This window comes from Microdochium trichocladiopsis, assembly GCF_020744255.1.
Source record: "Microdochium trichocladiopsis strain MPI-CAGE-CH-0230 chromosome Unknown B0I36scaffold_2, whole genome shotgun sequence".
Lineage (NCBI taxonomy): Eukaryota > Fungi > Ascomycota > Sordariomycetes > Xylariales > Microdochiaceae > Microdochium > Microdochium trichocladiopsis.
Window position 1 is genome coordinate 1 of NW_025763545.1, and position 923902 is coordinate 923902.

General features: G+C 56.3%; 319 protein-coding genes and 4 non-coding genes across 323 annotated transcripts; 151 read left to right on the top strand and 172 right to left on the bottom strand.

The window, feature by feature from the left end:
• Positions 1-10: 10 nt before the first annotated feature.
• On the top strand, positions 11-709 carry B0I36DRAFT_358773 (uncharacterized protein; the record flags this gene model as incomplete). Its single annotated transcript, XM_046158014.1, has 1 exon — positions 11-709. A coding segment is annotated over one exon (699 nt), but the record flags the coding sequence as incomplete, so codon positions are not given.
• A 377-nt stretch (positions 710-1086) lies between these two features.
• B0I36DRAFT_236531 (1-aminocyclopropane-1-carboxylate synthase) lies at positions 1087-2857 on the bottom strand (the record flags this gene model as incomplete). The annotated part of the gene is made up of 6 exons (XM_046149473.1): positions 1087-1318; positions 1483-1727; positions 1858-2063; positions 2153-2555; positions 2628-2669; positions 2726-2857. The coding sequence occupies 6 exons, from the start codon at positions 2855-2857 to the stop codon at positions 1087-1089; spliced, it is 1260 nt and encodes a 419-aa protein (XP_046016142.1).
• Positions 2858-3411: 554 nt separating this feature from the next.
• On the bottom strand, positions 3412-4567 carry B0I36DRAFT_237800 (uncharacterized protein; the record flags this gene model as incomplete). The annotated part of the gene is made up of 2 exons (XM_046149558.1): positions 3412-4237; positions 4317-4567. The coding sequence occupies 2 exons, from the start codon at positions 4565-4567 to the stop codon at positions 3412-3414; spliced, it is 1077 nt and encodes a 358-aa protein (XP_046016143.1).
• A 703-nt stretch (positions 4568-5270) lies between these two features.
• B0I36DRAFT_371760 (X-Pro dipeptidyl-peptidase C-terminal non-catalytic domain-containing protein) lies at positions 5271-7055 on the top strand (the record flags this gene model as incomplete). The annotated part of the gene is made up of 1 exon (XM_046160042.1): positions 5271-7055. The coding sequence occupies one exon, from the start codon at positions 5271-5273 to the stop codon at positions 7053-7055; it is 1785 nt and encodes a 594-aa protein (XP_046016144.1).
• On the bottom strand, positions 7041-8283 carry B0I36DRAFT_313165 (uncharacterized protein). The gene has a single exon (XM_046152590.1). The coding sequence runs from the start codon at positions 8240-8242 to the stop codon at positions 7175-7177; it is 1068 nt and encodes a 355-aa protein (XP_046016145.1). The 5' UTR covers positions 8243-8283; the 3' UTR covers positions 7041-7174.
• Positions 8284-8475: 192 nt separating this feature from the next.
• Positions 8476-10275, bottom strand: B0I36DRAFT_282680 (uncharacterized protein). The gene is made up of 3 exons (XM_046151521.1): positions 9579-10275; positions 8898-9510; positions 8476-8804 (listed from the first exon to the last, which is right to left on the bottom strand). Exons 1-3 carry the CDS (start codon positions 10224-10226, stop codon positions 8719-8721), a joined length of 1347 nt encoding a protein of 448 aa, XP_046016146.1. The 5' UTR covers positions 10227-10275; the 3' UTR covers positions 8476-8718.
• A 2493-nt stretch (positions 10276-12768) lies between these two features.
• On the top strand, positions 12769-13801 carry B0I36DRAFT_282683 (uncharacterized protein). Its single transcript, XM_046151522.1, has 3 exons — positions 12769-12895; positions 12965-13347; positions 13407-13801. The coding sequence occupies exons 1-3, from the start codon at positions 12776-12778 to the stop codon at positions 13759-13761; spliced, it is 858 nt and encodes a 285-aa protein (XP_046016147.1). The 5' UTR covers positions 12769-12775; the 3' UTR covers positions 13762-13801.
• An 888-nt stretch (positions 13802-14689) lies between these two features.
• Positions 14690-16243, bottom strand: B0I36DRAFT_358779 (uncharacterized protein; the record flags this gene model as incomplete). The annotated part of the gene is made up of 1 exon (XM_046158015.1): positions 14690-16243. One exon carries the CDS (start codon positions 16241-16243, stop codon positions 14690-14692), a length of 1554 nt encoding a protein of 517 aa, XP_046016148.1.
• A 777-nt stretch (positions 16244-17020) lies between these two features.
• On the top strand, positions 17021-17974 carry B0I36DRAFT_402476 (Alpha/Beta hydrolase protein; the record flags this gene model as incomplete). The annotated part of the gene is made up of 1 exon (XM_046161728.1): positions 17021-17974. One exon carries the CDS (start codon positions 17021-17023, stop codon positions 17972-17974), a length of 954 nt encoding a protein of 317 aa, XP_046016149.1.
• Positions 17975-18604: 630 nt separating this feature from the next.
• B0I36DRAFT_282685 (major facilitator superfamily domain-containing protein) lies at positions 18605-20306 on the top strand (the record flags this gene model as incomplete). The annotated part of the gene is made up of 6 exons (XM_046151523.1): positions 18605-18805; positions 18873-19182; positions 19258-19564; positions 19630-19941; positions 20004-20075; positions 20150-20306. Exons 1-6 carry the CDS (start codon positions 18668-18670, stop codon positions 20304-20306), a joined length of 1296 nt encoding a protein of 431 aa, XP_046016150.1. The 5' UTR covers positions 18605-18667.
• B0I36DRAFT_313169 (uncharacterized protein) lies at positions 20292-21508 on the bottom strand. Its single transcript, XM_046152591.1, has 2 exons — positions 20772-21508; positions 20292-20662 (listed from the first exon to the last, which is right to left on the bottom strand). Exons 1-2 carry the CDS (start codon positions 21440-21442, stop codon positions 20461-20463), a joined length of 873 nt encoding a protein of 290 aa, XP_046016151.1. The 5' UTR covers positions 21443-21508; the 3' UTR covers positions 20292-20460.
• Positions 21509-22013: 505 nt separating this feature from the next.
• On the bottom strand, positions 22014-24404 carry B0I36DRAFT_237392 (uncharacterized protein; the record flags this gene model as incomplete). Its single annotated transcript, XM_046149533.1, has 2 exons — positions 22014-24140; positions 24294-24404. The coding sequence occupies 2 exons, from the start codon at positions 24402-24404 to the stop codon at positions 22014-22016; spliced, it is 2238 nt and encodes a 745-aa protein (XP_046016152.1).
• A 644-nt stretch (positions 24405-25048) lies between these two features.
• B0I36DRAFT_313173 (thioredoxin-like protein) lies at positions 25049-26070 on the top strand. The gene has a single exon (XM_046152592.1). It carries the CDS (start codon positions 25256-25258, stop codon positions 25898-25900), a length of 645 nt encoding a protein of 214 aa, XP_046016153.1. The 5' UTR covers positions 25049-25255; the 3' UTR covers positions 25901-26070.
• Positions 26071-27772, bottom strand: B0I36DRAFT_313174 (uncharacterized protein). The gene is made up of 3 exons (XM_046152593.1): positions 27576-27772; positions 26900-27513; positions 26071-26743 (listed from the first exon to the last, which is right to left on the bottom strand). The coding sequence occupies exons 1-3, from the start codon at positions 27635-27637 to the stop codon at positions 26235-26237; spliced, it is 1185 nt and encodes a 394-aa protein (XP_046016154.1). The 5' UTR covers positions 27638-27772; the 3' UTR covers positions 26071-26234.
• Positions 27773-28235: 463 nt separating this feature from the next.
• B0I36DRAFT_402498 (uncharacterized protein) lies at positions 28236-30582 on the bottom strand (the record flags this gene model as incomplete). Its single annotated transcript, XM_046161729.1, has 6 exons — positions 28236-28769; positions 28829-29133; positions 29208-29475; positions 29534-30110; positions 30182-30434; positions 30490-30582. 6 exons carry the CDS (start codon positions 30580-30582, stop codon positions 28565-28567), a joined length of 1701 nt encoding a protein of 566 aa, XP_046016155.1. The 3' UTR covers positions 28236-28564.
• A 792-nt stretch (positions 30583-31374) lies between these two features.
• Positions 31375-32200, top strand: B0I36DRAFT_61312 (uncharacterized protein). Its single transcript, XM_046163096.1, has one exon. It carries the CDS (start codon positions 31611-31613, stop codon positions 32067-32069), a length of 459 nt encoding a protein of 152 aa, XP_046016156.1. The 5' UTR covers positions 31375-31610; the 3' UTR covers positions 32070-32200.
• A 76-nt stretch (positions 32201-32276) lies between these two features.
• Positions 32277-34598, bottom strand: B0I36DRAFT_402508 (uncharacterized protein; the record flags this gene model as incomplete). The annotated part of the gene is made up of 7 exons (XM_046161730.1): positions 33923-34598; positions 33557-33684; positions 33108-33490; positions 32949-33044; positions 32645-32850; positions 32500-32581; positions 32277-32343 (listed from the first exon to the last, which is right to left on the bottom strand). Exons 1-7 carry the CDS (start codon positions 34119-34121, stop codon positions 32277-32279), a joined length of 1161 nt encoding a protein of 386 aa, XP_046016157.1. The 5' UTR covers positions 34122-34598.
• Positions 34599-36145: 1547 nt separating this feature from the next.
• On the top strand, positions 36146-38407 carry B0I36DRAFT_61339 (FAD binding domain-containing protein). The gene is made up of 5 exons (XM_046163097.1): positions 36146-36418; positions 36516-36780; positions 36877-37212; positions 37276-37588; positions 37685-38407. The coding sequence occupies exons 1-5, from the start codon at positions 36323-36325 to the stop codon at positions 38187-38189; spliced, it is 1515 nt and encodes a 504-aa protein (XP_046016158.1). The 5' UTR covers positions 36146-36322; the 3' UTR covers positions 38190-38407.
• Positions 38408-43765: 5358 nt separating this feature from the next.
• On the bottom strand, positions 43766-44691 carry B0I36DRAFT_358789 (uncharacterized protein; the record flags this gene model as incomplete). The annotated part of the gene is made up of 2 exons (XM_046158016.1): positions 43766-44558; positions 44618-44691. The coding sequence occupies 2 exons, from the start codon at positions 44689-44691 to the stop codon at positions 43766-43768; spliced, it is 867 nt and encodes a 288-aa protein (XP_046016159.1).
• Positions 44692-45428: 737 nt separating this feature from the next.
• B0I36DRAFT_380346 (general substrate transporter) lies at positions 45429-47324 on the bottom strand (the record flags this gene model as incomplete). The annotated part of the gene is made up of 5 exons (XM_046160809.1): positions 45429-45819; positions 45894-46218; positions 46277-46660; positions 46720-47074; positions 47159-47324. 5 exons carry the CDS (start codon positions 47322-47324, stop codon positions 45502-45504), a joined length of 1548 nt encoding a protein of 515 aa, XP_046016160.1. The 3' UTR covers positions 45429-45501.
• A 1976-nt stretch (positions 47325-49300) lies between these two features.
• On the bottom strand, positions 49301-50866 carry B0I36DRAFT_236879 (major facilitator superfamily domain-containing protein; the record flags this gene model as incomplete). The annotated part of the gene is made up of 2 exons (XM_046149496.1): positions 49301-49569; positions 49651-50866. 2 exons carry the CDS (start codon positions 50864-50866, stop codon positions 49301-49303), a joined length of 1485 nt encoding a protein of 494 aa, XP_046016161.1.
• Positions 50867-52796: 1930 nt separating this feature from the next.
• Positions 52797-54029, top strand: B0I36DRAFT_358792 (uncharacterized protein; the record flags this gene model as incomplete). The annotated part of the gene is made up of 2 exons (XM_046158017.1): positions 52797-53281; positions 53408-54029. The coding sequence occupies 2 exons, from the start codon at positions 52797-52799 to the stop codon at positions 54027-54029; spliced, it is 1107 nt and encodes a 368-aa protein (XP_046016162.1).
• A 323-nt stretch (positions 54030-54352) lies between these two features.
• B0I36DRAFT_282710 (P-loop containing nucleoside triphosphate hydrolase protein) lies at positions 54353-57325 on the bottom strand. Its single transcript, XM_046151524.1, has 2 exons — positions 55381-57325; positions 54353-55329 (listed from the first exon to the last, which is right to left on the bottom strand). Exons 1-2 carry the CDS (start codon positions 57253-57255, stop codon positions 54703-54705), a joined length of 2502 nt encoding a protein of 833 aa, XP_046016163.1. The 5' UTR covers positions 57256-57325; the 3' UTR covers positions 54353-54702.
• Positions 57326-57786: 461 nt separating this feature from the next.
• On the bottom strand, positions 57787-59356 carry B0I36DRAFT_427794 (uncharacterized protein; the record flags this gene model as incomplete). Its single annotated transcript, XM_046162434.1, has 2 exons — positions 57787-58906; positions 58966-59356. 2 exons carry the CDS (start codon positions 59354-59356, stop codon positions 57891-57893), a joined length of 1407 nt encoding a protein of 468 aa, XP_046016164.1. The 3' UTR covers positions 57787-57890.
• A 637-nt stretch (positions 59357-59993) lies between these two features.
• On the bottom strand, positions 59994-61081 carry B0I36DRAFT_313199 (uncharacterized protein). The gene is made up of 2 exons (XM_046152594.1): positions 60649-61081; positions 59994-60587 (listed from the first exon to the last, which is right to left on the bottom strand). The coding sequence occupies exons 1-2, from the start codon at positions 60726-60728 to the stop codon at positions 60203-60205; spliced, it is 465 nt and encodes a 154-aa protein (XP_046016165.1). The 5' UTR covers positions 60729-61081; the 3' UTR covers positions 59994-60202.
• Positions 61082-61280: 199 nt separating this feature from the next.
• B0I36DRAFT_313201 (uncharacterized protein) lies at positions 61281-63323 on the bottom strand. Its single transcript, XM_046152595.1, has 6 exons — positions 62880-63323; positions 62547-62778; positions 62347-62490; positions 62165-62282; positions 62009-62104; positions 61281-61928 (listed from the first exon to the last, which is right to left on the bottom strand). The coding sequence occupies exons 1-6, from the start codon at positions 63063-63065 to the stop codon at positions 61466-61468; spliced, it is 1239 nt and encodes a 412-aa protein (XP_046016166.1). The 5' UTR covers positions 63066-63323; the 3' UTR covers positions 61281-61465.
• Positions 63324-66199: 2876 nt separating this feature from the next.
• On the top strand, positions 66200-67792 carry B0I36DRAFT_313204 (uncharacterized protein). The gene is made up of 5 exons (XM_046152596.1): positions 66200-66289; positions 66363-66406; positions 66472-66548; positions 66656-67263; positions 67379-67792. Exons 3-5 carry the CDS (start codon positions 66483-66485, stop codon positions 67629-67631), a joined length of 927 nt encoding a protein of 308 aa, XP_046016167.1. The 5' UTR covers positions 66200-66289; positions 66363-66406; positions 66472-66482; the 3' UTR covers positions 67632-67792.
• On the bottom strand, positions 67793-69613 carry B0I36DRAFT_313206 (uncharacterized protein). The gene has a single exon (XM_046152597.1). It carries the CDS (start codon positions 69237-69239, stop codon positions 67959-67961), a length of 1281 nt encoding a protein of 426 aa, XP_046016168.1. The 5' UTR covers positions 69240-69613; the 3' UTR covers positions 67793-67958.
• A 1169-nt stretch (positions 69614-70782) lies between these two features.
• B0I36DRAFT_61418 (uncharacterized protein) lies at positions 70783-71828 on the bottom strand. Its single transcript, XM_046163098.1, has one exon. The coding sequence runs from the start codon at positions 71572-71574 to the stop codon at positions 70996-70998; it is 579 nt and encodes a 192-aa protein (XP_046016169.1). The 5' UTR covers positions 71575-71828; the 3' UTR covers positions 70783-70995.
• Positions 71829-72360: 532 nt separating this feature from the next.
• On the bottom strand, positions 72361-73802 carry B0I36DRAFT_402533 (uncharacterized protein; the record flags this gene model as incomplete). Its single annotated transcript, XM_046161731.1, has 3 exons — positions 73340-73802; positions 73118-73224; positions 72361-73085 (listed from the first exon to the last, which is right to left on the bottom strand). Exons 1-3 carry the CDS (start codon positions 73471-73473, stop codon positions 72361-72363), a joined length of 966 nt encoding a protein of 321 aa, XP_046016170.1. The 5' UTR covers positions 73474-73802.
• Positions 73803-74823: 1021 nt separating this feature from the next.
• On the top strand, positions 74824-75717 carry B0I36DRAFT_345222 (uncharacterized protein; the record flags this gene model as incomplete). Its single annotated transcript, XM_046156336.1, has 2 exons — positions 74824-75033; positions 75115-75717. The coding sequence occupies 2 exons, from the start codon at positions 74824-74826 to the stop codon at positions 75715-75717; spliced, it is 813 nt and encodes a 270-aa protein (XP_046016171.1).
• A 235-nt stretch (positions 75718-75952) lies between these two features.
• B0I36DRAFT_380354 (uncharacterized protein) lies at positions 75953-77155 on the bottom strand. Its single transcript, XM_046160810.1, has 2 exons — positions 76348-77155; positions 75953-76200 (listed from the first exon to the last, which is right to left on the bottom strand). Exons 1-2 carry the CDS (start codon positions 77031-77033, stop codon positions 76146-76148), a joined length of 741 nt encoding a protein of 246 aa, XP_046016172.1. The 5' UTR covers positions 77034-77155; the 3' UTR covers positions 75953-76145.
• A 345-nt stretch (positions 77156-77500) lies between these two features.
• On the top strand, positions 77501-78650 carry B0I36DRAFT_402537 (uncharacterized protein; the record flags this gene model as incomplete). Its single annotated transcript, XM_046161732.1, has 2 exons — positions 77501-77984; positions 78223-78650. The coding sequence occupies exons 1-2, from the start codon at positions 77662-77664 to the stop codon at positions 78647-78649; spliced, it is 750 nt and encodes a 249-aa protein (XP_046016173.1). The 5' UTR covers positions 77501-77661.
• Positions 78651-79241: 591 nt separating this feature from the next.
• Positions 79242-79978, top strand: B0I36DRAFT_345224 (uncharacterized protein; the record flags this gene model as incomplete). The annotated part of the gene is made up of 2 exons (XM_046156337.1): positions 79242-79729; positions 79813-79978. 2 exons carry the CDS (start codon positions 79242-79244, stop codon positions 79976-79978), a joined length of 654 nt encoding a protein of 217 aa, XP_046016174.1.
• Positions 79979-80557: 579 nt separating this feature from the next.
• On the top strand, positions 80558-82135 carry B0I36DRAFT_358802 (uncharacterized protein; the record flags this gene model as incomplete). Its single annotated transcript, XM_046158018.1, has 1 exon — positions 80558-82135. One exon carries the CDS (start codon positions 80558-80560, stop codon positions 82133-82135), a length of 1578 nt encoding a protein of 525 aa, XP_046016175.1.
• Positions 82136-82350: 215 nt separating this feature from the next.
• Positions 82351-84048, bottom strand: B0I36DRAFT_402542 (phosphotransferase family protein; the record flags this gene model as incomplete). Its single annotated transcript, XM_046161733.1, has 3 exons — positions 82351-82729; positions 82817-83397; positions 83429-84048. The coding sequence occupies 3 exons, from the start codon at positions 84046-84048 to the stop codon at positions 82395-82397; spliced, it is 1536 nt and encodes a 511-aa protein (XP_046016176.1). The 3' UTR covers positions 82351-82394.
• Positions 84049-91231: 7183 nt separating this feature from the next.
• Positions 91232-93107, bottom strand: B0I36DRAFT_313241 (ankyrin repeat-containing domain protein). Its single transcript, XM_046152598.1, has one exon. It carries the CDS (start codon positions 92976-92978, stop codon positions 91353-91355), a length of 1626 nt encoding a protein of 541 aa, XP_046016177.1. The 5' UTR covers positions 92979-93107; the 3' UTR covers positions 91232-91352.
• Positions 93108-93113: 6 nt separating this feature from the next.
• On the bottom strand, positions 93114-94160 carry B0I36DRAFT_282725 (heterokaryon incompatibility protein-domain-containing protein; the record flags this gene model as incomplete). Its single annotated transcript, XM_046151525.1, has 1 exon — positions 93114-94160. A coding segment is annotated over one exon (1047 nt), but the record flags the coding sequence as incomplete, so codon positions are not given.
• A 328-nt stretch (positions 94161-94488) lies between these two features.
• B0I36DRAFT_380356 (uncharacterized protein) lies at positions 94489-95973 on the bottom strand (the record flags this gene model as incomplete). The annotated part of the gene is made up of 2 exons (XM_046160811.1): positions 95296-95973; positions 94489-95228 (listed from the first exon to the last, which is right to left on the bottom strand). Exons 1-2 carry the CDS (start codon positions 95741-95743, stop codon positions 94489-94491), a joined length of 1188 nt encoding a protein of 395 aa, XP_046016179.1. The 5' UTR covers positions 95744-95973.
• Positions 95974-96243: 270 nt separating this feature from the next.
• Positions 96244-96849, bottom strand: B0I36DRAFT_358806 (uncharacterized protein; the record flags this gene model as incomplete). The annotated part of the gene is made up of 1 exon (XM_046158019.1): positions 96244-96849. The coding sequence occupies one exon, from the start codon at positions 96847-96849 to the stop codon at positions 96244-96246; it is 606 nt and encodes a 201-aa protein (XP_046016180.1).
• A 44-nt stretch (positions 96850-96893) lies between these two features.
• Positions 96894-97856, top strand: B0I36DRAFT_236193 (uncharacterized protein; the record flags this gene model as incomplete). The annotated part of the gene is made up of 2 exons (XM_046149451.1): positions 96894-97533; positions 97633-97856. Coding segments are annotated over 2 exons (864 nt in total), but the record flags the coding sequence as incomplete, so codon positions are not given.
• A 1460-nt stretch (positions 97857-99316) lies between these two features.
• On the top strand, positions 99317-99727 carry B0I36DRAFT_358808 (uncharacterized protein; the record flags this gene model as incomplete). Its single annotated transcript, XM_046158020.1, has 1 exon — positions 99317-99727. One exon carries the CDS (start codon positions 99317-99319, stop codon positions 99725-99727), a length of 411 nt encoding a protein of 136 aa, XP_046016182.1.
• A 1063-nt stretch (positions 99728-100790) lies between these two features.
• Positions 100791-102317, bottom strand: B0I36DRAFT_236427 (uncharacterized protein; the record flags this gene model as incomplete). The annotated part of the gene is made up of 1 exon (XM_046149463.1): positions 100791-102317. One exon carries the CDS (start codon positions 102315-102317, stop codon positions 100791-100793), a length of 1527 nt encoding a protein of 508 aa, XP_046016183.1.
• Positions 102318-103731: 1414 nt separating this feature from the next.
• Positions 103732-104863, bottom strand: B0I36DRAFT_282727 (acyl-CoA N-acyltransferase). Its single transcript, XM_046151526.1, has 3 exons — positions 104504-104863; positions 104298-104435; positions 103732-104226 (listed from the first exon to the last, which is right to left on the bottom strand). Exons 1-3 carry the CDS (start codon positions 104758-104760, stop codon positions 103827-103829), a joined length of 795 nt encoding a protein of 264 aa, XP_046016184.1. The 5' UTR covers positions 104761-104863; the 3' UTR covers positions 103732-103826.
• A 1293-nt stretch (positions 104864-106156) lies between these two features.
• Positions 106157-108324, top strand: B0I36DRAFT_358811 (isoprenoid synthase domain-containing protein; the record flags this gene model as incomplete). The annotated part of the gene is made up of 8 exons (XM_046158021.1): positions 106157-106395; positions 106467-106593; positions 106657-106675; positions 106785-106939; positions 107011-107023; positions 107093-107289; positions 107789-108117; positions 108243-108324. The coding sequence occupies 8 exons, from the start codon at positions 106157-106159 to the stop codon at positions 108322-108324; spliced, it is 1161 nt and encodes a 386-aa protein (XP_046016185.1).
• A 494-nt stretch (positions 108325-108818) lies between these two features.
• B0I36DRAFT_235844 (peptidase S8/S53 domain-containing protein) lies at positions 108819-112438 on the bottom strand (the record flags this gene model as incomplete). Its single annotated transcript, XM_046149429.1, has 8 exons — positions 108819-108909; positions 109009-109298; positions 109465-109552; positions 109657-109768; positions 109864-109979; positions 110119-111569; positions 111656-112213; positions 112292-112438. The coding sequence occupies 8 exons, from the start codon at positions 112436-112438 to the stop codon at positions 108819-108821; spliced, it is 2853 nt and encodes a 950-aa protein (XP_046016186.1).
• A 1345-nt stretch (positions 112439-113783) lies between these two features.
• Positions 113784-115551, bottom strand: B0I36DRAFT_202895 (uncharacterized protein; the record flags this gene model as incomplete). The annotated part of the gene is made up of 3 exons (XM_046148793.1): positions 113784-113959; positions 114095-115341; positions 115421-115551. Coding segments are annotated over 3 exons (1554 nt in total), but the record flags the coding sequence as incomplete, so codon positions are not given.
• Positions 115552-116271: 720 nt separating this feature from the next.
• On the bottom strand, positions 116272-117463 carry B0I36DRAFT_345235 (4-hydroxythreonine-4-phosphate dehydrogenase; the record flags this gene model as incomplete). Its single annotated transcript, XM_046156338.1, has 2 exons — positions 116272-116791; positions 116856-117463. 2 exons carry the CDS (start codon positions 117461-117463, stop codon positions 116272-116274), a joined length of 1128 nt encoding a protein of 375 aa, XP_046016188.1.
• Positions 117464-118390: 927 nt separating this feature from the next.
• B0I36DRAFT_282731 (major facilitator superfamily domain-containing protein) lies at positions 118391-120454 on the top strand (the record flags this gene model as incomplete). Its single annotated transcript, XM_046151527.1, has 4 exons — positions 118391-118593; positions 118692-119127; positions 119202-119523; positions 119580-120454. The coding sequence occupies 4 exons, from the start codon at positions 118391-118393 to the stop codon at positions 120107-120109; spliced, it is 1491 nt and encodes a 496-aa protein (XP_046016189.1). The 3' UTR covers positions 120110-120454.
• A 1164-nt stretch (positions 120455-121618) lies between these two features.
• B0I36DRAFT_380362 (major facilitator superfamily domain-containing protein) lies at positions 121619-124187 on the top strand. Its single transcript, XM_046160812.1, has 5 exons — positions 121619-122280; positions 122342-122439; positions 122504-122619; positions 122687-123198; positions 123522-124187. Exons 1-5 carry the CDS (start codon positions 121734-121736, stop codon positions 123908-123910), a joined length of 1662 nt encoding a protein of 553 aa, XP_046016190.1. The 5' UTR covers positions 121619-121733; the 3' UTR covers positions 123911-124187.
• A 327-nt stretch (positions 124188-124514) lies between these two features.
• Positions 124515-126318, top strand: B0I36DRAFT_313252 (pyridoxal phosphate-dependent transferase). Its single transcript, XM_046152599.1, has one exon. The coding sequence runs from the start codon at positions 124761-124763 to the stop codon at positions 126246-126248; it is 1488 nt and encodes a 495-aa protein (XP_046016191.1). The 5' UTR covers positions 124515-124760; the 3' UTR covers positions 126249-126318.
• Positions 126319-126414: 96 nt separating this feature from the next.
• On the bottom strand, positions 126415-126951 carry B0I36DRAFT_358818 (Glyoxalase/Bleomycin resistance protein/Dihydroxybiphenyl dioxygenase; the record flags this gene model as incomplete). Its single annotated transcript, XM_046158022.1, has 1 exon — positions 126415-126951. One exon carries the CDS (start codon positions 126949-126951, stop codon positions 126415-126417), a length of 537 nt encoding a protein of 178 aa, XP_046016192.1.
• Positions 126952-127184: 233 nt separating this feature from the next.
• Positions 127185-128900, bottom strand: B0I36DRAFT_61500 (uncharacterized protein). The gene is made up of 2 exons (XM_046163099.1): positions 128225-128900; positions 127185-128096 (listed from the first exon to the last, which is right to left on the bottom strand). Exons 1-2 carry the CDS (start codon positions 128689-128691, stop codon positions 127547-127549), a joined length of 1017 nt encoding a protein of 338 aa, XP_046016193.1. The 5' UTR covers positions 128692-128900; the 3' UTR covers positions 127185-127546.
• Positions 128901-130115: 1215 nt separating this feature from the next.
• Positions 130116-131591, top strand: B0I36DRAFT_313255 (Alpha/Beta hydrolase protein). The gene has a single exon (XM_046152600.1). It carries the CDS (start codon positions 130375-130377, stop codon positions 131440-131442), a length of 1068 nt encoding a protein of 355 aa, XP_046016194.1. The 5' UTR covers positions 130116-130374; the 3' UTR covers positions 131443-131591.
• Positions 131578-132712, top strand: B0I36DRAFT_358821 (uncharacterized protein; the record flags this gene model as incomplete). Its single annotated transcript, XM_046158023.1, has 4 exons — positions 131578-131626; positions 131701-131812; positions 131902-132596; positions 132675-132712. The coding sequence occupies 4 exons, from the start codon at positions 131578-131580 to the stop codon at positions 132710-132712; spliced, it is 894 nt and encodes a 297-aa protein (XP_046016195.1).
• Positions 132713-133944: 1232 nt separating this feature from the next.
• B0I36DRAFT_358822 (uncharacterized protein) lies at positions 133945-135014 on the top strand (the record flags this gene model as incomplete). The annotated part of the gene is made up of 2 exons (XM_046158024.1): positions 133945-134002; positions 134059-135014. 2 exons carry the CDS (start codon positions 133945-133947, stop codon positions 135012-135014), a joined length of 1014 nt encoding a protein of 337 aa, XP_046016196.1.
• A 1381-nt stretch (positions 135015-136395) lies between these two features.
• B0I36DRAFT_358823 (cytochrome P450) lies at positions 136396-136797 on the bottom strand (the record flags this gene model as incomplete). The annotated part of the gene is made up of 2 exons (XM_046158025.1): positions 136396-136570; positions 136646-136797. The coding sequence occupies 2 exons, from the start codon at positions 136795-136797 to the stop codon at positions 136396-136398; spliced, it is 327 nt and encodes a 108-aa protein (XP_046016197.1).
• Positions 136798-140860: 4063 nt separating this feature from the next.
• On the bottom strand, positions 140861-142540 carry B0I36DRAFT_345244 (cytochrome P450; the record flags this gene model as incomplete). The annotated part of the gene is made up of 4 exons (XM_046156339.1): positions 140861-140887; positions 140931-141471; positions 141633-141945; positions 142285-142540. 4 exons carry the CDS (start codon positions 142538-142540, stop codon positions 140861-140863), a joined length of 1137 nt encoding a protein of 378 aa, XP_046016198.1.
• A 2654-nt stretch (positions 142541-145194) lies between these two features.
• On the bottom strand, positions 145195-146380 carry B0I36DRAFT_371784 (Glyoxalase/Bleomycin resistance protein/Dihydroxybiphenyl dioxygenase; the record flags this gene model as incomplete). Its single annotated transcript, XM_046160043.1, is given in 4 exon segments — positions 145195-145393; positions 145482-145657; positions 145709-145901; positions 145911-146380. Coding segments are annotated over 4 exon segments (1038 nt in total).
• Positions 146381-146736: 356 nt separating this feature from the next.
• Positions 146737-147706, top strand: B0I36DRAFT_371785 (fumarylacetoacetate hydrolase family protein; the record flags this gene model as incomplete). The annotated part of the gene is made up of 3 exons (XM_046160044.1): positions 146737-146895; positions 146971-147048; positions 147125-147706. The coding sequence occupies 3 exons, from the start codon at positions 146737-146739 to the stop codon at positions 147704-147706; spliced, it is 819 nt and encodes a 272-aa protein (XP_046016200.1).
• Positions 147707-148109: 403 nt separating this feature from the next.
• Positions 148110-151138, top strand: B0I36DRAFT_371786 (uncharacterized protein; the record flags this gene model as incomplete). Its single annotated transcript, XM_046160045.1, has 9 exons — positions 148110-148116; positions 148573-149001; positions 149116-149401; positions 149639-149667; positions 149723-149823; positions 149884-150044; positions 150137-150279; positions 150343-150657; positions 150747-151138. The coding sequence occupies 9 exons, from the start codon at positions 148110-148112 to the stop codon at positions 151136-151138; spliced, it is 1863 nt and encodes a 620-aa protein (XP_046016201.1).
• An 8-nt stretch (positions 151139-151146) lies between these two features.
• B0I36DRAFT_313263 (fungal-specific transcription factor domain-containing protein) lies at positions 151147-154019 on the bottom strand. Its single transcript, XM_046152601.1, has 5 exons — positions 153671-154019; positions 153572-153585; positions 153351-153494; positions 151724-153217; positions 151147-151670 (listed from the first exon to the last, which is right to left on the bottom strand). Exons 1-5 carry the CDS (start codon positions 153805-153807, stop codon positions 151270-151272), a joined length of 2190 nt encoding a protein of 729 aa, XP_046016202.1. The 5' UTR covers positions 153808-154019; the 3' UTR covers positions 151147-151269.
• A 1098-nt stretch (positions 154020-155117) lies between these two features.
• Positions 155118-157225, top strand: B0I36DRAFT_380367 (FAD binding domain-containing protein). Its single transcript, XM_046160813.1, has 4 exons — positions 155118-155374; positions 155443-155519; positions 155594-155916; positions 155978-157225. The coding sequence occupies exons 1-4, from the start codon at positions 155134-155136 to the stop codon at positions 156957-156959; spliced, it is 1623 nt and encodes a 540-aa protein (XP_046016203.1). The 5' UTR covers positions 155118-155133; the 3' UTR covers positions 156960-157225.
• A 963-nt stretch (positions 157226-158188) lies between these two features.
• On the top strand, positions 158189-159031 carry B0I36DRAFT_380368 (heterokaryon incompatibility protein-domain-containing protein; the record flags this gene model as incomplete). Its single annotated transcript, XM_046160814.1, has 2 exons — positions 158189-158709; positions 158773-159031. The coding sequence occupies 2 exons, from the start codon at positions 158189-158191 to the stop codon at positions 158846-158848; spliced, it is 597 nt and encodes a 198-aa protein (XP_046016204.1). The 3' UTR covers positions 158849-159031.
• A 16410-nt stretch (positions 159032-175441) lies between these two features.
• On the top strand, positions 175442-176557 carry B0I36DRAFT_358834 (uncharacterized protein; the record flags this gene model as incomplete). Its single annotated transcript, XM_046158026.1, has 2 exons — positions 175442-175559; positions 176013-176557. 2 exons carry the CDS (start codon positions 175442-175444, stop codon positions 176555-176557), a joined length of 663 nt encoding a protein of 220 aa, XP_046016205.1.
• Positions 176558-178511: 1954 nt separating this feature from the next.
• On the top strand, positions 178512-179238 carry B0I36DRAFT_358835 (uncharacterized protein; the record flags this gene model as incomplete). The annotated part of the gene is made up of 2 exons (XM_046158027.1): positions 178512-178954; positions 179169-179238. The coding sequence occupies 2 exons, from the start codon at positions 178512-178514 to the stop codon at positions 179236-179238; spliced, it is 513 nt and encodes a 170-aa protein (XP_046016206.1).
• A 474-nt stretch (positions 179239-179712) lies between these two features.
• B0I36DRAFT_358836 (uncharacterized protein) lies at positions 179713-182002 on the bottom strand (the record flags this gene model as incomplete). The annotated part of the gene is made up of 3 exons (XM_046158028.1): positions 179713-179915; positions 179986-181757; positions 181830-182002. The coding sequence occupies 3 exons, from the start codon at positions 182000-182002 to the stop codon at positions 179713-179715; spliced, it is 2148 nt and encodes a 715-aa protein (XP_046016207.1).
• Positions 182003-186566: 4564 nt separating this feature from the next.
• Positions 186567-186990, bottom strand: B0I36DRAFT_358837 (uncharacterized protein; the record flags this gene model as incomplete). The annotated part of the gene is made up of 2 exons (XM_046158029.1): positions 186567-186693; positions 186770-186990. 2 exons carry the CDS (start codon positions 186988-186990, stop codon positions 186567-186569), a joined length of 348 nt encoding a protein of 115 aa, XP_046016208.1.
• A 1762-nt stretch (positions 186991-188752) lies between these two features.
• On the bottom strand, positions 188753-189622 carry B0I36DRAFT_313312 (uncharacterized protein). The gene has a single exon (XM_046152602.1). It carries the CDS (start codon positions 189431-189433, stop codon positions 188819-188821), a length of 615 nt encoding a protein of 204 aa, XP_046016209.1. The 5' UTR covers positions 189434-189622; the 3' UTR covers positions 188753-188818.
• A 444-nt stretch (positions 189623-190066) lies between these two features.
• On the bottom strand, positions 190067-191413 carry B0I36DRAFT_420208 (pyrroline-5-carboxylate reductase dimerization-domain-containing protein). Its single transcript, XM_046162153.1, has 3 exons — positions 191238-191413; positions 190550-191062; positions 190067-190451 (listed from the first exon to the last, which is right to left on the bottom strand). Exons 1-3 carry the CDS (start codon positions 191275-191277, stop codon positions 190147-190149), a joined length of 858 nt encoding a protein of 285 aa, XP_046016210.1. The 5' UTR covers positions 191278-191413; the 3' UTR covers positions 190067-190146.
• Positions 191414-191959: 546 nt separating this feature from the next.
• Positions 191960-192892, bottom strand: B0I36DRAFT_371789 (uncharacterized protein; the record flags this gene model as incomplete). Its single annotated transcript, XM_046160046.1, has 1 exon — positions 191960-192892. One exon carries the CDS (start codon positions 192890-192892, stop codon positions 191960-191962), a length of 933 nt encoding a protein of 310 aa, XP_046016211.1.
• A 992-nt stretch (positions 192893-193884) lies between these two features.
• On the top strand, positions 193885-196454 carry B0I36DRAFT_61654 (uncharacterized protein). Its single transcript, XM_046163100.1, has 4 exons — positions 193885-194774; positions 194847-194939; positions 195000-195163; positions 195217-196454. The coding sequence occupies exons 1-4, from the start codon at positions 194001-194003 to the stop codon at positions 196271-196273; spliced, it is 2088 nt and encodes a 695-aa protein (XP_046016212.1). The 5' UTR covers positions 193885-194000; the 3' UTR covers positions 196274-196454.
• A 751-nt stretch (positions 196455-197205) lies between these two features.
• On the top strand, positions 197206-198843 carry B0I36DRAFT_358841 (concanavalin A-like lectin/glucanase domain-containing protein; the record flags this gene model as incomplete). The annotated part of the gene is made up of 1 exon (XM_046158030.1): positions 197206-198843. One exon carries the CDS (start codon positions 197206-197208, stop codon positions 198841-198843), a length of 1638 nt encoding a protein of 545 aa, XP_046016213.1.
• Positions 198844-199396: 553 nt separating this feature from the next.
• Positions 199397-201744, bottom strand: B0I36DRAFT_313319 (isocitrate lyase). Its single transcript, XM_046152603.1, has one exon. The coding sequence runs from the start codon at positions 201417-201419 to the stop codon at positions 199542-199544; it is 1878 nt and encodes a 625-aa protein (XP_046016214.1). The 5' UTR covers positions 201420-201744; the 3' UTR covers positions 199397-199541.
• Positions 201745-202359: 615 nt separating this feature from the next.
• On the top strand, positions 202360-204437 carry B0I36DRAFT_313320 (2-methylcitrate synthase). Its single transcript, XM_046152604.1, has 3 exons — positions 202360-202660; positions 202762-203639; positions 203729-204437. Exons 1-3 carry the CDS (start codon positions 202613-202615, stop codon positions 204222-204224), a joined length of 1422 nt encoding a protein of 473 aa, XP_046016215.1. The 5' UTR covers positions 202360-202612; the 3' UTR covers positions 204225-204437.
• B0I36DRAFT_420211 (uncharacterized protein) lies at positions 204438-206756 on the bottom strand. Its single transcript, XM_046162154.1, has 2 exons — positions 205912-206756; positions 204438-205839 (listed from the first exon to the last, which is right to left on the bottom strand). The coding sequence occupies exons 1-2, from the start codon at positions 206336-206338 to the stop codon at positions 204833-204835; spliced, it is 1434 nt and encodes a 477-aa protein (XP_046016216.1). The 5' UTR covers positions 206339-206756; the 3' UTR covers positions 204438-204832.
• A 338-nt stretch (positions 206757-207094) lies between these two features.
• Positions 207095-207554, top strand: B0I36DRAFT_313323 (uncharacterized protein). The gene has a single exon (XM_046152605.1). The coding sequence runs from the start codon at positions 207294-207296 to the stop codon at positions 207528-207530; it is 237 nt and encodes a 78-aa protein (XP_046016217.1). The 5' UTR covers positions 207095-207293; the 3' UTR covers positions 207531-207554.
• Positions 207555-208062: 508 nt separating this feature from the next.
• B0I36DRAFT_345262 (short chain dehydrogenase reductase) lies at positions 208063-209092 on the top strand (the record flags this gene model as incomplete). Its single annotated transcript, XM_046156340.1, has 3 exons — positions 208063-208127; positions 208233-208374; positions 208442-209092. The coding sequence occupies 3 exons, from the start codon at positions 208063-208065 to the stop codon at positions 209090-209092; spliced, it is 858 nt and encodes a 285-aa protein (XP_046016218.1).
• Positions 209093-209830: 738 nt separating this feature from the next.
• B0I36DRAFT_238011 (glycosyl transferase family group 2-domain-containing protein) lies at positions 209831-212684 on the bottom strand (the record flags this gene model as incomplete). The annotated part of the gene is made up of 4 exons (XM_046149574.1): positions 209831-210406; positions 210462-211027; positions 211088-212207; positions 212286-212684. The coding sequence occupies 4 exons, from the start codon at positions 212682-212684 to the stop codon at positions 209831-209833; spliced, it is 2661 nt and encodes an 886-aa protein (XP_046016219.1).
• A 4204-nt stretch (positions 212685-216888) lies between these two features.
• Positions 216889-218353, top strand: B0I36DRAFT_236945 (concanavalin A-like lectin/glucanase domain-containing protein; the record flags this gene model as incomplete). Its single annotated transcript, XM_046149503.1, has 3 exons — positions 216889-217150; positions 217222-217348; positions 217402-218353. 3 exons carry the CDS (start codon positions 216889-216891, stop codon positions 218351-218353), a joined length of 1341 nt encoding a protein of 446 aa, XP_046016220.1.
• A 266-nt stretch (positions 218354-218619) lies between these two features.
• Positions 218620-220347, bottom strand: B0I36DRAFT_380378 (NUDIX hydrolase domain-like protein). The gene is made up of 3 exons (XM_046160815.1): positions 220000-220347; positions 219881-219915; positions 218620-219771 (listed from the first exon to the last, which is right to left on the bottom strand). The coding sequence occupies exons 1-3, from the start codon at positions 220045-220047 to the stop codon at positions 218994-218996; spliced, it is 861 nt and encodes a 286-aa protein (XP_046016221.1). The 5' UTR covers positions 220048-220347; the 3' UTR covers positions 218620-218993.
• A 749-nt stretch (positions 220348-221096) lies between these two features.
• B0I36DRAFT_358849 (subunit 17 of mediator complex-domain-containing protein) lies at positions 221097-223595 on the top strand (the record flags this gene model as incomplete). The annotated part of the gene is made up of 2 exons (XM_046158031.1): positions 221097-221383; positions 221459-223595. 2 exons carry the CDS (start codon positions 221097-221099, stop codon positions 223593-223595), a joined length of 2424 nt encoding a protein of 807 aa, XP_046016222.1.
• A 526-nt stretch (positions 223596-224121) lies between these two features.
• B0I36DRAFT_358850 (SNF2 family N-terminal domain-containing protein) lies at positions 224122-228113 on the bottom strand (the record flags this gene model as incomplete). Its single annotated transcript, XM_046158032.1, has 4 exons — positions 224122-225831; positions 225882-226367; positions 226417-227843; positions 227972-228113. The coding sequence occupies 4 exons, from the start codon at positions 228111-228113 to the stop codon at positions 224122-224124; spliced, it is 3765 nt and encodes a 1254-aa protein (XP_046016223.1).
• Positions 228114-230116: 2003 nt separating this feature from the next.
• B0I36DRAFT_313332 (uncharacterized protein) lies at positions 230117-230950 on the top strand. The gene has a single exon (XM_046152606.1). The coding sequence runs from the start codon at positions 230253-230255 to the stop codon at positions 230709-230711; it is 459 nt and encodes a 152-aa protein (XP_046016224.1). The 5' UTR covers positions 230117-230252; the 3' UTR covers positions 230712-230950.
• A 515-nt stretch (positions 230951-231465) lies between these two features.
• Positions 231466-234253, top strand: B0I36DRAFT_61782 (6-phosphofructokinase). Its single transcript, XM_046163101.1, has 3 exons — positions 231466-232349; positions 232421-232888; positions 232950-234253. Exons 1-3 carry the CDS (start codon positions 231600-231602, stop codon positions 234126-234128), a joined length of 2397 nt encoding a protein of 798 aa, XP_046016225.1. The 5' UTR covers positions 231466-231599; the 3' UTR covers positions 234129-234253.
• Positions 234254-236427: 2174 nt separating this feature from the next.
• B0I36DRAFT_358852 (uncharacterized protein) lies at positions 236428-238142 on the top strand (the record flags this gene model as incomplete). The annotated part of the gene is made up of 3 exons (XM_046158033.1): positions 236428-236694; positions 236763-237156; positions 237226-238142. 3 exons carry the CDS (start codon positions 236428-236430, stop codon positions 238140-238142), a joined length of 1578 nt encoding a protein of 525 aa, XP_046016226.1.
• A 1554-nt stretch (positions 238143-239696) lies between these two features.
• Positions 239697-240945, bottom strand: B0I36DRAFT_345270 (nucleotide-diphospho-sugar transferase; the record flags this gene model as incomplete). Its single annotated transcript, XM_046156341.1, has 2 exons — positions 239697-239791; positions 239871-240945. 2 exons carry the CDS (start codon positions 240943-240945, stop codon positions 239697-239699), a joined length of 1170 nt encoding a protein of 389 aa, XP_046016227.1.
• A 1518-nt stretch (positions 240946-242463) lies between these two features.
• Positions 242464-243515, bottom strand: B0I36DRAFT_313340 (uncharacterized protein). Its single transcript, XM_046152607.1, has 2 exons — positions 242725-243515; positions 242464-242650 (listed from the first exon to the last, which is right to left on the bottom strand). Exons 1-2 carry the CDS (start codon positions 243173-243175, stop codon positions 242637-242639), a joined length of 465 nt encoding a protein of 154 aa, XP_046016228.1. The 5' UTR covers positions 243176-243515; the 3' UTR covers positions 242464-242636.
• Positions 243516-245865: 2350 nt separating this feature from the next.
• Positions 245866-247566, bottom strand: B0I36DRAFT_345272 (uncharacterized protein; the record flags this gene model as incomplete). Its single annotated transcript, XM_046156342.1, has 3 exons — positions 245866-246093; positions 246158-246954; positions 247014-247566. The coding sequence occupies 3 exons, from the start codon at positions 247564-247566 to the stop codon at positions 245866-245868; spliced, it is 1578 nt and encodes a 525-aa protein (XP_046016229.1).
• A 2416-nt stretch (positions 247567-249982) lies between these two features.
• Positions 249983-252562, top strand: B0I36DRAFT_427830 (uncharacterized protein). Its single transcript, XM_046162435.1, has 2 exons — positions 249983-250354; positions 250431-252562. Exons 1-2 carry the CDS (start codon positions 250184-250186, stop codon positions 252423-252425), a joined length of 2166 nt encoding a protein of 721 aa, XP_046016230.1. The 5' UTR covers positions 249983-250183; the 3' UTR covers positions 252426-252562.
• On the bottom strand, positions 252563-254894 carry B0I36DRAFT_313346 (cytochrome P450). Its single transcript, XM_046152608.1, has 5 exons — positions 254747-254894; positions 254551-254689; positions 253990-254375; positions 253171-253915; positions 252563-252959 (listed from the first exon to the last, which is right to left on the bottom strand). Exons 1-5 carry the CDS (start codon positions 254810-254812, stop codon positions 252781-252783), a joined length of 1515 nt encoding a protein of 504 aa, XP_046016231.1. The 5' UTR covers positions 254813-254894; the 3' UTR covers positions 252563-252780.
• Positions 254895-255031: 137 nt separating this feature from the next.
• B0I36DRAFT_427832 (uncharacterized protein) lies at positions 255032-256117 on the bottom strand (the record flags this gene model as incomplete). Its single annotated transcript, XM_046162436.1, has 2 exons — positions 255032-255855; positions 256000-256117. The coding sequence occupies 2 exons, from the start codon at positions 256115-256117 to the stop codon at positions 255305-255307; spliced, it is 669 nt and encodes a 222-aa protein (XP_046016232.1). The 3' UTR covers positions 255032-255304.
• Positions 256118-256692: 575 nt separating this feature from the next.
• B0I36DRAFT_313350 (U3-containing 90S pre-ribosomal complex subunit-domain containing protein) lies at positions 256693-258104 on the bottom strand. The gene is made up of 5 exons (XM_046152609.1): positions 257592-258104; positions 257351-257528; positions 257241-257286; positions 257073-257178; positions 256693-257013 (listed from the first exon to the last, which is right to left on the bottom strand). The coding sequence occupies exons 1-5, from the start codon at positions 257857-257859 to the stop codon at positions 256832-256834; spliced, it is 780 nt and encodes a 259-aa protein (XP_046016233.1). The 5' UTR covers positions 257860-258104; the 3' UTR covers positions 256693-256831.
• Positions 258105-258448: 344 nt separating this feature from the next.
• Positions 258449-260236, top strand: B0I36DRAFT_371802 (aspartyl-tRNA synthetase; the record flags this gene model as incomplete). The annotated part of the gene is made up of 2 exons (XM_046160047.1): positions 258449-259498; positions 259559-260236. 2 exons carry the CDS (start codon positions 258449-258451, stop codon positions 260234-260236), a joined length of 1728 nt encoding a protein of 575 aa, XP_046016234.1.
• A 398-nt stretch (positions 260237-260634) lies between these two features.
• On the top strand, positions 260635-262158 carry B0I36DRAFT_313353 (uncharacterized protein). The gene has a single exon (XM_046152610.1). It carries the CDS (start codon positions 260979-260981, stop codon positions 261942-261944), a length of 966 nt encoding a protein of 321 aa, XP_046016235.1. The 5' UTR covers positions 260635-260978; the 3' UTR covers positions 261945-262158.
• A 510-nt stretch (positions 262159-262668) lies between these two features.
• B0I36DRAFT_358860 (Rho GTPase) lies at positions 262669-263570 on the bottom strand (the record flags this gene model as incomplete). The annotated part of the gene is made up of 6 exons (XM_046158034.1): positions 262669-262732; positions 262792-263024; positions 263090-263270; positions 263326-263384; positions 263448-263480; positions 263541-263570. The coding sequence occupies 6 exons, from the start codon at positions 263568-263570 to the stop codon at positions 262669-262671; spliced, it is 600 nt and encodes a 199-aa protein (XP_046016236.1).
• Positions 263571-267233: 3663 nt separating this feature from the next.
• B0I36DRAFT_345280 (centromere kinetochore component CENP-T-domain-containing protein) lies at positions 267234-268978 on the top strand (the record flags this gene model as incomplete). The annotated part of the gene is made up of 2 exons (XM_046156343.1): positions 267234-268714; positions 268864-268978. 2 exons carry the CDS (start codon positions 267234-267236, stop codon positions 268976-268978), a joined length of 1596 nt encoding a protein of 531 aa, XP_046016237.1.
• B0I36DRAFT_313361 (SURF1 family-domain-containing protein) lies at positions 268716-270548 on the bottom strand. The gene is made up of 3 exons (XM_046152611.1): positions 269561-270548; positions 269336-269441; positions 268716-269235 (listed from the first exon to the last, which is right to left on the bottom strand). Exons 1-3 carry the CDS (start codon positions 270468-270470, stop codon positions 269133-269135), a joined length of 1119 nt encoding a protein of 372 aa, XP_046016238.1. The 5' UTR covers positions 270471-270548; the 3' UTR covers positions 268716-269132.
• Positions 270549-271153: 605 nt separating this feature from the next.
• B0I36DRAFT_61949 (uncharacterized protein) lies at positions 271154-273511 on the top strand. The gene is made up of 5 exons (XM_046163102.1): positions 271154-271455; positions 271521-271573; positions 271638-271756; positions 271841-273155; positions 273216-273511. Exons 1-5 carry the CDS (start codon positions 271377-271379, stop codon positions 273264-273266), a joined length of 1617 nt encoding a protein of 538 aa, XP_046016239.1. The 5' UTR covers positions 271154-271376; the 3' UTR covers positions 273267-273511.
• Positions 273512-273756: 245 nt separating this feature from the next.
• On the top strand, positions 273757-276066 carry B0I36DRAFT_371804 (coenzyme Q biosynthesis protein Coq4-domain-containing protein; the record flags this gene model as incomplete). Its single annotated transcript, XM_046160048.1, has 3 exons — positions 273757-273918; positions 275077-275863; positions 276047-276066. The coding sequence occupies 3 exons, from the start codon at positions 273757-273759 to the stop codon at positions 276064-276066; spliced, it is 969 nt and encodes a 322-aa protein (XP_046016240.1).
• Positions 276067-276289: 223 nt separating this feature from the next.
• On the bottom strand, positions 276290-276833 carry B0I36DRAFT_236409 (PDCD5-related protein; the record flags this gene model as incomplete). The annotated part of the gene is made up of 2 exons (XM_046149462.1): positions 276290-276600; positions 276773-276833. Coding segments are annotated over 2 exons (372 nt in total), but the record flags the coding sequence as incomplete, so codon positions are not given.
• An 804-nt stretch (positions 276834-277637) lies between these two features.
• B0I36DRAFT_313368 (uncharacterized protein) lies at positions 277638-279979 on the bottom strand. The gene has a single exon (XM_046152612.1). The coding sequence runs from the start codon at positions 279530-279532 to the stop codon at positions 277907-277909; it is 1626 nt and encodes a 541-aa protein (XP_046016242.1). The 5' UTR covers positions 279533-279979; the 3' UTR covers positions 277638-277906.
• Positions 279980-280301: 322 nt separating this feature from the next.
• Positions 280302-281266, top strand: B0I36DRAFT_61996 (Sas10/Utp3/C1D family-domain-containing protein). The gene is made up of 2 exons (XM_046163103.1): positions 280302-280596; positions 280660-281266. The coding sequence occupies exons 1-2, from the start codon at positions 280416-280418 to the stop codon at positions 281076-281078; spliced, it is 600 nt and encodes a 199-aa protein (XP_046016243.1). The 5' UTR covers positions 280302-280415; the 3' UTR covers positions 281079-281266.
• Positions 281267-284802: 3536 nt separating this feature from the next.
• On the bottom strand, positions 284803-285960 carry B0I36DRAFT_402654 (uncharacterized protein; the record flags this gene model as incomplete). Its single annotated transcript, XM_046161734.1, has 1 exon — positions 284803-285960. A coding segment is annotated over one exon (1158 nt), but the record flags the coding sequence as incomplete, so codon positions are not given.
• A 657-nt stretch (positions 285961-286617) lies between these two features.
• Positions 286618-287235, bottom strand: B0I36DRAFT_358870 (uncharacterized protein; the record flags this gene model as incomplete). The annotated part of the gene is made up of 1 exon (XM_046158035.1): positions 286618-287235. One exon carries the CDS (start codon positions 287233-287235, stop codon positions 286618-286620), a length of 618 nt encoding a protein of 205 aa, XP_046016245.1.
• Positions 287236-288801: 1566 nt separating this feature from the next.
• B0I36DRAFT_62041 (uncharacterized protein) lies at positions 288802-289899 on the bottom strand. Its single transcript, XM_046163104.1, has 2 exons — positions 289090-289899; positions 288802-288998 (listed from the first exon to the last, which is right to left on the bottom strand). Exons 1-2 carry the CDS (start codon positions 289758-289760, stop codon positions 288980-288982), a joined length of 690 nt encoding a protein of 229 aa, XP_046016246.1. The 5' UTR covers positions 289761-289899; the 3' UTR covers positions 288802-288979.
• Positions 289900-290772: 873 nt separating this feature from the next.
• B0I36DRAFT_62052 (uncharacterized protein) lies at positions 290773-292233 on the top strand. Its single transcript, XM_046163105.1, has 4 exons — positions 290773-291228; positions 291392-291468; positions 291815-292029; positions 292103-292233. Exons 1-4 carry the CDS (start codon positions 290840-290842, stop codon positions 292169-292171), a joined length of 750 nt encoding a protein of 249 aa, XP_046016247.1. The 5' UTR covers positions 290773-290839; the 3' UTR covers positions 292172-292233.
• On the bottom strand, positions 292172-292957 carry B0I36DRAFT_62074 (uncharacterized protein). The gene has a single exon (XM_046163106.1). The coding sequence runs from the start codon at positions 292799-292801 to the stop codon at positions 292295-292297; it is 507 nt and encodes a 168-aa protein (XP_046016248.1). The 5' UTR covers positions 292802-292957; the 3' UTR covers positions 292172-292294.
• A 2338-nt stretch (positions 292958-295295) lies between these two features.
• B0I36DRAFT_62089 (fumble-domain-containing protein) lies at positions 295296-297816 on the bottom strand. The gene is made up of 3 exons (XM_046163107.1): positions 296966-297816; positions 296425-296867; positions 295296-296346 (listed from the first exon to the last, which is right to left on the bottom strand). The coding sequence occupies exons 1-3, from the start codon at positions 297630-297632 to the stop codon at positions 295600-295602; spliced, it is 1857 nt and encodes a 618-aa protein (XP_046016249.1). The 5' UTR covers positions 297633-297816; the 3' UTR covers positions 295296-295599.
• A 712-nt stretch (positions 297817-298528) lies between these two features.
• On the bottom strand, positions 298529-299980 carry B0I36DRAFT_345293 (uncharacterized protein; the record flags this gene model as incomplete). Its single annotated transcript, XM_046156344.1, has 3 exons — positions 298529-299253; positions 299321-299738; positions 299804-299980. The coding sequence occupies 3 exons, from the start codon at positions 299978-299980 to the stop codon at positions 298529-298531; spliced, it is 1320 nt and encodes a 439-aa protein (XP_046016250.1).
• A 4593-nt stretch (positions 299981-304573) lies between these two features.
• Positions 304574-305592, top strand: B0I36DRAFT_313392 (Redoxin). The gene is made up of 3 exons (XM_046152613.1): positions 304574-304779; positions 304892-305094; positions 305219-305592. The coding sequence occupies exons 1-3, from the start codon at positions 304656-304658 to the stop codon at positions 305390-305392; spliced, it is 501 nt and encodes a 166-aa protein (XP_046016251.1). The 5' UTR covers positions 304574-304655; the 3' UTR covers positions 305393-305592.
• Positions 305593-305880: 288 nt separating this feature from the next.
• Positions 305881-307451, bottom strand: B0I36DRAFT_313397 (ribosomal protein L24e). The gene is made up of 3 exons (XM_046152614.1): positions 307288-307451; positions 306799-306942; positions 305881-306636 (listed from the first exon to the last, which is right to left on the bottom strand). Exons 1-3 carry the CDS (start codon positions 307336-307338, stop codon positions 306355-306357), a joined length of 477 nt encoding a protein of 158 aa, XP_046016252.1. The 5' UTR covers positions 307339-307451; the 3' UTR covers positions 305881-306354.
• A 192-nt stretch (positions 307452-307643) lies between these two features.
• B0I36DRAFT_427851 (adenosine deaminase/editase) lies at positions 307644-309380 on the top strand. The gene is made up of 2 exons (XM_046162437.1): positions 307644-307921; positions 307981-309380. Exons 1-2 carry the CDS (start codon positions 307755-307757, stop codon positions 309254-309256), a joined length of 1443 nt encoding a protein of 480 aa, XP_046016253.1. The 5' UTR covers positions 307644-307754; the 3' UTR covers positions 309257-309380.
• Positions 309381-309827: 447 nt separating this feature from the next.
• On the bottom strand, positions 309828-310481 carry B0I36DRAFT_371809 (NAC domain-containing protein; the record flags this gene model as incomplete). Its single annotated transcript, XM_046160049.1, has 2 exons — positions 309828-310072; positions 310247-310481. The coding sequence occupies 2 exons, from the start codon at positions 310479-310481 to the stop codon at positions 309828-309830; spliced, it is 480 nt and encodes a 159-aa protein (XP_046016254.1).
• An 882-nt stretch (positions 310482-311363) lies between these two features.
• On the bottom strand, positions 311364-314519 carry B0I36DRAFT_236102 (RNA dependent RNA polymerase-domain-containing protein; the record flags this gene model as incomplete). The annotated part of the gene is made up of 2 exons (XM_046149444.1): positions 311364-312724; positions 312797-314519. The coding sequence occupies 2 exons, from the start codon at positions 314517-314519 to the stop codon at positions 311364-311366; spliced, it is 3084 nt and encodes a 1027-aa protein (XP_046016255.1).
• Positions 314520-316082: 1563 nt separating this feature from the next.
• B0I36DRAFT_345299 (putative D-lactate protein) lies at positions 316083-317812 on the bottom strand (the record flags this gene model as incomplete). Its single annotated transcript, XM_046156345.1, has 4 exons — positions 316083-316855; positions 316927-317145; positions 317230-317641; positions 317753-317812. 4 exons carry the CDS (start codon positions 317810-317812, stop codon positions 316083-316085), a joined length of 1464 nt encoding a protein of 487 aa, XP_046016256.1.
• Positions 317813-318925: 1113 nt separating this feature from the next.
• B0I36DRAFT_313402 (uncharacterized protein) lies at positions 318926-319202 on the top strand. The gene has a single exon (XM_046152615.1). The coding sequence runs from the start codon at positions 319037-319039 to the stop codon at positions 319193-319195; it is 159 nt and encodes a 52-aa protein (XP_046016257.1). The 5' UTR covers positions 318926-319036; the 3' UTR covers positions 319196-319202.
• A 503-nt stretch (positions 319203-319705) lies between these two features.
• Positions 319706-321349, bottom strand: B0I36DRAFT_313403 (ribosomal family S4e-domain-containing protein). The gene is made up of 3 exons (XM_046152616.1): positions 321180-321349; positions 320580-321002; positions 319706-320336 (listed from the first exon to the last, which is right to left on the bottom strand). Exons 1-3 carry the CDS (start codon positions 321191-321193, stop codon positions 319985-319987), a joined length of 789 nt encoding a protein of 262 aa, XP_046016258.1. The 5' UTR covers positions 321194-321349; the 3' UTR covers positions 319706-319984.
• Positions 321320-323625, bottom strand: B0I36DRAFT_62169 (uncharacterized protein). The gene has a single exon (XM_046163108.1). It carries the CDS (start codon positions 323414-323416, stop codon positions 321761-321763), a length of 1656 nt encoding a protein of 551 aa, XP_046016259.1. The 5' UTR covers positions 323417-323625; the 3' UTR covers positions 321320-321760.
• Positions 323626-325185: 1560 nt separating this feature from the next.
• Positions 325186-326832, top strand: B0I36DRAFT_313407 (uncharacterized protein). The gene is made up of 4 exons (XM_046152617.1): positions 325186-325571; positions 325691-325933; positions 326152-326260; positions 326541-326832. Exons 1-4 carry the CDS (start codon positions 325510-325512, stop codon positions 326676-326678), a joined length of 552 nt encoding a protein of 183 aa, XP_046016260.1. The 5' UTR covers positions 325186-325509; the 3' UTR covers positions 326679-326832.
• Positions 326833-327092: 260 nt separating this feature from the next.
• B0I36DRAFT_345303 (uncharacterized protein) lies at positions 327093-328266 on the bottom strand (the record flags this gene model as incomplete). The annotated part of the gene is made up of 2 exons (XM_046156346.1): positions 327093-327783; positions 327842-328266. 2 exons carry the CDS (start codon positions 328264-328266, stop codon positions 327093-327095), a joined length of 1116 nt encoding a protein of 371 aa, XP_046016261.1.
• A 1112-nt stretch (positions 328267-329378) lies between these two features.
• On the top strand, positions 329379-330499 carry B0I36DRAFT_313412 (uncharacterized protein). Its single transcript, XM_046152618.1, has 3 exons — positions 329379-329660; positions 329862-329948; positions 330011-330499. The coding sequence occupies exons 1-3, from the start codon at positions 329576-329578 to the stop codon at positions 330049-330051; spliced, it is 213 nt and encodes a 70-aa protein (XP_046016262.1). The 5' UTR covers positions 329379-329575; the 3' UTR covers positions 330052-330499.
• Positions 330500-330973: 474 nt separating this feature from the next.
• On the top strand, positions 330974-331924 carry B0I36DRAFT_313414 (uncharacterized protein). Its single transcript, XM_046152619.1, has 2 exons — positions 330974-331412; positions 331538-331924. The coding sequence occupies exons 1-2, from the start codon at positions 331172-331174 to the stop codon at positions 331669-331671; spliced, it is 375 nt and encodes a 124-aa protein (XP_046016263.1). The 5' UTR covers positions 330974-331171; the 3' UTR covers positions 331672-331924.
• A 24-nt stretch (positions 331925-331948) lies between these two features.
• B0I36DRAFT_371812 (SET domain-containing protein) lies at positions 331949-333305 on the bottom strand (the record flags this gene model as incomplete). Its single annotated transcript, XM_046160050.1, has 2 exons — positions 331949-333085; positions 333186-333305. The coding sequence occupies 2 exons, from the start codon at positions 333303-333305 to the stop codon at positions 331949-331951; spliced, it is 1257 nt and encodes a 418-aa protein (XP_046016264.1).
• Positions 333306-334203: 898 nt separating this feature from the next.
• On the top strand, positions 334204-336296 carry B0I36DRAFT_237916 (WD40-repeat-containing domain protein; the record flags this gene model as incomplete). Its single annotated transcript, XM_046149563.1, has 3 exons — positions 334204-334821; positions 334884-336009; positions 336082-336296. 3 exons carry the CDS (start codon positions 334204-334206, stop codon positions 336294-336296), a joined length of 1959 nt encoding a protein of 652 aa, XP_046016265.1.
• A 653-nt stretch (positions 336297-336949) lies between these two features.
• On the top strand, positions 336950-338623 carry B0I36DRAFT_345307 (uncharacterized protein; the record flags this gene model as incomplete). The annotated part of the gene is made up of 1 exon (XM_046156347.1): positions 336950-338623. One exon carries the CDS (start codon positions 336950-336952, stop codon positions 338621-338623), a length of 1674 nt encoding a protein of 557 aa, XP_046016266.1.
• A 901-nt stretch (positions 338624-339524) lies between these two features.
• Positions 339525-340891, bottom strand: B0I36DRAFT_358890 (uncharacterized protein; the record flags this gene model as incomplete). Its single annotated transcript, XM_046158036.1, has 2 exons — positions 339525-340731; positions 340800-340891. The coding sequence occupies 2 exons, from the start codon at positions 340889-340891 to the stop codon at positions 339525-339527; spliced, it is 1299 nt and encodes a 432-aa protein (XP_046016267.1).
• Positions 340892-341311: 420 nt separating this feature from the next.
• Positions 341312-342273, top strand: B0I36DRAFT_62379 (thioredoxin-like protein). Its single transcript, XM_046163109.1, has 3 exons — positions 341312-341467; positions 341562-341888; positions 341951-342273. The coding sequence occupies exons 1-3, from the start codon at positions 341456-341458 to the stop codon at positions 342041-342043; spliced, it is 432 nt and encodes a 143-aa protein (XP_046016268.1). The 5' UTR covers positions 341312-341455; the 3' UTR covers positions 342044-342273.
• Positions 342274-343093: 820 nt separating this feature from the next.
• B0I36DRAFT_358892 (uncharacterized protein) lies at positions 343094-345810 on the top strand (the record flags this gene model as incomplete). The annotated part of the gene is made up of 4 exons (XM_046158037.1): positions 343094-343382; positions 343467-343856; positions 343912-345007; positions 345096-345810. 4 exons carry the CDS (start codon positions 343094-343096, stop codon positions 345808-345810), a joined length of 2490 nt encoding a protein of 829 aa, XP_046016269.1.
• A 690-nt stretch (positions 345811-346500) lies between these two features.
• On the top strand, positions 346501-347979 carry B0I36DRAFT_358893 (uncharacterized protein; the record flags this gene model as incomplete). The annotated part of the gene is made up of 1 exon (XM_046158038.1): positions 346501-347979. One exon carries the CDS (start codon positions 346501-346503, stop codon positions 347977-347979), a length of 1479 nt encoding a protein of 492 aa, XP_046016270.1.
• A 550-nt stretch (positions 347980-348529) lies between these two features.
• B0I36DRAFT_313424 (thioredoxin-like protein) lies at positions 348530-349545 on the bottom strand. The gene is made up of 2 exons (XM_046152620.1): positions 349316-349545; positions 348530-349175 (listed from the first exon to the last, which is right to left on the bottom strand). The coding sequence occupies exons 1-2, from the start codon at positions 349399-349401 to the stop codon at positions 348956-348958; spliced, it is 306 nt and encodes a 101-aa protein (XP_046016271.1). The 5' UTR covers positions 349402-349545; the 3' UTR covers positions 348530-348955.
• Positions 349546-349836: 291 nt separating this feature from the next.
• Positions 349837-351167, top strand: B0I36DRAFT_313425 (uncharacterized protein). Its single transcript, XM_046152621.1, has 2 exons — positions 349837-350247; positions 350379-351167. The coding sequence occupies exons 1-2, from the start codon at positions 350021-350023 to the stop codon at positions 350689-350691; spliced, it is 540 nt and encodes a 179-aa protein (XP_046016272.1). The 5' UTR covers positions 349837-350020; the 3' UTR covers positions 350692-351167.
• A 483-nt stretch (positions 351168-351650) lies between these two features.
• Positions 351651-354026, bottom strand: B0I36DRAFT_237275 (uncharacterized protein; the record flags this gene model as incomplete). Its single annotated transcript, XM_046149524.1, has 2 exons — positions 351651-351787; positions 351845-354026. The coding sequence occupies 2 exons, from the start codon at positions 354024-354026 to the stop codon at positions 351651-351653; spliced, it is 2319 nt and encodes a 772-aa protein (XP_046016273.1).
• A 2199-nt stretch (positions 354027-356225) lies between these two features.
• B0I36DRAFT_62414 (uncharacterized protein) lies at positions 356226-356517 on the top strand. Its single transcript, XM_046163110.1, has one exon. The coding sequence runs from the start codon at positions 356282-356284 to the stop codon at positions 356480-356482; it is 201 nt and encodes a 66-aa protein (XP_046016274.1). The 5' UTR covers positions 356226-356281; the 3' UTR covers positions 356483-356517.
• A 425-nt stretch (positions 356518-356942) lies between these two features.
• B0I36DRAFT_313428 (acyl-protein thioesterase-1-like protein) lies at positions 356943-358304 on the top strand. The gene is made up of 4 exons (XM_046152622.1): positions 356943-357357; positions 357429-357464; positions 357569-357966; positions 358035-358304. The coding sequence occupies exons 1-4, from the start codon at positions 357079-357081 to the stop codon at positions 358132-358134; spliced, it is 813 nt and encodes a 270-aa protein (XP_046016275.1). The 5' UTR covers positions 356943-357078; the 3' UTR covers positions 358135-358304.
• A 50-nt stretch (positions 358305-358354) lies between these two features.
• Positions 358355-359389, bottom strand: B0I36DRAFT_237126 (3-dehydroshikimate dehydratase; the record flags this gene model as incomplete). The annotated part of the gene is made up of 1 exon (XM_046149513.1): positions 358355-359389. One exon carries the CDS (start codon positions 359387-359389, stop codon positions 358355-358357), a length of 1035 nt encoding a protein of 344 aa, XP_046016276.1.
• Positions 359390-360461: 1072 nt separating this feature from the next.
• Positions 360462-361487, top strand: B0I36DRAFT_236024 (uncharacterized protein; the record flags this gene model as incomplete). The annotated part of the gene is made up of 1 exon (XM_046149439.1): positions 360462-361487. The coding sequence occupies one exon, from the start codon at positions 360462-360464 to the stop codon at positions 361485-361487; it is 1026 nt and encodes a 341-aa protein (XP_046016277.1).
• A 642-nt stretch (positions 361488-362129) lies between these two features.
• On the top strand, positions 362130-364089 carry B0I36DRAFT_371820 (uncharacterized protein; the record flags this gene model as incomplete). The annotated part of the gene is made up of 4 exons (XM_046160051.1): positions 362130-362156; positions 362485-362742; positions 362866-363780; positions 363931-364089. 4 exons carry the CDS (start codon positions 362130-362132, stop codon positions 364087-364089), a joined length of 1359 nt encoding a protein of 452 aa, XP_046016278.1.
• Positions 364090-364478: 389 nt separating this feature from the next.
• Positions 364479-366536, bottom strand: B0I36DRAFT_402671 (uncharacterized protein; the record flags this gene model as incomplete). Its single annotated transcript, XM_046161735.1, has 1 exon — positions 364479-366536. One exon carries the CDS (start codon positions 366534-366536, stop codon positions 364479-364481), a length of 2058 nt encoding a protein of 685 aa, XP_046016279.1.
• Positions 366537-367001: 465 nt separating this feature from the next.
• On the bottom strand, positions 367002-369650 carry B0I36DRAFT_261666 (tetrapyrrole methylase). Its single transcript, XM_046151144.1, has 2 exons — positions 369010-369650; positions 367002-368934 (listed from the first exon to the last, which is right to left on the bottom strand). Exons 1-2 carry the CDS (start codon positions 369314-369316, stop codon positions 367403-367405), a joined length of 1839 nt encoding a protein of 612 aa, XP_046016280.1. The 5' UTR covers positions 369317-369650; the 3' UTR covers positions 367002-367402.
• Positions 369651-369981: 331 nt separating this feature from the next.
• Positions 369982-371274, bottom strand: B0I36DRAFT_313434 (putative RNA methyltransferase). The gene is made up of 2 exons (XM_046152623.1): positions 371119-371274; positions 369982-371058 (listed from the first exon to the last, which is right to left on the bottom strand). Exons 1-2 carry the CDS (start codon positions 371169-371171, stop codon positions 370173-370175), a joined length of 939 nt encoding a protein of 312 aa, XP_046016281.1. The 5' UTR covers positions 371172-371274; the 3' UTR covers positions 369982-370172.
• A 190-nt stretch (positions 371275-371464) lies between these two features.
• B0I36DRAFT_313435 (thioredoxin) lies at positions 371465-372701 on the top strand. Its single transcript, XM_046152624.1, has 3 exons — positions 371465-371713; positions 371805-372235; positions 372306-372701. Exons 1-3 carry the CDS (start codon positions 371641-371643, stop codon positions 372462-372464), a joined length of 663 nt encoding a protein of 220 aa, XP_046016282.1. The 5' UTR covers positions 371465-371640; the 3' UTR covers positions 372465-372701.
• A 201-nt stretch (positions 372702-372902) lies between these two features.
• Positions 372903-376042, top strand: B0I36DRAFT_313437 (mitochondrial small ribosomal subunit Rsm22-domain-containing protein). The gene has a single exon (XM_046152625.1). It carries the CDS (start codon positions 373009-373011, stop codon positions 375559-375561), a length of 2553 nt encoding a protein of 850 aa, XP_046016283.1. The 5' UTR covers positions 372903-373008; the 3' UTR covers positions 375562-376042.
• On the top strand, positions 375774-376917 carry B0I36DRAFT_62466 (uncharacterized protein). Its single transcript, XM_046163111.1, has one exon. It carries the CDS (start codon positions 375986-375988, stop codon positions 376583-376585), a length of 600 nt encoding a protein of 199 aa, XP_046016284.1. The 5' UTR covers positions 375774-375985; the 3' UTR covers positions 376586-376917.
• Positions 376918-380082: 3165 nt separating this feature from the next.
• On the bottom strand, positions 380083-381399 carry B0I36DRAFT_237918 (YjeF N-terminal domain-containing protein; the record flags this gene model as incomplete). The annotated part of the gene is made up of 5 exons (XM_046149564.1): positions 380083-380185; positions 380239-380467; positions 380521-380617; positions 381026-381186; positions 381255-381399. The coding sequence occupies 5 exons, from the start codon at positions 381397-381399 to the stop codon at positions 380083-380085; spliced, it is 735 nt and encodes a 244-aa protein (XP_046016285.1).
• A 396-nt stretch (positions 381400-381795) lies between these two features.
• B0I36DRAFT_313448 (ribosomal protein S16, mitochondrial) lies at positions 381796-382959 on the top strand. Its single transcript, XM_046152626.1, has 3 exons — positions 381796-382095; positions 382169-382349; positions 382471-382959. The coding sequence occupies exons 1-3, from the start codon at positions 382019-382021 to the stop codon at positions 382564-382566; spliced, it is 354 nt and encodes a 117-aa protein (XP_046016286.1). The 5' UTR covers positions 381796-382018; the 3' UTR covers positions 382567-382959.
• A 30-nt stretch (positions 382960-382989) lies between these two features.
• Positions 382990-385870, bottom strand: B0I36DRAFT_313452 (carbamoyl-phosphate synthase subunit L). The gene is made up of 3 exons (XM_046152627.1): positions 383673-385870; positions 383504-383582; positions 382990-383343 (listed from the first exon to the last, which is right to left on the bottom strand). Exons 1-3 carry the CDS (start codon positions 385709-385711, stop codon positions 383275-383277), a joined length of 2187 nt encoding a protein of 728 aa, XP_046016287.1. The 5' UTR covers positions 385712-385870; the 3' UTR covers positions 382990-383274.
• A 340-nt stretch (positions 385871-386210) lies between these two features.
• Positions 386211-387536, top strand: B0I36DRAFT_261683 (uncharacterized protein). The gene is made up of 3 exons (XM_046151145.1): positions 386211-386424; positions 386555-386729; positions 386837-387536. Exons 1-3 carry the CDS (start codon positions 386317-386319, stop codon positions 387220-387222), a joined length of 669 nt encoding a protein of 222 aa, XP_046016288.1. The 5' UTR covers positions 386211-386316; the 3' UTR covers positions 387223-387536.
• Positions 387537-387688: 152 nt separating this feature from the next.
• B0I36DRAFT_62537 (uncharacterized protein) lies at positions 387689-389156 on the top strand. The gene has a single exon (XM_046163112.1). The coding sequence runs from the start codon at positions 387889-387891 to the stop codon at positions 389050-389052; it is 1164 nt and encodes a 387-aa protein (XP_046016289.1). The 5' UTR covers positions 387689-387888; the 3' UTR covers positions 389053-389156.
• A 598-nt stretch (positions 389157-389754) lies between these two features.
• On the bottom strand, positions 389755-391641 carry B0I36DRAFT_62549 (peptidase C65 Otubain-domain-containing protein). Its single transcript, XM_046163113.1, has 5 exons — positions 391602-391641; positions 391436-391515; positions 391240-391326; positions 391097-391160; positions 389755-391015 (listed from the first exon to the last, which is right to left on the bottom strand). The coding sequence occupies exons 2-5, from the start codon at positions 391463-391465 to the stop codon at positions 389874-389876; spliced, it is 1323 nt and encodes a 440-aa protein (XP_046016290.1). The 5' UTR covers positions 391466-391515; positions 391602-391641; the 3' UTR covers positions 389755-389873.
• Positions 391642-398974: 7333 nt separating this feature from the next.
• On the top strand, positions 398975-399420 carry B0I36DRAFT_313459 (uncharacterized protein). Its single transcript, XM_046152628.1, has one exon. It carries the CDS (start codon positions 399084-399086, stop codon positions 399294-399296), a length of 213 nt encoding a protein of 70 aa, XP_046016291.1. The 5' UTR covers positions 398975-399083; the 3' UTR covers positions 399297-399420.
• An 872-nt stretch (positions 399421-400292) lies between these two features.
• B0I36DRAFT_313463 (uncharacterized protein) lies at positions 400293-400776 on the top strand. Its single transcript, XM_046152629.1, has one exon. The coding sequence runs from the start codon at positions 400372-400374 to the stop codon at positions 400696-400698; it is 327 nt and encodes a 108-aa protein (XP_046016292.1). The 5' UTR covers positions 400293-400371; the 3' UTR covers positions 400699-400776.
• Positions 400777-403461: 2685 nt separating this feature from the next.
• Positions 403462-406155, top strand: B0I36DRAFT_402681 (uncharacterized protein). Its single transcript, XM_046161736.1, has 2 exons — positions 403462-404411; positions 404487-406155. The coding sequence occupies exons 1-2, from the start codon at positions 403536-403538 to the stop codon at positions 405891-405893; spliced, it is 2283 nt and encodes a 760-aa protein (XP_046016293.1). The 5' UTR covers positions 403462-403535; the 3' UTR covers positions 405894-406155.
• Positions 405889-406155, top strand: B0I36DRAFT_313466 (uncharacterized protein). The gene has a single exon (XM_046152630.1). The coding sequence runs from the start codon at positions 405915-405917 to the stop codon at positions 406074-406076; it is 162 nt and encodes a 53-aa protein (XP_046016294.1). The 5' UTR covers positions 405889-405914; the 3' UTR covers positions 406077-406155.
• Positions 406156-407390: 1235 nt separating this feature from the next.
• On the bottom strand, positions 407391-407994 carry B0I36DRAFT_345326 (Rpp20 subunit of nuclear RNase MRP and P-domain-containing protein; the record flags this gene model as incomplete). The annotated part of the gene is made up of 2 exons (XM_046156348.1): positions 407391-407875; positions 407946-407994. The coding sequence occupies 2 exons, from the start codon at positions 407992-407994 to the stop codon at positions 407391-407393; spliced, it is 534 nt and encodes a 177-aa protein (XP_046016295.1).
• A 396-nt stretch (positions 407995-408390) lies between these two features.
• Positions 408391-410053, top strand: B0I36DRAFT_313468 (RAVE subunit 2/Rogdi). The gene is made up of 2 exons (XM_046152631.1): positions 408391-408597; positions 408841-410053. The coding sequence occupies exons 1-2, from the start codon at positions 408529-408531 to the stop codon at positions 409936-409938; spliced, it is 1167 nt and encodes a 388-aa protein (XP_046016296.1). The 5' UTR covers positions 408391-408528; the 3' UTR covers positions 409939-410053.
• Positions 410054-410312: 259 nt separating this feature from the next.
• On the bottom strand, positions 410313-411451 carry B0I36DRAFT_358914 (NIPSNAP-domain-containing protein; the record flags this gene model as incomplete). Its single annotated transcript, XM_046158039.1, has 3 exons — positions 410313-410797; positions 410867-411172; positions 411262-411451. 3 exons carry the CDS (start codon positions 411449-411451, stop codon positions 410313-410315), a joined length of 981 nt encoding a protein of 326 aa, XP_046016297.1.
• Positions 411452-412519: 1068 nt separating this feature from the next.
• B0I36DRAFT_358915 (putative mitochondrial F1F0 ATP synthase subunit Atp18) lies at positions 412520-413024 on the top strand (the record flags this gene model as incomplete). Its single annotated transcript, XM_046158040.1, has 4 exons — positions 412520-412568; positions 412695-412724; positions 412816-412866; positions 412969-413024. The coding sequence occupies 4 exons, from the start codon at positions 412520-412522 to the stop codon at positions 413022-413024; spliced, it is 186 nt and encodes a 61-aa protein (XP_046016298.1).
• A 912-nt stretch (positions 413025-413936) lies between these two features.
• B0I36DRAFT_380442 (serine hydrolase FSH) lies at positions 413937-415188 on the top strand (the record flags this gene model as incomplete). The annotated part of the gene is made up of 2 exons (XM_046160816.1): positions 413937-414027; positions 414296-415188. 2 exons carry the CDS (start codon positions 413937-413939, stop codon positions 415186-415188), a joined length of 984 nt encoding a protein of 327 aa, XP_046016299.1.
• A 325-nt stretch (positions 415189-415513) lies between these two features.
• B0I36DRAFT_345330 (26S proteasome non-ATPase regulatory subunit 12) lies at positions 415514-417195 on the bottom strand (the record flags this gene model as incomplete). The annotated part of the gene is made up of 4 exons (XM_046156349.1): positions 415514-416134; positions 416196-416915; positions 416988-417044; positions 417112-417195. 4 exons carry the CDS (start codon positions 417193-417195, stop codon positions 415514-415516), a joined length of 1482 nt encoding a protein of 493 aa, XP_046016300.1.
• Positions 417196-417574: 379 nt separating this feature from the next.
• B0I36DRAFT_313481 (putative COP9 signalosome complex subunit 2) lies at positions 417575-419575 on the bottom strand. The gene is made up of 3 exons (XM_046152632.1): positions 419338-419575; positions 419064-419283; positions 417575-419013 (listed from the first exon to the last, which is right to left on the bottom strand). Exons 1-3 carry the CDS (start codon positions 419376-419378, stop codon positions 417814-417816), a joined length of 1461 nt encoding a protein of 486 aa, XP_046016301.1. The 5' UTR covers positions 419379-419575; the 3' UTR covers positions 417575-417813.
• Positions 419576-419797: 222 nt separating this feature from the next.
• Positions 419798-421341, top strand: B0I36DRAFT_313482 (Pre-mRNA splicing factor-domain-containing protein). The gene has a single exon (XM_046152633.1). It carries the CDS (start codon positions 419902-419904, stop codon positions 421207-421209), a length of 1308 nt encoding a protein of 435 aa, XP_046016302.1. The 5' UTR covers positions 419798-419901; the 3' UTR covers positions 421210-421341.
• Positions 421342-421977: 636 nt separating this feature from the next.
• B0I36DRAFT_237137 (small GTPase superfamily) lies at positions 421978-422801 on the bottom strand (the record flags this gene model as incomplete). The annotated part of the gene is made up of 3 exons (XM_046149515.1): positions 421978-422447; positions 422570-422670; positions 422749-422801. 3 exons carry the CDS (start codon positions 422799-422801, stop codon positions 421978-421980), a joined length of 624 nt encoding a protein of 207 aa, XP_046016303.1.
• Positions 422802-425219: 2418 nt separating this feature from the next.
• Positions 425220-425860, bottom strand: B0I36DRAFT_358921 (reactive mitochondrial oxygen species modulator 1-domain-containing protein; the record flags this gene model as incomplete). Its single annotated transcript, XM_046158041.1, has 5 exons — positions 425220-425349; positions 425427-425517; positions 425617-425646; positions 425713-425739; positions 425806-425860. 5 exons carry the CDS (start codon positions 425858-425860, stop codon positions 425220-425222), a joined length of 333 nt encoding a protein of 110 aa, XP_046016304.1.
• A 1423-nt stretch (positions 425861-427283) lies between these two features.
• B0I36DRAFT_237689 (uncharacterized protein) lies at positions 427284-429629 on the top strand (the record flags this gene model as incomplete). Its single annotated transcript, XM_046149550.1, has 2 exons — positions 427284-428429; positions 428496-429629. 2 exons carry the CDS (start codon positions 427284-427286, stop codon positions 429627-429629), a joined length of 2280 nt encoding a protein of 759 aa, XP_046016305.1.
• A 1658-nt stretch (positions 429630-431287) lies between these two features.
• On the top strand, positions 431288-433554 carry B0I36DRAFT_313492 (fatty acid transporter). Its single transcript, XM_046152634.1, has one exon. It carries the CDS (start codon positions 431534-431536, stop codon positions 433310-433312), a length of 1779 nt encoding a protein of 592 aa, XP_046016306.1. The 5' UTR covers positions 431288-431533; the 3' UTR covers positions 433313-433554.
• A 1931-nt stretch (positions 433555-435485) lies between these two features.
• B0I36DRAFT_236499 (fungal-specific transcription factor domain-containing protein) lies at positions 435486-437821 on the top strand (the record flags this gene model as incomplete). The annotated part of the gene is made up of 5 exons (XM_046149469.1): positions 435486-435545; positions 435610-436047; positions 436102-437107; positions 437165-437362; positions 437421-437821. The coding sequence occupies 5 exons, from the start codon at positions 435486-435488 to the stop codon at positions 437819-437821; spliced, it is 2103 nt and encodes a 700-aa protein (XP_046016307.1).
• A 60-nt stretch (positions 437822-437881) lies between these two features.
• On the bottom strand, positions 437882-439450 carry B0I36DRAFT_371835 (family 32 glycoside hydrolase; the record flags this gene model as incomplete). Its single annotated transcript, XM_046160052.1, has 2 exons — positions 437882-438019; positions 438110-439450. The coding sequence occupies 2 exons, from the start codon at positions 439448-439450 to the stop codon at positions 437882-437884; spliced, it is 1479 nt and encodes a 492-aa protein (XP_046016308.1).
• A 1661-nt stretch (positions 439451-441111) lies between these two features.
• Positions 441112-443213, top strand: B0I36DRAFT_427888 (general substrate transporter). Its single transcript, XM_046162438.1, has 3 exons — positions 441112-441256; positions 441427-441737; positions 441889-443213. The coding sequence occupies exons 1-3, from the start codon at positions 441148-441150 to the stop codon at positions 443047-443049; spliced, it is 1581 nt and encodes a 526-aa protein (XP_046016309.1). The 5' UTR covers positions 441112-441147; the 3' UTR covers positions 443050-443213.
• A 230-nt stretch (positions 443214-443443) lies between these two features.
• On the bottom strand, positions 443444-444868 carry B0I36DRAFT_358926 (uncharacterized protein; the record flags this gene model as incomplete). Its single annotated transcript, XM_046158042.1, has 2 exons — positions 443444-444557; positions 444636-444868. The coding sequence occupies 2 exons, from the start codon at positions 444866-444868 to the stop codon at positions 443444-443446; spliced, it is 1347 nt and encodes a 448-aa protein (XP_046016310.1).
• A 413-nt stretch (positions 444869-445281) lies between these two features.
• On the top strand, positions 445282-447176 carry B0I36DRAFT_402697 (uncharacterized protein; the record flags this gene model as incomplete). Its single annotated transcript, XM_046161737.1, has 3 exons — positions 445282-445291; positions 445626-445679; positions 446246-447176. 3 exons carry the CDS (start codon positions 445282-445284, stop codon positions 447076-447078), a joined length of 897 nt encoding a protein of 298 aa, XP_046016311.1. The 3' UTR covers positions 447079-447176.
• A 1795-nt stretch (positions 447177-448971) lies between these two features.
• On the bottom strand, positions 448972-452266 carry B0I36DRAFT_380453 (fungal-specific transcription factor domain-containing protein). The gene is made up of 7 exons (XM_046160817.1): positions 452076-452266; positions 451983-452010; positions 451897-451914; positions 451684-451817; positions 449604-451621; positions 449351-449507; positions 448972-449265 (listed from the first exon to the last, which is right to left on the bottom strand). The coding sequence occupies exons 1-7, from the start codon at positions 452192-452194 to the stop codon at positions 449229-449231; spliced, it is 2511 nt and encodes an 836-aa protein (XP_046016312.1). The 5' UTR covers positions 452195-452266; the 3' UTR covers positions 448972-449228.
• A 2188-nt stretch (positions 452267-454454) lies between these two features.
• B0I36DRAFT_t23 lies at positions 454455-454559 on the top strand. The gene has a single exon. It is a non-coding gene; the product is annotated as a tRNA-Arg (tRNA).
• Positions 454560-455249: 690 nt separating this feature from the next.
• On the top strand, positions 455250-457085 carry B0I36DRAFT_313503 (lipoyl synthase). The gene has a single exon (XM_046152635.1). The coding sequence runs from the start codon at positions 455404-455406 to the stop codon at positions 456748-456750; it is 1347 nt and encodes a 448-aa protein (XP_046016313.1). The 5' UTR covers positions 455250-455403; the 3' UTR covers positions 456751-457085.
• Positions 457086-459112: 2027 nt separating this feature from the next.
• B0I36DRAFT_62746 (uncharacterized protein) lies at positions 459113-459811 on the bottom strand. Its single transcript, XM_046163115.1, has one exon. It carries the CDS (start codon positions 459710-459712, stop codon positions 459263-459265), a length of 450 nt encoding a protein of 149 aa, XP_046016314.1. The 5' UTR covers positions 459713-459811; the 3' UTR covers positions 459113-459262.
• Positions 459812-459910: 99 nt separating this feature from the next.
• On the bottom strand, positions 459911-460543 carry B0I36DRAFT_358930 (uncharacterized protein; the record flags this gene model as incomplete). Its single annotated transcript, XM_046158043.1, has 1 exon — positions 459911-460543. The coding sequence occupies one exon, from the start codon at positions 460541-460543 to the stop codon at positions 459911-459913; it is 633 nt and encodes a 210-aa protein (XP_046016315.1).
• A 1726-nt stretch (positions 460544-462269) lies between these two features.
• B0I36DRAFT_313506 (uncharacterized protein) lies at positions 462270-463466 on the top strand. Its single transcript, XM_046152636.1, has one exon. It carries the CDS (start codon positions 462275-462277, stop codon positions 462584-462586), a length of 312 nt encoding a protein of 103 aa, XP_046016316.1. The 5' UTR covers positions 462270-462274; the 3' UTR covers positions 462587-463466.
• A 2391-nt stretch (positions 463467-465857) lies between these two features.
• Positions 465858-466457, top strand: B0I36DRAFT_358931 (uncharacterized protein; the record flags this gene model as incomplete). The annotated part of the gene is made up of 2 exons (XM_046158044.1): positions 465858-466198; positions 466331-466457. The coding sequence occupies 2 exons, from the start codon at positions 465858-465860 to the stop codon at positions 466455-466457; spliced, it is 468 nt and encodes a 155-aa protein (XP_046016317.1).
• Positions 466458-467345: 888 nt separating this feature from the next.
• Positions 467346-467897, top strand: B0I36DRAFT_358932 (uncharacterized protein; the record flags this gene model as incomplete). The annotated part of the gene is made up of 1 exon (XM_046158045.1): positions 467346-467897. The coding sequence occupies one exon, from the start codon at positions 467346-467348 to the stop codon at positions 467895-467897; it is 552 nt and encodes a 183-aa protein (XP_046016318.1).
• Positions 467898-469280: 1383 nt separating this feature from the next.
• Positions 469281-472831, bottom strand: B0I36DRAFT_236612 (uncharacterized protein; the record flags this gene model as incomplete). The annotated part of the gene is made up of 4 exons (XM_046149477.1): positions 469281-471799; positions 471859-472077; positions 472136-472207; positions 472267-472831. The coding sequence occupies 4 exons, from the start codon at positions 472829-472831 to the stop codon at positions 469281-469283; spliced, it is 3375 nt and encodes a 1124-aa protein (XP_046016319.1).
• Positions 472832-479699: 6868 nt separating this feature from the next.
• Positions 479700-481445, bottom strand: B0I36DRAFT_358934 (uncharacterized protein; the record flags this gene model as incomplete). Its single annotated transcript, XM_046158046.1, has 5 exons — positions 479700-480394; positions 480634-480867; positions 481005-481067; positions 481219-481275; positions 481349-481445. 5 exons carry the CDS (start codon positions 481443-481445, stop codon positions 479700-479702), a joined length of 1146 nt encoding a protein of 381 aa, XP_046016320.1.
• Positions 481446-482478: 1033 nt separating this feature from the next.
• B0I36DRAFT_313524 (uncharacterized protein) lies at positions 482479-483540 on the top strand. Its single transcript, XM_046152637.1, has one exon. The coding sequence runs from the start codon at positions 482736-482738 to the stop codon at positions 483270-483272; it is 537 nt and encodes a 178-aa protein (XP_046016321.1). The 5' UTR covers positions 482479-482735; the 3' UTR covers positions 483273-483540.
• A 2417-nt stretch (positions 483541-485957) lies between these two features.
• On the top strand, positions 485958-487085 carry B0I36DRAFT_236224 (solute carrier family 35 member SLC35F1/F2/F6; the record flags this gene model as incomplete). The annotated part of the gene is made up of 1 exon (XM_046149452.1): positions 485958-487085. One exon carries the CDS (start codon positions 485958-485960, stop codon positions 487083-487085), a length of 1128 nt encoding a protein of 375 aa, XP_046016322.1.
• Positions 487086-487836: 751 nt separating this feature from the next.
• On the bottom strand, positions 487837-488695 carry B0I36DRAFT_62841 (uncharacterized protein). The gene is made up of 2 exons (XM_046163117.1): positions 488317-488695; positions 487837-488233 (listed from the first exon to the last, which is right to left on the bottom strand). Exons 1-2 carry the CDS (start codon positions 488658-488660, stop codon positions 488062-488064), a joined length of 516 nt encoding a protein of 171 aa, XP_046016323.1. The 5' UTR covers positions 488661-488695; the 3' UTR covers positions 487837-488061.
• A 5468-nt stretch (positions 488696-494163) lies between these two features.
• B0I36DRAFT_371841 (major facilitator superfamily domain-containing protein) lies at positions 494164-496093 on the bottom strand (the record flags this gene model as incomplete). The annotated part of the gene is made up of 2 exons (XM_046160054.1): positions 494164-494466; positions 494564-496093. The coding sequence occupies 2 exons, from the start codon at positions 496091-496093 to the stop codon at positions 494164-494166; spliced, it is 1833 nt and encodes a 610-aa protein (XP_046016324.1).
• Positions 496094-497017: 924 nt separating this feature from the next.
• On the bottom strand, positions 497018-498861 carry B0I36DRAFT_236058 (auxin efflux carrier; the record flags this gene model as incomplete). Its single annotated transcript, XM_046149441.1, has 3 exons — positions 497018-497084; positions 497148-498522; positions 498582-498861. The coding sequence occupies 3 exons, from the start codon at positions 498859-498861 to the stop codon at positions 497018-497020; spliced, it is 1722 nt and encodes a 573-aa protein (XP_046016325.1).
• Positions 498862-500521: 1660 nt separating this feature from the next.
• Positions 500522-501608, bottom strand: B0I36DRAFT_62872 (uncharacterized protein). The gene has a single exon (XM_046163118.1). The coding sequence runs from the start codon at positions 501286-501288 to the stop codon at positions 500737-500739; it is 552 nt and encodes a 183-aa protein (XP_046016326.1). The 5' UTR covers positions 501289-501608; the 3' UTR covers positions 500522-500736.
• Positions 501609-502632: 1024 nt separating this feature from the next.
• On the top strand, positions 502633-504593 carry B0I36DRAFT_358939 (map kinase; the record flags this gene model as incomplete). The annotated part of the gene is made up of 2 exons (XM_046158047.1): positions 502633-504126; positions 504186-504593. The coding sequence occupies 2 exons, from the start codon at positions 502633-502635 to the stop codon at positions 504591-504593; spliced, it is 1902 nt and encodes a 633-aa protein (XP_046016327.1).
• Positions 504594-505545: 952 nt separating this feature from the next.
• B0I36DRAFT_345359 (actin cortical patch SUR7/pH-response regulator pali) lies at positions 505546-506277 on the bottom strand (the record flags this gene model as incomplete). The annotated part of the gene is made up of 1 exon (XM_046156350.1): positions 505546-506277. The coding sequence occupies one exon, from the start codon at positions 506275-506277 to the stop codon at positions 505546-505548; it is 732 nt and encodes a 243-aa protein (XP_046016328.1).
• Positions 506278-509481: 3204 nt separating this feature from the next.
• B0I36DRAFT_62918 (uncharacterized protein) lies at positions 509482-511003 on the top strand. The gene is made up of 2 exons (XM_046163119.1): positions 509482-510558; positions 510634-511003. Exons 1-2 carry the CDS (start codon positions 509584-509586, stop codon positions 510844-510846), a joined length of 1188 nt encoding a protein of 395 aa, XP_046016329.1. The 5' UTR covers positions 509482-509583; the 3' UTR covers positions 510847-511003.
• An 834-nt stretch (positions 511004-511837) lies between these two features.
• On the top strand, positions 511838-512838 carry B0I36DRAFT_371844 (Quinolinate phosphoribosyl transferase; the record flags this gene model as incomplete). The annotated part of the gene is made up of 2 exons (XM_046160055.1): positions 511838-512663; positions 512741-512838. The coding sequence occupies 2 exons, from the start codon at positions 511838-511840 to the stop codon at positions 512836-512838; spliced, it is 924 nt and encodes a 307-aa protein (XP_046016330.1).
• Positions 512839-513939: 1101 nt separating this feature from the next.
• Positions 513940-515525, bottom strand: B0I36DRAFT_62930 (S-adenosyl-L-methionine-dependent methyltransferase). The gene is made up of 4 exons (XM_046163120.1): positions 515371-515525; positions 514535-515315; positions 514321-514441; positions 513940-514130 (listed from the first exon to the last, which is right to left on the bottom strand). Exons 1-4 carry the CDS (start codon positions 515389-515391, stop codon positions 514076-514078), a joined length of 978 nt encoding a protein of 325 aa, XP_046016331.1. The 5' UTR covers positions 515392-515525; the 3' UTR covers positions 513940-514075.
• Positions 515526-518202: 2677 nt separating this feature from the next.
• Positions 518203-519733, bottom strand: B0I36DRAFT_62949 (uncharacterized protein). The gene is made up of 3 exons (XM_046163121.1): positions 519219-519733; positions 519046-519151; positions 518203-518973 (listed from the first exon to the last, which is right to left on the bottom strand). Exons 1-3 carry the CDS (start codon positions 519459-519461, stop codon positions 518414-518416), a joined length of 909 nt encoding a protein of 302 aa, XP_046016332.1. The 5' UTR covers positions 519462-519733; the 3' UTR covers positions 518203-518413.
• Positions 519734-520872: 1139 nt separating this feature from the next.
• Positions 520873-522431, top strand: B0I36DRAFT_313548 (Six-hairpin glycosidase-like protein). Its single transcript, XM_046152638.1, has 2 exons — positions 520873-521111; positions 521206-522431. The coding sequence occupies exon 2, from the start codon at positions 521234-521236 to the stop codon at positions 522365-522367; it is 1134 nt and encodes a 377-aa protein (XP_046016333.1). The 5' UTR covers positions 520873-521111; positions 521206-521233; the 3' UTR covers positions 522368-522431.
• B0I36DRAFT_313550 (uncharacterized protein) lies at positions 522410-522803 on the bottom strand (the record flags this gene model as incomplete). Its single annotated transcript, XM_046152639.1, has 1 exon — positions 522410-522803. A coding segment is annotated over one exon (231 nt), but the record flags the coding sequence as incomplete, so codon positions are not given.
• On the bottom strand, positions 522713-522800 carry B0I36DRAFT_t49. Its single transcript has one exon. It is a non-coding gene; the product is annotated as a tRNA-Val (tRNA).
• A 1652-nt stretch (positions 522804-524455) lies between the features above and the next one.
• On the top strand, positions 524456-526312 carry B0I36DRAFT_235884 (uncharacterized protein; the record flags this gene model as incomplete). The annotated part of the gene is made up of 4 exons (XM_046149433.1): positions 524456-525111; positions 525177-525249; positions 525337-525943; positions 526113-526312. The coding sequence occupies 4 exons, from the start codon at positions 524456-524458 to the stop codon at positions 526310-526312; spliced, it is 1536 nt and encodes a 511-aa protein (XP_046016335.1).
• Positions 526313-527260: 948 nt separating this feature from the next.
• Positions 527261-529033, bottom strand: B0I36DRAFT_358946 (N-terminal C2 in EEIG1 and EHBP1 proteins-domain-containing protein; the record flags this gene model as incomplete). The annotated part of the gene is made up of 2 exons (XM_046158048.1): positions 527261-528936; positions 529021-529033. 2 exons carry the CDS (start codon positions 529031-529033, stop codon positions 527261-527263), a joined length of 1689 nt encoding a protein of 562 aa, XP_046016336.1.
• A 1168-nt stretch (positions 529034-530201) lies between these two features.
• B0I36DRAFT_212568 (ribonucleases P/MRP protein subunit POP1-domain-containing protein) lies at positions 530202-533138 on the top strand (the record flags this gene model as incomplete). The annotated part of the gene is made up of 3 exons (XM_046148938.1): positions 530202-532684; positions 532778-532926; positions 533035-533138. Coding segments are annotated over 3 exons (2736 nt in total), but the record flags the coding sequence as incomplete, so codon positions are not given.
• Positions 533139-533486: 348 nt separating this feature from the next.
• B0I36DRAFT_345368 (Hsp70 protein-domain-containing protein) lies at positions 533487-535251 on the bottom strand (the record flags this gene model as incomplete). Its single annotated transcript, XM_046156351.1, has 2 exons — positions 533487-534933; positions 535001-535251. The coding sequence occupies 2 exons, from the start codon at positions 535249-535251 to the stop codon at positions 533487-533489; spliced, it is 1698 nt and encodes a 565-aa protein (XP_046016338.1).
• A 474-nt stretch (positions 535252-535725) lies between these two features.
• Positions 535726-536534, top strand: B0I36DRAFT_371849 (uncharacterized protein; the record flags this gene model as incomplete). The annotated part of the gene is made up of 2 exons (XM_046160056.1): positions 535726-535929; positions 535995-536534. The coding sequence occupies 2 exons, from the start codon at positions 535726-535728 to the stop codon at positions 536532-536534; spliced, it is 744 nt and encodes a 247-aa protein (XP_046016339.1).
• A 637-nt stretch (positions 536535-537171) lies between these two features.
• On the bottom strand, positions 537172-537908 carry B0I36DRAFT_63001 (uncharacterized protein). Its single transcript, XM_046163123.1, has one exon. The coding sequence runs from the start codon at positions 537732-537734 to the stop codon at positions 537282-537284; it is 453 nt and encodes a 150-aa protein (XP_046016340.1). The 5' UTR covers positions 537735-537908; the 3' UTR covers positions 537172-537281.
• Positions 537794-540520, top strand: B0I36DRAFT_62996 (uncharacterized protein). Its single transcript, XM_046163122.1, has 6 exons — positions 537794-538201; positions 538283-538518; positions 538590-538961; positions 539038-539295; positions 539389-539886; positions 539987-540520. Exons 1-6 carry the CDS (start codon positions 538159-538161, stop codon positions 540317-540319), a joined length of 1740 nt encoding a protein of 579 aa, XP_046016341.1. The 5' UTR covers positions 537794-538158; the 3' UTR covers positions 540320-540520.
• A 115-nt stretch (positions 540521-540635) lies between these two features.
• B0I36DRAFT_358951 (uncharacterized protein) lies at positions 540636-541186 on the bottom strand (the record flags this gene model as incomplete). The annotated part of the gene is made up of 3 exons (XM_046158049.1): positions 540636-540734; positions 540819-540928; positions 541063-541186. The coding sequence occupies 3 exons, from the start codon at positions 541184-541186 to the stop codon at positions 540636-540638; spliced, it is 333 nt and encodes a 110-aa protein (XP_046016342.1).
• Positions 541187-541938: 752 nt separating this feature from the next.
• Positions 541939-542850, top strand: B0I36DRAFT_313563 (ribosomal protein S14p/S29e). Its single transcript, XM_046152640.1, has 3 exons — positions 541939-542202; positions 542317-542488; positions 542569-542850. The coding sequence occupies exons 1-3, from the start codon at positions 542096-542098 to the stop codon at positions 542629-542631; spliced, it is 342 nt and encodes a 113-aa protein (XP_046016343.1). The 5' UTR covers positions 541939-542095; the 3' UTR covers positions 542632-542850.
• A 349-nt stretch (positions 542851-543199) lies between these two features.
• B0I36DRAFT_358953 (uncharacterized protein) lies at positions 543200-544907 on the top strand (the record flags this gene model as incomplete). The annotated part of the gene is made up of 4 exons (XM_046158050.1): positions 543200-543267; positions 543329-543444; positions 543546-544234; positions 544341-544907. The coding sequence occupies 4 exons, from the start codon at positions 543200-543202 to the stop codon at positions 544905-544907; spliced, it is 1440 nt and encodes a 479-aa protein (XP_046016344.1).
• Positions 544908-545365: 458 nt separating this feature from the next.
• Positions 545366-547590, bottom strand: B0I36DRAFT_313565 (uncharacterized protein). The gene is made up of 2 exons (XM_046152641.1): positions 546192-547590; positions 545366-546159 (listed from the first exon to the last, which is right to left on the bottom strand). The coding sequence occupies exons 1-2, from the start codon at positions 547351-547353 to the stop codon at positions 545657-545659; spliced, it is 1665 nt and encodes a 554-aa protein (XP_046016345.1). The 5' UTR covers positions 547354-547590; the 3' UTR covers positions 545366-545656.
• A 168-nt stretch (positions 547591-547758) lies between these two features.
• Positions 547759-547842, top strand: B0I36DRAFT_t24. Its single transcript has one exon. It is a non-coding gene; the product is annotated as a tRNA-Gly (tRNA).
• Positions 547843-548981: 1139 nt separating this feature from the next.
• B0I36DRAFT_313566 (aspartate-semialdehyde dehydrogenase) lies at positions 548982-550827 on the bottom strand. The gene is made up of 3 exons (XM_046152642.1): positions 550507-550827; positions 549337-550329; positions 548982-549231 (listed from the first exon to the last, which is right to left on the bottom strand). Exons 1-3 carry the CDS (start codon positions 550535-550537, stop codon positions 549164-549166), a joined length of 1092 nt encoding a protein of 363 aa, XP_046016346.1. The 5' UTR covers positions 550538-550827; the 3' UTR covers positions 548982-549163.
• A 71-nt stretch (positions 550828-550898) lies between these two features.
• B0I36DRAFT_313570 (N-acetyl-gamma-glutamyl-phosphate reductase/acetylglutamate kinase-like protein) lies at positions 550899-554266 on the bottom strand. Its single transcript, XM_046152643.1, has 2 exons — positions 551225-554266; positions 550899-551164 (listed from the first exon to the last, which is right to left on the bottom strand). Exons 1-2 carry the CDS (start codon positions 553851-553853, stop codon positions 551106-551108), a joined length of 2688 nt encoding a protein of 895 aa, XP_046016347.1. The 5' UTR covers positions 553854-554266; the 3' UTR covers positions 550899-551105.
• A 360-nt stretch (positions 554267-554626) lies between these two features.
• On the top strand, positions 554627-555249 carry B0I36DRAFT_313571 (uncharacterized protein). Its single transcript, XM_046152644.1, has one exon. The coding sequence runs from the start codon at positions 554716-554718 to the stop codon at positions 555184-555186; it is 471 nt and encodes a 156-aa protein (XP_046016348.1). The 5' UTR covers positions 554627-554715; the 3' UTR covers positions 555187-555249.
• A 665-nt stretch (positions 555250-555914) lies between these two features.
• B0I36DRAFT_313576 (synaptobrevin-domain-containing protein) lies at positions 555915-557208 on the bottom strand. Its single transcript, XM_046152645.1, has 3 exons — positions 556947-557208; positions 556315-556546; positions 555915-556255 (listed from the first exon to the last, which is right to left on the bottom strand). Exons 1-3 carry the CDS (start codon positions 557040-557042, stop codon positions 556224-556226), a joined length of 360 nt encoding a protein of 119 aa, XP_046016349.1. The 5' UTR covers positions 557043-557208; the 3' UTR covers positions 555915-556223.
• Positions 557209-559823: 2615 nt separating this feature from the next.
• On the top strand, positions 559824-561418 carry B0I36DRAFT_427919 (putative DFG5 protein; the record flags this gene model as incomplete). Its single annotated transcript, XM_046162439.1, has 4 exons — positions 559824-559951; positions 560017-560771; positions 560860-561304; positions 561348-561418. Exons 1-4 carry the CDS (start codon positions 559888-559890, stop codon positions 561416-561418), a joined length of 1335 nt encoding a protein of 444 aa, XP_046016350.1. The 5' UTR covers positions 559824-559887.
• Positions 561419-563223: 1805 nt separating this feature from the next.
• On the top strand, positions 563224-565781 carry B0I36DRAFT_358959 (uncharacterized protein; the record flags this gene model as incomplete). The annotated part of the gene is made up of 4 exons (XM_046158051.1): positions 563224-563665; positions 564551-564697; positions 564762-564949; positions 565023-565781. The coding sequence occupies 4 exons, from the start codon at positions 563224-563226 to the stop codon at positions 565779-565781; spliced, it is 1536 nt and encodes a 511-aa protein (XP_046016351.1).
• Positions 565782-566736: 955 nt separating this feature from the next.
• Positions 566737-567289, bottom strand: B0I36DRAFT_313581 (uncharacterized protein). Its single transcript, XM_046152646.1, has one exon. It carries the CDS (start codon positions 567240-567242, stop codon positions 566868-566870), a length of 375 nt encoding a protein of 124 aa, XP_046016352.1. The 5' UTR covers positions 567243-567289; the 3' UTR covers positions 566737-566867.
• A 2448-nt stretch (positions 567290-569737) lies between these two features.
• B0I36DRAFT_313583 (uncharacterized protein) lies at positions 569738-573068 on the top strand. The gene is made up of 2 exons (XM_046152647.1): positions 569738-571452; positions 571510-573068. The coding sequence occupies exons 1-2, from the start codon at positions 570198-570200 to the stop codon at positions 572748-572750; spliced, it is 2496 nt and encodes an 831-aa protein (XP_046016353.1). The 5' UTR covers positions 569738-570197; the 3' UTR covers positions 572751-573068.
• A 602-nt stretch (positions 573069-573670) lies between these two features.
• On the bottom strand, positions 573671-574403 carry B0I36DRAFT_313584 (uncharacterized protein). Its single transcript, XM_046152648.1, has one exon. It carries the CDS (start codon positions 574229-574231, stop codon positions 573968-573970), a length of 264 nt encoding a protein of 87 aa, XP_046016354.1. The 5' UTR covers positions 574232-574403; the 3' UTR covers positions 573671-573967.
• Positions 574404-575727: 1324 nt separating this feature from the next.
• Positions 575728-577052, top strand: B0I36DRAFT_358961 (uncharacterized protein; the record flags this gene model as incomplete). Its single annotated transcript, XM_046158052.1, has 2 exons — positions 575728-575769; positions 575904-577052. The coding sequence occupies 2 exons, from the start codon at positions 575728-575730 to the stop codon at positions 577050-577052; spliced, it is 1191 nt and encodes a 396-aa protein (XP_046016355.1).
• Positions 577053-577791: 739 nt separating this feature from the next.
• Positions 577792-581111, top strand: B0I36DRAFT_63186 (uncharacterized protein). The gene is made up of 6 exons (XM_046163125.1): positions 577792-578190; positions 578295-578366; positions 578436-579107; positions 579197-579367; positions 579426-579703; positions 579792-581111. The coding sequence occupies exons 1-6, from the start codon at positions 577970-577972 to the stop codon at positions 580898-580900; spliced, it is 2523 nt and encodes an 840-aa protein (XP_046016356.1). The 5' UTR covers positions 577792-577969; the 3' UTR covers positions 580901-581111.
• A 301-nt stretch (positions 581112-581412) lies between these two features.
• On the bottom strand, positions 581413-583514 carry B0I36DRAFT_63158 (S-adenosyl-L-methionine-dependent methyltransferase). The gene is made up of 7 exons (XM_046163124.1): positions 583422-583514; positions 582970-583231; positions 582876-582894; positions 582683-582805; positions 582519-582579; positions 581890-582444; positions 581413-581629 (listed from the first exon to the last, which is right to left on the bottom strand). The coding sequence occupies exons 2-7, from the start codon at positions 583093-583095 to the stop codon at positions 581596-581598; spliced, it is 918 nt and encodes a 305-aa protein (XP_046016357.1). The 5' UTR covers positions 583096-583231; positions 583422-583514; the 3' UTR covers positions 581413-581595.
• Positions 583515-584372: 858 nt separating this feature from the next.
• Positions 584373-585763, bottom strand: B0I36DRAFT_345385 (uncharacterized protein; the record flags this gene model as incomplete). The annotated part of the gene is made up of 2 exons (XM_046156352.1): positions 584373-584840; positions 585110-585763. The coding sequence occupies 2 exons, from the start codon at positions 585761-585763 to the stop codon at positions 584373-584375; spliced, it is 1122 nt and encodes a 373-aa protein (XP_046016358.1).
• A 1147-nt stretch (positions 585764-586910) lies between these two features.
• B0I36DRAFT_358965 (uncharacterized protein) lies at positions 586911-588219 on the top strand (the record flags this gene model as incomplete). The annotated part of the gene is made up of 2 exons (XM_046158053.1): positions 586911-587882; positions 588172-588219. The coding sequence occupies 2 exons, from the start codon at positions 586911-586913 to the stop codon at positions 588217-588219; spliced, it is 1020 nt and encodes a 339-aa protein (XP_046016359.1).
• Positions 588220-589442: 1223 nt separating this feature from the next.
• On the top strand, positions 589443-590713 carry B0I36DRAFT_345387 (uncharacterized protein; the record flags this gene model as incomplete). Its single annotated transcript, XM_046156353.1, has 2 exons — positions 589443-589622; positions 590171-590713. 2 exons carry the CDS (start codon positions 589443-589445, stop codon positions 590711-590713), a joined length of 723 nt encoding a protein of 240 aa, XP_046016360.1.
• A 3316-nt stretch (positions 590714-594029) lies between these two features.
• Positions 594030-595937, top strand: B0I36DRAFT_63318 (uncharacterized protein). Its single transcript, XM_046163127.1, has one exon. The coding sequence runs from the start codon at positions 594243-594245 to the stop codon at positions 595848-595850; it is 1608 nt and encodes a 535-aa protein (XP_046016361.1). The 5' UTR covers positions 594030-594242; the 3' UTR covers positions 595851-595937.
• A 372-nt stretch (positions 595938-596309) lies between these two features.
• On the top strand, positions 596310-597341 carry B0I36DRAFT_63312 (uncharacterized protein). The gene has a single exon (XM_046163126.1). The coding sequence runs from the start codon at positions 596415-596417 to the stop codon at positions 597105-597107; it is 693 nt and encodes a 230-aa protein (XP_046016362.1). The 5' UTR covers positions 596310-596414; the 3' UTR covers positions 597108-597341.
• A 2652-nt stretch (positions 597342-599993) lies between these two features.
• B0I36DRAFT_63327 (ras family-domain-containing protein) lies at positions 599994-601461 on the top strand. Its single transcript, XM_046163128.1, has 8 exons — positions 599994-600164; positions 600246-600277; positions 600331-600357; positions 600454-600533; positions 600593-600615; positions 600684-600712; positions 600784-601041; positions 601162-601461. Exons 1-8 carry the CDS (start codon positions 600130-600132, stop codon positions 601338-601340), a joined length of 663 nt encoding a protein of 220 aa, XP_046016363.1. The 5' UTR covers positions 599994-600129; the 3' UTR covers positions 601341-601461.
• A 526-nt stretch (positions 601462-601987) lies between these two features.
• Positions 601988-603450, bottom strand: B0I36DRAFT_371859 (WD40-repeat-containing domain protein; the record flags this gene model as incomplete). The annotated part of the gene is made up of 2 exons (XM_046160058.1): positions 601988-603034; positions 603115-603450. 2 exons carry the CDS (start codon positions 603448-603450, stop codon positions 601988-601990), a joined length of 1383 nt encoding a protein of 460 aa, XP_046016364.1.
• Positions 603451-606991: 3541 nt separating this feature from the next.
• Positions 606992-607554, bottom strand: B0I36DRAFT_313611 (uncharacterized protein). The gene has a single exon (XM_046152649.1). It carries the CDS (start codon positions 607391-607393, stop codon positions 607217-607219), a length of 177 nt encoding a protein of 58 aa, XP_046016365.1. The 5' UTR covers positions 607394-607554; the 3' UTR covers positions 606992-607216.
• Positions 607555-608783: 1229 nt separating this feature from the next.
• On the bottom strand, positions 608784-610392 carry B0I36DRAFT_358970 (uncharacterized protein; the record flags this gene model as incomplete). Its single annotated transcript, XM_046158054.1, has 3 exons — positions 608784-609739; positions 609818-610331; positions 610387-610392. The coding sequence occupies 3 exons, from the start codon at positions 610390-610392 to the stop codon at positions 608784-608786; spliced, it is 1476 nt and encodes a 491-aa protein (XP_046016366.1).
• A 602-nt stretch (positions 610393-610994) lies between these two features.
• Positions 610995-613123, top strand: B0I36DRAFT_313616 (uncharacterized protein). Its single transcript, XM_046152650.1, has 5 exons — positions 610995-611327; positions 611403-611475; positions 611551-611560; positions 611629-612632; positions 612703-613123. Exons 1-5 carry the CDS (start codon positions 611244-611246, stop codon positions 612870-612872), a joined length of 1341 nt encoding a protein of 446 aa, XP_046016367.1. The 5' UTR covers positions 610995-611243; the 3' UTR covers positions 612873-613123.
• A 134-nt stretch (positions 613124-613257) lies between these two features.
• On the bottom strand, positions 613258-614970 carry B0I36DRAFT_358972 (uncharacterized protein; the record flags this gene model as incomplete). The annotated part of the gene is made up of 1 exon (XM_046158055.1): positions 613258-614970. One exon carries the CDS (start codon positions 614968-614970, stop codon positions 613258-613260), a length of 1713 nt encoding a protein of 570 aa, XP_046016368.1.
• A 1032-nt stretch (positions 614971-616002) lies between these two features.
• B0I36DRAFT_313621 (uncharacterized protein) lies at positions 616003-617667 on the top strand. Its single transcript, XM_046152651.1, has 2 exons — positions 616003-617114; positions 617181-617667. Exons 1-2 carry the CDS (start codon positions 616171-616173, stop codon positions 617395-617397), a joined length of 1161 nt encoding a protein of 386 aa, XP_046016369.1. The 5' UTR covers positions 616003-616170; the 3' UTR covers positions 617398-617667.
• On the bottom strand, positions 617668-619229 carry B0I36DRAFT_313623 (class I glutamine amidotransferase-like protein). The gene is made up of 2 exons (XM_046152652.1): positions 618458-619229; positions 617668-618122 (listed from the first exon to the last, which is right to left on the bottom strand). Exons 1-2 carry the CDS (start codon positions 618929-618931, stop codon positions 617889-617891), a joined length of 708 nt encoding a protein of 235 aa, XP_046016370.1. The 5' UTR covers positions 618932-619229; the 3' UTR covers positions 617668-617888.
• On the bottom strand, positions 619230-622265 carry B0I36DRAFT_282938 (Six-hairpin glycosidase-like protein). The gene is made up of 2 exons (XM_046151529.1): positions 621828-622265; positions 619230-621758 (listed from the first exon to the last, which is right to left on the bottom strand). The coding sequence occupies exons 1-2, from the start codon at positions 622105-622107 to the stop codon at positions 619633-619635; spliced, it is 2406 nt and encodes an 801-aa protein (XP_046016371.1). The 5' UTR covers positions 622108-622265; the 3' UTR covers positions 619230-619632.
• Positions 622266-622905: 640 nt separating this feature from the next.
• B0I36DRAFT_282942 (uncharacterized protein) lies at positions 622906-627001 on the top strand. Its single transcript, XM_046151530.1, has 5 exons — positions 622906-624333; positions 624393-624407; positions 624459-624953; positions 625008-625649; positions 625716-627001. The coding sequence occupies exons 1-5, from the start codon at positions 623059-623061 to the stop codon at positions 626919-626921; spliced, it is 3633 nt and encodes a 1210-aa protein (XP_046016372.1). The 5' UTR covers positions 622906-623058; the 3' UTR covers positions 626922-627001.
• A 1112-nt stretch (positions 627002-628113) lies between these two features.
• B0I36DRAFT_358977 (CAP domain-containing protein) lies at positions 628114-629045 on the bottom strand (the record flags this gene model as incomplete). Its single annotated transcript, XM_046158056.1, has 3 exons — positions 628114-628181; positions 628248-628558; positions 628618-629045. The coding sequence occupies 3 exons, from the start codon at positions 629043-629045 to the stop codon at positions 628114-628116; spliced, it is 807 nt and encodes a 268-aa protein (XP_046016373.1).
• Positions 629046-638066: 9021 nt separating this feature from the next.
• On the bottom strand, positions 638067-641356 carry B0I36DRAFT_236840 (glycine cleavage system P protein; the record flags this gene model as incomplete). The annotated part of the gene is made up of 2 exons (XM_046149493.1): positions 638067-638131; positions 638194-641356. 2 exons carry the CDS (start codon positions 641354-641356, stop codon positions 638067-638069), a joined length of 3228 nt encoding a protein of 1075 aa, XP_046016374.1.
• A 1729-nt stretch (positions 641357-643085) lies between these two features.
• B0I36DRAFT_358979 (mitochondrial outer membrane translocase complex, subunit Tom5) lies at positions 643086-643498 on the top strand (the record flags this gene model as incomplete). The annotated part of the gene is made up of 3 exons (XM_046158057.1): positions 643086-643098; positions 643232-643333; positions 643461-643498. The coding sequence occupies 3 exons, from the start codon at positions 643086-643088 to the stop codon at positions 643496-643498; spliced, it is 153 nt and encodes a 50-aa protein (XP_046016375.1).
• Positions 643499-644170: 672 nt separating this feature from the next.
• On the bottom strand, positions 644171-645184 carry B0I36DRAFT_358980 (nucleoporin complex subunit 54-domain-containing protein; the record flags this gene model as incomplete). Its single annotated transcript, XM_046158058.1, has 3 exons — positions 644171-644287; positions 644352-644995; positions 645055-645184. 3 exons carry the CDS (start codon positions 645182-645184, stop codon positions 644171-644173), a joined length of 891 nt encoding a protein of 296 aa, XP_046016376.1.
• Positions 645185-645977: 793 nt separating this feature from the next.
• B0I36DRAFT_63512 (NADH/ubiquinone oxidoreductase) lies at positions 645978-646939 on the top strand. The gene is made up of 3 exons (XM_046163129.1): positions 645978-646105; positions 646224-646584; positions 646674-646939. The coding sequence occupies exons 1-3, from the start codon at positions 646086-646088 to the stop codon at positions 646836-646838; spliced, it is 546 nt and encodes a 181-aa protein (XP_046016377.1). The 5' UTR covers positions 645978-646085; the 3' UTR covers positions 646839-646939.
• A 3977-nt stretch (positions 646940-650916) lies between these two features.
• B0I36DRAFT_313643 (glycoside hydrolase superfamily) lies at positions 650917-653127 on the top strand. Its single transcript, XM_046152653.1, has one exon. The coding sequence runs from the start codon at positions 651194-651196 to the stop codon at positions 652943-652945; it is 1752 nt and encodes a 583-aa protein (XP_046016378.1). The 5' UTR covers positions 650917-651193; the 3' UTR covers positions 652946-653127.
• Positions 653128-654597: 1470 nt separating this feature from the next.
• Positions 654598-656442, top strand: B0I36DRAFT_63561 (uncharacterized protein). Its single transcript, XM_046163130.1, has 3 exons — positions 654598-654896; positions 654988-655114; positions 655271-656442. Exons 1-3 carry the CDS (start codon positions 654853-654855, stop codon positions 656357-656359), a joined length of 1260 nt encoding a protein of 419 aa, XP_046016379.1. The 5' UTR covers positions 654598-654852; the 3' UTR covers positions 656360-656442.
• A 444-nt stretch (positions 656443-656886) lies between these two features.
• On the top strand, positions 656887-657276 carry B0I36DRAFT_313647 (uncharacterized protein). The gene has a single exon (XM_046152654.1). It carries the CDS (start codon positions 656901-656903, stop codon positions 657192-657194), a length of 294 nt encoding a protein of 97 aa, XP_046016380.1. The 5' UTR covers positions 656887-656900; the 3' UTR covers positions 657195-657276.
• Positions 657277-658905: 1629 nt separating this feature from the next.
• On the top strand, positions 658906-659448 carry B0I36DRAFT_236325 (DASH complex subunit Spc19; the record flags this gene model as incomplete). The annotated part of the gene is made up of 1 exon (XM_046149458.1): positions 658906-659448. One exon carries the CDS (start codon positions 658906-658908, stop codon positions 659446-659448), a length of 543 nt encoding a protein of 180 aa, XP_046016381.1.
• Positions 659449-660415: 967 nt separating this feature from the next.
• B0I36DRAFT_63596 (high osmolarity signaling protein SHO1) lies at positions 660416-661924 on the bottom strand. The gene is made up of 3 exons (XM_046163131.1): positions 661494-661924; positions 661120-661422; positions 660416-661052 (listed from the first exon to the last, which is right to left on the bottom strand). Exons 1-3 carry the CDS (start codon positions 661629-661631, stop codon positions 660564-660566), a joined length of 930 nt encoding a protein of 309 aa, XP_046016382.1. The 5' UTR covers positions 661632-661924; the 3' UTR covers positions 660416-660563.
• A 2050-nt stretch (positions 661925-663974) lies between these two features.
• B0I36DRAFT_63612 (uncharacterized protein) lies at positions 663975-664827 on the bottom strand. The gene has a single exon (XM_046163132.1). It carries the CDS (start codon positions 664676-664678, stop codon positions 664220-664222), a length of 459 nt encoding a protein of 152 aa, XP_046016383.1. The 5' UTR covers positions 664679-664827; the 3' UTR covers positions 663975-664219.
• A 937-nt stretch (positions 664828-665764) lies between these two features.
• Positions 665765-666419, bottom strand: B0I36DRAFT_345409 (putative nuclear distribution protein RO10; the record flags this gene model as incomplete). The annotated part of the gene is made up of 2 exons (XM_046156354.1): positions 665765-666159; positions 666221-666419. The coding sequence occupies 2 exons, from the start codon at positions 666417-666419 to the stop codon at positions 665765-665767; spliced, it is 594 nt and encodes a 197-aa protein (XP_046016384.1).
• An 834-nt stretch (positions 666420-667253) lies between these two features.
• Positions 667254-669044, top strand: B0I36DRAFT_371864 (transmembrane amino acid transporter protein-domain-containing protein; the record flags this gene model as incomplete). Its single annotated transcript, XM_046160059.1, has 4 exons — positions 667254-667327; positions 667400-668110; positions 668164-668279; positions 668335-669044. The coding sequence occupies 4 exons, from the start codon at positions 667254-667256 to the stop codon at positions 669042-669044; spliced, it is 1611 nt and encodes a 536-aa protein (XP_046016385.1).
• Positions 669045-669394: 350 nt separating this feature from the next.
• B0I36DRAFT_313652 (ribosome biogenesis protein Sqt1) lies at positions 669395-671266 on the top strand. The gene has a single exon (XM_046152655.1). The coding sequence runs from the start codon at positions 669615-669617 to the stop codon at positions 671112-671114; it is 1500 nt and encodes a 499-aa protein (XP_046016386.1). The 5' UTR covers positions 669395-669614; the 3' UTR covers positions 671115-671266.
• Positions 671267-671951: 685 nt separating this feature from the next.
• Positions 671952-673661, bottom strand: B0I36DRAFT_380504 (uncharacterized protein). Its single transcript, XM_046160818.1, has 2 exons — positions 673322-673661; positions 671952-673258 (listed from the first exon to the last, which is right to left on the bottom strand). Exons 1-2 carry the CDS (start codon positions 673578-673580, stop codon positions 672207-672209), a joined length of 1311 nt encoding a protein of 436 aa, XP_046016387.1. The 5' UTR covers positions 673581-673661; the 3' UTR covers positions 671952-672206.
• A 1871-nt stretch (positions 673662-675532) lies between these two features.
• On the bottom strand, positions 675533-676669 carry B0I36DRAFT_313654 (uncharacterized protein). The gene has a single exon (XM_046152656.1). It carries the CDS (start codon positions 676662-676664, stop codon positions 676368-676370), a length of 297 nt encoding a protein of 98 aa, XP_046016388.1. The 5' UTR covers positions 676665-676669; the 3' UTR covers positions 675533-676367.
• A 2574-nt stretch (positions 676670-679243) lies between these two features.
• B0I36DRAFT_282954 (beta-glucosidase) lies at positions 679244-682182 on the top strand. The gene is made up of 4 exons (XM_046151531.1): positions 679244-679436; positions 679493-679620; positions 679676-680272; positions 680482-682182. Exons 1-4 carry the CDS (start codon positions 679274-679276, stop codon positions 682045-682047), a joined length of 2454 nt encoding a protein of 817 aa, XP_046016389.1. The 5' UTR covers positions 679244-679273; the 3' UTR covers positions 682048-682182.
• A 5462-nt stretch (positions 682183-687644) lies between these two features.
• On the bottom strand, positions 687645-688453 carry B0I36DRAFT_358991 (uncharacterized protein; the record flags this gene model as incomplete). Its single annotated transcript, XM_046158059.1, has 2 exons — positions 687645-688100; positions 688226-688453. The coding sequence occupies 2 exons, from the start codon at positions 688451-688453 to the stop codon at positions 687645-687647; spliced, it is 684 nt and encodes a 227-aa protein (XP_046016390.1).
• Positions 688387-689596, bottom strand: B0I36DRAFT_63652 (uncharacterized protein). Its single transcript, XM_046163133.1, has one exon. The coding sequence runs from the start codon at positions 689422-689424 to the stop codon at positions 688645-688647; it is 780 nt and encodes a 259-aa protein (XP_046016391.1). The 5' UTR covers positions 689425-689596; the 3' UTR covers positions 688387-688644.
• A 2149-nt stretch (positions 689597-691745) lies between these two features.
• B0I36DRAFT_313663 (uncharacterized protein) lies at positions 691746-692689 on the bottom strand (the record flags this gene model as incomplete). Its single annotated transcript, XM_046152657.1, has 1 exon — positions 691746-692689. A coding segment is annotated over exon 1 (710 nt), but the record flags the coding sequence as incomplete, so codon positions are not given.
• Positions 692690-696220: 3531 nt separating this feature from the next.
• Positions 696221-698105, bottom strand: B0I36DRAFT_345415 (uncharacterized protein; the record flags this gene model as incomplete). The annotated part of the gene is made up of 2 exons (XM_046156355.1): positions 696221-697964; positions 698062-698105. The coding sequence occupies 2 exons, from the start codon at positions 698103-698105 to the stop codon at positions 696221-696223; spliced, it is 1788 nt and encodes a 595-aa protein (XP_046016393.1).
• Positions 698106-699214: 1109 nt separating this feature from the next.
• On the top strand, positions 699215-699862 carry B0I36DRAFT_313665 (uncharacterized protein). The gene has a single exon (XM_046152658.1). The coding sequence runs from the start codon at positions 699422-699424 to the stop codon at positions 699761-699763; it is 342 nt and encodes a 113-aa protein (XP_046016394.1). The 5' UTR covers positions 699215-699421; the 3' UTR covers positions 699764-699862.
• A 4770-nt stretch (positions 699863-704632) lies between these two features.
• Positions 704633-705642, top strand: B0I36DRAFT_215474 (DHS-like NAD/FAD-binding domain-containing protein; the record flags this gene model as incomplete). Its single annotated transcript, XM_046148960.1, has 2 exons — positions 704633-704786; positions 704906-705642. Coding segments are annotated over 2 exons (891 nt in total), but the record flags the coding sequence as incomplete, so codon positions are not given.
• An 850-nt stretch (positions 705643-706492) lies between these two features.
• B0I36DRAFT_236997 (copper amine oxidase 1) lies at positions 706493-708831 on the bottom strand (the record flags this gene model as incomplete). The annotated part of the gene is made up of 2 exons (XM_046149508.1): positions 706493-706805; positions 706865-708831. 2 exons carry the CDS (start codon positions 708829-708831, stop codon positions 706493-706495), a joined length of 2280 nt encoding a protein of 759 aa, XP_046016396.1.
• A 633-nt stretch (positions 708832-709464) lies between these two features.
• B0I36DRAFT_402775 (uncharacterized protein) lies at positions 709465-711137 on the bottom strand (the record flags this gene model as incomplete). The annotated part of the gene is made up of 4 exons (XM_046161738.1): positions 709465-710008; positions 710138-710220; positions 710345-710559; positions 710628-711137. The coding sequence occupies 4 exons, from the start codon at positions 711135-711137 to the stop codon at positions 709845-709847; spliced, it is 972 nt and encodes a 323-aa protein (XP_046016397.1). The 3' UTR covers positions 709465-709844.
• A 3136-nt stretch (positions 711138-714273) lies between these two features.
• Positions 714274-715496, top strand: B0I36DRAFT_313670 (uncharacterized protein). The gene is made up of 2 exons (XM_046152659.1): positions 714274-714734; positions 714832-715496. Exons 1-2 carry the CDS (start codon positions 714418-714420, stop codon positions 715421-715423), a joined length of 909 nt encoding a protein of 302 aa, XP_046016398.1. The 5' UTR covers positions 714274-714417; the 3' UTR covers positions 715424-715496.
• A 1302-nt stretch (positions 715497-716798) lies between these two features.
• Positions 716799-720368, bottom strand: B0I36DRAFT_63726 (glycoside hydrolase family 3 protein). The gene is made up of 2 exons (XM_046163134.1): positions 720013-720368; positions 716799-719937 (listed from the first exon to the last, which is right to left on the bottom strand). The coding sequence occupies exons 1-2, from the start codon at positions 720020-720022 to the stop codon at positions 716987-716989; spliced, it is 2961 nt and encodes a 986-aa protein (XP_046016399.1). The 5' UTR covers positions 720023-720368; the 3' UTR covers positions 716799-716986.
• Positions 720369-720588: 220 nt separating this feature from the next.
• B0I36DRAFT_313677 (uncharacterized protein) lies at positions 720589-722782 on the bottom strand. The gene is made up of 6 exons (XM_046152660.1): positions 722454-722782; positions 722044-722179; positions 721845-721949; positions 721708-721783; positions 721564-721650; positions 720589-721502 (listed from the first exon to the last, which is right to left on the bottom strand). The coding sequence occupies exons 1-6, from the start codon at positions 722467-722469 to the stop codon at positions 720933-720935; spliced, it is 990 nt and encodes a 329-aa protein (XP_046016400.1). The 5' UTR covers positions 722470-722782; the 3' UTR covers positions 720589-720932.
• A 237-nt stretch (positions 722783-723019) lies between these two features.
• B0I36DRAFT_420285 (phosphatidylinositol 3) lies at positions 723020-730997 on the bottom strand (the record flags this gene model as incomplete). The annotated part of the gene is made up of 12 exons (XM_046162155.1): positions 723020-725306; positions 725364-725847; positions 725905-726382; positions 726442-727674; positions 727734-727973; positions 728029-728505; positions 728558-728654; positions 728717-728875; positions 728930-729340; positions 729392-729666; positions 729716-730368; positions 730436-730997. 12 exons carry the CDS (start codon positions 730995-730997, stop codon positions 723080-723082), a joined length of 7296 nt encoding a protein of 2431 aa, XP_046016401.1. The 3' UTR covers positions 723020-723079.
• A 980-nt stretch (positions 730998-731977) lies between these two features.
• B0I36DRAFT_359000 (NUDIX domain-containing protein) lies at positions 731978-733024 on the top strand (the record flags this gene model as incomplete). The annotated part of the gene is made up of 2 exons (XM_046158060.1): positions 731978-732073; positions 732176-733024. The coding sequence occupies 2 exons, from the start codon at positions 731978-731980 to the stop codon at positions 733022-733024; spliced, it is 945 nt and encodes a 314-aa protein (XP_046016402.1).
• A 76-nt stretch (positions 733025-733100) lies between these two features.
• B0I36DRAFT_63771 (ubiquitin-protein ligase molybdopterin-converting factor) lies at positions 733101-735118 on the bottom strand. Its single transcript, XM_046163135.1, has 3 exons — positions 734791-735118; positions 733742-734615; positions 733101-733647 (listed from the first exon to the last, which is right to left on the bottom strand). Exons 1-3 carry the CDS (start codon positions 734977-734979, stop codon positions 733178-733180), a joined length of 1533 nt encoding a protein of 510 aa, XP_046016403.1. The 5' UTR covers positions 734980-735118; the 3' UTR covers positions 733101-733177.
• Positions 735119-736992: 1874 nt separating this feature from the next.
• B0I36DRAFT_345425 (alpha carbonic anhydrase) lies at positions 736993-738013 on the bottom strand (the record flags this gene model as incomplete). Its single annotated transcript, XM_046156356.1, has 2 exons — positions 736993-737793; positions 737882-738013. The coding sequence occupies 2 exons, from the start codon at positions 738011-738013 to the stop codon at positions 736993-736995; spliced, it is 933 nt and encodes a 310-aa protein (XP_046016404.1).
• A 3729-nt stretch (positions 738014-741742) lies between these two features.
• On the bottom strand, positions 741743-743218 carry B0I36DRAFT_313690 (PUA-like domain-containing protein). Its single transcript, XM_046152661.1, has 2 exons — positions 742292-743218; positions 741743-742198 (listed from the first exon to the last, which is right to left on the bottom strand). Exons 1-2 carry the CDS (start codon positions 742863-742865, stop codon positions 742074-742076), a joined length of 699 nt encoding a protein of 232 aa, XP_046016405.1. The 5' UTR covers positions 742866-743218; the 3' UTR covers positions 741743-742073.
• Positions 743219-743833: 615 nt separating this feature from the next.
• B0I36DRAFT_313691 (homoserine O-acetyltransferase) lies at positions 743834-746013 on the bottom strand. The gene has a single exon (XM_046152662.1). It carries the CDS (start codon positions 745950-745952, stop codon positions 744246-744248), a length of 1707 nt encoding a protein of 568 aa, XP_046016406.1. The 5' UTR covers positions 745953-746013; the 3' UTR covers positions 743834-744245.
• A 643-nt stretch (positions 746014-746656) lies between these two features.
• Positions 746657-748441, top strand: B0I36DRAFT_63859 (uncharacterized protein). Its single transcript, XM_046163137.1, has 3 exons — positions 746657-747186; positions 747249-747684; positions 747743-748441. Exons 1-3 carry the CDS (start codon positions 746803-746805, stop codon positions 748216-748218), a joined length of 1296 nt encoding a protein of 431 aa, XP_046016407.1. The 5' UTR covers positions 746657-746802; the 3' UTR covers positions 748219-748441.
• A 517-nt stretch (positions 748442-748958) lies between these two features.
• Positions 748959-750813, bottom strand: B0I36DRAFT_63843 (uncharacterized protein). The gene is made up of 4 exons (XM_046163136.1): positions 750413-750813; positions 750205-750329; positions 749072-750151; positions 748959-748999 (listed from the first exon to the last, which is right to left on the bottom strand). Exons 1-3 carry the CDS (start codon positions 750593-750595, stop codon positions 749095-749097), a joined length of 1365 nt encoding a protein of 454 aa, XP_046016408.1. The 5' UTR covers positions 750596-750813; the 3' UTR covers positions 748959-748999; positions 749072-749094.
• A 2231-nt stretch (positions 750814-753044) lies between these two features.
• On the bottom strand, positions 753045-753316 carry B0I36DRAFT_313697 (uncharacterized protein). The gene has a single exon (XM_046152663.1). The coding sequence runs from the start codon at positions 753211-753213 to the stop codon at positions 753058-753060; it is 156 nt and encodes a 51-aa protein (XP_046016409.1). The 5' UTR covers positions 753214-753316; the 3' UTR covers positions 753045-753057.
• Positions 753317-753748: 432 nt separating this feature from the next.
• B0I36DRAFT_380520 (prion formation protein) lies at positions 753749-757692 on the top strand. Its single transcript, XM_046160819.1, has 2 exons — positions 753749-756507; positions 756570-757692. Exons 1-2 carry the CDS (start codon positions 753905-753907, stop codon positions 757294-757296), a joined length of 3330 nt encoding a protein of 1109 aa, XP_046016410.1. The 5' UTR covers positions 753749-753904; the 3' UTR covers positions 757297-757692.
• A 3484-nt stretch (positions 757693-761176) lies between these two features.
• B0I36DRAFT_313700 (uncharacterized protein) lies at positions 761177-762397 on the bottom strand. The gene has a single exon (XM_046152664.1). It carries the CDS (start codon positions 762181-762183, stop codon positions 761527-761529), a length of 657 nt encoding a protein of 218 aa, XP_046016411.1. The 5' UTR covers positions 762184-762397; the 3' UTR covers positions 761177-761526.
• Positions 762398-764386: 1989 nt separating this feature from the next.
• Positions 764387-765367, bottom strand: B0I36DRAFT_63924 (uncharacterized protein). Its single transcript, XM_046163138.1, has one exon. The coding sequence runs from the start codon at positions 765284-765286 to the stop codon at positions 764726-764728; it is 561 nt and encodes a 186-aa protein (XP_046016412.1). The 5' UTR covers positions 765287-765367; the 3' UTR covers positions 764387-764725.
• Positions 765368-768904: 3537 nt separating this feature from the next.
• On the bottom strand, positions 768905-769394 carry B0I36DRAFT_359010 (cytochrome c oxidase assembly protein cox-16; the record flags this gene model as incomplete). Its single annotated transcript, XM_046158061.1, has 2 exons — positions 768905-768985; positions 769125-769394. The coding sequence occupies 2 exons, from the start codon at positions 769392-769394 to the stop codon at positions 768905-768907; spliced, it is 351 nt and encodes a 116-aa protein (XP_046016413.1).
• A 474-nt stretch (positions 769395-769868) lies between these two features.
• On the top strand, positions 769869-769940 carry B0I36DRAFT_t25. The gene has a single exon. It is a non-coding gene; the product is annotated as a tRNA-Glu (tRNA).
• Positions 769941-770292: 352 nt separating this feature from the next.
• B0I36DRAFT_371878 (bifunctional unspecific monooxygenase/NADPH--hemo protein reductase) lies at positions 770293-773630 on the bottom strand (the record flags this gene model as incomplete). The annotated part of the gene is made up of 3 exons (XM_046160060.1): positions 770293-770998; positions 771029-771225; positions 771282-773630. 3 exons carry the CDS (start codon positions 773628-773630, stop codon positions 770293-770295), a joined length of 3252 nt encoding a protein of 1083 aa, XP_046016414.1.
• A 2261-nt stretch (positions 773631-775891) lies between these two features.
• Positions 775892-776683, bottom strand: B0I36DRAFT_236848 (uncharacterized protein; the record flags this gene model as incomplete). Its single annotated transcript, XM_046149494.1, has 1 exon — positions 775892-776683. One exon carries the CDS (start codon positions 776681-776683, stop codon positions 775892-775894), a length of 792 nt encoding a protein of 263 aa, XP_046016415.1.
• A 1718-nt stretch (positions 776684-778401) lies between these two features.
• Positions 778402-779544, top strand: B0I36DRAFT_359013 (uncharacterized protein; the record flags this gene model as incomplete). The annotated part of the gene is made up of 4 exons (XM_046158062.1): positions 778402-778641; positions 778791-779196; positions 779298-779393; positions 779477-779544. The coding sequence occupies 4 exons, from the start codon at positions 778402-778404 to the stop codon at positions 779542-779544; spliced, it is 810 nt and encodes a 269-aa protein (XP_046016416.1).
• Positions 779545-783340: 3796 nt separating this feature from the next.
• B0I36DRAFT_64051 (Pal1 cell morphology protein-domain-containing protein) lies at positions 783341-785097 on the top strand. The gene is made up of 3 exons (XM_046163139.1): positions 783341-783631; positions 783699-784161; positions 784220-785097. Exons 1-3 carry the CDS (start codon positions 783584-783586, stop codon positions 785023-785025), a joined length of 1317 nt encoding a protein of 438 aa, XP_046016417.1. The 5' UTR covers positions 783341-783583; the 3' UTR covers positions 785026-785097.
• Positions 785098-785434: 337 nt separating this feature from the next.
• On the top strand, positions 785435-788418 carry B0I36DRAFT_313720 (uncharacterized protein). Its single transcript, XM_046152665.1, has 2 exons — positions 785435-786211; positions 786462-788418. Exons 1-2 carry the CDS (start codon positions 785762-785764, stop codon positions 788070-788072), a joined length of 2061 nt encoding a protein of 686 aa, XP_046016418.1. The 5' UTR covers positions 785435-785761; the 3' UTR covers positions 788073-788418.
• Positions 788419-789252: 834 nt separating this feature from the next.
• B0I36DRAFT_345440 (FAS1 domain-containing protein) lies at positions 789253-790786 on the top strand (the record flags this gene model as incomplete). Its single annotated transcript, XM_046156357.1, has 2 exons — positions 789253-790020; positions 790106-790786. The coding sequence occupies 2 exons, from the start codon at positions 789253-789255 to the stop codon at positions 790784-790786; spliced, it is 1449 nt and encodes a 482-aa protein (XP_046016419.1).
• Positions 790787-790989: 203 nt separating this feature from the next.
• Positions 790990-794344, bottom strand: B0I36DRAFT_313725 (phosphatidylinositol 3). The gene is given in 6 exon segments (XM_046152666.1): positions 790990-791300; positions 791310-792951; positions 792990-793664; positions 793719-793820; positions 793886-793972; positions 794085-794344. Coding segments are annotated over 6 exon segments (2694 nt in total). The 5' UTR covers positions 794144-794344; the 3' UTR covers positions 790990-791171.
• A 457-nt stretch (positions 794345-794801) lies between these two features.
• B0I36DRAFT_371882 (Nse4 C-terminal-domain-containing protein) lies at positions 794802-796209 on the top strand (the record flags this gene model as incomplete). Its single annotated transcript, XM_046160061.1, has 2 exons — positions 794802-795960; positions 796019-796209. 2 exons carry the CDS (start codon positions 794802-794804, stop codon positions 796207-796209), a joined length of 1350 nt encoding a protein of 449 aa, XP_046016421.1.
• Positions 796210-796351: 142 nt separating this feature from the next.
• On the top strand, positions 796352-797956 carry B0I36DRAFT_64094 (uncharacterized protein). The gene has a single exon (XM_046163140.1). It carries the CDS (start codon positions 796494-796496, stop codon positions 797874-797876), a length of 1383 nt encoding a protein of 460 aa, XP_046016422.1. The 5' UTR covers positions 796352-796493; the 3' UTR covers positions 797877-797956.
• A 1269-nt stretch (positions 797957-799225) lies between these two features.
• On the top strand, positions 799226-800366 carry B0I36DRAFT_313728 (beta-lactamase-like protein). Its single transcript, XM_046152667.1, has one exon. It carries the CDS (start codon positions 799502-799504, stop codon positions 800339-800341), a length of 840 nt encoding a protein of 279 aa, XP_046016423.1. The 5' UTR covers positions 799226-799501; the 3' UTR covers positions 800342-800366.
• A 1012-nt stretch (positions 800367-801378) lies between these two features.
• On the bottom strand, positions 801379-806102 carry B0I36DRAFT_64110 (CNH domain-containing protein). Its single transcript, XM_046163141.1, has 5 exons — positions 805892-806102; positions 803189-805681; positions 802799-803132; positions 801889-802736; positions 801379-801830 (listed from the first exon to the last, which is right to left on the bottom strand). The coding sequence occupies exons 1-5, from the start codon at positions 805892-805894 to the stop codon at positions 801726-801728; spliced, it is 3783 nt and encodes a 1260-aa protein (XP_046016424.1). The 5' UTR covers positions 805895-806102; the 3' UTR covers positions 801379-801725.
• A 1520-nt stretch (positions 806103-807622) lies between these two features.
• On the top strand, positions 807623-808548 carry B0I36DRAFT_235779 (V-ATPase proteolipid subunit C-like domain-containing protein; the record flags this gene model as incomplete). Its single annotated transcript, XM_046149424.1, has 6 exons — positions 807623-807694; positions 807771-807801; positions 807888-807970; positions 808059-808165; positions 808261-808431; positions 808506-808548. The coding sequence occupies 6 exons, from the start codon at positions 807623-807625 to the stop codon at positions 808546-808548; spliced, it is 507 nt and encodes a 168-aa protein (XP_046016425.1).
• A 1382-nt stretch (positions 808549-809930) lies between these two features.
• On the bottom strand, positions 809931-810598 carry B0I36DRAFT_345446 (uncharacterized protein; the record flags this gene model as incomplete). The annotated part of the gene is made up of 2 exons (XM_046156358.1): positions 809931-810451; positions 810517-810598. The coding sequence occupies 2 exons, from the start codon at positions 810596-810598 to the stop codon at positions 809931-809933; spliced, it is 603 nt and encodes a 200-aa protein (XP_046016426.1).
• Positions 810599-814853: 4255 nt separating this feature from the next.
• On the bottom strand, positions 814854-815911 carry B0I36DRAFT_313742 (uncharacterized protein). Its single transcript, XM_046152668.1, has one exon. The coding sequence runs from the start codon at positions 815747-815749 to the stop codon at positions 815294-815296; it is 456 nt and encodes a 151-aa protein (XP_046016427.1). The 5' UTR covers positions 815750-815911; the 3' UTR covers positions 814854-815293.
• Positions 815912-818843: 2932 nt separating this feature from the next.
• Positions 818844-819479, top strand: B0I36DRAFT_359024 (uncharacterized protein; the record flags this gene model as incomplete). The annotated part of the gene is made up of 1 exon (XM_046158063.1): positions 818844-819479. The coding sequence occupies one exon, from the start codon at positions 818844-818846 to the stop codon at positions 819477-819479; it is 636 nt and encodes a 211-aa protein (XP_046016428.1).
• Positions 819480-820404: 925 nt separating this feature from the next.
• Positions 820405-822032, top strand: B0I36DRAFT_313747 (zinc-binding dehydrogenase). Its single transcript, XM_046152669.1, has 2 exons — positions 820405-820769; positions 820900-822032. The coding sequence occupies exons 1-2, from the start codon at positions 820564-820566 to the stop codon at positions 821930-821932; spliced, it is 1239 nt and encodes a 412-aa protein (XP_046016429.1). The 5' UTR covers positions 820405-820563; the 3' UTR covers positions 821933-822032.
• On the bottom strand, positions 822033-823387 carry B0I36DRAFT_380537 (ubiquitin-conjugating enzyme/RWD-like protein). The gene is made up of 4 exons (XM_046160820.1): positions 822992-823387; positions 822846-822934; positions 822630-822761; positions 822033-822547 (listed from the first exon to the last, which is right to left on the bottom strand). The coding sequence occupies exons 1-4, from the start codon at positions 823042-823044 to the stop codon at positions 822372-822374; spliced, it is 450 nt and encodes a 149-aa protein (XP_046016430.1). The 5' UTR covers positions 823045-823387; the 3' UTR covers positions 822033-822371.
• Positions 823388-823797: 410 nt separating this feature from the next.
• Positions 823798-828451, top strand: B0I36DRAFT_237648 (uncharacterized protein; the record flags this gene model as incomplete). The annotated part of the gene is made up of 2 exons (XM_046149546.1): positions 823798-823967; positions 824026-828451. The coding sequence occupies 2 exons, from the start codon at positions 823798-823800 to the stop codon at positions 828449-828451; spliced, it is 4596 nt and encodes a 1531-aa protein (XP_046016431.1).
• Positions 828452-829050: 599 nt separating this feature from the next.
• On the bottom strand, positions 829051-833093 carry B0I36DRAFT_283000 (uncharacterized protein). Its single transcript, XM_046151532.1, has 2 exons — positions 832708-833093; positions 829051-832627 (listed from the first exon to the last, which is right to left on the bottom strand). The coding sequence occupies exons 1-2, from the start codon at positions 832920-832922 to the stop codon at positions 829492-829494; spliced, it is 3351 nt and encodes a 1116-aa protein (XP_046016432.1). The 5' UTR covers positions 832923-833093; the 3' UTR covers positions 829051-829491.
• A 5856-nt stretch (positions 833094-838949) lies between these two features.
• On the bottom strand, positions 838950-840241 carry B0I36DRAFT_345452 (uncharacterized protein; the record flags this gene model as incomplete). Its single annotated transcript, XM_046156359.1, has 2 exons — positions 838950-839201; positions 840134-840241. 2 exons carry the CDS (start codon positions 840239-840241, stop codon positions 838950-838952), a joined length of 360 nt encoding a protein of 119 aa, XP_046016433.1.
• A 1114-nt stretch (positions 840242-841355) lies between these two features.
• B0I36DRAFT_64355 (uncharacterized protein) lies at positions 841356-842814 on the bottom strand. The gene is made up of 3 exons (XM_046163142.1): positions 842595-842814; positions 842402-842504; positions 841356-842324 (listed from the first exon to the last, which is right to left on the bottom strand). The coding sequence occupies exons 1-3, from the start codon at positions 842614-842616 to the stop codon at positions 841526-841528; spliced, it is 924 nt and encodes a 307-aa protein (XP_046016434.1). The 5' UTR covers positions 842617-842814; the 3' UTR covers positions 841356-841525.
• A 697-nt stretch (positions 842815-843511) lies between these two features.
• B0I36DRAFT_64365 (uncharacterized protein) lies at positions 843512-844384 on the bottom strand. The gene has a single exon (XM_046163144.1). It carries the CDS (start codon positions 844229-844231, stop codon positions 843779-843781), a length of 453 nt encoding a protein of 150 aa, XP_046016435.1. The 5' UTR covers positions 844232-844384; the 3' UTR covers positions 843512-843778.
• A 1018-nt stretch (positions 844385-845402) lies between these two features.
• On the bottom strand, positions 845403-845994 carry B0I36DRAFT_64361 (uncharacterized protein). Its single transcript, XM_046163143.1, has one exon. It carries the CDS (start codon positions 845927-845929, stop codon positions 845453-845455), a length of 477 nt encoding a protein of 158 aa, XP_046016436.1. The 5' UTR covers positions 845930-845994; the 3' UTR covers positions 845403-845452.
• A 1077-nt stretch (positions 845995-847071) lies between these two features.
• Positions 847072-848509, bottom strand: B0I36DRAFT_345454 (thioesterase-like superfamily-domain-containing protein; the record flags this gene model as incomplete). Its single annotated transcript, XM_046156360.1, has 4 exons — positions 847072-847125; positions 847199-847349; positions 847467-848224; positions 848393-848509. 4 exons carry the CDS (start codon positions 848507-848509, stop codon positions 847072-847074), a joined length of 1080 nt encoding a protein of 359 aa, XP_046016437.1.
• Positions 848510-849683: 1174 nt separating this feature from the next.
• On the bottom strand, positions 849684-853233 carry B0I36DRAFT_237824 (oxysterol-binding protein; the record flags this gene model as incomplete). Its single annotated transcript, XM_046149559.1, has 2 exons — positions 849684-850856; positions 850915-853233. The coding sequence occupies 2 exons, from the start codon at positions 853231-853233 to the stop codon at positions 849684-849686; spliced, it is 3492 nt and encodes a 1163-aa protein (XP_046016438.1).
• Positions 853234-853565: 332 nt separating this feature from the next.
• On the bottom strand, positions 853566-854392 carry B0I36DRAFT_64387 (uncharacterized protein). Its single transcript, XM_046163145.1, has one exon. The coding sequence runs from the start codon at positions 854110-854112 to the stop codon at positions 853657-853659; it is 456 nt and encodes a 151-aa protein (XP_046016439.1). The 5' UTR covers positions 854113-854392; the 3' UTR covers positions 853566-853656.
• A 2786-nt stretch (positions 854393-857178) lies between these two features.
• On the bottom strand, positions 857179-859257 carry B0I36DRAFT_313788 (signal peptide peptidase-domain-containing protein). Its single transcript, XM_046152670.1, has 2 exons — positions 858133-859257; positions 857179-858069 (listed from the first exon to the last, which is right to left on the bottom strand). The coding sequence occupies exons 1-2, from the start codon at positions 859083-859085 to the stop codon at positions 857265-857267; spliced, it is 1758 nt and encodes a 585-aa protein (XP_046016440.1). The 5' UTR covers positions 859086-859257; the 3' UTR covers positions 857179-857264.
• A 401-nt stretch (positions 859258-859658) lies between these two features.
• On the top strand, positions 859659-860150 carry B0I36DRAFT_236509 (peptidyl-prolyl cis-trans isomerase-like 1; the record flags this gene model as incomplete). The annotated part of the gene is made up of 1 exon (XM_046149470.1): positions 859659-860150. The coding sequence occupies one exon, from the start codon at positions 859659-859661 to the stop codon at positions 860148-860150; it is 492 nt and encodes a 163-aa protein (XP_046016441.1).
• Positions 860151-860589: 439 nt separating this feature from the next.
• B0I36DRAFT_359034 (uncharacterized protein) lies at positions 860590-861886 on the bottom strand (the record flags this gene model as incomplete). Its single annotated transcript, XM_046158064.1, has 2 exons — positions 860590-861744; positions 861812-861886. The coding sequence occupies 2 exons, from the start codon at positions 861884-861886 to the stop codon at positions 860590-860592; spliced, it is 1230 nt and encodes a 409-aa protein (XP_046016442.1).
• A 2020-nt stretch (positions 861887-863906) lies between these two features.
• B0I36DRAFT_313792 (uncharacterized protein) lies at positions 863907-865818 on the top strand. The gene has a single exon (XM_046152671.1). The coding sequence runs from the start codon at positions 864331-864333 to the stop codon at positions 865558-865560; it is 1230 nt and encodes a 409-aa protein (XP_046016443.1). The 5' UTR covers positions 863907-864330; the 3' UTR covers positions 865561-865818.
• Positions 865819-866109: 291 nt separating this feature from the next.
• On the bottom strand, positions 866110-867836 carry B0I36DRAFT_371894 (putative glucokinase; the record flags this gene model as incomplete). The annotated part of the gene is made up of 3 exons (XM_046160062.1): positions 866110-867519; positions 867589-867668; positions 867740-867836. The coding sequence occupies 3 exons, from the start codon at positions 867834-867836 to the stop codon at positions 866110-866112; spliced, it is 1587 nt and encodes a 528-aa protein (XP_046016444.1).
• A 2306-nt stretch (positions 867837-870142) lies between these two features.
• B0I36DRAFT_64464 (uncharacterized protein) lies at positions 870143-870689 on the bottom strand. Its single transcript, XM_046163146.1, has one exon. The coding sequence runs from the start codon at positions 870577-870579 to the stop codon at positions 870298-870300; it is 282 nt and encodes a 93-aa protein (XP_046016445.1). The 5' UTR covers positions 870580-870689; the 3' UTR covers positions 870143-870297.
• Positions 870690-875510: 4821 nt separating this feature from the next.
• On the top strand, positions 875511-878654 carry B0I36DRAFT_313800 (uncharacterized protein). Its single transcript, XM_046152672.1, has 4 exons — positions 875511-876553; positions 876616-876720; positions 876817-878188; positions 878248-878654. Exons 1-4 carry the CDS (start codon positions 875945-875947, stop codon positions 878445-878447), a joined length of 2286 nt encoding a protein of 761 aa, XP_046016446.1. The 5' UTR covers positions 875511-875944; the 3' UTR covers positions 878448-878654.
• Positions 878655-878938: 284 nt separating this feature from the next.
• On the top strand, positions 878939-881656 carry B0I36DRAFT_313803 (CTP synthase N-terminus-domain-containing protein). Its single transcript, XM_046152673.1, has 7 exons — positions 878939-879217; positions 879312-879447; positions 879521-879801; positions 879864-879981; positions 880037-880121; positions 880174-880878; positions 880944-881656. Exons 1-7 carry the CDS (start codon positions 879193-879195, stop codon positions 881385-881387), a joined length of 1794 nt encoding a protein of 597 aa, XP_046016447.1. The 5' UTR covers positions 878939-879192; the 3' UTR covers positions 881388-881656.
• Positions 881657-882276: 620 nt separating this feature from the next.
• B0I36DRAFT_380550 (thaumatin family-domain-containing protein) lies at positions 882277-884154 on the top strand. Its single transcript, XM_046160821.1, has 2 exons — positions 882277-882981; positions 883044-884154. Exons 1-2 carry the CDS (start codon positions 882541-882543, stop codon positions 883830-883832), a joined length of 1230 nt encoding a protein of 409 aa, XP_046016448.1. The 5' UTR covers positions 882277-882540; the 3' UTR covers positions 883833-884154.
• Positions 884155-887331: 3177 nt separating this feature from the next.
• B0I36DRAFT_402827 (uncharacterized protein) lies at positions 887332-891814 on the top strand. The gene has a single exon (XM_046161739.1). The coding sequence runs from the start codon at positions 887425-887427 to the stop codon at positions 891778-891780; it is 4356 nt and encodes a 1451-aa protein (XP_046016449.1). The 5' UTR covers positions 887332-887424; the 3' UTR covers positions 891781-891814.
• Positions 891815-892320: 506 nt separating this feature from the next.
• Positions 892321-893314, bottom strand: B0I36DRAFT_359042 (Alpha/Beta hydrolase protein; the record flags this gene model as incomplete). The annotated part of the gene is made up of 3 exons (XM_046158065.1): positions 892321-892650; positions 892784-893103; positions 893197-893314. The coding sequence occupies 3 exons, from the start codon at positions 893312-893314 to the stop codon at positions 892321-892323; spliced, it is 768 nt and encodes a 255-aa protein (XP_046016450.1).
• Positions 893315-894267: 953 nt separating this feature from the next.
• B0I36DRAFT_359043 (uncharacterized protein) lies at positions 894268-895083 on the bottom strand (the record flags this gene model as incomplete). The annotated part of the gene is made up of 1 exon (XM_046158066.1): positions 894268-895083. The coding sequence occupies one exon, from the start codon at positions 895081-895083 to the stop codon at positions 894268-894270; it is 816 nt and encodes a 271-aa protein (XP_046016451.1).
• A 2859-nt stretch (positions 895084-897942) lies between these two features.
• Positions 897943-899356, bottom strand: B0I36DRAFT_236642 (isovaleryl-CoA dehydrogenase; the record flags this gene model as incomplete). The annotated part of the gene is made up of 2 exons (XM_046149480.1): positions 897943-898039; positions 898134-899356. The coding sequence occupies 2 exons, from the start codon at positions 899354-899356 to the stop codon at positions 897943-897945; spliced, it is 1320 nt and encodes a 439-aa protein (XP_046016452.1).
• Positions 899357-900191: 835 nt separating this feature from the next.
• On the top strand, positions 900192-902063 carry B0I36DRAFT_359045 (carboxyl transferase; the record flags this gene model as incomplete). Its single annotated transcript, XM_046158067.1, has 3 exons — positions 900192-900652; positions 900729-901764; positions 901941-902063. 3 exons carry the CDS (start codon positions 900192-900194, stop codon positions 902061-902063), a joined length of 1620 nt encoding a protein of 539 aa, XP_046016453.1.
• Positions 902064-902641: 578 nt separating this feature from the next.
• On the bottom strand, positions 902642-904531 carry B0I36DRAFT_64597 (uncharacterized protein). The gene is made up of 3 exons (XM_046163147.1): positions 904275-904531; positions 904019-904215; positions 902642-903956 (listed from the first exon to the last, which is right to left on the bottom strand). Exons 1-3 carry the CDS (start codon positions 904384-904386, stop codon positions 902733-902735), a joined length of 1533 nt encoding a protein of 510 aa, XP_046016454.1. The 5' UTR covers positions 904387-904531; the 3' UTR covers positions 902642-902732.
• A 4013-nt stretch (positions 904532-908544) lies between these two features.
• Positions 908545-910188, top strand: B0I36DRAFT_313817 (Anp1-domain-containing protein). Its single transcript, XM_046152674.1, has one exon. It carries the CDS (start codon positions 908703-908705, stop codon positions 909921-909923), a length of 1221 nt encoding a protein of 406 aa, XP_046016455.1. The 5' UTR covers positions 908545-908702; the 3' UTR covers positions 909924-910188.
• Positions 910189-910561: 373 nt separating this feature from the next.
• Positions 910562-911835, bottom strand: B0I36DRAFT_64618 (secreted glucosidase). The gene is made up of 2 exons (XM_046163148.1): positions 910768-911835; positions 910562-910690 (listed from the first exon to the last, which is right to left on the bottom strand). Exons 1-2 carry the CDS (start codon positions 911590-911592, stop codon positions 910607-910609), a joined length of 909 nt encoding a protein of 302 aa, XP_046016456.1. The 5' UTR covers positions 911593-911835; the 3' UTR covers positions 910562-910606.
• A 1830-nt stretch (positions 911836-913665) lies between these two features.
• Positions 913666-914718, top strand: B0I36DRAFT_207177 (P-loop containing nucleoside triphosphate hydrolase protein; the record flags this gene model as incomplete). Its single annotated transcript, XM_046148854.1, has 2 exons — positions 913666-913893; positions 914026-914718. Coding segments are annotated over 2 exons (921 nt in total), but the record flags the coding sequence as incomplete, so codon positions are not given.
• A 946-nt stretch (positions 914719-915664) lies between these two features.
• Positions 915665-918235, bottom strand: B0I36DRAFT_64633 (uncharacterized protein). Its single transcript, XM_046163149.1, has 4 exons — positions 917463-918235; positions 917054-917368; positions 916745-916995; positions 915665-916688 (listed from the first exon to the last, which is right to left on the bottom strand). Exons 1-4 carry the CDS (start codon positions 918056-918058, stop codon positions 916042-916044), a joined length of 1809 nt encoding a protein of 602 aa, XP_046016458.1. The 5' UTR covers positions 918059-918235; the 3' UTR covers positions 915665-916041.
• A 1697-nt stretch (positions 918236-919932) lies between these two features.
• On the top strand, positions 919933-922541 carry B0I36DRAFT_64643 (uncharacterized protein). The gene is made up of 4 exons (XM_046163150.1): positions 919933-919960; positions 920188-920324; positions 920422-921198; positions 921345-922541. The coding sequence occupies exons 2-4, from the start codon at positions 920318-920320 to the stop codon at positions 922274-922276; spliced, it is 1716 nt and encodes a 571-aa protein (XP_046016459.1). The 5' UTR covers positions 919933-919960; positions 920188-920317; the 3' UTR covers positions 922277-922541.
• Positions 922542-923902: the final 1361 nt, after the last annotated feature.

Genomic DNA, 923902 nt, shown 5'->3' on the forward strand with positions numbered 1-923902 from the left:
CCCGAAAGCTTTCGAAAATGACTACGCGATCACTCCAAACCCTAACCTCACGCCGCTCGTCTTCCCGCGGTATAGCATTTCACCATCCCAGCTCCTCATATCGCTACACGAGCTTGCCACATTTCTCAACTCGTGGAGCCTACCGGACCTCCCCTGGGACGCGGCATACCCGGACCGCCTTTACGAAGTCGAATACCGCGTACTTCTCGCGCTCTTTAACGGCAACGGCAACGATGATGAAGAGCCTAGACTAGCCGTGCAGCCCGCAGGGTCCTACCTCAGCCAGAGCCAGAGCCCCAGCCAGAGGCTCGGAGTCATCCTACTGCACGCGATGCTACTCTTCATCTACACGAACCTACGCGAAACGCCGGTTGGCGGCGTCCTCCGTGCGCGCCTTCTCCGCCGGCTACGGGACGCCTTGGCCGCGGCTGCTACCACAGGCGATGATCTACTGCTCGACGACATAGTCTGCACATTTCCCGAGGAGATGCTCTGGGTTAGCCTGGTCGGCGCCGCTACAGCTGCGGCCGCGCCGTGCGGCAGCATAGCATCTGTCCATGAGCAGGATCTCGTGCCTGCGATACTGTCGCAGATTCGGCTCAAGCACGGGCTGTGGCAGTGGGAAGAGGCCAGGCTGTATCTACGGAGGATGCCGACATTCACGACTGATTTTCGCACGGGATGTATTAAGGCTCTAGAAGAAATTTGAAGACGACAAGCCACTCACCGCTTCCACAATCCGCAGTATATCCCTGTCTCCCAAGACACCAGTCGAGCATGCCCATCTACCTAACGCGCGCCCCCTTCCTCGGAGTATTCGAGATGCAAGGCCTCCTGCCCCAATTTTACACTGTTTGTTCTGACATTATACCACTCAGGCAGCCATGACCAACTTTAGGTTCTCCTCATCGTGCAACCTTTGGGACGCATGATATTCACTACGTGGACGCGATGTCTGCCAGGGCGGCGACTAATCTGTTGCCAAGAATAACCGGAGCAGGTATGCAATTAGCTAGGAAGCTCACACTTGGAGAAAGGGGGGTTTTTCCGGGATCTTGTTGATCACAGTGCTGCAAAGCCCCTTACTCACCTCGCAAGTCCCAGCTCGAGGGTCTCTCTGTCGTGGCTGCTGAAGACAAGGCGGAACTGGCCGGCCCTTTCGGCGTGCTCCTCGCCTGGGTGTAGGCCTACGCCGGCGTCAAGGAGCTTCTCGGCGAGCGCGAACTCGCAAGACTGTCTCTCGTCGTCGTTTGCGGTTTGCGATAACGGCGGGCTAAGCCATGGGCTGAGGTCCATGAAGACGAAGAAGCCAGCATTACTGTGTTGCAAAGCCGTCAATTTGCGCAGACGTTAGTAAGAGGCTCCTCATCTGTCAAGATATGTAGCATACAATTGATCTGGTGGCAAGGCAGGGAGAGGGACAGATGAGAGGGGATATGGGATTTGAAGGCGGTTTTGAAGTGATTCGTGCTTGTGACTCACGCAGGTTCGCATCTGACACCAGCCTCTGCGAGCACGCTGACCGTATAGTCGCGCGCGCTTAAAAGCCTCTGCCGGGACAGAGCAGTGAAGGAGGCAACGAATTCGCGGTCTTCGAGAATCGCGGTCCCGATGGCGACCGACAAGCCCGAAGGATTATGGAACCGCATGTTGCAGGACACGGCCCTGCGCAGGGCTGCATTGCGCGTGACGAGGCAGCCGAGCCGGAGTCCGGCGGCTGCGAAATCCTAATTCCGGAGAAGAAAGGCAGATACGTGTAAGCTGGATAAGGAAAGACCAGCAGGGACATTTTGTGTGCGACCTGTCAAGGTCGGGCTTGTGATCATCTTGATCGTATGGCTTTGTTTCCTCACTAACCTTGCTCATGCCATATAGGACGTGCAGTCGGTTGGTATCAATGAGGCCTGCGGGGTCGATCGAGAGCACTGACGTAAAGCCCTGGGCAAACTTCACGTCCTTCGCGTATGTGGAGAGTGCATAGACCTCGTCGCTGATGAGGTGAATGCTGTTATGCTCGCAAAAGGCCATGATGGCGCGCAAGGTCTGTGCAGGATATGTACGTCCTAGACAGCAAATGTGGTTAGCCAGATGTCCCGCTGTGCCGCGGGATTAATTAACATGATATTAAACGAGCCATGCAGTCCTGCAGTACCTAGAGGGTTGTGCGGGTTCACAATCAGCAGCGCCTTGACCTGAACACCTCTAGGGGCAGCGGTATCGAGCGCTTCCTGAAACGACGAGACGACTTCAGGCGCCAAGGCGTCTGCACCATGCACATTCGCATAGACCATGCGCAGGGCCGAGGTGTTGCCAAAGTCGAGCTCGAAACGGCCGTAGACCGGCCCGCTGACAAGGATGCCGTCGCCGGGGTCCGCGATGCTGAAGCCCAGGAGCTCGTGCATGGCAGTCAGGCCAGTCCCCGTGATGATGTGCTCTGCCTCAACCGATTGGACCGGGCTGAAATACTCGTTCATGTGCGCGGCCATGGCAACGGGAAATCGGGGTCCGCCTTCAGTGCTGAAGCGATATGTGTAGGCCAGAGCTGGGATGGACGCCTGGCACCCGGCGGTGCACATGTCAGCATGATAAGGTCTCGAGCAAGGCTGGCGGGTCAACGAGCGACTAACATGCTGCTGGGCGAAATCGTGAATCTCATCTAGCATCAGGGCCTAGCTCTGCGTCAGCATTGTTGCGACCCATCATCCATTACACTTGCAGCCCATACATTTTCAGAGGTTGCAAAGGAGATGACGCCGCCTGGGTTGGACACTGGATCGTAGCGGTTGTTAGCCCCGGGCGCAAACCGCCATGGGATATCGAGGGTTGCGGCGCCCGCAGCGCCTCTTCGTGACAGCATCTCCGAGTCGCGGGGGACAGAGTCGTTGCACCTGTAAGGGGAACTCAATAGACAAAAGGCGTGCTGGCACCCCTCTCATGGAGAGCAGCCGCATCGCTCTATTTGTATGTTGGGACGAACTGTCACCCATGTTCCAAGGGTTACCAAGGGTTCGCATAACTCTCCGTGGGGACACCACGACCTAACCCCCTTGGGAAAATGCTAGTCTTGGCGGCGGGGCCCCCGTCGGGTTAAGACGGCCAGCTCTGCTCAACGGGACTGTCGACCGAAAAATTTGCCCCGCGGCGTTCCGCACCAGCCACGGTATCAAGCTCAGTCTAACTTGGGTAAACCCACTTATAAGGTAGGTTCAGCTCAGTCGAAGCTCAAGCCAACCGCTAGGAGAGCCATTTAGTACGGTATAGATTTGCTTTATAGAGTGATATATTCCTCCAGCCTCATATCATGGTATCACTCTGAAGAATGGGCGCGTTCAGAATCAATGTGCTGGTATTCGTGCTAGCTCCATCAAGAAACTCAATCGGATCCAAAAGCTTTCTACCCAAATCTGATCTTTACGCCTTGATATAAGGAATTCCAGTGAGCTTGTAGCCGACTTCTGAAAGAACTGGCCTCTCGATTGGTCTGTCCTTGTTGTACGGGCAGGGCACACCGTCCCGGAGAACAGGAATGCCACCGACATGCATGGCATTTGGCCAATGCGTGGTACTCTTGAGATCCTCGAAGGCACCCTTCTTCCGAATCAAGTCCTCGTGTGTGGCCTCCGTGACGGGCAGATAGCATGTGTACATGGCAAATCTCGGCTGGGTGCCCTCGGGACTGAGGTTGTAGTGCGGGGTGCGGCTGTCCCACAACAAGAGATCACCCGGTTCTGCGTTGACCTTGATCCATTCGCAGCCCTTGTTCTTCAGCCACTCCATGCCCTCGGCAGTGAAGCCGTACCACTCGTTCGTCCAAGCCCAGATCCGGTTGGGTTCGTTCTTGAAGGCCTCGTGGAATTCCTCGCTGAGCAGATGGGCCCCTTTACACACGATGAGGCCGCCGTCGCGGTCGCCATTCGGAAGGATGTTGACAATGCCTTGCAGGCACCGGAAACCCGGTTTGGCAGGGTCCTGGTCCTGGTGAGGCCATGGCTTATTGCTGGCGACGTCAGAGCGACTAGGGAACGCCATGTTGATATTGTCAAATGACACAATCAAATCTGGCGTGCCATACGCCTTTTGGAAAGCGTCAATAACGCCGGGCTCTTGCCGTACTGCCCACGTAAACGACTCGTGGGCCACGCCGTAGCCATTGACCATGCCCTTCTCGTTGATGATGGGCAGATGCTCGTTTCTGATAGTCGAAGGGTCGTCCCTGCGAAAACCCATTCCGCCATTGCTGCCATGTTTGACCGAAATGTTAGTCCTCATGTCCGCACCATCAATAGAACCCACTGTTGATATCGGCTCTTGCTTACAAGTTTTCCAGCCAGCTGTACATAGCGTCGGCATATCGGTCGGCCCTGTCTCGTGGAACCGCACCCTTGACGACGACATAACCATCACGAAGCAGATCGTCCCTCCAGTCACCAAATGACTGGTGCGGTTGCGAGAAGAGGCGATCAGGACCAGAGGGCTTGGCCACGAGTGCCTGTTGCGTCTTGGACGTGGGGACCGCCACTGGGGCCACGTAGGCGGAAGCCTTGACCGAGTCTGAGTTAACAACCATGGTGTTCTGCTGCGTGCAAAGGTCTTCGTGGGAACCCTTAGTTCTTGCGGAGCACACGGGGATGTATAGTGAGCCAACGACTGGATGCGGCGTATAAATCTGCGTAGCGAAAGCTAAAAGATTGAAGTCGCCAGGCCTTCAATGATTATTTTGAGCCTCGTCAGGAGGCATCTGCTACTTTTTATCTCAGAATGGTTGGTCGTCGAGGCCTGCGACTCACGGAGCAGAACCCCGACACATGCACAAGCAGACAATCATTGGCGTCACTCAACATCGAGATACCGTGCCGAGGGGCGGGGAGACGCCCTCCCGGCACACATGGCGAGCACGTCGGCTTGCCGTCGGCTCGGAATCGGCCCGGTAACTTTGAGTTTGGGGGATTGTGGAGTCGTGATGCCGAAGAGGCGGGGGAGTTTCCGGGAATGTGGAGAGCCGATTGGGGAATGCGGAGAACGACGCTCACGGGGAGCCGATGGAGGGGTGAGCCTGGTGTTCTTGGGATTGCCATTTAACCAGGCTGGGGCGTCTCCAAAACATCAATCATCAGAGACAAAGTCAAATCCTTTACACTCAGTTTAGTCTTCGTTAGAGCGACCTCTCTCAATGTTGCCACTCAGCGGATGCTACAATACCCGATTTCAGAAAAGCCACCTTTATTGTCCTAACCCGTCCACGATTCTACTCCAGGCCCGGTATAGTCACCATGCCGCTCAGGAACCTCGATGTTGAGGTGCCAGTGGTGCCCATCAACCCGCCCACAGTTGGTCGCGGGGGGTACACAGGGCTCAACCCCCGTACTGAGACTCTCCCCAGGGGCTGGAAGTTTGACCACCCTGACGCAAAGCCCATAGACTCTGACATCACTGTTGACCACGATGTCGCGGTCAGGATGCGAGACGGCACCACCCTATATGCCGACATCTACCGGCCGCCATCCTCCAGCGCTGGCGACAAGGTGCCCGCCATCGTTTGCTGGTCTCCGTTTGGCAAGCAGTTCAACGGCATCCTGTCGCTGGGTCTCATGGTCCCCTGGGATCTGGGCATTCCCAAGGGCACGCTCTCCGGCCTTGAGAAGTTTGAGGGACCTGATCCGGCCGAGTGGGTGCCGCGCGGCTATGCCATTGTCAACATCGACGCGCGAGGTGCTTTCGACAGCGAGGGCACCATGGTGATAATGGGCACGCAAGAGGCCGAGGACTGCTACGACAGCATTGAAGCCTGTGCCAAGATGCCCTGGTGCAACGGCAAGGTCGGCATGGCCGGCAACTCGCATTTGGCCATCATCCAGTGGTTCGTTGCTGCCCTCAGGCCGCCAAGTCTGGCAGCGATAGCGCCGTGGGAGGGCTGCGGTGACCTCTATCGCGAGCAGTTTGCGCGCGGCGGCATCTACGGCGGTGACCTCTTCGACAAGCTTATTGTCAAGTATATGCTGCAGGGTCGCAGTGGTATCGAGAGCTTTGGCGACATGTTTAAAAAGCACCCGCTGGCCAATGCGTGGTGGAACGACAAACGCCCCGACATGAAGAAAATCAACATCCCAACATACATCACCGGCACGTGGACCAACACGATGCACGGCATGGGGGCCATTCGCGGCTGGCTCGAGGTCGACACCCCCGACAAGTGGATGCGCTGGCACCCATGGCAGGAATGGTACGACCTCTGGGGCAATAATCAGGCCCGCGAGGAGCTGCTGCAGTTCTTCGACTACTTCCTGCTGGACAAAAAGAACAATGGCTGGAATACTGTCCCTCGTCTCCGAATGGCCACTCTTCGGTTTGGCAAAAAGGAGCCTCAGTCTTATGAGAACATCGTCGAGGATGAATTTCCTCCTGCGCGAACCCAGTACAAGAAGTTCTATCTCGCCCCAGAGGGCAAGGTGTCTGTTGAGCAGCCACTCCAAGGTCCCTCACACATCGCCAGCTATAACTCCGAGACCGCCGACAGGCTCGACTTTGTACACACGTTCTCGGAGACGACCACCATCATGGGCATTCCCAAGGCCGTGTTGTACATGTCGTGTCCTGACTACGACGACATGGACGTCTACGTGACGGTGGAGAAGCTCGACAAGAAGGGCAAGCAGATGACCAATCTCAACATCCCGTGGTCTGGCATCCCTGTCAACTCGTTCGAGGAGATGAAGCCCGAGCAGATGACCGAAGTTGTCACTTACAAGGGGCCCATGGGTATCATGCGAGCATCGCTCCGCGCCATTGACGAATCCAAGAGTATGCACCCGCACTGGCCCTACTACCCGCAAGACAAGGCGGAGAAGATCACCCCAGGGACGATTGTGCGGCTGGATATTGGCATCTGGGCCACCGGAATTGAGTTTGAGGCGGGCGAGTCGGTGCGGATAGTCGTCTGTGGACGCGGTCTGGGTGTGAATAATTTCGGCTCATTGGAACATCTGGACAACAAGGGTATACACCAACTGCACCTTGGAGGCGAGCATGGCAGTCACGTTATTCTTCCATTTGTATAGCAAGCCTAAATAGTTAAAGTTGAACAGCCTAGGTTGAAGCGCACACGAACTCCTGTGCAAGTGTAGGCCCAGCCGATGATGGCCGGTTAAGTGTCCAACATGGACCACCGCCAGCGCCTTTATGAAGCCTCCTTGCTCTGCTGCGATCTAAGTATGGACTCCTCCACTCCCAGCGGCCTCATTTCGAGTATATCTACCCTGCGTGGATCCAGCCTGAGCAGCAAGGGCTCTGAATCAATGGGATGGGTTGTGTAGCTATTGTGTGGTCCACCACGAGCAGTAGCCCACAGCTCGCACTCGACCACGACGCGGAGCCTGGCTGCCACGGCTCTGAATTCGGTGAGAGTCTGCGCCGCGGCATCCGAGTCTTCTTCGCCTTCACTCCGCTCACTCCCTTCGCTCCCTTCATAATCTTCGTCAAACGTATCCCACGCATCCCCAGTATTTTCCGTGTCGATGTCCGCCTCCAGGGCCAACGGCAGAGGATGTGTTCCGGGGTCCACGACACGGCTGAGCCAGCCACCACGCCCGACACGGCAGCAAAAGTCGATGAATGCCTTGGCGCTATAACGATTCTTCCACAGGGCAACCTTTTGATCCGCAGTGAGCGAGCGGTAGGTATTCTGCGCGTCGAGCAGCACGGCCGCCGGAATGTACTCGTCACTTTCACCCGGGGATCCATCCAACCCAAATGTGGATCTGATCTGGGTTGATCTTTGCTCTGATTCGGGAAGGAAGAGCTCCTGGATAGGCACGTGCGTGGGAACACAAACGGTAAAATCGGTCAGGTTGGGAAAACGGTGGAACTTGACAGGCCGTTTGGGAGGTCGGTCGTAATCCCAGGCGATCCCACCTGAGATGTCAGCCACATGAAATATGATGTGGTTGATGGCCTTTCTGAGGTCCTTTGCGGGGAGGATTGGCAGCTGCGTGGGCATGTAAGGCGGGTATACAATATGCAAGTCCAGCTTGCCGTGTTGACCAATAAACGGTCTCGTCTCTTCAAAGATCTGCTTGCAGGTCGAGGCCAGCGCCTTGGGGATCTCGCATTGGGACTCGATTCCACTGCCCACATCCACGGCATAGCGCAGCCAGGGGCGGTCGACCTCGCGGTAGTAGATGGCCCACATATACTGCCGAAGCTCTGTTGGCAGGCTCAGGAGCTGGAGATGTGGCTTTCCCTCCATTACTGCCGTGCAGCTGTCGTGTCGGCGGGGTTCGGTTCACGAGTGCGGATGTTGGTGTGTGTGGTGTGCAGGCAGCGCAGCGGTCAACAGGACAGCTAGCATGGTAGGTTGTGGCATGATAGGTGGCGCGTCGCCAAAGTGGACACAAGCCAACGCAGCAATGGCCAACCAATCCCTTGCGATGTCCACATAGTCACGGGCGGGGGGAACAATTGGTGCCATCAGTTCTGTATCCCATATTATTCGCGAGACGGCCAAATGCTTTCCCTCATGTGCGCTCTACCGATAAACAGCATGTAGTGCTTGACAGATAAAGCCTTGAGCGCCCTACAGAAATGACCTCGCAGAGTAGGTGAAAGGTTAAATGAAGTGTGTTCGTGGTGAAGAGTAAGATAACCAATACTGAGGCCCCGTTGGGGCTTGATATGTTGTACCAGTCAGTGAAACAACGTAAAGTGCATGTCCGCGCGACGCGACTATTGGACGTATGAGGGCAGGGCAGGCTCAGTGGTCACCCGCTTGGGATAGAGAAACATGGCGGCGAAGGCAACAGGTACGGCAACTGCACACAATGCCATATTAGTATCAAGGCGCAGAGCAGGAGATGAAAATGCAGGAAAGGACAAAAGAGTCGATGGAGAAGTGCAAGACTCACATGTGGTCCCAATGACATCCTCCAAGTTGAGACCGTCAGCAGCGATCTTTGAGCACTCCGCATTCCAGTCCGGAATGCGTGAAATATCAGCGGGTCCGTCATGCGTCAGAGCGTCCTTGATGAGGGCCTGGAGGGGTGCACCCCAGAGAGAGCTCTCATGTGTGCCGACAAGTGCGGGAGAAGCAAGCGGGCAAACCTTCTGCAGCTCCACGTTGAGAACACCGACACCGCGTTCGTCCTGCAGGTATGCAGAGGCATTCGCGCCGGATTGGGGTTGGACGACGTCGTCAGTGGCACTATAGACAGTGGTGGTCGGCACGTAGGCGGAGGCGCCACCGACGCGGCGGAAAGCCTCGATGAACTTGGCGTTGTACAGCTGCTGGGAGACGGCGGGAGGGCACGACAAGAGACCCAGTTTAGGGCACAACACGTTCAGAAGCACGCTACCGTGATAGTCGGGCGAAACAGCGATGTAGTCGCTGACCACATGGCGTGTTGACGGCCAGTATGTGAAGGCCCACTGAGTGTCGAGGTTGCCTTGGGAAAGGGCAATGACAGACACGTTCTGCGATGTGATGCCGGAAATGTAGTTGATGGCATAAGCCACGAACTCCTGGCAAGCGGTCGAGAGCACGTAAGAAGCGATGTCATGATACAGGGAAACAAAGGACGGTCACTTACGGCGTTCCACGGGACTTCCTCCAGGAGCCATCCCGGAATGTTGAGCCAGACAGGGTCGGCATAGTCCTCCTGTGGAAGTAACTTGGCCAGGTTAGGCTCGTAGCAGAGCCCACCTTTCGTCGCTGTCCCTGGCACGAGAACAACGGGAGGTTTCTTGCCGTACGTGAAGGTGTCTGGGATGTAGATGGCGGCACGGAGCTTCTCCTCGGTGATGGAGTAGGGCACGTCGTCAGCATCCGCAGAGGGGAAGATAACCTTTGCAGGCTCCCGGGTGTTGACATTGTTCTCGCTGTTGGAGCCGGCCGAGTACTGCTGGATTACCCCTTCCAAACTGGTTGGGCCCAGCCCGTTGAGGACAAGCTCGACTGCACTCTGCAGAAGTGCGGTTGGCTTAGCACCACCAACCTTCTTGACGATGGACGCGACTTCCTTGATGGAGGATGGCGTTGCAGTCGGTTTGATCTGGCCCAGCTCGGCCAGCAGGACAGCGCCTACGACACCAACATCGTTTAGCTGGTCGTCGATTTTGTCCAGGGTGCCTTGGAGTGCGCCAGTAAGCCCACCAACAAGCCCCGTAACGCCGCCGAGAAGCCCGGGAACAGCACTGGCAGCGCCAAGCAAGGTAGCGGCAAGAGTCGTGGTACGCATCTCGAAAGCCACAAGTGCAAAAAGAGCGGAAGCGTCGAAAGCTACACAGAAATGGTCGATGTGGAGGAGTAGAACAATGAAACCGCGTCCTCGGCTTGTCTTGATTACCTTAGTCTCCTTTTCTTTCCTGTGAGTAAGTGGGCATCCATCAGCCACCAGAAGTAGAGGAATACACACAAGCGATCATCGCTGTCCCATGCGCCGGGGGGGGGGGGGGTGCATGGATATGAACCCCCTGCCGCCCCTCGGTTTGGGAGAGACCGGGGGTGGGCTCGTGCTCAGTAGTGTGATCCACAGACCCTGTCGATCATTTCCAGGGCAAGGGTGAATTGCTCCAGTCTCCATTTGGGCAGAAGAATCCAGACAGGGACACACACACAAAGCAAAGTACTCTCTTACCAATTCCATTCCTGCGCTAATCCTCCAGTGATCTATTAGAAACGTAGGAGACCATAGTGCGCAAGCCTTGCTCCGCTTTCAAGCCTTGATCAACCAATGTTGTATACGGAATGAGCCAAGATCGGCGTTGAGGTTTTCCTGATTCATAGATTGCGAGCCGATGAAAGCATTCTTCTCTAGCATTGTTAGCAGATCGTGACTGTAGCTGGGGACTCAGGATTAGCGTGCTCGGACCCACTGTCCAGATTCTCCTGCCCAAACGGAGCCAGTCTACCCCAATGACAATGACAGCTGGGCTTACGACGATGGCGCCAGACAATGCCCCACTAGCTGAATCGTCAGCTCGAAGACCCCTTCCTTCTCGGGCATGTCGAGCCGTCCGTGTGGACGTATACTTTACCTACGACAAACGGGGGAATCCACATTGAACTGCGTGTCGGCTCCAGATTCCATCCTGCACAACATCACGTCAAGCCCCTGTCCATCTATTGACTACGAACCGCTTGAACCCCGCGCCTGCGGGATATCGGACTTAAAACTGCCGCGAGATACGGATCGCGCAAGGAATAATTGAAAGAAGCCTCCCCGTGTTGCCGTGGTGCAGGCGGTCCACACTGTCAGGATCAAACGAGCCCGGCCCTCCTTGACTCGCAAGTATAAGCACTGCTAAGTATGCTTGTCGGTTAGGGTCCCGGGACTAGTGGCAAGACATTGCAGAGATACACCAAGCATCAGGCAAATTGGCCGCAGCTTGAGCGTTTCTTATTTGCCAACTAGTATCTTTCTAGTCAGGACCGACGCACGCCAGATTGTGTGTGTTCTACAGGAAGCGCTGTTGAGCTGTTGGCCCAGTGTGTCAGTCGGTGCTAGCGTAAACCTTGGCCACAGTCGTAGCGAAGCGAGGGGCTCTAACCAATGCTGAGATATAGGAGCAACCTGGCGCTGATTTGTGGCGTCGTTGGGACACTGTGGGGAGGAGGATGTTGTGTGCCCTGGCAGCACACTAAGAGAGCAAAGCTCGCTTGTCATGGCCGGCGATGGGTAGTGCCGCCACGGACTTCCCAGATTTCCGCGGCCGATCAGTAACCCATGGGGAAACAGTGTGGCTTGCAGGGCTCACGGCCACGGCCGAGTTGCTGGTAGTGCCACCTTGGCTGGGCCGGAAATCCCTGCGAGCAGGTTGACACTATTGGCAGGCTGCAGGTCGGTTCACGCCCGGGCCATTGTCGAGATCCAGAATGAGTCATGGCTGCTCCAAGAGCCCGTCAACCAGCAATGTTCAGACCCCTATTGTGATCTGCTCTGCCTGCAGACACACCATCGCTCAAGGCTTCCATGACGAGCCGGATGGAAAACGAATCGCAAGGAAAGGCAACTTGACAGACAGGGCCTACATGTCGTGCGAGCCCTTCCCTCGGTAGGGGTTGCAGGGTCCCCATGCATCACTTGGGGAGTTCCACTATGGTGATCTTGCCGCTATTATGTATTCGATCATTGGTCGACCGGATACCGTCCCGCCGGAGCTGTTACCAGGTTCATAAACCCACCTAGCCGCTGGCTTGCCATTGCTTATTTCGCTCGGCAATCCTTTGCGCGAACCGATTTCGAGAGCGTTGTGACACCAGCAGTACAACATCGACGGAGCGCATTCCACGGAGCTGTGCAAGGTTGTCTCGAGTGCTCCAGGTTGGCATCGTTCTCCATGCACCGATTCCTTTCCATCGTCGCCTCGTGCCTCTGGCTCTCAGTGGTTCTGGCTGTGGCTCCGACGCCACCACCAGTCTGCGGCGTAAGTTGGTAGCAGACATGATTGCACATGGCTGGACAAAGCTGACTCTATGCCTACCCAGCTTCTCTGTCTCAAGGAGGCCGTCTCTGCCTCGCCATGCGGAACGAACCAAACATGCATCTGTACCAACGCCCAGCTCACGGCTACCGCCCAGCTCTGTGTCCAGTCAAACTGCACCATCAAAGAGTCACTGAGCACCATGAACTACTCGATGGCCTCGTGCCATGCACCGATCCGCGATGAGAGCTTGGAGACCATGTGGCTCGGCATGTCGTTTTTCATTGTCTCGGTGGTTTTCTTCATCCTGCGCCTTGTCTCACGGGTGGTCGGCAAAGCCGGCTTCCAATGGGATGACTACAGCATGGTCGGTGCTATCCTCGCCGGCGGGGGCTTCGCGGCAACGAGCGTGCCGCTATACTGGTATGGGCTGGGCAGGGACATTTGGACTGTGCCATTTGAAGACATTACCAAGATGCTGATCGTATGTCATGCCTCACCCATTAGGGCCTCACCAGAGCTTGCAGGGACTGACCAGCACGGTGCAATACAGGGGTACTACCACGGCGAATGGGTCTATGCAGTCGCCATCTTCTTTACCAAGATGTCTCTGCTCCTCTTCTACCTCAGAGTTTTCCCGGTTCGCAACATCCGGATTCAGGTCTACGTCCTGATGGGATGCCTCGTCACATACAGCATCTTGGCCGTCGCGGTGTCTTGCAACCAATGCCGGCCTGTGTGGGGTGCGTGGGAATACTGGCATGGCGAGGCAGACATCTCTTGTCTCGACCGCAATGCCCTTGGCTGGGCGTCAGCCGTGGTGAACATGTCACTTGACATTGCCATCATCGTCCTGCCCCTGCGGCCGCTATCAAAGCTCGCCATGTCAAAGAGGAAGAAGGCTCAGGTCATCATCATGTTCATGGTTGGTACATTGTAAGTTGTCCATCCGCCACCACGCACAGCAGATCTCCGAGCTAACACCCGTTCGTCAGCGTCACCGTTGTCAGCATTGTCCGCCTGCAATCCCTCATTCACTTTTCCCACAGCACCAACCCAACGTGGGACTACCGCGAGATGGGGTATTGGAGCCAAATCGAGGTTCATGTCGGCAACGTCTGCGCTTGCATGCCAGCGACATACTCGCTGCTCAAGAAGGCGCTGCCTTCTATCATGGGCAGCTCTGGCGTCAAGTCCAAGGACACTATGCAAAGCGACGATACTGGAGGCTATCTGTCGCACTCTTCCAAGCCGACTCGCATCAAGGAGGATCATGAGCAAAACTTTGTTCGGCTGCAGGACTTTGAGCCCGGCAAGGGCGCGGTTAGGGAGGCCACTTCTACCGCTTGATTTTGTGTTCATAACTGGCTGTGCGTTATTTCAGACCAGGGACCATGGTATTGATCTATTAGAATATACAAGTCTTTCTCTCTGGCTCTCCTGAGCATTCTTCAGCGCCCTCTCTGCGTGCGCATCCACTAGGTGAAAGCCTTGTGTGCATTCTCTTGGCTACTTGATTTTCCACTCGAACAGCCCTATGTCTAGTCTAACCATTTATCCGGATGTAAAACACCGGCGCAACGCCTTGGATGCTTGATCCACGGGACCCGCCACCAGCTAGCCCCAAGCACGCCCTCGGACAAGCCTATCGACCAGGAAGCTGAATGCTCTTGTGGCGATGCCTTTGGCGCTAAGGCTAGACGGCGTCTTCCGCGGACACTACGGTTCCAAGCACTAGTCTCTCCGTGACGCGCTTGTCCAAGGAGACCCAGTGGCGATCCACTTCACCTGGAACAATGCCCGCTCGTGACAGCCGTTGCGACTATGCATCCAAATTACGTCAAGCCTGCCCCTGAGCGCAGAGCTCTAGTTTCCCCACCACAGGCGTTTCCACTATCTTGCGCGCGCCAGCGACGAGCGCATGAATTGTGTCTCAAGATTGCTGGGATCGACAGCTTAGACTTCCCACTAACAACTCATGAAGCAGCACCGGTGGTCCTTAGCCTGCGAGAAGCAGAGGCGCGCGAGGCGCGACACCCGTGAATCGGACCGCGGACCGCGTCGGCTAAGTGCAGGTGTGACAGCCCTCCGTCCCTCCCTCTCAGGCGCGCATTCGGCCGAGAGCGTGGTGGAAAATCACACAACTCACCCCGAGCTCGAGAAGTGCCATGCAGATCACTTCGGAAAATGACCGGGGGATAAGAGGTGTTGTTGATTCATGGGTCCCCCACAAGTATCCGCCAACTCATAGCCGCTAGCTCCTCGTTCTCCTCCTATCTCATATCTCGTGCATCCAAGTCAGCGTAATGCCATCCATCTTCAGAGACTCGGCCAGCTCCTCGGCAACCCGCGGAATGTAGGGTAACGGCTCGAGACAAATCGCCTCGAGTTGGGGTAGTTTTCTCCTCCACCGTTCCCCTGAGGCGAGTGCGGCGCCGATGCCGCTGCGGGCCCATATGTGGCAGAGCTCCTCGTGGCGCGGCTGAAAGCGGAAGGCCAGCTTGAGCAGACTCTTGGGCAGGTTGTCGAGGAACTTGGGCCAGGTGTTGACCTCAAGCCAGTCGATCAGCAGGTGTGGCTCGACCCGGAGGAAGCGCAGGTGGCTGAGCTGAGAGAGGCAGGTCAGTCGTCCGAGAGGGCCGAGCAGATACCCGAGCTCGACGGGGTCGAAGTCGGCCGCCGTGAAGCTCAGGCTGCGCAGGGTATCGCGGCGCTCGAGGATTGCCATGTTGTAGTCGTCGTTGGTGCCGGCCGATGTTGAGGGCGATGGAGGGACGGCGTGACGGGTCAGATTGAGGGAGAGGGTCTCAAGTTTCCTTGCGGACCGCAGGAGGAGCGTTGCCTCGCCAGGATGGTCGAGGTGGACGAGGTTCAGCTCTGTAATCTGCGCGATGACGCTGGTTGCTGTGTCATTCGTGTTGACGTCTTGCAGACAGTGGTCGGACAAGTCCAGGCGCTTGAGTTTGCCAGCTCGAAGCTTCAGGATGGGTAGGATTCCCTCGAGGCCGTTTCCGTCGCCGGAATCCTCGGGTAGGAGGACCGGCCCGTCCAGGGAAGGTCCCTGCTGAAGCTGCAGTACATCGAGTCTTTGTAGCGGCTCGAATTTGCCATGGCTAGTGCTTCCACCTTCATTAGCTGCGTCTGTTTGTGTCGGTGGCGGTCGCTGTGTGATGCTTAATGTGTTGAGCGAGTCTATGAGATTATTATCTTCGTCAGGCAACAATATGCGGAGTGCCGCTTGCAGATTCCTGGACGAGGAGTCGACAGTGAAAGGTACGTGGACGAGGAGTCTTTGCAGACTTGGCAAGAGGCAGATGAGCAGTGCAACTAGTTTCTGCTGTACGGCCTGTTGGTGACCCCTGACGGCGGCATCCTCCGTTAACAGGTGCATCTTCTCAAACAGCTGCCGGTGGTCTCCGTGGACGTCGTTGACCGCGAGAATGCTTCTTGAGGTCTCCCACCATCGTGCGTCGAACGAGAGCTGAAGAGGAACCGCCAGGCTGACGACAAGCCTCCCCAGCCGGGGGTTCTGCGAGACGGTCCGGAGCAGGCGCAGACAACGACGGGCACCGGGATTCGAGCCGTCGAGCGGCAGCACAATATTTGCGTACAGCAGCGGCCTGGCGATGTCGAGCAGGCGGTGGCTGGTGAGGCACAGCGACCACAAGACCGACCGCCGCGCAGTGAAGCCGGAGTCGGGTCTTGTGCGACCAAACTCGAGGGGCCGCAGCTCAAAGTACCGCAGGATCGCCAGCCATATCTCGTACGGCAGCGCCGGGATGGACCCCGCGGCGGCAGGCCGGTGGTGTGGCGGGTGGCTGCTCGCCGTCATGGCTGTGCTGCCACAAGAGGCAGGCGGGCCTCGACGTGTTGGACTGGCAGGAGTGCCACTTCTGCCGACAGCCAGCTCTCCTGGGAGTGTGGTTGAGCTCGGGGAAACAAAGGGCTGGCTCGGTGGTGATGGGATGGAAAGAGTCTGAGCACTGCTGGTGATGGATGACGTTTGATTGGCAGAATGCCCGCAGGCAAACTCCGTACAGGGTAGGCGGTCAGGACCCAGGCCCCCGGTCGCCGGACTCATCCTCCGGATTCCATGTCGATCCGATCACGGTCAACCTTCGCCAGACAGAACATCTTCTAATTTAGTAAATCGGACTCGTACAGATCAAAAAGAGCGTGAGCAGTTCCCATGGTCTGCGAGGACATTCATTGCTCGTGGTGTGGGCATCTCCTGAAAGCATCATTGTCTACCAAATTCATTGGGAGTCGTGCACCAGGTTTGGGTGAACTGCCGACCACAACAAGACAACTGGGAGAGTTCGCCCCTTTCGGCGATACCACCCTTGCCTCTGGCCAATAATTCGAGGCATAGCTTATCTTGAGCAGATCTGGCCGCTGGTTGGCAAAAACAAAGTTGACAAGTATGCAGTCACTAGGGCGCGCCCAGCAATCGTGGGGCAAATACTCTGTCCCGCATCGATTTATCGGTGATGTCACAAATAAGCAAGACAAGTGTTTGAGATTCCCATAAGATGCCAAAACCTCCCCATACTCTGGTCTATCTCATGGCTTAATTTCAACGACAGTGCCACAACCCAAAATAAACACTATGGCTTCGTCGGCGCTTTTCCCTCTTGCAGAGTCATTTTCTCACAACGGGTGGGCCATCAGGTACACCACAATGCCTTGTCCAGACTCTCCAGACAACTGGGTAGTCTTTGTGCACGGCACCCCATGGTCCTCAGATGTATTCCAGCCTCTCGCAAAGGCTCTGCATGCCATGGGAAACTACAACATCCTACTTTACGACCTCCCAGGCTACGGCCAATCGCAACAATGGACGGCACCGGACAGTCACAGTTCAGAGCCAGATGCCTCGGTCAAGGCCCAGGGCCAGGCACTCGCCAGTCTGCTCAACCATCTCGCGCTTTCGGGCACCCAGAAAAGACCGCGAGTCATCGCGCACGACATTGCGGGCGTCATCTCGCTGCGCGCACACCTCCTGCATGGCTGCGAGTACGAGAGTCTGGCCCTGCTCGACACCAACTGCGTCCTGCCCTGGGGTGATAAGCTTTACAACCTCGTCCGGTCCAGCCCAGAGGTGTTTGAGGAGATGCCACAAGGCATATTTGAGGGAGCCCTGCGGGCGATCATTCGCAGCGCGAGGGCGAGGACAGACCTCGGGCTCGCGGGAGATGGGTGGGAAGATATCCTTGCGCGGCCGTGGATCGATAGCATAGAGGGTCAGAGGGAGGTTGGTCGAACATCGTCACGGCTTAGCCCGCAGGTCAGTTTTGTCAGGCAGATCAAGCAGGCGGACGATACGCATACGAGCGAGCTGCTAGAGCAAGGGCTTTATGGGGCAGTTCGGTGTCCTGTCAAGATACTTTGGGGCAAGGAGGACCACTGGATTCCACGGGAGAAGATGGAAAAGTTGGCAGCTCTTCTGGGAGACAACCTGAAGACGTTTGTGACCGTGCCCGGCGCTGGTCATCTCATCATGTTGGATCAGCCGGAGCGTATTGCGGTGGAAATATGCAGATGGATTGAGTTTGGGCAATGAGACTCTCGTGGCCTGATGAGGTCTCCCTTTGGATACAAGGATTGTGAAGCTCTCTGCGGTTTGACGTGGTGTTGTCGGCATTGTCGGCGCTTCCTTGCTCGCCGTCTACATTCATTGCACTGCACATGCCAATGAGTACTAGGAAAGGGCCCGGAAGATGAATAGGCAGACGCAGTAAAACATCGTTTGAGCGAACGAGGAGAGTTTTCTATAAGGCCGCATCAGCTCACGTGCGCAATTGTCGCCAGCAACCTTGATGGCCGTGCCTCCGAAATGTATGGGGGGCGACCCACTGAACGCCCAAGACGATGATGGATAATGGTGTACCTTGAGGGCTACCTTTCGGCTCATCATGCGTAGTCTTTGCTTTTTAACAACATTTCTGTCAACATCGTGCCTCCAATATCATAAGTCTGCTTTCCTCACATTTCTGTGCAGCCTATAATGTTGAAATCCGGCGTGCTTGTGGCTGGGCAGCCGTCACAAGGTAGTGAGACAGACAGCGACGTCTCAGATGTGCCAAATTCATCCAAGTCGAGCCCTGGGCATGAACGAGGTATTAGACGAAAGTGAGTCGCAAGAGCTGTATGGAATCCGGCTGGGGGAGATCATGCTCACGTAGGACCTCCCAGGATCGACTTTTCAGTCCTACCACTTTTGTTTCTCGGCCTATTTGTCTTTCAGCTCGACCGGATGAACCTTGCAAGCGCACTCACCGCAGGGTTCGCAGCAGATGTCAACATTGACCAGGACACCATCAACCTCGGCAATCAGCTCATGTACATGGGCAATGTGGTCCTAGAGATACCGTCAAATATGCTCCTTCATTGGGTAAGCCCTCCCATTGTGCGGGTTCCTACGTTCATGGCCTGGGAACTGACACAAGTACCTTGCAAAGATTGGTCCACAGAAATGGATATCCGCGCAAGTCATCATGTTCGGCACAACTGCTTGCTTGCAAGTCTTCGTCACAAACCGTGCCGCGTTCATCGCGACACGCCTCATCCTCGGCCTGACAGAGGCGGGGTACATCCCTGGAGGACTGTACACGTTATCGACGTGGTACACACGACCCGAACTTGCCCGACGTGTTGCGGTGTTCTTCTTTGGCATGTTTGGCGGCAACGCGATGAGCCCGTTGCTCGCGGCGGGGATCCTGCAGCTCGAAGGGACCAGGGGGCTTCGCGGGTGGCAGTGGCTTTTCCTTGGTGAGTAGATCTGTCTCGCAGGCTGTATATGTTTGATGCGGGCTTTGCTCAATGAAATCTGACGCCGGGTTGAAGTTGAGGGTCTATTCACAATATGCGTAGGAGTCAGCCTGTTTCTCCTGCTGCCAGGGTGTCCAGAGCAGCCACGACCGTTTGGCAGTCCGGGACTCGTCAAGTTCTCGACCCAGGATTTGACAATTTTGCAAGAACGTCTCGAGGCAGAAAACCCGGAGCGCAAATCCGCTACGCAGGGCTCGCACGTCCCATGGGCGGTCGTTGTCCAGACCGTATGCCAGTACCGCCGATGGTTGCACTTTTTATCCAGCTTCTGTGTGTTCTCGACCTGGAGCCCGCTGACGACGTATACTCCTTCGATAATCATGTACGTCGTCTATCCTATGAAACAGTGCAGATAAAGGCCCCGCTGACGTGTGAGTGCGAGAAAAGGTCCCTTGGCTTCACCCGCATCCAGGCCAACGCCCTCGCCGCGGTTGGCGCCTCGCTGGCTCTGGTGGTGATATTCATCTTCGCTTGGCTCAGCGACCGCACTCAGCAGCGCGGCGCCACCGTCTTAGCGGGCCAGTCGTGCTATCTTGTCGTGCTAGTCGTGGCTCGCTTCGTGCACCCTCATGTCGGGAAGTGGCCGCGCTGGGCCCTCTGGACTGCCATCAACAGCTTTGCCGTGGGGTACCATCCGGCGCATAACACGTGGTTGCAGGTAAATTGCAAGGATCCGAGGGAGAGGAGTATAAGTATTGCGTGAGTTCTCTGGTCCTTTTCGCGACTCTCTTTAAGGGTTTGGCAGCTGACAAGATTGCTAGAATGTGGTGCATGTCGTCCATTAGCGGCATGATGGTGGGCGCGCGCTACTTTCGTGCCGAGGACGGGCCATAGTAAGCTCAACTGACTGTCCGCCGTGACGAGACTGACAGGCCAAACTGTGGCCCATGCTGACATGTCATCGTAGCTATCCGCAGGGTTTGCAGCTCATGATCATCATGGTGTCCGTGGGTATGCTCTTTGCTGCGGGCCAGATGGTCGTGTATATCATGCACAACAAAAGACTCGCGAAGAGTTCCATCACAGCTCGAGACGGAAAGGGCATAATGGTGTACAGACCTTGACTATTAGCCTGCCTTTAATTCCTGGCAGCGATCATGTCTAAAGACAGCACGCAAGCACACCCGGACCCATCAACGCATGCCAGTGCTCAAAAAGAAAAACATCTTAATGTTCTTATCAACATAACTCCGACTCGACGCCACTGAAGAGGCTTTCTCACGCTGCTGCTGGATACCGCGACACCTCGCGCATGTGCTCCGGCGTCCCCAGCGGCTGCATTGTATCCTGGCCGTTGCGGCGCTGGGCGACCTTGCGGTTGCAGTTGTTGCAGTAGTGGCTCACATGGCTCTTCCACTGCTTCGCGTATGGGACCACGGTCCCGCCTATAGTGGTGAGGAAGAGGCCCGTCGCAGCGGCGCTGTGGGGTGGCGAGCGAGGCACTTGACGTCAACACTTGAGCACGAAGTTTCGGAGTACACGGCGGCAGGACGTAATGAAGAGGAGTGGAATAATATAATATGACGTACTGGGTGGCCAGTGACGGCTTCTTCTTCACACGCGTTATCGAGCGGCGCTGGCAGAACGGGCAATCGACCGTGTCGGGCTGATCACCCAGCAGATGCAGAGGCGTAACTGTCGCGGCGCTGAAGCTTCCGAGTGCAGTCGACTGACTAGCGATGCTGTCGCGCTGGTGAGGATAGATCTGCTGCTCGCGGATCTTGTGTGGATCAATATCGGGCCGGATGTCGACGGACTGGTGCGACGTGACTACCTCGGGGAGCCCGCCGTCGTCAATGTATGGGAGTGGACTGTGGGCTTTGACTGGTGGCTTGTAATCTGTGGTTTTGGTACTGGACTCGGGCTGGGGATCAAAAGGATTTGATGAAAGCTTCTCGCTTTGTGAGGGTGGTGTTGTCGAGCTTGCAGAGTATGAAGGAGGGGAGTCGTGTGTCGTCGAGGAGGCGCTGTTGGATCTCGTGGGCGCCATGATGCCAGATGTTGTGCTTCTAGGAACACTCGAGTAGGAAAAAGCGATATAAGGGCAGTTTGCGAGAGGCTGGAGCAGTGCTAGAGCTCTGAGATATGATCTGGTGGTCACCCCAGAGAAGCAACGGCCTAGACGAGAGGCAGTGCTTACAGTTACAAAGAGCGGGGGTGCCCGCAAGAAATACTCAAGCCACGCGCGACGTGCCGCCATTACCCTTGATACCAAAACCCTGCACTAATAATATCTGGCGTCGTGGGGTAGCAGGACGTGTTGAGGTGGACGAAAGAGGACATCCTGCCTTCAAGCCCCGTTGCCCAGCGGCGATTGCGAGTGCGTCGGCAGCTTGGCACCCCGCTCGTCGCAAAATGATGCCCCTTTCCGGAAGGGATGGACCCTGAGCTGACAGGCTTTTGAGGTCAGCCGTAGTGGCCCACCTGGCCACTGGTGAACATCCATGCGCGTCGACTGGGATGTTGCACTATTTAGCACTCTGGGGCCTTGCCTGTTTAGGTGGATTGCGCGCCGGACGCAGCTGACCTCGCACTTTGAGGGGCTCGGCTTCACTTGGTACATGCAAAGTGCCAAAGTCAATGGAAAGGACCTGCATGCGACAGGGTTCCTGAGAAGGAGGCATAAGCGCCTCAAGAACAAGGGATAGTCATTAACAAACATGCTCGCTGATAGATACTGTCCATTACCTGTTCCCATAACCCGAAACGCCATTTGCCATTCACCAATAACCATGAGGTTTTTTGCTCAGCACATGAACATCGCTCCTCCACTAAAACCCGCCTTGACGGGTGTTCCCGTTGGCTCCCATGCCTTCAGACGCGACAAACTCGTAGACCGCATTCCAGTCGTCCGGCCCGGGCAGGAATGACTGGGTGGCCCAGTCATTACAGAGCTCCATGCACGAGCCGTCGCCCGCGGACTGCTGAGGTCGAAAGAGGTTCCAGTTGAACTCGACTGCCGTCTGGTACGCGTTGGCGGGCTGATATACGGCTGGGACCGTGGGTATGGGAGTTGACACAGCCGCCGCATTGCTGCTGGCTGGAGAGTAGCCATCGCTGTAGTGGCTCTGCGGAGGATACTGTTGTGGTGTGTGGTACTGTGTCACCAGCTGTGGCTGCGGTGGCGATGGCTGCTGCTGCTTCTGCTCCTCTTGCTGCAGTTCCCGTCGCAGCAGCGTCTGTTGTAGTTGTTGTTCCTGTCCATGCAAGAGCTGCCGCTGCTGCTTCGGATGGCGGATACTGACCCTGCCAAAGTACGGGATCACGACATCGTACTCGTCCGGCCCTGCGTACATCCCGTGCCTGACGGCATGCAGATGCTCCAGCAGGTCCGCCGACTGCCGCGGCACGATGCAGTCGAGCACCCGCGACTTGGCCCGCATGTCGCGCGCAAAGTCGGCCACGACGCCCCACAGCCGCTCCTCCTCGCTCGCCAGCCTGCGCGTCTGCTGCGACAGGAGGTCCGCCACTAGCACGACGGCGCCGCTGAACGTGGCAAAGTCGAGCCAGTCGCACGCGACCGGCAGGCCGTGGCACGTGGGCAGCTCCCGGAAGGCCCGCAGCATGCCCTCGGCCGAGGCGAGAGCGACATCGCGACTGTACTGGTACCGCCGGTCGTCCTTGGCCGGGAGGACGTAGGGGAGGTGCACGAGGTGGTTGATGTAGTGGTAGAAGAAGATGACGGCGGCCTGCCAGAAGGGCTGGCCGAGGGCGTGGCCGTGCGTGTCGCCCCGGGTCAGCAGCCACCACTCGGCGGGGATCATGGCCCGGAGCCTGTCAACCTCCTCGGTGATCTTGGCCGTCTGGGAGTACGCAGTGGCGGCCTGCTGTGGAGAGTGGTTACGCTCGGCAATGTGCCCGCAGATGAGCATCGCCTGGTCCATGATGTCGTCCATAGGGGACCCGGACTGGGACGGCACAGTCGACACAGTCGGCAGGTTGAGAAAGGGCTCGGGCACAGAATGTGGCACGCCCAGGAAGAGCGTCATCTGTCGGTCTGCCCGCCAGAGGCCAGTCCAGATGTCACGGCCTCGCGTGTTTGCAGGGTCGCTGGCATCGAGGCGGTGCAGGCCGAGGAGCAGAGCATTGTCGAGGGCGAGCCGGATGGACTTCCACCCTTGCCGTGGCCGCCCCAGGTTGAGCTGCCACTTGTACTGCACCATGAGTGCCTCGAGGGCGTCGAGGCTGCCGGACTCCTCCAGGGCCGCGGCTGCCAGCTCGCGAGACGCCTCGTAGAGCCTCGACGCCAGGTCCGCGGTTGGCAGGGCAAAGTCTGTCGCTGGACGCCGCTCCACAAAGTCCCGGGGCAGCTGTGAGATGCACAGGCTGAGCCACGCCAGGCGCTTTGCCGCACCGCCATCGTCACAGCCAGGGAGCTCCTCGCTTACAAAGGCGCACGCCTCGGCCACGGTGTTGGGGAAATGTGTCGCCACGGGCCAGACGGACCAGAAAGGCTGCGTCAGCTCGAACACGGCCTGCAGAGTGTTTCTCTCGGGCACGAGGGACGATCGCAACCTTGTCCGAACAAGGTCCTGCTTTGGGCTATCAGTCACAGCTGGAGATGAGCCGCCCCCATGGTCGCTGGGCGCAGGAGTGAGCAGCGTGTCCCGGAGATAATGGAGCAGTGGCGCCGTAGCAAAAGCGCCGTCGCTGCCAGAGAGGGCACGGGCTGTCGCGCTCGCGACCGAAGGCGACTGTGCCTGTGACTGTGAGTGCACGAGGGCATATGACTGGAGCGGTGGTAACAGCTTGTCCGACTCGTCCGACAGCAGCGACTCGAGGACCGAGGCGAGCAAGCGGGAGGATTGAGCCGAGTCGTCCAGTGAAGAGGCACCGGCGGAGCCATTGTTGTCCCGTGGCGAGGGCCCAGTGTCGGCCAGGGGCGCCTGCGAGAGCTTCTCCAAGACAGCCTTGAGCTTGGGAAACTGGCTCAGGGGCAGAGAGTCGGGCAGTGACAGCTGTCTCCCGCCCAGCCCGGTCCTGGAGTCCCTTCCTCCTCCTCCTCGGCGCCCGTCTTCTTCGCTGAACTCGGCAGGCAAGCCCTGGGGCACGCACTTGATGCGGTGCAGCACGCACTGGCGACACCGTGAGGCGCCCGGCGCCACGATACAGCGGACCTTGCGCCGGCGGCACTCGAGGCAGCTCTTGGTGCCGAGTCGCATCGGTTTCGGCCGAGCAGGCTCGGTCGTCTTGGAAGGCGTCATGCCGGACGGTGCTGGCTCCGGAGGCACACGGCCCAGTCTGCGGGGAGAGGGAGCGTACGCGACGCTCGATGATGGCTTCCAGGCTTCAGGGGGATGGTCCACTGCGCCACGGAATGAGCCGACGGTGCGGGGGCTGCGAATCGCTCGCTTCGCATGCAGCGATGGGCCAAGAGATGTACGCGAATATGCGGCGGTTGTGCCGTGGCTGGAAGGTGCGTGAATGTGGTGATAGGATGACAAACAAGAAAGGCTCGAGGCTGTCGGCCCAGCTCGGACGCGCGCGGCCTTGAGCTGTCAGCACGTCGCATTTAATTGTTGTTGGTCCGTATCTGCCGGGACCAGGGGCCCTAGCTCCCAGTGCTAGCTAAACGGACTTGTCAGCCACGTACGTCTGCGGACTTAGGCTGAGGGGGGTGGGCAGGCCGCCAGTGACTAATCATCCCTACGTATGCAGCACCAATGCCAATGCCTGCCGTCCACAATGGACCCCTTGGTGGCGTGAGACCCCTGACCCACCTCAAGTCGGACGAGTCGGACGAGGTGTGCAGGACCTCACTTGGCCGCGTTGTGCTGACGAAGAAAGCTTGCGAATGGCGACACTTCGTAGGAAAGATGTCCCAGGTCTCGGAGCATATAGAGGAAGACTCAAGCCTTGGATTTCTGACATCCGTTCTCACTACGACACAGCAAACCCAGCATCGGCTTTAGCTTCACTCTTGTACACTCTCTGCTTGATCTCTGACACAGCTCGTCAACAACACAAGTCTTTTTATATAAACGCACCAAAAAGCCAGCAGACATATCAAAAGATGGGCCAGAACGAAGAACTCAAGGCAATCAGCGCCAACTTCAAGAAGATTGGCGACCCGGCAACTCTTGAAAAAATTTATGGTGGCCTCGACAAGTTCACCGCCGTTTACGACCCCAGCACCGCCGCTGTCAAGGCCGGTGACAAGTTGCCAGACTTCACTATGACCGACGCTACCGGCAAGCCAGTCTCCAGCAGCGAGCTTCTGAGCCAAGGTGCAATCCTCGTCACCTTCTACCGCGGCAGCTGGTGCCCGTACTGCAACGTTGCCGTGCAGTACCTCCAGCAAAACCTCGATGCCTTCAAGGCCAAAGGGGTCACGCTGGTGGCCATCTCCCCAGAACTGCCGGACTACTCCTTGTCCCTGGTGGAGAAGCAGGAGCTCAAGTTCCCCGTGCTGACGGATTTGCACAACGAATATGCCAAGAAGCTCGGCATCCTCTACGACCAGTCTAGCGCGCGCGAGCTACATGGCAAGGTTGGGGTCGATCTGAAGGCCCGCAACGACGAGGACACATGGGAAGTCCCGCTGCCCACCACGTTGCTTGTGGACAAGGGGGGTGTGGTCAGAAACGTGCACATTGAGGCAGACTTCAGAAAGAGGCTCGACCCTGCGGACGCGCTGGCATGGGCGGATGCCTTGTGAGGCTGGAGGGGCCGTGGTCGTTCACTAGTGTTGTGTGAGCAAGTCGAGTGTGTAAACTGGAGCCTGCGCCTGTTTCGGCTGATGGCGTGGGTTTAGCAGCTTGTATTGAATCGAATTGAAAAGAGAAAATAAAAAAAACAAAAACAGTCACATCGTTACTTTGAAACTCACCATTTCAATAGTCGTCAGTGTCTTGTTCACTCCAACCAGTGATGCTCTATTAACATTTGCTTCTTTTTCATGCATATCCGGCTTTAAAGACCAATGTCGCGTGTGTGTCTTCATCTGCCAACGCTGGAGAAATTGGAACGATGGGCCGATTCTCATGGGAAGTTCAGAGCCGCGACTTGTGCCTAGCAGTGCCGTTCTCGACAGCGCCACCACCTCTCGGCTCACGAGAACCAAGTCCTAAACGCTGAACCACAAGGACAGTCACCTCTCTGGCCACACCCCAGCTAATCTCAAAGCCGCGCCCGCCGGCGCCATATGCATGCACGACAGCGCCGCCACCCTGCTGCCCATCTTGACACTCGACTCGCATGCCTCCCTGCCGGGTCGGTCGCCTGCCGACAATGTCTGCAATGACACGCAGTGGCTGCCTGGCCCCGTCGTCTCCGGCTACAGTCTTGCTGAGCAACCCAGGCTGCAGCTTCTGTGCAGCCTTTAAGAGCTGGTCGCGGGTGCTTGGTAACGGAGCGAGGGCCCAGTTGTTGGGCTCTTTTGTGCCGCCAATGACGGTTCCGCCGCCGAAGAAGCGCGGGATGGCGAAGCTCCAAGTCCCGTCCGCATTTTGGCGTGTGATGGTCTCGTTGATGCCGGTGAGGTTTGTGAGTGCAGTTTGCCCTGGCGCGAGTTGGCTCGTTAGCTACGATATGGCCAACGCCGGCATGTTGTGAGGCCGCTGGGTTTATGTACAACGTGGTCGGAGGAGGGCACGTGTCGTTCTTCGGACGCTCCAGCTGTGCGGGCTGAAATCAGTGACTTTCGAAGGGAACATACCTCGTGTGGGAAAGTAAGCAGGATCGCCGAAACCTGACCCGCTGGCATTGACGACGAGCCTCACGTCCGCACAGACAGCAAATGCCTCGGCTACGCTCGCCAATTGCCTGACGGCCGTCCTTCCACCACAGAGCAGGAACTTCTTGAGCAGGCTGGCACAGTACAGTGGGGAGTTGACACAATACGTGTCGTACTCGAACCCAAGCTTGACTCCCTCTGGCAGCTCACCCTCAGCCAACCGGCGGTATCCAGGCAGACCCGTCTCCTGCCCGAAGGACTCGGCGGTCTGACTGACATAGCTCTCTGGAGGCGCCTCGAGATACTCTCTGCCCCTGACGGCAGTAACCCCGATCCACGGCTCCTCCACGACCTGTCGCTTGAAGGTCTCGCACGTGGACTTGAGCCATTGCGCTTCTCTGTCGAGTTGCACATCGCCGTTGACCGGGATCGGCCGGACATGTGCCCCGGCCCACATGGAGGCATAGTTGGCGGACGTGTCGGTCTCGATGCCGGCCACGGCGTGGGGCCACTCGCGTGCCACGATGACAATGTCGAGCTTGTCGCCCAGGGCAGCCTGGATGCACAGCGCGCTCGTGAGGCCAATGATGCCGGCGCTGCGGTAGGTTTAGACATTGTAGTGAATGGGGATCATATATGTCCAGTGGTCCAAACGTACCCGATGACGACGACAGCCGGCCGTGGCGGAGCCGACCTGCTGGCCTGAGTACCTGTGGCCATGACAAGCCTGGTGTATGCTATTATGGCCGGGCGGCTTTTGTCAACGGCTCGGCTGGATTGTGTCCGTCGAGAGTTGCGTGCAAGAATGAGTAGTCCAAGATATGCTGGAAGATCGAGAGCTCTCGAAAAAGAGACTGACCCCACACAACACCTCACCTGGGCAGAGCTGTATGGCGGTGCCGCCGTTGTCCGAGACCGGCGCCCCACAGCCCGGCTGCTGCCTGGGCCAGGCCGGACCAACGAACGTCAAGGTCGCCCAGGTATAATGCCTCCGTGTGGGAAGGTTCTTCCATCATCCAAAGTTGGATGAACTCCATGACTGGAGAGCTGAAGAAAGGCCAGTCGTGAAAGAACGGCCAACCAGAGAGTGGCAGGCCTGAGGTCTCCGGCGCAATCCGGGACCATGTGGGTGTTGTTGACACCGTACGTTGCTGGGCTGACCGTAGCATCAGCTAGTAATTGCATAGCCGTCTGCCTATTGAATCGTGAACATCCATCTTTCGTCAAGCTTGATGTCCTTGTCTTGCTGCAAACTTCATTCAAGTAACAGCACTGGGATTAACACGGCTTTTCTTTCATTAATGCTCGTCCGCCGCGTTGAAAGAGAGCTCGAGAGCTTCAAAGCCTGGGGAAAATGAAAGGAAGTCATCTATTCATATCCACCGTGCGTTGAGCAAGGACGATAAAAACAGTTTCGGACAAGTCCCCTGTAGTTTCGGGTAGAGCCAAAAGGTTTGACCTGGTAGCCCCGTTTGCAGACCCGAGGGTAGTGTGTAGAGACCTTAACCAGATTGCTGTGATTGTCGCTTGGATCACGGCCGGGATGAACCCAGAGTCTGTAGTGATCAATCAAAACTAAGCGAAGTGCGTGATCCTTTATGGTTGCCCTAAACCGAGCATACTGGGTCATTTGCCCGTCTTGCCTCCCTAAGCCACAATCCTCTTCCACTCCACGTAGCGCTCCTTTGTCGAAGTACTGCTGCGAAGCAGTCGGTCAAATTCCTCCTGCGCGCCTTTCTGATCCGGTTGGAGCCTAAGAATGTATGGCCACTTCTCGATAATGGTGTGCTTGTTCTTCATGGTGACGCCACAAACGTGGCCGAACTCGGTGAGTTTGAACTTCTCCACGAATCTAGAATAACTGTTAGCTGATGCTGCAAGCATACATGTGCGTGTCCACGCTTCTCTCACCGGTCAAAATAGCGGTCGTGGCTGGCCACGTAGTCCTTGGAAGAGATGAACTTTATCATGGCAGGGTCATTCTTGCTTGCCAGTCGTCTCGTGGGCGGCATGTATTTGATCAAAGTTCTCATCACCGGGCCGTCTGGGGACATCTCAAGGATCTCGTCCTGCTCGTTCCTATTCTCGTCGACGGCGTTCATAAAGAGGGTGATCAGTGTTGCGTGCGGATTCATCGCGTGAGTTTGGAGCAACGGCGCCAAAAGTCCCACGGTCTGATGCGGGCCCACGTACCCGCAGTCTGAGATATTCGACACCTAGTGATAGAAACAGAGTAGGTCAGCGTAGTCCGGCTGGGTCATTATGTGGCGCGGATATCGCTAGAGATTACTTCAATTCTATCAAAACGTTCAGACTCGCCCAATAGTTCTGGGAGCTTGACAGCGTCCACGTGGAGAAACCTGAGCTCCACAGCCCGTAGGCTGTACAGTCGATGAAGAAAAGACTTCAGAGTGTTGTGTATGTGCTTGGACAGTTTTCCGTAAAGATCCGCGGTAGCCTGGCCGCTGGAAGTAGCTTCAATCTCTTTCAGCGTCCACCCGCTAAGCGGATCAGCATTGTCAAACATTGGCCATCCGTTCGCGTTGGAAAAAAAGGTGCTACAGGAGTGGTCAGTATCACATTGTCATGGTAACTTGAGATTAAGCCTCTGCTTACGGGTTCGGGACCACGAAATCGTCGCGACTGGCACCGAACGGGAGAAGTAGACCGTCCTTCCAGAAGCGAGTCTTGGCGACCCGGTGAGCTGGCGAGAAAAACAGCAGGTGTCTGTCACGGTAGTCAACCCGGGACTCAGCCTGCGTGACAGCCTGGCGGATCCGGGTAGCCTTCGAGCCATCCAAGCCTTGCGGCAGATCCATGTAGGACAGCAGTCGAGTCCAAGTCGACTGTGTCAAAACAAGTCTAAGCGAGTGCTTGCCAAGTTTCCAGGTTTTGGCCTGTAGGCTGCCCGGGCTCTTTGCCTTGATCTTAACACAGACGTCTTGGATTAGAGGCCTGATCCGTGCTTGGACTGCCTCGTAGTGGGACTTGCGAATAAGGCAGGAGTACCAGAAGTGTAGAATGCAGTCAATCGCCTCTTCTGCATCTTCTAGAACGAGTGCGATGAGGAGCATGATGATATTCCGCGCAACAACATCCAAGTCTCGGTCATTCAGCGTCACTCGGACCGTGCCAGTGTAGCTCTCTGGCAGCTCGGCGAGTGTCTTGAAAAGATTGCGAAGGTCGCCGGACGCTGTTATCCGTGGACAATCGTGTCAGGCAACAAAGTTGGCTCGAAGTCCCTGCAACCGAAATAGGACATACCAGCAAATAGAAGAGTCAACGGCCCGTCGTATGCGACGCCTTCATTGTCGACGAGCTTTAGGACGTCATAGGCAGGCATATTTCCCCACAGGTACTTCCTGCCACCGAACTGCTCCCCAACCCCGCCGCGGACGAAGTCGGGCATGCGGTTCTGTAAGGCCCATTGTGGCTGCCAGGTGGTCTTGCCAACGGGGCATTTACAGTCGATCTTGTGCTGGGGCCAATGCGACTTCTGGCAGGTTGAGCCGCAATACTGCGACGAACGATCTTTCAGTAGAATGTCGGCGGGAGGACGGACAAATACTCACCGTGACAAGTAAACAGCCCTTGCAAGCGAAATGCCCGGTCTTCTGGCACGTTGTGCTCTCAGGGGACCAGCCCGCGCAAAAAGCTTCCGACATGGTCTTTCAGGGACAAGGAAATGCGAAGGGAAGTGCAAATAGTAGATCTCGCAAGACTCCTGCAAAAGAAAAAAAAAGGAGGATGGACAAGGCTCTGAGCGCTCAATCGAGGAAGCCTGACAGATGGAAGGGGGGGGAGGTCCCTTCCCCTCCTTGACAACTGCGGAAGGCGTTTCATGCAGGTCTCTGTTGGTCGCTGTTGGTCTCTGTTGGTCTCTGTTGGTCGCTGTCGGAGTTACATCATGCCGATGATGCCCAAAGAATGCCTGATCAGGCTGAGGCTTGTGAGATTGTTTTTTCAGTGTGTCTTGACATGCCCTGCGCACGGTTCGTTTGTGTTTGAGCCAGCAAGAAGGTGAGCCACACGCGAGATAAAGCATCTAGCCACAAAAGAAGTCATGCCCAACACCAGTGCCAGCGTTGCCCATCGTATTTGAGGTGACCCACCAAGTCTGAGAGCAGTCGCTGTCATAACGGCGACGGATGGCCCGTGCGCAGTACATACACCCGGCGCCTTCGAGACGTAGGTGACCTCCATGTTGCAGAATGAAAGCACAATAAAACAGCATGTCCTATAAGAACCAAATAATAGTCCACGATATGTGAGGAGATTGAGAGCTCTCTTTCGGGAAACCGACCCCACACAGTACTCAGCTTCGTGGAGGTGAATGACTCCGAGACCGGCGACCCACAACTCGGGTGCCGCTCCGCCCCGCCTCGGTCGAACTAACGTCAACTACAACCTGAGCTGCGAATGCTCATCTCGGGATGCTCGTTTGCCCTCGCTGAATGCCTGCGTGAGGAGCTTCCCGTGCTATGCGAGATGGGATAATCTCTACGACTGGAATGCCGAGGAAATGCCAGGCGTGAAAGAGCGGCTGACCTGAGAGTCACAAGCCAACGGTCACCGACGCAGTCCGGGACGACGTGGCGGGCAGGGGCTGGCTTGAGTGCCGCTTGACATCGTATGTTGCTCGGCTGACCTCAGCCATAGCTGGCAATTGCATGACCGCGTGCCCGAAAGAATAATGCTGGACATCCATCTCCCGTTGGGCTTGATGTTCTTGTATTCCTCTAACTTCATTCAACCCACGGTATTGGAATTGGTTCAGCCTTTCTTCCACATCTGCTCTCACACGTACGAGCAATATTTTCCCACGCCTAGGTCCAGTCCGCTATATGTTTTCGATCCCTTGAGAGACCGCACGAAACATCACAACGACCGAGTTCTCACGATGCCCTGCGCAGAAACCAGCACAGGCCGGACTGACAAGCAGAAGTCATGTTCAGGCTCGTGTTCGAAGAGTGGCGGCGCATGCAGCTCCCGATCTGGTAGTACCAAGCTTGGGTCGCCGACGGCAACACTGGAGATTGAGGACGCGCCGATGCTGCCAAGTGTACACTCGGAGTCTGCCAGCGACCAAAAGAGCCCAGTAGTACCGCCGCCTCATCGTCACCGGCCAAGGACAATTCGAGGCCATACCTAAGGGCGACCCAATCGCGAATTTCTGGTATGGCGGCGTAAGCCCCGGACAGAGAGCACGTCACAGCGTCATTGAAAATTCCTGAAAGACAGCGCGACAGCCACAGCCATTACTCCAGAAGACACAAAGGGGGTATCATATTACACACGCAAAAGACCAACGACAACACACCGCGACTGCCGCTTGCACCCTCCATCCGCGTTCATCCTCTCAGTCATACTGTATCGTGAAGCTCTTGCTCTGGATGATGGCCTTGTCGCTCCGGTCATCCGCCAGACTGCCCGTTCCCACCGCGATATCGTGCGTCCCGCCCACCACGCCCAGGACGTGCTCGAGGTCGTCCTTGCTCTGGTTCTTGGTGCCGTTGAGCGAGCGCAGCCCGGCTACCTGCCTGGGGCGCGCCGAGTCGTTGCTTCCGCGGCCATGCCCAGACTGACCACCTTTCTTGCTCGTCAGCGTCGCGAGCTGCGTCCCCGGGGGCGAGCCGTCCTCGTCGTCGGTGAACCGGTGGTATTCTCCGTCCCCGGCGGCGCCGTCGAGCGGGAACGTGCGGCTCTGCTGCCGCCGCGACCCGCCACCGTTGCTCTTGCTCTTGTGGAACATGCGGTATCCGCTGGATTTCGAGTTGGCCCCGCTGCTGCCGTTGTAGTGGAGTTGTGGCTGGCCCGAGGCTGGGTCGCCCCCAGACGAGGCAGACCCGAGGAGGCCGAAGCCAAAGTGCGCAAAGAACTTGCTCAGGGTGGGCATGGAGCCGCAGATGATGAAGAGGTTGGCTTCGACGAAGCTATTGGGAGTTCAAGAAACAGCGTTAGTCGGTATGCTCCATGGTTTGGAAAGAGGGGACAAGAAGAGGGCCCCGAAGAGGGGTCGGTGGTTACTTACACCCAGACGCTGGGCGCTGCGGTATCCCATGTGACGTCGTTGCTGGTTAGCATGGGGAAGAGGTAGAAGAGGCGCACAACAGATGTGATTATTGTCCTATGCTCGTCAGCCATGGACACAGTGGCTAATCAGAGCGTCCTATCTTCCAGTGAGACTCACATTGACGCGATCAAAAACACAATCAGCGCTCCAATCTTGAGCTGCCGCTTCATGTTTAGCCCCACCACCATCTTGAGCGGCAGGAGAAAACAGATCAGGTCTGTGACAATGTTGGAGACCGCGGTGATGATGTACAGCGGTGGCAGGGCGATGCACTCGCCTTCGTCGGCCGGGAAGAAGACGTCCCACGCCTTCTGTAATGGCCGGCAGGGAAATACCATGATGAGCGTGCAGACAATAGTGTAGATGGAGACGAGAGCGATGGACGCCCACACGACGTTGCGCCACCAGGTCTGCGGGCTGAGCTGGAGATAAAAAGTGAGTAGCGATAGCTTGGTGAAGCCGCTGCACAGCATGTAGACAGGCGCGCTCGAGTAGAGACCCTGCCAAAGAATCAAGGTCAGTGTCTGTGCCGCAACCTGTCACGGCAAAGCTGCGGCAAACCTTACCAGCTGGAACGTTGCATATTGGTCCATCGTCAGTTCCCAGCCGTGGATGTTGTCAACCCCGGCGATAATGAGCCCTACCACGTGCAGACGCGCATTAGAAGAATGGTCCCGACAAGTCGCGATTTGCGCTGCGGCTCGAGTCAATGCATCGGGCCGAGATACTCACATAGTGTAAGGGCTTGTGTGGCTACCGATGTGGCCTGTCTCGGCGTGTTAGCTCTGGCGTCTTTCCGAACGTCTCCAATGCCAATCTCACCCAAGCCAGAAGCATGAAAGCTAAAAGCGCATCAGGTCAGTAATCGGATCCTTTTGAGAAAGGGTTGGCCACAAAAACTCAAAAGCACGGGCACAGGCACGGATACTCACCATCGTCGAGGTGCAGACCCTTGAGCAGGAAGATCTTGGTGTAGAAGCGTTGGGAGATGGCGAGCGCCGCGAGTGTCGCACCAACGGCGCAGACGACGTAGTGCTCAACGACTTTGCTGCGCTGCGGGTTCTCGAGATCGATCACGTATCCCTCGGGCGGCGGGAGCACCAGCTCGACGCCGTTGTAGAGGTAAGGCATCGTGGCAAGCTGAGGTGAGGCGAGGCGAGGTTGGGCGCCTTGAGCCCTCTCCCCCTTCCTGTCGGTGTCGTCGCAGACTGGTCTGTGTTGGAGATGCCAACGCACAATGATGATGGCAGATATGGCGATCTTCCAAGGCCGCCGACGCAAGATTCGTGCGTGCCCAACCAGAGGTGTGTGGCCTGATGTTCAAGCAGAGAGTTTCGTAGTTGAGGTTGAGAGATCCACCGACTAGACGCCGCCTAGAAGGTCGCGGATCTGCTCGAACTATCTAGGGCGAGATCAAACAGCGCATGCGGGCGCCGCCCAAACGTCCAGCCAAGACCAAGAAGGAAAAGGCAAAAAAGCAAGATCTGCGGGGGAGGGCAACGGGGCTGACATCTCCTTGCCAACACGGGCCCTCCTTACCAAATGTGCAAAGGGCGCTCGGTCGCCCGCCGATCGGCACTTCCGTATGATCCAGCAAGGATGAACCTGGTAGTCCCTGCTCTGGGCATTTATGAGGAGAGGCAGCACGGCAAGTAAATGAAGAAGTTATGTCGCAAGCGAGGGCAATCTACTATTCTCGGACGGGGAGATTGTTCCGGGCAGTCGTTGCAGGCACGCGACAAAACTTCCAAGGCCCCAGGGTCCGAGAGGCGGAGGTGGCTGCCGTGGTGGAGGCTTGTCTTGCGTGCCGTCGGCTGTTGTGGCCCCGTGACTGAGATCCTGGCATGGCCACGCGCGGTTCTGAAAAGCGGTGGTGTTCCTGCAGGCAGGTAGACTCGCTTGTGCCGCTGGAAACAGAACAATCACTGTCAGAGGACAACGGCCCCTGTCGCTTGTAGCATCAACACGCAGAGACATTTGAAGATGGGACACAAAAGTCCCACATAGCTTACCAGCGCATGGCGTGATGGGCCGCAGCCTGGCTCGCCTGGGTCTCACAGACCATACACCATACGACAGAATGGCGGGCGACTCACATTTCCTGGCGACCGGGACGCTCATGTCCGGCAACCCAGCAAACCTTGGGGTTCCGGACTGGGGGGAGCCAGCCACTCGCGGATCGCCCCTGGCCCCTGCGTCCGTGAGCATACGGTGTCGGAGCTTGGTCCGCGAGGTTCCTTGCCTCAGGACAAACTCTGTCAAAAGCTGCAGGCCCCCGCTGACCAGGAATGTCCTCGCCCTTGTCCTGGTCGTCTCCAGCCTCGGCGTTCACGCTCACGCAGAGAATAGTCGAAATGATGTCGTGCATTTGGAAAGCCAGGCTCTTGGGTCAACAACCAGGCGGGCCCTCAACAAGTCGACAACCCAACGCCCTTGCTTTTACAATGATCATACAACTATCTTTGGGGGAATACACGGTGCCATCAGTTGCCGACGTGTGGCTGGCTAAAATTGGCATAGTCTTGGGGGACGAAAACAGACAATGCAAAGCGTCGCCTTGCCAAAAGCGCTCTAGAGCAGCACAGCTGAGCCACCATCTACTGGTGATCCGGCTCCTCGGTAAGTTCCTCATCCTAGTGCATACAGCGCCGTGACGAACAGCTGCCTCGAGCAGGCTAGATCGTGTTGATCACTGTTGGTGGGGTTTTGCATTGTTGTCGCAGCTCCAACGCACCAAGGCGAGCCAGAACGGCGACTTTCTGATCTGCAAGCCAATCCTGGCCTCAATAGGCAAGCAACTAATTCTTTACGAGCCAGGATGTTGCCTGGAATGCATAATAAACCACCGCCCATCCTGGTCGCAGCAATTGGATTGCTGCAGAACCCAGGGGTAAAGCATCTCCAACAGCAACACACAACGCCCACACGCGCATGACTTGTTAATGGCTGTGAGTCCTGCTTGGGATCCTGGTAGCCAGAGGCCCATGACGCTCAAAGCAGCCATGATCACCGTGGCCGGCAGGGTCCCTGCCCGAGAGTATCCACTGCCTTCCCGGCGCCTTTGGGCCGTCCCGCGTCTTAGCCGGCTGACTTATTAATGGCTGGGCCGTTGACTGCTCAATTCTCACTTGTTTCAGAGGTCCAAGTCCCGAGCGCGGCCCAGGCTCAATCTCCTCCTGCATTTGCTTTTTCCCCGTATTCTGGAAGTGTCGTCTCCTTCTGTGCCACCGCATAGCTGAAACCCCCACCAAACGACGATCACGGCCCACGTTGGACAGACAGACACGGCACACTGCTCAGTAGCGTCGGTCAGGTAGCATCGCAGCAGGACAATGAAGCGCTACTCGGGAGTCGCAGCAGCCTTGGCTGCCATTACGACCCACGCGGCCGGTGCTGCCGGTGCTGCCGTCCACCAAAGCAACGCATGCGTGAGTTGCACGGGATCCTTCAGGCACACATGGCGGCTCGCTTACCTGCTGCCTGCCGCAAATGCCGCGCGACTAACGCAACGTTCGGATCCAATAGTGCAACGCCCTCTCCAAGCACCCCAGCCTCGCCGGCAAGGTCGCGTACCCAGACACGGCACTCTACAGCACTCGGCTCGACTCCTACTGGTCGTCGAGTGCGGCACTTGCGCCATGGTGTATGGTGTTGCCCACGGCCACCGACGAGGTCTCGGCTGTGGCTTCTGTCCTCAGCACCAACCAGTGCCCCTTTGGCATTCGCAGCGGCGGCCACTCGCAGTGGGCTGGGGCCAGCAGCGTCCAGGATGGCGTGACGATCGATCTCGGTCAGTGGCCCACGAGATCTGACTCGCATTTTATGTTTTTCTTCAAAGTCCGTGCTGGACGACTGGACTGACACTTTTGTGGCTCCACACCGCTAGGCTTCTTCAATAGCACCACCTTTGATGCCGACAGGCAGGTGGCCTCGATCCGGCCCGGGTCCCGCTGGCAAGGCGCCTACGACACGCTCGAGCCGTTTGGTGTCAGTGTGCCCGGCGGCCGTGCTGGTATTGTGGGTGTTGCAGGCTTCACTCTGGGTGGGGGTTACTCGTACTACTTCAACTCGCTGGGCTTCGCCGCCGACAATGTCGTCAACTACGAGGCGGTCCTTGCCGACGGGCAGGTCGTCAATGCCAGTGCCGATGAGAATGCCGACCTCTGGCACGCCCTCAAGGGCAGCTCTGGCAACCTGGGTCTCGTCACCCGGTTCGACATCCGTGAGTTGGACTGCCCTCTCTACATCTCTGATCGGTCGTTCCAGAACTGACAACCGTCCCCAGGCACAATTCCTTCCATCGCCATCTGGGGCGGCCTGACGACGTACGAGCTCGGCTCCATTGACGCCGTGTGGCAGGCATTTGCCAATTTTGCCGACAATGTCGACGCCGACCCGGCCAGCCAGAGCATCGTTTATACCATCTTTGTCGGCGGCCAGTTCATCGTGCAGTCGCTTCTAACCAACCATGACGCCCTTGACACGGCCGCCGCTTTTGCCGAGTTCCGCACCGTCCCGGCCACCGGCACCACGGCAACGGTCCGCACCATCGCCGACCTCGCCAACGAGCTCAGCGGCGGGCAGCCCATCGGCATCCAGTAAGTTTCCCTCTTTTTTTTTTCCCTTCACCGGTACCCTCATAGTCAAATCTAAACCGACTGTACCTGTGTGTCGCACACTAACAACAACCATAGTGCCGACTGGTTCGTCACCCAGTTCAAGACGGACGTCCGCATCATGAAGTTCGTCGCCGAGCAGCACACGGCCATGATCGAGACCCTGCAGACCCTCATCTCGCCCGACGCTCAACTCCAGACCCTGTGCCAGTTCCAGCCCGTGTCCCCCTCAGCCGTCGCCAAGGGCAAGGAGTCCGGCGGCAACGTCATGGGCCTGGACGCCGTCGTCCCCGACGGCAAGGCCACCACCATGTTCCTGTTCACCGCGCAGGTCGTCACGCCCGAGGACGAGCCCACCATCATTGCCCACGCCCTCGACTTTATCGACAAGATTGACGAGTTCTCCAAGAGCCTCGGCCAGTTCATCGACTGGAAATTCCTGAACTACGCGTACAAGACGCAGAACCCGATCGCGTCGTATGGCGCACAGGATGTCGGCCTGATCAAGGCTGCGGCTGCCAAGTATGACCCCAAGGGCGTGTTCCAGAAGTTGAGACACTCGGGCTTCAAGATTCCTGCTTGAGCTGAGCCCGGAACCGCTCCCCTCGACTCACGCCTCAACGAGCCAAGATATTCATGATGAAAGATAGCGCTAGACATAGACATAGACGCAAAAGAGCAACATTATCATGGTTAACGTGTCACCCTGCACGCGTTAACCTGGTCGGCATTTTGGTGATTGCGGCTCGTATACACTGTACACCGGCTGAACGAGCGCAGAACTCGGGCTTTAGGACAGCGAACGAGTCGACAATGTGTCCCTTCTTGATGACGCGTTGAGTTACAGAACAATGTGAGTTGGGTTCCTCCTGGTAATCAGGGGGAGCAGGCAATAGTGTTGAACAACCTTGATCCCTGGATCGGGCTTGAGTGTCTGAATACCGAAATCAACAGAGACCATCGATCTTGGCGGTGCATTGAGGATCTTAGCATGCCAGAGGTTGTTAGACGCCAAATCCTCACAGAAGGGAAATTTTAATGGACTTGCGTTGCTCCCTTGCCGTAGTTGAGGATGATAGCTTCAGGGCCCAGACTCCCACCGCAGTCTTGTTGAACTTGCTGTTCTCGCAAACATGCCCCGATGGCTGGTCCACCTTCGCAGTGAGGAGCTTGGTGTGTTCCTCGACGTGTGTCCTGGTGACAACTTGGAAGGGAGTGAGACTGGCATGCCTCCGAATCTCCTCTAGGGTCGTTGCGCGCAGCTCGCCACTGTCCAGCTTCTGGAGGATATGCAGCTGCTGTGCTTGCATGTGCACATGGGTGTACACGAGTCGCATGGTGTTCACATCGTCCTTTATGGCCTTGAGTCCTGCGGCAAACGGCGCGAGCCCCATGATCTCGGTGTGATCGGTCGTTACGTTGCGTTTGATTGCCTCATGGGTGCTCCTGTTGGGGCGGAGGAGCACCCAGGCCAGGATCTTGGAGATGCGAGTAGGGAGCGTACCAAGCATCTCACCAAACATAATCTTTGTGGCCTCAGGGCCCTCCTCTTGAGTCAAAGAAATGGACTCTATATTGCCGCTCTTGGTTATATCGAATTGTGTGCCGACGACGTTCTTGAGGAAGCGGAGGGCGAGTTCGTGGATCTTGGGTTTGGTGTAGAGCTCGCCTGGAGGGTAACACGTCACATACACCTCGAGAGGTACTGTGGCCTTGACCAGTTGGTTTCGCTTGCCTCCTTTCTTGTTGCCATTGTCTTTGTCTTTATCCCCGCCCTTGGTTGGCTTGGCGGGAATGGTGACTGTGAAGCGTTTGTCGGGATACCGACCAGTGGCCTTGCAGCAGACGGCAGCGCAGATTGCAGGTAGGACTTGGTAGGAGTCGTCACGCTCGAAGTTCTAGTAGATGAAGGCAACAACCTGCAACAAGGTGACGATTTTGTGGGCTTCAATATGAATCACAAGTGCCAACTTTCCACTAACCGTCATGTATCGGGATGGCTCATAACCTCTCTTCAATTAAATTGTTGCCTTAGATAAAACCTGTCGCAGAGGCACACCTCTCTTGATCAGCATGTCTTGATTACCTCCTCCATGGAACCCGTGACCGCGTGACGCTTACAAGCCTTTGCAGTGCCCTTCCACAGGACAAGACTTCCTCAATCTATGTACGAAATCGAAGAGCGCAGAGGGTATACGTTCATTGTCACGGTAAATGTCAAAATCATGACCTGAAAGGCAATTACTACACGGGCATGAAGAATTGCTACCCGGGCATGACTCTTACACGGGCATGACTTCTATCGCCTCTGATTCGCTCATTTTTTTCCTTCGACCCACAGGTACATCAGTGCAAAGGCGGTGAAGCAAGCTCTCTTAACAAGGCCGTGCTTTCGGTATAGTCAGAACCAACCAGGTCAACCAGGCCTCTAGAACAGGTCTTAGGCGTATATCAAAACAAGGTCTGGTTTTCAATACAGAACACGGCCAATTCCAGCACGCCCTAGAGGGCAGCTATCTATATCTCTATCCTCTAACTACTATAGATGGAAGAACCTCCTCGTCGCTGTAAAGCAGCTCCCACTGACTCCTTCGCCTGCGAATGCTAGATTGCGTCTTCCGTCCGTTGGCACGTACTCCTGTAGTTCTTCCAGCTCCAAGAACAGCTGACCGGCTGCGCGTCTGGCGCTGGGATGAGGCACTGGCCTGGCTACTAGCCTGGCTGCTGGCCTGTTGGCTCGCTTCCAGAGCAAGCCTAGCTAGCGTTGACTTGTTGTGACTTCCTGGTGGTCGACCTCGTCTGCGCCCTGTCGCTTGGCTTGCTGGATTGCTGGCTCGTTGGCCACTCGGCTGGCTGCTTGCCTCAATGGCTAGCCGCGCTGGAACAGCCTGTGTGGTGTTCTTAGGTCTGCCACGGAGAGCAGTGGCGATCTTAGGGTCGAGGATTCGTCGGTATGGATCTCGAGAGGATGGCTCTCGTAGGCGCCACCGAGGATGGACCTCCCATTTGGTGAGAGGCGTGCCACTCACCAGCTTTGAGTAGATTGTGTGGCAGCAGGGGATTCCAAGCTCGGTCGAAACCGAGCAGTCCTCACTGCAATCGCCAATGGGGTCAGGGAACGGATTCTTCCCCGTCGGCATTGCTTTCCTTGCTAGCCGATATTGTTTGTTGATAAGCCCGAGACCCTTCGAAGAGAGTGCTGTCCGGGGTTCGCCTAGATACTCCGAGCTGGACCCTATGTACTCTCGCGCGGTAAGTACCTCGTCCGCTGCGCAGGCGTCGTTGAAATCTCGCTCCTGGTCCTTCATCATGTCCTGCATAGCCTCGATAAGCCGATAGAGATTGCTCATACCATTCAGGAGATAGCTCTTGATGTTGTTGTTGCTTGCTTCTGTCCCAGATGTGACGCGTATGCCGAAGTTGCGATAGTTGCGAATGAAACATCGTGCCCACTGCGCCCTGACAGGCATGTAGGTTCCATGAAGATACCGCAGGATGGCCCGCTGATCGTCAAATTCCCTACAGAGGCTTCCCCACGCCTTCTCGTGAGCCTCCTCTGTCTCCGCAAACAAGACGACCTTCCACATCATGAGAACCCCTCGATGGCTATGAGGGACGACTTCAGCTGTCTGCGCGTTGACCAACTGTCCGTCTTTCGGGCCGAGCTCAGCCTGTGCCTGTGGAGCGTAGTCCTCCCCGTTGCTGCTGTCGGGACTACTACTGCTACATTGGCCCTTGACCCACTTCTGCTTTGACTTGAGCAAGACGTTAGAATTGATGTGGTGGATGCACAGCTGCTGCTGTGCATCAGGGAACTGATCATTCAGGGCGGCCTTCATCTGACCGTCGAAGTCAGTAATGATAACGTCCGGTTGGCGAATAGAGTGCTGCTCTGAGATCTGTCGAATGCTCTCAGAGAGGAACTGGAACCCCTCCCGTCTCTCGTTGTCGATCAGACCGAACGCCGCATTGTAGACAGAACCAAGGCAGGTCTGTCCTGTTGCTTGGAATAATGGAAGCTTGAAGCGGTTGGTGTTGTATGTGTTGTCGAAGCTGATGACCTCAGGAAACCGCTTCCACATCTGGAGGCAGTACGGAAAGGTCCAGACAAGACCGACGAGGCGGTTTGGCTCATCATCCGCCCACTTAACAAGATAGGGAATCTCCATCTCGTCGAACAGCTTGATCAGTGCTGCAGTAGGAGTGTGGCCGCTCAACTTGTCTCGACTGATACGAGACCTGGCGTTATAGATATCCTTTCGTGTAAAAGATGACTCGGGATGCTGCTCCAGGACGATCGCGCGTACGTCACGGGCCCGAATTCCGACCCGACGGCTTGTCGATTCGACTGTTGCCCTGATAGGTGTAGTGAGTCGTCTGTGGGAGGGATGGGCGGATGGTTTGATACTGGCCCGGTGGTTATGCTGGCTATGCTCGGAATTATCGTGGTGTCGTAGAAGCCATCTACCCTCCTCCAGTGCTTCGGCAATGACCATCCATTTACAACCACACTTTCGAGACTTCCGTTGCCGAATACCGGTACTCTCTGAGGGGCGTGGTTCTCCGAATCGATCGCATTGGAAAGAGTACCGGATCTTCCGACCCTTATATGAGTAGGCATTTCGTCGAACAATACCGAAGCCATTAGCCTTCGCGAAAGTATTCACCCACTCGAACAGGACTTCGGCTGACGGCGCTGGGTCGTCTGGGATAGGTGGGTTCGGGATCGGGTCAGGGACAGGCGACAAGGGGTGGTCGGGCGAGGGCGGCGAGGCGATAGGCGGAGAGTGCCTTTCTCGGGGAGGCGAGTATGGCGGAGATGATTCGAATGGAGTTGAACTGAGCGGCGAGTAGCCCCATATCTCGCGCCATTGGCGGACTCGTTCGTATGACCGGACGAGCTCGATGGTAAGTCTTCGATCTGTCCCAATCACCTCGCGCACTAGCCTAAGGGCGGACTGAAACTGGGGTCTTGTTGGAGAGAATTGTTCTTGTGCTGATTGTTGTGGAGAGCAGGCAGGTGGCTGGTCGATTTCCGGGCCTGGTATAGGCATTCTTACTCGTTGCGACCGTCTTCCTCGGGTTGGGAAATCATTCGATAGGTGAATCTCATGATCGAATCGCAGCTCCCATGGTGGCTCGTTCAGCCCACGCGATCCATGGGGGCGTGGAGCGGTCGTGAAGGTCTCTGGGTACGAGGCGAAAGCATTACAGAGTGCCTCGTCGTCTCCCACGCCATAGTGTGGGCCAATGCTCGTCCCTGTGCTATTAGACGAAGGTGGTCTTGAACTCTCAGATTGGTTCTGCCGCTGTCGTTTTCGAGGACGTAATTGATAGCTTCGAAGTCGTTGGTTGCTTGCTGAGCTAGATCGAGAGCCGGGCTGGGACATAATGACGGCCTTGATCGCGACAGGAAGAGTGTCGCACGCACGGATGAGAGCATGGTTAAAGGGGCAGTTGATTTGACTATGAAAGAAGGAAAGAGGGGACCAATTTCAGCACAAAGGAATGACCTGCTTTGTGATGCAGATGCCTTGGAAGATGAGGCTATTGGATATTCCTGATACAGCGTGTGTTTGAGTGTTGGTCTCAGCAGGGGGCCTAACACACCACGCCTGGAGCCCTGGGACCTTGACAAATATGGTATCTTTCACGAACAATCATTATCAGTAGGCTTGACATGCGACAAGAGGTAATTGGTGTAGTAGCTAGCTAGTGAATAGCTTCCATATGTCTCGTCGATCGTCGTGGTGGAGAGCTAATCCCGAGGTACAAGGGAAGCGTTGGCAGAATCTAGATGCACTAACAAAAAGGGATGGACCAATCAGAGGCTGCAAAAGGTCATGCCCGTGTAAGAGTCATGCCCGGGTAGCAATTCTTCATGCCCGTGTAGTAATTGCCACCTGAAATGTGGAAATTATGAGGTGAACCCAAATTGGATAACTCAACATCGAAATAATGACTCGAGTGGTATACATAGAACTAAGACGCTGCCCTCTCACGAAGTATGAAAGCTCAGCCGCTTCGTTGGGGGAACGATGGTTGGGTTCCCATATACGTCCTGTCAAGCACAGACCTCAGCCTCTCTTAGCGCCCACCACTGGGTACCACTTCAGAGACGAGAGATACAGGAGGAGAGAAATGCGAAAGAATTGAAAACTAGTAGTCGTCGGGAATCGCTTCAGCTACTGCCTCAGCGTCTGCCTCAGGTTCGGGTGCTTCTTCCGGATCTGATTGTGGCTCATGGTGAAGGGTTAGAGCTGCCAGTTCTTCTTCAATTTCATCGAGCCTCCTGCGGTCCGACTTGCCTAATTTGCCCCTTCTGGCCAGCTTCTCTCGAAGGTCCTGTTCCTCAGCTCGTAGTTCCTCTATGTGTTGACGCTCATGTGCCTCACGATCCTTGGCCGAGCGGATCACGGTACGCAGAAGCATCTCTGTGATTGAGATGGTCATCTCGGCATTCTCAGCAGCCATGATCTCCGATGCTAAGAAGGCCTCAACGCTGGCATATGTCGCATCGAGCAAAGTCTTCGTGTAGCTGCAAAGCCATGCATCGTTGGCGTCTGGGAGCGGGCAGGCCTTCTTCACGGCGGCTAAAGCTTCGGCAGGGTCGAGATCGTCGGTGCGACTCTCTATGTCCTCTTGTGCCAGGACTGCCAGGTCGGTCATGTTGTACTTGCGCGCTAGCTTGTAGACGTCGAAGCTGGAGCGCAGCAAGTCGGTACTGCGCTCTGCGCTGTTCTGGTCGTGGACAGCCAGCGCAAGAGGATCATAGCTGCCTTTGTACATGAAGCTGACAAGGGCATGACCTGCCACAGTGGATACTTCAGACATGTCGAATTCATTTCGTGCTGCGACCACGGCATGGAGCTTCGGCACGGTCTCGACCACGAATCTGTGGACATGGAGCACTTGATCTGCGAAGTGAAGGGCGACGATGTCCGAGTATGGTCTGCAGCCGTTGTTCAGTTCGTGCCTGGGCATTAGTGATCCAGCTTCGAGTGTACTCACGACATTTTGTTAGGAGAGCTTGCGCTCAACGCAGGAGACAGATGCTTGGAACCAGTGCCGGATGGACAATCCATGGCGACCTGGATCATGTTCCAAGTCGGTGATACGTAACACCGAGGACCGTGATTATGGATGATGGGATGTCACAAATCGAAGTGAATAACAACTTGACCGAGATACGACTGAGTTGGTCAGAAGTGGAGAACTGAGCAGGAAAGGAAGGGAGGAGGTTGATGCACTCTGGGGAGGGAGTAAACCTCTATGTAGGCGACACTAACGCACTCGCTCTTCGGCGGCACATTGTTGGGCTCCCATGCATATTGCAGCCAACATCCATGGAGGTTGATTATTGGTCACGTAAGGCTGTGAAATCAGGTGAGACAAGACGAGTTCAAGTGGCCGGCCTCCCACATGTGCATTGCACGCGGAATGGAGGCTGGCTCTGACACTCCATTGGGTGGGCGGTTATGATGGACACCAACCAACATTTCAAGCCATGGCAGAACATCATACAGCAATTGAAAATAGACTGCTCATATAGACAGGGGATCCTTGGGAACGTCGTGACAACCGAGGCTGGTCGTCGTTCGCACTGGTGTTTACAAGGATTCGTTGCATGCCATAAAAGCACTGGATTGATGTACAGCTCGTGTGCACCGAAGAAGCACGCAGGGAGACTGTCAAGCAGGAATCCGTCACCATTTGCGAGATTCACTGCCCTGTAAAGAGACGAAGTGTACCAATATCCCACACTACACAACTTGTGCCTTGCAAGCGCTGCCTTGTCAACGACCAAATGATCTAGATTCCTAGTTTGTTGTAGCGATTGAACGCATGCACAAGAAAACACCACAAGTCTGTCTCAGCCGATGCGCTCCTCTTTTCTACGCAACGTCCTCCTTGTGCTCCGCCGTCACACCCTCGAGCCTCTTATCTGCAGCCAGGCTTGTCTCTGCCCTCTCGCCGTCGAAGATGACAGCGATCTCCTCCAATGAATAACCCTTGGTCTCGACGAACAGGAACCAGATGAGAGTGAGGAGGATGCACAGGATGGCCACAAAGACAAAATAGTACTTCCACCCCAGGGCCTCCATCCCGACGGGGTTCACAAACTGTGCAATGAGCAGGGCGCACGAGTTGAAGAAGAACTCAACAGCCATGCCCTTGGCGCGGAGGGAGTAGGTCCAGATCTCGGCAGGGTACTATCCACGCACCAAGTTAGTATCCAGGTAACTGTTGTGACTGCAAAGTCAGGAGGAAAGCGAGGCGCCCTTACCGCCACCAAGAGAGGTGTCCACGCAATATCGTAGTGGAAGTACACCACAAAGATGAATATGACCACCGCGATACCAGCGCCCGAGTTGCCAGACTCGTTGTTTACTGCTGAGCATGCTGTCCACGCAATGTACGAGAGTAGCATGCCGCTCGTCGACCAGAGCCAGATTGTTCGACGGCCAAGTTTGTCAACCAAGAAAGCGCCACCAAGGGCCGCGCCAAAGTTGAAGATTTGTAGCATGCCGTTGATCAGGTTCTGGTCAAAGGGCGAGGTAATGCCGACTGATGACAGGACCTTGGTGAGATAGTAACTCGTTACTGCAACACTGCAAAGGCTGTTAGTGGCGATATCTCCACACGTGGTCACGAAAGAAGAGAACTCACCCATTGAGCTGAGCCCCTGTCCCGACGAGGAGGGTGATTGCGAGACGTTTCCTGTTGCCTGGGGTCGCTACCAAGGACAGCCAGTTGGTGTTTTTCGCCTCCTGTTCCATCTGGATCGACTCCACAATTTCTGACATCTCGCGTGCAACCAATTGGCTATCAGGGCGTGGATCATGGTAACGGGCAAGCACATCTCTGGCATTGGCCACTCTGTCCTTAGCGACGAGCCATCGGGGCGACTCGGGGACGAACCAGAGGAGGATGACTTGGGTTAGGGGAAGGAGGCCCTGGAAAATGGTTGGAATTTTCCACGCCAGCGAGCCAGGAAGATTCTGCGTGCCGAAGGTCACCCAGGCGGCCAAAATAGCACCAGAGTAATATAGTCTGTACCCGGGTAGATGTGTGAGCCTCGGGAAGATGTAAGCAGGGACTGGATTTCTCACGTAAAGAACGCCGATGTGAGCTTGCCACGGTGGGTGGGGTATGACAACTCAGCAATCAGCAACGCGCTGGGCGTGATCATGAGTCCAGAGAAGAGACCGAGCAGGCCTCTAGACGCGACAAACATGCCGTAGTTGACCGAGAAGATCTGGATTATAGTGGCAACGACGGTGCCCAGAGCGCCAATGGCAATGGGCAGCCGACGACCGAAGATGTCTGCGAGCTGCGAAACGGCAAACATGGCGGCAATCGAGCCGATGACCATGGCGGCGTTGACGAGGCCGAGACTGATGCCGGCCGGGTTGCCAAAATCGCTGGCCCATTGAGGGAGAGTCTGGAGTCCGTTCATGAGAGAGCCTGTGGATAAGGACACAAGTGTGAGCAGTCTGCCACTTGGGATGCATGTCTTCGATAGTAAGACAGAGTCCAAAGCCCACTCACCATCGTAGCCAGTCACGGAACTGGATAAAAGCAGTACGCTGAGGCGAAGGTTGAGGCTGAGGAGGTGAGGCTGCTGCCACCACCATTTGTCCGTGTCGGGCAATACCTCAGCGAGCGCAGCACCAACAATCTTGGTGTTGCCCTCCTTGTTCGTGAGTTTGCCCATGATGGGTGGCGTGGATTATCCCGGGACTAGGGGAAGAATACGACAGAAAATGGTTCGGTGAGCTCTACGTGCTAGAGGCAGGCGGGACCAGATTCGTAGAGCACGAGGGGACGGGTCACATATATATGCTGACCATAAACGGCACGCTGCCACAAACAGAGAATGAGACTACTACAGCCATGACAGGAGCCAAGCTTCTCAATAGCGGCGCATGTCACGTCGTCCTTGCTTCGTCGGCCTGGGCATCGACTGGCACAACGTGGTGAAGTGCGGAGGCACTGACTGGACAGGGGTGTTCTCCACAGACCATCTATCTCCACGCTGGGGCCGTGCTCTTTGGCCTCGTCTCGGGTCTCGCTGGCCAGTCAGTGGGCACCTTGCTGCGAACACGGACCGCTAGAGGGTCACAGTTGCCCACGAATCTGCACTTAGTCGCGCCCGCTCAAACACCCGAGGAGAGACGATCGGGACCAACGTCACATGCAGCTGGACCTAGGGTGTTGGAGCGGAGAGAATCTGGGGTTTTGCCCCGCCGCGCCGGCGAATCTTCGGGTCACCAGGACTTGTGCTCGGGCCTTGGCTTGGAGTAGTCGGTCTCGTTTGGGCATGGGAATTCAGCAAATGGAGGTGGCGTGCTTGCCCCTGGATTGTTGGCTTGCTAAGGATCAAGTGCCCACGTATGGCTCTCACAAATGACTCGGGAGTTTCTTCCGGGGCCACTGTTCACTGGCAGCACGGTTGGCGGTCGAACGTCTGTCTGGTGCCGGGAGCTAGCATCAGGGATGCCAGACACCACTGGAACAGATGCTGGGAAGGTTGAGATTCGAACAAACAACATGGTCGAGCGTGTTCCTCCCAGTGTCCACGGCAGCGACACTGACTCATGAGTGTTGTTACCTTGACTGTGTCGCTGAGTCGTGATGCCCTCAGCACCTCGCCATGGACGGCCTTCAGAACCCCGCATAAGAAGCTTGGCTCGTCGCGCGGCATGACGGGTGGGCTGAAGTGTGGCGCGGTCCGTGTCCAATCTTTCTTTGGCAAGCTTGCTGTTGTGGACCAAGAGAATTAGGCATCATGGCGGACCGCACGAACGACTGCCGTCGGCCAACCACAATGCTCCGCCAAAGGGTCTTGGCCTGTCTGGATCCGACAGCAGCGATCGGGCAGTCCAGGGGCATTTCACCCCTGTTCCACCCCTCCGTGTCTCCCCACATATGCTCCCCCGAACTCAATGCAGCCCATGCGCTCCAGCAGACACAATGAGCTGAAAACATTGCCTCGGAAGCCCAGTAGCTGGGCAATCCTCTAAGAGCCCACTCGCCTTGGCTACCGTCCTCTATTCGGCCCGACTCCGCATCATGACCTGGGGATACATGATGCAGAAGCTCTGTGTAATGCTTCAGTCAGCCATGCCGACGGAATTCCCCGCAACGGATCCCCCTCCCCGCGCTCGACCGATCGTCCGTCCTGCATTCCTTGATAGGAGTTTGCTGTAGGCACAGACACCTGCCCGACTTTCTGAATGTCAATGATGGGCCTATTCGTAAAATACATATTGCTCAACACGAAACAGCCCCACTCGTGCGAGTGCTCCGCATCTTTATCTGATCTGGGCCTCGGAAAGAGCGTGGCTGATCAACCGAGCATCACATATAGGACTACGGAAGGAATGGCCGCTGGACAGCCGTTTTCAAGCATTCTGCGCACGGTCGGACTCGGGTCCGCTCCTGGCTCCTTGTCCAGACACGTGATGCACAATGTTCTGCGACAGATCGCAATGTAATCGGCCAAGACCGGCGCCAAGCAGGGCTGGTGAGGCACAGGCAGAACCAAGGCGCTGGATCAAGCCAAACCCCCACGAAACGCAAATTACCACAAGGCCAAGACATCGGGCATTCGCAGGATTTCACATGATATTCGGTGCCTGCTATCTAACGCCCTCCTGTTCTGCTCGTCCGGTCCTCGGCACGACTCTATCACAAGTTCTCCACCTTGAACTTCATCCGCAGTCTCTCGCCGAACCTCAAGATCAGGAATGGCGCAGGCAGAAAAGCGATGGCGATGAACGCCAGGAGCGAGTTGCCCCATCCGAGGCCGAGCGCTCGGTACATGTCCAGCGCGCAGAGCGGCAGCACGGCGCCGGCGATGGAGCGGAACACGGTGTTGGCGGCGAGTGCGGAGGCGGCATAGCGCTCGTACGCGTCGACTAGGTAGACGCTCACGGTCATGAAGCAGAGGATGTTGCCTTACGATGGCAAGAGTGGTTAGCTTTCCTTCGCTGATCATGATATTTCGCAGGGGAAAGGAACAAATGACAAGAACTCACCAACTCCAATGATGAACAGCCCAATCACCGGCGCGATCCAGTGAGTCAGGTAGTCCGCCGTCCATCCATAGATGAAGAATCCAACAGGCAAAATGATGGCCCCGTGCGGCAGCAGGTTTAGCCTCACCTCGGGCTTGACTCTCGTCTGGCCCGTCTCGGCTTTGGCTTTCTGGATAGCCTTGTTGCTGTCGGCCGCGAACCAGGCCATTCCCACCAGTGAGCCAACACCAAGACCGATATACACCAGCCCGACCATGCTCGTGCTGAAGTGATACGATTGCTGGAATACGAACGCCACCGATGTGAACAGCAGGTACAGGTACCCGTACACCATGGCCATGTACAGCGCAAAGACGGTACAGATCGGGGAGAAGACCAACAGCTTGAGCGGTCGGATGATGTTGCGCTTAAACAACGTGCTGCCGGACAACCCGGTGTCGAGCTTCGACTTGTACCGCTCGTCGCCCGTCTCCTTGCGCAGCTTGGCAGCCTTGCGCTCCAGCAGAACAGGCGCGTAGCTCTCGCGCATAAAGACAACCATGGCCACGGCGACGCTCGCGTGGATGATGCACAGCACCCAGAACACCCACCGCCAGCCCTTTGCGTCCTGGACGAAGCCACCGATGACGGGACCGATGACGGGACCGAACAGAGGGCCAATGCTGAAGGCAGACATGGCGACGGCGCGCTTCTCCTGGCTGATCTGGTCGGCGATCGACCCGCCTCCGTTCGTCAGACAGCAAGCGCCCACCGCTCCGGCAAAGAAACGGAACACGACGAGGGCCCCGAGCGTCGGGGCGAGCGCACAGCCGACAATGAAGCCGGCGAACATGATGTTGCAGAGGTGGTAGATGTATACGCGACCATACAGCTCGCTCAGGGGCGCCCAGAGGAGCGGGCCCAGGGCAAAGCCGAGCACGTATACCGAGACGACGAACGCAGCTATAAGGACGTCCGAGCTGTGGAAGTCGCGCATCAGGCTCGGCACGCCGGGGGCGAAGATGGACGAGGCCAGGGGCGTGACAAACGTGAGCGCGCTGACAAGGCCGCAGTTGGTCGCCTTGACCCAGGTGGGCCAGTTGAATGGGTTTTGAGGGTCGTCAGGACCGTCCCAGTCGACGAGGAACGGGTCAGAAGCAGCGTTCTCATCATTGTTGGTGTCGCCGGACGAGGCAGCCGTTTTGCCCGCTTCGAGATTCGACTCCGCTACATCCATGGCCTCCTTCTTCTGGAGCTGACTGTGATCATCGTCATCGTAGTCTGTCGTCGAGTTGTTGGTGGGTTTGGCATTGTTGTGGCCTGTGTCGTGGTCCCGTCCAATCTTCTCGTCCTCTAGTGACGTCTCAGCGGCTTCTCTGGTGTCAGGGTTGACATCACGAGCCTCCTCCTGCGCGTGCGAGACAATCTCACGGTTTGCCGGTGTGTGAGGAACGACGGGCGGGGTAAGCGACGAAGCCATCGTGAAGTGCCCAGCAGTGGTAGTCGCTGGTCTGGACGGGCTCGTGAGATTTTCGCAGAGCCGCAGAAACCCTTTGAGCCGCCCCGAGAGCTACGGCTGCAAGAGGATACGATGATCTTGGAGGTCAGCTGGAAATAAACACGACAGAAGCTTCCAGGGAACGCCACCCAAGAGTCTTGGCTGCCGTCTTTGTTATATATTGCAGATCCCCCATCGCATCTGGTGGCCATTTTGGGCAGCCCCAGACCACCTCTAGGACTTGGATTCCCCTCTGGGAGGCTTCTCTCATTCGTGAATCATGGCAGATACGAACACGAAGCCGGCTAGCGGCAGTAGCAAACGTCTGGCACAGGCTATTAAAGTAAGCCATGGCGCGGAATTAGTGGACGTGGTGGAGGGCTTCCTGGGGGCCAGGCCCCCCTCTGCTGGCGCTTGCCCGAGCGCAAATGAGTGTGGCAGCTCGTAATCGGGTGTCGCAGAGTTGCTACCCACTCATCTGTGCTGGCGACATCGCTTCGAGGATCTCCATGTTTACTGTGTACATTTCCACTGCCCGGCTAATGCCGCTCACGTCGGATTCGTATCGTGCTTCAGCATGCCCAGGCGACTAGGTTGCTCTAAATATGGTCCCATCTCCCGATCTGTGCAGTTCCACCGGTCTTGCCTGCACTCTTGACGTGACATGGCGATCCCACCACGAATTGACACGTCCCTTGTAGCCAGGGTCTCCCCCGGGCGCATCTCACCCGGCAGCATTGCCTATGATGCGCAAGTCGTGACCCCAAACGTGTCATCTCCGCGACGGGGGGAAGCGCACCCTCGCGGAAGAAATGCAGCAGGGACGGAGTGCCCATTCGCGCGAAATTACGAGGCCGAGTCCTGAGTACGAACGATAGCTGACCATGACTGACATTTCCCAGTGAGACAAGCTGGGCGTGTGGGGGGGGAGGGGGTCTCTCGGGATGGATCCCATGGAGGCAGGCTCGGATCGGCAGGTCTAAGGCCTTGCGTGGATCTCGCGCTGTTGCCGAGGAAGCTTAACGAGTGATTAGATCACGGCTGGGTAGTTGGGTTCCAGAACAGGATCTCGGAACAAGGCGGTGGAGAGCCGTGTTACTCAAGACGATCCGCCGACGGGCTATGTATGTGCATTCCGCAGCATCCAGTGGATGAGTGCACTGTCTCTCCGCCGTGCGCTAATGCAAGGACCCTGGAATGACGGGTCTAACGCTCCCAGCCGCTGTAAACACGGCCGTGAGCGTGAAAATCTTCAACACTCCTCTTCCCATCCTCAGATTGTTGACCTCTGGTTGACAGGGCCCTAGGTTTACCTCTAGACGTCAAAAGCCACGAGATGGTCCCACGCGTAATGGTATCAGCATGTTATCTGTGAGATAGATGCAGCGTAGCGGTGTCGCACGGGCCGTCCCATTCCTGGCGCAATCGCAATCACAAGCGCCAACCCCCTGAAATGGGCCCAGCTTGTTATCAGTGCGCGCCAGGGGTTCTCCTCACCGTCACAAACAATGCCTCTGTGGTCGCAAAACCGGCGAACCCCTCATTTCCTGCGTATGCCCCAAGTTGGAGACCGACCGAGCCCAGAGAGACTGGTTCAGCACGTACACTCGACCGGTACACAAGGTGCGGACTGGCCCTGGCCTGATCACTTCGACAGCGACATCAAAAGATGGCGCCTCAGGGGCTACGCGTTGCGGCAGTCGCCAGCTTCGTTCCAGCATTCCCGCTGCTCCTCGCGCACGGCATTGTCTCGCACTCACCAGTCCCCGCGACGGGCCTCGTCCCGCTCTTCTTCTCGTCGTCATTCTCGCTCTTCATCCTACGCCGACGCGCGCGACGGGCACAGGCTGCCGCTCAGAACACCAGCGTCGACCGTGAGCGGCAGCCTCTCCTCCCCACCGAGGAAGGGCAGCAAGTTGCAGGAACCGATGCCGCCACCACCACCAACGACGACGAGGACGAGGACGCGCAAGCCAGCGCCAGCAACGGCAGCGACATCCACGACCGCTTTCCCATCCTCGTCTTCCTCGCAGACGTCATCTTCGCGGCCGCCATTCTGACCGTGCTCGTCTTCACATGGCTCAACTCGAGCCAGCTGAGCGGACAGCTTGCCATGCTCGCCGCCTACGGGACAATTCCCCTTCTGATCAACGTGTAAGCCTTCAAAGCCTTCTTTTTCAGTAAAGGTCCTGTCGGCCCCCCTGCAGACAAACCCGACTAACGCGAGACACGACGCCCGGGCCATCGCGCGCCCTGGCGCTCTTGCACCCACCTCAACAGTCTTATCCACCTCCTCTTCGCGGTACGCGGCCTTTCCTCCGGCCTCGCGCTGCCCGAGCTGACACGCTACGTCGCATGGCAGCTTGTGCCGGGCGATTGTCCCGACTGCGGACACCACCTGCGCCCAGAGTCCGGCCCGGAAATTCCCTGGTTTAAATCCATTAGCCGTGCTGTCAACTCGGCTAGGGAGAGGGAGTGGACGTTTCCCAAGCTGCCGGAGGTCAGGATGCCTGACATGTCTGGTCTGAAAGGGTGGGTTGGTGGACGTGCTAGTGCTGAGGACGAGGACGAGCATGACACTGCACGAGACGATGCGGGAGCCACCGAGGGCAGGTCGGGAAGGATGCCGCAGTGGCTGCGACGACCTGCGTGGCTGAGCTATGGAGGCGTGGACGAGCAGCAGCGTGCCGAGGAAGGCGACGATGAGGAGGCGCGCTTGTTCATCGACCGCGATGCCTCTACATACCGCGACGACGAGGAAGACTATGGTGTGGGTTCTACCCGGACTCAAGGTCTCCAGAGCCCGGCCTCGACCTCGGCTGAGGAAGTTGTCGTTGTGGGCAAGAAGAAGCAGCGCAAGATTACTTCTCCTGATCCTGCAAGTGATGAGCCGAGCTGGTGAGCTTGGCTACGACTTCACAGAATCCAGCTATGGAAAAAGCGGCCAACAAAACCGACAGGCACAACGTTCAGGCCATGTCACCACCTGCATTGGAAAAGCGGAAGCCCTTGTCGATTGCGGTCAGGCGCCCTCCAGTGATGGTTCCGGACCAGAGGTAAAGGCTCAGTATTATTATTCTTTTCTCATTCTGCTCACGCGTCGATACCCCCAACACGCGCTCTCCTTCCAAGCAAGCCTGCAGTCAGCTATACGGACGTGTTTAGTTTAGCAATCAACATCGTCTATCACCTCAGCGATATGAATCTCATGCGACTATGTACATTCGCGGCTTTCACTTTAAGTTCCCCTTTACTTGAAGGAGCTGCTTGTGCTCACGCTATCTCAAGGCCATGCTAAACCAGCAATATATGTGCATACCAGTTGGACGCAAGACCGAGCTCGGATGTCATCACCACCTACAAGCCCGTTCAACTGTTCTACAAAGGAGGTCGTCACTGTGGACCAGAAGCACCGGAAGCAAGTCATCTCCATCCAGGGACTCAGGCTCGGTGCTCAATTTGTTATTGTAAGCTCGTGTATACAGCCACCTGACATTCGATCTAGTCCGAATCAAGCCCACCGGCGAGTTCATCAAGGTCACGGCCTGCAAGGCAACTTGATCCCTATATTGCAACTAGAAATCCTCTCGTTCGTCATCCTGAGCTGATGTGAGATATGGGGTGTTTGCAAGGGAGCTAACGGCTCCCCACGGACTGTTCATATCATCATCAATCACTTGCCGTGCTTTCTTTTCCTTCTTTTTCTTCTTGATGGTTGACAATGTGGAGTCGAGAATGGACTGCGCATCCCGTGGAGGCTCTGGCACCCCAACTTGCCATCCCTCAGGTGGAGGTGCTTCGGTCGTCTTGGTGTTGTCTTCCACAGACTCTACTACGTGGCTTTGTGAATGCGGCGTGGGCAATGATGCGACGGACTCTGCCTTCGGAGAAACGATCGACGCTTCGTTGAGTTTGTTAGGCTTGATGCTTGAGGACTCATAAAGTCGCTCACCGCGTGGGTTGATCGGGCCATGCTGCAGCAGAGTCTTCAAGCCACGAAGTGCCTGCTGAAGGACATGTTTCTTCTCTTCCAGACGCTTTCTCTCCGCTACAGACTCCTCGGTCTCACCTGCGAGCCGAGAAATCTCCTCGTCGGTCATGGCGAGTACCTTTTTGGCCTTGAACAGCCCAGAGAGCTTCTTCACCAGACAGTCTTCGATGGCAATAACACTGATGTCGTCGATGAACCGATTAATTGCGACCTTGACTACACATTAGCATGAAATAAAACGCCAGGTCGGGAAATAATTCACCTCATAATATGCTTCCATGTAATCAACAGCTAGAGAGCTTCCGAAGAGCTCCATATCTGGTTCTAGGCCTTCAGCCAGAAGTTCCACAACCAGCACTGGGTTGACGTGAAATGTCTTTTGCGTGTTCTCAAACTCCCTGAGGGCAAAGATCTTGCTGATTTGCTGCTGAATTGCACGTTTATGTCGTGCCTGTTGAGCCTTTTGGACGTTTTCGGTGAGTTGCGGGTTATATGTGATGGGCTGATTGATGGCGGACATAAGCAGCTCCTCGATCTTGGCGTGAAGTTCAATCTCCAGCTCGCCGACTTGCTCATGGACAAAATTAACCACCTCGGTAACCACATCGTTTGCCGTGACATGCTCGATCACGAGGCGAGTTGTCGTGTGCACGGCATCCCGGATGTCATCAACCAATGATCTGACCAAGCGCCTCCATGGGTCGCACTGCTCCACAAAAAGATCTCCAACAATGAGCGGGTTGAAAAGACCGAGAAGTTCGCGTCCGCGGGTCTTGCGTAGTCTTTCAGCGACATCTTTGACGTATTGAGACCTGGGGACGCGAGGCGCCTCGCTCCTTGGGCTGCCGTTGTCCCTTGTAGCATCCGACTCGGTGAGTAGCCGAGTCTGTCCGTTCAGGCGCATTTCCTGTGCAAATTCGTGCAAAGAATTCTGCACAATGGCCCGCAGTCTCTTGGCATAATCGTCTGGCTTCTTTATATTCCCGAAGAAGCGATCTGTGTACGAGCCATTGACGGACTGCTCCATTAGTGTCGTGTAGTCTTCACCTACACTAAGCAAATATCCCTGCTGTTGTTTCGTGCTCTCTCGCGAAGGACCTAACTTGTCCAGTTGTTTGGAACATTGGCTTATGCCGTCTTCCACGTCTTTGACTAGGCTTGGTAGCTGGGACACAATCTGGGCCTTCAGCAGTGAACTCAGTCTGATTCTCAAGGCAGCCACACCACAGTGCGACGACTCAACACCGGCCCAGATGCCGTGCGAGAAAAATTTGTGCTCGACAGCGTCGCGTTCTGCCGATGTTGAATTTCGCTGCTCATAGTTGCGGTTCCTCAAGACATGCCACCCCAGCCGGAGTTCCACCTCGGCGTTCTGCGCGAGGCGCACCCAATAGCTCTCAGAGTCGGAGCCAGAATCCAGCATATCGGGCTTTGTGATCAGGCCCATGGTGCGCAGTCCATCTGGGTCCGCTCTCTGCGCCATTGAGGTCACTTCTTGCAGAACGTACTGGTAGTTGGCAGAGACAACGGCTAGGATAATGCTTCTTTCGCGAGCCATGTATGTCGTGACCATGGTACAGACAGTCTCAACGTCCGCTTCAGACTGCTCTTTATTGCCGGTCCGGAAGAGCCCGGGGAGATCGACCATGGTGAGATGCGGCTGAGTCGGCCCCGACAGCTCAATGCGTAAAATATCGCTGTAGAACCTCCGATCCCCCGACATACCCATGGCTTTTAAGGCTGCCTCTGTCACTGCCTCAAGACCATCTTTGTCTATGTCGACACTGGGTCGCCAATTCTCAAGTGATTCCTTCTCTTCCTGGTCGTAGCGATCCTCGCCGGGGATGATGAACACCTTTGTGTTGGTTTCAGTACCACGGCGGAGGACCAGCTCTGTTGCGAAGCGAGTGCACAGGTTGTCTCTGGTTGGAAACCGCAAGCCGGAGATTGCCTCCAAGACAGAGCTTTTCCCCGAGGATTGATCTCCGCAGACAATAATCTGTGGCAGGGCAACGAAGCGACTGACACCCTGAGCACGTAGACTGTCGATGATATCCAACAGTTTTCGGTGGTCCTCTGTTGGGATCGCAGCATCGAGCGGGCGGTGGGCTTCAATCGACATGCTGGTCAGCGTCATGTTGGTTGGACAAATGGAATACTTGAATGTGATGTGAATTGGTGCAAATGAGATACAGAATCCAAGCAGGCGAGTTGCCTTGAGTCAATCATGATCCAATTGAGGCTTTAGACGACAAATAAACGAGGATCTATTTATCCTCCTTCGTGCTATCTGGTAGGGAGGGGATGTGCAAGAGTCTGCTGGGTTGTCATGCAAAACAGGGATGTGTAGTTGGCCTCCCGCATAATCAGGCAGCAAGGCAGCAGAACGCCTCGCAGCGCATTGTGCGCGCTGGTGCGCACTTTTTCTATCCAGTGTCAGTCCATAATCAAGGCACTTCAGGCACATGTCCGATAAACGTGCTGACGTTATTGGTGAGAGCCTTTCTTACATGTCATGCGCCAATTTCCGAGCGAGAATGAGACTCCAAGCGAATCCAGCACTATCAGCATACAGCCAAGCCTAGGAGGTATCACAGAGCAAGTACGCATTGAACAAGTTCTCTTCATTATGCTTCCAAACTCTGGCACTCGAGGTGGGCCTGTTGTTGTCCCTTCGTCTGTGGATGCGCCATGCTCACTTGCTCGCTTTTGCTCGATTCTGCACAGAGAACTCATTCCCATACTACGCCTCATATCTTCTGTTGACAGGTACTACCGGCCAAGTGCCAATGCTGGAGTAAGGGCTGTTGCCGTTGCAGTCAGTGTCGGACCCGCAGTCGAATCCCTATTTATGGGCCTTCTAGAACCTCCGAGCTCCGTTTTCAGGGCCTTAACAGCTTCAGACTCAATCTTTCTGCTGAAAGCCCACCACATTTGTGATCTAGGTCCTCTATGGAAGTCTCCAGAGAATGGTGGCCTCCAGGTAGGATAAACCTTCTGGTGACAAGCCCCCACCCGAAGCTGGAGGGGGTGCTTGATCAGAAACTCATGACAGAGAAAGCATGCTTTCTTGCTGGTGCCCATCAAACGAAGGTTGGGAATGAGATGTTCATTTTGGTCGTAGAATCCGAGAAGCTGCATTTCGGCGTGAAGTGTCAGCGTCAAGGTACAAGCCTTGCGCATTGCGGCCTCGACGTCGACTGTGACCAGTACCCGAGCTAACTTCTCCATGGTGTCGTGGGGTTCTCCTCGCAGCAGACGTGTGAGCGCATCTCGTAAGAGTGTCCCGCCGTGAGGAGGTGGAAATATCTCCGGAGGAGGAGCTTCAAGAGCCATGATATGAATATCGGCGAACACGGCAGGCTGTTTGACTGCAAATTTGATCATTGACTTGATTGCTGCGGTGTAACGAGCCACTTTGTGCAGAGTCTCTACCCATGGAGGAGACGATGTTGCGTTGCAGTCGAGCAATGCTTGCAATTGCTGAGAATATTTCCATCGCGCCTCTGAAGCCCACTGCACGACAGTGGCCAATTGAGACGATCCAGAGAGATTCAGAGCAGTGTCACCGAAGGGACAGGTCTGAAGCCATTGTCGAAAGTCCGCGTCGTCCAGTATACCTTGCTTATGGGCGCCATTGGAAGTGTTGGACACAGCCAGCCGAAGACATTGTCGCAGTCCAGGCTTTGCAAGCTTTGAAATCTTCTGCACAAGCGACAAAATACGGTGTTCATCTAATTTGACTATAATTTTGAGAAGCTCGCCTTCGGCTTGCGTCGAAGTCTTTCCTGCATCAAGGAGTGCATCAGCAGCAGCGCAATACCCGGTATAACGCGAGAGTACATACTCTTTTCTGCAACAGCGACGAGGAAGTGCAGCACTTCTTTGAGTCTCTTAAGATCATTGTCCGGCAGGCCACGATTGCGCGCCACCCGCAAGATTGAGCTCGAACCCTGAGTCTGCTCCAAGCAGACGGCGGAGGCTGTTTCTTTGCCAGAACCCGAAGTCGCGCAAATTAGCGCGAATGAGTCTAAGAACTTCTGTTTGAGCTGATAAAGAGGTATGATGCCTTCATCGAGGGATCCTTCCAAAGAGTCTTTGGTGGGTTTTCCGCGCACGGGGTCGATCAAGTTCACAAGCACGGCGTTAATGACTAACTGCTGGAAGGCCTTGTTGCTGGGTGCGCGGCCTAGTGCTTTCGAGGCTGTTGGCGTCTGATATTTCTGGAATGGCGCCATTGCTGTGAGCATATCTCTGTGTGGCCAATATGGAATATACAGATGGTTATGTCAATCGTGAAAAGTTCCCTCTGGGTGAGATTGCTCTCTTCCACAGCGAGCGAGCTTGTATTCAGATAGATCTTGACAGGGGGCATCAGGCTCGCAAGAGCAGTCTTGCACATTCCCCTACCATCATATGCTGTAGGTGTGATGTGAGGTCTCATTGGACCACGTCAGACAGGTGGCAGCTGGGGTTCTGCAGTGAACAACCAACTGCATCTCAGCCTGCCGCAAAACGACGCCACGCAACGAGGCACGCTTCTGGGCAAACGCACATGATTATCGCATCCCTGCTTGCCCGGTTTGCTGACTGCCGATTCGTTGTGCCCGCGAATCTTGTTGTCCATTGTATTCTTATCGATGTTCGAGGCCCTTCTGTCCCCACGGGTGAATGTCAGGCTTGACCCAAGAATGGTCACGTTCATGATTGGCGGAAGCTCCTGAGAGGCGCCAGCTTACATTTGCTTCGTTGGGCAATCCCCGGGTAAGGCTGCCTCTACCCATACCTCTTCGGGCTATCTCTCCAGATTATCGGAAGTGCCTGAGAGTACATCTGCACCCCGGCTCCGTAGTCTCGTAGCACATGCTAGCAGGGTGGAAAGACCGGCATTTTGAAGATCTAGATCTCGGACTACTATTGGATCGCACACAATAAAGATGCATCTCAATCATTGTCTTAATACCAGCAGAGTGAGATATAGTCCCAATCCAGAAAAGACAAAGCCGAAGGAAAGGAGGGAACGTAGAAATGAAGCTGATCGACAGTCCATACCGAAGACGAGTCATGTAGAGTGCTGCACTGACTTAGATCTCGCCTCTATTTGCATGGGCAGTAGCAGCCGTTGACCTCGTCAAAGTTGCGCCTGGCTTCGTGTTTCGCCACACAGCCCATTGCTGTCCACGCCGGGCTCGTTTTCGCTGCGTGCCTTGATCGCTTGTACCATGCGCTTGACCCCCTGGATGCACATTCCTGGTAGGTATGATTGCGTGGGTACCAGGACATAACGGGCTGTGTGCGCTTGGGCGCGGAGGACACTGCACCCACACGAGCCTGCGTTGGGCCGAGCCCACAATGTCAAACCACACATCTTGACCACACAAGTCCTCAGGCAAGTGATGTTGGATGTAAGCTTGGATAGTCGCAGTCTCCGCGTTCACACCGTCGTCGCCGAAACGTCTACTCCTTCGGCTTTGAGTTCGTCAGCGATCATCGCGCAGGTCTTCTCGTGGCCATATCTATCAAGGCGTACCTTGATAGCTTCTGCTTGAGTAAGTGATATTGAACGCTTCCGTGGTCGCCCAGTCCTTGGCGCATCGGCAAACCACTCATCCCGCATCGTCTGCGCAGCGCCGAGGGCTGGATTGAAGCCTCGTTGGACGGCGCGGTCGACCATTGATCTCACGGTCAAAGCCTTGATAGTGGTGATTCTCTCGACCTCTGCCAGCGAGTGCCCTTGAGCGTGAAGGAGTACACATGTTGCGCGTGCTGCTACTCCAACTCTGGTGCACCGAACCATACTGACGGTGTTGCTGTCGTTGGCGCCTGTAGGGGCCTCTGAAGAGGGCGGAGATCTACTTCCGCAGCTGTCTCCCATCTCAACAAGTACTACTCTTGAAAATTCCTCGGATCCCGTCGGTTTGAGCCCAAACGCATCGGTCAGAACCCCTGAAGTGCCTCCGAGTTGAAGGTGCAGGAGAGCAATGTGCATCCCGTCCCCGCACGAGCCAGGATAATCAAGTCGCCATACATTCCACCATAGCCAGCTGTTGACGGCCGCTCGCCCTGGTCCGCCAAGGCAAGCAGGCCATTTGACGCTAGGCAAAGACTTCTGCAAGGCACTTCCGTAATACCGTTACGCCCTAGAGGTCAGCAATCCATTAACGGGCGAAATGGCTTTGAGAGCACTGCTTTATGCTCCGTAATATGCAGGAAACGTAGTGCCTTGGTACCTCCAAGAGAGACTCTATGGTATTCAATTTCTAAAGATTCTTTTTGTAGGGCAACACTTGACAAGGCTTGACGATTCGCCTGCCAAATCCTCGTCCACTGACCAATTTTGCAAATGGTTAGTGGCGAGACTCATGCACCGTTATCTCCGTCTGCTTCGTGATGCCCTTGAGTCCTGAACTCCTCTTTGCCGGCTCACCCCCATGCTGCTGCTGCTGTTGCTGCTGCTGCGGCAAGATTCCCTCCTCACTGCTGTTGTCCTCCAGCCCGTATGCTGATCTTGAGCTTATCATGACAGTTGTACCAGTTCCGGACCTCCCGCCATTCTTGCCAGACCACTGCTTGCTCTCGCTGAGCTGTATGCTCTGTTCCTCCTTCTGCTTCTGGTATCCGTGTTTCGTGGGCCGGCTGTCGAGGCCGCCGGCGCCGGCATACCCGAGCGCCCCGGGGCGACTGCGGCCTGCCGAGGAGGAGCCGGCACCGGTGCTGCGGAAGCGGCGGGCAGTGCCCTCGAGCCAGCCGGAAAGGAGAGGGCGGAGGGGAGGAATCGAGGCGGCGACAAGGCCGGCGTTGAGCTCGGCTCTGGTTGGAACAATCAGTGTGTCAGTTTCGGTGATTCGATGAGAGTCCAGTGGGAGAGCGTCTTCGGTATCAAGACGTACGAGTTCCACAGGTAGAACCTGAGAGTGAATGATCCGTCTGTGAGCTGGATCGGTTTGTTGCCCGTGATGGCACGTACGATGGCAGTCCCGGTCGCGCTGTGGAGACGTGGTCAGTTTGGAATGGTCATTCAGATCCCCATGAATCAATCAACTCACAAGAAACCGATGCACAAGACGCCAATCAGCGAGGCCTTGGTGCGGACGTTGACCTTGAGCATTGCGATTGTCGGGATCGGGAGTAAGACGAGTGTGGCGTCCGTGACAATATTGATGGCTGTATGACAAGATGGAAGTTAGCTGCCAGGGTTTCTCAAATCATGAAAACAGGTCAGACAAACCGCCGTTGATGTTGGCAACAAGAACAAATGCCTCATTCGATATGCAAGCGCCCGGCTCCCTGATGAATGCCCAGCTGTTGTACATCGGCCGGCACTCGAACAATAATGGCGCCTCACTCGCAATGGTGAAGATGACGATAAAACCTAAATTGATTTAGCTCGACATTCATCCATTATCTTGGATGAATTTGCTGGCTCACCAATCATAACTTTGAGGAACAGCTGGTACCACTTCCCCTTGAGGAAGCGCAGCAGTGCCAAGCAGACCGAGATCTTGACGATGCTCACGCCGGTGATGTTGACCGTGACCTGTGCGTACTGCCAGTGCTTCATGGACTCCCACTCCTCCGGCACGCCGAGGTCGTACCAGTGGTGGCCGCCGCCATTGTTCACAGTGCCAATGAAACACACGAGGACGCCGATCGTGTGGAGCTGTCAAAGATGGAGCACAAAGGATCAGTCAATCATCTCTCGCCTTCAATGGGAGTGCTCGAGCGGCGTGGTGCAATACAGGAGCGGGAAAGGGAACTCACCATTGCCAGTGCGATGAACCAGTCGTCCCACCCAAATGTCTTGAGCACGAACCGGCGCACCCAAAGGCGAAGACTGACTACCAGAACAGCAAATCCCGTCATGAAGCCTGCGATCCCCATAATCTCGACATGGTTGTTCTCCCGCCCGGGAACGGGCGGCTGTGGTTTCGGTATCGGTAGCGCCATGGCCCCAGGCACGAGATGGATGACTTGCAGAGAGTAGGCGATCACTTCTGCAACAGGCGATGGGCCCTGGGGTCGATTGGGAAAGGCAAGATCAGCGGCGGCACGGGCGTAGAGATGTCAGACATCTGGAATGGCAGAGTGGAGAGGACGCGAGAGAGAGAGAGGCAGGCGTCGTCTTGTATCACACGAGTCACAACAGACCTCCCGGCGGCCTGGAACGAAGGACTCGCGATGATTTGTGCACGAATTTGAGCCTTGCTGTCTGCCGGCATAATTCCGTCTGAGGGATGCCACTCTGCAGACTACCCAGATTATGGTCACAGAGTGCGTGAGTGCTACCCGGCCGGGCCAGGAAACTCTGCCCAGGAACGCACGCTTCGCAGAGTACGAGCAGGTCACACTCCGAGGCCAATGAAACGTCGGAAAGTGCCACGCTGTGGACCCTGGTAGCAACGATTCTCTTGAGTCCGGCCAAGAGTTGCAGCCGTGCTGTCAGTCCGCAAGGGGTGGCGTACTTTCTGTATCCTTGCCACCCTATTAAGATGAGGCGTCGTGTGGCTTGCAGGTGTGTGTCGCGGGTGTGTCTGGTGGCTCGGTTGATTTCGCATTGCCGTTGAGCCGCCGGGAGTAATGATTGGTCCGCCGGGAACTCCTGACATTAGATGTTGGTCCAACCCGGACGGGCTGCATCGTCTTTACGAGCGGCTCCTTGTGACTGCGAGACAGGACCTGCCTTTTTGGGATCACGGGTGGCAGAATACTTCGAAGGGTCGCTAATTGTTCTGCCGAGGCACATGCTTCCAATGTGCTTGACTGCAAGCGGTGGTCGTTGGTTTTGGAAAGATTAGACTTTAGCGTGTCCCTGGCAGGAAGATGGGGGTGTCACCTATAGGCTAGGTAGGGTACCCATTTACGGATATCGGGCCGTGGAGAAAGAGCAGCACGATCTAGGCTGCTCGGCGGAGATGATACACATATGCTGGGAACATCAAAGGTAACCGTAGAACGTGGTGGCTGCAAGCTCGCGTAGAACTCTGCAGGGCACAAAAGTGGCAACTTTCTGCAGCCCTGGCTACGCGACTGTCGTGCTCGGGTCGAAGGCTGGTTGCACATCGCTGCGATCTCTGTGCGTATCATGGGTGTTTTCATGCTTGCTTGGGGCCCGGCAAGCCCGGCGAACCGTTGAGTGAGATATGAAGTGTCCCTGAAAGGAACTCTTCCTCTACCCAGCTGAGATGATCTAGACGCAGACAAATGGGGGACGGCCCGGCTCGAAGGATTCGGGTGTGGTAGCTGTTGGCTGTGTCCATGCATCCGCGGGCCTTGTCAGGCCAGGGTGGTTCTTCACCGGGCCAGGGTCCCTGCTATTGTTGGTTGGAAGACAGGGGTTGGGCAGGTTGAAGCAACGCAAGTTCTGCAGGACGAATTCAAAGGAAGGATTTCTCCTCAAAAGGTAGCATTTGTATCGGATGGTGCATAAAAGCTGACAGCATATAGTATCGATGAGGGCCATACTCGATACCACCTTAACCGCAGACGAGCAGTCCAGTGCCTTACGATCGTTTGGCACCCGGACTTTGGGGGTCACCCCATGACCTCAGAATTCCACGCTGGCAAGGGTGCAGGATGACCCGGTCTACGGATCCGCCTTCCGGATCTACGAAACCGCTGGGGCCTCTTTATCCTATGCGGGGACAGCACTCTCTTCAGACCTGCCAAGGATTTCATGCCTGTCGGAAATCCATTCCTGCACCACGAGCCCGAGATTGTGGCGCAGAGAAGATTTTCCATGTGACACCTGGATGTGGAGCAGTACGTATCTGCACGAACTAGACTGTCGAGCACTTTCAAGACTGGGACAGGAGCTTTGACCTGCCTGCCTCGGTACAATCCGAACTCGGCCAGATGCAATACCACCAATGAGAGAGAGCAACGAGATGGACTGCAACCTCACACATCTGTTTTCTGCCACGGATGCACGGGTACGACAGTTCCGCATGATCAGCGACTTACGCTTGGCTGTGATCAGAATATTCCTATGCACGGCCCTTTCATCGCCCACACAAGGCCTCAAAAGGAGATGAATATCGTACTTAGGGCATGTTATCCTTTATCCCTTTTGGGCGGTGCGCTTGCAGACCTCCGCTTACTCGATAAGCACGCCACGATAGTTGGCGCCTGAAGTCGTGCAGGCGCCAAGCACAGACCCTGGTTCTTCTCGGCCCGCCCATGCCAGGGTTAGACACGAGAACGAACTTGGAACCTTTTTCGAATCCAGCATTTGGACTTTTGAGGTCCGCCGGTGGTGCTCGTGAAGCGAATAGATTCCCCATGGCACCGAGATAAGCCAGGGTACACCTAGCTAGTCTATATGCAGATTTCTATCGTTAGCATCACCGTACGATCTAACGGTCCATGGGATGAGCGAGCTCGTCATGCCATGCCGTGCACCGCCGTGCCACCGCCACGCATTTGGGAGGCAGATGTGACCCTTTCCGAGCCTGGAGATTTCCCAATCAAAATTTCAGGTAGGCCGGCCAATAGTAGCACGACAATATACACGCAACGCCTCACCCGCATTGTCGGGCTAGAACGCCACCTGAAGAGGGCGGCTGCTCAACCCCATCCCCCATGGCAGCGTCCTGCAGGGACCGCAGCTCTGCGTGCTGCTTGCATGGAAGCAGATGCACGATGCTGACATACAAGCGAGAGTTTGCTCCAGCTCTCCCACGCGTCTGACAGGGGTGGGTTTCCACGTTGCACTCAAAAGACCCTGCCCATCTTCGCAACTTTCTCGGATCCTTCTTTTTTTTCCTGCCCATCTCTTTCCAGATTCAGGAGCTGCAGACTTCCAGAAGCATTCGAGACATCTCGGCTGCACCGGACTTGGAAAAGATGAAGTTGTTCTCCGACGCCCTGCTGGCCATTGGCCTGGCTGCTCCGGCTCTTGCTCTCTGGTTTCCTGCTGTAAGTCGAGCTTGTCTGATAGTAACACACATACACGGCGTTCCATTTGTCTATGGTGGACTTGAACATGGACTTCTGAAGAGAGCCAAAGGCTGACCTCGTCGTCTGCAGCCCACGTTCCAGTCGGACCTCATTGCCGGACTCAGTCTGATCCAGCAGACCGTCTCGGTGGCCGACGGCAGCCTGAAGAAGGCGCTGTCTGCATATGGCGTATCTTCGAGCTGCAACCCGCTCAAGGTGCGGGTTCGGCGTGACTAGTACGTCTCGCGGGATCTTGTATTGTCAAGAAGTCAGAGGATATAGAGGCTGACGCGATGATGGCGACTACAGCGCGCTTTTGACCAATGCCGAGAAGCTCGAATATACACGAGCGGGTAAGTATTTCTCTTCGACTTCGGATGCTTTTCCTTAGTACGATGCTAACCTTTACTGCCGACAGTCAAATGTCTGATGGATGCCCCTTCCAAGATCCCCGAAGGCGTCGCTCCTGGTGCTAAGTCCCGCTACGACGACTTTGTAAGTCCTCCATGGCGTCAGAGCTGCCCACTTATAAGGTGGCTCTTGACAAGAAGAAACAACCACCTGCCACCCTGTGTGGTGACTAACATATCCGTTCCCCCCAGGTCGCCGTCCACATCAACCAGACCAAGACTATCCACTTTACCGGCAACTTCCTGACGTGGCACCGGTACTACATCCACGCGTTTGAGACGGCGCTGCGCGACGAGTGCCGCTTCACGGGCACGCTGCCGTACTGGAACTGGGCCAAGTCGGCGCAGGACCCGCTGGGCTCGCCGTACATGGACGGCTCGGCGTACTCGCAGGGCGGCAACGGCGTGTGGGAGCCGCACGTGTGCACGCGGCCGGGCAACATCAACGCGCCGTGCATCTCGCCGGTGGTCGAGGGCCGCGGGGGCGGGTGCGTCGCCTCGGGCCCCTATGTCAAGTACAAGGCCAACCTGTCGTCCGTCGACGTCTGGTTTAACTACCCAAACATCAAGTCGGGCCCCCTGATGAGCTATGCGCCGCGCTGCATGCGCCGCGATATCCTGCCCGAGTACACGCAGGCCCGGGCCACCGAGCAGCACTTGCTCAACTACTTCACCAACAGCACCCTCGGCAACCTCGAGGCCTGGCAGGCAGAGCTGCAGGGCGGGACAGGCCTGCACTCGGTCGGCCATTTCAGTTTTGGCGGCGATCCCGGCGGTGATATTTATACCAGCCCAAATGAGTTGGTACTCCCTCTCTTGTCTTTCACAATCATCTCCTCCACCACCACCCCCTTCTCATCCACAACTCCTAGATCAAGACAACCCAAAGCTAACATTGAATCTTCCGCAATTAATTCCTCTCTTCTGGTTGCATCATGGCATGGTGGATCGTGCCTGGTGGATGTGGCAGAACCAGAAGCCCCCGGCAGAGCGTCATTTTCAAATCGCGGCAACCCGGACGATGCGCAACAACCCGCCCTCGGACAACGCCACGCTCGACGACATTATCGACCTGTCCTGGGTCACGCCGCAAAAGGGCGGCGTCAGGTCGGCCATCAAGAACCACGTCAGCACGGTTGCCGGGCCTTACTGCTATGTGTACATGTAAGAAGGAGTGGTTGATTTCCCGGAGCGACTATGGGGGCATACAATGCCGAGCCGATGCGGAGTTGGTGCACGCGAGACGGGGTGTGCATGTAATGGCGGCTGTGTTTGAGATGTTATAGTTAGAGCTTTAGAATTATATACCAGCATATGGTGTGCATCGGTGGTGCCAGATTCATGCATAGGGAGATGCCCAGCTATATGTGCTTGCTTGAAACGTACGACCTGGGGTGGTTGCACCCCTCATCGCCAAGTTTCAGCCCAGAATGAATGGGTCAAGTGTGATGTATGTACATAATATGTATGGTGTTATTTACTACACTTTGTAACCTCACCGCAGATCCTTGACAAAGCCCAGCCGCTCGCGCTTCTCGTCACACACGCGGGCAAACTCGAGCAGCACCCGCCATACATATAACAACATGTCCTCCCTCCGGAGAACGCGCGATGCCCAGGCGGCCCCTTGCTCGGCGATGAACTGCGCAGTCTTGTCTCCCCGCTCGTCCCGCGTAAAGTAGTGCAGGATGGCCAGGAGGTCCTGGTTCTCGATCGACGTCGGCACAAAGTGCAGCCATGGCAGCAGGCGGTCGTCGTGCCACTCGGCAAAGAGCGTCGACTTGATCGGGAGCGATGTCGACAGGAGGAAGCTGCGGTATCGCCCGCTGTAGCTGTTGCCGTCCGTGTCGGGCAGGAACTTGTAGCGGAACTGCTTGCTCATGGCGACCTCGTCCCGGAGGGCGAAGAAGGGCTGCAGGAACGAGCACGCCTCGAGAGAGTTGCCCTTCTCGCAGAAGAAGCGTGTGAAGCCGACGTTGCTGATGGACTCGAGCCACGGCCCCAGCTTGCCGTGCAGGTCATGGTCCAGCTCGGGATATGCGACAGGCCTGCCCGCGTGCGCCTGCTCGTCCGTGGCCGGCAGCTCAAACGACCTGGCCTCCTCGAGGCCCTGCTCGACCCGCGACATGTGAGTGCCGTTGAGCATCTCGACCAGCCGGAAGCGCTGGGAGCGGTTCCAGTCGTCCTCGGAGCTCAGGCCGCCCGAGGTGATCCCTCGCCAGAAGACCCCCCCCACTTTCTTCCTCCACTGGATTGATGTGGTCGACTTGGCATTATAGTGCGGCGTAGACCATGGAAGGAGACTGGTGAACTCGCCCAGGTAGGCGGCTCCGGGAAGCAGGATGTCGTTGTTGACCAGCATCTTGCAACCGCTGAAGATGGGCACGGGGCTTGTCGTCATCATCATGGTCGAAGGGCGGATGAGGTGCGCGTGCACGCCGCTGAGATGGGGCATTTCGCAGAGGTCCTTGGCCGCGGTGAAGTTCTTGATGTAGCCGCTGGTCATAACCTCGACCATGCCGGGTGGCAGGTAATGCGGTGGGCGGGACAAGTCGCCTGGCTGGGCCATGTTGCGGCCGCCGCTCCCCTGGCGGCAGGCTTGCCGCACCATGTCCCACATGCCTGAAGTATGCCATTCGGGCTCGACGTACTGGGCCTGGGGGTCGACGGTAGGGACTGCTGTCGTGAAATGCTGCTCGATATCCTCGACGGGCAGCACCTTGCGGGAGGCACGCTCCGACTGCATGAGGTTATTGACGTCGTCCCAGGGGATCATGACGCGGGGCTCGTCGAGGTTGTTGATGGGGACGTTGACGTCGGGCAGGTACGCGCCAGCCTCGGCCACCAGGTCCGTCCAGATCTTGAGGAACGGCGTGTTGCGGTTGCCGAGCTTGCCCGTCGCCCTGGCCTTGCCGCCGCGCACGCTGACGGTCGAGTGCCACGAGGCGGCCGCGTCTGCGAGCTTGTGGGGGTCGACGCCCCAGAAGGGCCCGATGTCTGCCTCGATGCGGTCAAAGAAGGACTCGACAATGACGGCATTGTGCTTGCGGGCGTAGGCGAACCAGGCGTCGAAGCCCGGGGGCGGGTGGCGGCCGCGGCGGTCGCGGTAGAGCTCTGCGGCGGTGTGGAGGTCGAGGGTCTGGCGCTTGAGCCAGCCCTGGTGTGTCGCGTGGCTGTCGACGACGAGCCGCTCGATGGGGTGCTGCGTGTCGCCCCTTGCGAAGTCGAGGTGGAAGAAGTGTGTTTGCGCCTCGTAGAGGCCCGGCCGGCGGGAGAGGCTCACGAGGCTGGAGACGAGGTAGAGCGCGACGCAGATCGAGACCAGCTGGGCCACGCGGGAGCGCGAGACCCAGCGCAGGCGGGCCTGGACGAGGGCTTGGAGGGACATTGTCGGCCGGTTTGTGTCTCGTTGAGGGCGCGGGCGTCGTCGAGGGCGTCGTCAGGGGCAGCAACGCGGGGGGGGGGGGGGGGAGCTGCCGGGGAGGCAGGAGGGATGAGTCGGTTGTCGCGTTAGTGTCGACGTCAGGAGGGCCGGTCGCGGTGCCACATGGTCGTCTGCAAGGGCGCCAGGACGACATGTGTTGCTGAGCAGGCTGGTGTTGTCGCTGGGAAAGATCTGGTGGTGTGGTGAGTGTTGATGTCGCAAGACGAGCTCGAGCTCGAGCTTTGGAGGTGGGAGCTCCACTAGTGCTCAGCGGACATCAGTGCCTCAGGCAGGTACACGGGTACACTATACCTTGATGTGGATGCCCTATAAGCGTTTCTGTTCCAGGGCTAGCTTCACTAGAAGTTATGGTTATGTCAGCAGCATCGGCTCGAGTATCACCGCCTTTCGACCTCCACGAGCCGTGTCACAAGGTCTCGACTGAATACTCCTAGATCATCACTGCCAGACTCCTTGAACATTATTGCACACTTGGCTGCATGCCAATCAGCAAGGACTCAACAACCGCATCTGGCAACTTCCCAGGACGTCCAACGCTGCACTGCAGCCCGTATTTCAGCCCTGTCCAAACGGCAGGTCAGCAGCGACATCGGCCTGGGCAACTGCAACCAAAACATGGAATACCGGCTCTTGGCCGGGCTGCCCTTCCCAGCGCCACCTAGGTTCATTATTGCCCCGCGGAGTATATGAGATGCTGACTAAGACAACAAGACAGCTCTAGAGAGCACACAACTAGAAGGGTGACGACGGCAGCATGCGCAAGCGCCCCAGGCTGCCACTTTGCCTCCGATGTCGCGTTCTCCAACACTTTTATAGTCGCGCCTCAGCATCGCGCGCAAAAACCGCAGGCGCAAAAACACCTCGGCGCAAAAAATTGGCGTGCTGTTGCAGCACACTTGTACTGCTGCACTCGTGATTCGTCACTTCCCGGGGGTAAGCTCAAGATCATGTATTGTCTTATTCGCCCGGCTGTTCGCCAACGAGGCAATTGCCAGCGCAATGGGGGGATATCACGACTGCACCGTCAAATCATGAGTCGGGACACTATCACTAGGCATCAGCAGGAAATGCACAAGATGGCAGAAGCTCATGTTGGTCGTAGGTCAAGTGACCTTACTTCACGGGCAAGGTCATAATGAAAGACAATGCCTGGCTCGATGCCTGAGGTTAGCACTATACTTCCTCCACTCGGCTTGTCAATTCCGGAGAGCATTCCACGCCATATAGTCCATACGTGATGCCCCCAGACCAGAGTGCTGCCATGACACCAAGTAATGGCGGCCAAGAGACTTTCTCCGGGGACAACATCCTCGTCTGGGACAAGTCGCCCCACACAACTGCAGAGCAATTCAGTGTCAGCATAAAGTTCGACACCCGCATAGCAGACTTCTACAGGAAAACAGTACCGGAGCTTTACATGACGAAAACCCACCTTCCCGTAACCGCAGATCGCCAAGGCGATAAAGTGGTCAAAGAGCCGGACATCATCTCCCCAGGCACCGAGTACATATGGCGGGACATATCCTTCCCGGGGCCCGGCACGTGGAAGCTCGTCGTATATCGAGGGGCGATGAGGCACGAAGGAACTGATGGCGCAGTACGCGTGTCTAGAACGTTCCGGGGGACGACAGAGTTCAACATAAGCGAGTAGATGGGCAAGAAGCATGGGATTTTGGCGCCTCTTGTGACCAACAGAGAGACCAGGTCTTTGGCAGAGGACGGCCAGGTTTTGAGAGAATCAGGTCATCGGATATGGGCTGGCATTCTAATTTCTATTCTCAAGCACTTGAGCAGCTACGCATGTAATGAAGTCACGTTTGTTTGTTAGTAGGTCGGATGGAATTCTTGCACTACCCCGGGAGAACATTGCAGGCATGACACAAGCAAGCAGACTCATGTCGCACAGTACATGTGTTTGGGAACGTTGGACAGCTGCCGAGCACGATGTGATCGTGGTCCAGTCTACCAACATGAGCCCCTCGCCGTATGAACTCGAACTCCAGAGAGCCCGTGTCTTCTCCAGCCTCGTCTCGTGTCACGAGCTGCACAAACAGGAATGTTGGAATTCGAAGGACACGACCCGACTTGCAGGCATAGGCATACTGTTGTTGTGGTACCCCGCAAAGAATTACAGACAAATTTCTCTTTGACCAAGCGGATCGTGGCACGCAGCAGCAGGCGAGCATTCCCTTCTGCGTTTCCACATATGTCAACACTTTTCTGTTTCCCGCTTGAACTCTCCGGAGTGCAGTCGTGCATTTCAATCTAAAGTGTGGTAGCTCAGCATTCCACCCCATGTCGTTGAAGCCGTGTTCCACAAGGCTCGCATCAAAGGGAACGTGCCACAAGACATGTTGAGCCTCCCCCGGCGCTGGTGCCATCCTCAACCCGCGAGTACTCGCTGTTCCATGGTGTATGCTCTAGAATGAGACTACATATGGGCGCCATCGCCCTACTCGGCTTCCCCCGTAAACGATACTTCCCTCATCCCAGCCTCAGCCACTCTACGGCCTACAGGAACCCCTTGCCCCGTCATTGCAGCTTCAAAACCAGAAATAGATACCAGGAGCCATAAAGAATACAGTTTCCTTCCACCACCATGGCCCAAGCCATAAGCAGCATACCGTGTGTAGACAAATTCGGTACTAGGGGCGACTGCTTCATCAGAGTCAATCCAGTCCCCAGGACCACCGAGGACAAATTCGACGTCGAGGTCTCCATCGACCCACGCCAGCTCCAATTCTTCAAAAGCGTCCAGGACAAGACGGCACGACAGCTGGCACTGTACCTGGACCCCGGCAATCCAGCGTCGTCCACGAGGCACCCGGACAAGATGGTGGAGGTCAAGAACAAGGTTGCGTTGAGCAGCTACGACCAAAACGCCAAGAAGTACATCTGGAAGTGGGACGGCGTGAGCTTTCCACGGGCGGGGGATTGGCGCCTCTTTGTCACGGCTCATGAGATTGAGGAGTATCGGCAGGACGAGTGTGTCACGCCCGGAGAACAGTTCTCTAGTGTTTTCAAGAGCATCACGGAGGCCTGAGGCTCGTCGCTTGGGGATCGTCATGGTACAGAGCCGGCGAGCAGCGGGAGGCGGAATTTTAAGATGACTATTGGCACCTTCTGCAGAGATCTCACCTGAGGTTGTAGCCATCTCGTGTTGGGACCGAAATAGGACTAGGATGTCACTCATTTGTACATGAGCTTACTGGTAGCGGAAAGGGGTTTTCTCTTCTGCTCGTGCCCTCTCATAACTAAGAATGCGTTCATCCATGAATCCTTGGTATGTGCCGCGAGCCAGAAGCCCCGTCTAAATCTAGTGTGAGCTTTTGTATCGGCTACATGTTCGGACAAGTCCATTCTTTAGACGGGCACTCTCGGCCAACGACGCCACGTGCTGGCTGGACTCGTGGTACAAACGCTGCACTTACGCGCGGTTAAAGATTAGCGTATTGGAACTGTTATGCAACAGACACACAGACATTGGCAATGCTCTTTTTCTCCTCGCCATGCCAGCGGAAGAGCTAGCCAGCAACGCCCAGGACACTTTCGGGACGCAGCGCATACTACTCCAGCCATCTCCACAACATTACGCTGACATCCGAGGGATTTTCTAATGAGAAAAATCCAAAAAGCCCCCACCCTCCCTCGCTTTGCTGTCATAGTCTTAGAGCTTGGAGTTATTCCCAAAGAGGCACGAGCTCAATAACCATGAAGGCGGCCTAGCCTGCGGAGACAGATAGTGTGACAGTTTGAGAAAACCGACTCCCCGATCCTGCGGTCCAAAAGAAACCGCCCTTCCTCCAGACATCTCGCATAATACCTGTGGCGTGACCTCACTACCTGGTGTACCTCTCAATGGGAGTATGGTCAGGTCAGCGTGTTGGAAATGTACCCTTCCATTTCGGAGCTGGAAAGGGCCTCGGGCTTGAGGTTGGCACGTTACACGCCATTTCTCGTAGTGATCACGTTGTTGAATGTGTTAGCTGGACGCATATCTGGGGCTGGGAGGGTCGTATTGTTGCACGTATTGTCTGATGGAAGCCTTAGCAAGCTCCATGTTAGCTTCTGTTCTTTCGCAAGTATAGAGGCCGTTATTGGCAAACCGCATTACGTCTTGGTGGCAGGCACGCCAATCGTTGCATTCTCGATATGCTGTATCTGCGGCCTGCTCTAGAGCCGCCGTACTTTCGAATTCATCGTGTTGAATGGACTTCGGTTGCCTGCCCATCAACATGGTGACACGTCGTCGAAGTTCACCGAAGCATGGAGGCGGGATACGCAGCCTTGATCATCATTATCTGCCACCTTATAAGTGCTTACTTAATTCAAGGGTTGTCTCACTCCCAATCAGCTGCGTATCTCATGCTGGACGCCGACTCCAGGGTAGCGCCGTATCACGGGATTCACAACTTCGAGATGCAGCAAGATATGAGACTGTTTCGACCCTTAGTTTCAACACAAAGAAACTTTTAGTGTTACTGCGGATGAGATGAGCCCCTCCCATCACTCGACTTACGTGCGGTCACTTCATGTCGAAAAGGAAGTCGCCGTGTCACTACTTGACCCATTAACAGTCCCACTGCTTTACAACGCTGGCCCTTTTTCACCACTAGGTTTTGCGAACGCACGCAGAACAGCAAGAGCTTACAAGAGGAGCCTTATTATGCACAGACATCGCGCCCGTCAAGGCGATGTGATGAGCCACATCGGCACCGAAGCAGTGCAATCAATATCCCCGATTCAGAGCACACAGTATCCAAGGGCACCTCCATCCATAGCGAGGCGTAGACCATCTACATCCCACTGCTCTCCGCCGAGTCCCTTTACCCACCATCCCTCACCCAACCATCCTTAACCAAACTCATTCTCAATGGACACTTAGAGCAAGTTTGCCATCCGCCCAACAACAAACATGTCCGACGTCTCGATGTCAGAGCCCTCCTCCGGCAGTGAGAGCAACGCGAGCGACAACACCAACCGTGTTGTACTCGCCGTCAAGACGCATGACGAAGATATCCAACCCGCCCTTTTCAGGGGATGTTACAGGCTCCAGTTCTTCCATGCCTACTTTCTCCGACTTTTGACAACACATGGCATCGCAGGTGGCTGGCATCTTACAGAAGTATGTGGCAAGCGGTGACGACACCCTGGGCGTCGACTTTATACCAGAAACCGCCCAGCGCATTTGGGACGCCTTTCCCAGCGTCGCAGTCGCAATGTGCCAGGGGGCCAACGGTCGAGACCCGCCAGGTCATGCTGCCTACAAAACACGCGGCAAGAAGGTCTCCAAGAAGAAGAAGTCTTGGAAGGAAAGAAGACTAAGGAAATCGCTCACGAGCTGGCCAAGAAGACGCTCGAGGAGGCTCGCTTCGTCAGTTGGCACCTCCCTGGAGACGGGTACGGCCCTGAGGCCATCCAAACTCTGGCGGTGCACTTCAAGAGCAACACAATCGGCAAAGACTTTACAATCATCAAGAATGGGAAGAAGGTCGTGATCTGTTTGCCCGAACAAGAGGCTCTGAGGGCCACCAAGGTTGTCTTCGGAGACATGCTCAGAAAACTGCCCGACAGGATTGCCGACATCCAGCGATGGGTCCAATATAAGGCGAGCCAAAATGCTCACAACGCCCTGATCAACAACTCTCCAAGCAACCTGGCCCCTCTTCTCGAGCTGACCGACTTGGCTGCCGAAGCTTTCTGCCTCAAGCGACGAGATCAATGCCATGAGGCTTGTGCACACCCACCCATCTGCAAATGCAGAACCAGCTCTTCGAGATCAACGAACGGCTCAAGAACGGACAACTGAGCCAGTCGACTCTGGATGCAGCGCATACGCATCACAAACTGCTCCCTATCCACCCAATCACCACCACACATGTGGATTCATATGTCAGCTACTTGACAGCGAAAATGGACCAGCCGTGGGATCTAGTTCAGGAGAACAGCAAGTTTGCCAGCACGGCTGTGGCTGCGTGTGATTCAGGTGCCATCATCTTCAATTTCGGCAAGCGTTCTACAAAGCAAGAGGGGAGCGAGAGTAATTTACTTATAGGTGAATCTTTGTTCATCTACATTCTTTGGCAATATAAGCTGCCAAGTCTTCTGATGTTGCATTCTTCGTATAAATGCCCGAATATAAGACGTGGTAGACGATTCAGCTCGCGTCCCACGTAACCAATACGCTGCTATTTGCGCTGTACAACTGAGCGTAACTACCCATAGCTTCTACCGGGCTTATTCATCAACAAGATTATCTGCGTGGACGAGGAATGCCTCGAGGTCGAGACGACTATAAGCCGTATCAGTATATAAGTGGAAACAGGGGCGATGGACCTAGATGCTTTCATGCGTAGATTTGGATCCTAGGGATTTCACTACATGAGAGTTGTCACGAACATGAGAGCCCATAACAAAGAGACACAATATCAGCACTTACCATAGCGGACAAGTCGGTGCCCTCTCGCGTAGCCAGTGGTCTATACACGGAGGGTGGAATATGTGCGTGCAGGGCAGTCTTCGCACGTGTTCGCCCTCGATCAGGTCCTCGGTACATATTGAGCAAGAACTGTTGCTTTGGCACGAGACGGCTTCTTTGATTCGAACAACCTGGCCAGAGTCGGACGCTTTTATTGCAGTTTCTGAAGATGATGTTTGTCGCGACTTCGAGAATGTCGGGAGTGCTTGTGACAGGACCGTATGTGAACCGCTGCTGTCCTGGTCTGTCGAGTCACGTATGGTATCGAGCTGCTGTAGTGATTGCGCTTGGAGGGAATCATCGCCCTGGCGCTGGTGATCGACATTGCGATAGTCCTCCTGGTGGAAGCTGATCAATGGGAGTTGTGCAATTTGCTCGACCGGCAGGCCATGCGGAGGCTTGGGGGCTCGCGCCATTCTCCCGCCAGCGGTCCTCCTCTGCATTACGGCCCATCGCATCGCCATCTCGTCATAGTTGCTGTGAGGAGGGTATGACACCCTCCGGGCTCTTTCTTGTGCATCCCAGAGGCCAGGCTCTTCTGTGCGCCGCCACCAGATGAGCCGCCGCACGGCGTGGGCGGTAGTGGAGATTGGGGATTGAGGTTGAGGCGCATCGCGAGCGGTTGCCGGTGTCAAAGCCATGGTCATGCTGCACTTTCGTCAATGATAAAGACCGAAGAGTGTCAAAGTTGAAAAGCTCGTGGGCAGGCTTTGGAGGTGCACTCTCCAAGCCTTTCCTCTCTCGCAGGAAGTAAGAGAGAGAAGAGGACGAGCAGTGTCAGACTGGAAGCGCAAGGAGATAAGGCCGAGCGAGAGTCGGGGAACATCCAACTCTCGACACATGTGACCTCCGGGGCCCCCCTCACAAATGGGTGTGGTAATCTGCGATTTGAGAAGTCAGCCTACACACAATACGATAGGCGAAAGGCTCTATTGCGCAGGTGTCTGGACCTCTGGAGGTGCATTTTCATGCTTGAATCTAGGCCAAATCCGGCCTCGTGCATAAGGTATGTATGCTAATAGTCGCCCTCTCCCTGGACTGGACATTCCTCGAGGGAGCTCCTCCACGTACGTCCAAACTAATACTATCAGCCACGCCCGATGCGCAATTATATCCCTCAATACCCTCAAAGATACTCTGTTGCAGCATGAACAACTTTGGCAACCTTGCCGCATTCAGCCACGCTGAGTATGCGTCCAACCCTCTCTACCAGCGCTACGTCGATGCGGCGTTTCTGCAAGCCCGTGCGAGGGGCGCGGCCGCTGCGTTCGACGCATGGGTTCCACTTGGGACGGTGCGCCAGCAGCATCACCACCCTTGTCACCACCCATGTCACCATCCATGTCCATTCGACGCAGACCTGTGGCTGTCCCCGTCCCAGGGCCAGCAGGAGATAGGGCCTCGCCGGCGCCGGTGGCCGAGCGCTCTCGTCCTGCGTTTCCAGACACGGATATGCCAACGCAGGATGCAATCCATGGCGCCCTGCGGTGCGAATGCAGCACCATCGATGCTTTCGAGCAGGTGCTGCTGAACATGCATCGTGACACCGGCGCTGTAATCCTCAACGAGCCGCCGCGTTTCTCCAAGTGCGCAACCTGGTGCTTCGTACGCCCAAGACAACCGTGGAAGCGCTGATCGAGACGCTTGGCAAGGTCGACTCCTTTGATTACGAGCAAGAAGAGGCCCAGGCGGTACCAGACTGGATCAAGCTGTGCCGGGACTTGAGCTCGGGCGAGCAGCACGCCGTGTTCTTGGTGCTGCCGCGACCGGCGGTCGAGTGGAACTACGGGCACATGGGCGTGGCATGCGTCATCTACAAACTTCTGACCTACCCAGGCTTGACCACGGCCGCCCGGTGCCCCAGCCGGAGATGCTCTTCACCGACCGTTTCGGCATCACGATGAACGGCCTGTCGCAGACGCACCAATGCGAGGCAGTAGGGGAGCACCTCATCTACGAAGGCCACCACGCCGAGATGGGTGGGTACAACGCGCGCTTGGCCTCGCACGGCATCACTTACCAAGACTACCGCAACTTCGTTGCCGGGTTTCTCGCCATCGTACAGGCCGGTGACTTGTGGAATTGGTTTAGACAGCAGGACATGAAAACATACTGTCACGACGTCACAAGCAACCTGCGCGCGCGCGGCGTGCCGGTGGTCATCAAGTACAAGTATCGGAACCGTGGACACAAGGACGGCGATGACTTTTCGATTCGCCATCACCCTTTGCAGCTGCCTTTGCGCGGCGTGCGCCCTTCTTAACCTTATCGTGTCTTGCCCTGGTCGATTTCTTCATTCAAAGACTGCATTCTGTTTGCCGGTGTGTGTGTGTGCGTGTGTTCGGCGGGCGTGTTGGGCTCGAAGAGCATGTCAACCAACTCATGCGGCACCCGAGACGGTCCATATGTTTGCTCACTGAAGCCGGATAAAGAGGTTGTTAGTATTTCTTTGTCCTCGGCGTGCCAGCGGGCGAAGCAATGAAACAACGTCTTCTAGGTGAATGTTGGCCCCTTTGTATTGCTGGGTCCTTCGGAGGGGCCCCTTTGTTTTCCGGGACGCCACACCTGATGTCCAAAATGGCAGTTGCCAACTCGTTCTTTGCTGATATAGTGGCACCAGGAGGTGCCGGTATTGCACGCGAACAACAAAGCGAAGGTTTACCGCCCCTGTGTTGCTTCTTTGTCATAAGCCGTCCTCCACTCTGCTCATCTCTTTGTCACTAGCCTTTGCTAAAGGGCAGCGAGGCAGTGACAATCCTCGCAAGTCTATATATACCCAGGCAGATTCGCAGTCTGGAATATGTCGCTTCATGATCAGTCCAAACTCAATCAGTGCACGTTTTCGCGAGGACGCAATGAGAAACATTGACCAGACAGATTTGGAGGTCAGGCTCGAGCGAGCCGTATCGGAGTCGACCGACAGCTCCTCGAGACCCGTTTTGGGGGTTTCGATTTCGCTTGAACCCGAACCACTAACAACAGATGACACATTTGACCTCTGGGTTCATATCACGTCCAAAAATATCGGAGATTGCGCACTGCCTGAGGTTGGTTTCATTCGCCACTCGGATCCTTACAAGCCGGCACACTCAGATTCTCAATACCTGCGGAAATGTATCAACAAGATCGACGGCTTTATCAAGGTGGAAGGCAAATTGGACACCGAACCCAGTAATAAGCGCCTGGATAGACGTTTATATGTCTTCAAGAATGTCAGCATCAAACAGGAAGGAAAATTTGATGTCGTAGTCCTTGGCCAGGCATACCAGGCTAGGACACGCAAGGGCCACGTTACTATTGAGAGGCCCACGGCCTCGTTAAGCGAGCCCCGTCAAATGCTCAGGTACGTCAACGCCGCTCCGGTGTCTCCCATATGGCTTTGAAACTACGTGCGACGCGTTGCTGACAATCCTCCGCATGTGTTAGAATGAACCTCGGTGGTTTTCTGCCAATTACTGAATCGACGACATGGCGGGATCCCCAAAGTAGCGGTACTACTCAAAACCAGAAAATTGACGACTGGAGGCACAACATTGACCCTACAACAGCTGACGCCGTGAAACGGATACCGGCCAGAGGCAAATTGCAATGATTGAGGTTTGAGACGGCTGGGAGGTTCAACATTCACGAAGTCGCTCGTCACTTATTCCGGGCGGTGTTTGGGCAGTGATACAAACGTCACCAGATCTGAGACACTGGTGAGAGAAATTCTACTTGATTTCCACTGCACTTGTTGGATGCGCCTTACTACCTTGACAGGCATCTGAGGACTAGCCGTTTGCTTTCGTGAATATTACACGCCTTCGCCTTCGCCTTTGACTTGGCTTATCGTTTAGCAAATAATTCCAACACTGCTGGGGACATATGATCCCCGTAGAAGTTGTTCTGGGCCGCCAAGATCTTTTCCAAGAATAGAACGATAACCCTGGGGTTACATTGCAACCGTGCATCGTCTCGCACCGTCACACCTTGTCCTAGTGCGTGACAACCAATAGGGTCCACGGTCAGCAAGGCCCTGACGACATATGCGCTGACATCATAGTAAATGCCGTGCATAAGACATTCGGTGCCGCGCGACACAAATGTTCTGTTCTCGGTCATTTTCAGGCGGCCCTGTTTTTCTTTCTTTCCTGTACTTCCCACGAACAATTGATCACACAGTAGCCACACAATGAGTCCAGTCTTCGAGCCCTTCCCCTTGACTCCCCTGACGTCTGCGGCCTTGGGCCACATCAAAGTATCGCTGCAGCTCGCCGACCCCAGCCGCGTGCACTACGGCCCCGGAGACCCTGTCGAGGGCCGCATACGTCTCGACTACATCGCTGCGGGCAGCCTGGCAGGCAGCTTTGACCTTGCACGGCCATGTCGCATATTTGTCACATTGCGCGGCCTCATGCTGGTGCGTGCCGTTCCGGGCAAGATGGTGCTCGGTGTGGCGTCGCGGGACGGGGATTCGTATCTGGGGCGCAGCATCACAACGCTGTTTGAGCGAGAGGTCTGCGTGTTCGATGGACGCATGAGCGGCCTGACCCCGCGGACGTCAAGGCAGGCCAAGTTCAGTGTGTGTTTCCCAGATGGCATAGATGGGAGTCTTGGGTGCTTTGAAGGGTGGGAAGACGACTGGGAGCACGCTGGTGATGCCAAGAGGGATGCGAAACATGCCAGCTACACAGACGGGAGCGATGACGAGCACAGGTCAACGTACAACATGGACCCGAGCCAGCCTCTTCCGCCGTCCATGACCCTCACCGAGCGTCCTGGCCCCCACAAAGCAATCGTCAACGGCAGCGACAAGAGCGAGATTGCTGTGGTGTATGATCTCTTCGCCAAAGTGGAGATGCCAGGAACCGACGTGGCGATGCGCTACCCCTCAGTGCGCGTTGAAGAGGGCGTGTTCGAGCATAATGGCAGCTTTTATCGAGCCTTCTCGTGGGGGCAACCGGTCTTATATGAGCAGTCGTGGCTCGGGCAGCAACGGTACCCCCAGCAGAACGGAGGCAGCCAAGAGGGCACGCAGACGCGGAGCGGACAGGTCGATCTCAAGGACGCCCAGGGCCCCAGCAGCGAGCCTGTATCGGGGCTGCGGGCCAAATTGGCAGCAAAGATCACACACTTAGCACACAGGCATCCTTTCAGCTGGCAAATGCAGTGCCAGGAGGCGGTGCACCAGGGACAGCTATTGGTGATACGGGTCCAGGTCAAGCCGTTCGCGAGCATTTCAGCGGACCCCTCAGATGGCAAGACCATGAAGCCACCAGCACCGCCAGTTTCAATCGAGCTTGCAAACATGTCCGTACGAGCGACTGCTTTTGTCGAGGCGCGGATGAAAATCGGCTCCCGAGGGCAACAGGATCTGGCTGGGGAGGAGGGCGCCGGTGAAGAAGCTCTGGACCTCGACAGGGCTCGGGAGACGCCTTGGTTGCTTGACGGCCGCATGGCCGGACTGAGCAAGAGTGTCTTCTGTGCCGAGGATGACTGGGTGCTTGATGTGCCGTTCTCGACCATCACTGGAAAGCTTACAACCTCTTTCAGCACGCCGTGCGTCCGGCGGAGCTACGTAGTCTCTGTCAAGTGCTGTGTCCGCGTCGGGGGCTCCAAGAAGGAGGAGACTTTTCAACATTCCTTTCCAGTCACGGTACTCCCTCCACTGTCCGCGGATGCCAGTACAGCGCCGCCTCTGGCCCTTGCTGCACCGACGTATGTGGCCGCGAACACGAGTGGCGAGACATTGCCCCCTTACGAGCCGTAACAAAGGTGCAGCCAGGTCATGCTCGAGGGGCCGTGGGATCATATAATTGTATCACGGCAGCGAGATTCCTCTTTTCACTTGGAATTATTGACATTGTGTTACCACTGATGATAGAAGCGAAAGAGAGCGTGATTGTGACGAACAGAGGGGCGCGAAATCTGCCAACAAACACAGGCAGCAACAATAACAAGCACAAAACGAGGTACAATTCTAAAGCAGTTCTTCTTTTTCCATGTAGCGTCGTGTCGGATAACTTTGCTCAATCACACACAAACGTGGCCAGCAAAGCCTTGGCGCGTTCTGGCTCCCACTCCACCACCTTCTCTTCCTCTTTCTCCTCCATTTTCATCTTGACAAGTCGCTCCATTGCGTCCTTCTCTTTCTCGGTAAGAAGAATCAACCGTTTCTTATAATCGCAGTCCTCGTTTGATCCATAGAAAAGCGGATCGACATATTTCCAGAACAAGTGGTCGAAAAGCCAGGTATCGCGCAAACAAATGCTGTGAATCCAGAGCTTCTTATCCCAGCTCTCTTGCATATGCTGTGATAGAGGTTTCTCATGTCCATGATGAGATGCATGGAGTGTGCCTGATCCTGAACCGGCCGTCTCAATACTCGTGTGGCCGCTCCTGGCGGCGTTTGCGCCACCCTTGTCGTCCGTCCTGTTACACTCCTTTTGACGGGCCTCGCATCGTCGCAAGACTCCCACGAATGTGCCAAGTCGGGGCTCGTAGGCATTGATGAATGCCTCAATACCGCCAACCCAGTCTTGTGGTTGCCGCAAGAGCAGCCACCAAGGCGGATCACGCGCGAACTGGGCGGGAGCAGCATACGCGAACTCCCAGTCGACTACGGCCACGATCTTGTCATGTTCATTAACGAGGACGTTGGTGGGCCGCAGATCCTCCGAGAATAACTTGAAGGGGGGCCCTGTGCCCGTCTTCTGGATGCTCGTGCTCCCTTCTGCGGATCGCTGCAGTTCAGATGACTCGACCTGATTGAACAGGGCGGATATGCTGCCCGAAGAGACAAGCCGCCCGAAAAGTCGTCGCGCCACGTACTTATCCCTTACGTCGTCTTCGTCTTCAACGGCGTCATTACGCTGGAAGATGAGTTGAAGCATATGCATATCAGCCATAGCCGAGTACCATGCCTCTGCGTTCGTATACGTCCCGGATGGCAGCAAGCTTCGCGGCATTGAAGTCCAGTCCGCATGAGCATTGATGTTCAGTATCAATGGCCGTCCCGCCACGGATGCGACACTTTGGGGGGTGAGGGGACTCCTGACTTGACTCCTTTTGCATCCTGCCGTTCTTGTTCTCATCAAGAACAAGTGATCCGATTCTGGAGAAATCAAGGTTGTATAGTTGAAGCAGGACGGCGGCCATCTGCTCGTATAGGTACTCGAGCTTCTTCTCGCTGATATCCGGGTACAGAATCTGGCCCTTTTTTGGATCGCCGTTGGGATCGCTTAGGGCGTCACCTAGCGATCGGTGATGGTCAATGTATTCCATAACTATGAAAGGGCCGATTCCGAGAGGGTTCTCAGCGGCAGTGCCGAATGCGTAGACTTCAGGAACAGGGATAGTCGTGTGCGCGCGGATATATTTCATCATAGCTACTTCGTAGCGTATCTTTTCCTCTGGGAAATGGGAGCGGTGCTTTGCTGGGACGCGCAACACGGCCGATTTGCCGTCCTTGTACTCCAAGCGGAAGACAATGTTGAAGGAACCTACCACCGCCCGATGCAGCTCGGCGGGTTCCCCAGGACGATACTTGCGGATGAGCTCGACTATGCCGCGGTAGACGTCCATCTGCAGCACGGATTTCCTCCATGCTTCACTTTTGGCCTCGTTTTGGTCCCACAGCACGTAGTCGGGATCCGCAAAAAAGTCTCTCGTCTTTGGCGGCATGGTGATGGGCCGCAATAGCTGGTCTGCCGCAGTGAATGCCGATCCTGGCTGAACTCGTTGTGGATAGAAGTAACGAGAGTGCAGCTATCAGCCGAGAAGGACAGCGCCGCTAGGGAGGTGATGGTCTGATGCAGCTGTACTCTGCGTACAGGTCTCGCGTTTCGAGGAGCAGCGCGGATGGCTGTATATACTTGGTCTCTCCACGGAAGCGTGTTTATTGGCGAGAACATATCAAGGCCGAGTTTGTGAGGAGGGCGAAGGCTCGTGGACCGTGCATCTGGCGCAAGTGCATCAAATGGACTGGGATGGCCGCCCAACAGTCCTACCAACCAACAAAAGTTGGTCTCTACCAGGCGGCGGTGAGGAATCAGCTTGCTCATGCTACCCCGCATGCGCCTTTGTTTTCACGTATGAAATGGGATGGGCACAGCAAATCAGGTAAATCGACAAGCCAGAATCCTGCTAGCTGCGGTTGGCCGTAACAGGCATTGGCCTCCGCAGTGGTGAATTGCGACATCTTGCTTCGTGTTTGCGCGCATCCACTGTATTCGGGGCCTACTAGAGCTAGATGTCTTTAGTACGCTTGTTTACCATGATGAATTGGCCTTTCCAGCACGCTTTTTGCTTACATTGGTGGGCCAGAAAACTATTGACGGAGAGAGGCGCCGTACGCGTATGTCAAACTGGGAAGCACGCATCCATCAAATTGGCTGCGACTAATTCTCAAAGTAACGTAATCCACAAGTGAGCGGGCCACACAAGTGAGCGGGCCACTTTCCTACTATATTCGTATAGGCCATCTTCTTTCCCCTTTTTCTCCACTAATAATTATGGTACGACTATTAATTGAAGCCGATTTGATTCTAGCGCTTTAGGCGTTCCAGTCTGATCTAAAATTGACTTTACGAAAGGCTGTACAGCTATATAATGTACCTCATATGACCCTCTAACGAAGATAAGCCGGCCGACCTACGTAATAAGATATCCGACTACCTTGCTAGAAATTGACCTCGTACGAAGAGGATAGTATCGTACGATATATAATCGACCTAGATTCGCGATCGTTTCTACTACGGTTAGGTAGTGTTCGAGAAATAGCGGATCGACTCCTCCACGTATGTGATATACTACGCGTCGGAACGAACTAGGCCTTGAACTTCGTACGACGACGACCTAAGCTCCGTACGCGTTTTAATTGAAGAATCGACTACTAGAGAGTCCTCTACAAGGATCCGGACGTATATCGTATGTGGTTTACGCTTGTACGAAATATAATTACGAAATAACGTAATCCACGGGCGAGTGGCCCATACGGGCGAGTGGCCCACTTTCATTCACTATACCGAATCCAACTCTTCTTCACGCGTTTATTCCACCACGAAAGATGGAGACGCCTTCTAAAGAGAGTCAATTGTTCCTTGCTATCCAAGCAATGGAAAACGACCCAAACTTAAGCACCCGACGCGCTGCCGAGATGTTCAACGTCCCCCGAACAACCCTACGACGCCGAGAGAAGGGAGTACTTGCCCGACGCGAAAGCCCTCCGAATTCTACAAAATTAACCAAGCTGGAAGAGGAGAAGATTATCGAATACATTCTCGACTTGGATGCGCGAGCATATCCTCCTCGGCTAAGTGAGGTTAGAGAAATGGCGAATCAACTACTCGCGAAGCGCGACAGGCCAGGTGTCGGAATCAACTGGGCCTCAACCTTTGTTAAACGACGACCAGAGCTCCAGACGCGTTTCTTTCGCAAGTACGACTATAAGAGAGCCTAGTGCGAGGATCACGACGCGATAAACGCGTGGTTTCGGCTTGTGCGGAACGTAGTTGCGAAATACGGTGTCGCGGACTCCGATATTTACAACTTCGACGAGACAGGCTTTCAGATAGGCGTTATCGCGACCGGGATGGTCGTTACAAACGCGCAAAGACGTTCGAACGTTAAGATAAAGCAACCGGGTAATCGGGAATGGGTTACGGTCATCCAGGGCGTCGGCGCGACCGGATTTTACGTCCCGCCGTTCGTAGTATTTGCCGGCAAATATCACCTCTCAACCTGGTACCAAGACGACGCGATTCCTCGCGACTGGAGAATTATAACGTCCCTAAACGGCTGGACTACAAATGAAATTGGTCTAGATTGGATTCGGCATTTCGATCAGCATACAAAGTTGCGAACAAAAGGCGATTATCGCCTCCTCGTCCTCGACGGCTACGAAAGTCACCACTCGGTCGAATTCGAGCTCTACTGCAAGGACAGCAAGATTATTACGCTCTGTATACCTCCTCACTCGTCTCATATACTCCAGCCTCTCGATGTTGGGTGTTTTGGTCCGCTAAAGAAAGCATACGGTCGGCAAATCGAGCTTAAGATGAAGGCGGGTATAACGCATATCAGCAAGGAGGACTTCCTCCCCTCGTTTTTAGCAGCATTCCAACAGACAATGACGGAAAAAAACATCTAGGGAGGCTTCAGAGGGGCAGGACTTGTACCCTATGACCCAGAAGCAGTCTTATCTAAGCTCGATGTAAAGTTCAAGACGCCAACGCCCCCAGGGACGCCTCGGAGGTCATCCGAGCTATAGACTTCCCGAACGCCTACTACAGCTATAGAAGCCCGTTCACAGTCTGATTTTATTAAAGGTCGAATCTCTCGTCACCAGGGAAGCTCTCCAACGTCAATTATTGAAGCAGTTGAGCAGTTCACGAAGGGGGCAAAGGGGATTATGCATAAGTTTACCTTAATGGAGGCAAGGATGAAAGCCCTTAAAGACGAGAATGCAATACTTAGCAAGCGTCGTAGGGCGAAAAAAACACGTCTTAGGAAAGGCCAAAGCATGACTCTAGGCGAGGGACAAGATCTCGTAACCTAGAGAGAGGTAAATGCTCAGGTAGTACAGGAAATGCAGGAAAACTCTAGGGGTGAAAGTCGATCTGTACTAAAGCAGCGGTGCTGTAGCGTCTGCGGGAAACCCGGTCATAACGCAAGAACTTGTTACATAGTTACTCTTGGGTCTGAACTAGAAGATAGCGATTGAGCTTAATTGATTTAAGGCGTTGGGGCTGTGTTATCGAGGGTGATACCTGCAAGACTTGGTTGGGTGTGACAACCCGACCAACAGGTCGCAAGATCGGGCCAGGGACAAGGGCAGGTCATGCACGCGGGACGGCACACCCCAGGTTACGTAAGCATTTCATTATGTCAGCAGGATATGTGGATCGGAACATATCCAGCGATCCAAGGATACACCTCCTTGAAACCACGATGAAGGACAAAGGATATAATGCGAAGGATTCCCTAGATAGACAGTCATTACCTTTGTACTTCAGCGATCAATCTAAGTATCACTCTCACCCTTCACTTGGCCTAGTCACTCAATTGATCCGAGTGTGATATCTCGCAAGAGACACGAACGACAACCCCCGAGACACGACAAGCACGGAGTCAGTATTGCATGAGGTTGCTATCTGCCTTATTCAGAACATAAACCCCGCCGCGCCGATCAGACGGTTGACCCCGGAGATCGGATCGTGACATTGGGGTGGGCCACTCGCCCGTATGGGCCACTCGCCCGTGGATTACGTTATAGGATCTACGATAACGATATCTATAACTTCGATAAAACGGGCTTCGTAATAGGTAAAATCTCCGCTAAAACTATTATTATAACCTCTAATTAACGTGGGCGGCTAAGAGCCGTATAATAAGGTAATTAGGAATAGGTTATAGTAATCTAGGGTATTGTCACGATCCTGCCTCCGGGGTCAACCGTCTGACAGGGCGCTGGGGTTGCTGTTCTGCAAGATAGGTAAAGCCTGTGCAAGATCAACTAACACTCTGCTGTCGTTCTCTCTCTGGGTTGTCGTTCGTGTCTCTTGGAAGAGATACCAGTCTCGGCAATTGAGTGACTAGTTCAAGTGTGGGTGAAACTGATACTTAGATTGATCGCTGAAGTACAAAGGTAGTGACTGTGTATCTAGGAGATCCCCCGCGTCTATATATCCTTTGTCCTTCATCCGTGGTCATGACACTGTTCCCGACGGTCGGGGTCAGGTCATGAATCCGGTCCTGATGGTCATGCATATATTGGTGACCATCTTCCTTGGCGTGGTGTTGGTCATGCAGATATGCATGACTGGTACGTACCTTCCTTATCGCCCTTTATCGTGCTTACATAAGAAACCTGTGACGGCACTGCCACATGATCCGCCCTTGTCCTTGGCCTGATCCTGTGGCCTAGTTGTTTGGGCTCTTCGTGCCCGTAACAAACATCCCCTGTTGGTTGGCCGTTACAGGTTTACCTTAACTCCTAAACTGCGAATAGCCCCCTACTACCCAACTAAGTAATCGCGCTTTTAGAAAACGGTTAGATAACGAACGAGAGAGGCTTAGAATAGGTAAAACACTTTAATTTCTATATAAAGAGTCGTATAACGTAATCCACGGGTAAGCGGGTCACACGGGTGAACGGGTCACCTTCCAGTAACTCGTACGACAATATATAAAACAATTTAACCACAACGCCTTAAATCAATTCAAACTATTCAGAATCCTCTTCTTCAGAGGCAGATACAACTTTCTGACACGTACGAGCATTATACCCGGGCTCGCCGCAGACGCCACATCGTCGCGCGCGCGTTTCGGGCCTCCTCGTACGACCACTATTCTAACTCGTTTCCGCCATTAACTACTGCGTCGCATCGATTTGAGCCTTCAAATCCTTTGCCTGATTAATCGTGAGGGACCCTCCTTTCTGTAGCTGCTTTCTTTTCGTACGACGACGGCGGCTGAGGCGGTCATTTGCATCTCGAAGTTCGGCGAGCTCTTGGCGCATAAGGTCCTGCTCGTTGTCACGATCCGATCTCCGGGGTCAACCGTCTGATCGGCGCGGCGGGGTTTATGTTCTGAATAAGGCAGATAGCAACCTCATGCAATACTGACTCCGTGCTTGTCGTGTCTCGGGGGTTGTCGTTCGTGTCTCTTGCGAGATATCACACTCGGATCAATTGAGTGACTAGGTCAAGTGAAGGGTGAGAATGATACTTAGATTGATCGCTGAAGTACAAAGGTAATGACTGTCTATCTAGGGAATCCTTCGCATTATATCCTTTGTCCTTCATCGTGGTTTCAAGGAGGTGTATCCTTGGATCGCTGGATATGTTCCGATCCACATATCCTTGGATCGCTGGATATGTTCCGATCCACATATCCTTGGATCGCTGGATATGTTCCGATCCACATATCCTGCTGACATAATGAAATGCTTACGTAACCTGGGGTGTGCCGTCCCGCGTGCATGACCTGCCCTTGTCCCTGGCCCGATCTTGCGACCTGTTGGTCGGGTTGTCACACTCGTGTACCATCATTATAACTCCTTTTCTCAGCTGCCGTAGGCTCTCAACAATGGACGACGGTGAGCTATTCTGGTGTCGTACGATGCGATTTTCAATATACTTCGTCTGCGATTCGGTCTCAATTAGGTTGTTCGGCGTCTTTGAAACCCATGGGGGTGGTAGTCCAGCAGAGGAACCTGGTGGTGGAGGCGTATGAAACTTCATATCTAGCTGCGAAATCACATAATTCGGGTCGTACGGTACTAGGCCTGTCGCTCTGAAGCCTGCCTGGATGTTTGATTTGGTCATTGCAGCGTCGTACGCCTTATAAAAGGCTGGGAGGAAGTCCTCCTTTGAAACGTGGGTTACGTGCGCCCGCATTAGACCTTCGATTTCTTTACCGTACGCCCGTTTCAGAGGTCCAAAACACCCAACATCGAGAGGCTGGAGCTTATGCGACGAATGAGCAGGCATACAGAGCGTGACAATATTCTGTTCCTTGCAGTAGAGCTCGAAATCGACGGAATGGTGACTCTCGTGGCCGTCGAGGATAAGGAGGCGGTGGGTACCCTTCGTACGACTCTTTGTATGGAAATCAAAGTGTTTTACCCATTCTAGGCCTCTCTCGTTCGTCGTCCAACCGTTTTCTGAAAGCGCGATTACCCAGTCGGCCGGTAGAGGGCTATTCGCGGTCCAGGAGTCGAGGTGGACCTTCCCGGCGAAGATAATGTATGGCGGGATTGAATAGCCGTACGACGCGATACCCTGGATTACTGTAACCCATTCCTGATTGCCTTGTTGTACGGCTCTTGGCCTCCCGCGTCGATCGGAGGTCGTAACGACAGTTTCGGCGGAGATCTTGCCCATCGCGAAGCCCGTTTCGTCGAAGTTATAGATATCGTCATCGTGGATCCCGTATTTCGCGATTATGTTTCGTACGAGCTCGAACCACGCGCGATACGCGTCCGGATCCTCGCAAAGGACCCTCTGGTAATCGATTCTTCGATTAAAACGCGTACGGAGCTCAGGTCGTCGTCGTACGAAGGTTGAGGCCCAGTTCGTTCCAACGCGTGGCGCGTCGCGTACGCGGAGGAGTCGATCCGCCATTTCTCGAACACCACTTAACCGCGGTGGAAACGAACGCGAATCTAGGTCGAGTACGTATCGTACGATACTCTCCTCTTCGTATGAGGTTAATTTCTGGCAGGGTGGTCGGGTGTCGTGTTTCGCAGCTCGGCCGTGGTATCGTTGCTGGAGTGTCGTACGAGATACATTATAGATCTGCGCAGCCTTTCGTACGCTTAATTTTGGGTCGGATTGGAGCGCATTTAACGCTAGAACCAAATCACTTTCAATTGATTGTCGTCCCATGATTGGAGGTGGAGAAAAAGGAGAAGGAAGTGAACCTCAATTAAATTGCAGTAAAGTGACCCGTTCACCCGTGTGACCCGCTCACCCGTGGATTACGTTACGCTAAGACCTCGCTGAACTTTAAGATATAAATAACCGCCTTAGCTACCGTTATCATACGAAAAGAAAGTAGCTATAGAAAGGAGGGTCCCTTACGATTAATTAGGTAAAGGATTTAAAGGCTTAAAGCGATACGACGTAGTAGTTAGTAACGGAAACGAGTTAGAATAGTAGTCGTACGAGGAGGCCCGAAACGCGCGCGCGACGATGTGGCGTCTACGGCGAGCCCGGGTATAATGCTCGTACGTATCAGAAAGTTGTATCTGCCTCTGAAGAAGAGGATTCCGAATAGTTTCAATTGATTTAAGGCGTTGTGGTTGAATTCTCTTATACATTATCGTACGAACACCTGGAGGGTGGCCCGCTCACTTGTGTGGCCCGCTCACTTGTGGATTACGTTAGTTCGTATTTCCAAATGTTTCGAACGTCGCCACACTACTCGAGCTCCGCCGATGCATGTCGATGCTCAAGGAGCCAGTCGATGCCTGATGACTGACGTTACAATTTCACCCAGTCCTGATCTTGCGCATGAGCAGTAAAGAAAGCGACCACGGCGTCCCTCCCTCGCTTCTGAGCCCAGTCCTTTGGGGTCTCCCCATCCTCCGTGGTCGCGTTCATGTCCGCTCCATATTCAAGCAGCAACGCGACAGCCTCGACGTGACCCCAACCCGCAGCAGAGTGCAGCAGCGTGTATCCATTTGGCTGCCTCGCACGCACATCCGCCCCCCGCTGCAGCAACAGCTTCGCCGTCTCTACCCGCCCGAAAAGCACGGCCTGTGCCAGAGGCGTGAGCCTCAACCCTTCCCGACCGCAGTTCACATCGGCACGACCTTGGTCGAGCAGCTTGCGGACGACCTCCGTGTTGCCTCGGGCACTAGCCTCGTGCAGAGGCGTCATATCCTGGCTGTCGTACACATCGGCCTGCGCGCCGCGGGCAAGAAGCAGCTCGACGACGGGCATCGTCCCGAGGCGGGCAGCAAAGTGTAGTGCGGTCTTAGTGCCTCCGGCGATGGGCTTGTTCACATCGAGCCCGTGATCAACGAGAGCTTGGAGCATTGACACGTCCTCTAGCTCCACTGCCACTCGCAACGGATAGCGGAATATGCTCGTATCGATGTACGGCTCGAGCTTGGCGCCGCTGGACAGGAGCAGGCGCGCCATACTTGTGTTCTTCAGAACCGCCGCGATGAGGATGGGAGGGCCATGATCATAGTGGTTGACGTCGAGGTTTGCGCCCATATTGATCAGTTGCTGCGTAAGGGGCACTTGATCGTGCAGCAGAGCCCACCACAGCGCCGGTTGGCCCTGGTCGAGGTACATCTTCCCTCCGCTGGTGGTGTTTGTCAGAGTGCGGACCCGGAAAGGCTCACGGATAAAGTCCCACAGGTCGGGGCAAGAAGTATCGACTAGGGTCTTCATGATCGCATCGAGGCCTTGATGCCGTTCGATGAGGTCGAGAAGGTCGCAGCCGTGATCTGGATGTCTCATGCAAGCCGCCAGCACTCTCTCAGGTAGCGGAAGCAGGTCTTCGCCCCGATGCTGCAGCAGCGTTTCTACTAGCCTCTTGGCGTTCGTGGGATTGCTTGCTACTGTGATGAGCATCTCCTCATCGATCACGACTTGGAACGTGCCCTCCCCCAGCAAGGACTGGATGATGGTCTCGCCCTTGATGTTCTTGTCAATGGCCGCCATTACCACCTCGCGCAAAGTCTGAGCATCCAATCCCTGTTCCAAAACGTGTGGCAGCATCCATTTCCACGACCAAGTGCTGTTGACAGCCTCAAGCACGAGGTTCCTTGTGAGCTGGACCTTTTGGCCAGTCTGCTCGTAGAGCAGCTGTGAAATCTGCTTGCCCTGCTCAGAGTTTGCCAAGATTGCCCGACTGACGCCTTCGGTGAGGATGACCTCGCGTGGACGATGGCGGATGAGTGCTGTCATGGCCTGGAGGCCTTGAGTCGGGTTCTGCGCCGCACCCGCCAGGACTTCCTCGCTGACATGGAAGCTGCTGCCATCGAATTCGGTGAGGAGCAGTTCAGTCACATCCCCGCCACAGGCTGCATTGCGGACCGCATCGTTGAGGTTAGACTGCGTGAGTTTGATGTACTCCCGTCGCTCCGCGAGCATCGCAGCCAAGCTGGCAAAGTCACTAGACTGGACAAGCAGGCTGAAGACGCGCGAGTCTAGGCTGTAGAGATTGTCCAGGAAGGACGTGATGTCGCTGTGGAAAGATCTTGGCAGGCACTCCACGTCGAGGTTGCAAATGTGCGCAATCGTGTCCCGTATGATGTCGTCGTCCGTCTTCTTGTAGTCGACTACCATGCCTGGCTGCCGACTGCTTGCTGGCGAGTTCTCGCAGAGCCCAAGCAGCGCGTAGATCCGATCGCGGTCGAGCGTCGCCTCGGCCTTGCGAAACTTTTGCAGCAGGCGGTACAAGCTCCGTTCGTTCTTGCGGTCCTGGCTGAGCCATGAGGATGCCCGCTTTGGCGTGGGCATGGCATCGAGAATGTCTCGACGTTCTGCCCCGACGTCAACGTGGAGCAGCGCGGGAGACAAGACGAAAGTCTCGCACGATACGGTTCGCGCACCGCATTGCACGACACCTTGCTTCGCGGTCCCGACCTCGTGGATGATCCAGACCCGCTTGAACCATGATCTCTGCAAGAGCTCGTGCAGCCCGTTTCGCTGCCGCTCTGCAACCGCTGAGAACTTCTCACGGAGCTCGGTCTGCACCTCGTCCCAGATAATGTCCAGAAGTAGCTCGTCCACGTGTTGCCGACCAAAGTCGGTGATCCGGCTGTCCAGCATGCCCAGCGCCGTCATGACCAGGTTCGTGTCAGCCGTGGGGTCGCCCAGATAGAAAATGACACTGCTGGCGCTGGCGTAAATGTCCCGCATCTGCCGCACCTGGTGGCTCTGCTCGTGGGGGTTGTACTGATCAATGCAGATGGCGTCGATCCAGAGCATCCGCGTGGCAGTGTCAGCAGCGCCGCCTTGCGGCGAGAGGTGCTGCAGGATGGTGTACAGATTGCGCGTGACGGGGAAATCAGCACCGTCGACCTGTATCGTGTGCGTCGCGGCGTCAGAGCCCCAGGCGTACGAGACAGCCTCATATGGCGGGATTGTGTCGCTTTCATCGCCAAAGATATGGTCCTCCAGGCAGCACTGTATCTGCCTCTCTGGAAACGACAGCGGGTGGAGCTTGAGCAAGCGGAAACACCGCCTGTCGAGGTCGAGAGTGGCATGTGCCGCTGGACGAAGAGGCAGCGATTGCCGCACCGGCTCTTTGGCGTCATCTTGTCCCGCCATTATCGCGGTGAAGTCTCGTCGGTAGTTGTGAGTGCGTCGGTAGAGAGTGCTGACAATAAGTCGCAGTCAGCCCCAGCCCGTATTAATGTAGGGGTGAGCTGGTGGTAATCCGCCAGGCTGATTGGTCGCTTCACAAGGCTAACTCAGTATGCCGACGGAGCTCTTAGCAGGCAGTAGTAGTTGCTATTTTTAGTCATCAGCCCAGCAATCAGCCAGGAGAATACTTGTCTATAAATGAGATCTCACTCCTATGATGCCAATAGCCCTGGTCACGGACCTGACCCTCATCACTTGTCGAGCATCTCCCGGAGCAAGTACTGCTTGTTCATCAGCTCGCAAGCTCTGCTGGGGACCGCCACCTATTGTCCTGGCCCTGCTGCTGACTGTACCCATCGTTATACCGATTGCCTTGCGCGTAGCCCCGGTCATCGTCGAGCTGTGCAAGAACAGCAAGCTCAGTGTTCCCGCCAGCACCGGCACCAGCCCCGTGCCCAGTATACATCTTTGTGGTTGACAATCCATCAGCCGGGTCATAGTATTGATGCTTCGCGGCCTCGCCTGCGCCAGGAGCCGGAGAGAAGGCGCCAGGCCCATTGTGCGGCCCTCCCGCAGCCCACGCTGCTCCCGTCGCGGCTGATGGTGTTGCAAGTGCCCGCTGGCGTCTCTGCTTCTTCCGCCAAATCCAGTACCCCGCGAGGAGAAGTGCCAGGACAACAACACCAGCAGAAACCCCAATCGCGATTTGGGCCCCAGTTGACAACCCCGACGAGCCGGAGCTGTTGTTGTTGCTGTTGTTGTCTGCTCCGGTCGGTATCGCGCCGGCGCCAATATCGCCGTTTGGAGCAGTCGAACCGGGCGCGATGTCCGAATCCCGCCAGACTACCTGCACTAGAGGCGCGTAGATCGAGTACTCGGTCAAGGTGACGTCCTGACCGTCAAAGGGTAGAGACATCTCCATCGTTCCGGAAGGACCAGATGCCTCGCAGTTGGCTATGCTGACGACGCCTGTAGTGGCGACGAGCTTGCACGTCTGGTGGCCGTTCTCAATGGTCGCAGTGAAGCGACCGCCTGTATTGATAGAAACGGGGGTCAGTTACTCTGCAGTCAAGGCTCCGTCCGTAAGTTGAAGACATACTGAGACTCCCTGGTGTAGGACAGCATGCCACAGCCTTCTCTCCCGAGGTCAATGGGTACTGGAATGCAAAACCCGTCCGCTGCTCCGTGGCTGCTGCAACGGACTCAAACCCAAACGGGCAGACAATGCCTGGCGAGTAGACGCCCCAGCCATTCAATGCACCGCTGGGGGTTGCGACACCGGCGGTCGGCGCAGGCCAGCAACCAGCCCTGTCCGTCACAATGCCACTGCCGACGCATGTCTGAGCCTGCCAGCCCAGCGAGCAGGTGCCGCACTGGTCGTAGACAACGTGGCAATCAGAGTAATTGTCGGCACGCGGGTCGCGAGTCGTCAGCGGGCCGAGGTTCGTTCGTGTTGGCGTGGGTGTGGTCGCTTGGCGTTGAGCGAATGCCTCATGATCTTGGGTGCGTCTGAATACGGTGGTCGGAGTGGGAGTTGCGAATGTCATGTTTTCAGCTTATGGGGCTGCTTTCTTGGAGTAAAAGGCGTGCAATGACGCGGTACCCTTCAATATCACGAGATGCCAAATGGAAATACAGCTGGGAGAAAGCAGTGGCGAAAGGATGGCGCTGCAGGCGAGGTTTTGTGAGGAAGGCCGTCACCATGCGGTGTGGCTGGCGCTGGGATGCGTTGCCAAAGCCTACGGGCTATGCCGTGTATTGTGCGAGGGTTCCGGAGCTAACAATAGATCCTGTCAGCTTATTTATTTCTACAGGAGGCCTTCTGCACTCGCTAAATTACTTCATGTTAGGATCGCGGGTATCACAATCCTTGCCACGTAGCCGACGGCTGATAGCCTATTAAGCGAGGATCTTGCAGGCGATGGGTAGCCTAACCACGCGATTGTACGAGCACATCATCTGCTTTCCCTGATTCAGCCCGCTTACGGCTATGGGCAAGCTCTGCCTACTTCCCAAAGTTCCCCTGTCGGATCCAAGCGATCAGTGCTCATGAACCTATGGCCTCCAGGACCGTCATCGCCTTGCTATACTTTGCAGCCAACCCGATCTCTAGCTTCACCCGCCCGTCCGATGATGGCAACTGCGTATCGGTCGCCATGCCCAGGAAGAACTCCAAGATCTTGAGTGCTGGCAACCGTTCCACGTCCACCTCCGTAGCCAGCCTCTGAACCCACTGCGCGAGTGGCACAACCATGTTACCAGGAGCCCGTGCCTCCAAGACTTTCGGGATGAGTGAGCTCCATTGTGCTCCATTGGGATTGGCTAAGTTGAAAACTTGCTCTTCAGACATCTCGCCGCCCCTATGCTGCTGGGAAATCTGATGGATCATAGCAGCCATGGTGTCAACCAGGATCCAGTCAATTGGGCCACCGCCCAAAGAGCCTGGCAGCACCTGGAGAGCGTTGGACGTCTTCATGAGGCTCGGAAACCACTCAGTGGTGTTCCAGGCGCCATCATCGGATGCCAAAGGTCCTGATACAGCATCGTCAATGGCGCCGACCTCGACGAGGAAAGATGCAAATGGACGGTGCAGATACACAACGGGCACAAAGTCACCTGCCGCTGACTGATTCCAGCCACAGGCAGCACGCATAAGGTCTATATGCCAGACTTCCACAACATACAGCAGCGCTCTCTCTCTCAGAGCTTGAATCGAACATTACAAAAGTCAACCTTCTCATGCTGTTCCGCCTTGCGCGGGAGACTGGCGCAGGCATCGCAGGCGACCCTTGCACGGCAATCACCGCGGATCACACGCCCGAGCAGCGCGAAGCATTGTGGGAAGAGCTTTACGCGCGGGGCGGATTCCATCTCCAGGCCAACAACTACCGCGACTACCTGATCGACGAGAGGGCAAACCGGCTGCTGTACGACTTCTGGGTGAAGAAGACACGGGAGAGGGTGCCAGATACGGGAAAGGCAGACGTTGTCGCGCCGTTTGAGCCACCCTACCCCCTGGGAACCAAGAGGAGCAGTCTCGAGCATGACTACTACGAGAGCCTGAGCCGCGACAACGTCGAGATAGTCGGGCTCAAGGTGACGCCTATCCAAGAACTCACAGAGAAGGGGATTAGGACGGCGGATGGCGTAGAGCGCGAGTTTGACATCATTGTGCTGGCCACCGGTTACGATAACTGTACTGGCAGCCTCACAAACATGGGCATCCGAGGTTGCGACGGCATTGACTTGAAAAAGAGGCGGGCGAGGGGTGTGAAGACGTTCCCGGGGATGGCCACAGCGGGATGTCCTAACATGTTTATGATTTTTGGTCCTCAGGGTACGTCCAAGAACCACCATTCCCCTTGCCGTTACCTTTTCTCCTGATGTTACAGCTTTCCCTAAAATAACTCTTACTGACCACAAACACACAAAACAGCCCCGACTGCGTTTAGCAATGCCCCTGTGTTCATCGAGATGCAGGTAGACTTCCTGGTCGATGTCCTCAAGAGGCTGCGCGACGAGGGTGTGCAACGCATTGAGGCCAACAAGGCAGCCGAGGACGCGTGGTACGAGACGGTGCAAGGTATCAGCAACGCGACGGTGTTTGCCAAGGCAAACTCGTGGTACATGGGGTCCAACATCCCCGGCAAGAAGAGGTAGCAGCTCACCTACATTGGCAGGTTGAAGTCGTACATGGATGCGTGCACAGACGGGACGCGGGATTGGTCAAACTTTGATGTCAAGAGCATGCCCAGAATGGAGATGCCCGTTGTTAGATAGCGGTGAACGAAAACTGCCATTTATCCCATGTCCCTGCGGGAAACAGTTCCTTGGTTGTGTACATCCGCACGCTTGGGGCAGCTCACGAGGCTCTCAGAAGAGGCTTTCAACCGTGACACATACCGCTCGCGACATTTACCGTGCCTTACGAGAAAGACGTCCCTCCGACTGTTTAATGAGCGGCTCTCGGTCAATTCCCGAATTGACCAGGAATGTTAGTGGATGAGAATACGGTATCCAAAGGTAGTCATACAAGGGTCCTCTGTCGATCAGGCTGGGCCGACGCCATTGCCGCCGCCGCTGACGCAGGGGTTGGACCATTCGGGACAATTAGTGCGTATAATAGGCAAAGTCTCCTTGCGGCAGACACGACAAGGCCCTAGAATTGCCAAGCATTATATACTTGGCAACAAGTGAGAGAGAGGGCTCAGCGCCGGGGTCCCCTTGCTGCAACTGCGCACAGTATCACGGCCAATTGCCATTGACTTTCTTGCTCTATTGGCCCGCTTGTCACCTTGATTGGGAAATGGGCCAGACTTCAGTCCTTGTCCCACCCACTCTCGTCACAAATGGGTGACGATCAGGACATGCTGTACATCACGCCTCGTATGGCCGCCTTGATTGAGCAAGTGTGGGTTTGGATGACACAGACTGCCGTCCACTATACGGACTTCTGAGCCAATCACCATTCCTTAGTGTCTCCCGCAGATGTGAGAAACTATCAAATCCCGGCTGCGATCTGTAGGTGCAATTGGCTCACGCTGTGAACAAAGTGAAAGCGGTCCATCAAACAATGAATTTGCGCAACGAAGGTCCGTCGAGACACAAGCATCTCGATTGCTTGGAGTAACAGGGGTTGGCGTTGGGGTGCATCAACATGATACTACCCAACCTCAGCTTTTCCGCGTGATTATTGTCTTGAATGAGCCTCACCGAACGATCGACGTCAGCTGAAGGATCAGCATCCATGCGTTGCTCCATAGCACCCGCACGGCACCTTTGGTACGCTGTTGGCTGTAAGTGGTCAGGGGAACCTTCGATGCCCAATTTGGTTGAAGCAGAGGAGTGAAATGGCTGTGAACGTCACTTTCTACAGGCGATCCTCGCTTCATGGATACCATCAGCGCGCAATGAGAGACGATTGTTTGCGTGGCTACGATCAAAGAATCCTAGTGAGCGAACTGGCCTCCTGAAATGTCCCAGAATTCCTCCAGTATAAAGTCATCGTCCTCCCTCATCATATTCACAACTCATGCAATGTCCTGCAGCAGCAAGCAACAAACGCCCGTCTTCACAAAGAACATTTATCTCCGCACCGCCATCCACTCCCAGGTCCCAAAATGAAGGCCTTCACCATTGCCACCTTTCTCCTCTCGGCCTCGACTACAGTCCTGGCCGACTTTCTTCTTTACGACGGCGCCATCGTCACCGAGGCAGCAGAACCCATTGTGCAGACTCGCGCAGTGTCTCTTGACCAACGCGGCAACTGCGACGGCATCGACAACTCGCCGGAGCTCGACGGCGCTGCCGGCGAGTACAGCTACCCGTGGCCGGAAGAGACCTTCAAGGTCGGGCTGTGCAACATTTCATTGCGCTTTATCAAGAACGGCAACGACTACAACGTCTACGATGACGGTACGGGAGGCCAAGTGGGCGTGTGCACCCGGGGCAGCAACGAGGTCAAGGCTTGTTTCTGGGGGTTCATCTCGGCCGAGTACAATGAGGCTTATATCTGCTCCGGCGCGTGCTAGGTTTGGGGCTTGCTCGGTTGGACGTGAATAGCATATGTGAAGGCATGAAGCATTCGGCGTGCAGGACTTAACAAATTATATTTTTCAATTAATAAAGGGGTGGGGAAAAGTTGGCGGTACAAATTGCAATGAACAGCGTGACCAGATATGACAGACCAGTTCCAAACTCCAATCAAGTAGACGCCAACTCGTCAGCAGACATTGCGCTTGAGCTGAACCCCGTGATTGGGCGCAATGACATTCTACCACAAACCTTCGCCTATCGCCAGGTCAAACTTTGGTGTTCTGACACTGTCTGGCTCAAACTGAAGCCATTCATTCCTTCGGAGACTTTGAAAGAGGCGTAGGAGTTCCTGGCTTGGTCGCCAATCACCGACCTACCACTGTACCACCCTTTCCCCGGCTTCGCCACCATCAAGCTTCGCAGCGGCCAGCGAGCTACTTGCCGGCCCAAGTGGTACCTCTGCGCTTCTTCGCCCTCGTGTAGCTACCTCATGCCGTATTCTGCCGTCTTGCTCTCTAATGGACACAGCCAGAGTCAGGTGAACATCTCGGCGTCCTCGAGGCTCGCCATACGGTCCGGTCGCAAGGGCCGCCGATCCGAGCAGACGCTGCAACACGGAATCCCAGAGCAATGCTGAGGTTGAGACAAGGGTGCACAAGGAGAAAACGCCACTTAATGCATTCCTGATAGACACATCATGCACATTTAGTAGTTCAGTCGAGTCACAAATGCCCATTGGATAGGGTGGGTACGAGAGCTATAATCCAACCATTCCCAACAGCCACACCGGCAGAGTCATCACATTGCACAAGAGAGATGAGCATAATAAAATAGGATGACTCACTGAACATACCATGAATTTTCAAATTGTGATAGTCGGAAAGCTAATGGTTGCATGTAAAGTTAGACCACGGGGTGCTACTCGAATGTCAAAAGGTGCACCTGACAGTCTCAAATCTCCTGACGAATCTTAGGCTCACTTCTGTGGGTAAGCCGAAAATGCTCGAAGTGGTCGGTCATTGGCCGAGTACCACCATGAGTCCGCTGCACACTCTGTTTCTAGTGGAGGCGCTTTTGTAACGTCAAGTCAAAACTTCCAAGATCTCGGCCATGCCCATATTCGAAATCCCGCCATTCTTGGCGCCCCAATGCCTCAAAGAGGCTCAGGATCCGCTGGCTGGGCCTCCATTCGCCGACCTGCCACTGCACAACTGGGCCGCCATGATTGCTGCTTTCATCTTCATCGGCAGCAATGTATTTGACGCCCCAACGGTGGGTATCCGGCGGCGCCCAATCATCCGGGTCTTCGACATCATACTCTTCTTCTCTGCTCTCTGACGGGCTCCACCACAGGACGGCAAACAATTCAGCCACTTCCAGTGCTGGCATGTTCTTGCGACTTAGTGCTTGGGCAAACGCTGCCAGTAGAGGCTCGATCCGCTCCCTGCAGGGCTCGATTCGAAACATGTCGGGAACATAATCAGATGAAGAGCCACCATAGCGATCACCTTCCCACTCCTCGTCCGTTGCTTTATCCTCGGCTCGGTCGGGCTCGGGGGGGTAGTGACCTGTGTTGGAAATCCGGAACCCGCCTTGATCTGCGTCGTGCGGGTCTTCACCACGAGGACCAGTGAAGTACCACCGTCCATCAGGCCGCAGCAGATGAAACTCGATCTGCAGGCGGCGCATGTGTACCCACTGCTCCTCCGCGGGCGCCGTTGCGGGCGGAAACATGTCCTCGGTAATCAAGGCCCGTACGTCGAGTACTTGCAGCTGCGTGGCGAGCTGTCGCAATCCCATGGATACTGGGTCATGATCCGCCGGGTAGATCAAGTTTGGTCTGGGGATGCTCTGGTCTTCCTTAGGGATCTGGCATGGGGTCCAGAAATGCAAGCCCACCTCGGTCAGCGTGGCGGGGATCCGCCCTCCAGCGAGATACTTTTCCGGCTCCAGTATGGCAGCACCGAACTCGTGCCGGGCGTCTCGCAGAGGGCCCTCCCAAGGTCGTGAGTGATGTTCACGCATTGGCTCGCTGGGTACAGTGCACGGCATTGGACGCTCCCACAGCCACGGCACATACAGCTCCTTCACTGCTGGCAGGTGAGCGAGACAGTTGAGGAGCAGCAGCGGAGACAGAGGGCGCATGTCCTGAGACTCGACAGCGCTGCGGCTGGGCGCTGACCTCAGGGCGAAAAGGGACACAAAGTCGAGGTCCTGCAGAGTCTCCGCGTCATGCAGTGAAAGCCGGCGCGAGTGGAATCTGCGGTGATTGCAAGGCGCATCGCCTTCAAAGGATTGAGTATCGATGATTATGGTGGCGCTGATGTCGTCATCTGGCTTCCCAAGCCCCGCGTGCTGTAATCCTAACTGTTTATAAAACGCACGAATACTGTTGGAAACATGATGGCTGACGGCTGTGGTCTCTGCGACGATTTCTCGATAGGAGAGAGGATCTGTTGGAGAATTGACGATAGTCGGCAGCGTCACATTGTACTGGACGCGTCGTAGTTCTCCGCCTTGAATCCACTCTTGTATTTGGGCGCGGGCTTGCACCTCAAGTTCTGGCGCAGACGAAAGTAATGCCATGGTAAGCGTGGAATGCCTGAGCTGCTGTGTTGACAGTCACGTCAAGGGCAGAGTGTGTGCTGCTGAATTGGCGCAGAGAAGTGGGAAAAAAGAAGGTTAGCTCCCCTTGCGGCGTTTCCACTATCTGATACTATCAACGGTATGCGGTAATTAATGTCGTTGATCTATCGCTTGGTCCGGACACTGCTCTGACAACCGGCTCTCACTCTTCACAGATTTGCTCGCCCTGGCGTTCTTGCCATTGCTCGCCAAGTCGATATTTTTGATCTTCCCCCGACTCCGAAACGAGAAAATGATGACAAATGGGCAACGAAATTAATCATTCAGTCGCACTATGCTTGATACAAGACCTGTCCGTCACATCGTCCGCTCGCGGTGTTGACTGATTTCATATGTCCTCGGTAGTTCAGCGCGACAGCATTGTGTTGCAATGCTTTGTTTGGCCTCCAGCTGCTGCTTGGGAAATGGCTCTTAAGTCCATGGGTTGTGGTTATATCACTTGGCACCCCACTGTCAACTGGTCTAGATGTTAAACTTCTCAGTGGTCATATACGGTAAACGGGGATTGACCCTATCCGCTGGACGCGCCTTGCCACACCCTGCCATCCTCTCAAGAGTCGACGTTCGTTGGATGCATCTGAGGTAGCCCAAAGCTACAAGCAATGCCACAATCCACCATCCGCTATCGAAGCAGCGGCTGAAGGTGGCTGCTCACAAGCCTTTGAGGCTACAATTTACTTTTACTGGCGAATGAGAGGTGCATTCGTCTGCTGCAGTTGAAAGTACAGATTTCAATCGCATATTAGTTCCCCAGCTAGCGGCGCGTTTTGGAAGATAGCATGGAAGTCTGCCATATGGTGTGAGATGGGCGAGAGCTTGTTCTAGGGCTAAATGGCTTGACCCAGCCACTCAGGACAATGGCATTCCATGTGGGAAAGCTCTTGTCTGCGAATTACACTACATTCAGCTCCTCAGTGCTACATGAAAACATGGTGCCTGAGCATCAAGCTGAGAGTTCGACTTTGCGCAGGACTAAAGGCAGCCACGCCCATTGTATTGGCCGTCTCGCTGTATTCATCAGAAGCAGATCAGGCCCACGGTACCATCTAAAAGCGCTGGCGTGGGGAATTCCATGCTCCGATAACAAGTCTGCCTCACGAACCAATCACGATTTGGCAGCATCCAGTCTTTACGAGGTGCGAAGGCTGAAATAGGACAGCCCCAGTGAACTCCATCTAGGCCCGGCCGGAATGCGCTGCGATGCTGAACATTCATTCTACGAGCTGAAAGGACAATAGGACGGGCCTTCAAACCGGTTGGACTAAATGGGGCTCTTCTCCGCTCCCCAGAGGCTGCAGAATCGCTGCTCCCTAAGTACCAAGTGTGAATTGGACATCATGATTTGTTTTCATTGCACGTAAAAGTCCTAATGTACTCGTCGGGACCCGCCCTCGAAGTGAGCGTCATGGTATTACTGGATTCATTGGTCCGCACAGGGCTTCACCAACCTCATTCCTCATCGCCGCTCCCCTCGTCAGGATCCACAAACAAGATAGGATTCGCCAGCGTCATGCCCGACCACTGTGTCAAGGCCTGCTGCCTACCCTCCCGCATGTCGTAGTCCTCAAATGTGCCCTGCAGCGCAGCCTCATCCTCGCCCGCCATTTTGCCAAAGAACGCCGCGGCCGGCTTGTTCGCTGCCTCGTGGCAAATGACGACGCAATCGGCCAGCTTCGCACCCGGGACGTGGTTCGGGATGACATAAGGGTGCAGCTGGCGTCGCCGCCGCTCGCGCGGGAGGTTCCACCAGGACGTCATGACGGCCTCGAACAGCTCGGTGCCGTAGCCTTGCCTTTGGTAGTCCCTGGCGATGAGGAAGTCTGCTTCCGGCCAGCCAGATCGCGTTGTCCTGATCTCGCGGCGTTAGACACCGCCGGACGTTTTCCAACCAAGTAAGCACGAGGGGGGCAGGAAACTCACCGGCCATGGATGTCTGGTAGGCCACCCTCCCCGATAAGCTCCCCTGTCTCTGCGAGGAAGGCACCGAAATACCAGTGGCAGTCGTCATACGGAGGGAGCAGCTGCTCAATGTTGTGGATGGTCTGCTCCAGACTCTCGCTACAGGCAGGCAGTGTCAGTATGAACGTCGCAGATCCATGGTGCTTTGGATTGTCGCGGGTGCGTACTCGGGACGACCTCTTACGATCGAGTGCTGCTGGAGTTCAGCGTCCGCGCGGAGTTTGTGTAGCGCTTCGGCGTCCTCCCGGACAAATGCACGTATCAGGAGCCGCGACGTGCGCAGGGGTGGGCGCGCCGAGACGGGCGGCAGGTCGGAGGGCTGTGAGACCTGGTAGGAGAACCATGGGAGGACGCTTGCCTCGTCCAGCTCAGACTTGGAGTACTGCACGGTCACCATTGGAGTCCTCTGTGGGGAGGCCGTCATTTCCTTCCTCGTGTGTGTCCTGCCAGGAACAAAAAGTTCTTTCGAGTTTGTGCTTTTCGGCCGGGGATATCGGGGCTGGCGGTTTTTCGAGGCCCTGAAAGAGAGAGAGGGGGGGGGAGAAAGGGAGATAGAGCTCCCTGATAAGTAGAGAGAGAGAGAGTCGCGGTGAGAGAGAGGCCTGCTGCGATGGTTAGGCCAGGTGCCAGCCCAAATCAAGCATGTTTGCCAGGACGCTGGGCAGGGTGGTTGGCGACACGTCCAAGACGCAGATCCGGCAGATGGCCGGGGCCTTCTGTGGAAGGAGCGCAGGTCATTTGCTTCCCGTGACACAATGCTTGGACGACTGGGGCCCTTGCAGGCTCTGGCACTGGTCCCGGATGATGTCCGCCTCGAGCCGCCCCTGGGCGGACAACGGCCAACAGCATGGGTCTCGGTCCGGGATGGTGCGCAGGGCCCGTGTTGGTCCAAAACACGAGGCCCCCGGTTGCCCTCTTCCGCGACAGCAGGGATGGAGCTGCATGGCAAACTTGCGACCCTGAGGACTCCGACAGAGTTGGTCACTTCTCGAAGCCACTATGCATGCGGACCCGAGATGCCCGGTCCGCGGCTGACCTTGATAGCATCCGGTGGTCAAGGACCCTTGTCGCCCAACCGTCCTAGAGCGGGAGAGCGCTGTCAGTGGAGTGGGCCGTACGAGAAGGATCAGGACCAGTGACGGGCACTCAGGATGTACCCGCGTGTCCACCAAGCTTATGTATTCTTAGTCAGTCGAGTGACCTGAGAAATAGGGGAGAACATGGCGAAGATCAGCGGTACACCGGGAAATTCTATGAAGATCCACGTAGGCCGCACATCAGAAGGAACCGTCGAGCATTAGATATCCCTGTCCAACAAAATCGGTACGTGGCCCTCTCTCGCGCTCCGGGGTATACTTGCACGTTGGATACCGTGGAGACGTAACGAGGGACTGCTCTAATACCCTGGCCACCCTGGCGTCAGCACTTTAATTGGCGGCACGCCTTCCGTTCCGACTTTGTTGGCTGTTGTTTGTCTGGGGGGCCCTCCCTTGCAACAACGGCGCCGGCAGGCAACATTGCCCAGGATCTTGTGTCGTTATCTGATATACCTGGCAAGTGTTGGTTGGATCTCCTGCTCGTTTGAGAGTTGCTCCAACTACTATGCATTTGCTTGTGCGACCCATTGAAATCTCGCTTCCCACATGTTTGGGTTTGCCTGTGGGAGGGATTCGCGGTAGGGACCGACGACAAGCAGCGAGAGTGTGGTGGATCAAGTGCGTAAGCGATGGAGGGCTGCTTGCCGTATATACCTGAACCTGTTGGCTCCAAGTTGGTCTGCTTGGAGTTTTGTGCATGTGCTGCATTACCTCTTCTCCAACATGAATTCCTCGTCCGCGTCGAGTGTTTCGGCCTCAGAGTCCGGCTGCTCTTCGCCCCGAAGTGACTTGTCATTCCTGACTGCTCCTAGCCCAATCCGCACGGATGCTGACGGCCTGGAGCATGAGGGTCACCTGTCGATCCGCATGCCCGATCTTTTCGCCTCGGTCATGGGCATGGAGAATCGAGTCAACCCGCACTACCAAAGGGTCAAAGCTCGAAGTGATGCCGACATTAAGCGGTGCGTTGATTCGAGTACACATTCCCTCATACTGGAAGGACATGACCTTACGAGCATTAATCGTCCCACAGGATACTACGGCTGGATGACAAAGTGGCGTTCAGGAATTCAAAGGCCGACTTCGCGTTCCTCACTGCCTCATGGATTCCCGATGCCACAGAGGATGCCTTGTACGTGATACAAATATGGCAAGAATGGGTAAGTGAATCTATCCCGGCCGTGTCCGTGGTCCAATCACTGACATGCATAATGGTTGCTTAGGTCTTCTTCTTCGATGACCGTGAGTGACGCCCGCCCCGACCCGTGCCGCGCCGCCATAGCGCCGACCGTGCAAGCCTACCACATCACTCAAACTCGACGGACATTTTGCTTACCGAAGCGACAAATAGAATTTGATGAGGGCCACCTCAGCCAGAACCCGCTAAAAGCTGCGGAGGAAGTGGTTGAGGCCCTTACTGTGCTCGACACCAGTTACCCGATCCTCACAGAGGAGAGCGCATCGCTGGCATATCTCCTCCAAAAGGTTTGGCTCGAGTTCAAGAAGGTGAGTCATTGTGATTGGGCGGCCCAAGTTTTCGGCAAGGGCGCATGGTTCTAACAATCTTTTTGTGACAGACGGCTTCAGCAGGTGCGCTCCTTTCGATCATCGATATTCCCAATAACTTACGAGCTAACGAGATCCAACCTTTGTGAGCAGAGCACCAATACCGCTTCAAGTTCTACCATAAGAAGTACATGATTGGCCTCCTACGACAGGTCACAGCCAACATCTCGGACGTCGACCACGTGAGCCGCAGCTTGGACAGCTATGTCGAGTACCGGCGGGACACAATCGGTGCCGAGGCACCTTACGTCATGATGGAGTACGTCTCTCACCGCACAGAGCTCACTTCGGTGGGCGGGCCTATCCACGCGCACTAAAATGGGCGGGAACATCCAACATGGAGTGGAGACTGACTTGTGATGCTATGCAGGTGGGCATACGGCATCTCTCTTCCAGCACACGTCATCTCGCACCCCTCTCTGGTTGCGTGCTGCCTTGCCGCCGTGGACATCACATTCATGTACGTGGATCAACTCTTATCAGTTTTTCGGAATCCCGACCTACGTGAAGGGCTTGAGGTCGAGACGACTTGCTGAACAAAGACCGGCGACCTAGTGACAACGACCTGCTGTCTCTGCAGAAAGACTTGGTACGTATATCTCTACATCCTCCGCCACACACCAAAGTACACAGCATCGAAAGCGGAAACCCCAGCAATTCTAGCTGCCGGCTGCCAACTACCCCAGGCTGCACGAAGGAATCCATTATGACGGCGCAAAGTTCCTGCATGATGCTTTCCGTACTCGTGCATTTCAGCATCGACGACAGAGACAAGCTAACCAGAACCAGGACTTCGACGTCAAGCACAACATCGTCAACGTCCTCTGCTCCCTCCCCGCGTCCAGCGGCGGGGTATCCACGATCCAGCAGGCCATCGACAAGGCCAGCGACATGCTCGACGAGCGGTACGCGACCTGGCTCGCCGCCGTCGCCGCGCTGCCCTCACCGCCTGCCCCGGGATCTGTAACAGACGACGGACGGTGCTACACCGAGAAGGAGCAGCAGCATGGTGGCGACGGCGAACTTCAGGATAAGTGGTGGGGTCCCGAGATCGACGCGCAGGTCAGGACTTTGCTGGAGCTGTATATCCGGATTCCGATCGGGACTTTACACTGGAGGTGAGTACTTCGCTCGGTTTCTCCCACGCCTCCCACGACGCTACTGCTGGTATCAGACACCACGGAATGCGCAGGGCCAGGAAGGTCTTAATATAGCACCTCTCGCTAACTCGGACCACGAACAGTTTCCGATCCGGACGGTACTTTGGAGATAAGGGCCAGGAGGTCAGGGAGACGAGGGTTATGAGGCTGAAGATGAAACAATAGCGGTCATGAGCCGTGGCTAGGCCGTGCCCGGGGTGGGAGAATCGACCGAAGAGACGAGAGCTGCTGGGACTTCTGCCCGAGCAGCACTTGATGTAGCGCTGCTATTGTAGGGGAAGGGGAGGGGGGTATCTTGCATCGCAAATATAGAGAGCATTCATACAGGCCGTTCATAGAGCGTGTGCGAATTCACGGTCTTTTCGATTAGTGATGTCGGTACCTGGGTAGCTCGTTGCTCCTCATCCAGAGACAACGACACAGGACTTTTGTATAGTCGACTCTACCAACAGCGATGCAGGATCAAGTACTGTCTTCGCCAGCCAATCAAGTGCACAAGATTAGTCTTGGCTCTCAATAAAGGGTCACATCGTCGGCAGTCACGCAGTAGCCCTGGCTGATCTCCCGAAACGGCATTCTCTAGAACGCTCAGATATATTGCAGCATCAATGCATATTACATCTCCGACAAACCCTCGAGAGGACGTCCGGCAATTGCGATCAGGCTACGACCTGGATCTCGTATCTCGCAACCTCCCACCCCTCGACCTTGCTCAGGTCGGCAAACGGCCTCGAAGCAGCGATGCGCATCCTGGTAATTGTAGAGTAAGCATTAGCCTTGCCCCGTCTCTCTCCCAAAAGCACCGATTATGGAGGGGGAACACCCAAGGGGTTTTAAAACTAGACTTACGTGTAATTGCCCGGCTCCAGCACGCGCACCGCCCCGCTGTCACCGTCGGCACCAGAAGGCGGCACGAGGTGGCCCAGCCAGGCGACGCGGGACTCGGCGCGCAGGGCGAAGCCGTTGCGGGCCAGGTACCTGATGGGGCTGTCGATGGTGCTGTTGCGCACGACGGCCGGGTCGGCCGGGTCGGAGACCTTGTCCCAGTCGCGGCTCCAGGGCTTTGTGAGGCCGACGAGGCCGGACTCGGCGGTGGGCGGGTATGTCCAGCGGGACTCGTCCCAGTTTGACTCGAAGATCTGGAGTGTTGCACACAAGGCGGCGTTAGTCTAAGAGCCTCCAGCTGCAGAGGCTCCGGCGGCGGCTGGAGGCGACCTGGATGCCGGATGATGGAGGGGTTTCTTCTTGGTAAAGGCCATGAGAAGATAGAGTAAAAAGAAACTAGTCGCCGATGGCCTGACTTACATCCCAGCGCATCTCGTGCACGCCCCAGTCTAGCTGGTAGTACATTGCCAGCCAGCTGAAGTCCGGAGACGACGAGTTGAAGTTGTACCTGGACCCATGAGGATCATTGTTAGCTCTTTGCTACGACTACACAGGCCATTGCAGCCAAGAAGCTTGGTATCTTTATGCCAGGGAAACGAGCCGGGGACTTACGTAGCGTTGACCCGAATGTTGTCGTACGTCTTCTGATTCAGGAAGATGGGGTACGCGCTCTCATACGAGTTCTGGAAGACCTTCTTCTCCTTGTACAAGTCGGTGGCAAGGCCTGCGGGGATTTTGTGATTCACTGTCAGTACTTTGAGGAAGCTGAAATAAGTCTACTTGGAGACTTGGGAAGAGTGGGAGAGGAGAATAACGCACCCATGTACTGCACAGACAGCCGGTCGCCATTGTCACCTGCGATCTTGACCTTGCCGTTGTATAGCGGCAGCACTGTGGAGTTCCAGCCTTTGTTGACGGGGTTGGCGAAGGTGACACTGTTGAACGAGTTGTTAGCAGGACCCTTGGCTTCGGCAAGCAACCATCTCTCTCCCGGTTGCGGCTCCAGCTGCGCGACGCGGCAAATAAAGGATTCTTCCCAGGCAGAGAGCAACGTGGTGAAGCATTATTACTTACGTCACAGTCTTGGACTCGCCCGGTGCCAGCGTCACCGGCTCCGGCAGGACAACATCGGGCGTGAAGTCCATCGGCACGAGGTCCTGGAACTGTTGCATTCCCCACGTGTGCCAGGTGTCGATCCAGGGGCTGTACATCTCGAACCCAGCCGCGGGCTCGAGGGTGAAGTTGTACGTCACCGGGCCGGCTGTATTCTCGTTGGTGATGGTCACCTGCTGCTCGCCCTGGAAGTGCACAGTGTCGTTGAGGTTGAAGCGGGTCACGTCGACCGAGCTGCCCGCGAACACGGTCCTCCAGGCGTCCACGAGCCCGCTACCCATCTGCGCGGGGGGCGCGGAGAAGGAGCTCGAGACGGCACCGGCATTGTTCGTGTACGGCAGCGTGGCGCCGGACGCGACGACGTGGCGGTGGAAGTCCTTTGCGACGTTCGGGTTTGTCTGCCTGCCGCCGTGGACGCCCACGTACAGCGCCGCAACGCCCGCAATGTAAGGGGTGGACATGGACGTGCCGGACTGGACCATGTACTGGTTGCCCTCGCCGGACCAGGTGCTGAGGATGTTGCCGCCAGGCGCCGCAACGTCGGGCTTGAGCTGCAGGTCGTAGGTGGCCGCCCAGCCGCTGAACGAGTTGGGCGTGCCGCCAGCCGAGTCGGCCACGCCGACGTACGCGGCGTCCGAGGGCGAGAGAGAGAAGTCGACGGTGACGGTCATGTTGTCCTGGCGGATCGCCTTGAGGATGGCGGCACCCATGTCGGCGGGGATCATGCCCAGCGTGCCGGAGGGCAGCGTGTTGCCCGGCGGGACAAGACCACGGTCGTCGTTGTAGACGAGCACGTACTGGCCGCCCAGCGCGAGCAGGTTGGCCTGCTTGGCGGAAAAATTGCAGCCGCCACGGCGGACCAGCGGGATGGTCCCAGTGAGGTTGCGAGGGTCGTCGGCAGCATAGGCCTCACAGGCATCGCCCGCGCTGGCCGGGTCTGTCGAGGCCATGTCAACCACGTGCCAGCCGGTAATGTTGGTCGGGAAGTGGTCGTCGCCAACATAGCCGGCGAGGGTTGTCGTGTTGGTCTCGCCATCCGCAGAGATGTACGTCAGGTGGAAGGGCGTCGCGGGGGCAAGATCGGCCTGGACAGAGGCCACGGCGAGCGCACCGGGACTAGAACCGCCTCCGATGCCAATAAAGGGCCCGCTGGCACCCTCGTTGCCGGCACTGATGGTGACAATCACGCCGGCGTCGACGATGCGCGAGACAACCACCGCAAAGGCCGAGTCGCTCCAGCCCGCGGACGAGCTGAAGCTGAGGCTGATGATGTCTACGCCGTCGCTCTCGGCGCGGAGGAAGGCATCGATCATGGTCGCGTCGTCACTGCCCTCGCTGACGCTGCCCGTGATCTTGTACGCGTAGAGGGTGGCGTTGGGGGCCACGCCGACAAAGTTATCACTCATAGCAGCCTGTAGCAAAGTTGAAGTTAGCGAAACTCCCAGCCCATCCTCGTTGTAAGCGTCCTCGTCACAGAACATCATGATAAACCACGTACCACAATACCCGCTACGTGTGTGCCATGGCCAAAGTCCGGCAGGCTGATCGGGTCCGCGTCGGGCTTCTTGGGCTCGCCGCTGAACGGATCGGCGTCGCCCACCAGGTCCCAGCCGCCGGCGACCTTGAAGCCGGGGCCGAAACCGCCGCCGAGTGCCTCGTGGAGGTACCACACGCCCGTGTCGACAATGGCCACTTTAACGCCCTGCCCGCGGATGCCCTGCGCGTGCAGCCGGTCGACGCCCGTCGCGCGGTGCGTGCTGTACGGCAGCGCACCACCGTCGCCGTTGCCGCCGGACACCACATCGCTGCTCTCGGCGATGCTGCTGAGCACCGCGGCCGGGTCCTCCTGGCTGACGGGCTGGTCGAGCACGATGCGCCGGTTGGGCCACACGTTGACAATGTGTGGCTTGGCGGCGAGCACGCTCACACCGCCGCTGTTGCTGCTGCTGCTGGTGATCTCGACGGCCGCGCCCGAGAAGAGGCTGGACTCGAAGTTCTTGAGCACGCGGATGCTGCCATCGCTGCCGAGGTCCCGTGCAGCCAACCCTGCTGCATCCTGTCCATCCACAAAAGCTGAGTTAGCCAGAGCTGATGCCTAAACATCGAGCGAGCAGAGCCCTGACAGAGAACGCACCTGGGCGTATTCCACAATGTACTGGTTGGGAATGTAGTGGATGGCGTCGTCGGTGGACGGGACCGTGCCGGCCGCAGCCGTAGCCACAGAGCCGACGGTCCCGAGCACGAGTGCGGCGATTGCCGAGTGGACGGCGCTTCGATGCATCTCGAAGTCTTGGCGCGCGCGTGCGAGTGTTCCAGAAGACCACTGCTACTACTATGCTATGCGAATAACGACAGGCACGACGTCTATAGCGACGTTGCAGCAGAACAATAAAAACATCGTCTTGGCCGGGCCCACGGGTCTATTTTATTCATCTGAGCTTGCCCTGGACCGAACGAGCCGCCCGCACGTGTGCGCGCGAAACCCGTGCCTCCCGTATTCGAAATGAGCCGTTATGCTCCATTATGCGCTGGGGGGCAGGGCCCCCCGGCCCTATCGCAGTGCCGTGCCCGGCAGATACGAGTTGGTTTTGCGGGGACGACAGCGACGTCGCGGCCCCTGCAGGCAGGACTGAGGACCTGGCAGATGGTCCAATTTCTCCAGTCGGGCGGGCCTTTGACACATGGGGCAGCTCGTCTCTCGGCGACTAGACTCAAGACTGAGCGATCGGCACTTGGACAAACCCCCTGGGCCATCGTATTGTCGAGCCGTCCCTTTTGCTAGCGTCAAAGCGGGCAGGTAGACACGGCAGTCAGGCATGGCAGGGATGGCATGGCATGGCATGGCACGGCACCTACATGTACGGTACGTCATTGGTAATGTTCCACAGGAAAGCATCATTGAACCTCCAGTCCAGATCGCCCATCAGGTCGAACGGATCTTTCAGGCCCGCAACATCAAGCATCCCTGGGCCGCCAGTCTGGTGGTGGTGCTGCTGCTGCACGGGCATTTCACTCTCGCCGCCAAAGTTGTCGTACAGTCCTGACTCGGCAGCAGTAGCAGCAGCCGCCGCAGCATCGAACGCATCGCTCCCGCTCTGTCTCATGTGCTGGTTGGCTTCAGTGACTGCATCACCTGTCCCAGCCGAGTTGCCGTCCCGACCCAAGGCCGTCATGGCCAGTGCGTCCAATGCTGTGCCGTCGGGGTTGCTTTGCCTATTGACACGGGCATTGCTCTGATCCGATCCGGACACCCGAGCGAAACCACGATCGTTGTTGGCGGCGGCGGCGACGGCCGCGGCAGGCGACTTTGCAGAGAACATGTAGTGGTCGCCCGCGCCACCAGGACCGCCGGCCCCAGGGGCTGGCGATATCCGCTGCAGCAGCTCTCTCAGGCCCGTCACCACATGACATGCCACGTGCTGCTGGCTGGCGTTGTCCGCGACGGGACCCAACGCGCGCACGAGGGCTTCGACGTCCGCCAGCACAGTCTTGGTGTGCAGGTTGAGACCGTACTGCGTCAGATCGCGAGGCAGATGGAGCAGCAAGGTCCCGCTGCGAGACGACGACGGCCCGGGAGCATCAGAGGAGTTCCCGGTCCGTGTGGTGGCGGGCTCCTCCCCATAGGCGACGGCTAGCTTGATCAGGAAGCTGGCGCAGACGGCAATCATGGCGTGGATGAAGATGGGCATGCCGATGTAGGCCTTCTGGATGTCCACGTCGTCAGCTACCAGCCGCACCGTGCTCGTGGCGGCCGCAATGGCATTGTTGGCTGCCTCCTGCCGGTCCCAGCTCATCTCTGAGCCTCCGCCGGTGGCCCAGGCCGGTTGCTGGTCCTGGTGGGCTGCAGCGCTGCGGTGGTGGTTGTGGTTGTGGTTGTGATGCTGCTGCTGCTGGTTGTAGCTCGAGACTCTCTGTGATGACTGAGCGGCGGCCCGACGTGCTGAAATGCCTCGCAATGCGACCGAGTTGAGCTGGAAGCGAGCCAGATGGTAGTACAGCGTGGTTGTCTTTGACGGCAGCAGTATCGAAGGACTCGCAGGATCAAGATTGGCGAATCCGCCGGAGATTGGGGTTGCCTTTTGCTGGTGCTGCAGGCGCCACTGGTCGAGCGAGATGTTGAACAACTGCAGCCTCTCAAAGTCGTCCGACGTCAGCTCCAGATCAGGATCACAGCCATACATAAAGTACGAGCCCGCGAGGATCTGGAAGAGCTTGACCTGTGCGACCAAGCCCTTGTCTCCCTTTGACGAGAGCCCGCTGGACAGCAGCTTGTCTGCGTTGCGGATCGACGCGTCATCATGCATCATCGGCGGTCGTCCATATGCCAGCGCAAACTGATGATCGCAGACGTAGAGCACGTACCAGAGCTGAACCCGCTCATACGATTCCACGGAGCCCCGGGCGAACTGCAGAGACGACTTGTGCAGATTCATCTCGGTGCCGATACGCACAGCACGGCTGCAAACCGCCCAGCTCAGGCTGGTCAGGTAAAAGGCCCCGATGCACAAGCCACGAATGTCGTCGAGGTTCCTGGATCGTAGCAGGCACGAGGCACGCATGAGCGAGACAAAGGCATCGTAGGTGGCTCGCAGAGACTTCTCGCGGTCCGGCATGTGCAGTGCGGCGACAGTTAGGGTCGTTGCCACGAGCAGCGACGACGACTTGCGTGCCTGCTGCAGGCTGCGGTGGGAGCAGAGCATGCCGTCCCACAGAAGCGGGTTGATTCTGCATCGGAAATGCTCAAACAGCAGTTCCGCCTCGGCCAGTGTGACTATGCCACGGCTGATAAAGTCGGGTCCGTTGACCGAAGCCGGGTCCACGTGCATCAGCCGGGAGCTGCCCGGGTCGGTAAGGCTGTAGAGGTTATTCATGGGCAGTGGCACAAGATCCGAGTCGTCATCCTGCTGCAGGTCTGTCGACGGGCCTTCGGGGACAAAGTTGCCCGAGGGGCCATCACTTGACACCCTGCTGGCCGTGACGGTCCCATTCGTGGTGTCATTGCGGTTTCTGTTGTTATAGTCGGAGGCGAGGTGGTCATCACCACAGGAGGCAGACGGAGAGAGAGTCTGTGCGGTGCCGGTGCTGCTGTGATAGTTGGCGAGATGCGGTAGCTTGCTGTGCTGCAGCAGATGTTCGACCGCAGCGCGCAGCTGGTCGATGTTGGCGGTAGCATGAGCCTTCCATCTTGAGCATGGGAAACAGAGTCAGTCTGATAGCTTCGTGCCACGCGCGTTGGGAGGCCTTTGTTGTATCGGTCACGTACATAGCATCTTCGTCAATGAACTTCTGCGCAAGATTGTGTGGGACACACTCTATGCCGGCTTTGAGGCACCGGGTGCAGGACTTGGTACCCGGTTGAACAAAGCACTTGACCTTGTGCTTTTTGCATTCGGCGCCTGCAGGACCCAACCCGTCAGCATCGGTGGTGGCCAATCAAATTCAGAAGACCCGCTCGAAACAACGTACATGCCCGTGTTAACTGTGGCTTGGATGAAGCAACCCCGTGAATGTCGCTGCTGCGCCTGGACGAGCGTGGCGTGTCGACATCCCCTCGCTTTCGCTTGTTGCCAGGTGTTGACATATTGTCAGGCCGGAACAGCCTACCTAGTCCTTCGACTGGAATCGGTGGATGATGCGAGCGCTTCAACCTCCGAAGAAAGACTGGGGCTGGCCGTGTTTTACGCTGTTGCCGTTGGGGCGAGATCATGTTAAGCAAAGTGTGGGAAGAGGGGGCCGGTTCGGCGGAACCGCCGATATCGTCTTTTGGTCGTAGTGCTGGTCTGGGGGCACCACCCCACACACAATGCCAAGTATGCGGGGAGGGGATAGGGATAAGGTTATGCGGCGAGACTGGGCGAAGACCCGACCAGAGCACAAGGACGACTACCCGTGCCGTGGGCTAGGGATATGGTAGCGCTGGCCGGGACACTCGATGTTAACAAGCTCTTGGGTTTATTGCCATCCTCTTGTTGCACAGCATGACAGACGAACTTGCTTGGCGCAGTCCTCTTATTGGATCCGTTCCATTATCTACCGTTGTAGACGTGCATAAAACCAGAAACGGCTGTCTGTGTCCCGACAATGACAAACTTCAAATGCATCTATGCTACTACTCTAGCAACACGACGGGATATCCACAACGGTCGACGTAAGCAACGATTTCGCTTTGACAGGGCTGAACGGCGCCGCTTCGCCCGCCCCAGTACCATCTTTGAGCGAATCCCGCAGAATGATACGCTCTGCCATGGTCGTCGCAATACTGAATGCATTTTGCGTACTCGTGATAGCCGCCAGGTTCTTCCCAGCAATATCAAACGCAGTACCGTGCGCAGGTGTGGCCACGGGGATCGGCAGGCCGCCCTGGATCGTGACACCACCATCGAACCCCAGCAGCTTCATCGCGATCTGGCCTTGGTCGTGGTACATGGTCACGATACCATCAAAGTGCTCCCGCTTCAAGAAGATTGTGTCGCATGGGAACGGTCCCTGCGCGTCGATGCCCAGTTCCTCGCGTGCAATCTTGACCGCGGGTCGGATTGCCTCAATCTCCTGCCGTCCAAATGCGCCGTTCTCACCGTTGTGTGGGTTCAGGGCGCATACTCCTAGACGGGGGGCGGCCAGACCAGACTCCCACCTGTACAGAGTATTCATCGTTAGTATGTGATTCAACCAGAGCCCATGCTTTTTGTTCCGCCTACCTCAGTCGGTTCAGCAGCTGAATCGCCTCGACGGTGCTCTCGGTGGTGATCCGAGCGGCAACGTCCTCAATGCCGATGTGGCTCGTCACCCTGCCCGTCCACAGCGGTCCAGCAATGTTGATCTCGCTGGTGGTCCCGGCGTAGTTGAGCTGCTTCGCGAACCACCGCAGCTCGTCCTCCTCCTTCATGCCCGCCATCTTCAGCGAGCTCTTGTTGAGAGGTCCAAAGACAATCGCATCAATCTTGCCCTGCTCGACGAGCTTCAGCGCCCGCCTCAGCTGGTGCATGCACCGGGCACCACTGTCGCGCGACTCTTTGGCACGCTCCGTCTTGTAATCGCCTGACGAGTTGTCATCGAGAAGCTGTGCGGCGTTTGGCCCCGCCGGCGCAGTCGAGACAAGTACCTTGACATTTCCGGCATCTTGCACAGCCGATTCCAGCTCACACTGGTCTGCCAGCAAGAAAATATCTGCCCTCTTGGGGTTTTCGGGATTGCTCAGAAGTTTTGCGATCAGCTCGGGGCCAACTCCAGAGGGGTCGCCAAGTGTGACAGCGATGCGTGGCCGCCGAGTTGGCAAAGGACTGTCAAGGTCGATGACTGAGCCCATTTTGTAAGACTGTGTTTGGGGTTTGACAGGAGAGTAAGGTGTTGAAGAGAGAATAGTGGGTGACCCTCAATAGCCGGTAAAACCAGGGTTGTTCTTCGACCAGGGATAGGTGTTGGGCCGACTGTTGGCAATGGTCCAGTCTTAGCCGAAACGAAGAACTCGTTGTTGTCGATATGACTCCAATATGTATCTGCTCGAAACATTTGTGAGAAAATGCGCAGGAGCCTCGTTCACATGGCCTGCAGACCAAGGCAAAAAGCTGAGGACGTGATGGATCACCCATCGGCGCTTTCGCCGAAGTGCTGGCCGCCGATCCCGGCTTGCAGGCCTCGCTGCTTGCTCCGGGCACTTGGCGTTCGAAGCTGCATGTTTTCCCCGCACGATCCTCCCCGGCTCGGCGGGTCCCTCCGCCTGCTCACCCTGTGATTTTATGAATCTTCGTAGTGGGATTGGCAGACGGCAAGAGTTGCAGCGAGGCCGGAAAGACTGCAAACCTTGTTGCTCCGCACCGTCGGCGCTTCTGCCGAGCCTCAAGATGCGGACAGCCCGTGGTCGTCTTCTTGATTGGACGATAGGTTGAGATCTTTGCCCCTCCCCCAGTCTCCCCCATGGGGTCGACAAACTTGACCCCAGATCCCCATGGAGAATCTGCCGGTCTCGACTTCTTTCGCATTTGTGCTTCTTGTCTTCGGCTCAAGCCGATATCTTTAGCCTGCTTCAAGGTATCTGGGCCGCGCTGCACCGCATCTATATATGTGTGGAATTGCCCCTCTGTCGTACTGTTGTTTGACTTGCCATAGCATCATCTTCCCGCCCTGGGACAGGAAGACCTTGGCCATTATATCCATCCCGTGTCGCGTCCACCCCCCTAGATCTCCAAGCAAAATGGCTACCTCCGCTGAGAAGACTGGTCCCCATCATGTCGAGATGGCGCCATCTATCCACTCGCAGGAGGGCTCGAACTCTGACAAGCATGCCGCCGACGACATCCTCCAGGCGCAGCAACTTGCCAGCCAATGGCAGGAAGGCACCGATGCCGAGAAGAAGCTGGTTCGCAAGCTCGACTGGAGGATCCTGCCCTGCTGTTGGGTCCTCTACTTGCTTGGCTTTCTGGACCGAGCCAATATTGGGTAAGTACCCCCGAACGTCTGTTGTATTGTTCTTGGTGTTGCAGCGTACTGGAAGCAACCCCATGTGGTGGCACGGCTAACGAATACGACCATACCAGCAACGCCAAATCCGGAGGCCTCGAGAAAGACTTTGGGCTCACTTCAGAGCAATATTCCATCATTGTCATGATGTTCTTCCTTTCCTATCTGGTTTGTGAGGTACCATCGAACATGATATTGACTAGAGTTCGGCCGAGCATCTTCTTACCTGGGCTTGGACTCGTATGGGGCACGTTTGCTGCTCTCATGGGCGCGACACACAACTGGCACCAGCTTGCCGGGATGAGGTTCCTTCTTGGCGTTGCCGAGGCCGGGTTTGCGCCCGGGTGTGCTTTCTTCCTGTCGACTTGGTACCGCCGGTACGAGCTGGCGACTCGCTTCTCCCTGCTCTACACCTCAGTCCCCATTGCTGGTGCGGTCTCTGGGCTGCTCGCGGGGGTCATCACACAATACATGGAAGGTGCTGGTGGCATTGCTGGCTGGCGCTGGCTCTTTGTGAGTGGTCTCGCTGCATCCCCTCTTTCATTACCATGAGTGTACGCCCCGCTGACACTTCTTCATTGGGATAGATCATAGAAGGCCTGGCCTCTGTTGTCGCAGCGGTGTGCATCTTCTTCCTCATGCCCGACTACCCCTCCAACAGCAAGCGCTTCCTGAACGAGGAGGAGGCGATCCTGGCGTGCAACCGCCTCGCCGTGGACGGAATCGCCCTCGCTCAGGGCGCTTCGACCAAGAAGCTCGGCCACTGGGAGGCCTTTGTCATGACATGCAAGGACTGGCGTGTTTGGGCACAGTGCATCATGTTTGTGCTCGTCACGGGCTCGCAGACGATGCAGTACTTCATCCCTACGCTCGTCAACAGCTTCGGATGGAAGGGCTATGTTGGGCAGTGTACGTATCGCTCTCGCTCGGGTCCATGCCCATAGCAGATTGCTAACGTTCATCAGACTACACGATTCCCGCGTACATGGCCGCCCTGTGCTACGTCGTGGGCTGTGGCTACCTCGCCGACCGCTTCAAGACCAAGTGGCCCTTCATCACTGCCCTCTCCGCCATCGGCACTCTCTTGTTTATCGGCGTCATCGTGGCCTCCGGCACGGGCGACCGCGTCGCACAATACGTCCTTACAGTCTTTGCTTTTGGCACCATCTACGGCTGCTCGCCCCTGGTCAAGACGTGGCTCGCCGACGTGATCCCCCAGCCCGCGGAGAAGCGCGCCATCGCGATCGCGCTCATCAACTCGATCGGCAACGCGTCGAGCATCTACTCGACGTGGCTGTGGCCCAGCACCGACGCGCCGCGGTACATTCCTGGTTTCGCGACGACCACGACGTGGCTCGGGGTCCTGTGCGCGCTGAGCGTGGGCTTCGCGGTGCTGTTCAGGAAGTTCCCGACCGAGAGGAGCGATCATACGCAGACGATGGCGGGGGAGATTCGGGCGCAGAGGGAGGCGGCGAATGCGTCGAGTCGGGCGTGAGGAACTTTTCGTGTCCAAGGACTAGGGGGCTGCTGGATGGACGGATGGATAATTCTGACCGACGATAGTGAATGCGAGTCTTCGGGGCTTCCCCATGCAATCATGACCAACCACGCCGAGTCCCTCCCTGCATGTGTACGTGTGATGCAGCCGAGTTAGAAGGCGCAGAGGGTCAGAGGGTCAGAGGTCTAGAGGGTTAGATGCCCAGAGGGTCAGAGCCAGTTGCCTCGAAGCTACATCCCCCAACCTTCCAGAGTTGACACCGCATTTCAGAGGTTTGGATCAGGCTGCATAATTGGTGGAACTTGGACGGCCTCGCATCAGAGCTGAGAACCTAAACGATAGACTAACTCCAAGAATTCCACGGAGTGGCATTTAATGATATGGCAATTCAGAGTCATGTCGTCCTCGTGAAGGACGGTCATTTGTCTCATTGGTGGCAACTGAGACAATGTACTGAAAGCCAAGCATTGAGGCTTGCTTGCTTGTTACGCCACAGGCTTCCTGGGCATGACTGCTGCGGCTCAACGAATATCCTTGCGGCACCCGGCTTGGCCGGCACTCGAACTACGCGAGTGCTGTGCCGTGCCCGGGCTGCCCTAGAACCCCCGGGCCCCCTGGCAATTTCAGCCCAGGCACATGCGCATGGCGCAGGTGGACCCAGACTTCGCAAGGTCAAGTGCCCCAGTTTCTGGGACAAGGAAACAAAAGACATGCCCGGAAATGCTGTGCTCTCAGCCTCATGCTCCCCCACGTTATTCCCGTCGCCTCGGACGAGGATTTCCCTCCTATCAGAAACCCATTCGAGATCGAATGCGTAGCTTGGGCTGAGAAGCCACATGGCTAGGGCCCGAGCTACTCAGTCATGAGCTGCGGGATGTGCGTCAGCTCGCACGCAGCCCCATGGGCAGGCACCGATCTAGACGCGGGGATAATTGCCTGCGCCGCATGAGGATGCGGAGAATCCCGACAAGACACGCGAGACGGGGCCAATGCATGCCTGCTCCAACACGGCGGACCACGCATGTTCCCCCACAGCGCGCATCAAATCACACGACTGCATCGACCACTTCCCCAACCCGACCCTTGCTTTCAGCCATCCAGGCTAGTTGGACTGCTAAGGTTTGGGGAAACCGGCGGGTCCGTTAGTCAGGGAAATGATGGAGGAGGGAGGGATTCGCCTCCCTTTGTGGGGATTTCGTCAGCCCATCCAGCAATTGTCTTGACTCGCCGGGAGGGAAAAGTGGGAATTACGTCGCGGCCGGTCTAGACAGCAACTGATGGGTCCCCCGTCCGGGGAAAATTGCAGCGCTATCATCATGGGGAGACAGGGCCCATCCCAGCACGATAACTGAGAGATAGGCGCGATGGGGCACAAGTGGCCGAGGCAGGTGACCGGGAGATATCGGTGACGGGCGCTCAGGGCCCTTTGATCGACCAAGCTTTATAGCCCAGCCGCCGCCCTCAAGCCCCCTTTCTTGTCCCGCATGTTGGCTGGTCTCTTGTGTGGCACGCTTTCCTGGTCAATTGGGTCTTACAAAGCAAGAACCAGCTACCCTCAAAAACCTTAGCCTGTCAGCAACCCTATACACCTTTGCAGTGCGTCATACAACAACCAAACAACATGGCTGCCAAAGCCGACGATACCATCGACCATGTCGAGGCGGCAGCATCTGCGCCCGAGGTCGTTGCGCCTGCGACGACCAACGACATTGAGAAGCAGCGCAAGATCCCCAAGAGCGCGGCCGAGCTCCAGGCCGACAAGGCGGCCGAGTTCCTCAAGCAGATGGGCCACACAGTAGTCCTGACGCCCGAGGACAACCGTCGCGTGCTGAGCAAGATCGACTGGCGCATCCTGCCCATCATTCTGTTCGTATACTGCCTGCAGTCGCTCGACAAGACCTCTCTGTCGTACGCCTCCGTCTTTGGGCTCGTCGCGGACACCGGCCTCGTCGGCGACCAGTACTCATGGCTCGGGTCCGTCGTGTACCTCGCGCAGCTCTTCTGCCAGCCCCTCGTCGCGTACAGTCTGGTTCGCTTCCCCATTGGCAAGTTCTGTGCCGTCATGGTGCTTTGCTGGGGCGCCGTGCTGTGCTTCATGGCCGCCGCGCACAACTTTGCTGGGCTCATGGCAACCAGACTGCTGCTTGGCATGTTCGAGTCATCTGTCGGTACGTTTGTTCCCACGGAGACCGGTGTAGAGTGAAGGGCCTAGCTGACAGTCGTGTACAGCCCCCACCTTTGTTGCTGTCGTGCAGATGTGGTATCGCCGCAGAGAGCAGACCAAGCGCAATGCCGCGTGGTACGCTATGCTTGGTGTCGTCAACATTGTGCGTATTGCCGAACTATGAGTACCGTTCTGGGACACAAACTGACTCAGATGGGGGTTCACAGCTCGGAAGTTTATTGACCTATGGCCTGGGCCACATCAAGTCCGACGTGCTCAAGCCGTACCAGATCATCTTCCTCTTCTGCGGTCTTCTCACTGTGGTGTTCTCCATTGTCATCTTGTAAGCACAAACATGCTCAAAACATCTGTCACGTCTTTATCGATACTGACAGCCTCATCACTCGCAGCCTCTTTATGCCCGACTCGCCGATTGAAGCAAAGTTCCTCAATGACGAGGATAAGCTCGTCGCCCTGGAGCGCCTGCGCATGAACCAGATGGGCATGGGCTCCGGCGTGTTCAAGTGGGACCACGTCCGCGAGGCCATGCTCGACCTCAAGACCTGGATCTGGTTCTTGCTCATGTTCATCATCTCGATCCCCTCTGGCGGCATCTCGACTTTTGGACCTCTGATCGTCCAGTCCTTCGGCTTCGACTCGTTTACCACCATCCTCTTCAACATTCCCTTTGGCGCGATCCAGATGATCGCCACCCTCGGAGGCGCCTTTCTCGCCGACAAGATCAAGATGAAGTCGCCCGTCTTGCTTCTCCTGTGTCTTCCGCCCATCGCCGGCTGCGCTATGCTCATCGCCTTCGGCCGGAGCCCGTCCGACCGCGGCCCCCTGCTTGCTGCATACTATATCCTGTCGTTTTACCCCGGAATTTCCCCACTAATCTATAGTTGGTCAGGGCAGTGCACTGGTAATTCTCCCCTTTTTCATTATTATAGAAGCTCACGATGTCGTGGAATGGTGTTGCGAAAGGCTCGTGGTGTTGTTGAGGCTCCCACTGCACAGTATATCGATGCCGTACGGTACGGTGCTGCACAGTGGGTCTTATCGACCTTATCTAGTCCCAAGTGGGGCTTGATATCTGCAGAGTGGGGCCTACACCCAGTCTCTCGGGTCGTCAATCACACCCAGTCCGCCGGTGCAACCAGACCCAGCCTGTCGGGCACATCCTTCCAGACCACCCATTTCAGACTGCACCGAACGCTTGACTAACATGGACACTTCCTCCAACAGGTGGCGACACGAAGCGCAAGGTTACCACAGCCATGCTCTTCATCGGCTCCAACGCCGGCAACGTCATCGGACCCCTGTTGTTCCGCACCGACGAGAAGCCCCGCTACGACCGCGGCCTACGCGCGTCCTTGGGTCTTTTCGTCGCGCTCGCTGTCGTCACCATTGCGGGCATGCTCTGGATTCGTATCTTGAACGGACGACAGGCCGCCAAGCGTGTCGCGATGGGCAAGTCTGCGGTTATTCAGGATCTGAGTATGGCGGATTCCAAGCAAGTTGCCGATGGTGAGGGTCCGGCCATGCTGAACCAGGTTGCCGACGAGCATGTCGGTGAGCATGGGTTGGACGACATCACGGATCTCCAGAACGAGGATTTCATCTATGTTTATTAGATGGTGGTTCTGTGGGATTGCCGAGGGAAGGAGTTTGTTGCCGGGGAGGGCCCATTGCTCCTCGCTGTAGCGTGTTCTTCATCTCTGGGTGATGCAGCGAGAAGCAGTATCCCTCTGGATCCAGCATGACTTGACGTCGTAAATATTCGCAGTTGTTCATATAGTTCCTGCACCTTGCGAGACTTGTGCGTACTAAGCCTCTAGGTTACAAGGACAGAATCAATGGAGATGCGCAAGAAATCATGGAAAAATTGCGAAAGCAATCGACATGCTTTGCGAAAAAAGCGATCAACTTGGCTCATCGTTCTCATGTGCGTAACCCTCTTGCTGCACCTCTGCACCTCTGCACCACTGCAGTCTCTGCAGTCTCTGATCGTAAAGATGGGCTGAGCATGAATAAGTCTGTATCAAAAGTGCCTCATTCAGCAACTTGGTGCTGTTTGAGTATACAACTTTGGTGAGGTCTAAGTAGTGCTCAGAGACGATCCGGCGCGGAAGCGTTTGCGTCGGAACTTCGGATGTGCAGACCGGAGGCCCCACCTGAGAAAAGGCAGGTGCGGACGGGACCAGGGGTAAGCGCCGTGCCTTCCATCGGCTCCGGCCCTTTTGTTCCACCTCGTCCGACATCGCGCTCCCGGCCGGACGGGCTTTTCTCTGGCCTACAAAGTGGTCACGTCGTAACCCCTGGACATACGGGCTTCTCTCGACCTAAGTCTCTCCTCATCGATCATACAATACCCACCTCCATTTACTGCTGCTCATAGACCTCGACGCACCCGCTGATACCCCGCCCCCACCTCGCCTTTCGTCGCATCATCGTCGCCTTCACTAGACCACCACCTCCACAGCCATGGATGTCGCCGCCAGCGTGCAGCGCCTGCGCAGCGGCAAGTCGGCCGAGTTCCCTGCCGAGGCCACGACGCTCGCGTTCGCCCAGTCTCTCGATGCCCAGGACGTCATCGGCCACCTTCGCAACGAGTTCATCATCCCCACAAGGAAGTCGATGAAGAAGACGGCCCTGGACGGCACAATACCAGGACAGAAGGCCACCGCCGCCTCCTCAGAAACAACAAACGGCACCACCAAAGAGGAGGACCAGGAAATCATCTACTTTGTCGGCAACTCGCTGGGTGCCCAGCCCAAGGCGGTCCGCGAATATGTCCACGCCCAGCTCGAGACGTGGTGCTCCATTGGCGTCAACGGCCACTTCCGCACCCTCGACAACTCGCCCCTCACCAGCTGGCTCACCATGGCCGAGGACTGCTCCCGCAAGTTCGCCCCCATCGTCGGCGCCAGCCCAGACGAGATTGTCACCATGAACTCGCTCACCATGAACCTCCACCTCATGATGGCCAGCTTCTACAAGCCCACCCCCAAGCGCCACAAGATCATCCTCGAGTGGAAGCCGTTCCCCTCCGATCACTACGCCATCGAGTCCCAGATCACCTGGCACGGGCTCGACCCCAAAAAGTCCATGGTCCAGCTAACCCCGGACAACGCGAACTTCTACATCTCCACCGACCAGATCCTCGCCGCCATCGACGAGCACGCCGAGGAGACGGCTCTGCTCCTCCTCCCGGGCATCCAGTACTGGTCCGGCCAGCTCTTCGACATCCCCCGCATCACCGCCCACGCCCAGTCCCTCGGTATCGTCGTCGGCTGGGATCTTGCGCACGGCGCCGGCAACGTTGAGCTCTCCCTGCACGACTGGAACGTCGACTTTGCCTGCTGGTGCACATACAAGTACCTGAACGCCGGTCCCGGCGCGATTGCCGGCGCCTTCATCCACGAGCGCCACGGCCGCGTGACCTTTGACGAGTCCACGGGCGCCCCGATCTTCCGGCCGCGCCTGACGGGCTGGTACGGTGGCGACCTGTCGGTGCGGTTCAACATGGACAACAAGTTCCTCCCCACGCCCGGCGCGAGCGGGTACCAGTGCGCGAACCCCTCGGCGATCGACATGGCCGCGCTGTCGGGCGCGCTGTCGGTGTTTGAGAAGACGGATATGAAGACGCTGCGCGACAAGGCGGTGCTCATCACCGCATATGCGGAGTACCTGCTGGACGACATGGTGGCCAGCGAGAAGCGCGACACGCCGTCGTTCCGGATCATCACGCCGCACGACCCCAGGGAGCGCGGCACCCAGCTGAGCGTGCTGCTCCGCGAGGGCCTGCTGGACCGGGTGCAGGCCAACCTCGAGGAGGCGGGCATCGTGTGTGACAAGCGCAAGCCTGACGTGATCCGGGTCGCGCCCGTGTCCATGTACACGCGGTACGTGGACGTGTGGCGGTTCATGGAGACGTTGCGCAAGACGTTGGATGAGGAGGAGACGCAGTGATGGACGTAGAGTAGATGATTGAGAAATAGACATTTGTACATGAATAATATGACTAAGACATATATGGGCGTAACTCTGGCTGGTGAGCTACGGGGTGCTTGCGCATGGGCTTGCTTATCGAACAATATTTGATTTACCCTTGACATCTGCGACGTCTCGGCACATGTCACTCAGCCGTAAACACATCAAACCCCACGCTTAGGACCTCAAGCATATTGCCCCACGGATCCCTCACATAGGCCGCCTTGATCCCTCGCTTGGGATCCGCGGTCACAATCTCCCCCTGCAACTTCCCGCCCGCCTGCACAATCTTCTCCACGCGCCCTTCGACGTCCTCGTCGGTAACACAGACATGGAAAATCCCCTGCTTCTCGTAAGCGAACTCATACCCGTCGCCGTCCCCGTCGCTTCCCGTCCCCTGGTGCAGATGATTTTGTTGATGATGAGCAGGCTCGAACCGCGGCCTCACAAACTCGAAAATCTCAAAGCCGACGCCGTTCCCGGCGAGCAGCAGCGCCACTTTGGCCTCGTGCAGCCGGGCGCCGTAGATGCGGAACAGGTTCGCGTCGGGCGTCTCCTCGCGCTTGACGTGCCGGATCGGCTTGGCCAGGCGGAAGCCCAGGACGGACGTGTACCATGCCGTGACGACCTCGACGTCGTGCACGGACAGGGCGATGTGGTTCAGCGCGAGGTTGGGGGGCATTGTCGGATTTTCGGAGGGGAGCGGCCAGGGATTAATTGTGCTTCTCGATGGTGTTGCTCTTTGCAGTTCTCCTAGTTGGACTTTATTTCCCAGTAGACTCGAAGTGTGACGATCTCTTGTTTCGGCTTGTAGTTGTTCAAGCTCGTCCTGCACTGTTGCGCTGGGCAAGTGGAATGCGTGTCATGAGATTGGGATAGCTGAAGGCGTAGTAATCTGCGGCACGTCAAAGTGAATCCTTGTCAAGTTAATATAGTTACCCCAGGAAAACGAGGGGAACTAGGGGGCCTCAATGGATAAAGTTAGCCAGCCTGGAAGTACGTTCTTCCGGCGTGAGGCTGAACTCGGCTCCTTGGGACTCAGGATCCATTCTTCTGTAGAACCATGCGCGCAATATGTGCATCCTCCTGGAGTACAATGAAAAGCCTCAACAAGCCCACGGAACCCTGGTGAAGAAAGCAGCCACCGGTTTACCTGCTTCATCATGCCACAAAATCAAGCCGGCATGGTCTCGGACTCCAAGCATCTGATCCTGTTCGCTCCTACCGCCCGACCTGCTCGGTACCGGTTGTTCTACTCGCCTTCTACATGAATGTCTTTATTTAGTCATCAACTCCGCTGTACTAACACCAGACTGCGAGTTGTTTGGCATCGCAGCATTTTCGACCACCACAACTCCTCTGGCCTCAGCCCTGCTAATCCTCCTCTTCCTCGAGAAACGGCACCAGCACCACGTACAGCAGCCCGCGATCAGAAGGAACATGCAGATCGGGAAGATGATGACGAAGTACAACAGCCCATTTTCACCGCCGCAGCAACCATCATATGGCTGGTAGCAGGGCTCCATGGCAGCGAGGGCGCTATCCGTTGGCAGGCCTGGCGCCCAGCTCCTCAGCGCGGTGGTGGTGCAGAGACCCAGCGGGGGAGGCGACGGGCTGAGCTTGGAAACGTCAGACTGCATCCATTGAATCTCCCATGCTTTGTGGAGGTGGACCTGGTCGAAATTGGTAATGGTGTATGTGGAGAGCGCGTCCTCGTTGTACCCGCGCGTGGTGGCAGTCAGGTAAACTGTGCCCCGGCCGCCCGAGACGCAGTCGTAGGTTTCGCCTTCGACCTGATCGTACTTCGCACTATTTGGTGTGAATCCTCTGTGGTCGCAGGATAGCCGGTGGGGGATCACCCGCCGAGGCCCACGTTAGCATGGGGGAAATATTGTGAGCTTTGGGGAGGTGCTGCTAAAACATGATGATGCGTCGTTCTATGGCCAATAACTTACCCCGCGCAGCATCTCCCCCAATAGAGGTTTTGCGGGTCATTGCTTCCGCCCACCATCGCCGGGCCCATCCACCACGCCGTCCAACTGCTCGGGCAGACGGCGGGGCTGTATATTTCGCCATCGCCTTCACATGTCCCGCTCGAGTCGGACAGATATAGTGTCACCTGCGTGGTTGTTGGGGGGGCTTTGTAATCCGGCGAAATGGTCTGCATGACAGTGGTGGTGATGAAACGGCCGGTGCATTTGCTAGGCTTGACGTAAGGCGTCGTCATCGCGCGGACCGTTCTGGACGACGAGGGGCTGCCAACGGTGGTTGACATTTGGTCCAGGCTGGAAGGGAACTCGGTCGTGGAGGACGCCTGTACTGACGTGGGCGAGGCTGGAGAGGTGACGGCAGTTGCGCTCGCGCTCGACTCGCTGGCCACCATGCTGCCTGAGCGCTGTGCGTGCTTGTAAGGATGCATCATGGCACTGTTGATGGTGCACGAAAAGGGACCGGCCGATTGTGCCAGATTCCCTCTGTGGTCAAGCACCGGACGATTTGCGATGTTGACTAGTGCTTAACGAGCAAAGCTAACGTAGTGCTGAGGACTTGTGATGTTCAATCTGTCTCGCGATGAAGGCCTGTCGACGAGGATGACCCTGTGGGCCATGGGGAATGGGGAAATGAGAAGTGTGTTGGTTTGTATTTTGCGCGTCCTTTATCGTGGCTATCCTATGCCATGCCGTCTGGCCAGCAGAAGAGCAAGGGGGCAGGGGTGTTGCTGGTTCTCCCCTGCCTAGTTCCCATACAGTAGCTTGACCTGCTCACTGCGACCGAAAGCAACTAGGGTTCGGCAGGGACAGAACAGGTACCGCGTCTTCCCTAGCAGATGGTAGGATCAAGAGCGGGCCATCAGGAGGGCCTCGGCTTGGCAAAACTGCTTAGCTGATTGCTTGTCCATTGCTTGTTTCGTTGAGCCTTCCACTTTCCTTCAACGCAATCTCCGTTTTCCCGGACCTCAACATCCGCCCGGCAGGGGTAGGCTGGATGCCTAGAGTTCTGACAAGTAGCGGCGCTCCCTCGCCTAGCTCGATAGCATCAAGAGCCCCTGTCCAAACCTGGCCCTCGTAGCGAACATGATGGCACCTGGATCGACACCATCCCCATGTGCAACTACATGGACCGTGACAGCGGCCACGGTTGCGTGTTACCCATCCTGGACTCCGGGGCCGTTGGCGACGACAACGGGCTCGAGAAAGAATGCACTTTATCGAGCATCTATTCGACCGTGAACTTCCTCCGGCACGACGTGCAGCTTTAGAAGTCCATCACCGGAGAGGTGGCGGCGTACCAGCTCACCACCTTCCAGAACAAGCCGCGGGACTGCACAAGAAAGGCGGACGTCGATAATACTATCGAGGACGACCACTCTATTAAATAGTGGGACACGACCCTGGCCAGGCCCGGGCGAGTCCTCGTCTACTCGGAGTACTCAGACCGTTGCTAACCAGGAGACCGATCCGGCTCTATACCACATAGGCATGAGCGGCAGTGGCCTATACCACTTCCCGACAGTCACCGAGGTCCATGCTAGAAGTCGGCTCCCGGTCGATCAAGATACATTCTTCTGAACAACCATGCATGCAAAGGGTGCACCCTCCAAAAACAGGCAATCGTCAATCCAGAGAAGGCGGCTACCAGTCAAATATAGCACTTATCGTAACAAGTGACCGAGAGAAATGCTGCAGCATAGCAGACAGTATGCACAGCAGACAGTATGCACAGCATAGCCTGTCTGCTCAAGTGTCAGCACTAAGCCAGACCTTGTCTCGCCCCACTGCATAAGCAGGCAACAGTATAAATCACGGTTCCATCCCTGACCCCTGAACTACACTTTCCAGTCGGTCTTGCTCTGTGGGGCCATTCTAGGCGGAGGCGGGTTGACTTCTATCCGCTTGAATGAGGCACCATCAACATCAAAGAATCTCGCGCTTTGCACATCGGGACTCCCTATCGTGTTAGCAGCGGAGACTCACGAGAACACCCTTTTGACAGCTCGTAACAGAGCCTGGCCCTCACAGCTACACCGCTTGGGTCTCCTGCGCACCCGCAGCGATTACCACCGCTCGTCAGCTGGCATTTTTCTCACAGACAAGAACCCAGAGCCATGGCATCCTCCGCCACAATAACACCACCAGCACAGGGGGGTGACCTCCCACTCGCGAAGCTCACTCTCCCCGACGACCAGATCTTCACCCTCCCGGACAACCGCGGGACCCTAAGCTACATCGTCTTCGGCGACGCTTCGGCCTCTCCGCACCGGACAGCCTTCTTCAACCACGGCACGCCCGGCTCGGGCCTGGAGGCCGCAGGGTTCGACAAGCTCTGCAAGGCCCGGCGCATCCGCGTCATCGGCGTCGACCGGCCGGGCATGGGCCGGTCGTCGTTCCAGCCTGGCACCGGTGGCGGCGGCAACAACACCAGCAGACGCATCGCCGATTGGCCCGCCGACATCCTCGCGCTGGCCGACCACCTGGCGATCCCGTCCTTTGCCATGATCGGCATCTCCGGCGGCGGGCCGTATACCTACGCGTGCCTGGCCGAGCTGCCGCGCTCGAGACTCGTCGGCGCGTGCATCGTGGCCTCGGCATATCCGGCCCACTTGGGGTTCGAGGGGATGATGCTGCAGAACAAGATCGTCTTCACAGTGTCTTCATGGAGCCCGTGGGTCGTGGAGAAGCTGTTTGACTTTGCGATCGGGCGGGTCGCGCGGGACACGGCGCACCCGGAGCGGCTGGCCAAAATGCTGGGCGACGGGTTCAACGTCAAGGCGGACAAGGAGGCGTGGCAGACGGGCGGGCGGGCCAAGACGGAGGCCGGCGTGGACCCCGCGGAGTTCCGTGCGTTCATGGTGGAGGATGTGCGCAGGGCAGTGATGGGAGGTTGTAGAGGCGGCGCGTGGGACATTTATGCCATCACGACGGACTGGGGGTTCAAGCTGGAGGATGTTGCGGACAAGGTGCAGGCACTGGCAGGGACGGACGAGGACAAGAAGAAGCTGGTCGTCTGGCATGGGGCGCAGGACGTCAATTGCCCCGTCGGCTGGGCTCTGAAGGTCAAGGAGGTTATTAGGGACGCAGACTGGAGGATCTCGGAAGCTGATGCTCATTTTAGCGTCACGGTCAACCATCTCGCTGATGTGGTGGAGGTCCTTGATAGAATGCTGGCAGAATGAGAGGTCTGGCGACGAGATGTAACGATACCAATGATAGACGAGGCTCCCTGGCGTCCCATTATCTCTAGGAAGCAAGGAAGGGAATGGTGTAAAAGCTGTATGAGGTAGACAAAGATGAGCAAAGTGTGTGAAAAGATGAGGTTTTCGAACAACAAGTTTCCACGATGCAACCTGGGGGGTTTCGGTCTGTAAACAGACAAGAAGAGACGAGAGGCACAAACGCTCGCGCGACGACCCAGATGCTAACATTGTGAGCAGCCGCTCCGGCCGCTGCCGGCCTGGCGGCGTACATCCGGTCCAAGCCAAACGCCCGCGGAGGCACAAGCCCTCAGGCCATGTTTGATGAGATGCGGCGGCTGGCAATATTCTGGTGACATCGCATGCGCCCATCGTCTTCAACGGCGAGCCGGCCGCCAATATCTGCGCCCTTCTGGGCGGCACCCCAAGACCAAATCCCAGGCGCACCATTCTTGCAGGCCGCCAGGAGGCCGAGGCGGAGGATGAGGACGGTGGGAGCTGCCCGTTCCTGCCCATCTCCTTCCGGCCTGGCTCTCCCGCGCCGGTGTGCACGGCCAACTGCGGCAAGCTCTGGTCCGGCATCTACGGCAACCCGACGACCGTTCCGACGGTGCAGCCACCCGACTTCACCTCGCCGGTGCCGACTGCCACCGTCGACCCCAGCGCATTGCCGACCCTCAACCCCGTTCCCACGGGCGCCCCGATCCCCACAGACTGCGCATCCGTGTCGAGCTGGACCACCTGTACTCTGGGCGGCCCGCCGGGGGCATCGGCCTGTCAGACCTTCAGCACCTGTGTCTCCACCAGGCAGCCACCGGCCCCGGAGCCCACAAAGATGACGACGACAAAGACCCAGCCCGCCAACCCATGCGCGACACCGATCCGGGACAGCCCCGAGTGCCTGGGCGGCGACTACTACAGGTGCGTCCAGGCGCCCAACGTGTCGTGCGGCCTGCAGTGCGCGGGCAGCAACAAGCTCCAGCAGGCGCAGTGCACGTCGCAGTGCATCACCAAGGCCGGCTCCGACTGTGCCAGGTACTGCGCGGACAAGGTCGGCTGCGACACGTGTATCGCGTCGTACAATCATTTCCTGGGCGGCGACGAGGCCGGCGCTCGCCTGATCCGTAGCAGGAAAGGTATGTCGCGTGGTGACAGGATTCTGGGATACTCCAACGCCATGCATGAGGAGCACCTTCAGCTAACGAACCTTGTAGGAACGCCAAACTACTTCTGCGGATGTGATCCAATCTAGACAACGGATCAGCTTGGTCTCGCCATCCTGCTGTGCTTCCTCCTGGCGCCGGAACAGGAAGATTATTTATCGATCATACCAAAGCACGGCGATCTTGTTTCAATGTTAGACGTCTGTGCATGAGACCGTCGCGCCCAGCCTTGTTTCGTGATCTCTACGAGTACCCACCCCCCCACTACATCCAAGGTCCATTACATGTCGGCCACGCCGATGTCGTTCAAAGTACCCAGCCATTTCTTGGTTTCTTGATCTCATGCGTATTCAATAAAATTCGGGGCATCAATTGGGCCACCTCCCGTTGTGATGGAGGGAATATATGTAGTTCGTTCTTCTCGGCCCCACAGTCCCCGACGTCCAACCCGCAACAGGTACTCCAAGGGCTCAATGCAGACTGGACAACGAGCAGAAGCAACCAGTGCGGCCCATGATCCTCCAAAAATAGATTATCCCATAAATAGTATGCGCATTGTCCGCTACGCTTTACATGGCCGAGATGGAAGGCGACAATCCTCTCCTCGGAGATGCGGTGAGCCTCATCCTGAACCACGCCGAAAGAGTCTTGTCTCGATATGTGGCAAGGCAAGATGGGGCGGACAAGCGGGAACACGGGGAGGACACCGAAAGTTCGTTCAGCTGCTGCCCGAGGCGGGCGCCTACATTAACGCGCATGGCGCCCGACACGGCAATGCGCTGCAGGCCGCTTTAGCGCAAGGACATCAAGCAATTGTTCTACTGCGCCGAAAGAACGGCGCCGGTGGACGCGAAGAAGCCCATCAAACAAAAATGATTATTAAGCCTGAGTCAGGACCTATGTTTCAGGCTCCTGAGCCAAATCTTGCTGACGCTCGGATGCGCACCTGTTGCAGCGGCCGCTGATTTTCCTGCTGTGAGTGGCAGCGAAGCTTTCGCTTTTCCGGAATTCCGATATTTAGGTGGATCCCGCGCTTCGCTTTAAGAAGAATATCCGTTTATACACTGTGAAGTGCCGCGCCTACCACGTTTTGATTCTCAAGGGACAATATTAATTTGAAATGGTGCTTGTATATAAGCCCCAGAAGCATGTCGCTGTACCCCGTCGGCACCAAAACTAAAGCTGCAAACTGCTAAGCTGCTTCCGTTGCTGATTCTCGCTTTTTTTTCTCTTTCAACCCGAACTATTCTTCAATTTGGACTCTTCTTCAACCCGAATCATTCAGTACCCTACCATAGCACGTGCACCCGTCCCCGGAAACATGACTACCCAACGAGTCGACGTTCACCACCATTTTGTCCCGGAGTTTTATGCACAAGGTGCGTGGAAGGCGGTTTGCATCCGTTTTTCTGTGAAAGGGCTGACCTTGCCGTAGCTTTACAAGCTAAAGGCGGTGACCCCTCGGGATGGGTGACCCCGGACTGGAGCCTGGAGAAGGACCTGTCATTCAATGACCAGCATCGCATATCATTCGCCTTTCTCACCATCACTGCTCCCGGTCCTACTATTCTCCCCCTCGCCGAACAGGTTGGCTTTTGTCAACAAGCCAACAAAACGGCCGCCGAGATCCGCGCGGCCCAGCCAGCCCGCTACGGCTTTTTCGCCTCTATTCCGTCTCTGCTTGACCCTGAGTCTGCCCATAAAGAGATCATCCACGCGCTGGATGAGTTGCAGGCTGACGGCATCATCTTGTACACCCGCTACGGATCGGACAACCATTACCTAGGCCACTCGGATTTCCGGGCCACCTGGGACCTGCTCAACAAACGCGGCGCTATCGTGTTCATTCACCCAACGCACCCGGTCGATACCCAATGGGCCAGCCCCTCGCTCCCGCAGCCAATAATTGACTATCCTCATGAGACTACTCGTACAGCCGTCGACCTTATTGTCTCCGGCATCATGCATGACTATACCGACTTGAAGATCATCCTCTCTCACGCCGGTGGCACCTTGCCCTATCTGGCGCTGCGTCCAGCCACGGTACTGCCGTATCTTCCATCTCCGACTGCGCCCGTTCCAGCAGAGGGTCAGTCGGGCCGCGACCTTACGAACCAGTTCATGGAGGACGCCAAGCGGTTCTACTTTGACACAGCATTATCGGCGGGGTCCCATACTCTGTCTCTGTTGAGAGAGTTCGCGAAGCCGGATCACGTGCTTTTTGGTAGCGATTTCCCTTATGCGCCGACGCCCGCTATCGCAGATATGAACGCGAGACTGGACAGCTACGGCGCAGAACACGAGGCATTTGTCCAGTCCATTGGATCTGGGGCTGCATTGAAGTTGTTCCCTCGTTTGAGCAAGGTCCTATCGAACGATCACCATGCTTAGCTCCCAATGGATCGCTTTGCAACTACGTCGCCAGCATGGTCGTTGTCTACAGTTACTTCTGCATCTGCGGCGTGCTAGTGCTCGGTGATGACCATGAACAGCCTCCTCTCAAACGATGATTTGGCACCATGCTAATTCCAGCAGATGCATGGCTCGGGGCGCATTTGGTTGGTCAACAAACACGTGCATCGTGATGCATCGTGCCATTGCTCCGCTGGTGTTGTCGGGCCGCTTTTCCTTGCTGCCATGGATTCCATCATAGTCCTGGGAAGTGTGATCGGGTGTATACTATCCTGAAGTCGGTACTCGCACGTGTTAGATAGTCACATCGATCTCCAAAGAAGAGGGTTCCCTATAGTTTTAATTAGTTTAACGCGTTACTGTTGATTTCTTTTATGCATTATTGTGCGAGTGCTCGCAAAGAGGCCCACTCATTTGTGGATTACCCGAGGAACTATCAGCACAGTTTATGATAATACTCTAGCTGCGATCGAAGTTATTTCTGCGTGCGCCTGCGCATAGCCCCGAGTATCCGTGTATGGGCAGGATGTGGTTATGCGATAGGGTGCATGGTGAGACAACAGCGGCCAGGACATAGGCGACGTCAAAAGTCATTATGGCGCCTGCGCATCGGAGTGTCCCAATCTTCACACATTGCATTTGCCGGGTGATGTCTCAAGTGGAGTACGGACAAGAACCTCTTAAGATTATTATAAGTACATCATCGAATGAACGACTGTTCCGTAGTCGAAGTCAAGTTGTCACGATCCTAATTCTGGTAGTCAGGTAGAATCGGGAATGCTGGGGTATGTTCGTTGGTGAAGGCAAGGTGCCACGTCTAAGCAATACTCTCGGTGTTATCGTCGTAATCTTAGGGTTTGTCGGTTGTGTGTCTCTTTGGGAGAAATCACTCATGCAAACAGGGGACGATAAGTCTCAAGTGTGCGTGTAGAAAAATACTTAGATTGATGGTTAAAGTATAAAGGCCATGACTGTCTATCTAGGGGATCCTCCTTCAACCATCCTGTTGTTCTTATGCCGACATCCCTGTCTCGTCAGCCCGCCTCCTCTGCGTCGCATGGCCGACTGGTGTGTGTCGGGAAGCCGACTGCCAAGGGTCGGCATCTGCTTGTGTGATGTGCTTGGCGGGACTCCCGCACACAGGTATTCCTCCGGTTGGTTTGGCCTGGTTACCTAAGGTGCTCTGCCATGTGCCCAGCTTGGCCCTCGATGAGTACATCAGCTGCTTCGTCATGCCTGCGCCCGATGGCCGCATGTTGGGTTGTTACATATAGGAACCGGAACCCCGGAGTATCCCGCCAACGTGCTGACCCTGCCCTTTCATCTAGCTGTGTCTCTCCATGCTAGATTTGCCGCCTGCTCAAGAAGCTCGCGGCTTCAAGACAGACACTTCGAAGCGAGGTCCAGAATTGCCGAAGCCATAAACGAAGGCATCCAAAAGCTCCTGGTCCTTGTTTGTCAGAGTGCCGTCGAGTGTAAAGTCGAATCGACTGGTCAAGAGCGCCAGCGCAATGGTCAACTCTGCGTGCGCGAGACTGTAAAAAAAACACAAATGTCAGTTACTCTTCATGTCAATGTGTCAAGCTTTGTTTCAAAATCCATCTGCTCACTTGACTCCTAGGCACTGTCTGGCACCCTTGGAGAAGGAAACCAGCCACTTATCCAGAGATTTTCCGTCTCCACCAAGCCACCGGGCTGGGTCAAACTCATGGGCATTTTCGCCCCAGATCTCCTTGTCCCGATGGACTGCGTATGCAGACATGCTGACGGTGGTCTGCATCAAGGACGATATATAAATTAGGCAATTGCTACACCGGCGTGAACGAATGGCTACACCGGCGTCACTCTTATACAGGCGTCGCTTTTACGGCCTTTGATTGGTCCATCCCTTTTTGTTAGTGCATTTAGATTCTGCCAACAGCGCCCGTTGTACCTCGGGCTTACCTCTCCACCGCAACGATCGACGCGCCTTATGGAAGCTCTTCACCAGCTAGCTACTACACTAATTACCTCTTTGCCGCATGTCGAGCCTACTTAGAATGATTTTCGCGAAAGATACGGTATTTGTTAAGGTCACAGGGCTGGAGTGAGGTGTGTTGGACCCCTGCTGAGACCAAAACTCGAACACAGGCTGTATCAGATCGCGCCAACAGCCTCATCTAGAATCGGCATCGCAAAGCAGGTCTTTACTTTCTGCCCGAAATGAGACCCTTCTTTCCTTCTTTCATAGTCGAATCAAGTACTCTTTTACTCATCTTCTCACCGTGCGTGCGACACTCCCTATCGCGATCGAGGCCGTCATGTCCCAGCCCGAGTCTCCATCTAGCTCCCTAAGCAACCAACGACGACGAAGCTATCAATTCCGGCCTCGAAAACGACAGCGGCAGGACCAATCTGATAGTTCAAGACCACCTTCCTCTAATAGCACAGGCACGAGCATTGGCCGACACTACGGCGTCGGCGACGATGAAGCACTCTATAATCTTTTCGCCTCATATCCAGAGACGTTGACGACCGCGCCACGGCCCCGTGGATCGCGCGGGCTGAACGAGCCACCATGGGGGCTACGATTCGATCAAGAGATTCACCTTTCGAACGATTTCCCATCCCAAGGAAGACGGTCCCAACGAGTTAGAATCCCTATACCAGGCCCAGAAACGGACCAACTACCTCGCTCCTCTCCACCGCAATCAGTACAAGAGCATCCCTCTCCCACCAAGGCCGAGTTTCATTCTGTTCTCAAGCTAGTACGCGAGGTGATTGGGACACACCGGAGACTAACCCTCGAGCTCGTCCGGTCATACGAACAAGTCCGCCAATGGCGTGAGAGATGGGGTTACTCGCCGCTTAGTTCAGATGCACTCGAATCACCTCCGCCCTACTCGCCTCCCCGAGACAGGCACTCTCCGACTATAGCTTCACCGCCCTTGCCCGACCTCTCGTCATCGCCTGTCCCTGACGGGATCCCGAACCCAGCTATCCCAGGCGACCCAGCGCCGTCAGCCGAAGTCCTGTTCGAGTGGGTGAATACTTTCGCGAAGGCTAATGGCTTCGGTATTGTTCGACGAAATGCACATTCATATAAGGGTCGGAGGATCCGGTACACTTTTCAATGCGATCGATTCGGAGAACCAGCCCCTAGTCAAGGCGCAGGACTTCGACGACGGAAGTCTCGAAAGTGTGGATGTAAATGGATGGTTGTTGCCGAGGCGTTAGAAGAGGGGAAGTGGCTCTTACGACAACACTCGAAGCCCGAACACAGCCAGCATAACCACGGCCGCAGCATCGGGCCATCTGCTCATCCCTCCCATCGGAGACTCACCGAGCCTATCAGGACAACGGTCGAATCGACAAGCCGTCGGGTCGGAATTCGGGCCCGTGACGTACGTGCTATCGTCCAGGAGCAGCATCCCGAATCATCCTTTACACGGAAAGACATCTATAACGCCAGATCTCGTATCAACCGAGACAAGCTGGATGGCCATACTCCTACTGCAGCACTGATCAAGCTGCTTGACGAGATGAAGGTTCCCTATCTCGTTAAGTGGGGAGACGATGAGCCAAACCGTCTTGTTGGCCTTGTCTGGACATTTCCTTACTGCCTCCAGATGTGGAAGCGGTTCCCCGAGGTGATCAGCTTCGACAACACATATAACACGAACCGCTTCAAGCTTCCCTTATTCCAAGCAACGGGACAGACATGCCTTGGCTCTGTCTATAACGCTGCCTTCGGTCTGATAGATAACGAGAGGAGAGAAGGGTTCCAATTCCTCTCCGAGAGCATTCGACAGCTAGCAGAGCAGCACTCCATCCGGCGACCGGATGTGATCGTCACCGATTTCGACGACCAGATGAAAGCCGCATTGAACGACCAGTTCCCCGATGTACAGCAGCAGCTGTGCATCCACCACATCAATTCGAACATCCTGCTTAAGTCAAAGCAGAGGTGGGTTAACGCCCGCAGCAGCAGCAGAAGTAGCCCTGGTACCAGCGACGGAGAGGCAACTACCCCGCAGCCACAAGCTCAACTAACCCCTCAAGACCGAGAGTTGGTTCACACGCCAATAACCGAGGCTATCCCTCATAACTATCGAGGAGTTCTCATCATGTGGAAGCTCGTCTTATTTGCTGAGACGGAGGAGGCCCACGACGAGGCATGGGCAAACCTCTGTAAGGAGTTTGATGACCAGCGAGCTATCCTGCGGTATCTCCATGGAACCTACATGCCCGTCAGGGCCCAATGGGCCCGCTGTTTCATCCGGAAGTATCGCAATTTCGGGGTCCGTGTCACCTCTGGTACAGAAGCAAGCAACAACAACATCAAGAGCTATCTTCTGAATGGTATGAGCAATCTTTATCGCCTTTTTGAGGCTATGCAGGACATGATGAAGGACCAAGAGCGGGATTTCAACGATGCCTGCGCAGCGGATGAGGTACTTACCGCACGAGAGTATATGGGGTCCAGCTCGGAGTATCTTGGCGAACTCCGAATAGCGCTCTCTTCGAAGGGTCTCGGACTGATCACGAAACAATATCGGCTGGCAAGGAAAGCAATGCCGACAGGAAAGAATCCGTTTCCTGACCCTCTCGGGGATTGCGGCGAGGAATGCTCGGTTTCGACCGAACTTGGAATCCCCTGCTGTCACACAATCTACTCAAAGCTGGGAAGTGGCACGCCTTTCACCAAATGGGAGGTCCATCCTCGGTGGCGCCTACGAGAGCCATCCTCTCGAGATCCATACCGACGAATCCTCGACCCTAAGATCGCCACTGCTCTCCGGGGCAGACCTAAGAACACCACGCAGGTTGTTCCAGCGCGGCTAGCCATCGGGGCAAGCAGCCAGCCCAGTAGCCAGCCAGCCAACAAACCAGCAAGCAAGTCACCACGGCGCAGACGTGGTCGACCACCGGGAAGTCTCAACAAGTCAACGCTAGCTAGGCCTCCACTGGAAGTGAGCCAACAGACCAGCAGCCAGGCTAGTAACCAGGCCAGTACCCCATCCCAGCGCCAAACGCGCAGCCGGTCAGTTGTTCTTGGAGCTGGAAGAACTACAGGAGTACGTGCCAGCGGGCGGCAGACGCAGCCTAGCATTCGTAGGCGAAGGAGTCAGTGGGAGCTGCTTGACAGCGACGAGGAGGTACTTCCCTCGATAGTAGTGAGAGGATAGCGATATGGAGAGCTGGCATCTAGAGCATACTTGAATTGGTCTTGTTCTGCAGATCTTGTTATGAGCTCGATTTAGACCTGGGTTGACCCTATTGGTTCTTTACCGAAGCTGAGGGACTTGTTAAGGGAGCTGGCTTCACCGCCTTTGCGCCGATGTACCTGTGGGTCGAAGGAAAAAAGAGCGAATCAGAGGCCATGGAAGTGACGCCTGTGTAAGAGTGACGCCGGTGTAGCCATTCGTTCACGCCGGTGTAGCAATTGCCATAAATTAGTTCCGCGTTCACTATAAATATAATAGACTACCGTCACAGGAGACGGCGCTACCAAGAAAATATAATTTGCTCAGAAGGACAAATGGCGAAGGGAGAGAGACGGGAGGAAAGAGCAATTAAATCGCATTGCAGGATAGGAAAAGGTTCACTAACCCCAGGAGGAATGATCTTGCCGTCAACGACGAAAGGCTTAGCTCCAGCACGCGCAGGTGGAACTATGCGAGGTAGGCGTCCAGGCACAGCATTGGCATAGCGTACCGCTTCCTTGATAGTCGCAGTCTATTTGGAGGGCATCTGCTTGTTAGCATACTAACTTCTCGTCCTTCCAAATGCTCTTGGTGCATCTCCCCGGAGGAATGGAGGCTTCAGATTCTATTGTTCCCGTCTCACCAACCGTCTGGTTGGTAGGACTCCTTGATTTTGGCGTGGAATGATATGTCGACAGTGCAAACTCACCAGATATGGAAGTCGCTCTAAAGCGAGCAAGTCAAAGTCCTGCTCCGTCAGGAGGTTTGCCTCGCGGATTTCCTTCTTCAGTGCGTTATACACAGGCGGACTTTTCAGCATTTGCAAGAAAGCGACGGTGAGTGTAGTGGCGGTAGTGTCAGAACCGGCAATAATGATGTTTTGGGCCTCAGCCACAAGATCAGTGTACTCAAGATCTTTGATTGCGTCAAAGACAACCATCCGTCGGTCACCAGCTGCGACGGTACCGATGGGCTCCTTGGTTTGGAAGTAATTGCGGAGGATGTTTATAATCAAGTAGGCGAATCGGGCGGCACGTCCATTGGCACCACCTACCGCTGCTTGAAATGAGAGTGGCGCCTTGGACATGACTTTCCGGAGGACCGGGAAATATATAAGCTCCCATGGGCCACTCAACATCACATCTAGGACCTTGAGAAAATTGGTCTCGAACCCTGGGCCCTCGGCTTCGTCCAGCTGGCCAAGGGATTCGCCGAATGAGACTTCTGATATAATATCTACTGTCGCGCATCTGTGAGATGGAAAGGATTGTCAAGAAGTTAGCGAACGCCACATTGGCAATGTGATCCGAGTTTCAATCATAGTGGGAGAGCGCGTGTGGTCAAGTATTTTCCGAGCCAGATGGAGTACGTGCTCGGGCTTGTGTTCCTCCGCAAAGTCACTAAAACTTACCTGATCGCGTTTGAAAATTGTAATGGTTTACCATCAGCATGTTCGCTGATCATCTCACAGAGCTTGTCGAGCTTGTCATAAATTAAGTGCTGGAAGCTGGAAATTGATGCCTTGGAAAAGAAGACCGAAAGTTTCTTGCGCCGGGCCCGGTGCAGCATTTTGTCTGGTTCCGTAGTGACGGAGTGTGGTAGGAGAAATCCGTCGTAAAAGGCAGAATCCTTCAAAAAGGCGTGATCTTGAGAATAGATGGTGTGGTATTGTGACGAGTCCAAAATGTGGATCTCATTGGGACCAATGCGAAGAAGGTTTGAGTCTGAAAAAGGTCAGCAACCAAGCTAGTATGTGTGGTGGTACACAGCTCAAAGCCCGGCATTTCTGTGCCCCTACCACGAAGTAGACCGATTATAGGTAAGGCTAGAAGGCAAGCTTGTGTGACTCAAAGGCACGCACAAGTGTAGTAGAATATAAACAAGACGTGGTCGAAGACGACGGACGGCATTTCAGATACCCGACGCACAAGCTCGGAAGTACCCAAAAGAGTTTGGATACAGAAAAGATGGTCACGTGCGTAAAGTCTCTCGCCTTGTAATTGAAGGTGAAGGGGGCAATGGGGAGTAAATCATTTTGAGGTCAATCGGGAAGTGCTACTTACTGTACTTGCGATGTAATTCTATAAATCTTTCAGGTGCATGACCAGCCTTACTCACGCTATAGAGCCACAAATTGGATAATGCAGCTCGACGGGGCCCTGGAATGCCTGCTAGCGGATGCAGGTAGAGCAAGTAAACGGCACGGAGCAAAACGGTTGCTCCCGTGCCCAGGAGGATGGTGTTCAAGGATGGCCATACAATGTCCCCCTGAACTGGAATGAGAGTCATGATGAGATCGTGAAAGACTTGTGGAGCCATGGCTGTAGCTGAAAGGGCCACTTTGGGTCGAGGTGCAGAAGATTATTCTGAACTGAAATAGAGCCAAGGATGACGGGAGGGATGTTGAGAAGAGGACTTTTGAGGAAATATGAGGAGGATTATACGAGGAAGATGCCTAGTCCCCGACGAGAAGAAGTTTTATAGTTGCGACGACCCAAGTCCTATACCAGTAAGTACAAGTGGTAGGATCGTATGGAGGTCTTCTTGGTCTCGGTAACACGGAGCTCGATAGTTGCGATGACGTACGTTGGAACTCCGCGAGCGGGATGCGGGGCCGGCGGGCGCGGCATACCGACACGGCGTACCGACACGGCCCACCGACACGGTTGTTCCCGCACAGTGGCACGACGCCCAGGAGATTCCCAAAGAGTTTGTTGTAGCCTCCATCCTTGTCACATGTAGACAGCAATGAGGCCCAGCCAACGTACTGACATGATACTTGATGGCCCCGACAGAAGCAGTGCTCAAATTGAGCATGTCCTAATGGATGGATCGTGGTGATGTTGGATAACATTCATGGCGACTGACGAATACGAATGATACAGAACAAGCCTGTCCCCATCCCCAGATTCCGCGAACATAACCGACTCCAAGGCACGGGACTCCAAATTGCTCGGTGCCTACGCGCGCAGAATAGAGCTAACTCCCGCCATACTTGGCATCGAAAGAAAGATGCATAGCAAAAAGTCACTGACAGAGTCTGTGCAGATGCTACGGATGCTACGGACGCAGGCTTGCGCTGCACTCCACGTCTTGCAAGTTGCGATATTATCTCAATTGGGACTTCGGACGCCCTCAAGTCGCCTCATAGTAGCACTCGATCAAAAATTGTTCCTCGTTAAGGGATTTAAACTGTGCTCGTTCCAATTACAGGACCCAAAAGAGCCCTGCATCAGTATTTATTGTCACTACCTCCCCAAATCGGGATTGGGTATTTCGCGCGCCTGCTGCGTTCCTTGGATGTAGTAGCCAGGGCGGCGCCCTGCGCAAGGTACGGTGATGTGAGGTGGCACGCGTTTCCGAGGACAGCAATAAAGCCCTTGTTTCAGTCTGTTACTAGATATTGGGGAGTCAAGGGATAATATACGCTTGAGTCTTACCTTGATCCACACCACGAGCTCTTTATGGTGGCAGAGCTTCCACTTCAAAGCACTCGGGACGCTGGAGATGATCTTTGTTAACCTAGCGAACTACTTAGCTCGAGAATATTCTAAGAAAAGACAGGCCGGTCGCATGCGTCTCATCCCAGCCTTCGAAAAGCTCCTGCATCTCAGCTAGGTCGCCTAGCGTTCGACTCCGCTAACCATCTGCGCCTACGACGATATCTGCCTCAATGGCCTCTGCGCCCTTGATGTGTACGACTGCCTGCTCGAAGTCCACATAGGTGACCTCAGCGCCTAGACGCAGGTTGACTCCGTCCTCCTGAGCTGCGACCCAAAGCACCTCGTGGTAGTCTGGAGCGAGAAATGACCCCGAAATCGAGAGTATCAGCATTGCATGCTAAAAAATGGAGTAGCTGACGCTGACAATCTATCGTGTTCCTCTGTCGCCCAAAGAGTACGCCAAATTTACATCCATATATTGCCAAAGTGCTCCAGCATCTTCTGTCCTCCATCGATCCGGAACGACAGCTTCCCGTCTCTGTAATGATTGTCGTCGACAGAGTCAATAACGACACCCCCTTTCAATGAGCTGTGAGAGCAGGCCCAGTTGTTCGACGACTCTCGTAGCACTCTGAGGTAACTGAATTCCAGCGCCGATCTTTCCAAGGGATGGTTAGGACTTTCGGAAATGGAGGGCTTGCTAGGTGAGTAAGATATGTACTGACAGGAGCAGGGGCCGGAGCCTGCTCCAGCACTGTTACATCCAGGCCTTCTTTTGCACATTTCAGCGCGCACGCTAGACCTCCAATGCCGGCACCGAGAATTACCACCTTCATAGCTTATGGTATCTTGCTGTTTGTGCAACTTTGATCGTTATCCTCCCTGAGTTGGATGGCGGGGAGGAAAGTTGTCTGGACGGTAGGCAAAGGCTTTCGGGAAGTCGACTCAAGTATACCTTTCGGTCAGGGGTGCAGATTGCGTTCACTAGCACAAGAGGTTACATTGCTAGGTGTCGAGCAAGCAGACGGCAGCCCCAGTTTCTTTGTAAAGATGCCTTCTGTCCAAGCCCCCCAGAGGGATTGGGGACATGCTCATCCAGGTGTAGCTTTATCCCGTAATGCGCGCGGCGTAAGCTGGAAAAGCCGGGCCCAGCAACCACGACGGGGATGATGGCTCCTCCGATCAGCGCCCCTCCACCGTTACATGTTGCTGGCGGGAACTTCCAGCACGATAAAGCCTTCTCTGTTCGAATTTCATCGTGTCCGACACGTCGGCTACCTACATTCAACCCAGGATAATGTGCCTTGTGGGTAGGGAAGCATGTGCTCTGTGACCCTGTTCAAGCAGTACAGACAATACGCCCGCAGGGCAAGACAGGCCAGTGCTGAAGAGCAACAAACATACACTCATACTGCCGCCTGACTCTCACATGCTTGTTTTCATTGTTCGCGACCTTGCTGACTCATTCTTCTTCATACTGGGCTAAACGAATTTCACTCAAAACCATAAGTTCTTTTCCACAGGCTGCTTTCAGCTCACCAACAATCCCAAAGCTGCGGCAGCATCTTTGCCAGCATCCTCAGCCTTTCCCGTGACGAAGCCGAGTGGAAGTGGAGGACCCCAGATGTAGAGAGAGTCCGGGCCCTCTGGTGAGCGAGTAAAAGCTGTATCTTGATTGACCAGATCTCCGTCGGCGTAATGCTCCACGATATTGCCTGTCGTGTCGAACCTACAATAGTACATCTCACGTCAGCAAGGTCACCCTGTGATACAAGGACCGTTGGGATCTTTGTTCCCCGAATGAAAGCTCGACTGACCAGTAGTCGAAGACTTGACTACCGAGGACATGTCTTCCTATACCCCAACAATTTGTATACCCCTTCTCGTATAGCCATTTATGGCCAAGAGCTTGCGTATCCGTGTCATTGACTTCATAGCTGGAGTGGTGCACGAATGCTGGTTTTCCATTTGGACTGACGCCTAGAAAGAAGCTCTGCACAAGTTGAGTCAGACGCGCGCAGGGCCATGTGCTGTCTTTACTTACATGATGATCGGTGTAGATTGGTCCGAGATCGATGTGCATGAAGCAAGTCACGTCCTTGCCGGTCTCCGGATTGAACACTGCGTCCGTAGGCACCAAGTTGATCAAACTGGTGTACCAGTTGAAGGTCGTCTCATACTTGTCATGAGGAACCATGTAGCCATAATGGCCCAGTTTGTGGACAGGACTAGGCCCGCTGTTAAACCTCCGGAAGTGACCTCGCCTGGGCTTCTCGTCTACCAGGTTCACAATCGGCTTCTCGTCACCAACGATACGATTCGTCTCCATCGTGGCAGACCCCATAAGTCGCGACTGCCCGTGAATAAAAGAGACAAGGAATCCGTTTGGGTCTTGGATGCTCACACGTTTTGCTCCACCAGGACCATGGTCTTCCTCAATCGGTGTTGCATTCGGCTGCGCTGCCGCAGTTTCCAGATCCTTCCTTGACTCGACCTCCCACGTGGCTCCAATGAAAGCACGACGCGACGTGAGCGACTGCTCCGCAACGTAGATGTACTGGTCCTGTCCGTATCCGCTGAAGTATATGCGCGACTCATCGCGTTGCCTCTCGATCATCCCAAAGTCCAGGAGGAATTTGGTGGCGGATTCGAGATTGGGGTGCTGGTAGTGGACGGATGCAAGGCGAAGGACTTTAATCTTTGGTTGCGAAGCCATGGTTGGAGGAATGCGCTTGGGGATTTTGTAATATGTCAATGCCAAAAAATGCCCATGTGGTTGAATGGACGTCCAAATGGCTCGGGGATGGAGGAAATCAGTACGATCTATAAACCTCATCCAGTACTTGGTAGGAAAAGGTTGAGCAACTTTTCCACCCACGAACGCCTGCACGGTCAAGGTCGGCATTCGCGCTCTCGCCGTGCTGCAGGGTACCTTAGTACACTTTTCATTTGTCCGGGCTAACCCTGTAAACTATATAGTATCCACCAGGTTTCGGACGGAGTTTCTTCACGGACTTCTCCCTCAGGTAATGTCAGTCGCAGCGCACAACAACACCATATCCTGTACTTGCGATGACGTTCAAGCAGCTTGTTCGGTTTGAGGAGGGCGGGCAAGTCCACCATGGCGAACTAAGGGAGGTTGACGCTGCTAAAGGGTACACAATCGAAGTCCTCGCTGGCAACCCTTTTCACGGGCTGAGCCCAACTGGCAAAGTTGTGACGGTGCCAAAGGTTCGTTGTGACAAGGAAGCTAAGGCGCAAGTCTTGTTGTGTTGTGGCCGCTGACCGGAAACTTGCGCACTGCAGCTTCTCTGTCCACTGGAACGCACCCCGATCATTCTTTGCGTGGGCCTGAACTACAAGAAGCATGCCGCCGAAGCCAAAGTCAGTACCATGCGGCAGGCCTGTCAGCCAGCAGGCGACCAATGCTGATAATCTACGTCACTAACATTCTTCTCAGTTGGAAGTACCGACGTATCCTGTGTTGTTTATGAAGCCGAGCGACGCGCTGGCGGGTCCGTCTGATCCGATTCGTGTGCATCCCGACGCGCAGATTCAACTCGACTACGAGGGAGAGCTCTGCGTTATCATTGGACGCGACGCGAAGAACCTCACAGAAGCTGAGGCGTTAGACTACGTGCTGGGCTACGCAATAGGCAACGACGTGTCGGCTCGGAACTACCAGGCTCCCTCCGCTTCTGGCGGACAGTACTGCTACGCGAAGTCCTTTGACGGGTTCGCGCCTATCGGGCCTGCCATCTGGTCTCCTGCCGTTGTCCCTGATCCGCAGGCTCTGTACTACCGAACCAAAGTGAACGGAGAGGTGGTGCAGGAGACTTCCACGGCGGACATGATCTGGTCTGTGCGGCAGCTCCTTGCCCATTTCTCCCGTGGGACCACACTTCGTCGCGGGACTGTTATCATGACAGGGACGCCGTCTGGAGTAGGATTCTTCCGTAACTCGTTCCTCAAGGACGGCGATGTCGTGGAGGTTGAGGTGGAAGGTCTCGGAAGGGTTTCAAATTGCATACAGTTTAGCTAAGGTAGTCATCACAACAGCCACTGGAGCATCTTTGACCATCTGATGCATGTGCACAGCGGAAAGCATGATCTCTCCATTAAAGAGTCAAAAGCCCTATTAATCCAGTAAAAGAAGTGTAAAATGGAGTTACAAACAAATTCCACTAGTATCAAGTGCTGTTCTTTGAATTTCTTTCGGTCTTGGCTTCGGCATAGGAGCGTGCATCGTCATCGCCAGGGGCTATCCAGGTACTGAAGTCTTATCTGACCTTTTCGGAAGTCACTTCTTTGGATGGAGATCAAGTATCCTTCAACACATCAACTGCTGATATGTTGCTTTGAAAGTGTGTACAAATCTGCAGGTTGAAATCTGGATGGACAGGTCGGACTTGGTGCAAGATGATTGTGCGGGGGTGGGTGGAAGTATGGAGGGTGGGCACGGCGAAGAGCGGCAATCCCCAACTCCGCGCCATGGACTTCTCAATTCCACGGACGGCATTTCTCTACTTCTATAGTTCGGATCCTAGGATTGGCCGCGGAATCATGCCATGTTGCTTCCACACTGCATTTGCACTACCCCTCTGCACAGCAACCGGCCGGTTTGTGCAAGGCCCATGGCTATCTATAATTAAAACTGTGTCCCACAAGCTCTGTTCTGCCCTTCACGCATCGCCACACCTGTTTGACAAATCCAGGACAGTGCGAAGTAAATCGCGGTCCTCTATCTTCTTGGATTTGTTGGCATCCTGAGATGCACTTGTAGCTTCTCGCAGAGTAAGAGTTCAGAAAGCTCAACATGTGGGTGGACCTTCACTGACGAGATCTTTCTCTTTCTAGGAGGAGGAACACGAAGGAAAATGGAGCGCCGATCGAGCGCAGTGGCTGTAGGTTGGCGCCACCCATATCCAGAAGGCAGCAGACTCGATGCCTTTCGCCGCCACGTGAACCGCGTGTACAGGCTGCGCCTCCAGACATATGATGACATCCACACCTGGTCTGTGGAGAACCTAGAGCAGTTCTCTCGGGCAACATGGGACTTCTGTGGCATCATCTACAGTGTTCCCCCGGAGAAGGTGGCCAATGGACTCCCCAACATGTGGCCTCGTCCTGAATGGTTTCCGGGCGCGCGACTCAATTACACCGAGAATATCCTTGCAGCCGGCCTGGCAAACCATCCTGACCAGATCGCTTTATCAGCACTTCGCGAAGCGGGCACCCACTGCCGCCATTTGACTTGGAGCGATCTACGACACCTTGTTGCACATTACGCCAGTGCCATGCGAGCCGCAGGCATACAGAAGAGCGACCGAGTAGCAGGTGAGTCTCGACTGGTACGCAGTCGATCCTTTTGCTCATTGGCCCTCTCAAACAGTCTCACCTCCACGGCCAGCCGAAAGAACATGACTGACGGAACCACTACTGTCTTCACAGCCATTCTGTCAAACTCCATCGAAGCCGTAGGCCTTCTGCTTGCTGCTGGATCCATCGGAGCCATTTTCTCCTCCACAGCACCCGATCTAGGAGCCTCCGGCATCGTTAGTCGATACGAGCAAATTCGGCCAAAGATCTTGTTCGTCGACTCCGAGGTCTTTTATGCTGGGAAGCACAGAGTTTTGCACAAGAAACTGGCAACAGCGATCACCCAACTAAGGCAACGGGTCCCAGAGTTGCAAAAGGTAGTCACGGTATCAGGGTCAAATTCATTCTTGAAGGAATGGTAAGCTTGACCTATGTGGATGACTACTCGCTATTCAGATGGCCGTTCACTTATCCGATGCTTGACTTCTTTAGTATCTCCCTTCGACAATTCTTGGATGTGCCGATCGAACCGTTGAGCTACGCCCAAGTGCCATTTGATCACCCTATCTACATATTGTACTCGTACGATGTTGCCCTCCCCCGGCCCCACCCCCTATTCTCACAAGACCAATCTCAATCTCTACTAACGACACAGCAGATCTGGAACGACAGGGACTCCTAAATGTATGTATAGATCAGAACCAAAATGGGGGGATATCATGCTAAGCACCAAAACCAGGCATCTGCCACTCCGGCGGAGGTGCACTCCTCCAGCAAAAGAGGGAGCTCATCTTGAGCACCGACTTAAACAGTGACTCAACATATTACCAATACACAACTGTAAGTAGTACTAAATACCATTGAACTCTCTCTGAAGCACCAGGTTGACAAAGGATGAAGACTGGCTGGATGATGTGGAACTTTCTAGTCGGATCGCTCAGCGTCGGATCTCGAATTGTGTTGTATGATGGGAGCCCCCTACACCCAAGTGCAGCATTCCAAGTCAAGCTCTTGGAAGAACAGAAGTATGTTTGCCCTGGCTTGATTCCTAACTACATGACGTAAAGCTTGAGCTGACGGTGTCGCTCAGCGTGACACATTGGGGCACTAGCCCTAAACTATTGACAGCCTTGAAGCTCTTGGGTTTCAAGAGGACTGAGCCGTTAGAATCACTGCGCTATGTTATTTCATCTGGGTCCCCTCTGTCCTCCGAGGTGGCACACTGGTTTAGAGATAGCTTCCCAAAGCGCGTTGGCTTGTTCAGCGGTTCTGGCGGAACAGATCTGGTGGCAGGAAGTAAGCATTGCTCATTAGTTTCGTCTTCCACGCATGGCGTTGCCTGCTAACGCGAGTTCGCAGTAATCAACGGAAATCCCATGGTGGAAATATTTGATGGGGAGCTCGCCTCATCTCAGTTAGGCATGAATGTGCAGGTGTGGAATGCACATGGGTGCGACATTGGCATGACAGGTGAACGCGGCGATCTCGTGATCACCACGCCGTTCTTCAGTATGCCAGTCTGCTTTTGGGGCGACAAAGATAACGAGAAGTACCGCAAGGCCTATTTCCAGAAATTCCCGGGGGTTTGGTGTCATGGGGACTTCGTACTCAAGAACTTCGTCACAAAGGGCTACGTGATCCTTGGTCGCAGCGACGGCGTCTTGAACCCCGGAGGTGCGTAAACACAGATACTCTGTCTGATGCTGATTCGATTCCAGACGTGGAAAAGAAATGAAAGGGCGGGAAGCTAACGGAGCCAGCAGGGATCCGTTTCGGAACTGCGGAAATATACGCTGTCGTCGACCAGATCGCTCAAATCGAAGACTGCATCGCCGTTGGGCAACGGCGCCCAGGCGAAAATGATGAACAAGTCCTCCTGTTCCTCAAAACCGAGGCAGCGGACTTTGATGGCCTTCAGCAGAAAGTCAAGGCCGCTATCCGGGAGCAGGTCGGCCCCAGGCAGGTTCCCGCCTACATTTGCCAGGTTCGGGATATACCTTATACATTGAACGGCAAGAAGATTGAAATGGTGGTCAAGTCTATCGTGTGCAAGGGGAAATTGACGAATTTGGACTCTGTGGCCAACCCAGAGTGCCTGGAGGAGTATGCAAAATTCGCGGACCTTCCACTCTCATCAGAAGCAGCCAGATTGTAGGGGTTGTACGCATGTTTAACGTTTGTGTTCATAGTGCTTGCATTTATTAGCAATTTCTTATATGCTGTTGACATGAACAACATTGTGTTCCCACTTCAGATAATCCTACACCCTGGGCCAATCCTCAAACCTCAAAACGCCAGGTAGTTGAACGGCTGGCAGTCGTCACTCAGTCGATCGAGATCTAGCTGCAGATCTTGGTCGATGTTATACACGTGGTCCGGAGTCAGAGATGGGTTGCCCGGATTTGCATTTGCCAGACTGTGCATCTGGGCGTTCCCCATCTCCGTGTAGTCTAGGAGCGTGTCAGGAATCTCAAAGACTTCCTCACGCGATTCGAAATTTCTTGAGACGCCATTCGAGAGTCCGCTTTTGTCGAAACTTGTTCTCTCCACCGTTGGCGGACTGGCATTGGCATTTGACCTTCCTCTTGCGCTTGGGTTCGCGTGTGGGAAGTATATGGCGAAGTATTTGGCGAGCTGAGCATCTACTTCGCCCAACGAGGTGCCTTGACTCAGGATTTTCAAAATGTCTGAAACGTCAGTTGATCGACAGTTTTGGTCTCTACGTTTTCGTGGTTCTTACCAAGTAAGATGGATCCCAGCTTCCAGATAGCAGTGTGTCCGGATAGAATCAGCATTAGCATGTCTTGGTGAGTTTGTGAGCCTCCGTTTGGTAGCTGGAGCAATTGCCTTGAAGGTTGCGTATAGATTGGAACCATAGAACATATGAAGAAGGGGTGGCTCAACTCAACGTAATCAGGATGCCAGTGGAAGATGAGGTGGCCAACTTCGCGCCAACTGGTTAAGGTGCCTGCTGCGCGTGATGCACCGAGGGTGGACACGGATGAGCGCGCCGCCAGGACCATCAGATGCATACCAATGATCCAATTGGAATCTGCAAAAGTTTCCGAATTAAAAACGAGGGGGTGCTTCTCCAGTCCAAATCGTTGCGAGATTGCCAAGGTGAGACAAGTAACCGAGTTCGCAAGATCATCTTGGTCCTGGGAGCTGGCGTATCTGCTCGAGCATGCATCGTTGCAAACAGCGAGGAGGTAGTTGGACAACAGGAACCATGCGCGCGCATCCTGGTTGGGGGAACGTAGAAGCACCTTCCAAGACTCGGATGGCCGTGGGTCAAGGAGAGGAGACTCTACTGGCTCGTTGGAAAACCAAGCAGCATCGCTCACCGGTAGCTTCACGGCCATCCTCTGTCGATCAATGGCATGAGGGCGCCTGCTCATTATCGCAGAAAAGGTATCCAGCTCCCACACGAGCCAGAATGCTCTTCGATGCTCCTCGAGATCCATCCAGGATTCCTTGCTTTCAGCGAAAGCTTCTTCTTGGTCCATGTTATACAGGTCGAGATCATATAACAAGCGAACGCAGACTCCTGTCAATAGCCAAGACTTGTGGGTTGGACCTGAGGCGTGCAAGTAGAAGGCCAAGAGAATGCAGCCTTGGAGATAGCACAGGGTCAGCTCGTCCTCGCTTCCTCGGAGGCCATTATAGCATTCTTCTGCAAGCACAGCAAAACGCGCCCCTCGATCCGGTGGTTGGATAGCCCCGAGAAAAGGACTGTTCGAAAACCGCGCTGCCAGCGCAAAGATGCCGTACAGCTGGAACATTTGCAATGTAGAGTACTCGTCTTGCTTAGCGAATGTGGACCCTGGATTGCTCATATGCAGAGAGAAGAATTTGGGTTTGTGAAAGACCGGAAGCCACGCCTGAATTTTGTTGAAGAAGATGGTAATGAGCTCTGTAGCAAGCGCTTCTGGGACGTCTGCAATTCTGGATACGTCGCAGACTCTCATTGGTGCTTGTGAAGTCTCTGAGGAGCGATGATCATAGCGACAGTCTCCAGGGCTTGCTGCTGAGAAATTCATGAAACTGTCATCTCCGGATGGTGTCTGATCGGAGCTAGTCGATGTCGTCATCGGATTTGCAGGTATTCTGCACTCCAGGTCGTCGTTCTCTGGCAGAGTCATCGTGGACATCCGTCTTTCCGAGGCCGTGGGTGGTATTCGATCTGACGCTGGATCAGAGGTGAGTCTCAATTCAAGTAGATCAACGAGTCTGTCTGATTGCAGCCGACGAGTTAGCTTTATTGTATAAAGCGCCCATGCCCATCAGCAGCGGGACCGGTTCCGTGTACTCTCGCTTCTTCCCTTTGATCCCACCACATGCACATTCTCCCGGACAGTCTCACTCACCAAGCCTTTCCGGATCAAGCTTCCTCCTTTTGCTGCCTGGTAAATTCGAGCCCTTGCGCTGTTCCGGCGTCTTCCTCTTCGTGGGGAATGTACATGAACCTCCGGTTCTGTAGCAGAGTCCACAGATTGGTTGCCGCATGTCACCTAATTGAGGAGAAAGGCAGCAGTCAGTCTAACCATAAGTAAGGCACGAGAACGGCTCTGCTGAGCGTTTTCTTTACATTTTGTTTTCTTCCTATTGCAAGATGAATAAAGCTGAGCGATTGGCACGGCGGAATTTGACCGAGGACGAGCTCGGTGCGCGCCCGAGGATGACTTACCTGCGGCACTCAACACACGCTCTGTGCCCTCTGTTCATCAAGTAAGGCCATGAAGTCGGACTACCTTGCTGCAGTGGTACGTTCTCGGAAGGGATTTGGCCGGGTTCGAGGTGGCCCGTAAATGGGGGGGAGGCCATGTGGAAAGCAAAACCCGAGAACAAAAGAACAAAAGTCCGCTGGACACTGGACGGAAACGATGAGAAGAAGTAGCTGCGCGAAATCCGAGAATGCGTTGTGTTAGAACAATACTAGACAGGACTGGCGCACCGTGGTCGCCGATGGTAGGAATGATGCAATGAATTTCTCTTCTCCTCCGGTGGTCGAAAGTCAAGTCCATGAAGGGGCCAACTGCGGGGGTTGGAGGGTGTGGCTCTGGACGACATCGCGCGTGGTCCAGAGCTTCCGGGCAGCGTCACGTGCCCCTGAGGGGAAGTGGGTCGCTCGCCCAGTGCCGCACACACCGCTGTGGGTGGAGAAGCGGGAGATGTCCTCGAGGTCCTACCCTGTATACATAAAACTGACTCTAGTGGTCTGTGCTTAGTCAAGACAAGACTGAACTGGCCATTTGGATCTTCTTTCAAGAAGGGGCGAACCACACTAGGTGAGGCTAGGCTGGCACATCCAGGGCTGATTGTTTGGTGCCATGCGATCAGAACCAACAACGGGTAAACCCCCGTCTCTTAGTTGGGAACGATGGCTTTATGGCTTTTGTGGGGGACAGATGTCCCCTGTCAGAGTGGCTGACTCTCGCCTATCAATTCATAATCGACACAACCGTCAAGGGACTCTGGGTTTGAGAATGGGATTCAACCGTCCAATATCATGCTTCCTGTCGCTTGATCTCGCGTCCAGGCACGTAGCAATGCTCTAGATCCTGCTCTCATACTCCTCGTACAGCAGAGCGATCGCTGGGCTGAGGGGGGGTTTGGCGCTTCTTGTACACACCAACTGGCCAAAAACTGTACAGGTTGCTGCACCAAGCACCCTTGTGTTTGAGGGACACCAGCCAGCTCACCCAGCAGCCGTATTGCAGCTGGTGAACGGGGTCTGAACCATCGAGATGGTCAAGTGCCATTCCGTCGTTTGAGGCATTCTCTATACACAGTCTCCGACGTCTCTGTCACTCCACCACGTTGTCAGTACCAGTTGGATTCTGTGGCGGTCATCCCTGCTTCAACCCTACCAGGTGGCAGGCAATAGGGTGGGTGGGCCCGGTCAGCCACGGCATTCCGGATGTGGGGAAAGCGGGGGAACCAGGCGACTCCAAACTCTACTTCGGTAGCGGCGGCATTAGGCGGCAACACCGCGCTGAGACTGGTCCAGTCTTGCCACTGGCCTTGGAAGTAAAAAAAAACCTGCTGATTGGCCTACAAAGAGCTGCTTGAGGGCGTTTGTTCTAGCCCAAGCTTCGCCGTTAGACTCCCCCGGTGACCTACTCCAGTCTTGAGGTGAATTCAATTGCTATGACGAAGTCACTAAGCGATCAAGCAGAGACCATGGAGACAGTTGAGACACCTGTGCTGGTGGTTGGTTCTGGTCCAGCTGGGCTCCTGTTAGCCTTTCAACTGGCTCGGTATGGCGTTCGCTGTATGCTTGTGGAGCGCAATCTTGACACCACCAAGTGGCCGAAAATGGACATCACCAATTGCCGGAGCATGGAGTTGTTCAATCGGCTAGGCATCTCTGAGGCCTTCCGTGAACAAGGTAAGCATCCGTCCCCTCTGGTCACCAATGCTTGGCTTAGCTTCTAACAAAATGCTGATTTCAATCAGGCGTTGCGCAACACTATTCTTCCGACGTATTGTTCAGCACGGGGCTTTCTGAAGGCGGAGAGCTTGTGGCAAAATGGGTGTGTTGGCATGTCTGAGCTTGAGCTTGAGCTTTCGTCTACGCTTGAAAGGTCTAACCTCGTGGCTCATGTAGAGTCTTCCATCTCCGGATGTCTGGAAAGAACGTATACGGCAACAGAATGACGGCACGATGCCCCGCGAACCTTACCAGCGTTGCAGCCAGGCAATATTTGAGGCGTGGCTGAAAAAGAGGATTCTTGCTGAACCCCTTATCGATACACGCTATGGACACAAATTCGAGTCCTTCAAGGAAGGCAAAGACTTTGTCGAGGCGGAGATCACGGATGTCGAGAAAAACGAAAAGTACACTGTTCGGAGTAGGTTTCTCGTGGGGTGCGACGGAGCTGGCAGTCGCGTACGGAGAAACTTGGGCGTGGAGTTGGTCGGCGGCCCAGCGTACGTTCACAACTCCTCATTTGATGGCAGCTCACCGATAAACTAACTGTGAGACCCCAAGTCCTATCGCCATGTACCTTGTCCATTTCAAGTCCAGAGATCTGTCTAGGTTGCAGAAGCAGGGTCAGTTTTGGCACATCTTCTTCACGAGTGGGGCCGCCATCATCGCCCAGGATGAGGTCGAAACATGGACAATCCACATCCCGATCCCGCTTGATGTGGACTGGAAACAACTGGACCCACGTCAGGAAGTGTACAAGGCTCTCGGAGGCTCTCTAGCGCCTTTTCCCATCGAGGTGGGTGAGATTCTGGTCTGTAGCGCATGGCGCCCAGCTATCTCTGTTGCCGAGAAGTATTCGTCGCCCAGCTTGAAGGTATTCCTTGCGGGTGATTCTGCACACCAGAACATCCCTACCGGCGGGTACGGCATGAATACTGCTGTCGGCGATAGCTTTGACATTGGGTGGAAACTCGCCGCTATTATCAATGGTTGGGGTGGAGATCAACTCCTAAGTTCATATGAGCTGGAGAGAAAGCCCGTAGCCATTCGTAACATCGAGCGGTCGGGCGTACACCACAGGGTCCATCAAACTTATGTTGAGTGGACCATGGGGGCAGGTCCAGGCGTCGTTACGGCCAACGCTGATGCCGGTGCTGCCCTGCGAGAGCGGATTCGTCAGCATGTGCTGAGGAACGATGGTGAGAACCAAGACCACGGTATCGAACTTGGCTACAGATACAGCAACTCCAACATCATTCTCAAGGAGAAAGCACAGGACGCAGAGTCTGACTTCGACTACCGAAACTACGTTCCATCCCCAGTACCCGGTGCCAGAGCGCCTCACGTCTTCCTTGCCGATTGCAAGACGAGTATCTTCGATATCTTCGGCCCTCAATTTACGCTGGTGGACTTCTCTATCGACGGAACATGGGCTGCTTCCTTCGAAAAGTCTGCTTCAAGGCTGAACATCCCGCTGAAATGCGCCAATCTGCCAAGGGAGAGTCAAGCGAAGAAAGTCTGGGGGGAGGCGACGCATTCCTAATTCGCCCCGATGATCATGTGGCCTGGCGATCCTCTGGATCTCGAATGGATAAGCAAGACGACATTGAGACAATTCTCAGGGTAGTCACGGGTCAGGATGCCACGGATCCCTCCACCAGGGCCATTTTTCCAGACTCCATAGAAATTGTGAAGTCCAAAGGCTTTACAGGAACAGTGGGTAACATAGATCAGACGACAGTGAAGCAACGTGCTGAATTCCAAGAATAAAGATTGATTGGGCGTTTTGCGACCCCTTTAACATTGCTCAATATCCACTAGTTAGCTAGGATTGCAATTCCTCAAGTTGGACTGTACATGTTTGCTACTTCTAGAGAAGTAGACCGACTCTGAGTATCAAGGCGGAGGACAAACCTCGCGACCACCCCCCCCCCTGGTGACCGCGTACCCAAATGCGCATAAAGCCACCACAAAACTCACTATTACTCTAAAATAACTTAATGATCAGTGGATCAATTAACTTCAAAACAAGGGTCCTGCACCTCTATGCAGCTCTCTACGTCACTGTTACCTTTAACAAAGCTCCTCGTCGTCGTCGTCGCTGTCGTTATCGCCGCTATCGTCGCTAACAGATCCCAGCTCATACTACACCTATCTATTTGCGCATTCCACCTCGATTACGTTAAATATCTCACTAATAAAGCGGAGGCCCTCGATAGAATACTAGCAGAGTGAGAATTCGGACCTGTGCAAGGCCGCTCCTGCCGCCGGTGCTAGCAAGGAGGAGGGCGAGGAGAAGGAGGGAGTTGATGAGCGCTGGGCTAGGTTGACGAAGGGGGGATCGAGACTGTGGGCAAGCTGATGCAGAATGTGGTCGTTCGGAGCGTGACTAGATGGTAGGGAGGCATAGAGGCATCGTAGGGCTCACTGTGGGCCAAGCAAAATTGGTGTTGGAAATGATGCCGTGTCGTCCCGTTTGCCCAGAATTGTTTCAATCGCAACGGCGCGATCGAGGAAAATCCATTAGATTTCATTTTTGAAAGGCACAACGATAGCTTCAAGGTGCTTGACTTGACGTGCGCGAGGTTGACTGAGCTGAGGCAGAACGCTACGGAGTGGCTGTGTAAACAGAACTCCGCCAGAACGTGCAGGGGTTCGAGATCCTGACCCCTGCCAGATTACCTCCGTCGGGTGCACCTCAACAACTTTGGCTGTGGACCTCGGGCCATCCGTCTTTTTCCTCATCTATGCACAGAGTGAATGTCGTGAGCGATGCCGGGAGACCTGACGCCTCTGCAGTACGCGCCTCTTTCCAAAGGCGAGGCTCGCCTCCTCTACGCAACATCATCCGGCTCTGAAATCGAGTGGACACTGAAACCGGCGCGACTGCTACGTGGTCCGGGCGAGCCTCCTCTCGAGTTCGACGCCCTCTCGTACACCTGGGGGGACTTCGAGCGCGCAGCTCTGCTCAGAATCAATGACGAGGCTCTGCATGTCCATCATAACCTGAACGAAGCTCTTCCGTATTTCGTTCCACGCCTGAACGGCAGGCCTATTTGGATTGATGCGATATGCATCAATCAGCAAGGCGATGATGACAAGACACAACAGATTGCCCTGATGGCACACATCTATCGCCGAGCACAAGTAGTCTGGGCATGGTTAGGCTACCACGATGACGCTGTCCACAAGCTTCTTGACAAGATTGTCGCTGTCGCGGCCCAGATGACAGACGATGGGACTCAAATCCCGCGCTGGGAGCTGTCGCAGCTCGAGGGCGAGCCGACACCGAGGTACGGTCTGCCTCGACTGGCGGATCCAGCTTAGTCGGGTCTAATGCGACTGCTCAATAACAGCTGGTACAAGCGCCTCTGGGTGGTTCAGGAAGTACACAGCCGCTCAAACCAGTCCGAGCACCGTTGGATACGCTAGCGTAGTATTCCGTTTCGCTAGGCCTACTGTGCTAGGGCGGGTGAGGATTCTTCTAATTGGCGACAAAACAACCACCACAGCCGGAGGAAGTCCACCGTTTCCCAGTTTCGGCGGCATTACCGGCGAGGTACATTCTAGCCATAGGCCAGAGTAAGGGAATTCCTAGATAGGGCTAAACGTGATTTTTGAAAGGGAGAGCTAGCTACATTAGTGTCACGATCCTGCCTCCGGGGTCAACCGTCTGGCAGGGCGCTGGGGTTGCTGTTCTGCAAGATAGGTAAAGCCTGTACAATAACAACTAACACTCTGCTGTCGTTCTCTCTCTGGGTTGTCGTTCGTGTCTCTTGGAAGAGATACCAGTCTCGGCAATTGAGTGACTAGTTCAAGTGTGGGTGAAACTGATACTTAGATTGATCGCTGAAGTACAAAGGTAATGACTGTCCACAAGGAGATCCTCCGTACTCTATATATCCTTTGTCCTTCATCGTGGTCATGACTCTGAGCCCGATGGTCGCGGCCAGGTCATGAATCTGGTCCTGACGGTCATGCAGATATTGGTGACCATCCTTCTTGGCACAGCGTCGGTCATGCAGATATGCATGACCGGTACGTACCTTCCTTATCGTCCCTTATCGTGCTTACATAAGAAACCTGTGACGGTGCTGCCACATGATCCGCCCTTGTCCTTGGCCTGATCCTGTGGCCTAGTTGTTTGGGCTCTTTTGCGTCCGTAACAAGCATCCCCTGTTGGTTGGCCGTCACAATTAGCAACGAATTCCTAATACAACACTTATCAAGGAATCTCTAATCATAGCATTATCAATAAGGTATAAGGAAGAACGAGCGCTTAAATACAGGAATATAATAAGTAGAAAAGTCAAGACGAACTAGATGATAGCTAGGCATATATACATGGAGGACTATCTATAAAAAATATCGCAATAGCTCCAAGCCTTTATATACTACTCCATAAACTAACCCCTAATCAGACTATTCCGCACTATTATTTTACTAACCTATCGCAGATAGGCCATAGCTTCCTCGTCCAAGGGGGGAACAAACCCCTTAGTTCTTACTACGTTCAAACACGACGTATTCCAGCCCATTCAACAGAAGTAAGGCACTTTTCTTGCTATGCCCGATTTACGCATAATTACCTAAACTATCCTTAACTATAACGTAATCCACGGGCGAGTGGCCCATACGGGCGAGTGGCCCACTTTCATTCACTATACCGAATCCAACTCTTCTTCACGCGTTTATTCCACCACGAAAGATGGAGACGCCTTCTAAAGAGAGTCAATTGTTCCTTGCTATCCAAGCAATGGAAAACGACCCAAACTTAAGCACCCGACGCGCTGCCGAGATGTTCAACGTCCCCCGAACAACCCTACGACGCCGAGAGAAGGGAGTACCTGCCCGACGCGAAAGCCCTCCGAATTCTACAAAATTAACCAAGCTGGAAGAGGAGAAGATTGTCGAATATATTCTCGACTTGGATGCGCGAGCATATCCTCCTCGGCTAAGTGAGGTTAGAGAAATGGCGAATCAACTACTCGCGAAGCGCGACAGGCCAGGTGTCGGAATCAACTGGGCCTCAACCTTTGTTAAACGACGACCAGAGCTCCAGACGCGTTTCTTTCGCAAGTACGACTACAAGAGAGCCCAGTGCGAGGATCCCGACGCGATAAACGCGTGGTTTCGGCTTGTGCGGAACGTAGTTGCGAAATACGGTGTCGCGGACTCCGATATTTACAACTTCGACGAGACAGGCTTTCAGATGGGCGTTATCGCGACCGGGATGGTCGTTACAAACGCGCAAAGACGTTCGAACGTTAAGATGAAGCAACCGGGTAATCGGGAATGGGTTACGGTCATCCAGGGCGTCGGCGCGACCGGATTTTACGTCCCGCCGTTCGTAGTATTTGCCGGCAAATATCACCTCTCGACCTGGTACCAAGACGACGTGATTCCTCGCGACTGGAGAATTATAACGTCCCTAAACGGCTGGACTGCAAATGAAATTGGTCTAGATTGGATTCGGCATTTCGATCAGCATACAAAGTTGCGAACAAAAGGCGATTATCGCCTCCTCGTCCTCGACGGCCACGAAAGTCACCACTCGGTCGAATTCGAGCTCTACTGCAAGGACAGCAAGATTATTACGCTCTGTATACCTCCTCACTCGTCTCATATACTCCAGCCTCTCGATGTTGGGTGTTTTGGTCCGCTGAAGAAAGCATACGGTCGGCAAATCGAGCTTAAGATGAAGGCGGGTACAACGCATATCAGCAAGGAGGACTTCCTCCCCTCGTTTTTAGCAGCATTCCAACAGACAATGACGGAAAAAAACATCTAGGGAGGCTTCAGAGGGGCAGGACTTGTACCCTATGACCCAGAAGCAGTCTTATCTAAGCTCGATGTAAAGTTCAAGACGCCAACGCCCCCAGGGACGCCTCGGAGGTCACCCGAGCTATGGACTTCCCGAACGCCTACTATAGCTATAGAAGCCCGTTCACAGTCTGATTTTATTAAAGGTCGAATCTCTCGTCACCAGGGAAGCTCTCCAACGTCAATTATTGAAGCAGTTGAGCAGTTCACGAAGGGGGCAAAGGGGATTATGTATAAGTTTACCTTAATGGAGGCAAGGATGAAAGCCCTTGAAGACGAGAATGCAATACTTAGCAAGCGTCGTAGGGCGAAAAAAACACGTCTCAGGAAAGGCCAAAGCATGACTCTAGGCGAGGGACAAGATCTCGTAACCCAGAGAGAGGTAAATGCTCAGGTAGTATAGGAAATGCAGGAAAACTCTAGGGGTGAAAGTCGATCTGCACCAAAGCAGCGGTGCTGTAGCGTCTGCGGGAAACCCGGTCATAACGCAAGAACTTGTTACATAGTTACTCTTGGGTCTTGTTAAGTACTGGCCCTAGGTCTGAACAGATACTAGGCGTATTAGATTTACTACGAACTTGGGAAATAAAAGGAGGTAGTTCGCACTCTCCGTGAGCGCGTTACGGTTTTGTTAACCCCCCCTGTCTCCCCTTTTTTGACCCACCTAGGCTCGGGCCAGAGCCCGAGCCCGTAACATACCCTCCTCCCCCCCCTCCTAGGATGGTCGGTATCGGGACCGCCGCCCCGGACTATCGTTCCTCCAAACTATAGCTCGAATTGCTTACCGGTATTAGGTAGCGTGTCGCGTAACCTCGCCTCTCGCGATATGGCTCACGCGTAGGAACCGCTTGGCTCCCGCGTAGGGGTCGCTTGACTGCCGCGTTACGTTGGTCGAGCGTGGCGTGAGGGTCCGGGTACGCTCGTATCTGACGCATGTCTAGACACGACGGCTGCCCGAGAGTATCCCTTTGCGGTCCGGGGTCGAGTCTTCCTTCCCCTCTTGCTGGGGTTCTGACTCTCCCGGTTCTCTCCATCTCTGTGATCCGGTGTAGACGGCACGCCTCCGACGACCGCCTAGGGGTGGCCTCCCGCGGATTGGCGTCGGGCTCCCGTTTTTTCCTCGGTGGAGCTCCGCCCTCCTCGCTCTCCTTCCTTCCCACAGTTCGGGCCCGTGTAGGCCGCGGGCGCCGCGATCCCTCTGCCCGCGCGCTTCATCTATAGGCGTAGGCCCCGCGTGCCTCGTGTGCTGGCGCCTGCGCGGAGAAAAGAAGGCCCGGCGTGCCTCGTGTGATGGCGCCGCCGCGGCGAAAAGTGGGGCGGCTGCCGGCCGGGCGACGTGCGCTGGCCGGCGCACCGGACCCACGTGGTGCGCTCGCCGGCAGGCCGCCCCTCCTCCTCGACACATATATAAAGCCCTCTCCCACCTCCCACCCCCCAAGTTTTCCCTCTTTCCTCCTCCTCAAGTCGCTCTCGCAGCTGCCCCGCGTTGGCAGTTTTCTTGTGTCTTTCTCTTCCCCGGTTTCCGCGCCGTTTCCGCCTCGCACCCCCGCCACCATGTCTGCCGCCGTCGACCTCGCTCCGGGCAGCACCGCCACCGGCTCCGGTGGTGAACCGCCTCCACTCCGTCGGGCACTCGTGGCGCCGCCAACACCCACCAACTTGCGCGCATTGCGCAGTTTCTCAACAACCGTTTCGACCACATCGACCGCCGCTTTGACCAGCAGGAAGAATTCAACAAGCAGGTCGCCAGCAACCTCAGCGACACCGCTCAGCTCACTGCCCACTTGATGCAGTCTCTCGGCATGGTTCCGCAGCGTGGTCTGCCTGCGCCCGCCCCCTTTGGTGGTCGTGCTCAGATTGAGTACGATCCTCCCTCCAGCAGCACCCCGTCGACTCCGTCTCGCACCCCCCGCGCCACCCAACAGCGCCCTCGCACCAACCGCTCCGGAGGACGTTCGGGTCGCCGTGAGCGTCAGGCGGAACTCCAGCCCACCCTCCCTCCTGTCGTTGCGGAACCTCGACCCACCAACCCTTTTGTCGTTGAGCAGGCCGCCCCTGCCCAGGGCGATGTCGACTCGGATTTCGGTGGCGGTAACGACGAGTCCGAGGTGTCCGAGGCTAAGTAAGCAGTCGGAATGCTTGGAGTACCTTGACGTGTACTAGATGAAGATTGAGAATTCGCGAGTTAGGTATGGAATGGGGGAGGATTGGGAGTTGGCTGAATTGGGAGACGTTCATGTACCGTAGCCGCCGTAGCCGCCCCCCGCCCGTCGAGGGCCCGAATACCAACCGCGTCAGCAACACCTGTGCCCCCGTTCCGTTTCCGTAATGAGCTTGGTCCGTCGTTGTGTCGGATGTCCCCCCATTCTTTCTCAAATTCATCTAGGGCCTGCGTGTCCTCCACCGCCGAGATCGGTTCCCACGTCGGCTGGTCCCACCCCGTCCACTTGACGAGGGCCAGCCGGGGCCGGCCTCGGCCCCTTCCGGTTTTAGCAGCCAAGATGCTGTCCACTCCATACTCTTCCAGTCCGGGGCCTTCCGGATCCGAGCCTACCTCGACTGGTCCCGGGTTGGAGACCCCCCGGTCGTGGCTCGGGAGGGGATCGTCGGCAGCTCGTTCGACAAGGTCAACGTGAAAGGTTTTATGGACATCCCCCGGGACATCAAGTTGTACTGTGAGCGGGGTCGGGACGCCGGTGACCTGGTAGCGACCTCTAACCCAGTCAAGCTTTTTACTGGGGCGCTGTGTCTTTAGGTTTCGCAGGCTAAGCCAGACCCAGTCCCCAACTTGGAAGCGTTCCGCAGGGCGGCGGACGCGGTCTGTGGCGTCCTGTAGTTGCTGCTGAGCGAAGGCGATTGCGGCTTGGGCTAATTCAGTCCCATCCCGGAGTCTCTGCATAAACGCTGTAGCTCGCCCGGCGGGGCTGTTCGGGCTCGTGGGGCATGCCTTAACCGATTGTATAGGTTCAATATCGAAGCCGTGGAGGAGCCTGAAAGGGCTCACCTTTGTTACGGATGAGTCCCGGTTATTGAGGGCTAGCTGGCAGGCCGGTAGGTGTAGGGGCCAGTCTAGCTGCGAGAAGGCTACGACTGTTCTTAAGGTCGCCTGTACTTCTTGGTTCGCCCGCTCCGTCCCGCCGTCTGTCTGGGGGTGGTAGGCTGTTGATAGCAGTTGCTCTACCCCCGCGAGTTGACATAGTGTCCGCCAGAAGAAACCGACCCAGTCAGACCCCCTATCACTTATTATTTGGGAGGGGAACCCGTGGAAACGCTACCAGACTTGTTTAAACCGTTCCGCGCAGGCGTCTGCCCTCATTGAGGTCATCGCTTTAAGCTGTACGTACTTAGATAAACGGTCGGTAATTACCATTAGGTATCTAGGGTCTTCATTAGACCTGGCTGGTAGGTCCGTTATGAAGTCGATAGATATCTGTTTCCAGAATTGGTCGGGTGGGGGAAGGGGTTGCAGGAGTCCCTGTCTTCTTTGCCGCGAAGCTCGGGCTGCTTGGCAGGTACAGTTTCGGACTATCCGGGCCGCGGTCTGGGACATTCCGTCCCAGTGGAAGCTTCTTCGCAGGATATTGAAGGTCGAGTTCCGTCCTGGATGTCCTGATAGTGGCGAGTCGTGGGCTTGCTGGGCGAGGCGTGTAGTTAAGGGTTCTACGGTAGGGACCCAGATCCTCCCCCTGAACAAGAGAGCCCCGTGTGCGCTCAGTGTACAATCCGCAATCTGGGCGATAGTCTCTGCCTCTTTGGAGAATTTCCTTTTCCCCTGCTGGACGTCGGTGAGGCGGACCCTATAGGCCCCGTCCTTCGTTACTGCCTCGTCCCAGAGTAGCTGGATATCGTTCTCAGTGAAGAGGTCCCGTCCTCGGGGAAGATGCGGGGCGCCTGTAGGAGGGGGCTCCCCTGTGCCCTCTTCCTCCCCCAAAAGAGCAACGGAGATTGGTTGGAGTAGCTGTCCTAGCCGCGGCTCGCTATCGGCTGCGTCCTGATCTCGCCGTGATAAGGCATCGGGACGGAGCCCTTGTGCCCCCGGTCTATAACGGAGGTTGTAGTGGAACAAGGATAGAACCTCTCCCCATCTCGCCTGCCTCTCGCTTAGAAGCCGTGGCGTAATGAAGTACTCGAGGTTCTTATGATCTGTGAGAATCGTAAACGGGGAGGCTACGCTTCGCAATTCAGGGGCCCACGCTTTGAGGCAGGAAATCACAGCGAGCATCTCCTTATCGTGTATCGGATAGTTCCTCTCCGCGGGCGTTAGGGCCGCTGAGTGGTAGGCTACCGGGTGCAGAATGCCGTCGACATACTGGGAGAGACATCCGCCTAGCGCTCGCCCTGAGCTGTCAGCTTCGACAACGGTTTCACGATCAGGGTCCCACTGCGTGAGGACCGGGTACGAGATGAATATACTCTTCATATCTTGGAAAGCCTTCTCCTGGTCGGGCCCCCAGCGGAATGGGACATCCTTGCGCGTGAGCTGGGTGAGAGGTGTGACCATGTCGGAGTAGTGGCTTACGAAGTCCCGGTAGAAGTTAGCAAACCCTAGGAAGCTCCGTACCGCGCGGACATTACGGGGAGTTTCCCATTCGGAGATGGCCCTAATCTTCTCGGGGTCGGGTCGGACTTCCTTTCCAGCCTTGACGATGAAGCCGAGGTACTTTACTTCCTGCACCGCGAATTCGCATTTCGCACGATCCAGGAATAGTCCGGCGTCTAATAACCGTCCTAGAACCTTGCGGACCTGGTCCATATGTTCTTCGCGGCCCCCAGAAGTGTAGATCAGTATATCGTCTAGGTAGGCTGTAACCGAGTCCATCAAGTCGTTACCGATAGCCCGATTAATATACCTCTGGAAGGTAGCCGGTGCTCCGGCTAGGCCGAATGGTGTAACGAGCCACTCAAATAATCCGAACCTTGTACGGAAGGCTGTTAGGTACTCTTGGCCAGCCGCGACGCGGACTCGATGGAATGCAGCCCGGACATCCAGCTTTGTTAGCCATTTCGCGCCGGAGAGGTTCCGTAGCGTTTCCTTGATAAGGGGAAGCGGGTATCGGTCCTGGACTGTAATCTTATTGAGGGCGCGGTAATCTACGCAAAACCGCCACCCCCCCCGGGTTTCTTTACAAGAAGGACTGGGGCCGCGGTCGCAGAGGAACTTGCCCGGATCCAGCCCTTATCCTGTAAGTCGGTAATCTGTCGTCGGAGCTCTAAGAGGTGATCCCTTGGCATATTGTAGAGCGGCCCCACCGGTAACTCGTGATCCTTTCCCTCCTTATCCTTCTTAAGGCGGATATGATGGTCCATAGGGCCCCGATGAGGGGGTAGCTGAATTGCGGTATCCTTATCGAACAGCTGCGTAAAGCCTCTAAGTTCCGGGGGAAGCGGTTTCTCCTCGGGCTCGACCGGGTTCCTCGCCCGGATCGCCGTATTAATATCGTGGATACTAACCGCCATTACAGTCCTTCCCTCCTGGCCCCCTTTCCGTAGGAGGCGTCTCATTACCGAGCCCGAAACTCTAGTTAGGCGCGAGCGCCCACCCCTCTGTTCGGAGGTCCTTACTTCGAGGTCCCAAGCCGCACCGATATTCAATGTTCTCCTCTGGGCGTCCATCCGTACTCCCCAGCGTTTAATCCACGGGAGGCCTAAGATTAGGTCTCGGGAGAGCCCCGGGATAACGTAGAGGGCGGCTGGGCATGTCCATCCATCCACGTCGAGGTACGTGCGGACGAACGTTTTGATTGCCGGGGCGCGGGGAAGGTTCCGTGCTACCTTCAACTCCCGCGGCGAGTGGAGCCTGATTCCTTTCAGACCGAGGCCTCGTGCCGCCTCCTCGCTAATTGCTCCGTAACAGTCACAACCGCTGTCGATTTGCACGTCGAAGGTTTTCAGGGAATGGACTAATATCGGCACTAAGAATGGTAGTTCGTTCATTTGCGCTTCTATCTTCCGAAATTCCTCCGCCCCTTGGGGACCCTGTACTTCGACTGATTGCGGGTGTGACCCTGGTCGCCTTGGCCGGAGACTTAGGCCAAGGTCTCCTCGTTTTTTGTGTCTTCGCGGTCCGACTCCGGGTCGGAGTATCCCTCATCCACGGTCAGTGTCCGTACTGCCGTCGAGGGGCGTATCGCGGGGGCGAGGTTGCAGTCCTGAGCGAAGTGTCCTTTGGCTCCGCAACGTAGGCAAGCCCCTTGCTTCCTTCTTTCGTCGAGGATCTCCTTCGAGACCCAGTTAGCCCTCCGTTTGGGCTGCCCGTTTCCGCTCCGTGGTTGGGAGCGGCCCTGGCTTTTCTTACTGGTGCCGTGTTGAGTTAACGCGTTAACTCCTGTCATCCGAGTATCACCCTCGTTGTCTACGAAGCGAGTCCGCCTCGGGGTCGGCGCATGGCTTGGGTGATAGCGAAACCGTTCTTCCATTCGATACGTTTCGATATCCGTCGCGATCGATCGGTATTGGTTGACCGCCAATTCGTAGTTATCCCTGGAGACCCCGGCTCCTACGCTCTTTTCGCGGATCTCCGAGGAGAGGGCTCTTCGGAGACGGGATAGGCGTATTCCGGCCGACCATTCGTGCCCCCCCGCTAGGGCCATTTTTTGCTCGAAGCGCACGAAGAATGTTGCGAAGGACTCGTTCTTTCCTTGCCGAAGATTGTCGAGTTCCGCTTCAGCAACCTGCTGTCGGTGGGGGTTCCCGAAGACGGTCTCGAGATACGATAGGAATGCGTCCGTGTTATAGCCTGTCCCCTCCCCTGCTGCTTCGTAGTAGGCCGCGACTTGCGCCTGGACCTTAGGGGAGAGATTCTGCCATAGGTACACCCATTGGTCCTCTGCGGACCCGATGAAGTGCTGGTCGGCTGTAAGCTTATGTCGGATAGTAATCTTCCAGGCCGCGAAGGTTTGCTTGTCGCCATTATAAGGCTCTCCTTTCGGGAGCGGTTTCCGTAGGGTGAGCGGCGGTGTCGGATTAGGGTATGGGCGAGTCGAGTTGGCGGGATATTCGCGTGCCGGGCTTATCGAGGGCGGGGAACGCCCTGCACCGTCCGTATTTGCGTCGCCGGGTGCCCTTGAAGGGAGCGGTGTCTGCGCTGCCCGCAGTTGTTCGATTTCGACGCGCATTCGGCTGAGTCGGTCTTCGAACGTATCGATGCCTGATTGGTGATTGGATGGGGAGCCGCTAGGGAGGGTTGCTTCGTACGTGGCGCGGAGGTCGCGCATCTCGATCTGCATAGCGTCGAGCCGTGCTCTTAGCTCATTGACCTCGGCCATATCCGAGGACGAGGAAGTTCGTAGTATGTTAAGTACTGGCCCTAGGTCTGAACAGATACTAGGCGTATTAGATTTACTACGAACTTGGGAAATAAAAGGAGGTAGTTCGCACTCTCCGTGAGCGCGTTACGGTTTTGTTAACCCCCCCTGTCTCCCCTTTTTTGACCCACCTAGGCTCGGGCCAGAGCCCGAGCCCGTAACACCTGTCTCCCCTTTTTTGACCCACCTAGGCTCGGGCCAGAGCCCGAGCCCGTAACAAGTAAATCTAATACGCCTAGTATCTGTTCAGACCTAGGGCCAGTACTTAACAGGTAGATTATCGTTAAAGTAGCAGTAGTTCGCATTATATCGTAGTCGAGCTTCGCGTCCCTAGCTAGCTCTATTGTTATTATTATTATATTATTCTTCAGCACAGTTTCCGCTAGCTTTATGTCACGATCCGATCTCCGGGGTCAACCGTCTGATCGGCGCGGTGGGGTTTATGTTCTGGATAAGGTAGGTAGCGACCTCATGCAATACTGACTCCGTGCTTCTCGTGTTCTCGAGGGGGTTGTCGTTCGTGTCTCTTGCGAGATATCACACTCGGATCAATTGAGTGACTAGGTCAAGTGAAGGGTGAGGGTGATACTTAGATTGATCGCTGAAGTACAAAGGTAATGACTGTCTACAAGGAAATCCTTCTGGCTCTATATATCCTTTGTCCTTCATCGTGAACTGTGTTGCCGTGCCTTGGAACTGTCAGTTCTATCGGCGCACTGCGCAGTTCCTACTGGGACTGCGCAGTCCCACAGTTCTTGGCACAGTTCCACGGTCTTGGCGTGGTCCTGTCCTGGATGACTCATCATGGTGGCTTAGGTAATGTTTCTTGGACCCGCGTGCATGACCTGCCCTTGTCCCTGGCCCGATCTTGCGACCTGTTGGTCGGGTCGTCACACTTTACTATAAGGCCCGTATGCGCTGCCGATACGGCACGGGGCTGATCTAGCACCGATTTCGTGTCGATAAGGTAGAGATATATAATGTGCATAACTATGCTACAAGTACTGAGGTATAGGGCTGTAGATAGTAGGACACTGGTGTGACGTGTGACGGCCAACCAACAGGGGATGCTTGTTACGGACGCAAAAGAGCCCAAACAACTAGGCCACAGGATCAGGCCAAGGACAAGGGCGGATCATGTGGCAGCACCGTCACAGGTTTCTTATGTAAGCACGATAAGGGACGATAAGGAAGGTACGTACCGGTCATGCATATCTGCATGACCGACGCTGTGCCAAGAAGGATGGTCACCAATATCTGCATGACCGTCAGGACCAGATTCATGACCTGGCCGCGACCATCGGGCTCAGAGTCATGACCACGATGAAGGATAAAGGATATATAGAGTACGGAGGATCTCCTTGTGGACAGTCATTACCTTTGTACTTCAGCGATCAATCTAAGTATCAGTTTCACCCACACTTGAACTAGTCACTCAATTGCCGAGACTGGTATCTCTTCCAAGAGACACGAACGACAACCCAGAGAGAGAACGACAGCAGAGTGTTAGTTGTTATTGTACAGGCTTTACCTATCTTGCAGAACAGCAACCCCAGCGCCCTGCCAGACGGTTGACCCCGGAGGCAGGATCGTGACATGACGACCCGACCAACAGGTCGCAAGATCGGGCCAGGGACAAGGGCAGGTCATGCACGCGGGGCAGCACACCCCTGGTTACATAAGCATCCCATTATGTCAGCCAGACGGAAGTGGATCGCTGGGATCACCACAGATCCAAGACGATCCAGGATCACCGAGGATCACCAAGGATCCAAGACGATCCAGGATCACGAGGAAACCAAGTGATCCAGGGAACCACGATGAAGGACAAAGGATATATAGCACCAGGAGGATCTCCTTGTAGACAGTCATTACCTTTGTACTTCAGCGATCAATCTAAGTATCACCCTCACCCTTCACTTGACCTAGTCACTCAATTGATCCGAGTGTGATATCTCGCAAGAGACACGAACGACAACCCCCGAGAACACGACAAGCACGGAGTCAGTATTGCATGAGGTTGCTACCTGCCTTATACAGAACATAAACCCCACAGCGCCGATCAGACGGTTGACCCCGGAGATCGGATCGTGACACGCGATACCGTCGTAGGACTTCTTATTACGAACATAGCGCTTATAACGATTGGAGTCCGGAACTATCCGATAAGACATACTAGACCCGGAACGGAAACATCGGGTATAAGGTATTGCGGAGTCCTCCGTAGAAGAATTAATAAACTGCGCGTAAGCGGCGCGTTCAGAAGTAAGATCTAAGACGGGATCACGACGCTAGTAAATGCGAGGGGTCCGTAGGGGACTGTCACGATCCTGCCTCCGGGGTCAACCGTCTGGCAGGGCGCTGGGGGTTGCTGTTCTGCAGATAGGTAAAGCCTGCGCAAGATCAACTAACACTCTGCTGTCGTTCTCTCTCTGGGTTGTCGTTCGTGTCTCTTGGAAGAGATACCAGTCTCGGCAATTGAGTGACTAGTTCAAGTGTGGGTGAAACTGATACTTAGATTGATCGCTGAAGTACAAAGGTAGTGACTGTGTATCTAGGAGATCCTCCGCATCTATATATCCTTTGTCCTTCATCGTGGTCATGACTCTGGCCCCGATGGTCGTGGCCAGGTCACGGATCTGATCCTGATGGTCATGCATATATTGATGACCATCCTTCTTGGCGTGGTGTTGGTCATGCAGATATGCATGACCGGTACGTACCTTCCTTATCGTCCCTTATCGTGCTTACATAAGAAACCTGTAACGGTTACTGCCACATGATCCGCCCTTGTCCTTGGCCTGATCCTGCGGCCTAGTTGTTTGGACTCTTCAGTGCCCAAACAAACATCCCCTGTTGGTTGGCCGTTACAGGGACCTAGCGGCGGTATAGTTAGCGTTAAGAAAGGAAAGAAGACTAGGACATTAGGTCGCGGGGCCACACCTTTCTTATATCACTAAGGACAGCGCCTAAGGGGGAAGGGGGATAATATAACGACCCGACTAACAGGGGAACTGTTTAGGGCTGAGGTAACAAACAGGCCTAGCACAAACAAGGCCGCAGGATCAGGCCAAGGACGAGGGCGGGTTAAGCGAAGGTTGAGGGCACGTTACGTAATCACTCACCTTACGTCAGCAGCCGACAGGCGGTTATCGCGGACGCGACAACCAGGCGTTAGCAAACCGACAGGAAGTCGTCGCAGGCACGACCCCCAAGGGTCGGCAACGCAACAAGGAACTATCGGGCACGATGAAGGACAAAGGATATATAGAGACGGAGGATCTCCTTATAGACAGTCGTTACCTTTGTACTTCAGCGATCAATCTAAGTATCAGTTTCACCCACACTTGAACTAGTCACTCAATTGCCGAGACTGGTATCTCTTCCAAGAGACACGAACGACAACCTAGAGAGAGAACGACAGCAGAGTGTTAGTTGTTATTGCACAGGCTTTACCTATCTTGCAGAACAGCAACCCCAGCGCCCTGCCAGACGGCTGACCCCGGAGGCAGGATCGTGACACCCCAGTAGAAGAATTAGAACAAGCTACCCGAACCCCTCAATACTATCCTCCTTCTACCGGTCCTCGCACCTCAGGTACTCGTACATCGAATTCCTATCACTGATTATCCAATAAACACCAAGACCGAACCATACGAAGCCATCGAGAAGGACAGCGGTCGTCTCCGAATTCCAAAAGTAGTAGAACCAAATATATAGCAGGCGCCACCGTAGTAGTTTTTAATAACTAGCGCCAGGAAGTCTCTTATAATCCAGAACATAATATCTCCACTTGTCGATCCACAATCTACCTGCCCAGGGCCATAGGCTCAGGCAACGTTCAGTATAGGCCTACAAGACAAGCACGAAGTTAACAATTATCCATTAAAGTAGCACACCCCCTCTAGGCAAGTCCCAGGCGCGATTTACAGGGCATTCAAAGTTTTCGTACCACCCCTAGGCTCCCGAAATAAATAAGCAGTAGAGGAACAGGCCAGCTATAATCAACATGCCAGTAATACGCACTAGGATATCGGCGCTCCTACTTATACCTACGGCAAAACCCCTCCAGCCCGGTTCTAAGGGGTATATCCAGCGGTAACGCTACTTCATACTGCCCACCACTACCGTCCGGATGGCCAGCAGGGCCAGGAGATGCACACCGCTACTAAACCAGCCCATATTCGTAACCAAACTGAAGTAGTACACGCTAATGCTACCGTGGTGCAGCTTTATCGTCGCGGCGCTTAACATAGCGATCCCGGTAACCAGCTACGTGTCAACGAGGGACTGGACCAGGCCGAAGAGCGTCGGCTCGATCCAAGTCAGACGGGAGTTAACCTAGGGTATCCTGCGCAAGAGGTCTACAAACGGCGTACACAGGTACCTACGGAAAACATAATCAAGCGGATTGAAAGTTTCGCGATCTCTCAAACCAGCCCTAATAATAGCGAGATAGATACAAGTGCTAACTATCGCGAGTGCCGATAATGCAATAAATACGAATATCACCTGAAACCGACAACGGGTCAGCATGTGGCCCATGGAAGCGTCGTAACAATAACCCTAATGAACCCACTCCGGTCCCTGCGATATCTAGATCGTCCTCAAAGCCGGAACAGTCGCAGAACTCCCATGAGGACATTTTGAATTCTGAATCAAGTAAGTCGAGGTGATTTTCTTGAGATTTTTTCCCACTAACGATAACGTAATCCACAAGTGGGTGAATCACACAAGTGGATGAATCAGTTATCGGGTACTCGTACGACAATGTATAAGTCAATTCAACCATAACGCCTCAAATCAATTCAAACTATTCGGAATCCTCTTCTTCAGAGGCAGATACAACTTTCTGACACGTACGAGCATTATGCCCGGGCTCGCCGCAGACGCCACATCGTCGCGCGCGCGTTTCGGGCCTCCTCGTACGACCACTATTCTGACTCGTTTCCGCTATTAACTGCCGCGTCGCATCGATTTGAGCCTTCAAATCCTTTGCCTGATCAATCGTAAGGGACCCTCCTTTCTGTAGCTGCTTTCTTTTCGTACGACGACGGCGGCTGAGGCGGTCGTTTGCATCTCGAAGTTCGGCGAGGTCTTGGCGCATAAGCTCCTGCTCGTGTACCATCATTATGACTCCTTTTCTTAGCTGCTGTACGCTCTTAACAATGGACGACGGTGAGCTATTCTGGTGTCGTACGATGAGATTTTCAATATACTTCGTCTGCGATTCGGTCTCAATTGGGTTGTTCGGCGTCTTTGAAACCCATGGGGGTGGTAGTCCAGCAGAGGAACCTGGCGGTGTCGGCGTATGAAACTTCACATCTAGCTGTGAAATCACATAATTCGGGTCGTACGGTACTAGGCCTGTCGCTCTGAAGCCTGCCTGGATGTTTGATTTGGTCATTGTAGCGTCGTACGCCTTATAAAAGGCTGGGAGGAAGTCCTCCTTTGAAACGTAGGTTACGTGCGCCCGCATTAGACCTTCGATTTCTTTACCGTACGCCCGTTTCAGAGGTCCAAAACACCCAACATCGAGAGGCTGGAGCTTATGCGACGAATGAGCAGGCATACAGAGCGTGACAATATTCTGTTCCTTGCAGTAGAGCTCGAAATCGACGGAATGGTGGCTCTCGTGGCCGTCGAGGATAAGGAGGCGGTGGGTACCCTTCGTACGACTCTTTGTATGGAAATCAAAGTGTTTTACCCATTCTAGGCCTCTCTCGTTCGTCGTCCAACCGTTTTCTGAAAGCGCGATTACCCAGTTGGCCGGTAGAGGGCTATTCGCGGTCCAGGAGTCGAGGTGGACCTTCCCGGCGAAGATAATGTACGGCGGGATCGAATAGCCGTACGACGCGATACCCTGGATTACTGTAACCCATTCCTGATTACCTTGTTGTACGGCTCTTGGCCTCCCGCGTCGATCGGAGGTTGTAACGACAGTTTCGGCGGAGATTTTGCCCATCGCGAAGCCCGTTTCGTCGAAGTTGTAGATGTCGTCATCGTGGATCCCGTATTTCGCGATTATGTTTTGTACGAGCTCAAACCACGCGCGATACGCGTCTGGATCTTCGCAGAGGACTCTCTGGTAGTCGATTCTTCGATTAAAACGCGTACGGAGCTCTGGTTGTCGTCGTACGAAGTTTGAGGCCCAGTTCGTTCCGACGCGTGGCGCGTCGCGCACGCGGAGGAGTCGATCCGCCATTTCTCGAACACCACCTAACCGCGGTGGAAACGATCGCGAATCTAGGTCGATTATATATCGTACGATGCTGTCCTCTTCGTACGAGGTCAATTTCTGGCAAGGTGGTCGGATATCTTGTTGCGCAGGTCGGCCGTGTTGTCGACGTTGGAGGGTTGAGAAGGATACATTATAGATCTGTGCAGCCTTTCGTACGCTCAATTCTTGGTTCGATTGAAGCGCATTTAGCGCGAGAACTAAATCGCTTTCATTTGATTGTCGTACCATAATTATTGGTGGAGAAAAGGGGGAAAGAAGACAGCCTGTACGAAAGTGGCGGGGGACTGATTCATCCACTTGTGTGATTCACCCACTTGTGGATTACGTTATAGCACCCGGATGATGTTATTAAACTCAGGTCTCCGTGGTAACTACGAAGTCGTGTCCCAGGTTAAGCTACCCAATCAGAGCCTAAATGGCCCAGCGATGTAGTTAGGCAGCCAGCGCGTCGAGCTGCAAAGGGATTGGATGGGGACTGATCGCTGTAGTGACTCAGTGCAAACTGATAAGATTGCCTCAAATTACGCACGGCCGTAAGCGGGTTGCTTCCCGTAACTAAACCATAATCGGTGGTTTAGGATACGTCAGATTTGGGCCTCAAATGATCCCTACAACTAACACCCAAGGACCGCGGAAGGGTGACATATAGAGGAGGCAATGCTGGCGCGCGAGCTCGTGCTCGTTTCAGGCCACGCCGACTTCAGCCATGCCGCCATGTTCGCGGCACAGACGGCATACGCCCGCGTGCCCAGTGCGCTGGCCAAGGTCAATATCGGTTGGGCTCCTCGAGCAAGGGCCTGGCAACGACGGCTGGGACTCTACGGATGCGCAGCATGTACGGCGAGGCAGCGGTACAGATCGACATGAAATTAAACGACCTCTGGCCCGGGCTCATGCTTTTCGCGCTCGACCAAGCAAATGTTTGTGTACATGTACCAGTGATCTAAGCCGGAGCAGCTAGGCGAAAGTAATGCGAAAGAAAGGAAACCCTGACACACGAGTGTCGCGAACCTCGAGACCGCATTTTCGGACTCACGGGACTCATTAGTGACGAGCAAATCGTGCAGCAATATGGCTTGCTCGACGTGGGCAAGAGTCCCGTCGAACTGTTCACCCGCGTCACACACCTGATACTCACAATGACACGGCCAACTATCTCCTGGGTGCGTTTCTCCTGGCGGTCGGAGACTGCCAAGTTGGGTGCCTACTTACGCCAGCCTGGCCCCAGACTACAGCAACTGGCATCCGCCGGCTGTAGTCACCCCGCGCTCTTCTGCTGTCGCCAGCCGGCAGCATTCGCTGCCCCAGCAGGTCGACGACATGTACACTATCGTTGTACGTGGGCTCAGATCCGACATGATCACAGCCGTCTGCGAGCCACTGCCACACTTGGAGAAAAACGACTCCGTGGCGTTCCGGCTGATCCACTGGGAGCGGATGATGGCACACGACATCGTCAGCCTTGGGGCTAGAGGCTTCCTAGAAACAAGTGCCGAGGCGTACTGGCGGACGCGGCTCGCGATTCGCTCTCGGGAGCTGTCAAGCTGGTACGTTGACTACCCCTGTTTCTGCAAGTTTGCGGCAGCGGTCCGCCAGATACCACAGTACGCTCAGCTATTTCCCAAGTTGCCAGAAGCGCCAGACTCTTTGCCGCCAAGTTCCTTCGAGGTCGAGGTTGACGACAAACGTCGCTCTCTCGGATACTCCACAGCCGCGGCTACCGAGCTGGCGCCAGAATGCTCAGCATGGGGAGGAGGGGACGCTCAATTTTAGAGACGCAAGACTTTTATCTCAAGTGAGAAGTGAACCACGCATTCCACATGAAAGTCGGCTTCCGCGGCGAGCATGAGTGGCGCGATGGATTGCACCAGAACTAGGAACGGATTTTCTTGGCAGAAAGGGGCCAGTCAGCGTCCTAGATCTTGTAGTTGTCCTTGCTGGGATCGAGTCGCGTTCAGTGATGCATTGAATGCGCCCTGTGTGACGTTGCAAGATACATATTGCGCAGTGGCAGACAACAATATGCCTATTATATCAGCCGTGATATAAATCTCTGGACACAGGTCTCAAGAAGATTCAAGGAGGAGTGCCATGTCTCTAGCAGCAGTATGAAGCGCAGCAGGCCTCTTCGTCTTCATCATACTTCAGCAGTCCCTGATTGAAGAGAGAGAACGCACAGACCAATGGAAGGAGGAGACCCCGTATGTACATACACGAGTGAGAAGATCGGACAGCGTAGGAACCGAGTACTTGCAGCATTAGGGGCTGCCAGTGGTGTACCTCTTCTTACCCGTTCCACTACGTCGCCAGCCTGGTCGCTTTCCACAATTACCTCCTAAGTGGGCGGCAAAATTACCTAGCACATCCGGATATGGGTCCAGCAAGACCACTGGCCCCTTCTCGGAGTACAGCAGGATCAGGATGCCGGCTTTGTAGGCCTTACAACGAGACACTCCCTCTCCTGACTAACATTATCCAGAGACACTCTCAGAACCCATTCATCGAGAAGTATCTCCCTACTCCATCCCACCCCGGACAAGCCATTTTCGAGCACCAGTGACTTTGTGTCACTCTCCGCTGAAGCGGAATCGACCGGCCTCTCGACGCCGCAACTGCCACCGTGGTCAGACGGCGAGTCGTTGAGTGTAATACCTCGTATTCGTACGGCCATCATGATCCTGCGTAAGACAGATCCATGCACGGAAGATGGTCTTTTTGCCCCTCACACGGTCATGTGCTTGATCCCACCACGGTCGGCCGCGTGTGCCGTGCATTCGCCATGTTCAGCACACTCTGGCCGGCCCCAAACACGGAACGGAACTATCCATAGGAGCGCCAAGTACCTCCTGAGCGGTCGGATCGGCGACTCGGCGGCTCCCAAGTCCTAGAACAGCTCATGGTGAGTGCCGTCCCATGCACCCTGCTTAGCTGAGTACTCGCGGTGTCACCGTAATGCGAGCACTTCGTGTCTGACCGGGTGCTGCGCCCTGCGATCCTTCAGGTACCAGACATACCAAACATACCAGACATACCAAACATACTAGACATACCAGATCGGCGCGGGGAAGGGGGGGAGGGGTGCACGCGAATTGCCAGTTTGGGTATGTCAAATGAGATCAAGGAGCTGTGACTGGCCGGGTGCACCGCGGCAAGAGCCGTGATGGTGGTTGCAGAAAAGTCATAAGCTTATGCCATGCCCTGCGTTTCTGGCCACCGTTGGCCCAATCAGGCAGTACTATTCGCCGGCGTTGGCGCGAGTTGTCACTAATTCATAGCACCCGCATGCAAGTCAGCAGCATTGCCCCTCTGAGTTGCCGCTCGCTCTTGGCCAGAGTCTTTCCCGAATCGTCAAGTCCTAGCCAATCAACCTTGCGATGCTAGGTTGTGAATCATGGGACGATAGTATACGGCTGGCCTCTCTCGAGAACATGCGCGAGCTTGATTCTGAGGGCGGTCAAGTCCGCTTCGCGGCACCGGAGTCCATGATTAGGCTGCACGTGGACGAGCAATTACCTGGAGCAAGCCTGCTGCGGCGAGTCTTCGATGATGAGGGAGCAAGCCGTCTTGTTGCACAGCTCGACAAGTATAAGTATCGAGCCAATGCTCAACGGATATCCAAACTTGACTTGGACATCACACACCCAGCAACCACACAGCCCATCTCTGTCCTCACTCCCAAGCTACTCCCACTTTTACAAACTCTTGAAACTCCCACCCTAAAAGCAATATGCTCTTCACAAAGCCTGCCGTCCTGGCCTGCCTCGCCGCCACCGCCACCGCCATCGACATCCGCCAGTACTCATCCGGCACGAACGGCTGCACCGGTGGCTACACCCGGTGCACCAGCATCAACCCGGGAGTGTGCTGCTCTGCCAACAGCCAGTGGCCCAACCGGTCCCTCAGCTTCAACGCGATCCCGAAGGAGTGGAGAGTCCACGCCACGGGCTACTGGCAGGAGGGCTGCACCGGCGACGTGGCGGGCTCGGGCAACAGCAACGGCCAGACCGACATGTGCTTCCCCACGGCCAAGTACAGGGCCGGCAAGTACGTGTTTGTCGGCCGCAAGCGCGGCGGCGACAATGAGGCGTCCGAGGGCCCATGCCAGAAGCCGGACACGATGGTCTTCCCAGATGGTACCACGTTCGACCTCACCGGCCTTGACGAGCAGCAGTATGATGAAGTGGTATGTGCCTCTCTCCTCTGGCGAGCCTCCAGCCTTTGTGTAAGATCGAGAAACGCTAACACATCACAAACCCAACAGTAAGCCATAATTTCGAACCGGGTTGATAATCTGAAAACTTGCAGTCTCCACGAAGCTATTTACCATGTCGTCTGCCCCACCCAAATAGCACTTGCGGCTAACAAAATACCTCTTGGACTTTAGGTACGATACCTTCATGGCTGGAGGTTCCACCACCGGTATCGAGAACCACTTCACGGCCTTCCGAGTTTAAGCTGTAGTCTGCTTTCTATTTTAAATAGCCAAGACTATAGCTGCCGTTTGCTGGACTTGTTGCCGATGCTGTATTTGGATATTGCGCCCGCCAGGATCGGTAATCGCAGACCCTTTTCTGCCCAAGAGCGTACTTCCACTCATTTAAATATCAACACACAAAGAGGAGACTGATTCGGGGATTGGCTCGTAGCTTGCATAAACAAACGGTGCAACTATCTGTATTGCTGTTCCATTAGCCGTCGAGGACATGCTTGTCTAGAGAACGTTCTAAATAGTTAATAAACCGATCGCCTTCCCCCAACAGCAGTTGAAGACGCCCACCAAAGCCAGAGACGTGACTTGACGCTGAAGAGATCGGGAAAATAAGATATAATTGTACTGAAGCTGAAATCCTTCGCTCGAAGATAATGACAGTGATGACTAGCAATCTTTATGCGCACTATACGGAAACCAAGGGAAGCCAAAGCATCTTTCAAATCCTGCCATACTCCGCCAGCGGTCCCGGGCTGGTCTTTGGATGCCATGGACCGAACTCCGGGGTCGCTGGACGTGAAAGCAAGACAGGCCATTCAATGTGGGGCGGCGAAGGTGTGCTTGAGGAGGCAAACACGAGATCTTGCTGGAACGGAGAAGCGGGCGGAGCAGGAGATGCAAAACGAATGATGTTCGCGAGAACTGAAGATGAAAGACGCAAACAGGTCAGTACTGAACTAACAGCCGCCAAGACGGCCGGAATGGAGCTTACCAGAGATCATGCAAAGCATAAGGCCGAGAATGAAGCCCAGCGCTGAGGCCGCAGCCACGGAGGCAGCCACAAAGGCTAGTATACTGGCTTGTAAACCCGGGGGGTCTTTGCCTGGGTGGACACGTTCGCTTTCTCGTGGCGAAGTCTGCGTTGCTGGCCTTCCTGTCGATCTTGGCGGTGAAGAGGTCATGCCCTGCTGCTCAACGCCAAGATTGCACAGCGCGAGTCGAATGAGGTGGCATGCCGCAGCGAGCATCTGACGCAGGATCAGTGACGAGGTCTCTGGATTGAAAGGAGTCTCATCGTCAGGAATGAGGAGATCCCATGTGAGCCGGACGACGTTGCAGAACCTTTGTGCTTGGTGGGAGACCGTCTCGCCAGAGATATGTGCATGATGCTTGACAACAGTGACCCAGTTGCTCAGGTCTGCGAGAAACAACTCGGCGGAATCATTGCGAGATGGACCACCAGCACGCCGGGCAAGGCCGTAACTCTGGACGGCTCGTGCCAGACAGACGAGAGATAGGGCATCCTGCACCCCAACCGAAGCAGTTCCTCTGGCCACAGCGTGGAGGCTAGCCATAGCCGAGGCCCACAGTTCTATCCCTTCGATGGTGTTGGTGCCTCGCGCGTGTTTTGGCCGATGCAAACTCGAGGCTCGCGTGCTGTCTGGTTCCACCAAGTTAATCGCTCCTGGAACATCCATCGCCAGGCGAAGGCATTGGTGCTCCTTGATGAAACGAGTTCTTAGATTAGCGAGATGACTATGTGATCCGGTCGTCATGAGAAACTTGATTTCCTCTGCATGGCTCAGTGACATGGTGCTGCCATCAATTTCGAGTCGCTCTTGTGCAGGGTCAAAGCCAAAGGGCCACAGGATCCTGCGACGTTGGCGGAAGCCATCTAGCTTTCTTTCAGTTCTTGCCACATCGAAATCGAGCAGCGGATAGAGATGCTGTTGCGCCGCAGTACTGCTTGCAATTGTTGCTTCAACGAGCGGCGAGAGATCGTCCAAGGCTTCTATGGTAGTATATGACGGCGATGAACTCGAGAAGACCATGTCGCCAAACGGTGCGAAATCACCACGTTCGTGTAGCAACCGACAACGCAGGCACACCAATACGTAAAGTGTTATCGTCTCCACATCGAGTTTTTGCAAAAGATGGTGTTGCTCGGCACTGAGGTGTGGTATTATCCAGAGAATATCGTCCCTCGAGTCGACAACGGCCCATCTTATAAGCTGCAACAGCCCCGTCAGGTGGCCTTGCGCTAACATGAAAGTAAGGACCAGCTCCTGCTCGATTGGTTCAGAGCAGCGCAGTTGTTGTAAAACATTCTCCAAGTCATCGGCGATGTATGACCCTGGTGTTTTCCTATGTCTCGAGAACCGTTTATTGGGATGAAATCGATCACAATACGCCCAGATGCGGAAGTCATCCTTGTCGAGCGCAAATCGTCGGGCAATTGCATTCAGATCGACTGGTGTTTCCCAAGACCTCTCCTGGCCAGGGAGCTTCGATGGTGCTAGTTCTCGCCATCTTCTGATACTGGACTGGGAGCTCTTGATGCAGTCATCGGCCCACATTATATCAAGGGTTGTCCTCGCAAACCCATCCTCTTCGAGATAGCGAAGTGCAAGGCTGATGACGTCTGCATCTGCTGGAGGCAATGATGGTTTATCGGGGTGGTCATAGTATGGCGACATGGCCCTCTCGCGGCTGTATTTTCGTGACAGACCCCATTGGGCGAGCTTGCGCTTGTATTGGTTCTCACTGTCCAGGTGACGCCATTAGTCAAGAACCACGGCCATGCAACGCAAGGATGCGGATCTTGGGGAATCGTACTCAGCCCTGATGCCGTGTTTGTCTTTCATGATGCCCATAATTCTGCGCAGGGGGGCATTCTGACCACGCAGCCGTTCAATGTCCACGCGGTGGAGGTCGAGTGCGTCGGCACCAGGGCCTTGCGGTCGGCCGCGGCGACGAGGTGCTGGCGGGGGATCAGGCGAGTCGTCCATTCTTCCCCTGCCAAGCGCGAGGCCGTGTGATGTAGGAGATGTGGGACGCGGGGATCGTTGAGTGACGAGGTTGATACAAGTAAGGCACAGAGGGCGGCTGGCGCATGAGACTATATAGAGAAGTCCCAAGGTGCGCTGGATCGCCTGCTTGCCATAGATTCGCGATCAATCAGGCCCGACCTGCTGCCCATTCAGCCGGGGGCATGCACGGACAGGGGCTGTGCAGAGTTCGAAATTCCTCATTGGTCCACGAAAGCCTGACCGTGTGGCATGTAGGACTTTGAAGTTCGAAAAAACGTGACTGGCTGGAAAGGGCAGGGGCTGCATGCAGCTAGACTAGGGATCTAATGCAGGCAGGCGGACAGTATCAGGAAAGCAGTTGCTGCTTCAAACAATTTCGAACTTTTCAGTGGTCCATCCTGGACCAAGCCAGGTCCAGGGATGACGGGGCCCCGTGGTCTGTACCAAGTCGAGTCCGGAGCCTGGGCTTGCATGCACATCCGTGGTGGCTTCTGCAGTGGATGGGGTCTGACTAGTCACAGCTTGCTCCTGCATTTCCAGCGTGACCACAAACTCGACACAGAACGACGTCAGATTAGGTGTCAAGTACGCTGGCGATGCACTGTTCAGCTACCCAGCTTGTAGCCCTTCATCAAGACACCCCTCCATCCAAGGGAATAAGAGATTCCAACGAGGCCATGAACTCGTTCATATCCTCCAGAAACCCCCTCTGCGGCCAATCCATGCCAATGGCATCCTCGCTCGGCCAGTCTAGCGTGGCTTGCTCGACATGGTTAATACTGGCCTGCTGTCGAGACCAGGAGACGGCAGCCGGGGGTTGTGAGGAATCTGATGCTCGTTCGTACCGTTTAGTCATCCTTCTATAGCGGCTGGCTGGCATAACTCACATGTAGGTCCAGTCATGGCCTCTAGTCTCGAACGCGTCCCCGGCCTTAGGGCACTGTTGGACGAGACATGATGGTATCGAAATGGTCGGGACGCCTCGGGCTCCCAGCTCTGCGTTGCGACGTTCAGCCTTCGAAAAGGAACGTCCAGCGCGCCAAAGTCGCTCAAGACAACCGCTGGAGTATAAAAGGGCGATGCAGTCGCCTTCGGTTGTGTCGAGGCATGGGCACGGCCCGATGGCCCTGTCGGGGGGGCCTTCGAAACCACCGGCTCGTCGTGGATTGGCCGAGTGATGGGAGTCCTCGTTCGGCGGGACCGTGGCTTGTATAGTTGCGAGCCCCATTTCTGGAGCTTGCGCTTGTACTGGCTCTCGCTGCGTCTACAGTGTCAGCGAGCACAACAATCAGACCTAGTTGCAGTGGAAGACGGGGAGATGCTTCTACCTTGCGTGTATGCCATGCTTTTCCTTCATGATACTCATGATGTGAGACAGCGGCACTTGACGCTGGCGCAAAAGCTCGATCTCCACGCGGTACTGGTCGAGCTCACTAGCTCCAGACCCTTGTGGCCTTCCTTGGCGAGTTGGCCGCTGGTCTCTCTCCGACGTTGCCATCGCGCTTGTTGTTGTGAGCCATGCGAGAGGACTGAATCCCGCACCTGCGAGATGACTTCGTGTTCAGGACCATTATTATGAGCAAGGCACGCAGCCGAAAGATCTCCGATGAGGTCACGTTGAAGCCTTAAGTGCATAATGGTCAGCCTGGCCAACATGCTACTGCAAGGGGCCTGTAAGGGGCCCGAGGGGCTCTATGCTCGTCGAGTCTAATCAATTAAATTGCTAGCTGCATTTAGCCTGAAATGTTGACTTGCAGCGGCTAAAATGCGGGCTGATTGATTGGACCACCCGCGGGCACCCTCGCCAGGGTTTCACGATCATGGGAAGGAAGTCCGAATTACTTAACTGGCTGATCCATTAGGCGCATGATCCAAGTTCTCTTATTGGCTGGTCAAGTCTTCTTAGGCTGCCTGACGTTACTGCGTAGGGCCCCTAATATCTGGGCCTGCATGCAATGTTATCGAACTTTCTGGGGCAGGCTGCGGGATGCCGGGCTCGGCTCCTGTAAGCATGTTGGCCTATTGCGGTCCATCGCCTCAGTCTTACGTGTGGTTGGTTTGACCGGAGACCTCGTTTTCGAACTCTCGCTCCGCGGCGCAGCATGCACAATCCCAGCATAGCTGCGATTCGCCACAAGTGGTAGCCTCGTTACGTGGTTGTTGTCCGAGTACGTCAAAAGTTCGAAATCCTTGCATGGACCTTGGATTTGGGTGGATAGTACACTTCACGCACCTGGATGTGACCTTTGAGTTCTCGGGGTACAAATATTGGGAAGGACTCGGACACATTGACTAGACTTCTCGATTAGTTGAGCAGCACTCTAATTTGCAAGACCAATTGGTGTCTCGCTGTCGCACCCAAGAACACACCAGGTTGTATCCTTCTACATGCCCATTGCACACAACTAGCCTCCTGATCGATTCACTACCCAAGGAGAGATGTCCGCCCATACCCAGAGTCACTTCCAAGAGGTTCAAGACCACTGGTCAACAGCGACCCAACCTGGATCAACATGCACGACCTCCAAGTCGAACAAGAAGCACAAGAAGGAAGAATTCAAGGACAAGAAGAGGAGCAAAGACGGCAAGAGGAAAGACAAGGCGATGAAGGTGCAGAACGTCGCCGCCGATACTAGGTACATGGGCTCACAATTCTATTGAACCAACCCTGACCGACATGAGGTAAGCTTCTGATGTCGTAATTGACCTGTCCTCAAGTTTTGAACGCTCAACTAACTTTTGTCATCTAGCTATAAAAAAACTGCTATTGATAAATTCTGGTATTGTAGCAAGCGGTGGGTATACAGACAGATATCATCATCAATAGAGGCGGTTGTTTTATAAATGCAATGCTTGTCAAAACAATATCACAGTTTAACAAATACATCGGTCACCGCCTCATGAGCGCGTTAGAAGAAAGTTCTAACGCACACTCCACGGCAACTTCAACATATCCTTTGCGATTGAATCGTGCTTCCTTTTGATGCTCTAGTCCTTGTGACAGTCGAATCCGATGCCCAAGACCTATGCACAAAAGTACCGTGTGCTGAACCGTAGTGTGTGCGCCTTGGAGCGAGTCAGAGAGATATGGTCAAGCCATTGAAGATATCTCCCTATAACCCAACGAACCCTCGATAGCAATTTCCAGAGCTTCCGTTCGCGCCGTTGAGTCGCGTTACCGTATCAGACCATTGTGAAATTGTCGATGTGCTGGTTAGCGGTGTCCAGTAGACTTTGCGTGGCATCATTCCGGAAGGACCAAGCATCGGCGCAGCGCCTATCAGTGCAAATTATCATTTGCCACACGCTGGCAAGTCCTTCGGCGCTTGAGGATGAGCTCGCTGACAAAAAGTGGAAAGCAATCTCTAGTTTCATGATCTAAAGCAGACTGGCGACGCTGACATAAGTGAATTGGTGACTGCACTGCTCGTCCGCCAATTGACTCGCTAAGGCACTGATTTCGTTTTGTTTTCGCTGGAATTCCTTCGCCATAGTAGCTGCGCAGTACGAAGAGGCAGAGAATGTAGATATCGGACAACCGAGCCAAATAGATTGATGTCAAGTACACAGAAAGTGCCAGGAAGATAAGAAAGTGCCAGCCGGGCAGAAAGAGGACGGGCGCGAGGACAGTCATATGCGCAGAACCCAATGTGAAAAAAAAGGGCTGTCGTCAAAGCAAAGGGTTTGGCTCTTGTGGTTTCCGAAACTGCATAAATTCAACCTCACGGGTCTCCTTCAAATATCTCGCATTGGACTGATTACTCCTGTTTCTAGATTACACCGTGAAGGTAGCAGGGGGTTCCGACAAAGCTTTCATCATTTGTATTTTGTACAGTATAAGACATGTCCAGAACAAGTGCGGCACTTAGCATTATTCATGAACTACCTCTCGCCGGGAGCGGATTGCTTCAGAGCTTGCGACCAATGGACCTGCTAGAACAGCAGCTGGGTCGGGCACACTCTTCTCTCACACCTCAAGGAGTGTGAATGATTTCGTGGTGCATCCCAAGCCAAATGCATGTCAGAAAACAAGAATAAGGAAAAGGACATCTCAAATGAAACATGAAATGTGCGACGTTCTGAGTACAACTGCCAATGAAAGGGGCTGCTGACGACTTGTCAAGATGCGCGAAGGAAAGAGTCGTGGCAATTAGCAATGGTTCCGCAATGAACCCAGTACTTTGCCAGTTTGGTAACAAGCACCTCAGAGCGGGTACTTCGTTTTAGAGCGTCACTCTGGGCACCCTGTCACTTCTGCAAGTGCCTGGGTTGGCTTACAGGGGGGCCAATGAAGGCTTGGGTCAACTGAGCTGTCAGTGCTCAGGCACCAGCGCTGCTATGCTGATTCTGTACCAGCAGGTCACAGGGGTGTTGATTGATCTTTGGGGATCGGATCCTGGGGTTTGCAGATTGTTGCAAGGGGTTGATGGCACTAAGGAGCAGAAGCTTACAGTGGCGGAGGGCGCATTAGGAAAAACGATACTCTATTGACTACAAAGGAAAGACTTTCTATCATATTGTCGACGTGATGAAGCGTGTGCTTTCATTGCCAGATCAGATCTCTGAAGTGGCAGTCCATGTCCCAGTGACCAGCTACCCCTGCCTGCAGCACAATGCCCTTGCTGCGCTCTCTAGCTGCAGTCTTCCAGGGCTGACCTCCACCAGTAAAGCTGCCCAAAAACAAGTGGTTCTCCTCCCCACCACTGTCGCGTTCCATTTCCATTCCTCTGCCTTGTTCAGACTTACTGGCGCCAGATGATGGAACGCAAGCGATCCAGAGAGTATGCTCCAGCTCCATCCTGCTTGCCGGGACCATACAGGTCCTCAAGTATCACGGTAGCCACCGCCGGCGAATTGAGCGATGCAGGACCATGCATGTCGTCGTTCTTATGGCTGTCTGCGAAGTCGCTGACAGCTTTGATGACGAGGACGTCGCTGAACGGGTGCACAATCCCTGCCGCTTCCATTTCGAATGCATTGATGTTGTATTCCCGTCCCAGTCTGCCACTGTGCTCTGCAGACTTCATCACGGTGTTGGCGCAACCGAAGCATGCGCCACGTGTGCGAAAGGCTGGTTCCTGAATAATGTGTCGTGCGGTCCTCGTCGCTCTTTCTGCAGCACCCCAAACTCGTCAGCTCTTGCCATTACTTGTGCTGGACACATGAGTGCTCAAAAACTGACCCCCGAATCCGTCATCAGAGCTGGCATGACCACCGTGTCCAGGCACATGCTGATAGTGGGTTGCAGGCGTTGCAAACATGGACCCCTGGCCCAAAGACTCGGCCTTCCTCAGACCCTCGTCACGAACTCCGACAGCGCGAGCCTCGACTTGTCTCAACTTCTCAGGATCGCTGTCAAGTTCTTTGAGATACCGGCCAACCCCTCCGTCCGGTTTGATAGTCTCACTGATCACTTGGAATCTGTCGGGCAACTGTTTGCCAAAGTCATATGGGATAATGCCTTCGCTATTGAAGAATACATCGCCCAAGTGGACCTGTCCGTTTCGTATGTCTCTTGTCCGTCGATACCATGGAACTGCTCCGCAGATGCCCCCAAGAACCGTCCCTCTGATCTTCGTAAAGTCCGCCTTCGCCGTCCACGCCGCCGTGTTTGCTGCCAGGTACCCGGGCCTAGGCAGTTGCACAAGTGCTACATACACGCCCCGAATCCGCCCCATCCTGTAAATATTTCTGTAAGCCACGTCCGACACGCTGGCCCCGATCCCCCGTCCCAGCCTCATGCCGTAGTCGTGCTCCAAGAACAGACACCAGGCCGCGTGCTCAATGGTCAGCGCGGTGAAAATAATGACGACGGGGAGATCGTCCCAAACTGTCAATGGCCGAATGACTGGAGACGCATTGGTGCGGGGAGTGGATGGATCGCGGGTTCCGAATGAATATCCCCGTGATAAAGGAAAGGCCAATCCGAGCCGCCCATGTCGTTTGGGGATGTGAGTTCTGCCAGTAGACAAAGAGAAAAAGCGTGAAGTGACCCTGTGTGAAGTGAGTAGAGAGGGTGTGACTGGAGTTGATGGAATCAAACGCTGGTAAAGGGAGCCGAACCCGCCCCACCTGAAGCCCCGTGCCGCCGACATCCTGCGTCCCGACTCCTTCCTGCGCACCGCCAACTTCCTGAACTCCTTGCACTGACTCGGTTTTGAACTCAAGGGATCATGTCGATATGGAAGAGAAAGAAGGAGAAGAAGCAGAGAACAGACAGCGGCGTTCTCGACGCGTATTTGTAGCCGAGCTCAAGAGCTGGAGAGTGAGCGCTGTGTAGGGGACGCTTTGCCAAGAAATGGTCGCACATCCCAAAGTGGAAATCCAGTCTGCCCACTGGGGACGAAACAAAGCGGACCAACCAGGTCAGATGCCTTTCCACACCGGCCGACAAAGGTCTGCACTTTCTGTCGCGTCTCCGACGCGTGTTTGGTATTGATTGAGGCTGTGCATCAGTTCATGATGAGCTGGTTGTGCTGACAAGCATGCAGCACACTTCAGAGAGGCAGAGGAGGCTGAGGGGCTCTGGAGTCTGCTGAGGGGTGCGTTGATCCCGGCCAGATGTGGCTGCCCGCCGTTGTCACTTCTCTGCTGTGAGTTCTCTACCTGTTTCTTCAACTAGTTGTTCCAATGTCTTTGCCACGATCTCAAAGGTTGAGATCATAGCCCTTTTCCCAGCAGGAGTCTGCAGTTACGGAGAGTGCTTAAGGAGTTCCTAAGCTTAGGTAACCATAGTATATTGACTACAAAGGACAAACTCTCTATTGTATCGTTGATATGATGACGGGCGCGCACTCATTCCTCCACCAGATGTTTGTAGCGGCAGTCCCTGTACCAGTGATCAGCCACGCCACATGCGAGACAACGCCCCTGTGCCATTCTCCGGTTGCGTTCTGCTCGTATGGTTTTGGGACCTGCGTCGCATTCTGGCAACAAGTGGCCAAGACCACAGAGGTAACAGTGCACTTTGTTGGTCAGCAGAGGCCAATCTGACTTGCGATTGACCCTAAGGCGCTGCTGCCTCACAGCGCCAGCTTCCGCAGTCCGACGCGGCAGTCCCCGTGGTCTCTCCACCCCGGACATGTCCTCCAGGCGCGCACAGACAACGCCCCCCGCGTTGAGCGGCTCGACACCTTGCATGTCGTCGCTCTGATGGCTATCTCCGTGGTCGCCCTCCACCAAACCAGCCGCCTCCATCCCGAAGCAATCGACCCCCCCGTACTCCTGTGCTAGTGTGATACCCTCCTCGGTGGACCTCATCACCTCATCACCTGAGCCGATGCGGCCACCTTGGGTGCGCATGCTTGGCACCAGAAAACGTTGTGCTGCTGCACTTGGCCCCGCAAGACCTGGCGGATATGTCTCTGGATCGTCGTCTCGGTCGAGGTAGTCCTGCATGGTCGATGACATGATGGACGACAGCTTGGGGCCCCCAGTAAAGACTCACGCGAGCGGCGGACTGTGTTGTGCTGCTGAGCCAGTGTGCGTGCTAGTGAGATTCTTTCTGAACGGCTGTGCCAAGCTCCCCACTCTGTTGCCTTCCTGGTTATCAACTCCTTCCTGGTTATCAACTCCTTCCTGGTTATCAACTCCTTCCTGCGCACCAACAACTTCCTGGAACTCCTGGCACCGACTTGCTTCTGAGCTCAAGAGGTCATATTGATGGAGAGAGGAAGAAGAAGCAGAGAACAAAGGGCGGCGCGCTCGATGCGTATTTGTAGCCCGCTCGAGCTCGCAAAGGCTCGGATGCCCACTCTTTCCCAAATGGGCTTATGCTTGCTCGCAGACAAGCATAAGTGCGGAGACAAGTCGTGGGCCAACGAGATGTGACGTCCGTAGGACTGGCATCCGCCGGGTGTGCAGCCAAGCCACGTCTCTCGATGCGTTTGCACATTTGTGTTGGTGTCAGTCTTGGGTAGGCCGGTCGTGCTCGCTGGCCAGCATCACACTTTAGAGAGGAAGCTGAGGGGTGCCTTCGGCCCGGCCACCACATGCGGCGGCCGTACGTCGTAATCACTTTTTTCTGCTGTGTATTCTCGGCCTGGCTTTTCAACTGATTGATTGATTGATTGATTAATGTGCTTCGCTAGACCTGTTGTGTTTCATCTGCCCTTTGCCTGATTCTACAGCTTCCCCAGCGTCTTGCCCAGCTCCTCGCCCCGGTCCGTTGCCGCGCGGACGGCCTTGTCCACAATCTCCTTGAACCCAGACGCCTCGAAGCTCTTGAGCGCCGCCTCGGTCGTGCCGTTGGGCGAGGTGACGTTTTTGCGCAGCTGCGCGGGCTCGTCGGACGACTCCATGAGCATCTTGCCGGCGCCGAAGCATGTCTGCTTCGCCAGTCGCGTGGCCTGCTCGCGCGACAGGCCCAGGCTGACGCCGGCCTCGGTGAGGTGCTCGACCATGGCGAAGAAGTAGGCAGGGCCGGAGCCTAGATGAGCAACGAGAGAAGAGTCAAAAGGTTAGCGACGCATTTCACAGCAGACGAGTTGATGCCAGGGTTAGCACGCGGCGAGGGACAAAACGTACCAGAGAGACCCGTCACGACATCAATCAGCTCCTCCTTGTCCACCCACTCGGTCGTCCGGCTCACGCTGCCCAGCAGGGTCGACACCAGCTCCCTCTCCTCGGCACCGACATCCTCTCCCGCAAACACGCCGCTCGCGCCCTCGCCCAGCAGCGCCGGCGTGTTGGGCATGACCCGGACGACCCGAGGCTTCGCGGGGCTCGACCACGAGCGCAGCGTGTCCATCGTGATGCCCGCGGCAATCGAGATGAACAGTGGCGCCGACTTGGTGCTCCCTTCCTTCGACCACGCAGCCCCGAGCTCCTGGCACACGACCTTGGCGACCTGCGGCTTGACCGAGAGGAACACGACGTCGGCGGTCAGCGCGGCCTCGCTGTTGGAGGTGGTGACGTGGACACCCAGCTCGGCCATCTTGTTCCGGTTCACGTCCCACGGCTCGGCGACGTGGATGTTGGTCTTGGGGGTGCCCTTGGCGAGGAGCCCGCCGATGATCGCGCCGGCCATGTTGCCGCCACCTGTGTGCACGGGGGAGAGGGCATGTTAGCAGAGTTGACATTCCCACGTGCTTTCTATCCCAGGGCAGCAGAAATCTAAGATGCAGTGCGTGTCGTGGCAATGAAACGACGTGTGTAGCGCGGACTCTTTGACTGTTGGACAAGTTCGGGACGGCGGGGTCGAGATGCGACGTACCGATGAAGGCGAGCTTGCAGTCCTGCAGCTTGGGCGCCATGTTGACTCTCGCTGATGATGGTGTCTCGTGCTTCGTGTGACCTTGCTTTCTTGTTCGAGACCCGAGAGATATCGTGTCGCGGACGTGGTTGTGGAGCTGTGAATCTGGCAATGTCGAGCTGGAGAGTCGACGTCGGGAAGCGCAATTGTGACTTTTAATCAATTGAGCCAACGGCGCTGGTGTTGCTTGACCCGCCGCCGAGATCGGGCGACGTCAGGGACCATGGGGTCGGCAAGTAGTCCGAGGGGCAGGGCACTTTTGATTCTGCGGGATAAGCCACCGTCAAAGTGGTACTGTTGCTGTCCAGGTACAAAGATCAAAGAGTGGAGACCACCACCATTCTCGAGACTTGGAGAATTGGCCCGTGGCTAACCGCCTTCGCTACTGTGCTCTACGGGCGTTTGCAATTGCAAAGTTTCCATGAGATGAATGGCTGTAGAAGATTCCTGAGCATTAGCAGGTTCCGGCTGATTTTCACTGACCATAAAGCTGGCCCACTCACATAGAAGCAGGTCAATTGACCGACTGCCAATCGCCAGATTCACAACATATCACAAATTCACTGAGGCATGATTCAAGCCATTGCAATGATATTCCTCCGTGTTCAAGATGATCTATAAGTAGTGTTCGTTAATTCCAAGCTCGAAATCAGGCAAGAACAATGTCCACTTAGAGAGACTCTCTACTTTGCCAGGACCCCCTTGATGATCGCCTTGATCTCCTCATCACCAATCTCCTTCACCCCAAGCAGCTCATTGTCCTCGCCCCACTTGCCCTGGTTGTGATCGGGGGAGAAAAGTGCCTTGAACAAGAACGGCACCATGTTACCCGGCCCGGGCGCAGCACCGGCCCTGAGCTCCGCCTCGGCCTTGCCCACGATATCCGCGATTTCCGCCGAGTCGGGCTTCTCCGTCTTCCAGGCCTCCTTGCCGGGGATGTTGAGCTCGTTGACAAGCGCGATCAGCTTGTTCTGCGTGAGCACGACGTTGCGGATATACACAGCCCGGTTCGCCGTCTGCTCTGGGTTCTTGAGCACGCCGACGACCGCATCGCCGACACTGCTCAGAGTGGTCGCAGCGAAGGGCAGGTCGCCCGATCCCCAGACCCGGGGCTTCGCAGCCCTGAGGTCCAACAAGAAGCCCGCGGCCAAGCCCCAGTCGAGGAACGCGTTGTTGTAGACACGAGTGTAGGTGAACTTGTCCTTGAGCTCGGCCGCCTTGGCCTCGAGGTACTCTGCGACCTGCACCTTGAAGTGGAAGACGGGGAGGGCCCGGGCCTTTGGGTTCGCTAGGTCTGAGCCGAATTCGGATGGGAGGAAGCGCTTCACGCCGGCCGCGATGGCGGCGTCGACGAGGACCTTCTGCCCGGGGATGCCTTCGTTGCCGGCCGCAGAGACGACGGCGTCCTGGCCCTCGAGGGCCTTGGTCAGGCTCTCGAGAGAGCTGTAGTCGACCTTGACCACGTCGGTACCGGCGGGGAAGCTGGACGTCGAGCCGGAGGAGGAGAGGACGCGGACCTTGAACTCTCCCGAGGCGACGAGCTTCTTAAACACGACGGAGCCCAGGGCGCCAGTGGCTGCTGTGATAGCGACGTTCTTGATTTGGGTGGCCGACATTTTGCTGGGTGAACGACTTGTGGTGGGTGGTAGTGGTTTGTAAAATGTGTTCAGCCTGTGAAGTGTATTCAAAGAGGTGATTTGGAGTTGTGATGTATTGCTTTCAAGACGCTGATGCTGAGCTGATGGGTAGGAAATATCTCGACCTCGAGGAGCGGACGTGCTGCTTTTAAGCTTGGGCATCTGGCCAGGCAATCGTCACATAATCCATCGCCAGGATGGCGCCACGGTTTCGCCATCCCATCTCAGGCATTGAGGGTTTGGCGTGTATCACCTCATTCGCCTACCATTATTCATCCTTTTGAGTTCGCAGTGGAATGCGACAGGCGAGGGGACCTCCAGTCGACGAGCCGAGTGGGATGACAGCCGCAATAATTAGTAGGCCCTTGGAACCTTTAGGCGGCTAATTAAGGTACGCGCAGGCGCAGGCGTAGGCAGGCATGGCTCGGGGCGAGGTGGGATAGGAAACCCTGGCCGAAACTTGGTCATCGAGGTGCACCTAACCTCCCCTCATCCCACCGGCCCCGCACCTGTCCGTCCTCCACCTCTTCTTGCCTCCAGGGCTCGTCCCCCATTCCCCGGTCGGGGTTGACAGCACAGCCCTGCCTGTAAGTCCCGGGCGGCTCTTAGTCAATTGTTTCTTTGTCTTCCCTGTCTTCCCCGTCCTTCAAGAAACCGCCTCGCTAGCGTACCTATCCTCCGTTTTGCATAAGCCTGCCAAGGTATCCCACCGGCTCCCACATTGCCAGGCAACGCATCTCTGCGACGACAATCATCACAGCCACACACAAGACGACCTGCCGACACAGACCATGGCTTCGGCCGAGGCGGTCGGAGGAGACGAAGCCCAGCCAGACGCAGACGCAGCCGCACCATCGACCACGGCGTCGTTGTCGTCCTCTTCCTCTTCACACAGATTCACCTGCCACTGTGGTCGCAGCTTCATACGCAAGGAGCACCTGCGTCGTCACCAGGCCACTCACGGCGAGAGAACCCACGCCTGTGCCGTCTGTGGGCAGTCGTTTACGCGGAAGTGAGTCCATCTGCGCCTGGTATCCTAAGATTGTTGGTCTGTGCAAGACCAATCCATGGTGACCAAGACATACTGATGATCAACAAAAGTGACCTGCTCCGCCGGCATGCCGCCCGCCATGAGGCCGACGACATTGCAGCAGCGGGCGGGCTGGCGGCCGTCAGAAAGACACGCGCCTGTGATGCCTGTCGCGCCAACAAGACTCGCTGCTCTGGGAACGGCCCACAATGCACTCTCTGCACCAAGCGAGGAGTGGAATGCACCTTTCAGGATGACGACAGGACAGGCACAAACACGGCGGTCCCTGGTGATCCTCTGAATCAGGGCACGACCCCTAGCAGTACCGTGTCAATGACCGCCAGCACCGCAGGGTCCTTGGAGAACAGGCTGAACAACCTACCGCCAGCCCTGGTGGAATTCTTGCACAGCTGCTCGGTGCAACCGAACCCGTCAAAGCCACACCCCGAGCCTGTATCATTTGGCAGGACAGGAGTCACACCGAGGCTACCGAGTCCACCTGCCTACAGTCCAGTCACAGATTCCGGGAGCCTACTCGATGCAGTCTACGAGCTGCTCATCTCATCAAACGGAAGCTCGTACCTAGGCAGCAACATGGCCGCCTCGCCGAGGTTTGAGGCGTGGGTTACGAGCTGCGCCAATTCGTACTTTGAGTGGTTCCATCCGCGGTGGCCAGTCATGCACGCCCCTTCCACTAGTATGTCCAGTTCATCCATATCGCTGGTCGCCATTATCCTCATGGTCGGATGCTGGTTCCAGGATAAGCCGGAAGATAAGCCAGCTGTTTGGCGGATGTTCAATCTGATGATGAAGATTGGATATGAGAAGCTTGTACGTCCCAACTGCTCCTGACAAGTGCTGACGGCAGGAATCTTTGAGCTGATCTGCCCCGAAACACCGTAGCCGATGTGCGCATCTAAGGCGAAGACTGGCCCATGGCCGCTGGATATATTCCAAGGCATGCTCATACTCGTTGTGTTCGGCATGTCATGGGGGGTGAGTCCCAAACGCTGTGCAGCTGCAAGAGCGCGTGATGGGGCTAACGCTTGCCTTTAGGACGATGAGACCCTCGTACGGTCGAGTCATCTGTGCTCACTTTTGGTTTCAGTTCTCCGTGGTACCGGCTTGTTCAGCAAGGACGAGATGGAGTATCAGAAGGAAAAGTACCAGCCCGGGACCTGGGCGCCCTTTGTGCTTGCACGAGACGAGCATTGGAAGCAGTAAGTCACCTTGGACTTCCCGTCGGCAGGCTGATGTGCTAAGCGCCCATCAGGCTCGCCATGTCGCTCTACTTCGTCGACAACTACCTGTCAATCATACTCGGAACACCCCCTGCCATTGAAGGCGATGAGCTGTTTGAGCGGGTTGTTGCATCTTATGCGCTTTGGAATGCCCATCCAATCCCGACACACACTGTGCGTATGCGTGAGGAGCCTGCCGAGCGCAGCATGGTCACCATGGACGCCATTGCCTGCGGAGAAGCTGGGCCAACGGCGTGGTCCCTGTTTGAGGACGCGCGACTGGCATACTGCGGGCTGCAGCACACCATCTGGAGGCACAACCAGCGCCGGCAGAGGCAGCGGCGGAAGAGTGCTGTCGTGGACGAGGTGGCGTCGCTTGTGCTGCGGGACGCGACGCTTAAGCACCTCGACGCCTGGGCGATGCGTCTGAACCGTCTCATTATCGACTGTGCCGACCAAGCTGCGCAGATGGGACACGGTGACCTGGAGGCATTTCCGCTGGCAGCATATCGTGGGGGCGAGAATCATCCAGGCAAGGAGCGCTGGCGGGGGACACCACTGCAGCGGGCCATGGCGCAAGGGTACGAATGCGCGCTGCTCTATCACCTGTTGTCAATGCGCCTGTGCATGCACCCTACGTTGTTCGGGGCGGGGGCTGGCTTGTGGCAGCCATGGAGCCGGATGGGTGCCGCCATGACCATGGACGGTGCGGAGGACGCAGAGCTGCAACGATGGGCCATGTCTGACGACGGCCGACGAGCCCTGTGGCACGCAATGGCGGCGCTCAAGTTTGTGGAAAAAGAGGGGGTTCGGCACGGGTATCCGCGAGCACATCAGGGCCACCTCGAGGACGCGGCCGTGTCGAGCAGTGTGACAGTGGTAGGGCGGTGGATGGTGAGCAACACCGAGACGGTGCCGTGCGACCCGCGGACGGGGGAGCATCACGGAGTGCGGGTGGAAGACCCGTGGAAGCAGACGGAGAGCCCAGCACGGCTGATGGACGAGGTCGAGACCTGCATGTGCCAGCTGGAGCAGTGGCTGGCAGAGTGGCACGCAAAAGCGCTCAGGGCTCACGATAGCGTCTCGTAAGGTAGGGCCTGATATGCGTCAGTGCCGACGTCTGTCAACATTTGCATCGCCGGTGTCAGGTGCACGCCTGATGAGGAGACAGGACAATGGCCATGTGACGTAATGCCCGCAATTGTCTGAGACATGACCAACCGCTGAGTATGACAGGGCTCTCAGAATCCGATGCCAACTCTTATCGTCGAATGGGCGGCACGTGTGTGCCAAATGAAAGTGCCTGAGGCAGGCGGACGGGCGGGTGTCTATCTGGCGCGTGCCCCTGCAGCAACGGCGCGCAAATGCAGGAACGCGCAGAGGCAGGAGCGGCGGCGTGCCCAGAGCTGCCAAGTAGCGTTAGCGCAGGCCCCAAGACTCCCAAGCGGCCCATGAAACGCCTCCTTTCTAGGAGGAGGAGCCACTCGGGCCACCGCAACCCCGGTCGTGCCTGCCAATCTTGCCCCTGAGAACGTTGCAGGCCCCACCTGCATCTCCAAGAGGCCCCACCCAATCAGACAGAGGCGCTCTGGCTTGGCTCCCTTTCTTGCCCTGCCCTGCCCTGGCCTGCTCTGCTGGGAACAGGAGGCTTGCCTTGCTCGCTCGACACCCCGGCCCAGCCAGGACAGGCCCTCGATGCCTATGGGCTCCTTTGCTGCTGGTGCTGTGGTAGCCTCCCTCCTTCTCTCTTTCTCCCTCATTCGTCAAGGTCCCCAGCATCTCTGCTACACCTGCGATATCCTCGCTTCTGGTCGTGTCGCGACTCACCAAGGGCTCCCTCCTGCCCTCATTCGATCCTTACCCTACACCCGCCGCTGCTCGAACCTCTCGCTCCCACCCTCACGCTCTCTTTGTGCCTTCACAGCTGGTCTTTGAGGGCTCGTCTCGCACCGTCCGTAGCAGCCCACTGTCTTTTCTCCAGTCTAGCGACACCAGATCCCACGGCAGCAATGTTTTCCAAGATGCGTCTGGCTGCGGCTGCTGCCCTGCTCGCGGCCCTGCTCCCGTCGTCGGCCGTGGCCCAGCTTCACAGCGACTGCAACCCGCTTGAGGGCGACAAGTGCCCTCCCAACCCGGCCTTTGGCACCGCCCACGAGTTCACCTTCAACCAGTCCCAGCCGACGGGCATGTTTAAGAACGAGGCCGGCCTTCCTGGCTTCGACCCCGACAACTACGGCAGCTTCGCCATCAACAAGCAGGGCCAGTCTGTCACCTACATCACAAACTTCTACTTCTTCTTTGGCCGCACCGAAGTCATCATGAAGACGGCGCTCGGCCAGGGCATCGTCAGCTCCATCGTCTGGATGAGTGATGTCCTTGACGAGGTCGACTGGGAGTTCCTCGGCGGCAAGCCCAATTGGGTCCTCACAAACTACTTTGGCAAGGGCGAGCAAGACTGGCACAATGGCGGCAACTTGACCTCCCCGACGAGCCTCCAGACCGAGTGGCATAACTACACCAACATTTGGACCAAGGACAAGCTCGAGTGGTGGTTCGATGGCAAGCTCATCCGCACCCTTACCCCGGAACAGGCCAACAAAACCCGCAACTACCCCCAGACCCCCATGAGACTGTCTCTTGGCATCTGGTCCGGAGGCGACCCCAAGCTCAACCCCCCCGGCACTGTCGAGTGGGCCGGAGGCGAGACCGATTTCTCCAAGGCCCCCTTCACCATGTACGTCAAGTCGGCCAAGGTCGAGGACTACTCGGCCGGCAAGGAGTACAGCTACGGCGACAACTCGGGCAGCTGGCAGAGCATCCGCATCGCCACCGGAAACTCGACGGCCTATGAGAACCTCAACAAGCCCCCGGAGAAGACAGTTGCCGACAAGTGGAACGAGCTCCCGTCTAGTTCCAAGACTGGCATCTATGCCGCTGCCGGCGGTGTTGGTGGTATTGCGCTGATCGCCATGATCTGGTTCTGCATCAAGAAGCGCAAGGAAGGCCGTAAGGAAGCTGCTCTCGCCGCTGCCAAGGACGAGGAGGAGCGCTTGGAGATGGAGCGCTGGAAGAAGGAGGGCAAGAACCCGGACGCGTTGGCTTTCGATGGTGCTGACGCCAGCACTGCTGCCAAGGGTTCCTCGGTCTCGGCCATGTACTCGGTCCCTCGTGGCCCCGACTCGCCCCCTGGAAGTGCCCACGGCCCGCCCACGGGCGCATGGGATGCTACTAGTGGCAATGGTGCCGGCTCCGGCGTTGCTCCTGCTGGTTACGCTCCTGGTGGCATGCTGCGGCAACAAAGCTTCGGCCCGAGCAGTCCGTCGCTGGCGCCAGGCAGCCCAATGCAAGCTCCCCAGAACGGCAGCTACGCGCCCGTCCGGTCTCAGAGCCCTGGCATGGCGCCCAACTACCCTCTGCCTGGCTCACCATCGCAGGCCCCTTCGCGTGTCGGCTCACCAGCTGTCCAGGGCTATGGCCAACCGAATCGCACGTTCAGCTCCGGTCCTGGTGTTCCTGCTCGCAGCATGACTGCTTCGCCCGGCGGTCACCACAACATGGGTGCTGCCCCGCCGCGAAGCATGACCGCTTCTCCTGGAGGTTACACCGGTGGTGGCTATGGCGGCGCCCCTAATAACGGAGGCTACCAGTACAGGGGTTGAGGTGGCGATGCCGAGCGATTTCTTTTGGCGCTGTGATATTGTTCCTGATCTGGACCTGTTTGTTACCTCATCTGTTCAAATTTATCTCCTTCATTGGGGCAGGGCGTTTTATACACGGGTGCTTCCTCACAGGCCGTCTATTGTTGTTGTATTCATTTTGTTGAGCCTTTGTCGAGCTGCAGCGTTAGACTGTAGGAGAGCCGGAGTGCAGTCCGAATATATAAGCAATGCCTCTGGCTTCGTGGCGTGTTTACTTCTTGTACATAATTTCCTGTTGGAGGGATGAATGTTGAGGATGCCCTTTCGAAACTTGGTCATGAGTGAATTTGGTGCGGCATGGAAGTACAATCCTCAACTTGCCCGGTTGAGTGTTTGGACTGCGGATGCTTTTTATGGCCGTCCTTTGCACGGATGCATATACCGGAGTAAACATGGCAATAGCAATGCCTTCTCGAGGAAATTCGTCGTGGTGGTGCCCCGCGGTAGACATGTCTGGTTGTGACCAAGTCACTGGTAACCCGCTGGGAGGCAAATCACAGTGCTGCACGACGGAATTTCCAAAGGTCAACTCTTGCTCCCGATAACTTTACATGCTCATTCACTTTTTCATACTTTCTATGTACACGACGCGCACCTGCGCTTCACATTCTTCTTTTGGCTGTCCATGACCCTTTCTCTCACGTCCAAGAAAAGGAGATTCAATGAAACTGCCCCTCCGTATTCCCTTCACCCATGCTCTTGCTCCCGCTGCTCCCGCTCTGGATCGCGCCCAGGATGCCGTCGATATAGCTCGCCCCGCTCCACTTCTGATGCGTGAGCACGTCGCAGCCCAGCTCCTTCTCGCGCCTCTGCACGAGGTTCACGTACGCCAGCATGCCGTCCTTCTTGAACTCCTTGCTGAGCTCGTTGGTGATGGTGGCCGTGCTGTGGATCCCCGCGAGCGAGATGAGCTGCAGCACGAACCCTTCACGGGCGAGGTCCCAGATGAAGCTCTTGAGGGTGGCGTCGGTGAAGCCGTGGGCCATCCAGTTGAACGAGGGGGACAGGTTGTACACCAGGCCCTTTCCGGGGTGCTGGGCGCGGACGGCGCGCGCGAGGTCCGTCGCCACTTGCACGTTCGGGTCGCCCGTCTCGACCCATAGCAGGTCTGCGTAGGGCCCGAACGCGATGGCGCGCTTGGTCGCGGCGGGCATGCCCGCCCGGAAGTGGTAGTAACCCTCCCGCGTGCGCGGGACGTCCCAGTCAAAGTAGATGGGCTTTCCGCCGGCGGCGGGGACGTACTTGCCCGCGAGCTCGCGGCGGGCCGCGATGCCCATGTTGGGCTGGGCCTCGACGGCGGACAGGTACGCGGCGACGTTCTCCTCGCTGACCCCTTGGGCGCGGAGCTGGCTGGTCGCGGCCTCGTCAAAGGTGACGAGCTTGTGCTGTTTCACCCACTGGGCCTCGAAGGCGTCGATCTCGGACCCCGGAGCACCTGCGGCCTCCATGGCCTGCAGGGTCTCGGCCAAGGGGGCGATTCCGGGCTCCGCGACGCCAAGGATGAACTCGTGGTCGCGCACGTCAATGGCCGACGAGATGAGCTTGCCGCTCTCCGAGTCGGTGCGGGCGAGGATGAGGTTCTCGACGCCCATGACGTCCCACTGGAAGCGGGCGGCGTTGAGGCGGTTGATGTGCTCGCCCGTGGGGACGAGGACCTTGCCCGCGAGGTGGCCGCACTTCTTGCCCCCGTGGAGCTGGTCCTCAAAGTGGACGGCCGCGGCGCCGTTCTCGGCAAAGAGCTTGGCGAGCTTGAGGACCGCGCTGAGGCCGCCGTGGCCCGTGTCGCCGTCGGCGATGATGGGGCGGAAGTAGTCGACGTAAGGGGTGGAGGCGCGCTCCTGAGCACTCATCTTGCGCCGCAGGTCCCACTGCTTGCGGTCGTGCATGCTCTGGGCCTTGGCCATGCGCTGGACCTGGTTGGGCACCGTGTTGTACGGGTAGTCGCCAAAGTCTGGGGACACCTCGTTGGTGGAGGTGAGGACGGCCGAGCAGGCCCAGCCCGAGATGTAGAGGACCTCCTGGTTCGGCGCCTGCTGGGTCATCTGGACGGGGTCGATGGCGCCCATGGTGTGGATGGGCTCGCCGCGGGCCTCCTTGTCGCGAATGAGGTTGAAGAGCTTGCGGGCGGCGACGGAGCTGGGGTAGTTTTGCAGCTGGGAGCCGCGTTTCGAGACGACGTCGGCGGCCGTGTACGGCCGCTTGATGCCCGCGTAGCGCGGCGAGGCCCACCAGGCCTCGACGTCGGCTATCTGCTGCTCGTACAGCGCGTCCTCGGCGGCGCCGGCCTTGTCGGCCTCGGGCAGGAGCTGGAAGGCGTCCGAGGGCAGTGCCGTCGAGACGGGCGGGTCGACGGGCGGGAGGGCGCTCATCCTGGTGGTGGTGGAGAAGAGAGCCCGGGCGGCGAGGCTGCTTCTGGACGCGGTGGTGGCTGTGAGCGACGATGTTGTTGTTGTTATTCTCGTTGCTGTTTCTGTTGTCCTCCGCGAGACAGAGAGAGCAGCCCGCCGGGGGATGTGTGGGATGGCCCTGCGGAGCATGTTCGCGGGGAGGGCGAGGCAGCCGCGGAGCTGGGGGCGTAGGGTCCAGTTGCCGTGTGCTGTTTACACGAGAATAGATATGCTTCTTGAGAGTGCTTGTCTTGCTCTGGCAGTTGCTGTGTATCTGGATGCGTGCAAGAACACCAGTAAGGGTAGAAAGGTAAGAAGGTGGCTGGCAATGTTGTATGGCAAAGATGTCGAAACGTGGGAGTGTGGCGTGTGTTTGTCAGTGGAGGAAGGCCCGAAGGCCGGAGCGGAGCAACGGGGCGAGCTGGGGTGCCAATCGCCGATAAGCCGAGCGCTGACATAAGGAGCGACACGGAGCAGGAGCCGGGGCAGCGGCACCCCGAGGGAACCAGGTGGTGGTTAAGCCTAGGTTAAAAATATCAACGAGAGTCAGTGGGACTAAGTATGAAGGCGCGACTGGGAAATGCTTTGCCGATTGGCTGCGCGCCCAGAGGGTCCGTGGCGGGTATGCCATCATAGCTGTCTGTCGCCCACTCTATCTCTACCTAGCATTGCACGAAAAGAACATGTGCTGGCAGTGCAAACCGTGTGTCCAACTGTCAGATCTGGTATGTGGCCCTTGATCCCTCGGGGTCTACTTGTCCACCTCTCTTTGTGAGGATCTTTGTGTGCCTTGCTCTGGCACAAGCAGAAGACCACCTCCGGCCTGCCCAGCATGGGGCCCCCCACCTGTGTGAGGAGGGGACCCCACACCGAGCAGGATGGAGGCGGGTTCCCTCGGTTCATGCGGGGAAGGCGCCCCCACCACGTGCCGGGGCTCCTTGTGCCGCTCGCTGCCTCAGTCAGTCGGTGCAGGTGGTCGTGCCTGCCTGCCGTCACCAAGCAGCAGCAGCAGCAGCAGCTCTGCTTGGGCCGACGGCCAACCGGAAGCCTGAGGCCGCATTCCCCCAGTGGCCAGCGGTCTAGGTACCAACCAATGCGGGAGCTGTCTCTTTGAACCGAGGGACCAGACAAAACCATACACCACCCCCCTCTCCAAATATTCTACCATTCCTCCTCGCCATTTTCCCCTTCAGTCAGTTTGGTCTTTCTCCCCGTGTCTGTCTGTCGACTCTCTGCAGTTCCTTACAGACAACCCTTGACGCGGACTGGTTCCACCATACACCCCCCCAATCCTCCACGTCATCTCCGTTACCGCCAGCTTTCACGTCCAGCCGAGGCTCGCAATGGCCATGAACGTCCGGACGTCCACCCGCGCCTTTGGCGCCCTGCGGGTAAGTCAATTGAGGTCCGCAAAGTGCAGCAGCACGGGACCCCCAAGTCTCGAGTTGTTGTTGACGTCCACTCCTGTCACACGCTGACACGCCCGCTGCAGCAACGAGCGCCGGCTGCCCTTGTTCCCCAGACCCGCTGCTACTCGTCCGCCGAGCCCAGCCTCAAGGAGACGCTCAAGGAGGCGATCCCCGCCAAGCGCGAGCTCTTCAAGAAGGTCAAGGCCCACGGCTCAAAGGTCATTGGCGAGGTCAAGGTCGAGAACACCATTGGCGGCATGCGCGGCCTCAAGGCCATGGTCTGGGAGGGCTCCGTCCTCGACGCCAACGAGGGCATCCGCTTCCACGGCCGCACCATCAAGGACTGCCAGAAGGAGCTCCCTAAGGGCAAGACCGGCACCGAGATGCTCCCAGAGGCCATGTTCTGGCTCCTCCTCACTGGCAAAGTCCCCTCCACAAACCAGGTCCGCCAGTTCTCCCGCGAGCTCGCCGAGCAGGCCCAGCTGCCCGAGTTTGTCAACAAGATGCTCGACAACTTCCCCAAGGACCTCCACCCCATGACCCAGTTCGCCATGGCCGTCAGCGCCCTCAACTACACGTCCAAGTTTGCCAAGGCCTACGAGGCCGGCCTCAACAAGGCAGACTACTGGGAGCCCACCTTTGACGACTCCATCTCCCTCCTCGCCAAGCTCCCAACCATTGCCGCCAAGATCTACCAGAACTCGTACAAGGGCGGCGGCGCCCTCCCCGCCGACGTCGACCTCGAGCAGGACTGGTCCTACAACTTTGCCGCCATGCTCGGCAAGGCCGGCAAGGAGAACGAGAACTTCCAGGACCTGCTCCGCCTCTACCTCGCCCTACACGGCGACCACGAGGGCGGCAACGTCTCTGCCCACGCCACCCACCTGGTCGGCAGTGCTCTGAGCGACCCCTTCCTCAGCTACAGCGCCGGTCTGCAGGGTCTGGCCGGTCCTCTTCACGGGTAAGTTTTGCCACTTCTCACGAATACTAATCTCTGTAACCCAGCACTCGCAACCAATAACTAATTTCTCCTCCTCCTACTTTCACCAGACTCGCCGCCCAGGAAGTCCTCCGCTGGATCCTGCAAATGAAGGATGCCATCCCCGCCAACTACGGCGAGAAGGAAGTCCACGACTACCTCTGGTCGACGCTCAACTCGGGCCGCGTGGTACCGGGATACGGCCACGCGGTCCTGCGCAAGCCCGACCCCCGCTTCGAGGCCCTGATGGACTACGCCTCGGCCCGCCCGGAGATCGCGCAGGACCCGGTCTTCCAGCTCGTCAAGCTGAACTCCGAGGTGGCGCCCGCGGTGCTCAAGAAGCACGGCAAGACCAAGAACCCGTACCCGAACGTCGACTCGAGCTCGGGCGTGCTCTTCCACCACTACGGCTTCCACGAGACGCTGTACTATACCGCCACCTTTGGCGTCAGCAGGGGTCTCGGCCCGCTCGCCCAGCTCATCTGGGACCGCGCCCTGGGGTTGCCCATCGAGCGGCCAAAGTCCATCAACCTCGAGGGTCTCCTCAAGCAGGCCGAGTCGTCGTAGAGCCAATCGTCTGGTTCGTGTTTGTGTCGTTGTCGTGAATCAGAGGAGCGGGGAAAGGGGTTGGGGGAGAGACAGAGAAGAAACAACAGGGCAGGCAGCCTGCAGGCTCAGTCAAGGCGATATGCGAGTGCCACAAAAGAAGGAATTTTGCTTATATACCATTGGTTAGACAGACGCAATGCATGGTCACGTCACTCTTATATATGTGCAGACAGAGTTGGTCTTCCTGGAACGTGTAGATGTCTATTGCTCGAGAGGCACGTCTGATCAACAACGTCATGGTCATGTTGTGGGTCTGGCTGTCTACTAATATGAACCTCGCGAGGGTGACAGGCCACCTGCACACACAAGTCACAAGCCGCATGCTTTAGCCATTTGGACGCAGAAGTAAGTCAGGCTCGCTTATTGCAGACAACTCGTGTGTGATTCTACTGGTGCCAATCGCGCCGCTGATATATCTTTGGAATCATGACAGATGGCAAGTAAGCCTAATTCGATTACGCTGCGACGACGGAAAGAAACAAAGTCATGGCCTCTTGAATCTTCGGCAAATCCACAGGCACCGAGGACAAGTCTCGCAGAGAAGACAAACACTCAGTCCAATCCTCTTACGCAGTCTCAATGTAGCGCTTGAGCTCCCAGTCCGTCACGGCCTCGTCCCATAGCCGGATCTCGTGCTCCCTGGTGCCACCGTAGTGGTCGACAAAGGCGTCCCCAAAGACCTCGCGCGCGATGCTGTCCTTGCGCATGAAGCGCGCCGTGGCGTCCCGAAGGTTCCTAGCCAGGCGCTCTCCGCCATCGCTCGCACCACCGACATCCTCACCCTTGCCCAGCGGCGGGATGGGGATCTCGAGCTTCTTCTCTACACCACGCCAGCCGAGCCCCAGGATGGCGGCCATGATAAAGGACGAGTTGGTGTCGGCTCCCGGCACTCTGACCTCGAATCGAGTGGCGCCGGGCTTCGACGTGGGTGGAGCAATGATCCGAATCGACGCCGCCCGGTGCTCGAGACCCCATGAGACCGTGACTGGCGCCCAGAAGTTCTCAACGAGGCGCTTGTAGCTGTTGACATTGGGTGCGAGCAGTGGCATGACGTCGGGCAAGCCCTCCAGGAGGCCTGCGAGGAAGTGCCGACCGAGGTCGCTGAGGTATTCGATGTCGGGGTACTTGGCGTCGGGGTCCTTGGTGTCCCTTGCAAACAGATTCTTGCCGTCCTTGTCCACGACTGAGACGTGAGTGTGCCCGCTGTTGCCAGGCAGGCCCTGTTTGGGCTTCGCCATGAAGCAGGGGATAATGTCATACTTGGCAGCGACGCACTTGACGGCGTATTTGAAAAGTGTCGCGCGATCCGCCATCTCGGCAATTTGGCCAAATTCGAGCGCAGCCTCGTAGACGCCCGGTCCGCTTTCTGTGTGCCAGCCCTCAATATCGCACTTGAACTTGGCGCACGAGTCGAAGATGTCGTAGTAGTACTCCTTGTTCTGGAACGGGCGGGTCACGCTGTAGCCGAACATGCCCTCGGTGAGCGGTGGGAGGGACTGGGCCGGGTTGTCACGAAGGAACACGGTGGGTGACTCTGCTTGCGGTGTCTTGAACTGGAAGAACTCGAACTCGGCTGTGTGCGGTGAACGGACCAACATCAGCCTAAGGCCGCCAAATCGTTACCAGACAGTGGAGCGCAACTTACCTCCAGCCATGGCATCATAGCCCTGGCTCTTGAGCTTCTCGAGCTGGACCTTGAGCAGCCCGCGCGGGCAGGCGCACAGAGGCTCATTTGTGTCGGGGTCGTAGAAGCTAACGAGGAAGAAGGGGACGTTGTCCTCCCAGGGTATCCTGCGGAAGGAGGAGAGGTCTGGGATGGCGAGGAGGTCGCGGTAGCCGTTCTCCTTGTTGCTGATGGTGAGCTCGCGGAAGTAGGTCATGTCATGCTGGTCCCAGCCAAAGACGACGGAGCAGAAGCCAAAGCCCGACTTTGCGATGGAGAGGAACTTCTTCTTGGAGACGAGCTTGCCGCGCAGCTGGCCGTCGACATCAATGCCTGCGAGCTTGACTCCGGCGTCATCCTTGAGGATCTCTGCCAGGTTCTCGACCGTGACTTCTGTAGGAGGCGCCATCTTGGACTGGTGGTGATGCCGACAACTAGATCGAGATCGAGACGTGGGGAGCAATGTCTTGAGAGCAAGAGAGACGGGCAGGCAAGCAAGCACTGCGTTTGGGGCTGGGGCGGATCTTATCGGCCTGGTGGGGGAGCACAATGGACGTAGGGACCGCGGGAAGGACGGGCGACGTTATCGTCGACGAGAGAGAGACGACAGCCAGCCCCGCGGCTGGCGATGGTTCCCTGTTGGAGGGCCGGGCAGGGGCTTGCTTGGGCTGAGACGTCATCACGATAGGCGGGAGCCAATCCGCAGCCGGGGTGGGCCGGCCTCCCCCGCTATCAGGAGCGTGCCTGGCACTAACTGCGTCCTCGAGCTGTCATTTTGTTCCAGAGGGGTCTTGGGTCGACGGGTGAGGTCGATCGGTCGTGCGCACGATTTTAAGGTACTGTACGCAGTGCGGCCCAGGCAGGGTCTTCTTGGCTGCCGCTTCTGGCACGGCAAGTGCCATGTCGTGTACCTAGCACCTATGCTCTGATCGTTGGAGGAGCGGATAGTTGATGCTGCATGTCCCCCCCCCTTTCGATGTCGGCAGATCGACAGGGCCACTCAGAGCGAGAGGAGGAAGGACCAGCCCTGGCCCTTGCGCCTTCCGACATCTTGCTGCACCTCCTCCGATAAGGGCCCTCCCCCAATGGCATCCATGGATCTCTCAGCTCCGGAAACTCTGCTCTCGTGCATCCTGCCTGCCTGCCTCACCTCTCTCTGCATATCCCCAGATATACGCACTCATCCACAGACAAGGACATGTCGCCACCAGAGCAGCAGCCTCACCTCCTGGCTCGACCACCTGGAATGGCCTGACTCAACTCAACTCAACATGTGCCCTGACTTGAGCAGCGGGCCGACTGGGCCCCTCCCTCTCTCACCCAACACTCCTCCTGTCTCGACCATGGCCTGAGCACCGCGATTCATGCCCACCAGGTCAGGCCCACGATACGACCCATCGCCATCTCCACGCACAACCCACACGCTCCTATCGTGTTACGTACTTGGTTGCCAGCACGGACAGTCAGGACCCCGCCAGCATCCGACACCACGGCCGAGAGGCAGCGGGCTCAGCTCAGCGCGCGGCAACAAGGACATTGGCGCACCCCGGCCAGCACGGGGACCCCAGATCGGCAGCTGCAGCCATGCCACAGCCTGTTGAGGACGAGTCCAGACTCACGCCCAGAGTCGCATTCGCAAAGGTCCAGCGGCCGGGGTGGCGGTGGTGAAGCAGCAGCCGATGAGCAGGGAACAACGCCATGGTTACCTAAGGCGGTCACCGCCAGCGAGGAAGCCATCTTCCGCACGTGTCATTAGCGTCTCTGCGCATCCCGGCGGGTCCGTTGTCGGACGCCGCGGGGCGCATCAGCACGCACCGCGCCCCTCCATCGCCTCCAGATAAGGGTCCACGCGCGCCGGCTGCGGGATCGTCAACTATGCACGTATAGCACTTTCCTTATCGCCCCCGGGTTGCACATGACAAAGAACCCCATCATTCCCTGGCCCGTTCCTGTATTCCTGCTGTGAAGAGCGTCCTTCTGCGTATCCTTCTTCTCTGGCAACTTCTCCTTCTACCTCAACCACGACCATCACCCACGTCTCTCGTCTTTACACAGACACGTACCACCAGCACGCTCGCCGTCTGCCATTCATAGCCAACATCCGCCAACGCTGCCCACCGCCTCAGACTCGCAATGGGTTCCACCGCTCCCAACGGCCGCCTCGCTGGCAAGAATGCCATCATCACCGGAGCTGCTGGGTATGTCAGCCGTCAAGCACTCACCATGCCTTCCTAACGCCTCTGCGCCGCTCCCGCGCCAAAGTCGTAACCCTCGATCGCGAGGCTGACAAACACCCCTTCCAGTGGCATCGGTCTTGAGACGGCGATTCTCTTCGCCAAGGAGGGCGCCAAGGTCATTCTCTCTGACATCTCCGCCCCTGCGCTGGAAAAGGCCAAGGCCAAGGTTCAGCAGCTTGTGCCCACCGTCGGCGGTCTCGAGACTATCGTACGTTTTACGCTGTCCCCTTGACCACTTCATTGCACTGCATCCTAACTCTAACTCTTCGCAACAGCTCTGCGATGTGAGCAAGGAAGACCAGGTCAAGGCCATGGTCGAGGCTGCGGACGCCTGGGGTGGCGTCGACATCATCTTCAACAACGCCGGCATCATGCACGCCAAGGATGACGATGCCGTCGGCACCCCAGAGAACATCTGGGACCTGACCATGGACATCAACGTCAAGGGTGTCTGGTACGGCTGCAAGCACGCAGTTCTCTCCATGCGCAAGCACAAGAAGACCAAGGGAAGCATCATCAACACAGCCTCCGTCGTCGCGCTTGTCGGATCCGCCACGCCCCAGCTCGCCTACACCGCCTCCAAGGGCGCCGTCCTCGCCCTGACCCGCGAACTCGCCATTGTCCATGCGCGCGAAGGAATCCGCTTCAACAGCCTGTGCCCGGCGCCCCTCAACACCCCTCTGCTCCAGGACTGGCTCGGTGACGACAAGCCCAAGCGGATGCGCCGCGAGATTCACTTCCCCTCCGGCCGGTTCGGTGAGGCTGTGGAGCAGGCTCAGGCAGTCTTGTTCCTGGCCAGCGACGAGGCCAGCTTCGTCAACGGCCACGAGATGGTTGTGGACGGCGGCATGACCAAGGCCTACGTTACCCCCGAGGGTCAGCCGCTCGATGCGCCCACCAACAACGCCCTGAAGGACCAGCTCTGAAATGGCGCATTGGCGTGCCACAGAGAAATAAAGAATAGAGACAGCAGGCAATGCCGCAATGACGTCTTGCACGATTGAGGTGTTAGGACAGTCGGCTCGGGGCGTCCTGTCGTACACGCGTACACCAGCGCGAGCAGGTGTCGCAGCGATACCCATGGTGCGACTGCTCCCATGCCAAATGGCCAGTGGCCAAGTAGGGCGTCGCGCAGTGGCGGGGTGTGTTAGACGAGGCGCGCGTAGCCTCTGCGCTGCTTTACAAGCTGACACGAGCTGCTGTGGTTTTGATTCCACAAGTTGCCTATGCATTAGGGGATAGATGGAGTTTTGTTATTAGAGATATCAACATGGGACGATCAGCCTAGGGTGAGGCGGTTCCAAGGCGTAATAATCCAAATTCAATCACAATGACGGCACGAGCTATATCCTTTCACCCCGTACTGTACTTGACAGGTCCGAGGTTTATGCCATGTTGTCAATGTCACGTTTGACCTTGTTAGCACCGTTGCATAAAAATGATTCGGAATTAAAATTATCATGATTGCTGGGAAGTCGTATGCAAACCGCCACATTGGCGGTGGAAAAAGTCCAGTCAAGTCTAAAACTGCAACTGAATATCTAAGAACCAGAACGCGAAAACATAATTTTTTCAGATTTCCAACCAATAACGCCTCAAAATAACGGCAACAAACAGTTTCCGCCGGGTGTTGTAACCCCGCCACCGGGCGTGGCATGCCACGTCTACCACGAGAAGACCATAATGGCAGGGTTCAAGGCGATCGGGAGCAGGAGGTGGCTCGCGACAACGGTGCTCATGGGGAGGATAGCGACAAAGTCGGTGATGCGCCAGTCGTACGGGATGAAAGGGGCCTTGGCGAAGATGATCATGATGGCGATGAAGGTGCATGAGAAGAGCATGGACCACTTGAACTTCTTGAGCACCTTGGGCACCTCGATGAAGAAGTTGGAGAACTCGGCCTCCTTGGCGGTCGCGCCCCAGGTCATGTTGATCTCAAACATATGGGCTAACAGGGCCTGGGAGACGTGAAGAGACAGACCGCCAAGGAAGATGGCGAAGAGCAAGGTCCACTTGAAGTTCTCGATCAAGCAGGCAAACAGCTTGCCCTGGCCAGATCTCCAGCGCATCGCTGCCAAGCCGATGTTGCCAAGGCCGTTGAAGACGATGATGATTGAGAACCACACTTGCCACGAGTCCAGATAATACTTGTCAAGGTACCCATTGAACCAGCCCATGGCGAAGTAGTTGACCGTTGTCAGGAGCCACGCCGCACCGATGGCATAGTATGTGCCAATGTACTGCGAGTTGATTAGTAAGAGACCGAGAGGAAGGTTGGGGCACATTAGGACTTACGGAAATGACAGTGATCTTGGAAGTGAGACGGATGTTGGAAAACAAGAAGCGCCGGAACAGAGGTGTGAAAGGACCCCTCCAGAGCCAGGTTCGGATCGGGTGGAAAAGCAGCTCGTTGCAACCGTAGGCGTACTTTTCCCAGCGAGCAAGCTCGTCGTAAACGGTAAGCGAGACGCCCTCCTTGAATCCTTCACCAGCCCAGGCGGCGAGGCGAATGATGTATCCGGCGCACTGAAGACGGAGAGACATGTCAAAGTCTTCCGAGACGTGGCTTTCTGACCAGAATTTCTCGTAGTTGTCTTCGTCGAAATAGCTGACCTGCTGAATGGCACTCCAGCGAAGGATGGCGTTGTGGCCAACGAAAGGCGCGACGTCGCCGTTGGCTACAGTGTATCTGATGGCAGAGTAGATGAGGTTGGTGAAAAAGGTGATGCCGTTCTCAAAGTACGTGTGGACAACCTGCATGACGCCTGAAGAGAACTGCATGATACCAACATCAGGCGACTGCTCCATTTCTGAGACAGCGTCGAGGAGGCAGTCTTCTGGCACCCGGGTGTCCGAGTCGACTATTCGAGATTAGCAGCTGTCCGCGCGTAGACATGGTGACGAGGCGGACAGAAACTTACTGATGAGAATGTAGTCACCAATGCGGATATTTCCATCAGCCCAAGCGCGGCCGTTCTCCTGGACGACCTCCTTCAGCGCCTGCTCGTACGCCTCTGCTTCGTCGTTCTGGCTCCATTCCGGGTTTCTCTCGACTGCAGCCAGCTTTTCCTCAACGTTGCAAGAGATCATCATGGCAAAGTTCATGTTTGATGCCTTCTTGAACTTTCCACGACGCAGGAAGCCGTCCTCGCCATGACGAGGACGCGCAACCCAGCCGATGGAATGGTCAGCGTAGAATTCAATGCGATCCCTCCGCTCCTCCTCGCTGAGAAGCTGCAGGCCATCATCATTGATGAAAATATTGGCAGAGCCACCTTGCAGCTCATACGTGCTGATGGCCTTCTTCAGAGATCGGACGGTCGGCAGGATGACACCAGCCAATCCCTCCTTGTACACAGGGCATTGCACTGTGACATGAGGAAGGATGTTTGACCGCAACCGAGGCGGCGGCTTTGCGGAGTAGAACTTGGAGTTGGTTTTGAGCTGCTTGATGGGGCCTACACACTGGGCGATGCAGCCTACAATGACCTGAGCGAAGAAGAGAGTGAAGAAGACTTGAACGGGGCCCAGAAGGACCAGGCAAAGTCGTATGTAGTTTTGGTCTACCATGGTCGCGATCGCCAGCTGCCGCCAGGCAGCACCGAGGGTGACGGTGATGAGGCAGAGAACGACAGACACGAAGTACGTGTTGATCATGTGAACAGGTCGTGCTTCAGGCTTGGCCTGGCCACTCTCCTCGTCGATCTCGACCTCGGTGACATCGTGCTGCTTCTTCTTTTCGGCGATGCTGTCGTCTGCGTCGTCATCGTCTTCGTCGTCGCTGCCTCCATAGATCAGCTCCATGATTTCGTTCTCGATCTTACACGCGCGGTCGAAGATGCGCATCGGGTCGTCGTCCCAGACGACCAACAAGGCTTCCGAAGCAATGAAGGCCGCGTATTGGTGCTTGCGCGCTCTTGGGAGGTCGTGAATTGTAGGCAGGATTTGAACTTGGAGGCCATTGAGCATCGGCACCTTTTCGGCCTCAGGGCACCATGTCAACAAGGTCTTGATGGTACGAGAATTGACAGTCATGGCACACTGCACTCCGTTAGAGTGGTGATTCTGTTAATTTTCAAATCCCTGGTGGATTCGACCTTGAAAACAGCTTTGACTTACGGGGACATTGAGCGTCATGATCGCGGATGCAAACGGCGAGTCGCCCAGCCCATCCGGGCAGGCAACATAGTCATTCCGTGCCCGACGTACGAGGGCTCCTTCTACTTCGCCACTGCCATCAACGATCCAGTTCTTTCCCATCTGGTTCTGGTAGAGATAGTTGACGACGACCTCGTGTCTGATGTCTTCCACGAAGATGGAGCTGGCCAGGGATCGTGTCGATTTTCCCGAGATGGAAGGAGCCCTGAGGTGCTTTGAGGGATTACGCAGGTGATGAGCGTGCTCGAGAGCGGATGGGCGAGAAGGCTGCGCATTGCCATCTGCAGTTGTCTGTGACGGAGAGGTCGAGCCTGCCGGAGCTGCTGGCGCACCAGGCAGGAAGTAACTTTTGAGACCCATCCTGAGCAGACTTTTGATGCTGTGCTTGGCTGCCGAAGTGAGCCTACCGCGAGCTCAAATAGATGGCGAGGAACTTGGGACGCAGTTCCTCTCCGTGTCTTCGCACCAAATGAGGACTAGTTGAAGAAGTATATCGGGTTCTTGTAGTTGCAATGTCAACCCCAAAGTAAATGGAAGTTGATGTCTAGATGACAAGAGAAGGTCGGGAAGAGAGCGGCAGAGAGAGGGGCGGGGAAGAAGACTCATAACATTATGGACCGAGAGGACTTACAGGAAGGTAGGGAATGTGAGATATGAGTCGAGCTTCCAGCCACTGGACTGGACTGGCGGCGTGCACCAAGTGGGACAGGATGCCCAAGAACGAAGCGATGCAGGTACCACGCGGGAGCTGGAAAGCGGCTCGAAACAGGCGTGATGCTTTGTTGGGCCGGCCGCTGCCGACTGCAGACGTCGACCATCTCTAGCTCGGTCGGCCTTGGGGCCATCGCAACAGAGCACGATCGAACTGAGACGGTGCCGTGGCTGGGTGCTGCCGCTCTGTCGCTGGGTCCACCGGCGCCCACAGTCAACAATGGATTGGTCCTGATGCTGTAGCCAAGTCTGGTTGAAGCCACCTGTGAGGGGAGCCCGGCCGCCGGTAGAGCCGAGGAGCGTCAAGCTAGGGGTGTGGCATGGCATGGGGAGGAACACATCAGGGCGACCGGTGGGCGTGCGCGTGTACGATGGTAGTCGCGATGTCGCCATGGAGACCCTCCCCCTGGCAGGCGTGTTACCTGGCCGGAGAGCTAGTGGGCAGGCAGGACGACGCTCCCAGACGGCAGTTGCGGTACGGGAGGACAAGCGAGTGGGTGACACTGGACGGCTGGTGATGGCGGTCTGCATGCACCGCAGAGGAGTCGTTGCGCTGGTGGCGAGGCTAGCCCGGATCGGAGCCGTGCAGCACGTAGCGCAGGTACGTGTCCCGCCGCGCCTGGCCAAACACAGCAGCTGCCAGTCTGTGAAGGGTGGATGCGGTCGCTGCAGTGATTCCCATCTGCAGCATTTCGAGCATGAGCACCTGCATCTGGTCAATCCAGTCAATGGATGTGCCTGGATACGTACCCGAGTGCTGCTGCAAGTTGTCCGTGCCATGTGCGCTGGCTGGCTGGCCTGAGGCCACAGCTGCCGCCTGCCCCCCACGACCAGCTGATGTTGCCAATTGGAATGCGCCTTCCCGCTCCGTATCTGCATCCAAGCATGCCCAGCTGGCTGTCACTGATATACTTCCTGGCTGCATCACATCACAGCACGCATCGCAGCATGCATTGCAGCACGCCAGCATGCCAGCACCGCTCTCACGCCCACTGGCATCATCTTCACGGGCAATTCTACGGGCGGGCCGCATGTCGTCGTCTTCCAGGGCCCCACAACTCGCGGAACACTCCACCACATCGACGAGGGAGGGTCAGGGCCAGGGCTAGGGCCCCCTGGTGCAGATCCGGCCCATTCTACCACGCGCGCTCAATATCCACCCCGTGGCCCCAGCCCAGCCGCTGGGACTGTTGGTCGTGGCGTTATGCATTGCTATGTACAACGCTCAGGGCCAAAGAGATGGGAGTCCAGATGCTGGCGAGTCGGCAGCTGCATGGCCTTGGCAGCAAGCAGTTCGACGTTGACGCCAGGCGGCCACCTGTCACAGGGTCCTATCCTCTCCTACCCTCCCAACCAAAAATAGTAAAGCATGGCGCTGCATGCAACACTGGGCCGGTAGAGTCGTTACGGTGTGCCTGAAGTGGCCATCAGCCGCCGTGCCATCTAGCCTGCGGCCTAGCTCGGCAGTCCGTTCTAGCGCGCCCCACTGCTGCGGCTCGCCGCCCACCACGATAGCTCGATCTTGCTGGCGCAGGCGGTAACACGGATACGGACCGTTAGGGATGACGACTAGTCAGCCTACGGAGCGCCGCCTTCCGCAAGCCTCTGGCAGCCTTCGGGGACCACTTTTTGGGCCAATCCTTTACGGTCGGGCGACTGGCAATCGAGGGAGCCTCATTGTCATAAATGGCAGAACACCAAGATTTCTCGATATTTGTCACAATCAAGCCAACTGCAGCGTCATATGGCCGAAACACGTCTGTATGTCTGGAGACCACTGCGGAGCGCCAGTCTTGTTCTACATCCCAGTAGTGATGCAGTGTCCCGTATCAATTGCCAATGGCTTGTGGATCGTCAAGGCAAGCGCCCAAACTCCAGTGTAGAATCGACTCACAGCGTCAGTACAAGGCCATCGTGCTTGCGAGAATTGTCTCTCCACGCAAGCCCCATGGAAACATCACCAGGGTCAATCCCATTGTTTCACGGATGTCGTGCAGAACTTTTACAGTACATGAAAAACAACGCCGCCGAGTAGCGTAGCGCCTGGCTGGGCCCACAAACGGTGACGGGGAATTGCCAAGCGCTAGACTTATTTGAACTGTACCTATGGCCGAGCGATCCAACGCTGCCCTCATCCAACCTGACGGGAAATTTGCAGTGGGCCACCCCATTGTCGCTGGTCCGGTAAACGACGTCATTGACTGCAGACCTGGGCTCGGATCTCGATAGGATGGAGCAGCACGCTGTCAACGGTCGGATGAATGTTGTTGGGGGACGACAAGTGTGCTATGGTTTACTGATGGAGGCGGATCTGCCAGACCAGACAGATATGCTGCATGCACGCAATCCGGTTTGAGTTTGAGAGCACAGCACATCATGTCACGCCGTAATCTTTGAAGCTCGTATCACGGCGTCGGCTTGCAGCAAACCTGAAAGAGCCGCATGAGAGTGCATTGTCAACGCGAGGGAATGGGGCCGCGGACCGGGCCCGAGCTGCAGTCCGCCAGCTGCCAGGGGACATGATCGTGTCGAGCTGCATTTGCTGGACGGCTTTGACTTCACTAGTCTCAGTCACAAGCATGCAGCTCAGCCTTAGGCTGCATCCTCGAGCCGCAGAGTGTGTGACAATCACCATGGCAAGCCGCGGCTCTACCCCTGGCTAATGCGTCCCGAGTAGGTTCCGTGCCCTGACGATGGCTCGCACTAGGAGGCAAGCCAAAGCCAGCAGGCCGGGCTCGCGCGCAGATCTTGCCCGAGCTGTACATTTGAGATTGGTCGCTTGAGTGGACGGATTGGGCCGCCTCGTGCCACGATGCTGCTCCGAGGAAGCCACGCAGGGTTTGGTACCAGCTGGCGAGCAGGGAGTTGTGCCGTCGATACAGATCAACCGGTGGCGGACACGGCAAACAATCATGCACGCCAATCATTATCAGGGGTCATCGTGGCGTGTTTCGGGACTAAGCCGTCGAGTCTGCTCCAAGATACGAGTCGAAGGCTGGGGCTGTCCAGGCAATGAAGCATCCGGCGCTCGCGGGACAGCCAACAAGCAGACGTGGATTTGCGGCGATTGCGACTTGACTGCGGCTCCATCACCATGTCCAGCCTATGGCGGTCTCCATGTGCCTGGCGATGTGAGCCAATCGGTGTCCGTGGCCGTCCATCCATCCATTTGATGGCAGCCAGACTGCACCGCTGTCCGGCACCGTCCCGTGGGTGCGGTGCCTGAGCGGGTGGCGCGCCCAGAGACGGCGCCGCCCAGTGGGTGGGTGCCGCCGTTGCTGCCGCCCATCGAGCCCACCGGTCTAGCGCCGCCTCGAGCAGCTTCTCGATCACCCCCACCACTCTCACACTCGTGGCTGGGGACAGCCTCGCCTGAGCACCGCTGCGTTCCGCGGGCTGGGCGGGCGGTTCCAGGCTTCAACGGCTCTGGCCTCGCCAGCGGCCATCTGCGCCATGCTCTCCAGGTGGGCGGTATCAGACCTCCCACCAGAATCCCGCCGCAAGCAGTGTCGTCTTGGTTCAGACTCGCATGCTACATCTAGGCCTCGCCTGAGCCTTCTTTCTTCCCGTCCATCATCCTTCCATCTTCTCTCACACACAATCTACAGCAAGTGTTCCGAAATCATCAAATCGGCCATCGTCTTTGTCTCTGCATTCCATCTTCATTCATCATCAAAGACTGCTGCCCATCACTTCACACATTCACAAACTCCATCACAGCCTTGCCTTGACGACGTCTTGGTCGTGACATCAGATCACAATGGACCGCTCAAGTCAGCACTCTGCTCGTGCCACGCACCTCACAGAGAAGAGCGATCCCTTTGTGGACACCAGCGCTGCCCTCAGCGTCAGCATGGCCCAGTCCACCGATGCTTCGCAGAACGTGACTCCTCACGATCCCTTTCAGTCCCCCGAGTTCTCGAGGGCGCCGTCCAGCTTCAGTCATAACTCGTACGGTGTCGGCCGGTCTGCGCCTCCAGCTCCTCGCTACTTCCACTCTCGCCGTGTCAGGAAGGAGGACGTTGAGAAGCCCTGGCTCGAGAAGAAGGACCCCAAGGAGAAGTGGGTGACGATCCTGCCTTGTATTGGCCTTGGTCTCGGCATTGCTCTCTCTGGTAAGTCCGCCGCATATGCTTGATGAAGCCCCTCTTCATTTTACAACGACTAATCTCTCCTCGCATTGTAGGCTTCCTCGTCTGGGATGGTATCCGCAGTGTCGTCAAGAACAACTACTGCCCTGTTCTTGATGACAACTTCTCTGGCGGCCTCAACCGCGACGTGTGGATGGAAGAAGTCCAAGTCGGCGGCTTTGGGTACGTATCCTCGATCTACCTCTCCCATCCGAGACACTCTAACACCTTCAAAGCAATGGCGAGTTCGAGCAGACCACCAACACTGGCGAGAACGTCTACGTCGAGAACGGCCATCTCTTCATCAAGCCGACCCTCCAGGATCCTGCTTTGATGGAGACCAACAACGTAATCAACCTGCTCGACCAGGGTATCTGCACGTCAACCAACTACTATGACTGCGTTGCCGCTACCAACACCACTGCTGGCAACTCCAGTGTTGTCCCCCCCACCAAGTCTGGTCGCCTCATCACCAAGCCCACCAACGGGCGGAAGGGCGTGTCCATCAAGTACGGCCGTGTCGAGGTCACTGCCAAGCTGCCCAAGGGCGACTGGCTCTGGCCCGCCATCTGGATGATGCCTGTCGACGACACGTATGGCCCCTGGCCTGCCTCTGGCGAGATTGACATTGTCGAGGCCCGTGGCAACAACTACACCTACGAGCAGGGCGGCAACAACATTGCCTCAAGCGCTCTCCACTGGGGCCCAGATGTTGCCAACGACGCCTGGTGGCGCACCAACGTCAAGCGTCCGGCCCTGCACACCACGTACAGCGCCGGCTTCAACACGTTTGGCCTCGAGTGGTCCGAGAAGTACCTCTTCACCTATGTCAACTCGCGCCTGCTGCAGGTTCTGTACACCAACTTTGACGACTACCTCTTTGACCGCGGCGGCTTCCCCAACGCCAACTCGAACGGCACCTTCCTGCAGAACCCGTGGGCCAAGTCGCCCAACAAGAACGCCCCCTTTGACCAGCGCTTCTTCCTGATCCTCAACGTCGCCGTGGGCGGCACCAACGGCTGGTTCCAGGACTCCAAGAGCGGCAAGCCGTGGCTCGACGGCTCTCCCAACGCCAAGAAGGACTTCTGGAACGCCCGCGACACGTGGCTGCCCACCTGGACCCAGCCGGCCATGGAGATCTCCAGTGTCAAGATCTGGCAGCAGTGCAACGGAAACGAGGATTTGTAAAACAGGTGCTGTGATGTGAACTCCTTGGGATAGTCACCAGTGACTCTCTTCATTTGACACGATGTTTCTCGGATTTTTTCTCTTTTCTTTCCCCCTCGCAAAAGTGGGATGGGTTATGATCGCGGCGTTTCTGGTTTGCACGACCACTGTATTTTAGCAGCTTGTCTGCCGTATGTGCTCTCGTCTTGGCTTTTGGTTGATGTTTGGATTTTGAGCGATAGACACATCAAATAATAGAATTAATAACTCATCCTCCCGAGTTGACTGATTGTGGGTGCCGATTACCGCGAAATATATCATTCCTTAGGGAAGTAATGCCTAGATGTATCACATGACGTGCTCACCCTCGCCGCACGAGCCTTCATTTCCATACCTTGGACATAGATACCGGAAGCTCTCTGTGATATCTTTTTCGTCCCATGGGTACTGGCTTGTCCCGAGAAGGCAGGGTCATCTTTCTTTTTCCTTGATCTAGCACCCACGGACACCACGCCTTCATATCCAACCCGTCTGGCTACGTTCTCTCGCCTTCACATATTCCAAAGGTTCTTTTTCTCCCCGCAGTCCTGTCATCTTGCCTCTTCCACCCCTTCCGCCAAACCGACCCTTTTCCATCACGCTTTGTCACCGCCTCCTAACCTCACCTCACCTTCCCAGCAGCCCCAAACCCAAACGCCCTCGCCATCTCCCACCCCTCGGCGAGGCCCCCGACGCGGGCGTCAATCGCGTACCCTTCTCTCTCGAGCCGGACACACTCGCGCCACAGCCGGCCCAGGGGCACGGTGAAGCAGTCAATGTACTCGCCGTCCTCGAGTTCCGGCTTCGGGTCCCGGTTCTGGGTCAGGGACATGTCGACGTCGACGTGGACCATGACGAGGTTGGTGTTGCAGAAGCCCGGGTCGTTGAACATTATCGGTGTCCTTGTCGTCGGGGCCCTTGTCGTGGTGGTGGCGGAGGTCATGGGCAGCAGGGTGCCGTGGTAGCCCGTCTCCTCGCGCAGCTCGCGCAGGGCCGCCTGCTCCGGGTCCTCGCCCGCGTCGATCAGGCCGGCGGGGAACTCGATGCAGATGGCGTCTATGGGCGGGCGGTACTGTTTCTGGAGGACGACTAGTGGGCCCTCGTCTTGTTCGTCGTCTTGTTCGTCTTGTCGTTGTTCTTCTTCTTCTTCTTCTCTTCTCGCCGTGTTGTTGTTGTCATTGTGGTAAGTGGTTCCATTGGTGTGGTTCACATGGTTGGCGGTACTACTGCTACTCCCACTGCTGGACGACGAGGACGAGGACGGCGCAGGTTTGCAGCCCTCTGGGTACCGCAGGATGGCGACGATGCCGACCCCGTCCACGCCGCACGACTCGGGCCGGGTGGTGCGCTCGGCCGACTCCCACGTGCGGTGGGCGCCCGTCTGGTCGGCGTAGTTGAGCCTGTGACAGATTACGTGGGCGTGTGTCAATTATGCTCCGTCTGAACCGCGAGGCTTCCGTTTCGTGGGCTGTGCAATCTGAATATGTGTCGAGGTGTCAAGGTACTTACTTGACTAGCTCTGTCCATTTGGCCTCCTTCGGGTCCTAGATTACAGAAAAGGGAATGGCCAGTCAGTCTGTTGGTTCTTCCATTCTTGGCCATGTCTGGAGAGGCAGGGCAGGGCGTACAAGTGGCTCTGTGGAGAGAACCTTGGCCATTGGGGCCGAGGGCGACATGGCTGACAATTTGCTGCTGCTTGGTGAAAGTCAAGGGCGTAAAGATGGTGTATCAGATCAATATTTCTCAAGGGGACTTGAGGATATGTCGACAGCTCAGATCACCGTGGTATATGGGCAAAGAGGCGAGCTTCGAAGAGCGAAAAACTGAACAATAGAGCCAAGAGATAAGGGATAATCGCCAGCGAGAATGTGATCGGACTTTTTATGTATGTATGAGAAAGAAAAGAAAAAACAAAAAGTCAAACATGCATATTCCCAAAAGGCTCTCTCGTCTTGGTCGTGTGCCGTGAGCTTTTGTCTCTGCGGCAGTCGCAGACAGGGCCCTCCGCGTCTGGCGTCACCGCTCCGGCCCATGACAGCACGACTTGCAGCAGACGATTGCGCTACTGCAGCACCTCCCGTGCCCACACAGCCAATTGGGAGCTGGTGTTTTTGCTCCGAGCTCTCAGCAATCCTGTCAGGCATTCATCGCGGCCAACCCTTGCATTCCCGCGGCCTTGCTGAGGTGCACACCGGTCAATGGCTGGCTGGCTGGCTCATGTCTCGCGTGTGAGCCAAGCGTGTTGCTGGTCTTTGGTCCTTCGCCACCAGCAAAGTCACCCGGCCGCCAGCTGGAAGGAAGACACAGTTCGAGGGCAGACCGACTGATTAGGGCCTGAGACTTCGCCCCAAAAACATGGGAAGCCGGACAGAAGCAAGACATAGACGCTGATGGGAGGTAACACTTTGAGCATGGAGGTGGAAGCTGGATACAGTCTGACTGGGCACTATTCGCACTATTCGCACTGTCGCTTTGTAGTCCCGACGAACCGGAGCTGCAGGGGTCTTGGGAACTAATGAGGACCAGCAGCCACGAGAACGTGAGAGGAACCCAAACAACCATAGACACTGCCAACGACAACCACGACGACGACGACGACGCAGTAGGCACGGGTCACTCTGCACACCCAATGCCTCCTCCCAGACACCCATGACCCTGCGGCGACAGGCCACCGTCACCACCACACAACAAGAAACAAGACTGCCTCCCACAGGGCGCCCTCAGCATGGCCGCTTCGCCCTTCTCCCTCCGGCCCTGGCCAACCGGCGACAAGAAGCCAAAGAACCTCGCAGAGTTTGTCGCCCGCGTCCATGCCGAGCCCGGCGGCTTCCGCAGCGTCACCGAGGACAAGCTGCGCGACGACATCAAGGCACTCGACGACACCGCTGGCCTCGACCAGCCCGACTCTTCGTCCTCCGACGATGACAGCGACGACGGCGACGACGAGACCAAGGACGACGAGGACACAAAAGACGCCATTGCCGCGCGCGACGAGTTCTTCCGGAGTTGCGAGTATGTCTGGACTGTCTTGCCGACCACCTGAGCAGAGTAAACAACAACAATACTAACAGTCCGTGTCTCTCGCAGCCATGCCCACCAGTCGGCCATGCTCGCCCTCGACGCCATCTCGCTCCTCCTCTCAAAGGAAATGCCAGTCCAGGCCGGCACCACCCTGTCCACAGCCCTGAGGGATGCCGTGGGCATCGGCACGCTCGGCGCCTCCAAGCTCCACGACTCCAACGTCACCGAGGCGCGCACAAAAAACGACCTCACCGTCGCCACGGGATGGCGCGTCATGGGCCTCAACAAGATGGTCGACTCGGTCATGGCCGCTGCCGAGCGCCTGGAGAAAGAGATGGAGCTCGAGGCAAAGTACTGGGCCGACGTGCTCGCCGTCAGCGACAAAGGCTGGGCCGTCTGCTCCCTGCCACAGGACCAGCACACCCTGGGAGTGCGCTTCGGCTTCTCGGAAGCCGCACCCGAGTTCAGAGACCAGAGCCTGGCTCCCCTACGACGGCAAGACGACGGCACTGTCCGTCTGGACACGTCTCGCGTTGGCCGCGGTTCGCAGAGAATACGTGTATCCGTTGAGAGGAACGGCGGCGTTACCGCCCAATCCCGTATCCCGCGGCGCACGCCGGACGACGCTCCACTGCCAGACCGGGTGCTTGAGGCCAGAAACACAGCCTTCTCCCAGGAGCTCTGGTACGAGCTCAACAGGGAGGCACGAACCCTGCTCTCATACGGCGTCCAGATGACCGACACCGAGGTCACTTACCAGACTGGACCGGACACAAAGATCATCCTGACGCTCCACGATCTTGTTGACGAGCAAGACGAGGAGGAACAGGGATCCGGCCACAAGGACCATGACCTGGCCAACTCGGTGACAATGGTTCTACACTTCCTCCTGTCTTTTGCGCATCGCCAAAACTACCGCACCCGGACGCAGATCAGCACAGCCCGAGCTCCGCCGACCACTCCACCATATTCGCTCCTGCGTCCTCTGATTGCCCGCACGAGACACATCAGCACCTGCGACGGCCTGGCACGCTTCCTCGGCGAACTCGTGTCCGTGCTGCAGAGAGCCGGCGTGTCGACAGCGTCGTACACCATGACGGCACAGCCCGTGGCCATCCAGCCACATCAGGAGGCCCAGGTGCGCCGCGCCTCCAAGTCCGAGATCCTCTCGGCCAACCTCATCTCGTCGATGGACCTGCAGGCCGAGCTGGTGCTCACGAGCGAGGCCCGGCTCAACATCCGCGGCAGGACGTTCATGCAACCCTGGATCGGGCAGCAGCTACGCGTCCTCCTCGCCGCGCCCCAGGCGGCACCGCCGTCATCCTCCTCCACGTCTCCAGCCGCGGCGGCAGGAGGCAGACTTCCAGCGACCACCACCGGGGCCGCCGCCGCCGCCGCTAACCCTCTAGAATCATCATACCCGCCGTCAGGCGACGCCTACCCAGACCTGGCCAGCCTGACGACGTACCTGCGCAATGCCACCTTGCGCGCGCTCTCACACAATCTCGCCGCCAACGCCGCCGCCGCCTCCAGCGCCTCCGCTTCCAATACAGCGGACATTGGCCGGTCCGAAGGATTCACGGGCCCAGTCATCACGGCGGACCACGGCAATAGGGAGGTCCGACTCAGCTTTGTCACAAACACGGACATAGTCAGCACCACCACCACCGAGCCCAGCAGTAGCAGTAGTGCTGCTGCTATTACTGCTGCTCCGCCTTCAGCGACCCCATTGGTCCTGCAGTGCGAAGGCCAGTGGCGTTCCTCATCATCATCGTTGTCGACGTCGTCATCGTCATCGTCTCCTCCAGCTCGAAAACGACCGTCAGACGCCACAAACGGCAGTAACGCAGACATCATCAATAGCAACAACAATAACAACGATGACGGTAATGACACCAGTGCAGACGGAACGGCACCGGGTGGTGGCGACGGCATCGGCAACGGCCATGATGGTGCCGAGACCAAGACTCAAAGATGGACCTGGACTTCTTTGGCTCCGGCTTCGGCTGCTTCAGCAGCAGCAGGAGGAGGAGGAGGAGGGGAACCGGGATCGACAACGACGACAACGACTACCGGACAAGACAGGGTGGTCAAGACCAAGGGAACTCACAGTAACACCACCGGAGAGGGTCGCAACCTGGTCGCCACGAAATCTGACAGGCTCGAAGCCGTGGTTGTAAAGATCCTCGTCGGAAGGCTGTGATTAAACCCTGAATCTGATTCTAACCATTTCTTCGAGACCCAAAATTAGAGCCGTGGTACTTGGTCCTACGGTCCTACTGCTGGGATCCGTTCTCGACATCACAAAGAACTCAGAGGGAGAATGGTCATAGACAAAGCCAAAAGCCCACATCCAGGGCCAGAACACATAAATTAAGACCGTAGACCTCAATAAAATGCTCATATTATCTCGTCTAGGCATACCACCACTCCAACTGGCTAATACTGCTTGATGTCTAGCAAATCACCAATCTCCCCATGCATACGAAACTGCGTCGTAACCATGATAATAAGTCTAAACATGACCCGGTAACCCCTCTTAACATATGATATTTACCGTGTCTCATCGAAACTTCCAAAGAGTCCATCGGCCCACACGCGCGGCAGCCTCTCTCAGAAGATGTCTGCGCATAATTCTGCAAATCTAGTGCTCGTGTATCGTGACCAAAAGAAAAGACTACCATGTGGCAAGTGTCTAAAATGTGCCACGTGCTCGCAGATGGGCGAACTCAATTGTTTCGAGAGGTGATGCCGAAAAGGAAGCTGAGATCCTTGGTGGACAGGCGGCCGATGTTCTTAGCGGCCTCCTCACTCAGGGCAGAGTCCACCAGATCCCGCTTCTTGGCTTGAAGGTCTACAATGCGGTCCTCAATCGTTTCCTGCACCAATATGCGGTGTACTTTGACATCTCGCTGTTGGCCAATGCGGTGGGCTCTGTCAACTGCCTGCATCTCAATGTAGGGGTTCCAGAAGGGGTCCATAATGATGACTTGCGAGGCCGCGGTGAGGTTTAGGCCTGCATTTCCGGCCTTCAGCGATACCAGGATGACTTTGACATCCGATCGCTCCATGAACTCGCCCGCTGCTGCGTCGCGCTGCTTGGCCGACATGCTGCCGTCGTACCGACGGTAGCCAATGCCGAGTTCGTGCTTCAGTGGCGTCTCCAGAAGGTCAAGGAGCAGCGTCCACTGTGAGAAAATGATTGTCTTCTCGTCCGACTTCTGGATGTCTGCAATGAGTTCTATGCATTTGGACACCTTGGCAGACGGCTCCCAGATCTCCTTGAGATATCGCATATACCGACGGTGGGCTTCACGGTTCTTCGAGGCCTCTTTACGCAGGCTTCGCAGCATGTGTGGCTGGACAGGATCTTCCTTCTCCTTGCCTTTGCCCTTGTCCTTGCTGTTGTGCTTGCGCTTTCGGTGGGCCTTCTTCTTTGATCCTTTGCTCGCCTTGCGTTTCTTGCGCTCGTTCCGTGCGACCGAGACGGCTACAGCTTCGATATCAGGTTTGGTCTCACTGCCGTCAGTGTCAGAGCTCTTAGCCAGGAAATCCTCATCAACATCGTCGGACACAATGAAGCCTCTGAGATTTCCCTTAGCATCCACTTCATCAGCGTCCTCGTCAGTTTCGTCATCATCAGAGGCTGTGCTCGATCCATCACTGTCATCATCAGTGTTCGTCTCTGAGCCCGAGTCGTCGTCCGAACCGTCGACATCTTTGTCAATGCCACCACCAGCAGTCGACGGCTCAGGCTTGACCGTTTCTGGCATGTGTACCTGCTTGAATATGTCGAGTGTGATGACTTTTTGGAAGTCGACCGGACCTCGGCATTCAGGGCAGGTGGCTTTGGCGTTCTCGTTGCCTGCCTGAATTCCCTGTTCATTCGATCCGTTGGCTAGGCAAACCAGGCATTCCGAGCACGTATCATGACCACAAGGCACAAAGATAGATGGGTTCTGTACCGCATCCATACAGATAGGACATTCGAACTCTTCCGTTTCCCGAATGCGCTTGATTACGTCCGGTGTTAAGCTCTCGGCAAGTCTTTCCATATCAGCTTCCGAGATCTCGGCGTTTCCACCTTGCGAGAAGTCAAGCATGTGTAGCAAGGGGTGACAACATGCTTGCCGCAGACGTGTGAGGAGTGCGAGAATGTTGGTATAGTGCTTGCCGACGGTGCCGTTTTTAAGATATTTGGAGAATTGCACCTGACTGTTCTGCTCGAGGTCCCTGTAGAACTTTTCTTCATCGTCGTTGAACACAACGTGGACTGTTTCTTCGTGCTTCTCTGTCAGCTGGATGATTGGTTTGCCATTCAACTGCGACTTCTTCGTTCGGCGAAGCATGATGGCTTTCAGAGTCGCTTGGAGTCTCGTCATTGCCGAGTTGCGACTTGCGCCAGAGCTGTTGCGTTTCGCACTCAACGAGCCGAATGCCTGCAAATGGTCAGCTTCTTGAACCGGTAAGAGGGATATGAGCCACTCACCACGCGGAACTTCTTGGGATCATCGTAAGGTTTGATCCTCAGGAATTGAATCAGGGAAGACAGTTCGTCTACCGAGTTCATCATGGGAGTGCCTGAGAGACACCAGCGGTATTGTGCTTTGAGCTCACAAGCAGCCTTGGCAGCCCAGGTCTTGCTGTTTTTGATGCACTGCGCCTCGTCCAGTATCACACGATACCACGTGCTGTTGGGTCCGAGCATTGGGCACAATTTGTTCAGGGTGGCATTATCAACCATACGACCAGTCCGTGCCTGCTCTTTGACATACTTGTCTCGCTTCGACATCTCCGAGCCAAGTGTGCCGTAGCTAGTCAAGACAACGTCGAACGTGCGTAAGTCATCATAAACGCATTTCCGACCGTGGGCGAGGAAGACACTGAGCCGGTGTGTCGATTTGAGCTTTTTGGCAATTTCGCGCTCCCATTGACGAATAAGCCCCACGGGGCCAACAATGAGGTTCGTTTTGGCCTGTTTCTTGTTAGCATGCGTATGCTGAATGTGGACACGGCCATCATACCTTGATTGTTCGCTGGCCAGGTGCGGGCTGCGCCTGACGACTGACGATCAACGCGAGTGTGGAAATCGTCTTGCCCAATCCCATGTCATCGGCCAAGATTCCACCGGCCTTCTTGCTGTCTTCCTCCTGGCCCGCCATCCATTTCAACGCAATGCGCTGGTGGGGATAAAGCGGGTATCTAAGCCCGACCGGGTCGTCCTCGCGATCCTCTTGCGGGATGTCCATGTCTGGTCGAATATTTGCGAGAAGTTCCCGGATCTCCTCTTCGTTCTTGCGCGGGTCATCCACTACGTCGTGGATATAATCTCGGATCCGGTCATCGAGTGGGTTACCATATATGTCCAGTCCACTGCTGTAATCAATATTTGCCGTTCGTTCGATAATGTTGGCCAGCGTGCTTCCTCCCCTAGAGTAATCCTGTGGCCTTCCTAGTGCTGACGGCAAATACGGCATGGTTGGCCTAGACAAGTCAAGTGGGTTGGCTGATCCACCAACAAGGGAGCCAGGCCGTGCACCATATGCACCGTATGGGCTAGGATATGCTATTGTGTTGCTGGCATTGTTAAGATGCGGACCAGAGCCGTATACCGTCATAGCAGGTGCGAAAGGCGAAGGTCCATATGTGGCATTGCCAAAACCTGAGTTAACGCCTGCGTAATGTGAAAACCCTGGATTTGGTTGTTGTTGTCGCCGCAGAGCAGCTTCTCGGGCGCTTGCGGCTGCTGCACGATAGCCGCCAGAGATATCAGCCTCATTGTCCGAATCTGTGAGATCAACCACGGTCCGAGAGCTGGGCTGGGGTCTGCTGTACGGTAGGAAACCCTCGTCATCGCTATCGAAAGATCCTGGCATCCTGGATGGCTTGACCTGGTGCGAAGAAGGCGGCGCATGAGTGTGGTTCGGTGGCAGGTGTAATGGATTAGTCCTGGGATGAGTTGGCAACGCCCGCACAGGCGATGGGAATGAAGGTCCGCTGGTTTCTTGGCTCGACGGACTGGACTGTGAGAAGACCGGCTGCCTGATGCGATCGAACGCACTCGGGCCATCGCCTTGGCTGTTTCGTGGGCGTTGCGAGCTACTCGCCTCTGCAGGTACATCTGCTTGCAAGCTCCTGGCGAAGGCTGCATCGCGCTCTTCCTGCTCTCGCCTACGTCGCAGCCGTTCTGCTTCGGCCTTTTGCCGATTGAGAAAATCTCGGCCAGACCCTGTGACCTCGCTAAGATCAATGATTTCGGAGGCATCTTCCAAGTCCGAGTCATTCGGGCTTGGGGTTGTCCGACGAGATTTGGAGGCACTTGCGTGTTGGCTGCTAGAACCATCACCATTGTGCATGCTGAATGTGCGCTTTCTGGACGAATCGCTTGCGGTTGCATTTCCATAGCTGGAAGTCCGTGACGGACCTGAACGTGGCGTCGTGGCCGTGGATGCTAGAGTGGGAAAGCAATCAGTTTGCGTTACTATGGAGAGCGACGTGCTTGACGCCGTGACGGGAACCGTAGGAACTTCTCCAACGTCCCTCACAGTAAACGTCTGTGACAAACCAGCAAGCACTTACCTCGATTGACTGCCTGTGCTCGCAAAGCCATATTAAGCCTTCGCTGGATATCCTGCAGACCCTGCTTGAGCTCGTTGCGCCGCGCCGGCGTGTCGGCCGGTGTGCCCTGCAGAGAGTCGATGAGGATTCTTTGCATGTCCATTTCATCCCTTAGATCGTCCACGGTTTGTGATGTGGGAATACCAGTGGAGGATATAGGGCCCCCCGGGGCCCTAGCGGATGAGGAAGCCATCCTCTTTGAGAGGCGACAGCCGGCGGCCGGAGGCACGCAGCCAAGGCAGCAGTCAGGCGTGGTTGTGCAGCCCGAGACTCGGCTCACATCCGGTGACAGGCAGCTGGGCGGCTGGTCATGGGGAGGAGATGGCAGATGAGAGAAGCCGATGCTCGTAGCCGTGCGTGGGGCAGTGTCGCTGCCTCGGAAATCCAAACCGGAAGGAGCCGGCACTATGGAAGGCTTCTAGTCGCACGGCGCCCTGTGGTGCGACGCAATCACGAGGTCGCGATGTTGTGTTGGTGCTGCGAAAACGAGTGGTTCGTTGGCTGTTGGGCTGTGGACCCTGGAGGGAACCAGTTGAGGTGAGACGGATGAGACAGTGCCGTGGATGGCGAGGGCATGCAGCCGCAGCGTGAATGTCCGCCAGGTCCTGGTTGCCTGGCGAGTTGAGGGCGAGATACTTTCAGTGAGCGGCTGTGGTAGCCGAGACCAGGCGTCGAGGTATCTTGGGCGATGCGCGAAGAAGTGCGTCAAGGCCTCACCAGGCGCAACATGGACGATGTCGTTGCGCTAGATGAGCAGGGGTGGCGATGCGGCTCAAGCAGAGAAGGGCGTCGCGAGAGGTAAGCACTCGCTGAATCATCTCGGTGAACAGAAGGAGCACCCAGGCTGTGGCGTTCGAACGTGGGTGTGTGGCAGAAGGCGCAAATCAAATATGGCACAGGCCAGACTTTTCTCATGACATCGCTCCCAGGCAGCCTCGCTGTAGGCTCAGAAATGATTTCTTCTTTCGTCGCGCCTGGCTTGGGCGCGTCTGGTGCTGGCGGACCTTCCCCAGAGTTCCCTTTCGAGGCTTCCAACTGGGAAGCCACCCAGGTGGGCACAGTGGGGCAAGTTGAGTATGTACAGTAATGATAGTGCAAATAACACCGTGTAGGCACTGTAATGTCTTCCTGGCCCCATGGCAGCACGACGAAATAGGTGGTGTATGAAGACTTGAAGTGATAGGAAACCAATTGCTAGATTTTCCAAATGCCAAAAAACATACTCACCTGTCATTGGTGAGCATCAGGGCTCGAGCAGGCTGGGAGTGATTTTTGTGATTGTTTTGGACATGAAAAATAAAAGGCAATATGATTTCGAGCTTTTCAGGAAACATTTCGAACTCGTAGAAAGCAATCAAAATCTCCTAGCGAATTATGGCTCACATGGTCCAATCGAAATAAATGGGCAGTTACAGCGGCACAAGGCTCTTAGCAGCGCACGTGGTGAGTGGGAAGTGAACCCGCGGAAACACCACAAGAACGGTATAAGTTTGCAAGATGGAGAACCAGGCGACTACCCGGGCTACTTAGCGTACCCATTACAGCCAAGCAAGACCTGTGACATCTCGCATGCAAGCGGTCGCTAGGCCTTCCACCTAACATCAGCCCTTGACCAGCTCTAACTGGACCCATCGCCCCGAGCCAAGCCAGCTCCCGAGTGACATTCAGCTAGGCCTATTCCCTCCATCCCAAGTTCAAGTCAGCCCAGAAGTTTATCTACAGCCAACTGCGCCAGGGCTGCAAGCCCCTCCGTAGCTGCACCCCATTTCAGGATAGCAAGGCTATCACCCCACGGCTAGCTGCCCTGATGATTAGGACGAGTGTTCGGTCGTGGCGCTAGGCTTGTTGCTCAGCGGCTAGGCATTGGTTGACGAAAAAGTCACAATATGTAGCTGTACACCATGACCGGTAGAGGATACCAGCCTTGGCTTGAAACGGTGCCCTGGAGAGGACCAAGGTGGTGAGCTCGGTTGTGTACAGTTCCACTCGTAAAAGGCTTCATGGCGTCGTTCTCGTTTTCAAAGATGAGCAGTACAAGTAGAGGCCTCGTATCATAAAAGCTGCGACGTGTACACAAGATTATCGAGGAGTCTAGCAGACCTCCCTGCCTGCTTCAAGACTTGGCTGGCGTGAACCGTGACGCTGCCCCACACTGCGGCATCGGCCCGGGAGATGGGATTTCCTGATTGTCACAATCCAGGGTCCTGGTCGTTTGGTCCCTGCTATCCTGCCCTGGTCACGCATGCATGCGTCACCAATCGATTTACCATTTGTCGTCAGTTTGTCGATTGTCTTATTAGTGCTTGAGGCAAGAGCAGCCTCAGGACTGGTCTGCCAAGAACTCGCAATGTTGCCTTGGCGGGCAAGTATCGAACGATGCTTGCCGCCGTGTCCGTTCCGATCTAAGCGAACTCGAGAGGAGTGGCTCGGCTCCGACATGGCCATTGTGTATGTTGAGTATCACCACGCAAGTTCTCGGGTCAATTTGAAGTGGGAGTGCTCGGGCATGAGGCGTACGCCTTACACCGTGTCACTAGCGAGATCGGTGATGCCACGGCCGGGGTTCTATGGGGTATCCGTTGTTGAGCGGGATGCCACTGACGAACAGGGGCAAGGGACAAACTCGTGCCGTCGAAGCGACCGTGCCGCCCGGACGTCAAACTCCTGTAGTCGTCTAGAACCATGGCAGAACGAATGCTAGACCGCTCATCAAATGACCAAATGACCTCACCGATCCACCCTGGCCGAGATTTTCAAAGGATGGATCTGCTGAGGAGTGCCGCATTGTGCCAGGATGGACCAGTGCCGGCCGCGGCGGGCGAGTCGTGAGCCGCAACCCCCACATCACAGCGTCGAACAGTTTGGTGGGATGGAGTGAAAAAATTTGGGCCGGCACGTAAGTAGAATGACGCCGGTCCCCAAGACTGGCCTGTCACAAAGACGGCCTGGTGACGGGGCATTTGGACCTAGCGCGTGGGCGCGCGCCTGCAGGAGGAGCTCGAGCTATGACGGCAGCAGCCCCTCCTCGATAATGGGCCGATAAGGCCGCTGCGAACAGGGCCGACTGCGCTTTTGGTGGGGGTTTGCGTCGGCCGAGCACGCTAGGCAAGGGCAGCCCAGACAGCTCAATGGTGAGAAACTCTGAGCTCGCGCGCGTTGCCAGGTGGGCGGGATGCATCAAGCTCTCGGCGGCGGCTTGTCTCTGTGCTGGTCTCACAAATTCCCGTAATTGCCGCAACCAGCCTCAGCTCTTCCTTTGTCTACTTTCAATTCATCCCTCGAAGCGTTCACCTGAGCATCGATACACATTACACCCATAACAAAGCCTCGAAACAGGTCATTCGTCTGCGAGCCTCGACCCCTCCATCGGCATTGACTAGTCGTCTACCACGAAGCTCAACAAAATCCACAACCACCTCGACACTTTTTATACGTGGAAAGCTGGACGAGAACCCTACACCCTAAGAAAAGGAACATCCATAGATAGAACCGAGCCTCTTCAGGCAATTGCTTTACAGGAGCCCGGCTCTGGACGAATTCTGCACAGGTGCACACAACAAAAGCTTTGTCGAGCCAGGACCATCACAGCATGCTACAGCCGCAGATTCCGAACCAAAAGATGGCTGCGGCACCCAAGAAGAAGATTGCCGTCATGACCTCGGGAGGTGACTCCCCCGGCATGAACGGCGTGGTGCGTGCCGTCGTCCGCATGGCCATCCACATGGGCTGTGACGCGTTCTGCATCTACGAGGGTTACGAGGGACTGGTCCGTGGAGGAGACCTGATTAAGAAGATGGAATGGGATGACGTCCGTGGCTACCTGTCAGAAGGCGGCACCCTGATTGGCACCGCCCGCTGCATGGCCTTCTACGAACGCCCCGGCCGTCTGACCGCCGCCAAGAACATGATCCTCAACGGCATCGACGCCCTCATCATCTGCGGCGGTGACGGCTCTCTGACCGGTGCGGACCGGTTCCGTGCCGAGTGGCCTTCGCTGCTGGAGGAGCTTGTCGCGAAAAAGGAGCTCCAGGAGAGCCAGATCGCACCATACAAGCACCTCAACATTGTCGGCCTCGTGGGCTCCATCGACAACGATCTTTCCGGCACCGACGCCACCATTGGAGCTTACTCTGCCCTGGCACGTATCTGCGAGATGGTAGACTACATCGAGGCGACTGCCTCGTCCCACTCACGTGCCTTCGTCATTGAGGTGATGGGCAGGCATTGCGGCTGGCTCGCCCTGATGGCTGGTGTTGCCACCGGGGCGGATTTCATCTTCATCCCAGAGAAGCCTAGGGAAGACAACTGGAGGGAGGAAATGTGCGCGATCATCAAGAAGGTGAGTAACCCTGGCTTGTGAAGAAGACGACGACTCGAAGTCGGCCTGCTAACTGTTGTGTCATGGAATAGCACCGCGGTTGGGGAAAGCGAAAGACAATCGTCATCATTGCCGAGGGTGCCAAGGACCGGCATGGCGGCAAGATCACACCAGACATGATCAAGGACCTGCTCGCCGACAAATCCGGGCTGGCGCTGGACACGCGTATCACAACTCTGGGACATGTCCAGCGAGGTGGAACTGCCGTTGCCTACGACAGAATGCTCGCCACGCTCCAGGGTGTCGAAGCAGTCAAGGCTGTCCTTGAGGCGACGCCCGAGACGGAGACGTGTTTCATCGCTATCACCGAGAACAAGATCGCCCGCAAGCCGCTCATGTCCGCCGTCATTGAGACGAAGGAGGTGGCCACGGCAATTGATGCCCAGGACTTCGCCAAGGCAATGTCTCTGCGTGACACGGAATTCTCGGACCAGTACCAGTCCTACATGATGACGACAGCCATGGGCGCAGGAGACCACATTAGTGTCGAGTCTAGCAAGGTAAGTGGCCGTGCCTAGAAACCACGGCGGCATGCAACTTTCAGACTGACACAGGACACAGAAAATGAAAATCGGTTTCATCAATGTTGGTGCCCCAGCAGGCGGTATGAACGCAGCGGTTCGTGCGGGTGTCGCCTACTGCCGCTCTCGTGGCCACGAGCCCATCGCCATCCACAATGGCTTTGCCGGGTTCGCCCGCCACCATGGCGATTCCCCAGTGGGCTCGGTCAGGCCATTCGAGTGGCTCGAGGTGGACGGCTGGGCCAGCAAGGGCGGTTCGGAAATCGGAACGAACCGTGAGCTGCCAGAGGAGTCCGGCATGGAGCTGATTGCCAGCCTGGTCAAGAAGTACGAGTTTGACGCCCTCTTCCTCGTCGGCGGTTTCGAGGCCTTCCACGCGGTGTCTCAGCTCCGTAAGGCCAGAGCGCAGTACCCGGAGCTGTGCATCCCCATGACTCTGCTCCCGGCCACGATTTCCAATAACGTCCCCGGAACCGAGTACTCGCTCGGCTCGGACACGTGCCTCAACGAGCTGGTCTCGTACTGCGACAAGATCAAGCAGTCTGCTTCCGCAACGCGGCGGCGCGTCTTCGTCATCGAGACGCAAGGCGGCAAGTCGGGCTACATTGCCGTGCTTAGCGGTCTCGGCGTCGGCGCCAGCGCCGTCTACATTCCTGAGGAAGGCGTCAGTCTCGAGATGCTCAACTCGGACGTCCGGCACCTGAAGGACGTCTTCCGGAAGGACCGCGGCCAGTCTCGTGCGGGCCGCCTGCTGCTGGTCAACGAGAAGGCCAGCGCCGTGTACAGTGCCAAGCTGATTGCCGACATTATCCGCGAGGAGGCCCACGACAGGTTCGAGGCTCGCGACAGCATCCCCGGCCACGTGCAGCAGGGAGGCGTCCCTTCGCCGATGGACAGGTGCCGCGCGGTCAGGCTGGCCATCAAGTGCATCCAGCACCTCGAGAAGTACGGCCCGGGCTGCTACAAGGCCGGCGAGAAGATCAAGGAGGACCCCCTCAGCGCGAGCGTCATTGGTATCCAGGGCGCAGCGGTCGCCTTCACCGGCATGCAGCAGCTCGAGGAGACGGAGACGGACTGGAAGAACAGGCGGCCCAAGGGGGCCCACTGGCTCGAGATGAAGGACGTGGTTGACATCCTGGGCGGCCGGCCGCCGTACCCGCAGCCGGAGAAGTCGCTGATGGGCATCATGGCCAAAGACGTCAAGCGTGGTCTTGCTTGAAAGCACACGCAGACAGAAAGGTTGGGAAGAGTGGGTGATTAATGTGTATTTCTCCAGGCGTCTTGGTCCTTTTTAAAGGGGAAAGCTTGGGATTTCTCCAGTACAACGCAGGAATGAAGGTTGGTCGATTGTGCAGCTTCTACCAAGGTACGGTCAGTTTTACAGCCTTGTCTTGTTCAGTCGCCCGACGGGGGGGAAGGTAGTTGAAGATCCCGGGATGTTCGTAGCAGTGTCCTGTGTCCATACACGTTCAGATATCTAGTTCAGAAATGCTCGGAACCTGAAGTTTTGTACTACCCACTTCTTCTGTGCACAGCATGTCTTTCAGTGTATCTGGACCTGGACCTGGAACTGTATGTGCAGAAAGCAAAATGTCAGAGTGGCCGATGCAGAGTGTTTTTTCCCGCCGAGCATGCACGCAACTGTGGAAAATGCCGATCCACGAAAAACCACCCAAACCTGGCCCGCCGGACGATCGACCATTTCCCATTGTTGCGCGAGAGGGAGGATTGAGACGGGGCTAGCCAAGCTAAAAGTAAGCTTTCTTTGTCTCTTCTTCTCCACTCGGAAAAGGTCCCGCGCTTAGGCACACATGCACACAGGCACGCGCGGTTGTCGCCGCCCACCGCCCCAGGGCTAGAGCTAGATGAGCTTTCGTTAGTGATCTGCCTCCTCCGCTGAGCCACGCGCGTGGCGGGGCGAAACTGTGGTAGGGCAGGCGGGTACGACGACGCGGGTGCGCTACGGCCGAGGCTGTGGACAGAATAAACCAGACCAAATGTAGATGCGTGCTGTAATACAAGCACCTGTCCGGTTTATTCTGCCCAGAGCCATCGTCGTACAGGTAGCCCTCAGGCCGAGAGGCGAGCGAGCTCCAGGACAAAAAGGGCGATGTGACCCAGAAAAGCAAGATGCATCGATCGGGCCGGAGCCAGGAAGAAAGGCTTGTGTAGCATGCCGTGCCAGGGGGAGGGCTGGCTGCCAGATGGAGGCAAGATGCTCGCTGACTGCATCTGCTAATGCAAAGTGGTGCATGGGTGTGTTCCAATGGTTGGGCTGGCGCGCATTTGGTGCTGACAGGCAGGGCAGGGCATTATTATTGAGTGGGAACGACACGAGCAGGGCTGACCAATTGCCTGTTGTTGCTTGGGGGGCCCGATCTGGTGGTGCAATCTTTTGGGGAGGTGTAGGGCAGGGGAGTCGCTGCTCAAGTGTGCGTGTCCTCCTTACAGTGGTGTCAGTTGGGTGCCACGAGGAGTTGCACTGAAGCAGATGTGGCCAGCGCACGGAATCAGCTGGAGCGAACGCCTGTGAGCTTGGGGTTCGCAGAAGATTGCACAAAGCGGACGGACGGGGTCGACGGGATGGAGGGAGGTTGAGCCAGCTGCTTGGGTGAGTGAGTGGGCTCGAGCTGGACAGCAGGGGAGGGAGATGAAGCGGGAAGGGATCGGCTGGGCTGGGGTGTAACGGGTGGATGTCGTCGGTGGCGGGCATGCAGAGAGAGGCCACCAGTTGCTGACATTGTCTCGATTGGGAGTTTTGTGCTTTGCGGTGCAGCGGGCTGGAAATTGCAGGCGCCGGCAGCTGGACAGACACGCATTGAACCTGCTCTGCGTTGCAAGGACAGCCGTTGCTGCTTGGCCCGGCTTGGCGGGCTGTGACTGGCGCAGAGGAACGGCAGGCGCAACGGGAAGCGAACGGGGGCCCCCGAATGGCGTCAGCAAGCACGACTCTGCACTCTTGTCCCAGTCTCTGGATAGCAGCTCTAGAGTCCGGGCGGCAGGGGTTGCCCGCCACCAGGGGCCAGCTAATTAACTGCCAGATCTTTTGGGCCAACGAGCACCGACGACTTCTGACTCGCTGCTGGCAGGCAACTCGGTCGGGCCCATCCGAGCTCTTAGGGGCTTGGGGCTTGGACGTGGGGGAGCTGAGGCCTTGGACCAACGCGAAACAGTGGCGGCCCTCGTGGCGGACCCTGGATTACTATTACTGGCGTCTGGAGATGGAGCACACCCGCTCGCTGCCATCAGTCCGCGCGGGTGGGCAGGGGGGACCCCAGTCCAATGGCTGAGATCAGCAACATTGCCCATTCGACCCTCCTGTCACGCCTGGCCAGCGACAAAATGTCTTCTCTAACGGCCGTGCCCGCCTGCACGCGACGATCCTTTGTTCTGTCTCTGTCTCTGTCTCTGTCTGTCTGTCCTTCACCACCACTAATCACCCATCGCCGCACCCCCAAGATACACCAGAGCTCGACCACGGTGATCTGACGGACAGACAAGCCCGACACGCCGTCACCATGGGTGCTTCCTCGCTCTGGTCCCTCGGCCTCTTTGCGGCCACGGCCTCGGCTGGCCACCTTGCCGCCTGGTGGACAAACGACTTTGGCCCGACTCTGATGATGCAGGACGATGCCTCGGCCGGCATCCGCTACAGTCTCTGCAACAGCCACAACACGCCCATCTTCCCAAACGACACCTCCATCACCATGCCCCTCCTCAAGTTTCCCCCAAAGAATGGCACCGCTCTCGCCGGTGGTGGCTGGTGGGACCAGAAGAACGTCGTTGTAGGTCTCTCTATCCAGCAAAAGGCCCATTGGAATCTGACTGACTGACTGGCTGGCTGTCCCAAAAGGCCTCCATCTTCTACTTCAACCAGAAGAACGAGATTGTCAACTCGCTGCTCCAGTGCGATGACAGGACTGGCCATTGGTCAAACACGGGTGACTATGTCATCTCCAGCGGCGCCCCAAAGGCGGCCAACAACTCGGATCTCAGCATGGCCCTTCTCGGCGCCAAGGAGGGCTACCGCGTCCTCTACAACGGCCTCGACGGCGCCGTCCAGCTCCTGAGCTACAACAACGACAACGGCTGGAGGTACGGCGGCGTCGCCTACAATGCCTCGTCCTCGGCCAATGTCATCGCCTCCATCTACCCGCCCGCCGATACAAACATTACCCTCCTTGTACCGCGCGACAGCCAGAACATGGGCCTGGCCAGGTTCTATGGCGACAACACCTGGCACATTGGTAAGTCTTGCACAGAGCTCTGGGCCCTTCCCCCTCCAAGAACTGTGATGTTCTGACCTGTTATCCCAGAGTCGTTTCCCACTCCTCTGAACGCAACCGTCAACAACACCATCATCACCAACTCCACAAACCCAAACAGCATCCACCTCAACGCGACGTTTGTCCCCACCTACTCGCTACCTGCGTGGGACGGCAAGCCAAAATCGATGGGCATGGCCGAGGACAGCAGCTGGACCCGCAGCGTCTTCTACGTCGGCACCGACAAGCAGCTCCATCAGATCGGCAACCTCGACTACAAGTGGCTGGTGTTTGACCGCCCCAGCAACAACGCGTCCTGGCCGCAGTCGGACGACGGCTACCTCGCCGTGGCGAACGACTTCAACTCGGACAGCCTCCGCGTCTACTACATGAGCAACGGCAAGCTGATCGAGGCTAACGGCGACAGCGGCAAGTGGCAGAGCGCCCTCGTGCTGCCCTCGTACAACGCCACGGCTCCGGCCCCCACCAACACGCCGACAAACAACCCTGGCTCCGAGGCCGGCACCGGCGAGAACAGCTCCGAGCTCAGCACCGGCGCCAAGGCGGGCATCGGCGTCGGCGTGACCCTCGCGGTCCTCGCAATCGTCGGCATCGTTGTGGCCGTCATCCTGCTGAAGCGCCGGCAGAAGCGCCAGCAGGAGGCCGACGCCGCTGCCGCGGCTGCCGGGTCGACCGTGGGAGGCAGCACGGCCTACAGCGGCGCTGCCACCGAGCCCAAGTACCAGGATTCCCCCAGCACTGCGTACGGGGTGCCTGGGGAGCTGCACTCGGAGCACACGGGCACGACCGCCGGCGGCAGCGGTGGCGACGGCGGCTACTACTACTACAACAACAACCAGCCGCCGCCGCAGCATCAGCAATACAACTCGAACCAGATGTACGAGCTGCCAGACCAGTCGAGGCGGGCCGAGATGATTGGCGAGGGGCACTACAAGGAGGCTCCGTAGACGACGTTTCTGGTTTCCGGCAGTCTCACACTCACTCCCCCCCAAGGCCGCGGGTGCGCGCAAGGGAAGAAAGAAAAGCGTGTGTATCTCGCGCGCGGGGGGGTTGGGAAATCTCGCAACCAATTTCATACAATTTTAAGAGGAGAATCCTCGAATTTATATTTTAAAACCAAGACAAAAAGGAAAAGAAAACCAATTCACGGGGGGCTGTGTATTCTATACATGACGGCAGATAGCATAGCACTGCGCACACAGCGTTTTCTCAAGCAAACTTGTAAACAAATGTAATTCCCTAACTGGATCTCTTCTTCTTCCCTTATCTTTTCTTTTCATTCTGTTTTCTCCGAGCAACGGCTGCTGCGGTGGTCGAGCAGCTGCAGCAGCAGTATGCGTGTCCCTCTGGTGAGAAAAAGCAGGGTGCCAAAAAAGGAACGCGCCCGGATTAATATCAAGAGTTTTGTTCCAACACAATAAACGAGAATGGCGCCGCGGCACACGCAGCAACCTCCTCTTCCTCCTCCTCCTCCGTTCAAGAAAAAAATATGTAGAACTCCTTCCTCCTGAAGTCGTTAGTACTACTTATTGACAAAGAGAGAGTGCAAGTAAGTCAGGCGAAATTGCAAGAATAAACAACAAGACGGCGTGGTCCTCCCCCCCTCCTTTTCTTAAAGACCCTCCCTCTCACCCCCTTCGAGCTGAGGAAAGTGATCATGTGGCTAGTGCGCCAAAGCAAGCAAGTAACCCAGTGCGTGTGTGCGTGCGCGCGTGTGTACCTTTACAGTTCCATCGTCGCTGTATCGGTTGCTGCTGCTGCTCCGCTCCTTGCCCGACGCAGGGGCGGCGAGTCACAAAAACAGAATAGGAGACTAGACTGGGCGAAGGGCGAATGGTAACAACAGGGGGGGGGGGGGTTGTAATTGTAATTGTAAAACCCAATCGCTGAAACGATTTCACCTGGGAGGTTGATTCTCTTATTTCTAGTCCCGGAAAGGGGTTGCGTCCCTATCCCGGATGAAGCCTAACACTTTTCTAACCCTTGTCTTTTGCTTTTGTCTTTCTCGTTTTTTTCCCTTCGTGTCCCAAAAGTCAAATGACGCCTGGCTCCCTTTTGTCCCCCAAGGCTGAGGGATATTATGCTCATGTTCGAAAATAGAACTTTATCATGCAGGGTCATCATTGAAAAAACATGAGACGCTCGTTGATACCTTCTAGAGGTATGACGCTCTCGTCCGGCAGCAAGCACGCACGCACTGATGACGCTTGCAGCGTGTGGCTGTTCGTGTGTATGCTCACTCCCTGGAGAACACGATGCGAGGCGCCACCAGGGGTTCTCGCCCCTCCAGGGGACCACAGCTTTGGGCGTAATGGAAGCTCCATGGCGCGCGCGCGTGCGGGTGGCGACGCATGTGTACATGCCTCGCGAGCTGGAAAATGCCGTGCCGTGGTTTGAGCCAAAAACGACGACATGCCGGCCGTTTTCTGGGTCAGTCAAGGTCTCTAGAGAAACCCCCAGTTCTGCCAGAATATCATGCTGGTGACTCTTGTTGGACTGGCTTAAGCCTTTTTGCCTCCGTCCTTCTTGCCTGCATCCTTCTCGTCTTCTTCTTTCTTCTCACCGATGTGCCGCTCGCTCTCGGGTTTCCATGTTCCTATTACGCACAAGTTAGTTCTACTCTCGTGGCCACCTCCACTAACCCTGCAGGCTTCTCAAAGAATAAATGGACTTACCCTCAAAGTCGTGCTTAACAAACGCCATCGGATCGTCGTACTCCTTGGCGCCCATCTGCTGCACGCCCGGCGAGAAGCTCGTGATCGGCAGCACCACGACATCGCCGACCTTCTTGGACGTGGTCATCCCCGTGAAGTGCTTGTAGGTGATGTCTCCCTTGGAGCTCGACTTGTCAAAGAACTTGGGGTCGTTGAAGTAATCGAAGATCACGTCTGTCCAGATCGCGGGGCCCGTGAACTCGACGACGCTCTTGTCCTTGGAGATGAACGGGCCGCCTTCCTTTTTGCGCTTCAGGGTCTCCTTGGTGATCCGGGCGATGATGTCCCGCAGCACCGGGTGGCCCGGCTTCGCCTGGATGGTCCACTGGCAGAACTGGATGCGCCGGCTGTACCAGTCTGCCCAGTCCGGCCGGTCGGGGTCGGCCTCGATGCCGACGATGAGGCCGATGCTGGTCTGGGGGACGGTGGGCGGGATCCAGCTCAGCGCGCTCTGTATCGCGTACGTGTCAATGTCCGAGTAGATGCCACCGCGGGCGAACAAGATCAGGTAGCGGAAGAAGTCGGCCTTGAGCACGGGTTGGGGCAGCGCGTGGTACGCCTCGAGGACCTCGGGGACGGATGCGTAGAGCAGCCGCAGGAGGTGCACGGCGACCTGGTCGGTGATGACCTCGTGGATGAAGCCCGGGTGGAGCTCCGTCCAGCTTGCCTCTTGGTCGCGGAAGTCGAACTTGCCGTCGGCCGGGGTCGTCTTCCACGTCTGCCAGATGAAGGCTGGGAACTTGGTCTCGACGTCGTAGGGGTACTGGTAGGCGAGCTTCTCGTAGGTGGTCATCTTGGACATGTCCTGGATGACCTTTTGGACGGTCGGAGTGTCGTGGCCCGTGGCCGGGTTTTTCGAAGAGGTAGAGGAGGAGGAGGAGGCAGCTGTGTCTTTGCCGGCATTGTCCTTATCGGCGTATTGCGGTCTTGTCGGAGGCACGACGCCCTTTGCGGAGGAATGTGACGTGTGGAGGAAGTAGAAGGCTGTGAGGAGAAATGCGGCAAAGATGACCGCGCGCTTAAAGGACGACGACATGGCGCCGAGTCGGCTGGCGAAAGCCCAGCAGTCGGGGTTCGCCTCTGCGTGTTGCGTTGTGGGAGGCGAAGCTATGGATCGCGAAAGGGGGCGCTCGAGCAGCTGCAGCCAAGCAGTGCTGGTGGTTCCGTCGCCGTCGTCGCTATTCGTTGGCAGGAGTGATCCTCGGAGGAAGAAGAAGAGGGTGTGGCCTCAATTGCACGGCATGAAAACAGGCAGGGGCGAGGCTGCCGAGGGAGAAAAGAATGTCGAGAAGAAAAAAAGTTGAGGACACACACAGGCGATCTGGGATTATGAGGTGTTGTGGACATGCAGGCAACGTAACCACACCTGGCAGACTGGGGTGTTGGCCAGATAAAGTTACTGGGCCACCACTTCGGGGGGCACGCGTGGGGAGCTGGCTGGAATGAGCACGACAACAGGGGGCCACTCACTTGACACGCAAGCAGCACACCTCAGCGCTCAGGCAGTGCCCGGGCCATGCTCATGTCCCAGCAGGCTTACGAGAGAGACTGGGATGGATGAGCCTGCCGCTGCATTCGTGTCAATGGCATGCCGTGGTCTCGCGCTAAAGCCGGCCACGCGCAACCATTGTATATGTGTCCGTGCTCGCCGTGTACATATGCGCTGCGTGAAAAAAAAAAAAAAAAAGAAGACGGGAGGACAGAAAGTAGTGCATACAACCACAGGTGGCCCTTGGCAGTGTTTCGAGGACTCTCTAGCCAAGTGCTATGTGTGCCCCGTCCCTAATACACCCAGCTGAGCACTATTATATGGTAGGACGCAAGGCGAACTGGCCCATAGCCAAAGGGGCCGCGTGTCCCGGCTGGACCCGCTGCGGTCCGAGAATCACCAACCGGCCGGCTTCTCGTATCGAGGTGGAAGGGTCTCCGAAACGTATTCCAAGAAGACAAGCCTCTTGGAGTCTTGGTGTGTGGTCTGGCCGCTCACTGTGGCTCTTGCAAGGGATGACGTACCACTGCTGCAGGCAGTAACCACGCATAGTACTGTAGAGTCCAGCAGCTGCACCCGTTCCGAAGGCGATCCTGGCGACATGCAATTTCCTTCATCCAGGAACAGCCAGACTCCCGTATCAATAATCACAGGCCACGTCTTCTCCGAAGCAGATGTGGCCAGAGAGACACGCCAAAAGCTGTGGTCTCGTCCACCTCCCCCAGAGTTTAGGGTTGCAGGTGCCATCCCAAAGCCTACAGATTTTAGTCTGCTAGCCGTTGCAGACAGGAAACGGGTGGCGGCCTAGGCGTTTCAGAGCCTCTCACTGCGGCTGCCGGACCGGAGCCCCCCCTGTTCTGGGCTCTTGGGATGGAGGCTGTGCGCCAAGCCATTGACCGTGGTCTCCAGCGTGGTGGATGGGGTACATCACAGTTACATTGCAGTCGCCGTGACAAGCCACTCTTCACGGAGCAGGTGTCTACCTAAAGGTAGTTTAGGGTATGTATAGCAGGACAATGGGACCACACGAGGCTACCTTGGAATACACCCAGAGACACCGAGATATGTAGAGGCAATGATGTTTTGTATTTCATTTCATCGTGTGTAAAACAGAAACGCTTCGCTCATGAACCCAAAAAATACAAAAGGATATCTTTACAGATTCTCAGAATGGTCCCCGGCATTCTACCCTTGGACAAAAGCGGAACCTTTGCCTGCAATGTCATACAAGAACAGGCTTACAAGCCGTGACCTAAGCAATTACAAGTCAGCACACATTACTTTTTTTCCTTGCCATGTTTGGAGAAAAGGGGATCAAAGACTTACGGCCAAGGTGCTTCCCGCGCTTGGACATCTCCTTTGCGTGGTACTGCTTGACCTTTGCGCGGCGGCTCTCCTCGGCAGCCTCGTGCTCGAGGTTCTTGACGTGGGTGCGGGCGTCGCGGACCTGGAGGCGGGCGGCCTCGAGGGCGCGGTCGGCCTCCTTCTCTGCCCGCTCGGCGTTGATGACGCGGTCACGGGCCTGGCTGATGGAAGGGTCGATGTCGCCATGGCGGGTGCCGAAGCGGTGGAGGACGGAGCCCGATGAGCGGTGGCTGGAGGCGAGGTCGCCCGAGTGGCGGTTCGAGCTGGTCGAGGTGCGGAAGGTCGACGACGAGGTGCGGTGCGAGGAGACAGGAGATACGGAGCGGCGGCGGCTGCCAAAGAGGCCCGAGTGGTGCTTCTCGGGGATGGGCTCCGGAGGGGGAGCTTCCTTGCGGCTACCAAAGAGAGGCATGTTGACTGGTGGGTGGGTAGTTGTATGTGTAAAAATGTGGAGTTATGGATGGAGGTTGAGAATAAAGGAGCCAAGCTTTTTGCTTTGGCACGAGTTTAAGGTTGTTTCTGCTGGAGATGCTTGTTGGAAATGCTGGGTTCAGACGGAATACACGGCATGATGCTTGTCGAGGTTATATATCCAGGACAGCTGTGTATGGCTTACAGCACCATCTGCGACAGAGGGCAACTCCATGCTGTCTGTCTGTGTCTGTGCCACGGCGATGACGGGGTGTTGCCTGCCAAACCGGTTTTCTGAAGCTGTCCAACAACGGCTGCGATCTTCGGTGGTGGTGGTGGTGTTGGTGTTGTTGGTGGTGTGTTGTGCGGCGTGTTGCGACAGACAGGCAGGCAGAGCAAGCAAGTGCTGCAGGGGGGTGCAAGTGGTGCGTGGGATGACGTAGCATGGACGCAGCCCTCGAGACCCTGAAGCCCGTCTCGGCCAATTGCGCGGCGCCGAAGTGACGTGGGATGGGTCCTGCCTGGTGCTGGAAGGGACCCTGGAGAAGCAGGCAGGGTCCTCCACTCCAGCCTTTGCTGGTGTTGGCACGCCGTTCTCATGTCAATGCAGACTTAATTAAGACACGGTCCTTGACGTCGCCAGAATGCTTGGCTGACAAGCTTAACAGGGGTCCCACCGAGGTCATCTCGATGCTTGCTGGCTTCCGTCTGTCTGTCGGCAACATGGAAATCTGAATCGCTGACCTGTCCGCGTCGTCTGCTAAACCAGACTGCTGCCCGCCTGACGATATCACTAACCAGCCTTCTGAGCTGATTTCAGCACAAAACAAAATTCTCTATCTGTCATTGCGAAATGTGCTCAACAGAAAATTAGCCACATGTCCAAAAAGGGGAGGCGCGGAGTGGTTGTCCCCCTCCGCTGCATGCCACTCTCGTCAGCCGCATCCATTGACATCATCAACCACCCACCCTTGCCAGCCTGCGCGGTTACCTCACCGCCGCAATCCCACGCGACCACATCCAAACATCCAGCACAGACCTTCCTCAGACTTGGCACCTCTTACAAAAGTGTGGCGGTGCGAGAATTGAATAAACCCGATTCGCCATGGGCACCTCGGGTCGGAAAGCCTGGTCCGGTAAAAAAACCACAAGTCTCGGTCAGCCAAGTCCATACTGGTGCTCCCGATCTACATACATACAGGAATTGCCTTTGAGATATGTCAATCGAGATCCTGTCGTCTTTAACAAGTCTCAACCCTGGCCAGTATCAAATCCCCACGAGTTCACGAATCCTAGCGTCTGTGCAGCACCGCTTAGGCCAAAAGTGTTGAGACAAGCGTGCTCATGTATCCGCTGCGGTCATGTCGATATTTGACCCGTCCGGGAAATAAAAAAATGAGAGAGAGAGAGAGAGAGAGAGAGCACGCTGGATAGACTTGGCACAGCCGCGGATTCGAGGTCAACGTCCGCCCTATAATCCATGCCTCTGATCCATGACATCCTTGCGAGAGCAGTTGCGGTTTTTGCCCCCTCTCTTCTCATATGAGCGAGTTTGTCCTTTGCCCACAAATCGATCACGTTGGCCTAATGAACATGATCTCGTATGTATCCCGATTACCAACAGACGACCATCATGGAATTCTTTTTTTTGTTATTATTATCCGCTCATAATAAATCCCACCACTCATTCGTGCGCGACGGCACCTATTGTCGACCTGTATTGGTAAAGGCACCATCTCGCGAAAGCCTCGCACACTCGGTTACACATCTGTTCGGTCTGGATTGGATTCCATCTTTTTGGTTTCTTCTGCCTCCCTTTTTCAGCCCCCCTTTCACGGTCATTTTCGCTCGTCTCCTTCTCAGGGCTCTCCTGCAGCGCCTCCCGCCCCGTTTCCCCTTCTTGCTTTCGTTCTTTCTTCCTTCCTTTTTTATTTATTTATTAGAAAAAAGGGCTCCTCGATAGTCTCTACATGCCTCTCGTGCGTTCGATCCGGTCTGTTTGCCCCTCTTCCCTTTAACTTTCTCGAGTTGGAATTTTGGTGGAGTGCTTCATATGTTACTACCAGACTACTCTTGTTCCTCAGTCAGCAAAGGCTAGCCAGCTAGTGTCTCCGTACTCTTTCTCTCTCCACATTATTCACACATCATGAGACTTAATGACTCGCCCTCACCGCTTCATAACCTCGCTTCGCTAATACTGCAAAGCAATTTACCTTTGCGGACCACTTCCCGACAATGTGCTCATAGGAACCTTAGCGATGTGGATTCTGTGGTGAAAGGGGCAGCACACTTTGGCCAAATGAATGCTCACGCCATTTCACAGGGGAGGCACTTTCAAGTGGCCACCATTGTGACACTCAGAGACAAAAGTTTTCATTTTTGACATCGTAAATTCGTAAACTGCTGGAACCACCCAAGACGAAAATACAGGAAGCACCATGGTTCTTCATCCCATCCAGAAGTGAGAATTCCAACCGAGCCAGGCGCCTATTCTCGGCTGGTCGCCGCTCTCTCCCCGTTTCCCCTTCCAGTTCGGGGGTCCTAGAGCAAAACCTGCTACAATCTTCCCATACCCGTGAGCCTCTCTATATATGCCGTAAATGCAAATTGTTCATTAAATCGTATCGTGACTTTGCTCGCCACTATTCCCCTCGTCTGGGGTCGCGCCCAGAGAAATGTCACTCGGATCACTTAGTATCGCAACCGCTCGTACGTGACGTCATGCTCGCGGAGACGCTCGGTATCGTACTTGTCCCAGTGCGACGACCGGGCCCCGCCATAGGTGTGCGAGTGGTAGTGCCGGCTCTTCCGTTCCCAGTCGTCGCGGAAGGCATCCCGCTCCCAGTCCACATATCGCTCCTTCTCGCGGCGTCTCCGTCGGATTCTGTCAGACATCTCAACGAGCTCGAGGACGTCCTCCTAAAAGCAATAGTCAGCACTGCGAGGACGACTTCGCGCGGGCTTGTGCTCGTGAAGTACTTACATAGGCCAAGTACTGCATGACGTAGAAGAAGAACTCGGTCTCCTCGTATGCGTATCCACGCTTCTCGATGGCTTCACGGACAACCAGATCCTTGGTGATCTCGGTCCACATGTCACTGTCCTTCTTGGACTTGCCGTCGCGGATGGAGATGCGCCTGTCGCGAATCTCTTCGACCACCTCGGGAGCACGAGACCTGGACCTCTCATGGCTGTGGTTTTTGTTAATGTGAACATCCACGCTCAGTTCGTGATCGTGGTGGTGGTGGTGATCGAGATCGCGGCCGCGCTCAATGATCGAATTCGAGGACACCACCGTGCCATCGCGCTCAGGGATGAACTTTGCGCGGCGGACGCCGTTGTAGCGTTGCCATGTCACTTCCGCGCCGCCACCGCCGACACCGTCCATCTGCACCCGTTCCGTTCCGGGTGGCACATCCACAATCGTCCAGTCCTTGGTGGCCCCGTGCCACGCCTCACCCATACGGCCGCGCGAATCGATCTTGCTCGTGATGTAATTCGCCTCATCCTCGTAAGGTGGTCTGCGCACCTCAGAGAGTGCCCGTCGTCGTGTCTCGTGGGAGTGCTCATCTATGTGGATGCGGTTGCGATCAATGTCAATGTGAATGTCCTCATCATCGTAGAACCTGGGCCGTGGCCGAGACCGGGAGCGCGCGCGCTTCTGAATTTCCACGTCTGTGTCATGGCGAGAGATGTTGATGTCAATATCTGTCTCGTGCTTAGTGACACGGGCTGGCCGCGGGGGCGGTGATGGTGACGGCTGTCGCACACGGATCACACCTGCAGAACCTCTTATTAGAATAACTTGTCATGTTTCGTGGCCTGGCGCGACTACGTACCATGGTCAATGTCGCGGTAGTGCGTAATAACTTCTCTCTCAATAGTGGGACCTCGGATGACTGGAGGCTCTGGCGGAGGCGGCGGGGGCTCTGGAGTTGGCGCACGCTCCTTCTCGCGGTGGACGATGCGGAGGTCGACATCAACCTCACGCTCACGCTCCGGGGTTGGGGAGCGAGGCCGCCGCCTCTCGATGACGCGTGTGTCAACATCGACATGAACGCTTGGAGAGGGCGAGCGCTGAACGTAGCGAGGACGGATGCTGCGGGATCGCACTGTGGGAGGGGGGCTGGGAGAGGGTACGCGGCGGCGGTCGATGGTCTCGACCTCGCGAGCACGGAGCACGAGGGCACCAGCGTCGGTGCGGCGGGCGTCCTCCCGGAGAAAAGCAGGAGTGCGGTCTACACGCTCTCTGGAACGATCTCTCTCGCGGACGCGAACGTCGACGTCTTCATACTCGCGGACAGGCGCCCTCCTGGGGGGGCTGCGGCGAGCGGTCCTGCGCTCGTAGACTTCATCATAGTCGCTACGACCACTTCCTCGGTAGGACGACATGGTGGAGAGGGCAGAGCCAAGGTGTCTTGTACTGAGCAATCTGAGCGCGCGCAAGTGGGGGAAGAGCGCGGCGAGTGGTTCTCCAAGTGGTGTCTGGCTGGTTGAGTTTGAGCAGAAACGGCTCGACGGGATTGTGATGACTTTGAGTGAGCAACTGTTGGCGGGGTAAACTGCGGGATCTGCGGCAGGTCCAAACAAGCGGGTGACAGCCGCGATGCTAAGGGGCTGGCGCACAGTAGCTTGGGCGTTCGCGGGAATGTATCAAGAACAAAGGCTCGAGAATACAAGAAGACAAGAATGGAGAGGTTGTGTAAGAGGAGAAGGACAGCCGCAGGAGTTGTGGTCTTTTGCAAAAGAGGGAAGCGGGCGGGAGAAGAATGAGCAGAGGTTGCGGCGCGTGGGCAGGGCAGGCAAGGCAGGCAAGGCAGGCAGGCGGGCAGGCGGGCGGGTAGGGTCGACCAGGCTGTTCCTGGTCAGCACGCACACGCATCGAGAATCTTGGCCGGGAGACGAGACAGACAGACTGACCTGACCTGACAGGCGGGCGGGCGGGTAGGAAGGGAAAGCGAGGCCCAAGGCGGCCGGGCAGTCCCAGCAAGTGGGCACAGCCTGACGACAGGGCGCATGTGCTGCAACGGCAGGCCCCGCCTGATTGGTGGTTGGGCACCAGCGTGACCGACGTCATCATCGAACACCACCCGCCGCCTGCACCCACCGCGCGTCGCTTGCAATCAAGTGCTCAACGCAGGCAGCTGATCCTCTGCCATCTCCCAGCCCGCCTGCACTGCATGCACCTCTCGCGTCACATGGAATTCATTCCCACGAGGTGGCTTTGGCTGCATGGCAGCTTGTGCGGGGCTCCATCCAAAGTCGTCTTCCACCGGCTTCGAACAATCGCCTTTGTCTTCCCAAGGTGCCCACGTTCCTGGCGCCGTATGCCGGCCACACCCACCCCCACCTGGCGGGCTCGAAACCTTAAAGCAAGCTTGCGATACGCGAACTGCTGTACCCGCCCGCCCATCCACCAGCCCGCCAGGCAGACCCAAACCCGTCCGTCCATCACTGGCTTCCACCGGCACGACTTCTGGAAGCACACTAGGCTCACTCGACTGGAGACACGAGATGGCTGTGACAAGCCTTGGTGGCGGCTATGAAGCCGTCAAAGGGACCGTCCCGTCAGCCAGAGTCTTGGACGAGGCTTCGCTGTATTTGGAGCGAGTACTGTGGCATGGCGTCTCAGCCCTCCAGCCTAGGCCCTCGGACGCAGGAGGGGCACGCAGCCTGACGTAATGGAGCGTCGGCACCAGTCTGGCCTGCAACACCACCTGCCAGGCAGGTCTTGCACGCCGACAGACACACGAGACAGACTCCAGGCTGGGCGACAGACACCCCCCCTTGCCAGCGCAAATGTCTCACCCAGGCTGCGTTTCAGCATGTACATTGCAGAAGCGAGCTCCAAGGCACGAGAGCTGATGCGCAGACCTGCTATGTACTGATCGAGAACTCACCAAAAGGACGGTCCTCTACTCTGTACGATCAGAATCCCGCCATCAGGTTTTGCCAGTCCACCCTTCTGCCGGGTTAATCCCCGTTCCCACTGCTGGCCTGACCTTGGTTCAAGCCTATAGCGGGGTGGATTAAGAGGAAGCCCAGCCACCACGTTCCCCGACGACGTCAATCATGTCCCTCCAAGGTCGTCAGGCACAGGAAGTGATCTGTCCAACCTGCCAGACCGTTTGGTTGGACTGTAGGACTTCGGTGCCATACCGCGACAACGCGAGCCGAACCCATCAAAGTCACACCTGCAGATTTTCGGACACGCCGGGTCGGTCTAACTGTCCGAAATCTATCTACGCCAGGCGTCGAGATTGACGTTGTGTGCGGTAATGCTACTCCCTCACCAAGCAGTGGGAATCACATGACGCCATGTACATTCAAGGCTTTGCTCATGTAGAGATGTCCTGCTTAATATCTCATGCTCCAGTCTGGTGGACGTCCTTTGTAGTGTTTGCTGTGCTTGGCACCCAACGCCCTTGGCACGTGACGCACAAGGCGAAAGCACACGATACACATGAGTTCCATGCGAAATACCTGGCAGTCACGTATATCATTCCAATAGCCTCGTGCTGGCATTTTCATTACGCCGGTGAAAATTGGCAGATGTGGTTTCGTTGTCTGGGGAGACCAACCACGCAAGAGGCTACAGAGGACGGACGGTGTGTCTCCACAATATTTCCCCGCACACCCCGCATCCCGTGCCGGCTTGATCTGCAGGGGCCGCTCCAGTCCAGCTCCAATCCAGCGCCCGTTGCTGCTGCTGGTCGCAGCCAGAATGGCCCAAGGCCGGCGAGTCAGCTCGCTTGAGGCGCTGCTGGTTGGGGGAGGCAGAATGGCCCTTCCCAGGAACATGTCGCCTCGGCTAGATAACCCGCCTCGACGTCTAGCCAGTTACACGTCGTCTCCTGTACAAAACGAAGGGCATCACCACGTGGCAACCAGTCGAGGTCGGGGTACTCACTCTTTGCACTTCTTTCCGCCCAAGTGTCGAAGTAGCCCTGGTAGCGTCATCCGGGGGTAATCCTCACCAGCTCTGGGCCCCCTTAGCCGAATAACGGCGATGCACCAGTTTGCCAGAGCCGTGGCCTCACGGGGCTGCCATGGCCAGCACATTCTCTCCATAGGCTGCTCACGAGTGCTGCGGCGTGGACCTGGTCCCAGACGACCAGCATTGTGTCAGGCTGCCACCATCACCACTTTCCGGTTGAGCTTGGTGGAAGGCCCAAGCGATGTCAGTACAGCTTCAGCCTCCTCTGAGATGAGCTCGCCTCTTTAGCATATGCACTGACACTATCATGTTCGTTCAGCCGCCTCTGCTCACACAGACCATTCCAGAGCATTTTGCCTCGATCGTCTCCCAGCATGGCGACCGGCCAGCAGTCATTGCCAGGGCTCCGATCCACGAGCCTCTTGGGACCTACTCGAAGCCACAGACAACGACCTTGACCTATAGTGCCCTCCATTCGCTATCAGACACGCTCGCCCATTCTCTGAGGTCCCTTGGAGTCAAAAAGGGCGACCGCGTGGCAGTGAGCCTCGGCAACGTGTGCGAGAACGTCGCCTTGTCCTATGCCGTCTTCAAGCTCGGTGCCATTCTCGTGCCGTTGAACCCGAGCTTCAACGCGCAGCAGCTCACAGCCGCCCTCGCCCACCTCCGCGCCGAGATCCTCATCATTGGCGCAGTGACCGATCTGGCCTACAAGCCGTGCCGAGGACGCAGCAACCTCGACCTGCTGACTGCTCTAGTGCCAAACCTCAAAGGGTCGAAACTGGAACCCCCCAATGTCCCTTCCTTGAAGACCATTGTGATACTCGACAACCGCCCATCACATCCAGAAGCCATATTCCCCCTCGAGGAGTTCCGCTGCCTGACACCATACGACACCCTCTTGGGCTCCCCTTCCTCCTCGTCCTATTCCTCGAGCTCGAGCTTATCCCAACAACGCAGTCTCGTCCCAGACTCGCCCCTCCAACCACACGAAACCATAAACATCCAGTTCACGTCCGGCACCACGTCACTCCCGAAGGCCGCCATGCTGAGCCACACAAACATCCTCAACAACGGCCGCCTGATCGCCGACCGGATGGGCCTGGACCCGTCGGACAAGATCGTCTGCCCCCCTCCCCTGTTCCACTGCTTCGGGTGCGTCCTGGGCCTCCAGGCCACTGCCACCACGGGGGCAGCCATCCTCTTCGGCTCCCCGGCCTTCGACCCGGCGGCCTCGCTGCGCATGGTCGCCGAGCACCAGGCCAGCGGGCTCTACGGCGTCGCGACAATGTTCATCTCGGAGCTCGAGCTCCTCGCGAACCCGGCCTTTGCCGCGACCATGCCGGGCGGCAGCGACGGGCGGCAGCCACGCGGGTTCGCCAACCTCCGCAAGGGCATCGCGGCGGGTTCGTCGGTGCCCGAGTCGCTCATGCGCCGGCTCTTCGACAAGCTCTCGCTCCACGAGCTCGTCATCTGCTACGGCATGACCGAGACCAGCCCCGTGAGCTGCATGACGGGTCCCCGGGACCCCCTGGACAAGCGCACGGGCAGCGTGGGCCGCGCGATGCCGCACACGTCCGTCAAGATCGTCTCGCCGCACGACCGGACCGAGATCGTGCCCCTGGGCGAGCGCGGAGAGCTCGCGGTGGCCGGATACCTGGTCATGGAGGGGTACTTTGACGACCCGGAGCGCACGAGGATCGACCGGATCGCCGATCCGGACCCGGATACCGACGGCTCCGGCGCGGGCGAAGGCAGGGAGGGCAAGGTGTGGATGTACTCTGGCGACGAGGCCGTCATGGACGAGGACGGGTTCGTCAGCATCACGGGCCGCATCAAGGACCTCATCATCCGCGGCGGCGAGAACATCCACCCGCTCGAGGTCGAGAACTGTCTCTTCCAGCACCCCCTCGTGCAGGAGGTCAGCGTCGTAGGCGTGCCCGACGAGCGGCACGGGGAGGCCGTGGCCGCGTTCATCGTGCCGTGTCGAGGGGTCACGACAAGAACAACGGCAGAGGAGGACGAGGACGCCGTGTGCGGCGGCAAGCAAGACACCACCACCACCACCAAGAACAACGACAGCAATTCCGAGGAGGCGGAGGCGGGCATGGCAGGGGAAAGCGGAAGCACGGACAGCAAGGTGCTGACGAGACAGTCTGTCCGCGACTGGGTCGCGCGGAATCTGTCTGGCCATCTTGCGCCCAAGCACATCTTCTGGACAGACGAGTACCCGAAGACGGCAAGCGGGAAGATCCAGAAGTACAAGCTGCGGGATATGGCAAAGGAATTACTGGCGTCTAGGCCATCTATATAGCATTCTTCTTTTGGCGAAAGGGGCATGAGTGACAAAGGAGTTCTCCCGAGGAAAAGAGATCAAGTAATTGGCAGAACGGCCGCTCAGAGCAGGGGAATTAGACTCGGATGCTTCGAGTATATATCGCAAAGCTGATATTTTATTGCTTACAGTATATTCGCCGCTGCGGGCTACTTCCACATCTCCAAAGGAGCTCCCGCCAGTTAAGCACCTCTTATTTCCCACGTGAACAGTCTCTAGAGTAGGAGAATCTCGCCTCAACCAAGTTCTCAATGCACCTAGAACTATCCCAACCAAGCCATGGACTACTCCACCAGCCTGTCGGTTCTTTCAAACATCACACGGGTGCCAACAATCACCGTCCCTGGATCAAGCACCGCTTCCCCTTTGGAAATGCCATGAAGAACGCAATCTGCTCCATGTCCGCATCGGACATGCCGTCAGCGTCGGACACCTTCGCATCTGGGTACTTGAGAAAGAAGCGCGCGGTGGCGAGGCGGAGCTCCATCATCGCGAGGTGTAAGCCGAGGCAGACTGAAAATAAAGGAGTCAGCGAACCATCCGAGCTCTTCCCTTTTTCAGACTGATGTGTAAAGCGTGGGAGGAAAAGAAAAAGGCTGAATGGATTCAGATGAATGCCGAACAGGCCTTCAGCCTCTGAGTGAAAATACCCATTGCCCGGGAAACCGCCCGCACCACATCGACCTACGTGCGCTGTGTATACTGGACAAGGGGGACAACTTACTGCGAACGCCCGACCCGAACGGCACAAACCCCTCGCGCATCTCCTTGGTCGGCTTCTCCCATCGTTCCGGATCAAACTTGTCCGGCTGCGGAAATATGCTTTCGTCCATGTGGAAGGACCACGCCTGCGTCGACACCACAGTCCCGCCGGGGAACCAGTGTCCTGCAAGCGCCATGCCCTCGGGCGGGACATGCCTGGGCAGCGGGGCGGGAATGGACGGGTACAGGCGTAGCGTCTCGTCGATGACGGCGTTGAGGTATGCTGCCGAGCGGAGCTCTTGGTAGTCGACCTGGATCTCCGCTCCGCCGGCAGTGACCTGCGTGCCAGGCAGACTGCGTAGCTCGGCGAGTAGCTTCTCCTTGACCTCGGGTCGCTTGCATAGGTTCCAAATGACATATGTCAGGACGTTGGACGTCGTGTCGCTCCCCGCCACGAGGTATAGCTGGGCATTGCTCAGAATCTCTTCCTGTGTGAGGCCCTTCTCGCCGCCTGTTGCGTCATGCAGCTTCGTGAATAGTGTCGGGGTTGGTACTGGGGCGCCTCTAGCCTCCTCCTCCTCGACGCGATGGCGGTGCCGTTCCAGTCGGTCCTCGGCGCCGGCCCGCAGTCGCTGCATCATGAGCATCGCCTTGTTGGCGCCCGGAACTGGGACGCCCAGGCTCATCATCTTGCGGAAGAACGGGAACAAGGCGCGCAGGGCTAGAACGGGAGCTGCGCTCTCCATGTCACGAAAGTACTGGTGTTTCTTTTCGTAACGGTTAGCGGTCAGTCTGCAAGTGATGGATGCAACCTGACCGATGCCAATGGACAAGCACTCACCCTTCCCTCCTCGAGCATCTGAAACGACTCCCCAAACGTCAACTCGGCAATGGTATCGGTTGCCATGAAGCCGGTCCACTTCATCACGTCCGCCGCGCCATCTCCGCGCCCAGTCGTCATCTCCTCGTCGATTCTCTGCATCGCGAGCTTGACCTTCTCGTCGACGAGATTGACGACGCTCTTAAGCCCGCTCTCGCTCAGCGGCGCGGACAGCAGGCGCCTCTGCCGCCGGTGCAAGGCCGGATCGCCCGTGTTGAAGACGTTGTCCTCATCAATGGTCATTGTCTTGTAGTACGCTGTCTTGTGGAACTCAGCCCGCCCAATCTGGGACAGCGCTGCAAGATCACAAATGTCGGCCTGCTCGGGGCTCATGCGCACTACTGGGCCTGTTCGGTAGGGCAAGGTCAGTCGATGCGACTCCAGAGTTCTCTTCTCTGCAGGCGAAATGCCGAGCCGCCGTTGAGGCAGCTGTCGATTTGGGCCTCGATATTATGGAGGGTAGTGGCGTCCTAAGCTTCACAGGACGCCCCCCGGAAAGTCTTGAACTTGGTTCGTACGCACCATATCGTTGATGCAACGCCTGTACATAGCGGGCTTTTTGTCCTCGAAGAATGTAATACTTGAGCACAATGTCCGTCCATAGAGAGTACCATGGCCCTGGTATGCTACGAAGAGGATTCGTGAAGACTTCCACCACTGTCTGTGACGGTCATCAGTGCCGGCTTGGAGATCGGTGCTATTGATGGACGATACTCACCACGGTGACATAGGCGCTCATCAACGCCAGCGCTGTCCGCCACAAGCCCTCGACGATCGCCATCATCAAGATCGAAAAAGCGACGAGCGAGCTTGACCGTCAGGAGAATGTTGATGTGCAAAAGGGACGAAGAGCAGCTTCGTTTGGGACAGCAGTTGTGCCCCACCATGCAGGAGGATCCAAATGCTGGCCGCTCGTCAGCCTGGCCTGGATAATCAGCATACCATAGTACAGGGGGCCCCAGCCCTATGGCAGATTGCAACCCAGCAATTATATTCGCGGGCACCTCTGTTCACTTTTTGCATCTTAATGCTTGGCATAATCAAAGGTATCAAATTGGAGTATCTCTGCTACGTGTGTGCCACGCCCACATCACATAATCTAAATATGGCTGCTTTGTGTCTGAAGACTCTCCGTCGCGCAAAAGGGATGTTTGGAAGTCATGGCTTGTACATAACCTTTCAAAAAGAGGTGAGAAAGGCTCGCGACAACAACATCAATAGTACAGACTCAATCTCATTCGTTGTACCAAATGTCCTGCGCAATGACAAGCGTCACCTAGATCATGAATGAAACGTAGGACGGCTGCTGGTTTCGCGGCCCGGCTGCAGTGACAAGCCAAGGAAGATAAGCCGAGTCCGGATCCGTGTTTGAGTCTGTGTTGTTGAGCATGCGGAGCGAGGGTGTGAATGGAGTGGCCAAGGTTGGAGCCAGTGCAATGGTTGTGGTGGCTGTCGCGGTCTGCGTGACTGTGAGGAAGCTGGCTTCCGCAGGACTCAAAACCGTCAAAGTCACTGTGGCAGTGTGTTGAGCGCCGGGATCTACGCTCTCTTGACGTAGCTTTAGACCCGGAACGGCAAGGATTTCTCTGCCCTCTAAATACGCCTCCTCCCGAGAACGTAACAACTCTCCAGAGTAGTGATTGGGTGCAGCCATGTGGATGATGGCTCCAGTTTTAACGCAGAGGTGAATCGTGGAGGCGAGAGCTTGACCGTAGTCTATCGCATCGCATTGGGAGTAGAGACATTGGAGAAGAGACTGCTCGGACACGGCGTCAGTGTTTGGCTTCTCTTGGACCCCTGACGAGAAGAACTTGCCTGCTGATATTCCTTGCCATGGCAGAGACATTTGACATCGAGACATTGCGTCACATACATGCTGTCAACCATGCATCGTTGTGCGCAGCCTGTTGTGAATGTTGAGCCAGGTACAGGAGGAAAAGCCATTTACGGGTCGGTTGTCAGCAAGCTCACCTGGTGCGTTCGAGGCTAGTTCTGCTGGTGGACGAATCGTGATGTTTCTCGCTGTGGTTGCAGCATTGGCAGCGGATGCTAGCAATGCCGACACGCCGACAATATGACTAGGCCTCATGGTGCCGGGGATAAACCTCGACTGGCAACAGGATTCGACGGCTGCGCGAACGACTGCAGAAGCCTTTCTTGTGATGATCCAGTAAATCGTACATAGCGAGCAACTGATATGTGGCTAGGGATGACCACCAAGAAAGTAACCAAAAAGAGCGGCAGCTCGGGGCGAGTGTCGAGTCCAAGAACGCAAGAGAGTGTATTGTTAAGGTGTTGTGAGAGATGTCAGAGGACCCGAGCCCAGGCGGCTCTTTGGCTGGGGGAAAAGTGTCGGCAGTCGTCAAATCGACGTGTTCGGTCGTCGCAGCTTCCTTGGGCCATGGAAAACAAGTGGTTGCGGCAGCTACGGCCTCGTCGCAATATCAGTCATGGCGCAAGGGCTATGGCGACACCACGGTAGGACATGCGGCGGGCCAGCTGCTTCAATCTCTCAGCACTTTCAAGGATTGAATTGGCAAAGCATGGCACGGATCAAGGCAGTCACGGGTCCAGGCAGTCACGGATCTACGCAGTCACGGATCCAGGCAGTCACGGATCGAGGCAGTCACGGATCGAGGCAGTCACGGATCAATCAGCCGTCGATCGGTAGAATGGGCACCTTGAAATGATGCAATGCCATATGATTGATAAAAAAACACTCCATACGCAATCTGAGTCCTGGCAACCGTGCCCTTTAAACGCCATTTATATGCTTTGGTATCCATGCGTCTCGAAACACAAATTAGTAGAAGAGAAGATGCACGGGCTTCGAAGAATCCGTGTACCGATCCTTGAGCTCCTTGCGTGTCAGCCACGGCAACAGGTCGTTCATGACTTCCTTCATGTCAAGGATCCCCCGCTTCTTCTGGTCAATATGAGAGGCGTCGACGACAAGTCGCTCGAGTCGGTCAAGCTTGAGGGCGCCTGCGAAAGGTCAGTAAGAGTCTGAGCGCTCCCAGAGGACACGGCCGGCGTAGACAAACCGTTTTCGACGAGATCACTCAGTCTCTTGGGTGTGCCAACAGCAACGCCAGTCCGGTGCGTGGTGAGGAAATCGACGCTCTCCTGGAGCTTGATGTGCTTGGCGAACTGAAGCATTATTAGCCATGACGGAATACAAGAGGCACAGAAGAGATTTCGGGATAACCTACAAGCTTCGCCACAGTGTTGTTCTTGCCCTGGTATTTCCGTAACGATCTGCACATGGTTAGCTTCGGTTAAGGGTGACAAGAATGCTCACGCAAAGCACCGTAGTACACACCTCACAATATCGGCGGCCCGCAGTCCAGCGCCGGTGACCACGATCGTATGTGGTGACCCCTTGGCCTTGGGGGCCTCGCTCAGCCTTTCGGGTTGGGCGGTGAACTTCTCTAGGAAATCTGGCAGCTTTTCCAGATTCCTCGTCTCAACCCAGGAGGTTGTGTCTTGAATGGAATTGGCTGGGATCAGGTGTTAGTGGTGAGGCAACGCAGTGACTCGAGAGAAAGAGAGAGTAAACACACGTGAAATGTAGAGATCTGCCAGCTCGACCGAAGTCTTGTCCGAGTTGAAGCGGGTGGTCTTCTGCGCGATGTGGTCGGCGAGAAGTTGAGAGTCCATGAGAGCGATCGCCTTGTTCACTCCGGCTTCCATGTCGAAGAGCGCTTCATCCTTCTCGAAGCCCGACTTTCTCCGCTTCTTCTTAGCACCGCCGTCATCCTCTCTGGCACGCTTCTTTGTCTTGGCCTTGGCAGCCAGCCGCTCGGAAGCGGCTGCCTTGTTGACAGACATGGTGCTGACTGTTTATGTTGTGACCTGCACTGCTGCAGACTGAGTGCGTCTGAGGTAGCTTAAGATGTCGAGGTTTGAAAGGAGTGACTAAAAACACGCGTGCTTGTTCGAGATTTCAAGGTGAACTCTCAGGCCTATGAAGCGGCAGAGAGAATTATTAAAATCCCGGTATCTCGACAACGGAGCAACACTGGCTGCACGTCACATGTAAATGCAGAACGAGGTCATGCCTTCAAGAAATCGATTCTTTCTCTGGCGACCCTAGCTCCTTCAATTGAGAAAACCACACTAACGGGGTGTCCTCTGTTCCGGTTAGCTGCATGCCGGAAAGCTCGATGCGCTAACGCCCGCGCCGGCAGGGTTGCCGTAGTGCTGCGCTGCGCTGCCCCTCCACCTGCACCCAGGATCGGAGCAAAAAAGTTGCCCCACGTCACAGCTCGACTCATCCCACTTCGCCGGCCGAGTCAGAGCTCTCTTGCGCGATTCTACTTATACATCTCGACGAAACCCCATTGTGCTACCTCTCGCGGACCCAGTTGAAGCACAAACGACAAGCGACACGCTCGCGACCAGAAAAAAGCTCGCCAACATGTCTGAGTCGCCCGCTGCCACCCCCGAGCCTACGCAGGCACCCGCCGCTGCCCCTCCTGCCGAAGGCGATGCTGCCCAGTCCAAGAAGGGCGCAAAGAAGGCCGAGGCCAAGGCCAAGAAGGAGGCCGAGAAGGCTCGCAAGGCCGCCGAGAGAGAAGCTGCCGCTGCTGCCCAGAAGGCTGCTGCTGGCAATGCCGAGGATCTGGCCAAGGACAACTACGGCGATGCCACACCTCAGACCAAGGTCGAGGCCGAGCGCGTCAACCTCAAGAACATTGGCGAGGAGCACCTCGACAAGACAATCAAGCTGCGCGGATGGATCCAGAACTCCCGCATGCAGGGCGCCAAGATGGCCTTCATTGAGCTGCGTGAGGAGCGGGCGTGGACCATCCAGGGTGTCATTGCGGCCAGCCAAGAGGGCAAGCCTGTGAGCAAGCAGATGGTCAAGTGGGCTGGCGCCCTCAGGCTCGAGAGCTTTATCCTCGTCGAGGCCACCGTCAAGAAGCCTCTCGAGCCCGTCAAGAGCTGCAAGGTCAGCGACTACGAGCTCCACATCACAAAGATCTACTGCATTGCTCCCGGCCCCGAAGTGCTCGGCCTGGGTCTCAATGCTGCCAACAAGGCCGTTGCCAGCTTCGAAGACGAGGAGCCGTCCTCTGGCGTGCCCACCGAGGCTGTCGAGAACCTCAGCCTCGCTGAGGGCCAGCCTGCCGCCAGCTTGTCGACACACTTGAACAACCCGGCCATGCACAAGCGTGCGCCCGTGCAGCAGGCGATTGCCGACGTTCGCATGCGCGTGCGCAAGCTCTTTGCCCAGTATCTCGACTCCAAGAACTTTGTTCAGTTCGAGGCTCCCTGCCTCATTGGTGCCGCTTCCGAAGGCGGTGCCAACGTCTTCCAGATGCCGTACTTTGACACCAGCGCCTGCCTGGCCCAGTCGCCCCAGTTCTACAAGCAGATTGAGATTGCCGGCGGCCGCAAGCGTGTCTACTGCATTGGTCCCGTGTTCCGTGCTGAAAACTCCAACACGCCTAGACACTTGACCGAGGTTAGTACTGCCGCGAATTCCCATGCCCGAGTAAGTCTGAGGCTGACGTTTCCCCGCTAGTTCACCGGTCTCGATCTGGAAATGGAAATCGAGGACACCTACGTAGAAGTCATCGACATGATCGAGGGTCTCATGCTGCACATCTTCCGTGGTCTTGAGGAGCAGTGCAAGGACGAGATTGAGCTCATCCGCAGCGTGTACCCCTCAGAGAAGTTCTTGCTGCCTGAGCCTGGTAAGGAGGTGCGCCTCACCTTTGCCGAGGGCCAGAAGCTCCTGCGCGAGGAGGGCCCCGAGGAGTACCGCAACGTCTCCGACGACGAGGACATGAGCACGCCCCAGGAGAAGGCTCTCGGCGCGCTCGTGCGCAAGAAGTTCGGCACCGACTTCTACGTCCTCGACAAGTTCCCCGAGGGTGCTCGTCCTTTCTACACCCTCGAGGACCCGGCCAACCCCAAGGTCACCAACGCCTACGACTTCTTCATGCGTGGTCAGGAGATCCTGTCGGGTGGCCAGCGTATCCACATCCCCTCCCTCCTGGAGGAGCGCATCCGGAAGAAGGGCATCGACCCCGCCAGCCCGGGTATCAAGGAGTACGTCGACGTCTTCAAGTCGGCCGGTGTCCCGCCTCACGGCGGTGGTGGTATCGGTCTGGACCGCGTCGTGTCGTGGTACCTCAACCTGCCCAGTGTCCACCTGAGCAGCTACTACCCCAGAACCCCCAAGAGGCTTATGCCATAGAGTACATGTATTACCACATATAATGGCGAGACCTTGAAAGAATAAAAGAATCAAAAGATTATGACCCAAAATAATGGGTGGTCCAAGAAGAGACAAAAGGCTCCGCTCTTGTCTCCAGGTGCATGATCACACTGCGAACATGCTCAAACCACTGATCCAATCATGAGGAATGCACAGCATCACTCGTCGTCAAGAACGAAGAAATGGCACACAGAACGCGACTACCAAGTCCCCCTTGCACGGGGCATCGCGCATGTACCACTGTGCCGTGGAGTTGCATGGCCCCGCGAGGTCGCATATCAGCGCCGGGGCCCGCTGGGGTGGGCTCCACTAAAACTTTTCTTATCGCAAAAGCCCAGGGGTCTCCTCTGCCATTCGAGTTCTTCATGCATGCTGCTCAGTCGCCGCGCGCGTAGAGAGAACCTAGAAGTGTTGCCCCCAAGTCGTCGATCCACCAACCAGTACTCAAGCGTCCCGAAGTTCGTGCCGAAAAAAAGAAAAAGACGGCAAGCATTCTTGCGATTGTCGCTTTCTGCAACCCCCCGCCCCCGACCTGCCTCCAAGACCCTTTTTCGCTTGTGTGTCTCTCTATCAATCGTCTCGAAAGTTTAGCTCTGCGAGAAAAAAAAGAGCTTCCAGCGACATTCCTTTTCTGGAACCAAGTCATATCGCCCTATCGCCAATCTCTGCGGCACGCTCGGTTTCGGTCACGACTTTAGAGAATACCCAGAGCAGAGAGATCATGGGGTCGTCAAAACCCGAAAAGCGCCGTCGCGCCGACGACGATGACAACGACGGTGCAGCAGCCACCATCGAGCGTAAAGCCAAGAAGCCCAAGAGCAGCAGCAGCAGCAAAAAGTCCAAGAAGCCCAGCAATAGCAGCAGCAGCAAGAAGAGCAGCAGGGACGAGCCGTCCGCGCTGCCGGAGGTCGACGCCGACGAGGCCGGCGAGCAGGCGCACAATCAGGATCACGAAGACGGCGGTGATGACAACGTAAAGAAGCCCGCCCCGGCGGCCAGCGACAAGAAAGAGAAGAAGAAAAAGAACAAGAAGGCCAAAAAGACCAAAGATGCAGATGGTGCCACCACCACCACCACCGCCGCCGCCGGTGACAACGATGAGCAGGAGGCGGCCGACGAGACCGAAGACAAGCAGCTGGAGCAACAACAACAACAGCAGCAGGCCGGCAAAAAGTCCCGCTTCATAGTCTTTGTCGGCAACCTGCCGTACAGCGCCACGGTCCCGGAGATCCAGGCGCACTTCGCCGCCCTGCAGCCCATCTCTGTCCGCCTGCTCCACGAGCGCACCAACCCGTCCAAGTCTCGCGGCATCGCGTTCGTCGAGTTCGCGGGCTACGACCACATGAAGACGTGCCTGCGGACCATGCACCACAGCACGTTCGTGGGCACCGCGACGAATCCCAAGACGGGCAAGACGTGGACGGACGAGCGCAAGATTAACGTCGAGCTGACGGCCGGCGGAGGCGGCAACACCGCCGCGCGCAAGGACAAGATCCTGGCCAAGAACTTCAAGCTCAACGAGGAGCGCGTGAGGCGGATCGAGGCCGAGGAGAAGGCCAAGTACGAACGGCGGAGTAATAATGCTGCCAAGCAGAATGGTGGCGCCGGCGGTGAGCAGGAGGATGGTGGCGACCATGGCGGTATTCACCCAAGTCGCCGCGGGAGAGTCCCTGGGGGCCGGCGCTAGTGAGATTCCCTATTGGCGACGTAGAAGGTGGAAGATGCTGTGCCCTGGTCTTGCTTAGCGTTTACCTATACAACGAGTTCTCGTGGTGACAACTTTCGAGCTGTCAAGAATTCCATAGCGATGGAAACCAGGGAAGCATTGAATAATAGCCTTTAGAGGTTCAAGTAGCTCGTGAAATAATCACCCTCCGAATTCAGGAACGCGATGCTTCAATTCCACAGGAAACAACTGATACGTGAGATTGGAGATCTATTTGCTTCAAAACGAAATCTGATGCTATTCATTGCTGTTTGGCCCAAGAAATCAGCGCGCCGCTCAACAAATCTGTGCATGAACAAGCCGCAAGCACCATCATCATCGTCCAAGCACACCTGCGCTCGTCTCTGTTGGACGACTATGCAGCCGCAACGCAATAAAACGCTGTGCGTCCGCAGATACCATATCATGATTCATGCCCGCCGTTCATATTTGGCAGGTAAACTCCCCTGCCCTGAGATCGCCCTGGCAAGTATCGTTTGTCCAGAGGAGAGTAGGCGATCCACAATTAGGTGTCAATAACAGGCTCGGCCGTAAGGTGGCGTGTCGACGCTTGCTCAAAGGATCGCATCAGCCTCTGCCATGCGCAACGGCGCGCCCACAGTTCAACCAATGCGCTCCCAGTCATTCGGACGAGAAATTCGATCCATGTCGGAATTCCCCTCCGTCATGATTCTCGTCGTCGCGTTTATAGAATGACGCACTTCGATTTCTTGGCCTTCGTCTGAACAGGTCTAGGGTTCAGGACAGCACTAGATGGACAGGTCAGCAATGTCACAAGGCTTTCGGCAGGAGACATAGGTAGACCAACCGAATAGCCTCGTCAAAAACACTCTTGAGATTTCTCTGGGTGAGAGCAGAGCACTCAAGGTACTTGTGGGCGCGGATCTCCTTGGCACACACAAGAGCCTGGTCAAAGGAGACAGGCTCCATGCGCTTTGAGCGCAAGCTCTCAAGAGTGGCCGGGTCCTCACGCAGATCCAGCTTGGTGCCGACAAGAATGATAGGAACGTTCGGGGCGTGGTGGTCGATCTCGGGGAACCACTGTGTTTGGAGTCAGTAAAGCTGGTGCTTCGGAGATAAAAAAGCAAGTGTAAAGTTGGACTTACCTTGGCCTTGACGTTGTCAAACGAGGGAGGGCTGACGATGGAGAAGCAGATCAAAAAGACATCCGTCTGAGGGTACGACAGCGGCCGCAAGCGATCGTAATCCTCCTGACCAGCGGTATCCCACAATCCCAAGCTAATCGGCTTGCCATCGACCATCACACTGGCGGAGTAGTTGTCGAAGCTAGGAGTACACATGAGCACTTTGCCATCGTACGAAAAGCGGAGCCTCTACTTACACGGTGGGAATGTATTCGCCGGGGAAAGCGTTTGTCGTGTATGAGATGAGGAGACATGTCTTGAGTATTCTGTTAGTCTCGTGTGCAAGGCCAACCGGGTCGTGGATCGACTTTTCACTCACCTTACCGACAGCACCGTCACCAGTCACCACACACTACCCGCGGGTTGAAGGTTAGTTCTGTCCCTAGTTCTCTCTTGTGATTTCCATGTTTACCTTCAGAGACTGGACACCTGGCGCAGCCATTTTGGTTGTGGTTTAGTCCCGGAGATGGACGTAATTAAGGAGGTTCTGTATGTAGTCGCAAGTGCCACTGGCCAGCAGCGATGACGCAGAATGCTTTGATGCTAGGTCTGTCAAGGTATTAGCAACCGCCGACGTCTCCCAATTTTCAAATAGGCCAAGCGAGTAAGCAACATGCAGCGTGAGAGTCGAGAAGCGAGGAGGCCGCGCCGTATAGTATGAATCGGGATGTCGAAATGGTAGCAAAGAGGGCCAAAGGATCCTGGAGCCGAACTCCATATGTCGTAGACAGCGGCGATCGTTCCAGCCCTTTATCGGCCCTTTGAGCAATCCTTTATCAGATGCGCACAAGGTGCAGTCTCATGCCATGCTTTAACGTGCCGCATGGACGCAGACCGTAGGCCGCGAGGTTGCCAGGATCGATAGCGGTCATCTCTGAGTGCAAGCCGATGTCGGGTCGAGCCATGAACAATGGGGAGGCAGCTGTTGATGCGCACCATCGTTTGAACCGCGGGCGTACATGCCGGCGGACAAAGTCATCGCGCAGCATGGCCGATCTGACGTGGGCTTGTCGAGAAGAGGAGTTGTTGTCGAAGGATGAGGGGAGGAACAGTTGCGACAGACAGCGAGCGCATCGAATGCGAGGTGAGGGCTTGACATGGTGGCCACGGTGATACGAGACAGGCCGAGGAGGCCTGGGGCGAGGGGCAAGACTTACACAAAGAAGGATGGAGCGCTGGAGCTGGAAAGGCGGGAGAGGGTGCGGGCGCAGAGGATTGCGATGGCGATGAGGATGGCGACTTGAGGCGTCGGATGCGAAGAGACAGGCCGAGTTGTGTGATGTGATGCTGAGAGGAGCAGTGACAGGAAGGAGGGATGGCGGCGGTTGGCAAGCAGGAGAGAATGCGGGAAGGTGGTGGTTGGCAGGGCTGGGCTCGCTCGGTCCAGTCAGGTAGGCCCGTCCAGGGGTCGAAAAGGCGGCGAAGAGGAGCCTGGCGAGCCGCCTGTGAGAGGAGACGAGGAGACGATGCGGCGGCGAACGTGGAGCCGCCGACGGGGAGCGGGCACCCACCCACCACCTACCATCCACCACCAGCACCTGCACCCTCTCTCGACCTGCCCGGGCGTGTGTGCTGCAACCAGACAGACAGGCCAGCAGGGTGGGCGAATGGGGGTTGCTGTTACAGCCTGCCAGGAGCCCAGTCGCGCGGTGCGGGGGCGGCCAAGGTTCCTCTTCTCCTGCGACAGCGGCAACTGCTCGCCGGGCGGCCACTCACAAACCACAACGGCGCCCGAGTCAACCACTTGCAGCAGTTTCGCCTGCCCTCTCATGTCGTCGTTTCGTGCCCGGCGGCGATTCACAATCACGCGGCCCGCGATCTGCGCCAGAGCCTGGCGCTAACGTGTCGCTCCTTCTTTGACCTCTGCTCCTAGGCTGTCGGTAGCTGAGTACTACCTACCGGTACCTGCCTGCTCTCCAACGCCAGAGGAGGCATGTATCAAGGGCACCCCTGACATCCGGCGCCATCCCTCGACCTGGAGCGCCAGAATCAGCTCGACGCCCGTCACAACCTCTCGCCACTTCTTTGGCGCACACCATATCTCAGGCGCGAAGCTCTCCTAAAGTCACAATCAACGGTCCTCGTCCTGCATTTGCCATCGCCAGACTGGGTGAATTTTGGGCCGATATCAATCCCAATCCGCCCTGGCATTGCCCTATTTCCTCCTGTCAAGCAACACCAGCTGGAGCTTCAGGAAATGAACCCTGCCCTAGGCTCATCTGCAGTGGGGCGTGTAACCTGGGTCCGAGCACCAGGAGCCCCAAACTCGGTGGGAACCGTGCCATGCCATAATCGGCAACTACAACTACCTCCTATGCTGTCCCGACCTCTTCGCAATGTGCTCACCTCACCATGGCATGACACTCGACACGGCAAGGGGTCTACATCTGGGCTCGAGCAGACATGACCAGTCACGCAACAGCACCAAACGAGAATGGCCCAGACTGTCGATAGAGCTGACCAGGCAACATCTCTGTCACACTTCAGCACATGTCAAGGAGACACGCAGGCACCTCACCATGGGGCTCTAATAAGCTGAAGATTGGACATGTGTGGTGCTGGCCCGGTGGCTTGTCTTGGCATCCCCAACCTGACTCTGAACGCCACCACTACGACAAAAGCCGCCGCTCGGATTCATGGTGAATGAGCTTGCCCGCGCACGCGCCACGGATGAATGATTCCTTCTAGAAGAACGATCGTCGAGGAGCTGTTGGCGCACGGTCTCTTGCTGTCTTTGTCGTCTAAACAAGTTCGTCCGACCGCAATCATTACTGGTCTGCTCTATCCGAGGCATGACCAAGGGACGGAACGCACTGAAGTGTCTGTTCTTCCAAGACATGGACAGAGGGTCAATTTCAAATCCCGTTCGTCAATGATGCGGCAATCAACCTTTGACCGCCGCCAGACGGTGGGCTAATGAAGAGTGCCACCAAGTCTGATGCAGGATTACCACGTTGTGTCTTTGACCTTCAGATTTCTGCCGGACCACGGGCAACTTTAGAAGGCATGCGAACACACCATGTCCAACCGAATGCAGTGAAGTTCACCTGCTTCAACGATCTCATCCACATGTCCAGTCTGCCACCATCGCGAACGCCCGGACAGAATGCTATGATGACTAAAGCCTGACAGTGTCGACCCCACTGCATGCGTCGAAGGCGGCAGCCAACTGTGCTTGTCGGACTTTGAATATTCCCAGCAAAGATTACGCCTGCTTCTGGGTATCATGGCAGGGAAGTGACTGTGTAGCTGAGAGCAGGTAGCGTGGGGTGTCAGGTTTCATACCGTGGACCAACCCTTAGCTCCTACATGAAACCACCCTCAGGGCTGTTGGAGATGCATATTCTCCCGCCGGCCCGGTCATGGCCCCCTGGAGGCGCCGTCCCACGTTATCGCGACCGCCCGACAGTCAAACTTGGCCCCTTCGCGTGCGACCATGGAGCGCAAGGCTGTCGCAAATCGCCTCCAGGTGGTCTCAGCATCCATCCTCCCCACTTTCAACACACGATATATGGACTGTTAAGCGGGATCCGTGAAGGCGGCTTTCTGGCGAGTATGTTTGTTGCGCCGAGGTTCGGCGGCGACCCCTTGAACCAGACGTCTTTGTATTATGTATGTTAAGGATGGGGGGTCAATGTTGGGAAGCAACCTGGACGCTGGGATGCGATAAGGTGCACGATCCAAACAACAGTCGATGGTGGTCGTGTTAGCGGTCAAGGTGCATGTGCCTGGAGGGGCTAGTGCGTCCAGGCTGCTGTGCACACCCTAGTCGTTGGCCGTCTACGATTTGATAGTGGGACAGACGCGTCTTATCAGTGACGAAACGCGTCTCTTTGAGCATCGCATTATCCCGTGTCAAACCGAATGTTTCCCCGTCGAAAGCCTGGGGACCACGGAACACATCTGCGTGATCGACTTGGATCTTGGCGATGCACATCTGAAAGCAATACACATTGCAACAAACAGAACCCGGCTCTGCTGCTTCCTCCACGTCCTTGAATCCTCACGGCCACCACGATCCACCCGAATGAGTACCACCATTCCTTCCAATTCATAGAGACGACGGCAATTGCTGCGAGTTCTACCTCGCATCAACCAGCCCGACATGTCCTCTCCCGAGCCTGAACCCACACCCCGCAACAATCGGCTTGCGCCGTTAAACACCCCTCGTGCCATCGCGACTCCAAGGCGACGGGGTATCAGCATCGAGCCCGGCTCAGCATACCTCTCAGCATCAGCGCGCCGAAACTTCCAGGCGAATACCCCACATGCGCAAGCGGCTCGCCGCGAGATCGACGAGAGGCGTCGGACTCTCTTCACGCCCGGTCGCTCCCACCGGCGAAGTCTGCGTGATCAGCGGGAGACGCCACGCGACATCCTTCGCAACCTGAGTATTGCGTTGGGACCACGAACCGAGCGCATCCGATATTCCTCATCGATCTCGAGCGTTGCGTCGCCAGAGGACACCACGCCGCGGCGGGACACATTAGGCAGTCTGGCAGGCGCCTATGACGATGACGACGACGACTTCCCCATCCAGCGACCACGGCTGTCGTTGCCCATTGACAATGATGACGACGATGAAGACGACGACGACTTCAAGGCGCGCAGGCCTCGGATTAGTATTCTCGAGGAGGAAGAGTATACCTCTGCGTCAATTGAAGCGCCACGGCGTGTGTCGCGGCTGGATCAGATGAGCCCGTTCGATCCACGGCGATACAGCGCCATGTCCGGCCCAGAAGTGATTCAAAGCCCGGCAGAAAACACCATCGGCATCGACTCGGCCTTTTTCCCGCCCGTGGGCGCTCTGGATGACGACACGGGTAATGTTGTCATGGATGAAGAGGAGATCCAGCGCGATGATGATGTGCGGCGACAGACACTTTTCGCTGCTCGCGATAGCGACTTCCCCCCCATCGAGATCCCGGATATTGGCGCCGAAGAGACCACGTTCATCATGCAGCCACTGCAGTCGTCACCCGTCCGTGCCGGCGTGGAGGAATCGGTAGCTGATGTACAGGATGACCAAGGACCATATGATGACGATATACCCCTCGGCATCGGGTCTGACTATGGCGGCTACTCTTCAGATGGCAACGAGCCAATGCCGATGCCAGACTATGACGATTATGACCAACAGCAAGACAATCATGATGAGAACGAGGAGCAGGAGGAAGATCAGACGCGCCCGATAGACGAAGATCTGGGCGAGGTCGACATTACGAGAACCACGAACTTTGACGAGACCATAGCCACCGCGCGCGGCGATGCTGAGCTGCTGGATCGGTACAAGCGCGACACAGTGGCGCCGATAGCAAGGCTCAAGCCGGGCAAAAAGACGAAAAAGATATCGAGGCATGGCATAGAATACCCTTCGTTGCCGCAGGGCGTGGTGAAGAGGCTGGCGACGACCTTTGCAAAGAACGCGGGAATTTCGAAGGCCAAGATTACCGGCGACACGCTGGCGGCGATTATGCAGGCGAGCGACTGGTTCTTTGAGCAGCTCGGAGACGACCTGGCTGCATATGCCAAGCACGCAGGCCGCAAGACCATTGATGAGAGCGACATGTTGACTCTGATGCGCAGGTATGTGAGACCGTCTCTGCTTCCATTTTTTATAGACCTTCGTAATGTTACAAAGCTATTTACAAAGCCGTCGCATATGCTAACAGGCAGCACGTGTACAGGCAAAGGCAGACGCGCGCATCGATGACCCCATTTGCGCTTGCGCAAAGGCATCTACCGCGTGAGCTCCTGCAAGAGATTCGCATGCCTGTGCCTGTACCAGTCAGGTCCTCTCGCAAGACCGCTGCGAATCGTCGCGGAAACGACGACGAGGAAGTTACATGAGAAGGCGGATATGCCTCAGCTAAATAGTATACAACAGGGGTCGGGACAGACCGGACAGAATCGTGTGAGCCGTTAGCACGTTGTGGACGCACCAGCGCAGCACAGCACCTTTACACACGACATGATCTGCTTGGAGTTTAACGAGACCGGCTGCCTACCTCCAATCTCTGTTCTGACGGACACGACGGGTCACCTCGGTGGGCGGCTTCTTGACGACCATGTAGAACATTATGGATGTCGCCACGGCAAGACCGTACCTGGGCATGCCTGTATTAGCCGTGGCTGTGACCCAATCGGCACAGGCAGGATCGCAGCAATACACTGCCACGTAGAGGGCTGAGGGTGGGAGAATTTTACCAGGTGAAGATGTACTGGGCGTGGTTATTACGGAGGTTGACCTCGGCCGCCCTGCCAATGGGGATGCCCTTGTTCTGATAGTCGATGACCTGCATCAGACTCGGTTCTGTCGGAGGCATCACGAGCAAGTGTCAGCAGATGTTATCGGAGTCAACCAGTAGCATAGACACTGCTAGCGCATGATGCCCAAATCAAAAGAAACGTCAAAAAGATGAAGAAACATACCCATGGTCTGCTCAACCCAGACTGCCTGGCTCCCCGTCAGCGCGGCCATCTGCTTGACATCCGGGAAGTAGAACTCGTTGAGGTCAGGCCGGTTCTCTGGCGTGAACATGTTCTTCTTCCAGGGCTCGCGCAGGAGGCCCTCGACCGTGACCTCGCCCCTCGGCAACGCGCTGGGGTGCCGATTGCGCTGGTCGCGCAGCGTCTTACTGATCCAGCCGCGGTTCACGAGCACCGTCGCCGTCTCTCCTCCTCCTTGCCCGCCGCCACTGCCGCCCTCGCGCTCGAGCGGCGTGACGACCATGAACCCTTGCTCGCCGTCGCGCATCCTCGGCCCCACCAGCATCTCCAGGTCGTGCCTGAACTTGCCCCTCGCGACGACCCGGCGGAAGTCAAAGTCGTGGATGGCGTCCGGGTCGATGCGCGGGGGCAAGGGCAGGGGTTCCCTGACGAGCCGGTCCTCGAACTTGGCTATCAGCTCCGTCTTCCACCCGAGCCGCTGGACCTGCCACGTCCCCAGGGCCAGCGCGGTGATGGGGATGATGGCGAGGATTATGAGGCCCGGGCCGTGGCGGCGCCCCGTGCGCACGAGGTCCGGCGGGTTGTCGAGGATGCTGCTGAAGTTGGGGTCGTCGGCGGCCTGCTTGGCGCGGGGGTGGTGGTGGTAGGAGAAGAAGCGACGACTGGTGTTGGGCGGTGAGGCGTTGAGCTGGTGTTTCTGCTGCTGCTGCTGCTGTTGGGCCAGCGGCGGTTGTCGTTGTTGTCTCGAGGCCGCGGCGCAGGTCGGTGGTGTTGCAGTTCGTCGAGATCGAGAAGTCGAGCTAGAGCTGTTTCTGCACTGGGCGGCTCCGGCCTGGTTGAGAGATCCTTCGACCCGGCGGGCCAATTGTCTCGTGACCCAGCTCGAGTTCATGGTTGCGCAGGATCCTGTCGTGCTGGGGTGGCTCAGCTTGCACGTTGAGGGGAAAGATGTCGTGTCTGTCGTCGTCTTGTTCCTGTCGAGCCTGACATGCGGGCGGAACTTTTTGTGGACTCGAGCGAGTGCTTAGTGGTAACCAACCCTGCAGGTTGTAATGATAGCAGCACCCCGGGGGTTCGGTTCGGCCCAGGTGATGGCCATATGTCGCAATATGAGGCAGGTTCGAGCAGGACTACCTGAACTTCAACTTATTTATTGCTTCCAATATTGTCACAGGCTCGATTTCAGAATACGGCATGTGCAGACACTGAGAACTCACAGCTTGGGCGTGGCAGCTTTTCCTGGGCTTCACATAACCGGATCTACGCCCGCCCTCATCGAGGGTATCATTCGATGGCGCGAGATACTTTGAAACTGCATGAGAGCATATGCGATCTACCGAGGGTAACTTTGTGTACTCGCCCACCGCAATCGTGTTCATCACGAGTTATCTCTTCACTACTTCGAGGTATCCAACAAACAAGACTTCAAGACAGCTGTGACTGTAACGTGCGCCACACAGTTCGCACACAGTTGACACTCTCGCGCTCCTCCCGGCTGGACCGGCCACGCTGCAGTGACTCCAATCCAATGGAGGGTCCATCTGAGACAACGCCGCTCGCCAGCGTGCACTCTCCATTCCACCATCGCTTGCGGACATGTAGCGTCATTGACACATTGCCAACAATTGTTTCCCACCGGCAGACAGTGTCTTGTGTCTTTTGCATCGCCTTGCGACACCAGTGTTGATCCCTTGCGCCATCCCATCCTGAGCACCGCGCTGGCTCCCCCCCGGCACAGTCTAATAATCCCCACCCTCAATAGCACTCGGAGCTTCACCACCTTCACAGGGCCGAAGCCATGTTCTACGAGGGCAGCCTCCAAGAGGCAATCCAATCTGCGGTACAGCAGTCGAAGCTTGTTGTCTGCTTCGTGACAGGTGCGCACCTTCCGCGCCTTTATCCTGTCTCCAGAATCAACTGACCATGCCATGTGTTATGTCAGACGACGAGCCAGAAAGCATAAGATGGGAGGCCGAGTATCTGACAGATGAGGCTGTAAGCATTGTTCTCCAAGGGCACCGCACCGCTTGGTACGCATCCCGTCACTAACTGATTTCAGATCAAAGACAAGCTCACGCAGAGCGCCGTAGTGTTGCGCCTGGTGGCAGGCACTGAAGAGGCTGGCTTTCTCGAGGCTCTGTTTCCCATACCCAGGAAGCCAACACTGGTGATGATACAGTAAGTCAGCAGGCTCTGCGAGTGGCTACAGCTAAGTGCCGGACGTCTCCATACCCGGAATCGGATGTTAACTGTCATACCTAGTAATGGCCAGCTCAAGGAGTACATCGCGCCCAATGTCACAAAGGAAGTGTTCCTCCAGCGAGCGAAGACCGCTTTGGACTCAACGCCAGCTGCTCCTTCTTCACAAACACAAGTACCACAGACTGGCGCCCCAGCTTCAACTGCACAGGCGCCTGCTCAGCAATCCAGTACCCCGACCCGGCAAGAGGACGGCAATGATGACTTGTACGGCGATGCTAGTCCATTGCGTGCCAGCACGGGAGCCCCAGGGCCTAGCTCAAGTGCACCAACAGCCGCAGAGCGACAGGCGGCACAGAACCAAGCTATACTAGCGGAGCGTGCAAAGCGGCTGGAGGCAGACAAGAAAGCGAAAGATGCCAAGGATAAAGCAGAGCGCGAGGCTCGCGCGAAAGCCCGGAAGGCATCTGACGACACCGGAGGTAGCGCGGGCGCACAGGACGCAACGGAGCAACAGCAGCAGCAGCAGCAAAACAATCAGCGAAACATCAAGCCCGCAGAGCGCAAGCACGCGCAGGAAGTGCGGCAGCAGAAGATCCAGGACCGTGAGCACCGGCAGCGGATTCTGAAGCGCATCGAGGACGACAGGCGCGAGCGCAAGGAAAAGGATGCGCAGGAGCGGCAGGCCCGCCTTCTGCTCAACGCCACCTCGGACGATACCAAGGACGCTGCTGCGAGTGCGGCTGCATCGATACCCCTGACCACGAGGCTCACGGAGTCGACCTCGTCCGGCAAGGGCAAGTCGACTGCGCACTGCAATTTGCAAGTCCGGCTCTTTGACGGCTCGACGATGCGCGCCCGGTTCCCCAGCGACAGCAAGCTCGGGACGGACGTCCGGACATGGATCGACGAGGAACGCACCGACGGCAACGCCCCGTACACGTTCCGCATCGTGCTGACACCATTGCCCAACAAGGCCGTGTCCAAGCCCGAGGAGACGGATGAGACGCTCGAGTCTCTGGGCCTCGCCCCGTCCGCGACCCTCGTGCTCGTACCTGTATCCTATGCGGCGGCCTATGCCGCAAACCCGCGCGGAGACGTCCTCGGGCGGCTGCTGTGGCCGATATTCATGCTCCTCGGCTCCGGCTTCCATGCCATCGTGGGGATACTGCGGAGCTTGTTTGGTGGCGCGGGCGGGGATGCCGCATCTGCAGCTCGTGCAATGGGCGACACGACGAACAACAACTCTGATGCGGATGAGCCGGCATCTTCGAGAATGCGTGGTGATGATGACGATGGGGAGATAAGGGAGCGCAAGACGAGGAAGAAGGGCAAGAAGGCGGAGGGTGGAGAGACGAACTTGTATAACGGCAACTCGGTAAGCTAAACGTTTCTCTTGCGGTTTGTGATGCCAGGCAACCGTACTGACGAAGGACAGCTGAGCTTTGAGCCGCGGAAAGACAGTGATGACGACGAGGATGAGGAATGATTATGCCAGGGATGTCCTCCTCGCTCGGACATGGCAATACCGAAGCTTCGAATCCCAGAACATACAACAGTAATTTGGACGAGGCAGCGACGGATGCAGCACATGTTTGCTTATTGGAAGGGTCTCGTCTGGGCAGTGTGTGTGGGTGTCATTATACAAGTTTTTATTACATGGAGCGGAGTTTGTGCATCCGACCAAGTTTTTAAGAAGTGCAGTAGTTGCTGATACTTCTCGATGTCGACATAATGTACACATTCGGGGAGGTCCCAATCTTCATGATCTGAGACTGCGAATTTTGAACTTCATCGTCGAAACCCCCAGAACTCGGCAATTACAATGGCCCAAGCCTGTCGGTCATGAAGGACGAGAGTCATTTGAAGCTTGCCCATCCCACCCAATACCAGAACCCCAGCTTTCATCTTTTTCATCTTCCTGTGGTCTCGCCGGAAATCTCAATTATTTTCCACCCCGATGCCACTCCAAAGCGAAAATGAAGCCTCTCTCTCATCTAGTAAGGCTTGGCAGCCTGCTGGCAGGCCTTGAGCTGCTCGAGGTACCAGTTGCAGATCTGCATGTTGCCGTTGTTGTCGTCCATGCACTTTGTGAAACTGGTGGCGGCGCCGGCGCAGTTGTCCTGCTGGGACTGCTGCGAGTACTGCTGCTGCTGGGTCTGGACCGAGGAGCCGTTGTCGACGGGCGCGGCCGACGAGCCGCCGCCAAACATGCCGCCGATGGCGTGGCCGATGGAGGAGCCGACTGCTACACCACTGATTCGCGGGGAAAAAGGAAACGTGCTGGTTAGCTTGTGTGTTGCTTGCTGGTCATGTCTGTCTGCCTCTACGAAAGGAGTTTGTCGCTGGTGATCTGGGGACAAGGCAAGAAAAACTCACGCAGCAGTGCTGGCCATCTGGCCAAAGAGACCCGGGCCCTGGGAGACGGGCGCGGCAGGAGGAGCAGCGGCGGCTGGGGGAGCGCCATGCTGGGGAGCGTAGGTGGTGGCCGGGCGAGTCTGCTGGGGGGCGGGAGCCTTTGCGGGGACGCTGGGGCGGGCGGGCGCGGCGGCGGGACGGCCGGCAGATCTTTGGCGAGGCATGGTGATGTGTGTGTGTGTGTGTGTGTGTGTGGGTTGGTGGTTATTTGTGGTGGTTGAGGTGTTTTGTGGTGTGAGGTTGTGAGAAGGTAGAGAAGTGTGAAAGGCGGCAAGGTCGGCGATGCGGATTCTTCTGGAAGCGGGAAAAGAGGTGTACATTAGTGCAGTTCGACCCCAGATTCTGGCCTGGCCATTCAGGTTGCAGCGGGCCGCACAGTGTGCCTCGGTGTGTGGCCAATGGCGCAGCTGTCAATTGCGCACTTGCCCTGCCCAGGTGAACGTGAAGCCCATGCAAGTGCCTGCCATGCCGGCTGGAGGCGGGACTCGACCTCCCTTATCTTATCCACACCCTGGAGCTGGTTCGCGATCTACAGCAGCCAAGTCAGCCCATCAAGCCCACCAGCCTGGTCCGACGGCGCTGAGGTCATCGACTCGTGGTCGTACGATCGGTATTCTCGACCATAACGAGCTCGCAATCGGGCTGTCCTTCGTAATCAGTAGCCCTCTGGCTAGCATCAAGGAGAAACGCAGCACGATTATGTCTCCCGCCTCGTCAACGCCACCACAATGAAGTCCCCCGCCACGACATCGGCCACACTCCGCGCCGCCAGCCGCACAAGCCGATGTGTATCTTCGATAGCACCAGCAGCCTCAATCTCGAGTCGTCAACACAGAACATCGCGTCAAGCGAGGACAACAACAACAACGACACCCTACCAGAATCGCAGCTTCTCCGTCCTCAACCGGCCTCCGCCAAATTACCCCGGCCATGTCCCGCTCACCCGCCTCGAGAAGGCCGCCATGGCCGTCGGCTCCGGCGTCATGTCCTTCCTCAACCCCTGGCGTGGCGACCTGATTGCCATCTTCGGCGAGACCACCGCCAGCCCGTACTTTATCGAGCGCCTGCGGCGGGCAATGCTCTCCTCGCCCACGGGTCGCCGCATCCTCCGCGACCGGCCACGCATCACCTCAGAGTCCCTCAACCTGCCGTACCTGCGCACGCTGCCCAAGAACACCGTGGGCGGCACCTACGTCGCCTGGCTCGACCGCGAAGGGGTGTCCCCAGACACGCGCACCTCGGTCCGGTACATTGACGACGAGGAGTGCGCGTACGTCATGCAGCGCTACCGCGAGTCGCACGACTTCTACCACGCCCTGACCGGCCTCCCCGTCGTCCGCGAGGGCGAGGTCGCCCTCAAGGCGTTCGAGTTTGCCAATACGGTGCTGCCGATGACGGGCATGAGCGTCTTCAGCGTCACCACCCTGAAACCCGCCGAGAGGAAGCGCTTCTGGCGCGTATATGGGCCTTGGGCGCTCAAGAACGGGCTGCGCGGGCAAGAGGTCATCAACGTCTACTGGGAGGAGGAGATGGAGACGGATGTGGATGAGCTGAGGAGAAGGCTGGGCATTGAGCAGCCACCGGATCTCAGGGATATACGGAATCGGGAAAAGGAGGAGCGCAGGCAGAGGAAGTTACAGCAGGAGCAGCAGCAGCAGCAGGCAACGGGTGCTGTGACCGCTCAGGAGGTTGATGCAACGACCACGAACCCGGCGGTCGAGGCTGTACGGGCTGATATCGTCACTCCCGACAGGAAGGTATAGCCAAACCCATGTTGGGGGAACCCTTAGGTTGTGCGTCTTTCCGTTGTGTGTCGAGAGTAGTGTAAATATTCACCTTTGTGTATCATAGTGTTTCTGCTCGTGGTATGAGCGGGCTTAACAAATAAATGTACAAGTAGTAGAACGCCTTGCCATGCTTTTGGCCAGTCCTCCGTCGAGTTCCCGAAATTGTCCAAAATGCCAACTAATTAGTGCTCCAGCACAACACACACAGTCGTTTGCTTTCCTGGTCGACGGACCTCCAGGGACCTTTCATACGGCTCCATATTCCCAGCTCCGACTCGAGTCTCCCACAATTGCCCAGTGCCATTTACTACAGATCAAACAAGTCATCGTCGTCATCGTCATCCCACCCCTTCCGCCGACTGACCACAATCTTCTCCTGCTGCTCTCTCCCCTGGTCCGCCACCGCGCTCAGCAGGTCCTTGAGCTGGTCCTCGGTCACCTTGCTGCGCAGCTGGCCCGTCCGCGCGAGCATGATGAGCCTGTTCTCGACGTCGGTCGCGCGCGACTCCTTGACGAGCCGGATCCGGCCCAGGCGGTCGGCCGCCTCCGGTAAGAGGATCTGGTTGAGCATTTGTTGGCGGGCTTCTTGTTCTTGCCTGTGTTTGGGGTTCTCGTCAGCTTATACTCCTTTGGAATTAGAGAGGCCACCCTCAGTCGAGCGTCTCCCTCTGATGGGCTTTGTGGCGCACGGCATCCGTTTTTTCTACAAATGCGAAAATGCGAGATAGGACGTACTGCTTCTGCTGCTCAGCCGGGTTTCCGCCGCCGCCGCGGCTACCGCTGCCACCACCGCCGCCTCCTCCGGCGCCTCCGCCCTGCTGCTTGAGCTGCTCGAGACGAGCCTTGCGGATCTAGAACGATGTGGAAAAGGTTTCCCCCCCAAAAAGTCAGTATTCAAACCTGCATATTCAGAAATGTCCCCCGGTGCCGCCTTCACAGCTCTCAGTGTCCCGTGGTATGGTGGCCCGGCTCCGCCGCCAACCGGGGTTGGAGGGGGTTGTCGCCAGTCGTGAATCTTTAAGCCTTTCTAACATCGGCCGTGTTGCCCTTCCTGACCATCCCATCCATATTTTTGGTCCACCACGAGAGTAGGGAGGGAGAGAGAGAATATAAAGCGTACCGCTTCGAGTTCGTCGTCAGCCATGGTTTATACGTCGTCTGTTTCGGTTCGTAGTTTCGTCTTCGCTGGGGCCGTGTGTGCTGCGGGGTATTTGCAAGTATGCCCGCGCATTCGTGTGTGTATCGCGTGACTGCGTCCGTAGTTTGTGCGTCGAGGTCGCAGCAGGCTTTTATGAGTGTTCACGTCGTTGGCTTGGGAAAGGGAACCGGAGGAGGAGGAGGAGGGGCGCCAGGCCGAATGACTGCCTTGCGCAGAAGTGGTTGCTGTAAGTGGGGTTGCTTGGAGCTTGGTGAGGGTCCCGGGGTAGGTAAAGCAAGCCTTGGTGTGTTGGAGCTGCCCACTAACATCGCAACCCTTTTCCTATGGTTTTGCAGTATGGCAAGTCCGTCTGTTGCTACTTTTGCAGGTTTGCAATGCATGGGAGTCGCATCTAGATATCACGCACAATTACTGGTGAAACAGGGAGGCTTCACCAGTAAAACCAGAAGCGGCATTCATCATTCAAAAACACAACTTGACGTCTAGACTCCGGACGTTCCAATTCTACAGCTCTCTTCTCATATCCTAATTTTTGTTTCTGATCATGCAAATGTATAGTTATAGAGTACATGCCAAACGCCAATTGGCCTTATGCCAGGAGCCAGAAATCGTCAACCGCCTTGTCAAACGCCGCTCTACGCGTTCCCGCCCGTAAATGCTGAACAAAGCCAATGCTGCTCAAAGGAATATATATGTATATATGTACAAGCCGATTCCACGGCCACAATCAGCCACGCCGGCAACCTCTTGTAACGAAAAAGACCATTACAAGTCGAGCTCAAAATCGTCACGATCACCACTTTCTCGCCCGCCAAGCTTATCGCCATCGACCATGTAGGGTTTCAACCCTAGGCCGACATCTCTGGACAGTTCGTCCCGTCGCAGAGAATACTTGAACTGGACAACTGACAGGGCGGTGGTGTTGTGCTTGCAGTTGACGCCAAGCTCCTGAGCCCGGCGGACAAAGTAACCGTTGATGTGGTCCACCGGAGGACGCCGACCTGCCCTGATGAGACTGATCCATCGGCTATATGTGCTGCCTTGCCGGTTGAGTTTCGCCCACAGTTCGTGCCGGAACTTCTGGCTAGAGAAGTACCTGGCAACCTCGGGTTCGACCTCGGGCATCGCCGCGATGATGCGGAGCGTCTCGGAGAGCATGGTGTTCCAGAGAGACCGGCCATGCTTTCTTTCTGCAATCTGGTTGAAGCGGCATCCCAGCATTACCGAGATAGAATCGACGAGGGATGAGTGGATCATGCCAGGGAGCTTGCGCTGAATGAAGCGATTCCATGGAAGCCGGCGAGCTCCGAGCTCAGGGCTGCTGGACAGAATGTCGAGCAGGTGCTGAGATCGCGGCGACAAATCCAGTCTGTCAAATGGCACACTCGACGTGTACTCGACCGGGGTACTGAGATACAATGCACTGCCACGCTTGTGCCATCGATGGCGGATCGACACCTTGGTCCCAGAGTGTGTTGAGACTTCATGAGTGGAAAGACCCAGGATGTAGTGAGGTCGACTGGCCGGGTCGGTAAAGACACGAGCATTCAGGTCTTCCATCATGCCAAGACCATCCCCCAGGAGGCATACAGTCGTGTTATTCGTGATTGACCTCTTCAAATTGCGCATGAATGGTTCCACGGAGCAGTCGTCGAGTGCTACCAAGAGATTGTCTATCGTAGGCGCTTTGCCTCCGTAGGAGCCGAGCGATCGCAGTTTCGACTTCGGCGGACCGACATACTGGGGGCATGGAAATGGCCGGGCAGAGATCAGGTTCCCCTGATGGTCATGCACACTGATGGAGCGACCCTCCTTCGCCCACGCGACAGACGGCTGGTGGTGTTGTGTCAGCACTTGCACGGGCGGCAGTCCCTCGAGCCCGACGAGGGCATGCAGCAGGTACCGTGCGTGGACGTTGAAACCACCAAGATGGATTCGGTCGGAAAGTGGTGCTGCGGACTGGTCTGCTGTTCGGGCAGGAACAGTTGCTGTCGGTGGCGTGCCGGCTGGAGGCACTGTCACGTCACTCGCTATCTCCGCAGCACTTCTGCTTGTTGGACCTCGGCGTGTGTCGTCTCTGACTGGCGCCTGCTCTGGAATCGATGCCTTGTCCACGACATCGGACGGCTCCGCTGAACCCCCCTCTGGGCTGCCATCGTCCTTGCTCGGAGCGTTCTGGGCGTCCTGCGACGATTCCAACAATTCTGGAGGTGGTGGAGGAGTGCCCCAGAGCGGCAGGCCTGGCCTTTGCTCCCTATAATCGCTCCCCAGCGTCCTGAAAAGGTTTGGGGCGAAGAGCGCCGGCGACGACGATTGTGTGTCGACATGCAAGCGTTTCTTGCGCTGAGACGGCTTCTCTGGATCTGACTTGGAAGGCTTCGTCGTAATCATTCGACAGCATCTCAGGCTAATGGCCCCCCGGCCGGAGTCGAGGCTACCGGAGCTCCATGGCGCAGCTCTGTGAGATATGCGCAAAACAGCCCGCGAGAGCGGGTGACGATATATGTGAGAAGACAGGATGGGTGGCTTGAACTGGCTCTTATTGGAAGAATCTCATGTCCCGTGTCGGCGGTCGAGGCGTTGGCGATCGAGGTGAAGGCTTAGGCCGATCCTCGCTGGTCGTGGCGTACCATTCGCGAGTGTTACCAAATTTTCGCAGGGCGGTTGTGAGTGCAGGTGGTGGCGGCGTGGGAGCCGTTGGTGGATGAGCAGTGATGAGTGCACGCAGGCCTACCGTCAGGTCCTTGCGGTGGTGTGGTGAAGGGTCGTTGTCACGACTACGAGAGCATTCGTCTTTGGCTTGCGGCGGCAAGGGTAGATAGAGCAGGGGCAATTTTCTCGCCTGCATCGAGGTTCGTCTGCTGCTCATAGACTTGGTCGAATCAACTTAGCAGGCAAAAGCCGGGTCGGTGCCCGCCGGGTAGCTCTGCGTACTCTGATTGGACGAGCAGCTTGATCGCGCCCCGGTTGGATCCAGACACCCGCTAACTGCATGCAGCTTGTGATGGAAGGGTGCAGGGTGCTTCCACTCCGTGCTGCGTCCATGTTCTGCCAGGGACCACCGCTAACTTTTTGGCCGACCCATTGCTTCACGACCAGCCAGCACGCCGACCAGACTGAGGAATAACACGTTCACGTAGTATTCAAACCCGTTCTCCTCAGCTAAGGTTAGGCCTTCTATCGTTCAAAGCTCCAGCTGTGCAGAGACACTACTAGTTCAGCAAAACCATCTACCGAACGCCAACCACATACCAGCAGCTCCCTTGACGCGACGATGGCAGACGTTGCAGACATCCTGCCTCAGCTGGAGCAGCTGGATGGCGAGATTGACGACCTCGAGGATGTCCTCGAACCTCTACTTGGCAGCCTAGCAGACGTCGCGGCCAAGCTGCCTCTCTTAGACAAGGCCAAGCTCTACGTACTTGCCACATACTCAATCGAGTCAATGCTCTTTTGTGAGTTCTCATTTCCCACACTTTGTAATGAAAGACCAACGAAAGTCTGACCGTAATCACCAGCTGCCCTGCGGCTCAACAGCGTAGACGCAAAGGAACATCCTGTGTTCAAGGAGCTCACGCGTGTCCGCCAGTACTTTGAGAAGATCAAGAACATTGAGAACCCGCCACAAAAGCCAGACATGAAGCTCGACAAGCAAGCGGCGATCCGCTTCATCAGGGCAGACCTGGCCGACAACAGCGAGGTAAACACCCAGCTCACAGAGATGATTGCAAAGGAGCGGGCCAAGGCCGCTCTCCAGGCGCGGCAGCAGAAGGGCGAGAAGCGCAAAGCCGGCGATCCGCTGCAGTCCACCGAGGCATCCGGCGAGGAGGGTGCCGAGGATAGCAAGGCCGAGAGCGAGCCAGCCGCCAAGAAGTCGAAGAAGAGCAAGAAGAATAAGGACAAGAAGAAGTCAAAGGAAGGGAAAAGCGCGAAATGAGGCAGTCGTTGTCTCGAGGTACATATCCAGTCACGCTTCCACAACCGCCTATGGGCAAGGGGGCATCCCACAAGTTAGGACATTGCCATCTTGTCTCGCCACGCCGCTCTCCTGGGGCCTGAAACGCAGCACACGCGCGCGCGGTGTTGCAGCCCCTCTCGATCAATAAAGGTCAGCGCCTCGAGCCCTTCAAGACGATATGGTAGAAGGACTCGCGCGAAGCTCAAGACCTAGCGTTCGCACGATTGGCGTGGCTCAATCATCAGGGCAGGCGCCTTTGACCACGGAAGATTGTCACGACATGTCAGAGAGGACACGCCCCGCCACCAACGGACGCGGAAGTATCAAGGCGACAATTCGGGGTGACAAAAGAGCCTAGATCAGGACTCGAGATTCATGTCTCGTTATAGTCTGGACAACGGCTCTTTTTGGAATCTGATTGCAACACGCTCCTCTTACTCTCGACGAGGCATCCACATTCAGAAAGAAAATGGGTATGTGCCCGTGGATTGGAGAGTCTTCAAATATGCATGTGCCACGTTCAATCACGTCACATGGTTTGGACCAAGGCAGACAGCTCTGCCATAAATAGATAATGTTAGTCAGGGTGCAGGCGGAGGGCGCCCTCTCGCTCACTGTGCCAGTCACCTGCACGAGCGGCCGCATCAGCCTAGATAGCTGGTACATGATAGGTTATCAATGCACATGATCATGGCTGGCACTGTTCGTGTCAGACAATGAATGAATCTTCAATCCTGTTGAACACTGTCTGCGTATACGTTGTTTCCGGCCCGTGTTCTGGTTCGACACATTCTACATCATCACAACAACGGGTTATTTCCCAAATTCGCCCAACACGCCCTGTCTTGTTCTGTTTCTCTCTGACTGTGATGCGTCCACACGGTCCAGAAGACTAGGTATGACAGGGGACTCTTACAGATGACCGACCTTTTTTCTTTGTCCTCCACATCGAGCCGTGAAATTTTCCCACGAACGACAAGCGTAAGCAGGAACTACCCAAGGTCCGTTCTAGGTGTACATGTCCACGACAAAGGAAGGGACATCAAAATCCCCACGGAGCAACGCATAGCCAGCCACCTTTGCCTCGGACCGGAGTCCTGGGCCAGTCGCTTTGTTTTTTATCTGGATCCCCATTGACGCCCGACACGACACAAACGACATTACAAGCGATAGAAAACCAACTAAAAGACATGCAGTCATCCGTGATTGGTGGCAAGTAGACTATGTCTTGCCGCGCTCTATCCACACTTGCTGCACTCTTGACGGCCCAACGTGGGTCGTTATATCAAATAAGCCCCACGACCTTGATGGCACTCTGCCGTGTTGGGAAAAAGATACAACTGCAAAACTGTCCAGATTCGTCTCGCCCCTCCCGCGGGGGGGATGGTCTTTACTGATGGCAACACGGACAGTGACGATCTCTGCAGTCCTGAAACGGGGGTCATCGTGCAGTAGGAAGGAAAGCAAAGCAATAGCAGGAGAGGCGAATAGGCCATTCGTCCTCTGCGACGAAACGAAGCGGGGAGTGGCGGGAGCCATCAGGCCGATTCGTGCCTTGTTGTGTGGACCAACAGTTCCGAATCGTGGCATGCTTGGCTGGGTAGTTTGCTTTTCACGGAAAGTGATGGGCCTCGCAACTTGCACCATTGTTTCCGTTGGCATGACCAAATACGGTGAAGGGATTCATCATGCACATCTGCAAGGGGAGAGAGTTGCATCATGCCGGAGCATGAAGTACTTGGTGGTCTTTGTTTTCTCTGGGAATGAGGTGTCGTCCCTATTTGCTGCTCTGTACGGCAATGCTTGCCTACGTGTGGTGTCATGAAGTCGAACTCTCGTCGCCGCCCAACATGCAAGACATGCTCAGAAGACAAGAGATGATTGTCACGTAGTCTACACCAGAGTACCATCCCATCGTTGCTGTTAGGACGTCTTTGCCAGTGATTCTTTTTCTTCACCAGCTTAGGGTTCAGCCGCATCACCCAACCTTTAGCACGTTTTGCACCGGCAGTGAGACATCCCTTGGGGCCCCAACTATCCGGCTCCAAATGTGCCGCTTTGCCGTGGTGGGCGGTCCCTTGCGCTACTCACGGCAATGAAATATCAGGCTGGGACATTACAGTCAACGGGGCATGTGTCCCAGCGCCAAAGTGCTTGTTCAGCTGGCCCACGAGACTGGGCGTGAAGGGTGAGGTGAGGGCCGTTGTGGAGATGCGCCAACGGAGATAGGTCCGAGTCCGCGATGCTGCGCCCTCGGGTTCTGTCTCGGATGCATCTTTGTTCCCAAGCATCAGCCAACCAGACTGGCCGGGAAGAGGCCCGGTGCGGACGCAAGGAGGATGCCAGGGAGCATTCCGAGCCCAACATTGATGTCTCGTCTATGTGCCGTCCGCTAGGCATTCTCCGACCCCCATCGTGTCATGTTCCCATCGCGGCATGTTCATGACGGCATAACACGACTGGAAGACCCGCTGAACAGAGACAAGGGACCACAGCTGACTGCTCCCGATGTTGATCTTGTGGCAGGGCCCCGCTTGTGACGAGTGGTCTCTGCTGATTTGGGGACGTTGCTTTTTCTTCTTTTGCTTTTCTTTCTTGGCGATTGCGCAGTTGGGCGGGGTCCATTCTGCATGCTTGTCTCGAAAATGCGCAACGCTTGATTTTAACCTGGACTGCCAAGTCTCTGGTGTGGAATCGAGGCAAGGGAGCGATTTGCAAGCTATCACGACGTGGCTTGTGGCCATGAGGACCACCGGAAACTATTCCGCTTGACTCCAGGGTCGCCGGTACGAGCCGTGCCGGCCCTCATCCAAGAGGACTTGGGAGGCGCCCAAACACATCAGCCGAGTTGGTACCCTCATCGCGAAGGTGCTTGCAGTGGTCTGCTGGAGAAATGAAATTGGCGCGCTGCTTTTTGAACTCTGCCCGATCTGGAGCGCAAGCCTCATAGTAGCGAAAGAGAAGCCTGCTGTCGCAATCTCGAGGGATGCCTCTTCTGTATTGTTGTTGGCTATACTACAAGCATAGATCTGGCGGAACTGGTGAAAAGCGTCCATCGTTGCCAAATATATGATACCGCAGGTTGTTATGGCGTGCTGAAACATCTGTATCTGGCAGCGTCCCCTCGGCCAGAGCTGCAAGGAACTCGTCATCCGTATCAGAGATGACCCGGCTGCACAGTGGCATTGCCTTGAGGCTTGACGCAGCCTCAAAAAACAAGTTCTCATCTAGTATCCACGTCTCCTCCCATACGTTAGCTGGAGGAGTGTTGTCGAAACTGTAAGTGATTCCCCTGTAACAGCCATAGTCGATTGCTGCATCGCTGGTGTGAGCCGGCGATCTATTCTGCCGTGCGTGGTCGACCGGGACGTCAGTACCAAGATTGTCGGCAAGGCCGGACTTCGATGCGACTGAGCAGGGAGTCTGCACAAATCTCGCCAGTGGACGGACGGAGCAATGACGATGTTGAGGCCATGGGATGACGCATACTGTCGGGGAGTGGTTGGCAAAAACGCAATGGTCTATATGCTGGGCGCCGCCATAGCACTCATGGTTGAGTATGTGTCGATGTTGGGGGTAGGGATCATCCGCAGTTGGACAAAGGAGCGGAAAGGCACATTTGCAAGGAGGCTGCCATGAGACGTGATGATTAGTCTGGAAAAACCCTGAGTGTCTGGAGACGAAGCCGTGGGGACATGAGTATTCAGGGGCCAATACTCACGAGGGACGGAGCAACTGCTACGGAACTTCCGGGGCTGTTGAACACGGACTCGTGGTCACTATCGAGCTCGTCCCAAAAGGTGTCATCGCTAGTCTCCGATCCCAGGTATTTCGACGTCTTCGTCGTGTCATCCAGTGCGTCCCAGAATAGTCGCTTGGCCGCGGCCCGTGGATGGGAGCATAAAACAAGCCGGAGGGCATTCTTGAGGGGTGGAGACAAGGATCGCTTTCCCCTCAGCACCATCATCAGATGAACCTCAAAGAGTTGCTGCTTGCGATTGTTGTCGATTTCTGAGAACTCGGACAGCTCCTGCGTGGAGAGCAATGCAAACTTGGCGGATGCGGGTGATTCGATAGACTGCAAGAGCACATGAGACATATTCTTGCGCCCGACGGTCAACTGGCTTGCAATGATTGTACATATCCGGCCATCTGATGCTTCTCGGGTGGGGACCCAGCAGATCTGGTCCATAGGCACTTGAAGTTGTGTTGACGTTGTGAGGTCTGCCGCCAACAGAGTCTCGACGGGGGTTGCTTGAAGCGGCGTTCGGTCGTGTTTCTTGACGGGCGGGTCGTTCTGTCTCGCTGGCTGTTGTCGGAACGGGACCCAAATGGGCACTCGATCCAAAGCCGAGTCTGCTGGGACGAGTACTCCATGGGCTTCCGTCAAATATGGTCTTGAGTCATGGCGGTCTTCGAGGCTACCCGCGCTGTCAAGAAATCTTGGCTCGCCCTTGTTCACCCCCGCCAACGGTCGTATTATTGGAGGGCTGGAAGTGGCACTCAGGTTCCGTGCAGGACATTGAACCATAACATTACCAGCAGGCCAGAAGTAGTCGCGAACAGAAATGTGGTAGATTGCCATATTCTGTAACAGAAGCTGGGGAGAGAGAAAAAGGCGGTTGCCAGAAGAAGTATCGCCAGCTAAGGGATGAAAGCCTCGCCCAAAGAGCGACCAGTGGAAGGCTTTATGCATGCCATTGTTTAGCAACGTCGTCAAAAAAACAAGCAAGGGGTTCAGGTTGCAAAATATGAGGCCGCCATCATCAATTCTCTTGCCCTGGCTTCTGCAAGGAGTCGTCGCTGTCGAAGTCCAGAAAAAGCAAGTATACGGCGAATGGTACGAACCGACTCGAGCAGCATTTTTGGTCGTCCCGGCTAGCATACATGCCTAAGGAGTGGGTGGCGTAGCCTGTGTGGGCGTCAACTATATTTTACAAAACTTGTACTGTGCTGAGTGCCCAACTCTATCTCCAAGGGTTTGGTCGGGTGTCTTGCAGTACTGGTATTCTCGTCACAAGATTGTGGACTCGCTCAGCTGGAACTGACACACAATCAAGCTCCGCATTCCGGGCAGAAGTCAAGAGCTCTGATGGGTGTGCATCAAGGTTGCATAAACTCGCGACAAAGCTGGACGACGACGTTTGCGTCATGGTCTTCATTGCAACACTTCTAGATATTTCCTCCATGTATTCCGTTTCAATGCTGATGACATCACAACAATCCGCATGATGGCCGGGACTTGGAGTACCACCGGCATACCTGATCAGGAGCGACTGTAGAAACTTTACCAGTCGTCGGCAGGCGTCGTTCTTCACGGTGGACACGAAGGCAAGCTCTTGTTGGCGGCGAATATTGCTGCGTGTGGAGTGAAGTGCCCATGCCCCCAAGCATACTTGTTTGCGGTGCCTGGCTTGCTGTGTTGCCGGAGGGCCGTTGCTTGCCTGGCGAGAACGAGTTTCAGGCCTTGCTGGGGATTGCCCCTGCTGGAGACAAGTTGTGTTCAGTTGGTAGACAATCATTGAGATTTGTTTTCTGTGGATGGGCCTGTTTTGTTCGACTCCTGCTCTTTCTGGTCTTTCCGAAGTAGCACTTTGGCCACCCATTCTTCGACTTCTCGTTCCGCTTCCTCGTCAGTCCGGCCACCAGCTGGCCCGAACTGTCTGCGTGCCATGCTTCGTAGGTCGTCGATGCCCGAGATATCGAAGCCCCAGGCGATACCACCAGTCAGCATGATTCCGAAGCCCACGACGTTCAAGGTGGCAAGGCCAAGGGCCTCGACTGCGATCAGAGAGCCATCAGAGTCGACCTTGTCCACAGGACGGTTGCTCTGGGTGTAAAAGTGCGGCCTGGTTATGCGGAGCTTCCTGGAGACCGCGCGTCGGGTGATGAGGGTGGAGAGCGCCAGGAAAGAAGCGCCCGCCGCGAAGAGCCCAAGCTGGGACAGTGACCGCTGCGAGAAGAACGGGGACTTGGTTCGTGGAGGAAGCTGTGCCACTGTGTTTTCGGGTTTGTCGGTCCGGGGGGAAGGCTGCTGCGTCGGAACAGGCGTGGCTTGAGCCGAGGGTGCAGCGGAAGGGCCATTGCCAGGCGGCTTGTCGTCCGCCATGGTCATGGTGGTGCCGAAGGACCACATTGTGGGCGCATGTGCAGGTGCAGAGGCTGCGTTGATGGTGAGAAGATGTGGGCTGGTCTGCCCATCGCGGGTGGGAGAGGGCAGAAGGGAAGGCTATCGTTTTCGGTGCAAGGGTCCACACGGGGAACCTGGCAGGAGCGGATCCACTAACCCTGCATTCTTCCAATCGGCAACGATGCTCCAGGTCGCCGCCGTTCACAAATAACCCAGCATTTGCAAGCGTTCCATGCATGCCATCTTCCTTGGACTTCTCGTGGGCTTTGTGCAGTTCCCAACCCCCTCCCCTCCCTTCTCTGTGTGCCATCACCGCTCAACAGTAACCCTGCCCGACATGGATTGAATTCGGTAGCGCAGTCTGTAACAGAAGAAGCAAAAGCATCATCTAGCGATAGGTTCGGGTGCTTTCCTATCGCCCTTCCTACCCATGGTTAGAAGGCCCAGTACCGTTTCCTGCGCGGCCGATCGGCTCACATTTTAGGACAGGAGAAGTACCGGAACTATCCCGCCGACTTAGGGGACCTGCAGTCAAATGTTAGAGACATCGGCACAGGACCGGCGACACACACACAATGTCATGGTGGCTGCAGCTGATCTGTCGGTAACTGCTCACGTGCAGCCATCCCTTCGTTGGTCAAGCTGGCCCAACCACTGAGTACACCAAGATTGGCCAGCCGAGCGGACAAGTGTAACAGTGCCGGGGCCATCCCTCGACAATCGTTGGCTATGGCTTGGCAGTGATTTCTCACCGGTTTCATTCCGTCAAGTATAAGAAGGTCCACCACGGTCCCGTGGATGCAGTCCAAACAGCCTTCTGTCTGTTCCGCACCAGACACCCTTTCTGCCGAGGACTCGCTGCACTAGCACAAGCCAGGCTTCCACGACGACCTTGCAAGTTCCACTTGAGACTCTCCTGCGGCTGATCTATTGTGGCGGAGCCAGCACCAGGAACCGTCCCTGTGCCAGCATGACGCTATACTGGCAAAGCCAATAGCAGGGCAGCTAGACCTTCGGCACAGCATACCACCCATCACGATACAGTGCAGATATCCACAGGCTCCTATCCACAGTACGCAACAGCTCTCACTGAAACGCACAGGGAGGGGTCGTGGTTGAAGCTACGGTTGGACGGTACTTGGAGCCCTCCTTGGGAATCACAAGCAAACGCCAGAGGATGTGTGTGTGGCATTCAATCAAAACACAGACCAGGGCTAGACAATGGCCTTGTTAGGTGGCACGAACCGGCTTTGTCTCCGGATTGCTTTTTCAGACTGCGCGGCCGCCGTGAGCCACTGCAATACGCCCCTTCCGCTCCGCGGTCTTGCCATGCCGATGTCTTTGCCCCGCCGGAGCTACCTCTGGCTTCAGAACTTGCTGAAGATATCTATTTGACCTTTCATCAAATTCTCGTCTTAATGCGTGAAAAGTACACACCCTCGAGCCGCCAGCGCACTGTTGTTAAGGGTCAGCCTTGCTATATTTCACAGTCACACCGAAGCTCAGAGGGGTGAAGTTCAGCAAGGAGTTGGATTATTGTTCTCGACTATTTATGCAGGACCGACAGATTTTTCAAGACGAAGAGCTGAGGGTTCGCAGTTCTTAGTGTCTAGTCGAGGTTGCGAGCGCTATTTCCACACTCCGCTCAGGAACTCGTGGAGGAGCTGGCTCGCTTTGTTGCACATTCCTCGGCAAAATCGCGACTGGTTCCATCGTGTGTGATCGCCCCGCTCAGAGAGACTAGACTGCGTCATCCCTGTGGAACATCGCTGCAATGCCGAAGTTTAGTAGGCATGTATGGTACTTTTGGGGGTGGATCGAAGCCGGCAATGTCGAGTTGTCTAGAGAGGCGCCACTCACCTCCGCGCAGCGAGCAGCTGTGCACGAAGTTCGGCACGATCAGATGGTCCCATGAGGGTAAGCCTGCGCGATTCCGGGGAGTCGTTGATGAATGTGTCCTTCCACTCTGTGCTGGCCAATGTTTCCCGGTATTCCTCCCAGAAGTCGATCCGATCGGGCATCATCACCTCCAGAAGACGAATAGCCAGTTGAAGGCATGGCCGTAGACTTTCAAGCTTGACTTCTCGCCAATAGTCTTCCGCCTTGGCATTATCCTGCTCGCTATCATACGGTATCAACTCCACGATGCGAACAGGGGATCGTGCGTCGTGGTTCCTCAACTCCATGATAGTTGCCAGTGCATCAAGGATGTGTTGGATTGGCTTCTGTAAAAACTTGGCTGGGACGGTTCTCTGGGGCGGTGATGAAACTGCTGCGTAAGCGAGGACAACTTCTCTCGCGAATTTCGACCATAGAGTCTTGCGCTCGGCAGTCAGGCAGCTGCTTCGAATGGCCTGGTGGCGTGCTTCATAGAACGACTGGATGACGGTCGATGTCGCGATGCCGTTGAGAGGCAGCGATACTGGCCCAGTGTAGATGTTGAAGTCGCCGATGTCTGGAGCTGGGGGGTTCTCATCGAGGCAGCGGATGATGACGGTCAAGAATTCCGTGTATCCCGTGAGCTTACTCATGTTTCGAACCCGGAGTCACTGAACGGTGCCGTCCTGGACAAACTGCAAGAATGACGTCTGGATGTGTTTTGAGGTTGGTCACTCATAAGTGCAAGTCATCCATAGGGTCCGGGATGCGGTTAGGATTTGGTATTTCGCTGATCCATCTGATTAACTACTCCCAACGGCCTATTTACACAAACCGCCGGCACCCGTACACATTGAGGGACCGGCAGCAAGTTCGAGAGCCTTGGCCCCGTCCGTCCCCTGGACACCGGGTTGCGGGTCCTGGATGAATTTCAAGACACTGAAGAAACGCCACAAAAGCTCAGGCGTCTCCTCCAGTCCACGAAGAGAGCATTACTGCGTCCAAGTATGCATGGCGGGGCACGTCGGTCCTGCATGGGACGTGAACCCTGCAGACTGCTGTAAATGCTAGAGCCACATGGTGACTTGTCATCCGTTCTGTAGCCCACCCAGTGTGACGCAATGCGATTTCCGGACTGGTGGTGTTCCAGCCAGGAGGCTGCATGGCAGACAGTGGGGACCTCGCCGGAAACCAGTCCACCAACAGGGATCTCATGATATAGATCCCCGGCAGACTGGCTCAGTGAGTGGTCCATCTCTATTTTAGAACCAAGGAGCAGCGGAAGAAAGCGATTGGAGGCTCACAGCGGTCAGAGCTTTTCCAGGACAATGGGCAGAAATCTCCCCAAGTTAGCGGAAACTCATGGCCTCTGCAGGGTGAGATGGTGCGGACAGGATTTGGATGTGCTGTGTTTCGAGGTTCGGGCAGAGGCTTCTTACGGATCCAGGCTAAGGAGACATCCAAGGCACCCAAAACATGCCGGCACTGAGAAGTCCTGGGTCCGCGTTGCTTTTCTGATCGAGGAGAACGGTGGTTGGTTGGCTGATCTGTCTGGACGCGACTTCTGGCTTGACCCGTCAAGATCCTTGCAACCCCACCTTTGTGTGGTCGGTCGCTTGAGAGCCTTATTTCCAGACATGGAGTGCCACCAACCACGTTGCCAACCCCCAGTCACAACAACGAGCGACTCTTGCGAGGTGCCCGACCTGGCGCCAACAGAGCTGCAAGCCACATGGCCAAAGACAAGACATCCAAGAAGACACGCCTGCCCCCGGCCCATGCCTCTCCGTCTCTGGCCCAGGACCCAGCACGCAAGCCCCCCTCATGGCCCGCCTTCAAACCTCGCCTGCCAGTGGCGGACCTCGACGTCGACTTCCCCGTGCCAGCGCTAGCTGACAAGATTGCCCTGGTCCGCAACTTCTGGCCAAAGAGTCTGTGTCGTGGCTACGTCACCTTTGTCGAGAGCCTGCCGTTGGCCCTCACGCCTGGCCGGCCCAAGCGAGGCGAGGCTGTCCGAGTCAACGACCGATTCCAGGTGCAGGATCCCGCTTTCGCACAGCGGCTGTGGCTTGAGACAGGCATCCAAGAGCTCGTCCTCCGCGAGCCCTTCCGTCATCTTTGGTGAGACCACCCTACCCTGCCAACAGCTACTCGACGTGCCGCCTGTGAGTTTTGCATGCTGGCATAACTGCCTGGCCAGCTGTTCAGCCAAGGAAGAAGCACCTCCGTGGCAATCTCTCGGCCTGCGGGGGTCTAAACCTAAGCTGATTCAGATTGTCGTTAGGGGTGGCGAAGTCATCGGACTCAACCCAAACATCAGAGTGTACCGATATTGCAAAGGGCACTTCTTCGACTCTCACTGTGAGTACAACATCTTCTTGTCCTCCCAGAGTCAAGGACTTGGGAGGTTTCAGAGACCATCCTGATGCAATGCTTCGGGGCCTTCATGCCAAGGCGGTCCTATCTTGCTTCCTCTATGTATCCTGGTCATTCCGCTGCTTGTCCCACCCTCGTCAGGTGAAGTCACCGGGCGTGTGCCATCGCATCGTTTTAGGATGCGACCAGTACCAACATGAACGTCCGACGCGCGAGCCAGACGAGCTGTGGGGAGGCACAAAGATGCTCGCAGACCATTACGCCGCCACTTTGTCAAAGTTGGAGGTTTGGAACCGCTATTGAATATTAAGCTGACGCGTCCAACCGCCAGACGACGATGCCAACGTGGTCACCTTGAAACAAGAGGCTGGCGTCGAGACTACAGGCAAGACAACTTGGACCATGCTGTTATACCTGACGGACGACTGTGTGGGCGGCGAGACTGTCTTCTTCCCGCACGACCGCGAGGTCGAGAAGGAGGCCATCGCCATCTCACCAGAGGCCGGTATGCTCTTGCTCCACAAGCACGGGGACGACTGTCTTTTGGTATGTGTACAGTGTCGTTGCCCCTCCACGTCTGTACACGATTCTCATGACTAATTTGCGGGTTTGACTGCAGCACGCCGGCCGCGAGGTCCAACAGGGAGTCAAATGGATCCTTCGGACGGACCTGGTCGTGCGCCGATGAAGCAATGTTACGTTACTCTACCGCCGGCCAGCGCGACACGGTTCTGTTGGTGACCGTTTTGAGGTTACTATTTACACACGGTTCTCATCTGGCCGGGTGTCCCCGATTTGCATGGAACGTCAATTAACGGCGACTGCTGATGACAGGCCCAGTTGCGATCGTCGCGTGTGCTTCCGCCTGTGCCTCCGCGCCCGTGTCTGGCGGGTTGCCACAGAGTGGCTGCCCGTTGGTTTGGTGCCTCAAAGTGTCGCTAACATGCATGCAACCTGGATCGCTGGTATCTTGAGATGCTCGGCAAGAACGGGTGCCGTCGTCCCCAAGCTCGGACACGAGGTCAAGGATTCCAAGGCTTTCTTTCCGTCGGACGGAAGATGCTGCCCGGGCAGCAGACTTGACCGCAGAGACCCACGCAAGCCAGTTGCGAGTATCTTGCGCGCCTGTGCCACTTGCTGAAGGCTGGCGAGGCTGGCTGGGTAGTCGCCTGGGCATTGGGAAGCGTCGGCAAGATCCGAGAGACAAGAAGACCCTAAGAGAAAGAAGGGGTCGCTGTGATATGCGGGGGAGCTCCACTTCGGAAGATCTGCTCCGGTGGCGGCGGCTGGGAGCCAGGGATCCATCCATCCATCCCATGTACCACAGACACCCTGTACAGAGCCTCACCGGTCCCTAGGAGGACATGGAGATATCCGAAGGTCCAATCGGACCAGATCATGCACGTATTCTGCGTGTTTCATCGGACCTTGATCAAGGCGCGGGAGATCGACTTCGCAGGCGTTTGATCGATCGAGTCGCGAATGGACCTTGTCCTCAACGGCGCGATCGACACTGGGTTCCCTGGCTCACGTGGCGGCCATCCTTAAATGCCCTTAGCTGCCTGCACAATGGTAGCCCTGTCATGAGGTCTAATTACGCTATGCGTTAAAAATAGTCTTGGCGGCAGCATGGCCCTTAGATACCATATTAATGATACATATCATAGACCCAGGCAACCTCGCATACCTTGTCACAGATCCGCAAAAGCCACCTATCCAGACTATATCATTTGTATGTTTTCTTTTTCTTCCTGCGTACTCCCTTTTGTGACTCTCAGCTTCGCAATCACGGAAGCGAAACACTCGCCAGCACGTGCGGAAAGTGCGGAACACATATCTATCTGAACATGGGGCTGCTGTCAACGTGCCTCGGCTCACAAGGTTGCTACCTGGTCTGTCTGTCTGTCTGTCTGACCCACGATGCAGCTCGAGCTTCCTGCATGCAGGCCGTACCATCCTGGAGCACAGAGAACACACTCCCGCTTTCTACATCTTCGCGTTGCGCAGAAAGGAAGGTAGCAAAGGAATTCTCGCACTATGTGGGCGCACAACTTCACGAGGCAAAACACACTTGGTATGGATATCGAGTTGACCGGCCTTTCGAGGTCCTTGATGCTACATCTCGAATATGTTGACGTGAATAAACCACCAGTGAAGCAGGTGGCGGAAAAGGAGGGAGTGAGACATGTCACTTGATATTGCGATGTGGTAATTGTTGCTAATACCCTTTATTAATTCTTTTCATCTGTGTGAGTTGGCAGTGCGTATCAGAAGTCCTATCTCCGCGGGGCCTGCACTCTTCTAACGCGTGGAATTACACACAAAGGGCCAAGGCGTGTCTCTAGCTAGTCCATTTTCTTGATGACCAGTTCCGGATGGTTGTGAGGCCAATTTGTATTGACAGAGTATTGTGTAGAATGGATTTAATTTTCAGGTTTATGGTTCCGTTCAGGTTAGGACAATATCTACGGATGGTTCGTGGGCCTGTCTGGCTGTCTTTACTCAACTTCCCATGTGTAGTTTAATCTTGTCGTTGTTGTCATTGCTAAAAACTCTCTATTCATGGATTTCATGGTGTTTCAATGGGGTTTCGATGAACGTGCAGAAACATGAGTGAATTGAGGCCCTTGTTTTTGTCTATCAAAAGATGAGCAAGAAGTGCAAAGTATACCTGTACCTATGCAAAAATGTAATTCTGGCAACCATCATGGTAAGGCATATCTCGCCTGGCATATATGGCAACCAATCACACTGGAGTGATGCACGCTGGCTCTAAAGAGACCTTGGTCACCAGTTATAATGTAGAAGCGAACTGAGAAATAGAAAAGAAAGGGAGATCAAGTAGCATGAAATCAGTCTCAATAAACTTTGTTGCTATTTTCAATTTCTTTTGATCTTGGCTCTTTTATCAATCCATTCAACCCTTCTCCCAGTTTCCAGGCCACCACTTTGTATGAAAACCTCCGCATCACCACCTCCCTGGTTTCTTGAATATTTTCCATGTAGACATGAGTCTAGGAAATAGAAGAAATATACTAGTTTTCACCGTTTCCCCCTTCCTCTTCAAAATGACAAATCTTGCTAACCTCATATAAACTCTTGTCAATCTGTTCACTCACCTTTGGCCAGACAGATGCATATCACGTGGATCTCAATATATATATCTGTCGTGCCAAAACACCCTCATTGCGGCAATTCGAAACAAGCCGACAGCTTTACCACAGCATAACTCGCAGGACGGGCACAAAAGCATCTCAATGGCACGTAATCTGGGCCCCTTGACACCCTCTGAAATGAAGCAGGCTGTGAATTCCAAAGGCATGGGCACTCACCTCCTGTGCAGTTGTCAGTCTTGCCAGTCTTGCCAGTCTTGCCAGTCTTGCTTTATTGCCGTCTTGCCGCCTTGGACATCTTTCTTCTCTTTCTTCTCCCCCCCCCTCCCCCCCCCGTCATTTCACGGCCCTGTCACTTTCTTGTCTCCACGCACCGCGCCTCTGCCACGGGATATGGGACGGCTATGGCATTGTTCACCTCTTGTTCTCTCTAAGAACTCCACGACTCACGCCTAGCGAGAGGTACGCGAGTGTACTTACAAAGCCCACGCCGGCCTGTGCCTAAGAGCTGTGACTCTACGGGCGGCGCGAAGAACTGGGCGGGATATTGATCAGCCATTGTCATTACACTCATCCCCAGGGGGGGGGGGGCTATGATATCTCCTGTCGCTAATGAATGATGCTGCGGGTTTTCTGGTTTTTGTTTCTTCCAAGCTTAACCCGATCCCCTTTCATGCACATTTTGTTTTCTCTCAGCTGCGACAAGCGGAAATTTACTCTAGATTCGTCTGGGACAGGAGAAAATGAATCATGCATCTCAAGTTGGCAAGAGAAACAACTAATGGGTATCCAATTCGCTTGTTTGTCTCTACTAGCATATACCGCGCCCCCTAACAATTGCTTACAATTCGTTGCTTGGGTGTCCCCCAGAACACAGAAATGTCGAGACTCCCTTCCGTTTTGACACGTCGAGCCTGGCAAAAAAACAAGTCCGCCTGTGTTTCCCCATCATCCTGCACGGCTGATCGACGCACAAGCTCATCCACTTTAGGGCCCTCCATATTCACTCAACTGCCTCCTCCACATTCGCGCCGGCTGCCGCCCCCCCGGCCGTCACTCCACCCGAAGAAGAAGAAGAAGCAGCAGCAGCAGCAGCAGCAGCAGCACCAGACGAGCTCGCCGAGTCGCCGCCGCCAGTGGCATCCGTCCTGCCCCGCATCCTCGCCTCCAGCCCCCCCGCCTGGCCTCCTCCTTCCTCGAAGCTGCCCCTCCGGCCCCAGTTGCGGGGCTGCCGCTTGAGAAAGGCGCCCACGGCGCCGAGGTAGCCCTCGTGGCGGAGGAAGTAGGCCTGCTTGGACCCCTTTGACCAGAACTTGATGGCGTACGAGAGCGTGTTCATGGTCTGCGGGTGCCCGCGGATGAAGGAGCCGCCAAAGTAGATGTGGTTGAGGTTGTGCACGCGCGACTGCAGGTACGCGATCTGGCCGATGTTGTTGCTGATGGCGAACAGCAGGGAGCGCGAGATGTCGGCGCTCGAGAAGCGCTTGCCGGACCCGTCGTCGGGCTGCTGGTCGGCGCCGGCCGTGCTCGACTTGAGGGGCGGTGCTGGTGACGGGTATGCCCATTCCTGCGTATCAGTGGTGCTGGTGGTGGTGCTGGCAGCGGCAGGCGGCTGCAGGCTCGCGGGCGCAGGTGCTGGCGTTGGAGACGGGTATGCCCAGTCTTGCGATGTTGCTGCGGGTTGCGGGTGGGATGATGTTTGTGACGGTGGCGTCTCTTGCGGTGTTTGTGTTTCTTGTCGTGATGTGTTCTGCCATGTTGGGTTGGTGTTAGCATCACTGCCTGTTTCAAAGACGCCTTTTCTCGCCTCGAGGGGCCGCCCGCCTACCTGAGTCTCATCTCTATCTGTATAACCTCCACTATCCTCCGCGTCGTTGCCAGCCTCGCGCTTCATCCGGAAGACCTTGCCGAAAGAGCTGGCAATCGTCGTGGTCTTGAGCCCAATCTTGCCGTAGTCGGTGCCGTAGATGTCTCCCACGAGCATGTCAACCTTCGTGTTGTCCCCGTGCGCCGCCATGTCGAGCATCTCGTCAAAGTTCTCGGCGCCCGTCAGCAGCGAGAGGAGCCCCCACAGCGTCCCGCCTCCCAGCGACGTGCCGCCGACGCGCTCATATGTCCGCGGCCCGGACACCTTGAGTATGCTCACGCCCGAGCCAATGTTGACCAGCATGTAAGGGTATATGTTCTCGTCTGGCTCGGCAAAGTGCATCGGGTCCGTCTCCGAGTATGTAAACACCTCGCGAGGGATTTCGGTGATGAAGAAGTCGAGACCTGCAAAGACACACGAAGGGATATCTGGTATAAGCCATGCCGTACCTCTCTCCCAACCTTTCCGAGGCGGCGACAAAGGTATATCAGAACGCACTCACCTATGATCAGGCACTCCATCTCCTCCTCGCGGTGCACATCTATCCCCAGCCGCTTCCGTATCCGGTCGTAGTACTTGTACGAGCCGCCGCCGGTGGCCATGACACACAGGTCCGAGGGCGCCGAGCCATTGAGCGCGAGCTGCTTGTCCTTGAGGTGGTGCATGAACTCTATGCAGTCGTCGATGTGGTCCGTCTCGAAGGACAGGAAGTTGAGCCTGCCGCCGGGCTCCCGCGAGTGCGCCTCGCGGGAGAAGTAGACCAGCTTGGCGAGGGAGCCGCCGATGTCGACGGCAATGTGGCTCACCACGGCCGTGTGGTTCGGCAGGCGGATGTCCTTTGTCTCGTGGAAGCCGCTGCTGCCATTGCTGCCGAGGTGGTGGGCAGGGAGGCCCGGGCTGTCGCCGAGGATCGACGGGGTCGCAGAGGTCGACGTCGTCGCGGCGGGAGTGCCGGGCTCGTTGCCGTCGACGATGAAGGCGCCCTTGACGTTGATGCGGACAGAGCCGGGATGGTGGATGGTGCTGTCAATCTCGGCCGTGTTGGTCGCCGTCCGTGGCCTCCGTATCGCTGCTGTCGCGGCCGCCGGCGGTGTCGCAATGTCGTCGGCGCGGTCGGCTGACGCAGCCTCGGCCTGGTAGGCCTCATCGCGGGGTACTGGTTGGGCCATGGCCGAGGTGAGGAGGAGCAGCAGCAGCAACAGCAACAGCCGCGATGGCTACTGCTAAGTGGTGTTGAGGCTGTCGAGCAGAGCGCGCAATCAAGCCATGCGGGACTGGCGGGAGGAGATCAGAGACATTGTCCACGTTTTTCCCGGGGGGCTCGGCTGGTTGTTCGCTCCAGAGGCTCACTACGTTCAGTCACGGCGGGGTGTTCCGTTGCACGCGAGCGAGCCTGCAGACGTGGTGGAGTAGGGGACCAGGCTAAATGGAGCATCCCCCTCCAATTTGCGGCGCCTCAACCAGTCAACTGATGGTGCTCAGCATCTGTTTCTCGCCATAATACGACTGCTGCAGACGCCGTGGTATTTTCGCCCAGATTCCAATGGCCTGGTATTTTTTTTTCTTTCCTGGTTACAACAATTTATATGTCCTAATTGCCATACCCAATACGAATGGTTTATTAATGATGGTGGTTGAATCAATTTCTCAACCACTTTCGAATTGCTCTTGTGGGGCTCGACACAGATGCCACACTAACACATCCATAACCCCCCAATCTGTTCTACAGCGTCTGTCACTGCGTGCTCAGAAGAACGGACATTGGCGCGTGTTGGGAGTTCTCGCGCCAAGATTCCTTTCACAAAGCGTCATCAAGATTCACAGAAAGCGAGCTCTGGGGGGCCTTGGTTTGCAATTATTGATTATGGACAGAGGAGAGGACCACAGCTGTGAAGCTTGTACGTTTAAAAGAGAGTTCGCCCGAATGACACAAGAAACAACTCCCTCAAGGAAAAACACAACACACTCACTCCATGGGTATAGATAGAAAGGGCAGATAACGACTCCAGAACAAGACACAAAAAATTGAAACACTTGTAAAGGAATGTGACGGGACGGCGGGAGCTCAGAAGAAGTTGCCGCCAGGCACGGCAACAAAGATGGCCGTGAGAATGCCGGCACCGATAACCGCACCGATCAGCGCCTGGACAAAGATGGTATCCTGGATGGTGCGCAGGGCGGGCTCCTGGATCCAGACCTCGCGGTCAAAGACCTTGCGAACCACGTTGCGCTTCTCGTACTTGACGACCCACGGCTCGTCCTCGTAGCTGTTGCTGGAGCTGAACGAGTCAAAGCTCGTCTTGTTGCGGTCAAGCTTGCCCTCTTCCTGGTGCTCCGCGAAGAGTTCCCATGGCCGCACGTGGCGGTGATGCATGCCGTGCAGCACGACACACATGCCCTTGTACGCAGCAATCAGCGTGGCAATGCCAATGACCAGGCCAATGGCAGGAATGGCGCGGTATCCACGGCCGGCCTTGCTCAATGTGAGGACTAGAGCAGCGACGATCGACAAGAGAATCGTGCCAACACCGAGGCCGCGCGCGAAGAAGACACGGGCAGGGTTGCCGTTGCAGATGGTCCAGCGGATAAAGTTGGGGTGGGCCTGGCGCCGAAGGGTGTTCTCAATTGTGCGGGCGACGCTGCGGAAGGCGGACGGGTGGGTAGTGTACGCAAGGGCCGTGAGGAGCACCTTTCGCTCGCGAGCAGACAGGTTCAGCTGTCGTGGGGCGTCCTCCGCGATGTAGGTGGTAATGACACGAACAACCTCGGACCGGAAAGGCTGGATGGTGACTTTGAGACTGTCAGCGAGGCGGCACAACTCGTAAGTCAAACCACACAAGAATATATTTAAACTCACAAGGCTGCTTGACGCCAGCATTCTTGAAAGCATCACTGGCTTTGGTATGCTGCGTGGACGTAGCCGAGTGCGCTCCGGACACAAAGGAGCGGTCGTCGTCGCTGCGAGCGGACCTCGGGGGAGTGCCAAAGGGGTCCTTGTTGTCAATGGCGCCATCACGACCCTTTTCAAAGTCGGTGCCCTTGAAGATGTCGGCCGCCGCCGGCTCCTTCTTCATCCGCTCGGCGGCGTCTTTCTGAAGCTTGGCCACGGTCTCGTCTTCCATCTCTTGAGTCCATTCTCCGGCGAGCGACAGATCTGCCGTGTCGGCCGACATGAACCGCTCCTTGTAGTCCCTGTACCAGAGGAAGAACTGCAAGTTCTCGGCAGAGTGCTCAATGTATACCAAGTAGTTCATAAAGTCCCGGAGTGTGCATGGCTGTAAGAAATGTCAGTTGGTGATACGAGATGACAGCTCAGCTCGTACTGTCTTAGGCAACTTACTGGGCAGGTGCCTCCATTGATGATCTTGTCAAAAGCAAGGGCATCGGGAATGCCAGCCGACGAAGCCGACTGGCCGGAGTGTACTGAGCCCTTCTCATCAAAGGAAGTGGTGCTGTTTCTGAACTGCTGCTTGCCTACATAGGCAGGGCGCCGGTAGTTGAGGGGAAGAAGACCCATGGTGGCGAGTTGTCTCGTTGCTGTAGCATCAAGAGACTTGCTTGTCCAACGCGATCGGCAACAATATAATCCGAGAGAACTCCACGAAACGTGGCGAGATGGAACGCGGCAAGGATGGCTTTTACAGAAGTGGCAGGACGGAAGCAGGCGTGGGCCTGGCGGAGATGAAATACTGCAGACGGGCAGTTCAAGGTTCAGATGTTGCCCACGCTAATCCAGAGGTTATAATCCTACCCTCAGGGCCCTACTGATCAGGCCGGACCTTGTATTGCTAGCCTGGACTGCCTTGGGTCGTCGTGGGTCACGTTCAAGGTTAGTCTGGGCCTGCACGGATACCCTTGTGCAAAGATTGGGTTCGGCTGCTAACTTTACTTTTTGCGGGCGTGATGTCTTAGCCCCGTTGTTGCACAAAGCTTTAGACGCAGAGACCGAAAGGGTAGTCGGGCTGGTGGTGGGTCAACCGGAAGCGCGCTGTGGTCTCAGTTGAGGACGAGAATATGCGGAAGGCAGCCAGTCGGAGGGCAGGGCTGGCCTCTGCAGCGTGGCCTGGATACAGAGATTGCATGGCCTGTCTCTCCACCATGTGCAGTGACTTCGGGAGGCTTAAAGCATGAAGCGAGCTTTACAGGCTGTCGTTGGCTAGCCAGTGCAACACCGTGACTGCCTGTGCCCGCTCCGGCTGCGTGGAGACCAGAGGCCAACGGGCTGTGTGCATTCCAGGGCTCTGGGGCATATGAGATCACCGGCCTAGAGGGCAGTCGTGCCTCAGTATAGAGGAGGGCACGGGTCGTGGCTGCAACTGTGCATCCAACACGGCTGGCTGAACGCCATGGATCGTTCGGCAATGCATGTGGGCTTGACGTAAGTGCAGGTGTGTGTGCGCGAGAGCGTTCAGGGCGACCAGGCGGTCACTCTCTCTCGAGAGAGAGAGATCGAGTGGTGATGAGTGCTGAGTGATGACCGATAGTCTGGCAGCCACCGGGGGCAACCCCTGCAGCGGTGGGTGAGGGTGCGATCCAGGCCGGCGCCATGGCTGGCTGGCAATGTTATGGCATGCTGTGGGCGGAACGACAACCGCTGCGGGTAACAACCCGGCCCAGCGGGCCACACTGCTCGATCGAGGATAGCGAGGTGGGGGGTTCAAGAGTCGAGGCGCCACCGAACTCAAATGCGCATGCCCAGCAGCAGCGGCCAGAGCGACGACGACGACGCTCCAAGAGGTGGCCCATCCAGAGCCGGCTCTCAGGCATCCGTCCGGCCACGGGGGACGCCAGCGCCGGGCGGGAGATTGCAAGAGCCCAGAGGGACCAGCTGGCAATTCGGAGCTGCCGATGTCGAGGTCAATTACGGCTTGCCGCCTTGGTCGCATTGCTCTGTGACAGTGCTGGCATTTCTTTTGTGCCAGCACTTGGATCACGCTCGAGTCCACATACCCTGGCTGTCATCCCATCCTCAAGATCGGCAGCAAGGGGACCCCTGCTGCCCAGATCTACATGCCTGCACTTCGGGCCATTAATGCATCTCGTTATTGCTGTCCGGTTCGGGCGCCGTGCGTCAGATGTTGCTTGTGCTACAGCCAATTTGAGTCGACTCAGCTCACAGCTAGCTGCTCGCTTGCACACGAGGCTGCGCCGGCAGCTTCCGTAATGGCAATTTTGCAAATGCAAAGACCCGGCGCTGCAGCCTCGAAGTGCATGATCCAGACCGACCAGGCAGACACCCTGGCAGCGCAAGGCCAGTGTTCAGTTCAGACCAGCCTGCGCCGTAGGCACTTTTTGTCTCATTTCTTTCTCATCGACAGACTCGGGCTACGGCCCAACTTCAGAGGCATGTCTCCCCGGTTCCCACAGGCTGGACCGGGGACATGCATCATCATTTAGACGGCATAATACCAGAGATGTTCCGCGCGGCAGGATCCGACATCGAACCGCAGCCAAGCACCCGCCCGCCTCCTTCGCGTGACGGCTTTAGAGTTGGATCGGCGTCCGGCCGTTTCGATAGCGGCTCGCACAATAGCGAAACAACCACTCTTGTTCGCTCCCCTCCCCAAGCGAAAACTCTGTTCTCCCTCATTTAGTTTCCGCTCAGGTCGGCCAAGGGTCTCTTGCAGCTCCGCGAATGGGTGTGCGGCCCCCTGCTCAGCTATGCACACTTGCACGGTAAGGCAAGCGACGATTCAGCACCGCAGCGTCGACGCCTGCTACGTAATGCACGCACTGGCGTGCGTAGAACCAAAAGAAAGAAAGATGCCACAGCCATAGCCGCCTATGCTTTGACCTCTTACCGTGCTTCAGGGCGCACGTTGGTTCAGGCACTTAGAGCGGGCTTACTTACTGTACTGTGGAAAGGGAAAGCCGTTGTGAAGAAAAGCCACGCATGATCGTCATCGGAACTCAGTGATAGTTGAGCGGAGAGAACAACCGAGATCGACACGCCCACTCTGTCGGGGCTGAGAAAGTCGGCTCCTCTAAGTTATCCCTCGCGCCGGTAGTGCAAGCGCCAGCCTGAATGGGGCAATTGCATAATGGAGCAAAATGCAAGATAAAGAGGTGCAGTACTCTGTAGAGACGGGGCAACTCGCCTATTTGTGCAACGAAACTTTTACTGACATTAGATTGACTGCATAAGCGTGCTCAACACAGCGCAGCTGAACCAGTGATTGGATGTGGATGGTTGTTAGTGATGCCCGGAAATTGCCTCGGAAGGCGGGAATGCACATCGCTTGAGCGGCACGCATTGACAAGCCGGATCTCGGCTTCCTCAGCCTTCTCGTCGGACCCGAGTCTGTATACATAGTAGCCAGTTGACTACCGCGACTGGTGTTCACTGATTGATTTGATGTAATATCTGCGAATGGAGCAAACACAAGTGTCAGTGTTTGTTAGTCCTGCAGTCCTTCCCCGAAAGTTGTATCAACAGGGAGAGTCATCTCATTCTTCAAAACCTGCCAAAGCTGTTATATAAACTGGCATCGCCGCCAGTCCACACACAATCACCTACCTATTGAGGTTCTTATTAGTCCCTTGGCTCCGCTTAGCGAGGTGGCAGATTAGCTTACCACAACGCACATCATTGTCATGAGGTTTGCATACCAGATCGACCTCAAGGTGGACGACCCGGTGTGGCTCGTCTGAACCTTTAGCTCCCTGGCCGAGATGTGACACTTGCCTAGCCTTGAGCCCTGCCGTCGTGATCCTACTTGTTCAACCGTGCCCTCTCAATCTCGCGACCCCGCTCGCGAGATCATCTTGGGTTATTAGAACAACAACACTGACTTACCATCCCATCGTTTCACGAAGTTGCTGTTACAGGTCAAAAGCTTGGATGCTTCAGAGAGTGTGCTTTCAACCAGGCCAAGAGGGATCCTGGTAGGTTCTCGGCTGGAGGCCCTGGTCGGCTGGGATACGTCGATGAGCGCAGTCAGTCTTCCAGAACGGTCTCCGATAGCTTCCAGTAATTCCAGAATCGCACACTTACACGGGAGAGGCACTCATCGCCGTGCCCGACGCCCATTGTCACCGAGTTTCGCCAGGAACAAAGGAACTACTGACTCTAGTCCCGCAACCAGGGTCCGATCACGCCTGAACCGGTGTCGTCCCGGCGTCACGATAGTCCCGGCACTCGAGGCCTCCGTGGCAGGGATTTGTCAATAGATGTCTGTACTATACTAGGCCCTATGACGGTGGGTAAAGAGGAACCCTGGCTGCGGTCTGGACTTCTGGAACAGTCTGGCCACCTTGCTGTCATTTTCCAACCGTGAGCTGTATTCGTGGGCCTTTTGGGACGTGTCGTGGCATGGCCATGTTGTAAAATTTTGTATCGACAACTGCAATAGATCTGGCTTGGCACGGCCCTGTGGAGATGCTAGCTCACAAGCCCCGATCTGGTGGTGGAGATTGCAAGGCAGAGAGCACTGTGCACGGCCGCCAAATCTTTAAACCTCACCTTTACTGCGTCCGAAGTTAGGATCAGATGGACCAGGGAAAGGCTTGCACGATGCCTGGCTGGCCACTTGTATGCATTGTACACGGCTGAGAGCCTGCGGGGTTTTTTCAACATGAGTCCTTCCCAGGTCGACTTTCTTCCGGATTTGGTGCCAACTGGGCGGGGGACTCGGCATGACAGGTCTTGCAGATGGTCGGAAGGTCTGGGCTCTCCGCCATGCCTGGCCGTGGAAATCTTGACAGGTCGGGAGATCTTCAGTCGAGAGAAGACGCACACATGATGTTGCGAGGTGTCAGGGAGATAACCGGTATCTTTTTTTTCGTGAGGCTTGTCCTGGTAGCACCACGAGCTGGGCAGATCTAGTTTGTGTGTCGCCAAGCTGACCAAACGGTACCTGGCAGGAGCCATGCGCACCCCGCCCGCACTGATCCCCTAGGGGAGCTAGATAGCGCCCCAGCAATTGGACACACTGAGTGGCTGGCGCTGTAGCTGAGCTTGCACCTTTCGAGAACGCGGGGTCCGACAATCACGCAGTCGAGTGCCTCTGTGTCGTAATCAGGCACAACCTGTAGTAGAGCCTGGCCACAAGGGTCCACGGCCTTCGGCTCCGCATCTGGTTCCGATACTCCTCCAGAACCCCTCCATCTCGGTGTATTGACAGCCCCTTCCCTTTGACACTTTAATTTATTGTCAACTTTATCAGACAAAGACGCCAGAAATCAAACACACAATGTCTGCTCTCAAGGTCGGCGACACTTTCCCCGAGGACGTCAAGTTCTCGTATGTGCCTTACACCCCGGACAAGGGCGACGTCACAGCCTGCGGCCTGCCCACGACATATGATGCCAGCAAAGGTGCGCGAGCCACTCCTCCCAACTCCCAGCCCTCACAAGCCCGAAGGGCAATACAGAGTACAAGCAGATCAATCAAACAGTCAGCTGATATCATCTTTCCACAACTATGCAGAGTTCAAGAACAAGAAGGTAGTCCTCGTCTCCGTCCCCGGAGCCTTCACCCCGACGTGCCAGAACCAGCACATCACCGGCTTCATCGGCAAGATCGAGGACCTCAAGAAGTCGGGCGTCGACCAGGTCGTCGTCATCGCCTACAACGACGCCTTTGTCATGAGCGCCTGGGGCAAGGCCAACGCCGTGCACGACGACTACATTGTACGCCTTCTTCTCCGCCTCCGCCTCCCTCACCATTCCTCCCCCCCCTCTTCCCGTCCATTTCTTTTCGTGTTATTCAATTCGCTGATCAAATGGGCACGGCGGTGTTTTCCACAAATCACAGATCTTCGCCTCCGACGACGAGACCAAGTTCAGCACGGCCCTCGGCTGGACCATGGGGCCCCGCACCGCGCGCTACGCCATCGTTGTCGACCACGGCAAGATCACCTACGCCGAGAAGGAGCCCCAAAGGACCCTGGACGTCTCCAGCGTCGAGGCCGTGCTCGCCAAGCTCTAGGGGAATCTTTGTTTCTCTATGTTGAGGTTCTCTCGATTTTGGGTCCTTCTCACATATCGCAACTGTGGCTTCGTCCCCAGAAGCGCCATGATGGGAAGAGAGGGGCGGAAAACTCAGGATCTCCCTTAGAAGGACTAGAAAAACAAAGAAAGACAATTAGAAAAGCCCACGTCAATGAAGAAGTATGGTGATGTATTGTATGAGTGATGCACTTGTCTGAGCGTCCTGCTATCATGGCTTGTGCATAGATGGCAGACTGCGGGTGACTGCGATCGTAACCGACGATCAATATGTGATATGGTGGTTTCTCGCTGTGCACATGGTCGCCGTTACTTTCAAGCATCGCCAATAGCCTTGTTTGAACTCTCGTTATGAGCAATGTCAGATGGGCAGTTCGGTTTGACATGGGATGAATAATATACAATCCAGTCATTACATATTAGGTCATGAACGGGTAAGATCACGATAATCAAACGAAACCGGAGACATTTATATGATGCTTTGTTTTTTTGTTTGTATTGCCGTGTTCCACGAGCGTCCGGCCAGCGGCACATCAACCACTATGCCGACACGCCACGTGGAGAGAGATCTGTCCTGCCTTTGCGTGAATTCGTCATGATGTGGCATTCAAGTCCCGTTCGCCGCTACTCCTTGTATCCCGCCCTGGGGGTAAAACTCCGTGTCGCGACAACAACAAACAAAGCCATCATCTCCTCCCCCAGGGCGTATGCACCTTCATGCAAGAAGACCTTGATTGGTTTTTTGTGTCAAGCAGGAGCTCTCTCAAAGTCTCCCAAGAAATCCATTGTGAACCCGTTTGCTTTATCCCGTTTTGCACCCCATTGTTGTCAGTGAAACAAAAGAAACACCTTGTCCCGATCGCAAAAAAAATGTCTGGTCTTCTTCTTTTTTGGGGAAAAAGATGTGGTATTTCTTCTCATCGAGGCTCATTTTGCTTTGCTTTAGCGGGTGCGGGCCTGGACCTTGGGGGCGGCGCCCTTGGCGCCCTGCTTGCCGACGATGCGGCCGGTCTGGCCCTTGCCAGAGGCGGCCTTGGCCTTCTCGGACTTCTTGGCGGCGGCAGCCTCGGCCTTCTTCTCCTTGGACTCCTTGATGGCAGCCTGGCGGGCGGCGGACCGGGCCTCGGGCCTCATGGAGCGCTTCTCCTTGATGACATCGAGAGAGGCACCGACGATGGCACGCTGGGACTTGACGGTGCGGCGGGTGCGCTTCTTGGCGGCTTCCTGTATGGCGAGAGTGTCATGTCAGTCCACTGCCGTGCTGCGGTAAAAACGCCAATCTCTCTCTCTCTCTCCTCGGGACACAATGAAATGACGTAGAGCAAGCAAGAGCTCTTCAGAGGTCGAGATTGGTATTTTGTAAACGTGTCAGGAAGTGTGTCGTACCTCAGTGATACCCTTGCGGTGCTGTCTGCGGAAGAGGACGGTCCAGGCAATGCGGCGGGGGTTCTTGCGCTGGAGGAAGAGCGACTCGGACTTGCCCCGCTGGAAGCGGAAGATCTTGCTGTCGCCACGGACGAACAGCTTGCCCTGTTTGCAGAAGAAGAATAAAGCCTGTCAGCATACTGAACAGAGGTAGGTCGTGCAACTGCCGATTGGCCTTTCATATCGGACGAGACGTGGGGATGGCGGCATGCATTCGAGACGGCAGTATGGCAAGACGGTCCTCCATCCAAATCACTTCCAGGTTCGTTATCGGCGCCAGAGCAATTCGTTTGTCGTCGCGATCGAGTGGCGGTTTGTATTCATCCACCCCGGCCCGTTCTCTGTGATTGCCAATGCCGCTGCCATACTTCCGTCCGTCATGACATGTGCGCCAACCCCGGTCATCGTCTTCTGCGAAAAAGATTGTCAAAGTCGTCGGGCGTGTCGTACCTTGCCAGGGTAGATTCTCGCACCGGAGAAAGTGTCTTCGTAAGTTCTCATTTTGACGGTTGGTGGGTGAGAACCTCGGTGTCGATAGGTGATGCTGTTGGGGTTAGTTGGCGCGTGTTCCTTTGGGTGAGGGCGGCTTGTTCTGCGGCGGGACTGGGTCAAGACTTGACAATTTCGAAATTTCGAGGTTGTGTGCGCGCGATTGCTCGGTGTGGCTGAAGCGTGCATTTTAGGGTCTCAGGCCGGCGCTGCATCTGTGGCTGAGTGCGCCAACCTAGCGCAGTCTGGAGTGGGTCTCTGCCCGGCCAGGATGTCATTGCCCGAATGTTTCGCTTGGCGCATCTCCAGACTTCAAGGCGAGGATTCACTGCTGACATAAGAGCATCCGTTCACATCATTAACCACGTCCATCGCCCTTCGACACAGCCTGGTGTGGTACAGGATCTCCAGGTTCACGGCATGTCTCTATGACGGTCGACCCAGAGCGCATTGCGCATCTAGTGCAACAAGAATTCCAGAAATTGCCGGCAAAGAGGAGACCTGCCGTTAGAGGAAATGGCTTACACGAATGGGTGCCCCTGAGCGGCATAGTAGCCCAGGCTTCAGATGGCGAGCTATACTGTCTATCCGTGGCGTGAGTATTCTTGGCTCAAGGTCGAACCCCAAAATACAAGTGCTGACTGCTTCGACCAGTACTGGGATGAAATGTCTGCCTTCGAGCAAACTACCTTTGGCCCGGGGCAATGTCATCCACGACTGGCATGCAGAAGTGCTTGCGATCCGGGCATTTAACCGGTTCGTGCTTGACGAATGCAAAAGACTCGCGAGCGAGCCTGATCCTTCCTCGTTGTTCCTATGCCGTCGGGCGAAGAGCATGGTTGCCGCCGATACAGATTGCGGCGACAACGATGCTGTTCTGAAACAGACATGGCATGCTCAGCCATTCACGTGGCGTGAGGACATGACTTTGCACATGTACTGCTCTGAAGCTCCATGCGGTGACGCAAGCATGGAGTTGACAATGGCGGCGCAGGAGGACGCCAGCCCATGGGAGCTCCCAGCTGCGTCTACATCCGCGGACACACCGCATCCGGGCGATTCCACTTGCGACGACAACGACGACCATGGCCTACTACTGGGCCGCGGGTTCTTCAGCCAGCTCGGCGTCGTCCGCCGCAAGCCTTCTCGTGGCGATGCTCCTCCTACATTGTCCAAGTCGTGCTCCGACAAGCTCTCTCTGAAACAGTGCACCTCCTTGCTCAGCAGCATCAGCTCGCTCCTCGTGGATCCGGAGCATGTCTATCTCTCCACGATCATCATGCCCGAAAGTCAGTTCTCTGAGAGTGGCTGTGCGCGGGCTTTCTCGGCAGATTCAGAGCAGGCAGGTCGGATGGCACCGCTGCTCTACTCGTCGCTGTCACTAGTCTCGGGTTCTGCCACCTCCTCATCCAGAAGAGGCGGATACCACTTCCGCACATTCCAGGTGCTCACTGTACCGGCTGATAGCGCCGCGGCAGGCGAGTTTCACTACTCCAAGTGGTCAGTCACAGCACGTGCCGCTGCCGCCGCAGCAGATACACCTACAGCGCCCAAAATCGCAGCGTCCAACCTCGCAGTCGCCTGGACCCGGTCGGGCTTGGAGGAAGGCACCCTTGGAGGTGTGCTGCAGGGCCGCAAGCAGTTCGACGCCCGTGGCGCAAGCTTCACTTCGAGGAAAAGAATGTGGTCTCTGGCAGCTGAAATTGCTGATATACTGTTGGATAGCGAGAGCACCGCCGGTGACGCTTCAGGGGAACAACCGTCTGCCGCACAGGAACTGCGAGCCGTCCTGCAGGGAAGCCGGTCCTATGACGAGGTCAAGCAATCCCCGATGCTGGCCGCCAGGAGGAGTGCCAAGGACGTAGCCAAGAAGGATGCTCTGAAGGGCTGGGTCAGGAACAGTGGCGATGAGGAATTCGATCTTGCGTGACGCGCGAAGATGCACAACGGCATACATGTAGAGTCAGTGAAGGGCCGACTTGGAGCAGATAGTACGTTTTCAATCGTGCACGGCACGGGCATACATAGCATTAAGAACAAACGAAGAACCCAACAACCCAGGAGATCATTATTTTGTATGCCCAGAACTCCGTGTGTTTTCCTTTTGTCCTACGAATCAAAACAAATTGCCCCGAAAGATTTTGTGGAAAGTTTCTCGCTTTTTTTTTGTTCTTCTTATTTTTGATTCACATGAGAAATTGGTATCTTTTCTCACTGATGGCAATGAAGTCATCGATATCAACGTGCCGAGAATGAAGCTCTCGCTCCACTTCAGCTCTCGTGTCCATATGTGGCTGTGGTCCTGCGGCCCATGCCTGTCCGGCTTCGAAATGTCCGTGATCGTCTCGTGAAAGAGGTATCCCCGTTCCCTGACTCCAAGAAACCACTTCCCTCGCCTTCAAGCTATCCTTGTGCAATCAACTTATGTGCAGGTCATGACTTTCCCGGAGCCGGCCAAGTGGGGATTTCCCCAAGCCTTTTTTTTGGTGGTGATGTATCGCTTATTCGACCTTGCTCTCAAAGTTCTCGCCAGCGACGAGGTCGGGGATGTCATCATCGTCCTCGTCGTCACCGCCCTTGGCACCAGCCTCCTTGGACATGTTCTGGTAGCTCTCGGCGAGCTTGCGGAGCGAGGCGAGCGAGTCGGCGCCGAGCTGGTTAAGGATGCCGGGGACGAGCTCAGTTAGCTCCTTGTCCTCGCCGTTGCCGTAGATGGCAAAGGTGTTGGAGGGGACGGCGGCGTGGACTAGATGGTGGTGGGGAATGGAGTCAGCACAGGTCCTCATCAATTCCAAATGTGCCCCCTTGAACGGCAAGGTCCTCCTTTCTCGCAATTGTCCGGTGACGCTCGAATTCTTCGCAGCAACCATGCTTGGACAAACAACGGTCTAGGACACGCAAACAGCCAGGCCTGACGTACCCTTGGGAGCGGCAAAGTGGATGACGTTGCCGTCGCTCTTGAACATGTTGACCTCCTCGATGGCCTGGATGGGCTGGACGTTGAGCTTCTTGAGGGCGGCCTGGAGCTTCTTGTCGTCGTTGCCGCCGCGGTTGACGTTGCGCCGCTGCTTCTGCCGCGGGGTGCCCTTTCCGCCGGTGCGGGCCGGGGCGGCGTTGCCAAACTTCTTCCTGAGGAGCTCCTGGACGTCGGCCATTTTGAGTCGTCTGCTTTTTTGCTCTGCGGTGTGTGCGAGAGGAGAGGAGAAGGGAGAGAGAGGGAGTGAGGGTGAGGTCGATTCGTCGGGCCGTTTCGCTGTCTTCTGTTCGTGGGGGAGAGGGAGCAGCAAGGTCGAGGTTTGGATGTGGGGGGATTTTGGCAATTTTCCAAAGTGGCAGCCAGCAAAGCTCACCTGGACACGGCTGCACTTGCTGCCTCGACCTGCAATTGTCTTTCCTGCAACGTCACAAATCCGAACCTGAGCATGGCCCTGACATCCTCGTTACCATCGCGTGAAACAGCTCAATTGCTGTCATTCTGCTGGGGAGGTTGGCTTCACTGCATCTGCCAAAAATTCCCTGACGGTACTGGTGTCCTTGCACACAGGGGAGCTTCCAGGCGCCCAGGTACTAGTGAGGTTGTGCCTTCAAGTCACGTTTCTGGCTGCAAAGTCGCAGTACTTTATATTCTTCTTCACTAGATCTGGCAATCACATCGGCTCTGGAACCTTGCATGCTATATTCTCAGGTAGTCGATATCTATACTGGGACACTCGTGATGTTCTCTCCCTTCACCAGCCTGACCTGCCTGCCATCCAGGCGACTTGGAGCTTGCTTGCCCGGCACGTCCAAAATGTGCGTGCCAAGAATTGCCCCGGGATCCACCTGCATTTTGCCTTTTCGCTTGTGCTTCCGGCGGGCGGAGGTGTGGCGCAGCAGCTCAGCCAAAAGCCAATGTCCGCTCAGCTTCAGGCAGGGTGTGCTCGCGCCTCGGTGGCTGATGAAGAAGCTCTCCTGGCATATTCAGTCGACGGCATTGTCAACGTTTTGTTCTTCCGAAGGATAAACAAGAACGAGCCGCTCGCCTGGCCATGGAAAGTTTAGGAAGCTCCGAATCCTATCCATGCAGGAGACGGCTGGTTTGCATCCTCCTCCTCGACTTCTTCAAAGGTGTCGCTGTCTTCTCCTTCGCCCAACTCCTTTGCTTCCTCGATCTGCACATTCTCACCCTGCAATGAAGCAGAAACGCTGGCAGGCACATCTTTCTGCGGCATATCAGAAGTCCGGGTGGACATAATGTTGCTGCTAAGCTCTGACTGAACTGAACCATCTTGCTCTGTCCTTGTCCCCGTTGCGAGAATGCCAAGCTCCCTGTCAAACAACCACGGGAAACTGATATATGGCATATTCTGCGGAGTCGGAGGCTCTGCCGTCGCGCTCAGCTCTGTCAGTCGCTCTTGGACTTGTCTGTTTGTCACACTGTAGCAAGCTGCTACAAATGGCAAAACATCCTTGTCCTTTTGCGAACCAAGGTGCTCGAAGACGGCCGCCTTGGCATTGTCAATCAAGCTACCGCGCAATAGGCCAATTGTCTCTTGGGTCTTGTAGTCAGAGCCGACCGCAGGTTTACTCAACACAAAGGTGGACCACACCTCAAACTCTGTTGCGATGCCATACTGGTTCATGATGTTCTGGAGGGCAATGTCGTACTGTGCCTTAAGTTCCTCAGCTTGAGCGCAAAGTTCGTCTGGTATGTCGAAACGTCGCAGTATCCTGGCATCAAATGCGTACGAGTAACGAGGCTGGAAGTCGACCTTGGCAACACGATCATATATCTGCCCGAGGACCGTTTGAGACGCGTGGCTCTTTCCCCTCTTTTCCATGAAATGTGGCCAACTCACGGGCTGTAAGGACTTCTTCATCTTCGCCGGAATCCCTGTCTTGTTGAAATCGACAGACTGGGAGTGAAGAGCCGCAAGCTCGAGGCATTTGGGGTGTCCAGCGCCGTACTGGTCGGCGTTGGCGAGATGCGCGTGGGCAATGATACCCAGGCAATTGTTCTTCATGTAATTGACCAGAAAGTCGGTCACATCGTTGATTGTGACGGGTTTGTCCTGCTCATTCTTTGCTGACACACGAAACTCCATCGGGTCATGCTGTCGGATCTGAACGAGTTCGTGATCCCAGATGACGAAGTACTCATCACCGTCGAGGTCGCCACCAGAGCACATCGAGGGGATATCGCGGTCACCCTGGGCCGGGAACACAACTAGGTCATGCAGGTGCCTCAGCGCCGGGATATCGACAGCCTCAACGAGGCGGATATCACCAGGGTGCAGTGTCGGGTTTCGTCCCACTATGCACAAGCCTGTGATCACTTCGTACTTGTCGTCGCTGTTTGGGACTTGTAAGAATACTTGAGGTAGAAGCGTACTCTCGCGGTACCATCCGCGCAAAGTATCTTGAACAACCTTTGTTAGCTACGTGAACTCGCGTTGTAGCTGTGTGCTTGTGCTTTTCCAATTCTACTTACTGGTCTCATCCACACCACCAAAGACGAATGCACCGTTTTTGACATGTAAGCGTCCCTTGTCCTTCAATTGCTTGAGACACCAGGTGCGCCACAAGTCAAGCATTGTCAGCATGAACGGTTCTTGGGCGTCCATGAAGCCATCTCCGATCATCTCAGACATTGCGCCTAGGACCCCGTTCTCATCATTGTTGGCTTCGAGTATCTGTTGCGCGATTTTACTATCGGTCATAACTCTGTCGTAGTCGGAGATTTGTGCCGCAAGCATGTTTAGAAACACCTCCGCGCGTACTCCCAAGGACGATAAGATGGTGATAGTTTGCCGATTCAGGGTCGCCATTGTTGTCCGAGACACCTTGATGATCTCAAGCCTTTTGCTCGGGGACTCGAACTTGACTTGGGATGGGCGGAGATGGACTTCAATCCAACCAATATCCCATACTACAAGAAGACCCTTGCTGCCACCAAGGCGGAATTGAAATGCCGAGGGCACGACACTCCTGCTTCTGCTGAGTTTGATACTAGGGCTCTTTATGATCTCCGTAGCTAGGAACGGAGATATTTTCCCAACCCCGTCGGTGAATACCCATTCGTTACCGGTATCTACAATGTCGACTTTGTTATACAAGTAGGGAAGCGCTGGAGCTTTCGTCGTAGATAGGCACTGACCCATACGAGCCGCATACCTGGCAGCATTCCGGATGGTATTGAATGTTCCCATTTGCTGCCGTATAACTTCGCAAGTGAGGTCACCATCGTCGCAGAAAAACAGCGCACTGCTCTCTCGTAATTGGGAGTTGCCGTAAGCGAGGAACCTATAGTGGTGCCCACCAATGCGGATACCTTCTCGTAGAGTACGGGTGATTCTGTCCCAAATTTCCTTTTGGTGATCATCATCGCCATCCTCGTCCCAGATCTGGCCACGGATGCTGCCGTTATGCTTTTCGTCCAGAAACTGGATTCGCAGGAAATGGTCTTGATGGTGCTTATATTCTCGAAGTATCCGATGAGAAGTTTCGACAGTAGGTGGAGAGAAATAGATTGTTGTTGGAGTGACGACAGCTTTGCGAACGAGGCAGCAGTATTCTGGGATTCTCTGCGTACGAGAGGGGCAGCCGCGGGTAATATCCCTGTCTTTGAAAATGTCCATTGGTTCCCACCATCTTTGGCCTTTCGTCGCGATGTAGGCTAGCATATTGGATGTCCGTAATTGCCCACTTGAGCTGTCCCCATTCCGCAAGCTTCGCAAGAACTCTGACGTGATATTGTCTTCATGTAACACGCCAAGTGACAGACAAGCTTCCAGCAGATAGCGAACGCTGAAGGACAAATGATAGTCCTTGTCGTCATCGAGCAGAGTCAAAGAGTCGATGAGTTGGCTTGTCCTGTCCAGTCTCTGCCACAGACTTGGTGACGCGCCGTTATGGGTTTGGAAATCAACCGCTTGGAAATCATGTGCGAAGATCGACTTCAAATTGACTTTGTGGTTGACCAGTATGCCCTTCATCCCGCGCCAGTGCTCCTGGGCCTTGGCTGGCAAATCAAAGCGATAGACTCTCCATCGACCAAAGTCGATCTGATTCTTTTCGTGGAGGACAATCGGGCCATGCCGACCAGAATGTGCAAGCGGAAGATTGACCGCCCGGCGCCAGACTCGCTCTCCATTACGAGGTCGTTCATGTTGATAACTCGAGCCGTGTGATCGTTCTTTTGAGACGGTCACCATGACCTCGGGTGGATCGCTCAACGATAGCAGGAGCGCCGAGATGTTGCTATCGTTGCCACTACGAACAATAGTGCATGCCTTCGAGATGCTGGATAATGGCACCGAAAATCTGTAGACCTTGCTCTCTCCACCATCCTGCTTGAAGCAGAATCGGATAAAGAGGCGGGAGTTCAGAATACTGACCTCGGGTGTCAAACTCTTACTGTCTTTCTGAAGCGTGAGCATATCGACCATTCGCGACTGGGTAGTCATGTAACCCATGTGAAGGTTCGAGGCTAGTATAGAGCTCTGCGTTGCAGGATTGGGAATGTTGACGGCTTGGTCAGTGTTGACTAGGGATGTCTCCTCGTTCGTGGGCCCAGGCATCTTAGAGTCGCCCGGCAAGTCTACGCCGTAGACTTGAATTCCCACTGGCAACTCCTTGAGGTTGCCCAGACCCGGCTTAGTCTTGTCCAGGCCGTTGAACACCGATATACTCGTCTCGGTGTGCGACGAGACATGACTTGCCGTGAACATGGATTCCTCGGAATCCGCTAAGGACGAGCTTTCCGTTTCGATAGGGACGACATCCTTTTGTTCCTGGCGTGGGCGCACCACCCAAGTATTTCTCATGCGGCGTACTGACGCTTCTTCCTGAGGATGGGAACCTGGAGTGACATCCTCCGCGAGCCTGGGCTGCTGCGTTGATATGGTGGGATCTCTACGGAGCTTCTGTCTGAATGCAGTCACAGCATCATGTAGCTTTGTGTCCCTGCTTGGAACAGTACCGCTGTCGCTATCGGAGCTCGGGTCATGGCCTGTGTTTCTCCCGGAGTATGGCGGTATATCATCCGCCATGTCGAACTGTACTCAGGATGCTTGAAGTGGGCATGGGAGGGGATTTCCTGTGATGAGCCTTGTGTGAGAGGGCGGAATGTGTCTTGGTTGGGAGCGTACGGCGGACATGACAGACCTTGAATGCGCCCGTTGTGCCAGCAATGATTTGGGCGAGGTTCCTTTTCGTGGGCGTCCGTGTTGCCCCGGGAGTTGTGCTTCTCGCCCAGGCACGAAGGTGTACTCTGATGATTGGGAGGGTGGGTGAAAGGAAGTGCTTGGACTTCGGCGACTAGGAGGGAGTGATTTTTGACATTCAGGGAAAGCGATGGAGGAGACTGAGGAGGCGAGGAAGATTTATGACCAGACCTTCGCCTATTGGTAACTCGATGGGTGGGTGAGGTGATGGGCGTGGTGGTTATGGGCGCGAGCGTCGAGAGGGAGGGCGGCAAAATGTGGCGGCGAGCGTCTGCAGCCCATTGAAGGACGTCGTGCTAAACGCAGGGACAATGGGCCGTCTGGTATGTGTTATGCCCGGGAGAATCATTTCTGAGGTCAATGCAGCTGCCGCTCCTAGATGTGGTAACTGGCACGTGCCTTCCCCGTTTGATGAGTGAACGTTCGCGGCTGTATTCTACGAACTTGACAAACCCAGTCTCGTTACCACGATGTGTCGACTGAGAGCAAGGTCACACGGCCGCCTCCTAACCTCCAAAAACAAAACAAAAACCTTCATTTTCTAATTTTCTATTAAGCGAGGTCCATGATTTTTCCCGGGTTCATGATCCATCTCGGATCCAGCGCATGCTTGAGCTGCCTCATGACCGCAAGCGTCTCCGGCCCGACCTCCCACTCGAGCGCCTCCTTCTTGCCCCATCCAATAGCATGCTCGCCTGTGCACGTTCCGTCCATATCGATCGCCCGCCTCACCATGTTCTTGACGCATCTCTCGACCTTCTCCCTCTCGGCCGGGTCCTGGCGGTTGTACATGATGCTCTCGTGGAAGTTGCCGTCGCCAATGTGGCCAAGGATACTCGCAAACAGGCCCAGATCGTCCATCTCTTTCTTGCTAATCTCAATCAACTCCGCGAGCCGACTGAACGGCACTGCGACGTCCGTCGACCAGACCTCCTCGTTGCCCTTGCGCAGGGCGAGCATCGACCACAGCGACTCCTTGCGCGCCGACCACAGCAGCTTTTGCTCGCGCTCGTCCTTGGCGAACTCAAAGTTGCTGCCCTTGTTCGCGCTCGTGATGGCCTGGACACGGCTCACGTTCTCAGCCACGCTCTGCTTCGTCCCGGAAAACTTGAAGAACAGGGTCGGCTCCTCCTTCCAGACTCGCGGGGCAGTCGCGCCGCCCAGGTTGACCACCTTCATCTGCACCTCGTCCATGATCTCCATTGCTGCAACAGGGATGCCGTTCTGCATGACACCGGCGGCGGCGGCAGCGGCGTCTCGAATCGAGGGGAAGGTGACGACGGCGACGGAGAACTCCTCAGGTATAACGGCGAGCTTGAGTGTGGCTGTATGTAATAAGCATGATTAGCTGCGGTGCTCCAGCATGACAGTGTAGTGACCACGTAGACGGCCATACCTTCAGTGACTATTCCTAGCGTGCCCTCAGAGCCAACAAAGAGCCCATTCAGATTGTACCCGGCCGAGCTCTTCCGCGGTCTCCTCCTTGTCTTGATGACGCTGCCGTCGGCAAGGACAATGGTCAGGTTCAAGACCCAGTCCTTCATTGTGCCGTACCTGACTGCATTCGTCCCGGAACAATTCGTGCCAACCATTCCACCGATTTTAGCATTCGGGCCTATTCGTACACATACATGTTAGTCAATGGGATTCAAAGTAAAGGGGTTCTCCCATTGGGAGAAAAAACCAAAGGCACACTCACCCGGATCGATCGGGAAGAACAGTCTGCTGCCCATATCCAGCAGCTGCGAGTTCAGATCCTGCCACCCAATGCTCGGCTGCACCACGATATCCATGTCCTCCTGGTTGAACTTGATAATCTTGTCCATGTACGCAAAGTCGATGCTGACACCCCCAAACGGCGCGCTAAAGTTGCCCTCGAGGCTCGACCCGCCCGAGTACGGGATGATGGGGATGCGGTAGTTGTGGCAGATGCGCGCAATGATGGAGACCTCCTCGGTCGAGCGCGGGTACGCCACCGCGACCGGCAGCGTCTCCGGGTTCGAGCTCGACCACTCCGAGTACCCGTGGCGGTGTAGGTCCTCCGAGTCGGTGCTGATGATGTCCTCGTCATTGCCGTTGCGCTGGATCTCGTCCTGGATCTCGGCAAGGGCCTTGTTTTTGAAAGACAGAGGTTATTAGTCTTAATACATTCAGTCAAGACTATTCGTTGACGACGATGACGACGACGACGACGACGAAGAGGACAGTGAGCCGCGACTTACGGAATTCATCTCATCCAGAGTCGCATAGACCGGATTTGGAGGCTTGTTGTCGAAAAGCATGAGTTTCTTGCTAATGGGGCTCTCCCTCTTCTCCTCGCTCGGGCTGAGCGACAGCGCAGCGAGGCCAAAGCCTAGGACGCCAGCAGTCGCCGTCAGAGCAGCAACATGCTGGCCGGACCATTGCGGATCGGCGGGGCGTGACGGAGGTGGTGATGACCTTGCGCCTCCGGCAGGAGCCCCGGTGCTCGTGCCGGCCCTCCGGACGCCGCCGAGATGTTTTGCCGGGGATGGCAGTGAACACCGGCATGACCGGGCGGCCAGACGGCCTGGAAGCGTTCTCGCGAACATTGAAGTCTTTGGAGTCTTTGAGAATGGGTAAATGTTGTAATGTCACTGCACCATGGCGCAATAATTACTCTGATAGGACAACAGCCGTGCTCGCTGCCGTTACGAGGACGAATCACGCCCGGACCAGACCGGTACAAGTTACCGGACAACTGGTGATTGTGCGGGATAAGAGGCCGCTACGTATCTGGGTGAGTATGCAGGCAGATGTCACAAAGGGAGTAAAATCATTGACCGTTGAGCCAGAGAACAGACTTGAGGCAAGAGGAGGAAGAGGAGGAGGAGGAGTAGCAAGGAATGCCAGCAAAAGGACTACCCGTCAGACAAGAGCCAGCGAGCACGCAAGAGCGAAGCCGGAAGGCGGCGCGAGCTCCATGATCAAGAGCCGGCGGACCCTTTGGCTATTTGTGGGGAGTCGACAAGATGAGGAGCGAGGCGCGGATCCGGGGAGGCACTTGGACTGGACGATGAGCCGGGGCAAAGCGCCCCGAGTGGGGACCGGGCTCCTTCACGATGGGGTCAAACCTCGCCGACTCGGAGGGAGAGCTGACCATTGCGAATTTAGCGCAACGAATGGGGGGGTTTAAGGATGCCCCATACTTGCCAAGCGCTGACCAAACAGGTCTACAACGCTGTAAGATCAATCCCTTTGTTTGGCAACAATGTTTCAGTAAGCCAGTGATCACGCGACAGCACCTGCGATGTAATTGCCCGAGTCTGCAAGACTTGGAGCCCACTGGCGGTCTGGCGTGTGCTTTTAGGTAATAGAAACCACCACACGGGCTGCCGCTCACGGCTCGGTCAGCCCCTTTCTGTGCCGTGTGAGCCAGCGGAGCGCGTGTCTGTCGTGAGACCCAGGGAGCTGGGCTGCAGGAGAGCCTCAGCGACGTCCAGCGAGCTCGGGCTGCATACTGGGGTAACGTCAGCCTCTCTCTTTGCATGAGCGTTGCACGTCATGGTGGTGGTGGGTGGGCAGACGTGTACGCATCTCGTCGGAAGCGGTTCAAGGTGGCCGGCCAGAGACGGGTCATGCGGCCAGCTTTCCAGGCGATGTCATCAGAGCAGCAACCTAGACCTTGGGTTTGGGGAAGCTGGTGACACCCCGCCTCGGCGACGTGCTTATTCATGTCGTCCATCTGGCCATGGATCAAAGATCGTACTGGGCAGGTGGGTGGTGCCCTAGAGGTGCTCAAGACCTTGAGTCGGGGCTGCCGGAGCAATACCACCAAACTGGTCGCCCCAAAGGCACACCGGACATGCGATGACATCTTTTTCGCGTGGGGTGGCACACGTCGCTCACTAGGCAGATCCCCTGCCGATGCGCAGAGAGGACTGAGCTGGGATGTTGTTCAGGGTGTTGGTTCACGTGGCTGGTTTGCGTCGAGAACAGGCCGAGCGGCCACACGCAGCCGAATTGTCCGAAGATGCATGTCGATGGGAAGGGTCAGCACCCCACGCTCAACAAGATGCAGCACTCCGATGTGGGGGGGCTTGGGAGGCAGGCAGAGCGTGGGGGTCCTCGTCTCGTCTGGGAAGGAGGGATCTCGACCGCTGGATTCCGACGAGCATATCGGCTGGAGCGTCGGAAGGGTACTTGGACAAGGACGACACCGCCACGAAAGAAACTCGTCGGGTCGTGGCTCATTTCCAAATTCACTTTTTAACATCACAGCAGAACAGGCACGGTCTGTGTATGTGTGAGGGGCAGGCATCGATCTCATTTGACAATTTTACTTCTTTTTTTCATTGTCTCATGTTCATGACAGGCACGAACGGATATACCGTAGACTCCAGGACCATGCGTGAAAAATCAACCATTTCCCAAGTTTTGTTTCCCTTTTTTTGCTTCATCAATCAAACCAACGGACAAGAGCCGGCAGCCAGCATTTAGTGGCCAGCCAGGTTGTGAGCTCGGCGGCGGTCTCTCTCCTCGGCGATGGTGAGCTTGACACCCTTGCCCTTGGGCAGGGAAACCCACGGCTTCTCAGAGCCAATGACGAAGACGTTGCTCTCACGGGTAGCGAAGCTGTTGTCAATGGCATCCTTGATGTGGACAATGTTGAAACCACCATCGTGGCGCTCACGGTGAGTGATGACACCAACACGACCCATGTTGCGACCACCGGTGACCATGGCAATGGCACCAGTGTCGAAGTGGATGAAGTCAGAGATCTTGCCAGTGGACAGGTCAATCTTGACGGTGTCGTTGACCTTGATGGCAGGGTCAGGGTAGCGGATACTGTGCATGGCAAAGTCAGTATAAAGGGGGGTATATGAGGGGATCATACCAATCGCTGGCCCAGGCCTTGGAAGTACCCAAATCCTTTATCGAGTCTGCCACAGACGCTCTTCTCATTTCTTTTGTTCTCCTTTCTGAATGACGAACAGCAGCCCAAAAGACGAGAAGCCCCTGGCAAGACTCTTGAAGGGTGGTTCAACCAAAGCTTGGTCCAACGACTGAATGATGGCTGACAGAACTCACGTTCTAGCATCGTGCGTAACCAAGAATGGGATTCCGCCCTTGCCGAGCTGCACACGCTTGACCTTGCCGAGCTTGTACTCGGCCTCCTCAGCCTGGATGCGGTGGACGGCGAAGCGGCCCTTGGTGTCGTAGATGAGACGGAAGTTCTCGCCAGTCTTCTCAATGGTGATGACATCCATGAAGCCGGCAGGGTAGGTCATGTCGGTGCGGATCTTGCCGTCGACCTTGATGAGGCGCTGCATGAGGATCGACTTGGTCTCGCGGTAGTTGAGCGCATACTTGAGACGGTTGCGGATGAAGATGATCAGAGGCAGAGCATCGCGACCCTTGTGGGGACCGGCAGAAGCCTTGGGGGCATAGACACCCGACAGCTTGTCGAGGAGCCAGTGCGAGGGGGCGCTCAGGCGCTTCTGGTGCTTCTTACTGCAGGGCGAGCGTGAATGTCAGCGGTCGTGACTCCATTGACTTGTATTCCAAATATTCGGTACGGATCGAAGACGAGGTTGCTCGAGAAAATCGTTCGTTGCCGCGATACCGCTCGTCTTCGAGCCGTCCGTGCCGGAAAGTAGACAAGGCGCAAAGCAGGATGTGGTTACTTACGGTCCTCTGCCCATTTTGACGGTATTGACTGGCTGTGTTGGCGGTTGGTCGTGAGGAGTGAAAGTGCGAGGGTCTCAGCGTTGGATCCACGGAAGTTGAAGGGCGTAGCAATTTTCGTGCAGGACCCAGAAAAAGTGCTAAATTCTTGTGCGAGGAAGTGGAATCGCTAGGAGAGTCATCTGGGCAAGGTGGTCCATGCGCTCTGAAAAGCGGGTCTCGGTAGGTCGAGGAGGGAGAGTGGATCCTGCAGTACAAGCGCCCCTCTGGAGCATATACCGGGCCGGCTGCTCACTTAGTGATCTGAGTGGACAACTTCCCTACCGAGATGAACGCAACGAGACTGCACGATTTACTTTCTCCTCGCGGAATTGCAGAAAAAGGCACCACGTTGAAAATGACGGAGCCTGTACGATCAAACTTTAAGCACAAGAACACGCAATCATCTCCAAGCCGCTTTCACATGTTTTGAGCCTTCACAGACGTGGATAGCACGAAGATTGATTCGCTTACTGTATAAAAGACATGATCGCGCTTTGATGGATTCAAGGTCATTACGTCGTAAATACTGGGAGGCTAGGTCATCAACTCAAACCGCGGCGGTCGCTTGTTGATGTGTCCACAAAGCTGTGGGTGTCATCCAGAAGCAGACGCGAGATATCCATCTCGCCCATCGCACCAGTGTGGAATCCGGGGATGGGGTTGTCTGTCCAAACACTGTGGCTCATTGGCGGGATGTAGTCTGCCGAGTCCGTGAAACTGCTATGGGCAGAGAACCGTGGTATTTCTTCCTTTGAATGAGTTCTGTCGAGTTGCGGGTTGGGCTTCTGGGTGGATCTCGCAGCATTGAGCGAGTTCCCGATAGTCATGTTGACCGATGGTTCGAGAGTACTCGCCTGAGCAGATTGATCCCCTTTAACGTGCAAGGCCGTCTTCTCGGTCCCCGGAAATCGCTCGGGATACTTGTTGCGGAGGCGATCTCTCAAATCGGTTGGCTGCCGGCTCGAAAGGTGGTATCGCGGATCTCGCTGGATCTTTGTCCATTGTGGACCATATAGTTCAAACCCTTCGAGGATCTCCCGATCGTCTTGTTCTGAAAAGGGCCGCCTTTCACGACGGTGAGACTTTTTGAACGGACCTTTGATGCCAAGCTCCACCAGATCTTCCAGTTTCTTGCGATGAGCTCGACTCTTGCGCTGCTTGGGTCCGGAAGGGTCTAGCTCGGGTTGGCTGCTTGGCTCGGCCTCAACATCATCATCCCGATTCAGAATGTTCTCCGACATGAGCCCCTTGGTGGGCTTACGCACAGCAAGTGCCTGCCCCGAGATATCGTCCCTGCCTGTGGCATCTGCCTTCTTCGCGAGGAGGTCGTCCCGCAGCTCAGCGGGGCAGCAAGTGCGAAATCGATCTTTGAGATCTCCAGCTGATCGGTCATGAAAATTGTACTCGGGATCCTCCATTATATCAGTCCACCTTCCTACTCCATGCTTACTTACTCCGAGAAGGAGATGATTCGTCTCCTCCTCGGACCACTTCCGCCGTGGCTTAGCGGCTTTCCGTTTGGGCTTCCCAGTCGGAGTACGCTCAGGGTCTGGGGCTGAGCTCTGGCTTTGCTGATCAGTCGATGCCACGGAAGGTTGGCCCTCGACGGCAGTGGGACCACCTGAAGTGCTCGAGGCCTCTCCGTGGGTGTCCGATTGTGGACGGCCATCAAAGGAGATGGGCGGGAGTGAGAGCAGAGCAGCACGATCCGGCGGCTCAAGAAGGCCTACGATGATGGGCGGGAATGTGTGCGGCTGCTGCGCAGTGGCCTTCTGCTTCTTGAGCGGCTGTGGCAGCTGAACAAAGTCCTCCTTGTTAGGACGCTTCTTGTTGGCAAGATCATCAAGGGCGAGGTCAGGGTTGTCATCCAGGATCATGCGGAGGTCCTGGGAGGACACATGAGTGACGAGCGAACGGTCGGCGAGATGACCTGTGCTGTCCGGCCTCGTCAGCGAGCCAGTATGCCCGTCATCGCCAGCACCATACGGGGGGTGGCGCACGGGCTGTGCCCCATTCTGATCTGGGTTGTGCTCGAGCCTGCGAGAGACCTCGGGCTCTACGAGTTGTGGGAGACTCGTTGAGCTCGAGGACTGTGGCAAGTTGAGGCCTTTGATGGGCGGCAGCTCGGCGTGGCCCGGTTTTGGCGTTGAGGTCGACTCGTTGAGGAGGTGAATAAGTCGGGGCTCGATGGTGGCCATGCTTGATCGGCAGCAGCTGCCAGGGGGAGGGGCATCGGAGTCGGCCAGGGGGCACGCTCGAGTCACCAGTGACTACAGGTCGCCAGGCCAGCAGACAGTCCACTGAGGGTGCGGCAGGAGAATGGACAGCGTAACCGGTGGGCAGGCCCCAGGCAGAGAACCCCAAGGATTCTGAGATGTAGGGAGAAGCCGTCGAGGCGGGCGAGATGACAATCTAAGGACCCATTGGGGAAACGAGAGACGTGGTGGAGAGCTAGAGAGATGCAAACGAGCGAGGGGGAACGGGTGAAGTGAGCAAGGCCTTTGAGACTTTGACTGGGACTGGAAGGGGAAGCTGGCCAGCAGGGACGGTTTTGATGGTGGATAGAATTGGGTTTCGAGTCCCAGGCTGGTGAGATGGGACTGGCGAGTTGATTGTCTAATTGACTGATTTGATTTGATGTAATCGAGGTGGCCCCCTTGAAGGTCTCCCCTCACACACCCTCCAGGGACAAGACAAAGTGGGATGGATGGATGGATGGGCCACACGATTGACTGTTGGCAGAAACCGCTTAGGACTTCCAAGGTTGTTGCCGGGCAGGTCTGGTTTGGTGTGAGAGGGGCCAGACGCTTGCACGTCAAGGAATGGTGTACAGTAGCTGAACGTTGTGCAAGCAGCAGCAAGAAGCAGCCGCAGCCGCCGCCACACCGGCGAGAGGCGCGTGGATGGAGTCTCAAACTGCAGGCCCGAGGACAATAAGGCGTGTTCCGAGTTCGCACTGGATCAGGGGCAGGCAGCTTGCAGGCAGGCACCATGGTGCGCCCCCTCGCTCCAACCCAAGGTCACTAAGGTTCGGGGCGGGCTGTTGGCGAGGAGCTTGACGTCTCCCAAGGACCACACTGGACACAGAGAGCGCAACCCACACGCACGCACGCTTTCGGCCACAGGGTTGTTGTTGTGCAGATTGATGGGCCGGCATGCAATAGCAGCACCACTAATTGTCCTTGGTAACGTGCTCGACCCGCGAGGTGTGAAGAGGAGCACTGCATGCTCGATGCTGCAGTGCCCTTCTGAGCCCAGGCCGCTTCCCCTCACTCACTTTGCCTCCTCACCACCAGCGCCCACCAGCCACAGTGCAGCAATGGCAAGGCATGGCAAGGCAAGGTCTCTGGTACCTTGCCGAGCGTGCGTGCAAGGACGTGCTTGGCGGGCAGGCTGCAGGTGGATGGATCTGGGTAGGGCCGCATCCAGGCTGAGGCTGCAAGTCAGTGTGGCTCCGTCTGCCGGAACACACCCGCGTCCGACCGGTCTGGATGTGCCTGGCCTGGCGACCACGCGCCCTGCGGCCGGTCCCCGAGACCAGAGGGGACTCCACTGCTGCCACACAGCACAGCGTGTCGTTCCGGCGGTTGCCGATTGCTCAGTCGATGCAGACTGTGGCGAGTCACTGATAACTTGTGCCCTGCCCTGCTTCATGCCCTGGCGGCCAACGTGGCAGATGAGACATGTGGCACATGTCCTCAAGTGTATCATGGCCACCCATCCTTTCCCACATCTCAGGCATTCAGGTGCCAACCAAATACTCCCAAGGTTGCTATCGGGCTGAAGGTCCCCCCGCGTGACTTGGCAAGTATACTGTAATATCGTAGCCTCATGTCCGGATGTGTCACTCCCTAGTCCCTTCCTGGTGTTCATTGCGTCCGCTGCCTTAGCATCCACCAAACCGCCCAAAGATGCAAAAGTTCCGGAGCCTTGCCAAAGCGACGCTGCAGATTTCATCCTGAGACTGCTTACCAATTGTAGTCATGACAAGCCCCCCTGGTCGCCCTCTAACACCCAAAGGCACAATCTTATGACTACTGGTTGGTCTTCAGAGTTCAGAGTCCAAGGCTACCTCCCCAACCCCACACTTGATAACTTTACATCCCGAGCGCCGACAACTCAAGCCACGGCAGCCAGGAAACAGACCTATCGCCTTCTAAGCCGACACCCCTGGCTGTGTCGTCTTGCAAGACTTCGGGCATTTGATTGACACGGCCAGCCAACACCAGTTCATGCAACTGCAGCCAGCCAATCGCGGAACCACGACTTCATCCAACCCGCCACCATCATCATGGCTTCTCAGCTTCCTGCAGTGCCTCGGGCCATCTTCACCCTGATTGAGCCAATATCACTGTAAGCACCACGCACATACACCCAGTCACATAGACTCACACGCCAGCCGACAAAACCGTGACTGGCCCTGTCAAGAGAACAATCACATTGACAACACGCTCTCCGACCCTGCAACCCAGGCTGGCTGGCTGCTTCGGCGCCCTGATCGACCCAGAGTGGTTCATCAAGCAACAGATCCCGGCCAGCACCACGATCGCTTCCAAGCTGGGAAGCATCGCTGCCTCGCCGGCGGAATCGGATAGCGCACGCCTGGTCGCCTTGCAGCTTGGCAACACCTACGGCCTCGTATTCCTCATCGGTGTGGGCGTCCTATACTCGACCAGCGAGATCAAAGTCGTCAGGGCATATCTGACAGCCTGCCTGTAAGTCAGGGCCCCCTGCATTTCAGTCTTCTTGCCACACGCGCAGGCGGCCCAGCACGGCATCACCGCCTCGCACACAGTCTATATCCCATTTGGAAACCCTTGCAGCAACTCATGATAAATCATCACAATATCATGCAAAAGAAGAGAATGAACATTTCCACATGATGAGCCATCCAGGACGGTAAAGGCTAACTGGCTGTGATCGAACCGAGCAGCATTGCCGACGTCACCCATGTCGGCCTCACATGCTGGGGCCTCGGCTACGACCGCACCATGGACTTTGCCAGCTGGAGCGCGACTACCTGGGGAAACATTGCGTTCACTGTACGTCTTTTTCCTTTTTTCTGTTCGTTTTTTTCTTCCTTCTCATTCTCCTTTCATATTTCGTGCCGTTCATTGGGACTGTGTGTGATATTTCCGCGCGGGGTTTTTTTTTTTTCTTTTTCTTTTTCTTTTTCTTTATCGTACGAGCCTCATGCCTCCGAAACGAATAGACCCAGCCCCTTCTTACCATAAAGGCCAAATCTACCATGCGGATTGTAAAATCATGATTTAGCAAAAGGGACTGACAATAACCCACTATCCCCATATCCGAGGATTACAGATCTTTCTCGGCCTCACCAGGACGGCTTATTTTCTGGGGTTATTTGGACCCAACGGGTCGTCGTCGACGCGCACGCCGCTCGCGTTAGTATCAAGCTCGCGCAAAAGTGTCGCCGGCTCCACGAAAAAGACTGCCTAGGAAGCAAGCCTACATGATAGTTGGTCACAAACAATACGAGCGCCAGAACAAGTCTTCACAGCACACACTGACGATACCAAGACGTCTTGGCTGAGTTGTGTTCGCTCCTGGCATGATACGCATGTTGACACAGTCGAGAGGGAAAAAAGGCAAAAACATATTGTGTGTGTGTCTGACCGAAAACTGCAAAAGCGCCAAGTACGATGAAACTGGAAATGACATGACTCCTCGAAAGAACAAAATTGACCCTTGTAATAGACCCGTGTTGCGCCGACTTATCTTTTCCTTCGCCGCCAGAGAAAATCGACAGTGTGGGAAATGTACAAAACTTCTTCACTTTTGGCGGGCATCCCCATTCTCCTTGGAGGGCCCTCCATTCCGATTAGACACAAACGCCACCCACGGCTCGGCGTTCTATTCCGGCCGTGGTCGCTTGGCACCGTGAGGGTTTTGCCAGTCCGACTGCTGCTGGTTGTTGCCAAAGAATGTCGGGTTGAAGTGCGGCTGCTGGAAGCCCATGCCCATACCGCCCGGCATGCCGCCCATCTGCATGCCCATTCCAGGCATGCCACCCATCATGCCACCCATCATACCGGCATTCATGCCGCCGTTCATGCCTCCCATGCCGCCGCGACCACGCATGCCGCCCCCGCGCATGTTGCCGCCCATCATGTTGCCGCCGCGGTTGTTGAAGCCCATATTGAAGCCACCACCGCCCATGCCATTATTGAATCCGCCGCCGACCATGCCGTTGTTGAAGCCGCCTCCGCCGCCGCCTCCGGCCATGTTGTTGCCGACGAAGTTGCGGTTGAAGCCGCCGCCTCCACGGGGTCCGCCAAAGCCGCCTCCGCCTCGACCACGGAATCCGCCGTTGAAGTTGCCGCCGCCACGGTCGTTGTATCCACCAGACATAGGTCCACCTCTGGTAGCGACATCCTTGTTCGCTCGCGTTGGGCCATCCTTGGGAAGTGTGCGGTACGGGTTGTTGTTGGGGTTCGTGTATGTGACTGTGTGCTTTTTCGTAGCGTTGTTCTCGCCAGCCTGCTCGATCTCATGCTTCACTGCTGTGGCGGCCTGTTGCGATACAAACTCCACATAGGCTTGACTGCGGCAGCTGTTAGCGCACGTAACGGCGGCTCAACCCACCAATGGCCACAACTTACCCTTTGCTCTTGCCATTCACTTTGTGCTCGCTGAAGGTGATGTCTTTAAGCTCAGCCTCGCAGCCTGCTTGCCGGGCCATCCCGCGAATATCATCGTCTGTGCTCCACCATGGCAAATCACCAACCAAAAGAGCGCTCGTAGCACCAGGGTCAACAGGTCTATCATCTGGTGCCTCTTTGCGCTTTACACCCTGCTGGTGGACAGGCGCACTGGTGTTGTCCTCGTTCACGTCCATGCCATGTTGGTCTCCAGTGTCGTGGTCATACGAGCCATGTTGCTCGGACTGAGATGTTGAGTTGTTGGAGCCGTTGGCGACGGTGATGGCCGAGTTGTTGCTGTATCCCTGGTTGCCCTGATCCTGTGCCTTGGACCCATTGTCCTCGGCGTCGCCGTAGATGTCGATCTCAAAGTCCTCGTCGGCCATTGTGCGTGGTCGGGTTGTCTGCTGGTCTGGTTCGTTGCTTAAGCAGATCAACAGGAACAAAATCACCCGTGAGGGTTGCGCTAGTTAGATAGCAGAAGTGACCGATGTATTGGGAATAAAATACAGGATTGGGCAGCTGTCTTTGAAAACCAAACATCAGCGTTAGAAAGGCAAACATGGGGCCGTGGTGGCTTGGTCGAGCTCCGACAAAACCAATGCCAATGCTTCTGGCACACATGACTGCCGGAATGTACAGGAAACATAGTGATATACGTACAGTCCAGATCCTCTGTATGTTTGACAAGATTTGTCCAGTACCGGACCAAGGTAGTCTTTCCACTTGCGGCCAAGACAAGGAGACGTCAAGACGAAGCTCTGTGCTTGCAATCTTGCAGGGTCTTCTGCTGCATCAATGCCTGTACGGCAAGTACGCAGGCTACAGGTTGCAAGGCGAGGGTAGCCTCGTGGGAGTAATGTACAAAGACGTCCTCTGAAGACGAAAACCAACTCCGCCCGTGCTTGGACAGTGACACGGCAGGAAACGATGCCTATCCAGCAGAAATGTGCGGCGGTCCCCAGATGGGTTGTGTGTCGATCCCTAGCACTTGAACGTCGGTGCAAGAGGGAAAGACGACTCCGGTCGCGCAAGGCTCGGTGCTGGCTGGGGTGGTGAGCCAGAAGTGAACAAGCTGTGGACGCGCCTGCGAGTCGACAGGGGGCAAGCTAGGGTGACGGCGGTCGCAAAGAAGGAATCGTCCTGGGGCGGGCAGTTGTCGCGCAAGGTGTGGCTGGCGACTGAGTTGCTCTTGGACGGAGGAGAGAGTCGGGCCTGGGAGGGGCAGTGAAGCAGAGTGGTCGACGAAGGGAGGGAGCTCCAGTCATGCCATGGATACCGGGAGGTTGAAGCTCAAACAGTGCTTGCTGCCTGAGACGACAGGCTGGAAAAGAGCTGGCCTGCACTCGCGGCCAGGGGCACCGTGGCACTAGAACTAATTGGTACTAGTGCGTCTTCCGAGCTCCAGGCCAGGCTCGCCCTGCAGGAGCAACCAGTCGCAGGGGCCAGCGGGTGTGGCTCTGCAAGCTGGCCAATTCAAGGTGTTCCGCCGCAGTCCCTGGATTTCTGGCTGACTGGCTGGCTGGCTGGGGAAATCTGGCCGCATCCACGACGAGCACCCCAGCTGGAGGCGACTTGTGCTCAACCTCCTTCTCCCGTGATACCCACGACGACTTTCCCTCCCACACACGACCGCTCACACCACCCCCCGAGCTCAACACACGTCACTCGCAGACTCCCACACAGCAATTCACAATGGCCGACCAACTGCAAGAGTTCCTCGACGTCCCCAAGGACTTTGTCAGGGAGGGCACTCAGTTCATGACCCGGTGCACCAAGCGTTAGTCAACTCCATGCCCACAGCACAATCACACGCGCCGGCACCGCGCAGCCTCGATCCAGCCTTGCGCCCGACAATGCTGAAGCCTGCTCCGACCGTCGCAAAGCACGCGGCCTTGGGTGCTGCTGCTGCGGTTGCCTGGGCGCTACGACGTCCTGCTATCGAATGCGAATTCCGCGCTAACTTTGTCTTCTCTTCTAGCCGACCAGAAGGAGTTCATCAAGATTTGCCAGGCTGTTGGCATGGGCTTCCTGATCATGGGCGCTGTTGGTTACATTGTCAAGCTCAGTAAGTCGACTTGTCCCCGTACAGACTTCCGCATCCAGATACTGACCCCTTATCCCTCGTAGTCCACATCCCCGTCAACAATGTGCTCGTCGGTGGCGCGTAGAGTCGAGATCCTGCCGAACAAGGGTGTAACAATAGCAAAAATCATGGACAAAAATACGGGCTGCTAAGGGGGTGCGCCGGTTCTCGAAGGGTCATCTTTATTGCATCTACGATACCACAAACACGCAAATTAATGAAATCTCGAGCTTTTGGCAAGTGAGCACCACCACGGGCACGACGAAGGGATCAGCTTTGATGCGCCAACGACGATGTTCCAAAGGTTCTTGACAGGTTAGGCAATTGCAACTCGAATGAAGGCCATGCCATCCTCACAGTGGTGTCGAAGTCACGGCGGTCAATAAATGCAGCAATCACAGCAAGGAGTTATTAAGCGGAGGCGAGGATCGCTTTTGTAGCATCACATGCATTACTGTAATCCGAAGCAGCACAATTCCATGTCCGAAACTAGTCAGGTGTGCCTCATGCCGTACCACAGGCGACCGTCTAACCAAAAGCTCCGAGCTTTGCGCTTGAGCTGGAGATTGTGTTCCGGCTCCGTGATTTCTTGGCTATTTATATGTCCCGAAGTGATGCATGTTAATTACTTGGCCAGCCGAATGCCCGTTCACGCCGAATCAACTTGTCGGAGGCCCTCACTCAGGGCCATTATTCCAATGGTCCCAGTCAACGACGTGTAACTAGCTCTGCCTCCACTCTGTATCGGGGACTCCTGTTCGTGCATACTCCGATTTCCCTGGTGCAAGGATAACCACAGATAATTCAACCATTGCGTGGCTAGCATGTCACATGTTCCGCACAATATCTATCAAACCTTGAGAAGTAATGGCCATTTAGTGTAGCTTGCCTCTACCCAATCACCACCCTCTGTGGTGTTGAAGTGGGGCATCTCCAGGGCGTGCAGCTCCTAGACCCCAGCTTCCATTCCCTGTCGTCATGGACCAGTGGTGCTTGGCCAGGACCGTTTTCTGATCCACGAATCTGGTAGTTTAATCGCCATCTTTGCACGACCACGCAACCATACATCCGGGCACAAGAAACAGCAACATGGCACCAAAGGGAAAGCTGGCGACGTGGTTGAAGATGGGCGCAGTGTAAGCATTCCTTGACCTCCGATCATTGGGCGACACCAGCACAAGAAAGCTATGCTTTGAACTTGTGTCATGACCCCCCCACGAACATCCCATCGCGAAAAACTGACGACTGGCTTCTTCCACAGCGGCGCCGTGGTATGCGTCGGCGGCCCTGCGTTCACCATGTGGCTGACCCCTACCGACGAGGAGTTGTTCAAGCGCTACAACCCCGAGCTGCAGAAGCGGAGTCTCGAGCGGCGGTACGAACGGCAGAAGGAGTTTGACGACTTCGTCGTGCAGCTCAAGGAGTACTCCAAGTCGGATAAGCCGAGTATGTTCTCTTCCACTCCGACGATCAATTCCCGATAGTGGTGCTTTGCACCGTGGCCGCGCGCAAGGAGCAAAGCTGTGCTGCAAGCCGGGTCACAGAGCCAAAAATTAACCTCTTGGGAACAGTATGGATCGTGCAGCAAGAAGCCGAACAAAAGCGCAAAGAGGAACGATTACGACAGGACGCGGCCAAGAGCGACGAGGCCAAGGCGCGGCAGGAGGCGATGCGCAGAGAAAGCGGTCTCTCGAGCAGCACTTGATCGCATCTCCCGAGACGAGCGAATGACAAGACGAGATCCTACGTGGGCACACTGGGGACTTGCTGTCTTTCTGTATCACTACTCTTGTACAATGCGGAACGAATCTTATGTATCATCATACAACATAGGGGCCTTGGGGCTGGGATTTGGCACGGCGTTCATTCATTTCGTTTTCAATCTCGGTATCGATCACCTGTCTGGGAACCATTGCATACTCCACCATTGGGTTCTATCCCTCTGAGCGACTTCTATTAGGCGCTGTCCTGTGCTGGTACAGCTAAGATTGTGCTTTTCCCACAATGCGGTGTATGTGCGTCTGCAATATCTGGTAAATCTGCTTCCATCTACGGACGAGCATTTCCCTCTGCTCCGGTCTCCCCACCGCCATCCCTCCCACTTCCTCGATCTTCGTCGCCGCCGTGCTCAGAGACTCCCTCAGCATGCCGAGAACTAAAAGATCCACGGCTTCCTGAGTCGCCTCCCCGTCATCGGCCCCGTCCACAAACCTCCTCCACTCCCCGTGCTTGCAACACAACATCCTGACCGCAACCTGGGTCCGATAGCACACCCCTTCGCGATCGAGGACATACTTGCCGAGGAACCCAAACTCCTCCAGTACGTCTCGCTGCGACTCGTCCAGCTTGGCGAGCACGACCTCGTCCAGCACGACTTCGTCCCAGCGGTTCTCGTCCATTGCGAACCCGTACTCGACGAGCAGCTTGTCGTTCCCGTGCCGGCCGTAGCAAATGTGTACTTCGTCACCCGGGTTGTAGATCTTGGACGCCCGGAAGCTGAACCCTCGGTAGTCGAAGGATACCTTGCATGTGACGGAGTCGTCGTCGGTGTGGTTGAACAGGTCAGCGACCGGCTGGAGGGCCATGTGGTCGTCCCGCGGCCGCTTCTTCAGCTTGGCGTTGGTGTAGTAGAATGTCCGCGTGTTGACGAGGAGCCAGGCATGCTTGTACCTAGCCTTGAGACCTTCGTCTTCGTGGTCACCGTCCTTGTCGTCTGTGCCTTGTTGACTAGCATTGACTGATGTACTGCCCGAGGCGACATCTTTCTCTGCTCCTCCTGCTGTAGCCACCGCTACAGGCCGTACCCCCGCCCAGTCCTTTGCAAACTTGGCCTTCTGCTTATCGAGCAGCTCGCGCGCGGCACGCGGCAGGAGAGCCTGTAGCTCCTCGGGCCAGAGCAGAGGTGCCGTGCTGAGGTCCTCTGGCGTCGGGCACACGGCGTCCCACGCTGCATACCGGCTGTGCTCCTCACTGCTGGGATTGACGCCGTCGAGCATCAGATCGGCTGCGAGCAGGCCGTGGACTGACATTTTAGGCGGCAGCTTACGGACTAGAGGCTTGGGGACTGTGTCTAGGGTCCTGAGACAAGCGATGGGGATCTCGAGGACAATTTCGTTGGGCTGTTGGTAGGTGTCAGTGGCGTATATTTACTTTTTTTTTTTTTTCGTGTGCTTTCCTGGCAACGTTCATGTTAATACGCTGTGATTGCAAAGTACTGACCTGGATCTCACGAGTCGCGACGAGCCCGATGCCCCGGCCAGGCATCCTCTGCGGCCCAAGACCATTCAGCTTGACGCCTTTGGGACCTGCCCAGGCAATGAGCTGCTCAATCGTGTCCATGTTGGCGAGCTCCTATAAATGCGATGTATGAGACATGGAGGTCTCGTCTTGTGTCTTGTGCGCAGGGCTGCGGAACTGTTTGGTTCTGATTGAATGTTGCTTGCTCGCTTAACCATGAGATGTGCTCGGCTACGTAGCGTGGTAAGTCCTTCGGAACGTAGACGTCTCCTGTCGCTTGAATCGTGTGAATTTCGCGGATGTTCATGTCCAACTAAAACTCGAAGCACTTAAATTTTAGTTGCTTTTAATTCTCCGTTTAACAATTCCAGATTTGGTGTTTTCAAGGTTTCACAACCGCAGTATCCTGCCGTAACACCAACGACCTCCATTTTCAGCCTTTTCTCAGCCCCAGACCATGTCTACACAAACACAAAAGAGCGCTTCAATCTACAAACACCACGGCAGATCTGCCTGTAACTGAAGGATTGCCAATCCCTCCAGAGGAAGAAAGGGTGCATGCGCCACTAACTAACTCCGCTCTTAGCTCCGGCGATAAGGAGGAGCGGGACCCCATCCATCTCCACCCCGCAGGCTGCTCGCTCAGTGGGAGCTCCTCGGCGAGTCGGGGTAGCTCGCCCTCTCTCTATGCCGTCATGAAATGGCCATCTCACTTGTCTTTGCATTATTTGACTCACCCAGCCTTGGTTAGCATCAGCCTTTTATTTTTTTGTGCCTCGAGTGACAGCTGGACCAAGTGCTCGTCTTACACCTGCGCCTTTTCTTTGACCAGGAAAAAGGGTACAAGGAATCTGGGACGAGCGCCGGTTGCCCGAAGTCGGCATCATCACGACTAGTGGCCCGCTCTCGCCTGGCCGACTTGGCGAAAGCTCAACACGCAACGCCCGCAGTTGCCTGCAAGGCAACAAGCGACAAGATGACTCCAGAAGAGATCCGGCAGATGTACCTTGATGGGGACCTAGTCCTTGACGAGGATGACTATGCCAACGAGATTGACTTTGCGGATGCTTACGAAGGGCTAGAAGAAGAGGACGACGAGGAAGATGAGGAGGACGGAGAAGAAGGTGAAGCTGAGGAGGAGGAGGAGGATGAGGAAGACGAGTTCCACGATGCAGAGGGCGGCGAAGTCGAGGTCGTCCTAGAGCTCCACGGAGCCGATGAGGACGACGAGGAAGGAGAGGACGAGGAACGTGGACACGCTGCACAGACGCTCCTGTTCCAGCGGCACCTCTTGAGCCTGGTGCGCGATCCCCGCGGTGGCCTCCAGCAGCGACGGATATTAGACCTGCTTCGTAGGGCGAATCTGGGTCATCTGTTCGCCGACGATGAGGAACTGCTCAACAGCCTGGATGATTCCAGGCGGAGGCCGAGGGATCCGGATAGGTTTCCCAAAGTGCCCAGCGAGAAGGGCCGCGAGCTGATGAGCTCTGGCGTCTTCGGGAGGAGTGAAGTCTCTCGCCTCAGGACAAAGAAGCGTCTTGCTCGTCGGCTACTTGACCGTGAGCTTGGACTGGGCACCAAGTCGGCTCGACAAGTCAACCAGTCAGCTATTGCTCAGGTGGGGCACACGATCCTGTCCAGCTTGCAACTTCCTTGAACGATACTGACATGCGTTGCTAGTCCTTGATTCCCAGCACAGAGGCAGAGTCGACCATCTACTACCACTCGCCCGTGTACTCTGGGCAGTTTTCCGACGACGGCAACTTCTTCTACTCATGCGTCAAAGACTTCAAGGTGCGCATGTACGACACGTCAAACCCGTACAAATGGAGGCATTACAAAACGGTCGTATATCCCGGCGGCGCATGGACCTTGACGGACGCATCCCTCAGCCCGGACAACAAGTGGCTCGCATACACTTCGATCCAGAGTAACGTTTGCTTGGCGCCGACGGATCCCAACGATACTGGCGACCCGTACAATCTGAACCTCGATGATGGTCGTAACACGATAGGGCGTTGGGGTCGAGCATTTGGCATCTGGTCTGTCCGCTTTTCCGGAGACGGCCGGGAACTGGTCGCGGGTACCAACAACAACTCCATCATTGTCTTTGACATTGAGTCTCGGCGAGTCTTGCACCAAGTCAGAGGCCACACCGACGACGTCAACGCCGTGTGCTTTGCGGACAAATCGTCACCGCACATTCTCTACTCTGGCAGCGACGACTCCCTGATCAAAGTATGGGACAGGCGTAGCATGGGTGACGGACGGGAAGCCGGAGCATTTGTCGGCCACATCGAAGGCCTGACCTACCTAGACAGCAAGGGTGACGGCCGCTACATCCTCAGCAACGGCAAGGACCAGAGCATGAAGCTGTGGGATCTCAAGATGATGTACTCGACGGCACAATTTGCCGAGCTCAACCCTCACCAGCACACCGCTGGGGCGGGCACATTCGACTACCGATGGGGCCCATACGACGACCGGGACTGGTTCCCGCACCCCAACGACAACTCCGTCGTCACATATCGTGGCCACAGTGTCCTGCAGACGCTGATCCGCTGTCATTTCTCGCCGCCAGGCAGCACAGACTCACGCTATGTTTACACGGGCAGCCACGACGGCAAGGTTTGGATCTACAACATGGACGCGACCGTTGCGGGAGTGATTGACGTCAAGAAAACCAGCATGAACGAGCATGCGCTACCGCCGGTCTACGACCGGGTCCATGCTCGGCGAGGGTTCCGCGGGTGGACGACATGTGTAAGAGATGTGGCGTGGCATCCTAATGCTCCCTTTATCGCAGGTAAGTTCTTTATACGAAGCGTTGGAGCGAGAATGAGCAGTCACTGGACATCAAGTACTAACACCTTGGCAGCATCCGCGATCAATGGGTGGGAGCATGAACTCGGCACGGTGACTCTCCATTCATACAACGAGAATAAGATCGACGAGGGCGAGCCACGGATGGGGACATCATACGATGACAAAATGCGGCCTGTCAGGTCGGCCGCTGGCCAGAACGACAGCGAGTCTGATGACGACGACTATGTGCCTGAGGAAGAAGAGTCGGATGACGATATTGGCTGGTAGTCATGGCGCGATCGGAGGGTACGTCCTGTGCCGATGATGCATAGAGAGAAGCCGTAGCTCTGTCATGGAAGACGCAAGAGACACGAGGTAGAAGTGAGCTTCTTAAAAAAAAAAAAAAGAAAAAAAAGACGGTGTCCCTCACACTGTCGATGATAGTTTAATAACTGCGAACAGTGGGAGTACAAGGCAACGTGGGGCATGCAGCATTACGTCGGGTTGGGGGTGTTGATGCAGCCACTGTTGCTTGGTGGTGGGCCATGTGGCCCCTCCTGCTAGGTATGAATCCCGGTCGTCCCGCCTTATCTTGATCACAAGGCAACGGTTTAGCTTCAGAGGGCAGACAAGACACCGCCGCCCTGCATTCTTCTTTGAACGTCTTCCTCTTCTTGTCGTGCGGCTGAGTGTCTGTTTCATTGCCTTATCATCTATGAGCTGTTCTTTCACGGTGCTCACCATTCTGAGAGCGTCCTCGCCGCCCCTGCTGGTTGCTCTCCGACCCTGGCACAGTCTCTATCCGCCCAAGTAAACAAAAGGAGCCACTCACGTACCACCACGCCCCTCGTGGTTACGCCCTGGGCTCTTGTTGCCTTGTCTCAACAATAACCACGCATAGCACATTCTGCAACCTCACCACGGCACCGCAAGCCTGCAAAATGCCGACGATGGCGTCCGCGCCGGAGAGGCCGGACTTTCCGCCTCCCTCAGACCTCCCGCCCGTGCCAGGCTCACCTACATTCACCTATGCCTCGACAACAAACCAGCTCTCGTCCTACAACCTACCACTACCTCCGCCGCCGCGACCCAGCCATGCCGTCCTCACAAAGGCAGATCTCGAGCAATCCCAGATTGCCTATTCGGACCTCATAGCTACGGCAAAGGCCTACCGAGTCGCCCTTGCCAGCCTCAGCACTGCATCCTCAGCATTCGGCTGCGCCCTCGAAGCATGTGCTCGCCTCAAGGAAGCCCGCGCCGACACGCTCAGCTCCAGTGGTCACGGCCACATCCTGCCCATGACCAACAGCTACACCGCCAACGGCGGCCGCCTGCAGTCCTCGGGCGCCTGCACGGCCGACCTTCTCCTCAGCGCCAGCGGAGTGCACCACCTCATCGCCAACCACCAGCAGATCCTGTCGGAGACGGTCTACCGGAGCTTCGAGGTGCCGCTCCTCGACGAGCTCGACAAGTGGCGCCGCGAGATGGCCGACGAGGACCAGTCGTACCAGAACGAGGTCGCCGCGCGGGCCAAGGAGATCCGGCGGCTCGAGAAGGAAGGACTGAAACTGCACAAGCAGCGCCGCAGAGACCTTGGCAAGTTCCGGGAGCACCTCGTGGACCTCACCAGCAAGCTCGACGGGCTCACGACGCTACAGGGCGAGCACTCGCGCACGCTGCTCAGCGAGAGCCAAGTCACGAGCAGCCGCATCCTGGACGCCAGCTGTAGCCTCGTGCGCGCCGAGGTGGAAATCTTTGAGAGCCTCGCGCGCAAGGGTTGGAATGGTGGTGGGCTGGACGATCTCCTGGAGAAAGGACGAGACTTGTTTGCGAATGAAGACGATGCCCTCGGCGCGTCGGCGGGAGTCTTGGCAGCCCATGCTGGCGGGCAAGGAATCACGAGCACAGGCACGGGAGCTGCCGATGGCGGTGCGAAATTGTTTAGTATACTGCCGCCCAAGAGCATCTTGGCTGACTCGAGCGGCGGCGGCGTCGAAAACAGCAACAACAACAGTTCACGAGGCAGACCGCGAGGTCATGGACGTGCAGACTCGTTGCTCGTCGACAGTGATCGGTATCAGAGTCTGACTGGCGCCATTGACCACGATCGCACCGACACAGAAAGCATATTCTCCGAGTTCAACCAGAGCAGGGGTGTCAGGCCGTTCAGCCCGCAGCCGATACGCAGAGTTCCGACTGATGTCATCATGGACCCGGACTCGCTGCCTGATAACGAGACAATTACCCAGAGGGAAGGGAACAGATCATCGCAGACATCACAACAGCCTGAGGACCTGATGGACCTCTGCACGCCAGGTTTCAGCATCGATGAGCGTGAGGAGGAGGACGACGAAGCTGTTTCTCCATGGAAGGATGAAGGTCTCGATCGGCAGCCTCTGATGTCAAGCCACAACCAGAACGGCCACATTGACAATGACGATGACGAGGATGAGATACGCACGATACGGCCTGACGACGACGACATCGATGGTGAAGCAGATTCCACAAATGGCGCAGATACAATGGCTGGTGATGGTGATGAATCGGGCGAGTCCGGTGATCCAGCCGCGATGCCGAGCGAGAAGCGCAAGAGTCGCTGGAACCTCATGGGATAGGACTCTGAGCTTTCAGTTGACAGTGACGACTTCTTGCACAAGGGACATCCCTCGCCTGCGCTGTTCCTGCGGAATCCATTCCAACGGCGCCGCAGTGTTGATGGGAGTGGTAATGACTATAATGAAGGACGGGGTCGAGAGGACAAAAGAAGCAGTGAAGAAGGCGGTGTCCGGAGGATCTCGAGCTACAGAAGTTGTCAAGAGCACATTTGTGGCGATGATGAGGCTGGCAAGCATGATGGAGAGGACGCAGAGGACGCAGAAGACGTGGAAGTGGAGGACGATATGGCGCTGTAGACTCCTCTGGTCCACGGCAGCCGGATGACTCATTTTGGGTGGTATGCTAGGCCTTCAGACGCCTCTTCCAATGGTATCAGATGAGCCTCCACGTTGTGACGACTGGGCATGGCTTTTTCTGCTGGGTTTACAAGGGGTGATAATAATGAGCGAGGGTGGTTCGATCGCCTTGAATGATGCGTTTTTGCGCCGTGCATAGATACTTAGATTTTGTTTTGATGCATACATACCCCCTTTTCTTGTTCATGCGATGGAAACGATTCCACAATTCGACCTCCTTGTAGTACAAGTCTGCCTACACTGGCGTCCACGGGTGTGTTCGTTTCGGTCATTTGTCCCTTCGTATCTTCATCCACACCTAAGTCTCATTTGTCTTCAGCGGACACAAAGGCAGGCAGGTCTGCTTCTTGTGAAAGGTTGTCTTGACCAGAACAAAACGGCGCAAACATTTGCGCTATGAGTATTATATTATCGTATGTACACTTTATCATGTCTTGCAGTCTATCATTACTACGTCAAAAATCGCTTCCAATCGGCAACGTTGCGCGGCAGATTGCAGTTTCTTCTGCAAATCGTCCTTAAACCCTCGCCCGGCTCAATTCGCCTAGTCGTCCTTGTCGCCACTAACGAGCTCACGACCGAACAAGCCGAACCACAGGTCGAGGTAGAACATGATGACCCAGTACAAGCTCGCCTTGGCCATGTCAAAGTCGCCGTTGTCGTTCCGGGGCACCTGCGAGCCGATGATGCTGCCGCTGAACCAGCCGATGAGCGGGATCTTGGCGAGCAGCCGCTCGAGCGCGCTGGCCTGTGGCGCGAGGGCCTCCTCTGCGGGTTTCAGCGTCACGCGCCGCGCGGTGGGGATCACGCGGCAGTATGTGCCATTCGTCTCGTCGGTGGTCTTGTCGCGGCCTTGCAGCTGGTGCAGTTGCTGGTGCTGTTGCTGCGTTAGGTCAGTGCCGGTAACTGTCGCTGTGGAGGCTGTGGCCGTGTCGATTGTCTGTGTTGACGATTGCGATTCTGGCGTGTGCTGGTCGAGCTGCTGTCTCCGGTTGAGCGCGGGCGTTGACCACCGTGTCTGTTGTGACGGCCGCCTCCTGTCGCCTCCTCCAAACGAAGAGCTTACAGTTGCAAAGGGGTCAAACATGGCACCGTCGCCGACAATCTCGAGCACAGCGGCGTCCTCCTTGGGTGGCATTCCGTGGAAAGGCTCGGCGTAGATCAAGTGACCAAGGATCTTCTGAGGCGACGCATAGATCGCGGCGTCGGCGGCATCTGCCGACTCGAAGGTGACCTTGACCCAGTGCTCTCCGCCCGCAACTCTGCTGACACGCGCCCTTTCTGCCGCCGTCAGAGGCTGCCGCCTTGTGTATGCCGGGTCGCGAAGCTCCGATTTGTAGCGCCGCGACTCGATCGGGGGTTCTCGTGGGTAGTCCTCGCATATCCGGCCCGCGAGCTGCTCAAAGTGGTTGATTGACGCGTACTGCTGTTCTGGAGACTGGTATCCCCTCAGGATGACTTCGGTGGGCACTTGGATGAATCGCGGGGCTTGTTTGGTGGTCGACGGATCGGAAGAGTCGTCCTGCGCCTGTCCGAGACCGCCGTAGCCCAGGTTGCGACCGGACGGGGCGTCGGCGCTCTTCTCGGCGCTGGCAATGTAGTTGGAGAAGAGCTCGTCCGCATGCTTCATCGTGGCATCTTCGCGCTTCGGGGCCGCGCTGCCTGTTCGCGACCGTGACCGCCGGGTCGACTTGCCGAACGAGCCCGTCTCTGTCACCGGCTTGCGGGCGCGTGCGACACTGGGTTGGGCTCTGCACGTCGCAAACTGCGGTTAGTAAGGTCCCGCCATGGTGATATTATCTGGATCTGGTGGACTGACTCTGGGAAGATCATGGCGTATGGCCTCTGGACACCATCTTCACCCGTGTACAGCTCCTCGTCAGGGACGTTGTGCAGGATCAAGGGCCGCATGGTCGGAGAGGGTGCGAGTACAAAGATCTGGTCGTATCGTGCGGCTGGGTAGCGAGGATCGAGAGCGCGAGGCAGAGTGCTGAGCAAGAAATGGGTTGTGCAGCTGTGCTGTAATGCCTAATAAGCCGGACTTGACGAATTCGAGATGTTGCTGCAAAGAAAGTCGGGCGGAAAGGAACCGCTTCCCGGACAACCATGCGCAAGAGGCCTGCTCGAAAAACAACAATGGGGCTGCCTGACAGGGGAGCCGGAGGCCCTTAGCTCTAGGGCATCGGGGCTTACCCTGTAATGCGATGCTACGGGGCGCTAGGTACATACACTTGCAGCAGCTCTAGGTGTTCCTGTGGGGCCGCGTGGGCGCTCCAGAATGCCTAAAGCACGAGCTCCCCCATGTGCTGGAGAAGTTACGTCAGGGCGTCTGAAGCTCACTTGCAGGCTCAGCTCTAGCTGCGGAGCTGCTGGAGATCACCCCACGACGACTCATCCAACTTCACAACTCGCATTCCCCCAAGCTTCTGTTCCACTACCACAGCCGCCCTTTTGCGACGTCCCAGCTTGCCCATCATGTTCCGCTTTGTGAGTAAAACCTTCCGTGCCCAGCGACCGAGATTTCCAAGGCCTAGCGTCGTCAATTGCGTTGGACTTCTGACTCACGCAACGGGGCTTTTAGCACAAAACCCTCGACATCATCACCCTCTTCCACAAGGCTGGAAATCCAGCCTCGACCCGTGCGGTTACCCTGCTGAAGCAGATCTCAGCGAACGCCTCTGAGGCTGCCACCGGCGACCAAGCCAGCGACCACAGCGCGCAGACCGCACCACCGCGCGAGGAGTTTGAGCTCAACATCACCGAGGACCCCCCCACGGAGGACCAGCTGCGCACTATTCTCGGCTATGTCGGCCAGAGCAAAGTCGGCTCCGTCGTCAAGGGTGCCTCTTCAGAGTCGGACGCTATCAAGAAGTTCAGGTCGAGCGCCGAGGCTTTCCAGCGCCCAGTGGTAAGATTAGCGTTGATCAAAGTCCCACCCCCATCCACCGAAACTAACACAGTTATTGGCAGATTGTTGACTGGAACAACGGCAAGGCTGTTGCCGGAGCCCAAGAGTCAGAAATACTCAAGCTCCTCGAGCAATCAAAAGGCCAGTCGGCTTGAGCCACTGCCAAGTCTTTGCCAGCACAAGCTGCGCGCAAACTTGCTCAAATGTACAATATACAATTCAGAATGTAAAAGAGATACCACAGCCAGCCACAACACCTTACCTGTTACGCGAGTTTCTGCTTGAAACACCGTTCGTCCGTCACAGACAAGGTTGGCTTACCAAACGTGCTGTTTTGGGTAATTATGCACTGGCTGGACTCATCAACTACAGGATTACGATGCCGAATGGCAGTTTGCTCCACAACTCCGAGAATTGGCACTGGAGTCAACAAGTTTATTGATTGTCTTTGAGCGATGTACTGCCTTGTTGATACCTTGCTCACGATGTCTTCAACTTTCAGCACGTAAACGATGAGATTTCTACATGGACTTCCCGCGCTGGGCGCAACCCTGGATTCAAGTGTGGGAGCGTGTGCTGTAAATCACATTCAGTGGGTAGAGTGCTCAGCGATCAATGCCCATGCTCAAGATCACAATACATTGCAACCAAGAGCTTGAGGCCATCGGAAGTTCACCTTCTCCTCATCACCGGAATCATGGCCAGAGTGTGATGCGTGCAGCTAAGAACGATGCCAATGGTCGTTCGTTTGGTGCCTGGCCTGGCCTCGCAAATAAGAATTCAATGAATGACGCTGGACAATCTTCCTCCTACCAGTCAAAGTGTCGTTCGTGATTCATTGTTCCGATGCTAGCAAGCGGCTCCGATTGCGCAGTCGTTCGCCCTCACCACGGCAACCAGCGACACTCCTTTTCCCACCAACCTGTCCAAACCAAGTCGTTTCAATGCGACCGATCTCTCAGCTATTCTCTCTTGCGCGTTCTTCCATTTAAGTTTCTGCTTCGTCCGATACAGCATCGAGCCGGCAGCATCAGCATCAGCACACCTAAGCATCTCGACCATCGATCTTTAACTTGCATTACGAGTAATTCCCTCGCACCTGAACAGCCTCGTCCTCAACCATAGCTCCTGCCTCCAAAACTGGCCGAATTCGTAAGGCACGCGTGCTGAACGACCCAAGGATGGCGCCGCCATCTTGGCAGAATATGGCTGCCGAGTCTGCCCGAAGCGCTGGACCTCCGCCGCCGCCAACGTACTGGGGTTTTCAGGAGTTCTATCAAGCCGAACCTCCCGTCAACTTCTTCAAGCATGTCCCTCCCGATTCCCTAGCACTATTCTCCACGGAGAGAGGTAAGCGGCAGTTCAAGGCTGTCGCCAATCCCGACTGGAAACGAACTTGCTATGCGTGGCCTGCGGAGAAGATCGCACATGTCTGCCACAGCATTCGGCAGGAGTTTCCAGCAGAGTCCAAGTATCTTCGACCTATTCGTTCCTGTAAGTGCCCCGAAATCAATCTATATAGATGCCTGTCGAGTTGAGGGTGATGCTGTGCTGACCTCACATTCCACTCACGATCAGACTGCGATCTGTACAACTATTGGGACGCACACGACATTTACCACTACGGGGCTCAGAACCTGAACAACATCATCAACCGCATGATCCAAGAGAATGAGTATTTTCTTCCTGAACTGTGCGAGGGTGCGAGGCCAGAATTCGAGGGCTGGGTCAACCAGATGCTTGCAGACTCGAGGTTCGAGCAGAGACTGAAGATCTGGAACGACCCGGTCTCGAGCGACATTCTGAGCACGATAGACTATGCGCGCCAGGCCGAGCTTAATGATCTCGAGAGCTTCTACTTGCCTGTCTTGCGTGAAGTCTTGTGGAAAAAGCATGTCTCGCTACAGAATCGCTCGCCAGTCCTCTCGCAGTTGAAATTGCATGGACAAGCCAGCTCGCCAACCAGTGGTGAGTTCAGAAGCCATATTTCCTGAATAGCAAATCGAGACTGACATTCTGTAAGACAATGCTTCCAATACTTCCGCCGCGGTCAAGTCGCAGACTTCTAAGAGACCACTTGTCGTGGATGGGACATCAGCAAGTGCAGCCCGCCGACGCCAGAACAATTCGTGGCTAACAGACTATGCAATGAAGAACCTTCCCAGCCATGCTCCTCATCATGTCCAGCTTGGCCTGACCCGCGCAAAAGCTGGGCTCGTTCCTCTTACCTTCGCCGAGATCCCTCCTCGCCCAGAGCATGGAGGCTTTCCTTTGAGCACCTCGCACAACGTGCCCTTCTCAACTCCTCGGCCTCATCAGACTCCCCTTCATCAGAACACTTTGAGCTCGACCCAGCGCCACAGTCGCACTCCATCTGCTTCACATGCTTGGCAGGCCCGACTAAGCTCTAGATCTGTCACTACGCCCCATTCTGGCTACCAAACGCCATTCCTGCCGGCTGGTCTTTCCACTGCCGGGCCCCGACCACTGCCAAACCCGCCGCAAAGGCAGCCGGGTCAATCGACGCCTCGCGACGTCTCAAGCTCCGTGACAGCGCACCCAGTCGCACCTATTGTGGCTGCGTACGGCCCTGGCCCGAGCGAGTTTCCTGTCCAAGTCGGGCGCTTTCCAAGCGACTCCCAGTCTTCACAGCCGCGATCCTCTCCTGCGCCGTATCGTCGTGATGCCAGTGGTGCAGACGGGCGATGGCAGGCCATTGGAAACGACAACCTCCACGGAGTCAAGCACGCGTTCAGCAAGAAGCGCAACGGATCGAACGTCACGTCTAGCCGCGGAAGTCTCTCGTCAGCTCGACACAACAGCATCAACGATGCGAATCACCAGTTCCATAGGCGCAGCAGCACCCACTATCACGACTGTGTGAACGTGGGTCGTACCATGGACGAGCGCTTTGGCGTGTGCCAATGCGTCAAGTGTGAGGCGTTATCTCGAACCATCTTGGTCACCCTTGATCTTGCTCCGCACAATTTTGGGAAGAGCCGGACCCAGTCTCCGAGGTTCGCTGAGGATGGACCTGCGAAATTACACGAGATTTTCTCGAGATTTGGCGACATTGAGGACATCGATATTTTTCCTTCCAGAGATTCTGCCGAAATCAGGTGAGTGGTCTTGTGTTTTTACCATACCTACAGCATTGGCCCCGCGTGCTGGCTTCAAGCATGCCTGCTCACACAACACGCCCTCCAGATTTCTAGCACCCGGCTCGAACCACGTCGCGATCTCGGAGACCAACAAAGACTTCCAGCCTCTGTTCAACAGGGAGCTGAATGTATACTATCCCTATGACTCGTATCACAACAAGAACAAACCCGCACGGCCAGACTCCAACTTTGTCACCGCGGGCTTTCCCAACAGTGCTTCCGGCAAAGGAACTTCGGCCAAAGCGAGCCCAGCGTCTTGCTCATTCACTGCAGAAGAATCGCTCGTTCCGCTTACCCAGAGACAAACTTCGAAGTCAAGTAACGGCCAATCTTTCTCCTCGTCTGATACCCTCGCCAACAGCAAGATCGACTCACCAAAAGTGCTGAGCCCTCAGCCTCCTACTGATGTGTCAACAACAGAAGGAGGAGGAAATTGCACGGACAAAGGTGAAGCAACGTCTTCCGATGCGGCCCAAGCCTCGAAGCAGCCCTCCGGGTCTACGACGGTGTCAAAAGGCAAGTATCTTGAGAAGAAGCTGAATACGCCGTTGCCCAAGAGCGTGGGGCCTTCCATGAGCACCGCCTCTACTACTCAGGCAGCTACGTCGATCGCTCCGAGCACTACTTCTTCCACCACTACCGCGGACAGAAAGGCGAAGACCAAAGCGTCTAAGAAAGGCAAGAAGATCCAGTCGGCTCCGCAGCCGGACGCCACGCCCGAGCGCAAACAGACTAGGAGCACTGCAGACAGATCAGCTTAGGATGCTGAGCCTGCCCGCGCGCACCAGCCTGCTCCGGTTTCCGACCCTACAAAGCAGCACTCGTTCTCAGGAACTCTTTTTGTCAGCAATAGAGGTTCTCCTCAGAGGCACATCCACCAGCCTTGGAGAGGTTCCAGCACCGTCCGTCGCGGAGTTGGCCATTCTCAGCACAGCTCCCATGTTCGACAAAACTCCTCCCAACACCATGGCAATGGCAATAATCAGAACTTGGGTCAGCTGCACGTCAACAAGCAACGCAAGCAGGATGCCACCGGCTTCACATCACCAGATAGGGAACCTTCAGACCTCAAGGACGTCGGTGCAACGACCGCAGCCAGAATTCCACCCTATCCTCATTCTCAGATTATGAACAGGGGCACAGGTTCTCGAAAGTCATCTTTGAATGACGGTGGTGTTCAAGCCCGACAGCCAACAGATGCTGACCCTCCACCGACATCAGCCGAAGACAGTGGCAACCGCGTTGCCGGGACCTCGAAACAGTCCAGCACCAGCACTGGTGTTCTGGAGTCCTGGCCAGCGTGTGAAAACCAGCCGAGGCACGGTGAAGACTGCGATGGCCCCTCTCACCGGATTTTGGCTACCAGCTCTCCTGGATTCGGAGCTTCTCGCACATCGCGAAGCTCATCTGTTGCCTTCTGCGGACGAACGCCGTCCCATAGCCGGGCTTCCATGTGCCCGCCACGTCCGGAGGACTTGCTGGTGAAGCAGCCTTCGCCCACCTGCATTGGTCCTGCTCACTTCACGACTGGTCTTAGAACCTTGAACCCTTGCGCTGCGGACTTTGTATCGCCATCCCGCAGCAAGGAGCAGCCAGTGTCAGGAAGCGATGATGGCAAGAACACTACGGGAGAATGCACTTCGGTTCCTGGTGGACTCGATGGCTGCTTGGAAAGTGAATTGAGCCCAGGGTCTGGTTCGTCTCCGACTATTCTCACACCTGCCTTTGACTCCGCGTCTGAGGGCGACGACAATACTGGTCAGGGCTCAGCTGGGAACAAGCGTGCCTCATCACCTGCACTGAAGTCTTCTGACGAGGGTTCGCTGGCAGTTCAGCCGGCAGGCAGCTCTGAGAAAGTCAAGACCACGGTGGTAACGACGAAGAAAGCGTCAATAAAGAAGGCAGATACAGCCAGTTTGGTGCCCAACACTGCTTACAGCCATGAAGCTGTCGACACTCCCGCAACTGTTTCGGCAGACACAACGCCGGCGAACTGTACTCAACTGGGTTCTCAGCCGACCAAGAAATCCAGGAAGAAGAAGTCCAGAAAGAAGACAGAGCCAGAGGCACATTCTGCCGAAGAGCAGACAGGGGAGGAATCCAAGCACGCTGCCAACATGCTGCCGCGGCGCTCTCACGACCAAGACGACAAGCAAAAGCACATTGTCGGCCAACCTGAAGCAGAAAGTGATCGCCCAGGCAGCAGAGCCTCGACCGGGAAGCACAGTCATCCCAACACTCCAAACATGTCTCATGCCTCGCACAAGCTGCATTCACCGCAAACTACCAGTGCACCCGGTCGGGCTAAGAACAATTCCTCACAAGCTAGTGACGATGAGATTCCGAGCTGGAGGAAGAACTTGCAGCACCGTAAGAAGGCAGCTCAGGAGCACCACGAACGCCGACGACAGATGATATCCACAACTTCCGGCAATCCGATCGGCAGTAAGGAGGATAGCAAAAGCCAAAAGAGCATTGATGCCGTATCTCAAGGCAACCGGACTGGTAAAGAGACTGGTAAAGCTCACTCTAGACCGCCACCCCGTGCTGTCGCAGTCGCAGGGCCCGCGCTGAACAACAAGAAGTCTTCGCGGTCTCTGATAGCAGGCCCATCGGGCAAGGCCTATCCCGTGGACACAATCCGCAAGTCACCCACAAAGGCCAAGGGTGACAAACCCGTCGACAGAATCTCTTTCAAGCCTGAGGACTGGCCGGAGCTCCCGGCGACTCCCAAGAAACTGCAGCAGCAGTCTCCGCCGATCGATGCTGTGGCCGGCGCGATGCCCACGACGAACAAAGACGGCTTGAATGACGAACGAGGCAAGGTCGAAAAGCCTGAGAGCGTGGTTCTACAGTCTGAAGCAGCAGTCACATCTACTACCGGTAGCGACGACATTGCGGGTGAGAAGGACAATCAGAAGGTCTTATAGATGTGGCAGGATGGAATGGTCTCATCTCAGTGTTGTGATTTGGAAATGACAACTCACCGTCTTCACTTAGACAGCAGGAAATCACTGGCATGAAGGTTGGAGCAAGGGCAGGGATACATGACCGGAGAGAAGGGCCGTTTGACTTTGTGATGCCGGGATTTCCAAGGATAGTGAGCTCAACAGTCTTGGGGGGAATGGAAAGTGCTGCCTTCGGGTGCATAATAGCTGACCCTTTTCATGTACTCCAGTAGATGAAATGAGGATACCTGTTCCGGCGAAAATATACCCCAGGATGAACTCATGCGAGGCTCAATCTGCTCCTGCGCAAGACAACACCAGCATGCGGTTGATCACGCATGCTGCCGCTTCTCATGGTGCTTGCCGTCCATTACCTTGTCAAACCTTGCCCGATAGGCGACTTCACCTGTCATTTCGGCACGAGCAGATTGGAAATGTATGCCCAGATGCCCCGAGACGCCCTTTTTGCCTATAGGGGGCATTCATTCCTAAAGTGCTGATTCACTCCGCAAACCAAGCATGTGAATTTAAGTCATGTCGGCTTATTCTTTGCATTTTTGATATCGTTGACATATGTACAGTTCCTGCTTCCCTCCAAGTGAGCAAGCGATGATGCAGTTTACTCATGTTCCCTGGCGTCAAAACCTTCCCGCAGCAAGAGGTGTGTCTTGGCGCTCACCTCCGGGACAACTCGAAAGTTGTTGTCTTGTCCCCATCTGCGGCACGCGCGGCATTGCCCTGGGACACATCAGTGCACCCCTAAATCGGCGTTCGAAGTAGCTGTCTCATGGCCGTGATTGCAGCCTGCCGGTGGCATCCCACTCACGGCATGTGCTCCCTGTCTGTAGCACTGCCTGTGCCACCCCCTCTTCATGATCTACTCGTGCCCGCCTCTTGTCCGGGCATCCCTCCTTCCCCGCCCCTTCTCAATTTTCCTTGTGTCCACCCTCCGAGACGTCTACGACGACGCGGCGGCGGCAGGGCTGTCGCCCTTGACGAGCGAGGTGACGGTGTCCTCGATCTGCTTGTCCGTCAGGCCCTCGAGGGACTGGCTCTTCTCGCGGCCAAACTCGTACCGGGCATACACCTTGGGGAGGGTGCCGGCCGCCTCACGCAGCAGGATGGGCGTGTTGGGGTTGTTCTTCTTCATGGTGGGGTATGACCTCGTGAGGAAGGTCCTGCTCGATTGTAGCGAAGAGTCGTTAGCCGCCTGCGCAGATTCTTGGTTGGAACAGGGTGGAAAAGTGTTCCCCGTTGGTTCTGCTCAAAAGATTGTGGTTTTCGTAGGGGATGCACAAAGCAAGGGTGCTTGGCTCACCTGGTGGCGGCGCTGGCCTCGCCCTGGCAGAAGAGGAAGCGGACCTCGCGGAGGGCCTGCGAGAATGCGTATTTGCCGGTCGACATGGCTGCGGTGGGTGGGATTTCGTAACCAAGTCGTGGTCGTGAGGAATTGGGTTGCTCGACAGGGCCACTTTCGCGATGGAGGTTGACGCTCTTGCTCGCACGCAGGCACTAGGTAGCGTAGCGTAGCTTCGCGCTTCGAGGGTTGTTGTATGCAGCTTTGCAATTGGCCGGCTGCAATTGGGGGAGTGGCCTGCCGGAACATGGGTTTGCCGCATAGAGCATGCATCTAAGCAGTACTTGAAGGGCCCTGCGGGATGACGTTGACCCCCCATTGGCGCTCAGTGATGGACGGCTTACATAACGATCAGGTACGGTACGTACCTCTCACCAAATTTCTGGCTGCTCCGATGAGCTCCGGCGCAATCCCCCTCGGAAGCCCCCCAACACCAACAGCGCTCCCCGTAGGTGCTCCACCAAAAATAACCACCCCCCGAAGCCGCCGTGCCCGCTTGGCCGCATTTTCTTTGACTCCATTGTTGAAGCAGCAGCAGCAACCTCCAATCCACGCCGCCTCATCAGCACTCGCAACGGAAGTCCAAAAAACGTCGTCGACAGGCCCAAACACACAGACAACAAATATCACACAGATACACACATATACAGACATAAGCCGCAAACCATGCCCGCCACGACGACCCTCTTCCGCGCCGCGCGCCCCGTCTTCCAGTCCGGCAGCGCCAATGCCTCGCGCGCCACCTTCCGGGCCGCGACCATGCGCAACACGGCCGGCCGCCGCTTCCAGAGCACGAGCAGCTCGGCCGCCGGCGAGGGCACAGCCCAGCAGCAGCAGAGCTGGTTCCAGCGCATGTGGGCCAGCCCGGTTGGCCTCAAGACCGTCCACTTCTGGTACGTTCGTTCCTCTCCAGTCATTTTGGCTGTCTGTCCAGTGCCTCGTCTGTCAAGAGATACCTGACAAACCCTGGGGTAAACGGGCAAAATCTTTCAAAATAACTAACCGCACTTGCAAAAACCTCTAGGGCTCCCGTCATGAAATGGGCCCTCGTCCTCGCCGGTGTCTCCGACTTTGCCCGCCCCGCCGAGAAGCTGTCCCTCACGCAGAACGGCGCCCTCACCGCGACGGGTATCATCTGGACCCGCTGGTGCTTCGTCATCACCCCGCAGAACTACCTCCTCGCCGCCGTCAACTTCTTCCTCGGCATGGTCGGCATCACCCAGTGCACCCGCATCCTCATGTGGCGCATGAACCAAAAGGACAACGAGACCGCCCTGGACAAGGTCGAGGGCAAGGCCGCCGAGGTCGTCGACAAGGCCAAGAAGGCCGTCAACTAAGAAGCCGAGGGGGGGACTTCCATGAGAGAGGGGTTGCAGGATGTGTGCGCGGCGAGGATGTCGGAAAACCGGGCGGGGTCTTTGGAAAGAAATGAGGCTGAGAGACTTTTATCAGTGAGCGGCAGCAGGCCGATTGTAGATGGATGAGCGGCCGCGACCAAGGAGACCAAAGCTCCAGATCGAGACGGAGGGCCTCGTTGGTCGTGGCGCCGTCGGGGAGACACCGTAGGGGAAGTGGAGGATGCATCAGCCTCAGGTGGTTAGAGGCTGTGGAGAGATTCTGTACCACCAACATCCGCCAGGACGCGGTAGACACACCCAGACATATGAAGGGAGACATCTGGACGACGACCCACGTATTGGTCACGGGCAAGGTAATACCACGGGCGGTGCCGCCTTCCGCAAGTATACCCTTTTTATAGTGTACACACAACAGGATAAAGGATTCATGCCTACAAACAGAGCGTTCGGCAAAGCCAGTTTTCATAAAGATTCGTGTTTCTTTTTGTGACGCTCAATCAGTTCCCTATCTTGTCTGCATATTGCCATACTACTCGTCTCCAAACACACACAACGCCATAGATATGCAGTTCCCTTGCTAAACTCCCCAACGAGAAAATGGAAAGCGAAGCATACGACTACCAATGTAGGACGATTGGGTAGACTCAGGCCAACATTTTGGAAGTGCTCGCACCTCGCGACGATTGTTCAAACTAACCTTGCATGCAAGATGAACTGGAGTGCATGCCTCTGAGCACACCCTGTGAGCGCACCATCCAATGGGCCTGCCATGGGATAGCGCCAGCAGTGCCACTGCCACCCACGCAATGGTTCATGATCCGTCAAAGCTTGTTAGTACATTGGAAAGATTGCTGAGGTCGTCAGATTCTTCGATATGGTGCCGGATAATGCTGCCGGACCTGGTTCGTCCTCACCCTAGTCATCGACATGGAGTGGAATCACATGACGCTGCATTCCCCGTCGGTCTGCTGCTTGCTCATGTTGCTGCGGGAGATCCGCTCGCGTTGCCGCGGGGCATGACGTCCAGCCTTCTTCAGATCCTCTAGCCTCTCACGAGCCTTGGGGAAGTTTTGTGCTGTGCCTATGTCAGAAGATACGGCCACTAGGACTAGTATGCAATATCGAAACTCACCTGCTGCTCGCCAGTACCATCTCTTGGCGTCGTCGAGATTGGCCGGCACACCAATTCCCACTTCGGTAAAATAGCCCATGGCGTATTCGGCTTTGGCCAACCCAGCCTGGGCAGCTTTTCGTGCCCACAGGTACGCCTCGGTGTCGCTCTGCTTCAGCACACCATCGCTGCCAGTCAGGTACCAACCGCTCAGGGCGAGTTCCGCTTGATGCTCTCCCTGCTGTGCTGCCTGCGAATACCAGCTGATTGATGCTCGGGGATCGATTGGGCATCCCATGAGGCCGTATTCAAAGGCACATCCCAGCTTGAACTGACTGAATTTGTAGCCCAGCTGGGCAGCCTGCTCGAAAAGCTGCAGGGCATACGCCTCATCCCTGATTATCACGTCATTTGGCTGAGCAGTCTCATACAACATTCCTAGCTCGTGCAAAGCATGAGGATTGTCTGCATCGGCACGCTCGGCTGCCCGCTTCAGCCACCCAATCGACTCGCGCGGATTCCGCTGCTGGCCAAGCAGACCCTTGAGAAGGATCATGCCGACCTTGTACATGGCAGGTGTATCTCCTAGGGTGGCAGCTCTCTTGTACCACTGGATCGCTTTGAGCGGGTCCTTGCGTGTGCCACCGCCGTCATCGTTGCCAATTTCGCAGCAGACGGCCGTGCGATACGCAGCAGCAGCGTGTCCTAATTTCGCAGCGGACTGATATAGAGTGAACGCCTCCTTGTTGTCGGGTTCGTGGCCCAGTGCTCCTCGGCCCATGCAATCGGCGAGATAAAACATGGCGTCGGCATTCTGCGAGCTCACAAGCTTCTTGAGAATCTTGTGGGCATCCATAATGTACCTCTCGCGAGCCCTGACCCGTGCTTTGGGGTCGGGCATTCGTGGAACGAGGGTGTCCGCTGCTTCGACCAATTTCTTGGCGAGGCTAAGAGCACTTTGCTGATCATTCGGGTTGACCTTGATTGTCTCACGCAGCCGGTCGAGTTCCTCCGTGGTTACAGGGACCTTCTCGGCACTACCAGAAACTGGTCGTGCAGCCGGGGGCGGCAGTTGGGCCGGGGCCTGTTGTGGCTGGGGAGGGCCAGCCGCGTACGGCGCTGGGGCCGGAGGCCCAGCATTCTGATAATTGCGTACAGGCACGGGCTTGTCATTGACATTGACCATTGAGTTTGCCATCAAGCCTGGGCGAACAGGAGCTGGATGGCCAGAGCCCGGTCCAAGTTGCTGGCCATTGGGAGCTGCGCCTGCTCTGGCAGGCGCAGGGTTACCAGGGAGGCCTGGCCCTCGCCCAAATGCATTTGTTGACACGTCGTTGGGTGGGCTGTTGACCATAGCTGGGTTGAACGCTTGGAAGTTTCCAGGTGGCGGCATCGGCGGCAGATCCCCAGCCATTTCGAAAACGGCAGCCTGGGGCTCCCTGAAGTTGGGTTGCGACTTCGTCCGTGATAGCTCTGGCACACGAGCAGGCCCCGGCTGAGGAGTGCCACGCCCGGGTCCAGGTCGCATATGTTGTTCCACCTCCGGAGGCGTTTGGTATTCGCCCTGTGGATGGTATTCATGGCTGCCACGCTGGTCATAGTTTGTGGATTGATAGGAGTCGCGCCCGCCCGGCGGATCGTTATAGTACTCGTCATAGAAGTCTCCGATAGACTCCCTAGCCGGTTCATTACCGTGTCCCGGATCGAGGAACTGCGGGCTCATTGGCTGCGGAGGGTTTGGTTGCCCAGGCTGACCAGGATACATACGCTGGGGCGGTGGTCGTTGCATGTGTTGCGATGGAGGCTGGCCCATGCCCACGCCTTGTCCACCCGCTGGCGCACTATCGAGCCTGGGTGGCAGAGCCTGGCGGCTCATGTCGGGCCTCTCAATATTCTGTGGCATCGTCATACTTCTCGCGGGAGGCTGGTTGAAACCATCACTCAATGGTGAGACTGGTCCGTTGTAGCTGCGTTCTTGGAATCCATAGTTTTGTTCCTGGCCTGGCGGTCCCTGACGTGGGTCTTGATAACCTCTTGAAGCGGCAGGATACTGACTGTCCAGAGAAGGACGTCTATAGTCGTCCTCCTGACCCATTGGAGGGCGGCCTTGGCTCGGACCTGGCATCCCCGGGCCTGGTCGTCTGCCTCCAAGATCCATGCCAGCCATGCGTCCTGACAGATCGTGGTCCTGAGGTCCACCCATCATAGGAGGGCCTCGACGCTCAGCTGATGGAAAGTTAGCTTGGACCAGTTTCCGCCATGTTAGATTATGTTGAAATGCTTACCGTAAGGGTCTGCCGTTGCTGCACGCTCGAGTGGCTGAGGGCGGAAACCCCCTCGAGCTTGTGGGGGATATCCACGACCTGGTCCCGGCGGCGGACCACCGCCACGGGGTGGCATTGGTCCACGCATCATCGGTCCGCCTCTGCCACCGCGAGGAGGAGGATAGCCGCCTCTTCCGGGAGGGCCGGGGCCCGGCCCACGGGCATTATAGTCTTGATATCCTTGGTTTGCTGGCGGCGGAGGGCCGCCACGGCCATAGCCTCCGTCATGCTGCGGCTGCCCGCCATAGTCATTGCCGTAGTCATTCCCATAGCCATCATCATACTGCTCGTAACCGCCATTGTAGCCATATCCGTCGTTGTACTGGTCGTACTGCTGCTGCGGTTGCTGGGGCGGCGGTCCTTGTTGGGGCTGCCTGTAGGAAGCGCCATATTGGCGTGGTGCCGGTCGTCCAGCTGCAGGGCCAGCATACGGCCGTTGCTGGCCATTGAAGTCGCCGTTGTACGCCATGTAAGCGATAAGCGGCACGGCCTCGGCCGATGCCGCTTGTCCAGATGATCCGCAGCCTCGCGGCTGAGCTTGATGCTAGCTTCTGTGGCGGGTTGCTGCGCAGTGGCTGTCGCAAGCGCTCACAGGTGTGTCGACAATTGGATCGCGGTGTGGTGTGTCGTTTGAGTGCTGTTGCGCTCGTGAAAAGGACCGGTGGCGGCGACGACGGAGAAGATGCGACGTTGTTGCTGACACGGCAAACTCGGCAGAACCGCTTGGACGATCGGCAAGGTCGGCAGAGAAGGTGCGTATGAGATAAAGGTTGAAGGGGTGGTTGACTGCGATGGTCGTCGGGTCAGAATGTCGAAGGAGACGAGACCGGCTTCGAGAGGAGGTTGCAGGCAGGCTAGTAAGCAGGCCCAAGGCTATACCAGGCCAGTGGCTTTGAAGCCGAGGGAACGTTGAAGGATCGAAGCAAGCAAACGTCGTGGGAGCGGCGTCCAGCGCGGCAGAACGCTAATGCGTGGAGGAGTTAGGGCTGGTCTCGGTGGGGGGAGGTTGGTGGAGAGCGGCAAGTGGCAGCGGGGGCAGGGCAGCGAGGCCGCCAGAGACAGGCCCCAGCTAGGGCTTGTCTACAAGGGCTTGCGAGGCAACCCTTGCAAGCGCCGTTGCGCGGGCGGGAACGAAGGACTCGGGAGGGGACCTGCAGCACGGCGGAAAGGCCATGCCATGCCTCGTGCAACAGACGGCAAAGCGTCGACGGCTGCAGATCAGGGACAGGAACTCTGCAGGAAAGAGGAGCAGGCCCCGGCTAGCGAGCCGACCGCCTGCAGGGGAGCCGGTACGCTGCGCAAGGTCAGGTTACAGTGCCTGGAGGGAGCCGGAGAGTCTGAATCGCGTAGGAACAGGCCCTGTCTTGTCCCCGTTTGTGAGGTAGGAGGAACGTCTGTCGAGGGAAGAAGTGATCTGACTGGAAATGCTGCGAGCCAGTGCACACTTGCATACAGTGAGCACTATGAGTGCTTCATCAAGACCCAGCGCCCATTGTTCTTACCACGCCAACTTCATCACCAGACAACTCGGCGAGTGAGCAGTTAGCAAAGCCATGTGCACTGTCAGCTGTGGCAGGCCTCCCGAATGGGAGCCCTCCCGCCATCGTCACGAGCTGGAATCATGCAGGCAGGGTGGCGTTGAGCGCAGGGGAGTTGAACCTTGCTTGGCAGTGGCGCCGCGTTGTGGGCAGGAGACTCTGTATCGAGTGACTTCGTCACGCATCCACCATGGCCAAACTGCGACGAATGCTCGTGGTTCTCAGCAAAGGTTCTCTCAAATCAACGGCACCGTGACGGATGCATCACGATCGCAAACGCCTGTTGAGGTGAGCTGACCAGTGTCGCGCCGTCATTGTTGAAACCACCAAGCACCCTTGCGAACGACCCTGGTCACTTGCCATGGGAGCTCAACCTCAAACACACCATGTCACGGTCCCCTTGAATGGGTTGTGATGTGCCGAAGCACAACCCCCGAGGCCGACTACACTATGTAGAATCCTTCTTCGCCGCTTTGCAAGGCTGTCCAACCACGTGCAGTCGCCAGCCCAGCATGACAATGCGTTGTGTCAGATTGACTGGCATCATATACTGAACGTCACTGTTCAGAGCGCATTATTACGGATACGGGTCTTTGATGACGATGAGCAGAAGGACCCCACGATCGTCTCAACTTTTGCTGGCCTCAGCGGCTTGTTTCAAGTCTGGCGAGTACACAGCGTGCTCCGAAACGGCCTGCACGGCTGGCCAACCATCCGGGCCACTGGGTCCAAGGTGTTGCGGTGGATCGGCTCGTCAGCCCATGTCAATATCGACCTTCAGCCGTCCTAATCCTTGATGCCGCGAGTTGTGACGATGACGGGCACTGTGACCCCACGGGCCTATAATGGCTTGCATTGCATTCAGCAGCACTTTTATACATTGTAATCACAATGCTTCAAGGCTGGTCGTTACGAGGTTTCGTATCTACTCCATCTTCATTTCGTTTGGGACACTGCAAATCCATAGTTGTGGCAGAGTCCAAAGCTGAGTCCTGCCGTCAGCCCAAGAGCTTCGACAAGCTTCCTTATTCTTACTCTTCGTAAAACGTGGACAGTGATGTACTAGGAATACTGTCCTTCAGGCTTGCCCAAGCTGACGGATCTATCACTGCAAGAGCAGCGGTCTTCTGGGCGACGAGCACCAAAGGGCGCTCTTGAATGGTACCGGGTAGGTTTTGGGCGACATGGTGCGCGTCGCTGGGATTTTGACACAACCACCGCAAGTGGGGCGTCACCCGGTTGCTGGTGGCGGCGTCGGCATCCAATACACTTTCTCCACAGGTCTTTGATATCAAACGACGTCCAGCCTTGAAAACGGAAGGCAGTTGAGCGCGAATTCGGAACCGGCGACCTTTGTGTGCGAATAGGCCTCTAGACCAGACCTTTCCCTTGGATGCCTGCGAGCCTCCATTTGTTACAATTCTTCACTGTGGTTGTCTTGCTTCTTCTCTTGCTTCGGACCGTAACAGCTGTCGACGAGATGCCCGTCCGACAGATGCAGCCGCTCCTCTTTGAGGCTGCTTCGAAGCATTCAGCGACAGTTATCTTCCTTCACGGCCTCGGCGACACTGGCCACGGCTGGGCCTCGGCCGTGGAGAACTGGCGCATGCGCTCCCGGCTCAACCACGTCAAGTTCATGCTGCCCCATGCACCCATGATCCCCATTACCTGCGTAAGTCTCAACGCCAGTGACGGAGAGCGAATGCCAGCGGCCATGTGTCTTCTACTGACGCCTTGCTACAGAACGGCGGCATGCAGACGCCAGGCTGGTACGACATTGTGAGTTTAACCAGCACCCTCGTCCGGAACAAACGTTAGTCTACAAACTTTCTTGGCCTTGCACCCCTAACACGTCCTTCTCCGCTCTCTCTGCATGAAAATAGGCCGCCCTGACTGGCAGAGTCGAAGACCTGCGCAATAACCAGGACGAGACCGGCCTCTTGCGCTCGCGCGAGTACGTGTCTGGGCTGATCCAGGCTGAGATCGACGCGGGGATCCCCTCGAATCGCATCGTGCTCGGCGGCTTCTCCCAAGGCGGCGCGGTGTCCCTATTTACAGGCCTTACGGGCGGCTTCAAGCTCGCTGGCATCATTGGCATGTCCTCGTACATGCCTCTTGACTCGAAGCTCGCAGGGTACCTCGAGAAGAGCGATCTCAACCGCAAGACCCCAGTTCAGATGTGCCACGGTAGCGCAGACCCAGTGGTTCCCACCGCGCTGGGCAAGGAGACACACGATATGCTCAAGAAGCTTGGGTTTGATGTTGACTTGACGATATACCCGTGAGTTCCCCGTGATGAAATAGATCTGGTGTGCGGATGCTTCAGAGGTGCTGACATTTCTGATTTAGCGGCCTGGGGCACAGCGCCTGCCTGGAGGAGATTGAGGAGGTTGAGGGCTTTATCGGCAAGTGTCTGCCAGCAGATGCTGATAAGAAGTCAGAATTGTAAAGCCGACCTGACTTATTGGGACGAAGACGCAATCATCGTCTTTGTTCGATACTCCGTGTTGTTGGGTGTTTCACAATAAAATGCGTGCCTTCAAGCTTACACGAGGCAATAGAGTCCTTCACATTAGTGACAATAGAGCCAAGATGTCAACATAAAATTCGTTATTTGCAGGAATGAGTGGGTAGGGCTTCATATTCATTACTTTCTGGCTCCGATAACCCTAAGCCTTTAGCAGCTTCTGCAACGAGTGCATCGCCGCCTTGGCATAATCGCCCATATCCTCATACTTGTCCTTCGCCTTGCCATCAAACACCTCCACAGACAACCAGCCCCTAAACCCTGTGCCCAGCACCGCCTTGAGGAAGTCCTCCACGGGAAGGTAACCGCCATCATACGGCAAGGGCCTGTAGTCATGACTCCACTGCCCGCGTGGCCTCAGCCCGTCCTTGTCTTCCTTATCCTCGAGTGGCGGATCCATCTTGTACGCGTCCGAGATTTGGAGCAGGTAGATCTTGTCCGCAGGCACCGTCCTGCTCAGCTCTTCCAGCGAAGCCTTCCATCTCTTGTCCCGCTCATCATCAGACACTCCTTCAATGAGACCGCTCTTTGTCCGCGGGTCCGCCCACTCCCCGCCCGCAGACTGAAACGTATCAAGACACAGTCCGATATTGCTCCTGTCCGCGCGCTGTACAATGTCCCACACGTCCTTCCACTTGGGCGCCTTTGTCGCCCAGCACCAGTTCTCATACGCGATGCGGAACCCCTGGACCTGAGCAGCCCCCAAGTCCGCCAGCTCAGCGAGATCCCGAGCCAGCTCGTCCACTGACTTTCCCTTGATGGCCGGGGAATCCGACGATCCGACCTGCAGCATGTCCGTGCCGACGGCGTTCATGATGCGCATCCACCCCCTAGCGCGGGTGAATGCCTCCTCGCGCTCTTTGCTCCCCGGTCCCCAGCCTTCGAAGTTGGCAAAGGGCTGCAGCATGAGGACCTTCAGGCCGTGCTCGCTCAATTGGGTCTTGATCTCCCGCGCGACCTTTTCTAGGGTGTCGTAGTCGTCCGGGGCGGGCTCCTTATTGTCCGAGGACAGGAATGCCCCGTAGCTGAGGATGTCGGGCATGCTGAGCTCGATGGCGTCGAAGCCCGCGTCTGCGATGGCTTTCAGTTTCAGAGGAAAGGTGTGCGACGACTTGTGGCCGATGCTGCATGATGCGAAGGACGTGGGGATCTGCGTGGACTGGTAAGGTAGAGGCATGGTTGTGATGTTGATTGTGGTTTTTGTATGTGGTGGGTTGTTGTCGTGTTGCTGGCGCTACTCCGCGGATTTCCGGGGACTTAGTTTGTGTTTATAGGTGCGTAGAGCGTCTTGGGTTCTCTATTGTTCCCGGTGCTTGAATCCGAATGTGCTCATCGACCGATGAGCGTGCGACTTGAGCTTTGGTGTTTTGCTGTGTGTGTATCGGATATCGCGGACAAGCGGTGCTATTGCTGGGACGTGGAGCTACGGAACGAGGACGGCTGATGAGCACAATGGTTTGAACGTCTTTGGCAAGTATACGACAGCTTGAACTGGGTTTTATGATTGAGAAAGGACCCGAGAACTAATGTCTATCGCGTTGGGGGACATTCGCGCAAGCTCATTCTTGCTCGGAGCTTTTAACCGCAGTGAGGTTGCTCGTCAAGATGTGACGTCAACAAGCCGTCGACATCCACAAACAAGAGCTCTCCACGTGGGGGATTTCGACGCAGAGATGACGAATGGTGGTTCGAGAATTTATAACGAGGGCGATCAGGCCACAGATCTTCGACACGCAGCGGAGGTATTGATCTCGAACAATCCCATTGTGCCTGAGCCAAGATGCACTTTGCACCAAGAGGATGCCTTGTTCTTGCACCTGGGTAGAGGTGGGCGCGCGGTTTGCAGCACAAGGTCGTCATGCATGCTGGACACATACGCGAGGGGGAGTCCGATCTAGGATCATCATTCCGGGAGTCACCTGTGCCTCTCTGCGAACAATAGGAATCATGTGCGATCATGATAGAATGTGAGCTTTTCGCAACAGGAGGATGCTCGTCAGAGCAAACGGCAGCTCTGGAGCCCGGAGGAGGAAGGCACGGCGGGGTCCACCTCGGCGCAGCTGCCGTCTGCTGCCGTGCAGAGCAATTTTTTAGCCCCTCGCGAGGTTGGCGTCTCCCGCTCCGGCTCCGGCTTCGCGCGCGCTCTCGTCAACAACATCCGCAAGGTCCAGCATCCAACTTCAATCTAGCCTCATACGTCCGCAAGTGTGCTCAAGAAGCTTGCGATATCGCACACGTCTCCGTTGACCATGGCAGCGACTCAAGAACCAGCCAGTCTCTTGGACCACCTCGCCCGTGTGCTCTCTGGCAGCCAGCACGCCGCCCTCCGAGACTCGGTCATCCCGGCCCTGGTCGACGCCATTGCCGGCACCTCCCGTGCACTGCGTGACGCCCAACATGTCGCTTTGGCTGGCACAGCCAATACTTTTGGCGACGACCAGCTCAACGTCGATGTCCTGGCCGAGAACCTCATCCGCGATGCCCTCGCAGCGTGCCCATCAGTCAGCACCGCCAGTAGCGAGGAAGACCCCATAGAGCGCCCAGCACAGAAGCAAAATACGGAGCACGACAGCATAAATACGGCTGCGGCATCTTCAGAAATATACACAGTCGCCTTCGATCCATTGGACGGGAGCTCCATCATTGCTCCAAACTGGACGGTTGGTACCATTATCGGCATATGGCAAGGCACCACCGCTATCAGGCAGTCCCCTGCACAGCGCCAGATCGCCTCCATCTTGGGCATCTACGGCCCGCGCACCACGGCAGTCATTGCTCTCCGTATCCCTGGCCAGGTCGAAGCCACATGCTTCGAGGTTGGCATCAGCGACGACTCGGGGTTCAACGACGCCGAGATCGTGCGCGCCGAGGTCAAGCTGTCGCTGCCTCCGTTCAAGACGCGTTACTTTGCGCCTGCCAACCTGCGGGCTGCCGCCGACGATGAGCGGTATATGAAGCTGGTCGCGCATTACATCCAGAACAAATACACACTACGATATAGCGGGGGTCTCGTGCCCGACGTTGTGCACGCTCTGGTCAAGGGCCACGGGATCTACGTGTCGCCGGTCACCAGCACAAGCAAGGCCAAACTCCGACGATTGTACGAGCTGTGCCCGCTTGCCCTGATCGTGGAGTGCGCCGGGGGCAAGGCGGTTGACCCCGCCAGCGGGCAGAACATTCTGGACAAGCCACTCGAGGATATTGACGAGCGGGGTGGGCTGATCTGCGGGACAGCGGAGGAGGTTGATTTCGTTGTGCAGAACCTTGTGGGGTGATCGGAGGCCCAGATAGTGTGTCCTGTCTCGCGCTGCCTCACTAGCCGCTTGCAATGCGAGTTGGCCAACGTACGGGGGGGGGGCGCTGGCTGGGACCCTGGTCGGGACACGCATTTGGAGTTTGAGAATGGGCGTCTGGAATGTCGCATGTCCGGCCGGCAGAGTCTCAGCTTGGCGGGCAGTGCAACCGGCCAAAATATGCCGGGAGAAAGTGCACACATCTTGTGTCGATGGAGCTCGCACTCGCCAGATGTCCGACGGCAGCGCAGATGGCCGAGCATATGACAGGGCGGATGGCAGATGGCAGAGATGGCTGGTGATGGTCCATGGCCGTCATTGTCGCGGCGATCGAGACTTTCCCGAAGAGGAAAGCAGGGCTAGCACCTGATTGGCTGGCGGGCTCCAGGAACCGGCTAGAACGGGGGTCCTGTCTATGGTGCGTCATAGACCTTGGCGGGTCTAAGGCAGGACCCTGGCCTGACAGGCCTGGGCACCAAACACCATCCCCAGCTCGTTGTCACTCTCCAGCAGTGCAATGTCCCCTGGTGCCCCTGGTCTCGGCAATCATAGACATCCGAGGGTTCCAGAGATACCCTGTGGCCAGGAGACCGAGTGCGAGCCGTAGCACATACATAGTTCGAGATGGCGGCAACCTTGGGGGCAGGAGGGGTGGCTGACGAGACATTACGCACTCCATTTCTCCCACAACTTCCGCTGGTCAAAGGCATCACAAGCGCATGTTCTCGGCTCCGGTTGTCCCTACATAGTCAAGGGATCCTCCCTCTTTCCAGCTTGGCATTCCATGACAAGACTTCTAGATCCCGTCTGAACAGAAACAAGAGCCAGGGGCCATACTCAATCACCCACTACTCCATACTACACAGACCTGGTAAATCGTGACGCCAAGGCCGCGGCTTGGCAACATTTCTTCACTAGCTCGTCCTTGCAACACACAATCATGTCGTCGTCGGCAAGGTCGTCGTCACCCTTCTCCCAGCTCAGGGACTTTCTGGGCTACCTGGCCACAGTTAAGGGCGACCTATCCAACATCACAGCCCCGCCGTTTCTTCTTTCACCCAGGTCCGTCACGGAAATGCCCGTGGCCTGTGCTGAGAGGCAAGAGCTGTTCCTCGCGCCAGCTCACGAGGACGACCCTGAAGTCAGGGCCCTCCTCGTGCTCAAGAGCTTCCTCTGCAGTCTCAAACGGCAAGGCTATCACGCCACCATCGCTTCTTCTCCTTCTACTTCTTCTTCAGTGACTTCGTCCACATCGTCTACACCACGGTCTTCGGCGTCACTATCACGTACTTCGTCGCCGGGATCAGATGCTGGGGACAACGCGCGTAGCGGCAGCCCACCCGCACCCCGAGTCACGGAGAGTCTCGGCGGCGCCAAGAAGCCTCTCAACGCCTTTCTGGGGGAGCTCTTTCTCGCCAAGTTCCTCCCCAGCGACAACTATCGGCGTCGTTCCATCTCGTCTGTTAGCAACGGACGCGCCAACAGCGTAGGCAGCGACACATCTGTAAACGAAACCACCGAGGATGACTCGGCCACCCTGCTCTTTGTTGAGCAGGTGTCACACCATCCCCCAGCCACGGCGTGCTACACTTACAACAAGGCCCACGGCATGTCATCAGAGGGTTACGTCGCGCAAGAGACGAGCTTCAGCCCGACGAGCGGTGTCAGAGTGTCGCAGGTCGGCTACGCCATCGTCCGGGACACGGTGCACAACGAGTCACATCTCATGACCCTCCCAACGCTGCTGCTCAAGGGCCTACTCACGGGCCGGCCATACCCGGAGCTGGATGGCTCATGCTACATCTCCTCGAGCTCCGGATATCTCGCGACCGTCGGGTTCTCGGGTACGAATACCTTTGGCATGGGCAAGCGCAACAGCTTCAACGCCAGGTTGTGCAGTGTTCGCGAGGAAGGAGACAGTAGCAGCAACAATGCCTCCGTGCCCGCCAACAAGCGGCAACCAATCTACGAGATTTCCGGCCAGTGGACAGGCAAGATGACCATCAAGGACGGCCGGACGGGCAAGGTGGTCGAAGAGTTTGACGTCAACGACGTCCCCATCTCCGAGGCGCAGGTCGCGCCCCTGGAGAAGCAGAGTCCTTGGGAGTCGCGGCGGGCGTGGCACGAGGTCATCGAGGGAATCCGGATGGGCAACATGGAGGCCATCGCCCGGAGGAAGGCGCAGATTGAGAATGCCCAGCGGCGCATGCGCGAGGTGGAGAGGAACGCGGGCGTCGAATGGCCCAGGATGTTCTTCCACAATAAGCAGCAGCCGGTGACCTCTGCCACCTCGTCGCAATCCTCGTCACCTCGGGCTTCGACGGACAACGCGATTTCCACTGCGCCTGCGGTCCAGTCCCCCACGTCGCTGTCACCACAGCAGGACCTTGGCGGCGAGATGTCGGCCAATGCCGCCGAGTACAAGATCTTGGCCCGGGCCATTCCGGACGAGAGCCTGCGTAGTGTCGATCCCAGCCGCACGGGCGGCGTGTGGAGCTTTATCGGCATCGGCCCTGCGATGGCCATCTTGAGGGACGGGTTGCATTTCAGGTCGTTGGAACCGACGACAGAGCTTGATGTTTGAGCCTTGAGGGCAATATTTTGTCGGACAGAGGTACAAGGAGTTGGGAGAGATTTTGGTATTTAGCGAGGCATAAATTGTTTTGGACAACAGCGACACATTTTTACGTATCGGCATTCAAGATAGCGGAATGAATTGAGATGATGAAATGAAAGGTATCGGAAGAGAGAGATAACGACTGTGACAGAAATCAACATGAGGGGCCTTGCTCCAACGGGTGTGCAATCTCATTTCAAATCAGGAACCTCAAGCCCTTGCGTGTATCGCTCATCCTTCTCCATGCGAGGTCTTTGACATGATCTGGTGTGGCTGGTTTCCTGCGCCTACTCCTTCACAAAAGACGACTTAGCTATTTGGGGACCCTCGATGCCTTTCCGCAACTTCCCGATCCTTCATAGGCTGGTCACTCTATGGAAATAGTGTCGATGAGGACGGGGATGACGAAGGTCTCTTTGTGAGTGACTCGGAACGAGATCGCGCAGGAACTTGGCTCCAGCGGTTCCCCTCATGAGCCTCCTTGTAAATTCTGATTTGCATGCCGGCGAAGAGGGAGTTGATGATGATGATGATGATGACGATGGTCGAGCACCTACAGACTTCAAGTAATTTGACCATAGGCGGGACCACTTTAGTTTCCGAGCAGCGAGTAGTTTCGTCTCCTTGCTTTCTTGACGGTCGTTCCTCGATATGACAACATGCTCTGCATCCTCGGAAGCCGTGCTGTGCGGCTGTGCAGGAGCTCGTGGAACTGCAGACCTGAGACTCGCGCACCTTCGGACATACTGCATCACCGCCGATCTCTTCCTGCCAGCACTACGGGTCGTGAACGACCTGCTGGGAGCTGCACCGTCGCGAGGGTCTCTAGTGTTGGGCGTCGGCAGGCCAGTTGGGGACGCCAGGGCGGAGAGGAGGCTTGGTCTGACGGCCCAGAGATCTTCATCTGCCTCTCCTACGCATTTCTTCTGAGTGTTCTCATCACAATTCCGGAGCTCCTTCTTGATTTGCTCTCGGTCTCCAGCTTGACTTGTAGCCCCGTGAGCACTAGCTTGGCTCATCATTTTCTCATCTGCATGCGTCCGTGTTTGGACAGTACCATCATGATTCACTACTCGCTGCCCGGCCATGCCCTGAGCATCCCGATCGAGCACGGAAGCCTCCGTCACTGGTGAAATCCCGCATCGCTGCTCGAGCCACTGCCGCCCAGCCTCGTCTACGATGGTGAAGAGGACTCTGATTGTCGGACAAGCACCTCTGGCATTGCCGCATGTGCTCCCAGCTATGCCACCTGCTCCGCAAGTCGAAGGGCCGCTCAAAGCACGGTGTGATAGATGAAATCTGGACATCAGGGGATGTGTGGAAGTTCCGCGGTGTACAGAAAATGCCCCTGCCCCAGTCGTAGCTCCTGAAGCAGGGGAAGCAGCCTGCTTGAGCAACAGGACCATCTTCTTGACATAGTGCTCCGTTTCTGGGCCCACGACAGCATCGATGCGGTCAACGACTATCAGCAGCGACTGTTCCGACTGGTCGCCTCCCGTGCTCCGGGGGTGCTTGCCATCCTGAAAGCTCATCCTACTATTCCTCAGACCAGCTGGGCATGCTTGGCTCGAGTGGCTGTAGTGCCGGGAAGCAACCTTGAGACAAATATCCAGCACTATGATGAGAGCCTGGATCCGCCCTTCCGGTGAGCGGATATTGGGCATGTCGGCTTTTCTCAAACCGTCAAATACCGTTTCATCAGTCGCGTGCCTTGAGAAGGTGCTTATCAGATCGACGAGGAGCATTGCCAGAGCAGTCTGCTTGTCGCAGGGCTGAGGCGATGAGGGGCAAGAGTCGGGCCTGGTTGATTGAGGCTCTCGGTGGTGTTTGGCTTGCTTTTGGTCTTCTCGCAGGTGGTATTCGCTGGTCTCGACGTAAATTGGCGTGACGAAGACGAAGTTATCCGGCAATGGCCGGGGCAGGGCGCGGACAAATGCGATCACCTGTTCCGGGCGGTCACACATGACCCAGCGACAATGCCTATCTTCCACAACGAGTCTCGACGACGCTGTGCTCGTGAGAGACACCGTTCCAAGTATCCAGCGCCATATTTCGTCCTGGGGCCAGATCCCCGGCATTCCCCGCCCAAGCGCGTCATTGCTTGACCAGAGACCTCTTTCTGCATTTCTTCTGCCTGTCAGAGCTGCATCTCCTCCTATGATGCGCTCGGCCAGGCCGAGAAGCCGCTGCTGCCGATGACCACACGTCGCCGACAACACGGTGTTTTCGCGCTCCAGCTCGTCCAGAAATCGGTGAAACTCGGTGCGGCTGACGAGCCCCTGGAGGCCGTCTCTAATGTCGTCGAGAACTCGCTGGAGGGCTTTGTTCTCCACGGGCTTGCCGCCATTGTAGCATTTCCCGCTATCTCTCACGGTGCTCTTGCTTCTATGAAGAGGTGGTACGGCTCGAGGCATTTCCTCCGTCGATGATGCTTGTTGGGCGGTGGCTTCAGGCCGTACGGAAGTATCTCCGCTGTAGGCTTTGCTGTGGTCGATGCCAAAGGTAGAGCCATGCAACTCTCTTACACGCGAGAAGATGCTCTCGAGCTCGGCCTCGGTGACGAGGATGCTGTAGCCGGTCTAGGGGGTCATCTTGAGGGTATGGCCGGAGCTGACCGTGAGGAATGGTAATAGAGCTTGTAAGTAGGTTCTCGAACACTTGCAGATGGACAGACACACCGACGCCAGCATCAATTCTTAACACATGGCAGGAATTCGAAACAGCAAAAGGTATTGCGAAAACATCGGAGTGGCTGCGCTGTGCAGCCACAACCGCATAATTAGCAATCTTGTTGTTTGATGATACGGAATGTCCACGCGCGCTTGGCAGGACACGCTGCTCACGCCAGTTTCCCCGGCGGGCGCCGTTGCAACTGGCATGTAAATTGATTTGCTCAACTTTGTACCGACAAACACAACAAAAGCCTTCCGATGTCCACTGGTAACACGCCAAGTTGGTCTATCAAACAGTGATATTGCGAAAGCCTGCATCTGGATATATTCAACTCCACGAGTACCTCGAATCCATGGTCTAACTCCCCAAACCCGAATAAATATCAACGCTTGCGCAAAAGGTGTAGCCTAATTCGTCACACACATGTTTTCTATACCCGCAATTCCGAAATGAGAGGAATTGAGCCTCCCCTGGCTGGCTGCCGTGACGCTCTCGCTAAGTACCCAACCAACCCACCAACGCCACATGCCACATGCCACATGCCAGAAGATACATAGAAAAAAAAAAACCCCAAGCCCAGGAAACCACCAAAAAGGAACACACCCACTCAAGCAGCGGCAATCTGCCCGAGCACGTCGCCAACAACGACATCGCCCACGTCCAAGCCCCTGAACCCCTCGTGCACCGTCCACCCTTGCTGCGCCGAGGAGGAGAGCGCCGGCGCGTCCGCCGATGGTGGTGGCGATGTCGGCTTGTGCAGAAACTCACACGCCCGCCCCACGACCAGTAGGCCCGGCGGCCTGCTCCCTTCGTGCTCGATGGCCTCGGCGACTTTGCCTAGTGTCGTGCGGATGACGCGCTGGTCGGGACAGCTGGCGCGCTCGATGACGGCGCAGGGCGTGGACAGCGGCCAGAGCGGCCTGCTCGGTGTGACTGTTGTTTGTCCCGCGCTCGCATTCGCCGCCTCCTCCTCACGCACAATCCCCTTCTCCGCGTCCGTGTGTGTCGTCAGCTCCTGGACAAGCCCCTGAATCCGGTGTAGCGCCATGAGGAACACCACCGTCCGGCTGGCCACATACTCTGGCGGCGACGGGGCCTTCCCCTTCTTGCCCGTGCCCGTGCAGATGAGGACCTGGTCGGCCACGTCACGCTGGGTGGGCGGGATCTCGGCAAACAAGGGCGCGGACAGGGCCGACGTGACGCCGGGGAGGACCAGGACGCGGTCGCCGAGCCCTTGCTGGCGGAAGTACTCGACCTCCTCGCCGCCGCGGCCGTAGATGTACGGGTCGCCCTGCTTCAGCCTGAGCACCGTCTTGCCCTCGCGCACGCCCGCGGCCGCGAGCGCGTGCAGCTCCTCCTGCGCGGCGTCCGCGTTGCCGGGGAACTTGCGCGCGATCTGCACGGGCGTGCGGCGCGGGATCAGGTCCAGGACGCCCGAGGGGACGAGCTTGTCTGCGAGGATCAGGTCGGCGCTCTGGATGGCCTTGTGGGTTGCCTGGGTGAGCAGGTCTGGGTGGCCCGGGCCGGAACCGGCGAGGATGATGCGGCCGAGCCTGGAGCTCGCTCCTGCGCCGCCTGCTGGGTCGGATGGTCGTCCGATGGCGGCGGAGGACTCGTGGTGAGAGATAGCAGTCGCGTGCTGCTCGTAGGACTTGAGGATGGTGTCGACGTCGGCATCAGTGATGGCCGCGAGGCGCTTCAGCGGCCAGTACTCGCAGACCTGGCTGAGCCAGCGCATGCGTCTGTTCTTGGCGGCGTCAAGATCCGCCTCGGTGACGAGCTTGTTGAACTGGGACGACTGGTCGACCGAGTCGTCGAGACCGAGGTCCTCGGCGCCGCCGCCACCACCACTGCTGCTACTGGTCGCGAGCGCATCGTGTAAGCGGTGGTCCTCCTCGTGTATCCGCCGTCTGACATCGCCGAGGCGGGACACGGCCGGGCCGAGGTTCTGCGGTAGGGACGAGGCGATCTCGCGGCGGATCCGAGATGCCAGCTTGCAGCCGCGGCCATTGGTGGTGACGCCGATCTGGAGAGGCCCGTCGGTATGTGTGGACAACAAACCAAAGGTGCAGAGCTGTGGGGCGTCGACCACGTTGACGGGAATGCGGTGTCGCTTGCAGGTCGTCGAGATGTGTGTGCCTGTGTTGTTGGACAAGAGTCAGCATGACCCAATCGCAACAAGAAAGGTGTACGAGACTGTAGTCATCTTCTTACTTTTGGGATCTCGAGGGCCCGACGTCACAAACACGGCGTCTACGACGCCGTCGATCTCGGGCCGGCCGAGTGTAAAGAGGTCGCTGTCTTCAAACGTCTTCTTGACCCAGTGGACTTCACCGTCGTCGATGCGCTTCTGGAGAGCATAGTGTAGCTCTGCGGACTCGGGGGCAACGAGGAGGGGCCGGGCACCGGCAGCAAGCGACTGTCCACAACGGGCAGCGGCGAGAGGGTTCGAGCCGATGACGAGGTGGACATGCGATCGGGCGTCGACCGCCGTAAGCATCGAGACGTGCGAGTCTACCATCGTTGCAATGCTAGACTTTAAGAGTAAGCAGTCGGAATGGTGACGGCAACCTTTTGAAGCGCGAAGTGGGATGTGCCAAAGCTAGCCAGAAGCTGTCCACGATGCAATTGTTGTCGCCCGATAAGGCGAAAGGAAAGTGGAAGGCACGGTGACGTGTCGCCTCAGCGGGGATGCTGGAGAGTGGCAGACGGATTGCAGAAGGCTGAAAGCGAGGCCATCACCGCAAGGTGTTAAAAAAAAACCATTGCGGCGTGGTGCGCTCCGATATCAACAAAATCGACAACTCCGAGGACGGCCCTGGCTTGTGCAGTGTGGGGGAATCACGACATTTGATAAGCGCATGCCCGCGGAGATGGGAAAGACCCAGTGCAGGGAGTTGGCCGCTGAAAAACGCAGGGTTTGGCGGGATGGCGGGATGGCCGGTCGGCGGAGGGGTGGGGGCCCGCTCCGGACTGACGCGATATCGGACCAATCAGGAGCGGCGTGTTTGCCATCTTGGGCCCGCTCCCGCCGAGCGGCAGTCGGCGGCCCGCCCTGGCTCGACGGCCGACTCCAAGCACGCAATTCCCGGAGCAGAGTGGCTGATGCCGTGCTGGGCACATCGTGACTTTCCGCTACACAACCAAAAAGATATTGCATACCACTCAGAGACACTCAGACCGTATGGCACAACAGTTTCAGACTCTCTCGTTCTATATGTACGCTGTCAGGCTCCTTGGTAGTTTTACTGCCTTCAAAGGCAAGGGGGCAGGGAACCCTCTATTCCACACGATCTTGTCGCACACAAACAACGCTTGGCAACTGAGAAATATGGACATCAACAGCAGCGAAGGCATGCAACAAACTGCGCTTCTACTCACTCCTTGTCGATCCATAACCTCCGCATGAGCGCCAGACCAGCCCACAACGCTTCCTCAGTCTGCACAGTCCGCGTGCCCTGCCCAGGCAGGAAGTTGATCCAGTGGTCAAACAGCTCCTGCGTCCTCGCCCGTACAATGCCCATGCCGTTTAGTGTAGGGTCATTCTCCGCCGCATACTCGATCCCTCGGGGGCCTCCAAAGACAATCAGCAGATGCTGGAACTGCAGAGGCTCCCTCTTAACCTTCCTCTCTGGCAGCGCCTCAGCCAGCAGCGTGCCGCGCTCCGAGGTACCAATGCTCATGTCGTATCCTCCCTCGTATGTGCAGCCTTCAAAAACGGCCGATAGCGTCTCCGCGCGCCGTGTAGAATAGCCCCAGTAGTAGCCGCCTTCTGTCCGGGGCAGCGATGGGTCAACTGGCTCCGCCGCCTCCGGGTCGTTCTCGTCGAGCTTGAGTGTAATGCGAGTCTTGGGAGGGACGTCCTGCTTGATGATGACGGGTGATTTGTGGCCAATGTCGACCAGCGTTCCCTTGCCGGAGGGCGTTGCGCCCGGCAGAGTCACGCCTTCAGCATACGGCACCCAGTGTCTGGGGTGAGGATGTGAGGGGATCTCCAGGTTCGCCATAAGCCCCGCCTGCTTCAGGTTTGGGTGCAGAGGCAGCAGGGTCTTGCGCATGAAAGGCGGCATCTCGAGATACTGTAAGAGGTGGTCTACGTAGCCACACGGGTCAATGTCACCAGTGTAGGCTGATGTGTCCACGCTTCTCGGCCGAGAGTCTGGCGGCGAGTCGTCGTAGATGATGATCTCATCGATGCTGTAGACACAGAGGGCACGTGCTATGTGGGATACAATGTGCACGCGCTGCTCATCGCGACGACATCTAGTTGCACAGTTAGACATCTGAACTCGGGCCCAGAGAGTGAGATGATGAACCACTTACAACGACAAGACACTGCCCGGCAGGGCTATGGAAATTGTCCACGGGCGACCCATGACTGTGCGGGCGGTGTTTGTAAATACAAAAAGCGAAACAAAAGGAGGCCAGGATGAGTACCAATGTTGACTCCTAGAACATGTGTGTCTGGCAGAGTGCCAGTATCAGATGTCAATCAAGCAGCTCTTTCAAAGTGAGTTCGCCCCACTGAAAATTCAGGAACTCGAGACCCTCTGACGGCAGAAACATGCAGCTAGCTTTCACCGCTTTCTATAAGCGGCCACCACTTGAGCATGATCCCTGCACCTGTCGCGCCTCAAGCCAGCTTGACGTCTTCATGTCTGGCCCCTCAGCAGCTGCTGCACGGCTTACAAACATCACCAACACCACATCACAGCAGGCATTCCAGGCGCAACCGCGGCAGTACGCACAGCTTCACAACGACACGCTTCTCGAGCCCAGCAGAGACCGGTGCATGCCCAAGTAATCAGCACCTGCATACTGTTGACAAGAATCGAATCCTCCACGATGACTGTCGAAATCGGCTCGACTGGCGAATTTGATCGCACCCTCAGTGGTAATGCTGTTGTTGTTGCAGACTGTAAGCCCTCATCATCATGCTAGCGCAGAGCGTCAGGTCCACAAGCACCATGGCCCGACTCCGCCAGCTAACAAGGACGTCTCCTTCGCAGTCCACGCCACTTGGTGCGGCCCATGCAAGATGATCGCGCCGACCTTCGAATCGCTCTCAACCAAGTACGCCAAGCCCGGCAAGATCGCCTTCTGCAAGATCGACGTCGACAGCCAGCGCGATATTGCCTCTCGATACAGCGTCCGATCCATGCCTACCTTTATCATCTTCCGCAGCGGGTCCGAATTCAAGCGCATCGCCGGCGCCGACCCGGGCAAGCTTACCAGCGAGGTCAGCGAGGCCGCCAAGCTGGCTGGTGCGGTCTCTGCGCCGTCATTCACGACACCTGGCAGGACGCTTGGTGGCTCATCCGGCCAGAAGCTAGGGTCTGGCGGTGGTCGTGCTGGTCGTGGCTGGTCCATTCCGAGCCCGACCAAGTTCTTGAATGCCTTGATCACCTTCTTCGGCTTGTATTTCGTATCACTGATGTCGGTAAGTTATCACCAGCATGTCTTGATATAGCGCGCACGGAATGTCCCTGACGACTGACTCTCTACCCTAGTTTGATCCCTACAAAGCCGCGGAGAACTCGAATTTCAATGTCAACAGACCGAATGCGCCGCCTTCCGCTGTGCGAGGTAACGGCCAGAAGGTCGGCGGGCCAGGAGCAGCTCGCCCTTCAGGTGGCGTTCGCACCCTGAAGGACCTGGGAGGCAGCTGAATGTCAGACTATCGTCATTGGGCCTTCCTTTTGCACGTACGGCGTTTAAAGCGATTCTTGACTAGTTAAATGGACTTGGGTCCTGTTGACCCACCTCTCTGGGTGTCCTCGTGTATTCCCATTGGGGAAAGCCAAAGGGTCTGCATCATTCTCAACCAAAATGACTTATACACTCATTCAGTTTCAATCATGAAGCGACAGATGAAGGCTGTAAAATGGGCGTCTAGTAGGATGTGGTGGTCCAGCCTATGCCGGAGCAGATGCTACGAAAGCAAGCCTCCAGGCCGCCAGACGCTAAATCGTGCATGGCAATCGCGCCAAGCTGAATGGCTGTGCCCCTTGCCTCCAGGGCCCAGCCCCACTAAAAGTTTCAAAGGCTGTCAGGCCCAGGCCCGACAACCATTTGCCGGTATTTATAAACTGCATCTTCAACTTTGCGACACAACGCCCACAACATCCCGAGTACTGTAGGGGACTTCTAGTCGATGCCCAAGGCGCCTCTCCGACGGACTGCACTCATCAGAATACGGGAACGCCACATAAAATGCTTACAGCGGCGCGAGCACAGCGGGCGGCGTGCCCGCAGTGCACCCGACAAGTCCTGTCGCTGTTCCAAGCCGGCTTCTCAGGCTCGCATCATGCATTCACTCCCCAGACAAGTAGCAGAGCCACACGCCTGATCTCTCAAGGTCGATCGCCACTGCGACGGCACTTCTCGACGACCCGGTCCGCCCTTCAGAACGCGCAGCCCGAGCCGGATAGGCGGCCCGACACAGACATCGAGGAGTTGCCCTCGTCACCAAACGGCGACAAATCGCACGACGTCGAGACCGTAGTACGGCAGGCCCGCCAGGCTTTCGGAAAGACGTTGCCTAAGGGATATCTGAGCGATGAAGAATACAAACTCTACGAGCGGCTGTACGGGCCACCTCTGCGCGACACTTTGCCCGAGGACGTCGGGTATCATACACGGGAGGCGCCTTCAAGCCACGAGTACGAGGACGTGATCGACATTGAGCAGTCAGGGAAAGAGCAGGGCCAAGCTGAGGATCCAGTTCCAGGTGCAGAGGCTCTTAACCCGTCACTACCATCGGAAGCGGGGCAAAGCTACGTCAACGCCGTGGCCCAGAACCAACGCGAGTACGACGCCTTGATGAAGCTACAGAAGGACTTTGAGCAGTATAATCTCGAGAACAAGAGGCCAAGCACGAATGTTGAGGCCGAAGAGCAGCGAGCACTGGAAGAGCAGGAAGATATGATTGAGGAGGAGGAAGACGAGGATGAGATAGACGACGACGAGTATCTCGACTCAGACGGACAAGGCGCAGAGGAAGGACGAATCCGTGGCCGGAGCGCACGCCTTCACGAATATACCAAGCTAGGTCACTGGCGGACTTCTCCAAGCACGGTGTTCCTGCCGACGGAGGACCTGGTCACGCCCATCCAGACACTCTTGACACGCACCGACACCACACATATCAAGCAGACCGCCGAGAGGGCTTTCGGTGGACCAGGCTTGCCATTCTCAGTTGCCACCCCGGCATCGAAGCGTAACGCCCCGCAAAGGGGTGTCGGTCTGGAGGCTGGCCAAGGAAGGATGTCCGAGATCGAAGCTGATGCGTTCATTGCCACCAACTATCCAGGCATGTACTCAACAGCAACCAGCATTCTGGTCGAAGTACGCAAGCGCCTAGGCCCCCAGTGGCTACAGGGTCTCATGGGACGGAACGGCGGAGACGGCCCTCGCATGCTCGACGTTGGCGCCGGTGGCGCCGCAGCCGCTGCGTGGCAGGAGGTTATGAAAGCTGAGTGGCAGCTCGCCAAGGATCGCGGCGAGGCAGCTGGCCACAGTCCAAAGGGCAAGAGGACAGTGGTTGTGGGATCAGATCACCTACGACACCGGATCTCGCGCTTCTTGCACGACACAACCTTCCTGCCCAGACTTCCCGACTATCTGCACTCTGGCAACCACCCAGACAAGATTGACGACAGTGAGACGCCGCTGCCGCGGAAGCAGTTCGATGTCATCATTGCGTCGCACATGCTGCTCCCATTCAAAGAGGAGTACAAGCGCAAGGCTTTCATTGACAACTTGTGGGAGATGCTCTCTCCCGAAGGGGGCATTCTCATCGTTCTCGAGAAGGGCATGCCTCGAGGTTTCGAGGCCGTCGCGGAAGTGCGCGGCCGCCTCCTCAACGAGTTCATCGAGGCACCAACTTCAGATCCGCAGGTGTCTCCAGACCCAGAGACGCCGCTTCCCGAGCGTGAGACGGGCTCCATCATCGCCCCTTGCACAAACCACAAGCCCTGCCCGATGTACCTTACTCCTGGCCTATCACCTGGTCGCAAGGACTTCTGCCATTTCAGCCAGCGCTTCACGCGCCCGCCGTTCCTGCAAAGGGTCCTTGAGGCCAAATGGCGCAATCACGAGGACATTGACTTTAGCTTCGTCGCCGTCCAGCGCGGCAGCGGCAGCAGCAATACCAGCACTACCACCACCGCAGATCCCCCGACGCCCGTTGCGGCCACCCAGCACAAGGCGAACGACATCGCAGACCGCGCCTTCCAGGGCTACGAGCACGTCAACCCCAGCGCTGCCGACCCGTCCGATCCCGCGCCCGACGCGCGCTCGCTGCCACGACAGATCCTCCCGTCGCTGAAGCGCACGGGACACGTGACCCTCGACGTGTGCACGCCCGCGGGGACGATTGAGCGCTGGACCATCCCCAAGTCCTTCAGCAAGCAGGCGTACCACGACGCGCGCAAGACGCGCTGGGGCGACCTGTGGGCGCTGGGCGCCAAGACGCGCGTCGTGCGCAACGTGCGCCTGGGCAAGGCCGGGACCATCACTGCCAACGACGGCGGCGTGCGTGCGCAGCGCGCCCTGGGCGGCAACAAGAAGAAGGGAGGCGGCGGCGGGAACAGGAGGAAGATCCCCGTCATCGAGCTGAATGCCAACGAGTCGGGCATCTTCAGCGCCACCGAGGCCGGCGTGGCGGGCCGCGTGGTCGACAGGAACGAGCGCAGGACCAAGGGCGGCAAGAAGCCGAGGAGGAAGCAGAAGGACCTACTGCAGGAACTCGAGGAGATGGAGTAGAGTCAAGAAGCACCCTTCTCTCTTTTGATTGGCGACTCAGAGTACTCGAAAGAATGATGGGAGGTTTTATCGCTGTCGTCGTCGCAGGACAAAGACCTTGTCCTTGTCCTTCAGCCACACACGGGGCAACAGCATTGTAACAAAAGTATTCTTGTACTACTATTTGTGATGAAACAGCATTTTGGTCTCCTGTAGACCAATGTAAGAATAGCCGTCAAGGCATGACTATATAAAGTATGTACAACAAGAAATAAAGCATGATGATATGACTCTGGACAGCTTTTGGTAGCCCTCTGTAATGGTTACGCCTTTTATTTACTATTTACGCAGAGCCCAGTGTGTGTGTGTGTGAGTGAGAGAGAGAGTTAATCGGCGCAGAGAAATAATCAAAAGGGCACGTGGTCTCGGGCATTCTTAACCACCAATGGCTCTCTCTCCATGCCTTCCCTTTGGGAATATGCCATGTTGCGCAGGGGGGGGGGGGGGGGGCGGTCGTCCGTCGTCGAAATCGCCTCGAGGCCCGCCCGCAAATCAACTTCGGGGTGGGGGTGGTGGTAATGAGCAAACCTGCACGACGACCTGCTGCTTCCTTTCACCTTGGGCGGCGCGCGCGCCGGCTAAAGACAAAAAAAAAGCATTGCACCCCGGAGAGTTACAAGAGGGGGCGGTCCGTCCCTCCAAAAGAAACAAAACAAAATCTTCTTTTTCTCCAGCAGGACGCACTTATGTACAGGTGTTGTCATTGAAGCATGATTCGGCCAACCAGGACGTCCGGGATATATCAAACAGGGTGTTTGGGAAACTAGTGTACTCGCGTAGTCACCAGCCCGTCCCACCCACCCGCCATAGCCTATGTGATACAGGAGGGGGATGTGGGAGAAAGCAAAAAACAAAAAAACAAAAAAAAAGGTTCAAAATTATCTGTATGTCAATGGAACCCGGAGGATGTTTTGCCCTGCTAAGGCGAAAACAAGAAAGAAAAAAAAGACGGATGCTGCCCATGGCCCCCCTCGGGTTTCATTGAAGAAAAGTCATTAATCATGATGAACCAGCCTACTATCACTCAAGCAGGGGGTTCAATCATAGAGTTTATTACAGAAGCGAGGGGCCGTCGCCTATCGTGTCGTGTATGGCTTGTGTGGGCAAGAAAAAAAGAGTTAAGCACCACGACCAGGGAGGGGAGAGATCAGGGCAAAAACTGTGGTGGATGACATGCATGACTAGTACGTGCCTTGTTGGTTTTGGCTGGGGATGCAAAAAAGGCTAAAAAGTCCAGTGTCAGTTAACGGTTGGGGGGAACCACCCAAGGGTCGGTAAAGTCCTCGGTTTATCACGACAAGTAGAAGTCTGAGGCGATGGGTCCGGTGCCGACGGCTCGGAATTAACCTAAAACCACAACGATAACGAAAGAAAAAAAAGTTCTGCCATCAAGTTCCGTGCCTGCCGCGTGTTGTTTGGAACTTTGCGGCACATGAGTCAGAGACCTGTGGATGGGTGGAAGACAGAAGCAAGGGAGACGGCGACAATCAGTAATGATGTAAGGATGGCAGGGAGAGAGAGATAGAGAGAGAAAGGAAAATGATCATCATCACCATTATTATCATCACCGCAAAGCAAGACATTACGCGACATGAGAGTTTCTCCGCGGAAGCCGGGAACGGCTGCTGGCGAGGTACTTGTGATTCAATCAGGCAGCAACGAGCGTGGTTGAAGTGCCCAGGGGAAGAAGGTGCGGGCAACCACGACATGTGGCAGAGAGAGGCCGCCCGTGGCAAGGATTGTAGTGGCGGCAGCCAAGAACACAACTGCCCGGAGATATTAGATACGCTAACGTAGGTATGGTGGCTGAGAAGAACAGAAAGCCGCGCCCGGGCCAGCACGTGTCAACGACCCTTGGGGATTCGAGAGGGATCTGCAAAATATTTGCCAGGCACCGACAGACAGAATCGAGGAAGGGGGGCGAAGGTCGAGGTGGTTGTTTGTTTGCGGCGGGCACGAGGGAAAACCCCAACGGAGCCCGCACCGGACCAATCAAGGCGGGGCTGGAGCGACGGCCATTGTCGGCACCAAGCACTGACTCGTGTCCGCCTCGAGGGGCCTGGATCTGGAACAGAGCTTGCCCTGCCATGAGCGGCACCTCGCGTGTCCAACGGCCAGGCACAGACATGGATGTGTCACGGGCTCGGTGGCAAAAGATCCCAACGCAAACCTTTAGCGTGTGACGGGAAACACGTACCTGTCCCCTTACAGACTGACTGACAGAAAACGACGACAGTGATTGATTGACTGACTGGTTGACGACTGGAGCCTTGGACCCCCGATCTCGCGGCCCTCCACACCCATTGCCCCCGTCCGCATTGATTGGCCTCGGTGCCTTTTGCTCTGGAAGCAACTGTTCATCACGTACCCCGTCGACAAAAATCTGACCGGGCTCGGGGCCAAAGACCCTGTGGTCCCCGCGGCACGGGCTGGGCTGCGCACGCACGCCAGGCGCCACGGAGCGGGGCCAGGCCTGGCCATGATCGATGACAAGGCTGTGTGATCTGGTCGTCGACACGACAAAATGGCAGCTATTCCCAGACCAGAGCCATGTTGTGAGACCATGTGAACAAGGCATATCCCGGCGGGCGGCTGGTCAGCACCATGACGTTTGAGCTACGGTCATCCATGCCACCAATCCGCACACGCACACACACACACACCCTGCAGTGCTTGGCTGCGGAAACGAATGAAGACGGCACAAGAGCCAAAAGCACGCTGGTCAGCAGAGAGGTAGCCCCGAACCCCTCCACGCTGCCGAGGCGGGGTGCAGTGCATGATCCACCTGGCCGCTCGTGCTGTTTGTCTCGCACAAAACACCCCTCTGCCTCGTGACGGCCATGTTTGCAAAGTCTGTCGCCTGGATGTACAAGCCCGTCGGCTTGAGGAGCTTGGCCCAGCGGGAAAGTCTTCAGTGCAAGACAGGGCGATCCTGTCTGCCGCTCAGGGACTCGGTCGATCGTGCATGTGGCCCGCGCCCGATCCAACGAGTCGGCACACGGAAAGTGGCTCGAAGAATGGCATCATGCTTGCAAATCTAACCAGGGTCAGCATGGGCTCAGTGGCACAGGCAGAGCGAGAGAGAGAGAGAGAGAGAGAGAGAGAGCACGCAATGCACTGCGCCCTGGACTGGTCTGGGCCTGTCCGAGGACGGCTTTGTGGCTTCCAGGCGACCAAAATTGGCTGAACGGTATGCCAGACCCCACGCATCGCTCGCATGGGTTTCTCGATTGCAGTCCCATGGGGGGCTCGCTAGCCATCGACGCCTGCCCCTCCTCACTTGACCGTCAGGCCAGGGCTGCATTTCCTCTTGGGCCACGATTACCCAGCTTCATGTGTATGCGTGGCATCTCTCCCGGCTGGCTGACCACGCCACAGTTGAGGGTGCAGTGCTCCTTCAGACCCCTATTGCGGCGGCCATGGTGGGCGCCTGTGTGGGACCATAGGAGGCGTGGTGGGATTGCCAGAGAAAAAAGCATGGGCTGCTCGCCAATTGTTGGCCGACAGGGTCCGTACATGGTGGTGGCCACCTGCTTCAGGGTGTCGGAGCATGCCGTCGGCAGTTCTTGCTCTCTATTGGTGTCAAGTGCCATTTGTGCCCGGCGGTCCCTGATCACCTCGCCTCGTTGCAGGCACAGGAGACGTGTGCCGTGAGAGACGAACGAGCCACCAGGCAGGGACTGACTGGGGCGGGGTCCTCGCTGGACCCGTCAGAGCGCGGCTGCTTGACAATGGGGGCCACTAACCCGTGGCCCGTATCCACGCCAGGAGCTTTTCCTCCGGCCACGAACCCTCAGCCCGGCCGAACAACGACGACAATGCATTCTGCTCGCAATTTTCTCGTGGCTCGGCCCGTCGCGGGTGTCGTCTCTTCTTCCCTTCTTCGACGCCCTTCATTTTCCCTGGCCGCGTGTCCGTGGTCATGGCCGCCTCTCGCCTTCGTATTTAGGGATTACCGCTGCATCCGATGACCTGGAGCTAAGTTCCTCAACACGCTGATCCTTTCGGTCCTTTACGGTAGCATTATCAGCAACAGGGGTGGTCGATATCAAAGCATCAGAGAGAGAATCAACCCGTTTCAGCCATTCTGGCACTACGGCCCGGGTACAGGCACGACTGCGCGGCATGCAAGACCGACACGCTTGTCAGCAACCTTCTGTTCTACAAGGAACGGGAACCTCGTCAGGGTGCAGGGCCTAGCATCCGTGGTCAGATATTAATGTGCATCGAGCACAACGCCGAGTGTCCGGCCTGCGGAAAGACATATCTGGTCTTTGTCGAATTCTGCCAACATTATCACCCACCACTCCTACGGTGTCCAGAAGGGCTAGTCGAAGACACTGGGGAAATGCACGAGGGCAAATGTCCAAGCCCGCTGTGTCCATACAGTCGAACCGGAGGTTGTGCAATGAGTTGACAGGTCGGATGTAGCCTGTCACGGAGTTTGGCAGAAAGCCTGAGGCATTCCTCGTCCTTCCACCATCAGAGCTTTTGGTTTCCCGAGGGAATCTCGGCCACCTGATCGAGACCTTGGTAATCCGGAACATCAAAGTCATACTTCTTCGCAATGGTCGGGGACACGAATCTAAATGGTACGTCAGTCAAGGCAACTGCCAAAGTATTCCTGGCTACACGCACCTGCCACCCACGAAATGTCGGCCTTGAAAGTGCTTCACTAGTGGTTTTGGCGCAGTAAGGCTGATGAGCACGGCAGGCATAAACTTGCTCCCGGGTCCGGATTCGGGCGGGCCAGATTCAATGTTCCAGGACGATGGGGCGTCGACCGATGTCACGGGCCGCGTAGTCTCCTCCAATGCTCGGATCACGGCTGGGAATGGTTCGCGAACCTCCCCGGAGAAGCTGAAGCCTTGCAGAAGGTCAGGCGAGAGGCAACGTTACGAGAACACCAGCACGACTCACCAAAAATGGCGTCGACAATGTGATCAGAGGACTTTTCAGCCTCAATAAAGTCATCCACAAACGGGATATCGAGATCACGAAGCTGTTTCGAGAGTCTCTGAAGGGTCATCAATGTCAGTTACGCTCGGCTTCAGCAAGGATGGATCTAAAGCGAATGGAAAGCAAATGGTGGAAAAGGCCTGGCAAAGTGGCCGACAAAGAGGCAAACAGCATGTCAGTATACGAAAGACAAAGCTGTGGCGATGATGGACGGCGCTTGCAGCACCAAGCGATGTATAAGTAACGAGGTCACGAGAAAATCAACCAAGATAAAAGGCGATCAGAGGAGCCATCTCGCAGTGAGGCACGCGCCGCGGCTCTCGTCGTATTCGCGGCGTTTGCAAGAACGAAACAAAGGGCAGACAAGGACGAGCGCATTGCTTTGATGCGTTATACGAAAGATGGCCGATATTTCGAAAGAGAGGAAGAAAAGGACTGTGACAAGCTACCGTGATGAAGAACTTACCTGGTATAATTCGTTACTACTTTGCTTCGGGTAGTAGATTGTCGGCGCGTAGCCGTAGTGGTATAGGTGGCGGGCAGCCACGAGGCCGTCGCCGCCATTATTGCCGGGACCACATGCGATCAAGATCCGCCGGCCCAGCGATGGAGGATGAACGCGGAAGACTTGCAAGTGTGTAAGTCAGCCTTGAGCCCTTGCTGATAACAGGGGTATGTAGGGGCGGGGAAAGTACCTGCTTGCGACACAGAGAGCCCAGCAAGCTCCATCAACTGGTCGATGGAGAAGGCCCCTGTGCTCATGAGCTCTTTGTCTAGAGCAGCCGCGGCCTTGGCGGAGAGAGTCTGGCAGGCACCGTATTTGATTAGATAACTGCACATTGGTGCATGGTTTCGACTGCACTTGACCGACCTTGATGGCCATTTTGGAGTGGCCTTGAGGTTCGCTGATGGGAGCCACAGGGTTCCTCGGGGTTACCGGGCGTGGTTGTGTTGGATTATCAGTGTAGAGCAGTACGTTCAAGGCTGGGTGCGAACCATGAATGTTTAATGATGTCAAATGTAAAGGTGGATGGATGCGAAGGAGGAGCCAGCCCAGCAGCTATTTCAAGAATCTGGTCTTCTCCACGCACATGCCTGGCTACTGTCTGCCCTTCCGTGCTAGCAGTTGACATCATCCTGAGCAGCTGGGCCTTGTGCCCCCAACCCGAACCAACCAGGGGGAAGCGACGATCGACAGCTGCCTTTTCGAGGTCCGCTGAAAGAGGGAATGACTAAGCTGGCCACGCCATCCCCACCTTCACGGCAACTGATTCTCTGATTGGTCGCATCGTGCAAAGCTGCAATCCACCGAGAATCTCGGCCGTAATTTCAAGATCACGAATATCGCTGCGGTTGACTTCTGCTGTTCAGCCTGAGAAGCGCCCGCGTCCACAGCCGCCCATTCTGCAACATAGCCCTCGAACCGTTCTTGATACATCGCCGAAAGAGACCTGCCATCATGGTCATCAAGATCAGGTTGGCGCGCTTTGGCCGCCGCAACCTTCCAACATACAACATCGTCGTCACACATGCCCGGTATGCCGATACGCTGGAGCCGATTCGCGCCAATCCACTTCTTTTGCTGACGAGGACCTGTCTCCCCTGCTAGGACAGCGCGTGACAGTAGACCCTTGGAGGTCATTGGCACTTACGACCCTCTCCCGAAACCCGACCCTTACGAGACATCCGGCAGACTACACAAAGACATCAAGCTCGACCAGTCAAGGGCAAAGTACTGGATCGGTGTAGGAGCACAGCCAACAGATCCGGTGTGGAGGTTATTGAACTTGGTAAGGACAGAATCCTACCCGAGCCCTCCCAGAATGTGCCACGAAGCGCAACGACCACCACTGTTCCTACCACATTGTCGAACTGTGTCATGGTCTGAATGGCTAACATTTTCCAATACAGGTTGGCATCATGCAACCAAAGTTTCGCGACGTCCGGCCATCAACACCGCCGCCATTGCCCAAGGAGGCTCTGGAGCCGAAGCGGCCAGTGGTTTGAATGGAGACATGACAGGCAGGAAGTAAAAGAACGGTGGGAGGAGGAAACGAGCACAATACACGCAGCCATTCACGAATGATGCAAAGCACCGCAAGGGCTTTCATGCGGCAGTGATCAGTTAGGTTCTCCACGCCGCCTCATCTGATTTTATACGAACAACCATGCTTCGAGCATGTCTCTGTGGGCAGGCATGGAAGCATACATGCTCTCGCATCACGAGGCTGGGAACTGTGTGAGAGGCACAGGAACCGGCCATGTACACTACCGCATATCCCGAGAAATACAAAAGTGTATAACATTATCAGATTAAACGGTATTAGCGGCAATGCGTGCAAACTTGCAAGCACTTCTTGCTTTCACCAGCCGTTCGATGGCATCGCTCCCTAAGTTGCCGCACCACTGCATCAATTACGTGCATTACTATGATCGTCCAAGGAACACGCCGGCAGCGAGTCGAACTTTATGCATTTACCTGCCACGAGACATTCCAAATACTTGAAACTTTTGGGCGACCTGCCTGTGCCTGCCTGTTTCTTTTCAAGTTGTCAATGAATACTACTGCGCAGCCGCCCGTCCACTTTGCTCGGTGTCGAGCCGCGACACAAAAACAGCCTCGCATATCAACGGCAACTTTCAATTGATTTTGATCTGACTTGTGTTCATTTCTCTACAATGTCTACCTTCATCCCTTCGCAGGGATATTGCACTCTACTCGGCAGCTGCCGCAGCCTCTTCGTCCTCAAAGACGACGAGCACGGTGCCTGCCTTGCACTTGTCCTAAAATACGAGATACGATCTGTTAGTACCATTGCTTCCTGCCAGGTACTTCGTCACTTCGGGAAGGCGAAGAGACGAAACTTGCAATGCGATCAAAGCCAGGGGCCTGAGGTCCAGAATGGAGAGATGGGCTTCTTTTGGTGATCAGGTTTCAACTTACACCTTCCTTGTGCGCGAGGCGCTTGACGACGCCATTCTGCGGTGACCGGATGACGGTCTCCATCTTCATCGACTCGATACTGCGTAGTGGCACAAAACAGAGTCAGCTTTGTCGACCTACTCGATCTTCCGCAAAGAACAAGGATAGTAAATAATTTGAAAAAACTTACACAACCAACGGCGCCCCCTTGGCGACCCGATCGCCCTCCTTGACTTCGGTCTTGAGGATCTTGCATGGCATTGGCGCAACCACGGAGGCCGCGAGCTCTTTCAGGCCGAGGGCCTTCTCGTACCAGGCCGGCGTGACGAGCGCGAGCTCCGTCTTGGTGCCGTTCTGGAACACGCTGATCTTGTTGTCGTTGCGCGGATCCTGGACGACGGTGCTGTCTATCCGCGCGTCAGGGAAGAAGCTTGTGACTTGTTGCTGGTGGTGCTGCTGCTGTTGTGTTGTTGATGATGTCGAGGGGTTGGACACGACAACATCTGTGAGTTCTCTCGCCGATGCGGCGTCTCCGTTGCGGGTTATGCGCGCGTCGTACAGCTGGTGGCCCTTTTGCGTGATGCTGACTTCCACCAGAGGCGCCTCCTTCTGGTCAATGATGTCGAGGGACTTGAAAGAGAACTTGCGCTGGATACCGTTCTGGCCGAAACCCAGCGTGTTACCGTGTGGGCCGCTCGTGGCTGCAGGCGTCGCTTTCTGACTGCCGGCCAGCATACCCAGGGCAGCCTGGACGTAGACCTCGTCCTGCGTGACGACGGGATCAAAGAGCTCCTGCTTCCACTTGTCGATGAAGCCCGTCTCCACATCACCAGCGATGAAGGCAGGCGATCGACATAACCGCTTGAGAAACTCAATGTTTGTGCTCAGGCCGACGACCTCATAGTCTCTGAGGGCGAGCTCCATCTTGCGGATGGCGGTCTCGCGGTCATGGCCGCGCACGATGAGCTTGGCAATCATGCCATCATATGCCTCGGACACCGTGTCGCCCTCGACAAAGCCTGCATCGATCCTGATGTCTTCGTCTGTGGTGGGGGTTTTGAGGTGGACAAGCTTGCCCGAGTCTGGAAGGAAGCCGCGCTCGGGGTTTTCGGCGTAGATGCGCGCCTCGATTGCCGCGCCTCTGGCTTTTATCCTCTCCACGATCTCGTCCTGCGTGAGCGGCAGTTTGGCGCCGGCAGCAACACTCAACTGCCACTCGACAAGATCTGTGCCAGTGACCATTTCGCTGACAGGGTGCTCGACTTGCAACCGCGTGTTCATCTCCATAAAGTAGAACTCGCCGCTGTCCTTGTCGAGGATGAACTCGACCGTGCCGGCACCGACATAGCCCACCGCCGAGGCGGCTGTCCGCGCCTTGTCCCAGAGGTCCAGACGGGTGGCTTCATCCAAGTCCGGCGCGGGAGACTCCTCGAGGATCTTTTGATGCCGCCTCTGCACGCTACAGTCGCGCTCGCCAAGAGCCACGCAGTTGCCGTGCTTGTCGGCAAACACTTGGACCTCGACGTGCCGCGGCCGCACAATGTACTTCTCCACCAGCATGACCTCGCCGCCCTCGCCGAACGAGGCCTTGGCCTCTGCTCTCGCGCTGCGGAGCTGCTGCAGGAACTCGGACTCCTCCATGACGATGCGCATGCCTTTGCCGCCTCCCCCGCGCACGCTCTTGAGCAGGACGGGGAACTTGATGTCCTTGGCGTGGCCGAGCAGCTCCTGCTCACCCTGCTCGCTGCCGTGGTAGCCAGGCACGCAGGGGACACCGGCGGCCGTCATGATCTCCTTGCTGCGCGCCTTGTTGCCCATGTCGGCCATGGCCTGGGCTGGCGGCCCGACAAAGACGATGCCCGCCTGCTCGCACTTGCGGGCGAACTCTGTGTTCTCGGAGAGAAAGCCGTAGCCTGGGTGCAGGGCCTGGATGCCATGCTGCTGGGCCAGCTTGACAATGCGGTCGCCGTCGAGGTACGCACTGGCCGCGCCCAGGCGGATAGCGTGCGGGGAGCAGTTTGCATGCTGGGAATTGGCGTCCACGTCGGTGTAGAGGGTGGTCGTGCGGATGCCCAGACGAGAAGCGGTCCGGTTTATCCGCAGAGCAATCTCGCCTCTGTTGGCAATGAGGAGGGAGGTGATGGGTGTGATTTGGGGCTGGGCGGCGCCAGTCGAGAGATGTCGAGGAGCCGGATGGCGGCGGAGGTGCCTGGGTCTGATGGACCGCATTGTTGCTTGTGGTTTGTGGTTTTGTGTGGCTCAATGACTACGGTATACGCGGGATCTCGCCAAAGAAGAAGATTCAGACGGTGGGTGTGATGCGCGTCGAGCAAGACGGGAAGGAGAAAAGAAAAACCCAAAGCCTCGTGCACATGTCTGTGTCTGCACGATCGGCGAGGAACATTCTTCTGAGAGTGAATGAATGAGCCGAAGTGCCAGGAGGCCAGTGGCTTCTGCCGGCGCGGAAAGGTGCGGCTTACCCCGGACACCCCGCCAGAAGCCGAGATCAGCTGCGCAATTGCTGGAGAAGGAGCGACCGAGGACCCCAAACCCGCTGTTGCTAGCGCACGCGAGCGCCAGCCAATTGCGGGGAAGCGCCCATGGCCCAAGCTTCTGGAATCGGGGGGGCGGGCGCCTCAGGCAGGGATTTGACAGCAGCGCTGTTCACGTCACTTGCTAGGCTGACTGGCCCCTCAATTCGCTGCCCCGCGGCCAATCGAGGCGACGCCAATCTTTGGAGAAACATATGCCGGCCCGGACGGACATCATCGCGAGCACCAAACAGCAACCCCGTCATCATCACATTCAGCCCGACCGCCAACCACAGGTCCGCAATGGCGCATGTCACGCTCAACCACGAGGCCTCGGCCGGCGACACAAACAAGCAAGTCGTCACCACTCTGCCGCCAGAGGTCGTCCAGTGCCTCGAAAATGCCCGCTTCGTAAGCGTCCAGGCGCCCCATGCCACTACCCCGACAACAACTTGACCAGCTGTGATCATCATCATAGCAGCTTCGTCCTGCGACCCGACCATACTTCCTGTCCGTCTGGGATCGCTAACGTCGAGTGCAGCTCCATCTGGCGACGTGCGTCAACAACCAACCGCATGTCTCGCTCATGAACTACACCTATATTCCATCGTCGCAGTACTCCTCACGGCCAGTCATCGTGATGACGTCAAACCCCTCGTCCAAGAAGACCAACAACATGATTGAAAACCCCAATGTCTCGTTACTTGTCCATGACTGTGCGTCAATTCATCCATCTACCAATTTCCTGGCGCTCGTACATCCCATTCATGCACAGTACTGACGCCTCTCTGAACAGGGGTCTCACACAGGCCACCGACGCAAGGCCGTCGCCCGTCCGGCGGATCTCCCGGTCCCGAATTCCGTTCCAGCCTCGCCTCGCTCCTCATCAACCTTAACACGAGCGCCGTCTCGAGCATCAGCGCCACCATGAACGGCACCGCGCAGCTCCTTGACCATGGGTCCGACGAAGAGAAGTACTATCGCGAGGAGCACCTTGAGAACAACACTTTCGACTCCGAGGGCACCGCTGGTTTCAACTCGCTGGCCAGCGGCGGCGACGACGGCGGGCGCGAACACTTTGTTGCTGGCGAAGAGGTTCGGGTGATTGTTGTACACATCAAGGACATCCGGACGAGCGACTGGAAGGGAGGTGTCAGGGATTGGGTGATCGAGACGGAGGAGACCGTGCCGAGGGTCAATGGTATATGATGGTGGGAAGCCGAACTGGACATGACGGTTGCAATCACCGGTGCAAGAATGTGGCCAGTCTATCCCTGAGGGCTGGCATATGCCCACCTCGTCTACACGGGTGATGAGAGGAACAGCAGGTGTCATGCACGCGAACAATCAGCTTTCTTCCAAACCCGTAAAATCCAGCACGAATTGCAGATCCAAGTAGGAAAGACCGGCGGATTCTGCTGGAAATGATCACTAGGGCCAACGGTTTCAAGTCTTCCTAGCATCTGCTGAGATGGATTCACTCAAAGCTACGGTAGAACCAATCACCCACCGATTCCCGTTGCACAGTGAAAGATCCCGTCATCATATTTCTCAAGCTCAAGCTTGTAAAGAGCTGCATCCAAAGTTCCCTCAGGACCCTGGCCTGACAACATCTCGCATCATCTCGACTTCAGGACCGTGGCTACGTTTCGAGTTCCGAAGCCCGCGCTTTCCTCTTCAGGCAAGCTAAGCTTCCCGGTCGGCGCCTGCCGTGCCCCACATCCCACCGCGCCGAGGAGGACCCTTGCCAATCCAAACCTCCAAATTTCCATGGCAAGGGGAACTGCGACTTCGGACAAGCTAAACTCATAAATTCTCCGACAACACTACCACCACCACCACCACCAGCTGATCACAGTCCCAGCATATAGCACAATGGCAGCTGGGGGAGCTTGCCGCCTGGCGTCTAAAGCCGCGGCGTCGCCATTACCCTCCTCCTCTTCCCCTTCCGCAAACACCCGATTACGACACCTGCGCATCGCCTCCTCCGCGGCGAAACACGAGTACCCAGCCTACGCCGACGTCGAGCGGCTGCAAAGCCGGCTGCAGCGCGAGCTGCTATCGTGGAAAGCAGCGGCGTCGTCAGCCACACAGCCTCTGCACAAAAGCATACAACCGGGCAACAGCAACAACAACAGCACCGCGTCAACAGAAGGTCGGACACCGCCCGTAACGCCGCCGCCGTCCCCGCCGTTACCCACGTTGATATCCTTCACGCCGAAACCAACGTACACTCTAGGCCGACGACAGACGGCACCTCTCTCGGCAGCCGAGCGCGCAAGACTTGAGGCCCCACTGGCCGTGTCCGCCACCTCATCCTCCACGAAAGAAACAGCAACATCGACCATGTTTTCTCCGGCAGTCATCTCTGCCCCTCGGGGCGGCCTGGCGACATACCACGGCCCAGGACAAGTCGTGTTCTGGCCAGTCCTCGACCTGCACTCGCCCCTGCACCGCCATTTCACCGTGCGCGACTACGCGTGCCTGCTCGAGAAGACGACCATCGCTGCGCTGGCGCGGTTCGCGGGGGTGAGGGGCTTCACGACGGAGAACCCGGGCGTCTGGGTGCGGCATCGTGGCGAGGCAGTCGCTCCCGCCACCGCAGGAGCGAATGGCGGAGAGGATGGAACGGGGCAAGGGGACGAGCGCAAGATCTCGGCCCTGGGAGTCCACCTCCGCCGACACGTCACGGGTCTCGGCGTGGCCGTGAACTTTGGGATGCCCGTCTCCGGGCCCGAGGAGACGAACCCCTGGGCCAGGATTGTCGCATGCGGACTGGGCGATAAACGCGTCACGAGCATCGCGGCAGAGTCGGAAGGACGGCTTGTTGGGCTGCCAGGGCTTGGCGGTGGAGAAGACAATAACGGCGACGGGAGTGGCGCCGGACACGATGCCGTCGCTGATGCGCTCGCCGATGTCTGGGCAGAGGAGTTCGCCGCGCGGCTCGGTCTTGCAGCTCCGGAGGCGGCTGCGGACAGCGGCATCGAGTCCGCTGTCACGCGAGTGCTTGTCGCTGAGGTCGACGTCGACGTCGACTGAAAGCAAATACCCGCTAAGGGCTTCTCGTCGACGCCTGACGTGCATCGTCAGTTCAAACCCGTAAAGCAAGGCATCTGATCTTACGTGGGCTAACCCAAGTCAACGACAATCGGTTCAACGTAGCACTTGCAGCGCAAAGTGTATTTAGCCGTCCTTCACAGCATTGGCTGGACAACAGATCCGCTATACAATAAAGAGTAGGAGAGTCATGACACAGGTTGCCACCAATGCGCACCTGGAGATTCTCGGGGTTGACCAGACTGCATCGTGTCGAACAATGTCTCCTTCATTGCGAGAATGGCCTCACTCGGCTGCGTTCCTGCCCCCATTTGGGCTCAATCATTCAGATGAATGTCGTATCACCAATTCCATGTCTACGAGAGTGTGTTTCCTTCTGGCAATTTCAGACCGCTTCGAATCGCGGAAATGCGTCAATGGCCCGAAAACATCTCACGACTTTGCACCGAACCCATTACTAGAAAGGGGGGTTGTCGAATCTATGTACAGCACGGCTCGCACCGACCACGGAGAGACGCGGAGAGCACTTATCGTCCGGCTGGGGCGACCTGCGCAGCACCAATAATGAGACGAAACATTTCATTCACATGCAGACAAGACTCATGTCAACCAGAGTAGCACAGTCTGACAACAGCTGCTGGCCAATCAGTGCCAATTCCAGACATGGCATTCTGGCAAGTCAAATTTGTAGTGAACTCAAATAACGCTCAGTCGGGGTGTCTTCTCTAGCACCATATGGGTTGAACCGCACGTCCGGCCTAGCTACCTCCTGGAAGCATAGGACATGATTAGGCGTTAACTTCTTATGGACTCTTCCTTCTCGACCCATTCTTCATTCTTGGTACTTCCTCAGACTCTGGAGAGTACATTTCGGGCTGGAAATTATTATTGCTGTAATGTGCAGTGTTGAAATGACTGTTTTTGAACAGGCTCGTGGTAAATGTTGGTTCCTGGGGAGGGCTGCCTTCATTGGTATTGGCTAGGCCAGAAAAGTTGTACTTGCTGAAACGGAGTGGATGGATAGTCATGGGTTTTGCTGAGTGTTGCTGTGGAAAGCCCAGCTCTTGCGGCAGGGCGGTCGCGGGGGTCTCTGGCACAGTCTCAACATAGGGTGATGACACCCAGGAGACTGGACTGGGCGCGAACGACCCGGCAAGCGTTGTAGAACTCGTCTGGGCTGGCATCATCGACAGACCGGAGGGGTCGAAGCCAGGGATCATGGCCAGCGTGCTCATGTCCATGGTCGCATATTCCTGCAACGGGATCGTGCCTTGAATCGGTTGATGTTGAGTGAAAGAGGTGGCGCGATTTACCTGCAGATCAGTTGACTGAACCCCAATGGCTTGCGCTGGTATTGGATCCTGGCTGTACAAAATATCGTAGTGGTCCGGTCGATACAAGAGACGGAGAACCAAACCGAGCGAGTCTTGGCCATGGGCTTCCTCCGGCATCCGATGCACATTGACCGTGTCACCAGGACTGAGGTCTAAATAGACGATTTCCAGAACCATGTTTGCCGGCTTCAGCAGGACGTCAACCAGGCCCTTGATGCCGAAATGGTCTATTTCGACATTGACGGGCAAGACTGTGCTCTCAATGTACGAGGTAATGGTGGTGCCGCCAAGGAACGGCTCGACCTCTACGGCGTTGGCTTTGAGCCACGAAGATGCAAGCAGGCGAAGGTGGTAAACGATGGCGGCCGAGATGGCGGGATCGTTGATCTTTCCCATGAGTACTCCCATGGCGTCTTGACCCTGGGTGATGCTCACCAATATCTCTTGAAGGAGGTCTAGAGATTCGGAGACCATGTCTTCAAAGAGCCACCGGTCATGACCGCCTACTGTTTCTATGTAGTCGTTGAGCCCCGTCACACGATTGAACTCATTTTGAATCTGATCTCTGTCGCCTCTCCGTATCAACTGTTCGAAGTAGGCAAAACCAATAGCTGGTAACAAGCAAGGGTTGAATTAGTATTCATGCCATTCAATCGGTGGATTTGCGTCACTACAACGCCAACAAAACATACCTCGCCAACCGCAGTTTCCGTCTCCCAATACGGGGCGATAATGTGTATATGTTTGGGAAAGAGACTATTTCACCGCGCGAGCTTGTTAGGAGCACATCCAGCCAGAGTGGGCATACGAGGATGTTTGATCCTGAGTGACATACCGTGGTCTTCTTGACGTATATTGCGTCAGCCCCCGCATATTCTGCGGCGATTGCATGAGTTGAGACTGCGTCCCCAATAAGAGGACCCTGCCGAGTCAGAGTGTCAGTTTCCAGGCACAATATGCAATGAACAGACAGCAGGACGTTGCGGAACAAGGGGCGTGCAGAGCGAATGGGAAACAGGGCGTGTCGGCACCATTGGCAATCCCAGACTACTGGACATCATCTAGCCTTGTGATGAAGGGACAGACCGACGAGGAGCCGCAGCTAGGGACGCTAAGGGACTGCTGAGCGGTGCAGACGAAAGGGAGAGCCAACTCTGCAAGGGGCGGTTGAGGATAGCAAAGAATCGTGATGCCTACCTCGAGTTGCGGCTGATAGGCCCGAGCAGCCGCCTCCTGCTGGGCTATGTCCGAGTCCGGCGGCTGGTCCATCTTGAGAAGGCCGAGGCTGGCGGCGGCGGCGGAACCAGGTTGATGCGGTTGGGGGCAGTATGGTCGTGGTTGAAGCTGCTGGAGATGGAAAGTGGCGGCGTGCTGCGGCGGGCTGGGGAAGAGGTGCTGGAGGGGATGGTGAGGAGCAGAGAGTGGTGCAAAGCCAGCCACAGCAGGGCTCACGCTGCTGGGAGTGGTTGTGGTGGTGGCGGCGGTGGTAGTGGTTCTTGTGACGCTGGCGGCGTCGTCGTTGTTGGTGGTGCTCGTTGCAGGTGGTGGTGGTGGTTGGCACCCTGGCAGCTCAGGGACGATGCCGCGGGCCCCAGCAGGCGCCACGGCACCGAGAGGCCCGAGTGGGACCTGCTGGTGGTGGTGGTGGGCCCTGGGGTGGAGGCGCCGGCGCGAGGTGGGCGGGGCGGGCGCCGCTACACCAGCGAGATATGCGTAGCAGTGGTAGCGAGACTCGGGGTCGAGAGCCAAAGGGTGCGAAGGAGCACCGCTGGGTGCTATGTGGAGTCCATACCCCAATGGCGATGTAGGGAACGATGCAAAGGCTGTGGGTTGCGGCCGAAACATGCCTGGCCGGCAGCACGGTTCTGCTTGGCGTCTTGCGCCTCTTCGATGTCCTCCTTGTGCGTCAAGGTGTTCGTGAAGCACCGGGCCGTCTGCTGTGGCGAGCACGCGACTCAGATCGACCTGGGGAGCTGCTCCGGGTAGGCAGGACGCGCCGTGGTCATTGAACGGGGTCCAGAGGGCTGCAGCTTTGGCGATGAACCAGGTCTCACGCTCTTTTACACACTCCTGGGAACAACCTCCGTAAGAGAGGTGGGAAGGGGGAGTAAGAGTCGACGCAAAGGCAAGCTGGAACGGTTCGAGAGCAGCAGGAATCAGGTCGCAAAGGGGACTTGGGAGGAGGAAGAGCGAGGCAGGGGCGAGCATCAGATATAGAACCAACGGCAGGACCGGTACAGTCAAGTCAGTCCAGTTAGTCAGTCCGCCCGTCCGCCAGTCACTCAGTCAGTCACTCCAGTCAGTGAGATTCAACCAGCAACAACAAGCTAGCCTGGCCCGGCGTGGCAGATGACAAGCTGGACGTCCATCGCTGGGGGGGCTGGCACGACACTGACGCAGTAGCAGCAGGAGCAGCAGCAGGAACCTTGGCCTGTCCCTTTGCGAACATGAACAAGCCACAGGCGCCCGGGGCCAGAAACCACCCGCGGCGGGCCCGTCAGTCACATCCATAGATCATGGGCGTCGACGGGTGGACCTAGCCGGACACGGACGGGCTGAAGTTGCACAGGTTGTTGTTGCCAGGGCTCCCTCCAGATCGCTGCCAGGGCACGAGCGGCATGGCAGCAAGGGCCAGGACCACCTCGACGACGAGTGTGCACTTGACTGGGCCATTTGCGGTTGAGCCTAGTGGAGCTACAGGTCCGTCCGGCATCAACGCCGACGCACACCCCCGGGACCCTGCAACGCCGACGCCCTGCAACGCCCCCCCCCCCTCCACCATGCTGCGTCTGCACACCCACCCTCGTGCCGCGACGGCGATATCGACCCTGCAGTCACGATCCCCTCCCGCCCTCCTCGCCCATGCCATCCGTCACGGGCCTGACTGACGCCTGCCAAACACCGCTCGCTCATGGCCGGTTTGTCTCCGACACCGCCTACATACTACTATGGCAATGCAGCTGCTTCGTGCTGCCCGCGACGCTTCCCCGGATCCCCAAGTCTCGCCTCCTCAAGCCTCGCCAAGGCCATCGGTTCCGTCAGCGCTTGGCCCAAGATCGCTAGCCATCAAGCATGTCGCACAGGGGTCTAGCTGCCCTTGTCTAGAAGGTGCCTCGTTGCGCAGACAGAAGAGCACCACCCCTGCACCGCTCCATTTCTCTGATCTCCCGACCCACCTGCCGCAACGACAACCGCCAAAGCGGCCTGAGCTTCTGCTTCTGCCTGGCTTGACCACCTGTCCAAAGCTGTGGTCCGCAGTTCTAGGCCCGGCGGCATGAGCAACATCCCCCCAAGTCAACTGCATACCAAACTTGCCTGGGTACAGAGCGGACCGAGGCAGTCCCCTGGGTTCTCCATCCGTCAGCATGACGCCGGAGGCCACCGCATCGGCTTTGTCAGTTCCCACGTTGGCGGTACCGTACCTCAGCCTCCGACATGGGCAACGTAGGCCCATCAGTTCTTCCTCCTCACCCTGGACCCAATCACCATGAATGTCTGAATCGCACTCACGCCTTCCATTGAATCGATGCACCTAGCACCTAAAAGCTCATTGATCGCCATCTTACCAGAGCGTCCCGTGCTGCTATTACCGATCTGATTGCAGCCACTAAAGCACGCAAGTGTGTCCAGTCGCCGCACAAGTCCAACATCTGGTTACGTTCCTGACAGCCACACGGCAAGAATCAGCGAATGCACCAGATCCTCACCATTTGGTATAATTCGATTGTCGAAAACGGTCTGCTTGGCTTTCGGGAACTCCTCCCGCATATCACTTGGGAGGCACCTTCTGCCCTTCACCATGAGGTGACTGTCAAGTCAAGGGACGACTAGTCATGTAACACAGCTTGCCCATCGTCCGACGGCGTGCGGTATGTAATCGCGAGGTCTACTAAGCTTGCCGACATGCCTGCGACGAGTCAACAAGGCAATATGGTCGAGGCGTGGACATCATCTGGTAGCACAGCTTGATAAACCTGGTTGCCATGACGGGCCATCCCCGTCTCCGACACACGCATCCTCACCTGTATTGCCTTGGTAGGCTCGAGAGTTGATATGTGCCTAGCCCTTCGCAAGGCGTCATACGCATCCTTTCGGGAATGACCCCCCAGTTGGGGTTGTGCAATCCTCTGGGGCCATTCCAGCCCGCCACAAGGCCAGGGCCATGATCCCTGGTGATAGTCCTCCCACCTACAGCGTTCATCTCTCGACCTAATTGGTTCGCTCGGACAAGGGCAGCCAAATCGCTTGACTGAGTGCCCCTTCCTCGTGCAAGTCGCGCGCTGCAAGTGGCGGCACTACCGCTTTCAGCTTGGCTGCACCAATCATACACGACTGCACATACACATCTCGACAGATGTTCTCATCGGGGAAAGGATCGCCAGCATCAGGGGCGTAGTCTTCTGGCTCTAGGAAACTTGGGGAGGTCATGGTTGTAATGACGGCCGGGCGAGCATTGGTCATTTCTACAAATGGGCCTGCAACCAACGGACACAACCCACCCCACAGATTGGCATGCAATTCTGTACATTTGACAAGCTTGTGTTCACCCGCCGTGTTCACGTTGGATCATCGTCACACACGCTCGTCAATTTAGCTTCAACCGACTGATGCCCACAACAGAAGCTCTTTGCAAAAATCCAGCTGTTGCTCTCCTACGCCGTTAGTCACCTACCAGGCTTCGGGTTTTATCCACGCTGCCTCGCCTCGCAGGCAGAGCGCTTGATGCTTTCTCACTGCACAAAATTGGTCGTTTGGATGGCGACCCGCAACGGATCTACGTGGCCCTGTCAGGGATCGCCGATCTGCCACCCCGATAACCACTGTGCTGGGTCAACAGTGGTGCTTGATCGCGCCTTGGTCCTACTTGGTGGTTCCGGTGCCGGTACCGTTACGCGCCCAGCAAGCCTGGGGAGTTGCGCGTCATGCAGGACACCACACGTTCTGTAATCGAGCAATGGAGACGGGTATGCCCCCGGGCTTGTCGTCCACCTGTATCAGCAAAGACAGAGGACCGTCCCTAGTGGATGCAGCGACTTGCGCTATCAGATCAGTGGCTTCTGCGGCATTTGCCGGTGCGCGAGTGATCGTGATTGCATGCAGCTTCAGCAGCAGTCTTGCATGGTCATAAAGGCGACCACTTGACCTTGCTTTTATACGGCCACCAAACGCCTCCCAGCTATTAATCTGAGCGAAGCTGGATGTGGTCTTTCTGTGGACAAGATGAGTGCATTTAACTCTGCACCTCGACAATGCACGATAGTTGTACATGCTCACCATAAGCCAATCTTTGATGTTGCACCAGACGGCTCGGCGATTAACGGCAGCCGAGATTAAGATAGGACGTTGGCAAGTCGACAAATCGATTCTCGGGGCGGCAGGGGTGTGGGTTTTAGCCCAAACTACCATTCTGCCGCTCTCAAAGAGCGATCGTTTCCCTGCCGCTCCTTTTTTGAGCGGGACAGCCTCGCGTGCATGGCCGCAGCCTTCCCTGCTTGTGGTTCGAATATCAGAATGCAGGCATTCACTGGGGGGGGGGGGGGATAGGGCTCGCACTGCCAGACGATGTGCAAGCGTTGTGACCCTCCTTGTGGGCAGGCGCTCCAACTGAACCCTACGGCTAGCCTCCATCTCAGCTTAACCCACCTGTCAAACTTGCAGTAGTGCACGCCATCAACGAGCATGGCAAGGCCAACTGTGCCGCATCGCAGATCGTTCTCCACCGTTCGCAAGATCAATGATTTTCCAAGGCGTTCGCGGTGCTGGTCTCATATCCCGGGCATTATTATGCTCATTCCCGGGCCGCCACAATAGTTCCGCATTTTGCGGCTGATGAGCCGCCCCGAAGCCACGCCTCATGAACGACAGCGAGGCCGTTCTAGTCGCTGCATTAAAGTTTGAGTGCCAACCAATCGCAACATGGCGCAGCCACGACTAGAGAGCTAATTGGGACTACAGAGCTTGTAGCGTCAAGATTATGACGATTAGAAATCGACCGTTGACAACAGTCACTGCCATCGTGGATTATGCTACTCGGTGTATCGGCAGTAAGCACTCAGAACAAAGGTAAAGGACTAGGTGCTTGGCATTAAACACAATGGAACCTGAGCGCCGCCGTCGCTGGCCACGTCCTAAGCAACTTGAAAAGCCCAGGAGCACAAGGCTACTGTTCTGCGTGATGCTGGCAGAACCTTGGGCGTACGTGCTGGGGGGAAACTGTTGGTTATCGATCCACAATAATACAGGTCTAGTACGGCAATGGCATTGTGGGAGCTAACAATGGACTTGGTAGTACTCTTGCCGTGTCTCTCCTGACTCAACAAACAGCTTCCATCGAGTACCACCTTGCGTGAAGCGCCGATCCGGACCAACCCAAACCAGACACTCGAAGACTTCAAACACTAGGGCTGCGCTGAATAATGCCAATAAAACCACGAGCACATGGATCGGAAGAGCACTGCCGAAATAACCTATGTGCTTACCCGTCTCTTATGACACGCCCCGATCTCGCATTTGCTGTTCGTGGTGGTGTGATTCGGAAGCCAATTGGTTCATCAGCAGCATCGGCAGCCATGGGCGGCTCAATCCGAGAGGCACCACGGCGGCAGCGAAGAGGAGCCGCAAACTTAAACAGTGTTGTGCGCCGGGCTGCTCCTACGATGCTCGCGCTTCAGTGTGAGTCTGTTCTCTTCCGGTCTTTCAGGATTGCAGATTGCCAATCTTGTCAAACCAGGTACAATAAATAGCATCGGAAACTTGGCGCGTCAGCACGCCAAGGTGGCTTGCGAACAGCCAGTTGTTACCGAATATGCGCTTTGCACCACACACGCTCCACTGACCACGATGCTGTGGATCTGCGCGTGGCGTGGTGAGCGCATCCAAGCATGCCATGAGCTTGCCCTCGCTTGCTCGCTTACCGCCACATACTTCTGCCCAGGGGAAGTTGCTCATCACCCCACATCGATTTTCCCCAATCGGGACACAATTCGCCAGGGTACATCGCTGGCGTTGAATTCTCGCTGTCATCCTCGAGGTTGGCTCGGTTGGCTACCTCCTGCCAAGTCTAGCAACAAAGATTTCCACAAGGGTCTCTCAAACAACCCACATTCAATCACTTTCCCCAGCCGATCATGAGGCGGGGCCTGGCTCTCCGCGTTCTGTCCTATCCGAACCAGCCGTCTTGGGCTTGCTAACAAGTGCTAGCCTTGTCTCTGTACGCAGACCAATCGCAACTTGCGAGCCTCGTGCGGATCTCTGTGGTGTATGCACAGCCTATGCCACCTCAAGAATAGTGGCAGACGGATCTACACCCGGGATGAGGGTGGTGTGCTGGATAAGGCTTTGTGTTTTTGTCGACAAAGGCCAATCTTGTCGAAACATAGTGTGGTAATTGCGCCAGCCTTGCAGGATCTAAGGTGCGGCTCGCACACCACATTCTCATTCCTTCCCAGCGGGCAAGCCTTGGCAAAGTGTGTTGGTCCTGGGCCCAACATTGTCGGTCATCCAGGCGGAGCTCCTGGAAGCAGTAGCCATGCATGGCGTCCCTACCTGCCGCCCACCGTGACCTGCAAGGATCCCTGGATCGCCGCTCCTCATTCCGATCTGGATCAAGCTGGTTTTCAGCTCTTGTTTAGTGCACACAAACGGTGTCGGGGAGTTTGGCAGTGGCCTCGGACCACCAACGGGCCCAGCTTTCACGGCAGCCCCCTCGAACGCGGACTGTTCTGGAGAGGTCAGCCACGGCGATTGTGTGTGGATGCGCCCTCAAAGTGTATCGGTGTTCCCCACATGCCATGCAAAGCGACCAGACACGATAGGCAACAAGGAGGTTCTTCTTCTTAAAGACAACGCCGAATACGGGCACTGACGGGACAATGAGCGTCGTCACCACAATTGTCTTCGCCGGCTGGCCTTACGGTCACCGCCATTCTTCCACCACTTGGCTGTGGCATTTCCATGGCTGCAAAACCCCCTGTCAAAACACCATGGCCGGGCCCAGAGCTCTGGGACTGTGGCCTGCAGCCGTCCTCGGCCCCATGGTTGGGAGCTTGATGTGCAGTAATGATGCTGCATGGGAGAAGTTGGTGTGTCAAACATTTGCTGACCACCCTCCCCGAAACGCCAGCCTGCTGCTTCCCTTGACCCTTGTGATGTCCCACATCCCGCACCACCGCCTTCAATAGTTGGTTGTGTAGCGGTGGGAGCGGACGCCACACATGGTTGACACGCTTGGCAGGCATTCCGGGCACGAATCAGCACAGCTCAAACCCGAAGCTGAGGGTGTGCGGAAGGATCTCTAGGGTATCATGGCAAGGGCGAGCAAGTCCCCTGACCCATCCATGTCTATGTGGGGACATGGTTGGTTCAACAGATACGAGTACAGGGGGGGAATGGGTTTCCCATGCCCGATGTAGGCAATGCGGCGGCGGCGACCTGGAAAGGACAACTCCGATCTCACCCATGCGGCGTTCGGTGGCCTACTGCGCCGTCCGTTGGCACACGCATCCCCCCCTCCCCTCCAGCAGCAAGCAGATGGTCTGGTTGTGTGCTGTTTCTGATTACTCCACCATCGCATCGGAGATAATATCTCAGGAGGTGGGTGCACATGGGGCTCGATATTGTGATATCCTATTTCGGGGTGCGCCGGCTACCGCTACCGTGTTGGATATCCTGGTCCGTCGAATGCTGGTCAGCAGCACCATCAAACATCATCGGACGGCAGTTCGTTCGTCTTCGCCCATGGAGAGAGACTCTTCTGTGGGTCGCATCCCCAGCGACAAGGAAACCCTCAAAGGTGGTTCGATTAATAACGAGGTCCATCTTTTCGTCAGCTTACCTTGCCCATCCCCTGGAGCATTTGCCTATTTACCACGCAGAGAAAGAGAGAACTTTTGAAAGCTTTCCCGATCCAGTCCGCCATGTGCAGGTCGCCGATGCGTGCGACATGACACGACACGACAGACAGGGCCAAAGTGCCGTGCCTGGGTGGGTGGGGGATTACGCAGTATTACAACGCTTCCCGAATGTCCCGGCCCGCATGGACCTGCTGATTTGGGGATGGAATCAAGTGAGCGACGCATTGTTATGCCATGTCATGCGCGGCACTTTTCCCTTTCATTAATTAATTATAGCAGTGGGAAGGAGGGGGGATTACGAAGCGTATGGTCGTGACAGGTTGGTTCGGCCTCTGCAGGCTTGTCTACCTGGGGCATGGAACTCGCGCCCATCCATCGCTGGCGTACGTGGGCAATCGGACCTGTATGCATTGAGTGACGACGACGACGACGACGTGCGGACAGGGGGAATAATCGTTTGTGACAGGTATGGACGGGTATGGACGGGTATGGACGGGTATGGACGGATTCGACGGTTCCGACGGGTTGGACGGGTTGGGCGGTTTCGACGGACTGGTCGGGTTGGACGGGGATGGTTGGTTTGGTTGGTTGACTAGCAACTGCAGAGCACAATCAGGGGAATCCCTGAATCCCTGCGTGGGCCCAGTTGCGAGGCAATGACTTGCGGCTGCATACATGTGTATGCAGGGCGCTGAGTACAAGAAAAGAAAGACAAGCCCTTGGCGCCGGACTTTTCTTATTCGGCCTTTTATATGTCTTTCTTTGCCTTCGTCGTTGGTTGGATTGGCTGGCTGTCTAATCTTTCTATTCCTGTTCGGCAGTGGGTTGTGCTGTATGCTTCCCAGCAGGTATGCTTATGTGTAATTATTCGTTGTCCCCTTTCTGGGAAGGGTCCGAAGCACTTGTCACCGCCGTCATGCGGACATTATGCTGCATTAGGACCCGTTCAACCCTGTGATATATCCATGGATTCGAATGCCGGGGGCGCGATGGAATCAACATTGGACCCCTTCCCTCCCCCTTCCCCCCCCCCCCCCCCGCCCCCCGGGAGGGCAATATGTCATTGGAGGTTTGCCACACATGACTCCCTTTTTTTTTTCCACATCCTTTCTCACATGTTTGGTCATGTGTGTCAGATCATCTCAAGGTGGGTGTCGTGTCAACTGTCACCTCGGACGTTATTCCGAAAGGGAGAATGCAGTGCTGAGCGAGCATGGACAGACAGAAACGGGTCGTTAGTGTCAGCAATTGTGACGTTGTGTGTCTGTCCGTGTGTAACTGTGTCTGTGCCTGTGAATGGAGGGCGGAGGTTGTTCCGTCCTCTGTGGATACACCATGCCGCTCCGGGGAATCTTTCTATTTTTCTTCACCTCGTGGCCCGGACGATACTACACTTGGTGATTCCGTCGGATCCGTTTGCAGAGAACATTGATGGCGGGTGAAAATTTACCCGTGCTGGAGAACGGCGGCCTATTGGAGGATTGTGAATGTCGGGGGTTTGTCTGCCTCTCTCTCTTATTCTCTCCCTCTGTATGTGTTTATCTATGTGTTTGGTTGCGGTCTTTCTGTTTTGGTCTAAACTGTCCACTTCTTCCTTCTTGCTGAGCCACTTAAGGTTTGCCCGATCTGGAACGTGGTGGAAGAAGTCCCGGCTGCTTGGTAATGAGGCAAGGATGACGTGAGGCGGAGTCCATGTTCCTCACCATTAAGTTTCCCGATATGGCATCTCGGCCTTTGCCACCTTTTCAGGTCTCGTCAAAACAAGACTTGGATCTGCCGGGATGTGCGAAAGCCAACTGAGACGTGCGTGGGCGGTGGAGAAAGGGGGGTGCTTGGAAGGAAAAGACATGGATTGGCCCGATTGTGGCACGTTGTGTTGTAATGGCGAGGAGAGGGATATCGAGGATCGTCGTCCCGGCCGCGGAACATGCCTTCTCGGCGCGGCACATGGCGTTGACGTCGAGCGTGGCGTGGCTTGGCGTAACATGGCATGGCGGCGTCGACTGGGGCCTCACAGCCGGGAGCAAGTACTCCGGAGGCTGAAATACTCGGTCATTTCCCAGAGGCTGACAACACCCTGAGCAGCTAACGGCAGAGAAATCCTGCTTTTCTGTCCTTGAGCACCTACGTACTGTGTTGTGTGGCGCTGAGAACTCTTGGTGTGCACCTTGGTGGTCGCCTCCTGAAGGATGACATATACAGGATGGCGTCTGGGTTTCTTGGCCGCATTGTCAATACCGATGCCAGCCCCCCTGCCAGCTTCCTTCCTCCCCTCCCTCCAGTAATCACCGAGATGGGTCTTTCGCTGATCCTCCGCGAGTTGCTGGCCCCATTACTATGAATCATACCCTTGGCCCTGCGCCATCCCACCGATCCCATCCCCCAGTCCACTTCACCTCACCTTGCTCGCACTTCCAGGTAAGCGACATGCTGGCCAGCAGGCGCAGCAGGGCTGCTGTGCTTACTCGCTTGGCCCCCGGTTGGCCCACGAAAGGCCCGAGAAAGGGGTTTCCCAGCGGTTCTTTCTTCATGTGGTGCCAGGGGACCGTACACCGTCAGGCAACACCAGCCAGAAGACGACAGGGAAACGGTCTCTCGTGGACCGGAGGCGGTGGGGTTGGGCAGTCATGGGTGTGCCTCTTATCTGTTCAGATCCCGGCTCGCGTGGGTGAAGCTGGCTCGGAAGTTGCCGACGTGGTGTGTGGGGGCGAGGAGGCCGTTGTCGATGGCCGCACTGGACCGGCCAGGGGTTCGCTTGGGCGCCTGGGCCATCCGGCTCAAGGGTTGGAGACTCTGGGGCCATCGTTCTTCCTTTTGTTTGGCTGTCAAACTCTGGGGTACATATTTGTCGTTCCTGGGGGGGGGGGGGGGGGGACGGGGGACAGGCAGATATGTGGAGAAGCACAAAGCTTCGCCGCTCCAGCCTCCTACTGAATACCGGGATGCTTTGTGATGAACATCCTGCCTTCAGTGACTCAACCGGGAACTTGCCAGAGAGATGAAGAGAAGGGAAAGCCGTAGCCTGGGTTTCTGGCTCTATGGTGCGGTTCAGACCTGCAACAAGAACCCCCGAATTTCTCAAGTGTCAAAATCATCAACATCTTGCGAGTCTCTGATCTGCGCAATAGTCGATCTGATTATCGGCCTAGCATTGGATGCAACTCAAGACGTTCCAAGTCGCCAGGGTTGATTTGTGATATATTGTGCCAATTGTCGTCCAACCAAGAAAGGAAAAGGGGAATCGCCTGGATTGTTGGATTGTCAACTCCGCAACTGATGGATTATCGGTGCCTGACAAATGTACAGCTCATTTAGAGGCCAGTCCTTACTTGGAGAAAAGCCAGCAGCACCTTGGGAGGTGATTTCTTCGCATGCGTACAGTTTGCTCTTGAAGTGGTGACAATGTCCAAGCAACACGGCGGGCTACTGTTAGAAGACTGTGCTTCTTGGCACCTGTTATACCGAGAAAATCGAGCTGGGGCTGTGATGCTTGGGGAACGTCCTCGCGTGTGTCCGGGATACTTGACGCGTGGGTGATCGTCATATGGTTGTCATGGAAGCAGAAACCGACTGCGACAAACAACACCAGCTGCCGCACATGGGGAAGGCCCGCCTATTTCTTATTTATGCGTCGTGACGGAAACCAAACGGATGCTTGATGCTTTTCGCACCTCCCGAACCGACGGCCAAGCTTCGCCGTATCCGCCACGTATCTGCAGCTCAACATGATGGCGCCGCCTAAGCCGACACGCAGAGATCGGTAACCAGAGCAACGCTACACCAGATATCCAAGAGCCACCGCCCAGAGGAAACTGGCAGGCTCCTGCTCTCATTGATGCCTCGTCGATCGTTTGCTCTTCTACTGAGGCATCAAGCCATCAACCCAGGCAGCCCTCTGGCAAGACCCCTACAAATAGAGCCATACTCCTCGCCACCTTTTCCGTTGATCTTCTTCGCTTTTACGAGGTCGGCTCGCTCTGGGAAGCCTCAGACCATCACCCAATTCGTCTCACAATCCCTCCACAATCTCGCCCTCTTTTCATTTTCTTGTTTCGGTCGCGCTGTGGGTATTCGTCACTGTCTCAATAGAGAGTCCTCCTTTAGTACTGACATCCTCCGGCAGGCGTCACATCGCGTCAAAACTGATGAGCAGCGGCTGAAGCTGTCGTCCTACCAACCAAAGAGACAGCCTGAGCAACATCCTGGGCATATATTTTCAAAGCCCTCGCAGCTCTTTGTGGCGCCGCTTGAGCACAAGGCTGCGTCAGAATCAAGAATTATGGCTGATCATACGAAAACCACAAACCATACGGACAGAGTTCCAACAATGCCTACAGCCGCCGCTATTGAAAGGCTCCATCCAGCTCGACAACCCGCTGGTCCTGAAGGTTCCCCGTCAAGCCTCGAATCTCAGGGGTTCTCACGGTCCTTGGGTGCTCAAAGAGCTCAAACTATCACACGGCAATCTATCCCAGCTGAACAATTACAAGCTACAGTCGAAGAGGCAAGAGATGACAACAACCCTCACACGATTATCAGATCCAATCTCAACACCACAGCCGATTCTGTCCACGCCACTCCCCGGATTGCCATGACCACATTGAACACGGCCACGGCTCACCCTCGCACACAGGCGACTGTGCAGCCAGGCGGTGGGTCATCTGCAATTCTTCCTATGCCGGGTCCCCTCACCAGCGCATCAGGAACACTTCACGAGCAGTACATCACACAGCCTTATATACAGCAAGGACTGCCTACCATGATCACCACAGGCTCCAGCTCATTGAACGCAATGGCCACAGCATTCCACCAGCCATACGTATTCGAATCTCCACGAGCTGCTTCCGAGCGCTTTGCTCTACTTTCAAACCTGGCTTTGTCAGGAAGTATTGGACCAGCTGAATACCAGGCCCTCCTCGCAGCACATGGTATCTGGGTGCCACCGGTGCTCCCGGTTCCTGCTCCCCAGGTAGTTCCATCGACCTCGGCCGCGGCTCTGCAAGCCAGTGCTGCTCAAGGCAATGCCCTTCTTGAGCACTCGACTGCTCCGCACCCCATGGGTGTCTTCAATCTTGGAACTCCAGTCGTTCTGCCGAGCTTTGCGAGATCTCGCAGCGGCAGCGCAGTGCCACCGACGATCACTATCCCTGCACTTGTAAGTGACTTTGTCTGCTGCCAACCACGTGATGATGTGAACCGCCTCTCTAACCTGTCGTCTTGAAAAACATAGTTCAACGACACTAGCCAGGAGCAGCAATCCGCGGCGGCGATGCAGCACGGACTTTTGTCTCCAGCACACATAGCTCTCAACAGCCCATTTGTGGCAGGTCATATCCAAGTGCCGCCTACCAGTTCTGGGCAGAGAGCGGCCAGATCGCCTCGGCTTCAGCAGCAGCATGTCACGACCAACGAGCAGCTCAACAGCAATCATTTGCCAGAAGCACTGGCTCGGCTTGCGAGCTCCAGCCCGCTACCTGTGATTGTCACTAGTCCCTCCCCGGGCGTGTGCTCTAGCCAACCCAGTTCGCGGTCCGATGTCTCCAGCAACGCAGCCTGCAGGCCCAGAAGTGACGGGCTGACGCCTCGGACCTTGACACCAGCCCCATCGACCGGCGCTCAGTCTATCCAACAGAGCCCGGCCAACGTCGTGAGCAGCGGCCTACCGAATGCAAATGGGTTTTCGAGCGCCCACCTCTCTCCATACTACAGGCCTGCAGTCCTCCAGGGAGCAGGCAGGTCGTTTTCGAACCAGCACACGGGACCAACATCATCCCTGTTGATGCCCAACTACTCTCTAGGAAGCGCAATGCCACAGGCAGCCGCCACTTCCCCGCGAGCACACAGCCAGCCTCCACGCCACGACCACTCTGCACAGCAGCCAGCCCCCAACCAGCGGTACTCTCACTCCCCTGCCACTGGCATGACGCAGGTCAACTTCACCCATGGCCAGGCAGTCACCCACGGCCCAACCTTCACTCCGATGGAGGGACTGCGCAACCGGGCGTCGGACGACTTGGGCGAGGCCGAACGCAAGAAGTACGACGCCCTGCGGCGCAACCAGCTCGAAGCAACCGGCATGTCAGCCAACTACAAGGGCGACCCGTGGCTGATCAAGAACCGGTCTGCAGACATCCCAGACGAGCAGAACACGGCGCTCTGGATCACGAACCTCCCGCCGGACTGCGACCACCTGGCCCTGCTCTCGTCGGTCCGCGACTGCGGCAAGGTCTACGCGTGCGTCATCAACGCCCCGGTCCGGGGTCAGCACCAGACGGCAGCGTGCAAGCTCGTCTTCTTCGACACGGCCGGCGCGAGGAGGCTCCTGGCCCAGTCCCGCGCGGGCGTGTTCCGGGTGCCCAACAAGGCCCGCACCGAGTTTTACAAGCCGCGCGTCGGGTACAACCGCATCAAGACGAGTTCGTGCGACACCGGCGCCGCCATGCCGCGGGCAGGAGGAATGGGAACCGGCCACAATGGTTGGAACCATGACATGCCGCCTCCCCCTTGTCCTTCGGGCCAGTACCAGTCCCGCTGCCTCCGCATCACGGGCCCGTCCGCGCTCGTCAACGAGGCTCACCTGATGCGCTTCTTCAAGGCCAAGTTCCAGTTCCAGCTCGAGTGTGTGCGCACGTTGTAGGACGACGGCGCCGACGCGCAGATGGAGTGGCGCTTTGGCAGCTTCCGGTGCCAGTGCGAGTCCGCCCGGCAGGCCATTGCCCGCGAGCGCAAGAACGACAAGATGACCGCGGCCGAGAGGGAGCAGTGGGAGGGCATCCTCGTAGAGTTCTCAAAGGATCCATGTGCTCCAAACGACCAGTAGTCCATGTGATCGTGTCGTCATCCTCGCGCCCTGGCTCCTGGCTACTCTCAGGCGTCGGGGGGAGTGAGTCGACCGGCTGACATTCACGGTGTTGAACAGAGAGAATCCTACAGGCAACAGTCACCTGTCCCAGCTCCTCGGGGGCCTTTCGAGCACTGCAAACCATGATTGGCTTGTGAAAGTTTCTGCGCCTGCCAATCCTTGAGGGATCCAAGTTGCGCATGTCAGCCATTGGGAAAAAATATGACGCAAGAAGGGTTGTTGAGGGTGAGATCGATACGATGTTCTTCACAATGTCTTCGAATAGTCTGTTCTCTGCAAGGAAACGCGATCTCTTGAGAGAAGCAGTCAAAAGGAGCACAGGATATTTTGCATCTTTGGCTTACCCGCTGAAAAGCTTCCAATGTGTTGGAAAAGGTGCTTACAGGAAATGAGAATGAGGTTTTGTAGGGTGGTAATTTGAGATTGCGTTTGGTTCTGTTTGTACCTGGCTGGCGGGTATCATGATTTTCTCGGCAGCTACATACCTAATTACGGATACACAATGAGGGTGCCGAGAACGACATTGAAGTAGTTGCCAAGTCTTTATGGAGTGCTCGCTAATCTGAGCTTCGCAGGGCATGCGGAGCAGCCTCGTGGCGCGCATCGCGACATCATTCCCATGGCTCGACCCCGTCACGCCGTATTTGTAGCAGCCTTGCAAGTCCTTTTATGCCTTTCCCGTCTGTGGCCATATAGTCCCAGCTGATGCCCTGCCCTTTCATAAGCAGTACAAGTCCAGTGATTAACAGCCTGGAATCATGCACTAGGCATGCCGTTATGGCAGTCTGACCATCGGTGCTTTTAGTCGTCTGAAAATCCGACGGCCAGAAGAATAGTCCTGATGCGGCTTGGTACGGGGGATCTGTGACCATACTGCTGCTTGAAGTGCGCCAACCAAACTGAGGGGAGGATAATTTGAGGCTTCCCTGATCTCGTGTACCACAAAACGCTGGCAATTTGCAACATTTCGATAGACGATTTGATGGGTAGGGGCGAAAGCCCACCGATGTCCGGTCGACGGTTGTCTGATTCCGGATATCCATCTGCATCTTGATAATAGAAGCGGGTAGCCTGCACGTGCCCTTCGCACGAGTTCGACTGTGTCTCCAGACGACCCCATGTGCGATTGGCATGGCCGTTGGTTGGTCCCACGACTTGCTGATCTGGGCTGACGCCGACGGAGCAGGCCTGGCTCAAGTGGTACTGGCCCGAGCCAAAGCCACAATGACAGGCTCTGCGCGGTCGTCGCGAAGAGAGCGAGCTCGGCGCTTTTCATTTGAGCTTGATCGAGACCTCCAGCGCACTGAGCATCCGCAACCTGGTATCGCCCTGGAAGCCCTCCTCCTCCTCGTCACCCTCGGCGACAACATCGTCGATGGCGCCAATGGTCGTCGTGCGCAGCCGCACGACGCAGTCCTTTTGCTTCTGAAAGAAACCGGCGACCACGACCACCTTCTCGATCGCGCGGCCCGTGCCCAGGACCAGGACCTCGCCAGAAGACTCGACCCCAATCCCGCTGTCCCCGGCGTGGCGCTGGATGGCGCGCACCCGCTCGTCGAGGGAGGCGTGCTTGCGGCTGGCGAGCCTGTTGGCGAAGACGGACGTCGAGGAGGACGCCTGGCGCAGGTTCTTGTCCAGCTGCTTGCGCACGCGGGCGGTGATGGAGCGGAAGGGCGTCTTGGGGCTCACGTGGATGCGGTGGACGCTGCGCGTCGAGGCCGTGTGTTCTGGAAGCATGCGCTTTCTCAGAGTGGTACCTGTGTGCCCATGTCAGCATCGAGAACGTTGTCTTTGGGAGTTGCAGATCTTGTGTGAGAAAGTGTCTACCTTGAGGCAGCGGTGGCAGTTTGGAGATGCCATCGCTGGATGTATCCATGGCCTCGCCTAGTGTAGGCACCGACATTCTTTTCTGTGGTGCTTCTAATACGTTGTATAAGACGCAGAGTCTATGGAAGAGCAGGCATCAAAAGACAGCAGCGCTTTTCCTGCAGGACACGCCCCAGGATCTGCGGCTGGCGAGTGAAGCAGGCAGACACTTTGAGGCAATGCCAACAACGATTTGAAAGGTGGTACCTGAGCTTTGCGATGTCAAAAGACTCTTTAGGCGCAGTGGAGCTGGAAAGAGCCGGCGAGTTGGCGTGACTGCCACCTCTAAGGTAAAGGACGCTAGTGTTAGTACTAGGTGTGGGTCCTGCCGGCCCCAGGCACTGCTCCTGAGGGCGGGCAGATGACGCTGCCTGTCACTGGAGCTGTCCCCAGAAACCTTGTATGCGCTTGCACTCTGCCGACGAACGACATGATGGCCGTCTTGTTGCCCACCACTGTCATGATCTGAAATATGGCTGCCTGTCTGCACCTGGCCCACAAGCTCCATTGACCTATAATCTGGCCTTGCCAGCCTTGCCCCATCATGTCTGTCGAGATCTGGCCTCCAGCAGCGTCGCCAGAGCAGCTTAAAGCGGACCAGGATGCCGCAGAGGTATGTTGACAGCAAGAGCATGAGACGTGCCACCGCACTGCCCGCCTCCTGCCCGCCATGATGCTCCTTGACGACGACGACTTTGTCCTGATCGAGTCCTTCCGTGTGCCGGCTTTCACTCTGCCCGTCCGGCACACCATCAAACCCACCCCCAAGCCCCTCCGTCGGCATCACTGCCAACGACGTCGTCCGTCTTCAGCCTCGGCTCTCTCAAGCTCACAGCAGCTGATCCTCCGCGTCCAGGCTCGCGAGCTCGAATGGCTCCTCTCGTCTCTCCGCTCTACTCTGAAGTCGCTCAAGAACGAGCTGGAGAACTGCTATGCGCTCTTAGCCCCAGTAGAGCCCGGCTCGACCCTTGTCCTGACCACGCCACGGCATGAGGCAGTCAAGGGTACCATCACCAGAGTCGGTACCCGCATCACCCGGGCCGCCATAAACCTGCGCCTCAAGACCCTCCCGCCTCAGATCCTCACCCTGTCCAACTCTGCCAACGCCTCCGGCGCTGGCGCCGGCAAGGCCGATGACCTAGACGGCGGCATCTACCTCCAGCCCCTGGTCGACCTCAACACCCTGCTCTCAGAGTCCGTCGACCTCCTCACGCTCTGCGTCAGCGAGTCCGCGCCGACCACAGCACCCACTACCACCTCCCCTTCCTCCGCTAGCGCAGCAGGCCCGACTTCAAAGCGGGCAAAGGTGGTGCCCTCGGCATCAGCGGCCGACTTCCTGTCCAGCCAGCTGCGCCAGCTGGCGCAGAACCTCGCCGAGGCCACGGCCATCCTCAAGGGCGCTCCGGACCCGGACCAGCGCTGGACCTCGCAGTCCGTGTCCCTGTCGCACTTTGCCGCGCCGCGCTCCCAGAGCATCAGCTTCTACCTCACCGTCCAGGACGCCAGCATCATCCTGTACCTGCGCGCCCTGGAGCCCGCCGACGCCCCGATGAACTTTGGCGCCAAGCTCGCCTTCGCCATCGGCACGGCCCGCCGCCTCGAGCACGACGAGGCGGAAAAGGTGTTCTGGTATGTCTGTGACCAGGAGTCGAGACCCGACGGGTCGCCCAGCGATGGAGGGAGTAGCGGCGGCGGCGGCAGCGGCGGCGGTAGTGGTGGTGTTGGTGGTGGGAATGGCAGTGCTGGTGCTGGTGCTGCCGCAGCAAGATCCACGGGACTCAAGAGGCAGCAGACCCGCGACAAGGTCGACGTGTACGTCCGGGAGAAAGTCAAGGTCGAAAGCGCTGATCCGAGCTTGCTTGCCATGTCCACAAAGCTGTCGGCACTTGCGAACACGCTTGCGCTTGCTCGGAGGAATCTGGCTGCCGTGATGGGCGAGGACCTTGATGTATAGCTATCAGAGTTGCAGGTGGGCAATAATGAGTGCAACACACCTCGTTGATGTCTCCAGCATTAAAAAAGCAAGACTGCCACGTGCCATTTATATCACAATGACTATTCCTCACATCGGGCGGTGCAAACTTGCTGTGACATTCAATGCTACAATAGACCCGGAACTGCGATAAACCACAAACTGGACGATCCGATGTGATGCTCACGACCAATGCTCGATATGGGGCACCTTCCTTGTCATACGTTTCTTCCACTCCAAACTCGAGTTTAGTTTTTCCCAGAAGCCATGACGGAGGAAACCTGTTTATCGTGACCTGTGAGCCCTGTACAATATGACAGAATTCGGTTTCAGATTTCATTCTGGCAGACTACCGCCTAGGAGACTGGTGACCAGGGCATAGGCACAAGCACGCGTGACTTCATTGTCTGGATCAGCGGCACAGTCTTGTGAACCGTCTCTGCCCAGCCCTCCTGCTTCCAGCTCTGTTCACGCCGGACCTTGCGCTCCTCGAGGTTGGCAAACTGCCAGAGGTGGTGGACCGTGTTGAGATCGCCAATCTGGACGAACCAGGCACCGACGCCCTCCATGACCTCGCGCCGGGCCTTGAGACCTCGCCGCCAGTGGTGTTCCCATTCCAGGAGATTGCCTGGGTGCAACGTATACGAGCGCAGTTCAAAGACGCCACCGAGCTTCCGAGGAGCTGTGGTGGGCCAGAAGGAGAACTCCTGCATGATGGATGAGTGCTTGGACTTGATGAGCTTCTTCAGCTTCCTGTCGAACTCGGGAAAGTCCGGGTGGTTGGAAATTGAGTGGAGCGACTGGTGGTAACCCTCGTAGCGTTGGTATTCCCAGATATGCACTATCAGGCAAGGAGCGTGTTAGCAGACGGAGCTTGATCTCTTTTTCGGCAATTTCACAATATGCTCACCAAAGGTGTCACAGTCTCCCACTTCGGTGCGCCAGCTGCCAACGAGGTTGACCTTGTTCTCTTCCATGGACGCCATCCGCGGATACCAGTTGCCCACAAGCTCTGCGTACTCCTCAACCTTGTCGGGAAGCACTTCGTGGAAGACGATTGAATGGACATATTTGCCTCGTGCGAGAACCGCCGAGAAACTGGCTTCGATCTGGGCATCGAGCTCGCGGCCCTCCTTTGTGCCGTAGATGAGGTTGCTGATGAGGCCGTCTGGCCGTTCGGGCTGGTTCTTCTTGGCCGCAATTTTGGCGCGGTGTTCTGTTTTTTTAAGATTACATGAGTGAGCAGTGAAGTCATGTGGGTAGCTGTGAAGGGGTGGCGGTGTCGCCCTCAGCGGTGAGATGTACCTTCTTCTCGACGCTGCTCCGCCTTGATGAGATGCTCCCGGAACTCCTTTTGCTTGGCCTTGAACTCCTCGACTCCGTCATGTTTGATGTCGGCCAGGGCGGGAAGCTTCTGCTGCGCAGTGGTCGCTGTGAAAGCCCGCACGCCACGGGGCGCGACTGTCGCCGCTCGGGAAATGCCACGGGACAGCATTGCGGCGAATGGCAGGCGTGGGACTATCAGCTAGTATGTTGATTGTAGGGCTCGGCAGAGGTCTGCGTGTCGCCAGGGACAGCGGAAGTCGATTGTGCCGCTGATGGAGAGAGCTCTCTGGGGCGTGAGCTCGATGAGTAGTGTATTGTGAGGGTGCTGACGGGGAGAAACAGAGCCTGGAAGGTTTAAAGCTGCTTGGAAGCGTACAGGGAATTGTGTCTCATATGCCGTGGCGGAAGTGTGCGTGTGGACGAGAAGATTGAAGCAGCAAGAGTTTGAGGAGGAGGAAGGAGAGGGCCCTGACTGTGCGGAGGCGCGCAGCAGCTGCCCGCTTCCAGTTGGAGCTGTCGTGCATCTCGACAAACGGGGGTGCTCCCTCCTGGAGCTCTCCAGACTGCGCATCGTGATTGGCTCCCCCGCATTGTGAGGCACCTGGTGCTAGCCTGGAGCGATCCCCTACCCCAGTCTATTCGACTTTGTGCTTGCTCGAGAAGCTTGTTTGACCACACGTTTGTTGGGCGGTGGCGCAATGCTTGGTTCTGCTCGCACGGCTCAGCAGCTCCTGGCGTCCCAGTCCAATGCTATCTACAATATGCTCACCAGTGCAGCCATTGCAAGTGGTGAAAGTCACGGAGCCGCAGTGGACAGACAGGGCATTGTGCATCTTACGCAGTACAACTGTGGATCGAGGGGTCTGGGCCCAATATGATGTCACTTGCTTTGCCTCAAGGGCGATTGTCGAAACGCAGTCACCAGGTCCTGACCTGTTACACCCTGCGCATGCCGGGTAGCCTGGGTTGAGTTGCCTTCCAGGAACGCACGGTTGTGGCTAGTGCTAGAAGTTCAGCCACATCTGTGGCGCAAATCACCTACCCGAGCCTGTCAGCACATGATTGGCTGTATTGGAAGCAGGTGGGCCTCCAACTGTCTCCGCTTCGTCGGAAGAGCTCGTTGACCATCGAAAAGCGCTCGTCCGGAGGAACATCACCACAAGACTTCATCACCATCCCCGACGCTTCTACCGCAACCACACCCCCCCGCGGCACTCCATATCTCACCATCGTCACAATGGCTTGGTTCGGCATCACCCCTCTCAAGAAGTTCCCGACGCCCGTCTGTACGTTACCCCTCGAGCGCGCGCACCCGATATTTGCCGGCCAGCCGACCAACCCACGCATGCTTTGCGACACTGCGACTTTCCCGCCCTCGATGATCATTTATGCTGACAATGTTGTTATCCTAGTGCGGCCTCTCGCTCCCTTCTTCGCTGCCGGTACGACTTGATCCCGCTCGCGCGAGCTAACGCCAATCCCCTGGCCGCCACTTTCCGGTGCCCCGCGCCTGTACTGATCCGAGCATTATAGGTGCCATCATCTTCTACGGTGTCAACTCCGCCCAGAACGCCATGATGAAGTGTATGTTGTGCCTGAGCTCCGACCATTGATGCTGCAGTTATCATAGGCATACAGAAACCGGCCTCTAGATCATATCAGAACTGACCTGGGTTTATGGAACAGCCGACGAGTGGAAGAACGACCCTCGCAACCCCAACGCCAAGTCTGGCGGCCACTAAATGCGACCTGTCTCGACTTTACACGTGCTTCTACATGAAAGGATTAGTGCAAGGACGTACCATTCGGCGGCTTGCCGAATTGCCAGTGCGGAACGTCTAGAAACAGCAGCGTCCGCTCGAACTATTCATCACTCGGAACCACCATCGGGGAGATATGGGGAAGCAACAGAGAAGGTGGATTGTACCATAGACCTGCGCCTCGCAACAGAGAATTGAGATTCACGCAGATGTTCGATTTATGCCAAGATACCTTTCATATGTGTATCGGCTTGAAGCACCCAGCACCGTGACTGATTACGGCTGCAGCATCCTACGTGACGTCTACATGGAAAGACTCCCTGGCGAGACAATGAAGCTAGTGACGGTACCATTTCTTTTTAGGTCGGCAGCCGGCTTGCTCATGATGTTCAGGCTCATAGCGAGGGCAATTGAGCATGTAGCACGAAAAGGTGCTGAGATTTGGAACTCTTGAAAGCAATACCAGTTCACCACAATATGATGTATAACTCGAAAGGCACCCGTAATGTGCAAACTGCTCAAGACATCCTCGAATCAATCGCATTGCGTGACATACCGTCTTGAGAACCGCACAAGGGGTCGAGAGTGCAGGAAACGGGCCCGCCGGCCGTCCAGTGACTCTACCGGCAACGGCCCCCACTCGCTGACTTCACCTCCGACAGCCCGCTGGCCACTTATCACAACAACAGCAATCCCCTCTGTGGTCACTCATGAGACAGTACCGTGGCGCAGTGCTTCTCGCATAATCGTGCTAGGCTTTAAATGCGTACTGCTCTCCGCCCATCTACCCAGTCGTCAAGAATCCACTCGACACTCTTGCGCTCTGCACTTACTCGACATCTTGGCTTCAGCTTTGTTAGACGTGGGTGCTGGGAGTACTGCTCGAGCGCAGCCATGTCAACCACAACCAGCGGCGCGGCGACGCCAAAGTCGACCGGTAGCACAGGCAGCGGCAAGAAGAAGATGAGGATCCTCATGCTCCACGGTAGGTAGTCTGGGCGTGCTCGGCCTCCACCATCCCAGTCTCTTCTGGTCTTTCTACACCCTGACTTTGTCTTTATTCTCTGTGCATGTAGCGCAAGATTCATATAAGCCGTGGTCTCCTCCCTTCATTCCCGATTATAAACAGCTACTACCCTCACGGCACCTTAAAACACTGACTCTACGCTCAAACAATGTTTCGCCCCCCTTCATCCCATTCCCAGCATTGGAGAAAAACGGGCAACTAACATATTCCCCCGTGTATTATGAAGGCTTCACCCAAAGCGGTCCCTTGTTCGACAGCAAGACCAAGGCCCTGACAAAGTTCATCACCAAGACGCTCTCGGCGCCCAAGGCAGCCGGCGGCCTCGGCGTAGAGCCAGTCTTCATCTATCCGACGGGCCCGCACCGGCTGCGGCCGCGGGACATCCCCGGCTTCGTCCCGTCCTCCGAGAACGCCGACTCGGATGACGACGACGACTCGTCCGACGCGTGGGCTTGGTTCCGCAAGAACGAAGTCAACGGGACGTACCGGGGCTTCGAGGCCGGGATGCGCACCGTTGCCGAGGCCATCCGGTCCTCGACCACCGGCAGTGATGGACAAGACATTGGTGGAGACGAGGACGACGACGCTGCCCGCATCGACGGAGTCATAGGCTTCTCTCAGGGCGCCTGCTTCGCCTCGCTCATCGCCGCGGCCCTCGAGACATCATCATCGTCATCATCATCATCGCCACCAATCCGGCCGCCGCCAGACCCCGAAACCGTCCCGTCCCCCTCTGCCGAGACCCCCCTCGGCGAAAGGGCAGACTGGTCCTGGCTGCCCGCCCTCTGCGAGGCCAACAACTCGCACCCGCTCAAGTTCGCCGTCATCTACAGCGGCTTCTACACGCCCGTCCCGGGGCTCCAGTGGCTGCTCGAGAACCCGCCCATCCAGACGCCCACGGCCCACTTCATCGGCAGCCTCGACACCGTCGTCGACGAGTCGCGCTCCCAAGCGCTCGTCGAGCGCTGCGCGGACGCAAAGGTCTTTGTGCACCCCGGTGGGCACTATGTTCCCGTCGCCAAGCAATGGAGCATGGCGCTGGTCGGGTATATCAAGGAGGCATATGAGAAGGCGGAGAAGGGAAAGGGTGTGGCGGGCGAGGATGATGTCAAGGGGTAAGGTTGCCGGTCTCAATTTTTTTTGGGCCTCTTTGTTTATGCTTGCTGTCTTGCGTAGACTGACTCGGTCTTACGGCTGCCAGCTTTTCGTCGCGAATGTAGAGGAGATCAACGTTCAACCATAGACATAAAGCGCACGTCACCAATCTAGAGTCTAGAATCTAGGATTCATGAGCCTGCCTGGAGCTCCTAGTTCATGAAAGAAATTGTGGCTCTGCACTTTTCGGCTGACATGAAGCCTTTTGACGTTCTCTATTCAGTACTCTGGGCCAGACACGAGCTGTATGTTTCAAGGTGCCGGGTTTTCATAACACGATATGGCGACTCTATGCCTTCTTCTTGGTCTTCTTGTCCGCCTTTCCACCCTTCGCTGTCGGTTGAATGCGCGCCATCATCTCCTCTTTGGTGATGAGGTGGTCTACCCGCTCTAACAGACCAAGAAGGCTCTTCATGTTGTGGCTCCACTCGTTCAGTGTGTCATCGACATCTGTGGGCTTGGCAAAGTTGACCAGTTTCGCTGGCCGATCGATCCTCGCCCAAACGGTCTTTGAGCATACTAGCTCGCTGATGTACTTCTCCGTCTCATCCTCGGTGAGATCCAACAGCTGCGTCAGACGCTTCATGCCGATCCGCGTGTAGTACTTGGCAATCACGCGAACGTTGTGCTCAATAACACGCTTGCGCAGATCCTGCCAGCGCTTAAAGGCTTTCTCGTCTCCAGACTCACCCTCCTGCCGGTCGAAAACATCCGTGCTGCAGAGATGCGGCCCGAATGTCCTCGCGACCTCGGGCCAGCGCATGAGCTCGTGCACGGTAAAGAGCTTCAGAAGCTGAGCATCGATGGGGACCTGGCTGTTGCGGGTGTCGCGAAGGACGCGCTGCAGCAGATCATGCTGCTCGTTGTCGTGTGGTGCGAGGATAACGAACCAGATGATGCGTTGGAGGACCTGCCATTATTAGCCAGAGTTCAGCTGCTGCTGCGCAGGAGCGGTGGAAATGACAACTTACAGGCTGGAGTTTCGCAGGATCTTCCTCGACTGCTTCCGTGTCCAGGACTTGCCGGTAGTGCTTGCATACATCCAGGTACTTGTCCTCATGCTTTGCCAGCAGGATTTGTTGCTGATAATACCGTAGCTTGAGGTCGGTCGTGTCGTCCTCCTTCTCCTCGGGTACATCCTCGCCCTTTTTGCGCTTCTCTTCCCGTGCCTTCTCCTCCTTGGCCAACTGCTCGGGCGTCTTCTTTGGCTTTCGGGCGAGGTATCTTGTGCTGATCTTGCGTGCAAGGATGGAAGCCTGCGTCCAGTCGTCGTTCTCAATGCAGAGCGCAACCTGAGCAAGGATAAACTCGGTCTTTTCTCGTCTGTCCATCGAGCCAAACGTCTCGACCTGCAGCTCACACAGAATGTCCATCGCCGCCTTCAGGTCGCCTTGTTGCTTCTTGATGTCGGACAGGATCTTGGTCACGCGGGCACGTTCGACCTCGACAAAGATCTTGCCTTCAGTAACGGTCCGCAATGTCTCGATGACTGTGAGCTTGGTGTCGAGGTCGGGAGTGCTGTCGAGGAAGCCCATGACGGTCTGAACCATCCGCGTGATGGCCTGCTTGAGCTGGCCATGCTTCTTGGACAGGATGAGAACCTGGTCGTTGAGTAGACTCCAGTTGCCGGCATCCTTGGCGATTGTGACTATCGTGATGAGTGTTTTCGATAAAGATGCGAGATCTGAGGCCTGTTGCACATTTGAGTCAGTTGGCTGGAAACTTGGTGCACGGCTCAGAAGGGGAAACACGGTTTAATTTACCTGGCGGGTTTGCTTCTCGAGGACGGACAGCTTCTCAATAGCGGCATTGATGTCGGTCTGGCATTCTCTCAAGGTTAGCGGTTGCGCGCAGAGAGATACGAGACCTGCAGCAGCAGTCACAAACCTTGGCAAGCTGCTCGGCTTCGGGGATGATCTTCTCAGCCTCCTTGCTGAAGTCCTTCTCCGGCTTCAGCGCTGCGTCCGCCATGATGACCGCGGGGTGAGAGGGTGTGGTTGAGTGTGATGACGGTTGGTAGTTGCAGGCACTCGCGAGAACTGGCGCCGGGTACTACGAGCAGTACAGGGTTGATGAGCTCCGACGTCGAGCGGAAGAGGTGGGCAGGTGTCGTCGTCGTTGATGCTTGCTCGGGCGGCTGGTGGGGAGGTGTAGGTAGTGTAGCTTCCACCCACAGGCGCCTTGTGCAGCTCGAGTACGCCATGCACCACTCATGCCAGCCCACCAAATGACGAGGCGACGACAGCTCGCGCTGCCTGATGCGGCGGGTCTCGTTGGCCCATGCTCAACCGCGACTTTCCTAGAAGACCCACTTTCAGTCTCAACCTCATATGAGCAAGGACGAAGACTCCTCTAATACAACAAATACACAACTGACAAATGGCACGCAGATTGAATCTTTTTATTTAATTCACCGCTGTGCTTGTCTGGATCTCTGATTATGTAAGGTTCTATGTGGAATTTCCACCAAATCTCATGCCTAGCGCTGTGGTATTTTGACGTGCAATAATGAAGTTGCCAGTTTGTTGGACGCCACGAGTGAGACTTGGGCTCCGCATGCCATGTCTTTTGTTAGTCCCCGGTGTATGATCATGCTGCGAAGAAGCCCTTCTTCTTCCCCCTCGCTTGTCGGGGCCGTCCAGGCATATCTCCAGAGAACATGGGCAGCATCGTCGCCTCGTCGAGCTGTGCATGCTGCTCCGTCACCTTGAAGCCCTCGGCCTCTTTGAAGATGGTGGCGTACAGGCCAGCTAGTGCGTTCGACCAAGATTCGAGAGCCTGCACTCTTTCAGCGTCGCCGTCAGACTCAATCTCAAGTGTTCCGGCCTGCTGGTCGATCTTGCCTCTGATCTTGCCATCGACGATCAGATAGCCGAGGATATCTTGCACCTCGGCATCGGTGATGTTGAGCTGCCGCGCAATCCATGCCAGCTGCATCCTGGTGTATGGTGCGATAAGCTTGACGACAGCCTTCGTCCGCATGTTGCGAGTGACTTCGTCAATGTTCTCCGCAATAAAGGGGTCTGCCAGAATGTCCTGGTTCTTGCTCAGTACTGACGCGTACTTGTGCATGTCGTCACGCTGATAGGCATCGACCAGCTCTGTCATGGCCGCGATGCGAGGGTCATTGCGGTATGGCTTCGTCTCTTGAGAGTCAAACGGGTTGATGTCAGACTTCATGAGCATGGTGGTGAGAAGAAGGTACTTCAGAACCTGGATTCTCTGCAATGAGCCGGCCTCGTCGTAGTTGCGAAAGGATTCGAAGAAGTCACTCTGAGCATCCTTCCAGTTCTCCTCGCTCATGTGCATCTTGCCACCGCACTCCCTGATGATTCCCATAATCTTGGGATGAGGCACCGCAGACCGGACCTTAAGCGCTCGTTGGTACAGAACTTTGAGCTGTTTGTTGTTCCGTGTCTCCGCATACATCTGGATCTCAAGCGCGTAGATCTCGAGCGAGTATGTGCCCTTGCTGGGGTCGTCTGTGCCATCTTCCCGCTGGCAGGCTTTCTGCAGCTCACGCAACTTCTTTGTGACTGGCGCATAGTCCTTCCGGTCCAACATGAGCTTTGCGAGCTTTATGTTCGTCTTGAGCCATAGTCTCTCGTTGTTCGTGCTCTGAAAGCAGTTCAATGTCAAAGAGTAGAATTGCTCCAGACACTTCTGAGCCTCCTCGTTCTCGGACTCCTTCTCGATAAAGTCGAGCATGTTGTTGATCGACTTTTCGGAGTAGTTGCGGGTTACTGCTGACTTGACATAGGTGAGGAGTTCTGTATAGTGTTCGACGGCCTGGAACATCCGTCAGCTAGAGTAATCGGGAGAAGCTCGATGGCACCGACCTTGTCATATCGGCAGAGCTTGAATTCCAGCTTTATCGCTTGTTTCAAGCCCTTGAAGCCCCAGTCTCCCTTCTCCGGCTCCAGACCAGGTATGCTGAGGAACTCGTCTATGGCTTCCTCTGGCTCGCTCGACTTCATCTGCTTGGCATTGTAGTATTTGTTCTCGATGTCGACATCGCCCGAGTCCTCATCGTCGTCATCCTCGTACTCGAAGTCATACCTGGACAGAAGTTAGTGCCAGAGTACTCGACCAGGGCCAAACATGAGTACATACTGCTCCTCATCCGACTCTTGCATAAAGTCGTCGTCCGACATCGTGGCGAGAGCGAGAGGTGGGGCAAGCGTTGCCTCTTCTTGTCGTTGGTGCTCGATGGGATTATGAAGTTGACCTATTAATGCAGAACGAGAAATCGGAGTGTAATGACGATGCTTGGCGCTTGCCCAAGATTTGAAGACCAATTATGCAGTGATCGCTTCGTGAATGGACCTATACGGGGACCTGATCACTTGTCTCAAGGCTGCCACGACATAGGCGGGGAGCAGCGTCACCTTTAGCTGCTATCTTATCGGAGCTTAGGAGCGGCCCCACCATGGTGCAAGGGTTCGGCGAACAATGCGGAGACCAAAGACTGTGCAAACCTGGACATAAGCACTGTCCTGCACACTGTAGCGCCCAGCCTCTCCGGTTTTAGGCAAGTCTGCCAGGGTGGTGGCGATTCCTCATCCGCGCCTCTTATCCTTATCTGCCAACCTTCATCCTACAACTTATCCAGAGACATCGCAGTTTCGAATCCTCGAGGCAGCCAACGACGACAAATACCATTCGACTGCCTTCACGATGGGCAACAACCTCTTGCTCAAGAAGTCATGGCACCCGGGCCTGATGAAGAATCAGGACCGGGTGTGGCAGGAGGAGAAAAAGGCCCTGGAGGAGCGCAAGAAGACGGAGGCGCGACTGCAGGAAATCAAGGAGGAGCGCGCCAAGGAGGATCTCCAACGGCAGCTCGAGGCCGCGGGCGCGAAGCCGAAACTCGACAAGGTGGACTGGATGTACCAGGGCCCTTCCGACGGCCAGGGCGACAGCCATGAGCTCGAGGCGTTCCTCCTCGGCAAGCGCAGAATCGACAGCGTCCTCACGCGCAACGACGGCACGGAGAACCTCAAGAAGAACGCCGGCGAGCAGAGCTTCATGGCCCTGCAGAACGCCAACACCGAGCGAGACACGCAGGCCAAGATCCGCGAAGACCCCATGCTGGCCATGAAGAAGGCGGAGCAGGCGGCGTACGAGAGCATGATGAACGACCCCATCCGCCGGCGACAGCTTCTCGCAACAATGGGAAAGTCCGACCCGAAGGAATCGTCGTCGTCCAGAAAGAAGGACGATCGCCATCACTCGCGCAGGCACAGACACCGGTCGCGGTCGGGAGAGCGGCATCATCGTCACGGGGAGCGCAGCGGTCGGCGACACCACAGGCGCTCAGACTCCACCAGCGATCGGGAAGACTCGAGAGAAAGGCGCCCACGGCGACACCGATCCAGGTCACCCGAAGAGAAGAACGATCGCGATCGTGCGGATTCGAGGCGCAGAGAGGGTCGACCAGAAGGCTCCCACCACCGGCGGCGGCGGTCCACTTCAGGCGACCGAGCCCCACGCAGAGATTCTGAGCGAGATACAGACAGGCGGCGAGATCGTTCAAGAAGTCCCCGGGGCGACAGATCAAAAGATGGCAGCTACAGGCGGAGGCACGACTATTCACCGGAGCCACCACGCGACCGTAGAGAGAGAGACGACCGCGACAGCCACGACAAGGCCAAGAGATATGATAGAAACGGCCGAGACTACCGCGACCAGCGACGAGGCCCGCTGACTCAGGACCGGGGAGGTTTCCGGAATAATGGCAGTCATAGCGGCAATGCCGGCGACAAGGATAATGATGAGGAAGAACGCGCCCGCAAGCTCGCCGCGATGCAGGCCGCAGCCTCAGACCTTGATCGCGACCGCGAGTCGCGCCTCGCTGCGCTTGCGCAGAAAGAGCAGCAAGAGCGGGAGGCCGACGACAAGGCGCGCGAGCATTCGAACAAATTTGGTGCTGGAGATCGTGACTTTGCAAATGGTTTGCGGAGAAAGCAGCTCGGATTGTCGTGAGGATATAGGTAAAGATCAGTCGGCCCGGGCTGAAGCAGACATCATTCATTGTGCACTAGCGTTTCCATTTCTGTGTAGCTATAAGGTTTCTGCATAGGCCTGAAAATGATTATCAAGGATTTCAGTTTCCATTTCCTCAAACTTTGCCATGTCTTAGATACTGACGAGACATCCCACGCTTCACGCCGTGCATATGCATTCGTGCTGATCCACTTTTTCTCGGAGTTCAGGGTCCTTGTTTTGACGATCACACGTCACCTGCGCAACCCTATTGTGATAGTGGTACTATACATGAATGACATCTTCACAAGAGAGATCCTCGAGGGTGTACTTGAATTTTTGATTTTAAAAACATTAGTGAGGGTATATATACAAGCTATGTGTGAGGAGGTATCATGTAGAAGATAGCAAGGACGGACGAGCTCGGGGCCGTGCATCTCTCCCTTTTCCTGTCTAGACGTAAACTCGTACGGAAGCTAAGGGGATAGACTAGAAGTGAATGTATGGTATACTGAATAAAGGTGTATTGCGGCAAAGGGGGAAATATGGTAGCGGAAATTTCATGACGGGGGTCAGCAAGAAACGACCCTATCGTTGTGTCGACGGCTGCGAGGATATTGCGCAGGTGATCTTTCTGTTGATTTCTCTCCGTGTCGGTCTTCCGGCACTGTCCCTGATCGGACTCCGCTGCGGCACACTGCCATCCCAACGTATGTGTGAGGCATGCTGGCGGTTTGTTGGCGAGGTGAAACGTATGCAGCTCGTGCATTACATGACCACACACTTGGAGTCCTTCTCTCCAGCAGGCTTCACACTGAGCGCCACGCGGGCAGCCTCGGTGAAAGCTTCATTGACGCCACGATTCCGCATGGCAGAGCATTCGAGATATCTCATCGCCTTGATGCGCCGGGCAACATCGAGACCCTGGTTGTAGTCGATCATTGGCTTCTTCTCGCGCTGTTCCGTAGGTGGCGCAGCTCCCTCCTCCTCTTCGTCGCCATTTTCCCTCAGGTCGCACTTGAGGGCCACCAGCACGAGCTTGACGCCGGGGCAGTTCTCTTGGATCTCGCCTACCCACTTGCTCTCGACGTTTTCCAGGGAGTCCTTGCTGTCGACACTGAAGCAGAGCACGACAACATCGGTGTTGTCATAGGACAGACTGCGGAGACGATCGAATTCTTCTTGGCCGGCCGTATCCCACAGCGACAGCTCAATGTGTACGTTGTCAATGAAAATGTCTGTATGTACACAGACGAATATTAGCGGATGCGACCAAAGAGAAGTCGCAGCCCTGCAAGTTGTCTTGTGGGCAAAACGTCCTGCGGAGAGCATGACATGGCGAGTCTCAGGGGGTACTGACCGTGGACGTAGTTCTCGAACACAGTTGGCTCATACACTGTCGGGAAATATCCCCTGGTGAAGACGTTCAACAAAGAAGTCTTGCCACAGGCACCATCACCACTACGGCCGCAGTGTCAGTACAAAAGAGTGACTACAGCGGCGTGTGAATATCCAATTGGAGGCGGCGCAAGGACTCACAGCAAGACCAGCTTGCGCTGTACGGTCTTTGAACCTCCACAGAGAGCCGGCATCGTGGGTGGTTGTGCGGGATCAAAAGGGGCTGGCGGGTAGAGAGAAGCGGCAGATCAATAGATGCGCTGGTCACTGATGTGGTGGATGCCAAAGGCGGGTGTCTTTATGAATGCGCGAAGAAGGAATGGAGGCGCTCGCGATGGTCGTCGGGGATGCGCGGAATGTGCAGCGGGCTGGGAATGCGTGTGATTGAGGTGTGAGATGACGATGGAAGTGAAGTAGTCGCGGCGCGGCTGAGTAGGTGGCGAGGCGTGGCTGGTACGCGCGCAGCTTGTCCAGGCAAGAAGCGTCGATGCGGTGAAGGCTGAAGATGTTTGAAGGACGCCGCGGCGGCGAGGTGGATGATGGACGAGAGCGGGAAGAATAACACGCGGGACAGGCAATCTTGGAACAAGATGAGGAGCGACGAGAGGCGGCACGCCAGGAAGGAGCCAGGCCAGGCCGTGGAGCAGCAGTCGTGGGTGGCGGCAGGTACAAGCCCACCGGCCGGGGTGTGCTGCAGCCTCGGGCGCCTGCGTTCTGGACCCCCAGGGCTGCCCAGGTCACTTGGTGCCCTCCTCTAGGCAGAACGAGCTGGCCTCGATGCCACGATGCCCCACGCTCTAATTAGATTGCTTGTCCTCCCAATGCTTGCCATCGTTCGCTCGTGTCTGGGAACGGGGGGCCTTTGTCTCCACCGCTCTGCATTTGCAATCGTCCCCTCTGCGGCCGAGCTGTGGCCAGACCGTGCAATTCCAGTCCTGCATCTGGTCGTGGCTCCACAGATCGTCCAGCTGAGTTCGACATTGCCCTGAGCGGCTAAAGCAGCTCGAGCAGTCCCAACAACGCCCAGCCAAACTTTACTCGACTAGACCAGATACTACCCCCGCACTTTTCATTGGACAGTCGGTCCTACCAATATTGAGACACATTGAGAAATGACGTCTTCACGCTCGCGCATCGTTCGGGGAGAAACTGCTCGAGGAATGAGAAAAGTGCGCTGGCCCCATTATCGTGGCCGCCAATAGACAATGTCCATTGACAACAACGCTCTTGTAACCACCTGCAAGTTCTTGTTCACGAGCACAAGGACCGCACGGCCCAAAACATCTTCTTTATCATGCAGGAGTACTACGCCCGTGATGTCCCGAGCTCGCCGAGGTCCTTCCCATTGACTCAACCGTCTCGCGGCGCACTAGTGCGGGAATGCTACCTCATCAACCTGCCTGCCCTGAGATCGCTCGCAACTATGTATCCGAACGGAAACCTCCGTGGTTCAGTGTTGGTTTGGCTGTGCAGTGCAGCGTGGTTTATGGTAGAGCAACTGACCACCCTCAGAGCCCTTCGTACCTGAAGCCGGCCCAGCGAAACACAATCTCGCTGGGTGGATCACCAAAACCACGCGTCTAGGACCACCAGTTGCTCCATGCCGAACACTGTATCATCAGGACCTTCCTTGGCGCAGGAGAACAAGCATTTACTCCTGATGGCAAATGAGGTAACACGTGGGGCAGTACCAAATGCTATCCTAGATCCCGGCAGTCCATCCTCCTGGGTGGGACAACAATCCCGGCACACAGTCAGCACAGGCTGCCTGCTGTCAAGACCAAACGCATATGATACCTTGCTGCGGTTGTCATGACCTGTCGAAATGATCACTGAGAGCGTCGAAAAGAGCTAGTACCACCAGTGATGCTTCAACCTGCACGAGCCAAGATGCTTTGCGGCTGAGTCATCTGACTGTGTAGACAAACTGGATGGACATTTGAACGATAGAGAGCTTGTATAAATGGTTTAGACATGCATGAGATGTAGGCATAGAATACTCTCACGAGACGATGCTCGGTCAGAACCCTTTCAGCCATGTTTCTTCGAGCCCTTTGTCAAATCTGCTAGACTCGATCATTGAGTGACCCGTATGCCAGGGAGTGTGCTACATTGCGATCATTTCTAGCGACATGCAAAGCCCATGGGGCCCAGCAAAGTAGATTATGGTTATCCATGTGTGCTTGGCTCAAATGTCACCTCGCAGCCGAGTCAGCTTGGCCTCCTCACAGAGTAAGTAATTGAGTAATGAAGAGCGCAACGTGCCAGCCTGCCTTGTGGTGGTAATGTCGCTCGTTGTTACACAGACGTAGCCAAGCGTGGCTGACTGCCTGACATGCTATGCGCTTCTGAGCAATATACTTCCATCTGAGGGATATCGCGGCCCAAAAGAGAAGACTCGTCGGCGCGTAGATATAGTTACAGTTTTCCCACCCATCCTTGACGCATAATATACACTCCCACTCTCAATGTGCGCACTCCAAGCGTCGCCATCCGAGGTCTGAGATTCCTTCCCGTGTCTGAGATGGACCGGACGTACCAATCTCGCCATAGACGCCGCCCGTATGCTCAACCAAGTCCTTGCGATGCTGAAGTTCTCGCGATGTTCGGCCTTAGATCGACTTTGGCCCGAACCCGCGCTCGGCAGCCATGATGAAAGGCCTCCGTTGCGCCCTGGCAAACGCCTCGGCGCCGATGGGTGATGTGTCGCTGCGGATCACACTGCCGATGGACATGAAGAAGCTGTTTACCCAGAGAACGAAGCCAGACATTAACCAATTTTGCCTTCTCAATGGAGAAAAATGAACTGAATGACGCACCCAAAGGTAGATCCCGACATGAGCATGTATTGTCCTAGCGTGCGCATGATGCCGTTGGGCCCGGCACCGCCGCGGAAAATTTGTACCGTCCCTGTATGTCCGATTGAGCGGGTCAGTCGACGTGCGACTTATTTCGGGAGATATGTTCGCTTTGCGTTTATCGAGGAATTAAGCGACGGGGCTTTCGTACCAAAGACGAAACCCATAATGACACCGACAGCTATATAAGAAAACCATTAGCTTGGGCAAATCCCTGGCGTTGCACTTGCATCGGTATTTGACTTACAGCCTCCCATCATAGCACCCATCTTGACTATACGCCCATGTTAGTCCGACAAAGGCTGAGCATCCTAAGTACGTGAATTGGCAAAGTACGAACGCTTGTCGAAGGTGGACGGGCCGACGGGGCCTCTGTGTTGTGGTACAGGCGGCATGGTGGCGGTTATGTCGGTCTGGTGCGCTCGAACAAGAAACAGTATGCTGGCGCTGGTGAACACCAGGTTTTGCGGTCGTCGTTGGTCTGGGCTGGCGCAACGGGGAGCTATCGTCATGCGACAAGCAGCAGGTGCAACTTGCATATGGTAGCTCCCGAGGTCCCCTCACGATATTGGCGAAAGCTACCCGGCACCCGTAGAGTCCCTCTGACAGCTGCCAGAATCCGGGGAAAGGGCTATCGACGCACGGACCCCCGGCAGCACGAAACGGGCAGCGATAAGAAGAAACGTTTAAAGTTCAAACGCGCCTGAGGACTAAAGCTCCTGCGGATTGTTCAGTTGTGAACTCGGGAAGGTCACCATGCATGCCCTGGTTTGGAGTCGGCATTCAGGGTTTCAAGGTTGCAGATGTGATTCTATGCAGAGCTTGGCTACATTATCTTCCATGTCGTGCGGCTGGCTGTTACGGATTCAACGCGCAAGAACGGTCGCATAAACACAAGCGTCTCGTTATGTAGGAGGACTCTGGACATTACTCTATGTACAGCTGAACCCAAGTTGGTGGATTGCATGATGTATAGTGCTAGCGCGGTGTCGCGTGCCTGGCCATGGCCGTCGGAGTCTAGAGCATCATGGCAAAAAACAGGAAGGATCTGTACGCTGAAAGTGGTCCGATGGCCGGCCCTGGCCTGGCTGGCGCCCATGAACGGCACACAGTAATGTGATGTGGTGGACGGTGTGATGGAGGGTGGTGGCTCGCACCACAACAGGTGGGCGTGGGCAGGCGCTTAGGAGTGGCCGCTCCGCTCCCAGGCTTTGGCTTTGGAGGGCGGACGGACCTACGCCCACCTGCGCCCTCCCAAACTCGCTCTGCTGGCCATCCCCATAGTTAGCGTCAGTACCCGGCACCTTTCGACCGCGCCAACTCTACAACGACGAGCATTCCACGACAGCATCGTTTCCGCGTGCCCCGTCACCGCCGCCCCTCTCGCCGCCGATATACCTGCTGCACAGCACACGCAGCTCCCATCGCCGCCTCTTTTCGTCGCCCGCGTCCCGCATCCTCCCGCTGTGGATGCGGCGACTCATGCTTGTCAGCCCTGCTTCGACCACGTCGCCCACAGGCCCCTGACCGACCATCTGCCATCTATCTGTGCCTCTACAATCATCGCGTGCCTCGCGATAGCCCGCCCTGGCGCGCTCCTATTTTTGCAGTTCGCTATCCGCTCATAAAAACTAGAGCTCTCCTCCTTGTGCTGTCCAGGCCGCTTGCCACCACGTCGTAAGCACCCGCGTGAAGGACACGACTAACCCAGCCCACCACTTCACCATCGATAGTGGCTGTTCAGGGTCGTCCTCGTCCGCGCGCCAGGTCTGCTACCCACCTTCAGCCTCTTGCGCTCGACTCGGCTGTCCACCCCTCATGACAGCCGTCGCAAGCCCTCCCACTTTCTCGCAGCACAACCGGTCGGGTCCTTGGGCAAGCCTGACGGGTGGCCATACCGGCGCACCCGACGACCGGATGTTTATGCCAAGGAAGAGCCTCCAGCGCAACAACTCATCCTCCTCGATATCGTCGACATCATCCACATCAACCGTCTCGAATGGGGGTTCTCAGTCTCAGCCAAATGGTGTGTTGTTGCAACAACCATCGGGAGAGCTAGGTTCGTGGTCAAATGGCAACGCCACAGTCGACGCGCGCAAACGTCCTCAAGCCAAGACTCCATGGCCTCCACAGAAACCAGAGTCGCAGGTAGATCCAAACCGGGCAGGCGTGCGGGCTAACGGTCGCCCTACATTTGTGGGAGGTGCCGTCAATGGGAATGGAACCATGCATGCCAATCCCTCTCAGATACTGCCCTCCCAAGGCCAACTAGGATCGCAGCAGGGTACGCAGAGGCTGATGTCCGAATCTCTATCTGGCGGTCCGGCGCCTGTCCTCTATTTGTTATCGTTGAACGGCACCTTTGAGCGGAAGACCATTTCTGTACCGTTCTCCCCGGACACCCTGAGAATCGGCCGGCAAACAAACGCCAAAACCGTACCGACGCCCGTCAACGGCTTCTTCGACTCCAAGGTACTGTCTCGACAACATGCCGAGATCTGGGCAGACAGACAGGGCAAAATTTGGATCCGAGACGTCAAGTCGAGCAACGGCACGTTCGTGAACGGGTCGCGGCTATCCCAAGAGAACCGCGAGTCAGAGCCACACGAACTACAAACCGGAGATCACTTGGAGCTGGGTATCGATATCGTTAGTGAAGATCAAAAGACGGTTGTGCATCACAAGGTTGCTGCCAAAGTGGAACATGCCGGCTATCTCAACTCTGCCAGCAACGTCTTGGACATGAATTTTGGCGACCTCGATCCCACGAACGGCTCCATGATGATGCATCCCCAGGGCATTGCCATGTATCGCGGCCGTGCTGGTAGTCAGGCGTCCATGACGAACAATGGACGCATGGTCACGGGTGGGCCCCTTATGGGAGGACAACCCAGTGGCATGAGCCATCAGCGAGGCTTCTTCTTTTCTCCCATCAGCACAGAACAGATCGTCAAGAAACTACAGGTTCGTGTCTAGGACCCGTCTGAACTATTCTCCTGCATACTGACAATAATACTGACAATAATACAGAGCGAGATGCGCACAGCTCGCCTGCAAACACACGATCTCAGCAGGACAGGGCAGTTTGTCAACGCCCTGCTTACTAAAGACGACATCAAGGACATGGAGAAGGTCGACATCAACGAGGTGCCCAAGTCGCAAGTGGTGAATGGCAACGGCGTCTCGTTCCGGTCTGACGGCGGCAAAACGCGGTTCTCTGACCCGCCAGCTCCACCACCGCAACAGCCACTTCCTGAGAAACCCGACGTGCCTTCGTTGAAGCGGGGGCTCACCGAGAAACCCAAACTACCTGGACAGAACAATTCGCCTGGTCGTCATGATGGACACTCGAGCCAAATCATACAACTGACAGAAGCCCTGAAGAATGCTCAAAGAGAGATCGAATCACAAACATCCCGGATGAAGGATCTTGAAGAAATGCTCAAGAAGGAGCGGGAGGCGCGAGAGCTTGCTGAGGATCTTGCCAGGCGGCTGGAGGTTGCAGCTACGACCAAACCAGACGTCTTGACGGACAAGCCTGAGCAGGCGCCTGCTATCCTGACCGAGACGTTTGAACCACCAGCTGAACATCTAAATAACAACGACCAGGACACACCCATGACCGATCCGGGTACCGAACAGAGAGATGACACCGCCCAATTACAGAGCCAGATTGAGACCATGGTGTTGCAAATGACGGATCTACGCCTCCAACTCGAGAGCTTGCACGAGCGTGCCATCGCTGCAGAAGCCGAGAGAGATTCAGACCGGAAATCACTGGCCGAGATGGCGCTGCAGCTTCGCGAGGAAGCGGAAGCCAGAGAGGCCCTCGCCCAGGAGAACGCTCATCTCCAAGCCGAGGTCCACGCTGCTCAGGACGCAAGCACAACCAGCGGCAGGCTTAGCCGGTCGTCGACGCTGGCCGAGATCTCGACAGTCGCTTCCGCAGACGACGATGCCGCAGGCGAGACAATGAAAGATCGCCCGGCAATTACCAGGACAAATACGATCACGCCTCTGACCACATCTGCCGGGGTCCTGGTACACGAGCATGCTCTCACTAGCAGCATTCCATATGCATCCATGGTCGGCGTCGTGATCCTCGGCATGGGCCTCATGGTATATATCAATGGCTGGCAAGCACCGCCACGGGTCGAGAGGTAGTCGCCGCGTTGACCGCTGGAGCAACACCTTGTCTGGGGCTTCTTCCCCACTCGATGAAGCTCCAAATACATCTACTTAGTTTTCTTTGTATCTATGTTATGGGACGGTTGGATGATACGACACACACAGAGACAGTCACGCAGACACTGGCAGAGCGCGCGCATCCCCAAGCCGGACACGCTTTGGGCAGTGGCATTTGTAACATGCATATCCTGTACGGGTTTGGGAGTTTCTTGACTTGCACTGCGGGAGTTCTATGGGCACAAAACGAGATATCTCATGTTGTTTGCCTCTGGCTTTTGTCGCGTTTTGCAGGCACTTCTTTTCTTTTCTTGCCTGCACTGGATCGGGGCGGGCACGGCAAGGCACGGCACAGCACAGCACAGTACATAATGACAATTGAAGGACACTTGAGCCAGGAAGAGTGGGTTGGTCTGCCGATATTACTGCCGTGAACAAAAATGATATCCTTATCCAGGGCTAAGTGCATTCGATTCTTGAACAAGTGAGGCCGCCTCGGAGGGCTGCGAATTGGACCGCCAAACGACCACTCGCGGGGGCTCGTCTCCAGCAAGAGGGCAGCCCAGCAAGTGAGCCAAGAGTAGCACCTCGACATGCGAGTTTTTTTTTTTTCCCGCGCAAAACTACAGCTCTCCACCAGCTTCTTTGCCTCTGCGCGTGTGTGGCTCGGCGCGGGATTGGCGAATCCCGCGGGCTGTGTGGTTGATGATGCGAAGTTGTTCTCAAACTCAAGCTCCCGCTTAATCCGGGGTGTACACAATGTATGTGCCGCCCCTCAAGAAGCCTGCCTTGAGATTCCAGTCTCAAAGCAGGACCGGCAGATATCTCTTGAAACTCCCAGGCCAGGCATATTGCCTGCAAGAGCCATAGGATTTTTTTTCGTCTCTCACAGCGATCTGTTGGTGTTGAGCATTACTATCATAAGGTACTCAGCACGACTGGTGAATGGATCCATCCGATGCTGCCAAGTGATAGCGTGCACCAAGTGCTGTTGCCACGGCGTTGGAAGAATGCGGGGGAAGTCAGCCCTAGCGGGGGGGAAGAGTTCCACAGCGGGTCTCCCGTCATCCTGCTAGCGTGCCGCCGTCCTTCAAAAACGCACCGCATCAGTTTACAATAGTAGACGTGCACATCGTACGGAGTACACTAAGGTGGGTGCACCCCGGCCCCCCCTCCCCCCTTTGTGGACCTCGGCAGGTCTGGGGTCTCTGGGCTGGGCGGCGCGGAGGTAAATGAGGAGACGGCTGCAGACCCCTGGCGCTCATGTTGCCGCAGGCCGAGCTATACGCAAGTGGTCATTACATTTTTATGCGGCTGCTCTGATGGGTTTTCGCGTGTATCCTCTTCGTTCACTCAACTTGGTTGGTTGTGTGAGCCGAACAGAGAGGCCAGCTGCCTGACGAAACAAACTGACAACCCGGCGTTTGGTGGTTGTGAGCTGTGACTTGATTCTTTTGCGATATCGAGTCGCCATTGCCACAATTCCGTTCTTTTGAACCGACACAGTTGCATTGAGTCGCGCTACTCTTGACTGGATATAGTCAACAGACGACAGTAAAGAGACGATACCATGGGTAAGTACGCGAAAGCATGCAGCCGCAGAGAAACAAGCCCTCCTCCAGCCTCATATCTATTTGGTCAAGCTATTGAACAGCCCCCCGGACGCCTTGCCCATGTCATGGACACTACTATCTGACCTCTCAGATGTTCCATTATGCTAACCACTAGGCATTCGGCACCGGCACCATGTATTAGTCGGCACAGTGCCCCTTGTCGCAGGCGGTGCCGCCCTCGCGGCGTACCTCGACGCCCGACTGCACATCCGGAACGACCTCCGGACAGGCAGCGAGACGGTCCACCTCGTCTGGTTCTTCCTGTGGGCCATGCGCCAGCAGAAGGCCGACAAGGTGTACATCTACAACATCTTCCGCGAGCGTGCGGGCACCAAGGCGGGCGACAACATCTTCCTCATCTTTGAGGGCAAGCAGTGGACGTACACCGAGTTCTACAATGCCGTCCAGCCCGTGGGCAACTGGCTCATGAAGGACCTCGGCATCCAGCGCGGCGAGATGGTCGCCCTCGACGGGCTCAACTCGCCCGAGCACCTGATGCTCTGGCTCGGCCTCGAGGCCATCGGGGCCTGCCCGGCCTTCATCAACTCCAACCTCACCGACAAGCCGCTCGTCCACTGCGTCAAGATCGCCAAGGCCCGCTACCTGCTCGCCGACGAACAAGTGCGCAGCCTCGTCGCCCCGGTCGAGGAGGAGCTCGCGGCCAGCGGCTCCAAGACCGTCTACTACACGGCCGAGTCGCTCGCCAGCCTGACCGACATGTCCAGCTACCCCAAGGAGCGCTGGCACAACGTCGACGTGATGGGCGTCGCCAGCCTCATCTACACCTCGGGCACCACGGGCATGCCCAAGGGCACCGTCATGACGCGCCTGCGCGAGCTGCTCCTCATCTGCGGGCCCGCCGGCAACCCGAGGCTCCTGCCCCTCAAGCCCGGTGACCGCATGTACACGTGCCTGCCGCTGTACCACGGCGCCGCACACGGGCTGTGCATCCTGCCGAGCATCGGCGCGGGCTCGACGGTGGTGCTGTCGCGCAAGTTCTCGCACAACAGGTTCTGGCAGGAGGTCCACGACTCCAAGGCCACGCACATCCAGTACGTCGGCGAGCTGTGCCGGTACCTCGTCAACGCGCCGCCGAGCCCGCTGGACCGGGACCACGGCGTGCGCATGGCCTGGGGCAACGGCATGCGCCCGGACGTGTGGGAGAAGTTCCGCGAGCGGTTCGGCATCGAGACCATCAACGAGCTCTACGCCGCCACCGACGGCCTACTCTTCTCGGCCAATCCCAACCGGGGACCCTTCTCACGCTACGCCATCGGCGTGCGCGGCGCGCTCTGGCACCTGCTCAACGGGCGGAAATACAAGCGCATCCTTATCGACCCGGACACGCAGGAGGTCCTGCGCACGCCCCAGGGCTACTGCATCGCGGCCAAGGCCGGCGAGGTGGGCGAGGCCGTCATCAAGATGGACACTGCCGATCCGGACCGCGGCACGCCAGAGTACTATGGCAACAAGGAGGCCGTCACCAAGCGCCGGATCCGGGACGTATTTGCAAAGGGAGACCTGTGGTTCCGCTCGGGCGACCTGATGCGCATGGACTCGGACGGCCGGCTCTTCTTTGTCGACCGCCTCGGCGACACGTACCGCTGGAAGAGCGAGAATGTGTCGACCAACGAGGTTGGCGATGTCGTCGGCGAGTTCGACCACGTCGCCGAGTCCAACGTGTACGGCGTGCTGGTGCCCAACGCCGACGGGCGCGCCGGGTGCGCAGCCATTGTGCCCCGCGACGGCATCACGCACGAGACTCTCGACTGGGCCGGGCTCGCGGAGCACAATCTCAACAAGATGCCCCGCTACGCCGTCCCCGTGTTTGTCCGCGTCTCCGCAGAGCTCGAGTACACGGGTACCATGAAGATGCAGAAGGGCCGCCTGCGGGGCGAGGGGATCGAGCTCGACGTGATTGAGAAGAGCGCCAAGGACAAGGGCGAGCCCGTCGACTTTGTGTACTGGTTGCCTCCTGGCACGCGCAAGTATGTGCCTTTTAACAAGGAAGACCTCGCACGTCTCAAGGCGGGTGGCGTCAAGCTGTAGGTTGTTTCTGTGGCAGTGATATAGGAGTCATGGATCAGGCGTGTTATTGGGCGGTGCGGGAGACTGATAGATAATTCTGATTGTGTTTTGAGCTTTACGTAAATCCGTTTGTTCGTGCCATCGCATAACAGTTGTCATGTATTAAGAACATGGTGTTTGCGGCAGAGCTGCTTCTGTTCAATGCCTGCTCAGTACACAGATATTAGCCTGTGTAAACAGATATTATTGAATTGGACTTACAGCGTTGTCGTTGTTGCTGTTTATTGCACCCGTTTCTCCCTGCTTGAATTCAGATGGAAACGGATCCGACCTTGACTGTGCCCTTTTTAATTAGTCTTCCGGCATTTGCAATAGCCTGAGGTGCTTGCAGGTTTGGAGTAAAGCTCGGACCTGGTGTCCTCTCTCTCAAGGTCGCCGTCCTCTACAATGGTGAATATAGGCGCATAGCCATGTTCGTATTCTCAGTAGAGGTATAAGTCATTCGGGCATCTCATGGTGTATACTGTGTATACCGGACGATTCGCTGTGAACGATCACTGTGCTCCCTGGTCGCTCGATCACGAGCCAAGAACGGTGGCCGCAGTCCTTGATAATTGCACAACAGGCCACCATGCTTATAGCCAGCCCGGTGAGTTGTGCGGCTCTATCGACGTGGCACTGTCCTAGCATATTGTTGTTTTCGATATATCCGGATCAGCATTAAACAGCACACCATATGGAGACGAACTGTCGCTGCGGAGCGTTCCACATGGACGCGTCAGGTGCTACGGTAAACTCTACTTGCCGATCCGGTAAGCAGGAACTTGAACTTTGCATGGTGCATACCGAATCAGGAGGTATCCTTACGCTATCGTATGTACGCGCTTTGTGCCATCCACGGAAAGTGGTCTATTGCGAGGCTTCGCCACGACGAAAGCTTGATATGCTTCTATCAGCGCAAGGATACTTGTCGGATTTGCCCCGGAGAAGTGCAGTAGCTCTGCAAAGACCCGAGGTACAGTTGACCCAAGGCTCGAGCGAGAAAGCTGCAAGCATGCTACCGCAATGATTGGAGAAGACGAAGTGGCGGTGGTCGATGTCACCTCCGCGCCAGGACGGCACCCCCACTCTGTACCTCTGGTGGGGGGAGATGCTGTCCATGGGAAGTTCTGGACCATCATCAGGGCGCGTCTCCGTATGATTCCGTATACTTGGATTCAGTTGCGTAGCGCACTGAGACACGGCATTGGCATGATGTCGGGCTCAATTCTGGCGCTTTCTCGTTGCAGCAACTGGCCCACATTGTAGATTGCCATCGGAATTCCATTCCGGTGACCATGAATGCCGTGTGCTGCAGCCTGAGGGAGGGATGCATTTTGTGACTCGAACCGTGCTGCGGCCGCTCCGGCATGCCAAAGCGAGACATGCAGAAACACCTCTGTCGATGGAGTCGTCGACGCGAGACAAGAAAATCCAGGGGAATCCCTGAGACCTTCTTTCAGAGGCTGCCCAATGTTGGTCTTGGCTGATGCCACTGTTTCCTGCGTCCATGCCTGCTGAGCCACGAAGCAAGGCAGGCGAGACAAGACCGCATGAGAACGAAAAGCAAGCACGGAGATGGCGGCTGCAGAAGCAGCCAGGGGTGCTACTCGGGGAGAAGGCTTGACGTCTGATTGCATCAATCCTGTGAAGAATCTGTTGACTGGTGAGAGAAGAGTATATCACTGGTCGGGGTTGTGGAGGGCATGAAGATCCTCTGACGAGTGTGGCCAGGCTGTGATGTAGGTGGTGCAATTAGAGTTCAGAGGCGGCAGGTTCAGGATATCTCGAACCCTTGATGCCCACCTGGGCAGGTGGTGGCGATGCGTGGCACCTCCCAGGGTGCTGTCAAGTCCCACCAGCGCCCTCCACTGACAGGGCGGCCTATTCCAGCGGTCCAGCGCTCCCCAGCTCGGAAGCTGCGGCCAAAGCTCCGGGGCAGCCCCCCCCCCCCCCCCCCAGAATAGCTCCACATGAGCATCCCATGCTTGCCCAGCCGCCTCAAACCTTACGAGCTCAGCCTCGACCTGTGGCCCAGCTCAAATGCCCTTTGCTACCCACCTGCACGCAAGGTCCCCGCTCCTAATGCCTCCAACCTGACTTCAAGAGGACGACGTACGGTCGGTGGACTACCAGTCTGCCCTAACGAGTCGCCATGGAGGTCGTCACCCCAGCAGACTTCCCTTCGCACTCGCAGCGCCGACGGTCCAGACAGGTATGCCCTCTCGACAATCCGCCAGAGATTGCGATGGAGCATCCCTTACTAACAGAAACCATAGGCGAAACCCTGTGACGCCTGTCGCAAAGCAAAGACTAGATGCATCAAGAGCCCCGAGGGCTCAGGCACCACGGCCTGTATCCACTGCAGTCTTAGGGGCACTGCTTGTACATATCGCCATGGCCCTCCGGCACGTTCCTCGACTGCCGCGCGGGAAAACAGCCCGCATCTTGCAGAGACTCCCACAAATGCGCCCCAGAGCTCTCGAAGTGTCAACGGCGACAGCTCCGCGCCAACACCAAACCGGCCGAGGCAAGAGAGGTTGGGCGAGACCTCGCAACCCTCCTTCCCACGAAACGCCAGTGTTCCAGGCACAGTCGACGGCACGGTTCGTGCGCCGGCGGTTCTGACGGCTTCTGGCCCGCCCCAGCTAGGATATATCGCCAACCGCTTCTCTGAACTGTACGGACTTGGTAGTGACATGGAGCCTATACTTATGGTGAGTCCTCCCCAAGACTAGACTCATTCTCGGACCAGTCTCACACTCCGCCAGCGACACCGACCATATGACCCAAACTCTCACGAGTACCATCTGGGCACACATGGCATCAGAAGAGTGCTCCACCGGTATCAAGCGCAGGACTACCCCCTCACCTTCCACATGGTGGCGGATACCAAAGCCATCGACCACCAGGAACTGGAGTCGGAGGTAGACGCCATCGAGGCGCTCGTTCGGCCGTGGGGGCCAAAACTACTGGACCTGTTCTGGCGACACGTCCAACCCTCGTATCCGATCATCTTCAAGGATGCTCTCATGCAAGCGTACGAGCACAGAGATGCTCCATGCCCTTTGCTTGGTGCCATTTACCTGGTGGCGACCCGCTGGTGGCAGTACGACCCCGACTTGTCCGTCCGCCCGATGCCCGACGTGGCTAGCCTCCGCAAACATGTCTATCGTTCCATACACTGCTCCTACCACTCGCCAAAGCTTTCATCCATCCAAGCAATGCTGCTCGTCCTGCAGTGTCAGCCGGAGGACCCTCTGAACCCTGATCACACCTTTGACTGGGGCTTGACCTGCCAGGCGCTCGCGATCGGCCAGTGCCTTGGGCTGCACCTGGACGCATCAGACTGGAGCATTCCCCGCGCAGAACGCAACGTCAGGAAACGACTGGCCTGGGCACTTTACATGCAGGATCGATGGACAGCTGTGGCATATGGGCGCCCGGTCCATATCCACGACGACGACTGGGCTGTCACCGATCTGACAGATGCCGACTTTGCTGACTGTGACCTCAGCGAAGCACGGGAGCCGGAGGAAGAGCGGCGGTCGATGACTGTGACCGGCAAACACCACTTTCTGCTCATGGTTCGACTGTCGCAGATTCTTTCTGATGTCTTGGCGCAATTTTACGCGGTCAAGAAAAGCTCTGAGCAGGATACAGCCGTGCTTTTCCAGAGAGCCGGTCCAATATTTGAGGCCCTGAACCTCTGGTCCATGTCGGTGCCTGAAAGTCTCGGTATGCATATCACATACCAACGGCGTCTATGTTTCCACGGTAAGACTCTCTTCAATTTCATATTGGTTTCTCGTGTACCAAAACTGACAACTTTAGGCTATCTTCACTTTTCGTACTATGGTGTTGCCATGACACTTTTGAGAAGACTCATCAGATCAACGGCCTTGGGGCCGCCTTGCGCCGACCACGCCGTTCTTGCTGACATCCGCCAGCGTGCGCTACAAACAGCACAAGGGGCAATAGGCTTCGTTTCAGAGCTTAGGCCTGATCACCTAGAGGCCTTCTGGTATTACAGTAGGTCTAATGACTCCACTGTATCTTTTCCTCGGTACTAGGCTGACGTCTGATCCAGCGACACCATATTTATTCTCCCTCCTCGGCTCGTTCATCACCCTCTTGCTGGTCACGTCTCTTTCGTCACAGGAGCGGAGCTTCTGGCAAGAAACGCTAAACTCATATCTGTGGAAATTACGGACGATGAACAAGAGCAGTGAGCCAATGCAGTATGCGGCGAACCGGTTGGAGGGCGCCATCCTCCGCGGACTCGAGCATGCGCTTGCTGTCAATATCGTCGAGCCTGTCGATGACACAGTCAGTCCACAGATGGCCAACTACAACACGGAGGTGATGAAGTATGTGGATTTTGGAGACTGGGATCTCTTCATGGCAGGTGTCGGTTCGTATGACCTGCTCGGAGCACCAGGTGATATACACCAACAAGTGAACTATGGTCAACGTCCACCAATGATGTAATGGGATGAATCACCAGGGCATTTTCGGCAAACACCATGATCTTCACAAGGTCATGAATTTCTATTGAGAGCGATCTACTGCCGAAAGTGAGATGCCTAGGTCGACCGAGCCATCGTCGACAAAAATGCCAATGCGCCGTAAGCATTGAGGGACATTGCCTTGCACGCTACCGGCTTGTCCATCAAGCTTCACCGGAGTCTTGCGCAGCCTAGCGCTTATCGAACGTCCCCCGAAAAACACCTCCAGGAGGTCACCCCTCAAAAACAGCAAGGCTGGCCCGTCAATTACCACGTTATCATGGCGGGCGGTCTCAGGCCCATCGACGGGCCGATCGACATGTAAGTTGTACTGATCAGCCCAGAAATCGTCCAATGGTACGACATCTGTGAGCAGAATCACCGACCATGTGTCGCCTGTGGGTATGAATCTCAAGCGGTGGCCACTCAACTCTCTATCAGCATCAAAGACAAGACCAAAGCCAACAGCATCACAACTGTTGACGTCGAGTCTCATTACGGCATCTGTGTGATGATGCAATTGCGCCAGTTCTCCCGGGAAGACCGTTGAAGTGCCTGCAATGCTCGACAGCTTGACCCGTGCTTGAGCTGCCGAATAGAAATCAGGCAGGACCTCCTGCGCGGGCTGGACTCGTAGCAGACCATTCACGTCTGCGAATAATTCGCGGGGTATACCTAGATCGCCACCCCACAGCCACTTTCCGTCTTCAGCGCACCTGTCTGCTATCCAGCCAAAGTATACGCGCCTGTCAGTGCTACCGGCTTTTGAGCATGACTTTGCTGCATACCACCGACGTGCGTCCAGGCGGCCAAAGGAGCCGTCTCGCGGCGTGCGGAATGGACCCCGGGGAGAATCGGCAACTCGGTACACGGTACCGGGATTTGGCGCATGGAAGCGCGAGTACACGAGATACCACTTGCCATTTGGCAGAGTGAAGAGCTCTGGGCACTCTGGGCAGAACATGTCGCCTGGTGCGTAGAGGGGCTCTGGCTCGGGCGTCCAGACCTCGAGGTCAGGGGATGTGAGCAGAGCTATACAGCCTCTTGTCCAGTACGGGCCACTACGCAGTCTTGTGGCGACGAGCATCCAATATAGGCCTGCATCCTGGTTGAAGAAGATGTAGGGGTCGCGAAAGTCTATGTCCTCAAACTTGGAACTGTGACTACCGTCCACATCGGCAATCTCGATCTGCTTGCGCCCCGGCTCAAAGTGCGTGCCGTGCTTGTCGTTGGCGACCATGCGCAGGACGACCTGCATGCCGTTCCGCGGGAGGCTGTAGCCGGTGTAGAAGAGATTCATGCGTCCGTCAGGGCCCTGAACGGCACAGCCAGTCCACGCTCCGCTGGTGTCAGGGTCTGCTGCATCTTGGCCAGGGTTGACGACGGGGAGTTCGTCTCTGGTCCAGTTGACGAGATCCGTTGAGCGCAGTCGCGCCCATGAAGATCTCAGTCTTGGGGGATGATGCACTGTGTTTGGCGGTGTGACTAGGTGGAAAAGGTGGTATGTATTGTCGACCAACAGTGGTATCGCGTCCGCAGCGGCCTGGGCTGGTTGTGGCCTGCGATAGGCGGCGAGGTCGTGATGCGAGGGTGGTGCAGGAGGCGGCTGCATGGTGACGATAGGCACTGCTGGCCTCGTCTGTGTTGTGGTCAAACTCGGCATGTTATGAAAAAAAAACTTCAGACGGCGTGACTGCCAATAATTTCAGGCCATAGAGAAAAGAAGAGAAAAGAAAACGAGGAGTTCTTCTTGTCTTACATTCCCAGAGGTATTTGGCTGGGCCGTTATCTTCGACTACTATACACGACGTGCAAGCATATGCGGCCTTCCCCGCTCTCTCGTGAGCATTGCTGATCCGTCGGATGGCAGCCCACCAAGCAAATGAAGCGCGCTCATGTGTGGTGGTCATCTGCCAGCAGGGGGGACAGTGGGTGGGAACCATGGCCAAGGTGCAAAGCCGACGGAAAGAAACAGCGGCAGTTGTAAAACTCGAGCTTTTGGGTGACCTCGGCACCGAAATACTTCCGAGATCTGGTAGGCGGATCTCGAGATACACCTTTAGAACGGGGAGATGCTTGCACCACCACCACCACCATCCTCACCACCACACAGAGACGTGCCGACGGCAAGCGTGTAGCAAACTATTGCCGCCGGGCCGGGGCTTGCCGTCGGCAGGCTCTCACTTTGTGTCTTCAGCGCTTTCAGGGCACTTGGTTATAGGCCTACAGGTCTTTTTTTTGTCAGTGATTTGGGACCAGGACGGCTGCCGACGGCAATCTCAAAGGGGGGGCATGGCTCGGGTCATGCTCATCTTGAGAGAGAAGCATAGTATTATTTGTGAATGTTTGTGGAGTATTTGCACTAGACCGGACCACCTTTTTACCCCCCCAGGTTTAGAGGTTGGCGGCGCGCAGGTCCGGTGCGTTGGAACGTGTGTGGAGAGTGTGGAGTACTTTGGGGAAAAGAGACTGAAGAGAGGGCATTGCGTGAGTGAGTGACTGAGTATGCCCACTAATACGAGGCGGCCAACCATCAGGTTTCCCACAGCCGGGGTTTCGGGCGAGAGCAAGCAACCACAAGGAAAGCCTGGCCGACGACTGACCAAACAAATGGGCGCTTCGGGCTAAGAGCCGTCGCCATGCTTGTCGACAGGGACTAGCAAACAAAGCAAAGCAGGCAAGCAAGCAAACAACGCGGGCCGGCCGAGCAGCAGAACCGGGGGACTGCTCGTCTGAGATGATTGAGCTACGCCATCTGCCCTGACGAGCTCCGGCAGCGAACCCGAATCCTGAGCCGCGCGCCGTGGAGAATAAAGGCGCGCTGACTCCCACGGGTGACCTGTGGTTGTCAATCCCATTCGAAGGGCAACCGCCACGGCGCACATAGTGAACACTCGGTGGGCCAACATCGCACAACCTTGTTTGGTCTGTTGGTTGGTTGGCCGATGCTGCGGCTGAGACACGAGAGCGACAGCGGACTGCTCAACAACAATCGCTACTTCATCGTACTTTACGCGGCCAGCATCCCGCTCCACCTGGTGCAACAACCACCGCTGCATCTGCATCTGCTGCTGCTTTTTTGCTTTTGTTTTGTTTCTTCAGCTGTCTTCACCCACCGACAGCCACCCGCACGGCCCGTGCCGGCAAAAGGGGCAAGCAGATAGGGGCCAACAGCACAAACGAGCAAGCAAGCACGTGCTCGACCCTACAGGTCATCCCTCCCATTTGTTTGGCAGTCCCGTCCCGTCTTGCCACCCGTCGTGAAGCCCGACCGCTGGGTCCTCATCTCGCATCCATATATAAGAAGCCATGGCTGCCATCAAGTACCCCTATGTCTGGCTCTTTTGCGGATTCGCCTCTCTTGGCGCCTTCCTCTACGGCTACGATGGCGTCTACTTCAATGGCGTGTCTACCTTGCGTGAGTCCCTCCTTGTTGTCGTCTTGACCCAGCTCATTTTAAGCCCCAAATTATTCCTCAAAATCATACAAGGTGTCGCAATGCGAACCATGAGGAGCAGAAGGCCACCTGCACTGCGGCCATTCAACCCCCTTCTTAGTTCCACCAACTGACGCCATTTACCCCCACAGCACCTTTCCTCCGCGAGTTTGGCCAGCAAGAGCCTGACGGATCATGGCGGCTTCCCCCGAGCGAACTTGCCGTCATGACGTCCATGATGAATGTCGGTGAGCTGGTTGGCTCGCTCGGCGCGGCGCCCATCAACGACTGGTTCGGCCGCAAGGGTGCCTTCTTCGCGGGGTGCGTCTTCATCACTGTCGGCGTGGCTCTGCAGCTCGCTGCCGCTGGTGCGGCCAACGGAAGAGCGCTCATCACAGCTGGACGCGCTGTCCTGGGCTTGGGCGTTGGCAACTTCTCGGCGACATCACCGCTGTATATGGGTGTAAGTGCAGACTTGGAAGCTGCTGCGTTTGTCCCAGCGGCCCCCCGGACGTCCCGAGTTACTATCGACGTGACACTGGATACTACCTTTGATTTCAAGATTGCACCATCTGGAAAATGACAGAAGCTGACTGCTGGCCCTGGACACGCAGGAAATCGCCCCAGAGTCGATGCGCTCGCCGCTGCTCATGTGCTGGCAGCTCACGCTCTCCATCTCGCAGATCATTGCCGCGGGCATCAACCGCGGCATGATCACCTACGACTCGCAGTTTGCGTACATGTTCCCCATCGGCTTCCAGCTCGTCTTCCCGGCCCTCGTGCTCTCGGGCCTGTGGTTCGTGCCCGAGTCCCCGCGCTGGCTGCTGCGCAAGGGCAAGAGCTCGCGGGCCGAGAAGAACATGCGCCTCCTGCACCGCGACGACGAGACCTACGACCCGTCGGCGCCCTTGCGCGCCATGCAGGACGACATTGACCGCGAGGCCGAGCTGGCGGTCGAGTCCGGGTGGCTGCAGCTCGTCACGGACCCCGTGGAGCGGCGCAAGGTCGTGTACAGCGCGGGCGCGCTCGTGGCGCAGCAGATCAACGGGATCCAGTGGTTCTACTACTTTGGCACCGTCTTTGCCGAGGACATTGGCCTGACGGACCCGTTCCTCATGACCCTCATCGTCTTCATCATCCAGGTCTTTGTCGTGCTCGCCGCCGTGCTCCTCGCCAACAAGCTGCCCCGCCGCCCCTTGCTCATGATCACCACGGGCATCATGACCGTGTCCATCTTCATCGTCGGCTGCCTGGGGATCCCCTCCGTGGACCCCTCCGAGATGTTCGGCAAGGTCATCATCAGCTTCGTCATCATCGAGATCGCCGCCTTCAACTTCGCCTGGGGCCCGCTCGGCTGGACCATTGCCTCGGAGATGGCCGTCGGGCGCAACCGCAACAAGATCTACGCCGTCGCCGTCGCCTGCTTCTGGGTCGCCGTCTGGGTCACCGTCTTCACCCTTCCTTACCTGTACTACTCTGCCAACCTGGGCCCACGCACGGGGTTTGTCTACACGGGCCTCTGCTTCGTCACCTGGGCATATGTCTGGTTCTGCGTGGGCGAGGTCCACGGCAGGAGCTTCGAGGAGATTGACGGGTTCTTCCGCGACGGGATCCCCGCCCGCAGGTGGGAGATGCAGCCGAGGAAAGGGGCTGCTGGCCTTGACGGCGGCGTGTCTCGTGGCGGTGGTGGTGCTGCTGATGGTAGTGCTAGTAGGGGCGATGATCTGAGCAAGGCATCCCCGGTTGATGGAGTCAGCGACCATGGCAAGTTGTAAATCAGAAGGGTGAAGGGATAGAGTCCTCGAAGTAGTCGAGAGTAAAAACTAAGAAACGTTACGCGTTTCGGTTTGTATCTTGACCTAGTCATGAGGTTTTTGATGATTGAACTTGTCCGCTTCTTCGGCATTAGCTGGTATCTACATGGCCTATTGAGACGGGGTCATATGTCCACGGATGCTATGATGGTTGTGCAAGTCTATATGTGATGAAGTGCAGAAGCCGCAGTGCCTAAACGCCAATTCCGAGAGACTAAAAACGATGTTGTAAATTCAAACTTGGTATTGTTAATTCAAAGATTTTCGCCCTTAACACAATGCGCCTTTTCGACCGAGAGAAACTCCCTGCTTCGTGAGATTCAAAACCAGAAACCGCCCAAGGCATGTTTTGCCCCTAGTCATGCTGAATACTATCCAAACTCATCAGCATAGCCCTACGCTGGTGACGCGCACTCTGCAGCGCCTCATCGACTTTGAAAAGGTTCCAGTGCGAGAGGACGTCATGGAACAGTCCGCCCGGCGTACCATCTTGTCCTCCAAACAGATTGCCCACTATCTCCCCGAATGTCAAATTATCACCAATGAAACCATCCAAGATCTCAGAGAATGCACCATTGATGGTCAGCGTGCCTGCTGTCCAGCTGCTCACGACATCACTGAGCAGCTTGGTAATGGGCACCTCGACCTTGATTAGTGCCTTGCCAAGCACGTCTTCGAGGTACTTGATGTGGACTCCGTTGATGACTGTCTGGTTGCCGCTGGCGGTGAGTGTGACGACACCCTTGAACGCAGAGTCGGCCTGGCTTGCTATGACACCCATGATGTTGTCAAGCAGGGCATCAAGAAATATCTCACCGCGGAATGGCACAGTCTGGTTGCCAGGGTGGAGAAGGGTGTTTTGTAGTTCCAAGTTGCCGAGTAGGATGCTGCCAGACAAAACGTTGAGTGTGACGTTGCCAAGGTCCATAGTCATGGTGGAGTAATTAGGAAGAACCATGGTCCCGGCAATATTAGTTCCATCTTTCTGAGGCGGAAGAAATAGGTGAGCCTCACTCAGACTGCTGCCTGCCAGTTCGCGTAGAGCTGGTGTCTGCACGGTCTTGTCGATTGTAAGCGGAAGCTTGATGGCCCCCAGCCACGCCGTGGTCGATGCTCGAACACTAATGGACGTCTCTTGATCGTGCAAGGTTCGTGTGAGCCACTTGTTGATCTGGTCCATGTCTGTCACCTCCCCAACTATGTCGTTGATGGCGAGCGCGCCGTTGCCACCGGACACATACTGCTCCGGCATTGGCACACGAGCATACGGTTTATCACGCATCTCTGGATTGTACAGCCATAGGTCGCAAGCATCGAGTTTGACGCTCAGACCAGCTGGCAGGCTCAGGCTTGTGGAGAGTCCCACCTTGATGTGAGTTGCGTTGATCGGGCGGAGGTCAGCACCGTAAATTGGGAGATCCGTGTCATTGACGATGCGCTGGGCAATGGCTGGAAGAATAACAAGGAAGCTGTGAGGAAAGTGCAAAAGTGTGTTAGAATCACGTGAAGAAAGCCACAGCTTTGCCGTCAGAATTGATTCGACTTACAGAATCGGCAGCCCAGCTGCAAGTGCAACAACAATGAACACGACCCAACAGCACCAGAAGCGAGCGCAGTGGTCCCTGAGCTTCTGCTTTTTTGACCGTCGAGGTTCTGACTTGTGCAAGTCATCGTCGCGTGAAAGGTCCATCCGCCTCGAGGCACTGCGTTTCAGCTGTGCCTCCTCATCATTACTAGAATGAGAGTGGGCAACGTCGTCCGAAGGTCTTTGGGAGCTCATGTTAAAAGGGGCTTTTGCTTGTCAAATTCCTCTAGGAGGTCCCTTGTGCGGATGGTGGTGCGCTACATAGGGCCCAAAACCTCCAGCACGGGGGGAGCTTCATTATGACTGCGGTCAATATATATAATAAAAACAGGAGCCTTGACCATATATCTGGTCATTTATCTAAGGTGGTATAGTTTCATGGCAGCCTGTGAAACGGGCGTGCTGTCGCAGGTATGGGCGCAACGGTAGTGGAGCCCAACCCTGGCTTCCCCGCAAACAAGGGCTCACTGCATGGCCATCCATACCGTAGATCACAGAATATCGATCCTCGCAGATGGGCTGAGTCTAGATGGAGTAGCCAAGCAAGAGGTATAGGCCGTGTCAAGGTGGTGTTAAGGCTTACAGAGTTCTGCTTAAAGAGGCCAGCCATGCGGGGAAGTAGAAGGCGCAAGTCGCACAGTCGAGCGCTTCCAGGCGAAGTCGTTGCCAAAGAGAGCATGCATACATGACGAACAGAGTTCTCCAATGTCGCTGCTTTGCACCAGGATGTGGCTGTAGACTTCGAGCTCGCGTGGCAGGTGGTTGGTGAAGACAGGAATGCACGTCGTTTCGACGGCCAGGTCAACGCTAGGGAACCCGTCGCAGCTAGAGGTTGAGCTTCAAGAGTCGACCGAGTCGCGCGGAACATTGAATCTGCCATAGACGAAAGATGCGGTGCTATTGTGACTGCAGCAACGGGGCAACAGCGGCGAGGAGGTGTCCGCTGAAGCAGCTGCATCATCGGCTGTTGGTGATGGTGGGGCCGTTGTTGCAGACGTCCAGGAAGGTGTGGCCAGGTCACGCGGCCGGCTGTGCTCCTGCCACTCTACACTACCTACACCACCAGCATCGCCACCTGCCAATCCGCATCCTGGCCGTCCATGCAGCCTCGCTGTCCCTGGTTGTGATCTGATCAATCTCGGCCCCCTTTTGGGATTCACTTGATCCGCTGCCTCGGCTGGCCCGCGGCTCAGTCCCAGGACGGCTGCAAAGGGCCTCGAAGCCCTGGTTCTCCACCCGGCCCTTTTCACCAGCCAGAAGATCTGCAGATGTCTGGCCTCCGAATCGGTCGGTTTGCAACAGCATGTCTCCAGGGCCCCTCGAGGCCATATATTGGACATGGCGGCCGTGGTTGTTATACTCGTACGGTGACATGCCTGACAACATTGGAAAGGGCACCCATACTACACTCACGCAGCCGTGTTCATCTTCAATCTCGTGTATCCTCCAGACTTCTCTCAGTGTGCCACAGTAAACAGTTCAGGATGACCGTGGCGTCTGAGAAACAGGGCTACTCCAGCCCGGAGAGCGGTCAGTCCATCACGCCCATGTTTCATGGTGCGCACTCCAAAGAAGCATTTCTGGCGCCCGATTTCGACCCTAAATACATCAAGCTCCTCACGCAGGAATCAATCTTGCTCGGAGGCGGCGCCGCGGCCATTCTACTCCAGGTGGCAGAAGCTGGTGTTGGTGCTGGAGTCAACGAGCACAGCAACTTTGCCTACAGGGCCATCGACCGGTTGCGTACAACAATGACTTATGTCTACTGCATGGCTTACGGCACCTCTCAGGAGCGTGCAACCATCGTCGACATGGTCACACGTGTCCACGAGTCGGTCAACGGCACGCTCAACGAAGGACGCGACACGGGCAAGTCGTACTCGGCTCTCGACCCGCATCTTCAGCTATGGGTAGCAGCAACTCTCTACTGGACAGCCATGGAGATCTACCAGTCCATCTTTGGCGAAATCAAAGACCCCAAGCTTCACGAAAACATCTACAAGGACTATTCTATCCTCGCCTGCTCGCTTCAGGTGCCACCGGAGCTCTGGCCGCCCACACGAGACGCTTTCTATACGTACTGGGATGAGAAAGTGGCCAACCTCGAAATCACCCAGCATGCCCGCGATATTGCCAGAGACCTTCTGTACGACATCAAGATCCCATTCTACCTCAAGGTCTTGATGCCTCTCGTGCGTGTCGTCACGGCGGAGGTCCTGCCTACAAGGATCAGGGAGGGCTACGGGCTGAAGAGGTCTCCCAAGACGTATAAATCCTGCGAGTTCGGTGTCAAGGCGACATACCGCCCAATCCCAAAGTCCATCAGGTCCATGCCTGTCAAGTATTACATGTGGGACATGAGACGAAGACTTCGGAAAAACACGAAGATCTTTGACAAGGCATGAACGGGTCACTCTGATATTGCCAAGGAGCATTATAGTTTGGCTTCAAATTCTAGGAACATGTGATACCTTTTGCTTCGAAACACGCATCATATCATCGTTACTTTTTGAGTACATGGATTCTGCCTCAAGCCGTGAAGAAGCTGTCTGGCAGCGGCAGTGCGTTCCACTCAGGCATCCAGACCAGTTGTTATCAAAACTAGTTGCCAACAGCACCACCACGTGCAACTCACAAGCATATCTTGTCATAGAACTGCAAGGTAAGCGAAGCGCAGGGAGGACCGTACTCCGCACTCTGAGCCAGGGTGTTCCCCATGGGGTTCTGTATCCACCCACCCGCTCCAGTGAGTTTAAAAGCAGCAAGCTAACGTAAGATTAGCGACAACTCCCACATTGACCTCTGAGGAAAATGCCAGCGGCGCTGGATCCACAAAGACTAGTCTCAGTGCGATATGGTGAACAAGCTGAAAAGAGCTCCCCCACGCAATATGTATGCATTTGAACTCGAAGCCCCTCAGACGAGTAAGAGCGGCGGTACCAGGGAGCAAGCGGTTGAAGCATGGAGAGAAGTTGCCCTCAGGGGCATGAGGACTTGATTGTGATTAATGCTTGGAAGGCCTATGAAGGGATGCAGCACCACGTTGCCACTTAAAGTTCAAAAACACACGAGTATGGAGTTGCACGCCTCGGTGGACACGCGAATGCGAACGAGGCCCTACTGCGAGTCAACTCGAGATGATGGCAAAGAGAAAGGGTCCCACAGTGTGATACTCCATGACTCACCTTTTCCAAGATAAAGAGTACATTCCATAGGTTTAGAGATGAACTTTGGCGACTGTTCCTGTCCAAAGACAAACCCATTTTCAGGTTCAAGGCACCAGGGTATAGGAGAGCTCATACCCATCAAGGCCCCGTCCTCTGCCCTTCCCCGCAGCGGAGGCAACACGCCGAGCTACCACACATACTTGTCGATCGTCTCGAGTTGGCCGAATGTGGACGAATGTCCAACTGCCGAGGTGTCAATCTCCACACTCTCGTTCCATGTGCCCCGAATTTTTCGTCTTGACTGTGATGTGCATGCACCATCTCCTTATTCGGATCAGCGATACGAGCTCTAGACCGTGATCATACGACGCAGCTCGTTGGAGCCGTGTCAAGTATTCAAGTTGCCTCTCCAGGCTCTCTGGTAGCCTTACAAATCGTCGTGTACACGAGCTTCTAAGTGTGACTCAAGAGAATCTACCGTGATGTATCACCGATCCGGGCTATCTGATTGGCTAGACCCTGCCCTCTGCCCGTCACCCAGCCCAAATCGAAGTTCTAGTTCGTATGCCAGGCCAGAGGAACTTGGTTCTGGTGAAGATGACAGCTCGTGCATTGAGATGCTTGTTCATATGCTACCGCTTGTCCAGGCGTAACTTGAGAATCCTTCCTTCGAGTCACCCGCACCGGAGCTGCGGGCTGGTCCTTGTGCTGGTAGGGCCCCGACGTTCTTCTGAGAAAATGTGTCGGATCTGATGAGACAACTGGAAAAAGACCAACATCATGGGGCGAAACTCTGTGACCTTGTCCTCGGATGAATCAGCATCACCAATTCAAGTGACTCGAGGCGGAGAATTAAACCCCGAGACTCCCTGTTGGAACTGGACAACCGACGTTGAGCTGGTGGAGCGAAATCTGGAAGGCGATGCCGGATCCGCCTGTGAGCCTTTCTATCGTTATCCGGTTTATTTCGTGTTCCATCTTGTCTAGAGTTCTTCTTGAAGTCCCCGCATGCGAACTCAAACTGCTGCTGCCCATGTGCAAAGGAAAGACACCGTCACCCTCTCTGGGGATGCAAGAGATTTGAGAAGTGCCATACTGTTCCCATTTGCGTCGAGAACCTTTCTAAGAATCGCGGAAATCCTTCTATTGAGAAGTATTATGGCCGTTGTTCCTGTTTCGTTATCACTGGCGCAGAAAAGGTGCGCCTTTTTTTGGGCAGGATATGTGCAGGAGGGGAAACATCCTCTTGATCCTCAAAGAGGTCTACTCCAACGAGCCCCTGGAAAGCAGGCTCGATAATTCCACTACCTCATGGTATCTGTTACAGGGAAATCAGCGACAAAATATGCCCCATGCGTCATAGTTTCTCTCTGGACTTCCCGCCAGTATCATTCCTGCTCCTCATGAACTCCAAAATACCGAAACCTAAGACCTCAAACAAATCAGCCAACAGATCTGACAGAAGGCTCGGCTTACCACACGGTCATGGGTCTGCAAAACAAATACCTACCAGTCATCCATCGCGATATCCGTGAATGCGCCCGGCAGACCGGAGGTCGTGCCCATGAACCCGACCGTGTTGTGACGATGCCCTTCGAAGCCCCCGGGTCTGAGGACGTTGCCGCCGTCGAGCGTTGACTCGTAGATCTGCTGGTTGTCCCAGGTCACTACCACCGATACAAAGCCCACGTTAGACAAACCTGGCACCAAGCCTTTTCAACAAGTTGTTACGGGTGGGGTGTATGAATCGGCACGAAACTCACTGGGGCTCAGGGGGAGGTATTGCTCAGATGATCCGTCTTCCACGTCCATGGGCTCCGCTGCCTGCTGATACGAGCCGCTGTACTGGAAAGCAGGTGGTGGCAGCGCTGCCGCTATCTCCGTGGTCTGCCTCCCGTGGGGTTCTTTCCGTTCTGGCAACGCCACTTGTTCTGGCGATACCGGAGTCAAGCCGAAGACCGACAGCATGTCTGCTGGCACGCCAGGAACCGCCGAGGCATTGTCGACAGCCGTGAGCGTGCGCGGAGCCGAGTCAAGAGGTGCGAAGTCTGGCTGCACTGATGATTTCTGTGTATTCGACAGGCGCCTGCTGGAAGGATTCGAGGCGTTGAGGCTCTTGATGGACTGTCCAGGCGGGCCCATTGATGGGTGTGAGAGAAAAGATTGGCTTCGCCTTTTCTCCTTGATGTGGTTCTTGCTCGTGCTCGTAAGGATATGGGTAGGCCTTGGCGCCGGCTCGACCCAGGTGCGAACAGTGTCGCTCATGGGAGCTGTCTTGAGGATCTTCTGCAAAGTTATGTTGGAGGTCTCGATCTGCCTACCCACATCGTTGACGTTTGCGGGATCCGGGTCGTGCTCTCGACGCCGATGCAATGTTACGGCGCACAGCAAAGAGTACTGCACAAATGAAGGGCAGTACAGTAGCTCGTCTTTCGCCGTAAGAACCTCGACAATCAGGGTGATTGCATCTGCAGAATGGTAGGCCATGTTTCTCGAAAGCCTGCTGCCCGCTGCGGAATTCCTTGTTGAGCCGGTTGCCTCGCCACTAGGAAGATAAGGGCGATGCAGGAGACACACAGCCGTGTGGTAATACAAGGACAACATAGCGCTCCAGAAATTATGGTCTGACTCAGACCACCGCAGTTGACAGTCTTGCATCCATTCTCCAAGAGCCATGTCACTCTGAATCAGGTCGAGAGCTGCGTTCCGTGGTCTGTGGCGATTAACGGAATACTGCTCAGAGAGGATCACGGTGATGATGTCGCAGAGCCGCACAAAGTCGAGGAAGAACTGTGCTTCTGTAGACGGTGCCGAGCGATTAATATCCACGGTATCGGCCTCATCATCGATCAGGTCGTCAGCCGTGGCGGGCTCGACGTCAGAATCTTCCAGCTTGATGATGCAAGGCCGGCCGAGAGTGATTGCAATCTCGCGGTCGCGCGTGTAAAGCGTCCACCAGATCCGCTTCCAGGTCCTCTTTTGGCTCCGGCTCAGATTCGAGCGCTCGATACTGCGGTGCATACCAGCCCCTTCTGCCACCGAGATCGCCACACTAATCCAGAAGAAGGAGTTGTCGGTGACGGCTGTCGGAGTCCCACAGAACCAGCTCATGAGAATGAGCCCTTGGATCATCTTGATCCGATCTGTTTCGTACCCGGCGTCATACAAGGCTTTGGCTCTGTCGTAGAATGTCTGCGATAATTGCTTCTGCGAGTCGACATTCCCAGAGACCCTCGGGTGCCTGCAGACGCGGGATCCTGCCAACATGATGGTCTGTAGGAGGAATAGCGACGTCGACTTGCTTGGATCCTCGTAGTCCCTCATGAATTGTGTTTTGTTGATGGCAGGCACGAGAGGATGAACCCACTTGAAGAAGGCAGCCACGAGCTCGTCGCGGATGGGCTTGGGAGGCAGGCGGAATGCGCCGCGCTGGTCCAATATGTCCATTTCGAGACTGTCAAGCCGCCTTGGACCGGCGGCACCAAGCTGTCCAAACCTTGCGGCCATGGGGTAATGCAACGGGTGATTGTGGTCGCGGATTATCCAATTCACACTTGCAGATTCGCCCAGAAAGGTGACCTGATCCGTCTCTCCTAGGTCTGGCACAGTGAACTCGGTCTTGTTCATTAGATCTCTGAGCATGGTGGCGGCAATAGTCTGGTCCTGCGCTTGCTCTTCTGTCAATGCTGGCATAGGGCCCTGCTCTGACATGTGGTAAAGAGTAGTTGGTGCTTGAGTTGACGTCTGAGCAGGGACCTTGGGAGCAATCACACTCTCGAGCCTTTAAATTTCTCAGTGTCAGCCGAGAGCCTGGTACAATGGGAGACAAGCTTGGGGACGGACCGGCGAGGCCCAGCAATTGAGCTGGAGTTCACGTTGGCTGCGAAGAGTGCGTTCCGCTGTGGAACTTGACATTCGACGCGAAAGGCTGCACAGTTCGTGCAGGGCACACCCAGCATCGAAACGTCGCATCTGACCTGTGTTTCACGGTCAATATTGCTAATGTCAGTCAATCTAATACTATGGCTAGAGAGGCCTGCATGACTCAAAACTCACCTTTCTGGCGTGGCATGTCTGAAGATGAGAGTTATGCGTCAGTGTACTGTCTGTCAGTTTGGAGCTTCAAGGGAACCATGACGCACTTCGCAAGCCTGTGCCGCTCTTTGCCGGCTATCACTCCACGTGCATCAGTTGTAATGGACCAGCGCGCGCTACACATGCAGAGAAGGACTTACCGACGGTATGTTGTGTGGGCGGCCGAAGTTCTCGCAGACTTACTCTCTGCTACTGGCGTAGTTTCCGACGTTCCGAGCGCGGCACTCGTTGTGCCAGTGTCGATGGTGGCGCTCGACATGTCGAAGAGGTTCCGCGGAGCTTAAGTAGATTGAGAGAAGATGTTGGCAAAGCCACTGCCTACAACTCCGCCAAAGCCCATGGCTTCTCGAGCGCGGTGGCCCCGCACTCGAGGGACTGAGAATGATGTTTTTGCCGTCCTTCAGTCCACGTAAAAGCGATGCGGGAGTGGCAGAGTGTAAGAACGAGACGCAGTGTAGCGTCTGAGGGTCGATTTCACGCACGTCGGGCTGCGCGAATGCAGTGATTCTGCTGGTTGTCTGGCTGGATTTGGCTTTGACACGCGGATGGCCAGTAGGAAGACCGGAAGCATGTCTGTCGGGTCTGGCTTGATACGACTGCAAGGCAGCGGCCGACGGGATGGACAGCCGACAAAGACGATCGCAGCCATACCACGTGACAGCGACAGCAAGGCGTCCCTGCCACAAAGGAGCACGATACAGCGTCGGCAGGAAGAGCGGGGAAGAACCGGGAGGTGCTTCCCGCTCACCAGCGCCGGCCCCGAACAGGACTGACGCCGACAGGCGTGACTTGACGGCCACCTTCCTGGTCATCCCTCCAAAGATGGGCTTGGTGTGGGGAGAAGATGGCGGGGACCCCGGCTGCGCATGTCACCCCCAGGTTTTGGTTCGGACAAGGGTCCTCGAGGATGATGCTGGTTAACGACCTCGGCCAGCGTGTGGTGCGCTCAGCTGTTCACGGAGAGCGGAACTTGACACAGTCTTTGTCGTCCACTTTCTATTTACATATGAAAATGGAGCGACTCAACATCGTACCCCTTGACCCTCTGCGTCTTCACGGCACGAGACAATGAGACGTTCACAGGACAGGGTCATAGTCGTCTTTTTTCAATTCAGCGAGCAGGCATGCTTTATGCGCGGGGACCCTGGTCGGACTTCGCGCATCCACTCATCCACCATTTCTCTCGTCAAGGCTAGAATCTTCTTGGGATCAATCCACCGCGTGTCTACACCCCCATACGTACTCTATCTAGGCCTATCTGTCCAAGTATAGAATTGCCTGTACGCAACGGTCACCACACTTTGATGCCTCTATTGGCTAGTTCGATCGCACCGATAGAATAAATGCGTTTCCCTGCTCGTGAGAAGCCACGAGTGATATACTACCATACACACAGTTGGAGGTTATTATGCTCGCGTGTAGCATAAGTCCAAAGGTGTTCAGTTTCCAGTTGTCCTTGGCCGTTCATTTGGTTCGGCTTGGGATCCACGAAGATGAGAAGGCGGGAGTGTCCGCTTGGGTGGGTCATGTATTAATCATGTAGCATCAGTCGCGCTTCGTGGTCGGAAGCAAAAGTGGTATCCTAGGTGCTCGGCTTGTTGACGAGTAATCTGTGCGTCTGGATATGCTCTGGTGACTCTTTTGGGCTGCCGAGACAACATCAAGAGCTTGTGATTGCTTCTATGCTGTCTCAGATCAGTTTAGCATAAGTAGAGCCTTCGAGATGCCTTCGTCACCATTGCCTGGCTTCTTGCCTAATGCTCCGACCCGTCTAGTTGATGCTGTCACTAGAAGAATTGCGTTTGTCAAGCTACGCCGTCAGCCAAGGTACCCCTCCATCCCTGCAAGCGTCGAAGGATACGGTGAGTCGCGTATCCCACTGGTGAGATTGTCCAGGATATCATCAGTCTCCTGAGCGCGCCTTGGTGGAGGACACAGTGCGGAGTCAAATACGCATGTCACTTCTAGAGCGGAATCCGTTCGCCCTTGGTGTAGGACAGAGTCCAGGATCGCTGATTCATATGTCACATATACATAGCAGGTCGTGTTCACAAGGAGATTGCGAGAAGCAAGTCGTCGAATATCTTGCTGGTGTAATCTAGAAGGGAGACAACCAAATGCAGTGCTTCTATGCTTGGTCTGAGAGCTCACAAAATCTGTGAAGTTCTGGAAGCCGATTTTCAGAAGTGGTCTGAGGTGTAAAGGCTCTTGTTCTCCATCGTCAGCTCCTATGCAAATATTTGTCAAAACGAAGCAGCCAATATTTCGACCGCTCATGGGTGCTGATGTTTTACACGGCTTGAAGATAGCTCCGTAGAGGTTGCGTGCGCCTGGTTCAATACTGGAAGGGTGCGTGCAATGGTCGTCCACGACGAGCTGCAGGAACCTCACTTTATCGCCATGTATGTTGTAGTTCAATTTCTGGACGCCAGGAAACATTAGGCGGCTCTTCAAGTGTTATCAAGCACGTATGTATGCCTATAGACGGCACGGCTTTCATCCAATCACCTCAAATATCTGGTCTCGTGGCCCAATGGCAAGGCGTCTGACTACGACGAAGCATGATACAAACATGCTTCAAACACGCAATCAGGAGATTCTGGGTTCGATCCCCAGCGAGATCAGTTCAGCAACTTTCTTTTTGGCCTCGAGGAAAGGCCCAGGCAATGTCCTGAACGAAAATCTAGTCTTTTGGGTGTGCGAAAAGCTATGCGTGCTGGGTCCCACACCGGTTCCACTTCTTGCCCGATTAGAGCAGGTGCGGGTCCTGTACCGTGTCATTGGGCCCGGTGCCACATGTGGGGCCGTCGGCTGACCCAGGTTGTCGTTTTGCAGGCCATCCCTTCCAGACTGGAGGAACAAGTTCCTTTTTGTCTCTTGTGAAATTCCTCCTTGATGGCAAGTATCGCAGTAATCAAGCCCCGTCCTTTTGGGTGTTGACAATTCGCGCGTTTTGTTAATGGTTGGGAACAGACTCAACAAGCGGGAAGTTCCGGGACCAAGCCGGCGGCGGAACCGAACCTGAGTGGATGGGTGAATGGTGTGCAGTGACTGGTTGCAAGTACTGTCCAGCAAAGAGAAATCGTCGTCGTCATCATAGCGCAACATGCACTGCCAGCGCGATCTCGGAGGGCTGCTCTGTCTGTCTCATCGACACTCAATTGTAAGTGATGCCAACCAGCTGTTGGGACCTTGGTATCGTGTCCCGTCAGTACCCGGGCGTTGCCGGTGACCAATGGCGGGCTAAGTGAGTGGGGCTCTGGGGGGCGAAGGGTCCTGCGACCAATCTGCGCATGCGGAAGTCGACTGTGAACATTTTGATGAGCAATCAAGCAAGCAACCCTTGGGAAGGAATCGACAAGCGACAAGCCTGCCACTGTCGAGCGCGAGGCCATCACCGACACCGACGCCGACACCGACGCCGACACCGTGACCGCAGCATCCAGAGCCTCATTGACATTGCCCGCCATGGCTGCCCCGGCAGCATCGTTGCACCGCATGCGTGCGCCTCTCCAACGGGCCCTGAGGGCCTCCCTCACATCATCGCGAGCCTACGCCACCACCGTGTCGACACCCTCAGCAACAAATGCCCAGTCCTCACCGTCGTCTTCGTCGTCTTCGTCGTCCTCGGCACCTTCAGGCACCGCACAGCAACCCAACGTCACAATCCTCTCGGCCGACGGCAAGCCGCGGCGGCCAACATACTTCAAGGACACCACGATAGCCTCGTTTGGGGACTTTGTCGGCGCGCAGCAGGACGTGCCGCTGGCCGCAACCGAGGCGTACGAGCTCAAGACAGTAGAGGTCGGCCCGGCCTCGAACCGGCGGACGGTCACGCGGCTCCCGCCATGGCTCAAGACGCCCATCCCGGCGGGCAACGACAACTACAAGCAGATCAAGAAGGACCTGCGCGGTCTGGGCCTGCACACGGTCTGCGAGGAGGCGCGGTGCCCCAACATCTCCGAGTGCTGGGGCGGCAGCAACAAGAACGCCGCCACGGCGACCATCATGCTCATGGGCGACACGTGCACGCGCGGCTGCCGCTTCTGCAGCGTCAAGACGAACCGCAAGCCCCCGCCCCTCGACGTCCACGAGCCCGAGAACACGGCCGAGGCGCTCGCCCGCTGGGGGCTCGGCTACGTCGTCCTCACCAGCGTCGACCGCGACGACCTCGTCGACGGCGGCGCCCACCACTTCGCCGAGACGATCCGCCGCATCAAGTCCAAGAAGCCCGGCATGCTCGTCGAGGCTCTGACCGGAGACTTCCGCGGCGACCTGGACATGGTAGAGATTGTCGCCAAGAGCGGCCTCGACGTGTACGCGCACAATGTCGAGACCGTCGAGGAGCTCACCCCTTACGTCCGTGACCGCCGGGCCACGTTCCGCCAGAGCCTGGCTGTCCTCGAGCATGTCAAGAAGGTGCGCGGCGCCGAGGGCATCATCACCAAGACGAGTCTGATGCTGGGCCTGGGCGAGAAAGACCACGAGATCGAGGCGGCGCTGCGGGAGCTGAGGGCTGTCGACGTTGACGTGGTCACGTTCGGCCAGTACATGCGCCCCACCAAGCGCCACCTCAAGGTCGAAAAGTACGTCACGCCGGACGAGTTTGAGAAGTGGCGCAAGCGCGCCATGGAGATGGGCTTCCTGTACGTTGCCAGCGGACCCTTGGTGCGGAGCAGCTACAAGGCGGGCGAGGCGTTCATCGAGAACGTCTTGCGGAAGCGTGCCGGCGAGAAGATGCCGGTCGCGGGCACCGACGTAAAGCTCAATGACGCCGCGGCTGTAGAGGAGATTATGAAGAGCGAGTCGGCGTAAGCTCTCGCTGTGATGGCGGGGTTTCCTCCCCGTTAGAATGGTTGATCATCCCCCTTGACAAGGAATGGATGACGTCGACTTGTAACCATATTCAACCAGGGCATATCATTTTTCAACCAACACGACTCGGCGTTATGCTTTTCGCAACTGGGATCATTTCACAAGATAACGAAGACGGTGGCCAAGGTCGGATTGGCTGCCGACGGGGAAACGGGCAGAAGGAGAGGGGTTCAGGCTAACAGGTGGTCCATGGGGGTGTTTATAGAGCATCACAAGTACAATATCTTCAACAAGATATTCCGGATCACATTCCAATGCATTCCCGATACTTCCATTCCATGCTTGTCCCGGTCCACGTCTGCCCGCCGAGCTCGGGTTGTGCTGTGCCTTGTGCCTTCAGTTCTGAGCAAATCCCCCCTAAAGACGACAAACGGTCAAATCACACTGGCGCGGCTGGCATCTAAGCAAATCTGAACGGTACATACTGTTAAATGCCTCACATGACGGATGTCCACAATGAAGAGACATTGCTCAATGAAGGGGGGTTATCACTACCATCCGCGGGTCGGCAAGCGAGCCGGTCAAACCCTCGGGCAAAGGTCACCAGCTGCGGAACTTTCCATAAAACTTCCAGAAATGCATGCGCGTTCTTCAGAGCAACCCAAAATAGGCAAGTGGACAGCTGACCCAGTAAGAATCTATCAAAAAGACGCAGCAAAAGGGAAGACAGACGCCACTTCGCCGTGCAGGTGCGCTCGGGGCTTCGTTCGTCCAACGCACCGTCATGCATCTTAGACGCCACGCGCGCGGACATGCGTCTTCTTTTTTTTTTCGGGTTTTTTTTCCTTGTGCTTCTTTGGGCGCAAGTAGAGTTTTGTCGGCGGCTCATGGAAACTTCGCCCGATCTTTCGGAATCTAGCCCGGGGCCCGGGGAATGTACTAAGCTTCTTTAAGCAATTGCACCAAATATTGCATGACTCTCTGTTGTGCCCTTCCTGTATTTTCCCATTTTGGGGAGGGGTCAAAGTTTTGTCTGGCTTGACTTTTCCCGATCTTGGTTTGTGGCTGATTGTGACCTTGGCTTGAGTTTTTTTTTTTTTCCCTGGACAAAGGGGATACTTCACGCGTGCGCGCGCTGATGCTCGGTCTTGACCGCAGAAAACCGGTGTTTCGATGGGAATTTTCAAACAAGACCAGGTACTAAATTTAGACTTTCTCCTTTTACCCTTCTAAGTGCAGGCACAGGTACAGGCACAGCGACAGCACATGCAAGCCGTGACTTGGCGCCGGGTTCAGCCCTCGCAGCCACCCCGCCTCCCCTCTCTCTCTTTTGCATTCCTTCTGCGCCTTGATGCTTTCCGTCCTCGGGAAAACGGATGGCACTAGACCCCGTCAACCAACGGAGCTGTTCCGGCATAGGTAGTAACCCTTCTACCATCTTGAGAATTATGTATCCGCCGGCACACTTCGCCGAAAGTCTAAAAGTTCTGGATAAAGCTCGTCCCGCAACTCTGAAGAACACACAGTGCAAGCCTCGGATCCTAGCCCAATATGGAAAATGAAAGCACAAGGCTGAACAAATAGACGCCGCAGAGGGGGGCAGATGGTAGAGACATAAAGAAAGAGAAAGAAAAAAGCCGCGCGGCAGGCATCCTCAAGTCTTCTCCGTGGCCAGTATAATCGGGTTGCCAGTGTCTCCACCACCGAGCACCAACATGAGTGTATGCGTGTGTACGTGCAAAGATGTCATGGGGTTTTCGGGACTGGGAAAGCCATCACGAGCATTAATCGCACATTTGCGCGCGCAATCACTTTGGTATGCGGGCGTCATGGCAGAAACGCCAAGTGGCTGAGAGAGTGAGCTGTGAACTTGGTTCGTCGTTGTACAATTAAGTCTAGGTGGCTGCTCCGTGGCGAGAAGGTGCCGAGCGCAAGGCTCCTTGGCTCCCTCGCAGTGGTTTCGTACAATTCAGCATTGTCATGTGCAGAGAACAGAAGGTTCTAGCGGGGATCAATGCGGCATGCAAGCAACCCGGCAGATCGGCGTGCGCGCGGCCAGGGAGACAGACACGTGCATGGTCAAGAACCACGGCCTAAAAACGACAATGACGGGAGCAGCGAGCAATTGTGTTGTGGACAACGGGTGTATTCCAGCGCTGTAGCAGCGCATTGATATGTAAAGGTTTTCTGGTTGTGTTTTCTTTCCACTCATCGTCCATCCTCGTCTCCTTATTCATTGCATATGGTCTCATCCCCAGATACACTCTCCATATATACGTCCCGCCCCTGCCATCCTCTCAGGGTATAAATGGTATGAAACGAAGAAGAAAAAGATAGAATGGTCCAAAGGTGGTTTGTTGATGAAGAAGAAATGGGGGTCCGGCAAGAAACCAAGAGATCTTGGGACTTCTCTGCATGTGACAACAGCTTCGGTGAAGATGCTGTTGGTTGTTTGTACTGGGCGGGTAGTCTTTGGCAAGACAACCTCGCTTCGCAATACAACGAGGATTGCTTAGCAACGATGGGGTATCTCAAGAAAACACGAAGGCAAAGAAGCGAAGCAGGAAAGTATAAAGAGCGCCGTTCGTGGTGTCCGTGGACCACTGCTCGAACAAGCTGCAAAGCCGTTAGAGCAAGGTGCGCAGGACAATGGTGAAAGTGTTTCAGTTGAAGGTTGTAGCCGTGGAATGCCAGCCGGCAGGGCGGTGCGCCAGCCCCGCCGGTTCATTGAAACATTAAGGGATGAAAGTCTGTCTAATCCGGTATGCAGAAATCGCCAGGCCCTTGAAAAACTCCGATGGTGAACCCAAGAAGTTGAGGTAGAAGAAAAAGAGTTGTTGCTGAACTCGTGTATGTTTGCGTTGCGAGACTGTTTTCGGGGCCGTCCGCCGGCCAAGCATATAAGTCCAAGGTGTGCCCATGATGACGTTGGGCAGAGCCCGTGAGATATTGGCGTCAACATGGTAGAAGTGAATCATAGATCGTTCAAGATTCGTTGCAAATAAAAAGTTATTTGTCGCGCAACAATGTCGCGACTCAAATGACGGCTCAAAAGGCCGTGTGCTGAATGTGGATGGCGGTGTTGAACCCGAAGAAAGTCTTCAGGCTGCACAGCCATCTTCCGTCCTGCCTCCTGGGCAAATAGTCATGGGCTGACGATTTACAGCATCGCAGCGACAGCCATGCCAGCAATACCAGCAATGACGACGTGGGCGGTGCCAAGAACACCAGCGCCGTTGGTGGGAGCAACGGAGGGAGTTGTGGTAGGTCCCTTAGTGGTGGTGGAGGTGGAGGTGGGCAGAGTGATGGAAGCGCTGGACCATGAGCCGGTCGGGTAGTACGACTGAGAAGTCGTGTTCACGGCGTAAGAGGTGAAGGCGGTCGACGTGCTGACCTTCTGCAGGGTGATGTAGTGGGTGAGCGTGGTTGTCGAGGTCGAGGTCGAGTAGACGACATCGGCGAACGCAGCAGCGGGCAGGAGTGCCGCGGTGATGAGAGTAGACAATTGCATTGTGAAGAGTGCTGGAATGCAATGTTGCAACAAGGGATGTGTCTCGGTTGAGCTGGCACGTGGTGCTAGGGCTGAGATACTGAAGCGATGGCTGCTTGCGCGCGTGGAGCTGCGACTGGCGAGTGAGGGTTGCTGAAGGGATAGGTTTTGTAAAAGTACTCGGTACTTGAAGTGGAGGATGCGATAGTCGTCACGAAAGCGAAGAGTAGACTCTGCCAACGAAGTCTTGTAGTACGTGAACGGATTGGTGATCTGGGGAAGGAGGAGAAGGAGTAGGCGCATCAGGTGCGCTGGTGTGGGCGGCAGTGCGCATATAACGACGACGGGTAGCACAGCGCCATGCAGGTCTGGCTTCGGGGGGGTCGACGATCCCACTCATTGATACTCAGCCAGCAGCAGCGCGCGAAAAGAGAAGGAGACCGGGCGGCCCTGCTGGCGGGCTTGAGTCGCAAGTGAGGCCCAGAGCTAGAAAGCATGACTAGACCGGGGTGTTGAGGGGTGTGAGTGGGCCACGGCACTGCAAGACCTGCTTGGCTAGTGCCAGGGACAGCGCCAGGAACAGGCTAACTGCAGGGGGGTGTGTTCCTGCGCCAGGTCTCTCATTGCCAAGGGGTGTCTCCAGCCCCATCTTGAGTGTACCCAGTCCTGAGTAACCAACGCTGCTTGACCCTATATTATGGAGCAGACTTTTCTCGCCCGAGCGGCTCGACTGCTGGAGTATTTGGTTGCGGGGGGGCCGCTTCAGAAGACAGCTGGTAACCTCTTCTAGGCCTCTTGTCGCAGGTACATGAGGTAGCATAGGACCGCCCACTGTTTCAAGTGTATTCAGAACATGCAAACCATTGCGCCCACGTCGCGGTGAGGGGTGACAATGTGCGTTTCGCGCTGTCTGCTGGTCGGGCACCAGCTGGGCATGGCATGGAAAGGCGTTGGCGTGATTGACGTGGCGAACTCTGACCGACCTGGCGGGTGAAAACTCTTTTAGGTCCTGTCGCGGCGGTCAATCTCTGTCGGCCCGTAAAGGCTTTCTGTTACTCGGGAGCTGAATGAGTGCCTCGACAGCGATTGGCGAGTCGTGTCTGGGTGTGATGTGGCGAGAGGAAGAGCCGTCCGTAGGGACTGGACTGCATGAAATGGAGCCTGTCGCCCGCCCAAGACCCAGAGTCTGTCTACGGACCCACCCACTGATGGCAAGCGGCTTCTTGCTTGTGCTTGTGCTTCCTCCGGCGATTCTCTCGTCTCACTTGTATTACTACGGTGCCATGAGCTGTGGCCAGCCTACCTGGTGCCTTGCTCCGTGTGCTCGCCCTGTGTCGCAGGTAAATTTGCGCTGTCAAGTGTTGTCGGTTCGGGCTGTGGCCGTTGGGTCTCGGTGCAAGAGATGGACAGCGAGCGGGCTAGGCCAGATGGCCCAGTGGCCAGTGTTGCCGACGCGCAGCAGGCCCGTTGGGCGCGTAAAGCGCGCTGGACTGGTGTCACGATGGCGGTCAGGCATTGTGTTTGCTGTGTTCTCTCCCAGGCCGAGGAGGGGCGCGGGAATTTTGATCGCTGGGGAGGACGGGCTTGGCTGAGATTGAAGGAGAAGGTCGCTGGGCCAATTTCCGAGGGGCCTTGGGTTGTCGCTGGGGTCTGCAAGAGAGGCCTGGCTGGGCGCGCAGAGAGGATCTTGATTGGCCGAGAGGCGGGATCGTGGCCAGGGCCGAGGGTGGTTGTTTTGGCGACGCCCACGATCTGGATGTGGGCTGTCATCGTCCCCTTCCCCAGGCGCACTGCTCACTCGCAGGCAAGGCGCGGGCCTCCTTGCTGCCAGGCACACAAAAAGCAGGGTCACTCGCCCCTTGTGCCTGGCGCTAGGCCCAATGGGGAGCTCCTCCCATCGTGGCTGCCACGGGCCCATGCCAATCGTGCATGTCCACAAATCACCTTAATCTTACTCACTGCAGCACGCACTCCAGTCTCTGCCCTCTCCATCGCCTCACCCCACAAACGGAGTATGTCATCGCTGCAGCTGTCATGTGCCGCGCCACTGCTGGCGCCCGTCAGACTTCTATCTTGAGAGTGGCTTTGCCTTCCTGCTCCTCCTGGCTTCGCTCATCCCACACTGGACCACGGTTCTCGACCCAGGCGCACGTTGAACACCCCTCACCGCGCTCTCCATTGCGATGCGCGCAATCTGGCCGATGCCCACCAAACAGGAGTTGGCCTGAGCACCAAGGCGTGTTGGCGTGCTCATGGTCCTGGCAAGTGTGGTCCCGTCACTCACGCGACCCAGCCGCCAATCAAACTGCCCTGCTAGCATTGCCTAGGAGCTCATGGCGACTGTGATAGTGGGATGGCCATCGCGCCATCCCCCAGACTAGACACTCTAGCTCTGCGGGCAGCAAATTGACAGCACGACACCACCACAAGACCTGTTGTCCTCGCGATCGATCCATGGGGCTTTGACATGCTGCTGTCGTTGCTGATCCAACGGCTCGTCGTGGCCCTGCCATACACACACACACACACACATCTGCCAGATCGACACGCTTCTGCTGCCAGTTGTTGACGCCCCACTGTGGCTACAGAATGACGATCACTCTTCGTCGAGTCACTGCGTCAACAGAAGTTGTTTGCCCTGAGTGTGAGCCGTGATCCTACTGGACGCTTTCGCACTGCTTGGCCATGCCATTTCCACTCCAGCATCGTCATCTGAGGACTGACAACAGCACTAGCGCGTGGGTCTGCAAAGCCGGCGGATGCCCATCGTAGTGAGCCGTGTTCTGCGCCCTACTCAAGCGGACCTCTGAGGCTGTTCTTCACATCTGCAGCCATGCGTGGCACGGTTGGTCGAGCGCCACGTTTTCACCCTGCGCGCTGCCCGTGGGCCGAAGCTGACATGCACAGTTCCACGTTGTCTATGGCACATGGAGGCTTTCCCCTGTGTACGATCACCAGCCGTGCAGCCAGTGACGTGTCAGAGATACACAGCCATTTGCGCGCATTAGCTAGTTACACCGCTGGTTGCACGAGCGTGACAGCGCAAAGTTTGGAGTCTGGCCCAAGCCACAATCTATCAGAAGCGAGGGCTCGGGTCGAAGCAAGCGTCGCCAAAACCAGTGCTCGGCACTCTGACGATCATAGCTCAGGATCTCTAACAATGATAGCTCAGATTGAAACGCAGCCGCCAGAACCTTGCGCGAGAGGCACTGAATCTCTTGGGACCTGTATGCATGGAGCGATCAAGCCTCGACGAGAAGCGGCCTTGCCGTTCTGTTAATGCACATGCGCAAAACGTGGCAAGCATAGCAGCACACAAGCCCACACCACCACAAGGGGCACTCCAAGATGACCGTTGCAGCCTGCGTGCCATTGGTCTGACTCCCAAACGTCTGAAATTCTCGAAACGTATTTCATGAGTGCTGGGTTCTGACTACTGCATTTTGTGAGGAATCACTCTTTTGACTGATGCTTTCCTGGGGTCCTGGTATGTTTGCAAAGCTGAGACGAGTCCGGTTTCCAGATGTTTCGCCATTGCCTGAACCCCACCACGGCCAACACCACCGTTTGTGGATTGAGTTTGATCCAACCCTGCGACGTTTCGCCAGTCGCCGACCCACGATTGTTTTGATGTCTGGCTGTTTCTCGATGACCGGACTAGATCCTGGCTGTAGCGTCCATGTGACCCCCTCCATTATCGCTGAAGGTTCTGAGACACGGCCGCACCATTGCCAAAAGCATACCGCAGTTGCTCGCGAAGGTAGGAGGGCAGGACTGACAGTCCCATGCTATTGAAACCCTCTGAAAAAGCCCAGACTATGAGAAGAGCATGAGAAGGGCACGTGCTGGCAGAGAGTACTGAACGCACGTGGCGATGCAAGGCGTCAGATGGCACATGCATGGGCCAGCCGACTTGCTGATGAAGGATTCGGATCAGAGCTTTGTTCAAAGCACTTGGACGACTTTGGCCAGCGAGGTTCTCCAGTTCTGAATTTTGCCCTGGCAGGGCGTCGTAAGGTTGTGTGTTTCAAAATTTTGAACTCGCTGATTGGTCCCATCAGTCAATCTCATGGCGAAACCCTCACGTCGAGAGGTTAAGCACGTCGAAGGGAGACAAGGGCATTACTCAGATAGTCACTGCAGAGCCGATAATCGGATTCCTGTGGTCAAGAGATCCAGAAGAGCACGATAAATGCTGCATTCAGCTGCGATGTACTGGCACCATCGCCAGGACATAGAAATGGTGCTTACACCCACGCTCCGGGGTCGAAGCAGCACCTCAGCGAGCACACATAGAAGCCCGCATTGCTTCCGGCCTGTCTCGGTTCCTCCTACAAAATGGATGCAAAGACCTGCCTGCATCGACAAGCACGGGTAGCAAGTCTTGTTCTCTAGCATCCTCGATATTCCTCGTAGACGTCAGATGGTGAAGTCACCCCTTAACTCACAAACTGGATCAACCCATAAGGCCAAGTTGTTACATGCAGCTTGGGATTGGAGATGGTGAGCACAAGGTGCAGAGCCCATGGTGCAAAATGACTCCTCTATACAAAGATTTGTACGCCCCTTGTTGATGTCTTCAGGAAATATGGTTATATGACCATAAAACGAGAGATGTGGTCCATCCGCCATGGGCCAGGGGCTCGAACTTCTGCAGCCCGATCCCGCCGTTGTAATACTGTATGATCTGTTTTTTTCTATGTCCGCTTCGCCTCGGCCTGACCAGAAAGTTACCAAGAGACTTTAGGCTCCATGGTTGGCCACGATCTCCACACTATATGATAAATGCCCCGGGTTGTGCCAGCAATTGGCTTGGTATCTGCTTGACGAGACGAAATCTATTTCTACAGCAGTCCACGAATATGCAGATCCCGCCACGGGACTCGATTTTGGCTTTGTTTTCAAGATTTTCTTTTATTTATTTTTTTGATATCCAGAGTTCTTACAAGGATTGTTGGGGTCACCCTGCCGCTCTCCAACAGTCGAAGCAACATGACGAAGCAGTCGGAAAGAAGAAACTCAGCACCAAGCCTCTGCACATGGCGCCCGCGGCGCCCTCACCGCCAAGGCTCAGGCGTACCGGTAGTGCCAGTCTCCTCTGTCCAGCTTGACTATCATGTCGGTTGCCTTGTGCTTTCACCCAAGCTTTAGAGCTGTTTGCGTCATGACAAGCCAGTTCGCAAAGAGGAAGGGGGGGGGGGGGGGCGCCCGGTTCGAGTCAGTGTGTGTGAAGTCACACTCTGGACTGTGTTGAAAGAGCCCCCCCCCTTCCAACAGGCTGGGGTTAATATTGTCTTTGAAAGGCTCGGATTGCGCTCGGGATCGATGACGTCTTCAAAGGCTATTGGCTGTCACTTTTCAGCTGCAGTGTCTAGGTGTCTTATAACTATGCGGCTGAGACCGCTGATCATAGCAGCAGCAGAAAGATATTCATACCGTCAGCTTTACATTTCAAGGAACCCTCTTCCCTGATCCATAATTGTTACATCGTACAGAGGAGTAAATACCGGGAAGTCGACTGGTCGAAACTACATCAACCCAAAGACACCATCATCCAGCCCAAGACAGCCAGCGACAAAGCACAACAGAATATTACTAGCACAAGACACCACTCGAGATGCAGATCCTGACGAGGACTATCCTACTCGGCGGCCTCGCAGCCGCCGGCTTGGCGTCAGCGAACCCACAGCCCGATCCTACGGCCGTCGCCCTCGAGCAGCAGCAGCCTGCGTTTGCTGCGTCCACGGCCGCGGCGCCAGTCTTTACCCAGCTGCCCACGGCAGTACACATGGCCGCAAGGGCAACGGGGAAGACCAAGACCAAGACCAAGGATGGAGCAGATGCATCGTTTGGAACTTCGACTTCGACGGGCGGGGCCGCTGCTGTTGCAGGCCTCGGGCCCGAGCCGACGCACTTGGGAGTGGCGGGTGTGGCGGGCCTTGTTGTTGCTGCGATGCTGTAGTGGACGCCGGAGGGTTACTTGGGGACGAGCAGATGGCGAGATGGCAATATCACAGAGTTCTCTCGGCGACTAGAAAAGGGAAGCGGGCATGTCTTGTGGGAACTGAGGGTTTAAATTGAGGGAAGCAGAGAGCGGTACAGGATGAGTAGCCGGCGAATGTACTCGTACGGCATTCTCGAGAAACTAAATGCTCCCATCCACGCACTATTCGACTCGCTCAACGTCTCGTGGTGTGAGGAGCCCAAGCATCAGTGAGAACTACTTGACCCACGCCTACGCGCCCCTGATCCCCCGCGCAGCAAAGGGCGGCCTCTTTTTGATCACGTTGGCTGATTGCCGACCGACCGAGCCCCCTTTGTGCAGAAACGAGTGCAGTGGTCAGAGACTGACGTCACACCCATGGCCAAATTGAGCTCCCGGGGGGTGCAGCCTATCCTGTGCACAGGTCGGAGGTGAAGACGCAACACGGCAAACCACGCTGCAGGTCAGCCTCGCCCGTGCCATGCTGGCTGGCGAGAGCCAAGACTTTGCGGCCGCCCCCAGAAATAGATACGTACTTACGACGTACTTTAGTTACCTCAAGGTAAGCAACTCATGTGTATGTGCTGGCAGTGCAAGTCAGCAGACACGAGCCAATCAGGGTGCCCAGCCCCGGCCAAAAGAGCTTAGCCCTGCCCAGCGGAGATCGACAACCTGGGGGGGTTCACACAGACGAGCCAATCAGGCACAAGCCTGGCGGGCAACGACATCACAAGTCGCGTGCCAGCCACGCTGATCGGCAAGGGCCTCAAAGGGATCATTCATTGCAGGCAGGCAGGCCCTCTTTCTGTAATTAAGCGGTAGGCATCTGGCTCCCTTCTCGAGTCTTGGCTGCCGGCACTGCTCGCCGACACAAGAGGCCTCAAATCCCCAGATGAAGGAAGTGTGAACCTGCAGGCTGGTTACAGAGTACAAGGAAAGAAAAGCATAAGAACACGGTCTTTTTTTCTCAACAAGAACAAGAAGAACAATCGTTGCGCCAGTGATTCATGCTCCTCGGCACAAACACGTATCGTGCGCGATAAGCTTAAAACCTTTTCTCATTGAAGCTTAAACAAACACACCTACACATAATCTCATTATTATTATTACGTGCAACCAGCCATGCAGCTGCACAACCTCTTGTCAACGGCACTGCTGCTTCTGAGCATCACAACGCTTGGTCACGTGAATCCACCGCAACAACAACAACGGGATCTCGCCGATGGTGCCCCAGCACCACCCCCTCCCCTCAGACAGCGAGTTCCCGAGGATCCCCTTGTCACTCCCCAGCCCACCATCGTGACCACCGATCTTGCCGGATCGCAGGGAAAGACACATCACGGCGGCGGCGGCGGCGGCGGCGTCGTTACTGGAGGAGCCGGCGGCACCCCCGACTGGTACGGCACCGCGTGCTACTACGACGTCTACGCCTCGTTCGGCTCGACCTTCACCGACGTCTCCTGCTCAGCCAAGACGAAATCATCAACATCATCATCAAGAACAACAAGAACAAACATCGGCATTGGCGGGAGTACAATCACTACAACAACTCCTACCGGTGGTGCTGCTGCCGCCGTCGCAGCGCCGACGCTGGTGACGGGTGACAATGCCGCCGTCGCAGGTATCCTGGCCGCCGTGGGCGCTGTCGCAGCAGCCGCAGCAGGTCTTTTGTAGTATCACGCACGTTCCGATAGTTAGCCACTGCGAATTAGTTCTGCGAAGCCGCCCGCTCGCCTCTCCCTGTGGCGTTTTGGGGATTTATGTAAAAATTGACAAATTGACATCCTTTGGAAGACAAAAAAAGAAGACTAACGAGGGGGGGGAATAAAGATGATTGACGATGATGATCATATATTGTCCCGTCCCCGCAACAGATAGCGCCTCAAAACTCGTAAGAAAGCTATCCAGTATTGCACTCGTGCTTGGATGGCGTGACTTTGTCATGTTCTCCCCCTTTTGCCACACCTACGGACATGTCTTTTTCTTTCTTGCCTTCCCGGGTTCCTTTTTTTCTACTGTGCCCCCCCCCCCCCACCCCAGGGAGAAGGATGGAGTCTGAGGGTAGCCTACATTGAACCAAGTGATTGAGTTTTTCGCCGGGAGCCATTAGTGCAAAGGGCTCATCAAGCTAGTGATGTATGATTTGGCATACAGAACGGGAGCTCTACGAAGCGTCGCGAATCTCCATGACACGTCCGGCAAGCGGCACTGCCGTATGCCCTATTCCCGCATGTGCCCGTCCGTGACAGGTAAATCACCCTGTCTACATAAACACTCTTCTATCCGTTCCGCACTCAGGACTTCGCGGGTGCTTGCCAACGAGCAATCACAGCACCCAGGTCGGTGAGTTGTGCACTTTTATACTCTTTTTTCTTTTTATTGTCTATTTATTTTAATGTAACAAACGCCGCCTTTTGCCACTTTATGAAAAGGGTATGTGTGCTTCATGCAAGTGCCATTGAAAAGACATATATCCCAGCTGCTGCTCAATGCTACCACATGACATAAACAAATTGAATCCTGGTGCTACCATGCCTTTGCCGAATGAAACAGATGCAACGCGAACGTTTAAGAGCAGGTCAATCCTGGACCGAACTGCATGCCTAATGAAACCAGGACCTGTAAGGATGCTGGAAAAATTGCCGCTGGTGATGATGCAAAAAACGCTTTGGGACAACACCCGCTACTGTGTGAACAGCATGCCGAACCCCACCCTTGACGAGATTGGGATCACAGCGTCTGCCCATCCGGTCGCTGTCCAGGGACACGCAGAAAACCAAGTGCTGATAGTCATCTTGAGACAAGCTTGGAGTACCGCGCTCCGACGCGGTCGGTAGTGACACAACGTCATTGAGAGGCTGTACGAAAGATGCTGTGCGGCGATGTCATCGGCCGTCCGGATAGCTGGTCGATGCTAGGCTCGAGGCGGCGGTCAGGACCATGTGCTCCCGCATGCCTTCGTATTTAAACGATATCCAAAAAGGACAGTACATCAGTCGAATGTGTTTTTGTCGGATCTTGGTCTGTGCCTTCACCTCCACTGGATGGCAACGTCGATCAGCCGCCTTTTCTTTCAGACTCATCCTTGGGCAGTTCTTCACGCTGTGACTGGGGCTCGCTCTTGACCCTGACGTCGCCGCCTTTCTTCTTCCCTTTCGAGATCTTCTGCCAGCCGCCGCCGCCGCCACCAGCCACGTTGTCACTCTCGCTCTTGGCGCCCCTAGTGTGCCCATTCTCACGAGCCAGCCCGTTGATGCGTGGATTTGTGGCCTGATGATTTTCGGGACGTTCCGCCGATTGCTTCTGCTTCGGTCTGCCCTGCTCCGGTTTGTTGTCGGGCTTGTTCGGAACCTGCATAGCTGGTCGGGGGCTGGACTGTGCGGCAGCCACTTCTACGGTGCGGGCCAAAGTAGGCGACGGACTATTCATCTCGTAGACCGGCGAGAGGTGCTGCACCTGTCCATCTTGTACCTCGTTACGTGTTGCAAGGTCCAGATGAGCAATGAGTGGATTTGGTGGTCCTCGAGGAGGGAACTGTGGCCACTGCATGAAGTTGCCATTAATCATGCCATTTTGTCCATTCCCATATGTGCCTTGAATCCACTGCACTGTATTGCTGTTGCTAGACGGCATTGAGTCGTACGTTGTATAAGCCGAAGAGTTAGGGGTGTACGACATCGTGGGAGTCGTGCCATTGACGACTATTGGGCGATCGGGAGTGGGACTGTATCCCGACACCGAGGAATGACTCGAGGGGGTGTGCACTATGGAGCCTGACGTGTCGGAACGTTGCACTATATGTAATGGATTGTCATATGCCGTCATCGACTCCGTTGGACTTGTGGTTCCTGCATTTGAACCCCGGGCTATACCATTCGCTGAGGGCATCGAGATTGACCCATTGACGACCAGAGGGGTTGGGTCTTGCTTCACAGGACTCGAGTTCTGGCCAGACGTAGTGGAAGCAAAAGGACTAGAGCTGTTGGCGCGAGTTTGAGAGCGGCCAGGATCTAATGGAGAAGGTGAGCGCGATGACCTGTTGATCCTATCAAGAACAACCTGAGGAAACTGGTCTGCCGATGGCCGTCTTCTCCCAACTGGCGACCCACGGATGGCATCATCACCCAAACTGGGGAAGCTTCTGGACGTCCCCACGAGGAGCGGGCCAGGATCCAGAGTCCCCTTTGGCACGCTCGTCCTCGCCCGCTCGTCTGGTGAGAGAGCTGATGGGCTAGCCCTGGAGGACACGTCATTGCTTTCATCTGAAGCCAGCGTGGGGACCGACAAGCCGTGCGAAAATTTGGAAGGGCTGCCAGAGATGCCGTTCGAACTGAACGGTGGGATCTGCAGGCTCTGGGCCGTGCTGGTACCACTGACCGGGCGAGAAGCGGGTTGCGACTGCGATCTCAGTGTGCTGCCTGCTGGACTTGATGCTGCATCACTCGCTGCCGATGAACGATGCGACGCCCGTCTCAGATCATTGCTGGAACTCGGTGTTGGCGATGGCGGGTACGTATAGCCATGCTGTGCGTAGAATGCCTGCGCAGCCTGGAAATGAAGTGGGTAGTAATACATCTCAGGCCGAACATCGTTCCGCATTGGGGCGGTCATCGGCGTGTCGAACGAATTCGTTCTTGATCGGCCAGACGATGCGGGACCAGCTGAAGAACTCTGCATCCTCTGCGCATGAGCCATCGCCTGTTGCTGTGCAAACGCCTGCGACTGGGTGTACTGCAGGAAGCGCAGGTTGTTCTCCTGAAGCTGGAGCTGCGACAGTGTGTGCGCCAAGACCTCAGGGGACGGTTGTTGCATATACATCGATGCGTCTGGCATGCCCATTGCCATAGGATACCCAGCTGCAAGGAACATGGCATTCGCATTCCCGTCAAAAGTCACACCCGAGGACGCCCTACGGTTTGCGCTGTTGTTGCTGGCATGAGTGCCTCCGCTGGCTCGGTATTGAGTCTGCTGCCGGCCACTCGTCCTGCTACCGCCCCGCCCCTGTCGGTTCGTTTGCTGCTGTGAAGCGCTCCTAAGCAGGACTGGTCGAGAAGTCGAAGCTGGTTTCTGGAAAATCTTCTCCTCCTCCTTGGGGTACTCGAATTGCTCGCAACATTCGTCCAACTTGCCTTGTGCAATCAGGTCGAAAGCCCGGCGCAGCTCAAGGTGCAAACCGCGGAAAGCTGTGTCATCAGCAGTGTTGCCGAGGTTGCGCTCGTTGTTGAATGGCTCCTCAACACAGAGCCTGTTGTTCAACATGCCCAGGTGCCAATTCTTCTCTCGCTTCGAGATTGTCTTGCCGAGTCGTATTGAGAGTACATTGTTCGCATAATCGAATTCGTGCGCATAGAAACGGAAGAACTGGAAGAGCAACTCGCCCAGAGTTGACTTGTTTTTCTCGCCAAACCCTCGCAGTTGATCAAGGTCATCGGCGAACGCAGCCATTTCCCCATCCTTCTTAGGGAGCATTTGGTGCTGGCGCTGATGGAGTGCCGGCACAACAGGCGGTTGACGCAGTTGCAGGAATGCGATGATCATGCATATCCACGTGTATGAGCTCAACGTCCCGCCGAAAGCTGTACGATGTCAGAATTACGATCAAGAGTTTAGGTGGGAGGATATTCCATATGCTTACCAGCGTCGTTTATAATTCTCCGCCGCGTCCAATGCTTGACAATCATCGCCAAAGGTCGTATCCGATCATCAATCTCCACGTACGTCCTGATCATGCGTGTGTTCTCGAGCGCTAGGGTGTTGTTGACATTCATGTCGCAAGCCAGCTGCAACTCCGGATCCCAAATCTTGACAATTGGGACCTTTGCAGAGTTGACACAAACCACCTTTTCCATGCCATCTATGCAACGTTAGCAATTTTTGTCCTGTTGAACGCCAAAGATCGAGGATCGCCTCACTTTTAGCCAGAAGATCCGCTATCTTGCAGACTGATTCGAGCTCCTTCCAGCGCGTGACTATGCAGATATCAACTTTTCACAACAAGCGTCAGCCAGTGATTCAATTGCGCGAGATGATATCGTTATCTTACCGTCAGAGTCATCAGAGCATAGCAAGTTTCCAGACGACCCAAATAGATGAACTCGGATATCATGCCCTGGCCACGCATCATTGAACAACTTCTCCAGTTTCCGCACGAGTTGATGCCGATTTTGCTCGATAGACGCTGTCGGTTGTAACCTGTCATACAGCTCGTTCATGTCTTTTGTGAGTTTCTCCTGCTCCGGATCGGTCAACTTGGCCTTCACGGTCTTGAGATCAACCTTGTCCAATGGGGCATCGCCAATGTTGTAGGGTATTCTTCGCCGCGAAAACTTGAGCCCCGTCTCATACTTGCACGGCGGCGCCCGAGGTGGCGGCAGCGGGCGTAATGAAGGCACCGTTCCATTTGTCTCAGAGTAGACAGATCGGGGCGAATGGTTGTGGTTTGCGCTAGGTGACTGTTCCCGGGATTCGAAAGAGAAATTGCGGGCACGCTGTCTTGGAGTCGATGGGACGGAACTCGAGTGAGGCACAACCGCCGCCGGAGATGTTGACGGTTTGAACGGCCGAGGCGGCAAGGGGTTGGCCAGGTCTGTCTTTTTAGGTGGGACCATTTTTGGTGTCGTCTGCAGTGTTTCCTTGTTCGTTACAGAAACTCGCTCGCCTTTGCCTGGGGTAGCAGAGGTGCTCCTATTCCCATGGCAGCTTTGAGATCCTTGTTTTGCACGTTGCTCTTGCTTGGACGTCTTGGAGGAGGATCGGGACCGAGTCCCTGCGTGAGCGTTCTGACTCGACAGGAGTGGCGGCAGTGGAGGTGTCTGCAGGCCGCCACCTCGACCAGGCGCGATGAGTTTGTTATACTGCAGCAACTGTGCTTGGAAGAGCGACGACTGATGAGGAAGGAGGACCGGCCACAGCCCGATGTGGGAATAATACTGCACGCTCGGTGCGGGGTCAAGACTCAAATTTGCAGAGGGCTGCGTTGCCGAGCTTAATTTGGGAACTGCTGGACTCGAGGTTGATCGCGTAAAGAGTCGAGGGGGGTAAGTATGATTCGAGTCTACCGCTGCCGGTCGACTGTCCATGAAGATGGACCCGCACGAAATCGTATGTACTTTTTGTTGGGGACGTGATGGTTGAACAGAACGTTCCAGGTGAGGAAGCAGAAGACGCTGCCGTGTATCCTTGTGGTGGTATGCCTTGGACAGAATCAGGGCGTCGCAACGGAGAGGATCGAGCCGCGCAGCGCTGTGGCCGGGCAGGCGTGGATTTGATCGTGCGTTGTGTCGCCAGAAGTCAAGAGTCGTCAACAGCAAACGGCTATGGCGTGACGCCCGTTGTGGTCGAGATCAACGAGGAACTGGTCGGTGGACTAGTCGTAACAGGTGAATGGCCGCACGTGTACCGGGCAGGCCTAAAGCGAGGGAACGGAAAGACGGGCGTGGTGCCGAATGGGGTGTATGTGGACTCTAGTTGCTGAAAGAGCGGCTCCAGAGCACGCGAGATCGGGTGTCGAAGAGAGGTGAATAAGAGATGCGTGATACGCCGGACTCGGTTCGGAGGGAGAGGACGTCGTCGTCGTCTAGATCATGAGGTCGGCAGCGACGGCAGAAGCATGAGTAGCAACGTTTATTGTCCAGAAGGGGAGTTCTCTGCGCAGCGGTTGCGTCTGGTCGAAAGACGGGCCAAACGAACTGGCGGGAAGTCGCACGAGCCGAAGAGCGCCTTGCCGTGGCTAGCGAGGGCCGAGGGAATGCAGTGGTTGTGGAACGGAATCGACAAAGCCTGCTCGATGGTCCAAAGGAGACGAAGGCGGGAGACAAGGAGCAAGAGTCTCCAAAGAGTCGGTGCTGGTGTTTGATGTCCTCAGCACACAGGGAAGGAGGAGCAGTGAGGTGGGAGGCGAAGGGGGTCCGGCGTCACAGAGCGAAAGTGCATCTGCAGGTGGTGACGGGTGTGGACAGTGTGCGGGGTGCAGCACTGTGTGGTGCCAGGGGCCGAAGGAAAGGGAAGTGCGACCGGGCAGGTTGGTTGTGGTGGGTTGCTAGAATACTACTACACTTGAGCAACGGACGCTCCTTGGCTGTGTGCCTTTGAGGGCCTAGGATCAAGCCAGGCACCGCCCGCAGTCCCTTTGTTGTGCCACCCGCAGACATGACGGTGTGTGCCTCAGCAAGGCGTATCACACGTAGTAGGGCGCAGTCCTTGGCCTGGTTGAGCGTGCGGTCAGCAGTCAGCTGCGAGCTGCAGTAGGGTGTCTCCTGGCTCGGTTCGTGCATACCCGTGTTGACTCGAGGCGGGCTGGGCTGGCGACAAACAGCACGGTGCTTGGTGCTCCCACCTAATTACTCCAAAGCTACTCCGTCCCCCATGTCCGTAGACGGCCTTGGGTACGTATCCAGACCAAGCTTGGGGCAGAAGAGACACCCCTGTATGCCTCTGGGTGCTTTATCGACAATGAGCAGGCCGTTGTAGTCACTCGGGAAGGAGCAAAGGTGCCTCCAACGTCCATGAGCTGGCTCCTGCCTTTTGCAGCAGAAGCAACGATACGCCAAACATTCCGTCCATGATTATTAAGTCCCTTAGCTGCGGAAGGAGGCAGCAAACACCATGAGAACCATCGTCACCAACGACACTAATGGACAAGCCCCTAATTGATGCCGGTCGCGGCTACAATCTATACTGGACTGGCATGGCACGGTCTAAATTTGTACGGCGCGAGCACGCTATTGATCCCGCCTTCAAGTCGTCCATAAGCTTGACAGTTGCTACATACTTTGTCGACCTGTGCAGCTGCTCCACGCCCGTCCTGCTGCGATAGCAACCTCCATCGGTCCAATTTCCAGTGCTTCTAGTCAGCCAAAGTCCTTGATAGCGACAGCAGCCCCGGCACGTGCTGGCGCCGCCATGGTGTGATTGTAGCGCAAAGTCCCCACAAACGATCTCCCGGCCAGCCTGAAAACCCTGGAGACTCCTTCAAGGTTAGGGGCAAGACCATTGGACCCTTTTCAGGACACGCACGACACGGAAGGTGGCTTCTTTAATAGGATGGCGCGTCCGTGCCCCTCCTCCAGCGATCCCTCGTGTTCCGTCGTGATCATTAGTGGTTCTGGTCAACACCTGCTCAGATAGGGACTTCAAGATATGCGGACATTGATTTCGAACACGAGAGAGGCAATTGCCAGGTACAGAGACCACAAGTTTGGGCGCGCGAGCGACGTGACCTACGCAGTACCGCTTGAAATGACAGGCACTCAACCTGAGGGACGACACCTGCTCGGCACCCACCTGATCCCTGACCTGGCCAGCCCCTTTGGTCAAACAATCCATCTGGAAGGGAACTTCCTGCACTACGACTCCACAGCCCCCGTATTAGGGACGTCACTGCGTCCCGCCTTGCTGTTGGCCGTCCGATCTTTGGCTTGAATCCAACACGAAGCCTCCGTTGCGGAACTGGCCACTCAACGCTATATCGGGACACGGCAATTTTTGGCGCTTACGGAATGCTCATTGCGCTGCATGTGGCCAGTCTGCGCACGCCAAGCCAAGCAAGATGTGGGGTCCGAGAAGACAGACGGCTCCGCTCACCTCTAGGCTGAATACCTGCGCTTACAAAGACCATGCACATAATCATGGTAACGAAATGCATCCTGGGGGTTGTTGGCTCTCAGCTTAGCCGACGTCACACCAAGGCCCCAGAACTGGTTACCGTCGCTCACGATTGTTGAGAGAACAGCTCTTGGGGCACAGCGCTTTCGAAGCTACTCCGTACTTTCTCCGGAGCTGATCTGAACCCCTGACCATGGAACACGCTTGTTGCTATACCTTGTAATTTCCGCTTCCGCATCGGTTGTCCTGGTACATAGCGAGGCTAGGTTGGCTGAGAAGCCTGACGACCGGCAAGGCATAGCTTTCGGGATTCAGGGTCAACATCCCATGGACCATGTTCCAACTGATGGCAATTTGCGGCCAGATGCGACTACTTCATATTGGGCTGGACCCAGATTGTGATTGGATGGCTTATGATAGCTCCGGAAAGGTCTGTGTGCTCACGAAGCTCCCGAAGATATGAGGTCAACAGGGGTTCGGAAGAGTGGGCAACGGCCAGCTGGGGCGATCCTTGGCATCAGCCTCCTGTCTCCACAACGACAACCAAGGGAACACTGCTGCGTACTGCGTAGTTCGTGGCTCAATCAGAAAGAACCAATGGGTGAAGTCAGCTGCAAGGATCTGAGAAGCACAGCGGCCTCACCTGCATGGAGTAAATGTATTGGCATGCCACCAGCATAAGCACAAGCCAGTGGCAGTAATGGTGATGACTGGTCGATGCTGTGACAAACCAACCCCAGAAGTGCCGACCAGGCTGCCCACCGAAGCAGAAACGCAATGTCTCACCACGGCTAAAATCCCGTCCGGCCGCAAACCACGGTTGAGCAGATGTGGCGGCAAGCCACTTTACACATATGCTGGCGCTGCATCTCAGTCAGTCGCTGCCTTTCTAGTAAGCTTGATTTCCCCTACACGCATCCTACTTTGTAACCGTCTTTTATGAGTTCCCTGCACCATCATGGGCTGCCCTGGACAAAGTCACTGCACAATTCGCTCGGCCTAGTTTCACTCAGGCTAAGCTTGCTTCGCGGTGTTTGCGCCCAGCCAACCTCTTCCGTTGTTGGAGGAGCAGATTCCAGCTGGGCTCTAGCAAGCCTGTGAGGGGTGGGCAGTCTGCCTACGGCAATAGGTCTTCCGTTCCAGACATGGCAACTGCATCGAGCAGCGCAAAGAACAGAAGCAAGGGAAATATCGGCTGGGACAAAGAATGACATGCGAAATTGTCTCAGTCAGGTCCACCATTCTCGATTCAGTGCGATAGACTACTCAGCGTGCTCGAGGCGCGGACGTTTTTGTCCAGCCACGTGTGGGCCACTCCATAGACAAGCGTTTTCGAAGTTGGATATTCTACGTTGAATACAGTCTCGCAGCTTCATGTGCGATTCCCGTCGCATTCAAGCCCGTACAGAGCGTAAAGAGGACAGCCATCCGACACCGTAATTGTCTGGGCTTGACTCCTGGCCAAAAATGCTTTTAGCCAAGCTCAACCTCTGGGGGCTCAACCGGCATGTGTGCCACCAAGCAGATCCCCAACCTGCTTCTAGACGTTTACCCCTTATGGACGACAGAACGGGCGCGTGCATTAGCGCCCGATCCTCCAACGACCACGCATCAGCCATGGCTGGAGGATTTATCACCGGCCAGTTTTTTTCAACATCGTGCCATCTTCTGTCCAAGGCAGATCGAGGCTCCAGCCTGCCAAGACGGCGAGCGGATCTCATAGGATCGCCCGCCGCCGCCGCTACCATCGTAGCTCCGCTCCATCCCTCCATACGGCGGGTCCACGACCAAAACCATCAATCACATCCTTAACACCGCCTTGCCTCTGCGCTCCCTTGCCACAAAGCAAAGGCTGCGGGCGCTGATAGCAATGATAACAAGTCTGAACCTGCCCCTCGGAGTCAGCGTGCTATTTTCCGCTAAAGGGAGGAGGCTACTTATTTCTAAACCTGTCGCCCTGCATCTCATACCATTCCGCGGTTAATCTCCCTCCCTCATCGGCGATTGCTGGCACGTTGCTGGCTAGCGCGTGGGGACGCGTCTGTAAAGATGGCTGGAAGGTATGCATATGGCACAGGCCACTGAACATTGCCGACTTCCAATGCGAGGAGCGGGTGACGAGCAACTTGATCTAATCCAGGCTGGAATGCCGGTTCTCGACTAACAGCAGAGAAGAGTCAAATGAATATCGTGCCAAAAGGTTCAGAAGGATTCAGGGGGTTTAAACAAACTAACGCAGGTAGCGCATTTGAAGCACGTATGTAGAAAAAGCTAACTAACGCCTCCACGGGAAGCTTTCGAGCACGGCCGCTACTACTGAAGAACACACAGACAGTTTTTATCCGAACGTCACGGAGACGGCTTTGATTCCCACGAAGACTGTCCGGCTTTGAGCCACTTTGTCCACACAAGTTTCCCCTTCATTCTCATTCATGGGCCACTCCGGTCCGCGCCTTGTGAGTATATACATCAGCTACAGCACAATTCTTTTTCTCTAGACGACGTTTTACACGCAGAGACACCGGCTATTTGTACATTTGCAGAGATGAAATGGATAATCAGCGTTCATGCCGGAGGAGGGGCCATACTATCTATTATAAAAGAGAGTCCGAGCAGCATGCGAAGGGGAGAAAGTCGGTGACTTTGCTTCCACAAAAGACCTAGCCCATACACGGATATCGTCCAGCAGCACTTTGGTCTTTTCAGTTCCATAGCCATGCCTCAGATCGTTGCTACTGCTCTAGCCAAAATCTTCTGGATTAAAAAAGGGTCAGCGAGGTCTCTTTCTCTTACCTGCGTCCCTAAAAGAAAGAAAAAAAGCCATCACGGCCAGTAGCTGGCCTGCATAGCGTGATCCGGTATTGTGAAGCTTCCTTCCCAAAATCTGTTGACAAATTCATCAGTTGCTAGAAACTCCCAATCTCCGTGTCAGGCAGAGAACAGTTGACCAAACAGCGGACAAGTATCTCAGCAAGGGGAGCATGACCCATATCAACCATGATCAGGTAAAAGACACGAAATTCCCAGTTATTATTTTGCTTGATAAGTCAAAACTCCTCCTTTTCCTCCTGTACCGATGGAAATAAAACAAACGTTTGGGGGGAATAATATGATGTGTATATCTCTGTGCCTTTCCGATAAAATGCGTGGAGCTTGTGTTAGATGGTGATGTGTATGTGTGTGTGTGTGTGTGTGCGTGCGTGTGCGGATGTGAGGTGGTTAGATGTCTGTGTAATGATGCCCAAAGTCAAGCGAAACAACAAGAAAGAAGGAAAGAAAAGAGACTCCGACAGCCATTGCAATCGCCCAGAAACATGATAACCTGACCCAAAACCCAAAGCCTGTGCCCCCATTGATCCACGCGATGCCGTGCTTTCCCTACATTTCGCGCTGGACGACCCAGATGATCGCCAAGCGTTCCCAAACAAGATTCCGTTTCCCCATCCGTATTGGTTTTGTGATCCATGTTTTTTGCGCAATTTCCATTCCTCCCCGCCCACCTAAATGAAACACCCGAGACCTGGTGATATAATGTTTTGACCCCTGAAATGTTGACAGACCCCTCGCTTCAAATGTGTGGACAACCTGATGAGCAGCGAGTTGGCATCGCAAGCGTGTGAAACAAAACTCCAAACAACACGAGCCGGCCAGAAACCCATGACAAAATATGGCCGTCCTCAAGACTACCGATTCGCTCAAGAGAAAACCACACAACACCTCGGAGATGCTTGACAATCTTGATGCCCGCTTGCCGACAGGATCGAGATTGCAACTGCTAACTGCAGTCAGATGAGGTGTTCCAAAAAGTATTCGGCTGCGTCTGATGGAACAGGCGTGACGCGACTGCATTTTTGTGTACAAGTCTGGGATATTCTAACCCCAGACGCTGGCTTGCACCCCGAGGTTCGATTTGTTACCCCAGACACCAGAGCGGTTGCCCCATCCGTTGTAACCATCCGCAGCAGCGCTGGCTGGGTTCGCGGCTGCAGAACCCTTAGCGCCATCTTTGGCATCAACATCGCCGGCGGAGTAGCCCTGGCTCAGTGGGGAGGGCAGGGGGGTGGTAGAGCGCTTGCCCATGGCAGGGTTGGAATTCTGTGTCACACCAGAAGGGCGGGTGCCAATGGGTGCAACCGTGCTTCCAGACTGGTTGGGCTTGCCAGAGGGTCCGCCATGGTGAGGTGGGGAGCCACCAGTCGGAGAGGAGTTGCTGGTGCGGCTAGCTTGGGGGCCACTCCCGTTGTCAAACACGCCCAAGTTGGTCGGCGGGTTCGATTGGGGGCTGGCGTTGCTGGCTGTACGGTTATGTCCGTGGCCCTCAGAGTCTGCCGTCACAGAGGCAGCACTGCGCGAGTAATCATAAGCCATGGGGGACGGGCCTCGATGGCTGGAAGGTCCGGAAGAGAAGCCAGGCCCGGCAGGACGGCTCGTGCCGTGCTCGTCGACGAAGGTACCTTCGCCATATAGGGCGCTTCGTTGGCGGGCAATGAGGTCACGGCGATCATCCTCGGACATGTTGCCAGGGCTGAGGGTCCGCTCAGCTTTGCCAGGAAGCTCGAGGGAGTTGCCTATAAGAACTCGTCGATTAGCGCTCATGTGACGAGACACATTCTGAGAAGTGAAGTGCGGATGGGCCAGTGCAAGGGCAGAATCAAACACCATCTTCCCTCCAGGCCAAGCCAAAGTGACTATACATGAAGTTTGGGGATGGCGATACAGGACATGAAACACTTGGCTTTTGCTTGCGCTCTTTGTTTGATTTTGTGTAGAGACTCGTGCTAGTGGGATACAGTAGAGGGCGGCCTACTTCGGTTGTACTGCTGCTCCTGATGATAGTTTCGCAGCTCTCGTTCCCGCTGAGCCGCCATCCTTCGCTTGGCCTGCATCATTTGCTCCGCCTCGTTGGAGCCGCGCGAGCTTTGGTGTCTTTGCGAGGCATAGAAGTTTTGCAAATTGGGCCCGTGATGGCCCGGAGGGCCCCGAGCGTCGCCGAAGTCGGAATGGCTTCGCGGGCCGCCGTGTCCGGAGACGCCTCTCGAGTCTGCGGTAGATGTCAGTAACTTTGTTCATAGTAACGACTATTCAGCCATCGTCGATCGTCTGAGAGCATGCAGCTGGGTGTAACACGGCCCAGGCAATCCTCTCAAAGTGACTCAGCACAACAAGGTGATAACTCACGCCGCCCAGATCCACCGAACATCTTCCCGCTCTTGACGAGGTTATCAATGGCGCGATCAACCTCTATAGAAGCTTTTGTTAGTCACCCATCCAAACCGCGATTTGCCTCGATGGGTCATCCCTGCTATAGGCTTGTTGTCCCAACACAGGCACGACGACAGCTTCTGCTACGATGCAGTGATTTATCTTAGCGTAGATCTTCAAGAGGACATACCTTCGATTTGGTGGGAGAAAGCGCCAGCATCTTCGCGTGGGTTCACGGACGAAGCCCCTGATTTTCCTTTCGTCAGCATCCAAGTTTACCGAATTGACGAACAACGGGACCGTGCATAGCGAGTACTCACCAGACCGGCTTGGCGGCGGCGGCGTCTGATGGTCCCAGTTTGGCTGGTTTTGCGCAGGCCCATTGGGCCATTGGGACTCGCCGTAGTATTGGGACATGATGATCGATTGTCCGTCAAGCGTATGTACGAAAGTTTCGTCGGCCGGCCCACGAGGTGTGATGGCGAGCTTGTTCTTGTGCCACAGGGTTGCTATAATCGCACAAGGTCAGTGTGCTGTTGAAGTTGGGCGAGGCAAGGCTGGCTGCCAGCTTTTCGCAGAGTTGAACTGAGGATGCAAGAGTTGTGGGTTGAAGAGAGTCGTGATCGAGCGTGGAGGATAGTGGGGCGAAGTAGGTGAAAGTTGCTCATTAACCGCGCCCTGACCGCCGGTGTGTTCACGAATATCGATCCGAGAATATGGACAAGCCAGCGATGCAATTGGGAGGTACTTTTGCCGCCGGCCGGAAGAGAAATCGGGAGTGGCACAGGCGTGTTGGGTGCGGTCTTGTGCTCGGGGGTCCCTTTTTTTTGGCTCGAGGCGGCTATGGTGGTTTGCGCGCCCAGGATTGTGGACGGCGGCGAAAAGGGGAAGGGTTGATGGAGAGACGGCGAGGATCGACAAGGACTTGGAGTACTGACGCTTGAAGGGTAGGGGAGCGGGATGCTTGAGGTGCAGACTTACCAGACAGAGAGGCCTGGCAGAGAGGCTTTGCGGGAGGAGGCGAGTTGGGGAGGCTCGCGCGCTCGTGATGCGATGGGACGTACAGAAAAAGAAGGGAAGGAACAGCCAGCACAGCAGCAGCTACGCAGGAGGAGTCGGGGGCGGCGCGCGGGAGAGGAGGGTCGCCCGAATGGGTGCAAGTGGTGCGCATCTATTAGGCTGGATGGATGGACCCCCCTGGTGGTGCGGGTGTGCGAGCACGAGTGGGTGTCGCGCCCGCTACGGTACACGTTCGTTATTATTGAGTGCTGCCCAGCCAGCACACAGGAGAGGCGGCGGCGGCGGCGGCGATGGGGCGACGGGGGTCGATTGAGGAAATAACCGGGACGGGCGTGGAGGAACGGCGGCCAACGGACAGCACAACGCATGCACTGCGCAGCCGACTGACTGCCTGATCTGATAGTCTGCGTCGACGACATGCATTCTTCTGGTCAGAAGACACAAGCCGGTCGGGTCCCTGCCCTGTGCATGACATGATCACTGAGACACGGTCGAGATTTGGTCACGAAAGAACATGTGCTGCTGTGGCGGCCATGATTAGCGCCGGAGGAGCTGCGTGCCAACTTGACAGCCGGAGCGCATTATTCGTCGTTGTCGATCATGCTCTTCTTGTACTTGCAGCCCGATGTCTGCTGTATGCCGGTGGACGTGCCTTTGGGAATGGCAGCAAAAATACAGCACGAGTGAATGCGGTCCCTGCATGAGCTCAGAGCCATCAAGCACTGCAGCCGTCTTTCTGTGCCTTCCAGCCAGGATTCCAGTCTCATGGACGAAAGACGTACATGGCTCCTGCTGGCAGCACCTTCGACAATCCACATCAAATCATCCGCCGTGGTTGCTGCCTCGAGCAGGCGTGGGCACACGAGGGGAACGGCAGCCAGTCTGTCTGACTCTGGAACCACCACCCTCCCTGTCCGCCCTGTCCTCGCGGCATCCAACAAGTCCTCATTACCGTTGCCCATTTCCGCACCTCCACCACTTCTGCACCCTCATGGACCTTCGCGTCTGAGAGTGGGTCGAGCTCGTCCCGACACCCGCCTGCCCTCGTTGGACGAACGGCCCTGCCCGCCCTTGGGGGGAGACGTGCAATTTCAGCGCAAACCGCCCATTCATTCCCCACGACACCAGCCGGCCGACGGAATGCCCCTTTTTCCTCAACAGCCTGCAGGCGGTGGGGGGTCCCTCGCCAAACTCGAGAGCCGCCGATCGCGATACCGAGTATAAATTACAGAACGAACTATTCATCTAGGAAATGAAGGCTGACCACCAGCCTGGTTTCATGCAGGCGAGATGCGACAGGCGGATGGGAAGGCCTCAGGCCACAACCTGCTTACCCAGAATGGAATGGGCATATTTCTGTTTCCGAACCTACGGGCTTACGGAATTGTGCGTGGAGAAGGTGGCATCGACATCATTACTCCCGCGCGGGGCACTCAAGCCGGCACCTTTGACCCCCTCGGTAGCCAACGACATCAAAGACTCTTGCGCGACGGCCCGCACTGGGAGAAACTGAAATTGGCGATTCTTTGGAACCCACCGGCGCCGTGCTGTTGAGCATCACCTGGGCACCTCTTGCGACGCTTCATAGTGTCTGAGATTCCTCTGCGGCTGGCTGTCCATTCCCATGGATGATGAGCTGAGCAAACCCCTCAGAATTGGCCCCTTTGCCTAGTCTGTCACGTTGCAGCTCCTCCATCCCTCGCCTCACAGCATCCACGTCGTCACCCTGCAGCTCAATTTCTTCCCGCTGCCCTCCCGATTCGTGGGCCATACCCCGCCTCGAACGTGATTCATGTGCCTCGAGCAGGCCCAATCGGCCCGCAAGGTGGCCTGGTCAGTTTGAACATGTCTGGACGATGCCCAACGTCCCATCCCGTCTGATGACAAAACAGCGAGGGCTGTAGCACACCTGAAGAGGATCACGAGAAGCTGGAAACATGAGCACGATCTGTGCCTGCGATCCCCATTGTGTGGCTCGATGCAACGGCGATTGTCCAAGCCCAATCCGAATTGTTCACTGAGACAATCCCTCTTCGGTGGGACTCAAGAGGCATTCCGAATGTCCACAGAACTATATCTGATGAGGGCATACTCCGTTGGTGACGCCATTTGCCCCCCTCACAAACCACCTTGAAGGTGCGTCAGACACGCCGCAACTTCCCCGCCCACACTTCCGATGTCTGCACCCCACGCGTCCATGCCATGTCATGTAATGCTGTGCCGTACTTGACGTCCACGTGTACCTAACCTGGACAGCCATTCTGCATGTCCAAGAGCAACACAGTCCCCTTTCGCATATGGTGCGCGCTTCTGTGGTGTCTGTTCACTCGAAATCAAAAGCTTCTGTGTGACCTCACGACAGTCTGCTCCCTGTCTGCGAACCACTGCAAAATCGACGAAAACCTGAACAACAGGGACGATATCGCACCTGTATCTCTAGGTTTCTCCTTGAGTTTCGCTACCGAAACGGCGAGAAGTTGCCGTTTTGGGAGCGCACTGACAACAGGCCGGTGGACAACAGGGACTAATCCTTGCACGATCCGTGGGTGCTGGCACGGGAAGAGAATTGCATATATGCATGACATACCACGGAAAAGACCACAAACACAAGGCTGGTGCATGGAATACACAATCGCGACCGCTGTCGAGCGGGTACAATGAAGCGCGAGGACTCACACAAACTCAACAAGCCATAGACGCATCAAATTCGGTGCGAAAACGCACCAGATCTCAGCTCCCAAGCGCCTTGGCGACACCGAGCACGTGGGGGCACGCATTTCCGAGGCGGGGAAGAAAAAAAGAAAAAGAGGCAAGAACAATAATGACATGACAACCGAAGAACAACAAGCAAATGCTGTAAGCCACACGGCGCCAAGTCGAGCTGAGAGGGAGCCAGTCAGCTTGGGAACCAATGAGGACCCCCTGCCGGTTCGCTTGTGAGCACATTTGGTGACTTTGTCGCAGCCATTCTGCAATAGCACGAAGCCTTCTAACGAGTCTCTCTGACCAGGAATACTGCTTACAGAGTGGCGATGAGCGGGACCATCCCAGCTCAAAGTCCAGCATGCCAATCAGCGCCGGCGTTTGGGAATGAAAACTGCCCTGCAGAAGGGCTGGCCCGACGGGTCCCGCCCATGTTTTAGTGTTTTAGTGCTAGCCAGACCCCCGGCCGGCCCAGGGTATGCTGGTAAGGACGAGGGCCGGGGCTGGAAGCCAGCCGGCGCCAGAAAATCTTGAACCGCCTCTGAGAAAAAGCTCCTGATGGCTCACGGGCTCTGGCTACTTATCATCACGTCCGCAGCCCGCGCCCTGCTTGCCTCTACCAATTCACCAGAGTCTTGCAGCTCGCCGTGAGCAGTAGCAACGTGTAGCACCAGCTTCATCGTCGGTGTAACCACAACCCCGTGCCCGCAAGCCGTCCAAAGGAACCCCCTTTACCCTGTTGCTCATCCTCCCGTTCGCCACATGAGCGCTTCGTTGACTCTCCTGGTCCTTTTCCACGCCAAAAGTAGAGGGCATCACCTGATGTGCCCTCGTTCCGCGAGATAGACTTTATCGGCAAGCGACTTCCAGTCTTTGCGCTTGCTTTCTGGGGACGACAGAAAGACTACCATATAAACCTCATTTGGATATCGCCAGATAACCTCACTCACCAAACTCAGCCTCGGGGACTTTGAGCGCCAGCCACCAGCTTGACTGAAGCGCATAGACCGCCGTTTTCGCAGGTCGTGCCACAGAACACCAGCAATCATGGCTGAGTACTACACGCCCAAGGGCGGCGCCGACACGGCAGCGACGGCCTCGCCCAGCACGACGGTCGAGATCCGCGGCCCTTCGCGCGCGAGCATCAGCGCCGGCGGCCACGAGGCGCCTGGCGGCGGCGACGGCGGCAGCAGCAGCAGCACGGACATGGCGACGCAGGAGGCCGTGGATCTTGGTCTGCAGCGGCTCGAGGGGGCCAAGACGCGGTGGTACTCGTACTTTCTGACCAAGGAGTTCTGGCTGGCGCTGCTGATCGGGCAGGTGCTGGCGCTGTGCATCACGGGGACCAACACGTTCTCGTCGCTGCTCGTCGCCAACAACGTGTCGATCCCGGCCTTCCAGACCATCTTCAACTACATCCTGCTGACGATCGTGTACCTCTCGTACACGCTGTACAAGTACGGCCTGCGGAAGTGGCTGCGCGTCTTCTGGCGCGACGGCTGGAAGTACTTTATCCTCAGCTTCCTCGACGTCGAGGGCAACTACTTCACGGTGCTCGCGTACCGCGACACGAACCAGCTCTCGGCGCAGCTCATCAACTTCTGGGCCATTGTCGTCGTCGTCATCGTCTCCTTCATCTTCCTGCGCGTGCGCTACAAGCTGTTCCAGTGCGTCGGCATCCTCCTCTGCTGCGGCGGGATGGGCATCCTGCTGGCCAGCGACTACCTCAAGGGCATCAACAACTACGAGGGGGCCAACATGCTGCGCGGGGACCTCTTTGCCCTGCTGGGCGCCACCCTGTACGGCCTGACCAACACCTTTGAGGAGTGGGCCGTCTCCAAGCGGCCCGTGTACGAGGTGCTCTCGTTCCTCGGCTTCTTTGGCATGTTCATCAACGGCGTCCAGGCCGCCATCTTTGACCGCGAGTCCTTCCAGCAGGCAGAGTGGTCCCCCGCCATCGCGGGCTACCTCGCCGGCTTCACCCTCATCCTCGCCCTCTTCTACTCGGTCGTCCCCTTGCTCCTGCGCATCGCCTCGGCCGCGTTCCTCAACATCTCGCTCCTCACCGGAAACTTCTGGGGCACCATCATCGGCGTCTACGTCTTCAACCTCTCCATCCACTTCCTCTACCCCATCGCCTTTGTCCTCATCATCATCGGCCTCACCATCTACTTCCTCGCCGGCAGCCTCCTGGGAGAGTCCAAGAAGCCCTGGCTCGGCGAGCACCAGGAGCGCGGCGTCGCCGGCGTCGGCACCGCAAAGTGGAAGGCCCTCCGCGTCGCAAAGAAGCAGCACGGCGTCGTGACATCCGCCGCTGCTGACGCCGAGGTGTAAGAAGTCTTTTTTCTTCATTATCATGGCCGAAGTAGGTCATGGCTGAAGGGGGGGGGGGGGGAAAGCGCAGCAGGAGGGCGGCCCCTTGTATTTACTTTTCTTCGCTTTGGGAAGAGCATCGTAGATTGGGGCCGACAGAGGGGTGTTTGGTGCTTTTGACAGGGTGATGTGGTGTCTGCGCCTGAGCGACCGGGCCCTCGTCCGTGCGCAAACCGACGGATTACTAGCAGAATTTCAAGGATAAATGAACACGACTCGTTAATTTTCTCATCTGCTGTGGCTGGCCAAACTCTCCTGCATGTCCTGTGACTGTACTTGAAATCTGAAGAGATGACTACAAAGGCCCGTTCTATGTTTGGTATTCAACATGCTGAGCGAAAGGTTTGATATGTGCTAATGGGAACCATATACCGTGCGTGTATGTCCCAATGCTTCGGCGTGACGGCGTAAATATCCCAACAAGTTGTGTTGATACATGAAACACAAAAAGGAGAGCCAGAGGAGGAGTACTTAAAGATAAATGCATAAAACGTGTCCTTGAGTGTTATAATGTCGTAAGCCACCCCGATATGGGAGTTTGCGTGAAAGATCGAGCCAATTTAGCCTTCCATGAACCGTGGCATTGCCGTGAGGCGGGTTGTGTATGATCTTGTCTCGAAGGGAAGGGAAGGACAGGGAATGAAAGGAAAGGAATGAAAATGAAATGACAAAGATGAAAACAAGTATAAGCAAATCGGCAAAACCCTGTTGGATTTCGGTTATTCGTCTTTAAATGTCAAAGCAGAGGATATCTTTCAATAGTCCGAGTTTTAGTGTCCCCCGGGGTGCTTGTGAAAGACGAATATTAGGTCTCATGCAAAGGCGCCATTGTTGAAGATGATCGGAGAGATGTATGGAATGAAGGATGAGCAGCTGGGGGAACAGTGTAAGTGTACAAGGCCAGAAGGGATCCTGTCTATGTGGGCATAGAGATAGTTCAGTAGCAGGTCGGAGGTATGACCCAGTGCTGCAGCATACTTTCGACAGCCTGGGCCCACTCGTACACGAAGCAAGCCGAAAGCTGATCGGCTTCTTCGTGTGAGGGGGAACGTCCTCCCCACATCTCGGGACGCCAAGAGTCGATTTGTGCGTGCGTTGGGATAAGGCCCCTGTAGGAATATTGCACGCACCGTCAGCTACTATCAAGTCACTCTGGGCCCTCGACCGGGCCAACCTGGAAGAGTAAACTTACGCATCGCGGATCTTACACAAGCAAAGATAGGCCAGATTCCAGCTCCTGTTCGACTCTGGGTCGTGCTGGACAAGGGAAAGCGCATCAGTAACGACGTCGCCGTTGAAAGGGTAGTTTGGCGTAAGTCCACGCAGTTCGATCAGAAGCTGGTTACTCGTCACGTAGTGTCTCCATGCATCCGTCATGGGCTGCTGGAACGCAATCATATCTTGCTCATCCTCGCACTCCGCTGCCACCCGCTCGATACGGCAGAGTTCTGTTAGGGTATTGACTCGCCGAGTCTCCAGAGACTTTATTAGCCCCTGAATAGAGTTCTGAGTCGTGGTAGTCGAGTAGTTAGCCATCTGTCACGACCTTTGTAACGTGACCTCTGGCAGGGATCATACCTTTGATGATCCCGACTTTTTGCTACTGCTGCTCTTGGAGTGGTGGCGTGAGGAACCCATCGTTTGAATCGATGTCGAAAGCAGAGAAACAAGGAGAGAAAATGCTGGCGTCTGGCTCAGTGGCAGTGGTGATGCAGACTCGAGTTACACTGGCTGTTGGAGAGAACTGTGGTTGCCCTGGATTGACTTGAACGCTCAGGTGCGTAGCTAGAGATGATGATTTGTGTCCGGGAACCGTAGTGTGGTGGTTGAGAAAGCGTCTTCAGCACGCTTGGGCCTCTGCCAAACCAAGATTGCAATATTCCGCGGGAATATGGAGTTTTGCAAGTACAGATATTTGTGCGAGGTGCTACTTGCTACTCGTGATATCAAGAGCCCCGGAAACGAGAGCTCTAGTTACGAGTGTGAGAAGAGATGTGAGAACGATGCTATGCTTGACCAGGGTTGATGGGTAGACAACAAGAGTCTCGTAGGGCTGAGGCGTGATATATAGTCCTTCTGGAACACGCTAGTGTTCATCTGTTGCATCAACACCGGTCCAGAACGTCATGATGGTCCTACTCAGCGACCATGCAAGATGGGCCGTGATGGTAGAGCCTAGCCGGGGAATGGACCAGGGAGGCAAGAGGCGGTATTGGGGCCAGGTGGCCAGGTTGAGGCCAGATCGGGTACGAGCAAAGGTCACGATGGCGAGTGGTGCTGACTGTTGTAGAGGCGAACACTCAAAGAGTCCAGGCCACGGTGGTGTTGATTCGCTGGCAAAGGAGCACAGTGACATATGAGATGTGTAAGGCACCGGACCGCATCGAGGCCATATATTGGGGTCCAAGAGGACGCGAGATGGGACAAGGCACAGCCACTATACCTATCCGGATCGAGTCGAGGAGTGTTGTATGATTCCATGTCGGCAATGGACGGGGAGGGACGGGATGGAAGGTCTTAGGTGGATGGCGTGTGTGCTGACAGAGCCGCCTCTCCAGCAGCATCATCAGGTCCGGGATGCCATCGTGTTCAAGATGCAGAAGCAGGACTGGGAGTGGAGGGAAGACACCAACCCACAAGGGTCTGGCGCTGCCGTCCGCGGAGCCAGCCGAGGGCAGTAGTGTCCCACCTGGTCGGGGACCACCCAGGCGGGCGGAAGCTCGTGCCGATCCCTGGGCGGCGAGAACATGGTTGTTGTCTGCAGCAGGGCCATGATCCAGAGGCACGATAGTAGGGCGAGGCACCTAGAGCACGTGAATCAGGCAGAGAGCCTCGTGGAAGGTGTGGCCTGTCAGGGACCATTTTGTCATCGTTGGTAAGTGGACGGCCAATGGGGATGAGGCTGACACAACAAAGCGGCGACAGTAGGCGGCGGGCTAGCATTCAGGATCGAATCAAGCGTGGCAGCCGGACCGCGCCACATGGCAGATGGCTGTCGAAGCTGCTGGCTGGCTCGACGAGACGGCTGCGGGTGGATGGCAGGGTAGCCTCGTGACAGGACGGGCGAGGCTGAGGCCGTTGGCAGAGGCCGGCAAGCGCGGTGCTGACCCCGAGGTGTGTCACGCTTACACGAGCCGGGAGGGTGACGTCCCGCGCCCTTGGGACTGGGTGCGTGTCGTCGAAGCAGGTGGCCTTGATGGGTGTTGGTGGTGTTGGACGGCGTCGCGCTAAGGCCGGCACCTCCGTGCAAGTGTGGTGCAGCAAACGGAATGGGGGGGGAGGGGGCAGCTACAGTACCCACCGCCAGGTCCGGGGTGGGCCGCTCCTTCCCCCCGGGCGGCCGAGCTGCTCGTGCGAGTCGATCCGGAGCAGTTACTGACCAGGACCACCACAACAACACCTGGGTGCATCGACAACTCGACGATCATGATGATGGTGCTACATACACGAGGACCGCGATTATTTTTGGGCCCACTGGCACCTGGGGCACTGATCCTGCAGTCTATCTTTACTACGTAGGCGGCATGCTGCCAGCTATTATTAGCCATGCAGTCCGATCTCTGGCGTCAAAGATCTGGGGCTGCTGTCGCCAGCAAGCCCCCACCGACAGCACCCGCTGCCCCTCTTGGGTGCATCCAGCGTGCCTTAGCTAAAGGTGATGGGAGCAACGCTGCTGCTTCGGATGCTTTCTTCCATGACGTCGCGTCCAGCCTGTCCTGGGAGGCCAGCCGCGTATTTCCGGGGGCCTGGTGGTTGGGCGACTGACTGGCTGCATGCATCAAAAAGGGCTGCCTGCATCCGCCATGCTGCTGCTCTGTGATGCAACACGACGCGATGGGATGCGGTGCGATGCGAAATGCGGCTAGGCAGGGATCTCCAGCACTTGACATGATGTCGCCCCAGTCCCAGACTGTCGGGTCCCCCTTGTCATGTGTGGGATGGTTGACCCTGCCCTGGACAACTCACCAACTAATAAGCGTAACTAATTCACTAACTACCGGTCCGTCGACTGCATCCACAGACAGGGCTGATTACAAAAGCATTCCAAATCCGCTGTCGTCCTTCTGCTCCTGCTTCTGCTACGGTTTTCCGGATACAGCAGCCAGCCAGCTAACCAGATAGACAGAGACCTGATGCGCAATTCCCAAGCATCCCCCATTCTTGGCCAACCGCGGCAGGCAATCATGTAAGCTGCAGGCTCTCATTACTCACCCCCGCCCGGCACGTGCACTCGCCCGTCCTAGCAAGAGCAGACGGCATTCCAAATCAGCCCCAGCCACCCACTCACTCACTCACTCACTGACTGCCTGGTGCCTGCGGTTGGTCGTCTCTGCCGAGCAATGTCACTCGCCCAGCGGCGATTCTCCCGATCGAAAGGCGAAAGGGGTACCATATCCATAAGCTGACCTGACCTGTCGCGACTCTCGCCTCTTGCCTCGGCGTGCTGCGCCAGAGCGAGACCATACGCATTGGCAGGTTGACTCATCTTTACTCACACTGCCTCTCGGACTCGTCGGCCACTGACGGCGCTACCGTCCAGTCCGCCACCCGTTGCCTAAAGCACGCGTCGCAGCTTCTTTGAACGTGACTCCGCCACGAGATTCGTCGTAACTACCTGCTTCTCTTGCCCATTTTGGTGTGACGCGGACGGTGTGACGCGGACTGCCTGCCAATCAGGATGCCCTGTGTGCCTTGTTCGGAATTGCCCATTTTCTCATTGCTCACCTGTTTCCTTGTTTTTTCTTATTCTCGCACCTTGTTGCCGGCGTCCTCCGCGCAAGTGACCAGCCGACGCCCTCCCATATCTCACATTTCTCAATGCTGTCGTCCTCGGCCGTCGGTGCCGTTGCGACCAGACCAGGAAGGGGATCGGGGATCGCAGGCCCACACAGCAAACCCCGGGGGCTAGCGAGGCTAGCGCGCACCCGATGATCGACCAGGACCCCACGCTTGTGTTACGGCAGCACGACAAATGCCTTAAGTAAACCCTTGTAATTACCGCAAGTCGTCCCGGCCGTGCAGGCTGCCAAGAACGCGCAGGGGTTTGTCAGCGAGACGGCGCTGACAAAACGCATCGCAGCACTACCCACACAAACGTCTCGCAGGTGCTCTATCGACGCCGCCTTCGCGATCTATCGACCTTGGCCGTGCAACAAAAGTTCCAGAATGTCACCAGACCGCCGCCATGGATACGTACCCAAGCACGCAACAGTGATAGCTAGCAATCCAGTACCTTCACATGCACATACACTCACGCACTCCCGGCCCGGCCCTTTATCGCTGTCCGCAATCTAGCATACCCGCCCGGACTGCTTCCGCCCAGCACGGATCCCCTCCCACCAGGCATATACTCCCTGTCCCTGCCCCTATCCCCTAACTACGTGTGTGCGCGCGCGAATAAGGTAAGCAAAGCGGCTTCACTCTCTCTCGCGCCATCTCGCTGCTGAAGACGAACCGCGCCCCCGCATGCATACGTACAGATACCTGCATCCTGCCTGGGGATTCTGTTTCTCCTCGGGGCGCCCTTCTCTGACCACTACCACCACTTACCACTATCTCTCACCATGGACTGACCGACTGGGCCGCGTTCCCGCGCGTCAACACCTCGATCATCATTTACCGCTAATTCGGTGGGCGGGCGCCCGCCTGCTCCATACGAGGAGCCGTGCATCCGCAGGGGCTAGCCCTTACACGCCTCCCCCGTGTTACGATAATCCACAGCGTCCCGTGTTCTGATAGTCCATAGCGTTCCCGTGTACTGATAATCCACAGCGGTCCTCGAGGTGGACCCAAGAAATATTGATGACAGAGTGTGCCCGGATTGATAAGGGCGGGGAGGAGAGGGAGAGAAGCACGGGCAGCCGGGCCGTGCACGGGGTTGTCCGGAACTCCGCCCCTTCCACCGGCGCCGGGCCCCCACCACCAAATTCCCACTTCCGCCCGCTCTCCCCCCTTCCCCCCGCGCTTTCCGCCCCGCCGCCGCCCCCAAGGTTCTTTTTATGGGACGCTTGGGAGGAAACAACCAGGCCATTTCTGTGTCAGCCAGCAGCAGCAGCACCAACGAGGGCAGGAGGAGGAGGAGGAGGAGGAGGAGGAGGAAGAGGATGACCGTCCGATGCTCGAGCAGCAAGCACGTGACTGCCCAATAGCACTCTGAGTAAACCCGTTGGACTCAATAAGCACCAAGTTTATTTTCAATATTTTTATTTTTATTTTTGATCGTCTCGTATGTGTCCGTGCATGCAGGGGTAGCAGGGCGGCAGTGGGCAGCAACAGCACAGCTCGGTCGAGGCAAGCTGGTCTATTTTCTGGCCCGATCCCCCAGTTGAGCGGAGCTAAACCTCTACGTGGCCCGCAGCCTCATATTACCTGGTCCCAGAGATTTTGAACTTGCACACACACACACACATACACTAGGTGAGATGTGGATAGAGACATTGTACGCAATCAGCAAGTCGTATGTGGTGCAAGGGTTTCCCGTCCTGCACTTGAGCCAATATGTGTGTGTGTGTGTGTGTCTGTGTGGCGTACTTTCTCCTCTCCCATTACGGTGGTCGAATGTCGTTTTATATATCAAAAGCCCCCCCCCCCCCTTTGCCGTGCCCGTCAGTCAGTCCTGTCAAAAATTTTAAAACGTCGCTTTGAAACGCACGCTAGACCTGTCCGGTTCTCCAACGTCTAACGTCTAACGGCGCGCTAACACGCTCCCAATCCTCCCCTTTAGACCTTAAAGACTTGAGATTATCCGATGCAATGAATCGAATCCTCTGTTCCAAGATATCAATATCACCCGAGACAAGCATAGTTCTCGATAAGAGGCCCAACTTCAAGCCTATCCACTACAGCCAGGAACACATACATTCCTTATATACAAAAGCTCAATTGTCCCTCTTGGTGCATTAGACCAAGTTTGTCCTAAACGGAAGCAGCCAAGTTGAGAGGACGTGTGCACGACGGCAGCACTTTCAAAAAGCTCAAACACATTGTTTTCGCCAATCTGCCGCCAAGCTATACTGTAATCCCCCTCTCTTCTCATTCTTCAAGTTCTTCCGGTACCCCTCTCCTCATCACCTTCGCCATTCTCGCCATCACTATCCTCAAACCCGTCGTCGGTGCTCTCAAGCCCAGCCCCGTGGATCGCGAAAGTGCCCACCCAGCCCGCGAGCGATATCCCCGCGAACAAGCCCCAGGCCAGCGCCTCGCCCTTCATGTCGAGCCTGGTGGACAGCGTGAAGAGCGCGCCTGACAGGAAAGGTCCCACGCTGCGCCCGGCCGCCGACAATGTCTGCGCGATGCCGTTCAGCGTGCCCAGGCTCGCGTGCGAAGGGGCCGAGTTTGTCACCTGTGTTTTTGGAAATAAATGAAAGCGTCAGTTAGCTGCCTTGAGAGCTGCTGTTTGATCTGGAGACAAAAGACTCAAAGAAAGAAAGATGACTCACAAGTAACATGGCACTCGACAGCCCGCCCACGGCGCAGATATTCTTCACCACCAGAATAAAGCCAGCCTCGACGTACAGCCAGTAACTGCTGCTGCCAAACCCAAAGGGCGGCTCGCTGTCCTTGTAACCGATAAAAGGCATGAGCGCCATGCTGATAGCAAAGCCTAGTAGCGAACCCCGATAGGTCCCGACATTGCCTAGGCGAGCCTTGAGCGGCCCGAACACGAACAGCTGGAACAAGATGGTGAAGAGTCCCGCGACCGATAAAGTGACCCCGATGACGCCGGCCTTGAGGCCGCGCCCCGTCGGCGGGTCGCCGGATGCGAAAATCGGATATAGACTGTTGAAGGAGCTGTTGGACAGCTGGAAGATGAGGAACGTCAGCAGAAGCACGACGGTGGTGCGGTTGAAGATCTCTTTCCAAGTCTCTGGGTCCGTTGGTAGTTTTCGGTCGTCATCACTGCCGTTGTCGCTGTCGTCATCGTTGTTGCTGACACCTTCATCTGCGGCGTTGGGGCCGAGCAAAGCGCTGTCCTCGCTGTCTTGTCGTCGCTCGTCTTCGTCGTAATCGTCTTCGTCGTGCTCGCCCTTGTTCTTTTTGCTTCGGTCCAGCCACGTGCGTAGCCACTCGAGGACCTCTGGAGCTTCATAGCCTTCCCCTTGCTCGTCAAGGGTCTCCTCGAACCCCAGGACGAGCACCACCACGCTGACCGCGAGGAGGCCTGCACTGAGGATGTTGGGCGCTAGGTACGGGAACCTCTCGGGAGCCACAGTCCCCACGAGTAGACCGCCTAGCGCAGGACCCGTGATGCTTCCTAGACTGTACACAACGGGCAGCCAGATGAACGCGCGGCTCTGGTTCGTCCGATCCGTCAGCTCGCCGAGACACGTGGGCACGACTGCGGCATTGCCGTTCAGCAGGCCCATGGCAATGTGCACGAGCATGACGTGCCAGTACTTTGAGCAAAACCCGAACGCGGTGAAGCACAGGCACAGCAGCGTTGTCCCCGTGAGCAGGACGGGTTTCCGCCCGATAATGTCTGACAGATATCCCCAGACCAGGTTCGTGAGGAGCTGCGCCAGCGCAAACGCCGAGGCCAGCAGGCCCACGTACAGGCCGACCTGGTCCGGTTCTACCCCGGGGAAGGACTCTATCATCTCTGGCAGGTACGGCGATATTGAATTTAGCGCAGTCTGCTCGGCGAGGGACAGCACGGCGAGCAAGGCAAGCTGCCTCCAAGGTAACGGACTAGCCTCGCCGTCGCGGTCCCCGTCATCATTGTCTTCCTCGTCGTTGCCGCCGCGGCGCTCGCTATAAGACCCGGGCGACTCGGTACCGGAGCCCGCGCGTCGTCTGCCGGAGCTCCGCGGCGGAGGGGTCGGGAACGTCTGGTAGTGGTACTGTGTTGAGATGCGGCGAAGGATGCTACGGCTGGGACCTCGCGGCAGGGTGGGCAATGGAGAGCCGGCACGGAAGGAGCCCTTGGAGCCCATCCGCGAGTCCAGCCTGGGGGGTGGTCGACGAGACATGGTGCAACAAGCTGCTCTGGTCCGTCTGCGTCACGAAGACGTGCGAGTGGCGGCTTCAGGCCGTGTGCGACCAGCGAACGTGGACCAGACACAGTCCCGCGTATCGCCAATTGAATGCGTCTGACGTGGTGGAATCGTGTTCGGCGAGTCTGGGAGGGTAAATCGGTAGGACGAGGCGTTTGAAAGGCACTGTTCGTTTTGCCGCCGTCTCCGGTGCCGGCCGAGGTCGGGAGGGTGTCTTGCCGATAGAGCTTGCCTGATGAGTGATGAAAGTGGTATCTGTCACCAAGGGGTGGTAGGAGTAAAGGAGGAAGTCCACCAGAAGTCGGCCTCCGACACGGCACGGGAAGGGGAAGAGAAATGCGTGACTACGGGATCGTGACATCCATGGCTGCTGGATTGCGACCTTGCGCGTTGCGTGCAGAAACCGTTCGGCAGCCAGTGATGACGACAGGCGTCGTCGAGACCCGCCCGCGCTCTTGCCTTGCAGCACGCATGCTCCGGGTGGGTCCAAATGTGCCTGGCCATTTCGCATCCTCAATTCTGGTCCAGCCATGCAGATCCGCAGTGATTGCTCCGGTGTCGACTGGGGTTCGTGGCACATGACAGACAAGCCGTCGGAGACTAGGCGAGAAAGATGACTGTAGGCATCGCTTTACTTGCATGCAAACTAAATGCTACATGGAAAATACACGAGGGCACATTTATTGCCTCAAAATAATGCTGGCCGTGACTCGATCCGCGCAGGGCGTTTCCATCCGTCTGCTGCCATGGTGGCCCAGTAATCAGCCCATTGCTGAGCGCTCAATCCTTCTAAACCATTCTTTGTATACCTCCCACGATCCCAAGTTGCAAGAGAGACTGCACTACAAGCACAAGGCACAAGACAAAAGGAATGCGACAAGACCAAAGTGGAACGCTAGTCTACGTTTTTGCCCACTCGAGGGTCTCCATCGCCAACATCACCAGGACAAGCGTGGAAGGCAATATCCTGAGCGGCAGTTAGCATTTTGTCTTTGTGTTCAACCTGAGATCGTGACACTGTGGGACTTACCAGATAACGTAGCTCTGGAAGAGAATGCGAGACATGACAGTCTCATAGACCTCGTTGATTTGACAGATCTGGGCAAGCTGGAGGGCGCTTGGGGCGCCGGTAAGAAGGAAGCAGACGATGATGAAGATTGGATCGTCCAGAATGCTGACGGGAACATATTTCGCAAAGAGAGCAATGATGGGGGCCATGATGAGCGTGGGCAGAAGCATGCGGCACACCAAAGAGGCAATCAGCAGCTTGCGGCCAATCCGCTCCTCCTCGGGATCGTGCGACTCGCGGCCTTGGGTGTTCCTGGCCAAGTTGGCACCAAGCACGACCAGAATTAGCGGGACAGCGACTCCACCGCTTTGTGTGATGGCGCTCGTGACACTGTTGTTCACGAAAGTGCCCTCCTTGAAGAAAATGCGCTGGAGCTCGGGAACGGAGGCCACAACCATGGCGATGAGCATGGCCCAGAGTGGGGGGTTCATAAACTCCCAGAGGAAGTTGTAGAAGCGAACGGACACCCGACCGATGGCAGACAGAGCAACTCGCATGGGCGCAGGGAGCTTCGCCCACGCGGTCCTTGACGTGGATGAGCAAGACTGCTTGAACGAGACCCACTTAGTGTGGCATGTCCTCTTGACCCGAGCCCATTGACCCTTGATGCCATGCTGAGGTTCCACTGGCTCGTGGCAGTCTGTCATCCGTGGGAACGATAGAATGTCGTCGTCGGGTTGCTCGTAAGGAGTAGCGAAAGGCCCGCTGTTAGGCTCCAGGTGATGCCGAGGAGGAGAGACGTTCTTGTTCTTCGGGTCGTGAAGCGATACTCGCGAGGAGCCTGCAACGGGAGTGCGGCCGGCAGGCTCATAGCCATCCGACTCGCTCGAGGTCTCAGTACCGTAGTGCTCATCACGACTGCTGCCGTCCAGCCCGGGGATCAAGGTCTCCCGCGAAGCATCCATGGTAGGGTCGTCTCTGTATCTGCCCTCCTCTGTTGTCTCGACTTGATACTCGGGGTATTTGCTCTTGGGCGCGAGGAGGACGTGGTATCCCCAGCTCCACCGGACAAGCTGCCCAAGCTGCTGGAACACAAGAAGGTAGAGGATGCCACGCGCACCAACTTCGTCGTCGTTGTCGCCGGGCACTCTATCCCAGTGCAGGCCCTTGAGGGTAGCTGAGAGCGAAAGCACCAGGGAGATGGGTAGCGAGTTGGAGTTACCAAAAACACCCATGGCAGTAATGAAGTTTGAAGGGCGCTTGCCAAGGCCAAGTAACTTGGATACGACCACAGAGACGGCATATGAAACGAGCGTCTGCACCACAAAGATGACCGGAATGACTGCGAGGTCAGCCAGCTTTTCGGCATTTAGTTGTGAGCCGAGCTTCGTGAAGACTGCAAAATACTTGGTTAGTCCTTCCACATACAAGTCCGAGCCATTGGAGAAGCCTTACCAAGGCATGGGGTGAAGAGCATGACGTTCAGATTGGCAATGAACTTTTGCTTGTCGGCATCGAAGTGACCGAGCCTCGCAATGATATAACCTGGCAGACTGACACAGACCACTTCCATCACCGCACTAAACACCAAGACGATAAGGCGATCGATGGACGGGTGCGACTCGTGCGATTTCATGATCTCCATGACCGGCGCCGCCCGCGACATGGACGCTGCCCAGGTATCGGATCCATTGTTCAAGCGGAATGAGGTCGGCGAGGTAAAGGACCAGGCCATCGAAAGCAGACTGCGGGTATCCCGCGCGGAGGCTGATATATGTGACGGAGGCGAAACTTGCTGCTGTTGCTCGCAGGACAACTGTAAGAGAAGGGTCGTCGCACAGACAGGTGCAACGCCTGCTGAATGCGTTGGCTGCGGTGGACTACCTTATCAGGTGCTGATCCAACAGGTTCCGGCGTATGCCGCGGATGCTTAAAAGTCCAAGTGGTGCGCTGTCCGATGGCGTGGAACTGCTTGTGGAATTTGAGAAAACAGGACCGGCTGCTTGAGAATTGCCGATTGCGAATGTACAGTTTTGACCCCAAAGTAGTATCGTCTTGGTGTTGAGCAAGAGCAAGACAAGCTGTGACGCGGAGGAAGCGGACGATCAGCCGTGATAGGATGCAGGTGCGGGCGGCAGGGGTGGCGATTATGGTCGCGACGCGCAAGGCACGTAAAGTTGCAGCGAGGCTGACGACAGGACCCCCAGCAAATAGGGCAGGGTGCTTGTGAGCTTCTTCTGCACACGGCGGTTGAGAATCGTCAATTGGCGTCAACCACGAGGCAAAGCAGTCTGTCGGGTTTGAGGAGTGTGAGGCGCCAAGGGCAAGATGTTGTTGCAGAACAAAGAATGACGGAAAGACCGGGAGAACAGACAGGCAGCAGGTAAGGCACCGTGGGGACCGGGAGATGATGCAACAAGATCAGAGCCGGACGATTGCCTGCGGGCCAAGCCTGGGCATCCCTAGCGGGCGCGGCTGTGTGGGAGGCGCCTGCGGGCTGCAGGGTTGCGTTACGCAAGCACGGGCAGCTTAGACGGCGACTTGGAGAGCCCTCGTTGAGGCCGCCTGTTACATTCATGCAAACCTAACGCTTCCAGAGTGCCCTTCAGGGCAGGCGAGATGTGCTTAGCTCTGCGCTTGGCGCCTTGGGGGGTTGGGCCAGCCTTGAAGGGCGAGGGTGCCAAGAACACCTTCGTCACTCCGTCGCTGGCCAGCGGGTCAAGGAGAGACATGGTCTGACTTTTTAACTCTCCAGAGTGCATCGCTGGTCCGACTCCAATGCCTGTCCCCGGGAGGCTAGATGCTGCGGTCAGCAGCCAATTGGTCAGGAACATCTAGGCACGTTTGTCCGGACCAGTCGCAGCCCCTGTCCTGCGCCCTGAAATTGATTGCCAGCAATCAAGACAGCCGTGTCTGGATCTTGTCCTTATCTCTGCTCACATCAGCCCTGCCAACCCAGTTGTTGGTTATGGATCGGCACACCCGCTCAATGAAGCATTCTGAGCTGCACCGTCTTACTCAAAAGCCACTCGTATGCCGGCACGACTGGTTAGAGTACAACCAAGCACTGGCGAAAAGCTACGTCAAATTACAGCCTGGACTTTTGTCTAGCTCCGGGATCACTCCTGGCAGCCATGAGCTGTACCTTTCGCCTGCCACGTGGCACATTGTTCTTTCCTGAACTGAGCTGTCGCAAAGCTTTGCCGACGAGTAGCATTCTGGGTCCTCTCTAAACCCTTTGGGCTTCTAGGCCTCCAGATCATTAGGCTGTGTTGCGCTTGCAGGAAATGTCTACTGGGTGTAGGAGCTGCACTTTCATTCACTCAAGCTGGTCCTCGCCTCCGTGACCAGGACTCCCAGGTCCTCCATTTCCTGAACCTCGACAGATCGGGAGCACATCCGAACCACACAATTTGTCAGGGCTCCCTGATACAGCCTCGATAAGCTTGCTAAGCGACCAAGGCAAGATTCGAGAAGCCCCCCCCCCATCCCCCCTGGCCGAAACCCTCGTCGTTCGCTTTCAACCAGATAGTTGGCATGGGCAATAGGAAACAGATCCAAGTCTCCACCCGGTCCGGGCCAGCAGCCACTGCCCTGCTCAGACGTTGTGTCAACGTGAAACGACACCGGGGTCTTGGGCGATGACGTAGACGGCAGACACTCTCCTCAGCGCTGTACGGTACCGCGTCCTTCCCCACAACTGAGACCAGGGGAGGCGCCATGGCAGCGGGTGGAGTTTGGCATGGGACGTTCCCAACCATCTCCGCGCAGCAAAAGCCATCAACATCATTGTGCCGTAATCCCCAGGGGCGAAAGTGGGCGATAGTGGTATTCTTGGCTTGACCTCCCTGTGCCCATTGGTTGCATGCCCGGAATATCGCCTCCGACACGTAGGACAACAGGTGCACTGTGCTTGGGACTCGCCATCAGTGGTGTCGAGCGCCAGAATCTGCCCTGCCGCTCGCTCGGTCTGACCGGCCTGGATAAATTTGACGACGCGGCAAAGAGGAGGAATATGCATGGCGTAGGATGGGCATGTACGCTCTTGTGATCGTAAGCATTTGGTATACGAGGGCCTGAGGCTGGCCTGGCGGTAGAGTTGGAGAACTGTGCTGTGTCTGGGCATCTGCTTCGGCCGGCCACGTGCGATGTGTCTTGACATAACCTTGTACTCACAATGATTTAGCTTGCATGGCCGAGATCTTCATGCTCGTCTGGCAGTCTATTTCAAGTGGCGGCATGTGTGCCGTTGGGGGTGCTGGGCTAAGAAGTCCATGGAGGCTGTCAACGGAAGCAAGCGAGCCGAGCAAGGGACCTGGAGAGCCTCAAGTGACACACCCCTGGAGAAGGTCGCTGTCACGAGGTGGCCTCTGACGTGACCGCCAGAACACCGTTGCGCCGTGTAATGCTTATCTGAAGACGTGTGGCTTTTGCCAGGCACAACGACGCCTCTAGTTACGCCATGAAGTAGAGATCTTGGCCAGGGCGGACATGGGATTGACGGTGGCAGCAGTGCCTCGTACAGTATGGCACCTCTCACCTTGCTACCCCGCCTGTCTACTTGGTGTAGACACAGTGCGCAATCATCAACACTCACGCTGTGCCATTCCCGCACCTTTGCGCAGTGCCTGGGATACTGCTGAATTGCGGCGCACGGGGGAAACGCCCTGCTGACATCACCGTACACGTCCTCCCGTCCCGCGTTTCTACGTAAGAGCAGAGGCATCATTCTGGGGTTCCATTCCGCCCGCAAGCAAATCGACTCGTCTATCCGCCTGCCCATCGCTCTTGCGAGCTCATCCTCATCCTCAGGCCGTGTAGCTTGCCCTTCGACGCCTTCATCAGTCATTGCAGGAAACCCACAACTCTAAGAACCCGCCCCAGCTTGTTCCAAAGGCCTCCGAGCCTGGCCCGGGCCGAAAGACATCTCGCCGACGTTCTCTGCCCCTCCATACCGACCTCCAAGCCAGACACCACGCTGCGCCCGTCCACTTCGTCCTTCCCGCCGTCCCTGGCACGAAGCTGGTTCGACGTCGATTTTGCATAGCCTCCCAACAGCAGTTCTTACCGTGGACAGCATTTAGAGTTCTGCCGCTGCAGATCAACTATCCCACCTTTCCCGCCGCCCTTGCTGGCCTCCACTGCCTCGACTTCGATTGTGACAGCCCCTGTCAAGATCGCGCGCCCAACTTCTCAGCGCCCGATCGGATCTGCCGACCTGCTCTCCCAGGCGCAGGGCATTGGGCTTCTGTCTCCTTGAAGGCAGCTCCTAGCTCTGGTACGCGACTTCCAAATCTCTTACCCCAGATCCATCCGTCGCTGTATCACAGCCGCGCGCGCATTTCAAGCAGTCTGCAGGTCGTCACAACCTGGAACGTTCTCCTTCACATATTCTAACAAATCATGAGTGAGCAGGTATGAAACGCTAGGCTGAACATCTCTTGCTCGCCCTACCCACAACCCGAAAAAGCAGAAACCCGTCGTGATCCGACCTCAAATCTCCACGATGGCCAATCCTGTCAACCCCCCGCAATGGACGCCGGACGAGATCGAAGATCCTCCCACTCCAGGCTCGTTCACCGACTCTGAAGCCTCAACACCTCAGGAGCAGGCCAATGAGCCATTTTCTCCAGACCCGAATGGCATCCCCAAGAGGGTACCGTCCTTGCGCTCTGTGTCCGACCCACAAGCCACCGCCGCCCAGATGTCCGCTTCATCGACACACATGGGCCTCCTCAACAACGCCAGGCGACCGATGCCCCCACCTACAATGTCAGCGGGCCAGCTTCCTGCTGGGTTGAATGCCAAGATGAAGGCCTTTCACCTGTCACGTCAAGGAAGCTCAGGTCTGAGTCCTGTCCCCTCGCAGTCGCCAACTAACCCTATGGGCAACGGCGGGTTTGCACCTGGGGGCGCCATACGAGGAGGCATCCCGGCTGGCTTCAAACCGCCGCAGAGACCCACCCCCTCGTTTCCGGCGCAATCAGAACCTTCACTTCCCAGCAATCGCCTTGGCAAGAAGTTCAAGTTCAAGCTTTCTGACATCCAGGGAGGTGGTGGGGCCCCGGGCTCAGCACCTGCCGCTGTCGCTGCGCCGCCAAAGCCAACAAACCAGATGCAGCAGTTTGAAGAGTACATCGATTCGGAACGTGGCTATCTGACATTCAAGAACAAGGCTGTCATAACGAACAAGGGCGTCAACTTCGAAGATGGAACCGTCTTCAGGATATCACTCGACGAGGTTGAGAAGCTGGACGAGCTGGGCAAGGGTAACTACGGTACCGTCTACAAAGTCCGACACTCAAAACCGCGCGTGCCTCGGTTTGGCCCCGGACTCTCTGGTGCGGCCAGGCTGAACATGTCGACTAGCTCGTTATCGGATACAAGTGCAGCAGGCGAGGACGAAGGGGCTGCTTCCGGCGTAGTAATGGCTATGAAGGAGATTCGACTGGAGCTCGACGAGGCAAAGCTTGGCACAATCCTGAAGGAGCTGGTCATCCTACACGAGTGTGCCTCGCCATACATCATTGACTTTTATGGAGCATTCTTCCAGGAGAGCGCCGTCTACATGTGTCTGGAGTACATGGACGGTGGCTCAATCGACAAGCTTTACTCTGGCGGCATCCCAGAGACTGTTCTGCAGAAGATCACATACTGCACCGTCATGGGCCTGAAAGAGCTCAAGGACAAACACAACATCATCCATCGCGACGTCAAGCCAACGAATATCCTCGCCAACTCTCGGGGCCAAGTCAAGATCTGCGATTTTGGTGTCAGTGGTAACCTGGTCGCCAGTATTGCCAAGACAAATATCGGTTGCCAGAGCTACATGGCCCCCGAACGCATTTCCGGCGGCAGTTTCATGACGCAGGGCGCTTCAGACGGCACATATAGCGTGCAGAGCGATATCTGGAGTCTGGGTCTCACTATCATCGAGTGTGCCATGGGCAAATATCCCTACCCTCCGGACGTCTCTGCCACCATTTTCAGCCAGCTCAGCGTAAGTGACTCAGCCTTTGAGCGATCTAAAGACGATGCAAGTTAACACATATACTGTAGGCGATTGTTGATGGGGAGCCCCCGGATCTCCCGGAGGAGGGATACTCCGAAACTGCTCGGACGTTTGTGCACGGGTGCCTGAACAAGATCCCCAAGCTCCGCCCGACGTATCAGGCGCTGCTTGCGTCAGAGTGGCTGCAAAGCCTGGCGAAGCCGGAAACGATCACGGAAGAGGAAGAGGAGGAAGAGGAGAACGATGCCAGCGCGCAGGCCCTGGAGAACGCGGCAAACAATCTCGACCTCAGCCGGTCCACGACCGAGGATGCCGAGGTCGCAGCCTGGGTCCAGAGCGTGTTGGCGAAGAAGGTGGCGGGCGAGTACGGCGAGCCCGCGACGAAGCCGCCGTTGCATGCCGCTCCGCTGGACCAAGTAAGTCCGCTGGCAAGCCCGCATGCGGAGAGAGTATAGCATTGGATGAAAGTTGGGGGTTGTTGCGTGGAGGTAAAGCGGAAGAATGTGGAAAGGGGGTGTTTGACAGATTTTGTGGAAGGGTCGGGTTGAGCAAAGGAACGGAAACGGAAAGTGGAGGTGGAGTGGCATTTTATCTCATGACTCCTGCAACAAGCAACATAGAGGGCAGGAGTTTTTCTTTTTCAAAGTTTATTGGGCAAAAACCTGTTACAGCGTTATACACATTGCGCGCAAACACACAACACGAGGCCATAGAAAAATGGAAACACAGCATCCGGGACTGGATCTCGCGATGATGTCATGGCTCAAACCACATCCCTTTTTTTCCTACTTGAAGTTGTACAGTTGGTGACGATACCTGTGTGTATGTGCGTATCACTTTGGCCTCGGGAGAATTCACATAGCCGGAATAAATCTCGACGTGGTCACAGGAATCTATGAATGTTTGAGAGCATGTGTGTATATATACTTGCATGGCTAAATCAAAATCATGTTTGGGTAGATATGTACAATTGCTAGATTGGTATCGCGGGGTGACATGGCACCGGTATATATCATCATGTATAGAGCGAGAGACATTGGACTTCGTGATTGGATTTCCATTCCCAAACTTTCGCCGTCCGTCGTCATGCCAGACCGCACCTGTTGAAGGAAGGGCGGTGGACGAAGAGACGAAAATTGTGCAGACGGAGCCGTTGGGGGTGGTATTATGGCTTTTGTGGGGGCTTGGAGATGGTGATTGACATTAGACGTTAGGGTCGTGTTTTTTTGGTGGTTTCAAGTGTTCTACTGGTGTCGGTCTGCGCGGATTGCTCGAGTAGCGATGAGTGTGCGCGCTCGACTACTCGTCGTGTCTCTCTGCGACGAGCGCTTCAACAGAGCCATTCCGCGACAAGGACAACACCACGCGCACGTCGGCAAGTTCGGCTTTGCGGGAAGCGCAATCTCTTCAGGCGTAGTCGTCCTTGACGCGACGGCTGCCGATGGAGCTGCGGCTGCGGCTGCTGCGAGTGCTCTTGCGGCGGCGCATGCTGGACGAGCCATCACCACGGACGCCGATGCAGAAAATGATGGTCGCGAGGAAGACGCACGCAAAGCTGGCCCAGGTGAAGCCGAAGCCGTACTGACCAATGGACGACGGGTGGCCGTTTGCCTGGAGAACGTCGCGCATCTTGACGAAGGTGGCGGTCATGAGAGACGCGGCGATGGTGTAGAAGAATAGACTGAAGCCGGCTAGGAGGCCGGACAAGGCGGCACCAAGGCGTCCGAGGCAGGCGAGGAAGCCGCCGAGCAGGGCAAAGACGGCAAAGGCAAAGGCGATGAGGTAGGTGACCCAGCCAAAGCGCCACATGTAGTAGTAGTACATGGACGTGGTGCCGTTGCCATAGTCGCCAATGAGCTCTGCCGGGACGCCCTGGGCACCCGAGGACCAGGCCCAGCCGACCGAGGGAGCGGGCCAGGCGCCGCTGCAGTCGACGTTGCCGGGGGCGCAGATGTAGAAGTACGCCCACTGGGAGACCTGGCGGGCGCCAGTGATGCCCTGGGTCTCTGACTGGAGGAAGTAGGTGTTGCTGAAGGGGATGGTGTTTGTGACGCCGGCAAGGAAGACGAAGAGCGTCATGACGACGGCGCCCGCGAGGAGGACCATGGCGACAATCGCCCGGATCCCGTTGGCGGCCATGATGGCAGTGTTGCTGGTGGTCACACTTGGTATATTAGATTAGGTGTTGCTATTATTTTTGTTGTTGTCGTCGTCGTCCTCTGGGGAGAAGGGAACCAGAGGGGGTGAGTGGCTGCTCGTCGCTGTCGCTGCTGCTGCTGCTGCTGCAGACTAATTAAGAGGAAGAGGAAGACAGTGGTTGCAGCGAAAGAAGAGCAGATATTGGCAGGGGTGGGCCGTGGTTATTTGAGAGCGGGCGCCGGGCAACAACAAAGACCCTGGAGGGAGCACCAGACGCAGATGGGATGACGGAAGGGGAAATGACCGGCTCAGTGAAGCAACAAGACGACCGAACTGGCGGCGGGCTCCACGTCTGAGCGCAAGCTATGCCTTAGCGGCTTTCCCCACGGGTGCGCGGCTGTTCGACTCGATGATGTAGACTGAGCCTGGCGATTTGGCAGCGAGAAGCAGAGACAGACAGACAGGATGCAAGAGCAGCGGGTGCAAAGTGTCGTCATAGGGACAGGCGGTGGGGCCGGCCCGCTCGGCTGCTGCTGGCCTGCCTGCCTGGTTTTGTTTTTTCATCACTTTTTGCTGTTGTTTCTCCGAAGCGCTAGTTAACCTTCAGGGGTCACCCCGGCCGCCCGCTTGCAGCACAGGCGCACACCTGAGGGCATTTGCAGTGTCCCATTGCACCTTGTACCGTGTGGGAAAGATGCTGCGACGAGCTGCTCGACATTTCGACTTGGTGTTGCGACAAGCACGCACACACTCTTTTACTCTGTACCACGCCCCAGCAGGCAAAGACCGCCAGTCACACAAGGCTTTGCTGCTTCCTCCTGTTCACAGCAGCAGCAGCCCAGGACGGGGGCCAGGGATCCTTCAATGGCCGAGGATTCCAAAGCCAAGCCGCGCTGGCGGCTGCCAGCTACGTCATTGTGCGGCACATGCGCACATGCGTGGGCCACACAGCACCACCAACATCACGCGCACAAACTGCTGCAGCGGGCGGGCGCGCTCTGGAATCATTTCAATAGGGTCCTGCCCGGCCCAGAGGCTAGGAGCCAGATTAGTCCCTAGACAGAGTCGATCTCTCGAGTTAGCTCGACAGGCAACCTCTGGCGGTAATGATCCTGTCCCACCCGTCAGTTGCCATTAGCCTCCCGCGCCTTTCCTCCCTCACAGGCAAAGAAGGTTAGGGATGAGGAGATGCCATCGTCACCGCCGGGCGTCGTGTCGTGGGCCTTGCGCAATCAGGCTTGCGGCATGCTCCGCAAGCGCCATACAACCCACCGCTCCGTCTTCGTCACTCTTCACCTTGCTGTGGCTTAGTGCCATGACTGATTTACACGCTGAATTGCCAGGCCGGTTATCTGCCGGACCACGCGACGTCTGTGACCTACTCGTTCTCATCGGCTCCGGGACTGGGCATCGAGCTTTGCCGCGCTGGATCGGGACATCGTGAGGGCATCGCGAGCCGCAAGGTTCCTTGTGTGAAAGGGGTGACCGCACGGCACCACTGGGGGATTGAGACTCCCAAACTTGGCCTGGTCCTAGCGGAACAATTTTGGCCACCGGAACACTGCTAGAACTAAACACATGGCCATCGTTCAAGCGGAACAATGCCGCAATCCCTCAATCCCGAGGCCATTCGACTTGCAATTGACCGATCTCTGTGCGATGGTGGGAGTGCAGACCCACGCGACTTTGTAAATGTTATGCGTGTAATGTGTTGGGGGCCTCGTTGTCATGAACCCGAACCGCTCATGCCGAGCCGTCTATTGAGATCGACAAGGCACTAGTTGGCGCTCGAGCGAACAAAAGGTGTCTGACAACTTGTCTATACACACACACACGTGCAATGTATTGCTGTCCCGATCAAAGACAAGACGCAAGCTCTCATTGTCATCCATCAAATCCAGGTCCGGGCTACTGCATGCATACTCTCAGTGATACACAAAGCCCAATATTGAGCCGTCGAGAGAGATATTTATAGCCAAATAGATAAAAGAAATATAAAAAACTAAACCACTCGGCTCTCATTCTGCTAGACCATAACATATTCCATGCTTCAGTACAAAGGCGACCGACATAATCACCTGTCCAGGTCTGCGCCCGGCACATGCCCAGCGACAAGGAGACCATGGCCCGGCTGCAGCCCCGTATAACATAGCACTGCACTCATAATACCATGCGAGAAAACCCAAGCATCTCCGAACTCTTCCCGTCGTCTCAGAGCATTTGAACGAGTCTTTCCAAAGTGCCTGTCGCGTGGGATGCACACAGACCCTGTCAAATGAGATTTTGAATCTACATAAACTGTCTCCGCGCCCAGGAGAGCGAGTGTATATGCAAAAGAATGGGAGTGGCTAGTATTCATTGTCCAGAACACTCCGACCAGAACAGATCACGGGCTTTCAGTCAGCAGGGGTAAAAATATCAGTAATAGATATGTATATGCCACGCCAACCGGACCGTCAAAACTTCGTCAGGTTTGTTGCAGGTCTCGGGATGGAGGATGATGGGATTTCAACGGGAACAAGTTCCTGCTTGACCGACTATTTGTAAAAAGATTCCAAAGAAAAGTTCACACGTTGGCAGAACAGCTCGACACAGCTCGGGAGGCGCAAGGGCCACCCAGGGCAAGGAGATGCAGCATCAGTCGCCTGAGCCACAACACAGCCAGGGACATACGTCGGGACAAACCTCATAATAACCACAGCAACGGCGGTCGACTTTTTTTGTTTGTTTGTGCCAGGCAACCACGTCGGATAACCAGCCAGTGTTGTGGTGAATGACCCTGGCGTGGATTTACGGCTGCCTGATCACAATGGAGTATCAATCGTCCATCGACTTCCAAAAATCACCCGCCCGAGTGATTCGCTGGATTGCTTCGCTCAATGACAACATCCGACTCCCGGGTGAGTCCCCAGGTCTCGATGAGCACAATATGACCGAGGATTTGTTTTGTTTATTCAGGTTGTTTGCGTGGCTATCTACCACCTGCGACTCCGAGGCCGCCAAACAGTGACCGATTGCGACCAAACAGACATTCTGGACATTCGGAAAACCGCGTCCTCGGATGAAGACCAGAGCGAAACGACAAAAGCCTCGTTGGAGCATAGTCAGCTTGCCTTCCAGATACTTTTTGCCCTTGTATCAGAGCACGGCTCACCTCATCCACTGTCTCCCGCCCGCGCATACGAGTGCTCCCTCCGGCGCCTCTTGCCGGCCTACTGCAAGAACAGCCAAGACGACTGAAGACAGCACGATTTCATTTGTACACCTTGCATCAAGATATCGCTCCACAGATACGCACACGCAACTATGCCACTCTCGTTGCCATCGCCAGACCGGGCACCCAAGCACGAGCGAGAACCAGAACCGCAGCAAGTGTCCGCCGAGACCATAAAGGCCCAGAAGAGCACTCCCATTTTGGAAACTCTCAAGACATTTGCAGTGCACTCGCCCATAAGCACGTCGTCCACAAGATCCTTTTCAATGCTTCCCACTATGCCAAGGTCCACCTCGGTAGCAGGACCTGCCACCTCGCCGACGACTCCGTTCATGCCTCCAGCAATCTTGCCAGGGGAAGCATTGCCAGGGAACTCAGGGATGGGAGGACCAACGTCATGGCAGTGTACAAGATCTCTTCCCATCAGGTCACATCCACGGTCGCTACCGTGTTTCTTCGATCTAGACAGCCCTCATCTGCCTTTGCATGCCGCGTCGCATTGCTACACAAACAAAGCATCGACTGACAGGTGTATCACCACCGAGGGCAGGAACGAGATGATATGCCGGTTTCGCGCCATCCATAGACCTCCGCACCTGCTGGGCCCCTCAGAACCTTTGAACTTTGCTGCGTACGGAGACGTGGTGCAGGACACGCCCGAGCATCTACACATCAATATCCGTTTCGAGCACCTCCACATGGTCCATGCTATCAAGCAGGCGTGGGTAGAGAGGTATACTCAGCCAAATGCCGAATGCGTCTTGCGGCTGGGCGAGCCGGTCATGCTTGACGAGGTCAAGCATGAGATTCATCTGAGCATGACACAACCTGCCGACCTGATAGGAGCATTGATGCCCAGGACTGAGGAGGCTGGAGAAGCTGTGAGCGTCCACCACCCAGAGAGCGTGCATGACATGGGAACAGCCCCGGCACCAGAGACACCACTGGTCGTTCTCGGAGAGTCTGTTCACAGGTGTGGACGTTTCCCAACGAGGCCAGCACCGCTGTCTCTGAGTCCGGTTTCTCCTGCTTGGATAGCCTCAAAATCATCCATGGTTGACGCAAGTGTAAGAGCAGCAACTCCTACCTCCTCTGACGTGGAGAACCAGACCCTAGACTAATCCGGCCGGCGTACTCGATAGACACAAACCGAACGAGGAGATGATTCCGTAGGAGAAAGTGAAGTACAGGTCGTTGCATGTGACGATTCTCGAATCGTAGACATGGCGGTGGAAGGCGTCGAAGTAGCCTCGTCACCGCAAGCAAGGGCTGCAACACCTGTGGTGTCGGCTGGTGGCATCGTGCTATATCCGAAGAAGGTCGAGTCGTGGGCCGAGATCGTCAAGAAGTCGTGACGATAGATTTGCCAATGGTGTCTGGCACAGGCAGAGAAGAAGAACGGGGCAGGAGGCTATGCGATGAACCAGTGTAACCCATGTCTAAGACATCGATGGACGATATTGAGGAGACCACGGGGGCATACCCCATCAGCTATGTTGATGAAGCATTCTGGTCCCTCTCAGCGATGCAATCTGGTCAAGACGAGAAGAATGAACTCGCTAATGAACAGAACGTTGCAGGGAGACGCTTGGGTTTCGGAGGATCAGTGACTGGGCAGAGGTGAAACTGCGAGGTTTGCATCGTGTATGCGCCCTCAGAGTAAGCGGCTTAGGTACGTTGCGCACATATCTGGGTTGCTCCAGTGCGCCTTCCTTGCACGTCTGCCCATGAAACCCGGGCAGGAGCTACTATCTTGCAACCCGACTGTTCCCTTTTTGTCCAGACTGAGCACATGCAACTCTTGAATGCAACCATCTCCTTCAGATCACGCACTTGGCTTTGTACAATGGAACCCGCAGCATTTTGCGCGGCAACGCCTGGCCGAGGCTGATCCGGGCCTGGGCCTGTGACTTGACTCCCCACACGCAGCTGCGTCAGGGTGCAAGGACCCCGCGGCATCTGCGACTTCGGCCCCGGATCTCCCGCCGGAAGGGTGCAGCTTCCGACTCGAGCCGGCCCTTACACATGCCACCGCCCTCGAAATCTTGCCTTGTCACTCCGGCGGTTGGCAAGCTCAACCCCCCCGTATTTATTCTAACAAGAACATTCTCTGTACTCACCCGAAACACGGAGACCCAGCACGTCTCTGTCTCGGCAAGCCATCGACCGGTGCTCGCTCCCTCCTTGCTCAGCTGCCGACGCAAGCCGCACCCGCACCTTCCGCACCCCCCGCATCGCAAGAGCTTTCGACAGCAGCCAACGGCTTGCCCAACCGCGCATATCCCTTGAGCTCGGAAATCAAGCTGAATCCTTCATCTTTATCGTCTCCCACCGACGCCCGCAATCATGCCCGATCACGCCATCCACCAGGGCTCTCTCGAGCACCTCCTGCCGCCGAGCTGGAAGGCCACCGTCACAACCTGGCTAGCCGAGGACACGCCCTCGTTCGACTACGGCGGCTTCGTCGTCGGCGACGACACCCGTACCGCCACCCTCTGGGGCAAGAGCGCAGGCATCATCGCCGGCGTCCCCTTCTTCGACGAGGTCTTCCGCCAGTGCGGCTGCTCCGTCGAGTGGCACGCCCCCGAGGGCTCCTACGTCGACCGCCCCAAGGACGGCTCCGGCAAGATAAAAGTCGCCACCGTCACCGGCCCCGCCAGAGGTCTCCTCCTCGCCGAGAGAGTCGGCCTCAACCTGCTGGCGCGCTGCTCCGGCATTGCCAGCGCCACGCGCAACCTCGTCCTCAGCCTGCGCAGTGCAGGCTACCGCGGCGTCCTGGCGGGCACGCGCAAGACGACCCCCGGCTTCCGCCTCGTCGAAAAGTACGGCATGCTCGTCGGTGGCGCGGACCAGCACCGCATGGACCTGAGCAGCATGATCATGCTCAAGGACAACCACGTCTGGAGCAGGGGCAGCATCACCGACGCCGTCAAGTCCGCAAAGGCCGTCGGCGGCTTCGCGCTCAAGATCGAGGTCGAGGTGCAGTCCGAGGAGGAGGCCGACGAGGCCATCACCGCTGGTGCAGACATCGTCATGCTGGACAACTTTACTGGCGCTGGCGTCAAGGTCGCGGCAAAGAGCCTGCGCGAGCGGTGGCGGGGCAAGCGCGAGTTTCTGATCGAAGTCAGCGGCGGTCTTCGAGAGGACAATGTGTTCGACTACGCCAACAACGGTATGCTGTCCTAGTCTCATGGGGCCCCGCGCATTTTTCACGACTCTAACGAGTTCCTGGCTGACCATATCACCTAGACATTGACATCATCTCGACGAGTTCCATCCACCAAGGCACATCTTACGTCGACTTCTCATTAAAGATTGATCCTGGCCAAGCGACAAAGGCCAAATAGTGGGGTCGAAATCAGTAGGAGGGTTAAGTTCTTTGCACAGTCATAGCCGTCGCACGTGTAATGATAGTAACCGCAGCAAAAGGTATATAGCTGCTTCGGCGCAATCGATAAATTATGGTAGATGAGCAGTTGTCCGTGGCAAACCGGGCACAATTCTGGAACTGAGTCGAGTCATGGTAGTTTCCAAGTCTTGTGTCTATCGTCTCTCTTGCGCTGCCGTCACGCCTACACTGGTTCCGGTTCTTCGGCAGAGCTCTGCCTATGGCCAGTTAGTCCACCAGGACGTCTCGACTCCCTGCGCCCTTTCTATCGCCTTGGCAGTTGAGCCCCCGCTACCTTCACCTTGAAGGTAGCCGAGCAGCTGTCGACGCGGGACCTTGGGCGGCGATGGCCTTTCAAGGTCGCATCAATGGTTGTTACACCGTCGGTGCTGTTGATGTGGAGCCTGTCTGCCCAGTGATCCGGGGCAAGAGAGAATGAGTTCCTCACATTTGAAGTTACAAACCCGGAATCCTTCTCACATCTCGAGTTAGTCGGCCTCTCCTGCTGCTGCTGTAGTATGTCGTGTGAACCCCCCCCCCCCTCTTTGGAGTAGAAGGCAGTGATTCAGCTCTGCCTAGGAGGGTGCCAGTGCTTCCTGCTTGACGTTTGCCCAAACGCAGCTGGATAGAACACACGGTTCTGCATTTTCAACAGCTGAAGGTTGCATGGGATGAGGACGACACACATCCAACACCACGTCCGACAATGGGAGCTCCCCAGCCTGAGCAGTGGGTAGTTGGGGGCATCATGCTACTACTACTGGCCAACAACCATACACTCTCTGTGACTCTGCTCTGTGCTAGAGGACGTGCTTCGTCGGAGCTGCAGACGGGTCAAAATCGCGAGGAGACTCTGGCGCTTGCTCTTGCCCGCGGCGATTTCCACATGACCAGCAGCATTGCTAGGGGTGGCCGTGTGATGTGACTACTTAAAGTAAGTACTTCTCGCCTGGAAGCACGTTCCCCGACTTTGGCAGCCAGAGAAATCCGTGCAGCCTTGGCGCAGCGTGGAACCTGGTGCAGGGAAAGGGTGCACGCTCTCTGCTAAAGCTTGCACAGCACTACCACGGACGATCGTCAAAATTTGGCATGCAAGTGCGGGTGAGGTCATCCGAGGCGGTCGCGCTAGATTGGTGTAGGTGTGTGTAGTGTACGTAGTGTAGTGGCAGCTAAAACCTTGGGACACAGGCTTTCCTTCAGAGGGGTGCTAAGTCGCTGGTCGTGGTTGGTCTCCTAGCCGTGGTAAAAACCCTGGAGCAACGAGATTCGGCCATTAGTCACAAAACCTCGCTGATCACTAAACCTCCAGACTAATGCAAGGGCGGGGAGAGGGGCTTGCGGGGCTTTTTCTGCAAGATATTTTGTGTGTGTGTGTGTGTGTGTGTGTGTGTGTGTGTGTGTGTGTGTGTGTGTGTGTGTGTGTGGCAAAGGGTCTGCTTACGCCATGACATATGGTTTTGACTGTTGCGAGTCGAACAGCTCCCGCTTGATGGCGCTTAGTTGCTCGTCGAATGCTTTTTGCTCGTAGCCGGCGCCGGCGAAGATCATGGTCGAGTGATGGCCTATTGATAGACACAGACAAGAGTCAGCGACAAGGCGCAGATAAGAGACGCGCCACGCACGCACACACACACAGAGAGCACACGCTTTCCTACCCAAATATTGCATGACGAGGTTGTTGACCAGCTTCTGCCGTTGCCGAAGCTGGTCGTCCTTTGCCCAATCCCCAATCGGGAGGATCTCCATGCGCTGCTTGACGTTTTCGAACCCGGCGGCATGGAGCCATTCCGGAAACTTTGGAGCCGGATCAAAGTCCATGTTGACTCTCTCGTAGAGGGTCCGAAACAGCTTCGTGAAGGAGGGGCATATATCCGCGTCGTCAAACTTGCCGTCAAAATCGTGTATCGTGGTTCGCATCTCCGTCATCTCTAGGACGCCGCCGGGCTTGAGTTTTCGAAACGCCTGGCTCACCAGACCCGGCCAGTTCCGGATGCCACCCGTAATGTCGCGCATGTGGACAAAGTCTGCATAGTCGTCTGCCATCTCCCATGGCTGCTCAATGTCCGCGATGAGGTACCGAACATTACCGGGTACGACGCTGCTCTGGATCTTGGAGATGTCGATTCCCATTATCGTGGAGCCAGGATACCGGGCCGCCATCTCGATGGCCCACACCCCGGTGCCGGTGCCAATATCCACGATTGTTTTTGTGTCGGGCGGAAGGCGAGTACTAGTCAGCGCGCCTCCAAGACACGTTCGCAGGAGCTTGTGGCGTGCGTGCATGTGTCTCTGCTCTTCCTCGTCAAAGGGCACATAGATGTTGCCCGATGCGTGGAATTTGTGACCATATGCTTCAAGGTACTGCCCACTCTCGTCCTCTGCGTAGTGGACCATCGCAGAAGAGTTGCAGCTCTCTTCATTTGCGGCTCGAGTTGGCTAGAGATGGTCAGCTCATAAGGCCTTTTCTGAAACGAGGGACTGAGGTGCTTACTTCGGGTTCGTTTTGTGACATTGCTATTTCGGGATCGTTTAGGTGGGCAAAACGTATCTGGCAGCCAGTGATTGGTTTGCGTGCTTCCAGCCAGTATTTGACGTCAATCTGGAGTTTCCGAACGCGGGTTTCCTGGTCGCCAGGTGCAAAAAGTGATGATAGAAAAACTGCTGCCAGGCTGGATGAAGATGAAGGATCTTTTGTTTATCTTCTGGGCACAAGGGTTGACTTGACGGAAGACCAATAGGCCTGACAAAGCCGGGGATGCTGGGATGTTCCGGGACGTTTAATGCAAAGCGGCGTCCGGGCCACCCGCCGCGTGACTAGCGACGACAGGGCATGCAGGCATGCATGCCTAGAAGCTCACCATCCTGGGAGTGATGACCAGAGGCAGGCGGATATGCCCCGAGGGACCTTGATAAGCTGCGTTCTGTGAATGGATTTTGATAATCTTAAGGTTTGGGCAGGGCATGATCGGATAGACTAGTAATCCCTTCCGCCCGTCCGCGCGCGCTATTGTCGTCAGGCCATGGAGGGGTCCCGTGGTTGCTTGCCGAAAGTGGAAACGAAGGAGAACAACCCTGTAATAGAATCAAGAAGACGACGGGGAAGGATTTCACAAGCGCACAGCCGTGTGTGGCCGGCTCTGCCGAAGCAGCATGGGCCGTTAGCTATTAGCTCAACGTCGGGTCGGAGGCAATCCCGACTTCAGGCTCCAGGCACTGACTGCACTCTGATGATGTGGCTTCTGCATCTTCGGCAGATGACAGGTCCTGGCGTCCGACTTGGACTTGATGCAACATTCGACGTTGCCACCACATTAAGGCAGATTGCGCTGAAATTGCCCGTGCGTGCCCTACCTCACACAGAGCCACTACACATCCATAACAATTCATTGGCTGCCAGGTCTGTTTGCGCACGGTTGAGCTGCGAACCGGGGTTCCCTCTTAAGTGCTCGACTATCCATCATGAGAAGCGGGTGCCTGGGCGACGAGCACATCACGCCTGCGCTTGATCGTTCGTGTTGTCGGTGTTCGCCGATGCGGATGTTGGGCCATTGACATGGGCAATAGTCGACTGCAGAATGCCCCCACCCCCTGCAGGCAAGGGTAACGCATGTTTCATCCAACAGTACAAGCGGCCGTCGACATATCAACGAGTGTCTACTTGACATCGGGCCTTGTTTTTGTTGGTGGAGGTAAGACGAAGGACCCTGACTTGCCATGGGCCACGTCCTCAATGTCTCCCGGCCCCCCCTTAGGCAGCCAGGGTTCGCATCGAAGGGAAATGAGGTTCTGTTGCACGGCAGGGTTCCCTGCCAGAGGATCCGCGAATGTTGGTTTGTACAACAGCCCAGGGCTGCAGGGCCGGCATACTCGGACCTGCGGCCGAGTCGTTTGTCGTGACTGATAGGGTCGCCCAACTGGTGCCGGAGATTGGCGTTGCAAGGAATGACGCGTGAATCCATCAAGACCCCCATGCTTGCAGCCACGAGCCACGTGCTACTAGGGCGGGCAGGCAGGATCGGAGCGGATCAGGAGCCAGGGGTTGTTAAGCGCGGTCTCGGCCCCCGCTGCAGTGCATACGCAGTATGTATTGGCGAGGAACCCCTGCCTGTGCTGGAAATTATTGATATCGAATAGGCAGCGTAGTCTGTCCGCCCGAGGATATTGGTTGCTCGTGATGGGTATGGCATGGCCATCTCTGCAAGGCCATGAGTGACGTCTTGACCAACGGTACGAGCCGCACCTTGACACTAATGCAGTGTCGTCACCCTCGAACAGGTGTGCCAAGCCTCACCCTGGCCATCAGTTCGACATCACCCGCCCGGTTTGTCCCTGGCGCGGGGCATCGTCGCTCCTGCTGGCATGGCCTGTCAAGCAATGTCTCAGCATTCCCAACAGACCGCCTCTGTTCTGACGGCACAGGCACAGGCACAGGCACGCGGGAAAGCGCGGCCGTTGGCCTACCTACCGTGTGGTGCCATGTGGCTGATCAGTGCGGCTAGTCATCGATATATCGACGATCATGCGGGCGTGCAGGGCCTACGCAGTAAAGCGGTGCAAATCGTGTGCAGGTTGCAGAATGCCAAGACCAGGGCGGCAGTGCTGTGGCAGTTGCTCGCCGGGAAGTGGCATGACAACAACACGACCAGCCGCCCTGTCAATAGCTTGCCGTTGGTGACAGGCTGCACCCCGGTCGACGGTCTCAGGTGAGCTCGAGGTGGAGCGCGAGGCCGCCGTTCTAGAAGTATTCATCTCCCACGCATGTAGTTGAGACATGTGTCGATCCTGTTTTTTTCTTTTTTTTTTGCTTATGGCCAGGAGTTCTTTCTGGTGGTGTGAGCATCCTTGTCGCCTCGATATCTTCCCGCGTGAAAGCAAGCGTTGTGCACACATGTAGACCAACATTTGCTCAGCCAAGATGATGTTGCCTGTGCCTGCTGCGGGTCGAACAGACTCGTCATTGTAGGTTCCGTGACAGGCTGGATGGCTGGAGGCAAATGAGATCCTGTCTTGTACTCCGAGCCAAATTACCCGGCAGATAGCTTCAATATGCCTGGCTTCGAACAGGAACGCAGATTTTGTTGCGGCAAGCTGGCATTCAGGCATGCATCTCATTACACAAGGGACGTCTTTGTACAATTTGTGGGAGATGTGGCTGGACCAGCGTCATGAATAACTCGTGTCCACAGCCGTTCTACAATCCTGCACGCAGTCACAACCTGCTAGTGGGCTTGAATATTGTAGTGACCTCTGATGTCCAGCGGTATTCCACGAGCCTAGTGCTGCCCTTGGTGACAATCACGTCCCTTTCTGTCGTCCTCTCATACTTGTGGAAGGGTGACTTCATGTCCGTCACTCCTCCCGTGCTAGCACAAATTCCCTCCGACGCATCCTCGTTGGTACAAGGAGATGTCGCTGTGTTTTCAGCTGCCGAACTCGCTGTCTCAATTTTCCCCCTCTCGCTACTGATTGCCGATTTATTTCAGCCTGTTCAAACTAGCCTAAATCGGCATTGCTCATCGCAGACGGTCCCGCTGCTAGCGGTCGCTGCGTGCACGGTCTGAGCCGTCCCGGCCGCGGTAGTCGACTGGACTTGGGCTCCGCCGGTAGTCATCGCGTGGACTTCCTCGGCGAGGCTGCCCATTGCCCCTTCGCTTGGATGGAGAGCGCGACCTTGAGCCATGAGAGTCGATAGAGGGACTGCGTCCACGACGAGGCGGCGGTGATCTCGACCAGCGATCATTGTAATCATCTCGTGGACCGTTCCGCCCACCGTGATTGCCGGAGAACCTGGGCGATGGTGGACCCAGTGGTCCACGCCTGCGACGACCTGGACCACCTCTTCCGCCGCCACCACCTCCTCCCCTTCCTCCACGGTATCCATCCCCGGCAGGGCCGCGTGGCGCGGGCTGTCTTGGATCAATATTCGCGCCGCGACTCGCGGTCGGCGGAGCTGGGGAGAACTTGCGCCGCGGCAGGACTATCGAGACGTTGATTACGGAGCCGTCCAGCTGCGCTTCATGCATGTGTGCTATGGCAGCCTCTGCATCGGCTTCTTCCTCGAAGAGGATGTACGCAGTGCCTCTATTTGTGTTGACTGGGGGAGACTAGTTAGTGAGTGTGCGTCAAAGCCCTGGATGAGGTCCAACTTGAAATAAAGGTGACCTACATTGCCGGTTCATAGGGAGGTCAAGATCGCGTATACGACCATACTCGCCAAATATCTCGCGAAGATGGTCTTCATTGATTGTCTTTGTCAGACGTTCCACCACAATCTGCGCCGCACCTGATGGTTAGCACTGCTGCGAAGTCGATCCCTGGGAGAGAGAGGGCTGTGTCTACCTTTGTACTCCCTCGCAATGGGCTTTCGCTCCGGCCCCTGCTCCTGCTCCAACTTCTGTCGCGACTGTCACTGCGACTGCGACTGCGATACCGCCCATTACGCCGCGACGCCGGTGAGGCCGATCGTGAATAGGAGCGTCCTCTCCCACTCTGAGCTGGTGATGGTGATCGTGTGTAGCGAGAGCCACGTGATCTCGGCGTCAGCGAGCGAGAACGCGAACGCGATTGTGATCGACTATCCATGGCGACGGTAGACTTGGACCGTCTTTGTAGGGTGGTCGCTGTTGTGAGCGGAAGCTGAAGTGCCGGGTCGCCTGGTGAGTGTGTGTTGCGCCAAAGTCAATCAAGGCAACCAGTCCTAGCTGAGGCTTTGCTCAATGCCACAATCGCCGTGACAAAATCGGAGATGATATAGCCCTGCAATCTTGAGAGGACGGTGAAGTTGCAGATGTGAAGACCCTTTGATCATTCCAAAATAATTTGATGCCTGCACTTTGCGCACACGCACGCGCACGCACGCACGCAAAGCCAGAGCGCGATGTCATCGCTGACAAGGGGACCCGCAAGCCCTGACGGCAAGGCCCCACTCCCCCCGCTGGGAGGGCACTATTCGCGTTTCGGACACATCGGCTGCACTGTCCCAAAAGCGAACACTCTGTGTCCGAATTCGCTCGAGCTCAGCAGTGCAAACACAAGAACCATTTTGTTTGCAAGGAAGTTTCGTGCGAAGACGAGAGCCTTGCGGAGATCAAGAAGATCTGTATTATACGTTTGAAGGAGAAGAAGACGATTCTCCGCCGCTATGAATAATGTGCTGCGCACTGCACAGGACTACACTCACCTCACCCTCTGCTGATGACGACTGGGCAGACATCGTTTCTCGAAGGTAAGCAAGTGAGTGCTGGCCGGAAGCATTTTTAAGACGTGAGGAATGACTTCTGCCTCAGTATCGTGGTAACGGACTTGGTGAAGATGTCGTTCTGGATGGCAAAAGATCAGGTACAAATACTACCGTCGGGCTCGAGCTCCGAAGGCCTCGCAAAAGATGGGGATCCCACGTGTTGCTCCGCTGCGAGAACCGTTTGGGCCTTTGCCGTAAAACTGGACTAAAGTTGAGCACATGAGCAAGTGCTTTGCACCTCGAGAACAGAGGCAAGTCCTGTGGTGGAAGCTGCATGCGCAGTAGCGCACGGCTAACGATGTGCCGAGGCGAGCATCATGATTGTTCCGCACGTCAAGAGTTATTTTGCCGGTGACGCTACACGGGACAATGGGGGCCGACTCTTTCGGGGGTCGCCCCATGCGACCCCGAAGTGTGACTGACACAGCACACCACAGCACACAATGAGCGGCGAGCCCCCCGCCTGGATGCCAGACAGACTCGGGAGCTCCGGGGCTGGCAGTGTGGAATGTGAGCTCAGGGACATTAGCAAAGAGAGCTTACATCTTTAATTCAACATGTCCAAGTCGCTGTCCTAGCGCACAATCGCGGGCTGGGGACCCCGCGGGGCGAATGTGGAGACGCACGACCATCACAAGCAAAGCAAGCGCCAGCACAGGGCCAAGGAGGACTGCTGAATCGCCGAAACGGACCGCTTTCTGTGTGCAAAGCCTGATGCTGTGCCACGGCCAAGTGGGTGACCCGCCAGTCCAACATCCCACCAGGGGAAGATTTGCCCGAGGACCGGGTCAGCCATTGGGCCCCAATTGGCAACAGAGCCGACATGGTTCTCCTCATTTGCGCCGTGCGGAGATGCATCGTCGTGTCTGGGCACGCTAAACCACCCGCGCCTGAATTCCCAAGGAGAGGGGGAGGGGCAGCAAAAAGATCACGGGAGGGCGCCAGACATTGTTTATCTGCTCTGCCAGGCTGTGCAAGAGGCATTCAAGAAGGTATTCCACGCTCCACGTGTAGCAACAGCCCAACATCTCGACAGCAGACAACAAGCCAGTCAGTCCAGTAACACCACACTTACAGCCACACAAGACACGAACAGACAGACACACCCGCCAAGATGCCTACCGAGCTCCACGGCATCAAGGCCGCCGACATCCATGCCAAGGTGAAGCTGCTCATCGACGGCATGGTCAACATCAAGGACAAGACTGGCGAGTTCCTCATGCCGCTTGCCGACGGCCGCATCATCGACACAAAGGGCTGGAACGACTGGGAGTGGACGCATGGCATCGGCCTCAATGGCATCTGGGCCTACTACAACATCACCGGCGACGACAAGTACCTCCAGATCATCGAGGACTGGTTCCGCAACCGCTTCGAGGCCGGCGGCACCACCAAGAACATCAACACCATGGCCGTCTTCCTCACCCTCGCCTACGTCTACGAGAAGACGGGCAACAAGACGTACCTCCCCTGGCTCGACTCGTGGGCCGAGTGGGCGTACCACGACCTCGAGCGCACAAAGTACGGCGGCATGCAGCACGTCACCTACCTCTCTGACCACCACCAGCAGCTCTGGGACGACACCCTCATGATGACCGTCATGCCCCTGGCCAAGATCGGGCTCGTCCTCAACCGCCCGCACTACGTCGCCGAGGCCAAGCGCCAGTTCCTCCTCCACATCAAGTACCTGCTCGACCACCGCTCGGGCCTCTTCTACCACGGCTGGGTCTTCAGCAACGAGCGCGGCGGCGAGGGCCACAACTTTGCCGACGCCCGCTGGGCCCGCGGCAACAGCTGGCTGACCATCGCGCTGCCCGACTTCCTCGAGCTCATCGACTTCCCCCGCGACGACCCCGTGGCGTCGCACCTGCTCGACACCCTCAAGGCCCAGGTCGAAGCCCTGCAGCCCCTGCAGAACCAAGAGTCCGGCCTGTGGCAGACGCTGCTCGACCACCCGATCGAGTCCGGGTCGTATCCAGAGGCCAGCGCCACGGCGGGCTTCGCGTACGGCATCCTCAAGAGCCAGCGGAAAAAGTACATTGGCAAGGAGTACCAGGACGTCGCGCTCAAGGCCATCCGCGGCGTGCTCGACAACATTGACGAAAACGGCGAGCTGCTCAACACGTCCTTCGGCACGGGGATGGGCATGGACCTGCAGCACTACAAGGACATCCCGATAACAAGTATGCCGTACGGCCAGGCCATGGCCATCATGGCGCTGACGGAGTATCTGAGGGTGTACTACTGAGGGACAGTGGAGGCCATACGGAAAGTAGTTTGAAAATTACAATAGACTGATTTTTTGTCTTCAACATTTGAAATGAGCACAATGCTCAATTGTGCAGTACAGAATTCGTGTAAACCGGATACTGGTCGGGGTTAATCAGCTCTCAGTGGGCCGAATAATTATCATTGAGGTCAGTACCACAGGCTGCAAGACGTCCATAAAAACACCCACACCAAAACCAAACATTGTCAAAAGAAAAACACGAATAATAAAGCAACACACTGTTTTGACGACAGACAGCCTCATCTGGGTTGTGAGGAAAGAGCAAAATGATGGGGTCCAATCTGACTAGAAGGGCAAAAACAATGATCGATGGCGGGCTCGATCCGCCGACCTTCAGTGTTCACATTGTGTAATGTTAGACTGACGTGATAACCAACTACACCAATCGACCGTGTTTGTTGAAAGCAGTTTGTGCTTATCGTGTAATATGTTGGATTGACAATTGTGATCGGCCAATTCTGGGCGGCAATCATTTCGCTGCTTTGCCATGCGCACGAGACACGTTCGTGGGTCGACGAGCATTTCCCTGAATATTTTGGCTCTCTTCAAAGCTATTTTGTGATGGCACAGCGGACCGCAAAGTTCTGTGGAGTTCCGTATTGCGATCTGCACATCCGCAACTAGGAAAAGAGCTCCGGCTTGGGAGGTCTGTTGTCATCACACGATAAATTGCGGTCCTCGGCCACTGAATCGCCGAGCAACCACAGCATTTGCTTCAGAGCCATGACATACACAAGTCAGCCAGGGTACAAAAGTCCATCAACGAGACCCGTGACCGGCCTCAGGGGGCCCCTGGGAGTCTGGAGAATGCCTGCACTGATCAGCATTGGGGCACTCCAGGTCCACCGTCCCAACCCCTACCCCCCGGCGAACAAATGACGGCCTCCTCACTGGTCGCAAGACCATTACGTATTGGGAAGCTCAGAGTGCTATGCGCGCTCTGCCAACTGGCTGATGGTTCATGTCGTCGCTGTAGTCCGAAAGCGAACAGGGCCTTGCTCAAAGTAATCCTGTCGGATCCGGATCAGCTTGCATATAAGCATGTCGAGTCTCCTCCGTCCCACAGCTTGATGGTGGAAGGTATATATTGCTCTTCTTTGCTCAAGGCCAGACTAGGCTCGGCCAAGTTACAACTCATCACCACATAGTGACCAAGCGAGCACGACCTGAACCCCGACCTGTTGGAGATGGCAGTCCACCCTCAGTCGATCCGATCACGAGACTGGTACTACGACCCGAGGTTTGTGGGAAACACCTGGCAGGGGCGTCTCTGTGACGAGTCGATGCTGGCCTGCAGAAGCAGCTGTGATGCGCCGCCCGCTGGCCGCCGAATGCAACCCAGTTGCGTGAAGAGGCCGGGTTCCCCGCAAAGAGACCCTGGCACGCCGTTAACAAGCTCGACTCATGCCTGTAACCCTCCAGTCCAAAGCGGCAACGAACATCGCATGGTTCCTGGCCCTGCCTGCTGCCTCGACCTGCTGATGAACACGAAAGGCAGTACCCCATTGGGCCCCTCATCAGCCAGGGTCCATCTGCCAGGAGAAACAAGCATCGCTGCTTGTGCCTCTGCCCGCTCGGCACGGACAGGCCTCCGCCTCAACAATTTCTTCCAGTGTCACATGCCTCTCGGCTCGTCTCCTCATAGATCGCCTGCTATAATCAACCATATATCGCCCTCTTCCTGCCAGTAAGCGCGGGCAGCGTTCCATTGCCAAGGCCGACTGTGTGGTGGCTTTCCAGGTATGCCCGTGAGAAATGACGGCAGAAGGGTCACTTTGTGGAGAATCCATGTTCTTCCAACACGCCATGGCGGTCAGTTCTCGGGTTTTGGGCGACCAGCCAGTCGATTTGGGGGACAGAGTCGTGTTTTCCGGGAGGACCATGCTGGCAACACCGATCGGACACGGAGTGGGCCAACGCGGCCATACAAAGGGCAACATAATCCCCTTCGTGAGGGCCCAAGATTCAGAGAGGCCAACACAAGTATTGCGTCGTTGTGGCACCAGATCCCCTTTCTGAAGCCCTGGGCTCTCGCCAGCACTCGCGATGGTGTCTCTCCGTCATGTTCCAATTCTCGCCGCTCTGGCACTCGGCGCATCTGCTGCGCCCTACAACACCTTCGACGGTGAAGGCTTCCCAGCATGCAACGATGTCGCCGCCGTCAAGTGGCCTAGCAGCGTTGACGAGATTGTGTCTCTCGTCAAGGGCGCTGCTGCCAGTGGCACTCCCCTCCGTGCTTCTGGCAAGGGCCACATGTGGTACGACACCATGTGCACCGACGACCCGAGGACTGTCGTCGTCCGCACGGAGAACGTCAACGGAATCTCAAACTTCACCCTCGAGGAAGGCGCCGAGTCCGGCTCTGTGGTCATAGAGGCTGGTGTTACATTCCTCCAGCTCGCAGAGTACCTCCACGACAACGGAGCATCAATGGGCTACACACTTGTCAACTGGAACATCACCATGGCTGGTGCTGTTGCCATGGGTGGACACCGCTCCTCCCTCCGAGAGGACTCCATGGTTACCGCCGGTGTCTTGTCCTTGGACATTGTCAACGGCAAAGGCGAGCTCGTAACAATTGACCGAGACCAGAACGACGATGATTGGCTCGCAGCGTCGACATCGTTGGGTCTTCTCGGTGTCATTGTCCGGATGACTTTCAAGATCTACCCCGACTTCAAGGTCTACGCTATGCAGAAGACGTAAGCATTAGAATCGCCGCCCTTTTGCGTATCTTTGGTGAGACCTAACCTGGTGATGTGCTTAGCTTGGATGAGGAAGAAGTCTTGAACGGCGATATCTATGGGTTGATTGCGCCATATGCTACGGCAAACTTCTGGGTAAGTCCTTGCGAATTGCAGTTGTCCATATTGGCTCTTGTATCGGCCTACAAAAGCTGCTTGCTGATTTCTCTCACACAATATTAGTGGTGGCCATACAAGAAGAAGTTCCACCACCGCTACTACGACAAAGTGCCTACGGAGCAGAGCTCTCAAGAAGGATTTCAGAATACCTTCTCGCTCGACGCCATCGAAGCTACCGCCGCGAAGGTTGTCTTGGAGAGCGGAAAGTACTTTTATACTTCCAATCTGCTCTTTGAGGAGATTACTTTCAGCCAGTGGGAGAAACCAAACTTTCGGGAAAAGTCCACCAACAAGGATATCGAGTCCTTTCCCGTCTATGGCTGGAACTACGACGTACTCATTGGCGGATTATACCCCGACCAGAAGCCGGAGTGGGAGTGGGGCCTACATGGCTATACTCTCGAGCTCGCCTTCCCTATTCCTATGGCTAACAAGATGCTGAAGCGCGTCCGTCAGCTATTCGACGCCGAGAACAAGAAGCTCATTGTAATGTCGTCTACCTACCGTAGCGGCATCAACATCAAGTTTGGAAAGGCCTACGACGACTTCCTGGGCCAGGTTACTACCAACACTGCGGACGGCGCGGACTGGTCTAAGGGCGCCATCATGTTTGACTTCCCGTCCTTCCACCCTACTTCGGGCGACGGAAAGCGCTTCAACGAGCCATTCTGTAAGTGCGGCCTCCTAGGAACATACATCGTGCCTGAATCAGTCTCGTTTGCTCCTCTCATAGCATTTTCTTCACTCTCATTTACCCCCCCTTATTCCTCGAAGAGTACACGACGCCTCATGGTTACTGCTTCATGGATCATAGCTGACATGCCACCAACGACAAACAGACATCAACCTCGCAAAAACTCTCATCAATGAGTTCCCGTGCCGCCCGCACTGGACCAAGAACACCCGCGAAGTCTTCTCATTGGCCAAGAAGAACATCGACCCGGGCCACCTGTCCCGCTTCAACGCGGTCCGTCAGAAGTTTGACCCCGAGGGTATCTTCAAGAGCCCTGTCGGCGAGGCCCTGGGCTTCTACAACTAGGTCGCTCATTGTTACTGCACAATATGAGCCCTGTGCTTTCTAGCTGTAGACCTGCTGCATTATGCCCTTTGCAGTTAGTCTGCATGTGGTGATTGTCTCGCGAAGTAAGGCAGGGAACCACAGACGGATCGTTATATAGTACCTTATACTTACCCTTGCTGTGTACATAATCAAGCAATACAAATCTGTGTTTATGCCGCTTGATCCGGCACTTCCTGGACTGTGAACGTCTGATTAGGAAGCCTTTACAACTACCCTGAGGCAAAGCCCGATTCAAATGGTTACACATGACTACACATCGATCCCTAACTGGTCAAAAAGAGCGTACTCCTGGACGTCCCTTTTCACCGTGAATAAGATCGCATTGTTATGCTATTTCCACTGCCTGAAAAGGTTGAACACCATAAGAGAGGGCATGCATAAAGGAAGCTCTCGACCAGGCTTGAAACGCGGCTTATATCAGCCCAAAAGCAAGTTTGCCTACTTTAGTAATTCCAAACTCTACTCTCTTTTGTTATTACAACTTTTCCAGCCAAATGCTTGTAAAAAAAAGAAAAAACGCCTCTGAACGCCCCCACGCTGTATATCCTGCTGGCGCTTCCCCAGCATAGTAGTTGCAAGTACATTACCCGTCCCCGTGCGCGCGCCTAGGAGCTTTCAGCGCCCTAGCTGTCGTCGAAACGACAAAGGGATAGGAGAGAAGAAGTAAGACAAACCGGAGAAACGAGCAAACGACTGAAAACCCACTGGCAGATCAATCAGCCGGCCGTTCGTAGCAAATGAGGCCCACCTTGTGTCGTACGCAGAACCCGCAGTATAGATAGGTAACCTGGTAGGATCAGTACAGGATGACACCTCTACCGCATCTGAGCTCGCAAAACGGTTCTGCAAAATAGTAGGTTGTGTTGGCCCCATTGATCCACCGCCGCCATTCCCTCCCTCCCTCCCTCACTTTACCGCCCCCGGAAGCTTCCACGCGATCAAGTCCTCTCTCATATCCTCCTCGCTGCACTCACGGCTTCGATGCCTAGAATGATGACGGCCATTATGGTTATGGTTGCGGCCGTTGTGGCTCAACATGCTGCCCATGCTCCCGCTCCGAGTCCCCCCAGCGTCATTGCCGCTGCCACCATTGCCATTGACACCACCACCCGCGCTGTCGTCTTGTTGCCCCCGCTGGCCACGCAGGCCGACGCTGCGCAGTATACTCTCGTTCTGGCCCTCAACGGTGACCTCGTGGTCGGCCAGCCCTGACCCACGCGTCGGCGCAGATGGGATCGAGGTCGGATAGCGGTTCGCGCCGCCTCCGCGGTGCCTGCTGCTGTGCCCGTAACTGCCGCTGGGTATGCTGAGACCTGGGCCGTTGTCGCCGCCGCCGTTGTTGCGGCCCCATATGTTGGTGACGGTCAGTGCGCTCTTGTCGCTGCCGCCGCTGTGCTGGCGCATGTGCGAGCGTGCTCTCTGAGCCTCGCTAGGACGCAGCGTGGCAGAGTTGAAGTCGTCGCTCGGCGAGCCGCTGCCGCTTGTCCTCGCGCTCGTGTTGCTCTCGTCGTCGCGGAGCGCGCGCCTGTGGTCGTGCCGCGGCGGCGACTTGTCGAACCTCTGATCCTCTCTCGGCACACCCGTGGTGTACGTGGCTGGGTACAGGGCGCTGCCGCTGCCGTCTCCGCCCATGAATATATCCTCGATGCACTCATCCGCGGGCAGCTCGCCTGGCATACACGAGTAGCTGGCCGCCAGCGCTCGTCGGTACATGTCGACCAGCTCGGTCGCATCGTGCGAGCCGATGATGCTGAAGTTGCTGGTCTCCCCCAGGCTGGCGGCCAGCGCGGACTCTGTCGAAGATGGCTCGGCAACCGGCAGGCTGTACGACTCCTGGTCGCCCACAATACCAGCGATCCCGCCAAACATGGGCGCGGACCTGAGTGGTGGCGCGGCGTAGTTGCGATCGCCGTCAACCTGGACCATTAGAATGCCAATCTTTAGCGTGCTGTTGATCTTGCAGTCGTGCATGAGGTACCGCCTGATGATGCCCTCCTCCACAATGGGGTCGTCCGGTAGCTCGTTGCGCTCGTCTATGGCGCGCGAGACGTCTCCGGGACCAAGATCGCCCGAGCTCGAATACGACTTGGCGCTGCCGCTCCTTCTATGCCGCGAGACCCCGTGGCTGCTGTGGAGGCCGTGGGCTATCTTCTCCTTGGCATTCTCCATGCCACCCACCACCCTCGAGGCGCCCACCGCGCCGACGCTCCTTCTGCGGCTGTACACCTCGCTCTCCTCGACGTACTCGCTGAGGTTTAGCCGGACGGTGCCGATGGTGCCCTTGTCGGGCTTCACCCCCGGGGGCGAGGGGAAGTCGTGGAGGACCTCGAACTCGATGGCGCACTCGGCGAGGTTATTGGCGCGGTCGATGGCGATGCGGACGGGCACGACCTTTGTGTAGTTGTAAGTGGCGCGGTGGGTGAGCCAGTCGGTCGTTGCCTTGTCGGTGCGGCCGCGGTGCTCCGCATGCATCGAATGGGGGAGATGCCATTTCACTGTGGACGAGCCTTGCTTGAACGGCACGTTGCTGAGGTCGTAGATGGTGAGATGGAGCTCGAATTTCGGCTTGCGGCCCTTGTTGACTGCAGAGGACGGGAAAAAGATGTGTTGGTCAGCTCAGGCCTTCTGGCGTACCACCAGCTGCACGGACGGCGTGGGGCGCATACTTAAAGAGGCCATCGTGACGGGACGGCCGGCGCGCAACCGGCCTGACCCGGTTCATCTATGTCAAACCGCGCACTGAATAGAGGTCGCTGCAGTCGAATGCTCAAGTTGGTCTTTGTCGTGGCGGCAGGTCAGAGTATGGTAGTTGCCAAAAGATGTTCTTCGAGGGGAGGGTTGTCGCAGGATCCGAGGGAGCCGAGACGGTCGAGCCTGGGGCTGAGCTACTAAGCTTCGAGGTGGCAGATAAGCTGACAGGGCGGGCAGGCGTGAGTGGTGCGTTTGATTGCCGACTGGGCCTCGCCCTTGTGAGATGGACCTTGGGGACTGGGCGCAACAGCGGTTTTGGCTATTTTGATGTGGTGGTGAGTTGGGAGTGGCAAACGGCCACGACAGACAGATGATCCAGACGGGAGGGTCGAGGATACCAGACCCCCAAGACGTCATCCTTGCAGCGCGGATCCGGCCACCTGGGCTGCCAAATCCAGCCACGCCAGGCACTCAATGTCTGCTCGCCAAAAGGGGGGCTCTCGGGGCGCGTTGGCGCAGAAGCTTGGCGGTCCCTGGGCCCCCCACTCCAGGGCTGGCGTTGCCTGTGCACGCTAAGTACCTTCAGGTACGTACGCTAAACGTACCCTGGCTGGGCTGGGGCATGCCCAGCTGCAGAGCAACGACCGCGGGAAAAGCTTGCGGCGATCCATCACCCACGCGGACTGGATATCAAACCACACGTCCAGCGCGTGGGCTCGACAGCAAAGCATTGTAGAGGAACGACGCATCAAGCACGTGTTGCATCATGCAATATCTCACGTGAACCCACTGCAGGCATCGTTGATGGGGACTGATTCACCACGAAGGGGGAGAAAAAAGGCAGGCCCATAACACAATAAACATGGCGCCTCAGCAGAGCAACACCCAGCCACGGGCTCAAGAGCGCAAACGGCCACCTCAAAGCAGCCTCAATGCTGGGCCACCCAAAAGGCCCAAGCCGGACAATGCCAACGCCACCCACAAGGTTGTGCCCATGCACAACAAGCAGTCCACTCCTAGGAGTACGCCATCGGGGACCAGCACGCCAACAACGTGGCCTTCAAAGGACTTCAAGGCACCAGCAGGTCAGCCGGGCAAGGGCCCTCAAAATGGCGGAAATCCCAACAGCAACAACAGCCATGGCCGCTTCGGGCCCCGTCCGACCATCAGAGACGTCCGCGCCATCGCCGTCAGCAAGGCAGATCCGGCAGTCCAGGATGGGCAGCTCAACGTGCAGTCTTTTATCGACGCTCGCTCCTTCGAGCTCAAGGCCCTGACAGAAAGCATGCGCCGCACAAAGGCCTCGAGCACGAGCCGGGCCTTCCAGATTGTGCCCATCACTCTGCGCCGGCGGACGGCAGCGCACAACCACAAGCGCGTGCCAAAGAGGTTGCAGCCCCGAGCCAAGAGGGAGATGGTCCAGGACAACACACCGACAGTCAACTCGAAGACGAGGAAGCCGGGATCCACGCGCAATCGGCTGAGAGCAGAGAATGCGCGCCGACTGGGGCTCCTGGCCAAGCGGAAAAAGCTGCTCAAGTCCGAGAAGCCTGGTCTGGACAAAAAGACGCTGTCACTGAGGGCTGCCAGGCCCAAGATCCGCAGGAACACGCTCAACGACCCGGTAGTGACGAACCGCAAGTTCAGGAGGCGACAGATCAACAAGACCTGGCTGCCAACGCACCTGTGGCATACGAAGCGAGCAAGGATGACGGAGCCCTCCAAACCTCTATGGAGGTTCGCCATCCCCCTGACTCCTTCAAACAAGTCATACAGGCCTACACACCGTGCTCAGTTTGATCGCGGCGCTCTAGCATGGGATATGAGCTACATCAGCACCATCGGTCTAGCTGGCCGACTGAGCGGCGTGCGGAACGTTTTGAAGGCCATCGGCCTGAACCACGACAGGCTGTGGGACGACAGAGGAGAGCGGTGGCGTGCCGGTGCTGTGCACTGGACCGGTCTGCTCAAGAAGCAAGTAGCAGGCGCGGCAACCGTAATTGCGCCGGCCACCGTCATCTGGAACCCCGTCGGGCCATCCGAAAGCGGTGACGACGACATGGAGAAGCAGCAGAGACGGCTCTTCATTCGCGTGCATCCATCGGCATTTTTCGACACTTTTGACGAGCTTCTGCGCTTAGCAAGGACCAACAACCCGCGCCCATATGTGGAAGACCTACGCTACGAGATAGGGGCCATCGACCTGGTAGGTCCCAGTTCGACCGAAGCTCTGATGGCCATCTTGAAGCCTCATGCAGAGGACACGGCGAAGTCCCTAGGCGAAAAGTTTCAAACGCTGTTTGGGCTCAAAGACCCGGCGTCTCTGCCTTTGGGCTCCATGTTCGCTTTCTCGGCAGCCGATCCACGATTGCGCTATCCGTTCCTGCCCCGACGCCATATCACTACCACGGCCGAGGGCGATGCCCAGGCGCGCAACAAGCTGTATGAAGTGCTCAGCACCTTCCACAAAGAACCGGCAGGTGGCGCAATGGCTCTTTTCGATCGCGATGCTCGCTTCAAGGCATCACGACTCCCTTCCCAAAAATCTATAAATCGTCGCAAAAGCAAAGGAGCTCCTGGCGCACCGCTCAAGACAACTCCTGAGGATCCTGCGATACCCGTCATAGTCCTCGCATCCCGCCATCCCACCGACCCGCAAGCACCCGGCGTATGGTCGGTCCTGCTGCCGTGGAAGTGCGTGTTGCCGTTCTGGTATTGTCTGATGCATTACCCATTATCAACTGGAGGCAACCCCCAGTTCGGTGGGTTGGATGAGCTTCGCCAGCTATCGTTCGAGCGCGGCCTCCCGTGGTTTCCTGGAGATGTGCCGGGCACGAAGGCTGGAAATGCCTGGGAGCTCGAGCAACGCGACCTCAGACTCAAAAAGTGGCAGCGCATGCCGAAAGGCAAGCGGCACAACTATGAAACGCTTAATCTTGGAGGCGGGCGCAAAGGCGAGATCGGTCCAGGCTGGAGCTGTGCTTTCGAGCTGCTCTTCCCGGGGAATGGGGCCGACGAGATACCAGGAAACTCAGCCACGGCTGAACTTGATGTGGACATGGAGGATGCCGAGCCCAAGGCAGCTGGTCCAGTCTCCGTACCCTCAAACGACAATCCTCTTGGAAAATTGTCATTCTTGCCAAAGTTGGCCTTCAACACCTTGTTGCAACAAGACTCTGGGATGCAAATTTCTACGGGGAACCTTGTTACAATCAAGATCCGTATGATCACTAAAGGCACACCTCTAGCCTGTGCACGGATCTATCGGCTGCCAACGGACTTCAAGCGCCTGGAAGCCACCCTAGATCAAGAATCGGCAATGGATGCTGATGGGCCGGTTTCGAAACCAGGGTCTGCCGACGTCCCCGCCAGCTTCCCCGTCTCAGACCAACAGCAATCATTCAGCAAAGCTATACCTGCAGGACAGCTTCACGAGCAATGGCTGTCGCTTCTTCCCAATCACAACAGGAAGAAGCCTTACCCCAACGAGAACAACAACTTCAATGGCGCCGCCGCCACCACCGTAGCCAAAGCTAGCAGACAGAGGCCCTTGACAGTCGAAGATCGCCAGCGTCTCATCGCGCAGCAGCTCACCGCGCCCCTTGCGGCGTCTCCGGCCTCAGCCGCGCGAAGCGCCGGGTTCTTCCCGCCCAACTCGGCCCTGCCGGCAGGAACCCTCGCTTCTCACGGCACCCAGCAGTCACCGTCCCTGTCGCCTTCGCTGTTGCTGAGTACAGGACAGCCGATATGCCCCGACGCACACGACCTCATTGGCTTCGTGACCAAGGGCGAGTTCAACCTACGTGACGGCCGCGGCGAAGGCATTGGCAGTCTGTCTGCCGTCCTGGCGGCGGAGGAGTTGCGGCGATATGCTACCGCCGGTGATCGTGGTGTTGCAATCACTGGGGGAGGCCAGGCGAACGTGAATGCGAACAAGGGAGGAGCAAAGAAGAGCGGTAAACCGAGCGGAGCCCACGGCCGAGGAGGAGGAGGAGGAAGAGGAGCTGCTGGTCTGGGCGACATCGCTAGCCGGCTCTGCGTAGTGCGCAATGTGGGCGAGGACGTTGGGCGGCTGGCGAGATGGGAGCTCGTGGGCTTGTAGATAAGTTTCACGGCTGATGTGCCAAACAAAATATAATTTAAGCAAGATGAAGATCTGATGACATTGAGGATGCATGCGCAAATATCAATTGATAGGCTGACCACATGCATATGTTTGGAGTCCATGTATTTTGCAGGAGGGACATCGTCTATTGATTGTATTTGTGTACTACGTTGCCCAGCCGAGCCTCGTCAACCCATCTTTCAATCATCACCTTCTTTTAATCGTCGGGGCTCATGGCAAAAAAAAGGATCTCGTCGTCATCAATAATTCTATATCATGTGCGAGCCACAAAAAAAGCAAAGGATTTCAAGGACTAGGCGGCGGTCCAGCAAATCTCTAAGGGGCCTTGATGGTGCCCCGGATGCCGCCCTTGCCGCCGACTTCCCTTGTCGTGACGGTGACGCCGAGGTCGCCGGCAACAGTGATGGTGACCTCGACGTTGCCGCCCTTCTTGACGCCCTTGATGGCGCCCTCGGCCAGGGTGGTGCCAATCTTCCACACCTTCTCGCGGAGCTCCTCGGGCTCCTCGTCGTCCGAGTCGAAGTCGGAGTCCTCGTCCGAGTCCTCGTCGTCCTTCGTGCCGTTCTCCTTGGGTGTGGCTTCCGGCTTGGTGACCTTGATGTGCGTGTTACCCTCGACGATCTTGACGAGGACGTCGCCGCCCTCCTTGGGGGCGGCGATGTGGATTGTTCGCCTGGCGGGCACGGCGGTCTCCGGGGCGATGACGGGGACAAAGACCTCGTCGCCGTCCTCGACGGAGACGACGCCGATGGCGTTGGTGATGTGCTTGACAGTGCCGACGGCAGGATGTGTGGACTGCTCAATGTCCTCGGACTCGTACTCCTGGATCAGAGAGGCCTGGAGAGCGGCGCCACGGGCCTGGAGCTCCGAGGGGTTCAGAGCGCTGGGGTTCGTCGAGGGCGCCTGGATGGCGGTGGACTCGGGGAAGATGGCGCGGAAGTTGTTGGCGATGCGGGGAGTGTGCGCGGTGCCGCCGGACAAGATGATCTCGTCAATGTCGAGGACGTCGAGCTCGGCCTTCTTGATGACGCTCTCGACGAGGCGGGTGATGCCCTCAAAGACCTTGCGGGCAATGGTCTCGTACCGAAGCCTGTTGATGGTGGTCTGGAAGTCGATGCCCTCGGCCAAGCTCTCCACGCTGAAGCTGGCGTTGGTGCCGATGCTGAGCGCCTTCTTGGCAGACTCGGACTCGGCCTTGAGCTTGGCCAGACCCCTGGTGTCTTCCCGAGGGTCGACATCCTTGTTCTTCTTCATGAACTCCTTGGCGAAGTGGTCCCTCAGAACCTTGTCAAGAGCGAGGCCGTGGAACTCGTAGTCGTGGACGGTAGCGAGGATGGTGTAGAGGCCGCCTCTCGAGGCAATGACGGCAACATCTGAGCGAGAGCCACCGAGATCGGCGACAACAACGATCTTGTCCTTGACCTCACCCTCGGGGCGGGCGTCGTAAGCGAGGACCGAAGAGACGGGCTCGTTGATGAGCTGGAGGACCTCGATGTCGGCATCGTTGGCAGCCTTGATCAGGGCATCGCGCTGCTTCTCGGAAAAGTTGGTGGGGACAGAGATGACAGCAGAGTTGACAGTCTTTCCGAGGTAGTCGGAGGCGGACTGTACCAGGCGGCGCAGGTATCTTGTTGTGATCTCGGATACTGTCAGGGTAGAGGCATCGCCCTCGGCCTTGTCCTGGACGGTGAATGATATGCTGTCACCAGCAGCCTGGGGGTGGGCAGCCGCGTGGCAGTGGGTAGGATCGATCGCCTTGAACCTGCGACAAGGGAGAAAGTCGTTAGTTTTTGGGGGTGTGAAGAATGTTGCGATCTCGGTTCACATACTCCTTGCCAAGGAAGTCCTTGAAAGACACAACAGTGTTCTTGGCGTTGCGGATGAGGAAGGCCTTGGCCTGGTTGCCGGTGTACTCCTCGCCATCGACGTATGAAAGGACAGTCGGGATCTGACGGTCACCATCCTCGTTGGCAATAACCACGGGGCTGCCGTCGACGGTGCAGGCGATGGAGCTGTACGAGTTGCCAAAGGCGATACCGATGGCCACCCGCTCTTCGGGCGAGATCGTCTTGGCGGGCATTCTGTCGGTTTGCTGTGGCAGTCCGATGGTCGGGAGTGAGCGCTCGAAGTTGGTAGGCACACGAGACTGGTTCTGGCAGCAGAGAGGTTGCGCTGTCGGGCTGCTGCTGGCGATGCGCGGGTCTGGGTGTGGTGGTGGTTTTATGGCGGGGTGGATATCAAAGTCCCGGCCAGCCTAGCCAAAAATTTCAGAAAATTATTGTCGATACGGCGACGAGCTCCCATGTGAGGGGCCTGCATAAACGCGCAGGCACAATTCAATTGGGACACCCGGATCCTCGCACTAGTGCGTTATGCAGGTTTTGTGCAGCTCGGCGCTGAGGTCACCGGCAGCAGGAGCGCCGACCCCACCAAAAAGTTTCGGTACCAAGAGCTCCATGTCATCGAGAAGGCACGGAGATTGATTGCAAAGATACTTCTGCGTTGACAACTACGCATCTTGGTCCGACCCAGCGGAGCGCTCGGATATATCATAATGGCAGTCGACGGCCAGGCCATCTTCGTCCTCCCGGGCGACCAGATCAACCCGGACCTCATCCCATCGCATCCCAAGAAGGCGCTCAAGCTTGGTCCTGGGCTTCGGCACGTACCACCGAGCGACCTCATTCCCACAGTCGCAGGACAGCTTGTCAGCGATCCTAGGAAGAACTCAATCTGGGTCGAGTACAATGGAGGTCGGGTATGTTCTTTTCTCGGCTCTCTTTCGCCGCACCTCCGTGCCGCTCCGCTAACATTGGCGCATAGTATGTCCCTTCAGTTGGCGATCTCGTGATTGGAACAGTGCAGAAGTCGGCCGCGGACTACTTCTACGTGTCGCTATCCGACTACACGTCCAACGCATCCTTACCACAACTGGCATTCGAGATGGCCACGAAGAAGACCAGGCCCCAGCTCAACCCAGGCGCGCTCGTGTATGCACGTGTCACTATGGCGAATCGGCACATGGACCCCGAGCTCGAGTGCGTCTCTTCGTCCACCGGCAAGGCCGACGGACTCGGTCCACTGAACGGAGGCATGCTTTACACAATCTCACAAGGCATGGCTCGCCGGCTGCTTATGCGCAAGTCCGTTGAGGAAGGCCGCGTCGTTGTTCTCGAGGAACTTGGCGCTGCGGGGCTGGCTTTCGAGACGGCCGTTGGCAGAAACGGCAAGATCTGGGTCAACAGCGAGAACATCAAGACAATTCTGGCGGTCGGCCGTGCTGTGCAGGATACCGACGAGCAGCACCTCTCTGTTGAGTCTCAGAAGAAGCTTGTCCGCAAACTGGTCAAGGAGCTCAGCTAGAAGCCGCCATCCGGCTCAAATGGCGGGCACCAAGAGGTGTACCTAGAGGAGGTCCCGCGGGAAACTCTTGCCGGCGCCTTCAGGGCCAGCATGGTCGAAGGTGGTCCGGCCACACGTCGGCGTCATTCCCGAAAGGGACCTATAAGCAGATGGCCTATCTCTCCAGGTCGCAGAAAGGGTCACGATTCGATCAGCGATTATGACGACAAGGAGAATCAAGAGTTTACTTGTCAGGAAGGCCTCGAGCCAGCGCCAACTACGCACTTGTCGAAAGATTGAGGCGAGCACCCGACCGGGATCACCAAGCACCAGTCATCGCCATACTATCTGGCCGAGAATGTGGACATACGCAGGCTCATGACCGCAGCACGGCGCCAGCCCATGTCCTCGACAAGAGGCGACTGATGGTACCAATGTTCGTGTCTTGAAAGGGTCGAGTCTTTGACGGCCTCGTGTTTCGTAGTGCCAACCATGTATCCATGCAGGAAGAAAGGGCATTGCACAATACTGGCAATGCCCATCAGCATCCACAGAGAACGCAAGTCCAGCAGGACTCCAGCACAACTCACTGATAGAGGAAGCCTAATCCTATATCATGGGACGACGTATGAGAGAAGTCACGTTAGCATGCAGGCTATACAGAACCGGGGGGTCAGAGCGTACTAGTCTACCAGCACCCCCGCATCCAAAGTCTCTAGAGAAATCGAACTGGATGCCCGAAGTCTTGGGAAAAGCGCATGCGTTTCTTTACGTGTTAAGAAAGACAATACCACCCGCCTCACAAGACGAACGAAATAGCATCAGTGACAGCAAGCACCTCCCAAAGAACTCTGTGTCCAACTTGACGTGTGAGAAAAAAAAGCATGCACATACTAGTGCTGAAGTCAGCTCGGATAAATGGAACAGGCAGAACAGAGCTCCACAACCGGTCAGAACTTCCTTCGATCTGCGATAGTTCGGCTTTGGGACCCTGAAGCATTGACACCGAAGCACCGATAGCGGATTGCCAGCAGTGGGGCAAGTGCGGAAACAGAGTGCGCCTGATCTCGAACCTGTGCATGGTGATGATCCAGGGGCAGCGGATACAGAGAGTCGCGGTGCGGGCGAGATGTGGATGCCAGATGCTCGCGTGTTCTGGGTGTGGGCTCTAAGGCCGAGAAGCGCGGACGGGGCCTTTGGCTGGTCGACGTCAGCCAGCATTGGCGTGCTGAAGCTACGCAGGAGACTGAGCCGCGACAGTGGTGAGTGTGGATGCGCCAGCCAAACTCAGGACGGCAGGGATCCTGGGGCAATCTGGGGAGCGGGAGCGGGCCAGCAAATGCCGGTGCGGAGACAACAAACGGGGGCCGCTCAAACCCCCCCCCCCGGCTTCGCGATCGCGGTGCAGTTGCTGACCCCGAGAGTGCTCGGCTGGGGCTTCTCGGGTGTCAGCCACGGCCCTTCGTTTTTTCCCTTTCCCTCGGCAAGATCCCCACGGTCTTGACTTCCTTCGCTCTTCATGGAATAACCCCATTCCTGCGCCTGCGATCCCCGCTGCTGTAAAGCATTGCTTCCAGAGCCGCCAGCCTCGAACCAGCAGCCCGTAGTTCACTGCATTTTACATTTCACCAACAGAGAATAGACCATGGTCTTCCACCCTCCATCGTGGGTCCCAAAGCTACCCTTCGGTCAGTCAGGTCTTTGACGAATCAGCCCGCTGCACCTGCTCACCTTCTCGTACACGGGCACTTACTAACGCGAACGAACAGACCCTCCGGGCTCAATACCGATCCATGAGTTCTGGGGCGACGAGAGACATGGGCGTCTGCCATTTGACCGATCTCGGAACCCTTTCACCTGTGGCCTCACAGGCAAGACGTACACGAATCGCGAAGTCGCCTCTCGTGTCAACCATCTCGCCCGGGCCCTTTCCAAACGGCTCGGCTGGCGTGTCAACGATGACACCCCCTGGGACAAAGTGCTGAATGTCTATTCCTTGAACTCGGTGGGTTAGCCTAGATGCCCGCTTCGAGCCCGGGAAGTATGTGATCCAGCTTACCATATTCCCGCTCTCAGATCGACTACGTGACGGCATCCTTCGCGGTCCACAGGCTCAATGGCATCTCCACGCCCGCCAACGCCATGTACTCTGCCTCGGAACTCGAGTACCAACTCAAGACATCCGGCGCAAAGGCAATCATCACCTGCGTGCCGCTACTCGAGACCGCCCTCAAAGCCGCCAAGACCGCCGGGATCAGCGAGGATCGCATCTTTCTGATGGACGTAGCTGGGTTTTCCGCGCCCAAGGACGCAAAGTTCAAAACTCTCGGCCAGCTGATAGAAGAGGGCCAGGAGGAGCCAGAGCTTCCTCCAGTGTCCTGGACCGTGGGCCAAGGCGCGCGGCAGGTTGCCTTTTTGTGCTTCTCGAGTGGGACCTCTGGACTTCCTGTACGTTCTCGACAATCAGCACCTTACCCTTTGAACATGGCCTACCTTGTGCTCGTTGCTAACACCTTATCCACAGAAAGCCGTGATGATTGCCCATCGGAACGTCATTGCCAACCTGATGCAGCTTAGGTGGCACGAGGAGCCAGGCCGGAGGGCTAAGGGTATTGAGACGCAGGCCCAGATGGGCCTCTTACCCATGTCGCATATCTACGGCCTCGTCGTTATCGCGTTAGGGGCGATGTATCGAGGCGACGGGACGGTTGTGTTGCCCAAATTTGAGCTGCAGACTTTGCTCAAATGTGTCCAGCAGTACAAAGTCAACTTTATGCACCTGGTAAGTAGTCGCGGAACTTGAGCTTGCCTGTTCCTAAACAAGACGAGATTTGGTAGAAGTTCACCAAGCTAATAAACGCTCCCAACATGCCAGGTCCCACCCATAATCATCCAGCTCCTCAAGAACCCCGAAGTATGTTCCAAATACGACCTGAGCAGCCTGCAGTTCATCTACACCGGTGCGGCGCCCCTTGGTGGCGAGACCCACGAGGCCGTCGAGCGGTCTTTCCCGGGCGTCAAAGTCGGCCAGGGCTACGGCATGACCGAGACTTCCACGCTCGTCATCAGCAGCGGGCAGAACGACGTCATGGTCGGGACATCGGGGAGTCTGGTCCCTGCCACGCGGGCGAAGCTGCTCGACGAGGAAGGCCACGAGATCACCAAATGCGACAAGCGCGGCGAGCTACTGATCCAGTCGCCCTCGGTGACGCTGGGGTATCTGAACAACGAGAGGGCCACGACCGAGGCGTTCATACATGACGAGGACGGCCGGTGGATGAGGACTGGCGATGTCGCTGTCGCAATCAGGGCACCCTCAGGGAACATCCACTTGGCGATTGTGGACCGGCTGAAGGAGCTTATTAAAGTCAAGGTATGTTCATGGCCTCGAGAGACGAGATACTCTTGATTGAGTGCTCCGTCAAGCCCCTCCGAAACCCCTGGCCTCTGTCTAATGTCTATGATCGAACCAGGGAAACCAAGTAGCGCCTGCTGAGCTCGAAGCCCACCTCCTCACGCACCCCGCGGTGGCGGACTGCACTGTTATCCCTGTCCCCGACGAGAGCGCTGGTGAGGTGCCCAAGGCGTTTGTCGTGAAAGCAAAGAGCTTCGCCGACAAGCCGGACGCAGAAGTCGCAAGGGAGATTGCCAAGCACGTTGAAGACCACAAGGCGCGGTACAAGTGGCTCAAGGGCGGCATTGAGTTCATCTCGGAGGTTCCCAAGAGTCCGAGCGGCAAGATTTTGAGGAGGATGCTGCGGGACAAGGAGAGGGAGGCGAGGCGTGCGAAGGGAGCGAAGCTGTAGTTTTGGTTCCTCAAAGCTTTGGTCTAGATACCGATGACCGCAGTGCCGACCTTGGACGATTTGTGCCTCGGTATATAGATGTGTCAGATTTCCAACACAGCGTGTTCCAAGCTTCACTGTCCACATCCAATCCCCCTCCAATAAGCGATAAATAGGCACTGCGATTTGTCACATCTCCAGTTCGCCACCGTGATGGTGCTAATTGATTTGCTTGGTCGAGTACTTTGTCATTCAGAGTAGTATCATAAGACTCATGATCGCTTTTACATCATTTACAATTGTTTCCTCTACACCTTCTCAGCTCTGGGTAGAACATTTAAGCCTTGCCCTTGCGCTCGAGGTACTCCTGCTCCTCTCTCTGGATCTCGGCATCAATCTCGGCGCCACGCGAGGGCTTGTTGCCGTGCATCCTGGCCTGTATTGTCGTTCAAAAGAAAACGGTTTGGTCAGTCAAATCGTTTCTGGGTTCTCCCCCATTGAGCGTCCAAATACAACTTACGGGAGCAGTGGGGTCCTCCTTGAGGGCGGCGACCTCAGGGGTGTCCTGGTCTCCCTCCTTCTCCTTGCGCTCCTCGTTGGCGAGGCGGTTGGCAATGGAGCGTTCGTCCTCTGATACGGCGGGGAGAGAAAGCCAGTGGTTAGCTATTTACAGTCTTCCAATGGGGGAGAATCAAGGGCGGAATGATCGCCCAGGTATCCAAGATACAAGTGAATTCAATCGAAGGCATGAGGCAGTGACGTACTCGAGTCGAGAGGGTTGTGGGAGTGCTCCTTGCCCTCCTCGTAGCGGGGGCCGTTGTTCTGCTCGCCGTGGGGGCGCTGGTCGCCCGCCTCGTAGACTCCGCTGCTGCCGACGTTGGAAGACATGATGATGGTGATGCTGGAGGTTGTAGATTTGGATTCTGTCACGAGGAAACAAGGTCAAGAGATGAGCTTGGTAGTGTGGTTGTGTGGTTTTGGCAGCCTGAAGAGACGTGGGAAGCGCGTGGTCTTAATAAGTGTGCGAGAATCTGCTGCGTTTGCAGGCTACGTCATCAGGGAGGAAAGCTTTCACGGCGGCAGGCAGCGTCACAAATGGGGGATCAGGCACTAGCCACTGCAGGTGGTCCACTTGATACCTCAATCATGACATTGAGTCGAGTCAAAGAGATGTGTTGGATCTTCAGGTCCGGGCCAAGTCAATTGGTTTGTGTCCGGAGTGCGAGACAGCAATTGTTCTAGATGGCCCTCTGCCCATTGGATCGAGGTTCTCTTTGTGGTCGTGTGCCAACTCTTGTCCCCTTATCCATCTTCAATTGCATCTTCAGGTACCGAGAGAATGCACTCTCACGGCAGGGCGGGCGCTGCGGAAGATGGTCATCGCGATCTGCTGCTGGGACGATCACTGTCTGGACGGGGTTGACATCATAGATCCATATAATTCGCCGTTGACGGATGAGGAATGAAATGCGGCTCTATCCATTGTGGAGTTCGTGGTGGAGTCGCAACCATCAGACCTCCAGCCCCACCTGCGCAGCCACTTCTGTAGACTCTGTGGCGCTCACTGTGGCTGATGGGCAGCAACGGAGCTCGTTGACACTGCGAGCCATCAACAACCCCTGCTCCACTAGGCGGGAGTCGGCTCATTGGCCCGCCGGCGTCCTCTCAAGATTTTGGAGATCCATCACGGCAACGACGACGAGCACGACGACGTGGCTTAACAACCCGTTCACGGCCAATCCCTCACGTTCCCGACGACCACACAGCGCATCGACAGCGCGCACACAGCCGTCCAAGATGTCGATGTTCCGGGCCAAGAAGCTCGACATCGGTTGCTTTGTCAACATCAAGACCATCCGTGACCACACCAAGCGGAAGGTCTTTGCCGAGCACGAGGCCGAGAGGTGAGCACTTGCCTGCTCTGAGCCTGGCACCGTCCAGACTCGAAGCATTCGCCACCAGCACGGCGTGTTTTTCGAGTCGATAGACGGCATCGCTGACAGCCTGCTCGCTTTCAGACAAGCCCTGCGATACATGATCCGCAACACAACACTACCTGCCAGGACACGCGCCGAGGCCCAGCTCCAGCTCTCCCAGATGCACGCCTACACACGGCCGACACAAATCCGCAACCGCTGTCTTCTCGGAGGAAAGTCTCGCGGAATCTTGTCCGATTTCAAGATGACGAGGGTAAGGACAGCTTCTCAGACAGTGGACGAGCCGACAGTTGGGAAAATAATTGATGCTGACTGTCCATGTGTTTATTGTAGTACAACTTCAGAATGCAGGCGCTGGAGGGCAACATACCAGGTGTCCAGAAGGCCAGTTGGTAGATGGAAGAGGGCAGTCACGTGTATGATCAATGAGTTATGGGCGGGCAGCGGCCATTGTATATTAAAAGGCTGTATCAAATGGACAACAATAGCCGGAACGAAACATGAGACATTATTGTTCCTACTTCCACTTCATTGCGGAGGATTGCATAATTGCCAAGGTGACACACGTCGGATGGTGTTGGCCTGAGTCTTGCACTGCAAACGGAGCAAACGGACGTCCTATTTGCTGGTCGCATGCCGTTGGTGAAGCGGAGAGGGTGCCGGGCACAGGTCTTGCATTGTTCCTCCAGTCCAATCACTCTCGCAAGTGCACACAACGGACTATCGAGCCAGTGACATTCAGCCGGATCAGTGGCCAACCGAGGTACCTACCTGGGTTATCAGACGTAGTCCAGTGTTTTCCTCCATCTGTTTGCGTTTCGCTCTATCTGTGCACTATTTCGAGGCGACTACAACGGGCCGGCAACTACAACGGGCCAGCGAACACAACTCTCACTCCTCCAGGGAATCTCGAGCGCCACAAGCCTTTACTACACCACTCAGTTAGCAACATTCATCACCTGCCATGTTCCGGCGCAAGTGGACCGGCCTCCCAGCAGACCCGGATTTTCCGGCAGACCTAGAGGCATTGGGGTATGTACAGCGTCATGAAGAGCATGCCCTCAGCAGCATTATCAGCTGACTGCGCTGTCAGATACTTCGTCAATCCTGACGACGAGATCCGCTCCATCGCCAACAATGACAACTACTTCAAGTTCTTCATCAGCCGCAACCCACGCTGGAACGATCGGCAGAGATATGCGATGAATGGTACGTCTCACGACGACTTCACGAAAGGCTTGAGAATCGCCATCACAGAATGGACATCTTATCATATTGTCCTTTGCACCACTCTACTGACACGCTTCTAGAGGCATGCGGGAAGATTATCCAATCTCGCCTCCAAGACCTCGGCCTAGAGAAGCACATGCTGCCACTCGGCGCCGAATCATCCAAAAACAAGCCACGTCTCCCCATCTTCGCTAGCAAGTCAATCGCCGGCGCATCGCGCGTGGTCCTCATCTTTGGCGAGTCCACGCAGGATCTGGGCGTTCTTGCCCACCGCGTTATCGGGGGCCCTGGCGGCATCAACAAGGGCAGCATGGTCTCCATCGTCCAGAGCATCCTCTCGCAGCGTGCTTCGCCCGGCGACGACCGCCCGCCAGCCGTGCTCCTAGCAAACTGCGGCCAGCTCATGTGGCTTCCCTCTCTGCTCAAGACGCTGAGTCCATCGGCCTGGGACGCGACGCGCATGAAGAGCGCCGTTCACCTGGGCAATCTGTATACGCGCGAGGTGAACTCCGTGCCGGGCAACCGCACGGTGGCCGAGCACGTAAAGTACATCTTTGAGGATGTCCTGCCTGCGCTGCTTGGACCTGACAGCACCGCGCGGCTCGACGTCATTGGCGTGGGCGATGGCGCGGATGCAGTGGAGAGGTATCTTGACGACGATCAAGTCTGGAGCCGGCTCGACGGCAGGCTGAACTGCATGGCACTCGTGGGGGGCTTGTTTGCGATCTGGGAGGTCAAAACGGCCGGGCTGAAGGCGTTTCTACGAGATGTAAGTGCATCTTAAGATGGGAGTGATTGACTTCCACATCCGCATCCGCCCGACTGTGGCAAAGATCTTTCCGTCCAGTTTTGCTGACTTTCACCACCGCACACAGCGGGCGCGAAATTACGCACTCTCAATGGAGCCGTTGAACACCCCAATCTCGGGCCCCGACGGGAACACGAAGACCACCGCCTTTACCGGCCTCGGCTGCCCGGTGCTCAGCTCTGGCGAGCCGAACTACACCGAATGCACCCTGATCCGGGCCGCAGGCGCCGTGCTCGACTGGATTCAAGAAGTCAGCCTCTGCACCATCGTGGCGGACACTGCCACCACCGTCCCGAACACTAGCTCGGAGCGTGGTAGTCGTGCTCACGAGGAGGAGGAGGATGAAGAAGTGAGCAGTAATGTGTCCAATACAAGCATGGCCGGAAGCTTCTATGAGAGCAGCATTGACGGCAACAGCAACGGTGGTCCCCGTGGTGATCGTGACAGAGAACACTTGATCAACACGTACAAGAACCCCGTTTTCGACGTCACCTATGCGGATCCAGACTACGAGCTGCGAGGCTCCGACGAGGTGGAGACCTGGAACGGCTGGGAAGGTCCAGGAGATGTCCTCGTGTCGTCCTTGGCTGGCCTCGACGTCGCCGATGACCACGACAAGCACGCCTCTCAGTGAGCTGCGGATGTCAGTGGTGTCGTGCCCTACTGTCAATGAGAACGAGAGTGGCCAACGTTACGGATCTTCGCGTGTTGGGCAGTACAGGTTGTGACACTGCCGATCCTTCTATGGCCACTGGAGTTTCCACCACGAGAAAGCTTCCGATCGAGTCTGCTGTCCGAGCTGGGGAAACCGCCACGTGGTTCTTGGCCTACTACTGAGCGCCATCACGGAAATTCGGGACGTCGGCGCACCGAGCTTGTTCAACATTGCCAGCCGCATCAGGAGCCAGAGATGGGCGCATCGCAATCATGTACATGGAGATTCCCTCTAACCCTCTTGAGTGTGGAAGCCCGTAGGGTGAGAAGACGTCAGGCTCCAAAGGAGCCCAGGCCAGATCTTTTCAAACAAGTAAGCATTTACTCTGGGCGGATTGCAGGTTTGGCTTGCCAAAGCCGGCAAGCTCAGACGGCCAGGCAGGCAGCAAATGCGGGAGGCGGAGGTGCAATCTCATGATATTTGCAGATAGAAGACAGCGAATCTGCTCCTACGAGGCACACTTGGTCATGTGTCAAAAGTGGTATCGATTTTGAAAGTTCCCTTGAAAGCGGTGGGCTTTGCCTGCTTACTCGTACAACATCGTTATACATAAAATTCTCCACACCATAGTAGTCGGGACTGCAGTGAGTCAAGCAAGCACCGTAGCCTTCTCCACCTAGAAACAGGACAGTGTCCCCCAAGTCATTTGCAAAAGGAACCAGAACAGCCTATGCCCTGAACGGAGCAGAGATGCCCTGTCCCGGCGCCTCAAGATCCTCAAGCAGATCCTGCGCACGTCTCGATCTCTCCTTGATGACAGCCGCCTCGGCTGCCCACCTGCCAGCATCGCCAGCGGTGTCCTTCTTGGTGCCTTCGCTCCATAAGCCGAGCCAGCTACCCGACTTTTGCTTCTTCACTTCCGAGGCGGCCTGTTTAGACAGCTCATCCTTGGCCAGACGGTCCACCATCTTGGCCCAGTTGGTCAACCCGGTGCTCAGACACTCGCGACATCTCTGCTGAGCCTTGTGGTCCTCCGTCTTGGGACCGAGCTTGTGTAGTTGCTCCTGTGCGGCATCCACGGCCTCGCGCGTCCAGCCAACGCCTTCTTCTCTGGCGGAGGCGTTGCTCGTGTAGACGATCTCACCAATATATAGGTTGAGCCCGGCCTCTTCGCAGAGCTCCTGGGCGTCCCGCACGGGTGGAGACATCCCATCATCCGGCGCCGGGGGTACTCTGGTGGCAGAAGCACTCTCTTGGCGAGACCTGAAAGATGCTCCCAGCTCATAGCGCTACCAAGCGTTGGGCCCGCGGGCGCGGCGAAGACGTCCGCTTCTGGTAATGAGCGCCGAGCTCTCAGCACAGATACAAGAATCGGCAGAGCCGAGGGGACGTCGCCATTCTGGGCCTTCAATGTGGCTATCGACGTCAAGATCTCGAGAACATTCGCAGACACGTTCCGCGCGCCGTCGCGGAGCACGAGCGTCTTCTGGTCGAACGGGAGAGCCGCGGGGACGATGTTTTCTGTCGCCAGGGACAAGGCCCAGTCGTACATGTTGGCCGCTGCCTCGGGAAGCGACTTGTACTCGAGATATGATGCCTGCGCGAGGGCAGCGTCAATCTTCTGCTTGGTCGAGAATCCACGTGTCGTCAGGATCTTCATGTAATACTCCTCGGGTGGCGGTGCTATGCGCACAACGTCCTCTTCCCGAGGCGGGTTTGACTGGCCAGGATATATAGGCCTGGGATAGGGGTTTGACGGCCCAATCAGCTGGTCCGCGAAGAATGCCTCCTTGCGGTCCTTGGGTGTGAAACAGCCGTCGAGGTACTCCGCACTCTTGGCGAGCTGCATCAGCGCCTGGTAGTATCCTCTCCTCCACGGCTCGCTCTTTGCCGTGACGTCGAAACCGGCGTTGCCGACGTCGCCGATCCAGATCCCGCCCTCGGTGAGCTCCGTGACGCCAGCGCCGTCTATCGCAGGGTCTTCCAACCGCTCCACCACGTTCTTAGCGTACTCCCACGTCAGCGACCAGTCCGGTATGGGCGTGTCCTTCCGCTCGGGGCACCACATCATGAGCCGGAAGCGCAAGCGCGTCAAGAACTTCCAGTCGCTCGGCGTCGGGTAGTACCGCTCCAGCCAATCCTGCTGGACGCTCCAGAAGCCGATCACACAGCATCCTATGATGGCCCAGCCGGTCAGGCCCCATTTTATGCCCAGCAGAAGCTCGTATTTTATCCTCTGCTTGCGCTCTGTCGTGAGGTAGCGAAACTGCTCGTTCTTGGCCTGCGGTACGGAGAGGAACGGCAGTTGTGGTCGTGACGATGAAGAGGACCGTGTCGGGCCGACGAATGTGCGTTTAGAGTTGGCCGTTCGTGCCAGACGGGACTGGATAAGTCTCCGCAGTATGATGCGGACCGGTCGTTCCATTTTGGACTTTGTATTGTTGTTGTCGTCGTCGACTTGACAGATTCGATTGAAACGGAGGCTAACGCTGCTGCTGCGCAGACTCTAGCCCCCGCCAGCGGGCTATGCGTATCTGATGGTGCGACAATAGACGGGCTATGCGCAAGACTGCGACAGCTCTACGCAGATGAGCGCATCACATATGCATGCTATTCGGATTGTAACTGTGGTACGGTGGTATGGGTTGGGATGGTGGTGCTTGCACGTTTGACTCCTGCTGCGTCTTTCTCTGGCCGTGGGGTGTGGAGCCATGCGGGCGGGCGGTAGTGGAGCACGCCGGAGTGGAGCCCCGGAGCTGTGCGAGGTCTGATTGGGTGTAGATATATACCGCATTAACTTTGTTCTTCATCAATCACCACCGAATCATCAGCATTGATGGTCTAACGGTTAGGATTCAACCCTTCCATCTTCTCGAGGCAGGTTGAGGCCGGGGTTCGACTCCCCGTCAATGCACTCACACACTATCGAGCTTATTCGGGTTACATCTTGACTACAAGATGTAATAATTTTTGGCCACTTCTCGTGGGTTTTTTGGTTTTTTTTTCCTATCTTTTTCTTCTCATCTTTCCCTCCTTTGTCATGGGTTCTGGGACAAAGCAAGGGTTCTTGTATCAAGGGAAAACATCCACCTACGCAAGGAGTCTACCGCCTACCCGTATCTGTATTTCCAACGCGGGTCACTCGGCTCTAAAACCTAAGTGATGCCTGCTGTTTGGCTCTAGTCTCGAAATCACTTGTAATTTTGCGCAGCTTGCGATCTCGACCCTTCTTATTCTGTGAATTACCTTCGGTCCTTGATTTGTGTCGTAAAAGTGCAACAATGCCCGACCAAATACTCATGCTTATCGCTGGTAACCACGGAGAACAGTGTTGACGCGCCATCTGGGTATTCTGCAATCTCCATGTGCTGGAGGAGCTTGTTCGCGGACATGCCTTCTCGCCAGTCTTGCAGCCTTTTCTGCGACTGATTCTGACGGTTTATCGGGGGGACTAAACGGCGCCTTGTGCGGAACGGTAATGAGGATAGAACCTGTGAGTCGGATCAGCCCTCAGAGCAGGCATTGTCCACGAGCAAGCTACACCAGGTCACACCGATGCCTGCAAAAGGAGCAGGCTGGTTTCCACCGACACCCACAACCTGCAATATCCAGTCTAGGCACTGGGGACCTGCGCGGCTAACAATAAAATCGGCTGGAGTGTGGCGAGTGGTTAGCAACATACAGATTACACATGGTGTAATGTTATTGCCTGGTTCACCCGTACGCCTGCGATCGAGGCTCAGCATGCACAAGTACGACGTTCGCGGCATCTTGGAGTCACTGGATCACCGTCTGGTGGATTCTCCTGGTACTTCACGTGGTCAACGGGCCTCAATTGTTATGCGTCCTTCCACAGCGCAAACGAATCTTGATACTGATGTTGGCTTCACCAGATCGAACACATCCTATTGTTGTAAGCTACCAAGCGCTGTTTCTGTGTCTGAGAGAGAGAGAGATTGCTTCTTGAGGGGCGAAGACTAGCCCTTTGCCTCTGAGTTTCACGGCAGAGCGCTGTGGTCACACGTACAGAGCACGCATCAATCATCATGCTCACCCTCTGTCTCGAGGATGAGATTGGTCCAGATACTCGGTGGTCGGGCCTGTTGCGTGGTCTGGCAGCTTTTGTTTGATTTTGTCTATCCGCTAATACCCAAATTTCCATCCCATACCTGCCGGCCTCCAATGGACGAGTCTGTGTTGATGATGGACCTACAGTCCCATGAAGCTGTCCCTGTTCAAAGATATCCCTTGAGAACCGCAGCCTCGGCATTCAGGATGGACGAACCCGCAGCACCGATGACAGCTAGAAGAAGCCAAGCCGTATTAGCATCACGTTCCTCGTTGTGAGACAACCAACCAATCCTGCCCCGACCATTGCAAAAAAGACAAAAACATGGCCATGGCTTACTGTTGTGGCTCAGCGCAACAAACTTGATATCAAAGATGCCGCTCTCGTCCTCGCGCACGCGGCCCACGCTGACGGTGTATCCCTTGCTGAGATCGCGATCCAGCCTGGGCTGGGGCCGGTCCGCCTCGTCAAACACCTTGATGCTGGGCTTGGGCGCGCTGGGGCAGCCGAGCTGCTCGGCCTCGCTGACGTACTCGCGCAGGGCGGCCTTGACGGCGTCGACACTGGGCGGCGGGCGGGCCTTGAACTTGAGGCTGACGCAGGCCGTGTGGCCGTCGAGCACGGGGACGCGGTTGCACGCGGCGCTGACGCGCAGGTCGTCCTGCTGCACGAAGGCGCTGGCCTCGCCGTTGAGGCCGCCGAGGATCTTGCGGGCCTCGGTCTCGAGCTTGTCCTCCTCGCCCTGGATAAAGGGGACCACGTTGTCGATGATGTCCATGCTGCTCACGCCCGGGTAGCCCGCGCCCGAGACGGCCTGCATGGTGACGACCGAGACGATGTCGACCTCGCCAAACTTGGCCTGCAGCGCGGCAAAGGGGATGACGAGCCCGATGACGGCGCAGTTCGAGTTGCACACGAGGAAGCCCTTGCTCAGGCCGTGCTGCCTGCGCTGGTGCGGGATGAGGTCGAGGTGCGGCAGGTTGACGGTCGGCACGACGAGCGGCACGCCCGGGTCCATGCGGTAGTTCTTCGCGTTGCTGAAGACCGGCAGCTCGGCCTTGAGGAACTCCATCTCGACCGCGCCGGCCACGTCCGAGTCGAGGCCCGAGAAGACGACGTCGCAGTCGGCAAACTCGGCGGCCGTGCAGTTGCGCACCACCAGCTCGCCCAGCGTTTCGCTCATCGGGCTCGCCTGCTTCCACCGCACCGCATCGCGGTACTTCTTGCCCGCCGACCGCAACGAGGCGCCGACCGCGTGCAGGACAAAGTATGGGTGCTGCGACAACAGCAGGATGAAGCGCTGGCCCACCGAGCCTGTGGCGCCGAGGACACCTGTTCGAGGGGCAACAGAGACGACGTTGATGATCAGTTACCCGTCCGCCGAGAGGTCATTGGAGTGCCACGACATTTATGGGGGGGCGCAACCACCCAAAGAGGCATGTCTACATTGCACTGAACCCCCATAGACCAGGGGGCACAATCTGGGGAGTCCTGGAGCTCGAGACTTACCGCACTTCTTTGTGGGAAATTGACCGGCCATGGCTGAGATGTGGTGGTTGATTGCTCTGGGGGTTGTGGTCTTGAACAATGGCCTCGTAAGGTTGCTCCGAGGCGCTCCTAAGCTCGTGTCCAAATTCTCTGGTATCTACGATGGCAAGATGAATGTGTTCTGTCTTGTCGCGTGTGCTCTTCTGACTCGAATTGAGTCGTCCAGACTGCCCAAAAATTTGCCCCACTGGAGTGCCCCTCTGTCCGATGACGGAGGGCAGTGGTCTGGGCCCCGGGGTTGTGTCATTGTCAGGCCCGCTTGGCCAGGGGAAACTCTGTTGGGGTAGAGCCCGTGCTGAATCGTTCTGATTTGTCAATTCATTACCCACGGCAACAGAGCAGTAGCACAACCATTGAGCTTTGAACTTTTTGGTATTCTTTCCTGCTGCCCCCATTGATAGCAAGTAGACATAATCACCCCGTCACCTGACCTAATATGTACAACAGTTGCCCGATAATCAAAAAGCCGGTCAACCCTAGCTTTACACCCGTCAAAAAAAACATTTTCGAGGACTCTAGTCCTAAACATGATTGATCCTCCTGGTTTGCTGTATGAAAACTTAGTCCATGGGTGGGATGCCCTCAAACTCGGCGTAGCCGCGAGCCAGGTTCATGTTCTCTGCATCGCAAACCATCATTAGCCAAGCACTCTTTCAAAAACAGATGGAATCAAACTTACGCAGACACTGAGTGGCTGCTCCCTTGAGCAGATTGTCGATTGTGGCGCAGATGACGACGCGCTTTCCGGAGCTGTGGACGGCAAAGCCGCCAATCTCGACACCGTGCTTGCCGCTGATCGCCTTGACAAGGGGAGCCTCGCCAACAACCTTGACCAGCTTCTCGCCGGCGTAGCGGTCCTGGTAGATCTGGCGGATATCACGCGAGGTCATGGACTTGTTCAGGGGGATGTTGATGGTGTGGTGAATACCCTGGAACCAGACAGCGACGTGAGGAATGAAGCCAATGTTGACACCGAGCTGGTTGCTGATCTCACGCTCGTGGATATGATCCGTCAGGCTGTAGGGGACAATGTTGTTGGTCAGGTATTCGACATTGTTCTTGAGCGACGGCTTGGTGCCAGCACCCGAGTATCCAGAGACACCGAACACGGTCGGCTCGCCACCCAGGTGCTCAACGAGCGGGGCGATGGCGAGCTGGGCGGCAGTAGCATAGCAGCCAGGGTTGGAAATCTGGGTGGCCTGGGCAATGGCAGACCGCTTGACGAGCTCGGGAAGACCGTAGGTCCAGCTCGAGTCGAAGCGGTAGTCGGCAGACAGGTCAACAATGACGCTGCTATCCTCGCGAGGCGCCGCCTGCTTGGCTTCCGTGATGGCATCCACGAACGGCTTGCAGACACCATTGGGCAGAGCCATGACCCAGACATCGATCTCACCATTCTTCTCCATCTCGCGAACATCGTCGGCCGAGAGGTTCTCGTAGACGATCTCCTTCTTGTTGTAGCCCTTCAGAGTCTGACCAGCGAGCTCTCGTGAAGAGACGTTCTTAAGCTCGAAGTTGGGATGAGAGTTGATCAAGTCAATCAGGGCCTGACCGGTATATCCGCGAGCGCCGATGAGGGCGACACGAGAGCGCTGGTCGTTAGAGGCGTGCTTCTTGCCGTAAGGTGGGTTGGGGTTGGTTGTGGTGGCATATCCGCGGGCAGCACGGGGAGCAAAGGCGCTCGACCGGGCAGTGCCCATGACAGGACGACGAGCGAGAGTCGAGTAGCCACGAGCCTGGTTGGCAACGGAGCCCGAGGCAAAGTGCGCCTTGAGGTTGCCAGAAGCAATCTGGGCCGCGCGGTGGAGGCGCGACTCCAGGTTAGACTCGCCGAGCATTGCACGACCCTGGGCAGTAAACTCATTCATGAGCTTGTTGAGGTTCTCGCCAGGGGCGATGCCGTACCAGAACATGATGTCGTTGCCGCGAACGATGCTGCCGTCAGCCTTGTCGAAGAACCAAGTCAAGTTCTCGTCGTCAGCCTTGACGGTCCACACCAGGCTGGGGTTCTCCTTCTTGATGGCAGCAAACAAGTTGTCAGCAACGTTGGAGAGCCAGCCCGACTTGGTGATGGTCAGAGTGGCCAGGGTCGAGTAACCCTCGTCAGCTGCAGGCTTCAGGACAACGGCAAGAGCCTTCATTGACTCATCGTAGTATGACTTGAAGTCGCGGCCCTCGAGGAACTCAAGGTAGCGGTCGACGGTGGCCCGAGCATCGCGAACCTCACGATCGCGAACAAGAACCTCCTTCAGCTTGTTGCGGTCGCCCATCTCCTCAAGGCTGGTGGCAGTCAGCAGCTTGTTGCCACGACGGATCAGAGTACCAGCTCCAGAGTCGGTGAACAGCTCCTTCTGGAGGTCAGCGGGGTGAATAATGGCAACACTGGATGACCGAGGGAGGTTCTCGAGAAGCTCCTTGATCTCCTTGATCTTGAGGCGAGTGCCAAACTTGCACCAGGGCTGAGCCATGAGGTGGTCAAACTCCTCGTCGAGGTTGATGGCAGAAATCTTCTTGGCATCACCATCGAAGAGACCACCCTTCTCACTCAGGTAGACAACCTTGAGCGGCTCGAGAGCACGAGCGAGCTCTCCGGCAGCGACATCGGCGTTTACGTTCAGGACCTGACCCTCAGCAGTCTCAGCCATGGACGTCAGGATGGGCAGGTAGCCATTCTCGATGGCGGTCTGCACTGGCTCCTTGTTGACCTCGGTGATCTTGCCCACGAACTTCCACTTGTCCTGGTCGAGATAGTCGGCGGTGAAAACGCTCGAGGTGATGGGGCGGGCTCGAACACCGAGCTGTTCGAGGCGCTGGACAAGCTTCAGGTTCTCGGCAAGGAAGAGCTTGCGTGCAACGCCCAGAGTCTTGCCATCGGTGATACGAATGCCCTCCTCGAACTGAGGCTCGACACCAGCCTCCTCGAGCAGCTTGTTGAGCTGGGGGCCAGCTCCGTGTACAATGACGGGATAGAGGCCGACGTGGTAGAGGAAGGACAGGGAGGAGCAGAGCTCGTCGAGGTGCTCGGTCAAGATGGCACCACCGACCTTGATGACAGCGAACTGCTGCTGGGAAACGGAGGAGAAGTGCGAGAGGTACTGCTGGACCTCACGCTTGGAGCCAATGTTGTTGAGCACCTGGATGACGGCGGCACGGGTAGTCGAGTCATTGGTCCGTGAAGCAGAGTAGGAAGCGCGCTGGTTGACGGACCGGGCAGCGAGGGTCGAAGGGGCGAATCGAGCAGCGCGAGGGACGACCCGGCGAGCACCAGCCCGCAGGGCGACAGCGCGTGCTACACGGACGGGAAGCATTATGATCGATTTCGGTGGGTAGGAGGCGGGAATTGGACGTCTAGAGTTGACGGAGGCCTAGAATCGGTCGTCCCACGGCCAATTGAGCCGTGGTCTTGTCGTCGATCAGGGTCGGGGTTGGTGAGGACGACGCAGTCTGCAGAGTCGACGTGCGGGAAGTGGTGGTGGTGGTGGAGGAGGAGCAGAGAAACTGGGGCAGAGCCTGTCTCCGATTTAGGTGACTGACTGACTCTGGTGCCCGGGGTGGTGGGGGATAACCTAGTGTGCACGAGTAGCTCCAGTGACAAAATTGACAAGCTCTGCTGGGAGGTGGGACGGGGCCGCGGGCAAGCGTCAATGCCTCAGCCGATAGAGCCTCTCGAGTGGGCAATGTGTTTTTTCGACAAGTAATGAGCCTTTTATCGGGCCAGAAGTCGTGGCTTGGTATCAACACAGTCGCCAGCAGCAAGGCTGCTGGCTTGCCACTTTTTTTTTTCCTCACGGACGGCCGGGAGGTCCTTGCCTGGCCTTCTCCACGAATTGGGGTAGCACAGCCGAGATATAGAGATACTTGCGGCGATGCCTTTTCCCCGCAGCCTATCTCTGCTTTGCGCGCTCGTCTAAAGTACCCTGAAGGTATTCTTCTATCATCTCAGTCACAGCGTCACACTGGCTGATGCGCCTGGCGTAAAATTTTATGCAACCACGACCGAGATCGCTGCGCCAGATCAGAATCACATGATGCTTGCACTCTAGATTGACTCTAAGATGATTATCAAGTACGCTAAACTGAGGTAGGTTTCCTCCTCGATCTTCACGTGCCACCCATCAGATTTCCTTTGATATTCGTCTGAAATATTAGACAGCAACCAAATATAGCGAGATGCAGGCTGGTGATTCTGGCACAGAGACACCACATCTGCTCACTTATTGTGTCAATCTTGAAGCGAGCCATGCGGCATCATCGCCTGAGGACCGCTTCAACTCCACACCAATGCGAAAATTTTTGTCCCTCAGCACTTCCTCGACCAGCAATTGCTGGGCTCAAGGATCTGGCAGGCCACACAGTGCACGCGAAAAGCCGGGCCGGGAGGAGATGGGCACGCAAGAAATCCAATCTGATAAGATTAGATCTTCCCATCTCGTCCGCAAAAAGCCCGCTTTTCCACCCCTGGTCAGTGGAGTTCACCCGCTTCCTCTCTTGCAGCCCAACTGCCGAGGAGGGAACGCATCCAGAGCTAACGATGCTGTCCGCCGACCCTCTCGGGAAGGTGCTTCTCCCCTGTGCTTGTGTGCTGGGAGGAGGCCTGACTGGGACGTACCTCAACCCCTCTCACGGAGTGCTCTTGTATGAGCGAATATCCACCTGTCTCACAATAAATCGCTCTTCACCTTGCGGAACATATCAAATATGCAGAGGTCATGTTGACTTGTGAGGGATTATCATCCACGGGGGAGGCCTCCTGAGCACTCATTCAAACCTTTATGGCGGCAAACAGGGCCTGGAAATGCCTCAGGAAGCCTCACCTGCATAATCGAGACCTGTTGATCTCCTTCTCGTGCTCAGCCGGAGTCGCATGTAAGCCCCTCTCGGCAGCTCGCGGTCATGTTTGCGACTGCGAGATAAAAAGCTGCATGCGTGGTTTCTTTCAAAATTAGCTAAATGGCCGAGCGGGCAAGAACTTCCATGCACGAGGACGTAGGTGTCGAGTTCTTTGAGTATCCTGCCTCTCGAGAGAACAGCCTCGGTCAAGGTAAAGTAGACTTCCGGGACGCCATCAGACTGACCGTGTCAGCACAATCCAGCCCTAGCCGTTTTCTTTTCCGCTCGACTCCTGTCACACCAGTATAGTGAGCTGGGCGGTTCGGTCATTCACCTCTTCTTGCTTCAAGCAAAGTGTCCACCACCTTGTCAATCTGGACCTTTCCAATCGCCCATTCGCACCTTTGGCTCAGATCTGCGCAATGAGTCGTCATTTCATTCCTCGAAAGGCCAAGCCACCATATCCATCTGAGATTCATGTTAGGACGAAACGAACCTTTGACTTGGGTTAAACACATTCACTCAGTGGAGCAGCAATATTCAGCTTTCTCATAATATCTTGATTAAGTCGGAAAAACGCCTTGCATTTCATACATAGAGGTCCGCAACCTGCAAAGGCATCCCGCTTCCTTATTGCCCTGGCGCAGCTCGAGTTCCAGGGGTATCAGTGCCGATTGAAGCGAGCGAAAGACAAAAACCCAGTCAGACCGAAAACACACAACTCCACTTGTGCTATAGACCACGGAAGATCAGCAGGGCTAGCCTGGCCCTGCCCGTGTGTCTGCGTGAACCGTTTGATCGTCGTCGTTACGTGGATGCAATTAACGCAGCAATAGTAGTGTTGCTGCTTAAGCGCCAATCTTGCCTTTGGCAGCCATGACTGATCGAGAGGTCAGCAAATAATTCGGGCACCGAAAGAGAGCGAGCGCAGTGACATACCTGACGGAACAATGATGACGATAAGCAAGATGACAATACCACCAATCAGGCACATTCTCATCTTCATGTCCTTCCACCACATCTGCTTTCGCACCCTGTTGGCGCCACGGCGGAAGCCCTGGGCGGAGACTGCGAGATTATCTGTCTTGTCCTGGAGGGCGTCGAGGCGCTCGCCACGTTGGGAAACCTTGTTGATGTTCTCCCTCATGACGCCGACAGTGTCATCAATTTGCTGCGAAACAAAGGTGTCAGCTGGAGTTTCCAATGATTCGCAAACATGACAGTCAGGATGCTGGCCGCTGCTGCGCATAGATGACGTCGCAGGCAATGAGATCGCCAGCATGATTTCATTCAGTCAAATGCCATCAAGCGAAGTGATTGCAACAAGACTGTTGAGAGTAGTCGATTCACATGCGACTCCGCAAATGGCCTGCGCTGGAACCCAGGGTAACTTGACGCATGCTTCGAACATCGGCAAGTGGTCCATTGCCGTGCTGTTGCCGTGCTGCGCAGGGCTGCGGGTCATTCGCCCGAGTCGCAGCCGTGTATTGTTGCGAACAGTTGGCATCACTGCAGTCGTGCTCCTGCGCTTGTCGCGCGGCATAGACGAGAATTCAAAGGGTTATACTCACTGCTTGCAGTGCCTGGGTCCTCGCATTGCCGCCCTGTTGGGGTGCGGCCTGGCCGCTGGGAATGTAAGGGTCGTAGGGAGCGTCCTGGTTCGACATGATGGCGGTCGGAGAGTTGCGAAAGTGATGGTTCTGGTGTGTGCAGAGCGAGTCTGAAGATGGCCGCGACAGTGAGGTGAGTGCTGGACGGAGTGGTAGAGGTGTTGGTGGACGGGCTGGAGATGGACAAATGTTGGTGAAGATGGTTGAATGCGGTTTTGCCTATGCTGGGAGTGAGGACAGAAGGAGGTTGGCAGCAGGAGGACGGAGGAATGACCACATCTACGGGGGCGGGTGGGGCCCGTGCTTGGCTGCTGCGCACCACCACCAGCATCGGCGCTCCCACTCCCGCCCTGCTGGAAAGAGCCTGTGACGGTCGTAGCGCTGACTGACGCCGCCGCCGCCCGCCCGCCGTTGCGCTGCTCAGGCAGGCAACCGCAAAGCCACACTCACCCAACACCCAAGACCAGACAGGCAGACCCCACCTCACATCACCACCATTCCCCTGTCACAGTCGCAGAATGTCGTGCGTTGCGTCGCTGTCCGAGGCTGGGCTGGTCAGCTCTGGGCGGCGACCTCGGGAGTGGCGGAGCTCGTCTTGCGTACTCTCGATGCTCAAGGGCCACGACCTCTCCCACGGCACGGCCATTTCTCCCGTCATCGGTCTCTGTTCCTCGCTCTTCCTGGCGGCTCACCAGCTGAACGGGCTTGAAGCAGCTACAAACTTTCCTCCTACAAGCTCCCACCTGGCTGCCCCTCAACGTACGTCTCCCGCCAGCGGCCCTGGCGTGCCAGCAATACTCTGGCTGAGACCTCTGGATGTTTGAGGGTCTGTTTCCAGGGACGGCCCAAACTCGCCTCTCGCCCAGTAACAGCCTTGCAACGCAGGGATCACAAGTTTTGGCCCCTGCCCCGGCGGCCCCGGTAGAGGTACATGTAACTCGGCCTGAATCGTCACCACATTGCATGTATCTTTTGCGTTCGTGTCCCCACTGCGCCTCGCTGGCCTCCAGGATCATGGTCGCAGTGCCCGCCCGTTGCTGCGTCAGCCATGTTCCAATTACGGATTTGATGGGCGCCCTGTCTGGCCACTCACAAAATGGGAGGCTATGGGCTTTGGCACACAGGCTTTAGTGATGCTGCTGTTTGGTATTGGGGTGCCTGCAAATTGGACTATGTTCTTGCCTTCCGCCAACCGAGGATAATGTAGCACAGGCTGCTACAAAGATGGCCCTGCATGATCAGACAGACAACAGCACAAGCTCACGACCACCACGAACGTCAGCGAGCTGTGGGGCTCGCCTCGTGGTGCATTGTCGCGGGGTGCCCAGATGATGCGCTGATGAGTCTGGACCAGTGCCGGCTTGGCAGCTCAGAATCTTGCTGAAGGCTTTCAAGTTTTCTTCTGCGAAGCATGACCCCAGGGCTTTTCCAAACAATGGCAACTGGTCGGTCTATTTCCAGAGACATCATTGTTAAACTTCACAATTATGGACGCAAGGATAGCCTGTACAGTCGTCGGTAGAGACACAGTCTACAAGGCGTCGTGAGCCAAACGACGGGCATTACCACATACAAACTCAGCTCCTGTGTAGTCGATATCATGAAACGATCTTCCAGCTCTTAAGTTTAAGCTTACCATCTGGACCACAGCGCAGGGTTCCGAAAGCATCCCTGGCTCACTCTGTCATTGTTCGCCGGGGACAAGGGCTGGTCGTGATCATAGATGTCCGTTCAGAGTCGGGGCCGGATACGGCCTAGTCAATGACATGGCATGAGCCAATCTCGCAGGCGAGACCAGCACGTTTTCATGCAGTATAGATTGCGTGTCAAACAACCAAAGTTTTTTTTCGGGTGGTGCTGTCTCAAGTCGGCTGTTCACATCGAAAGCGGCAATCTCGTCGAATGCTGCGGCCCGGCGGCACCTACACATCCTTCTGTAATTGTGTGACTGGAGGTTTCCGCGGTATCCATTAATCTTCATTGTTAAGCATCTTCCCTTATATGGTCTGACGGGACCAAAACCTCTTTTTGTGATGCCTTGGGAGGGCAGGACCTTAGGAAGATGGGACGACACAGCCAGGCCATGCCTCCCGAGGTCCATGTGAGACAGTACCCGCTCCTGCCAACTGCAACAAACCCAAACGCAGCGCACGCGAGGTGTTGACGATGCCGTTACGTATGCCAGGCCCATGATGAATACAAATTTAAACTTCAGAGCGATATGGAGAGACACACAGATCGGAAAACCGAGCGCGGGTACAGCCTGGCTCGCTTGCGCGCTCGCCGGTTCAACTCAAGGCCACCATGGGCGACCAGGCCCACGCTGCATCGAGCATCTGCACAAGAACTCTATTTTGCCAGACGTCCTTGGTTGATGCCGACATCAAAGTTACTAGAAAACAGCACCCACCCCGTGCTGACTCGATGACCAACTGGATGGGCTCCGAATGATTTCCATTTTGGTGATGCTTTATCCCGAGGGGCTCTTTCCGCGGTTGTGCGCGCCGACATAGTCACTCCTGCTGCACATTGGCTTTGGACACAAGGCCAGTGCCTGGTACAAGGCGATCGACTCAGTCAACCACTTCTGCTGCGCTGGGTCATCGTCCTCTGTAGGGGACAAGGAGAGCAGGAGCCATACCACCGGCCGCGAAGTGCCCGGGGCCAAACGCGAACCAGAGCTATTGAGAACTGTGATGATGCAGTTATGGAGGATCCTCGCCTCCGCCGTGGCCCTCATGCCGGCCATGGGGCCTGGGACTCACGCCTACAAGCTCAATGTCACATCGCAAGGCACGTACATTGTTCCACTGACTAAAGCTGCCGAAGTTGTGAAGACTAACTCGCAATACTTCCACAAGCCTCACTCAAGACTGTCGCTCAAGGACTTGCTAAGGACCTCATGACGTTCTACACGGGTCATCTGCCTGGACAGACTCCCGGTCTGTTACCAGAACCATACTACTGTTAGTCTGAGAACCCATTACCTGACGCCTCCGAAAAGTCCTCACATGCTGATATCCGAGTTCAGGGTGGGAAGGGGGCGCCTTGATGGGTGCCTTGATCCATTACTGGCATCACACCGGCGATTCGACCTACAACGCGATCACGACACAGGGCCTCCTCCACCAGGTCGGGCCGGACTGGGACTACATGCCTCCAAACCAGACGCTCACCGAGGGCAACGACGACCAGGGCTTCTGGGGCATGGCCGTGATGACAGCCGCCGAGTTCAACTTTCCAAATCCGCCAAAGGATCAGCCGCAGTGGCTCGCCCTGGCTCAGGCGGTGTTCAATACGCAGGCCGCACGGTGGGATATGGAGCATTGCAACGGAGGTCTGCGGTGGCAGATATTCCCATGGAATAACGGATTCGACTACAAGAACTCCATATCGCAGGCGTGCTTCTTCAACATTGCTGCACGACTGGCGTTATACACTGGCAACGCCACTTATGCGCAATGGGCCATCAAGACGTGGGATTGGATGAAGGCAGTCAACCTCATGGACGACGACTACCGCATATACGATGGTGTACACATCAACGATGGCTGCGTCAAGCGGGTGCCTTTCGAGTTTTCTTACAACGTCGGCGCTTTCCTGCATGGTTCCGCAGCCATGTGGGCATTGGCCAACAAGACGGGACAGGCAGCCGGCAAGACACTATGGAGAACACGCATTGATGGGTTGATGAACGCTACTGAGCTGGTGTTCTTTTGGGGAACCACGACACAGGACAGGGTCATGATCGAGGTTGCGTGCGAACCAGTCAACTACTGCAACAAGGTGAGTGTTGGCTGGCCATTTCCAGGACTAACAGAACGATTGCCGCAGAGTACGTCAACTAACAGTCTCTGCACCTGTACTTTTTAAGGACCAACAAAGTTTCAAAGCGTACTTGAGTCGATGGATGTCTGGCACCACCAAATGGGCGCCATGGACCTTTGACCGCGTCAAGACTCTGCTAGGGAACTCGGCAACGGCAGCAGTCCAGCAGTGTGTCGGTGGAAGCAATGGCCAGTTGTGTGGGCTTAAATGGGCGAACAACAGTGGTCAGTGGGACGGTACCACAGGTGTTGGTCAGCAGATGGCGGCAATGGAAGTGGTATTGGGCAACATGATTGAAAAAGCTGAGCCTCCGCCATTGACTAACAGCACCGGAGGAACAAGCCCTGGAAATCCATCTGCTGGAACCACCACGAGCGACCAAGACCATGTCGAGGCTGCAGCTGCAGCTCAAGCCGTGCCGGTCACCACTGCGGAGCGCGTGGGCGCAATCATAGGCACTGTCGCTGTGATAGTGATCCTCCTCACTTCATGTATATGGGTGTTGATGGATGAACAGACGTCGGTGATGGAGAGCTGGGCTAACTTCCGAGCATCCAAATCCCGAGACAAACGGCGTCGGACCATACGGATATCGCGGCCTCTAAGCAACGACAGGGCTGAGATTAGTCAGGTAGTTGTGCCTGACCATGCCAACATGCCGAGGCCGCCGTTTCCTAGCGTTTCCGTTCCCTGCGCACGATCTATTGCTGCCAGTTCAGTCTATGATGACACCTCACTCTGGCGTCAGTCTATTCAACCAGCGGCTCAAGCACAAGCGGTCTGGCTGCACGGGGCGGCTCGACCGCAGAGGATCATTCTGTCAAGGCACAATTTTGCTGCAGCCGTGTCCACAGAGACAAGGGATCATCATAGACCAGCTGAATCGTGGGGAAATTTCTTCTGATCACGCATAGAGCAAGTTGGGGCTGTATTGTATATAAGATTTTAACTAGTCCGGTGCGTACTTGAAACCCGCAAGCCTCTAAAGGTATTGGTCTTAGCAAGTATTCGATTTCTTGGTATTCATGTTGCGATGGCCCTGTAGACGTCATCTGGTCACCTGCAATGATGTTTGGCACCCCAATGCGTTTGGTCCACTGCGACACCTGAGTCGTTCGTGGTCGACATTGGTTGCAAGAAAACTCGGGAGCGCTGCTTCAAGGAGCAACGGTTCGAGTGGTGTAACCAGCATGGAGAAGCCAGGGTGTCGCCACTCTGCGGTTCGCGTCCGGGTGCACTCCGGCTTCGTGCAATGTAACGGCGGCCTGTTTCCATTGAGAAAGATAGGCGTAAAACTCCTTTGTGTACTATGGCAAGACATCGCCCAGACTGGCGTTCAACCCGTTGCTGCGTATGACCAGGGAGAGGTAAACATTCTCAGCTCCTGGTGGCTAGCAGGTCTGGGTATGGCTGATCTCCGTCGCAGCTTGCCGTCCAAGGTGAGGGAGGTCTCGGCCTCCGCGAATCAAGATGAACCCAGGCGTGCGGCGCGACGGCGGTCGGCGGCCCGCATCCCGAGACCGAGTGCTTGCACACAAGTTCGGTGTGGGAATCAAACCGGTGTGATGGGCGACAAGGCTAGGGGTGCTTTTCTAATCTCTTTGTAATGCAATCGACTTTGCACAGATGTCGATGGTGGCAGGCGGGTGCCGAAGTCCGCTCCGAGACATGCCTGTGACATCGATTGAAAGGGGCCCTGTGGGCGAGGATCGATCGGCAACGCGGGCGGCCGTGCGACATTGTGAACGATGAGCATTCGAGTCGTTGTAGAGCTTTGTGGCGCCTGGAGGGCTTGATTGGTCCTTGTGTTCCTCGAGAAAGATGAGGAGGTTCGTGACTGTCTTGAGCGTCAGGATTAAGGGCAGATGCTGAATGTGCTTGCGTTTCGATGATATTGTTGCCTCCATTCGAGGTCCGCTTCTGGAGGAAGGCTCGACCACTGACTGGGCCATTCGTTCCAACCTACAGATTATTTGTACTCATGGCCAAGTCACCGGCTCACTGAATGGAACGTTTTGTATCTCGTCCTTTATTACCGACAAATGCGAAGAGACCGACTTCGGTGCCTTCGAGAATCCTGAAGCCTAGGTTTCCTTTCGAGGTTCGATGCCGCGCGTTGGTGGTGTGCTGTTGCTCTGTGCCCGTTTGCAGCACGCTCGGCTTGCCTGTCACCACGACAACACGTCACTAATCGTCCAACACCACCTGCATCACCCCATATTCTCATCATCTGGCTGCCGGGAGATGTGCACCATTGCCGCGGGAGCCGCAAAGTGAATCACTCACATCGGACGACCGATTGTGTCGAAAAGGAAGATCACGTCGAATCGCGGGACAGTCGAGACTCGACCTAAGTTTCCCCAAACACGACACACAACCAAGTTCTATTACGAGGCTTCTCGACGACAGAATGCCCGCACGCTTTCGGGAAGCACGATGGCCGGCAGAAGAGCCGTTTAGCGCAGCGCCTCCTCTGGACGGAGCGAGCAACCCCAATGACCTCGCCGGAAGCCCACGCACAGGACCGGTGTCCGGCCTCGAGATAGGCATCATCATTGGCGTCGTCCTCGCCGTGTCTCTCCTCCTTATCACCATATTTGTGTGGCGGGCACGCAAGAACAAAAAGGTCGAGCAGGACAGACTCGCAGCCCAGATGGTCAACGACACCGAAGAATGTCACTCCGACTGCCCTTCTCGCTCCGAACAGCACACCATCGGCTTTTTTGCCAGTGTCGCCGACACGGACAAAATCTTGACTGCTGAGAGACCTGAGAGGATGCGGGACAACAGTGCAGAGCATACACCCTGGCCAGATTGGCGCTTTCCTAAAGACGGCAAGCAACAGCGAGATGGTAAGTCCATTTCTGTCACTTGCGCTGAACATTGATGTGAACAAGAAATATTGCTTATTGAGGACGATTTGAGAATCAGTCGAGGAGCACGAGATAACACATCGGCTCCAAGCCACGCAGCCTTGCACGTCCACGAGATCATGATGATACGCATCATCAGACCAGCATTGCACACCACGAATGGTGGGAAGAAGGATTGAATGGATTCATGAAATGTATTCGAAAGATGCTGGAAGTCAAGCGACCTCTTATGAGGCTGAATGTGGGCACGATCTCTTCGAGGTCACGAGAATTCTGAACGGATGGGACAGTAGCAACCGCATAGCAGCCATTCCTGGATGTGAAGGGGCAAGCATCTGATAAAGCTATGCGTATCACACTCCAAAAAAATATTGTCTGGTATCAAAGGGGGGGCAATTCTTGGTGGCTAGCTTGTTGTACAACCATGTCGAAAGCTCTTTAGACCTCGCAGCCTTTAAGCGGCACGAACACGCCTTGTTGACATCGTTTAATGAAGCTCTGACAGTTTTGATGAATTGGAAAAGGGAGTCAGTGCTTATCACGCGTGTTCCCATCCCTAATACCAATTCTCCTCACCCAACACTCACGAGGTCGTCACGCCTATCTTAAGTTAGGTACCTAGGTATTACACACAATTGACCCAGGCGCATCCATTGTTCCCTGCTGCGCATCTGACAGAATTTAAGCATACCTGGGCAGATTCCAACTCTCCAGTCGGCACCGCTTTTGTACCTAAATGCACGTTCCCTTCATTTGGAACAAACGGCTTTTCCGAGACTGATCCCACCTCCTTTGACCGGCTCCTTGCACTCCAACTCCAACCACAAACAGTATCTTACCCGCCTCGGTCTCACAATACTGCAGCCATGACGAGTCCAAAGTTCACTATTCGTGCCGCTTGCACGAGCATCATGGTTAACGCTGCCTACCTCTTGGGCGCAGAGGCCATCTCAGCGATCCAATACAACACTATCAGCCACATCATCGAAGGCAAGCTTGGTGCTCTGGACGGTAAGTAAAGCACGCCTTCGCGCTCTTTAGGCTTGTCGTACTGACGAGAATGAAACTTCTGTAGACGACGAGCCGCTGGTTTCCCTGCGCGACGAGGACGCTGAGCACGTCAAGACCCTGCAGCGAAACAGCCGCCAGCCAAATGGCGCCCAGAACGTCCCACCGAACAACTTCTGCAAGGACCTGATTGAAATTGAAAACGTCACTGCCAACACTAACCAGTTGGGACACGGCGACAATGGTACTACAAAGGTTTGCAGCCACACCGTATCAACTTTGGATCTCCGTCCATGATTCTAACTTTATTATTCCAATGGCTTGAAAGACTTGTGAGAACGGCTTCATCACGCCAAACAAGGCCGATTTCATGCCTGCTAAGGCTTCACAGCCTCACGAGGGTCTCACTTCCCCAACTGCGGCCTCTCACACGGCCTCTCCTGCAACTCCTACGCCGACGATGGCGCAACCGGCACAGATTCTTGGACAGTCGCCTGCCATCATTTCCGCTACCTCAGTGGCAAGCGCCGTACCCGCTCCTTCCTCGCCGCGAAGTGTGCAAGACATCAAGAATGAGTTTGCGCTCAAGGTGAGGATGGCTGCGGCCAATGGCGAGAGCACCAAGTCCACTCGCCTCCCTCTGCAGCAGACACAGAATCTGGCTTGGGCACAGCAATCTGGGCAGCACTCAGGGCCACAGCAGCAGATCATACACGACCAGGGCCTGAAAGGAGACGGCTCCTGGGGTGAGAAACACGCCCAGGATCTCAGAAAGAGACTCGCGCAGCTTGGAATGCCGGCTGCTCCACCACCTCGGCCCTCGCAGCCACATGTCATGGATTCGCCGACCGCTATGAGCTATCATGCCGCTGAACTAGATAAGCTCTCGCCTCGGCACTCAGTCACGATTCCGCCTCATGCGAGACCGATCTTTCCTATACCACCGCGACCTGATCCACAACCATATGCGGGATCTGGTGTCCACGTAACGGCCTCCATGAAGGAGAATGCGCAGCCTGAGAGTCTGCCACCTATCCAGAATAGATATGCCGGATCCACTCAGCTGGAGACCTGGGCGGAGTGGTGAACACGGCACCATTCGAATGGCCAAGCTACAAGCATCAAAGCAGAACGGCGTGAGACATGCGTACCGAACGGCAATGGCACCCAAGGACACCAATGGTCGAGCATACGATGGTCAAACGATACTGCAAGATGAGAGTGGATCGTGGAGGACACAGCGTGTGGTGATCTGACAGATCGAAGCAGAATGGTTGTCCTCATAACAACCAACATGTAATACTGTAGAATGCCTCGAGAGTGTTTGCTTACATAAAGCCCACAATACAAGTCCATTGAGACTCCACCGTAAGCCTGTTGGAGACGCCATTGCCCTGACGTGCACAGTGCTTCTCAGTTGTTGAGAGCGTACTATGCCAGGTCTCAGCGAAGATGGTTTAATGCAGAAAAGCCGAACGCAAAGAACACATGTCGTTGCAATATTCTTCATTAGAGGTGGACGGTCTTCCGGAAGGTTGGCCGAGCTCTCACACTCAAATCGTCTTGCAAGGTAATTATTATCCATCTGGAACTGAAGAACGCCGGACTTTTGCGTCACATGCGCCAGACGAGAAGCCAGAATGCCTTGAGTAAGCGAACGAGTTGTCAATGGTCAGCGGGCATGAATCGCCAATTTTCGCCACTTCAACCTTGCTTATGCTAAGACCATTGCATGGTCTGGCGCTTCTCGTGGGGCCGCCACGCGAAGGACTCAGTGGTCGTTTTTAACGGACTTAAATGTAAGTACCTGCGAGGTGAGGAAGCGTATGACCCAATCGTCGTTGAATTGCCATGCCTGATACGTCACACACACACACACACACACACACACACACAAGGGATCGCCGCGATCTACCGGGAAGATCGCGGCAGATGTTGGTGTACCTGGCATTAGCGCCAAAAGCAACTCGTAGTCAAAGCCACCAATCACGGGGCCCAGACCGCTCATGCTAAATATATTTTGCAACGCTCCTGGAAGATTTCCCAGGATGCTCTGGCCTGTCAAAAGGACGAACCGGTGCTCTGTGGTGGCCCTTTATTTGCGGGAATATTATATGAGCTTTGACTATTCCGCCGAGTTTCGGGGGAGCAAGATGCAATGCGGCGAGTAAGCTCAACAACCGTTGTTGGACAAACAAGAACGGAAATACCACGGTGGGCGAGTGGGCGCCGTCTGACGTTGCGAACAGCTCAAACCCCACAACAGGGTTTCAGACGATAATTGTTCTGCGTTTAAAGCCGGGAAACCCGCTTTGTTTGTGTTGTGCCTATTGATGAAGTTAAGGCTGTCTGTATCAGCGATTGTTTGGGTGTCGAGATGCTGCCGAATAAGAACATTGTCGATATAGCGCTTGCTTCCCGCGTCAGAAGCGCCTTTGAGCACCCGAGATGACTTTCTCCGTGAGAACAGCTCGGGCGACGCTCGCGACAGATGTGATTGACGGCTAGTTCCAAGCAATCCAATCAAGAGTGACAGGTGCAAAGACATGCAGCGGCCTCAGCCTAGAAAACCGTGCGAAAATGGGTGCAGTTTTCTCAAACGAGTCTTGCCTTGGCTCGGATTGGTCAAGGCCAAGCAGTGTCTGGGCTTGTGTCACCTTGCGACAATGGGCCCCGTGTTCTTGATTCAGCTCACTTTAGCCGGTGTTTTCTGCGTAAGCCACAAGGCGACCTACACTAGCAGGTAGATTGACTGCACAAATTGCGCTTTGGCGCGGATATGTGCAGAGGTCTCTTTTCCAGCATGAGCACCACAGTATAATCGTTCCGCCTGGGTGGTGCCGTCCCCACGAGTCTGCTTGCAGACAGGACCGCTAATCGAGGGAGTAGGGACGCAGGTGATCCAGGGTTGCTGGTCTTGTGCTGCCCGCGAGCGGGACATGTCGCTCGGCAGCGCAGGGATTGTGCTTCAAGTGGCTCGGACCCCTTGTCGGCCTCCAGGATAGTTGGCTGCCAGCCCCACGACGCTAGTGTTTTCAGTTGAGGGCATGCGACTCCACAACCAGGGGTGAGGCCAGGGTCGCCCGAGGCTGCCTCGGGTGCTTTGCGATTGTCATATGGCGACTTGCGTGAATGGCCGACGGCTCGTGGCATCGCCATGCGAGGCCTCGCCGCCCATGACGCTCCGTATGGCAGGCGGCATGCAGGCCGTCTTGATGACGCTGTCCGTATTAGAGCGAGCATGTTGACACTGCTGGCGTGGATGCTGCCGACGCGGGCCATCCATCCCATGGGATACGCTGTGCCGCCCGTGGCCCCTGCATCGCCCGGCGTTGCATGTTGCAGATGGTGGCGTACTCTTGGCCAGCCACCACGAGGCGGTCTCCGAGACTGGTCTCGACGTCGAGCCCTTCTGGACTTGGCTGTGCGAGTTGCTGGAATCGAGCCCGGATGGCGAACCGAAAAGAGCACAGTTGAAGCAAAGGGGCCAGGTCAGGCCCTGCCACCATCCCAACTCGCCAGACCAAATGTTTGCAAGACGTTGCAATCGCGAAAGCCACCACCTCGAAGTTGCCCATCTGCAACGCAACAGTCGCAGCCGGTCTGGGGACCAACGGGTCTGTTTGTCGTCACGAGGCACCATCACTCACTCATTATTACCGGCCATTGCAGAGCGCACAGTGACCTCGCACCGGAAAGAGGCTTGCCCTGGCCTGAATCTGCCATGCCGGTGCATTAGCCCCGTCCAGACCAGGCCCTCAATGGGCACAAGCCCGTCCCGACCCCTGCAATAGCGGTGCTTAGCAGCGTTAGTGTTGTGCAGGAACACATCCATTGTTGGAGCCTGTCCGGGATGTGATTGCGCAACCAGTGGAGAGATTGCTGCTAGCTGGGGGCCACCAGTCTACATGAGCTCCTCTCATCTCTCAAGCCTCTTGTTAGTCAATCACGGCGCCGAGGAGGAATCCTCTCTTCGCGAAGCCCCCCCCAACACTGACGGGCAGCCTGCAAGTGAGCGACTGTGATTACTAGCCATCTGCTGCGGCCGTCTTTTGCGGCCGTCGAATCGTTGCTCTTTCCTCCGAGGCATTGCCACGCCGACCACGGCTTGATCAGCTCGTCGAAAGTGCTGCAGTGTCCTGGCAACTCAGTCAGCACCGCTGCTTCCTCCCCAAGTCGGCGACAATTCGAGGAGCAACCGTTTTCTGCGCGCTGTGTGGGTGACACTTGCCTTCAACCACCACGTACGGGCCTGGTCGGAAGCTCCAAGGTGTCATTCGGATAGCCGGATCTCCTGTCGTTATCTCTGCTGCCTTTCGCTGTGCGACTACTTGCCTGCCGCCGCTGCTACCTTTGGACCGTTGGACGATTTGCCCTGGCCTCAGCCCTGTCCTTGGGCGTCCTCAGCTCTTCCCGGCTGGTCTGCTGCAACCACCTGAGCAAACCCAGGACGACTTGTGACGGGCGTCTCCTGATCGCCCCTTCAGACGAGCAGCAACACCTGGGGTGCGCGTGGGTTGGATCGCGACGCTCCAGTCCCGCCTCCAAGGGCCTGAAACGACTCCGGAGTCCGGGACGACGAACGATCGAACGCTACGCATTGATCCCCCTCCTCGCCTCGAACACGACCACACTGCTTGCTCCCAAACTCGCTCATCCGCGTGATTGCACCCGTCTCGTGCGCACGACAATCTTTTGAACATCCCGAGCAACTGCGACTGGCTGTTCAGCACTACAGCATTGCTGTTGTGAGGCAACTCTGAGTCGGTACCGCCATTCTCGATATAGATCTCCTTGTCTTTGGTAAGTGGCTATACTTGCGCGTGCTATTGTGCAGGACGGGCACTTTCTATGCAGGCAAGCTTAGGCCCCAGGCCTGTCCTGCCATCACGCTGGACGGAACACTGGTACCAGAGACGGACCATTCAGCTGTGTGTGCTGACAACGTCCCGACCCCCTGCACCATGTCCGCCCTCCCACATGTGCTGGCTGCTGCCCCCGTCGTGTGTAGCACACCTCTGGCTGACTCGACCTGTGCTCCCAGTCTTCTCTCCCCACGACACATCCGCCACTTGCGCGCAAATTCGTTCGTTAACACGACTGCCGGCCGGGCCAGCAGTCATTACTTTCGCTATCGTGGCGTACTGGTCTACACGCTTTCCATTCCTTCGACGACACTTGGCCGTGCAGGCATTGGCGCAAGATCGAGCCTCTGAAACTCGTGCACATAGCAACTGCGCCATTAATACCGATCCTACAGCACTCTCGAACAACTCCTCTGGGCCGTAACGCACTGCTCGGCATTTCCAGATCCAATTCCGTCGTACAGCTCGGTCGCACTTCAAGTTGTTCAACCTGACGACTCGTGCCGTGCGGCCTGTAGCTCATTTCCTGGCGACTCACAACGACGATAGCAGCATTGTCAACGCAGGATTCCCGCGACTGGTCGCTCTACAGAGGTCAGGCCAAAACCCTCGGCCTCGTAGCCGGGTTTCCTACCGCAATGAGTCAGTACCAGGGAGGCGACGGCTCAGGGTTCCCTGGCTCGGTACGAAGGGCGCGCGAGCTGGCTGAAGCTGGGTTATCGGACGCTACTCGCGAACGACCTCAAGCTCCTCGAAGTATGCAAGGTAAAGATGGCCAGATAGCGGTTCCGATTTCTCGACCAAGTCCGATGCCTCAGTGGCCATTACCCGGGTCAATACAGTCGCCGGTGACACCAAACGTAGAGCCATACCGTCCGCCCGAGGGATCACGACCTCCACAGCGGCCACCGCGACCCAGTGTTGTGCCCTCCATCTTGGATGGGTCCAAAGTCCAAGACCACACACCCGTCTTTCAATACACGCCTCAAGACATGAGGTCGTCCCAGATCTCCATGACAGACACACTCGGCTCGCCTGTGGACGAGCGCGGATCGCGTCCTTTAACACAGTCATCCGTCGGGTCCATTCCCGATTTCCCACTTCCCGTCGCCGGCGGGCTACAACCACCGCCACAGACAGCTGGGCCGCCTCGGCGGAGCGTTAATCTCGGGCCGCCACCCTCGTCCCGCAGAGGAGCTTCTTCGTTCTACTCGACCGCTTCCTTTGTCTCACCAATTCCGGAGGAGAGCCCCCGTCGGTCTCGGTCTTCGATTGCCTCTAGCGCCGCGATCCCATCAAGTTTTGGCAACGGCTCGCCTGGCTATAGCCCAGATGGTGCATACTTTGATGATGCGATCATCGAGGAGTCTGTCTATGGCGATAGTATCGAGGAAAGGGGTTTAGTCCGCAGTGCCAGCATTGGGAAGCGGGGGAAGCCCTCAATAGTCACAACCAAGGGTATGGACAAGGCGGACCCTATGCCCCGTCCCAACTCTAGGCTTGTGCCAAGCTCTTCGTCAAGGGATGGATCTTCGTTCCTTGATGGGGCCTCTTCGTCTTCCGGTGACGGATCAATCAACAGAGCAAAGGCCGGCGGCATTGGCCTCACCACCAACACCGTTCTCAGTGCATACGAGGCTGCTAGCGCCAGCGATCCATCCACCATCATGTCTCCCAAGGGCCGTATGTCTGCTCTGCGAAGGCCGCCGCGTCTCGACATCGATGCCGTACGCGAAGCAGAGGCCAGAGGTAGCCTTACCAGCTTGCCAGACTTGATCAAACGTGCGACAAGACTTGCCGCATTGATGGACAAAGGTCGCAGACCAGCTAGTCGGTTTGACGATCTCATGTTCACCTCGGAAGATGTTCAAGCGCGGCGTGACAGAGACTTTCGTAAGTTCTTCGCTAGCAGTGGAGCGGAAGCATGTAATAGGACTGACTTTTTTGCAGGCGATTCTGAGAAATATCAATCCGGACTGTCAGACATGCTGGCCGCTTTCCCCCCTCCTGCGGCTACGAGCCGCCAGAGCACACGGCAAAGCGCTGCTTGGCCATTCGGACTCAGCGGAGGTGCGCCAAATGCTCCCATGGATGAGAAGCGTCGCGCAGAAGAGGGCAATGCACCAAAGAGGAAGAGAGGATGCTGCTGCGGCCTGCCGAAATGGGCGATATGCTTGATCGTATTGATCCTGCTTTGCGTCATCGCTGCCGCAGTCGTAGTCCCGCTCAAGCTCATTGTCTTCAAAGACAAGCCTGCCACGCCGGCCGCTGCTCTAGAAACTTGTCAGAACCAAGTCAATTGCCAGAACGGCGGCACCAACGTCATCACCAACGGTGTGTGCGGATGCATTTGCTCCAATGGCTTCACTGGCCCAACGTGTACGATTGCATCATCCCAGGGCTGCACGACAACGACCATCAACACGACGAGCAGTACGAGCGGACAGGTCACTTTGGGGCAGGCTATTCCTCGCCTCCTGGAGGAAGCCCGGAGCAACTTTTCGATTCCGTTGTCAACTTCGGAAGTGTTGGCCAAGTTCAGCTCGTCCAATTTGACTTGTACCACACAGAATGCCCTGGTCACGTTCGGGGGTCAGAATTTGGAGCTCAGCGGCGCGCTGCTGCAGGAGGCCGTTGTGGACAACAACAACAACATACCGACGATCACGACCGTCATCCCGGGTCTAGACCTGACACTCACTCTTCGTGCCAGTGAGATTCTAGTCACCACGTTGACAGAGCCGACAACGCTGACGGGGTCTATTTCAACGATCCTGACTAGAGTCGTCACAATGAGCCAGGACGTGTCGCGACCATCTGGGTCACCGACCTCCACCGATGGGTCAACGCCCACCTCAACACCTACAAAAACATCCACAGGCTCGTCAATGACACCGGCGCCTACCTCAACTTTCCAGGTCACCGATACTACGCTCGACTTTGCGCGTGTTGCCGTTCTCTTCATTCTGCAAGAGACCACCCTCAACCAGGTTGCTTCGTCACAGAACCTGCTGCAAAAGTTCTTCACCAAGGCTCGTCCTTCAGCAGGGGGCGTGACCGTGGAGGAGGCTCGCAAGGTCAGTCTGGGCCCCGGGATGACAATCGACTTTGTTGACCTGTTTATCAACCTCGGCAACGGCAACATTGGTGGAGGCCCGGCACCTAGTCGTCGCAGGCGACTGAAGCCATGAGATGACATGGTTTTCTTTTTCCTTTTTCTTTATCATTTGTGACCCACACACTGTACAGACCAAGCTTCGAGATCCCACATGAGTGTCTCGAGATGCTGGCCACAAAGGGGAGGCATTCTTTTATTCCAATGGGCGTTTCAAGCCATATGAGCGGGGGACAATAGCACCAACAAGATCTGAACAGCGAATTCATTAGCAGCGCAGGCGTAGAGATCCGGATTCACCTTGATACCACACCATCTTGCAAGGGCAACTTTTGGAGGCCTTGTATATAGAATGACATAGCTACTGTTTATACACATTCTGTTGGAGATATTTGGTTGGGCGTCCTTTGCACACTTTGAGCCGCACACGTACATTTACACGTCTCATTGAGACAAGCAAGCGAAGAACGAGTACCGTCTGTTCGCGCAGTGTCTAGGTGGCAAGAGCCGAAGCCTTTCTGGACAGGGTCGAGGCTTGATGGAACGAACTTACGAGGGCCATCCTTGCCTTGATGCTCCTCAATGCCTACATGATTGCTCCATAGGAACAAGACAAAGGTGAGAGAGACATAGTGAGATAAGAGAGAATTAGCTCGAGACATCCCCAGCGCCGAGGAAGCCCCCCCCCCCCCCCCCTCCACCCGTTCCATCGGAGCTCCGCATTTTGACGGGCTTGAAAAGCGCACTTGTCCCAGACTAGCGTATAATTAACTTGAAAGTACGTTTTAATATACGGAAAGAGGGTTCTCGGGAAGGGGGGGGGGACGAAAAAGGTTCCTTGGGGGCTAGCTAGTTCAGGAACCCATGAGAGAGTTTTTGTCAGGGCTCTGGGAGTGTCTTGGCAGGGGCAGCACACACGCCGATTTGGAGGGACCATTGTAGACAGAGGAGGCCAGTCGCTGGCCGGATTTGGGGTCAGCCCCCGCGAGAGAGAGGGGGACAGAGACGACAATTTCAATGTGTGCTGCGTGCGGCAGCCTGGGAGAGCTACAGAGAGAGAGAGAGTGTGTGTGTGTGTGAGAGTGAGAGTACACCTCCGCTTACGTATGTGCACTTGTGGCTGTTTGGGCTAGGCTTGATTCGGGTTAAATGGGCGCAATTTCCAATGGGGTTTTGGCTGGGGGAGACAGATTGTGTTTGCCTAGGTGGATGGATGGGCGCCCCAGGGGGTAGTCTGGCAGTGCTGCAATAGTCAGGAGGGGAGGGAAGGGGGGAGAGGGCCCACCCCTTTCTTTAATGTGGCTCCTGGGTCATCACGGTCTTGTCATTGGCGAGATTTGAGGGATCGAGGATTGATGAAGAGTGATCTCGGGGCGTGGCACTTTGGACGGAGGGCAGGTAATGGCCATTGGCAGGGGGGTTGTTATGGGCGAATGGTTGCTTGTCGTCGTTGGAATGCAGCGAGGTTTGTTGAGTAGGGGTTTTCAGCAGAGGCAGGCACTTTGGCGATGCTTGTTGGTAGGCAATGATTGTCGTGTACGGAGCAGTTGGTTGCATTTACATTCTGCCTCTCGGCATGTGCGTGTTGGACAGGGCCTGCTGTCCTCATGCTTGAGAAGATTGCAAAGCTGCCTTGCCCAGTGGTGGTTGTGTTGGGGACGATATATTCATGCGCGGATTGGCGCCTGTGTCGATCTTGGCTACGACGAGACGAGGCTGCTCATCACAATTCACATCTCCAGCACGATCTTCCCACGAGCCAAAAACTCCACAAAGCCCCGACCGATCCAAACGTCAAGAATCGTCACGAAGGCCCCACGCACGCACGACTGCCGATGCTTAGTTTGCTTGCTTTTCTGCCCGTCCGTCCAGCAGCCGCCCGCCTGGTGCCAACTTTGCCCGACTGCGGCACGCGGGTTGACGAAGCAACAGCACTGCGTCTAGACTTGACACCACTGACGTGGCTGCCCGTCGTCGTTTGCAGCCGTCGGCGTCAAACTCTATCAGACCGCCTTGTTGTCTCGAGAACGCGAAACCTTGGCCTACTACTGTGGTGGCAAATGTCTTGGGCAATAAACAAGTGCCCAGCATCACCAAGTTCGTATCATCATAACCGCCAGACACGGCACCCAGTTCCAGTCAGCTCCCTTTGACCACCTCTCACTTTCTTGGGAGAATCCAATACCTTGCACTATCTATCGCCTTCACACCCACCATTACTTGCCCCCCTGCTCAGGCCCTGGATTACGCGCGCGCACATCCCCATTGCGATCGCCGCACTTAGAACCCTGGTCGACTCTGACACCAAGCCAAGGTGCCATCTCCCCCCCTCCAGAGAGGAGCCGCCTTCAATTACACCCGCTCGACTCCATTAGCCAGGCACTCAAGGCCACCCTCCACTAGGGCTGCCACGAGCACCCACCCTACCCTCGCCCTCTGCACCGCTGCGGGCCTGCTCCTCATTCTCCATACATTATTACGTCGTAGGGCCCATCCAGGAGTCTGGGAGCGAGAGAGATCGCAGTGTGTCGCGCAGGTTGTAGATCGTGCTCCTTGCTCTTCTCCCCTCCTCCGCCTCCTCCTCTCTCCTCCTAGCCCACACTCGTTCGCTCGCTGCTGTCGCTCGCTCGCTCGCTCTGTTTGCGGTCCGTTTTGAGGAAGCACCCGCTGCTCTCCTGGTCGTTCATTCACTTAGCCGGATACGTAATCACACGCATACACACTTGTCATTCGCAGCTTTCAACTTTCCAGTCAATTCGTTTCGGTCCTGAGAACGTTATCCCGCAAATTGGCGCGCATGCAGACACGATTTCAGTAATTACGCCGAGCAGCAGAGAAACTTGAAACGTTGCGGACATCTTTCTACAGATACAGTCATTGTCAGCAGAGCGACTGTGCCGAGGCTTAATCAGACAGTCGACGGCGCATTGCGATTCGGCAAGGCAAGCATTGTTTTTTTGGCCATTGGCAGTACTTGGGTTTGCCACGGCTAAGGTATCGTCGATCTCGGGCCGCTCTCATAAGCTCTGGTCAGACCGTGGACTGCATCCATCATGGATTCGACAACTCATAGGTGGTTCCTGCCAGAAGGACGGGTATGTAACGCCCCTCCCCCAGCCTCCCCATCTCAGTACGCATCTTGCTCTCAGCGCAACGGTGCCATCTAAGAAGAACAGCCATGATCCAGACAGGCGGAGGTATCAGCTGACATGAGATTGCAATTGCGCAGAGCAAGCGGGAGACGGTGGACTCTTTTGTCCTCCCTGCGCTCGTCATGCCTGGAGGCGGATCAGGCAAGACATATGAGAGCGACTTGCAGAGCATTGCCGGCTCGCGAAGGGCCTCGGTGGCCTCAGTGGCGACATACTCGACTGTCAAAGGGTCGCAGCAGCAGAAGCGCCTGTCGCAAGCCGACTACTTCACCATCAAAGGCACACCAGGCGGCGTCGGCAATGGCAATGACGGCGGTATGACCCCACGCGACTCGGTGGCCACAGACATCATGTCGCCCTTCACACCCTCGCCATCCATGTTCCCCGCGCCGCCAGGGAGCAACCATGCGATTCAGATCGCGCCTCGCTCGCGGACGAGTCTCCAGCCTATTCCCGCATCGCCATTGACATCGAGTTGGCCATCGCCGACAACGCCACACCGGGCTGGCGACGCTGCGGAAGGTGCGCTCTCGCCAGCGCTGTCGGGCCACACTCTTGTGTCTCCGACAAACAGCGGCCACCACATGCAGCGCCCAGAAAAGGCATACAGCCCCATCCAGGAAGGCCGGCCGCAGGTTTCGCGGTTCACGAGCTCCGAGACCACGACCAGCGTCATGACGGCGCAGTCGACGACGGGGCTGGCGCCGCTGACACGGCAGCAGGGGAACAATCGCGAGAGCTGGCAGAGCGGGAGGACGGTGCGGAGCAGCAAGAGGCGGTCAGCCGCGCATCAGCGGTCGTCCCTGCAGCCGGTTGGCGATTACGAAGACAATGATGCCATGGAGAAGGGCTCGGCGATGGAGATTTCAATGGATGCTGCAGCGCGCGCCGAGTCTCCGCTGCCACCACCGCCGCCGTTCAAGAACTACACAACGTTCACGGGGTTCCGACCGTACTCGGTGCACTCGTCATACACCTATGTTGACGATGGGGAGAGCGAGGTTGGGGTGCCACCTCCCTCCGGTATGGGCGGCGTGGCCGGCAAGCCCGTGTTCATGGGTAGCGATGGCCTGCCTGTGCGGCCAACAGCCGAGATGCAGCAACGAGCACGCCGGCGCAAGATCACTATCCGCTGGATGTGGGCCATCGGCGTGCTGTGCTTCATTGCGATTGTGGTGGGTGTGTCGGTCGGGTTGATCAATGCGTTTTCGGCGCCGAAATCATGAGATGACTGATTTTTGAATTTCCTTCTTTGCTCGGCCTGATGTATCTCTTTCGCGCCTTTCCCTTTGTCAGCAAGGGGCCTGGAGAAGCGAGAGAGAGAAACAGGGTACCGATGCCCAGTCACTTTTCTGAATAATTTAGCGACGAGTCTGGATTTCTGTGTCACACAGGGAAATATATCTCTTTTTCCAAGGGGAAAACAATGAACTCGAATCGGGCAGTTAGTTTTTCTGTGTTGGAGATGTCCTTTGCCCACGCTTGGCCATGTTTGTGCCGTGGTGCTGACCATGCAGCTCTGGAACTTTGTGAGGACGATGGTGGGTCGTGATCTCCGAGGACCTTCGGAGGTTAAAGCAATGCCCTCCAAGCCCTGGATCCACCGGCTGCTCCGCTCCCGCGAGCACGTTTTCTGGTTTGACCTCAGGTCGTCTGCATCAACCTGGCTCTTTCCTTCTTCACTTCTTACAACCACGGATCAAAGACTACCGACTTGCGACGTATCGCCAGGCTTGACGCCAGGCGCCTGTTGCTTCTGCTCCACCCACATCTGGTGCTCCCTGTAGTTGCAAACTCCACAAGGCAGGAGGAGGACCCTGGGACCCGCTTCAGCCTTGACAGGCCGGGAGGGGCTTACAGCGCAGTTGCCAGTAATAGGTAGAGACAGCTCACGCACTTAAAGTACTCAACGACAAGATATCGGCCGACACGAGCGTTTTGTGCCTAGCATCAAGGGTGAAGCATCCGACTCCTGGCGTCTCCCCTGCTCTGGACGGCTCGAGTCCACGTTTGCGCCAGATCCCCTGTCTCTGCAACGACGGACTCACCTGGGTTGCGCAGGCCGCTAGGTCAAATACGACCAGAGAATTACCAAAGATCCCTCGACACGCAGAGTTAGCAGCGGTGATAAGACCAGCTCAGTATGGAGACGGACGACTCAACTTCCCACGACGGCTCGAGTAGTGCTCACGACTCCACGTCCCGGCCAAGTAATGAGGCCGCCACACCAGCGGCCAAGGCGGCTTCAATCAAGTCCTCGGGAGTATCAGTGACTCGAGCCAAGATGAACTATGCGTGTGAGGCATGCCGCTTGGCCAAGGTCAAGTGCCAGCCCGGCCCGGCAGAGAGCGGGATCTGCAAGAGGTGAGTTTCGCCAGGGTATGGAGGATGGACGGCGCAAGTCTTGCGTTGCAGCTTCTGCCGCCCTCTAAATAGCCTGCTGACCTGGTGTTCTCCAAACTTGTAAGATGCTCAGAGTTCAAACGAGAATGCGTGTTCCGCACGGGACCACGGACGAGGAGGTCAAAGTACTCGCAGGCGTAAGCTCGTTCTTCCAGCGCCCAATACCCCTTCTCTCCCTCTCTCATGCTGAAGAAGAATCATGGTAGCGCGTCAACAACACCACTGCCGCCACCTCCAGGGCCAAGCAAGACGTTCAGTATCAACTTTGACATGCCGGCCGAGGAGAAGCCAGACTCCGAGTTTGACCTGCTCCGGGAGATCCACGAGAGGTCCATGTCGAATCTGTACGACTCTGATGATGATCTCCCACAAGACGGCTTCGATGGCACCCAGGGCCCACTGGCAGCACCGCAGCAACAGACAGCGAGTTCGGCGGCAACTTTCAGCTTCAACGACATGTCGACGAAACCCAAACGCGCGGCAACGAGATCCCCTGCCGGCTCTTCACTGCAAGAAGACGGCGGGCTTCCCACGTCAACGACAGCGACACCGCCGGCCGCCAAGGTGCAGTCCGTGGGCAGCCTCGCGATCAAACCTCAGTTCAATCTTGAGTCGGCTACCAACCTGCTAGAGTGCTTCCGTGGCATGCTCGTGCAGTGCCCCGTGTTTGTGCTGCCGGCAGAAGCTAATGTCCGGTCTATGGCAAGAGAGTATCCCTTTGTCTTGCTCGCCATCCTGGCTGTGACGAGTTGCACTACGAGTCTGCAAGGGTACAGTCTGTACGACGAAGAGTTCCGCAAAGTGCTGGGTCTAAAGTTTGTTGCTGGTGGTGAGCGATCACTTGAGTTGTTACAGGGTTTGCTTATATATTGTGCATGGTGAGTTCACTCTCCGTCACAGGCCTGCGCCCGGGCAGCGGTTGGTACCAGGCGTCACAGTTGACGAGTCCCGCGAAATGACATCACAGGTACCCGTTTCATCTGCGACCCAAGAACAAACATGGTATACAATATCTCCGCATGGCGGTCGACATCGTCCGTGATCTCGAGTTGGATCAAGAGGAGGGCATGCAAATTCCTGCTGAAGACAAGCTGGCAAGCATTCGGGCGTTCCTTGGTTGTACATATCTGGATTCCATGTGAGAAAGCTGCTCCCCTCCAGCCGCCGAGTCTCGCGTCTGACAACTTCTGCATCAGTTCATCCACTGCCTGGTTTAAGCCACCCGCATATGGCGCGTCTCCCTGGTTGACAAAATGCTGCAATATCCTTGAGCAGAGCAGCGACATATATCAAGATCATATATTGGTCTGGCTGGCGCGGCTACAACAAGTTAACAACGAGGTCTTCACGCAATTTTGCTTTCGGCACAAGTGGACGACTCAAGACAACTACCAGCGCGAGCTGATGCGTCTCGGCCTGGTTTCACGCCTAAGAGAGCTACAGAGCACCATTCCGGCTCAATACTCTACTGCGAGTAAGTCCCCATTTACGAAGCTTGGAGTCCGGGTCTTGCAAGATCTCTCGCTTGCTGCATCCGAGAAGGCTGGCTGACATGGATGAAGCGAGCATTGTCATCTGCTCGCTGTTTTCGGACATATATGTAGTGGCTGGAATAATCATGCGGGCACCTAGACCTTCCTTCAAACCCGGCACCGATCAGCCCATTGCAAGCCAGGAGCTTCTCAACGCCACTCACACCATCCGAACATTTCTCGACTTCATTGTCGGGATGACGAGCCAGGAACTCTCCACACTCAGCGCCGGCGATCTCAGCCGCATCATTCTTGTCTTTGCTGTTGCGTTCCGTGTCTCGTTTCCCATGCCCAAGGTGTGTCCAGGTCTGGACTACCTTCGCGCAAGGGAGATTCTCAATTTCGATCACTATCTAGAGAAATTGTCCATAGACCCGGACGAGCGCGGGATCGGCAAGGACTGCCCGGCACCCAGTAAGAAAGGCCAGAACACAAGCAGCACGAAGAGCAAAACAGATGTCGCGACGGCATTGCGCGTGGTCATAGCAAGTCTGCGGAAAACGTATGCGCTGAGAATAGCGACTTCTGACGCCGCCGTGGCTGCGCGGCGCGCCGCAAGCGTTCGAAGCTGCCCCATGATTGATGGCAGCCTGGACGACTACATTGCGACCTGGGGAGGCGGACAAGACCAGCAATACCATAGCCGATACTATCAGGTCCCGCGTCCACAGCAGCAGTATTCCCATCAGTTCCAAGGAGGAGCCCTGAGCGGCGACTTTTTCGGCTTCGAGCCGGCCACTACGACGATGACGACGCCGACCACAAGCTCGTCGCTGTCATCAGGGTATGCCACGTCGCACAGCAACCACAGCTCCATGATTGGCGGTGTGTCAGTAGCGGGACCGACCTCGGACACGTCAGGGTCCTCAGCTGTCCTCGCGAATGCCAATCCCTGTGGCGGCTCGGCAGTACTATCAAGCGCTACGAGCTTACAGCAGGAGCAGGAGCAGGGGCAGCAGCCACAGGAACAACAACAACACCAACAGCAGCAACAGCAAGCGAAGGGCACCGCGCCGGGCCCGGTAGTCTTTCATGATCTCTGGGACGCCATGACGATAGGTTGGACGGACAATAACATGGTCGATGTGGTCGGTGTCCTCGACCAGTCACTCGAGCCACAGCTACAGCAACAGCAATAGAGCCAGTACATGTCAGTACGCTGGTCTGTGCCTGCTCAGACAAACAACCAGATTGCGCCACGCCATAGGCGAACCAAAGATGTTCTGGTGCCCCGTGGCAAAGGATGACTCAAGAAGCGGGGACGTGGAAGTACAGAGGCAGAAGGAGGAGCAGGGAGTAGTGTGCGCGATAGTGCGTTCATAACAACGAACATATATCCTCTTTTGCAGGTCCCTGGGAAGGGGAGCTTGTGGTTTCCTCCTTATGTATACTAGATAGCTGGAGCGGGTGCCCCAACTAGCAGGGCGACGGCCAGTTGCATTTGTCGGACTTGAGTTGGGCAGTAACATGAAAACGACAGTTTCTTCTCAGATATCCAAGCCAGCCAACCACATGTCCTTGTGCTTTGTCGTGGTTTGGGTGTCATTACGGATATTATGCCATGACATATGCATGTGCATATACTTCATGTCACCGCAGAACATTTTGTCAAGAAACAAGAGGATCTGTCAGTAAGTTCGCTGGTATCTCAAGTATGCCTCGAACACGTGTCTGTGACAAAAGCCTATCTGCGACCACTGCGCATTCTTGCAACCCGCCTCACTTGACCCGCAGAACAAAGGTCTATCTGCAAACAGAGCGTCATGCCGATGCCCCAGGGGCGGGGGTTTTCTTGGACGTGGATATATATCCATCTGTACTTGCTTGGCTCGGATTACTCGTACGGCTTCTGTGCGTGGACATGCACGCTGTGTGTAGTCAAAGTATCAGCAAGAGGGGCGCCTATGTGATAAACAAGAAAATTATAGCGGCGCACGACCTCAGTACAGAAGGGACGCGGGGGACAGTCTGTGGAGCGTTGACAAGGGGGGGATAAGTTCGTGCAGGAAAAGAGGCTCCCAGTCCGGCAAAGGACTACTGCAGAGCGGAAAGGGCAAAGCAAGGAATGTGATGATGATGATGCAACGGGGGGAGTTCAACTGGACAAGATGGGGAAGCCAGAACTCACCCTTCGGAATACGAGTGAATCTTGGGATTCTTCATGTCCGCCTCGACCCGCACGAGCAGCTCGCGCACCTTGTCGGCCTCCCAGCCCAAGACGCGCGTGAACAGCGCCATGCTCATGCTCTCGAGGCCGTTGACCATGTCCGTCTGCAGCAGCAGCGCCATCTCCTTGTTCCGGGCACCCTTGGGCCAGGGATTCAGCCCCACGGCCTCGCGCTTCTCGACAATGTTGACGCAGCCTAGCTCCTGCAGCCACTGCGTGTAGTATACCGAGTTTGTCCAGCGCCGCCCTATCATGGCCGCGGCCTTGATCAGATTGTCTGCCCACTCCTTGAGAGCACAGTCTTTGGGAGGAGGCGTGAGGAACTGGAAGGGCATGATAGGGTCCCGGAGCTCGATCCAACCCCCGGGGGCGAGCGAGCGGATCGCCTCCGCGAAGACCGCACGTGGGTCCTTGAAGCAGGTCACGACGGCACGGATGTGTATAAAGTCGAATTTCTGCGGAAAGCACCACTCGTCCTCGGCGTCAAAGATTTCAAAGGATACGTTGGGAGGCACGCTGTGGGAGATGTAAGCGTAATGTGCTTGTTCAAATCGTAGGGCTCACCCATTCCAAGGCTTGTGGGTACTGACTATGGGGGCTGGATGGGGGACAGGTCAATGCCCAAAACATTTGTGCCAGGGTTCTGTTGGCCTAAGGTTTTGGTCAGTGATTCGGACCTGTGTAGGCCCATTTTGGCTGTCGGGTGACGATTCCGATGCTCATCCCCCAGGCCTGGGGGCAAGCATGAACTTACCAAACTCGATCGCCCAGATGCCCGTTCCACAAGCCACATCCAAGACATTGTGACACCTTTCGTCTATCGGAGCATTGAAGAGCTTCCCGTCGTTGGCAAGTGTATATATCCTGTGCTGGAAGTCTGCAATTTGTCAACTCTGAACCAATAAACTTATCTTTGCTGTACACATTTTTCGATTGTCCGCACATACCAAGCCTCTCTTGTTCCACCTGCAATAATGTCAGCGACTACGTCCTAGGAGACCCAGCACAGTCGAACTCTTTAGAGCATGGAAACTGGCGCACCTCGTCATTTGGCAGCATATATTTGCCCTCCTTGTAGCGGTGATACGTCCTGCCGTTCTCCACCACGTGGTCGTAGATGCTGCTAGTTACGCTCCTTGTCGACGAGCTAGGGATTTGCATCAGCATCTTGCAGATGTCATGGTCATCTCCTTCCGCTCAAAATATGCGACTCATGTACATGTTGGGGGTGACCCAAAAAGGAAGTAGCCACCACATACTGTATACTCATACTACCCAAAGCTGAGTCACGCTCCCAGATCGTCTAGAAAAACACAGTGCACGTTAGCAAAATACAATCTAGTAATGAGGGGACCAATCCTATGCCGTGCGCTTCATATATCCCTACAGTGATTCTTGTAGAATAGTGAGGAATGCGAGGTCTGGGAACTCTCTGCGAGGGCTAGGCTGGATCATGTTCGGTTGTGCTGGGGTAGACGATAACGTCCACTTACATCAACCTCAAGAGCGTTCATCTCTAGGTGCTGTGGCTCGTGGGCTTCAGCCATAGCGGCATCGTCAAGCGTTGTGTCATGATGAGTGCCGTCAGACTCTCGAATTCCGCCCGACTCGAGCTCGTGATGTTCGTGATCCATGTTGTGGAGACGGAACTCTTTGTGATGCCCCCAATATGCGAATTGAGCCACCTGGGGTCTTGAGCAGCCGGTCGCTCCTCCAAGGAAAGCTCACAGAGGAGTGAAAGAGAGTCTTACGCAGCTCGCGCCAGGCCTTGGTGAGGAGGGATCAACGCAAGGGTGTGGGAGGGGCGTGCAGGCGCATGACGGTAGAGTTGTTGATGCTTTGGCACGGTCACAAATGTGCCTTGGAGGGAGAAAAACAAGAGAAGAAAGAGATATGTCTGCGGAGCCAGAGCACGGCGGGGAGAAATGGTAGGTATATTGGCGGAGACAAGATGTTAGGGCCGCGCTATCGGGGTTTTGTCGTGAGCAGGTGGACGAGGAGGAGGTGCCCAGTGGTGGTGCCGGGGTGCGTGCGTAGTAGTGTGGGGAAACGGCGGTTGCCCACGCCGGCACTTGGCTGGCCAGCGGCCGGGGGTCGCTGCAATGCAATGCGGATCCGCCGTTGTCCAGCGCCGTTGGGCCATCACAGCTTCCTTGTCCGGCCCAACACAACCTTTAGGAACCCTGCCGGGCTCCGCCCACAGGGCTCTGGCCTGGCGATCACAACCCGCCTCCCCTGCGTCTCTCCTCGGCCCTTCCTCCCCCTCCAGTCGGTTCCAACTACAAAGTCCTACGCCCTCCCGCAAAAATCAATTTTTGCTTGCATCTCCATGCCATGCCGCGGCCCGATTGTCCCTCGATATCACCCGCAGCTGCCATGTTCCGCTCCCACCAGGGGCCCGCCTCTGGGCAACGGTTCGTCCTCGACTCCCCGTTCCCACCAGGTCAGAGAAACCCGAGCCAGTTGAGCAACATCATGGCCTTGACAAGGTTGCCCCGCATGTCCATGTGGACACCATCGTATAGCGACGCCTGGATACTCATGTTCCACGTGCCGAGATGATCGATTCGTCGCTTTGCCGCCTCCGCCGCCATCCTTTCCTCAAACAAGACCAGTGCCTTGTTTCCCTGGCTCACCAGCCATTGGTCCGGTTTGCGCTCGCCGGCAGCATTAGGTGTCATCAGCAAGACAGGCCAGTGGTTTTCGCTATCCCGCCCGGCTTTCGCACCGTTGCGCCCCAGGCTCGGCAGCACGGTCTCGAGGACTGTGTCTAGCCAAGCCAGGGACTCTTCGTGATTGAGATTGTTCCACAGACCGTGCCCGAGAATGAATGCACGGGGCCGATGCACTGGTGTTTTCAAGGCGGCTCTCAATCGGTCGAGCTCCACGTCAGGTATGGGATAGCGCACTATCTGTTCGACTGCGGGTGTTGCATAAAGGTACGGACGTTAGCAGGGCCGCATGCGTGCGTGTGGGGATCAACTAGTGCTCTGCCTCACTTTGTATGGTTGTCGCCCAACCCGGCTGGATCTGCCGGCACCGTAGGCTCGACGGATCGTTCTTGACAACATCCAGGGTACTATAGATCCCTTGGACGGAGCAGTGATGGACGTCGAATTGCCGATTACAGAAACAATGTTCCCTACGAGGGTAGTGTCAGAAGCCAGGTCACCACACTTACAGCTACACTGATAGCCCATCCGCGTATATCGTACCTCTCGACTGAATTGAAGTTCCAGTCAGTCACACCCCCATACCCAAGATCCTCGCGGATCAGGATGTTGATGGCGCCAATCACATGACGCAGCATCGAGTCGCCAACCAGCACTACTTGTGAGAATCGATCAAGGATTTCACAGATCTCCTGTGTGCTGTACCATAGATATCCGCAACCTCGAGGGAGGTAAGGGGCATCCTTGCCGATTCTCCCTCCGGAAGACAACGCTCTCAAGAGTGATTGGCGATCCTGGCAGGGCCTGCTGTTGCTCTCGTATAGTTCCAGAGAGGAGACATCGCACGTCACCCCGTGTGACTTGAAGTCCTGGAAAGTATTGACTGGGTCCTCAGAAGATGATGCTTTGGTGTTGGAAACACGCAGGGCTGATGCAAGAAAACCCGTATGAGCCTCACAGTGGTGGTACGTATCAGCGCCGACAAGACGCCACACGAGAACCGTGACAAGAATGATAGCCGCGATCGCGCATGCTCGCGCCACTTTGCGGGAAACCCTGCACGTTCGAAAGGCGACATTGTTTGGGTTTAAGAGTCTTGGAGGCTCAAAGGCTGGCGTGGGCTTCGGAACGGCCCAGGGCCGTTCTTGGTCCATGCTGGCCATGTGGACTGGTGATTGTTGCAAAAGTGGTGCCAGCGAAACGGCGGTGGCGTCAGCAAGTGCTGGCGCGGGTCTGGGTAGGTGTGGCTGTCTGCAATGCCGCCAGGAATGGATCTGGAGATGTGCTTAGAGTGTAGACGCGCTCTGGGTCTGTTGCGGCACGACTATTGAGAAGCCAAGGCAGCTTGTGCTCTAGGAGGGTGTCGCCAGCCACGATGCTCTTTTCTGAGCTTGGCAGGTATTACGGCCGGAGTCGAAACCATGCGCAGGCGACATGGCAGTGGGCTGGAAGCTGCGACCTTGTCCTTGTGGCTTTCTGGTGATTGCCAAGGACAACTTAGGGCCAGCAGCGAGTCGTAATCACAAACTCAAGGCATCCTGTGCCTTCTAAGAGCGCGGAAGGAACAAATCCCACATTGTGTAACACAAGGACCGTCAAGCCTTGGTGTAAGTGTTCTGTGTATACGGGCCTCTGTGCTCGGACTCCAACTGGGACAGGCGCCAGCACGATTTGAAGCTGCCGTGGCCATGGCTTCTGCATACCTATAATTATCAAAAAATTGAGCAGAGCCGAGCTGCCGAGCTTTTATGTATCGAGGAAGGCATGCTGCTGCTCGGCACCTGCATTCTTTTCTTGATGCCCGCTAGCCCAGCCGCACACCTGCTAGCGGTTTGTTTGGCCCACTTGACAGGGTCAAGTTGGGCTCAACAACCCTCGCGTCAGCCAGAGCTTCTCGTCCAGCCCCGGCACGGCGCCGGCGATTGTCAGATCCTCGTCCAGCCACGGTGCCGGCGCTTGGCAGACTCCCAGTCTCCTTTGTGCCTTTGATAAGTGCCCGTCCGCCGGTCTGCAGCTTCTGGTGGCCATTCTGGACCCCTTTTGCTGAAATCAAGCTCGCAATCAGCCTACGCCTTGGGTCCCTGTCTTGCCTGCCCCGTGGTGTGCAACGCGACAAATCGGTACAATCATTACACAAGCAACGGCCTTACATCGTATCCGTAAGTGGTTCATTCTTCCAGGGACGCATGCAGACTGCGGCCTCGATTCTTAGAGCACGAGACGAGTTTCGGAGCCAAATCCGCAAGCCTGTGTGGCATTGTGGCTACTCTCGCTGACTGGAGGCACTCGCAGGTGTTGGCCGCCCACGAAATGCACAACGTCGAGTCCATGGTCCGCCAGTCCGGGCCGGTGGACCTCGAAACCCCGTACGACACCAAAACCGTTGCTGGCAAGACCGTTCTCCTCACTGGCGGCGCCTCCGGCTTCGGTGCTGGCTTCGCCCGGCGATGGGCTGCGCTTGGGGCAAACCTCATGATTGGCGACATCTCAGATACTGATGGAGAGGCGCTCGTTGCCGAGCTGCGCCAGTCCACGGGCTCACCGCACCATCACTACTTCCACTGTGATGTGACAGACTGGTCGTCCCAGGTCAAGTTCTTCAAGGAGGCTGCGGAGAGAAGCCCGCACGGCGGCATCGATGTTGTCGTTGCCAATGCTGGCGTCAAAGACACCGATAATCATTTCGATAATCCCACACGAGACCTGAGCCAGCTGGACTGCAGGCCTCCAAATCTTACCTGTATCGATGTCAACATCACCGGTGTCGCTTACACCACCCACTTGGCCTTGTTCTGGCTGCCTCGAAGCTCAGGCAAGGACAAGCAGATCATGCTCCTGGGCTCGGTGGCCAGTTTGGTGCCGTTACCGCCTCAGATACAGTACACCATGAGCAAGCATGCAGTTCTCGGTCTCTTCCGGACGCTTCGTGGGTTGGCATGGCAGCAAAACATTCGCGTCAATCTGCTGTGCCCATACTTCATCAAAACTCCCATCATCCCGCCCATGGCACGGATACTCCTGGCTGGTGGCGGAATGGGCGTGACCGAATCGGTCGTCGAGGCAGCTACGCGCTTCTTGTCTGACGAGAGCATCATTGGCCGGGCACTCGTGGTTGGGCCCAGAGTCCGGATCAAGGAAGATGCCAAGAACGTGGAGGACGAGTTCGAGATAGTGGGTGTGGTAGATGAAGACGCCGCGAGCTCGGAAGCAAACGGCCCAAGTGGCTGTCGCGGCACGGCCGCGAAGGACATCTGGGAAATATACGCACATGACTATGAGGCGGTAGATACGTTTGTTAGCCGGTTCGTAAAACTTTTGTATGCCGTGGAGCAGATTCGAGGCTGGTCGGGGTGGTTCAAGGATGTGGTTGGAGCTTTGGCGATGAACTTGCGCGGCCGGAAACGCCGTTCTCGATCGTGAATTGGCAGGTCGCCTTAACCTTTGTTTGAACAGCACTACACAGCAATGGTAATCAATATTGTCTAACCTCAGAAACCTCGTAACCCAAAGCGGTATACTTACTGCCTCGCTGCGGATGGATGTTATCACTTCATCGCTAACCTCGATGGAGTTGACGGAGAATCTTGACCTTGAGAAAGCACTCAACAACTCGGGCTGAGGCTTTCTCGCAAGGGCTATCGGTGCTGCTGTGTGCTGGCCAGTTGCTGGTGCCATCCATCCAAGCCATATTTGTTGTCGAAAGTAGGCGGAGCTCGTGACTGCAACTGCAGAGATCCCCTTACTACGGCCGAAGCCCGTGTTTCTCTCAAATGTTGAATAGCAGAAGGCCAGTTACTCCAGGATGCCCTATTTATCAGAGTCTATAGTCGCAGACTTTTGTACAACATTGTGAACAATACCTAAGCAGAAAATCACAGGACGTTCAGGCCAGCCAGCAGTCTGTCCTTCCAGGCCCGACCCCTGGTTTGCATGTGGCAATTCTTCATTGCAAGTAGATGTTTGCCGTGGACCAAGATAGTCTCTTTCGTCGCGCGCTCGCTCATGTTGGATAGACGCTCCGTACCATCGCCCGGCATAATCCCCGCTGGCCGAACTTGGGACTCAAACAAGCCACCACTTGTCGACCGCGCAAAGTGTTCGTAGTGTCATTGCCCGTGCCCAGCCCGCGGAGTGCCGAGTTCTGAAACACTGGGCGCTCAGCTGGGCTGGGCGACTGCATGACCTTTTCCCCAACGAAGGCCAAGGGATCAGCAACTGTTGTCTCGTGGGAGGCTTACTTAGTTCTTAATGGCTTTCTTTTCGTTGGTCTTGCAGTCGCAACATGCGTATTTGTCTTGAGTGCTAAGCGCCAGTGTCCCCATGAGATTTGTGTGAGTTGTTTGGTAAAGACGCAGCAGATCTTTGTCATGCCGAACAACTTTAACATGGCCCGAGAGTTGCTCAGGATCGACCATATGGTTGACAACTTGTCTCCCTCGTTGGTACCCACCACCACCACCACGTCATTGTCATCTCACAAAGCGTGATAAGAAACACGTGCCCCTTGCCCCTTTGGCCATTGTAGTCGTCCCTGGGTGTGTTTGGGGGTTGAAAAGGGGGTGGAGGGGGGAACGCGGCTTTTTGGTGCTTCTTCCTGCCGCATGCCTTGCTAGACAATGGTTTTTTTTGTTTCGAAGGCTGACGTGGAATTGCTTTTGATTGTGCCATACACGGATGCGTTGTCTCATGCAGAGCCTCCTCGACTCGCAAGAGAAGAGAGAGCATGACACATCCCAGTTATATGTGCTAGACACAGATGTTCCGAACCTTGACTTGAACGACCAATAGAGAATGATTGCTGGCCGCCTTCTTCTCTTGCTGGGATGCCCGCCCCAATGAGCCATGATTCTCAGTGAAGCCAGGGAACTCGACGTCACTTTTTCTGATCGTGACAGGGGGCTGCAGGTCCACGACTTTAGGGACGGGCAAGATGTTGCCCTGCCCGGGGCCAATGGGAAGGCGAGACAGCCTGCCGGCGATATCTGGGCGGACGGGGCAGGCGATCCTGGCGAGAAGGAATCTGTGAGTTTCGGGGCTCGTCCCAAGTATGCAGCACCATGGAGCCGACCGGGGCCCAGGACAGGGTGACCAAAACCAGCTCTGGCAGACGCCCAATCGGCTTGGCTTCCCTGGCTCCGTCCCTCCCAGCCCAGAGACCTCAGGCCGTGAGGGCTTGCTTACATCTGGAACTGTCATTCGTCGAGATTGGCTAGGTGGGCCTCTGGGCACTTTCACTGTCAGCAGAACAATGGAGCAGCAGCAGAAAAGGCGCTGGTGGTGGCTCTCGCAGTTGGTTCATAGTGATGTCGTGGACCGATCCGGCTGTCGCCACACTGGCCTTCCGCGGGGGCTGGCTGGCTGGCTGACTGGCTGGACGAGCGAGATGCACAGGACAATAGCCAGCAGACAGAGGCTTGAAAAGTAATCCGGCTCTCTCTTATCTCGGAGGAGGGCACGCAGAGGCGAAGCTCGAGAATGTGCATGAGCACGTCAGATTGTTAGTCAGCAGAAGGAGCTTGCCTGGGATATTTGGGTTCCCACCACGCGCAGTCCCGTCTCACTGCGCACAGGCAGGCGCACACCATCGGGCTGGGACCACACCAACCTGGCCCCGGCGCCCTGCATCTGTCGACATCCATCCCACCACCATTGGCCCATCTCGTCCGCGCTGTTGTCCGTGCTCACCGGTTCCTGTCTGTCTCGCCCTCTACCCACCCTTCCCGCCTCGTGCGTCGCTCCGCTGCGGGCTCATGGGCTTGTCACAATCAGCTCGTGGCCTGCTCGCAGCTGGCACTCGAGCTAGCCGACCCTCGGCTTTGTTGCCCTCTCGCGCATTCCAACCATGCACCCGTGTCAACGGCTCCCGAGGCTCGCTTATCGCCATCCCAGGCGCCCTCGTCTCCTGCATGCACGCTGCTGTCATGGCCCTCGATGTCCCAGCCCAGCCAACCAGCCAGATCCAGGGAAGGGGAAGCACAGCTGGAGCGCAGCTATGGGAGCAAACAGGCCAGTTCTTGTCTCGCCGGGAGCAGCAGCACCACCACCACGGCCACAGCCCACTTCCCCCTTTGGTGGGCAGTGAGCTCCATATGGCGCGGCCGAGTAGAGTTTAAACCCGACACGGGAATGCTCCTCTGTGCACCTCGCTGGATATGGATTTGCAGCTCGGCCACGACTGGACAAGTCCAAGCAGTACGCACTGGTGATTGTGCAACGCGTCCAGGGTGCCCTAGCTCAAGGGTGCTTTCCAACTCGTTGCGCTCCATTGTTGATTGGCTGGCTGGTCGTGGTCTAGAACTGCAAGCTACACACCGGTGCTAGGCGGCTGCTGCAGTTGCATCGAGAGGCTGCTTGGCACGCCATGAGGGAGTACCTTGCACACGCTACCTAGCACGGCACTTGCTGAGAGCTGGCATTTCGCAAGCTTCATGGCCTGACCAGGATTGTGTTCTCGACGCCATGTTGTTTTTTGTCAAGGACCATGATACTTAATGGTAGGTGATTTGCAGATTCGGTAAGCTCAAACGTTTGGCCGTGATCAGAATTTAATATGCCTTGGCGTCCTGCCTTTTATCGTTGTGATCGGTCCCTTTTGTCACAGGTCCCCAGCGGCCTTCCTGGGCTCAAGTCACCCTGGGTTCATTAACAACTGCAACGATAAGACTTTCGAGCTGTGGAAAAGGACTGCCCCGAAAAACATGTGATTTTCGGGGTACCTATATTTATAGTACTAGAGTGCGCGACAAGTTCTTTTTGGCCATGTTGGCTTGCCAAACGAGCTGTACTTAGTTGCGTATTAGAGCGGGCGCAGTCTCTTGCGGCATCTCATCCAAATTGTTCCCCCTTTATTTGTCGTTGTGAACCAATTCTGGTGCAAGCTTCCCAACGCCTCTCTTGCCGACAGCACCCAAAGTGAGGTCATCCGGAACTGATGCGAAGCTGATGCTACACAACTCGAAGTTGCTGCAACCCGGGCAGCTCCTCAGCGTGGACGTTCAGCACAGAGCACTTGACGCCATGCAAGCCTACTCGTGCAGAGCCGGGCAAGTCTAAAGTACGGGGATGACCCTGGCGACGACCCATATCCCTGCGGGCCCACTCACCCTTGAGCTGGTTGGTATCCTTGCCCACAATCATGCCCCTGGCCTCCCTCGCTCTTGTCAGCGGCCTCGAGACTCCGCGCCAGCGCTTCATTGACATCAGCCCAATAAGACGGGCCTCTGCGAGCGCGGGACGATGCGCCTTCCTTGGACCTGCTCATACGGCAGCATCACTGACACCACCACCACCACCACCACCACCACAGTACCAGAGACTTACAGTCCTGGAACCCATGGCCTGCGCCCCAAATGCCCTATGATGACGCGAGGGGCGCAAATGCCCACCAGCATGTGTCGTGCCTGATGCGGCGACGGTAATGGCTGTAACCAGAGGCTGTAGCACAGTCCACGGGTGCCCCTCACTTGGTTCCAGCTGTCCTTGCCTCGGGCGCACGCGTCCACACAGAGTTCATCGCCATTGGTGCCGCTATGTGCTTGGTCGAGTCTAAATCTGCCCTAGCAAGGCACATGGAGCGATGTGGGTTTGCAAAGCGCCCGAGAATAATCCCTCCTCGAAGCCTAAACCCTACGCCTCGGGTTGGTGGTGGTGATCGATGGTCGACTGGGTTGCTTTGCTGGGCAAAGGGCGCTGTCCCCTTCGACAGGTGCTCCGAAACTCGATGTGATTCAGCCTCAAGCATTCCTCGCAAAGCCCCTGGGGGGGGGGGACTCTGGTTCTAAGCTCCTGGGTATTTTGGGGCAACAAAAGCACAGTCACAACTGACCTGCTCAACATGGCGACTTGAGATTCAACACATGCTGACATGATACCATTTAAGTACACACGCTCTCCTCTGACCAGGCGGCAATCGGCTAGCATCCACCAGGCTTGCACTAGGAGAGGGGTAGAGAGACACTGGCAGACGCCAGGTCACGACAAGGCCACGGCAACGACCGGGTTGAGAGGAAGCCTGGCTGGAGATAACTGGAGCAGCAGCAGCAGCAGCGTGTGTCCAGAGAGTAAGTGGTCTTGGGCCCTTGACTGTGACCACCCCCCTCCCTCTCCCCCCCAAAATTACGGGAGTACAGCCAGTCAGGCACGACACGTGAACCACGCGCTGGACGGCACGGACAAGGTCAGTTGGAGGGCAGAGACGAGCTGGGGCAGAGGAGTTTTGTGTGCAGAGAACATTTTCAGGATCGGCAGATATGCTGCTGTTGCCGGGCGTGAGGCACTGCCCTGCAAACGTGTTTCCCCTGGCCCGGCCGAGGCCCTTGAGCTTCGAGGTGCTCCCTCCTCCCCGCCGCCGTGAGGTTACCAAATCGCAGGCTGCGTTGGGCACACACCCTTGCATCGTATCGTCTCTCACATGGCGCCTCCTCCCAATCTGTCTTGTCTTGCACCCCCCTCTATCCCTCGCTCGCCGCACGCGCGCAGATGGGCCCTTGTACTCTCTCATTCATCCCGGCGCCACCTGTTATGGCTGCCCACCCATTATCCTTCTTTTTTCGCATTTCTCCAACGATTTTCTTGACGGATGAAGACATTACGGCCTAACAGCGACGTCCTGGCGTTCATCTAAATCCACCCCAAGTTCAAGCCCAGTCCGACTGATCAGGTCTGACCTTTCCGTCGCCAGCTGCCCTGCAGCACACGTTTCTCTTGTCCATACCGACCCGCGCAAAGCCGGCAAGCATTGACGGCTTCAGAGCCTTGTACCGATTGTACTTGCAGATGCCCAGATTCTGTTGAGGGGAGCTTCCGTGGATCCAGCCGACAGCTCCGCCAGGTCTGGTCTCGTTGCCCTGGAGCAGGCAGCGCCCTGCAAGCCCCCCCGCGTAGCGCCACCGCGGATCCAAGCCCGAGCTCGACGACGTCCAGGTTCCCAGAATCCAGCTTGCGGAGCCGCAGAGTGCCGGCAATTGTCGCGAGAGCTGTGCAGTGCAGTGCAGAGAGAGAGTGTGTGTGAGAGAGCGTGTGCGTGTGTCACAGGCAGGTAGCCCTGGGCAGCCAGACGCACGACGCCCTGGCCTGTCGGGATCCCTGTGGCCCCCACCGCGATCGTTACACTGCTCGAGGCGCTGCTGGGCTCTTGCTTGCACCTACCCGCTCCCCGTCCGCGCCGCCCACATCTGGTTCCTTTCCCACCTGACCTGCGGGCCATCTCCCAGATAGCCACGCCCACGCCCGCGCGCCCTCCACATCCCACCTCCTCCCTCCCCACGGCCGCCTGTCCTGGCCACCCAGCGCCCGCCTGTGCCTGCTTAATCCTCCCACTGCCGCGTCCCAGGCGCACCACTTACTCCCACTCTGTGCCTGCCCTCCCCATTTCCAGATCAACGCGATCGTCGTTTCCTCCCTTCTCCTCAGCAACTGCTCCACGACGACGAACCCCATCCTCCCACCCCAACGCGCTCCCATACAGGTCATCGCGCGCCATCGCCGTTCTTCGCGCACAACGACCAATCCAGCGCCTCGAACGCAGCCTCGCATTGCCATCACCACTCGTGCAGCGCGCCCGGCTGCGCTGCCAATTAGTCTCGCGTCGCCCCCTCCCTCCCTCGTCTTCGGGCCGCACACAACGGCATCCACCCATCAACCATGGCTGCGCCGGCCTTCCTCCAACAGTCACAGCCGTTCCGCTCGCCGTCGGGCTCTCAGCAATCCATCTATCCGACCAGTCTGAGCACCAGCAATCATTTCGATCGAGATGCGACCACCAAACCCGTCGGCACCCCGTTCTCGACAACACCGTCGCCAACCTCGCCGGTACTCATCCGCCGCCTGCCAGCCGACACCACCGAAGAGAAGCTGCGATTGATGCTGCTCTTCTCGCAGGAGCTGGTCGACGTCGAGATGCTGTCTCCAGACCTCTCGGAAGATGCCGGACTACGATCTGCCGTTGTCAAGTTCAAGACTCCCGCAGCCGCACAGCAGGCCAAGGACTCTCTGCATGGCAAGTCCATGTCGAATGACGTGGAAATGATTGTCGAGATCTTGAGCAGCAGTCCGGTGTCTGCGAGACGGTATCCAGTCGATATGCCGCCGACCACAGTTCCCAGCGTTTCATCTTCGTTGGCCTCGAATGGCCCCTCCTCCAGGCAATCACATCGGTTCAACGGCGGGTTTCAATCCCTCGAGAAGATTTCGCCGCCAATGAGCGGCATCTATGCCACAAGCGAGCTACCCAACCCAGATTCCGGCACGCATTATCAAAGCCTCTTCTCCCCACAGTCACCTATTGGCAATCACCTTACCGAGCGCGCACGCATTTCGGGAAAGTCTCTTATAAGTCACGACGCCGCCGAGGATGACGAAACACGAGAGCTGCTCAAGGATCCTGTGGCGTATGCCGAGAATGGACCTACGCAACAACGCCGCGCCACGGCGCCTCACTTGCCAATCGCCCGGCTCGCAAGCCTCTCATTGAACACCGCGACAAACGGCGCCGCTTCTTTGCCAGCCTACGCCCATCCAAACATCGCCCCGTTGCCCAATCATGGCAATACGATGTCACCTACCGCTATGCCCAACAACAGTCATTCCATCAATTATCAGCTTGGCGGCCAGCCCTTCCAGCAGCGACACAACTTCCCACCCGTCAATCCCGCCGACCAGAATCCCCCGTGCAATACTTTGTATGTCGGGAACCTACCCATCGACACCTCGGAAGAGGAACTCAAAGCTGTTTTCTCCAAGCAACGTGGTTACAAGCGTCTTTGCTTCCGAACGAAACAGAACGGCCCCATGTGCTTCGTGGAGTTTGAGGACGTCTCGTTCGCAACCAAAGCGCTACATGAATTGTACGGCCATCCACTACATAACAGCGTCAAGGGTGGCATTCGGTTGAGCTTTTCCAAGAACCCGCTTGGTGTCAGATCTGGTCAATCTCCCAACCAGAACAGTGGTGGTCCAATGTCGAGTCTCAATGGCATTTCTGGCAATGCCGGAGGCTTCACCACTGCCAACGGACCCCCTCCGGGCCTGGCTGCACCGCCTGGGCTTAATCGCATGGCCACGTATAGCAGCACTGGTTCCTTGTCTGGTAATGGCGGCAGCCCTTATCCCGCAAGCGCTTTCCCTGGCAGTAACAACAATGTGTGGAACAACGCTCCGCCTTACAACGGGCCTCTGTCGGCCGGCGGCACTCCGGCAGCCATGAACAATGCAGGGTCTGCATTTCCTCCTCCATATATGATGGGTCGGTAATCACTTGGACCGCCCCTGAGCAGATGTCGTCTTCCGAGATCGTGAGTTGGGGACGCCTCTAGCAAGCGTTTGATGCTCAGCCTCGACGAGACTTATCTCAGAACATTAGAAGAGCATATGCAACAGCTCTTACGTCACTTTCGTATCTCCATTTTGTTTTCGGCATTTTGCAAATTAGTCGACCTCGGGCGCACAACTGGGTTGGGAAGCGATGGCGTCGATGACGGTGGTCACTCCAGATACCCTGATCGCTGCTAGAGATGACACCACTGCATTTTTCGGCACTTTCAAAGCCCCCATGTTCAGATCATTGATTTGAGCAACGACCTCGCGTCTGCTCAGCGACCAGCTCATTCAGCATCTTCTGACATTTCTCTTGCATTCGAATTGTGTTTGTTTGTTACTTGCACGGCGCTGGCGTTTCCTTGAGCCACTTGTCTGCACCCAATCAGGATCCAATGAGCAGCAGGAGCCCTTACATCACGATTTGGAACAGAACAGCTTCGCCATGGAGCACGGGCGCATTTGCGATGCTTCAGGACTGGCTTTCTATTGGGTTACAACATGGTAGCATCATTGGCCCACGGCGCAACACATGAATCAAATGGTCAGCATACCGGGGTCCCGCATACGACAGCACATCATCAACATTGTTACACGGGATTGGCAGCCTTTCTTGTTGGAAAAGGCTTAGATTTTCACACACCACACACCACTATCAGCACAGAAGCGCGGCCGCGTTTGCATTGTCAAGCCTGCCAGACTTGTTGGAGGTTTCCGGAATCCGAACTGTTTTCGGTGGAGATGACAGGGCGCAAGCTTGATGGTTTGGGTCTTTTCTTTTTCTTTTCTTTTTGCGTCTCTTTTATGATCGAATCCACTTTTGTCACGAACATGTTGCTGGGCTATCAGTCATTTACAAGGAAAAAGAGCAAGGGGCATGTGGGAGCGCGTTCGGGCGTCAATCTACCGAGTGTCTTGTGTGTCGGTAGCAGATATTCATTGCGAGGAACTACATTCAGAGGCGGAGTCATTTTTCCTTTTCCATTTACTTCTTTCACCGCGTTTTCTCTTCTCTTCACCGCTGCCGTTACGCCCTCTCCCTTTATGCCCTCCAAGGGTCTCCAGTACAGCGCACCTCTATGTGGTTGGTTCGCTCATTCGCTGTTGTTCATGCTTGCCCATTCCCTTCAAAGCGCAGGTGTCGGGGTCTCCCGTCACAAGCTGGGGCTGATGTGGCGGCTGGCAGAAACTTGACAGCCGGAGGAGGAGTATCTTGATCGCCGAGGAGGGGAACAGGGGCATACGCGTGGTTGAGAGCAGAAGAGCCGTCCCAAGGGATTTTCTTTTCTTCTTTTTCTTTCTTTTGGTTTTCCCCTGCGCATACCTATTTGTTCTATATTAGTTTTCCATCTATGGTCATCTCCTTCTTTATTATAATCTCATCACTTCGTGCTCAAAATTTTGATCATGGCCCCAAGCGTGATATACTACTCATAGCCTGAACTGAAGTCTTCCTTGGCTGCTACATGCTACAAGACACTGTTCTGTTGTCAACTTCCCGCGCCGGCGGCGGGGTGGTGCTCGTCGGCCATCGCTCGCGTTCTTGTCCCTGCCTGCTTGTTGCTTTCGAGCTGCCTGCCGCCTTTGAGAACGGGGACAATAATATTGTTTTTCCCCTGGCACTGCTCCCTCTCTTTGTGTCTAATATCAAAATAACATCATGCTGGCCACGTGGCAGGGCCACACTTCCCCAGAACCACGCCGGGCGAGCGGGCAGGCAGGCAGGCAGGCAGACAGGAGAGCAAGCAAGCAAAAGAGCAAACAAACAAAGAAGCAAGCAAAGGGACGAATGACCAACCAACTAAGGCATGGTAGTCGAGCAGCATTTACGAGATCTATGCCGCTTCGCTATCGAGCAACGGGGTTCACTCAAGAGCATGCCTCGAGATCTCGAGGTTGCTACTCCGGGTCTTGGCATCGGTTGGCGAATCTTTTGACGTCACCTCTCAAAACCCCCTGAATGATCGTTCCTTGAGGAGGCAGATGAATAATCTGCTCCTCCAAGGCACCAGGGCGTCCTGGGCGGTATAACATTCGATTGTATTGAGAGAAACGCATGTTTTAACGTTGGCCTTCTCGTTTGCCGTGTGGCTGAGAGCCAAGGCGGGTTACATAGAAAGAGACGTACGAAGCACCCCTTCCATCATGGAGCTAGACTTGCTAGCTGCATCACGACCCCCTGGTTCGGTGGTTGAGTGGGGGCGCAAGTGCATCTGGATGTTGCTGCTGATGGTCGCCATTTGGAACAATTGGATTCCTGCAGGCCCACGCTCGTGGGTCACTCGGAGGGTTCTTTCGTGGGCCAGGCGGGATCTGCCTCAAAATGGCCCTCTCGAGCCCCACAGGAGCTCTACGACACCAGTCTCCCCCAGCTGCCTGGTGGTCCTTTCATGAGGCGGCGCATTGAGCTGTGCAGGGTGTCACAACTTTGTGGTCGCAGCTATAATTGCGAATGCGGCCGGGCGAAGAGGCAGGCGCGGCGTTTGCGTGGAATGCGCTTGCGACAAGTGACGGACGACGAGGAAGAGGGAGTCCAACACTGCGAGCGAGTTGCCGTAGTCGTCACGTATGGCCGGTGGGAAGTGGGGATTGCTGGCACGGGGCGAGCTCGATGGGGGATCCGCAGCACCTTGAACCCGCTCTGCGCACACTAAAGTAGGTGTGACCTGGCAGCAAGGTGACGGGGCCCGGGTCCGGACCGGCTGCCGGTATGGCATCCCTGAGCTGGGCCCCAGGGTGCTGCACAAAGGCGCTTTTGCGATGGTCAGGCGAATATCCGTGATGGTGATGCGGCCCAGCTGTGTTCCCCGACATGGCCATCAGGGACATCTGATGCTAAGCTCAGGCCTTGACTCTAGGGAGGAGGCCCTGCGGGTATCATGCCGCCGACCACGGATGTCTTCTTCAGGAGGTTGTCGATCCGGTCAGGCGAGGAGGAGCATAAAAGACCAGGTTTCGTGTTGTCGAGTCAAAAGGGACCTGAGCGTTTGGTGTTGTGTGAGCAGTCATCCCCTGCGAAGGAGTCGTCGACTGGTGCCAGCGTTGCAACCTTGCTGAGGAAGCCACGACCTGCAATGCACCATCAGGCGGCGCATCGAGGCAGGTACGATGCGACAGCTCAAAGGAAGTCTGGTGCAAGCCAGCCGTCCAGAACGGAGAGCAAGCCATCGTTGATGCCAGGCCGGGCCTCCCCGCCCACAGGGGTTTTCTCCTTGGGGGGTTCCGCAGGCCATGTGCCCCCCATGTCTGCCCAGGCGGCGGCCAACCTCGACCAACAGCCCGGCCGCGTCCTGCAGCTGCACACTTTCCATCACGACAAAGAGACAAATCACAAGCCGCCTCGTCCACCACATTGCTGCCACCTCTTGTCTCGCGACAAAGCGGTCGTTGCTTCTGCCGCTCGCGGCTCATGACAGACAGCACGTCCTCTACAGCCTGCAGACACGACCTGCGCAGGGAGTCCAGCCAGCCATTCGGTCCCTGGCCGACCCCTCCCTCCGACCCGCCAATCCGTCACCAGCCCGGGCCTTGCCTCGTGCTGGCAGGGCCTCAAGCGACACTGGGGCCCGACAAGGCCTCGCTCTCTCCACGCCGTCGAGCTTGGCTCTGGCCTCGCTTGCCTGCCTGCCTGCCAGCTGTGGGTCCCACGCCTACCCCTAATCCGTCCTCTGCTCCGGCACCAGCAGTCCACACGCCCACTCCGCCGCCAGTTCCGCTTCTGGGGGAGCTGCCACCTGCACGCCTGGTATCATTTTTTCCGGCGTCCAGGGACTCTCTTTCCTCCATTCGACACTGCTTCGCCGCCAACGACACGCCGCAACGCAGCCTCCCTCTGCCGCTCCCGTCTGGCTCCTGCGCCTCCTCATCGCTCCGCTGCTTCACTTTTGGGTTTCCGGAGCCTTCTCCGCCTGGACGTGCCGTTGACCGTCATCTTGTTGCTTGACGTGGAGACTTGCTCCCCCCTTCGGAAACCCCCCAATTGGCCTTGGTGGATATTCTCTCCTTGCCATCGATCTGTCACTCAACATTGCTCTGTGGCTCTCAGTTCGGCGCAATCCTCAGTCTTCCTGTACCAGTCAAGCAGCGCCATCGCAACTGGGATAGCAAACGGCCGACATAACACCCTACGCCTGTCTGCCGTCATTCACCGTCTCCATTGCCGGACTGGCTGATCCTCGTGTGCACCTGCGCTCCCGCCCTGCGCAGAGTTGTCGACATGCCTCCACCGAGACAGGGTCGGTACCAGCCCGCGTAAGTTGCCTCATTCGAACCTGTCGCAAGATGCGATCTTACGCGTACCTTCTTATGCTGACACCAAACTGTTGCTGTTAGCCGAGAGTACCACGTTGTGGTGCTTGGTGCAGGTATGTTAACCTCTGCGTCTTCAGACAATCCCAGGACTAACATCTAATCTTAGGTGGTGTCGGAAAGAGTTGTCTCACAGGTGAGCATCATGATTAGTGGCTCATCCCCCGGACTCACCTGGCTGCGTGGTTCTGCTGGGGACCCCAAAATGCTGACAAGGTGCGGTTGCTTGCAGCTCAATTCGTCCATAACGAATGGATAGAGAGCTATGATCCCACGATCGAGGACTCTTATCGTACTCAGGTCGCAGTCGATGTAGGTACTGGTGCTGTTCGTGTGCTTTGGAACCAAATATCTAACAATGTCAATCCCAGGGCCGCCAAGTAATCCTTGAAATGTGAGCCAAAAGCACCACGTTCTTGCGTTCACAGGTGACACCAACTGGTGATACTGACCAAATTGCAGCCTTGATACCGCGGGAACCGAGCAGTTTGGTAGGTTTTGTTTGTTTTCAAAACGGCTTTTGCGTGCTAAACTCTTCTTAACTAACTGCGATATTCATCAGTTGCAATGAGAGACCTCTACATGAAAACTGGCCAAGGCTTTCTGCTGGTTTTCAGCATTACGCAAACTTCGTCCTTGGCAGAGCTCATGGGTCTCCGAGACGAGATTATCCGCATCAAGGATGACGAGACTATCCCGATAGTCCTAGTTGGTAATAAAGCCGATTTGGAGGACCAGCGGGCAGTCGCGCGCACCAAGGGATTCTCCATCTCACAACGTTGGGGAGCTCCATACTATGAAGCCAGTGCCCGGACACGAAGTAAGTTGGAATGACGCAATCGAGGTTGACAACATGCCGGCCTGGTCCCGGCCGCGCTGCTGGCCGTCACCTTTGCCCTTGGTCATGCACCCTTGTTCATGCAGGCTAATGTATTACTAGCAAATGTCGATGAAGTTTTTGTGGATCTATGCCGGCAAATGCTCAGGAAGGATGATGCAGCAGAGACATTGGCCGGAGAGGAAGACAAATTCGACCCTTACTCAATATCTTATTACAAAAACAGGCGGAAACGAAAGGAAGGCAAGGAGCACAATCGGCCTCGTTGTGTCATCTTATAGGCGGACCACAAAGCGATGTTTCCGGGCCACAGATTGGCCGTCGAGACTGGGAAAAGGCCGAGTACGAGCACTCTGCTTTCTGTGACATCATCCCAACACAACTTTAGGACCAGACGACCACGCGCACATGACTTTCACGACAAAACGCACCAAACAAGCTTGAGCCAGCACAGCAGACTGGAAGTGGTTCAGAGGAAGGCTTTAATGATATTTAGAAAAGTTGCTGGGCACGCACTTGCTGATGACAGGGACAGTCAGATTTCGCCAATCGAAATTGATGAGGAACAAGGACGAAAATGGCGGATATTGCCATGAAAAGAACGCCGTATGGCTAGACAGAGGGCATGAAAGACACTGCATCAGTAGGATTGGTTGGGACGGAGCGACAATGATGCAAGCTCCTAGGCTTGCCGCTTTCCCCGCAGGATACGGGAGGAACCGTCCATATCTATATTGGCTGTCTAGAGAAGAATGTACAAGAGCACAGATTTGAGCTCAGAATCTGGATATCATCCCCGTCGCAAGACAGGTCTCTATATACTTGCAGGGTAATGTGGACTATACACCCTGCGCACATGGCTCCTGCTTATCTGTGAAAGGCCCCGAATAAAGCCGTACGTGAAGCCCTTGGAAGAAAAATGCATTGCCTATTTGGACTGCGAGCCAAGGTACTTCTCAAGGGTTTTCTTTTGCAGAGCGCGCTGCTCGGCGATGACCTCACGCAGCGCCGCGTTCTCTTTGCGCAGCTCCTCGAGTTCACTGCCGCCAGCAGCAGTACTTTCAGGTATCACTGTCGATGGCTGCTGCTGCTGCTGCTGCTGGAATGCCATGATGCCGACCTCGAGAAAGTCCCTAGGCAACCCCTTCGTGGTGAGCATCTTGCTGAATGCCGTGGGCGATTGCCCTTCGTCCTCGCACATGTCTGACTCGAGCTGCGCGGTATAGTTGTATGTCCTGCTGCCCATGAATGGCTTGACGACCGTCGCGGCCGCCGTGCGCCGGCCAGGCCCGGCCGCCTCTGGGAGAGCCGGTGTGAAGACGAGGTTCGTGACCGCGGCGTTCAGGTTCGCCAGCTCGGTCGAGTCGGTGCGGGTGCTCAGGTCCCACCGCAGGATCTGTCCCCGGGGATGGCCGGAGAGCAACACGGTGCCGTCGTAGCTGACGGCCAGGCAGCTGGCGGGGCCGACCTCGGTCGGGCTGACGGCGCCAAAGGCCGCCGAGACCTGGACGGCCATGGAGCTGTCCTCGTCGCTGCGCGGGCCGATGAGGGCCTTGTCGTCAAAGAGCTCGACCGCGTACAGGGAGCCGTCTTCCGTGGAGGCGTAGACAGCGCGCGCGCAAGGGTCGAGGGCGATGCAAAGCGGGTGGGAGGGGAGGAGGATGGTGCGCAGCGCGGTGCCGGACGTGTAGTTCCATATGACGCACGACTTGTCCTTGCTTGCGGACACGCACAGGGACGTATCCGGGTTGATGCTGGTGGTGACTGCCACGGAGGTGATGGCGGCCCGGTGGTCGGCGAGGGACCGCTCGGGCTCGTGCTCTGCCGTCGAGCCGAGCTCCAGCAGCCGCGGGAGGGCCCAGACGTTGAGGTTCGAGTCGTCCGACCCGGTGATGATGTGGAATGGGGTCGTGGCTATGCACGAGATGGCCTGGACGTGGCAGGCTGGTGTGCTTACTTGGCGGCCGGTACATGTCTGAGGGGAGGCGCTGGTCAGCTTTGTGTGTGTTTACGTGTGTCACGAGCTTTGGAGCTGGACAGAGGACGGTGTGTTACCTCCCAGGCAATCAGGCGGCCTTCTTGCGTGCCGAGGAAGAGCACGTCGTCCTGAAGGGCGACCGCCCGGATGCGCTCCGAAAATGTGACGATGGCTTCCTGGGAGCCCTTTGGCCTGGCGTAGACATGGACTGTGGACTTGTCGTCTTGCGCGGCAAATACATGTGTTGGGCTGGCAGCCAGGGCATTGCGCGGCACGGAGCTCTTCTTGAGGACGGCAGTGGTAGAGTGGTTGGGATGCAGAGTGTGCTCGTAGATGCCCGCGTCTCGAGCGATAGCTGTGTTGTTGGCCAGCGGTGGGCCCGATATTGAGGCAAAGTAGCTCTCTGTGATCATTTTTGGGGGAGGCGCGCAGCGTAAAACGCGCCCTGCTATAGACCTCGGTACTGATGATCTCCTGTTCACGCAAGATGATTATGCACCCCGGGAGTTCAGAGGGATTTGTGGATTCTGTTGTTGGTGTTGTTGCTCACTCACATGCACCGCCAGTGAGAGAGGCAGCTCATCGTGAAGTTTTGAAAATTATAGTGGGCCTGCCTGCGCTCCTTGTGGAGCCGCCGCGCATCTCCCTTCCACCGCATATGCGGCTTTGCGCTCCACTCCTTCCAAGAGCGCTTCTGAACAGGCTCAAACAAGGCCCTGTCAAGGCTCTGTCACCGGCCATGGCTTCATCAAGTAACGGACATGACGGCAAAGACAACAGTCTATCAAGCTCAACAACCATTCAGAGATGGAGAAAGTCCCACCTGATGTGATGCGTGACTGTCAGATTGACGTGGTCGCCAACTAAGCGCGGTAGTGCCTAGCTTGCGCGAGCCAACCGGATTGGTGCTTTCTTCCAGCCCGTGCTCAGGCGAGGTGGCAACCGAAATCTAGAGCTAGGAACCATCCTACTATGGTACACGCAATGGCTCAAGGCACTTGCAGAGCAGGCAGTGGGAACCAAAACAACGCCATCTTGGCTGATGACAGGCTCCAAATTGAGCCATTCCATAATCAAGAGCGGCGGAGAAACGTTGGTAAATTCCTCCGACCCTCGCGGCATTCTTTGTACTCACCGAAGCCAGAAGATTAATGGATTATAGATCTGGTGGACAGAGGAAGCGCCGAAAGATACTACGAGCGCGTGCAGGAGCCGTGGTCGAAATCATTGTGGATATCTCATGAAGCGTGGTGATAACGACGGCATGCAGATATGCTGGTCCGAATCTGAAGACACGACGTAGCACAAACGTCCCAGGACAAGGACTCGACGAGAAGCCCTCGTGAAAACGTGGCTACCCGCATCGAGGGTATGCCGTGTAACCACCCAGGCGACATCTTGGCGCGGTGGCTCCACCTTCCCTCAACTTGAACCCCTTGATGCTGGCTTCTCGTTGCGTTTTCGCGTCCTGCGCAACGGGCCCCCCTTCGTCTCGAGATGGCAGCAACACGAGCTCTGAACGGCGTCAATTGACGTCCGCCTGCCTCGGACGCGCGTTAGCTCGTGCATTGCCTGAAAACTAGTAGGACAAGCAGGAGAACAATGGATGCCACTAGCATGCATGTCTCGACGCTACTACGATGCTTTCTTTTGATTCCCTTGTTCTCCTGGCAAGACCTACAGCACCCCTCCACATTCGCGCAAACGCATCCCGTGCATGGCGGCGACGATAGCGGTCGCCGCCCGCCATGCCAAATTGACAGGGCAGGGCAGGGCCGGTCCAGAGTGCTGGGTGTGACTGGGGCCCAGCCACAACTGTCGTGAAGCTCTGCCTGGTCTTACCTGCAAGACATTATCTTGAGACACTGCATGACAGCCACCAGACAACCCTCAAGCACACACAAAGGTGGCATGAACCGGGTCCGTCTCTGCGCCGTCGCCTCGCCGGCCAGAGTTTCACACTCGGGCCGGGTCGACCCTATCCACTATGGTACTGTTCGCTCGTCGTTTCGTGCTGCTGTCAACAGAGTAATGACGCAGGGATGCAGTGAGGTTTGCATGGCGCAAAGCTTACCTTGAGGTAGATATTGCTGGGCAACCACGCGCTCACATTGGGCAAGGGCGACCAACGAGGGTGAAAAAGCAACATTCCCAAGCCACGAAACCATGTCGGCGCTCTTCCGAAGGGGGGCTGGAGCTGTCCCTCCGCAGGAACCACAGCCCAATGTCTCGCATACCTGATATGACATCAAAACCCACCAGAGCTTCACTCCTTGGCCCCGGAGGCTGCCAAGCAGGCCCGGCCAGGCATGACCTTTGCCCGCGGCGTTTGTACAACAACAGAGGGCAGCATGGCTAGCAGCAGGTCTGGCGCCTCCATCAGCCCACCACATTCCAGTCCTCCCAAATCACCCAGAGAAGCCTCTCACTGCCACGAGGTCCAAGTGATAGCTCGTCCTTGGAACATCAACACGGCTTCCCTTGGACTGTACGCCCTTTCGTGTGGACAAGTACAAACCTGCCAGGCGCATCGGAACTTCTCCATTACTCAACCTTGTGCTGATGTCGTCTCGAATTCATTGCAACAACAACACGTATCGTTTCTCGTGTGGTAGCACAGACTTCGCTCGCCCCGACCTGAGCGACTTCGCGAACCTGAAACGACAATCAACTCCTCGGGAGCCTGCGTGGAAGGTGATTCAACCCCGGTCCGGGAGGACTATCCGAGTGTCGACTGCGTACAGGGCATCCGAACGGCTTACATCTTGATACAACGGCGTCCCTCGACCTAACGGCAACATGGAGCCTCTTATGGACTGCAACCTCCCCGAGTTGCTCGCCGTAGATCTCGAGACATCAGGTCGTGAGCACAGGCCTATGTCTGTGGTCTTCAAGCCCCCAAGGTCAATGTCAGCAGCAGAAAAGAGGCGACCTGCGCCGCAACCGGGGCTGTCGCTCAGTGCTATCTCGCATCCTCGAGAGAAGGAGCTGCTTTCTAAGATGAGGTCCCTCGAGTTACTTGACAAAAAGTACTCTGAGCTTCTTGCGTTGGGCGAGAAGCTCATGAAGGATGTGAGCGACTCGGACCTGTCCGGCAGCGACTCTTCTGGCTATGTCGAGCCACCGTCCATCCGTACACGCAACATATCTGTCACCACTGCGGCGACGTCGATCACGTCGGGGAGAAAACGCGCCGGCTCGGCGTTCAACTCTGCGTCGACGTCCCCGCAAGTAAAGGAACCTGTCAAAAGCTGGCTAGATTCTGAAGATGACTCTCCAACGACATCCCTCCAGAGCCACACCCCGACTGTGCTTGAGCCCCAGCCGCCAATCATCTCGCCTCCACGACGAAGCTCTGCGCGGTACGGTCGTGGCCAGACCCCGCTTAAATATCGAGGTACTCGTATGTCAGAGGTTTACATATCGGATCCCTTCGCTGGTTTTGCAGGCTCGATGGACCATCCGGAGGATACGGTTACTGCCCTCCCCTTTCCCAGCGGTCCTTACGACACCTCTGCGTCGCGGATGCAGACCTACGAAGCAGATAGGCTTGCCGTGCCGACCTCGCGAGATCGAGGACCTTCGACGGTTAGACGCGGTAGTGGCTCGCCTCGTTCACCTCCCTCGCCGAGCACCTTCATCCCGTCTTCTGGCTATGCTGAGGCTACGCCATCAAAGCCACAATCTGGACAAAGCCGAAAGCCCAGAGGGCGCGCTGCTAGCGTCTCTCAGTACCGTCAACCTGACGACATTCTCGAAGACTCTGGGAGTCACTACGATTACTCGGATATGTCAGAAAGCCCCGAGCCACAGATGGGCTCGCCCGTGCCGGACAACGCCCGACCGCAGAGCGTCAGCATCGAAACGTGGTTCCAGACTGTCATAGACGAATTCGCTCATCCGTTTGAGCCAGATCTAGAAGCTCCCGCTTCCAAGATCCGCCTTCCTGCCGAGGTGCTGGAGACGTTGCGAGTATCAGTTTCCTGCTTTCCCGAAACGATGCTCCTGTGCTCCAGCTTGTCGATTGAGACGATACGCAGCCACGCGCGCAAGGTCAAATACGAGGGCAAGGGGTATTCGGAAATGTCGTCAGGTGGTCAGCTGTCTTTCAGTCCGGACGAGAAGCCAAAGTCTTCCACATGGAGAAAGGTCACATCGATAACCCGTAAAGCTCAGGCTTCAGACGGTTCGAATCAGAAGCACAATGGCCTCGCCTCGGGACCTTCTCAGCACGCCACCAACTTTGGTCTCGAGAAGGAGAAGCCGACTTGGCCGAATGCCAGTCCTGACTGGGCGTCGATCAAGAGCGTTTTCCCCAACGGCAGCGACTATCTCTGCGACGCACTCTACGCCCATCTGCTGACTTTCAACTATGTGGAATTACTTTGCCCTCGTGTGATGCCCACTGCAACATCTCCCACCATCCCGTCGAGGCCCAGGACCGCGACTGACGCGGCTGCCGATGCTCCCCCAAGGCCCTCCACGTCAGGCACACAGAGTGGCTCGCGGATCCCCCGCAAGGCTGCCAGCCTATTGGGGCTTCACAATAATGTTGATGAGGACGAGCCAATTCCACCTGTGCCCCCTTTGCCCCATGGCAGGCAGCGTGGCTTGTCCGTCTCATCGACGGTGAGCCGGGCCAACTCGATCAGCACGGCAGGACGAAATGTGCTTCGAAGCAAGCGATCGTACGCATTCCCAGGCTCGAACCGGTTCGGCGGCGAGAGCGAAAGTGTCGATCCGCCATCTGCGCCACAGACTCCGGTCTTGGGCAAGCGTCGCTCCTTCATCGGGACTGCTTCGATTACCTCCACTCCCGCTGTGCAGTCAAAAGCCAACGCGGCGGCAAGAATGCGCGGGACTACTATTTCAAGCGGGACCACGACGGCTTCGAGTAGCATTACGCACGGCCCATCGACCACAACAAAGCTCACCACGGCCGAGCAGACGCTTGTGGACCTGCGGGCGGGCCTGTTGACGTGCATTACCCGCCTCATCATCACGCTCCAGACTACAAACAGTGGCGGGTATTCCGATGGCCATGGCCTCAACAACGAGGAAGACATTAACGCTATAGTCTCGCTCACTGATGACGGGCGCAGCGGCGTCGACGATCAGCAGAACGGCTCCTTCTATAGCGGCAGTGCCGGCTCGGCTGGCGGAAGGACGACCGGTCCAGCCTGGACCGGTGCTCCCGGCAGACATGGCCAGCGCAGACGTTTCAAGGAGTGGAAGGACAATAAGGGAGGCAGCAAGGGCAGCAGAAAGGAGCCCGCCGTGGACCCGTTCTTGATGAGGGCGCTCTGCGAGCTGGTTCGGACGGGCGAGCAGAGGGTGCGGGAGTGAGATGTGGCGGCTACCGATGCTGACCATGATGGAGGTGGGTGAGGAACACAGCGAACAGTTAACCGTGAGGGTGTAACATGTATTATCTAATGCTCATGCTTTTAGAGACAACGAGATCTGGTCATGATCTACGAAAATGTGGTGGAAGGGTCAAACTGCGTGCACGTGGTGATTCTGCGAGGGTTGAGCATGAGGCGGAGTTTGGGCGTATTCCTATCAAAAGATTATAGGTGGTTGAAAATTGCAATAGCAGATATGAAGCGATTCCTCGTTGACGCGGACCCCAGGCAATTTCTTAGGTGTAAGTGCCATGGTCCGTGTATGTCTCCAGCACTTTGTTCTTGCTTGGTGGACATTGTGCTTCCTGATTACCACCAATGATTGTTGGTAAGCAGGATAATCAGCCGCCAGCCTGATTCTTCACGGAGACCCCGACCTGTCCCTTCTCCGCCAGATCCCCCGGATTGTCATGCTGATCACTCGAAGAAGAGTAGCGCGTCATGGTGCTCGCAGGCCAAGAGGGGCTTCTGCCGCCGCCACCATATTGGGGCGTGTTGGACACGTTGCTCTGATTCTTCCTCCCGCTGCTGCTGCCGCTGTTGTTGTTGTTGCTGCTGTTGTTGTTGCTGCTGTTGTTGTTGCTGCTGTTGTTGTTGCTGCTGTTGTTGTTGCTGCTGTTGTTGTTGCTGCTGTTGTTGTTGCTGCTGTTGTTGTTGTTCGTAGTCGTTGACAACTCCCGGGTATACCATTGGCGGTTGTGGCCACCGGTAGTGGCGGCTGTGTCGTCGTTAGACCTACCCTGCCGCTCAGTCGCCAAGTGCCGCCGTGCACCAAATGGCTGCTTTGAGACTTGGGGGGAGGACGAGGACGAGGACGAGGAGGAAGTCGGAACCCCTGACAAGGGACGCAAGTTGGCCGAGGGGGAGGGGGGGCAGATGGCCGCGACCCGCCCGTGCATCTGGAGATGCGTGTCGTGGGCGTTGCTCAGACCCAGCAAACCCGCCGTGATGAGGAGGAGGGCCATGAAGATGATGTTGCCGAGCTGGGTGAGCTGCCCGCTGAACGCGGCGACGAGGTACACGGTCAGCTTTGCGGCGGCCTCGAGGTAGCCCTGCACGTGGGTCTTTGTGGACAGCCACGAGCCGGTGGTGATGGCTTGCAGGTCGGAGCCGAGGCCGCGCAGGCAGATGGTACCGCCGTCGCCGATTTCCACGAGGTACTCGGTGAGGAAGTTGTCGTTATGTTCGGAAGGGGCGGGATGTGCTGGTGGTGGTGGTGGTTTTGAGCGTTGTTTGATCACCCAGATATTCAAGACGCGGGAGAACATGAGGGCTAGAAGCAGTCCAACTCCCCACCCTGGAATTCATTGAAGCAAACATCAGTGATCAGGAGTTTGTATCGACCCGGGAATGCCGCAGAGGGGTCCAATCTTACAGTCTTCGAGGAGGACCATGAACACCAACGACGCGGCTGTCAGAACGGGACTCGCCAAGTACAGTGCGTGCGAGAACCCGCCGATAGTTGTCGATGGCTCGTGGGAAGCCTGAGTTCCCAGGCCGAGCCTCTTGCGCCTGCGCGCTTCGCGGGGGCTCTCCCGGGCCTGGCGACGCGGTCCGACATTCACAACAACGACCTGACCAGTCAGGGCGATGCGCTGGAGATAGCCGATGGTGGCTCGGTTGGTGATGCTGTACAGTGTCGTTTTGCCCGGCAGCAGCTCGACGGCGCTGTAGGACGAGGGGCTGCCGTCGATCAGAGCATCAGCGGCCTGCTGGTAATGCAGGCCAGGTGCGAGCAGGAGGGCATCGAGCCACGAGGAGCCGCCGGCGATGGCGGTGCGGCGGGAGATAGTGCTGAGGTCTGCTAGAGCAATGAGGCCGCCTGCTGAAGGCGAGAAGCCCGGTATGGGGTTTGGTGACCAATTTACGATGGCGCGGGGGAGAAGTCGCTGCAAAGTGTTCAGTCAGAACTGCTCGTGCCGGGGGTTAGGGATATATTCCCACCTCCATGCCTTTGTCTCGAGGCAAAATTCACTTCTGAGCCAGACACATTGGCTTGATGATGAGAAATCGTAACATAATCATATCGGCATGGCGAACGAGCGACGAGCTCCTCGGTCAGCCCTGGGCCCTTACTTCTGGTTATAAACGAGGATGGCCCTCGAGCTAGTCCGCCCATCACCCTCGGTAGGAAGGATGATCGTCGATAGCGACGTGGCCGAGAGCATGATCGAGGCCGCTTACACCCGGCAGGGATATAGGCCATAGGCCAATATCGAGCCAGGCCATCCTACCGACAACGTCATGGCTGGGGAGCGCAGCATCGAAGGACAGGGCCGACTGATGGGAAGTTTGGAGCTCGGAAGTCACTTGACCACGAGAAGGTCGGAAGATGGCCGGTGGCAGGCAGGCACACCTCGGCGGAAGGAGGTCAGCAAGACACCCAGCAGGCGTTAGTGGGGGCAATCGCAGGAGAAGAGCGCTGGCTGGTTGGCTGGAAGCCGGCCAGCTGTTATCGATACAGCGCCGCCAGGGGTAGCTCCGGCGCCCATGTGACAGGCAGCCAGTGGGCACCGCGGGACCCTGCTGGGACAGCTCCGTAGCGTCTTCAACAACGGAGCTTATCGAGCTCGAGCATCGTTGATGTCTGACGCAGCATTCTCGCTCGAGTACCCTTGGAACGAGTCAACGCTCTCGTCGCATCCGGTGCAACGCTGTGCCTCAGTCGATCCGATTCTCACAGCTTTGGTCGCGCTAGCCTATAGGCCACACACACCTTGTCCTTGAAGCCTGGCAACACGTGAGCTCCCAGGAGCAACCCACCAGCTCCCTCGGTACGCTTCCGTGCCGGCACCGGCGACATGACCACGTCCTCGCCCGACCCAGCGTTCACAGTCTTCATCCGCCTTCCATTTCCCCGAGGCGATTTCGTTGACCCGCCCCCAGTAGGTCGCTTGCCTCCACGCCTGTTATGCCAGACCCTATCCTGTCGCTGAGGCTGACTGTGGTCGTGGTGCTAGGTCAACTGGGATTCCTCCAAGGATGAGGCCCTTTGGAACATAGTATCCAGGGTTTCCAAGACCGAGATTGACTGTAAGGACTTTTTCTTTTCTTTTCTTCCAAGTGATATATCTCCAAACACTCCCGCTAACCTGGCCTGACTGGTAGGGAATGAAATGTGAGAAGCCCCGTCCACCCCATCACCCCGTTCCCCAGGACTCTAACTTACTGGACATGGCTCCTCAGCGCCGACCGATTCCAGGTTACGGTCGATTTCCTGCTTCAGCAGATTGCCTGGCTGACCGAAAGGCATGCCGCACAACTCCGGGCGCAGATGCGCCGCGCCGCTGTCGCCGCCAAAGTCTCGCCAGCACCATCTCCCCAGCCCGGCCTGGAAGGGCTGCCGATGGCCGAGGCCATGAGGCGCACAGGCTCAGGGGGCGGAGCGTCTGGCAGTTATGCCAGTCACTCCCGAGAACCCTCCTCGCTCTCTATACGCAAGGTTGAGAGCTCGATGAACCGACCCGATTCGAGCAGGCCTGATACGCCGGTACGACCTGGCTCCCGGCCGTCAGCCAACCGAACGTCGTCCTCGAACACCGGCATCAACACCACTGCGGCCGGCCGGAATCTAGGCAGCAGTATCGCTATGAGGCAACCTCCGCGGACTGCCGCGGCGGACGCACAGCGGCGAAGGTTCTCCTCGTTACCCATAACGACAACCGCCGCCGACCTGGACCCAGGCCCGCTGTCACCGGAGCCTGCCGATAACAGCCGAGCTGCTTCGCCGTCCCCTTCTGCGTCCTCCTCCTCAGCCTCATCAAGCCCTGCACAATCGCGAATCATCCGTCGTCCACCACGATTCAGAAGCAATGATCAGGCCACGTCCTTTGCGGACGATGACGACGACGAAGATGAACCTGCGTTTCGCATGTTCCAACCTCAAGCTGGATCTTCGTCCACTGGCCAGAACCACGATCTGAGCGCCACCTTACGCGGTGACCAAAAGCGGCTTTCGAAACATTCCACGCGAGACCATCGCCTTCATCGCTCGCACCACTCAGACTCATCTTCCAGCTCGACAGCCGCGTTCCGGGGTCCTCCGGACAAAGGTGCCGGACCCGCCGGCCCACTTTCCCCACGGCGGACAATGGAGCTAGCGGGCCGTAGTCCGGGGGTCAAAGGCAAGGGACAGTCGAGAGATAGTGATGGCACACCCAGCATGGGGAGCAGCTTTAGCGATCTTGACGGTACGTTAAGAAGTTTCAGCCATTATCTACTGGTTCATTGTTCATGAAACTCCGCTAATGAATAACATAGACGCCTCAGTCACACAGTCAGCCTTGGAGGAAGCCCTGGCGAGTAAGATGGGCGACGGCGGAACCATTGCTAGTCTTCGGGGGACCATCGGAAACGCCTTTCGTGGTCGTTATATGCCCAAGACAAACTACAACACCGGTAATGATGGTGGTAGTGGGGGCCAGCATTAGGTAGCCCACGATGCTGACGTCATGGAGGTGGCTCGTGGCCGTCCACGGACGAAACTGACGATGCAAGGGCGCATCGCATTGATGGTTTCGCAAGGCAATCTTTGTAGACTATCATGAGGTCAAGAATACGTATAGAACTACCATGCTTGATCAACTCCAAAAGGTCATAGTGGTATAATATCGCAAAGCATATCAGCGGCCATTGAAACCGGCTGCGGTGGTATCTCTGATTAAAGCAATTCATGGCCGTGTGGCCAAATATTGCACAATCGCATCCGCCATGAAATATGCACAAGTTTCTGCTCCGAGCCCGAAAGCACCACCCGTCCACACTGCACGGCAGTCCTCACCACCACCACCACTATTATCATCATCATCGTCTCTCCTACCGCACAGTCCTCTCCGTCCGCACCCTCCGCAGACCCAAATTCTCCATCCTTGCGTCTCTCTTCCTCCTCTTCTCCTCCGCGGCCTCCTGCTTCCTCGCCGCCTTGGCGCCGCGCTGGGCCTCCCACTCGTCCAGATTCTGGACAAACACCCAGTCGAGCTGGCCCACGCGCTGCCTCTCGCCCCAGGGCTCGCGCAAGGGTTTGCCTTTCTCGTGGTGCCGCTTCCACGCCCGCCGCCGCTGGCGCTTGGCTTCCTTCTCGGACTTGAGCAGGATGTGTTTGACCCGCCAGGCGGCTAGGCGCTGGAACATGGGGGGTTTTGGTGAAGAGGTGGAAGGGGCGGACGTCGGCAGTGGCGCCGTCTGCGGCTCTGTGCGTGGTGGTGTCTTGTCGTCTTGGTCGTGCGTGGAAGAGAGGGTCTGGGGCTGGGATTGTGATTGGTCTTGGGATTGGGATGGGGGCGGCAGAGTGAACGTCGCTGGCGGAGGCAAGTTGTCAAACTCGAGCCGTGCCGCGTAGCACTTGGTCTCGAGGAATGCGAGGCATCGCTCCTGGCAGCTTAATTCGAGAGTGTCTGCAGTGAGAGGGAGGGCCAGAGGTTGAAGTTTCTTCTTGGGTTTCTTCTTGTTCTTCTTCTCCTCCTTCTTCTTTTGCTTCTGGTCTGTCGTTGTGGTCGTGGCTGGGCTTTGGTGCTGTTCGTCCTGTTGCTGTCGTTGCTCCTGCTGCTGCTGCTGCTGCCCTTCGTCTATCAACATCACCTCCCCCTCCTCTTCCTCCTCCAAGTCGCGCTTCTTGTCCAGGCCAAACTCCTTCCTCAGCCTCTTGGTCTTGATCATCTTGACGTGCAGGCCCCTAGGATGGAAGTACCGCTCGTTCATCACGGCAAAGAACCTCCCGGTGGCCTTGTACGTGAACGCCACGTGCGCGCCCACCGCGGCGAGCTCGACCGCGGTGCCCACGGCCTCGGCGACGTCGAAAGGGACGGACCCCACGACCATGGCGAGGAACTCGGTCGTGGTGATCAGGGGGTGGGGGCGGACCACGAGGTTCAGGGCGTCGATGAAGGCGAGGAAGTCGGACTTTGGGACCTGGCGGTGCGCCGGCAGGGCCGTGAGGAGCGATGGTGGGAAGCACCGCGCGAAAGGGGCGTGGGGTCCGGGGGTGACGCGGGGGATGAGAATTGGTCTGGGCAGTTTGGTGTCTTCATTATTTGTGTCATTGCTGGCTGGGAGGTCTGGTGAGTGTGCTGGGAGTGGTGGGAAGATGTGGTGGAAGTAGTCGAAGCTGGCGGCGGGATGTTCTGGTGCAAGCTGTACTTGTGGTGATGATGAAGCTTGGTGTGTTTCCGTGGAAGGATTGTGAATATCGTTGCCCCCACGTTGGGCAGACTGCACTGGTCCAGGTACAGCGATCTGGGTAAAGCTGTCGATGCTCTCCTCGTGCTCAGGCAAGAGAGGTCGTGTCACCACTTGTGATTTACACGCGCTTTGGTTCTCCTGGTGGCCTTGGCTGTTGGCGTGTATTACATCACCACCAGTGGCTGGATTCGGAGCGAGATGGGTGTCATTTGAGAGGGAGACCGCGCTATCTGGTGACGCGCGTGGTTCCTGTGCTTTGGCTTTGGACTGGTTGAGGCGGTTCGACCACGAACGGCGCGCCCTCTTGTGGAGCGCGCCGACGACGTCGGGGAGGAGCTCGCGCGCTGACATGATCTGAGGCTCAGCGATAATGCTCAGGGGAGGACGGCCATCTCGTCCTTGCTGCGTTGTAGGCTCTATGTACGTATCGCAGATACTCGGGCTGGGGATGAAGCTTCACAGCGAGGCACGGTCCGGCGTGACAATCCTTGATATAGCACTGGCAGACTGGCCCGCCTCGATTGGGGGCACAAGCACAAGGCTGTCATCACGGAACAACTCGGTCGCTGAATCGAGCACCAACCATGGCATCATTGTGGCTCCTCACAACTAGGTGGGTATGGCATGGGCGCGCCTTTCAATGCTATTGGATGAGGTTATCAAGAAGTGCAGGAAGACGTGCAGGAGGCCAGGGTCCAAGTGACAAGGGTGTTCAGCTGCTGGCGAGTAATGACAGTAAAGCCGGCTTGCACTTTGGCGTTTGACCCTGCACGAGGCAGAGATCTCATCTCATGGAAGGACTCGATTCGACTTTGCCGGGGAGGGACGTCTGCGACAAGCATGATCAACGATATTCACCGATCTAGCCCTTTTGCATGGAATCATTGTTGCAGCTCTCTAGCCCTTGCCATTGGCTAGTTGATGGGTACCTCAAAGAGCTCCAGTCCGCCCTTGTGGACTTCCCTCTTCTTATCAATCGCAATTGCAAAGCACTGCAAAGGCAAGACCAACGGCGCTTCATTAACGGCTTTCATGAACAAATTAAGCTTCCTCTGACATTCCTGAAAGTGGATCACGCTGCAGGGCTGAGCGGAATCATACCCATGATCGTAGCAAGCTGGGGAGCCAGCTGGCACATGCTTCTTATAGAATTGACCAGCTGCCAAGGCCTGTCATGCCAGACGTGAGGTGGCGAATGACGACGCATGGCGTCAAGCAGGCTGGGGTCCTCCACAGCCCAGCTGTGTCGAGTTTCAAAGGGGTTCAAGGCGTCGTAACACGGATCCACCCAGCGTCGTGCTCAGCCCCACTCCACTCCGGCCCTCCCAGCCTACAGCGATAGCATGACCCTCAAACGTCAGCCTACGAACCACTCCATTTCCTTCATCACCAAACACCATTCCCTTTCTTCACATTCATCAGATAACTACCATTATTTCACACATATCGGACGAGCGCAACCGCTGTTTCGGTTCTCTTCCCAAATTTTCTTCGATAGTCTCGACACGCCAGCTTTGGTAGACGCACGCACGTGCTGTCATTCTCCCCACCATGCAGCTCACCTCGCTCATTGCCGCGGGCCTGGCAGTGGCATCCACCAATGCCATCCTGCTCCCCCCGGACGTCAGCATCGCCGATGAGGACACCTTCAGCATCCTCCCGCACCCCACCAGCGATGACCTGGCCACGCTCATGGCCGTCGGCAAGGAGACGAGCATCAACCTCAACTGTCCCGGCTGCCCCGTCCGCAAGCACCACCGCAACGGCAAGGTCTCGACCCACACGGCCATCGCGAGCCACCTCGAGCTCGCCTTTGTCGTCCAGGAGGTCGACGGCCAGGATGCTCTCCTGATCAACGGCCTCCCCGTCTTCCCGGACGCTCTGGCTGCCACCTACCAGCCACTCACAGCTCGCCTGGTCCCCGACTTCAAGAAGAAGAACCATGACTTTGTCCAGCACAATGAGCCCGAGGTCCTCGGCTTCGGCATAGTCACCCGCCCCGTCCACGCCGATTCGGAGAACGCCATGGAGCTCTTCGCCGTCTACTTGCAGATCATCGAGGTCGGTGGCATCTTTGTGCAGGGCATCCAGGCCGTCGAGGCCCTCGTCATCAAGACCCCCGAGAACAAGCTCATGCTTGTCGAGGTCAACGTCGCCGATGCCCATGCGGCCCCTACCGGCCGTCCAAGCAGCAATACCCAGGAATGCTCGTCGCTCCTTTGCCAGGTCAAGAACATGTTCAAGGGGATCTTCTCCGACTTCGGCATCAAGCCATGCTCCAAGAACAAGTCTCCCGTCATGACTGGCGAGATCGTTGGCGATGCCGACGAGGGCATGCGAGAGGGTCACCACCGCCCCGAGCACCACCGCCACGGTCACGGCTATGGCCACCACGGCCCCAAGCACCACAGCTGGGGTCATCTGCTCACCAGCATCGCCACTGATATCCTCTTCCCCATTGCCTTTGGCGTCTTTGCTGGTGTTACAGCCAGCGTGTAAGTCACATCCCTTTTACCCGACCCGGTTTTTGTATCACTCTTACTGACAACATGTTCACTTAGCATCGGCATGATGGTTGGCACCTTTATCGTCCACGTCTGGCGCGTGTGCGTCCGCGGCGGTGGCCGGTGCCCTCGTCGTCTTGCCGCCGAGGGCAGCCACAAGGCTGCAACCGAGGAAGTTGTTGCCGAGGACGAGAAGGTTGGCCTCATGGCCCAGCAGGAGGAGGATATTGAGGCACCCCCAGCTTATGACAACAAGACTGCCGAGTCTAAGTAAGCGTCTATTGTATCGGAACTCGTGGAACTCTTCAAATTGTCAGTGTGGCCTTGTACAGGATGGAATGCCCAGGCACTGAGTTATTCGGTAGCTCGTGTCTGCATGTATGGTGTTGGAAATGTGATCCTGGACACAAAGAGTGTACCAGAAGTCGGTTTGCTTTGCCGTGCTTTACTAGTCGTAGTATGTATCTTATCCTACGCGCCATTCACTTTATAATCTTTTTCCCTTAGTCTGCCACTCCCAATTTACTAGTATGTCAGATTCAATCTGCGGGCGGTGAGAATCTCGCGATAGAGTTGATAAAGCTTCGTCCTCGTGTGCTCCTTGGCTGCCGCGATCAGCCAGCCCTGCCTATTTACACTGTCTGTAATCTGAGCACGACATCACATCGATCCCCGAGCCTGCCTCGCTCCATTCATTTTATCCCTGACTGAATATGTCTATCTCCCGTGTTCAGTTATACCCTGCTTGCTTGCTTGCTCGCTCACTCACTCCCTCGCAAAAGGGTCATCCTCCGGATTTACGGACCGCGTGTACTCGGCCTGCCTGGCGATCCGGTCCGCCAGCTCGGCGCCGTACTGGTCCGCGACAAAGGCAAACATCATGTCCATGCCCGCGGATATGCCGGACGCCGTGTATATGTTGTTCTTCTCCTCGTTGTTGCCGTCGACGACCCAGCGCGCGGACTTGGCCCAGTTCACGGAGGGGTAGCGCGGGATGATCTTTTTGTTTTTGAGGGGCCGGGAGCGGTGGAGTGGTCAGTTTGTTTTTCTTTCTTCTTTTTTCCCGCCCCTCCCCTCCTTTCCCGCTCTTGAGTTGCAGCAATGATGTGTGCACATGACGAGGAATTCATGACGTTGCAAGGGCACAAGATGATTGATGGTTACACCGACTCATGACGTGTATAAGATAAAACACGGAAAAGCAGACAAAAGCAAGGATTGGCGAACAATGAGAAATAGCACAGCACAGCAGAGCACAAAAAGAGAGAGATAGAGAGCGAAAGGCAAATAAAAAGAAAAGAGCTGAAACTGAAAATAAAAACAACAAAACTCACCCAGTCCAGCGCGCGTTTGTTACACGTCGCCCTCAGCCCGTCTAGCACGCCCGCCTGCGCCGCGATCCCGCCGCCCGTGCACACCGTCAGCAGGAACCGGAGCCGGGGCATCCGCCGCCTGACAAAGTCGGCAACGTGCGCGATCCGCGCCGGGTCGTGGCAGCCGCGGCCTCCGGGGACGATCAGTACCTCGACATCGTCCGGGCAGTCGGCGAAGGTGTGCGTCGGGACGATGGCCTGGGACATGGGGAAGGGCAGGCCCTTGGACTTGGACGGCGGTGCCGCCGCCGATGGATCTTCCTCTGAATCTTCCGGATGGAGAGTGCTGACGGGGTCGAGCGTGGAGGAGAGGATGTACAGCGACATTGGGTGGTCCTGCTTCGATATGATGTTGAGCGTGTCGAGCGGGCCGAAGAGATCGAGGGCCTGGAAGCCCGGGAATACGGCGGCGGCGAATTTGACTGGCGGCGACATTTGTGCGTCGTTCGAAGGGGACCTTGGAGATGTCACGGCTGCTGCTGAGTGTCTGTCCTGCTGAATCCCTTTGGGTTTATAGGACCCTTCCTGGATTGTCAAGTTGAGTTCTGGGGTGTAAAGAGTCCGATGGTACACCAGACCCAATCTTGGAATCCAGCTGAAACTTGGGCAAAGTATCTCCTTTGAAAGCCGGTGGTCAATAAACCTATGAGCCCACAAGACACTGGCGGGAAGGGTGGCCGATGACGGAGTTCTGCAAATGAAACTTCTCGTTGGATACTAATCGCCGAACCATGTCGGAGTGTAGAGAGCACGTAAGCGAGACCCTGTGACATCTCAGCCCCGGATCCGCCTCCATGCCCCCGCCCCACCCCCGCCCGCCTCTCGGGGTACCGGCCGGGGTTCCGGGGTACGGAGCAACGCAAAAGACCGCCACGTTCTATCGCCGTGGTCTTCATCAGCAGTCGCTCATTGACAGATCCAACCCTCTCCAATGCAATGTCACACAAGACCGTCCATGGAAGTGGTTATGGAAAGATTTATAACATGGTATCACCATGTGCAACTTCTCTAGCAATCTTCAAACCACGGCCGCCAGGGAATCAATAACGCCAAATTGGAACCACAAACGCCAGCCATGACATATACAGTATTGCCGCGAGCTGCCCAGGTAGTCAAGCTTGTGTCACAAGCTTGATTCACACGGAGTCCGTCGCCATAGGCTCACTTCCCGCAGTCTCATGCCGACGGTAGCTCCCATTCTCAAGAACAAACAGCCCTGTTTCTTGAGGAACGTCACCTAGCGCCGGGTTCCTACTGCGAAGCCACGACGATGGTCCGCCGAGGTACAGCAGAGTCGACAGGCTAGCACGCGGCGCCTTGAAGAACTTGGCAAGCTCCTTGGATGCTGGACCGTGACTTATCGAGACGAGCTGTGACGCTCCAAGTCTCCATGACACGACTCCACAGAGCAGCCCGGGGAAAAGATGCGGATGCTCAAGCATTTCTACGCCGAACGCATTGACGGTTTCCTTGGCCAGGTAGCTATACTTCTTATCCCCAAGCAATGCACCAAGCCTGAAGAGGTTGGATGCAGAGACTGCATTGACCGATGGCTGGGCAGAGTCCATGGCGTCCTTGACACGCAGAATGGCATGAGGCGACCTACTGGTTGTTGAGTAGAACGCACCGCAGCGGCTAGCGCTGGGTTCGTCGGCCGAAGGAGTGACGCTGTCGTAGAACAACTTGATTTGCACGGCTTGGAGCTCATCGGCCCACTGCAGCCATGACTCGTCCGACGTCGCCTCGTAAAGCTCAAGCGAAGCCTCAATGAGATAGGCATAGTCGTCAGCAAAAGCCCTTGTGTCGCTGCGGCCATCTGCCCACACGCGGTACAAAACTTGACTGCTGGCATCCCAAAGCTGTGTTTTGATGAACTCGGCGGCCTTCTTGGCAGCTGCGAGATAGGTTTCACCCTTTGCTGCGAACTCCCCGCCCGTGTGTCGCAACGCAAGGGCGGTTCTCGCAAGCGCAGCAATAGCCATGCCATTGTAGGCAGTCACCACCTTAGTGTCAATAGCCGGTTGAACGCGCTCCTTGTCGCGGAACGCCCGAAGCTTCTCCCGCGCGGAGGCGATGATCTTGGGAACGTCGTCATCAGACAGCCCTAGCTGCTTCGTCAGTCGCGCGTGATTACGGACAATGCGTAGAACGTTCTGGTTGAGGAATTCGTCGTGTGGATCGTGGCTCCTGTCGACATTGCCGTGCTCCTGAACATCCCAGTATGCTGCCGCCACCTCGCTCTCTTGCTCGTCTCCTATCACGCTGTCGAACTCTTTCCTCGTCCATAGGTAAAAGGCGCCCTGCTGCATAATGCTATCGCCCTTTTTGTTGACCGAATCGGCGGCCTCGCTAGAGACGAACCCACCAGTGCTCGAAATCATCCTGTCGCTGGTGATGTAGTCCGCCACTTCAATGACCGTACTGGCGAATTCGGACTGTTCTGTTCCTCCAACAAGCAGCCACGCGTCGAGGAACACGCCAAGCAGGAGTGAGTTGTCAATGAGAAGCTTCTCAAATGACGGCAGCGACCAGTCTCTGGTCACTGACAACCGGTGGAATCCTCCCCCAACATGGTCATGCATGCCGCCAGCGATCATGCGGCGAAGAGTGTGCAGTGCCATTGTGCTGACATATCCGCAGTCTTGGGCACCAACGACATCCTGCACCTCCTTGGGGAACTGTGTTGCTCGCAGCAAGGTGGACAGCTTTGCGGAGGTGGGAAACTTGGGCTCCTGTCCGAAGCCTCCACACATTGGGTCGAACGTGGCCGCGATCCGGGTATAAGCCTCTTCGATCTGATCAAGGTCCACCTCGCCCTCAAATTCGCTATCCACGGTTTGCGAGGGCTGGCGAGAAGCCGAGTCAGCATTGAGGGTGCCCTCTCCGGAGAAACGGCGCAGCTCGATGACACTCTTCTTGGCCTCGTCTCTCACGCGGACTTCTTCCTCCGGCCATACGCTTAGAAGCTTCTGGAGAATGACAAGGAACTCCAGCGGCTCGTCTCCGGTGTCCGTCTCAGATTTGGAAGTGTGAACGCCAGGGCCGGTCCAATATGTGCCGCCAAAGACAGGCTCGAGATCGGGAGTAAGGAACATGTTGAGCGGCCAGCCGCCACCACTGTTCAATGACAGGTTGTAGTTCATATATATGGTGTCAATGTCTGGTCGCTCTTCGCGGTCGACAATGATGGGGATAAAGTGCTCGTTGAGGATATTAGCGATGCGGGGATTGCAGAACGAATCTTGTCTGGTCAGATGGCAATCTGTTGGAGGCATCATAGACAGTGGTCAGCAGAGAGACATGCGAGTAGAGGGTATAGCCACATGCTTACAGTGGGAAGCGAGGAAGCCAATCGTCAGAAAGATGAGCTTGTTTTCAGCTTTGGCCCGAGCCAGAGCCTCGTCGTCGAGCAGCTGCCAGTGGACCAGGGTGTCTGTGTGAGCACGCACGAACGGGTTCTTGCTATCACCAGCACGGTTCCGCAAAGGAGGAGCGGAGGTCTCGAGATCCGTGCCGGGGCTGGAGGACTCAGCAGCAGTGGGCTGCTGTGCACCGGCGGTCGCGGAAGCCAAGGCGGAGCCAGGCGGCGGGTTGAGCTGAGCAGACATCATCGCGGAGGTCTTCGGCTGCGGAAGGCCGGCCGGATGGAAAGGAACAGTGTATGCGAGTCTGTGGATGTGTCGTCGTTGTCAGTCGAGCGAGGAAGATAAGCCGCGGGGCTGCGAAAGTCTGGAGGAGAGGGTAACCCAGATATGCCGCTACCGGTGGGAAGCGTGAAAAGCCGGCAGCTCACATGCCAGAAGGGCGGGTCCGGCCAGGCAGGAGGGCAGAAGGCAAGGCGAGCTGCGCGGGGTGGTGGCGGTGACGGCAAGCGCATTCCACATTTTTAATCGGGTCCTCCAGTCCAGGCCGGCCTGCCTGCTTGCGACAACTACAGTAGCTGCGCCTTCCTCTCTGATGCCAAGAGCCTGGCCATCGCCTGCCCAGTGACATGCATGCCTGTTGAATTAAGCTCCGGGCAGGCACGCAATTGTGGGAATCGGGGTCCATCGAGCGCCCAGTCTCAGTCGTAACAACCGTGCCCTCAGAACCACCACCTCTGTCGAATGCTGGTTGTTTATACTACTGAAAGCTCTCTGGGTGACATGCTCCTGTGCATTCATGGATCAACAATGGCGGATGTTCGCTCGGGGTTTGCAGAACCATGACCGCGTGCTGTGTGAATACTCCAGTGTTCATCCATCCCCCCTGGAGCTCAGCTGATGGCGCCGTCTCGAACAAGCACCCCTGTCGTATTATCTGCAGGCATCTCGGCCGATTTAGCGTCCCAGCCTCTGCATCTTGCAAATTGCAGTCTCTTGGGGGCGCGACAATGGCTGTGCGCTGACCAAGGACTCGTACGTCGCACAAGCCCAGAAACAATGCCTCTTATGCAGCCAGATGCCCATTGCGAGAGGACATGATTACTGGCACAGCCTGCAAGGCCTAGTCGTCGGTCTGTCTGTCGGTCTGTCTGGATCTGCATCTGCTCTGGCAAGAACTCCAGCGGGAGACTTTGCAACATGGCGAGCGAGGCGAGTGTGGCCAGCAGCCAGCCGGACCAGCGACAGCTGAGGCTCATCGCCGCCTCGGCGCAGGCCAACGAGAGCCGGATACGCGACATTCTTGAGGAAGACCCCGGATCCTGGACCTCTGTCACCGACCAGGACGCGCTGCGCCAGGCCCTGCAGAAGGTCGCGGCGCGTGGCAAGCTGTCCATCGTTCAGTTCTTGCTGGCACATGGCGCCGATGTCAATCCGCGCCGGGACAACGAGGTGTCGCCTTTGCTAAAGGCGGCCGAAGGTGGACATGCCATTGTTGTCACAGAGCTGCTGCGAAGGAGAGCTGACCCCAACTGTCGCAATCCTCGGAGCGGGCAGACCGCGCTCTTCGCCGCTATCCTCAAAGGCCACAACACCGTGGTAAAGGCGCTGCTGGAAGGTGGTGCCAGCGTCGACGCCCATGACCGAGAGGGGCGGACGCCTCTGCTATTCCTTGCGGCGGAGAAGCCCGGCAAGACCAAGTGGAACGTCGATACTATCAAGCTATTACTCGACAACCGGGCAAATCTTGAGGTCAAGGATGGTATTGGGCGGACACCACTGCTATGGTCTGCAACAAATGGAAACATTGCTCTCATGAGGGTCCTCCTCGAATACAAAGCCGACCTCAACGCCACCAACAATCGAGGACGCACGGCATTGCACCTCGCCGCTGAGAGTAACCAAGGGGAAAGCAGAGAGGAGGCCGTGGCCTTGTTGCTGTCCTACGGCGCCGACCCCTGTGCCGTCAGTGACGGTGGATGGACACCTCTGCATAATGCGGCACAGAGTGGCTATGCTCCGATCGTTCAGATGCTCTTGGATGCTGGTGCCAACGTCAATGCGCAGCTGTCGAATGGCATGACACCGCTTCACTGGGCCGCCTCCAACGGCTTGGAAGAGATGGTCAAGGTTCTCCTTGCACGTCCTGAACTTTCGTTATCGACCAAGGATTCATTCGACCGCACGGCCATGCTTTGTGCAGCCGAGAGGAACAACCCCGAGATTGTGCAGCTTTTGTCCCCAGCCAGGAATGCAGATCGTTTGTCCCCCGTGGCGGCTGCTGCATGCAAGGCTTTCGACGCCACCATTGTTGATTTTGGGCAGTTCGACAAGAAACAGCTCGTCCAGAAGTGTACAGTCCATGAGCTTCTGTACGGTTGGGACCACGAGAATGATAAACCGAAGATACCCACCCTACAAAAGAATATCAAGTACAAGCCTGACTTCCGGTGGATACATCTTCCTGCTAATAACGTGAGTCTCGATCCTAATCTTTCGCGTTCGCTCCCTGGACATAGCTGACAAATTCATAGGTCTCGTGGGTTGAGGTGAGCTACGCTGCTGATTGAGTCAACATATTGCTTACTAACTCGGCGCAGACTCTACTGGCCAAGTCCTTCATCGAGGCAGGACATCGAGACATTGAAGCATTCAAGGCTCTTGAACGGTGCTTTGATCAAGAGCACCATGGTCGCTACTCACATGCTCATTTCATGCGCACATTCTGTCAAAGAATTGCAGCACGCAACTCCGATCCAATGGAGGTCAAACGAGAAGACAAACCGCTCATCTCAGTTACAGAAGAGCCCCAAGAACCCAATCTCAAACCAGAAATGAGCGGGCCGCCATTGACGCCGCGGAAGCTCAGTGACAGCTTTGAGAGCGAGACGCCAAGAAGTGAAGGCAAGAAGAAATCAAGATCCGAGCAATTAGCTGAGCGGCATCCAAAGAAAACAAAACGTGGGAAAGGTCCGCCGGGCAACCCCCCTCGACGCCAGGATAGCAATTTCAGCAACGCAAGCAACAAGACCTCAGCGCCGCTTGCATGGGAGACGAGCCGCTTCGCCGCGTCGAACGGGAAAATTGTGCTGTTTGTACGTTGATGCTGCATGGTGATGACTCGATTCCGAACGCTAACGCAACCACAGATGCCATTCCTGCACTACGAAACGGACGAACGCAGGCAGAGGATGAGCGATTCCATCAGAGAAGCAGCTGAGAGGCAGGGCTTACCTGCGAATCCTTCTAGAGACACCCTTCTTGTGCATGCATATTTGAACAACACCCGTCGTCTGCATCCAAGGAGAACACTTGATCAATACTTCTACCACGGAATTGATACCACGATCCGAGATACTGACCAAGTCGTCTATCGCTATTGCAAACACAACCACATCGAGCAGAAAGTCTTCATGGTGGATCAGTTATGGCTGTGGATTATCGGAAAAGACCTCATCATCACCTGTTTCCCACAAAGGTGGAATCAGCCAAAGCAAGACCCTCTGAATGTGCTCGACGGCATTATAGAAGAGACGAATGCCAAGACCAGGCCTCCGATAGAGTCTGTGTACGACCTGGCCATGCTCATCACGCACCGCTGCTCGGGCATGTTTGACCGACATAGGCTGCATGATCCAGACTATCAGTTCCTCGACATGTTTGAACAGTCCATTGGAGTCGTGACGGATCTCGAAAGCCAGTTATTCAGTCGCTTCAATCGGGCATCCGAGCAATCTACGAAATGGTTACAGGACCACCACCAGCGTCGACTGGGCAGACACAGCAATTTTGTAAGTCGACTTGATCCCATAGCATCCGCATCTTCCATGAATGGGTCGAGACTAACAGCGCCGCAGTTCCCGGACATTGGCGTCGAAACTGCTCTACTGGTCGAAATCAAGGATATCAGAGACGAACTGGGCATTATCGCGCAGATATTGGACTCGCAGCTGTCGGCGCTCGGTTATTTCGAATCCGTGGTTACCGAGGAAGTCCGGAGTGAAGGCCCTCGCAAAGTGACGGATGCCACAGTAATCGACATCAAGAAGCACAGTCGAGAGCAATGCCGCGGCGTCGAAGACCGTCTCAAAGATATCGATCGTATGGATCAGCAGGCGGAGAGGCTATATGTGAGTCTGCGCGATCTTTTGGACCTGAAGCAGAAGCACTCGAATGTGCTTGAGGCCCGATTTGCCGGGGATCAGGCTGTCATTGCTGCGAGGCAAGGCCAGACCATCATGGTCTTCACCATTGTAACCATTATTTTTCTTCCGATGTCGTTCATCGCCGCCTTTTTCGCCATCAACCTGGAGGACTGGGAGGCCACCCCACTATCAGCAGGGTACGTCTCGAAGTACATGTTCGGCATTGGACTGGGGATATCAATCCCGCTCATCGTCATGGCTGTCACGTTCAACGAGATTTTCGATGCGGCAAGACGTCTCTGGCGCGAACTGAAAGGGCTCTTTGGCGGTGGGAGACTGCGGCGAAACTCCTCCCTCACGGCGGAGCTGGCGCCTGGCACGGATCTGCGTCAGATCCTGAGCCGTCTGTCGACCAGCCATGACGATGATGGTCCCGACGAGAAAGCAATCTTGAGTAGCAGGGTCGACGCTCTGCATCCGCCGCGCCCCGGACGACCGTCTCTCCAGCTGAGCGAGCCACGACAGAGTCGAGACTCGAGACGCCGCATCGACCTAACGTCGATCAGCACGCGGGTTCAACACAGCCGCGACCAAAGCAACGACTACTCTGTCCACTATTCCGCCGGCATTGGCGGTGGCGGGGTTGCTGGGGCCATGAGCGAGGCCGCTCGACGACGCCGGTCCTCGGCTGCGGCTGGTGCTCGGCCGAGGGGGGACAGCATCATCGGCGGCGGCGGGGTGAATAGTCACAATCACAATCACAACCACAACCAGGCCGTCTCTTGGGCGGCAAGACCGAGCATGGAACGCCACCAAGACCACGCCAGGCATCACTCGCCACCAAATCCATATCAGCCGCGGCGCCATAATCTGCGTGAGCCGGACCTTGAGCGCGGCCCGTATTCAGAGAAGCCGTGATTATTAGTCGCGTCCAGCACCACGACACGACACGTGTGTACTACTTATCATGAGGTAGCGAATAATATCCTTTCAATTGCACGCCAAGTAGATGAAATGCGCGTGAAAAAACTCTTGGAGCTTGCATGCGCCCGCACCCCAGACCTGCATGTGTACCCATCCTTTCAACACTGGTAAAAGACTGTCCGAAGTGGCCGAAAGACTGGAATCATTCGTGAATGCAATCAAGTAGACATTCGCATGCTAGCAAACTACCCGCCTGCCTGACAAGAGACTGTGCTCCATCCGGCGCAGGGACGAAAAACGCCTCCTCATATGTCGACGTCCTCTCCAGTCTACTATTGTTCGCCGGTGGGATAGCGGGTACAAGTAGTCGAGCGTGTCTCTGTTGGACACTGCAAGGACCTGGAGGCAATCAGATTTGGCGATCAGGAGGACACAGCCTCGAACTGGCAAATCACCTCTGCACACGGCCATGGCATTTGGCATGCGAGAGAGCCGTGGAGACAGCCTTTGTGGCACGCCACGACTATTCAACCTGCCCACCATTACTCAGCTCTGTCTGGGTCACTGACGCTTCACCCCCATTCACATTAACGTCACTGCATCAATCGGTCAGGTTGAGGTTCTTTGTCATGATTCATTGTCGGCATTCCTAGGCAGCTGAAGTAAAATGGTGAGATCCTTGAGACGAAGCGAACATGAGAACCAAGTAGCAGTGTGGTTGCCCCGTCCTGTACAAGTCAGGCCTTTGACGAGGCAGACAAAGCTTCCGAAAAAGATCGCGCAGCATTTCCTCCACGCGCCTTGAGTGCGCATGGATACAAATAAGTACAGGACAAAAAGGTTATGTGACAAAAGACAATGGGGGCCAGACCTATTCCAGTGAGGCATAGTCGGCCCCAAGCAGCTTCATTGCTAGGACGGCTATGGGAGTAGAACACAAATGATCACCATCTTTGAAGGTCTGGCAACGAATTGAAGGGTAGTGCTTGGTATTTCTTTCTGATATTTCCGGTTCGAACATCGAAAGGCGCCAGCGACGGGCAGCGTCTTAAATGAGAGCCGCCTAAGCCATTGGCACAAGAGTAACTTGAAGCCCGGTACCCAAGACAGTTGTGTATCCGCGTGAGAGTGATATGCACCAAAGGAAACTGTGTGAAGAGACTATGCGGTCGTCGCCGAATGGCGCTTAAGCAGAGACAGGAGCCTGGCCAAGGGGAGCCTTGACATTCTTGGCGTAGGCACCGCCCATGTTGCCTATAAATGTCATGTGAGCACGGACTGTTGAATTGGAGACTGCGCAAAGGGTTTTGATAGACTTACCGGCAGGCTCATAGTTGCAGACCATGTACCAGGCGTCCATGGTGTCGTACATGGTGCCCTTCTTGCAAAGCTTGACAGCGCAGCCGAGACCAGTGGACTCAGCCCACAGCAGCTGGGAAAGATGACCCCAGGAGTGGAAGTCGCTCATGGAAGGCTCCTTGCCGAAGTAGGAGGCGTACGAGGCGAACTCGCCGGCGTACCACATGTCGCTGGCAGCCTTGGCAATGGCACCGTCAGCGCCGAGGGCCGCAGCGTTGGCAGAGGTACCCCACATAGCCAAGTTCTGGCCGTACTTGAGGCCGTTGATGCCCCTGTGACAATGTTAGCGGGTGCGCTTTCGTGAACAACTGTGAAGTATGGTACGACTTACATCTGGTGCTCGAACTTGCAGCTGTCAGCAGCGACTTGAGCGGCGTTAGCGATGTCGCTGTTCCAGCTCATGGCCGGAGCAGAGTGGTTGGAACGGTGGACGTTGTGGTGGTAGAGAGCAGTATCCTCCATGCTGCCGCCAGTCGGGGGAGCATAGGTAGGCGCGGCGATCGGGGCGTCCTCCTTGGTGGTGGGAGCCGCAATGGGCTCGACGGAGGGTCCCTTGGTGACGGTAACAACAACAGCCTCCGGAGGAGGGGCAACAGGGGCCTCAACAACGGGGGCCTGAGTCGGCTCCTGACCGGCGGTGACGGTAGCCGTGGTGTAGACGGTGGTCCACTGGACCTCATAGACGCGCTTGTTAAGAACAGCGGGGCTGGCGAGGGCCACGGCGGCGCCGGAGATGAGAGCAATGACGGAAGACTTCATTGTGACGTGTAGTGTCGAGGAACTGAACTGTACCAATGCGGCGGGTTAGCAGCCGAGACACGCAATGAATGTGAGACAGTGGCCGGCTGGGGAAGCAAGACAAGCGACTCTGGTCGGTCTGCTATCTATAAGCCTATATGGCTCAAGGACGGGCGGGCGGACGTACGTTTGCTGGTAGATTCTTGGAGTTGGTTTTTTAGAGTATCGAAACCGACTGAGAATGATGCTACCAGAGCGTATACGACGGTCGAGGAATTGAGCGGATTGTTGTTGTGGTTTCTTGCGAGATCTTGAGAGACTCTGAGGGCGGCTTGCGTCCGGACGGAATGAAAGACAGTGAAGAGCGGTGGCGTGTTGGTAAGGAGTGAACAGATCGGATCAATCGATCAAGAGTGGGTGCAGCCGAAGCTCGTTGGATGTAGGGAGTGCGAAGCTCTGCCGAAGAGAGTGGGAAGCAGAAGCAGGAGGGTGGTCGAGGAGGACGAGGCGGCGGGGAGGAGAGTATTTCAACGTGCAGCGAGCGCACTGGCGGATGGGAGGCGGCAGCGCTGAGGGCACGAGGCCGGGCGCAAATTGGCAGGAGCAGCTGGGCCAGCAGCAGCGCAAGCAGGCCAGGGCAGGAGCAGCTGGGGCTGGACACTAGAGCTAGAGGGGGGTACTTTGACGATACGCGGGTCAGCCAGGCACAGACAGGCAGGAGCGGCACACAGACAGGGCGCAGGCGGGTACCTGACAGGAGAGCAAGGGCCTGCTGGAGCTAGGCGTGCTAGGCGGGGGGTCGGCCCCAGGCTAACAAGGCAGGGTAGGGGCTTGAGGCGGGGGAGGGTGTGCAGATGGTGAGGGGTGCGACTATCGATTACGAAGCGCTTTTGGTCCCAGGGTCGCTGCTCCAGTTGCGTGCGCCGCCTGGGGGAGGCCAGGCTTTATGCTGGAGAATCCCAACGCTCGTGCAAGCACAAGCAAGTGCTGCCAGCAGCGACTGCCACCGCTCGCAGCACAAGAGCACCGAGCACTGCACAGGTGACTCTCTGGCTCTCTCTCCGGTGGTGGTGGTGGTGGAGGAACGGCGTAGGTGGCGGCACGCCGTAGCTGAGAAAGCGACTTGGCGGAGCGGTGGAGCCAGCACAGGCAGGTGGGAGGGAGCGTCGGTTTGGTTTGGGGTAAGCACTGCGTGAGTGCGTGTATGTGTGTATGCCCGTAATGAGAGGTTGTGCATCCGCGGGAGGGGCTGGCGTTGGGAATACGAAGAAATCAAAAATCAAGAGAAAGTACTGTCAGACTCACCAGGGAAGCAGGTGTTGTTAGCTGCTGGCTCGTTCAATTGTTGCGTGCTGCGGTCGGCGTGCCGTGGTGGCAAAGGTGATCGTCTCTCGAGGCAAGGATGCAGAGAACAAAGGGCCGGTTCGTGGCGGCCGCTGATCTCAACTTATGTTGCGGACGAGAAACGAAAGAGCCCTCGCATCACACTTTGCTCGTCCGACTGATCTAGTCAGCCTTCGTCATCGCGTCTCCTGTGCCTACCGCTTCGTCTTGATAACCTTCCAGGTTACTTCCGTCTAGACCGCTCTCTGCGACACAAGACGGGCCTCTGACGAAACGACATGCGCGGTCGCCTCCAGCGCGGCCAGACCGGACCAGGCCGGGCCAGCAGCAGGCGTCAACCACCATCACAGACCTGTCACCACGCTGCGCACCACCGTATTCGAGACACTCGTCGCCTGCTCGCTGTGGCGCCGAAGCCCCGAAGCCCCAGCTGTTCATGCGTCTGCGGTATCCGGTACGGCGGGAAGCGCACACAACCTGGGGCCGCCCTCACTCAACGCTCGCGCGGCTAATCGTTCCTGCTCTTGCAAGCTTCGCCGCTCGCCATACCACGGATGCATTGCAGGAGCCGAGAGCCCCTTTCCCCGTGGTTTCCTCCGTGGTAGCGCAGCGCTGCGTTCTCTCGTCTGGATCCGGACGTGGCGGCCGCTGGCCCTCTCGCCAAGAGCAATCCGTCCCCGCCTAGCTCTCAACACGATGTGACGACCTATCTAGAAGCAGCCTCATCTTGGATGGGCCCTGCGCCCCAGCGTTCACGTGCTGGACCCGGCTCTGCCAGGCCACACTTCGTCTTGTCATCGATCTGTCGAACGGCAATCGAGCGACAAGAACAGTACCACCACAATCCCAGGAACTTCGCCGTCAGGTCGAACAATCCACTAACTGCAGGAAGGACCTCGACAAGACGTCAACTTGCAGCATGGGGATCAGACGGACGTGCGCTTTTGCCCGCCAAGGACATGGCCGACCACTCCCATCGCACCGTCGCCCGAGTCCCATACATGTTGCACAATCCGGTGCCGTGCCCTCGGGCAGGGGTACGCTGTATTCGAGGCAAATGCGCCAACCTGAACACGGTGCAATCACTGTCGATCAGAGGACATCTCGGCGCGCTTGAGGCGCCGTCACTACCGGCAGATGGGGTCTTACTGGGCCAGGCGTGAGATGACCATGATGGGTGCTGACCTGTTCGACCAAAGAGCCATGGACAAGTCCGCAAGGCACAACCACCGATCCGGTGCCCAAATCTGGGGACACTCGTATGGGATCCACAGATCCGAAATGTACCTCGCATAGACACCAGGGCTGGATTGGCTATGGCCCCTGCACACCTGCATAGAGGGAGTGAGCGCAGCAATGATTTGCGCGGACAGGCGCTTGGCTCGCCCCAGAAAGGCAGTTGAGCCATGACTGATTGGTCGCAGATCGTCACTGCAGCCCCTTATTGGCGCCACAGGGGTCTTTGCTCGGTTGCTGTCAATTACAGCATAATATTACTCCGTGATGGAGCCCACGCAACGGGAAATAGCCTGTCGAACCCCCTTTTCTTTAATTGCCCAACCGCTCCGCCCATTTCGCCCGCGCCCCGGCACCCGAGTTCGTGGCGTCGCTCTGAAACGACCACTTCATTTGGCCAACGTCTGCTTCTGGCCAGGCGACCACTGCCGTTGCTCCACAAAGATCTGGAAGCCTTTCGTATAGTGGCGCACATACGCTGAGCATGACAGAGGTCATGGGCGCACGATTCGAAGCCAGTGATGATGTGGAATGCGTTTCCTGCTGGACAGCGTCAATGACGCATAACCCTCGCACGCTAGGTTTAGACTCGACTTTTGCTCATTGTGTACCATCGCCGCTTGCGGGCAGCTTCCTGTTCACTGTCTCAGACCCAAGTGCGGCGCTGTCTCAGACGGTCCTTGGCAGCGTGGATCATCGCTTTAACAAAGCCATGTGTCTTGACTCGAGACTGAGCTCTTTGGCCTACCAGTCGCGCGGTCTAGGCACTGCCAGATGCGATTATGGTATCACGTGATGGTCGCTGTACATCAATTCGCACTCGAATGATTGAGATCATTCAAAGAGGTCAAGTCTGCGGCAATCACGGCCCAAAAACGGCAAGAGACGACGTAACTTGGACATCACTTTCGCCGACTCTGAACACTGGCAACCTCGAACTTTGACGCTCGCCTCTGCGGTCCGATATTGAACGAGCATCGAACATTGTGCCTGGTGCGACAATACGGCCTGCGCGTCATATCCACTTTCTGTTCGCGGTGGCTGATCTGACAGCCACCGTCCAGCATGACACGAGCCAGATCTTCACCGATCCCCACGGAACGCAGCCTTCGGCAGCGACGCAGCAACACTGACTGGTTCCTGGCCCCGGAGGCATGTTGCACGACACGACAGAGGAGCTAGTTTTTCCGGTCACCGTCTTGTCGAGGCCGTGTCACCGCGTGCCATGGAATTTTCATCCGATCCCGCGGGCAAGAGAGCCTCGCCCAATGTTTCTTGGTCGATGTCGTACCCACAGTAGCACAAAGGCAAGGCATCATGAAACCGTCCGGACAGGGTGCCGGGCCATGCAGGGGCCCACCCGCCTTGGTGCCGATGCCGTCAGCAGATTTCGGAGCCATTACGCCATGCTGTATGTGGGACGCTCATTCATATCGACGCGACAGGATTCTTGTCGCCTTCATATGCGTAGGTTTGCTAGGGCCGACGGGGCTAGCGTCGCAAGATGGGCACATGGATCATGGACGACGCTGAAGCCGCCGCCCCTACGCGTACGATACTCTGGCCTGCTCGTGGTCTAGGTGCAGTGGCAGCTCATCCTATCCTTGCAGCTTATTTCGCTTACACGCAATGCCCTTTGCGCACATCTCGGAGTTGGCCCCGGCCACGGCCAAGCCCGCCCATTGCGGCAGTTGCAGAGAGCCCAGACAATATCGGGGGGTAATTATGGAAGCCCTGCGGGACAGTCGCTGTTTTTTCCTCAAGAGTGCCTGCGAGCGGAGCTCGGAGAAGCCAAGTCGTGCTGAAACGTGGGCAGGGTCCAGCGCTCAATGCCACCTGCGCGCAGTCCGACAACTCAACTTGTCTGAGGCAAGAGGAATGGGCAGAGCGGCCGGGTCGAAATCAGAAGAGAGGACCAGGCCACCTGCTTGTTCGGCTTGTTGGTGTCTGTTTCGAGGGCCACATGCAGGAGCCTTCGTTCTGGCGACTAATTAGCTCGGAGCGGGCCAGGCTGATTGGCCCCCCGGTTCTTCTTGTTTCTGTCCAGACCTGGATCTCCATCAACTCGAAACAATCGGGCCACACAATGCAGGCCGCGCATGTGTAGTGGCCGCCCAGCTCCATCAGCCTGCTCTAGTTGAATCGAGACGGTTGTTAGCGTATGCATCTGTGGACTGCACAGGCAAGGCAAGGCGGGCTGTCGTTTTTCGCGGCGCTTCCGGTAAAGTGTTGCTTTGTTGATTAGTTGCAGGATCCTTCACTTACTGGCGCTTGGAATCCCTTGTTTCGAGTGGTTCGTGTCAACTACGAAACGTGATGATACATCCAAATTGCAGTCTGCCTCGGACAAGCTAATTCTTGGAATTCAGATACAGCGAAGACTGCAGCTCAGCTGCCTCTATCTGCAACATACCGCAACAGCGTCGAAGTCGGGAAACCTTTGTCTGCGACGCTTCCCAGCGCCAAGACTAATAGGGTTGACAAAGAACATGTCCACAACGTACGTCATGTGCAGATAGATCATCCACAACATGAATCAGCGCAACCCTCGTTCCCGCATAGCGCAAGACACTACGGCTCGTCCAGACTCTGAGGCTCTGGGAAAGTCGAGCCGATTGTCGCCCGGCCGGTGGTCCGCTCTGCTTGGGTGTTGCTGGCCTTGTTCCGAAAATCTGGTAGGTTCAATTGAGTTGTGCCGCTTGCGCGGAGCAAAATCCTGACCGAAACTACTGCAGGTCATCGGGCGCTTCTGTTTCGCCGTTGCTTTGTGTGTGTGTGGCATACCCACATCCACAAGCGCAAGCGCAAGCGCGCATCTTCTTGGCATGCGGAGTTGCTTTGGTCAGTGATTTTCTTTTTGTCCTTGTCCTTTGAGTTGTGTTCACTCGACTGCAATTGCTCCGACAAGGCATTGGGATCCGCGACTGAGGTGCTTCGGCCTAGCGCAAGTAAGGTTCATGGCTTACCTACGGCGCGCATGCTCCCTCGCCTGTGGATCGGCATACGAGGGATGGCTGGGCTGGCTGCTCTGCCTCGTGGCGGCGTGCCGCGTTGCCCCTTTGCTGGCGAGAACTTTAGCGACGGACAATGCTAAGCAGAGGCTAGAATGGCCTGCCCTTGAACATGTGAAGGAACGGCGCGCGCGCTGCACGTCATCGGTTCTGACAGTGCTTCCTTGCCGCCGCCGGGCTGGACCGCCGTTGCTGCGGTGAGAAGGCTCCGGTGGTGGTGGCTGGACTGACTGTGTGGTGTTTCTAGATCAACGTTTGCTCATACAGGTCGACATGACCGGTGTGGCGTCGTTGTGGCTCGCCAGAAGTCTAGAAAGACCATGACCTGATCCGCCAGCGGGCTTGCTTGCCGCTGGTACACCGTCGTCGTCCAGTGTTTGTCCCCCTTTTTTCAGCCGCATCTGGCCTCGCCACAAAGCTGCGGTGCGGGAAGTGTAAATTCGTGGCCTCTTCGGGATGGGGAGCAATCGCTTGCGGCAACGGGAAAACTTAAGCTGCGTTAAGCTTACGAATTTACACTTTTCTGGCCCCCCCTCTCTCTGCTTGGGAGGGCGAGAGCTTGACGCCCCCCCCCCCCCCCCCCCCGAAGAAAGGCAAAGAGCCAGATTGACTTTTTGGGATTCTCCGTGGTTTGCCCTTTGTGTACATTGTGGTCTCATCTTCAGAATTGTGTCCCCGGAGCATATTCGCCGCGCTTGTTTTGTGGGATTTTTTTTGGTTCACGGGGGAATGCCAAGAATTCGAGACTCATACGACGGAACAGTTGGTCGTCTTTTGGGGGCTCCTGCTCTAAGGGGATCTCGATCGAGTCTTTTGAACTCGTCTCTCCTACACAAAAGCGATCTTCGGTCGTCGATCTCCGGTTGTTCCTCGTACGAGTCATGGAAACGACGCTTTGTGATTGACAAAGAATGGTCAGGGCAACGATTGATACTCGACTTTGACACGGTGCCACCACGAGTCTCCGTTGACCGGGCGCCTGTCGATGATGATAGTAGACAGCGCCTGATATTGAGCGATATGCATTACCAGGATATCTGCCCTGTCATCGCCCCTACTCCCTCCCCTTTCCGTGGGGTAGAGAGGGACAGGGCAGAGCAGATCCCACTAGGCTGAGAGTGATCTCCGTATCCCTTCGCGCGAACCCTCTACCGATGTGCTTGCGGCCCGCGCGGCGTGGGAGTTGCGCTTTCGTAGTAGTCCAAAGGATCTAATCAACATGTCGGCACTGAGGTTGTGTCCTGCTTTTGACACATGGACAGCGACTCTGCGCTCTTCCACTGGTCCTGGTGCTGGTCTTGCAAGAGGTTCCATAAACCAGTGGAGGGAGGATGCCCACATGTTTGTTCAAAGCAAGGAGCAAAGAGGCGTGGGATAAGGACAGGGATCGCCAGCTGACTAGGCGCAGTGGGGGGTGCCGGACGCAGTTCAGGTTCACACTGCCGCCGAGTCATTTGGTTGCAATCAATCAATCAATCAATCAATCTCCGTTCTCTGCGTGGGAGTGGGAGCGGGAGTGGAGAAAAGATTGTGAGCTGCCGATGGAGACGAAAGGGGAACAACAAAGTCGAGTCAGTTGTGAAACGCGCCGCTGAACACACCAAAAGTTGTTGAGCGCTTATCGTAGGGCTAGGAGCTGATATCGATCTAGAGGCAACAATGGTCTTAAGCCATTCACTGGCCATAGTAGGAGAGTGATGGGTTGGTTGCCTTCACACGGAGGCGGGCACAGGGTAGTCCCAGGATTAGCTTGTGCTGAGAATAATTAGTCGCAATGTCAATAGTTTATTTCATAGATAAAACGAACTGCGGAGCTGAATTTTGAGACGAGACTCGAGTCTTGAAATGAGGGTGATTGAGGTTTTGGACACGATAGATATCCTCTGTCGTCGATATTATAGAATGGAAGCAGATAAGCGACACATCTGGTATTTCGCAGGAGCATGCAGCCGGTAGAAATACGCCGTCAGTACCTTCGGATTATGCGGAAGCACGTTGTCCGTCAGAGGATAATGACGATGGATCATTCTTGCAAATCGATGAGAGGAACATGTCTGCCACGCTACTGAAATGATCATGTGCTGGAAATCGCTAAAATAAAGAATGGATGCTTGCGGATCACTCCTCAGTAATACATGCCGTAATGGGAGTTCGCTGGCGCTGACTGTGAGATGCTTCGCAGCCAAGTGAGCGTCGGCAGACCAACAGACAAGAAAGATGAGGCACAAGAGATGACATTCCTCTCTATGTACAAATATCATTCTTGCATTCGAGAAAGGGCGTAGGAGATAAGTACAAAGAAAATGCCAGGGCCAGGCTCTAACTGGATTTCCCCTCCAGAAAATTCCCACATGCAATGTTTCGCATAACTTGTGATATTTGTTTTCGGTTTGGTCTTCTGCTGAACAACCATTCAGTGACACATTGCTCTGAAAACAAAGCAATCCCCAGCGAGCCAGTCAAATGGAACTCTTCCTGCTAACACCTCTGTTCAGTTGCTCGAGATCGCTCCAGATTAATCATTATCTCGAAATGGGACCGCTTCAGGACCAGGCAGTCGGGAAGCGAAATGTAAGTAATAAAAAAAAGGCTGACTATAAAGGTGAAAATGTGGTCGCACATATACTTGGATCACATATCCGGCACAACTTGCTACGCCTACCAAGACGTAAAAGCGACTGCAAACTTTTACACGCACAAAGCAACGTGACCTGCCCAGCCATTAAGACAACACAAAGACCATACAGGCTTACGAGGAGTCAGAAGGGCATAATGCGATCGCGAAACAATGAAGGTTCACGGGGCGCGAATGATACTCTGACCGAAAGAGAGAGAAGAAAAAAAAAGGCTGTATCATCAATGGAGATTGATCTCGCCTTCCTGCCATGCGGGTGCCTCATTTCAAGTATGTTTTTTTTTTTCTCTTCGCCGAATTGTCCATGAGAATCTCGGCCACGATAGTCCCTGTCACGGAGGCCACCACCGAGCAAGCAAGGTGAAGAGTTGAATGAAAAGTACCTTAAGGTAATTTACCTGCTGTTATGCCCATTGCCGACAATGCCGGTGGATGATACCGCAGAGCATGCGCAACGCCGTCTATAAAGTCTTTTGAACCAGGAGAACGTATTCTAGCAGGTTTGTTGAAATGCTATCAAATCTCCGTCCATTCCCTTTTGTCCGTCCATGCCACATCATAACACTTTGTTCTCCTCAAGACAAAGACCAAAACTGTCCTTCTCCTTTCCATATAAATGTGACTACAAAACGCCGCGCTTTCCATGTGTGTTAAATCGTCGCTGAGGAGCATGTCATCCAAAGGGGCAGCCTGTCATGTTAAAAATTGCTGCCCCGGCGTCGGGAAATCGTCCCGTCTATGTTGAAAATGGTATATATGTGAATGCCCCCATACCCAGTTTAAAAATGCAAATGTATATCTTGAGAGAGATATAGGCTAGACATTGACAGTCGTGTCCTCGACGGGCGGGCAGGTGCAGAAGAGGTTGAGATCACCGTATGCTGTGCATGGATTGTCAGTAACATGGTCCGGTGTGACTAATAAGGTATAAAGGCAAACTTACAATCGTCCACACGACCGACGCTCGGCCAGAACTTCTTCTCCTTGAGCCATGGCAAGGGATATGCGGCCTGCTCGCGGGTGTATGGCCGCTCCCACTTGCCATCGTCACCAGAGATCAGGTCAGACATGGGATGGGGAGCGTTCTTGAGGACATTGCCCTCGCGAGGCGTCCGCCCTTCCTCAATGTCACGGATCTCCTGGCGGATGCTGATGAGAGCATCAATGAAACGGTCAAGCTCCTCCTTGCTCTCACTCTCCGTAGGCTCAATCATCAGCGTGTTGGCAACGGGCCAGCTCATGGTAGGAGCGTGGAACCCGTAGTCCTGCAGACGCTTGGCAATGTCGATGACCTCAATGCCGGCAGACTCGCGGAACGGGCGAGCGTCCAGGATGAACTCGTGAGCGCAACGCTGGTGCTCGTTGACGTATAGAATCGGATAGTGCGGCTTGAGACGCGACATGATGTAGTTGGCGTTGAGGAGAGTGATCTTGGTTGCCTGCCTCAGGCCCTCCTTGCCCATAAGACTGTTGTAGGCCCAGCTGATCAGGTTGATACTGGCACTACCGTTGTTGGCGCTGCTGACGGGGAATGCCTCGGTCCGGGGCCGGCCAGGCGTGATGGCGTTGGGGTTGCCGGGAAGGAATGGCGTGAGGTGCTCCTGAACGCAGATGGGGCCGACACCAGGGCCACCGCCTCCATGAGGAATGCAGAAGGTCTTGTGCAGGTTCAAGTGGCACACATCGGCGCCAATCTCGCCAGGAGAGCAGAGTCCGATCTGAGCGTTCATGTTGGCACCGTCCATGTAGACCTGGCCACCGAACTTGTGTACAATTTCACAGGCCTTCTTGACACCAGGCTCGAAGACACCGTACGTGCTGGGGTACGTGATCATGATGGCACCAAGCTGATCCTTGTACTGCTCGCACTTGGCCTCGAGATCCGTAAGGTCTAGGTTGCCGGTCTTGGTGTCGCACTTGATTGGCACGACACGCATGCCGGCCATGGCTGCTGAAGCTGGGTTTGTACCGTGAGCAGAGACCGGAATCAAGCAGATGTCGCGCTTGACGTCACCACGGCTAGCGTGGTAGTCGGCAATGGCGCGCAGTCCAGCGAACTCACCCTGAGCACCGGAGTTGGGCTGCAGGGATACGCCAGGCAAGCTGGTGATGGAGGCAAGCTGTTCCTTGAACCACTTCAGGATGGTCTGCATGCCTGGTGTGAAGCTCTCGTCGGTGTATGGGTGGAGGTCAGAGACCTTTTTACGAGTGATCAAACTCATTTCGGTGGTGCCGTTCAGCTTCATTGTGCACGAGCCGAGAGGGATCATGGAGTGGACCAGGGACAGATCCTTGGACTGCAGGTGGTGGATGTACCGCAGCAGCTCAGTCTCGGAGTGGTGCGTGTTGAAAACAGGGTGCGTCAGATAGCTCGACGTGCGAGTGAAGGCTTCGGGGACCTGAGGCGCCGGAATGCTCTGCTGAAGAGCGGGCTGCACGAGCTCGATGAGAGCGCCTTCGCTGGCGCCTGTCTTGGAGACCTGTGCAAATGCGCGGCACAGGGAGAATAGCATGCTAGGGCTCGTGACCTCGTCGACCGAAAAGCCACGGCTGGTGCTGCTGATCTTGCGGGCCTCCAAAAAGCTCGTGTGCAAGGCTTGGTCAAGGGCCTTGGCAGCATGCTCCGAGCCCATGTTGACGACGACAGTGTCAAACAGCACCTCGCCATTGCCATACTTGCTGCGCAGTGTCTGGAAACCAGCGGCTTCGATAACGTTCTGGACAACCCGGGCAGTGGCAATGATGCGCTCGGCAATCTGCTTCAAGCCCTGAGGGCCGTGGTAGATTGCATAGAATGCGTTCATGTTGGCGAGGAGGGCCTGGGCAGTGCAGACATTGCTCGTGGCCTTCTCTCTGCGGATGTGCTGCTCGCGAGTCTGCAGAGCAAGACGGTATGCCTTACCCCCAAGACGGTCCTTGGACAGTCCAATCAGACGTCCGGGGATCTTGCGCTTGTGCTTGTCCGTGACTGCAAAGAAGGCGGCGTGAGGACCGCCATAGCCCATGGGCACACCGAGGCGCTGGGCAGTGCCAAAGGCAATGTCGGCACCCCACTCTCCCGGCGGCGTAAGGACGGTCAAGGCCAGTAGATCAGTGGCAGCGCTGAGCAAGGCACCCTGCTTGTGGACCAAGTCTGCCAGGGGCTTGTAATCCTCGACCTGGCCGAAAGTGTCTGGATACTGCACCATGACACCAACCAGGTCGTCTCCGAGATTCCGGATGGTGCTGTGGGCATCTGGACCATCGAGGTTGAGCTTCACGAGCTTGATTCCAAAGCCCTTGGCACGAGCCTGCATGACCTCGAAGGTCTGCGGGTGGATTGTAGCCGAGACGACGTAGGTCTTGCCTGGGCGCTTGGCTCTGGAGGCGGACAGGGCGTTCATCGACAGGGTCATGGCCTCGGCGGCGGCGGTACCCTCGTCGAGGAGACTGGCATTGGCGATGGGCAAGGCAGTGAGATCTGTGACGAGCGTCTGGAAGTTGACTAGCGACTCGAGACGGCCCTGGCTGATCTCGGGCTGGTACGGGGTGTAGCTTGTGTACCAGGCAGGGCTCTCGAGTACGTTTCGCTGGATGACGGCTGGGACCTTTGTTCCGTAGTAGCCCTGGCCAATAAAGCTCTTCATGATGCGATTGTGCCGGAGAATCACGCCGGCCTTACTCTCGAAGGCGGTCTCGGTCCAGGTGATGTCGGAACGATCAGTCCAGAGCTCGCGGGTCGAGAAGATGTCGGACGGGATGACCTGTCTGACAAACTGGTCGAGATCCTGCACGGGCGGATCGAGGGCCTTCAGCATGGCCTGCGTGTCGGCTTCATCAGGGCCGATGTGGCGGTTGACGAAGGTGTCGAGCCCGCCATATAAGTCGGTATCGTAAGTGCGGACGCCAGGCTCCTTGTCCTCGACGAGCCGGGCGGTTGCTGCTGCGGTGCTGGCCGCATAGCGACGCGCGCCAGTGCTGCTGGCCAAGCCGCTCTGGAGGCATTGGCGGCGTAGCAGGGGGGCGGCGAGAGGCAGACGCGGGGCGGTGCGTGATGATGGCAAGATGCGGCTCTGCGCGGCTAGCAGGCCGAGGCGCCGCGGGGCGAGCTTCGCGGAAGCAGCCATGGCTAGCTATGGCAGAGAGAATCGCGGCGGAAGGCGCTTGAGCTCTGAGCCCGGTGAGGAGGACAAATGAGAAAGGAAGACACACCAAATGCAACAGACGAAAAGAATCAAAGAAGAGAAGGAGGGGAAGGGATGGAAGGAAAAGGCGGAGAGTCCAAGACACGAGCCCGAAGGAGAATGAGGAGCAGACGATGATAAGCAGGGATCAGACGACAGGCAGGTACAAGTGGGCTCTCTGGTCTGGGGATCAGCCAAGGCGGCGACTTCGCAGGGACAGCACGCCGCCAGAGTCGACTTTTCGCCTCTGGGAATGGGACGGGGTTCAGCACCCAGACCTTGATCCCCATCAACTAGCGCGAGCCCGGCCACGGAGCCGGGCTCGTGCAGCACAGCACGGGACTGGGGAACACAGCTCATGGCCGTGAAGCTTTAGGTAATGGAATCCTTGCGTGGCCTTGTTGGAGGGCACGGCGACCGACCGCACTCACCATGTACATCACATGCTCAATACGGGCTGGGCGGTCGTCTTTCCTCACTTTGGGCTGCTGCTGAGATGGCCGTTGTGAACAGCCAGCATGGAACTTTGACATAGGAGCATCCGAGACATGTGCTCGCCGCCTCGACTGCCTTATCGCTGGCTGCTCCCATGGGCGCAGCAGCCGAGGATCTGCATCTGAAACTTTTTTTTTGGGCCGCCAGGATAAGGCTGCTGATAAGAATCCAGGCACGTTGCCGTCACTTCCAAGGCAAAACCCCCTCCTTGCGCCACTGTCTGGTACGACCAGTACACCGCTACTGACTCGAGAGTCGAGATAATGTACGTACTCGAGTCTCGTCATGAAGAAGCCTTGTCATGCAAATGAGGGTCTCCCAGCACCGTGGACCGGGACCCTCACCAAGCTGCTGGAGACCCTTGGTGGTTGCGTCTTGTCAAATCCCACGCCCTGTCGGTTAGCTCAGCCCACAATGACCCGGCACAACCCGGACACACATGTCTGGGGTATCACGATGGGGTTCAAAGCCTTGACAAACAAGCACGGTGCCCCTGCGGCCCTGCCTGCCCAGCACTTCCGACAACGGACGCGCTCTCGACACCCACGTGCAGCGGCAATCCCAGGCTCTTGACAAGGTGGCGTGCCACTCGTCAACGTTGTTGGACCTTCGTTGAATCGGGCTTAGCGCGAGTTCTGCGATACGAAACCCTGATTGAGAGCCACTGCGAAGATAGATGCCTTGTATGGCGGTGAATGAATCTGGGATTTTGCCGTAATTATCAAGCTCGAGGACCTGAGTATCAAGCTGCATTCTTGAGCTTCAATCGCTGACGTCCCTGTACATGATCGATGCAACAGGCCATCAAGGCTCCAGATCACCAGATCTAGATCTCAATCACGGTCATTTAACCTTGTGGCAGGCATGATGCAGAACATCCTTGCGGGTACTTAAGTACTTACTTAGGTGCTGGGTAGGCACAAGCCCAAGAATTTTTGGCCCACTTGGCGCAGGCCACTTGTGTGAAGTCACTTCCCACTATGCTGTTGCAGTGAGTGACATTGTCCAAGCACCAAGCCGACCACCAGCGTCATCCAAGCACCAGCAAGCTCGTGCAGCAGCCGCAACGGAACAGCAATAACTTCACCTCCAAAAGCATCACAACCAGCACCACGCCCAACCTCCGACTGCCATCCCTAATTTCCCCACGTGCCTACCCAAGCCAGTAAATCACAAAATGTTCGGCGGCTGTAAGTATTCTTTGCCCCTAGGCGTGTTTTACAGCGGCAACACATGCATGCAGTATCGGGCATACGCAGCAAGCAAGCAAACATACCACTCAAGCAACGACTAACCAACCATGCCTTTGACCCGAACAAACAGTCGCACCTCCGCAGTTCTCCAAGGAGGAGATCAGGGCCCTCGAGGCCGAGGCCAACTCGACGGTGAACCGCTTCATCGCGACCGCCTTTGTGCTGTACATCTGTACGTTCTCCCCGCCCTCTTCTGAGGACGCTGCATACACTTGCCGTCCCCGTGGCAAGATCAAATCTGCCTGCCCATCAAGCGCAATCTCCGTTACTAACATATCTGCGTGTCCCTCGTTGTGCAGCACCTTTTGTCATCGATGCTGCATCGAGCTTCTTCTAAGCTTGCAGATTGACACCACCAACCCCGACCTGCGAAATAAAGATGCGATAGCCGACGGAAAGAGGTCATGCGCTTCTGGACTTTGTGTGAAAGAATAGAGGAAATCCCGGCTGCACGTCGCTACCAGCAAGAAGTATCGGGAATTCACCGGGTCGGAGTCATGTGCTGAAGCAGTAGCCATCACGAGAGCATATCAGACCGTTCAGACACCAAGACCATCCTATGGACCAAGGGCACGCTGCGCTTGCCGACCACGGAGACGGGCAATGTACAACAAATCAACAATCAGACAATCAGAGGCAAAAACGCGCGATGGCGCAAGAGGAGAACCAGAGTCATCATCGAGGCCATCGCAATTCGACGACCGATGGCCGATCCATGCAATATTGGCAGATCAAGGCTTTTCGTGTAAATCTATGTAGCAATATATCACCTGCATAAACACATACACGTGTCTGCCTCGCTTCCAAAATCCAAAACCATGCGATGATCTAGATCATGTTTTTGGGTTGTACATGTTGCCGGCGCTTCGACGGCCCAACAGATCTGCCTTGATTATGGTAGGTATAAGGTGTCGCATAGTTGCGACTGCATAGCGCTATGCTCAATCTCATGACTCCTCCCCATCTGTGCGCCCATGGAACAGGATGCACAGAACGAACTGCCTCTTCTCTAGTCCTTCTCCTCGCCTGTGGGGTTCCTCTCCTTCTCCCACTCTTCGTAATCCTTCTTGATCGTCTCAACCTGCGACTTGAGCGTCTGAAGCTGCTTGTCGTAGTCCTCAAGAATCTGCACAGTCTCGGTTAGATATCATGATGTAGCGTATTCTCATATGGACGACCACGTCACATACCTTCTTTGCCTTGGCCTCCGCTTCCTCTCCTAACCCTTCTTGCGTCTCAGGCCCCCGTCTGCTCAACTCGTTGCTGAGACTATCCGCATAGACTCTCAGCATGATCAGGCGCGACCACAGCTCTTCCGTCCGCGCGCTCAGCGCAGGGTCCGAGATGCCACGCTCCAGCGTGTCAAACTTGGTCTTGAGCTCGTCTTCCTCCTTGTCGAGCGCGTAGCCGCGATTCCGCAGCACCTGCACTTTGCTGGCGAGCGCAAGACACCTCTGCCGGAGTATCGCGTGCTTCCGGCGCGCGTTGAGGGCGCGCACACTTGTCTGCAGGTCGTGTTGCGACAGGATGGCGTCGAGAGTCGCGTTGATCTGGTGCAGGGCCTGGTTGAACTGGGCAAGTATGTTCTTTTGCATCTTCAGGCGCTCGGCGACGGCGGCGAAACCGGTCGCCAGGGCCGGCATAAAGCCGGGCTCCGGCTTGTCGTGCACAGCTTGCTCCCACTCTCGAGGGTCCTCGTTCGCAGAGGGCTGGTAGAATGGTATTCTGGACTGGTCGACCTTGTTGTAGAAGTAGTGCTTGAAAGTCGTGCTGGGGTGGTCAGGGTTCCATTTGTTGTACAAGCTCTCGACCTGCTGGAGGACAGGCTTCTGGTCTAAACGGAGTGCATTGTCAGTACTGCAGTCTAAGATTCCACATCAAACGCCGACGTACTTTGTGAGGACTCCCGCCCAGGCTCCCATATTAAACTGGCCCGTCCGAGTTGACTGGCGTTCAGATTGTTCTGCGGTTGTTGTTGTTGTTGTTGTTGCTGCGGTTGGGCCTGCTGGGTCTGGTTGAACATACTGCCGCCGAACGCGCTAGTCTGCTGCTGAGGTTGTTGTTGCTGGGGTTGCTGTTGCTGCTGCTGTGGCTGGCCAAACAGACTGCTACCTCCTGTCGTGGTGGTGTTTGTTTGCCCAAAAGGACTCGATGCTGCGGGCTGGCCAAACAACGAGCCGCCTGCCGGCTTGGCAGGTGCAAACAGCGACATGGTAACGGCTTTCCGCAGTGGACCGAAATCGCGAGTGGCTGCAGCTTGCGCGTGCGACTTGTGTCGCTTTCGGGGTGGTCGTGGTAGGAGACAAGGGAGCTCCGAGGCGGCACGGCGGTGACGATCGCGAAGAAGCGAGTTGCCGAAGTTTTGTGTAGGCGCGAATCGGTAGAGAGATGAATATCCAGCCAGAGGGCACGTTCACACTCAAGCCCAAGTGGATCAATGCGCTGATGTGGTCGTGTCTCGCGAGTTCGCTGGAAGGAGCAGACTGTACGTCTCTTGTTGACGTCTAGGCGAGCTTCAAAAAAAGAACAAGGCTCGGCGCAGTTGAGCTTAGGCCGGCCTGCTGTGCTGGGCATGCGCGTGCAAGGCTGCTCCAGCTTTGGTCGAGCTTGCAGCTCTCCCAGCGCGTCCTCCTCAGTTACCCGGGAACCAATCCGATCGCAGCAAGAGCTGGATGAATAAGTGGGCCATAAACCTGCATAAGTGACCTTGGAATTATGCTGTGCAGCATGACTGTCTCCGGCGCCACGAAGGTGCACATTTGTGTGGCTGCATCCACTTGAGTGGCTAGAGCCAATCACCGACTCCAATTTCCAACCTCGACTTTTGGCTGCGTCAGGTCGCCTGGCGGGCTGCGATCCAGCATCACCTCCAAGCTCACTCTGGTAACGACATATCGTGGGCCACTCCAGTCACCGCCGCAGCCATGTCGACCCGAAAGCCCCAGTAAGTATAACGATGTCTCGCCCCGATCCACGAAAGACCAATTGGCACAGGCGACGGCCAGCCCGCGATCGCCAACGAATCTGCCGAGCTCCTCAGCTAACGCAGCTGCCCACGACAGATTCCACCAGCAGAACCTCGTGGATCTGACTCCCCTGCCGGAGTCGATCCCGGCGGTCAAGGAGGTCGGCGCCACCTCTGCGCCGCTCATGTCGGCATCCTTCTTCATCGGCGCCCGCTGCCGGCCGTACAACGACGACTTCATGCAGTGCAAGGAGGAGAACCCCGGCAAGGGCGAGTTCGAGTGCCTGAAGGAGGGCCGCAGGGTCACCCGGTGCGCGTCGAGCGTCATCGAGGACATCAACAAGCACTGCCTCGAGGAGTTCCGCAAGCACTGGCAGTGCCTCGACAACAACAACCACCAGATGTGGCAGTGCCGCAAGGATGAGTGGAAGCTCAACTCATGTGTCTTTGATAACCTGGTAAGCTTTCTGAGAACGAGGGGAGAAATTGTGGACAGGATGGCTTCACCTTTCAGATTCACAGCGATACTGATGCTTTTGACTTGCAGAAACTCGAAAAGACCATCCCTGGCACGCCCAGCTACGAGACTCCCGTGCACCTTCGGTCGCGGCAGATCTACGCTCACTACCCTATCCTCAGAGAACGTGGTCAGGCCCCGTACCCTAAGGCCATCGACCCGCCGTCGGTTGCCGCAGCCAAGTCTGAGGCATGAAGAGCGCGATGGCGAACCCGAGGGCATGATGCGGACTTTCGGGAAACCATAGCTTGGGGACAGTAGAGCCAAGTGTACATAATCGAGACAGGCCAATGGACCCAAATGACGAATGTGGAACCGGCAGAAATTATGTTCAACCAACTGCGGTAAAAGGCGCATTGCTTTCTACTAAATGCATGTCTGACGTACGAAGGCCAGATGGTTATGTTAGGAACGCTCCATGATTATGCAACGGGGCTTGCAAGCTTCCAAGACGACGCGAAGACAAGTAGGGGTACGTATTTGACCTTCGTCGGATATCGAAGCGTCTTCGATCAATGGGTGAGCGCACACCCGCCATGCTTGAAGCGTGCGTACGTTATGCTTGACCTGAATCCATATGTCTCTCATTAGTGTGCTGTGTATCCGGTCAATCAGTTCGTAGGTCGCCACGAAGTTTAGTCCAGGAGGGCTTTCAACACGCAGGAATAACAATAACTCAAAAATCGGCGCTATTGTGTTCGTGCGCTCTCGTGACTTTGACACTCTCGAGCATCTCGTTCACTGTTACCTCTGCACCCAAAACCCTGAAATCAAGTATATGCACTTTCGAGCATAGGAGCCAACTGGATATGCGATCACAACTTACATGACGATGCTCAATCCATCCAAGTCATCCATGCTCGTACGTATGTCAAACCCCAAAATCGAAGCTTTTGTTACAAATCACACACGCCAGATTCCTTGTCCCACGACCGAAGGCTCTGATCCCCAAATAGGCGCCAGTACTCGGGGACAAACACTGCCTGGGCCTGCCCGGTCCGCCGATAACAGCACAAGCTTCCGATTCAATCTCGCATCGAGTCCACCAGCACATGTCTGTTCCAACCAAAACCTTTTCTGCTTGGCTCGTGGGTGCAGAAGCACATCATCGTAGAGTGAGAAGCCTAAGTCATCAAGCGAGCCCAGCAAAACAGCTTCTGGTGTAACAATATGGGCAGTAAAATCTGGAAGTCATTCGATCGTTACGATCACCGGGTGGAAGCTGATCGAGGTGAGAGTAAGCACTCCCGAAGGACTTTCCACGTTCCACGCCAGCGCAGTTTTCTGAAGCTAGAAAGGCCATCAAGCTGTCCATCCGGACGAGTTGGGCTGTCATCACCTTCCTCCCTATGCCGAGTGACCTTTTGGATGATCCCAATCGCGACCACGGGTTTATCATCTCACATAGGTGAGTATGGAGAGCCACGAGATTGGTCACTCTGTTCAGGCATAGATCCACCCACCCTTATTGTGGAATGGGAGAGAAGCAGCAAAAAAGGTTGAAAGAGGATAAGTAGCCCCAAGAACAAAGTATCATGCTCCGAAATGCTGTTTGCTATCAGCCATGAAACAGCAACCCATGCGCCACACGATCTACATTGCTACGGGATTAGAAACCGTTTTAATTTGCAGCGCGCTTGCGTCGTGGTTCCAAGCGTGACGTGTTTCTCTAACAGCCCCAAGTCATGAACTCGTCAGCCTTGTTTCTAAAATACATTGATCGTTGGAAGGACCGCATAGGGCGCCGTGGTGCGAAATACGAAATTCTAGCACGCGACGTAAGTCTTCCAAAGGATGAGAACATATCAAAGGCTCGAGGTCTCCTTTGGGAGTATCGGACCTGCACGAAACGTTGTGACATCAGTAAGAGCAAAAGTCAAAAGCTAAAGAGACTCCAAAATCCCGAGATCTCAAAGCTCCCCCGAGGCTTGAAGGGAACATCAGCTAGACGGATGCCGTTGCCGGTGAGTTTCTGGTTGAATCATTACTCTGACGTTTCGGGCCTTACCGCTGGAATGAATCATCAATTCAACTAGCCGGACGTGGAAGTTTGTCTTTTGGTGTTAATTGAAATCTCTCTTGCAGCACTATCAAACCTCGTTTCACGTCCCGCAGACGAGGAGTGACCTTCGTCGAGCGTTCCTTGACCGAGCTCTCATTTTGAATATCCTTTCGTGGACTTTTGTACGTATATCCTTTTGCACGCTCCATTGGAATTGTGTTACAGCGGCTAACGCGCACCTGTGCCGCTTGTCAAAATCGAACCAAAATGTACATTCAGGTTCTACCCAGGTGGTTCTGATGGCTTTTCCAATCTGCCAAGTATCAATGAATGATGGCAGTGATCACTAATCTGTTCGAAAAGGTGCTCGTGAAAGTTGCCAGACTATGGCAAAAGGAACTTGGAGTTCTGCCTATTTTATGCTAGAGATGCGCAACTATCTTCTTCTGACAATCTTTTGGCGGTCCTTCGACATTGCGAAAAAAAGAAGAAAAAAACCGTGCTCATAGCTAGGAGCTGCTACCAACGAAGCAAGCGGTGCCAAGTTTGCTTCATCCTTGAGTCTTTCTCTCATCGTGGCTAATATAGCGAGTGTGTGAGCTCCAAGGTCACCAGCATGTAGATTGCAGGTGTTGGGGCCAACTGTCTGATCTGATCGCGCAGCTGACAGATCCGTGACGGGTTAGTCTTGTTGGCACGGTCATCGCAATACCCACGCGATCATTTTCACATTAGAGAAGAATGGATCGACAATCTCACTTGTTCTCACCATGACCTCGATCCAACGGAGGGGGACGGCCTTCTACAGTCTTCGGGATGTCATCGTCGCCGGGGATGTTGATCTTTGATTTTCGATCACAAAAGCTCAGAATCTCTGTTCATTTTCTGCACATTCACCAGTGGCCCATTGATGACTCCACCGGTAGCGAGCCGAACCTGGTCAATGTCCGTGTGATTAATGGAACTATAGTAACACCGAAAACCACTCCGTGCCTGACCCCTGCCTGAGGCGCTCGCATGTCGCGCAGGAGGCGCCGTGGCTGCGGAAGAATGGCTTCGTTGCCCACCAGTTGTGGATTGCCATCGCGATTGTGTGTACGAAGACGTCACGTCATTGAATGGTTTTCTTACTTTCCAATCGCTTCTCGAAAGTTGTGATTTTGTGTGAAGGGCTTTGCGGAGTGATAAAGCCAGAGCACGACCGACGAGATCAAGGGCAGACTACGGTGACTCGCATTCGTTCTCGAGTGGCCAACAGGGCTGGCGGGGCCACGGGACCGAATGCCCGGCGACCTTACAGGGGCCGGGATTTGAAGGTGTCACTCTCCAGAGGACCGTGCCTGCTCGTAAGGCGATGGCGAGAATATACTGCGTAGGGAACAATGGGCCAAGCTTCGGGGCGCATGGGCTAAGGCAGGCGGTCTCGAACCAGCGCGAGCCCAGCTGGGACACGAAGACTGCTGATCGCATGATCTGGGCAGGGATGCATGGGAAGCGAGAAATTTGTGAATGGGAGGCAGGAGCAGAAGTGCAGAAAACCCACACCTACAGCACACCTGGAGCAGGCAGGCGCGGCTGCGATTGGCACAGGGCGAGGGCCCCCGGAAGGCAAGAGCCGCGTGCCTGGCAGGAACAGCAGGGGCGATGCAGGACGGTGCAGGGCGACGCAGGGGCCGCAGGGCTAGCGCTGACCGCTAGGCTGGGCCGGACCCTGCCAGGGCCGTCCTTACGCAGTTTGAGAGGGTCCCCTTTCCGCGGCTGCATCTCGCCCTGTTGCCTCTTTGGGACCAACAACCCCCGCCGCGCAGACTCACGATGCCCCGGACTGGCTGCAGCCCTCGCCTCCAAAACGCCACATGCGCCGCCGAGCCCATTCTCACGCACCATCCCAGGCCGGGCACCTGTCTCATTTCGTCCTGGTCCTCCGTCAAATCTCCCCGGCGCGCAGCAGACGGCCACCGGCCCTGCCCGCCATCGCTTCTGGTCCCCGACCTGCCTACGCCATGGCTTCCAAGAGTTGATATAGGCACCGCCTCGCCCGCCGCCGTTGGCGTGCATCGACGTGATGGCACCATCCCAACCAGTCACTCCTTATCCGCCCTCGAGGCTGTCACTCCTTTGAAGATATCGTAATATACCGGTCCTTTCCAGCATGCGTCTTTCCAACTTCCTCCTGGGCATCGCCGCCCTCGCCGGTGCCGTCCAGGCTGCTGCCATCGCCGATGTCAGCGTTGTCCCTCGCGAGGCAGAGGTCTTTCTGGCCCGTCGAGCCGAGTGCAGTGCCATCATCGGCACTGCCACGCCCGCCTGCCAGGGCCTCTCCCAACGCTGCGGCATCACCATCGCCCAGCTCCAGCAGTTCAACCCGGGCCTCAACTGCAATGCCCTGGCCCCCTACCAGAGGGTCTGCTGCAATGCCGGCGACATTCCCGTCCCGCCGAAGCAAGGCGAGTGTACTACCATTGTCGGCAGTGCCACCCCAGCCTGCGATGGCCTCTCCCAACGCTGCGGCATCACCGTCTCCCAGCTCCAGCAGTTCAACCCGACCATGAACTGCAATGCCCTCTCCTCGGGCCAGAGGGTCTGCTGCAATGCCGGCAACATGCCCGCCCAAGGCCAGTGCACTGCCATCTCGGGCAGTGAGACGCCCGCCTGCGAGGGCCTCTCCATCCGGTGTGGCATCACCATCCCCCAACTCCAGCAGTTCAACCCGGGTCTCAACTGCAACGCCCTCTACCCGGGTGTGAAGGTCTGCTGCAATGCCGGCCCCATGCCCATCCCGGAGAACCAGGCCGACGGCACCTGCAGTGTCTACACCGTCCAGTCCGGCGACTACTGCGCCCTTATTGCCGCCAGGCTCGGCCTGACCGTCTCTCAACTCGAGAGCTTCAACGTTGGCAAGACCTGGGGATGGGCTGGTTGCAATGCTCTGCAGCCCGGTCAGCGTATCTGCCAGAGTTCCGGCACCCGGCCCATGCCGGTTCAGAGAGCCGGCGTCCAGTGCGGTCCCCAGGTTGTCGGCACCGTCAAGCCAGCATCCGCGAGCGTCGACCTCGCCACCCTCAACCCTTGCCCTCTCTCAGCATGCTGTTCAGGCAGCGGGTATTGTGGAACTAACGAGGACTACTGCGTCGCGACGAAAGGCCCGACTGGAAACCCGGGCACCTTCGCCCCTGGCACCAACGGCTGCATCTCCAACTGCGGCTTGAACGTGGTCAACAATGCCCAGCCGCCAGCGTCGTTCAAGAAGATTGGGTACTTCCAAGGCTACAACGTGGCCGCCAGACCTTGCCTGCACATGAATGTGACAGACACGCCCTCCGACTTTACTCACATCCACTTCTCGTTTGCCACGCTCAGCACGGCGTGGGATGTCATTATCAGCCCGGACATGGACGAGCAGTTTGCCCTGTTCAAGGCCCAGACCAAAGCCAAGAAGATCCTCGTGATTGGTGGCTGGACGTTCTCTACCTCGCCCAGCACGTACATGATCTTCCGCAACATGGTTGCCACCGATGCCAACATCAACACTGCCGTCGCAAAGATTGGCGACTTCCTGCGCGCCAACAACCTCGACGGCGTGGACTTTGACTGGGAATACCCCGGCTCGCCAGACACTGCCGGTCTCCCGGCTGCCCCTGCCAACGAGGGCGACCGCTTCAACTTGTTCCTCCAGGCCATGCGCAAAAACATCCCGCTCAAGTCCCTGTCTATTGCCGCCCCTGCCTCGTACTACTACCTCAAGAACTACCCGCTCGCTGCTATTGCGTCGAGCCTTGACTACCTCGTCGTCATGACGTACGACTTCTTCATGCAGTCCGACTACGGCTACGCGGACAAGTTCCAGGGCTGCCCGGGGGGCAACTGCCTCCGCTCGCACGTCAACTCGACCCTGACCACCCAGGCGCTGGCAATGGTCACCCGCGCCGGCTTCCCTGCCAACAAGGTGATTGTGGGCGTCTCGAGCTACGGGCGGGCGTTCCAGATGGCCCAGGCCGGCTGCGCGGGAGAGCTGTGCAAGTTCACGGGCCCGGCGTCGGGGGCGCTGAGCGGGCGCTGCACCCGCGAGCAAGGGATGCTGGCCGACGCCGAGATTGCCGAGATCATTGCCACCAACCCGACCTCGCAGCAGTACACGCTCGCCGGCTCCGACATCCTCGTGTACAACAGCACGCAGTACGTGTCGTACATGAAGGAGACGACCAAGGCCACGCGCACCGCGGGGTACAAGGCTCTGAACCTGGGCGGCACGTGCGACTGGGCCATTGACTTTCAGCGGTTCTGGCCAGGCCAGCAGTAATCGGCTTGTTATTGTTGAACGTTGTTCTGGCTGAAGCCAATGTATGGATAATAGTGGAGGTGTAAATAAGATTATGGCACTGGGTATATACACTCACGGCTGGCATACAGTACCGATAGAAACATGCATTAAAAAATCTAGCGAAAGGGGTCATTGTTTTGATTTATTTCCCCCCATACTTACACAATTCCGCGCACCGAGACGGTAACTCCGAAGTGAAGTGAAGTTAGATGGTGGTGGTGATGTTGCGGAGCCTATCCTCCTTGAAGTGTCGGTTCGTCTGGCTGGCTACCTATACCCATCTGTGCTTTGCCGACGCAAACCGGGCAGTCCCGGGGCGCGGACCACACGATTCTGGGGAATCTTCACCGAAGCTGTGTGTGTGTGTGTGTGTGTGTGTGCGCGCATGATGTAGCCGGTGAAGCCCAGCCCTGCCAAGGAGAGGAGCCAGGCAATCACCACCACACACCTTTCCCCCCTTTTCCCCCCGTCCTACAAGGATTGCCCAGGCTTCAGGCTGGCTTTGTCCGCGCGAGGTTGCTGGCTGGCTGGCTGGCTGTTCTGCACGTCACTCTACGCCGACTCCCCGTTTCCAAGCTGGGTCCGAGTGGACGGAGAGAAAAAGAAAGGAAAGGGAGAAGGGGGATGATGGATAGGCTGAGAGGAAGGCACACTCGGGCGGGTACGCTTCCCGGGGGCGGAGAGAAGAGTTGGAGATATATATATGGAGTGGTGGTGGTGGTGGTGGTGTGGCATGCTTGCTTGCTGCTGCATCATGCAATGCGGTGCAGGAACTCGGTCTTGGGTCTACGCGGCGGGGAGCGGAGGCGTCTGGTGCCACGTCTCTCTGTGGCGTTTCTCGGTCCATGTGAGTGCCAATTCCCCCTCCTTCGGCTTGCAGAAAGGCTGTACAACTTACGCGCTTCCGTTGTTGGCCGTGTTCTGAGCGAAAGTAATGCATTAAAGGGGTGCTTTGGGAGCCTTGCGAGTGGGGGATGGTTGGTGGTGGTGGTGTTGTGTTACTCTTCCCCCTCTTCCCCCAATAAGACATTTGCTCATCTGTTGCCGAAGAGAGAGATCGAAGTATCAGATCTTGTTAATCGACGTCAACAAGCAGTAACCTTTTTTTCACGGCCCGGACCTACAGCCCGCTACTCGGGATTTGGTGGGCATCAGCCTTGACCCTTGAATCCATCGATATTGTCCCCGTGGTGTGAATGAAGCACGACCAAAGCCAAAGTCCTCGACCAGCTTCGGGTGCCTCGTTTCTCAACTCCTCAGCTCCAGCCGCGCTGCACAGCACATGCTTCCTTTCCAGATGGAAGGTCCCAATGTCAAATCGGGTATATCTGACACTGTGCGCCATGAGAGAAGTTCTGGGCCAGACACGATTCCCTGACGCCTGAAGTGCGGAGAAGATTGGGGAAGGTGGGTGACACAGCAGGATGCACAACATCCTCCTTCACCAAACACCATCACCCGCAAGTGCAGAAGTCACAGCCAAGTGCAGAGGCTAGCAGCACTGCGGGAGCCTTGCCGTCTTGGCTTCCCTCTTGTTGCTGCCCGATGCAGCATGTTCCGCGAGAAGACGAGCTCATATGAATCGTGGAGACTTGGTAGCTGACCAAGGCGGATATGTACAGTATCTGGAGTCAGGCTGTGCTGGCCGAATCACGCATGTCTGGCCGCGGGTTTCCTTCTTTGGTTCATCGCATATGGTATAAATGCCTTGGTAGTGGCTGTAAAAGGAGAATTCAACCTTCACATGATATCTCACGACTACGGATCTGCTTTCCTTGGATCGAGCTCCTGACAACCTTGGAACAGGGTACCGCACGATTTGAGGACCTCATAGCATCAAGTCTCGTCAGACATTACCTATAGTCGATCCAGTCAAACAAGGCGTCATGAGCTCGGCATACGTTGAGGAATTGCTCGGCTCGCTGAAGGGGTGAGTATCGGGGACCACCTGAGTTCTCAGAGAGACAGCCCGCGCGGCTCTGGTTTGAGAGCCAAAGCTGACGCTTGTATTTGCACTCAAGGCTGTATGACTCTGCCGACTTCTCGGATCTGGTCGTGACTTGTGGCGAAGAAAAGCACAATGTCCACCAGGCGGTCGTGTACCCGCGCGCGCCGAAGCTCAGGGAGCTACACGGGGGGCATGGTGAAGTAAGTTTCGCATCGTTTTGGTTTTTCCCAAGAGCTTGAAAGTCGAGCTGCGAGCTTTCGGCTGGCACGGCGACTGTTCCTGGGCCCCGACGACGAAGGTCGTCTCCTGCCAGGTTCCAGACGGAACCTCTGAATGTTGACTTGTGGTCTACGCAGAGCAAAAAGCACATCGACCTTTCCGAAGACGACCCCCAGGCCGTCAGGCTTCTTCTCTACTACCTCTACCACCTCGACTATCCCCATATCGCGACCGGGGATGAGATGAACCTCTCAGCTACGACAGCACCAGAGGAGCAGATCCACACTAATGGCTTTCAAAGCCACCACCCAGAACAAGACTCTCCACCTACAGCCACGACGGACAACAAGGGTAGTGTCCTTTTCGTCACTGCGGCCGCAAGCACAGACGACCCGGCTGGTGGCGTCAAGCTAACGTCGGGCGTCCCGGAGTACTCGATCGAGAAAGAGGCCTTCATCACCAACGGTAGCATCAACGGCAGCCCGAAAGAGGCTTCCGACGATGTGGCCGTGAAGCTGTCCAAGAAGGCGAGGAAGAAGAAGCAGCGGTCTCTGACAACGGCGTCTTCGTCGTCACTCGGAGCAGCCGAGGTTGTATCTCCATCTCTGTTCACCAACGGGGTCACTGCCAGCACAGAGGCAGTGAATGGCAACAACAACAATGTCGTGACCATGAGCCCCGGGGCGACTAACGAACCGGTGGCTGCTGGTACTCATGTTATCAATGGACAACAGCCTCCTCATCCTGATCACGCCAATAGCAACAGCAACAACAACGATATCATCACCACTACAGCTACCAACACCACCACAGAACGAGCCAAACCCCAATCTCCGTCCCCGAACCTGACCATCCACGCCCGCGTCTACGCCCTCGCCACAAAATACACCGTGGCGGGACTCCGCTCCCTCTCCGCGCACAAGTTCTCCGCCGACCTGCACACGCACTGGTCGTCGGCCGACTTCCTCGCCGCCACGCGCGAGGCGTACACCAACACGGCCCGCGAGGACCGCCGGCTGCGCGACGCCGTGCTGGACGCCATCAAGGCGCACCAGGGCGAGCTGCTCGGCCGGGCGGACGTCAGGGAGGTGATTCGCGGGCTGGAGCTGAGCTTTGATCTGCTGATGGTTCTGCACGGCGGCGGCGGAGGTGCTGGCGCAGCAGGCGGAGGTGCAAGCGGAGGGGGGTCAATGGGTTTGCCGACGGCGGCGGTGGTGGGAGTGTGAGTAGTCGGACGAGCAGCGTTGTCAACGGGAGTACTGGGTATGGCAGTGGGGGCCTTGGGTTCGGGAGCGGCGGCAGTGGGAGGTTGTCGTCGGGACTTCCTGTACCGGCTTAAAGGAGGCGAGAGAGAGAGAGAGAGGATTCTCTGGTAGAGCCCTCGCTTGGGGATCAGCGGAGTATCTCAGATGAGCAGAAAGTAAGATTTCCTGGACATTGCGGACATTGCCGGATTGGACACGGTTGTACATGTATCAGATAGGTTCCTTTGAGCAAACAAAACACGCTCGTTTCGTTGTCACTCGAGAACTCCAATTGCGGTGAACATTCTGCGAAACCTTTTGACATGGACGTGCAGCATTGCAAGACTGTATTCTCGGTGATATGAGAAGCATACGACGTCTTTGAGAAAGTACATATCACTGAGCAGCAGCCTTTGCTCGTCCACGCTATCGTGGTTGTTCTGTTACCAACAACTCGTGGCCCCTGAACGCCTCCGCCCTACATCAAGATGGTGAACATGTTATGCTCTGTGGGCACGGAGCCATGTTCTCAAGCTCAGGAGTAACACCTTCCTCGTCCGCACGCACTGCGAGCCTACCGATGCCTACAACCTTAGCATCCAAAGCTTGCCCCAGAATCGGGTGCCTGGGACTTCGCACATCCTCCAGGTGGCTACCGTCAGTGCTCTGGCTGTCACAAAGACCTGGGGCTCCATTCTCGACTGACGCATATTCACGCTTGATACGGCGCTGTTGCTCCAACATTTTCCTGTACGCTACCTCGTCTAGATTGCCGTTCATCGCCATGGCCTGCTCATCAAGTGCGAACGTGTTCTGACCTTGGGCGCCACCATCTCCGGTAAGGTGGCCGATCTGAGCTGCCAGTTGAGTTGGGCTCGGAGTCCAAACAATAGCAGGCGGGGCGCTGCTGGCGTGTTGCTGCCGCCTGATGACGAGTTGTGCGGAATACCGCAATGATGACCTCACAAAGTCGAGCTGAGCGTACATCTTAAGCAGCTCTTCTGGCTGGACCGGATGGTATGGCGAATGCTTGCGGCGGGACTGCAGCAAGGCTGAATCCAAGGCGGCAATGTCTTTGCAGTGGCGATATGATGAACGCAGAGAACGCGAGAGGAGAGAGAGCTCGTAGCGGAGGCGTGCCTGAGCTCTTATGTCTGACGAGCCGCCGACGTCCCGTAGGAGATTCTGTGTCACGAAGGGTCAGCAATTTGAATGGTGATTCGGCAGGACAAGCCAAGGTGAACATACCCCTACATGGCGGATGACTCGACGTGCGCGCTCGCGGAAGGCGACAAGATGGAGAGGCAAACGTGCCCTGGGGAAGTTGGCCAAGGGGGCGTGTGAGGCTGGCTGGCGGAGGACTTCTGATCGACAACACTGTCTGGTCCGCGAAAGGGGATGCCCAACATGGATTGGACACGCAAACTGCACCTCCATTCGTGCTTGTAGAGCGCCGTCATGTTCGTGGGCGAAGCGAACTGAGTGCCTGTGTTCCTCCGGGGACTTGCCGGCACTTGCACTTGGACAAACTCCTAGGGGAAGGGGGATTCGGCGGGGTTGATGCCTTGAGTCCAGTTGATGCCTTTGCGATGCCTGCGGCACGAGACGGCACTTCCACTCGGCAGAGTGGATTTGTAGATCTGGGAGATAACTGGCGTGGCTCAAGGGTGCCGTGAGCTGTAAGTGAGGAATGCTGGGCGGAAGAATGATGGGCCAGATGCAGCTCTCTGACGGATGCCTGGCCACGAACCGCAAAGTCGTGTAGAGTAAGAATGGTAATATACGTGGCTTGTGAATTAGTGCTTTACATTACAATGCGAAGGGGAAAAGGCCCAGAGCATTTTATAGCAATCAAGCTGAACTCAGTGGCGTGTGATGTCAACGGGCGGGCGTGGGCAGTTGAGGAAAGTGGGAGGCGCAATCGACTCGCCAACCAGCCTCAATCCTGCCCAGTTTGATGCTCCGTCACCGCAGCCAAATACAGAGCAAAAGCGAGTCTCTACGTGAACCTGCCAGGCCAGTCTACTTAAATAGTTTACCAATCTTTGGACCTCTAAAGTGCCGAAGGGGTCTCATTGTATGCGAGACTGTTCTCGTCAACTCAGTGCAGCAGTGACGGCCTCATGTATGGCGCATAGATGAATAAATAAGCCAGCTATCCAAAGAACTCAAAGCCATGAGCGGATTGCAGGGTTTGAAACGCGTTGCTGCTGTTGGTGTTGATGTTGATGCGGTTCCAGCCACAACTCAGGCAAGTTGTATGCGAGATGTGCGGCCTGGCCCGCGACCCCAACCATTGCCCCTCCGCTCGCAACGCCCATGTAAATAAACACACACCCACACACACAACCCACTCTCGACCTCTTGAACAACTGACCTCGAAACGAGCGAACACGAAAAAGCTCAAGCACAACCGCTATTGCAAAGTATATTGCACACACAACACCATCTACACGACCCCCCCTCCCAGCAAGGCCCGCGTGCTACTTTCAACCGAGACATCAGCAAACGAGCAGCCAGCCCATCCAATGGCATCCACGACGTCCACCTACGGCGACTGCGTCTCGTCCCTGCGCACCAGCCTCTCCTTTCTCGGCAACTCTGTCGACACCCTCGGCCAGGGCGTCGCCAACTTCCCCCGCCTCACCACCGTCCTCAAGTCCGTCCGCCACTACGAGCTGATCCCCCAGCCCGCCCTCGCCGCCGCCGAGGCCAGCCTGCGCGACGAGATCGGCCCGGCCATCGCGGCCCTGCTCGAGCGCGTCGACAACGAGAACGCCCGCATCGAGCGGCGCGTCGAGGGGCTCAAGGCCCGCGCGGACCTGCAGGCCGGCCGCCTGCGCCAGGAGGAGAGGGCTGCCCATAGCGGTGGCGGCGGCGGTGGTGCTGATGGGGCAGGGAGCCGACACAAGAACTCGCGAGAGACGAACGCACGGCTCGATGCCGATGCCAAGCTGCGCGCTCGCGTGGTGCGGCAGCGCAAGGAGGCGCTCAAGTACAGTGTCGAGAGGCTGGAGCTTCAAGTGCTGCAGAAGGAGCGCGAGCTGAGGAAGCGGCTCGACCAGGCTTGATTAAGCGGGCGGCCGTCGTCGCCGTCGTCGTCGTCGTGCTGCTCTCACGCACACACGCACAGGAGATTGCGCACACATTACGACCGGCTGTGACCGAAGGGCGTCACACTCGGCAGGCCTTTGGGGCAGGGGGAATGCGGAACTTCGCACCATGATCATGGGCGGCCCGCATTTATTCCCAGACGTCATCGTCCAGCAGCATCACGTTTACGGTGCCCGGGGCCTCGCGGGCACAGTCCAATCTTGGCATCATGTACGCACCATCACGTCGTATCATCTGCCTCTAGTTTGGTCACGAACTATCCAGAACGGCTTGCGCGCCACTGATCGGCTGCACTATCTAACGGCTGCGGAATGGAGTCTCGAGCCACCTTCACGTACGAGCATCAAAGCCAACTGAGTATCAATCTGAGTCTGGACAAGGCGACGTCATCCGTTGGACAGATCAGACCACCTCGAACCTGCATGGTGAAGACATTGCCTGGACACGGGCAGTGTCAACCAAGTCTCGCGACCTAGGATTGTCGACGTTCGATGGGATTCGTCACCCGCCATGCAGCACATGTCCGATTCAAGTCAATGGCACTCACGGGTGATATGGCACGCTCTCGCTTTGGGAGTATTTTGTCTTTTCATCTCGCATACCAGATTCGCATGAGCACGGCTGCTGTTGAGCTCGGTGTCTCTGCTCACCTTATTCGGCTAAGCATCACGCGAGTGACGGCGGCCCGTATGGGCGCAAGGCAACCTGTGGCCCAGAGTAGCCAAGAACTTCCACAAGCCCCTCTAATCACTGGCCACTGCGAAGCAGATGCGTAGAAAAATTGAACATGAAAGAGAAACAATGACCAGCTGGCCGCTTTGGCGTATGGAAAGCCAAGCTGAGAGAAGTAGAGTAATCAACAAGAATTGCACCCAGAAAAAAGCACTATATCCCCATGCCCCAACGCGAAAATCAAAGGATCCAGTATACTCCGTCAGACATTTGTCTTTGAAAGCCCTATGCGTTCATGTCTTTTGTACGTCGATTTGAAAGGAAGTTGGCGCATTCCCCCCATTCACTTCAATGCCGTGATATGATGATTGGCGAAATGCTGTGGGAGCTTCGTCTTCAATCATAACAGAATCAAATAATTGCTTGGCGCAATACCTGTGTCGCCGTTCTCTTTCCGCGCTTGCCACCACCTGCCACTGACATCGCTAATCTCCAAAATCTCGTGTTTTGAGAAGGAAATCTCGTTGGCGTCATCCGGGTTGGCCTCGTAGCTGTAGATGGCCTTGGCACGGTACGGGTACTCGGTGGGCGCGGCGATCTCGGGGTCAGTCGGCTTCGCAGACTGCTGAACCGGGGGCTGGAAGCCGGGCGATGCATTGGCTGGGCGGCTGTTGTTGAATGCGGGCGACGGATTCTCGAAGCCGTTGAGCTGTGCTGACGTGGTATACATCTGGGGTGGCTGGTGGGACGTCGAAGTCTGCGGTCGAACACCGTATCCGCCGGCCATGGTGTTGCGGTTCATGGTGGAATCTTTCTGAAGAGCAAACGAGTCAATGTACGCGCGAGCGACAGCGCTCGGGGCCGAGCCGAAGTAGAAGATCCAAAGCACCTGTGCAGAAATATTAATATGGGTTCGGTATTGTTATCACGTTTAGTGTTTTGAGTGTGATGCTTACGTTGACGACCGAAAGGAGAATAAAGCCGGCTGAAGCAGCCTGCCGAGCGCCTATCGATGAGTAGATGACGCTGTTGACGGCAGAGGTGGTAAGGACGAGCCCGCACGCGACGTATCCGACGATGGCAACGTGGTATGTCTGGATAGCATCGGCGGCAATCACGACCGTGACTCCGATGACCTCAAAGAGCATATACACCACCGCCCACCATGTGAATGACTGGAATGGGGCCTTCTCTTTGAGCTCCGTAGTTTGCGTGACCTGGGCTACAATGGAGCTGATGAATGCGATGATCCACGCGAGCTAGGTAATTGGGTACCGATGGTCAGTAAACCTAGTCAGGTGTGGCAGCAGTTCCACGGACGAGCTCTTACAATGGCAATGGATGTTGTTGCAAGCGCAAAAGGATCGCCAATGATGTTGTCAAGGCTGATCCGCTTGCGGCCGTAGCCCATACGAGAGTTGTCCATTTTCTTTAGCGAAGGCGAGCGCACAGAGCCGTAGTAGGGCATCAGAGGGTAGTGAGGAAAAGTCGTCGCGTGTGCGCCGGACGTGACTGCTTCGCGGTGCGACTAGGACAAGTGTCAAGCTGGAATGATGTCCCACGAGTTGGTACGGGGCGCTTGGCGCAAGGCTCAGCAATAATAACGGCGGATGTGGTGAAAGCAGAGCAGTCGCGGAAGTGTCGTGATGTCGCTTCAAGAAGGAAATCTGCAAGAGGAGAATGTAGATAGGTCGTGACCGGAAAGGGAAGGACTGGCGTCGATGACGGGTTGTCGAATGCGTCGCAGTCTGGTCTCCCACGGGCAAGACTGACGCAAAGCCACGCACTGCGTGTCAGGCGGCTGAGAAAGGAGTCGTGCAAGACGGTCGTGCGTGCGACGAGGCAGGAAGGCAGCGACGAGCACTGATTGCGGGGGAATTAGTAGGGTTCGAAAGGAATTGGGGATGACCAGAGCCGGATGATGGTGGTGGTTTGTGCAAAGCGGTGGAGGTGTGCTGGAGGAGGCGTGTTGAAGGACAGAAGACTGGCTGGGTGCGGGAGGGGCGGAAGCCGGGCGGAAGAGCCAGGACAAGCGGTTTCCTCAGTGTCGCAGGTTCAGGCGGCTGGGGGCGAGGATTGCGCTGTCTCCAAACTGTCTCTGCCTGGGTGGGTGGGTGTGCGTGGTTTGCAGCTGGGCTGACCGACCCCTGACACCACAGCCACCAACCAGCAGTACGTGGACAAGATAGGCAGTCTTTTCGCAGCTCTTGGGTTCGAGGACAGATCGTGGGCAATCGGCCAAAGGGGCAGCACGTACCTTTGGAACAAGAGGATGGCGCTGGTTGAGAGGTCTTGGTGGACGACAGGACACGAGGCACCTAGGATTGGGAAGGAAGGCGGGCGACGAAGCGGAGACGAGAAGAAGGGAACGAATGGGAGGCGGCGAGGGCCGTGAAGAAAGACTGCTGGCAAGGGAAGAGAACGAATGGCTGTCTGATCGGTCGAACAAGACGAGAAAGATGCAGGTATGGGGAGCGAGGCGCCTGCGAATCGGTGGGTGGGAGGACGGACACGCGCGTGCTGTGCTGCAAGACTAAAGGGAGGAGGAGCTGGGAGGAGGAAAGGGATGGACAGGGAAGCACCTACCTAGGGCTGGTGGGCTGCAGGTGCGGTGCAGCGGCTCTCGAGGTGCCGTCTTGGTCTGGTACGGGCGAGCGAGAGAGCGAACATGCAGCCGCTTACGGACCAGGGGGCCAACGAGGCGCAGGCAGGCAGCCCTGCAGGAGCATCCCAGACCTGTCGTCGCTGACCAGCTACCTAATCTGCTTCAAGGATCCAGTCCCGAAGAGGCATTGTGCCAGCCATTGATCTTGCTTCTCCTGCGCTCCTTCAACCTCGTCTGGCCCGGCACTGTCGAAATGGCGCGTCGCTAGAGCAAAGCCAGGTAGATCTCCCACCGTGGTGGCACGGCTCTGCCCCCACGATCTGCGCCATCTCTCTCAGCCAGCACATCGCAAATGAAATGTGGAGAGCCCGGCCAAGCCCAGCTGCTGCGACAGCGACAGGAGTGGCTGGCTCTGGCTGACGGGAACCAGCCGCTAATGTCCCTAGGCCACGATCCAGGCACCATAGGCGACAAGTTAAAGGCCACCCAACGGGTACAGTACCGGGGGGGGGGGGTGCTGCTTGGCACGCCTGGGGCCATCCTGGTCGGACGGCCAGTATCAGGCCAGATGGCTGGCTGGCAGGCGGGGACAGACATCACTGACAACTGCCAGTTCATGGTGTCGGCCGGGACGCTGTAACCCTGCGAACTAAGTACGGCACAACTGACATATTGGGACTCGCTATGTTGCCATGCCTGAGATGCCCCATGGCAAAGACTGACAGTCAATGCCAAGTAACGAAAGGAACATCGTCGAAATCCAGATCTGTGTACGCCATGGTGCTCCAGGAACACTACACTACCTTGTCCCGAGACCTACTACGGAGCATCTGAACATTCAACCAAGAGATGCTCTACGGATGTATAAAGCGTCGATTTCTCGCAGACTGCCTACAGATAAGCCGAAGAGCAAGGCATCGACGGATGCTGATAAACCTACGTTAGATTGCCAATGCGCATAGATACATACTAGTCGTTAGAAACCCGCTCTGCCCGGGCTCAAGCTACAATCCATGCTGGCTCGACATGAGGAAAGTGTACCAGCTTCAGCCACTCCGGAGCTGCTCACGTGGTTGACCGCGCACGATGACATCTCTCGATCACTTCCTAAGATCCGTTTCAACAGATGCTGAAACGTGAGTCAAAGGTCCACGGGATGGACTGCCCAGTGTCTGAAACGTGGGCAGCAAGGTTTCGGCAGAGCAGCTCTTGCACCGAGTCGAGCTGCATGGGGCGGACCCCCAACTGACAACTGGTCCCCGGTCCTTGACTCGCTGAAGGCAGCCCACACGGGCCTGGAGACCCGTTTTGGCGTTTCTGAAACCCGAAGCCTCGACTCCGCCGAGGCCCCTGCGTCCGGGGCCACGTTTAATCCCAGCAGCAACCCACGCGAAAGATGGCGGGTTTGATCGCGAGGCTTGTTGCCGTGCTGCCATCATAACGGCGTTCCGTCATCTGCCGGCAGATGCGTGGAGGGTACAGAGCATTAGGCGAGAGGCTCTTAGGGCTGCTGGCTGCGCACGGTCATGCGTCTTCATCCACCTGCTGCATCCCCAAAGGAAGAAACACGACGGGAAACAGTTCCCCCTGGTTACAGGAGTGAGCAAGCTTCGGCAAGTGTTCGTGCGGATGAAGGCAATGCATCTCGAAACAGGCAGGCCAGTGAGGTTGCGAGTGGTCAGAGGAAAGCAAGACAAAGAAACCGAGACACGGGCACAAGCGCAATGCCAGTGTCCCCGGTCCTGTTCTGACGAGGTTTGCGAGCGTACACGCAAGACATGCACAATCTCGAGGCAGACTTCTTGAAGTGGCTCCTCGTTTCTTCTTCCATCTGTTTCATACACCGCAATAGAACCCGCCGGTATTATAGTGCGTGCATACGGGGCCGTGGTCTGGCGATCGTCGTCCATTCTGCTTCAGCCTGACTGAAATGGTCCTTGCTCGTTTTGCTTTTCTGGTGTGCCCAGCCATGCCAGCCACCGGTGACTCGCTTGCTGGATCTCTTCGTGAACGGTGTGCCCGCCACGGGTCTTGGCGAACAATGGGGCTTTGTCGTTTTGCGTTGCGGAATATCAACATGCAGCTCAGCAAGAAGCACGCGAAGTGGGAAGGAGAGTTTGCCGACGCTTGGTTATTTGCAAACTCTATCCATCAAGCCGGAGTCCGGTGTAGGCCTACGGTGCACATGCGGTAGTGCGCTAAGAACCTGAGTACTGGTATTGGTACCTGGTCTGTTCCAATTTCCAAGGTTGTGTACAGGCAAGCGTGGCGTAATGCCAGTCTAGTTAGGACCTCATGCACTACCGGTATGGTGCACAACAACCTCCACATAATTTACCACCGGCCCAGACTTTGTGGCTACAAGACCGTGGAATTACTTGACCGGTTCCAGTTAAAGTAATCATAATGCCCCAGTGTGCTGCTTTGCGGCCGAACGATAGAACAGTCAAATGTTCTAGCGTCAAGCGTACTAGCCTGTATAGCAAAGGCCGTATGCTTAGAACATTACCGTTGTGCAAGAACCTTTTGAAATGCTACCACTGCGCCATTGACACAATGCAAGTGAATCGAGCCCAGGCTATAGACGCAACTGGAATCGTCATGTGATTGCGCCAAGGTCGCTTATGCCTCGAAGCAGCATCGTCTCAGTGCCTGGCAGGTAGCAACATGTGGTGGTACCCGAGAGCATGGCACGCAGGCAAGCTCACGTACAAGCGTGGCAAGCCGCCTTGATCGCTCAGCTGGGACTGTGCTGAGTCCGCCTCAGTGCCTGCGGATGGCGATAACCACAGTGTCGGGTGCTTCGGTGAGATGCTCGTCGATGGCTCGATGACGCAAACCTCGGTGATGGGTCTGATATAGCTGTTATTTCAAGCATGACCCGCTGAAGGGTTTGTGCAAAAGCTGCCCGGTAGTCCAGATGTCCGCGTACAATGCCTACGTCTGGGATCAATTTTCCTCGATGGCTGCAGCTGACGCCCGATTGCGGGCGTCTTTCAAACCTCCTCCTGAGCTCTTTCGATTCTCCGAATGTCGCGCTCCACGACCTCCATGCGGTCCTCCACACCAGCAAGAAAATTGGAGTAGCCCATGACACCGCGCTCGTACCACTGTCTGAGTACGAGCTCGCTCTGGGCACGCAAAGCCGCGATCTCGGCGTTCTGAGCAAGCTGTGTCGCCTCAACAGCCTTCATCCGTGGGATCAACGCAACAAGGGCAGCGCTCAAAGCTGGGTCGGGAATTGGTGTGTCGTTGATGGCGGTCAGTGAGGATGCGGTCGCGGGGTATGAAGCGGCGGAGGCAAGGACGATTGCGCGAATGGCATCGGGTGAGAGCAGTGAGGGTGGCTCCGACGGGTTCGGTGAGTGGAAGAGATCGGGGTATGATTTATCTAGCATTCTATGGTTAGCGGTGGCAAGATCTTTGAGCCAAAGAATCGAATGTCTTCTTACAGATCTTGAGAAGCTCATTGTAGACATGGACGTCCTGCGTGATCTTGCGGAAGCGGTGCTCGAGTTCGCGGAGGCTGCGGGCTGCTGTGTTCTTGTTCTGAGGCGTAGTGTGCCCGTATAGATGGTGCTCTATTCTCAACAAGCGAGCTTCGAGTAGCGATATGGTTTCCAGCGTCGTTTCGTCAATTTCCGAGGCCATACTGAAGCAAAGAACGAGCCCTCGTGGAGGCGGGCGGGTGTACCCCAGTTTTCGAAGGACTGTTGTCGCTGGAGCAGTATCGAGAGTTGGGAGGGATTGTTATTCCGAAGTGGAAGGCCGAAGTTGATTATATCAGCGAAGCCGTATAATGGGACAATGCTCTTGGCCGTGTCTATTTTTGGCCTGTGTCTTGAGATTCTGTGGCGGCGTTGGTTTGCTGTTTTGAAGATCGTGAAAGATGGGAGCACTGGAATGCAACCCCCGATTGCGCAGCCGCGTTGTTGTCACTGGCTCGCATCCCTAACAGTGCTAGCCGCCCCCTGTCTGCATTTCTAATTCGCCAATATTACACGGACAGCCCCACCATGGCGGCTTGGGCACACCTTTCTCAGCCGCTCTGACGTCTGGGTCTGACGATCAGCGGCAACCCTGGAGACCACCAACACCATTCGCCTTCAATACGAGAAGCCAGCCTAAACCCTGTTGCCTGCTTCATCGCCTGCACCACCACGACCCTCGACGACATCTCGAAGCGCTGCTACCTCGGAATTCCTGTCTTCTTCGATCTTCTACATAGAGGTCGAAGTCGGAGCTCCATTGACCGGCTACACCCTGTGGAAGAGCGCCACCTGGCATCTCACGAGCACCCCCAACCACAACAGGCAGCTCGCTTGGCTTAGAGCGGGCTGTCATACACGACAGGCCTCCAAGGGCGAATTGACCGCGAGAGTAGCGACAGCGCGTCATCGCACGACAGCGCGCAGCAAACATAACCGACCGCAGACCACGTTGTTGCGCACCTAGGCTGTTGCGAGCCTGGCCGTCGTGGCTGTTATGCCGAACTATTCCTCCATCTCGGATGCGCAACCTGGCGCACCCGCTCCCTCATCATCGCCCGACATGACCAGGTATGGCCGACTATGAAGTTCCCCATCACCGTTACTTTACACGCGCCGTGCTGACCTCTCCCTGCATTACAGAGCGCGACGAGTTCGGAACCACCAGAAAGACGCACACATTGGATCAGCTACGATGATTAGCTGCATCGTCAACCTACTGAACACCATCATCGGCGCCGGCACGCTGGCCATGCCATCGGCTATGTCTCATTTCGGCATCTTGCTCGGTGTCGTCGTCATTCTATGGTCCGGCTTCACATCAGCCTTCGGCCTGTATCTACAGTCTCGATGTTCACGATATCTGGACCGTGGCTCGGCTTCATTCTTCGCGCTCTCTCAGTTGACATATCCCAATGCTGCGGTCATCTTTGATGCCGCGATAGCAATCAAGTGTTTTGGCGTCGGCATCTCATACATGATCATCATTGGCGATCTGATGCCGGGCGTGGCCGAAGGATTCAGCAGTCGGGCGGTCGAGGTGGCGTTCCTCATGAACCGCAATTTTTGGATTACGGCTTTCATGCTCATCATCATTCCTTTATGCTTCCTGCGTCGACTGGACTCGCTGAAGTACACCAGCGTGGTAGCCTTGATCGCCATCGGATACCTCATCATACTCGTTGTCTACCATTTCGCAACTGACCCCCTGGCCCCACGAGAGAAAGTCAGGATCATCTCATGGGGAGGCCCCGTAGAGGCTTTGAGTAGTCTTCCCGTTGTGGTGTTCGCGTACACTTGCCACCAGAACATGTTTTCGATTCTGAATGAACTCGATCAAAATACGCCCGCAAGGTACGCATCAAATCATCGAAAGAGAAACAACTTGTGAGCTGACAACATTGCAGAATCATGGGCGTCATTTCATCAAGCATCGGCTCCGCCGCTGGAGTGTATTGCCTTGTAGCAGTTACCGGATATCTGACCTTTGGGAACGATGTCGCGTCTAATATCGTAGGACAATGTGAGTTACCTGGTGATCCTGAAAGCCATGCCTTGCAGAAGCTAATGCGCCGTAGACCCGGCTTCCATTGCCTCCACGATTGCGAAGGCCGCCATTGTAGTCCTCGTCACATTCTCTGTCCCCTTGCAGGTGCACCCTTGCCGCGCGTCCGTTGACGCAGTTCTGAGATGGAGGCCAAGTGCAGTATCTGGCGCTGCTAACCGATCAAACTCGCCGGGCCGTGGGCCCTTGTTACCCGCCGCTGGGCGCTCTGATCATGGGTCTGGTGCTGCCATGTCAGAACTGCGCTTCGCACTTCTGAGTACTGCCATTTTGGTCTTGAGCTACACCGTCGCTCTGTCCGTTACCTCACTAGAACGCGTGCTTGCCTACGTTGGTGCGACTGGCAGTACCAGCATCAGCTTCATCCTACCGGGGCTGTTCTACTACAAGATTTCAGATCCCGATTCAATCCATCACCAACGACTTGCCAAGGACGAGGACGACCCGGTCTCCCCAGCCGAGTCAGACGTCGAGGACGACGATCAGGCTGATGATGGAGTTCTAGGGGCCAGCGTTGACAGCCTCCGCAGCAACGGCAGCGCAGCTCACCGTGGCCGCTCAGCCAGATCTCCATGGCACTGGCGGACAAAGTGGAGATGGGATATGGATCACATCGATCCTATTTTCCTTAGGAGGGCCGCTGCCGCTCTGGCGACATACGGCTTCTGCGTGATGGCTGTATGCCTGGGTATGAACTTGTTCGGCAGCATATCAGCTCACTGAAATGCATAAACTTAAGAGTAGCCACGGGGAGACGGCACACCGTGCCTTTAACGATTTCTTGATGAGCATTTCTCGGAGTTTGCATTACAAGCCTGGCAGGCATGCTATCGACGAAGACTCAAACTCTACAGGTGGTCCTGTTACGACACAGATACACCAGCATATCAACACTTTTCACCAGTCAGACTACATAAATATAGCATTGAGCATTTTCCGTTCGAGATCCGATAATCGCCGACCAGCATTTAAAGGTGAATGAAAGTTCTCCGGGAAGTGTGACTGGTTCTGCTTATGTCAGCAAATGCGATTGCCCTCCAGGGCTGTCGCGCTCGCGGGGTAATGATGTACCTTGATGCAGAAAGCTGGTTGCCCCACTGCGAAACAAAAAAGTTGAAGGTGATTAGCAAGCAGCTGCTTCTCGAAGGCAAAGTGCAGATAGTCTTCCCACCCGGAGTACAATAAATACAGCTCGGCATTTTTGCGCACGATTCACTGAACTTGGCCAGCTGCTGGGAATTACGAACCATTACCATACTCAGTCTCGACACCTAGTACGGAAAGCCAAACGTCATGTCTGGCGCACGCGAGGACGATCACATGGACGAGCACGAGCTTCCCGAGGAGCTCGACGCCGAGGATGCGCTCGAGGAGTTTGAGGACGAGGGCGGCATGGACCTTGACGACGAGGACGACGAGCAGATCGAGATCACCCTGCACAATGACAGCATAGCCTACCTCGATGCGCACAAGGACTCCGTCTTCACAATCGCACAACACCCAACTATACCCTCGCTCTTTGCGACTGGCGGCAGCGAGGGCGACAACGACGATGCGCCTGGGAAGGGTTACGTCTTCGACACAAGCTCCGTTGAGGGCAGGCCAGTGCTTCCCCCCAGCTACAACTCAGATCCCAACTCGCAACAACAGAAGAGCACCGAGCTCACTCCACTTTTCGCTATCGAGGGCCACACAGACTCGATCAATGCGCTCGCGTTCACATACCCCAAAGGAGACTACCTCGTCTCTGCCGGCCTCGACGGCAAGCTCAGAGCCTATCAGGTTTCTATCGACCCCCGGAACAAGCCCTCGTTCAAGTTCATCGCCGAGGCGCAAGAGGTTCCTGAGATCAACTGGGTATCTGCCTGCCCGTCCAAAGACTACCCCAACACGATCGCGCTGGGCGGTTCCGATGGTTCCGTCTGGGTCTATACCATCGACGCCTCCGACGCGAGCAACCCGCTTCAGATTGTGCAGACATACTTCATGCATGCTGCCGCCTGCACAGCTGGCGCGTGGTCTGGCGATGGACTCTTGCTTGCCACGGTCTCGGAAGACAGCTCACTACACGTCTGGGATGTCTGGGGAGTCGCCGCTGGCAAGGGCCTCGCCAACGACAACGGACAGACAGTGGTGTCTCTGACAGGATCAGATCAGCGTTTCGAGGTCGAGGGCGGTCTCTACAGTGTCGCCATCGACCCACGGTCGTCCCTGGTTGCCGTGGGTGGCGCGACGGGCGCCATCAAGATTGTCAGTCTTCCCCGTTTGGGCGGTGATGCTCAGGCGCCGCAGTCGAGTAAGCAGAGCAAGGCGAAGGCCAAGGGTGGCCAGGGCAGTGGCGGACAAGGCGGTGTGATCCTCGCGGATCTACAGGTGCAGAAGGAAAGCATTGAGACTCTGAGCTTCTCCCCTACCCAGAGCTTGCTTGCCGCGGGCAGCGTGGACAGCAGCATCGCCGTCTACGACACGTCGCGCGGCTTCGCGGCGCGCAAGTACAACGAGGACGCGCACGAGGGCCACGGCGTCGTGAAGGTCGAGTTCGTCAAGGGCCTTGGTGACGGCTGGCTGTTGACGAGCTGCGGCATGGACGGTGTCGTGCGGAGGTGGGATACGCGCAGCCAGACAGGCACGGGCGCCGTGGGCCGCGCCGACGCCACCAAGCTCCTCAAGGAATGGAGGGGACATCGGGGAGATGGCGAGGGTGGCGGTGTGCTGGGTTTCGCCCAGGGTACGACTGGTGAGCGGATTGTTACCGCGGGAGACGATGGTGTTGTCCTTGTGTTTGAGGCTTAGACTTGCATAATATTTCTCAATAGATACGGCACAATATCAAAAACATGATACACCAGTAGATTTGATGTGCTTGCGGCGCTTTGTAAATGTCGAGGCCATGATTCTGAGCGTCAGCGTTCAATTTCTGCTCGTGTTTCATGTTTTGTCAACGATTGCAGACCTTGATTTGGCATGTAAGAGCGACCAAATGTGAGGTGATATTTACGTACTTGTAGCTCTGACAAAGACTCATCTTTATCCCAGTGCCTGCCTGACACCCCCCACCCACCCCAATATCGAGGTATAGAAGCGCGAGATGCCGCCACAATTCCAGAGCACAAGCACTTTCAATCGCTCTTGTATTGTTTCCAATCTCCTGTATCTCATGGTTTGCGAGCCGATCTCGAGCAGCCGCGCGCAGCTGCGGCCATATGAAGTTTGCACAGATGTGTATATGGGACGGACCGTAACACGGCATACTCTTGACGAACATTGAGGCTTCACATAGGGCAAAGTATCACATCATGTTTCAAAGGTACTAGACTCTTGACTTCGTACAAGGACAGTCTTAGCGCGACCTATCGGCGTGAATTGGCTGAATGTGTTCGCAGGTTGTGAACTAATGCCCTGGATGGACGAGAGCAGAGAGTTCAACTTCTCGAAAGCCCAGCGAACATCTTGCAAAAACTTGTTTGCAAGGCTATGCTGGAGGCGCGGGGAACTTTGGCATTCTGGTATTCCAACACCTGTGAAGCCGAAGCCTGAATTGCCGAAGCAGTTGTCAATTAGAAGTCTATCCGAACCCTTGCTCTCCAGATGTCCAAACTTAGACCCAGATCAGCAACGATGCAATATTCATCTCAGTAGAAATTTTATCAATTCTCCAGTCTATCACACTACTTCCCAAACGAGAACTGGGCTGCAAGATACATGTACAAAGAATCGAAATAGGCGGGTTCCTCCAACCGCACCGTGTAGTACTTTGAAGCCCTCTGCTCACTTCCGCCAAACACCAAACACTCTCCAACCACATCCATGGCAACTTTGCCAACTCTATGCCACGTAGATCTATTCTAGGAGCCTGGCAGAACTCTAAGAGCCCCAGACTAACGTTTAAACGCCAACGCACGCATACGTCTCGGCCCACATGCCCGAGCAGGTGGAGCCAAAGTCCTTGTTCCAGGTCGTGAGCTGGGAGACGCTGATGCCGTTGTTCTTGGCCACGGTCTCGCAGGTCTGTCCCTTCTGGACAAAGACGAACTTCTTGCAGTTGTTGACCATCCCCGTCTGCGTCGGGGTGGGCGTGGCGATGCCGTTGCCGGTGGTGGTGGTGGGCTTGGTGGTGGCCGTGCCCTTCTTGTGGACACAGACATACACGTTGGCCCAGAGGCCCGAGCAGTCGCTGCCGACGCCAGAGTTGAGGGCGTAGAGCTGGGCGATGGTCAGGCCGTTGCGGCTCAGCAGGGCGCTGCACGACTCGCCTTGCTTGACCAGGTCGAACTTGTCGCAGTCGCCGATCATGCCGCCCTGTGTAGGGGTGGGCGTCGCGATGCCGTTGCCAGTGGTCGTCGGGGACGGGGTAGGTGTACTGCCGATGATGCCGACACAGACATAGACATTGGCCCACAGCCCGCTGCAGTCCTTGCCCACGGCAGGGTTGTAGGTGATGAAGTTGGCAGTGGAGATGCCGGCGGCGGAGGCAAGCTTGTCGCAAGTGTCGCCGGTCTTGACCAGGGTGAACTTGTTGCACGAGCCAGTCATCCCTTCTTGGATAGGAGTAGGAGTGGCGATGCCGTTGCCAGGCTTGGAGGAAGTCGTGGGCGCAGCGCTGGTCGGGGTGCCGCCAATGACACCGACGCAGACATAGACCTCTGCCCACATGCTCTCGCACTGCGAGCCGACAGCCTTGTTCCACGAGTAGAAGGTCGCGATGTTAAGGCCGTACTTAGTCAGGATGCTCTGGCAGCTCGAGCCGGTCTCGACGTAGTGAAACTTGTTGCAGGACCCTGTGATGCCATCTTGCACAGGGGAGGGTGTCTCGATGCCGTTGCCGGGCTTGGTGGAGGTCGAGGTCGAGGTGGCCTTTGAGGTCGTCGAAGAAGGCTTGGTAGTGGTGGGAGGCTGCGTCGTGGGCGGCTGCGAAGTGACCGGGGGCTCTCCGAGAGCTGTCGAGAGCAGAGTCAGCCAAACGATTCCTCATGGAGACGAGCTAGAGATGGATCACATACCCTCGATACAGTACGACGTGCCGGACTTGAAGTTGCCGCATGTAGACGTGAGAGAGGGGTTCCAGCGCACAAAGTCGGCCATGGAAACACCCCAAGCACTGATTACGTCCCTGCAAGTGTCGCCAGGGTATACATCGTACCACCAAGTGCAGTACGGGGTGGTGTTAGGGTCGTAAGGGTAGCTCTGGCGCTTGGACACGTGAGCCAGAGCGCCTGGAGCGGCGACAGCCACAAGAAGGCCGACCTTGGAGAACAGCATGTTGATGACAGACGCCAGAAAGTCTGGAGAAGAAATCCGAGGTAGATAGCTCCGTCAGATACTGATGCTGATGTGAATGAGTCCAGTTGGCTTGGATGTGGAAGAGGCGGGCGCTGTCTTATATAAAATTTGGGGATGAGATGGTTCTCTCACGCCTCGTGGCAAGCTTGTCGTCAAGCACAGGCTGCATGGTATAGGTCCTCAACGTAGCAATGAGGATAGTCACTTGCCCAGCCCTTGCATACAACCCTGTTGACCCCATAAAATGTGCCCAACATGGAACGACATACCTTTATTCAGCTTAGCATAGGCACCATAAAAGAGCTACACGAATGACCCAGGTTGACTAGATCCACCATTTGTCACGGCTCATACCGCGATTGCTACAACACTATGTAACAATGGACCGCGAACCATGACGCGGATGGATCGAAGGCAAGGCTCTAGCACCCAGGATGCCCCCAACGGATCGACTTGCCGCGGGTTTCCAATGAGCGTTGGAAACGACCAAAGGTTGTGGTATCAACGAGACACCCACGTGTTTGGCGATGAGCCAAGTCGAGATCAAAGTGAAAGCATGCCGGTGAAATGCATCCGGATCTATATCCAAAAAAACTCCAAGACAACGAGTTCTCGTGCCGCGAACTGCCATAAGAGCGAGAGAGGCACATAAACTGACATGGGATACGTAGAAAGGGCCAACTTGGCTCTCTCCAGCAATCCAATCTCCACAGTGGGGTGTGGTATGAGAGTTCAAGGCAATGTATTATGCAACTGACTATCTCCGCATATTGAATTGGCCAATAGGGATTTTTCTCTTCCTCGGTTGCCCATGGATCCGCCTACTTAGTCTGGCTCGGACCGTTGTCTTCTGAGGTACGTAGCATGTGGCGGCCTGGCCATTCCTACAACGTTGCTTGGGGCTCAAGCGCACCCTTGGCAGCGCAGAAGGATTGCGACAGGGGTGCGCCCACCCGAACCATGTACGAAATGGCCCTGTGAGCTGGAACTCGCTGCGAGCTTATAATTCCACAATCTGCACGCGCTACCTTCCCACGTGCCTGAAAACACGGCATACGGAATAATCGGTTTCAAGATTGTTGCCCACACTGCCGCCGCGACTGTGCTGGATCTTAATGCGTTGGAGATTGTCATTTGGCTAAAGTGCCCATCATCGGTCAGATTGTGAAGCAGATACGTACATTTGAGTCTAGGCCATGAGTAACGCCGCTGAGGCAATACCGTTCTGGAAACAACCGACGCCAAGCCCCAGCCTTGTGCTGACTACCGCAAGGTAGTCTTGTGCTGACTGCCAGTTCGAGCGTCAAACAGTCATGGCCACCCATGTCCGATCTCCACTTCGATCCTTCCCAATGTGAACACACCAAGAGGTTTCCTCTCGTACCTTAGAAGAACCCCTACATGGTAGTAGAGCCGAATGTCTGCCCTCACGCTCCCGTGCATCACCGACCAGGATCCGCCTCCTTCTGCAACCAGCTTTCAGGGACCTGCACGCTGCACAGGTGGCCTGGTTACTGAGGAGCTACTCCACAGGCACTAAAAAGTCTTATCACTTCTGCACGGCGTAGACCTTGACAAGGGCCCAAAAACAGCAATTTGTCATTCTATTTCTTTGTAGGGAGATATAGCCCATCTGGGGATCGTGCGAGTCTCGAGCCAAGAAGCGCCCCTCCGCACGGGATGGCGCGTTGCCATCATTCTGAAGCAACCACGAGTCCTAGGTTGCTTGCTGAGATCGCTTTAGACAGGTATCGTCTGCCACTCCACACCTACGGCATGCGCATGTACATTTTGCTGACAGAGCTGCAGAGTCGGAGCATTGCGAAACTCCATAGGAGGCGCAATTGGGTCTGTTCCTGGATGGTCACGTGCTGCGAGAACCGTCTCACACGGCTCATCGCTGCTCGTCGTCACCAATGCCACGGGGCTATCCGAGGTTTTCCTGGAGACGTGATCTCCCTCCAGACCAACCCGATCAAGATCGATCTGGGTTCAAACAGTCACAGAGACACAAAAGAGCTGTCGCCCCTGCATCCCGGGAAAGGAAGTGGGATGGGGAACAGTCTTTGTCACATTGGAAAATCGTAGACGGCAGTTTGACCTGTTTCCAAGATGGGCAGACCAAGTGTATGAACGACACCTTGAAACTGAAAGAAATCTGATCTATGCCAAACGCGCCAGGGACGCAGTAAAGCCAAGCCAGCAAGCCTGCGGCTTGGGCAGAGGGACATGAAATTAGCTCACCCGGAAGCGGAGCTCGAAGCTCAGATCTATGAGATCGGCTCTTTACCGCGGATATTCAGGGGAAGTTATCAGATGGTATGGGGGCACAAAAAGCCAAGTAACGACGCGAACGAAATCAAGAGGTAGCAGCAGGAGAAACCATGCACCTGCGGGAGCCAAGTTCGCGACCAAGCCCCACCTCGTCCACCACCAATCAGGGTGTAAGCGAGGTCCAGAATGGGAAGGAAGCCATTTCTCGATCATGAAGAATTGTGAACAACGTCAGCCATTTTGAAGCAATGCCCCAAAGATGAATCCACAGGTTTTCAACTTGAGTTCCTCTTGGTCCCTTCATCGATGCACCCACTACAGAAAGCTTGACAAGCATGTGCGTGTATGAAAATGACGTGGCCAGACGAGGTCTCGCCCGGATTGACCAGCAACGTCGAGAAAAAGCTTTCTGGCGCATTTTTATTCCAAAACAACCGTGATTAGAACCATTCGAGGATGTTTCTTGTCATTCTAGGATCGTATGTGTAGAGCTCACCAATTCAATGCATGAGCACTCGTGGTGCCAGCTACTTCCTCTCTGCCGCCACGAACCATCCGCTTAGAAACAGAGGTGCGGCCCTCTGTCCTCGCCATTGAGAGCTCTTGACCTCGACACTGGCTACGGAAAACCCGCGAGAAGACAGTCCCCGACCCTTCTCTGTTGCATATGGTCCGCCTGACTGGAACCTTGTGTAGATGACGCCAGGACCAAAGTTCTCCTCTGGACCTCATACTGCAGTGTAGCATCAGGTCAAATATCTGATTGGTGCCGAGTTGACTCCGGTACATAAACACTGGGGATTTTGCCAAGTTAATAGCCAGTCGAATAGCAGGACAAGAATCTTCTTCGTACTGCACCAAAACTGCGCGTGGACATATGTACCCTAGGTTGTAGTAGGTACGGATTGACAGGTCGCAGCTCAGCTCACAGACTGCTTCGAGATCTCTGACGGTACGCAGTGGCGACGTAAACCTACAACTTCAAGGATCTAGTGGGTCTCAAAAGTATCGGAGTCGACTCGGGCTCAAGAATGTATTACCGTGGACATACGCAATGAAAGCCCGGCAGCCCGTGGGGATGCGCCGCGTGCCGCCCTCGCAGTGGGGATCGACATGGGTTGGGATATTGTACACGAGAAATGGGATTCGAGTGGACCTCCACCTCGTGAGTGCTTTGGGACAGCACTATGCTTCCATACGGTCTAGTTGCATTTGAGACTCGATGGGTCGCAGACTAGCAGTCGATTCGGCAGGGCTATTAATCATGCTGGAAGCTTTTGTGTTCTCATGTGGTTGCAACCGTCTTACGAAGTTGGGATATGTGCCTGAATAACATCGATTCCCGGCAGTGTCGTTCAAAGCAGTAGAATCGGAAGAAGCAGGCTCGTCACGAAAAAAATCCGCTGATCACAGTAGACGCGCCGCCTGGGGGCAAGTTCCTCGGTCCCTGGTCCTTGCGGAGAAATTTTGACACGACAGACCTGGCCACAACCCGCATCAGGAGCCTCCCCCATGGGCCGCCCCGATCTCTCCATGCCGGCGGGCACGCGACACGCGCACGAGCAGGCAGTATGCTGTGGGGAAACTGCTCGCCGCTTGCCCAGCTTTGACAAGAAAGCACAAGCTCGACAAGCATCTGACCGTTGCCTATCGGCCCGGCTTGGGTAGGATAAACTGGGTCGCGAGGCGTGCAAGCTGGGGTCGAGCACGGCGGATGTGGAGTTGGGCCTGGCGGGCAAGGTTCGCGCTTGGGCGACAAGCATAAACCCAAGAGCCGGAGATTTGCCTGTGCCGTCGGGCCAAGGCGGGATGGCGTGGGAGGCTTTGCGGGACAACCGATGATGCGTGCGTTCCGGCTGGGTGTGTGCTGCCCCCAAGCAGACCAGTCCCCGTGCTTGAAAGGCTACTTGACTTATCCCCCCAGTGGACTTTCTCAAAGGCGAGGGAGGCATGACCAACTTGTGTGCCGCAGCCCTGATTGCAATATGTGCGGGGTGTTACATCGTATGCGAGGCATTTGCGAAAAGCATGCTTTGCTGTCCCAGCCAACCTGCCACGGGCAACCATGCATCTTCCCCCATCGCAGCAGCCTCCCCAGTCGAGGGCACTTGTTATTCCACCGGTTCCGCGGCCTGCCATGCCAAGCCCGTGGGTTCGGGACGCCGTGGGAAACAGGGCCGATTCCAGCGTGGGGAGCTCTTTGGAGAATCCCTGCCGCTCTCCTCTTTTTCCCAAGCCACCGCCCCGTCCGTTGCGACGATGACGATGGCGGCACTTTCCCTCCTCTCCACTCCCGCATTTTTTCTTTTCTTCTCCATCTTGTTTCCCCACCAGCCGGGTCCCGACCGCACGTTCTTCCCCGCGAGTCTGCGCATCCATGCGGAGTGCATACTGCAGCATCGCCGTTATCCCTCTCTGGCGGCACAACACCGGCAAAACCTCTGCAGCAAGCACCAGTCTTGCTGGTCCCGCCGGATCAGGGAGGGAGTGATGCTGCGAGTCATGTGTGCTCTCCGCGGTGAGTGTTGGTTGTGCCTGTGGACCGATCGCTCCATCGGTAGGTGCAAGGATTCTTTTTTTCCCCTTCGCTCTTGCAGTACATTCACGCCGTGACCGCAATTTCAATAAACTGGGCATGGCTTTGGGATGAGTTGGCCGGCATCACACGCTCACGCGATGCTGTATCATGTCTTTGTCGAATGTGTACCAGAGACGAACGTCAGTTTCGTCGACTTTCGGCACGATTTAGCCAGCGCAGGTATTTTCTGGTAGCTTGATCGTCTCCTTCATCAAAGCTTGGGTCGCCCGCACTTCTGTGCCTACCCTTGGCCTCGCAAGCTTCCGACGGAGCAAAATGTATGAGCGAGCCGACTGAACCTGTCCACCCGGACCCCCTGTCTTGGCCCCCATCGCGAGCGAGGGCTAGGTACTGCATCTTGTGTTCTCAGCCAAAAGGATAGGGCCTCTAGTTCGGCAGTTGCCCATGCCGGTGCTGCCATCGGGTTCCGCGTGCCTTGCCGTCCCCACAGACGCCCGTGTTGGCGCGCGGAGCTTGCAGGCCATTCGAGTAGTGAGGGGGGAGGCGGCCCGCCGCTTTCGATTCCAATTCCGCGAGGCCCACGCGCCATACGTCACTCACATGACCAACGAGACTGGCCATGGGACGAGCCTACAGCCATGGACAGTAACTTGACAGAGCCGCTTGCCGATCGCAAGAGCCCTGCAGGCCACTTCCCCAACCAGGAACCGTTCACTTGGAGCACTTGGAGAAGCATGCCCGTGACCTCAGAGCCAGCTATATAAGGAGCGGCGGTCCTGCCTCGTCAGGAGATTTGAATTCCTATTCTGGCCCATCCAGATCTCTCTCTACAGCCCGTCTCACGACCCCTGTAGACAAGATGGCTTCGAAACTGGCATTGGTTCTGTCCACACTGCTGTTGGCCGTCAATGGTCAAGCATACGATGGCGGTGACCGGGACGAAGATGCGTTCTCGTGGGTACAGCCCTTGAACACAACCATTCTAGGTCCCTATGGCCACTCTCCAGCTGTCCTTCCCTCGCGTAAGTCACCCAGGCCACTCTATCTGAGCGCGGAAGCACCATCTAACATGCCACAGCCAATGCTACCGGTGCCGGCGGCTGGGAGGAGGCACTCCAAAAGGCCAAGGACTTCGTAGCTCAACTCACCGTGGAGGAGAAAGCCGACATGATCACTGGTACACCTGGACCTTGCGTCGGCAACATTGTAAGCCCATCTCAGGCCACTCGATTCCTTCCCCCTCAATACTGACATTCTGCAGGTCGCCATCCCTCGCCTGGGCTTCAAGGGTCTCTGTCTCCAGGACGGTCCCCTAGCGATTCGGGTTGCTGATTATGCCAGCGTTTTCATGGCCGGTGTATCTGCTGCCGCCTCCTGGGACCGCGATCTTCTCTACGAGCGCGGCTACGCCATGGGCCGCGAGTTCCGCGCCAAGGGAGCCCACGTCGCCCTCTCGCCCGTTGCTGGCCCACTTGGCCGTTCCGCCTACTCCGGCCGCAACTGGGAGGGCTTTGCGGCAGACCCGTACTTGACTGGCGTCGCCATGGAGGAGACCATCATGGGCCACCAGGACGCCGGAGTCCAAGCCACACCCAAGCACTTTATCGGCAACGAGCAGGAGACTATGCGAAACCCCCTGTACGACGTCAACGGCACTGTCGGCGCAGTGACCTTCGAGGCCATCTCGAGCAACATTGACGACCGCACCATGCACGAGTTGTATCTGTGGCCATTTGCCAATGCCGTCAAGGCTGGCGCGGCCAGCTTCATGTGCTCATACCAGCGACTCAACGGCTCGTACGCCTGCGAGAACTCAAAGGCACAGAATGGCCTGCTCAAGGGCGAGCTCGGCTTCCAAGTAGGTGTCCTCTGTGTTTGTTGAAGGGGGAAGGTTGAAGACGCAGCTGTCTGTCTCACTTTGACGGAAGAGTTCCACTTTTTACTTGCCTAATGAGGCATGTGGAGACTTCGCAACAACTCGTCAACGTCAACGACATGGAGCAGCAGCAGCAGCACAAGATCCTCGAATCGCGCAGAAGAGACTTGCTAACAATATCTTTCCTCTAGGGCTACATCATGAGTGACTGGGGTGGCACCCACAGCGGCGTCGCCTCCATTGAAGGTGGCCTCGACATGAACATGCCCGGTGGTCTTGGCTCGTACGGCGTCAACTGGAAGGCCGGCTCGTACTTTGGCGCCAACGCCACGGCTGCCGTCAACAACGGCACCGTTCCCGAGAGCCGCCTGGACGACATGGTCATCCGCATCATGACGCCCTACTACTTCCTTGGCCAGGACGCCGAGGACTTCCCCAGCGTCGACCCCTCCACTGCCAACCTCAACACCTTCTCCCCGCCCTCCAGCTGGCTTCGCGAGTTCAACCTGACGGGCGAGAGCAGTCGCGACGTGCGCGAGGACCACGGCGGCCTGATCCGTCGTCACGGTGCCGAGGCCACAGTGCTTCTCAAGAATGTCGACGGCGCTCTCCCGCTCAAGCATCCCAAGTCCATCGCCATCTTTGGCAACGACGCCGGCGACGACACCGAGGGTTACTACAACCAGCAAAACTTTGAATTCGGCACCCTCACCGCCGGTGGTGGCTCCGGCACTGGCCGCCTGACATACCTCATCTCGCCGTCGGAGGCCATCAAAGCTCGCGCCGCGCAGGACAAGGCGCTGGTCCAGCAGTGGCTCAACAACACACTCATCGCCACGAGCAACGTGACCGACCTGTGGATCCCCGTGGTGCCCGAGGTGTGCCTGGTCTTCCTCAAGACATGGGCCGAAGAGGCCAAGGACCGCGAGCACCTGAGCGTCGACTGGCACGGCGACGACGTCGTCTACTCGGTGGCCAAGTCGTGCAACAACACGGTCGTCGTGACGCACTCGTCGGGCATCAACACGCTCCCCTGGGCCGACCACCCCAACGTCACCGCCATCCTGGCCGTGCACTACCCGGGCCAGGAGTCGGGCAACTCGATCGCCGACATCCTCTACGGCGACGTCAACCCTTCCGGCCGCCTGCCGTACACGATCGCCCTCAACGGCAGCGACTACAACGCCCCGCCCACGACCGCCATCAACACGACCGGCGTGTACGACTGGCAGTCGTGGTTCGACGAAAAGCTCGAGATAGACTACCGCTACTTTGACGCGCACGACATCAAGGTCCGCTACGAGTTCGGCTTCGGCCTGTCGTACACCACCTTTGAGCTCGCCAACGCCGTCGAGGTCGAGTCCTGCACGGGCAGCGAGACCGTCTCCTCCCGGCCCGAGGCCCAGCCCGTCATGCCCGGCGGCAACCCGGCCCTCTGGGAGGTCCTGTACAACGTGACCGCCTCGGTGACCAACACGGGCGGCGTCGCCGGCGCCACGGTGCCGCAGCTCTACGTCACCTTCCCGAGCGGCACCACCCCGGCCGGCACCCCGCCCAAGCAGCTGCGCGGCTTTACCAAGAAGACCCTGCAGCCCGGCGAGACGGCCGAGGTCGGCTTCGAGCTCATGCGCCGCGACCTGAGCTACTGGGACGTCGTCAGCCAGGAGTGGCTCATCCCCGAGGGCGAGTTCGTGTTCAACGTCGGCTTCTCGAGTCGCGACATTCGCGCCACTGCCAAGTTTGCTCCTGTCGCGTGAGCTTGCGTGACTGACAAGAGGTTGAAAGCTAGCGAGTCGAGAGGACAGGATGTGTTGATGTAGATAGAATAGCGATCTGTACAATAGCGCACGCGGCTCACGAGTCAATGATGAATATGAATATTAATACATCACAAGAAGCCACAAGCAATGTTTTGGGTGCTTGCGTTTCCATGACCACGCCTTGTCGTGACTTTGTGCCAGTGTAGTATCGCGAAGGAAGCGTGGAATCCAGTTCAGAACAATGCCTCTGGCCTTGTTCACACGTTCTCAGCAACAACCTCACAAGGGGAAAACTACGCGCGCGCTTGATGACCATCGCCAGGCAAACCCCCTTTAACGGCGCACAGAAGCACAGTGCCGCTCTAACCTTTAAACCGTCTAATTGTGCAGCAATAAGGAGGCCGCCGACGAGCACCACAACGACGACGCATACCAGCGGGTTAGCAAACACCACCGCATGCCAGCGTCACACTCGACTTGGTTCCAGGTCGACGACAAATGCCGTTGGAGGCCCCAAGATAACATCCTTGTTGTAACGCGGCCGGCGGATTACAATGCAATCCCCTCCCGACTCCAGTTTTTATCAAATCCCGCCCGTCCGTAGTTGCATTGAAGTGTCGCAAACGCGGGCCGGAGGAAACGTCCCGGCCGGGCGGGCTCAGTCTGAAGTTCGAACCAGCACCACAACAACTTCTCGCATCTCCGCTTTTCAGCGGATCTGCCGAGAGATCACATCCTCTTACACACAAACACACACACACACACACACACACACGCGCGCGCGCGCACGTACTCCTTGTTTCGCCGCCGCAGCCAGTCCACGCATTGCAATTCCCGCTCCGGGCTTGCATTTTCTCCTGAGGGTGCGTGTTGGGTATGAATGCGAATATATCCCCCTTCGCCCCCCACGCGCTGCCGCTTGCCAAGGATAACCAGTCAGAGTCCCACGGGACGAAGGCTCCCCTTTGAAGCTCTGAATGCCCCATTTTCCAGCAAATCTCTAATCAACGGAGAACTCGCCAGTGTTTGCGTCTTCTCTGGCCAAAGGGCACGTCTCGTTCGCAGCTGGCTGGAGACTGCCTCAGATGAGTAAAAAAAGCCCTGCCACTTAAGGGCAAGTCCCATCTCAAGAACCCAATGTCCCAAGGAAGGTGCCTCGATGCTGCAAGTGCTTTCTTGTGAGGATATCAGGTCTCCGCGGAGAAAGCAAACAACAAGGAGATTGTTGGTTCTGGATTTCGGCCGAAGTCGCCTGGCCTGTCATGCGTGGGCAGTGAGTGGCCTTGGGTAGATCAGCAAGGAGAGCCTGGATTGCGGTCCGCAGTCATGCAGCCAATCGTAGCCACCCTCGCGGAACGTATCAGTACCTGCAAGTACCCTCACGTCTGCCGTCCCGTGGCCTATCCGCCAACCTGGGAAGTGCGTGGGGAGGCTGCTGCTCATGCAGGAGTGATATGCGGGTATCCCCCCACCCCCCGTCTGGCCGGGTGCTTGCGCCGAAATGCTCTGCAGATCGCCAGTGACAGCCCGTGGCACGCGATTGGCGGTGTGCTTGTTGAAGACGTCGTCGCCGTTTTCCTGATGGTCCCCTGCTGGTTTGCGACATGTTGCCAATGATAGGGGCACTACGCGTGAGACAGACTTGTTTGCATGGGTTGTCCAGGTCAAGCATGAAGCCTCAGCTTGGTTTAGGGTATATGTAATGAATCAGACCAGGGTCGGTCAACCACGAGCGAGAGGACTCTTTGCGGTATAATGTGGCGCAGAATAGCTCTGTAGATGAACCTGCCCAAGGTTCAATGCCGATCTTCATGATGCGACGCGTTATCATTTTGATGGACGCCGGAGGTTGCCGGAAGATCATGTGTGGCGAGATACAGTCATTTCTGCAATGTTTCTTCAAGTGCCAACGACAAGAATGCTTGCTCCGACACCATATCAAAAAGGTTGCCCACGTGAACAACAAGGAATATGCCTTTTCCCGCGCCCTGGGCTGCTGCACCTCTTAGCCTAAAGTAAGTTAACGCGAAGTGTGTCGACCCCCCCGTCCCCTGGAATCGGGCATTTCCGTCACGCTAAGTAGCTCTTGCATGGCGGCTGGCCCGCCACACGACTGTGACAGGCCTTCCCGGCATCCAGATTGGTGTACACCGTGCGAGCATACGACGAAAAGATGTACCTCGAGGGTGCCTCGTCTGACCTACCCGCTCCCTTTCTGTCCGGAGTTCCCAAGACAAGCAAGGGGAAAGACTGCAGACTATTAGGGCCAATTGTGCCGTGGCTGCTTGTGCCTGCCCAGTTTCAGGCCTGCAGATGGTTTGCGACTCGCGAGATCCCAGCTGAGACTGATTGCCAAGTGGAACTAGTTGGAGTCAACAGGCAGGTAGAACCCGCGCATGCTTAATTTTAAGCTTGATCTGTATCTCTGGGCCGAGGCCAGACATACTGGTAGCGAGGCAGTATGAGAAACACCTGTACCTTTTGTTGCCTTAATGCGGGAAATGATTTTTACTTTGTTTCTTTTCGTTCCTTTCTTGGGCAGCATAATGAAGTGGAAAGCCGGGGAACGGACCGCCCACCATATATGTCAAAAAAGGGCGAGTTGGTTCTTTGTCATCCCCACGGGATGGTCTCTGCGACACATGCATGGGCCAGGCTGGACCTGGGAGCAGCTTCAACCGTACAGGAGATGACATTGGTGCATCTTCGAGACACTCGGGTGTACCATTAGGAGATGCGTCCCAAAGCTGAAAGCTACCAATGCCGACTGTAAGACATGCATCATTTCCCTCGATGGAAGTTGGAAAGTCTCCAATGAGCGAGAAGAAGCCGAATCTTGCATGGCCGTGGAGTAGTGCATCGTGATTGCCTGATTATGCCATCCATGTTTCGCCTCCTGGAGCGCGCGGAGATCTGAACGCCATGGGCCATAAGTCCCATTGCCGAGTCGGCAATTGCTCAGGCTAAAACCAAGCTGCGCGACTCGGAAACCAGGGAGCAAGGGCGGGCGCCCAACAGTTTCCGAGCGGAAATCCTGGGCTTGGAGGGGGGGGAAACATATATCCTGGCGGGCTGACCCGGCGCAGATCTCCGAAGGAGTGCGCGACATCGTTGTACCGTTTTAAAATTGTGAAGAACCTCTCGCTCGTCGGACTCCGCAGCATGGGCGTGCTATCTGATTGGCGCCGAGCTGAGTCCGATAAACAAACACTGGGGATTCTGCAAGGTTTACAGCCAGTCAAATAACAGTGTAAGAATCTGCCTGGTGCTGCACCAAAATCTGCGCCTGAGGAGTAAGTACCCTCGGCTGTGGTAGGTACCCATCGACAAGTCGCGACTGAGCTCTTAGGCTGCTTCGAGATCCCTAAAGGGGACGCAGTGGCGACGTACACCGTACTACTTCGAGGACCTTATGCGTCTTGAATGTGTGAGAGTCAGCTTGGGCTCAAGGAGATATTGATGGCCGGACGGAATGGTTCCCAGCGGAACCTGGCATGCTGTAGAGGTATGATTGCAAATATACCAGCGATGGCATGTCCGTAAAACGCTTCGCGGATGGACTCCTAGAAATGGCGAGCTGGCATGCAAGGCTTGTTCTGACCAGCTAGCTATTGGCCTGCAGGAACATTGCCAAAAGTCTGGTCGGGTTGCCCATACGTCATGAGCTGCAAGGACGTGCTGACCCTGGCATGCGAATGCGATTTTGAAACGGAAATGCCAAACGGCATCAACGATTGCCCGTTGCTATTTTTGTTTCCGCAGAGATGCGCATCTCGTGCTCTTGCATTTGCGTGTGGAGTGTGGGGCAACCCTAGGCCAGAAGGGTAACGAGGTGAACAGATATGGAGAGCTATTGACGCACCCAGAGAGGGGGAACAGAGAGAAGAATAGACATGGGTGACATGCCTTGCAAATTGTCGAGGGCATCCTGTGGACCACTCTTCATCCACCTTCCGCCCCCCCCTCCCCCTTGAGAGATTCGTGATGCTACGCATGTGCAATGAAATCAAGTTCTCATCAGAACGACGGAACACGAGGGTGTGCACTCCTATACTCCCGAGGTCTTAAGTAGGATCGAGCATGGGTCCCCCGGGTGCCCAAATGCAGCTTCGAGCCCGCCGCTTACGACAAGTGGGAAGGTCCAACCGGGCATCGTATTGGCTGGCCATTTGCGACGCCGGAGCAGCTTCTCAGTCAGTCGTCGTCCTTGTCGGAGAACAATCTCCAGGGCTGTGCTTACGACCGAGCCAACACTTCGTCTGCCGGTTTACTCAAGTCTCGTCACGCGGGAGGGGAAGTTGGAGCGGACGCTTTGCTCCGACACGGCCCCACATGAGGCTTGCCGAGACCCGCACCAGCGATTCCCGGCTGCCAGCCTCAACCATGTCGAGCCATCATCATCCATGGATGCCATAACACAAGCACACGACGGGGTCAGTCGACATATGTCTTTTGTTCTCTCTCTTGTGATGGCTGCAGTCTCACGGGTCAGAGGGCTGGCTCGTGTGCTCCACACCAGAGATTCGGTGCATCTCAAGCATTTGCCAGTCGATCCGCAACGACCACCCTTTCTTCGTACCAACCACGGGCCCCAAACAGAAGCTCGGCCCTGAAGCGGAAGCTTCCGTTTGTGCCTCCAAGCCAAGCATGCTGAAAAGGTCAATCCATCCTGGCCTGAGTCCGCATGCCTCTGATCTCTCCCCCGGTCATCGGTGTTGGCCTTGTTTGGGGCGACTTTCCTGCAGCTTATACCCTTGCCGCGAAGATCCGAATCCGGCCGAGGAGCTTGCCTCCCAGTCGTTTGCGCTAATGGACCCATTGCATACGTACTTGCACATAAGTGTTGTTGCTGTCAGGACCAATGGCAAGGCACCTGACAAGTCCTGCATCGACGGCCCAAACAGGGTGCTACGTTCCCCACGCCATGCCATGGCCAAGATTCGCACGTCGCGCATTGGCAATCTGACATCATGGATGGACAAGTGATCTCGCATCACGTATAGTAAAGAGCCCAGACGAAGGCTTTTCACCATGCTCGGGTTTCGCCAATTGAGGCGCACTGCCGTTGGATTTCATGTCATGGGCGTCCTTGTTTGTGGCGTTTTCTATGGCTCTCTGTCTAGCCATGTACAGCGCACTATTTCCTTGAAAATAAATACAAAAATGTATCCGCCCGTCAGCGCCATTGTCGGTACTCGTGCCTCTGGCAAGGCAAGAAAAGAGAAAGATCTAACGCCCCTTGCCCAATGTACTCCAAGCCTGGCAAATTGTCAGGCAATCCGTGATTGAGTTTGCATGAATGCCCGCGTTTCTCCAACGATGAGACACAACACTTTGGTCTGCGATCGCAGGTATCGATCTAACCTACAGCAAATACCTTTTCACTACCGATCCGACCAAAGGTTGCCGACCACTTATCTACAAGTCAGCCGGCGGCAAGCTGAATGGTTCCTCCTGGAAAAAGCTGGACAGCAACCTGTCGGCATTGTTCGACCATTTTCAAGGGGGTTTGAGGTTCCACCGTCATCGGATTTTCATTTTACCGTCTGGATGAGTTCGGCATCGTGAAAATGTCCCTTCCGCATTGGCAAGCACTACGGAAGGCTCTGCGCGGCCCTGGCGATATACTCGCCGATCAGCTCGCAGTTGCAGGTTCCATGGCGAAGGATTTCGTTCTTTAGATCGAGGACCTCGTTTCGGAGAAATTGGACATGCTGTGTCAAACATCGATGCTGCTCCGCGAGTTCTCGTTCCTGCTTTTGCAGTTCCTCCGCATTCAGCTTCGACTTTTGCCTGCACTTGTGCGCGGCCAGGCGGTTGCGCTCGCGTTGCGTACGAGGCCTCCGCCCAATCAGGGATTCGGTACTCGTATCTGTAGAGGTGGACATGTTCGTGGTACTTGACGGGTCGATGGTTCCTGGACTATAGGCCGGATCTGCCGACGGGCTTTGCAGCATCGAGTATTGCACGCTATTGTCTATGGGCTGGGTGAAGTACGGCGGCGGATGCTGTGTCGGATTATTTGACACAAAGGGTGACTCTGTGTAGCTCTGCAGCGGTGCCGAGAGTATTGAGTTAGTTGATGACAAGCTCTTATGACAAAGGTATGCTAGGGTTGGTTTTGAGACGAAGGCAAACTCTACGAGGCTGAGATCAGCCGTGCGAGCATACTCACAAGGTGCTGGCTATGGCTTGGCATGGTGTTGAGGTCGTGATCATTGTCAGCCTCAAACCAAGCTCCCCAAGCGTAGCCACCATGGTGGTCGTGGTGCTGCTGCGCCTGGGGATCGAGATCATCCATGGGCGTCACTAGGCCTGGGTCAAGTGGGGTGTGGGCGAGGTCGAGAGGCGTGGCTGGCGGTGGCCAATCCACGGGGAGATCAGCTATAGGAGGACGTGGCATGGCGCATGTGCCGTGGTGAGACTCTGGGAGAGCTCGAGGGATTTAGGCAGAGCCACTGTGCTCGTGACAGGCTCCGCGGCGGTGTTTTCCCGGATTGCAGAGGCATGGACGCCAGGGAGGATGGGCAGAGGCGGCATGGGCGCCGAGGCCATGATTTAGAAGGTGACTGTGACGGGCATCTGCGGGTGGGCTCAAGGTTTGGTCGTCGGTTGCTGGGTGGCCGGGGAAGGAGGTGGGCGTCGGCGGGCAGGCTGTACCTCAGAGTACGTGTGGGCTCGGCCTGGTGTCCCGGTGTCTGTACAGCAGCGATTTTGACAGACAAAGGGCAGCAGGGCGTGCAGGGCTGTCGACAGGGAGGGGGGGGACCCTGAGCGGCAGATTCCGCCACACTTGTGTACAAGGATAGGAAGAATCTGGTCGTGCTGCGCCGAAGGACTGGGACGAATGAGCAACTGGCTAGCTGGCTGGCCGCCTGACGAGCGACGAGGGCAGGCGGAGCGGTGGTAAAGGTCGCCTATGCTGGTGGTGCTGATGCTGTAGAGAAGTCTCGAGAAGGCGCGAGGCAGGCTTACGTCAGGGTGATGGGCGGGCCTGGAGGGGGCGGAGGTACACACGGCTGGACAGCTGCGGTGCTGGACTCGCTCCTTGACAAGCGGCCAAGCTGTGCGTGACGTGCTGGCCGGCGTGTCAATGGGGGGATGGGATGGGGATGAGTGGGTACAGGCAGGCAGGCAGGCATGCATGTGTTGCATGCAGGCAATGGAAGACGAGGAGGGCTGGTACGGAATCGGCTCGAATCGAGCCTTGGTGGCTGGACGTCGGCGGAGGAGTTGCCCTGGTGCTCCTGTCAGTCCATGTCTCAAAACAGTCGGTCGTGCTTTCCGCAAGCTGGAGAAAGGCAGCACTGCGCGGTGATGGCCTTGGGCACCAAGTCTCGTTTGTTTCTTCTCACCAGGCGGGCGTGGCTTCATCGCGAGGACGAACGCGAGCCGGACCGATACCACGTCTTCTCTGCGCTGCTCGCCAAAACACAGTCTCTGGTTAGTGTCCAGAGGACCAATCAACTAGTGTGGCCATTCGATCGTACATGCATGACCTTTCCCGCCTCCAGCTCGGAAGCAACGTCCGCCAGCCACTCTGGACGCAGATTGGGGCCACAACGCTCCTCCTCCGCCCAGTACTGGGAACGACGTACAACTCCGATTTGCCCCTCTAGAAAATCAACGTGGCTCCGCCCCAGCACCCTAGCGGCACACCTCAGAGACTCCAGCACCGTACCTGTCATGTACCACCAAGTCCCGTCCTGGGTTATGCCCTAGGTACCTCTCCAGGGCGGCCACGAGAACGCGCGTGGCGGTTGTCGCTCTCGACTGGCTAGCCTACTCCATCACACGGGCCCGCGCTTTGGTGGACTCTCTGTCGGCTTCTGGGCCTATGGCAATTATCCCTTCTCCGCGGCGAGTTGGGGCTGGACCAGAAACGATCGTCAGGACGCGGCAGTCTAGGCTCTTCACTTGTTGGAAAATCTGCCGATGAACTGGCCAATGCGTTGCTGGCCAGCATGTGCGCCAGAACCTGGCAGAAACACTTGAATCTGAACCGTCTCCGCCTTTGCTGGTGCTACTGGGTTGACAGCGGGTACTTTACGGCGCGCTGCAACGATGGTCCGTTTCTCATCATCATGATGGCCAGATACTCCACGACTCTCCAGCTTCGTCTTGCAAGGCAAGAGCTTTTGCAGGTGGAGTGCCTGGGTGTTCCCTGGCCGGCTGTAGCCTGTAACAAGATTGCTGGGGCAAGCACCTTGCGCCCGCAATCAAAACGCGCACAAGAGTGCCCGACCTTATGTGCTTGGTTCTGGTAGACTGCCTGGTCCACTGTTTCTCCCTCGGTCTGGGCATCCGGACATCATCCTGCTCTGCTCTGCCTACAGAGCTGTCTTGCTGCTTTTGACAAGACCGACAGCTGCTCTCTCATCTCGACCTTTGCCACTTCGACGAGCCACGACGACCTCGTTCAGTGGCAGAGCTTCGTATTGCCCTGAAATTCATATTCTCGGGACTTCTGTTCGACCCTCTGGCCGGCACGAAGGTCACCACCGTCTGCGTCGCGACAACCGATGATCCGTTTTCGACTCTACTCGATCTTTGCTTCGCTGTTTACCGACCATCCGAACCCCCCGCGGGCGATCGATTCCGACTACCGAGAAAGCTGTCCCCACGACGTCGCTGCCTCACGATCAACACGTAACGCCCACAAGACCTTCCGTTTGTAGCGTCTGGCCTCTCCGTGGGCAATGCTTCCTGTCGCATTCTTGAAAGAGACGAAGAAGTGCACAGTATTCCAGGCTGAAGAACAACCGAATCAACCCCACATTATGTCCATGCAACTGTATGACACTGTCACTCTCTGTAAAGCAATACTATGAGTGGCAGCTTCGAGGGTAGCTGGATTCTGGTTTCATTCCTGGATACAGAGCACTGGAAGACCATGAGTAGGCCACTAGGGCAATCTGTGCATCCTGATGTGCAAGAGTCAAGCTTTCGAAAAAGGAATGCGGCGTGATTGTCATGGCATTATTTGGCGCTCCTCCAAGCGCTCCTTTCGTGGGGACTTGCGCTCACCCGGCATACTCAATCCCTAATCAATTTTTCTCGACGCGTCGCAACGTCGGTGAGAAATGCAGCGCCTATCATCTTTGAGGATAGTGTCTCTTCCTTGTGCAGCTGTGATGCCCGCCTCCCAAGCTGGGGGTAGTGGCAAGAGGCAATTGTGAAGTTTATGTTTTGTTGATCAGCTTCCCGTTTCGAGGAAAGGGTCCTGCGGCCTCGGCAAGTTGCACCCTCTTCCTTGACGGCCGCCCGGTTGGGCAGTTTGATGAGGGTAAGACTCTTTCTAGCGGCAGCCTGCACAAGCACAGGCGCACTCAGCGAGAGGCCGCGGGGGCACTCAACAGCTTCGCAGTTGACCCTGGACCAGGCGAGCGTCGCATGGTGTATACGGGAGGCACACGACGCTGCCACGGCAGGACCCCTACGCTCTTGAGGCCCCGTGGCTGTGGTATTGCGTGCTGCGACGCGCGCTGATTGGGCGCAAACATGACGACCAATCAGATGGCGCGCTGCTGTCGGCTGGCAGTCCGACACCTTCACGTCACTGGCTGCAGCCAAAGTAGTTGCATTTCCGCCTGCGGCCTAGCGCCAATTGCCCGACCCCGGCCTCGGGAAGCGGCCCCACTACGCTGCGTGCTTGTGCTGGGGCAACGAGGACGTACGCTGACGACATGCACGCCAGTTATCACCACTCAGGCATCCAGGCCCTCGACAGTCGACACTCCACCACATTCTCTTGCCCTCGTCTTGCTCACCGTGATGCGCAGAGCCCGGCACGTTTCTTGGCTCACCTAGGCTGGCATGATTGGCCGCCCCCTACGCCGGTTTGCCGACATTCGCCGCTACAGTAGCACCCCTGCTTGCGTCTCGATGGCGGAAGCTCTTCCTTTTTCCGCAACATCTTGCGAGCCCTGTGAGCAATTTTAGATTGTTGCGCCATCATCGGCCAACGCAGCCATATCGGTATGTTGAAGCCGAGACACCCGAGGAGCGGGCAAAGACAACAACACCGCCGGGGACGATGATCCGGATGGCAAAATCTCTCCTCATCTTCTGTGCAGGCATCCCCATAGCTTTGGAATACAACGAGCAGGTGATGCCATCTCGATATGAGCGTCCCCGTGGAGTGAATTACGCACTCAGAGATGGGGGTGCAATCGTACCACAGTTTCTCATCTCTGTTGTCAAATCCCCCCAGCAATGCGGTAGACACGGCACGGACAAGCCTGCAGAGATGGACGCCATGACTTTTGACCAGCCCCCCACGATCGGGAGCGGAGGCGTGGTGGGAAACCGTTTCTGCAGCAAGCACGTCAGAAAGAACAGCGAGGGCATCATAACGGTAGTCCAGCACCGCGATTGACCCATCGCGGGCCATCTGGGGATACGTCCAGTCGGCAAATTCCTGCCAGACGCCAAGGGGGATCAGACAAGAACACGGGTGTTTCCAGGATTTTGCCATGTCGTTTTGCGGACAATTCTGAACGGAACTTGATCTCATTCTTGTTCATGAAATCCACACAAGGTGCAGATTGTCGATCACGAGAATGTCCCCTTGCCGCCAGCCGTGGAGACAGGGTTCGGCGAACTGCTAGCCTCACGTACACTAGAGCAATAAAGCTGTCATTGCGAAGCGAGGTGGCTCCAATTCTTGTTTCTGTTGGTGCTCTTCCTTTGGCAAAGTCTTGCATGCGAGCTTTGGCGTAATCTGCTTGGACATTTTGGTCGGCTCTCCGGCCGCTTTCGAGTACTCCGCCAATCGTTGCCGGGGGCTTTCCGCCCACACTATCCTTCCTCCCGCCATGGCCAGGCATGTCCCTTGGACTATTAGGTCACATCTGACGCAAACCATGGAAGTCTTTCGAAGTCACGAAAGGTTGATTGCGGGTCTCCAAAAGATTAGACCAACAGAAGAAGGGCACGAGGGCCGGGTAACAGCCCGAGGAACCCGTGCTTCTGGGGTGGGAGGACGGCACAAACGAGCGAGAGGTTTTCCAAAACAAAAGGGCCCAAGAAGTAGCTCTCTTTCTCCCACAATGCCCTCTCGCATGGTTCTCCATTAGAACCTTCGTTCCCCCACTCTGGGCTATGCATTATCTCTCCTTGTCCAAGGCGCTCCCACTCTTGCCTTTTTTTGTTTTGTTTTTCTGGATTGCAGCTCACGAAAATCAGCCGACTCTGACTGTGTTCAGACAGGCGGCGGGCTTGGTTTGCGTCTAGCTCGTTACTCCCCTTTTCTCTGTGTTTCCCGCCCGGCTCCCCCACTATGCCAACCTACGATCCCTGCTCATCTCACGACGGACGGGGTCTTTTGTCCCTGAAGGACCCACGCACAGGCGCGCCCGAAGCTTTAGGACAAACCCAGCATTATCTCCAATGGTCCCCCCCTCTCTCCCATTCTGGCGGTAGAAGCGGTACACGCGGGCAACAGTCTTACCAGTCAAACTCAACAGAATGTAAGAGAGGGTGGTTCCTGGGAAGGTGGGGGGCCAAAGGAGAACTGCGGTGCCACGTACGGTACTAGCTCGTGTAGGTTGGGATTGGCAATCAACGGAATCTATTCGAGTCGACATGAGCTCCTTCGACTTAGGTCCTGGGGAAAAGGGGTGAAGAAGGCCCAAGCCTCACCATGACGTGTCGGTTTCGTACTGGGGATCTTTCAACCGCAACGCGCAGCTCCCAACAGAGTTATGAGGTCGGATGATCGGATGCTTTAGGAGGCGATCGTGATACCGTTAGACACGATGTTGTACTTGGCTCCCCCCCCCCCCCCCCAGGTGAATCCGAGTGACTAGGTAACGTGTTGCTGGTTGCTGCCCTGGCCCACAGCGCCAGCCAGATGCACGATGGAAACAGCGAAGTGTTTCATGCCATTGCATTAGGCTGCAGCAGAGCTTGGAGGCACGCGAGGCATGGATATCGATCAAACCTTAACAAATGGTTGTGGTCGTGATGAAGTCGCTCGTCAGGTGGGAAGTAGCCGAGTTGCCTGGCTCATGCGCGATGATGATGTGCTTTGGAGCTTAGGAAGCCATACGACAAGCCGAGACGCCAGGTGCCCCTCAGCCGCAGGTACTAATGGGATGTTGATGGTGGCGATCCTGCCATCCCTCAGGTCGATGGCCGGAGGAGGAAGATGAATTGATTTGTTCTCGCTCACAAGTCTCGGTTGTGTCTGGCTGGCACCTTGAGGAGTTCAAGCACGACACACATGAACGAAAGGTGGACGTGCAAACTTTTGTTTCGTTTTCGATGTTTTCAATAAATACCGGCCTTGTGTGAGACCAACCTAGCAGAGAGGTTTTCGGGCACGAAATGAGGACAGTAGTGCAAGTTGGGCGCCAGCTGCGCCCCCGTCCATGGAACCCCGTAGATTGATCTGTGGAGGCCCCTACCACCCCTTCCTCACAAGCTGTGGCCTGTTTGGCATGCCCGTGGGCCTAACCTTTTTTCCTGGCGTAAACATCTTTTGGTGGTGTTCAGATTCGACGCGACAATGCTGGAGACGACCATGGGTCAACGACTGGATGCCACAGAGCGCTGAGCACAAGGGGTATAGCAAGCCGATTCGCGCCGGACCAACAAGAGCCGCGCGCGAGAGAAGTGGTGTGAACCGCAGGCTTCTGTGCCACGGGCTCACTCCATACAGATTCTGCCGACTTCTCGAACTCCTCTCTGGCAACCGAAGCCTCCGAACCGCGAATTCTATCACTTATCACAAGCGCCACATCAGCCGGGGATCAAGCTATACCAGCCGCAATAGTAGACCTCCTATTCACCTCCGCCGCACTTCCAGTCGTACACCCACACGCACTCTCAAGCAGGGCCAAACTGAAGCCAGTAGCCGCTGTCAACAATACACCACACACACACTACAAACATACACATGCCTTCCACAGTCCCTTCATTTCCTCCAGCTGCCTCAGCTCTTCTCGTATCCAGCTGCGGCGCTCACAGCGCGCGTTCTTGACACGTCCCTTAGCCGTACCAAGCAAGCATAGATACAAACAAATAAACAAGCAAGCATAGATACAAACAAATAAACAAGCAAGCATCCACCTGGGAATAGTTCACTGACCGATCTCTCCCCAGCTACATAGAATCACTTCAGAGCACACCTACCTCTCTCTCTCTCTCTCTCTCTCTATCCCCATACAACCATCCACCTTATATCATGATACAACACGACACAGCGCAGCAACAACACGACGCGAGGTTCAGTAGTTTTCGAAAAACACATTCATCTGCATTTGCTTCGAGTTCTTGAAACCACCATCAGCGAACTGCAGCTATTCTCGCCGCCCCCGCCCCGCCCCCACCAGAGTGGGCAGTCTTGTTCTGGCTTGCACACAATGCGTCTCTTCTTTTCACAAGAAAGGGAAAACCACGCCGCCCGCTGGCCAAGTCTGCTTACGGCGTGTGTAGATTTCCCCGAGGGGTCCTCTCTGCGGCGGTTATGCACGAGCGAGACGCAAGCGCACGTGGAGAAAAAGAAAAAAGGAGAAAAGAAACCCCACGGTCATCGCGACGTGCCGGGGGGAATCTTGTGCGGACTCGCTTTCGCAATAGTCGCAAGCGCTGGCATTTATCTCTGCATTCTTTGAGGTACTATAGTCCTGGGGGGCCGACTATACGGTCGGAGTTGTGTCCGTTGCGTCTACGTCATACTATTTGTCCCGTGAACGTTGCGCTGGTTGGGTATAGCGCCCGCCGACTTGCATGGCGCCATGCCACTCTCGTGCACACCAAGTTTGACTGACGCATGTTTTGGCCGCCAGGAGTGGCTGGATTTCTGCTTACTGCCACAATACTACCCTATGTCCTTTTTCGAACATGCGCATGCTAGGAAAATGGACAGCACCTCGATCCCACGCGGGTTCACTTTCTTTGAATCAACATGACGAAGCAAATAACGTCAAATGGGTATTGCCACACTGATCTGCCAAAACAAAAGCGAAAACAGGCGAAAGCAAAGGTATCTAGAAGACTCCATGCATAATCCCCAAACACCAAGACAGGTGGGCGTGCGCCACCAAATGATACACAAGAAACAAATGAAAAATCTCGCTGGTTTGAACGCCAATGCAAAGTGCTGGCTAGACGCGCTCCCAGGTTCGCACGTGATTCGAAAAATCTGTCCACAACTTCTTGCCATTCAAAAGAAACCTCCTTTGCTGTCAAAACCATTCGCCACTGGGCTCTGCGGTTGTGGGTTCTGTCCGCTTTTAGCCACCTGTGATGCTATATGCGGACGTGTCACAGAGCTGTGAAAAGACTCAGGCGAGTCATGCAACGATAAGGGGGTGGTGTCCTTTTTGGGTGTCCAAGGACGGCTGAACGAGCGCACTTGAGCATCTGGCTGTGCATCAGGCAGGCGAGGAGAGACTGGGACCACTTCCTTTGGGGGATGTACGGGTGATGGCAGTGGCCAATCTGCAGTGTGGAAGCTCTCTCGTATAGAGGACGGCGGTCGATATCTTGGGGTGAGAGTGTTCTCGTCAGGCTTGACCGCTGGGAACCGGAAGTTCCGCATCCGCTCGAGAGGATCTTCAGACTCCTCTTCGACATCGGGTCTGATAAGGGGAGAAGCTAGGGGACCAGAAAGTGGTAGTAAGGGGCTGTCAGGTGTCGGGGGCCGATCCTCCTCTAGGTCGTCCTGGCCATCCTCGGGGAAGCATCCGTATTCATCAGCCGAGGGTCTGTACACCTTGCTAGTGTACGGATGCGCGGGTCGACTGTACGGGATTCCTGCGGACAGTGGAGGAGCTGCAGCTGCAGCTGGCGGCCGCGGATTGTTGTCGATCTGCGCAAGCAGGGGACGCTGGCTAAGTCCCAATGGCGCACTCCGTGGCGCTGCTTGGATGGCAACGTCGTTCCTGATGTTGAGATTGAGCGGTGCAGGTCTTTCGGCTCGCTTGCTTGACATTGCTGGGATCGCAGGCGCTGGCTCATCTGAAAGAGGCAGTAGGCCCTTGCTGAAATCCTCTACATATTTCTGGAACGACATTCTCCGGGTGGGCTTGACGATCATGGTATCCCGCTTGCCCCTAACATTCTGTATCACTGGCTCGCCCCATTGGTTGCTGGCACCTGTCGAGGGCCTCTCGTCACTGCTTCGAGCGACTGACATAGGAGGCGTTGGCAGGGCAAAGACGTCAGATGCAGCCGGATCAATGGGGCTCTCGAGCTCCTTCCGGCTGCCGTAGGTCTGGTTTGAGTCTACCCGCCGGAGCGACCTCTCGAGGCTCTCCTGACCAACACGGGAGGGTCGTTCTGGTATGGAAGCATCATCGGCTGTGGAGGCTTGGACGGACACAGGCGGCGAAGGCGGCTTGGTCATCTGCTGCGTTGAATCCGGGAACTTGCTTGTGGTCGGGCTTTGCTTCTTGATGCGCAAAGGCTCTGGGGGTCTAAGCATCTCGTCGAAGTCGCCGAACAGAGAAAGACGTTCTGAAGGGAGGTTCAGGGTGAGTTCATATGCGCCCAGTGGGCTTTTGGGCGTTTTGGTGCCAGTGCCAGTGGTAGTGCCAGGTGTTGACTGAGGCGCTGAGAGCAGGTCAAGTGGCGGTGGAGGGATCTTCGGCCGAGTCGGTGCTGCAAGGCTTGTGGTGGAGCCCCCCTTCCAAGAGGTGTTGAGGTTGGGATTCGAGGTTGTTGGTCGCAGGAAAGCCGGGCTCGGAAGAGGGCTTTCATCGTCGGCCTTGGGCCGTGGGAGGTTCGCCATACTCAAGGCTCCGTCAGCGCCAGCACCGTAGGGAAAGAACTTGCTCTTCCTGCTGAAGAACTTTTGTGATTGCGACGAGCCCGGGCGGGCAGACGAGAATATCCCCCGTGGGACCGCTGGCAGGTCCTCATCCTTCGGGGGAGCCTCTTTGGCGCCACGGGACCGGGAGCGAGCTCTGCGAAACGGAAGGGTGTCGTCTTTGTCGGCTTTTCTGTCGGAAGGTCAGCCTGCATGGCTCCAAGCAATGGACCAGTGACTTGTGGTTGGCTTACTTCTTCTTCTCACCTCCGAGCTTCATCCCGAAAAGGGACACCATCTTGGCGGCTTAGGGCGTGGGTCTCTCAGGGGCAAGTGCTCGGGTTGAACAGTGGCAAAGGAGCCGGTCCGGGGTTGATGGGACCCTTGGCCCGGATAATGTCGTCGCCTGTGGCCAGAGACTACGCTGGTGGGAGCAAGAGCGGAAACGATGCGAGTTTTCGAGCGTCAAGGTCAGAGCAACATTGGGCGCAGTACTGGATGGGTTGAAATGTATTGCGGACAAGAGCCGTAAGCAAAGCTGCAGCGGCGGCAGTTACTAGGCGACAGACGTTGTTGTTGGTGGTGGTGAGACGCGCGACGGAGAAGCCACGGGCAGAAGCGTCAACGGTGATGTGAGAGCGTGGTGCCCAGTGGCGGGAAAAGCAAAGCGAGGGCGGACGATCAGCGAGGAATGTGAGCCCTCGCGTCGATGGCGTGGCGCGTAGCCATGAGATGGAGAAGGTGACGCGCGCGCAGCTGACGAGCAGGAAAAAAAGACAGACGAGGGAGGGGAGCAGGAGGAGGAGGGGAGCAGGAGCTGGAAAGCTGGCAGGTGGGAACGAGGTGCCTGGGCGCGCCTGCCCGTCGCAGGGGAGGACCCTGCCCTGGCCTGCCAGCCGTGCGCTGCCTGTGCCTGTGGCGCGCGCCAGAGCGTGCCATGCATGTCGCCCTGCTGGGCCTGGCTGAGCGACGCAAGGGATGGAAGGCCTTGATCGCCTGATCTCGCACCTGTCCTGCGGGGAACGCTGGGCAGAGCGAGCCAGAAAGGGAGGCGCGAGGTCGGGGGGAGCGGGAGCAGCGCGCGCATGGGAGATTGCGCGCAGGGAGACGTGCGGCCGCTGATTGGGCGGGTCATTTCGAGAACGGTCTCCACTTGCCAGCGCCCCACCTGCCACCCGGGCCCACCACGCCTGTTCCTGCATTAGCGCACCCAGGCAGATCCGGCACCGCAACAACAGCATCCATGAACTGGACTTCGTGGACCGCAATCCCTGCCGCCCATCCCTGAGCGACGCCGGTGCATAAATCAGGCTAGCCGCCTCGCTCAGGGCAGCACGAGCACATCCGATCGTGGGCCATGATGTCCTCCACAGCAATCATGTGGGCTCGGCAACGATCAGGGGAGCACCACAACACAGCACATCACCCACAGAAAGCAAGATCTGCTCACGCAACCAAGATCGTGGGCATCGTCCAGGACGGGAATCCCGCCCGAGGCTAGGCACAGCAATGCCATTGTCCACTGACCACGTGCACCATGGCGCGCTAGTAAACTGTGGGACTTTCTCTGCATAGTAGCGTATCTGGCCGGGTGGGCGCCGCTATGTTGGCTCGATGGAGCTTCCAGAAGCTATTGCAACGGTCTTGCCATTCGGCGCAGCGGACAAAAGTCCTGGCCCCAAGAAAAGCTTTCCTGATTCCTCGTTCCAGCCAGGGCTGTCTTGGGGCTATGCAGCAACCGACGTTCTTAGTTGTTGCATGCGGTGCATCAGGGGCCATGCAGTCAGTATGCTTGGACCCAGATTCCGACCCAGGTGCAAGTCTGCAAGTCTATACGACGCATCCCCATCGACCAGACGGCACCTTACTGGCAGCAAACGCTGTGCGTGTATGAGCTTTGTGGCCGAACCGCACATGCATACTGGCCTGCCCACAGCTGCCTACCTTTATGCCTAGAGAATGTGCATCGGCGATAGTACTCTTCACATGATCTATAGTCATTTCGATGGCATATCATTCTATCCTAGCGGTCCTTGGGTTCACAAAGGCACTGAGTCATGAACCGAAGTAGCCAACATCTACTTGCCCGGAAACGATTCAAACACTTGAGAGCTACTTGGCGTGTAGAGAGGGTAGATATCATTTTGTCATTAACCCCAAGTAAACTTCGTGTATATTGCGCCCTGGGCGGGATAGCCATTAGTTTCGACGCCGCTGTGCCATTCTAGACTTTCACTCCGATATAGGGTTAGGGTCTTCTGAATTTCACTACCCAGCTTATGTTCTCCCTCACTCATCATGCCTGTCCGACAGTATAATGCCTCTTGCTCCTTGATAGCCTCTTCTCGGCCAGAAGACCTTTTCTCGACACCCAATATCAATGTGCTTGGGTATTCCGCCAGGTACCTCTGACCCCAGCTTGTAGGCCAGGGATGCGACCCTATAGCCAGGTGCACCTGGGCCTTCACCTTCCTCGCAGCTGTCGACCTTGATCTCGCGAAGTTGGTCCTCATGATACTCGAGAGTCCGCTGCCGCAAACATGCCCACTGGGGTGGCAAACGCCATCTCGGGATCTGCCTGGCCCTCATAGGACGCCCTTGACAGATATCTATTTGCCCTGCTTTCCACAGCACGAGTTGGTGGACGATTGTCGAAACGCGGCGGGGGAACGGCATAATAGTAATCATAGGGCACCACGACATACGAGGGCAAAGTGGAACTGTGGTCCAGATACGTGTTGCAACCGAGCGGCTGTCGCACCAGCTGGGTGCATTTCCGACGATAGGGCGCATCACTTTTACTTTTTGCCTTCTTCTTCTTCTTCTTTCGAAGGCAGGTGCCGCGGCCGTCCACGCAGAAAACGTCTACCTAGTCTACCCAACCTGCCCTGGGCCATGGCGTAACAACGACAAGAGCGGTAGTACGAGATGCATACCTTGCACAGCGCACAGTACACGCGACGCGAGGATTGGATCATCTGCGTCCTTACTGCCCAGATTGTGCACGGTCGGGATCGTGGTTCAAAATGTGATTTGAAAGGAGGCGTGCGGTGATGTGTTGCGATGGAAGAGCGCACGTGTGAGGCTGAGGAAACCTGTGGTCATCAGTCACATGGTAAAGTCGGAGATGTGGGGTTTTTGTTTATAACGCAGGGCGATGGTCGTGATAGTGTGAGGAGTAGAGTGGAGCGAGGGAGTGATAAGAGGTTATGGAAATGGTCGCATACAGGGCAGGTCATCGGCCGTGAAGCTGGTGGCGATTCAAAAAGAACAATGGGGGAGGTCGACCATAAGCAGTGCCCCGATCGAGCTTTTGGATGGGGAGAACAAAATCTGGTATGTGTAGTCGAGATCACAGCGATGTGAATTGCCGGAAAGAAGCAACCGAAACAGATATAGTGGAAGTTATGCTGGTTGTGGATGACTTCTGAGTATACTCTGATGATAGTTGAGCTCGCTCTGCAGAAATTGATTAAGTGAAGACCATAGGGGCAGTGATTCATGCCGTCGAATCAGGGATTATGGACTATAGCAGCTTTTTGGCATAGACGTCATCCGTCAAGACCTATACTCGTGCTGGGTGCCACAAACTAATAAAATCCAATCGCCCCTCATTAATTTTGCCAAGTCGTTCTGTGCGTTTGTTCTTACATTCACATCCTTTCTCGCCATCACAGTATATGCGGTGGCTTGTGTCCGTCGACGTCACTTTAGACTCTATGCTCTATTGAATGGTGGATAGTGTGATGCCATTGATGGCGCGGATGTGGTTGTCGCCAAGTTCTTTTTGGAGTCCCTCAATTGGCCGGCTATAATTTTGTCGGTTGCTACATCCAGTCCAACTCGAGCTCTGCAATGTATCGCTCTCAAGCTTTCGTGTCGCCCAAATTCCTCATTTCTATTCTGTGATCAAACGCTCATTACCAAGTTCTTCTCCCTCCCCAAATCCACAAATCCTGCAACTGCACTAGGCGCGACTGCAAACGCATCCCTCGGGCGCTAGCGACGACGGGAAGGGCACGCACCACCCCCTGATGCCGTCCGCGCGGCAGTTGACACCGGCCGCGCCACAGTTTGTATCCGAGCACGGGCCAGTGAATGTCTGGCGCGCGCCGAGGCCCTGATCAGAGCCGGTGTGGCTTATGTCTCTGGACTCGCGGTCGTGCGGGGTGGTCGGGGCGCCGAAGACGTGCGTGGCCAGGAAGGCCATGGAGATGATGATTGTCGTGCTGAGGTGCTTGGTGTACATTTTGTCTTTTTGGGGGGTTTTTAAAGGTTGAGAGGCGAGGCGTGCTTAAAGCCACGGATATTAAAGGTTCGTTCGATGCAAAAAATGTGAATGCGGAAATAGGCTTGTTTTAACAGCCAGAACAAATGAGTAGCGCGCTGGTGAAAGAAGCTTGAGTGTGTTGAAGATGACCGAGATGTGCTGCTGATTGTTCGCCAGGTGCAAACTATATACTTCGAGCCACACCTCGCCAAGCTCTCAGATCCCTTCTGAAAAGACAAGTTGGACGGCCCCGGTGACATTGAGAACAGCCAAGCCTGTGCCAGCGCATCTCGCAGGCAAAGCAGAAGCACGTAGACACGCACCGTCATACCGCCAAGCACAGGCAGACCAGCCAGGCCAGCCTATCACTGCTCCTGCCGAGCATTTAAGCGTGCAGCAGCCAGCATCATGATCGAAAGGACCCCGGTACGTTGACTCGATTGACAGGGAATCTGGCCAGGGAACTTATTTTGAGGATCTGCAACATGCATCTGCCGTGCTGGACCAGTCCCCAACTGGACAGGCTCGGAGGCGGGAGGGCGGGCGGATCGACAAGGGCAATGATATCACGAACAGCAAAACGTGTTTCAGCTATGGCGGCAGTGCTGCCCCAGGAATAGCAGAAAACAAAAGTGGGACGCGGTGTCTAGCTAGTCCCTGCCGCAAAGCCCCAATGATGTCCGTTGGTCTGTCACGCAGCTGCGAGAATGCCAAGTATTGTAAATGCTTCAGTCTGGCTCGAGGTTCCCACTCTTAATCCCGGTCTTGACACTCGGAAGAGTGTGAGCTTATTTGGACGTGTGGGGGTCCTCGTTTCCAAACACCTTGGTTCATACTCGTCAGTGATTAGGATCACCCTCGAAACATCGCCAAGATGCACAGGGCGATTGCTGTTGCATTCTTATCGCACAACTCTATGGTGTCGGACTCGGCTGCACCAGCGGTAGTCGTGTGTGATGGCGCCAGAGAACATCTCCAGGCACCTTGGCGGTGGTCTCCGAGACCGTGTGGGGCGTCGCTGACTATAGGCATGACTATATCTGCCTTATCTTGGCGTGTTTGATGGTCTATCTATAGCACTTTTCCTCAGTCCGAGGGCGTTCTGCCTCCTCACTGGGCATGACGGCGGTTGCAAATAACAGAACACTGTTCAATGCGACCGCAGCCGCGCCCCAATAAGCCACAGTCTCTTGCGTATCGCTGGGCCCGAGTGATAGCACTCAGGTAGGAGAGCACCAATCCTGAGCAGTTTGGCTATTCCACAACTAACAGAACCATACGGCCATGCGTATATTGACCACGGCTAAACGACGTTGGGAGCTAATATATGCACGAGTCACTGTCCAGATCACAGCTAGCTGCTGGGTTCAACTTAAAACCCTACATGTGATATGCCTATATTTCGACGACAGCGATCACCAAAGCATGACTCTTGTGGACCGCATATGCCACAACAAGCATTACTGGAACTATATTACTCGAGCGCAATGGAATGCTGTTATTGGCCCAACGTGCGCCCCAGATGTGCGAGACGTGTTCACGACCACCTTGTGACAAAAGGTTTTTTGTCAGCCACCTTTCCGGTCGCTCTCGCTGATCAAAGATACCTTTGAAGTCGGATCTCTGCTCAGAAGTAATGAGAAATTCTTCAGTGCTGTCGCGATGCCTCGAAAGACACACTGCTGCTAGTCCTGCCAGAATCTAATTCGTCGACATATCCTGATACAAAGTTGTTCCGAAAAAGAAAATCTCATAGTGGTGCATCAAGTGCCAAGAATCGCCAGTCAAGTTCTATCTCCCCGTGGGACCAGACCCACGAAGAAGAACGAAAATCTCGACCATGACATTTAATGAGTCGCTGGCACCATGTGACTGATGTGACATCGCTGAAGGCGAGATCCTGTAATACCGGACGCTGTACAAAGGGGGAAAACTCCTGCTACAATATCGTCAGCGAGAATGTTCACCTGGCTAATGACTAATAAGAACGTTTGAGGTCATGGAGACCCAAATCCCATAACTTTGTCGTCACCCAAAAGTATCACCATTCAAGCTGCTCAAGGTTGGATTATGGCGGTGTTGTCTATGGTCCCTTCCAGCGGCGATCACGATAAACATGTGATAAGAATGGCGTCACGGAGCGCGCTAGTGCAGGCCATCCCGCGAACCCCGCAGGCTCCACTCCACCCTAGGAGAGCTTCGCGCAGGCGCATTTTCAGCACGTTCCTTTTTGACAAGGACAAGAGATAGGCGTTCCTAGGACTACGCTCGCCAACGGCACTTTCCACGGGCACCAGGTTCTGGGAAGCGCTCCGACCCCGCTCATTGGCATCCTTGGGTCGCTACGACATTCAAATCGACTCCTCCTCAGTACTGCCGCTGGCTCCAAACACTGCGGCACCGATTCCCCCCCTCGTAGGAAACGACGAGCAGCGCGCGCCGACAAGATAGGGCGCAAGAAGAAGCAACACCGTGGGCAGAAGGGCTCTGCGGATCCTCAGGTACCCAAGAACAAGAAGGGCAAAGGATCGCGACGGGGTCGGCACCACTACAGGATGGGCCAGGACAACTCCTCCCTCGTCGACGACGACATCCCGCCCGAGACGCTGTCGGACCGCACCCTCGCCGCCGTCGCAAAGTACATCAAGGATGGCAAGGCCCAGAACATTGTCGCCATGACGGGCGCGGGCATCAGCACGGCCGCCGGGAGTATGCCGAATCCCCCCTTCCCCCTTCCTCCCTTCCCCTCGGCAAAAAAAGTTGTCGCCACCGGCGCCGCACAAGATTGCACAGATACTGACCTTACATCCTCGTCCCCTTCCATCTAGTCCCCGACTTCCGCTCCCCCGGCACCGGCCTGTACAACAACCTCGCGCGGCTCAACCTGCCGCACCCAGAGGCCGTCTTCGAGATCGACTTCTTCCGCGAGAACCCGGCGCCCTTCTACGTCCTCGCGCGCGAGCTGTACCCGGGCAACTTCTCCCCGACCATCGCGCACGCCTTCATCGCGCTGCTCGCCAAGCGCAACCTGCTGCGCATGCTCTTCACGCAAAACATCGACTGCCTCGAGCGCGCGGCCGGGGTGCCGGGGGACATCATCGTCGAGGCGCACGGCAGCTTCGCCTCGCAGCGCTGCATCGACTGCAAGACGCCCTTTCCCGACAGGGAGATGCGCGAGCACGTCGAGCTGGGCGACCCGCCGAGCTGCGCGCAGCCCGGGTGCGAGGGCCTGGTCAAGCCCGACATTGTCTTCTTCGGGGAGCAGCTGCCCTCGACCTTCTTCGACAACCGCCACGTCCCCGCCGAGGCGGACCTCGTGCTCGTGCTCGGCACGAGCCTGTCGGTCCAGCCGTTCGCGCTGCTCCCCGGACTGGCGCGCGAGGGGGTCCCCCGCGTGCTCTTCAACCTCCAGCGCGTGGGCGACCTGGGCACGCGCCCCGACGACGTGCTGTGCCTCGACAGCTGCGACGCGGGCGTGCGCAGGCTGGCCGAGCACCTGGGCTGGATCGACGATCTCGAGGACATGTGGGTCGCCATCGTGGGCGAGGAGGAGGCCGCCCGGCAGCGCAGCGTCAAGTCGACGTGGGCGCCCGTCCCGGATTCCGAGGACGAGGACGGGGAGGAGGAGGACGCAGGAGGAGAAGGTCCCATCATCAACGACAGCACGATTGCGGAACTGGTCGCCGGGATGGAGGACAGGTTGGGGCTCACCGACGACAACCCTGTTACTGCTGCTGGCAAGGAGACTGACGATGGCGGTGTGGCTAAGCAGGATGGTGATGATGCAGCAGCAGAAGCAGAAGAACAAGAAGAGCACAAGACACCAAGTCAACGACAACCACCACCAGCCAGCACAAACGAAACGGCAACAGGCCAACCACAGAGTCAAGGACCAGGAAAAGATGCGCAAATGGATATACCGGCATCTGCTCCGTCAGTCGGTGCGCAAGGAGGTGCGCGGGCTGCTGCAACGGCGGATACGGATGCTCCTGCACAACGACACGCCCCAGCGCAGAGTGCGGGAGGCCTGCATGCGGGCGATGGTGATAATAGACAAAGCTCGCAGGAGGCGAGCAACGCGACAGAGAAGAAGGAGGAGGAGGAAGCAAAACCCGGCTCCGTAGCCACATATACCCCCATACAACCAGACGATGGCGGTGGTACAGCAGGAGGAGGTGGAGGGCCTAAGGCAGCTTAGTAGATTGAATAAGTGACGAACTGATCTATGACCTTTGCTCGTTAGAGCCATGGAGATTAGACTTCTCGAAATGTGTGTCTGATATCACGCTTGGGCTAGTACTGAGACCAATCACCGTTCTACCCCAAACTGGCCGCCGTGTTTCATCTCGGGGTCCTCGTTGTCATTCGAACGCCAAGCAGTTCCAATCTAGCGTGCAAGACACCGCAGCTGTCCATCAAGCTTTCTTGCCAAACCCAAACAAGCCTGACAGCGTTGTCGAGAGCCTCTTCTTGTCCTTGTCCGTCCTAAGGGGCAGCTCCGCCGGGTCCACGGCTTTGGTGCCTTGGAGATGGGTGACTGGGTCTTTTTGCACTGCCCCTCCTTCGCTTGCATCACCATTCGTAGCTGCGGCTTCTTCGCCCGAATCCTTCCGATTGCAGCAAGGCACGAGCACGCTCGTTTTGTTGGCATTCGCTGGCACGTCCAGCGCCGGGTTCCTGGTGAAGAAGTCCGCGGGGCGGATGTGTATCTGGTGAATCTCGACGGGCCTTCCATTTGTTTTGTTAGCACAGGTCACCGGGCTGTCGAGAGTTCTTCGCCCACTTACATCACGGGCCAGTCCTCGACGCGGGGATTATGCGTCAGGCCGAATACGGTCCAGATCACAGGGCTGCTCTGCTGCCCATTGCCGCTCCCTCCAGAAGTCTCAGAAGCGCCCGCAAACCAATCTCCTCGCTCCGTCATATCCCTGACACCACCCGTCTCCCTCCTTGACTGGTTCGTCAGCTCTCCGGCTGCCCATAGTTCGCCGTCACGATAGCCTGTCACCCAGACATGGTGCGTGGCGAATTGTGCACGAGCAGCCTGGACACTTCCCGGGTCGGCGAGGAGAAGCTGCGTCGCACTTGGTGTGAACTTGTATGCAACGTTCTTGCCACTGATGGGATTCGTTTTGGTGCTGTTCTCAATCCTGACAACACGGTTGAGCTTTGGCTCCGCGTCGAGATGGCGCGGGCGATCGACAACTGTGCGTCGGATCTCGTAACCATTTCCATGTGGGTTGGTCTCTGGGTTCATAGGAATGGGATGTGTCTCCTCCACCACGACACTAGTCTCTTCGGCACTGTACGAGTCGATACTGGGGTCGACCCTGATAGCGAAGATATGCTGGTGATTCTGCGCAAGGGTGCCGGGCGATACGACATTGCCGTAGTCCGAAGTCTTGCCGTAGTCGATTGGCACAACACTTACGATGCCCGTTGCGCGGGTCTCCACCGTTATGCCGCCAGCGGTATCAAGCTTGTATGCAAAGATGTACTCGTAGTTGGCCAGGGTGACAATGTACTGGACGACGAGCTCCCGGAGCCTCGTGACGACCGCTCTACCAGTACGGAAGTTTGTGTGCTTCCACCCGACTCCGTTGTCCTGCTCGTGAAGACAAACAACATTCTTCGATAGCGTCGCTTCGCCATCGAGACCAGGCATCCATGCATCAAAGTAGTGGATTGCGCCGAGGCAATCGCAGCCAAGCTCGAGGTTGTTGGCAGCCCGTCCGCAGCCACCATCTCCGAAGTCAAAGGCCTGCTTGCGATGGTACGGGGGCCGAGGGTCACCGTACGGTACCGTCATTTCGGAGAAGGACAGACGATACACAATCGGGCGGCCATCATAGCAGACATCGTGAAGCACAGCGCCTTCTCGGGGTGTAAAGCCCACACGGAACCGCCACTTCTGCCACTCGACCAGGTTGTCACTGTGAACCTTGAAGCTTGCGCCCTCGGGCTGGACAACATTGATGGGTTTGGCATCCTGGCGCAGAGGAATGTCGAGGAGTTCAGGGACATACTCTGCACCAGTAGACTGCTCAAAGAGCTTCTTGGGCTTGTCGGCCTTGGCGGCTGCGTGCAAGCTTTCACCTTTTCCGCCAGTAGCCATCCTGTCAACGCGGATAATTTTCTTGGTAGTCATGTCCATGACGGGGATGATGGGCAGGGGATAGGCGTAGTGGTTCGAGTCCGGGTTGTCGTTGCTCGAGTCCCTCGCGTACACGAGGCCCTGCATGTAGCGCGGGATCTCCTCATCCGGGTCGGGACCTCCGTACGGCCAAGGGTCGATGATGATCTTAAACTTGTCGGGAATGTCAAACTCGGCCATGGCCTCGCTGAAGATCTCGGACGCCAGGCACGCGTCCTGGAACTGGCCAAATTCGGGTGGTATGAGACCAGTGTGGCCGACTGGGGGGAACGACCTCGTGTTTGCGACCTTGGCAGCGTCGAGATCGACGATGAGCTCAATGAGTTGGACCTGTCCATCTTTCACCACGTCGAACAGGACTTCGGCCTGCCTGGCCGGGACGGAGGACGGCTGCGCCCCGGCATGCTCTGCCTTGAGGAACTCGACGAGCTCGGCCTTCTCTGGCTCGTGGAGCTGGACGATACGAAAGGTGAGGGTCGTGCTGACGTCCTTGGCGTAGGCCTGGATCGCAATGGCACTGGCCCTCTGAGCTTCCTCCTGTGACAGCGGACGGAGGGGATGGGGGGGAAGAGCCGTGTCACTGCCATTGGGTTGAGCCATGGTTGCGAGATGGTCTAGAGCTCTTTACACGATATGTTTGGTGGTTGGGGTCGTACTTCCAGAGGAGAACTGGCAGAGCGATGTCTGTCCCGCGTCAGACGTTGGCCGACGACGAACTTAAAAGGCCCGAGGGTGGTGGAGACACTGTTCCTGGCCGGCAGCGGTCTCGGAAGCAGGAAGCAGCAAGCGAAGAGGTTCAGATGCCGGCGATCTGGGCTTGCAACCAATCAAACTGGAAAGATGGAGGGTTGCAAGATAACGTAACCCACGCAGTAGCGGACAAGCGTCTTGCAGATGAGGCCCGGCCGCAGTTTGATCGAGGCAGACTGTGCTCGGATGGAAGGCAGTTTCGTGTTGGTACTGACGACACAACTGACACGACTGATCTTGTCTTATGTTTCCTTTCTGACAGACTACTACGAGAAGCCCAGGAGGTTGTCCATCATCATAAGTACTTGAGCACGGGCCGCAGCAGCAGCGATCAAGGCACGGGACGGGGGTGGGGATCGCGCCTTCCATGGCATGCGGCCGTTGGGCTCCCCCGCTTTCGGCGCCGTGGGGATCTCCGCACCACCTCGAGATAAGTAAAGGGCAGGACTTGCCCCATCGGGGCATTTCCACAGTGGATGGGCACTTCATCGGGAGAGGAGGAGTCATGCAGCGCGATTCGATGCTGCTTGGTCACGTTCACGGGTCACGCAGTTCAAGCTTGTTGGGTGCAGATTCCACACTTGCTGCGTCATGCTGGTGCTGAGTCTTTTCCATGGAGATATCGTGCTAATCAATGAAGGGAACCCCCCGTCCCCCGACAAAGCCTCACGCTTGCCCATCCCGACAACTGTATCTGGGGTTTCCAGAGTTTCACTAATGGCGCTCTCCATGTTGTCACTGTTCCAGTCGTGCTGACCAGATACCTTTGATCGTCCAGTAGATTTGCTACCAGGAAGCTCACACTAGCGCTTCACCATTCGTGGCCTAGGCAACCCGGTCACGACGTCCAGCCACCCGCCGGCTTACAACAAGTCGTCGTAAGTGTAGCACAGGATGTTATTCTCCGTGTTGAGAATGTCCCCAACAGTCATGTCGGGGACAATGCCGTCGACACCAAGCGGGTGGTCAAGCTCAAGAGCCAGGCATGGGGCTCCTGAGCCGTAGCCAGGGTTGTAGCAGCCCTCGACTGTCACCGTCTGGTCAGCTCTGACAATACAATAGTCATGATTTATGTGTGGCCCAATACCCGCAGTAGTACCATAGAGTCTACAGCCGCGAAGCCGAAGTCGGGGTATTTAGTAGGGGGTGAACTTACTAGATGTCGATCGCGAGCTCGCAACGTTCTGCCAGCGCTTCCACTGGTAGTCAATGTACGAATGGTGCATCCAGAAGATCGGGCTGGTTTTCCACAAGCATGGTCAGCTTCAAGGCATCTCACAACATCCATCGGAAATCCGCCATGATGTAGAAAAAGGTAGAGAGAGAGGGCGAAAGACGAGTGAGAAGGGCAAAGAGCACTCACTCGGCAGGCGACAGGGCAACGTCCGCCATTGTCGGGCCAATGCCAATGTGCATGTCGCTGTGGTTGGTCGACTCGACACAGATGCGGTGCTGCCGATACGTCGTGGTGGCATTGCCGTGGCACTCGTTCTCACGAGCCTTGGTCACACGAGCGGTGACGGTCGCGTTCTCACCGCGAGCGACGCAGCCGAAAGTGCCCTTGAGCCCCTTGAATGGCTTTGACGCCGGGATATCATCAGTTCTGACTGGCTCCAAAGAAATCTAAAAGAAGGGAGTTGACCTACGCCGTCACTGATACATGAGCCAGCAATGGAGGTCCGGGCTGGCAAAGTGCCAAAGTAGCTCGAGGTGAAGAGGTTCGTGCTCTTGACCTTTCCGGCAGCGTCTGTCTCGCGCCACCACGGCAGAGGCGCTGTGTAGCCACACTCGGACCGGAGGAGCTTGTCAAAGACGTGCACAAAGTATCTGTGAAATGGAAGAAACGTGTCCACCGAGTGGACCCCGTTGACCTGGATGCTGTGCGTCCAGTACAGATCGTCCCAGAGGGTGGGGGTATAAGTGCCATCGGTAGGTGTGACACCGCGGCTGGGCTTCTTAGTTAGACACACGATGGCATCGATAAAGGACTTTTTGTTTGCAGCCGTCATCCGGTTCCACTCGACGCGGACATTGGTCTTGCAAGAGGCGGCGGCAGCAGAGACCTTGGTCGGGACAAAGTCCAAGTCGGAGGTCGCGCTGCTGATGCCAGCAGCAGCAAGCTCCTGGCGGATCTCCTCGGCCTTCTCGTCCGACATGAGGACCTTGACCTCCTCAGGCGAGAGTGACTGTGCATGCCCGCTGACAGGGACGGCAATGTCACTAACTGCAGCAACCTCTGTGCTTCGAGAAGACTTGTGGGGAGCCGCCGCTGCAAGGGCAAAGGCAGACAGCAAGTGGCTGCAAGTAGAGAACTTCATTGCTGATGTGTTTTCCTGGCTAGAGAATGGAAGGGATTGTGGGAGAATGAGCAGGTACTACGCAAGGCTTGTCCTGGAATGCTGCTTGCTAGCCGAAGGCAAGCTGGTGTTTATATACCAAAATCAGTGTTCTTGACCCTGGAAACCAACACTCTTCAATATCTCGCTCCCAACCTGTTGAGCCGTGGAAAAGCCCAATTCATCTTCCACAAAAAGTCGCCCCCGGGAACTTCCAAAGTCCTAACGGGCAGGGGACTTGGCCAGCTGGCAAAGAGACTCCTCTTCCACACAGCGAGGTGGGCCTGTTCACAAGATACTTGAGACTGCTCAGCATCTCAGCTGTCAAGTAAGTCTTCGCTAGCAAGTCTTCCCAGCTTTACGATAGCCCGTTCGCACCACGCACACTTGCCAGCTGACAACATTCCCCGTCTGCAGCAAGCAGGAGCCTCGCACCACCGCCTTTGACTGTGCTTTACCGGTCGTGGTCGCTGCAAGGGTGAAAGGAGGCTGAGTGAGACTTCCCACTGGCAATCAGAGGTGACATCCCGTGTCGACAAGGATATTTGACCAGGCAGCCGGGAACCAATAAAGGCCCGGGGGTTAGACCGGGCCCGTCACCAGGGACCTAGTCTAGAACTTATCTCCTTCTTCAGCGAATCCACCTGCAATCCCCTCTCAGCACGTGGTTTAGAGACAAGGTAATACAAATGCATCATGACAGAGGACGACCCCATGCAACACGAGAGCTGACCAAGGGGTGGGCTGAGTCTGGTCGGAACTCCGGGCCGGTAGGAGAGGCGGGATTTGCCGTAGCCGACGAAATTCTCGGAGCCGGGTCGGACCTGCGTCGTCAGCACCATACCTCGTTCCTCGCTGGCAGCTGGGTCGATACCGGTGTGACTTGCTGCTCTGCTGGAGGGGGCCACGAAGTGGGAGAGGGAACTTCAAAGCTTCCATCAAGGAGACTTCTCAAGGAGGCTCCCTCGCCGTCGTTTTCTTCATTGAGATAACCCGCAATCCGGCTTTTGCGACTCGAGTGCATGCAAGCCGCAAATATCTAGACTGATCATACAGCAGACAGGCAAAAGCCAAGTTATCCGATACATATCCTCGTGCATAGCAAAAATATTTGAAAGCGGGACGACGCAATTACCTTGACAAATTGACTTGCTCAACAACGTCGAACAAGGATGTCTTGCCTTATCCGAACAACCCCTGCCCCATGTCTTTGAGGCTGCCTCCATCCCTACCCGCAGAACCCCCCACGCGCGCGGCGAGCCCTTCAGCCTTGATGACGACAAAATCCTTGCGACTCGGGGCGTGTCACTGTGACATTGCGGGCTTGAACACCGATGGCCTTTTCTACACCCTTCGAGGCTGGGATATGTCTATCGAGTGGGCTCTTTGAATTACAAATCTCAAACCCGGGAAGAGTGAACAATCGGGCAAGGTCGGCTGATGTGAGCCACCACGTTGTGGAAACGAGTTTTGCTCGCGTGATGGTTTAGCTTTGCAGTCCTAGGATGTCCTGGATTAGGATATGGGACCGCTTACTTGTGCCCAAGACCAAGCTTTAGGTACATTTTTCTTCGCCATGGGCATTCGGACGCATCACCATAGGGAACTCCTGGCCTACTAGGGACATGGAGCCCTGGCTGCGGACTCAGCCTCAACCATGGCAGCCTCCCCGATTGGGTGTCCTGTGTCAAGGTGGGCTCGTCAGCTGCATGGAATCAAAGGGGAAGCTGCGAGAAATCCATGGTCAAGTACAGTACACCTCTATGGCGCGCCTGCTTGCCCTGCAGCCCATGCGAGATAGTGACCCCTGGCCCGCGGTTTTCCGTACGATCTAACCGTCCCATCTCGCTTCAGCCCGCTGCAAGGGCTAACCCTGCCATCCGGTGGGAGTGGCCAGGCCTGGGCGAGCTCACATCTCAGGTCGCCGCGAAGTCCTGTCAAAGCACCAGCGGCGTCTGCCTGCCCGTTGTGACATGCATCGGATCCTTACCGGGTCCCCCTCCGGTGCCCTAATCGGTTCAACTATATCGTGATTCGTCGTTCTAGGCTTGTCCATGGAACGACGGGCCGCAGGTTGTTCGTGTTATCAGACGACATCCGTGCCTACCCGTTGTTCGGAAAGGATCCAAAGGTCCAGCCAGGATTGTACAGATTTGACATGTGAGCCAGTCGCAAGTGAGTCCTGATTCTGTTTGCCCCGGCAGCATATTTCGAGGGGGTAAAGGGCATAGAAGCACAGCCGCGTACATAGCTGAGGAGGAGGCATGGATGTTCTGCAAGTGCTAGAGAACGGCCTTGCATCAACATCTCTGTGGTCGGTCAGGCTGTGCCGTGTGAGGTGCCCTGACTCATGGGAGTGAATCACCCAGCAGAAGATTCTGACGAGTCACAAAGGTCAAATCGATAGGCTGAGGCAATCCGTGACGAGACCCTTCCATGTATTGCGCTTACAGAGCGAGTGAAGATTGCAGAGAGGCTTGCAACAACGGATGCCCTGTAGGTATTTGTCACAGTCGGTGGAAGGACCCAAGCCTTTGAGCTGTGACTCTACTTGCACAAGGAGAGGCTTTCTATCCTTTGTTTTCGGTTTTGCTCACGCGGTCCCTACATCACCTTGTAGTCGCTGTGTAGTTTGGTGTAAGAAAGTCTGTCGCAGGTGAGCATCTTTCCTTTACTCCTGAGCTGCCGCTTCAATTGCGATTTTAGGCACTGTGCTTCCGTTTTTATACGTCAACGCAGTCTACTTATTCTTGATTCCGTATTATTTTGTCCACCTTGGATTTCATCGTGATAAAGTTATCAGTTGGGAAGCTTACGCGTACGAGAAATGTGTGTAGCTGTTGCACTAATGACATGGGCTAGACCGGGGAAGCAAGAAATCGATGACATAATCATTGACATAATCATTGACATAATCATTGACATAATCATTGACATGTCAACTTACCCAATGTCCATATGAACCAAGGAGGTCAAAGTATCGACAGTCTCCGTCTTGAATCACCTGGATGATACCATTAAATATTTCATTATCCGTGGAGTTCGAATTCAGACAAGTTGTATTGATCTCCAGCTCCCACGTTTGATCGCTGACTGTCTCATGTCTCCGCTGCTGCGATCTCTCAAATCGTACAGATCCTTTCTCGCTGAAGTACAACCAGCCGTGTTCACAAGCAGCACAACTCGCAGCATGTCATCGACGGATACTCCTCAATGGCCGATACAGGCGTATGAGCCCCGCCATCAGTCATGGCCATACACGGCTGCCGACTTTACGCGCCACGATCCCTCCCCAGACAAGCGGTTTTACCGAGAGGCACGGCTGGTCACGCACATTGACGATGCAGCCATTGCGACCCTGGGGCAGTACTACGATGCGGTGCTGCCGCGCAAGGGGCGGCTGCTTGACTTTTGCTCGTGAGTTGGCTGTTCTCGCCGCAAAGGCAACGCCACACACACACACCCTGTGTGTTTGTGTGGATGGCCATGGCTGATTGTTCGCTGTGATGAGCAGGAGCTGGATCAGCCACTACCCAGAGTCAATCACAGATGCAGCAGAGAAGGGCGACTTGCGCATCATAGGCTTGGGGATGAACAAGGAGGAGCTCGCGGCCAATCCGGTCCTGAAGGCTGACAGCACACTGACGACAGACCTGAATGTCGACCCGGACATCCACAAAGCCCTGTCCTGTGCCGGTCTGATCAGCAAAGAGGACGACAGCGAGAAGTTGACGGCGGCAACATGCGTTGTGAGCATCGACTACCTGACAAACCCGCTTCAGGTACTGGAGAGCCTTAGAAGGGCGACCGCACCGGGAGGCATGGTTCACCTCGTCATCAGCAACCGGTGTTTCCCGACCAAGGTGGTGAGTCGGTGGCTGCGCATCTCAGAGCAGGAGAGACTGCGGATGGTCGGGGACCACCTGCATTTCTCCGGCTGGAAGCAGATCGAGATTGTCGAATTGAGCGACGGGAGTGTAGAGGACAATGGCAGCAACAACAACAACGGGAACAATTCTCAGGGCTTGGCGAGCCTGATGAGGTTTGTGGGAGTGGGCATGTCCCGAGATCCATTATGGGTTGTGAGAGCCACCAAGCAGGACTGATGGACGTCTGACAAGGTTTGAGCTCAAGATGCAGACAGAATGAATGATTCGAAATTGAAACATTTCTCCGGCCTGCCTCAGCCCTCCTTGTGCTGTGTCGTGCTGGAGTTCGAGGATCTGGCCGAGAGCTGAGACGGTATAAGAAAGCCGTCCAGGAACTGCACGGCCACAGCATTATTTTTTCTTTACTTACCAACCCAAACTCGCTTCAACCGAGAAGACATCATTCTCTCCGCCACCTTTTACAACCAGCAACCACTACAGCCCCTCCTGACGAGCAACAGCAGATTTCATGATGCTTCACGCACAACGCTTCGCCCTCTCCGCGGCATTGCCCTTGTTCCTCATCGCCTTCATGCTACAGATCGTGGCTGCAGGACCCGGCTTTCTCAACGAGCAGTGTCAGAAGAACTAGGTGTTCGACCCTGTCGAAAAGATTGCTGGCACGTACTGCTTCGACCACGTCTGCAACCGCAACCAGTGGAGCCAGATCCATCTGGACAAGTGCATCACCAACTGGAAGGGCCAGCTCACTCCTGAGAAAGAGTGCGTTTTATTTTTCCTTTCCTCCTCTCGAATCGTTCGTGTTGTTGATGGAGATTGTGCTTCTGCTATTCGAAGAAAGAGGGATCAAGACTGAATGACTGTCTGACGCTCTTACAACAACAACAGTGGCAACTTCCTCGACTCCTGCGACAAGTGCCTCATCTCCGACGACTGGTACCGCCTCGAGTGCTGGTGCAAGACTGATGTGGGCAACGTCGTCTTCTCAACCATCGAGATGAGTATGTTCATTCTCACCCCTTCTCGTCTCCCCTCCCCTCACCGTTCCCTCACTGTCTGATCACTACCATGCCTTCATACCACACACAAACAAACTCTAATCTGTGCCTGCTTCTTTGAAAATGCCAGACTCCGTCCTGCACAACTGGTTCGGCTGGCTCTCCTGCTTCGACGAGCACGAGACCGACATCAGCCACGGATACCCCTGCATGGAGGAGGACGGCTGGCAGCCCGACCCGGCCAGCCACGACGACCACTGCAACGACGGCTGCACAGAGGTGATCCCCGGCTGGGACTTTGACCCGCCCAACAGCGACGGCCGCCGTCAGCGCGAGAACGTCCAACCCGTCTAAATTACTTTGCCGACTGGAAAATTGTCGCCAAAGCGCGGCCGTCTCGGCCATGGCATGTTTTCGCTGACACTGCCGGGATTAAAGCCTTTGGAGGAGAAAGACTGGTGCTCGCGGTGGGCCAGGCAGAAGTTCAATTTGCGCGTTGCATTATGTTTTGATGGTCAACGGACACACGAGTTCCCAACGGCATCATGTGGGCACAAGACCAGAGAGCGTCGGCAAATCCTCAAATCACTCCAGATAGATCGTGTTCCAGCAGCATGATGCCATTTATGTTCATCACAGACGTCCTTTTGGGGATCTTCAGCAGTCCAAGAAGAATTTTCACATTTTTGCGTTTCCCATGCCGTTCGTAGCCTGCAACTGCAATCCTTTCGCTTTACGTCATGTCGTGCCTCATTTGTCCCAGTCGTGCCCAGAGACATATCTACCACTTGCCCTTGACCCTCAAGTCCCGCGAGCTGAACCCAACACTGACCTCGTACTGTCCCTCCTCTACAATGACCCAGTTCTGCCTCACGACGTCCCAGTAGCTCAGATCCCGCCGCGTCAGGTTGAACTGGACATTCTGGCTCTCCCCGGCGTCGAGCTCAATCTTCTCAAACCCGCGCAGCACACGGACGGGGAAGTCAATCTCATCCTTCCCAGCAGCAGCAGCAGCTGCAGCACTGCTAGTCCCCTCCTCCTGCCTCTCCCCAGCCGCAGCCGAGGCCGCGGCAGTCCTCGACCCCGGATACGAGATGTAGACCTGCGGCACCGCCTTGGCTTTGACCGCACCGGTGTTCTTGATGGCAACATCGACAGTGACATATGTCGCCCAGAGGTCAGGGTTGCCGCCCTCGTCGCCACCAGCACCGCTGGGTGGCTGGACCACATCGTAGCCCACGGGGTAGGGATACTTCTTCTGCTCGAGGGCTGTGTTCAGCTTGCCCCCGTCCTCGATGGGGATGAATTCGTCGACGGAGCTGAGGTACGGGTAGACAAACTTCTTCAGCTTCCTGAAGCCCTCGGGGAAGAGCGCCTCTTTCGGGTCGGGGATCTTGTCCGAATACTGGGGAGGATGGGCAAAGTCCTTCTGTCTCGGAGCGGGAAGAGCGACCTTCTTGTCGCCCTTGGCGCTGGCGATCTTGAGATCTGAGAGCTCAAAGGAGGTGTAGCTCAGGCCGAAGCCAAACTCGAACCGCGGCGCAATCTCGTACTTGTCAAAGTGCCGGTAGTCCACGTACAGTCCTTCTTTGAAGTCCTGCTGCGGCACGACTTCGTTGGGCGTGTACAGGATGCGCGCGCCCTCGCCGTAGTCGTCGAGAGACTTGCCGATGGTCCAGGGCAAGTGGCCGCTCGGGCTGACGTCGCCGAAGATGACGTCGGCCAAGGCGTTGCCGCTCTCCTGGCCAGGCAGGTTCGCGACGAGGACCGCTTTCACGTTGGGCAGATCGATCCAGTTCTCCATGACTACAGGCCCGACGGTGTGGATCACGACGAGCACATCGCCAGTCCCACCGCCGCATCCGCTTGCCACGCCAATAATCAGGTCGTCGCCGCCTTTTTGCAGCATCAGGTCCGGGCGGTCACCCTTGACCGAGTCCCACGCGCGGTAACCCTCGCCCGAGTCGGCATTGGCGAAAACAATACAGACGTCGGCGTCGGCAAGGATCTCGTGCTGCTTCGAGAAAGGTGGGCTGTTGGTCAGGTACGAGCTGACGTTGACGGCGCCGTTGCTCGCCTCCCAACCTTTGCTGAGCGCCTCGAGGGGCGTCACGAGGTAAGGGAAGTCGACTGCTCCTGAGCCCCAGCCGCTGGCCAGCGTGCCCTGGTTGCAGTCACGGTCGGGGCATGCATTCGGCCCATCCCCAGGTCCGGCATCTTCGCCAAAGATGGCAACTCTCAGCGGCTTGCCGTCCTTGCGCACATCGCTCTTCTTGGGGCCTATCTTGCCGTCCCTCGTAATTGGCAGAAGACCGTCGTTCTTCAGCAGCACGGTACCCTCTGCGGCAACAGCTCGTGCGACGGAAGCGTGATCCTCCATAACATTGACATAATGGTTGACCTTGACCTTCTCCTGGTCGGTGGGACTACCGGGCGCTTCGACGCCATACTCCTCGTCTGTCCACGAAGAGAAGTTTGGCCCCTTGGGATCGAACCTGGTCTCGTCGTCCTGGCCAAACTGGTACCACGCAGCCACGATCCTGGTAACCATATCGTTCAGCCGAGCGACCGGCACAGACCCGTTGAGCACAGAGCGCGTCAACTCCGCACCCCACAGCGACTTGCCCTGCGCCCAGAACAACCCATCGCCAGGCATCGTCATGTCTAGACCCGCGAGCGCGGTCCCGACACCGCTTCTTTGCGCAAGCCAATCCGACATGACGAAGCCCTGGAAGCCCAACTCGTCGCGCAGCAGGCCGTTGAGCAGCTTCGAGTTGCCGCATGCGTACGAGTTGTTGATCTGGTTGTAGCTGCACATGACGCTCGCCACGCCGGCCTTGACGGCGTCGCCAAAGGGCCACATGTACAGCTCGTGCATGGTGCGGTCGTCGACGTTGCTCGAGATGGCGTTGGGCAGGCCCCACTCCCACGACTGGCGGAAGTGCTCCTGCTCATTGGCGACGAGGTGCTTGATCGTCGCCATCACGCCCTCGTCCTGCATGCCCTTGATCGACTGCGCCGCGGCGATGCCCTGCAGGTACGGATCCGCGCCGAAGCCCTCCCAGTTGCGCCCACCCGCAGGCATGCGGCCCAAGGGGCCAATGCAGGGCCCGAGGATCGCGTTGATGCCCTTCTTGCGCGCCTCTATCGCGTGGGCATTGCCCCACTGATACATAAGGTCCTTGCTCCATGTTGCGCCGACGGTCACGCCCGCAGGGAATGCGGTCGAGTTGTCCGCAAATCTTATGCCCAGCGGTCCGTCCTGGAGCGCCAGGGAGGGGAACCCGACGTTCGTGGCCGGGCCCGTGTTCCCCACGGCGGGACCCATCTGCCAACCTGTGCCTGTCGTGATGTTGACCTTCTCCGGCAGCGTCATCTTCGCTACGAGAGCGCTAGCCTTCTTGTAGCTCTCTGCCCACGTCTTGGCTGTGCCGCCCTTTGGAGTCGGGTACCATGGGGGTGAGAGCCCGTCTGGTGGAGCCTGCGTGTATTTATCCCAGGCGACGTAGCTTCCGGTGCTGAGAGCCAACCAGACTATGGTGAGGACTGCGACGAAGGAGAGGATGCATTTGCGGGAGCGGCCGGCGAAGCAGCCGATGCAGAACGAGCAGCAAGACAAGCACGATGGGGTCTTGCGGCGGACGCGAAACCCAGCTGTGGCCGCGGAGTTTGTCGACGAGGCGAACGGCGCTGTCCGAGATCGGTGTCGTTTTTCTAGTTTGTAGTCGACGTCTAGCGAGCCGCGGACGTCCTCGTCGTCAGATGAGTTGCGTGAGCCGTCGTGGGCGCCGAGCAGGCCCTGCTTACTGGGATCCATGGTGACTCGTGGTCAGTTGAAAGAGGTGTGTGATGTTGCTGGCGGAATTGACAGGAGTGGCAAGGAGAACGACGTTCTGAGCTGGATGGCCAAGCCGTGGATAATGGCACCCAAGACGGGTTGAGTGGAGGTGCTGTCACACCGCAGTGTGGTTGTCGCACGAGCAGGCGGCAGGCTCCCAGAAAACGAATGCCCCTGCTGCTGCTCTCAATGGTTGGCAGCTTGATAACGCCCCAAGCGACCGTACAGTGAGTGGTGCCTCGAGGCCAGTGCAGAAAGAACAAGAGGGAGGAGAGAAGCAATTCACAGACCGGCAGCATGCAATCAAAGTCTCGGCCAGCCTTGGGCCGCCAGTGTCTAGCTCCAGTCGTCTAGTGCAGGGGTAGAGCTGAGAGCTAGCGACTTCCCCGACCATTCGGGGTGTCCTTCTTCCCCACTTGAGCGTCAGTGATCGGCGCCGGCCCACGGCGGACACGGAGATATGCTCCACCGCCTCAACTGACCTGCGCTTGAGGTCCTTGGCACGCCCAGCAGACACATCTCGATCCGACGTGCCAAGTGCGATATCGCTGTCGGCAGTGCAACACATGTTATTCATTCCTGCATACGCGTCCTGTTGGACCGACTTCTCAAAGTTGTACGTGGGCGTCTCCGGATCATGCCTACAGCAACAGAGCTGCAGATGCATGCAAAGTAATACAGTAAATCAGGAGAAAAACACTCTTCTTGGAGCCCGAAAACATGCCTCCTCAATCACGCCCTCCAGATACCCTCAAAGTATTGGCGTGGTACATCCCTCACCTGTTCCACAGGTATTGTCCGACATAAGTGTGACGGCTGTTGTCAAATGGACGCCTGCCACATCTGCATGAGCGCCGGGATTGTCGTCGTAGACAGTAACCCGGTCCGCTCAGGATCTCTTGGGCCGGCCACGCTTCGCCTTCGCAACTGGGGCAGGCTCCTCGTCCTCCTCTTCCTCAACTGCCGCTTTGGACTTGCGACCAGGGCGACCTTTCTTCGGCTTTGGAGCAGGCTTCTCGGTTTCTTCCTCGTCCTCAGCAGCGGACGGCTCGGCCTCCATCTCGTCCTCGCTTGGTGTGGCAGCCTTCTTTGATGCTCTGCGACCGTGGGGCTTCTTGGTTACCACAGGCTCTGCTTCTTCCTCTTCGTCCTCCTGCTTGACGGCGTTGGACTTGCGACCACGGGCGGCGGTCTTCTTGGCTGGCTTCGAATCTGGCACCGCCTCGTCCTCGTCCTTCACGGCATTTGACTTGCGTCCCGGGCGACCAGCCTTCTTGGTAGGCTTGGCCTCTTCCTCGGACTCCGGTTCCTCTTTGGCAGCTGCAGACTTTCGGCCACCCTTGGCCTTCTTCTTGGGCGGCTCGGCAGCTTCTTCCTCCTGCTCGTCTTCATCGGCTGCCTTCTTACGGCCGCGCTTGGCCGGCGCCTTTTTCTTGGTGACTGGGGCTTCGTCCTCCTCCTGTTCAGAGTAATGTCAATACCGTGGTGCCTAACACAGAGGGCCATGGAGAAAGACATACCTCTGCATTCTCCTCCTTGTCCTCAGCCTTGACCTTCTTGGCCCGGCCACGGATAGCCTTTTGGCCAGGCTTGTTGTACTCAGGGTCCTACAGCAACCACGATCAGTCTCTAGGGAACAACAGGGACCAGCCTCAAACACTTACACCATTGAAGTCCTCCTCATCAATATGGCCCTGTTCGATAACGCGGCGGATCTTCTCCTGAATATCCGGGTGGTCGCTTCACAATATCGTTAGCCATCTGGTGACCCCGTCTCGGCGAAGCCAACAAAAGTACTCACTTCAGCTCGTCATAGCCGTCAATCCGATCGAAGTCATACTCGTCAGTTCCGGGGTCCTTGGCGGTCTCCTGCATGTTCGTGACCTGCATCCCAGACACGCAGCCCCTGCAAAGGCACAGTTATTCTCGCGTCAGTACATGTGCTGAATTTCGCACGCCCCCCGATTACTATTCATGTCTGTCCTCAAGGAATGACTGACCAGTGCTTCCACCGCCAGGAGCCGTGACCATTAATCTCAACGTAAGTTCCCAGGCGGAGTTGACCCTTGGTGATCTTCTCAGCATTGTCCTTGCAGACTTTGTCTTGACAACCGGCTCGGTTGTTGGCCGAGAGTTCTGCACGGTCCACATGATTAGCAAAGAGTGTACGGTATGATTTGCATGATGTATAGTGGCAGGGCGACGCGATGAAGGTGAGGTGAGGTTGTAATGAGTCGTGCTCTTCGACTTGGGAGCTCATCCACCGTGGGCAGCATCCAAGCAAGCCCGCACAAAACTCGGAGAGACGCAGTGGTCGCAGAGTGACGTCAAGAATTGCTCGCGCCAAGCATGGTCCCCTGCGAACTCAGAGACCACAACGCGACGCCGGCCCGTAGAGTAAATGACTTACCGATACGATACGGCATCTTGATGAGTTCGCTGTGGCCGCTATGAAGTGGGTGTCCACAGTCGCAATGCTCTGGTAGAGAACGGTTGTTGCGAACGTGGTTGCGAGCGCAGCTGGGTTTGGCGCAAGCCTAAAGGTGGCTGGGAGCTGCACCACTCTTAGCGTCGAACGCAGTGATATGCTTTGAAAGCGCGCTGATTGCCGTGCGCTTTGTGGGATCACGCTCAAAGAAGATCAAACTCAACAGCCGAGTGTATTTGATGTCCAATTGTCCAATCTCGAAAGAGACGTTCGTGATTGATGTGGCAGGAGTGAAGATGACGGAGGAGATCTCCTCGTTGTTGAGACGCGACCTCAGCGCAGGAAGGCAGTAGGTGCGTCACAGCTGCCCCCAGCAAACACCTGCACTAGCACCCCCACTATGCCAGCGGGCTCCTGCCTGCACGGATTCCCAAGGGTCCCGCTGCCTGGCCCTAGACCCCTAAATTTCAGGCTGCAACGTCACCTAATTTCAAGGTTTGCCTCGACGTGCCATGTGCGAATCACCTTGGGAGGTCATACCAGCGTTTTGCGTGCCCAAGCTCAATTATAAATACGAAAAGGACGCTTTCAATAGATGAGCTACATTTCTACAAAAATGGGCACCACCCGATGTACATGGCCGCCAAATTCTTCGGGTTCACTGCCTGCTTGATGAGCTCGTCCACCTGGCCTTCCACTCCTAGCGGAATGCTCTCGTCCGGCAGAAGACCCCGGACCTTGCGCTTGATGCTTTCAACCACGCTCTGCGGGTTCAGCCGTACGACCTCGTTCTTGCGTTTCTTGTCCTTTTGCAGGTCCAGCGTTGGGTCGTAGATGAAGGCTTCCAGAATCGTCATCAGAGTCTCCTCTTGCTGTCGCAATATGCTCAGCGTCAATTCCGAGCACTTTCTGAATGGCCCTTCGTAGCCGTAAATACCCATGGCGGCTACCATGTTGTGTGTCAGGCGAAACGGCACGCGCTCTGGCTGCGCAAAGGTCAGACCTTTATCAAAGAGGCAATTGAAGTCGACGTGGAAGATGCCGCCGTTGCCTTCTTCCAACAACACGTTTTCACCGTGCCTGTCGCCAAGACCGAGGATCGTTCCCACCATGGACATGACGGCGCACGACCTTGTGTACCGCAGGCGTGCCGAAAACCATGCAGTCGGGTTGGGAAACTGCGAGATGAACCACTGTGGGAGTACAGCCGGGAAGGTTCCCAGTACACCCTCCGTAAAAATGCGCGTGTTTTTGTCCGAAGTGCAGGCGTCCTTCATGAGCGCAGCAAGGTGTCCATAGTTGGGGGCAATCCCCTTGGACCTGTATATGTTGAGCAAGATATCGCGGAGGGTCTTGAGACCATCCACCCACTCAATGATACCACATTCCTCATTCAGTGGTGTCACTGCATATGTACGAATGTACAACTGCCTTCTGCTGGACTCGGCATCACGTTTGAGAGAACGATTAATCATGCCGTTGAACTCCATCAGACGCTGGTCTGTCCTCAGGTCATCCTTTGGCTTGATCAAAAGCCCATAATTGACACCGTTCGAGCCACGAGCTGTCAGCTTCCGCGGCTTTGCGAGCGAGCCCAGGACCAGAACTTCGTCGAGGAAGCAGTCAATGGTGATGACATCCCTAGAGAACGCCTTGTGCTTCCTGACGTTATCTGTGAGAGTGGGCAAGGTCGCCGTGAGGCAGGTCTCGATAGGTACAACCAACGGACACGGTGTACACTTATGATTGAAGTTGAGATCGCGAGTGATGGACGCCATCGTGGTACGGTTGCTCTGAAAGTCTCCGTTGTTACAAGCCATGAGGAGCTGGTCGGCTAACTTCTCGCCCATGCGGAGGAGCGTCTTGACGTCGTAGGAGCCTTCCTCCGCCTTCTTGGTCGACCGCAGTTTGAGAAGAATCTGCTGTCCACGCGCACGGCGTTCGCTCGTCGCCTGCTTGGTAGTCATAATGGCAAACAGGCTCCACAAAGCCTGCCTTGGATGCGCTTCCACAACCTTTAGAATGATTGCTTCCAGCAGCTTGAACACATCAGTGTTAGAGTGTGCAATACGCGCAACAATTTGCGGCAGTGCAGTGTAGAATATGTATGCAGGTATACGCTGCGAGTATCGCCAAAGATATTTGTGTAGGGCCTCGAGCTGAGTCTTGCGACGGTGATGAAGCTCACGTGACAGCGAGACCTTGCCTTCAGGTGCCTTGTCTACTTGCGCCCCGAGCTCCAGCCAGAGTGTGAGGATACGTGGCAGGGTCTGATACAGATACTTCGTGCCGCAGTGAAGTGCACGGATGTAGTTCTCAATGACAAGTTTTGCTGTCTCGCCGGTCAAGTACTCATCACTCTGATCATCTGGCTTCAGAGCCTTTTCTGACTCGAGGACTTTCTTGTAATGTCGCCCCAAGTAGTAGTGCCCCTTCTCCCACGTGCTGTAGTTCTTGGGGACATTCTGATATTGTTGCCGCAACGCGGAGGCATGCGTTTGTCCAGCATTATCAAGCCACTTGGCCAAGAGCAGGTGTGCGCGGGCGGCGAGCATGTTCTGCTGAGCCTCGATGTTCTTCTCTGTCGAATCGTAATCAGAGAAGCTGAAGCTGCTGAACGATTTGTTGGTGATAGCTCCTTGCAGAGTTTGAATCGCCTTTCTCGGATGTCCTTCTTTCCACAAAAGTCTGGCGTGCTCGATAGTGGCTGAACCGTCCCCGAGCTGCGAAGCGTGGAGGACCGCATTGAACGACTGGTGAAGGGATCCAGCTTTTCTCGCGAGGCGAGCGCTCGATAGCCAGAGTGCAGATATATCGACATCGGTGAAGCGAGGCCTGCTCAGAGTTAGCATTCTACAAATGGTGAGGATGTGGGGGTGATTGAGATCATACCTCATCAACTCCATGGCAGCACGACGAATGCCCAGGAGATACTGCTTATCGTTCACGTAAGAGCCCAGCACTGCCAGCCGTCGATCGAGAGTCTTGACGGTATCTTGGACATGTTGTCCGTGCTCTCCGCTTGCACCAGCAATGAGCTCAAGGTCAGCAAGTACATGAGCATTTAGCATTGGCTCATGACACGCTTGCAGGGACGTGGTCGTTGAGAACGTCAACGACGAGCCTACACGCTCTCTGAGCGCCTTCATCTCGTCGAGAAACTCCTTCTTCTTTCCTTTCTGCAAATGCAGCAGTGCCTGGGCGACACAGACGTTGAAGTTCTCTGTGCGATCTCCCTGGTACTTTGCAGTGAACTTTTGCAGACTCTCCCATCGAGTGGTTGCCCATGACGCCTCGACAGCAAAGGGCAGGATGCGATTCACCGTGGAAATGGCGGTATGTCTTTCGATCCCCTCCACATAGTTGAGCAAAACGTCTGCGTGGCCATTAGCATCCATACGACCATAGTCATGAACTCCTGTACAAAACTTACCGTGCTGTCCTGACTCTTTCAAGCATGTCAAGAGATCTATTTGGACATCGACATTGTCCGGGTTTTCTGCGAGCTTGATCTCATACCAAGTTTGCGCCGCAGCCCAACGCCCTGCCTTGCGGTGGCTCAAGACCTGCTGGTCGATGTCAATGACCTGCAGCTGCGCCGATAGACCCTCAAGACCATCAGGTTCGTCGATTTGAGTGTATATGTCTTGCAAACGCTGGAGCAGCCGATTGCGCTCTTCGTCTTCTGTTCGCTTTTCCTCGTCGACCTGTCTGATATGTTGCTCCAGGTGGAATAGAGCTCGGGAGTAGGCCTTGCAGTCAACCGCCCGTTGCGAAATCAGCTCAGCTGGGATGGCATCAAGCAGGATCTGCACGCGATTCATTGCGGCAACATCGGTCGGACTTTGATTCTGTTGTGCTCGTTTACCTTGCAACCAACGCATCGCGTAGTCAAGAACACGAAAGACAGCCTAGGTTATCAACTATTAGCATGGAAGTATATCAAGGTCATGGTATCCCGGTAACTCACTTCGCAGTACAGTTTCTTGTCCTCCCGGTCTGCGTAACTGGCATCATCGGAAATCTCATGCCCCAGCACATTCTGGAGCTCCTTGAGCACGTTTGCTCGCATCTCCTCTGTGCTATCTTCACTAATGATGACATGGAGGATCACATAAGGCAGCAGGAACTCCGCGATGGACAAATCTTTCACCTTGATCACCCGACACAAGGGGTCAAAAATCAGGCCAGCGAATGGGTTCTGCGGATTCCGTAAAATGTCGAGCGTGATGGCACGCAGCCAATTTCCGTACATTTTGCCAGGCCGGAATATCGGGTAGTCTGCTTTCGCATGGGCCATAGGGGGCAGACGATACCGCGACGTCAGGAACGGGGTCAGAACCTCACGCGTCGTCTCCGACATGGCCAAAAACTTTCGGTAGATGGGTTCAGCTTCGCGTGTGCCAGTCAGGCGCACGGCATTGCCAATATCACAGCGCTCCAGAAGTTCCTGCATGACATAGGAGAGGAATCCCTGGAGCCTCGTGTCAGTTGCGGAAAGGAAGGCTTTGACCAGAACTTCCTCCAGCATGAAGAGCACAAAGTCAGTAGTCTCCACAGAATTCTCAAAGTTGTTTCGGACAACAATGTGACGCTCTCCGCGAAGACTCTCAACCCTGTTGGGGTCGAGGCACCCAATCAAGCCAATGCATTGCGTGCAGAGGCTAGTGATCTCGGTGTTGCTGCCGTTATATCGGGCTGCACAATCCAACAAGGCGCGTACGAGCGCGGCGACTACCGAGTCGGGCTGCTCACTGGAGGCGGCGATTTGCAGGTAACTTTGCTGATTCTGTAAGTAGGATGCAAGCTCAGATAAAGCTTGGAGCGTGACTCCGGAGTTCTCATGGCTGATCCTCTCGGACAAGAGAGAAAACGCCGTCCTGGTGTCAACCGGCTGGCGTAGCTCGTTCAGCCTCCTCTCTGCATCTGCTAAGCCAGGAATGTGGCTTAGCGAGGGCAACTTTCCGATGACGACTTCGAGAATCTGGCGCTCTCGATCAAAGAGTGTTCCGATGACAGTCTTCGCCAATTGCTGCGAATCTTCATCAAAGGTTGGCCAGTAGTGGGTGATTAGAAAGAACGTCGTCTCAACCAAAGCCTCGATGTCCTCCTCTTCCATGTGAAATATCATCGCAGCCCAACAAGAGAATGCGGCCGCGCGTAAGTCGTCATGTGACATGGCTGCGAGAAGGCAAGCAGAGATCTACACAATCGTAAGCACTGGCCGGGGTGAGGCGCTATTGTAAAATTGGGGTATAGTACCTGAGGTCGCGCAACTCTGGTGTAGTGCTTTCCATTCCTGAGCATTTCCGCCATTGCCCGTATATAGCGGTGCCTCTCCTGCAAGGGAGCCTTTGACTCGTTGATAACATCCGTTAGGCGCGTCATCAGGCCAAGGGCATGTTGCTGTAAGAATCGTCCGAGAGAACTATTCTTTTTCTGTTTGGCGCTACCTGGCGTCGTCATGAACATGTTTCCCATAAGCTGCAGAGCGTTTCGTATCTGTCATTGAAGTTAGATCTATATCGGCGTCGAAGAGGAGAGGCACGCTACTCACGTGGCTCTTGCGCGATTCCTCTGCGTCGCCTGCAGCTTTGAGCAATTCGAGGACTGTTGGAACGGGTTCGATTCTGACCATTTCAACGAATGTTAATGCGTCAAAGTGAGGCGAGAGAGACCTTAGCAACTTCATAGAGTGGTCGGCAACGTCTTCGACATCTTGCATCAAGAGCAAAGCCAGAATTGGGCCGAGATTGGCAGGGTCGAGGCAAACTTGCCAAGGCTCCGATTCCCCTCGGGCCGCTGCGATGCGTTGGATGACGGCTTTCTTTTGTGTAAGAATCAGCCAAGGCAGAGAGTGAGACTGTGTATAGAGCAGGAAGTCGTCCACGCTCATTTCCATGATTTCAGCCACGAGTCCCGGAAGTTTAGGCTTCACGTCGAGATCTTTGACGACATAATATGCAAGGTTACGCCAGAACGGCGCAAACATGTCGCGGGCCTCAACATGCCGGGCCGAGGCGAGACGTAGAATCTGTCCAGTCAGCAAGGCTTGCATGCAGTAGTAGCTCATGGAATACACAAACCTCGGTAATAGCGGTGGCCGAAGCCATGGCACTCTGATGACCAAGATATTCCATGAGCTTTACGAGGACAAGATTCAGCTGCTCGTCAGATACGACACTGTAAAGGGTCCCAGGTCAGCGCACGGTGGCAGTACATTTGGGCCGCGACGAGATACATACCTGCCGACTTGTGACCAAGCCATGATACACGTCTCGATGAGATGAGCCTGGTTGCTTTCCGAAAGAGAGCGCAAAATGCTCAAGACGTTCGCCCTGTTCTTTGACGTGATTTTGGCGGCATCAGAACCTGCACTTGCGAGAAATATGGGTAGTGTGCGCCTGCGCTTGCGTTAGTTAGGTCGAGTAGGTGATTTCAGCCGGAGATTAACTTACCCCGAACAAACTCGAAGTTCCCGGATCGAGCTTTGCAAGGACTTGAGACACCATTGAGCTGCTGCCGAGCTCTCGAGGTCAAGAAACCTCGGGGCGCGGAAATGAGTTGCAATTCTTCGAAGCGACACCATCGCGTGGAGGCGTGGTTGTCTCGACTCCGCAAATTCAGGGACCTGCAAGATCCATAGGAAGATGTCGGCCACGGCTTCCTTCGTGGCAAAGTCTGCTTCGCTGTTCACAGCATCGAGGGCCGTCACATCACCACATCTCGTGCAGTGGAATCCAGAGAGATGAAATACGTTCTTGGTGGCTTCAGGTATGCGCAGGGTGTCGTCGCAGGCACAACAAGCATAGCCAAGGAGGTCTATGAGTGCACACATGTTGACTTCTCCCATGGTGGTAAAGCGGTCCCTAGCCGTGGTCAGTGATCGTTGATCAGTCTCACTGGACGATAGACCTTACTTGATGATGTTCCCCAGGCTCGGAGGATTGGGCTCGTCTGCAACTCCGAGAAGACTGTGAAGCTGGTTTCTAATGATCCCAAGTCCTTGCAGCTCGGGCAGAGCTTTGTGTTTCTTGGCTTGTACAGGCGAGGGAATCGTGTCACTGCGTTGAAAGTTCACACCATCAAATCGATCTTTGATGCTTCTATCCATCAATTCGCCCAACAAGGCAACTCGATAGGTTGAATCAGAGGTGTCTCTGATGACCACGGTCCTCAAGATCTCGCAGCATGTCTAGAAAAGGTAAGCATCTAGTATTGGAAACAAGGATGTGACGACTTACGAAGATGTCACGGCTCGTCTCGTCGTCAAAGACACGGTTTGGGAAGCGATGCTCCACTTCTGGAAGCAGTTGTGACTGTACCAGCTTGGACAGATCCTCGTGAATAAGACAGCTCTCTGTGATTTGTGCCAGTGCCATACAGAATGCACGCACCCGCTCAGTGTGCACGTGCAGCGCGAAAGCGGACCAGAGATGTCGAGTTACGTGTACGCAAATCAACACGAGAGTGACGTTGGCCTTGACAACGACGGCGGTATCCAATAAAGCCGCACTTCTCAGTTTTAGCAGTGACAAGATACTCTCCTGTGCAGCAACCACGAACGCGGTCTGTGCTATGGTGTCTGAGACACTGAGTATCTCCAGGCATGCATCGAGAAGCCATGGAATAGTTTCACGATATAGCGGCAAGATGCTTTGCCGTACCTGGCTCTTTGAAAGCGGCAGCAGCATCAACGACAGGAATACCGTGGAGTAGTCTGAAGCTTGTGCCGCGGACAAATTGACAGCATAGGTGCAGCGCTTGCGTGCAGTGTCGACTTGATTTTGATCTACTTCCACAACTCCGAAGAAGGCATCTGGTGGCAACTGCAGCTGGAAATTGGGCTGATTGGCCCCGATGGACAGTATTTCATTGCGCAAAGAGGGAGACAGAGCTATACCGTGTGTCAGCTTACCAATATATCTCTGCCAATACTGGAAACGCCCTTGTGAGTGACGAACCTTGCACGTTAAGCTTGAGATACTGTAATAGTCGAGGAATCAGTGGCCAGAGAAGAGGATGATGGGATGCGGCTGCATAAATATCGGCTAGTAAGAGTTGTATCGGTGCTACGAGATCCGAGTCTTGCTTGTAGCTGACCAGCCTTAGGATTCTGGGCAGAATCCACACCCAAAGCGGTTCAGGGCCCATGAAGAGGAAGACGCCAGGCGCTGCGGTTGTCATTAGGACGGCCGGCGATTCCTTGATGATGACACGCAGAAACTGAACGGCATGGTTGATGATAGACCGCAGCTGTGCCTTGCTCGTGCTCGTGTCTTCAAGCCTAAGGCTGTCCAGCGTCACTCTGGCCAGGACATAGACGAGCATCTGGTTGTGACGGATGTGCTCCTCGGCATTTTCAATGGCCGAGGGCGTGTTCTTGACATGCTCGATGATCTGGCAGAAGCGCAGCAGCTCTTCTGCCTCGTCTGGGCGAGCAGACCGCGCGGAGGCTGTGACCGAGATGTTCTCGACGAGCTGTGCTGCCAGGGTCGATGGCGGTGGCGCGTTGCCCAGGTCCATGTGGACGTCGCCATGCGCCGTGGCGCGACTGTGAGAAGCCGTCCAGCCGTGGGTGGCGGGAGCCATGACGGCCGATCGCACGAGTCCTTTCACGTTCTCTTGCGGGCCGTCTCTTGTCGCATATTTGAGTGGCTTGCTGCTGGGTTCGTGGCATTGAATCCTATCTGGATCACGACCTTGACGCGCGGTCATGTGAGCACTGGCGCTGGCACTTTGCTGCACTCACTGGTGGGGCATGGAAGGCAGCAACGACCACCACCGCCAGGCGAATGCAGGTCCCGCAACACTGTGACCAATGGCATTTTCCCATCAGACGCCTACGAGTACACCATAAGTACGCCCATCGGCAACCTGTGCACTGGGCAATTACTGAAGTCGTACCGTGGGCCACGCATTACATCTGGCAAATCCTGTAGATCATTAAGTCGGGGACATCCTGTGCTGACGAGCTGCAATGTCTCTATGACAAGCACGAGGCCTTCAAACCCCATTTGGAATCACGCCTACTTACTTTTAGGCATGGCTGGCGTGTGTCTGCTGTATGAGGCGGGCTTTGTCGCTGGTGCACAGCCGTGCATACCACCAACGTCATCCAATACCCTGCTGCAACTGTCAATCTGAGTCTGCCTTGCAGCTCTCCTCAGCCTCACCTGACTTACACATCTCTCACAAAGGCTCGTGCCTGCAAGATAGCCTGCAGTCGCTGTCGCTCAATGTTTGCTCGTCCCATTCCAAGGTCGGGTACAAAATCAAATCAGGTCTCGTGCTCAAGTGTCATGCGCATTGCCACCACTCTTCCTTGGGGACGAACGCCAATCTCTCAGCTCAAGGCTGCCACTCACAACATCAGCGCAAACACATACTTCCATACACAATCACAATCAGCAGGACAACCAAGACGAGTCACGTCCGCCGGCTTTCTTGTAGCGGTCCATCATCAATTCCCGCGTAGTCGACTGCGCCATTACTCCTTCCACACCATGGCTACGACCTTCAATGCTCAGCCGGGTAACATCCCCGTCTCCCTCGCGGACGGCCTGTCGCCGAACACATTCGCCTCATTCAAGCCATTTAATGTCAGTTCGTCTTTTTTTTTTTTTGACGCTCCTCCTCCCGATCCGCTCCCGGCATTTGACAAGCGTGAGGAATAAAACGACTGACAATCCACCAAACCTCAGAAATGGCTGGACCAAACCACCCGCTCCCTGGCCCTGCAGGCCAGCAACCCAGACCACCCTTTCCACGATGACCCTTACACGCTCCGCTCCGTCACGGTCCAGGCCTTTGACATGTTCGGCGGGTCGCGGCTGGGCTTCGTCAAGATGACCGCGGACGTCCGCAACGGCGCCGGCGAGTCGCTCCCGGGGGCGGTCTTTCTGCGCGGGCCCAGCGTGGCCATGTTGGTCATGCTCATCCCTGAACATCCCGCATCACAGGAAGGCAGCGGCTCCTCAATACCTCCCGGCGCAAAGGTCAGCAGGGGGCCCCAGGAGAAGGAGGAGGAGGAGGAGCGCTACGTCATTCTCACAGTCCAGCCGCGCATCGCGGCCGGCAGTCTCGAGTTCGTCGAGTTGCCCGCGGGCATGGTCGACGATGCGGGTACGTTCGCGGGTGCCGCGGCAAAGGAGATCAAGGAGGAGCTCGGGCTGGAGATACCAGCGTCAGAGCTGCGCTGTCTTAGCGACTTGGCGGCCGGGGCGAGCTCGTCGACTGGCAATAGTGCCGAGAACAACCAGAAGCACGTACGGGAAGAGGGAGGGGAACGCGACGAAGGTCTACCGGCGGCCATGTACCCTTCGGCGGGAGGTTGCGACGAGTATATCCCAATCTATATGCACGAGCGGCGGGTGCCGCGGGAACAGCTCAAAGAGTGGACGGGCAAGCTCACTGGCCTAAGGGAACATGGTGAGAAGATCACTCTCAAGCTGGTGAGGATGCAGGATTTGTGGAAGGAAGGTGGGCGCGATGCAAAGGCTCTGGCTGCTGTTGCGCTGTGGGAAGGACTCCGCAGGGAAAGGAAGCTTTGAGGGCGATGAGCAACAGGATACCACTATTGATGACGACAGCCGTTGCGGGAAACGGCTCAAACTGTACCGTTGCGCTCTCAGTCAAAATCAGGCGGTGGGACAGTAGGCTGCGCTCTTTTTTCCTGTTTTCTTGTCTGCATGCCAGCAGGAGTGCTATCTGTACTTCTCATACGAAGCAGCCTCGTTCATCAGAGCCTCGACTTTCGATATCGTAGCCGAGTCATAGAGGTCTTCATGGGTCTGATCACCTCGCAGGATCAGCTTGTCATGCCTCGTGGCCTCTTCCTTGGTCATGCAGACCAGATCACCCAGTTTCAGGTTCGACGACTTCTGCTCGTCCGCACCCTCGCCTATGCGGATGAGCGTCGTCCCTGTGGGCTTCTTCCACCGGATGAGCGTCAGCCGAGTGGGAAGGCCCGTAATGGCACTGCGTGCCTTGTAAATGTCCTCGGCCAGGAAGGCCATATCCGCCGGGGTGATGGGCACCTTGAGACCCAGGGTCACGCTCGCGTCGCCGTTGGTCAGGTGCCGGAGCATCCTCTCCTCGCCACCTTGTACCGCGGCGAGAAGACCGTCATAGAGCTTGTCTCTGCCCTTGGCAGTCGCATAGTCTGTTGGGTAGCCTGTAATTGATTCGTGAATGAGACATCAGCTTCGTCCGTGGGCAGGTGAAGTGCTCCAATAGGTGCAGGAAAAGGGGTCACAAGAGTGGCTCACCAGTGATGGACAATATGACATGGTTAGCGACCGTGTAGCCAAAGACCGCAGGCATCGTGCCGAGCACTGGTAATATCCGCACCCTGAATTCAGGCAAGACGCCTAGATCTCCTACCTTGCCCTTGGCGAACTCGTCCTCGGGCAGAGGTAAAAGTTCTGCCTTGCCGTCTCCGGTTTTCTCCGTAGAGAAGACGGTTGGGATGCCCTTTGTGATGCCGAGTAGCTTCAAACGCCTACGCGTGGCCCGCGACAGCCTATCATCTGTCCCGATTCCTATGTCGCCCACCATGATGCGGGTCGGGTCGCTCTTGCACCCGGCGCCCATCGCTGATATGACAGGCAGCCCATGGTCGTGACAGTACTTGAGCAGTGAGACCTTGGTGTCGATGTTGTCAATGGCGTCGACCACAAAGTCTGGCTTCAGGTCTGTGCCTGTCCACGTCTCAAGCAGCCGGTCTGCGACAGGTTCCCAGTACTTCTCCTGACGCATATCAAACTGTACCCAAGGCGCAATGGCCGCCAAGCGACGCTGCAAGCATTGTACCTTGGGGATTCCGACGTCGGCCAGGGTCGCGACGGCATGCCTGTTCAGAGAGCTCAGAGTGACCTGGTCAAAGTCGATAAGCCGGATCTTGGAGACACCGGAGCGGGCGAGGGCCGCAGTGCAATGCGACCCGACGCCGCCGCAGCCCACAACCACTACGAAAGAGTTGCGCAGTTTTTCCAGGCCGCCGTCCGTGAGAAAGACCCGGTTCCGGGCGAGTTGCTCGAGGATCAGCTCGTCGTCGTAGTCGCCAGCCTGTGCCCGCCGCGCGAGGGCCTGGTTCCGCAGATCTTCTTGGTCGAGGGGAACGGACTTCCCATGGCTGATGGGCTATCTCATGCTCGGTCAGCAAATCATTGGCTCGTCAAGATTGCATTGTGTTTCGAGAACCCTGCTGCGAGCCGCAACGTATGCTTGCCGCAAAGGTGCCGATCTCAGCGTCGCATTGTCGCAGGACTCGCAGACGAGCTCTCTCACACATACCCAGAGTGGGGCCGCCTCATACCTGCGTGGCCGTGCCTGCGACGCTGCTCGCGCGTCGAGAGCGGCGTGGGTTGTTCTGCTGGTGGTGGTGGTGTTGTTGGGCCCGCTGGTAACCAAGGATCGCTGTTGCGACGAGGGCGCCGGAGACCAGGGCCGTGGCCGCGAGCTGTGCCTTGTTGCTCGTGGCGGTGCGTTCGACGAAGGACGACATGGCTACGGAAGGTTGCCGTCGACAGCTCGGTCCAGGACGCCTCTCGATTGGGTTTCGCGGGAGCCCGTGGGGGGCCAGATGCCGCGGGACTGTTGTTGGCGGGGGGTTATCTGGTGGTGAAGCTCAAACGAAACAAAATATTTTGGCGGCGGTGCTACGTAATTGGCGGGCAAGTGCAAGCACATGCAACAGGCCGGCCAGGCGGAAGTCGCAGGATGCTGCAGGTAGGGGTGCTGCCGATACCGGGTAAGCGTGGCCTCCAAGTTAAGGTACGCAACACTGACAGAGCCGCAACAGACCCCTGCCCTGGTTGCCATTAATAGCGTCGGGCCAAACACAATCACCACTTTTCTGGCGCTCCCAAGCCCTGGGCAATGTTTCGTTTGCAACGCAATCTACACCAACGCCGCCACAGAACCCTGGCTGGCATCGCCGCAGAAACGATTAACTTCGTGGCAGAAAGCTTGGCGCCGACAAAAAGGCCCTGGCCCAGCACCATCAGCAGCCAGCAGATAGGCGTGCATGAGGCCCTCGCGGTCCTCGTGCGGCTGCCCAGGCCAGGCAACCCCGTGAAGTCCTATCCCAGCAAGTGATCTGCGCCGTCCAGGCACTGAACTGCAGTGCCCCAATCGTGTCCCGCGCTCACTATCGCTGAGACTCATTAAGCTTAAGATTATGTGGGCCACCTGTGAAACCAAGACACTGCTGAAGCCCGACCTGCCGCCCGCGGTGGATATCTTGATATCTCTGTTGTTTCACCGGCACTTGGGCGAGGCGCTTGGCTGTGTCATATCAAACTATTCTCGGATACTCCCCTTCCCAGTGGCTCATCAGAGTCTATATAGACTGTCCTTGCTACCCGTCTCCTTTGTGTCTGTGTATTGGAGCAACACATCACCTCCGTGCATGATAATATCCCGGCGCCTGCTTGATACGCTCTGTTCTCTTCCATTTTTGGGGATCAGACTGCCTCGACTTTCTCTTGCTTTTATGTCTGCCCGCTAGACATGCATTTCTCCCTGGTAAGAGGACGCCTGACTCCATGAGCATCATGGACATCAAGCAATGTCCTGAGCTCGGCCGGCATGGCCATCTTGACCTCCTTTAGCAAGGAGCGTCACAAGGTGAGTACGTCTGTCACTTTCATATCCACAAAAGCACACATTTCCACTGTCACCAAGCATGTGCAACCTAGACTCCAAATCGCTGCTCTTCTCAGAAACACGGCCCAATGACGGCACGGACCGGATGGATCAAGCACTCTGCAGAGGCCTCGGACTGACTGAGATATCCCAGCTCTTCCGCACATCACACAGCCAGGCACCTCGATGGTCTCGCAATGCCCAAAGCCTTCCACTCAAAGGTGTAAGCCCCAACACATATACCCAGACACCCGTCTACATGACTACACCTCGATCGTGTGGTCAACCCGTGGCGCAAATCCCGGATGTCCCTTGATGTCCCTGCTGCAAAGGGGCACCGGGCAGCAAAACAAACTTCACACAAAGCAAATTGGGTAAGCAGACTTTGCCTTTCCCTCTCTACTTATCAAGGGACGGCACATGGGTCCTTGCACTTGGAAGCAGCCACACGGGTAAACACAAGAGAAGCACAAGCATTCACTGTGAGCACGAGTCACCGGCAAGGACTACAGAAGAAGGGAGGCACTCAAAGATCAAAATGTGGATATTCTCGGCTAATAACAACGTGGGCCACGGCGTAACAGGCAGCACACACACACCCAACGCACAAGGGGTGACACGAGACAACGCAGATCATTGAAGACGCCAAGAGAGGTATATATTTATAAATGCCCAAAAACAACTGAGAGAGAAAGAGGAAAATAAAGAGGAAACCAGGACCATGGGTATGTGTGTCTCTCGGGGGAGTCTCATCATATCAGCATACATCCAGCCACAGACGCTGTCTCAGCAAAGAGACCGAGCGTAGGACGTCGTGTGTGTGTGTGTGTGATCACACGGAGGCAACGACAAGCGAGCGCACGTTCCACGCTTACAACTTGATCTGGGCCAGGACGTTGGGCTGGCCGGGGGCGTTCTGGGGGAAACGCGAGTTGAAGCCGAGGATGTTGCGGGCGTTGATGAAAGTGGCCGCCGAGATGGTCAGCTTCTGGGTCGAGACGAGCCAGGTGACCTGCTCCGAGCAAGGGGGGGTGGTCAGGGAGCCCGCATAAGACTGGAAGCCGCCGGCCAGCACGGCGTTGACGATCTCGGACATGACGAGGGGGCCAGTGGTGGTCTTGGTGCCGGGCGTGGCGATGGCGCCGACGGAGGCGAAGACGGTCTCGAGCACGGACGAGGGCGCCCGCTTGCCGTTCTGCCGGCGGCCGAAGCGGCTGGTCACGACGACGGGCTTCATGAGGGTCTGGGTGACGTTGGAGCTGGGGATGCTGGCGATGGGGGCGGCGGCGGCACCAGAGTCGACGTCGACGTACACGCCAATGACGGCGGTCTGGGGGATGGCCTCGGTGGTCTGGAAGACCATGTGCATCTCCATGGGCATGGAGACGCCGTTGTCAATGTGCTCGGACGGGTGGTGGAAGTGGAACTGCTTGAGCTCAAGCTCGGTGCCGCTGGGCAGCGTGAGCTTGCCGCCGACGCCCTCCATCACAACCTCGACAGTGGTGCCCAGGTTCTCAAACACGGCGCCCGCCGGGACGTCGGGGACCTCGAGTGAGATGTCGGCGCCGTGGACCATGTTGAAGACACCGGCGACCATGTCAATGGGCGACTGGGTCGTACCGGTGTTGCAGGCCGTGTTCTCAGCGGCGAGGGTGTTCCAGAAAAGGGGACCCTGTGAAGTGCATGCCAGGTTAGTCGTCAGAGTCTGAAGCATCGCTTGGTTATGGAATAACAACCAGCTCGACTCAGGCAAGACTTACAATAGCGCCCGTGTAGCCGAAGGTGTTGATCGGGACCTCACCCTCGGCACGTCTGTCAAGGTGTGTGTGGCCACCGCAGAAGGCCATGGCGGGAGTGATGGCAGCAGCCGCGAGGAGGAGTTGAGAGATCATCTTGTCTGGTCTGGGGGGGTTTTCCTTTTGCTTCTTTCGTTCGATTCTTCAAGAGATCTCAGTGAGATGATATAAAGCGACTTGAGTTTCGAGGAGAAACGAGAGTTGTAGGCTTTTTCCCGGTTGTTTGTTGGGGGTTTTATGTTGGAAAATATTGCCGCACAGCGGAACTCGAGGTTTGTCTTTGTACAAAGGGCCAAGAAAGGTTAAAGATATTAAAATGGATGGACAAGAATGTAATCCCAGTGGCACAGCCTACTGTCGGTCAAGAGAATGAACAGACACGGAAGGAGGGGTGGAGGAGGTAAGCGAGAAAGGTCGGCGTAGTGTATAAGCTCCGAGTCAAGAGAAAAGACGAACATCAGTCAATCTTATAGAGGCCCAGGCTGCGCCCAGAACTCTCTCCTTGGCTGGACTTCTTGTCTCTCTCCGGGACAAGGGCAAGGGGTTGTTCCTCCCGACGAATGGGGGCCGCGAATCCTGGCAGCAAGCCACACGGGCATACTGTGACGAAGACGGGGAGAGCCTGGTGTGCCCACGGGACGGGCAACGGCAACGGCAACGGCGAGTAAGGGCTGGAGGCACGAGGCCGGGCAATCCAGAGAGGAGGACATTGTCCGCCTAGGTGCCGTGCGGCTTTGGCCCTGGTAACCCCCTGGCTCAGACTGCAAGCGTGGTGGACAACAAAACGTGCCAAGGCTCAAGCCCTCCAGCTCAGAACTCATGACCTGGGAGACTGAGTTGAGACTCTGCGACAACCCTGGCCCTGGGTGTGGCGTTCTTGGCGAAGAATCGCGCAGGCGACTAGGGTTGTGGAAGTGGAAAAGTCCGGCAGGAAGGGGGTTATTTCGCATGGAATACCCCAGAACAAGTTAACCGCCACTCTCAATAAGCTTAACAAGGGGTCCGGGGCGAGACGGCGTTGTTTTCACAGTCTGCCGATTGCCTGCCTGGGAGCGTCTGCCGGAATCAATGATAGGGTTATGCGTTCTCTGGCGCTACTCGGGTTATATTATGTTCAAGCAGGCAAAACATTTGATTGAACGGCACAACCTCGCGTCTGTTGCGTTGCTTCCGACTTCAACTCCGCAAAGCCATGCAGCTAATAATCACGGTTCATTGATATAACTAGAGATCCGGCATTGGCACAGTGTTGTTGTGAGGTCTTCCTCAGGTCGAGGTCAGGGTCGTGAGCAAAGTGGCGTGTCTTTGCATGGTTGAAACAAAGGCCGGACACGGGCCAAGACTTTGTCGCCTGGGGCCATGCCCCAAGATCAGGCCCCATCATGTAGGTACACTACGCGGAAAGTCCGGAAGTAGTTTAGCACGCCTTGTTCTTTGACTCTGCACATGCTGGTGGCGAGTAGTGACCTTAGAGAATATTATCTATACTTGAAAAGAGCATGGCCTGTTATATCCTAATGTCAGAGGAGCGGGGCGCAAGCTGCAACAATTTCGAAAGCGCTTGATTGGGTTTGCTACTAGATGGTTCTTGAAGAACATCACAAGCCCCGCCTTGGCCCATTTCTTTGGCTACTGTATGGAATTCGATCTCGCGCTCACGGCGAAGCTGACGGCATTTGCTGTCGGGATCGATCAGCCATGCTCAGAAGCTGGAAGCTCGAGTTTGCGACGCCATGGTGATGCCCAAAAATAGCAAGATGCCCAGCCTCGGCGGAAAACCGCCTGACTCATCTTTGCAAGCATGTGGGCGGTCGTGGCGGTCTCCTCTTTTTGTTTTGCCCAAGTCATCACTGCGCAGGGTACGAGAAGCCCCATGCCTCTCTGTGCTGGGCGAAAGGAAAAGAGTGGCCGTCGCCTGGGACAAGCGAGCAGGCGAGACGCGAGCGCTGCGATCTGAAGCAGCTTGGCACTGCTCAAAACAAGCATGCCTAGAGCTGTGCCACGGTGCTCGGCACAAGCTTACCAGGCCGGCTGGCCACCTCGCTTGTCTACGCCGCCTGGGCGGGGAAACGTGTTTGTTTCGTACCGGGCTTGCTCTGCCTGCCTGGCCAATTGTAAAGAATAGGCACGGGAGGCGCCACTGCCGGACAACATGACGCTCCCAGCCCAGGTCTCTGTGCCCTGACGCAGAAAAAAGGAGTAGTTCCCTTGAGGCCGCACACTAACCATGACAGTGGATGCGCGCACAAAGGGGACAAACCTGATACTGGCAGCGCAGTGGCAGTGAGAGTCCACCAAAGATCAGATCATTTTGTGCTTGGCGGTTGCAATGCCCAGAGTTTTACTGTTTGGAGACCCCTGCGCGGGCGCTTGACCCCTGGACGGGCTGGGCTGGGCTGGGGTAGGGGACAGCCCATGATCTAGACCATTGTCGGTGGGCCAGATTTAGATTGCGCCTAGACCGGCCTGCTGTGGCCCTCTGTTGGTCGTGGCGTGGGGAAGGGAGGCAGCTCTGTGAAACAGCCACATTGGGGCTTGGAATAGAGAAGGCAAATGTCAGTTGTCAATGTTTTTGTTGTTGTTGCTGCTGTAGAGGATAAGCATGCATGTCTCAGGCACGCAACTTCTGCAGCAGCCAACATCCAACCACAACTTGTACCAGAAGGCACATTCAACCAAAACAACGGGGCAGCACTCTCTCTCTCTCTTCCGTCCGAAGTCAGTCAGAGTTGCTGTGATTGCCCAACACCGTTGAGCCAAGCCCTGGGAAACCCACACCGACCCAGTCCCGAACAAGTCCAAGATCGACGGTTTCCCACCCATCGCGCCATTCCCCAGATATTTCTTGCCAAACCCACCACGAACCCTCCCCTTGCCTTGACAAGCGACAAGCAGGCCAACACGATGGGCTGCGCTGACCTTGTGCGTATCCAAGACACCGAACCTCGTGGGGCCTCGTTGGGCCTCACTGGCAACGCACAAGGCTTCCCCGCTTCAGTACGCACAACGAAAGTTCAATCTGCTCATGGCCCAGGCTCATGGCTCTGTTGCAAATGCGCGATTAGTGCCGTTCTGCTTTCTCGACAAGAACTGTGTAAAATTGCGCCAAGGCTTGTGAAGCAACAACAGGGCGCTGCAGGCTCCAGCAGCATCGTCTTTGCTGCAGCCATGGGCAAATAGCACAAGACCCAGGCTGAAGAAGTCACAGACTTCACCATTCGCGTGACGTCTTCCTTCCACGGCGAACTCTCATCGTTATCTCGCCACCCCAACGGCAACTGCCAGTGCAACCCTCCTGGATGCAGGTCCAGGTCGATATTCTCCGGTGTTGGGCCAAACCGTCTGTGGAATCATGCGGCGCCACATTCGGCAGTTGTCAGCGATGGCAAAATCGCCAGCCCACGTGAGTTGTACCATGGTAGGCAGGGATGCCATGTCTCCCGTAGTAAGTCACGCGCCACAGGGAACGTCCACGTCCCTGCTGCTTTTCGCACGCCGGCAACGGCCAGCTGGATGAGGAAACGGCGGCGGCGGCGGCCTTGCTCTCTTCTTGAAACGACTGCGCTCCCACAGATCTTTCCGGTTTCACCGTCTCTAAATATAACGCTCAATCACGCCACCACTTCTCGTCGTTCCGTGTGAAGCGCAGCACCCTGCTCTTCGTCCGGAAAGAACCGCAGACCCCCGGCGACCTATGAAACCCCATTCAAAACAGTCAAGAAACGGCAACTCTCAAAAATAACAACAGAGAGAAGGCAATAAATAGGCACAAATGGTCTTGGCGGGCACACACATGCAATTGCAGAGCTTTTTTTTGTTTTCTTTCTTTCTCATTCCGTTTCCTCTATCACCAAGAGTCTGCTCGTTCGCAGTCCCCAGCTCCACACTATGGCGGACGAAGCCCTTGGTTACTCGTTCGCGGTGTTAGTAACACCCTAACTGTGCATTGCATACCCTTGTCCCCGTCATTCCTGAGAATCATTTAACTTTGGCGGATATGCTTTCGCCAAGGTCGTCGCCGACTCATGCCCCAGGTCACCGCCACGAAGCTGACGCATGCCTCTCTTCCTGGTGCCCGTTGCTTCCAAGGCATAACTCGCAGTTAGACTTCCGTGAGCGGAACTCGGCGTCATCTCGTGGCGAGCAGTCGCTCCTCTCAGTAGCCTCGCTGGATTTCCTCCAGATCTAGAAGCTGCTGCGTGGTCGGCGACGATCGCCGGATTTCTGATAGTGACGGCTGGCCGTCAAGTCGTTCCAGCCGGAATTGCTCATATAGGCCGCCTTTCCAATCATCGTCAATCTTCAGCTGAAGAGGAGAACAAAAAAACCCTGAAAAAACACAGCTGGGGTCGTGTGCACGGGAGAAAGACGCACCGTTACTGTTCTTCGGCGTGCGCATGCTCACGACCCGGTACAAGCCGTCGTAGCGAACCCCGGCCCTCGGCAGATACTTGTTGCTGGAGCGGCTGGTGACTGCGGTGGACCCTCCTGATCTCAGCACGCGCACGGGGTTCTGCGTGCGAAAGGAAGCCTTCAAGGCTGATGTACCCCGGCTCGAATCCTCAGGGCGGTTGGGGTTCTTGTTCTTATGGCTGTTGGACCCAGAGTAGTAGATGACATCGCCATCGTCAGTGTCCAGATCGTCGTAAGTGTTTGCAATTAGGATGGAGTAGGCCCCAAGCTGGACATCGCCGCAGATGCCGCCCATCGCACTGCCGTGTGCACCGTTGAACAGGGCAACTAGCTGGAGAGGCCACCAAGATCCCACAGGGATGCCATTGTGGCCAAAGACTGTTGCCCTCTTCTTCTGTAAATACGGATTGAGACGTCTGACGACTCGGTTGTTCTTTCCACGCCTAGTAATGACGCCGTGCATGATTCCGTGTGTTCCGAAGATGCGGTGGCTGGGGGGTGGCAGGTCGAATTCAGCGGTTGCTGTGCCTGCCATCGTCGCAGAAGCAGTCGTGAGCTCGTCATCACTAGTATCATCACTTTGCTGTGAGGCATCCTCTGGGTCTTCAATCACCGTGGTGTGCTCGAATCGCTGCGTGAGGTCAATAGCACGATCGTTGACGTCCTGGGGCAGCGTAGCAGCATTGGCCACCAATCTCTCGAGGGCGTTCTTGAGATGGGAATTCACCACATCGGCACCACTAATATCTGAGCCGTCGAGCCACGCGAGATATGTTCGCGCGCTTTGGAGCCGCTTATTAAACTCTTCTTCTTGCGCGGGTGTGTTGCGAGGTCTGCTTGATTTTGAGCCGAGGATGGCGAGATTGCGGTTTTCGCGCTGCAGGACGTCGATGCGTGGCTTTCCCGATTTTGGCACGACGAGCAGGCTGACCCTTTGAGGCGCGCCTAGTGAGGCCGTAACATCCATGTTGACTGATCGATATCTTGGAAGACCTTACTCATGAGGAACATATTAGCATGAGCTGAGATGGGTGGAAAGATGAACACCACCACCCTCACAGAAGGAAAATCAGCCCAACAAAACTGACTCTTCCGAAGAAAGCAACTTGTAGTCCTCCGAGACGCGGATCAGAGGAACGAAAGCTCCGCTATAGAATCTGTCTGGGTCTACGACTTTGCTGCGTGGCTTTGAGGCTGGGTCTTGTGAGCTGGTCGTGAGGTTGCTGCGCCGGCGAGACACCGAGGTAGCCGGTCGGTCGTGTTCCGGATATCGTGTTCAGGTCGCAGCAGCCCCGGTCTATCTGCGATGCTCGCGCTGCCCAGTTCTGCGTCTGCGAGGTTTATGCTGAACTTATGGCGGAGGAGTTGCGAAAGATGGCCTTTATTTTGTTTACCTGAGCGTGTTGGTTGCCCCGGAGATCTTGAGAATTGAAAGCCCGAAGGTCTTCGCGGCCGCGCAGTCACTCAAGAGTACTTGGTATCTATTACGCCAGTCAAGACGCTCTCATTTCGTTATATACTCGTGTTGGAGTTGCCCCAGGCATCAGCCCTGCCGTGCCTGGGTTTCCCAGATGAGGGGTTGTTGGTTGGTGTTGTTGGAACCCAGGCAGGGCGGAAATGTGGGACTGTTGGTTTGCAAACGCGCAGCTGGGCAGCTGTCCTGTGACGTACGAACCTGCAAGGCTTCCAGTAGTTCCAAATCGCCTGGTGAGGAGATTGTGGGATGAAGTTTATGCTGGGCATTGAACGGTTCGTGGTGCTTTGGGCGTGAGGTTGTCTCGGTGCCGCTGATGTCGACGGTCGCGCCTGCGACTGCTGCACGTCCGGTACCTTCCACAAGTTTCCAGAACACCATAATCAGACTCTGTAATAATAATAGTATCGTTGATTGTACATGTTTCAACTTTTGTTCTCCTCAACCCAGAAAGTTCTTGACACTGCCGCCAACGTTCTTCAGATCCAACAGGAATGTGTCGTGGCCAAACATGCTCTGCTCCTCGCTCAACTCCACGTGCGCAACGTTCCTATTCCCGCCCAGTCTCAGCGCATTCGCAACCTCGCGTTGCTGCCACGCCGGGAACAAGATATCGCTTGACACGCCCATGACCAGGGTCGGAATATCGCGGATACCCGCCAGCCCCGAAATGAGGTCCTCCGGCGGGCGCATGTCCGACGGTACCGTCACCGCCCCAGACTCATCCGCCTGCGAGCCTGGCTGCTCCGCGTATGGCTGCTCAGGCAGCGTCAAGCTGCACGAGGCATCTTGAGCGCGCTGTGTGCCGCCCGACTGGATCTCCTTCTCGCGCTGTGCCCGCCGGGCCGCGGTTGCCTTCTGCTGGTCGACCCCAAGGTCGAACAGGTCCATAGCCTTGCTGACGTATAAGAGGCTGTTGGGGTCATAAGTCAGGCAGAATTTCTCTCCCGCGTGGTCGAGATATGTCTCGATCAAAAAGTCTGGACACAGAGCGGGAGGCTTTGTGGGGTCTGCCCTCCTCCTCCCGAAGCGCTGCTCCCACTCCGGACCCGACCGGTATGTGACTGTCGCGATTTCTCTAGCCAACTTCATGCCGGCGTGGGGTGGCACCTTGCCGTAGTAGTAGCCTCGATTCCAGTTCGGGTCCATCATCAGCACCTGGCGCTGTGTATGCCGCATCGCGATGCTGTATGGATGACTCCGCGCACAGCCGCTGATTGAGACGATACGTCCGACTCGCGAGGGAAACAGCACGCCAGCCGCGAGCGACTGCATGCCTCCCATGCTTGATCCGACGCTTGCATAGAGCTTGTTCACACCAAGTCCGTCAAGAAGCCGGAATTGGGCGCGCACCATGTCGTCCATGGTCAGGATCGGGAAGCGAGTCGCATATCGCTGGCCGTCGGCAGGGTCGATGCTGCTTGGGCCCGTGGACCCGAAGCAGCCACCGATGACGTTTGTGCATATTATAAAGTATTTATCTGTGTCGAGCGGGTTGCCAGGGCCGATAAATTTCTCCCACCAACCGGGCGCTGGATTGCTCTCGGTCGAGTGGGCGTGTGATGAGGCGGACAGGCCAGTGTGAAGCAGGATGACGTTGGATTTGTCGGCATTCATTGTGCCCCAGGTCTCGTAGGCAATGTCGAACTCGGGCAGGACGCCGCCCCAGTCGAGCAGGAGTGGCTCCTTGCAGTTGAAGACCTCGGTTGCGCCGGCTGTGTACGCGGGCTCGGGCCCTGTCGAGAGCGAGCGAGCCTCGAGGGTCGCGGAGCGGGTCTCGAGGGCGTCGAGGCAAGGAAAAGCCATTGCTGGGTTTGAAGCCTCGCCGGTGGCGGACGAGCCTGAGCGTCGTGACAGCTGCGTGTGGAATTGGCGGGTGCCATGGTGCACAGCTGGGCTTCGAGTTGGCGTGGGATGTTGCAGTCGCGGAAGGATCTGTCGGCTAGAGCGAGCAGCGGAGGTCGACGAGGCTGCGCGCCGCAGAGCGACGACGACCTGTTCTGAGGGCCTCATGACCAATGAATTATCGTGTCGGCAGTATGATCGTGCAGAGGAAGAGAAGCTCTCCACGATATTGGGAGGGACTCGCAATGGAGAATTAAAGGACGATCCGGCGTGGCGGCACCGGAGCGGGTGAAGTGGGGGCATGTGCAATGCCGGGACACCACTCGATGAAGTGGATTCGGGGCCACTGCCACAGCCAGGCCAGGGTCTCACGATGGCGTGCTTCGGCATCGGCCGCCTGTCGCTAGCCATTTATAAGCACATCGGGACGGCAGTAGCATGGTGCAACGCGCCGCCTAGCGGCGATGTTCCTTCGGGGCTTGATATGAATTCAGGTCTCTGTATTTTATGTCTTCAACCCAGCAGATGCCAATCTGTGGCGCGCTTGCTGGGTTGCGTTGGACACATATCCACGATCTAGCCACAGGTAACCAAGTACATACACACTCACAGAAGCAGTGCCGACACGCAGTTGAATGTCGCTTCTTGTCCCAGACAGATTCTGAACCAGCCATCAGCGTCGTTTACTTTGCACTATGCCCCGCCTCTTATTCTTGCACCATAACAGCTTCTGCTGCCTCCAACTGTTTGTGACGGTGATAGGGGAGGACTCATCTCTTCCTCTGCTGCCTTGCCCAACCCCACGTCATGCTGACTGTCTCCGGCGTGCAACCCCCAGGGACGCCCCTCTCCTATGTCCCCACCCTCGGTCCCCCACATGCCCAATTGAATCGTTCCATGCCCAGGCTACACGAGGCATGCAGCGAGCAGCCTGCGCCTTCCCTATTCGTGTAAGACACCTGAGCGATGCCGGCCTACGTCAACGCTCCCTCCAGAACCTGGACCTGCTGCATACAAGAATGCTCTAGACTTCAAGTCAGGAATTCACGAAACCAGTCGCAGTGATTGTTCATCTGCTTGTTTAACCTCTCTTCCGCACCTAGTAGATTGCATTCACATTTCCGTAATTCACTCCCCCAGAACCCCCTTCGCAATGGACAGACGTGGTCGGGGCCGCGGCGGCGGTGTTCCCTACGGAAGGTCTCCTCCCAGGACCCTACCGCACGCTCCCATCCGCACCACCGAGGGCATATGCGGCACACAGCCTCCGCGAGCAGAGGACAGCGAGGCAGCGACGACAGCCTCGGCCTCAGAACCGCAGGGGACGCCGCCCAGGAGCTTTGACGCTTCTCTGGACGATGTGAAGCAGGTCAAGATGCTCCTTACCTCCAAGGGCTTGCCCTGGGAGATTGTCAACATCATCATGGATAGGGCCGAGTACTGGGCCTGCAGCAAGTCCTCCATAGACTACAGGCAACTCGGCATGAGGTATTTGGGCATCGCTGGTGGCGACCCGGAACGGGAAGACAGATTTCTGGTGAGCCAGTGCAAACTTATGCGTCTTTCGGAAAATCACGATTGCTAATACCCTGCCTGTAGCTTCGTTGTGACCCTGTCGGACTAACCAAATGGACTCCGCCTGCTCGCGATTCGCCTGGCCATGAGATGTGGTCGACAGCTGCAGAGCCAAGGGTCGTCACTGAGACTGACGAGAGTTTAATTATGAGCCCTGGTAGTGGGCAGCACGACGGAATTGACACCGCAGCCCTATCTCCAAACGCGGGTACGAAACCGCCAACACCGACAGCAGCATCGACAACAGACCACTTGGAGTTCGGCAAAGAGACCCTAGAGGAATTCACGGATGTCCCCGTGCCAACGCTGGAGAACCCTGTGAGAAAATTAGTCTTTGACATATTCAGTTGTGACCAAGGATTCGGTGGTAACGACCCAGGAATAAGGCCAGATGCACCCTACGACGGCTCACATACCTGGTTTGACGTCGGTATCGACAGGTTCGACAAGGCCATCAACTGTGAGCTGCCACTGCTTCACTATATCTAAACGGAGAGACTGACAAATATATCCACCAGGCGCGAAAGATTGCGAAGAACAGGAGAACACAGATCCCAGCGACACCTCCACCAGTACCGAACCCCATGCTGAACTTCGCACCTGCATGATCCGCTCAGTCTGGCCACTGTCCAGGAGCTCAGACACCACCAAGAGCACCGTGACCGATGGCAACAGCAGCAGGCGGACGGCAAACGTCCCAGGAGGCTCAAAGAAGCTCTACCACGCCCTACATCCTGACTATAAGCACGTCATCCACTTCAACAAGCGTGTCGAGCGCGAAGTGCAGCATCACCACGTCGAGTGGTCCTGGCTGGATGGCAGCGTTACTGAGCACGTAGATATAGGATATCTCGGCCGCGTCCCCAACGGCAACGGTGACTTTGTGCGTGGGCTTCGGCTAGGAGACATGGTCACAATCTGGGGTCGTGCGAGATACCTCGGTTGGAGAAACAAGGTAACGAGTGTAGATGTCAGGATCTACTACGCCGTTTGAGTCAGAGGATATGGTGTGTGGTGTAGTACGAGAGTAGGACCGACCACTTGACAAACCAGTCTCTTAGCAACAACTCTGATGTGCCGCTGTGGTCAAATGAGAGTTTGACACGGGAAATATTTGCGTCAACGAAACTAAACATTCTCTTCGAAATTCAATGTGTCCGAGAGTATATACCGAGCATTAAAGCGCAAATAAAGTACAAATTGGACCGAGTTTTCCGCAGCATATTGCGGCAACGTCATTATGTCCCGCCGCTTGGCGTCGCTTGGCTCTGTCCTTTATTGGATCGGCCATTCATTCCATCGTTCCCCACGTATAATTATTGATCGCGTACCACGTTGCTGAACCGCCATGCTCGCATATCTAGCGTGTTGTAATATAACCATGATGTAGCTGTCTCGACGAAACCTGTTCTGGTTGAATCAGTCGATCTTGATCAGTGATGTCCGTATCAGGTGTTCTTGACCGGATACAACGACTGATTTCACGGCACAGTCCACCTCGACCAGTCGAAGAACGATTTCGCCTGCGGTCTCCTCCAGGGGCGTTGAGATTGGCTCGTCTTGTTCGTTTGAGCTCGCCTTGCTCTATCTTTTCCCCAACCCATATATGGGTATCGAGGCGGTCGAACCACGCCCGCAAGGATGTCAGATTTCCGTATGTGAGAGCATGAAAGGCTTATTCGTCGACTGCTACACTGCGTTCTAAAGCACGAGCTTGATTGCCGGTTTTTCGTTGTGCTGTGGGTACGTAGTCGCTTTAGTTTTTTTTTCGGAATCTGACCACAATCAGGCGCGTACTGTCGTCAACAATATTGCACTTTTCAGCTGAAGCTTGCAGGGTAGCATGCCTGAAAGTTCTTCAAAAAGCGCGTCATCCGGAAGTCAAGGCGCTGGAGCCAAAATTCCGGATCTGAGGCTCGATCTCAAGCCATATCGTCTTTAGCTGGTAGTCGCACCAGCTGCCAAGCCAAACGACCGATTTGAGTTTTGTATGGAGGATGCCACTTTCGAAGATCCGCCGTCTTCGACAGCAGTTGGCCAATGCGCTCATAAAGAACTCCCGGGCATTTCCTTCGATCACGCCATGATACATGTAAGCCGAATTGTACGGAGTCGGTGGTATTCGCACGCAACAGCCAGTGAAGAGGATCCAAAGAAGTATATCTGAGTGCAAATCATCGTGGGCTGTTATCGGAGTTCCCGCGTCTGCTTTTCGCTCTGAAGAGGTATAGCCTGCGAGGAACTCCATGTCGGTCGTGGGCGAAGCTGGACGCTCATCGGCAGGGCTTCTGCCTGAAGCTGATGCCTCTACAAGGTTATTGCCTGTGCATGAAGCGGGATGCTCGAATGATGTCAAGCTGGGCCATGCCAGCAGATCTAAGGACATCAAGGGTCCGTAGAGAGATGACACGAGCGATTCCACCAGAATCTTGTGGCGATAAGCTGTGGGCGGCTGGCCTCGTACCGCTAGGTGAAGGAAGAGGTGTGCAGCATAAATCAATGTGTCGGAAAGGTCAGTCGCTGGTCCTTTGGCCTCTTGAGGTGATAGTGTGTCGTCTGAGTAGAGCGAGGGAGGACTGCAGCTGGTTCGTCCAGTGAAGTATTTCGAGCGCAACACCTCTTCCAGTTGGCAGAGCTTCCACTCGGCGAGATAGATCGAGTCGCTGACCTGTACTCTCTCTGAGACTGACGACTCTAGGTCATTGTAATCGAAACCGTTGATGAAGTGCGAGATTGAGTGTAACAACTCCATAATCTCTATGATCTCTCGGTTCCGTATCGTCAAGTCGCCATAGCCGAGAGGCTCCATGTTCAGAACCATGGAGCGGCTCATGAACCTGTCATGTAGACCCAGGGATCCAGCTAAATTTGGGATGAATGGAAGCACAAGAGGCTCGTTGGCGGCGGTTGCGTACGAGTAGTCGGCCCTGCAGATATCGATCAACGATGAGTACAAGGAAAGGCGGAGAAAGGTGCATACCAGGCAATCGTGCGCTGAAGAACCGGGCTATATCCGAGACCATCAATAATGCCGCCCCTGAGGTCAATCATTCGCTTCAACCCTTGCATGTGGGCGGCGGCACTTTCCAGCGAGCCGATATATGACTGTGCATGAAAAAGAAAAATCAGCCATTTATTTGTTCCATGGAGCAGTCTAGTTATGCTCTGACTGCGTTCACACGGCTTACCTCCACATTGACGAGCATGGCAACGGCAATCAGGACGCCGTCTGACACCGGATAGCCGCCATCTTTGCCTTCAACGTTGAGACGAGAGTTGACAGCCTTGACAGTCTGGAAGCGGTGGAAGTCAAGAGTCGTCGTGTCGTTCCAGTTGGCAAGTGAGTTATGCATGGCCGCTATGAGGGCCATAAAGGAGTGTGTGGCAGCATGGTCGATAGAGATCTGAGAAGGACGGCAGTGTTAGTCTTGCAATGCTCCACGAACAGCAACGGGGTGGTAGCTAGCTCGATCAAAAGTGAAGCCAGCAGCAGGTCCTGCCCGGGGCGTCGGAGGATGAGAGATGCTAGGAACATACGCCGCTGACGAGGTTACCGGTTGGGTTGATAGCAAAGCCGTTAGCAAGAAAGCTGGAATGGTCTGTAGTACGAGTCGAGCGTAATAGGTATTAGTATCTTTACTGAGCCCGAAGTGCCTTGTAAACATGTCACTAGATGCAAGTAGTGCATGAGCGCCTGGGGGACCAACAAGCCCCAATATTTCCCAAAGAGGTAAACCATAACGGTGAACTCGTGGGGCGACTTGCGAACAAGCACGTCGTGACCAATGAGCATCAAACTCTGGCTTTTCGGATGTCTGGGCGGCTCAAGGGAGACACAAGGCCGGCGAGAAGGGAAGCGGCTGTGGCTTACGGGTAGTCATATAAGTAGGCGCGCCTGCGCGGTTGAACCACTTCTGTAACGACACCTCCTTCGGCGAGAGGCAGACAGTCATCATGTACCGCAATAGTGTCTCGGTCATGGGTGTCGTCTTGATGCTGAGCGCGGAGAAGTTGGGCAGCTCCTTAGTCACGCCCACTGTCGTAAAGGCCAGCTCGCGCGTGATCATGCTCGTCTCATACTCGTCATCGGTGCTGCTGTCGCTGGCATCGCTTACACTACGGGTCGAGCTCTGGAAGCTGGGCACTGTAGACAGCGAATTCCTGGCTCGCTGGGCGTCCTGAGCAATTCGTTTCTTGCGGGCGGCGGCTGTCTTGCCCGCGACACCACTGCCACCAGATCCAGCGTTGACGGCAGTGGTGGTGGCGGGGGCTGCGGTGGTGGTGGTGCTACTGCTGTTGTTCTGACCCACGCGAAACTTGCCTGTCCGCTCCTTTTGACTTGCGGCCGGAGCCTTTGCAGGAGCCGTGCTCGGCTGGTTGGGGAGCTTTTGCCGGCGGGCGTGGGAGCGGACCTTTCGGCGCGTCTCATCGTCGCGGGCAATGGTGTTGATTGAAGTGATGAACTGGAAGCCACCGGCTGTTGCAGCGGCTGGGGCTCCCATGGTGGTGGCTGTGGGAGATGGAGGGCCGTACGTAGCCGACTGTTGGACAAAGCAGAACACTCACGACGTAGATCTTCTTCTGGACTGTGGTCTGCCTCCAATGCCTACGTACGTAAGGTAGATATAAGAAGGGAGAGCTGAGGCACTGCTGATATTGAGGCACTGCTGATATGGAACCGGCAGCTTCCGAGGGAACTGCTGGGGAAGGTTTTCGCTATGGAGTGCACAGCCTCGCTCGCCGCCTATATCGCACCAAGACGTACGTCAGGCGCAAGGGGTTGCGGCGCAAAGGTAAGCGCCTACCGACCCTAGCTACGCTCAGGTGCTGCGCTGCTGTGCCATGTGCCGTGGGCCGTGGGCCGTCCATCATCCCCAGAAGCTGTCGCCCACCCGCGCCGGCACTGGCTGGTCTGGTGCATCTGCTTGGCTTTGGTACGAGCAGCCACGCCAGGGTCCAACGCGACGAGCGCTCCTTCTCTGGACCTGGCAAGCCTGGAAGCCGGACCGACAGTGTGCGGGTGTTTACTCACGTACTGTGCCATCCGCCCTCCGTCGCTACGGTTGCCCCTGCAGCGAGCCACGCAAAGCACCCTTGCCAAGCATGAGCTGCTGCGGACGGCGTGCACCCCAAGTCATCTCATTGTCCCAGAACGGCAATTCTGCTCACCCCAAACTCTCTCCATGGGCGACAGCACCAGCCGGGTCGCACTGTGTAAGCTCCACGCAAGCTACCCTTAATACCCCACACCCCGAACCTCTCACATAAGCCGGCAGTCGTGGCCTGGTCCCATGCCACTTTCACCTCTGAATCGCGTGGCTGGCTGCCCATGCCAATCGCATCTTCCAATCTCGCCGCTGAAGAAGCCGGGATCCGAGGATTTGTTTGGAAACACCTGGCAGTTGGTTCTGTGAAAGCGCTCCGATGCGAAGGCCCCACCCTTCTTCTCGGCTAAGGATCCCACAAGCAGATCCATGATCCTGGGTTGTCGGGCGGCTGTGAAGACTCTCAGCCCTACGAGCATGCCCTCTGTCTCATGGTGGCTTACATGTCATCCTGCGCATAGCTGTTTGGTTTACCTAATTCGGGGTGAGCCGCATTGTGATCATGTTTCCGTGGTTCATGTATGCATGCCTGACGCGTCTCCTGATCAGCATCGTCAGATATGGCATCGATGCCTCCGATACGTTCGTTCTGGGATGGACCACAGTCTATACCTAGGTGTGCTCAAGCTGATAAGCTTCGAGTACTTCATTGTCCCACGTTACCCTGGCGTTCATCGAGGTATCTGAGTGGAGACGCTTGAATGCCCTTCTCGAACGGCGATTATGAGTTATCGCCGCCGACCAACCAGTGCCTTGGCTTTAGCGAGTTTCCGGGGGGTCTTCCGATGTACGTTCAGCACGATCTGATATCGCTGTCTCTGGTCCCTGAAAATACTCCACAGTCTACGTATAGGAGGCTTCTCGGTTCTGGGCACATCTCGCATTGGGGCACTATGGATATTGGCCCAGTTTTCATATTGCTTCGCCGGGAACGAGTCTTTCTGCGTGCTGACCAAAGTTTGATATTTCCACGTCGTGACCGCTGCAGATCGGCCGCCTCACAGCACTTAATAAAATAATAATAATAAAATAAAGTAAACCTCGGCACTGATGAAGCAGATACATAGTTGAAGACCGCTGACTCAAGTCCGACATATGCAGAGGTGCCCAGGTATCGACTTCTATCAACGTCGCTTCATGCTTCCAACGATTTGGTATATTGACAAACTACGGTGGAAAACCAATGTCGACTAACCTGCGGTAATACGGACCTTGCACATCCACATGGCCATTCAAGGCATGCTGATTTGATGCAAAGTGGGCCTCTGCGGCCGGGTTAGGCGCGGGCCGGCCTACGCTCGCCCCCAGTCCAGGCCCGGCCCCATAGAAAAAAAAAAAGAGCAGAGGAAAATCTGACAAGACAGATAAGGCGAGGGGCAAGCGCGAGGCAGCCTAAAAAAAGACTGATAACCACTTGTCGCAAGGAGGAGGGGCACCTTTTCCTGACCAGATTGCAGGAAGAGCCTTGCCGACTTTCTCCTTCTCGCAAGGCCTCAACCTTTTCCAGGCCACACAGGCACCGTCGAGCAGACAACACACCCTGCTGTCGCTCTCCGCCTGACGACCCCTTGCTTGATGCCTCATCCCGTTTCGCCGCCCACCATGGTGGCCAAGTTGGGCGAGGCGCCTCCCCCGCCGTCCCCTGAGGATGTTGCGGCTATTCTGAACAACGTCTTTTCTGCCAGCACATCCGCAGCCTCCATCGACGCTTCATATGCACTGTGCGATCTCCTCATCAACACCGTCGGAGCCCACGGCCTGCAGCAATACGGAATCCTTGCCGAGATCAAGAAGGCTGCCGCCGACAAGAAGAGCGGCCTGCGTCGCGAGTCCGCCCAGAACTGCCTTGGCGCGATTTTCGAACGCTTCCCTGCTCGCCAGCCCATCAGCGAGGTGGTTCTTCTGGAAGACCCTTCCCTCGTCGGCTGTGCCCTTGACGCCCTTGCCGATAAGGGGGCTGTCGTTCGCGATGCTGCACAGTACGGCCTTGATGCTCTCTTCGGCCACCTCAGCCCTGAGGCGATGGTGGTCGGCCTTCTCCCTGCTCTGATCGCCTACCTCTCCAAGAAGACTGGAAAGTGGCAGGGCACTGTCGGCGCTCTCAAGCTCATGCAGAGAATGGCCGACAAGGCCAAGATGGAAGTCGGGTGCACCAAGGAGCAAGCGCAGGATAAGGATACTCTCCGAGAGACCATGGGTGCTAAGCTTGCGACTTTATTCCCCATCGTCGAAGGCAACATGCACGACTTGAAGGGCGAAGTCGAGAAACAGGCTGTCACCACCATGGAGTCGCTGACTTCTCTCCTGACCAACGACGACGTGATCCCTCGTCTTCCTCTTCTCATCGAGTCCATGCACCACCCCTCGACTCAGAGTCTTCAGAAAGCTATCCACGCCTTGTCTCAGACTACCTTTGTTGCTATCGTCACATCTCCCGTCCTCGGACTCCTCACACCCTTCCTCGAGCGAAGTTTGAACAACCCGTCCACCAACCAGGAGGTTCTCCGCCAGACTGTCGTCATCACCGAAAACTTGACCAAGCTCGTACACGACCCGATCGAGGCGCGGACATTCCTGCCGAAACTCCAGCCTGGAGTGAAGAGTGTCGTGGACCGGGCGTCACTGCCTGAGGTCCGCGAGATTGCCAACCGCGCCCTTCAGGTCATGGACAAGGCCATGGCAGGTGAGGAGGAAGTTGAGGAGCGCATTTCTGCCGCCGACGTCGCCAAGATCCTTGATGCCGAGGTTAAGAAGACCGCCACCAAAGTCAGCGACCCGGCGTTCTTCAAGATCGCCACTCCCTACATTTGCGGAATGGTCGCGGAGGACGTCAACCACAGATTCATTGACAGAATCGCTGCTCGCATCACACCATACCTCAAGAGTCTTTTGTCTTCGGATGCCAGCGAGGCTGTGGCCTCGGGTGTCCACGAGCATTACTTGGCCGAGGATCAGCGCAAGTTCGGTGTGCCGGAAAAGGAGGACGACGGTGAGACTGAGATCGTCAACGCGGACTTCTCGCTTGCCTACGGTGGTATGCTGCTACTGTCTCACACAAACCTCAGGCTCCTCAAGGGTCATCGTTACGGCCTGTGTGGTCGCAACGGTGCTGGAAAGTCTACCCTGATGAGAAGTATTGCCAGCGGCAAGCTTGAGGGTTTCCCCCCTCAGGACGTGCTGCGCACTTGCTACGTAGAGCACAACCAGGGAGAGGACGCCGACATTAGCATTCTCGACTTCATGGTCAAGGATCCCACCATTGCCTCTGAGGGCCGTGAGCGCATTTCCGAAGTCTTGGCTGAGTTTGGCTTCACTGCCGGCCCTGAGGGTCGCCAGAGCCAGAAGGTCGGATCTCTCTCTGGTGGTTGGAAGATGAAGCTTGCCTTGGCTCGTGCCATGCTGCAAAAGGCTGACGTCCTTCTCCTCGACGAACCGACCAATCACCTCGATGTTGCCAACATTGCATGGTTGGAGCAGTACCTCAAGTCCCACACGGACATTACCAGTCTCATCGTGTCTCACGACTCCGGTTTCCTCGACAACGTCACAACCGACATTTACCACTACGAGCCTGGCAAGAAGCTAGGCCACTTTAAGGGCAACCTCAATGCCTTCGTCCAGGTCAGGCCTGAGGCCAAGGCATACTATACGCTGTCCGCCTCCAACGTGCAGTTCAAGTTCCCGCCGCCTGGAATCCTCTCTGGTGTCAAGTCCAATACTCGTGCCATTATTCGCATGTCCAACGTGTCATACCAATACCCCAAGGCGCCCAAGCCATCGCTCAGCGATGTCACTTGCCAGCTTACGCTGTCTTCACGCGTGGCTGTCATTGGTCCCAATGGTGCAGGCAAATCTACTCTCATCAAGATCCTTACTGGCGAAGTCATCCCCACGACTGGAAGGGTCGAGAAGCACCCTAACCTTCGTATTGGGTACATCAAGCAACATGCTTTGGAGCACGTGGAGATGCATCTCGAGAAGACCCCCAACCAGTACCTTCAGTGGCGCTATGCGAACGGTGATGACCGGGAGGTCTTCCTGAAGCAGACTCGCATCCTGTCAGACAAGGACAGGGAGCAGATGGAGAAGCTCATCGACCTCGGAGATGGCAAGGGTGGTCGCCAGGTGGAAGCCCTTGTTGGAAGGCAGAAGTACAAGAAGACCTTCCAGTACGAAGTGTGAGTACCAGAACCCGGCCACCGATTTCTAATAACATGGGCTGTAACTGACATTCATGTAGTAAATGGAAAGCCTGGCTTCCCAAATATAACTCGCAGGTATCTCGCGAGACCCTGGTCGAGTGGGGCTTCGATAAGCTCATTCAGGAGTTCGATGACCACGAGGCATCGCGCGAAGGTCTCGGTTTCCGTGAGCTCCAGCCCTCTGTCATTTCCAAGCACTTCGAGGATCTTGGTCTGGACCCCGAGATTGCCAACCACAACGAGATTGGCGGTCTCTCTGGAGGCCAGAAGGTCAAGGTCGTCATTGCTGGTGCCATGTGGAACAACCCCCACTTGCTCGTGCTGGACGAGCCGACTAACTTCTTGGACCGTGACTCTCTCGGCGGCCTGGCTGTCGCTATCCGCGACTTCAAGGGTGGTGTGGTCATGATTTCTCACAACGAGGAGTTCGTTGGCGCGCTTGCCAGCGAGCAGTGGCACATTGTCGACGGACGCATGACCATGAAGGGGCAGACTGCTATCTCGATGGACCGCTTCGAGGACAGTAAGCCTGGTAGTCCCTTTGCCAGCACCGTTGCCAGCACCGTCGCCAGCAGCGCCGCCACAAGTGCCGTCAACAGCGGTGTGGAAGACAATACGCCACTCACCTTCCGCGCCCGCAAGAAGAAGAAGAAGACCAAGAAGGAGCTCAAGGAGCAGGAGGTTCGCCGCCGTCTCCGCCACATTGAGTGGCTCAGCAGCCCCAAGGGTACCCCTCATCCGCCTGATTCAGATGACGATGAATGAGGTGTTTGATCCTGCCCTTCACCCTTCGGCACATGTTGCTCCGCGTGGCCGGAGCTCGTGCCGAACCCTTTGGTTCAGCGATTTTCACAAATTATAGACTGGTTTCATCGCAGGCGGGTTTTGCTTTGGACAAAAGAGTCGCACTTCGCGACTGATGACGACAGCATGCAAGAGATGAGGAAGCGGAAATCCGGGGTCGGACATCGTGAGGCATAAATATAGAACACGAGGAGGATGATGGTTTCTAGAGGTTGCAGGTTTGCTGCAGGGGGGGAGTGGGCTGGGCGTTTCTCATCTTGCTAAGATAATTTTGCTCGTATTGGGTACACGCATATAGACTTGAGGCAGACAACATAGATCCGGGGCATTTCATGCAATATGACTGGATTACCAGAGGCCTTCTTCTTTATGATACCGTGCTGTCACGGGCATTCCTTTGAACCACATGCAGCTTGAGACTTGTCGACCGCTGCGTCCAGCTTGGCGGCCGGTATCACACTTGTATTTTCACGCCAGTGAGCCTGGAAAACCGCAGTCCTCGCAAAAGCTCGACCAGAGCGGGAATCTGTGCAAATCGACCTGGCTCCGGCTGGTCTCACTCATGGCGGAACCAGGTTGACATCCTGACGTTAGACGAGGACGCAGGGACTCACTTATTGTCCTTGCAGGCAAGGAGTTGCTCAAGCCAATTAACTACATCTGGCAGTGTGGGCCGTTCCTCCTCACTCTGAAATGTCTCTGCCTCAAGTGCGTGCGTGCGTGCATGCATGCAAGGTACCAAGAGTTGTCTTGTGCGTGACAAGTCGAACTGTCTCAGTTTCGCTACTAATGATCAGACGGGCACGTTGGAACGGCTTGCTGACGTGCCATCCATCGCCTGTGCCTGGTGCTCGAGCAGGTCGAATTCCAGAAACACAATTGTCTCCGCTCCCACGAACTCACACTCAAGCTGGCATCATCCTGCGATGAGCCGTGCAGTGAGCCAACTGCAACAGATGTTGCAGAGGAGACAAGTTCCAAGCCTAGCGCTGGTGCCGGCCGTCCTGCATGCACTCTAAGCACGTTGCGGTGGTGCCTGAAGAGTGTTCCTGGCTTTCACAGGAGGAGTTCACGCAAGCACTTAAGAGATCCAAAAAAAAAAAAAAAAATTAGAAAGCCACTGAACGCACACACACAAGTCTCGCAAGTAGCTTCGTCCCCCTTGCATGGTGTGATAGGTACGCTCACCGTATCTGGCAGGTCACGCTGGGGGGGTGGTCAGTCAAGCACCATTAGGGCCATTCTTGTCTCACTCTCCTTTTTTGATCGTACTGAGACATGGATACATAGCGCTCCGTGGCTGGTGGGTCAGGTAGCTCACCACTTTGAGCTTTCTTGCTCTCTCCACACTGACCATGATGGTGGCTTGCTCATGACCGCTGGCGCGACCTACAGCGCGCCCACCTGCAGATGCCATGAGCAAGACCCCCCCTCTGGTACCCCTGAGGAAGCGGAAACTCGGTTGTGCCTGAAAGCAAGGGGAGCTCTTCTCGACGGGCCATCTAACACCATCTCAACTCATAACTCTTGCTGCTGGCGCACGAAAAAAGCCGGAGCACAGGAAATTGTCTGATGTGAGGAGGTCGGCCCCCAATCCGCTCTGCTCTCGACTGACAGATCACGACCTCGGTTAGACCGAAATGTCGATGGCCAAAGTCCTCCTTGCAATCTCGTGGCCCTCGTCCCGCGAGGTGCTAGATTATCGTTTTTTTACCACGGAGGAGAAGTCTAGGTCGGATAGTCGCGCCCAATGAGGGGAAACCCGGACGAGAACACCAACCTCAGCACCGAAAAGATTGGCGCTCAGCTGCTCGCCAGCTAGTGCAAATAATTCATGCACTCCGCACCTGTAGACCAGCCATGTCATCCTGTCAACCTTCGGAAGTCCGCGTGGCGACTACTGCTACTACTACGACTACTGCTACCGCCGTCGCCTGAGCCATTCGTGCCCAGTTAACAAGACGTATGCAACCACGAACTCTTATTGAAAGCACGAATGGAGATTATACTTCCCACCTGACAGCCCAAAGAGGGGGAGAGGCAGCTGTGAGCTGCCCCGCGCCAGAAGGGGGAAAAAGTCTACATTATACCATGACATCCGCGTGACAAGTCAACAAGGCGATTGTCTCAGCTGCAAGGGACACTAGGGAGGCCCCGAAATGATCACCCGCGGGAACTCTGCTGAACACTGGTATTGCCCAAGAAGAGAAGGTTGCAGGCCTTTTAAGTGACTACTACTGCACCGCCCAGGCTCGATACTAGACGGACTAGCTATTTCCTTGCCTCGCGACCAAATTCCCTGAACTGCACTAGCTGGGTTACTCCAAATCGTCGACCTCAAAAGTCACACTGGCGTGCTTTGGCGGGGTGAGCAAACACAGCGCAGGGTGCCCAGGTCAGTCGTTGGTGCAATACCACGCCCAGTCTAGATTTCATTTTCTTGTCACACGCTGCCGGCAGTCTGGATCCTCGGCCATCACACCTCGAGAGTATGGCCAGACTCCCCCAAGGACAAGATTGCGGAGTGCAGTAGTTTCTTGGTGGGCGGCTTCCAGCCTCTTCAGCCTCGGTGGATCACGGAGGCGACGAGATAGTACCGGTAGGGTAAAAGAGTCCAGGCCTTTGTCTTTGCCCATCACAGCCCACGGCGTCGCCGCACCGCATCGCCACCACCACCGCTATTTTGCCCACAAGCTGCGGCATCGCAGCGGGAAAAAAATGTCTACAGGACTTCTAGACCCATGCCGGTCTTTGAAGTGGCTTTCTGGGGTTTATCAGCACCACCTGGAAGCTCGCAGAGGGTATCCATTTGCCTGGGGGGGTTAGGGGAGGTTAATGGGGGCCAAATACCTACAGCCCCTTCACTGCACTGCACACTAGAGACACAGGGATACAGAAGAGCGCGCGCGCATACTGTCGAATTGCGACAGAGGCAGCCTACAAACCGCCAAAAGCTTCTTCAGCCTCCCATCACCACCACCGCCTCAACTCCACCCATCTCATCTCATCTCAGCTCGGCGGGATGTCAGCTTATGTCTTCAGCCTCAAAACCCTAGCTAGCTACCGAGCCAGGGGGGGATGTGATCCCGAGGCGTCGGGGAAAAAAAGGCGAGCACTCCAAAGCATTGACGATAATGAGAAAAAGGAACCAAAAAAACAAATCAAAGTAATAACAATCGTCATATATTGGTACCCGGCTACCGAATGGAAGGGAAGAAGACCCCCCCCCCTTGAAGCTCGCCATGCGGCCCCAGCCACTAGGGCCACAGGGGCAGGGGAAGAGCTGTAAAGAAACTTCCTTCTTTTTTGTTGGGCCCTTTCGCTGCTGCCCAAATTCCCGCCCGTGCCCGTGCCCGTGCCCGTGCCCGTGCCGCTGCGCTGGCGTCCGCGAGCAGGGATACATGCTTGTCAATTTGACATTTGTGACGTGATGCAGAATATTATTATTTGCTTTGGGGGCCGGGTCTGTGTGCATTGGGGGCTGCTTCTGTCCCATGGGATTGGGATTACCCATACCCGGAGAGAGCTGGTGAGGCTGGAATCGTGGGGATCGGCGGGCCGTGGCCCTAAGACTTAATTACCTTTTTGTTGGTCTTTGGGCTTTCCTAAAGTGCTCTGGGACGCCGAAGGCCGCACAGATATTTTCCGTCAAACACGGCTAGAGTCACAGACGTGTCCGTGACAATGGGCATGGCGCGTCCTTGTCAAGCCAATATCCATATTTCTTTTTGCTTTTTGTCTGTTGTGAGTCCATTTCTTCACTGGCAGGGCGAGGGCCGGTACTCGTGCATGCACGGATGGTCATTTCAAGCACTTGGGTATGCATTAGGCGGCCGTGTGGTTGTGTAGGTTACTCCTTTCGTAGAAACGAAAGAAGACAAAGATGTATTGCTTAATTGCAAAGTGGTATCTTGGAACTGAAATCATATGCCAACTCCAACCCTTGTAACCAACGCTGTAGAAACGCCTGTCGTGCCCATATCGCCAGTGTTGGCATCCCCCCGGTGTATGCTATGCTGGTGTAAATGCTGAACAGTGACAAAAGAAAAAGGCCTGGGGTGAAGTCGGCCAACCCAGATTAAATCAGGCTATTAAAGGGACTTGTAGAAGAAAGACGGGTCCGAGTCAAACCGAAGTTGAAGTGAATGTTGGTAGTGAGGTCATGCGTATAGCGTATTTGGTTGATGTGAACTACTCCTCAGGGAGCTCAAAGTGCTCGACATTCTCGTCGTCACTGGGCACATCCGGGTTGAAGATGATGCCGCGTCGCTTCCACGATCCCCGCTTGATGAAGAGGTCCGGGTCGTCCCTCCACTCTGTAGGGCGGCGTTGGTGGTTTGCTGGCCTTGGCCGCAGGGCGGTGGCGAACTCAGATGACTCTTGCGGATCAGCAAGACCGGGTGGGATTGTCTGCCAGTCCTTGAGTGGCCACTGGGAGCCTTCATCGTAGACATAAGTCATCCTCCGTGAAGACGACGGCCTCGAGTCGTCGAGGTCGTCTTCGTCGAGGATCGCGAACTCTTCGTTGATTTTGGATTGTGCTTGATGAAACTCTCCTCTGTCATCGTTGCCCATAAATCTAGTCTCGATGATGGGAGAGGCGTTGATCTGAAGTGGGGGATGTGACTGCAAAGGGTTGAAAGAATGAGCCCTCGACGAGTCATCAGACTCCGACGAAGATCTCGAGTTGCTGCTGGTCATGCTGTATAGCCGTGCATGTGTTCGAAGTGCCTGCTCCTCCATATCGAGCTGCTTGTAGTGAGGGTGCTTGATTTCGATTTTGCCTGACTGAAGAGTGGCCGCTCTGGTTCTTCGTTGGAAGAAGGAAGGGCTGCTGAGGCACACCATCTTTAGATGTGACTTATTTCCGAGAACACTTGACAAGAGTCCTGTGTGGAATGAATGCAGTTTGGTAAACTGGCCGAGTGTGTAAGCCAGAGTGAGTGGACCAGGCTGTTATGGTTTCCAGGCCTGGAGTTGATATTCGTCTTCTGGAAGAGAGGGCTGTAGGGATACCTAGTAAGCCTAGCACAGTTGCAGGGCAGCGAAGGGGTCATATATGGGCTGCAGAATCGATGATGATGTACTCTGAGCTTGGCTGCCGTGCTCCCAGGCAGGCAAGCCGGCTAACATGGCCATGGGTGTCCAGGCGTGTGGGTGACCAGGGTGGGCCGGCTCTGTACAGGTGCCTCGTGGTGGTGGTCAACAATCAAGGCAGGGACTAGCAAGGGCCGGCCGCTAAGCGGGACTCTCGGGGGTGTGGGTGTGTGCCAAAAGCCACATTGAAGATCCAGAATCTTAAACTCGCCGCTGCCGACATCTGACTGTGTTCCTTGCATGCCCTGTCTCTGAAGGGGTGCGCTGCGTGGGTGTGCCCCGTCTTGAGGACGGGCCTTTTGTCATCACCGCGATGATGACGGGAGCGCGTGCCATGGATGATGAATTGACTCTACTATGGTATGCCCAGGTGAGCCCAGCCTTACCTCGGCAGGGGTGAGTCCATCATGCCGGTCCTGGTGGAGCTCAGGTCCGAGATTGCTGCTGGCCTTTCCTTCGAGAAGGACATCATGCCAGCAACCTAGCTGCGGCGTGGGCCAGCCGGTGCACACACGAGTCCACGGACGAGGTCCGTCGTCGCGAACGGCTTGAGATTCTTGACCCAACTGGTCCCACTTGCTCAGAGTCCTGCCCGGATCAGACGGCCGCGACACGGCGTGACCTGCGCAAAGCCGAAAGTTTAAGTGCTCCCAAACAGAGCTAGCGGGCGTGATGGTGGTGTTCGTCTCTGGGCGCAGGTGCTGGCAATAGCGTGCTCAATGTCTTGCAGGCGGACGGCAGCGTGATGGGCGCCCGTGGTTGGACGGGTGTCCGGTGTCTCCCTTGCCTCTTGGCTGGCGGCGGCCACGAGCAGCAAGGCACGGCTCAGGCGACTGGCGGCGGCCCACACCACCACCATCAGCCACTGCCACTCGTACTGGGATCCGGCTGCGTCATCGGCCACGGCCCCTGTCGACAGCCTCTCTGCCAGGACAACACCACGGCCCGTGATAGGAGCCCGCTTGTGCGGCTGCGCATCCTGGCACGACGTCTCGTGCGTCTTCAAAACTTTTTGCTCATCCATCATGTTGGTCGGGACGGACTGTCGGTTGGTCGCGCGGCGGGGCAAAGGGCCACTGTGGGGTCCGAGATGCTTCAGACTGACGAGGTGACTGATTTACGATCACGAGGGTGGGCAGAGGGTGGTTGGCCATGGGAATGACTTCACTACAAGCAGGGAACCAGACAGAGTGGGTGTGTGGTGTGTGTGGTGTGGTGTGGTGCTGTGGCAGGCCAGTGTGGCGCCGGCGAAAGGGTGCAGGTACGACCCATCGGCACTGACGGCCAGCCGCAGTCAGCAAATGCCAGCAACCTGCGACATGACTGTCGTCAGCATCAACACCACCACCAGTGAATGGTACGGCCTCGCTGCCAGCACGAGGCGGACGCAGACATCTTTCTGAAACTCGATGATCACATCAGCCTTGGGAGATGCTGCTGGTCCACCTTGGATCGACCGCCAGCCGACATATATGCATCTCGTTGTCGTTTTGAAACGAAACATGCCCGCCCTTTACGCACTGCACCTCTCAGATCTGGCACGACCGTGAGGAATCGAGAGCCCAGCTGCGAGCCAAACGGCCTCGGAGCCAGGCACCAGAGCTTCGCCGCATGACGCCAGTCTGAGCCAGTCGTTCAATCACGCACTTCGGGCTCCATAGCCAGGCACCCCGATCTGCCGATGAAGAAAGGTCGCCCAGGCACCGTCTCGTCCAAGTCTCTGTCCGGCTGGCTTGGAGGCCGCGCCATCAAGCACCGTCTTGCTGTCCTACCTCAAATTTCGGCAAGTGCAGTCTTGACATCATCACGTACCTGACCGGCCGACCCGATTGCGGCCATTCTTGACTACAGCACCAGACTTTTCGGACCAAGCGAATCCTTGCTAATCACACCACACCATCAAATATTTCAGTATCTCCGGTGCATCTTGTCAAAATGCTGACTCGCAAAAGTGCAGATGGCCGTCGATCCTTCATCGCGGGCATCTGCTTTCTCATGTACACGGCTCTGTGACATGCATTTCAGCTTCTGTGCACTTGGCGGGCCGCTTTATTTTCGGGAGTCCCGCGGCGTCCTCGTGTTTCGTAAAGCTGACACGACAAATGTGGCGTACACACTGAGCTCCCACCGGACTGCTCGGTCTGCATCTGCTGACGCAACCTCGTACGAAGTCAGCAGTAACCACTACACTTCGAAACACGTTTCATCGTGTCGAGGCGAAGTATCCTGTGCCGGCTATATGCAGGCTCTTTCGACTTCGTCAGAATTCGACGTGATCATATCTGGGCTTCAGCTAGCAGGCACCCCCTTGGTCGTCAACCCTTAGTGCGTAGACGGATGACCCTTGCAGCCCCCCCGGCGGAGGGTGCAAGGGCGGGGCGGAACTCTCTCTCCCTTGGCGGCCACTGCTAACAATGGAACACACCAACAGGGCTCGGCGTGATCGGCAGCAAGCAGAGTAAGCCCTACACGCAGTGATTCGCCAGCCTCTTGAACGAATCAGGAGCTGACTTCCCATCATCTTCGTCAATGCCAGGGTGATGTCCTGAACGAGGCAGAAAAGTTCTTCCTGGCCGAGGCCGGAGTAGCCGGTCCCTGGAGCCCTCGGCCGGCTAACAGAAGCTGGTTCTGGTCGCCTACTGGCTGCGCCGCCTCCGCCGAACCACTGAGTAGTTTGCTTCTTTCCAGTTTTCATGTCATGTAACCATGCTCCGACAGGAGCCCAGATGCTGTCAATGTCAGGTGTGCTGAGCAATCGTTTGTGAGGTGACTGATGGTGGAGCCTTGATGCTTTGCATTGGACACAGCCGGAGGCCTTGTGATGGTCGCCCCTCCAAAGAAAAATCTTCATCATTTCGAAGGGGGAGCGTGGCTGAAGAGGGAGCCCGCCAGGCCAGTCGCCTGCTATGCAGAACGAGACAACAGACTGTCACGCTTGATGGCAAACCTGACTCGAGTACTTTCCTGACAAAGACGGGCAATGTCTCGAAGTGATTGTCAGCACCATCAATCAGAAATCAGGTTGGAGACTGTAAAGCCGAGGACGCACGTCTGTAGGGATGGGTAAGGGGACTTGATGCATCTGCACGATGCTGGCAAGGAACCTTGCGGGTGCTTGGCACACCTGCATCACTGTCTTGGTGCTGACCATGCATGCATGTGCTTGATTGCACCAACACAATGTCATGATCGTCATATCGTCCAATATTTCGAGTATTTACATGGCCTGCTTTCCTTGATCGACGGCATGCAGCCATGCCTGGTGTCTCTTTAGCATGCTTAGCCGGGGGTGCGACGATTGCGAGCGAGCAGACGGACCAAGCACAAACGAAACACGCACTACATCTCGCGACAACGCTTGTATAACGAACATGGCATCACATATCACTTTGACAGCGTCTGTGCGGATCGATTGCTGTCTTCCTCCTGGTAACCCCATGGCGCTAATGATTGCACGAGCAAGCAGTCTCGGAGAGGGCTATAAATCCGGGGTATTATCACCATGAAGCAAGCGGGGACCACAATGACCTCATACACGCGCTCCAGAGATTGCGCACAGACATTGAAATCCGGGAAGGAGCCCCAGCGCTTTGATTGACGACCAGGATTACCGGCCCAACGCAGAAGGAAAGGGTCGCTTCCCGCCTGTCTCTGGATCACCACGCCTTCGGAAAGGGTCCAGAGAGGAAATTCCACTGGGCTATAGCATCAAGGCCACAGTCCCGGCCCAATGGTGAGGCCTGCCTTGGGACGATCGACTGTATAAGATGGGCCGCCCGCATTATCTTCTGCGGTGCTTTCAGGTTGGGCTCGCCACTTCCAGGGCAGTTTCATGTCATCTCCTGCCCGACCGGCACCTGCACACGCCTGTGTTTATGCAGCCCTTGCAAACGTGCAGAAAATGTGCGTCTGGTGATGATCACCAGGCGCTGTGGGAAATTAGATGAGGTCAGCAAAGCCGCGCTGCCGCCGCTTTTCTGCCTTCTCACGCTCGGCGCGTGAGGTGAGGTTGCATTGACCTGGGCGAGCCTAAACAGCCACAAGCACTCGGGGGTGTTACGTCGTTTAGGGCGCTCGAGCTTTGCGTCGCAAGATCTGCAGACCAAGGGCAGGAGTGGGAAGCCTCTCGAATGTCGTTCGTGGGGCCCAACGAGCAGCCAAGTGGCGGGCCAGATTTACCCTTCCTCAGGCAAGCAGCATGCTGTACGTACTTATGTATTCCATGATGGACGCGTGTGGTTCTCAAGCAATCTTAGGGCTGGTGTACGAGATCCTGCTTGCGTGCATGTCGGCATGCACACGCACGCACGATCTGGCCACGAAGCAGACCGAAGCAGAGCTGCCACAAGGATGCACGCCAATCTCGACCATTCTTAGAGGGAAATCTCCGAGAGAGGGGGTGAGACGAGCCAAGAGAGTCGTTGATCTGCTCGGCTCGGCTCTGCTCGGCTCGGCTCTGCTCGGCGCCGTGATGGATAGGGCTGTCTGAAAGACGATGAGATCGTGATCGTGATCGAAGTACTCTATAAGCACGCACGCACGCACACAACAAAAAGTCTTGCGGATGGCACGGAATTCGTGTTCGTCGTCAATAATGACGTCGTGGATTCCCTAAACAACTCTCTCTGTCTGTCGCTGTCTCTCCCGTGCATGCACACACCAAAGTGCGTCGATAGCATGCAGTACAAGCGCGGTGAACCGACAACATGAAACGTAGCGGCGCGGGTCCGTTGGGCTTCTCTTGGTCGACGGACTCCGCTCTTGTTTATTTCAAAGAGCTATTGTCCGACCCGACGGGTTCGTCGAGGCGTCGCCTAGCGTCGTTTTTCGGTTAGTCTAGTATCAACGGCGTTGGTTGTGCAAGGTTGATGCCTGCAGAGCTGTTTGTCGTGGTGGCTCTTAACTAGCTTTGACCTAGCTGGGCGTTCGTATACCTCTCAAGAAACTCGGTGAAGAGGAAGAGGAGTAAGGTGATGTAATACAAGTGGCATTCTGACACTCTCGAGGTCACATCCAGGCTACTTTAGTTGGACACCCGAATACCCATCGGGGAAACCCCACAGAGGTCCAGCTCAGCCATGAAGCGGTGAGAGTGAGTTTATCGGGCAACCTCAGGGAGACAGAAAGCTTTGGCTTCAGGAGTCGGGTTGGGCCGGGTTGGGCCTGCGGCGGAACTGGACCTGAAAGCGCGGTGTGCGGCCAGGGAGAGGAACAAAGAGGAGAATCACTGAGTAGGCAAGCAAGGAAGAGACGTTTCGGAAATGTTGCACTGCAGGATATGCATGCACATTGACGAACGCGACGACGACAATGACGAGATACCGTTTCACTCTATTGGAAAGTGATTCTCGCGCGGATTGTTCTCGTCTCCCGAAATGCTCCGAGCTTTTGGCCCCCCCCCCCCTAATGAAAGCAAGCTTTCGGGCTCAGGCATTCTTTCCGTATGCCTGCTGGTGGTTTCGAAGATGGTGGCGAGTGCAGATTGTTAGAAGAGGGTGAGTAGCACAGGCGGATAGATGCATAATAGCCTAGATTGCAATGAAAAGGCAACCGAGCCTTATACCGAGCAGGTACTCTGGAGCCGTCTCAAGCGAGTGTCCCGTTCTGAGAGTAAGGAATATGGTCGCGTAAAGTTGGACATAGCAAATCTGTGCCATGCATAGTCATCGGTTCTGTAAAAGTACTGGCTTGCATAAAGCGCAGAAAGATATGTAATTGCTCTAAGTGCTCCATACTTGATGTGGTTGTGAAGCAAGATGAACCTCGCTGTCGCAATGGCAAAAGTCGCCCTGGAAAGTAAGTTCTGATTATGGACAACTCGCCAGACAATTAGTCTTGCTCTTCCATGCATCCCCTTCTGTGAACGACTGTGCCGTCAATGACATGAGCCATGTACGCCGTTCCCGCATACAGGGTTTGCGTGAGATTAGATCTTGAATTACAAGCACTCAACCTGATCTCATCGGGATCCGAGCAAGCCCGACACCGGTGGATGACCGTATGCAGAGCCAGGTCTATGGCTCTCTTTTGGGAGCAATCCCCCGTGCAGCTGCTGGGTCCATCTCTCACGTCAGAAACCAGCTTGAACCACCGCCTGGTACGGCGTAATGTCCTTCCCAGTACCCGTGACAGAGATCGAGAACGTGCACCACCCGGGTGTTCTGAACTCAGGCCGCTCGCAGTTGTGTTTCGCTGGATAATCCGAGTGAAATGACTTCGCCAGCTCAGGGCTATCCTGGCTTGGAGTTGTTTGTCCATGGACACAAGATTCTAGCGATCTAATGCGCCAGGAAAGACCCATTATTCTCATGGCTGCAACCACGGGTCTGCTCAGCATGAAGCATCCAAGCATAGACTACTCTGTGCTGGATGAGTGATGCGTCGGGTTCGCAAATTCGACAGCGAGGCCAAGTGGCGCTTCAGCTGCCTCTTCGCTCACGACGCACGGCATAGTGACAGTGAACACGCACTTTTACAAGATGCCGTCGTTCTCGCCCGCGAGCCGCTTCACACGCTTCTGCTCCCAGCTATCCAGATCTTTGGCCGCCAGACGCTACCAAGCAGCAAAAAGAACCGGCTGTCAGTAAACGAAAGAATGTATCATCCTGCACATGCGCGCTGGTCTGGCCTGCAACTGAGGAAAAGCCGAAGGGGATGTGATGGGGTGAGAGAGAGAGAGAGAGAACACTCACATAGTACTCCTCCTTGATATCCACCTTGCGTCCCTTCTTGCCGACACCCAGCTCCTCGTCGCGCGTCATCTGCCGCACCTTGCGGTCGTGCTTCTCGTACCGTATCGCCGTCGCCGGGGTGAGCACAAACGAGCCCGCCACGATGACCGACATGAAGGGCAGGCCGAACAGGAGGAACGGCCTCTTGGCCATCATCGCACGGTACCGCGAGGCAAACGAGTTGTTTGCCGGGTCGGCGCTGCGGAATCTCTTGGAGGGGAAGACCGCCATGTTTTCTTTTGGGATCTTGAGTCCTATGCTTTGCTCTCGTTCGCGTCTTGGGCGGTTCTGGTCGGGTTTGGCCTGGGGACCCCGTGAGAGAAATGGGCTGGTGGTGCGTGGGAGCAGCAAACACCAGTCGCGGCGGATTGGAGCTCTTTGCGTGCGCGCACGATCGTTGCAACGTGCCAGGCTCTTCTGCAATTTCGATGACGACTGTAGCAGCTCTGCGGTCGGTCGTCAATGGTTCAAGTACTGTTGTGTGGTGCGCAATCGTGATCTGTCGTGGGCAACATCCAAATCAACAATGGATGAAAAAGATGATGTCGTCAAAGGTCGACCTTGGGTGCATGCATGATCCGGCAGCTCTCTCCACACAGAAACGCACAATCCCTGCAGTCCTCTTTCCTCGTCTTCACGTTTATATATACCATCCCAAGGACAACACCCTTCAACAAGCTCTGATCACACAGAGCGAGCCTCGAATCCCGTATAGTGTAACGGCTAACATACCGCGTTTTCACCGCGGAGCTCGGGGTTCGATTCCCCGTACGGGAGATAGTTCCAGTACGACCACTCTCAGAGTGGTTCATTTCTTTTTTTATCGTTGTACTCTTCTTATGCCTGTGCTTGGTTGTGGAAGCACATTTCGGGCTTTTTTTTTTGGTGTGTTTCTCGCCAGTATCGCCGCCAAGATGGGAATCGTAATTGCGCGTCATTCGGGAGTGTCACAGTTCAAGGTATGTTTGTGCTCCACACAGTAGTGCACGACACCGAAGTCGGTGGACGGGACATATTTTTCAAAGACTTGTCGTAATTCATTCTCAATCTCGAGCAATGTACTATATACTACAATCTGTGCTGCAAACGCCCGATGCCAAATCCGTCATCCAGGAAAGTAAAAAACCGCTTAATCAAAGACATCAGTGGCATATCTCTCATTCCTGAGGTTCTCCCACCAAGCTTGGATCTTCTCCTCCGTGGTCTCCTTGCCCTTCTTCTCGGCGACCTCCTTGCCGATGCGCTGAGCCACGGCAGTGACACCCTCGCCGAGCTGGCGCGAACCGCAAACGAACAGCTTGGCATCGTTGTTCCACAGCTCGCTGACATACTCGCGGTCGCTCCAGATGACGTCTTGGATGTATTTGTTCCCGCCAGACTTCTCGGGCACTCTGCTGTACGCCCGCTTGACGACCACGGCGCCCTCGGCTTCCCACTGCGCCAACTCGTCGGCGTACAAGTCGTCCTTGCCAGGCTCACGGCAGCCGTAGTACAAGACGGCGGGAGCCACCTTGCGGCCTGCGCTGATCATGGCCGCACGCTCTTGGACGAAGCCGCGGAGCGGGGCCAGACCGGTGCCGGCACCGACCATGATGACCGGGGTCTTTTCGAGATCGGTAGGCAGGTGGAACGCTGCGTGGGATGTGCGAACAGACACATGCAGCCGGTCGCCGACCTCAAGCGAGTCCAGGTAAGAGCTGGCTACGCCAATGTGGTTCCGATCCTCGCCGGCCTTGGAGGGGGCCTGGAGCACGGAGAATGTCAAAGTGACATGAGATGCGTTCCACAGTGGCGAAGATGAGATAGAGCTGCAGTCCCATGTTAGTATGGCTCGACTAGAGCACTGTCGTCAGAAGTTAACTCACTACTGCCTGACACGCATTGGTGGAAGCATGCCCAAGAACGATCCCAGAGGAAGTCTAATCGTGGGGAACCGCTCCAACAAGTCCAGGATGGAGACTCGCTTGTCCGAGATCTCGCTCTTGTAATCGTCGCCAGCAAGCTTGTTCAGCGCCTCCTTGTCCTTTTCGTCCGTGGACGCCTCAGACAGTGAAATGATGTTCTGTGACCGTGTTAGCGTGGAACGATACAAAAAGCCTCTGTGTATAGAATACGTACGCGTCTCGTTGCAGGCTGGGACAGCTCGACGTAAGCACCAAATATGGACTGGACCGGCACCGACTCGTTCTTGGGCAGAGGGATCAGGCTGTCGCCCTCGATCGTGATGTTGGCATCCCAGGGCAGCTCAAAGCGGCGAATCGCACGTGAGACGGTCTCCTTTGGATTGATAGGCAAGACAGCCAGGTAGTCTCCCGAGCGATAAGAAACATCTGATGGCAGCTTGATCTCGATGTGCTTCTTGACGGGCTCACCAGGAGCAGTGAGCTTGCGTGTCGCCACAACCTCGGCCTCCTGGACATCTTCCCTCAAAGTAGAGACGCGCGGCTTCGTGATGTTGACGCGCAGTGCGGAGATGGAGGAGTGTTTGGAGTCATCCGCAGTGATCTTGTACTTGGCCTTGAGGGCAGGCCACAGTACCTCGTCCTCCCACGTCTCGAAGTCGGCGAACATGTCTCCCTCGGCTGCATCGGCGAGACCCAGATCGACTAGCCTCGAAGCACCGGCTGCAGCCATCTTCTCATTCACCAATTTCGGAATCCTGTGGAACGTCTGTGCCCAGTCGTGGTGGCCACAGCCAAATACTGCGTATGAGACTCCTTCGAGCTCATTCTCCTTTGCATTCTCGAGCCACGACACAAAGTGAGCGGCATTATCAGGTGGCTGGCCCTCGTAGCTGGCCGTAACGATGACCACCGGACGATCCTTGGGCAGGCTGCCGTTCGCTGTGTCCATGCAGTCCAGTGTCGTTACCTGGAACCCGTGCTGGCCAGCATCGGCGGCAATTCTGTGCGCCATAGACTCGCAAGTACCACTGTTGGAACCATAGATGACGGTCATGGGCTTTCCCTTGTCTGCCGATGCCGATCCATTGGTGAGGACTGTGCCAGACGCATCCTTCTTCTGCTGCTCGGACGGCTTGGTGCCAGCGAGGCGGTGCTCGAGCTCTGTCGGGGTAAGACCGTCTCTGATGATCGCGCGCATGTAGAAGTTGGACGGCTTGATGGTCAGGGTCTGCTTGTAGACCAAGTTATAGTTGGGGTCGTCCATGACGAAGTTGAAGTTCTGCAGCATCATGGCCATGCAAAGAATGGCCTCCTGCCAGGCAAACGGCCGGCCGATACAGGCACGCATGCCGTTGCCGAAAGGCTTCCAGGCGTTCTTGGGCAGCTTGTTGAAGTTCTCGAGGAGCATACGCTCAGGGTTGAACTCGAGTGCATCCTCGCCGTAGACGGCGGGATCTGTGTGCATCTTCTTGATGAAGATTGTGCAGGGCTCTCCCTTCTTGACCTCCCACTTGCCTCCCAAGATCTCGTCTTCCCTGGGCACGACCTGGATCATAGGGATGGGTGACTGCTGACGCAGCGTTTCACGAAGGACAGCCTCAATATAAGGCAGCTTACTCATGTGGTCGACCGTAATCGGTCCTTTACCACAAACGCGGTCAACCTCGGCCTGTGCCTTGCGGTAGAACTCGGGGTGCTTGAGCAGGCTGTACATGGCAAAGGAGAGCAGACCACTTGTGGTCTCGTGCCCCGCAATCAGGAAGGTGACAAGGTTGTCGATGATGCTAGAGTCGCTCATTTTCTGTCCTGTCTTCGAGTCTACGCCGTCAAGCATAGCTGTGAGCAGGTCCTTCCGCACATGTGGGTCGCCACGAGCCCTGGCCTCCTTGCGTTCCTGGAGGACAGTGTCTGCCGTGTTGCGGAGGAGGCCAATGTCCTCCCAGTATTTGGCATCCTCGTTGCGGAAGAAGAAGTTGGGAAGCGGCGGCCTTTGCACCCTCTTGCCAGACTCCTTGAGGAAATCGCCCATGGCCTCGATGAAGGGGTGCATCGTGTCTGTGTAGTAGCTGTTGAAGCGGAAGCCCATGGTGCAGAGGGCAAGGGTATCCAGGGCCAGCCGCGTAAAGTCGTCCGAGGCCTGGATCTTGTTGGTAGGCCCGTGACGGGCAAACTTCATGCAGAGCTGTGCCGCAATGTCGTGCATCTCGTCAAACATGTTGCGGATACCCATGGGTCCGAACGCGGGCATCAGGATGCGGTGAGCAATGCCCCAAGCGGGCTCATCCGGGTTGGCCGTGAAGAGACCATCGTTGACGCCATTGCGGACCTGCTGCAGGGCGGTCTGTGGGATCTTGACGAAGCGCTTCTCGTCGCATAATTCGTCGACGAGGGCAAAGGACGAGCAGAAGACGACGGTGCGGGTGCCGATGCGAGCCCGGTAGATCTCGCCATACTTGTCGGCCAGGGCCGTCCAGGTGCCCAGGGGGAACTCGCGATCAATGTCGGCGAGGACGCCGATGATGGGATACCCTGGCGGCTCCGGAATGGGGACTGTTTCGACCATGGTGTCGAGCGTTCTTTGTGGTGGTGCCAGTGCCGAGGGATCAGGGTATGCTGCTCAATGGCCTCCGAGGCTGTTGTCGTGTGTTTGGGCCTGGGTGAGCTGTGTTGGATGTTTTCGTGTTTAAGACCCCGTGGAGGAAGGTGGGGTATGTGGCAGGATGGCCTGAGGTTGACTTCGAGGATGTAGGGGGAGTAGGACCAAGGTTTGCTCTTCCGTGCGGGCACGAGTTTTATAAAGGCTGTGAGAGATGCAGCCAGCGTGGTCCGCAAACGATTGCTGCATTAATACCCCGACGCCATGCAGGCATGACTGAGAGACTCTCGACTGACCCGCAGTCCGTGAGGCAATCCGAGACAAGAGTCGGCAACGTTGCCGGCCGGCCACCCAGCCTGCAAGCAGAAGCATGCAGACCCTTGCACATCGTGGGCACGCCGATACGCTGCAGAGCGAGGGCGCATTCCGCGCATGTGGGACGACACTGGCTCCGGCTGGGCACTACGAGCCAGGCGACAGGTGCCGGCATCAACCAAAGAATGGGGGCACCACCCACCCCTGGCACGTCGGCAGACGGAGGCACGGAGGCACCTCAAGCGAGACGACCTCCGACGCGGGTCAACCCAAGCTCCACGAGGTAGAGCCTGGCTGCCGTCCCCGGTGACTTCGCCGCCCGGACCTCTCCGTTTGTGGTGCTGGCGAGCTACGGATAGGCCCGACTACGACCGAGATTTGGCCCACGCCAGGGCTGAGTGCCGAGGCTGGAGGACCTACCTACGCATGCTTATCTCAAAGTAACTGGTGCGAGCTTGTGACAGCTGCTGTTGCACGTCGCAGTCGTCGCCATGTTCAGCACCACGCAGCGGCAAGATATGTCATCCCCCGAAGGCTGTCTCCAAGGAGTATGCACGATCTGGGCTGACGACGTCACCCCCAGGCACCACCCTCGACCCTGCAGCCGAGCCTGATGCCAAGCACGATTTATTATTCCGCAAGTGGCAAGCCATTCCACTTCTAGAAGCCTCCAGGTTGGGTTGTTGTCATCGTCCTACGGCACATTTACCACAGGTGCCTGCAGATGACCGATGAGAAGCACATGTTCCTCTCAAGGTGTGCCAGACACGGGTGATGATGAGCCGCACAAAGCTTCGAAGCTTCCGCGGCCCATTGACTGCCAAGACCGCCTAGGGTCTTATCCTTCATGCAGCTCGAGAGCCCCACGCAACGGGCATGGTGACAGCTTCAGGGGCAAGCGGCCTACTATTCCTATTCCGCACCCGGTGAAAGCCTGAATTCGGTGAGCCCGGACACGCAAGAAATCGATGATGAAACGAGTCAGCATACAGTATTGCATGTACGCCGATTGACATGCCTTGTTTTTACAGCCAGTCTTCCTGTGATCCCCGCATGACATCGGGGAAACATCGTCTATTTCTGAGACCTGTCAAGTCAGAGTCCATCGTGAGATGGTCATTAATTCCTGCGAATTGTAGAGCGGACTGCTGGCATCTGGCTTCGAGTACACCCGCAGGCCAAGGGTACGGTCACATTCTAGAAACTTTTCGCCTGCCGAAAATTAGTCGACCTCCTGCTCGAGGCCACGGTAGTGGACGGCAGGGGGGTCGATTTGGGCGGGGCGGCGGCCCAGGTACCAGCCCGATTTCCGTGCGTGGAATCACGAATACCATGGGCGCAATTGGTTCTCAATCCCGACGCTGTTCAATCCCGATCCTCCGTCCGCCGCCCGGCACGGATTCCGCGGTTGCCACCAGTGGCCGAGTGCTGTCGCCTGTCGGCGACATACAGTGCCTTGACATGGTTTCGGCTTCCGTAGTTATCGCGCATACGTCCTCGTACAGCCAGAGCAATAGCAGCTTGGTGACGATTACCTATTCCTTGGCGCCGCATCGCAAGCATTCTGACGCGTCCCTTCCTTCCTCCCGGCGTCTGTCGGATCCGAGATATCGACGAGTGTCTTACGCTTGCTGACGTCTGACGGACATGCCAAGCAGCCCTTGCAGGAAATTATCAGTAATCGATCGATCTGAAGGATCTACTCCTGCGTATCACGTAGAGGAGCCAGGCACCCGTCAAGCAGGTAAGGCAGGACTGGGTGCGCAACCCATGCAAGTCACCCAAGCGGCAGGATCCGATAAGCCCAGGCAAATGAACTTGATTAGTCTGCCACCTTCTCCCTGATATCCAAAACTTGCTTCCATCGAGCTGTGCTCAGGAGTACAGTGGCCCGTTTCCCATACCGACCGCACCTATACATTAGGAAAGTTTTTCCTGAACGTGATCAACCCGCCGTTCGCCGTGGCCGCGATGCTCCGATCCGACAAGAACAGGCAATACTTGGCGACGTCCGCCGTGTCGACCATCTGCTCCGCGCCCATCTTCGCGCCCGACGTCTGCGCAAACATGTCCATCCGCATGTCACCCGAGCGCGCCATGCTCTCCTGGATATTCGTCGACATGGGCCCGAGCATCAGCCCCACCGCGTAGATGCCCTTGGCCGCGTATACGCCAGCCGTGTGCTTGACCAGGCCGTTGACGCCGTGCTTGCTGACAGTGTAGGCCAGCCCGGCCTCGAACCCGCGGTCTCCTGCTGTCGAGCCGATCTGGATGATCAAGCCGCCGCCGGGCTTGTCCCCTTGCGCGGGCGGGTTCTTCTCCATTGCGTTGACTGCGGCCTTCATGCACAGGAACGAGCCCGTCAGGTTCACCCCGATGAGCAGGTCCCAGGCTGCTTTGGTGGTGTCGCCCACGGGCGCGAAAGCGTCGGCCAGGCCGGCATTGTTGACGAGGACGTCAAGCCGGCCAAACCTGTCGACGACCGACTGCACGAACGCTTGCACGGACGCCTCGTCCGTCACGTCCGCCCTGGTCGCGAGGAACCGGTCCTTGTGGCTGCCGCCGAACTCGGTCGTGCACTCCTGCAGGCGGGCCTCGTTGACGTCGCAGATGGCCACGTTCGCCCCGGCCGAGAGGTATGCGGTCGCAATGACCTTGCCCAGGCCGCTGGAGCCACCAGTCACAATGACTGTCTTGCCTTGCATTGTCGTCGTCATATTTTCGTACGGCGTAGGGATTACTCTGTGGGAGGGGCGTGATGTGATGTGGCGACTGGAGATGCGGATGTTTTACTTTGGCAGCAATTACGTGGGGGGCATGTGTACTGCTCAGATCGGATGTATGTTGTCGAAGAGACGCTTTCGGAAAGCTCTACTTGATGGAGATGATGATGATCACCTGCAACATCCGGAAATGCAACCACAGCTCCAACTTTATATACCCCAAGGACCGTGTCCTTTTCGGAAGCCAGGAGCTCTGCTTGCCACATTGGCATGAAATGCCCCTCCAGACACGCTAGGTCGGCATCACTAGCTCTCGCTGCAAGAGACGCAGTTACACAGAGCTATCCAGCCACTTGTGGTAAGCGCCGGAGGTGATGCTGCCTCCCGGTTGGTAAGGAGGGCCCTGCTTCCCCGCAGCCGCTCCCGCGTTGCCCCTGTCCACCGAAAGAGTTCGCCGTCGTATTCGCTTGCGAGGCACTGGCCTTTCGGTTGGGGGTTCACGAATACAGGACTTCCTCACGTCAGCCTTTTTTAAATGAGCGTTTCCCGTGCGAACAATGAAGCAAATGGAAAGGATGAGGACCAGGATGAAGTCCCCGCAAATGGTTTGGCCATGTCGCCGCCAGCATCTCAAAGCAAAGGTCGTATTCGTTCTCGCCAGCTTCGGTCAGGCTTCCCCATTTGTGGAGAATCCATTGCTGGCAAACACGGACCAGTGCCAGGGAAGCCCTTCGTAACTCTATGCATCTCTAGCCTGTTTGGGCGTTTCCCAGTAGTGACGGAGGCACTCCAAACTCTCGCTGGGAACAGCAGCTCGCATTTGCTGCTAGGCACTGGATAGGGCACACCGGACTTATCTCCACAGCCTGGGCTTGACTGACAGGGAGAGGGCCATGCGGGGTCTCCCGTGTGCCGATGCCGGTACTGGTAAGTTGGAGCCTCCCCTGCCTGGGCCGACACAAGGGAATCGGGTAAGCGCAAGTTTTCCTGCCGCTGAAGTTGTAAAGCAAGATCTGCGGTTAGAGGACCTTCAATGGCTCAAATGATGACTTGTTCTCACAGAAATGGGTGATTGCTGCTTGTTCTAGATGTTGTGTTGCAAATCCCAAAATCCCGGGCCAGGAGATTCCCAAGGGAAAGAGAGAGATAAAAAAAGAAGGCAGTCACTTCAAGGTGTCAATTGCTCTGAAAATGCGGGGGACTGAGCGGCTGGTTCCGGCAGTGCAATTGATGCCATGCGGACTCTCGGATGACCGTTGCATCTAAACATGAAATCTCTCGTTACGAGATTCGACACCATTTCAATCATCGTTATCGGAGGGTCGACTAAGAGAGCATGTAATGGACAAGTGCTGCTTGAGGGACGTCTGAGCTAGAGTCCTGCTCTCCCTGCCTTGATCGTCTGATTTAAGCTCGAGTATCACACATGTGGTTATTTTGTGGTGTCCCGGCGGGCACACGGAGCTGTCATTGGTCGAGAACTCCTGGAAACAGTCCGGCTCCATGTACGTCATCACTGGACACCGTCACGCCTTCCTCGGCAAGCTCCTGTGCATGCTGTGAACCACCTCCGCAGACGCTGGCAAGAAAATCTTTATCATCTCAACTATCCAGGCCGCTTCGTTGAATCGTAGATCACAAGCATTCAGCGGCGAGTCTCTCTAATCAGTTTGTGCAGTAGCCATTTACCGATCCGAACCATGGGCCAATCTGTCCTCGTCATCGGCGCCACACGGGGCCTCGGTGCAGCTCTGGTCAAACAGTATGCCTCGCAGGCATCGACACATATTTACGCAACAACCAGGAGGGACAAGAGGCCGGAGGGTGGGTTCCCCGAGAACGTGAAATGGCTGACGGGGGTGGATCTGATGGACAGCTCCGTCGGAGACGCCCTGGTTACGGGAATCAAGGCGCAGTCGGAAGGGCCGCTTGATGTCTTGGTGAGCTCTCCCCTGCTATGCCTGAAAATCGCTTGTTATTCCGTCACGGACGTGGTGGACAAGTCTTACAACACCACACGGTTCTCGCAATGCTGTACTCTTTGGGTCCTGAAAAGCCGCTTTCCGGCTGAGCTGACGACAGTCTACAGATTATCAATGCTGGGCGCTTTATGCTTGAGGACTTCTCCGCGGAAAGGGGACCGAGCTGGGACGACCAGGTCACAATGTACACGACCAGCTCGATCGCACCGACCCTGATAGTGCACCGCCTCACCCACGCCGGACTCTTGCGACACGCATCCGCCGGGACCACCGGAGGATCCAAGATTGTGTTGGTATCTAGTGAGGCCGGCAGCATTACTTTGCGCCACGAGAAGGAGGGCGGCGGCAACTATGGGCACCATGCGAGCAAGGCCGCGCTCAACATGGCTGGCAAGCTGCTCGCCATTGATCTCAAGGAGCGTGGGGTGATCGTGAGCATCATTCACCCAGGCTTCATGAGAACCGAGATGACGAAAGGGGTCGGCTTTGATAAGCATTGGGACGAAGGCGGTGGTAAGTCCATTATGACACAGATCTTCTGTGTCGTTCGTGTTCTTCTGCTGTCAATGCTCGCCGCATCTTTTTCCCTCAAGACATTCGCTAATATGAGACAGCCGTTACACCCGACGAGGCAGCCAAGAGCCTTGTTGAATGGACACAAAACCTCACACTAGAGCATTCGGGACAATATTGGGCACCGCGCGGACCTCGTAAGTTGGCCTGCAATGAGTGCCGATGTACCGAAAATGTATGCCGCTTTCTCTCCGCTGACCATCTGGCAAACCTGGCGCAGGCGACATCGGTATGGCTGAGACAGTCCTTGGCAAAGGTCTTAGCACACCTCTGCAGCTCCCATGGTGAAGCGCTGACCAACATCATCAAGATCGTTTATGTTGTGAGGCTTTTAGGGCCTTTAAAATGTCCTGCCCGGAGTTCTGCAAGTTTGTGTGATATCTTATCAAGCAGGATTCTGGTAATGGCATAGATGCCAATTCATGGAAAATCTCATATGCTCTACAAATGTTACTCCCGTGAAGGGCCAAGCCCCCGCCATTCCTGCTTTTGATTAAGTCATAATCTCATTATAGACGACCATAACAACTAAAGGCGAGCAAAGTCCGGCTTGCCAAGCACTGTCCAATGGACGTGGCCCCCGCTAGTTAGTGATATGGCTCACGGTTGAGATGACGACTGGCAAGCAGCCCCATAAATTGTCTCGAGTCTAGCCGCTGTAGGTACAGCACACCCGTGATCACTGGGCTGCCCAAAGCTGAGGTGTTGTGGGGATGCCTGTTCGTGAACGACGCTGGATCATGGAACGGATCAAGCTGAATTTACCGGGCACAGTGGAAGCTTGGTGGATGGGATACCGCTTCGGCGGCCCTTGCCTCTACGGTATCAAGCACCGGCAAAGCTGTGCAGAATCTGTAGTCAAGGCAGCAATGACTCGCAGGAGCAGGCAGCAATGTGAAGACACGATGGAAACCATGGGCATCGGAGCATGCTCGAACATCGCTTTTGGTGAGAATTGCCAAGATGGTGATTGGGCTTGTCTCTCCACAGGCAGCAATCTGGCGGTGGACCTTTTCATCAAACTGCGCGCCCCACGGAGCAAGTGCAGGCCAGGAACTGCAACCCTCCTCGCCCTCTATGCTTACTTTGGGCGGTGAGACCGGCTACGGGCGGAGCTTGTGCAAATCCTGGGAATCCAGGGTCCTTTGTGCTGCCGGGACAGTGGAGAACGCTCATGGGTCCCTAAATCCTCTCCCGATGAAGTGGATATCAGGGCCCTCTGTGTGAATTGGACGGCATGACATGTGCCGCACAAGTACGGATTAACCAGACGCCGATACAGAGTAAATGGCCACAGTCGAGACACGGCAGGCAATATCGCGGCTGAGACCACAAGGCAGGTCGTGTCGATCCCCGTCTGCGCCTATCCGTTGCGAGCCTGGTGAGTTTGGCAGCGTGATCGGAAGATCACCTGGTTCATGCAGGATTAGCGCCCTGCACTAGCGTGGGTCTTGAACAGCGGCCTGCATACACCACCACACAGTACGCAGTACAGCTCGATCGATGAAAATGACTGAAGGCTGATGCTATGCTGATTGGGGATCGGAGCTGGCGTGCTGTCCGATTGATTTCGTTCAAGGTTGGAGATCCTTAGGACGATGCCCTCGAATGTAAGGCTTATCCGCGGCGGGCTTGGGAAGAACAGCTGAAGCCAATTCGTTGGAATTGGGTGCCTCGATCGCTCTAATTTGTGGACGCTGCCCTAAGCAGCTGTCCCATGTAGCACTACCCCAGGTTCTTGATCCTGCTTCGGGCTTGGTTGCATTTGTTTGCTCGGCGGTCATGAGGAACGCAGGTCTGCGGCGACAACCGCAACCTGCTTGGCTGATCTTTCGAGCGAGACCGACCTAGGGAGGCACAAGAGTCGAGCCAGCTCTTGAGCTCTGTACAAATTGGAGCCCTGGAACTGCCCAGGTGGGCCGAGCAAGACTGCTCCCAAAATGTTGGGGTGTGGCAGGTGCGGTACCTAAATCCTCCCTGGATCGTGAGTAATCAAGGGCTGGGGCCAGGCCCCCATGGTGCCTTCCGCGATTTCAAGAAACTGCCAAGCTCGGTCAGGCAAGGCCCACACTCTGATCAACGAAGCGCCTAACGTGATTACTCGACAGGCTCGAGCCTGGATCGTGCCAGCCGGAGGAATCTCGCCTCATGTTAGTCGCCTGGGCTAAGCGACGTACCGTGTACCGAGGCACGTGTACTTCAGAGACGGAGGAGAACACGCCGCTAACTCTTGGGTCGTGGTGATCCACAGGCACCAGCACAAGGTCCTCCCACAAGCATACATCATCCACGCCCAAAGTCATAGCATCACTGGCCCCCAGTTCTACCAGGACCTCCAGAATTTCTAGTCATCCGCGTTTCCGACAGTTCCGCCGCGACGACTTGCTCTCTTGGCCCAGACGAGCATGCGGCCCAGCACGATCTCAATTCGCGCCATCCTCCAACAAGTTTATCACCACTTTCACTCCAACGACGAATAATTCTGCCGGCCCTTCCGGTGTGACTGGCACGGCACCGATCGCACGACACACCTGGGGCAAGTCTCGTCCAGCATCAGTCCAGTGGTCATGCTTGCTAACCTTCATTAGATAGTGTAAGACGGTGGTGTCCCTCGCCCGCTGTTCCTTCATTTTGCCACAAGCCATCTACGTCTAGACGGACAGTCTTCTGCACCCTGAATCCATCGAGCGACAATCGAGAGTTTCTTGCACCGGGTGGTCGACAACCGAGCCTCCCGCCTCCAGAGGGGAATCCAGATTCAATCAGGGTCGTATCACAAACCAGCCCACGCGCCTTCTTGGAGGCTGTCAGACCCGTTCGGCCGCTGCCTGGAGCTCAGGCTGAATGTCCTTACACGAGCCGCACCAACCAGCATTTGTCGCGACTCAACACCATCGATACTATACAAGCTCAGTCACAGGCATTCTCCAACCTAGAAAAGCCGATCCAGCACAATTTGTACGCGGCAGCATTCCTACACAACATCACTGCGAATCCGACTGGCGTTGAGAAGTTGTTGAATCGTATTCCAAGAACCCGTATTCTCCTCCGCGCCACGTCCCGAGGTCTTGTCTCAGGGTGTTGGCCCCACCAGAGAAGCTAGACCTGCTTTAAGCCCCAACGTCATTACTCTCACCCCTGACAACTTGCTACAGCGCTGCTTGGCCTGCGCGTCAGGGGCGAAAACGGGGGCCTTCTGGAGATCACAACAGCGAGCACCCGCCTCTTCTGGCAGACAGAACCCTGCCACTTTTAGCTCGATCCCGACTTCCGGCTTGCTGTCTCCGCCCATCAATCATCCCTTTTGTTTAGCTCCGTCACCTGCCACCCCGCCGGGCACCTTCCTTGAATTCGAATCCCTTTTTCCCCTACAGACCATTGCGGCCACTTTTGTCATCCACTCTTCGCCGCCTTGTGAGAGCGCTCTTCCTCACTGAGGCACCCGAGTACTGGCGCACACGACCATTTCGCTTCCGACCTGTGTCACTGTCAGTGCTGCCTACCTAGGTAGCCGGAAAGCCCTTGCGACGAGTGCCGTACGCCCAGCAACCACTCCGGCACACCGACACACTTTGTGACCACCAGCAATCATGGCGGCATCGCAAACGGGAGACCTGTTGGGTTTGGGTAAGTCATACCGCCCGTCCTTCCTATTGCAATCTCTCTCAAGATGGGCGTGATTGGCATGATAGCCTGGTGTGCAACTGTCTTGCCCGCCTGCCTTATCTGCTCCCTGGTCTTCCTCGAATCAGCACCTCTTCATCCCTTGACACCGCATCCTGCCATCCACCAGCGATTTGTGGGTACGCGCGCGTTTCCAAAGCCTCTTGGATCGAGATGATCGCGCTGGAATCTCCCCCTTTTGAGGGCAGAGATTCGTCTGCGATACATGGGAGCGCTGCATCCGTGGTCCACTTTACACGTATTGGTGGTGTCAATTAGAGGATCCTGTGTTTCATGTTGCCCATTCTCCCCATTCAATTCCCAGCATACCAAGGCATCGACACTGCATGCAAAGCGCGTCCCCCACGCACATACCAGTCGCTGCATACTCTGAAACCTGGTAGCAAGGACTTGTTTTCCCAGCAAAACCGCTGACGAGAAATCCTGATCAGACAACCCATCCGAGGGTCGTCCCAATCCAGGCCTCACTTTGAATCTCGGCTCCAACAACCCTTTCCGCAATCGCGCTGTGTCACCCAGCAATCTCTCGCCTGCCCCATCCTCACCATTTGACGACCCTCCCCCGCGACCGACTTCGAGGAACCCCTTCCTGGATCTCCCTTCGAGCACTGGACCCAGCGACAGAGTCAACTCGCCTGACAAGATGACCTCACCAAAGGACAGGGCATCGCCAACTGCGGAGGACATATTTGTTCGTCTCCCACCAAATCCTACGTGTCGCCACCTCTCTGCCAAAGCACTAACCCGCGGCCATGTAGGACAACCTCACACTCGATGACAGCAAGCCTAAGAGCCCGCCCACTGAAGGTGGCAAGCCTCCAATGCCAATGAAGCGTCCTCCTGGCCCGCCAGGGCCTCCGAGGCCGCGTGGGGAGAACATGCCTCCGCGAGGCCGTGGAGGACCGCCAACGCATCGTCCGACTCGTTCACAAGAAGAGGCCATGAGGGCGCGTCGACCCCCGGGTCCTGGTGGCAAGGCGCCAGGCGACTCGCCTCAGCGTCGACCCATGGGCAGCCGACCTCGTCGGAACAGCGACTCCTCCGTTGCGGACAAGGAGCGGCCTATGACTGAGGAGGAAAAGAAAGCACGCGATGCTCGCCGCAAGGAGAAAGAGAGACGTTATCGTGAAGCAAAGGCGAGCAAAGAAAGCAAAGGAAAACCCAGCAAGAAGCTTGATCTCATTGATCAGCTTGACGCGACCAGTATTTATGGTACCGGGCGTAAGTGCAATTGGAACGAATTTGCCACTGTGACATACCATCTAACAGAACCTGGCAGTGTTCCATCATGACGGACCTTTCGATGCCTGCAATCCCAATCGCAACAGACAAGGAAGCCGGCGAGCCCCTATGCACGCTTTCGCGAAGGATTCACCCAACATGCAACTCGGCGGGTCTGGACCTCTCAACAAGCGACCGGATCATGCGACTTTCATGGGCAATCACGATGAGGAGGCCTTCACGCTCCATGCGACTGGCGCGTCTGTGCCTCTCGAGCCTCGTGTCGACAAGACCGCAACCGGCTTCTTCGATGCTACTTCCCGAGGCTCCGCTCTCCACGGTGATGAGTCGCTCGGCCTAGGTACCTCGACTTTCCTGGAGGGCACACCAGCAACCCGAACCGCTATTCAAAGGCGTCAAGCCGAAACTGTTCAAGAGAATGCAGAAGGCCTCGGGAGAAAGAAGTCGTTGGCTCATCGCATCCGCAACATCAATCGTGCCCCACAGGTTCCCGGGCGTTTGACTAACCCAGAGGGCGTCTACGGACCTCGGTCCGGGGAGAGCACTGGGGAGCGGAATCCTTTCGCAGCTGAATTTGATAAGGCAGAGGAACGCATCTCGGTGAAGCAGGCCGATTCAAACCCGCGGTCGCCGGCTAGTCCACCTGCTACTGGAGCGATTCTGGAGCGGCGGGTGACAACAGATGCCGCTGCGAGCCCTGCGTCTCCCGAGCCAACATCAAAGTCGCAGGGCGGCTTCCTCTCTCGCGTCAAAAGTCTGAAGGGCGGTCGCCGCACGCGGCCCGAGGCGCCTCCCCGACCCCCTCCCGGAGCGCCAGAACCTGCGCCCGGCACTGCTGCGTGATCTGCCGAGTGAGCCTATTGGGAGACATCAAACTTGAGGCTTGACATTAAGACAATGCCTACAGATCAGCCATTGACTGTGGTTATAAACGGCGGTTTGCAGTACATGAGTTTGGCAAAATGGAAGGACTGTTGCAGGTGGACGTTACGAAAACTCTAGCTCTGCTAGACCATGAGCATGATTTCGTTTTTCCTTTAAAGATGCGCAATAGGATACCAAGTAGTCGATAAGATGCGAGAGAGCCGAGCCACACAGGGCGCAGTCATCGAAGATGATGTTGCACTGGGGTGGGCTGGTTATACTAAACGAACGGCGTAGGCGTACATAAATCGTAGTAGGATGATTAGCTGGACCTTTTCTCAGAACAAAAGAGCATTCCTTGAATGGCTGTGCATTGTCTCGTGCACTGCAATCGACTGTGCTGTGAGGTGTCTTGCGGCGGCCCCCCACTGCAACAGGGCATCTGCGACAACAACCCCCCATAAGCCGCTTGCATCGGTACAAGCTGCACAATGCCGTGGGTTTTAACACACCCGAGTATCACTGGCAAAGACGTAAGCTCGTTCCTCGATCGTGACTTGCGCCACCAAATCATGGTGAGCGAGATGGTGATTATTTCTTCCTGCGTTCCAGCGCCACTAGGCTTCGCTCCCCTCCCCGCCCCACAGACAAACGCGATGTTGGCAGCAGCCACAGCCACAGCGCCTACAGCGCCTTGGGCCCCGCGATCACAATCATGAGGCCGGACGGAGATGACGAGGACGAAGCCATCATCGATGCTGGCGAAATAGAGGATTTTCATGCCGGCGGCGATGGCGTCGCCGTCGTCGTCGACGACTTCGATCCAAACAGCCACAATGTCATCGAACCCGAGCGGCGGCTCACGCAGATCCCGTTCAAGCTGGAACCCATCTCTGGCGCCACGCTGTACGAGCTCGAGCACGGGCGTCGGTCGGACCTGTGGTGGCAGGCGACAAGAAGAAGAAGAAGGGACGATGACTACAACCTGGGAGGGCAGAAAGGCGGTGGTGCAGTGGTGGGGGAGGAGGAGGTAGGACGAGGAGCTGAACGGCCGCCGTTGCGGCTTGGGTGCACCGAGATTGACGATCAAGTCCTCCTCGGTGGCGGGTTCGAGCGCGGAGCTGTGTTTGGGGTCAGCTCTGAAGATGTCGAGTTTGGGATGGCGGTAAGTGAGCTTTTTTTTCTTTTTTTCTTTTTTCTCCCTTCCCCTCTCTCTTTCCTGGGGGTTGTTGCTCTTGGTTAGTGGCAGGATTCTATCTTTGTTCCTTGGTAGGAGGAGTATTTGATGTTTCGCGTGTTGATGGGCAGTTTTTCTCTTCTCCAGCCTGGCGTCAAGCAGGTTTGGTAATATATACCGTCTTGATCGCAAATCGAGAGACGAATGTGCTAACATGGGACTCTTCTTTGTCCGCAAGGTTGGACTGCAAGCACTTGCACGGGATCTCGTCTTCACTGCAGCCCCGGCCTCATCTACTACCGCACATGATTCGTCTGGTCACTCGGCAGTGGCACCCAAAGCAGCCATCATTACAAGTCTCCCTGCTTCTGCGATCCTCGGACCCTTGCAGAAGGCGATCCGAGCACAAGTCTTGAGGAAACGGCGTACCAACAACGATGACGAAGACCAAGAAGGCGCCAGCAGCAATGGGGTGGCCACTCCTGAAGTAAGTAGGGAAGTGAACTCCCAGGTCCGGGCTTGCCTGGGGCGCGTCTCGATATCGCGCGTGTTCGACATCGTGGGGCTCTGGCAGGTCCTGGACGAGATCGAGGCAGCTTGTCGGTCGGGTGGTCCGCCAGACAATGGTCGTCCAGAGAATGGGAGCATGGAAGTCGACGAGCACAGGCACGAAGATGCGGATCCAATCTCATCACAGGGCAAAGGGGGAGATCGAGCAGCAGCAGCAGCAGAAGCACCTAGGACTACTGCTCATTCACCACCTGCGAGTCAGCGGCTCCCTTCGCCAGCGACCAGTCTCCCGCCGCTGCGTCCGCCACTTCCGATGCGCGCGGAAATTTCTGATAGTGAGGACGACGACGAAGCGCTCTCCTCGCCCCCGGCTCATTTGACAGAGTCTTCCGGGTCACAACAAGATGAAGCACCAGGGGCAACAGGGGCGGCAGGAACTCCTCCAGTTGATGACGATCGAGCATCAGAAGGGCAGCATGATTCCGAAGACGACCAGAGAAATTCCATGCCAGACATGATACTGGTCACACACTTCTCGACATTACTCTCGACACTCTTCACCCAGAGTGGTACGGACCGGGCGGCAGCGCATACCACTCTGCAGCTGCTTTCGACACACTTAAGATACCTTGCGTGCTCATCGGGGAGTGTGATCGTGCTTCTCAACACGACCGCCACAAACGATACAAATCGATCAACCAGTGCCACTAATACTAATGCAGACGCTACTACCATGAATGCATCCGAGAACATGCACAATCGCTCAAGTAGGCCCCTCGACCCGACGCTGCGGTCAATCTTCAACCCAACCCCCATGGCTGCTGCGGCCGCCAGTACCAGCGATGCTGGCGTGGTGACTCCTGCCAGGGATGCTGGTGCCGGTCGTCCTTACGGAGGGGCAGGAAACATGCTGAGCCGCCGAAACAAGCCCACCTTTGGACTCACGTTTGCGCAGTTCCTGGATGTCCACTTGCTATGCACACGGCTCCCAAGGACGAGAGAAGATGCAGAGAGGATGGTCTCTGCGTCGACTCGGCGGGGCCATGATCATGATACGCCTGAGGAGGTTGCAGTCACTGCTGTGCCACGAAGAGGGAGAGCAGTGGAGTATTGCTGGGCCGTAGAGGTCCTGCTGGACGAGCTGGATGTCTGGGCTACAGATTCTCCAGGTGGCAAAGCCAGGAGGGTCAATAGGGAGCAGAGATGGGGTGCAGTGCAAGTGAGCCGTGTGAGCGGCCTGATAGAGAATGCATTTGATGGCAGTGCGAGACGATATCAGGAGCTTGTTGACCAGGGGCCAATACGACTGGCTGCTGGGTTTGGTGGGCGGAGGGTGTAGAGATGGGTCGTCAGTCAGACAGGCACGCGTCTACATACCTCTAGCTTGCAGAGACGTGGACTGTCAAGTCGGAAGAAAGCATATTCCACCGTTTGCTCTGGCAATCGTATTCCGTACCAACGGCACGAAGCACGAGTGCTTGTCAGCGGGAAGGGCGAATATCAGCATACGTCCCACCCCCCCTGTCCGTATCTCGCATTGTGGCTTTCTGAGAGAAAAGGGAGTGTCCCGTTGGACGAATAAGGTGCTTGCTTGCTCCTGGTAGTGTGGCCGTCTGCAGATGGATGCACAAGGTATCAAGACCTGTTGCTGCTTCCATGCCTGGACCGCTAGCATGTTGCTAGCTGATCTAGTGTGGCGCATCTAGGCAACAGCCATTGTCCCATATTTGCTGCCCATGACGAGCGAAGGATGAACCTTGATTTTGCTCACTCAGACAGCTGAGTACTAGGCGAATAAAGTCGCCGAGCTCTGACGGTCAAAGTGCGGGGAAACGGGCAGGAGGCATCCGCAAGGTCGGTGTTTGTGGCTGTCCGATGTCCGACCAAGAGTGCCTCGTGGTTTGCATACCCTCCGTACAGCACTTGTTGCAAGGAACAGCAGTAATCTGGCGGACATATTTTGGCCGAATACCATTTCTGCAGGAGCACAGAGAAGACCGTCATGGACTCTCAATGGACGAATGCATCAACATGCACAGAAATGGCGTGCCTGCTGTCTGTCTGTCTGTCTGTCCGTGGTGAGAAGGTGCGGCCCAAGCTGTGGTGCAATCAATCGTTGCGGTGTTGACGTCAGCCCTGGCCGTGGCCCCGAGCTGCCATTCGTCAGCTCCCCAGACGTGTCTGTCGTCTCATGTCCCGAACAGACCGGGCCGCGTAACAGGCTGTTGCACGCTTGGGCAGCCGCAATCACTGGCCTCAGCAGGCAGCTCACAGCAGTCGTAAGGCTTGAAGGCTTGTACTGTAGCTCACTCAGTAGCCGAGTTGCGCCCCCGCTCCCTGCTACGCTGTGCAGCCATCATCGATTTCCCACCACGCCGCTTATACATGGACTGAGCTACCGCCACACAAAAAGCCACACAACTCTTTGACTGCGAGTTCTGATAGAAGCAGGCATCTTGTCATTTCCTCCATACTGCCTGATACCATAGAAAGCAGCCCCCTTATACTCGGCAGCAAGAATGAGATACTCGGCAATCCTGCCCCTGGCGGCGGCCGCCTCGGCCATTGTCATCCCTGACGATGTCACCCTCCACTCGCTCGTCATCGAAGAGACCCAGCATGTCGAAGACAGCGTCTCATCTTGGTGGCATACCATCCCCAGTGCTGACGACATCCGCAACTCGGTCAGCGACATCCTCAGTGGCAGCCTCGAGGCCGTGGAGCGCAAGGCCAGCAAGCTCCACGACTACATCCTAGAGGTCGAGTTCGACTTCTTCGGCAGCGATGAGTATGATGATGGTGATGATGATGAGATTGAAGGACCCGGCCACGGCAGGCCAGACCATCCGGGCCGTCGTCCGCATCATCGCCCTCACCGGGGCCACCGAGGCCACCACGGTCACGGTCCATCCAACCTGACCATCTACGAGGCCATCCAGGCCTCCAACTATACAAAGAAATTTGCCAAGCTCGTCGACGACTTCCCAGATATCGTCAAGGTGCTCAACTCGACAAAGGCCAACTACACCCTGTTTGCCCCCATTGACAAGGCCTTTGACAAGATCCCAGAGCACCATAAGAAGCCCTCCAAGGAGTTCCTCGAGAAGATCCTCGAGTATCACGTCGTCCCCGGCTTCTACCCGGCCGGCCGCGTTCTTGCCGGGCACACTTTCCCAACTCTCCTCAAGGAGGAGGCTCTCGGTGGCAGACACCAGCGGCTCCGCGTGCACTTGAGCCTGTTTGGTCTCCGCATCAACTTCTACTCCAAGATCATTGCTGCCAATCTGGTATGTTGTCTACCCGTTCTCCAAAGGACGCCCCCCGCCCTAGTCTATAAAAGCACAACTAACACATAGTCTCTCCGAACATCAGTTCTTCAAGAACGGTGTCGTCCACGGCATCGAGAGCATCCTGGTACCTCCCCCTCCCGCGGAGAAGATTGTCTCCCTTCTGCCTGGCGAGTTTTCCACCCTGCTCCTGGCCGCCGAGAAGACGGGTCTTCGTGGCAAGCACGACGAGCACAAGCACGAGACGAGCGGCCTCACCATCTTTGCTCCGACCAACACCGCCTTCCGCAGACTCGGCCCGGCCGCCAACGCGTTCCTCTTCAATTCGGAAAAGGGCCTCAAGTATCTCAAGGCGCTGCTCAAGTACCACATCGTCGTCAATGAGACCCTCTACTCGGATGCCTACTACGGCCGCGACCATCACGACAAGGATGAGAAGACTGTTGACGGCCAGGAGAACGGGCACTTCCACGTCGACCTCCCCACGCTCCTGGGCGACCGCCGTCTCAGCATCGACATTGCCCGCTGGTACGGCCTGATCGAGATCAAGATCAATGGCTTCACCCGCGTCGCTGTGCAAGATGGCGTGGCCAAGGACGGCGTGATCCACGCGCTGCAGACTGTCCTCATCCCCCCTCATGAGCAGAAGGGCTTCTACCCTGCCGACACCGAAATTTCAGTTGAGGACCTTGTCGAGTATCTTGGTCCGTACGTTGTTGAGGATGATGAGACCAGAGAGCAGGCCGACTGGTTCGGTGAGCTGTGAGTCTTTCCATATCACTGAGTCTTCATCCACACAGTACGAGTCCGTGCGTGTCGTACATGTAGACTGCGGTAAGAATGGGTTGAAAATATTAGTTTGTGCGCATACATGGGCAGGTTTGGAGTGTTCCAGGTCCTGCGTTTCCTTTTTGTTATTGTTTATGGGGTTTTTCATCGCTGTATATTCGGATTCGTGTACTATATCTATGCAGACCCAACACGTTCATTAACGCCAGCCAGATGCGCGAGGGCCGTCGTGTATGAATGAACCTTCCGTGCTGTGAATGTCTTGTACCTAATCGTCTTCGCAGTACAACGGTCTGGCTCCCACGACTTCAAGCTTTGAACAAACCGACAATGCCTTTATTGGGCTTTATAAAGCGCTTCCTCTATCTCCATGCCTGCACAATTTCGTGCAAGCGGTCAATCACGACAGGCATGATGCCGTTCAGACTGTTCTCCATGATGAGGTCGAGATGCTTGATCGAATCCTCCTCGCTCAGATCAAGATGAAACCGCTCGCGCACTTTCGAAACAGCCTTGTCTGGCTCGTACTTGATGTCGGGAATGTTGGCGTGCACCATCAGGCTGAACAAATTCAGAATGAGATTTGAAGACTTGCGAAGGGCAGAAAAGGCGAGGAAACAATACTGCTTGAACTGCATGTACGCCTCACTTGGCGGGTTGGCACCACCCATGGCATCGGCCATTTCCTTGCTCAGCTTGACAACGGGCGCAAATGGTTTCGGGTCCCGCCCCAGAATGAAGCCAAAGTCTGCGTGGAAGAAGTGGCCATCGGGCGCAAGCAGCAGGTTGTCCAGATGCCGATCGCCAACGCCCAAGATGTAGGTGATGACACAGTATCCGGCGCAGGACTTTACGAATGTGTCGAGAGTCTCTTTCCGGAGGCCAAGGTAAGCACGGTCGTCCGGGTTATGCTGTTTGAGGAATGCGAGAACTGGGTTGTTGCGATATTTGGAGACAATGGCAGCAAAGGTCTGTGACGGAACAAATTGAGTTGCTCCGGCTGTCGGACTCGTCGCAAGAATCTTGTATGGCGAAAGCTTGAGGTCCAAATTCTCCTTCTGCAGCAGCTGATCCATGAGTGTTATGATTTGTATGACGAGCTGATCCTGGCGAAGATCGTCTCCAGTCTTGAACAGCATCGGATACTTTCCGCCGGCCGCGGTCTTGAATGTCACCATAATCGGCGACAGAGAAGACTTGAAGACGCGTGTCTCGTCCGTGACCACGCCCGTCACCAGAACATCTGGGTCCAAAGGCAGAGGAATAGGCGGGTCTATGAATGACAGTTCGTTCTTTGGGTCTGACAAGAATGCTTTGACCCTCTCAACCTTCCGGGCAGCTGTTTCATTCGATGACCGGATCTCAGCCGAGATCTTTGAAAGCACGGTGATCAGCTCTGCTTGTCTCTTCAATGTCGTGCGTTTGTCTTTGCCGCCAGGCTGCCTCTCCATCTCCAACATAAAGTCGTAGGAGACCTTGGCGTACATGCTGCGGATGTGCTCGTTATCGACATCATCGCTCTTGTCACCGTACTCGACGTTGAGGTACCAGAAGAAGTAGTTGCCGAGGGCGAAGTTGTTGATCGCTCGAGAGATGAGAAAGCTGGCAAGCGAAGAGGCTTGCACTGTTGACTGGTCCGACTCGGCAGAGATGTGTTCGAACTTGAGCGCTTGCACGAGCTGTAGAAGATACAGCAGCAGTTCGTGGTCGTCTGCCTTTTTTAAGCGATCTACAGCATAGGCTCGAACGGTTGAGTTGTCAAATGTTGGGCCGAGGAGTTCTAGAGCATCGTCGACATCGATCTCGGTCCACTTGACCAGAACTTGAACGGCCAGCTTGGACTCGCCCGAGTCCTGCCAGTTGACGGACTTGACGAACTTGGTTAAAGCTCTCTTGTCCTTGGATAGATGGTAACGAAATTTCCAGACCAAATCTCTCTCGTCCGAGGTCAAGACGTGCGTCGGCGAATATGACATTATCAGATTGAGCTCGTCTCTGACCTTGGCGTTTGGTCGGAGGTCTTTGTCCAGGATGCCGTGGCGATGCTGGCTTCTGGCCAGGCGTCGATGCTTACTCTCCGCTGGATTTTCCCTAGCACCCACTTCTGGATCGTATATGCGGACGACTCGGCTCCCAAAGCCACTTTCTTCGGCTTCCTTAATCCCAGGGCCCAATGATACCTCGGGGGAGGCTTCATTAGGAAATTGGACTGCGATGCAGAAAGGTGTTGCAAGGATGATATCGGGAGGGGTGGATACTCGTGGTCTGCAAAGACGACCGGAAAGTCGAAGCGAGGCAGCTCGACATAGAGCGTGAATTTGGAGGGTCCGGGCCGTGGAGGAAATGGTCCATTATCAGAGGAATCTTGTCCGTTCTCGTTCTCGGCCTGCCGCACCGATTCACGCTGAAGTAATTTGACAGTGTTCTTGGCGGCGTTGATACTGCGACGTTCAGCTCCCCTGTATACCAGCTGGTCCAACCACTCCACGCGAGGGATTTCGTTCATCTCGTGTTTTTTGAGTAGCCGCTCTATCCGCTCTAGCTCCTCGGCATCCTTGTTGACTGGCTGGGCATCACCTTTCTTCGGGTCCTGCCTTCGCTTCTGAATACTAGAAGGAGTTGTCGTGTTGTCGTTGCCATCTGCCTGTTCATGGCGATATATCACACACTTCTGACGCCCCTTCTGAAGCTGATTTTCCTTATCAAACAGTGGCAACGTCGTCCCACCGAAGGGCACAGCATGGCCATGCGCATGCTTGCCGCCTGTCGGAGACAGATCCCAGAGAGTGATGGCGAGGCACGAGTTCAGTGGTAGCGACTTGTAGGGGATGGGCAGCGTCAGCCACTCATTCCAGCTGTGGGAAGGTCAGTATTTTTGCGATAGAATTCATGAGGGCTTGAATACGAACTTTCTCTCGTTCCGGAAAGCCTTGTACGAGGTCTGGACTGGGACTGTCAGGGGTTTAGAACCGGCCCATAGTTGGACTGTCACGTATAGATCCGAGTTGGAGCTGTTCGGTGCAGTATTATCGTCAGTGGTAGAGCACGAGAACCGCTGGTTGGGAGGTAGACCTGCCTCTGGTTTGAGCCGATGTGCCTGAGCTCCGGCCTTTCGAGTAGGGTAGAGAACAAGTAAGGGGTCTCGTCACCCTCGAGGTTGATGCTGGAGGCGTACTGCGTGTGAGCTCATGCCGACAACGGGATCGGCGCAGCATTTGGGTCTCATAGCCGCGAACACGGGCTCCTGATGGAGCGGATCCAGTCTTGAAGCTTACATTCGAATGCTGACAGGATGATCGAGTGTGTTGGAGCTGCCAAAAGAGAAGGGCTCCATGATGATGGCTATCTCATGATTTGGCGGAGCTCACTGCCGCACGCTCATCGAGTGCACAGGTTATGCTTCGACTGCTGCCAGCAGGGCCTGGTCATGAGTGAATGCTTCTCTTGCTGGTGCTGGATAAGGAGGCGGGCCACTGTGGTTATGACCGAGATGAAGGGGTGCAGTGTTTCGAGCTCTAGGGTTGACCAAACGTTGTGGTTGACGTGAGCACCACGGTTTTTGAAGCCCGCCTTGCGCGAGGCATGCAAGTCACAAGTGGCCTGGACAAGTCACAAGCCTCAGCGTCTGGGACATCACGCAGCCTGGAGCGGGCCCCCAGATCACTGGTCGCAGGGCAATGTGGGGTGCTCCTTCTCAACACCCTCCGCAAGGCAGGTGGGGCGTATTCAATTAACTTTAGGGCATCTCGACGCGTCGCAGCCAGCTTCACACGCGTCTCTCTGGGGGCAATACTTTGTCAAGGCCTGCGAAGTGCGTAGCCCACCAAGGCGTCACCGTCAACGCAAGCAAACCGGACATTTCCAGACGACAGGCGAGGACGACCAGCCATCCCTTTGTGGCCGCCTGCACAAGCGACACCGCACACAGTGCACCTCTGAAGAACAACCAACACTCTGAGCGGAGTCACGACAGCCTCACAACTCTGCCTATCATGGCGGGGTCGGACTCCGATTCCGGCTCGACGGACTCCTGGTCGTCCTCACGACGACGTCACCGCCAAAGCACACTGCCCGTTCGCGACAAGGGCAAACAACCAGAGAGTGCCGCGAAGCGGAAACGGGCACCCACAAACGGAGCCTCACATCCCCCGTCAAGGCGTCGAACACAGGAGCCAGAGGACTCTGGTGAAGAGCCCGAGCAGCATGGCGACGATTACGACCCCGATCAGCCACTCGAGGAGCGACGCCACGTACAGAAGGGTCTGAGAGATCTTCTAAAAGACCTCAACGATAACGGCGATACTTTTCTCCAGCCAGACTCGACAGGCCTGTTGGAAACGCTCAAGAGGGCAAACGAGCTCTCTGCGGGCATCAAACAAACGACAGAGGCGGCCATCGATGCGAGACTTCTTGTGAGCACTGTGGATGCATCATACCGCAAGACCGTCCGCCTTACCTCGGGAAATGTGGCCCAAGGTCTCGATGTCGACGAGTTCGTATCAAAATGTATAGCATATATGCGCCTCGGCGCCGGAATCGAGCAAGATGACGCTCCCGGCCTCACATCGACACAGCAGCAAAGACGACGGCCTGGCACTCGGAGACATGGTGATGGTGATGATGACGACGATGACGAGATTGGTGATGAAGGCGACGCCTTAAACTGGGAGCATCTAGGCCGCTTTGCATGCGTGCCGCATATCCGACGACCTGCCGTGCCTGGCTTCCTCCTGGGGCCTCTCTCCGTGGAGAAGAAGGTGCGCAAGGTGGTGAAGCGCAGCGCCCCCTTCAAGGCCAGCAACCTCCGGGAGACCAGACCCGAAGTCCTCAATGTGGAAGATGTTCAACGATCAGAGAAGAATGATCTCACGGCGATATGTTCAAAAATTCTTCAACGGTTGAGGGAGCATCAGACCGAGGCGCAGGAAGCAGTTGGCGACGCCGTCGAGAATGACGGCATCTCTGACGAGGAGGCGCAGAAGATGATGGAGAAATGGGGTCTTAGGGATACTGGCGGGATTGACCTGCTGAAGTTTGTGGTGAACCCACGATCCTTTGGTCAAACCGTGGAGAACATGTTTTATGTCAGCTTCCTCATTCGCGACGGCCAGGTCCGCATCGACTTTGACAGCAATGAGTTCCCGACTTTGTGTAAGTCATCTCGAGATCGCTGAAGGCACAAGCCGCCTGCTAACTGGTATGATTGAAGTGCCGGTAGAGAAGGATGAGGAGCAGAGCGTTGGCACGAAACACGGTGCGCAGAGGCAGCAAGCTGTTCTCACAATCGACATGAAGATGTGGCGTGATATCATTGAGGCATTCGACATCAAAGAGTCCCTTATCCCTCACCGAAAAGAAGAAAGCCACCAGGGGCCAGGGGCGCGCGGCTGGTATAGCTAGGCATCATGCTTTTGGGACAAACATGCAAGCGCGCCGAAACGGGATACCCCTTGATTTTCCGAGGTCTGCGAATATTATGAGGCACAGCGATTGTTCATTCATCCATTCAGGCATTCATTCTTTCCTGAGCCGTGCGATGTGTTGGTACAAATAGTCAAACAGTGCGATACCCTTTGGTTTCACGATGAACCCACAAATCTCTCATGCGGCAGCATAGGTCATTCCTGTAGCCACAAACAGCATTCCACACGAACATTTCTTTCGAGATCATACGTAAATCAAGCATGACGAGCCGGCAATTCAGCATAGCGGGGTCGGTATCAGAGACGACTGACGAGCTTCCCGATGCGAACACATTGCCCGACAACTCGGACGCAGACGGCACCAGCAAAAAGGGCTATCTCGGCAAGTCCAGTAGCAGCAGCAGCAGCAGCATCGCCACAATTCTCAAACAGCTGATGGACGCTCGCACAAGCGATGCCAGCCGCGAAATCTGCATCAACCAGCTGATGACCGAGCTGGAAGCCCTGCTCGACCAGCGGGACAGCCTCCACCAGCAGGAGATGGAGACACAAAAGACTGAGAGCTGCAGGGTCCTAGATGGACAAAGGGAATATTACCAGAGCCTGCTGCGAGAGACGGAGGAGCACGCTGCCCGGGCGCTCCGTGAGCAGCAAGTCGAGCTGGAGGGCCTGCGCGGCAAGGTCGCGAGCATGCGTGGCGACAACCAGGAGCTCGGCAGGCAGATTGCAGAGTTCACGGAGAACTGGGATGAGTGCGTGGACGAGAAAGGGGCTGCCGTCGTCGCTCGGGACAGGGCGCTGTCTCGGGTGCTCGAGCTGGAGGAGAAGCTGCGGAGAGCGGAGCAGGACTTTCGGGGCATTGACCGGGAGCTGAAGGAGCAGGCGGACAGGATGGAAGAGGCCGAGCATGATGCGAAGCAGATGTCGGCTGCGATCCGTGCCGAGACGGAGCTGTGCCGGCGCGTTCAGGACGAACTGGACGCAGTACGGGAACAGCTCCTGGCGAAAGACGAGAGCATCGACAGCCTGAATGGACAGATCCTGGACCTCCAAAGCCGCATGTCTATTGATCGGTCCACTGGGACACCGAGTGTATCACCGTTCACCACGATATCTCAGTCGGAGGGTAAGCCTGCGCCTGCCACTGATAACAACAACAACAACAAACCCGAATCCAGGAGAAGACTACGGATCAAGAGACACATCGCTGGGCAGTCTCTTATGTCGGAGTTGGAGTCTACTGCCGCCGCACTGCCGGGCGCACATGGTCACAAACCCCCTGATGTAGAAAGTACTGGACAACCTTGGGAGTTCTCGGACTACGCGCACTGCGAAGGGTGGGGAGCCGATACCACAATGCCAGATTGGCCATCAGGTTATTCCAGTCTGAGAAGCACCTGCTCGACACGGTCGCGAAGCTCGACCCCCCCGGCGCTGAGCGACGCCGGGGACTTTACAGAGGAGAGTCGCCTGCTGTCGTCGTCGTCCGCGTGGAGCTGGCCAGACAGCCGGCAAGGGTCAGTGTCGCAGCGCTCGGAGCGTGTGCCGGCGACACGGCCGCCATGCCGGATTGGCTGGGCCCATGTCTCAGAAGACCGCAACGAGCAGTGGTTGCACGCGACCATGTTGACCGCCTATGGCTAGAGGCCAGAAGGTGCGAGACAGGGCGGCGCGTGGCAGGCCTCGCCGTGGTGGATGTGGGTTGTACAGTGCGTGCTGGCGGTCGCGCTGGCGCTGGCGGTTGTGGCCGAGACAGGGCAGTACCGGGCGTGGAGGGGGGCCAACGGGGTGAGCCGGGCGCTGTATGTTGCGGGCGAGGCGCAGCAGCAGCAGCAGTGGTGTTTCCGGGTGCCGAGCGCGGAGGCGGCGTGGGAGATGCTGTCGCCCAGTGGAGTGCCGGGTCGGCCTTCGCGATGGCCGTGAAGCCCGTGAAGCCTGTGAGGGTTCCGGAGGGGCGCACCACGAAGACTTATTTCCTGTTTGGTAGATTGAGGGCCGAGGCCAGCGACGGACGGAAAGGTGCGGTGGGGGATCCACTGCCCCTTCCGCACCTGGAATCAGGGGTCCAGGTCTCAGCCAGAAAAAAAGGAAGAAGAATTAAAGAAAATAGGAAACGTGCTGCTTGCTGCAGAGCCGTTCGGACCCGCCGATGCGCATGTGATTCTGGAACAACGACCAATGGGTAGTTTTGGAATTACAGTTGGGACACCGCAGCACAAAGTCAAACGGCCAGGCAAGGAGCAGCTCTCGGCCGAGCAGCATGGACATACACTAAGTATGTAGTCATCTCCTTGTGCGACAGGGCCGGCGCTGTTTGTGGTGGAGCGATGGTGATGTCATGCTGGGCGTGGGCCGTCAAACACAAATCCACCATCTCAAGGAAGGGCTGCTGCATTAACAATCAGGGGAAATGGACAATTTGAAATACTCGGTAGATAGAGGGAGGCCAAAGAACAGCAATCTGCCTTATTGCTGGCAACATAACATGCCCATTGCGGCTGAGACAATTTGTCAACTCAAAGTCAGGCGACACGTAGACCTCGGCACTGACGACATTCCAAATACTCGATGCATCAGCGCGGCGGCCCCACCACCACCCACCAGCACCCTGGCTGCATGTGGTTGATCAGCAACTGTTTACTCGCCCTGTCCTGCCCCGGCCACGATGTGATGCCCACGATGATGCCTTCTTGACGGCCTGAATTCCGCGCCCCCCTAGCTACGCCCGCCCGTCAGCCATCACCAACCTGCGGGTGGCTTCTAACGCCTCCAATCTTGGCCGCCCTCTCCCTTGCCTTGCGACATGTGGCCCCGGCATGGCATGGCATGGCATGGCATGACATTTTAAAAAACCGAGCCTAGGTACCTAGCAGAAATAGGTTCGCCCATCTATTCTGGGATAGTGACCCGAAACACCGGAGCCCGGTCGGCCCCCCCCAGACCAGACCTGACTGAACAGAACAGACCGGACCAGAACAATGCGTGTCGCTGGTGATGTTAAAGCCGGCCTGCTCGCTGCTTTGACTTGCCGTGCTCCTGCCACCTCTGCCCGCTCCTGCCTCCCAACAAAAACATCAACAACTACATCATCACCACTTGCCTCCAGGCTTGCCCTGTCGTGCCAGCGCCGCCAGCCACTGTCCACCTCCGCCAGACGCCCAACAGCATCGCCAACACCAACGTCGTCACCACTACTTGCTGCTGCATCTACCATAAAACAACCAGCAACCACACCACGACAGCTACTGCACACCACCACAGGCCTCGCCATGTCCTCCAAGCTCATCCCCAGCGACCCTGACGAGGTCATGGTCATCCGCAACATCACCCCAAATATTGTCACCCTCTCCGTCCCCTTCTCCCGCTTCGGCGTCGTCCACGTCGGCGGCCGCGCCACCATCATTCGCATGACCACCGGCAACCTCGCCGTCTTCAGCCCCGTCGCCCTCACCCACTCCGTCAAGGCCAAGCTCGCCGAGCTCGGCGGCACCGTCGACTACCTCGTCGCCGGCGACATTGAGCACCACATCTTCCTCTCCGAGTGGAAGCGCGAGTTCCCCGCCGCAAAGGTCATCGGCCCGGAGGGCCTGCCCGAGAAGCGCGCAAAGGTTCACAACGACGACAAGATCACCCCGATAGACTTCCACCACGTCCTGACCGACGAGAACCACGACGGCCGCGGGCTCGACCAAGACTTCCTCGCAGACTTTGACGTCGAGTACGTCGGCGCCCACGCCAACAAGGAGGTCGTCCTGCACCACAAGCCCGACCGCGTCCTCATCCAGGCCGACCTCTTCTTCAACCTCCCCGCCGTGGAGCAGTACTCGCGCGTCCCCGCCGCCCAGAGGCAGGACGGCGGCGTCGTGCACGGCCTGCTCAACCGCTTCTTCCAGAGCTTCCAGAGCACCCAGGGCGAGGCAAAGGGCAACAAGCGCTTCCAGTGGTACGTCCTATCCGCCGGCAACCGCCAAAAGTACAACGAGAGCGTCAGGAGGATACACGCCTGGGACTTTGACACGGTCATCCCCTGCCACGGCGAGACCATGGAGAAGAATGGCAAGGAGATCTTCAACAAGGTGTTCCAGTGGCATATCCAGGGTTCCAAATAAGCGCCCCCCCCCCCCCCCACGCCCCGTTTTGTGTGTTTTATACGAGGCACAATGATTTTTCTTGTCATTATCGTTGTTGCTGTTCGAGATTATTGAGAGTGGATGCGTGCCCTTTTGGTAAAGGTTAGACACGACCCCGCCGGGTCATTCTAGTATGTAAATGATAATCCTTCTTCCTACGCTAGGACGTTGGGAAACAATGAATAGAGAAGAGATACCCTGCTTTCTGTGTAACATCTCACGCCAAAGGGGGTGACCCTGCTATCAAGGAGACGTGACACACGGAGTGGTTATATCGTGCACGACAGATTCAAGTATGCGCAAACACCCAATCATGCGAGCACGGACAAGGAGACAAACAAAGAACAGCTTTTCAACAACTCAACAAAACAACAGAGGCGCAAACAAAACGCGGCCGCGGCCAGAATCGTCGCTCGGAATTGTATATTGATCTTTCATCTTTCAACTTTGACAAACCCATCCATCCCTGCAAATCTACCGCTTACTCCACGTGACAAGCCAGAAACCATCAAAAAAACAAGAACTGGAAAGTCATCGTTCTTTGCGCTATTCTGTGGTGAGAAATAATGTCAAAGAAAAGATGTTTCAAGAAAGAGGATGTAATAGAAAGATAAGGGGCCGTGAAGATCAGAATAGAGAACACAAGATCAAATAGGGAGACGGTGTCCATGCCTGGCAGACCGCCCTTCCAGATGGTCCTCTGTGCCTCTACTTCACTGTAGGTCGTCCCAGCAAAGTTCCATGGGTTGGCGCCGCTTGTCAATAATTGCACTTGGCAATTGAGCTCTTCTCGCCGGCTCTGGCTTGAATGTGGTGTGCCCCAAGGCGATCTGTTGTACGACTTCTCGCCACTCGCTGCCCGACAGAATCGGCTTATGAGGAGTTGTGCTCGGGCGGGAATTGCTCGAGTCAAGCTCTGAGGGTACCGACCGTCAGTGTCGACTATCCATAGACTCAAACAGTCACCACGCTGTCACATAGTGCTCCAGTGGGTGGCCTGGCTCATATATCGTGGGTCTTGTGGCAGGGCGTAGCCGGTGTACGGTCAAAGACCGAAAGATGTCGTATGTCCTGCGAAGCGCCTATGACAATGGTCGATAGAAACACAAGCCGCAGACAGGCCTGGTAAAACCCGGGCCTGCCACATGCCACAACATGCCTATTCAGTTCAACCTCTTTCGCGGCGCTTCTCAGTAGAAGAGCTCCGGCTGGCACGTTCGATCACCAGCTCGCTAGTGGAGACCTTGGCGACCTCAGTTGTTGCATCGTGATCTACACGCACTATTCGCGGAAATGACTGTGCGCAAACCGCTGAGAAGTGGTCGTGATGCATAGCCGCCGACGTTGAGTAGCACACTGCAGACTATGCTTTCTCAGGAAGGAGCAGTTCGGATCTCCTGTTGTTCTTCCAGAAGTCGATTGCTGCTACGACGTCTTGACCGTTCTCATCCTCGTATGCAAACAAAATCTGAAATGTCGGTTAGCGCTTGGGTCTCGTGCCAGATCAGGTAGACCATCTCTCTTACCTCGTGGGTGCTGCTATGCAGCATCCTGATGTTCTTGTGGGGTACAATGTGCACGGCACCACTCTCAATATTGCGGAGCTCGATGAAGTTGGGCTCAAAAGCCAAGATCCATGGGTATGAGAGCGCGAACGACTGCGGCACACCTTCCCAGTCGATTCTCCATTCTGGCCGAGCCCTCCAGCCGTTCCTGTTGACAAAGAAGGAGAAGTCGGTGTAGTTGAGGAGGAACTCTCCGTTGAGACGTTCAATATGGATTGGCTTGACCCCTTCCTTCCTTGCCACAAAGTCGAGCGATGTGTCGGCCTGGTCGAGCAGCGATTGTGTCTCCAGTGTCTCCAAAGACACAACCTCGAAGCCCCGAGCACACGCCACGCACAGCTTGCTCTTCAAAAAGTGCACAGAAGTAGACTCAGTAGGTATGTAGAACTCTTTGAACGCCTTAAGTTCATCCTGTCCTGCATTAAACATCTTGCCGAATCCTTTCTGCTTCTTTCCTTTGCTCATCGAGTCGTTGGGCTCATACACCTTGATCGTGGTCGACAGGGCACTAGACTTGACGCAGCATACCAAATGGCGTCCAAGGCAGATACCCGTCTTGAAGAAGTTGCAGTGGCTCTGAATCTTCTTCGGACGTTTTGACAAAGTCGGCTCGTTCGGGTCGAGGGCAGATAGCGAGTACGACAGCAGAGACTTGTTCGAGAGGACCAACAGAAGGCCATACTCTTCCAGAACATCAACCTGTGTCACATTCTGCGCCTCGATCACGCGCTTTGGTGGCTGATCTTTGTTCTTGCGCACAGAGACATAGATGCCGTTGTCGGTGCCGTAGATGAGCTTCCGTCCACCATCTAAAGTAGAAATTAGCTATTTAACCCCTGATGAAGAGTAATGTATCCTATTATGGACGTACCGAAAGGCGTGACTGCGTTCACAAAGTTGCCGGTCTGGAAGAAACCAGATGACAAGGTATTGACGTTGAAGAAGTCCGCTCTCGCACGAAGTCGCTGCTGGGCTGTGTCGATATACTCGAGCCATTTTTTGCGCGCAGACTGGTTGGAGGCATACAGAACCTGCTCGTAGAAGTTCCGGCCAAGGTGGCGGAACGTGATGGGCCATCCTTCCTGAACTTTCTTGTCCGATTCCTTGCTGCGGAAAGATGGCAAACTCGACGAGCTGCGCTTCATCCCCTGCTGCGGGATGACTTCGGCCATCTCCCTGATAGAGAGAAGTTCGAGTGGTATGGGCTGGTACTGTTTAGCAGGCGATCGGCGCATTCACAAAGCAGTGTGAGAGAACTTACTCGTCGGTATGCCTTGACTTCTTCTTGGCCCTTGCCAACCTGTTTGATACGCACCAACAGCACGGCATGGTCGAATAGGAATGCGGTGATGTCAGCTGGATCTGTGATGGTCTTCTTGAAGTTTGTCTTGAACACAAGCTCGCGCCCTTCTTCGGTCAGCTTCAGATCCACGCGATCTGCGGGGCGGAATCGCAGCTGTTCGTTAAGACGTCGCAAGTTGAATCTGTTCTCGGCCTTGCCGGACTCTGCATTCACCCTGGTGAGCAGTTCTCGAATTGTCGTGAGGACCTTTGGAATGTCCTCCTTGTCAGGGTTGCCGTCCTCGGTGTACTTTAGTACATTCTCAAGCAGCAATGGGTACCGGGCCAATCTTGTGGTAGGCTTCGTCAGGTAACCGTTCAGCTCCAGCTTGCGTGACTCCTTTCTCCTCTCGATTTCTTCGACGAATTTGGCAAAGTATGGGTTCGCTGAGCGTTCATTTTCAAAACTGAACTTCGCCTCCAACTGCTTGGAGCCGTACAAGATGAAAGGCTCGAACTGCGGGACAATTTCCAGGAAAATATCTCCAATGTTGCGGACCACATGCTGCTTCTGCTGTCGCTCCGTCAGAGCACGAGCAAATCTGGAGCTGACAGAGTGAACACTAGGATGATCGATGGCGTTGCTGAATATTTGTCTGACGACACGCTCTCGTCGCTGGGCTGGAATCGGAGATCCTTGAGACCGGAGTGGGAGCACCCAGAAGTCGCGCAGGTACTCGAGATCCTTGACGAAGTCTCTTTCCGTGTAGCATATCTCAGAGATGACTTCCTGCCTCTTCTTTTCTCTGTCGTCAATGCTGTCTGCGACTTCCTTGGGGACGGAGTTGATCCAGAGCTTCTGCTCATCCGTTTGGTCCAGATCGTCGTTGAGTGCCGCGTCCTGGTCTTTCTTAAGGCCCACCTGGGGTTTGAGATTGAGCCTGGCCACTTGCTCAAGACGCCTGGGACAGGCAATAGAGTAACACAGCTGGTCGCGCGTACAAGTTGGAGAATAACATTCCGACAGAAGGACGAAGACGCCATTGACCGAGGATCCCTCTTCCGGTTCGTCCATCAGAGTCTCGCGGAACTGATACATCTCCGAGGTCGAGTCGCGCAGTCTGTGCTCGTACGTCACATCATGGAAGAACTTCTGAGCATCGAGAGCACGACCCAATAACAGAGCCAGGTTTCGGTCGGTTGTTCTGATGATGTATGACAGGACGTCGACTGCCTCTGAACCACTGAAGGCATTCTTGTATGTCAGTCCGTTCTTAGTCCTCTCACCCGTAATGATCTTGCGCTGAAAGCATTCTGCCACCTTTGACAGAAACGCGGGGTTTACGAGGGGTGCCCGAATCTTGGCTGTAGGTGGCCGATCTCCTTCTGCGGATCTTTGCGAGGCCACCGACGGTCGATGGACGAGTTGCTGACGGCCAGCATCGGATGGCGCGATGGTACTAGCCATGGACATTGTTCGGCTATGGTCGCCAGCGACAATCGTCGAACCCATGGTCGAGGAAGCCATGCTCATCGTCCTAGTCGCACTGCCTGGGGTTGAAGCATGCCCATTGTAAGCTGCATAGCCATTCGTGCCAGGGCCTTCGGTGGAGGGGGCACGTGCTCGGTTGGGGATGACTCGGCCGCTCATAGTCTGGTGCGAAGAGTGATGGGTCGGGTCTCGGTCGGGAGGATACCCAGTCATTGACATGGATCGATCGTCATGGCGCTCAGGTACGACTCGGCCCTGAGCCGTGGTTCTAGAGGAAGGTGCTGGCGCCGGACCCTGCCGAAAGTTGGGTTGCGAAGCTTGGAACTGTCCCGTCGGTTGTTGATATATGGGCTGTCGGGGCATGCTGGCCAGAGATTGTGATCGGTATGGATCGTCGCGAAGTGCAGCACCAGACCCAGGCTGCTGCTGGTGGAAACGCTGCTGTGGGTGAGGAGGGGGAGGGCCACGGGGCGGGTAGCCAGCCGGAACGCCATCTCTCGATTCATACCGTGGGTGCCCTTGAGGAGGAGGACCGGGATATGGCCGGCGTTCTGGGCCAGGAGGTGGTTGGCGCGCGTGCTGTCCCGGATGCGGTGGGGGATGACCCCCAGAAGGATGCCGCTGACTCTGATAATACCCATTGGTCATGCTTGTGTCCATCGTGCGTGTGCGCTGAGCCATTGGATCGCCATAACCGCCTCGCTGTGGCCCAGGCGGGGGCATTCGTGGAGGAGGCCTCCGTTGCATATCAGGGTAGCCGGCGGAACTGGATGCCATTGACGACATGGTATTTGTCCTTCCTTCTTGAGCGCCGTGATGAGGATGAGGCATATTGCCAGTCGATGCGGAGGTCATAGTTGTCGAGCGGCCCGGGGGTGGCGCAGAACCGAAGATGTCGTTGAAGACAGCATCGCGTTGGTTGCCATGACCCGGTCCATACCGTCGCTGATCGTGCTGGTAATCCGCCATATTGGTGTTGGTCTTGAGAGATATGAACGAGTTAGCAGGCTGTTGGGCGTAGGTTGCGTGCTTGAGTGGTAGCTTGAAGGCCAGGATGAGATGCGGTGCGGTCCAGCTGGTGAGACGGCCGTGTTTGTCGCGATACTGTCTGTCGGGCGTTGAGGCAGATATCTGGTCGAGGGCATTATGACAACAGGAAAGTGAGCTCAAATGCTTCGAATATTAACTCACCATCTGACTGTGGCAGAACGGGCACCCCCGACTGGATCGGGCGGTCGTTCACGATAGGGTACCGATGGGTTGCGTGTGAGAGCAGACGGGGGACGGTTCGACTGTCTGACGTTAGCGTCGCCCACGCGGTATCGGCGGAAGATGGCGACCTCGGACAAATGGCGTCGACTCGGGTGAGACCAGGGAAGCTGTTGGTCAAGCAAGTTTTACTTCGAGATTATGTAGAGATCGGGCGAGGAGGGATGCGGGTAATAGGAGGTCCCGGCGGCGACGCAGGGCGAGAGATGTGGGAGTCGAGCGAGCGCAAAAGGTATATCGGGGGAGAGCGAGAGGCCTGCTAGAGGCCTCGAGCAGTCGGGAGCGTCGCTTCTGGCGTTGGGGACAGCGCTGCGCCGGCTCGATGGGTGCTGGGTAGTGAAGATGCTGCTGATATGGAGATTGGAAGACTTGACGTGGAAGGCCACCAGCAGGCGTATCACAACGGCCGTGCCAGGCTCAAAACCGGGACATCATAGGTGGGCGGGTTTGGCACTGTGGAGCCCAGCCGTGGCTGGCGGGATTGGGAGGGAGACTCGCTGGGCGGCGTGGAGCACGGTGCTGACTTTGTGGTCTCCAGTTGACAGGCTGGGAGGCAAGATGCAGACCAATCAGAAGGGCACCAGCGGATGGGCGTTGCAAATGCGCACCTTTCACCAAGTGTCTCAGTTCTTGGCTGTGGATTTGCCTGCACACCAGGTACCTATCCGCGCTGCCGGTAGATTTTTTTTTGGAATTATCCCATCCTTTTGAGGCCCCCCTATGATAGACTTGCTTCGGCATGAGTACCAATTGTAGCGCTGACATGGCCTCCCGGCAAGTTCTGTGGGGAGCAAACTACAGTCCTACGTACTTTGCGCTACGTAAACAGGAACCGGCCCCCCGCAGCTTACATCACTGAGCATCCAACCCTGTCCTTAGTAGGGGCAGAGAATGCTTGTGCCTGTCCAAGTTGCAAGACTGACTGTGCTGTCGTCGGTTCCAAGCAGAGTACACAGATGCCTCTGACGACTGAGCTTTGCGGAGATCGAGCCAAGGTTGGGACCATCTCAGCACGCCACAATCAAGCTGCGATATCCTTGACATTTCCATCTGTGAGAGAGCGCATCGGTCCTGATAAAGCGCAACCATGGCTGCCATCGAATGGAGTTGCGACATTCGGCATTTCAGATCTTCCATATGCCCAGCGGTTTCAGCCCAGTAAAGCGTCGGGGCACGGGGCTAAAGAGTCCACGCCTGTAACTGAAAATCGACGCGGGACGTGATAGTCAAACACTAGAATTGTACGAGGCTCGGTCCGCAGCAGCTCAGAAGCGGTCGCCTTTGACGCTTGCGCAGGTGCATTGCACTGCCCAAGCTCTGTGGGAGCGGTCTCTTAGCTGGCCGTGCACTGTTCTTTCTCACAGTGCCTGTACTGTCTCGGCCCTCAAACCACGCGCGGCCCACCCGCGCTGCCAGCAGAGCTCCATGGCTGGCTGCAGCCTTTCCTCGACGCAGCTATCCACACCCATTACGCACCTTGCAGGCAGGCAGCTAGCTCTCTCACCACTCCCAAGCCACATCTCCCCCCAACTCGGCGTCGACATCTCGAACCACGACGTCGCTCTTGTCGCTACCGCGGCCCTTTGTCATCATCGCCTCAACATCCTCGCACACATCGCAGCTCAATCCCGTGCTCCCGCAAATACCGCCGCGATGGCTTCCGCCGCCGAGTTATTACAGGTCGAGTCTGAGATCGCACCAAAGTTCGCGCCTTTTGTCGGCATGGTCAGTCCCCAAGATACAGAGCTGCAGGCATGCGCCTTTGTTCGCTCTATACTGACACCGCTGTCTCTCTTTACAGGCTGGCATCGCAGCTGCCATGATCTTCGGATGTACGACGGCCTCGTCCCCCCTGAACACTCGAAACTCTCCCGCAGACGGAGCACGTTGTCGCAGGCAGCTGACTTCAAGAATGCAGGTATTGGCGCGGCGTTCGGCACGGCCAAATCTGGCATTGGTATCGCCGGTGTCGGTGTCTTCAGACCTGATCTCATTATGAAGGTGCGCTCCTTCTCCCCATGCTGCCGTGTTGTCTGGAGTCTGGCTCGACGCTTCGCGACCGGCGAACTGACAATCGATATCCAAACAGTCCCTCATCCCTGTCATCATGTCCGGTATCTTGGCGGTTTACTCTCTCGTCGTCTCCGTCCTGATTGCCGAGGACATGAAGCCAGACTCGTCTTACAGTCTGTACACGTACGTCGACCTAAGCAACCCCCCCTCCCTTCTCTTCCAAAAAGGTCGCTTGGGATGGCACAAGCGCGACTGCTGACACGATTGGCGCGACCCAGTGGCTTCATGCACCTTGCCTGCGGTCTGTCCGTTGGAATCACAGGAATGGCCGCGGGCTACTGCATCGGCATCGTCGGCGACAAGGGCGTCCGCGCGTACATGGAACAGTCCAGGATCTTTGTTGGCATGGTCCTGATCTTGATTTTCGGCGAGGTGTTGGGTCTGTACGGGTACGTTCAGTCAACAAAGATGGTTGTCGTGACCCAAATCGAACGAGGACACACAGCTGACCAGGTGCTATCAGTCTCATCGTCGCCCTTATCCTCAACACGAAGTCTCAGGGTTAAGCGGGTCTTCAGGCAGACGACCAAGTTCACGGGTCTCCGCGGAACTGACAAAGAGAGTGTGCAAGCAATGGAAGTGCAGTCGGTGCTTATTTTGGCAACAGACAGCCACTAGGAGACCTCGTTGTAAGAGTAGTGGTCGTCAGCTGTCTTGTAGGAGGGAGGTTCGACGTTGTGAAGCAAGCACGTTAACATGACTACGAAGCATGATCGCCAGGGCTTACACACACCCATTTCGATCAAACACAATCACGGAAAGGCGTTCAGGATGTCGAGTCGCTGCTTTTTGTTTGTTGTGCTATAGAATCATACATGAGACGCACACCATTCGAGGTGGGCTATGGGAAGTCACCAAGTTGTTTGTGTACCATGCTCTCTTGGCGCGCCCAACGTCGCTGGAAATTGCATATCATGAGTAAAAGACACCGCATGCGACATCAAGACAACGCACGCAGCAGGATATCACTTGGAGAGCCAATATGAACGCCGTGTTCCGCCTAGATGACCTGTTTCACGAAGCTGTGTAACGCGGGAAGCTGTGTGCATTCCCTAGACAACGCCTTTAATCACAGCATCTTCTGTTACTCATGAAACAATGTAAATAAATAGAAAAGAGATCCCTGCTATTTCCAATCTATCTGCAATTGCGCCTCTGACCAAGGGGAACTGGGTGGCCTGGCATGGCCTGGCCAGCTCCAAGTCAGGTAAGTAGGGCAAGTCATGAACACCAGAGAAAATTAGACCCAGATTGAGGAGAATGATCGCCAGGTCTTCCGCTCAGACATTGATTTGTGTCTGTGACGAAACTGATTTTTTTCTTCTCTTGGCGATCCTCAAGTAACAATGCTCTCAGGAACGCACCCAAAAAATGCACACCGAAACACAAGAGCAACCCCTCGTTATTCAGTGACCGCCATTTCCGTAAATGCAGTCATGCGTGCCGAATCAGGACGTCATCACTGGAGACGCCGAGCATAAGATTGTGAGATGAACCACCCTAGGAAATGCTATGCCAAAATGACCAATCTGATCCGGTGGAACGGGAGAAAGACAAAAATCGAGTTTGAAGAAGAGAAAGTGAGGAGAGATGGAATCCTCATGAGCCCTCCAGTAAGATACACGCTTGGCCCAAGAAGGTAAAGAGTCAGATTCAAGACTTATGGGAAAGAAGTGCTTGTCGCGGGTGGCTTCAGAGCCAGTGGCAATGCGCGGTGGTGTCCGAGGCGTCATTATCGTGCCAGACGGCCCAGGAGACTCCTGCGGCTAACGGCTTCCAGCTCTCTTCGGGTGTTCTGGCTCTGAACAACACGCTCACGGTCTTCGCGGTCCCGCATTTGTGCTAGATTTTGGACAGACGCTGGTAAGCAGTTTACGGCATAGCATTTTCAATGAGTAGCAAACGTACCCAAGAACCTGTCCCAGCGCATATCCTCCAAGATGAGAATATCGTCTCCGTTCTGCCTGGAGAGTCGGGCGCGCCGAGCTTTCGCTGCTGCTTCTTCGCCAACCAAGTAAGGGTCCTCGAGGGGTCGCACACGGTTTGCTTCCTCTGTATTCATGCGGTGGAGGACATGGCGCAGGGCATTCTCGACTGTAGCTGTCGAGTTGCTATGCCTAGCAGCGGTTGCCCGACGGTGCGCCACTCTCGCGTATGTCGGGTTGCTATGCACGGTCGACCACGTGCCCACACGGAAGTCGGTGAGCTGAAGCGGCTCGCTTTGTCGTGGAGGGGAAGGTATGCGTGGCAGTCCCCTCGCTGGGGCGTTGTGTGTAGCTGTCGAGGAGCGACTCGCAGGAGGGACCATGCTTCGAGGAGTGGACGAGTACGGAGGCCTGGCAGATGGGCTATACGGCGGTGCACACTCGTTGGGATGGGCTGTCGAGTGGTATGATGGCGCCTCGGAAACTAACAGACTCAGACGATCAGCACAACTTCAACAGGCTCGCGGAATCATGGCCATCTCGGCTCACCGTAGGAGGGTGCCGCCGAACGGATCGACGCAGTGTCAAAATCGTCAGCGCTCAAACGAGCATGGTACATGTCGACAGCCATAATGTTGGGCTGGCTGCCATCCACAAGTTATGGCGGATCAAAGAGTCGTCTCGAGCGGTCGTGCGACTAGCCACGATATGAGGTGCCGAAGTATAAGAGAAGGTTGTTCGATCGGCGACAGTGACAGTAACGAGCTGACCGCTTCCTCACACAACTTCGATCACGCTAGGCTGATGTTTCACAAGCGAAAAGAGTCGTATATTGCAAGGTTCTGAGCTGAGAAAGTGCACGTGGCGGCGATGTGGGTGTCGGTAAGTTGACCAGCTCGCTCGCTCTTCAATGAATTTAGGAGAACGAGCGAATGGGGATATCCTCGTTGAGTTTCGCCAAGGTTCTGCTTCCCAAGTGCTTCTGATGGTTGTGCCTATGGTGGAATCACACAAGAGCGAGGGGCACGTGAGGAGGGCTAAGGCTGGGAAACAGCTTGGGATCGGGACAGAGGAGGGAGGAAGAAGGCTGTGAACCTTCGGAACAGTCGATGCAGGCAGTAGTACCTGTATTTAGACAGGGAGGGATATATGTACATGAGCCGAGGAGTGGCAGAGGATCCGGGAACCTGCAAGAGCCGCCGAAAGCTTGGTGCTCGAAGAAGCGGCGCAGTGCTGTGCCTGAGCAGCCAGGTACTAACTGGGAGACGGCCGGATGTTGGCGTCCCCTGGAGCAGCATGCCCGGCGTGCATGGCCAAGCTTGTGAATGTCGGCCTGGGAGCAGCTTGACGACGTGGGGAGACGCTGGCCCGGCGGGCGGACGCCCGGTTGGTGGAGAAGGCATCATCATTGCGGGTCGTGTCGGGCTCGGTTGACGCCAGGCAGGGGAGGAGCAAGTATCGGGTACATGCCGGCGGCCGTAGTCCGTCGGACTGGACTACAAACATGGCCTAGACAGGGAGGCAGGGAGGGCGGTGCCTATCCAGCGTCGATGATGGCTCGACATGCGTTAGCTGGTCGTCGTGGCTGCGTTCTGGAAGGCTGGCGACACATGCAAGCCGGTGGGCAGTTCGCTGCACCGGGCCACACGACACCAGTGCGGGGCGCTGGAGGGCCAGATCCCTGCCCTTGGGGGGAGGGGGTGGTTGTCATTTGTCTTCCCGGCCGTGGAGGGAGCGGGGCACCTCTATGTTCTCTCTTTGCACACATCGTAAGCTCCGCATACCTTGTGCAAGTAGGTACGCGGCGGGGTGTTGACTGCGCGACATCGGGCATCGCATGGCAGGTGGCCAGAGCCTGCTGTTATGCGTGTCTCATTGACTGACTGACTGACTGGCTCTGGTCATTGCCAGCGTCGCACAGCCAGCACACTCGTGGCCGCTGCTTGCTGTTTGCTTTTGGTGCGTTCCTAAGGTAGTGTGTATGCTCTGGTGCAGGTGCTCGTGCTCACCGATGTCTTGGACAGAAGCGCTGTGCTGTTGCGATAACGGCTGCGGGCTCGGACGCACACCACTGATAACCTAGCACAACCAAGACACCAACACCACCACCACCACCTCCTCCCGCGCATGCGCCATAGACATGCCCAAACAGCCCTTCTCATGGCACGCCCGCCTGCAGGGTCCAGGCGCCTCTCAGCCCAGCTCAGGCATGTCAGTCAGGCCACTCAGGTCAGCAGTCCTATTCTTGTCCGAGGTGGAGGGTGGCCAGCCCGCAGCACACACGACTAAGTGTGTGGTCCCTTGTTTCTGTGCTCTGTCACGACGGCTGGTCAACATACAAAGTGACAGACAAGTAGTGCCCGGGTAAACACATCTCGCACGCGCCTCGGGCCACATCACGACATCCGCCCACCTATGCGCCCGGTACTGACCCGTCAGAGGTACAGTATACCTGCCTGATTGAGAGACAGAGACTCCAAAGGTGGCTGAGCCTGGCGCTCTTACCAAGTGGGCTATCTTGCGCTCCTCGTCTCCCCTCTCGACTGTCTGTGGGCTCGTAATTACGACGACCACGATAAGCTGCAGGACACAGCAGCATACTGCGTATGCAGTCATGCCCGCCCGAGCCAGGCCCCTGCCCCTGACCCACCAGCACGCTGCCCAGCAGATCTATCTCTACAGTCTCATGGGCAGAGCTGGGCAGGCGGGATTTGGCGGTATCCGCTTGTCGCTCAAGGGGCCCACCGACAAACCGGATGGCGCAAGGGCATCTGGCGTGCACACGACATCACAATGCGGAAGGTTACGTACGACGAGAGGGGCATCGCGCAGACGTCCATATCGCTTTACAGGCACGGGAGCATAAGGCGCGACGTCTCGGATCGCGGATCACTGATCAGATGCCAGCATCCGCATCAGATCTGCAGCGGTGTTCCCACTGCCACGTTTTGGATTGTATTCTGCCTTGGTATCTCAACCCGCCAAGGCTCTTTGCCAATGCTGGTGACGGCAAGGACCCTCCGGTGACATGGCCCTAAGACGGCACTCGGCCGGGTGTGCGGCTCATCGCGGGTCTCAGTGACTCCTTTTTGATGCGCGATTGTTCTTGTTGGAGGACTCTGGCAGTGACGTTGGGTGTCCGTGGTGATGCCAGTAGAGACTCAACCTTGCCATTCAAGGACACATGCTCAAAAAGTTGCTCGGTGATATAAGCAGCTGGTTCTTCGGGGTTGAAGACAGGCTTCTGCAGGTCCATGCCACCCTTCCCTGCACTACGGGGATATTCGCAAAAGCCCATGTGCTCAAAAGGTTATAGTACGCAGCCCCCAAGCCTCGGACCACAGCCCAAGACTGCCACACCAAAGCGCGGGAAGCATGCTCACATGGTCTGCCAGAGTGCTCCAAACCTCGAAAATCGGTCAAACTAGCAGCCAATCACTTCGGACGGAGGAGGGCAGCGTGACCAAACTCTCTTCAAGAAGCTTATCTCCAAACTTCGCGCTGAGTCCAGTTCCGTGCTTTCGACCAAGTACTGATACCAAATTTTCGTGGTTGGAATCATTCAGGCTTTGGTGTATTCTGCGAATCCGTCGTCCATATCGCCAAGATTGCCGTTGTCGCTGTCGGCGGTCATTACTGTCCCGAGGAGTGCTCATTTGACCGATGACGACATCTTGCTGTCTACTTGCATATTCGCCCAACCATAGCTGGGTGATACTCACAACACAGATCGCCGGGCCGCTGAGACTTTTCCGACGCTTATATCAAGACATCGGACGCTGGTCTAACCCTTTGGCCTCCTCGTGTTCCGTGAGCAAGTATTTAAGTGAGCATGAATAAAGCAAGCAAACAGATATATGGTGCCAGCTTGTTTCAAGCTGGGGATGCTCGTGGATAAGCTCCAAAACCGCAACATTGGTAATTAGGCTGGCCAGGGGGCTTCGTCTAAGATTTGGCCTCTTTTCTCTGCAAGTTTGAGTTTATATTATTGTGCTAGATGTCGAAGTGAGCCGTCACCCAATTAGCAGCGTATATCGCCTGGGAAAGATTCGTGGCTCTGCGCTAGGAGATGACGCAGAAGGGCTGGATTGTATGTACCTCTATGTTGAGTTCCTTTCATCATAATATGATGAAGCGTGAGACGCTGCGCTCATTGCTGAAAGTGTGACAGATGGTCAAAACACGAGGAACGTTCTCAAGCTAAAACATGGAATGCAAAAACTGGTAGTTGTATTTACAACTTTCCGGCAGAATCCTTGAGGTGGCGACAGGAACCTGTTGCGTGAATTTACAGCCCGACTGTGAAGTTTTACCTTGGGATCACGCAATTCTGTCACATTAGTGATCTGCGAGGCGCCTGGCGCTTTATGGTGAAGTTTCGTGGCACAATCATGCTCGAAATCGGCCCAAATATTATCGACTCTCGTCGAGGAGAAAAGGCTCACCTAACGAGCAGGCGAACCGAAACCCAGGCAGCGCCTTTCAAACCTCTAGCACTTCTCAAAATAGCTCGAACTATCTGCATCACCACGGTCTTCGCTTGCGAGCTCAACAACACGATGCTTTTGCTAAGGACACCTAAAGTACATATCGTACATGCGACAACACGCCTGCACATGCCGACAAAAGGGTGAATCCCACTTCCATGCTAGCGATTTAGGCTTTCCATCATCGTCTTTGCTTGTAACGGTGACAAGTCCCCCATACTTTGGAGTGGGCTGGTGAACCGCGGGCTAGCTTCTTCCAGCTGGCCACACCCTCTTTACACCCAAGGTATTGTGGTGGAACCTTGTTTTATGTTGGCACCGCGACACCCACTTTGCGGGCCAAGAAAAGCGGCGTTGTAGGGCTGGGATTCCATTCGCCGCTGGCGGTACCTTGTGCGTACTTGAGTACGTTTATATGAGACTTGCACATGGTCGACTGAGTCCAGGTGACTTCTGTGTAAAGAACAGCTTCATCTGCGGGCTGCATAAACACATGCTGATTCCTCTCTTCAGACTCTGGTGCAGATCGTTTCTCGTCGTATATACACGAATATGGTGCTACATTTCCCATTTAAAAAAAAAAAACGCCAAGGCCCCAGTATAATCCATACAATCATTCCAAACTCCTGTCGTAAACATGGGTGAAGTATCGACAGCATCATTCAGCCCATTGCCCAGTAATTTTGTCCAGGGAAAAGCAAAAGTAAAGCAAAGCTTGCAGCCCCAAACCTGACAGCATGATTCTCATAAATCGCAGTCGCGGACGCAGCATTACACTGTCTCGTCGTCACGACCTCTTCCATAGATCTGGATGAGCTACCACAAAACCGCTTGTGGGCCTACCACAGCCGGCGCTGGTAGTACACGGGCTCTCCTGACTGCGCGAGCCGCCTGATTTCCTCTTTGATCTTCCTCCGCCGCTCTGCGTTGGTCATGGGCTTCTCGACGACGACCTCTGGTTCCTCGGCCGAGTCGTCGGCGGAGCCGTCAGACGACAGGACCTTCTGCTGCTGCTGCTGTTGGTTCTTCTCGGGTGATTCTTCGCTGTCGTCGGGCACTGTTGGTCGCACCTCGATGTAGAGCGCATCTGTGCCGTCGATATTGTCGCTCGTGCTCGATCCACGGTCCGAGCCGTCCAGGTCCATGTTTGCGAAAGCACCGCTCTCGCCGGCAGTGGCCTGGTCTTTGAACTTGTCGGGGAGGAATATCTTTGGGCTGGGCCGGGGCTGCATCTGCTGTATCACTGCGGTCCGGAGCTTGTTGAGGGTCCGTTGCTGCAGCACGTATCCGCTCATGAAGAGCGCGCCTGTGAACAGTACGACTGTGTGTGTGTACCGGCTCGTACGCAGCACAAAGAGTGTGCAGCGAGCCGTTGGGTGTTAGCAAACAGCTGGGTCTGTGGATCATGGGACCGTGGCATCGCTCTCAACGTACCGACTCCTGAACTCAGCACGACCGAGACTTGGGAGTGTGTCAACATCATCTTGGGCGGACTCTTGCTGCGTTGTTCACCGTGTCGTGTGCTTTGGTTGGGCTCCTGCAAACTGCTCCGATGGACGTGGATTGGTATTGTTATTTGACGGACGGACTTCCTGGCGAGACAAAGAAACCAGAGAAACTGTTCTTCAGATGCCCAGCCGGCTGGAGCACGTTGCCTTGCATTGAGTGCACACCTGTTGCGCCGTGCACACGAGTATCGACGTGGGCACTTCCAAGTTTCCGCCCTGCATCATCCTCGATTGGCCTTGTTGGCCCAGCAACCAGGTGCTGCATCTGCGATGCCCAGCGGGCTTGGGTCGACCCCACCACGAAAGCTCAAGGTTGCAACATCCGTCGAGCACAGCAGCGAAAGCTGATGACGATCGTGCACGACGGTAATAACCACTCGGGTTGCCTGCGACTAATGATTTGCTCCAGCTTTTTATGTAGACGACGGTTCTGGCACCGAGGACATGTATACTTTACGGGCTAGGAGGTAGCCCTTCGTGATCCGAATGCCGCTGGTTGGTCTCAGCCCCTCCCTAGGTAGCTTCAGCCTGGCAACCCTCGTAAGCACGTGCGATCAGACTTACAGCGCATGCATGTTGAACTCAATTTGCGACCGCCAGTCCTGGATGTCCCGCCGTGTAGCCATCTGCTGGTGGCTCGCGCAAACCGGTACCTCGAGGCACTTGCTGCTGCCCATCCAGAAAGGCGGCGTGGTCCCCGCTGGGCGCTGAGTGTGCGCTGGCCACATGCACGCCGGCTTATGTCATGGCCAGGACGAACAAGGCAAGCGCTCCTGCACTTGTACTGGTAGGAGAGTCGTGGGGGCCGTTCGAGACGCTGGGGACGACACGAAGTTCCCATCACAGTTTTGGAATTGCTCAACCACAGGTCGACTGGGCATTGGGCCATGTGAGCACGGGATCATTACTTAAGAAGTACAGTCCCGGTCACCCTCTTCTTCCATCGTCCATGTAGCACCATTGTCTAGAGCTTCTCTTTGGTAAATCTACCACTTGCGGCGGTCGCCAACAAAAGCCGGCACTTCGACGCGAAGAAGTCCTTGCCTACAAAATAACATTCCAACCGATCCGTTGCAGACTTCCGAGGCTCCCTTTTACTACTGCGCGTCTGGACTGTTTTCAACTTACGTTCCCAGCACAATGGCACGACTTATGCCGACGATGCAGCCCGTTGCGTCGAGACCACAAAGACCATGGCAGATCCGAGAGGCCGTCATCCGCATTCCCCACGGCTCGGCCTGCAAATCCGAGGGGGTGGTCGCCAGTGCTACGGCTGCCACATCCCTCTGGCGGGTAAGCTCGCACCGGCCGCGGCATGCATAATAGTGTCCCTGGGAATATGATGCGTCATGGGCACCATTACCAGGCTTGTCCAGCTTGCAAGGGGACGCTCGTGGGAACCTTGCGCTGCAGCATCGCCCTCTGCTCGGTAGCGCGACTCGAAATAGCATCTTGGCCATGGCAATGTCTTCGTCCACGCGGAGAACCGAGATCCCATCTGAAACATTTTCCCGCCATGCATGAGGATGCACACGGGAGAGCTCCGCTTGAAACGCAGGTCCTAGAGCTAGTGTCTCTGGGGCACGGGCAAAACCCCATCCAGCTGTTGTGTCATTGATGTCGACTTGCACCACAGCATGAGATCAATCAATGCCATCGTCCAACCAACCTCATCCCCAGATCTTGAACGTGTCGCCATGTCAAGTCGCGAGGGAGGGTCTCATTCTATTGCAACAACTGGCAACAGCCTTGTCTCGGCCGACATCTGGACAGCATCACCAGCCTGGGTGGGGCCTGCCTGCGCTGGGCTGCGCTGCCCGAGATGGGATGAAGGGTGAACGAAAGCGGCAGGCCCCCCTCGGGAGCACTTTTGGGGATCGCCTGGTGGCTTGCCCAAATGGATTAGGTATTGGCCACCCCGGCCCGCAGCTCTGCACTTTCCAGTCCCCCCTCTCGAACCGCACGCACGCAACATTCAAGGGTCACCAGCGCCCAGGCCGGCGCACGACGACAGGCGTCTGCGACCCCTGTAACAACCTCCTGGGGATCCCCCTGAACGTGCACAGCCGGCACCCAAAGAACTTCAGGCACAAGGAACATTCCGTAATACCAGCAATTTTCATAAAGACAAATTTGGCAGCATTTGGCGTGATTTGACGTGAAGCGGGCCAGCACCGCGCAAAACAACAAAGCTTCCAAGCTCGTCCGAGACCAGCGGCAAGCCACAGAGCTGTCATTGATGCAAGCACTTCCGCCTAGCGAGTGGCGCCCGAGCAGAACATTGTCCGTGCCCGCAGCTTGGCCTCTCCAAGTTCGGCCTGTGTGTGCGAGAGGAGACCAGCCCGTCCGTCCATCCATCCATCCTATCCCGGCCCAGCCTCCTGCCTATCCTCTCCTTCGTCCGTCCCTGGGGTTCCTGACCCTGACCCTGGTCAGCCCAACGTCGGAAAAGCAATCACGTCTGCACGCCTCCCGCCGCGTCCATCTCCCCTCTTGCACCACCGTTGTGTCCTTCATCGGCCCAGTCGCAATTGCCAATTCTCGCTCTAGGTCAGAGCTCTCGCGAAACATACCGCTCCCAATCGTGGCCGAGCGCTGCCGTCCTTGCTCGACAGCCTTCAGACCCTCTTCGGCTGAGCAGTGAGCTTGGATGTTAATCTGCGGCCCCTACGACAGTAGCCTGCAGCCCCTTCTCGGCTTCCCTCAACCTGAGCTCTACGAGTTTGCTCTCAATTGTTCAAGTCACTCGCATCTCAACTATACCGACTCTTGCACCTAACATCAGGGTTCGCGACGACTTGAGAGAAGCTTCTTCGTGAGGCCACAGTCCTTCGTAACCTTGCCCATATTCGGCTAGACGTCAATCTCTCTCTATACCATCATGACATCGAATGCCACCAATGGCACGAGCACGGCTGCGGCCGCGAAGCCGCCCACTGCGAAACGGTTTGAGCTTCCGGCCCTCAACTTCCAATTTGGCTCCTTGACCGAGGGAACCAACATTCCGCCACCGCTGCCCTCGCCGATATTGGAGGAGCCAGCCACCCAGCTGCCCCAGACTCCAAGGGCGAAGACCGCCAATGGGGCGCCTGCAGGGCTGGACGGAGCGGGCAATTCTGTCACTGTCTCTTCTGGTAGTGGTAAGAAGTCGTCGGATGCTGTGCCTGTGTCTCCCACTGGCTCAAGTCGAGGCAGCCTGAGGCGGTACCTCAGCAAGTCACTCCTCAACGCGTCCTACGAGGAGCAGGCGCCTGCGAATGGCCAAGGCCCGCCGCGGCCACCCAGCCGGACAGCCAGCGTCCTCGACGATAGGAAGGCGAAACGAAGCAGCGGGTGGTTCAGGCGCTTAACATCGAGCGACGGGACGAACAAGCGCACCAGCCTGGCGTTACAAGACAGCAACACTCCTCAGCCAGCAGCGACAGGCCCGCCGCCTCCCAAAATCCCAGAAATGAGTCAGTGGAAGGCTCAGGTCGATACCTCGCTGGGCGATGACCTGTTCAAAAGCATTCGCTGAAACGGGAGCCGCCGATGTCTTTTCACCTTTGCCTTTGCCGGCGCTTCTGCCTCCGATTGGAGATGTCTTTTTTGTCCCCTTTTGCTTCACTTTCGGACTGCTTGTGAGGGTTCGTAACCAGCGACTACTACGCCTTAATTACTAGGAGCTGGGTTGAGCTTTGCTCCGATCAATGTCCGTCTCGGCAAAATGCACTACAAAGGGAGTGCAAACACTTTTGATACCCAGCTCATGTATGAGCTCACATACACCATCACACCCAGTCGGATGTTTTCTCTGTCCGGTTGTCTGCATCTCACGACGTTTACTCCAGATATTGGCATGCCCAAAATTCATGCATTATGCTCTTCTTGTCTTTGATATTCATCACACACACTCTCTCTCTCCTTCTCAATGTATAATGGTCTAGTTGGGGGAGATGCCCTCTGACACAGAGCGGCAAGCGGTACACAATCCAGCCGGGAATGTCCATGCTTGGCTTCCATAAAATACGGGATTTCCTCATACCGAGTTCCATCTTAGGAGCTTGACTCTATATCTTGATCTGGTTGTCCTTGTTGTGCACATGAAGCCTCGTGCCCAGACCGGTGAGCCAGGTCTTCTTCGGCTTTGCGGGAATCAAAGTTTGGCGGGTTTTTATTTTATTTTCAACCAAACTGTGCATGCAGAACACCCGTCGACGTGCAATGGCTGAGGTTGCCCACGCATTGGCAGCATTGCCGGAACCGACGGCTTTTTCCGATTTTCTGCGCCCAGGGCAGTATACTGAGAAGACAACCCGCTCAAGACGCCGTCTGCATTGTGACGGTGGTTCGGATGCTGTAGCTCCAGTGGGGGTGGCAGTCCCGTTTCCCCGGAATATGGGGCCATTCTTGGAGGTGTGTCAGGAAAACGTCACTGGTCGGCCCAGCCTTGGAGCTCCATTCGTTTTAATCGTAGCAGCCGAGCTCTGCACCCATAAGATCGAGGAGCAATCCAAACCTTTCGTTGTCCGCAGTACGACAGCGGCCCAGGCGGCCTTCAATAAAGTACGCCCGTTCACAATCGACGCATCGACTAGACGCAGCGAATCGGCGAATAGGCCATGAACTCGATAAAGCGCCTCAGCCCCGCGGCTGCACGCGGCACATCGGCGCTCTTGCGACAAGCCGGGAGACCACAACAGACAAGTACCACAGCACAAAGGCTTGGAGCGTGGGAGCCTGTCCGCCACAAGTCGGGTCCGTATGGCTACACGCAGGCCAAGTCGCTCGTTTATAGCAAATATGGCGAGCCAAAGGACGTGCTCAAGTATGTCCCCCTGACTTGAATTGCCTGGGCACTTACGGGCAGTGATATCTCCAAGACGACATATCACGATTTTGTTTTATCTTCGCAGCCTCGGCAATCATGATGCTGACAGCACTGATTCCTACGACAGGCTACATACGCACTCCATCTCGCCATCTTTCCCGCAGTCGACGGTCCTGCTGCGGACGCTCGCCTCGTCCATCAACCCGGCCGACGTCAACACGATCCAGGGCACGTACGGCGTGAAGCCGACATTCTCGCCCCTCATCGGCACCACGGAGCCGTCCGTGATCCCCGGCAACGAGGCCGTGTTCGAGGTCGTCAACGTCTCCTCGCCCGACCTCAAGGTGTCCAGGGGCGACTGGGTGATCCCCGCCAAGACCGGGTTCGGCACGTGGCGCACGCACGCGCTGGCCCTGGAGGGCGACGTGCTCCGGGTCAACAAGCAAGGTCTGAACCCGACGCAGGCCGCCACGGCGTTTGTCAACCCGTGCTCAGCGTACCGCATGCTGCGCGACTTTGCGGAGCCCGCGCTGCGGGAGGGCGACTGGTTCATCCAGAACGGCGCCAACAGCGGCGTCGGCCGCGCGGCGATCCAGCTCGGCAGGCTGTGGGGTTACCGCAGCATCAACGTCGTCCGGGCGCGCGACTCGCCCGAGAAGACGCAGGAGCTCAAGGACGAGCTGGCCGCGCTGGGCGCGACGCACGTCGTCACCGAGGACGAGTTCCTCAGCAGGGAGTTCAAGGACATGGTGGCCCAGTGGACCCGGGGCAGCCGCGAGGGCATCAAGCTGGGCATGAACTGCGTCGGCGGCAAGTCCGCGCAGACGATTGCCAAGACGCTCGGCCCCGGAGGCGCCGTGGTCACGTACGGCGGCATGTCGAGGCAGCCGGTCGCGCTGCCCACGGGCTTGCTAATCTTCAAGAATATCCGGTTCTTGGGATTCTGGCTGAGTCGCTGGGCGGACCGGGATGTGGCGGCAAAGGAGAGGACCGTCAACGAGATTCTGGATCTCATCAGGGAGGGCAAGTTCAAGGACGTCCCTACCGTAGAGGTCCCCTGGAGCTGGGAGACCGAGGAGGGAGTGCTGCGAGACGCTGTGCAGGGTACACTCGAGGGATTCCGCGCTGGAAAGGGCGTTTTTGTGTTTGGCGAAACGTAGGAAGCCGAATAGGCAGGCCTTGATATTTTGGCAATGAATAAACCAGGCTCCGCCGACGCTGCGTGGGCTCTTCACAATAACAATAATGAGGTAATCCAAAGGGCGAGGCATTCATGACATTGGTCTTATCATCAAATTCGTAATGGTCTCAGAATCCCCGACTCCGGAGCAATTGTCATGTGCGATACCAGGAACGGCGCCGTGGAACACAAATATACAGCAAAGCGTCGTGGCCTTTCCCAGCGCCGAGCACAAGCTTGCACCCAATCCTGTCTCTATACTGAAGCCTTCTCCGACAATGCATCAGCTTGCCGGCATGACTTGTCCGACCTGGACCTAGACGTCACTTGTGACGAGCATCCTCCACCCTGCCGGACAAACGCGAAATCCTGCCGGAACGAGGCGGCTCTCCAGTCGTCGCATCCTCCGTACCCGCTCTCTAAGGCTTCGCATACTGCTGTGTCCACTCCTTGGCTGTTGCGATAGCCTTGTTCTCGTCCTCTTTCCAGCTCTTTGCTACATCAGCGGCAAGCGGGTCGTCTGGGTTGGGAGCTCCGAGGAGGGCCTGGATCGACAGGAGGATCGTTCGAATCTGAAGGGCGGGCGACCAGTTATCTGTGGTGATGAACCGTTCATTAACATCTCTGGTCTGTACTCATGGGGGGCGAGGTGTCTTATTTGCGGACGACAAACTTACTCTTCAACACGTCAAGACAGATCCGCCCGAGCTTGTCCACGTTTGGGTGGTAGATTTTGGTGAGAAACCGGATCTTGGGCGGGACCATCGGGTAGTCGTCTGTGAGGAAGAGCTCGAGCTTGAAAATGCCACCTGCCATTTAAGCACCTGTTAGGTTCGAAGCTGGTGAGGCTTGTTGTCCTCGGAGCTAGGACGCGGGACGTTGCAGCAGCGCACCTTCGTATGGGGAGCCTGATGGGCCGTGGATTTCGACGTCAAAGTATCTGAGGTTGTCCTCGTGAGGCACAGCGCTGATTCCAGGGACCCTGCACGCGCTGTTAGTTTTCACCTTTGACCATCGTTAAGAGGCGCACAGCTCGTACGGTTCGGAGATGAGCCTTTCGGTCTCCTTTATGATTCGCTTCGGGAGCGCCATGTTGTAATGTGTGTAAATCGGGTTATGAAGTGCTCTGGCAAGTGCGATCGAGCGGGACTTGGCTAGAATGAAGGCTAATCTACCCTCAGCTGGACACACTTCGCTGGCAGTTTGATGAGATGTCGGTTCGTGGATGACGTCTGGATAGATGGGAAATGTTGGGTCGCAAAGGCTGGTGGATGTTCCCAGCTCGCTGATGTCGAGAATAGAATCTGGTAATGTTTAGCGTGAGGTTGTCGAGTGTTGATCACGACGTCAAAGAGGGCGAGCCCAGGATGTATCGAGCATAGCCCGGCTGTAATGCATACACTGCCGATAAGGAGCTTGCTTGCTGTTGCTGCTCCCTGTTCCTGCTGGAGGGGGCGGGGTTGACGTACTTAGCCCGATTTGCAGAGCCGTAGACCTGGGAGTGCAACAGTGTCCTGTCGGCAGCGCACACTGTATCAAGCACAGTGCCCTTCCTCGCGTGGACGTGTCGCATACTGTTCAATGCATCTGGGTCGCCGCTCGACCTCTACATGTGAATCGCGACAAGTGACATCAAGCCTGGCAATCTCTCGAGGCGCCATCACCGTCTCGACCCTTGGCAGTATAGACCTCGCTAGGGGGAAAGCCCTTTGCCGACAAGGACCCTCAGCGAACGGACGCTCCGAGCCCAGGTAATGCCGCCCTGACGTGACATAGAGCAGACAGCAACTGGCTGTGCTGCTGACGACGGCTCCACGGCTCCACGCTCGACTCGATCGTTCGAAAATGCCATCTTCTGTGGTGCAGACGTGGGAGTCCTCGAAGAAAGGCAAGACCAAACCTATAAAGTCTGCTTTCGACAGTGACACTTTCGACTCTCATGGCAGCTTTCATGTTGATGGACTGGTCGGCTCGGCGACCATCTCACCATCAGGCAGAGATGTCGCTCTTGCGTCGTAAGCTTCGTCGCGCAATCCCTCACGTCTCCAAAGACACATGCTCACATGTTCATAGTCCCGAGGGTCTTGCCATTATCGATCTTGACTCCCCATACAGTCGGCCACGCCGCTTGAGCAGTCACGGTCTCCCGTGGCTGGTGGTAGACGTCCAATGGTCACCATTTGCAGCGCGCGACTATTGGGTCGCCTCCACAGCTAATCACCGATGTCTTGTATGGAACCTCAACTTGAGAGATGACTCGCCTACGGGTGCAATCGAGCACTCGCTTCAGGGGCACAGTCGGGCTATCACAGACATTAACTTCTCGGCACATCATCCGGATCTGCTCGCAACGTGTTCCGTAGATGGGTATGTGCACTGCTGGGACCTGCGACGACCACGCCAGCCTGCCATCACCTTTTGCGATTGGTTCGCAGGCGCGACACAGGTTAAATTCAACCGGCAGGACCCTTTCACACTGGCCTCGTCCCATGACAGATGGCTCCACGTATGGGATGAGAGGAAGCCTTCTGAGCCGGTAAAGTCGATAAGCGCGCATACCTCCAAGATCTACGGCATCGACTGGCATCGGACCTGCTCGAAGACCCTCGCAACTTGCTCGCTGGACAAGCGCATCAAGCTGTGGAATTACGAATCCGCCGACGCACCCGTCAGTGTCATCAAGACGGATTTCCCCGTGTGGCGGGCACGATTCACACCATTTGGGCGTGGACTTTTGGCCATGCCCCAGAACGAGCCTGGAAACCTCCACCTCTATGATTGTGGACTCAATGTTGACGGCGGTACGCACAACCACAGCCACCCAGTCAAGGTTTTCGAGGGCCATGGGGAGGACCACAAGGCAAAAGAATTCCTGTGGAGGGCTCGTGGTGGGATTGCCGAGGACGGCACCGACCAACGCGAGTTCCAGCTTGTCACTTGGGGTGATGACAACGCGCTGAGGCTGCAGCCTATGGAGCCTGATGTTCTTGAGGCTGTTGGCTATGTCAAGGGCAGTATCCCCGAAAGCAATTTCAACATTACTAGGAAGGGCGCCACCTACAAGACGTTCCGGGCCGTGGACGACCACTCTGCAAAGGAGCGCGCGTCTTCCAAGATGAGCGACTCGCGGCCTGGAAGTAGAAACAGCCAATACAGGCGCAGCGCTCTCACCATGGGTATGCAGACCATGTCCTCTCGAAATCCATGGGGCGGTTCAGCGCCTTCGTGGAAGGGCCCAGCAATGAAGGCAAAATCGTCCGCTGGGAAAGGCGGTGATCGTGGCCGTGATCAACTGGGTTGGATGAAGGGTATTACCATGAGTAAGAAGAAGCCAATACCTCTGCCACGGTCTCCGCAACGGAAGGAGTCCAAGGATTCGACAATGTTCAGCCCCAATTTCCACGATCAACATTGGGGTGAGCCAGAAACCATACAGGATGAGATCATTCGTGTGAATCAACAGCTTCCAAACGTACAGTGGGACAATGTTGACATGGACGAGCTCACCTTGAAAGCCTCTCTCCAGGGGCCCTGGGGTGCCGATGGGGACACAATCTATATCAAGGTCAAGGTTGACATCCCTCATGGCTATCCAAAGTCCAAGGCCCCTAAGTTCCTCGTCGAGAAGACGGCTTTGATGGACGAGCAAACGTATAAGAAGGTCGACCATGAAGTCAATCAACTCGCTAGCCAGTTTGCCCGGAGGCGTCAAAACTGCTTGGAGGTCGGCTTCAGCTATCTCCTGGGCGAGACAGACTTGTCCAACAGCGATGCTTTCTTCAAGAACGTCAAAGACCTTGATGATGACGTTGACGGACTTGCGGACGAAAGCTCCAGTGAGGAAGACGAGGACGTCCCTGCTGAAGGCGTAACCTCGCTTTCCCAGGATCTCACAGCCAGCGTAGAACTCGATGCCACACTGACGCCTGCAAACCGGACGCCGGTGCCCCGGACATGCGGGGCTCGGTTTGCCAACAACGGCACGCTTGTATGTTTCTTCCCGACTAAGGAAGAGAAGGCCAGAGCAATGTATCTTTCGGCACCAGGTGAAGCTGGTAAGGACCGCTCGAGAAACGAGCCGCAGTTTGCTGGCTTCGGCAGATTGGCTCAAGAGTTTGCAACGCCTCGTAGCCGATTTATGAACGATGAGGTATCGGCCACAGACGACCAGTCAGATTCTGAAGAAACGGATGTGTCATCGTCGAGCTCAAGCGATTCTGAGACCACGTATATGCACAAAATCAACATGTGGTATCTCCCTGGACGGCGCTTTCGCAAAACTTTCAGTGGCACCTATTCAATGCACTCAAGCGGAGGAGGTACCGGGGTCGGCACCGGCACGGGTACTGGCACAAGCCGCCGACGTTTGGGCAAGTCCAAGAATGTCATCGCCCTCCACAACATTGCAGGCGAGCTTCCGTCCCAAAAAGAGTTCGCGCATGAGTATCGCATCTTTGGCGATGGCGAGGAAGTGTGTGAACATAATGCGCTTGTGGTGCAGAAGTATGGGAGATCAGATCTTGTTGATGTCTGGAAGTATGCGGCTCTCTTGCTTCGAAAAGCGATACCTCTGGAGTGGGTTGAAGCCTCGCAGATGCATGACTCTATGCTTGTCATTGCCAGAGACGCCGTGTCCCGGTTTGGCACAGACGAATCATCGCCAAACGAATGGGAGAAGAACAAACTCACCGGCCGAGTAAAATGGGGCCAGCATCCCCTTGCCAAAGATCTGATTACTGATCTCTTCGTGTACTTCGAGCTCCAAGCCGACATCCAGATGCTGGCCATGCTTTCATGTATCTTCGGAGAGTCGTCAACTGAGGACAGTGTAGCATACGCTGAGTCTCACCTGACCCAGCCAGAAACGCCATTGCCCATGAAGGCCCCCGCTTTCTCTCTCGACTATTTCCCGGCCGATGCCTCTTTGTGGGTAACGAACAGCAACTACAAGAGCCAAGCTACGTCGGCAGCAGGCACCCCCAAGATCGCTCATACTCCGACTCGCGTTGTCGGTTCTTATGGCTCAGACGGCGCCCAATGGAGCACCGAGCCAAACTCGTATTCTTGCGGGGAGACGCCTCCCTCGAGGACGCCGGGTGAAGGAGATCCGACTCATAGCTTGTCGACATCTCCGGACAACAGGATGTTCCGCCGGGCCAACACGGCTCTCTCTACAGCTTCGGGCTTTGCGGCCAACTTCCCACGTCCATTCGCCAATGTGGTTTCGTCATCACCACCAACACGAAAGCGCCCAAGTCCAGGTGACAATTTGCTCGCTAACCTTACCCCAAACATGAACGTGACCTGGGGCGGCTCGACCGTTATTGGTCCAAGTCCGACATTCGAGCCCTCGAACACGGCTCGGAATTCGGTTTCTGATGATGAGCCGCGCAAGGATGACCTGCTGCCATACGTGTGTTATGGCATTTCCACTGAGCTGGAGGATCAGGCTATCTTCGACGATGATGGCTGGCTGAGCGTCCCATTCTTAGAGCATTCGCGGGAACACCTGTATGCTGGCTATCGATATGCCTACGCTGAGATGTTGCTCATGTGGGAACAACCCCTCGCTCGGCTCGAGATCATGAAGTTCAACGTCTTGAAGCAAGACACTTCCATACATTCCTCGAGCTCCTCCTTCGGTACTTCTGGTCGTGGCGACTTCCGCGAGTCTTATCAGAGCAGCGAAAGCCTGAACCACTTGTCATCTGGTCATGCGGAGACGAGCTCGCCCCTCGTCCTACGCAAGAAGGAAATGCTTGAGAGAATCGTCGACTCCGAAGTGGGCATCGATGTCACGGGAATATGCTGGCGCCACGAGATTCATCTGGATCCTGTGCGGCACACCGAGTCGTACGCGACAGCGGGCGGTGCGGTGGGAACCTGCGAGCGCTGCAAGCGCACACAGACACAGCTCTTTTGCGTCTTCTGCCACGAGCCCATCACGGCGCTCTACCCGCCCTGCCTGGGCTGTGGGTGCGCCAGCCATGACTGCTGCCTCGCCGAATGGTATGCCGCGGGTGAAACTGAGTGTCCCGCGGGCGACGACTGCAACTGCATCGAGGAAGCTTGCAACAGCACTGTAGAGTCGTGGACCGTCATGATTGGCGCCCTGCGGCAGGGAAAGACGCGGAAAGTTTCGGACGATCTCGGGTCCTTGAACACAACTACCACTATAGGGGATCCATCCTACAACCACGGCGTCCGTCGCATGTCCATCGCAAGCCCTACCGTGTCAAGCGTCATGGAGTGGGAGAACGTGGCGAGCGGATCCCAACTACCCCTGACAGACGGCCAAGGGAAGCCTCTAGATGACAGCGGTGGCCTGGGCTCCTCATCGTCCGCAGCAGGCTATGCTGCCCACCAGCAGCAGCAGCCGCTGTCCGCAGCCCGGATTTCCTTGGGCAACAGACTAAAGAAGTCGGCTGGCGCGTGGGGCAGCCAGGGCAATCTGAGGAAGAAGACTGCCGGGTCGTCTGCCTTGAGTGGAAAGCGTTGAGATGCCCTGTGATGTTTAGCCAAGATGAGGCTCTTTCATTTAAGTAGCCGTGACTTCAGGGCTTGGAATTGCAATCCTGCAAAATGACTAGTGCACCCACATGGCAGCAGTCCGTCGTCGGGCACCAGCAGAAAGAGTTTGTACCGGGACGGCGTTTGTGGCCGAGAAGTTCGACCTCTGTCTGAATGGAGCGTTTTGAGTTTGATGAACCAAGTCAGTAGTAACTCGGAAGGCTTGGATAGTTGGTCATGTTATTGTATATGTAATTTTGATCTAGCGAAGCTGGTTAAAACTCGCCCAGCTGTATAGCAATATGAAATCAAGCATGAAATATTTTTGGCTTAGGGTTGATTTTTGTGGAATCGTGATAATTAGACACTGCTCCATTCTCAAAACCCTTTCTTTAACGCGACTCCCGTTTCATTTGCGACCGTCACACAAGCAGGTGTCCCAGAACAACTAAGCGCTTGGGAAGGCTGCCTGCCCGGCCATTCATGCACACGGTGTTCGTCTCATTGGTATCGCCACGCAGCTGTCGTTGTACTACGCAGCTGTCAATACGAGCGTGCGCGAGCACGAGCATGAGCACGGGAGGTTGACAGCACAAGAAGCAAGCATATAATCATCACGCGAGCCCGGGGAGGAAGTCTCGGCGTCAAGTCAGACATGGAAGAAACATGAAGCATGAGCAAGCAAGCAGGCAAGATCTGCAAGCCATTGTGTATTTCCTTTTCTTCTTCTTCTTCTTCTTCTTCTCCTTCGCGCTGTACATGAGAGAATATTAGGTATGCCGCCGCTCTGCTGAAGAGCGTTTCTCCCCCCGGACTCCTTCGCTGCAATGCCGTGCGGCCGCGCGGGTCAAGTCTATATATGTCGTTTCTTGTTTGCCTATGTGTGCAATGTCACCCTCTCTCTTTTTTTTTTCCTTCTGGTTCGTCGTGCATGCATGGGGGCTACTCGCTGGCCACCCAAGTTTCCGTCGCACTCTGCGGATTTATGTACGCCAACTTCCATGAATGATGTACAACAGATTATGTACTTCAATACGGCGGCTTCGTCAGGCTGCCAATTGTATGTTCTCGGGACTTGCTGTCGATCCCCTTCAGCAAGGATTGCAAGTCCATCGCGTTACCACTCTCGGATCCGAGTCCGCCATTGAGTCCGCCATTGCCCTCACCCGCCCGGGATTTGATGCTTCTCCTGCCGGTCTTGGGCCTTTGCTGCTGTGAAACAGGGCTCGAAGCCTGTACTGCGTCGGCTGTTGCTGGTACTGGGGAAACACCAGTCACGCCGGAGGGCAAAGGGGGCACAGGCGGCACGCCGCCATCCAAGTCCTCCTGGGCCGTGATTGTAGGGTTTGATGAGAGCGGTCCGCCGTCCTCTCCGTTTGATTTGCGGATACTCGACTTTGAGCGTGTACGTGTCAAGCCATCGCCATTAGCTCGTCCTACTTCTGGAGATCCCTCACTGACTGAAAACTCAGATGGTGCGAAGTCGTGGCTGGCCATGCTGTCGCTGTCATCATCCTCTGATGAAGCTACGTTGAAAGTGGACGGCCTGACAGACTCTCCACTCAGGACCGACTTCAATTGGTCAACCGAGGCCACTTGTCCGCGCGGGGACTGGCTTCTTGTTGACCCGCGACTCGGCAGACTCGACTTCCGGAGGGCAGCGATGTGCGAGGCGCCAACATGTGACAGAGGTCGTATGCTGTTCTGAGCGTACGCCGAGGGCGGTCTGCTGCTAGCATACCCATTGGGATGTAGACCGTTGCCCCCAAAACGGCTGGCAGTACCAGTTTTGGAGCCGCTCAGGGATGCAGACTTGCTGCCCTCCTGGACGGCAGCAAGCGTAGCCTCCCGCGACCATTCTGCAAGCATGTCTTCCCGCATATAGTTGGGGAGCTCGCGGTCAGATTGTGTCGCCGAGGGAACTGCCAAGGTTGCTGACCCAAGTACGGGCTGAGCCATCGTCCTGCCGGGAGAAGACGGCGGGCTCAGTGAGGGCGATTGTGGACGATCTTGGTACTGACCACAAAGCTGTTCGACCAGTGGAAACCGCTCGTCGAATGGCAAAAGCGCTTCCGACTCCACATTCTGGCTGGGCAGAGAGAACTCTGCTCGTGGCGTCTTGAAGGCCAACTCCACGGTAGGTGGTGGGAATTGGATCCCCTCGACCCAGAATTGTTTGCTGCGCCTGCGTGTGATCTCTGCCTGGATGGCCCTGCCAATGATAGAGTCTTCTAGCTGGAATTTGACACTTACTGCCAGGAAATATCCGTGACAGAGGCAACCAAGTCGGACTTTCTGCAAGGGCGTCTCGGCCTCCTGGATATCTTCCTGTAGTCGGAATATCATCGGCAAGCCAAATCTAACAGCATTGATGCCCAGCTTGTCGACAAGTTTAGCCAGAAGAATGTGCAGCAACACAATATCTGGCTCGCTGTCCATGAACTGCATGGCATTGTCGTAGGCAGCGAGATGAAGGAGGCGAAGGAAGTGAGACCGTGGGAACCTCGCAGGTCGCTCTCGGTTGGAGGCGCTGGACACTGCTCTGCGTGTGCCGTGTCCCAAAGGCGAGTCACGACGACCAACACGCCCGACCCTTGGCTTTGCGTCATCGGCCGCCGACGCATCACGGCGGGTTGTCTCACGATCCAGCCAAGTGACCAGGGCATCGGCATAAGCTACCCGTACTGCGGCATCGGGATCGCGCAGCAACCAATGGGTGCCCTCCCATACTTGAAGCGGGACCTTGCTTCTGCTCAAGGTTGATCGGCCATCCGCCTTCGCCTTGGAATTGGCGACTAAAAGGATGGACTTGATAGCCTTGAGGGCCAACACCTTCCCGGCCTCCGCTGCGAACAGGCTATCAAGCTGCTGCAGGTCATCGGAGAGATTGGCGGTGGAATCGGTAGCACCAACGCGCGCCTCGCCCTTCTCAGCGGGAGATGCTGTCTCGGTCGCAGCAGGATGCAGCCTGAGTAACGATAGTATCGTGGACATCATATCCGTTACCTGGTCCCCATAGTAGACGTGTGTCGCCAGATAGCCAATACATTTTTGAATCCGTTCCAGCAGCTCATCGTGCTCGGTAGGAGCCGAGTCGGCCTGCCCGGCCTTTTCGTCTTCAACCACGCCAGTATCAGCCCTGTTACTGATTCGACCACGGAGGGCCTTCTTGAGGAGTTGCAGCAGACCCAGGAGGACGTCCATGACGCTCAAGCCGATCAGATTTACGTCTGATCGCAAGAGCGATCCCACGATTGCGACCAGAGCATTATGCAGCTTGACGTTCTCGGTGGTCAGCGGTGTCTTCGAAAGTACATCCATGGCCGTGATAAGGATGATGTAGCGGTCCTGAACAGGTGCCCACCTGGCTGCCAGGCCAAATATCGCAACCGCCCAGCCCTTGTCTTGGCCGGTGTGTGGGTGGACCTTGACGACAACCTCGTTTTGCTTGAGGCGATCGTTGATGAACTCAATCAGCGCCCTCGTGGCACCGCTCACTTGCGCTCTGTTGGGCACAACAAAGATCTGCTTGAGACACTGCATTGCGAGGACACCCACGTCTTGCTCAGCTAGGCGGTCGATGTCGTTCGTGGAGCCGGAGAGGGCTAGGGGGTTTGTGTCGCCGCCAGTCTCGGATGTCTGAGTTGTGGAGATGCTGGTACGGCGGCGCAGCGGCGTCGTGGTGTCCGTCTTCTCCTCCAAGCTTGCCCGCTGGAGGAGGACCTGCAAAAAGTCCTCGTTGTCTGTCCAGAGATTCTCGAGCACCATCGGCACAGTGATTTCGAGCTGCCGACCCGCTACCGAGGATAGGGCGTCGGACTGGGCAATGCTCTTGATCGCCATCAGGCCGACACTCCTCCATCTCATGGCAATAGGTTTGCTGGGAGTCGTCTTTGTAGGCGAGCTTACGGTCGAGGCAAAGCCGGCGTAGACTTTTGTGATCTCCTTGTACTGCTCGAGATATGACTGGTCGGCGAAGAGCGCGGCGGCGTCATGGTGCTCGCAGAAGATCTCGAAGGTGGGGAGGGAAGCCTCGACCATGGTCAGATCCTGGGATCTGAGGATCAAGCCGAGCACTTTGAGGACGTTGGGCGCGAACAAGGGCAAGTCCTTGGGGGACTTCTCGATCAGGGCGGCGAGGATCTGCAAGGTTACTTGGACATTGCTGTGGAAGGGGGAGAGAAGCTGTCAGCAGGCCGAATTGTTTCAACGAGTCCACCTAGAGGGGGGTTGTATTCGCCATACCCAATGCGTAGCCGCCACACATCGCTGGCCGTCTTCTTCTCGAGGAATTGGCCGACCTTCTGGATCTTTGAGCGGCGCGAGGTCGCATAGAAGAGCAGGTAGCTCAGCTCGCTCGAGTTGGGCTTGACGTCGACGGCACCCTTGGTGGTCCTGGGATAGCACTTGAGCACGAGGACCTGGTGCTTGGGCCGACACTTTTGCTGGATGGCGTTCATGGCGCCTGGCGCGCGCGGCCTCGGACAGGCGAGGGCGACTGATGCTTATGGTGGGACCAGCTGGCGATGCGAGTGAACGGAGGCTTGCGCGGCGCCGGCCGGAACTTGCGATGAAGAGGCAAGAGGGTCGTGGGCGTGCAGCAGACGAAGAGGCTTGGGCGGAGACAGGGCCGTGGGTGGTGGAGGATCGTGAAATGTCTCGCGGTGACGTGTTGTCGGTGCTGTTGCTGCTGCGGGAGGCGCAGTGCGAGCAGAGCAGGAGCAGGCTGGACACACAGCACAGGCCAGGGCCCCTGGAAAGGCGACGGTGCCTAAGGTAAGTGCCTACACTACGCTAATGATTATGGGGGAGGTACCAGCTTGAGCTGACGGGCGGCCGACGATAAGTCAGCAGGGATCCAATCCAAGGAGCAGCTTAATTAGCGGGCCAGGGGGCTCATGTAATTACATGCACTTCTTTTAGAGAGAGAGAGACAGAGAGAGAGAGAGAGAGATCGTCGGCCAGGGACACGGCGATGCCCAAGCCAAGGCAGGACCGAGTGCGGTTGGCAGATTGCCTGTGGTTCTGGCCGGCATGTGCATTTACAAAGCCCACTCCGGCCCTCCCGCCGGATCCAGCGCTCCACGATTGTCCTCAGATATTGGTACCTTAAGCTCCTGGCGTCTGGCATGAGAGGAGCACCAACTTGGGATGGGGGGGGGGGGGGGGCGCCTTAGCTTGGTCCCCCCCTGACGGTTCCGTCCACTCTGCCTGATTGCACGCACATGCATGCCAGTCGTCCCCATAAGCTGGCATGATATCATTCCTGGCGGCAGACGTCACTCACTCGCTCATTCTCTCACTCAATTGCTGGCAACCTGCGCGCAGATGCTGTTTTCTGGATTTCACCCCCAACCAGATGACACGCGATGGCAAGCTCTGGAGTCCCAAACTACGTGCCATAAGGTACGCCATAAGTAAGTACCAGACTGGACCCCGCGGGGCATCATTAGCAGCAAGCTGTCCGCCTCTCTTCTCCGCCTTTGTTGCCTTTTCGAGGGGTCCTTTGCGGCCTGCCTCGACTGCAGATCCCCGAGGCTCGGCTCTGCTCTGCTGGGGGGCCCAACAACGTCGCTTATCTTGCCGGCCGAACAAAAGGCGGGCACTTGCGAGATCGATCGCCGCTTTTCGAAACCACCAGGCGACCACGATCTGCAACGCTGCCGTCGTCGAGGTCGAGGTCCGTGCGGGCACCCCCCCGAGCCGTTCGGACGCCTTTCTCTCTGTCGAGTCAATAGGTTACTGGTATCACAACCGCCTCCCTTCTCCTGCCGTCCGTGTCAGCCCCGGTTAGGCGTCGGCAAAAGCAACCAGTAATGCTTTGGTCCATAGCTTTCTGCTGGTAGTCCGGAGCGGCTGAAGCCCCCATTCCTGCTTCACCGACGCCATCTTGCTCGTGCGCTGTCTGTCCCGGCAGAGCTATCTGAGTCTCTTACGATGCTGGTCAGGATGCTGGTTTGATTGCCCGTTGTTGAGCTCAGCCTGGTTGTCCAAAACGCTCCAGTTCGTCGTCATGCTCGAGTCTTCGTAGATCCCCGTCGCGTGTCTTTGGCAAAGGAGATGATGGGGATGGCTCTGCACGACGAGCACGACGAACCCGAATTTGTCTGTCAGGAACGAATCATGCAGTGGGGAAGAGAAGAATAAAATGAAAACCCAGGCCTGACATGCCCAGTGTTCTCTCTGTCAAATGCCCTAGTCATGGCGAAGCCCTTCTCATTCTGGAAAGAGCCCTTTCTCTTCAATGGTTCGTTGTAGTAAAGTACTCTGTGCGTAATGTGCACCCCATTCCCGGTCTCGGCTGGCAAAGAGGCTTTGTGCTATGGACAGTCGCTCCAATATCCGTCTTTCGGGCATCATTTGACTTTGCCTTTCTTTGCGGCTGAGTGGTGGTGGTTCGGACGGCTCGCCGATTCATGTCAGCATGGTCCGATGAAAATGTAGAAACCTGCCGTACAGGAGGAGCTGGGCAAGTAGAATGACTAACAAACAACCGACCTTGACGCGCCAGACCCGACGGCGGCGGAAAACCGTCAGCACAATCGTCTTACAGAGACCGAGTGGCCGGCTGCACATCCGATATACGAGCTGCTGAAAAATGACAGAAGTGTATCTCAGCGAGAACAAATTTTCAGCTTGTCGTTTTGGGGGAAGCACTTCAGTGACCCAATTCTTCCTCTGACTCACGAGCACCAGGATACTGCGGGCGACATGTGACGGGCAGATCATTCCGGATTCCGGTGAAGCATTAACGCAGGACGATGGCGCTTAGGCATTCGGTGCATAGATGCTCTGAGAATATTAAAGACGCCAAGGCAGGCTTCCCAGCACGCCAATTGATGCTCTGAACTCCAAGCATGATCGAGCGGTAGAATGAGACAAGATATACGGAAGCCCGTGTCTGTCTGAGATCATCACCATCTACAGTCTCTTCTTATATTCACTCACTTCAGGCCAACTTGGCACGAAAGAGACGAACAAGATCCAAGTACCCAAAAACGCAAGAACAAAAATACTAATAAAATAATGAAAATAAAGGGTGGCCCTATAGAACATGTAGCCCACAGCCTCATAGATTTTCCCGTAGAAACACGCTCCACCACGTGCTCCGTCGGTTAAAGCCGCCGCAAGCACATACCCGTGCTCTCACTCAGGCAACGGACAATAACAAAGACTGCGATGCTCCCATGCAGCGCGTCCTTGAGGAGACAGCAAAGCGGTAGGAGATGCCATGGGACGCACCTGGCCCGTTTCTCAAGTGCAAATAACCGGAAGATTGAAAGAACCGTTGGAACAAGAACAGCTAGGAGCTCGAATTTACCTACAGGCCGTGAAGAAACAAGGCCAACTCGCTTAAGACGAAAACTCGCCTTGTCCTTTGCAAATCTTTAATTCCGCGCGTCTCTCGCTCCGCTCGAGGCGCTCACAATCCCCATTGCAGTCCTCATAGCTGAAAGATAGATAGACGTGAAATTGGCCTTCACTTGGTCCGCGTCTCAAGTAGGGTCCAGAGAAGAACGGTTGATTGGGTCATCGAGAAGATTCAAAGTCGAGATCAACAATTTGAGGATTTTCAGATGGCTGATCGTGCAATTCTTTGTTTCCTCCATCTTCCTTGCTTCCGTTCTTCCTTGGCCTTTTTCTTTTTGTCTCGGGAGACGCGACAGAGAACATAGCCAGCAAACACCATATACGATAACCTTTCTTTTTCTTTTCTTTTCTCTTTCTGTTCTTTCTCTTATTTTCGGGCAAAACAAAAGAACCCTCGCCCTACACCTCCTCAGAGCCAGCCATAAAGTCGGACCTAGATGTGGCAGCATGAGGTTCTTGTGCAAGGCTCGGTCGCCGCCATGGATGCTCTACTCTGCCAGGGCAAGAAGATGCTGCTGTCCAGGGATTTTCACCATGTCATATTAGCGGTAGCAAGCACGGGAGATGACGGAGAAGGGATAAGAAAAACACCAGTCTGCATCGTACCGCAGTAATCATCACCAACAGGGTGAAACAGCCAGTCTTTCTTTGCACCTTGTGCGTCGAAACAGAGAGTCGATACGCACGCACACACAAAACAAAAAAATCGATTTTCTCTCATCCCCGAAATACATGGCTCGTCACCGCTGTGAAACCAGTCATTCTCTTGTCTTATGTAACTTCAAGTAAGTCCGCATTGCCACGCACGCCATCTCCGCCTCAGAATTCACTGGCAGACATCAATCGCACGACCGATTTGTCAAATTGTTCATCACCGCAATTCAGGTTTATGACTGGTCTCCTTCGTTGCGGAACCACCGTCTTCATCAAGCAACCTCCGTAAACCAGTGAACAGAGCAACTCGGCAAAAATATGACATATGCTGAAAGACCCGCGTGCAATGCATAGAAACTTCGCCGCGGTGTTTCCATGGCCGCCCCCGGAACGAGCCAGTGGGAATCTAGGTGCATTGACACAGTACGACGTTGTCATGCCATGTTTACTCCATCCCGGAGAATGTGGCTCACTTGTCACTTTCTATTCCCTCCCACCCTCAATACTACCGCCGCCACCACGAACAAGCAACAACTCCGCCGGGAAAGCAGCAACGGCGGCATAATCTCGAGCGGCATTACCCGATGCACGACGACAGGCCACATTGGTTATGGGAGAGTGCTTGAGCTACATAAGGCGTAAAGTCACAGCAAAACTAGTTTCTAGTGCCGTGTGTATGCGTGCTTGCTTGTCCATGAGCATCGCCCGGTAGTCAAAATCAAAATGCCGCATGACGGCTACCCATGCCGTTCAAGAGGTATGATCAAAGCTTCAAACCATTACTTGAGCGTGGATACAGTGAGAGGGGGGCAGAGACCGCGAAGACCCGAAAGGCAAAACATGCTGTACTATACAACTCAGAACCAGACAGGGCCCCATGCTGGCGCCTCTGGGGGATTACGTATCTCATCCCACTGCGCTGCCCGACTCGCAAAGCACCGAATACCGAAAATCCCAGATCACAAGATCGATCGGACAGGGGGAGACGAAGATGTTGATCGGAATTGCATCCGGCTTTTGCATTGGAGGGCGCGTTAGAGTAGTGACACCTCCTGATAGTAGACGGGTGCATAAAGGGTCATTAGTCGACCAGGGTAATTAAGCCGCCGCATGGAAAGACGCGAGGAGGCGAGCCGAGGACGGCTCAGGCGTCGATGCGTGCGTGGTAACTAGCGCGCGGGAGCATGGGATTCGGGATTCGCTGTGGCTCCGTGCCGAACGGCCGATAGGACGCACGGCCGACGGGCGGACGGACAGAAGAATTGCGAGCGAGGCGAGGCAAGGCAACGAACGAACGAACGAACGAGAGACCCCTGATCTGCACATCTGCACAAGCTGTGGCCGCGGACGGAGAGATATGACTGTCCGGACAAGGGCTGCGTAATCCGCGTAAGGGCAAGCAGGAGCCGGTCACAAGACCCTGATCTGATCCCGGGGAAGAGGTGGTGTGCGTTGCAGCTGTGCTGGACCGGGCCCTTGGCATCATCAACTTAACCTTAGTTGCTGCGGCGGACATTCCGCGGACGAAGGCGTGCGATGCTAGGTGGGTTAACCCCGAGACTGCTGCCTCGCCCTAGCCTCCTCCACTCGACACAGAGTTATGCAGCGGACCACGGCCCCTGAAGGAGCCCGGGCACAAATGCGGCACTGGCACTGGCAATGACAATGACACATGGCCTGTCCGGGCCTCACTCGGGTGCGATCAAAGACCGTTAGCACAGACAGGCTCATCCGAGCGTCGGTCGACGACTCATGCATCTCCGCCGCCCCGAGCAGTTTGAGAGTGCCGCCAGAGACAAGACCACAGCCCAGTCGTCGAGACAGGACAAGGTGGCCAGGCGACTGACTGATTGCGCAGGGGGATTGTTTCCTGTAGTGGAGCGGACGCAGCACAAAGCACAACAATAACGTTGTGGGATAACGGGGCCGTGGCGGGTTACTGGCCGGGTTGGGTGCTGGTGCATGTCTCAGCATGACCCATCAGAATAGGCTCAGGCCGGTGCTGATTTGTCACCAGCCGAGTGCAGAGGCACAAAGTGGCCGAAGTGTCGGATCGCTGACCAATCCGCCCGGGTTGTGGGATTCTGGCAATGAAGGGCGCACGCGACGACCCCGCGCAAATGCCGCATGTCAGAGGCTCCTGGGAACGAGTTGATGACCACAGGTGAGAAGATGGCTGGGAGGTGCCCTGGGTATTGGTCCGTAGTGATTGTGGCGTCTTCTGTTTTCTTCACGGCCTCTAAATGCAGATACAACGGTGGTCTGCCACTTTGGCATCCTGACTCTGAGGCAACTCGGGGGCGGCCGGTCCAGAGTTAGCCCGGGCCCCGAACGATGTACGAGCTCGCGTATTCGTAGAGCGCAAGCCGAGGCGATACGAGATACGAGGCCCTGGACTGCTGGTGTGTGGTGTATGAGCAAGTATGGGTAATTAATGATTTGTGCTGTAGGGGTAATAGTGTCTAACGGCGACATCGACCCGTGGTGGATGATGACCCCAGCCACAGCTCGGCACCTGAAGCTGCTGGTTGGCGGCAGCCAAGCTGGGGGCTGGCTGGCGAGAACAAGACGATGAAGAAGCAGAAGGCATCCAGCAGGACGAGACGAGGTCCATTTGATTGACCCACTGCAGGTCCGCCAAGCCTTCGAGAAGAAGCAGGACGGGGCGCTCCTGCCAGACGGACGGCTCTCCACTCGAGAGCCGCAACTTGGGCCTGCCAGCTACATACAGTATTACACTGTATGTACTTCAATCACTTACTTTAGTTAGCACAAGGCGAGCTTGGAAACGTCGACCAAGCGATCAAAGCCAAAGAGAGGCCATCCGGGGATATCAACGCCAGCCCCTTTCTCTTGGTCCATTTGAGCCTCCTCCACGCCATCGTCAGCCCCTTCGGCCGCGTGCATCGTGCCGGCCCCGCGACCAGCCTACTGCACACCTTCGGAGCTTGGTAAACTCCGCCGGCCAACCAACTCGCATCCTGGCCGCGGCACAGCAAAGAGAAAACCCCCCCAATGGAGACTCCTGGTGCCCGGCAGCTCTCGATTGCAAACATCCACAGCGACAGGCCTGTGAGCACAATGGCGCCCTCTTGGTCTCGTCGGCGCCTGACTCAGCCCCGGGCCACTGCGGGCGATCCTTGCCGCCCTGGATCGTGACATGGATGTGCAGTCTTGACAAGGCCCAGGCCCACCCCAGAGTCACCCTGATGATTCATCCATAGCTGCTACGTACGACCTTTGCATCGCGAATTAAGGTCGTCGTCGTCGTCGTCGTCGTCGTCATCATCATCGTCGTCGTCGGCACCAGACATTCACGAACAATTGCCTCGCTTCCAGCATTCGTAGAGCCCGCAGCCAGACCATGACGTAACGCAATTGCTCGATCCTACACTGCACTACCGTTGGGCAACGGCACCGGAACGTGGCCGAGCCATGCTGCTTTATCCAACGATACTAGCCCCTCGAATTACTGACGCGCCGCCGCTGACGGCCTAAGAATAAACTGCCACAACTGCAAACGGCTTCATTCCTCGACGTCCTGGCGGGGTGGTCCCCGAGGGATGTCTCTGATAAGCTTCAACGACATGGAGCTCCGCCAATCTCGAGTCCGCCCTCGCCTGTGCGCCCAGACGTTACGGCTTACCTCGCTCGTTTGCCCGGCCGCGCTACAGACCTCTCTAGAGCTAAGACTGAACTCTGCATGCCGTTCGAGTTCCGACTGATGGTGTGTCACTTCTCGGCTGGGCGGCATGCCAGGACTTCCACCCCTTCGCCAATTACTGCCTCAGGAGGGGTTGCCCCGAGTGCCTGTGCAGGAGATCGGGACAAGTCGTTGCTTGCAACCTAATTAGACTCGATGCGTGGGCACGTCGTGGAACCCCAGCCCGCCAGTCGATGCGCTTCCGCGCCCTTGATAAGTCAGTCACGGCGAACCTACTTACGCTAGCTCGCTCGGGGGCCCTGCACAATTTGAGTTGGCCGGCTGCTGGCGCCGCAACATGGGTATCCTCCTACACCACCATGACGTTCGTTGCCTTGTGGACGGAGCTGTCAGCAGCCACATGTCCACAAATCGCTGGCGCGCGGCAGCACAAACGTCTGACCCGAGTGCAGCAATTCACATGAACCAGGGCTTGTTCCGTTGCCTCTGGAGGGCCTTGATTCACAAACGCAACGGTCATATATACGGCGTGCCTTAGCCCCGTACTAGGGCAATGTCCGAGTGGGATGATCCCGGCACTTCTCAGCCCACCTTGCACGCTGGCATACCTCCCAAGGTAACACCACATTGGGAAGTGGCTTGCGCAGTTGAACGATCATCAGCAGCCATGCACGGCTTGTTCAAGGATCTTGGACCGCGTCGACATAATTTCCTGCAACAACGTTAATTGCCCTGGCCTGGCCCTGGCGGCGCATGCATGCATGCATACAAGCGCGCGCACGGGCGGGTGACAAGGCCCCTAACGTTTGCAGGGACAGACAGCGAGCATGCCAACGCTTGGCGCTGAGTAACGGAGGCACAAAGTTTCCGAGCCCGGCAGGGAGGGAGGGGGGGACCCCAAAGGTGGGAGGAAATCTGCTCATGATGGGGGGATTGGTGTACTTTGTCATTTCCAATGATTCGCTCGTACTGCACTGCCCGCTTTGTTCCCCCAACCTTCCAAAATGGATGAACCATGTCTAGCCTAAACTCCATGCAAACCCAATAAGAAAGCAAAAAAACAAATGATCCCGGTCACAGAGGCCCAGCCAGCTCATCCCGTGTGCCTAACAGCCGGTGCCTGGACCGAAGAGATAGATATATGTGGTCTTTTGTACATGGAAAGCCGGGGCCTCCAGATGCTCATTCCGTATTATATGCACCTGCGGACGTCGCGCACGCCGATCACAATTGCGCGCAGTCCTCAAAGCTTCTCGTGGAATTTCAAAGAGGCAAAGCTGTTGTTTGGCTGTGCGGGCAAACTGCCGCCGCCATTGCCGTCTTTTTTTGTTTTGTTTTTTTTGTTGTTGTGGTTGCAGGACTCTTGAACCCAACTCACGACCGCATCGCCGCCTCCATGTTGTAGCCAGAGTAGATCATGGGGTCCCCGATGCCAAGCATGGCTTCCGAATTGGGACATGAAACCATGTGCGGCTTGATGGTGCCAAACTCGGACTCGATCAGCCCCTGGCTGAGCATCATGTCGGCCATGTTAAGGTTCATGTTTGGCATGTACTGCGCCATGTTGTCGCCCATTGCGCTGAGCCGGCTCATCTCCCACATGGGCATCGAGGTCGGCACCCCGCCCGAGCGTGGTGGGAAGTCGGCAAACATCATGGCGTCGGCTGAAGGGTCGAGGCCCGCAGAGATTGGCGTGTTGACGTCAAAGTCGTTGCACGATGAGAAGCTTTGTGGCGACAGGGTCTGGAGGTTCGTGTGCTGCTGCTGCTGCTGCTCCCCGAGCAGCGTCGCCCGGTAGTCTTGCTCAAAGTCGGAGTGGTCCAGTTCTGACGAGCTCGCACGGTCGGAGCGGGTTTCGGTCAGGCTGCGCTCCATCTTGATGTCCTCCATGATCATCGATTCGTGCTCTGGCGGCTGCTGCGCTTGCAACTCGGCCGCCAACTGTGACAGGCCCGCCTCGTCCTCGGGAAACACAGAGTGTGGCGGCAGGTCAATGTCGGCATTCGGCCGGATGCACCCCAGCTTCGTCGCTATGTTGTGGATTATGGGCTGGCCTCGGTCGTTGAGATCCGGCTCTCCCAGGTCCCAGGTCTGGCCCTCACGGACCATGGCGTAGAGCTTGTGCACCGTGGCTATCAAGGCGAACTGTGTATGCTCAAGAACCTCGGCGTACCTGTGTCATGTACAAGATGATTTTGTCAGAATGGTTGAGAGTCCTCTGGACGGCCCTGAGAGATGAGCACAACTTACCCTTTGGGAAGTTGCTTGTACTCTGTCTTCTTTCTCGTGCCAGCCGTGCAAACAAGGCCGTCGTCCTTGCACCGCTTGCAGGGGAACTCGCCATCGCACTTTACTGCCAGTCAGATATAAAGGTCACGGCTGTGTAGAAGCACGAAAACAAACAGCACACAAAAGAAAAGGGTCGGGATGAACCTGAGCTCACCTTTGTCTTCTTCATGCGGCATCGCTCACAGGCCTTCCAGACTCTCTTATGCCTACTATCGGAACTGTGTGGGGATGGTGGTGCATGGTCATGTACTGGAGAGCGCGACGTATTACTCGACGGGCGCTTCGTAACCCGGTTGGCTGACTTGGAAGTCTTTATTGAGGGCCCAGAAGTCTTCTTGGAAGACGAGGACACCGAAGTCCTCACAGGACCGGCGCCCTCATTGGGTGGTGTAGGCAGTCCGTTGTCCATGGATGCTGTCTTGACGGCAGTTGTTGTTGGTGGTGGTGGGATGTGGATGTGTAAGTGGGAATCAGGTGACCGGGTTTAGCCTGCCACCGTTGCTTATAAGAATCCAAGGTGCAGTTGTGCTTGCGGTGGCGATAACATGAAGAGGTGTGGTGTATGATTTAGCCTACGAGGCAATCACAGATAGAGATGAGTGAGTTGACTGCAAGTCGGGGACCGTAATTGAGGCGTAAGAAGGCGAGACATGCTGATGGAGGGATGACGGGGGGTGGGCTCTAGTCTTCATTAATAATTGCTCGAGGAGAGCGCAGGTCAGCGTGCCGGACACATTTGTCACAGATGAGCACAACTCCTGCCTAGCTCTGCCGGTGCAACGGGCCTGGCATGGGATCCCTATCCTAGCCCAGAGTGACCTGGGCTTTGCGTGTCCATGAACACACCGGAGCCACGCTGGGCTTGCACGTATAAGCCTGAGGTGGAGCCACAAACTCGTTCTTCTCACGGGTCGACTAATCGGCCTCGCGTTATGTCCGAGTGCGGGCGGGCGGGCCTTGACAGCATCCCGCCATGTCCACCGGACTCCATGGACTCCATGCATCCCACCCACCACATGGCCGCTGGGCCAGCAAGGGTCCTTCCTCGACCCGGCTACTCTTTGCAGCCATAATCCCTCAGTCATCAGCAAGCCCGTCCACTGATACTTTGGTTAGCCCGTTCGGGCTTACGAGCGGGCATGACTGAGCGGCGGGTTCCCCCCTAGGCGCACTTCGGCTTTCGATTTTATGCAAAGTTATGTCGTCCATGGCTCGGCGCGCAGGGATCTTTGACGCTGGCGGCTTTGTCGTGCGGGCGGGATTCGGCCAGCCTCTGCCCGACCATGCTCACCGTCATCCTTCACGCATTGTTGCTACGAGCGTCGCGTCAGTGCACCATCACCAAACAGGTGCTGCGGATGCAACTGCCAGCAGCGGCACACGTGCTTCGTCAATGCTTGATCCTGGACAGCGATACACGCTGCGCTTTTGTGCAAGGCGCATAACGGTGCTTCGAGTGTCGCATGGGGACTGTCCACGACTGTGGATTTGAGTCGCATGGACATCTGATCCTGATCCCCGATGACAGATACCTCCACGACAGGCATGCGTCTCCCAGATCCGGGTGTTGCTGGCGATCAGGGTTGGTGGTCTTGGTGGAGTAGTTTTGGTCTCTTCATACGCAGTAAAAGTCGAGTGGCGGAACGAATCCGCTCCTCTTTTTTCTTCTGTGGTGCTCAGACACCAATGGCTCGCGTCATCATTTAAGCTTTCGCGCGCTCCAAGACTTCCCGAGCGCGAAGAGAAACGGCACAGCTGGCATATGCAGCCGACGACCACAAGTCGACGCATGGTGGTGCTTCCCTTGTTGTCCGGATGATCACCCACGCTGCTTGCTTCGAGACATATCGTTGTCGTCGATGCCTATCTTGATCGTCAGATGCAACGGACACCGGCGACCGGCTGCATAATGGCCAATGGGCTTCAGCTTGAGGACTCTAGACTGCTGCGACTTTGTATGTAGTGTGGTGCGTATCCTTGCACGGTCCCGTCATCTGGACGCTCGAATCGATCCGCTGTGGTTGCTCGAAGTGGGAAAAGAATATGAGCTATACGTGGGGACTCTCTCATTTCTTACGTCAAAGCCTACAACACGACCATGTTGATGAGACACTGCTCGCGAGACCACGGTGCTGTCCAATGGCCATGGTTTTGCAGACCTGGCTGCACATCTTACGCTCGTTCTAAGGTGAACCATGCAGTACCCGTCATCGTCGTGGAAGCTGCAATCAATTATTGGTCGAAGTGTTTTTGCTTAGCTCATTCGTCGTTGAGTTACCATTCGACGAGGCCACTACTTTTACCTTGAGTCATGGGACTAGCCGGCCCGGTGACCCTTGGATCTTGGATGGTAGTGTTTCATACGACGGTGGGTAGAGCCGTACACGCGCATTGCCGAACAAAGCACAACGCTGGTGGCTTGAGGCTCTTAAAAGTGGGCATGAAGGAAGGCATTCTAACTGCTTCGGAAATATATCCAAAAAGTCTGACGATTGGTCCCAACCACGACTCAGAATCCATGTGGCTTCGATCAGATAAAAGTTAGCGACGGTCCAAGACGACTTCCCGTAGATCAGGGCAAACGGTGACGGAACTTTCGAGCCACATGTCTGTATGTTGTAAGTCGTTCGAGGTCCAAGCCGTTCCTATCGCTGCGGGGGAAAATCGTTAAAGACTGTTCGCGATGGCAGTTGCCATTGCAGACGCTGCCGCTCTGTATGCGCACTTTGACTGGTGCAAAATCGAGTTATGACGCATGCGGTACGGCGACTGACCATGCCCGGCGACGAGATGATGCCAGAAGCGCGGACTCCGTGCTACACCCCCGAGGGTCTTGCCCGAAGATTGCCTCGATTCTCATTCTGGATGCTGCAGGCGGTCCTGGAGCTTGCGCACGCAACGATCAACTTGTAGTGAACACGTTTACCACGGCTGTCGGCACCTCGACCTACGGCGCAGTCTCAGAGGTCGTCGGTAGTAAATCGGAGGAACATTTCAGCACAGCACCCATGCCTACATTGACACCGGGCCCTGGACCTGAGATCTTGTGTGCATCTCGGAGCCTCGTGTGGCATGCCGACGCAGCCCCAAGTGGGACCCTAGCTGTCTTTGGTGATTATTCGTGTTGTCTCTCATGTCGTCGGTCAAGATAGTCGAGGCGAGGCGTACACTAGTCGTGGACCGAGCACCAATGGTTCCAGTGGGACGCGTTATCAGCAAGTTGTTGATGCTACTCGAGCCGAGGCTCCTTGGGCGCGGGAGCGGCCGTCGTGGTGAACCGCGTGCGACCATTCGCTCATCGCGCAGGAACTGGGTTCTTGTTGTTGAGCCAAACGAACGCCGAAACTTTGGCAGCTTTGACGCGGCCTGAGCTGCGGAACTAGCTCCTGCTGGCGCAGCGTGATGAACGGCCAACGGCCCGCCGAGCGGCGTCGCATGGCTGCGGTAGAGCAGGTGGAAAAATGTCCTAGCGCGAAGAAGGGACGTCATGACGCCTACACGTTGCCTGGCTGGACTGGTCTGGCGTGCGGAAGAAAGGCACTGCTCTGTGTCAGGCCATCAGCGTCGATCCCGGACACTGGCATTTGCTAGACTGGCTTGTTCGCCGAAGAAGGCAACCACTAACCAGATGAATATCGTGCTGCGATTCGCCCCCCTTGTGAGCAGGGCATGTGGCCGTAGACGTCCGCGGAAATGGCGTAAACGACCTCTTCCCGGTGTGGTGGATTCTTCGCAGGCGTTCAGGAAAGGAAGGACATCGAGATCGGTTGGCACGCATCATCGAGCTATTCGTGGGTCAGCGCACGGCTGTCCGCCCAGGAAATGGCAGGAGGAGCTGCGAATCTTTGTCCCGTCCACGGAGATGGGCTCAGCACCAGCGATGGCCCTGATAGGTTGGATCTCTCCCGCACGCACTTGCAGATCACCAGCCAGCCTTGTGTCAAAGAAAAGATCAGCGAACAGCAGCCCGATTCCACAACGTCATGTGCGGGCGGCCATGCGGCGGCATGTTGGAGAAGGCAAGCGGCTCCGTTGAGCCATGCAAACTCTATTCCCACCTGTGATTGTCTGTCAGCCAGAGCCAATGGGGGGCGACACGCCGGGAGATAGCAATGCCAGACGTCAGCTCTATGTGGTGGCCGCGGAAGTATTATCATCCTTGCTGCAGACCTTACCGGGATAGGGCGCCGGCAGGTAATCTATTTCTGGGAGATCATATTCTTTCAACGCATCATGAGACGATATGCCGGACGGGAAGCTCCTGCCAAGACTTGCAAGTTGCCCTGGACCATCCGAATATATCGAATAAGATCTTGGAATTCTTGTTGCGAGATCTATTATCCGTCGTGCGCACCAGATACGATGAGTGATGATGATGTCAGCGGATTATTCTGAGACGAGTCGTCAAGGGGATATGGCTCTGAGGTGTCTGCCGTGCGCCATGCCCAGTCCCGATATGTAGCTATTGCCTGATGCCCAGATGCGCTCAACCATGTCCAATAATTTCTGGTACCAACATCGCAGTAGGGAACAAGACAAATGAAAAACAGCGAAGTTCAGTCACGCTCAAACCCCAATATGTACGCCACGATCTCTGATTGCAAGCAGTGCGATATTCTCAAGCCACCAGTCTACAGCTTTGGCTTGTTCTCCTCTTTCTTCTGTGGTTTGAGCCTGACCACGCCCTAGAGGTGAAAGTAATGGAGTCAATCTCCGGCTGCTCACGGCCAATCTCAACTGCGGATGGAATGTACATACCTCTTGGACGCAAGACGCAAGGAGTGTCCCGTCCCGGTGAAACACACGCTGGAGAACCAGCCCTCTACCGTCGCCAGCCCAGGGCGACTCCATCTCGACATACATCCAATCGTCCGCGCGGACCTTCTTGGGATTGTGGAAGTAGATTGTGCTGGAAAAAAAAATGAAAAGCCCAAGGTCAGCCACGGTCATATTCAGGATGAAAACATGCGGCCGCTTCTTTGTCTCTGACCAAAAGTCGGACATCAAAAGGGCAAGAGAGACTCACTGATCCAAGCTAACCATCATCCCAAGCTGCGGCTGTCCCCTGAACTCCTCCAGCTTGCCGTTACCCTCCCAGTCGTTCAGCCGCTTGAGGTGATCCTTCGTCTCCTTGGGGACCTTGTCCAGATCGTCCAGCTTGACCGGGAACCTCCAGAGCTTGTGCACCCTGCTGATGGTCCCGATAAAGTAGCTGTCGCTGATGTACGCCAGCGCGTTTAGATGTGCCTGGTGTCCACCTTGCTCGCTGATCTTGCCCCTCGCCCGGACCCAGTGCCTCGCCTTGCGCGTGTGTTTTGGGTCGTCGCCGCTCCCCGTCATCGGCATCATGTAGCTCTCAAACGGGCTCTTCTCGCCCGCGGAGCCGGGCCCGCCGCGCTGCGAGTCCAGGAACGTCGGCTGCTCGTAGTCCTCGGGCGGGGGCTTGACGTCCGGGCTCATCGTGTGCTGGTGCTCGACCGTCTGCTCGCCGCCGCTGCCCTCGCGCACAAACGAGCAGGTCACGGTGAAGATGCACTTGCCGCGCTGCCGCGCCTGCACGGTGCGCGTGCAGAACGAGCGGCCCTCGCGCACCCGCTCGACGTGGTACAGGATCGGCGTCGACGAGTCCCCCGCCAGCACGAAGAAGCAGTGGAACGAGTGCACGACAAAGTTGGAGGGCACGGTCCGCTGCGCGGCAGCCAGCGTCTGCGCAATCACTGCGCCGCCAAAGATGCCTCGCGCTCCCGGGGGCAGCCAGAGCTCGCGCGTGTTGGTGAAAAGGTCCTAGATGATTGTGGCGACAAGTGTCAGTACGGCTTGTTCCACGTCTGGACTCAAGTTCCTTCCCGCAGGCCATGTGTCTAGTATCTGCTCATGACAGCCGCCATTCTTTTACCCTAGACCAAACCTCCTCTTTTGGCCTCATCTTTGAAAGGGCAAGGGGATGCTTACAGGAGCAATGACCCCAAGCTCGGTCAGTTCGAGCGCATTCTCAATTGGCGCCTGTGCTGCATTCTGCGGTGGCTGCCTTATCAAGGTCTTCATCGGCGTGGTCTTGGGATTCGACATCGCGATCTCTTCTTTCTTTCCTTCGCTTCCGTCCCGTTGATGGTTAGAAACCAATGCTCTCCTCAATATCCCCAGTATAGATCGTGAAGCTGCAGGATCGCTTCTCGGGCAGCGCAATCGTCGGGACTCGTTCGGCGCAGCCTCAGCCCAAGGGCGCGGAGGATCGTATTGTGTACGGCCGGAAAGAAATGGCTCGTCAGGACAAGCGCCGTCACCCTGTGCCTGTTTCGTGTCGTAGGTGTGCACAGCTTGCTCGTCAATGCAGCTCTAAACTGAAGGTGATCGCCCGCGCAGGGGGGAGGGGCTTTTGTCGCAGCCGTGCTCCTGCCTTCTCGAGGCTCGGTCAAAGTCGCCAGATGTGAATGTGCCGCGCGAAGGGTCGTCTGAAAGAGAGAGAGTGTGTGGAAGAAGACCGACAGAGTGGTACAAGAAGAACGCAGTCCAAGAGCGGCATCTGGGGTCAGAGTGTTATTACTATGGTAGTCAATTGGCTTCTGCCCCGGCCCGCGGGACCCAGCCAGCACAGGGGTTGGCCGGGGTGCATCAGCCCAGCGTCATGCGCGCCGCCAATTCACCTAATCTATCTTATCGGGATTGGAGAGAGACCCAAATCGTGCCGAGGCTCCTCGGCCGTGGCCAACGGCAAGTTTACAGATGTCTCTCGGAAAACAGCACTGCGTTCAGTCTGGTCCACGAATCAGGCACAATGGGGTGCCTCCAAAACGACTTAGCCCAATCACTTCCCCCTATTCGACGGCAATTTAAAACGAAGCCTTTTGTGTAATTAAGGCTCGTGCTTAGAACACAGAGCGTTGTGCAGCGTGCCTCGCCTCGGCCCCCCTGTCCCCGCCACGGAACCGCCATGCCGCAGTAGCGCGGAGCTCGTTCCGCTGTCTCAGTGCTGTGCTGCCCACCAGATGGATGACATGTGATTGAGCCTCAAGTGAACCAGGCAAGGACGACATTGACGTCCGTCACACAACTACAAGCCCCGTTCATGTATGCATCATATTAGAATAATGCTAATTTGCTATCCATGATTACCGGTAGAACTACTGCCTCGCCTTTGTCATCTGCCATGCTCGGGTGCAGCCGAGGTTCCATCATCACAGCTACGCTTACCATATCCATGCAACGCCATCGAACCCGCGGCCGTGAGATCCGAGAGTTCCGATCACGCGTCAGAGTAGATAGGCTCCAGCCCCTCCCAGGCATTGGCATCCCCATTGCCAAACTTTTCTCTCTGGTCCCAGTACTTGCCGTTGAACTTCCAGTACGACTCGCCTGTGGTTTCGCACTTGGCCTTGACGAACCACGCGGGCGCAAAGTGCTGTCCGTTCTCCTCACGAAGCTTCCGCCGCGCGCGCTGAGCCTGCTCCAGACGGTTCTTCTCGTCGGCCGCGAAATCGTACTCGCCGTCCTCCATGGCGCGCTGATCAGTGCGGTACCGCGAGTCGGTAGGCGCAATGTACTTGCACAGATTGTCGTTGATGTCGTTGAATGTGAGCACAAAGGGTGTGAGGTTGAACGGGATGCCCTTGGGCCGGTCATTCGCTTCCCAGATGACAAAGGCCTTACTGGGATCGTTGATGCTTCCCCGGTTCTCGCTTGATTCGTCCAGCTGCGCTTCGAAGCCGGGGGTATAGCGAGCATAGAGCTTCGAGTTCCACCGCCCGCCAAGACTCCAACGAGTCCGTCCCTCCTTGTCGACGATCTTGCCAGCCAGCCCGTACGCACTAGACGCCTTCCAGCCCCGCGCCTTGAATTCGATGAGTGCCTTCTCCCCAGTCGCCCAATTCTTGATCTCGACGAGTCCATAGTTATCAACTGCAGGGCTTCCAGTGATGATGCCAACAACCTGCTGCGAGGGCTTCTTCCAGGTGTAGAGCTCCTCCTTGCCGCCCGCCGACGGGCGGAGGCTCAAGAACCAGGTGCCGACGTGGTGAATATCAAACGCCTTTCCAGAGAACTTGGTCTGCACGTTGGCCTCACCCCAATATGTCCACTTCGCCGCTTCTGCAAACGATGCACCGATCGGCGGGTGGTGGCTGACTTGCTCAATGAAGAACCGGTAACCCTTGTCGGGCCGGGCGTACTCGAAAGTCTCACCAAGAAGGGGATTGAACGGCTTGGCGACACGGCCGATCGTCGAAGCGAACTCACTGGAAGCAAAAGCTGCGACATAGAGCATGCGCTCAAGCGAGTCCGTCCGGTCTGCAGCCTGATCCAAGAGATGGGCATATTCCATATCCTCACCCGTCCGATACAGTAAAGATGTAGGCTCGTTGAAAGACACAGGCAATGTCATTCTAGTCATGTCCTTGCCAATCATTGATTTAAGGATACCCTGTACTCGTCGTTAGCATTTTCTACAACCTCGTTCCGTCGTTCAGGGTTCAACTTACCCAGAGTCCAACCTTCGGCCGGTTATCAGAATCAAGCTTGAGCCGGGTCCGGAAACCGTCTTCGTAACCCTTGAAGGCGCTGCTGACGTCCAGACCAGAAACAACGACCTCCTGCTTGGATTCACCGCCGCCACTGGCAAGTTCAGACGGCGGCATCGGCTCAGCGCTAACCGCCCCGGCGTCGACTGCATCGAAGAACTCCTCACCCTCCGATTCAGAGTCGTCGGTCAGGTCGTCGACCACGTCTGCAAGTGTGGTGGCCTTGCGACCGAGAGGAGCTGGAGGCTTCTGGTCCTCTTCACCGACCTCCTCGAGAGGCTGGGATGGTTGGGTAGCAGTAGCGCTACCGGATCCTTCCATGAGGTCACGAAGGGCGCGCTTCGTAATCTTGTGCTTGAGCTCCGCTTTGCCAACTCTGGTCTCAAGGTCTTCCTGCTCCGCGGCAACCTTGGCCATGCTCTCCTCCCACATCTGGCGCATCTCCACTTCCTGGTCAAGGCGGTATTGCCAGTGGGCGTCCCTATCCTTGGATATTCTCAGCAGGTCACCCATGAGCACCTTGAGGCTGCGGATGGCCGAGTCATAAGTGGCAAGCGCTTGTGCGGCCTTGGGGTCCACAAGAGACATCGACGGGTTGCGGTTGGCCTCGGCTTGCAGCGCCGCACTGACTTGCGCCAGGGTGTCAAGCTGCAACCTGGCCGATTGCGCAGTAATATTGAAGGCGTCCTTGGTGGCGGACGGCAATTCAACGATGCTCGACTTTCCGGCATAGTCGTCATCCTCGTCAGCGTCAAGGTCGGCAGGTATTGTTGGCGGAGAATCCCGGCCGGCGTCTGTGCCGGCATCCACGAACTCGTCGTCGACGCTGCCCGAGACACTACCACGAGATGGCGCCACACGCGGAACCCCCTTTCCGGACGTATGCCGCGAAAGCTGCATGCTGGACCGGGGCTCAGCGAAACTGGCGGACTCACTGTGAATGTCACCGACGGACGAGCCGGCCTTGGAAAACTGGTCCTGCGCTTGTCTGAGGTATTCGGCTCCTTGGGCCTTGTTCCTCTCCTCAGCCTTGGCCTGGTCTTTCATCCACTGGATAGCATTATTCAACGCCCAGAACCAACGTTTCGCCTCGGCCTCGTGGTTGGCGCGTAGAGTATACTTGACAGAAGATTTGCCAATGATTTCAAATTTTGTCTTGTCATCAGGGCTCATGTTCAGCGTCGCGATGCGCATGCTGATGGCGCCACGGCAAGCGTTCTCAGCGTCGTCTTGGTGCTTGTAGTAGCTCAAGACACCATTCTCAAGCACAAACCAGCGCAACTGGTACCCCTTGCGGTAGTTGGTCCACTTCTTGAGGTAACCCTTCATGATCGGCTCACGACCGGCAGTCGGATCTGTCGCACTTGATGCGACCGGGCCTGCTTGCGATGTAGCATGGCCCAATACAGCCTTTTCCTGGATGCTGCGCTGTGCCGCAACCGCCGCCGGTGATCGCTTGAGCATGGCCCGGGTCGTATCGTCGTTTGTCACGTGCTGAGGCAGCTTGCCATTGCGATCGCGCTGGAATGGATCAGCTCCGTGTAGCAGTAGAGTCTGGATGAGCTTGGTGTCTCGCTTCCTGGCGGCTTCGTGCAGCAGCGAGCCTCCGGATTTGACAGTTTGCGGTTCTGAAGGGAGCTCAGTGCTATTGATATCGAGGATGGTCTTTACACGTGGCTCTTCCAGGATCTTGCTTAGGGAGTCATAAGCACCCCGTTGGATGTAGGACTGGACTTCCTGGACCTTGTCCTGGAGGAACAACGTTCTCGCGAGCTGCAGGTGCTGGAAGATCTCAGGGCTCCGCGCGACATCGAGCGGAAGCTTGCCTTGGTTGTTGGCGACGGCATCATTGATGTCCTTTTGCTGGAGAAGAAGGTGCACCACGTTGGCCCGACCTTGTGTCGCAGCAATATGCAAGGGGACATTGCCGTCCTTATCGCGGGCGTTGACGTCGATGGTGCCAGCACCGTCGGACAGGACGTACTGAACAACCTCAAAGTCTACACATTGTATAGCCAGGTGTAGAACTGTGGTGTCGTCGAGAGGGCCGGAGCTAGGGCCGTTGACAGACGAGGTGCTGGGTCGTGGTGCACCTTCGGCGGTCTCACGGATGGCTTTCGAGATGGCGGCGGTGTTTCCGCTCCGCAAAGCCTCGACGATGCGGAACTTGCGGACAGACGACTCGATGGAGGAGCCCTTTTCGAGAGCGGCATTGCTGGTCGAGCGGGCCGGGGCGACAGGCAGGTTCACGTCCCGCGACGATGTCCGCTGGACTGACATGGCGGCAGAGCTGGTGTTGTCGTCGGAGAGGGTGCTCGAGGCGTCGTCGTCCTTGCGGCTGTCCTTGTCCTTGTCTTTGCGCCGCTGGATCGACAAGGCGGCGGACTTTGTGCGCGAGTGGGAATGGCTATCGAGGCGGGGACGCGAGTGTCAGTAGAGGCTCGCAAGGTGACATGAACCGCCCGAGACGGTGAGCGCCGGTCCAGGTGATGTGGACGAGACAATTAGCGATATGGCTGGCCAGCAACGCAGGATGACGACACATGGGAGGAGGTGGTGTGACGGGAGCAAGCTGTTCCCAAAGGCCAAGATAGGGCGGAGGGGGAGGTCCATGGTGGGCGCCCAGGAGAGCAGGGGTCACTCTGGTGGATGATGCTGGGCAGCAGGCAAAGGCGGGGCCAGCTGTGACTAGCATCATCGCCGTCATCCGTACCTGGATGCACGAACGATGCACTGGCATAATGGTGCTGCTTGACGCCTACCGGCCAGGGCCAGCAGTCCAGTCATCATCTCTGACGGCAAGAGCAACTTACTGTTCGTGGTGGTCCGCCATCGTGGGCACGCCGTTCTGGTGCAACGACGATGGCTGCGGAGTGTGCGGTGACGATGCTTGCGCAAAGAGGTTGACTTGAGAACACTAGGAGTAACAACAATATATCCACGAAGAAGAGAGGGGAAGAAAAGGGAGCCCAAGGACGAATGGAGAATGGACAGATTTAGAGCGTGTCTGGCGCCAGCATCATGGCAGGTCAGCCAAGTGAGATAGCCAAGACAGAACCACCCCAAAGAAGCTTCAGCACAGCCAACACGACATGCAGGACGAGGATTGACAAAGTAAAAGTATTTCCGCCTCGAGGAAGAAGCACCAGACTTTATCATCGAGAGGACGAAAGAAGACAGGAAAAAGAAAAGCCAGCCAGGGTCCTCTGCAAGCGATTCACAGCATGGAAAAATGTGAGACACGGGATGTCCACCCGTATGCCCGCCATTCAGAGTAGATCGCAACACCAAAGAAACAGCAATGTGAAGCCCCTAATTAACACGGGACCTCCTTGGGTGCCCCGCCAACACGAAGCGCACCGCCTGGTAATCGAGGTACCCCTACTGCAACAGAGTTCAGTGGCTGCCCTGCAGGATCGATTGCACAAAGCACTGCCCTGATGCTCCGGTCCGCACCAAAGCTCCATCTCGCTGTTTTAGATCGTCCCTGGCGAGCCCGGCCACAATCACGACAAACCCTGATTCGCGGGCACTTGGAAGTGTCCGGCGGCCCGGTGTCGTCATAGCCTGGCCGCAGGTCCGCACCACCCTGCAGATCTCATGCCCCGTTTGGGGTTGGAGGCGTGCCGGCGTCAGGGGCCTCAGACGCTTGCAACGATCAACCAAGGCGTGCGGTAACGCCGTCTGCAAGCGACGACGGGAATTTGTAATAACAGGAGTGTCTGGCCGCTTGTCTGATTCTAGAGGCAATGCTGAAATGTACTCGTAGTCTAACGATCTGGGGATGTCACTCGACAGCTGCTGCCATAACTACCACAAGGCGTATACAATTCGTCGAAGAGAGTATTCTCAAGCATTCGCAACTTTCCTCATCAAGAAACTAAGAAGAAGACGAAGAGTGAATGATGATGGCCTTCATCAGGACGACGCACCCATGACTTGCAACAGGCATTGATTGCACTCGTGAGGGGTTGACATTGCCTTCAGTCTTCAGAGCTGGGCAGCATCAAAATAATGCTAAGTTTTCATAACGTAATCCACAAGTGGGTGAATCACACAAGTGGATGAATCAGTCCCCCGCCACTTTCGTACAGGCTGTCTTCTTTCCCCCTTTTCTCCACCAATAATTATGGTACGACAATCAAATAAAAGCGATTTAGTTCTCGCGCTAAATGCGCTTCAATCGAACCCAGAATTGAGCGTACGAAAGGCTGCACAGATCTATAATGTATCCTTCTCAACCCTCCAACGTCGACAACACGGCCGACCTGCGCAACAAGATATCCGACCACCTTGCCAGAAATTGACCTCGTACGAAGAGGACAGTATCGTACGATATATAATCGACCTAGATTCGCGATCGTTTCCACCGCGGTTAGGTGGTGTTCGAGAAATGGCGGATCGACTCCTCCGCGTGCGCGACGCGCCACGCGTCGGAACGAACTGGGCCTCAAACTTCGTACGACGACGATCAGAGCTCCGTACGCGTTTTAATCGAAGAATCGACTACCAGAGAGTCCTCTGCGAAGATCCAGACGCGTATCGCGCGTGGTTTGAGCTCGTACAAAACATAATCGCGAAATACGGGATCCACGATGACGATATCTACAACTTCGACGAAACGGGCTTCGCGATGGGTAAAATCTCCGCCGAAACTGTCGTTACGACCTCCGATCGACGCGGGAGGCCAAGAGCCGTACAACAAGGCAATCAGGAATGGGTTACAATAATCCAGGGTATCGCGTCGTACGGCTATTCAATCCCGCCGTACATTATCTTCGCCGGGAAGGTCCACCTCGACTCCTGGACCGCGAATAGCCCTCTACCGGCCAACTGGGTAATCGCGCTTTCAGAAAACGGTTGGACGACGAACGAGAGAGGCCTAGAATGGGTAAAACACTTTGATTTCCATACAAAGAGTCGTACGAAGGGTACCCACCGCCTCCTTATCCTCGACGGCCACGAGAGCCACCATTCCGTCGATTTCGAGCTCTACTGCAAGGAACAGAATATTGTTACGCTCTGTATGCCTGCTCATTCGTCGCATAAGCTCCAGCCTCTCGATGTTGGGTGTTTTGGACCTCTGAAACGGGCGTACGGTAAAGAAATCGAAGGTCTAATGCGGGCGCACGTAACCCACGTTTCAAAGGAGGACTTCCTCCCAGCCTTTTATAAGGCGTACGACGCTGCAATGACCAAATCAAACATCCAGGCAGGCTTCAGAGCGACAGGCCTAGTACCGTACGACCCGAATTATGTGATTTCGCAGCTAGATGTGAAGTTTCATACGCCGACACCGCCAGGTTCCTCTGCTGGACTACCACCCCCATGGGTTTCAAAGACGCCGAACAACCCAATTGAGACCGAATCGCAGACGAAGTATATTGAAAATCGTATCGTACGACACCAGAATAGCTCTCCGTCGTCCATTGTTCAGGGCCTACGACAGCTAGGAAAAGGAGTTATAATGATGGTGCACGAGCAGGACCTTATGCGCCAAGAAATCGCCGAACTTCGAGATGCAAACGACCGCCTCAGCCGCCGTCGTCGTACGAAAAGAAAGCAGCTACAGAAAGGAGGGTCCCTCACAATTGATCAGGCAAAGGATTTGAAGGCTCAAATCGATGCGACGCAGCAGTTAATAGCGGAAACGAGTCAGAATAGTGGTCGTACGAGGAGGCCCGAAATGCGCGCGCGACGATGTGGCGTCTGCGGCGAGCCCGGGCATAATGCTCGTACGTGTCAGAAAGTTATATCTGCCTCTGGAGAAGAGGATTCCGAATAGTTTGAATTGATTTGAGGCGTTGTGGTTGAATTGACTTATACATTGTCGTACGAGTACCCGATAACTGATTCATCCACTTGTGTGATTCACCCACTTGTGGATTACGTTATTCAAAAATCCGTTCTCGAGGAGCTTCATATTGTTGGTCAGTTCGTTCAGCCAATCTCGTCTGTCCGTGCTCGTTAATTTATGGGCACGATAAAACAAACCGGACTCCAAAGAAACTTTTGGGGGTGCCCGATGTGCTCGTAGTTGTTGTGTTGTGTAGGAATGATACCGTTTAATGCGCTCTACGCGATGCTGTCTCGCTAAACTTGAGAAGGTTGCCGCTCCAGCAAGCCGTGTGTCGCGTGGCTGTCTCTATGATGGCAGGTTTCTCTATGACCATATAGAGGGTGCTTCTCATTATGAAGATGCCAGTTCCCGACTTGGAAATCAACGACGTGCTGCTAGCTGGGCAGAACGGGATCCATTCTGTAGGTGCTTCTGTAATGACATCTATCTTCAGTCTATGATCTCTTGGTGCTCAAGCAGCCTCAGATGAAGCAGGCGCCAGGATTGAGAAGTTGAATACGCAGTGCTCTACTGCCTTTGTGGTGCTCTTGCTGCTCACAGCTTCCTTTCCTTTAGCCTCGGAGACATCGTTTGTCTTTGTGCCCTCGATAGCCTTCGCATCGTCTTTGCTTTCTCCATCAGTCTTCTGCTCATCCTTCTTGATCTCCTTGGTCACGTTGCCGTCCTCATCCACCTCCACGATGGTGTCCGATCCATCCAGGCTCCCATCCTCGGTGTATACCCACATGTCGTGAACCTCGCCGCGCACAAGACCGGTCAGCCAGACTGAGAACACAACGCCTGGGACCAGATAGAGCAGAGCCGGTTGAGCATGGTTGAAGACAAGCAGCATGGCTAGCGTGACTACCATTGCAAGCAAGTACCCAGCCATGGCGGCATAGAAGTAGGTCTTGTGAAACGCCGATGCTTTGAGTGACGGCGTAGCACTCGGAGACAAAATGCCGGTGAGCTTGGTACTCCACCACCGGTCCCCCCATTGTCCTTGGGGATTGATGTACTCGGGCTTGACCACCATGCGCTGCGTCTCCGTGCTGACTGCAAGCTGGCCAGCAACCTTGGTCTCGGTCTCGAGCTCGACCGGCACCAGCTTTCTCTGGCGGTGATAGTAGAGATAGTGGTCGAAGCGGAGGCAAAGACCAATGAACATGCCGGGAATGACAATGTCCCCAAGTCCAAGCATGCTTGCCTTCTTAGGCCCTTGGAAGACCAGCTTGATTGGGACATCCAATTTCGTGGCAACCGTAACCATGTACGGACTGTGCCGAGAGATAACTTGTCAGCCTCACAGCCAAGTGAGGTGCAGCATGCGCAAGACTTACGTGTAGAACACCATGTAGATGTCATAGAAGAAGAGCCCGAAAAGCACAGCACTCCCGGTCGTGAACGTTGTCGGCGACATCATGATTATACCCGCATACGAGAATGCATACCCCATAATGTTCGAGAGCAGGACTGATTTGGTCGTGTAGTAGATCACGGTCGCTCCGAACGCGAGAACGACACCAAACATGTCGTTTAGCTTGATGCGCAGATTTTCGTTGAAGAGTCCGTGGATGGAAAAGCGAATCGTCCAGTGCTCCGTAAACAGCCTGCGGAGTTCCCAGTACAGGTCAGTCTTGCGAGCAGAGCCACCGCTCTTGGACCAATACCCAGGAAAGGGTGTGTTCCGGGTCCCGTCCAACACTCGCTCATCGCTACCAGGGCTACTACGAAACTGGCCCTTCTTTTCTGCATCGATATGGTACAATGTACCGTCCTTTGCGCGCCACACGTTGGGGAAGATGAATCCTGTGACCATGTGCAATGTGTCTGCAAGAAGCTTGCCCAGGCTAGCGAGCGACATGACGGAGAAGTAGGCGCCCAGGATTTTGTTGATAATGTCTGGGTCCTCAAGCCACTTGATGAGCTTGTACAAGCCGATGAGAACAACACCAGCTAGGATAGGGAAGAGGATAGCATCTGACGGTTTGAGACCTTCAACGAGATCTTCTTCCTCGTCGTGATGGTTGCCCTTGGCTCCATGCTTTTTGGACTTTGCTGGGACCGCAGATGGTGGACGGCGAAGGGCGCCATGGGCTCCTATGTATATGCAAGCTAACGCCGTGAAGACGATGCGAAACTCGAGAACGAACAGATCCCAGTTCTCAAGCAAAAACTGAGGCAACCCACTCAGCTGCTCTGAGAAGGTGAGAGGACTTGTAGTATTGCTGGAGGTGTTGGTGATGGCATGGCCGTCTGCTCCCACGAGGGCAGAGACATTGTTCGAGGCCATGATCAGCTGCGGATCGGTGACGAGCACGAGCTCGACAATGTTTTCGGTCCCTGTGCAGGACAATGCCGATCAAGAGGAGAATGCACGTATGCACAAATGTCCAGTAGATGAAATGAAAAGAAGTTGGAGAAGTTGTGGCAGATTAGGCATCCCAAATGCAACAAGATTGCTGCTGTTGTCTTGAAGTGAACACTTCAGCACTCTTTAGCGTGCATGGGAGTGACACAAACAGTGGCTCCCCATCGCTCGCGTGGGGCAGAAATCCTCGCCTCACCCTGGCGATACCTGAGGCGTCGACAAGCATCGCCAACAGTCTCACAAAGTCACATCGATTCTACGTGAAGCACACTCACCGGCCTTGATTCAGTGACTAGGGGCAATTTCACCAGGATATTTCATAAATCGCATTTACCAATTGGCCATCGCCACAGCAAATCCGCATATTCCGGCCGTGGTCTTGCGTCGCACATTTTCCAGGTGTTCTCAAGGCTCAGCGCGAGCAGAACTGTTCAATAGAGCAAGTAGCCAGGACATAACACCACACGAAACTTGAGCCTAGCGACTCGAGACGCCATGACAAGCCAGGCTCCAAACATCGTCCTCGAGACCTCAATGGGCGCCATAACGCTCGAGCTCTACACGGCGCACGCGCCCCGGACGTGCAACAACTTCACCGAGCTCACGCGGCGGGGCTACTACGACGGGACAATCTTCCACCGCATCATCCCCAACTTTATGATCCAGGGCGGCGACCCGACGGGCACGGGGAGGGGCGGGTCGTCCATCTATGGCGAAAAGTTCGCCGACGAGATCAGCGCCGAGCTTCGGCACACGGGCGCGGGCGTGCTGAGCATGGCGAATGCCGGCAAGGACACAAACGGCAGTCAGTTCTTCATCACGCTTGCGCCCACGCCCTGGCTGGACGGCAAGCACACCATCTTCGGGCGCGTCAAGAGCGGCATGAGCGTGGTCAAGAGGATGGGGCTCGTCAAGACGAAAACAGAGGACAGGCCAGTGGAGGAGGTCAAGATCATACGGGCGAGGATTGTAGAGGATGAAGAATGACAGCTCCTGGCCACACCATCCACGTTGGAAAATTAGAGAAACAGATCAGTGACCTAAAAAAGGGTATGCATTTTCAACTGGCAGGACCTTTTGGGCGCGAGTAGCACGAAACTGTGACTCGATCATGAACAAAAGGCCTGTCTGTGAGGGGGTCAGGGCTACAGAAAAACGCCAACGTCGCCATGCTAGACAACTCTCGATCAACCTAGCATGACGCAATGCACCAACAGCAGAAAGCCTTTTGGAAAAATGCCTGCCAACCAACAAGACTAAAGACAAGAACAAACCCCGAGAGCTCCGAAACCCCAAGTCAATGCAAGGTCCATGTGAGATATACAAAATGATACGGGCTCTCTACTATCCAAGAGCCCATCGATCCAAAGTGGCGTGGTGAATTGCTCCTTTACACAAATACATGTAGCCACGGGCTTGTCACCCATTACCCGGCCTGTGGTGACGAAAGGGTTTCCGAGCTTTCTGAGCCATCATCGTCCCGACTGCTGTGAGTTTTTCCATTGCTCTTTGCTGCTGGGGACGAGTTCAGGTTTGGTTTTGAGACACCAAGCTTGAGCTTCTTGGCAGGACTCTGTGTCTTGCCGAGTTTCTTCTTGGGCGCCACTTCGACGGTAGAATTGTCTCCGTCGTCATCGTCAACTTTTTGCTCAACACTCAACGAGGAGCTGGCCTTGACCTTCTCCTTCTTAGATCCCACAGAAGATTTTGCCTTGAGGACGAGTTTCTTGGTCTTGTCCGCGCCAGTCGGCTTGATCTTCTTCTTCTTGTGTGAATCCACGTCGCTGTCGTCATCGTCGTCCATCTCGACACTATCCCGTTTCTTGGGACTGCTCGCCCGTGACCCAGGAGCCGGCGTGCCCTTCTGACTCGACGGAGGTGTGTTGTCGCCGTTTGCTGTCCCGTTGCTACTCCCATTGCTGATCTTCTGCGCCGCTGCACGGCTGGCATTACGCCCGCTATTGCCTATGCACGATCCCATGTGGTTGTTTAGTCTCGTGACCAGTATACATCGCTTGCACTTGCTGCAGGTCGCGGACGGGAACGAGAGCATATTTGCAGGCCGTGCTGCAGATCCAGCTTTCGCGTCTCCGGCACCCTCAGGCGTCGGGGTGCCGCCAGCCGAGTCCTGCGGCGTATCTGTCTTCTTCTCCATATCCTTCTTCTTCTTGCCCCTGCCTGGTCCTTGCGCGACCCAGGTCTGGCCATAGATGTCGTAGCCAGCCTTGTCAATGTAAGGGTGCTTCTTGCAGTATATTATGCTGGGGTCCGGTTTCCTTGCGCCTTTGCCGTCTGTCGGGTATAACAAGCGAGGGAGGTGGCATCGTGGACAAACAATGTCCTTGGTTGTGACTAAGGGGTTCCCCTTGAGGAGCACTTTGCCCTCGTCATAAACCGCGGCATCAGTCTCGACCTTGACATCGGGTCGCACATCGGGGTCTGATGCATCAGCTGTGTCGAAAGCGAGCTTTTCGACGCGGATTGCGGCGGTCGAGGCGCGTGCTATTTTCTCGTCCCGATGGACTTTGACGAGAAGATCATGAACGATATTGTACAGGAGATCATCCAAAACCGCGTGTGCCTGCAGAGGACGACGCAGAAAACTGTCAGCATATGAGACTCGTGCCGGATGGGGCAGATCCACGGACCAACTTGTCTAAACTCCCGCTGTCATCACTAGCCTTGATGACACCGGCCTTGCCGGTATTAGAGGGAGCGGACATCTTCGCTGCAGTAACACACGCTGTGTGTTGTGCAGGAGATGCTGGGTCGGCTCAAGCCCGCGACAGTTCAATGGCCACAAAGAAAATGAAGAAAGGTGAGGTTGTGGCCGAAGTCCGTGGTTGTCGCGACGAAAACTTAGCTTCGCTCTGATGGCGCAAGATCCCGGAGCTCTGTCGAGGACGGCGACGAGGTGCGAGATAGCCACGGTACTGTCAAGCCGATCTTGTGATGACCTGCCTGAATCTGAGCGCAGGGTGTCACGGTACAGCGCCGACAGGCTGGCCGAGACTCAAAGCCTGGTGACCGCAAGCGACGCCTCTAAGCTGTCCTCCCAAGGCTTGTGTCGGCTGTCGCCACCATTTCCAGAGGGTAACGTGAGCGCGTGGTGAAGCACAGTCAATTAATTGAAAGAGGCTGCGGCTTGTCACAAAAGAAGCAGCGGGAGGCCAGGGCAGACAAGCACCAGGCGATGGAAGGAGCGGCAGTGATGGTGCTGGGGATGGCAAAGGTGACAAATGTGGTGATGGTAAGTCCGGTGCTTGCTCGCGGCTTCAGAAAAGTGCCCCAGCCATCGTAATGGGGGCGGAGAGATTTGGCTGGGGTTGGAGCGCAAGAGCGCAGGAGTGCCCGACCCACCGGCAAGCACGCTATCGTTTGAGGGTACCTGCCGCATCCGCAGGGCCGTGGCCGGGGCTGCAAGTCACTGGTGGCGGGTCGCTCAGGGGGGCCACCTCATTGCATTTCATGCCCACTTGCATCCACTTTGAGCATCGCTACAGCGAGGATGGGCCTTTTATTATGGAACGCAGGCCATCTCCATCAACGATTCAGTTGTCCTGCAGAAACATTGCTTGCTCTCCTCGGCTTCAGCGCTCATATGGCAGTGAGCTACGACTGGGCATACCGACTTTATCTGACGTACGCGTCATTATTGGTTTGCAGAGAGCGTCTTTGGCTCAAGGCGTCGTTGTGCAGACAAGACTATTCGCCCGTCTGGACAACCTGGGTGCGAGTAACAGCCCGTGTTGGTTGATTCAGAAGCCCAACTCGATCATTGGCTTTTGTCCAGCTCATGCGACCGTTCCCGCAGCTACGATTGAAATGGGACACTGAACAATGGTTGTCTGGATAGAGGACACTGCTGCTATGTTCACATAAAGGCACTATGAGTACTCATGGTGTTCCAAGGTTCATGCCAAGTCCTTACAGGTACCACGCCTAGACGATATCATCAGGTGATCTCCGAATACACGAAGGCTGGCAACCGTCAGATCACCATTTGTGAGGGGCGAGCTACTTGGCAGCATTTAGATTAGAATCTTACTCCAGAACACATCGAGTCGTGTGGCAATGTGCCATGAAGTGACTCATGTACCTCTAAGTGTGTGCGCTTTACACCTAAAGAGCTTTCCCAAAAGCCAAAACACTAATGGCAAAGCTTCACCATCTTTGTTGGTGGGCCTGGCAGACGTCAGAAAGGAGCTGGATTGGCTGGCTGAGCAAGGATTATAGTAGGACAGAGCTTCACCATTGTTGAAGGGTCGGTTTTGGCTTTCTGGACCTACACATACGCGTCGGTACCTGAAGTTACGGCACCTCTACTTTGGATATAGTGCCAGGACACCTGGCCGCTTGCAGCAGTGCCACGGGAGCTGTAGCGACCGACCATTTTGACTTTGACACAACCTCGAGCTCCCCCCATGTGATGCAAAGGATCCGCAAGACTGGTTCTTCTTCAAGAGCATCTGTTTCCTATGACACATCATTGGTTGCTTGGCCTAAGGGCAGGCTCCAACGCAGCCGGAACCAGCACCAGACGGTGTCCACTGGTTATCGCAGCATGGCTATAGGTACCATAAAGACTGACAACCGCCGGCTCCCTGGCGCTGCAGTGCTTGTGCCTGCCTAGCCCGCGCACTACGGCGGCAGCAAGGATGTTGAGCCGCCAGGCACGTCTTTAAGCATTTGGTGGTGGGGTAATTATTAGAGGCTTGATCGCCGGCTGCAGGGTCACCGCCGGCCTGCTCCGTTCTAGATGCCTTCGATACTCGCGACTCGATCACAAGGGACATGGAGCGAAACTCTCGCCGAGGTCGCACACAGAAAACCCTAACTGGACCTCTGAGACAGGAGTCGGCTGCTTCGACAAGGCCAGCGAGGCCAGCCTCACTCTCCTCTTCCATGATACACAGACCCCCAGTGTTTCGTGCCCTGGCCCCCCTCGGCTAGCCCCTCGCTCGCCGCCTCCCTCAACAACAACAACAACTACTCCTAATTACAGCCCTGGTCATTCTCGATCCGTCCCAGATTCTCAGTCTGCCCCACCGGGCCACTGCCAACTCTTCCGTCTTTGGTGCTGGTTGTCGTCAGCCTGTCAGTCCATCAAATACCGTCACTCCTTTTCTGCCCTATATCTGCCTTCACGCCCCGGTCGGTGCCGACAATGTCTCTTCCTGTCAACACCAAGCCCCAAGGCCAACCCTCGATACGCTCCTTCTTCGCCCCGAAGGGTCCCTCATACGTTGCACCTCCCTCCTCGACAACAATCACGAGCAACACAACGGCGCCGCCGAGGCCAACAACCAGCAACACCGCCCAGACACACGCCGTGCCGCCTCCAGCACCACACACTTTTCTGACAAGGCGGCCGGCCTCGCTCCATCCTCAGGCCTCGATCCTGCCCATCGAGCCTGAGCACATCCCCGCGCTGCGCCGCGTAACCTCTCTGATCCTGCCGATCAACTACCCCGACTCGTTCTACGCTCAGCTCTCGAACCCCGCGACCTCGGGCGCCTTCAGTCGCGTGATCCTCTGGACGGAGCCAAACTCGACCCCTAAAGTCATCGGCGGCCTTGTTTGCCGCCCCGAGGCTTTACCCTTCCGAACACCCGCAGGCAACCAGGTCAGCGGCTTATATATCCAGTCGCTCGTCCTCCTGTCGCCGTACCGCTCCCTTGGCCTAGCAGCAGCCTGCCTGGAAGACGTCGTCGCCAGCGTCATTGCGTCGACGAATAACCCCTCGTCGTCTTGGAAGTGCGAAACTGTCTGGGCGCACGTCTGGGTCCAGAACGACGAAGGCCTAGGCTGGTATCAGCGCCGCGGATTCAGCATCGCCGGCGAGATCAAGAACTACTACTTCAAGCTGCAGCCCGGTCACGCCTACGTGGTCGAGCGGCCGATCATTATAGACAGACAGCCCAGCGCCGCAGCGGCCATGAGCTACGGCAACGACAACGACAACAACCACATTATAAGCAGCAACGCCAAGAGCATACCACCCAGCACCACCGCGATGGCTGCGAACCTCCCCATGTACGCCATGCCGCCAGCGGGCGCGGCGCAAAAGCCAACATCCATCCCGCCGCCGCCGCCGCCGTCGTCATCATCACATAGTAACGGCACCACACGCCCTCCACCACCTCCATCAAGTGCAGCATCGCTATCCTCCACAGCCCAATCCCTCGCACCACCCCCGCAAACCCCGACGGGCACGTCGTTCCAGAACCTTAGGCCTGAGACAGAGTGGAACGACCTGCCGCCCGATATGCAGGTTCCCGCGTCGGCAAACGGCGGCTCCCGCAGCGGCGCGAGCTCACGGAGCAGTTCTTCGGTCGCGGCCTCTCGGAAGAAGAGGGACCGCGCGTATCCTGCTGCCGCGTTTGGGGGAAAATAAGACGCACCGGTATTAATCTTGTCAAGTACAAGTAGATTGGACACTTGAAGTGTCGGGGGTTAGAACGCCGGCCATCATTTAGCATAATCGGGGCTCTACTTAGACTATTCAAAAAAGGGGGGCGCCAGTTCTTCGTGATTTCTCAACAGGAGCATCGTCCTTGCTGCATGCCTGTTGCCGATCCGGCACTCGCTGAATATAAGACTAAGATGCATCAATGCCGCTACCGATCTGTGCAAATAAGTTTGCTGCTTCAAAGTTCCGTTGGGATTCACGGGTGGATCTTAATGCATTTCGAGCCTAACATGTATATACTAGTACGAATAATGTGAAAGTAGAAAGTCATCTCGGAGCCATCCCATAGTCGTCATGCCTAATCGCCCTTGGTATGTTGTGTGGTAGCTTACGCTGTACACCGTCCAACCGGGCCCAAATCGTCCCAGTCATATCACTTGAAAGCAACGGCAAAGAAATCATTTTTGTAGTGGAGCCCAGATTTCGCCAAAAACGCCGATAGTGCCAGGATTCGTGCTCCCACATCTTCTGAAATCACGCAACAGCGGACGACTCCCCTGTGCTGGGCATCACGCTTGCCAGCTTCTGTGTGACGGTAGTCCTGAGAGCCGTCAGGTAGTCGACAGGGTTCTTCTTCTCCATCTCGGCGGCGACCAGGGCAATAAGGGCCGCGCCCACGCCGCTGCCATCCTTGGCAATGCCAATGCGGATGCGCTTGGCGCCTTCAGGACCAATGCCATCGATGACAGCCAGGGCCTCATAGATCATATCGCGGAAGAACGGGTAGTGCTCGACCAGGCTGCCGTCAACGCCAATGTCAATGATGTCGTCGGGAGTCTCGGTGAGCTTGCCGCTCTGGAGCGCCACAGCTCCAAGCGCCACGGCTGCTAGCCTGGCGGCCCGGCGTCCGACAGCATAGGCGATATCCTTGAACGCTTTGGCATCCTCGAGAGAGGCCGAGTAGATGTCGAGCTGCTTCTCAAGCGCCTGGCGGAGAGAGTAGATCTCGGGAGTGCTATCGGCAGCAGCGACTGACATGATAGCACTGTCCAGGCCCCACTGCGTGAATACGGAAGAAGACGGTGAGATTGTGGTGGTGGACTTGAGGTCATTTGTGCTCGAGTTGTCGTCCTTGAAGAAGGCAACGTTGGGGTTCTTGATCAAGTCAACGATTACCAGACGAACAATCTCGCCGAGGAACATTCCCGAGACACGCTTCTCAAACATCTGGATGCCGGGATTGACACTCTTCTTATCGAGCTCGATATCGTAGGTCGTGTTGGGGAGGACGTTGAGCTGGTTGTCAAACGAGCCCCATTCCGTGTTGATGACCATGTCTCCAGTGGACTTGTCGTACTCGCCCTCAACTGGCTTCAGGATCTTGGTGACCTTGTCGACGTAGGCACCGTTGGTGCCGGTACCGAAGATGGCACCCAGCAAGGTGGCAGTCTTGCCAGGCGAAGTGTAAGACCGGGCCATGAGAGTGCCGACGGTGTCGTTCACCAAAGCAGCCACCTTGACGGGCAGATGGAGCTTGTCAATCTCCGTCTGCAGGAGGGCGCAGACATCCTGGCCAATGGCGTCAGGAATATCAAAGCCCTTTGTCCACCGAATCAGCGTGCCCTTGTTGATGCCGATTTGCTGAACGGGAAAGCTGAAGGTAAAGCCGAGGCGGAAAATGTGCTCATCACGGTAGCCTTCAGGTGTGCTAACCGTCTGGCGACGTCTAATGTGCGCAGCAAAGTGATCTTCGTGGTGCTCCTTGAGGAATGCCTCGATCTGCTTGGCAAGGAATGCGAAGAGGTCCTCGGCTTTCTTGGCGACCATGAGCTCTTTAGGGATAGCAACCTTGTTGAAAGTCAGGTTGAATGTGGTGTCGCCATTGAGGTGGATAGAGCAGACGCGGAAGTTGGTGCCGCCAAGGTCGACCGCAAGGTACAGTCCCTGTAGGTCATAACGTCAGTATGGCGTTGGGGCCTTTTGGTGCTCGGCCGAATCTACCAGACTTCATACCTTTTCCGTGCCATTGGGCACTCCAGTCACGTAGGTCGGGATCTGGCTTATGCTGCTCCCCTCCTTTTCCAAGCCCTCGTCTGCGTGCAAACAATCAGGACTACTCACAAAAAAATGACAAATGCCTGGTAGCAAGTGGGCATAGACTTACTCATCTGACGGAGGAACTCCTTGACACTCTTGTTGACATCCTCGTCGGAGTAGTCAAACTGCGCGACGAGGCGCTTCGTCTCCTCGATCAGAGCCATGGTGCGGAGTGGTGAGACGGGAGGTTCGGTGGGGAAAGGCTCTGGGCTCTTGCAGATAAGGTCGTCGACGACGGTGGCAGGAGGAGAGAAGATGGATGAGGCCCTGAGGTAGGAAGGAGGAGAAAAGAGGCGCGAGGAGGGAGGCTTCAAGCCAGAGAGGAAGAACTGGGCAAACTATATTGTCGTCGCAGAGGGGTTAGAATGAGCTGCATGCATGGATTGGGCTGCCCGACGCCTCGTGCCCAGGACGCAACCGATGGAGATCGCAACGCCTGTGACGACAGTGTTTAATGGAAGCGGGGCACTCGCCAGCCAGCCGGGTGGAGGGGAAGCTGCGGCGCATTGCTGTGGGCGCACATGCACGGGGCTTGCAGGGCTTCATGTGGGGGGAATGGCGCCAGCTCCATAGCTCCATGGAGTGCTGAGCTGAAAGCCTGCGCTCTGGAGCTACCCGCAAGCAGAGAATAGGCCGAGAAAAAAAAAGACTGGGCAGGCCAGGTGGGGGAGGATGGAGAAGCTCGTCGTAATAATGCGGGATCCAAAATCGTCCATTAGACGGCTCCGGGTTTCCCTCTTTTTCGCTCGTGCTCTTCTCGTGATGGTATTTCCCAGCCCAGGCGCAGTCGAGCAATAGCTCTGTGCTCCAGATGTACCAAAAGGGAAGGGGGCACTCACCAGGACCAATGCCAAAAAGGCCAGCGACACAAAAAGGCGCAAGTGCGGAGTGTTGGCCGAGACGACGACGCTGGCGAGCTGCGTGTTGTGCTTGCCCACGGCGGCAGCGGCGACGTTGCTGGTGTCGAGAGCACCGGCGCCGTGCGGGAGGAGAGGTCGGCCCGTTTTCTCCAAATTGGATGGGGGCCCGCGTGCCATGGCGCGGTCCGCACTGGCGCGGAGTGCCATCCAGAAGCTTTTACAGAAGGTGACGTGCCAATGAGACAAGCCACGCCGAGTCTTTCACGAGCTCCGCGGCGCGCGCCCTTGTCTCGCTTGAGGTTGCGTAAATTCAGATGTCCGGAGTGAGCCCGTGGGTTGCCGCCTCCAGCGGCTGCGAGGTGCAATGTCCGGACCCCTGCTGGCTTGGGAGGCCGAAATGGATGTCTGCGGAGTCTGTGGTGGTTCTGTGGGCGCTGGTGATTGGCGACAGTGGCCCCTCTTGTCGATGTCGACACGAAAAGGCCCGGATCGGAGGAGATAGCCGGGAGGGCGATAATGCGGTGGTCCGTTCAGGCCGTCGACTTCTTGGAATCCGTGCCCGTGGGCAATGAGGTCATACCTCGAGGTGAACCCACGATCGTAGCGATGCAGGATCCAACTGTGCAGACACCGACAGACCTCGCTGGCTCGTGGTATGCACCCTGCCTGCGCACTTGACCGGTGACTTCAGTCGTGGACACTGCTGTGGGTGCGTCCGGGGCAGGCGAAGCGAAGGCGATGGGATGGGCGAGGTTGCTGTAAAGTACTGGAGATCCGGGAGGAAGACGGTTGGCGGAGTGAGAGCTTTGGCTCGTTGCGCGCGAACGGGCTCGTTTCTTCTGATCTGAATCGAGTGATCAGGACGGAGCGGTGACCCTGGAATTGGACCCTTGACGAGCCACAGAGGCAGCTTGCCCTTGAAATACAGAGCCTGTGACGACCTGGGCGGCGAGACTTCTACGTCGAGCTAGGCGGCATCCGCTCGCAAGGCTCTTAACTGGTCAGGTCAGTCGCAGTGCTGGGCGGCGATGGCAGAGCGACGATGTCGACTGAGGAGACATCCTGGGCTGCTCCTTGTGGTTTCTATCGTGGGCCGTGGCCAGCCCCCCGCGGCTTGTTCCAAGGTTGTGCCTCTGGGGGGCCACGCTCAAACTGGGAAGCTCCCACGCAAGCCCCGCCCACGGCCACGATCCGTGCATTACGTCGTCGTCCTTGTCAGTCCTGCCAATCTCCAGCAACAGGTAGCATGGCCGCAGAGAAGCATTTTGCGGACGGGAATTGCACTCCTCTTGCCATTTTCATCTTCCTGGTCCGCATCGTTTTGCCACGACAGCGAGACATTTTTTCCAGCCCGACGAGGTGCATCTTCACGAGTCTAGCTCATGCGTGTTGCCAGGACGAGCTCAAGCATAAATTCGAGACCGGACGAGCAAGTCCATGTCTGAAACGAGTTTAGATAAACCCACCAGAGTATCACTCACTAATCATGATCTGCTGTCCGTGTGGGCCATCGGTAAGCAACGACACGGCGGCTGCAAACCTGCCTACGGTATGCAGACCGCTGGCAAGCTGTAGACAAATAGCGATTGCTGTAGCATCGCGAGTTTGCCCCGACACGCACCTTGGAAGAAGACATCTCTGAGCTGGCACGTGCTCAGCCTCACTTCACACCTTCTTTGTTCTTTCCGCCATTCAATGTTTGTTTGGCATGACTGTACTTCTACATCAAAGGCGGTAAACTGCAGACCCTTTCTTTACCGGCACGTCATGGGCCAACCAGCTCCAACCAACAGCATTCATGGAGCCAAGCACACAACGTCATCCGAAAGTGATGGTCAGGTCGGCCTTGTCTCACCTCTTCTTTGATAACCACAAGCCAATGTGTAGCTCCAGTATCACCAGAGGCATGTGCAGTTGGTTGCCGGAAAAGGTCTTTGTGCGGAATGTGTAAGAGCGATATCGAGGACAAAGACTCCAACAGCAACGGCAGGGTTAAGTAACAACAGGCTGGATGTTTCGCGGTCCTGCAAATTCGGCTACACGGCATATTTTGTAAATCGCCGCGACAATCTGGACGGTACGAGGCGGGAAATGCCACATGCTCTTCATTCCTCCGTGGAGTCGGGTATGTCTTCGGACTTATATTCTCTTCTGCTTATGATAATGTCAGGCATCTTCACAAATATGTCGTTGTGCCGTTGCATTCTTCTTGATAACACCATACCAATCGGTCACTCGTGGCACTTCCTACTTGTGATTTATTTGCCCACGTTCTGGCTCGGGCTCCAAGCCAGACACACATAAGTAAGGAGATCTCACTGTTCTCAAACGTTCATTGCCCGTCTGCATCTTTACTTCAAGCAAGGCGGTCTTCGCCTCTCAGCTCATTTTGAAGGAACTCGCCTCCATAAACGGCCAGCGGAGTTCTCGGGGAGGCAGAAGCCATGTACCACCACCACTCGTCCTCTGCCGCAGCGGCATACTACTGCCAAGCCTCACACACGACCTCATCTTCCCCGATTTGCCTTTACCACGCAGAGGCACACTCCTCCTACGACTCCTGTCAGAGCCATATGAAGGGCTCTGGTAGCTACCGCACAGAGCCTAGCCACAGCAAGTCGAAAAAGAACAGGAAGATAACATGCCACCCCTCTGTCCTGCGCCATCGCATACTCGGTGCACAAGGGACAAAGTGGACGAATCTGGGCGGCTGGACAAACGGGCGGGTCGACGCGATCGATTTCGGGAGCAAGAACAAAGCCAGAGCCAACAGGAACAGTCCTCATATCGGGGCTGCCTGCTGCCATATTCGCAGCGAAGAGACCCATGACTGCTACACATACAATATCTGCTCCGGGACAATGGCCAGTAGCGCCACCGGCAGTGGTGTTGCTCGCGGGTACAAGTACAGATACGAGTATACGTACAGCCACAACGACAGAAGCACGCATTGCAACTCATACTACAGCACAACGCAGGCTCGAGACCACTGCACCTCAAGCAAGGAGAGGCATCAAGCCGAGGACAGCACTCAGCGCGATAGCCGCGAAAACATCGGGAACGAGCACAAGAGTTATCCTGATGGCGAAGATGTAGAGCTCGACGAGCTGGCCAGGGCCATCCGAGAATCCAAGCTCTCTGGCACAGCACAGCCGTCTCACCTATCCACGCTGTCCGGCTGTTCATCATACTCATTTTTTCCATCGTCGGAGCCTTCTTCATCTTCTTCTCGTTCCCCGCCGCGGCCATTGCCGTCGACAACGTGGTCGTCTTTCTCGTCCAACCGCGCTCGTCGGGCATCCAGTCCCACAGTGTCGATTGCTCCGTCGTCGTCTGCTTCGCGCACGCCCTCTGTCCAGCGCGGGCGTTGGCGCAGCCGAACGACGGAGTCGGAGCGATGGCCGACTGGCAATGATAAATCTCTATCTGGCCAAGGGACTGCGTTTGAGACAAGCACAAGCTCCTCGTCTGGCGACAACGGGCGAGATGATCTCCCGCCCCGCTACAGCCAGTTGAGTTCTCGTTCCAGGGCGGGGAATGGTAGTGGACGCGGGTCTGACACATCACTAGATGACCGAAGCAGAGGAGGAGACTATGGCGCCCTTGGCAGCAACAAGGCAACCTCCTCATCGCGTTCCTCCCGTGACTACCATGGTCAGTCAAGCTATGAGGAGTGGCTGACTGAGCGTAACAAGCACGGTATTTGTGGTAAGAGAGACACGACGGCGGCTTCATTGCCGGCATTGTCTGGCCGCCGGCACTCCGAGTCGGGAGAGAACGATGTTATGAAGTTCTTGGTAAAGGGCTGGGCATGATATATGGACGGAACGGTACTATCGGAAACGCCCAAAGGGGTTCTACGTTTGCGTGGCGATATACGGCAATTTTTAGGGTCCTGAGCTCGTAGAACGGCTAGGAGACGCCGTAACTCTGCTTATTACTCTATCCATATTCAAATTGTCAATAGTGGGATGAACCTTCTTCTTTGTGAAAGCCAGGTCAAGCTTTTAGACTAAAAGAACACGAGCTGCTCAGCGGTGTCAAGTTTGCGGACCTCCACCTCGCTCGAGGTGCGCACTTTGACATCAGACTTTGGAAGGGAAAGTAAATCCACTGGGAGTTTCTCTAGCCCCGAATGCTGGAGGCCTCAGCCATATCATTGCGAGTAACCCCTGGAGTCAAGAGCCAACAGTCGTTCCCGGGTCAGCTTGATATGGCTGTGCTGGCTACTTCCGTAGCCATACATGATGGCTGACAAGCCGTGCACGGAAGTACGTCGTACCGAGCTACCAGCCACAATCAACTCTGACCGAGGAACCAATTTCAGAATGCCTCTTGCCTGCCAGTGTGTGCAATGATGTTGATGAAACAAATTCCCCCCTCTGGCAGCTTTCCCAGGCGGGGCCCTGGACCTACCTGTGCTATTTATAGTACCCACACCAGGACAGCGAGCCGGGATGAACGACTGCCAAGTAGAGAGTGGATAGCTACCCAGCACAACAAATGGTCTGATCCTTGAAGTGGGGAGAACGCATCCTGATCTAAAGGCATCCAAGGGTCAGGGTTCAGAATTATGTTGCTGTTGTGATCGAGATAGCAGGGCGGGCAAGGTTACTGCATGTAAGTTGGCGCGCAAAGCGTAGCTCCATCAGACAGGCCGCGGAACTTGAGAGGTTCCATTCGGTGCCTTGACATGACAAGACTTTTGGGATGCACCTCTCTGCAAAGCGCGCCAAACTTGATCCACGTAGCTTCGTCACATTGTGGCAGTTCCCGAGGAGGGACTGCGGCTGGACGCTATAGTGGAACTCGGCCGAGTCAAACGCAGCACTAGACCTCAGCTGGAATCTTGGTGTGTGGCCCCCAGGCTGTGGGTGAAGCTTCATTTTCTGGCTTCGTCGGCGGCTCCAATGGGTCTATTTCGACGGGATCGAGGGCCCGCAACCTTGCGAGGTTCTTCGGTATTCCCAAGCAAGACATCTCCAACGGACGATCACAACCCAGTCTGGCGGATCCACGACGCCTCAGCAGGGCACAGAGCTGGCGGTGTCTGCTCTGGGACGCGAGGCTCAGCCCGGCACAGCCCCGACATGAATCGAGTGGGGTCTGGGAAGACCCTGCGGAGGGAAGACAGGTCCCGTCGGTGTGGACAGGATCGGACTGCGGCTCTGGCCGAGAGCTGTGACTGGCCATGCAATGGTGTCTGTCCGCGGCGGTCAAAGCTCGCCGGTATCATCACTATTGCTTGGAAGAGAACACTGTCTGCAAAGTGATAATATCATCACATGACGATGACCGTTGGAGACATGGGGTCGAGGTCACTTTTCGTTCCACGCAATGCCGAAATCTCGATGGGTGTGCGACAAGCGTGATGGCCGGGACGTGCATCCGGACAACCAAAGCTCTGAGTGCGAGAAGATCTGCGAGGTGATGCGATGCAACACCACGACCGCGGAAGGGAACATCTCTCTGCAAGCATGCCCACAGACATGCCTCAGGCCAGTGCATGTGTTGCATTACATAATCCATGGCTGGTGGGACTGACCCACAAACGGCAGGCTCTTGCGACCTTGAAAGTCCTACGACGACCTCCCGTGGCTGCCCAACCACGTTCTTCAGGGTTTGTCCTTGGGCCTGTGTAAGTCCTTTGGTTTCGCCACGCACCATGACCAGCGGGACATACTGCCATGGGACACTGTCATCTGTGGACTACTGCTTTGAGAATGCACAAGCTGTTCCCTGAACTGGCTACTGCTCATGGGCCAAGATCACCAAGCTTTTGGAGCTGGGCTCGCTTCTTGCACGCCACCGCAATTCCACACTCATCTCGTGGGGGTTTGCGAGTACCCGCCCCTGTCCCGTTCACATCTCGACGAGTCTTCATGTCCTTTGGGCTTCGTCTAGAATGGCCAGACCCTGGTAAGTTTGTTTTGCCAATCAAAACCTGAGCCTCACTCCTGGACGACAGACTGTGGAGGCCATACATTGTGAGAACACAATAGCTGGAACTCACTCTTAGTCTGATTATCCCTGGAGACCAGTTCTGTCCTCTGAAGTGTGTTTCTGCTTTCCACGTCTGGGCCCGACACGACGATGCCACAGCACCCGAGGATTTGAAGTTGATGGAACCACATTTCGTGTGGCAACAAGGACCTTGAAAAGCAGAAGGGGAACTGTTGCCCAGTCTCGCTGCCAGTCCTTGCTGGTCTCAGCCTTATTGCTGCCACCCATTCTGAGCAAGGGCTTCACAGACGACACTGCCCTGCGGGTGCACTCCCCTGGCCTGGAGGCCCCCGGAGGTTAGCGCCGTCAGCTGTGCCAGCCACGGGGGGCTAGAGCGGGCAGGGGCTTGCAGGAGGGCTGTGGGCGGCGAGCTTGCGCTCGAATTGGCTGACCCCATCCCGCAGGGCTCTCTGCCCGTCTATTTTCTCACTCCGTGCAGGGGTCGGGCAGATTTGACCCCTCCTCCTCGCACGGGCAGGTCCACCAGCCCAGGCGAGTTGCTGACAGGAGTCATGTCGAGGTTGTCTGCAGCTTGTGGGGGGTTGCTGTCCTGCCGGGTGTGGTGATTGTGTTGTTTGGTCGTTAGGTCGAACTCGGCAGGGCTTTGGGACGAAGTGGCACGGCCGTGTTGATTTCTGGACAGCATCTGTAGAGAGAGCCTGCGAGCACAGCTGCCCGAAGGGATCTTGTGCCGCACCTGGCCCTGGGAAGAGCCGCCGCGAAGCAACACTGACCGTGGCTTGCCCTCGTATCACGGAGCCAGACCTGTAGCGCGAAAGCCTGTCCCCAGCCGCCGTTGAGTATCCGGCCCTGCTTAGGCTGACTAGGAGCTGTTCGCATCGACAGCCGCAGCATTCGAGTCGATCGCTCGTGGGTCCTGTCTGAGCCAGCCCGCGCAGCTCTCCTGCTGCTGCTGCTGCTGCTGGGTGCTGCACAAGCTTTTGCCCTCAGCATTGCCTCAAAAGGTGTAGGTTGCTCCTTATTGTCGCTGCAAAGTGGCTGCCCCACTTGAGCCCTCCTCCGCCCGCTCGTCGTCCTGCTGTGCCTGCGCCAGCCCACGTCCTGCCTGTGTCGGGTCGTCCTCCAGCTGTCCTGCGCTTCCCCCTCCACGGCCCCCGTCCTGTACCTCGCTCGATCCACCGACCTTACAGCTGCTCGTCCTCCTCTCTCTGTAGTACCTGGTGCTGCTACGGCTGCTGTTGCTGCTGCTACTACATGCTACCGCCTCCGCGCGTGTGCTTGCTTCCTGGTCGTCTGTCAGCCTGCCTGCCTCACCCGCCGAGCGTAATCGATCCCACCTGGGCTCAGCCCGAGCCCTTCCTCTCTCTGCCACCCGCCTCTTGTCCTGCCCCCTTCCTCCCCCCCTCCTTCCTCCCTCTTAAAAGCCTTTCCAACCTAACCTCGTCCTTATGAGTTCGCTGAATTCTTTGAATTCGCGCTTCAAGGGCCTCGGTTTTGGCAAGCGCAAGTCCACGGCCAGCATCCCTTCCTCAGACACCAGCAGCCTCCACCAGCAACAGGCCAGCAACACTGCTACCCCGCCGCCTCAAATACCGCAGCAGTTCCCAGCTTCGGGTCAGCCGCAGCCCAGCCAGCCTGGTGTCGCGCCTCCCCTCCCCTCGTCCTCTTCTCAACAGAGCCTCCCGACGATGAACCATCCTGGTGGTCCTCCACGCCCACCGAGTTACAACGCAAACTTCCCCCCTGGAGGCCCTCCTGTCGGCAGAACCAGTCCTCTCACCCAGGGTCCAGCCAGAACCCCGCCGTCCCAAATGGTTGGCGGCCCTCCCCCCATCAACACCGGCGCTCCCGTCGCCGGCTACCCTCCCCAGATGGGAGGGCCCGGCGGCCACCCTCCCCCAGGCATGGGCGGTCCTCCTGGATACGCCGGCTACCCTCCGCCTGCTCCTCCGCCTCAGCAAGGTCCTCCGATGCAGCAGTACGGTCGGCCGCCGGCGCCGAATGAGGTCGATGCTCAGAGCAAGAGCAAAGCCCAGCTTATTGTTGGCATCGATTTCGTAAGTACAACTCCGGGAAGTGAGCCTGGTGACCACATAGAGACTAATCACCACCCTCATAGGGAACCACTTTCTCTGGTGTAGCATTCGCTTTCGCGACCAACAACGAGGCCAAGGAAGACATCATTACAGAGTGGCCAGGCGCTGGTTCTTACACAAAACAAAAGGTATGTGCCTGTCCTACGATATCGCTCCCATGCTTCAAAACGAGGAGCCAGCGAGCCAAAGTACGTTGCTGACCGTCCGTTGTGGCTTCACTACAGATCCCCACCGTGCTGTACTACGATCAGTACCAAAAGGTGGTTGGCTGGGGTCCCGATATCGCAGATGCCTTGGCACCGACTGGTTACCCCAAGCCTGGTGTGCAGAAGGTTGAATGGTTCAAGCTGCAGCTGATGCTGTCAGGAAACACCTACATCGATCCCATCAACCTGCCCCCGTTGCCCCCGGGAAAGTCTGAGATCGATGTGGCCGCCGACTATCTTTTCAAGCTTCGCCAAGCCATGAGAGCAGCACTGCAAAAGACTCTTGGTGATGTGTTCATCAGAGAGGAGCGTAACATCCGCTACTATCTGACAGTACCAGCCATCTGGAACGATGCCGGAAAGGCGGCTACTCGTGCTGCTGCCATTCAGGCTGGCTTCCTGCGTGACGAGAACGACAACAGACTGACCCTCGTCAGTGAACCTGAAGCCGCCTCTCTGTTCTGCGCCAAGACTGGGCTGCTCAACCTCCAGATTCATGATGCCATCCTCATTGTCGATTGCGGTGGTGGCACAGTGGATCTGATCGCGTACGAGGTCGAGGAGCAGAACCCCTTCACAGTCGCAGAGTGCACAGCCGGTTCCGGTGACTCATGTGGTTCTACTGCCCTGAACCGCAACTTCAGCAACATCCTCCGGACCAAGATCAGGAAAATGAAACTGCCCGACGGATCCAGAACCGCCGGACGTGTCTATGCAAAGTGCATCATGGACTTTGAGAACAGAATCAAGGCCGACTTCCGCAACAACGGCCAGAAGTGGGCTGTCGATGTTGGTATCGAGGCAGAGTTCCCCGAGGCCGGCATTGAGGAGGGTTACATGACTTTCACCAACGAGGAGATTCTTCAGTGCTTCGAGCCTGTAGTGAACCGGATTCTCGAGCTCGTCAGAAACCAGATTGTCGCCATCCAAGCGCAGAACCGCACGCTCCAGAACATCTTGGTCGTCGGCGGTTTCGGCGCTTCCGAGTACTTGTTCCAGCAGATCAAGCTCCACGTCCCTCCTCAGTTCCAGTCGAAGGTTGTTCGCCCTATGGACTCGGTCGCTGCCATTGTCAAAGGCGCTGTCACTGCTGGTATCACCGAGAGAGTCATCACCCACAGAATCGCCCGTCGGCACTATCTCATGGCAACTCTGCAGCCTTTCAAAGAAGGTTACCACCCCGAGGCTTACCGGGTTCCTTCCTTGGATGGCAAGGACCGGTGCAAGTTTACCAGACAAATCTTTGTGCAGAAGGGCCAAAAGGTCAAGATTGGCGAACCTGTCAAGGTTTCTTTCTTCCGACAAGTGGCTCCCGGCGCGACTCTCATGTACGAGGATATACTGTATGCTTGTGACGACGACGTCTGCCCAGAATACACCAAGGATCCTCGTAAGTCTACCTTTTAAATCCTCGCCAGCTTGGACACAGCATTAACAACATCAAAACAGGCATCAAGGAAGTGGTTACCCTGACATCCGATTTGTCAAGAAAGAATCTCGAGAAGGACTTTGAGCGCATGGACACACCTCAGGGCACATTCTACCGGGTATACTTCGATATCTATCTTACTCTGGACGGCTCAGAATTCAGTGCCGAGCTGGTGTGCCAAGGAGAGGTCATGGGCCGTTGCAGAGCGAGATTCAGGTAATGACATAGACAAAGCTGGGGAGGGTTTGGTTGTAGAGAAGCAAAAGAGCGGGTCATTATTAGCACCGAAACAAGTTCGGTATGCCTTATTTAACGCCAAATGATACCTTTTACTCCATGTTTGGAAATATGAAGGAATTCACCATTCGCATCGAGGGCGCATGTGAATGACTTGACAGGCCAATGTCACGCGCGAGGTCACGCGTCGCGTTATGGCGCAAGCGCTGCAAATCCAAGTTGATTGTTGTGCCCGGCAGCAGGCCGTTCAATTTAGTGCCTTGCCTTCAAGCCATTGACATCTGGGGGCGAGAAGCATTGACGACTAGCGGCCTTCTGGATTTAGCTTGTGACAAGTCTTGACTCAAAAGGCACCCAAAAAATGGCACCGCTTATCGCTGACCGCCCACCCCATCTGGACAAGGCGGGGCATCTGCCTAGCTTTTTTTCCGCCAGGCGGGCTCGTGTGTCGGGTGTATTCACGCGCGAGTCCAACGCAGGACGCGCTGCGCAGAATCTTTCCTTTCTTCTCCCCCCCCTCCTGGCGAGGGCTCTCCGTAGCTAAAAGAAGAGGCCATTCCGAATATACGACCATTTGATCTAACTCGTCTGAGTTCCGAATTGCTTGTCCGATCACTCTCTCTCTCTCTCGTACTGTCACAGCCCTATTCGAGCTAATCTCACCAAGATTTCGAGTCTCCTGCCTCATCGTTGCATCTGGTCGCTCCCTTCTCGGGTGAACAGACAAGATGAAGTACGTCCTCGTTTCCGGAGGTAGGTATCAGACAGCTGGACAAGAATCGGCCGGCAATGGCCGCAATCGTCGTTTTCGAACAGCACGGGATGACTGACATTGGCTTGTTGTCAGGTGTCATCTCTGGTGTTGGCAAGGGCATCATTGCCTCCAGCACCGGCCTGCTCCTCAAGACCAGTGGTCTCAAGGTTACGAGCATCAAGATTGACCCCTACATGAACATTGATGCCGGCACAATGTCTCCGATAGAGTCGGTCTCTACCCACCGGGGCAGCCTTTGCTCTGTTCGTCCCCCGGCATCAACACAGCTGACAACGGTCCAGACACGGTGAATGCTACGTCCTGGATGACGGCGGCGAATGCGATCTAGATCTCGGCAACTACGAGCGTTACCTTCACATCACTCTTCGACGAGACAACAACATCACCACGGGCAAGATCTATCAGCAGGTCATTGCCGCCGAGCGCAGAGGCGACTACCTGGGCAAGACCGTGCAGGTCGTGCCACACGTGACGGGTGCCATTGAGGACTGGATCCAGCGCGTCGCCAAGGTTCCCGTGGACGACTCTGGTGATGAGCCGGATGTTTGTGTCATTGAGCTTGGTATGGCTGCCGTAGACCTCTGTTGTTGAGGTCTTGGGTCACTGACGTGTGTTGCAAAATAGGTGGCACTGTCGGTGACATCGAGAGCGCGCCTTTCATTCACGCCATGACCCAGCTCCAGCGCAATGTTGGCAAGAGCAACTTTTTCCAGATCCACGTCTCTTATGTCCCCGTCATCCCGTAAGGCGCCCATCTTTACGCCGAGAGTACACCCCTTGCTGATCTCACTATCTAGCCCTGGAGCCTCTGGAGAGCAAAAGACGAAGCCTACGCAGAGAGCCGTGGGTGATGTCAGAAGTGCTGGCCTCAACCCTGACCTGGTGAGTCGCTGTTTGTCAGTGAGCCCCTCTAGACTCGAGCTAACGGCTTCAGATTGCCTGCCGATGCGAGAGACCACTCGAAGAGCCGATCATTAAGAAGATTGCCAACATGTGCCAAGTCGAACACGAGCAAGTGTTCGCCGTCCACGACGTCTCCACGACATATCGCGTTCCCCTCCTCCTCGAGAAGCAGAACCTCCTGCCCATTCTTAGAAAGAAGCTGCAACTCGACGCAATCAAGATTCCCCCTTCCCTCGTCGAGCAGGGCAAATCGATGTGGAAGGAATGGATCGGCCTGGCGACAGGTCAAGATCACGTCTTTGAGACAGTCACCATCGCCCTCGTTGGCAAATACATTTCTCTGCACGACTCGTACATGTCGGTCACAAAGGCTCTCGAGCATGCCGCCATGCACTGCAAGAAGAAGCTCAACCTCGTCTGGGTGGATGCCGAGCATCTCGAAGACAATGGGGCCAAGCCCGCCGACTTCCACAAGGCGTGGCACTCCGTCTGCACCGCTGACGGTATCCTGGTGCCCGGAGGTTTTGGCGACCGGGGCACTGAAGGCATGATCAAGGCTGCCAACTGGGCGAGAACCAACAAGACACCATACCTCGGTGTTTGCCTTGGCATGCAGGTTGCCGTGATCGAGTACGCGCGGAATGTCTGCGGCATCAAGGACGCTGGCAGCTCCGAGTTTGATGACCCGAAGAAGGACAAGATCTGCCCAAACCCGGTCATCATCAACATGCCTGAGGTAAGTTACCCTGCTGTCGTTGCGTGCCAGGTGTAAAATGCAAACTAACAAACGTCACACAAAAGATTTCCAACGAGGTTCTCGGCGGCACCATGCGCCTTGGCAAGCGTGCGACCTCTTTCCAGCAGGGCACCGAGTGGTCTAAGTTCCGTGCATTATACGGCTCTGCACCGGAGATTTGGGAGCGACACCGCCACAGATACGAGGTCAAGCCCGAGGTCATCTCCACCCTGGAGCAGGCTGAAGGCGGCCTGACCTTCGTCGGCAAGGGTGATGGCGACAAGCGCATGGAGATCATCGAGATCAAGGACCACCCTTGGTTCGTGGGAGTGCAATTCCACCCGGAATACATCAGCCGAGTTTTGGCCCCCAGCAAGTCGTATCTTGGATTCTTTGCCGCGGCAGCGGGCTGCCTCGAGGAGATCACCAAGGAGTTCAGCGGTCGGTTTGACCTGAGCCATCTTCGTGTTGCACTCCCGGAGAAGGGCGTTACCAACGGCACACTCTAGAGCAGAATGTGTAGGATGTTGGTTCGGGTGGTAGAGCGGTGTACCTTGCGAGGCTGCAGATCAAAGGCTAAAGCAGCCAGCAAAGTCTGTATAGAACTTCTCATTACTCATTAGATTCATCATGTTTATGAATAATGCTCGATTGACCGCAAGGGTTTCCTTCGCTTGTTGAGAACAGCGGTGCTGCACGTGACCCTTCCTCGTGCGTGTGCCGTCGTGAAGGATCGAAGGTTTGGAGCTGCCCAATCTAGAATACAACTTGTCCGCAGGGTGTCTGATCCAGGTGACCAGCCATGACCATTCACCGGTTCAAAGCGGTAAACTATGGCAGCGTACGTATCCGCTATTGTCCACACGATTTTAAGTTCCACGTGAAGGTCGACGGGACGGACCCCTGGACACTGCCCAGGTGTGGGTGGCTGAATGTCACCAAAACAGGGAAGCGCTAGCTCTGGGAGGGGTCCCGCCTGCGTCATCGCGCCTACCGAGCTTCCTGTACCTGGATTCCATGTTATCCACAGGCTACATTTAGATGGACACGGTCAAGCCCAACACCTGGCGCGTACGGACGCATCTTTGTGGACCATGGCCTGATATACAACGGTATCATCACACTCATTTTTATGACAAGCATCGCGAGCTGCATATTTCCTAAGTAACAGTATTTCACGAAAAACACACATAACTTGACGGAACTGCTACGACATGCGCGGTACTTCGGCCGAGCGACAAGGGCTGTGACCAGAACCTGGCCTGCCTTACCAGTGACCAGGATCTCCTCACCACCACCACCACCACCACTTGTGGACATCGCCAGGGGTCGGCAGCCAATATAAACATTTCAGTGATACGTCACTGGCGCTTGACCCTTGGACCCTTGCAGCTGTGCCACGCACTTCGCATAGCTTCAAGTCTGCAGACGTTCTTAACAAGAGCACCCCCGCGCGCGCTCTCTAGAGGCTGTGTCGACCTTGCCACGAATTGCTCTACCACTCGGCATGCGAATTGCGAGTCTTCTTGTATACCATTCAGTCTTGCTTTTGCTACTGGATCTACCAATCAGCTTTGCCTCCAACACGATTACGGTCTGGGATCTTTGGTGAGAACTTGCTCACGTTACATTGCGCGCCGTCCCAAGGACCTGCCTATCGTGATGAGAGCGGACTGTTGTCAAAACAGAGGGGCTGGGCTCAGTCTCCGACAAGCTGCCGCCACGGCCATCGCATGGTGGGCAGCCTTCGCCGATGCCATTGTATACCCAAGCCATCACGAGCTGTACAAGTTCGATTATCCACCAAGAGCGCACCCACCCGCAAGCGAGAGGCACATCAAAGCCAGAGCCGACGATGAGAAGCCCATCCCTTTGCTCGTGACAAACAACTGCCCCGACACGCTGTGGCCGGGCATTGCGACACAACATGGCGACGGACCCGAGTCCACAGGATTTGAGCTGGGCCCTGGCAAGAGGAGAAACATGACGGTGGGGTCGACATGGCAAGGACGTGTATGGGGACGCACAAACTGCACAGCAGATGGCGAAACTGCGACGTGCGCCACCGGCGATTGCTTCGGAAAGCTGGAGTGCGAGTTTAGTGTAAGTCTGTGGTAAATGTGCTTGTTCACTTGGGCTGAATCGAAACTAACGCGTCAACAAAGGGGGCCGCACCTGCCACGCTGGCTGAATTCACCCTATCTGGTGGTGTTACCGGAACGCAGACGTTCTATGACATTTCCCTTGTCGACGGGTACAACTTGCCTGTTGGGATCGTCTATCACCCAGCCAAGAACACGACATGGATCCCTCCAAATCTGGTCAACCCCGTCTGCATCGGCACACCGGGATATCTGGCCGACTCCAATAGAACAGGACTCACCTATACGAACTCGACCTACCCAATGCCCTATGAGACAGCACACGATAACGAGCGTGTCTCAAACTGGTGCCCGTGGGATCTTCAGGCCTTCCCGCCCACGAAGCCAGGCGACGGAGTCTATCCTTATCCAGATGACAATGTGCCACGGCCAGTTTTTGATCCATGCAAGAGCGCATGTGCTGCCACGAACGACCCTAGGGATTGCTGCGCGGGCGAGTACAACAACCCGGATGTGTGCGGGCCTAGCTTGTACTCTACACGGGCTAAAGCCGTGTGTCCAGACGCGTATAGCTACGCGTACGATGACCAGACCTCGACGTTCATCATTCCGCACGGCGGAGGGTGGGAAGTGGTCTTCTGTCCAGTGGGCCGGAGCACAAATATCCTTTCGACGTTCGGTGCCGAGTTGCAGGAGCTCGCTGCTAGTGGCCACGCAAGCCACCAGATGCTGCTCAACCTCATGAATACTAGTTACATAGACTCGAAGCCGAGCAGCGCAGGTCGGTTCAGCATTCAGTCCTGGGGACTACTTCTGAGCGCCCTGGTAGGTGCTTGGGCCGTCGGGCTCTGATGGTCTCTCGTGCGGTAAGCCAAGCCAGCGGACGTTGAGGAGAAGCGTTGTTTTCAAACAGTGTTTTAGATTGATACCACACGCGAAATTTGATTGAGATTGCTGGATTGCGGCATTGGTTACGAACATGGGCCGCGCAGGGCTAAGATAAATTGTTTTGGGAGAGGAAGCAAGGACCCACGGCGAAGCAGCTGGGCTGCTTGCGTGTTGGAATTCTGACGAGTAAGAGAGGTTTTCAGTTGATTTCCTTTTTCCCTAGAATTCTTCTGTGCCTGGAAGCATATGTAGCACAGTCTTTGAATGACACGAAACATTCACCACAGTGCTCGTGACAATCTGCTCTCGTTACAAGATGTTGGGTGTTGCCATGTTCCTGGCTTAATCTCGTGCGATAACCGGCCAGCTGTCTGAAAGGAGTGGTGACCTGACTTAAACTGACCTAATGACATCGCACACTGCCCTTGACGCAGCCAGGCGATTTCAGGATGATCGAAAAGGCTGTGGCTTGCTGCAAACTTGGAGGCTGTCTGTGACAAAGGCCCGATTTCAATTTACAATATCAAAGTCCTGTGCCCTCCCCGAACGAAAACATTTTCACTTTTGTTCCCTTCTGGGAGTATGGGCAAACACGACTGCTGAATAAACACATGCGTCGCACATTCACCATGCTACTCCCGTTCCTGTACCGAGTTTTCTACAGACATGCTTCGGCTGGGTATTGAAATATAGACCAAGTTTAGCGCCAGTGACGGAGGTGTCAGTCAGGTACGGAAAGGGTTGCCCATCTCGGAGTATCTCTTTTTTCCTCCCCCCCCCCCCCCCCCCGGAGACCTGGAGCGTCATGCGGAGAGGACTGGACGTGTTCCATGCGGCACTAATTACTCGCTGAGAAACGAGAACCATGTCTCGAGATGGAAGATCCTTTCCGCACAGCCAAAGGAGGGGGGAAAATCCTCCGAGCCGATGACGATGGACTATACAGTCCGATCAGGGTGCGCCACAGCTTGCTGGGTTGCGTCAGCTGCTGGGCTTTCAACCTGGGCTTTGAGCGTGAGTAGGAAGGAGGGCTCCTGTTAACAACCACTAACGGGGGTTAGGGTCCTAGCACGATCAGTGGCGTTCAGACCTCAAGGCTGGCCTGGGGTGGGGGGGCTAGAGGCTATTAGTTGCCTCCGATGCTTGTCCTCACAACAACATCGGGAACGCCATGGTGGGGAGTGGGGGATATTGGTGGTGGCGGGCGAGAACAATCCTTTGTGCTCTGTTCCCAGTTTGAAGTCTGGACCCTTGGTGGCTTTGCCAGTCACTTGACAGCATTTGCGCTGCCCTGTCCTTGATAGGCAGTGGGCTCGAATACTCTACGATCGAGGTGCAGAAAGGATCATCTGCTCAAATGTCGACGCGGCGGCTTGGCTGGACTTTAGCGCAATGTGCCACAGCAGCGTACTTTCAAGACGCGCGGCATTACTCGAGAGAGCTGGCCAGATTTACCGACCTATGTTTCGGGAGATATGCCCATAGTTCCGGCTTGAAACCTGAGGCATTGCGTGACGTGGAGGCGGATCACATCCAGGAAGACAGCACAGTCTGTGGGCACCTGGAGCTCTTTTGTGGATGACTGCTGAGACTGGATCCCGCTTGCGAAGGTGTGGCTGTGATGACAGGCGACGGATCACGGATCTCTGAACTTAATACTTCGTAGCCTGTGGTTATTACGGATTTGGCTGGCGGCCGAAGATCACCGCTGATCGCTTTGTGCCGCGGTGGGGAACTCTGCAAAGCTGCGAATCAGTAACCTGCAAGCTGCTCCTGGGGGGGCCGACGGCAAGGTCCGTGCCAAAGCTGGCGGGCGCCTTTGGACTAGACGAGCCTAGCCGCGGGCTTTTGGCGGCAAAAGGCGCTGGAGGAGCCAGCCAGGCTTGTGGATTTGTGGTGTGGTCGTGGACCCATTGTGCGCAAGGCGGTATTATCGTGAGGTGACATTGTGGTCTGCTGGGTCTCCCCGGACGAGCTGGGATCTTTGCGAATAAATGACGCGAGGGACATGGTTTCCACCTGGCTGCTCGACCTGACGAGCACGGGTCGCACATCCTCAGGGTGGTGGTGAAGGGGCATCGTCCCGAAGACATGGATGCCGCCGGCTGGAGCGGTAGGAGGCCTGCTCACACATGGACCTTGAGTCGATTTCTCTTGATTAGAGCGCGGTTGGGGAAATGCCCAAGACCAAAGAGGGACATCTGGAGCGAGGATGTGCCGTGTGTGAGAGAGTGAGAGACAGCAGGAAGATCCGCAAGGCCCCTGCGCCGAGTCAAGAGCACCTGCACCAGCCCGCACCCGCAGCAGCGCTAGGCCACTCATGCAGCTGTCAGGGGCACCACCAGACCTCACGAGTTTGTACAAACTGCCTTTGACTCGGCTACAGACACCAAGGCCCAAGATGCGTGTTTGCTCATGGCTCGATGCATACACCAGCACAAGCCCCACGGCTTCGCAATGTCTACCAAGGAAGGTTATTGACCACTGATCCGGTCCGCTGGCATTGTGCAGAGGCACAACACAACAATTAGGCAGGCCGGACACTCCTAGGTAAAGGTATCAAATCAGTAAGTCGACTATCCGCAGAGCCCAATAGAGCCCGCGATGCAGGGTTGACAGGCACCGCCAGGCAGGGTCCCCTGGTCCCACCAGCCGACGGGCCAAACCCAGACAGGCCTAGCTCCAGGGCCCTCATCTCTTTGCTCTCGAGCCCTGGTCTTGGACGTGCTTGAGCTGCAGATCCTCCTCTGCCTCTCCTCCACCGCGCCCTGCCCTGGCCCACGATACCCTCACTGATTGGTCGCCGCCTCGACTGGTTCTCCTTCTTGATAGTCCGTCTCTGCTCGTCTGCACCCGCCGCCCGCTAATATTAACGCGGCCTGCTTAGCCCCCGGGGGCGGGCGCCGACGCGCGCCGCCCATCGTGGGCCGGCACCTGTTTCGCCCGCCCATCCTCGATCCCATCCATCCATCCCTTGAACGCTGGGCTGGCAAACATCCGTCCGCATCATGGGCTGCTCTGCCGTGCAGCCTGCCCGCCTCTATAGGCTTCTGTAAAGCGGCCGATTCGTGGGCACTCACGACGCGGGATCGACTTTGAGGCTAGCCCGTAGCTCGCAATCTCGCAGCTCTCGCTCCCGGCATCGCCCCAGTTTCCTGTCTTCCATTTTTCTTTTTCCCTTCTTTCGATGTCCTGGACACCATTTTTTGGGCCAAGCTTGTCCCTGCATCACTCCGACACGACGTCTGCAGGCGTTTCGCACCGGTCTTTGATATTGCTCACACCTGCTCTGGGGGACGCGTTCGTGGCCTAGACTTGACGACGCACACCAATGTCCGTCGGCATTGGTAATTTGCAGCAACAACAACATCGCTGGTGGACGAATTTGCGATAGAGGGCTTTCCACAAATCATCTGTTTACCTCGAGTAGCGTCTTCACAACTCGTAGACACAACACCGCACTGCTCTACTCTAGATTTGTCACGCCTCGTTCCGAGCCACCATGCTCTAGTCGATACAATCTGAAGCTGCGTCCGCTTGGTAGCACAATCTCAAGATGCGGTCCAGTCAGGAGTCGTCGCGCCGGCACTCCATGTCGTCTGAGGACGAGTTTGTGCGCCCGCACCGTGGACGGCTGGACAGTGCCTCGCAAGGCCCCCGGCGTGTTCGGTTGCCTAGGTCCAAATCAGCTTCAAACATGCTAGATGCGTACGGCGATGCAACAGCCACCATCGAGGACGAGCTGCGCGATGTGGTACGTGAGCAGGTTGACCGTCAGGCCTTACAGGAGCTTGCAGAGTTCTTGAGGACCACCGGTCCACGGTCTCAATCTGCCCAGAATCGATACGACGAATGCTTCCGAGTGCCAAGCAGCGGTCCAGGCCCCAAGCGATGGTCATTCCAGACTCTGAAGAGTCGTATGTCGAAACTGGAGCGAACATCACTCCAGCCGCTGCCGGAGAACGCCCGCCCTGGAATCACCACCAAGGGTAACCGCTTCCTGGCAATCTCGGTGCCGGAGCCTGACGTCGTGGATGGTCCCTGGGGCCGGTCGCAGTATCCGGTGTATACTGCAGACTCGGAGAAGCAACTGGCTTGTCCAGAGAGCCCATCCTGGCCGGCTAGGATCTCCTCGCGAGGAGCACTCAGTCCGACGAGCCCGGCAGGCTCAAACGCTCCACTGTCGCTCGACCTGCCGACATTTAGCAGTTTCAAATTCGATGTAGAGCAATCGTCAGCAAAATCAAGCGACTTTGCAGAGCTCAACAGGGTACTTGAACAGCATCTCTCGTTGGTGACCGACAGCAGTGCACAAGATTCGGCCCCGGCTTCTCGGAGCCCAGTTCAAACGTCGCCGCTTGATCTGGACCAGGGCACTGGCATCATTTCAATCAGACCTCGCAACGCAGTCTCATCCATGCACTCCAGAGAGAGAACTGCATCATCAATATCAAATCGTCTAAGGCTACAGCCCCATATCGACATTGAAACGGTAGCCAGTGGAGCCCATGATAGCACCCTCCCACCCAATATCAGCCGGAACCCCGATCTTACCAGTTTCAGCACCCGCTCCGCCGTTACTCCACCTTGCATGGAACAACCTGAGAAACAAAACTTCCCCGAGATACGTCTTGACACGCTCGAGGAGCCTTCAGTACTTCCCTTGAGGCTTCACGCTCGAGGATTGTCCGCGTTTCCGCAGACATCGCCACCAGGGTCGCCGCCTTCATCTAGGAAGCCCAGGCCGGCAAAACTCACGGTTGGCTCGAGCTTGACGGTGCCGGAGGAAACGATACTTCCAGACTCGCCAGGGTTCCCCCTGATGCTGGCAGCCATGAACTTCCCGTCACCACCAAAAAGTACTCCGGGGCACAGTCCAACCAGTAGTGTCAGCTCTTCAGGGCCCCGACCTCCTTCGGCACAAGCGACTCGGCCTCTGGCGATACAACCCCGGACCTCGAGCCTGCGTTCGAACAAGGACCAGACATTTTCTTTGGACGAAATGCTCATGAAGTTTGCCCCAAAGTCGCCGCCACCAGCTCCATCCACCGAGCTTGTCCTCGAGGACGGTGTCTCGTTGCCTGACCCATCCTTCTCTGTGATCCTTCCCATGCAGCCTTCTTCTGCGTCACCCTTCCCGAAGAAAGAGGAAACGACCATAACGAACGTGACAATGGAATCACTATCTGATGGGAAAATGTCAAGCGCGGAGTTGACTGTCCGGCCTCCTGAGCCAGACGCAGAGGATTTTGAACTAGAGGAGCAGGCACCCGTGCCCGACATCAAAGCTGGGGAAGCTCAATGCGCGATCTCGGAGGCCAAGATCCAATCTTCTCAGCCGGATGTTTCGTTAGCTTCCGAGCCGGTTGAAGAGCGTACAAACCCTAAAGTCGCACCTGCCGAGGCCACTTCTACAACGCTAGAGGACGATGAGCCTCAGAGACCGCGTTCATCAAGCTCTGCATCCACTACGAAGCCGGAGCGATGCGAATCGTCGGTTTCATTCTATACAGCCGACGAGTCGCAGCGAAATTCCATGTGCTCAGCCAATCTGGATTTCCACGACTTTAACCGTCACTCCGGAATGAGCGACGATCCTGATGACTTGTCTCACCTGGCCAATTCCTACAGACAATCTGCCACAACGAACGACTCTTATCGCCAGTCTGGTCTAACAGATGACTCGTACCGCCAGTCTACCCGGAGTGACACGACTTTTGCGACGGACCTGAGTTCGGCGTTAGAGGATTTCCCAGGGAAGCATACCACGATGGGATCCGGCATTATTCGAGCGGCGGAAGAGTCTCAGCACATCAACAGGAGGAAGGCATCAGTGGCAAACTCATTCGATAGCAGCAATGTCGATATGAGCTCGTGCGCCTCGGAGAGATCTGGCACACCTTCATCGCTGTACTCCACACTGAACGACGATGAGCTCCAGCCCAGGAGCATACTGGAACGTCGCAAAGCCAGGAAGGCCAAGGTACGGGAGTACAAGCAGAAAGACTTGGCAACGGTACGGACCTCCGTGCTGCTTCAAAACCCCTTAGTAGGCAGCGACGCAGTCGACTCGCCAGTTCTGGGGTGGTTCACGCAGAGCAGCGCCAAGGCGAAGAGGATCTCGTCTATGGCTGTCTCGCCACTGTCTAGGGGACCAGTAAACGCACTGCCTTCGCCTAAGACGACTCCAACGGTGCAAGATTTCTGTGGTCATGTCGAAGAGCATGATGGTTTGGAACACAACGAGCCTGAGTCGGAGACGAGCAAAGCCTGTATGGATCGCGACTGGACCATATCACCGGTCATGGTGCTTGAGAGCACTCCAGCGCACCTGGTGGCAAGTTATCACCGCTCAACGAGGAGCACGGAGCGCAAGAACTTGACGCTATCCCCACTAATCGTGGTTGCGAACGTTGCTGGACGCCCGTCACCTTCATCCAAGTTGACTTCGCCGTTGCGCCCACTCTCATTGCTGACAACTGAGCCTGTTCCTATCCTTCCACCTAGATCTGCGTTGAGGCTGAAGATCAAGCCCCAGCGACCTCTTCCAATCAAGGTGGCGAGAATGTCAATATCTGCGATGCCCGACGCCCGCGAAGGGCCAAAGAAGCGTCACAGTATCTCGACGATGCCAACACCTCCAATGTCTCCGGAAACGCAGCAGACTCTGAGGACGAGCTTTCCAGTACAGCCACTGCCAACGCCTCCCGATTCCGGCTCCGCGGAAGCATCCTGGGATCGTGTCTCTCTGCAACGCAGACGCGAGAAACACCTCATGCAGCAGAAGGAGCGTCAGGAGAACGCGTGGCTCCAGGCGCACCAGAGAGACAGGGAACTTGAGTGGCGTATCACCGCTATCAAAGAGCGTCTGCGCAGAGAGAAGATGGAAAAAGAGAAAGAGCTTGCAGACATGGTCTCGCCTTCGGCAGAGAAGCGCGCACCTATCGCTGGAAGCGTCCCTGTAGGTGAGGCTGGCGACCGCACCAGCACTGGCAGCAGTAACAGCAACAACAGCAACAACAACCGCGTCAGCATCGAAGTTGAGCAGCGACTGGATCGACTGGAGAAGAGCGGAGATGCGTACCTGCGCATCATGGTGCCTCTCCTCGAGAACATGAATCGCACGCTGACAGAGATGCGCAAGGACGGCATGGCCAGCACCCTAAACATGGGTCTCAACATGAACGACTTTGTCCCGGACATGAACGCCGAGGCGAAGAGGATGTCCCTTGCCGACTCCCTTGCTGCAGTACCCGCACGTCGTTCGTCCACGGCTGCCGTCACCAGCGCTACTGCCATGCTCAACGGCAGAAGCACTCAAAACGACGAAAACACCGTCCATCCCCGCCATCACCTGCCCGCTCACAAGCGCGACCCCTCCGGCTCAAGCCAATTCAGCACGGCCAGCCAGAAACTCAGTGCCCGTGTCGAGATGAACATGTCGCGGCCGCGTTCGCGGCGCAACACCCAGACGAGCGCGCGGGGCGAGTTCTTCGCCATGAACCCGAAGCGGCAATCCATCGATACCACGCGGCAGTCCCACGAGACGTTCCAGACCGGCCGCTCGTCATCCCCCGAGAAGCACATCTCGATCAAGCCCTTGCCCAGCGTGCCGCAGTCGCCGCTGACCAAGGAGCTTCCCGCGACACCTACCGCTCCTGCAAGCGAGAAAATCGGTGCTGTTCTCCCCACGCCGAAAGACCACCAGTCCGAGGCTCTGCAGGCCATCCAGCGCCGCATGGAGAAGCAGGAGGCTATATTTGGCCAGCTCATGAGCGGTTGGGCGACGGACAACAAGGGCAAGAAAACCAACAAGAAGGCATCTAGGAGGCCGCGATCTTCGACGTTGCCGAGCAGGCAGACTGCTCTTGCTGAGGAGGAGGAGGACGACGACGAGGCGGGCTATGCCTAGGCGCCTGCTCGTGACAAGTCTCACTTTATGAGCCAGACTTGATGGCCGGGCTCGCACTCTTTTTTTCTTTACGACGTTCTTGACTGTATATATTCCATTTTCATCACCGGTGCTGGAGGACACCCACGCGCTCCAGACGACCAACTTCGACATGGTTGACACGACATTCTCTCTTTTCTGGTCTTTCGGATATTGCAAATGAGCTCTTCTATTGCAGCGTTTAATGCCTTGGGGCGGAGCGGAGCAGTAATGTCTTCACACATACCCACACTTCTCTCACTGTTTCAGCCAGGAATATACCATTTGTAATTTTTTAGAACAATTGCACATACGTGGCAGAGGCCGTACACCTCGGACAACGTCTCGGCCGAACTTCATGTCAATGATATTATTACATCGCATCGTGAGAACTTTTGCTTGTATTACTTGTTCATCGAATAGTCGTGTGTGGGCGGAAGTCAGCAACTCCGTGTACGGCAGACCGGTGTGGTTATTCCGACCGGCCAAGTCTCTGAACAATCTGCAGTGACGCCAATCGCCCTAGACGTGCTTGGCAAAGAAGTTGAGAACAGTCTCGTAACCACGGATGTACTCGTCCATGACGCGCTTGTCCTCGAGGTCGGACCGGGCGGCCATCCAGCCGTGGATCTGGTCGCCAAAGATTTCGACGTGCTTGGGGACCTTGAGCGTGTCCTCGAACTTCTTGACCTCGTCGGCCGGCTCGTCCTTGGAGGCGAGCATGCAGAACGGGACCTTGATATTCTCGGCCTCGGAGTGGTCGACCATGGCCGGGTGGGCAATGGCAGCAGCCTTGAAGGGGTTCTCGTCAGAGGAGGTGACGAGCGTCGTGACCTTGCCGCCCCAGCAGTACTGGAGTGTTTGCGGGCGCGCATGCGGGCCCCGGTGTTAGCATCAGGCTTGCGGAAATTATAAGAAGAGGAGGAGGAGGAGGAGGAGGAGAAGGGCTTGTGAGGACGAAAAGGAATACTCTTTGTGAACTTACACCCAGGATGGCCCAGGACTTGATGTGCGGGTTCTTGTCGGCAACCGCCTTTGCGTACGCGGGCACCTTGGAGGCGATGCCGGGGGGCGGGAACTTGCCAAAGAAGGCGCCGAGCTGGTCCTTCTTCTCCTGCGTGTCGGGCGGGAAGATCTCGATGGGGCAGGGCTCGCCGTTGAACCAGTCCGGAATGAAGACCTTGAACTTTTCGTGGTCGTGCGAGCTCGAGAGGATGTCGGCGCCCTGGAGGGTCTGGGGAAAGTAGCCAAAGATGTCAAAGATGACGATGATGCCCTTGGCGGCGGAGTCGGGGCCAGTGACGTCTGGAGCAATGGGCGACATGAATCAGTCCGGGGTATCTCTGACAGTTGCCGGACCGTTTGGACTGGGTTGGTTGGTCTGTCTAGGAGACTTACAGCTCTTGTATCCGCCGAGCTCCTCGTACGAACCCTTGGGGCTGTAGCCCTTGGAAACGACGGGCGGGATGTTACAGCAGGCGGCCGAGTGGCCTTGCTGAGCAGGCATGCCAGACATGACGGCGGTGTGGTAGTTGTGCTGCGCGGTGTATCGTGGGCTGGCGGAAGGCTGGTGGTGATGGGTGTGGGTGTGGGGAACTGCTACAGAGAAGTCGGTGCGGCGAGAGAGGTGGGAGCTTTGGAGTGGAAGCGCACTTGTAGGAGGAGGGCAGGTACATATTCGTGGCCGGCCCACCACAAGCTGGTTGGGAGCTCCTGGGACCAACCGAGCTGCCTGGGCCCGGCCAATGGAGGGCAATTGGAGATGCGGCATGTCCCGCACGCAGCTGTACAGAGTTTGGGGTTGCTTTTCGTCGTCGAGATCCACGAGGGGAGGAGAGCTCGCGAGGCACAGAAGAGCTGGTGCTCTGGAGGCAGAGGGTGGCCAGCTGGTCCAGCCAAAAGAGCTCGTGGCGATTGATGTCTATCCCCATGGCATCACAGTTACAGACAGGCCGGGGGGCCTATGTGGCCAGCCCAGATGGCTGTGCATGTCGGCAGCCGATAGCTCGCTGTTCTGATGCCCAAGCTCGTCTTCAACGAAGCTCTCGAGTGTGGGGTAATATGCGCGGCACCACTCGCTAGCTCGGCAGGACCTTCTGCTGTGATGATGTCATCTGGATATTCCCGGCATGCGATTCCCATGTTCCCGCATGACCATTGCGCCAATGCAACGAGGAAAGGCGCCCGATCCCTTTTGCTCCGATCGAAACAACCATGAATAAGATAAGCAATGTGTTTGTGGCAGGGGCCAACCCTCTGTCTGTCCGCCCACAGGTCAAAGCCACTCCCCGCCGACAGGGAAAGGGCGCCACAGGTACGCTCAGTGGACGCCACATCTATTTTGCGAATGTTCTTCTGACAACTCGATGTGTGCAATCATATGCCAAGGCCAGAACCACCAGTTTCCTCCGGGTATCGTCTTGTGCCTCTACGCGCGAGCCTCCGCCCTTGCTGGCTGGTCATTGCAGTCTACTGTGTCCCTAATGAGGCTCTGCTCCGCTCCAACTCCATCCTTGACATGCTCGAGAGATGTGCAAAGGCCACCTGTACCATGAAACGCTCGTCGTCCAGCTTCAGCCTCGCCACTGCCTCGTGCTCCTCCATCCATAATGTCGAAAACTTGCGCCTGTCGTCCTCCTCGGGCATCAGATTCTCGTCCCGCTCCATCGAACCAATCGGCTCTGCCGCGAACCAATGGATGTTTCGCCACGCTCCCGTTGCCGGGTCTGGATATTCGCTGACGCCAATACTCTCATTGCTGAGTCCTTCTGTCCAGCCCGCCCGTGAGTCCTCCGCGCCGTAGTCCCTGGTTCCCATCGCCTTGGCCGGCACCGTCGCTCTTGACGCGAATTTCAACCTCAACGGCCGGACCGCTATCCCTGTCTCTTCGGTCGTTTCGCGCAGCGCGGCCCCTAGATGGCCCTCGTCAAAGTCCTTGCGGCCCTTGGGCAGCTGGAATATGCCAATGTCGCAATTGTAGACGACCAGCACGGTCGGACGGTTCGATGCGCAGTCTCTGATGGTGACAGTACCGCAGCTGACCATGATCTCGTCGGAGCGGTGGAAGAAGCCCTCTCTCCGAATCTTGGCCCACGTCCGTCCATCTGACCAGTCCACGACGTGCTTTGGATCGCCTTTTGCCCACACCTCTCGTCGGATGAGATGTTGGAACTTTCCCTTGATCTGGGGCCCGACAATAAATGGCTGTAGCTTGCAGGCGAGTCCCGCCAGCATGGGGTGTTGACCCGTCGTCTCGGTTGGTCTGATGAGTACGCCACGAGCCATCGTTCTGCTGATGCCTGACAGGATGGGTCAGAACAAGTATCTTGTTTCTTAACAATTTCGTCTGCGGCGGATTTGCACTTTGCTCGGCAGTCTCATGTCTTCTTCATGGGCGGCCTCATAACCCTGAAGAAGGACGAAGGCGGCTCACACCGAAAATGCAACCCTTATATATTTCGCTCGGTTCCAGGAGGCTAGAGCGACCACCCACTCTGACAAGCTTACGGAATCGGTGGTCCATAATCACCAACCTTGCACCATTGAGGCACAACCGAGGAAAATGTGGACAGCCATTTTCGGTCATGGGCCAAGCCTGTGACCGGTGAGACCCTCCACAACACTCCTTGAAAGGGGGACGAAATGATGGATCACCTGGAATTGCTGCAGAGCCCGAGTCACGTAGTGTGCTTTGGCAAGACAAGGAGTACTTTCACCGGGCGCCCGGATATCATCTGGTACGCGCGCCGTGCCCCTTGCTTCCTCTCAACTCGCACCATCCTACGGTCCATGCGCCCACTGGGAACACGGCCGACCTGCAAGTGTCTCTGCAGGCGCCCAAACCCCGATTCCAACACCTCGATGCCCGTCACCCAGAACAGCAATGAGGCCAAATGCTCATTGGCTGGCCGACAGTGCAATGGTTGACACTATCGATGCGATGCCGTCCATGGTGTTTTGAACATTCAGCCAGCAGTCCTTACATCCCGTGAGGGGCTGTTCTGGGATCTGCCAATGTGCAGAGTGCATGGATGAACACAAGGGAGGTTAAATCATCACGGACCATTGGCGCGTTTCCTCCATGGATCTTGACCTCTGCAGGCATCATCGGTAGCTGTCGAGCACCCTGTACTGTACGGCCCGATGGAGCATCCCAGCACCACGCGGGCCTCATCAGCAAGCCACAGCCACTGATGGCGATCGGTCCCATTCCTTCCATGCGTGTGAGCGTCCAATTTGCCCAGCCATGGGTCTGTTACACTGCGACCGAACTTGGCACGACACGAGCCAATGCAGAGGAGGTCTGTCGGTGAGCAGCACTCGCGAGATCGCTTCGCCGGGCGCCGTCGTCATCCGAGGCACGTTATCATCCCCGCCTGCATGCAATGAGGAGGCGACTGCGCACCGTCGACCGTGCACAACGCCATGTCGTGAAGACGGCGGATTCAAGGGTGCTAGTGGTTGGAAGACCTGCATTAGCCTTTGCATTGTCTCAGACTCCGCCAACAGCGGGTACAAGAATCCGCTCCTTTTGAGGTTCGAGCATGAATAGAGCGAGTGGCGGCCTGAATCATGTGGCTTCTGCCGAGAACGGTTCCGGCAGCAGACCCCGAAACCCCCTGTCTCGGGTGAGCGAGGGCCTTTGCTCACACTGAGTAAAGTCCCTTTGGCCAACTGAATGCAACATACTTTGATAAGCCCGTCGTCCACACAAGAGGGTTCTCGAGCGTCCGAACAGGATCCGACGTTGTGTTACCACGCCCCCGGGATCGCACGCGCGCGCAGGAGCTGCGCTGCTTGTGAACTGCATGCACGCCAAATTGTTTCCAGCACGGTGAGGCTGCTTCTTCTGGTTGCATGCATGCGCCGTCATCTGTATCGTATCAAGGCAACGGCAAGTTCCAGCTGGGTCTATCAATGCCTTCAGCAAAACCTCGTCGTTTGGGTTGCGAGGACCCCGCGCCGCTGGGGGCATTCCTCAACGGGTGACCTTGTCGTCAGCCACTCCTAACCCTACTTGTTCATCGTGTAATGACTCCGTACCACGGTCGCCACGATCAAGAATCACGCAAACAATTCTGCTCGCCATTATGCCATCATTGATTGAGCTGATCGGCTTCAGACTCGAGGTTTATTTTTACATTTTCCCCCCAACTTTGGCGATAGCTCAAATCGCATTACATGGCAGCACTCTCAAGCACTGCCTGGCGGACAGCAATTAATTTGGTCTGGATGCAGCCCCATCAAGTGTCTTGCACCTCGACCCAACTCACGATGCGCCGCTTGCGCAACAAACCCCCGACGCAAATGAGCAGGGATACATGAGAACCAACCCGGATCCGCACGCCTGCCACTTCATCGGTACGCAAATGGCGCTACGGTCTGACAGAATTTGCTGGCGCAAGTAATTCCGGGGGGGCGTTCGTGCCACCTGGGCGCCCGGTCGCCCAAGGCGGCGTGGGGGCTTGATCCGTCGGAGGCGGGAGAAGCAGACACGCAGCAGCCATGCCATGCTCCTGTCTCGCCATGTGCGACGTCCCGCAGCGGACTGCATCCCATGTGATCGCAGATGAAGCACGCACCCACCGTGTTTCCAGCTTCTGATCGCCTCTTGCAAACCCTCACCGAGGGTCATGGAAGCGCGACACAACACCGAGCACGACAGCTGTCACCTGGGGTTTGAGTTGGGATGTGAACTGAGAGAGGGACGCCTCCTCTGGGGGAACCGACCGCCTTGCATGCTGTGCAACCTTTCTCTATCATATCTGTTCCACCACACCGGCGAGGACGTCTATCTACGCAGGCAGGGATCCAAGTCCAGAGGCCATGTAGGCTTATCTTGACGCATCAGGCTCGCCGTGTAGCAGTTGTAAGTCGCATTCACTCCCCCGCTCAGGTTAGCCCTCGATCGGTCTCCAATGTAGCGGATGACTAGGAGCCATGAATTTCATCCTTCGTTCCTCCGACTCCTCCAGGTGCTGCAAGGACACAGGGATGAGGTATACCTGAAAGAACGGCGGCGTTATGATCTCTCCTTTTATTCGTATGTATCAATGAGGCTGGATGCTCTACGAGATGCTGGAATCTCTCGGACAAAATGATGCACAATTGTGAATGAGGTAAGCTCGCAGAGTACTAGACTCTCTACGCTCCGAGACGGGCATATTCCTTGTTGAATGCTCTCCCAATAACCATCCTCCTAACCTCGGACGTTCCGGCACCAATTTCGTACAACTTGGCACTAAAAAGTGACAAGCAATGAGGTTAGCAAACCTTGCACTTTGGCACCAAAAACAGGGACGGGGAGGGGGACAAAGGGAAGGGGACGGGCTCACTCTCTCAGCAACCTCGACGCGGGCATCTCCTCGACATAACCCATGCCGCCGAGCAGCTGTATGCTGTCGAGGGCGCACTCTGTGGCCCTCTCGGCGGCGTACAGGATGGCACCGGCGCAGTCCTGCGTGCGGATGGTGCCCTCCTCGTCGACGGCCCTAGCCGTGTTGTACGTATAGGCCCGCGACGCCTGGAGCTTGGTGTACATGTCTGCAAGTTTGCCCTGGATGAGCTGGTTGTGCGCGATGGGCTGGCCGAACTGCTTGCGCTGGTGCGTAAAGGGCAGGGCGAGGTCCAGTGAGGCCTGCATGATGCCCAGCGGGCCCGCGCTCAGGACGAGCCGCTCGAGGTCAAGACCCTCCATGAGGACGCGCACGCCGGCGTTGACCTTGCCCAGGACGTTCTCCTCGGGGACGAACAGGGACTCGAAGACGAGCTCGCCCGTATTGCTGCCGCGCATGCCCATCTTGTCGAGCTTGCGGGCGCAGCTGAAGCCGTCGGACTTTGTCTCGACGATGAACGCCGTGATGCCCTTGGAGGCCTTGTCGGGCTCCGTCTTTGCGTAGACGACGACGACGTCCGCGTCGGGCCCGTTGGTGATCCACATCTTTGTGCCGTCGAGCAGGTAGCCGCCGTCGACCTTTTTGGCGGTCGTGCGCATGCTGACGACGTCGCTGCCCGCGCCCGACTCGGACATTGCCAGGGCGCCGACCGAGGTCCCCGCGATGAGCCCGGGCAGGTACTTTGCCTTTTGCTCGGCGCTGCCGTTGAGCTGGAGCTGGTTGACGCAGAGCTGCGAGTGGGCGGCGTAGCTGAGGCCGATGCTGCCGCTGGCGCGGGAAATCTCCTCCATGACGACGCAGTGCGCCTGGTAGCCCATCGCCAGGCCGCCCACGTCCTCGTCCGCCGTCATGCCCAGGAACCCGGCCTCGCCGAGCTTCGGCCACATGTCGTTAGGGAAGGCGTTGGTCTTGTCCGTGCTAGCGGCGACCTCCTCGGTGATCTCGCGGCGGGTGAATTCCTGCACGCGCTCGCGCAGCTCGGCCAGGTCGGATGCCGTGGGCGGCTCGAAGCCCTGCGGGTGTTTCGAGGTCGCTGCGGAGGCGTGGCGGATCTGCTGCTGCTGCTGCTGTGATGTGGTGGCGGGGGAGGATCTGGCGAGGAGGTTCCTGGCCGCTGTGGGCCGGCGAGAGGACCTCGCGGCGAGGGCGAATGCCTTTCTCATTTTTCTAGGTTGTGTCTGTATGTGTGTGGTTGTGCGTCGTTGCTATGGCGGCGGCCGGGCTTGCTTGTCTTGGATATCCAAAGACTGCCAGGAAAGGTGTGGGGTAGACCGGAGAGCCGTGGGTTAAGGGTCTGGTGATGAAGCCTTGGGTAATGACCACGAGCCGACACGGGCAAATCGAAATGCAAGGAACGGCAACAAAGAGTGGTGGTGGACGTAGTTGGGGAAGGGCGGGCGCAGAATTGGAGAAGAGGCGCCGGGGACGAGGCTGTCGTCGGCAATGGCTTAAGCCGGGGTAACGCGGGGGTGGGGCCCGGGTGTGCGCGGCTTCCCTCGGGGCGCGGCCGCAACGTCCTGGGGCAGCTGTGCTGTACTGCACTGCACTGCGGGACACCTCCCTCTACACTACAGGCACGCAAAACATCCACGGGTGCTCTTGTTTGTAGTTCGTTACTTTTTTTCCCCTTCCCTTTCTTTCGCTCCGTGCCTCGTGTGCCTCGTGCTCAGCCCTCACACCACCACCACCACCAACGACGACGACAACTCCGCCTTGTCCCGGGGAGTCCGTGTCCTTCTCTTTCTCTGTGGGGAGCTGTTTCGCCTGACACCAGCTCCGGTCTTCCCTGCTTGGCGACACTTTACCAGCCAGCCGCCTAGAGCACCACCACCGACGGCTATGTCTTTGTCAAAGTCCTCGAGAGAGCTCGCAGGCGTCTCTCGCCAATTGGCACGATGCTGTACGCGCCCGGCCGCCACCCTCCGCCGGCGCTCAGCCGCCCCGGCTCTCGCCCAACTGCCTGTCCCGCGCTGCCAGGCCCACGCAGTCCCCGCGGCGATGCGGACGGTAGCGACGTATGCGGCGCCCTACCAGGAAAACGCCATCTCGGTCCTCCCCAGCAACGTCGACCCAGAGTCGCCAGAATACAAGGACAATGAGAAACTCATGGCGGAGGCGATGGAGCGCCTCGAGAGGCTCGTCAGCACCGCGCAGCAAGGTGGCCCCGCAAAGGCCAGGGACAAGCACATCGCCCGTAATAAGATGCTGCCCCGTGACCGCGTCGCCGCCCTCATCGATCCGGGAACAACCTTCATGGAGCTCTCGCCGCTCGCCGGCCACGAGCTATACCCAGAGGCCGAGGTGCCCGCTGGAGGCATCATCACTGGTATCGGCCAGGTCGAGGGTGTGACGTGTATGATTGTCGCCAATGACAGCACGGTCAAAGGCGGCACATATTACCCCATCACCGTCAAGAAACACCTGCGCGCTCAGGCCGTCGCGCAAGAGAATAAGCTGCCGTAAGTAATGCGCCAGGCGGGGTTGGGAAACGGCGCATCTGGCCCTGGCAGTGCCGCTAACTCGGCGTACGTATAGGTGTATCTACTTGGTCGACTCTGGCGGTGCCAATCTCCCACATCAGTCGGACGTGTTCCCAGACCGAGAACACTTTGGGCGCATCTTCTACAACCAGGCTCGCATGAGCTCGCAGGGCATCCCACAGATTTCAGTCGTCATGGGACTGTGCACGGCTGGTGGTGCTTATGTCCCCGCGATGAGTGACGAGAACATCATTGTGGAAAAGCAAGGCACCATTTTCCTCGCTGGCCCGCCCCTCGTCAAGGCTGCGACGGGCGAGGAGGTTTCTGCAGAAGACCTCGGCGGTGGTGCCATGCATACTTCGGTTTCCGGTGTCTCCGACTATCTCGCCGTCGACGACGCCCATGCCATTGTTCTCGCCCGCCGCTGTATCACCAACCTCAACTGGCCGGCGAAGCCGTTGCCACCCGCAGAATCATACTCGGAACCCCTCTACCCAGCCTCTGAGCTTTTGGGCATCGCCTCGACCAACCTCCGAAAGCCCCTTCCCATTCGCGAGGTCATTGCGCGGATAGTCGACGGCTCGCACTTTTCCGAGTTCAAGCGAGACTACGGCACAACGCTTGTCACGGGCTTCGCGAGCATCTACGGTCACAAAGTCGGTATTATTGCCAATGACGGCATTCTCTTTGGCACCTCGTCCCAGAAGGGCGCCCACTTCATCGAGCTGTGCTCGCAGCGTGGCATCCCGCTCGTCTTCCTGCAGAACATCTCGGGCTTCATGGTCGGCAAGGACTCTGAGCGCGACGGCATCGCCAAGCACGGCGCGAAGCTCGTCACGGCCGTCGCCTGCGCGGACGTGCCCAAGTTCACGGTCGTCGTCGGCGGCAGCTACGGCGCGGGCAACTACGGCATGTGCGGCCGAGCCTACTCGCCACGGTTCCTGTGGATGTGGCCCAATGCCCGCGTCGGCGTCATGGGCAGCGAGCAGCTCGCCAACGTCATGGAGACGGTCGGGCAGAAGGCAGACCCGGAGCTCAAGGACCGTATTGACAGGGAGAGCGACGCCGTGTACTCATCCGCGCGCCTTTGGGTGAGTTCCTTTTCCTTTTCCTTCCCTCCGTGTGTGAAATCATTGATCCCCCCCCCCCACCAACACACCAAGGAAGAAAGAAAGAAAGAAAAAAGAGAAATGGCTCCGGCAGTGTCATGAGAGCTGCTATACCATCATCGATCCGTTCCGCTAATCGGCTTTTGTGCATTTCCTAGGACGACGGTGTGATCCCACCCGAGCATACGCGCAGATACCTCGGCCTGGGCCTGCAGGCCGCCATGGGCGGCAAGAACGACGTCAAGCACGGCGAGACCAGATTTGGCGTGTTCAGAATGTAGATCCTGGATCTTTTGTTCTTTTAGACAAAGAGCAAGTGCCTTTGCACTGCATTGCGTGAATAAAAACCAAACAAGTCAACAAACATTACAAATTGCGTCCCAATTTGCAATGAAGATTACTGATTGCAGCGCAACCCAACGCTAGCACACGGAAGTCATATTCCCGACTCAGGACAGATTTTGTCATGATTTGTGACAGTAAAATGATGAATGTACATGTATTACATTGTGCTTGAGGTAAGGTATAAAATGCCTGTACGTAAATGCTCAAAACGTTCCCCGTAATGTTTTATCTTTTGTCTACGTGGGCCTAGAAGCCGCTCGTGATGGTAGAATCGTGCTCGTCGCTTTTTATGATGCTTGGCTGGCGTGAAGGAAAGAGGACAAAAAGAAGACCGAAAGCAAAAGTACAGAGTGCTCGTGAGATAAGGTCCAAAGACGCCCGCAAATATATCTAATGAACGAGCTAGGTTGCGCTCATCTCGCATGCAATATGCTCCGAATATAGCATGAGGTTGTGCGGCGCGATCTCGAACAAGTCCAGTCAAAGCACTCGGCGCTCACAAGAGCGCACTGACCTGGACCTGGCAAGTCATTGACCGGGCCACAACTGCTGTGAGACTCGGTTCCGAATGTTGTACAAAGTTTGACGATGGAATAACTGCCATCTCACCGGCGGCTCCGTTTGTCGTCACCTTGGCGCTCAAGGAGTAGTGTCAATTGACTCTTTGATCTTCCTAGATGAACGTTAGGACTCCCGCTTGGAAGTGTTGGCACAAGACGCGAGCTTGTTGATGACCCTGTGCCTGATCGCTGGAGACCTTGTATGGGATCATCTTCGGTACCAAAGTTGTGTAGGGAAGCCAGGCTTGCAGGTATGTTTTCGTCAAACTCGATGATAGTACCTTGAGCCGTGGCATTAGAAGTAGTGACTGTGGTGCCGGAGAGGAGTCCTTGAGAGAAACCGCGGCGGTTCATATTCCAGTCTCGCATTCCAGGACGTGATGTGCCCATGTCAGACCTGGATCGGCTCATTGCAGCACCAGCCGGAAACGACGGACGCCCATTTGTGGTCCCCTGGCCTTCGTAGGAAGAGTTTCTAGCACGAGGGGAGGGCTGAGGGTTCGTTGTCGGTGGCTCGCTTGTCGTTGTTGGGACAGAGTTGGCCATCTGATGCTGGCTCGTCTGCAGTCCAGCCGAGGTAAGGTTGCTCGACGGTGGAGTTTGTGTTTTTGCCGGCTCTAATGTATTTGCGTGATCATGATTGACTGATGTTGCCGGGCGTTTCCCCACTGATTTCGCGCTAATAATTTTGACATCTGTGCCTGGCCGATGTGCTGCGGGCGTGCGCTTGCCTTCCTCGATAGTCTCAATGGAGCGTGCTGAGCTGCTGATCTTGGATGATACTGATCCACTTTCCTTGGAACCGTTGTCAGATCCTCCGGCAGAAGATTGGGAGCTGGGCCGCCGTGGCATCGCAGGTCTACGCCGTGCTGCTGTAGACGCTACCACTTTTGCACCCTTCTTTTTGGGAGTTACTGAGCCGACGCGCTTTTTGTCAGCAACCTTGGCTTTGAGCAGGTCAGCGTCCCGGGCGTTCGCTTGCTCATTCACAGCAGTGCTGCTCGAGGAGGCTAGATCTTCCGAGTCGGAGACAGCTGGTGAGACGAAACGCGCAACTGGTCGAGGGCCTGTGCTTGACGGAGCTCTTGGTGTCTTGAGGATCGGCTTTCCTGGCGGTTGTTGCATAGCAGAACTCTTCCTGGCCACAGCAAGGTCTGCAGGAGCATCCAGCTCAGGGCTCAATGGGGATTGTACACCCTCGTGGGCTATTGTACTATTATTTTCGTCGTGACGGTCTGGATCCACGACCCTGTTGGCGTTTGGAGACGACTGCGAATGAAAAGTTAGGCCATGCTCTCGAAGGATTCAAACACATCTACGAGAGCACTGACCGGTTGTGAAGGCCCTTCATAGCGATTCGCGGTACTTCGCAATTTCACAAACGTTGGTCCATTTGAGATTTCCTCAAAGAGCCGGGCCAGGACTGGTCCGGGGAGATTACGGAGTTCGCTGCCCCAGACATGCCACCAGAAGTTTTCGAGGCGGTTGGCAGTTGGGTCAACAAGACGCGTAAACGTTGTTGTGTAAACTATCGCCTTGGTCAGCGGCCGGTCTCCCTCTACAAGTGGCGAGCCCAGAGATGCTTACCACGCCAGTATTTATGAATCTGGTCTGGCGGCACAACGGGATACTTTGCGACCTCCTCATAAATCCAGCTTGTGTTGGTGACTATGCCCTTGGGCAAGATCATGCCCCCCATCGTGAGCCTTGAAACCTGATGAGGCGGATCCTCACGGTCGGAAAGAGTGGAGTGCCCTCGACTCCACGAAGACAGATTAAAGTGGCGGAGAGTCCGAAATCGTTGAAAGCAGACACGTCATTGTCGTAGAAGGAAAAAAGTGATGGATGCACCGAGAAGAGATTGGTTTGAGCTGACGCCGCGTGTGGCGTTTCCAGAAGTTTGCCTCGGATCAACGTGTAAGACGGATTAAAGGGCGAAAGCTATCGTGTGCAGAAACGTCGAATGGGCCTGTCTACCGTAGGCGTTTGAGAAGGACACCGCAGTTGAGGAAAGGAGCCAAAGGCCGAGAGTTTCCTGGTCTGTCGTCTCAGTTGGGCATGCGCTGGCTGTGGCTGTGGTGCCTGAGCAGGAGCAGGAGCGGGTTGTGCCGGCGCAGCTTGTAGGGGCCTGGATGTAGGTACCGAAACACAGAGCCTTGGCCGGAAGCCGTGGGGAAGGACGGTATCTTAATGCCTGGATGATCCCTGTTGCCGAGCAGCCCTGGTCCTGAGCCTGAACCTGTGGGCCACCTGTCGACGCTCGACGCTGGACCAGACGGAATGAAGGAGCGGGAGGCGGTGGTAGACTTTGGAGATGGATGAGGTCACGGGTGGAGCCGATAGATGGACGATGTGGTGAGCTGGCAGAGAAGAAGGCCGGGTGGCGTAGGCCCAAGGAGCTGGCTCGAGATAAGTACCCTATGGTAGCTCGGCAGAGGGACGAGGTTGCACAGTAGGTGCTGAGCTGCAGGTCCACGTGCAAGTCGGTGAGGGTGGCTTTGGGCGGCGTGGGTTGAGACGCATGGGCCGGAGAGGCGGTGATCAGGGGCCCAGCAGACGGGAACCTGGGCGGGGGGCAAGCGAGCCGGATTGGGCCAGCAGCGGGCGGGCGGGTGCGCAGAGACAGACTCGAGCAGGGATGCTGCGCTGGCTGTGCGCTGGAACGCAAGATCTGATACCTGCAGCAAAAAGTGGTCTGCTGATGCACGGCTGCAGGATTGTGGACGGAAGCTGCCCGCCTGAGGTGAGTGTCGCAGCTAATTACCTATGGTAGTGTACGCTAACTTGTACGCAAGACAGGCCCGCCAGATGCGCGGGCCGATTGCAGCCGCACGCGCTGCTGGAGCGAGCGATGCCTAGTCCAAGCATGGTGCTTTATGGCCGGCAGGCGCAACCAGCCCCGGCCCAGCATGACAAAAACTCCTGGCGGCGTGGGAATGCACAGCACACTAGGGCATATCAAATCTGACTCGACTCGACTCGACCATGGCCAGCTTGGGCCAGCCTCGGGTCTGACGGTGCGAGGCATCTGTGCTTTTTCCCTCCTGTCCATCAGCACCAGGACTGCCATTGCCCAGCGAGGCACTGCTGCTGACAAAATGCTCGACAGCATACCTGCCCAGTGCCTGCCCTCCTCACCGCTTTCAGCTCGACACTGGCCTACCTGTCCATTTCCTACTGCTGGCCGACATTAGACGGCCAGGCACATTCTCCTCGCCGCCTAACCCTCTTTCCTTTTTTTCCTCCTCCTTGTCAGTGGTGCGCACATCTTTGCCACAGATGTGGCTGCGCGTGACCCAGACACTCCCTTGCTCGCTGCGTGGGTTCTCATCACACAGCAAGCGCAGCCGAGTAGGATCTTGCAAGACACTGAGCAGCCATCCAACCACGAGGCACGCCAGCAGGTGGTCTGCCCTGGGCACTTGTGGCGGATTCGTATCAAGCCTCAGGATACATCCCACCAGCCAGCATCTGGCCTCCGGCTCCGGTATCAGTCCTTTGCGCCATGGCTAGCATTACGACGCCATGACGAGCGGCCGTGATCCCCCGTACATGGGCACAACGGACGACGACGCCCACGCCCACGCGGCACACCCCCGGGGGGGGGGGCGACCCTGGTCTCGCCCACATGATGTCCCCCACGCCCGTTGGGTCAGCCCCGCGCCCTTCCTCTTCTAGAAGGTCGTCTGAAATCAGACACATCGTTTGGTCTCAGAGGACAGGGATGTTGGGCTCACATCGCTCGCTCTGGGACCATTGAAACACTTCACCATGTGATGTTCTCGTGGTCGCTTAGAGCGTTTGCTTTTCTGCTCTGACCAACTGGCCCTTCATGAGTGTCTTGGATAATAGACATGACCAGAAGCACCACCGCCGTGGTAATGAGGCAGACAAAACGTCACGAAGTAAGGAACCTGGCTTGTTCGGACTCATCCAACTGGCTCAATGCTGGCGTCATGCTCGCCGCTCTTTGCTCGGCCATGAGCTGAAGGTCGATCTCCAGGCAATGCAGAATGGTCTTCGTCCCCCGCTATTTGGAATAGACTTCCATAGTCCTTTGAGGCAGCGCCATCAATGCGTGCCGAGGACTTTATGATGCATTGCTTCAACAAATAAGTACAGCTGTCAGCCGTTGGGGGCCAGGTTGCCCAAGGTCTCTCCCGCTACTACACCGCCGCGTTAAGCAAAAAGAAAGTTTGTCAGCTGTTCACGACATGCGGTGCCACGTCTTGCATGGCTGTGCAAATACTCCCAGCACTGTCAGCTCCACCGAGCCTGGCCTTGGCATAACTTATCAAATTCGCGAGCAAGCACTTGGTTATGCGTATTAGCCGTGCTTCCGAAAGAGAGCGGCTGACGAACGGCTTTCCCCGCGATGGACCCTTGCTCCCGCTTCCGCAGAGTCATATGACACGCACGCTCGGGGGGCTGGATACAGTAATAGCACGCACCCGGCCGCTGACGGGACAGGTGCTGCGTCGCGATGATCCTAGCCTGGCGCCGCGTCCAACTGGAAGTGGTTGATCCCCAGACTCCGTCTCCCGGGTGGTGGTGCGGGGAAGCGCAAGGTGAGCCGTCCTGGCTTGGGCCAGCCTCGTGGCACTCCGTAATCGTGCTAGGGGTGGTAGCACAACGCCCCGGACCGGTCAGCTCCCTGGCACGACAGGAGGCGATCTCTGGAACCCGAGTGGACGCTCGGAGGGCTGACAGATGGGCACAGGGTGTCGGGCAGTCTGCTCTGGCGCACACCGAGACATGAAAAGTCGATGTGATCGTCCCTGTGTCTCCACAATCCGGGGTGCATCTGACGTGGACCAGCCGCAACACAGGTACGCCTACCTAAGGTATCCTGGCCACCATCGCAGCCACGACTGCCTGGCAGTACAGGGCGGAAACAACATGACGATGGGTTGTGAGGAATCTTGACATCACGCCAGAGAACGAAGAGGAGCTTGATAAGGTTGGCGCATGGCGAGCGCCTCTGTCTCCCCCGGCAGCGGCCTGCTCAAACCCATGCTCGTGGGCCAGTCGGCAACATTTAAATCAAGGTTGCTGTACCCGAGGTTGTAAATCCAAGCTGCTGCCCCCCACACACAACCGCTCGAATACTGAGAGGGATCCTTCTCATAAAGCCCCTGGACCTCGAGCTGCCTATCCGAGGATATTTCATGAGAGTGGAAGTCCGACGGGGAGAAATGAACAGATTGCAAGGGATTGCAGTTATTCTAGTTGCGTGAGGCAAGTGTATTAATAATGTCTTGCTCCCGGGAACCAGAAAATGGCATTGTGCGAAGTTCAAGGCAGCTTTCGGGTCCTGGGTCACCGACCGAGTCGATCCGCTCGTGCCGCATCATCATGGATGGAAGCTTTCGTAGCACGGAGCCGAGCACGGAGCTATCGAAACGCCTCGCCGCTATTCCAATGGCATCCATTGTCCTAAAGTTATGCCTAAGTAAGCGTACGTTACTTACAATAGCTTGGGCCAGTGACCCCCAAGGTCCAGGCCTCGTAACCCCGCATCGAACCAGGCCCTCGAAGAACTGCACGATTCGGCCAATGACCTCTTGGTTCGACTTGCAACTTAGTAACGCACCAGGCAGACGAAAATCATGCCACTGCCTGTCGAATATTCGTGGATGACGTGTGAAAAGGAGACAGATTGCGTGATGGCCTCGCTTCTGTGCCGCATGAAGCAAGAAGGGCGTGTACCGTGTGTTGTTGGAGGCACTGTATCCACTTACAGTCCATTGTGTGGCTGCAGCAGCAATAGGGGTCCAATGGGTGCGCAACGATAATGGAACACCCAGAGGACGACTAGCATGGTGCCTCATAACAGACATCGCCAACCTCGCCGCTTCGTGAAGCCAAGGCCTTTGCAGTCCACTTAAGCTCGGGGCTCCAAACAGAGCTCGGCCACACACACACACACACACACACATATACACACAAACACAAAGACACACCCAAGGCGCATCCCGCCATGGACTCGGGCTTGTTGCCGCCGCTTCGCCAAAGATGAGGAGGTACCACACCCGACGCTACGGCGCCATCATTGCGGCGATCCTGCTCGCGGCCGTGGTGCTCTACACGACGGAGCCGCGCCGGCGCGCGTACTCGTGCAAGACGCTCGGCTCGTGCATCGACATCATCCCGCACACCTACTCGCACAGGCTCCCGCGCGACCCGGCGCTGCGCGAGTACGAGGAGACCCTGGCCGACGGCGCGGTGCACTACACCCGCGAGCTCTTCGTCACCCGCAGCGGCGGCACCGGCACTGGCACTGGTGCTGATTCTGCGGCCATGGTCCAGCCGAACCTGCTCATCCTGGTGCTCAACAAGGACGAGAGCTCGTGGGCGCGCGACTTCCGCGCCACGGGCCGCTCGGTGCACGACTTCCTGGACCTGCTGCTCACGACCAAGCTGGACCTGGCCACCGTGTCGCTCGGCATGATGACGTCGTCGCAGGCAGAGTTCGCCGCCATCAAGCAGGCCACGAGCAAGCTCCCCTTTGGGCGGGTCAGCATCCTCCTCAAGACTCCGGGGTCCTCATCTTCCTCCTCGCCGGGCCAGACGGCGACGACGCTCGACTACAAGGACCGGCACGACCGGAGCCCCAAGGTCCAGCGGAAGCGCCGGGGCATCATCGCGGCGCTGCGCAACTACCTGATGCTGCGGACCCTTGCGGACGAGGAGCACATCCTCTGGGTCGACGCCGACGTGGCCGAGTTCTCCCCGGGCATCGTGCAGGCCATGCTCGCCCACGCCGCGGCCCGCCCGGGCGACGTCGGGCTCATCACCGCGCGGTGCTCGCAGAACGCGCACGCCAACTACGACAAGAACGCCTGGAGCGTGGACAAGGGCGCCCGCACCCTCTGGAGCCCCGTGGTCGACGGCATGCGCGGCGCCGCCGTCGACGAGCTCGTGCGCACCCGCAAGTTTGTCGACGTCCTCCTCCTCGGCGGCGGCGGCGGCGAGGAGGAGGGGCCAACCTCGGACGCGGACCTCGTGCCGCTCGACAGCGTCGGCGGGACCATTCTCTACATCCGCGCCAGCATGGTCCGCGAGGGGCTCAGCTTCCCAACGTTCAATGTCGTCGGGACCACGTGGAGCCACGAGGGCTGGGTCGGCGTCGAGACGGAGGGCATCTGCTATGTCGCGGCCCAGATGGCGGGTGGTGGTGGTCGGTGCTGGTTGCTGGGTGGGAGCCATGCTGTGCGCCATGCGGATTGGGGCTAATGTCGGTGCTCTAGTTGCTGCTGTTGTTGTTGTTGATTTCGTGAGGTGTCTGAGCCGGGAGTGGGAAGATGTAGCGTGGCCATACACCTGCGCAGATAGGGAATGCATAGTACTGCGAAGTCATGTACGTGAGACGAGTATAACCAACAGGGGGGCCAAGACATGTCAATCCCTTCGCAAGTCGCTCAGCCGAATCACAATACCCGTGGACCTCATTTGTCCCCATCGTGTCAATGAGCATAGCCGTGCTTCCATGACTTGTACGTCTCGGGGGGGGGGGGGGGTTGCTCCAGATCAAGGCCATCACCTCAAATACTGCCGCTCCAATGTTCCAGACACTGCCAGTGGGCCGCCATAAGTTTTTAAAAAGTGAAAATAGTGTATGTTCAATGTTTCGATATGTCTGGGTTTTATGTAGTGGGAGATATATACAAGAAATATGTACTGTGAGATATAAAATGTCCAAATGGCTTTTGTTAATAATCAATGAGTGTGAGAGCTCCCAAGCCTTGTACCTTGGGATGACGCCGTCGAAGTGTAATGCTGTTGGGTTTGTTATCGCCCATCGCGTGGACCATGCCACCGCTGTATGATGAGTTGTTGAGATGTTTTTGGGAAGACATGTGCACTCTCACTTTCGTTAAGTGTGATAGTGGTGCCTGTCCCCGTGCTGCTGAGCAGGCTTAGTTTGACTGAAAGTGAGCAACGTAGGCGACCTCCATCATGGCACCGTAGCCGTCTTGGGTGCTCGAGCTGGGGTCACCGGGCTATCGTAATATTCATGTCAGTACTCGTTATGCTACTCTCTTCCCCTCTCTCTGAAGCATCGGGATAGAAAACTTACCCAGACACCGCCAACGGCGACATTGAAGATGATACGGTGGGGCTTGGCGGCAATGTAGTTCCACGAGTCCTGGTTCTTGACATCGGAGCCGCGAACACGGAGGTACTCGCGACCGTCCATGGTCCAGGTGAGAGACTGGTCGGTCCAGCTCGAAGCAGTGCGGTCCCACGTGACGGCCCAGGTGTGCCAGTCGTTGTTAGGCAGGCTGGTGCCGTCGCTCTGACCACAGTCACCCTCGCGGCACCACAGCGTGCCATAGCCCATGTTCTCGCCGTTGACACGCTCCATAATGTCGACCTCGCCGCAGGTCGGGTGACCAGGGTTTTCCGTGTTGCAGGCCTGGCCAAGAGTCCAGAAGGCTGGGAAAATGCCCTTGTTGTTGCCGGCCGAGTTGCTACCGAAGCGCAGGCGGGACTCGATGACGGTCTTCTTGCCCGAGGCTGGGGTAAAGTAGTAGTTGGACTCGACGCGGCCGGAGCTCCAGCACTGGTGAGTGCGGACGGGGTAGGGAGCCTCGCCGTTGGTCTTGCAGTTGGTGCCGCTCTCCTTCCACGGGACGAGCTGCAGCGTGTTGCCGCCGCTAAGCTGCACGTTCTTGTTGCGAGCCTGGTAGTCTTGCCACTCCTCATTCCAGTGGTCCTTGGAGCCCAGCCACCACTTGTCCTGGTCAGGAAGCTGACCAGCGGCGCCGCTGAAGTTGTCTTGCCACTTGATCGAGTAGCCAGACTTGGACGGGGCAGCCTCCTGAATCTGGATAGGGCCGGCAGTGACGGCGGCCGCGAGGGCCAAGGTCGAGAGTGCCCCGCGGAGTGAGAAGTTGGACATTGTGAAAGAGGTTGTTGTCAATTTTGGCAAGCTGGCGAAACTTTGAGGAGTAGATGAATGTGGTGGAGGAGTTCCTTGTGTTGTTGTTCTCGGCGCTTGATGTCTCTCTTCTTCATATCGTCAGGGCATGGCGATGCTTCCGTCCTTATATATTTCGTATCATTCAACCACCATCAGCAAAGATGGATGGATCGAATACAGATGCTGTTGGCACCACGGAGCCGAACACGTGCTGATGTTGCCATTGTCGTTGCTCGAGGTCTAAGTTGCGAGCTAGTCCCAAAGCATCGCAACAGAGGTCTACGCGATGTGCTCCAGGAGCTGGCACGTTACTTTGCGAGCGGAACGGCAGAGGCCCGTCTGCAAGCTGGACGAGCAGGAACTACATTAGAATCATCTCTACACGAGACCAGCTAGGTGAATCTGTACTCATGGCTGAGCCGACGAGGAGTCGCGGAGCGGCATCCTGGGGGGCCATCAAGTCGGCTATGAGAAAGACTGCCTATTCGGGCTGACATGTAGGGCTGCCAAGCCCAGCTGGTTACATGAATCAGCACAGGGAAAGGATCGAGTAGCCTGTCGATGCCGCCATCTCCTGGACGAGGGCACGAGATTGGGGTCCAATTGCAATATCTGCCTCATGGCGAGCCTCCTAGGAAGGAGGATCTGATCGCTTGGCTCTTTGACAGAACTGTCCCCGCGCATTAACAGAGACAGGCCTGGGGGCCGGACAGTTCGATGCAAATGATGCGCCGCGCAGGCCAGATCCTGGCACAGTCCAATCGAGGCGGAGAATAGCACCCGTGGCCAAGGAGATGCCTGTTTCTGACACTGCCCGATCTGGGGAATCCTGCCGGTCTGGTGAGTGGCCTTCTTGTATGGCGGCCGTGATCGACTGTCGGCAGGACCTTGATCACGCAATAGGAGTGAGCCGTGCCGTATAGACCAGCCAATTGCATGTCGATAGTCGAGCCATGCATGAAGAAAGGCGGCCCTCTGGCGAGCATCGGTGCTGCCACAGGACGGACTCAGGGCCAGACGGATGCGGGGCGTCTTGGGGCGCGACAGCCATGGACCTCGAGTTGATGAAGTATGCCGAGGGCATAATCAGTTGTGGACTCGGGCTATTTCGGGCGGGTGGCTTGGAAAGAGACTAGAGTCCCTCAGAGTCCTGTTGTGGAAAGCCTGCTGGGCCTGGCAGGGCTGCAGGGCGTACTGAAGGATCATACCTGGTGCGACATAGTAGACTAATTGTCCGAGCTGGTGGAGCCAACGTCGATGCCACCTGCGACTATCTATGTACGTAAAGGTACGCACCTCGCCGCACGCACGCATACTTTGTCCAATGTTACCAAGCTGGGGATACTGGATACCTCGCCTTGGAAGTGCGGGAAGCTGCTGCAAGGCACCCGGGACGGGCCTCCAGACGGCCAGGGTCTCGTCTCCCCCATTCCCCCATCCCACTTGCGTCCGCAGCACGTCATTTGGCCCGGCGCCGCGCGGGCAGGGCTGAATTCACCCAGCACTCCACTCCCGCTCCACCAAAAGTTTCAATCCCCATCGCCGTCAACTGGCCGTGCCGTGACTCTGCCTGTGTTCGCCCATCCTGCAACAACAGCAGCGCGCGGCTGTCTTCGCCATGGATGCTAGTGCAAGCGGTCCCGCCTCAGCACCACACCTCTCTGTTGACAACTGACATGACATGACCCGGCCGCCACGGTTGCGACGACTACATCTTGCCTCTGCCGCCTTTGGTCCCTAGTCAACACCGGTAGACTACCCTTTGCTGGTCGGCTCTTCAGCCCAGACATGGCCGCCCTCCTTGCTGGGGCCACGGCCCGGGCACGGCTTGCTCGACCGCATGTCCTCTGGTCCCATGGATTCTCAAAGCTGCCCCCAAGGATGGCAGCCTACCACCAGGCACAGCCGTCTTCCTCCTGGCTTCAGCCGGCATCAACCGCGTCCCAGATGGCTGCGGCTAACCGCACGGCAAGGCCTCCACCCGATGCAATCCCAGCCCGGCAGGACAAGAAGAGCCAAAATGCCCAACTGCCTGCTGAGGATGCCATCCCGGCCTTCGTACCCCGCAAGTCCTTTGCCGCCTCGGACTCAATCATACGATCCTACTACTTGGGGCACCACCACAGTGCGCTGCAGTCCATGGTCAGGATGCTCAACGACATCGACGTCGTGATCGAGTGTCGTGATGTCCGTGTCCCAGTGACCTCGACCAACCCCAAGCTTGAACAAGCTCTGGCCGGGAAAGAGAGGGTCGTCGTGTATACCAAGGCAGACTTACTTGTCGAAGACCTTGACCGAGACATTGCTACGACTCTTTCGAAACGTAAAGAGATCAAGACGTTGCTGGCTTTTCATGCAGGCCGCATTGCTGAAGCCGTCGATCATGGCGAGCGTGCTGCTGATGCTCTTGAGTTCGAGACAGCAAATCCGCTGGACGAGAGAGTTGAAGACCTTGCACAACCCACTGGCTCTGGCCCGTCTCCCACAATCGTCTTTGTCAACACCTACAAGGCCAATACAACAGGAAATGTCATCAAGCTCCTGAAGGCGCGAGCCGCGGCGCATGACTCCCTGATTGGTATCCGTGCCCTTGTTGTGGGTATGCCAAATGCTGGCAAGTCATCACTGCTGAATGCATTGAGATCGAAAGGCACCAAAAAGAAGGGAACCGTGTCCCGCACTGGTGATGAGCCCGGCGTGACCAGACAGGTCCAAACGCCAGTACGCGTTACCGAAGACGATGGCGACATCCCTGCTGTCCAGGTGTATGACACTCCTGGTGTCTTCGTCCCGTACGTGGCTGACGTCGAGTCCATGCTCAAGCTCAGCCTCGTCGGCTGCGTCAAGGATGGCATCGTCCCCGTAGAGACCATCGCCGACTACCTCCTCTTCCGCCTCAACTTGCACGACCCGGGCTTGTACTCGAGATGGTCGGCCCCGACCAATTCGGTCGAAGACTTTCTCGACAACGTCGGCCGGAAGCGCGGCATGCTCGGCGCGGGCGGGGAGCCGAGCCGCTTGCGTGCGGCCGACTGGATTGTCCAGCAGTGGCGCAAGGGTAAGCTGGGACGCTTCTGCCTCGACGACCTCTCAGAGGACAACCTGCGGAGGCTGGCGCACAAACTCAAACTCGAGGCGGGTCATGGCGGGCCAGTCAGTCTGAGGCAGGCCAAGAAGTTATACAAGGACCAACGCAAGGCGAACCAGGCTGCGAGGCACGCCGCCAGAACTTGAATATTCGCAAGAGAAGTAGTCGGAGCACTATCTCATCCCGTGGCGGTTCTCAGTGCTGCTTGGGCATGCCGAATAGATAACCCCGATGCTACATTTCCGTATAGCGCACCAACACCTCAAAGACTGCCAGCCTGATCGGCAGATGAACTGGCCGAGACCACCAATAGTGGGTGGGCATCAACCCTGCGGCCCTTATCTGCCCTGCTCATCTCTGTCTTCAGAGAGTGTTCAACATTTGTGGAAAGGTCAACAAGAATTGTCCCCTGGCACAGACAGTACTGCAGAGGGACCCCGGACTTGAAGGGCCTCAAAGTTCAGGTCGGCAGCGAGAATCGATTCTGAGGATTTACGCCTGATATAGACGTTGCGGACACACTCTCCGTCTGACGATCCCAGATAGGGAAACCAGCTTGGACATATGAATATGCGCCATGCATGCATGTACACTACTACTGATGTTCATCATCACGAACATAAACGCACGCCGCCACACTTATGAACTGGGCAAGAAGAATCATGTTGGGGTTACCCTACTTATAGAGACACTTATTGTACAACACAAATTTCCACCGAAGAACAGGACAAATCAGGCTTGGAGGTATAGTTGAGATGAGTGCACAAAGACACGACACAGAATCCAACAGCAACGAGCATGTTTCTTCTGCAACACGACCAATCTTTGCTTTGTAGTGCTGCAACCCAGAAACATCCCCTCGTATACTTCACCCTCCTTGCTTCTTTCTTTCTTTTGACCCTCGAGGCAGGTTGATTGATTCTGCAGGAGAAGCGTGCTTTCGAATTTCAAGGTGTGTGTGCAAAGGGCCCATATTTAAACCAAAACATTACAATGGTGGATTCGCCAAACGAATACTTTTCTCAGACATCATATGCGTGATCAACTTCCGTCATTTTTCCTTTTTTGAATCTCTCATCTCTCTCCTGAACTAGACTCCAGACATGAAAGAGACAAGAAACATTTCTCAACGACCAAGAAGGGCAAATATGATGCGGCTCGTGAAACGCCACGGTGAAGGTGGAAGAATAAACGGAACACAAAACAGAACGCCTGTTGCCATGGGTATACGTGGTGATGAAGGATCAAGAGAACCAAGGAGAAATACAAAAGAGGGGATGAGGCACTTAAGCCAAGGCCACGCGGGCGAAACCTCGCTAAGGGACAGAACCTGCAGCATCTCATGGTGCGTACTCCTGCTGCCACTTCACTAGGTCTCGCGTCAACGCGTCCATCATCTCTACACAAGTCAGATCCTTAAATGTGGCTTCGGAGAGCGTTGCCGCATCTTTCTTCTTCGGGCTGGCTCCGCCACTGTCGCCATTGAGGTTCGCATCGGTCTTGCCATTGGTAAGCTCGTTGTTGGGTGTCGTCTTGTTCGAGTCGTTTAGTGGCTCGTTGACGAGATCGACTTGGGTCCGCGACATGTATTCGAGTATGTTGTTGACACGCCGTTTCATGTCACTCATGGTAACTCGAGAACTCATAACCCCTTTCGACCTGGCGACCTGCTTGCTGGGCGGTTCGGTTCCGGACGGCTTGCTGTGTGACGTGCTTTCGTCGCCATTACGGCTGGCGTCCCGGGGCAAAGATCTCGCAGGAGATTCCTCGTGCTCTTGGTCTCGGTCTTTCGTGTATTGGTTCCGTCCCTTCTTCTTCGAATGAGCCGCACTCTTCTTCTTGTGTGAGCTTGCTGGAGGTTCTGTCGCTGGAGGAGAATCGGGGGGAGGTGCCGAGGATGGTGGCGGGTCTGCGGGCGGAGCCGAGTCTGTGGACCGACTGTGTCCAGCTCGAGTGGTAGGAGGAGCTTCATCTGAAGGATCATCCTCTGCAATCAAGTTAGTACGGCTTTTTGCACATTCAAGGTTGCCCAGAAACGCTTACCATCGCCGCGCCTCCGTGTCGCACGGCCATTACGCTTGCTGGCCGCTTCGGCACGCTTGCGTTCCTGCTCTTCACGCCGCTCGTCTCTCTCTGCGCGCTCGCGCTGAGTTCTCAGAGCATTCCGAGACTTCTTGTGACCGCCAGGCATAATATCGTCATCAGACTCGTCTTGGTCGACCTTGAGTGCCTCTTCCGCCACCGGCGAGGCAGATCTGGAATCGGTCCGCTGTCTCTTCACATTCTCGGCTTTCCTGCGTCATTTTTAGTACTGGAGCACCCAATTCGATCGTAATTGGGCTTTGGACATACTCTTCGCTATCATCCCTTGTGCGCTTCGGTCGCCTTGACGCCGCAGTCAATTCAGAATCCTCGTCTGCGGTTTCTTCCTTGCTCGCTTCGATAGCACGCCGAAGTTGTTCCTCTTCGTCGTACGCTGCATCGCGGCTGTTCATAGTCGACCGTCGCTTCCCATTGAGCGCGGCAGCAGCGGCAGCCGCCGATCTGGAGTTTCTGGTGCTTGTTTCTTTCGGCGAGTGGGACCCTGCGGTCTCCTTGGCTGTGGAGGTTGCCCGGGAAGCGGCTCGCGACAAACGGTGAACGGGGAGGAAGATTGAGTATTTTTGACTGAGCAGAGAATGCGTGAGCGCCCGATCCAAACCAGACTAATGCCTCGATCGCATGGCACGAGGACGTTAGTCGATTGAAGAGCGATACTTACCCTGTACTTGATGTGAATATTCTGTGAAGGTCCTTGCGGCATTGTTCGCAAAAGTATTCTATGTCGTCGGGCTGCGACTCTTCTGTGGTGAAACCGACGCAAGCGCTATGCTGCCACGAGTTGCACGTCTCGCATTGGACGAAATTGCCGGCCATCTCGTCCGTGATCTCCACGCCAAAGATGCGCTCGAAGTCGACTGCATCTTTCAGGCCATGCTTGGACTCGGGTTCGAAGGGTGGCGGACCGGGGTAGTCCTCGTGGTTGCAGACACAGCGGACGGCCTCGTCGTCCTCTTGCTGGTCATCGCTGGCTGGGGCCATGTCGAGGAGCTCGATCTTAGGATGGCGGTCACGTTCTTCGTCACGAGCGCGTGTGCTCCTTCTGCGAGAGGAGAATTCTTCGTGGGTGATGTCTTCGGGCGGTTCGGAACTGAGCGAGGCGCTCTCGGTAGACTTCTGTGGTGAACCGTTCTTGGCGAACGCGCGGGTGCTGCGCTCCGTGCGACTCGAGTTGCTCGATGTCGCTGACGATTGGTATGGGATTGCCGATGATGGGGGTTTGGCGCGGGACGAGCGTCGGGCAAGGACGTCGGCCATTGCTGGCACAGCGCGTTCAATGAAGTCGCTGTGGCAAGCGAAGCATCAGGAGGAGGGACAAGGTGCGGAAGGCAATCGCCCAGCAGCCACAGGGCTCCAGCTTAGCGAAGCGCCAAAGGGTAAGGACAATAGTGCTCTGGACACCGGAACGTCTTATTCATGCGCCGTGGTGAGGAGTCGAGGCGAGGCCGTGGGAGAATGCTTGAGAAAAGCCGACGAGCGAGGAGGCTGCGCGTGGATGACGAAAGACTAGGCAAGCAGAGTGATGAGGAACAGGTGGCTTTGCTCGCTCTGTACCATGACGGGAAACTCAATGCTGCTCCAGGATAGCACGCGCCAACGAGGTGAAGCAGCATGCAGGTCGTGGGAGGAAGCTGGGGGGAGACTCGGGCGAAAAGAGAAGACAATCGGAGGGAGGGATGCGACGCCCAGGTGCGAGCCGCCTGCCTCCACCTAGTGCGGAGTTCCCGTGTCGAACTGGTGCTGGTCCCGGCCCTGCCTGGTAGAGGGAAGATGACTAAGGTGCTCAGTCACTTTCAACCAAATGAAGGCGGCTCCGCCTCCAGGTGGCGCCAATGAACCGTTCAGTCACTGCACTTCGTGAAAGCCGCGCATCATGCCGTTCGAAGGAGACCAAGGCCAGGACACGAATGTGTTGTCTCCCTTGGAAAGCATCGATGGGCATCGTTGTGTTTGGAGAGAGCGCTGAGACCCGTCGCTTCACTATTCCGTTGCTGACAAGCCCGTCTTGGGTCGGACCTGATTTGACGGGCCGATGCAGTATTAAAAAAACCGCTCGCGGCCCTCGATAAGCCCCCAAGATTGTCTCATGTCAGTGAGCGGATTATTTCTCAGAGCTCCTTGCCGCCCGGAGCAGACGGTTTCTTGGAAAGATGCCCCGCACCACCTCTACAGCTCACAGTGCGGCACAATATCCCACCAGGCGGTCCCGATTCTTACACTACTTACAGTTAAGTAGTCAAGGGTGCCGAAGTGTAGATAGCAGTGATAACCAGGATAAAACCCATGGCTGTCAGCTATGCCAATGAGCACGAGTTCGGACATGTGCAACAGGAAATGGCCTCTGGTCTGTCTTGGGACGGATAAGGTCACTTTCGTGTCCGTCGAGTTACCACTACACAGCTCGAGTGTCCGGGAATGGTCCTGCAGATGTCGAGGTATCTGAAAATGCATCTGCCTGGTGTTTTGAGACTATCCCCTTCCTTCTCCTTTCCCCAGAAAACGAGCTAGTCGCAGGTTGTTCATGAGCTCACGCGATTCTCTAACTTCGAACCGGGATGATGAGCAATCGCCTCGTGTCAGTTAACGACCAAACCCACGAATCCTCTTTTGGAATTTCGAAGCAGGAGGGAACTCTCTTTCGGCCGGGTGTGATGCCTGTCTCAAGAAGTGTGCACTATCATCATGGTGAGGTTCTCCTTTGGACTATTTACAATTTCAAGCTGTCAGAAAAATATCCATAGATGTCCTTGTCTGTTTAGCGTACTTAAAGTGCTTGCTTAAGAGCGTAGGGTCACTCGATGCATACTGTTTTGACACTCGGCCACACGGCTTGGAGACACTGTGGGGTGCACACAAGGACAGAACCCTGCCGCCGCCGCTACCACCACCATAATGTGCACCTCTAGCCAGGCTGGATGTCTGTCAACACTGACCTTGCTACGCACGAGGCGACACCACAATATCTCCTCCATACGCAGCTCCCAGCACTGCTTCGACCTCGGCTATACATGTTCGCCCTTGCAAGCACAGTTACACCTCATCGATAAACCCGAACCGCCTCAAATCGTCCAGCCTTTGGGGTGACCCTCGAGCCGACAAGCCAGCCTCATCTGTCCCACCTCCCGACTCAACGGCACTCGGTTCGTCTGCCGCACTCCGGTCAGTCTCTTTTGGGCAGTCCTTTTATGCGTCCGACAAGGCAAGCAAGATATTCTTGGCTCCGCATACTCCCTGGATAGTGCTCCAAGATCTGGGGACAGCCATATGCCTTCCCCCGCCAATTCTCGAGATGCTGAAGCAGCTGCTGTCCAACGTGCGAGCTGCGGTGGCTGGGCATAGATGATTGCCGACTATAGACGATCTGAAACTGACGAACATGTATGAAGACAGGGAACATTCACTATCTACAAATCCGATATTCGGCACGTCGACTCATGCCTTGCTGCGTCATCAACACGACGAGCCACGGATAGCTCCGATTCGACCGTACAGGGTTACGACGACGGACATGATTTCATGATGGGTGTGTCAGTCTGATGCCGTCGGACCCAGATTCAGGGACTCCCTCAGTCTGTGTGTTGGGCTACTTCAGAACCACCACTAATCGTGATTGACGCTAGGCTACTCGACAACAATGTCCCCCGAGTCCTCGTCTTCTACATATCCGGATAGACCTATTCTGCCATTGCCGAAGCGCCGACTTCGAGAACGGCTCTCGGCGGCTGTGGCAGAGTCTATCAAATATCCGCCAGCACCACAAACGACAACGCCCTTGTTTGTGTATCCTTATAGTTCCAGGGACGACAACGGAACCCATAGTCTTGGTGCAGCGAAGAATTTTGTACCATGGCGAGGTCTGGAATCGAGGGCGTTTGTAGGAGGCGAAACGAGAGATGACACGCCCATCAGCCAGCAACGAAGGTCTTTACCTGTACGCCCGGCTCCGGAGATGGCAAATCTTGGGTTGCGCGGGCAGCAGAGGAGCTTGAGCTCTCGTCACATCCCTCAAGCGCCGCCATCAACAGCCTCATCTGCCGATGGTTATGATTCGTTCGAGAACTCGAACAACAAAAAGAAGCGCAAGATTCCAACAGCGGGTGAGAGCATACTGAATGGCGCGCATCCGCTGGGCGATCCTGGGGCGCTTGGAGTGCCGTCACCTCCGACGACTAGCGACGAAGGCTCTTCTGAGATCGCTGCCGCAGCAACGGCGGCGTACTACCAAGCCGGGACGGCCGCGGTCAACGGCGCAGGTATCTCTGGGCCTGGTCGTGGTCGATACGGTCGCGTGCGTAATGGACGGAGTCCACTGCGAGTCCTTTCCGATCCTAACAGTGTCTGGCCTGGTCGCGCACCGAAGCCGAAGACGGCAGGGCAGTTGCCGTCGTCGCCACCTGGTAAGTGTTTGAAATCCATGGGCATGGCCAGGCTCGTTGCTACGGCACCGGGTCACTCGCGCAGCCTTCGTGCCTGACCAGGCACACGCGAGCCTGACTGCACCCCTCTCCCTGGACTCATCACTCACTCTTACTGCGTCGACTAGGCGAGAACGTAGGCATCATTTCGAGCGCGATCGCCTCAGCTGAAAAGAATCCCCGCCCGCATGGTCAAGAAAACGTCAGCCTTCTGCAGAGCAAGCCATACACGGTCGCCAGAAACACGCCATCAGCACCAACCCAGTTCACCTTCACATTCGACTCCAGCAGTTCAGTGTCGTGGCCTGGTGCTGACTTGGCTCTCGATTTCCCTGGATATCACCACTCGATTCCACGAGGGATGGCTGGAGACAATCGGGACGTATACAACAATCGCAACGCCCAGGCGCCACCAATGGCTGGCGGCGCGTTCTCGGGAGGCCATGGTGCAACAAAGCAGGGCAACAACGGACATGGCAAGGGACCGCCCTCGCCCAACGCCCTCCCAAGGAAAACAAAGAAGCGGGGAAACTCGCTCCTGCTAGCTGCGCGTCGGAGGAAGCAGCAAACAGAAGATCAGAACTATCACCACCCGCCAGCCCCCGAGGATATTTGGATGTGTGAATTCTGCGAGTACGAAAGCATCTTTGGCGAAGCGCCGACGGCTCTCATCCGGCAGTACGAGATCAAGGACCGCAAGCGGCGGAGGGAAGAGGCAGAGCGACGAAGGCTGCTGGAAAAGGCAAAGATGAAGTCCCGCAAGGGAAAGAAGCCGAGCAAGAACCCCGCCAAAACCAACAGCAACCCATCCGACCAAGCGGCAGCAAACACATCGGCCGCACAACCAACGGCGAAGGCACCGCAGGATGGCACACTGGACGGTGTCCACGAGGAGTACGAGAATGGTTACTACGAGGACGATGTGCATGACGATGACCTGCCACCTCTTGAGTCCTTCTCACAGAACCCAGCTCAACATCGACATGCTGCAAATGTCTTGGGCGATGGAGGAGGAGGACTATCAGGAGCCATGCCACAACCACTGCAAACATCTGCCTAGACTATGGGTGAGTCATACCTAGGCATCGATGAATGCTGCCATCGTTGCAGATTATGAGTGAAGGAAGCTGGTGGAATGTCAGTATTCACTATGAGCAGCATGGTACATGATATTACCGCTGCATTCCTGGACATTGTGTTTGTAGTTCCTGGATATCCTCACTGTTTTGGACCTTTCTGGATTGCGTGTCAACTCAGTCGGCGTGGAAGGCAGACGGGCTGGTGCCTTCAGGCGAGGCTTGGCCGGGCAGGGAAGTAAGCCACAAACAATACCGCATAACGCAGGCGATACTTGGGATATCACTACTCAAACACGAGCCCATTGTAATACAAATCAATCATGAAAGGACGTTGATACAACGGATGCGGCTTGCATTTTCTTGGCCGATGAGGAAGCTACAGGCCGAGACGACTTCTCGAGTGAAGGGCCTCAGGCGGCGAGTTCACGACGAGCTCACCTCGGGGATTATTGTTGCTGTGATGGAAAGGTCATCCAATAGCCTGTGCCAGCACCTAGGAATATTGATCGGGCTAGACAACAGCTAGATCGCTAGCCCTCGGGTCCTGGACTGCAACTGTGGACGGCAAGCCGTCCATCCAAGACTCGTAGCTGCAGCCCCGTTGTGGAGGTCCAGTACCATGTCGTTCCCGACATGACGTCACTAGCAACGAAGCCAAACACCTGGGTCCCTCAATCCCCATCAGCTACTGGCACCGGCGCAACGCACTGCCGCGAGCCAGACCGCTTGACTACCTAGCGCCAGGGTATTATGAAATTGCAAACTCCAGTTTTTCTGAGTCGTTGTGGCACCGACGGCGTGAGTGCTTGAGAGTCTTCATTGCCGATCAGGGGGATCTGAGATACTCGATCGTTCGTGCGTCGGCCGGCCTGGGTCAATCATTAGGCGGGACGAGGGATTGTGGGCGTGCGTTGGGAGGGCTGGGGTCCTCGAGGATTACTATGAGCAGGGACTGTGCATGATCATGAGGAATACCACAACTCTGCTTCGAGGATCCGAATCGCGTTGGTGCCCATGTTGTGGTCCACTATTGGAGTCTATTCCGGCGTGGGTTATCCTAGCGGACGTGTGCTTCAGACGGGAGTCATAGTGCCAGCCACGATACAATGCCATTCATGCGCCTGTCCGACATCAAGAGGGATGGATGGCAAAGCTGCAGCTCATGTCTTGCTCGCGACAATGCATCGCATAAAATACTGTTAGTTATACGATCCGTGCAAGGGAGACTGCGGAGGGAGGCCCGCACTTGCTTAGTTCTCGCATGGCATAGGAGACTGGACAGGGGGACTGTTGGTGGCTTCAAGGTTATGATGTCGATGGTGGAGAAAACGCCAAGGGAGGCTTGGAGGCCCGCCGGCCCAAAACGTCGCGCAAAGGAAGTGGCCCCCGGAGAGCACGGAGGGCACCGTCCCAGGCTGCCGTAATTGACAGCCCTGCGAGCAGCTCGGATGGATCCCCAGACAGGCTCACATCCTCGCAGCCAGCTGGCTGGAAGCTTTTCTCGCCTTACTGATCCAGTCTGCTGTGCTGATCCTCTCCTGCCTGCACACCCACCCAATCCATCCAAAGCGCGACGCCTGCCAGCAGACCAGATCGATCGCCACAGG

Bases quoted from the DNA above. Each gene is read 5' to 3' on its own strand.
- B0I36DRAFT_282954 (XM_046151531.1), top strand. From the start codon at position 679,274: ATGGCTTCGAAACTGGCATTGGTTCTGTCCACACTGCTGTTGGCCGTC. The intron at 679,621-679,675 runs GTAAGCCCATCT...GACATTCTGCAG, and splicing joins GACCTTGCGTCGGCAACATT to GTCGCCATCCCTCGCCTGGG. The intron at 680,273-680,481 runs GTAGGTGTCCTC...TCTTTCCTCTAG, and splicing joins AGGGCGAGCTCGGCTTCCAA to GGCTACATCATGAGTGACTG.
- B0I36DRAFT_62841 (XM_046163117.1), bottom strand. From the start codon at position 488,660: ATGGCTAACTACTCGACTACCACGACTCAGAACTCTATTCAGGGGCTA. The intron at 488,234-488,316 runs GTAAGTTTACTC...ATATTCCTACAG, and splicing joins TTGTGTAAGATCCGCGATGC to GGGCCTTATCCCAACGCACG.
- B0I36DRAFT_313312 (XM_046152602.1), bottom strand. From the start codon at position 189,433: ATGTCATCGACCATGCAGGACTACCTCGACCGAGACGACGATCCAGAG.
- B0I36DRAFT_63771 (XM_046163135.1), bottom strand. From the start codon at position 734,979: ATGTCGTCCTTCGTCGAACGCACCGCCACGAGCAACAAGGCACAGCTC. The intron at 734,616-734,790 runs GTATGAGGCGGC...AGCATGAGATAG, and splicing joins TCGCAGGCACGGCCACGCAG to CCCATCAGCCATGGGAAGTC. The intron at 733,648-733,741 runs GTGAGCCACTCT...AATCAATTACAG, and splicing joins TGTCATATTGTCCATCACTG to GCTACCCAACAGACTATGCG.
- B0I36DRAFT_313397 (XM_046152614.1), bottom strand. From the start codon at position 307,338: ATGAGAACTTACGAAGACACTTTCTCCGGTGCGAGAATCTACCCTGGC. The intron at 306,943-307,287 runs GTACGACACGCC...TTCTGCAAACAG, and splicing joins CGAGAATCTACCCTGGCAAG to GGCAAGCTGTTCGTCCGTGG. The intron at 306,637-306,798 runs GTACGACACACT...CTCGCCATACAG, and splicing joins ACCGCAAGGGTATCACTGAG to GAAGCCGCCAAGAAGCGCAC.
- B0I36DRAFT_61949 (XM_046163102.1), top strand. From the start codon at position 271,377: ATGTTCTACGAGGGCAGCCTCCAAGAGGCAATCCAATCTGCGGTACAG. The intron at 271,456-271,520 runs GTGCGCACCTTC...GTGTTATGTCAG, and splicing joins TGTTGTCTGCTTCGTGACAG to ACGACGAGCCAGAAAGCATA. The intron at 271,574-271,637 runs GTAAGCATTGTT...AACTGATTTCAG, and splicing joins AGTATCTGACAGATGAGGCT to ATCAAAGACAAGCTCACGCA.
- B0I36DRAFT_62918 (XM_046163119.1), top strand. From the start codon at position 509,584: ATGCCACTCTCGTTGCCATCGCCAGACCGGGCACCCAAGCACGAGCGA. The intron at 510,559-510,633 runs GTAAGAGCAGCA...CGTACTCGATAG, and splicing joins CATCCATGGTTGACGCAAGT to ACACAAACCGAACGAGGAGA.
- B0I36DRAFT_380378 (XM_046160815.1), bottom strand. From the start codon at position 220,047: ATGTCGCCCTCGGCCCCAATGGCCAAGGTTCTCTCCACAGAGCCACTT. The intron at 219,916-219,999 runs GTACGCCCTGCC...TCTGTAATCTAG, and splicing joins TTCTCTCCACAGAGCCACTT to GACCCGAAGGAGGCCAAATG. The intron at 219,772-219,880 runs GTAAGTACCTTG...AATCTGTCACAG, and splicing joins AAATGGACAGAGCTAGTCAA to GCTCAACTACGCCGACCAGA.
- B0I36DRAFT_380550 (XM_046160821.1), top strand. From the start codon at position 882,541: ATGAGAGCGGACTGTTGTCAAAACAGAGGGGCTGGGCTCAGTCTCCGA. The intron at 882,982-883,043 runs GTAAGTCTGTGG...GCGTCAACAAAG, and splicing joins AGCTGGAGTGCGAGTTTAGT to GGGGCCGCACCTGCCACGCT.
- B0I36DRAFT_313800 (XM_046152672.1), top strand. From the start codon at position 875,945: ATGAGTTCGCTGAATTCTTTGAATTCGCGCTTCAAGGGCCTCGGTTTT. The intron at 876,721-876,816 runs GTATGTGCCTGT...GCTTCACTACAG, and splicing joins GTTCTTACACAAAACAAAAG to ATCCCCACCGTGCTGTACTA. The intron at 878,189-878,247 runs GTAAGTCTACCT...ACATCAAAACAG, and splicing joins AGAATACACCAAGGATCCTC to GCATCAAGGAAGTGGTTACC.
- B0I36DRAFT_313506 (XM_046152636.1), top strand. From the start codon at position 462,275: ATGTGCCGCGCCACTGCTGGCGCCCGTCAGACTTCTATCTTGAGAGTG.
- B0I36DRAFT_313691 (XM_046152662.1), bottom strand. From the start codon at position 745,952: ATGCCCCCACTTCACCCGCTCCGGTGCCGCCACGCCGGATCGTCCTTT.
- B0I36DRAFT_313165 (XM_046152590.1), bottom strand. From the start codon at position 8,242: ATGGAGGGAAAGCCACATCTCCAGCTCCTGAGCCTGCCAACAGAGCTT.
- B0I36DRAFT_313492 (XM_046152634.1), top strand. From the start codon at position 431,534: ATGCGCCAGCAGAAGGCCGACAAGGTGTACATCTACAACATCTTCCGC.
- B0I36DRAFT_313720 (XM_046152665.1), top strand. From the start codon at position 785,762: ATGAGGCCGGACGGAGATGACGAGGACGAAGCCATCATCGATGCTGGC. The intron at 786,212-786,461 runs GTAAGTGAGCTT...TTTGTCCGCAAG, and splicing joins ATGTCGAGTTTGGGATGGCG to GTTGGACTGCAAGCACTTGC.
- B0I36DRAFT_282680 (XM_046151521.1), bottom strand. From the start codon at position 10,226: ATGCGTACCACGACTCTTGCCGCTACCTTGCTTGGCGCTGCCAGTGCT. The intron at 9,511-9,578 runs GTAAGTGACCGT...ACCGCTTGCCAG, and splicing joins AGGAAGTCCCGTGGAACGCC to GAGTTCGTGGCTTATGCCAT. The intron at 8,805-8,897 runs GTGAGTCTTGCA...CATTGTGTGCAG, and splicing joins GGATGTCATTGGGACCACAT to TTGCCGTACCTGTTGCCTTC.
- B0I36DRAFT_63512 (XM_046163129.1), top strand. From the start codon at position 646,086: ATGTCGACCCGAAAGCCCCA. The intron at 646,106-646,223 runs GTAAGTATAACG...TGCCCACGACAG, and splicing joins ATGTCGACCCGAAAGCCCCA to ATTCCACCAGCAGAACCTCG. The intron at 646,585-646,673 runs GTAAGCTTTCTG...TTTGACTTGCAG, and splicing joins CATGTGTCTTTGATAACCTG to AAACTCGAAAAGACCATCCC.
- B0I36DRAFT_282683 (XM_046151522.1), top strand. From the start codon at position 12,776: ATGGTCGGTGCTATCCTCGCCGGCGGGGGCTTCGCGGCAACGAGCGTG. The intron at 12,896-12,964 runs GTATGTCATGCC...GGTGCAATACAG, and splicing joins ACATTACCAAGATGCTGATC to GGGTACTACCACGGCGAATG. The intron at 13,348-13,406 runs GTAAGTTGTCCA...CCCGTTCGTCAG, and splicing joins ATGTTCATGGTTGGTACATT to CGTCACCGTTGTCAGCATTG.
- B0I36DRAFT_62537 (XM_046163112.1), top strand. From the start codon at position 387,889: ATGGCAGCTGGGGGAGCTTGCCGCCTGGCGTCTAAAGCCGCGGCGTCG.
- B0I36DRAFT_64094 (XM_046163140.1), top strand. From the start codon at position 796,494: ATGACGAGCCGGCAATTCAGCATAGCGGGGTCGGTATCAGAGACGACT.
- B0I36DRAFT_313169 (XM_046152591.1), bottom strand. From the start codon at position 21,442: ATGGCGGCACGTCGCGCGTGGCTTGAGTATTTCTTGCGGGCACCCCCG. The intron at 20,663-20,771 runs GTACGTCATATT...GCCACCCCACAG, and splicing joins AAGCCGTCACTGGCCACCCA to CGCCGCTGCGACGGGCCTCT.
- B0I36DRAFT_313319 (XM_046152603.1), bottom strand. From the start codon at position 201,419: ATGCTCCGCAGGGCCATCCCACACATCCCCCGGCGGGCTGCTCTCTCT.
- B0I36DRAFT_62949 (XM_046163121.1), bottom strand. From the start codon at position 519,461: ATGGATAGTCGATCACAATCGCGTTCGCGTTCTCGCTCGCTGACGCCG. The intron at 519,152-519,218 runs GTAGACACAGCC...GGTGCGGCGCAG, and splicing joins CATTGCGAGGGAGTACAAAG to ATTGTGGTGGAACGTCTGAC. The intron at 518,974-519,045 runs GTAGGTCACCTT...AGTCTCCCCCAG, and splicing joins CCTCCCTATGAACCGGCAAT to TCAACACAAATAGAGGCACT.
- B0I36DRAFT_313623 (XM_046152652.1), bottom strand. From the start codon at position 618,931: ATGTCGCCGCCAGTCAAATTCGCCGCCGCCGTATTCCCGGGCTTCCAG. The intron at 618,123-618,457 runs GTGAGTTTTGTT...AAAAACAAAAAG, and splicing joins ACAAACGCGCGCTGGACTGG to ATCATCCCGCGCTACCCCTC.
- B0I36DRAFT_420211 (XM_046162154.1), bottom strand. From the start codon at position 206,338: ATGGCGCCTCCTACAGAAGTCACGGTCGAGAACCTGGCAGAGATCCTC. The intron at 205,840-205,911 runs GTAAGTTGCGCT...CACCGCACACAG, and splicing joins CTATGATGCCATGGCTGGAG to CCGAGTTCGAGTTCTTCCAG.
- B0I36DRAFT_282727 (XM_046151526.1), bottom strand. From the start codon at position 104,760: ATGACGGCCTCCCCACAGAGGACTCCAATGGTGACCGTGCAGTACTCC. The intron at 104,436-104,503 runs GTACGCACCCGC...GCCTGCCTGTAG, and splicing joins ATCGTAAGAGGTCGTCCCGA to CGAGAGTCTGGAGCAGACCA. The intron at 104,227-104,297 runs GTGAGTTTCCTG...CCGCGAGATCAG, and splicing joins CTACCAGACATCCATGGCCG to GACAACGCGATCTGGCTGGC.
- B0I36DRAFT_282942 (XM_046151530.1), top strand. From the start codon at position 623,059: ATGGCGAGCGAGGCGAGTGTGGCCAGCAGCCAGCCGGACCAGCGACAG. The intron at 624,954-625,007 runs GTACGTTGATGC...ACGCAACCACAG, and splicing joins ACGGGAAAATTGTGCTGTTT to ATGCCATTCCTGCACTACGA. The intron at 625,650-625,715 runs GTAAGTCGACTT...ACAGCGCCGCAG, and splicing joins TGGGCAGACACAGCAATTTT to TTCCCGGACATTGGCGTCGA.
- B0I36DRAFT_313437 (XM_046152625.1), top strand. From the start codon at position 373,009: ATGCTTACAGCGGCGCGAGCACAGCGGGCGGCGTGCCCGCAGTGCACC.
- B0I36DRAFT_282938 (XM_046151529.1), bottom strand. From the start codon at position 622,107: ATGATGTCTGCTCAGCTCAACCCGCCGCCTGGCTCCGCCTTGGCTTCC. The intron at 621,759-621,827 runs GTAAGCATGTGG...TGCCTCCAACAG, and splicing joins TGGCTTCCTCGCTTCCCACT to ATTGCCATCTGACCAGACAA.
- B0I36DRAFT_313728 (XM_046152667.1), top strand. From the start codon at position 799,502: ATGTCCTCCAAGCTCATCCCCAGCGACCCTGACGAGGTCATGGTCATC.
- B0I36DRAFT_427888 (XM_046162438.1), top strand. From the start codon at position 441,148: ATGGCTGCCATCAAGTACCCCTATGTCTGGCTCTTTTGCGGATTCGCC. The intron at 441,257-441,426 runs GTGAGTCCCTCC...TTACCCCCACAG, and splicing joins CAATGGCGTGTCTACCTTGC to CACCTTTCCTCCGCGAGTTT. The intron at 441,738-441,888 runs GTAAGTGCAGAC...CTGGACACGCAG, and splicing joins CATCACCGCTGTATATGGGT to GAAATCGCCCCAGAGTCGAT.
- B0I36DRAFT_380362 (XM_046160812.1), top strand. From the start codon at position 121,734: ATGGCTGCCAAAGCCGACGATACCATCGACCATGTCGAGGCGGCAGCA. The intron at 122,281-122,341 runs GTACGTTTGTTC...AGTCGTGTACAG, and splicing joins CATGTTCGAGTCATCTGTCG to CCCCCACCTTTGTTGCTGTC. The intron at 123,199-123,521 runs GTAATTCTCCCC...TTCCTCCAACAG, and splicing joins TTGGTCAGGGCAGTGCACTG to GTGGCGACACGAAGCGCAAG.
- B0I36DRAFT_62872 (XM_046163118.1), bottom strand. From the start codon at position 501,288: ATGTCAAGACACATCGCACGTGGCCGGCCGAAGCAGATGCCCAGACAC.
- B0I36DRAFT_313206 (XM_046152597.1), bottom strand. From the start codon at position 69,239: ATGATCCCCTGGGACGACGTCAATAACCTCATGCAGTCGGAGCGTGCC.
- B0I36DRAFT_313524 (XM_046152637.1), top strand. From the start codon at position 482,736: ATGCGGTCCCTGCATGAGCTCAGAGCCATCAAGCACTGCAGCCGTCTT.
- B0I36DRAFT_313581 (XM_046152646.1), bottom strand. From the start codon at position 567,242: ATGTCTTTGCACCTGTCACTCTTGATTGGATTGCTTGGAACTAGCCGT.
- B0I36DRAFT_313583 (XM_046152647.1), top strand. From the start codon at position 570,198: ATGAGTCAGTACCAGGGAGGCGACGGCTCAGGGTTCCCTGGCTCGGTA. The intron at 571,453-571,509 runs GTAAGTTCTTCG...ACTTTTTTGCAG, and splicing joins GCGGCGTGACAGAGACTTTC to GCGATTCTGAGAAATATCAA.
- B0I36DRAFT_261683 (XM_046151145.1), top strand. From the start codon at position 386,317: ATGGCGCATGTCACGCTCAACCACGAGGCCTCGGCCGGCGACACAAAC. The intron at 386,425-386,554 runs GTAAGCGTCCAG...CGTCGAGTGCAG, and splicing joins GCCTCGAAAATGCCCGCTTC to CTCCATCTGGCGACGTGCGT. The intron at 386,730-386,836 runs GTGCGTCAATTC...CACCGACGCAAG, and splicing joins CTCGTTACTTGTCCATGACT to GCCGTCGCCCGTCCGGCGGA.
- B0I36DRAFT_63318 (XM_046163127.1), top strand. From the start codon at position 594,243: ATGGCTGCGCCGGCCTTCCTCCAACAGTCACAGCCGTTCCGCTCGCCG.
- B0I36DRAFT_380367 (XM_046160813.1), top strand. From the start codon at position 155,134: ATGACGAAGTCACTAAGCGATCAAGCAGAGACCATGGAGACAGTTGAG. The intron at 155,520-155,593 runs GTGTGTTGGCAT...TGGCTCATGTAG, and splicing joins GAGAGCTTGTGGCAAAATGG to AGTCTTCCATCTCCGGATGT. The intron at 155,917-155,977 runs GTACGTTCACAA...TGAGACCCCAAG, and splicing joins GAGTTGGTCGGCGGCCCAGC to TCCTATCGCCATGTACCTTG.
- B0I36DRAFT_380520 (XM_046160819.1), top strand. From the start codon at position 753,905: ATGCCTCATCCCGTTTCGCCGCCCACCATGGTGGCCAAGTTGGGCGAG. The intron at 756,508-756,569 runs GTGAGTACCAGA...ACATTCATGTAG, and splicing joins AAGACCTTCCAGTACGAAGT to TAAATGGAAAGCCTGGCTTC.
- B0I36DRAFT_313332 (XM_046152606.1), top strand. From the start codon at position 230,253: ATGCATGCGTCACCAATCGATTTACCATTTGTCGTCAGTTTGTCGATT.
- B0I36DRAFT_61339 (XM_046163097.1), top strand. From the start codon at position 36,323: ATGAAGCGCTACTCGGGAGTCGCAGCAGCCTTGGCTGCCATTACGACC. The intron at 36,419-36,515 runs GTGAGTTGCACG...CGGATCCAATAG, and splicing joins TCCACCAAAGCAACGCATGC to TGCAACGCCCTCTCCAAGCA. The intron at 37,213-37,275 runs GTGAGTTGGACT...AACCGTCCCCAG, and splicing joins CGTCACCCGGTTCGACATCC to GCACAATTCCTTCCATCGCC.
- B0I36DRAFT_63327 (XM_046163128.1), top strand. From the start codon at position 600,130: ATGCCTCCACCGAGACAGGGTCGGTACCAGCCCGC. The intron at 600,358-600,453 runs GTGAGCATCATG...GGTTGCTTGCAG, and splicing joins CGGAAAGAGTTGTCTCACAG to CTCAATTCGTCCATAACGAA. The intron at 600,534-600,592 runs GTAGGTACTGGT...TGTCAATCCCAG, and splicing joins GTACTCAGGTCGCAGTCGAT to GGCCGCCAAGTAATCCTTGA.
- B0I36DRAFT_313346 (XM_046152608.1), bottom strand. From the start codon at position 254,812: ATGATGGCGATCGTCGAGGGCTTGTGGCGGACAGCGCTGGCGTTGATG. The intron at 254,376-254,550 runs GTGCGTACGAAC...CCTACCGAACAG, and splicing joins GGCGTTGCATCAACGATATG to GCCCAGTAGTGCGCATGAGC. The intron at 253,916-253,989 runs GTGAGTGCTTGT...CGTTACGAAAAG, and splicing joins AGATGCTCGAGGAGGGAAGG to AAACACCAGTACTTTCGTGA.
- B0I36DRAFT_61312 (XM_046163096.1), top strand. From the start codon at position 31,611: ATGCTGGACATCCATCTCCCGTTGGGCTTGATGTTCTTGTATTCCTCT.
- B0I36DRAFT_313565 (XM_046152641.1), bottom strand. From the start codon at position 547,353: ATGGAACGACCGGTCCGCATCATACTGCGGAGACTTATCCAGTCCCGT. The intron at 546,160-546,191 runs GTCTCGCCAAGA...CTGCCACCAGAG, and splicing joins GAGCTGGGAGCATCTTTCAG to TACCCCCGGCGCCGGATGAT.
- B0I36DRAFT_63652 (XM_046163133.1), bottom strand. From the start codon at position 689,424: ATGAAGCCACGCCCGCCTGGTGAGAAGAAACAAACGAGACTTGGTGCC.
- B0I36DRAFT_313201 (XM_046152595.1), bottom strand. From the start codon at position 63,065: ATGGCGCTACCGATACCGAAACCACAGCCGCCCGTTCCCGGGCGGGAG. The intron at 62,491-62,546 runs GTGAGCCAGCAA...AAATCAATTTAG, and splicing joins GTTCCTCAAAGTTATGATTG to GTTTTATCGTCATCTTCACC. The intron at 62,105-62,164 runs GTGAGTTGATTG...ACGTCTCCACAG, and splicing joins GTCTTGTGCATCGGTTTCTT to CGCGACCGGGACTGCCATCG.
- B0I36DRAFT_313481 (XM_046152632.1), bottom strand. From the start codon at position 419,378: ATGTCGGACGACGACTTTATGCAAGAGTCGGATGAGGAGCA. The intron at 419,284-419,337 runs GTATGTACTCAT...ACTTCTGTCCAG, and splicing joins CAAGAGTCGGATGAGGAGCA to GTATGACTTCGAGTACGAGG. The intron at 419,014-419,063 runs GTCGGTGCCATC...CGGATGTTCCAG, and splicing joins AGCTCTGCCGATATGACAAG to GCCGTCGAACACTATACAGA.
- B0I36DRAFT_62746 (XM_046163115.1), bottom strand. From the start codon at position 459,712: ATGTTGACGCCAATATCTCACGGGCTCTGCCCAACGTCATCATGGGCA.
- B0I36DRAFT_313407 (XM_046152617.1), top strand. From the start codon at position 325,510: ATGGCTTCTCAGCTTCCTGCAGTGCCTCGGGCCATCTTCACCCTGATT. The intron at 325,572-325,690 runs GTAAGCACCACG...CCTGCAACCCAG, and splicing joins CTGATTGAGCCAATATCACT to GCTGGCTGGCTGCTTCGGCG. The intron at 326,261-326,540 runs GTACGTCTTTTT...CGAGGATTACAG, and splicing joins GGGGAAACATTGCGTTCACT to ATCTTTCTCGGCCTCACCAG.
- B0I36DRAFT_313252 (XM_046152599.1), top strand. From the start codon at position 124,761: ATGGATGTCGCCGCCAGCGTGCAGCGCCTGCGCAGCGGCAAGTCGGCC.
- B0I36DRAFT_64361 (XM_046163143.1), bottom strand. From the start codon at position 845,929: ATGACGTCCCTTCTTCGCGCTAGGACATTTTTCCACCTGCTCTACCGC.
- B0I36DRAFT_313665 (XM_046152658.1), top strand. From the start codon at position 699,422: ATGGAGCTTCCAGAAGCTATTGCAACGGTCTTGCCATTCGGCGCAGCG.
- B0I36DRAFT_64355 (XM_046163142.1), bottom strand. From the start codon at position 842,616: ATGCCGCATGAAGAAGACAAAG. The intron at 842,505-842,594 runs GTGAGCTCAGGT...TCTGACTGGCAG, and splicing joins GCCGCATGAAGAAGACAAAG to TAAAGTGCGATGGCGAGTTC. The intron at 842,325-842,401 runs GTAAGTTGTGCT...TACATGACACAG, and splicing joins TACAAGCAACTTCCCAAAGG to GTACGCCGAGGTTCTTGAGC.
- B0I36DRAFT_63612 (XM_046163132.1), bottom strand. From the start codon at position 664,678: ATGGACGACGATCGCCAGACCACGGCCCCGTATGCACGCACTATAATA.
- B0I36DRAFT_313448 (XM_046152626.1), top strand. From the start codon at position 382,019: ATGGTCATCAAGATCAGGTTGGCGCGCTTTGGCCGCCGCAACCTTCCA. The intron at 382,096-382,168 runs GTATGCCGATAC...CTCCCCTGCTAG, and splicing joins ATCGTCGTCACACATGCCCG to GACAGCGCGTGACAGTAGAC. The intron at 382,350-382,470 runs GTAAGGACAGAA...TTTCCAATACAG, and splicing joins TGTGGAGGTTATTGAACTTG to GTTGGCATCATGCAACCAAA.
- B0I36DRAFT_64597 (XM_046163147.1), bottom strand. From the start codon at position 904,386: ATGGGGGGCATGATCTTGCCCAAGGGCATAGTCACCAACACAAGCTGG. The intron at 904,216-904,274 runs GTAAGCATCTCT...CCAAGGCGATAG, and splicing joins GATTCATAAATACTGGCGTG to TTTACACAACAACGTTTACG. The intron at 903,957-904,018 runs GTCAGTGCTCTC...TTTCATTCGCAG, and splicing joins ATGAAGGGCCTTCACAACCG to TCGTCTCCAAACGCCAACAG.
- B0I36DRAFT_313361 (XM_046152611.1), bottom strand. From the start codon at position 270,470: ATGAACTCGAGCTGGGTCACGAGACAATTGGCCCGCCGGGTCGAAGGA. The intron at 269,442-269,560 runs GTATGTTTCTTC...TGCCTCCGACAG, and splicing joins CTGGGTTGAGCAGACCATGG to AACCGAGTCTGATGCAGGTC. The intron at 269,236-269,335 runs GTAAAATTCTCC...AGGCATGCCCAG, and splicing joins GCCCAGTACATCTTCACCTG to GTACGGTCTTGCCGTGGCGA.
- B0I36DRAFT_313700 (XM_046152664.1), bottom strand. From the start codon at position 762,183: ATGGTGTGCCTCAGCAGCCCTTCCTTCTTCCAACGAAGAACCAGAGCG.
- B0I36DRAFT_313584 (XM_046152648.1), bottom strand. From the start codon at position 574,231: ATGCAACCAACTGCTCCGTACACGACAATCATTGCCTACCAACAAGCA.
- B0I36DRAFT_313323 (XM_046152605.1), top strand. From the start codon at position 207,294: ATGCCCACCAGGTCAGGCCCACGATACGACCCATCGCCATCTCCACGC.
- B0I36DRAFT_313803 (XM_046152673.1), top strand. From the start codon at position 879,193: ATGAAGTACGTCCTCGTTTCCGGAG. The intron at 879,802-879,863 runs GTATGGCTGCCG...GTTGCAAAATAG, and splicing joins TGTTTGTGTCATTGAGCTTG to GTGGCACTGTCGGTGACATC. The intron at 880,122-880,173 runs GTGAGTCGCTGT...TAACGGCTTCAG, and splicing joins CTGGCCTCAACCCTGACCTG to ATTGCCTGCCGATGCGAGAG.
- B0I36DRAFT_313548 (XM_046152638.1), top strand. From the start codon at position 521,234: ATGCCTACCGAGCTCCACGGCATCAAGGCCGCCGACATCCATGCCAAG.
- B0I36DRAFT_313621 (XM_046152651.1), top strand. From the start codon at position 616,171: ATGCAGCTCACCTCGCTCATTGCCGCGGGCCTGGCAGTGGCATCCACC. The intron at 617,115-617,180 runs GTAAGTCACATC...ATGTTCACTTAG, and splicing joins GCTGGTGTTACAGCCAGCGT to CATCGGCATGATGGTTGGCA.
- B0I36DRAFT_313392 (XM_046152613.1), top strand. From the start codon at position 304,656: ATGTCTGCTCTCAAGGTCGGCGACACTTTCCCCGAGGACGTCAAGTTC. The intron at 304,780-304,891 runs GTGCGCGAGCCA...ACAACTATGCAG, and splicing joins GACATATGATGCCAGCAAAG to AGTTCAAGAACAAGAAGGTA. The intron at 305,095-305,218 runs GTACGCCTTCTT...CACAAATCACAG, and splicing joins CCGTGCACGACGACTACATT to ATCTTCGCCTCCGACGACGA.
- B0I36DRAFT_61500 (XM_046163099.1), bottom strand. From the start codon at position 128,691: ATGATGCATCCTTACAAGCACGCACAGCGCTCAGGCAGCATGGTGGCC. The intron at 128,097-128,224 runs GTAAGTTATTGG...CTGCGACCACAG, and splicing joins TGGGGGAGATGCTGCGCGGG to AGGATTCACACCAAATAGTG.
- B0I36DRAFT_283000 (XM_046151532.1), bottom strand. From the start codon at position 832,922: ATGAACGCCATCCAGCAAAAGTGTCGGCCCAAGCACCAGGTCCTCGTG. The intron at 832,628-832,707 runs GTATGGCGAATA...CCCCTTCCACAG, and splicing joins GTGTGGCGGCTACGCATTGG to CAATGTCCAAGTAACCTTGC.
- B0I36DRAFT_420208 (XM_046162153.1), bottom strand. From the start codon at position 191,277: ATGGCGCCCAAGCTGCAGGACTGCAAGCTCGCCTTCATCG. The intron at 191,063-191,237 runs GTACGTCGCATC...CCGTGCACACAG, and splicing joins CTGCAAGCTCGCCTTCATCG to GTGGCGGCAACATGGCCGGC. The intron at 190,452-190,549 runs GTACGTTTTGTC...TTGCTCATCTAG, and splicing joins TGTCGTGACGGGTCTCTCTG to GCTCCGGCCCTGCCTACTTC.
- B0I36DRAFT_313241 (XM_046152598.1), bottom strand. From the start codon at position 92,978: ATGCTCGCGGAGCGACGGGAGTACATCAAACTCACGCAGTCTAACCTC.
- B0I36DRAFT_313697 (XM_046152663.1), bottom strand. From the start codon at position 753,213: ATGCGAGATGTGCCCAGAACCGAGAAGCCTCCTATACGTAGACTGTGG.
- B0I36DRAFT_313576 (XM_046152645.1), bottom strand. From the start codon at position 557,042: ATGTCGAACCAGGACGCTCCCTACGACCCTTACATTCCCAGCGGCCAG. The intron at 556,547-556,946 runs GTGAGTATAACC...TTTGTTTCGCAG, and splicing joins GGACCCAGGCACTGCAAGCA to CAAATTGATGACACTGTCGG. The intron at 556,256-556,314 runs GTATGTCACTGC...CCTCTCGATCAG, and splicing joins CGTCATCATTGTTCCGTCAG to TCATGGCTGCCAAAGGCAAG.
- B0I36DRAFT_427830 (XM_046162435.1), top strand. From the start codon at position 250,184: ATGCACCAGTTTGCCAGAGCCGTGGCCTCACGGGGCTGCCATGGCCAG. The intron at 250,355-250,430 runs GTCAGTACAGCT...ATGTTCGTTCAG, and splicing joins TGGTGGAAGGCCCAAGCGAT to CCGCCTCTGCTCACACAGAC.
- B0I36DRAFT_313435 (XM_046152624.1), top strand. From the start codon at position 371,641: ATGACTGTCGAAATCGGCTCGACTGGCGAATTTGATCGCACCCTCAGT. The intron at 371,714-371,804 runs GTAAGCCCTCAT...TCTCCTTCGCAG, and splicing joins TGCTGTTGTTGTTGCAGACT to TCCACGCCACTTGGTGCGGC. The intron at 372,236-372,305 runs GTAAGTTATCAC...TCTCTACCCTAG, and splicing joins ATTTCGTATCACTGATGTCG to TTTGATCCCTACAAAGCCGC.
- B0I36DRAFT_380504 (XM_046160818.1), bottom strand. From the start codon at position 673,580: ATGCTGTTCTCCAAGGTCGGCCTTCTTGTGGCTGTCGCCGCTCCAGGC. The intron at 673,259-673,321 runs GTATGTGATCCA...TGCTCTCGACAG, and splicing joins CACGTCGTACTGTATCGAGG to CTCTCGGAGAGCCCCCGGTC.
- B0I36DRAFT_313459 (XM_046152628.1), top strand. From the start codon at position 399,084: ATGCTGGTCAGCAGCACCATCAAACATCATCGGACGGCAGTTCGTTCG.
- B0I36DRAFT_61654 (XM_046163100.1), top strand. From the start codon at position 194,001: ATGATCAACAAAAGTGACCTGCTCCGCCGGCATGCCGCCCGCCATGAG. The intron at 194,940-194,999 runs GTGAGTCCCAAA...GCTTGCCTTTAG, and splicing joins TGTTCGGCATGTCATGGGGG to GACGATGAGACCCTCGTACG. The intron at 195,164-195,216 runs GTAAGTCACCTT...AGCGCCCATCAG, and splicing joins CGAGACGAGCATTGGAAGCA to GCTCGCCATGTCGCTCTACT.
- B0I36DRAFT_313452 (XM_046152627.1), bottom strand. From the start codon at position 385,711: ATGCGGTCCATCAGACCCAGGCACCTCCGCCGCCATCCGGCTCCTCGA. The intron at 383,583-383,672 runs GTAAGTTTTTTC...GCCACTACGCAG, and splicing joins AAGGGGGCGCCGTTGGTTGT to TATCGAGTCGATGAAGATGG. The intron at 383,344-383,503 runs GTAAGTTGAAAC...CTCGTATTTTAG, and splicing joins GCCTCGCGCACAAGGAAGGT to GACAAGTGCAAGGCAGGCAC.
- B0I36DRAFT_61996 (XM_046163103.1), top strand. From the start codon at position 280,416: ATGGCAGACGTTGCAGACATCCTGCCTCAGCTGGAGCAGCTGGATGGC. The intron at 280,597-280,659 runs GTGAGTTCTCAT...CGTAATCACCAG, and splicing joins AATCGAGTCAATGCTCTTTT to CTGCCCTGCGGCTCAACAGC.
- B0I36DRAFT_313425 (XM_046152621.1), top strand. From the start codon at position 350,021: ATGCCCGCCACGACGACCCTCTTCCGCGCCGCGCGCCCCGTCTTCCAG. The intron at 350,248-350,378 runs GTACGTTCGTTC...AAAAACCTCTAG, and splicing joins CTCAAGACCGTCCACTTCTG to GGCTCCCGTCATGAAATGGG.
- B0I36DRAFT_313340 (XM_046152607.1), bottom strand. From the start codon at position 243,175: ATGCCTCTCTTTGGTAGCCGCAAGGAAGCTCCCCCTCCGGAGCCCATC.
- B0I36DRAFT_313199 (XM_046152594.1), bottom strand. From the start codon at position 60,728: ATGAGTGGTTTGCCGATGCGCCAAGGACTGGGCGACCACGGAAGCGTT. The intron at 60,588-60,648 runs GTACGCCTTGAT...ACGAACTCAAAG, and splicing joins CTCAAGCAGAAGCTATCAAG to CCGAAGGAGTAGACGTTTCG.
- B0I36DRAFT_62379 (XM_046163109.1), top strand. The intron at 341,889-341,950 runs GTAAGATTAGCG...AGTTATTGGCAG, and splicing joins AGGCTTTCCAGCGCCCAGTG to ATTGTTGACTGGAACAACGG.
- B0I36DRAFT_313174 (XM_046152593.1), bottom strand. From the start codon at position 27,637: ATGGCCACAGGTACTCAGGCCAGCAGGTCGGCTCCGCCACGGCCGGCT. The intron at 27,514-27,575 runs GTACGTTTGGAC...AACCTACCGCAG, and splicing joins CCGGCTGTCGTCGTCATCGG to CGCCGGCATCATTGGCCTCA. The intron at 26,744-26,899 runs GTATGTTCCCTT...AACTCGCGCCAG, and splicing joins TGCTTACTTTCCCACACGAG to GGCAAACTGCACTCACAAAC.
- B0I36DRAFT_63924 (XM_046163138.1), bottom strand. From the start codon at position 765,286: ATGATGAAGATTTTTCTTTGGAGGGGCGACCATCACAAGGCCTCCGGC.
- B0I36DRAFT_313677 (XM_046152660.1), bottom strand. The intron at 721,950-722,043 runs GTCAGTCATTCC...GTGCCTTTGCAG, and splicing joins TCCTGGCGGTGGAAGCACTG to GGGCTGCGTGTCTGGGATGC. The intron at 721,784-721,844 runs GTGAGTACTTTT...GATATTGTGAAG, and splicing joins GACGGCTATGACGAGCTGAA to CGACCACCCGGATATTCAGG.
- B0I36DRAFT_62089 (XM_046163107.1), bottom strand. From the start codon at position 297,632: ATGGCCCAACCAGTACCCCGCGATGAGGCCTACCAGGCCGAGGCTGCG. The intron at 296,868-296,965 runs GTGAGTGCGTTC...GTGTCTTTGCAG, and splicing joins GATGGAGTGCCTGATCATAG to GTCTCGACTTCTTCATCACC. The intron at 296,347-296,424 runs GTAGGCGGGCGG...CCAACATGGCAG, and splicing joins CAGATAGAGATGAGACTCAG to AACACATCACGACAAGAAAC.
- B0I36DRAFT_62414 (XM_046163110.1), top strand. From the start codon at position 356,282: ATGACGATGAGCAGAAGGACCCCACGATCGTCTCAACTTTTGCTGGCC.
- B0I36DRAFT_313654 (XM_046152656.1), bottom strand. From the start codon at position 676,664: ATGTACCGGAGTCAACTCGGCACCAATCAGATATTTGACCTGATGCTA.
- B0I36DRAFT_313368 (XM_046152612.1), bottom strand. From the start codon at position 279,532: ATGATTACGACGAAGCCTTCCAAGTCAGATCCAGAGAAGCCGTCTCAG.
- B0I36DRAFT_313350 (XM_046152609.1), bottom strand. From the start codon at position 257,859: ATGTCTGTCAACAAGGCAGCCGCTTCCGAGCGGCTGGCTGCCAAGGCC. The intron at 257,529-257,591 runs GTGTGTTTACTC...ACCTGATCCCAG, and splicing joins GGCAGATCTCTACATTTCAC to CCAATTCCATTCAAGACACA. The intron at 257,287-257,350 runs GTGTGTACTACG...AACCATGTGCAG, and splicing joins CGGGCCGCCGATATTGTGAG to ATCGTTACGGAAATACCAGG.
- B0I36DRAFT_427851 (XM_046162437.1), top strand. From the start codon at position 307,755: ATGACGGTCGACCCAGAGCGCATTGCGCATCTAGTGCAACAAGAATTC. The intron at 307,922-307,980 runs GTGAGTATTCTT...TGCTTCGACCAG, and splicing joins CTATACTGTCTATCCGTGGC to TACTGGGATGAAATGTCTGC.
- B0I36DRAFT_313320 (XM_046152604.1), top strand. From the start codon at position 202,613: ATGGCCATGAACGTCCGGACGTCCACCCGCGCCTTTGGCGCCCTGCGG. The intron at 202,661-202,761 runs GTAAGTCAATTG...CGCCCGCTGCAG, and splicing joins GCGCCTTTGGCGCCCTGCGG to CAACGAGCGCCGGCTGCCCT. The intron at 203,640-203,728 runs GTAAGTTTTGCC...TACTTTCACCAG, and splicing joins CTGGCCGGTCCTCTTCACGG to ACTCGCCGCCCAGGAAGTCC.
- B0I36DRAFT_313503 (XM_046152635.1), top strand. From the start codon at position 455,404: ATGGCTGCCCCGGCAGCATCGTTGCACCGCATGCGTGCGCCTCTCCAA.
- B0I36DRAFT_62549 (XM_046163113.1), bottom strand. From the start codon at position 391,465: ATGATGTCCAGTAGTCTGGGATTGCCAATG. The intron at 391,161-391,239 runs GTATGTCACTCA...GCGGTGAAATAG, and splicing joins TATACGTCAAGAAGACCACG to TCTCTTTCCCAAACATATAC. The intron at 391,016-391,096 runs GTATGTTTTGTT...GCTTGTTACCAG, and splicing joins CGGAAACTGCGGTTGGCGAG to CTATTGGTTTTGCCTACTTC.
- B0I36DRAFT_313263 (XM_046152601.1), bottom strand. From the start codon at position 153,807: ATGGCCTCCCCCCCATTTACGGGCCACCTCGAACCCGGCCAAATCCCT. The intron at 153,218-153,350 runs GTGAGTGAGACT...GGCTGCAATCAG, and splicing joins GCTTGATCCGGAAAGGCTTG to ACAGACTCGTTGATCTACTT. The intron at 151,671-151,723 runs GTAAGAACCACG...CTGACGTTTCAG, and splicing joins GCTGGGATCCATCTTACTTG to ACATTTTGAAAATCCTGAGT.
- B0I36DRAFT_313643 (XM_046152653.1), top strand. From the start codon at position 651,194: ATGAACTGCAATGCCCTCTCCTCGGGCCAGAGGGTCTGCTGCAATGCC.
- B0I36DRAFT_63859 (XM_046163137.1), top strand. From the start codon at position 746,803: ATGGACAGACGTGGTCGGGGCCGCGGCGGCGGTGTTCCCTACGGAAGG. The intron at 747,187-747,248 runs GTGAGCCAGTGC...CCCTGCCTGTAG, and splicing joins AACGGGAAGACAGATTTCTG to CTTCGTTGTGACCCTGTCGG. The intron at 747,685-747,742 runs GTGAGCTGCCAC...TATATCCACCAG, and splicing joins GTTCGACAAGGCCATCAACT to GCGCGAAAGATTGCGAAGAA.
- B0I36DRAFT_61782 (XM_046163101.1), top strand. From the start codon at position 231,600: ATGCTACAGCCGCAGATTCCGAACCAAAAGATGGCTGCGGCACCCAAG. The intron at 232,350-232,420 runs GTGAGTAACCCT...GTCATGGAATAG, and splicing joins TGTGCGCGATCATCAAGAAG to CACCGCGGTTGGGGAAAGCG. The intron at 232,889-232,949 runs GTAAGTGGCCGT...CACAGGACACAG, and splicing joins TTAGTGTCGAGTCTAGCAAG to AAAATGAAAATCGGTTTCAT.
- B0I36DRAFT_313611 (XM_046152649.1), bottom strand. From the start codon at position 607,393: ATGGGCGTAGAGTGCGTCGCAGAGATAGTCGCTGCCGTTGGGGAAAAC.
- B0I36DRAFT_63158 (XM_046163124.1), bottom strand. From the start codon at position 583,095: ATGCTGATGCAAATCCCTAGCTCGTCGACAAGGAGCGTAACTAGCAGC. The intron at 582,580-582,682 runs GTAAGTTCATGC...CCAAAACCTTAG, and splicing joins CATCTGGGCGATCGAGTTTG to GCCAACAGAACCCTGGCACA. The intron at 581,630-581,889 runs GTGAGTTCTGGC...GACTACACACAG, and splicing joins ATTCACTCGTATTCCGAAGG to CGTGCATGTCCACGCACAGA.
- B0I36DRAFT_313563 (XM_046152640.1), top strand. From the start codon at position 542,096: ATGTCGATGTTCCGGGCCAAGAAGCTCGACATCGGTTGCTTTGTCAAC. The intron at 542,203-542,316 runs GTGAGCACTTGC...GCTCGCTTTCAG, and splicing joins GCCGAGCACGAGGCCGAGAG to ACAAGCCCTGCGATACATGA. The intron at 542,489-542,568 runs GTAAGGACAGCT...TGTTTATTGTAG, and splicing joins CCGATTTCAAGATGACGAGG to TACAACTTCAGAATGCAGGC.
- B0I36DRAFT_313670 (XM_046152659.1), top strand. From the start codon at position 714,418: ATGTCTCCGCTGCTGCGATCTCTCAAATCGTACAGATCCTTTCTCGCT. The intron at 714,735-714,831 runs GTGAGTTGGCTG...TGTGATGAGCAG, and splicing joins CGGCTGCTTGACTTTTGCTC to GAGCTGGATCAGCCACTACC.
- B0I36DRAFT_313414 (XM_046152619.1), top strand. From the start codon at position 331,172: ATGACCCCCCCACGAACATCCCATCGCGAAAAACTGACGACTGGCTTC. The intron at 331,413-331,537 runs GTATGTTCTCTT...TCTTGGGAACAG, and splicing joins CTCCAAGTCGGATAAGCCGA to TATGGATCGTGCAGCAAGAA.
- B0I36DRAFT_63843 (XM_046163136.1), bottom strand. From the start codon at position 750,595: ATGGCCCTCATAGCGGCCATGCATAACTCACTTGCCAACTGGAACGAC. The intron at 750,330-750,412 runs GTAAGCCGTGTG...TTTCATGCACAG, and splicing joins CCATGCTCGTCAATGTGGAG to TCATATATCGGCTCGCTGGA. The intron at 750,152-750,204 runs GTATGCACCTTT...CGATATCTGCAG, and splicing joins CTTCAGCGCACGATTGCCTG to GGCCGACTACTCGTACGCAA.
- B0I36DRAFT_380453 (XM_046160817.1), bottom strand. From the start codon at position 452,194: ATGTCGAGCGCCACCATCGACACTGGCACAACGAGTGCCGCGCTCGGA. The intron at 452,011-452,075 runs GTAAGTCCTTCT...GTGGAGTGATAG, and splicing joins GCCCACACAACATACCGTCG to CCGGCAAAGAGCGGCACAGG. The intron at 451,622-451,683 runs GTCCGTCCCCAA...AGAAATTTAAAG, and splicing joins TCAATTGCTGGGCCTCGCCG to GCTCGAGAGTGTGATTGCTC.
- B0I36DRAFT_64618 (XM_046163148.1), bottom strand. From the start codon at position 911,592: ATGTCCAACTTCTCACTCCGCGGGGCACTCTCGACCTTGGCCCTCGCG. The intron at 910,691-910,767 runs GTAAGTTTTCTA...ATATTACGATAG, and splicing joins TCGCCGTTGGCGGTGTCTGG to CCCGGTGACCCCAGCTCGAG.
- B0I36DRAFT_64464 (XM_046163146.1), bottom strand. From the start codon at position 870,579: ATGCCGTGTAGCCGAATTTGCAGGACCGCGAAACATCCAGCCTGTTGT.
- B0I36DRAFT_313412 (XM_046152618.1), top strand. From the start codon at position 329,576: ATGGCCGACCAACTGCAAGAGTTCCTCGACGTCCCCAAGGACTTTGTC. The intron at 329,661-329,861 runs GTTAGTCAACTC...CTTCTCTTCTAG, and splicing joins CATGACCCGGTGCACCAAGC to CCGACCAGAAGGAGTTCATC. The intron at 329,949-330,010 runs GTAAGTCGACTT...TATCCCTCGTAG, and splicing joins TGGTTACATTGTCAAGCTCA to TCCACATCCCCGTCAACAAT.
- B0I36DRAFT_402827 (XM_046161739.1), top strand. From the start codon at position 887,425: ATGCGGTCCAGTCAGGAGTCGTCGCGCCGGCACTCCATGTCGTCTGAG.
- B0I36DRAFT_64633 (XM_046163149.1), bottom strand. From the start codon at position 918,058: ATGGCCGACGTCCTTGCCCGACGCTCGTCCCGCGCCAAACCCCCATCA. The intron at 917,369-917,462 runs GTAAGTATCGCT...TTCTCTGCTCAG, and splicing joins ATATTCACATCAAGTACAGG to TCAAAAATACTCAATCTTCC. The intron at 916,689-916,744 runs GTAAGCGTTTCT...ACTTGATTGCAG, and splicing joins GACACGGAGGCGCGGCGATG to AGGATGATCCTTCAGATGAA.
- B0I36DRAFT_261666 (XM_046151144.1), bottom strand. From the start codon at position 369,316: ATGGTAGACTCGCACGTCTCGATGCTTACGGCGGTCGACGCCCGATCG. The intron at 368,935-369,009 runs GTAAGAAGATGA...CCAACAACACAG, and splicing joins GGGCCCTCGAGATCCCAAAA to GCACACACATCTCGACGACC.
- B0I36DRAFT_313424 (XM_046152620.1), bottom strand. From the start codon at position 349,401: ATGTCGACCGGCAAATACGCATTCTCGCAGGCCCTCCGCGAGGTCCGC. The intron at 349,176-349,315 runs GTGAGCCAAGCA...ACAATCGAGCAG, and splicing joins GAGGCCAGCGCCGCCACCAG to GACCTTCCTCACGAGGTCAT.
- B0I36DRAFT_313403 (XM_046152616.1), bottom strand. The intron at 320,337-320,579 runs GTGAGTTCTGTC...TGCCATGCACAG, and splicing joins GTTACGCACGATGCTAGAAC to TATCCGCTACCCTGACCCTG.
- B0I36DRAFT_313463 (XM_046152629.1), top strand. From the start codon at position 400,372: ATGTTTGGTCATGTGTGTCAGATCATCTCAAGGTGGGTGTCGTGTCAA.
- B0I36DRAFT_380537 (XM_046160820.1), bottom strand. From the start codon at position 823,044: ATGGCGCTCCCGAAGCGAATCATAAAGGAGACCGAAAGGCTCATCTCC. The intron at 822,762-822,845 runs GTGCGCTGCTGC...CTTAAATGGCAG, and splicing joins ATCAGGCTCCCCATACGAAG to GTGGCATTTTCAAGCTCGAG. The intron at 822,548-822,629 runs GTAAGTTTGTCG...TCATCACCACAG, and splicing joins CTGTCTTGACGTGTTGAAGA to ATAACTGGTCGCCCGCCCTT.
- B0I36DRAFT_63561 (XM_046163130.1), top strand. From the start codon at position 654,853: ATGAGCTCGGCATACGTTGAGGAATTGCTCGGCTCGCTGAAGGG. The intron at 654,897-654,987 runs GTGAGTATCGGG...TTTGCACTCAAG, and splicing joins TTGCTCGGCTCGCTGAAGGG to GCTGTATGACTCTGCCGACT. The intron at 655,115-655,270 runs GTAAGTTTCGCA...TGGTCTACGCAG, and splicing joins TACACGGGGGGCATGGTGAA to AGCAAAAAGCACATCGACCT.
- B0I36DRAFT_313788 (XM_046152670.1), bottom strand. From the start codon at position 859,085: ATGGCCTCGAACAATGTCTCTGCCCTCGTGGGAGCAGACGGCCATGCC. The intron at 858,070-858,132 runs GTAAGTCTTGCG...CTCTCGGCACAG, and splicing joins ATCTACATGGTGTTCTACAC to TCCGTACATGGTTACGGTTG.
- B0I36DRAFT_64643 (XM_046163150.1), top strand. The intron at 921,199-921,344 runs GTAAGTGTTTGA...TGCGTCGACTAG, and splicing joins GTTGCCGTCGTCGCCACCTG to GCGAGAACGTAGGCATCATT.
- B0I36DRAFT_62074 (XM_046163106.1), bottom strand. From the start codon at position 292,801: ATGGGATGGATGGATGGATCCCTGGCTCCCAGCCGCCGCCACCGGAGC.
- B0I36DRAFT_313434 (XM_046152623.1), bottom strand. From the start codon at position 371,171: ATGGGTCGCCCGTGGACAATTTCCATAGCCCTGCCGGGCAGTGTCTTG. The intron at 371,059-371,118 runs GTAAGTGGTTCA...CTGTGCAACTAG, and splicing joins CCGGGCAGTGTCTTGTCGTT to ATGTCGTCGCGATGAGCAGC.
- B0I36DRAFT_313428 (XM_046152622.1), top strand. From the start codon at position 357,079: ATGCCTGCGAGCCTCCATTTGTTACAATTCTTCACTGTGGTTGTCTTG. The intron at 357,465-357,568 runs GTGAGTTTAACC...GCATGAAAATAG, and splicing joins CGCCAGGCTGGTACGACATT to GCCGCCCTGACTGGCAGAGT. The intron at 357,967-358,034 runs GTGAGTTCCCCG...TTTCTGATTTAG, and splicing joins GTTGACTTGACGATATACCC to CGGCCTGGGGCACAGCGCCT.
- B0I36DRAFT_63001 (XM_046163123.1), bottom strand. From the start codon at position 537,734: ATGCTGGCTGACGTCGACCAGCCAAAGGCCCCGTCCGCGCTTCTCGGC.
- B0I36DRAFT_313566 (XM_046152642.1), bottom strand. From the start codon at position 550,537: ATGGCCGGTCAATTTCCCACAAAGAAGTGCG. The intron at 550,330-550,506 runs GTAAGTCTCGAG...CCCCTCGAACAG, and splicing joins ATTTCCCACAAAGAAGTGCG to GTGTCCTCGGCGCCACAGGC. The intron at 549,232-549,336 runs GTAAGCCATGGC...GGCTTCTTCTAG, and splicing joins TGTTGCGCTGAGCCACAACA to CTGTCATCGGTGCTGCGGGT.
- B0I36DRAFT_313466 (XM_046152630.1), top strand. From the start codon at position 405,915: ATGGAGTGGCGCTTTGGCAGCTTCCGGTGCCAGTGCGAGTCCGCCCGG.
- B0I36DRAFT_313690 (XM_046152661.1), bottom strand. From the start codon at position 742,865: ATGGCAGGCACAGCAACCGCTGAATTCGACCTGCCACCCCCCAGCCAC. The intron at 742,199-742,291 runs GTGCGTCTTTCT...ATGATTGGAAAG, and splicing joins CACGCCGAAGAACAGTAACG to GCGGCCTATATGAGCAATTC.
- B0I36DRAFT_380354 (XM_046160810.1), bottom strand. From the start codon at position 77,033: ATGACCATGGCTTTGACACCGGCAACCGCTCGCGATGCGCCTCAACCT. The intron at 76,201-76,347 runs GTAAGTGCTGAT...TACGGCTTATAG, and splicing joins GCACCGACTTGTCCGCTATG to TCGTCTCGACCTCGAGGCAT.
- B0I36DRAFT_62052 (XM_046163105.1), top strand. From the start codon at position 290,840: ATGGCCAAAGACAAGACATCCAAGAAGACACGCCTGCCCCCGGCCCAT. The intron at 291,229-291,391 runs GTGAGACCACCC...GATTGTCGTTAG, and splicing joins GAGCCCTTCCGTCATCTTTG to GGGTGGCGAAGTCATCGGAC. The intron at 291,469-291,814 runs GTGAGTACAACA...TCCAACCGCCAG, and splicing joins GCACTTCTTCGACTCTCACT to ACGACGATGCCAACGTGGTC.
- B0I36DRAFT_313616 (XM_046152650.1), top strand. From the start codon at position 611,244: ATGACCACGTCCTCGCCCGACCCAGCGTTCACAGTCTTCATCCGCCTT. The intron at 611,328-611,402 runs GTAGGTCGCTTG...TCGTGGTGCTAG, and splicing joins ATTTCGTTGACCCGCCCCCA to GTCAACTGGGATTCCTCCAA. The intron at 612,633-612,702 runs GTACGTTAAGAA...TGAATAACATAG, and splicing joins CAGCTTTAGCGATCTTGACG to ACGCCTCAGTCACACAGTCA.
- B0I36DRAFT_313204 (XM_046152596.1), top strand. From the start codon at position 66,483: ATGGATGCCCCTTCCAAGATCCCCGAAGGCGTCGCTCCTGGTGCTAAG. The intron at 66,549-66,655 runs GTAAGTCCTCCA...CGTTCCCCCCAG, and splicing joins AGTCCCGCTACGACGACTTT to GTCGCCGTCCACATCAACCA. The intron at 67,264-67,378 runs GTTGGTACTCCC...TCCGCAATTAAT, and splicing joins ATTTATACCAGCCCAAATGA to TCCTCTCTTCTGGTTGCATC.
- B0I36DRAFT_62996 (XM_046163122.1), top strand. From the start codon at position 538,159: ATGGTCTTCCACCCTCCATCGTGGGTCCCAAAGCTACCCTTCG. The intron at 538,519-538,589 runs GTGGGTTAGCCT...TCCCGCTCTCAG, and splicing joins ATGTCTATTCCTTGAACTCG to ATCGACTACGTGACGGCATC. The intron at 539,887-539,986 runs GTATGTTCATGG...TGATCGAACCAG, and splicing joins AGGAGCTTATTAAAGTCAAG to GGAAACCAAGTAGCGCCTGC.
- B0I36DRAFT_313792 (XM_046152671.1), top strand. From the start codon at position 864,331: ATGTCTCTTCCTGTCAACACCAAGCCCCAAGGCCAACCCTCGATACGC.
- B0I36DRAFT_313482 (XM_046152633.1), top strand. From the start codon at position 419,902: ATGGGCAACAACCTCTTGCTCAAGAAGTCATGGCACCCGGGCCTGATG.
- B0I36DRAFT_313173 (XM_046152592.1), top strand. From the start codon at position 25,256: ATGGGCCAGAACGAAGAACTCAAGGCAATCAGCGCCAACTTCAAGAAG.
- B0I36DRAFT_62041 (XM_046163104.1), bottom strand. From the start codon at position 289,760: ATGAGTAAGCTCACGGGATACACGGAATTCTTGACCGTCATCATCCGC.
- B0I36DRAFT_63312 (XM_046163126.1), top strand. From the start codon at position 596,415: ATGGTAGCATCATTGGCCCACGGCGCAACACATGAATCAAATGGTCAG.
- B0I36DRAFT_313817 (XM_046152674.1), top strand. From the start codon at position 908,703: ATGAGGAGGTACCACACCCGACGCTACGGCGCCATCATTGCGGCGATC.
- B0I36DRAFT_62169 (XM_046163108.1), bottom strand. From the start codon at position 323,416: ATGGCCACCATCGAGCCCCGACTTATTCACCTCCTCAACGAGTCGACC.
- B0I36DRAFT_282710 (XM_046151524.1), bottom strand. From the start codon at position 57,255: ATGACGCTGACCAGCATGTCGATTGAAGCCCACCGCCCGCTCGATGCT. The intron at 55,330-55,380 runs GTGAATTATTTC...TGTGTAGTCAAG, and splicing joins ACATGGAAGCATATTATGAG to GTCGCAATTAATCGGTTCAT.
- B0I36DRAFT_61418 (XM_046163098.1), bottom strand. From the start codon at position 71,574: ATGCTTCTTGCCCATCTACTCGCTTATGTTGAACTCTGTCGTCCCCCG.
- B0I36DRAFT_63186 (XM_046163125.1), top strand. From the start codon at position 577,970: ATGGAGACGGACGACTCAACTTCCCACGACGGCTCGAGTAGTGCTCAC. The intron at 579,368-579,425 runs GTGAGAAAGCTG...CTTCTGCATCAG, and splicing joins TGTACATATCTGGATTCCAT to TTCATCCACTGCCTGGTTTA. The intron at 579,704-579,791 runs GTAAGTCCCCAT...ACATGGATGAAG, and splicing joins GGCTCAATACTCTACTGCGA to CGAGCATTGTCATCTGCTCG.
- B0I36DRAFT_402681 (XM_046161736.1), top strand. From the start codon at position 403,536: ATGGCTGATCATACGAAAACCACAAACCATACGGACAGAGTTCCAACA. The intron at 404,412-404,486 runs GTAAGTGACTTT...TGAAAAACATAG, and splicing joins CGATCACTATCCCTGCACTT to TTCAACGACACTAGCCAGGA.
- B0I36DRAFT_62466 (XM_046163111.1), top strand. From the start codon at position 375,986: ATGGCTCTCTCTCCATGCCTTCCCTTTGGGAATATGCCATGTTGCGCA.
- B0I36DRAFT_64051 (XM_046163139.1), top strand. From the start codon at position 783,584: ATGACCTCACCAAAGGACAGGGCATCGCCAACTGCGGAGGACATATTT. The intron at 783,632-783,698 runs GTTCGTCTCCCA...GCGGCCATGTAG, and splicing joins CAACTGCGGAGGACATATTT to GACAACCTCACACTCGATGA. The intron at 784,162-784,219 runs GTAAGTGCAATT...AGAACCTGGCAG, and splicing joins CAGTATTTATGGTACCGGGC to TGTTCCATCATGACGGACCT.
- B0I36DRAFT_313571 (XM_046152644.1), top strand. From the start codon at position 554,716: ATGCAGGCTGGTGATTCTGGCACAGAGACACCACATCTGCTCACTTAT.
- B0I36DRAFT_313647 (XM_046152654.1), top strand. From the start codon at position 656,901: ATGTTCTCAAGCTCAGGAGTAACACCTTCCTCGTCCGCACGCACTGCG.
- B0I36DRAFT_313570 (XM_046152643.1), bottom strand. From the start codon at position 553,853: ATGCTTCCCGTCCGTGTAGCACGCGCTGTCGCCCTGCGGGCTGGTGCT. The intron at 551,165-551,224 runs GTAAGTTTGATT...TTTGCGATGCAG, and splicing joins AGCAGCCACTCAGTGTCTGC to AGAACATGAACCTGGCTCGC.
- B0I36DRAFT_313742 (XM_046152668.1), bottom strand. From the start codon at position 815,749: ATGAGCGGATACGTGCTGCAGCAACGGACCCTCAACAAGCTCCGGACC.
- B0I36DRAFT_313652 (XM_046152655.1), top strand. From the start codon at position 669,615: ATGTCTGGCGCACGCGAGGACGATCACATGGACGAGCACGAGCTTCCC.
- B0I36DRAFT_64387 (XM_046163145.1), bottom strand. From the start codon at position 854,112: ATGATAAAGTCTGGTGCTTCTTCCTCGAGGCGGAAATACTTTTACTTT.
- B0I36DRAFT_313747 (XM_046152669.1), top strand. From the start codon at position 820,564: ATGAACTCGATAAAGCGCCTCAGCCCCGCGGCTGCACGCGGCACATCG. The intron at 820,770-820,899 runs GTATGTCCCCCT...TTCCTACGACAG, and splicing joins GAGCCAAAGGACGTGCTCAA to GCTACATACGCACTCCATCT.
- B0I36DRAFT_313402 (XM_046152615.1), top strand. From the start codon at position 319,037: ATGAGCGTTGCACGTCATGGTGGTGGTGGGTGGGCAGACGTGTACGCA.
- B0I36DRAFT_313353 (XM_046152610.1), top strand. From the start codon at position 260,979: ATGGGGTCGTCAAAACCCGAAAAGCGCCGTCGCGCCGACGACGATGAC.
- B0I36DRAFT_64110 (XM_046163141.1), bottom strand. The intron at 803,133-803,188 runs GTAAGTTCTCTC...AAACAGTACCAG, and splicing joins AAGTCAAGGCATACCGACGA to CCCATACCACTCGAACTTCT. The intron at 802,737-802,798 runs GTACGTCCATAA...TTTCTACTTTAG, and splicing joins GAACGCAGTCACGCCTTTCG to ATGGTGGACGGAAGCTCATC.
- B0I36DRAFT_313255 (XM_046152600.1), top strand. From the start codon at position 130,375: ATGGCATCCTCCGCCACAATAACACCACCAGCACAGGGGGGTGACCTC.
- B0I36DRAFT_63596 (XM_046163131.1), bottom strand. From the start codon at position 661,631: ATGCCCTACTACGGCTCTGTGCGCTCGCCTTCGCTAAAGAAAATGGAC. The intron at 661,423-661,493 runs GTAAGAGCTCGT...CCAATTACCTAG, and splicing joins CAACAACATCCATTGCCATT to CTCGCGTGGATCATCGCATT. The intron at 661,053-661,119 runs GTAAGCATCACA...ATTTCTGCACAG, and splicing joins TTCTCCTTTCGGTCGTCAAC to GTGCTTTGGATCTTCTACTT.
- B0I36DRAFT_64365 (XM_046163144.1), bottom strand. From the start codon at position 844,231: ATGCGTCGACTTGTGGTCGTCGGCTGCATATGCCAGCTGTGCCGTTTC.
- B0I36DRAFT_313468 (XM_046152631.1), top strand. From the start codon at position 408,529: ATGTCTGTCGAGATCTGGCCTCCAGCAGCGTCGCCAGAGCAGCTTAAA. The intron at 408,598-408,840 runs GTATGTTGACAG...CTCCGCGTCCAG, and splicing joins CGGACCAGGATGCCGCAGAG to GCTCGCGAGCTCGAATGGCT.
- B0I36DRAFT_62930 (XM_046163120.1), bottom strand. From the start codon at position 515,391: ATGTCACAAAACGAACCCGAA. The intron at 515,316-515,370 runs GTAAGCACCTCA...GACCATCTCTAG, and splicing joins TGTCACAAAACGAACCCGAA to CCAACTCGAGCCGCAAATGA. The intron at 514,131-514,320 runs GTAAGCAGACCC...TCGTTGCTCCAG, and splicing joins TCAAAACCATATGTCATGGC to GGTTTTTACCACGGCTAGGA.